Source organism: Molossus molossus, unplaced genomic scaffold, assembly GCF_014108415.1.
Source record: "Molossus molossus isolate mMolMol1 unplaced genomic scaffold, mMolMol1.p scaffold_m16_p_2, whole genome shotgun sequence".
Classification (NCBI taxonomy): Eukaryota; Metazoa; Chordata; class Mammalia; order Chiroptera; family Molossidae; genus Molossus; species Molossus molossus.
In genome coordinates this window covers 35,418,327-36,571,759 of record NW_023425355.1, presented here as the reverse complement: position 1 = coordinate 36,571,759, position 1,153,433 = coordinate 35,418,327, and the positions used below count along the sequence as shown (strand labels likewise).

The window sequence follows — 1,153,433 nt, the reverse complement described above, 5'->3', positions numbered from 1 at the left end:
GCATGAGTTTGGTCATCCACCTTCACAACCACTCACACTAGCTCACTCTCTCACACACTTACCCTCCCTCCATTCCTGCCCATCTCCATGTTTTATTCCTGCCATTATTTCTTCAAACAGGTTCTCTATTCCTTTTTCCAATTCTTCTCCTTCCAGTACCCCTATGATGCGAATGTTGTTATGTTTTGTACTGTCCCAAAGTTCCCTTAAATTCTCATTCTGCTTTTTAATTTTTATTTCCATTTGTTGCTCTATTTGGGTGTTTTATTCTACCTTGTCTTCTAACTCACAGATTCGGTCTTCAGCTTTTTCTAATCTACTATTGAATTTTTCTAAGGTAGTCATCATAACAGCTATGCCATTCTTTATTTCCTCTTGATTTTTATGCATACTTTCAACCTCTGTTTTTTAAGCTGAAGTAGTTCCCACTGAGCTCTTCATAATTTTTATTAAGTTGCTTATAGTTATCACCAAATTGTTTGAGAGCCCTTATAATCATTGCTTTGAATTTTTTATCTGACAAATTGCTTTCTTTCATTTCGTGTAGTTCTTTTTCTGGTTATTCCACCTTTTCTTTCATTAGTGTGTTGTTTCTTTGTCTCACCATTTTAGCAGTCTAGTAGTTTTAGGCTTGGTTAGGGATGTTGGAATGTGTAGGCAGGTTGGTGTGAATCAAGTAAGGTTGCTGTGCCTTCTGGACTGTTTTGGTGTATGGTACCTTATGCCTACTGTGGGTCCTGGAGTATTGACAACTGGCTGCTGGTATTGGTCTGCATTGCAGTTCTTGGCTCCCTGAGATGTGCTGCTGCTTGGGCTGGGGCACTGTTCTTTATTAGCCTCTGCTAATGCCACTGGGAATGGGTCTCAGCTACTGATTTGTGCTGGTTCTGCCTGGGGTGCGTGGGTCCTTTCGGTGCCCTGCTTGGGTGCATGGGTCCCACTGGTTTTCTGCTGTAATATGTGGGTACCACTGGTCCCTTGCTGAAGTGGGTGGGTCCCACTGCAATGCTGCTGGGGTGCATGGGTCCTGCTGGGACTCTGCTTGGGTCCGTGGGTCCAGTTGGTGCTCTACTGGGGTGTGTGGATCTTGCTAGTGTGCTGCTGGTGTATTCTGCTGCCTGGTGGGGCTCAGCTCCTGATCAGTCACTGCTGGGAGCGAGTGTCAGCTCCCAGTTTGCACTGTTATTGCTACTGCTGTTGCTAGGGGGTGCTCTCAGCTCCTGATTCTCTGCTGCTGTTGGGGGCTGAGGATGCTTCACTCCCGGGCCTTTACTGCTGCTGAGGGTGGAGGGGCTCCACTCCAAATCTGCTGCTGCAGTTATCACTGCCAGTGTCATGATGCTACTTGAGATGGGGCACCACTCCTGATCAGCCTCTGCTGATGCCACTGGGGATGGGTCTTAGCTGCTGATCTGTTCTGTTGCTGCCTGGAGTTGGATGTCCAATCCTGAGCCTCTGCTGCTGGAAATGTTTCTCAGCTCCTGAGCCTCTGCTGCTGTTGGGAGTGGAGCTCCACTCCCACCCAGTCACTGCTTCTGTGGGGAAGGGTTTGGGCTCCCAAGCTGGAGTTAGTGGTGCTGGGGGTGTGTCTCCTCTCCCAAACCTCAGCTACTATTGGGGGTTGAAGTCCACTCCTGCCCAATCACTGCTGCTGTGGGGGATGGTGCATAGTTCTGACCCAGCTGTTGCTTTGGGGGATGGTGCTCAGCACCCGGCGGGATTTGGCAACTGCAGCAGGCACCCCAACAGGGCCACTACTGTGTGCTGGTCCATATTGGCACAATGGGGTCCACTACTCTAATGTTGCAAGGATCTCTGATGGACTCATGTCACTTGGCCCAGCTGCTTTCCACTGCTTCCCCCCAGGAAAGATTAGGGTTCTTTCAAAATGGCTGGGTTTTCTAGCTGCACAGGGAGAAGCACCCTGATGAGCCACTTAACATGGTAGCTAGCTGATTTTCATCCACAGCACAGGAACCCTCTGCCACACGTTTCTATACTACTGAAGCTTGGTTGTTCACACTCACATCCACTCACACTATCTCTTACACTCACTCACATTCTCACACACTCACCCTCACTCCTGTACTGCCTGCCGCCATCTTTCAATAGAGTTCTCTGCCCATTTTTAATTGGATTTTTGTCTTCCTTTTGTTGAATGTATAAGTACTCTATATATTTTGAAAATTAACCCCTTATCTCATGTATCATTGTCAATTATGTTCTCTCATACAGTGGGTTTCTTTTCCATTTTGATGCTTGTTTCTTTTGCTGTGCAGAAGATTTTTAGTTTGATATAGTTTCATTTATTTCATTTCTTCCTTAGTTTCTCTTGTGTTAGGCATAGTATCTGTGAAAATTCAGCTACATGTGATGTTTTAATTTTTATTTTCTCCATTTTCTGCTAGGATTTTTATGGATTCATGAGTCACATTTAAGCCTTTTATACATTTTGAGTTTGCTCTTGTGTTCTTTGTAAGTTGGTGGTCTAGCTTCATTTTTTTTTTTTTTTTTTTATGTAGCTGTCCAATTTTCCCAATGCAATTTATTAAAGAGGCTGTCTTTACTACATATTATGCTCTTGACACCTTTGTCAAATATTAATTAATTAAGCATGTCTTGGTTCAATTTCTGGGTTCCCTATTCTGTTGCATTGATCTATTTGCCTGTTCTTGTGCTAGTACCAGGTGCTAGTACCAGGCTTTTTGAATATAGTGGCTTTCTAGCAAAACCTGATATCTGGTACTGTGAGCCCTCCTACTTCATTCTTCCTTTTAAGATTGCTGTGGCTTTTCGGGGTCTGTTTGGGTTCCTTATAAACTTTTGGAGTTCTGTTCTAGTAATGTGAAATATGTCATTGGTATTTTGATGGGGATTACATTGAATCTATAAATTTCTTCAGGTAGCATGGATATTTTAATGATGTTAATTCTTCCAATCTATGAACAAGGTACATGCTTCCACTTTTTAATATATTTATCTATTTCTTTTTTCAATGTCCTGTAGTTTTCTGCGAATAGGTTAAATTTTTCCAAGGTGTCTTAATTTTTTGCTGCAATGGTAAATGTGATTTTTGTTGTTGTTGTTGTTTCTCTTTCTGTGAGTTCATTATTGGTATATAAGAATGTCATTGCCCTGGCCAGTTTGGCTCAGCGGTTAAAGCGTCGGCCTGCGGTCCGGAGAGACCCGAGTTCGGTTCCCGCTAAAGGCACATACTTCGGTTGCAGTTTGTCCCCGGCCCTGGTTGGTCGTGCGGGTAGCAGCCACTTGATGTGTCCCTTCACGTCGATGTTTCCCTCTCTCCCTCTTCCTCTCTCTCCCTCCCACTCTATCTGTACAAAAAATGGAAAAATATCCTCGGGTGAGGATAAAAAAAAAAAAGAATGTCATCAATGTCTAGATGTTTTTTGTATCCTGCTACACTGCCAAATTCATTTATTAACTCTAATAGATTTATGATAGAGTCATTAGGGTTTTCTATGTACAGTATCATGTCATCTGAAAATAATGACAGTTTCACTTCCTCCTTTCCAATTTGGATCCCTTTTACTGTTTCTTCCTGTCTGATTTCTGTGGCTAAGACTTCCAGTACTATGTTAAATAAGAATGGTGAAAGTGGGCATCCCTGTCTTGTTCTTGTTCTTAAAGGAAATGCTTTTAGTTTTTCCCATTGAGTATGATGTTGGCTGTAGGTTTTTCATATATGACCTTTATTATGTTGAGATATAATCTCTCTATTCCCACATTGCTGAGTGTTTTACTCAGAAATGGGTGCTGAATTTTGATGAATTCTTTTTCAGCATCTATTGATATGATCATATGGTTTTATCTGTCATTTTGTCTATGCGGTGTATCATACTTATTGATTTGCAAATATTGAAACATGTTTGCATCCTTGGGATGAATTCAACCTAGTCATGGTCATCATGAATACTTTTTTGATGTATTGCTGAAATTGGTTTGCTAATATTTTGTAAATGATTTTGGCATCTATGTTCATCAGGAATATTGACCTGCAGTTTTCTTTATTTGTAGTGTCTTTATCTGCTTTTCAAGTTAGAGTTATGCTGGCCTCATAAAATGAGTTTGGAAGTCTTCTGTCTTTTTGGATTTTTTGGAATAATTTTAGGAAAATGGGTGTTAGATCTTTTTGAGTGTTCAGAAAAACTCCCCCATAAAGCCATCCGGGCATGGGCTTTTTTTTGCAGAGAGTTTCTTAATTATACCTTCAGTTTCCTCAGTTGTTATTGTTCTGTTCAAATTTTACATCTCTTCCCATTTCCGTTTTCAGAGACAGTGTATTTCTGGAAATTTGTCCATTTTGTCTAGATTGTCCAATTTATTGGTGTATAATTGTACATAGTATTTTTTAGCAATCCCTGTATTTCTGTGGTGTCGGTTGTTACTTGACCTATTTCATTTCTGATTTTGTTTATTTAGGTTCCCTCTTTTTGTTTCTTTGTGAGTGTGGATAAGGTCCATCAATCTAGTTTATTTTTTCTTAGATCCAGCTCTTTGTTTCATTGATCTTTTGTTTTGTTGTTTTTTTTAGTTTCTATGTTGTTTATGTCTGCTGTAACCTTTACTATTTCTTTCCTTCTACTTGCACTGGGTTTTCTTTTTGTTTCTCTCTAGATCTTTAAGGTGTAGAGATAGGAGCTTAATTCCAAAATGGCGGTGGAGTGAATGGAAGCTACACAGACCATCTCCCAGGTCCAAACTGGAATTACAACTAAAATAGAGACAATTCATCAGGAATAAGCAACAGACAAGCAGCTTGGAGGACCATATTACCAGGGACACTGAGCCAATCCAGGTAGGATTGCGAAGGCACAAGAGGGGGACTGGGAGTCCACAAACACCAGCAATCACAGCTGTGAGCAGCAACCTCGGTGTTAAACTCCCAAGCAGCTCCACAGTGCAAAGCCAGGACACAGTGCTAAAATAGCCACAGCCATTCACCTTCAGCTCCAGCAGAGGGAGGGTGGACTGGACTGGAATTTTGTGGGGACACTTAGAATTTGGAGGGCACTCAGAGCTTTTGCTGAATTGCAGCCACACAGTATCATGGCCATCTTACTTCTTCCCGGGGCTCTGGAAAGAGGCAGAAGCCCCTCCCTCAGAGCTTCAACTCCACCCTGTGGGCCATTGAAATGCAAATTGTGGTTCATTAACAACCAACATCTGCCCCACCAATTGGAAAACCACTTACTCTGAACACCTGAGAGAGTTTTTTATTCAACTGAGACCAAGGTTCTTTAAGTAACTGTGTCTAATAGCCTCTAGGCAAAAACCTAGAGAATAACTGAACCATTCCTGGGCTTGCTACTCTGCCTAGGAAAGTAAGACTTGACAGTGGTGTTTAATGTGGGTTCTCCCATGTTCATCCAAACTTAGTAAAGAAGCCACAAACAGCAGAACACTACCACCCACAGGAAAAATTAGGCAGGCTCAAAAATCCACTGAGATAGCCAAAATGGTGAAACAAAGAATAAACAAAATGAAAGAGCAAAAGACCTCTACCGAAGATGAGATAAATGAGGTACAGTTAAGCAAGTTAAAAGAGCTAGAATTCAGAGCCATGATCTTGAGAAAGCTCAACAGCATGAGTAAGGGTATCAACATTATGAACAAAGACATTGAAATGTTGAAAATCAATGTTAGAAGTTAAAAACACCAAGAAGAAATGAAGAATGACATAGTAGAAATAAAGAACACATTGGAAGCACTAACCAGAAGAGTATAGGAAGCTGAGGACCAAATCAGTAAATTAGAAGACAGGGTAGAAAAACATCAATTAATCAGAAAACGAAAAGGAAAAAACAATTAAAATCAGGACGATAGTTTAAGAGAACTGTGGGACAACTGAAAACATAATAATATTTGCATCATAGGTGTCCCCAAAGAAGAAGAAAATGAGCAAGTGTTAGAAACTAAATTTGAAGAAGTAGTGACAGAAAACTTTCTTAATTTGGTGAAGAAATAAGGCATTCAAGTTCAAGAAGCACAGAAAGTCCCAACTAAGAAGAACCCAAACATGCCCACACCAAGACATATAGTAATTAAAATACCAAAAATTAAAGACAAAGAGAGAATCCTAAAGGCAGCAAGAGAAAAGCAACAGTTTAGCTACAAAGGAATCCCCATAAAGATATCAGCTGACTTCTCAACAGAAACACTACAGGACAGAAGGGAATGGTATGAGATAATTTAGGTAATGAAAAACAAGGATCTGAATCCAAGACTACTCTATCCAGCAAAGCTATCATTCAAAACAGAAGGTGAAATAAAGAGTTTCCTAGAAAAAAAAAAGGCTAAGTGAATACATTAGCACCAAACCAGCACTGCAAGAAATGTTAAAAGGACTGCTGTAATTAATAGAAGAAATAGAAAGAAAAATATAAAAATATAAAAAGGCTAAACAAAAATAGCAATAAATAAGTATATATAAATAATCACCGTAAATGTAAATGAATGGAATGCTCCGAAAAAAAAACCCCACAAAGTAGCTCATTGGATGAGAAAGCATGACTCATATGTATGTTGTTTACAAGAGACCCACCTCACAACAAAAGATTTACATAGGTTGAAAGTGAAGAGATGAAAAAAATCTTCGAAGCAAATGAAATGAAAAAAAAGTTGAGGTAGCAATACTCATATCTGATCAAATAGATTTCAAAATGAAGGCCATAACTAGAGACAAAGAAGGCCACTACATAATATTGAAAGGATCTATTCAACAGGAAGATAAAGGCTTGCTAAATATATATGCACCCAACATAGGAGAAACAAAATATATTAAAAATCTTCTGGAGGAGTTCAAAAGACAAATCAACAGCAAGACGAACATAGCTGGGGACTTCAACATCCTACTGATATCACTGGATATATTCTCTAGACAAAGAATTAGCAAGGAAACAGAGACTCTAAATAAAGCAATAGACCAAATAGATTTAATTAATATCTACAGAGAATTACAACCCAAAACTACAGAACTCTCATTCTTCTCAAGTGCAAATGGAACATTCTCAAAGAGAGACCACATGTTAGGACACAAACTAAGTCTCTACGAGTTCAAGAAGATTGAAATCATATCAAGCATCTTCTCCGATCACAGTGGCATAAAACTAGAAACAAATTGCTGCAAGAACATGCAAAGACATTTGAAAACATGGAGGCTAAATAGCATATTATTAAACAATGAATGGGTTATCCATGAGATCAAGGAAGAAATTAAAAACTTTCTGGAAACCAATGAAAATAAACACACAACAACACAAAATTTATGAGATGAAGCAAAAGTAGTTCTGAGAGAGAAGTTCATAGAACTATGGGCCTACCTTAAGGAACAAGACTAATTTCTAATGGACTATCTATCCTCACAACTTAAAGAAATAGAAAACAAACAGAAAGAAAACCTCAGAGCAAGTAGAAGGAAGAAAAGAGTAAAGATCAGAGCAGAAATAAATGACATAGAGACCAAAAAAACAAAAAACAAACAAACAAACAAAAACAAATTAAAGGATCAATGAAACAAAGTGCTGGTTCTTTAAAAAGATAAAAAAGATTGATGGACCCTTAGCTCCTTAGGTAGACTAACTAAAAAACAAAGAGAGAGAACCCAAATACACAAAATCAAAAATAAAAGAGGAGAAATAATAACTGACACTACAAAAAATAAAAAAGAATGTTCACAACTACTTTGAACAATTATATGGCAAAAAATTAGACAAGCTAAGTGAAATGGACAAATTTTCAAGAAACACATAGTCTCCCAAAACTGAACCAGGAAGAGATAGAAAACTTGAACAGACCAATAACAACAAAAGAAATTGAAGATGTAATCAAGACTCTCACAGCAAACAAGAGCCCACGCGTGGACAACTTCAGGAAAGAATGTAACCAAACATTTAAAGCAGAACTAACACCCATTCTCCTCAAGCTATTTTAAAAAATTGACAAAGTTGGAAGACTTTCAAACTCGTTTTATGAGGCCATCATAATTCTAATTCAAAAACCAGAAAAAGACACTACAAAGAAAGAAAACTACAGGCAAATATCCCTGGTGAACATAAATGCCATAATCCTGAAAAAATTCTAGCAAACTGAATTCAGCAATATATCAAAAAATTATTCACCATGACCAAGTGGGATTCATCCCAGGGATGCAAGACTGGTACAGTATTTACAAATCAATAAATGTGATACACGACATGAATAAAATGAAGAATATAAACCACATGATCATATCAATAGATGCCGAAAAAGCCTTCGACAAAATCCAGCATCAATTTCTAATAAAAAAACACTCAGCAATTTGGGAAAAGAGTCATGATATTACGGCATAATAAAGGCTATATATGAAAGACCTGCAGCCAACATCATCCTCAATGGGCAGAAACTAAAAGCATTTTCCTTAAGAACAAAAACAAGACAGGGAGGCCCACTTTCTTCACTATTATTTAGCATAGTTCTGGAAGTCTTAGCCACAGGAATCAGACATGAAGTAAAAACTAAAAGGGGTCAAAATGGGAAAGGAGGAAGTGAACTGTCATTATTTGCAAATGACATAATATTATACATAAAGAACCTTAAAGACTCCATCAAAAATCTACTAGATTTAATAAAGTAATTTAACAAAGTTGCAAGATATAAAATTAACATTAAGAAATTGACGGTAGTCTCGCCCTAGCTGGTTTGGCTAAGCGGTTCCAGTGTCGACCCAAGGACCAGAGGTACCCTGGTTGGGTTCCTGCTAAGGGCTGGTACCTTGGTTGCAGTTTGTCCCTGGCCCATTGATGTTGTGTAGGTGGCAGCCACTCAATGTGTCTCTCTTACATTGATGTTTTTCTCTCTCTCTTTCCTCCCTCTCTATCTGAAGATGAATGCAAAAATGTCCTCAGATGAGAATTAAAAAAAAGAAAAAGAAATCAATGGCATTCCTATACACCAATGTTGAAGTCACAGAAAGAGAAACTAAAAAAAAAAATTTCCATTTACATTGTGGCAAAAAATTAAGATACCTAGAAATAAACTTAACCAAAGAGGTAAAGGACCTATTTGCAGAAAACTACAGGATATTGAAAAAGAAATAGAGGAAGATATAAAAAAGTGGAAGCACATACCTTGTTCATGGATTGGAAAAATTAACATCATTAAAGTGTCCATATTACCCAAAGCAATCTATAGATTAAATGAAATCTCCATCGAAATACCAACGACATACCTCACAGAACTAGAACAAATACTTCAAACGTTCATCTGGAACCAAAAAAAGACCCTGAATAGCTACAGCAATTCTCAAAAAGAAGGAAAAAGTGTGTTGGATCACAATACCAGATATCAGGTTATACTACAAAGCTACTGTAATCAAAAGAGCTGATACTGGCACAAGAACAGGCATATAGATCAGTGGAACAGAACAGAGAACCCAGAAATTGACCCAAAACATTATGCTCTATTAATATTTGACAAAGGAGGCAAGAGCATACAATGGAGTAAAGACAGCCTCTTTAATAAATGGTTTTTGGAAAATTGGACAGCTACAAGCAAAAAAATAAATAAATAAATGAAACTAGACCATCAACTTACACCATACACAAAAATAAACTCAAAGTGGATAAAAGACTTCAATGTGCCCTGCGAATTTATAAAATCCTAAAAGAAAATGCAGGCACAAAATTTTGGACATCATACGCAGAAGAATTTTCACTGATACATCACCTAAGGCAACAAAAACAAAGGAGAAAACGAACACATGGGACTACATCAAACTCAAAAGTTTCTGCACAGCAAAAGATACAATCATCAAAATGGAAAGGGAACCCACTGTATGGGAGAGCATAATTGCCAATGACATATCAGATAAGGGATTAATTTTCAATATATATACAGTGCTCATACAGCTCAACACAAGGAAGACAAAGAACCCAATTAAAAAATGGGCAGAGGAACTAAATAGACATCTTTCCAAACAGGACATATAAATGGCAAAGAGACATATGAAGAAATGCTCAACATCATTAATCACCAGAGAGATGCAAATTAAAACAACAATGAGGTATCACCTCACACCTGTCAGAATGGCCACCATCAAAAAATCATCAAACAAGTGTTGGCAAGGGAGTGGAGAAAAGGGGACTCTAGTACACTGCTGGTGGGAATGCAGACTGGTGCAGCCACTATGGAAAACAATATGGTGTTACCCTAAAATTTAAAAATTTAACTACCATTTGACCCAGTGATCCCACTTCTAGGAATATACCCTAAGAAGCCAGAAACACAAATCAGAAAGAATATATGTACCCCCATGTGTATAGCAGCACTATTTACAATAGCTAAGATCTGGATACATCCCAAATGTCCATCAGTAGACGAATGGATAAAAAAGCTGTGGTACATATACATAATGAAGTACTATGCAGCTGTAAAAAAGAAAGAGCTCTTATTTTTTGAGACGACATGAAGTTGACCTAGAGAGTATTATTCTAAGTGAAACAAACCAAGCAGAAGAAGACAAATACCACATGATCAAACTATTTGTGGAATATAATGAACATAGCAGTCTGCGGAATAGAGTAGATGCAGAGACTTGGGAGTAGGGTACAGACTGACAACCCTCAGAAGAGGGGGTTGTGGGGGGAGGGAAATAATAAACCACAGACCTTATATTCATGCACACATAACCAATGGACATGGACAACAAAGTCAGGGACGGGGTGGGGGAATGGGGAGGAGTGTGTCAATGGGGGAAAAAAGGAGAAACATCTGTAACAAAAATAAAATTAAAAATAGAAAATAAAATATAAATCAAAGTAACGAAAAATGTGTATGTTTAGGAAACCAGTTAGAATTTTATCTTGTTTCTTGAGATAGGCCTGTAATGCTATGAATGTCCCTCTAAGAACTGCTTTTGCTGTGTCCCATAGATTTTGTGTTGTTGTTCATTTTTATTGTTTTCCAGGAAGTTTTTAATTTCTTTCTTGAGGTCCTTGTTTACACATTTGCTTTTAATAACATGCTATTTAGCCTCCATGTGTTTGAATTTTTGTGTGTTTTTGTTTTAAATGATTTCTAGTTTCATGCCATTGTGATCTGAGAAGACACTTGGTATGATTTCAGTGTTCTTGAACTTGTAAAGTTAGTCTGTGTCTTAACATGTGAGCTAAGTTTGAGAATCTTTCATGTGCATTTCAGAAGAATGTAAATTCTGCAGTTTTGAAGTGTAATTAGTTCTCTGTAGGTATCTATTAACTCCATTGGATTGAGTGCTGCATATAGCATCTATATTTTCTTGTTAACTTTTTGTCTAGATCACCTATCCAGTGATGTGTTTTGTTGAAGTCTCCTGCTATGATTGTATTGCTGTGGATTTCTCCTTTGAAGTCCTCCAGAAAATTTTAAATGTATTTTAGTGCTACTATGTTGGGTACTTATATGTTTACCAAGGTTATATCCACTTGTTGGATAGATTCTTTTAATATTATATAGTGGCCTTCTTTGTCTCTACTTATAGCCTTCATTTTGAAGTCCGTTTCATCGGATATGGGTATTGCTACTGCATTTTTTTATTATTATTATTATCTTAGAAAATTTTTTCTGTTCTTTCACTTTCAACCTATGTGAGTCTTTTTTAGTAAGGTGGGTCTCTTGTAAGCAACACATATAGGAATCATGCTTCCTCATCCATTCGCTACTGTGTGTCCTTTGATCGGCGTATTTAATCCAATTACGTTAAGGTTGTTATCAATATGTAATTATTTATTGCCATTTTTGTTCATTTTGGTTATGTTTCTCTTCCTATTCTGCTTATTACAGCAGTCCTTTTAACGTTTCTTGCAGTGGTGTTTCAGTGCTAATTTATTCCCTTAGTTTTTTTTGTTTTTGTTTTTGTTTTTGTTTTTTTGGTCAGGGAAGCTTTTTTTTCACTTTCATTTATTTTTGTGTGTGTTAATTTTTTTAAATTAATTTTAGAGTGAGAGAAAGGAAGAGGGAGAATATATAGAAACATTGATGAGAGAATACATCAACTGGCTGCCTCCTGCAAACCCCCCACTGGGGATTTGCCCACAACCTGGGTATGTGCCCTGACTCGGAATTGACCTTGCTACTTCTTGGTGCATGGGTAAATGCTCAACCATTGAACCACACCAGCTGGGCTAACCTATTATTTTGAATGAAAGCCTTGCTGGATAGAATAGCCTTGGGTTCAGATCCTTGTTTTTCATTACCTTGATTACTTCATGCCATTCCTTTCTTGTCTGTATTGTTTCTGTTGAGAAGTCAGCTGATAACCTTACAGTGGTTTCTTTGTGGGTAACCTGTTGTTTAACTCTTGCTGCCTTTACGATTCTGTCTTTGTTTTTACTTTTTGGCATTTTTATTATTATGAGTTTTCATGTCAGCCTCTTTGGTTTATTTTTCCTTTGGCTCTCTGTGCTTCTCAAACTTTTATGTGTCTTTCCTTCACAAAGTCAAGAAAATTTTCTTTCACTATTTCTTCAAATATATTCTCTAACCCTTGTTCATTTTTTTCTTCTGGCACACCTATAATGTAGATGTTGTTATGTTTCATATTGTCCCATAGTTCTCTTAGGTTGTTTTCCCGTTCTTTAAATTGTGTTTTTCTTTTTTGTTTCCTGATTGGGAGATATATTCTACCTTGTCTTCTGATTCACTACTTCAGTCCTCCTTGGGTTCCTCTACTCCATTGGTTATACTTCTAATGTTTTTTTTTTTTTTTTTTTCCTCTCACTATGTCATTCTTCATTTCCAATTGGTTGGTTTTCAATACTTCTATTTTTTTTATTATTATTATTGATTTGAGAGAGAGAGGAAGAGAGATGTAAGAAGTAATAGAAACATCAATGACAGAACATTGATTGGCTGCCTCCTGCATGCCCCTCACTAGGGATTTGGCCCGTAACCTGAACATGTGACCTGACTGGGAATTGAACTGGCAACCTCTTGGTGAATGGGTTGATGCTCAACCACGGAGTCACACCAGCAGGGCAATGCTTCTATATTTCTACTCATGCTGTTGAGCTTCCTCATGATTATTACTCTGAACTCTCCCTCTGATAATTGGTCAATTCCCTTTCATTCATTTCATCTTCTTTCAAATTATTTTGTTCTCTCATTTAGGATTTGTTTCTTTGTTTCACCATTTTGGCTTTCTTGGTGGGTTTTGGAGCTTGACAAATTTTTCTGTGAATGTTGGTGTTCTACTGGTTGTTACTTTCTATACTGGGTTTAAATGAGTGTGGGAGGACCTACATTAAACACCACTGTGATGTCTTACTTTTCTGGGTAGATTTACAAGCCAAGGAAAATTTCAGATATCCTCTAGCTTTTTGCCTAGAGTTTATCTGTCTCAGTTATATGATGAGCCTCAATTTGTAGTCCTCAGCTAAATGTAAAAGTGTCCCTCTGCTGTAAGAGAATTTCCAGTGTGTGAGACATTTGCTAGCTCATTAAATTGAGACGTTAATGAGCTTCAATTTGCATTTCTCTGACTTGACCTGGTGATGTTGAATTCCTGTGGGAGGGGCAGTTGCTATTCCCTGGCCTCTAGGAAGGAGATGTTTGAGTAAGATGGCTACTGTCCTGTGAGGCAGTGATTCAGTACAGAACTCACAGCTTACACACCTCCAGCTCTCTCCTGAGCCTGGAACCCCAGACTCTCTCCAAACAGTTTCAGTCCAGTCTGCCCTCCCTCTGCTGGAGCCAAAGGTAAGTGGCTAGAGCTGATTTGGTGCTTTAAAAAACCCCTACTTTCTCATTGGGAAGTGCACACAGCTACTACAGCCCTCTGCTACTGTCAGTGGGCTCCTACACTGCCCCAAAACACCACTGCAGTCCCTACCAGGCTCAATATGGTGTCCACTCTCTGTCCATAATTATATAGGTAATCCCCAGTTCCTCTTCAGGTAGCTTTTCCCAGTGATTTGTCTTTATTTTAGTTGTTTTTCAAGTTAGGTCCTGGAAATTTGTCTGTGTATCTTCTATTCAATCTACTGCCACATTTCTAGTCTGTCTTTAGAAAAATTGGGACCAAGATTTTTCAAAATGGTAACTGGAAAAATAGAGTCCAGAAATTGACCCACGCATAGGAATTTCAAAAACAGTACAAAGTAATTCACTTAGAGAAAGGGACATTTCAACAAATAATGCCAGATAATTGGTTATTCACATGGAAGAAAATACTAGGTTACTACCTCACACAACACAGAAAAAAGTATTCAATGTAGATCAGAGACCTAACCATAATACTTAAAACTACATTGCTACTAAAATAATATGTAGGGGGATACCAAAGTGGCGGCAGAGTGAATGGAAGTTACACAGACCATCTCCCATGACCAAACTGGAATTACAACAAAAATAAAGACAAATCATCAGGAAAAGGCAACAGAGAAGCAGCTTGAAGTACCACATAACTAGGGACATTGAATCAATCCTGGTAGGCTTGTGGAGACGCGAGAGGGGGGCTGGGAGCCCATGGTCGACAGCAGCCTTAGCTGGGAACAGTGGTGTTGGCTGTGAGTGGTGCCGTCGGGTTAAACTCCCAAGCAACCCAAGTGGCTCCACAGCGCAAAGCCAGGACAGAGGCTAAAACAGCAGCAGCCACTTACCTTGGGTTCCAGAAGAGGGAGGGCAGACTGGACTGGAAATGCGTGGGGTCACTCGGGATTTGGAGGGTGCTCAGATCTTTTGCTGAGTTGCAGCCATGCAGGACAGTGGTAATCTTACTCCTTCCCAGGGCTCTGGGGAGAGGCAGTGGCCCCTCCCTTGGAGATTCAACCATATCTTGTGGCCATTGAAATGCTAATTGAGGCCAAAAACAACCAGCATGTGCCCCACCCTCCACCCTTGGGAAATCCTCTTACACTAAGTACCTGAAGGAGTTTTTCATTCAACTGAGAAGCCAAAGCTCTTCAGGTAACCTCTACTGATAGCCTTCAGGCAAAAAGTGAGAGGATAAGTGTACCATTCCCTGGGTTAGCAACTTTAACCAGGAAAGTGAGACTTGACAGTGGTGTGTAACATGGGTCCTCCCGGATCATCCAAACCCAGGAGAGGGAGCCACAAATAACAAGACATGAACACACACAGGGCAAATTTGGCAGGCTCAAAAGCCCACTGTGATAGCCAAAATGGTGAAACACAGAAACAAGAGAAAAATGAAAGAACAAAGAAGTCTATCGAAGAAGAGATAAATGAGGTGCAGTTAAGCAAGTTAACAGAACTAGAATTCAGAGGCATGATCTTGAGGAAGCTCAACAGCATGTGTAAGGATATGAGCACCATGAGTAAGACGTAGAAATGTTGAAAATCAACCAGTTGGACATCAAAAACCATCAAGAAGAAATGAAGAATGACATAGCAGAAATAAACACCACATTGGAAAGTCTAAATATCAGAGTAGAAGAAGCTGAGAACCAGATCAGTGAATTAGAAGATAGGGTAGAAAAAATCAACCAATCAGAAAAACAAAAGAAAAAAATAATTACAAAACAGGAAGACGGCTTAAGAGAACTGTGGGACAACTGGAAACATAATAATATATAAATCATAGGAGTTTCCGAAGAAGAAGAAAATGGATAAGGGTTAGAGAATATATTTGAAGAAATAGTGAAAGAAAACTTCCCTATTTTGGTGAAGAAAGAAGGTATTCAAGTTTAAGGAGCACAGAGAGCCCCAACTAAGAAGAACCTAAACAGGCCCACACCAAGACACATAGTAATCAAAATGCCAAAAATTAAAGACAAAGAGAGAATTCTAAAAGCAGCAATAGATAAGCAACAGGTTATCTACAAAAAAACCCATAAGGATCTCATCTGACTTCTCAACAGAAACACTACAGGACAGAAGGGAATGGCATGAGGTAATCAAGACTATAAAAAATAAGGATCTGATTCCAGAACTACTCTACCCAGCAAGGCTATCATTCAAAATAGAAGGTCAAATAAAGAGCATCACAGAGAAAACAAAACAAAAAAAGGCTAAGGGAATATATTAGCACCAAACCAGCACTGCAAGAAATGTTAAAAGGACTGCTGAAATTAGCAGGAGAAATAGAAAAAAAATATATAACCATACTAAACAAAAATGGCAATAAATAATTACATATCAAAAATCACCTTAAATGTAAATGGATTGAATGCTCCCATAAAAAGACACAGAATAGCTGATTGGATAAGAAAGCATGCATCATCTATATGTTGTTTACAAAAGACCCACCACACAACAAAAGACTCACATAGGTTGAAAGTGAAGAGATGAAAAAAAATCTTCCAAGCAAACAAAAAGAAAAAAAAAAAATGGGGTAGCAATACTCATATCTGATAAAAATAGATTTCAAAATGAAGACCATAACTAGACACAAAGAAGGCCACAACATAATATTGAAAGGATCTATCCAAAAGGAAGATATAACCTTGATGAACATATATGCACCTAAAATAGGAGCATCAAAATATATTAAAAATCTCCTAGAAGACTTGAAAGGAGCAATTGATAGCAATACAATCATAGCAGGGGACTTCAACACGCCACTGACATCACTGGATAGATCCTCTAGACAAAAAATTAGCAAGGAAAAAGACAATCTAAATGAAGCCCTAGACCAAATGGATTTAATAAATATCTGCAGAGAATTACACCCCAAAATAACAGAATTCACATTCTTCTCAAGTACACATGGGACATTCTCACAGATAGACTACACGTTAGGACAACACACTAAGTCTCTACAAGTTCAAGAAGATTGAAATCATATCTAGCATCTTCTCAGATCACAATGGCATAAACTAGAAATCAATTGCAACAAGAATATGCAAAGACATTTGAACACATGGAAGCTAAATAGCATGTTATTAAACAACAAATAGGTCAATGAGGAGATCAAGGAAGAAATTAAAAACTTCCTGGAATCCAATAAAAATGAACACACAACTACACAAAACCTATGGGATACAGTGAAAGCAGTTCTGAGAGGGAAGTTTGTAGCACTACAGGCCTACCTCAAGAAGCAAGAAAAATCTTTAATAGACTACCTAACCTCACAACTTAAAAAAACTAGAAAGCAAATAAAAAGAAAACCCTAGAGCAAGTAGAAGGAAGGAAATTGTAAAGATTAGCGCAAAAATAAATGACATAGAGACCAAAAAAAAAAAAAAAAAAACATTTCAAAAGATCAATGAAACAAAGAGCTGTTTTTTCAAAAAGATAAACAAAATTGATGGACCCTTAGCTAGACTCACCAAGATACAAAAAGAGAGAACCCAAATACAGAAAATCAGAAATGAAACAGGAGAAGTAACAACAGATACCACAGAAATACAGAAGATTATTAACAACTACTATGAAAAATTATATGGCAACAAATTCGACTATCTAACCAAAAGAGACAAATTTTTGGAAACACTTAGTCTTCCAAAATTGGACTGGTATGAGATAGAACACTTGAACAGACCAATAACAACAGAAGAATTTGAATATGTAATTAAGACTCTCCCAGCAAACAAAAGCCCAGGCCTGGATGGCTTCACATGGGAGATATACTGAACATTTAGAAAAGAACTAACACCCATTTTCCTCAAACTATTTCAAAAAACTCAAGAAGAAGGAACACTTCCAAACTCATTTTATAAGGCCAGCATAATTCTAATTCCCAAACCAGAAAAAGACATTACAAAGAAAGAAAACTATAGGCCAATATTCCTTATGAACATAGACTCCATAATCCTGAACAAAATACTAGCAAATCGGATCCACCAATGCATCAAAAAAATAATTCACAATGACCAAGTGGGATTCATCCCAGTTATGCAAGGCTGGTACAATATTCTAAAATCAATAAATGTGATAGACCACATAAACAAAATGAAGAATACAAACCACATGATCATATCAATAGATGCCAAAAAGCCTTCGACAAAATCCAGCATCAATTTCTGATAAAAACGCTCAAGAATGTGGGTATAGAGGGATCATATCTAGACATAATAAAGGACATATATGAAAGACCTACAGCCAACATCATACTCAATGGGCAGAAACTAAAAGCATTTTCCTTAAGAACAGGTACAAGACAGGGATGACCACTTTCACCACATTAACACAGTGCTAGAAGTCTTACCCACAGCAATCTAACAAAAACAAAAAATATAAGGGATCCAAATTGGAAAGAAGGAAGTGAAAGTGTCATTATTTGCAGATGACATGATACTATATGTAGAAAATCCAAAGACTCCATCAAAAATTTACTAGACTTAATAAATGAATTTGGAAATGTAGCAAGATACAAAATTAATGTCAAGAAATCGATGGCATTCTTTTACACCAATGATGAACTCACAGAAAGAGAAACTAAGGAAACAATCTCATTTACCATTGCTGCAAAAAAATTAAGTTACCTAGGAATAAACTTAACCAAAGAAATGAAGAAACTATTCGCAGAAAACTACAGGTCTTGAAAAATAAAAATAGAGGAAGATATAAAATTGTGAAAGCACATACCTTATTCATGAATTCAAAGAATTAACATCATTAAAATGTCTATACTACCCAAAGCAATCTATAGATTCAATACAATCCCCATCAAAATACCAATGACATACTTCACACAACTACAACAAATACTTCAAAAGTTCATATGGAAACATAAAAAAACCTCGAATAGCCACAGCAATCTTGAAAAAGAAGAAGAAAGTAGGAAGGATCACATTACCAGACTTCAGGTTATACTCCAAAGCCACTGTAATCAAAACAGCCTGGTACTAGCACCAGAACAGATATATAGACCAGTGGAACAGAACAAAGAACCCTGAAATGGACCTCTCCAAACAGGGCATACAAATGGCTAGAAGACATATGAAGAAATGCTCAACATCACTAATTATTAGAGACATGCAAATTAAAACAACAATGAGGTATCACCTTGCACCTGTCAGAATGGCTACCATCAACAAATCATCAAACAACAAGTGCTGGCAAGTGTATGGAGAAAAGGGGAATCTAGTACACTGCTGGTGGAATGCAGACTGGTGGAAAACAATATGGTGTTACCTCAAAAAATTAAAAATTGAACTTTTATTTGACCCAGTTATCCCACTTCCAGAAATATACTCTAAGAATCCTGAAACACCAGTCAGAAAGAATATCTGTCCCCCCATGTTTGTAGCAGCACTATTTACAGTAGTTAAGATCCAGAAACAGTCCAAATTTCCATCAGTAGATGAATGGATAAAGAAGCGTGGTACATATACACAATGGAGTACTATGCAGCTGTAAGAAAGAAAGAGCTTTTATCTTTGAGACAACATGGAGGGACCTGGAAAGTATCATTCTAAGTGAAACAAGCCAAGCAGAGAAAGACAAGTATAATATATTCTCACTTATTTGTGGAATATAATGAATATAACAGTCTGAAGAATGGAGTAGCCCCAGAGATGTGGAAGTGGGGTACAGACTGACTATCCCCAGAAGAGGGGTTGTGGGGGAATGATAAACCACAGAACTTATATGCTTGTATGCATGAACAACGAACATGGACAACAAAGCTGGGGAGAGGGCAGAGAGGGAGGGGGAGGGGGGAATTATTGGGGAAAAATGGAGAAACATCTGTAACAAAAATAAATAAATTAATTTAAATTAAAAAAAATAAAAAATTAAAAAAATAATATGTAAAACAATATCTTCTCAAATTTGATGTAAGAAGAGGATGCTTGGTGAGAATACAGAAAGCATGAACCATAAAAGAAAAAATTAATATAATTTTTTATCAAAATTAAAAATTATTCTCATCAAGAAATAACAGTAAAATAAAAGGCAAGCTATAGATTCTGTAAAAATATTTGCCACACAGAACAAACAAATGACTTGGATCCAGAATAGAAAGATAGAATTCCTATAACTCAATATTAAATAAAAAATGTAACCCTGTAAAACTGGGAAAAACACTTGACAAGACAATTTATAAAGCAAGTTCTATATAAAAGCCAATAAGAACATAAAAGGATAAACAATATCAATGGTCATAAGGAAAATGAAAATCCAAATATATTTTAACAATACCCACTGGAATTGCTGAAAAGGCAACAGCAAAAATGACAACACGAAATGTTGTTGTGGATTTAGTGTAACCAGAACTCTCATACATTGTTACTGGGAGAGAAAAATGGTACATTTTTTGGGAAAAAAAAATTAGCAGTTTTCTATAAGATTATATATCTATCTATCATATAACAAAGTACATCTACACCTAGGCAGTAATCCAAGAGAAATGAAAATATATGTTCATACATTATACACACAAAATTATTCTATTAATATGAACTACTGCAATAGAAAAAAACTAACATTTGATGCTAGAAATCAGACAATTCAGTGGTTACATGGGGATTTGGGGGGTAGTGGAAATTTTATGTGTTTTAATAGGGTTGTAAGTAAATGAATATATTCATTTTATAAAACTGATATGGCACACTTAAGATCTGAGTATTTTGCCAAATGTAAATTGTAACTTGTATTTATTTTTATTGCTGCATAGAAAATTATCACAAACTTACCGACTCAACACAATACCCATTTATTACCTTACAGTTTCTGTTGCTCAGATGTCTTTCCAGATAGCATGTCTGGGTTCTTTACTCAGGGTATCCCAATGCTGATATCAAAGTTTTAGCTGGGCTGAGTTTTCATCTTCAGATTCTTGGGGAAAATTTGATTCTAAACTTTCTTATTATTGACAGAATTTGATTCTTTGAGGTTGTAAAACTAAAATATGCTCTTTTTCTTTCTTTCTTTTTTTTTAATGCTTGCCAGGAACTGCTCTCAGCTCTTACAGGCTGCTTTCTGTTCTTTACCCCATGCCTTTCTATATCTCAGCAACAGAGAACATTCCCTCACCTTGAATTCCTCTTATATTTCAAATATCTGTGACTCTTTTTTCTGCTACTAGCCAAAGAATTACTTCAGCTTTAAAGGGGCAGGTGTTTTTAAGTCAGACCCAAACAAATATCTTAAGACCAACTAACTTATGACTTCAAATATATTTACAAAATATTTTCATAATAGTACCTAGGAATCTTGTGGAGAAGACATTTTGGAATGCTGTCTACCACTTAACTGAATAAAAAATAAAGAAATAATAAAAATATTTTTAGACCAGCAAAGCTGAGAGATATGTTACCAAAAAGAAAAACAAAAGAAAATTTTCAGGGTGAAAGGATAAAGGAAAAAGGTGGAAGCCTGAATTTAAAGGAATTCATAAATAGTGGCAGAAGTGGTAATTATATCAGGCAATATAAATGATTATTTGTAAATGCCTCTAGAATATTATTGTCTATTTAAAGTAACAATTTTGAGAATATATGGTGGGCTTCATAATATATGTAGAAGAAACATATGTGAGAATAGTAGCACCAAAGGCTAGATGCATCAGAATTGGAATTACACTTTTATAAGATGTTTACTTTGTTTTAAAGTAATAAGATAGAAATAAAAGACAAACTGTGCCAAATTAAGAATATATATATTATACCCTCTAAAGCAACTACCAAAAATTGATTCAAAGATGTAAAACTGAATAGCAATTAGAGAATATAAATTGAATTACTAACATATTCTTGACTAATTATAAAGAAGATAGGAGAGAAAAAAAGTAAAAGGTACAAATGGTACAATTATAAAACAAATAGCAATATGTTAGACTTAAAGCCAACCATATTAATAACCATATTAAATATATATAAAGAAATGCTCAACATCACTAATCATCAGAGAGATTCAAATTAAAACAACAATGAGGTATCACCTCACACTTGTCAGAATGGCCGCCATCAACAAATCATCAAACAAGTGATGGTGAGGGTGTGGAGAAAAGGGGACTCTAATACACTGCTGGTGGGAATGCAGACTGGTGCAGCTACTATGGAAAACAATATGGTGTTTCCTCAAAAAATTAAAAATTGAACTTTTATTTGACCCAGTTATCCCACTTCCAGAAATATACTCTAAGAATCCTGAAACACCAATCAGAAAGAATATCTGTACCCCCATGTTTGTAGCAGCACTATTTACAGTAGGTAAGATCTGGAAACAGCCCAAATGTCCATCAGAAGACGAATGGATAAAAAAGCAGTGGTACATATACACAATGGAGTACTATGCAGCTGTAAGGAAGAAAGATCTCTTATCCTTTGAGACGACATGGAGAGACCTGGAAAGTGTCTCCTAAGCAAAACAAGCCAAATGGAGAAAGACAAGTATCATATGATCTCACTTATTTGTGGAATATAATGAACATAACAGTCTGAGGCAAGGGATAGTCCCAGAGATGTGGAACTTGGAGTACAGACTGACAATCCCCAGAAGAGGGGGTGGTGGGGGAAGGGAAGAGATAAACCACAGAACTTATATGCATGTATGCATAACCAATGGACATGGACAACAAAGCCGGGGACAGGGCAGGGTGGATGGGGAGGAGGGTGTCAATGGGGTAAAAAAGGAGAAAAATCTGTAACAAAAATAAAATTTTAAAAAAGGTACAATCAGAAAAAAATAAATATATAAAATAATTCTTGTGCTAAAAATAATTAAAAAGATTCATACTTTAAATATAAGGATATTAATGTTTCAAAAATATAAAGATGAGCCCTGGTTGGTGTGGCTCAGTGGCTCAGTTGGTTGAGCATTGTCCTGTGCATCAAAAAGCTGCAGGTCCCATTCTCAATGTAAGTACATGCCCAAGTTGTGGGTTCTGTACCTGGTCAGGTTGTTTGCAGGAGGCAACTGATTTATGTTTCTCTCTCACATCAATATTTCTCTCTCTGTTTCTCTCTCTCCTCTTCCTTCCTTTTTCTCTAAAAAAAATCAATAAAAACATTATATATATATATATATATATAATGTTTATATATAGCTATAGCTATAGATATAGATATATCAAAATGCAAAACATATACAATGAAAACACTAATTGACAGATAAAGTATACTTCAAGGAAAGGACTATTACCAGAGATAAAGAAGATATGTCATAATGACAAAAATTTTAATTCCTCAGAAAAACAACAATCCAAAAATTTTGTGGACTGATAATATAGGTTAAATAAACAAAGAAACATATTTACATAACTGAAAGAAATACTCAATAGACCCAGTCGTAATTGAAGATTTTAACACTCTTTGGGACAGTCATTCATAGAAAAAAAAAAACCCCACAATATTAGTAAGTTTATGGAATATTTGAATAATTTGATCAAATTGACATTAATAGAACACTACATTCAACAGCTGTAAAATACACACTTTTTATAAGAGATCATGGAATATTTACCAAACACAGATCATATGCTAGGTCTTAGGACAATTATCAATAGATTTTAAAAATTCAAAAACACTTATTTGTAAAGATATATGTACCTCTATGTTCATTTTAGCATTATTTGCCATAACCAAGTCATGAAAATACCCTAAGTGCTTTTCAATGGATGATTGGATCAAGAAGATGTGGTACATATATACAATGGAATACTACTCAGCTATAGAAAATAAATGAAATATTTTTGTTTATGACAACATGGATGGATCTTGAGAGTATCATGTTAAATGTAATAAGTCAGATAGAAAAGGCAAAGAACCATATAATTTCACTAATATCTGGGATGTAAAATAAACAGCAACAAATGAACAAACAAAACAAAGAATCAAACTCATAGACACAGACAACAGTATGGTAGTTATCAGAGGGGAAGGAGGGATAGGAGGAAGATTAAGAGGGTAAAGGGGTTCAAATATATAGTGACAGAGACGACTAGACTTTGATGGTGAGCACACAGTGGAATACACAGATGTTGTATAATAAAGTTTTACATCTGAAACTTATATAATTAACCAAAGTTACCCTAATAAATTTAATTTTAAAAATGGCTTTCAAAAGACTGAAGTATTTAATCAAAGAGAAGTCAATTGTACTGTATTTTTGTTTTTTAATCCTCACCGGAGAACAATTTTTTTGCACTTATCTTCAGGTAAAGCAAGAGGGAGAAAGGGATGAAGAAAGAGAGAGAGAAACTTCGAGATGAAAGAGACACATCAAGTGGTTGCCACCCACATGACCCCAACCAGGGCTGAGGACAAACTGTAACCGAGATACATGCCCTTAGTGGGAACCGAACTTGGGCCTCTCTGGTCCATGGGCCAATGAGCCAAACCAGCCAAGGCTGTACTGTATTTTTTTAAAGGTAATAACTAAATCAGATAATAAATCCAGTTTTGACTTCATTCTCATATTATACTGCCACTTCCTGAATTCCATACCTATTGTTTTCTTGTGTATCTATTTCTTTTGCTAATGCTTAGCCTCAAATAATTTCTTAAGAAAAGGCACATAGAGGAGTTAAATATCATTTGATTAATAGTTTGGCTAGGTATAGGAATTTTGGTTGAAAATAATGTTCTATCCCAATTTTGAAAGTGTTGCAGTGTTCTAAAAATTCAGGAGTTCCACAAAGAAAGAATAGAGAAAGGGAGAGAAGGAAATTATTTAAGAAATGATGCAAGAAAACCCACCCTCTGACAGCTGTCAATCTGTTCTTTGTATCTGTGAGTCTATTTCTATTGTGTTTGTTAATTTTCTTCATGATATTCCACATATAATTGAAATCATGTAGTATGAGGGTTGAGGGGCTAGGTAAAAGGTAAAGGAATTAAGCAAAAACAAAAAGAACCCTCATAGACACAAACAACATTATGGTGATTGCTAGAGAGAAAGGGGGGTGGCAGGAGGTAGAAGAGAGTAAAAAAGGGATAAATGGTAATGAAAGGAGATGTGACTTGGGGTGATGATCATACAATACAGGGTACAGGTAATGTATTATAAAATTGTACCCTTGAAACCTATTTAATTTTATTAACCAGTGTCACCCCAACAAATTCTATTTTGGAAAAAGAAAATTTACTAGAACTGCAAGACACAAATTGTCAGCGTGAAAGAGCCTAGCAAGTTCCCACCCTAGTAAATTAAAAAGAAAGCACACGCACACACACACAGAGTTTTGTAATTGCAAAATTTCAAAGGGCCAAGAATAAAAAAAAAAATCCTAAAATTTTCTTTTCTTTTTTTTTTTTTGAAATTTTTATTTATTTATTTTTTGTTACAGATATTTTACCTTTTTACCCCATTGGCACCCCCCACCCCACCCCCCCTCCACCCTGTCCCCGGCTTAGTTGTCCATGTCCATTGGTCATGCATACATGCATATAAGTTCTGTGGTTTATCCCTTCCCACCCCCCCACCCCCCATCCCCTCTTCTGAGGGATGTCAGTCTGTGCCCCACTTCCATGTGTCTGGGTCTACTGTATTCCTCAGACTGTTATGTTCATTATATTCCGTATATAAGTGAGATCATGTGGTATTTGTCCTTCTCTGCTTGGCTTCTTTCACTTAGGATAATACTTTCCAGGTCCCTCCATGTCATCTCAAAGGAAGAGATATTTCTTTCTTACCGCTGCATAGTATTCCATTGTGTATATGTACCACAGCTTTTTGATCCATTCGTCTACTGGTGGACACTTGGGCTGTTTCCAGATCTTAGCTATTGTAAATAGTGCTGCTATGAACATGGGGGTACATATATTCTTCCTGATTGGTGTTTCAGGCTTCCTAGGGTATATTCCCAGCAGTGGGATCACTGGGTCAAATGGAAGTTCAATATTTAATTTTTTGAGGTAGCACCATATTGTTTTCCATAGCGGCTGCACCAGTCTGCATTCCCACCAGCAGTGTATTAGAGTCCCCTTTTCTCCACACCCTCGCCAACACTTGTTGTTTGATGATTTGTTGATGGCGGCCATTCTGACAGGTGTGAGGTGATACCTCATTGTTGTTTTAATTTGCATCTCTCTGATGATTAGTGATGTTGAGCATTTCTTCATATGTCTCTTGGCCATTTGTATGTCCTGTTTGGAGAGGTGTCTATTCAGCTCCTCTGCCCATTTTTTAATTGGGTTCTTTGTCTTCCTTTTGTGGAGTTGTATGAGCACTCTGTATATATTGGAAATTAACCCCTTATCTGATGTATCATTGGCAATGATGTTCTCCCATACAGTGGGTTGCCTTTCCATTTTGATGATTGTTTCTTTTGCTGTGCAGAAGCTTTTTAGTTTGATGTAGTCCCATGTGTTCATTTTCTCCTTTATTTCTGTTGCCTTAGGTGACGTATCAGTGAAAATTCTGCTCCGTATGATGTGCAAAATTTTGTTGCCTACATTTTCTTCTAGAATTTTTATGGATTCACGGGTCACATTTAAGTCTTTTATCCATTTTGAGTTTATTTTTGTGTATGGTGTAAGTTGATGGTCTAGTTTCATTTTTTTGCATGTAGCTGTCCAATTTTCCCAACACCATTTATTAAAGAGGCTGTCTTTACTCCACTGTATGCTCTTGCCACCTTTGTCAAATATTAATTGAGCGTATTGCCTTGGGTCCATTTCTGGGCTTTCAGTTCTGTTCCACTGGTCTATATGCCTGTTCTTGTGCCAGTACCAGGCTGTTTTGGTTACAGTCGCTTTGTAGTATAACCTGATATCTGGTGTTGTGATCCCTCCAACTTTGTTCTTCTTTTTCAAGATTGCTGTGGCTATTCGGGGTCCTTTTTGGTTCCATATGAACTTTTGAAGTATTTGTTCTAGTTCTATGAAATATGTCGTTGGTATTTTGATGGGGATTGCATTGAATCTATAGATTGCTTTGGGTAGTATGGACATTTTAATTATGTTAATTCTTCCAATCCATGAACAGGGTATGTGCTCCCACTTTTTTATATCTTCCTCTATTTCTTTTTTCAATGACCTGTAGTTTTCTGCAAATAGGTCCTTTACTTCTTTGGTTAAGTTTATTCCTAGGTATCGTAATTTTTTTGGAGCGATGGTAAATGGGATTGATTTTCAGTTTCTCTTTCTGTGAGCTCATCATTGATGTACAAGAATGCCGTCGATTTCGTGACGTTAATTTTGTATCCTGCTACTTTGCCAAATTCATTTATTAAGTCTAATAGATTTTTGATGGATTCTTTAGGGTTTTCTATGTATAATATCATGTCATCTGCAAATAATGACAGTTTCACTTCCTCCTTTCCAATTTGGATCCCTTTTATTTTTTCTTCATGTCTGATTGCTGTGGCTAAGACTTCCAGTACAATGTTAAATAAGAGTGGCGAAAGTGGACATCCCTGTCTTGTTCCTGTTCTTAATGGAAATGTTTTTAGTTTCTGTCCATTGAGTATGATGTTGGCTGTAGGTCTTTCATATATGGCCTTTATTATGTTGAGATATGATCCCTCTATTCCTACATTGCTGAGCGTTTTTATCAGAAATGGATGCTGGATTTTGTCGAATGCTTTTTCAGCATCTATTGATATGATCATGTGGTTTTTATTCTTCATTTTGTTTATGTGGTGTATCACGTTTATTGATTTGCAAATATTGTACCAGCCTTGCATCCCTGGAATGAATCCCACTTGGTCGTGGTGAATAATTTTTTTGATGTATTTCTGGATCCGATTTGCTAGTATTTTGTTCAGGATTTTGGCGTCTATGTTCATCAGGGATATTGGCCTGTAGTTTTCTTTCTTCGTAGTGTCTTTTTCTGGTTTTGGAATTAGAATTATGCTGGCCTCATAGAATGTGGTTGGAAGTCTTCCTTCTTCTTGAATTTTTTGAAATAGTTTGAGGAGAATGGGTGTTAGTTCTTTTTTGAATGTTCGGTAAAACTCCCCTGTGAAACCATCTGGGCCTGGGCTTTTGTTTGCTGGGAGAGTCTTGATTACCTCTTCAATTTCCTTAGTTGTTATTGGTCTGTTCAAGTTTTCTATCTCTTCCGGTAATAGTTTTGGGAGACTGTGTGTTTCTAGAAATTTGTCCATTTCGCTGAGATTGTTGAATTTGTTGCCATATAGTTGTTCATAGTAGTTGTTAACGATCTTTTGTATTTCCGTGGTGTTGGTTGTTACTTCTCCTCTTTCATTTCTGATTTTGTGTATTTGGGTTCTCTCTCTTTGTTTCTTGGTGAGTCTAGCTAAGGGTCCATCTATCTTGTTTATCTTTTCGAAAAACCAGCTCTTTGTTTCATTGATCCTTTGAATTGTTTTTTTGGTCTCTATGTCATTTATTTCTGCTCTGATCTTTACTATTTCCTTCCTTCTACTTGCTCTGGGGTTTTCTTTTTTTTGCTTTCTAATTCTTTAAGCTGTGAGGTTAGACAGTCAATTAGAAATTTTTCTTGTTTTTTGAGGTAGGCCTGTAGTGCTATGAACTACCCTCTCGGAACTGCTTTCGCTGCATCCCATAGATTTTGTGTTGTTGTGTGTTCATTTTCATTGGTTTCCAGGAAGTTTTTAATTTCTTCCTTGATCTCCTCGGTGACCCATTCATTGTTTAATAACATGCTATTTAGCCTCCATGTGTTGAAATGTCTTTGCATGTTCTTGTTGCAATTGATTTCTAGTTTCATGCCATTGTGATCTGAGAAGATGCTTGATATGATTTCAATCTTCTTGAACTTGTAGAGATTTAGTTTGTGTCCTATCATGTGGTCTATCTTTGAGAATGTTCCATGTGCACTTGAGAAGAATGTGTATTCTGTAGTTTTGGGGTGTAATTCTCTGTAGATATCTATTAAATCCATTTGGTCTAGTGCTTCATTTAGAGTCTCTGTTTCCTTGCTAATTTTTTGCCTAGAGGATCTATCCAGTGCTGTCAACGCGGTGTTGAAGTCCCCTGCTATGATTGTATTGTTGTCGATTTCTCCCTGGAAGTCCTCCAGAAGATTTTTAATATATTTTGGTGCTCCTATATTGGGTGCATATATGTTTATCAAGGTTATATCTTCCTGTTGGATAGATCCTTTCAATATTATGTAGTGGCCGTCTTTGTCTCTAGTTATGGTCTTCATTTTGAAATCTATTTTATCAGATATGAGAATTGCTACCCCAGCTTTTTTTTGCTTTCCATTTGCTTGGAAAATTTTTTTCCATCCCTTCACTTTCAACCTATGTGAGTCTTTTGTTGAGAGGTGGGTCTCTTGTAAACAACATATAGATGAGTCATGCTTTCTTATCCAATCAGCTACTCTGTGTCTCTTTATGGGAGCATTCAATCCATTTACGTTTAAGGTGATTATTGATATGTACTTATTTATTGCCATTTTTGTTTAGTGTGGTTCTATTTTTCTTCCCATTTCTACTGCTAATTACAGCAGTCCTTTTAACATTTCTTGCAGTGCTGGTTTGGTGCTAATGTATTCCCTTAGCTTTTTTTTGTCTGGGAAGCTCTTTATTTGATCTTCTATTTTGAATGATAGCCTTGCTGGGTAGAGTAGTCTTGGATTCAGATTCTTGTTTTTCATGACTTTGATTACTTTATGCCATTCTCTTCTGGCCTGTAGTGTTTCTTGTGAGAAGTCAGCTGAGAGCCTTATGGGGTTCCCTTTGTAGGTAACCTGTTGCTTATCTCTTGCTGCTTTTAGGATTCTCTCTTTGTCTTTAATTTGTGGCATTTTAATTACTATGTGTCTTGGTGTGGGCCTGTTTGGGTTCTTCTTACTTGGGACTCTCTGTGCTTCTTGAACTTGAATGCCTTCTTCCTTCACCAAATTAGGGAAGTTTTCTCTCACTATTTTTTTGAATATATTCTCTATCCCTTGCTCCTTTTCTTCTTCTTCGGGGACTCCTATGATGCGAATATTATTACGTTTCCAGGTGTCCCATAGTTCTCTTAAGCTGTCTTCCTGTTTTTTAATAGTTTTTTCCTTTTGTTTTTCTGATTGGTTGATTTTTTCTACCCTGTCTTCTAATTCACTGATCCGGTCCTCAGCTTCCCCTACTCTGCTTTTTAAACCTTCCAATGTGTTTTTCATTTCGGATATGTCATTTTTTATCTCTTCTTGTTGGTTTTTAATTTCCATTTGGCTTATTTTCAGTGTCTCTATGTCCTTACTCATGCTGTTCAGCTTCCTCAAGATCATGGCTCTGAATTCTAGCTCTGTTAACATGCCTAATTGCTCCACATTGATCTCATCTTCGGTGGAGGTGTCTTGCTCTTTCATTTGGCTTCTGTTTCTGTGTTTCACCATTTTAGCTATCACTGTGGGCTTTGGAGCCTGTCAAGTTCTCCCTGTGGGTGTTGGTGTTCTGCTGTTTGTGGCTCCCTCTCCTGTGTTTAGATGAGCGAGGGAGGACCCGCGTTGAACACCACTGTCAAGTCTTACTTTCCTGGTTAAAGTTGTCAGCCCAGGAAACGTACTGTTATCCTCTAGCTTTTTGCCTGGAGGCTAGCAGTCTAGGTTACTTGATGAGTTTTGGGTTGTCAGTTGATTGAAAAACTCCCTCTGGTGCTCAGCCAAGGGGCTTTCAGGAGGGTGGGGCAGATGCTGGTTGTTAGTGAGCCTCAATTAGCACTTCAATGGCCCACAGGGTGGGGTTGGATCTCCGAGGGAGGGGCTGCTGCCTCTCCTCAGAGCCCTGGGAAGGAGCAATGTGGGCACCGTCCTGAGTGGCTGCACTCAGCCAAAGCTCTGAGCGCCCTCCAAACCCCGAGTGTCCTGACACAGTTCCAGTCCAGTCCGCCCTCCCTCCGCCGGAGCCCAAGTTGAGTGGCTGTGGCTGTTTCAGCCTCTGTCCCGGCTGCGCTGCGGGGCCGCCTGGGAGTGTAACCCGCGGGCGCCGCTTATAGCTAAGGCCGCTGCCGAGCTGCCGACCGTGCGCTCCCAGCCCCGTCTCGTGCCTTCGCAAGCCTACCGGGATGGAGTCAGTGTCCCTCGTTGTATGGTCCTCGCAAGCTGCTTTTCTGTTGCTTTTTCCTGTCGATTTGTCTGTGTTATAGTTGTAATTCCAGTTTGGTTCTGGGAGACGGTCTGTGTAGCTCCGTTCACTCCGCCGCCATTTTTCGGTGTCCTCCTAAAATTTTCAACTTTTGAAAATAAGCAGGTCATTTGGAGTAAATGAGAATCAGAAAGGCTTCAGTTTTCTCTACAGTTCTGGATACTCAGAAGATGATAGTGCAACACTTTCAAAATTGGGAGGAAAAATTATTTTCAACCAAAATACCTATATCCAACCAGACTATTAATCAAATGATATTTAACCCACCACCCCCTGTACCTTTCCTTAGGAAGTCGAGCATGAACTTTAGCAAAAGAAAGGGATAAACAAGAAAATAATAGGAATAAAATTCAAGAAGTGACACTACAGCATGAGAATGAAGTCTCCATGTGTCATATCTGGAAATAAACAGTTACAATCTAAGACTTAAATGTTGAAAATAATGGTCTAAACATATTATTTAAACTTATGAAGTAAACAGCTAATAATTTTACAGTGATTGAACCTGAAGAATGGGAAGTAGAGATACATTGGGGACATAATGATTGTTTTTATTATAAGACCATAGGATTTTATTTTTAAAAAATATTATTTCAAAAAATACTACATGTTATACATTATTAAGCAAACATTACAACTTTACTTAACTACAGGAAAGGAAGAGTTCTAGGAAATGAAAACCTAATCCCACTTACATTTTGAAGAATGTATGAAATAGAGATTTAGAAAAAAGAAAATGATTTTAAAAATGTCTGGGATGCATAATGGCATATAATAGACAACTGGAGATTCTCCTTGGCTTTGTAAAACTCTATTTTATTCAGGTAAATCAACACCTTTGGGCTTCTTGTCCAAGAGAGTAAATTGACTACACATATTTATCTTTTCTCCTTCCAATAATAATAATAATAACAACAATATTGGTAATAACTAACCCATATAATCAAAGTACTTCATATTTCTTAATTATAGTAATTCTTAAAACCACTCTATCAGGTAGGTTCAAGTATTATCTCCATTGTACAGATGAGAAAATCTAGGCACAAAGAGATACACTCCCTCGATGGTGAGTGGTGTTATCAGTGGAAGTGGAGTTCTTGGGGTGCCATGAGGAAAATGATTCCCTGAGGCACCCACAGGAAAATGAGGTTTCTTGGAAAGCTTTATTGATGATGTAAAATTAAAGGGGTTCCCCTCTAACATCCCACATTTCTCTGTCTTGCCATGGAAGAGTTCCGATCTTGTCTTCAGGAAGGCCAGAATTAAGAATTAAACTACTGCCTATAGTTTCTTTTCCATATTAAAGTACAGTTCAGACCAGCATCTGACTAGCTTAGCTTGTGTTCCAAGCTGCAGTGTAATGTGTGTGGGGTCCGCATGAACATGGGCCATGCAATTGCTTAAAGCCATATGGCTATGGAAAAAGAATGTTCAAATGAATGCACAAATGTAGTTCACAGACTGAGAGTGAGAGTTAAAAAAACACAACCAAGAAAGCAAGAGAAAATTCTTTGGGAGTTTTAACCAGGAGCTTAAATTTTGCTTGCTTTTGTGAAGTCCACCCCTTAGCCAATCCATTGTTTTCAGGCTTGACTGACAGGCAAGCACCTTTCCTATGTCACCTTGACTTCACTATGCAGGCACCAATCTTTCCCTCTGTGCAATCCCTTCCCCTGTGATCTGCAGGTAATGAACAGGTGGTTCCTTGGGGACTGTGAATCTGTAGATTCCTGGTGAAGCTGCCTAGATGACCAGGCTTATAAAGTCTGGCTTCTCTTTGCTCTCTTCGTATTGTTAATATTAACTAGCTAATTACAAAGGTAACAGTGGTAGAGCTAATAATCTGATTCCAAAGGCCATGGTCTTAACAATTATGCTATACTGCCTCTCACATTAAAACTCCACTAAAGTAGTTATAAAAGAATAAAAGGAAGTATAAAACAAAAAGCCAAGTTGTGCCATTTCCTGGGCAAAATCCCCCAATGTTCTTCCTTTACATTTACTATAAAATGCAAACTTCTCATGGTTTCTAGACCCTCTGCTTCCCTCTCAAACCTCATTGCCTAATCCTTTATTGTTTCTTCATTGATCTGCAGTAATTTGAGCTTTTATTTTGGTCCCTTGAATTTGACAGTTGCTTTCCTGTCTTATGATGGTTCCCTTTGCCTGGAGTGCTCTGCCCCAGACATTACTCAGGTTGGCTCCTTCTCATCATTATATTTGCTCAAATCATAATGATATTACCTGATTCAAAATCCCACAATTTTAGGGTCAAAGTAGACACCTTCTCTAAAGCCTCTCACCAGACGTCCATATCACATTATTTTGTGTATTTTCTTAATAGAATTTAATACTCTCTGAGATTACCTTGTTTTTTTATTACTAGATTGCCTGTCCTTTCTCTAATTTGTTCTCAATACTTGTCTCTTCCACTTTTTCTTTTCTCTATCATGTCTTTAATGCTTAGAATAGTACCTAGTGCAAAGTCCTCTAAGTGCTCAAAAACTATTTGTTGGAGAAAAGGCGAATGCAACTGGTTTCAAACTTCCACATATTTCTGAAAGCCAAAAAAGAAGAAAGATGATCGCTGGTAAAGTAGAAAAGAGGAAGTCACACCTTAGAAAACACTTGGAGGGGAGCTATAGTACATGGAGTTGGACAATCCTTCCACAAAATCTTAGGATGGGAGTGAGACATGAGCTGAAAATGGAGACATTAATGCAGGACTATATATGAAAACATTGACCTCCTACACAAACATTTCCCATTCTTCCACATTAAAATGTCATGAAGCTGAACATTTACCCCCAGACAAAGTCTGGAAAGAACCTAAAAAGTTAGTGTGAAATTTGGTGTCTCAGAAAAAGCCCTCCTTGGAGAATGTGAAAATGGAGGCTGAGTGAATGGATGCTACACAGATGATCTCCCAGGACCAAATGGGATTTACAACTAAAATAAAGACAAATCCTCAGAAAAAAGCAACAGATAAGCAGCAGAACAGAACCATATAACCAGGGACACTGCTACGATTGGCAGAGGTGCAAGAGGGTGGCGGGCTGGGAGCCCATGGACAGAGGCAGTCTTAGATGTGAGCAGCACCCTTGAGGAATAAAGACCAAGCTGGCTCCACAGAGCAGAAAACTGGGGCAGAGGGCTAAAATAGCCACAGCCACTCACCTGGGGGCTACGGCAGAGGGAGGGCAAACAGCAATGGAATTCTCTGGGGACACCCGGGATTTGGAGGGCACTCAGATTTTTTGCTGAGTTGTGGGCACAAAGGACTGTGGCCAGTGTGCTCCTTTGCAGACCTGTGGGATAAAGCAGCAGCCCACTTCTCTGAGATTCAGGCTTTCCCAGGTGAGGCAAAGAAATGCAACTTGAGGCTCATTAACAACCAGTATCTATCCCACCCTCTGAAAATCCTCTTATGCAGAATACCAAGGCTACATTCTAAGGCACTGAGTAACTGAGACTACTAGCCCCCAGGAAAAAACTAGAGGATAACGGAACCTTTGCTCCGTTTGCAAATCTAACAAGGAAAGTAAAATGTTACAGTGGTGTTTAACGTGGGCCCACAAAGGCTCATCCAAACACAGTAGAGGGAGCCACAAACAACCAAATACAAAAACCCACAAGGAGAATTTGGAAGGCTCCAAAACCCACTGATAAAGTCAAAATAGTGAAACAAAGAAACAAATTCCAAATAAAAGAACAAGAGAACTCTATCACAAATGAAATAAATAAAATGCAGTTAAGCAAATTATTAGAGGTAGAGTTCAGAGCCATGATCTTGAGGAAGCTCAACAGCATGAGTAAGGACATCAGCACCATGAGTAAAGATTTAAAAACATTGGAAACCAACCAAGTGGAAATGAAGAATGACATAGCAGAAATAAATAACACATTGGAAAGACTAACCAGCAGAGTAGAGGAAGCCGCGGACCAAATCAGTGAATTAGAAGACAGCATAGAAAAATTCAAACAATCAGAAAAGAAAAATTAAAAAACAGGAAAATAGCTTAAGAGAACTGTGGGACAACTGGAAACATAATAACATTCGCATCATAGGAGTGCCCGAGGAGGAAGAAAATGAACAAAGGTTAGAGAATATATTTGAGAAAATAGTGACAGAAAACTTTCCTAACTTGGTGAAAGAAGAAGGAATTCAAGTTCAAGAAGCACAGAGAGCCCCAAGTAAGAGGAACCCAAACAGGCCCGCAACAAGACACATAGTAATTAAAATGCCAAAAATTTAAGACAAAAAGAGAATCTTAAAGGAAGCAAAAGATAAGCAACAGGTTACTTTCAAAGGAAACCCATTAAGGCTCTCAGCTGACTTCTCAACAGAAACACAACAGGGCAGAAAGGAATGGCATGAAGTAATTAAAGTCATGAAAAACAAGGATCTGAATCCAAGACTACTCTATCCAGCAAAGCTATCATTCAAAATAGAAGGTCAAATAAACTGCTTTACCAAAAAAAAAAAAAAAAAAAAAGGAAAAGGCTAAGGGGATATATTTACACCAAACCAGCACTGCAAGATATGCTAAAATGACTGCCATAATTAGTAGAAGAAATAAAAAGGAAAACAGAACCACACTAAACAAAAATGGCAATGAATAAGTACATATCACTTATCACCTTAAATGTGAATGGTTTAAATGCTTCGATATTAAGACACAGAGTAGCCCTGGCCAGTTTGGCTCAGCGGTTAGAGCGTCGGCCTGGAGTCCGGAGAGACCCGGGTTCGGTTCCCGCTAAGGGCACGTACTTTGGTTGCAGTTTGTCCCCGGCCCTGGTTGGTCGTGCGGGTGGCAGCCACTCGATGTGTCCCTTTCACATCGATGTTTCTCTCTCTCTCTCCCTTCCTCTCTCTCCCTCCCACTCTATCTGTACAAAAAATGGAAAAATATCCTCGGGTGAAGATTACAAAAAAAAAAAAAAAAAAAAGACACAGAGTAGCTGATTGGAAAAGAAAGCATGACTCACATATATGTTGTTTACAAGACACCAACCTTGCAACAAGAGACTCACATAGGTTGAAAGTGAAGAAATGGAAAAAAAAAACACATTCAAGCAAATGGAATGGGATAAAAAGCTATGGTAGCAGTACTCATATCTGATGAAATAGATTTCAAAATGAAGGCCATAACTAGACACAAAGAAGGACACTACATAATACTGAAAGGATCCATCCAACAGGAAGACATAACCTTGGTAAACATATATGTACCCAATATAGGAATACCAACATATATTAAAAATGTTATGGAGGACTTCAAAAAAATAAACAGCAATAAAATCATAGTAAGGGACTTCAACACCCTGCTGACATTATTGGGTAGATCATATAGACAAAAAGTTAACAAGTAAACAGAGACTCTAAATCAATTGCTAGATCAAATGGATTTAATACATATCTACAGAGAATTATACCCCAAAATCCAGGATTCACATTCTTCTCAAGGGCACTGTGACATTCATAAAGACAGACCTCATGTTAGGACACAAACTAAGACTCTACAAGTTCAAGAAGATTGAAATCATATCAAGCATCTTCTCAGATCAAAATGGCATTAAACTAGAAATCAACTGCAACAAGAACATGCAAAGGCATTTGAAAACATTAAGTCCAAAAAGCATGTTATTAAACAATGAATGGGTTACTAAGGAGATCAAGGAAGAAATTTAATACTTACTGGAAATCAATGAAAACAAACACACAAAAACACAAAATCTATGGTATGCAGCGAAAGCTCTGAGAGGGAAGTTCATAGCATTACAGTCCTACTTCAAGAAGCAGGAAAAATTTCTGATAGACTATCTAACTTCACAACTTAAAGAACTAGAAAACAAACATAAAGAAAACCCCAGAGCAAGTAGAAGGTAGGAAATAGTAAAGATCAGAGCAGAAACAAATGACATGGATACCAAAAAAAAAAACAAAAAAAACAAACAAACAAAAAAAACACTTCAAAGGGTCAATGAAACAAAAATCTGGTTCTTTGAAAAGATAAACAAGATTGATGGACCCTTAGCTACACTCACCAAGAAACAGAGAGAGAGAGAACTCAAATACGCAAAATAAGAAATGAAAGAGAAGAAATAATAACTGACACCAGAGAAATACAAAGGATTGATAACAGATATTATGAATAATTTTTACAGTAACAAATTTGAAAATCTAACCTAAATGGACAATTTCTAGAAACACATAGTCTCCCAAAACTGAACCAGGAAGAGATAAAAAACTTGAACAGACCAATAACAACAAAAGAATCTGAAGACGTAATCAAGACTCTCCCAGCAAACAAAAGCCAGGCCCGGAAAGGTTCATGGGGGGATTTTACTGAACATTCAAAGAAGAACTAATACCCAGTCTACTCAAATGATTTCAAAAATTTCAAGAAGTAAGATGACCTCCTAACTCATTTTATGAGGCCAGCATAATTTTAATTCCAAAACCAGAAAAAGACACTACAAAGAAAGAAAACTACAGACCAATATCCTTGATGAACATAGATGACAAAAAAACTGAACAAAATACTAGCAAATCAAATCCAGCAATAAATCAAAAAAATTATTCACCATGACCAAGTGGGATTCATCCCAGGGGTGCAGGGCTGGTAAAATATTCACAAATCAATAAATGTGACACACCACATAAGCAAAATGAAAGATAAATATTATATGATCATATCTATAAACACTGAAAAAGCATTCAACAAAATTCAGCACTCATTTCTGATAAAAACTCTCAGCAGTCTGGGACTATAGAGATCAAATCTTGATATAATAAAGCCATATATGAAAGACCTACAGCCAACATCATACTCAATGGGAAAAAACTAAAAGTATTTTTGTAAGAACAGGAACAAGACAAGGATGCCCACTTTATCCATACGTATTTAATATAGTACTGGAAGTCTTAGCCACAGCAATCAGACAGGAAGAAAAAATGAAAGGGATCCAAATTGGAAAAAAGGAAGTGAAACTATCATTATTCACAGATGATATACTATACATAGAAAACACCAAATACTCCATCAAAAGTCTACTACACTTAATAAATAAATTTGGCAAAGTAGCAAAATACAAAATTAATGTTAAGAAATCGATGGCATTCTTATACACCAATGATGAACTCACAGAAAGAGAAATAAAAAAAAAAATGACATTTACCATCACGGCAAAAAATTAAGATACCTAGTAATAAAATTAACCAAAGAAATAAAGGACCTATTCATAAAAAAATACAGGTCATTGATAAAAGAAATAGAGGAAGATATAAAAAAGTGGAAGCACATACCTTGTTCATGGATTGGAAGAATCAACATCATTAAAATGTCCATACTACCCAAAGCAATCTATAGATTCAATGCAATCCACATCAAAATACCAACAACATACTTCACAGAACTGGAACAAATACTTCAAAAGTCAATATGGAACCAAAATAGACCCTGAATAGCCACAGCAATCTGGATAAAGAACAAAGTTGGAGGGATCACATTAGCAGATTTCAGGTTATACTACAAAGCCACTGTAATCAAAACAGCCTGGTACCGGCACAAGAACAGGCATATAGACCAGTGGTACAAAACAGAGAACCCTGCTCAATTCATATTTGACAAAGGGGCATGAGCATAGAGGGGAGTAAAGACATTCTTTTTAATAAATGGTGTTGAGACTATTGGACAGCTACATGCAAAATATAAAATTAGACCATCAACGTACACCATACCCAAAAATAAACTCAAAATGGATAAAATACTTAAATGTGAGTCATGAATCCATAAAATTCCTAGAAGAAACTGTAGGCAACAAAATTTCAGACATCATACGCAACAGAATTTTTAATGATACATCGCCTAAGGCAACAGAAACAAAGGAGAAAATGAACACATGGGACTACATCAAACTCAACAGCTTTTGCACAGCAAAAGATACAATCATAAAAATGGAAAGGCAACCCACTATATGGTAGAGCATGATTTTCAATGATATATCAGATAAGTGGTTAATTTCCAATATATATAGAGTGTTCATACAACTCAACAGAAGTAAGACAATGAACCCAATTAAAAAATGGGCAGAGGACCTAAATAGATACCTCTTCAAACAGGACATACAAATGCCTAAGAGACATATGAAAAAAATGCTCAACATCACTAACCATCAGAGAGATGCAAATTAAGGCAACAATGTGGTATCACCTGACACGTGTCAGAATGGCTGCCATCTACAAATGATCAAACAACAAGTGTTGGTGAGGGTAAGGAGAAAAGGGGACTATAGTACACTGCTGATGGGAATGCAGACTGGTGCAGCCACTATGGAAAACAATATGGTGCTACCTCAAAAAATTAAAAATTGAACTCCCATTTGACCCAGTGATCCCACTTCTTGGAATATACCCTCAGAAGCCTGTAACACCAATTAGAAAGAATATATGTACCCCTATGTTCATAGCACCACTATTTACAATAGGTAAGATCTGGAAACAGCCCAAATATCCATCAGTAGACGAATGGTAAAAAAGCTTTGGTACATATACACAGTGGAGTACTATGCAGCTGTAAGAAAGAAAGACCTCTTATCCTTTGAAACAACATGGAGGGACTTAGAAAGTATCATCCTAAGCGAAACAAGTCAAACAGAGAAAGACAAGTATCATATGATCTCACTTATTTGTGGACTATAATGAACATATCAGTCTGAGGAATGGGGTAGTCTCAGAGATGTGGAAGTGGGGTACCAAGTGACAATCTCCAGAATAGGAGTTGGTGGGGGAGAGATAAACCACAGAACTTATATGCATTTGTGCCTGAACAGTGGACATGGAAAACAAAGCTGGGGACAGGGCAGGGAGGGAGGTAGAGGGGGGAATCAGTGGGGGAAAAAAGAACAACATTTGTAACAAAAATAAATAGATTAATTAAATAAAAAAAATATGGAACAGAATATGATAAAAAATAAGAAACGTTTAAAATCATTGTCACTGAGAAGCACAATTGAAGGTGAGCAAGAGATAATTGCCTTTTTTTTTTAATATAAACAATTCTGTGCTATTTTATTTATAACCATAGTGCTATGTTGATTTTTCTCAAGTTTTAAGAAGGAGTAAGTTATAAGGATTGGTAAAAAAAATTCTATATAGACAGAGCATACTCCATATGCTCTATGACATGATTTTTAAGAATTCTTCAGATTTGTCTTATTATGGAAGATAGCAAAACTTTGCAACTAATATGACAATGCCCTCACCAGACAATTAATTCTGTTTTTTTCAGTCACGCAACAATGATTGATGCTAAAGTGCAGTTAATTCTCCGTAGCCTCACAAATACATGCCATAGCTTTATCCTATGACATAGATACAGGGATTTATGATAAGCACGGATGGCAATGACAGTAGCACATGCTATATCATCATCAATGTATAGAATGATACCATGCTTTACTTAGGCTTTGGGAAAATGAATGTATTTCAGCATATGAATCTTAGGGAACAGGCTGCCCGACTTTGAACTATTTGAGATAAGTCTTATTAGAAATTTTATGTAAAGGGTTTTTTTGTTATAATAGTAGTTACTATTCTTATTAAAGAATGGGTTTGTGCAACATACTAATTCCCAGATTAAAAAACAAAAAAAACAAAAATGCCATCCTCATAACCATAACAATCTTGGTAGTAAATACCACTAAGCCAGACAATGGACAGACTGTTTTTAAAAACAGTGTTTTTATAGCTACCAAACTATTCTGAAACAAACTTTATTCTCATAACTCTATTATACAACTACAGTCACTAAAATGAATGAAAGTAGTGACAATGCATTTTACAATTCATGGGTAACCCTTTTACTCTTAGAATATCTGAAATCAGAACTGTTTCATAAACAATGTTTTACTTTATCCCCTATGTCTAAAACTCTAACTCAGGCTAATTCATGGCCATGCTACTATAGGATGATAGGGGATCAGAACTACTACTGGCTATTCTATCCTTATGTCTTTCTTTTCCTTCTTTGTTTTCCATCTTCCTTTATTTTCAACTGTCCTTGTCTTTGTTTTTATTTTCTCTTTCTTATTTTCTTCTAGCCAAACCTTAGGCCTACCAATGGCACCCAGTGACACCCCAAAGCATTGCTGATTGCAGTCAACTATTTTAAGTGGTTGCTGATCACTATTATTGTTTCTCAGCTAAGAGCTTTTGCTATTTTAGTTGGATCATTAAAATACTTCTTTAATTTTCAAATTTAATTTCTTTTCTACTGCAACACAGGAGTTTGTTCTATAACACATGACTCTTTCTAGATCCCACTGCTTTTTTGTCTCTCTTATTAGTACATTCTTCAGTACATAATTACAACCTACTTTTATTCAAAACTTCTTTTTTTCTTTTTTTCTTAATTTATTTTTGTTACAAATGTTTTCCCCCATTGACCCTCTCCTCCTGATCCCGCCCCCACATCCATCCCCTGCATTGTTGTCTATGTCCATGGTTATGCATCATTCAAAATTTCTTTAAGTGGGTTTAAAACATCAGTTCACTTAACTTTTTCCCTTGAGTCAGAGTTACAAATGTCTTTAGCCGCCCTTCAAAATAGGTATCTTCTCACTAACTTATTTTTCAGGCATGAGATGTGAAAAACAATGTAGTGGTTTAAGAAAATAAACTTGAAAGCCTAGCCATCCCTTGGCAAACAAATTCCAAATGAGATGCTTATTAGGAAACCTCAGTCCTTCAAAAGTGAATTGCCAATGACACGAGGAAATGAGTCTGAGCTGAAGGAGCCTTCTAATGGAAGTCAAAGCTAGTTTCCAGTTTCTGTTTGCTGAAGCAGGTCAGAGAGATCCCTTAAGAACTCCCATTCTGATATCTACTTAGTACACTTCTGAAAGAATACTGCACATTTTCAGCCAGTTTTTAAAAAAGATAACCTATAGAGATCCCAAATATACAAGTTTTCAGTATGTAAACTTCCCCAAGCCTAATTTTATTTTATATCTGGCCAAAAAAGTACCCATATGGATGTTTCTACATATACATTGCCATTTATTTTATTTTCCAAACTTCAATCACTTACGATAATTTAAAGATAAGATTGGTCCTCCTACTACTGTATTAGTACTTATTTTCCTTATACTGAACTTTATCTTTAGAAAAATGTCTTCTTGGCTGATAAATATAGAGAGGTAACATAATACCCTCTCGTGACAGACAATGTAGTCAAAAATGAACATTGTGCAGTGCAGTCAATTCTTAATTAACCAGAGTTATGGAGAACAGGTAAAGTATGGATTAAATGTGATTCTGCAAAGTAAGTCTTACAGTTCATTTTTATCCTCTAATTTCAACCTCTTTCCTAATCACAGGTTTTATCAGAGGTCTTGACAATTAAGTAAATGTAGAGATTTGTGTTTCACTTCCTTTCTTATCCCTGTCTAATAGCAGGGAAATGGAAAGTGGAGGACAAGGGGAAAATGTATTATCTATTAATATAATCAGTCATTGGTTCTGAATGAGTTATGTTTTCTCATTATGTAGCCTTACTTTTTCCTGATGTTTTTTTTCCTCCCATTAAGACTAAAGTACAAATCAGGAATCAAAAGAACAGAGCATAAATCAAAAAATTTTTTTAAACCAAAGTTGTATTAGATGTGTGAAGTACAGCCCCTAGGTATATAGTTCAGAAGTCTAGAAATACCAGTATAGGCAATTTCATTCTAGTATGGCTTTTATCTCTCTGAGCAATCTTTCTACTCCTAAGCTCTAATTTCCCATTTGTGAAACAGGGATTCCTCCAGACTACTGTAGGGTTAGTTTGGAAAAAGAAAAAACTTATAGTGACTAAAGAGCATAAAAAAAAAAAAGAAAGAGAAATGTATAATCAATGTGATTGCTATTTAATTGTGTTCTATAGCAGTCTGTCTTGGGAGAGTGGCTTGCTAAAAATCCATAATCTCTGAATCTCATTTATGGAATACAAATGTGGGCACAAGTCACTATGAAGTCTTCTACAGGGATTGTGAATGATCCCTGAATTACATGTAGGTCTCCCCTTCCTGGCACAAACAAGCAGTTATGGTGATTGTATATGTGAACTGTGTGTTAATAAATAAGATAGCTCAAAGTAGGAGACATTTTTCCCATTTCTGCTCTCACACACAAAACAGCCTTACTTAGAATGGAATTTCTCTTTCTCATGATCTTATTTACTTCCTATGTGTAAAATGAGAAGATTAGACTAGATGATTTCTAAGGTACCTTCTAGCTCTATGAGAGTGATGCTACTTGTAAAATCTTGCAAATTTACCAGTTTTCATTTTTATTTTGAGACTTATCCTCAGCAGAAAATCAAAAAGTTGGAAGTCAGTTCAAGTTATATTGCTGCTAGAAGAAAATAAGAGACATAACTTTTCCCCCTTCCTTTGAGTATTTTTATTATACTTTGAAACAAAAATAAGTATTGAAATTAATGTGGGTGGAAACTATAATTTCTATGCTTCAGTCAAATTTATATGCTTGGTAGTCTAACAAATTTTACCAAGGTGAATCCGTATGTTAATTGAAACTGAAAAGAATAAAATACCATTTTACAGTGATGGTTCAGTCTGGTCTTGACTACAAATAGACAACATGTGTTCAGTATAAAATATTTATGTTATTCTTTTTTAAGAAGAGGTTTTAAGCTTGGAAAGAATGGATTACTGTCATCTAGTAGCCCAGAATAACATAGCATGTATATTGTGGACACCATTCAGCAATGATTTTCTTTAACCAATTTAGTATGGACAAGAAGACATGTAAATAGGTAAGTGCAAAATATGTCTATATGTAGCATAGAGGAGATCATGAAAGAGTAGATGATCAGTTTGAACTACAGGCAGAGGATGTGGCCAGAATAGAAGGTGTGAATGGGGACTCAAAGAGAAGATGGGGAAGCAAGGCTCAAGAGCCAAGTCATAATGACATTATAAATTGCAATAAAAACTGACTTTATCTTATTGGCCAGTGTGTCCCAAAGTGTGCTATACATATGAGGAATATTTTAAGTGCTATAAGGGTGAATGTTCTTTTTAATAGTTTGGTATTTATTTTAATGTGTATTAGGGAGAAAAGTAAACCTTTAAGCCCTAGGTTTGCTCAGACAAAACTATTTTTTTGTTAAGAGAATACATTTAAAGAAAAATATTACCTAAGTAATAGTACAGATAGCACACAGCTATGATAAAAAACATAAGGATAATGTACAAATGACTGATAATTGAGAAATTGTTCTATCTTAGGGTTATCAAAGGGTTTTATGCAGTGGAGTGAACTTAGATTTATTATCTAAAAAAATCAATCTTCTCATAGCATGGAGGACAGATAGAAGAGGGAATAGTTAGGAGAGTTTTGAAGCAAAGACTGAACTAAAAGCTGTAGCAGTGAGACTGGGAAGTACAGGTAGATAAGAACAATGGAAAGAAGACAGCATCTATAATGCTTTGTGAATGGGTGCATTAATCCATGGTTCAAATAGAAACCACTCTAAGTATTTAACACAAAAGGAATTAAATACAATAATTGATTACATTGATGAGGGAAAAACTGAGATGACACACAACAAATATTTAAGCTACACAGAGATTAGTAACAGCAGAAAGCACCTATTTACTCCAGAGGCTGAAAGTACAATAGGAAGAGATGTTGCTACCAGACACCAAGAACAGAAAGCATCCCATGAAAACTGGAATCATAGCAAGCCTGTCTAGTGTTAGTTGAAGACATGGAGAAGACACAACTGATGCCAAGAGACACTGGATTCTCTTTTCTACCCATCTTCCAATTTCTTATTGGCATTTACTATTGGTTGAATCCAATCAAAGCCTAATAAAAAAGCATGGAAAACAAAACCTACAAAGGATCACCTTTTCTGAAAAGAAAAAACAACAACAAAAACAAAGCAAAGACACATAGGGAAATTGATCCAAGGGCAAGTAAGCCTATGTTTGGCACATTGTGGGTGGAAGATGAGGGAAAAAGAAATGTCTAAGACAAAATCTAGGTTTATGGCCTAAGTAACTGGTTGGTTAGTGTTGTCTCTCCCTTAAATAAGAAATGTTGTAGTAGAAATAGGTATAGGGGTAAGATGTGTTCATTGCTCAACATCTGAGTTGCCTCTGAGGTATCTGTGTAACATCTAACTGGAGAAGACTAGTAGGGAGTTGAAACACAGTGGGAGGAGATGGCTGGTGATAGAGATTTAATCATCTTATGGGTGGTAGTTAAAAAAGAAAAGAAAAAAATCTGCTCAGGTGTAGATTGAGAAGATAAGAAAATCAAGGATTATACTTTAGGGAAAATTAACATTGTAAGAACAGGGCAAGGAAGAGAAGCCAGCGTAGGAGCCAGAGAAGAAACACTCAAAGAACAGGCATATAGATCAATGAAACAGAACAGAGAACCCAGAAATTGACCAAGAACATTATGCTCAATTAATATTTGACAAAGGTGGCAAGAGCATACAGTGTAGCAAAGACAGCCTCTTCAATAAATGGTGTTGGGAAAATTGGACAGCTACATGCAAAAAAATTAAGTTAGACCCCCAACTTATACCATACACTAGAATAAACTCAAAATGGATAAAAGACTTAAATGTGACTCATGAATCCATAAAAATCATAGAAGAAAATATAGGCAAGAAAATTTCAGATATCACATGCAGCAGAATTTTCACTGATACAATGCCTAAGGCAAGAGAAACAAAGAAAAAAATTAATACATGGGACTATATCAAACTAAAAAGCTTCTGCACAGAAAAAGAAAAAAAAAACAAGCACTAAAATAGAAAGGGAACCAACTATATGGGAGAGTATAATTGCCAATGATACATTAAATATACAAAGGAGAGAGTGAATAGATAAAATTCTTGAAGAACTGTTGAAAAATAGGCACCAGAGTGAGGTGGAAAAGGAAACTTCTGGGACCAGAGGGAATAAAATAAGAGTGAGTGCAGATAAAAATAAATTTTAGGTATAGTAAATTGATAGTCCATCTGTAATAACCTGAATATTCTCTGTGAAATTGCAGTTAAAATAAACTTCTAAAGTGAGTGGAGAGATGGACTAGGAGGCTTTGGCATTGTCACTCTAGGGTTTGGATAAGTGTAATGAAGATAGTCATAAAGCTAAGTTTGAAGAACACAGATTTGCTGCAACACCATTCAACACAACTGTGTGATTTCTTCAGCAGACTCAGTATAATTGGTTGTAGAATTTATAAGCAGGTAGTTGAAATGATACAAGAATGGAGTTTAGCAAAGTAGTTATGTCAGAAAAACAAGAATACAATGAACAAAATAGACCCAGAGACATAGAAGTAGGATTCAGACTGACAAACTTCAGAGGAGGGGGTAGGGGGAGGGAAGAGATAAACCAAGGCACTTATGCATATAAGCATAACCTATGGATATAGATAATAATGTGAGGGGGGGTGGAGGGTGTCAATGGGTCAATGGGGGAAAAGGAGAAACATCTGTAAAAAAGATAAAGGCAAAAAAAAAAGAAGTGGAGGACTTGAATATAGTTTATCGAGACAGTGGTTTCAGAAGCACTATGAGGTCTAGGCTCAAGAACAAAGGGGTATATGTGATAAAAGAGCCCAGAGATCCCAATATTGGACCAATTCTTCTAAAATTTATAAATGTGATAGTGGTATGGTACTGGCTTCTTCTTGGCTTATTCTACTTTAGTTTTGTATCCTAGGAAGAGGAAGGAAAAAATAAATTAGAGGGCTATCTATGTTATATCCTAGCTACATAGCATACATTATTATAGTTAATTTTCACAACTATCCTGTGGAATAGATATATCCATTATATAGAGGACACACTCAAAGCTCAGAGAGGTTCAGAAAATTTGCTGAAGTTAACCTCAGCTGGTTATGAGCACAGAAAAAGTTCAAATTCAGATCTGTCTGGTTGAAATTTAGTGCTCTTTACATTGTTCCTTGCTGTCTCTTTAACAAAAAAGGAAAAGATAGAAAAACAATTTATATGTGAATTTACTACATGATCAAATGAGCAAGAACACATCCCAAAATAGAGTCTCCCAATGAGACTACTAGTGGTTTTCAAAGATTATCCTGAGCAGGTCCACAGACTGATATTTTGTATGTTGTTAACATTTGCTGTATGGCAAGGCCTATACTTTGGTTTCTTGTATGAAAAAATAATTAATTCACTTATGACTTTTAAACGAGACATCATCTCATTTGTATCTCATTTAAAGTAGTGCCAGGCTTCTCATTAGTTTTAAGGTGTTTGGGTTTTGGTTTTTGCCTGTCATTAAAGAGAGTTGGAAGTGCAAGTGATTGATCCACAGGGCTTTTACCACTGGAAAAGATCCACAGACTGCATCAATGTCCTGGAATCTGTGGCCTGTCTTCCGGGCTGAGTGAAAGAAGTGGTTGTGTATTTGAGTGAGGTAATACTTGACACTGAGAATCTTGACTAGAGTCAGTCAAGGCCTAGAGTCAGGAGCAGATTAAATCAATATAACAATAAAGGATGGCGAACTAGAATCTAGTATCTTCTTCCTAGAAATCCTCCTTGAGCTGAAGTGAAAATAAGACAACTGACGGCTCTAGACTGAAACTGAAAACAGAAAAGAGTATCACTTTCTCTTCAGATTTAGAGACAATCCCTTGAAAAAAGTCTTAATAGTTATATGATGAATTTATACAGTAGTCAGTCTGGAATGGGTCTGTGATTGTCCTCTTCCATTGAGTACTGAAATAAAAAGAAGCAAATATTTATTGAGTATGTAACACATGCCAGGCACTTTTTAAAGTTAATTATAAAACTCTTTGGGGCAAGTGTTATTATTCCTGTGTTACAGCTTAAAAAAATGGAACAGAGAGAACAAACTTAAGTTTCTCAAAGTCATGTAACCAATAAATAACAGAACTGAGGCTTTGGCTTACATCTACATGACTCCGAAACTCCTTATGCCCTAAGGCATTAAGTAAAAAGAAGGAGGGACATTTCTGATAGTGATCTAAGCAAAGAAACTGTAGTTTGTCCATCTTGGAAGCTATTTATAAACAATAATGCTACCCATTCCCTTAGAATCTCTTGCAAGAGTTCCTAACATTTTTTTAATGCCATGGACCCCTTTAATATATGTAAAAGCCTATAAAGCCCTTTAAGAATGCATAAAATATGATACACAGAATTACAAAAAAATCCCTATTAAACAGAATTTAGTTATCAAAAATTTTAAAACACCCATCTCACAATATATGTGCATTTTATGAAGGTTATATATATATGTTCTAGCTATAATTTCAAAGAACATTAACGATCAAAGGAAATGCTAAATTTCACATAGAGGTTAAGAAAAGTAAAGATGTACTTTTTCTTTTCTCTTTTATGCATAAGGAATTTTTAATTTTATATTATTTTATTGAAATTATTGGGGTGACATTGGTTAATAAAATTATATAGGTTTCAGGTATACAATTCTATAGTACATCATCTGCACATTGAATTGTGTTTTTGCCACTCTAAGTCAAGTTTCTTTCCATCACCATTTATTCCCCTCTTTACCCTTTTCTGTGTCCCCCACCCCTCATTCCCTCTGGCAGTCACCATAATTAAAAGAAACTGGATTCTAACCACAGACCCCCAGTAATGTGCTCCACAAGGGTTCTATGTAGTGATGTATTGCAGCCAATGTAAAGAGGCTTGAAAGAGATGATTGTTGAATTTTCAAGCAGTTTGCAAGCTGGATGCTAAAAGCAGCTACTGTTAATAGGTAAATTATAGAAATTAAAAATTCAAGAAATTATATTAAAAACAAAGTTAATACACATTAAAAACTCATTGCTTCTGAGTTTCACTGCATTCTATACTGTCTGTGGTCTTGAGGTTATTTGAATCTATTATATATGCATGATAAAACTATTATAAATGGCATGCTATTATGCCATTTTTTCTTAATTCTATGTTCAGTGATATCAGGTTTGTTAGTTGAAATCAACCTCAGAAACCAAAAAATGCTACAAACCAGGGCTTTTTATTTTATTTATTTATTTATTATTTTTATTTTTATCATCACCCGAGGACATTTTTGCATTTATCTTCAGATAGAGCGGGAGGGAGATAGGGAGGAAGAGAGATAGAAAAACATCAATGCGAGAGAGACACGTCAAGTAGTTGCCACACACATGACCCAACATGAGCCGGGGACAAACTGCAACCAAGGTACGTATCCTTAGTGGGAACTGAACTCAGGACTCTCCAGTCTGCAGGCTGATGCTCAGTCACTGACCCAAACCGGCCAGGGCAAACCAGTGCTTTTTAATCTGCAGAGCCAACTGTTAAATATTTAATAGCACAGTATTGTGACTATGGGCTCCAGGTCACAAACATCTGGTAGGACAAGTAATACACCTGATGATCTCTAGGACACTCTTTCAAATCAAGGATTTTAAGGTAGGAGTAAAAAAATAATTTAGATACAACACCAAAAGCCTAATCCACAAAAAGAAAAAAAAAAGAGAGAGAGAGAGAGAAAATACTGGAGTTTATTCAAATTAAGAACTTCTGTTCTCCAAAGATGCTTTTAGAAAAATAAAAAGACAACTCACAGACTTAAAGAATATATTTGTAAGTCATATATCTGATAAAGGACTTATATCTAAAAATAAAAATAAAACACTCAAAACTCAATAATAAGGAAACAAATAACTAATTAAATAAAATGAACAAAATATTTAAATAGACACTTCACCAAAGAAGATACGTGTATGGCAAACAAGCCAATGAAAAATGCCCAAGTCATTAGTGAGTCAAAAATCAAAACCACAACGAAATACCACTATGCACATACTAGACTGGGCTAAAATTAAAAATATTGACTTTACCAAGTGTTGGTAAAGATGTAGAGCAACTGCAATTCTCCTACATTAATAGTGGGAAAATAAAATGGTACAAACACTTTGGAAAACAGTGTTTTCCAAACACCTTAGCAACTTCTTATAAAGATAAACTTATATCTACCATATGACCCAGCCAGGTCAGTCCTAACTATTTACACAAAAGAAATAAAAGTATATTTCCACACAAACTTCTATGTGAATATTCATAGAAGCACTATTTGTAATAGCCCCAAACTGGGAAAAAAATACAAATGTCCATCAACAGATGATTGAATAAAAAAATTAAGGTACAATCTTCCAAATGAATAGATACAAATAAGTAGAAGCATATACTGTGTTCATGGATAAGAAAAATTAACATCATTATGTTCATGCTATGCAAAGCAATCTATAGATTCAATGCAATTCCTATCAAGATACCAATGGCATATTTAACAGAACTAGAACAAATATTCCAAAAATGTATATGGAACCACAAAAGAAACCGAATATCCACAGAAATCTAAAAAAAAAAAAAACAACAACAAAAACAGAGGATTCAAAAATGGCAGGAGAGTGAATGGAAGCTACACAGATGACCTGCCAGGACCAAACTAGAATTACAACTAAAACAAAGACAAATTGTCAGGAAAAAGCAACAGAAAAGCAGCATGAGAGGACCATATAACCAGAGACATTGAGTCAAGTGTGGTGGGTCTGTGGAAGCAGGAGAAGGGGGCTGGGAGACCACACACAGCAGTGGTCTTAGCTGTGAGCAGTGCCCTCAGGGTTAAAATCCCAAGCCAGCGCCACAGCACAGAGGGCCGGGCCAGAGCAATAAAGTAGCTACAGCCACTCACCTTGGGCTTTGGCAGAGGGAGGGCAGACTGGACTGAAACTATGTGGAGACACTCAGAATTTGGAAGGCACTCAAAGCTTTTGCTGAGTCACAGCCACACGGATGGTGGCCATCTCGCTCCTTCCCAGAGACTGAACTCAGCTGAGCCAAATAAATGCAAATTGAGGCTCAATAACAACGGGCATCTGCCCCACCTTTGGGAAATCTTCTTACACTGAACACCTGAGGGAGTTTTTCATTCAACTGAAAACACAAGGCTCTTCAAGTAACTGAGACTAATAGTCTCCAGGCAAAAAGCTAGAGGATAACTGAACCTATCCTGGGCTTACCAATCTACCCAGGAAAGTAAGACTTGACAGTGGTGTTCAACGTAGGTCCTCCCATCCTCATCCAAACCCAGTAGAGGGAGCCACAAACAGCAGGATACCAACACCTACAGGGAAAATTGGGCAGGCCCCAAAACCCACTGACATAGCCAAAATGGTGCAACAAATCCCAAATAAAATCGTAAGACATCTCTGTCAAAGATGACATAAATGAAATGCAGATAAGCAAGTTATCAAAGGTACAGTTCAGAGCCATGATCTTGAGGAAGCTCAACATCATGAGTAAGGACATCAACACCATGAGTTAAGACACAGAGACATTGAAAATCAACCAACTGGAAATGAAAAACAACCAAGAAAAAAATAAAGAACACATTGGGAGGAATACACAGTAGAGTAGAGAAAGCTGAAGACCAGATGAGTGAATTAGAAGACAGGGTAGGAAAAATCAATCAATCAGAAAACCAAAAGGAAAAAACAATTACAAAATAGGAAGAAAGCTTAAGAGAACTGTGGGAAAACTGGAAACATAATAATATTCGCATTATAGGCGTCCCCAAAGAAGAACAAAATGAGCAAGTGTTACAGAATATATTTGAAAAAGTAGTGACAGAAAACTTCCCTAATTTGGTGAAGGAAGAAGGCATTCAAGTTCAAGAAACACAGAGAGCCTCAAGCAAGAAGAATCCAAACAGGCCCACACCAAGACACAATGTAATTAAAATGCCAAAAATTAAAGACAAAGAGAGAATCCTAAAGGCAGCAAGAGATATGCAAGAGGTTTCCTACAAAGGAAACCGCATAAGGCTTTCAGCTGATTTCTCAACAGAAGCACAACAGGCCAGAAGGGAATGGCATGAAGTAATCAAAGTCATGAAAAACAAGGATCTGATTCCAAGACTACTCTACCCAGCAAGGCTATCATTCAAAATAGAAGGTCAAATAAAGAGCTTCCCAGACAAAAAAAAAAAAAGGCTAAGGGAATATATTAGCACCGAACCAGCACTGTAAGAAAAGTTAAAAGGACTGCTGTAATTGGTAGAACAAATAGAAAAAAATAGATAACCACACTAAACAAAAATTGCCATAAATGAGTACAGATGAATAATTTCCTTAAATATAAATGGATCAAATGCTCTGATCAAAAGACACAGAGTAGCTGACTGGATAAGAACTCATGACTCACATTTTTGTTGAGACCCACCTCACAACAAAAGACTCACATAGGTTGAAAGTGAAGGAATGGGGAAAAAATCTTCCAAGAAAACAGAAAGCAGAAAAAAAAAAGCTGGGGTAGCTATATTTATATCTGATTAAATAAATTTCCAAATGAGGGGCATAACTAGAGACATAGAAGGCCACTATATAATATTAAAAGTATCTGTCTAACAGGAAGATATAACCTTCGTAAACATATATGCACCAACATAGGAGTACCAAAATATATTAAGAATCTTCTGCCCTGGCTGGTTAGGCTCAGCAGTTAGAGTGTCAGCCTGTGGTCCAGGGAGACCAGGGTTCAGTTCCCGCTAAGGGCATGTACCTCGGTTGCAGTTTGTGCCCGGCCCTGGTTGGGTCATGCGGGTGGCGGCCACTTGATGTGTCCCTTTCACATTGATGTTTCTCTCTCTTCCTCTCTCTCCCTCCCACTCTATCTGAATGAAAAATGGAAAAATGTCCTCTGGTGAGGTTAAAAAAAAATCTTCTGGAGGACTTCAAAGGAGAAATAGAAAGCACTACTATCATAGCAGGGGACTTCAACACCCCGCTGACATCACTGGATAGATCCTCTAGACAAAAAATTAACAAGGAAACAAAGATGCTAAATGAAGCATTAGATCAAATGAATTTAATAGATATCGACAGAGAATTACAGCTCAAAACTGCAGAATTCACATTCTTCTCAAGTGCACATGGGACATTCTCAAAGATATACCACATGTTAGGACACAACCTATATCTCTACAAGTTCAAGAAGATTGAAATCATATCAAGCATCTTCTCAGATCACAATGGCATGAAACTAGAAATCAACTGCAACAAGAACATGCAAAGACATGCAAAAACATGAAGGCCAAAGAGCATGTTATTAAACAATGAATGGGTTACCGAGGAGATCAAGGAAGAATTTAAAAACTTCCTGGAAAACAATAAAAATGAACACACAACAACACAAAATCTATGGGAAGCAGTGAAAGCAGTTGTGAGAGGGAAGATCATAGCACTACAGGCCTACCTCAAGAAACAAGAAAAAATTTCTAATTGACTATCTAATCTCACAACTTAAAGAATTAGAGGCAAACAAAAAGAAAACCCCAGAGCAGGTATAAGGAAGGAAATAGTAAAGATCAGAGCAGAAATAAATGACATAGAGACAAAAAAAACAATTCAAAGGATCAATGAAACAAAGAGCTGGTTTTTCAAAAAGATAAACGAGATTGATGGACCCTTAGCTGGACTCACCAAGAAACAAAGAGAGAGAACCCCAATACACAAAATCAGAAAGATGAGAAGTAAGACTTCCAGTCAAGATGGCGGCATAGGTAAACGCGGTATCGAGTCCTCCCACAACCACATCAAAGTTACAACTAAACTACAGAACAACCATCATTCAAAACCGCCTGAAATCAAGCTGAATGGAAGTCCTACAACTACGGAATTAAAAAAAGCAGCTACATCCAGACTGGTAGGAGGGGTGGCGGCACGAGGGGCGGCGGCGAGACGGGCTGGTCCCACACCCAAGTGTGGCGGATAAAAATCAGGAGGCTCCCGCGGCTGGGAAGGTCCTTCCTGAGCACTGAGGGGTCCCCGTCCCACACCAGGTGCCCTGCTCAGAGTTCCAGTGCCATGAAGAGAAGTCCCCATAACTTCTGGCTGGAAAAACCAGCAGGAACTGAGGCTCAGGGAAGCTGAGGTGGCTGGAGCCCCAGGCAGCTCCCTAAAGGAGCGCACGGACTTATCGGACTCTCTCCCTCTTAGCTTGGAGGGGAGGCACCTCAAGGGGCACCAGAGACATACAGGGAAGAACTGAGTTGTTTGGCACTGGAGCGAGGGCTGGAAAGGGGGCTTCATCGGGGACAAACGTGCTGTAAGAGGCCTTTGCTCCTTTGGTGAGCCCTTCCCGGGGGCAGCAGACAGAAGCCATATCTGGGACTCCAGCAACCTGGCTCACACTGGTAGCCCCTCCCTGCTGACTCCCAGAGTTCCCGCCCCTCCCCACACAACTTTCAAGCCCACCAAAACTGTTGCCACTTGCTTAACCATAGGATTGGCCAGTCTTGGATCCTGCTTCAGGTTTTTCCTAAATTCTTCAAACGAGCAGCATCGGGTCTCAGCGAGCGCCATACCTCTCATTAAGTAATACACAGAAACAAACACAGGGAGGCAGCCAAAATGAGGATACAAAGAAACAGGTCCCGTCCTGGCCGGTTTGGCTCAGCGGTTAGAGCGTCGGCCTGCGGTCCTGAGAGACCCGGGTTTGGTTCCCGCTATGGGCACGTACCTCGGTTGCAGTTTGTCCCCGGCCCTGGTTGGGTCGTGTGGGTGGCAGCCACTCGATGTGTCCCTTTCACGTCGATGTTTCTCTCTCTCTCTCTCCCTCCCATACTCTATCTGAACAAAAAATAGAAAAAATGTCCTCGGGTGAGGAAAAAAAAAAAAAAAAGAAACAGGTCCCAAATGAAAGAACAGAACAAAACCCCAATAAAAGAACTAAGCGAAAGGGAGATAAGCAACCTAACAGATACTGACTTCAAACTACTGCTTATAAGGATGCTCAATTAACTTAGTGAGAACCTCAGTGAACTGGGGGAGGGCCTCAAGAGCATAAAAAAGGACCAGTTAGAAATCATGGATACACAGTTAGAATTGAAGGAGGCATTAACTGAAATAAAGAATAATTTACACAGCTTCAATAATAGAGTATGTATATCCAAGGAGCAAACCATCGATTTGGAATATAAGGAAGCAAAAAATACCCAATCAGAACAGCAAAAAGAAAAAAGAATCCAAAAAAATGAGGATAGTCTAAGGAGCCTCTGGGACAACTTCAAGCGTGCCAACATTCGCATCTTGGGGGTACCGGAAGGAGAAGACAGAGAACAAGAAATCAAAAACCTGTTTGAAACAATAATGGCAGAAAACTTTCCTAACTTGGTGAAGGAAACAGACATACAAGTACAGGAAGCACAGAGAGTGCCAAACAAGATGAACCCCAAGAGGCCCACACCAAGACACATCATCATCAAAATGCAAAAGGTTCAAGACAAAGAGACAATCTTAAAAGCAGCAAGAGAAAGGCAGCTAGTTACCTACAAGGGAGTTCCCATTAGGCTGTCAGCTGATTTCTCAAAAGAAACGTTGCAGGCCAGAAGGGAGTGGCAAGAAATCTTCAGAGTGATGAAAACCAAGAACCTACAACCAAAATGACTCTATCCTGCAAAGCTGTCATTTAGAATCGATGGACATATAAAAACATTCCCAGACAAGAAAAAGTTAAAGGAGTTCATCACTACCAAACCGTTATTATATGAAATGATGAAGGGTCTTTTTGAAGAAAAAAATAAAATGTATGAACAGACAAAATGGCAATGAATACATATCTATCAACAATGGAATCTACAAACAAAATGAACAGGAATAACAGAAACATTTTCATAGATACAGAGAACATTTTGTTGGTTGCCAGTTGGGAAGGGGGTTGGGGGAATGGGTGAAAAAGGTGAAGGGATTAAGAAGTACAAATTCATTGCTAGACTGACAAACCTCAAAGGGAAAGGGGTTGGGGGAGTGGGAAGAAATAAACCAAAGAACTTATATGCATAACCAATGGACACAGACAATAGTGTGGGAAAAGGTGGGAGGGGGGCGGGAGTGGGGAGGAGGGGGTCAATGGGGGAAAAATGTGGAACATCTGTAATACATTTTACATCCAACAATAAAGATTTGAAAAAAGAGAAAAGAAAAGAAAGATGAGAAGTAACAACTAACACCACAGAAATACAAAGGATTGTTAAATACTATGAACAATTATACAGCAACAAATTTGACAATCTAAGTGTAATGAACAAATTTCTAGAAACACATAGTCTCCCAAAACTGAACCAGGAAGAGAGAGAAATCTTGAACTGACCAATAACAACTAAGGAAATTGAAAATATAATCAAGACTCTCCCAGAAAACAAAAGCCCAGGCCCGGATGGCTTCATGGGGGTGTTTTACCCAATATTCAAAGAAAATTTAAACTATTCCAAAAAATTCAAGAAGAAGAAAGACTACCAAACTTGTTTTATGAGGCCAGCATAATTCTAATTCCAAAACCAAAAAAAAAAAAAAGACACTACAAATAAACAAAACTACAGACCGATATCTTTGATGAATACAGATGCCCAAATCATTAACAAAATAGTAGAAAATCAGATGCAGCAATACATCAAAAGTTATTCAACATGACTAAGTGGAATTTATCCTAGGGAAACAAGGCTGGTACAATATTTGCAAATCAAGAAATGTGATATACCACATAAACAAAATGAAAGATAAAAACCACATGATCATATCAGTAGATGCTGAAAAAACATTTGACAACATCCAGCACCCATTTCTGATTTAAACGCTCAGCAATGTGGGAATAGAGGAATGATATCTCGACATAATAAAGGCCATATATGAAAGACCTGCAGCCAACATCATACTCAATGGGCAAAAACTAGAAGCATTTTCTTTAAGAACAGGAACAAGACAGGGATGCCCACATTCATCACTCTTATTAAACATAGTACTGGAAGTTTGAGCCACAACCATTAGATATGAAGGAAAAATAAAGGGGATTCAAATTGTAAAGGAGAAAGTAAAATTGTCTGCATTCACAGATGACATTATATTATACATAGAAAACCCTAAAGACTCCATCAAAAAATCTACTAGACTTAATAAATGAATTTGGCAAAGTAGCAAGATACAAAATTAACGTCAAGAATCAACAGTATTCTTATACATAAATGATAAACTCATCAAAAGAGAAACTAAAAAGAACAATCCCATTTACCATCATAGCAAAAAAATTAAGATACCTAGAAATAAACCTAACCAAAAAAGTGAAGGACTTATTTGCAGAAAATGACAGGACATTAAAAAAAGAAATAGAGGAAGATACAAAAAAAAGTGGAAGCACATACCTTGTCATTGGATTGGAAGAATTAACATCATTAAAATGTGCATACTACCCAAAGCAATCTATAGATTCAATGCAATCCCCATCAAAACACCAACAACATACTTCACAGAACTAGAACAAATACTTCAAAAGTTCATATGGAACCAAAAAAGACCCCAAATAGTCACAGATATCATGAAAAAGAAGATCAAAGTAGGTGGGATCCCAATGTCGAATATCAGGTTATACTACAAAGCTACTGTAACAAAACAGCCTGGTACTGGCACAGGAACAGGCATATAGACTGGTGGAACAGAACAGAGAATCCAGAAATGGACCCAAGACATTATGCTCAGTCAATATTTGACAAAGGTGGCAAGAGCATACAGTGGTTTAAAGACAGTCTCTTCAATAAATGGTGCTGGGAAAATTGGACAGCTACATAAAAAAAAAAAAAAAAAAAAAAAAAATGAAACTAGACCATCAAGTTACACCTCGCACAAGAATAAACTCAAATGGATAAAAGACTGAAATGTGACTCGTGAATCCATAAAAATCCTGTAAGAAAATGTAGGCAACAATATTTCAGAAATCATATGCAACAGAATTTTAACTGATACATCACCTAAGGCAACAGAAACAAAGGAAAAAATGAACACATGGGACTACATCAAACTTAAAAGCTTCTGTACAGCTAAAGAAGCAACCATTAAAATGGAAAGGGAACCCACTGTATGGGAGATCATAATTGCCAATGTACATCTGATAAGGGGCTAATTTCCAAAATATATAGAGTGCTCATACAACTCAACAAAAGGAAGACAAAGAACCCAATTAAAAAATGGGTAGAGGAGTTAAATACACCTCTCTCCAAACAGGACATACAAATAGCCAAGAGACATAGGAAGAAATGCTCAACATCACTAATCATTAGATGTAAATTAAAACGACAATGAGGTATCACATCACTTCTGTCAGAATGGCCACCATCTACATATCATCAAATAGCAAGTGCTGGTGAGGATGTGGAGAAAAGGAAACCCTAGAGCATTGTTGGTGGGAATGCAGATTTGCATGGCCATTGTGGAAAGAAGTATGGAGTTACTTCAAAAAATTAAAAATGGAACTGCCTTATGACCTAAAATTCTACTTCTGGGAATATATCCCAAGAATTCCAAAACACTAACTTGTAAGAATGTATGCATCCCTATGGTCACTGCAGAATTATTTACAGTACCCAATATTTGGAAGCAGCTCAAGTGTCCATCAGTAGATGGGAGGATAAAAAGACGTGGTACATTTACACAGTGGATTACTATGCAGCTATAAAAAATAAAAGAAATCTTACTCTTTGAGACAGCATGGATGGACCTGAAAAGTATTATGTTAAGTGGAATAAGCAAGTCTGAGAAAGACAAGTATCACATGTTCTCACTTATGTGTGGAATCTGATGAACTAAAGAAATGAACAAAGAAAATAGAAACAGACTCAAAGAGACCGAGAACATACTGATAGCTGTCAAAGGGGAGATGGATTGTGGGTTGGATGAAAAAGGTGAAGCAATTAAGCAAAACAAAAGTACCTCATAGACGGAGACAATGGTACAGTGGTTACCACAGGGACAAGGGTTTGGAGGGAGGTAGAAGAGGGTAAAACAGGGATAAATGGAGATGGAAGGAGACTTAACTTTGGGTAGTGAACACACAACACAATATACAAATGATGTATTATAGAACTGCACATCTGAAATGTATATAATTGTATTAAGCAATGCCACCCAATTCTTTTGATAAAAAATAAAAGTAAAAAGAAATTAACTATTGACATAGAAAACAAATTAAATAAATCTTAAAAATATACAAAGTGAAATAGACCAGTCAAAGTACAAACTAATCTGTCATAGCATAAAGCAGATCAGTGGTTGTCTGGAGATGAGAAAAAATGGGGAAAGGCATAAGGAAAAGATTACAAAGAGACAAGAGGAAACTTGGGAGTGGTGGATATATTAATTATCTTGATTGGGGCCATCATTTCATGAATATGTACATATGTCAAAAGTCTATCAAATTGTTTACTTTAAACATATTAAGTATAGTGTATGTCAATTATATGCCGAAATAAAGTTTACTTTATAAGAATATGACTTACTCTGTTAGTAAGACTTACTCTGAAATATTTAAACAGACATTTCAGCAAAGAAGATGTATGGATGACAAATATGAATATGAAACAGGATTATTTTTCTTAAGAGTCTTGAGGCCCCTTCATTATGTGAAGCCACTTGGGACCAATTATTTAAGGAGATAATTGTTTCAGATTTGCTAAGTGTTATCCCCATAAAAGTCTAAAATATTCCCTACAAAGTAAATTACATATTTTCCCCTGTACTCCCTACTTATGTAAATATATGTGAAAGGAGCAAGCAGAGAGGGTTTTCCTTTCTTCATTGAGAAGCTGACTTAGAGATACTAAGCAACGTGTCTCAGATTACTTAATAGGTCAATGGCAGAAACAAGACTAGAATACAGAAATTCATCTTCTCAACCAAATGATTAAGGGACATGTCTCCATTGGAAGAAGGAATTTTCTGTGTGATTCCACAGGGTGATCAGAATTCATGACAAGTTACTGAAAGGTAAGCCTGCCTGTTAGAGGAATCCGTGTTCTGCTCAATTTTAACACATCCTTGGGAGAAATTTCAGGATAATCAAATAAACTTGATGCTCTGAAATATTTAAAACATGTTTTAGCTTGTGTAGCATTTTTGCTACACAATATGCTAGTGCTTGATACTGCTAATCTGTCCATTTAGAACATAGAAGATTTACATTCATCCACACACCCAGGAACAATAGTGAGCCAACATTTCATTAGCTTCTATATTTTTCCCAAACTAATGATTGGCTGTGTCCCTCACCTCCCCCACTCCACCCCCTTTCCCTTTAGATGTTGCTGCAGTGATTTTGGCAGAGCCAAAAGGAGGAGGAATATGGGTTTGGAAAGGGGGAGTTAAAGGGTGAGTTACCAGGGGCCACTGCTCTCAAAATAGACAAAACGGAAGAAACACAAGAGTGAAAAAACCCAAGCCTCTGTAACCCCTCTCATAGTCAGGGCCTCCTTATGTGGAAATCCTGTCAGAAAATTTAAGGTAGCACTGAGAAGAAAGCAACCTGGATTGAGGAAGTTCTTACACTTGTGTTTAAGGACCATTTACAGAGTATAGGCAACTGATTCTACACCTCATTTGTCAATGGGAGACACACACAGTAACCCACCCATGCACACACAATAATAAACAGAGACCTCAGCAACTCCAAAAACATGTGCATGCTCTCAGGCAGAAACAAAGGAACACATCCAGAATAACATACATTTTTCAAGGCCTCAAAAAATTAGGCACAGAGGAGAGTTATGGGGAAAGAGTAAGGAAAGCCAGAGGTGGTGGGAGAAACAGCGGGAGAGGTGAGAAACTGGATCAGCAGTTCAGTGTGAAAGAGAGAGAGGGTAAATGAGAAAGTTTAATTACATAGAAACTCCACCTAAGTGTGGATTAGAACAGAATTAGACACAAATCTCCTTAAATACTAGTGTTTCAAAGCCAAAATTGCCCACTCTAAAATAAATTCTAATTACCTTTTCCACATTCTCTAGTAGATCAACTTCCCAGCATAATTGTGCAAGTACAAAAATGTTCATATTAGTATATACATAGATTGATTTTCTTTAAATAATTCAGACCTGTAGAAAATATATTTCTAAGAAAATTAGCACTTCTCAGGTGATAGAAGGGCAGAAAATGCAAATTCAAAAACAACTGAGGCTATCAAAGAAGCAAAAAAAAAAAAAAAAAAAAAAAAAAAACCTATAAACTGAGAGTATCTTCTAACCATTGAAAATCAGAAATTAGACAAAGTGAATTTAAAAAAAAAAAAAAACAACACCCTTTTTTTCTTTCTGAGTTGTTTTCAGTATTGCCACACAACAAAGGCACACATACAGACTGCTAAAGCAATGCCCAATGCAACCTCACTATTGTAAGTCACTGGAGGCAGGGCTAGGCTGAAGTAGTGGAAAATCTGAAATACACAATATTTCTAATGGCATATATTTTTATTACCTTTGAGTGCAAACAGTTATTCCATCTATGTTAAAACAATTTTCCTGGTAAAGAACTCACTTTCTACAGAGCTCAGAGTGAATTCTTTAGGACAATTGTAATTACCTTGAACCAAGACATGAGAGATTTTCAATGAAGCAGCTTCTACCTTGACACTTCATCTTTCAGAGAAATAACAATAGCTAACATTTATTGAATACTTTCTACATACCAAGCAAGCACTGTTCTAAGTAGTTTACATGGATTGTCACATTCATCCTTCACAATTACCTTTAAAGTATATTTGATGTTTATTCCCATTTTACTGGTGATAAAACTGAGATTTAGGAAGATAAAATACTTAACTCAAAATCATACAGTCTAGTGATGAGATAGAGCCCAGATTTGAACCCAAATAAGCTGACTCCAGAGCCTGTTATTAACTAGAGTACTGTGCTGCCTCGGATAAACAACTTTTGGCCTCAAGTAAAAAAGCTGATATCAGGGATTTATTTTCAAAAATGAAAGTAACCTTTAGAGTGTGTTTTAGCGTCAGCACACACTAAACTCTCTCTTCTACATCCTTCTGTCTCTGTAGCTACATACCTGATTCCAAACAAAAATCACTGACATCCAGAGTCGTGAGCCTTGGGGACAGTGAGATCCTCTGGCATCAAAGAAATAGCCAATTATCTTTAGTATACTGTATTGGTAAAGCAAGAAACTAAAATAGAACCTTTGAGAGGAAGTTGTAAAACTGGTTGAAATATAAAGATTTTCTGCTTAACTTGAAGTTACCCAGGTAAGTCAATTACAACCTCCCATCCCTGAGCAGTGCAAGTAATAAAGACTTTGCTGCACAGAGCCTAACAATTGTTTACATGTATATGATAACAATTTTTAAAATGCATCTCCAATTCTATCTGCTTAATAAGCTTTTTTTTCTTTAGCTAATATGTAGACAAGCTTTACCCAGCTTGCCTCATCACAATGCTCAAGATGGTTCATTAGGGAATCAGGATTATGAAGATTTATGTATTTACCTGATAAAAACACTAATGACAATCTAATATGATCATTTAACATTTTTGCTGTGTAGTGAGAAATAACAACATGTGAACCAGGAATGGTTATGACTAAGGACCAAAAATGCAGACGAATAATATTGAAGAAAAACTAAAGAAATCATCTTTTGATACGTTGCAAAATTAAAAAGCTGCTGAGCAAGTAACCATGGATACCATGTCCTGAATATAACACTGGGTTGTTCCTCAGAGTTAAACACTAAAGACCTGAATTTCGAGCTGCACACATCTGTTCTGAGCATGTACTATCGACTACTTGAAATAGAAATTCTGTTTTTTTAAATGACTGTTTTTTATTTTAAAAATTTTTATTAATTTGTTTTTGTTACAGATGTTTCTCATTTTCCCCCCATTGACACCCTCCTCCCCTTCCCCCTCCACCCGATCCCCAGCTTTGTTGTCTATGTTCATTGGTCAAGCATACATGCATGTAAATTCTGTGGTTTATCTCTTCTCCTACAAACGCCCCTACTCTGAGGCTTGTCAGCTTGTACCCTACCTCCATGTCTCTGGGCTAATTTTGTTCAGCAATTTGTGTAGCTCATTATATTCCACAAATAAGTGAGATCATGTGATATTTGTCTTCTCTGCTTGGCTTGTTTCGCTTAGCATAATACTCTCCAGGTCCTTCCATGCCATCGCATAGGATAAGAGATCTTGCTTTCTTTACAGCTGCATAGAATTCCGTTGTGTACATCTACCACAGAATTTTTATCCACTCATCTACTGATGGACACTTGGGTTGTTTCCAGATCTTAGCTATTGTAAATAGTGCTGCTACGAACATCGGAGTACATATATTTTTTTTAATTGGTGTTTCAAGTTTTTTAGGGTATATTCCTTAAAGTGAGATCACTGGGTCAAATGGCAGTTCAATATTTAACTTTTTGAGGTAAGACCATAGTGTTTTCCACAGCTGCTGCACCAGTTTGCATTCCCACCAGCTGTGTATTAGAGTTCCCTTTTCTCCACACCTTTGCCAACACTTGTTGTTTGATGATTTGTTGATGGCGGCCATTCTGTCATGTGTGAGGTGATACCTCACAGTGGTTTTAATTTGCATCTCTTTGATGATTAGTGATGTTGAGCATTTCTTCATATGTCTCTTGGCTATTTGTACGTCCTTTTTGGAGAGGTGTCAATTTGGTCCTCTGGGCATTTTTTAATTGGGTTTTTTGTCTTCCTTTTGTTGAGTTGTATGAGCACTCTATATTTGGAAATTAACCCTTTATCTGATGCCTCATTGGTGATTATGGTTTCTCATATAGTGGGATCTCTTTGTGTTCTGATGGTTGTTTCTTTTGCTGTGCAGAAGCTTTTTAGTTTGATGTAGTCCCATGTGTTCATTTTTTCCTTTGTTTCTGTTGCCTTAGGTGATGTATCAGTGAAAATTCTGCTGCATATGATGTCTGAGATTTTGTTGCCTACATTTCTAGAATTTTTATGGCTTCATTAGTTACATTTAAGTCTTGTATCCATTTTGACTTTATTCTCATGTCTGGTATAAGTTGCTGTTCTAGCTTCATTTTATTGCAAGTAGCTGTCCAATATTCTCGACACCATTTATTGAAGAGACTGTCTTGACTCCACTGTATGCTCTTGCCACCTTTGTCAAATATTAATTGGGCATATTGTCTTTGGTCCATTTCTGGGTTCTCTATTTGGTTACATTGATCTATCTGCCTGTTCTTGTGCCAGTATTAGGCTGTTTTGATTATAGTGGCTTTGTAGTATAACCCAAAATCTGGTAATGTGATCCCTCATACTTTGTTCTCCTTTTTCAAGATTGCTGTAGCTATTTGGGGTCTTTTTGGTTGCATATAAACTTTTGGAGTGTTTGCTCTAGTTCTGTGAAGTATGTTTTTGGTATTTTGATGGGGACTGCATTGAATCTATAGATTGCTTTGGGTAGTATGGACATTTTAGTGATGTTAATTCTTCCAATCCATGAACAAGGTATATACTTCCACTTTTTTGTATCTTCCTCTATTTCTTTCTTCAATGACCTATAGTTTTCCGTGAAGAGGTCCTTTACTTATTTGGTTAAGTTTATTCCTAGGTATTTTAATTTTTTGCTGTGATGGTAAATGGGATTGTGGTTTTAGTTTCTCTTTCTGTGATTTCATTATCGGTGTATAAGAATGCCGTTGATTTCTGGACATTAATTTTGTATCCAAAATTAAGCTCAAGTGTCCATCAATAGATGAGTGGATAGAAAAACTGTGGTATAATTAAACAATAAAATACTATGCAGTTATACAAAAGAAGGATCTCTTATCTTTGAGACGACATGGAGGGACCTGGAGAGTATTACAGTGAGCCAAATAAGCCAGTCATAGAAAGACAAATATCACATGATCGCACTTATTTGTGGAATATAATAAACAAAATAAGCAGATAAACAAAATAGACCTAGAGACATGAAAGTGGGATGCAGCCTGACAAACCTCATAGGAGGTGTATGTGGGTGGAGGGAAGACATAAATCACAGATCTTATATGCCTGTGTATGTAAACAAGGACATAGATAATAATGCTGGGGATGGTGAAATTGGAAGGAGGCTGTCAATGAGGGAAAGGGGAGAAACATCTGTAACAAAAATAAATAAATCAAAAGAATATTTATTTTATTTTGCAAAGATATTTTAATATACATTTATTGGAAAATACTTCAAAATAATCAAAATTTATTAATATGAATATAAGTTCATCCACAATTCTACATACAGAAAGACTGTCAAAGTTAAGATTTGGTAAATGATCTTTCATTTTCTAGAGGTATTGTTTGGAATTATGCATGTGTACATATATATAGGCTCAAACTTCATGCATAGCTTAGCTTATCATGTGCTTTTCTCACTCAAAGTGATACGTGCATTTCCAAATGTTAAGTTTCCAAAAATATTTAAATACATGCACAATTTTTCATGTTAGAGATATGCTATATTTGTTTTGTTTTGTTTTGTTTTTAAATTTATTAATTAAAGTTAATGGAGTGACTTTGGTTAATACGATTTTATAGGTTTCAAGTATATAATTCTATGATACTTCATCTGTATTGTATTGTGTGCCCACCACCCAAAGTCAGATTTTCTCTTGGTACTATATATTTCACCCCCTTTACTCTTTACTCACCCCGCTCCTCTTACTTCTAGTAATCACCATACTGTTGTTTGTGTCTATGAGTTTTTCTTTATTTGTTTTTTTTATTTGATCATTAATTGCTTTCAGTTTTGTATCCCACATATGAGTGAAATCATATGGTTCTTAACATTTTCTGCCTGATTTATTTCACTTAGCATGATATTCTCAAGATGTTTTGCATCCCAAAGATGGATTTTAGATAGTTTAAAAAAGTAATCTCCTTCAAATGAGAACTAAATCCTACAAATTTTTTTTTTCAGTTGTCAATATGTTTTCCTTTGGAGCTCAAACCTTGTGTGTTTTCATTACCGACTTACATGGGGCTTATAAGTTGCATTCTCTGGATATCATTCTTTCTAGCTTTGTAAATGTATTCTTTAGCAAGAGTGGGGAACATTTTTTTCTGTCAAGGGCCATTTGGATACTTATAACATCATACAGGGGCCATACAAAATTATCAACTTAGAAATCAGCCTACTATATTTGGTCAGGCTAATTTGCTGAGGCATGTGATGTTAGCTAGTATTGATTTTCCTGGTTTTATACAGCCCACCTGCCAGACATTCCCTACCCCTGCATTATTAGAGAATTAAAGAAAATGGTTATGCCACCTTTCACAGAAAAAGATTGGAGAGATGAGATTTTATTTTATGTCTTTTTTTTTTTTTTTTTTTCATTTTTGGTCCGTGCCCTTAGCGGGAACCGAACCCAGGACTCTCTAGTCTGCAGGCCAACGCTCCAATCGCTCAGCCAAACTGGCCAGGGCTTATGTCCATTTTTTAACACTTAAGTTATTAGTTTTTATTACAAGTGTCCCTCCTTCGCCGCCCTTCACACCCTCCTCCCCACTCCAAACCTGTCTCCACCTTCACCATACTGTTGTCCCTGTCCACTGGTTCTGAATATATGCATGAGTTCTTTTGTTTTTCTCCTCCTTCCCTCCCAACCACATTCCCTCTAAGGATTGTCAGTCTGTTCCCTACTTCTATGTCTCTGGATCTATTGTGTTTATCTGTTTATTTTGTACATTATATTCTACAAACAAGTGAGATTTGTCTTACTCTGATTGGTTTATTTGGCTTAGCATAATACTCTCCAAGTCCTTTCATGTCGTCTCAAAGGTAAGAGATCCTCTTTGTATAGCTGCATAGTATTTCATTGTTTAAATGAAGTACCACAGCTTTTCTATCCACTCATCTACTGATGGACACTTGGGCTGTTTCCACATCTTAGCTGTTGTAAATACTGCTGCTATGAACATAAGGGTACATATATTCTTTCTGATTGGGGTTTCAGGCTTCATAAGATATATTCCTAGAAGTGGGATCACTGACTCAAATGGCAGTTCAATTTTTAATTTTTTGAGGAAACACCATATTGTTTTCCATAGTGACTTAAACCAGTTTTCATTTCCACCGGCATTGTGCTAGAGTCTCCTTTGCTCCAGATCCTTGCCAGAACTTGTTTGCTTACCTGTTGATGGCAGTCATTCTGGCAGGTGTGAGGTGATACCTCATAGTCATTTTAAATTGCATCTCTCTAATTATTTGTGATATTGAGCATTTTTTCATGTCTCTTGGCCATTTGTGTGTCCGTTTGGAGAGGTGTTTATTTAGGTTCTCTGCCCATTTTTTAACTGGATTCTTTGTGTTTCTTTTGTTGAGTTGTATGAGTACTCTATATATTTAAAAAATTAACCCTTTATCTAATGTATCATTGGCAAATATGTTCTTCTATACAGTGGGTTCCATTTTCATTTTGATGCTTGTTTTATTTGCTATGCACAAGCATTTTAGTTTGATGTAGTCCCATTTATTAATTTTTTTCTTTTTTTCTCTTGCTGTAGGCAGTGTATCATTGAAATTTCTGCTATGTGTGAGGTCTGAGTTTTTGCAGCCTACATTTTCTTTTACGATTTTTATGGTTTCACAAGTGACATTTAAGTCTTTTATCCATATTGAATTTATTCTTGTATAGTGTGTGATTTAGTGGTCTAGTTTTATTTTCTTTGTATATAGTTGTTCGGTATTACCACCAACATGTATCAAAGAGACTGTTTTTATTCTTTTGCATGCCCTTGCATCCTTTGTCAAATATTAATTAAGCGTAATGTCTTAGGTCAATTTCTAAGTTCTCTGTTTTGTTTCATTGATATATATGCCTGTTTTTGTGACCATATCAGGCTGTTTTGATTACAATGGCTTTGTAGTATAACCTGAAATCCTAAATTGTGATCCTTTAATTTTGTTCTACTTTTTCAAGAGAGCTATGGCTATTTGGAGTCTTTTATGGTTTCATATAAACTTTTGAAGTATTTGTTCTAGATCTATGAAGCTTGCAATGGTAAGTGTAATTTTCTTTTTAGTTTCTCTATTTGTGTTCTTTATTGGTGTATAAAAATACTAACAATTTCTAGATGTTGATTTTGTATCCTGCTACTTTGCCAAATTAATTTATTAAATCTAGTGCTTTTTTGGTGGAGTCCTTAGTGTTATCTATGCAGAATATCATGTTATCTGTGAATAATGACATTTTGATTTTCTACTTTCCAATTTGGATGAACTTTATTTTTTCTTCTTTTCTGATCACTGTGGCTAAGTCCTCCAGTACTATGTTGAATAAGAGTGGTGAAAGCAGGTTTTCCTTTCTTGTACCTGTTTTTAAGGAAACTGCTTTTAGCCTTTGCCCATTGAGTATAATATTGGCTGTAGATTTGTCATATATGGCCTTATTATATATTTTTTTTGTATCCTCACCCGAGGACATTTTTTTGATATTTTGTTCAGATAGAGTGGGAGGGAGAGAGAGAGAGAGAAACATCGACGTGAAAGGGACACATCGAGTAGTTGCCACCCGCACAACCCAACCAGGGCCGGGGACACACTGCAACCAGGCACATGCCCTTAGCGGGAACCGAACCCGGGTCTCTCGGGACCGCAGGCTGGCACTCTAACCGCTGAGCCAAACCAGCTAGGGCTGGCCTTATTATATTGAGGTACGTTCTTCTATTCCAAGTTTGCTGAGAGTTTTTATCAAAAATGGGTTCTGAATTTTGTCAAATACTTTTTCAGTATCTGTTGGTGTGATTGTATAATAGTTCTCTTTCATTTTTGTGTGTGGTGTATCACATTTATTGATTTTTTTAAATTTTTTATTTTTTTTTGTTACAGATATTTTACCTTTTTTACCCCATTGGCACCCCCCTCCCTACCCCCACCCCACCCCATCCCCGGCTTAGTTGTCCAAGTTCATTGATCATGCATACATGCATATAAGCTCTGTGGTTTATCTCTTCCCACCACCCCCCACCCCCTCTTCCGAGGGATGTCAGTCTGTGTCCTACTTCCATGTTTCTGGGTCTACTGTATTCCTCAGAATTTAAGCCAGGACTGCAAGGCTGGTACAATATTTGCAAATCAATAAATGTGGTATTAGCAGACAAATACCACATTTATTGATTTGCAAATATTGTACCAGCCTTGCATTCCTGGCTTAAATTCCATTTGGTCATTGTGTATAATTTAAAAATCTATTTCTGGATTTGATTTGAGAATAGGTGTTATTTCTCTGAATGTTTGGTAAATCTCCCCCATGAGGCTGACTGTACCAGGGCTTTCGTTTTCTGGGTGTTTATTGATTACTGTTCATACTTCTTTAATTGTTATTGATTTGTTCATGTTTTCTAACTCTTCCCAGTTGAGTTATGGAAGACTGTATGATTCTAGGAATTTGTCCATTTTGCCTACCTTGTCGAATTTGTTGGCATATATTTTTTCATAGTATTTTCTTACAATCCTTTGTATTTCTGTGGTATCATTTGTTACTTCACATTGTTCATTTCTGATTTTATTATTTGGAGTCCTCTTTCTTTGTTTCTTGTTGAATATGGCTAAAGTTTGGTCAGTCTTGTTTATGTTTTCAAAGAACCAGATCTTGGTTTTATTGATCTTTTGTATTGTTTTTTCAGTCTATATATCATTTATTTCTGCTCTGATGTTTATTATTTCCTTCCTTCTACTAACTCTGGGTTTTTCATTTTCTTCTTTTTCTAAATCTTTAAGTTATATGATTAGATACTTTGTTATAAAGTTTCCTTGATTCTTGAGGTAGGCTTGTATTGCTATGACCTTGCCTCTCAGGACTTCTTTCACTGCATCCCATAGATTTTCTGTTTATCATTGTTCATTGTAATTAGTTTACAGGAAGTGTTTGATATATTTCTTCATCTCATTGGTAACCCATTCATTCTTTAATAGCATGCTATTTAGTCTCCACATGTTTGCATGTTTCTTAATGTTTCTATTGTAATTGATTTCTAGTTTATGCCATTGTGATCTGAGAAGATGTTTGATATCATTTCAATCTTCTTTATTTTATTATTTTTTTTGGTACATGCCTCTAGCAGGAACTGAACCAGGGACTCTCTGGTCTCTAGGCCGACACTCCAACTGCTGAGACAAACTGGCCAGGGTTGATTTCAATCTTCTTGAACTGGTAGAAAATTGCTTTGTGTCCTAACATGTGATCTATTTCTGCAAATGTCCTATATGTACTTGAAAAGAATGTATATTCTGCAGCTTTGAGATAAAATGTTTCGTAAGTATCAATTAAATACAGCTAATCTACTCCTTCATTTAGGGTATCTGTTTTCTTATTAATTTTTTTGTCTAGAAGATCTATCCACTGATATCATTGGGGTGTTCAATTCCCCTGCTATGATTGTACTGCTGTCAATCTGTCCCTTGAAAAAATCCAGGGGTTTTTAGATAGATTTGGGTGCACCTATATTTGGTGCATATATATTTACCAGGGTTATACATTCATGTTGTATTGATATATTTAATATTATGGAGTGACATTCTTTCTCTCTCATTACAGCCTTCATTTTCAAGTCTACCTTTTCATATAAAAGTATAGTTAAACAAACTTTTTTTGATTCCATTTATATGAGAATTTTTTTTATTTCCGTCCCTTGACTTTCATCCTGGGTGAGTGTTTTGTTGTGAGGTGGGTCTCGTGTAGACAGCATATATGTAGTTCATGTTTTCTTATCCAATAAACTACCCTATATCTTTAGGGAGGAGCATTTAAGCCACTCACATTTAAGGTTATTATTGATCAGCACTTATTTTCTGCCATTATAATTCTATGTGCCTGTCTCTCTCTCTCTCTCTCTCTCTCTCTCTCTCTCTCTCTCTCTCTCCTTCTCTCTCTCTCTCTCTCTCCTTCTTCTTCTTAGCACAGTTTTTTATTTCATTTTATAACTTTATTTATTTATTTATTTTTGTTACAGATGTTTCTCGTTTACCTCCATTGAAAGCCTCCTCCCCCTGCCTCCCTGCCCTGTCTGCAGATTTGTTGTCCATGTTCATTGGTCATGCATATATGCATATAAGTTCTGTGGTTTCTCTCTCCCCCAGAACCCATTCTTCTGGGGATTGTCAGTCTGTACCCTACTTCCATGTCTCTGAGACTACCCTGTTCTTCAGACTGTCATGTTCATTATACTCCACAAATAAGTGAGATCATATGATACTGTCATTCTCTGTTTCATTGGTTTTGCTTAGGATAATACTTTCCAAGTCCCTCTATGTCATCTTAAAGGATAAGAGCTCTTTCTTTCTTACAACTGCACAGCACTCCATTGTGTATATGGACCACAGCTTCTTTATCCATTCGTCTACTGAAGGACATTTGAGCTGTTTCCAGATCTTAGCTATTGTACATAGTGCTGCTACAAACATGGGGTACATATATATTTTCTGATTGGTATTTCAGGCTTCTTAGGGTATACTCCTAATAGTGGAATCACTGGATCAAATGGCAATTCAATTTTTAAATTTTTGAGGTAATACCATATAGTTTTCCATAATGGCTGTACCAGTCTCCATTCCCAACAGCAGTGTACTAGAGTCCACTTTTCTCCACGCCCTCACCAGCACTTGTTGTTTGATGATTTGTTGATGGCGGCCATCCTGCCAGATGTGAAATAATATCTCATTGTTGTTTTAATTTGCATTCCTCTGATGATTAGTGATGTTGAGCATGTCTTCATATGTCCCTTAGCCATTTGTATGCCCTGTTTAGAGAGGTATCTATTTAGTTCCTCTGCTCATTTTTTAATTGGGTTCTTTGTCTTCCTTTGTTGAGCTATATGAGCACTCTAAATATTTTGGAAATTAACCCTTTATCTAATATACCATTGGCAATTAAGCTCTCCCATAGAGTGGGTTGCTTTCCATTTTGGTGGTTGGTTTTTTTGTTTGTTTGTTTGTTTTTTCTGTGCAGAGGCTATTCAGTTTGATCTAGACCCATGTTTCTGTTGGAGCTCCTGATGTAGCTCCTTTGTTTCTGTTGCCTTAGGTGATATTTCAGTGAAAATTCTGCTGCTTATGATGTCTGAAATTTTGTTGCCTACAGTTTCTTCTAAGATTTTCATGGAATCATGAATCACATTTAAGTATTTTATCCATTTTGGTTTATTTTTGAGTATGGTGTAAGTTGATGGTCTAGTTTTATTTTTTTGCATGTAGGTGCCAAATTTTCCAACACCATTTATTAAACAGGCTGTCTTTACTCCACTGTGTGCTCTTGCCAACTTTGTCAAATATTAATTGAGCATATTGCCTTGGGTCAATTTTTGGGTTCTCTGTTCTGTTTCACTTGTCTATATGCCTGTTCTTGTGCCAGTACCAGGCTGTTTTGATTACTGTGGCTTTGTAGTATAATCTGAAATCTGGTAATATCATTCCTCCTACTTTGTTCTTCTTTTTCAAGATTGCTGTGGATATTTGAGGTCTTTTTTGGTTCCATATGAACTTTTGAGTATTTTTCCTAGTTCTATGAAGAATGCCATTGGTATTTTGATGGGGATTGCATTGAATCTATAGATTGGTTTATGTAGTATGGACATTTTAATGATGTTAATTCTTCCAATCCATGAACAAGATATGTGTTAGCACTTTTTTTATCTTTCTCTATTTCTTTTTTCAATAACCTGTAGTTTTTTGCGAATAGATCCTTTATTCTTTTGCTTAAGTTTATTCCTAGGTATCTTAAATTTTTTCCCAAGATGGTAAATGGGATTGTTTTTTTAGTTTCTCTTTCTGTGAGTTCATCACTGGTGTATAAAAATGCCATCAATTTCTTGATGTTAATATTGTATCCTGCTACTTTACCAAATTCATTTATTAAGTCTAGTAAATTTTTGATGGAGTCTTTGGAGTTTTCTACGTACAGTATGTCATCTGCAAATAATGACAGTTTTACTTCCTCCTTTGCAATTTGGATCCCTTTTATTTTTTCTTCCTGTCTGATTGCTGTGGCTAAGACTTCCAGTACTATGTTAAATAAGAGTGGCATAAGTGGACATCCCAGTCTTGTTTCTGTTCTTAAAGGAAATGTTTTTAATTTTTGCCCATTGAGTATGATGTTGGCTGCAGATCTTTCATATATGGCCTTTATTATGTCAAGATTTCATCCCTCTATTCCTAGATTACTGAGCATTTGTATCAGAAATAGGTGCTGGATTTTGTTGAATGCTTTTCAGCGTCTATTGATATGATCATATGATTATTATCTTTTATTTTGTTTATGTGATGTATCACATTTATTGATTTGTGAATAATGTACCAGCCTTGCATTCCTGGAATAAATTCCACTTGGTCATGGTGAATCATTATTTTAAAGTATTGCTGGATTTGATTTGTTAGTATTATGTTCAGGATTTTGGCATCTATGTTCATCAGAAATATTGTTCTGTAGTTTTTTCTTTGTGGTGTATTTTTCTGATTTTAGAATTAGAATTATGCTGCCCTCATAAAATGAGTTTGGAAGTCTTCCTTCTTCTTGAATTTTTTGGAATAGTTTGAGAAGAATGGATATTTCTTTTCATCCCTTCACTTTTAACCTATGTAAGTCTTTTGTTGTGAGTTAGGTCTCCTATAAACAACATATATATGAGTCATGTTTTTTTATCCAGTCAGCTACTCTATGTCTTTGTATCAAACTATTCAAACCATTCACATTTAATGTGATAATTGATATGTACTTATTTATTGCCTTTTTTTTTTTTTTAGTGTGGTTCTATTTTTCTTCCTATTTCTTGTACTAATTACAGCGGTCTTATTAGCATATCTTTCTGTGCTGGTTTGGTAATAATATATTCCCTTAGCCTTTTTTTTTTTTTTTTTTTTTGTTCTGGAAAGCTGTTTACTTGACCTTCTATTTTGAATGATAGTCTTGCTGGATAGAGTACTCTTGGATTCAGATCCTTGTTTTTCATGACATTGATTATTTCATGCTATTCCCTTCTGGCCTGTAGTGTTTCTGTGGAGAAGTCAGCTGAGAGCCTTATGGGGGTTCCTTTGTAGGTAACCTGTTGCTTATCTCTTCCTGCCAGTAGCATTCTCTCTTTGTTATTAAATTTTGGCATTTTAATTACTCTATGTCTTGTTGTGAGTCTGTTTGGGTTCCTCTTACTTGGGGTTCTCCGTGGTTCTTGAACTGGAATGCCTTCTTTCTTTACCAAGTTAGAAATAGTTTTCTGTCACTATTTCTTCAAATATATTCTCTAACCTTGCCCATTTTCTTCCTCTTCAGGGACTCCTATGATGCGAATGTTATTATGTTTCCAGTAGTCCCACAGTTTTCTTAAGATGTATTCCTGTTTTTTAATTGTTTTTTTCTTTTGATTTTCTACTTGGTGGATTTTTTCTACTCTGTCTTCTGATCACTGATCCGGTCCTCAGCGTCCTCTACTCTGCTGGTTAGTCCTTCCAATGTGTTATTAATTTCTGCTATTGATATTTACCACTTGGTCAGTTTTCAATGTTTCTATATCTTTGCTTATGGTGCTGATGTCCTTACCTATGCTGTAGAGTGTCCTCAAGATCATGACTCTGAACTCTGTCTCTGATAATTTGCTTAGCTGCATTTCACTTATATCATCTTCAGTAGAGCTCTTTTATTTGGGATTTGTTTCTTTGTTTCACCATTTTGTCTATCTCAGTTGGTATTAGAGCCTGACAAATTTTCCTTGTGGGTGTTGGTGTTCTGCTGTTTGTGGCTCCCTCTACTGGGTTTGGATGAGCCTGGGTGGGCCCATGTTAAACACCACTGCCAAGTCTTACTTTTCTGGATATATTTGCAAGCCCAGAAAATGTTCCGTTATCCTCTAGCTTTTTTCCTAATGGCTAGTAGTGTCAGTTGCTCAGGTTCTTGGAATATAGCCCTGGTGTTCTGCATAAGAGGATTTCCAGATGGTGGGATAGATTCTGGTTATTATTGACCCTTAATTTGCATTTTTTACCTTACCTGGGAAAGGCTGATATCTGAGGAGTGGGCTACTTCTTTTCCCTATAGCTCTGGGAAGAAGTACACTGGCCACCGTCCTTTGTGGCTGCAACTCAGCAAAATCACTAAGCACCCTCCAAATTCCGGGTGTCCCTACATAGTTCCAGTCCATTCTGCCTTCCCTCTGCTGTAGCCTCCAGGTGAGTGGCTGTGATTATTTTAGCACTCTATCCTGGCTCTCTGAGATTTGGAGCAGGCTTGGTCATTATTCCGCAAGGGTGCTGCTTACAGCTAAGACTGGTGCTATCTGAGGGCTCCCAGCCTGCCACCTTCTTGCACCTCTGCAGATCCTACCAGTGTCTCTAATTATATGGTCTTGCCCTGCTGCTTTTCTGTTGCTTTCTTCTGAGGGTTTTTCTTTATTTTAGTTGTAATTCCCATTTGGTCCTGGGAGAACATCTGCTTAGCTTCTATCCACTCTGCCTTAATTTTCACATCCTCTATACCTATCTTTATGCAGCTGGGTCTCACAGGCCTTTCTGGTGCCCTGCACCTTGCAGGTTCTCTGGGTAACTAGATCACACAGTCTCTTTGGGGACTTGGCTCTATGCCTATTTTATGGGATGCTGGGTTACAAAGGCCTCTCTGGTACTTCAGCTCCCTGCAGGTCTCGCGGGCAGACAGCTGGATTGCACCAGTCTCTCTAGGGCTCTGGCCTCCCACTGCTCTTGTGGGTTACTGGAGTGCATAGGCCTCTGTGGAGTCCCAGGTCCCACCACTGCTGGGGAGTGCTGCTGCCCTGAGGGGCTCAACTCCTGCTTAGCTTTTGCTGTAGTTTTGGGGGATGGATTTCAACTGCTGGTCTGTGCTTCTGTTGCCTGGGAATGGATGTCTGCTTCCCAGCCTCTGTTGCTGGGGGTGTATCTCAACTCTGATCGGGCTGCTACTATGGGGGATTGTGCTGGGTTCCCATCTGACCACAGCTTCCATGACCAGCACCTTGGGAGCTCTACTACTGTGCACAGGTCTCTGTTGACACAGAGTGTCCACTGGTCCGATGGTGCCAGGTGTGCTGGTGGGCTCAGGTTGATGGACCCCAGCTGCTTTCACTGCCTTCTGCCAGGGAAGACCTGGGACCTTCCAAAATGGTGGGACCTTCCCAGAGTGCAGGTAGAAGTATCCTGAAGGGCCGCTTACCGTGGTAGCCGGCTGCTCCGATCCACAGCACAGGAAGTTTCTGCTTCATGACGTTGCACTGCTTGGGTTTGGTCGTCCACCTCATGTCCATTTACACTCTCTCACATACTCAATCACTCACAGACTCACCCTTTCTCCAGTCCTGCTCACAGCCATGTACTGAAAACTGTTGACCATTCTTAAACCCATTACTTTCTACTCTCTTTCTGATAAATTGCTTGCCTCCAGAGGATGGGGAGCAGACATCCATCCCCAGTCAACAGAAGCACAGACCAGAAGCTGAGACCCATCCCCAAACACTACAGCAAAAGCTGAGTAGGAGTTCAGCCCCACAGGGCAGCAGCACTCCCCAGCTGCCAGCTTCAGGACCTGGGGTACCACAGAGGCTTGTGTGGTCCATCACCCCACAAGAGCAGGGGGAGCCTGAGCCCCAGAAAGACTGGTGGAATCCAGCTACCTGCCCTTCAGAACTGCAGGGTGCTGGGGCAACAGAGAGGTCTGTGCAACCCAGAAGGGACTTTCAGTCTAGTTACCATTGTGAACTGTGGGTCGCTGAAGCATCAGAGAGCCCGGTATGAGCCAGCAGGGACTGTGCCATCCAGTTACCCACGGGACCTGTGGGGTGCTGAAGCACCAGAGGCCTGTGTGACCCAGCAGTCCATAACATAGGCATAGAGCCTGGTCCCCAAAAGGAATGTGCCACCAGTTACCCACGGGATCTGGTGAGGGAGCACAAGAAAGGCCTGTGTGACCCAGTTGCACACAAGATAGGCTTAGAGGATGTCAAAATGGAGGCAGAGTGAATGGAAGCTGCACAGAAGCTCTCCTAGAACCAAACGGAAATTACAACTAAAATAAATACAAATCCTCTAAAAAAAAGCAACAGAAAAGTAGCAGGACAGGACCACATAACCAGGGACACTGGTAGAATCTGTGGAGGCATGAGAGGGTGGTGGGCTGGGAGCCCACAGATAGCAGCAGTTTTAGCTATGAGCAGTGCCCTTGGGGAATACAGACCAAGCCTGCTCCACAGCACAGAGTGCTGGGACAGAGCACTAAAATAGCCACAGCCACACATGTGGGGGCTATGGCAGATGGAGGGCAGACTGGACTAGAGTTCTGTGGGGACAACAGGGATTTGGAAGGCACTCAGAGTTTTTGCTGAGTTGCGGTCACAAAAAAAGGTGGCCAGTGTGCTTTTCCCCCAAGCTGTAGGGAAAAGCAGGAGCCCCCCCCCCCCTTGGAAATTTGGCCCTTCCCAGGTGAGGCAAAAAAATGGAAATTGAGGATCATTACCAACCAGCATCTATCCTACCCTCTCGAAATCCTCTTACACAGAACACCAGGGCTATATTCCAAGGCACTGAATAACTGAGATTACTAGTCTCTAGGAAAAAGATAGAGGATAACTGAACATTTCCTGAACTTGCAATTCTACCCAGGAAAGTAAGACTTGACAGTTGTGTTCAAAGTGGTCCCATCCAGGCCTATCCAAACCCAGTAGAGGGAGTCACAAAAAGCAGAACACTAACACCCACATGAAAAGTTTGGCAGGCTCCAAAAAACAGTGAGATAACCAAAATGGTGAAACAAAGAAATCCCAAATGAAAGAACAAGACAACTCTGTGGAAGTTGAGATCAATGAAATGCAATTAAAGAAATTATCACAGGTAGAGGTAAGAGCCATGATCTTGAGGAAGCTCAAAAGCATGAGTAAGGACATCAGCATGATAAGTAAAGATATAGGAATACTGAAAACCGACAAACTGGAAATGAAGAATGACATAGCAGAAATTAAGAACACATTGGAAAGACTAACCAGCAGAGTAGAGGAAACTGAGGACTGGATCAGTGAATTATATGACAGGGTAGAAAAAATCAACCAATCAGAAAGCCAAAAGGAAAAATCAATTGAAAAACAGGAAGATAGCTTAAGAGAACTGTGGGACAACTGGAAAAATAGTAACATTCACATGATAGGAGTACCTAAAGAGGAAGAAAATGGGCAAGGATTAGAGAATATATTTGAAGAAATAGTGACAGAAAACTTTTCTAACTTGGTGAAGGAAGAAGGCATTCAAGTTCTAGAAGCACACAGAGCCCCAAGTGAAAAGAACCCAAACGGGCCTACACCAAGACACATAGTAATTAAAATGCCAAAAATAAAAAACAAACAGAGAATACTAAAGGCAGCAAGAGAGAAGCAACGAGTTACCTACAAAAAAAAAAAAAAAAAGAAAAAAAGAAACCCATAAATCTCTCAGATGACTTCTCAGTAGAAACTCTACAGGCCAGAAGGGAGTTGAATGAATTAATCAAGGTCATAAAAAACAAGAATCTGAATCCAAGACTACTCTATCCAGCAAGGCTATCATTCAAAATAGGTCAAATAAAGAGCTTCCCAGACAAAAAAGGCTAAGGGAATATATTAACACCAAACCAGCACTGCAAGATATGCTAAAAGGACTTCTGTAATTAGGAAAAAATAGAACCACACTAAACAAATATAGAAATAAATAACTACATATCACTTATCACCTCAAATGTGAATGATTTGAATGCTCCAATAAAGACACACAGTAGCTGACTGGATAAGAAATCATGACTCGAGAAAATGGCGGCAAAGTGAATGGAGCTACACAGACCATCTCCCAGGACCAAACTGGATTTACAATGAAAATAAAGGCAAAACCTCAGGAAGGGGCAACCGAAAGACACCTTGGAGGACTACATAACCAGGGACAACGACTCAATCCTGGTAGGCTTGCGAGGACGCGAGAGGGGGCCGGGAGCTCACGGTCCGCAGTGGCCTGGGCGGGGACCAGTGAACTTGGTGGGAAGTTGCTGCTGCTGCCTCCACTGCGACCCCGCCTGAGTCCTGCGAACTCTCTTGGTGCTAAGCTGTCGGCTGGTGCCGCACAGACTCGCTGGGACCAGGGGATTCGGAGGAACCAGGGGGCTCGGCGGGAAGTTGCTGCTACCGCCTCCCTTGCGACCCCGCATGAGCCTGGGAACTCTATTGCCAGCTAAGCCCTCCACTAGTGCCACATGGACTGGCTGGGACCAGGGGACTCTGCGGGATGCTGCTACCAAGGCTGAGAACCGCGAACTGTGCGTGCTAAGCCCTCGGCTGCTGCCACACGGACTCGCAGGGACCAGGGGACTCTGCTACCGTGGCTCAGTCCTGGGGTCTCTGCTGAGTGCAATGCCCTGAGCTGGTGCCACAGCTGTGGCCTTCCTTGGCTGGAAGCAGCGCTCTCAGGTTAAAAGTCTAAGGTGGCTCCACGACACAGAGTCCGGACAGAGACTAAATTAGCAGCAGCCACTCACCTTGGGTTACGGCAGAGGGCACTGGGGAGAGGTGGCGGACCCTCCCTCAGAGATTCAACCCCACCTGGTGGCCATTGAAATGCTAATTGAAGCCCATTAACAACCAGCAGCTGCCCCACCCTCGGGAAATCCTCTTACACTGAGCACCAAAGGGAGTTTTTCAGGCAACTCAAAAACCATGGGTCTTCAGGTGACCTCTACTAATAGCATCCAGGCAAAAAAAGCTAAAGGATGACTACCATTTCCTGGGCTAGCAACACTAGCCAGAAAAGCTAAGAATTGACGGTGGTGTTTAAAGTGGGTCCTCCATGGCTCATCCAAACCAAGGAGAGGGTGCCACAAACAGAAGAACACCAATTCCCACAGGGAAAATTTGGAAGACTCCAAAGCCCACTGTGATAGCCAAAATGGTGAAAAACAGAAACGAAAGCCAAATGAAAAAACAAGAGACCTCTAAGGAAGATGAGGTAAATGAGGTGCAGGTAAGTAAGTTAACAGAACTAGAATTTTGAGCCATGATGTTGAGGAAGCTCAACAGCATGTGTAAGGATATGAGAACCATAAGTAAAGGCATAGAAATGTGAAAATCAACCAGTTGGAAATTAAAATCCAAAAGGAAGAAATGAAGAATGACATATCAGAAATGAAAAACACATTGGAAGGTCTAAAAAGCAGAGTAGGGGAAGCTGAGTACCAGATCACTGAATTAGAAGACAGGCTAGAACGATCAACCAATCAGAAAAGCAAAAGGAAAAAACAATTAAAAAACAGGAAGACAGCTTAAGAGAACTGTGGGCCAACTGGAAACGGAATAATATTCACTTCATAGGAGTCCCCGAAGAAGAATAAAATGAGCAAGGGTTAGAAAACATATTCAAAGAAATAGTGACAGAACCTTCCCTAATTTGGTGAAGAAAGAAGGCATTCAAGTTCAAGAAGCACAGAGAACCCCAAGTACAAAGAACCCAAACAGGCCCACACCAAGACACATAGTAATCAAACTGCAAAAAATTAAAGACAAAGAGAGAATCCTAAAAGCAGCAAGAGATAAGCAACAGGTTACCTACAAAGGAAACCCATAAGGCTCTCAGCTGACTTCTCACAAGAAACACTACAGGCCAGAAGGGAATGGCGTGAAGTAATCAAGGTCATGAAAAACAATGATCTGAATCTAAGACTACTCTACCTAGCAAGGCTATCATTCCCAATAGAAGGTCAAATAAAGAGCTTCCCAGACAGAAAAAAAGGCAAAGGGAATACGTTAGCACCAAACCAGCATTGCAAGAAATTTTAAAAGGACTGCTGTAATTACCAGGAGAAATGGGAAGAAAAATAGAACCACAATAAACAAAAATGGCAATAAATAAGTACATATCCATAATCACCTTAAATGTAAATGGAATTAATGCTCCCATAAAAAGACACAGAGTAGCTGATTGGATAAGAAAGCATGACTCATCTATATGTTGTTTACAAGAGACCCACCTCACAACAAAGACTCACATAGATTGAAAGTGTAGGGATGGAAAAAAATCTTCCAAGCAAACAAAAAGAAAAAGAAAGCTGGGGTAGCAATACTCATATCTGATAAAATAGATTTCAGAATGAAGTCCATAATAGGATACAAAGAAGGCCACTATGGAATATTGAAAGGATCTACCCAACAGGAAGATAGAACCTTGATAAACATATATGCACCCAATATAGGAGCAACAAAATATATTTCAAAACTTCTAGAGGACTTCAAAGGAGAAATCGATAGCAATACAATCATAGCAGGGGACTTCAACACCCCGGTGACATCACTGGATAGATCCTCTAGACAAAAAATTAGCAAGGAAACAGAGACTCTAAATGAAGCACTAGACCAAATGGATTTAATAGATATCTACAGAGAACTACACCCCAAAACTACAGAATTCACATTGTTCTCAAGTGCACATGGGACATTCTCAAAGATAGACCACATGTTAGGGCACAAACTATGTCTCTACATGTTCAAGAAGATTGAAATCATATCAAGCATCTTCTCAGATCACAATGGCATGAAACTAGAAATCAATTGCAAGAAGAACATACAAAGACATTTGAACACATGGAAGCTAAATAGCATGTTATTAAACAATGAATGGGACACCGAGGAGATCAAGGAAGAAATCAAAAACTTCCTGGAAACCAATGAAAATGAAGACAAAACAGCACAAAATCTATGGGATGCAGCGAAAGCAATTCTGAGAGGGAAGTTCATAGCAATACAGGCCTACCTCAAAAAAACAAGAAAAATCTCTAATAGACTATCTAACCTCACAACTTAAAGAACTAGAGAGCAAACAAAAATAAACCCCAGAGCAAGTAGAAGGAAGGAAATAGTAAGGATCAGAGCACAAATAAATGACATAGAGACCAAAAAAAAAAACAATTCAAAAGATCAATAAAGCAAAGAGTTGGTTTTTCGAAAAGATAAACAAGATTGATGGACCCTTAGCTAGACTCACCAAGAAACAAAGAGAGAGAACGCAAATATACAAAATCAGAAATGAAAGAGGAGAGATAACAACTGACACCACAGAAATACAAAAGATCGTTAACAACTACTATGAACAATTATATGGAAACAAATTCGACAATCTAAGCAAAATGGACAAATTTCTAGAAACACATGGTCTCCCAAAACTGGATCAGGAAGAGATAGAAAACTTGAACAGACCAATAACAACAGAAGAAATTGAATATTTAATCAAGACTCTCCCAGCAAACAAAAGCACAGTCCCAGATGGCTTCAGAGGGAGTTTTACCAAACATTCAAAGAAGAACTAATACCCACTCTCTTCAAACTATTTCAAACAATTCAAGAAGAAGGAAGACTTCCAAATCCCTTTTATGAAGCCAGCATAATTCTAATTCCAAAACTAGAAAAAGACACAACAAAGAAAGAAAACTACAGGCCAATATCCCTGATGAACATAGATGCCAAAATCCTGAACAAAATAGTAGAAAATCGGATCAGGCAATACACCAAAAAAATTATCCACCATGACCAAGTGGGATTAATCCCAGGGATGCAAGGCTGGTACAATATGAGCAAATCCATAAATGTGATACACCACATAAAGAAAATGAAGAATAAAAACCACATAATAATATCAATAGATGCTGAAAAAGCCTTCGACAAAATCCAGCATCCATTTCTGATAAAAACGCTCAGCAGTGTGGGAATAGAGGGATCATATCTAGACATAATAAAGGCCATATATGAAAGACCTGGAGCCAACATCATAGTCAATGGGCAAAAACTAAAATCATTTCCCTTAAGAACTGGAACAAGGCAAGGATGCCAACTTTTGCCACTCCTATTTAATACAGTACTGGAAGTCTTAGCCACAACAATCAGACAGGAATTAAAAATAAAAGGGATCCAAATTGGAAAGTAGAAATTGAAATTGTCATTATTTGAAGATGACATGATACTATACATAGAAAACCCAAAGACTCCATCAAAAGTTTACTAGACTTAACAAATGAATTCGGAAAAGTAGCAGGATACAAAATTAACGTCAAGAAATTGATGGCATTCTTATACACCAGTGATGATCTAACAGAAAGAGAAACTAAAAAAACAATCCCATTTACCATGGCAACAAAAAAATTAAGATACCTAGGAATAAACTTAACCAAAGAAATAAAGGACCTATTTGCAGAAAACTACAGGTCATTGAAAAAAGAAATAGTGGAAGATATAAAAAAGTGGAAGCACATACCCTACTCATAGATTGGGAGAATTAACATCATTAAAATGTCCATACTTCCCAAAGCAATCTATAGATTCAATGCAATCCCCATCAAAATACCAACGGCATGCTTCACAGAATTAGAACAATTACTTCAAAAGTTCATATGGAATCAAAAAAGGCCTCAAATAGCCACAGCAATCTTGAAAAGGAAGAACAAAGTTGGAGGGATCACAAAACCAGATTTCAGGTTATATAACAAAGCCACTGTCATCAAAACAGCCTGGTACTGGCACAAGAACAAGTATATAGACCAGTGGAACAGAACAGAGAACCCAGAAATGGACCAAGGCAATATTTTCAATTAATATTAGACAAAGGCGGCAAGAGCATACAGTGGAGTAAGGACAGCCTCTTTCATAAATGGTGCTGGGAAAATTGGACAGCTACATGCAGAAAAATGAAACTAGATGATCAACTTACACCCTACAAGAGAATAAACTCAAAATGGATAAAAGACTTAAATGTAACTCATGAATCCATAAAAATACTAGAAGAGACTGTAGGCAACAAAATTTCAGACATCATACAAAGCAGAATTTTTACTGACACATCACCTAAGGCAATAGAAACAAAGTAGAAAATGAACACATGGGACTACATCAAACTCAAAAGCTTCTGCACAGCGAAAGATACAATCATCAAAATGGAAAGGCTACCCACTGTATGGGAGAGCATAATTGCCAATGATGTATCAGATAAGGGGTTAATTTCCAATATATATAGAGTGTTCATACAACTCTACAAAATGAAGACAAAGAACCCAATTAAAAAATGGGCAGAGGAGCTGAATAGACACCTCTCCAAACAGGACATACAAATGGCCAAAAGACATATGAAGAAATGCTCAACATCACTAATCATCAGAGAGATGCAAATTAAAACAACAATGAGGTATCACCTCACACCTGTCAGAATGGCCGCCATCAACAAATCATCAAACAACAAGTGCTGGCGAGGGTGTGGAGAAATGGGGCTCTAGTACACTGCTGGTGGGAATGCAGACTGGTGCAGCCGCTATGGAAAACAATATGGTGCTACCTCAAAAAATTAAAAATTGAACTTCCATTTGACCCAGTGATCCCACTGCTGGGAATATACCCTAAGAAGCCTGAAACACCAATCAGGAAGAATATATGTACCCCCATGTTTATAGCAGCACTATTTACAATAGCTAAGATCTGGAAACAGCCCCAAATGTCTACCAGTAGACGAATGGATAAAAAAGTTGTGGTACATATACACAATGGAGTACTATGCAGTGGTAAGAATGAAAGATCTCTTATCCTTTGAGACGACATGGAGGGACCTGGAAAGTATTATCCTAAGTGAAAGAAGCCAAGCAGAAAAAGACAAATACCACATGTTCTCACTTATATACGGAATATAATGAACATAACAGTCTTAGGAATACAGTAGACCAGAAACATGGAAGTAGGGCACCTACTGACATCCCTCAGAAGAGGGGATGGGGGGGTGTGGGGGTGGGAAGAGATAAACCACAGAACTTTTATGCATGTATGCATGACCAATGGACATGGACAACTAAGCCGGGGACGGGGCGTAGGTGGGGTGGGGTGGGGGGTGCCAATGGGGTAAAAAGGTAAAATATCTGTAACAAAAAAATAAATAAAAATTCATTAAAAAAAAAAGACTTCAAAGGAGAAATCAATAGAAATACAATCAGAGCAAGAGACTTCAACACCACGCTGACATGACTGGATAGACCATCTAGACAAATAATTAACAAAGAAGAACAGACTCCAAATGAAGCGCTAGATCAAATGGATTTAATAGATATCTACAGAGAATTATACCCCAAAATTGCAGAATTCAACTTCTCAAGTATACATGGGACATTCTTAAAGATAGACCCCCATGTTAGGGCACAAACTTAGTCTATACAAGTGCAAGAAGATTGAAATCGTATCAAGCATCTTCTCAGATCATAATTACATGCAACTAGAAATTAATTGCAACAAGAACATGCAAAGACATTTGAAAACATGTAGGCTAAATAGCATGTTATTGAATAATGAATGGGTTACCATGGAGAACAAACAAGAAATTAAAAACATCCTGGAAATCAATGAAAATGAACAGACAACAAGACAAAAATCTATAGGATTCAGCGAATATACTTCTGAGAGGGAAGTTCATAGCACTACAGGCCTACCTCAAGAAACAAGAATAATTTCTAATAGACTATTTAACCTCACAACATAAAGAACTTGAAAGCAAACAAAAAGAAAACCCCAGAGCAAATAGAAGAAAGGAAATAGTAAAGATGAGAGCAGAACTAAATGGCATGGTGACCAACAACAAAAAAAACATTCTAAGGATCAATGAAACAAAGAGCTGGTTCTTTGAAAAGATAAACAAGATTGATGGACCCTTAGATAGACTCACCAAGAAACAAAGAGAGAAAACCCAAATACATAAAATCAGAAATAAAAGAGGAAAAATAATAACTGACACCCCAGAAATACAAAGGATTGTTTACTAATATTATGAACAATTATACGGATATAAATTAGACAATCTAAGGGTAATGGACCAATTTCTAGAAACACATAATATTCCAAAACTGAATCAGGAAGAGATAGAAAACTTAAACAGACCAATAGCAACAGAAGATATTGAAGATGTAATCAAGACTCTCCCAACAAAAAAGCCCAGGCCTGGATGGCTTCACAAGAGAATTTTACCAAACATTCAAAGTAGAACTAATACCCATTCTCCTCAAACTATTTCAAAAAATTCAAGAAGAAGGAACACTTCCAAACTTGTTTAGTATGGCCAGCATAATTCTAATTCCAAAACCAGAAAAAGACACTACAAAGAAAGGAAACTACTGAGCAATATCTCTGATGAACATAGATGCCAAAATCCTGAACCAAATACTAGCATATCGGCTTCAGCAATACACCAAAAAAATTATTCACCATCACCAAGTGGAATTCAACCCAGGGATGCAAGTCTGCTACAATATTCGCAAATCAATAAATGTGATACACTACATAAACAGAATAAAAGATAAAAATCATAAAATCATATCAATAGATGCTGAAAAAGCATTTGACAAAATCCAGAACCCATTTTTGATAAAAATTCTCAGCAATGTGGGAATAGAGGGATCATATCTAGACATAATAAAGGCCATATATGAAAGACCTACAGCCAACATAATACTAAATTGGCAAAAATTAAAAGCGTTTCCCTTAAGAACAGGAACAAGGCAAGGATGCCCACTTTTACCACTCTTATTTAACATAGTATTGGAAGTCTTGGCCACAGTAATCAGACATGAGGAAAATATAAAATGGATCCAAATAAGAAAGTAGGAAGTAAAATTGTCATTATTTGTAGATAATATAATACAATTTGTAAAAAAAAAAAAACCCCAAAGACTCCATCAAAAATTTCCTAGACTTAATAAATGAATTTGGAAATATTGCAGGACACAAAATTAACATCAAGAAATTTATGGCATCTTATCCACCAATGATGAACTCACAAAAAGAGAAACTAAAAAAACAATCGCATTTACAACTGCAGCAAAAAAATTAAGATGCCTAGGAATAAACTTAACCAAAGAAATAAAGGACCTATTCGCAGAAAACTACAGGTCATTGAAAAAAAGAATCAGAGAAAGATATAAAAAAGTGGAAGCACATACCTTGTTCATGGATTGGAAGAATTAACATCTTTAAAATGTCCATACTTCCCAAAGCAATCTATAGATTCAATGCAATTTCCATTAAAATACCAATGACATACTTCACAAAACTAGAACAAATACTTCAAAAATTTATATGGTACCAAAAAAGACCTCAGATAGCCACAGCAACTTTGAAAAAGAAGAAGAAAGTTGGAGGGATCACATTACCAGATCTCAGGTTATACTACAAAGCCACTGTAATAAAAACAGCCTGGTACTGGCACAAGAACAGGCATATAGACCAGTGGAACAGAACTGAGAACCCAGAAATGCACCCAAGGCAATATGCTCAATTCATATTTGACAAAAGTGGCAACAGCCTATAGTGTAGTAAAAACAGCCTCTTTAATAAATGGTGATGGGAAAATTGGACAGCTACATGCAAAAAATAAATAAAACTAGACCACCAACTTACCCCATACAAGAGGAAACTTAAAATGGATAGAAGACTTATATGTGAGTCAAGAATTAATAAAAATCATAGAAGAAAATGTAAGCAACAAAATTTCAGACATTATACCCAGTAGAATTTTCACTAATACATCACCTAAGGCAACTGAAACAAAGAAGAAAATAAACAAATGGGACTACATCAAAATCAAAATCTTCTGCACAGCAAAACATACAATCATCAAAATGGAAAGGCAACCCACTGTATGGGAGAGCATAATTGCCAATGATATATCAGAAAAGGGGTTAATTTCCAAAATATATAGAGTGCTCCTGCAACTCAACAAAAGGAAGACAAAGAACCCAATTAAAAAATGGGCAGAGGACCTAAATAGACACCTCTCCAAACAGGACACACAAGTGGCCAAGAGACATATGAAGAAATGCTCAACATCACTAATCATCAGAGAGCTGCAAATTAAAACAACAATGAGGTATCACCTCACACCCGTCAGAATGGCCACCATCAACAAATCATCAAACAAATGTTGGTGAGGGTGTGGAGAAAAGGGGACTCTAGTAAACTGCTGGTGGGAATGCAGACTGGTGCAGCCACTATGGAAAACAATATGGTGTTACCTCCAAAAATGAAAAATTGAACTGCCATTTGACCCGCTGATCTCACTTCTAGGAATATACCCTAAGAAGCCTGAAACAGCAATCAGAAAGAATGTAAGACCCTCCATGGTCTTAGCAGCACTATTTACAATAGCTAAGATCTGGAAACAGTCCAAATATCCATCAGTAGACAAATGGGTAAAAAAGCAGTGGTACATATACACTATGGAATACTATGCAGCTGTAAGAAAGAAAGATCTCTTATCCTTTGAGATGACTTGGAGGGACCTGGAGAGTATTATCCTAAGTGAAACAAGCAAAGCAGAGAAAGACAAGTATCATATGATCTCACTTATTTGTGGAATATAATGACCATAACAGTCTGAGGTATGGGGTAGTCCCAGAGATGTGGAAGTGGGGTACAGGCTGACAATCCACTAAAGAGGGGTTGGTGAGGGAGAGATAAACCACAGAACTTATATGCATATATGCATGAACAATGGACATGGACAACAAAGCTGGGGACAGGGTGGGGAGGGATTGGGAGGAAGGGATCAGTTGGGGAAAATGGAGAAACATCTGTAAAAAAATTAATTAATTAATTTAAAAAAATGAAAGAAATAAAAATCTCTTATTCTTTGAGACGACATGGAGGAAACTGGAAAGTATTATCGTAAGCGAAACAAACCAAACAGAGAAAGGCAAGTATCATATGATCTCACTTATTTGTGGAATATAATTAACATAACAGTCTGAGGAGTTGGATAGTCCCAGAGACTTGTATATAGGGTACAGACTGACAATCCCAAGTAGAGGAGGTTTGGGGGGGGGGTATAAACCACAGAACTTATATGCGTGTATGCGTGAACAATGGACATGGACAACAGAGTGAGGGAGGGGGAGGGCGGAATCAGTGGGGGAAAAGAAAGAAACATCTGTAACAAAAAAAAATTATCATACTGTGATGATTATTTGTTGACAATGAATATAGATCCTGTTTATCTTTTGATATTGTAAATGAAAAATAGGTCAATGCTAAAAATTTTAATATTATTTTTACTCAGAAGTGGTGAGATCATATAAACCATACCATTCTGCTCTTGGTTTTATTTATACCTCATTACAATATATCTTGGTTATCCTTCCATACACACTGAGTTACTAAATTCTTTTAAAAGATGCATAATATTCAATCATATGAATTTAATGTAATTTACATAACCATCCCCTTTTTGATGAACATTTTGAGGTGTCCAGTTTTTTACTATAGCAAACTAGGTTACAATGTAAAACTTTGTAGATATTTATCTCCACACTTGATTTATTGTATTTTAGGATGGTTTTCCAGAAATAGAATAACATGACTTTTAGGCAGAATTTACTCCTACACAAATTCTGTACACCCAGAAATCAGTGTGTGTAGTTTCTATCATGTATATGGGTAGTTCCCAGACTAGCTTGTGTGGCTCAATGGATTGAGCATCTTCCCATGGACTGAGAGTTCCCTGTTCGATTCTCAGTCAGGGCACATTCCCAGGCTGTGGGATCAATCCCCAGTGGGGGCCATGCAGGAGGCAGCCAATCAATGTTTCTCTTTCACATTGATCTTTCTTTCTCTCTCTCCCTTCCTCTCTCTCTAAATAAAATAAAATCAATGAAAAAACACATTAAAAACATATTAAATGTGTATTTTCCAGATTTCTAGAGTTGGAAAGACAAACCTTTCTTGTATTCTAAGAATGGGGGCCAACAGGAATAAAAAATGAAAAACCATCCTGGGGCTTCTAGGCTAGAAATTCAAACATCACAAAGCACAGGAACAAAGGGAGCTGGGATAATAATAATAATAATAGTAATAATATCTTGAAAACAATATATCATCAGTCCCATAAAGAATAAAGTGAGATGGAAGATATGTAATTATCTAGAGAATTTATGAAGACCAGAAACCTAGAGTAGTGGTTCTCAAACATGAATTCATACCCAAATCATCTGAAGGCTGTTTAAAACACAGATTACTAGGCCCCACTCTAAGAGTTTCTAATTTATCAGGTCTTAGGTGAGACCTAAAAATTTGAGTTTCTAACAAGTTTTCTGGTGATGCTGCTGCTGCTGCTGGTACAAGAACCATACTGAGAAGTACTTATTTGGAGAATATAGACTAGAAAGATAAATCTCACATTTCAACCTATATTGGCCAAAATAGTGTTCCAACTTTTTCTTTAGCCCTCATGGACAAATTCATGTAGACAAAGATCCAGTGATAACTATTTCTTTCAGCTATTGTTAAGTCTCTTTTTTCTATTTGCTTATGAAACCATGCAATTTTCCTTCATGTTCCATATCTCTTAATCTTCATTACAAGACTGATATTAGATATTTAAAATTTAATGAAAAACATGTTCAGAAATTGAATTTATTAAGTGACCATATCTGAAGTGTAAGTACAGATCTTTGTCATATATGCTCGCTTAGAGTCTATCTAGACAAAATGCACAGTTTTAATGTGTACTAAAGAGTTGAATTATCTATCTTTCTCTAGGTGCAATGTGTATTAATGTTGTTAATTTGCAAGGCTGCATTCCAAACTAAAAACAAGCTGAATTGAAACAAGAGAATTATAAGTATGAGTGTTTCTGTATGCATACACACAGTATTCCTCTGGGCTATTTAACTTCTAAAACATCAAATTTATACAAGCTTTTCAGGAACATATCATCTCCATATGTCACAACATTTTCTGTTAAAAAAAAATTTAAAGGCTACATGCCTCAGTTTGCTATTAATCTTATTTTTACACAACTGATGTCTTAAATACAATTAAACTTCACTTCTAAATAATAAGAGTAGCCAAAATAATATCAGATTGTGCTATTCAAAAGCACATGATTCTAAAAAACATTTACTGAACACCCACTATGTACTATTCAGTAGGTTTTAGGAAACAAGAGACCCTGTCCTTGAGTATTTCACAATCTAGAGGGGGAAACAGATGTAAATAAATAACTTACAAAGCTATGTGAGAAGGGTATCATAGAGGCATGAAGAAAATTTTGTGAAATCACAAAGAAATGAACTGCTGTTTGTTTGTTGTTGTTTTTTCTTGAAGAATCAGAAAAGTCTTTATAAAAATTGAGGTCTTTGAATTGGATCTTGAAAGAGTTGCCTAATGAAAAGATAAAAAAGTCCATTTCAGGCAAAGGTACTTGTGCACAGGAAAAATTTTGGAGATATGAAAGAGTTTAATGTGTTCAGGGAATAACAAGACACTTGGTGTGGCTGGGTTCTAGGTGACAGGTACGAAAGCAGTGGAAGATGAAGTAGGAAATGTGGGTAAGAGCTAGATCATGAAGGATTTTTAAACCTATGCTAAGGGTTTGGAACATTTTAGTGTGTGGTGAACTTTTAAAGGAAACAGATGGTGTTTATCTATTAAAAAAGCTAAAACATTTCATTTCACTTGCACTCTTTATTCATGTATATATTAATGCAACAGTAATATTTTAAGAACCTACTATGTGAAAAGCATTATACCAAATCACTTTGAGAATTACAAAGATGAACCAGATACAGCCAAGTAACATGCTTCCTAATCTTATAATCTAGTGAATTGCTCTTCTTACTCTCAAACACACATATGCACACAAAACAAACAAACAAAAAAGTCTTGAGCAGAAATAGGAGAAAGTGCTATGGACAGAGTTATGTCCCCCAAAAGTCATGTGTGGAAGCCCTAATCTACAATGAGATTGTATATAGAGATAGAGCCTGTAGGAGATTAAAAGAAGTCATAAGAGTGAGGTCGTAATACAATACGACTGGTGACATTATAAGAAGAGAAAGATCTCTCTCTCTCTCTCTCTCTCTCTCTCTCTCTTCCTTCCCTCCCCATATGTGTACTGCATGCACTCAGGAAAGACTGTGTGAAGACACAGCGAGAAGGTGGCATGTACAAGGCAGGAAGAGAGTTCTCATCAGAATCTGACCATACTGGCTAGCATCCTGATTGTATTCTTCCAGAATTTAGAACTATGAGAAAATACATTTCTATTGTTTAAGCCACCAATGGTATTTTATTGTGGAAACCTAAGCAGACTAAGATGAAGACAGAGGGTATTATTCAGTTGATTTGGCACAAGAAGTCATAATAAACCCTTGCAGTAAGTTGAGACTTCTGAGCTCATCTTAGCCAATTGCACTGAGTGCAAGAATCAGTTCCACATCATCCCTTGGCTTAAAGCTATCCGCTGATAAAGGACTGACTAACCAATGAGGCAGCACATACTATAATGGATAGCTTTGACAGTATAAAATGTCTTATGTCAACAAGCAATCTGTCTACCTCTAATTCCCATTAGACCTGCATTTTGCTTCCCAGAGTCACCCAACATAGATTGGTAACTCTAGGATTGCTATAAGAATCAAGTGTTCACGGAAATAAGGTACAGACTGACAACCCTTGGAAGAGGAGGTGGTGGTAGGGGGGAGAGATAAACCACAGAACTTATATGCGTGTATACATAACCAATGAACATGGACAACAAAGCTGGGGGTGGGGTGGGGGGATGGGGATGGGGGTGTCAATGGGGTAAAAAAGGAGGAACATCTGTAACAAAAATAAAATTTTTAAAAAAAGAAACAAGTGTTCATTAAAAAGTTGAGACTTCTTTCAAGTTTACACCCATAAATTGATGTGAGGTTGAAGATTTGTGCTTGTTCCAAGAACCATAATTAGAAAACATATACTAATTAGAAATTCCTAACAGAAAATTTACCTTGTTATTTACCTGTAACATAAGTCCCTGCAATAGTTGCAGCTGTAGCTGAGCTATGGTCCCTATGATCATAACCTATGAGTTGAAGTTCCCATATGGCTGAAGTTCCTCCAGCTCTTCAAGAACTCTTGGTGTTGCCACAGCATGCTGTATCATGCATGCATTTTATTGTAATAAAAAGTTATTTCTTTATACACAAAAAAGGTTGAAAATTTACTTGGATTATAAAGTACAATCTAATAAAAATTACTGTAAGTTATTTATTGGAAAAACTGAGCTCTCTTTTTGCACTCACTTAGAAATCACGACTTAGCATGGGGAACTGCCCAACATTTCTATGTCTCAGTTTCTTTATCTATGGTACATGAATATTATTGGCTCTCTCATTATGAATATGTGGTAAAAATAAGATAAAAATTTCTTAAGAAATAGTCTACACAGTCTTATTCTACAACCTCTTGAGAGACTTGTTCTTCTGAGGATATGTAGTACACAAACTTTTTTTCATTTCTTCCACTTCTACATTCAACTTTACACGCACACACACACACACAGGCCTGAACAGAAAAAAAAGCCCCCCTCCCAAATCTTACTTTCTCTAGCCAAAAGATGAAGAAAGAGACAGCTTAGCAAGATAGAAATTTTTTAGACAATAAACACTCTTTTCAAGCTAAAATCCAAAAGGAAAAGCTGTGGTCACATACACACCAGCAAAGGTCAAGTAGGAAGCCAAGTCTTCCATGCTAACCAGGCTATAATGAGGTGTCCCAAACTCCTGGCTAGGGAGTTGTACCAGAAGGCCAAGTAGGAAGCTGAGACTCCATCCATCATTGCTGGACAATAATGAGGTTCTCCTCTTCCTTGTTCCATCTTCCCCCACCTGTGGAACCCTGGCACCACACAGTCAGAGAAAAACATGTGGGGAGCCTAGGCTTTTACCATCTGGCAATAACAAGGTACCACTCCCCATCTCACTAGGGTGGTATCAAAAAAGGCCTAGAGGAGAGTCAAGTCTTTCACCATCACCCAGTAGTATAAGAAGGCCATCATATGTTGTTGTCAGAGGATGCCACTTGGGGAACAGTAATACAGAACACCTAAATTTCCCATTCATGGAGGTATCACTGTAAGCATAGTGGGGAGCTAAAAGCACACCATCTTTTAGCAGTGATGAAAAGTCCCCTATTGGGTATCAATGGAGGCCAAGTAGAGAAATTGGACTTGTTCTTCTAACTGGAAGTAATATGGTAATATTTTCACTTCTTCTAATGGAGTGGTCTTAGGGGAGATCAGCTGAGGTTGAAGGTTTATATAGGAACCAGCAGCTCATAATATTGCAAATTTAGATTTTATTAATCACTTGTAACAAGAATTAGAAAGATATCTAAACTAATGAAAAAAGACAATAAATAGATGCCAATGCCAAGATAACATAGATATCAGAATTATCTGACAAAGATGTTAAAATGGTCAGCATAAAAATGTTTCAACAAGCAATTATGAACACTTTTGAAACATGACAAATAGATAGTCCCAGGGGAAAAAAATAATTTCAGCAAACAAACAGAATATATAATAAAGAGACAAATGAAATTAAACAAAGTTGTAAATTACAAAATCAACACATAGCCCTGGATGGTTTGGCTCAGCAGTTGGAACATCGGCCCATGGAGCAGAGAGACCCGGGTTCCGTTCCCGCTAAGGTTCCAGACTTTGGTTGCAGTTTTTCCCCGGCCCAGCTAGGGGTTGTGTGGGTGGCGACCACTCAATGTGTCTCTCTCACATCAATGTTTCTCTCTCTCTCCCTTTCTTCCTCTCTTCCTCCTTCTCTATCTCAATATAAATGCAAAAATGTCCTCAGTTGAGGATATAAAACAAACAAAATCAATTCATAAATATCATTTGCACATCTATATACTAACGATGATCAATCTAAAAAGGATATTAAGAAAACATTCATTTAAAAAAAATCAAAGCCCACCCCAAGACACATAGTAATTAAAATGCCAAAAAATTAAGACAAACAGAGAATCATAAAGCAGCAATAAATAAGCAACAGGTTACCTACAAAGGAACCTCCATAAGACTATCAGCTGCTTTCTCAAGAGAAACACTACAGGCCATAAGGGAATGGCATGAAGTAATCAAGGTCATAAAAAACAAGGATCTGAATTTAAGACTACTCTATCTAGCAAGGCTATCATTCAAAACAGAAAGTCAAATAAAGAGCTTCCCAGACAATAAAAAAAGGCTAAGGGAATATATTAGCACCAAACCAGCACTGCAAGAAATGTTGAAAGGACTGTTGTAATTAGTAGAAGAAATAGGAAGAAAAATAAAACCACACTAAACAAAAATGGAAATAAATAAGCACATATTAATAATCACCTTAAATGCAAATGGACTGAATGCCCCAATCAAAAGACAAAGAGTAGTTGAATAGATAAGAAAGCATGACTCGAATATAGGAGTAGATGGTGGCGGGAAGGACCAGAGGAAGGGTGAATGTGTGAGAGAGTGAGTGAGTGTGTGAGAGAGTGTGAGTGGACATGAAGTTGGACCACCGAACCCGAGCAGTGAAGAGACGTGGAGCAGAAAGTTTCTATGCTGTGGAAAGAGCAGTCGGCTATGGCAGTAAGTAGTCCTTCAGGGCACTTCTCCCTGCACAATGGGGAGGTCCCAGAATTTTGGAAGATCTTCCCTGGGAGGAGGCAGTGGGAGTGGCTAGGGCCCAGCAACCTGACCCCACCAGTGCACATGGCATCATCAGATCAGTGGACAATCTATGTCAACACAGACCAGTGCACAGTAGTGGAGCTCCCAAGGTGCCGGTCACTGAAGCTGTGGAAAGCCAGAAGCCCAGCACCATCCCTCATAGTAGCCACCCAATCAGAGTCCAGATATACCCCCAGCAAAAAAGGCTGGGGAGCAGACATCCATCCCCAGGCAACCGAAGAACAGACCAGCAGCTGAGACCCATCCCCAAAAACTACAGCAAAAGCTAAGCAGGAGTTGAGCCCTATGGAACAGCAGCAATCCCCAGCCTCCAGCAGTGGGACCTGGGGCTTCACAGAGGCCAGTGTGGTCCAGTAGCCCAAAAGAGCACTGGGTGACCGGAGCCCTATAGAGACTGGTGCAATCCAGCTGCCCGCCCTAGGGAACTGAAGGGAGTGGGGGCACCAGAGAGGCCTGTGCTACCCAACAGAGACTGTGCAATCTACCTGTGGGACCTGCAGGGTGCTGAAGCACCAGAGAGGCTCTGCGAACCACAGGAACTGTGCCATCCAATTACCGATGGGACCTGCCGGGTGCTGAAGCACGAGAGACAACAGTGCGATCCAGCAGGGACTGTGCAATCTAGTTACCCACAGGGCCTGTGGGGTGCTGAAGCACCAGAGAATCCTGTGCAACTGAGAAGCCCATAACAGGCAAAAAGGTGGGTCCCCAAAAATATTGTGCAATCCAGTTATCCACAGGACCAGCAGGGTGCGTGGCACCAGAAAGGCCTGTGCGACCCAGCTACACACTAGATAGGCATAGGGGATATGAAAATGGAGGTGGAGTAAATATAAGCTACACAGACGATCTCCCAGGACCAAACAGGAATTACAACATAAATAAAGACATATCCTTGGAAGAAAGCAACAGAAAAGCAGCAGGCCAAGACCATATAACCAGGGACACTGGTAGAATGTGCACAGGTGAGAGAGGGTGACGGGCTGGAAGACCAGGGACAGCAGCAGACTTAGGTGTAAGCAGTGCCCCTGGAGAATAAAGACCAAGCCCGCTCCATAGCACAGAAAGCCAGGACAGAGTGCTAAAATAGCCACAGCCACTCACCTGGGGGCTACAGCAGAAGAATAGCAGACTGGGCTGGAACTCTATGGGGACACCCAGAATTTGGAGGGCACTCAGAGTTTTTGCTGAGTTGCAGCCACAATCAACGATGGCCAGTGTGCTACTTCTGAGGCCTGTGGTGAAAAGCAGCAGTCACCTGCCGAGATTCAGCCTTTCCCAGGTGAGGCAAAACAATGAAAATTGAGGATAATTGACAACCAACATCTATCCCACCCTCTAGAAATCCTCTTAGGCAGAACACCAGGGCTACATTCCAAGGTACTAAGTAACTGAGACTATTAGTCACCAGGAAAAAGCAAGAGCATAACTGAACCTTTCCTGGGATTGCAAATCTACCCAGGAAAATAAGACGTGACAGTGGCATTTAACATGGGCCAACCCAGGCTCATCCAAACCCAGTAGAAGAAGCCACAAACAGCAGAACACCAACACCCATAGGGAAAATTTTGCAGGCTTCAAAACCCAACGAGATAGCCAAAATGATGAAACAAAGTAACAAATCCGAAATGAAAGAACAAGAGAATTCTATGAAAAATGAGATCAATGAAATGCAGCTAAACAAAATTATCAGAGGTAGAGTTCAGAGTCATGATCTTGAGGAAGCTCAACAACATGAGTAAGGACAACAGCACCATGAGTAAAGATATAGAAACATTCAAAACCAACCAAGTGGAAATGAAGAATGACAGAGCAGAAATTAAGAACACATTGGAAGGCCTAACCAGCAGAGTAGAGGAAGCTGAGGACCGGATCAGTGATGTAGAAGACAGAGTAGAAAAAAATCAACAAATCAGAAAACCAAAAGGAAAACACAATTAAAAATCAGGAAGACACCTTAAGAGAACTGTGGAAAAGCTGGAAACATAATAACATTCAAATCATAGAAGTCCTGGAAGAGAAAGAAACTGAGCAAGGGTTAGAGAATATATTTGAAGAAATAGTGACAGAAAATATTCCTAACTTGGTGAAGGAAGAAGGCATTCAAATTCAAGAAGCACAGAGAGCCCCAAGGAAAAAGAACTCAAAGAGGCCCACACCAAGACACATAGTAATTAAAATGCCAAAAATGAAAGACAATGAGAGAATCCTAAAGGTAGCATGATATAAGCAACAGGTTACCAATAAAGGAAACCCCATTAGGCTCTCAGCTGACTTCTCAACAGAAACACTACAGGCCAGAAGGGAGTGGCATAAAGTAATCAAGGTCAGGAAAAACAAAAACCTGAATCCAAGACTACGCTATCCAGCAAGGCTCTCATTCAAAATAAAAGGTTAAATAAAGAACTTCCCAGACCAAAAAAAATGGCTAAGGCAATATATTAACACCAAACCAGCACTGAAAGATATCCTAAAAGGACTGCTGTGATTAGTAGAAGAAATAGGAAGGAAAATAGAACCACAGTAAACAAAAACGGCAATACATAAGTACATATTAATAATCACCATAAATGTGAATGTTTTGAATGCTCCGATAAAAAGACACAGAGTAGCTGACTGGATAAGAAAGTATGACTCACATATATGTTGTTTACAAAAGACCCACCTCACAACAAAAGACTCACAAAGGTTGAAAGTGAAGGAATGGAAAAAATTTTTTTTCAAGCAAATGGAGGGAAAAGAAGCTGGGGTAACAATACTCATATCTGATAAAGTAGATTTCAAAATGAAGGCCATAACTAGAGACAAAGAACGTCACTACATAATATTGACAGGATCTATTTAACCGAAAGATATTCCTTGGCAAACATATATGCACACAATATGGGAGCACCAACATATATTAAAAAACCTTTTGGGGGACTTCAAAGGAAAAATCCACAGCAATACAATCATAGCAGGAAACTTCAATACCCCGCTGACATCACTGAATAAATCTTCTAGACAAAAAATTAACAAGGAAATACAAACTGTAAATGAAGTGCTAGATCAAATGTATTAAATGGATATCTACAGAGAATTACAGCACTAAACTGCAGAATTCATGTGCTTCTCTAGTGCACATGGGACATTCTCAAAGAAAGTCCACATGTTACGGCACAAACTAAGTCTCTACAAGTTCCAACACATTGACATCATATCAAGCATCATCTCAGATCACAATGGCATGCAACTAGAAATCAATTGCAACAAGAACGTGCAAAGACATTTGAAAACATGGAGGATAAATAGCATTTTATTGAACAATGAATAGGTTACCATGGAGATCACAGAAAATTAAAAACTTCCTGGAAAACAATAAACATCACCACACAATAACATAAAATCTATGGCATGCAGAGGATGCAGTTCTGAGGAAGGTTCATAGCACTACAGGCCTACCTCAAAGAGCAAGAATAATATCTAATAGACTATCTAACCTCACAACTTAAAGAACTAGAAAGCAAACAAAAAGAAAACCCCAAAGAAAGTAGAAGAAAGGACATATTAAAGATCAGAGCAGAAATAAATGACATGGAGACCAAAAAAAAAAAAAACAAACAATTCAAAGGTTTAATGAAACAAAGAGATAGTTCTATGAAAATATAAACAAATATGTTGGATCCTTAGCTAGCCTCACCAAGAAACAAAGAGAGAGAACACAAATACACAAAATGAGAAATGAAAAAGGAGAAATAGGAGAGGGAAAAAATGGTGGCGGAGTGAATGGAGCTATACAGACTATCTTCCAGGACCAAACTGGATTTACAAGGAAATAAAGACAAATCGTCAGGAAGGAGCATCTGAAAGGGAGCCTGGAGGACCACATAACCAGGGACACTGACTCAATCCTGGTAGGCTTGTGAGGACGTGAGAGGGGGCTGGGAGCCCACAGCACACAGTGGCCTGGACTGGGACCAGCGAACTCGGCTGGGACCAGCAGCTCAGCTGGCAGCTTCTGCCGCCTCGGCTGCGTGCTAAGCCCTCAGCTGGTGCCACACGGACTAAGCTGGAACCAGGGGTCTCGGTAGGAAGCTGCTGCAGCCTCGGCTGTGACTGCGGCTAAGTCCTTCGAACTCGGCTGAGTGCTAAGCCCCCAGCTGGTTCTGCAGACTCAGCTGCCCTTAGCTGGGAGCAGTGCCCTCGGGTTAAAAGTCCCAGGCGGCTCCACGATGCAGAGTCTGGACAGAAGCTAAATTGGCAGCAGCCACTCACCTTTGGCTCTGGCAGAGGGAAGGCAGACTGGACTGGAACTGTGTGGGGACACTCGGGATTTGGAGGGTGCTCAGAGCGTTTGCTGAGTGTAGCCACACAGGACTGTGGTCATCTTACTCCTTCCCAGGGCCCTGTGGAGATGTGGCAGCCCCTCCCTTGGAGATTCAACTGCACCTGGTATTCATTGAAATGCTAATTGAGGCCCATTAACACCCACCATCTGCCCCACCCTTGGGAAATCCTCTTACACTGAGCACTTGAGGGAGTTTTTCAGGCAATTCAAAAACCAAGGTTCTTCAGGTGACCTCTACTAAAATCCTCCAGGCAAAAATAAAAGCTAGAGGAAAGTTAAGACTTGACAGTGGTGGTTAAAGTGGGTCCTCCCTGCCTCATTCAAACACAGAAGAGGGAGCCACAAACAGCAGAACACCAACTCCCACAGGGAAAATTTGGCAGACTCCAAAGCCCACTGTGATAGCCAAAATGGTGAAAAACAGAAACAAAAGCCAAATGAAAAAACAAGAGACCTCAACGGAAGATGAGATAAATGAGGTGCAGTTAAGCAAGTTAACAGAACTAGAATTTGGAGCCATGGTCTTGAGGAAGCTCAACAGCATATGTAAGGACATGAGCACCATGAGGAAAGACATAGAAATATTGAAAATCAACCAGTTAGAAAGTAAAAACGACATATCAGAAATGAAAAACACATTGGAAGGTCTAAAAAGCAGAGAGGAAGAAGCTGAGGACCGGATTAGTGAATTAGAAGACAGGGTAGAAAAAATCAACTAATCAGAAATCCAAAGGGAAAAAACAATTAAAAAACAGGAAGACTGCTTAAGAGAACTGTGGGACAACTGGAAACGTAAAAACATTCGCATCATAAGAGTCCCTGAAGAAGAAGAAAATGAGCAAGTGTTAGAGAATATATTCAAAGAAATAGTGACAGAAAACTTTCCTAATTTGGTGAAGGAAGAAGGCATTCAAGTTCAAGAAGCACAGAGAGCCCCAAGTAAGAAGAACTCAAACACGCCCACACCAAGACACATAGTAATCAAAGTGCCAAAAATTCAAGACAAAGAGAGAATCCTAAAAGCAGCAAGCAATAAGCAACAGGTTACCTACAAAGGAAGCCCCATAAGGCTCTCAGCTGACTTCTCACCAGACACACTACAGGCCAGAAGGAAGTGGCACGAAGTAATTAAGGTCATGAAAAACAAGGATCTGAATCCAAGACTACTCTACCCAGCAAGGCTATCATTTAAAATGGAAGGTCAAATAAAGATCTTCCCAGACAAAAAAAAAAAAAAAAAAGGCTAAGGGAATACATTAGCACCAAACCAGCACTGCAAGAAATGTTAAAAGGACTGCTGTAATTACCAGGAGAAATGGGAAGAAAAATAGAACCAGACTAAACAAAAATGGCAATACATAAGTACATATCAATAATCACCTTAAATGTAAATGGATTGAATGCTCCCATAAAAAGACACAGAGTAGCTAATTGGATAAGCAAGCATGACTCATCTATATGTTGTTTACAAGAGACCCACCTCACAATGAAAGCCTCACATAGGTTGAAAGTGAAGGGATGGAAAAAATCTTCCAAGCAAAAGGAAAGGAAAAAAAGTTGGGGTAACAATATTCATATCTGATAAAATAGACGTCAAAATGAAGGCCATAACTAGAGACAAAGAAGTCCACTACATAATGTTGAAAGGATCTATCCAACAGGAAGATAGAACCTTGATAAACATATATGCACCCAATATAGGAGCACTAAAATATATTAAAAATCTTCTGCAGGACTTCAGAGGAGAAATTGATAGCAATACAATCATAGCAGCGGACTTCAACACTCCGCTGACAACAATGGATAGATCCTCTAGACAAGAAATTAGCAAGGAAACCGAGACTCTAAATGAAGCACTAGACCAAATGGATTTAATAGATATCTACAGAGAATTACACCCCAAAACTACAGAATTCACATTCTTCTCAACTGCACATGGGACATTCTCAAAGATAGACCACATGTTAGGGCACAAACTAAGTCTCTACATGTTCAAGAAGATTGAAATCATATCAACCATCTTCTCAGATCACAATGGCATGAAACTAGAAATTAATTGCAAGAAGAACATACAAAGACATTTGAACACATGGAAGCTAAACAGCATCTTATTAAACAATGAATGGGTCACCCAGGAGATCAAGGAAGAAATCAAAAACTTCATGGATACCAATGAAAATGAAGACACAATAACACAAAATCTATGGAATGCAGCACTAGCAGTTCTGAGAGGGAAGTTCTTAGCACTACAGGCCTACCTCAAGAAGCAAGAAAAATCTCTAATAGACTATCTAACCTCACAACTTAAAGAACTAGAGAGCAAAGAAAAAGAAAACCCCAGAGCAAGTAGAAGGAAGGAAATAGTAAAGATCAGAGCAGAAATAAATGACATAGAGACCAAAAAAACAATTCAAAGGATCAATGAAAGAAAGAGTTGTTTTTTTGAAATGATAAACAAGATTGATGGACCCTGAGCAAGATTCACCAAGAAACAAAGAAAGAGAACCCAAATACACAAAATCATAAATGAAAGAGGAGAGGTAACAGCTGACACCACAGAAATACAAAAGATCGTTAACAACTACTATGAACAATTATATGTCAAAAAATTAGACAATCTAAGTAAAATGGACAAATTTCTAGAAACACATAGCCCCCCCAGAATGATCCAGGAAGAGATAGAAAATTCGAACAGACCAATAACAACTAAGAAAAGTGAAGATGTAATCAAAATGCTCTCAGCAAACAGAAGCCCAGGCCTGGACAGTTTCACGGGGGAATTTTACCAATCATTCAAAATAGAACTATCACGCATTATCCTTAACCTATTCCAAAACGTCAAGGAAGAAGAAAGACTTCCAAACTCATTTTATATGTCCAGTATAACTCTAATTCCAAAACCACATAAAGACACTACAAGAAAGAATATTATAGATCAATATCCCTGATAAACATAGATGCCGAAATTCTGAACAAAATACTAGCACATCAGATCCAGCAATACATTGAAAAATTTTTTCACCATGACCAAGTTGGATTCATCGAAGGGATGCAAGGCTGGTACAATATCTGCGAATCAATAAATGTGATACACCACACAAACAAGATGAAAGATAAAAACCATATAATTTTATCAATAGATGCTAAAAAAGCATTTGACAAAATCCAGCACCCATTTCTGGTAAAAATTGCTTAGCAATCTGGGATTAGAGGGATCATATCTCGACATTATAAAGGCCATATTTGAAAGACCTAAAGCCAACATCATACTCAATGGCAAAAACTAAAATCATTTTTCTTAAGAACAAGACAGGGATGCCCACTTTTGCCACTCTTATTTAACATAGTACTGGAAATTTTATCCACAGAGAAGGGGTGTGAGGGAGATGGAAGAGATGAACCAAAGAACTTATATGCATGTATGCATAACCAATGGACATAGACAACAATGTGGGGGGGGGGGGCGGAAGAACAGGATGGGGAGGAGGATGTCTAGGAGGAAAAAAGGAGAAACATCTGTAACAAACAAACTAATAAAAATTTAAAAAATCAAAAAGAATAAAATATATAAGAATAAATTTAACCAAATTATAATAGATTTCTGCAACTGAAAATTACAAAACATTGCTGAGATAAACTAGAGAAGATCTAAATGAATGGAAAAGCATCCTGTGTTCATAAATTGAAAGATTTAATATTGTTAAAATGGCAATAGTCCTCAAAGCATTTCACAGATTAAATAAAATACTTGTCAATATACCAACAGTCAATTTTCACTGAAATGGAAAAGTGTATGTTCAAATTCATATAGCCTTTCAAGGTACCCAAATAGCTAAACAACCCTGACAGAAAACAAAGTTAGAAGACTTACATTTTCCAATTTCAAAACCTATCACAGAGCTACAATAATCAAAACTGTGTGTTACTAGCACAAAGACAAACAAATAGCTGAATAGAATAGAATAGAATAGAATAGAATAGAATAGAATAGAATAGAATAGAATAGAATAGAATAGAATATCCAGAAATAAACCCTCAAATTTCTGGTCAATTGATTTTCAACAAAGGCACCAAGACTGTTCAATAAGGGAATAATATTCTCCTCAATAAATGATGCTGAGAAAACTTGATGGCCACATAAAATAGAATAAAGTTGTATATACTTCATATTGTATAGAATAATTAGCTCAGCAGTAATCAAGGATCTGAACATAGGAGATAAAGCTATAAAATCTCTTAGGAAAGAGAATAGGATTAAATCTTCCTGACCTTGGATTTTGCAATTATTATTAATTTTAAATTTATTTATTTATTTTTGTTACAGATGTTTCTCCTTTTTACCCCACTGATTACACCTCCCCCTTCCTCCCCAGCCTCTTCCAATCTTTGTTGTCCATATCCGTTGTTCATGCATACATGCATATAAGTTCTGTGGTTTATCTCCACCCCCAGCCCCTCTTCTGGGGATAGTCAATCTGTACCCCACTACAACATCTCTGGGGCCACCCCATTCCTCAGACTGTTATGTTCTTTATATTCGACAAATAAGTTAGATCATATGATACTTGTCTTTCTCTGTTTGGCTTGTTTTGCTTAGGATGACACTTTCCAGGTCCCTCCATGTCGTCTCAGAGGATAAGAGATCTTTCTTTCTTACAACTGCATAGTAATCCATTGTGTATTTGTACCACTACTTTTTTATCCATTCATCTATTGATGGACATTTGGGTTGTTTCCAGATCTTAGCTATTGTAAATAGTGCTGCTATAAACATGGGGGTACATATGTTCTTTCTAATTGGTGTTTCAGGCTTCTTAGGGTATATTCGTAGAAGTGGGGTCACTGGGTCAAATAAAAGTTCAATATTTAATTTTTTGAGGTGAAACCATATTGTTTTCCATAGTGGATGCACCAGTCTGCATTCCTACCAGAAGTGTACTAGAGTCCCCTTTTCTCCATACCCTAGCCAACACTTGTTGTTTGATGATTTCTTGATGGTGGCCATTCTGACAGGTGTGAGGTGATATCTCATTGCTGTTTCAATTTGCATCTCTCTGATGACTAGTGATGTTGAACATTTCTTCATATATCTCTTAGCCATTTATATGTCCTTTCTAGAGAGGTGTCTATTTAGGTCCTGTACCCATTTTTTTTTTCTTTTTTTTTTCTTTTTATCCTCACCCGAAGACATTTTTTGATATTTTGTTCAGATAGAGTGGGAAGGAGAGAGGGATGAAGAAAGAGAGAGAGATTAACATCGATGTGAATGGTATACATCAAGTGGTTGCCACCCACACAACCGAACCAGGGCCAGGGACAAACTGCAACCGAGGTACATGCCCTTATCAGGAACCGAACCTGAGTCTCTCCAGACCACAGGCCAACGCTCTAACCTCTGAGTCAAACCGGATAGTACCTGTACCCATTTTTTAATTGGGTTCTTTGTCTTCCTTTTGTTGAGTTGTATGAGCACTCCATATATATTGGAAATTAACCCCTTATCTGATATATCATTAGCAATTATGCACTCCCATACAGTGGGTTGCCTTTGCATTTTCATGATAGTATGTTTTGCTGTACAAAAACTTTTGGGTTTGATGAAGTCCCATGTGTTCATTTTCTCCTTTGTTTTTATTGCCTTAGGTGATGTGTCAGTGAAAATTCTGCTGTGGATGATGTCTGAAATTTTGTTGCCTACATTTTCTTCTAGGATATTTATGGATTCATGAGTCACATTTAAATCTTTTATCCATTTTGAGTTTATTTTTGTGTAGGGTGTAAGTTGATGGTTTATTAAAGATGCTGTCTTTACTCTACTGTATGCACTTGCCACCTTTGTCAAATATTAATTGAGCATATTGGCTTTGGTCCATTTCTGGGTTTTCTGTTTTGTTCCACTGGTCTATATGCCTGTTCTTGTGCCAGTACTAGGCTGTTTGGATTGCAGTGGCTTTGTAGTATAACCTGAAATTTGGTGATGTGATCCCTCCTACTTTGTTCTTCTTTTTCAAGATTGCTGTGGCTATTCGAGGTCTTTTTTAGTTCCACGTGAACTTTTAAAGTATTTATTCTACTTCTGTGAAGTATGTCATTGGTATTTTGATGGGGATTGTATTTAATCTATAGATTCCTTTGGTTAGTATGGACATTTTAATGATGTTAATTCTTTCAATCCATGAACAAGGTATGTGATTCCACTTTTTTATATCTTTCTCTATTTTTTTTTTTCAATGACCTGTTGTTTTCTGCAAATAAGTCCTTTATTTCTTTGGTTAAGTTTATTCCTAAATATCTTAATTTTTTTGCTACAATGGTAAATGGGATTGTTTTCTTAGTTTATTTTTTTGTGAGTTCATCATTGGTGTATAAGAATGCCATCGATTTCTTGACATTAATTTTGTATTCTGCTACTTTGCCAAATTATTTATTCAGTCTAGTAAATTTTTGATGGAGTCTTTGGGATTTTCTACATATAGTATCATGTCATCTGCAAATAATGACAGTTTTACTTCCTCCTTTCCATTTGGATCATTTTTATTTTTTTCTTTCTGTCTGATTGCTGTGGCTAAGACTTCCAGTAGTATGCTAAATAAGAGTGGTGAAAGTGGGCATCCTTGTCTTGTTCCTGTTCTTAAGGGAAATGCATTTCGTTTCTGCCCATTGAGTGTGATGTTGGCTGTAGGTCTTTCATATATGGCCTTTATTATGTCTAGATATGATCCCTCTATTTCCACACTGCTGAGTGTTTTTATCAGAAATGGATGCTGTATTTTGTTGAAGGCGTTTTCAGCATCTATTGATATGATCATGTGGTTTTTAGTCTTCATTTTGTTTATGTGATGAATCACATTTATTGATTTGCAAACATTGTAGCAGACTTGCATTCCTGGGATGAATCCCACTTGGTCATGGTAAATAATTTTTTTGATGTGTTGCTGGATCCGATTTGCTAGTATTTTGTTCAGGATTTTGGCGTCTATGTTCATCAGGAATATTGGCCTATAGTTTTCTTTCTTTGTAATGGCTTTTTCTGGTTTTGGAATTAGAATTATGCTGGCCTAATAAAATGAGTTTGGAAGTCTTCCTTCTTCTTAAATTTTTTGAAATAGTTTGAGGAGAATGAGTGTTAGTTCTTTTTTGAATGTTCGGTAAAACTCCCCCATGAAGCCATTCAGGCCTGGGCTTTTGTTTACTGGGAGAGTCTTTTTTTTTTTTCTTTTTCTTTTTTTTTTTATCCTCACCTGAGGACATTTTTCCTTTCTTTTGTTCATACAGAGTAGGAGGGAGAGAGAGGAAGAGAGAGAGAGAAGGAGAAACATCGATGTGAAAGGGACACATCGAGTGGCTGCCACCCGCACTACCCAACTAGGGCCGGGGACAAACTGCAACCGAGGTACATGCCCTTAGCAGAAACTGAACCCTGGCCTCACTGGACAGCAGGCCTACACTCTAACCACTGAGCAAATTGGCCAGGGTGGGAGAGTCTTGATTACATCTTTAATTTCTTCGAATGTTATTGGTCTGTTCAAGATTTCTCTCTTTTCCCAGTCCAGTTTTGGGAGACTATGTGTTTCTAGAAATTTGTTCATGTCAGTTAAATTGTCAAATTTGTTGTCATATAATTTTTCATAATAGTGGTTAATAATCTGTATTTTTGTGGTATCAGTTGTTACTTCTCCTTTTTCATTTTTGATTTCTGTATTTGAATTCTTTCTCTTTGTTTTTTGGTGAGTCTAGCTAATGTTCCATCAATCTTATTTATCATTTCAAAAATCCTGCTCTTTGTTTCCTTGATCCTTTGAATTGTTTTTTTTTTTTTTTTTGGTCTCTATGTCATTTATTTCTGCTCTGATCTACACTATTTCCATCCTTCTACTTGCTCTGAGGTTTGTTTGTTGTTTTTGTTTGTTTGTTTGTTTGTTTGCTTTCTAGTTCTCTAAGTTGTGAGGTTAGGTAGTCTAGTAGAGATTTTTCTTGCTTCTTGAGGCAGGCCTGTAGTGCTATGAACTTCCCTCTCAGAACTGCTTTCGCTGTATCCCATAGATTTTGTGTTGTTTTGTGTTCATTTTCATTGGATTCCATGAAGATTTTAAATTCTTCCTTGATCTCCTCATTGACTCACTTGTTGTTTAATTACATGCTATTTAGCTTCCATGTGTTCAAATGTCTTTGCATGCTCTTGTTGCAATTGATTTCTAGTTTCATGCCATTGTGATCTGAGAAGATGCTTGATATGATTTCATCTTCTTGAAATTGTAGAGACTTAGTGTGTGCCCTAACATGTGGTCTATCGTTGAGAATGTCCCATGTGCACTTGAGAATAATGTGAATTCTGTATTTCTGGGGTTTTCTTCTCTGTAGATATTTATTAAATCCAATTGATCTAGTCCTTCTTTTAGAGTCTCTGTTTCCTTGCTAATTTTCTGTCTAGAGGATCTATCCAGTTATGTCAATGGGGTTTTGAAGTCCCCTGCTATGATTGTATTGCTATTGATTTCTCCTTTGAAGTCTTCCAGAAGATTTTTAATATATTTTGGTGCTTCTATATTGGGTGCATATATGTTTATCAAGGTTATATCTTCCTGTTGAGTAGATGCTTTCAATATTATGTAGTGGCCTTCTTTGTCTCTAGTTATGGACTTCATTTTAAATCTATTTTATCAGATATGAGTATTGCTACTCCAGCTTTTTTTTCTTTCTGTTTGCTTGGAAGATTTTTTCCATCCCTTCACTTTCAACCTATGTGAGTCTTTTGTTGTGAAGTGGGGCTTTTGTAAACAACATATAGGTTAGTCATACTTTCTTATCCAATCAGCTACTCTGTGTCTTTTTATGGAAGCATTCAATCCATTTACATTAAAGTGATTATTGATATGTATTTATTTATTGCCTTTTTTGTTTAGTGTGGTTCTATTTTTCTTTTTATTTCTCCTGCTATTTCCAGCACTCCTTTTAACATTTCTTGCATTGCTGGATTTGTGCTAATATATTCCCTTAGCCTTTTTTTTTGTCTGGGAAGCTCTTTATTTGACCTTCTATTTTGAATGATAGCCTTCCTGTTTAGAGTAGTTTTGGATTCAGATATTTGTTTTTCATGACCTTAATTAACTCATGCCATTCCCTTCTGTCCTGTAGTGTTTCTGTTGAAAAGTCAGCTGAGATTTTTATGGTTTTTTTTTTTTTTTTTTTTTTTTTGTAGATAACCTGTTGCTTATCTATTGCTGCTTTTAGGATTCTCTCTTTGTCTTTAATTTTTGGCATTTTGATTACTATGTGTTTTGGTGTGGGCCTGTTTGGGTTCTTCTTACTTGGTACTCTCTGTGCTTCTTGAACTTGAATGCCTTCTTTCTTCAAATTAAGGACATTTTCTGTCACTATTTCTTCAAATATATTTTCTAACCCTTACCCATTTTCTTTCTCTTCAGGAACTCCTATGATGCACACGTTATTAGGTTTCCCGTTGTCCCACCATTCTCTTAAGCTGTCTTCCTGATTTTTAATTGTGTTTTTCCTTTTGGTTTTCTGATTGGTTGAATTTTTCTACCCTGTCTTCTAATTCACTGCTCCGGTCCTCAGCTTCCTCTACTATGCTATATAGATCTTCCAATGTGTTCTTTATTTCTGCTATGTCATTCTTCATTTCTTCTTGGCGTCTTTTAATTTCCATTTGGTTGATTTTCAACATTTCTATGTCTTTACTCATGGTGCTCATATCCTTACACATGCTGTTGAGTTTCCTCAAGATCATGGCTCCAAATTCTAGTTCTGTTAACTTGCTTAACTGCACCTCATTTATCTCATCTTCCATAGAGGTCTCTTGTTCTTTCATTTGTCTTTTGCTTCTGTGTTTCTCCATTTTGGCTATCACAGTGGGCTTTTGAGCCTGCCAAATTTTCCCTATGGGTTTTGGTATTCTGCTGTTTGTGGCTCCCTCTCCTGGATTTGGATAAGCCAGGGATGACCCTCGTTACGCACTACTGTCAAGTCTTACTTTCCTGGTTAAAGTTGCTTGCCCAGGTAATGGTACAGTTATCCTCTAGCTTTTTGCTTGGAGGCTATCAGTAGTGGTTACCTAAAGAACCTTGGCTTAGCAGATGAATAAAAATCTCCCTCAGGTGCTCACTGTAAGAGGATTTCCTGAGGGTGGGGCAGATGCTGGTTGTTAATGGGCCTCAATTAGCATTTCAATGGCCACAAGGTGGGGTTGAATCTCCAAGGGAGGGGCCACTGCCTCTCCCCAGAGCCCTGGGAAGGAGTAAGATGACCACAGTTCTGTGTGGCTGCAACTCAGCAAAAGCATGAGCACCCTCCAAATCCCGAGTGTCCCCACACAGTTCCAGTCCAGTTTGCGCTCCCTCTGCTGGAGCCCAAGTTAAGTGGCTGCTGCCATTTTAGCCTATGTCCCAGCTCTTCACTGTGGAGCCAGTGAAGTTTAACCCGAGGGCACCACTCACAGCCAAGGCCACTGCTCCCAGCCAAGGCCACTGCTCCCAGCCAAGGCCATCGCTCACAGCCAAGGCTGCCCTCACAGCTAAGGACACCTCTCCCAGCTAAGGCCGCTGCTGACAGCCAAGGCTTCCCCTCCCAGCTAAGGTCACTGCTCCCAGCTAAGGTCACCGCTCACAGCCAAGGCTGCTGCCAACTGTGGACTCCCAGCCCCCCTCTCATGTCTCCGCAAGCCAACCAGGATTGAGTCAGTGTCCCTGGTTATGTGGTCCTTCAAGCTGCTTTTCTGTTGCCTTTTCCTGATGATTTGTCTTTATTTTTGTTGTATTTCCAATTTGGTCCTGGGAGATGGTCTATGTAGCTTCCATTCACTCTGCTGCCATTTTGGAATCTCCTCTGGCAATTATTTTTAAGTATGACACCAAGAATAACACAAGCAACAAAAGAAAAAATAGATAAATTAGATTTCATTAAAATTAAAAACACTGTGAATTAAAAGACACTGTCAAGAAAGTATAAAAGACTGCCCTGGCCAGTGTGGTTCAGTTGGCTGAGCATCATCCAATGCATCAAAATATTTCTAGTTCAATTTTAGGTCAGGGCACATGCTCCAGTTGTGGGCTCGATCCTTAGTAGGGATTATGCACAAGGCAAGTGATCAATCTCTCTCTCTCTCACCCTCCCTTTTTCTCTTTCTAAATTCAATAAAAACATGTTTTTAAAAAGGAATGTATAAAAGACAACCCATAGAATGGTAGAAAATATTTACAAATCATTTATCTGATTAGGGTTTACATTCAGAATGTATAAAGAAATCTTACAATTCAACAACAAAAGCAAAAAACATATCAAATAAAAGTAGGCAAAGGAAATTGAATAGACATTTCTCCAAAAAAGATATACAAGGGGCCAATAAGCACACTAAAAGATGTGTAGCATTACTAATCATTAGAAAAATACAAATCAAAATCTTTTTTTTTTTTTATCCTCACCCGAGGATATTTTCCATTTTTTTGTACAGATAGAGTGGGAGGGAGAGAGAGAGGAAGGGAGAGAGAGAGAAACATCGACGTGAAGGGACATATCGAGTGGCTGCCACCCGCACAACCAACCAGGGCCGGGGACAAACCGCAACCGAAGTACGTGCCCTTAGCGGGAACCGAACCCGGGTCTCTCCGGACTGCAGGCCGACGCTCTAACCGCTGAGCCAAACCGGCCAGGGCCAAATCAAAATGTTAATGACATAATACTTCACCCTTATTTAGATGGCTATAATAATAATAATGATAAAACACCAAAGGGTTATAAGTGCTTATAACATGTGGAGATATTAGAACTCTCACACATTTGGTGGTGGAAAAGTGAATCTGTTGTGGAAAACTGTTTGGTGATTCCTCAAAATATTAAACATAAAATTACTATATGACCCAACAAGTTCACACCTGGGTATATACCCAATATAATTAAAAATAGGTGTTCAAAAAAGTAGCTTATACATAAATATTCACAGTCACATTATTCACAATAACTGAAAAGCAGAAAAAGCACACATGTTCATAAAGTGATGAATAAATAAACAAAATGTGAAATAACCAATCATAGGAATATTATTCACCTTTTGAAAGAAATGAAGTATTGATATGTGCTGCAACATGGGTGAACCTCAAAAACATTATTCTGGATAAAAGAAATGAGACATGAAAGGCCAGATATGATATTACTCCAATTATATTGAGAATAGGCAAATCAATAAAGACAAAGTATATCCGTAGTTATGTGGGACTTGGAGAAAGGAATGGGAGGTGACTACTTAATTTGTATGAGATTTCTACTTTGGGTAATTAAAATGTTTGAAAACTAGATAATAGTAATGGCTGCACAACATGGTGAATGTACTAAATTTCACTGATGGTAAATTTTCTGTTGTGTGTATTTTATCACAATTAAAGAAAAATAACCAAATTGAAGTTTTACAATTATGAAACAATCAACAAAATTTAAGACATAATGGATAGGTTCATAAAAAGAATGGAGGGGACAAATGAAATAATTAATGGAATTGAAGTTAACACAATAGAAATTACACAATTAAAAGAACAGGGAGAAAAATATATTTTTAAGTATTTTCATTATATATATATTTTTTTTTTCTTTAATGATTTCAGAGAGAGAGAGAGATAGAAACATTAATGAGAGAGAACATTGATTGACTACCTCCTGCATGCCCCCCACTGGGGACCAGGCCCACAACCTGGGCATGTGCCCTGACTGGAAATTGAACCGGTGACCTCTTGTTGAATGGATCAATGCTCAACCACTGAGCCACACCAGCCGGGCAGAGAATATATTTTAAAATTGAAGAGCACCTTAGGGATCAGTGGGGCAATAAAAGATTTATTATTCAACAAAACAAGTAATATATATTTTTAGAACCCAGTATGTGACATACATGGCAAGAGATAACAGAAAAGTCTAAGATGCACTCTACTTGTCAGCAGCTTACTGTCTAGACAAGTACAAAAAAATGATGCAATTCATCATATTTTATTAATTCTAATATGTACTTTTGTTCTAGCATTGTTGATGTCAGAATGACATCTTGGAGACACCGGAAAGCAATAAACAAGGTTCTTACAGTATATTCCTAGAAGTGGGATTGCAGGCTCAAACGGCAGTACAATTTTAAATTTTTTGAGGTAACACCATATTGTTTTCCATAATGGCTGTACCAGTCTTCATTCCCACCAGCAGTGTATTAGAGTCCCCTTTTCTCCACACCCTCGCCAACACTTCTTGTCTGATGAATTGTTGATGACGGCCATTCTGACAGGTGTGAGGTGATACCTCAATGTTGCTTATTTTGCATCTATCTAATGATTAGTGATGTTGAGCATTTCTTCATATGTCTCTTAGCCATTTGTATGTCTTATTTAAAGAGGTGTCAATTTAGGTCCTCTGGACATTTTTTAATTGGGTTCTTTGTCTTCCTTTTGTTGAGTTGTATGAGCACTCTATATATATTGGAAATTAACCCCTTATCTGATATATCATTGGTAATTATGCCCACCCATACAGTGGGTTGCCTTTTCATTTTCATGATTGTATCTTTGCTGTGCAGAAGCTTTTTAGTTTGATGTAGTTCCATGTGTTCAATTTCTCCTTTGTTTTTGTTGCCTTAGGTGATGTATCAGTGAAAATTCTGCTGTGTATGATGTCTGAAATTTTGTTGCCTACATTTTCTTCTAGAATTTTTATGGATTCATGAGTCACATTTAAGTCTTTTATTCATTTTGAGTTTATTATTGGTATGGTGTAAGTTGATGATCTAGGTTCATTTTTTTTTTTTTTTATGTAGCTGACCAATGTTCACAACTGTCTTTACTCCCCTGTATGGTCTTGCCCCCTTTGTCAAATATTAATAGAGAATATTGCCTTGGGTCCATTTCTGTGTTCTTTATTCTGTTTCACTGGTCTATATGCCTGTTCTTGTGCCAGTACCAGGCTGTTTTGATTACAGTGGCTTTGTACTTTAACCTGAAATCTCATATTGTGATTCCTCCAACTTTGTTTTTCTTTTTCAAGATTGCTGTGGCTATTTGAGGTCTTTTTTTTTCTTCCATTAGAACTTTTGAAGTATTTTTTCTAGTTCTGTGAAGTATTTGTTGGTATTTTGATGGAGATTGCATTGAATGTATAGTTTGCTTTGGTTAGTATGAACATTTCAATGATGTTAATTCTTCCAATCCATGAACAAGGTATGTGCTTCCATTTTTTCATATCTTCCTCTATTTCTTTTTTCAATGACCAGTAGTTTTCAGTGAATAGGTCCTTTATTTCATTGGTTAAAGAGGAGAAGTAACAAGTGACACCACAGAAATACAAAAGATCATTAACAGCTACGATGAACAATTATATGGCAACAAATGTGGCAATCTAAACTAAATGGACAAATTTCTAGAAACACAGTCTCCCAAAACTGGACCTGGAAGAGATAAAAAACTTTAGCAGACCAATAACAACTAAGGAAATTGAAGAGGTAATCAAGACTCTTCCACCAAACAAAATCCTATACCCGAACGGTTCACGGGGGAATTTTACCAAACATTCAAAAAAGAACTAACACCCAATCTTCTCAAACTATTTCAAAAAATTCAAGATGGTAAACTTTTAAATTCATTTTATGAGGCCACCATAATTCTAATTCTATAACCAGAAAAAGACACTACAAAGAAAGAAAACTACAGGCCAATATTCCTGATTAACATAGATGCAAAAATTCTGAACTAAATACTAGCATTTCAAATCCAGCAACACATCAAAAAAATTATTTACCATGACCAAGTGGGATTCATCCCAGGGATGGTAGGCTGGTACAATATTTGCAAATCAATAAATGTGATACACCACATAAACAAAATGAAAAATAAAAACCACATGATCATATCAATAGATTCTGAAAAAGCATTGACAAAATCCAGCATCCATTTCTTATAAAAACACTCAGAAATGTGGTAATAGAGAGATCATATCTCGATATAATAAAGGCCATATATGAAAGACCTACAGCCAACATTATTCTCAATGGGAAGAAACTAAAAGCATTTCCCTTAAGAACAGGAACAAGACAGAGATGCCCACTTTTGCCACTCTTATTTAACATAGTACCAGAAGTCTTAGCCACAACAATCAGACATGAAGAAAAAATATAAGGGATCCAAGTTGGACAAGAGGAAATAAAACTGGCATTATTTGAAGATGACATGATATTATACATAGAAATCCTTAAATACTCCATCAAAAATCTACTAGACTTAATAAATGAACTTGGTAAAGTAGCAAAATACAAAATTAACGTCAAGAAATTGACGGCATTCTTATACACCAAAGATAAACTCACAGAAAAAGAAACTGAAAAACCAATCCCATTTACCATCATGGCAAAAAAATAAAGATACCTAAGAATAAACTTAACCAAAGAAATAAAGGACCTATTTGCAGAAAACTACAGGTCATTGAAAAAAGAAATAGAGGAAGATATAAAAATGTGGAAGCACATACCTTGTTCATGGATTGGAAGAATTAACATCATTGAAATGTCCATATTTCCCAAAGCAATCTATAGATTCAATGCTATTCCCCATCAAAATACCAATGACACATTTCACAGAACTAAAACAAATACTTCAAAAGTTCATATGGAACCAAAAAAGACCCCAAATAGCCACAGCAATCTTGAAAAGGAAGAACAATGTAGGCGGCATCACAATGCCGGAAATCAGGTTATACTACAAAGCAACTGTAATCAAAACAGACTGATACTGGCACAATAACAGGCATGTAGACCAGAGGAACAGAATAGAGAACCTAGAAAGAGGTCCAAGTCAAAATCCTGAATTAATATTTGACAAAGGTGGCAAAAGCATACAGTGGAGTAAAGACAGCCTCTTTAAAAAATGGTGTTGGGAAAATTGGACAGTTACATGCAAAAAAAAATAAAACTAGATCATCAACTTATACCATACACAAAAATAAACTCAAAATGGGTAAAAGACTTAAACATGACCCATGAATCCACAAAAATTCTAAAAGAAAATGTAGAGAACAAAATTTCAGACATAATATTCTGCAGAATTTTTGCTGATACATCACCTAAGGCAACAAAAACAAAGGAGAAAATGAATACATTGGACTACATCAAACTAAAAGCTTCTGCACAGGAAAAGAAACAACCGTAAAAATGGAAAGGCAACCCTCTGTATGGAAGAACATCATTGCCAATGATATATCAAATAAGGCATTAATTTCCAAAATATATAGAGTACTCATACAACTCAACAAAATGAAGACAATGAACCCAATTAAAACAAATGGGTAGAGGAGCTGAATAGACACCTCTCCAAATAGGACATACAAATGGCCAAGAGACATATGAAGAAATGCTCTACATCACTAATCATCAGAGAGATGCAAATTAAAACAACAATGAGGTATCACCTCACACCTGTGAGAATGGCCACCATCAACATATCATCAAACAACAAATGTTGGGGAGGGTGTGGAAAAAAGGGTACTCTAGTACACTGCTGGTGGGAATGCAGACTGGTGCAGCCACTATGGAAAGCAATATGGTGTTATCTCAAAAAATTAAAAATTGAACTGCCATTTAACCCAGTGATCCCACTTCGAGGAATATACCCTAAGAAACCTGAAATACCAATCAAAAAAGAATATATGTACTGCCATGTTCATAGCAGCACTATTTACAATAGCTAAGATCTGGAAACAGCCCAAAGGTCCATCAGTAGATGAATGGGTAAAATAGCAGTGGTACATATACACAATGGAGTACAATGCAGCTGTAAGAAAGAAAGATCTCTTATCTTTTGAGACAAAATGGAGGAACTTGGAAAGTATTATTCTAAGTGAACCAAGCCAAGCAGAAAAGGACAAATACCACATGATCTCATTTATTTATGAAATATAATGAACATAGCAGTCTGAGGAATAGGGTAGACCCAGAAACATGGAAGTAGGTTACAGACTGACAACCCTCAGAAGAGGGGGTGGTGGGAGGACGGAAGAGATAAACCACAGAACTTATGTGTATGTGTGCATAACCAATGGACATGGACAACAAAACCAGGGATGGGGCGGGGAGTATGGGGAGGAGAGTGTCAATGGGGTAAAAAAGTGGAAACATCTGTAACAAAAATTAAATTAAAAACAAAACTGACACAAAAGCATAGAAATCTGGAAGTGGGTAAACAGTTAAATTCCTCTAAGAAATAATAAAATATAAGTTTGAGCAAGACTATTGAAATCATATTATTAGGAATATTAAATGCCAAAATAATGAGTTAGTACTTAAATGAAAAGACAATAGATTTAGGCATTTAATTACACAATGAAAAAGGTATATTACGAAGATGAGCCTGGACTTTTGCTTTAGTGGTTTAGAAGAAAGAAACACAAGAGAGAGGAAGACAAGCACCATAAACTAGGTATGATAGGACAAGGATAAAATATGGTGGTGGCGGTGGGCAGTAAAAGGCATGGATAATATAAGTAGTTGGGAAGGAAGAACAGAAGAACTTGGTGACTGATTGGTTGTAGAAGGCTGACAGAGAAAGAAGTGAAAGATGATCCTGAGTTTTCACAACTATGTATGTGGGAAAGAAACCTATTAGTGGAAATAATTGTCAGAAGAAAAGTCACTTTGCAGGAAAGGTAGCAAAGGTAGTGAACATATTTTAAGATGGATTAAGTTTAGGTGAAACAAGCAACAGGAAATATCCAGCAGGGATTTGAATATGAAAATAGTTTGGAGAAATGTTAAGGCCTGGGGAAGGTTTTGGGAGTCATGCGCATTTTAGTGGCATTTGAAACAGTACAAGACAATGAATATTCATAGAAATGCAAACAGCAAAAAATGAACTGACCCACACACATTTAGAAACAAGATTATGATGATCAGCAAAGAAGACAGAAAAAAAAAGAAGTGGTGGTGAGAGAGGTAGGACAAGCACAGTGCAGTATACATTGTCATGGAAACAGAACACGATTTCAAAAAGGAATTAATCAACATTAAGAGATACAGGCAACTAAAGGGCAAGGATAATAGAGTCCAAGAGGTTCTTTGTATGTCACGTGTTCTCTTCATTCTTTCTCATCAGCCTCATCCTAACTGAACCAAAAGAAATTCAAAGAAAACAGAAAATGTATTAAAGATCTTTTGGAGATCATTTTCATTTACTGTCTAGATCCAAGATTTTTGTGGTGAAGTATTTTTATGCTTCTCAACCAAACAAGCAGTGACAGCTGTTGCTAAAAACACAAGATACAGAAACTTCTGAGAGTTCTCCAGAAACTATCAAAAGAGACAATAGGAGAGAAGCTTGACACTAGCATTTCTTTTGGTGAGTTGAAGGCATGGGAGCATTGTAACACAGATATAGCCAGGTTGGATTTTGTGGCAAAAACATAGAGGCTACCTGACCAATAGACCATATTTTTAGAAAATTCCTATGTGATCATTTTTCTCTGTTATAATTAAACCTTACATTTGCGCAACGCACTACAAGTATCAATATTGTGTACAAAATGTACACTTCTCAATTTTATAGAAAATTATGGTTTTCTTTGTTTTTATTGATCTAGGTCAGGCACAGTTTTTGTTTATGATTAAATGCTATAATATTTTATCCAGACATCCATTTTCAACACTACTTTTACTCCCAACTTACTCATAAAATAAACAAATTGACTTAATATGTTATATTCATTATTCCACATTTCAAATCCATGTACTCTACATACTTTGAACATCTGCATATAATTTGGCTGAAGTACCAATATGACTGTGATAAGGACCCATCTCTACTCACCATTTGCCCTGCTGGAGAGAGATGGACAATTATAACTATCTCTTACATACCCCAATCACATGCTACCATTCCTGATATTGTATATTTTAAAAATTCCTTCCATATGGCAATATTCTGCCCTCAGTTTCCTTCAGCTGCTTGGCAACTGCTGCAAATTTCAGTTTATGGCATCTTTACCATCTCTGTTTACTCTCATTTTGTATGATGCCTGCCACTAAAGGAGTCGGAAATTTATGTATGATGTTTGAAAATTTCTCCTCACACTCAGGTTCAACTACTAGGCAATCTTTCTTTAATCAAAGTATTCCATTGAAATTGCCACATCCCGAAGGAGCTTCAGGGTAGAATAGCAAGCATAGAAGATGGACAATTAGACTTGCTGGGTGATTTATATCAGCCCCAAAGATCAAGGCATTTAATTGTCACATAAACTGAGCAAAAGGAAAAATTCAGTGGTTGATATTTGGATGAAGTCAACTTTATGTCTCTTTCTGGGTGGAGGCTAAACGATGAAGCCTTATTTGTTTATTTGATTTAACTATCTCATTAGTCAGGTCATTAAGCTCACTTATTAACTTAATAATGATAACAATAATGGTAGTAGTTAAAATTTATTGAGCACTTATAATATATCAGGCACTGTTCCTAGTATTCTATATGTATAGTGCCAGGCACTCTAACTTTTTATGAATGTCAAATAAGTACAACAAAGGTTATGATAAAAGACAAAAGATCATAAAATATGACTCCTGTTTTACCATACAAAATTTAACATCCACAATATAAATTGTAAATAGAATATTAGATTAAAATATTCTAAATGGCAAAAGAGTAGTTAAAGGATACGACATCATCCAAGGAGGAAAAATATTTTTAACATGCATGATAGACAAAAGGTTAATGTCCATAATACAAAAATACTTATTTTAAATAAATAAAAATAACACCTTAATGGGGAAATGGACAAGGACATGAACAGACAACTTGTAAAAGAACAAATACAAATGTCCAATGAAATGTTTAGAATATATATCCTCAATAGTATTCAAAGAAATGTTATTTAAAATAGCTATGAAATAATCAATTCTCACACATCAGATTTGCAAAGAAAAAAATTAATATACTAAGTGTGACTGAGTATGACAAAAGCCCTTCTCATATATTTCTGGCAGGATTACAAATTGCTATAACTCTTTAAGAATGGCTGTTTGAAAATATGTACCAAAAGCCCTAAAAAGAAAAAAAGGGGGAAAAAAGGATGTCTTTTAACATAAAAAAATTACAAGAAAAGTATGTAAATATTGCAATAATATGGGTACAAGAATGTTTATTTCATTTTTGTATCTAATATTAAAATACTATAAGCAACTATTAAATAAGGGAACAGTTAAATACAATTTAGTAATACATACAATAGAATATTGTATAGCCATTAAAAAGATTGTGTCAATTTACATTTATTGAAATAAATATTCTTTATTAACAAGGTGAGAAATCAAATTTTATTTTTTTAATTTATTTTATGTCATTTTTATAATTAGTTTATTTATTTTTGTTACAGATGTTTCTCCTTTTCCCCTGACTGATTCCACCCCCTCCCTCCCCGCCCTGTCCCCAGCTTTGTTGTCCACGTCCATTGTTCATGCAAATATGCATATAAATTCTGTGGTTTATCTCTCACCCATCACCCCCTCTTCTGGGGATTGTTAGTCTGTACTTCACCTCCACGACTCTGGGATTACCCCCATTCCTCAGACTGTTATGTTCAATATATTCCACAAATAAGTGAAATCATATGATGCCTGTCTTTCTCTGTTTGGCTGGTTTCACTTAGGATAATACTGTCCAGGTCCCTGCAAGTCGTCTCAAAGAAAAGAGATCTTTCTTTCTTACAGCTGCATTATAATCCATTGTGTATATGTACCACTGCTTTTTTATCCATTCATTTACTGATGGACCTTTGGGCTGTTTCCAGATCTTAGCTACTGTAAATAGTGCTGCTATGAACATGGGGGTACATATATTCTTTCTGATTGGGGTTTCAGGCTTCTTAGGGTATATTCCTAGAAGTGGGATCACTGGGTCAAATGGAAGTTCAATTTTTAGTTTTTTGAGGTAACACCATATTGTTTTTTATAGTGGCTGTACCAGTCTGAATTCCCACCAGCAGTGTACTAGAGTCCCCTTTTTTCCATACACTCACCAACACTTGTTTGATGATTTGTTGATGGCGGCCATTCTGAAAGGTGTGAGGTGATACCTCATTGTTGTTTTAATTTGCATCTCTCTGATGATTAGTGATGTAGAGCATTTCTTCATATGTCTCTTGGCCATTTGTATGTCCTGTTTGGAGAGATGTCTATTTAGTTCCTGTACCCATTTTTTAATTGGGTTCTTTGTCTTCCTTTTGTTGAGTTGTATGAGCACTCTATATATTGGAAATTAACCCCTTCTCTGGTATATCATTGGCAATTATGCTCTTCCATACAGTGGGTTGCCTTTCCATTTTGATGATTGTAGAGAAATCAAATTTTAAATAGTATGTATAGGTCTGTAAAATATGTCCATCTTCATGCATGTGCACAGAAAACAGACCAAATATATATATCTAAATGCCAATAGTGGTTATCCATCTCTTTTTCTTTATAAAATAACAAATTGTTTGAAGCATAATTTTCTTACGATAAAAATGTATATTTTAACAGTTCAAGAAGTTTTTTTTATTATTTTATTTTTGTTACAGATATTTCTCCTTTTTCCCCCCATTGACACTCTCCTCCCCTCCCTCCCTGCCCTGTCCTCAGCTTTGTTGTCCATGTCCATTGGTTATGCATACATTCATATAAATTCTGTGGTTTATCTCTCCCCCCAATCCCCTCTTCTGGGGATTGTCAGTCTGTACCACATTTCCACTTTCTGTGTTTACCCAATTTCTCAGACTGTTATGTTCATTATATTTTACAAATAAGTGAGATCATATGATACTTGTCTTTCTCTGTTTGACTTGTTTCACTTGGGTAATACTTTCCAGGTCCCTCCATGTCGTCTCAAAGGATAAGAGATCTTTCTTTCTTACAGCTGCATGGTACTTCATTGTATATATGTACCACAGTTTTTTTATCCATTTGTCTACTGATGGATATTTGGTCTGTTTCCAGATCTTGGCTATTGTAAATAATGCTGCTATGAACATATGGGTACATATATTTCCCAGTGCCCTTCTTCCCTGTCCTGTGAAGTTGTTCAGTATGTTCCCTGCTTCCATGTCTCTGGACCTATTTTGCTCATCAATCTATTTTGTTCATTGCAGTCCACATATAAGTGAGATTGTGTGATACTTATCTTTCTCTGACTGTCTTATTTTGCTTAGCAAATAATCTTCACCCAGCCGGAGTGGCTCAGTGGTTGAGCATCAACCCATGCACCAAGAGTTTGCTGGTTCAATTCCTAGTCAGGGCACATGCCCAGGTTCTGGGTCCAATCCCCTGTGGGGGACATGTAAGAGGCTCCAGTATATGTTCTCTCTCATCAATGTTTCTATCTCTCTCTCCCTCTCCCTTCCTTTCTCTAAAATCAATAAAGAATAAAAAAATTTAACTGATCTCCAAGTCACTACATGCTGTTTCAAAGGGTAAGCAATCCTTTTTTATACCTGTGTAATAATCCTTGTGTAAATGTACCACAGTTTTTTATCCAGTCATCTATTGAAGGACACTCAGGCTGTTTCCAGAACTTAGCTACAATAAATGGCACTGGCTGCTATGTATATAGGGGTGCAAATATTCATTCTGATTGGTTTCTAAGATTCTTAGGATATATTCCTAGAAGTCTGATCACTCAGTCAATGGCAGCTCCATCTTTAAGTTTTTGAGGAAAATTCATACTGTTTTCTATAGTGGCTACACTATTAGAGTGTCCCTTTATCCACATCCTTGCCAACACTGTTTGTTGATTTGTTGATGGTAGCTATTCTGGCAAGTGTGAAGTGATACCTCATTGTGATTTTAATTTCTATCTCTGGTGATTAGTCATATTGAATATTTTTTATATGTCTTCTTACCATTTGTATGTCCTCTTTGTAAAAGTGTCTATTTAGGTCCTCTGCTCAGTTGTTAATTGAATTGTTTGTCTTCCTTTTATTGAGTTGTATGAGTACATTATATTTTGGAAATTAACCCCTTATCCGATATATCATTGGCAAGTACGATCTCCCATACAGTGCGTTCCCTTGTCATTTTTTTTATCCTCACCCGAGGACATTTTTCCATTTTTTGTTCAGGTAGAGTGGGAGGGAGAGAGAGGAACAGAGAGAGACAGAAACATCAACATGAAAGGGACACATCGAGTGGCCGCCACCAGCACGAACAACCAGGGCCGGGGACAAACTGCAACCAAGGTACGCGCCCTTAGTGGGAACTGAACCCGGGTCTCTCTGGACCACAGGCCAACGCTCTAACCGCTGAGCCAAACCGGCCAGGGGTCCCTTGTCATTTTGATGCTGGTTTCTTTTGCTGTGGAGAAGTTCTTTATTATTATGTAGTACCATTTGTTTATTTTTTTTCTTTGTTTCTCTTGCCCTAGGTGATGTATTTGTGAAAATTCTGCTATGTGAAATGTTTGAGATTTTGCTGCCTATAATTTCTTCTAGGATTTTTATGGTTTAATGACTTATATGTAAGTCTTTTATCCATTTTGATATTATTTTTGTCTATGTTGTAGATTGGTTGTCTAGTTTTATTTTTTGCAGGTACTTGTTCAATTTTTCCAACACTAATTTTTGAAGAGACTCTCTTTACTCCATTGCATCCTCTTGTCTCCTTTCCCAAATATCAATTGAGTGGAACGGCTTGGGTCAATTCTGGATTCTCTATTTTGTTCCATTGACCTATATGCCTGTTCCTATGCCAATACCAGGCTGTTTTGATTACAAGAGCTTTGCATTATAATTTGATATCTGGTATCGTGATCCCTCCTATTTTGTTCTTCTTTCCAAGATTGTTGTAGCTATTCAGAGTCTTTTTGTCTCAATATAAATTTTTGGAATACTTGTTTTATATCTCTAAAATATGTCCTCGGTATTTTAATAGGGATTGCATTGAATCTTTAGATTGCTTTGGGTAGTATGGACATTTTAATGATATTAATTATTCCAATCCATAAACATGATACATGTTTCCACTTGTTTATACCTTTCTCTATTCCATTTTTTAATGTCCTATAGTTTTCTGAGAACAGTTCTTTTATCTCCTTCTTTAAATTTATTCCTAGGTATCTTAATTTTTTTTTTGTAGCAATGGTAAATGAGATTTTTTAAAATTTCTCTTTCTGAGAGTTCATTAATGGTATATAAAAATACCATCAATTTCTGGATGTTAATTTTGTATCATGCTACTTTGCCTAATTCATTTACTAAATCTAGTAGTTTTTGGTGAAATATTTAGGGTTTCCTATGTATAATATCATGTCATCTGCAAATAATGACAGTTTCACTTCCTCCTTTCCAATTTGGATCCTTTTTATTTTTTCTTCTTGTTAGTTGCTCTGACTAAGACTTCCAGTACTGTGTTAAATAAGAGTGATGAAAGTAGATATCCCTTTTCTGTTCTTGTTCTTAAGGGAAATGCTTTTAGATTTTGCCCATTGAGTATGATTTTAGATGTAAGATTGTCATATATGGCTTATATTATGTTGAGGTATGATACCTCTATTTACATATTGTTGAGTTTTTTTTAAATAAAACAATAGGTACTGGATTTTGTCAAATGCCTTTTCTGCACTTATTGATACAATCATATGATTTTGATCTTTCATTTTGTTTATGGGATGAATCACATTTATTGGTTTGTGAATAGCGTACAAGCCTTGCATCACTGGGATAAATCTCACTTGGTCATGGTGAATAATCTTTTTAATGTGTTGCTAGATTTTGGCATCTATATTCATCATGAATATTGTCCCATAATTTTTATTCTTTGTAGTGTCTTTATCTAGTTTTGGAATTAGGATAGAGCTGGCCTCATAAAAGAGCTTTGAACTCTCTTCTTGAAGTTTTTGATATAGTTTAAGGAGGATAGGTGTTAATTCTACTTTGAATGTTTAGTAAAACTTTTCTATGAAGCTGTCTGATCAGGGCTTTGTTTTCTGGAAGTTCATTGATTACTACCTCAATTTCATTAACTGTTATTGGTCTGTTCAGATTTTCTAAATTTTCCCATTTGAGTTTTGAAATTTGTATGATTCTAGAAATTAGTCTGTTTCACCTAGGTTGTCCAATTTGTTGCCATATAATTATTCGTATTGCTTTCTTATAGTCCTTTGTATTTCTGTAGTCTTAGTTGTTACTTCACCACTTTCATTTCTGATTTTATTTATTTAGGTCCTCTCTCTTTGTTTCTTTGTAAGTCTGGCTAAACTTGATCAATCTTGTTTATCTTTTCAAAGAAGAAGCTCTTGGTTTCATTGATATTTTATACCTTTTTTTGTCTCTATGTCATTTATTTCTTATCTAATCTTTGTTATTTTCTTTTTCTACTTACTCTGGGCTTTTCTTGTTGTCTCTAATTTTTTAACTTGTATGGTTATATAGTTTATTAGAATTTTTGTTTGTTTTTTGTTTCTTGAGGTGGGCCTGTAGTGCTATAAACTTTCTTCTCGGGTTTTTTTTTGTTTTTTTTTTTCTGTGTCCTGTATATATTGTATTTTTATGTGTTTATTTTTATTTGTTTTTAGAAAGTTTTTTTCTTGATATCCTTGGTAACCAATTCATTGTTTAATATCAAGATATTTAGTCTCTATATGTTGGAATGTTTTTGAGGTTTTTTTTATTATAGTTTATTTTTATTTTCATGCCACTGTGATCCAAGAAAATGCATGATATGATTTCAATTTTCTTGAAATTGTGGAGACTTAATTTTTGTCCTAATATATAATCTATCTTTCACAATGTCCCTTGTGCACTTGAGAAGAATGCATATTCTGCAGCTTTGGGATGAAATATTCTGTAAATGTCAAATAAATCCATCTGATCTACTGTTTCATTTGGGGTCATTCCTTGCTTGTTTGTTTGTTTTTTAATGTTTTTTATTGGTTTTTTTTTTTTTTTTTTTTTTTTTTTTTTAGACAGAGAAAGATATAAATATTGATGTGAGAGAGAAACATCAACTGGCTACCTCCTGCATGACCCCTAATGGGGATCAAACCCAAAACTCAGGCTTGCGCCCTGACTGAGAATTGAACCAAGACCTATCAGTCTATGGGACGTTGCTCAATCCACTGAGTCACACTGGCCAGGTAAATCTTTTTGTTCATTTTTGTCTAGAGGATCTATTGAGTGATGTCATTGAGGTGTTAAAATTCCCTACTATGATTGTCATGCTGTTTATCTCAACCTTAACATCATCCAGACATTTATATACATATTGGTGTCCCTATAGTGGCTGAATATGTGTATACCAGGGTTATAACCTCTTGTTGAATTCATGCTTTTATGTTATGTAGTGACCTTCTTTGTCTATGGCCTTCCTTTAGAAGACTCTTTTGTCACATAAGAGTATTGCCACCCCTACATGTTTTGCTTTTATATTTGTACAAAAATTGTTTTCATTAATTTTCTTTCATCCTGTGGGGTCTTTTGTTCTGAGCTGGGTCTCTTGTAGACAACACACATATGGTCATGTTTTCTTATCTGTTCAGCTACCCTATGTCTTTTGATTACAGATTTTAACACACATTTACATTATTATTTTTTGCTTTATTAATTTTTTAGAGAGAGAAGAAGAGAAAGGGAAAGAGAGATAGAAATATCAATGATAGAGAACATTGATTGGCTGCCTCCTGCATTATAATTAAACTGCCAATAATTAAAGACAACGAAAGAATCTAAAAGCAAGAGAAAAAAAAATGTTACCTACAAAGGATCTCCCATAAGGCTGTTAGAAAATTTGTCAATAGAAACTCTATAAGTCAGAATGAAATTGCATAAACTATTCAAGGTAATGAAAAGCAAAAGACTAAATCTAAGAGTATTCTATGCAGCAACATTACCATTCACAAAACCAGGTGAAATAAGAAGCTTCTGGGACAAAAATAGTTAAAGGAATATATTACCACCAAATAAGCACTGCAGGAAATGTTAAAGGAACTGCTATAATAATAAAATATATATATATAAACATAGCCTTAAAGAAAAAATATGCCAATAAATAAGTACCTGTTAATAATAATCTATACTGGCCAGTATGGCTCAGTGGTTGAGAGTTGACCCATGCACCAATAGATCACCAGTTCAATTCCCGGTCAGGGTTGTGGGCTACCCACAGGACCCCAACAGGAGAAGAGGACAAACTGCAACCAAAGTAACTGTCCTCAGTGGAAACTCTATCTGGTCTGCAGGCTGATGCTCCAACCACAGAGCCAAACTGACCAGGGCATTTCAGTTTTTAAGGAAAATGTTTTTAGTTTTTTCCCATTGAGTATAATGTTGGTTGTAGTTTTTTCATATATGGCCTTTATTATGTCAAGATATGATCCCTCTATTCCCACATTACTGAGCATTTTTATTAGAAATCAGTGCTAAATTGTACCAAAAGCTTTTTCAGCATCTATTGATAAGATCATATGGTTTTTATCTTTCAATTTGTTTATGTGGTACATCACATTTATTGATTTGCAAATATGTATCATCCTTCCATCCTTGATATGAATCTCACTTGGTCATGATAAATAAGTTTTTTGATGTATTTCTGGATTTGATTTACTAATATTTTGTTAAAAATTTTGGCATCTGTGTTCATCAGGGATATTGGCGTGTATTTTTCTTTCTTTATAGTGTCTTATTCTGTTTTTTTATTTATTTTTATTTTATTTTATTTTTTAAAATTTTTTATTTATTTTTTTGTTACAGATATTTTTCCTTTTTTACCCCATTGGCACCCCCTCCCCACCCCACCCCCACCCCGTCCCCGGCTTACTTGTCCATGTCCGTTGGTCATGCATACATGCATGTAAGTTCTGTGGTTTATCTCTTCCCACCCCACCCCCTCTTCTGAGGGATGCCAGTCTGTACCCTACTTCCATGTTTCTGGGTCTACCGTATTCCTCGGACTGTTATGTTCATTATATTCCGTATATAAGTGAGATCATGTGGTATTTCTCTTTTTCTTCTAGGCTTATTTCACTTAGGATAATACTTTTCAGGACCCTCCATGTCATCTCAAAGGATAAGAGATCTTTCTTTCTTAACGCTGCATAGTACTCCATTGTGTATATGTACCACTGCTTTTTTATCCATTCATCTACTGATGGACACTTGGGCTGTTTCCATCATACAGAGCAGAATTTTCACTGATAGATCACCTAAGGCAACAGAAACAAAGGAAAAAATGAACACATGGGACTACATCAAACGAAAAAGCTTCTGCACAGCAAAAGAAACAATCATCAAAATGGAAAGGCAACCCACTGTATGGGAGAACATCATTGCCAATGATGTATCAGAAAAGGGGTTAATTTCCAATATGTAGAGAGTGCTCATACAACTCCACAAAAGGAAGACAAATAACCCAATTAAAAAATGGGCAGAGGAGCTGAATAGACACCTCTCTTTTTCTGGTTTTGGAATTAAGATTATTCTGGACTCATGAAATTAGTTGGATGTCTTCCATCTTGGACTTTTTTTAATCGTTTGAGCACAATGGGTGTTAGATCTTTGAATGTTTGGTAAATCTCCCCCATGCAGCCATTCGGACCTGAACGTTTGATTGCTGGGAGTTTCTTAATTACATCTATAATTTTCTCAGTTGTTATTGGTCTGTGTAGTTTTCTACCGCATCACAGTTCAGTTTTGGGAGACTGTGTGTTTCAAGAAACTTGTCCATTTCACCCAGATAATCCAATTTGTTAGCATATAAATGTTCCTAGTATATTTCCATGATCCTAGGTATTTCTGTGGTGTCAGTTGTTTATTTTTAATTAATTTATTTATTTTTATTACAGATGTTTCCCCTTTCTGCACACTGATTCCACCCTTCCCCTCCATCACCACACTGTTCCCAGCTTTGTTGTCCATGTTCATTGTTCATGCACACATAGATATAAGTTCTGTGGTTTATATCTCCCCCACCACACACTCTTCTGGGTATTGTCAGACTGTACCACACTTCCACGTCTCTGGGACTACCCATTTCTGAGGCTGTTATGTTCATTATATTCCATGAATAAGTGCGATCATACTATAATTGTCTTTCTTTGTTTGGCTTGTTTCGCTTAGGATAATACTTTCCAGGTCCCGCATGTCATCTGAAAGGATAAGAGATCTTTCTTTCTTAAAGCTGCATAGTACTCCATTGTGTATATGTACCACAGCTTGCTTTATCCATTTGTTCACTGATGGACATTTGGGCTGTTTCTAGATCTTAGCTAGTGTAGATAGTGCTGCTAAAAACATTGGGGTACACATATTCTTTCCAATTGGTGTTTCAGATGTCTGGGGGTATATTCCTAGAAGTGGGAACACTGGGTCAAATGGAAGTTCAATTTTTAATTTTTTGAGGTAACACCATATTGTTTTCCACAGTGGCTGCACCAGTCTGCATTCCCACCAGCAGTGTACTAGAGTCCTCTTTTCTCCACACCCTCGCCCACACTTGTTGTTTGATGATTTGTTGATGGCGGACATTCTGACAGGTGTGAGGTGATACCTCATTGTTGTTCTAATTAGCATCTCTCTGATGATTAGTGATATTGAACATTTCTTCATATGTCTCTTGGCCATTTGTATGTCCTGTATAAAGAGGTGTCTATGTAGCTCCTCGGCCCATTTTTTAATTGGGTTCCTTGTCTTCCTTTTGTTGAGTTGTATGAGCACTCTATACATATTGGAAATTAACCACTTATCTGATAAATAATTGGCAATTATGCACTCCCATAGAGTGGGTTGCCTTTCCATTTTGGTGGTTATTTCTTTTGCTGTGCAGAAGCTTCTGAGAACGATGTAGTCTCATGTGTTCATTTTCTTCTTTGTTTCTGATGCCTTAGTTGATGTATCAGTGAAAATTCTCTTGAGTATGATCTCTAAAATTTTGTTGCCTACATTTTCTTCTAGGATATTGATGGATTCATGACTCCCATTTAAGTCTTTTAACCCCTTTGAGTTTATTCTTGTGTATGGTGCCAGTTGATGATCTAGTTTCACATTTTTGCATGTAGCTGTCCAATTTGCATGTAACTGAGCATATTGCCTTGGGTACATTTCTGGGTTCTCTATTCTGTTCCACTGGTCTACATGCCTGTTATAGTGCCAGTACCAGGCTGTTTTAATTACAGTCGCTTTGTAGTATAACCTGATTTCCAGTATTGGGATGCTGCCTGCTTTGTTCTTCTTTTTCAAGATTGCTGTGGCTATTTGGGGTCTTTTTTGGTTCCATATGAACTTTTGAAGTATTTGTTCTAGTTCTGTGAAATGTGTCATTGGCATTTTGATGGGGATTGCATTGAATCTATAGATTGTGTTGGGTAGTATGGAAATTTTAATGATGTTAATTCTTCCAAACCATAAACATGGCATGTGCTTCCACTTATTTATATCTGCCTCTATTTCTTTATTCAATGACCTGTAGTTTTCTGAGAATAGGTCCTTTACTTCTTTGGTTAAGTTTATTCCTAGGTTTCTTAATTTTATTGTTGCAGCGGTAAATGGGATTGTTTTTTTAGTGTTTATTTCTGTGAGTTCATCATTGGTGTATAAGAATGCTGTTGATTTCTTGACATTAATTTTGTATCCTGCTACTTTGCCGAATTCATTTATTAGGTCTAGTAAATCTTTGATGGAGTCTTTGGGATATTCTCTGTATAGTATCATGTCACCTGTGAATAATGACAGTTTCACTTTCTCCTTTCCAATTTGGATCCCTTTTATTTTTTCTTCCTGTCTGATTGCTGGGGCTAAAACTTCCAGTACTAGATTAAATAAGCGTGGTGCAAGAGGGCATCTTTGTCTTGTTCCTGTTCTTAAGGAAAATGCTTTTAGTTTTGTCCATTGAGTGTAGTGTTGGCTGTAGGTCTTTCATATATGGCCTTTATTTTGTCGAGATATGTTATCTATATTCCCAGCTTGCTGAGAGTTTTTATCATAAATGGGTGCTGGATTTTGTCGAAAGCTTTTTCAGCATCTATTGATATGAACATATGATTTTTATTTTTTGTTTTGTTTTTATGGTGTATTACATTTATTGATTTGCAAATATTGTACAAACCTTTCATCCTTGGGATGAATCCCACCTGGTCATGGTGAATAACTATTTTGATATATTGCTGGATTTTTATTGCTAGTATTTTGTTCAGAATTATTGCATCTATATTTATCAGGACTATTGGCCTGTAGTTTTCTTTCTTTGTAGTGTCTTTCTGGTTTTGGAAATAGTATTATGCTGGCCTCATAGAACTAGTTTAAAAGTCTTCCTTCTTCTTGAATTTTGTGAAATAGTTTCAGGGAATATGGTATTAGTTCTCTGAATGTTTGGTAAAATTCCCCTGTGAAGTCATCAGGGCCAGGGTTTTGTTTGCTGGGAGAGTCTTGATTACATCTTCAATTTCTTTTGTTGTTATTGGTCTGTTCAAGTTTTCTATCTCTTCCTGGTTCAGTTTTGAGAAACCATGTGTTTCTAGAAATTTGTCTATTTCTCTTAGATTGTCGAATTTGTTACCGTATAATTGTTCATAACATTTGTTCACAATCTTTTGTATTTCTGTGCTGTCAGTTATTATTTCTCCTGCTTCATTTCTGATTTTGTGTATTTGGGTTCTCTCTCTTTGTTTCTTGGTGAGTCTAGCTGAGGGTCCATCAATCTTTTTTATCTTTTAAAAGAACTAGTTCTTGGTTTCATTGATCCTTTGAATTGATTTTTGGTCTCCATGTCATTTATTTCTGCTCCAATCTTTACTATATCCTTCCTTCTACATGCTCCAGGGATTTTTTTGTTTGTTTGTTTGCTTCCTAGTTCTTTAAGTTGTGAGGTTAGATATTCTATTAGAAATGTTTCTTGCTCCTTCAGGTAGGCCTTTAGTGCTATGAACTTCCCTCTCAGAACTGCTTTCACCGCATCCCATAGATTTTGTGTTGTTGTGTGTTCATTTTCATTGGTTTCTTGGAAGTCTTAATTTCTTCCTTGATCTCCCTGGTAACCCATTTATCATTCAATAACATGCTATTTAGCTTTCATGTTTTCAAATGCCGTTGCATGTTCCTGTTGCAGTTGATTTTTAGTTGTATGCCATTGTGATCTGAGAAAATGCTTGATATGATTTCAATCTTCTTGAACTTGTAGGGACTTAGTTTGTGTCCTAACATGTGGTCTATCTTTGAGACTGTCCCACATGCACTTGAGAAAAATATGAATTCTGCAGTTTTGGGGTGTAATTCTCTGTAGATATCTATTAAATCCATTTGGTCTAGTGCTTCATTTAGAGTCTGTGTTTCCTTGTCAATTTTTTGTCTAGAAGATCTATCCAGTGATTTCAGTCTGGTGTTGAAATACCCTGTTATGATTGTGTTGCTGTTGATTTCTCCTTTGAAGTCCTCAAAAAGGTTTTTAATGTATGTTGGTACTCCTATATTGGGTGCATATATGTTTATCAAGGTTATATCTTCCTGTTGGATAGATCCTTTCAATATTATGCAGTGGCCTTTTTTGTCTCCAATTATGGTCTTCCTTTTGAAATCTATTTATCAGATATGAATATTGTTACCCCAGCTTTTTTTTGCTTCATCTTTGCTTGACAGATTTTTTTCCATCCCTTCACTTTCAACCTATGTGAGTCTTTTGTTGTGAAGTGAGTCTCTTCTAGACACCATATATGTGAGTCATGTTTCTTATCCAGTCAGCTACTCTGTGTCTTTTATAGGAGCATTCAAACCATTCACATTTAAGGTGATTATTAATATGTACTTATTTATTGCCATTTTTGTTTAGTGTGGTTCTATTTTTCTTCCCATTTCTTCTGCTAATTACAGCAGTCCTTTTAACATTTCTTGCAGTGCTGGTTTGGTGCTAATGTATTCCCTTAGCCTTTTTTTGTCTAGGAAGCTCTTTATTTGACCTTCTATTTTGAATGATAGCCTTGCTGGGTAGAGTAGTCTTGGATTCAGATCCTTGATTTTCATGACTTTGATTACTTTGTGTCACTTCCTTCTGGCCTGCAGTGTTTCTGTTGAGAAGTCCGGTGAGAACCTTATGGGGTTTCCTTTGTAGGTAAGCTATTGATTATCTCTTGCTGCCTTTAGGATTCTATTTGTCTAATGTTTGGCATTTTAATTACTATGTGTCTTGGTGTGGGCCTATTTGGGTTCTTCTTACTTGGGGCTCTCTGTGCCTCTTGACCTTGAATGCCTTCTTCCTTCACCAAGTTAGGAAAGTTTTCTGTCAATATTTCTTCAAATACATTCTCTAACTGTTGCCTATTTCCTTCCTCTTTGAGGACTCCTATAATGTGAATATTATTAGGTTTACAATTGTCCCACAGTACTCTTAACCTGTCTCTATGTTTTTTAATTGTTTTTTCCTTTTGGTTTTCTGATTGGTTGATGTTTTTTACCCTGTCTTTTATGTCACTGATCCTGTCTTCAGCTTCTGCTACTCTGCTGCTGAGTCCTTCTAATGTCTTCTTAATTTCTGCTCTGTCATTCTTCATTTCCACTTGGTTGGTTTTCAGTGTTTCTATATATTTACTCATGGTGCTGATGTTCTTAATCCTGCTTTTGATCTTCCTCAAGATCATGGCTCTGAACTCTACCTCTGATAATTTGCTTAGCTGCATTTCATTGATCTCATCTTTTGTAGAGTTCTCTTGTTCCTTCATTTGGAATCTGTTTCTTTGTTTCACCATTTTGCTATTTCAGTGGGTTTTGGAGCCTGCCAAATTTTCCCTGTGGGTGATAGTTTTCTACTGTTTGTGTCTTTCTCTACTGGGTTTGGGTGAGCCTAGGCAGGCTCACGTTAAACACCACTGTCAAGTCTTACTTTCCTGGGTAGATTTGCAAGCCCAGGAAAGGTTCAATTATCCTCTAGTTTTTTTCTGGTGGCTAGTAGTGTCAGTTGCTCAGTGCCTTGGAATGTAGCCTTGGTTTTCTGCATAAGAGGATTTTCAGAGTTTGGGATAGATTCTGGTTATTAATGAGCCTCAATATGCATTTCTTTGCCTCACCTGAGAAAGACTGAATCTCTGTGGAGCGGGGCTGCTGCTTTTTTCCACAGCTCTGGGAAAGAGCACTCTGGCACTGTCCTTTGGTGCCGCAACTCAGCCAAAACTCTGAGTGCCCTCCAAATCCCGGATGTCCCCACAGAGTTCCAGCCCAGTCTGCCCTCCCTCTGCCGTAGCTCCCAGGTGAGTGGCTGTGGCTATTTTAGTGCTCTGTTTCATCTCTCTGTGCTGTGGAGCAGCCTTGGTCTTGATTCCCCAAGTGCGCTGCTCACAGCTAAGACTGCTGCTGTCCGTGGGTTCCTAGCCCATCACCCTCTCGTGCCTCTCCAGATCCTACCAGTGTCCCTGGTTATATGGTCCTGTAATGCTGCTTTACTGTTGCTTTTTTCTGAGGATTTGTCTTTATTTTAGTTGTAATTTTTGTTTTGTCCGGGAGATTGTCTGCATAGCTTCTATTCACTCCACCTCCATTTTCACAACCTCTCTGCCTATGTTGTGTGCAGCTGGGTCGCCTTTCTAATGCCCCCGCACCCTGCAGATGCCATGGGTAGTTGGATTGTACTGTTTTGTTTTGTTGGGTTTTTTTTGTTTGGCGACCAGGCTCTATGCCTATGTTATGGGCTGCTGGATTGCACAGGCCTCTCTGGTCCTTCAGCACCCCACAGTTTCTGCAGGTAACTAGATCACACAGTCTCTGCTGGGTTACTCAGGCCTCTCTGGTGCATCAGCACCTCACAGGCCCCTTAGGTAACTGGATGGCATAGTCCATGCTTGGTCTCACAGGCCTCACTGGTGCTTCATCCCGCAGATCCCAATGGTAACTAGATCTCCCAGTCCCTGTTGGGTTGCACAGGTCTCTCTGGTGCTCCTGCACCCTACAGGTCCTGTGCGGGGAGCTGAAGTGCACCTGTCTCTCTTGGTCTCTTGCTTCCCACTGCTTTTATGAGCTATTTTACCATACAGGCCTCTGTGGAGCCCCAGGTCTTGCCACTTGTGGCTGGGGAGTGCTGCTGCCTCATGGTGCTCACTGCTGCTCAGCTTTTGCTATAGTTTTTGGGGATTGGTCTCAGCTGCTTGTCTGTGCTTCTGTATCCTGGGGATGGTTGTCTGATCCCCAGCCTCTGTTGCTGGGAGTATATCTCGACTCTGATTGGGCTGCTACTATGGTGTATGGAGCTGGGTTCTGGGCTGTCTATGGCTTCTGTGACCGGCACTTTGGGAGCTCCACTACTGTGCACAGGTCTGTGTTGACACAGATATCCATTGGTCCGATGGTGCCATGTCCGTTGGTGGGCTCAGTTTGCTGGGCCTTAGCAGCTCCCACTGCCTCCTCCCAGGGAAGACCCGGGATCTTCCAAATTAGTGGGACCTCCGTGCGGTGCAGGGAGAAGCACCCTGAAGGGCCGCTTACTGCTGTATCTGGCTGCTCCTGTCCACAGTATAGGAACCTTCTGCTCCACAGCTCTGCACTGCTCGGATTTGGTAGTCCGCCTTTAAGTCCACTCACACAGTCTCACACACTCATGCACTCTTTCACACACTCACCCTCCCTCAGGTCCTGCCCACCGCCATCTTCCTCAGTGTCGTGTCAGTTGTTACTTTTCCTCTTTTGTTTCTTATTTTGTTTATATACATTATCTCTTTTTGTTTCTGGTTAGTCTGGCTAATGGTTCTTCAATCTTGCTCTTCTTTTAAAGAATCAGCTTTTTGTTTCATTGATCTTTTGAGTTGTTTCTTTTAGTCTCTGCCATTTATTTCTGCTCTGATGTTTACTATTTCTTTCCTTTTATTTACTCTGGGTTTTCTTTTTATTTACTTTCTAATACTTTATGCTGTCAGATTAGATAGTCTATTCAATTTTTTGTTTTGTTTTTTGGGGGTAGGCATGTAGTGCTGTGAACTTACCTCTCAGGACTGCTTTGACTGTGTCCCATAACTTTTGTGTTGTTGTGTGTTCAATTTAATTCGTTTCTAGGAAATTTTTAATTTCTTTCTTTATCTCGTTGGTAACCCATTTGTTATTTAATAACTTGCTATTTAGCCTCCCAGTGTTTGCATATTTGTGTGTGTGTTTGTTGTTATTGAGTTCTAGTTACATGCCATTGTGGTCTGAGATGATTCTTGACATGATTTCAATCTTCTTGAATTTTTAGGGACTTACTTTGTGTCCTAACATGTAATTTATCTTTGAGAATGTCCGATGTGCACGTGAGAAGAATGTATATTCTGCAGCTGTGGAGTAAAATATTCTATAAATATCAAGAAAGTCTAACTCATCTAGTTTGTTATTTAAGGACTCTATGTCCTTGTTAAACTTTTGTCTAGAAGATCTATCCAGTGGTGTCAGTCAGGTGTTAAAGTCACCCACTATGATTCTATTGCTATTGATCTCTTCATTGAAGTCTTTCACAAGTTTTTAAATATATCTTGGTGTTCCCATATTTGGTGCGTATATGTTTACCAGGGTTATATCCTCTTGTGGGATTGATCCACTTAATATTATGTAGTGACCTTCTTTGTTTCTAATTATGGCCCTTGTTTTGAAATCTATCTTGTCAGATATGAGTTTTGCTATACCAGTTATCTTTTCACTTCCATTTGCTTGTAAAACTTTTTCCATCTCTTCACTTTCATTCTGTGTGGGTCTTTCGTTGTGAGGTGAGTCTTTTGTTGACAGTATATATATATGGGTCATGTTTTCTTATCCAATCAGCTAACCTATATCTTTGGATTAGAACATTTAAGCCATTTATTTTATTTTTTGGAGCTTTTATTTTTATTTTTTTTATTAATTAATTTTTGTTACAGAGGTTTCTCCTTTTTCCCCCACTGATTCCCCCTCCCCCTCCCATCCTGCCCTGTCCCCAGTTTGCTGTCCAAGTCCACTGTTCATGCATGCATGCATATAAGTTCTGTGGTTTATCTCTCCCCCACAACCCGCTCTTCTGGGGATTGTCAGTCTGTACCCCACTTCCACGTCTCTGGGACTGCGCCATTTCTCAGAATATTATGTTCATTATATTCCACAAATAAGTGAGATCCTATGAAACTTGTCTTTCTCTGTTCGGCTTGTTTCACTTAGGATGATACTTTCCATGTCCCTCCAAGTAGTCTCAAAGGATAAAAGTTCTTTCTTTCTTACAACTGCGTAGTACTCCATTGTGTATATGTACCACAGCTTTTTAATCCATTCCTCTACTGATGGACACTTGGGCTGTTTCCAGATATTAGCTATTGTAAATACTGCTGCTACAAATATGGGGTACATACATTCTTTCTCATTGGGGTTTCAGGCTTCTTAGGGTATATTCCTAAAAGTGGGATAACTGGGTAAAATGGAAGTTCAATTTTTAATTTTTTGATGTAACACCATATTGTTTCCATAGTGGCTGCAGCAGTCTGAATTCCCAAGAGCAGTGCATTAGAGTCCCCTTTTCTCCACACCTTCGCCAACACTTGCTGTTTGATGATTTGTTGATGGCAGCCATTCTGACAGGTGTGAAGTGATACCTCATTGTTGTTTTAATTTGCATCTCTCTGATGATTAGTGATGGTGAGCATTTCTTCATATGTCTCTTAGCCATTTGTATGTCCTGTTTGGAGAGGTGTCTATTTAGTTACTCTGCCCATATTTTAATTGGGTTCTTTGTCTTTCTTTTGTGGAATTGTATGAGCATTCAATATATATTGGAAATTAACCCCTTATTTGATATATCATTGGCAATTATCCTCTCCCATATAGTGGGTAGCCTTTCTGTTTTGATGATTGTATGTTTCGCTGTGCAGAAGCTTTTGAGTTTGATGTAGTCCCACGTGTTCTTCTTCTCCTTTGTTTCTATTGCCTCAGTTGACTTGCCAGTGAAAATTCTGCTGTGTATGATGTCTGAAATTTTTTGACTACATTTTCTTCTAAAATTTTTATGGATCCATGAGTCACATTTAAGTCTTTTAACCATTTTGAGTTTATTTTTGTGTAGGGTGTAAGTGGATAGTCCAGTTCCATTTTTTTGCATGTAGCTGTCCAATTTTCCCAGCACCATTTATTAAAGAGGCTGTCCTTACTCCACTGTATGCTCTTGCCACCTTTGTCAAATATTAATTGAGCACATTGCCTTCGGTCCATTGCTGGGTTCTCTGTTCTGTTCCATTGGTCTATATGCATGTTCTTGTGCCAGTACCAGGCTGTTGTGATTACAGTGGCTTTGTAGTATAACCTGAAATCTGGTAATGTGATCCCTTCAATGTTGTTCTTCCTTTTCAAGATTGCTGTGGTTATTCAATGTCTTTTTTTGGTTCCATATGAACTTTTGAAATACTTGTTCTAATTTTGTGAAGTATGCTGTTGGTATTTTGATGGGGATTGCGTTGAATCTATAGATTGCTTTGGGTAATATGGACATTTTAATGATGTTAATTCTCCCAATCCATGAAGAGGGTATATATTTCCACTTTTTTATATCTTCCTCTATTTCTTTTTTCAATGACCTGTAGTTTTCTGCGAATAGGTCCTTTATTTCTTTGCATAAGTTTATTCCTGGTATCTTAAATTTTTTGCCTCAATGGCAAATGGGATTGTTTCCTTAGTTTCTCTTTCTGTGAGTTCATCATTGGTGTATAGGAATGCCATCGATTTCTTGACGTTAATTTTGTATCCTGCTACTTTGCCAAATTCATTTATTAAGTCTAGTAAACTTTTGATGGAGTATTTGGGGATTTCTACGTAAAATATCATGTCATCTGCAAATAATGGCAGTTTCACTTCCTCCTTTCCAATTTGGATCCCTTTTATTTTTTCTTCCTGTCTGATTGCTGTGTCTAAGACTTCCAGTACTATGTTAAATAAGAGTGGCGAAAGTGGGCATCCTTGCCTTGTTCCTGTTCTTAAGGAAAATGCTTCTAATTTTTGCACATTGAGTATGATGTTGGCTGTAGGTCTCTCATATATGGCCTTTATTATGTCTAGATATGATCCCTCTATTCCCACATTGCTGAGCGTTTTTATCAGAAATGGATGCAGGATTTTGTCGAAGGCTTTCTCGGCATCTATTGATATGATCATGTGGTTTCTATTCTTCATTTTATTGATGTGGTGTATCACGTTTATTGATTTGCGAATATTGTACCAGACTTGCAGCCCTGGGATGAATCCCACTTGGTCATGGTGGATAATTTTTTTAGTGTATTGCTGGATCCGATATTCTAGTATTTTGTTCAGGATTTTGTCATCTATGGTCATTGGGGATATTGGCCTGTACTTATTTGTCTTTGTGGTGTCTTTTTCTGGTTTTGGAATTAGAATTATGCTGGTTTCATAAAAAGAGTTTGGAAGTCTTTCTTCTTCGTGAATTTTTAAAAATAGTTTGAGGAGAATGGGTATGAGTTCTTCTTTGAATGTTCTTTAAAACTCCCTGTGAAGCCACCCGGGCCTGGGCTTTTGTTTGCTGCGAGAGTCTTGATTACATCTTCAATTTATTATGTTGTTATTGGTTTGTTCAAGTTTTCTAAGTCTTCCTGGTCCATTTTCAGAGACTATATGTTTATATAAATTTGTCCATTTCGTTTAGATTGTCGAATACGTGGCCATATAATTGTTCATACAAGTCGTTAACGATGTTTTGTATTTCTGTGGTGTCAGTTGTTACCTCTCCTCTTTCATTTCTGATTTTGTGTATTTGGGTTCTCTTTCTTTGTTTCTTGGTGAGTCTAGCTAAGGGTCCATCAATCTTGTTTATCGTTTCAAAAAACCAGCTCTTTGTTTCATTGATCCTTTGAATTGTGTTTTTGGTCTCTATGTCATTTATTTCTGCTCTGATCTTTACAATGTCCTTCCTTCTACTTGCTCTGGGGTTTTCTATTTTTTTGCTCTTTAGTTCTTTAAGTTGTGAGGTTAGATAGTCTATTAGAGATTTTTCTTTTTCTTTTTTTTTTTTTTTTTTTTTTTGATAGGCCTGTAGTGCTTTGAACTTCCCTCTCAGAACTGCTTTTGCTGCATCCCATAGGTTTTGTGTTGTCATGTGATCATTTTCATTGGTTTCCAGGAAGTTTTTTATTTCTTCCTTGATCTCCTCGGTTACCCATTCTTTGTTTAATAACATGATATTTAGCTTCCATGTGTTCAAATGTCTTTGTGTGTTCTTCTAGCAATTGATTTCTAGTTTCATGCCATTGTGATTTGAGAAGATGTTTGATATGGTTTCAAACTTCTTGAACTTGTAGAGACTTAGTTTTTGTCCTAACATGTGGTCAATCTTTGAGAATGTCCCATGTACACTTGAGAAGAATGTGAATTATGTAGTTTTGGGTTGTAATTCTCTGTAGATATCTATTAAATCCATTTGGTCTAGTGCTTCATTTAGAGTCTCTGTTTCCTTGCTAATTTTTTGTCCAGAGGATCTATCCATTGATGTCAACGGGGTGTTGAAGTCCCCTGCTATGATTGTATTGCTATCGATTTCTCCTCTAAAGTCCTCCAGAAGATTTTTAATATATTTTGGTGCTCCTATATTGTGTGCATATATGTTTCTCAAGGTTCTATCTTCCTGTTGGGTAGATCCTTGCAATATTATGTAGTGGCCTTTTTTTTCTCTAGATATGGCTTTCATTTTGAAATCTATTTTATCAGATACGAGTATTGCTACCCCAGGTTTTTTTTCCTTTCCATTTTCTTCGAAGATTTTTTCCATACCTTCACTTTCAATCTATTTGAGTCTTTTGTTGTGAGGTGGGTCTCTTGTAAACAACATATAGATGAGTCATGCTTTCTTATGCAATCACCTACGCTGTGACTTTTCATGGGAGGATTCAATCCATTTACCTTTAAGTTGATTATTGATATGTACTTATTTATTGCCATTTTTCTTTAGTGTGGTTCTATTTTTCTTCCCATTTCTACTGCTAATTACAGCAGTCCTTTTAACATTTCTTGCAGTGCTGGTTTGGTGCTAATGAATTCCCTTAGCTTTTTTTTTTTGTCTAGGAAGCTCTTTATTTGACCTTCTCTTTTGAATGATAGCCTTGCTGGGTAGAGTAGCCTTGGATTCAGATCCTTGTTTTTCATGACTTTGATTACTTCACGCCATCCCTTCTGGCCTGTAGTGTTTCTGTTGAGAAGTCAGCTGAGAGCCTTATGGGGTTTCCTTTGTAGGTAACCTGTTGCTTATCTCTTGCTGCTTTTAGGATTCTCTCTTTGTCTTTAATTTTTGGCAGTTTGATTACTATGTGTCTTGGTGTGGGCCTGTTTGGGTTCTTCTTACTTGGGGCTCTCTGAGCTTCTTGAACTTGAATGCCTTCTTCCTTCACCAAATTAGGGAAGTTTTCTGTCACTATTTCTTTGAATATATTTTGTATTCACTTTGAAATCTATTTGATCAGATACGAGTATTGCTACCACAATACTTCTTATTTTTCTTCTACTTCTTTGGGGACTCCTTTGATGCGAATATTATTACATTTCCAGTTGGCCCACAGTTCTCTTAAGCTGTCTTCTTGGTTTTTTTGTTGTTGTTGTGGTTGTTTTATCCTCACCCGAGGATATTTTTCCATTTTTTTGTACAGATAGAGTGGGAGGGAGAGAGAGAGAGAAACATCTACGTGAAGGGACACATCGAGTGGCTGCCACCCGCACAACCAACCAGGGCCGGGGACAAACTGCAACCGAAGTACGTGCCTTTAGTGGGAACCGAACCCGGGTCTCTCCGGACCACAGGCCGACACTCTAACCACTGAGCCAAACTGGCCAGGGATGTCTTCCTGTTTTTTAATCATTTTTTTCCTTTTGGTTTTCTGATTGGTTGATTTTTTTCTACCCTGTCTTCTAATTCACTGATCCGGTCCTCAGCTTCCTGTACTCTGATTTTTAGACTTTCCAATGTGTTTTTCATTTGTGACATGTTATTCTTCATTTCTTCTTGGTGGTTTTTAATTTTCAGCTGGTTGATTTTCAACATTTCTATGTCTTTACTCATGGTGCTCATGTCCTTACACTTGCTGTTGAGCTTCCTCAAGATCATGGCTCTGAATTCTAGTTCTGTTAACTTGCTTAACTGCACCTCATGTATCTCATCTTCGGTAGAGGTCTTTTGTTCTTTCATTTGGCTTTTGTTTCTGTGTTTCACCATTTTGGCTATCACAGTGGGCTTTGGAGTCTGCCAAATTTTCCCTGTGGGCGTTGTTGTTCTGCTGTTTGTGGCTCCTTCTCCTGGGTTTGGATGAGGCAGGGAGGACCAACTTTAAACACCACTGTCAAGTCTTAGCTTTCCTGGTTAGTGTTGCTAGCCCAGGGAATGGTAGTCATCCTCTAGTTTTGTTTTTTTTGTTTGTTTGTTTGTTTTTTTCCTAGAGGCTATTAGTAGAGGTCACCTGAAGACCCTTGGTTTCTGAGTTGCCTGAAAAACTCCCTCAGGTGCTTAGTGTAAAAGGATTTCCCGTGGTTGGTGCAGATGCTGGTTATTAATGGGCCTCATTTAGCATTTCAGTGGCATACAGGTGGGGTTGCATCTCTGAGGGCGGGGCCGTCGCCTCTCCCCAGAGCCCTGGGAAGAAGTAAGATGACCACAGTCCTTCGTGGCTGCACTCTGCAAAATCTCTGAGCACCCTCCAAAACCCAATTGTCCCCACACAGTACCAGTCCATTCTGCCTTCCCTCTGCAAGAGCCCAAGTTGAGTGGCTGCTGCCAATCCAGCCTCTGTCCAGACTCTGCGTTGTGGAGCTACCTGGGACTTTTAACCCGCGTTCGCTGCTTCCAGCCAAGGGTGTAGCACCCAGCCGAGTTAGCAGGACGCAGCCGCGGTAGCGGGACGCAGCCGAGGCAGCAGCAGCTTCCAGCCGAGTCCCCTGGTCCCGGCCGTATTCGTGCAGCACCAGCTGAGGGCTTGCCCCCAGCCGAGTTTGCAGGACTCAGCAATGGTAGCCAGATGCAACTGAGGCAGCCCCAGCTTCCAGCTGAGTTCCCTGGTCCCAGCCGAGTCTGCTGGTCCCAGCCCAGGCCGCTGCAGACCATGGGCTCCTGGTCCCCTCTTGCATCCTCGCAAGCCTACCAGGATTCAGTTAGTGTCCCTGGTTGTGTGGTTCTCCAGGCTGCCTTTCGGTTGCCCCTTCCTGACGATTAGTCTTTATTTTCGTTGTAAATCCAGTTTGGTCCTGGGAGATGGTCTGTGTAGCTTCCATTCACTCCGCCGCCATTTTTTCTCTCCCCCAAGCCATTTATATTTATGATTATTATTAGTTGCCATTTTTATTTTATGCTGGTGTTTCTCTATGTATATTTCATCTTTTTTTTTCTACAACAGTCTCTTCAGCATTTCTTGCTGTGCTTGTCCTTCAATTTTGAATGATGGCCTTGCTGGATAGAGTAGTTTTGGATTCATACCCTTGCCCTTTATTACTTTGTACACTTCATTCCACTTCCTTCTGGTCTGCAGTGTTTCTATTGAGAAATCAGCTGTCAGTCTAATGGAAGCTTCCTTGTAGGTAACTTTCTGTTTCTCTCATGCTTCCTTTAAGATTCTGTCTTTGTTTTTAATGTTTGCCATATTTATTATGATGTGTCTGTTTGTGGGTATTTTGATGTTTGTCTTGCTTGGTACTCTCTGTGTTTCTTGGAATTGTGTGACTTTTCTTTCACCAGTTTAGGAAATTTTTCTGTCATTATTTCTTCAAACAGTTTCTATTATTTTCTCAGATTCTTCTCCTTCCAGTGCACCTATAATGTGAATATTGTTATCTTCTGTATTGTCCCACAGCTTCCTTAAATTTTACTCCTGCTTTTTAATTTTTTTTCTATTTTGCTACTCCATTTGGGTGGGGTTTTTTTCTACCTTATCTTCTAAGTTGCTGATTCGGTCTTCAGCTTCTTCTCATTTACTATTGAACCCTTCCAATGTATTGTGTAACATCTATATAATTATTTATTTCCTTTTGACTTTTATGCATAGCTTTGACCTCTTATTTTAAGCTGAAGTAATTCCCACTGAGTTCTTCATAATTCTTAAGTTGCTTGTAGTTCTCACCAAATTGTTTGAGCACGATTAACATCATTGCTTTGAACTCTTTATCTGAAAAGTTGCTTTCTTCCATTTCCTGTAGTTCCTTTTCTAGTGATGCCTCTTTTTCTTTCATTTAGGTGTTGTTTCTTTGTCTCACCATTTTAGCAATCTGGTAATCCTAGGACCAGTGAGAAATGTTGGAGTATATAGGCAGATTGGTGTGTATTAAATAAAGCTGTTGTGCCTCCCAGATTGTTTTGGTATATGATGTCTCTTGCCTGCTGTGGGTCCTGAGTACTGACAACTGGCAGCTGTTGTGCAAGTCTCGGCTCCCTGAGTCTTGCTGCTGCTTTGGCTGTGGCACTGCTCTTGATGAGCCTCTGGTGATGTTGCTGGGGATGGGACTTAGCTCCCAATCTGTGCTGCTTCTGCCTGGTGTGCATGGGTCCAGCTAGTGCAATCCTGGGGTGCTTGGGTCCTGCTTGTATGTTTTTGGGGTGCATGAGGTTCTTCTGGTTCACTTCTGGGTTATGTGGGTTTCATTGGCATGCTTGTGGGGTTTGTTGGTCCCACTAATGTGCTGCTGGGTTGCATGGGTTCAGCTGGTGTTCTGCTGGGATGCGTGGGTCCCACTTGTGTGCTGCTGGTTTACATTGGGTTATGCTGGTACACTGCTGGGTTGCAGTGGTTCTACTGCTGCACTGTTGAGGTTTGTGGGTTTCACTGGTATGCTGCTAGGGTGCGTGGGTCCCACTGGTGTGCTGTTGGGGTATTCTTCTGCCCAGTGGGGCTGTTCTCCTTATCAGTTACTTCTGGGGATGGGTGTCATCTCCCAGTTTGCACTGCTTCTGCTGCTGCTGTTGCCAGGGGGTACTCTCAGATCCCAATCCTTAGCTGCTGTTGGGGGCTCAGGATGCCCCACTCCTGGGACTGTGCTCCTGCTGTGGGGAGGGGCTCCACTCCAAATCCACTGCTGCAGTTGTCAGGGGAAAGTCTCGGCTTCCCGAGTCTTGCTGCTTGGGCTGGTCCACTGCTCTTGATCAGCCTCTGCTGATACTGCTGAGGATGGGTTTCAGCTGCTGATCTGGACTGCTACTGCCTGTTGGGGGTGGGGCTCCACTCCTGCCCAGTCACTGTTGCTGTGGGGGGAGGTGCTGGGCTCCCAAGCTGGTGCTAGTGCTTCTGGGGGTGTGTTTCAGCTCCCAAGCCTCCCTGAGTCTTCACTGTTGTTTGGGGTAGAGCTCCACTTTTACCCAGTCACTGTTGATGGGGGAAGGTTCTGGGCTCTGATTAGGCTTCTACTGTGGGGGATGATGCTCAGCTCCCATCCAGTTCCAGTTCCTGCAGGAGGCACCTGAGTAGCACCGCTACTGTGTGCTGTACATCATTTACTCAGTAGGGTCCACTGGACTGATTGTGTAAGGTGCTCTGGTAGACTCAGGCCACTTGGCCATAGCTGCTCCTCATTTCCTCCTCTAAAAAAGAGCAGGGATCTTTCAAAATGGTGGGGCCTCCTGGCCACGCAGGGAGAAGCTCACTGATGCACTGCTTACCATGTTAGCCAGCTGCTTTCCATCCACAGCACAGGGACCTTCTGCCCCATCTTTCTGCACTGCTCAAGGTTGGTGGTCCACACTCATATTCACCCACACTCTCTCACACTTGTTCACTCTCTCACACACTCACCCTGGCTCCTGTTCTACCCACTGCCATCTTCTTTGGCTTACAGTTTTTAAGCCTAAATTATTTTTCTTATTGGTTCCCTTTTAAGTAAATTTTTCTACCCTTTCTTCTAATATTCTGATATTATCCTCATCTTTCTAACCTGCTTTTTATTCCTTCCAGTAAATTCTGTATATCTTCTATGACATTCTTTACTTCTGACTGGTTGTTTTCCATAGTTTCTATGTTTTTTCATGCTGTTGAGCATCTTTAAAATCATTACTCTGAACTTTGTATCTAATATATTGTTTACCTCCATTTCATTTAGCTCTTTTTCTGGAGAATACTCTTTCTTTCATTTGGGTTTTTTTTTTTTTTTAATCTCCCCATTTTTCTGCATGTTTTGGTTTGTTTCTCTGTATTAGGTAGACATACAATTACAATGACTCACAGTCTTGGTAGGTTACCTTATATAGTACAGGACCTGTGGGACCCAGTGACACAGTATCCTTCATCACAAGACCCGGGTACTCTAATATTGTCCTTTGTGTGTGTTGTGTGGGCCCTTCTATTATAATTGACACTTGATTGCTATTGGCTTGTTCATGCATGCACTTGGCCCTCGGAGTAGCTGAGAGTGAGGCTCAGGCCCAAACAAAGTGTGCAGGCTGCTGTGCAGGTGCTTATCACACAAAACTCAATTTACCTCAGCAGGGTTTGCAGCCTGCCAATATCTCCCTGTGGGTATATTGCTTGTGAAGCTTATTTGGTCCTGCTCTGTTGTTAACTAAAGCTTATCACTGAGTTTATTGATTTGGAACCTCTTCAGAAGGTCTCTGGTGCAGTCCAATGTCTGACACTTTTTATGACTTGCCCTGAGTACCTATTTGGAGCTATCAGTGATGCAAAATATGTAACTCCCTCTTCTGGGGCTGGGTGTGTATGTAAATGATGAAGCTGAACACTAAGGCTGCTTTTACTAGCCCCAGGCAAAGGAGTAGGACAGGAAAATAATTAAAGCACTCAGAGATCCACCTTGTTCTGTATGCTGTTAGTCTGAGGCACTTATTGAGCCTCAGACATTAAACCTCAGCCAGGAGTTTGTCCACAGAGTGGAGTGAAAGATTTCTCAATGGGTGATAAATTTGCCCTGCCCCCACCTCAGGCTTAAGATTCATTGATGAGAAAATGATGGCTTTCCAAGAAAGATGGCTTCTGCAGTGTGGGGAAATGACTTAGTACAGGGATTCTGGCAACTGCTTTTTCAGCTCTCTCCCCACAGACACCAACCCCACACTCTCCTCGGGCAGCTCTAGTCCACTCAGGATTCTCTCTGCCACAGTTTCAGGTGAGTGCCTGCTAACAAAATTTAGTATATTGGGTGGGGTCAAAAATGGCAGTGGAGTAAATGGAAGCTACAAAAACCATTTCTCAGGACCAAAATAGAATTACAACTAAAATAAAGAAAAGTCATCTGGAAAAAAACAACTGTAGAGCAGCTGTAGAAAACCCTTATATTCAGGGACATAAAGAGGTCCCCCAACCGAGACTGGTAAGAGGTGCAGATGTGCAAGAGGGCTGGCTGGGTTCTCACAAGGAGCAACTGAGGGCTAACTTAGCTGTGAGAAGTTCCCTATGAGAACTTGGTGGTTTAAACCCAAGTCAACTCCTCAGCACAGAGTGGTGGAACAGGAAAAGGCGCCCACATAGCACCTGCTTGAGAAAAACAACAAAGCAGAGAATTTGTCCATTAGGGAGAGGTGATGGGAACACCAGCACCTCCCTGAAGGGCCAGGGCACCAAATTACAAATACAACCATTCACCTTGCGCTCTGGCAGAGAGAGGACAGATTGGACTGGAGCATCATGAGTAGAGTCAGGAGTTTGTGGCATAGGGAAGTGAGCTGGGAAGGAGACCATCAGGAGCCCTATACTGAGTCATTCCCCCATGCTGCAGTAGCCGTATTTTTTAAGCAGCCCCCTTTCTGTGAGAGTGGCTTTAGCCCAGGGTAGAAGCAACTGCCCCTCCCTTGGAATTTAACCCTGGCTGGCTGGAAAAAGCTCACCCTGAGGGTCATTATCTGCCAGAAAATACTAGCAAGGCAGTAGGCAGAGATGAGTCTCTGAGGCTTTGGGCCTTGGACCTGGCTCTCAGTCTTTGAGTTTTGTGGCTCTGGGGACTGAGGTTTGAAGGCTGAGGCCCGGGTCCCTGTGATGAGCCATAAACACATACTGCAATAGCCATCTTTCTCAAGTAGTCTCTTCCCATCAGAACAGATTTAGCCTGAGGGAAAAGCAACTGCTCTTCCTTTGGAATTTAACCCCAGAAGAAGCACAACATGAGGCTCATTAACTGCCAGAAATTACCCACCAGCCAGTAAGCAGAGACAAGTCTCTGAATTATTTGAGCCTTGGGCCTGGTTCTAGGTTGTTGGGTTTTGTGGTTCCAAGGACTGATCTTTGAAGGTTGAGGCCAGAGTTCATGTGTTGAGCCATTAACCCACAGTGCAGGAACCATGCTCTTCAGGCAGAGTGCTCCCATCAAAGCAGCTATTGCCTTGGGGAGAAGCAACTGCCCCTCCTCTGGGAATTTAACTCTGCCCAGCCAGGAGAAACACAACCTGAGGCTCATTAACTGCCAGAGACTACTTGCTAGCCAGTAGGGAGAAAAAAATCACAAAAGGTTTTGAACCTTGAGCCTGGCTCTAGGATGTTGGGTTTAATGGCTCAGGGGAGTCTGTGAAGGCTGAGACCTAGGTCCTTGTACTAAGACACAAACCCAAGCTGTAGAAACCATTCTTCTCAAGCAGAATTTTTACATCAGAGAAGCTAGAGCGGGGTTGGGGGGAGCAACTACCCCTATTTTGGGAATTTAAACCCTTCTGGCTGGGAGAAGCACAACCCAAGGCATATTAACTCCAGACATTACCAGCCAACATGCAGGCAAATATAGATCACTGGGTGCTCTGATCATTGGGCCTAGCTTGTGGTCATTGGTCATTGGGTTTCAAGGATCTGAGGTCAGAGCTGATAAAGCAGCTGCCTGGGCCACAGTGCTGAGTCATTAACCCATGCTGTAGACACCATTACCTTCAGGAAGAGTATTCCTCTCAATGAAGCATTAGCTAGGAGGAAACAATTTCTCCATTCACTGGAAATCCTCTAAACCTTCCCACTCAGGGGATTTTTCATTCAACTTAGGAGACAACCCGAGGTTCATTAAGTGACTGAGACTAATAGTCAGCCTGCAGCCAATAGCTCAGGGTAATCGAATCTTTGCCTGCCCTGTGGCTCAAGCCAAGAAAGTAAGACAAGCCATTTGAGTTCAGCATGGTTGCTTCCATAATCATTCAAACCCAGCAGAGATATTCATAATCTACAGATCACTGATACTCACCGGAAGATCTTGGTAAGCTCCAAACCCTGCTGAGACACCCAAAATGGGAAAACAAAGAAACAAATGCCAAATGAAAAAAACAAAATAATTCTACACAAGAAGGGCTAAATAAAATGGAGATAGGCAAGTTATCAGATATAGCGTTCAGAGTAATGAGTATGAAAATGCTCGTAGCATGAGAAAAGGTATATAAATAATGAGAAATGACCAATCAGAAATCAATAATGACATAGCAGAAATAAACAACACATTGGAAGGTATAACCAGCAGATAAGAGAAAGCCAAGAAATTAGATCAGTAAATTAGAAAAAAAAGTACACAGAAATCACTCAGAGAACAACAACAACAACAACAAAATTAAAAAACAGGCAGACAGTATAAGAGAACTGTGGAACAATATAAAATGTAACACTATCACATCATAGGAGTATCAGAAGAAGAAGAAAGTGAGCAAGGGTTAGAAAATCTATTTAAAAAAAGAGGCAGAACTTTTTCCTAACTTACTGAAGAAAAAGGGCATACAAGTTCAGGAGGCACAGAGAGTCCCAAGCAATAAAAACCCAAAGAGGCCCCCACCAAGACACAGCATAATTAAAATGCAAAAATTAAAGACAAAGAGAGAATGTGAAAGCAGCAAAAGAAAGTAACAGGTTAGCTACAATGGGGTTCCCATAAGGCTGTCAGCTGATTTCTCAACAGAAACATTAACAGCCAAAACAAAATGGCATCAAGTGTTCATTGTAATAAAAAAAAAAAAAAAAAAACTGATCTAAAACTAAGATTATTCTATCCAGCAAGGCTATCATACAAAATAGAAGTTGAAATAAAGAGCTTCCCAGACCCAGGGGGAAGAAAAAAACAAACAAAAAAAACCAAAACAAGGCTAGGGGAATATATTAACACCAAACCAGCATTGCAAAAAATGTAAAAAAAGCTCTTGCAATATGCATAAGAAATAGAAGAAAACTTGGGTTGTTTCCACATCTTAGCTATTGTAAATAGTGCTGCTATAAACATAGGGGTACATATATTCTTTCTGAAGTATTCATCAGTAGATGAGTGAATTAAAAAGTTGTGGTAAATATACACAATGGAATACTATGCAGCTGTAAGAAAGAAAGATTTCTTATCCTTTGAGATGGCATGGAAGGACCTGGAGTATGCTAAGTGAAACAAGCAAAGTAGAGAAAAACAAATATCACATGATCTCACTTATTTGTGGAATATAATGAACTAAACAAATTGCTGAACAAAATTAACCAAAAGACATAGAGGTGGGGTACAGACTGACAAGCATCAGAGGAAGGGGGTTTTGTGGGGGAAGAGATAAAATACAGAACTTACATGCATGTATGCATGACCAATAACATAGACAACAACGCTGGGGATGGGGCAGGGGGGAAGGGGAAGAGGGTATCAATGGGTAAAAATGAGAAACTTCTGTAACAAAAACAAATTAATAAATAAAATTAAAAAATAAAATAAAAACAGAAATAGAACATAGGCATAATAAATAAAAATGGCAATAAAGAACTACATATCAGTAATAACCTTCATTGTAAATTGGTTTAATGCTCCAATCAAAAGACATAGAGTAGCTGAATGAATAAGAAAGCATGAATATATATATATATATATATATATATATATATATAGTCTACATGAAACCCAACTCAGAACAAAAGATTCACACAGATTGAAAGTGAAGAGATGAAAAAAAATTTCAAGCAAATGTAAATGAAAAAAAAAAAAGTTTGGAGTAGCAATACTCATATTTGTTAAGATTAAGTTCAAAATGAAGGCCAGAAAAAGAGATAAAGAAAGCTACTACATATTAAAAGGATCAATCAAACAGGAGGTAAGCATATATGAAACCCATATAGGAGCATCAAAATATATTTTAAAACTTTTAGAAGATTTCAAAGAAAAAATGGACAGCAATAAAATCATAGCAGGGGACTTCCAAACCCCAATGAAAGCACTGGATAGATCCCCTAGACAAAACATAAGGAAGGAAACAGAGATCCTTAACCATGTAATAGAAGAAATGAATTTAATAGATATTTACAGAGAATTACACCCCCAAAATGCAGAATATATATTCTTCTCAAGTGCACATGGAACATTCTCGAAGATAGACTACATGTAGGATATAAACTAAGTCTCTATATGTTCAAGAAGATGAAAATCATATCAAGTATCTTCTCAGATCACAGTGGCATGGAACTAGAAATTTATTACAATAGAAACACTCAAAAACATTCAAACACATGGAGGCTAAATAGCTTGTTATTAAGCAATGACTCGGATATCAAGGAGATCAAAGAAGAAATAAAAACTTCCTAGAAATCAATAAAAATTAACACACCCCAACACAAAATTGATGGGATGCAGTGAAAGCAGTCCTGAAAGGGAAGTTCATAGCACTACAGACCTACCTCAAGAAACAAGAAAAAATTCAATAGATTATCTAACCCTACAATATAAAGAACTTGAAATTAAACAAAAAGGAAAACCCAGAGCAACTAGAATAAAAGTAATAAAGTTCAGAGGGGAAATAAATGACATAGAGACTAAAACAAAACAAAAACAAACAAACAAAAAAAAAATGAGCTGGTTCTTTGGAAAGATATATAACATTGATGTATCTTTAGCCAGACTTACCAAGAAACAGACATATGACCCAAATAAACCAAATCAAAAACAAAATAAGAAAAGTAACAACTGACACCACAGACATACAAAGAATGGTTAAAAAAATACTATGAACAATTATACACCAACAAATTGGACAACCTAGGTGAAATGGACAAATTACTACAATTACACAGTCTCCCCAAATTGAACTGGGAAGAGGCCAAAAAATTGAACAGACCAATAACAACTAAGGAAATTATAGTAGTAATAAATAAACTCCCAGCTATCAAAAGCCTGGGTCTGGACAGTGTCACAGGGGAGTTGTGCCGAACATTAAAACAATAACTGATACGTATTCTTCTCAAACTATTCCAAAACAATTTAAGAGGAAGGAACACTTCCAAGCTCTTTTTATGAGGCAAGCATAATCTTAATTTTAAAACCAGATAAAGACACTACAAAGAAAGAAATGTACAGGCCAATATCCCAGAGGAACAGATGCCAAAATCCTCAACAAAATATTAGCAAATGAGATCCAGCAATATAAAAAAACATATTCAAAATGTCCAAGTGGGATTTATCCTATGGATGCAAGTCTGGTGCAGTATTGGCAAATCAATAAATGTGATTCACCACATAAAAAAAATGAAAGGTTAAAAGTATAGGATCATATCAATAGATGCTGAAAAAACATTTGATAAAATCCAGCATCCATTTCTGATAAAAATGCTCATAAGTGGGAATAGAGGGATCATATCTCAATATAATAAAGGCCACATTAAAAAAACATACAATCAATAACATAATAAGCAAAACTAAAAGTACTTCCCTTAAGAATAGGGATGAGACAGAGATGTTTACTTTCACTGTTCTTATTGAACATAGTACTGGAAATCTTTGCCACAGCAATTAGACATGAAGAAAAAATAAAGGCATCGAACTTGGAAAGAAGGAAGTGAAACTGTCATTATTCACAGATGATATGACATTATACATAGAAAATCCTAAAGACTCCATCAAAATTTTACTAGATTTAATAACTGAATTGGTAAAGTAGCACGATACAAAATTACCATCTAGAAATCCATGGCATTTTTATACAGCAATAATGAACAGTCAGAAATAAAACTTAAAAAGCAATCCCATTTACCACTGAAAAAGAAGAAAAGAGGCGGGACCAGGGAACTCGGCGGGAAGTTAATCCTACCATCTCCCTTGCCACCCTGCACGGGCAGTGGGAACTCTGTAGCCGACTAAACTCTCCGCTGGAGCCGCACAGACTCCCGGCCCCCAGGGAACTCGGCGAGACCAGGGAACTCTGCGGGACCAGGGAACTCGGCAGGAAGTTAATCCTACCATCTCCCTTGCCACCCTGCACGGGCCCTGGAAACTCGGTAGCCGGCTAAACTCTCCGCTGGAGCCACACAGACTCTCGGGCCCCAGGCAACTCTGCGGGACCAAGGAACTCGGCGGGAAGATAATCCTACCGTCTCCCTTGACACCCTGCATGGGCCCTGGGAACCCTGTAGCCTGCTAAACTCTCCACTGGAGCCGTACAGACTTGCGGAGACCAGGGAACTCGGCGGGAAGTTAATCCTACCATCTCCCTTGCCACCCTGCATGGGCCCTGGGAACTCTGTAGCCGGCTAAACTCTCCGCTGGAGCCGCACAGACTCGAGGGCCCCAGGGAACTCGGCGGGACCAGGGAACTCGGCGGGACCAGGGAACTCGGCGGGAAGTTAATCCTACCCTCTCCCTTGCGACCCTGCATGGGCCCTGGGAACTCTGTAGCCTGCTAAGCTCTCGGCTGGAGCCGGACAGTCTCCCAAAGACCAGAGGACTCAGCGGGGCCAGGGAACTCGGCCGGAAGACAATCCTACCGCCTCCCTTGCCACCCTGCATGGGCCCTGGGAACTCTGTAGCCTGCTAAACTCTCGGCTGAGGCCCACAGACACGCGGGCACCAGGGGACTCGGCTATACCAGGGAACTCAGCGGGAAATTACTCCCACAGCCTCCCTTGCCACCCTGCACGGGCCCTGGGAACGCTGTAGCCTGCTAAGCTCTCGGCTGGAGCCACACAGACTCCCAGAGGACAGGGGACTTGGTGGGATTAAAGTGGGTCCTCCCTGGTGCATCCAAACCCAGGAGAGGGAGACACAAACAGCAGAACACCAACACCCACTGGGAAAACTTGGCAGACTCCAAAGCCCACTGTGATAACGAAAATGGTGAGAAACAGAAACAAAAGCCAAATGAAAGATCAAGAGACCTCTACAGAAGATGAAATAAATGAGGCACAGTTAAGCAAGTTAACAGAACTAGAATTTAGAGCCATGATGTTGCGGAAGCTCAACAGCATGTGTAAGGACATGAGCAACATGAGTAAAGACATGGAAATGTTAAAAATAAACCAGCTGGAAATGAAAAACCAACAGGAAGAAATGAAGAATGACATATCAGAAATAAAAAACACACTGGAAGGCCTAAAAAGCAGAGTAGGGGAAGCTGAGGACCGGATCAGTGAATTAGAAGACAGGCTAGAAGAAATCAACCAATCAGAAAACCAAAAGGAAAAAACGATTATAAAACAGGAAGAGAGCTTAAGAGAACTGTGGGACAACTGGAAATGGAATAATATTCGTATCATAGGAGTCCCTGAAGAAGAAGACAGTAAGCAAGGGCTAGAGAATATATTCAAAGAAATAGTGACAGAAAACTTCCCTAATTTGGTGAAGGAAGAAGGCATTTAAGTTCAAGAAGCTCAGAGAGCCCCAAGTAAGAAGAACCCAAACAGGCCCACACCAAGACACATAGTAATCAAACTGCCAAAAATTAAAGACAAAGAGAGAATCCTAAAAGCAGCAAGAGATAAGCAACAGGTTACCTACAAAGGAAACCCCATAAGGCTCTCAGTTGACTTTTCACAAGAAACACTACAGGCTAAAGGGAATGGCATGAAGTAATCAAGGTCATAAAAAAAAAAGGATCTGAATCCAAGACTACTCTACCCAGCAAGGCTATCATTCAAAATAGAAGGTCAAATAAAGAGCTTTCCAGACAAAAAAAGGCTAAGGGAATACATTAGCACCAAATCAGCACTGCAAGAAATGTTAAAAGGACTGCTGTAATTACCAGGAGAAATGGGAAGGAAAATAGAACCACACTAAACAAAAATGGCAATAAATAAGTATATATCAATAACCACCTTAAATGTAAATGGACTGAATGCTCCCATAAAAAGACACAGAGTAGCTGATTGGATAAGAAAGCATGACTCATCTATATGCTGTTTACAAGAGACCACCTCACAACAAAAGACTCACAAAGTAAAGGGATGGAAAAAAATCTTTCAAGCAAATGGGAAAGAAAAAAAAGCTAGGGTATCAATACTTATATCTGATAAAATAGACTTCAGATTGAAGGCCATAACTAGAGACAAAGAAGGCCACTACATAATATTGAAAGGATCTACCCAACACGAAGATATAACCTTGAGAAACATATATGCACCCAATATAGGAGCACCAAAATATATTTTAAAACTATTGGAGGACTTCAAAGGAGAAATCGATAGCAATACAATCATAGCAGGGGACTTCAACACCCCGCTCACATCACTGGATAGATCCTCTGGACAAAAAATTAGCAAGGAAACAGAGACTCTAAATGAAGCACTAGACCAAATGGATTTAATAGATATCTACAGAAAACTACAGAATTCACATTCTTCTCAAGTGCACATGGAACATTCTCAAAGATAGACCACATGTTAGGGCACAAACTAAGTCTCTACAAGTTCAAGAAGATTGAAATTATAACAAGCATCTTCTCAGACCACAATGGTATGAAACTAAAAATCAATTGCAGGAAGAACATACAAAGACATTTTAACACATGGAAGCTAAATAGCATGTTATTAAACAATGAATGGGTCACCGAGGAGATCAAGGAAGAAATCAAAAACTTCCTGGAAACCAATGAAAATGAGGACACAACAATACAAAATCTATGGGATGCAGCAAAAGCAGTTCTGAGAGGGAAGTTCATAGCACTACAGGCCTACCTCAAAAAAGAAGAAAAATCTCTAATAGACTACCTAACCTCACAACTTAAAGAACTAGAGAGTAAATTAAAAGAAAACCCCAGAGCAAGTAGAAGAAAGGAAATAGTAAGGATCAGAGCAGAAATAAACGACATAGAGACCAAAAAAACAATTCAGAGGATCAATAAACAAAGAGCTGGTTTTTCGAAAGGATAAACCAGACCCTTAGCTAGACTCACCAAGAAACAAAGAGAGAGAACCCAAATATATAAAATCAGAAATGAAAGAGGAGAAATAACAACTGACACCACAGAAATACAAAAGATCGTTAACAACTACTATGAACAATTATACGGCAACAAATTCAAAAATCTAAGTGAAATGGACAAATTTCTAGAAACACAGTCTCCCAAAATTGGATCAGAAAGAGACTGAAAACTTGAACAGAACAATAACAACAGAAGAAATTGAAGATGTAATCAAGACTCTTCCAGCAAACAAAAGCCCAGGCCCGGATGGCTTCACGGGAGAGTTTTACCGAACATTCAAAGAAGAACTAATACCCATTCTCCTCAAACTATTTCAAAAAATTCAAGAAGAAGGAAGACTTCCAAACTCGTTTTATGAAGCCAGCATAATTCTAATTCCAAAACCAGAAAAAGACACATCAAAGAAAGAAAACTACAGGCCAATATCCCTGATAAACATAGATGCCAAAATCCTGAACAAAATACTAGCAAATCGAATCCAGCAATACACCAGAAAAATTATCCACCATGACCAAGTGGGATTCATCCCAGGGATGCAAGGATGGTACAATATTCCCAAATCTATAAATGTGATACACCACATAAATAAATTGAAGAATAAAAACCACATGATAATATCAATAGATGCTGAAAAAGCCTTCGACAAAATCCAGCATCCATTTCTGATAAAAACTCTCAGCAGTGTGGGAATAGAGGGATCATATCTAGACATAATAAAAGCCATATATGAAAGACCTACAGCCAACATCATACTCATTGGGCAAAAACTAAAAGCATTTCCCTTAAGAACAGGAACAAGGCAAGGATGCCCACTTTCACCACTCCTATTTAACATAGTACTGGAAGTCTTAGCCACAGCAATCAGACAGGAAAAAAAAATAAAAGGGATCCAAATTGGAAAGGATGAAGTGAAATTGTCATTATTTGCAGATGACATGATACTGTACATAGAAAACCCCAAAGACTCCACCAAAAGCTTACTAGACTTAACAAATGAATTTGGCAAAGTAGCAGGATACAAAATTAACGTCAAGAAATCGATGGCATTCTTATACACCAATGATGAACTCACAGAAAGAGAAACTAAGCAAACAATCCCATTTACCATTGCGGCAAAAAAATTAAGATACCTAAAAATAAACTTAACCAAAGAAATAAAGGACCTATTCGCGGAAAACTACAGGTCTTTGAAAAAAGAAATAGAGCAAGATATAAAAAAGTGGAAGCACATACCCTGTTCATGGATTTGGAGAATTAACATCATTAAAATGTCCATATTACCCAAAGAAATCTATAGATTCAACGCAATCCCCATCAAAATACCAACGGCATACTTCACAGAATTAGAACAATTACTTAAAAAGTTCATATGGAACCAAAAAAGGCCTCAAATAGCCACAGCAATCTTGAAAAGGAAGAACAAAGTTGGAGGGATCACAATACCAGATTTCAGGTTATACTACAAAACCACCATAATCAAAACAGCATGGTACTGGCACAAGAACAGGTATATAGAGCAGTGGAACAGAATATAGAACCCAGAAATGGACCCAAGGCAATTTGCTCAATTAATATTTGACAAAGGTGGCAAGAGCATACAGTGGAGTAAGGACAGCCTCTTTAATAAATGGTGCTGGAAAAATTGGACAGCTACTTGCCAAAAAATGAAACTAGACCATCAACTTACACCCTACACCAAAATAATCTCAAAATGGGTAAAAGACTTAAATGTAACTCATGAATCCATAAAAATCCTAGAGGAGACTGTGGGCAACAAAATCTCAGACATCATACGCAGCAGAATTTTTACTGACACATCACCTAAGGCAATAGAAACAAAGGAGAAAATGAACACATGGGACTACATCAAACTCAAAAGCTTCTGCACAGCGAAAGATACAATCATCAAAACGAAAAGGCTACCCAGTGTATGGGAGAGCATAATTGCCAATGATATATCAGATAAGGGGTTAATTTCCAATACATATAGAGTGCTCATACAACTCCACAAAAGGAAGACAAAAAATCCAATTAAAAAATGGGCAGAGGAACTAAATAGACACCTCTCTAAACAGGACATACAAATGGCTAAGAGACATATGAAGAAATGCTCAACATCACTAATCATCAGAGAGATGCAAATCAAAACAACAATGAGATATCACCTCACACCTGTCAGAATGGCTGCCATCAACAAATAATCAAACAACAAGTGTTGGCGAGGGTGTGGAGAAAGGGGGACTCTAGTACACTGCTGGTGGGAATGCAGACTGGTGCAGCCACTATGGAAAACAATATGGTGTCACCTCAAAAAATTAAAAATTGATCTTCCATTTGACCCAGTGATCCCACTTCTAGGAATATACCCTAAGAAGCATAAAACACCAATAAGAAAGAATATATGTACCCCCATCTATGTAGCAGCACTATTTACAATCGCTAAGATCTGGAAACAGCCCAAGTGCCCATCAGTAGACGAATGGATCAAAAAGCTGTGGTACATATACAGAATGGAGTACTACGCAGTGGTAAGAAAGAAAGATCTCTTATCCTTTGAGACTACATGGAGGGACCTGGAAAGTATCATCCTAAGTGAAACAAGCCAAACAGAGAAAGACAAATTTCATATGATCTCACTGATTTGTGGAATATAATGAACATAACAGTTTGAGGAATGGGGTAGTCCCAGAGACGCAGAAGCGGGGTACAGACTGACAATCCCCTAAGGAGTGGGGAGGTGGGGGAGGGATGAACCACAGAACTTATACGCATGTATGCATGAACAGTGGACATGGACAACAATCTGGGGAAGGGGCAGGGAGGGGAGGGGGCGGGGGGAATAGGTGGGGGAAAAAAGGAGAATCATCTGTAACAAAAATTAATCAATAAAAAATAAAAAGAAAAGAAAAGAAAAGAAAAAAAGATGCCTAGGAATAAACTTAATCAAAGAGGTAAAAGGCCTGTTCTCAGAATTCTACAAAACATTGAAAAAAGAAAATAGAGGAAGATATTAAAAAGTGAAAAGATATACAATGTTCATGGATTGGAAGAATCAACATCATTAAAATGTTCATACTACCCAAAGCAATCTATAGATCCAATACAATTTCTATTAAAGTACTAACAGCATATTTCGAAGATCTAGACCAAATACTCCAAGAATATATGGATCAAAAAAACCCTGAACAGTCACAACAATCTTGAAATAGAAGAACAAAGTGGGAGGGATCACAATACCAGACATCAGGTTATACTACAAAGCCATCATAAACAAAACAGCCTGGTACTGGCACGAGAGAAAGTGTATAGACCAGTAGAACAAAACAGAGAACCCTGAAATTGACCCTAAACTGTATGCACAAGTTATGTTTGAGAAAGGAGGCAAGCGCATACAATGGAAGAAAGACAATCTCTTTAATAAATGGTGTTGGGAAAATTGGAAAGCTACATGCAAAAACTGAAGCTAGACCACTAACTTAGAACATACCCAAGAATAAATTCAAAATGGATAAAAGACTTAAGTGTTTGTTACACAGCAAAAGAAACCAGCATCAAAATGAAAAGAGAACACACTCTCTAGGATTACATATTTGCCAACGACACATCAGATAAGGGGTTAATACCCAAATGTGTAGAGTACTCATACAAATCAATAAAAAAAAAGACAAACAATCCAATTAAAAAAATAGGCAGAGGACCTCAATAGACATTTCTCCAAACAGGACATACAAATGGCCAGGAGGCATATAAAAAAAATGCGCAACGTCACTAATTATTACAGAGATGCAAATTAAAATGACAGTGAGCTATTACCTCACACCTGCCAGAATGGTTGCATCAACAAATCATCAAACAAGTGCTGGAGAGGGTGTGGAGAAAAGGATACTCTAGTACACTCCTCGTGGGAATGCAGACCAGTGCAATCACTATTGAAAACAATATGGTACTTTCTCAAGAACTTAAAAATGTAATTGCCATTTGACTCAGTAATTCCACTTCTTAGAATATATCTAAAGAAATGTGAAACACCAATTTAAAAGAATATATTCACCCTTAAGTTCATACCAGCCCTATTTACAATAGCTAAGAACTGTAACAACCCAAGTGTCCATCAGTAGATGATAGGATTGAAAAGCTATGGTACATTTACACAATGGAATACTATGCAGTTCTAAGAAAGATCTCTTATCTTTGAGACAACATGGAGGGACCTGGAGAGTATTATTCTTAGCAAAATAGGCCAGTAAGAGAAAGACAAGTACCACATGATCTCACTTATTTATGGATTATCTTGGACAAAATAAACTGACAATCAAAATAGATCCAGGGTCATGGAAGTAGGGAACAGATTGATAAACCTCAGAGGCATGGGGCAGGGGTGGGATGTGATAAACCAAAGAACTTATATGCATATATGCACAACCAATGCAAACAGACCTTAGTTTGGAGAAAGCAGGATGGTGGTGGGAGGGGGAGGAGGGAGACAATGGAGGCAAAAATGAAGGGACATCTGTAATACTTTAAACAATAAAAAAAAGAAAAAAATTATTGGATTGGCACTTTACGAGAGTGACTGTTTTTCTAGCCATTTCCCTGCTGGACAGACTCCCTAGTGGTTTTTACAGTCAGATAATATGTGGGCACCTTTCCCAGTTCTGTTACTCTGAGCTGGGGAGCCCAGTTTGGGATTGAGACCCCAGACTTCTCAGGGGGTACCCCCACAGCTGAGATATACCTCCAGCACTTGAACGCCTGCTTTTGGGAGCCCAGCCAGCCCTTCCATGCCTCCACACTTTCTACCAGTCTTGATGTGGCCTCCTCTTTACATCATTGGCTATAAGGGTTCTCTCCAGCTAGTCTTCATTTGGTATTCAGGATGATATTGCTATATTTTAGTTGTAATTGCAGTTTAGTCTTGGGAGAAGGTCAGTGTAGCTTCCACTTAATCGACCGCCATCTTGTAGTCAGAATTAATTATTTAAATGTTTTGTAGAATTCACCTGTAAAGTTAACTGATCCTGGGCATTTCTTCATTAGGAGGATTTGATTAATGTCTCAAAGTGTACTTATTATTGTTCTGTTATGATTTTATATTTCTTCATGATTCAGTCTTCACAGGTAGTATGTTTCTAGGAATTTATTCACTTTTCTAGGTTCAATTTTTTGGTGTTTAATCATGTATTATAGTATCTTATGATCTTTTGTATTTCTGTAGCATCCATTTTAATGTTTCCTCTTTCATTGCAATTTTACTTATTTGAGTCCTCCCTTTTTTTCTTGGTAAGGCTAGATAAAAAATTTCCATTTTAGCTTACCTTTTTATAAAATAACTTACTTTTAGTTTTGTTGATCTTTGCTATTGTTTTTTTATTCTCAATTTCATTTATTTTTATTCTGATCCTTCTTTCCCTTTCTCTTTCCCTTTCCCTTTTCCTGCTCACTTTGAGTTTAGCTTGTTCTCTTTTTCTACTTTCTTGATGTGTAAATTTAGGTTGTTTACTTGAAATCATTCTTTTTTAAAATGTAGGCATTAATCACTATATAGTCCTTTAAGTACTGCATTTGTTGTATCACATAAGATTTTGTATGTTGTATTTGTATTTTTGTTTGTTTCAAGATTTATAAAAACTTCCCTTTGATTTTATATTTTACCCACTAAATGTTCAGAAGAGTATATTGTTTTGTTTTGTTTTAATTTCCACACATTTATGCAATTTTTTAGTTTCCCCCCTGTCATTGATTTTTAGTTTCATACCATTTTGGTAAAAAATATATTACATATGATTTCAATTATTTTAAATTTGCTAAGATGTACTTTGTGACCCTAACATATGATCTATTCTGGATTATGTTTCATGTGCACTTGAGAAGCATATGTTTTCTGCTCTTGTTGGATAGAATGTTTTGTGTATGGCTGTTGGGTTAATTTGATCTAAATAATAGTTCAAATCCATTATTTTCTTATTGACTTTTCTGTGAAGGTGATAAATACGTGTTTGAAAATGTGGTATTGCATTCTCTACTACTATTTTATTGTTGTTTACTTTTTCTTCAGATCTGTTAATATTTCTTTAAACTATTTAGGTGCTCCAGTTTTGTGCTTTCTCATCATTTTGATATCTACAAAGTTCATAGTGACATCCTCTGTTTTATATCTAATGTTTGTCACTTGTATCTTTTCTTCTTGTCTTTTAAGAGGCTTGTCAATTTTATTGATTTTTACAAAGAATCAATTCTTTGCTTCATTGATTTTCTGTTTTCAATTTAATTTTGATTTTTATTCTTATTTTTAGTATCTTTAAACTTTTACTTACTTTGCATTTATTTGGTTCTTCTCTCCTAGTTTCTTGAGTTGAGGTTTTATGTTATTATTCTGAGATTTTACCTCTTCTCTAACATTAACAGCTAGCACTTTCAGCACTGCTTTAAGTGTATCCCACAATATTTTATATGTTGTATTTTAATTATCATTTGTTACATGCATTTTTAGATTCCTTTGAGACTTACTTTTTGAGCCACGAATTATTAAGAGCTATGTTGTTGCATTTGCAAGTACTTAGAGATTTTCTTATTAACTTTTATTACTAATTTGTTATTTGATTACATTATGGTCAGAAAATAAACTGAATAATTTTAATTATTTAAAATTCAATACTTTTTGAAGGTTTGTTTAATGGCCTGGGATATAGTCTCCTTTGTTGCATATTCCAAGGGAACTTGAAAAGAAATGTAGTCTTCAGTTGTTGCGTGCAGTGCAGTGTTCTATGAATGTCGATTAGATATTATTGTTGATGGACTTACTGAGCTCTTCTACATTAGTTATTACTTTTCTTACTGTCCTATCTATTCTAACTGAGAGGTATTAAACTCTTCAACTGTAATTGTGAATTTGTCCATTTTTTTCTTTCAATTCTATCAATTTTGGCTTCACATATCTGCAGCTTTTTGTTTAGTCCATACACACTAAGACCTGATATGACTTCTTGATTGATTAACCCTTTCATCATTATGTATTACCTTTATGTGTTTCTGGTCATTTTCTTTCCTTGAAAGCCTACTTTATCTAACATTAATATACCCACTTAATCTTTAAATTAATTACACTTACCACACTATGTATTTCCTTATTCTTCTGTGCTTAGTAAACCTATATATTTATTTTATTTATTTATTTATTTATTTTTGTTACAGATGTTTCTCCTTTTCCCCCCCATTGACACCCTCTTTTTCTTCCCTCCCCACCCTGTCCCCGGCTTTGTTGTCCATGTTTATTGGTCATGCATATAAGTTCTGTGGTTTATCTGTCCCTGCCACCCCCTCTTCCAGGGATTGTCAGTCTGTACCCTACTTCCTGGTCTCTGGGAATACCCTGATTTTCAGACTGCTATGTACATTATATTCAAAAAATAAGTAAGATTATATAATACTTGTCTTTCTCTGTTTGGCTTGTTTCGCTTAGGATAATACTTTCCAGGTCCCTCCATGTTGTCTGAAAGAATAAGAGCTCTTTCATTCTTACAGCTGCATAGTACTCCATTGTGTATATGTACCACTGCATTTTAAAATATATATCTATCTGTGTTACAGATGTTTCTCCTTTTTCCCCCACTGATTCCCTGCTTCACCTTCCTCCCCACTCTGTCCCCACCATTGTTGTCCATGTCCATTGATCATACATACATGCATATAAGTTCTATGGTTTATCTCTCTCCCACCACCCTCTCTTCAGGAGATTGTCAGTCTGTACCCCACTTTCAGGTCTCTCGGACTATCCTGTTCCCCAGACTGTTATGTTTATTATGTTCCACAAATAAGTGAGATCATGTGATATTTGTCTTTCTCTGCTTGGTTTGTTTTGCTTAGGATAATACTCTCTAGGTCCCTCCATGCGATCTAAAAGGATAAGAGATCTTTCTTTCTTACAGCTGCATAGTACACCATTGTGTATATGTACCACAGCTTTTATATACATTTGTCTACTGATGGACATTTGGGTTGTTTCCAGATTTAGCTATTGCAAATAGTGCTGCTGTGAACAAGGGGGTACATATATTCTTTTTCATTGGTGTTTCAGGCTTCTTAGGGTATATTCCTAGAAGTTGGATCACTGGGTCAAATGGGAGTTCAATTTTTAATTTTTTGAAGTAACACCATATTGTTTTCCACAGTGGCTGCACCAGTCTGCATTCCCACCAGGAGTGTACTAGTGTCCCCTTTTCTCCACACCCTCGCCAACACTTGTTTGATAATTTGTTGATGGCGGCCATTCTGACAGATGTGAGGTGGTACCTCATTGTTGTTTTAATTTGAATCTCTCTGATGATTAGTGATGTTGAGCATTTCTTCATATGTCTCTTAGCCATTTGTATGTCATGTTTGGAAAGGTATCTATTTAGTTCCTCTGCCCATTTTTTAATTGGGTTCTTTGTCTTCTTTTTGGCGAGTTGTATAAGCACTCTATATATATTGGAAATCAATCCCTTATCTGATATATCATTGTCAATTATGCTCTCCCATACAGTGAGTTGCCTTTTCATTTTGATGATTGTATCTTTTGCTGTGCAGAAGCTTTTGAGTTTGATATATCCATGTGATCATTTTCTCCTTTGTTTCTGTTGCCTTAGGTGATTTACCGGTGAAAATTCTGCTGCGCATGATGTCTGAAATTTAGTTGCCTATATTTTATTCTAGGATTTTTATAGATTCATGAACCACATTTAAGTCTTTTATCCATTTTGAGTTTATTCTTGTGTATGGTGTAAGTTGATGGTCTAATTTTATTTTTATTTTTTTTGCATGTAGCTGTTCAAATTTTTGAACACCAGTTATTAAAGAGGCTGTCTTTATTCCACTGTTCTTGCCACCTTTGTCAAATATTAATTGAGCATATTGTCTTGGGTCCATTTCTGGGTTCTATGTATTGTTCCACTGGTCTATATGCCTGTCCTTGTGCCAGTACCAGGCTGTTTTGATTACAGTGGCTTTTTAGTATAGCCTAAAATCTGGTAATGGGATTCCTCCAACTTTGTTCTCCTTTTTCAAGATTGCTGGGGTTTTTTGAGGACATTTTTGGGTTCCATATGAACTTTTGAAGTATTTGATCTAATTCTTTGAAGTATATTGGTAGTTTTATGGGAATTGCATTGAATCTATAGATTGCTTTGGGTAGTATGGACATTTTAATGATGTTGATTCTTCCAATCCATGAACAAGGTATGTGCTTCCACTTTTTTATATCTCCCTCTATTTCTTTTTTCAATTGCCTGTAGTTTTCTGAAAATAGGACCTTTACTTCTTTGGTTAAGTTTATTCATAGGTATCTTAACTTTTTTGCTGCGATGTTAAATGGAATTGTTTTCTTAGTTTCTCTTTCTGTGAGTTCATCATTGGTGTATAAGAATGCCAACAATTTCTTTACGTTAATTTTGTATCCTGCTACATTGTCAAATTTATTTATTCAGTCTAGTAAATTTCTGATGGATTCCTTGGGGTTTTCTAAGTACAGTATTATGTCATCTGCAAATAATGACAGTTACACTTCCTCCTTTCCCATTTGGACACGTTTATTTTTTTCTCCTTTCTGATTGCTGTGGCTAAGACTTCCAGTACTATGTTAAATAAGAGTGGCAGAAGTAGGCATCCTTGCCTTGTTCCTGTTCTTAAGGGAAATGCTTTTAATTTTTGCCCATTGAGTGTGATGTTGGCTGTAGGTCTTTCATATAGGGCCTTTATTATGTTGAGATATGATCCCTCTATTCCCAGATCTGAGCATTTTCATCAGAAATGGATGCTGGATTTTGTCAAATGCTCATTCAGCCTCTATTGATAATGATCATATGACTTTTATCTTTCATTTTGTGTATGTGGTGTATTACATTTATTGACTTGCAAATATTGTACCAGCCTTGCATCCCTGGGATGAATCCCACTTGATCATGGTGAATAATTTTTTTGATGTATTGCTGGATTCAATTTGCTAGTATTTTGTTCAGGATTTTGGTGTCTATATTCATCAGGGATATTGGCCTGTAGTTTTCTTTCTTTGTAGTGTCTTTTTCTGGTTTTGGGATTAGAATTATGCTGGCCTCATAAAATGAGTTTGGAGGTGTTCCTTCTTCTTGAATTTTTTGAAATAGTTTGAGGAGAATAAGTATTAGTTCTCTTTTGATGTTCAGTAAAATTTCCCCTTGAAGCCGTCCCGGCCCGGGCTTTTGTTTCCTAGGAGAGTCTTGATTACATCTTTAATTTCTTCTCTTGTTATTGGTCTGTTCAAGATTTCTATCTCTTTCTGGTTCAGTTTTGTGAGACTCTGTGTTTCTAGTAATTTGTCTATTTCCCTTAGATTTTCGAATTTTTTACCGTATAATTGTTCTTAATATTTGTTAACAATCCGTTGAATTTCTGTGGTGTCAGTTATTATATCTCCTCTTTCATTTCTGATTTTGTTATTTGGGTTCTCTCTCTTTGTTTCTTAGTGAGGCTAGCTAAGGGTCCATCAATCTTGTTTATCTTTTCGAACAGCCAACTCTTTGTTTCATTTATCCTTTCAATTGTTTTTTTTTGGTCTTCATGTCATTTATTTCTGCTCTGATGTTTACTATTTCCTTCCTTCTACTTGTTCTGGAGTTTTCTTTTTGTTTGCTTTGTAGGTGTTTAAGTTGTGAAGTTAGATATTTGGTTAGAAATTTTTCTTGATTTTTGAGGTAGGCCTGTAATGCTATAAACGTTCCTCTCAGAACTGCTTTCGCTGCATCCCATAGATTTTGTGTTTTTTTTTGTTTTGTTTTTTTTTTTCATTTTTATTGGTTTCCAGGAAGTTCTTAATTTCTTCATTGATCTCCATGGTAACCCATTCATTGCTTAATATCATACTATTTAGCCTCCAGGTTTTCTAATGTTTTTGCATGTTTTTGTTGGAGTTTATTTCTAGTTGCATGCCATTGTAATCTGAGAACATGCTTGATATGATTTTAATCTTCTTGAACTTGTGTATACTCAGTTTGTGCCCTAACATGTGGTCTATCTTTGAGAATGTCCCATGTGCACTTGAGAAGAATGTGAATTCTTCAATTTTGGGGTATAATTCTCTGTAGATATTTATTAAATTTATTTGATCTAGTGCTTCATTTAGAGTCTGCGTTTCCTTCTTATTTTTTTGTCTAGAAGATTTATCCTGTGATGTCAGTGGGGTGTTGAAGTCCCCTACTATAATTATATTGCTGTAAATTTCTCCTTTGAAGTCCTCCAGAAGATTTTTAATATATATGTTTGTGCTCCTGTATTAGGTGCATATATGTTTACCAAGGTTCGATCTTCCTGTTGGATAGATCCTTTCAATATTATGTAGTGTTCTTTTTTGTCTCAAGTTATGGCCTTCATTTTGAAATATACTTTATCAGATAAAAGTATTGCTACCCCAGCTTTTATTTCTGTTTGTTTGGAAGATTTTTTTTCATCCCTTCACTTTCAACTCATCTGAGTCTTTGGTTGTTAGTTGGGTCTCTTGTAAACAACATATATATGAGTCATGCTTTCTTATCAAGTCAGCTACTCTGTGTCTTTTTATCGGAGCATTCAAACCATTCACATTTAACATGATAATTGATATGTACTTATATATTGCCATTTTTGTTTAGTCTGGTTCTATTTTTCTTCCTATTTCTTTTTTTTTATTAATGCATATTTTTATCTTTATTTATTTTTTAATTAATTTGTTTATTTTTGTTAGAGATGTTTCTCCTTTTTCCCCCACTGATTCCTCCCTTCCCCTCCTTCCCCACTCTCTCCCCAGCTTTGTTGTCTATGTTCATTGTTCATGTATTCATGCATATAAGTTCTATGGTTTATCTCTCCCCCACCACCCCCTCTTCTGGGTATTGTCAATATGTACCCTACTTCCACATCTCTGGGACTACCCCATTCCTCACATTGTTATGTTCATTATATTCCACATAAGTGAAATCATATGATACTTGTCTTTCTCTCTGTTTGGCTTGTTTCACTTAGGATGACACTTTCCAGGTCCCTCCATGTTGTCTCAAGGATAAGAGATCTTTCTTTCTTACCACTGCATAGTACTCCATTGTGTATATGTACCACAGCTTTTTGATCCATTTGTCTACTGATGTACATTTCGACTGTTTTCAGATCTTAGCTATTGTAAATAGTGTTTCTACAAACACGGGGGTATATATATATTTTTCTGATTGGTGTTTCAGGCTTCTTAAGGCATATTCCTAGAAGTGGGCTCACTGGGTCAAATGGCATTTCAATTTTTATTTTTTTGAGATAAAAAAATGGGCTGAAGAACTAAATAGACACCTCTTTAAACAGGACACACAAATGGCTAAGAGACATATTAAGAGATGCTCAACATCACTAATCATAAGAGAGATGCAAATTAATACAACAATGAGGTATCACCTCACACTTGTCAGAATGTCCACCATCAACAAATCATCAAACAACAAGTGTGGGTGAGGGTGTGGAGAAAAGTGGACTCTAGTACAGTGCTGGTAGGAATGCAGACCAGTGAAGCCATTATGGAAAACAATATGGTGTTATCCTAAACCTATATTTTTAAATGTGAAGTGAGAAAATTGGGCCATATTTTGTTTTCAACTCTCAAAATTTCTGTTTTGTTTGATATGATTAGACCTTTTAAATTTAATGTAACTATTTACATATTATTTTCATGTTTGGAATTTTATTTTTTATTATTTTTAAAAAGGTTTATTGAATTTACTGTGCTGACTTTTGTTAATAAAATTATATATTTTTAAAAGTACAGTTCTCTAACATAGCATTTGTATTTTGTATTTTGTGTTCATCAATCAAAGTCAAGTTCCCTTTCATCCTGATTTATATCTCATTAACCTTCTTCTACCTGCCAACACACTCATTCCCTTCTGGTAATCACCTTGCTGTTTTCTGTGTCTTTGAGTTGATTTTGTTTTGTTTGGTTTGTTTTTTTGTTTGTTTGTTTATTTTTGCTTAATCCCTTAACCTGTTTTATCCAGCCCTCCAAATCCTCTCCTTTCTGACAGTTTTCATTCTGTTCTTTGTATCTATGAGTATCTTCCCATTTTGTTTGTTTATTTTATTTATTAGATTCCATGTATAAGTAAAATCTCATGCTATTTGTTTTTCTTTAACTGGTTCATGTCACTTAGCATAATACTTTCCAGGTCCATCTAATGGGTAAATCTTTTTCTTTTTATGTCCTAGTAGAATTCCACTGTGTAAATGTACCATGACTTTTTTATCCACTGATCTACTGATGGGCAGTTGGGCTGCTTCCAAATCTTGAATATTGTAAATAATGTTGCAGTGAACATAGGAGTACATATAGTTTTACATTGTTTCTACATATTTCAAGAAGTGAAATCACTGGGTCAAGAGGCAGTTTCATTTTAATTTTTCTGAGGAAACCCCATAATGTTTTCCACAGTGACTTCACCTATCTGCATTCCCACTGACAATGTACAAGGATTCCATTTTCTTCACATCCTCCCCAACACTTTTTTGTTTTATTGAAGATAGACATTATAACTGGTGTGAATTGACATCTTATTGTGGTTTTAATTTGCATTTCTCCGATGATTAGTGACACTGAGTATCTTTTCATATGTCTATTGGCCATCTGTATGTCCTCTTAGGAGAACTATATATTCAGCTAATTCGCCTATCTTTGAATTGGATTGTTTGCTTTTGAGTGTAGTGTTGTATAAGAATTGTATATATTTTGTATATTAACCCCTTATCAGGAGTATCATTGGCAAATCTATTCTCCCATTCAAATAATATTTTATTTTGTTGATGGTTTTCTTTGCTGTACAAAAATGTGTTTGATGTAGTCCCATTTGCTTATTTTTCTCATTTCCCTTGGTCAAGGAGATATAAATAATAATAATAATAATAATAATAATAATAGTGCTACAAGAAATGTCTGAAATTTTATGGCCTATGTTTCCCTCTAGGATTTTTATGTTTTCAAATCTAACATTCAAGTCTTTAATCCATTTTGAATTTATTCTTGTATATGTTGTAAGAAGGTTGTCTAGTTTCTTTTATTTACACATTTATGTCCAGTTTTCCCAATACTATTTTTTGAGTAGACTATCTTTATCCCATTATATGTTTTTGCCTCCTTTGTCAATTAATTGACCATAAATGTGTAGTTATTTCTGAATTCTCTATTCTGTTTTATTAACCTATATTTCAGTTTTTATGTCAGTATCATGTTGTTTAATTATTAAGGCCTTATACAATATCTCTATATCAGGTAGTGTGATGCCTTCAACTTCGTTTTTTCTCAAGATTGCTGTAATTATTTGAGGTATTTTTTGTTTACATAAAAAATTTGGATTTAGATGAGGTATCACCTCACACCTGTCAGAATTGCTGCCATCAACAAATTATCAAACAACAAGTGTTGGTGAGCGTGTGGAGAAAAGGGGACTCTAGTACACTGCTGGTGGGAATGCAGACTGGTGCAGCCACTATGGAAAACAATATGGTGTTACCTCAAAATATTAAAAATTGAACTTCCATTTGACCCAGTGATACCGCTTCTAGGAATATACCCTAAGAAACCTGAAACACTAATAAGGAGGAATATATATACCCCCATGATCATAGCAGCACTATTTACAAAAGCTAAGATCTGGAAACAGCCCAAGTGTCCATCAGTAGACGAATGGATAAAAAAGCAGTGGTATATATACACAATGGAATACTATGCAGCTGTAAGAAAGAAAGATCTCTTATGCTTTGAGACGACATGGAGGGACCTGGAAAGTATTACACTAAATGAAATAAACCAAGCAGGAAAAGACAAATACCACATGATCTCACTTATATATGGAATATAATGAACATAACTGTCTGAGGAATATGGTAGAACCAGAAACATGGAAGTAGGGCACATACTGATATCCCTCAGAAGAGGGGGTGGGGGGTGGGAAGAGATAAACCACAGAACTTATATGCATGTATGCATAACCAATGGACATGGACAACCAAGCCGGGGACGGGGCAGGGGGTGGGGTGGGGAGGAGGGTGCCAATGGGGTAAAAAAGAAGAAACATCTGTAACAAAAAATAAAAATTTATTAAAAAATAATAAATAAAATAAAATAAAAAATTGGATTTATGTTATAGTTTTGTGAAATACATCATAATTGTCTTGATGGGAATTACGTTGTATATATTAATTTTATTGGGTAGTATGGACATTTTAATTATGTGAATTCTTTCTATTCATGAATATGGTATATGCTTCCACTTATTTGTATCATCTTCAGTTTTTTTCTTCAGTGTCTTATAATTTTCTAAGTATAGGTTTTTATATCCTTGGTTTAATTTATAAGATTTTTGTTTTTTGATGCAACTGTAAATGGAATTGTGTACTTAGTTTCCATTTCTGATAGCTCATTATTAGTATATATAAAAACAATTGATTTCTGTATATTTATTTTTATTTTGCTACTTTACTGAATTCATTTGTCAGTTCTAGTCATCTTTTGGTGTAATCTTTTGGGTACTCTATGTGGAGTACCCATATGCAAATAATGACAGTTTTATGTCTTCCTTTCTAATTTGAATACCTTCTATTACTTCACCATGTCTGATTCCTGTGGCTAGGACTTCCTGTATTATGTTGAGTAAGAATGTTAAAACCAGACAACCCAGTCTTGTCCCTGAATTTAAGGGAAAAGCTTTTGGGTTTTGTCAATTAAATATAATCTTAACTGTGATTTTGTCATATATGGCCTTTATTATGTTGAGGTATATTTTTTTTATTCTCACTTTGCCAAGAGTTATTTTTATCATAAATCAGTGCTGGATTTCTCAAATGCCTTTTCTGAATCTATTGATATGATCATGTGGTTTTTATACTTCATTTTGTTTATGTAGTATATCATGTTTATTGATGTGAATATATTGAACCAAACTTGCATCTTATTTGATGATGCTGTATGATCATTTTTATTATTTTCTAAAATTTATTATTGACAGTATTACAGATATCTCAATTTCACCCCCTTCATTTGCCCCACTCTACCCAGTTCTGCCCCACCTTAGGCCACAGTGGAATATTATGAGGCTGTAAAAATGAAGGATCTCTTACCCTTTGGGACAATGTAGATGGACCTGGACATTACTATGCTAAGTGAAATAAGCTAGTTAGAGAAAGACAAATATCACATGATTACACTTATATATGTATAATCTTGTGGATGTATTACTGGATCCCACTTGCTAAAATTGTGTTGAGGATTATCACTTCTATTATCATCAGGTATATTGGCCTATACATTTCTTTCTTTGTAGTGTTTTTATCTGGTTTTGGAATTAGATTAATGTTTGCCTCATAAAATGAGTTTGGCAGTCTTCCCTCCTCTAACATTTTTGGAATGGTTTGAGAATAGTTACTAGCTCTTTTTTGAATGTTTGTTAAAATTTACCATAAAGCCATCAAGGTCTAGAACTTTTGGTGGTTGGATTTTTTTTAAATTACTGCTTCAATTTCATTGAATATTTGAATAGTTGTAATATTTCTATTCAAATTCTATGGCTTTTCCTGATTCTGATTTTTAAGATTGTATGTTTCTAGGAATCTATCCATTTCATTCAGATTGTCCACTTTTTTGCAATACAGTTTTTTGTAGTATTTTCTTAGAATCATTTGTATTTTCGTTGTGTCAGTATTACTTCTCCTCTTTCATTTCTGATTTTATTTGGTTCCTCTATGTTTTTTTCTTGAGTCTGATTAAAGGTTTATCGATCTTGTCTATCTTTTCAAAAAAACAGCTCTTGGTTTCCTAAATCTTTTGTATTGTTTTAATAGACTCTATTTCACTGATTTCTGTTCTAATCTTTATCATCGCCTTTCTTCTCCTTACTTAGGGCTCTCCCTCTCTTTTTAAAATTTTGCCTAGTATCTTTAAATGTAAAGTTAGATTGTTTCATTGAGATTTTTTGTTTGTTTGTTTCTTGAGATAGGTTTGTAATGCTATGAATTTCTATCTTAGGACTGCTTATGCTGTGTGCTGTAGATTTAGGGTTTTGCATCTTTTGATTTATTTTTTGATATCACTGTTAACCATTTATTGTTTAGCAACATGTTACTTAGCATCCCTATGTCTGTGTGATTTATTTTTCCTTGTAGTTGATTTTTGACCATTGTGGACAGAGAAGATGCTTGATATAATTTTAATCCTCCTTAATTTAGTGAATCTGGTTTTATGTCCTAACATGTGGTCTATCCTTAAACTTAAAGTCTTTATTGACAGGTATGTATTTATTGTCATTTTATTTTTTTGTAACTATGTTTCTCATTTTTTCTTCTTCTTTGAATTAAAGACGACCCTTTATTGCCCTGATAAGTTTGGCTCAGCAGTTACAGCATCGGCCCGTGGACCAGAGAGACCCGGATTCAGTTCACACTAAGGGCACATACCTCATTTGCGGTTTGTCCCCGGCCCCAGTTGGGGTCGTGTGGTTGCAGCCAGTCGATGTGTCTCTCTCATGTTGATGTTTCTCTCTCTTATTCTTCCTCCTTCTATCTCTCCCACTGTATCTGAAGATAAATGCAAAAATGTCATCGGGTGAGGATAAAAATAAATACATATATATTAGTAAAAAGACCCTTTATCATTTATTTTAATACTTGTTTGATCATAATGAACTCAAATTTTTCTTTTCTAGATAACTCTTTATTTCTCCCTTAATTTTAAAGTAAGCCTTACTAAGTAAAGGAGTCTCAGTTTTAGGTCCTTGCTTTTGATCAGTTTGAATATTTTGTGGTAATCCCTTCTGATCCACAAAGTTTCTACTGAGAAATCAACTGACAGACTTATGAAAGCTCTATTGTATGTAACTAACTCTCTTTCTCTTGCTGCTTTAAAATTGTCATGGTCTGCCCAGCCGGTGTAGCTCAGTGGCTGAGCATCAACTAATGCACCAAGATGTCACTGGTTCAATTCCTGGTCAAGACTCATGCCCAGGTGATGGGCCAAATCCCCAGTGAGGGGCATGCAGGAGGCAGCCAATGAATGATCTCTTTCATCGAAGTTTCTCTCTCTCTCTCCCACTTATTTCCTCTTTTCTCAAAATCAATCAGAAATTATTTTTATTTATTTATTTATTTAATTTGTTTTTGTTACAGATGTTTCTCCTTTTTCCCCCACTGACACCCTTCTCCCCATCCCCCCCACTCCATACCCAGCTTTCCTGTCTATGTCCCTTGGTCATGCATATATGCATATAAGTTCTGTGGTTTCTCTCTCCCCCACCAAGCCCCCCTCCTCTGAGGCTTGTCAGTGGGTACTCCAACTCTATGTCTCTGGGTCAATTTTATTCATCAGTTTGTTTAGTTCATTTTATTCCACAAATAAGTGAGATCATGTGATATTTGTCTTTCTCTGCTTGGCTTGTTTCACTTAGCACAATACTCTCCAGGTCCTTCCATGCCCTCTCAAAGGATAAAATATTTTTCTTACAAATCCATAGTATTCCATTGTGTACATGTACCACAGAATTTTTATCCATTCCTCTGCTGATGGACACTTGAGCTGTTTCCAGATCTTAGCTATTGTAAATAGTGATGCTATGAACATTGGGGTAAATATATTTTTTTCTGATTGGTATTTCAGTTTTCTTAGAGTATATTCCTAGAAGTGGGATCACTGGGTCAAATGGCAGTTCAATTTTTAATTTTTGAGGTAACACCATAGTGTTTTCTACAGTGACTGCACCAGTCTGCATTCCCACCAGCAATGTACTAAAGTCCCCTTTTCTCCACACCCTCACCAGTACTTGTTGTTTGATGATTTGTTGATGGTGACCATTCTGACAGGTGTGAGATGATACCTCACAGTTGTTTTAATTTGCATCTCTCTGATGATTAGTGATGTTGAGCATTTCTTCATAAGTCTCTTGGCCATTTGTATGTCCTTTTTGGAGAGGTGTCTATTTAGGTCCTATGCCCACTTTTTATTTGTGTTCTTTGTCTTCCTTTTGTTGAGTGGTATGAGCACTCCATATATTTTGGAAATTAACCCCTTATCTGATGAATCATTGGTGATTATGATCTCCCATATAGTGAGATCCCTTTCTGTGTGGTGATTGTTTCTTTTCCTCTGCAGAAGCTATTCAGTTTGATGTAGTCTCAAGTATTCATTTTTTTCTTTGTTTCTTTTACTTAAGTGTTGTATCAGTGAAAATTCTTCTGCATATGATGTCTGAAATTTTGTTGCCTGCATTTTCTTCTAAAATTTTCATGGATTCAAGACTCACATTTAAGTCTTTTATCAATTTTGAGTTTATTTTCATGTATGGTGTAAGTTGGTGTTCTAGCTTCATTTTTTGCAAGTAGCTGTCCAATTTTTCCAACACAATTTATTGAAGAGATTGTCTTGATCCCACTGTATGCTCTTGCCACCTTTGCCAAATATTAATTGAGCATATTGTCTTGGGTCAATTTCTGGGTTCTCTATTCTGTTCCATTGATCTATCTGCCTTGTCTTGTGACATTACCAGGTTGTTTTGATTACAATGACTTTGTAGTATAACCTGAAATCTGGTAATGTGATTCCTCCTACTTTGTTCTTCTTTTTCAAGATTACTGTGGCTATTTGAGGTCTTTCTTGGTTTCATATAAACTTTTGGAATGTTTGTTCTACTTCTGTGAAATACGTCATTGGTATTTGGATTGGGATTGCATTAAATCTATCTATACATTGCTTTGGGTAGTATAAAATTTTAATGATGTTAGTTTTTCCAATCCATGAACAATGTATATGCTTCCACTTTTGTATATCTTCCTCTATTTCTTTTTTCTATGACCTGTAGTTTTTTGTGAAGAGGTCCTTTACTTTTTCGTTAAGTTTATTCCTAGGTATCTTAATTATTTTGCTGCGATGGTAAATGGCATTGTTTTTTTAGTTTCTCTTTCTGTGACTTCATCAGTAGTGTATAAGAATGCCATCGATTTCTTGACATTAATTTTGTATCCTGCTACTTTGCCAAATTCATTTATTGAGTCTAGTAGATTTTTTATGGAGTCTTTAGAGTTTTCTATGTACAATATCATGTCATCTGCAAATAATGACAGTTTCACTTCCTCCTTTCCAATTTGGATCCCTTTATTTTTATTTTTTCATGTCTAATTGTTTTGGCTAAGACTTCCAATACTATGTTAAATAAGAGCGGTGAAAGTGGGAATCCCTTTCTTTTCCTGTTCTTAAGGAAAATGCTTTTGTTTTTGCCATTGAGTATAATGTTGGCGGTAGGTTTTTCATATATGACCTTTATTATGTTGAGATATGATTCCTCTGTTCCCAGATTGCTGAGCATTTTTATTAGAAATGGGTGCTGAATTTTGTTGAATGCTTTTTCAGCATCTATTAATATGATCATATGGTTTTTATCTTTCATTTTGTTTATGTGATATATCACATTTATTGATTTGTGAATATTGTATCATTCTTGCATGCCTGGGACGAAACCCACTTGGTCATGGTGTATAATTTTTGATGTATTGCTGGAACTGATTTGCTGATACTTTGTTAAAATTTTTGGCATCTCTGTTCATCAGGGATATAGGCCAGTAGTTTTCTTTCTTTGTAGTGTCTTTATCTGATTTTGGGATGAGGATTATGCTGGCCTCATAAAATTAGTTCAGAAGTGTTCTGTCTTCTAGAATTTTTTGGAAAAGTTTGAGGAGAATGAGTATTAGATTTTCCTTAAATGCTCAGTAAAAATCCCTTGTGAAGCCATCTGGACCTGGGCTTTTGTTTGCTGGAAGTTTCTTAACTACATTTTCAATTTACTTTGTTTTTATTGGTCTGTTCAAGTTTTCTATTTGTTCCTGATTCAGTTTTGGGAGACTGTGTTTTTCTAGAAATGTGTCCATTTCTCCTATATTGTCCAATTTATTGGTGTATAATTGTTCATAGTATGTTTCAATGATGCTTTGTATTTCTGTGTTGTCAGTTTTTACTTATCTTTCACTTTTTATTTTGTTTATTTGGTTTATCTCTTTTTGTTTTTTGGTGAGCCTGGCTAAAGATCCATTGATCTTGTTTATCCTTTCAAAGAGCTTTTGGTTTCATTGATCTTTTGAATTTTTTTTTTGTCTCTATGTCATTTATTTCTTCTCTGACCTTTACTATTTCCTTCCTCCTACTAGATCTCGGTTTTTCTTTTTGTTTACTATCTAGTTCTTCAAGTTGTAGGCTTAGAAAATCAATTATAAATTTTTCTTGTTTCTTGAGGTAGGCTTGTAGTGCTATGAACTTCCCTCTCAGGACTGCTTTTGTTGTGTCCCATAAATTTTGTGTTGTTGTGTGTTTGTTGGCATTGGTTTCCAGGAAGTTTTTAGTATCTTCTTTTATCTTGTTAGTAACCCATTCGTTGTTTGATAACATACTATTTAGCCTCCAAGTGTTTGAATGGTTTTGTGTTTTTATTGTAATTGAGTTCTAGTTTCATGACACTGTGATCTGAGAAGATGCTTGATACGATTTTAATTTTTTTGATTTTGTAGAGGCTTGCTTTGTGTCCTAACTTATGATCTATCTTTGAGAGTGACCCATGTGCACTTGAGAAGAATGTATATTCTGCAGTTTTGAGGTGAAATGTTCTGTAAATATCAATGAAGACCAATTAATCTAGTTTGTTTTGTAAGGATTCTGGGTCCTTGTTAATTTTTTGTCTAGAAGATATATCCAGTGGTGTCAATGGCATGTTAAAGTCATGCACTATGATTGTGTTGCTATTGATCTCTCCCTTAAAGTTTTCCAGAAGTTTTTAAATATATTTTGGTCCTCTCGTATTTGGTGCTTATATGTTTACCAGGGTTATGTCCTCTTGTTGGATTGATCCTTTTAAATATTATGTAATGACCTTCTCTGTCTCTTATTATGGCCCTTGTTTTGAAGTCTATCTTGTCAGATATGAGTATTGCTACAGCATGTTTTTTTTTCATTTCCGTTTGCTTGGATAATTTTTTTCCATCCCTTCGCTTGCATCCTGTGCGAGTGTTTTGTTGTGAGGTGGGTCTCTTATAGACAGCATATATATGGGTCGTGTTTTCTTATACCATCAGCTACACTATATCTTTTGATTGGAGCATTTAAACCATTTACGTTTAAGGTAATTATTGACAGGTAGTTTTTAGTTGTCATGGTCACACTGGCTGATTTGGCTCAAAGGTTAGAGCATCAGCCCATGGACCAAAAGGTTGTGAGTTCCATTTCCAGTCAAGGGCATATACCTGAGTTGCATGTTCAATCCTTGGCCTTAGTTGGAGTCATGTGGAAGGCAAGCAATTGGTGTGTCTCTCTCACAACTCACACATCTCTTTCTCTCTCTCTCCTTTCCACTCTATCCTAAAAAAATCAATAAAAAAATATCCTCGGTTGAGGATTAATTAAAAAAAAATTTATTGCACTAATCTTTGCCCTTTTAATTATGATATGACTTGGTCTGGACTTATTTGAGTGTATTTATTTATTTATTTATTCATGTATATATTTATTTCATTATTTTCAAATTTTTTTATTTATTAATTTTTGTTACAGATATTTCTCATTTTCCCCCATTGACACCCTCCTCCTCTTCCCCCCTGCCCCATCCTAAGCTTTGTTGTCCATGTTCACTGGTTATGCATATATGCATGTAAGTTCTATGGTTTATCTCTTCCCCCACAAACTCCCCCTTCTCTGAGGCTTGTCAGTCTGTACCCCACCTCTATGTCTCTGTGTTAATTTTGTTCCTCAGTTTTAGTTCATTATATTCCACAAATAAGTGAGATCATGTGATATTTGTCTTTTTCTGCTTGGCTTGTTTCGCTTAGCATAATACTCTCTAGGTCCTTCTATGCCATCTCAAAGGATAAGAATTCTTTATTTCTTACAGCTGCATAGTATTCTATTGTGTACATGTACCACAGCTTTTTAATTCACTCATCTACTGATGGACATTTGGGTTGTTTCCAGATCTTAGCTATTGTAAATAGTGCTTCTATGAACATAAGGGTAGATATATTTTTTCTAATTGGTGTTTCAGGTGTCATAGAGTATATACTCTACACTTTATGGACTTTTATGTCTTTTTTTCTTCAATGGATAAGGTAATTTTAACTCATTATTTTTTCAAATAGGTATTTAATCCCTTGCTCTCTCTCTCTTCTCCTCCTGGTAACTCTATGATGTGGATGTTGTTATGTTTCATAATGTTCCAAAAGTCACCTTAAACTATCCTCATTTTACATTTTTAAAAATTTTTTGGTGGTCTAATTATGTGTTTTCTTCTACCTTGTCTTCCAAATCAGTGATTCAATTCTCTGCTTCATCTAACCTACTGTTTATTTCTTCTAGTGTATTTTTTAATTCAGATACTGTATTCTTTATTTCTGACTCTTTTATCTCTATGTTCTTTTTTATACTAACAATCTCTTTGTTTTTGTTTTCACTTATTTCACCCATTCTTGTAAGTACTTTCAACATCTTTATAACCATTTTTTATAAACTCTACAAATTGATTGCCTTCATTTCATTTACCTTTTTTTCTGCAGATTTCTCCTTTTATTTTATTTGGGGCATTTTTTTTCTCCCCCTTTTGGTTGCCTCTGTTTCTACATATTAATATATCTACTATGTTTCCCAGTTTTGTTAAGGTGGACTTATGTCATAGCTTTCCTGTGGAACGCAGTAGCCCTGTCACCTTGATCACCTCAGCTGTGTACCCCAGGAATGCCCCTTGTGTGATTTATGTGAGTTTTCCTGTTGTAACTGAGTCTTGATGGTTATTGACTCATTTATATGAGCAGCCAATTCTCTGGCTACCTGACTGTGAAGATCAACCCTGACCACAGTGTAGGAGTTTCTGTGTAGGTGCTGACCACAAGAAGTACAATTCACCTCAGCTCCATCTGAGGCCTGCTGATAGCACCCATTTGATGTGCCACTTATGAAACTAATAAGATTCTGATCTGATGCTTTCTGAATCTCACTACTGTGTGTTATGTTTCTGGGGCCTCTTGGGAGGCACTCTCTGGATTTATTTTGATTATCAGTTTATTTTGTTCAATATATTTTATAAATAAGTGAGATCATGTGGTACTTGTCTTTCATAGACTGGCTTATTACACTTAACATAATCCTCTCCAGGTCCCTCCATGTCATCTCATAGGGTAAAAAATCATTCTTTCATAGAGCTGCATAGTATTCCTCTGTGTAAAAGTACCACAGCTTTTTTATCCACTTATATACTGATGGGCACTTGGGTTGTTTTCAAATCTTTGCTATTGTAAATAAGGGTGCTATGAACATAGGGGTGCATATATTCTTTATGATAGATGTTTCTGGTTTCTTAGGATATGTCAAAAAGTGGTAACACAGGGTCAAATGGCAGTTCAATTTTTAATTTTTTGAGAAAACATCATATTGCTTTCCATAGTGGCTGCACCAGTCTGCATTCCCACCAGCAATGTAGTAATCTTTTATTAAATTAATTCATTTTTTTAATTTTTTTTTTTTATTTTAGAGAGAAAGAAAGGGAGAGGGAGAGAGAAATGGAAACATCAATGAGAGAGAACATAGATTAACTCCCCACTGCAGATTTGACCCACAACCTGGGCATGTGCACTGACCGGGAATCAAAATGACAGCCTCTTGGTGCATAGGTCAACACTCAACCACTGAGCCACACCGACCAGGCTAGAGAACTCTTTTTTTCCACATCCTCACCAGCACTTGTGGTTTGATGATTTGTTGATGGCAGCCATTCTGACAGGTGTGAGGTGATACCTCATAGTCATTCTAATTTGCATCTCTCTGATTCTTAGTGACATTGAGTATTTTTTCATACGTGTCTGGGCAATTTGTATGTCCTGTTTGAGGAACTATCTATTCAGGTCCTCTGCCATATTTTAATTGGGTTGTTTGTCTTCCTTTGTTGAGCTGTATGAGTAAGTTATATATTTTGGATACTAACATCTTATCCAATGTATAATTGGCAAATATGTCCTTCAAAAGAGTGGGTACCTTTTTAATTTTTATGCTGGTTTATTTTGCCAGACAGAAGTACTTTGGTTTCATGTAGTCCCATTTATTAATATTTTTTTTTGTTTCTATTGCTATAGGCAATATATTGGTAAAAATTCTGCTACATGTGATGTGTGAGATTATGCTGCCTACATTTTCTTCTAGGAATTTTATGATTTCATGAATGACATTTAAGTCTCTTTTCCATTTTGAGTTCATTCTTGTGTATGGTGTAAGTTGGTAGTCTGGTGTAGTTTTTTATTTTATTTTTTTTGCATATACTTCTCCAATTTTCCCAACACCAATTATTGAAGAGACTATCTTTTCTCCATTGTATGCTCTTCATTTCTCTGTCAAATATTAATGCTCATACTTTCTTGGGTTGCTTTCTGAGTTCTCTGTTCTGTTTTATTGAGATGTATACCAGGTCTTGTGCCAGTACCAGGCAGTTTTGATCACTATAACTTTGTAGTATAATTTGATATATGATATTGTGATCCACCCAACTCTTGACTTCTTTTTCAAGATTTCTATGGCTATTCAGGGTCCTTTTTGGTTCCATATAAACTTTTGGAGTATTTGCTCTAGATCTGTGAAATATGGCATTAATACATTAATAGGGATTGCATTGAATCTATAAAATTTTTTGGTAGTATACACATTTTAATGATGTTGATTCTTCCAATCCATAAACATGGTATACTCTTCCATTATTTTATATCTTCCTCTATTTCTTTATTTAATTTCCTAAAGTTTTGTGAGAAAAGGATTCTAAACTCCTTGGTTAAGTTCATTCGTAAATATAAATTTTTTGTTGCCATGATAAGTGAAATTGTTTTTTAGTTTCCCTTTTTGAGCATTTATTATTGGTGCATAACAATGACATCAGTTTTTGGATGTTAATTTGTCTACTGTTACTTTTTTGAATTCATTTATTAAATCTAGTAGTTTCTTTGTGGCATCTTTAGGGCTTTCTATGTACAAAACCATGTCATCTTTAAATATTGACAGTTGTACTTCCTTCTTTCCAAGTTGGATGCCTTTTATTTTTTTTCTTGTCTGATCACTGTAGCTAAGACTTCCAGTACTATGTTGAATAAGAGTGATGAAAGTGAACATCCCAGTCTTGCTCCTGTTCATGAGGAAAATGCTTTTAGTTTCTTCCCATTGACAATGTGGTTGGCTGTATGTTTGTTATATAGTCTTTATCAAGTTGAGATTAGATCCTTCTATACCCAATTTGCTGAGCATTTTTATCAGAAATGGGCACTGAATTTTGTCAAATGCTTTTTCAGCGTCTATTGATATGATTATATGATTTTCATCTTTCATTTTGTTTATGTAATGTTTCACATTCATTGATTTGTGAATATTGTACCAGCCTTGCATCCCTAGGATAAATCTCACTTGGTTATGTTGAATAACTATTTTACTATATTGCCGGTTACAATTTGCTAATATTTTGTTTAGGATTTTAGCATCTATGTTCATCAGGGATATTGGTCTGTGGTTTTCTTTCTTTGCAGTGTCTTTATCTGGTTTTGGAATTAGAATATGCTGGCCTCAAAAAAAGATTTTGGAAGTCTTCCTGCCTCTTGAATTTTTTGGAATAGTTTGAGGAGAATAGATGTTAGTTCTTCCTTGAATGTTTGGCAATACTCTCCTGTGAAGCCATCTGAACCAGGGGTTTTGTTTGCTGGGAGTCTATTGATCACTACTTCAATTTCCTTAGTTTCTATTGGTCTGTTCAAGTTTTCTGACGCTTCCAGTTTCAATTTTGGGAGACTGTAATTCTAGGAATTTGTTTCACCTAGGTTGTCCAATTAGTTGGTGCATAATTGTTCATAGTATTTTGTAATAATCCTTCATATTTCTGTGGTGTCAGTTGTCACTTTTCCTCCTTTGTTTCTAATTTTGTTTATTTGGGTCCTCTCTCTTTGTTTCTTGTTAAGTCTGAATAAAGTGTCATAAGTCCTGTATATCTTTTCAAAGAATCAGCTCTTGATTTCATTGATCTGTTGAATATTTTTTTAAAATTCTCTGTCATTTATTTTGCTCTAACCTTTATTATTGCTTTCCTTCTACTTGTTCTTGGATTTCTTTTGGTGCAGTTTTAAGTTGTTTAAGTTGTAGGGTTAGATACTATGAGAATTTTTTCTTATTTCTTGAGGTATGTCTGTAATGCTCTGAACTTCCTCTCAGGAATGCTTTCCTACATCCCATAAATTTTGTGTGTTGTGTGTTGTGTGTTTATTTATATTGATTTCTATGAAGTTTTTATTTCTTCTTTGATGTCCTTGGTAACCCATTCATTGGTTAATAACAAACAATTTAGCCTCCATATGTTTGAAAGTGTTTGAGTGTTTTTATTGTAATTAATTTCTAGTTTCATGCCATTGTGATCTGAGAAGATGCTTGATATGATTTCAATTTCTTGATCTTGTAGAGACTAAATTTGTGTCCTAACATGCGGTGTATCTTTGAGAAAGTTCCACGTGAATTTGAGAAGAATGTATATTGTGCAATTTTGGGCAGTAATTCTCTGTAAATATCGATTAAATTTATCTGATATAGTGCATCATTTAGGGTCTCTGTTTTCTTCTCACTTTTGTCTAGAGGGTCAACCTACTCAGTGCTGTTGCTTGGGTGTGGAAGTCCCCTGTTGTAATTGTATTGCTGTGTATTTCTTCCTTAAAGTCCTCTAGATGTTATTTTTTAAAAAATATTTTAGTGCTGCTATATTTGGTGCATATATGATTACCATGGTTATATCCTCTTGCTGGATCGATCCTTTTTCAAAAATTATTTTTATTAATTTATTTGTGTTACAGATGTTTCTCCTTTATTCCCATTGACACCCTCCTTTCCATTCCCCCCTTTCATATTACGTGGTAAGATTGTCTCTTGTTATGGCCTTCATTTTTAGGTATATTTTATCAAATATGAGTATTGCTACCCTAGCTTTATTTTCATTTTCATTTCCTTGGAAATTTGTTTTTTACATCTCTTCATTTTCAACTTCTATGAGACTTTTTTGGTTAGGTGCGTCCCTTGTAGAAAACATATATATGAGTCACACCTTTCTATCCATTCAACAACTGTGTGTCTTTTGATCACAGCGTTTAATCCATATACATTGAAAGTTATTATTGCTATGTAAATATTTGTGGCCATTTTTATTTATTATGCCTATATTTACCTATTTTTTCTGCTTATCACAACAGTCCATTTAGCTTTTTTTTGCACCTCTGATTACTGGTAACATATTTCCTTAGACTATATTTTGGAGGGAGGGGATCTGGGAAGCTATTTATTTTATGTTTGTTTGTTTTTTAAATTTATTTTTTAAATTTATTAATTTGTTTTTGTTACAGATGTTTCTCCTTTTCCCCCACTGAGTCCACTTGCCCCCTTCCTCCCCACACAGTCCCTAGCTTTGTTGTCCATGACCTTTGTTCATGCATACATGCATATAACTTCTGTGGTTTATCTCTCCCCCACCACCCCCTCTTCTGGGGATTGTCAGTCTGTAACCCACTTCCAAGACTCTGGAACTACCCCATTCCTCAGAGTGTTATGTTCATTATTCCACAAATAAGTGAGATCATATGATACTTGTTTTTCTCTGTTTGGCTTGTTCTGCTTAAAATAATACTTTCCAGGTCCCTCCATGTCATCTCAAAAGATAAGAGATCTCTTTTCTTACAGCTGCATAGTACTCCATTGTGTATAGGTATCATAGCTTTTTTATACATTCGTCAACTGATGGACATTTGGGCTGTTTCCAGATCTTAGCTATTGTAAATAGTGCTGCTACAAACATGAGGGTACATATATTATTTCTGATTGGGGTTTCAGGATTCCTAGGGTTTATTCCTAGAAGTAGGATCACTGGGTCAAGTGGCAGTTCAATTTTTAATTTTTTGAGGTAACACCATACACTATTGTTTTCCATAGTGGCTGCACCAGTCTGCATTCCCACCAGCAGTGTACTAGATTCTCTTTTTCTCCACATCCTCACCAACACTTGTTGTTTGATGGTTTGTTGATGGTGGCCATTTTGACAGGTGTGAGGTGATAACTCATTGTTGTAATTTGTATCTCTTTGATGATTAGTGATGTTGAGCATTTCTTTATATTTCTTTAGCTATTTGTATGTCCTGTTTGGAGAGGTGTCTATTTGGTTCCTTTGCCCATTTTTAAACTGGGTTCTTTGTCTCATTTTTGTTGAGTTGTATGAGCACTCTCTATATATTGGAAATAAAACCCTTGTCTGATGATATATCATTGGCAATTACGCTCCCACATAGAGTGGGTTGCTTTTCCATTTTGATGATTGTATCCTTTTTTTTTTTAATTCTTACCCAAGGACATTTTTCCATTTCTTGTTCAGTTAGAATGGGAGGGGAAGAGAGGAAGAGAGAGAGAGAAACATCAACATGAAAGGGACACATAGAGTGGTTGCAACCCACAATATCCAAACAGGGCCAGGAACAAACTGCAATGGAAGTATGTGCGCTTTGCGGGAACCAAACCCAGGTCTCTCTGGACTGCAGGCTGATGCTCTAAATCGCTGAAGCCAAACCGGCCAGGGTGATGATTGTATCTTTAACAGCGCAGAAGCTTTTGAGTTTGATGTAGTCCCATGTGTTCATTTTCTCCTTTGTTTCTGCTGCCTTAGGTGATGTAACAGTCAAAATTATGCTGTGTATGATGTCTGAAATTTTGTTACCTACAGTATCTTCTAGGATTTTTATGGATTAATGAGTCACATTTAAGTCTTTTATCCATTTTGAGTTTATTCTTCTCTATGGCAAAATTTGATGGTGTAATTTCATTTTTTAGCATGTAGCTGTCCAATTTTCCCAACACCATTTATTAAAGAGGCTGTCTTTACTCCACTGTATGCTCTTGCCACCTTTGTCAAATGTTAATTGAGCATATTGATTTGGCTGCAATTCTGGGTTCTCTGTTCTATTCTACTGGTCTATATGCTTGTTCTTGTGCCAGTAACAGGGTGTTTTGATTACAGTCACTTTGTAGTGTAACCTGATATCTGGTATTGTGGTCCCACTTAATTTGTCCTTTTTTTTTTCAAAATTGCTATGGTTATTTGGGGTCTTTTTTGGTTCCATATGAACTTTTGAAGTATTTGTTCTAGTTCTGTGAAGTATGTCATTGGTATTTTGATGGTGATTGCATTAATCTATAGATTGCTTTGCATAGAATAGAAATTTTAATGATGTTAACTCTTCCAATCCATGAATCAGGTATGTGCTTCCACTGTTTTATATCTTCTTCTATTTCTTTTTTCAATGACCTGCAGTTTTCTCTGAATAGGTCCTTGATTACTTTGGTTAAGTTTATTAGTAGTTATTTTAATTTTGTGGCCACAATAAATAATGGGATTGTTTTTTAGTTTCTCTTTCTGTGAGTTCATCCTTGGTGTGTAAGAATGCCATAAATTTCATGACATTCATTTTATATCCTGCTACTTTGCCAAGTTCATTTATTAAGTCTAGTAAATTTTTGATGGAGTCTTTGGGGATTTCTATGTATAGTATCATGTCATCTGCAAATAATGACAATTTCACTTCCTCCTTTCCAATTTGGATCCATTTTATTTTTTCCTCCTTATCCCTGTGGCTAAGAATTCCAGTACTATGTTAAATAAGAATGGTGAATGTGGGCATCTTTGTCTTCTTTCTGTCCTTAAAAGAAATGCTTTCAGTTTTTGCCCATTGAGTATGATGTTAGCTGTACATCTTTCATATATTGCCTTAATTATGTTGAGATATGATCCCTTTATTCCCAGGTTTCTGAGAGTTTTTATCAGAAATGGGTGTTGGATTTTGTCAAATGCTTTTCCAGCATCTATTGATATCATCATATGATTTTTATCTTTTATTTTGTTTTTGTAGTGTATCACATTGATTGATTTGCTGATATTGTACCAGCCTTGCATCCCTGGGATCAATAACACTTGGTCATGATGAATAATTTTTTTGATGTATTGCTGGATTTGATTTGCTAGTATTTTGTTTAGGATTTTGGCATCTATGTACATCAAGGATATTGGTCTGTAGTTTTCTTTCTTTGTGGTGTCTTTTTCTGGTTTTGGAATTAGAATTATGCTGGCCTCATAAAACGAGTTTGGAAGTCTTCCTTCTTGAAATTGTTGAAATAGTTTGAGGAGAGTGGATATGAGTTCTTCTTTGAATGTATGGTAAAATTCCCCCATGAAGCCATCCGGGCCTGGGCTTTTGTTTATGGGGAGAGCCTTGACTACATCTTCAACTTCTTCTGTTGTTATTGGTCTGTTAAAGTTTTCTATCTCTTCACTGTTCAGTTTTGGGTGAATATGGGTTTGTAGAATTTGTCCATTTTTCTTAGATTGTCAAATTTGTTGCTGTATAATTGTTGACATTATTTTTTAAGAATCCTTTGTATTTCTGTAGGGTCAATTATTATTTCTCCTCTTTCATTTTTGATTTTGTATATGTGGGTTCTCTCTCTTTGTTTCTTGGTGAGCCTAGCAAGGGTACATGAGTTTTGTTTATCAATAACATGCTATTTAGCCTCCAGGTTTTCAAATGTCTTTGCATGTTCTTGTTGCAGTAGATTTCTAATTGCATGCCATTGTGAAGTGAGAAGATACTTGATATGATTTCAATCTTCCTGAACTTGTAGAGACTCAGTTTGTGTCCTAAATGTGGTCTATCTTTGGCAATGTCCTATGTGCACTTGAGAAGAATGTGAATTCTGCAGTTTTGGGGTGTAATTCTCTGTAGATATCTACTAAATCCATTTGATCTAGCACTTCATTTAGAGTCTGTGTTTCATTGTTAATTTTTTGTCTAGAAGATCTATCCAGTTTTGTCACCGGGGTATTGAAGTCCCTGCTATAATTGTATTGTTCTCAACTTCTCCTTTGAAGTCCTCCAAAAACGTTTTTAATATATGTTGTTACTCCTATATTGGATGCATATATGTTTACCAAGGTCATATCTTTCCGTTGGTTAGATCCTTTCAATATTATGTGGTGGCCTTCTTTGTCTCTAGTTATGGCCTTCATTTTGAAATCTATGAGTATTGCTACCTAAGCTTTTTTTTGTTTTCCGTTTGATTGAAAGATTTTTTCTATCCCTTCACTTTCAACCTATGTGAGTCTTTTGTTGTGAGGTCAGTCTCTTGTAAACAACATATATGTGAGTCACGCTTTCTTATTTAGTCAGCTACTCTGCATCTTTTTATTGGAGCATTCACACGATTTACATTAAGGTGGTAATTGATATGTAGTTATTTATTGCCAGTTTTGTATAGTGTGGTTGTATTTTTTCCCTACTTCTTCTACTAATTATAGCAGTCCTTTTAACATTTCTTGCTGTGCTGGTTTTGTGTTAATATATTCCCTTACCCTTTTTTGTCTGTGAAGCTCTTTATTTGACCTTCTATTTTGAATGATAGCCTTGCTGGGTAGAGTAGTCTTGAATTCAGGTCCTTGTTTTTCATGACTTTGATTACCTCGTGCCATTCCCTTCTGGCCTGTATTGTTTCTGAGGAGAAGTCAGCTGAGAGCCTTATGGGGTTTCCTTTGTAGGTAACCTGTTGCTTATCTCTTGCTGCCTTTAGGATTCTCTCTTTTTCTTAAATTTTTGACATTTTGATTACTATGTGTCTTGGTGTTGACCTGTTTGGGTTCTTCTTACTTGGTGCTCTCTGTGCTTCTTGAACTTGAATGCCTTCTTTCATTCCCAAATTAGGAAAGTTTTCTGTCATTATTTCTTCAAATACATTCTCTAACTGTTGCCTATTTTCTTACTCTTCGGGGACTCCTATGATATGAATGTTATTATGTTTACAGTTGTCCCACAGTTCTCTTAAGCTATCTTCCTGTTTTTAAATCATGTTTTCCTTTTGGTTTTCTGATTGGTTATTTTTCCTGCCCTGTCTTCTAATTCACTGATCCAGTCCTCAGCTTCCCCTACTCTGCTGGTTAGTCCTTCCAATGTGTTCTTAATTTCTGCTTTGTCATTCTTCATTTCCACTTGGTTGGTTTTCAATGTTTCTATATCTTTATTCATGGTGCTTATGTCCTTACTCATGCTGTTGAGCTTCCTCAAGATCATGGCTCTGAACTCTACCTCTGATAATTTGCTTAGTGGCATGTCATTGATCTCATCTTCGATAGAGTTCTCTTGTTCTGTCATTTGGGATTTGTTTCTTTGTTTTACCATTTTGGTTGTCTCAGTGGGTTTTGGAGCCTGCCAAATTTTCCCTGTGGGTGTTGGTGTTCTGTTGTTTGTGGCTCCCTTTTCTGGGTTCAGAGGAGCCTGGGTGGGCCCTCGTTATACACCAGTGTCAAGTCTTACTTTCCCGGGTAGATTTGCAAGCCCAGGAAAGGTTGAGTAATCCTCTAGCTTTTTCCTGGTGACTAGTAGTCATAGTTACTCCGTTCCTTGTAATGTAATCCTGGTGTTCTGCCTAAGATAATTTCCAGAGGGTGGGATAGATGCTGGTTGTTAATGAACCTCAATTTTTATTTTTTTGCCTCACCTGGGAAAGGCTGAATCTCCAAGAGGGGGGAACACTGCTGCTTTTTTTCACAGCTAGAGGAAAGAGCACACTGGCCACTGACCTTTGCAGCCGCAACTCAGCAAAAACTCTGAGTGCCCCCCAAATCCCAAGTGTCCCCACAGAGTTTCAGCCCTTCTCCCTTTCATCTGCTGTAGCCCCCAGGTGAGTGGCTGTGGCTATTTTAGTGCTCTTTCCTGGCTCTCTGAGCTGTGGATGGAACTTGGTCTTTATTCCCCAAATGCACTGCTCACAGCTAAGACTGCTGCTGTCTGTGGGCTCCCAGCCTGCCACCCTCTCATGCCTCTGCAGAGCCTACCAGTGTCCTGGTTATATGGTCCTGTCCTGCTGCTTTTCTGTTGCTTTTTTCTGAGAATTTGTCTTTATTTTTGTTGTAATTCCTCTTTGGTCCTGGGAGATCAGCTGCGTGGCTTCTATTCACTCTGCCTCCATTTTCTCATCCTCTAAGCCTATCTTGTGTGCAGCTGGGTAGCAGAGGCCTTTCTTGTGCCCCTGCACGCTGCAGGTCCCATGGGTAACTGGATGGAACAGTCCCTTTGGGGACCAGCTCTATGCCTATATTATGGGCTTCTGGGTCAAACAGGCCTCTCTGGTGCTTCAGCATCCCACAGGTACCACGGGTACTGGATGGCACAATCCCTGCTGAGTTGTGCAGGCCTTTATGGTGCTTGGGCCCCCCACAGGCCCCATGGGTAACTAGATTGTGCAGTCTCTGCTGGGTTTCACAGGCCTCTATAGTGCTTCAGCACTCCGCAGGACCCATGTGTAACTGGATAGCACAGTCCCTGCTGTGTTGCACAGACCTCTCTGGTGCCCCTGCACCCTGAAGCTCCCGCAGGTGGTCAGCTGCATTGCACCTGTCTTTCTGGGGCTCGGGCTTTCCACTGCACTTGTCAGCTACTAGACTGCACAGGTCTCTATGGAGCCCCAGGTCCCACTGCTGGAGGCTGGAGAGTGCTGCTGCCCCTTGAGGCTCAACTCCTGCTCAGCCTTTGCTGTAGAGTTAGGGGATGGGTCTCATCTGCCTGTCTGTGCTTCTGTTGCCTGGGGATGGATGTCTGCCCCCCCCCAGCCTCTTTTGCTGTGGGTATATCTTTACTCTGATTGGGCTGCTACTATGGGGGATGTTGCTGGGCTCTGGGCTGTCCCCGCTTCCGCGACCAGCACCTGGGGAGTTCCACTACTGTGCACTGGTTTGTGTTGACAGAGTGTCCACTGGTCTGATGGTGCCAGGTGTGCTGGTGGACTCAGGTTGCTGGGCCCTAGCCGCTCCCACTGCCTCTTCCCAGGGAAGACCCGGGATCTTCCAAAATGGTGGGACCTCCCCAAGGTGCAGGGAGAAGTGCCCTGAAGGGCTGCTTACTGTGGTAGCTGGCTGCTCCAGTCCACAGCATAGGAACTTTCTCTCCTTGTCTGCACTGCAGGGGTTTGGTTGTCCACATTTGGGTCCATTCACACTGTCACACACTTGCTCACTCTCTTTCACACTCACCCTCCCTCCAGTCCTGCCTGCTTCCATCTCAATTCTTAACTCCAAATCTTAAATCCTCTATTCAACTATCCACATCATCTTTCCATTAGCTTTTGAAACTTTAATCTTGATTCTTGGGTTGTAGGGCTGGGTGAAAAAGGTGATGGTATTAATAAAAAAAATCCTCATAGACACACACAACAGTGTGGTGATTAGCAGAGGGAAGTGGGTTTGTAAAGAGGTAGAAGAGAGTATGGGTGGGGGATGAATGATAATGGAAAGAAACTTTACTTGCGGTGGTGAACACACAATTCAATATACAAGATGATGTATGACAGAATTGTACACCTGAAACCTATATGCATTTATTAAACAATGTCACCTCAATAAATTCAATAATTTTTTTAAAAATTGCAAACAGAAAAAAAAAAAAACTTTAATCTTGAAAAGGCAACTTTTCCAAAAGACAACTCTTTTGGATCCACTTAATTTTTGTAATAGGAAAGTAAATATCCCATGGATCTGGAGAAAAGTAGACTGTTCCACTTAGGGGAAATCAGGTTAACAGTGGATTATTTGTACAAGATGACCTGCACTCAGTATTAATGCTGTTTTCCAGAAATTTTATTATGTAACATGAAAAATATAATAGAATAAAATAGAAAAAGATCAAGGTAGATGCACACCAAATGGGGTACAATACTTAAGGCAAGTAAACAGTGCAAAATGGAAAGCATTTGCCAGTAAGCTCAGATAAAACCAATTATTAGAAAATGTTTTCCATGGAAATTATTTCAATGGTAGCTATAGCTAAACAAAAGGATAGATCTTCATAAACATAAACAAAACTATGGGGCATGACTTGGGTACATACAGATAAGTACTACTTATCAACAAGGCTATATCTGTCTATAAGTGTACAATGAATGAACTGAAGCCTAGACAATCAATTGATTTTGGTTATCTTCATGATTACTGTGGAGATCCAAATGATTGAGTGGACCAGAGCAATCAGCATCAATCTCGAGGATGACTAAAATGAATAAAGTGACTGTACCTAATTCAAGAAGTCAACATAATAAGCGAACAAGTGGCCAGATGTGCAAAATTGTTCTAGATGATGTGGGGGGCTACAGCTGCAAGTCATAGTCTGTGCCCTAAATACACTTTTTTGGGGTCAAAATCTGTACATGTATAAACTATCAAAACATTATAAACCCAAGTATAGAGTACATAATATGGTATATGCTGTATGGCTGCAGAGATTGGTATAAGCCGGAGTAAAAAAAAAAAATAAATAAGTTAAACATCAAAGAAATTACTTGAATCATTGAAAAAAAAGAGAGAGAAAAACTGTAGCACACGTTTGCTGAGTGCCTCCAAAAAATTTATACTTCCCTTCTGGAAACAGCACTGAATTCTTGTTTGGGAAACTATTCCACCCACAACTCTCAGCCAAGTGCTTAGGCAAAGTTATCTCTAGCTCCAGATGTGCAACATAATTTCAATCTCTTGGCACTAGAAATTGCTATAGGGATGGTCTTGTAACCTAAGCCTATATAAGTTACTGTATTTTATTTCTCTGGGCCAATAATTAAAGTAGATACTGAAAGCATCTTATCTGAGTAAATTTATGTGCATTTTCTGGTAATGTTGAGGCATAGTTTTCTCTTCCATTGGATAATATATTTTGAGGATTCAAAGCTTCTGTCCATTTAAAACCAAATAACATGGGTGTTGTGGGGAGTGGGAGGGGTGGACTATGGACTTGCCAAAGATTTATGATGTGAACCTTGAGGTTTGGTATGGACAGTGTTGAAAGTAGAATGGGAAAGATTCAGAGTAAACATATATCCTTGGTAACATCACTAAGCTCCTATATCAATCATTGCCTGAAACCAGAATTATCTCTGGATTTTTCAGTTATATTAGATAGTAAAATCCCTTTATATGAATGCAATAAACTTTTGTCCAATTATTCATCTGACTACAACAAAGGATTCATGTTGGTGAATAGTGGAAAATCATTTTGGACAATGAAGAGTGTCAATATTCTAGAGAAACTTGAGTAACAGGGATAGGATTTGGGACTTAAATTGATAAGCAATTAAGAGTCATGACTTGTTTTTAAAAAAGAAAATTATGTTAATAAAGTGGTGACCTAGGAATGTTGGTCATGTTAAGGTGAAAAGAATGGATTGCAGGGAAAAGAACAAAAAGAAAGCAGGAAAATCTTTTAGGAGGAATTGCAGGTCTGGCTTATTTTGATGATGATGGAAATAAAGAGAAAAAAAATACACAAGAAGCAATAATGAATATTGGTTGATAGCATGAGTTCTGAAGGTAGACAGCATTGATTCAACTATTCACATCATTTCATTAGCTTTTGACACTTTAAACTTAGGGAGATTACACATCTTTTGAAAAATTACTTAATCTTTTTTTACCCTCAAGTTTTTATCTGCAAAATAAAGATAAAATAACACATTTTGAGGTTACAATTATGATTAAATATGGAAATACATGTAAAATACTTAGAAGAGTATGTGGCACACAGTAATATTTTATAATATTAGCTATTATTCAAATACTTTTCCAAGGCAGAATTTATAATACTTGGTGAATGACTGAAGAAAATTTTAAAAGCACAAAAGACCGTATTAGGACACTTCTGTCCTAGCTCCAGGTCTGCCATTCTAATTGTACCGAACTCAAGCAATTGTCTTAACTACTTGGAGAATCTGACGAATCATCTGAAAGATATGTATTTAGGTTAGATGATCTCTAGGGCTGTATCTATGTCTAATATCTTATGAGTTTATAAAACCTAAATTGTAAAAAAGATATAGTACTATACACACTATATGTTATATTATATAGCATACTATATATAGTACATTTAGTATCAATCTATTAAAACATATATTTACATATAGTTATATAGTAAAAATTATATAGCATATTGAAGGCAATAATTAATTTAATCCTTTCAACAACTCTGTAAGGTGGACCTTTTTACAGATAAAGAAACTGAAACTCAGAATGTTTAAATGACTTCTTAAAGGGTGTATAGTTGACGCTAGGGCTCAAAGTCAGTAGTCTGGACTCTGAACACTGCTCTAGTTATTATGGCAAGTTACCTTCAGTTAAAAATTCCAGGATTAGCATAGGACTTATAACACTCCTGAAAACTGTGGTAGATATACACTGAGTTTAAAGAACTCTTGGCCTTCGTAGAACAGGCTCATTTTCTGTCTGTAAATATAGGAAAAACCGCAGATTCAAACATCATCAAAGAACTTGTAGAATATTGTGGAATATTTCCATTTCCTTGAGGGCAATTTAACACGGTGTTAATGAGAAAAAGAGCCTTAATGAAAGTGAGCTTACATAGAAAAAGATAGTTAGAAAATACCATGTCCTATATACAGACATTATATATCTAAGATAGGTAAATAAGACATAGCATTAGTATATTAGTGTGTAGAGTGCGTAGATAGCCATGCCTATGATAATAATGAAGGTTATGTAACAGTATGAAGCCATGTTAGACACATGGTTACCATGTTCCAGGGCAATTCTGCACAACCCAGAACTATTTTCCTTGTTGTAAGCTACACAGGAAGGGTGAGCTTTCCTTAAACAAAAGGTCACCAGGAGTCTTGTCCTAAAAAGAAATGGCTGTGAGGCAAGCTAAGAGAAAAACATACAATGCAGACCAATATAGATCCCACTAGAGTAAAAGAAACAAAATAGAGGAGTGAAAAATGGGTCAAGGCAATGACAGTAGAATAAAGAAAATTGAGGGTGCCCTAGGATGCCAACTTCTTTTTTTATTGAATTTATGGGTATGGCATTGGTTTGCAAAACTACACAGGTTTCAAGTGTACAACTCAACAAAACATCATCTGCACATTGCATTGCACACACATTGCCCATAATAAGTCTCTTTCCATCCTCATTTCTCTCCATTTGCCCACCTCCACCTATCCCCACACCCCTTTGTCTCTGGCTATCACCACACTGTTGTCTGTGTCTATGGGCTATGTATATATGCTATTTGGCTAATCTCTTCACCTTCTTTCATCCAGTCCCCTAAACCCCTGCTCTCTGATATCTGTCAGTCCATTCCAGGTATCCATGACTCTGTTTCTATTTTGTTTGTCAGTTTATTTTGTTTATTAGATTCCACACATAAATGAGATCATATGATATTTATCTTTCTCTGACTGGTTTATTTTACTTAGCTTAATAATCTTCAGGTCCATTCATCTTGTCGCAAAAGGGTAAGGTATTCTTCTTGTTTACAGCTGAGTAGTAATCCATTGTGTAAATGCACCACAGCCTTTTTATTCACACATCTGGTGATGGGCACTTGGGCTGTTTCCACATCTTAGCTATTGTAAATAACACTGCAATGAACACGGGGGTACATATATTTTTTTGAATTAGTGTTTTAGGTTTCTTCAGATATATCCCAGAAGTGGGATCACTGGGTCAAAAGGCAGCTCTATTTTTAATTTATTTTTTCCTTTTATATTAAATGTATTGGGGTGACAATGTTTAACAAAATTATAAACGTTTCAGGTGCACAATTCTACAACACATCTGTACACTGTATTGTGTATTCATGATCTCAAGTCAAGTTTCTGTCCATCACCATTTATCCTCCCTATACCCTTCTTCACCTCTCCCCACCTCCCTCCCCCCAGCAGTAACCACGCTGCTGTTCATGTCCATGAGATTTTATTCTTTTTATTCCTTTTATGCTCAATCTCTCCACACCCCCACGGAGGCCCCCGCCTCCAGAAGCTGTCAGCCTGCTCTCTATCTATGAATCCATCTCATTTTGCTTGTTAGTTCATTTTGTTCATTAGATTCCACATATGAATGAAATCATGTAATCATATACTTGTCTTTCACTGGCTGGCTTATTTCGCTTAGTAAAATGCTTTCCAAGTCCATCCATGCTGCCACAAAAGGTAAGACTTCCTTCTGTTTTATGGCCCTGTAATATTACATTGAGTAAATTACCACAGCTCTTTCTTTTATCCACTCATCTATTGATGGACTCTCAAGCTGCTTCTAAATCTTGGTTGTTGTAAATAATGCTGCAATGAACATAGGGATGCATATATTCTTTAGAATATCAGATCTATTCTCAGAAGTGTATTCACTGGGTCATAAGGCAGTTCCACTTATCATTTTTGAGAAAATTTCATACTGTTTCCATATTGGCTGTACCAATCTGCATTCCCACCAACAGTGCACAAGGGTTCCCTTTCCTCCACATCCTCATCAACACTTGTTGTTTGATGATTTGTTGATGGCAGCCATTCTGACAGGTGTGAGGTGATATCTCATTCTGGTTTTAGTTTGAATCTCTCTGGTGATTAGTGACATTGAACATTTTTTTCATATGTCTATTGGCTATCTGTATGTCCTCTCTGGAGAAGTGCCTATTTAGTATGCCAACTTCTTAAATTCTCAATGGACATACATAGGAAGTGATTAAAATTAAGTATGAACTGTATATATATACACTTTTTCTAGAAAATTAAAGAATGATAGCTGAATTGGAATTTAGGCTAGCATGTAAGGATATATAACTAGACTTTCAGCAATTTGATAGGAGTTAAATTAAATATTTACAATCCTAAATTATACATAGACTAAAGGAAGGCATAACCTGGGATGAGAGATAAGTTATGTTGCTGTGTGTAAAAGGGCCAGCATACGTAGTATAAACAGAATATTTAGAAAGAAAAATTCAATAGAAACTTTGTGAGTACAAAGATTATTTTTAAAATGTAAAATGTGTTAACAAATTTAGTAACATGGTAATTTTACAGAAGACAATCAAAACAACACAATTTTGCCTCAAAAATAGAAAGTAGGCAAAGTTTTCAAATTTGGAGGATTTTAGTTATCCAAAAATAAATTCATCAAAGATTTCATTGAGATAAAATGTGGAATTGAGTTTTGCATGAAGCAAAAGAGCACTTTCTATAATAGTTATATGACTCTAAACAAAAAAAAAAATATGATTTTGAGAGCACAGATATATCCAAAAGAACTGTTGTATAATAGTAATTAAGTCTTGCATATTAGTTTAAGCAAGAAAGAAAGAATTAGCAATGACTTGGTTATTGAATTTTAGGAGAGGAAGTAATAATGAAATGTAAGTATTGCTATATTTTTAAATTTAATTTTGTTGTTGAGAGTATTGCAGATATCCGTCATTACCTCAATTTGCCCCCATTCACCCATCTCCCGTCCCACCCCAGGCCTCAACCTATTTTCTATTTCCATGGGCTATGTGTATATGCATATAAATTCTTTGATTAATCACTTCCCAGCTGCCTTCCCACCTTCCCTCTGAGATCTGTTGATCTGTTCCTTGCTTCTATGTCTGTGGATCTATTTTGTTTGTCAGTGTATATTGTTCCTTGGATTCCATATAAAAATGAGATCATGTGATGTTTGTCTTTCTCAGACTGGCTTATTTTATTTAGTATAACAATCTTCAGGTCCACCCATGCTACCCAAGAGGGTAAGAGATTCTTCTTTCTTTCAGCTGCATAGTATTCCATTGTGTAAATGTACCACAGCATTTTTACCCACTCATCTACTGATGGCTGTTTCCAGATCTTAACTATTGTAAACAGCCCTCTTATGAACATAGGGGTAAATATATTCTTTCTGATTGGTGTTTCGGGATTCTTAGGATATATTCCTGAAAGTGGAAACACTGGGTCAAATGGCAGTTCCATTTTTAGATTTATGAGGAAACCCCATAGCATTTTCCATAGTGGCTGCATCAGTCTGCATTCCAACCACCAGTATAGTAGTGTTCCCTTTTCTCCACATCCTCACCAGCACTTGTCATTTGTTGATGTGTTGATGGTAGCCATTCTGATAGGTGTGAGGTGATGACTTATTGTGATTTTAATTTGCACCTCTCTGATGATTAGTGACATTGAGCATTTTTTCTATGTCTCCTATTCATCTGTATGTCTATTCAGGTCCTATGCCCATTTTTTAATTGGACTGTTTATCTTCTTCTTGTTGAGTTGTATGGTTCCTGGTGTATTTTGGAAATTAACCCCTTGATAATTAACCCCAATACATATAGAGTGCTCATACAACTCCACAAAAGGAAGACAAAGAATCCAATTTAAAAATGGGCAGAGGAACTAAATAGACACCTCTCTAAACAGGACACACAAATGGCTAAGAAACATATGAAGAAATGCTCATCATCACTAATCATCAGAGAAATGCAAATTAAAACAACAATGAGGTATCACCTCACACCTGTCAGAATGGCCGCCATCAACAAATCATCAAACAACAAGTGTTGGCAAGGGTGTGGAGAAAAGGGGACTCTAGTGCACTGCTGGTGGGAATGCAGACTGGTGCAGCCACTATGGAAAACAATATGGTGTTACCTCAAAAATTAAAAATTTAACTTCCATTTGACCCAGTGAGCCCACTTCTAGGAATATACCCTAAGAAGCCTGAAACACCAATCAGAAAGAATATATGTACCCCCATGTTTGTAGCAGCACTATTTACAAAAGCTAAGATCTGGAAACAGCCCAAGTGTCCATCAGTAGATGAATGGATATCAAAGCTGTGGTACATATACACAATGGAGTACTACGCAGCTGTAAGAAAGAAAGATCTCTTATCCTTTGAGACTACATGGAGGGTATCATCCCTTGAAAGTATCATCCTAAGTGAAACAAGCCAAACAGAGAAAGACAAGTTTCATATTATCTCACTTATTTGTGCAATATAATGAACATAGCAGTCTGAGGAATGGGGTAGTCCCAGAGACACAGAAGTGGAGTACAGACTGACAATCCCTTAAAAAGGGGGGTGTTGGGGGAGAGATAAACCACAGAACTTATATGCATGTATGCATGAACAGTGGACATGGACAACAAACTGGGGAAAGGGCAGGGAGGGAGGGGGAGGGGGGAATCAGTGGGGGGAAAAGTAGAAACATCTGTAACAAAAATTAATTAATAAAAAAAAAAGAAAATTAACCCCTTATCAGATGTATGATTGGTAAATATGTTCTGCCGTACCATGTGTTCCCTTTGCCTTTTGAAGATGGTTTCTTTTGCCTTGCATAAACTTTTTAGTTTAATAAAGTCTCATTCATTTTGTTTTTCTTGCCCTAGGAGATGAATCAGCAAAAATTGTGCTATGTAAGCTGTCTGAGCTTTTATCACCTATGTTTTCTTCTAGGATTTTTATGGTTTTGTGACTTACAGTTCAATCTTTTATCCATTTTGAATTTATACTTGTGCATGGTGTAAGTAGTGGTCTAGTTGCATTTTTGTTCATGTACCTGTCCAATTTTCCCAACACCATTTTTTGAAGAAACTCTTTACTCCATTGTACACATTTGCTTCCTTTGTCAAAGAGTAATTGACCATAATAGTGTGGATCAATTTCTTGAGTCTCTGTTCCATTCCATTGATCTATATGCTCGTTCTTGTTCCAGTACTAGCCTGTTTTGATTACAATGGCTTTGTAGTAGAGTTTGATATCGGGTATTGCAACTTTATTTGTCTTTTTCAAGATTGCTGTGGCTATTCAGGGTCTTTTTTGCTTCTATATAAAGTTTTGGCGTATTTGTTCTAGATCTGTGAAATATGCCATTGGTATTTTAGTAAGGATTAAATTGAATCTATATATTGCTTTGGGGAGTATAGAAATTTTAATGATATTATTTCTTTCAATTCATAAACATGGCATATTGCACTTGTTTGTATCTTTATTTCATTTTTCAGTGCTGTCTGTAGTTTTCAGAGTATTGGTCTTTTACCTCCTTGGTTAAATGAATTCCCGAATATTTTTTTTACATTGCAAAGATTATTATTATTTTTTTTTAGGTTCTGTTTCTGAGAGTTCATTATTGGCAAATAAAAGTGTCATCGATTTTCAGATTTTAACTTTGTATCCTGCAAACTCACTGAATTCATTTATTCAATCTAGTAGTACTTTGGTGGACGCTAGGGTATTCTATGTACAATATCATGCCATCTGTGAACAATTACAGTTTTAATTCTTCCTTTCCAATTTGGATGCCTTTTATTTTTTCTTCTTGTCTGATCACTGTGGCAATGAGTACCAGTACTATGTTGAATAAGAGTGGTGAAAGTGTAGAAATCTGTCTTGTTCTTGTTCTTAAGGAAAACATTTTTAGTTTTTACTCATTGAGTATGATGTCAGCTGTAGGTTTTTCATATATGGCCTTTATTATGTTGAAATGTGATCCCTCTATTCCCACCCTGATGAGTGTTTATATAAAAAATGGGCGCTGGATATTTTTGAATGATATTTCAGCATCTATTGATATGATCATATGGTTCTTATCTTTCATTTTGTTTATGTGGTGTATCACATTTATGAATTTGTGCATATTATACCATCCTTTTATCCCTGGGATGAATCCCACTTGTTAATGATGAATAATTTTTTAATGTATTGCTGGGTTGAATTTGCTAATATTTCGAGGTTATGTTCCCTCTATTCCTACTTTATTGATTGTTTTTATCAAAAATGTGTGCTGTGCCAAACTGGTGTGGCTCAGTGAGTGGTTAAGCTTCGACACATGCACCAAGTGGTCACTGGTTTGATTCCCAGTCAAGGCACATGCCCAGGTTGTGGGCAAAATTCCCAGTGGGAAGCATGCAGGAGGTTGCCAGTTGATGTTGTCTCCTATCGATGTTTCTCTTTTTCTCCCCTCCCCCCCGCTCCCTTCCTCCCTAAAAATCAATTAAAATTTTTTTTAAATAAATAAAAAACAAACAGAAATACAAAAATGTGTGCTGGATTTCATAGAATATGTTTTTTGTATCTATTGATATGATCATGTGATTTTTATCCTTCATTTTGCTTATGTGATGTATCACATTTATTGATTTGCAAATTTTAGCAGCCTTGCATCCCTGAAATAAGTCCCAATTGGTTATGGTGTAAATCTTTGTAATATATTGCTGTATCTAATTTGTTAATATTTTGTTGAGGATGTTAGCATCTATGTTCATCAGGGATATTGGCTTGTAGTTTTTTGTTGTTGTTGTTGTTTTTGTAGTGCTTTTGTTTCATTTTGGGATTAAGATAATGCTGGCCTCATAAAAAGAATTTAAGAGTCTTTCTTCCTCTTCAATTTTCTGGAATATTCTGAGGAGAATAGGTGTTAATTCTTCTTTGAATGTTAGGTAATACTACCTTGTAAAGCTGTCTGGACAAAGACTTTTGTTTGCTGGAAGTTTGTTTTGTTTTATTACTGCTTCAATTTAATTAGCTGTTATTGGCCTATTCTGGTTTTCTGATTCTTCCTGATTGAGTATTAGAAGACTGTATGATTCTAGGCATTTGTCCATTTCACCCATATTGTCCAGTTTGTTTACATGTATTTGCTCATAGTATTTTCCTACAATGCTTTGCATTTCTGTGGTGTCACTTGTTATATTGTCTCTTTTATTTCTGATTTTATTTATTTCAGTCTTTGTTACTTGGTGAGTCTGGCTAAAGGCTCATCAATCTTATTTATCTTTTTAAAGAACCAGCTCTTGGTTTCATTAATTTTTTTGTATTTATTTTAGGCTATATGTCATTTATTTCTGCTCTGTTCTTTATTATTCCCTTATTTCTACTTCCTCTGGGCTTTTCTTGCTGTTCTCTTAGTTGTAGTGTTAAGTAGTTTATTAGCGATTTTTCTTGTTTCTTGAGATATACTTATGATGCTATGAAATTTCCTCTCAGGACCCTTTTTTTTGCTTTGTTCCATAGATTTTGGGTTGTTGTGTGTTTGTTTTCATTTATTTACAGTAAACTCTTAATTTCTTCCTTGATCTCATTGGTAACCCATTTATTATTTAATAACATGCTATTTAGCCTCCATGCATTTGAATGTTTTTGAGTTTTCTACTGTGGATTATTTCTAGTTCATGGCATTGTGATCTGAGAAGATGCTTGATAATATTTAATTCTTCTTGAACTTGTAGAGACTTCTTTTGTGTCCTACAATGTGGTCTGTCTTTGTTAATATTCCATGTGCTCTTGAGAAGAATGTATATTCTGCTGCTTTGGGATGAAATGCTCAATAAATGTCAATTAGATCCATTAGATCTAATGTATAATTTAAGGTCTCTGTTTCCGTGTTGATTTTTTTGTTTGGATGATCTATCTAATGATGACAGTGGGATGTTAAAGTCTCCTGCTATGACTGTATTGCTGTCAATCTCACCCTTAAAGTCCATCAATAATTTTTTTATTTAGGTGCTCCTCTATTGAGTGCATATTTGTTTATAAGTGTTATATCCTTTTTTGGATCATTTCTTTTATTATTATATAGTAACCTTTCTTGTCTCTTGTTATGGTCTTTGTTTTGTTTGTTTATATTGTTGTTGGTTTTTTCCTCACTCAAGTATATTTTTCTATTTATCTTCAGATAGAGTAGGAGAGAGGGAGAAAGGGAGAGAGAGACAGAGAGAAAGAAAGAGAGAGAGACATTGATGCGAAAGAGACACATTGACTGGTTGCCTCCCACATGACCCCCATCAGGGCTGGGGACAAACTGCAACTGAGTTACGTACCCTTGACTAGAACGAAACCTATGACTCATTGGTCTGCAGGTCGACACTCTAACCACTGAGCAAAACTGGCCAGGGCAGTTTTTTGTTTTGAAATCTATTTTGTCAGAAATAAGTATTGCTACCCCTGTTTTTTTTTTATTTTTCCATTTGCATGGGATATTTTTTTCTATCCCTTCACTTTCAGCCTGTGTGAATCTTTTGTTCTGAGGTGGGTCTTTTGTAGACAGCATATATATGGGTTGTGTTTTCTTATCCATTCAGTTACCCTATGTCTTCTGACTTAATCCATTTACATTGAAGGTTAGTATTAATATGTACTTATTTAATGCCATTTTTCTCTTTTTTTTTTTTAAAGAAAATAAATGTATTTATTTAAATCCTAAAACACAGATGGTATATGCTAGGAAAAATATTTGAGTACATGCAGTTTTATTTATTTATTTTTTTAACAACTTTTAAATTCTGGTTTAATTTCACACAAATTTTAAATAATGACTCATGAGCAAAATTATTTTGGTCCTGTTATTCCCCAACTGGCCACGTGGTGTGCTGCACTGAATTTAAGGGACACTGGGGGATATTTTTTAACATTTGAGAAAAAGAATGAATGCCATTTTTCTTTATGCCCATGTTCCTTTCTCTCTGGTACTGAATTTCTTTATCTTTCTTTTATCTGAGAAATTAATTTTTTAGCCTTTAATTTTAAATGCTAGCCTTGCTGGATAGAGCAGTCTTGGGTGCAGGTTCTTAATATTTATTACTTTGAATACTTGATGTCAATCCCTTCTGGCCTGAAGTGTGTCTGTATAGAAATCTGATGAAAGACTTATGGGGGCTCCCTTGTAGGTAGCTAACTGTCTTTTTCTCACTGACTTTAAGATTTTCCCTGTTTTTAACCTTGGTTATTTTAATTATGATGTGTCTTGGCATGAGTTTCTTTGCGTTCATCTTGATTGGAACTTTCTGTGCTTCCTAAACTTTTGTAAGTTTTTTTTCACCAGGTTGGGGAAGTTTTCTGTGATTATTGCTTCAAACATGTTCTTTATACCTTGCTCGCTTTCTTCTCCTTTTGATACTCCTATGATGTGGATGTTATAACATTTCATATTGTTCAAGAGTTCCTTTAAATTATCCCCCTTCTTTTTAATTCTTTTGCTGTTGTTGTTGTTGCTCTGTTTGGGTGTTTTTTTCCCTTTAATCCTCACTGGAGGACATTCTTCCATTGATTTTTTTTTTCTTTTTTTCAGTAGAGTGTGAGGGAGGGAGGGAGACAGACAGAGAAACACATTGATTATTTGCCGCCTACATGACCCCAGCTGGGGCCGGGGATTGAACCCACAACCAAGGTACATGCTCTTAATGAGGAACTGAACCTATGACTCTTTGGTCCATAGGCTGATGTCCCAACCTCTGAGCCAACCTGGGCAGGGCCTAAGAATACTTTTATAAAGTCATTTTATTTTTGTTATGTATTTTTTGTTTTTATTGTTGAAAATGTTACAGATGTCCCCCTTTTTTCCCCATTGATCCCCTCCTTCCCACTACCACCCCTCCTCCGTTCCCCAGCTTAGTGTCCATTTCAATTGGTTGTGCATATTTGCATATAAGTTCTTTGGTTTATCTCTTACCACCCCTCCCACCCCCATCCCTCTAAAGTTTGTCAGTCTGTTCCCTACTTCCATGATTCTGGATCTCTTTTGGTTGACAGCTTATTTTTTCATTATGTTCCATAAATAAATGAGATCATGTAGTACTTTTCTTTCTCTGATTGGCTTATTTCCCTTAGCAGTATAAAGTCATTGTAAAAGATGAAAAATTAAGAAAAACTTTGTTGTAAGAACTAGAAGAAAACAAAATCAAATAAAGGAAATACCATGTTTATGGGTTAGAAAATGAATATAGTTAAAATGTCCATGCTACCAGACGCAATTTATAGATTCAATTCCTATAAAAATTCTAACGGCATTTTTCACAGTAGTAGAAAAAACAACCTTAAAATTTTTATGGAACCACAAAATGCTCTGAGTAGCCAAAGACTTCCTGAGAAAGAAAACTGGAAGCATCACACTTCCTGATTACAAACTATATTACAAAGCTATAGTAGTTAAAATACACACATACTAGCATAAAAATAGACATATAGACCAATGGAACAAAAGAGAGAACCCAAAATTAAATCCCTGTGTATACAGTCAACCAATGTTTGATAAGGGTGCCAAGAATATTCAATGGGTAAAGGATAATTTCTAACAAATTGTGCTGAGGACACTGAATAACCCCATGCAGTAAAATGAAATTAGAACCCTATCTTATGCCACTCAAAAATTAACTACAAATGGACCAAAAACTTAAACATAAAACCTTGTACCACATAGCTTCTATGTTTATAGAAGAAAAGCTTCTCAACATTGGTTTCAGCAAGGACTTTTTTGGATATGACACCAAAACCACACAAACAAAAGAAAAAAAAAATCGACAAGTAGGGCTATATCAATCTTAAACATTTCTGTAAAAGAAATAACAAAATTAAAATGTAGCCCATGGAATGGGAGTAAATATTTGCAAACCATGCATCAGGTAAGGAGTTACACAAAATTTATAAGGAACTCATACAACACAACACCAAAAAGAACAAACAACCTGCTTTTTAAGTGGTGTGAAGAACTAAATAGACATTTGTTTCTCAAAAGACAGCCAAATGGCTAACAGCGATATATGACTAATTGTCAAGAAAACACAAATCAATAAAACAAAGATATATCACTTTATACCTGCAAGAATGTCTTCTTCATTAAGAATATAAGTGATAAGAAGTGTTGGCAACGATGTGGAGAAAAGGGAACCATTATGCAGTACTGGTGAGATTGTAAACTGGTTGAATCACTATGGAGAACAGTATGGAGGTTCTTCAAAGAATTGAAAATGGAACTACCATACATGTCCAGATATTCCACTTCTGGGTATATTAAAGAAAATGAAAACAAGTTATCGAAGAGAAAAATGTATTCTCTTGTTTATTGCAGCATTATTCACAATAAGCAAGATATGTTAACAACCTGAGTGTCCATCATTGAAAGAATGGATAAAGAAGATGTGTTATATAAATATATAATGGAGTATTATTTAACCATGAGAAAAAATAAATCCTGCCATTTGCAACAATGTGAATGACACTCGAGGACATTTAGCTAAGTGAGATAAGACTTACAAGAAAAAGAAAATACTGTATGATCCCACTTATATACGAAATCTCTAAAAATAAACTAGAAAAAAAAAGAGAATGTTGAGTTGTATGAACACTTTATATATTTTGGAAATTAATTCCTTATCTGATGCGTCATTGGCAATTATGATCTCCCATATGGTGGGTTCCCTTTCTTTTTTTATTTATTTATTTATTTATTTTTAAATTTTTTATTTATTAATTTGTTTTTGTTACAGATGTTTCTCATTTTTCCCCGATTGACACCCTCGTCCTCTTCCCCCCCATCCTATCCTCAATTTTCTTGTCTATGTTCATTGGTCATGCATACATGCATGTAAGTTCTGTGGTTTCTCTCTTCCCCCACAAAGCCCGCCTCTTCTGAGACTTGTCAGTCTGTACCCCACCTCCATGTCTCTAGGTTAATTTTGTTCAGCAGTTTGTTTAGTTTATTATATTCCACAAATAAGTGAGATCATGTGATATTTGTCTTTCTCAGCCTGGCTTGTTTCGCTTAGCATAATACTCTCCAGGTCCTTCCATGACATCTCAAAGGATAAGAGATATTTTTTTCTTATAGTTGCATAGTATTCCATTTTGTACATGGACCACAGCTTTTTAATACACTCATATACTGATGGACACTTGGGTTGTTTCCAGATCTTAGCTATTGTAAACATTGCTGCTATTAACATAGGGGTACATATATTTTTTTCTGATTGGTGTTTCAGGTTTCTTAGGGTATATTCCTAGAAGTGGAATCACTGGGTCAAATGGTAATTCAATTTTTAATTTTTTGTTGTTGTTCAGATAGAGTGGGAGGGAGAGAGAGGAAGAGAGAAAAACATCAATGTGAAAGTGACACATCAAGTGGTTGCCACCTGCACGACCCAACCAGGGCTGGGGACAAACCGCAACCGAGGCATGTGCCCTTAGCAGAAACCAAACTTGTGTCTCTCTGGACTGCAGGCCAATGCTCCAACCGCTGAGCCAACCGGCCTGGGCCAATTTTTAATTTTTGAGGTAACACTATAGTGTTTTCCACAGTGGCTGCACCAGTCTGCATTCCCACCAGCAGTGTACTAGAGTCCCCTTTTCTCCACACCCTAGTTGTTTCATGGTTTGTTGATGGCGGCCATTCTGACAGATGGGAGGTGATACCTGACAGTTATTTTAATTTGCATCAGTCCAGCACCTATTTTTGGTAAAAACACTCAGCAAAGTGGGAAGAAAATAATCATTCTTCAACATAGTAAAGGTCATATATGACAAACGTACAGTCAACATCATACTCAATAGGCAAAAACTAAAAGCATTTTCGTTAAGAACAGGAAGAACACAAGATGTCTGCTTTTGCCACTCTTATTCAACGAAGTACTGGAAGTCTTAGCCATAGCAATCAGGCACCAAATTAGAAAAGAGGAAGTGAAACTGTCAGTATTCACAGATGACATGATATTGTACAAAGAATATCTCAAAGAGTCCACCATAAAACTCTTAGATTTAATAAATTAATTTGTCAAAGCAGCAGAATGAAAAATGAATATTCAGAAATTTTGGGCATTTTTATATTCCAATAATGAATACACAGAGAGAGACTCTAAAAATAAAAAAATAAAAAAACATTTACCATTGTTACAACAGCAAAAAATTAAGATACCTAGGAATAAAATTAACCTATCAGCAAGAAATTATAGAACATTTACAAAAAGAAATAGAAAAAAAAGAAATAGAGGAAGATACAAAAAAGTGAAAGCATATACCTTGTTCATGGATTGCAAAAATTATCATTAAAATGTCCATACCACCCAAAGCAATCAATAGATTCAAAGCAATCCCTATTAAAATACCAATGAAATATACTTCACAAATCTAGAATAAATATTCTAAAACTTTATATGGAACCAAAAAAGATACAGAATAGGCACAGCAATCTTGAAAAAGAAGGTTAGTGGGAACAAAATTCCATGTTTCAGGTTTTACTACAAAGCCATTGTGATCAAAACAGCTAGGTACTGGCATAGAAACAAGCATATAGATCAACAGAACATAACAGAGAACACAGAAATTGATCTTAGACATTATGCACAATTAATATTCGACAAAGGAGGCAAGATCATACAATGGAGTAAAGAGAGTCTCTTCAATAAATGGTGCTGGAAAAATTGGACAACTACTTAAAAAAAAAAATGAAGCTAGAACACCAACTTAAACCATACACAAAAATAAACTCAAAATGGATAAAAGACTTAAATGTAACTTGTGAATCCATAAAAATTTTAGAAGAAAATGCAGGGAGCAAAATTTCAGACATCATATGCAGCAGAATTTTCACTGATACAACACCAAAGGCAAGAGAAACAAAGGAAAAAATGAACACCTGGGACTACATCAAACTAAAAAGCTTCTGCACAGCAAAGGAAACAACCATCAAAATGGAAAGGTTTCCCACTATATAAGAGAACATAATCACCACTGATACATCAGATAAGGGGTTAATTTCCAAAATATATAGTGCTCATACAACTCAACAAAAGGAAGACAAAGAACCCAATTAAAAAATGGGCAGAGTATCTAAATAGACACCTCTCTGAACAGTACATATAAATGGCCAAGAGACATATGAAGAAATGCTCAATGTCACTAATCATCAGAGAGATGCAAATTAAAACAACTATGAGGTATCACCTCACATGTGCCAGAATGGCTGCCATTAAAAATCCTCAAATAACAAGTGCTGGGGTGGGTATGGAGAAATGGGTCTCTAGTACAGTGCTGGTGGGAATGCAGACTGGTGCAGCCACTATAAAAAACAATATGGTGTTTCTTCAAAAAATTAAAAATTGAACTTCCATTTGACCCCATGATCCCACTTCTAGGACTATATCCTAAGAAGCCTGAAATACCAATCAGAAAGAATATATGTACCCCTATGTTCACAGCAGCACTGTTTACAATTGCTAAGATCTGGAAACAGCCCAAGTGTCCATCAGTAGATGATTGGATAAAAAAGCTGTGGTACATGTACACAATAGAATACTATGCAGCTGTAAGAAAGAAAGATCTCTTATCCTTTGAGATAGCATGGAAGGACCTGGATAGTATTATGCTAAGCGAAACAAGCCAAGCAGAGAAAGACAAATATCAAATGATCTCACTTATTTGTGGAATATAATGAACTAAACAAACTGATGAACAAAATTGTCCCAGAGACATAGAGATGGGGTACAGACTGACAAGCCTGAGAGGAGGGGGGTTGGGAGAAGAGGTAAACCACAGAACTTATATGCATGCATGCATAACCAATGGACATAGACAACAAAGCTGGGGATGGAGTAGGAGGAATGGGGAGGAGGGTGTCAGTAGGGGGAAAAGGAGAAACATCTGTAACAAAAACAAATTCATAAAAATAAATAAATAAATAAATAAAATAAAATAAAGAAGGAAAAAAAAAAAACTGTCTACAAAAAAAAAAAAAATCCAGTTCAGTATGATTTACCAGTGAGCAATATATTTTTTTCTTAATTTTTAAAAAATGATTTAAGCCCTGGCTGATTTGGCTCAGTGGTTATAGCCTCTGCCCGCAGTCTAGAGAGACCCAGATTCAGTTCCCACTAAGGGCACATACCTTGGTTGTAGTTTGTCCCCAGCCCCAGTTGGGGTTGTGTGGGTGGCAGTCAGTTGATGTGTCTCTCTCATATCAATGTTTCTCTCTCTCTCTTTCTCTCTCTCGCTCTATCTGAAGATGAATGACAAAGTGTCCTCATGTGAAGATAAATAAATAAATAAACAAAATTTTAAAAAATTAAAAGTGATTTGAGAAATTTGTATCCATTCATTCGTTTGTTTTTGTTATGTGCCCTGACCTGAGATCGAACCCATAACCTTGGCATATCCGGATAATGCTGTAACCAACTGAGCTACCGTCCAAGGTAAGCAAGCAATATCTTACATTCAAAGAGTAAGGAATTCCAATCTCACATAAACTATCCTAAGCCAATCTCACTCATGAACTGAGATACAAGTCATTTTAAAATTAGCAAATCAAATCTAGAAATGTATAAAATAACATATCATGGCAAAATGAATTTATTAGAGGAATACAAAATTTGTTTTAATATCAAATAATGTAATTCAGTACATTAAAGATTTTTTTAAATAAAATGCTCACCTTAATAGATGTAGAAGACTTTACAAATTTCAAAATCCATTCATAAGAAAATTTTTAGCAAACTAAACATAGAAGAAATCTTCTTAAAGTGTTAAAGGATATCAGCAAAAACTTTTTAGAAGAGCATATACTAACTCATAAAAATGAAGATATTACCTTTAAGATCGTGAACAAGATAAAAAATGGTCATTATGACCACTTCTGTTTACCACTGTACTGAAAAACCTAGCCATGAAAACAGACAAACATAAATATAATAAAATACATAACAATTGAAATGGGAAAGACAAAGCTGTCATTCACAAATAATGTAGTATACCAAGAATATGAAAATGCAACTATAGATAAATCATTAGAATAAATAAGATAGTTTACCAAGGTTGCTGAACACAAAATCAATGTATAAAAATCAATTACATTGTTATAAACTGGAAACAAATAGTTGGAAATTGTTTATTAAATGCAATTTCTAATTCACAAAACAAAAATATCAAACAGCTGGAACTCAATTTAATACACGATGTACAAGACCTGCCCAGTGAAAACTATAAAACATTGCAGAGAATAGACTTAAATGAATTGAGAATTATATCATACTCATGAATTTGAATTTTCAACGTTGTTAAGATATCAACTGTTTCAAACTGAACTAAAGATTCATTTTAATTCAAACCATACTCCCAGGGATAATTTATTTAAAATTGATAAGCTACTTTTAAATATTTACATACATGCAAGTGATCTAATATAACAAGACAATCTTGAATAAGAACAAAATTGGAGGATATATACTACTAGTTTTCAAGACTCACAATAAAGCTACAGTAATTGAAACACTATGCTATTGACAGAAAGATAGACCAATAGATTAATGGAAGAAAATAGAATACAGAAATAGGCTACCTTGATAACTATCTCACACCATAGAGAAAATTAATTCAAAATGGATATTTCTAAATATAAAATGAAGCAAAAAGCTATAGAACACATAAAGGAATAATAACTTCATAACATTTTGGATTGGTAGATATTTCTTAAATAAGACACAAAATTCACTAATAATTAAAAAAAAAATACACACTTGAATTTATTGACATTAAAAACTCCTGTCTTGTTTATCAAAATTTCATCATTAAAATGATCAAAAACAAAAACTTTTGTGCAATAATAGACAGCATGAAGAAAGTGAAAAGACAATTCACAGGATTAGCAAAATTAGTCACATATCATATATCTGACAAGGGACTTGTATCCAAAAATGCATAAACAATTCTTCCAATTCAATTATAAAGAAAAAAGTCAACCAAAGAAAACATACAAATGGTCAATAATCATGTGAAAAGATGCTCAACGTCATTAGTTATCAGAGATATACAAATCAAAAATACAATGAGATGCCACTTCACACCCACTAGGATTATAACAAAATACAAATACAATAACAAGTGTTAGTGTAGATACAGAGAAATGGGAAACCATATATATTGTTAGTGGAGATTTTTAAAATTGTGCAGCCACTTGAGAAAATGAACCAGAATTTCTTCAGTTAAACATAGAGTTAAAATATGATGCAACAATTTCACTCCTATCTATATTCCCATGCAAAACCTTGTAAATGAATGTTCATAAGAACATTATTCATAATAGCCACAGACTGTAAAGAACTCAAGTGCTCATCAACAGATGAATAGATAACAAAATGTAGTATATCTGTGCAAGGAATATCCATATTCAGTCATAATAAGGAATCAAGCACTGGTACTAGACAGACCTTGAAATCATTATTCGGAATGAAAGAAGCCAGTTACCAAAGAGCAAATATTGTATGAATCCATCTACATGAAACTTCCAGAATATGCGAATCTACAGAGACAGAAAGCAGATTAGTGTTTGCTGGAGGTTGTTGGTATTAGGGACAGTGGGGAGTGACTGCTAATGGATCAGGGATTTGTTTATGGGGTGATAAAATATTCTAAAATGTATTTTGTTCATAGCTGTACAACTTTGAAAGGCACTGAATTGTACATTTTAAATAAGTAATTTGTGTGGTCTGCAAATTATTTTCAGTAAAGCTGTTTATAAATATATCATTAAAATGAAAAAGAAAGCCTGAGGATTGGAAAAAAATATTTGCAATGCATATAGCTGACAAATGACTTATATATAAATAAAACATACAAATTAATAAGTAAAAGAAAATAATGAAAACATGGCAACAAACTTGAAGAGATGTTTTGCAAAAGAGTATATATAAATTACCAATTAGCATATGAAAAGGTACTCATCATCATTAGTCCTCAGTGAAATACAAATTAATGCCACAATGAGATACCACCAACCGGACGTGCTGTAATTAAAATATTGACAACACTAACAGTTGGAACAGATATGGAAGAACTGGAACCCTCATACATTTCTCCTGGAAATGTAAAGTTGTATAGCCACTTTGAAAACTGTTTGGGAATGTTTACCAAAGCTAATCATATGCCTATCCTATAACTTATGTTCTAGCAGTGTTATTCCTGGGCAAATAACCCAATGTAATGAATGCATATATCCACAAAAATACATGTTAGAAAATTGCTCATAACATCTTTCTTTATAGTAGTAAAGGACTGAAAGGAACCCAAGTACTCACCGTGAAATTTTCATGAACTACTCATACAATGCAATACTACTCAATAATAATAATAAAAATAATAATGCACACTGATGGTATCACAGTAACATAAATGACTTGACTTTAAGAAGACTGGCTGTGGCCTCAGCCAGCCCAACGATCCTGCCCTGACTCCTGCCAGGACCTCACCAAAATACTATCTCAAATGGAACACACCATGGAAAACATGATATTCACATTTCACAAGTTTGCTGGGGATAAATGCAACTTAAGGAAGGAGGACCTGACAGTACTCATGGAATAAGAGTTCCCTGGATTTCTGAATAATCAAAAAGACCCTCTGGCTTTGGACAAAATAATGAAGGACCTAGACCAGTGCTGAGAGGGCAGAGTGGGCCTCCAGAGCTTCTTTTCGCAAATTGCTGGGCTTACCATTGCATACAATGACTAATTTGTAGTACACATGAAGCAGAAGGAAAAGAAGTAGGCAGCACTAGCAGGTGCTTCCACCCTGAAAAGAGATCTCCCAATGGATTGCTTATGGAATATGTGTCCCACAGCTTCCTCCTGTATAAGGATTTCATGAGCAGATTGGGACCCTAAAAAAAAATGTAGATGTTCATTCTTCCAATTTATGAACAAGGTATGTGCTTCCACTTTTTTATATCGTCCTCTATTTCTTTTTTTCAATGTCCTGTAGTTTTCTACAAATAGGTCCTTTATTTTCTTGGTTAAGTTTATTCCTAGGTATCTTAATTTTTTTAACCCAAATAAAAAATTGGCAGAGGAGCTAAATAGACACCTCTCCAAATAGGACATACAAATGGCTAAGAGACATATGAAGAAATGCTCAACATCACTAATCATAAGAGAGATGCAAATTAAAACAACAATGAGTTATCACCTTACAGCTGTCAGGATGGTTGCCATTGACAAGTCATTAAACAACAAGTGTTGGTGAGGGTGTGGAGAAAATGGGACTCTAGTACACTGCTGGTTGGAATGCAGACTGGTGCAGCCACTATGGAAAACAATATGGTGTTACCTCAAAAAATTAAAAATTGAATTGCCATTCGACCCAGTGATTCCACTTCTAGGAATATTCCCTAAGAAGCCTGAAACACTAATCATAAAGAATACATGTACCCCCATGTTCATAGCAGCACTATTTACAATAGCTAAGATCTGGAAACAGCCCAAATATCCATCAGTAGACAAATAGATAAAAAAGATGTGGTACATATACACAATGGACTACTATGCAGCTGTAAGAAAGAAAGATCTCTTATCCTTTGAGATGACATGGAGGGACCTGGAGAGTATTATCCTAAGTGAAACAAGTCAAGCAGAGAAAGACAAATATCACATGATCTCACTTATTTGTGGAATATAATGAACATAACAGTCTGAAGAACAGGATAGACCCAGAAATGTGTAAGTAGGGTACAGACTGATAGCCTTCAGAAGGCGAATGGGGGGAGGGAAGAGATAAACCACAGAACTTATATGCATAACCGATGGGCACGGACAACAAAGCTGGGGACTGGGTGTAGGGGTTTGGGAGGAGGATGTCAATGGGGAAAAAAAGGAGAAACAACTGTAACAAAAATAAATTAATAAAAGTTTTCTCTTATCGACTAAATAAATAAATAAAGGTCATTTAAAAAAATGTAGAAATAAAATCTCACCCCCATTCAACAAAAGAAATTCCATTTACAGCCAGATAAGCTTTTGATTTTTATATTTCTTGCATCCTCTTGATACCGTTGCAATAATCTGATTATTTAACAGGAAAGAATAAAGGGGAGACTGGATAATATAGGTATGCCATTTATACAACTTTTGTCAGAAAGTTACAGTTTAACACTCCTGTTCTGTTTCCTGCTAATTGGTGGGGGAAGGAACTCAACAAAGGCAGCCTATCTCTCTGTCACACCTTGGAGCCCGAATAGGCTTGTCCACTGCATGTACTAGGAAACCTGAATGTTTAATCTCTTAGACAAAGAAAAGCTTTCATTCTCTTTCTTTCCCTCTCTTATGGGGGTGGGCACATGCACTGCATTTCCCAACATGGCCCGCAGCCATGTGAGACCCATACAATGGATTAATTGACTGAATCTAGACTAAGCCTGATCTGCACCTGACGGCATTATGGAGGGGACACTCTAGACTCTGGCCTTAATTTCTAGCCTTGCTAAATCCACAACTGTCCCCCTTCCAGGACTGGACTGAGATAATCGAGGCATTAAAACCCAAGTAATATAACTTCACACCAGTAAAATCCATTCATTCTCCTGTGGGGCCTTCTGAATATGCTTATTTCAACTACACGCTAAGAACTTCCTGTCCACGAGTGTTGGATCTGATCCTCTCATTCCTCTGATAACACTCTTTCCCTCAATAAACAAATTTCTTTTTTAGTCCCTCTGTCCCGAAAAAATGCATAACCTGAAGCAAAATAAGTCAGACTCCAAAAGGTCACATACTGTATGACTGCCTTCAAATGCAAGTCTAAAACTGTCAAAACTAAGCATTAATGTTACAAAGCATTAATGTTACAAATCAGAATAGTAGTTTCCTCTAAGGGGGTTATAGACAGAAAGTTTACACGGGAATCTCATATGGTACTGAAAAGTCTTTATTTTAATCAAAGTGATGGCTATATGGGTGTATACATACATTTTTTTAAAACCAATGACATGTAAAATAAAGATTAGTATACTTTATGCACTTTACTGGATGTATGTTATCCCTCATTATAAAACAATATAATCAATAACAAAATATGATTCAAGTGAAACCAGAAAGAAAAAAGTAGATATTTATGATTTTACGTATATAAAGTTCAAAAATAGTCAGAACTAAACAGTATATTTGTTAAGGACACATTTTTAAGTTTTAAATACTTTAAAGAGCACAATGAATGATTAACACAAAATTCAAATGTTTATATCTTGGGGAATGGGAGAGAAATATAACAGTCATGAATGGGGCATATGTGGGGTATAGTAATATTCTATTTCTTAGACTCAGTGATATATACATGGAGGTTGATTTTTATTTTCTTTATAGATTTGGCTATTGTAAATAACACTGCAATCAACATAGGGGTGCATATATTCTTTTGAATTAGTGTTTTGGATTTCTTTGGATATATACCCAGAAGTAGAGTCACTGGGTCATAAGGCAGTTACATTTTTAATTGTTTGAGGAATCTCCATAGTGTGTTCCATAGTGGCTCTACCAATCTGCATTCCCACCAGCAGTGCATGAGTGGCAAAGGACCTGAACAGACACTTCTCTGAAGAGGACAAACAGATGGCCAATAGACACATTAAAATATGCTCAATGTCACTAATCATCAAAGAAATGCAAATTAAAGCCACAATTATATATCTGTTCACACTTATCAGAATGACTATCATCAATACATCAACAAGCAACAGCCCTGGCCGGTTTGGCTCAGCGGTTAGAGCGTCAGCCTGCAGTTCAGAAAGACCCTGGTTTGGTTCCTGCTAAGGGCACGTACCTTGGTTGCAGTTTGTCTCCGGCCCTGGTTGGTCGTGCGGGTGGCAGCCACTCAATGTGTCCTTTTCACATCCATGTTTCTCTCTCTCTCTCTCTATCTCTCTCTCTCTCTTCCTCTCCCTCCCTCCCACTCTATCTGAACAAAAAATGGAAAAATGTCCTCCGGTGAGGATAAAAAACAAACAAACAAACAAAAAAACAAGCAACAAGTATTGGTGAGGATGTGGAGAAAAGGAAATTCTCGCGATTTTTACTTTTTTTTTATCAACTGTCAAAACACTTTTACATACATTCTTTTGCATGCATGCTAAATTTAAAAATTAAGAAAAATACAAAACAAAATAAAACTACTACCCTACAAAGGAATAAATGCATTAAAATATATCACATAAAGTTGGTTCTCTGAGAATTTTACTAATATTCTAAGGCTAAATAATTTTCTAAATTATCTATTTCTTACTATCAAAAGAGAGAGAGTGCTTTATAATTGGTATGGAATAAAAATATTATATCCAGCCATCCTAGGGAACTAGTGTCAGAAAATGCACCTGCACATTAAGAAAATTTTCCAAAAGGAAATACTCGGAATGTTAAAGTAATGGAGTATTTTTCCATGTAGAGCAAAATAGTTTCATAATTAAATTATGAGAGTAATCAAATAATTTATGTGTACCACTGGAAAAGAGTATGAAGGGAGAATATGCCAGAATAGTGAACTAGCCCAGTATACTTTCAACATTATTTTTTGCAGGATTCATTGAAGTGTTGTTTATAATAGCAAAAATTGTAAGTAACTTATGTCTACCAGTTAGGTACTAGCTAAACAAGTAATAGTGCATTCATGCAACAACGTACTCTGCAAACTATTAAAATTAATATGTAGATATTCTATACCTGTGCTGTCCAATACAGTAGCCACTGACATTATATGGCTGTCTAAATTTAAATTAATTAAAATTAAATAAAATATAAAATCCAGTTACTCAACAAAACTAGCCACATGGTTAGTGCTTACTGTTTTGGACAGTGTGAAACAGAACATTTCCATCATTTTGAAAAGTTCTACTGAACAGTGTTGTACAGATGTCTTCAGCAGTTTGATAAGCAAGAAGTGTAAATTATGCAGTTAGGAGATGGATAAGTTCTAGAGATCTAATGCATATCATTGTGATTATAGTTAACAATACTGTATTGTATATTTCAAAGTTGCTAAGAGATTGGATCTTAAATGTTCTTACCACGGAAATAGAAATGATAAAATTATGTGACAGACATGATGGAAGTATTAGTTAACGCTACTGTGGCAATCATATTGCAAATATATAAATGTATCAATCAACACATTGTACACCTTATACTTACACAATGTTATATGCAAATTATGTCTCTATTTTTTTTTTTTTTTAATAAGAGACCCGGCTGGTTTGGTTCAGCTGTTAGAGCGTCGGCCTGTGGACCGAAGTGTTGCAGGTTTGATTCCTGGTCAAGGGCATATACCTGGGTTGCAGATTTAATCCCTGGTCCCGGTGAGGGTTGTTTGGGAGGCAACCAATCGATGTGTCTCTCTCACACCTACATTTCTGTAACTCTCTCCCTCTCTCCTTTCCACTCTATCTAAAAAGCAATGGGAAAATATCCTCAGGTGAGGATTTAAAAAATAAAATAAAATAAAATAAAATAAAGGATAAGTTATAAAAACAGATTCGTTTTTAAATCTGTATTTGTATGTGTGCATATTTGTGGAAGGATATACTAAAATGTTAACAGGACTAGCTTGTGGAATTGTAGGTCATTTTTGCTTGTTTTCTCCTACTTTTCTCTACTTTCTGAAAATTTCTACAGCATGTATTCTATAAGCAGAAAAATAGCAACAAATTGTTTCATTTTCTGAAAGAAAAATAGACAAATTATGTTCTGTGATCTACTTCTTAAAATGTATCCTAAGGGAATGATCAGGAATGCAGACAAAAGTTTAATCACAAACCCATTATTCATTAGAATATTACTTACAATAAAAGAAAATTGGGTTGGGAGTAACCCTACAAATTTCTAATTTGCCTTTATAATGAAATATCATGTAGCTGATAATAAAATAATCTGATACTTTTTTTTTCAAATAAAAATTGTAGACATTTAAAATATACAACAATTTAATACATAGTACATATAAAATATATTTTTATTTTATATATCATATACACTTTTATATAATATATGTGTGTGTGTGTATATACACATATATAAACATAGAAATGATTACCACAATCAAATTAATTAACATATTTATCACTTCACAAAGTTATATGTTTGTGTGTCTGGTGGAAATACATACGATCTACTTTCTTAGCAAATATAAAGTATACAATATAACATTACAACATTATTAATTATAGTCACCTTTAGATTCCAAGATTTTACCCATTTTATAACTGGAAATTTGTACGTTTTGACCAACATCTCTTCATTTTATCCAACTCCCAGCCCCTGTCAATCACTGTTCTACTCTCTGGTTCTATGAGTTTGATGTTCTTGAATTCTACATATGAATGAGATACACAGTTTTTTCCATGTCTGATTTATTTCACTTAATGTCATCCAGCTTCACAAGTATTATGGCAAATGGCAGGCTTTCTTTTTTTTAATATCTGAATCACATTCCATTGGAAAAATATATATATAAATATCATATTTTCTTTTATAATGTGAATGCTTTACATTTGATAAAGCAATGAAAGAACGAAGCACTTTATTTTCATATGGGTTGCAGTGCCATTTACCTTATTCTCATTTTTTTACTCTCAAATTGTCAGTGCTATTATTTTATATTCATTTTTTAAGTCAACAAAATCCAGTATCTTACAATGACAGTTACCCAGATTTCTTTTGTATCAAATTACTTTAAAAATTCATTTTCTTTTGGTTTAAAGTTAGGTACTATGATAACCTTTATTTGGAGAAAAATGAGAAGCCATAGCATCAATGAGTTTAGAGCAAAATAAAACTGTCACCATTTAATTTTATACCACTAAATAAACTGTGCCTTTGACCTCTTACATTAAACCAATACCAATAGAACATCTTCCTGTAAAATTTTTCCTTATAAATACGCACTTTATTGGGGGAGTTACTTTTATTAATTTATTTTTGTTACAGGTGTTTCTCCTTTTTCCCCCACAGACACCCTCCTCCCTATGCTGCCCCCCACTAAGCATTGTTGTCTGTGTCCATTGTTTACACATACATGCATATAAGTTCTTTGGTTACTCTCATCCCACCCACCCCACAACCCTCTCCTCTGAGGTTTATCACTCTGAACCATACTCTTTTATATCTCTCCAGGTTTGTTTTGTTCAACAGCCCTCCTTGTTCATTATATTCCACAAATAAGTGAGATCATGTGGTATTTGTCTTTCTCTGATTGGTTTATTTCGCTTACCATAATACTCTCCAGGTCCCTCCATGTCATCTCAAAGGATAAAAGATCTTTCTGTCTTACAGCTACATAATGTTCCATTGTGTATATGTACCACAGCTTTTTTATCCACTCATCAATTGATGGACACTTGGGCTGTATTCAGATCTTGGCAATTGTAAATAGTGCTGCAATGAACATAAGGGTGTATATATGCTTTCTAATTGGTGTTTTAGGCTTCCTAAGATGTATTCCTAGCAATGGGATCACTGGGTCAAATGGCAGTTCAATTTTTAATTTTTTGAGAAAACACCATAGTGTTTTCCATAGGGGGTGTACCAGTCTGCATTCCTACCAGCAGTGCAATAGAGTCCACTTTTCTCCACACCCTTGCCAGCACTTGTTGTTCGATGATTTGTTGATGGCGGCCATTCTGGCAGATGTGAGGTGACACCTCATAGTTGTTTTAATTTGTAACTCTCTGATGATTAGTGACGCTGAGCATTTCTTCATATGTCTCTTGGCCATTTGTATGTCCTGTTTGGAGAGGTGTCTATTTAGTTCCTTTGCCCATTTTCTAATTGGTTTCTTTGTCTTCCTTTTGTTGAGTTGTGTGAGTACTCTATATATTTTGGAAATTAATCCCATATCTGATGTATTGTTGGCAATTATGCTTCCCCATATAGTGGGTTCCCTTTCCATTTTGATGGTTTTTTCTTTATGTTTACTTTTTTTATTGTTGAAAGTATTACAGACGTTTTCCTTTTTCCTCATTGACCCCCTCCTTCCCACTCCTATGCCCCTCCTGCCTTTCCCAGCCTAGTGTTCCCATCGATTGGTTATGAGTATATAAATATAAGTTCTTTGGTTTATCTCTTCCCGCCCTCTCACCTCTGAGGTTTGTCAGTCTGTTCCTTACTTCCATGATTCTGGATAGACAATTCTCCAAACCAGACATACAAATGGCCAGGAGACACATTATTAAAAAAATGCTCAGCATCACTAATTATCAGATAAGTGCAAATTAAAACGACTATGAGGTATCACTTCACATCTGCCAGAATGGTAGCCATCAACAAATCCTCAAACAACAATTGCTGGTAAGGATGTGGAGAAAAGGGTACTCTGGCACACTCCTGGTGGGAATGCAGACTGGTGCATTCTCTATGGAAAACAATATAGTGTTTTTTCCAAAAATTTAAAATGGAACTGCATTTTGACCCAGTTATCCCACTCTAGGAATATATCCTATGAAGCCTGAAACACCATTCAAGAAGAATATATGCACCCCTATGTTCATAGCAGCACTATTTAAAATAGCTAAGATGTGCCCTGTCTGGTTTGGCTCAGCGGTTAGAGCATCAGCCTGCAGACCAGAGAGTCCCGGCATCAGTTCCCACTAAGGGCACGTACCTCAGTTGCAGTTTGTCTCCGGCCCCGTTGGGGTCATGTGGGTGACAATGACTCAGTGTGTCTCTCTCACATCGATGTTTCTCTCTCCCTTCCTCTCTCCTTCCCGCTCTATCTGAAGATAAATGCAAGAAAATAAAAATTAAAAAATAAAATAAAATAAAATAGCTAACATCTGGAAACAGCCCAAGTGCCCATCAGTAGATGAGTGGGTACAAAAGCTCTGGTACATTTACCCAGTGGAATGTTATGAAGCTATAAATATGTACTTTTAGCTGTTTTGGAAACAATCATATTAAGTTCCTTGTAAGAATGGAAATGTACAAGTTATATATGTGTTGTTTTTGGATTTAATAAGAAAAACTCCAAATATATTTTTTCTTCATTTTTTCACCTTGTGAAGTCTTACAAAATTGATTATAACTTTTTTTTTAATTGAACTTATTTGGGTGATATTGTTTAATAAAATTGTATAGGTTTCAAGTGTACAATTCTATAATATATCATCTGTATATTGTATTGTTAGTTCACCATTCTAAGGCAAGTCTTCTTCCATCACCATTTATTCCCCTATACCTTCTTCTATTGTTTTATTTATCTATTTACTCATAGACACTTAGGTTGTTTCCATATTTTGGCTATTGTGAATAATGCTACAATGACATGGGAGTGCAAACATCTCTTCAAAATGCTGATTTTATTTATTTATTTTTTTGGATATATACCCAGAAATCAGATTGTTGGATCATTTGGTAGTTGTATTTTTAAGTGCTTGTGGAACTACCATACTGTTTTCCATAGTGGCTGTACCAATACATTTCTACCAACAGTGATCAATAGTTCTCTTTCTCCACATCTTCACAAACACTTGTTATCTCTTGTCTTTTGATAATAGTCATCCTAACAGGTGTGAGGTAATATCTCATTATGATTTTAATTTTTATTTCCTTGATGATTTGTAGGCCCACCAACCTGAGTTTAAATGCATATCCTAAATCATCCCAGGAAAGCAGCTCCTGCTCTAATTAGTATCTTTACATATACCTGTTAGCCATTTTCTGGAAGAATGTCTGTCTATTCAGATCCTTTGCACATTTTAAAAATAGTAGTCTTTATTTTATTTGCTACTAATATGAGGTCCTTATATGAGGTCCTTATAGATTTTGGATATTAATCTCTTATCTTGCCTTTTTGTTTTGTTTTTTGTTTGCTTTACAGGAGTTGTCTTAGTTCATCCAGGTTGCTATAATAAAATACTACAAACTGGGTTTATAAACAATAGAAATTTATTTCTCACAGTTCCAGAACATGGAAGTCTGAGGGTGAGGTTCTGGTGAAGGGCCTCTTTTAAATTGCAGACAACTGAACTTGTTGTGCCCTCACATAATTGAAAGGGCCCAGTGTTCCTGGATTCTCCTAGGGAGGCAAGAATTCTCCTAATTAGAGCAGGAGCTGCTTTCCTGGGATGATTTAGGATATGCATTTAAACTCAGGTTGGTGGGCCTGCAGGACTGTTACTGGATCATAGATGGGAGGGGATGAAGTTAGTTTACAGTAGCACTTTAAAACCCCAAATTGGACCAAGCTCTGTGTACCTAACACTGGAAGCACAAATTGTTGTGTGTCCTAGTTGATCTCTGGGTAGGCGGGACTGTTTCTTCATCATGGCTGAGAGAGTTTAGCATTGAGTTATGGACTGCTTCAGGATATACAATCAGGACAAAGATTGGTGGGTCTATTACCTGAATGGGCAGATGTGATTACTGCCAGGTCCTTTGGAAGATGGTGCCACTTAGTTGCAGGACCAAAGCTAAATAAGGCTGTCTCTGAGTCCACAGGGGAACAGGGATGTTGCCTGAGCTGTTGCCAGGATCACAATGGGAGAGTCTGTCACTTGGGCATGGGAAAACCTTCTCAAAATGGTCCTTCTCAGTCTTGGTCTCCACCTGGTTGTCACAATCTACTACCTGGATTCCAAAGTTCTGACAAAAGAACCTTTGTGTGTGGATGGATGCCAAATTATTGTTGCTGAGGGGATATAAGCAAGGGGAAACTCCTATTTTTCTGCTGACTTCACTCTATTATAGTTTAAATAACATAAGAAAATAACAGTTGATACAAAGTCAAATGGAAAAACAAATAATTATAGTTACAGTATGTTATTAATTAAGAAAAATATGAAAATGGAGATGACAGCAGAGTGAATGGAAGCTACACAGACCGTCTCCCAAGACCAAACTGGAATTACAACTAAAATAAAGACAAAACACTGGGAAAATCCAACTGAAGAGCAGCTGGAAGAGAGCTAGTAAAGCCAGGGAAAGAGAGGACACCAAATCAATCCTGGCAGAAACTATAGAGGCACATGGGTGTGGGCTGGCAGCCCATGGACAGCAATGAGGGCTGCATTAGCAGTGTATGATTCCTGCTGAGAACACAGGGGTTTAAAAAGCACTAAATCAGCTACAGCCACTTACCTTGGGCTCTGAGAGAAGGAGGGTGGACTAGACTGGAATTGTGTGGAGAGAGTTCAGGGATCCTGGCTAAGGAGAGAGCTGGATGGGAGTCTTGTACAGAATCACTTCCTCACAGGACGGTAGCCATCTTGCTCAAAAAAGCCCCCTCCCAGAGCTCTGGGATAAAGCAAGGACCCCTCCCACAGGAATTCAACACCACCAGGCCAGGCAAAGAAATGCAAATTGAGGCTCATCACCATCTAAAGTCTGATAATGAGCAAGTGCCCCACCAGCTGGAAATTATCTTACACCTGAGGAATTTTTCATTCAGCTGTGGGGCTATAAATCCAGGCTCATCAAGTAACTGAAACTAATAGCCTCCAGACAAAAAGCTGTGGGATAACTGAAACTTTCCCTGGCTTACAAATTTCCCAGGAAAGTAAGACTTGACAGTGGTGTTTAATGTGAGTCTGCCCACACGCTTGCAGACTGTGTAGAGGGAGCCACAATGAGAAGAGCACGAATACCCACAGGAAAAATTTGGCAGGCTCCACAACCCACTGAGACAGCCAAAATGGTGAAACAAAGAAACTAATCCCAAATGAAAGAACAAGATAACTCTGCAGGAGAAGAAATAATAACATAAAATTAAGCAGGTTATCAGAGAGAGAGTTTGGAGTAATAATCATGAAGAAGTTCAATGGCATGAATAAAGAGTTCAACAGCATGAACAAAGATATAGAAAATTGAAAACCTAACAACTGGAAATGAAGAATGATATAGCAAAAATAAAGAACACATTGGAAGGAATAACCAGCAGAGTAGAAGAAGGCACGGACCAGATAAGAAAATTAGAAGACAAGGTAGAAAAAAATCACCCAGACAGAAACCAAAAAGAAAAAACAATTAAAAAACACAAAGACAGCCTAGGACAATGGTGGGACAACATGAAACGTAACAACATCTGCATCATAGGAGTTCCGGTAGAAGAAGAAAATGAGCAAGGGTTAGAAATATATTGGAAGAAATAGTGACATAAAACTTTCTTAACTTGGTGAAGAAAGAAGGCATTCAAGTTCAAGAAGCACAGAGAGCCCCAAATACAAAGAACACAAATAGGCCCACACCAAGATGCATAATAATTCAAATGCCAAACATTAAAGACAGAGAGAGAATTCTATAGGCAGCAACACATAAAAACAAGGTACCTACAAAGGAGTCCCCACAAGGCTATCATCTGACTTCTCAACAGAAACATTACACGCCAGAAAGAAATGGCATTAAGTAATCAAGGTAATGAAAAACAAGGATCTGAATCTAAGACTTCTCTGTTCAACAAGGCTATTGTTCAAAATATAAGGTGAAATAAAAAATTTCCCAGACAAAAAAAGGTTAAGGGACTATATTAGCACCAAATCAGCACTGCAAAAAATTTTAAAAGGACTGATGTAATTAGCAGAAGAAATAAGAAGAAAAATATAACCACAATAAACAAAAATGGCAATAAATAAGTACATATTAATAATCTCCTTAAATGTAAATGGGCTGAACGCTCCGATCAAGAGACACAGAACAGCAGACTGGATAAAAAACAAAACAAAAAAACAAAAACAAAAAAACATGACTCATATATATGTTCTTTACAAGAGATCTACCTCACAACAAAAGACACATAGGTCGAAAGTGAAGGGATAAAAAAAAAAAATCCTCCAAGCAAATGAAAAAAAAATTTTTTTAAGCTGGGGTAGCAGTACTCATATCTGATAAAATAGATTTCAAAATGAAGGCCATAACTACAGACAAAGAAGGCCACTATATAATATTGAAAGGATCTATCCAACAGGAGGATATAACCTTGGTAAACATATATGCACCCTATATAGAAGCACCAAAATACACTAAAATCCTCTGGAGAATTCCATAGAAGAAATCAACAGCAATACAATCATAGCAGGAACTTCTAGACCCTGCTGGCATAACTGGAAAGATCCTCTAGACAAAAAATTGACAAGAAAACAAAGACTCTGAATGATGCACTAGATAAAATGGATTTAATGGATATCTACAGAATTCACATTCTTCTCAAGAGCACCTGAGACATTCTCAAAGATACACCAGATGTTAGGAGACAAACTAAGCCTCTACAAGTTCAAGAAAATTGAAATCATATCAAGCATCTTCTCATATCACAACGGCATGACACTAGAAATCATTTAGAACAAAAACAGGCAAAAAAATTCAAACACATAAAGGCTAAATAGCATGTTATTAAACAATGAATAAATTACAAGGAGATCAAGGAAGAAATTAAAAACTTCCTGGAAGTCAATGAAAATAAACACAAAACACAAAATCTATGGGATGCAGCAAAAGCAGTTCTGAGAGGAAAGTTCATAGCACTACAGGCCTACCTCAAGAAACAAGAAACTTTTATATAGACTATCTAACCTCACAAGTTAAAAAACTAGAAAGCACACATATAGAAATCCCCAGAGCAAGTAGAAGAAAAGAAATAGTAAAGATCAGAGCAGAAATAAATGACATAGAGATCAAGAAAACAATTCAAAAGATCAATGAAACAAAGAGACGGTTATTTGAAAAGATAAACAAGATGGATGAATACTTAGCTAGACTCACCAAGAAACAAAGAAAGAGAATCCAAACATACAAAATCAGAAATAAAAGAGAAGAAGTAACAACTGACACCACAGAAATACAAAGGATTGTTAACAAATACGATGAATAACTATACGGCAACAAATTGGACAATCTAAGTAAAATGGACAAATTTCTATAAACACATAGTCTCCCAAAACTGGACCAGGAAGAGATAGAAAATGTGAACAGACCAATAACAACTAAGGAAATTAAAAATGTAATCAAGACTTTTCCAGAAAACAAAAGCCCGGGCCCAGATGGCTTCATGAGGATTTTACTGAACATTCAAAGAAGAACTAACATGCGTTCTCTTCAAACTATTTCAAAAAAATTCAAGAAAAAGGAAGACTTCTAAACTCACTTTATGAGGCCAGCATAATTCTAATTCCAAAATCAGATGAAGACACTACAAAGAAAGAAAACTACAGGCCAATATCCCTGAGGAACATAGATGGCAAAATCCTTAACAAAATACTAGCAAATTGGATCCAGCAATACATTAAATAAATTATTCATCATGATCAAGTGGTATTCATCCCAGGGATGCAAGCCTGGTACAATATGTGTAAATCAATAAATGTGATACACCACATAAACAAAATGAAAGACAAAAACTATTTGATTATATCAATAGATGCGGAAAAAGCATTTGACCAAATCCAGGATGGATTTCTGATAAAAACGCTCACTAATGTGGGAATAAAGGGATCATATCTCGATATAATAAAGGCCATATAAGAAAAACCTACAGCCAACATCATACTTAATTTGCAAAAACTAAAAGAATTTCTCTTAAGAACAGGAACAAGACAGGGATGCCCACTTTCACCACTCTTATTTAACATGGTACTGGAGGTCTTAGCTAAAGAATCTGACATAAAGAAAAAATAAAAGGGATTCAATTGGAGAGGAGAAAGTGAAACTGTCGTTATTCGCAGATGACATGATATTGTACATACAAAACCATAAAGACTTCATCAAAAATCTACTAGACTTAATACATGAATATGGCAAAGTAGCAAGATACAAAATTAACATAAAAAATTGATGGTATTGTTATACTCAAGTGGTGAAATCAAAGAAAAAGAAACTAAAAAACACATTCCCATTTACTATTGTGGTTAAAAAATTAAGATACATAGAAGCAAACTTAACCAAAGAAGTAGAGTACCTATTTGCAGAAAACTACAGGATATTGACAAAAGAAATAGAAGAAGATATAAAAAAAAATGGAAGCTCATATCTTGTTCATGGATTGGAAGAATTAACATCATTAAAATGTCCATACTACCAAAAGCAATCTATAGTTTCAATGTAATGCCCATCAAAATACTAATGACATATTTCACAGAACTCAAACAAGTACTTCAAAAGTTCATATGGAACCAAAAAAGACCCTGAATAGTCACAGCAATCTTGAAAAAGAAGGACAAAGTAGGTAGGATCACAAAGCAGATATCAGGATATAATCCAAAGCCACTGTAATCAAAACAGCCTGGTACTTGCACAAGAACAGGCATATGGATCAATGAACAGAACGGAGATCCCAGAAATTGACACAAGACATTATGGTGAATTAATATTGGAAAAAGTTGGCAAGAGCATACAATGGAGTAAAGACAGCTTTTTCAATAAATGGTGCTGGGAAAATTGGACAGCTACATGCAAAAAAAAATTAAACTAGACCATCAACTTACACCATACACAAAAATAAACTCAAAATGGATAAAAGACTTAAAAGTGACTCATGAATCCATAAAAATCCTAGAAGAAAATGTAGGCAACAAAATTTCAAACATCATACACAGCAGAATTTTCACTGATACATTACCTAAGGCAAGAGAAACAAAGGAATAAAATTAACACATGGGACTACATCAAACTAAAAAGCTTCTGCACAGCAAAAGAAACAAGCATCAAAATAGAAAAGTAACGCAACGTTTGGCAGAGCATAATTGCCATTGATACATCAGATACACCTTACGCCCACCAGAATGGCTGCCATCAACAAATCATCAAACAACAAGTGCTGGTGAGAGTGTGGAGAAAAGGGGACTCTAGTACACTGCTGGTGGAAATGCAGACTGGTGCAGCCACTATGGAAAGCAGTGTGGTGTTTCCTCAAAAAATTAAAAGTTAATCTGCCATTTCACCCACTGATTCCAGTTCTAGGAATATATCCTAAGGAGCCTGAAACACCAATCAAAAAGCATATATATACCCCTTTGTTCATAGCGGCAGTATTTGCAATCACTGAGATCTGGAAAGAGCCCAATTGTCCATCAATAGATGAGTGGATAAAAAAGCCATGGTACATATATACAATGGAGTACTATGCAGCTGTAAGAAAGAAAGATCTCTTATCTTTTGAGACAACATGGAGGGAACTTGTGAGTATTATTCTCAGTGAAATAAGCCAGTCAGAGAACAACAAATACCACATGATCTCACTTATTTGTGGAATATAAAAAACAAGGTGGGCCAATGAACAGTATAGACCCAGAGACATAGAAAGGAGTATGGTTCAGACTGACAAACCTCACAGGAGAGGGGTGGGAGGGATGGATGAGATGAACAAATAATTTATATGCATGTATGCATAACCAATTGATATAGACAACAGTGCTGGGGGGGTGAGGGGCGGGATGTGGAGGAGGTTGTCTTGGGGGGGAAGGAGAAACACCTGTAGCAAAAATAAATTTATAAAATTTCAAAGAAAAAAAACAATTGAAGGACATTTGGGTTGTTTCCATTTCTGAGGGATCATGAGAAATAAATTACTAAGAACATTCACATACAAGTTTTTTTTAAACATAAGTCTTTTTTTTTTTTTTGAGTGTTACTATGTACATTTAAATGAATACTTACATGTATATGTTTTATTTTTATTTTTTTTAACTGCTGAAGAGGTCTTTTATTTTATTTTTTTATTAATTTATTTTTGTTAAAGATGTTTCTCCTTTTTTTCCCCATTGACACTCTCCTCCCCATCCCCGCCACCCTGTATTCGGCTGTTTTCCATGTCCATCGGTTATGTGTACATGTGTATAACTTCTGTGGTTTATTTCTTCCCTCTCCCCACCACCCCTCTTCTGAAGGTTGTCAGTCTGTACCCTTCTTCCACGTCTCTGGGTCTACCCTATTCCTTAGACTGTTATGTTCATTATATTCCTCAAATAAGTGAGATCATGTGATATGTGTCTTTCTCTGCTTGGCTTGTTTCGCTTAAGATAATACTTTCTATGTCCCTCCATGTCATCTTGAAGGATAAGAGATGTTTCTTTCTTAAAGTTGCATTGTACTCCATTGTGTATACGTACCACAGCTTTTTTATCCATTCTTCTAATGATGGACACTTGGGCTGTTTCCAGATCTTATCTATTGTAAATAGTGCTGCTATGAACATGGCAGTACATGTATTCTTTCTGATTAATGTTTCAGGCTTCTTAGGGTATATTCCTAGGAATGGAATCACTGGGTCAAATGGCAATTCAATTTTTAATTTTCTGAAATAACACCATAGTGTTTTCCATAGTGGCTGCACCAGTCTGCATTCCCACCAGCAGTGTACTAGAGTCCCCTTTTCTCCACACCCTCACCAACACCTGTTTGATGACTTGTTGATGCGGCCATTCTGATAAGTGTTAGGTGATACTTCATTGTTGTTTTAATTTGTATCTCCTGATGATTAGTGATGCTGAGCATTTCTTCATATGTCTCTTGGCCATTTGTATGTTCTGTTTGGAGAGGTGTCTATTTAGGTCCTCTGTCCACTTTTTTAATTGGGTTCTTTGTCTTCCTTTTTTTGAGTTGTATGAGTACTCTATATATTTTAGAAATTATCCCCTTATCTGATTTACCATTGGCAATTTTGCTCTCTCATACAGTGGGGGTTGCCTTTCCATTTTGATGGTTGTTTCTCTTGCTGTGCAGAAGCTTTTTAGTTTGATGTAATCCCATGTGTTCATTTTTTTCCTTTGTTTTTGTTGCCTTAGGTGAGGAACATATAAAAACGTGGAAGCACATACCTTGTTCATGGATTGGAAGAATTAACCTCATTAAAATGTCCATATTACCCAAAGCAATCTATAGAGTCAATGCAATCCCCATCAAAATACCAATGACTTATTTCACAGAACTAGAACAAATACTTCAAAAGTTCATATGGAACCATAAAAAGACTCAGAATAGCCACAGCAATCTTGAAAACTAAGGACAAAGTAGGTGGGATCACAATACCGGATATCAGGTTATACTACAAAGCTACGGTAATCAAAACAGCCTGGTACTGGCACAAGAACAGGCATATGAACCAATGGAACAGAACAGAGAACCCAGAAATGGACCCAAGACATTATCTCAATTAATATTTATCAAAGGAGGCAAGAGCATACAATGGAGTAAAGACAACCTTTTTAATAAATGGTGTTGGGAAAATTGGACAGCTACATGCAAATAAATGAAACTAGACCATCAACTTATACCATATACAAGAATAAACTCAAAATGGATAAAACACTTAAATGTGACCCACGAATTCATAAAATCCCAGAAGAAAATGTAGGCAACATAATTTCGAACATCATACGCAGCAGAATTTACACTGGAACATAAGTTTTCACTCTTGTGCTGAAACACTTAGGAATGGTGATTGATGGGTTGAATGGTAAGTATATGTGTAAATGTATAAGAAACTGAAAAGCTGTTTTCAAAGTGGCTTTGGTCATTTTTTATTTCACCAGCAATGCATGGGAGTTCCAGTTGCTCCTCATCTTCAGTAGCACATTGTGTGCAAGTAATTTTTTTATTTTTATTTTAGCCAGTCTAAGCGTCTAGTGGTATCCCATTGTGATTGAAAATTGCATTTTACTAATTACCAGTGCTGACCATTGCTGACCATTTTTGGTGTGTGTTCATTTACCATTTGTGTATCTTCGTTGGTGATGTGTCTGTCCAAAATTTGTACTCCTTTTGTATTTTTGTTGTTTTCTTTTCAACGAGTTTTAAGAATTCTTTACATATTTTATGTATGGCTGTTCGATCAGGTATAAGCTTTGCAAATATTTTCTCCCAGTGTTTGTCTTTTCTTTTCATTCTCTTAGTTTCTTTGACAAAGCAGAATATTAAATTTTGATGAAGTCAAATTTATCATAGTTTCCTCTTAAGGATTTTGTGTTTAGTGTCATTTAAGAAAATTTAATGGCAGATTAACAGAAATTTTTCTTCTGTGTTTTCTTCTGGAAATCTTATAGTTTTCAGTTTTACATTCAGCTCTATGGTTCACTTTGACCTAATTTTTGTATAAAATCCAAGGCATGGGCCAAGGGACAAGGTTCCCTTTTTGCATATGAATGTCCAATTTTTCCACTATTATTTGTTGAAAAGATTACTCATTCGAAAGGGTGGTCAATGAAACTATTACTTATCAGATTTAAAAAATGTTAAATATTTAGTATTCAGATAACCACTAATTTAGAGATAGAAGAGAGTTTCATCTTATAGTCTGAGTGAGGAAATTGAATTACCCCTAAATATTTTCTTTATTAAAACATCTAATCATTTTAAATCTTGAATATGATCCTGTAATGTTATATCTAAGCTTTAGTGTTTTCTTCTTTTAGGTGTTCATATCTGTTCAATCGTATAATATCTTACTATATCTTAATATGCTGAATACTGTTTTCATATTCATTAGCTGTATATCCTGCTTGGCAGGAGGCAGAAAACATTGTGACATACTTTATTTGTGTTTCTGCAATATGTATTTATTTACAAAAACGTGTTTTAAGATTTTTTATTTCAGATTTTCTTAGTTTCTAATCATTTACATAGTTCTTATGATGTTTTTCAACTGCCTAGGTAACGTGGTTTAGCCTTTAAAACACTTTTAGGAATAAAATTTGCAAAGCGAAGACTATTCTTTCTCCTTTACACCTTTGCTTCTGGATTCTGTCTGTTGTTCCACTAATCCATATGTCTGTCCTTTCAGAAATATCACATTGCCTTGATTTCTGTAACTTTACAGTAAATTCTGAATCCATGATGTGTGTGTACTCCAACTTTATTCTTTTTAGTTTTTTTGTTTGTTTGTTTGTTTTGGGCTAGTCTAAATTTTGCCTTCCATATAAATTCTAGAATTGCCTTGATAAATACAAAAAAATCTTGCTAAGATTTTGGTTGGGATTGCATTTGATCTAAGGATCATTATAGGGAGCACTGACATATTGAGAATGTTGAGTCTTCCAATTCATGAACATGGCATAGTTGTCCATTTCTTTAGGTCTTTATTTCATCAGTGTATCACATCAACACATTGTACAACTTATGCATTGTTAAATAAGTCAAATATATCTCAATAAAGCTGGAAAACAAATAACAACAATATATAGGCTTCAAGTATCATTACTTCTGGTCAGTCCTATGAGAGAGTAAGCAATATAAATGTGTTTTCCTGGTTAAGTTGTTAATCCTGTATCTGTTTTTGTTTTTGTTTTAATTTATTGGCCTCTGTGCTTTCGCTGACCCTTTCCAGTTCAATTCAGTGGTGGACACCTGGACATCATCTAAAAATTATTTTAAGTGGGAAGGGAATTCCCTTACTTCAATTATTTCTGAATCCCATTGTCAGGAAGAGAACTTTTAAGTGGAGATTCCTGAAAAGTACTTGGGACAAAAAATGTTCTACCCTGCTAATATTGTCTTATTGATTACCATAACTTTATTTTGTAATATTAAAAGTGGTTGTTTTTTCAACTCTGAAAGTTCTACAAATTATAGAAATTTTAATAAAATTAGATTGTATACCACAGGCTTTCCTTTGGCTACCTGTGGACTGCATTGTTAAGATAACTTAGTAGCTAAAAAAACCACAAAACTAAAGATATCCTGAATTTTAAAAACCATTTCTGTAACACTTCAGGCTCAGTCAGAAGCATGTGGTCTGACTTCCAAAATGTCCTAGGTGACTGCTTTACCTTTAACAAAAGTCCAACAGGTTCCTTGTCTGAAAAATCTGCCATTGTCACCTGCTACTTAAACATTTCCATATTTTCAAGGTATCAAGATGCAATCAATTTTCTTTGTCACATGCAGTGAGAAGGATTATAACTATAATTATATCCCCAGTGATATTACAGAAGATATTGCAAATATGAAAAATAAATAAATGCTATTTTAAAGGAACCTGTGAGAATGTAAAACAGCTCTTGGAAAATAAAAAAAAAATATGAAAACAGAAATGGAAAACTCAAAAATAACAAAGAGTAAAATATATGGCTCATAGGTCATGGAAGAAAATACAAGGAATTCTTGTATCTAAATGAATTGAAAGCATATTTTAAAAGTAAGTGGAGTAACATTGGTTAGTAAAATTATATAGGTTTCAGGTGTACAATTCTACAATACATCATCTGTATGTTGTATTGTATGTTTACCACCCCAAGTCAAGTCTCCTTCCATTACTATTTATCCTCCTTCTACCACAAAAAAATTCAATAAAATAAATACATTAATTAAATGTTTAGAAAATAAGTGGAGAATAAATGGGTGAATTAGTGATAATAACCCAAATAATTTAATAAAAAATTATCATTAATTCCAAAGAAAATGCAAAGTTGTAGAGGGCATTGAAAGTATCATAGTATAGTCATTAACTCACATGTAATTTTCATTTACACAGGCAAAGCACTGTAAATACAGTATACTTATATTAAGAAAATGAAAATATGGGAAGAGTGTATATGTATGGTGTAAGTATTTTGAAAAAAGATCAAAGTCCTCATATGCCATAGTAAAATATTAACATGTCTAAAACTGAAAAGTCAAAACATGACAATAAAATATTTAGTTCAGAAATAATGAGATAAGTATAAAAATATAATGATATAAAGGTTAAATAAAACCGCCCCTGGAGAGGAGAAAATGGGTATAATGGACTCCTGTCTTTAGTGTAGAGACATTACATTTATAAATCCTGTACCCAAATGCAGTACCCAAATAACAAGAACATAAATATAACTCCGCCAAGACTCTACAACTTATGTATAGTTACAGATTAAACAGAAACATTGGAATTTGGCATCTCATCTTTTCCGTGACTATCAATTATAGGCTACTATGGAAAGCCCAATAGCTTTCTGGATTTTTTCATTAGTGTCTTCTATGTATTCCACTTAATTTTAAATGGCAAGGTAGATCTTGGCAAATTAAATGGGAAGGATGGATATAAGCAGACATAGAGACCTTCAGAGAGGAAATGAGCAAGGAGAATAAATGAAGCATTTCAAGGACATCCTGAATTAAAAACAAAAAACAAAATTTAAACAATGTAGCATTCTATGTTCAGCTGAGAAATAACAGCAGCAGAAGGTGCATAAGTTTGATTTGGGTAACTATCAAAGACTGAATGTTTCCAAACAAAGGTACCAGGATAACATCACCATAATCTGAATAAAAGGATTATTATAAAGCTATGAACCATCTTCATATGAATACTGGTTTGTTCAAACCGAACATAAAGATATCTACAAACCATTTGTTAATTCATATTATGTATGATGGCATTAATCATAAAGTGGCTTAATATCATATTTGAAATTCAATTGGACAAAAGTGTTTTAATGCTTTTAGTGCTTCATGCATCTAACCTCCTCCAACATTACCTCTAAAATTGCACAACATTAAAAAAAAATAATAAAATGATGTGGTCAGTACCTAGTAGGTAAATGTATTTAATAAATATTTGATAAAGATAAAAACTAGGCCTGGGGAAGTAGTGTGAAATTAGCTGAAAATTAAAATGACAGAGTTTTTTGTTTCTTAACACAGATTTGTAGTTGGGGTAATAAGAATGATACCAGAGGAATGAAGAATGATATAGTCATGATAAAAAAGATAAGGATTACAGATTATGTTGATATATAGACTTATGTGTGTGAAATAATGTTAAGAATAAGATCAAACTGCTCAAGCATTCTGCTTCACTGATTACAGTTATACAAAATCATGAGCCTACACTAAATGATGGAAAAAGAAATGAAGTCCTTCAGAGTTTAATGTTCAATTGGTTCTATTTTCTGTAAAAATATTAAGTTAATATGTCTACTAAACCTGTTCATGCCAAACACCCAGGAATTATATTTGATTCATCCATGTCCCTCATACCCTAAATCCAATCCCTCTGAAACTTCTGAAGACTTTACTTCCCAAATACCTGTATATCCAAAATGTGTCCATTTATGTTTACCTCTACAATGGTCACCATTGTTTAAGGCACCTTTATCTAGATCACTAAAATTCTCTCCTAGGTGTTCTCTCAGCTTCCACTTTTGGCAACCACCAATCCAAGTGACATCCATAGTGTCCTTTTTAAAACATAAATCATGTCATTCTCCAGCTGAAACCTCTTCAATGGCTGTCCATTGCATCTAGAATAAACTCCAGACTCTTTACCCTGACATACAAACCCGACCTGATGTTCACCCTACCTCTCTGATGCCACTGTCCCAGTACAGTGACTTGTTTCTCTCTCTCAACACTCCAAGCTCACACCTGATTTTTTTTTATCTTCACCCGAGGACATTTTTGCATTTATCTTCAGATAGAGCAGGAAGGAGAGAGAGAGAAACATCAACGTGAGAAAGACACATCGAGTGATTGCATCCACACGACCCCAGCCAGGCCGGGGACAAACTGTAACCAAGGTACATGCCCTTACGGGAACTGACCCTGGGACTCTCGGGCCAGTAGGCTGGCACTCTAACCGCTGAACCAAACCAGCCAGGGCTCACACCTGCTTTTGTGTATTGTAGTTCTGTTCATCTTTCTGTAATTCTTCTTTTGGTCTTTGCATGGTTAGATCCTTTTTGACACTTGCATGTCAGAACAAATGTCCTCTCCTATGAGAGAGACTTCCTCTGATCACCCAACACAGTTATGTTCTCTATATCACCCAATTCCATTTTTAAAATGGCACTTTTCACTACATCATATCTTCTTGTGCATTTATTTGGCTGCCCCCTATTAGAATGTAAACTTCATGAAAGCAGACATCTAAAACACTATCTGGAACACATCTGATTTGTAATAGATATTTTTAAATAAATGAAAGGGAAAAAGGATAAAAACAATTCAAGTTTACTAATTTAAGTTGATGCTCTATTATTAAGAGTCTTACTCTGAGGGTACAGTAAAGCTTTATCTCTGTGGATGGTTCAAAATAAGGAACAAACTAAATGTACAGAAATTGGAATATATATGTCTGTCCTCTTTCTCCTTGTCTCAGAGACATCAGAAATCACTTCCCCCTAGCCTCTTTTCAAAAGAGTAGACAAAGATAAATAGGATTAAGTAACCACATGGAAAGTAAGTTTCAGAAATGAGACTAAAACCTATCTCACCTAAGTTCCAGTATGGTATTGATACTGTTGTAAATAACCTCGTTATTAATGAAAAGAAAAGGAGCAAAGGGAAGGGCAATTTTTTTAGGCATACCATTTGTGCAGCTTTGCCAGAAAGCTGCAATTTAGACACATGCCTAGTAAATTCTGGGTGAAATAGGAAAGACACTTGCCTGTCAGTCACACCTGGAAACAGGGCATTGGCCAGTGTAGGTGTGGCCACTACAAGCATGGAAAGATTTGAGATACATAAGCTCCTAACCAAAGGAGTTCCCTCTATTGCTCTCTTGTGGCTGGGCTCCTGGCTCTCTTGTTGCAGGGGGTGTACTCCCCTGCATTCATTCATCCACATGGCTCATGGCCATGTGAACCCCACACAATGGATTGATGAACTGTAACTAGCCTGATGTTACACTAGACCCAACTGCACCATGGAACAAAAATTTTGGACACTGGTTGTACTTCTAGCTCTGCTGAATCCCCAGCTGCACCTCTTCCAGGACTGACTGAAGGGAAGTGGGGCTTTGTAAACCCAGATATATAATCCCATGCAAATAAAAATCATTCACCTGCCCTGGCCAGTTTGGTTCAGAGGTTAGAGCCTCTGCCCGCGGACCAGAGAGTCCCTGGTTCGGTTCTCGCTAAGGGCTCGTACCTCAGTTGCAGTTTGTCCCCGGCCCCGGCTGGGGTCATGTGGGTGGCAACCACTCAATGTGTCTCTCTCACATCGATGTCTCTCTCTCTCTTCCTCCCTCTTTCCCTCCCGCAGTTTCTGAAGATAAATACAAAAAATGTCCTCTGATGAGGATAAAAAAAAAATTTAAATTTAAAAATTTAAATAAAAATCACTCATTTTCCCATGCGAGTCTTAGAAAATTCTTTTTCTCGCGATATCGTAAGGACCCGGCTTCCAGCACCCAGTGTGGAAAGGGGTCCCCCACTTTCACTGGTGGACACCTCACTTTTACTGATAATAGTATTCTTTCCACACCTTTATTATTACTAAAAATCAATATTTGGCTTACTATCAAATACTGGTTCTATTATAGCATAACAATTCTTAATGGAAGGTTTATTAGTGAGGAGACCTAATGAATTAAAAAAGAAATTTGACTTTGAGTACATAGTCTGCTATGTGTGAGTACTTAAATTCTTAAAATAAATATAAATCACACATGTACTGTCATCATTAAATATTAATATTTGGTCAAAGCTGAATAATGACACCAAAAAGTCAACTTAACCCAGGTGTCTGAAAATTTCCAAAATTGATTTGTAGAATTAACAACAGTTTAAAAAAATTCCAGATCACACGGTGTTTTCACATTTATCTTTCAATCTCTTTAATTGTACAAATACCTGAAAACTTACAATTATTGGTTATAAGTGCCTCTAGATTATATGCATTACAACATAAAAGAATGTGATCCTTATATCCTCCAGCACATTGTATTGGGTATAAAATGGATGAGACAAAGGAGTTACAAGCTATCAGAATGTGACATGTATGCATTTGCAAATCAAGCCAAAGTATTAAGTAACTAACACAGAGACAGGCCATACAGAGAACATGGAAGATAATAGATTATCCCTGAAATAAAAAAATGCACAATCCTGTTGATGAGAAAAAAATTACATTACAAGCCACAATTATATTTTACACACATACGCAAAGAGGGTAAAATCAAAGAAAACAAATAAACTAAGAGAAAAGTAAGTCTTCTCTGATATTTATCATCTTGAACGATTAGGTACTGTGAATTGGATTTCTCAATTTACATGTTTCACTTTTGAGAGTGCTCTGAGCTTTGATTCTATAACACCTCAAAGATTCCAGAGGAGTGCTGAACCATGTGAGAAAAGTCTTCAGGTGGACCTTGAAGCAATCTTTAAAGAAATCTTTTTCAGTAGGCAAAACGTTTTTGTTTGTTTGTTTTTTTAATTCTGAAAGCACCAATTTAATTTTCCCTCTTTTCACTTGCAAATGTAACTATTTCTTAAACATTCCATTCAAATGTTAACACTATTCCTTTCTGAATGCTAATAAACAACAGGAAGAACTATTTTATATTTGGTCTCAGATTTTTTTTCTTTTCTTTTTTTTTTTATCCTCACCCCAGGACATATTTTATTTTTTGTTCAGATAGAGTGGGAGGGAGAGAGAGGAAGGGAGAGAGAGAAACATCAACGTGAAAGGGACACATCCAGTGGTTGCTACCCAAACAACCCAACCGGGGCTGGGGACAAACTGCAACCAAGGTACGAGCCCTTAGCGGGAACCGAACCTGGGCCTCACTGAACCTCAGGCCGACGCTCTAATCGCTGAGCCAAACCGGCCAGAGCTATATTTGGTTCCAGATTTTGAATCAATGTGAATACTGAAGTTTCCCCTTTTGGACTAGATTTTTCTTTAAGGTACCTTTTCTTTGATTGTAAAATATATACATACAGAAGAGTATATTAAAAACAATGTGCACTTCAAATAATAACTACATACTGAATGTCCATATAATCATCACTTTGATTCAGAAATAAGATCCCAGGTATTTTTAACGCATTGTCACAGACGGAAAGGAGCAACGTACTGTGAGACAGAGTCTAAATTTACTTGTTGTTCCTTGACCAAATATGAAAGTTTTCCCTCCTTATTTCTCTATTGATTTTTTAGTCCCAACTTTGGAAAGGGTCTTGAAGTAAATAAGTACAAACATCACACTTCCTAACTCCTGAACCCAAATTAATTTGTTTACATAATAGTTCATAATACCTCCAACTTTGTATTTTAGGGGAAAAGGGAACATATAATTAATGAAGAATGAAACATTTTAAGCTTATTATGCTGCTGATGTTTTCGTACTTAGAATTCATTGTCCTGTATTGTTGCAGTTTTTCATAAACCTCTAAAAAAGTTTGACAAGAGAGTAATGTTTAACAAATTTAAACAAAATACAGTCTCTAACATGACTTTCAATGCAGTGGCCCTACTTACTGAAGAAGGGGATTAAATGGTGTTTCATCGTTTAAAAAAAATAATATATTTTCTTCAGGGCTCATCACCTTATGTAGTACTTTGCATTTTGGTAAAATCCTTCATTCAACAAGGAGTTACTGACTTCAGTGCAGTATTAGGCACCATGAAGGGGGGAACAAAAGTAGAAAAACAATCCCTGCTTTCAGGGGGGCTTACAAAACAATGAGGAAGATAAAGTATGTGCTAATAAGGCAACTGAAAAGTACTTAAAATCCATAAACAATTGCCTGATAATAAAGTACAGACTGAATACAGATAGTCATGAAACTAAAAATGGTTAAATTTCAAAAGTAATTTGTAAGGCAGTTGTTTTAAACTTAGAACACATATTACCAACAAAACATTGTGAATAAATGTTAACTGAATTTAAAGATTTGACGCAAGAAACTCATTTAATTCACAATATATAAAAATTCTGTCTGTATATTTGCTAAAGTATAGAAAGCAAAAGTGTTGTAATACTAACAATTAGTCAAAAATAAAAAAATTATTATGAAATAAGTTTAAAAATATATCTGGACATATTTTGAATGTTAATGCTTGAGAAAGAACCTGTTTAATTAAAGCAGGTAAATATAAATGTCTGTGAAGATTCTGAAAGGGATCCCTATCAAGAGTATTTGCGATCTATGAGGTATTTCTAATTTAACTTTGAAATATATATTTTTTCATTTTAATTCACTCATTCAGCAAGTATGTATTGAGGATCTCTATTACATATCAGGCACTGAAGAACACATTGGGACACATGAAGCTTGCATCCTAGTGAGGGGGAACAAAATGGTGTCAAGAAGTCATTTGTTCTTCCTTGATAAAGGTTTATTATTACTATTACTCTATGTTTATAGCTAGTATTAATTTTACATTTATCACTCTAAATGATCAGGGTTGAAATGTGTCTTTGTTCCCAAATGGAACTAAAAAAAGGTAGGGGAGAAATAAGGTACAGACATTTCCTGAGGTTTCTGACAACCACCACAAAATGGGAAATGGATATGTATTGGAAAAGGTTAGCACAGCTATGATGAGGGAGAGAATAAAATGGGCCTGCTTCCTTTGAAGAGAAAGAGGTATCAGGCAGAAGTCACCGTGTCTTGCCATCGGCCATGGAGAGCTTGGGCACCTTTACATGTAATATGGAGGATGAAGTAGTCTATAGTCTCCATTTAAACCTGTCTTGGACATTTCTTTTCTCCTCTTTCCCTACTTTCCCCTTTCCCTTCCACTCACTTCCCTTCTTTTCCTTTCACTTCCTTCCTTTCTTCATTCAAGCAAACATATATTGGTGATTTTCAGGCACTATACTAAGTATTAAGGATATAAAGATGAGTATGACACAGATCCCAGTTCTGGTCCACAAAATGTTTGCAATCTAGAACAGTGTTCCCAACTCATGGATGAGTTGTCTCCAGAAATAGTACTTTTAACACAACCTGTGTTGTACAAGCCTACCAGTTAGAATGTAAACTCGTGGACATAAACAACAGTATGGTGATTGAGGTGAGGAGATGGAAGAAGGTATAAGGTGGATAAATGGAGATAAAAAGAGACTTCACTTGGGGTGCTGAACACACAATACAGTGTACGTACAGATGATGTGTTGTAGAATTGTACACCTGAAATCTGTATAATTTTGTTAGCCAGTGTCACCATAATAATTTAATAGAAAGGAAAAAAATAGAACAAAAAAATATCTTTGCAAAAAAAAAAACCAAAATGTGTGCCAGTCAAAGTTGTAGAGTAGGTTGCCTATAGTTAACCTCATAGTGGGTGGGCGGTCCTGAAGGATGGACTAAAGTAGCCAGGACAATTAGGCCAGTAAGAGCATTTTGGTCAGGGTCGGGGCAAGGGTGGGGGTGGAAATTTCAGGGCACTAGCTATTTACAAAATGTTAGAAAACAACGACTGTCATTTAACAATGATATGACCTTATCAATAAATAGCAATGAAATCCTTAGCTCTACATACATGCAATTATTAGGAAAATTAGTCAGTGGTTGTAAGTGAGATTCTGTCTTGAGGAAGATGATTGACATTAATCGGTGACTGGGAAGACAGGACACCCAAGCATGAAAAATGGCCTAAGTAACAGTGGAAATAGTCATATACAGAGTGCCCTAAAGAGACCAACCTAACTGGAAGTGTAGGCAGTGAGAATATATTGTGATAGAATGAGGAGTAAATTTGGAAAAATGGGTTGTGTGCATCAAGGGAGTGAGAAAGAGTGTTGGTTGTAGTATCAACTGGGAAGAGGGAAATTTATATGCTAGGATTAGGAGTTTAGTTCTGACAGAGCAGAAAAACAAAGAGGGGGAACACTTTATACAAACATGAGGAGAGAATGATATGATGCAAGTGAACTATAAGGTCAAATAGTCTACTGACTATGGAGTCCAAAGAAGGGTAAGGCCAATTTAAATGGCTATTTCAGCCTTGCTAGTGTGGCTTAGTGGTTGAGCATCAACACATACACCAAGAAGTCATTGGTTCAATTCCCAGTCAAGGCACATACCCAAATAGTGGGCCCAATCCCCAGTGGGGAGCATGCAGGAGGCAGCCAATCAATGTTCTCTCTCATGGATGTTTCTGCCTCTCTCCCTCTCCCTTCCTCTCTCTCTAAAATCAATAAAGAAAAAAAAATTTTGAAAAGGCTATTACATCCAGCAGGGCATGCACAGCATGCATAAAAAAATGTATAAATAAATTTTAAAAAGGCTCTTTCAATAATGCTAGTAGAGTTGATTAGGGGCCAGACCAGGACAGTGACTATAGAAATTGAAGGACAGAGTTCAAACTGACAGATATTGCAGGGCCATGTGAGGAGTCAAGAAAAAAAGAATAATGATAAGCATAATACATATTACATCTTAAATATGATAGCTGGTTTTCTAAACATCCAAAGGAAACTGCAAGTCTCTAATACTAATTTCTTTGAAATACAAAATTTAGCCATGTAATGATCCTATTTAATTTACAAAATAAAGGTTCGCATTTTTTAAGGCAATAATGAACAGATAATATTTTTGACACTAAAAACAAGGCTGCTGTATACCAACCAGGAACAGCATAAAGCTAAATTTTTATTGTTCATTTATATCAATATAGAAAATGTATATGATGCAAAATCATGGAAAGTTATATGAAATATGCTAGATTTCATTGTTCCAATATTCAGTTTACTTACTAAAAGTCATTTCGAAATGAAAGTTTTATCTTTTGGAGGTGGGAGGAAATGCTTGATTTTTAACTGAGTTAATTCTCACTTGACTCCTAAGATAATAGGGAAGCTTTAGGAGCCTCATTAAACCATGCATTCACTCTAATTAATTTAGCTGTGCACTGCATGGAAACAAAAACAACAAACAGACCTGTTCTGTGTGCAGCAGTCAGACATTTGACTGTAGTTTTCTCCAGCAGAGGTTTTGAGTAGCACAGAAGGAAAGCAGTGGAGATGCAATGCCATCAACTGCAAGCTGTGGCTGCAGCTACAACTCATAGGGTTGCCCTTATTCCTGCATAGTGTATAAAACATCATTCATTGTCTATGATTTGATTTATGTCCAAACACAGAGAAAGCAATTGTTATCACTAGCATCATTCTTGAATATCAAACATAGCACATTTTCATTAACATAATTGGATGTTAGCTCACAAAAACTATAAAATTATTACTTAAAGGACAACTTATATACTGAGAAAGAATAATAGTGCTTTTATACTGGTTACTTTGTCCTCTTAGGCTTTCTTCTCTTGAATAACATCCATTTTAATTTTTAAGCTAAAGAAATTCAAACTTTTATTATCTATTTTGATTTTAGTAAGTTGGAGTTTAGACTATTGATGATCGTGCATGTGAGGAAAAAAGATGAGTTTTTGTTACGACTGACCACTCAATTCAATTAAACAACTACTTTCTTAAATCACGATTCATATGAAACTCTTTTTAAAGACCAACCCCTTTAAAGGCATATTTCTTTATTACATAGAAACTGATTTAAAATTACTGTGACTATATTTATCCATTTACTTTAGTTTCTAGGTGTAAAATACCAGCTGAAATGCTTGCTTCCCCCCTTCCCCAGCTAAACTGGCAAACAAATAAGGAATATTGCAGGTTTTATTACTTTTAATCTGTTGTTTTTAAAATGTGTGTTTGAGATTCTTAGTTCAGAGTCCAAACTTTACAGAAATTATTAGATATGTAAAAGAACTTTGGCTTTCTGGGGTAACTTGTCCTAAACATAAAAACAAAATAATTGAGAGACAAGAATCTATAACCAAAGAAGAGTAGAGCATTAAAGCATCCATCTGGTGAGTTCCGGCCAGATACAGTCTTTTCTTTTTGCCCAAACCATCTAGATGGCTGTACCACATCTCCACCTTATTTTTCCCAAGGAAACCTATCCTAAACTAAACAACTAGTCTCTATCATTAAGTTGTCCAGGAAAATTAAAATTTAAATATATGTCAGACAATCTGTAGCATCTGGTGCAATTTAGTAATGATGATCTCTTCTAGAGACCTTCAGTGTTGGACAAATTTTAGAACTGAACTTTGGTTAACTTATGTAAAGAAAATAACATTATTCTAACCACACATTTTCCCTGTTTACAATACTAATATTTGCCCAGTTCTTTTTTATTTTAGTAGAGATACAAAGTAAATTTCTTCTATGAAATATCTCTCTATATCTCTAATTCCATTTTTTTTGCAGCAAAATAATACACCTATGGTACAAATGATCAGCATTGTTAAACTTTCACTGTAATTGTTTAAAATTATTTTCACACTTCTGTTTTTAACACATTGATTTAGATGCACTCTTATAGTTTGTTGATGTGAGAACAAAGTTACTTCTCTTTTTACAATAGCATATAAGCTTAGATATATGATGGATTAAGAGAAGGTTGGAAGTGACCATAGTGACATTTGTGGTTGTCAATAGCTCCCTTCTAAACTGTACTATAAACCTCATTTTTCCTAATTTACATACCTTTCAAAATAGAAGAGAGTCAGTTTTAAGTGTGAGTTTTTTCATCAATAGACTGTGGGAAAACTAGCAACAAATACGGCAAAGTTGTAATATTTTTATTATGTAAACAAGTCATACATACGCAAAAACACTAAGACTTTAATTGATAAGGTAAAGAACATAAGACACAAGATAATCTATGGTCAGCAAATATATAAATGTCTTTTTAAACTCACTAGTAAAAAAATACAAATTAAAAGAACAGTGAAATACTGTACCATTTGATTCACCTTTTTGGTGATTAAAAAAAAGAATGCTCAAATCTGGCAATCAGTGTGGTGACAGGATAAAATGATACAATTAGAAAATAATAATACAGCCCTGACTGTATTATTGGCTCAGGTTTGGCTCAGTGTTTAGAGTGCCTACCCACGGACCAGAGAGTCCTGGGTTCAGTTCTCGTTAAGGGCAGGTACCTGGGTTGCAGTTTATCCCCGTCCCCGGTTGGGGTTGTGTGGGTGGCAACCACTAGATGTGTCTCTCTCACATCAATGTTTCTCTCTCTTCCTTCCTCTCTCTCTCCCGCTCTATTTGAAGATGAATGTAAAAATGTCCTCGAGTGAGGATAAAAAAATAATACATCAAATGTTCATACCTTTTAATTCAATAATTCCACTCTTTCATTTCCACTCCAAAGGAATAATTCTAAGCATTAAAAAAGCTATATGTACAAGATGTTCATTGCAACATTGTTATTTTTATCCTCACCCGAGGACATTGTTTTTGCATTTATCTTCAGATAGAGCGGGAGAGAGAGAGGAAGGAAGAGAGAGAGAGAGAAACATTGATGAGAGAGACACATGGAGTGGTTGCCACCCACACAACCCCAACCAGGGCCGGGGACTAACTGCAACCGAGGTACATGCCCTTAGCAGGAACCGAACCCAGGACTCTCCAGTCCACGGACAGGTGCTTTAACCACTGAACCAAACCGGCCAGGGCACAACATTATTTATAATATAAAATAAAAAACAACCTAAATACCTCAAAGCATAGGAATGATTAAGAGCATTAATACACTTCTGTCTGGAATATTTTCCTGAATTTAAAATGATGTTTAGGCTCCTCAGTAATAATATGGGGACATGTTATCATTGTGTTAAATGAAAAAACAAAACAAAACAAAACAAAAAAACAAGACACATTATATACATTGTAAGCCTACCACCCTATATGAAAATTTATAAATAATGATAATTTTAAAATCTATTATTTTCAGAATTTTCCAAATTTTATTTAACATGCAGTTTAATGTTTTCAAATACATTTAAAATGTCATGTTTTTACTCAAAGCACTTGCAAATGTACTGCATTGTTTTCAAAACATTTCTATTTAAAGCAAAACCCTGTGCTTGGAAAGACTTGTGAAATATCATGCTTATTATAAAAATCTCAAATTACTTTATCCAGTATCATTTTGGTTATAAGTATAAGGAATCTTCTACATATGTGACTAGGCAGCTGAAACATATAGGCAGCATTTCCAGTCAGGGTTTTCTCAGCATCCACATTCATTCTATCTCTAGCTCCTTTCAGAAACCATGGCTGCTTTTAGCACCTGTGAATATACTGCCCTTATAAACCTGTGGCAGCAGAAGAAATGTTATGATTGTTTCTGATACTTAGGGGACTACCAAAAACCAGTTTCTTTTTTCACGGAATGGGAGCTTCAAAAAGGAGCCATTCATTGAAATATATTTATTCTGTTTCTAACAGAGAACAAATTCTTAACAGGGCAGAGATGGGGTTTATTTTTATGATGCACGCATGCATTGCCTAGTTTACTGTTATCTTTTATAAATAACATAAAATATATTATTTTATACTTTAAGATGAACCAAGATTTTATTCTTTAGAAAGTAATATCATATGTCTACCCCCATTTCCCTTAGCCCAATTTGGTCTTAGAAATTGTGGCCGCTCCTTTGACATTTTAATGTAATATGGACCCATTTCCTAAAATCTTAGTGAGAGACAAATGGACAGGAGAGGGAGAGGAAACCGGGAGGGAGGGAGGGAGAGAGAGGGAGAGAGAAAGGAGGCATGATTGAGAGACTGAGAAACACTTCAGGAGGTCGAACTTACACTCCAGTGTTTTTTCCAGAAATGAGGGAGGCAGTAATCTTTATTTTTGTGGTATCAAGTTGTAGACTGAAATTCCGAAAAATTCTTCCCTTGAGGCGAGGGATGCAAAGTACATTGCAGGATATGTATTTCATATGATCCTTTGTTCTAGGTACGAGCTTTTCTTTCTCTAAAGTTTCTCAGTTTCATTCAAGGAAAGGGAAAATTAACATTATTTTGAAATTTTCTTAAAGGCGGCTTTCAAAGTATCTCCCACGGGAAAATATCACTGCAGTTCAACACTGGTGTTTTTCCGTAAGACTCGAGTCCGATTTTAACCCCCACATGGCTGTATACTTTGCAGCCCCCCCCCCCCAAATTTGTGTTTTCAGTCACCATTAATCAATTAGCCAGAAATACCCTCTTTAGCACCATTAATCAGTTAGCCAGAAATACCCTCTTTAGCCAACCTGTGTTTCCTGGGCTAGAAGTGCCCTGCGGTTAAAGATGATGTTCATTTTGAAGGCATCCTTGTTATTCTTGTGCCTTAGAGCCGCAGGCTTTTGTCAGGGCTAGAGCGGGCTCAGGAGGGCCTGTAGCGCGGTGAGCTGTAGGTCTGAGAGCCATGGTCCTTAACACTTTTCCAGGGGGATACCTACACTTTCTCACAAGAGGCCCAGCTCAAGATGATGAGCGGCGGGAGCGAGTGGACCAAACTGTAATAGGAATAGAGAATTTATGTGAGGGACAGGTTTAAAAAGAGACGCTTGGCTGGGTCTGGTACCCGGGTCATCGTGGCTCAGGGATTTACATGATTTTATCACTACCATTAACAGCTACTTGAGAGAGTGTTGTTTACTACTTGAATGGGCAACAACTAGACAGGGAGCCCACTCCTAGACAAAGCCACGCCCCCTTGCCCCAGAGTATCTTTTCTGCCCTCCAAACTAATTAATTCTGGGCCGCTTTTCTCCCATACACTCCCATTGGCTCCCATCACATCCAATGAGAATCTTGCAACAGTTTTACCTGGCTCCCATTTCCCAAATAAACAAACAAACCGTCCTGCTACAGTACCAGTTCTCCTCCCTGGCGCTTCCCCACAAAGTTGCGCTTCCCTCTTTCCAGTCACTGCTAGCACCCTCCAGCCAATACAGCCTGGGCTGTGGCGCCCCCACCTGGACCTGATCACTAGCCACTTTTTTCTCCTTTCTTCCAGGCTTTCTCAAGGCATTCTCCCGCCCTTCTGTGCCTTAGTGGACTCCCGGTTAGAACCAGGGTGGCAAGAGGACCCCACCTCCTCCAATTGGTCTCCTGCTGACCAACAGGCCAGGAGATTCACTTAGAGGTTCTAGGCTGGGTTGGAGGTGGCCCTGCCTCTCAAGACTGCATCCCCCTCCCTTGCACAACTCTACCGGCTGCAGTTCCTGCCCCTCCACTGCGCTAGTAGCAGGAGCCCAAATAGCCACAGCGTGAGGCTGAGATCACGTGTTGTTTTGCCCGCCGCTGTGCGCGCTCGGAGTGAAGTGGGCGGGGGCGCGGGAAGAGGAGGGAGGGGGCTCTTCCCCCAACCCTCCCAGCCCGGAGTCCCCCCCCCCCCCCCCCCCCCCCCCCCGCTCACCTTAAAACCATCCAGCATCACCATGGCGAGTTGCTCCTTCGCTCAAGACCCAGCGACAAGGAGACTGAGAGCAGCAGCAGCGACTACAGCGGCAGCTCTAGCTGCAGTGGCGACCATCCCGCTTCTTTCCTTGGGAACTCCAACCGCACTCATTGGGACCGGGTCTTCTTGTCCGGGAGCCATGTGGCTCTCTACAGCCACTGGCTCCCGGTCACACTCCGAGTCCGATGAGGAGGACCTCCCCGTCGGCGACGAAGTCTGCAAACACGGCTATCTGCGGAAGCAGAAGCATGGGCACAGACGTTACTTCGTGCTCAAACTCGAGACCGCCGACGCCCCAGCTCGGCTTGAATACTATGAAAATGCCAGGAAGTTCCGCCACAGCGTCCGCGCCGCGGCAGCTGCTGCAGCGGCTGCCGCCTCTGGCGCCGCGGCCCCAGTGCTGATCCCACCGCGGCGCGTGATCACCCTGTACCAGTGTTTCTCGGTGAGCCAGCGAGCCGACGCAAGGTACCAACACCTCATCGCTCTTTTCACCCAAGACGAGTACTTCGCTATGGTTGCCGAAAACGAGTTAGAGCAAGAGAGCTGGTACTTGCTGCTCAGCCGCCTCATCCTCGAAAGCAAACGCCGCCGCTGCGGCACGCCCTGCGTGCAGCCGGTTGGAGAGCGGGCCGCACTGGCCGCTGCAGCGGCAGCGGAGCCACCCTTCTATAAAGATGTGTGGCAGGTAATAGTCAAACCCAGGGGGCTGGGGCATAGAAAAGAGCTGAGCGGCGTGTTCCGGCTCTGTCTTACCGATGAGGAGGTTGTGTTTGTGAGGTTGAATACCGAAGTGGCCAGTGTGGTCGTCCAGCTCCTGAGCATCCGTCGCTGCGGGCATTCCCAGCAGTATTTCTTCTTGGAAGTTGGCAGGTCCACCGTCATCGGTCCGGGGGAGCTCTGGATGCAGGTCGATGACTGTGTAGTGGCCCAAAACATGCACGAGCTCTTTTTGGAGAAGATGAGAGCCTTGTGTGCAGACGAATACCGAGCCCGCTGCCGCAGCTACAGCATCAGCATCGGGACCCACCTGTTAACCTTGCTGTCCACTAGGAAGCACCTGGACATGCTGCCTCTCGAGCCCGGCGGCTGGCTCAGAAGGTCCCGCTTTGAGCAGTTTTGCCACTTCAGGGCCATCAGTGATGGGGAAGATGAGATGCTCCTCACTGAACACTACGTAACACCCAGTGAGCCGATGACCCACTCCAGGCGAGGAAGAATGCACCTGCCCAGAGCTCGCAGGTCCAGGAGAGCGATTTCAGTGCCAGCCAGCTTTTTTCAACGCTTAGCACCCAGCCCTGTATGTATCCTGCAGACTGCAGAAGCCCCCAGCGACAGGCCTTGCCTGTTTTCTGAAGCATCTGGCTCCGGTCCTGGCAACTCTGGCGAAGAAAGCAATCCTCAAGGCCAAGAGGGTCAAGAAAGAAATGCAGGTGACTACATGCCCATGAACAATTGGGGCTCAGGAAATGGCCAGGGTTCAAGTAGCAAAGGCTCCAGTAGCCAAAGCTTAGGCAGAAACCAGTGCTCAGGCAGGGGGCAGGGCTCTAGAGGTGGCCAGGACTCCAGTGGTGGTCAGGGTTCAAGCGGCCAGGGCTCAGGGGTCCAGGGTGCAAGAGGAAACAAGTGCTCAGGAGACTGCCAGGCTCTCACAGGCAGGCATGGTTCAGGCAGTGGCCAGGGAGCCAGTGGTGGGCATGGCTCAGGTAGTGGCCAGGGACCAGGAGGTGGCCATAATTCAGGTGGTGGCAAGAACTCTGGAGGGGTCAAAGGCTCAGGAAGTGGGATAGACTCTGATGGCAATGGTGAACGGGCAAAATCTCTGAAGAAAAGATCCTACTTTGGCAAATTAATTCAAAGCAAGCAACAGCAAATGCCACCACCTCCACCCCCTCCACCTCCACCCCCACCAGCTGGAGCAACTGGTGGAAAAGGGAAGTCTGGAGGAAGTTTCCGACTTTATTTTTGTGCTGACAGATCAGCCACAATAGAACACAAAGAGGCCAAAGAAGTCAAAGATGCAGAGACCCTGGAAGGTGGAGCTCGAGGTCCCCACAGAGCTAGAGCTTTTGATGATGAAGAGGATGACCCATATGTGCCTATGAGGCCAGGGGTGGCTGCCCCTCTGGAAAACTCCAGTGAGTATATGCCAATGGCTCCTCAAAATGTTTCTGCTTCAATAAAGTGCTACTCTCGATCCCCTTTTGAAGATTCAAGAGGGTACATGATGATGTTTCCTAGAGTGAGCCCACCACCTGCCCCAATTCCTCCAAAAGCATCTGATCCTGATAAAGAGGATGACTCTAAGGACAATGACAGTGACAGTGATTACATGTTTATGGCTCCTGGAGCTGGTGCAATTCCCCCAAAAAACCATAATCCTCAGGGAGGATTCTCCTCCAAAAGTTGGAGCTCCTACTTCTCTCTGCCAAATCTTTTTCAGAACTCCTGGTTGGGACAGAGTGACCAGAGTGAGTATGTACCAATGTTATCTGGAAAACTGGGGAAGGGCCTAGGCAAAGAAGCATCTTCAACCTGGGGCCCAAAATATGCAATTTCAAAGCCTTCAGTTGAGGGTTTTGAAGCTGCCCTCCAGTCATTCTCAAAGGCTGGGGATGGGGGTTCAACTTCAAAGCCTTCAGATGATGGGCTCCCAAAGGACAAGGCTAAGAGACCTAACAGACTTTCTTTTATTACAAAAGGAAATAAAATTGAGCCAAAACCACAAAAACTCACACGTGAACAGAGAAAGGCTGACAGCTTTAGTGACTACATCAACATTGACTTTAGTAAAAGAAGTAGCAATACCCCAGCCCCCTTTACTCAAGGACTGCCACATTCGTGGGACATAATTGCTAACCCCAGACAGCCAGCCTTTTCTCATTACGTGAATGTTGAGTTCAGAGTACCATTTCGAAATACAGCAAACGTCCTCTCAAACCTTTTAAGAGCTATTCCAGGTGCCAGCCGCTTCTTTCTGGGCGGTGCTAGGTGGCCACTTCTGCCTCTTCTTACTGGTGCTACTGGTAGCAATGCTAATGAGGAAGAGTGTGAGTACATTGAAATGATGTTCAACCCAGCAATGACACCAGCCTTGCCTTTTGCCGACCATGCCATTCGCTATGATGTTGAAACAGGTCAAATTTATGTGGTCGACCCATTTTTTGAGTGCTGTATGGACATTGCTCTTTCCCCCAGCCGCTGCTTCGAACCACCACCTGTAGCAAGGCTGCTGCAGGAAAAAGAGCTAGAGAAAAGGCGCCCTCAAAACCATTCGCAAAGTTTCTTTGCATCCGCCAGAGCCGCTGTGTCCGCTTTCCCAACCGACAGCCTGGAGATAGACCTCTATGACTCCTTAGGATCGGCCGCTGCTGTGGTCATTGCGCCAACCTTAGCCGTGGGCCGGGCTCTAGCCGCCGCCTCCCCCCTCTCTGCGGCCCCAGGCATGGGTGCAGCCGCTGTGGGCTTTGAGGCTGCTGCAGGATTTAACTCTGACTCGGTCTGCTGGTTCCAACCTGTTGCTAATGCTTCTGGTGCTGAAGCAGTAAGGGGTACCCAGGTCGTTGCGGGTGGCTCGAACCCTAGAGCCCCAAACCCATCTACAGACCTTGCCCCAGGTAAGAACGGGGCTGGCAGGGCTGCCATTGCAGCTGCCTCGCCGCCACCACAACCTCGCCGCTGGTTACCAAGAACCCTTGAGCAAGAAGATTCTGAAGACGACTACATGTACCTGAGAATGGACTTGGCCAGACCTGATGGCAAGAAGTTCGACTCTCCCCAAAGAGGTCGGTAATTTTAAAATTAATTTCCCTAAAGATAATGGTTATTGCTTAATGAATTGATGCGCTGCTATGTCTAAGGTGTTAGGGGAAAGTGAGTTAATATTTCATTAGCTGGTGCCTATTTAGCATGGAAAATAGAATACAGTTTTGATTATGTATGGAATATCTTGTGATATTTGCAAAAACTTAAGCTTTAATCTAATCATTATTTCTTTATCTAGAAAGAACCAATTATCATTTAAGAATATGTAGCATAAGGATGCTTTCAAATATCCTAACACTTAATGATTTATGCAAACAGGACACTTTGGATGAAATCCCTAGAACTAGTTTTAAAATGAGTGTTTTTCTATAAATGCCCATTGTTAATTGCAGGGATTTTAATAAGAACACAGAATATCAAACAGTAATAATAAACTGTTAGCATTTGTATTAGTAACTTTGAAAGTTACTTTTTAAAATCAGTCATCCTTATATTAGTTTGAAGTGATTTACCAAGAAGGTTAAATTTCAGTTGTTACCATGAATGTCTAGAGGGAACAAAGCATAAATAATACAAAACAACAAGTGATTAAAAGAAGAGAGTATTTGGCTCTGGAAAGTGTCTTTGTGTTGGTTTGTTTTGTTTTTACACACAGGACAAATTGCCAGAAACTTTGAGTGTTCTTTTTCTCTGCCACTAGTAGAGACAGGCAAGTCACCTTCCCTGTGCTTCATTTTCTTCATATAATTCTCCCCAAAAAGTGTGTGGTGACAACTTGATAAGGGGTATGAATATTGTTTCAAAGGTTTAAAAAGCATTTTAAACATCTCATTGAGGTGTCTTCTGGGAAATCTAGGAAAGCAAGATAATAAGGCTGGAGGAAGACCTGACCTCAGGGGCAGCCTACCCTGCAACATTTGAAGGTTTTTAAAGGATCCCTTTACCAAAGGAAGAAATAAGGAAAAGTAGGGGCTGTCAGAAGTGAAAATAAGATTTTGAGTAAATCTACTGTGTACATTGTGCAATGTTGTTATCAGTGTATCTGGAGACATTCTCAAGAAATAATTTCAGAAGGTGATGTTTCCATAGTCTCAAGTGCCTTTCCTCTGTAGTAAAATATGCTTCTCTCCCAGTGAAGGGAAGGGATGGACCCCAGCAGTTTTCATCCCAGTAGTCAGTTTAGTGAAGACTTTTGCTTTGCTTGCTTTCTGGAATGCTTTTGTGATTGGATCTCTGCCCACTGTGCTTGATCAGGCAGAACAAGTTGGGGACTGATCACAACAGTCACCTAACAAGCTTCCTATTTAGTGCAGGTGTTGCCCTCCATCCCCTTTCTCCCTCTGCTTTAGAAAACTTGCCATACAAAAACTCACATTTGCAGCACAGACACATTAAAGAATGATTATTAAAAGGACAAAATGATGCTTTAGCTTGCCAAAGGATTCTATTCAGATCTTTAAATTGTGAGCCCCCTAATACACATGCACATGCGCATACATGATCATCATTACTACTCAAACCATGCATTATAATATATAATTCTGTTTCCAAGAATTTAATTCATAATCAGCTTTTCTGGAACAGATTTATTTTATTCTATAAAGAATACCCCAAAATTGGTTTCAAGGTATTGTCTGAGCCTAACTGCTGAAGACAACCTTAATGATATTGATGTAGGTCTTCTATAGCTGCCTGTGCCCTGTGGTATCTTGGAAAGGACAAGTTTTCATAGAGGTTATCTATACTTTCCAACACTTTTTGTTTCAACAAAGATTAAAATTTGTGAAATCTTGTTCCTTAAATAAACACTCTCACTTTCCAAGATTATCCAGATTCAATTATCATTATTTTAGCATAAGTTACTAATTTATAAATAACTTAAATTGACTTTGTAGCCATTTTAAAGATTTACTGTTCTCTAAATCCATTGTTCATTGAGGAAATTCCTAACTTTATTGAGTGACTATAGCAAGGAGGCTATATTTTACAGAGGGGACAGAGCTTAGGTTGAAACAAGAGATTGTATGTGGAAGTACTTTGGAACTTGAAAGCACTTTACAAATATACTTTTAGATTTTTGTTGAATTGACCCTAAAGTGAAGTTTTAACAATTTAAACTAATCATTTAGTTTCTTGCAAAAATGGTTGGTCCTGAGGATAATTCATAGACATAATTAACTGAGTTATATGAAAGGAAGGATATACAAAAATAACTTCCTGCAGTAGTTGACTTGCTACCATTTTAATGTAAATTGATATAGTAGAGTGTGAAGTGTTAAAAACAGGCTGGTTAATTCTGATTCATTTTGACTATAAAGCTATAGAATAATTTACACCTATTTTTGCTCTCTCTTCACCTGCCTATCAAACATTAAAACTCCATTTAATGTTAGAAAACAAAAACTATGCTTTGATTAAGGAATAAAAGCACAAGATTTATTAGCAGTTATGTCTCTCAAAAGGTTATTTTAATTTATGGCAAGTGCCTAGTACATACTAAGTGTTGTACATGAATTATTATTTAACTATTATTGTTGCTATTACTGTTATTAACTTTAGAAACACAAAGCTAAATTAAAGTTGTCTGTTCTCAAAACCCACTTTTCCTTAGTCTTTACTTTTATTTAAAGTGGTTTATATGCTTGTTCAAAGTTGGGATCTTTATAGTTGGTATCTGTTTAGAACATAAGTTAAATGAAGTGAAACTATAAGGCAGTGAGATGGTTTTGTTCATGTAACACAAAATTAATATGTAATCTCATTTACCCAAGTCACATTGCATATATGTAAGTGGTTTAAAGCCATTTGTTCAAGACAATTAGAAAGAAGCACCCAGAAATATAAACTGGTCTTGACCATTTTATAAATGAAATTTTAAAAGTGTGAAGTTTTCACATTTTAAACACATGGGTTATACACATTAGCATTTAGGAAGAGAATGTAGTTTCTTATATGGTTTAGTCTAACTCTTGACCCACATATGCATTTTTGCCTTTTTATTGCTGTATCTGGTGTAGAATTTGAAATGACTTAAGGTGAAGTATTCACTGACTTTTCCATTCTAGAGATAGGTGGATAAGAGTAGCTGTAGGAGGAGTGAGCGAATAGGTCAACCAAAGTAGCAATGTTATGATAGCACTTGGTACTCAAAAGCAAGAAAAAAATTATCATAATTACTTTTTGGGATTTTAAACACTGCCATTAACATGAAGGAAGTGTAACTTTCTTTTCAGTGTACTATTGCCAAATCCTCTTGTCATAAATTATAGGTGCTGAGAGCAAATTGTTTTTGTTGTGTTGGACTTATTATCTAGAGTAAATTACCATATAGCAGAGATTTCTCAGTCACCATGTTAATTTAGGCACAAAAGAATTGGACAGTCATTTGTTCTAGAAGTATTTGACCTATAAAAATTAAAGATGAATTTATTACACTAAGGTTAACTAAAGTTATTGGCAAACATTATTTATTTCCATTCATTCTAAGAGTGATACTTCCAGGGTAAAAATGTGGGCTACTAACAAAACATCTTTAAACAAGAATAGGACTTTAATTGAACACAGCAGAATATCAAACATGCATAAAAACTCAAACAAGATTTCTTTTCCTTTCTTTAATTGCCAAACATGAACTTGAGTCATTGATAAGGAAATGTTGTGGGAACAAACTCGGGCTTCTTAAAGTGAGCCCCAATTTTTTGTGTTGGAATATATTAAGATAACCAGCAAAGAGAGAAATACAGAATATTGTGTGTGGTTTAAAAGGGACTGTTGTTAAATTGTCAACTTTTGATTGAAGAAATGCTTTACAGTTGCATAATTTGCAAAGTGCATTTACATTCATTATTTTTTTGGGGAATAGTAGGTACTAGAAGTAAAGCCAGTGTTAGGAATTTTTCCATAGTCAAAGAGGTAAGTGGCACAGCTGAAAATCAAACCCATACATAGGATTTCAAGCCCATTAGTTCATGCAGCACAACACACTGCCCTTCAATCAGATGTTCAATCTGTTCTTTTCTTATTGATGAAAAATTATTATACAGTCAAAAATTGGGAAATTTTTTCTTGAATTTGGTAGTCACAATTTTTTGGGTAAGTAATTAATTCAGAGTGTTATAATTGTGAACTGTCTGCCAGAACTTGGGTAATTTTCATTACATTGAACTGTTGGCCATGGCTCTTAGAATTAAATAGTTTGATCTGTACTGAAATTCAATGTTTTAAATCTGATCTGAATAAGAGTTAGCTAATTTTTACCTCTGAAACACAAATAGTGTGTGTATGTATTTAGATTCCATGGAAACAGTGAAAGAAAGAAAAGTGAAATGAAGATGCATTCAGTAAATTTACATTAATGGTCATTTCCTTAACTGAAGTTGGGTATCTTTGGTTTTCCAAATAATTTATTGACTCGCCAGTTATAACAAAATCTCTTAATTTCATTTTTCCATATGTACAAAGTCTGATATTCTAATCTAAACCATTACAGTGGATAAAATAGGATAAAGTGAGACAGGTGGAAGAAAAAGCACTGTAGAAATAGGTGTTCTTTATTTGTTTAAAATGTAAATGTGCTTTTGGCAGCAAGGCAAGTAGATTTTAGAAGCCTTAAAAATCAAATCCTCTCCTTGGGACATAAAAATCCTTGTTTAATATTGAACTAATTTTCTTTCGAACATTTTTAATGTTTTAAGACTATGTAAAAGTAGCCCAGACATTTTATTGGCAGTATTGGAAAGTAGCATTTGTAAAATGCTTAATTAAAGCCTACAGTATGTTTTGGCTAAGAGGTGCTGCCAAGCTCTTAGATAGTGAGGATCATTTACTGGAAAACATTACTTGGTCCTGAGTGACAAATGAGAGATTAAAAATGTCACTTTTTATAATAATGAAATTCATATATTACAACACACACAGTTTTTACCATACTATCAGACTGCTAATTTTAAAGCTATTGATAAAATTGCCAAGATAATGTGCTTGCCATATGAACTTTAAATATATATTTTCTCTAGCAAGTCTGCAGTGGTTATTGGTTATTGGTTATGCAGTTACAGGGTTTACATTTACATTTTCTTTTGGAAAAGTAGGCTGAACAAGAGAAATAGGAATTTTTTAAATATTTTTTTAAATATAGACGTATATCCTATTTTAGATTTACCTTCTTTTATTTTATTTTATTTTTAACTTTTAAAAAAAAATTATTTTAGAAATAGAGGAAGGGAGAGGGAGAGATGGAAACATCAATGAGAGAGAACATCGACTGGCTGCCTCCTACATGCCTCCTACTAGGGATCGGGCCACAGCCTGGGCATGTGCCCTGACCGGGAATCCAACCGGTGATCTCTTGGTGCATGGGTTAGTGCTCAACCACTGAGCCACACCAACCAGTAGATTTACCTTCTTTTAAAGGGTATCTTAAAATTTCTGGCTGAAGACTTAATTTCTTCTAGAATTAATGGAAAATATGTACTTAGATATTTACTTTGTGAAATGAGAAAGTTAGTACTATTTTCCACTAACTTCCTGACACCCCTTACTGGTTAGGGTTGCATTGGTTTTATCACCTCATGTGCCCTTTGCTGAACTTGTGTCCCTAATTTCAGTATAATATGCTCTTTTTTGGTCTCTCTCTGGTTGAAAGCATGATGACCAATCTGGGGAGTCCCACAGGGCCCATAGAAGACTCATTCTCCCAGATATTGCTTGCTTCTAATTCACAGCCTGCTTAGACCTAGCTTGCAGGAACAACCTTTTTTGCAGGGCTCCTTGTTCTGCAGGTCCAAGGCTGTGCTGCCCTCACTACTCTCACTTGCTGGCATGAGACAGGTGGGCCAGTTTTTATTTATATTTTTATGTTTTTATTATTTTATTTTATTTTTTTAGAGCGAGAGGGGAGAGATAGAAACATCAATGTGAGAAACATCCAGTGGCTGCTTCCTGCACGCCCCCTACTGGGGATTGAGCCCTGACTAGGAATTGAACCGGGTCCTCTCAGTCCATGGGACAACACTCAAATCCACTGAGCCACACTAGCCAGGCTGGGCCAGTGTTTAAATCTATTTTCATGGTTGGATTGACCACAATATGCTTGATGCCAGCCAGAACTTCTTGTTTTACTGAATATTTAATTCCTCATAAATTGTAGTCACTTTAGCTATTTTTCACAATTTATATAATTTGTTTCTGTGTGATTACTAATTTCCAACTTTGTAGACTAGAAACTTAGAATAGCAATGACGTCTCTATCTCACCTTGAAAATTCTTCATTTGTACACGCAAGGTGCTTGAAAGTCTGAAAAATGAGTGTGATTTTTAACTCCTGCTGTTTCATAAGTTATGCATTCAGCCTTGAAGGCATAACAACACTGCCCTCACCCTCAGAGTCCCAAACCTGACCTCATAAAGGAGTCCTTATTGTGGCTGGAGTTCTTACCATCATTTTCTTTCACTGCCACCTTGCCTCCAATTATTTCAGCAGCTTGAGTTTTGGGGACAGTATTCCAATTGTCATGGCTAGAAAATATATTTTCCTGGAATCCCAAATTGAAACTTCAAATATATCTTTCCACAGAAATGATGTTATAAGTGCTGCTTGGGCATAGTCAAATTAGTTCCTCTTCTTAGTTCAGAAATTGCATAAGTTTAATATAGGCATGTGCAGGTGAAGCTATGAACCTATCCACAACTTATTTACAACATTGTTTCTATGAGATAATTTATTCTGAGTTTCAACTAAACAATGAGGCTTGGAATATGTCTCTTTTGTAAATTTGAGACTGCCTATATTGGAATTCTGGTAACTTGCATTCTTTAAGTCTGCAATAACTAGGCAGCAGAGTGAAGTAGCCCAAGTGTGTGTTGGGAGGTAGTGTAAAAGCTGACCTGGGATGAAAATCCTATAGCTGATCCCCAACTAGTTTTTATCCAGATAATCAAGACTGGAATGAACATGCATACATGGTCCAGGGCCTGCTACTGAACGGCAGGTGTGAAACAACTGAGATGACTTTTGAGGAATTATGAATGGAATTTTACAAGTGCCATCCATTTCCCTTACAGATTCTTCTGACGAATCTGTCATAAAACTGTTGTCACCAGAATCTGATCTATGAATGAGACAATAGTCTGGTATGATTAGCACTGGAAAGACTAGCAGCAATTATTGCTAGTATTCACCCTTGAAGGGCATCACTTAAATTTTTATCAAGTCTTAGAGAATCACCCTCTTATACATTTATTTACAACACACACAAAAGTGTGATAATTTGTTCTTATTGGGAAAACAAGAAACTATATATAAGTCAGAGGCAATGCTGAACTAATAATTGTATTATTATGCATTCATCTTTGGGATATATGCTTCAATTTCTCTTCATTTCCTTCCACTCAATTTCCTTCAAATGTTTTGATTGCACCTGCTTGTGTGATCACCAATTGTTTGCAATTATAGCATGTGGATTAATAAACAGGGAGGACTTTCAGAAGAACTTGAAGAGTATTTTTTGAGTTCTAGGAAAATTGGAGTTGAAAAGATAAGTAAAGCAACTAGATTGTGAAAAGTGCAAAGAGGATATATAGTTAGTTTTGGCTTTCTATGGGCAGGGGAACCATTGATGTTTTGGATGTCAAACTAATAGAGTCCTGTATATGATTCATACAAAGAGGTCTGGAATGCCCTGGAAAATTGCCTTCTTGGCTTGCTTTACAAATTTCCAGGGATATTGAAGTCATGTGTGCCTTATTGGTATATTAAATATTAATGTTCAAGTTTATATCATTATACAAATTGAAACAAAAGTTTACTTCATCTGTTTGTGAGAAGATAATAATACCAGCCAGGTTTTGGGGGCAAAAGTAAGAAAATGTTTTGACCAGAGTCCATTGAAATTTTCTCTCCTACAGAGAAGAGTTTCTTGAAGAGTATAACTCCAATTAAAAGGGATGTAATTAATTTGTCATTAAAAATAACTTTGGTTAGTCAAAAAGTAAGAATATCAATAAGGTTATTATTTATAACCTGGCAGGAGGAGGGTGTCAATGGGGAATAAAAGGAGAAACATCTGTAACAAAAATAAATTAATTAAAACGTTTAAAAAATAAAAATAAAAGTAAAAATAATGGAAGTAAAAAAAAGAAAAACAGATCAGATTATTAAAAGCATTGTCATTTTCCTATCAAGTGGTGAAATGATATCAAATGAACAGAAGGCAGAACTAATTTCAGCATTAGTATAATGTTGATGGGGTAGGTATATGGAGCTTAATTTGTATGTTTCTGGAAAAAAACATATGTATGAAATGTAGTGTGTTATGTTGGTTATTGAGAAATCCCTTTTAAAACACATACAGTGTGTTATAGATGTAAATATATATTTTATATTAAAACTAAGTAGCAACCAAAATTAGGTGACATACTTTCGTGATCCTAAATTTCTGTTAAAAATATATAGCTGTTAGTATCTGAAAAATTCTGTGGTGCTACTCTAGTCTAATTTTGCATCAGATAACTGAGTTGCTAATGCAGTCTCATGGTTAACCTGTGGCTATCACAGACACCTTTTGGTTGCTATTTTCATCATGTGTAAACTTGATGGATACATAGAATCTACAATTTTCTATGTCCATTGCTGACAGGAAAGCTTAGTATCTTTACTAATCTAGAGTGTTTATTTTTTAAACATTTTAATGTGGAAGAAATGTTCTTTATAATGAATTATGACTAATAGCCACAAATAAGTGGGACGGAAATGGCAACTTTTGATGCTACATCCAGCTGCAAGTCTGTCACATGTTTTAAACCTCTCATGACAAAGTGAATAGTTAAAATGTATACTGTTGGTGTAATACAAGATCTTATATACTCAAAGTCTACTCTGGGGGACATTTTCCATGGATTCTGTTAGGTTAGCTGTAATGAAATAGAATCCTTGGTACTTTGATGTGACCTTATCTTAAAGTAACACTAGCATCCCATAATAAATGTGCTAACCATTTATCCCCATCTCCTCTCCAGTTTAGCACTTTCTCTAATGTATCAAATCCCCTTCCTCTGCTCCACTTCTGACTATGCACCATCTCAATAAACAGAAGTCCAAGAGAGTAATACTAGAACTTATCTTTATTTATTTTGTTCATTTATTTATTTTTATTGTGGACAGTATTACAGATGTCTCCCTTTTTCCCCCACTGACCCCCTCTTTCCTGCTCCCACCACCCTCCTGCTTTCCTCAAACTAATGTCTGAGTGTATTGGTTGTGCATATATGCATATAAGCAGAACTTATTTTTATTAGGCAGATAGAGATTTCTAGCAAATCTCCTTGGCAGGTATGACTTTGCTCTTTCAGAAGAAATTCAGTGATCTAGTGTAGATACTATCACTAAGGCTGTGTTTAATTACTTTGACATGTGCCACATAATCTGGTGAAGGCATAATCAAGTATGCAGGAGAAGAAAAAAAATTATATTTGCCCAATGCTGATCTCACTTGCTGGCCAGCTGAAAGGAAATAGAACAGTGCATGCATGCATGTATAAAGCTGATAGCTACCAGAAATATCAGAATGGCTGCATGGGGACAAAAATATTAACTGCCTTGGTGTCGTTGCTGGGCTTGTGTTGGTGTTTGTCACAGGCATTCAGCAGAGTAAGGCAAGTCCATGCCAAGACAGTCTCTTCAATAGGGCTCTCAAAAACAACTAGTTCTATTTTATTTTGTTTTGTTTTGGAACAGGGTGGGAGTGAAAACACTTCATACTTTAATTCTGCAACTACTTTTTGTTTTGTCTTCTTTTTTCTAGAGTGATAACATCGCCACAAAAACACATTTTAGAAGAAAAATGATGTTTATGGAGTTTCGTCTTTGTCTACTCCAGATCTGCCTAAAAGAAAGAAAATGCAGAGGCTTCTGAATAGAAAGCAACCTGAATTTCTAAAAGCATACAAGTGGATGCTGGCAGTTGAATGATCATAACACAGATCATTCATACCGCTGCCTTACGGATCCAGTGATTTTTTAATTAAGATATTTACACTGTACTTTGTTTTTGTTTTCTGGTTTTCTTACCCAATCTGTCTCTTTGAAAGGAAACGAATACTGTAAAAGTCAGCATATCATAACTCTTTTCCCTCTTTAAAAAAGCATTATTTACATATATATAAATGTGGCCAATATCAATTTTACCCATGTTACTACTTAGACTTAGTTTTGAAGTTGAACATTTTTTAAATGAGAGCAGATAAAGAAAAGTTAAGTTCATGAGAAGGTAGGTGTGATCTGGATTTTTTTCTGCGTAGTGCATGTGGAAAACATTTCTTGATCAAATAATTAAATGTCATGTCAACTAAATTGTTATCTTGATGGGACAATTCCAGTATTTTAAAGGCAGTACCAAAGAGCAGGTTATCTCAGTTTTTGCCCATTAGCAAAACTGCAACATTCTATCTACATTAAATGTCAACTAAAGTAATACCTTGATTTGGCATTTCCAACATTGTAAAGGCAGAACTGAGGAACAGATTATCTCTTTGTTCACTTACAATGCTATGATGTTCTGCTTGCAAATTAATTGAGCATTTCCAAAACCATATATTTTATTTTGAAACCTACACATTCCTCCTAAAACAATAGAAGTTCTTCAAAAGGTTCCTCACAAAGCCCCTCTCTACCTCTCTGGGTATCCCCACAATCACCCTCCATACTCCCCGTCTTTCTGGCTGGCTCCTTGACACACAATCTCCCTCCTATGCCCAGGGCTCCTATAAATAGATCAGTTTCCCATATTCAAGAAATTAGTGTGTACGTATCAAATAATATTCTGACTTAAGCCAAAAAGAACCTCTTATAAGGCTTTGTTTCTCTTTGGACAATTAGCCTATGTAAAATGCATCAACTTAAAAAAAAAAAAATCAGGGCAAGCTTCCCCCTTCTGGTTTTGCTTGGCTCTGATGGAAACTGAATTAAGATTTTAGGAACCTGTACCTTTGAGAACAGGACACTAACAGGTGGTGATTATAGAAAATAGGTACAAAGGTCTTGAAGCTTGCATAGAGCTTTGTTAGATGGTGGCATGCTATTCATGACTCGTACCATCACTGGCAAACCTCATCATCCCACAGGTGGGTATGAGTTTCTGTAAAAGTGTAGGAGTGTTAGTGTGTGTGTGCACATATTTGTGTGTATGCACACCCTTCTGTACCTGTGTACATGTGATTGTAGATGTACCTATTGTTTGTAAATCTGTCAAAACAATTGCTTTGCATTTAATGTGCAACTTTCAAGTCGTGTAATATTTTCCTGAAGTTTTTTGCCACTCAGTTTTGATGTCTTTGAATGTGAACTTCTATCTTTAAGAAGGTTTATAGTACATGTTGCTAAACTAACTTTTCTGAAGAACCTAATTGACTTCTATTATCTTTCCTTGTCTACCAACCAAAGAGATGGGGGTGGTCTCTTTTTATTTCCCTTGTGACTGGCACTGAGGACAGGATGTCGCTGCAGTACCAATTACTAGTCCAGTTACTGATCACTGCTAAGGCATCAATTTCCTCAGTTCTTTCAGACTCTTTTTCCAACTTAATCAAATAATACAGTGTGGCTTTTTTTTCATTATGATAATCAGTCTTTTAGGCAGCCATTTTTCAAGGCTTTTGTCATTTTATTTTCAAATAGGTTAAATCATAATCATTCAGAAATGTGGAACGATTTAGGAGAAAATACTATATCACTTTATTTGTATATTAGGCCCAGGGGCTGCCAGCAGACAGGGTGCTGCACAAATGTAACATTTTCTGAATAAATGAATGGGAAACCTCATACACAACAGTACATACAAATAGGAACAGGTACAAGTAGTCACAGGTACAGCATAACAAACACACGCAATCTTTTAGACACTATGTCTTACTTCACAGATGCAACTAATTTATTCAATATTGTGCTGGAAAAATCTTTTCAGAATATGTGTACCAACATATCACTTACCTTCCGGCTACAAGTTTGTGCTGCTGTTAAGAAAAATCAATGATGGAACAATTTTTTTGTGACCTTTACATTTTATTTGGTATCAGACATAGTCACTTGGTCAGTACAACCTAAAACTTTACAGTTCCAGTAGTTAATTTTGTTTGCTATTTCTGCTTCACAGGTCTGATTTGAGTTGCTGTGGCTTTGTCTTCCTTTGTAAATACTCTTATACTCTTTTTTCTTTGTAAACATCTCATTTGCAGTTTTGGGAGACAACATTGCAACTCTGTATAGTGTTTATAAATCTATCAGACTTGCCTTTTCATAGAGCTACTCAATAAATGTGTTCATGAAAGTTATTTGTATGTAGAATTATTATTTTTTCTTAATAGTGTTGTCGCTACTTTGTTATAAATATATATTTTCTGCTCTGTAGTGGAATTGACTGCATTTATTCAGAACAAAGCTGTTCAGAAAATTTAGAATTTGCGTTAAAGTCACTATGCCTAGAAATGAGGATTTTTAATAGAGCTAACACATCAACCCTTGATTCTCCAAATATGGAAGCGATACTAGTAGAACTTACCTGAATTCTTTTTGTCAGTCATGGTAATGTATGCATCTTGTATTGAAACGACTACTCTATGAGGTTAAGGCAATCATTTACAATTTTTCTTTGTGTCTCCTACCCTTGCAACTTTCTCTTTATACGAATCCCCATTCATTTACTTATTTTTATTTTTTTATCCTCACCCGAGGACATTTTTTTTTTATATTTTGTTCAGATAGAGTGGGAGGGAGAGAGAGAGAGAGAGAGAAACATCGATGTGAAAGGGACACATCGAGTGGTTGCCACCCACACAACCCAACCAGGGCCGGGGACAAACGGCAACGGAGGTACATGCCCTTAGCGGGAACCGAAACCTGGTCTCTTGGGACTGCAGGCCGATGTTCTAACCGCTGAGCCAAACCGGCCAGGGCCACTTACTTATTTTTAACAACAGGGAAGGCAGATATAAGTATGTGGAAATATGTCAATGACAGAAAACATAGTGGTATTAATAGAATATAAAAGGATAGATGAATTGGATATTAAGAATATATTAGCAAATTATACTGTCAGCCTTATAAAAAAACAAAGATTTGCCTGGCCAGTTTGGCTCAACGGTTAGAGCATCGACCTGCGGACCCAATGGCCACGGGTTCGATTTATGGTCAAGAGCACATACTTGGGTTGCAGGTTCGATCCCCCACCCTGGTTGGAGTTGGGCAGGAGGCAACCAGTCAATGTCTCTCTCTCCCATTGATCTCTCTCTCTCTCTCTCTCTCTGTTTCTCTCTCTATCCCTCCTTCATTTCCACTCTATCAAAAAATCAATGGAAATAATCTTCGGTGAGGATTAACAACAACAAAAATCCAAAAAACAAAAACAAAAATCAAAGTTTTAAAGGAACACTAGAGAAATAATTGCTTCCATGATTCTTCCCTTTACCACCCTTGCCACACAGAAAGGCAGTGAAAGTAAATATAACTTTGCAACCAATACTTGCCCTATGATCAATGGGTGGGATCTGTTGACTCAGAAGGGCCACAGGTAAGGGAGGCAGTAACTATATCATGTATGTAATCCATAAGCTACATGGAGTGTGTATTTTCAGATAACTGAGTTTATTGTGGAGTTTGGCCCTATTTTATGTACTCAAGAAGTTGTGTGTAAAATAATATCACAACGGAAAGATGTAATTAGACTGACTTTATCATAAAAAGCTGTCCACAATCATAGAGATAATTTAGAATCTATTTATATGTACATCTAAATATCTAGAGATGTACACACTCAGTTAGTTGACCATGAACAACTTGGGTTACGGGCACCAACCCCCATGAAGTTGAAAATGCATGTATGCCCCCCCAAAACTTACCAATAACAAACCATTGATTTACACACCTTTTGTATGTTATATGTATTATATATTGTATTCTTAAAATAAAGTAAAAGAAAATATCATTAAGAAAATCATAAGGAAGAGAAAATATATTTTATAGTTTTTATTGAAAAGGTTATGTATTTTTGGATACATGGACCTGCCTAGTTCAAACCAGTGTTGGTCAAAGGTCAACTGATTATTTGTATATAACTCATTCTATTTCAATGGAGTCAATCTTTATTTGTCAGGGCATAGTCCAAATATATTTTATTCATCCCAAACAGACCCTCAAAGACAGGCACATCTGTGCTTATCAGTTTATATGATCTCTTTATATTCATTTGGTGATTCTCATTTTAACGGGATTTGAATTCCTGGAACAGCAAGGGAAGTTAGTATGGCTGTTACAACAATCAGCAGAACTCACTAGCTGGAAAGATATACACTGAAGTGTACATGAACAGATTTTCAGCTTCTCCACTTCTCTAGTCTCATACATAGTAACCATATGCTCAACATAGAATGCTGAGGATTACTGTTTCTTTAAAGCATAAACACTATACAGAAGTCTTGTCAGGTAAAATATGCCTAAGTATACACTAGTTAAGAACCTCCAGTGACTGGTTAGAAAAATATTACTAGGTGCTAATTGACCCCAAATGGTGTCATGGAAATGCAACAAAATGTTTAAAAAACTGTTTTGAAAACAAAACTGCCCAAAGGCAGAACCTGAAAAATATGAGTATGAAAATTTATGTAGGTAAGCCAGATCAGGGCTCTTAAATTATAAAATATGCAAAAACAAAATTATGCAAAATGAATGCATAGAATGAGGTTGAACTGCATGTCTACTAATACATTTTCCTTCCAAGACATGCATATTCTTGGGTGCTGATTTTCAGTCAGCAACCTTCAGTCCCAGTTTCCTGCTTAAATGTACTTCAGAGATAAGAAATGCAACTAAGCTGTACAAAATAAGGCAACTTCCCTCCCATCTTTTGTGCATGATAAACGCTAAAGCAATTAGGAACCACTGTTGCACGCTACATTGGAATTTGTCAGTAATATCAGTGTTGTGCTATGTAAACTGGGGAAACTCATTTAGAATGAAGTCTTGAGTATTTAGTAGGAGACCACTTGTTTAACTTAATATTAAACATTTGGGTCCATACAACTGAAATAGAAGCAATCTCTCCCTGACTTTCCAATCTCAGAATATCCATTATAAGATCTTATATTTTACTAGCAGTAATCTAAATTAGCATTTCAATAAAAAGAGCAAGGAAATATTGAAATGGAAAATAAATTATGTATCTGCAGAGAAAACATGTGTAGCTTTCAGTTCATTCTGTATTTCGACACTTGCAGCTTCCAAGAAGGTCTTCTCCATTTTTGCAGTTGCTGCAGCATTTTCAGGTACCATGTGTTTGATCTTATTGATTTTTATTTTTTTTCATCTTTAAATTAAAATTATGCTCATTCCAGGAAAAGAGGCTGTATTGGTGGTGGTGCTCAGACAGTGCTTAGCATTACAGCTAAATATATCACATTAATCACACAGTAAATATAACCCATGGGATATAGAGAGAATGCAAAAAACCTTTTTTGCAAGAGTACCATGTCTTTTTTCAGGTGCATGACAATGGCACTTGGTCAACATTCTAGTTGTCAAGGGTTCTAGTTTGGTTTCTTAACACCTTAGAATATCACGGTTGATTCTTGGTTTGTGTAGAGATGATATTCTGTAATTGGGTTTAGAACTCTGAGGGATCCTAAACACAGTATAGACCAGGTCCTATCACTTTTCCAACTACTTTTTATTGATCCACTTCTCTTCATTAGAGAGGTTATTTTAATCATGATTCCTACCTACTAATGCACTGATAAAGTGTCTGGCATTCCTATACACCAATAATGAACACACAGAAAGAGAAACTAAAAAAAGAAAAATCCCATTTACCATTGCAACAAAACAATTAAGATATCTAGGAATAAACTTAACCAAAGAAGTAAAGGACCAATTTGCAGAAAACTACAGGACATTGAAAAAAGAAATAGAGGAAGATATTAAAAAGTGGAAGTATGTACCTTGTTCATGGATTAGAAGAATTAGCATCATTAAAATGTCCATACTACCCAAAGCAATCTATAGATTCAATGCAATCCCCAGTAAAATACCAACAGCATATTTCACAAAACTAGAACAAACACTCCAAAAGTTTATATGAAACCAAAAAAGAGCCCAAATAACCAAAGCAATCTTGAAAAAGAAGAACAGAGTAGGAGGGATCACAATACTGGATATCTGGTTTGTAGTAATACAAACCCATAGTAATCAAAACAGCCTGGTGCTGGCACAAAAACAGGCATATAGATCAATGGAACAGAACAGAGAACCCAGACATTGACCCAAGACATTATGCTCAATTAATACTTGACAAAGTTGGGAAGAGCATACAATGGAGTAAAGACAACCTCTTTAACAAATGGTGCTGGGAAAATTGGAAAGCTACATGCAGAAAAATGAAACTAGACCATAAACTTACACCACACACAAGAATAAATTCAAAATGGATGAAAGACTTACATATGACTCATGAAACCATGAAAATCTTAGAAGAAAATGTAGGCAACAAAATTTCAGACATCACATGCAGCAGAATTTTCATTGATAAAATGCCTATAGTAAGAGGAACAAAGAAAAAAATTAATAAGTGGGACTACATGAAATTAAAAAGCTTCTGCACAGCAAAAGAAACAAGCATCAAAATGGAAAGGGAACCCACTTTATGGCAGCATATAATTGTCAATAATACACCAGATAAGGGGTTAATTTCCAAAATACATAGAGTACTTATACAACTCAACAAAATGAAGACAAAGAATCTAATTAAAAATAGGCAGAGGACTTAAATAGACACTTCTCCAAACAGGACATACAAATAGCCAAGAGACATACAAAACAATGCTCAATGTCACTAATCATAAATGACATGCAAATTAAAACAACCTTGAGGTATCACCTCACACCTGCCAGAATGGTTGCCATCCATTAATCATCAAACAATACATGCTGGTGAGGGTGTGGAGAAAAGGGGACTCTAGTATGCTGCTGGTGGGAATGCTGACTGGTGTAGCCACTATGGAAAACAATATGGTGTTTCCTCAAAAAATTAAAAATTTGACCCAGTGATCTCACTTCTAGGAATATATCCTAAGAAACCTGAAACACCAATCAGAAAAAATATACATACCCTTATGTTCTTAGCAGCACTATTTACAATTGCTAAAATCTGGAAACAGCCCCAGTGTCCATCAATAGATGAGTGGATAAAAAAGCAGTGGTGCATATACACAATGGAATACTATGCAGCTGTAAGAAAGAAAGCTCTATTATCCTTTGAGATGACATGGAGGAACCTGGGTAGTATTATGCTAAGCAAAATAAGCCAGTCAGAGAAAGGCAAGTATCACGTGATCTCACTTATTTGTGTAATATAATGAACAAAATTAGGTGATGAACAAAACAGATCCAGAGACATAGAAGTAGGGTTCAGACTGATAAACTTAGAGGAGGGGGTGGGGGGAAGGGAAGAGATAAACCAAAGAACTTATACATTTAAGCATAACTGATTAACATAGAGGACAATGTTTGAGGGGGGATGGGAGGAGGGTGTCAATGGGGAAATAAGGAGAAACATCTGTAACAGAAATAAATTAATTTAAAAATAAAAAGAAGAAAAAAAAGATCTGGTGAAAGAATAGGATAAAATAATTGGAAATATTTTTTTCTTATTCTAGAGATACATGACCCATGATACTTCATGAAAAATGAGATGTGCCACATAAGGTTTGAAAGGAGAATTGTCTCTTTGCCCTCTCTGCTTGGATACTCTCCGCCACCAACAATAAGTGTCTTCATTATACCAATGGTGCTCACAATATTTTCCTTTATGAATTCAGAGACTAAAACCAATTTTTTTTTTAATTTCCAAACTTATGATAAAGTAAAACCATGTCTTGCTAGAATTAATGAGAAACATACTTTATCTGAAACTCCAATTGCTAAATCAGAACTGAGACAAATTATTAAGCTATCCAAGTACACATACTCATATTACTGTAGACACATTAGATGACCCTACATTGCAAGCCATGGACATGTTGCTTAGTAAATAAAATCCTCTAGACGGACTTTTATATATTGTTATAATAAACATATACTCTATGCTTGCATCAAGTGATTGTTAAGTGATAAGATATAAGACTTCCAGTTCTTCCCAAGATAGACCAGATTTACCCTTCAACCTGAGCAACTAAAAGAAAGCCCTCAATATATGAAACATGGATTCTGAAGACATTGGGCATCAAATAATAAAGAACGGTGATTACTAAGAGATGACAAACTTGGTAAACCCTATAATTGCCCTGTTTTATTGAACTGAGAGCAATTTCAGGCCATGGATCAAGTTCAGGTTATCCAAGTCAAAGTCTAGAATTAAAAGATAGACCTCTAAGACCAGGGGAGGACAAAGTCGTTATAATTCAGGGCAAAGAATACCATAGAGGACGGAATTTCACAGATATAGAACTCCAGAGATCTGTAGTGGGGCCCTTTTGAGTGTTCAGCAGAATAGTAACCACCCCAGCATGTGAGGAAATTAACTGAGACCACAGAAAGAACCACCAGAAAGGATTAGATGTAACAGTGTTTGGCACTCACAAAGACTCAGAAATGGGACATGTTTCTACCAGCCAGAATGGAAGTTGGATAGAGTATTCACAAGTGTTTTGCTTCAGTAATGGGAAAAAATGAGTCCTAAGCTGAGCAGTTTTCCAGACTTACCTAAAAAACAATAAAAGCAAGATTTGAAAGGAACAACTAATTTCCAAATAATTTAAGTGTTCCAGAACAAAACTAAAGAATATTTATTGGATTGTAAAATATCTAACATCCAACAAGATAAAAGCAAAATGTCTGGCATTAAATAAAAAACTTAGGCATGCAAAAAAAACAGGAAAATATGACCCAAAATGAAGAGAAAATTAATGGAGATTTGTCTCAAAATGACACAGATGAGAGAATTAATAGACAAGGTCATAAAAAAAGTTATTATAACATTATTAAAAAGTAGACTAGAGAAAGAGAAATATATAAAGGACACATATAAAACTGCTAGACATGAAAACTAATTTCAGGAAGTAAAATACTAGATGGGATTAATGGCAAATAACACTGCAGAAGAAAAGAATGTTCAACTTGAAGTCATGACAATGAATTCAAATCAACATGGAACACAAAAGAAAAGTTACATAAAATTAACAGATCAACAGAGAACTGTGGGACAACTTCAGTTGTCCTAGAATATATAAATTGAGTACATGTAGGAGAGGGGGAGGAGAAAACATATTTTAAAAAATGGACAAAAATTTACACATGTAATAAAAACTATAAATCCACTGGTTCAAGAGGCTTAATGAATCCCAAATACAAGAAACATGAAGAAATTACACCCAGACACTTTATGATCACAGTATGAACAGAGGAACAAAGATAAAGATGACAGCAGCTTTCTCATTAGAAATTATGCAAGTGAGAAGACATTGGAGGAACATCTTTAAAATACTAGTACAGTAAAAAAAAAAAATATATATATATATATATATATATATATATATATATATATATATAATTCTATAACCCAGTGAAAAGAACTTTCAAAATTGAAGATGAAGTAACAACTTTTTCAGACATATAACAGCTGAAGGAATTCATCAACAGCAAACTGCTTTTTACTTTCTTTATTTTTTAATTTATTTTGAATTAACTAATTTATTTTTGTTACAGATGTTTCTTCTTTTCCACCCACTGATTCCCGCCTCACCCTCCCTCTCTGCCCTGTCCCCAGCTTTGTTGTCCATGTCCATGTTCATGCATACATGCATATAAGTTCTGTGCTTTATCTCTACCCCACCACCCCCTCTTCTGGGGATTGTCAGTCTGTACCCAACTTCCACATCTCTGGGACTACCCCATTCCTCAGACTGTTATGTTCATTATATACCACAAATAAGTGAGATCATATGATACTAGTCTTTCTCTGTTTGGCTTGTTTCACTTAGGACGATACTTTCCAGGTCCCTCCATGTCGTCTCAAAGGATAAGAGATCTTTCTTTCTTAGAGCTGCGTAGTACTCCATTGTGTATATGTAGCACTGCATTTTTATCCATTTTGCTACTAATGGACACTTGGGCTGTTTCCAGATCTTAGCTATTGTAAATAGTGCTGCTACAAACATGGGGGTACATATATTCTTTCTGATTGGTGTTTCCAGCTTGTTAGGGTATATTCCTAGAAGTAAGATCACTGGGTCAAATGGCAGTTCAATTTTTAATTTTTTGAGGTAACACCTTATTGTTTTTTTCTCCACAGCCTCGCCAACACTTGTTGTTTGATGATTTGTTGATGGCAGCCATTCTGACAGGTGTGAGGTGATACCTCATTGTTGTTTTCATTTGCATCTCTCTGATTATTAGTGATGATGAGCATTTCTTCATATGTCTCTTAGCCATTTGTATATCCTGTTTGGAGTGATGTCTATTTAATTCCTCTGCCCATTGTTTAATTGGGTTTTTTATCTTCCTTTGTGGAGTTGTATGAACACTCTATATATATTGGAAATTAACCCCTTATCTGATATATCATTGGGAAATATGCTGTCCCATACAGTGGGTAGCCTTTCCGATTTGATGATTGTATCTTTCACTGTGCAGAAGCTTTTGAGTTTGATGTAGTCCCATGTATTCATTTTCTCCTTTGTTTCTCTTGCCTTAGGTGATGTATCTGAAAATTCTGCTGCGTATGATGTCTGAAATTGTGTTGCCAACATTTTCTTCTAGGATTTTTATGGATTCATGAGTCACATTTAAGTCTTTTATCCATTTTGAGTTTATTTTTGTGTAGGGTATAAGTTGATGGTCTAGTTTCATTTTTTTGCATGTATCTATCCAATTTTCCAAACACCATTTATTAAAGAGGCTGTCTTTACTCCACTGTATGCTCTTGCCACCTTTGTCAAATATTAATTGAGTATATTGCCTTGGGTCCATTGCTGGGTTCTCTTCTGTTCCACTGGACCATATGCAGGTGCCTGTGCCAGTACAGGCTGTTTTGATTACAGTGGCTTTGTAGTATAACCTGAAATTAGGTAATATGATTCCTCCTACTTTGTTCTTCTTTTTCAAGCTTGCTGTGTCTTTTCTAGGTCTTTTTGGTTCCATATGAACTTTTGAAGTATTTGTTCTAGTTCTGTGAAGTATGTCTTTGGCATTTTGATGGGGATTGCATTGAATCTATAAATTGCTTTGGGTAGTATGCACATTTTAATGATGTTAATTCTTCCGATCCATGAACAAGGTATGTGCGTCCACTTTTTATATCTTCCTCTATTTCTTTTTTCAATGACCTATAGTTTTCTGTGAATAGGTCCTTTATTTCATTGGTTAAGTTTATTCCTAGGTATGTTAACTTTTTTTGCCACAATGGTAAATGGGATTGTTTTCTTAGTTTCTCTTTCTTGTTATTTCATCATTGGTGTATAGGAATGCCATTAATTTCTTGACGTTAATTATGTATCCTGCTACTTTGCCAAATTCATTTATTAAGTCTAGTAAATTTTTGATTGAGTCTTTGGTGTTTACTACGTATAGTATCATGTCATCTGCAAATAATGTCAGTTTCACTTCCTCCTTTCCCATTTGGAACCCTTTTATTTTTTTCTTACTGTCTGATTGCTGAGGCTAAGACTTCTAGTACTATGTTAAATAAGAGTGGTGAAAGTGGGCATCCTTGTCTTGTTCCTGTTCTTAAGGAAAGTGCTTTTAGTTTTTTCTCATTGAGTATGATGTTGGCTGTAGGTCTTTCATATATAGCCCTTATTATGTCTAGATATGATCCCTCTATTCCCACATTGCTGAGCATTTTTATCAGAAATGGATGCTGGATTTTGTCGAAGGATTTTTCAGCGTCTATTGATATAATCATGTGCTTTTTATTATTCATTTTGTATATGTGGTGTATCACATTTATTGATTTGTGAATATTGTACTAGCCTTGCATCCCTAGGATGAATCCTACTTGGTCATGGTGAATAATTTTTTTGATGTACTGCTGGATACTATTTGCTAGTATTTTGTTCAGGATTTTGGCATCTATGTTCATCAGGGATATTGGCCTGTAGTTTTCTTTCTTTGCAATGTCTTTTTCTAGTTTTGGAATTAGAATTATGCTGGCCTCATAAAACGAGTTTGGAAGTCTTCCTTCTTCTTGAAATTTTTGAAATAGTTTGAGAAGAATGGGTGTTAGTTCTTTTTTGAATGTTTGGTAAAACTCCCTCATGAAGCCATCTGAGCATTGGTTTTTGTTTGCTAGGAGTGTCTTGATTACATCTTCAATTTCTTCAGTTCTTATTGGTGTTATTGGTTGTTTAGTGTGGTTATATTTTTCTTCCTTTTTCTCCTGTTTATTACAGCAGTCCTTTACACATATCTTGCAGTGCTGGTTTGGTGGTAATGTATTGCGGTAGCATTTTTTTTTTGGTCTGGGAATTTCTTTATTTGACCTTCTATTTTGAATGATAGCCTTGCTTGGTAGAGTAGTCTTGGATTCAGATCCTTGTTTTTCATGACCTTAATTAGCTCATGCCATTCCCTTCTGGCCTGCAGTGTTTCTGTTAAGAAGTCACCTGAGAGCCTTATTGGGGTTCATTTGTAGGTAACCCATTGTTTCTCTCTTGCTGCTTTTAGGATTCTCTCTTTGTCTTTAATTTTTGGCAGTTTGATTACTATGTGTCTTGGTGTGGGCCTGTTTGGGTTTTTCTTACTTGGGGCTCTCTGTGCTTCTTGAACTTGAATGCCTTCTTCCTTCACCAAGTTAGGGAAGTTTTCTGTCACTATTTCTTCAAATATATTCTCTAACCCTTGCTCACTTTCTTCTTCTTCAAGGACTCCTATGATGCAAATGTTATGATGTTTCCAGTTGTCCCACAGCTCTCTTAAGCTGTCTTCCTGTTTTTCAATTGTTTTTTTTTCCTTTTGGTTTTCTGATTGGTTGATTTTTTTCTACCCTATCTTCTAATTCACTGATCCAGTCCTCAGCTTCCTCTACTCTGCTATTTAGACTTTCCAGTGTGTTTTTTTTTGTTGTTGTTGTTGTTTTTTTTTTTTATGTCATTCTTCATTTCTTCTTGGTGGTTTTTAACTTACAACTGGTTGATTTTCAACATTTCTATGTCTTTACTCATGGAGCTCATGTCCTTACACATGCTGCTGAGCATCCTCAAGATCATGGCTCTGAATTCTAGTTCTGTTAACTTGCTTAACTGCACATCATTTATCTCATCTTCAGTAGAGGTCTCTTGTCCATTCATTTGGCTTTTGTTTCTGTGTTTCACCCTTTTGGCTATCACGGTGCGCTTTGGATCCTGCCAAATTTTCCCTGTGGGTGTTGGTGTTCTGCTGTTTGTGGCTCCCTTTCCTGGGTTTGGATGAGGCAGGGAGGACCCATGTTAAACACCATTTTCAAGTCTTACTTTTCCGGTTAGAGTTGCTAGCTCAGGAATAGTATTGTTATCCTCTAGCTTTTTGCCTGGAGGCTATCACTAGCAGTCACTTGAATAGCCTTGGCTTCTCAGTTCAGTGATAAACTCCCTCAGGTTTTAGCATAAAGGGATTTTCGGAGGGTGTGGCAGATGTTGGTTGTTAATGGACCTCAATTAGCATTTCAATGGCCACCGGGTGGGGTTGAATCTCCGAGGGAGGGGCCACCTCTCCCCAGAGCCCTGGAAGGAGTAAGATGACCACTGTCCTGTGTGGCTGCAACTCAACAAAACCTCTGAGCTCCCTGCAAATCTCAATTGTACCTATACGATTCCAGTCCAGTCGCCTTCCTCTGCTGGAGCCCAAGGTGAGTGGCTGTGGGTATTTTAGCCTCTGTCCAGGCACTCTGCACTGTGGAGCCGCTTGGAAGTTTAACTTGAGGGCGTTGCTCACAGCTAAGGCCGCTGCATTCTCTGGGGTTCCAGCCTCATCTCATGATTCCACAAACATTCCAGGATCGAGTCAGGGTTCCTGGTTATACGGTCCTCACAAATTGCTTTTCTGTTGCTTTTTCCTGAGTATTTGTCTTCATTTTCGTTGTAATACCAGTTTGGTCCTGGGAGATGGTCTGTGTAGCTTCCATTCACTCTGCCACCTTTTTTCAAGAAGCAGCAGACTGCTTTTTAAGAAATGAAGTTTTTCATGCATGGAAACTGAAATAAGATGGAAATATAGGTTACACAAATAAATCAAGTACACTGAAACTAGAAACTATATAAGGAAATTTATAAACTATTTTTCCTATTATTATATATCTTTAAAAGATATATTAGAACATTGGTGGAAATATAAGGGTCTTTGAAAATTCTCTCCCCCACAAAAACAAGAAGAATACTGACAAAAATTGCTCGAACCAACTTTTTCAGAACTCTGGAAATTAACAAAAGTCTTGAAGCAATCCAGTGAGTGTTTATTCAAGAAAAAGAATTTAAAATATTGCAGACCTTAAGTATTTATACATTTTTAAAAAAGAAAAAAAGTATTAAAAATAATTGAATCTCAGTCAGAATAGTGACCTGAATGGTGTTTCAACTTGCTTTATTTCTATCTCCCTCTTCCAGCTTTGTGGCAGCCTAGAAAACTAATAGCACTCAATCACTGTGAAAACCAACCACCAGCAGTCAATTAAGGGTCCAGAACAAACTAGGAGCTCCTTCAAATCCTCATTCCCAAACAGCTGGCATTATTGACCTGTTTGGTGGTTGCCAAGATGAACCCACACAAAAAGCTTGTCTTTATTCAACCTAATTAAGTTTTGCCAGTTTAAATAAACCTTTCTCTGGAACATTTGTCAACACCAATTAGTATTAGTTGTTTAATATTGCAGCTTCCTGAGACTGTGGATAACAGTTGGGGTAAACAAAAACTTACTATAAATCTTAAATCAAAATTTAGGGGAAGATATGTTCATAGGAGGCTTTGAAAAGCTCTGAAATATTTTTGTGTTCCTAGGAAAAAAAGAACAGGTGTAGTGCTATCAATATGCCTAGGACTGTGCACATGCTAATGAGACACCTGGAAAGACCAAAGACTCTCACCACTGCTTAACCTTTAGTCTTATATGCAAGCAGAAAGTAAAGGCTAAAAGAGAGTTTTTTACTTCCTGGCTGAGTGTTCAAAATTTGCCCCAATGAACCCATAGAGTCACTCAGCAATAATGGAGATCTACTGGCTGCAGGTATTTAAGGAAATCTCTATAAAGTAATTATCTGAATACTAATCTAGCTGAGCAGAGACTTTAATGGTGACATATGTCAAAAATACAAAATTAGTATAGAAACATCATTACATAAACAAATAAGCAAGGACAGCATATAATTACAAAAAACCTTTTTGGGAGACATTTGATATCCATTATTATTTTAAATGTCTACTTTTCAGAAAAAATATGACATGCAAATAAGCAAGAAAGTATGACCCATATCTAGAAAAATTAGTCAAAGGAAACTGTCACTGAGGAAGCCTTGAGAAGAAAAATATGCACAACCTCTGAGAACTATGGAACACCATCAAGTGAACCAACATACTTAATAACAACAGACCCAAAAGGTAAAGGGAGAAACAAAAGGGCAGAAAAATAGTTGAAGAAATAATGGCCAAAACAACTAATATTTTATAAAATACATTAATCTGCACATCCAAAGAACAATGAACACCAAGTAGAAATAATTCAAAGATCTCACCAAGATACATTAAATCAAAATGTCAAAAGTCAGAGACATAGAAAATATTCAAAACAGCAAGATAGAAGCCATTAATCATGAACAAGGGATCCTCCATAACATCACCTGCCAATTACCCATCAAAAACCAAAGAGATTAGGAAAGTATATTCAAATGGTAAAACAGCAAGAAAACACTATTAATCTCTAAGATCTGGAAAAAAACCCAAGTGTCTATCAATAGATGAGTGGATAAAAATGCTGTAGTACATGCATACAATGGAATACTATGCAGCTGAAAGAAAGATCTCTTATCCTTTGAGACAACATGGAGAAACCTGGAGAGTATTATGCTAAGTGAAGTAAGCCAATCAGAGAAAGACAAATACCACATGATCTCACTTATTTGTGGAATATAATGAACAAGGTGGGCTAATGAATGAAATAGACCCAGAGACATAAAAAGGAGTACGATTCAGACTGACAAACCTCAGAGTAGAGGTGTAGGGGGTATGGATGACATGAACCAAAGAACTTACATGCATGTATGCATAACCAATTGACATAAACAACAATGCTGGGGGGTGGGGGGAAGGATGCGGAGGAGGGTATCCAGGGGGGAAAAAAAGGAGAAATATCTATAACAAAAATAAATTAATAACAATTAGAGAAAAGAAAAACACTATTAAATAAATAGTCTATTTTGTCAGACCTATCCATCGGAGATGAATAAGAAATAGACATCACCAGATCAACAATCACTCAGATGAGACCATTCATCATAAGCAAACTGTCATATTACAAATACTAAAAGGAGTCCACTAGGCTGAAATGAAAAGACACTAGACATTAATTCAAATCCACATGAATAAACATCAGTAACAAAAATAAATAAATTAATTAAAAAAAGAATACTAATACAGGTAACTGTATAGGTAAATATAAAATACAGTATAAATATATTTTTGTTTGTAACTATTTTCTCCTAATTTAAAGAATAGCTGCATAAAGCAATAATTATAAATCTGTTTTGATGAGTGTATAATGTATAAAGATGTCATTTATATGACAATAACAACACAAAGGGAGAGCCAGGTAATAGAGCTATATAGAAGCAAACTTTTTGTATACTTTTGAAATTGAGTTTCCCTTTATCTGAACTAGATGGTTATAATTTAAGATATTAATTATAATCCACAGGGCAAATAACAAGAAAATAATTCCATGAAATATGACGAAGGAAAAAACATGCTATTTAACACAAAAGATTGTAGTGCTGGAGGAATAAAGGAAGAAAAAAGACATAGAGCCCTGTCCAGTTTGAGCGTTGGCGCATGGACCAAAGAGTCTTGAGTTCGATTCCAGTCAAAGGCATGTACCTCAGTTGCAGTTCAATCTCCAGCCCTGGTTAAGGTCGTGAGGGAGGCAACCAATTGATGTGTCTCTCTCACACTGATGTTTCTCTCTCTCTTTCTCTCTCTCCCTCGTTCCCTCCCTCCCTCCCTTCCTCTCTGTCTGAAAATCAATGGAAAAATATCCTCAGGTGAGGATTGAAAAAAAGATATAGAATATATAGAAAACAAATAATAACATGGCAGTCACAATCCTAATTACATTATATGTAACTAAGTTAAAAAATACAACCAAAAGGAAGAGATTGGCATAATGGATATAAAATTGTGGTCCATCCATCTATGTGCTGTCCACAAGAGGCACACTTTAGATTTAAATACACAAATAGATTGAATGTAAAGGGATGGAAAAAATACACCATGCAAACATTTAGTAACAAAAGGAGAGATGGAGTGGTTATACTAATATCAAATAAAATAGACTTTTAAGACACAGAAAGACATTTTATCTGGGTAAAACGATGGATCTATAAAAAATATGACATTTATATGTATAATTTATTAATATACTCTATTTATATACAACATGAGGGTCCCAAAATACATGAAACAAAATATGACAGAAATGATTTGATGAATAAATAATAATGATAGTTAGAGACTTGAATACCCTATTTTCAATAAGGAATAGAAAAACTAGGCAGAAGATTAACAAGAAAATTGAAGAATTGACCCTGGCTGGTAGCTCAGTTGGTTGGAGTTTTGTCTCCATACACCAAATTTGTGGTTTGATCCCTGTTTAGGGCATATACAATAACCAATGAATACATAAATAAGTGGAACAACAAATCTCTTTCTCTGTGTGTATCAAATAAATAATTAAAAAGAAAAAGAAAACTGAAGATTTGAACAACACTATAAATCAACTAGACCCAACAGACTTATATAGAATGCTCTACACAACAAAGAATATGCATTATTCTAGAAAGCACATGGAATATTATCCAGTATAGACTATATGTTTGTCCATTAAAAGTCATGATAAATTTTAAAAGACTGAAATTGTACAAAGTCTGTTCTATGACCACATCAGAATTAAATTAGTAGCAGGAAAGTTGGGATGTTCACAAAAAACACATTCATAAATAGCAGTGTGAATTAAATAATACATCCTTAAATAACCAATGGGTAAGTGAAGAAATAAAGTGAATTAGAAAATGCTTCAAAGTTGATGAAGACAAAACCACAATATATGGAAACTTATAGGGCTCTTTGAGGAAGATATGGTTGCAGCTGCAGCAGAGCTCTGTCGCACCCACTCCTGCTCCTGACTCACCACTGTTTGCCCTCACCCTTGTTTGCTCTTACCAAGAAACAAGTTGGTCAAAAAGCTGCGCTGAAGCCATGACTTTTAAAAACAGTGGTGAAACCACAGGTGGCGATTCTCCAAATTATAATTACTCTAATCTGCCACAACGTAAAGTCTTTGTAAAAGATGTGCGCTGACTTGATCAGTGGAGCGAAGGAAAATAATCTCAAAGTGAAAGGACCAGTTCAGATGCCTACCAAGACTCTGAGAAACACTACAATAAAAATTCCCTGTGTAGAGAGTTGTAAGTATTGGGATGGGTTTCAGATGAGGAACCACAAGTGACTCATGGATTTGCACAGTCCTTGTGAGATTGTTAAGCAGATCACTTCCATCAGTATTGAGCCAGGAGTCAAAGTAGAAGTAACCATTGCAGATGCTTACAGCAACCTTTTAAATAATTGACTATCAGTTAAAAAAACAAACAAACAAATAAAAAAACAAACTTATAGGGTATGGCCAAAACAGTGTTTAGGGGGAAATTTATAGTTGTAAATGTATATATATTAAAAACAAAACAGAAAGACCTCAAAATCAATACCTAAGCTACTACTTAAAAAAAAACAAAAACACACACATAGAAGAACAAATTAAATCCAAAGCAATCATAAGGAAGGAAATAATAAAGATTAAAGTGGAAATCAATGAAATGGAAAGTGGGAAAAACAATATAGAAAATCAACAAAATCAAAAGTTGGTTTTTTAGAAACAAAAAACAAAATGAACAAACCTTTGGCTAGACAGACCAAGATAAGAGAGAAGACACAGTTTATTAAAGTCAGATATAAAAGAGGGAATATTATTACTGACATTTCAGAAATAAAATTGACTATATAAGAATACTATGAATAATTGTATCCAGACAAATTAGATATACTACATGGAACAGACAGATTTCTGGTACACAAACTACCAAAACTTACAAGAAAAAATGAAAAAAATGAATAGATATAACAAAGAGATGGAATAATTAATTTTTTTAAATCCCACAAATAAAAAGCCTAGGACCAAATAACTTAAGTGGTAAATTCTACCAGATGTTTTAAAAAACAATTAACACTAAACATTCACAAAATTTTCCACAAAAATAGGAAGAGGAGTCAAAACTTCCCAATTCATTCATCGAGGCCAAAACTTTATAGATACCAAAATTTCAATAGCAAAATCATAAAAAGACATAAAAAAACAAACAAAACTGCAGACCACTATGCATTATTAATATAGACATAACATTTTAAAACAATAAAATAACTAGCAAACCCAATTAAGCAACATATAAAGAGCATAGGACAAAATATAGTTTCACTGGCGTATTCGACCAAACCTTTAAAAAAGAATTAATATCAATCCTACTCAAACTACTCCAAAAAATTAAAGAGGAACAAATGTTCCCCAAGTCATTCTATAATACCAGTAATGTACTGATACTAAAGCTGTACAAAAACACTACAAAACTCTAGATCTAAGTCTCATATAAATATTGATGCAGAAAATTCTCAACAAAATGATATGAAAATAAATTTTAAAGCACATTGAAAGGATTATACACCATGATTAGGTTGGCTTTATACCAGAATGCAAGGTTTGTTCAACATATTAAAACCTATCAATGTAATACATGTAATTAATAGAATGAAGAAAAAACCCACATGCTTATCTCAATTGATGAACAAAAAGCATTTTACAAAATCCAAGAACCCTTCATGATAAAAACACTCAACAACTGGGAACAGAAGGGAAGTTCCTCAACATAATAAATGTCAGCTGTGAAAAATCACAACTAACATCATACTTATTGGTTAAAGACTGAAAGCTTTCCTCCTTGGATTAAGAACAAGAAAAAGATGTCCACTCTCCTTATTTCTATTTAATATTGTACTGGAGTTTCTAGCTTTATCAATTAGGCAAGGAAAAGAAATAAAGTGCATAAAGATTAGAAAGGAAGGCATAAACCTATTTCTATGGCAGAGGACATGACCTTATATATAGAAAATCCTAAGAAACCCACTAAAAACTATTAGAGCTAACAAATGCATTCAGCATATTTGCAGACTTCAAGATCAACATATAAAACAATAGTTGTATTTATATACACTAGCGATGAACAATCAAAAAAGAGAATTAAGGTAACAATTCCATTTATAGTAGCATATAAAAGAATAAAATATTTAGAAATAATTTAAACAAAAGTAGTTAAGACAGGTACACCAAAAATACAAGACATAATTGAAATAAATTAAAGTCCTATATAAAGTCATCCTGTGTTCATGCACTGGAAGACTTAGTATTGTTAAAATACAATATTTTCCAAAGCGATGTACAGATTCAACGTTATCTATCAAAATGCCAAGCTGGCTTTTTTTTTCTTGGAGTGACAATCTAATCCTAAAATTCATATAGAATATAAGGGAGCCTGAATAGTCAAAACCATTCTGAAAAAGAACAAATTTGGAAAATTCAAAATTGATCATTTCAAAATTGACTAAAAATTGCAGTAATCAAGGCTGTGTGGTACTGCCATAAGGTCAGCCATATAGATCAATGGAATAAAATTGAGAGTCCAGAAATAAATCCTTACACTTACAGTGAATTGATTTTCAAAAAGGTGCCAAAACAATTCAATGGGGAAAAGAACAGTCTTTTCAACAAATGATGCTAGAACAACTGGATAACTGAATGCAAAATAATGAAGGTGGACCCTTACCTCACATCATATATCAAAACTAACTCGAAATGAATAAAATATTTATTTTTTAAAATATGTTTTCATTGATTTTTTTAGAGAGAGAGAGGAATGGAGAGAGAGAGAAACATCAATGTGAGAGAGAAACATTGATCAGCTTCCTCCTGCATGCCCCCACTGGGGATTGAGCCCGCAACCCAGGAATCGAACCAGAATCTGTCAGTCCATGGGACATACACCCAATCCACTGAGCCACACTGGCCCAGCCAAAATGAATAAAATATTTAAATGTAAGTGTTAAAACTATAAAACCCCTAGGAGAAGAAAAGATAGGGACAAATCTTCATGGCCTTGGACTAGGCAATGATTTCTTAGATATAATACCAACAGCAAAAGCAAAAAAAGAAAAATAGATAAATTAAATTTCATTAAAATTAAAATCTTTTGTACTTTAAAGAACACCATCAAGAAAGTAACAAGACAATCTTCAGAATGGGAGAAAATATATGGAAATCACATATCTGATAAGGAACTAGTATTCACAATATATAAAGTATTCTTACAGCTCAACCTTAAAAAGGAAAATAACTCAACTATAAAATGGGCAAAGCACATGAATAGACATTGCTCTAAAGAATATAAGCAAAAGACTAATAAGCACACACACACACACATACACACAAATGTTCAGCATCATTAGTCCTTAGGGAAATGGAAAGCAAAACCACAGTAAGATACCATTTCACGCCCACTGGGATGGTTATAATTTAAAAGTGGAAAAATAAGTGGATAAACATGTGGAAAAAAATGAAACACTTGTGCATTGCTGTGGGAAAAATGTCAGTTTCTCAAGAAGTTAAACATAGAATTACTATATGACCAAGTAAATCTACTCCTAGGTATATACCCCCAAAATTGAAAACAGATATTAAAAAATACTTGTACACTAGTATCCCTAACAGCACGATACAAAACCATCAAAAAGTAGAAACAACCCCAAATATTAACGGGTGAACAAATAAACATAATTCAGTATATCCATTCAATGAATTATTATTAAACTTTAAAAAGACTAAAGTATTCATACACAATGTAGATTAACCTTGAACACAGTATGCTAAAAGAAAAACAAAAAAGGTCACATATTCTATGATTACATTTATACAAAACCTCCAGAATAGGTAAATCCATAGAAACAGAAAGCAGATTATTGGGTACCAAGGACTTCAGGGATTGGGGAGTATCTGCTTAATGGGTATGAGGGTTTTTTGGGATGATGAAAACATTTTGGAATAGATAGAGGTGGTGGTTGCACACATTCTGAATGTATTAAATCCACTTAATTTGTTCATTTACTGTAGTTTAATGCTACGTGAATTTCACCTCAATGAATAAAATAAAAGCATGAAATACAATGCTACGTGACTAAGCCATGAAAATATGCTAAGTGAAATAAACCAGGCACAAAATGTCATATATTGTATGATTCCATTTATACAAAATGTCCAGGTATGCTAATCTGTTTTTTTATCCTCACCCGAGGACATTTTTCCATTTTTTGTTCAGATAGAGAGGGGAGGGAGGGAGGGAGGGAGGGAGAGAGAGAGAGAGAGAGAGAGAGAGAGAGAGAGAGAGAGAGAGAGAGAAACGTCGACGTGAAAGGGACACATCGAGTGGTTGCCACCCGCACCACCCAACCAGGGCTGGGGACAAACTGCAACCGAGGTACATGTTCTTAGCGGGAACCGAACCCGGGTCTCTCTGGACCGCAGGCCAACGCTCTACCGCTGAGCCAAACTGGCCAGGGCACTAATCTTTTTTTTTTAATGTTTTTTTCCCCACTATTAATTTTAGAGAGAGAGGAAGGGAGAGATAGAAACATCAGTGAGAGATAACATCATTTGGCCACCTCCTGCATGCCTTACACTGGGGATCAGACCCACAACCTGGGCATGTGCCCTGACCGGGAATCGAACTGGCAGCCTCTTGGTGCATGGATTGACACTCAACCACTGAACCACACTGATCAGGCCAAGTACATTAATCTTTAGAGAAAAGTGGTTGACTAAGGCTCGAGAAAGAAACAAGGGGGCGTATAGAGAGTCATTGCTAATGGGTATGGAGTTTTCTTTTTGGATGATGAAAAAATGTCTAGAATTTTATAGTGATGATGTTTGTGTAACTTTATGAATATATAAAAAACGTTGAATTATACACAATGAGAGGGTGAATTTTATGGTATATGAGTGATACAAAGAATAAAATTGTATGTACTATTTAACTAAACATAATAAGGATCTAGGATAATGTTTACATTAAAGATGCAGTGTATAAAAACAGCACAATGATCAGGAGGGGGGTGTTCTAAATATACTACTGAAACATTTTTTAAAGCATACTTAAAATAGTATTATATAACTTGAACGTAGATTGTGAAAAGTTAAATATGTATTCCTAAACCGCAAAAGTCATTAATGAAACAAATAGTCATAGTTAACATGCCACAAAGAAGATAAAATGGAATCAGAAAAATGCTCAATCTAAAACAAGTTATTAAAAAGGGAAAAAATTAGTTTGATGACATCCCATTTGTTTATTTTTTCCTTTGTTTTTTTCTTTTTAAATTAATTTATTTTTGTGACAGATGCTTCTCCTTTTTCTCTCACTGATTCCCCCCACCCACTCCCTCCCCAACCTGTCCCCACCATTGTTGTCCATGTCCATTGTTCATAGATACATGCATATAACTTCTGTAGTTTATCACTCCCCCCAACCCCCTCTTCAGGGAATTGTCAGTCTGTACCCCACTTGCATGTCTCTGGGACTACCCCATTCCTCAGACTGTTATGTTCATCATATTCCACAAATAAGTGAGATCATGTGATATGTGTCTTTCACTGCTTGGCTTATTACACTTAGGATAACACTTTCCAGGTCCCTCCATGTTATCTCAAAGGACAAGAGATCTTTCTTTCTTAGAGCTGCATAGTACTCCACTGTGTATATGTGCCACAGCTTTTTTATCCATTTATCTACTGATGGACATTTGGGCTGTTTCCAGATCTTAGCTATTTTAAATAGTGCTGCTACAAACATGGGGGTACATATATTCTTTCTGATTGGTGTTTCAGGCTTCTTAGGGTATATTTCTAGAAGTGGGATCACTGGGTCAAATGGCAGTTCAATTTTTAATTTTTTGAGGTAACACCATACTGTTTTCCATAGTGGCTGCACCAGCAGTGTACTAGAGTCCCCTTTTCTCCACACCCTCGCCAACACTTGTTGTTTGATTTATCTCTTTTTTGTTTCTTGGTGAGTCTGGCTAAGGGTCTATCAATCTTGTTTATCTTTTCAAAGAACGAGATCTTTGTTTCACTGATCCTTTGAATTGTTTTTTGTTCTTCATGTCATTTATGTCTGCTCTGATCTTTACTATTTCCTTTCTTCTACTTGCTCTGGGGTTTTCTTTTTGTTTGCTTTCCAGTTCTTTAAGTTGTGAGGTTAGATATTCTGTTAGAAATTTTTCTCGCTTCTTGAGGTAGGCCTGTAGTGCTATGACCTTCCCTCTCAGAACTGCTTTCGCTGCATCCCATAGATTTTGTATTGTTGTGTGTTCATTTTCATTGGTTTCCAGGAAGTTTTCAATTTCTTCCTTGATCTCCAGGGTAATCCATTCATTGTTCAATAACATGCTATTTAGCCTCCATGTTTTCAAATGTCTTTGCATGTTCTTGTTGCAGTTGATTACTAGTTGCATGCCATTGTGATCTGAGAAGATGCTTGATATGATTTCAAGCTTCTTGAACTTGTAGAGACTTAGTTTGAGTCCTGACATGTGGTCTATCTTTGAGAATGCCCCATATGAACTTGAGAAGAATGTGAATTCTTCAGTTTGGGGGTGTAATTCTCTGTAGATATCTATTAAATCCATTTGATGTAGCACTTTCTTTAGAGTCTGTGTTTCCTTGTTAATTTTTTGTCTAGAAGATCTGTCCAGTGATGTCAGCGGGATGTTGAAGTCCCCTGCTCTGATTTTATTGCTGTCAATTTCTCCTTTAAAGTCCTCCAAAAGATGTTTAATATATGTTGGTGCTCCTATATTGAGTGCCTATATGTTTACCAAGGTTTTACTTTCCTGTTGGATAGATTCTTTCAATATTATGTAGTGGCATTCTTTGTCTCTAGTTCTGGTCTTTATTTTGAAATCTGTTTTATCAGATATGAGCATTGCTACCCCAGCTTTTTTTTTTTTTTTTTTTGCTTTCCTTTTGCTTGAAAGATTTTTTTCCATCCCTTCACTTTTAACCTATGTGTGTCTTTTGTTATGAGGTGGGTCTCTTGTAAACAACATATATGTGAGTCATACTTTCTTATCCAGTCAGCTACTCTGTGTCTTTTTATCAGAGCATTCAAACCATTCACATTTATGGTGATAATTGATATGTACTTATTTATTGCCAGTTTTGTTTACTGTGGTTCTATTTTCCTTCCTATTAATTACAGCAGTCCTTTTAGCATATCTTGCAGTGCTGGTTTGGTGTTAATATATTCCCTTAGCCTTTGTTTTTGGTCTGGAAAGCTCTTTATTTGACTTTCTATTTTGAATGATAGCCTTGCTGGATAGAGTAGTCTTGGATTCTGATCCTTGTTTTTCATGACCTCGATTGGTTCCTGCCACTCCCTTCTGGCCTGGAGTGTTTCTGTTGAGAAGTCAGCTGAGAGCCTTATGGGGTTTCCTTTGTAGGTAACCTGCTGCCTATATTTTGCTGCCTTTAAGATTCTCTCTGTCTTTAATTTTTGGCATTTTAATTACTTTGTGTCTTGATGTGGCCTGTTAGGGTTTTTCTTACTTGGGGCTCTCTGATTCTTGAACTTGAATGCCTTCTTCCTTTACCAAGTTAGGAAAGTTTTCTGTCATTATTTCTTCAAATATGTTCTCAAACCTTTGCCCATTTTCTTCCTCTTTGGGGACTCCTATGATGCAAATGTCATTACATTTCCAGTTGTCCCACAGTTCTCTTAAGCTATCTATTTGTTAATCATTTTTTCCTTTTGGTTTTCTGATTGGTTGATTTCTTCTACCCTGTCTTCTAATTCACTGATCCTGTCCTCAGATTCCTCTACTCTGTTGTTTAGTCCTTCCAATGTGTTCTTAATTTCTGCTCTGTCATTCTTTATTTCCACTTGGTTGGTTTTCAATGTTTCTATATCTTTACTCATGGTGCTGCTGTCCTTATGCATGCGTTTTAGCTTCTTCAAGATAATGGCTCTGAACTCTACTTCTGATAATTTGCTTAGCTGCATTTCATTGATCTCATCTTCGACAGAGTTCTCTTGTTCTTTCATTTGGGATTTGTTTCTTTGTTTCACCATTTTGGCAATCACAGTGGGTTTTGGAGCCTGACAAATTTTCCCTGTGGGTATTGGTGTTCTGCTGTTTGTGGCTCCCTGTACTGGGCTTGGATGAGCCTGGGTGGGCCCACATTAAATGCCACTGTCAAGTCTTACTTTCCTGGGTAGATTTTCAAGCCCAGAAAAAGTTCAGTTATCCTCTAGCTTTTTCCTGGTGGCTAGTAGTTTCAGTTACTCAGTGCCTTGAAATGTAGCCCTGGTGTTCTGCCTAAGAGGATTTCCAGAGTGTGGGATAGATGCTGTTTGTTAATGAGCCTCATTTTTTATTTCTTTGCCTCACCTGGGAAAGGCTGAATCTCTGAGGCGGGGGGGGGGGGGGGGAGCTGCTGCTTTTCCCCACAGCTTGGGGAAGGAGCACACTGGCCACAGTCCTTTGTGGTTGCAGTTTAGCAGAAACTCTGAGTGCCCTTCAAATCCCGAGTGGCCCCACAGAGTTCAAGCCCAGTCTGCCCTCCCTCTGCTGTAGCCAACAGTTGAGTGGCTGTGGCTATTTTAGTGCTCTGTCCTGGCTCTCTGCGCTGTGGAGCGGGCTTGGTCTATTCCACAGTGGCGCTGCTCATAGCTGAGAATGTGGCTGTCCTTGGGCTCCCAGCCCACCACTTTCTCGTGCCTCCGCTGATCCTAACAATGTCCCTGCTTATATGGTCCTGTCCTGCTGTTTTTCTGTTGATTTTTTCGGAGGATTTGTCTTTATATTAGTTGTAATTCTTTTTTGGTCTTGAGAGATCATCTTCGTGGCTTCTATTCACTACACTTCCTTTTCCACAACCTCTAAGCCTATCTTGTGCACAGCTGAGTCGCACAGGCCTTTCGGTGCCCCTGCACCCTGCAGATCCCGCTGGTAACTGGATCACACAGTCCCTCTGGGGACCCAGCTTTATTCCTGTTATGGGCTGCTGGGTTGTACAGGCCTCTCTGGTGCTTCAGCACCCCACAGGTCCCACGGGTAACTGGATGGCACAGACCCTGCTGGGTTGAGCAGGCCTCTCTGGTGCTTCAGCACCCCTCAGGACCCACAGGTAACTGGATCGCACAGTTCCTGCTGAGTGGCACAGGCCTCTCTGGAGCCCCTGCACCCTGAAGTTCCTGCAGGCAGGCAGCTGGATTGCACCAGTCTCTCTGGGGCTCTGGCTTCCCACTGCACTTGTGAGCTACTGGACTTCACAGGCGTCTGTGGAGCCCCAGGTCCTGCTGCTGGCGGCTGGGGAGTGCTTCTGCCATGTGGGGCTCAACTCCTGCTCAGCTTTTGCTGTAGATTTTGGGGATCGGTCTCATCTGCTGGTCTGTGCTTCTGTTGCCTGTGAATGGATGTCTGCTCCCCAGCCTCTGTTGCTGTGAATATATCTTGACTCTGATGAAGCTGCTACTATGAGGGATGGTGCTGAGCTCTGGGCTGTCCGCAGCTTCCGCGACTGGCACCTTGGAGCTCCACTTCTGTTCACTGGTCTGTGTTGACACACAGTGTCCACTGGTTCGATGGTGCCAGGTGCACTGGTGGATTCAGGTTGTTGGGCCATAGCTGCTCCCACTGCCTCCTCCCAGAGAAGACCTGAGATCTTCCAAAATGGTGGGACCTCCCCATGGTGAAGGGAGAAGTGCCCTGAAGGGCTGCTTACCACGGTAGCCGGCTGCTCCTGTCCACAGCACAGGAACCTTCTGCTCTGAGGCTCTGCAGTGCTCGGGTTTGGTCATCCACCTTCAAGTCCACTCACACTCTCTCACACACTTGCTCACTCTCTCACACACTCACCCTCCCTCCAGTCCTACCAGCTGCCATCTTTTTTGTCCTTTGTTTTTCTTGATCTAAGAGATGGATCTGTGAAAATTCTGCTACATATGATGTCTGAAATTTTGCTGCCAATGGTTTCTTCTAGGAATTTATTGTTTTCATGAGTTAAATTTAAGTCTATTATCTATTTTGAGTTCATTTTTGTGCATGGTGTAAGTTGGTGGTCTAATTTAATGTGTTTTTGCATGTATCTATCCAATTTCCCAACATCATTTATTGAAGAAACTGTCTTTACTCAACTAAAAAACTTCTACACCACAAAATAAACTAACATCAAAATGAAAATGGAACCCACTGTATGGGAGAACATATTTGTCAATGATATATTGGATAAAGGATTAATTTCCAAAATACATAAAATACACATACAACTCAACAAAAGGAAGAAAAACAATCCGATTAAAAAATAGGCAGAGGACCTGAAGAGACACTTCTCTAAACAGGACATACAAATGGTCAAGAGACATATGAAAAAAAGCTCAACATCTCTAATGATCAGAGAGGTGCAAATTAAAACAACTGTGAGGTATTACCTCACACCTGCCAGAATGGCTGCCATCAAGAAATCATCAAACAACAAGTGTTGGTGAGGGTGTGGCGAAAACGGGACTCTAGTACACTGCTGGTGGGAATGCAGACTGGTACAGCCACTATGGAAAACAGTATGGATTTTCCTACAAAAGTTAAAAATGAAACTTCCATTTGACCCAGTGATTCCACTTCTAGGCATATATGGTAGGAATCCCAAAACACCAATCAGAAAGAGTATATGTACCCCCATATTTGCAGCAGCACTATTTACAATAGCTAAGATCTGGAAACAGCCCAACTGTCCTTCAGTAGATGAGTGGATACAAAGCTATGGTACATTTACACAATGGAGTACTATGCAGCTGTAAGAAAGAAAGACTTGTTACCCTTTGAGATAGCATGGAGGCATCTGGAGATTATTATGCTAAGCGAAATAAGCCAGTCAGAGAAAGACATATGTCACATGATCTCACTTGTATGTGGAATCTAATGAATAAAATAAACTGATGAACAAAATAGATCCAGAGACATCAAAGTAGGGAACAGACTGACAGATCTCAGAGAGAAGGTGGAAGAGGGCAGGAAGAGACTAACCAAATAACTTATTTTCATATAAGCATAACCAATGGACACAGACAACAGTGTCATAAAAGGGGTGTGGGAGTTGGGAGGAAGGGGTCAATGGTGGAGAAAAGGGAGGACATCTGTAATACTTTCAACATTAAAGATACATTTTTAAAAAGTGAACAAATTACAAATGGCACAAATGGAAAACAAATAGCAAGATGATAGATTTAAACCAAACCTCATTAATAACCATATTAAATGGAGTCTACTAAAAGACAAAAACTGTCAGATTGAATAAGAAAGTGAGATCTAACTATATGCTGACTATAAGAAATACATTTTGAATATAAAGATATAAATAGTTTAAAAGTAAAATAATGGGGAAAAAAATAAACCTTACGAGCACTAACCCAAAGAAAACTGGATGGCTATATTGATTGCTATCTATGTAGATTTCAGAGCAAAAACTATTAATATTTAATATTTTCTTTATCATGTTACTATTATCATAATGATAATGAGATCATTTTATCTAGAGTCATAAATGTTTATGCACCTAATAACAGATCTTTAAAATTGATGAAGCAAAAACTGATAGAGCTGCAAGGAGAAAAGTTTTAGCACATTGTCATGCTGCTTGCTCAGAGAGGACTAAAGAAAATATTGGTTTCTCAGAGCAGAAGAATTATGTATTTGTGAAAATGACTTTAGGCTGTTATCTCTTTCTATTCCATGGGGGATTTTTCTGTGCTGCTACTGGTGTTAAGGTGAACAATAGCTGCTACATCTGAAAGTACACAGTCAACATAAGAATATATTTAAATCCAGTAATCTCAAAGCCTGGCTTCTTACTATACTGATTAGTGTAAGCTAAGCAGGGCTCTATTTTAGCTTAAATGTTTTCCAGTTAATTTTTAACCTTTCCTGCCTCTCTAAACTGGTAAGTAACCACATACTTCTTGGCCCAATTGGTTTGATGTGTTTTCATCTGATTCCCAGCCTAAATTTTTGCTGAAGGGAGACAAATAAGGAAAGTTTCTGTTTGTGCAATATGACCAATGGAGTTTATAGTTAGCAAACTCAAATTGCTTCTCTGTGTGCTTATGTATAGTAATGTAAATAAAATATAACTCCTACAAAAGACTACTTGTTGATGTGCAGACATACAGTCTATCTGTTAAAGAGCAGATTTTTACACATAGACTGAAGACATACAGAACAAACCATCCTTACAACATATGGTATCTTTAATGAAATTGATATTGGCAAGTCAAAAAACATTAAGTGAGAAGATCACAGCTTGGAAAATTAGGTATTCTATGACTATCTATAATAAAATGTTTAGAACATAAAGAGAAAGAAACATCAATTGGTTTTGTAATTGAAGAGAGAAAACTAACCAAGTATTGTCTTCCGAGTTGTACAAACAGAGACCACAAAAGAATAATTCTTGTATAAGAAGCACAGGGAAAAGAATGACTTTTTTAATATATTTTTGTTTCTCAAAATTATTTGAGAAAACTTTGCCTAAACAAGGGTGAGAAAAAATAAGATTTAAGAAATTTTAAAATGGGGTACATCTGGTATTGAGTGTCTTGGAGAATATAGCAAAAGAGAAATTGCTTCATTGGATATTATCACTTGGTATGTAACATAAACATTTAAAACTATGATTAAAGTGACTAAAATGACATATATTTTAGAAAGTGAAATAAGAACTTAGGGGATAAAACTAAAAATAAATTGACTTTCAATAGTAACTTCATGCAATATAAATGATCTCACTTTGATAAACATGGATATAAAATCCTACTGTCTGTACTCTAGGATATCTTACATTTTCTGTAAAGAGTGACTCATGTCAGGTCACATTTAAATGACTCAGTATTGTGAGTTAAAAGGCTGTTTACACAGTATACACATTCTTTACTTACAGAGCAAAATAAGTTTAACACTTTTATATTAAAAACTTTGGAATAGAGTAAGATTAGTAGCACCATGAAAAAGAATTCTTCCCCCAAACTGCAGTCTTTTATTTTACTCCATGTGATTCTTCTCTTAATTGAATTTTTAATGTGCTGTTTTAGTTACCGGGGAAAATATATAATGTTCACCTTATAATCCTTACAGAAAGTCATTCTGGACCCAAAAAGTAAATTCATATCTTTCTTTCTTTTGTAGAAAAATAATAACGACCTTGCTCTGGCACACTGTTGAGGTACATCTGAATCTTTGTGGTTACTAGTCAGCATGCTCTCTTGGTCATATACAGTAGCACCATTGTTGGCAGCAGTGGCAAAGTTGGGGAGAGTGAGACATGGCATCCTGGGAAATTATATATATATAGCACACAAGGAATTCTTCAAAATATTATGTCCTTTTCATGCACACTTGACATCGGCTAATACGTGTCCTCAAGTCTCCTGTTTTCAGTGTTTCTGACTGAGGTTTGCTGGGAAATAAGAAACAAAACAATCAGATTAGCCTTTTCTGTATTTCCATTTTATTGTTGGTTTAAATTCACACACAAACATTATTTTTGTTTTTACGAAGCTCTCTTAATGATTGAATGGTTAACTTTTGAACAACATGTTCAAGGGCAGTGCCTAATATGGCCTAAGAACAATTACTGGTAGGTATTTTTGTGACTCTTCTCCGCATCACTATTCTCTTTGTTTATTTGTCTCTCTCTCTCATACATTTTTCTATTAGTCCTAGGATCAGTGGGATCTGGGCAACTGATGAGAAATAAATAATAATATGTAATACATAAGAAATGCATAAAGATAATATGTAAGAAAATATTCAAAAGAAGCAACATATAAAAATATATTTAAAATAAAAAAAAAAATCCAATAGATTAAACTATCCTGAAGTACATGTGTTATAAGTGGTCTCCCTAATTTAAATGCTTGGATGAGAGGCTTGAAAACATCATGGAAAAATAGTTCATTGGACTGGCAGAGTGAACACAGATTATAGTTTTAATTCTTGGAATGGCCTCAATCTAGTTAAACAGCTGTTCACTTGTTACTGAGCAGGTCATATGACCTTTCTTTGCTTTGTTGTTTTGCTACTGAAGAATTACTACCAAGCCATCTCAAACCACACGTATCTACTATTAGTTAAGTTTGTGTATCTGATCTGAGTCAGGTATATGAGGAGAACAAGCAAGAATAAAGGACACCGTCCACTAAATTTTTAACATTTGTTGGGTGTAAACCATCCATGAATTGTTTTTCTTTTCCCTAGCATCTCTGAAGGAAGTTAAGGAGTTAAATTAAACTAAAGCCATAAGCTTACCTGAACATGTCTGACACATCTACAGTTGCCAGCCAAAAGCTGTAGGAATTGGCATAGTAGTTGCAGGTACCCCGCCCATGGCATTCAATGAAAGGAGCTGAACGAAACTCTTCCAAGCAGGAACCAGGGGAAGCCAGGGCTTGACCTGAGCCCTCTGCTCCAGCACTTGTATGCTAGAAAAGACAAGGGAATGTGCCATGACACTCACGTGCATACCTTAGTGAATACTGAAAGATATGTGCTGAACTTGCTAAAAATTCAAATCCAGTGAGGGAGCTAGGGCCACAGGTAAGAGAATAGTATCAACAAAAGTAATAGGCAGATTATAAAAATATGTTCTAGAAAATGTGTGAGGGGGAAAAAAGTGTTTGGAGAGAAGCTATTTGAGATCAAGCTTCTTACTATGCAAATGATAGGAATTCCTCATATTGGGAAGAAATGTTGATATGATGGATAGTCAGCTATTATGACAAAGACAAGGAAGCATTTCATACCATCATGAAGGAATAACCAATCCAGAGAGAATCCCATCCCTGAGGACAATGGGGAATCTGGATGGTTTGACTGTGAACCGCAATCACCACAGCTGGAGCTTCGCAGACTGCACATCTAGTAAGGGAAAGGAAGAAGGAATATAATCTACAGAGTGAATATGTGAGAAATAGCAGCCCCTCTTCTTTGGAAGCAACCCGGTGTAGAAGTCTATTAAGGTGTCTTCAATGCTCAGAAAAGAGAAAACGCACTTTGAGAATTGCTTTTTCATAAGCCCTGTCTCCCAATATTCATAACAAAGTTATAAATAAAAACTAAGCATTTTCAAGAAACTAAAGAATCACTGCTATAGCATTTTCATTTTCCATTCTGCCCTAAATTCATACTTGCTATAGTCAATGCCATAATTGTTGTAAGAGTTTGGTTTATTGTATTGCACACACTACTTGCTGTCAAAATGCCCAAATGAAAGGTAGACATTTAGTAATGCTGAAACTGTGGTAAAACAATATCTGGTAAACTAGAAGAAGACAAGAAACAGATGCTTTATCAATTCCCACCCATTATTTTGGTCCAAAGGTATTTATTAACAATTTGGTTTATCTGGAGAAGTACTACATATCCAGAATACTGGGCAGGTACCCAGGCACTTGGAGATGTGGCTTAAATCTATAATATCAAGTAAAACAGCAACAAAGTAAATACAGCTGAGACTACCAAATCTTTAATAAAGACCATGAGTGAACCCTTTGAAATACTAAAGTAACTTGGCAAAGTGTATCTATGAAACAGGAATACCTTCAGAGGACCTTTTACTCCCAAGAGGTAGAAAAGACAAAAATCACACACACACACACACACACACACACACACACACACACACACACACAGAGAGAGAGAGAATTCTCAAAGGATTTAAGCAAATGTATTTTAAAAAGGCACCCTGAATATGTTATTAAGAGAGGCTGGCCTAGGTTTAACCTTTCTATTCAAGGTAGAATAAAACTGGACTTTACAATGATTCATCCTGTATGGTTATTGGAGTCTTAGATAAATTGGGTTATGACCAGAATGAAAATGGCAATATCTAATATGCCTTGGAGATCAAGTTAAAGTAGGGTTTTAATGTGACAAAACTCTAGGAAATCTCTATTAATGGTACCACCCTCCTAATTGTTACTCATCCTCCAAACTTCAGCTATCACTTTCTCCTTCCCATAGCTAATCAATTGTCAAATCCTATCTTATTCTATTAAAGTGATACATTTGCCCATTAAAAGTTCCTACCAGGGTTATAGCAATATCTTCAATCTAACTGATCTCTCTACCTCAAGACTATCCCCTCTGTAATCCATGTTATACACCAATGACTCTACCAATGGCTCTGTATTCTTCCCTGAAATGAAGGTCAACAACTTTTCAGGGCTCCACATTATATGCCAAATAAATTCCAAACTAAAATGTCACACTGAAAGCCTACTACCATCTGGATCCAAGCTAACTATCAAATCTCCCTTCTCCCTATAAAACCTTTACAAGCTACATTCTAAATACATCAATCTACTACTTATTCCCATGTTCTCTGCCTTGTATGTTCTTCCCCTTAATAACAGCCTATGTCTCAAGTCTATGCAATCCTTCAAGGACTAACCAGTTCAAAACACATTTCTTCCATATAGTCACCCCAATTTCTCCACTTAGAATTAAACTTCCCTTTCCCTATGCTTTCATAACATTTTTACTAGATCTAATATAACACTTATCTCAAGCTTGATATATATTAAATTAATTTATATATTTGCCTAATGACTAGACTGTATGCTCTTTGTATATAATACTATGTCTATCATGGGGCATGGTCAAACAGATCACCAATAAATATAAATCAAACTAAATACTAAATCTAATATTATAAAGACACCTATATTCTACCTAAACTGGAAGAACTATTACTAGATTATTAGTTTTAGGCTCATTTCTGACTAGCTAAACTAACTGGGGACTGGAACAAGTCAAATGTCTCACCGACTAATGAATGGCTGGATGCTCTGGCCCTTTAAGGGCTCCATATTCATTGGCATGGGCTCTGGAGTGGAAAGCCAGTAAGAATAGTCATTTCTTGAAGCAAAGTTACAAACATTGTTGATGTTGCAGAACATGAAAGGCATGGTACTGAAGCGACGAAGGCAGCTACCGGCTGTCCCTAGAAAGAATTGGGGAGAAAATGATGAAGAACTTCATCAGGACAATACTTTAGTTTCTTTTAAAACAATAACAAGCAAACTTTCAAAGAAAAGCTTGCCCACATTTCTTAGATAATGAATATACAGGGGTTGGCAAAAGTAGGTTTACTGTTGTGAGTACATGAAACACAGTATTTCTTGTATAATTATTTATTAATTATTAGATTATTTTGCATATGAACAACTGTAAACTTACTTTTGCCAATCACTATACTTTAATTCTTCAATTATGACATGCACATTTACATACATTGTAACATTTCTAGAATCAGAACATATCTTACAATTTATAGATATTCATTGTGGTAGCTCATTACATGTTTCACAAAACAGTTTTTATACTGGTGTTGTCTTATGAAGAATATTGGGTGATTTATTGTGGACAAGTGACGAACAAAACAGCCAACACTATACTCAACGGGCAAAAACTAAAAGCATTTCCCTTAAGTACAAGAACAATACAGGAATGTCCACTTTGCCACTCTTATTCAACATAATACTGGAAGTCTTAGCCACAGCAATCAGACAAGAAGAAAAATTAAAAGGGATCCAGATTGGAAAGGAGGGAGTGAAACTGTCACTATTCGCAGATGACATGATATTGTACATACAAAACCCTAAACACTCTGTCAAAAATCTACTAGAGCTAAGAAATGAATTTGGCAAAGTAGCGGGATACAAAATGATCATCCAGAAATCGATGGCATTCTTATACACCAATAATGAACACTCAGAAAGGGAAACTAAAAAACAATATAATTTACCATTGCAACAAAATAAGATAAAATACCTAGGAATAAACTTAACCAAGGAGGTAAAAGACCTGTTATAAGAAAACTACAGGATGTTAAAAAAAAAAAAAAAAGGAAATAGAGGAAGATATAAAAAAGTGAAAACATATACTATGTTTATGGATTGAAAAAATCAACATCATTAAAATGTCCATACTACCCAAAGCAATCTACAGATTCAGTGCAATCCCTATTAAAGTACCAATGGCATATTTCACAGATCTAGAACAAGTACTCTAAAAGTTTATGTGGAACCATAAAAGACCCTGAATAGCCACAGCAATCTTGAAAAAGAAGAACAAAGTGGGAGGGATCACAATTTCACATATCAAATTATACTACAAAGCCACTGTAATTAAAATAGCCTTGTATTGGCACAAGAACAGGCATATAGATCAATGAAATATAACAGAGAACCCAGATATCGACCCAAGACAGTATGCACAATTAATATTTGACAAAGGAGGAAAAAGCAAACAATGGAGAAAAGATGGTCTCTTAAGTAAATGGTGTTGGGAAAATTGGACAGCTACATGCAAAAAAAATTGAAACTAGACTACCAACTTACACTATACACAAGAATAAACTCAAAATGGATAAAAGACTTAAATGTGAGGAGAAAAAATGGCGGCAGAGTGAATGGAAGCTACACAGACCAGCTCCCAGGACCAAACTGGATTTACAACAAAAATAAAGACAAATCGTCAGGATGGGGCAACCAAAAGACACCTTGGAGGACCACATAACCAAGGACACTGGTAGGCTTGCGAGGACAAGAGAGGGGGCTGAAAGCCTATGGTCCGAAACGGCCTGGGTGGGGACCAGGGGACTCAGCTGGGACCAGGGGACTCAGCTGGAAGCTGCTACCGCCTCGGCTGTGTCCCGCTACCGTGGCTGAGTCCTGCGAACTCGGCTGGGTGCTACGCCCTCGGCTGGTGCCACAGACTCGGCTGCCCTTGGCTGGAAGCAGCACCCTCGGGTTAAAAGTCCCAGGCGGCTCCACGATGCAGAGTCTGTACAGAGGCTAAATTGGCAGCAGCCACTCACCTTGGTCTCCGGCAGAGGGAGGGCAGACTGGACTGGAACTGTGTGGTGACACTCGGTTTTGGAGGGTTCTCAGAGTTTTGAAGAGTGCAGCCACACAGGACTGTGATCATCTTACTCCTTCCCAGGGCCCTGGGGAGAGGCGGCCTCACTTCACCCAGAGATTCGACTCCACCTGGTGGCCATTGAAATGCTAATTGAGGCCCATTAACAACCAGCAGCTGCCCCACCCTCTGGAAATCCTCTTATGCTGAGCACCTAAGGGAGTTTTTCAGACAACTCAGAAACCAAGGTTCTTCAGGTGACCTCTACTAATAGCCTCCAGGCAAAAAAAAGCTAGAGGATAAAGACCATTCCCTGGGCTAGCAACACTAACCAGGAAAGCTAAGACTTGATAGTGGTGTTTAGGTGGGTCCTCCCTGCCTCATCCAAACCCAGGAGAGGGAGCCACAAACAGCAGAACACCAACACCCACAGGGAAAATTTGGCAGACTCCAAAGCCCACTGTGATAACCAAAATGGTGAAAAACAGAAACAAAAGCCAAATGAAAGAACAAGAGACCTCTACTGAAGATGAGATAAGTGACGTGTAGTTAAGCAAGTAAACAGAATTAGAATTTAGAGCCATGATGTAGAGGAAGCTCAACAGCATGTGTAAGGACATGAGCACCATGAGTAAAGACATAGGAATGTTGAAAATCAACCAGCTGGAAATTAAAAACCGCCAAGAAGAAATGAAGAATGACATATCAGAAATGAAAAACACAGTGGAAGGTCTAAAAAGCAGAGTAGGGGTAGCTGAGGACCGGATCAGTGAATTAGAAGACAGTGTAGAAAAAATCAACCAATCAGAAAACCAAAAGGAAAAAATGATTAAAAAACAGGAAGACAGCTTAAGAGAACGGTGGGACAACTGGAAACGTAATAATATTTGCATCATAGGAGTCCCCAAAGAAGAAGAAAATGAGCAAGGGTTAGAGAATATATTTAAAGAAATAGTGACAGAAAACTTCCATAATTTGGAGAAGAAAGAAGGCATTCAAGTTCAAGAAGCACAGAGAGCCCCAAGTAAGAAAAACCCAAACAGGCCCACACCAAGACACATAGTAATCAAACGGCCAAAAATTAAAGACAAAGAGAGAATCCTAAAAGCAGCAAGAGATAAGCAACAGGTTACCTACAAAGGAAACCCCATAAGGCTCTCAGCTGACTTCTCACAAGAAACACTACAGGCCTGAAGGGAACGGCGTGAAGTAATCAAGGTCATGAAAAACAAGGATCTGAATCCAAGACTACTCTACCCAGCAAGGATATCATTCTAAATAGGAGGTCAAATAAAGAGCTTCTCAGACAAAAAAAAAAAAAAAAAAAAAAAAGGCTAGGGGAATACATTAGCACCAAACCAGCACTGCAAGAAATGTTAAAAGGACTGCTGTAATTAGCACGATAAATAGGAAGAAAAATAGAACCACACTAAACAAAAATGGCAATAAATAAGTACATATCCATAATCACCTTAAATGTAAATGGACGGAATGCTCCCATAAAAAGACAGAGAGCAGCTGATTGGATAAGAAAGCATGACTCATCTCTATGTTGTTTACAAGAGACCCACCTCACAACAAAAGACTCACATAGATTGAAAGTGAAGAGATGGAAAAAAATCTACCAAGCAAACGGAAAGGAAAAAAAAAAAGCTGGGGTAGCAATACTAATATCTGATAAAATAGACTTCAAAATGAAGGCCATAACTAGAGACAAAGAAGGCCACTACATAATACTGAAACAATCTATCCAACAGGAAGATATAACCTTGATAAACATATATGCACCCAATATAGGAGCACCAAAATGTATTAAAAATGTTCTGGAGGAATTCAAAGGAGAAATCAATGACAATACAATCATAGCAGGGGACTTCAACACCCCACTGACCTCACTAGATATATCCTCTAAACAAAAAAGTAGCAAGGAAACAAAGACTCTAAATGAAGCACTAGACCAAATGGATTTAATAGATATCTACAGAGAATTACACCACAAAACTACAGAATTCACATTATTCTCAAATGCACATGAGACATTCTCAAAGATAGACCCAGTGTTGGGGCACAAACTAAATCTCTACAAGTTCAAGAAGTCTGAAATCATATCAAACTTCTTCTCAGATCACAATGGCATGACACTAGAAATCAATTGCAAGAACAACATACAAAGATATTTGAACACATGGAAGCTAAATATCATGTTATTAAACAATGAATGGGTCACCGAGGAGATCAAGGAAGAAATCAAAAACTTCCTGGAAACCAATGAAAATGAATACACAACAACACAAAATCTATGGGATGCAGCGAAAGCAGTTCTGAGAGGGAAGTTTATAGCACTACAGGCCTACCTCAAAAAAACAAGAAAAATCTCTAATAGACTATCTAACCTCACAACTTAAGGAACTAGAGAGCAAACAAAAAGAAAACCCCAGAGCAAGTAGAAGGAAGGAAATAGTAAAGATCAGAGCAGAAATAAATGACATAGAGACCAAAAAAAAAAAAAAAAAAAAAAAAAAAATTCAAAGGATCAATGAAACAAAGAGCTGGTTTTTCAAAAAGATAAACAAGATGGATGGACCCTAAGCTAGACTCACCAAGAAACAAAGAGAGAGAACCCAAATACACAAAATCAGAAATGAAACAGGAGAAGTAATGACTGACACCACAGAACTACAAAACATCCTTAACAACTGCTATGAACAATTATATAGCAACAAATTCGACAATCTAAGTGAAATAGACAAATTTCTAGAAACACATAGTCTCCAAAACTGGACCGGGAAGAGATAGAAAACTTGAACAGACCAATAACAACAGAAGAAATTGAAGATTTAATCAAGACTCTCCCAGCAAACAAAAGCCCAGGCCCGGATGGCTTCATGGGGGAGTTTTACTGAACATTCAAAGAAAAACTAATACACATTCTCTTCAAACTATTTCAAAAAATTCAAGAAGAAGGAAGACTTCCAACTCATTTGATGAGGCCAGTACTATTCTAATTCCAAAACCAGGAAAAGACACTAGAAAGAAAAAAAAAACTACAGGCCAATATCCCTGATGAACATAGATGCCAAAATCCTGATCAAAATACTAGCAAATCGGATCCAGCAATAAACCAAAAAAATTATCCACCATGACCAAGTGGGATTCATCCCAGGGATGCAAGGCTGGTATAATATTCGCAAATCAATCAACGTGATACAACACATAAATAAAATGAAGAATAGAACCACATGATCATATCAATAGATGCCGAAAAAGTCTTTGACAAATCCAGCATCCATTTCTGAAAAAAGGTCAGCAATGTGGGAATAGAGGGACCATATCTAGACATAATAAAGGCCATATATGAAAGACCTACAGCCAACATCATACTCAATGGGCGGAAACTAAAAGCATTTTCCTTAAGAACAGGAAGAAGTCAAGGATGCCCACTTTTGTCACTCTCACTTAACATAGTACTGGAGGTCTTAGCCACAGCAATCAGATAGGAAGAAAAAATAAAAGGGATCTAAATTGGAAAGGAGGAAGTGAAACTGTCATTATTTGCAGATGACATGATACTATACGTAGAAAACCCCAAAGACTCCATCAAAAATTTAATAGACTTAATACATGAATTTGGCAAAGTGGCAGGATACAAAGTTAACGTCAAGAAATTGATGGCATTCCAATTCACCGATGATTAACTCACAGAAAGAGAAACTAAAAAAAACAATCCCATTTGCCATTGCGGCAAAAAAAATTAAGATACCTAGGAATTAACTTAACCAAAGAAATAAAGGACCAATTCACAGAAAACTACAGGTCATTGAAAAAAGAAATAGAGGAAGATATAAAAAAGTGGAAGCACATATCCTGCTCATGGATTGGGAGAATTCACATCATTAAAATGTCCATATTACCCAAAGCAATCTATAGATTCAACACAATCCCCATCAAAATACCAAGGGCATACTTCACAGAATTAGAACAAGTACTTCAAAATTTCATATGGAACCAAAAAAGACCTCGAATAGCCACAGCAATCTTGAAAAGGAAGAACAAAGTTGGAGGGATCACATTACCAGATTTCAGGTTATACTACAAAGTGACTGTAACCAAAACAGCCTGGTACTGGCACAAGAACAGGCATATAGACCAGTGGAACAGAACAGAAAACCCAGAAATAGTCCCAAGGCAATATGCTCAATTAATATTTGACAAAGGTGGCAAGAGCATACAGTGGAGTAAGGACAGCCTCTTTAATAAATGGTGCTGGGAAAATTGGACACCTACATGCAGAAAAATGAAACTAGACCATCAACTTACACCCTTCACAAGAATAAACTCAAAATGGATAAAAGACTTAAATGTGACTCATGAATCCATAAAAATCCTAGAAGAAACTGTAGGCAACAAAATTTCAGACATCATACGGAGCAGAATTTTCACTGACACATCACCTAAGGCAATAGAAACAAAGGAGAAAATGAATACATGGGACTACATCAAACTCAAAAGCTTCTGCACAGTGAAAGATACAATCATCCAATCAGAAAGGCTACCCACTATATGGGAGAGCATAATTGCCAATGATATATCAGATAAGGGGTTAATTTCCAATATATATTGAATGCTCATACAACTTCACAAAAGGAAGACAAAGAACCCAGTTAAAAAATGGGCAGAGGAACTAAATAGAAACCTCTCCAATCAGGACATACAAATGACTAAGAGACATATGAAGAAATGCTCATCATCACTAATCCTCAGAGAGATGCAAATTAAAAGAACTATGAGGTATCACCTCACCCCTGTCAGAATGGCCGCCACCAACGAATCATCAAACAACAAGTGTTGGCGAGGGTGTGGAGAAAAGGGGACTCTAGTGCACTGCTGGTGGGAATGCAGGCTGGTGCAGCCACTATGGAAAACAGTATGGTGTTACCTCAAAAAATTAAAAATTGAACTTCCATTGGACCTAGTGATCCCACTTCTAGGAATATACCCTAAGAAGCCTGAAACACCAATCAGAAAGAATATATGTACCCCCATGTTTGTAACACCACTATGTACAATAGCTAAGATCTGGAAACAGCCCAAGTGTCCATCAGTAATGATTGGATAAAGAAGCTGGGTTACATATACACAATGGAGTACTACGCAGCTGTAAGAAAGAAGGATCTCTTATCCTTTGAGACTACATGGAGGGACCTGGAAAGTATCATCCTAAGTGAAACAAGCCAAACAGAGAAAGGAAGTATCATATGATCTCACTTATTTGTGGAATATAATGAACATTACAGTCTGAGGAATGGAGTAGTCCCAGAGCCGTGGAAGTGGGGTACAGACTGACAATCCCCAGAAGAGGACGTGGTGGTGAAGAGATAAACTACAGAACTTATATGCATGTATGCATGAACAGTGGCCATGTACAACAAACTGGGGACAGGGCAGGGAGGGGGGAAGGGGGAATCAGTGGGTAAAAAAGGAGAAACATCTGTAACAAAAATTAATTAATAAAAAAGACTTAAATGTGACTTGTGAAACCATAAATATTAGAAGAAAATGTGAGCAGAATAATATCAAACATCATATGTAGTGGAATTTTCACTGATACATTGCCTAGAACAAGAGAAACAAAGGAGAAAAATAATAAATGCGACTACAGCAACCTGAAAAGCTTCATTGTGGCAATAGAAACCAGTATCAAAATGAAAACAGAATGCCCACTCTGGGAGCCCACATTTGCCAATGATACATTGGATAAGGGGTTAATATGCAAAATATTTAAAGTACTCATGCAACTCAACAAAACGAAGACAAACAATTTGATTAAAAAATAGGCAGAGTACCTGAATAGACACTTCTCCAAACAGGACATACAAATGTCTCATATGACAAAAAGTTTAACATGTCTAATCATTAGAGAGATACAAATTAAAATGACTGTGACATATCACCTTACACCTGCCAGAATGAAAGCCATGAACAAATCATCAAACAACAGTACTGGTGAGGATGTGGTGATAAAGGGACTCTAGTACACTGCTGGTGGGAATGCAGACTGGTGCAGCTATTATGGAAAACAATATGGTGTTTCCTCAACAAATTAAAATGGAACTGCCATTTGACCCACTGACCCCACTTCTTGGAACATATCTTAAGAAGCCTGCAACACCAATCAGGAAGAATATATGTACCCTTATGTTCATAGCAGCACTATTTATAATAGCTAAGATCTGGAAACAGCCCAAGTGCCCATCAGTAGATGAGTGTATAAAATGTTGTGGTACATTTATACAATGGAATACTATGCATCTGTAAGAAAGAAAGATCTCTTACCCTTTGAGATGACATGGAGGTACCTGGAGATTATTATGCTGAGCAAAATAAGCCAGTCAGAGAAAGGTAAGTACCACATGATATCACTTATTAATGGAACATCATGAACAAAATAAACTGTCAATTAAAATAGATCCAGAGTCGTGGAAATAGGGAACCGACTAACAAACCTCAGAGGGATGGGGAGTGGGGAGGTGTGGGAAGAGATGAACCGAAGAACTTATATGCATATATGCACAACCAGTGGACACAGACATTAGTTTGAGGAAAGAAGGAGGGGGCAGGGAGTAAGAAAGAGGGGGTCAATGGAGAAAATAGGGGAACATCTGTAATACTTTCAAGAACAAAATAGTGAAGAGCATAAAACAAGTCTTCTAATATATCAATATTTCCTCTCCAGGTTTCCCTTTCTTCTTATAAGCTATCCACAGTATATATCTTGTGTGGGTTTGTCATCTCTTTAAGGCTAGGGACAACTGTAGTGCTGACCAATATGCACAGCAACCAGACAGGTTTGCAGGTGAATAACAAAAAGAATAAATAAATAAGAGATAAAGATAAATGAAGGACATGTGTGAAAAATAAAGAAATAGAGTTTTTGAATTTCTGGGCTGGTAGGGGCAATGGAGATAATCTCTACCTGTGATTAGCCTTTCTTTTCTCATTTACTCACAAAAGAATCATGGAAAATGATGTACCTCTCACACATTTTTAAGTTAATATCTAAAATTTTCATCATAAGTTTAAGTTGACACTGTTCCAGTTATCAAGGTGTTGGTTACTGTCTCTGGACTCCAAACCCAACCTTCTATACTCTCTCTTGTAATACTGGAGCTGAGACTTTGCAAACCACATTTAAGCATTGCCAGTTGTCATTTTTAGTGCTTTGTGAATATTTATTTTTTAAAACAAAACTTTAATATCACTCTTTTAAATGCATCCAATGTGATAATTTGAAATCTATCAATAAACATTTGTAAAAGTACATAAACTAAATTTTAGCAGGTGGAAATTATTCAATGCACCTTCTTTTTTTTTATCCTCACCCGAGGACATTTTTCCAATTTTTGTACAGATAGAGTGGTAGGGAGAGAGAGAGAGAGAGAAACATCGACGTGAAAGGGACACATCGAGTGGCTGCCACCCGCACGACCAACCAGGGCCGGGGACAAACTGCAACCGAAGTACGTGCCCTTAGCGGGAACCGAACCCGGGTCTCTCCGGACCACAGGCCGACGCTCTAACCGCTGAGCCAAACTGGCCAGGGCTCAATGCACCTTTTACGTTTAGAAATTATACTTCCATTCCACTTCTCTCACAGATTTATGTTAATGTAGCTTTTACTTTTAAAAGTGTTTTCTTGACCACCCTATCATATTCCTCTGAAACAAAAATTTACAATAACTTTTAAAGATAAATATATTTTTTATTGTTGACAGTATTACAGATGTCCCACATTTTCTCTTCTTTGCCTCCCTCCACCCAGCTAGTACACTTCAGGCCTCCACCACACTGCTGTCTGTGTCCATGGGACATGCATATAAGTATGTAAGTTCTTTGGTTAATCTCTTCTTGTACCTGCCCTCTCTGAAATATGTCAATTTGTTCCCTTCCTCCATACCTCTGGACCTATTTTGTTGGTCAACTTATTTTGTTCATTAGATTCCACAAATAAGTGAGATAATGTGATATTTGTCTTTCTCTGACTGGCTTATTTCACTTAGCATAATCATCTCCAGGTCCGTCCATGCTGTCTCAAATGATAAAAGTTCCTTATTTTTTTTACAGCTGCATAGTATTCTGTTGTGTACATGTACCACAGCTTTTTTATCCACTCATCTCTTGGGCTGTTTCCAGATCTCAGCTATTGTAAAGAGCGTTATTATGAACATAGGGGTGCATGCATATACTCTTTCTGATCGTTGTTTCAGAATTCTTAGGATGTATTCCTAGAAGTGGGATCACTGGGTCAAACAGCAGTTAACTTTCTGTGACTATAAGGCATTACATGTCAAATATTTTATTTACTAAAATTTTTTTTCTTTATTGATTTTAGAGAGAGAGGAAGTGAGAAGGAGAGAGAGAGAGAAACATCGATGAGAGAGAACACTGATTGGCCACCTCCTGCATGCTGCCCACTGGGGATCGGGCCCACAACCTGGGCATGTACCCTGACTGGGAATTGAACTGGCGACCTCTTGGTGCATGGGTCAATGCTCAACCACTAAGCCACACTGGCCAGGCTGAAATATTTTATTTTTAATTTTCATCATTACACAGTTATTAATCCACAATAAAAAGTATAGATATTATAAATTTTGATAATTACTAAACATATAAACCTTTATTGTAAATGCATTTCTTTTTTAAAAGTGTATTTTGATTGATTTTTTTTTAGAAAGAGAGAGGAAGGGAGAGGGAGAAAAAGAACCAATGAGAGAGAAACGCCCCCTACTGGGAGAGAGCCTCAAATTCGGTCATGTGCCCTGGCCTTTTTTGATCTTTTGGTGCACAGGAGGTAGCTCAGTCCACTAAGCCACACAGGCTGGGTGGAAATGCATTTCTTAATGTGATTAATTAGAAGTGAACAATAGAGCCTCAGTTAATAGAGTCTTTAAAAAAAATTGTTTTGAATTGTACCTTTGAATTTGTCTCCCAAAGGCTTTCACTTCAAGGCAGTGTGTCATAGTATGATTTTTTTCATAAAGTGGGAGATGGGTGATAGTGAAAGGGGATAGTGCATATCCAAAGAATATACACAAGCAGTTCATCTATAGGAGAGAAAAAAAATGGAGGATTTGAAAATTGATTCCTTTAAATTTATGTCTGTATATCTCTTGGTAAGCCCTCATGTATCCAAAAAGGTATGCTTATTTCAAACTGAAGAAGACTAATAAAACAGCAATTATTCTTAAACCTGGTGGATTGTCAGAATCATTGGGAATATTTATACAATAGGTTTGGATTGGACTTAGGAATGTTTTCAAAAGTTCCTCAGATAAAAATCATTAATTTAGTCTAATTTATATTTTTTCAGAAAAAACTGCCTCAGAGAGAGGTGACTGACATAAGGTCATGTGAAATTGAATGACAAATTGGCATGACTGAAAAATAAATTGATTTAGAATTGGTAAATACTGTACTCAATTCTTATCTCTATCAGTTTTGGAGTATGTGGCTTTGAATAAGTCACTTAACCTCTCAGCCAGTTTATGTATACTATGGGGGGAAAGGTTGTCCTATATCTTTCTTGATCATAGCTTTGAAGATCAAATTTGATTTAAAAAGTGTTTTTAAAATATACACTAATTTAAAAATACAACTAACATCACTTCCTTTTAGGAACAGAGCTGGAAGTGTCCTTTCAGTAATCCAAGAGAGACTACTTATTTATTTGACCAAGTGACTGCTTCCTTTTTTAAATTTTTTTTTTCTTTATTGATTTGAGAGAGAGAGAAAGTAAGAGGGAGAGAGAGATATAAACATCGATGAGACAGAACATCGACTGGCCACCTTCTGCATGCCCCCCACTGGGGATTGGGCCCACAACCTGGGCATGTGCCCTGACCGGGAATCAAACCGGTGACCTCTTGGTACATGGGTCGATGCTCAACCACTGAGCCACACCGGCTGGGCCAAGTGATTGTTTCTTTAACGTCAAAGCTATAACTGCTTCTATTCTTTGCTTAGACATCAGGATATCTCCAATTTGACACTTTTGTAAGTTTTAGCAGAGACTGCAATTAGGATCATCCTCCTAAGTCATATTGAGCCCTATGAGAGTCTTTCTATGTCTGAGGCACTTCCAAGTCACATTAAATACAGTGGATTTTATATGTTAATATGGTGCTTTATATAACTTTAAACTATCCTAATAATACTTTATACAGACAGCTAAGGCAATTATTTTTAGAAACTATAAACTAGGATAATTAAGCAATGACTTTACTTTTTTCTTTGATCTAGGAACCAAGATTCTCTTTAGAACTTATCCTTCAACTTGACGAAGACCAGTGTCAGAGAAGAGGAAAGAAACTATCTTTCATTAATTATAAACACAGCCCACTCAAGCAGCTGCTATACTGTAGAGAACCCAGGACATCTGTTTCCTTAATAAGTAAGATAACAAAAGTAAATGTGACCCTTTCCAAAATGCCTTGCTTTAGGCCAAGAATTGTACCTCACACTAGGCTAATTAATACTTTGAGTTTAAAGTTAAATATTATTTATCTTAAACTCATAGTGAATATCAGCTGCCTTTGACATGGTGTTCAATTTCGAAGCCCTAAAAGAATAGAGAGATGTACTTTGATCAAAGCTACTCTAGAACATGGCAGGATTTTCAAAACAAAAACAAAGTACGTAATAAGAAATAAGATGCCAATTATCTCACCCAAGTCTTGACCGTGAGCTCTTTTATTTCCTTGTACATACAGGAGAGAAAAGCCTTCATAAATCTGGACAGTATCCTGTGGGCACTGTGGTGCATCTGTTGTCTGGCTGTGACGTGTGATGAGGAATCCATGGGCAATAGAGGAAGTTCCAGGGGGACCTGGGGGACCTTGCAATCCATCTGGCCCAGGGGGGCCATCCAAACCACGGGTACCTATTTCCATGGAATCATCAGTATACAAGATTAAGTAAGCTCTGTTTCACTTCCACTATTATGTCTGTTCACAAAACATTATGACTTAATTTGATATTAATTTAGTCAATATTTACAGAGTTTCTATAAAAGCACTGTCAAATATCACTTGTTTGGAGATAAATGAAATATATGTTTATTTTATGGAATTTGTTGATGACATGAGGCACAAAATGGATACCAGGTAAATGTAATACTACATGGGAAGAAGTGATACCTATTTGGGAAGTCTGTATGTTATCTAGTCTCTTGCTATACTAAAGGAGTCCAAATTCCATGACAAAATTTCAGCCTGCTGCTTTGTTCATCAAGAAGAAAGGAAGGGTGTGGTTGCCATCAGTCTGCCAGCTTCAGTGCTGTAAACATTTTCCTTTGGATTTGTCTGGGGAAATATTCTCAGGCATACATTTTTGTTTAGAGAATAGGCAAGAAATTCTAAAGAAGGTTTTAAAAAATGTCTATTTTCAATCTACCACTGGTTCTCTTTCTCCATTTAGCTTCTTGATCTGAGGTCCTTTGAAAAATCTCTTTATATGGAGGCTTTTGGCCACTGTGTATATAGATTTTCATTTTGGGGAAACTTTACAGCAATGTCCACGTGATGAAGATGACACTGACTTAGAAATACAGTTAATGAAATGGCAGGGTGTTGGTTCTAGGAAGGCCATAAGTATCATCACTCTGCCTTTTGGCCACAATATTATTTTACCAGTACAAACTCTTTATGTTAATATTGTTTAGAGTTATATTTATGTTATTTAGGTTGCTAACATATATTAAAATTTTCAGTTTATAATATTTTATTTCTATTTTAGCTATCTTTAGTGTATTTTTATTGAATAAAATTGTATTGAATAATTGAATAAAATTATTTTTAGAAGTAGGCTGAGTATAGATTGGAAATCTAGTAGATAACAATACAATATTATCAGGAGTACCTATTGATGAGTGACCTCAAAAATCTGCATATCAATTTGTCATCCTAGTATAAGAAGATACTATGACTCTCAAAGGTCTATAGGGATCATTTAAACTTTGCAATTATACTTACTGAATTCTATGATGGAAAGTGTGCTCTATTGTCATATTTTCAAATGTGGAAGGATTCACAATAGTTTCAAGATGGTCACAGGACACATATTGAAAATTATCAGAGCAGGTAAATACAGCAAGTACCTGGAAAATCCCCATTTTTAGAAAGAGCTGGGTTTTCTAGTGCTTCAAACATATAAATAAAGACAGCCTTTCTATGTTTCTCTTATTCTGGAAAATCTCCTTGTATCTATTCCCCAGCAATAGATTCATCAGCTAGCTGCACACTCTCTAGAGGAGTTTCTCATAGCTCCAGTTGAAGGCCATGTGTCCAGATATCTCCAAGACTTAAATAATAGTATCAGCAGCAGCATTTCACTTGTCTCACCTGGCTGGCCTGGCAGACCTGGGTCTCCTTTGCGCCCTCCTGCACCATCAAAGCCAGGGAGTCCATTTCGTCCAGGATCTCCTGGAGGGCCAATTGGACCTACATGAAAGAAGAAATAAAGTTTCAAAATGTAAGTACAATAATTCAACATCCAGACAGATCTGGGAGACTTAAGGTCCTTGAGTGTCACTGAATTCATAATATGGTTTTGTCTTTAATCCAGATAAATGAAGGAATAGCTCAAACTCAGGACAAAGGAAGCAGACAAGGATTTAGTATTAAATAATCCATTTGCCTCTGTGGAGATTCCCATACTATGACAGTCATGTTCTCTTTGGCTTCAAAACAAGATAGGAGTACAAGGCTCCAGTTCTGTTATATATCCCACCATAAGTAAGGCTGTTACTGCCTGGTACCTTTTATTTATGAAAAGACTGTCACTCAATCACTTAATAAGAGAGAAAGACTGAAATTAATTTCTAGAGTTTTTTTATAATCAGAATTGGCTATAAGAATAGAGTCAAATAGTTAACTATACAGGGTTTAGTTCTAAAATCATAAGACCTCACAGTGGGTAACTAATGGCCTGCCAAATCACCCTTCTATCCTTCTGATAGTTGGGATAAAGAGAGCAGAAGATCTTAAATGCAAATCAATTTCATTACAATGTTTTGAACAACATTGACCTAATCATTCAAATTAGATTACTTAGAAGAGTTACTAGAAATTGGACTGGGACTAAAATAAGTTAGGACAGTAGAAATTAAAATTTTCAAAAAAAACAAACAAACAAAAAAGGAAATGGAACCTGTGGTGGTCTGGTAATTCTACCAGTTGCTGAGACTCCTATTATCAGAGACAAACTCTGGTAAGTGAAAGAAGCTTAGGGAAATGTTCTCAAGTAGATAAGGCTTAAAAAGATAATCTGCAAAGGTACCTGGTAATCCTTGAGGTCCTGGTAGTCCTGGTAGACCTTTAAATCCAGGCTGGCCTGGGACCCCTGGTGGACCAGCATCTCCTTTGATTATAATGCTGTGTCCTGAAGGACCAGGTAATCCAGGGGGACCTAAAAGTATAAACACACACATTTAAACATAGGGAACAGAAAGGACAGAAGGAATGGATGTCAAAGTGATCTAAGGTTAGAAAAAAGAACTAGTGTGAGAGCAACAAGTTATATGCATGGGGATGTTGTCATGTTCAACAGAAATCTGTTTGAGAACACTATCATTATTTACCAAGAAGACTGAAAAAAAATTTTTCTTAGGGTCAATGGAAAAATTAGGCATACCGTCCCTATTTTCAAGCTTTGAAGCATGACTAGATTACTAAAAAGTCTAATTCATTTAAAATATGTGTATTTTATTGAAACTGAACTTAAAATTAAAATAAATGACAGTACGCAAAGCAAAATCTAATGCATTGTAGAAGACATATATTAAAAGATGAGAAAGTTTGCCTTGGTCAGTTTGGCTGGTTAGAGTGCCAGCCCGTGGACCAGAGAGTCCCGGGTCTGGTTTCCACTAAGGGCACGTACCTCGGTTGTAGTTGTCCCCACTCTGGTTGGGGTCATGTAGGTGGCAACCACTTAATGTGTCTCTCTCACATCGATGTTTCTCTCTCTCTCTTCCCCTCTCTCCCCCCCTCCTCCATCTGAGATAAAGCAAAAATGTCCTCAGGTGAGGATAAAAAAAAAAAAAAGAAGTTTACTAATCATCAGGGCAATGCAAATGAAAACCACAATGAGATTATCACGTCATACCTGTTAGAATGATGATTATCAAAAAGACAAGAAATAATAAGTGTTGGCAAGGATGTGGAAAAAAGGGAACCCTGTGCACTGCTGGTCAGATATAAATTGGTAAACCAATCAGAGAAAGACAAATACCACATGATCTCACTTATTTGTGGAATATAATGAATAAGGTGGACTGATGAACGAAATAGACCCAGAGACGTAGAAAGCAGTATGGTTCAGACTGACAAACGTCAGAGTAGGGGTGTGGGGGATGGATGAGATGAACCACAGAACTTATATGCATAACCAATGGACATAGACAATAATGCTAGGGAGTGGGGGGGCAGGGTGGGGAGGAGGGTGTCTATGGGGGAAAAAGGAGAAACATCTGTCACACAAATAAATTAATAAAAATTGGAAAGAAAAAAATATGTGAATATTGGTATCAGAGGAAGAAAATTATATTTTCTGGCAAGTCCATTCTAATTCTAACATAATTTTCAGTTCTTGTTTGTTGTGCTTGTCAAGAGACCCATTGGAGCAATAGGGGAATTTAGCAGATGACTTATTTCACAGTTTACAGGAAACCTCTATAAATCCCTAGCAAAAAACCTACTTCCATATTAAAATATATCGATGTGACTTGCTCTTATGATCTGTTCAATTGAATATGAGAATGCTTGTATAATAGGCAATATAAAATCTAAGTGAAGCATTCTTGTTGGTGCTGCATCTATCTTAAACACTAAAAGGTCTGCCCTCAATATTATATTAATAAAATAGAGAGCTTGAGAGATTAGTAAATAGAAGGAGAGTTCTATCTATTTCCCCTCAGTTTTTGGGGGCTAAGACTCTGAAAGTTTGGTTGAAAGAATGAATACAAACTTTCACATTCTTCAATGCATTTAATGTAGGTATTACTAGCTACAATAATAAGTCTTACCTGGGGGGCCAATAAGTCCTGGATCCCCCTCAGGGCCAGTTGAACCAGGTATGCCACTGGGTCCTTTCATACCTGCAAGGAAGGTACATACAATTGCACAGCGAAGCACCAGGACCACCACCTTTACCCAGCCAAGTCAGAAAATGGGTATCTTGTCCCATATGTGTTTAATGTAAAAGGGGAACTTCAAAACATCCCTTCAAATACCTGGAAAGCCTGGAACACCAGGGAGACCAGGATCTCCTTTCATTCCATTGAGACCTGGCCGGCCGGGATTACCCTAAATAAATAAAATAATTAATTTTAGAGAAGAAAAATCGAGGGCTAGTGAGGATATAAGTGGTATTGCATAGTGATTTATAGCACTGACTGTAGAGTCAAACTTCCAGAATTCAAATCCCAATTTTGCCTCTTTTTAGCTTGTGTGACCTTGAGTTGACTCTTTAACATCATTGATTCATAGTTTTCTTTCTTATAAAGAAAATAATAATATCTATTTTATGAGGTTGCTGTAAGGAATAAATGAGATCGTTCATATTAAGTACTTAGAAAACTGTCTGGCTTGTGATGTGTGCTTAATAAATGATAGCTATTATTTTATCATTATTAACAAATAATAATTATTATTATTATTAACATTTTTAGTGTAGCCCTAAGGTTATAAGTGCTTGGATTAAAACCACATGTGCAAAAATGATAACATTGAAAAGACTTAGCAAAAAGTATAGTAGGGTCTACTATTAATTAACTAGGTTTGTGGGCCAAGAAAACTATGGGATGGAGTTGAAAATTAGACTGAACTTAAAGGAAGAATAAGTGGGAGACAATAAAGCTATTATTAGTAGAAATAAAAAAGGACAAGCCTGGAACATTGTATTATGCTAATATGTAAGAACATTATTTTTTTAAAACGGAGGGGCAAGTATGTCAGAAAGGCATGGGATCTAGATTAAAGGGGTTCTCAAATATAAAATAATTTGAGTATTAAAGTAAGCAATGGTAGTTTAAAATCGAAGATCATTAAAAAATAGAATTTATGAACCCATACCAATAATAAATAAACAAAAATGGAAGAAATTGGAGTCTCTCTTATAGTAGGACTGACTGGTATGTGTGTAGATAGTTCTAAGGGTAGAAAATCATCATTTGCCACTATCTCACTATTGATTGGCTGAGGCAAATATCATAAATAGATATTAAATCTAAGGGGAGATTTTGATGAGGAGCAATGTAATTGCATTATCTTAATGTGTATCTTCCTGACGTTTTGCTTATTAGTTATAATGGAGAAAATTGTAACCATATAGTGAAGAAACCAGATAACAACTTGATGAGGTGATCAAAATTAAGATCACCAATGAGGGACAGATGAACATCATGAGCTTCTATTTCTGAGAAGGACATGGATGCAAAACATGAAGAAATAGCAAATAAAAGAAGAAAAATTCTTGTTTTTAAAAAATGAGAAGGGGCTATATTTCTACCAAAATGTCAAGATCAGGAAAGAAAAAAAATAGATTTAGAAATTGTTTCAGATTAAGAGATAGTAAACAGATATGGCAATTCATGATTTGGTCTGGATCCTATATTGAAGGGTAAAATGCTATACAGGGCATTACTAGGTCACTTGACACAATTGGAATATGTAATGTAGAAACATACGTATTAGAGAACTAGCCCGGCTGGTGTGGTTCAGTAAATTGAGCTTTGTCCCATGTACTGAGAGGTCCAGATTCGATTCCCCGTCAGGGTACATGCACGGGTTGTGGGCTCGATACCCAGTAAGGGAGGGGGGCGTGTAGGAGGCAGCTGATTGATGTTTCTCTCTCACATCTATGTTTCTATCTCTCTCTTCCTTCTTCTCTCTCTCTCTAAAAACAAAAAACAAACAAACAAAAAAATAAAAACATCTTTTAAAAAAAGAGAGAACTAAAATTTAAATCTAGATATTCAGAAAAGTAGTGATGCTATGAGGAAAACAGGTTAGTTGTTGAAAAACTTTAATGGTCGCTTCTTCATTTTTTTTCTGCTATATAAAGCAGTCCCATAATTAAAAGACTGAGCCCAGACTATGGATTTCTGCCAAATCTAACAACAATCCTTCTGAATGAATTGAAGAAGATTTACGGATCCATAAAAAAGCAAGTAACTTTCTGGGTCACTGTAACCAAGGTGAAAATCAGTGGGAATATGCAATTACTCTCTTTTTACAGATAAAGACGGAAACCCAAAGTACCTCTCTGCTTTTCTCATAGACACAAAGCAGAAGTATGCAATGGAGCTAAAATCTGACCTTAATACTGTCTAATTTCAAAGTCTAAAATATCTCCACTCACTATAAGTACTTACCTCTGAGTGTACTCCTTTATATGCAATGCTCCGATATATATGTGTGTGTGTATGTGTGTGCATGCAATGCTTCGATGTGTGTGTGTGTGTGTGTGTGTATATATATATATATATATATATATATATATATATATATATATATATTCTTCTATAAATTTGTTTTCACTGACATGAAGGTTTCTTAAATATAAATACTACACATACCAAAGACTCCAGGTAAAATATCTTTCGAAGAACCTTTTATCTATTAGGTGGCAAAGTCCCTATAGTTGCAAGAAGATAAGAAATTTGCCTTTTTCTTTCTTTGTAATTCACCACTGAACCGTGCATAGGGTCTTCAACAGTAAATGCTAATTAAAATGATGCAACTTGGAATTCTCATTTTGCTTTCAAACACCCACATTCCTTTCTCATCAAATACCTACTCATTTCTTACCTGGAGTCCTGGTGGTCCTTGCTCTCCTTTCAAACCAGGCAAACCAGGTTGCCCAGGTTGACCTGGGTTTCCTCTCTCTCCTTTAATACCTCCATTTCCAGGGGGACCCTGGGGACCTTCTGGACCTGGTAAACCTTGGTAATGCACAACAAAAGACCACATGTCAGCATAGCATAAAGTAGCATAAAAGTTAGGCTTTTAAAGTATCAGTCATCTAAATACTATTAGTTTGCAAAATAAAATTCAGACTTCATTAAAATATGTAGGCTTATGCTGACTCTCTAATGTAAGTTGGGCTGGGTTATTTTTGTTAATAACCCTGGTTTGCAGACAATTTTAATTTGCAATTCATTATATATTAAATACAGTACACTCATATCTAAAGAAAGAATTCAGATCATTATAATAAAAATTGCTTCGGTGTCCTGGCTGCTTTGGCTCAACAGTTAGAGTGTTGGCCTACAGACTGAAGAGTCACAGATTCGATTCACAGTCAAAGGCATGTACCTGGGTTCCCAGTTTGATTCGGGGCCTCTGTCGGGGTACTATGGCAGGAGACTGATCAATGTGTCTCTCTCACATCGATGTTTCTTTCTCTCTCTCTCTCTCTCTCTCTCTCTCTCTCCCTCCCTCCCTTCCTTCAACTCTCTCTAAAAATCAATGGAAACATATACTTGGCTGAGGATTAACAAAAAAGAAAAGAAGAATGCTTCTGTAATCCTTGTTTGATTTAAGTCAAAGGACAGAGACAACACAGGGCACTGTTCTCAAATTGGAACATGAATCAGAATCTCCAGGAAGGCTTGTTAAAGGAGATTCTGGGCCCACCCTGAGAGTTTTGGATTCAGTAAAGCTGAAGAATTTGCATTCTAGCAAGTGCCCTATACAAAAACAAATGCCACACAGATAAAGCTGTTGGTTTTTCTGGACCACACTTTCAGAATCACCACTATAGGACAATTAGGGATTCAAGCTGCTTGTCTCAATTTGATTAAAATCAAATTGCTTTACTTATAAATAGTTGCTTTTATTACTATGCAATTAAAATAGTTATTTAAACAAACTATTCAATTTCATTTCAGTGGCATGCTTAATACATGGGAATATTTTAAAATGTCAGAAATTAATTGATTCAATATAGTACTTTTCAATTTATTTCAACAATGTTTTCATATTCTTTACATTTTAAATGTTTCTGAAGAAAACGAATTCTGCATATATCTTGTAAATAAATAAAACAATTTAAAATGGAATTTTCCTAAGGTATTTTCTTTATGTTTTAACCTTTTCTTCTAAATAAATATATATCTATTATGCAACCAAGGAGATGTTATCAATGACCACATTTTTGCTCATGGGGTGGGAAATAGCTGTTACTTGCTTGCACAGTGCTAAGCAGTGGCTGAAGCTGAGACTAAGCAGTCCTGCCTTAAGGAAATAATTATAAAGCTCTAAATAACAGCCAATAGTTAGCACCTATACATTCTCTCTCCTCTAGTAATCTTAGTTTTTTTTGTTGTTGTTGTTTTGTTTTGTTTTTATCCTCACCCGAGGACATTTTCCCATTTTTTTGTTCAGGTAGAGTGGGAGGGAGAGAGAGGAATAGAGAGAGAGAGAGAAACATCGATGTGAAAGGAACACATCGAGTGGCTGCCACCCGCACGACCGACCAGGGCCGGGGACAAACTGCAACCGAGGTACGCGCCCTTAGCGGGAACCGAACCCGGGTCTCTCAGGACCGCAGGTCGACGCTTTAACCGCTGAGCCAAACCGGCCAGGGCTAGTAATCTTAGTTTTTCATTAGTTTTAACAAAAGGGAGGATATGGAGGAAATAGCATAAGTACGTGAATTTAGAATACTGAGTTCATACTTACATTTGGACAAAGGGTTATCCTTTGTATTAAGGTAAAATCGATATATATATATATATATATATATATATATATATTATATGAGTTTCAGATGTACAACATTGTAATTCAACATCTGTATACACTACTATGTGATAAACAACAAAAGTCTAGTTGCCATTTTTTTGCAAAGGGTGATTTTTTTTATTGGAAATAAAATTCAGTCTTTAGTTCCCTTTCTAATACTCTTAAGATCCAGAATCAATGACTACACACTAACAAGGCAGTATACATCCAGATTAAAAATGTTGGACTTTGGAGCTAGACAACTGGGTTGGAATCCAAGATCCTTTTATCATTAGCTGTTTGATCTTAGCAAGTTCATTAATCTCCTTGGCCACAATTTTATTTAGAATGGAAATCTTTTTTATATATGTACCATATCTTCTTTATGAATGGACCTTGGTAATATTATTCTAAGCAAAATAAGTCAGAAAAAGTTAAGAACCATATGATTTCACTCATGTATGGGATGTAAAACTGAAACTTTTATACACAGACAACAGTATGGTGATTGCCAGAGGGAAGGGGGTGAGTGGAAAGTATAAAGGATAAAGGGAGCCAAATATATGGTGACAGAAGATTTGACTTTGGGTGGTGGGAACACAATGCAATATACAGATCGTGTACTATAGAAATGTACACTTGAAACCTATATAATCTTATTAAACAATGACTACCCAATAAATTTAAGTAAAAACAAGTCACATTACCTTTACCAAAATGTTAAATACCAGGGTGTTCCAAAAATGGAATAAGATAATATGTATAAGTTACTTTACACAGTGCCTGGCACAGAGTAACAGTTATGTAAGAGGTTTTAAAAAATTATTATTATTATTATAACTATAATTATATCTTTAAAATATGAGCCCATTTTTAATCTTTCAGCTATCTCTATGTGATTTCACAGTATAACACTCTCTGGCACATGAGATAGAAAACAGTTCTATAACAATATAACAATTGTTTTATCTTTAAACAGTTTAAATCATATTCACCCTAGCCCCGCAACTAGACAGACATACTCCGAAATTCCCTTCCTAATCAAAAAGGAAAGGTTGGCATACTTTACACTTAAACAAACAAACAAACAAACAAACAAACAAATAAAACGAACTGTGGAGTCCAAACTCCTTAGACAGGATTTTCTAAGCAAAATTATTTTCATCCATAATTTATAATTTGGACTATATATCAGAGTAAGGAAGTATATTGAGATAAAAATAACCTATTTGCAAATCAGCCTTATCAATGACAAGATAAGATTAAGATAGGGAAAAAAATGAATCTTTATGACCCTCTTTTCCATTCTGAAATGTAATCAGAACATTGTTATCATTTGAAAAAAAAAACTACACATTATGGACATTACTCTTTTTGCAATTAAAACTAAATATTGGAAAATTTATTTGCTACTAAGTCAGACCTGCCATTCTAGAGTCCCTCAAATTTAATTTCATGATTTGCTAATGACATAAGGGACATATAAGTTTTATTTTTAACAGTAATGAGTAGTTACCCTCTTCTATGACTGTAAATAGTCACAAAAATAGATCAATCTCAGGCAACAAATTTTAAGAAAATAAAATCACTGTACAGAGATTGCAAGTGGGCCAGATGTCCCCCTAAATAACTTAATGCAGTATTAAAGATAAAAATAAGTGTATTTCCATTTAAAATTCAATATGTTTTTATGTATATATTACCTATTATATATAAATAATTGAAGCCACAAAAACCTAATGTCATTTCAAACTTGATTATAAACAAGTCACATTACCTTTACCAAAATGTTAAATACCAGAACAGGTGGTATTTGAGGATAACAGCAATCTTCAATGACTTCTGAATTACAGCCAAAAAGTAAATTTTTCTTATAATATACACAAAGCATTTTTTAAAAAGAAAAAATAAATAAAAATAATTGAGCAGTGAAGAGTCTAACCTTGAAAACCTGAGGAGATCAGAGTTCACCAAAGCCCAAAGATCGAAGTTAGCAGTATCAGACATCACACAGTACAAAATAAGATTATGAGTTAGAAGTGGTTCATATTATAGCACAAGTTAAACAATAACCCTCTTTGCCAGTATTTCTTATTCCCACAGCATATTCAGTATGCAACAGAACCATACTGGAGTATAGAGAGCCAAACATGTTCAAATAGAGCTTATTCAAGCAAATAAGCTGCTAGTTTGTATTAATCCCCCAAATGGAAAATTCTACTGAGGACATCATGTTTAACACTGCTACTGTGGCTTTCCAAAAGTTAGCATCTCAAAACATTAAAGTTGATAAAATAGTACTATGTCACTGATAGCTTTTCATTCCTTTCACAAAGGGATAATTTTGGATAAATGTTTATCTTGGTTTCTGCAATCCTTCAGTAAAAATACAAGGTGCAAATTTCTGGATATGTTCAGACTGCCCCAAGGAGATATAATTGATTTAAAGGCCTTATTAGACTAAAATACAAAGATCATAGGTGACTAGAGAGATTTAAACACTAGTATACAGTGACTATTACCAGCTATACTTCTGTTTGTCTTTTTTGAAAATCATTTGATGAGCCACATTCTGATCTTTATTTATAATTCATCAAGAGGCTTTTTTCTTTGCATTATTACTTGTAATAAGTTACTCAAAGAGAAAAAGCTAATATATATTTGTTCATTATTGGACTTGAAAATAAAGAGTAGAATTTTCCAAAGATGTGAAGATCACCAGTAAAGGAGTACTTTTAAATATTTTGGCATGCAGTATCCCACCCCAAACCACACAAAAAAATCACATTTTCTTTATTATTATTCAATGCACATATTAATTAATTATTAAAAGGATCATTAAATAAAAAAGATTAAAAGCCTACAATCAGGACAATTCTTAGTTAATGGTAATTGACTATAAACACAATTTATTTTTTTACAAGTCTTGCTATGATTTATAAACACTGAGGTAAGCAGAGCAAATAAATTGTGCTAAAGCTCTGAATCCTAGAAATTAGAAGACCTAGGATTTATTCTTGGCTCTACTACTTAAATCTATGGGATTTGGGGCAATTCAATTTCTCTAAGTTTGTCATCTCATCGACATAATGGAACTAGTGATGTCTGCCCTAACCTCCCTTGCAAAATTGTTTTAAAGAACAAATTCAATTTTTAACATATCGACCTGATATCTGCCATGTGCAAGGTGCTACAGGAAACACAAAGATTAGCCAGACCTAAAATTCTGCCCTCTAAAAGCTTACAATAAAAGTATATTATATGATATAAATGGTGGCATGTCATATGAATATAAAACATTACCATTACTGCCTAGAAATAAAACTTTAAAAACATTTATAATTTGAAATTCAGAAAGCCAGAAATCAAATTTTGTTTGTTTAAATGGTTTCTACACCACATATAGCAAACTGACTGAAGACAATACTTTGAGCAGAGTCAGGCCACACAATTAGTTAAATAAATTAGAATACCTACCTAAGATAATTCAGAGTTTGAGTAAAGACATTTTATACATGTGTTTTGTATAGAAAAACCATTAATAAAAACTCTTAGAAAAATATATCATTGAAATATCCTATATTTCAATCTCAGTAAGTATCAAGGGAGACTTCAGATCATATCATAGCAAAACTTCTAAGACTTTGATATATAAAAGGTAACATTTAATGAGTTATATGCCAAATCAATTTTCTACATGAGGCTCTCAATCCATTGTTTCTCAATAACCTAACAAAGTTTAATTGAAAAGCAAAGCAAAATAACAAAAAACAACCAAGTCCTGTAATAAGACATAATAAGTAAAGATAAGCTGATGAATTGATCGGTAAATTTAAAATCCAGACCCATTTACAGTTGCATTATTGAACTGCTGCAAAGGGAATACTGCATATACCAGGTTATAATAACTATGTAATCTAGAGTACATTTGGTAAATAAGAAGCTGTCAAATCAGTTTTAAAGCAATGAGGCTACTTTCCTTTTTCTTCTTTGAATATATTCTAGTGCTTCACAAGAAAGCAATCTTCTAGCTGATTGTAAAGTCTGAAAGTGATCAAGGTAGCAGATTTTTATGCAAGCCAGACAGGGGGGACTCAAAATTACTTCGAAGTACACCCTATTCTTCTCTTTATCTTGATAACATGCAAATAGCCTGTACCTGTCTTCATATTTTTTATGACATCTGCTTAGGGATAACACAGGAAGCAGTTAGTAGGGGTTAATGGGGATCCTGAGGTAACAGAAAACAAGAAAGTGGAGGTGGGCCAGTTTGCTATGTCAAAGAGTCTCCTAAAATGGCAGAGCAACTTTGCTTCATCACTTATATTTATAACTAGAATTAGAAGCCAGATCATAAGCATCATGCCATACAATTACCTTTATAAAAGGATACATCTTACTAGTAGGATAGAGACTTAACTGATCATTGGGGAGCCTTAAGTCAGATTCCCAGTTATGACCTTAAGTAAGCTTCTTAAACTTTGGACCTGTTTTCTCATATGTAACAAACACTCTTTTCTTGACTGAATTTCTATAAGCCTTGTTCTCAACTAGGCTTCATACTTGGGCCCTATCTTTGATCTGCTGAGGCGAGTTTTAACAAAAATCCTGCTGAGTCAATTTAGGAAGAGTCCCCTCACTCTTAATACCTGATCAAGTTCCTCATCCTCTATCCTTAATTTCTAAGTCTGTTGTCTGCCTTTAGCAAGAATTCTATTAGGACTATTTAGCATGAATCTTCCTACCCTTGATGTCTCCTCTTAATAATTTTTCATTCACTGATGAATTCAATCTGCTAGTTGACTATAAATACCCACTTGTCCTTGTAGTATTCAAAGTTGAGCTCAGTCTCTCTTCCTTATTTCAATAGTCTTAAATAAAATCTGTCTTCCCATCTTTAACTAATGTCTGGTGAATAATTTTTATTTGACAAATATAAAAGTTAGGTCCTTTCAAGATAGGATATTCTATGGTTCTATAAAATAATTCTCTTGGGGGGAGAGTATAAAACTAGAGAATCAATTTAGATAGAGATAGAAAGTTTCCTAAAAATATTTTTAATTATGAATTTTAAATTCATAAGAAATCAGAATTTCTTGCCATTCCCAATAGCCAGAACTCCAGAGGATACTTTTTCTCCTTTTAGTTCCTCTATAGAAATTTGAAAAGGGTTATTTATCATGAATAATAATGAGCACATTCAGGTATTTGTGGTGCTTTTTACTCCTGATTAGGTGAACATACTTCACTATGAATCAGCAATTGTCCATTGGACAGCTCTTGGTAACTGTTCTTTGGTGTGTACTGTGTACATATGTATGATGAAAATAAGATAAAGAGGCTTCTAATCTGTGCAAGTTGCATTCATTTATTTTTTACTCCATGCCTATTAGTCTATTGTCATGACAGTATAATTTAGAACTTTGTAACAACCCAAAACATGAAGATGAAATCATTTGAAAAATTACAAGAGGTATGGCAAACTAGGAATTGTATATTTGAAGGATCTGTGATACACATTACTGTTTAAAAAAGAATGCCTTGCCCTGGCAGGTTTGGCTCAGCGGTTAGAGCGTCAGCCTGTGGTCTGGTCGGTTCCCGTTAAGGGCATGTACCTTGGTTGCAGTTTGTCCCCGGCCCTGGTTGGGTCGTGTGGATGGCGACCACTCGATGTGTCCCTTTCACGTCGATGTTTCTCTCTCCCTCCCATTCTATCAGAACAAAATATCAAAAAATGTCCTCGGGTGAGGATAAAAATAAATAAATAAAAAATAAAGAATGCCTTTTCAAAGGATAGTTCAATTTAATTTGCATTAACAGCTATAGGCAAAATTTAGAAATACACGCTAAAGGTAAAGGTAAAATATTATAAAATACGCTTTTGAGTACTACATGTTTTCAACTAAAATGAAACAAATATATGCATTGTAAAATGTTAAATTAGTTATTTAATTAAGTAATTTTGTGTTCTGCCAATAGGCATAAACACTGGACATGACACGTTCCTGAAAACTTTCAGAGATATATCAACATGTAAGAACTGAATTGGCATATATGCTCTTAAAATATATTAAAACACTTGAAAACTTTAGGTACAGACACACACACACACACACACACACACACACACAATCTGTGTATATAAATATATATACATGCACATATAAATATATACATAAATATAAAAAAAGTTTCCAATTTCATGCAGTTACTACTTTAAAGTTAAGGAGCTAACCTGTAGGACCTGGATAGAGATCAAAGTTCACCAAGGCCCAATACCATCATTCACAAAAAGGAAAAATATCAACATTGTTAGAAATATCAAGAAACTAAGGTATTTTACTAACTTATTTCAAGTTAAACATTAATGAATAAAAGAATAATCTAAAAGTTCATTTTCATGCATCTGTATATAAACCAAATTATCACCATTAAAAAGCAGCACATGTGACATACTTTGAAAGGCCAAGATCATTTTTAATAATCCTTACTATAAGCTCAGAGAAAAAGAATCAATTCTGTGAGCACTTGGGTTTGAAAGTCAACTTGAGTTTGTAGTTTAAGAACAAATAGAAAAGTCACAAACACTCATCAGGTGTGCTTTGTCTGACTACTCCTGCTATTATTTCTTTAGAAATAGTACGTTTTAAAAGTGCTTTTGTGACTAATATCTTTATGTTGACATTTCAAAGTAATGTTCAACAGTGAGCTCTATTACTAGTAAGAACAATAACCACAGTGCTGATTAAAATATAAAACAGGATAATTTGGTTTATTTGAATTATTGCATGCATAACCAATCAAGATATTTGTGTCAGAACTTTGCATTACATGCAAGATAATTAACATAGCTGAGGAGAATTTCACTGGTTTTCTTTAATAGTAAGTTAAGGCAAATCTTGAAATAACACCCTCTATAAACATCCAAGTCAGATTAGATAAAATCTAGTTTTGAAAATGATTCTCAAACAGTTACAGTTTTTGGTGGGGAGGTGGTGATGGATGTGTCAAGTAGCTATTGTAGTAATCATTTTGAGTTATATACATATATGAAATTATTACATTATACACCTTAAATTTATACAATTTTGTATGTCAATTATATTTCAATAAAGCTGAGATACAAAAGAAAAAGGAAAAGAAAAAATGATCCTTTGAACAAAGTATATGATTCTATTAAATTTATATTTTATTAAAATTAACTCCAATCACATCAGAGTTTATGGTAACTTAAATGACATTTTTCATTTTTAAATACATTTAAAATGAGTGAAGACTTTCAAAAAAAAAAAGACAATTTTTTTTTTGTTCCTTGGATTACTCTTATTTTTCAAATCAATGAAAGCCAAGTTTTTGATTACCAGAAATATAAACATTGAATATCAAGTCTCAAAACTCTGTTAATAATCTATCACCAGTGATTGGGCTCAGCAACATTAATTCAGGATGAAAATGAGCATTTCCAAACTTAGTAAAATGAAATGACACAGCACAAACATAAAATGAAAAGTGAACATCTGATGCAAACTTGAGACTACTAGAGCAGTTAACACAAGACAGATGAAGTATAGACATGAAGCTGGTATGAAGAGATCACTATTCAATTTAATCATGCTGTGATGTTGAGGATAAATTGGATTGCCTAGTACATAGAGAAGATAAAATTTTTACTGTGCTTGGTGGCATTTGCTGATCTTATGACAGAACCATGGCAACACTTTGGTATGAACCACAAGCATCTATTGGGTGATCACTAAAATTATTTTTGTGATGACATGCTGAGAAGCTCACATTAGAAATGCAGATGGCATTTTGCTGCCAGGTTATCAGTATAATTTTACATTTAATAAAAAGACTAATAAATCCACTGTTTCCTTTTTCCTCTACGTTGGTTTGTTTTAGTTTAACATTAAGAATATGATGAAAGACATTAATATAAACATTATTAGTTGCCATGAAAGTGGATGAGGCAAAATATAAACCAAGCTATTTACTTGCACATTCTTCGCTTATAGATTCAAAAGTCCTAAAGACTAAATAACCTGCCAGCAAAATGAAATAAATAGACTAATAAATAGAACATTTCCCTACTACTCATGTACATACCTGGTCTCCCAGGAGGACCTTGGGGCCCAGGGTTGCCCTTAGGGCCTTCTAGAGCTGGACCTGGAGAACCAGGAGGGCCTTGGGGACCCTGTACACCAGGGACACCTTGAACGCCTGGTTCACCCTTTGGACCTGGAAGGCCAGGGTTTCCTGGAATGCCATGTAATCCTCCATCACCCTTTTGCCCTATGAAAACAAAATGACGTTAGAGAACACATTAAATGATAGTGAGTATTAGGCTTGCCTATGAGGTTAAAGCTCTTCACACTTATTAGAATAAGCAATGGAGCATACTAGGGTTATTTCTATCTCTCACCAAATCTTTAACACAGCCAAAAAATCCATTCATCCTATTAAATATATTTATCTTTTATCAGAAGTATCTACTAGAGTATGCATAGGAAGAGAGAAACAATAATAACTTGCATCCTGAAAGATTCACTTTGTATTAAGACACAGAGCAATGATCATGTGACCAGTAGCTGTTAGGAACAAAAGAGAAAAGTGTAAAGTATCTGCAAGAATAAGTTAGAGATGGCTGGGGGAAATTCTTAAAACAAATGTTATGAGACTAATTTTGAGACTAATAGAAGATACAAATCTTCAATAATATCTATGTGCCCGCAAAGACCATTCTATCCAAGACTTAAAATCACAATCTAGGCAACCTATTTTCAACATTTTTTCTTCACCACCAATATGTCTGAGAGCAACCTATAAGTGGCGCATTAAAGTAATAATTTTTTTATTTTGGGATCATCAGAACAATATTGGAATTTTTAGGAGACAAGTTTGTGGTTTGAAAAAGGTCTCCATAAAATAGAAAATGTTTTTTCAAAATCATAAATATACATAGCTGTACACATATGAAATCATTCAATTAACTATTTGGTGCTCACAATAAGAGTAAAAACATGAGAGTGAAGGTAGACATGTTTGCGCACATAGCCATACAAAATGCAAAATGTATATTAACATGGAGTTTTCAAAAGACAACTTTATTAATAGTATTAATTTCTACAGTTTCCATATATTACCTTGGTTTTGTTTGCATGGGTGTAAGAGAGTTTTTTTTTTTTTTTTTTCTGGATAAAAGAGTTTTAAAAATTTAGTGAAATCTATGTCTTCCTATAAGTTTGCTTTCTTTCTTTATCATTTCCTCAGCATTTATTTATGAAGTTAATGAAAAGATACCTATATGTAAATTTCCTTAAGAATGCATTTTTCTATAGTACAGTTCCTCATACTAAATTGCTAATTAAGAACTGCTTTAAGATGTAACTTTAGCTTTGAGTTTTGGGAGTTGTATGTGCATTTTTATAACAATGAATTGTAGAGATGAAAAAAGAAGTGTGCTGAAGAATATTTTCTATTTATGGACTTATTTAGCATGTTTTATTAAAGTTTACCAGAAAGTCCTGGGAGTCCAGGGGGTCCTGGGATTCCAAAACCTGGTTGACCTGTCAGAGGATAAACCAAACACTCTCATATAGATAATAATAACTGAAGCAAGACAGATTATTTTCCAATTATTTAGGTTTTTATTAAATGCTACAATGTATTATATGTAACATGTGGAATATTTATGTCCAACAGGAAACTACAATTCCAACATGAGAAAGCTGTATACACATATATTCTATTTGTGATGAATGTTAAATATATATTTATACACTTATACCATATCTATATCTATATATATGGAACATAAAGTGTATAATAAAAGGAGATCATCCAGAAAACTTGGTAAGAGTAGGGTAGCTTTTTGACATGAAAAATTGGGCAAGAAAGGATATAGAGGTTTTCATAAAAGGGAAGCAAGTTGGTGGATAAATGTAAGGTCCCATTGTCAGGATAGAGTAGAATGTAATTAAGATGAGAAATTGTGTGGTAGCTTATAGAATAAGAAAGAAAATGTCTGGGGGAAAGAAGGAGAAACATCTGTAACAAAAATAAATTAATAAAAACTGCAAAAAATAAAAATAAAGAAAGAAGATCTAATTTCATTGTGAGTATAAAAAGGGCAAAAGTTCAAGTAGACAAGGGGGAAATTAGAAAATTAAAAACAATGAAAAAATATATTACCTGGTTCACCCTTCTGTCCAGCTGGTCCAGGAATACCATCTTGACCTGGTTTGCCTTTTTCACCTGGAGGTCCCGGTGGCCCAGGAAGACCTCCACCACCTAAATTAAATATTATGAAGGTTACATCTATCTTCCCAATTCCCCTTTCCTTCTATATTCCCCATTCTTTCCATACTTGTTTCAAATAATTCTATCCACAACACAAAAGTGCCTCTGAGACACTCCTTTAAATAATAAAATATTATGAAAAAAAGCATAAAGTGTAATGTGAATAAGAAACAGCCTTGTCATTCACTCATTATCCAAAATGTTTCAGTTTCTCATTTTAATCTAGCTTTAGACTATCCAAGAAAATAAGGTGTGGGGGGGTGGGATGCATTATAGGCTTCATATTAGGCCAAGGAAAGTGATTTGCTTTATAATTCAGTAAACAAATAAAAGTATTACTCCTGGCCATTCTAAAAAAAAAAAAAATCAAATTTTCTATATATTATAGGATATTTAAAATAACTTTCCCTGGAATGTAATGAACATTACAGTCTGAGGAATGGGGTAGTCCCAGAGACATGGAAGTGGGGTACAGACTGACAATCCCCTGAAGAGGGGGGGGGGATAAACCACAGAACTTATATGCATGTATGTATGAACAATGGACATGGAAAACAAAGGTGGGGACAGGGTGGGGAAGGAGGGGGAAAGTGGAATCAGTGGGGGAAAAAGGAGAAACATCTGTAACAAAAATAAATAAATTAAAAAGTAAATAAATAAAAATGCAAATAAAATAAAATAAAATAAAATAACTCTCCCTGGGAAAAGTACGCCAGAAAAATAAAGTCCCACAACAGTTTTACATAATTTTTATTGAGCTGTACACTTTGTACCTAACAAGGAGTACTAAGTTATGATCACCATTTCTTTGTCTTGAAAATGTTCTCAGCTCCCTGAAAGCATTTGATTTTCCCAAAATAAACATGAGGCTTAGATTTATAGAATAGCAAACCTTTTTTTTTTTTTTTCATGCTTACCTGCAGGACCAGGTTCTCCTGGAAGTCCAGGGTTTCCAGGAGGACCATTAATACCTTTTGGTCCAGGAAGGCCTGGGGTTCCTAGAGTAAAGAGTTCAGTTTAATCAAAAACAAAGAATGCATTGATTTGGAGGCTACAATTCAAATTTACAATTCATAGTGTTAGCATAGAAACAGTGAAGAATGAAAAAAAAATGACATTGGTGTTTGCTGGTTATTTTAAGAATTTTACAAATTAAATTTTGTATCCAGAGGATGTAATTATTATATATTCATAATAAAAACAATTACCACCATGTTATACTAGAACTGGCAGAATTCTATTGTATAGATGTATCAAAGTTTTAATCCATTCATCTATCGTTGAATATTTGGTCATATTTGGTTTTAGTTATTATGGATATCTATTCAATTTATGAAAACTTGGTCTACTTTTGGCTATTATGTATAATATTGCTATGGATATTTCTGCATTGGTACTTTTGAAGGCATATGCCATTATTTATCTTGGGTAAATATCTAGATAGGAATGGAACAGCTGAGTCAGAGAGTAGGTGTATGCTACATACATACATATATACCTGCCAAACCATTTTACATTCACAACAACATTTAGGGATTCCAGTTGCTCCAGATCTTTGTACAATATATGGTGATATCAGCCATTCTGGTAGGAGTGTGGTGTTAATTCATTGTGGTTTTAATTTGTGTTTCTCTGATGGTTAATGATATTGATCAACTGTTCATGTGCTTCGTGGCCATCCATATATCTTCTTTTATAAAATGTCTGTTCAAAGCTTTCCCCATTTAAAAATATTGAACTGCATATCTTGTTACTATTGAGTTGTAGAAGCTCTTTATATATCCCAGAAATCAGTCATTTGTCAGATATATGTTTTGCAAGTATTTTCTCCTGTGTGGCTTCCATGTTAATTTTCTTAGTGGTGTCTTTTGAGATGAGAAGAACAACAGAGGAACTCAAGTTTTTTAGAAGACAAAAAAAACAAAAAAACAAAAAAAAAACAAAAACAACAACAACAGTATGGTACAACTGGATATCTGTATGCATAAAACAAACCTTGACCCCTACTTCACACCATAAAAATATTTTTATTTGAGACAGACCATAAATCTAAATACAAAATCTTGAACATTAAACTTTGTAAAAAAAAATAGAAGAATATGTCCATTAACTTGAGTAGGTAAATATTTCTTGAATAGGACACAAAAAGTATTAACCATGAAAGAAGATTGATAAATTGGACTTTATTAAAATTAACAACATTTGTTCATCACACAACAGCATTAAGAGAATAAAAGGCAAACCTGAGACAGTGAGAATATATTTGTAATATATGTATTTGACACAGGACTCATACTTAAAATATGTAAAGAACTGCTCTGAATCAATGTGATAAAATGCAAAACACCCAATAAAATATGAGGGAAATCACTTGGAGCAGGCATTTCAAAAATGCTATACAAATGGGCAATAAGTATATACAAAAATATTTAACATTGTCATTCATTAATAAAATGTGAATTAAAACTTCAATGAGAAAACTCTATATAACTACAATATCTAAAATTAAAAAGACTGACAATACCAACTCAGGTAAGGATATGGCTAACTGAACATTTCAGTGCAAAACACTAACCACTATATAATCATGGCAAGCCACCAGGAGCCATCTGTGGACATTTCATACATTGAAAGTGAGGTTGTAGTTTATAAAACCACTTTGGAAAACTGACACCATCTAGTAAATTTAAATGTACACAGACCCTATGTCTGTAATTCAGTAATTCTACTACTAAGTTTTTGTCTAAGAGAAATTAAGACATATGTCCACCAAAAGACATGTCAAAAAATGTTAACATCTTTATGAAGAAATGTTCCTCTATTCTTCTATGTTCTTTCAACTGGTCTAATAATCTGTTCGAACATAAGACAGATTAAAAAGAGAAAATAAACAAATTTAGTTACATACATATGTATGGGAACCCCACATACATGAGAGGTTCAGAGACAGAATGATAAAATGAGGTATATATGGCATCTTGAGCTAAGGAATGAAGTAAGGCATTTGAGGCTTTAGAAGGGAGGAGGGTAATTTGCAGGATGATAATAAGAGCAGATACTCAGTAATTATATGTTTATCCTGCCCTATTGATAGGTCATAAAAAGTTATTTCTGACAATGGGTAAGTTCCCCAATTTAAATTCTTTAAGAGAGAAGTAAGAGTTTCTTGTGAACCTGCAGGGTCTCAACTGCCTTCAGCTCAAAATATTCCACATGCCAAGTGGAAAATCTTGGGGAGACTTGTTCTAAACCCCTTTAACTCCCAAACTGAAAACAATACAAAAGTCTATCAACAGGAGAATAGGTAACTGATTACAGTATTTTCTTCAATGGAATATTACAGAGCATTGATAAGAAAAACAACAACAAAAACTACTGAAACATGCAACAAGATAAATGAATCTTACAGATATGATGATGAGTGAAAGAAGCCAGACACAAGGATATATACTGTATGATTCCATTTATATGAATTTAAGAAACAGGCTAAATTAATTGATGGTAATAGAAGTTATAGTAGTGGTTATCTGGGGGTGTGGGTTCACTGTGAAGAAGAATGTGTAAACTTTATGCTGTGAAAAAACGATTTCATACCTTAATGTGTATTGTGGGTACATGAATATATAAATGGGTAAACTTTCATCTATACTTTTATACTTTACTGTATTTATATTTTAATAAAAAGGTTAAGGAAAATACATCTAAAGGCCCACTCCATCTGTGCCACTGTTTAATCCAAAGTAAACAAACAAAAATTAAATACAAGCATAGAAAGAGAAGGGACTATAACAATCTAGTTCAGGCTACCTTCTTGTCTATATTAATAAGTTCCTTTGCTTGCACAACACAGTTCTAATCATTTGAATGAACAGTATGATTGTTTGTTCTACCAACAGCCACCCACTGTGTGCCTGAGTACAGTGTTCTAAGAGAATCAGAAGCAGGCTAGGGTTTGGCAATGCACATCATCACCTACAAAAATAATAAGGTCTCTTAAGTGAGTTGTGGCTAGCAGTCAAAGATTGAAAAATGCTCCACCAAATAGACTCTCTGTTCACACGATATTGTCCTGCTGAGTTGGTAATACTCATTCTCATTTTACACACAAAGAAATCTGGGCAAAGAAAAGTTAAAGAGCTAGTTCAAAATTATGTTGCCAGTCAGCATTTGATTGGGATATAGAACAAAAGTCTGCCAAATAAGAATTTGCTCTGTAATATGGGTTAGAGTAGATAATGAAGAAGAGAAGAAAGCATTTAAGAAAAGGAACATTACCAGGGAATCCAGGAAGGCCTGGTTGTCCTTTTGCTCCAGAGGTCCCTGGTAACCCAGGCAAACCAGTGTCTCCCACAGGACCTTTGATACCAGAGTTCCCTGGGTATCCAGGCAGACCAGGTTCACCCTAAAAATGTGAATAAAAAGATAAAACTGACGTCTCTCCATTACTTAGATTATATAACAACATACCATTATATTTTTAATTTTTTAATGTTTTTACTGATTTGAGAGAGAAAGGAAGGGAGAGGGAGAGAGAAACATCAATGAGATAGAAGCATCAACATTGATCGGCTGCCTCCTGCATGCCCCATACTGGGTATTGAGCCTGCAACCAGGGCATGTGCCCTGACCAGGAATTGAACCAGCAACATAACATCATTGGTAGAGCTTTTATTATGTGTAGGGCATACTACTGAGCTCTTTACATAAATTGTTTCATTTAATCCTCTCAACAGCCCTTTGAATTAGGCTTTATCATCTCCATTTACAAGTAAGAAAACTGAATCTTGGAGAACTCAAGTGCCTAATGTCACTAGTAAGTAGCAGAACTGGGATTTATACCAAGGTCTGTCACACTCCAGAGCACTTGCTATTCCCCTGATATATAAATATATTATTCTCATTAATCTTTAACTAAGGAATATACTGTTATTATCCCCATTTTACAGTGATTCAGCTATTAAGTGGCGGAATTTGGATTTGGATGCCAACAGTCTCATTTCAGAACCTGTGATCAATATCCCTGGTAAGCTACAGTAAAATGAATTGCTCAGAATAAGCATGTCAAATAATAGCTACAATAGGTTCCACTACAAAAGCTTAATTTCTTTTTAACATAACGAAGTCTATCAATCCTTTAGTGGACATCTCAAATCTCATTTCCTCCATTAAACTTTCCAGGACAAAGAGAGCTCACCATAAGAATTTAGTGCAGGTTCTTATTCTGTCATGTATATAATGGTTTTACATATGCATGCCTTCATTCTTCAACTACACTGAAAATTTCTTTGGGATAACAGACAATTCACATGTAACTACTTTTTCTCAATGAAAATTTGCATTAAGCTTTCTCCTAATGGAGCCTTAGAAAAATTTGTACCCACTTTCACAAGTTAAAACAAGTTTTTCCCAATAACAATGAGAACATATGTCATGAGTTTATATCTATATCTATCACAGTGTTCACTGCCCGGCTCAGGCAGATCATGACCTATCCAACAAAGTGTTAGTGTTCAACACCATGGACTGAATTCTTCCTTCTTCATTTCGCGCTTATGCCTGTCTAGGCCAAGAGGATCATTTATTTGTGACTAAATTGTTTCTGCATTATAGCAAAATCTTTTTAAACTAACGCCTTTTATACCCTATTTAAAAAACAAGAGTCTTGGGATATATATATATATATAACTTTTATAAAGCAAATGTCAACACATTTTTACACACAAAATAAGTATACAATTAAATTGTGTACTTAAGTGATTCCATCTCAGGTATTTACCCAGAAAACTTTAATAAAACATCATGGTTCTTGTTATTTATGAACCAATGAATGATATTTATATACTAAAAAAAAATGCAGGAAGAAAACTAAGATATCCTGCTAATGGTAAACCTGAAAGGCAGTAGAAAAACTAAGATAAAGTATGTTAAGTTCTACAAATAACCCAAGTCTATCATTTCAACCAGCACATGTTCTCTAATAACAGTTCTTTTCAATACCCTATGGTCCTAATCCTTCAAACCAGGTAAATTGTAAAGGAAAGTAAATATTTTACTGAGGATTCGGAAAAGGGTTAAACTTGTTAAAGTTTTTTTTTCTTTTATTTTTCATTTTATTTTTGTTCCAGATGTTTCTCCTTTTTTACCCCACTGACACCCTCCTCCCCACTCCACCGCCCCATCCCCGGCTTTGTTGTCCATGTCCATTGGTTATGTGTACATTCATATAAGTTCTGTGGTTTATCTCTTCCCTACCCCCACAACCCCCTGTTCTGAGGGTTGTCAGTCTGTAACCTACTTCCATGTTTCTGGGACTACCCTATTCCTAAGAGAGTTATGTTCATTATATTCCACAAATAAGTGAGATCATGTGGTATTTCTCTTTTTCTCCTTGGCTTGTTTCACTGAGGATAATACTTTCCAGGTCCCTCCATGTTGTCTCAAAGGATAAGAGATCTTTCTTTCTTAGAGCTGCATACCACTCCATTGTGTATATGTACCACATCTGTTTTATGCATTTGTCTACTGATAGACACTTGGGCTGTTTCCAGATCTTAGCTATTGTCAATAGTGCTGCTATGAACATGGGGGTACATATATTCTTTCTGATAGGTATTTCAGGCTTCGTAGGGTATATTCCTTGAAGTGAAATCACTGAGCCAAATGGAAGTTAAATTTTTAATATTTTGAGGTAACGCCATATTGTTTTCGATTGTGGCTGCACCAGTATGCATTACCACCAACAACGTACTAGAGTCCCCTTTTCTCAACACCCTCGCCAACACTTGTTGTTTGATGATTTTTTGATGGCGGCCATTCTCACAGGTGTGAGGTGATACCTGTTCTTTTAATTTGCATCTCTCTGATGATTAGTGATGTTGAGCATTTCTTTATATGTCTCTTGGCCATTCATATGTCCTGTTTAAAGAGTTGTCTATTCAGTTCTTCTGCCCAGTTTTTAATTGGGTTCTTTGTCTTACATTTGTTGAGTTGTATAAGTACTCTATATATTTTGGAAATTAACCACTTATCTGATATATCATTGGGAATGATGTTCTCCCGTAGAGTGGGTTGTTTTTTCATTTTGATGGTTGTTTCTTTTGCTGTGCAGAAGCTTCTTAGTTTGATGTAGTCTCATGTGTTCATTTTTTCCTTTGTTTCTGTTGCCTTAGGAGATGTATCAGTGAAAATTCTGCTACGTACAATGTCCGAAATTTTGTTGCCTACATTTTCTTCTAGAATTCTTATGGATTCACGGGTCACATTTAAGTCTTTTATCCATTTTGAGTTTATTTTTGTGTATGGTGTAAGTTGATGGTCTAGTTTAATTTTTTTTGCATGTAGCTGTCCAATTGTCCCAACACCATTTATTAAAGAGGCTGTCTTTACTTAATTGTATGCTCTTGCCTCCTTTGTCAAATATTAACTGAACATAGTGTCTTGGGTCCTTTTCTGGGTTCTCTATTTTGATCCACTGGTCTATATGCCTGTTCTTGTGCCAGTACCAGGCTGTTTTGATTACAGTCGCTTTGTAGTACAACCTGACATCTGGTATTGTGATCTCACTTACTTTGTCCTTCTTTTTCAAGATTGCTGTGGTTATTCGGGGTCTTTTTTGATTCCATATGAACTTTTGAAGTATTTGTTCTAGTTCACTGAAATATGTTGTTGGTATTTTAATGGGGAATGCATTGAATCTATAGATTGCTTTGAGTAATATGAACATTTTAATGATGTTAATTCATCCAATCTATTAACAAGGTATGTGCTTCACTTTTTCATAACTTCCTCTATTTCATTTTTCAATGACCTGTAGTTTTGTGCAAATAGGTCCTTTATTTCTTTGGTTAAGTTTATTCCTAAGTATTTAATTTTTTTTTTGCTGTGATAGTAAATTGAATTGTTTTTTTTCAGTTTCTCTTTCTGTGATTTCATCATTGGTGTACAAGAATGCCATCGATTTCTTGACGTTAATTTTGTATCCTGCTACTTTGCCAAGTTGACTTATTAAGTCTAGTAAATTTTTGATGGAGTCTTTAGGGTTTTCTCTGTATAATATCTTGTCATCTGCAAATAATGACAGTTTCACTTCCAACTTCCCAATTTGCAAACCTTTTATTTTTTCTTCATGTCTGATTGCTGTGGCTAAGATTTCCAGTAAGAGTGGCGAAAGTGGGCATCCCTGTCTTTTATTGTTCTTAAGGAAAATGTTTTTAGTTTCTGCACATTGAGTATGATGTTGGCTGTAGGTCTTTCATATTGGCCCTTATTATGTCGAGATATGATCCCTCTATTCCCACATTACTGAGTGTTTTTATCAGATATGGATGCTGGATTTAGTCGAATGCTTTTTCAGCATCTATTGACATGATCATGTGGTTTTTATTCTTCAATTAGTTTATGTAGTATGTCACATTTATTGATTTGCGAATATTGTACTAGCCTTGCATCCCTGGGATGAATCACACTTGGTCATGGTGAATATTTTTTTTTGATGTATTGCTGGATCCAATTTGCTAGTATTTTGTTCAGGATTTTGGCATCTATATTCATCAGGGATATTTGCCTGTAGTTTTCTTTCTTTGTAGTGTCTTTTTCTGGTTTTGAAATTCAAATTATGCTGGCCTCATAAAATGAGTTTGGAAGTCTTCCCTCTTCTTAAATTTTTAAAAATACTTTGAGGAGAATGGGTGTAAGTTCTTCTTTGAATGTTCAGTAAAACTCCCCGGTGAAGCCATCTGGGCCCAAGCCTTTGTTTGCTGGGAGAGTCTTGATTACCTCTTCAATTACCTTAGTTGTTATTGGTCTGTTCAAGTTTTCTATCTCTTCCCGGTCTAGTTTTGGGAGACTACGTGTTTCTAGAAGTTTGTCCATTTTGCTTAGATTGACAAATTTGTTGTCATATAATTGTTCATAGTGGTTGTTAATGATCTCTTGTATTCCTGTGGTATCAGTTGTTACTACTCTTTCATTTCTGATTTTGTGTATTTGGGTTCTCTCTCTTTGTTTCTTGATGAGTCTAGCTACGGATTCATCAATCTTGTTTATCTTTTTTGAGAAACCAGCTCTTTGTTGCATTGATCCTATAAATTATTATTTTTTGGACTCTATGTCATTTATTTCTGCTCTGATCTTTATAATTTTTCATTCCTTCTACTTACTCTGGGGTTTTCTTTTTGTTTGCTTTCTAATTCTTTAAGTTGTGAGGTTAGACATTCTATTAAAAATGTTTCTGTTTCTTGAGGTAGGCCTGTAGTGCGATGAACTTCCCTCTCAGAACTGCTTTTGCTGCATCCCATAGATTGTTGTTGTGTGATCATTTTCATTGGTTTCCAGGAAGTTTTTAATTTGTTCCGTGATCTCCTCTGTAATCCATTCATTGTTTATTAACATACTATTTAGCCTCCATGTGTTCACGTGTCTTGCATGTTCTTGTTGCAAATGATTTCCAGTTGCATGCCATTATGACCTGGTAAGATGCTTGATATGATTTCAATCCTCTTAAACTTGGAGCGATTTAGTTTGTGTCCTATAATGTGGTCTATCTTTCAGAATGTCCCATGTGCACTTGAGAAGAATGTGAATTCTGTAGTTTTGGGGCGTAATTCTGTCAATATCTGTGAAATCCATTTGATCTAGTGCGGCGTTTAGAGTCTCTGTTTCCTTGACAATTTTTTGTCTAGAGGATCTATCCCGTGATGTCAGCAGAGTGTTGAAGTCCCCTGCTATGATTGTATTGCTATCGATTTATCCTTTAAAGTCCTCCAGGAGATTTTTAATATATTTTGGTGCTCCTATATTGGGTGCATATATGTTTACCAAGGTTATATCTTCCTGTTGGATAGATCCTTTCAATACTATGTAGTGGCTTTCTTTGTCTCTAGTTATGGCCTTCATTTTGAAATCTATTTTATCAGATATGAGTATTGCTACCCCAGCTTTTTTTTTTTTTTCCTTTCCGTTTGCTTGGAAGATTTTTTTCCATCCCTTCACTTTCAACCTATGTGAGTCATTTGTTGTGACGTGGGTCTCTTGTAAACAACAAATAGGTGAGTCATGCTTTCCTATCCAATCAGCTACTCTGTGTCTTCTTATGGGAACATTCAATCCATTTACATTTAAGGTGATTATTGATATGTATTTATTTATTGCCATTGTTGTTTAGTGTGGTTATATTTTTCTTCCCATTTCTCCTGTTAATTAGAGCAGTCCTTTTAACATTTCTTGCAGTACTGGTTTAGTGCTAATGTATTCCCTTCGCCTTTTCTTGTCTGAGAAGCTCTTTATTTGACCCCTATTTTGAATGATAGCCATGCTGGTAGAGTAGTCTTGGATTCAGATCCTTGTTTTTCATGACCTTGATTAGCTAATGCCATTCCGTCTGGCCTGTAGTGTTTCTGTTGAGAAGTCAGCTGAGAGCCTTATGGTGGTTCCTTTGTAGGTAACCTGTTGCTTCTCTCTTGCTGTTTTTAGGATTCTGTCTTTGTCTTTATTTTTGGCATTTTGATTACTATGTGTCTTGGTGTGGGCCTGTTTGTGTTCTTATATGGGGCTCTCTGTGCTTCTTGAACTTGAATGCCTTCTTCCTTCACCAAATTAGGGAAGTTTTCTGTCATTATTTCTTCAAATATATTCTCTAACCCTTGCTCAATTTCTTCTTCTTTGGGGACTCCTATGATGCGAATGTTATTACGTTTCTAGTTGTCCTACAGTTCTCTTAAGCTGTCTTCCTGTTTTTAAATTGTTTTTTCCTTTTGGCTTTCTGATTGGTTGATTTTTTCTACTCTATCTTCTAATTCACTGATCCAGTATTCAGCTTCCTCTACTCTGATATTTAGACCTTCCAGTGTGTTCTTTATTTCTGATATGCCATTCATCATTTCTTCTTGGTGGTTTTTAATTTCCATCTGGTTGATTTTCAACATTTCTGTCTTTACTCATGGTGTTCATGTCCTTACACATGCTGTTGAGCTTCCTCAAGATCATGACTCTTAATTCTAGTTCTCTTAACTTGCTTAACTGCACTTCATTTATCTAATCTTCGGTAGAGGTCTCTTGTTCTTTCATTTGGCTTTTGTTTCTGTGTTTGACCATTTTTGCTATCACAGTGGGCTTTGGAGCCTGTCAAATTTTCCCTTCGGGTGTTGGTGTTCTGCTGTTTGTGGCTCCCTCTCCTGGGTTTGCATGAGCCAGGGAGGACCCACTTTAAACACCACTGTCAAGTCTTAACTTTCTTGGTTAGAGTTGCTAGCCCAGGGAATCGTAGTTATCCTCTAGCTTTTTTGCCTTGAGACTATTAGTAGCCCTCACCTGAAGAACCTTGCTTTCTGAGTTGAATGAAAAACTCCCTCAGGTGCTCAGTGTAAGAGGATTTCCTGAGGTTGGAGCAGATGCTGGTTGTTAGTGGGCCTCAATTAGCATTTCAATGACCACCAGGTGGGGTTGAATCTCTGAGGGAGGGGACACCGCCTCGCCCCAGGGCCCTGGGAAGGAGTAAGATGACCATATTCCTGCATGGCTGCACTCAACAAAAGCTCTGATAGCCCTCCAAATCCCGAGTGTCCCCACACTGTTCCAGTCCAGTCTGCCCTCCCTCTGCTGGAGCCCAAGGTGAGTGGCTGTGGCTATTTCAGCGTCTGTCCGGCTCAGCACTGTGGAGCTGCTTGGGAGTTTATCCAGAGGTCACTGCTCACATCTAAGACGCTGCTGTCTGTTGGCTCCCAACCCACCTCTCATGCTTCTGCAATCCTACCAGGATCAATTCAGTGTCCCCCTGGTTATATGATCCTTGCAAGCTGCTTTTCTGTTGCTTTTTCCCGTGGATTTGTCTTTATTGTAGTTGTAATTCCAGTTTGGTCCTGGGAGACGGTCTGTGTAGCTTCCATTCACTCCGCCGCTATTTTCTGTTTTCCATTAGTTTAAGTTTTATCTAAACTTCTATTATTCATCTATGGTTTTTGAGAAAACAATGAGCTTTAAAAAAGGTAAGGAAGAAGAGATAAAGAAAAAGCCTCCTCAGATAATCAACAAACTGGTCAGGAATCTTGTAATTCACTCTGAAAAGGGAAATTACGGTCTATTTACAATTCTAGCAAAAGCTAGACATGACTTGAATACACTTAAACCACAAATATGTACATTTGTTCTTCAGGCTTTTATAATCAACATATCACATTACATTAGATTTAGATCTACAACATAATGATTCGTTATTTGTATATATTTGCAAAATGATCCCCACAATAAATCTAGTTAACTTGTGTCACCTTACATAGTTACATTTTTTGTTCTTGTGATGAAAATGTTTAAGATTCACTGTCTTATGAACTTTCAATATACAAAACAGTATTATTAACTATTGTCACCATACTGTACATTACATCCCATGTCTTATTTTTTATAGTTAGAAGTGGGTAATTTTTAAATTTTATTCTTCAATTATAGTTTACTTTAAATATTATTTTGTTTTAATTGAGGTGTACAGCACAGAGATCAGAAAAACATATACTTTACCAAGTGATTCCCCCAATATTTCAAGTACCCACCCACCACCATACACATTTATTGCAATATTATTTACGCTGTACTTTATATCTTCATAACTATTTTATAACTTCCAAATTTGTACTTCTTAATCCCTTTCCCTTTCACCAAGTCCCTCAAACCCCCTTCCCTCTGGCAACCATCACTCTGTTCTCTGTATCTATGAGTCTCTTTGTACTTTTTAATTCCCTTCACTCATTTTGCCCAACCCCCACTGCACCCCCCCCCCCAATTTTGGTAACCACTAATAATTTATATATCCATCAGTTTGTTTTTTCTTGTTGTTTTCATTTTATTTATTCTTTTTATATTTTGCATATAAGTAAGATCACATGGTATTTGTTTTAGTTCAATATATTTCACTTAGAATAATGTTCTCAACATCCATCTATGTTGTCAGAAATGGCAAGATTCCCCTTTTAATGGCTGAATAATGGAATATACATATATATAATGTACAATTATATAATTTTTTTATCCATTCATCTACTGATGGACATTTAGTTTGCTTTTTTAAATTAATTTATTTTTGTTAGATGTTTCTCCTTTTTTCCCTATTGACACCCTCCTCCCCATGCCCACACAACCCGTCCCCAGCTTTGTTGTCTATGTCCATCAATTACACACATATGCATATAAGTTCTGTGGTCTATCCCTTCCCTCCCATCACACGCCCTCTTCTGAGGATTGTCAGTCTGCACCCTACTTCTATGTCTCTGGGTCTATTTGGTTCATCAGTTTGTTTAGTTCATTATATTCCAGAAATAAGTGAGATCATGCGATATTTGTCTTTCTCTGATTGCCTTGTTTCACTTAGGATAATTCTTTCCAGGTCCCTCCATGTCATCTCAAGAATAAAAAAAAAAAATCTTTCTTCTTATAGCTGCATTATAATCCATTGTGTATATGTAGCACGGCTATTTTTTATCCACTTGTTTACTAATGTACACTCAGGCGGTTTCTAGATCTTAGCAATTGCAAAGAGTACTGCTATAAACATAAAGGTACATATACTCTTTCTGATTGGTGTTTTCAATCTTCTTAGGGTATACTCCTAGAAGTGGGATCACTGGATCAAATGGCAGTTCAATTTTTAATTTTTTGAGGTAACAACATAGTGTTTTCCACACTGGCTGCACCAGTCTGCATTCCCACCAGCAGTGGACTAGAGTCCCCTTTTCTCCACACCCTCACCAGAATGTGTTGTTTGATGACTTGTTGATGGTGTTTTAATTTGAATCTCTATGATGATTAGTGATTCTGAGCATTTTTTTTTCATATGTCTTAGCCATTTGTGTGTCCTGTTTGGAGAGGTGTCTCTTTAGGTCCTCTGCCCATTTTTCAATTGGGTTCTTTGTCTTCCTATTGTTGAGTTGTATGACCACTCTACATATTTTGGAAATCAACCCCTTATCTGATGCATCATTGGCAATTATGCTCTCCCATACAGTGGGATGCCTTTCTGTTTTGATGCTTGTTTCCTTTGTTGTGCAGAAGCTTTTCAGTTTGATGTAGTGTTCATTTTTTTCCCTTTCTTTCTCTTACCTTAGGTGTTGTATCAGTAAAAATTCTGCTGCATATGATGTCTGATATTTTGTTGCCTACATTTTCATCTAGGATTTTTATGTATTCACGAGTCACATTTAAGTCTATTATATATTTTGAGTTTATTCTTGTGTATGGTAAAAATTGGTGGTCTAGCTTCATTTTTTTTTTTTTTTTCGCATGTAGCTGTCCAATTTGCCCAAGACCATTTATTGAAGAGGCTATCTTGATTCCAGTGTATGCTCTTGCCACCTTTGTCAAATATTAATTGAGCATATTGTCTTGAGTCAATTTCTGGGCTTTCTATTTTGTTCCACTGATCTATCTGCCTGTTCTTGTGCCAGTATCAGGCTGTTTTGATTACAGTGGCTTTATAGTATAACCTGAAATCTGGTAATGGGATCCCTCCAACTTTGCTCTTCTTTTTCAAGATTGCTCTGGCTATTTGGGGTCTTTTTTGGTTCCATATGAACTTTTGAAGTATTTGTTCTCGTTCTGTGAAATATGTCGTTGGTATTTTGATGGGGATTGCATTGAATCTATAGATTGCTTTGGGTAATATGGACATATTAATGATGTTAATTCTTTCAACCCATAAACAAGATATGTGCTTCCCCTTTTTTATAGCTTCCTCTATTTCTTTTTTCAATGATGTGTAATTTTCTGTGAAGAGGTCCTTTATTTCTTTGATTAAGTTTATTCCTCGGTATCTTTATTTATTTTGCTGCTATGGTAAATGAGATTGTCTTTTTAATTTCTCTTTCTGTGAGTTCATTATTGGTATATAAGAATGCTGTTGATTTCCTGATGTTAATTTTGTATCCTGCTGCTTTGCCAAATTCATTTATTAAGTCTAGTAGATTTCTGTTAGAGTCCTTAGGGTTTTCTATGTATAATATAATGTCATCTGCAAATAACGAGTTTTACTTCCTCCTTTCCAATCTCAATCCCCTTTATTTTTTCTTCATGTCTAATTCCTGTGGCTAAGACTTCCAATACTATGTTAAATAAGAGTGGCAAATGTGGGCATCCCTGTCTTGTTCCCGTTGTTTAGAGGAATGCTTTTAGTTTTTGCCCATTGAGTATGATGTTGGCTATAGGTTTTTCATATATAGCTTTAAGTATGTTGAGATATGATCCATCTATTCCCACATTGTTGAGCATTTTTATCAAAAATGGGTGCTGGATTTTGTCAAATGCTTTTTCAGCATCTGTTGATATGATCATATGGTTTTAATCTTTCATTTTTTTTTATGTGGTGTATCACATTTATAGATTCGTGTATATTGTACCATCCTTGCATGTCTGAGGTGAAACTCACTTGGTCATGATGAATAATTATTTTGATGTATTGCTGGATCGATATGCTAACATTTTGTTAAGGATTTTGGCATGTGTATTCATCAGGGATATTTGCCTGTAGTTTTCTTTCTTTGTAGTGTCTTTATCCGGTTTTGGAATTAGGATTATGCTCGCCTCATACAATGAGTTTGGAAGTGTTCTATCTTCTTGGATTTTTTGGAATTTTTGAGGAGAATGGGTATTAGCTCTTCTTTGAATGTTCAGTAAAATTCCCTTTTGAAGCTCTCTGGTCCTGGGCTTTTGTTTGCTGAGAGTTTCTTGATTACATTTTCAATTTCTTTTGTTATTGGTCTGTTCAAGTTTTTTTTAAATCTCTTCCTGGTTCAGTTTTGGGAGGCTGTGTGTTTCTAGAAATTTATCTATTTCTCCTAGATTGTCCAGTTTGTTGGCATATAATTGTTCATAGTATGTTTCGATGATCCTTTGACCTGTGGTGTCAGTTGTTACTTTTCCTCTTTCATTTTTGATTTTGTTTATTTGGGTCCTTTCTTTTTATTTCTTGGTGAGTCTGGCTAAAGGTCCATCAATCTTGTTTATCTTTTCAAAGAACCAGCATTTTGTTTCATTGATCTTTTTTGAACTGTTTTCGTAGTCTCTATGTTGTTTGCTTCTGCTCTGACCTTTGCTATTTTTTTCCTTCTACTTGCTCTGGGATTTTCTTTTAATTTTCCTTCTACTTGTTTAAGTTGTAGGGTTAGAGAGTCAATTAGGAATTTTTCTGGTTTCTTGAGGTAGGCCTATAGTGCTATGATCTTCCCTCTCAGGACTGTTTTGGCTGCATCCTATAGATTTTGTGTTGTTGTGTGCTCATTTTCATTGTTTTCCAGAAAGTTTTTAATTTCTTCCTTGATCTCGTTGGTAACCCACTTCTTGTTAATTAACATGCTACTTAGCTGCCAAGTGTTTCAGTGTTTTTATGTGTTTTTGTTGTAATTGAGTTCTAGTTTCATGCCACTGTGGTCTGGGAACAGGCTTGATATGATTTCAGTCCTTTTCCATTTCTAGAGTCTTATATTGTGTCCTAACATTTGGTCTATCTTTGAGACTGTCCCATGTGCACTTGAGAAGAATGTATATTCTGGAGTTTTGTTGTGAAACATTCTGCAATATCAATTAAGTCCACTGATCTATGTCGTCATTTGAGGTCTCTATTTCCTTGTTAAGTTTTATTTGGGAAGAGCTATCTGGTGGTGTCAGTGGGGTGTTAAAATCACCCACTATGATCGTATTGCTATTGATCTCTCCCTTGAAGTCATCCATAAGTTTTTAAATATATTTTGGTGCTCCCATATTTGGTGTGTATATGTTTACCAGCATTATATCAATCCTCTTGGATTGATCCTTTAGTATTATGTAGTGACATTCTTTGTCTCTTATTATGGCCCTTGTTTTGGAGTCTATCTTATCAGATATGAGTATTGCTACACCAGGTTTTTTCATTTCCATTTTCTTGGAAAATTATTTTCCATCCCTTCAGTTTCATTCTGTGTGAGTCTTTTGTTGTGAGGTGGGTCTCTTGTAGACAGCATATATATGGATGGTGTTTTCTTATCTAATCAGCTACCCTATGTCTTTTGATTAGGGCATTTAAGCCATTTACATTTAAGGTTATTATTGATAGATAATTATTAGTTGCCATTTTTATTTTATGCCTGTGTTCCCCTCTCTCTCTTTCTCTGTCTCTTCTTCTTACAACAGTCCCTTCAGCATTTCTAGCAGTGCTAGTTTGGTGGTGGTATATTCCTTTAGCTCTTTTTCACCTCTGAAGCTTTTTATTTCAACATCAATTTAGAAATGATAGCCTTGCTGGATAGAGTAGTCTTGAACAGATCCTTGCCTTGCATTACTTTGTACACTTCATGCCACTCCCTTCTGGCCTGCAGTGTTTTTATTGAGAAATCAGCTGTCAGTCTAATGGGAGCCCCCTTGTAGGTAACTTGCTGTCTCTCTCTTGCTTCCATTAAGATTCTTTCTTAATCTTTAATGTTTGCAATGTTTATTATGATGTGTCTAGCTGTGGGTCTTTTGATGTTTGTCTAGCTTGGGACTCTGTGTTTCCAGGACTTGTGTGATTTTTTACTTCACTAGTTTAGAGAAGTTTTCTGTCATTATTTCTTCAAAAAGTTTCTCTATTCCTTTCTCTGACTCTTCTACTTCTGGTACACCTATCATGCAAATGTTGTTACATTTTGTATTATCCCACAGCTCCCTTAAACTCTCCTCCTGCAGTTTAATTTTTTCCCATTTGCTGCTCTATTTGGGTGTTTTTTTTTTTTTTGTTTGTTTTTTTTTTATCTTGTCTACTAAGTTGCTGATTCGGTCTTCAGCTTCTTCTACTCTACTATTGAACCCTTCCAAGGTATTTTTATAAGCTATGTCATTCTTTATTTCCTCTTGATTTTTTTTAAAGATAAATATATTATCTACTTTATTTCTTTCCTTTTTTTTAAATATTATTTTTGTTACAGATGTTTCTCCTTTATTACCTCATTGACACCGTCCTCCCCATCCCTCCCGCCCCATCCCGGCTTTGTTGTCCATGTCCATTGGTTATGCATACATGCATATAAGTTCTGTGGTTTATCTCTTCCCACCCTCCACCACCCCTCTTCTGAGGATTGTCAGGCTGTACCCTACTTCCGTGTTTCTGGGTCTACCCTATTCCTCAGACTGTTATATTTATTATATTCCATATATAACTGAGATCATGTGGTATTTGTCCTTTTCTGCTTGGCTTGTTTCACTGAGGATAATACTTTCCAGGTCCCTCTATGTCGTCTCAAAGGATAAGAGATATTTCTTCTTACAGCTGCATAGTACTCCATTGTGTATATGTAGCACACCTTTTTTATCCATTCGTCTACTGATGGACACTTGGGCTGTTTCCAGATCTTAGCTATTGTAAATAGTGCTGCTATGAACATGGGGGGTACATATATTCTTTGGGTCAAAAAATAAAACTAGACCATCAACTTACACCATACACAAAAATAAACTCAAAATGAATAAAAGACTTAAATGTGACCCGGGAATCCATAAAAATTCTAGAAGAAAATGTAGGCAACAAAATTTTGGACATCATACGGAGCAGAATTTTCACTGATACATCACCTAAAGCAACAAAAACAAAGAAGAAAATGAACACATGGGACTACATCAAACTAAAAAGCTTCTGCACAGCAAAAGAAACAACCATCAACATGGAAAAAGAACCCACTGTATGGGAGAACATCATTGCCAATGATACATCAGATAAGGGGTTATTTTCTAAAATATATAGAGTACTCATACAACTCAACAAAAGGAAGACAAAGAACCCAATTAAAAAATGGGCAGTGGAGGTGAATAGACACCTCTCCAAACAGGACATACAAATGGCCAAGAGACATATGAAGAAATGCTCAACATCACTAATCATCTGAGAGATGCAAATTAAAACAACTATAAGGTATCACCTCACACCTGTCAGAATGGCCGCCATCAACAAATCATTAAACAAGTGTTGGGGAGGGTGTAGAGAAAAGGGGACTCTAGTGCACTGCGGGTGGGAATGCAGACTGGTGCAGCCACTATGGAATACAATATGGTGTTACCTCAAATAATTAAAAATTGAACTTCCATTTGACCCAGTGATTCCTCTTGATTTTTATGCATAGCTTTGACCTCTTTTTTTAAGCTGAAGTAGTTCCCACTGAGTTCTTCATAATTCTTAAGTTGCTTGTAATTCTCACCAAATTTTTTGAGCACCCTTTGCTTGGAATTCTTTATCTGACGAGTTGCTTTCTTCTAGTTCCTGTAGGTCCTTTTCTGGTGATTCCTCTTTTTTTCATTTGGGTGTTGTTTCTCTGTCTCACTATTTTAGCAATCTGGTAGTTCTAAGCCCAGTGATTGATGCTGGAATGTGTAGGCAGGTCAGTGTGTATCAACTAAAACTGCTGTTTTTCCCAGCTTGTGTTGGTGTATGCCTCCTCTTGCATGCTCTGGGTCCTTCAGGGTTGACACTTGGTGGCTGGTATTGGTCTGTTGTGCACATCTTGGCTCCCTGAGACTTGCTGCTGCTTGTGCTGTGGCACCACTCTGGATCAGCTTCTGCTGATGCTGCTGGGAATGAGTTTTAGCTGCCAATATGTGCTCCTGCTGCCTGGGTTGAGTGGGTCCATCTGGTGCCCTGCTGGGGTGGTGGGTCCCACTGGTATGTTTCTGGGGTGTGTGGGGCTCTGCTAGTATTCTGTTGGGGTACATGGCTTCCACTGACACACTGCTGGGGTTCATGGGTCCCTCTGGTATGTTGCTGGAGTGTGTGGGTCCCACTGGGGTCCTGTTGGGAAATCCTGCTGCCTGGTGGGACTCAGCTCCTGATCAGTTGCTGCTGTGGGTGTCATCTCCCAGTTATCACTGCTACTGCTGCTGCTGCCACCAGGGGGTACTCTCAGGTCCCAATCCTTTACTGCCGTTTAGGGCTGAGGATGCTCCACACCTGGGACTTTGCTGCTGCTGGGGGAAGGGGCTCCACCCCAACTCTTCTGCTGCAGTTGTCAGGGGCAGGTCTCAGCTTCCCTAGCCCAGCTGCTTGGGCTGGGGCACCACTCTTGATCAGCATTTGCTGATGCTGCTGGGGATATGATTCAACTGCCAATGTGAGCTGCTAATGCCTGTTGGGGGTGGGCTCTACTCCCGCCCAGTCACTGTTGCTGTGGGGGAAGGTGCCAAGTTCCCAAGCTGGTGCTAGTGCTCCAATGAGCCTGGGCGTGCTGCTGCTCTATCACAGTCCTGGAGCCTTGGCGGGCCACTGAGCCGCTGTGTGCCTGGAGTGTGGGTGGCCACCACTACTGTTGGAGGTGGGGCTCCAGCTCCCAGCCAGTTTCGTCTACTGCAGCAGGCACCTCAATAGCATTGCTACTGTGCACTGTGTTTATACAGCTGAGTCCACTGAATGAATGGTGCAAGGTACTCAAGTGGACTCAGGTCAGTTGGCCCTAGCTGCTCCCCATTTCCTCCTCTCAGGGAAGACCTGGGATTTTCCAAAATGGTGGGGCCTCCTGGCCATGCAGGGGAAAATTTGCTGATGTGCCACTTACCAGGGTAGCTGGCTGCTTTACGTCCACAGCACAGGAACCTTATGCTCCATGTCTCTGCACTGCTGAAGGTTGGTCATCCACACTCATATTTACTCACAATCCCTCTCATGCTCTCTCACACTCTCACACACTCACCCTCACTCCAGTCCTGCCCACTGCCATCTTTTCCTCTCTAGTTTGCTTTTATAACTTGGCTATTGTTAATAATGCTGCAATAAACATGGGAGTGCATCTTCCTTTTCAAGTTAGTTTTTTTGTATAAATACCCAGAAGTGAAATTGCTGAATCATATGTTATTGTTATTTTTAATTTTTTGAGGACGCACCATACTATTTTCCACAGTGTCGGTGGATGTTCTTTTCTGTACAAAATGTCCATGAAGATTTATGGTTCATGACAAAAGGTTCTTGAAATTTGGTCCTGTCCAAAATGTCCACCTTAGAAACTGTCCCTGGGTTCAAATAGTCCACATTTTTTTCTGCTTTGGCTTTGTAGAATTAATACATAAAAAATACTATCATGTTTTATTGGTCCAATAATTGTGCTGTGGTGATATTTCCAATAATAACTTTCTTGCTTCAGTAGCCTACCTGACAAAGAAAAATGGGGTCAGGTAAATGGGTCTGGTTTCAAATCTTTCAGGAGAGCAGGATTTATATTAACCATGCTCCAAAAGTCTCCACAGATGTTTTTTAACAGGACCAAATATCAGTGAGAAATTTATTTTTCTTGCATAATTGCTCTAGCTAAGACTTCCAGTAATATGTTTAATAGAAGTGAGTAAAATGCGTGCCTTTGTTTTGTTCCTGATCTTAGAGTAAATTCTTTCAGGCTTTTGCCATTGAGTATGATAAAAGCTTTGGGTTTTCATGCATGGCCTTAATTATGTTCAGATAGTTTCCTACCGTTACTAATTTGGTGAGTGTTTATTTGTTTTTTAATCCTTACCCCAGGATATGTTTACTGACTTTAGAGAGAGGAAACAATCAAGAGAGAGTGAGAACCATTGATGTGAGACAGAAACATGAATCAGTTGCCTCCCATGTACATCCCGACCAAGGACTGAACCCACAACCTAGGTATGTGCCCTGAGTGGGAATCAAAGATGCAGCCTTTTGGTGTATGGGGTGACGCTTCCATTGAGCTATCTGGCCAGGGACTGGTGAGTATATTATTTTTTCAAATGATTTTTTTTGCTTCAATTGTAAGGATCATGTGGGTTTTCCCTTTCATTCTCTTTATGTTATGTATTGTATTAATGATTTTTATATTTTAAACTATGTTGACATTCCAGTAATAAATCTCACTTGATCATGGTATACAATTCTTTTAATATTCTCTTCAATTACATATATTAGTAATTTGTTGAAAAAATTATATCAATATACATAACGGATATTGGTCTGTAGTTTCCTTGTAGTACCTTTGTATTCAGAAAAATTCTGGCATCATAGAATAAGTTTGGAAGTGTTCCTTTATCTTCAAATTTTTTAGTAGAACTTGGCCTAACATATGGTGGATTCTGTGGAAAGTTCCATGTTCCCTAAAAAATGTATACACTGCTGATGTAAAATGGAATGTTCTGTATGTGTCTTTTAGGTTACAACTAACATTGCCCATTTTCAAAATTAGTTTATTTGCTTTCTTATGGAATATAAGAGTACTTTATGTATTCTGAATACAAATCTCTGATATATGATTTTCAAAAATTTTCTCCCTTTCTGTTGGTTGTCCTTTTACTTTCTTGATGTTATCATTTGCAACACAAATTTAAAAAAAACATATTCCAATTTATATTCTCCTTTGGTTGTTTGTGCTTTTTGTGTTGTATTTAAAAATTCATTAACCTAACCCAAGATCAGGAAGATTTAGTCATGTTCACTTCTAAAATTTTAATAGTTTTAGCTTTCATATTTAGGTCAATTATCCATGATGGGTTAATTTTGGTGTGTAATATGACTTAGGGGGTACAAATTAATTAATTTGCATATAAATATCCTCTTGTTCCAGCATCATTTCTTTAAAATACTTTTCTTTCCTCTGTTAATCATCTTAGCATGTTTGCTGAAAATCAATTGACCCAAAATAATAGATTTATTTCGGAACTGTAATCTATTCCATTAATACTCATGTCTGTCTTAGGCCAGTATTACACAATCTAGATTGCTCTAGTTTTATATGTTTTGAAATCTAGAAGGGTGAGTCCTCCAAATTCATTCTTTTATTTTCAAGATGGTTTTGACTATTCTGGCTTCCATGTATTTTCATATGAATTTTAGGATTTGCTTGTCAAATTCAGCAAAAATGCAATCTGGGATTATGATAGAGATTATTTAGAATCTGTGGTACAATTAAATTTTAATAAAGATTAATGGAGACTTGAAAAAATGGCAGCAGAGTGAATGGAAGCTACACATATGATCTCCCAGAAACAAACTGGAATTACAACTAAAATAAAGACATTTCATTGGAAAAAAAAACAAAACAAAACAAAACAAAAACAGAAAGCAGCTGGAGATGACCATATAAACAGGGACACTGGTAGGTCTGCAGATGCATAAAAGGGTGGTGTGCTGGAAGCCCACTGATAGCAGTGATCTTAACTGAGAACAGTGCCCTCAGAATTGAAATCCCAAGCCAGATCCAAAGGGACAAGACAGAGCATTAAATTAACCACAGCCACTCACCTTGGGCTCTGGCAAAGGGAGGGAGGACTGGACTGGAAGTCTGTGGGGACACCTTAGATTTGGAGGGCACTCAGTTTTTGCTGAGATGCAGCCATACAGGATGATGGCCAGCTTGATCCTTCTAGGAGCTGTGGGGAGAAGCAGCAGCCCCTCCCTGAAAGATTCAACCCCACCCAGGTGGGCAATTGAAATGCCAACTGAGGCTTATTAACAACCAGCATCTGGCCCTGGCTGGTTTTGCTCAGTGATTAGAGCATCGGCCTGCGGTCCAGAGAGACCCGGGTTCGGTTCCCGCTAAGGGCATGTACCTCGGTTGCAGTTTGTCCCCGGCCCTGGTTGGGTTGTGAGGGTGGCAACCACTTGATGTGTCCCTTTCACATCGATGTTTCTCTCTCTCTCTCTCTCTCCCTCTCTCTCTCTCCCACTCTATCTGAACAAAATATATAAAAAAATAAAACATTTAAAAAAAATAAAAAAACAACAACCAGCATCTGCCCCAGCCTCTAGAAATCCTCTTATGCTGAACACCTGAGGGATTTTTTCATTCAACTGAGAACTGAAGGCTCTTCAAGTAATTGAGACTAATAGCCTCCAAGCAAAAAGCTATAGGATAACTGAACCTTTCCTGGGCTTGCATATCTACCCAGGAAAGTAAGACTTGACAGGGGTGTTTAAGATGGGTCCTCCCACATACATCCAAGCCCAGTGGAGGGAGCCACAAACAGTAGAACACCAAAACCCACAGGGAAAATTTGGCAGGCTCCGAAACCCACTGAGATAGCCAAAATGGCGAAACAAAGAAACAAATCCCAAATGACAGAACAAGAAACCTCTACTGAAGAAGATGAGATAAATAAAATGAAGTTAAGCAAGTTATCAGAGGTAGAATTCAGAGCCATGATGTTGAGGAAGCTCAACAGCATAAGTAAGGACATCAACACCATGTGTAAAGATAAAAAAGAATTGAAAACCAACCAAGTGGAAATGAAGAATGGCATAGCAGAAATTAAGAACACATTGGAAGGACTAAACAGCAGAGTAGAAGAAGCTGAGGACAGGATCTGTATATTAGAAGACAGGGTAGGAAAAAATCAACCAATCAGAAAACCAAAAGGAAAAAACAATTTAAAAACAGGAGGACAGCTTAAGAGAACTGTGGGACAACTGAAAACGCAATAACATTTGCATCATGGTAGTCCCAAAAAAAGAAAGAAAATGAGCAAGGGTTAGAGAATATATTTAAACAACAGTGACAGAAAACTTTCCTAACTTGAGGAAGTAAGAAGGCATTCAAGTCCAAGAAGCATAGAGAGCCACAAGTAAGAAGAACCCAAACAACCCCATAACAAGACACATAGTAATTAAAATGTCAAAAATTAAAGAGAAAGAGAGACTCCTAAAGGCAGCAAGAGATAAGCAACAGATTACCTACAAAGGAGCCCCCATAAGGCCATAAGATGGCTTCTCAACAGAAACACTACAGGCCAGAAGGGAATGGCATGAACCAATCAAGGTTATGAAAAACCAGGATCTGAATCCAAGACTACTCTATTCAGCAAGGGGATCATTTAAAATAGAAGGTCAAATAAAGAGCTTCTTAGACAAAAAAAAAAAGAGGGTGGGGCCAAGGGAATACATTAGCACCAAACCAGTACTGAAAGAAATGTTAAAAGGACAGCTGTAATTAGTAGAAGAAATAGGAAAAAAAATATAACTACACTAAACAAAAATGGCAATAAATAAGTACGTATAAATAATCACGTTATATGTAAATGGCTCGAATACTCTGAGAAAAAGACACAGACTAGCTGACTGGATAAGAAAGCATAACTCACATATATGTTGTTTACAAGAGATCTACCTCACAACAAAAGACTCACATAGGTTGAAAGTGAATGGATGGAAAAAAAATTTCCAAGCAAACGGAAAGGAAAAAGAAGCTGAGGTAGCAATACTAATCTCTGATAAAACAGATTTCAAATGAAGGCCATACCTAGAGACAAAGAAGGTCACCACATAATACTGAAAGTCTCTACCCAACAGGAAGATATAACCTTGGTAAACATATATGCACCCAATATAGGAGCACCAAAATATATTAAGAATCTTCTGCAGGACTTCAAAGGAGAAATTAACAGCCATCCTATCATAGCAGGGGACTTCAACACCTCGCTGACATCACTGGATAGATCCTCTAGAACAATAGTTCTCAAGCTGTGGGTTGCAACACCTTTGGGGGTCTAACAGCCCTTTCACAGGGGTTGCTTAAGGAATAGAAGTAACAAAATTACAGTTATAAAGTAGCAAAAAAAATAATTTTATGGTTGGGGGTCACCACATCACAAAAAACTGTATTAAAGGGTCACAGCATTAGGAAGGTTGAGAACCACTGCTCTAGACAAAAAAAATTAACAAGGAAACAGAGACTCTAAATGAAGTACTAGACAAAATGGATTTAATAGATGTATACAGAAAATTACACTCCAAAATGGAAGAATTCACATTCTTCTCAAGTGCACGTGGGACATTCTCAAAGACAGACCACTTGTTAGGACACAAACTAAGTTTCTACAATTTCAAGATGATTAAAATCATATTAAGTATTTTCTAGATCACAATGGTATGAAACTAGACATCAATTGCAACAAAAATATGCAAAGACATTTAAAGACATGAAGGCTAAATAGCATGCTATTAAACAATGAATGGGTTACTGAGTAGATCAAAGAAGAAATTAAAAACTTCCTGGAAACCAATGAAAATGAAGACAACACCATAAAATCTACGGGATGCAGCAAAAGCAATTTTGAGAGGGAAGTTAAGAGCAGTACAGGCCTAGCTCAAAAAACAAGAAAACATTTGTAATACACTTTCTAACCTCACAACTTAAAGAACTACAAAGCAAACAAAAAGAAAATAACAGAAAAAGTAGAAGGAAAGAAATAGTAAAGATCAGAGCAGAAATAAAAGACATAGAGACCAAAAAAAAAAAAAAAAAAAAAAAAAAAAACAATTCAAAGGATCAATGAAACAAAGAGCTGGTTTTTCGAAAAGATAAACAAGATTGATGGACTCTTAGCCAGACTCACCAAGAAACAGAGAGAGAGAACCCAAACACACAAAATCAGAAATAAAAGAGAAGTAACAACTGACACCACAGAAATACAAAGGATTCTCTAAAAATACTATGAACAATTATATGGCAACAAATTTGACAATCTAAGCGAAATAAACAAATTTCTAGAAACACATAGTCTCCCAAAACTGAACCGGGAAGAGATAGAAAACTTGAACAGACCAATAACAACTAAGGAAATTGAAGAGGTAATCAAGACTCTCCCAGCAAACAAAAGCCCAGGCCCGGATGGCTTCACGGGTGAATTTTACCAAACATTCAAAGAGGAACTAACACCCATTCTCCTCAAACTACTTCAAAAAATTCAAGAAGGAAGACTTCCAATCTCGTTTTATGAGGCCAGCATAATTCTAATTCCAAAACCAGAAAAAGACACTACAAAGAAAGAAAACTATAGGGCTATATCCCTGATGAACATAGATGCCAAAATTCTGAACAAAATACTAATTGAAGGCGTGCAATAACTCTGTGCATTAGGTAAGATAATTATTCTGTTTTACTGATAATGTAATGAAGACACAAATTAAATAAATGACTTACACGGTCAATTAGACTCAGCACTCAAATTTCAAAGTAATTATTTCTTGTCTAATGTTTTTACTGTACTATATTAATGATACTTTTTTGACTAATTATACTTGTAAACTGTGACATTTGTTTTTTTATTATATATATATTTTTATTAATTTTTGTTACAGATGTTTCTCCTTTTTTCCCCACTGATTCCCCCCTCCCCCTCCCTCCCTGCCCTGTCCCCAGTTTGCTGTCCATGTTCACTGTTCATGCATACATGCATATAAGTTCTGTGGTTTATCTCCCCCCCACCACCCCCCTCTTTAGGGGATTGTCAGCCTGTACCCCACTTCCACATTTCTGGGACTACCCCATTCCTCAGACTGTTATGTTCATTATATTCCACAAATAAGTGAGATCATATGAAACTTGTCTTTCTCTGTTTGGCTTGTTTCACTTAGGATGATACTTTCCAGGTCCCTCCATGTAGTCTCAAAGGATAAGAGATCTTTCTTTCTTACAGCTGCATAGTACTCCATTGTGTATATGTACCACAGCTTCTTTATCCATTCATCTACTGATGGACACTTGGGCTGTTTCCAGATCTTAGCTATTGTAAATAGTGCTGCTACAAACATGGAGGTACATATATTCTTTCTGATTGGTGTTTTAGGCTTCTTAGGGTATATTCCTAGAAGTGGGATCACTGGGTCAAATGGAAGACCAATTTTTAATTTTTTGAGGTAACACCATATTGTTTTCCATAGTGGCTTCACCAGTCTGCATTCCCACCAGCAGTACACTAGAGTCCCCTTTCTCCACACCCTCGCCAACACTTGTTGTTTGATGATTTGTTGATGGCAGCCATTCTGACAGGTGTGAGGTGATGCCTCATAAACTGTGACATTTGTAAAATAAGTCCTCATCTGACCTTTTATCACTATCCATATTTCTTTTGCTTAAGTTTATTTTTTTCATCACTATTTATCTCCTTTATGCCTTATTATAGTTTAACAACTCAATAATTATAGTTTTTTTTCTTGTGTTTGCCATTCCCTAATCATACTATTATGTTTCCTGAAAATTTTATTCTACTCCTCCTTTATAATATAGGCACTTCTTGTTTTGCACGGTAGTGTGGCTTTATAAAAGCAAAAATACAAGCTGACACCATGTAAAAAGATATAACTAGTCAGTAGGAAAAATATGATCTATGACCTTTAAAACATTTTCTCAATACATTAAAATACGTTTGGATTTTTGTTATAACTGTATTGAGAAAAGTCATATGTTGTTGGTAAGTTCACCTTTACTAACTTCCTTAGCTGCACATCTAGTTTCTGAAATGGCTGCAGTCAATATTCTTATGGTTAGCTACTTCATCTATAACTACATTCATATTAGATTTAAGTTTCACTTCCAGTGTTATCATTTTTTTGTTAAATGTCACATGGGTTTATCAATGAGAGAAAGAAGAAGCACGACTGCATTCTTTGCTGTTGGTACAAAGGGAATAACAGATTTATAGTGACTATCACAAAGAATTAGGAAGAAGTGAAATGATTGTTCACTGATCCTGATGCAGAGCTGTTATTTACATAGTGACTCATGGATTGAAGAGCTAATATACCATGGTACCTAAAATTTGAATCCTGTTGTTGTGGAGTGATATTATTTAACTAAAATGTGGTAACAAATTTGTGCATATCAGAAAATGTACAAAGCAAGGACTGCTTGTGCCTAATGTAACTGAGCTATGAAATCTTATTTTTTCAATGTGTCACCATTCTAAGATAAAATAAATACCATTTGAAAAAAACAGTAGTCTACTTCAAATACATAATTTCCATGTTTTATCAGCTTTTCAAGTATTCAAATTTAGTGTAGAATTTGCTTACTGAAATATACTTGTAGCCTGCGTAGAAAATCTAAAAGCTAGCCTCTTTCTTGAAGAGTTGAATATACTGAGGATATTTGCCAATTGAAGCATTTTCTGCTGCCGTTCATTACAATTTCAGAAATTAGTTATTATGGGAACCTGGGTTCCTTTATATTAATGTTAAAATTCACTCAGTCCAGAAGAAAATATATATGAACAAATTTAGAAATATTTTGAAATAGCATTTCAGCCCCGGCCAGTTTGGCTCAGCGGTTAGAGTAATGGCCTGCAGTCCAGAGAGTCCTGGGTTTGGTTCCCGCTAAGGGCACGTACCTCGGTTGCAGTTTGTCCCCGGCCCCGGTAGGGGTCGTGTGGGTGGCAACCACTCGATGTGTCTCTCTCACAAGGATGTTTCACTCTCACTCTTCCCTCCCACTCTGTCTGAAGATAAATGCAAAAATGTCTTCAGGTGAGGATAAAAAAAAAAGAGAGAGAGTTAAGAGGTATTCCTAGCTCTTCAAACAATAAAAAGTAAATAAATAAATAAAATAAAATGGCATGTCAAATCAATGAGTAAAAAATGAAGTTTTGCCTCACACAACATACAGAAAAAATTAGACAGATTAAAGATGTTAATATAAAGAACAAAAATCATGAAAGTACTGAAAAAATATATAGGTCAATTTTATAATCTTAGGATGTAAAAGTCTTCATAACAGAAAACTATGCCCCTGATCTTTCCCAACAAATCTGCTTCTCCCAAAATCTTTCTTGTCTCATTATGTAGCAACTACATTCTTCAAGTTGCTCAAGATAAAAATTTTAGATTCATTCTTAATATACTTCTTTTTCTCATATTCCATAAGGAAATCATGCTGGCTTGACCTAAAAATATATATTCAGATTCTAACTATTTCTTATTTCTAGTACGACCACCCTGGTCCAAGCCATCAATATTTCTATTCTGTATTATTTAAATAGTGCCATAACTGGTCTCACTGTTTTCATCCATATTCCTCTATGATCTATTTCCAAAATGAGAGCCGTAGAATTTAAAAATTAGATTTTTTAAAAATTAAATTACAATCATGTTACTTTCACTTCTCCCCATTTCACTCAGTAGTAAAAGCCCTTGTTATAATCTATGAGGACCTAGATAGTCTATCCCCCATTACAAATCTGATCTCCCACCCTCTGCTTAATCCACACTAACCTCATTTATGTTCCTAAGACATGTCAGGTGTACTCGCACCTCAGTCTTTGAATGATTCCCTCATTGTATGAGGTCACTAGATCAACTATTATCAGAGAAGCTTTCCCTTACTTCCCTATTTCAAAATGTAGCAATTCTCAGCAATTCCTATTCACAAGCCTCACTTTAATTTTGCTATACCTTCTAACATACTATAAACTTATTATTTTTTTATTGACTAGATGTATGATCCATGCAGGCAGTGAATTTATTTCATTCACGCTCTATCTCCAGCACTTAAAACAGTACCTGGCACATTGTACATATTCAATAGATTTTTTTCAATAATAAATGAGTACAAAGTTTACCTATGTAAAAATTTTAAACTTCTACATGATGAAATGAACAGTAAACAATGTTATAAGACAACTTACTGGGAGAAAATATGTGCAATACATAAAGTAGATAATGGATGCATCTTTGCTATTTATAAAGTACTTCTACAAATCAGTAGAAAATATATAACCAAATCCCCTCCTCAAAAATGAGGCAGAGTATGAACAGACAATTTGCAGAGAAGATATAAACAAGCAATCTCATTTGCCAACTAGAAGTCCCCCAATGCCAGTGGAGGTGCAGGCAAGGGGATTCCATGAATCTCTTCATACGGTTGATTCTCAATGCCAAAATGGATTTTCTGTCTTTCTTTGGTTTCAAGATTAGCAAGACATCTATCTATAAAAAGAAGGCCAATCTCAACACAATAATTCTGAATTCACAGAAGAACAAAAGAGAACCATAGGCAAAATTGCATCATGCTTAGAATTATGAAGTGCAGCTTTATAGTCCACACAGTTTAAAGAAGAATTTAAACTGGAGGACCTGAAGAAGCTAGAACCAATCCTAAAGAATCTGCTTACATATAACAAAGAACTCCCATTTGATGTTCAGCCTGTCACCTTAAGAAGGATTTTAGCACCTGTCGAAGAAGAGAATTTGGAATTTGAAGAAGATGAAGAAGAGGGTGGTGCTGGAGGAGCAGGGTTTCCTGATTCATTTCCTGCTAGAGTTCCTGTTACTTTATTAACAAGGTTGCCATCAGAACCAGGGATGACGTTACTCACTATCAGAATTGAGAAAAATTGGTCTGAAAGACGCTGGACAGTGCATTGATCCCTATATCACAGTTAGTATAAAGGATCTGAATGGTATATATTTAACTTATGTGCAAAATACTCCTGTGGCTTCAAGGAAAGCCACATTTTAATGTGGACATCGAGCTCCAGAACCATATTGAAAAATTAACCAAAGATGTAGCTATCTTGTTTGAATTCAAACACATAAGCCTAAGAAAAGATTCACCAGTACCAAGTGTTTTGCTTTGATGGAGATGGATGAAGTTAAGTCTGGGCCCATTGTAATAGAACTACATAAGAAACCCACTGATTTTAAAAGAAAGAAACTACAATTACTGACCAAGAAACCACTTTATCTTCATCTACATCAAACTTTGTACAAGGAATGACCCTGACATGAATAACCTGGAACTTCTTTGAATTTTCCCACTCATTAGACACCACTGTAGATCTGTGTAGAACATTCACCTTTCAATAGGCAGAAACAAGCCAGTACCATGCCAGTAGACAAGTGTGAGTCCACTGCCAAGCTGTAGCATAAAGTTCCATGTCCAAAACATCACTAACGTGCAAGACTCCTTTGGATACAGGCTTACTGAAGGTTTTGAAACATGCTTTTACTTTTTTATTGATTGTACAATTAATAATCTCTTTTCTAATTTATCACTACTGTCCTGCTCCCTGGAACAACATTGTTGTGGGTAAGATGTGCTTATCCTCAAACTTACAACAGAAATAAGAATGTACTAGAATTTATACATCTGTTCACTTCTGCTCCACTATGCTCTTGTTTTTTTTTTTTTTTTTTTACTTAATGTCAAACTTTGGGCCGATGTGGGTAGGATAGAATAAAACTGCTCTGAGAGGGCTTGAATCAGTAATCCTATCCAAGAAGAAAATTTCAAGGCTTCTCCTCAGAGATGACCTAAATTCACCCTGATTAGAGTGTGCCTTGGCCAGATAAGTATCCATATGGAAGTGTTCCCAGGTTGTAGCTGTGATTTTGCCAGATGACCAGATTGTTCCTGAAAGGGAGCATATTTTTAGTCATGTTGATTTTCTGGTTCTTCTATACCACACGGTTACTCTTTCCAATAGCAATTCTCGGGTTAACATGAAACCATCTCAGAATAATTACAAATTGTTAGATGGGTTAATAATGTCTTCCAAACCATGTAATCTAAAAATAATTTGAGTTAGATGCTAACAAAATTCTGCAGGGCCCCAGCCAGTTTGGCTCAGTGGTAGAGCATCGGCCCATGGACCAATGAGTCGCAGGCTTAATTCTAGTCAAGGGCACATTCCTTGGTTGCGGTTTGTTCCCAGCCCTGGTCCGGGATGCTTGGGAGGCGACCAGTCACTGTGTCCCTCTCGTGTCGATGTTTCTCTCTCTCTCCCCATTTTTCTCCCTCTCTCTCCCACTCTAGCTTAAGATAAATAGAAAAATATCCTTGGGTGAGGATTAAAAAAAAAGATACTGCAGGAATAATTGCTGTTTTTCTGACAACTGATTGTGAAACCTAAAAGCCTGCATACTTCTTTTTATAACAATGAGTACGTAAAATTTGAAGATACTCTATTTTTTTTTATATAGGTAGATAGGATTGCCATTTACTTCCTGTTTAGATATATCAATATTTATCCATATGAAAATATGCAGGTCATCAGCTTATTATAATTTGACTATTTATATTACTTTTGATTTAATGGGGCATAAATAAAATTTTCATAGTACACATGAGGTGGCTACTTGATACACAGAACATTAAGATCTGGGGTGGGCCTTCTGTGGGTTAGATGTAGAAACCACATATGTAATATTTACTACTTTCAATGACCAATGCTAGCATGAGGAGAATGGGGCGCCAGTACTTGGTTTATGTTTAAATAGTGTAATAACCCATCATACTGTTCAATATGTTTACTTTTTAAGGTAAGTAACCACAATTAAGTTGTCCTAGCCCTTGCACTTCAAGAGGTCTAGTCTTTCATTTCAATTGTCTGTTAGGTTAATTCTGTTTCAGAAACTTTATGAGCCTGAAAGAATTCTCAACCATATTTAGTCTTGTCTCTTGTCTTGATTAGATTAATTCCAAGATGAGTCAGTGCACAGTAGCTGGAGGGGATGAGAAATTGCCTTAAATAACTTTGTTGTTCACTCAACACTTAGACTGTGAGTTGTCAGCCCACCAGACTTTAAGCTCCCAAGGGGCAAGAACCATATTTTCTCCACATCATGTCAATTTTGAGGTGCTTGGCAGCACTGTACCCTACAGGGCACTCGGTACCTTTTGTTTGATGTCGCTGACAAGACCTAAAAAATTACCCCTCAAAAAATCTACTATTAAGATGTAGCAAAACTGATATATTGTTCCTTCTCTTTTCTCATAGACTATAAGACATGTGTATCAAAGTGATAATTTATATGAAGAATCTGCTACTGTTCACATAAATATGGTTTATATGAACTACACATGCCTTTCATCAGTATTAAAAAAGTTGAAATTAAAAAAAATAATCTCATTTGTAATCAGGAAAATTCAAGTTTAAACAGTGATATACTACTTCTCACCCATTAGATTAACAAAATTAGAGAGACTGAATAAAAATTAACATTTATAAAATAAGGAGAAAATAGAAAATTTTCTGATCAAGTGGTAGAGCTATATAAAAGAAAAATGTGTCAGTAACTATCAATATTAAAAAGGCATATATATGCTGGGTTCCAGCAATTCTACCCAGGATTTAGTTTACGACGATATTTACCTAACAATATTACAATATGTATGTAAATATGGATAAGAATTATATCATATGCAACACATGTTTGTAATCATGAAAATATAGAAATACTTTCAGTACTAATAACAAGTTACATTATTTATGGTTGACTTACACAAAAATACTGTGTAATAGTGAAAGACAATGAGGCATATATTTATGGGCTGATAAGAAAAGTTAGCTAAGATTTAGTAAGTTATGATAGCTAAATTCAGAGTTCATATCTATAAATAAAAATGTTAGATACATACATTGGTAAGATGCAGCATCACTTCAGATATTGATAACATTAAAACGTGCTTCCAATTATAATTGTCAGGTGTTTTCCAATATTACAGATTTTTAAATATAAAAATTGAGTCTTAAAAATGATACAATATACACACATATGTATGTATAAAAAATTCTGAACAAGTACATGAGGAACTACTAAAATTGGTTACCTTGGGGAAGAACTGTATATTTGGCATATGTAAATGTGTGAGAGACTTCTCATTTACACCATTAAATACTGTTCGATTGATTTTCAAAATCAAGTGCATTTCTTACTATTAATATAAAAACTTGGTAAGACAAAAAAATGAAATGCATTTATCTTTTGACCCAGCAATTTCACTTTTAGGTATTTATACAGTTTTACAAATAATAGTAACATGTGTACACAGATATGTGTAATATGTTCATTATTATATTATTTTTAATAAGAATATAGTATATAGCCATTAAAATAATGTACAATGACAAAAAGTTCTTTATGATATATTGAACAAAGAAAGATTAAAAGATATGTGATTAAGCAACGTACAGAAGTATGCATTTTATGATTCTACATAAATACAATGCATAGAGAAAACAAAATTCTCTCTGTGTGTGAATATTAAGGAATTCAAATTCACACACCAGCTATTAATAGATCTCTATGAAAATGGGTATTGAATAAAGAAGATATTTAATGAAGGCTATTTCAATTTTATCCTTGATGTGTCTGTATTATTACTTTAAATAAAAATATATATTCAAGTTTTATTGGTAAAATTTAAGTTAAACAAAAAAATTAAGATTCACTTCAATTAAATTTACACCATTAATATGCATTTTACTATAAGTCAAGCCACTGGTCAAATTATAGTATTTGTACACTATTAAAAAGAAATTATTTAAAAAATATCATTCAATAAATTTGTATCTTATTGGGAATTTTCACTAATTCCATGGAAGTTGAATAACACAATTCCTTTTATAAAACTCCTTAACTTTGTGGTCTGACTGAATGATTAAACAAAGTTATAAGACAAACAACTGACTGGGAGCAAATACTTGCAATACATATAGTAGACAATGGATGTAACTTTGCTAGTTTTAAGGTACTTCTACAAATCAGTAAGTTATTATCTTTTTACATGGAATTATGCAGTTATCAAATATTTATTGAGTTCACGATTCTAAAACAAGTTCTAAATCGGATTGCTTGAGAAACCCCACCAAAGTTTTCTCATTGACTAGGGCCATAGAGGGTTATGGAAAACCGTTTTTGGAGAACTACCTCAGATATACAGTTAAGAATAGCACTGAGCTTTTATTAATTGCCTAAGTTATTTTGTTCATAAATCTCTTCACATTAGTTAATAATAACATTTAGACCAAATCCAACAACCCTATCACTAAAAAGGGAAAAGAAAACCAAAAGTAGGCAGAAATATGACTTTGGTTTACTGAAACATACAAAGACATTAAGATAAAGGGGAAAAATCAGAAGTTATCCCACTTTTTTGGACTGGCTGTAAACCCTAAAACATATCTCCTTATAATTAAGAAAAAAAAGAGAAGGAATGAATTTCTTGCCCAGAATATACCAAGTCAGTCTATAGCAGCGGTTCTCAACCTGTGGGTTGCAAACCCTTTGGGGTTCAAAAGACCCTTTCACAGGGGTCGCCTAAGACATAACAGTAGCAAAATTACAGTTATGAAATAGCAATGAAAATAATTTTATGGTTGGGAGTCATCACAACATGAGGAACTGTATTAAAGGATTGCTGCATTAGGAAGGTTGAGAACCACTGGTCTATAGTTTATTTAATGAAGAATTAAGAATAAGCACAGTATTAAAGAAAACTCACATCTGCTCAGGCATATGTCTAGAGTAGGATTACCTTTGTGCCAGGAAGACCTGGAAGACCAATGGCTGAAACACCAGGATCACCTTTTTCCCCTTTCTGTCCAGGTAATCCTGGGGAGCCAGGTTGTCCAGGAACTCCGGGAGTACCAGGGGACCCTTTCACACCCTGAGGGCCTGTTGAAAACATGGAATATTTTACAAAATATCTTTTATTGGTGGCATATCTATGATGCATATGACCAAAAAAAAGCATATTTTTAAAAAGAAATCTGAAAATTCTGTTCTATAATAATGAGCTGTACAACCAGGAATATATAAAAGCATACTTATAGGAAGTTTACGTGAAAGGGGTAAAGCTGGAAAAAATGTTCAAGTATGTAAATTTTTACTTTTAAGGTTTCAAAAGCTCTGTCCCTTAATTCCCAGTTCAAATATTTGTATAATGTGACAGCTAGTTATCTTAGATATTGTCTGTTTGATTCTATCAACACCAATCTCTTTTTTGATAAGAAAAATAGTGAACTATCTTCCATTAGTGTATCTAAATATTTGGGAGATTTTATCACTCACCTGGAAAACCCATATCGCCTATGTTTCCTTTAAGTCCAGGGGGTCCTGTAAGTCCTGGCTCCCCAGGGAGACCAGGGTTACCCTTGGGACCTAGTAATGTCAAATTGGTAAAATTAAGACAAGTCAGCAATATTTGGTTTCCTGGTTGCCTGGAATGGTTCATAATTAAAATGCAAGCATGGAATTTGATGGATCAAATCTTAGTACATGATCAAGTTCCAAAGATGTAACTAAGAATAAAACTGGCTAGAGGTACCTAAGAAATCTCCTGTGGAACATATTACAATATAATCATGGTAATAGAGTTCTCCTAATACAAATCTATTTAAAAAATGAAAAAGTTTTACCAGGACACCTTGTTTCTTGCCCTAAAACTATTCCAAACAGCTGAAGTCCTATTTGTTGTATGTGTATAACTACCGTTTACTGTATTTATCACAGATGAATCCAATATAATGAGTCTGTTTTTAAAATATTCAGAAGTGGCTTTCCCATATAGATTCTGATTATGTGAGAGTATGAAGAGGAAAGTGGTAATCTGTCATGATTCACTCCAGTACATTAGGCCAGGGATAGGTTAAGTGTTGATGGAGAGCTCTGAACTGTCACCTCCAAGTTATGGCTGCACATTCTTCCTAAAGCTTAGGTGCTCGAGCTCTAAGAATCTTAATGTTGCCTTAAACATTTTTTTCTTTCACAATTACTTCTAACTTGGGGAAGAGAAAGCAGAAGATGTGAAGGATAGAAAGGAAGATTATTTCCCTTTCCAACTACATAAAGGCAATGTAGTGCAGAGTCTAAAGCAAAATAACTGACCTCAAGAGTTCTTATAAAGATGGAGATCAAATCCTGTTTATTCATTAGTGGACCAAGTAGAAGAAAATGGTGTAAGAAGCAGCAAGATAGAGTTTTATCAGAGATGGGAAAAAATACATGTTGACTGTAAAAGGATGATTAATGCTGTAACAGACTACCAAGGTAGACTGAAACTTGCATCCCTTAAAAATTTTTAAAATAGAATCAGCATCTACTTTTAAAACTATGTGTTTAACATGGTTTAATAATTGACCCTGTGTGAAATGAATGAACTAAAAGAGGTGAATTCTTCAGGCTCTTACTGGATAATTGTCTCATTTACACATGTTCCAATTTATGTAAATAAAACCCAGCACCTTCCTTGGATATACTTCTGATTCTGTGTAACTCTGCTGCTACCACAAAAATAAAAAAATAAAATGAGCAAAGCAAAACATTCTACAAATGTTGTCTGTTGATACTTGGGCCAAATGGCAACGTTTTTGCTAAAGGAGAACTCCATGTCTCAGTAGCTACTCAAGTATATTGCCATGACCAGATCCAAAATATCATCACACATGAAAAATACATAACTAACTTATCAGGGTTCAGGATCAGCTATCCAATTGCTACAGGTGGTCTGTCATACCTACCTGGTGGTCCTGGTAATCCAGGTTGCCCAGTTAGTCCAGGTTGCCCTGGGTCTCCAGGCAAACCCTGATAACCTTTTGGCCCTGAAACTCCAGGAATACCTTCCAAGGATGAGTATAAGAGAGACAAGTTAGGCTGATGTCATTAATCCATTAAATTAATTTGGCAAAGCAAGTTACTCATATTCTAAACTATGAGTGAAATACAGGGGATCAGTGATATTCAGACACAGTATGAAGCAACAGCACTGGACTCATACTAATATCCTCCACTTTTTATTTAGCTACCATTAGGAATTCAGAGCATTCAACAATTAAGTCACTTTCCTCTTTGGGCTTCGTTCTCTTACACTGTAAAATAAAAGATTTGGGGAAGATTATCTGTAGGCTAAATCTTATATTTTCCAACTATGTTTAATAACTCTATATTAGAGTCTTTACTAACTCTATTTTACAGAAGGCATAAAATGAAACAGTAGTCTTGAAAGGAGTAATTCAAGAAAGGTATGTCATTTTGAAAATAATAAAAAGTTAGGTGGCCTTGCATCTTCCGTAACTATACACAAAATTACAGTAATGCCTTAAGAACATTTTTGAGGAAAAAGAAACACCAAGTCCTACTCATAAGGAAATTTGTAACATCTGTGTACATATACTGGAACACATACTCACATGCACACATGGACTAACAATATTAATGGTTACAACACAAAAAGAGCCTTGAACTTTACTACTAGCTGCAAATAAACCAAGCTTGTTTTAAAGTTCCATGTTATTTGAAAGGCCATTCTATATAGATTGGACTGTAAGGGTTTTATTAATTTGTGCTTATCTGTATTTCATGATGCATTGATATAAATATTAAACTTTTATAAAAAGAAATAATTTTTATTTAAAAAATAAATGTTATACTTTATTTGGTTCTAATAAAATGACTATAAAAACACAGTTGTTCCCTAGACCTACATTCACCAATTTTCCCCAGGCCTGAACTTAGCTGGTTAGAGTCCAGCACTTGTTTATTCTCTCAAGGTAGAATAACAATGAACTGTATTTAAAAGCCTAGTATGATATGGATATCAAAATACTGCAGGGCAACAATGCACCACTCATCCCCATCTGGTTTCAGGAGGAAAAAAAATGAAAGGACCAGCAAATTTCTCAAACACTGCCATCTGTTTTCCAAGTGATTCTAGTTATGCATCTTTTCCCCTCAACTACGCCCTGTAATACTTTCTGGAAGGTCTGAATGTGAATGACTAAGTGTATTTCAAAACTTCCCAGTTTGTGACAGATAAACTAAAAAGAAAATACTCAAACAAAAGTAGATTAGTGAAATAGTAACAATCAAGTGAAAATTAATTTTCATTATGGAAATTTGATGCATCTAAGTACCTTTTGTTGATAAATCCAGGAATACAAATCACTTTTTATGATATTAAATACTAAACTTCAGATATACTTGAAAATGTATTAATGAATAAATACACTCACTCACCTGGTAAACCAGGATCACCCTTCTCGCCTTTTGAGCCCAGCGGATCTGGATGCACTGGTCCCGGAGGGCCAGGAAGGCCAGGTTCTCCTTTACCACCTTTTTCTCCTGTAGGACCAGGAAGCCCTGGCTGACCCTGCAAACCATCATCACCTAAAACCAACACGTGTGGGGAAGACACAACATATCAGATTTATCTATCTAGGATTAATGCATATAAATATTATGCAGATGTTCCACAGTTGGATAGGTCACTGGCCACCAAAAACACTTATGCACCTTTGTTATTGTCTATGAATAACTTGAGTGCACACACATATTTACACTCAAATGATAACCACTCTTTCTTCTGGGATTCTTTCACAAATATAGATCCTGTAAACAAAATCAAAATCGAATTCCTGTATTTCATTATTTACCATGTTTCATGGTATCCAAAGTAAGCATGCCACCAATCGAAAACAGGGCCTATTTAAATGCCATATGACATAGAGACAAAATACAAGTAACTATTGCTCATTATAGTCAAATAAAAATATTCTGTGTTAAAATAAAACAATGTTTAATTTTCTCTCTTACATGCATTTGTCAGCAAACTCTGAATATTACCTTTGAGACCAGGAGAACCACTCCTGCCAGGAATTCCCAACTGTCCTGGTGGGCCTGGAGGTCCCATCATACCCATTTCACCTTTGGTACCTTTGAAGAATATCAATAAGTAACTTTTACCTTACTTGACCTTGGAAAGATAAAAGATATGCTGTAAAATTTCAATTGGAAAACTATTGAGATTTGGAAAGAAAGCATTTAGTTTTATACCTTTTCAACTGTTGTAACCTTAGTGAACACTATTGTCAGTAACCATGAATAAAAATACTCAATGTGGTAACTAATCTTCAAAGATGGCCCATCAATGAACCACATGCCCCAGTATACACATCATTGTGTAGCCTTCTCCCCTTGAATTTGGGCTGACTCTGTGACTTGCCCTTGACTAAGTGACACTGTATGACTCCCAATATTAGATCATAAGAAGTTTTGCAACTTCTACCTAGAGTTCTCGAACACACATTTTTGATTTGGGGAATTCTATCCTTTGAAAACCAGCAGCCCTGAAAGAAAGGTAACTACCCTGACACTACCATAATGTAAGGACCCCAGGCCATGTGAGGAGGCACTATGGATAATGAGATACCATGTGAAGAGGCCAAGGAATACTCAGGTGTCAAAGAATTGCCATATTGGAAGTGAATCCTTCACATCCAAGCACTCCAGATGGTGCCATGTGGAGCAAAGTTAAATGGCCTCATTAAGCCATCCCATAATTCCTGGCCCGCAAACTTAAATGGTTGATTTAAACCATTAAATATTGGGGTCGTTTGTTATATAGCAATATATAACTGGAATTCTCATAGAGAAAGTATAATGCAAATAGCAAAGTCAGTTTCCTGCAATCAAAGACATTTAACACTTTTCCTTAAGGAATAGTGTCAATCCAGAAAAGTTCAAGAAAATAATATACCACAGTCATCAGTTTTTATTTCCTGAATCCAAAACCAGAGAAAACTTGCAACAAATTACCTGGAAATCCAGAGGCGCCTGCTTTTCCTGGAAGCCCTGGCAACCCTGGAGGTCCCACAGGACCAGGTGCTCCAGGGATCCCCGGACTGCCTCTCTCACCAGGGGGTCCTGGAACATCAAACCCAGGAGGCCCTGGATTCCCCTTTTCTCCTGGTATTCCATGCAAGCCTAGTCAAGACAATACCAACATTAGCAAGTATTAAAGCAATTTTAAGAGATGTATCTGATCATTTTCCTAGCAAACAAGTGATAGAATCTGATGTATAACAAACCTAACAGTAAGTTAGAGATATTTTTTACATCATGTACATAAAATGACCTAAAAATCAAACTTCAGGATTTTCAAGTATATTTATCTAAGAGAGTACTTCTCCACTGGTGAAAGATCAATCTTTTTCTTAATTACTAGTCCATCATGGACTCATTTTTTTTTTTTTTAAATAAAATAAACCAAAATTACTAAAAAATAAAATAAAAATCCAAAGACAAAATACAAGCTTAACTTCTGGTTATTATATTCAACAAATAGAATTACACTGTCATACTGCAACAAAAGTTTCTAAATGCTTAATTTTAATTTCTTCTAATTCTAATTCCAATGTAGACTGGTAAAACAGATTGTGATTCAACACTGGTCCTTAGATTTGCATTGCTCTAAGATATTATAAATTATTGAGACATATTTCTATAATCCATAAAAGTGATAACTGAGTAAATCAGCTATACGCATACTTGTGACTTTATTTTAGCTTTGTATAGGTTATTTTAATAATTATTATTAGATTTTGTGGTTGTTTTGTTTCTCAGTATTCCAGCCAGAATTTTACAGAAATAGATATGACACTGCAAATATATTTAACCTCAGTAAGTTTATGTGAGATGAAACTAATCAAAAAAAAAAAAAGGTGGTTAAAAAGAATATGCATAAAGAAAAATATACTATAAACATGGTATGAGTTCCCACTCTAATACCTATTAGCTATGGGACTTAGTGAGTCATTTAACTTTGTTGGTCCTAGTCTGCTAAATGGGGATATGCCATAATTGACTGTAAGCCAGGGGTTGAGCAAGTGACCATTCCAAGTGACCCTTCAACAATAAGATCTAATTTTATTGTTGAAGATTTATAGGCAAATATTTTTATAATAGAGCAAGATGCTACAATTTTAAGATCTGTTTGACGTCTTATACCAGCATGTCCTTAAACTTATAAAATTACCTTTGAAGATTGGATAATTCCTTTCAATTTGCACAGTGGTGATGGTTCCAATTTAATAGTATAATATTTTATAGTATTTTATAGTATAATGTTTTTATAGCATAATTTATGGTATTTTATAATATAATATTATAAAAAGGGAGAGATATTTTATATTATCATATTTGTGAAGTATGATGAGATAACTAACAATGAGCACTATCATAGCTGGATCATTGTTTGTTGTTGTATTATATATAGCCCAAGTAATTTTTTAATAGCTGAGTTTCAAGATAACTTATTTGTTTTTTGAAATATGTTCTAAGAGAACAATTCTAAAAAATAACGATAAAAAAAAACAAAACAAAGACTTATGTCTGGAGAAATCTTGTTTGATTTTTATGTTTAAAGCTTTAGTTTTAAGATAGGGCTTTTGAGGAAGAACTACAGTACTGAGTAGACCTAAAGTTCAAGAGGCAGAATGTTACAGTTCAGCAGTAAGATGAGCAACCAAAAAAATAAGTTGCAACAGAGTCATTGGGTTAGGAAACAAAAATAACTATGTAAAGTTTAGAATAAAAGTTCACAAATATAAGTTATTAAACATTTATTTGCTATTATCATATATTTGTGATGCATAAAGAAATGTACTTCAGATTTTAGGTCAGATATTCATATAGAATATTCTATAAATCAAATGTATTTGCCAGTAGAGACACAATAAAACATTTACACTCACAATAAGTAACACTCTTTGAAGATGATCAGCTTTACACTTTTGCTTATCTCTGATCTTTCATTGCTTTGAATAATCATTTTGGAATTTAAGCTTCCAAGGTTAGTTAGAATTTAAAACTTAATTTGATTTTATACTGTAACAGGTCAAGGAGAGAGAGCTCAATAATTATCAATGGATGTCTATGATTAAACAACCTACATGTACAAAGCAAGAATTTTTTCTTTATTGTTATTATTTTAAAAATACTATGCTGTACTTTTAACAACATTGAGCTCTTCTATGAATACTGCCAGGAATAGTCATTCTGGTATAATCAGGATAAAGAAATTCAGTTAAATTCAAAAGCTCTGCTGAATCTCCTTATACAGTAATGGGAATTATATGGCTATATTTATGGAGGTTAAGTATATTAGGGCTGTATAAGTGCTCTAAATTTGTTGGTAGCCAAATGGAAAATTTTAAAAACATGTATTATCTGTGAGAAGTTCGCACACACATACACACACACAGCCCAGGGGTTTTATAGCTAATGAAGTTTAAAAACTGTAATGTACTCTCTTACATCTATGAAAATAGTATTAATAAATCTTTATTTCTTTGATTCACATTAGTTGTGATAAACTTGAGCCATTCAGCCACATACTTTTCCCCAAGACTGGGCAAGCATTATAAAAAATTTATGGACATGGAATTGAGTATACTTATGTGACCTCTAGAAAGATTAATTAAAGCAGTAATCTTCTAGCTTAATGGCCAAGTCAGATAACAAGAATCCAAAACTTCTATTTCTGTATAGAATGAAAAACCACTTTGTTTGTTTTATCCCTTGGCATTTTTTTCTTTTATTTCCCTGTTGTCAAGTGAGGAACTGATATTCAACAAGTCCTTAATTTACAAACACTCATTAAACTGTAGAGTTTGCCTTGAAAAAGAGAATTACAAATAGTAAAACTTAAATAACAGCAGAAGACAAGTCAAGAGAAAAAATTGAAAGCATAATAGGAACATTACTTTGGAGAGAGGACAATACAAACACTTTCCATAAGATTATTACAAATGGAAACACAGTAAACATATTAAATAAAGTTATTTTAAAAACTGGTAGTCAGAATTTCAGCCATATAATTCAGAATTTCAGCCATTCAGCAGTATAAATGAGGTGGGGGTATCAAGATATGAGTAAATAGCCTTGCTGATCACCCTGCTATTGAGATGAATGAACAGAAATTATGATATTTTTGAAAAGGGCTAAGATAATATTCTGCTTTGGTCATCTAATAAAATTTACGTTAAAATTTGAGAAGAGCACTGGCCAATTTGGCTCAGCAGTTAGAGCGTCAGCCTGCAGACCAGAGAGACCCGGTTTCAGTTCCCGCTAAGGGCACGTACCTCGGTTGCAGTTTGTCCCGGGGCCTGGTTGGGGTCATGTGGGTGGCAACCAGCCGATGTGTCTCTCTCACATCGATATTTCTCTCTCTCTCTTCTTCCCTCTCTCTCTCCTGCTCTATCTGAAGATAAATGCAAAAAATGTCCTTGGGTGAAGATAAAAAAAAAATTGAGAACATATGGCTAGTATCAAATATAAAATGTGGCCTATTCTGTGGCAAAAAAAATTGTGACGAGAAAATTTCTATATTAATAAAAAAAATATATTCAATACATTTTCATGCTAGTTGCTGTTAAGTTCATTGATTTGTTGAACAACATTAGTTAAGATCTTGAATTCTATGGCAAAGTACATACAGGGGTGGGCAAAAGTAGGTTAATATTAATAAATAATAGATACAAGAATAAACTCTGTTTCATATACTCACAACTGTAAACCTACTTTTGCCCACTTCTGTATTCATAGAAGAGATTAAATTCAGCACCATTACTTTCCCCTTTGTCCATCTTATCTAGACTTTATAAATCAATATACCCATATGACCATTAGTTATAAAGAGAGTGAGAGAACATTAGACAAATGAAATATTGTAAAGTATTAACTAAATTTAAAAAAGCATGAACAAATGTATTTTTATTTTGTTTAGACTGGTGCTAACAGTGGTCCCTTTATTCTTGCTCAGCTGTGATTTAAGAATTCAAAATGCTTTCAAAACCACATGTAATTTGGGGAAATAAAGGAATGTCAATAACCATATGATTTCATTTATATGTGTGATATAAAGTTGAAAGTAATAAATAAATAAGAGAAACAAACAGAAATACTCATAGACACAGGCAACAGTATGGTGGTTACCAGAGGGAAGGGGGTAGGTGGAGGAATAAAAGGGTAAAGGGGATCACATATGGTGACAGAAGGAGATTTGATGGGGTGGTGGGCACACAATGCAATATACAGGTGATATATTATAGAATTTTATACTTGAAACCTATATAATTTTATTAATCAATGTTAACCCAGGAGATTTGATAGAAAATGTAAAAACAAAAAAATAAAACACAAGAAATGAGAAATTCATTTTAGCCATCTTTGTGGAACTGAAGGCCAAGATTACAATGGGCAATCTTAAAAATTAATTGTTTTTTTTTATTCCTCAAGATCCCTCTGCTATGCTAGTTAGAATGTATTTTCCTGAGTGTTGAATCAGCTACTTTTTAATAACCTGCTTCAAAGTAACACTGTAAATCTTCTCACTTTTAAATCATTAGTGACATGTTAGGGGCCATAAAAAGGTACAATGTGCCATAAAATAAAATTTTCAAATAGGACATAAACAAAGTAACCTTTATTTTCCAGGTTTTTTTTTTTTATATTGTTAATTGGTGTTTCTAGATTTTTAGCATAATAACTAACAAAATACCTACTGCCATTTAAGGTCAGAAAATATATTTTCTTTGTTCAAAGTCAATGTATGTATATCTGAACTGTCTGTTTAAGTCATCCTATGTGGTCAAGAGAATTAAGGAATAATTTAATGTTCCATATTTGTTTTAATTTTATAAATTATTACAGTGTTTTACAATAACATAATGCTGGCTCAAGAGTAGCCCCGATTGTGCCTGCCTAGATTAAGGTAAAAAAAAATTCACATCACCAGATGACTCAGAATCCACAAACTCAAGTAAGCAAACCTTCACACAAATGGAGAGGAACCATATATTTCTCTAGTAGGTTACAAGCTGACAAGAACTTTTTGCATATTCATATAAAAAGAGTTTATTTAGCCCTGGTCAGGTGGTTCAGTTGGTTTGAGCATAGTCCCATACACCAAAAAGATTGTGGGTTCAATTCCTGGTCAGAGCATATAACAAACTTTTGGGTTCAGTGCCCCGTTGGGGCATGTACGAGAAGCAATCCATCGATGTTTCTCTCTCACATGGGTGGTTTCCTCTCTCTCTCTCTCTCTCTCTCTCTCTCTCTCTCTCTAAAAATCAATAAAACATATCCTCAGATGAGTATTTAAAAAAAAGAGTTTAAAAAAGTGATTGCTGATTTAGGGGCACAAGAGAAGAAAATTCAACTCATCTTATTAAAAAAAGAAATGAGCCTGGCTGATATGGCTCAACGGTTGAGTGTCGACCCATGAACCAAGAAGTTACTGGTTCAATTCTTGGTCAGGAAACATGCCCAGGTTGTAGGCTCGATCCCCAGTTGGGGGATGGGGTATGCAGGAGGCAGCAAATCGATGTTCTCTCTCATTGATATTTCTATTTCTCTCTAAAAATCAATAAAGAAAAAAAAAAGAAATGAAAATACCCCCCTTCAAATATTTTTAACAGAATGTTAACTATAGATCTCATGTGTTAAGAAATGTTAAATGTTAAAGTTCCACAGAACAAGGTCTATTAACATTGTACATCTACCTACTCAGGTCTGAAATAATCAGCACTAGATATTCTTAGGTCTGTGATTTAAAAAATATGACTAGCTCAAACATTACATGCCATGACAACATACCACAATTATTATAACATTATTATTAATAGATCAAATTTAAAGGAACAGGGAGGAGAAATATCATGGATTAATTAATTATACAAGTAGTCCTGTTACCTTTCAAATCTTTTTTCTGGAAGGCTATTACATAAGTTACATTTTATTGATGAGCTAAATAACATTTATACAATACTACTACAAAACATACATTTATTCTAGTCTTACCAGGTTGGCCTACTGATCCAGGAATCCCTGGTGGTCCTGGTGGTCCCTGAACGCCTATTCCTGGTAGCCCAGGAGGTCCCATTGGCCCAGGTTGTCCATTTGGTCCAACATCACCTTTAGGAAATAAATACAGATTTATTTTGCATAGTAGATGCTCACCTGATTTAGCACCCTTCATTAAAAATACTTATTTTTTATTGAAAATGCCTTTGCAACTTTATCAAATATCAAATTGTGAAAGTCTATTGTTGGATTTTATTTGCTAATATTTTCTTGGGGATTTTTGTGTCTATGTTCATGAGAGACATTGGTCTGTAGCTTTTATTCCCTTATAATGTCTTTGCCTGGTTTTGATATTAGGGTAATGCTGGCCTCATATAATGATTGGGAAGCAATCCATCCACTTCTGTCTTGGGAAAGATATCATGTGAAACTGGTGTTATTGCTTCTTTAAATGTTTGTTAGAATATTATCAGTGATGCCAACTGGATATGCAGTTTTCTTTGTTGGGAGAATTTTAACTACAAACTGAATTTCTTTTCTTTTAAGTAATTAATTAATTGTTAATCTTTACCCAAGGATATTTTCCATTGATTTTTAGAGAGACTGGAAGGGAGGGAAGGAGAGAGAGAGAGAAGAAACATCAATGTGAGAGAGACACATCAATTGGTTGCCTCCCACACGACCCCAACCAGGGCTGGAAATCAAACCTGAAATCCAGATACATGCCCTTGACTGGGAATCAGACCTGTGACCCTTCCATCCATGGGACAATGCTTTAACTGCTGAGCAAAACTGGCCAAGGCCAAACTCAATTTCTTTAATAAATAGCTGAATTATCTATTTCTTTATCAATGCGCCTCAGTAGTTTTACCTTTCAATAAATTCATCCACTTCATCTAAGTTGTCAAATTCATGGGTATACTGTTGTTTGTCATACTTCCTTGTTACTCCTTAAAATGTCTGTAAGGTCTGTAATGATGCTCATTACTCCATTCCTAATATTGGCAAAGTGTCTCTTCTCTTTTTTCATGACTGGCCTGGCTAGTGGTGTATCCATTTTACTGATCTTTTCAAAGAACCTCATTTAGCCTCATAGAAGTTTTCTATTGTTTTTCAGTTTTCAACTTCATCAATATCTGCTCTAAGTTATTTTGCTCTATCTTCTGTTCGTCTTCTTTTTTAAAAATTTAATTAATTTATTTTTGTTGCAGATGGTTCTCCTTTTTCCCCCATTGACACCCTCCTCCTGTTCCTACCCCCCTCCTCACAGCACTGTTGTCTATGTCCAGTGGTTATGCTTATATGCATAAGTTCTTGGTTAATCTCTCCGCTCCCTCCACCCCCTCCACTGAAGTTTGTCAGTCTGAACACTACTTCTATGTCTCTGGGTGTATTTTGTTCATCACCTTACTTTGTTCATTATATTCCACAAATAAGTGAGATCATGTGATACTTGTCTTTCTCTGACTGGCTGGTTTCACTTAGCATAATACTTTCCAGATCCCTCCATGTTGTATCAAAGGATAAGAGATCTTTCTTTCTTACAGCTGCATAGTACTCATTGTGTATATATATACCACAGATTGTTTATCCACTCATCTACTGATGGACACTTGGGCTGTTTCCAGATCTTAGCAAGTGTAAATAGTACTGCTATGAACATAGGGGTACATATAGTCTTTCTGATCAGTGTTTCAGGCTTTGTAGGGTATATTCCTAGAAGTGGGATCACTGGGTCAAATGGCAGTTCAATTTTTAATTTTTTGAAGAAACACCATATTGTTTTCCATAGTGGCTGCACTAGTCTGCATTCCCACCAGCAGTGTACTAGAGTCCCCTTTTCTCCACATCCTTGACAGCACTTGTTTGATGATTTGTTGATGGCAGGCATTCTGGAAGGTGTGAGGTGTGAGGTAATACTTCATACTTGTTTTAATTTTCATCTCTCTGATGATTAGTGACGTCGAGCATTTTTTCATATGTCTCTTGGCCATTTGTATGTCCTTTTTGGAGAGGTGTTTGTTTAAGTCCTCTGCCTATTTTTTAATTGGGTTCTTCATCTTCCTTTTGTTGAGTTATATGAGTACTCTATCTATTTTGGAAATTAGCCTCTTATCTGATATATCATTGGCAATTATGCTCTCCCATATAGTGGGTTCCCTTTCTATTTTCATGCTTGTTTCTTTTGCTCTGCAGAAGCATTTTAGTTTCATGTAGTCCCATGTGTTCCTTTTTTCCTTTGTTTCTCTTGCCCTAGACATTGTATCAGTGAAAATTCTGCTGCATGTGACTTCTGATATTTTGTTGCCTGAATTTTCTTCTAGAATTTTTATGGATTCATTGGTCACATTTAAATCTTTTATCCATTTTGAGTTTATTCTTGTGTGTGGTGTAAGTTGGTGGTCTAGCTTCATTTTTTAAAATGTAGCTGTCCAATTTTCTCAACACCATTTATTAAAGAGGCAGTCTTTACTCCACTGTATGTTCTTACCACCTTTGTCAAATATTAATTGAGCATAATGTCTTGGGTTGATTTCTGGGTTCTCTGTCCTGTTCCATTTATCTACATGCCTGGTACTGTTTGTCTTCTTCGGTTTGCTTTCCTTGTCTAATTCCTTAAGGGAAAATGTTACATAATTTCTTTGAGAGTGTTCTTTTTTTAATACAAGTTTTTCATATATGAGTTTTCTTCTAATCAATGTTGATCTGCATTCTACAAATATTGATATGTTTTGTTTTTATTTTAATTCAATTCAAAATTCTTTCTAGTTATCCCTTTTGATCAATGAATTATTTAGACGTATTTTGGTTATTTTCTAAATATGTCATGGTTTTAACATATAGTTTTCTATTACTGATTCCTTGTTAAATCTATTAATGGTAAAAGACTCTACTGTATGATTTCAATATTTTTAATATGCCAAAGTTTAATAGCACAGATTACTGTCTATCATGGTGAAGTTTTTCCATGTGCATTAAAAAAGAATGTGTTGCCCTGGCCGGTTTGGCTCAGCAGTTAGAGCGTCCGCCTGCGGTCCGGAGAGACCCGGGTTCGGTTCCCGCTAAGGGCATGTACCTCGGTTGCAGTTTGTCCCCGGCCCTGGTTGGTCGTGCGGGTGGCAGCCACTCGATGTGTCCCTTTCACATCGATGTTTCCCTCTCTCTCTCTCTTCCTCTCTCTCCCTCCCACTCTGTCTGTACAAAAAATGGAAAAATGTCCTCGAATGAGGATTAAAAAAAAAGAAAAAAAAGAATGTGTTTTCTGTTCTTGTTGGATGGAATGTTTTATAAATGTCAATGTCGAGGACTTACTCCTGACATTGCCTTGCTAAAATACTGTAGATCTTATTCTTGTATCCTTCTACATGAAGGCAATGCCAAGTATGACTCATGGTAGTTGAATGAGGATGAAAAGTCTATATGGATCGAAGGCCACCTGATATTGGGCATTCCAATCTCTCAATTTTCTATCTGTAATTTCATATTCTCTTTATTAAAGAGAGCTGCGGACCCTGGCTGGCGTGGCTCAGTTGGTTGAACATTGCTCCATGCACTGAAAAGTTGCCAGTTCAATTCCCAGTCAGGGCACATGTCCAGGTTTCAGGTTCAGTCCCTGGTTGAGGTATGTATTGGAGGCAACCAATCAATGTTTCTCTCTCTCTACCTTTTCCTTGCTCTCTCTCTAAAATAAATAAAAAAATAAAAAAAAAGAGAACTGCCATAATTGTATAATCTTAAGGTGCCACAAAAACCTATCTTTCCTGGTCTTCAACATTTTCTCATAATTTTTAAAAATATTTAATTTTAATAGTTACTATTTTAGAGAGATGTTAGAGACCGAAAAATGGCGGCGGAGTGAACGGAGCTACACAGACCGTCTCCCAGAACCAAACTGGAATTACAACTATAACATACACAAATCGACGGCAAAAACCAACAGAAAAGCAGTTTGCAAGGACCATACAACGAGGGACACTGACTCCATCCCAGTAGGATTGCGAAGGTGCGAGACAGGGCTGGGAGCCCACGGTCGGCAGCTCGGCAGTGGCCTTAGAGCAGCGCCCGCAGGTTACACTCCCAGGCGGATCCACAGCCCAGAGCCGGGACAGAGGCTGAAACAGCCACAGCCACTCACCTTGGGCTCCGGCAGAGGGAGGGCAGACTGGACTGGAACTGCGTCAGGACACTCGGGGTTTGGAGGGCACTCAGAGCTTTGGCTGAGTTGCTGCCACCCAGAACTGCAGCCACATTGCTTCTTCCCAGGGCTCTGAGGAGAAGCAGCAGCCCCTCCCTCGGAGATCCAGCCCCACCCTGTGGGCCATTGAAGTGCTAATTGAGGCTCACAAACAACCAGCATCTGCCCCACCCACATGAAAGCCCCTTGGCTGAGCACCAGAGGGAGTTTTTCAATCAACTGACAACCCAAAACTCATCAATTAACCTAGACTGCTAGCCTCCAGGCAAAAAGCTAGAGGATAACAGTACGTTTCCTGGGCTGGCAACTTTAACCAGGAAAGTAAGACTTGACAGTTGTGTTCAACGTGGGTCCTCCCTCGCTCATCTAAACACAGGAGAGGGAGCCACAAACAGCAGAACACCAACACCCACAGGGAGAACTTGACAGGCTCCAAAGCCCACAGTGATAGCCAAAATGGTGAAACACAGAAACAGAAGCCAAATGAAAGAGCAAGACACCTCCACCGAAGATGAGATCAATGTGGAGCAATTAGGCATGTTAACAGAGCTAGAATTCAGAGCCATGATCTTGAGGAAGCTGAACAGCATGAGTAAGGACATAGAGACACTGAAAATAAGCCAATTGGAGATTAAAAACCAACAAGAAGAGATAAAAAATGACATATCCGAAATGAAAAACACATTGGAAGGTTTAAAAAGCAGAGTAGGGGAAGCTGAGGACCGGATCAGTGAATTAGAAGACAGGGTAGAAAAAATCAACCAATCAGAAAAACAAAAGGAAAAAACTATTAAAAAACAGGAAGACAGCTTAAGAGAACTATGGGACAACTGGAAACGTAATAATATTCGCATCATAGGAGTCCCCGAAGAAGAAGAAAATGAGCAAGGGATAGAGAATATATTCAAAAAAATAGTGAGAGAAAACTTCCCTAATTTGGTGAAGGAAGAAGGCATTCAAGTTCAAGAAGCACAGAGAGTCCCAAGTAAGAAGAACCCAAACAGGCCCACACCAAGACACATAGTAATTAAAATGCCACAAATTAAAGACAAAGAGAGAATCCTAAAAGCAGCATGAGATAAGCAACAGGTTACCTACAAAGGGAACCCCATAAGGCTCTCAGCTGACTTCTCACAAGAAACACTACAGGCCAGAAGAGAATGGCATGAAGTAATCAAAGTCATGAAAAACAAGAATCTGAATCCAAGACTACACTACCCAGCAAGGCTATCATTCAAAATAGAAGATCGAATAAAGAGCTTCCCAGACAAAAAAAGGCTAAGGGAATACATTAGCACCAAACCAGCACTGCAAGAAATGTTAAAAAGACTGCTGTAATTAGCAGTAGAAATGGGAAGAAAAATAGAACCACACTAAACAAAAATGGCAATAAATAAGTACATATCAATAATCACCTTAAACGTAAATGGATTGAATGCTCCCATAAAGAGACACAGAGTAGCTGATTGGATAAGAAAGCATGACTCATCTATATGTTGTTTACAAGAGACCCACCTCTCAACAAAAGACTCACATAGGTTGAAAGTGAAGGGATGGAAAAAAATTTTCCAAGCAAATGGAAAGCAAAAAAAAGCTGGGGTAGCAATTCTCATATCTGATCAAATAGATTTCAAAATGAAGACCATAACTAGAGACAAAGATGGCCACTACATAATATTGAAAGGATCTATCCGACAGGAAGATATAACCTTGATAAACATATATGCACCCAATATAGGAGCACCAAAATATATTAAAAATCTTCTGGAGGACTTCCAAGGAGAAATCGACAACAATACAATCATAGTAGGGGACTTCAACACCCCGTTGACAGCACTGGATAGATTCTCTAGGCAAAAAATTAGCAAGGAAACAGAGACTCTAAATGAAGCATTAGACCAAATGGATTTAATAGATATCTACAGAGAATTACACCCCAAAACTACAGAATACACATTCTTCTCAAGTGCACATGGGACATTCTCAAAGATAGACCACATGATAGGACACAAACTAAATCTCTACAAGTTCAAGAAGATTGAAATCATATCAAGCATCTTCTCAGATCACAATGGCATGAAACTAGAAATCAATTGCAACAAGAACATGCAAAGACATTTCAACACATGGAGGCTAAATAGCATGTTATTAAGCAATGAATGGGTCACCGAGGAGATCAAGGAACAAATTAAAAACTTCCTGGAAACCAATGAAAATGAACATACAACAACACAAAATCAATGGGATGCAGCGAAAGCAGTTCTGAGAGGGAAGTTCATAGCACTACAGGCCTACCTCAAAAAACAAGAAAAATTCCTAATTAACTGTCTAACCTCACAACTTAAAGAATTAGAAAGCAAACAAAAAGAAAACCCCAGAGCAAGTAGAAGGAAGGAAATAGTAAAGATCAGAGCAGAAATAAATGACATAGAGACCAAAAAAACAATTCAAAGGATCAATGAAACAAAGAGCTGGTTTTTCGAAAAGATAAACAAGATTGATGGACCCTTAGCTAGACTCACCAAGAAACAAAGAGAGAGAACCCAAATACACAAAATCAGAAATGAAAGAGGAGAAGTAACAACCAACACCACGGAAATACAAAAGATCGTTAACAACTACTATGAACAACTATATGGCAACAAATTCGACAATCTAAGCGAAATGGACAAATTTCTAGAAACACACAGTCTCCCAAAACTATTCCCGGAAGAGATAGAAAACTTGAACAGACCAATAACAACTAAGGAAATTGAAGAGGTAATCAAGACTCTCCCAGCAAACAAAAGCCCAGGCCCAGATGGTTTCACGGGGGAGTTTTACCGAACATTCAAAAAAGAACTAACACCCATTCTCCTCAAACTATTTCAAAAAATTCAAGAAGAAGGAAGACTTCCCAACACGTTCTATGAGGCCAGCATAATTCTAATTCCAAAACCAGAAAAAGACACTACGAAGAAAGAAAACTACAGGCCAATATCCCTGATGAACATAGACGCCAAAATCCTGAACAAAATATTAGCAAATCGGATCCAGAAATACATCAAAAAAATTATTCACCATGAACAAGTTGGATTCATTCCAGGGATGCAAGGCTGGTACAATATCCGCAAATCAATAAACGTGATATACCACATAAACAAAATGAAGAATAAAAACCACATGATCATATCAATAGATGCTGAAAAAGCATTCGACAAAATCCAGCATCCATTTCTGATAAAAACGCTCAGCAATGTAGGAATAGAGGGATCATATCTCGACATAATGAAGGCCATATATGAAAGACCTACAGCCAACATCATACTCAATGGACAGAAATTAAAAACATTTCCATTAAGAACAGGAACAAGACAGGGTTGTCCACTTTCGCCACTCTTATTTAACATTGTACTGGAAGTCTTAGCCACAGCAATCAGACAGGAAGAAAAAATAAAAGGGATCCAAATTGGAAAGGAGGAAGTGAAACTGTCATTATTTGCAGATGACATGATATTGTACATAGAAAACCCTAAAGACTCCATCAAAAATCTATTAGACTTAATAAATGAATTTGGCAAAGTAGCAGGATACAAAATTAACGTCAAGAAATCGACGGCATTCTTGTACATCAATGATGAACTCACAGAAAGAGAAACTGAAAAAACAATCCCATTTACCATCGCTCCAAAAAAATTACGATACCTAGGAATAAACTTAACCAAAGAAGTAAAGGGCCTATTTGCAGAAAACTACAGGTCATTGAAAAAAGAAATAGAGGAAGATATAAAAAAGTGGAAGCACATACCCTGTTCATGGATTGGAAGAATTAACATCATTAAAATGTCCATACCACCCAAAGCAATCTATAGATTCAATGCAATCCCCATCAAAATACCAACGACATATTTCATTGAACTAGAACAAATACTTCAAAAGTTCAAAAAAGACCCCGAATAGCCACAGCAATCTTGAAAAAGAAGAACAAAGTAGGTGGGATCACAATACCAGATATCAGGTTATACTACAAAGCGACTGTAACCAAAACAGCCTGGTACTGGCACAAGAACAGGCATATAGACCAGTGGAACAGAACTGAAAACCCAGAAATGGACCCAAGGCAATACGCTCAATTAATATTTGACAAAGGTGGCAAGAGCATACAGTGGAGTAAAGACAGTCTCTTTAATAAATGATGTTGGGAAAATTGGACAGCTACATGCAAAAAAATGAAACTAGACCATCAACTTACACCATACACAAAAATAAACTCAAAATGGATAAAAGACTTAAATGTGACCCGTGAATCCATAAAAATTCTAGAAGAAAATGTAGGCAACAAAATTTCGGACATCACACGGAGCAGAATTTTCACTGATACATCACCTAAGTCAACAGAAATAAAGGAGAAAATGAACACATGGGACTACATCAAACTAAAAAGCTTCTGCACAGCAAAAGAAACAATCATCAAAATGGAAAGGCAACCCACTGTATGGGAGAACATCATTGCCAATGATGTATCAGACAAGGGGTTAATTTCCAATATATATAGAGTGCTCATACAACTCCACAAAAGGAAGACAAAGAACCCAATTAAAAAATGGGCAGAGGAGCTGAATAGACACCTCTCCAAACAGGACATACAAATGGCCAAGAGACATATGAAGAAATGCTCAACATCACTAATCATCAGAGAGATGCAAATTAAAACAACAATGAGGTATCACCTCACACCTGTCAGAATGGCCGCCATCAACAAATCATCAAACAACAAGTGTTGGCGAGGGTGTGGAGAAAAGGGGAGTCTAATACACTGCTGGTGGGAATGAAGACTGGTACAGCCACTATGGAAAACAATATGGTGCTACCTCAAAAAATTAAAAATTGAACTTCCATTTGACCCAGTGATCCCACTGCTGGGAATATACCCTAAGAAGCCTGAAACACCAATCAGGAAGAATATATGTACCCCCATGTTCATAGCAGCACTACTTACAATAGCTAAGGTCTGGAAACAGCCCAAGTGTCCACCAGTAGATGAATGGATAAAAAAGCTGTGGTACATATACACAATGGAGTACTATGCAGCAGTAAGAAAGAAAGATGTCTTATCCTTTGAGACGACATGGAGGGACCTGAAAAGTATTAATCCTAAGTGAAAGAAGCCAAGCAGAAAAAGACAAATACCACATGATCTCACTTATATACGGAATATAATGAACATAACAGTCTGAGGAATACAGTAGACCCAGAAACATGGAAGTAGGGAACAGACTGACATCCCTCAGAAGAGGGGATGGGGGGGTGGGGGGGGTGGGAAGAGATAAACATCAGAACTTATATGCATGTATGCATGACCAATGGACATGGACAACTAAGCCGGGGACAGGGTGGAGGGTGTGGGGTGGGGGGGTGCCAATGGGTAAAAAGGTAAAATATCTGTAACAAAAAAATAAATAAAAATTCAAAAAAAAAAAAAAAGAAATGACAAGAAAAAGAAAAAAAAAGAAAAAAAAAATAGTTACTATTTTAATTCTTTTTTTTTTTTATCCTCACCCAAGGACATTTTTCCATTTTTTGTTCAGGTAGAGTGGGAGGGAGAGAGAGGAACAGAGAGAGAGAGAGAAACATCGATGTGAAAAGAACACATCAAGTGGCTGCCACCCACACAACCGACCAGGGCCGGGGACAAACTGCAACCGAGGTATGCGCCCTTAGCGGGAACCGAACCCGGGTCTCTCAGGACCGCAGGCCGACACTCTAACCGCTGAACCAAACCGGCCAGGGCACTATTTTAATTATTTTTTACATATTGTGCATTGGGGATTTATTTAGTTGAGACCATTTACTCAATTACTAACTTTTAAAGAATCTATTGTTTCCCCATTAAATAATGATGGCATTTCTGTTAAAGACCAAGTTTCTGTATATACATGACTATGTTTCTGAACTGTATTATGCTGATCTACTTGTCTGTTCCAGCATTGGTTCACAATGTTATAAATACAATGATTTTGTAATATATTATATTATATGTTTGATAAACATTGAGTTTCAGAATGTATTATGCCAAGTGCTTCTAAAACATTCCTAATTGAAAATGTATTATATTTTCAGAGAAATTTGGGGGGAGTTGACATCATTGAGTCTTCTTATCCACACATATAATTTAACACTGAATTAATTCTACTCCTTTTCATGATGCTTATAGAGTTTTATATTTTCTACAAATATATTAGGCATATTTATCTTATTAATTTCTAGATATAATATAGATTCTTGTAAGGTATATTTTATTTTTTATTTCTTACAGTATTTCAAAACACATCATTCTGTTTATTACAATGATACTTTTGCACATTATTCCAGCTACCTAGAATATTCTTCCCTAAAGATCCAGTTTGAATGTCATTTTCTACATGAAGTCTACCAAGGAACTTTTAATGTAGCCCTGAACAAAAGTAACATATAAACCAAATTGAATGCTTCCAAAATTATATATTTTCTTGTTTAATCTGATTCTAATGTTCAGTCTGAAGCACATTTTCTTTCTTATACACTTCTTTTCTTATGGGTGTTAGCCTTATTAATGTATTACTGATCACTATGTCCCTTTAAAAGTCTTGCACCAATCTCTCTTATCGTTTAACTATTAAGTTCTAATAGCCAGTAACTGGTATAAAATGTGTCTGGTAGATTAACTTTTATTGTGATCTGCTTGCTGAGGTTTGACTGTGGTATATTGATCCAAAACATTAGAGATACATATTCAAAGTTCTCATTGAAATAACCACTATTGCCTGGCTGGTATGGCACAGTGGTTGAGCATTAACCCATGCACCAAGAGGTCGCCAACTCGATTCTCAGTCAGGGCACTTGCCCAGGTTGTGGGCCCAATCCCCAGTGGGGGGCATGCAGGAGGTGGCCAATTGATGCTCTCTCATCAATGTTTCTATCTCTCTCTCCCTCTCCCTTCCCCTCTCTCTAAAAATCAATAAAGAAAAAAATTTAAAAATAAGACATAACAGGTGTGAGGTGATACCTCATTACACCCTACACCAAAATAAACTCAAAATGGATAAAAGACTTAAATGTAACTCATGAATCCATAAAAATCCTAGAGGAGACTGTGGGCAACAAAATCTCAGACATCATACGCAGCAGAATTTTTACTGACACATCACCTAAGGCAATAGAAACAAAGGAGAAAATGAACACATGGGACTACATCAAATTCAAAAGCTTCTGCACAGCGAAAGGTACAATCATCAAAACAGAAAGGCTACCCACTGTATGGGAGAGCATAATTGCCAATGATATATCAGATAAGGGGTTAATTTCCAATACATATAGAGTGCTCATACAACTCCACATAAGGAAAACAAAGAATCCAATTAAAAAATGGGCAGAGGGCCTTAGCCGGTTTGGCTCAGCGGTTAGAGCGTCGGCCTGCGGTCCGGAGAGACCCGGGTTCGGTTCCCGCTAAGGGCACGTACCTCGGTTGCAGTTTGTTCCCGGCCCTGGTTGGTCGTGCGGGTGGCAGCCACTCGATGTGTCCCTTTCACATCGATGTTTCTCTCTCTCTCTCTTCCTCTCTCCCCCTCCGACTCTACCTGACCAAAAAATCGAAAAATGTCCTCAGGTGAGGATAAAAAAAAAAAAAAAAAAAAATGGGCAGAGGAACTAAATAGACACCTCTCCAAACAGGACATACAAATGGCTAAGAAACATATGAAGAAGTGCTCATCATCACTAATCATCAGAGAGATGCAAATTAAAACAACAATGAGGTATCACCTCACACCTGTCAGAATGGCCGCCATCAACATATCATCAAACAACAAGTGTTGGCGAGGGTGTGGAGAAAAGGGGACTCTAGTACACTGCTGGTGGGAATGCAGACTGGTGCAGCCACTATGGAAAACAATATGGTGTCACCTCAAAAAATTAAAAATTGATCTTCCATTTGACCCAGTGATCCCACTTCTAGGAATATACCCTAAGAAGCATAAAACACCAATCAGAAAGAATATATGTACCCCCATCTTTGTAGCAGCACTATTTACAATCGCTAAGATCTGGAAACAGCCCAAGTGCCCATCAGTAGACGAATGGATCAAAAAGCTGTGGTACATATACACAATGGAGTACTACGCAGCAGTAAGAAAGAAAGATCTCTTATCCTTTGAGACTACATGGAGGGACCTTGAAAGTATCATCCTAAGTGAAACAAGCCAAACAGAGAAAGACAAATTTCATATGATCTCACTTATTTGTGGAATATAATGAACATAACAGTTTGAGGAATGGGGTAGTCCCAGAGACGTGGAAGCGGGGTATAGACTGACAATCCCCTAAGGAGTGGGGAGGTGGGGGAGGGATGAACCACAGAACTTATACGCATGTATGCATGAACAGTGGACATGGACAACAATCTGGGGAAGGGGCAGGGAGGGGAGGGGGAGGGGGGAATCGGTGGGGGAAAAAAGGAGAATCATCTGTAACAAAAATTAATCAATAAAAAATTTAAAAAAATAAAAATAAAAAAAAGACATAACCACTATCACAGTGATGCCACCATGATTTTATTACAATAGAGACGAGTCTTTGAGATCTTCAAGAGCAGAGCCTATGTCTTTGTGTTTCTAGTGATTCAAGTAATACCTGGCACAGAATAAGAGTATAACAAATGTTTGAGGATAAAAATATTCCAATGCAGAAAATACCAAATTCTTTTTCTTCTAGAACTTTAGGAACTCTCCTGGGGTTTAATATTTGAGAGTGACTCATATTAGGATGTAAGGATCCTATACTTCTTTTCAAGGATCAGTCAAATGCTTGTTAAGTTGTTTAAAATAGGCTTCAACCCATTTCTTCCCAACCCATGTCTAAAGGACATTTTTATAAACAAAACATAGTGAATGAGTAATTTCCATAGAGACCATTTGCTACATAGTTTATCATTTGAAATGTCTCTACCTCCAATTTTTATGGTCATGGGTCTAAGGTGGGGGAAGTAATTGGTGGAAAACACTACCTGTAACTTTGAGTGTTACATTTCCGGCTGGCCTGAATTATTTGCTTGAAGACAGAGCTCTTATCTAAGGAGAATTTGTACTAGGCTAGCTGAGGCTTTGAGGGGCAGAGTCTCCCATGGTTAAATTGGGCAATGCTCTCCTATGGCTTTAATAGGAATCAATCCAACATGTTTCAGAAGCAATATAGATCATTCTCTGGGAGCCAAAATATTGGCCAGGAGAGTCCAATTCCTTGCAAAATAGAGAGTAATAAGCAATTTCCAAAACAGCTAGGCTAATTCTTTTCCTATTCATAATTAGGGGAATCAAAATCAAGAGGTTAGAAGAAAACAATAGAGAAATGAGCAAAGGACATGAGCAGTTTACAATAAAAAAAAAATATATATGTCCTTTAAACACATGAAAAGATGGTCAATTTTATCCATAATAATGGAAATAAAAATTTAAATTATCCTGAGATTAAAAGCAAAGGACACAGTATATTCAAATAAATAAAGAAGAAGGAGAAGGAGGAGGAGGAGGAGGAGGAGGAGAACCAAGAAGAAGGAAGAGGAGGAGGAAGAGAAGAAAAAGCAAGTGAGAGGACTTTCATTACCTGGCATTCAATCTTACTGTAAAGGCATTGTAATATAAACTGTTGGTACTGACTTAAAGATAGTAAAATAGATAAGCAGAATTGACAGCACAGAAATAGATCCACACATATATAGTCATTTGATTTTTGACATAGATACCAAAGTAATTCAATTGGGGGGGAGCTCTTTTAAGCAAAAGATGCTGAATAAAAATTATTTGAGATGGTTGATAATCTTAAACATAAAAGCTAAAACTATAAAATTTACAAAATAAAATATAGAATATCCTTGCAACTCTGAGATAGGGAAAGGTTTCTTAGACAAAGCCCACCAAATAATAATCATATTAGAAAAAATTGATAAATAAAATATCAATAAAATTAAAATTTTGCTTATCAAAATACATTAATAAGAAAATGAATAGGCAGAAGAATGTGAGAGCTTGCTCTCTGGCAATATGTTATCAGATTGTCTCAATAAACTCTTATAAAAATTCAAAAACAAGAAAAAGAAAATGAATAGGCAAGACATATAGGGACAAAATACTCATAAACATATATTTGACAAAAGACCAGGATATCCTGTAGGATATATATATATAGATCACTTCCAACTTAATACAAAGAGAAACAACTCATATTTAAAAATTGGAAATATGCCCAGCTGGTGTGGCTCAGTGGATTGATTGTTGTCCCATGGACTGAGAGGTCCTTGTTCCAGTCAGGACACATGCCTGGGTTTCAGGTTCCATCACCAGTAGGGGCTGTGCAGGAGGAACGATGTTTCTCTCTCTCTCTCTCCCTTCCTCTCTCTCTAAAAATCAATAAAAACATATTTTAAAAAATATAAATGGGAAATATATTTAAATGGGTATATTATAAATCAGTATATGTAAAAGACCTCGACATCATTAGTCATTAGGAAAATGAAAGCTAAACCAAAATATATTATCAACACACCCTCCAAAATTCAAAAATGAAAAGAGTGATAACACCAAATGTTGGAAAGAATGTAGAACAATTGAAACTTTCATGCCATATTGGTTCGAGTTTAAAATGTTACAACTATTTTGAAAAAAGATCCAGGAGTTTCTTATACAACTAACATACACCTATCTATGACCCAACAATTCTACTCTCAGAAATGTTCCCAAGCAAAATGAAAGCACATAATCATAAAAAGATTTGTAAAAAAAATAGTCTTAACAGCTTTATTCATAATAGTAAAACACTTGACAAAGTTCTGTATCCATCAACAGAGAATGGATAAAGAAACTTTGGTATATTTATAAATAAAATACTTAATAATAAAAAATAAATAATTACTGTTAAATACAATAACTTGAATAGGTCTCAAAAGCAATATTTTGATTGAAAGAAACCTTGGAAAGAAAGTACATACTGTGTGACTCCATATGAAGTTCTAGAAGAGGTAACATTAATTTATTATTTAAAAAGTCATTACAGTATAGTTGCGACTGTGGATGTTGAAGTAGGGACTGAGAAAAGGGAAAAAGGGAAATTTATGGGATTATATCTTGATAGGGATTTGGTTACACAGGTGTTTGTCAAAATCCTGCAAATGTTCCCTTACGATTTGTGCACCTCATTTAATGTGAAATTTATATTAAAAGAAAAAGAAGAAGCATACAGCTGTAGTAATGAGATGCATGCTGAAGCAATTAGGAAGAAGTGTGCTGCTGACTCAATTTATGTTGAAATGCATCAGAAAATAAATCAATGGATGGAGAAAGTAATGGACAAATAAATATGGAACAAGTCATGTATAGTAAATTGTTGACAGTAGAATGTTAACAGTGGGTATACAGGAGTCACTGGAAAATTCTTTCTACATTGCTGTATATAAAAGTTTTTAAAATAAAATGTAGGCAAAGAGATCAATGTTAATTGTAAAATCTAGGTGGTGGATATATGGATTGTCACTATACAATTAGTTGGTCTGTGTTTGAAAATTTTCACAATAAAATTGTTTTTTTTTTATCCTCACCCGAGGATATTTTTCCATTTTTTGTACAGATAGAGTGGGAGGGAGAGAGAGGAAGGGAGAGAGAGAGAGAAACATCGATGTGAAGGGACACATAGAGTGGCTGCCACCCGCACGACCAACCAGGGCAGGGGACAAACTGCAACCGAAGTACGTGCCCTTAGCGGGAACTGAACCCGGGTCTCTCCGGACCACAGGTCGACGCTCTAACCGCTGAGCCAAACTGGCCAGGGCTCACAATAAAATCTTTAAAAGACTATACTGAGATACCTACTTTTTTCATTACATTGGCAAAAATTCAGGAGTTTGTCAACATATTTATGAAGGCTGTGGGGAAACAAGCACATTCATACATTGTTGTTGGGAGTGTAAAATGGTACAAACGGAGAGGACTATAACAATATCTAGAGATTAATTTACTCTTTAATTCAGAAAATTAATTTTTATTTACTCTCTTCTGCTATCACACCTGGACCCATATGAAATAACATGTATGCAATTCTAATAAGAAAAAAATTTGTCCAAAAACCCAATCTACCAACTAGTAACTGATAGAATAAACTATGGTATACCCAAGCAACTCAACATTAGTCAGTTTTTAAAAAAAAAATCAAGATTTCCATGTACTGACATATAGTGATATCTTGTGGGGTTGGGGGGGTTGAAAGATTGACGTTTTTTAACCATGTGTTAAGCACTCTCAACCTTGTGTTAATGCATTCTCAGAATCCTAGCCCCCCCCCCCCCAGGTGTGTTGGGTGATTCATTTGCATGTGAATAAGGGTTTGTTATCTTTTGGCTTCAAGGTTTCTTCCCCATAAGAAGCAAGAGACAAATCTAGGATGTATGCAGTAATGCCATCTGAAGGAAATAATTCAATCCACTTGTAGATTACTTAAATCCACTTGTGACCTGGGGGTACCAATCTGCAAATAAATGGGACTACGTCCAGAGAACTGGAGCATTTGCTACCTTGCAAAGCTCCCCCTCACTCCAAGCAGTGTGTGCTTGTAGTTTCATTGCATCGCACCGATCATGGCAGGCTGAGAGACAGCAATATCTAGTACATAATTTAAGTAAAATAAAGTTTAAAAAGTCAAATGATACTACACTATCTTTTGAGAAAGGTAGGAAATAAAAATATATATTTTAAATTGGTTTGTATTTGTCTGAAAGAACAATAGAACTAACTAAATAAGCAACTAAAAATGGCTACATATGGAATAGAGAGGAACAGAGTGGATAGAGATGGGGTAAAAGGGAGAGTTCTCTGTGTTACTTTTACATATATGACTGTATTATCTATTCAATGAAATAAAATACAAAAGCTATCAATGAAGGATGAAATAAAAGCAGCTGACAGAGTGGCAGCATAGACTTTCCAGTTAATTGGACTTATCACCCACAAAGTTTCCCAATAGTTTCAATATTTATAAAAGTTAAACATGAACTGAGAAGTAGCAACAGCCTCCATACCTTTTGGTCCAGGTAGCCCATCCAATCCAGTGCGTCCTGGAGGACCTGGAGGTCCTGGGAAACCACGATCCCCTTTTAGACCAAGTGTTCCTTTGAAACCTGGTAGTCCTGGAGGCCCAGGTGGCCCAGGTAGCCCAAATCCTGGTTCTCCCTAGAGCATACACATGACAAAACACAACAAAAGCTCCTATGACTTTCTCAGTATTGATTGTTTACCAGAGAAAATTTAAAGCAGAAAATACAAGGTAATACGTTTTCTCCCCCATGGCTGAGGGAGTAGATCAATTAAATGAAAAGCAATTGGTATGTTGGAGAGAACATCTGGAAGGATGGGAAATAGGGCTTAGTAAAACAAATTAAATGATTTAGACTGGTTTCAGAACAAGAAAGAGATAACTGAGAGAGCATGAGATTAAACCCAAGTGAGGAAATGTGATTATAGACTGAGTATTAGATGACTATTTTTAATCTAAGTACAGTAATGGCATTGTAATTTTTTGTATAAAGTGTCCACTTACTTAGAGATGAATGTTAAAATATTTTTGGTGAAATGACACAACTTTAAAATTTGGATTAAAATACTTCAGCAAAGAAAGAAGGAATAGATGAAACAAATGTGATAAAATCTTGATAATTTGGAATGTGAGTGATGGATATGTGAGAGTTCATTGTATTATTCCTTTTACTTCTGTGTTCCTTTGAAAAGTTTTATAATAAAATAAAAACAATTTATCAATAAAGAAGTTGCTTCTGATGAGAGCTGGGGTCATGATCAATTGTTCTTCTCATGGGAAAAAAGTTGTAATGATAAAAACATAAGAAGTTTAAATTAATTAAGCACAGAAAATAGAGGGACAGTCAGGATAATTACATACTACAACCGTTTCCTGAAGACTGACTGAAGGAAATTTTAAATTGGCTAAGTTATAATAAAAGGAATGGAAAGTAATTCAAACACATCTGTCATTATCATCATAATCACTAAAAGTTGATAGCAGTGATTTATAGTATGTATTTGGGATAGAAATGGGACAGAGGGACAGTTCTTGACATGATATCAACAGCATTCCAACTAATCATCACAGACAGGCATGGACATATATAAAATGGGATGGTAATACTACAGAGAAGCACAGGGGGAACTGCTAATTATAGTCTTTCATCTATAATCTGTTATCTCATCAAATAATTGGTCACTCTAAAACGGGTTTAAAAACTTTTTTTTTTTTTTTGCTTCAAATATGACCTCGGACTATTAGAGACTGTTTTGGGTTAAATACTTTTAAATGAAAATATAATCAGTTAAGTTCATTTATATAGTGAAGACTTGGGATGATGTGTAAGTCAAAATAAAAAGCTAAAGCTAAGGAAGGTAGGGGAAATAAGAAAGGAAGAAAGAGTAAATTAAAATGTCCTAGACCTTTGGTCCTGGAGAGCCTGGTGGCCCAGAAGAACCTTCTAGACCCATTTTTCCAGGTGTCCCAGGTGCTCCTGGAGGTCCTGGAATTCCAGGAAAACCTGTAAAATGACAAATTCTTTTAAATCTCCAAAGAGAAGACACTTTAAGAAAGATATACAAACTCCCAAATGAATGCTTTTACTCTATCTGATCATACTTAGTAACTACAGTAAGATGTTAAAACCACAATGACATTTTAGATGGCTACTTATGATCAAGCCTTATAGATAGTTGATATTCCCTCTCAATCACCTTATGGCTCTGTCATTTTCATATAGGGCTAATGTGTGTGGAAGATTTCATCTCCTAAAGGGGAATGGCAGCTATTATGAGGCAAAAACTGAACATAAGGAATGAATCACACAAAAATGAAAAAATAATATTCTTCTGCTTACATCTGGTTATAGTATATAAAAGGTCTACCATATAATTCTGAAAATAAGCTAAAAACATTTGCAGATATCACACACATATGTACACAAAAATCAATTATGATTCTTTCTAAGTCATTTAGTATAAGGACACATTTAGTACTATTCTCAGACGAACACACACTCTTGCCATTTTTGAGAATACATTTTGTGAGGAATAAAGCAGAAGTGAAGCAACAGCTTTTAAAATTTTCAGGACATTAAGAGAATATGATTTAGAGTAAAACATTATTTCATTACATGTGTGCAATAAATCTGTTTTCTTTTTAATATAATCTATTCATTTAACAAATAACTATTGAGTGCTTATTGTGTTCCAAAAACTATTCTAAGCTCTGAAAATAAAATGGTAAACACAAATGATAACAATTACAGTGATTTTTAAAGTTTATATATCATTTTTGCATATCTGTGATTTACATACTTTCTTGTCTGGACTATTTTATTTATTTTTAAAATATTATTTTTCTTTATTGATTTAGAGAGAGGAAGGGAAACGGAGAGAGAGCTAGAAACATTAATGAGAGAGAACATTGATTGGCCGCCTCCTGCATGTTCCCCACTGGGGATTTGGCCCACAACCTGGGCATGTGTCCTGACCAGGAATTGAATTGGCAACCTCTTGGTGCATGGGTTGATGCTCAAACCATGAGCCACACCAGCTGGGCTTGTCTGGACTATTTTAGATGAAGAAAAATTAAATTATAATGCATGCACATTGTCTTTTCATTTATATTCTTTAAAATATATAAACAAAAGCTACAATTAATATATTTTATTTGTTGAGTGAACTATGTCAAATAATAATATCATATTTACCAGCTAATCTACCTTGCCTGCTACCCATACTTACATACCTTTGGGACCAGGTGGTCCAGGAAGCCCAATTCCAGGTATACCTGGTTCTCCTTTGCTACCTGGTATTCCTGGTAAACCTGGTTGGCCTGGGAGTCCAGGTTCACCTAAGGAGAGAAGCAACAGTTTTTTGAAAGGAAAACTTTCATATAAAGAAGACAATAAGTGTTGAAGACATAGTCAAATAAAGTCCTCACAAACCTGGAAGACCTACTTCACCATCTCTGCCTGGGATACCAGGCAGGCCAGGCTTCCCAGGCTGGGTTATCGTCTGACCTGGATCACCTTTAGGACCTAAGGACAAGGGGAATCAATAGCAAATAAGTGTTCTCTTGGCTAAAGATCTCTGATTAAAAACAAAATGAAAGTATAACCCTTTAAAAATGAAATCTAACAAAAATCTATAAGAATAACAAACTCATATTATATAATGAAGAGAGATACCAAACAGAAGAATGAAATTTCAAAAAGAAAAAACAGATGACAGCTTTCATAGTGCAATATACAGATATTGTATCATAGAAATGTACACCTGAAACTTATATGAACCTATTAACCAATGTCACCTCAATACATCTAATTTAAAAAACTTCCATAATTGAAAGTGGCCATCTATAAAAATATAATTTTTTTAAATATAGGTCAAAAGAACCTTAAAAAATCAAACTATAGTAAACAAAAAAAAAAAATACTTCTCTTTGTTAAACTAATGGTACCTTAAGATTTTCTGTGTGCAAAGTGCAAGTATAATCATTTCTCATTAATTCAAATAAGAACTTAAAATGGGCTCAGGACAAAGAAGATTTTCTTAAAACAAAATAAAAAGCACTAACCATGGCAGAAAAGAATGATAAATTTGACTACATTCTAATTGATTTGTGTCTATTAAAGATGTCATAGAGAGAATAAAAATGGTAAGCCATAGTGAGTTAAAATTTTGCAAAATAAATACCTAATGAAGAATATATAGAATGTACAGGGTAGGGCAAAATTGGGTTTACAGTTACGAGATCATGAAACAGAGTTTATTCTTATATTATTATTTCTTAAATATTGTGTTATTTCCCATACAAACTTACTTTTGACATACCTTGTTATATATATATATTCCTCTAAGTCAAGAAAAAGAAGCAATCCAAAAAAATGGTTTAATTAGGCATTTCATAATAAAAGGAAATTAAAATGTTCAGTAAACATATGAAAAGGTGCTCAACTTTAAGGTAAGTAGAGAAATGCAGAATAAAACTGTCATGAGATATATCACTTTTCAACAGATTGGCAAAAATATAAAAGTCTGACAATACAAAATGTTTATGATGATGTAGAGCAGTAGACATCTCCAATACTTCCGGTGGGAATATAAATTGGTACAACTGCTCTACATATAGTTTGTAATTATCTAATAAAACTTAGAGTGTATTTATTCTATGCCTTGAAAATGTTAATCTTAAATATATACCCTAGTCCATGTACTGGCAAAGTTTTTCTATAAAGGACTAGACAGTAAATATGTTATGTTTTGTGAGCCACATGGTCTCTGTCACAGCTGCTCAACATTGTGGTTGTAGTGCAAAAGCAATCACAGTAAATAGTGAATGGTTGTGTTCAAATAAAATTTTCATTCACGACAAAATGCGGTTGGCCAGTTTTAATCTATGGGCTGCAGTTTGCTGATCCTTGCCCCCAGAGAAGTGTGTGCACATGTACACCAAGTTAAATACATAAGAATGTACACAAAAGCATTATTCATAATAGGCCTGAACTATAAAATAGCCAATTGTCATTAACAAGAGAATGGATAAATCAACTGTGATACACATATGTACACACATATACAATGGGATACTAAACAGCCATGAAAATAAATATACTATAGTTATACACAGTTAACATGAAGAATACTTATCTTACAATTCTATTAATATAAAGTTTATAAAGAAGCTTAAAGTACTTTGCTTAGGAATGCTTATCTAGGTGATGACACTACAGAGTAAATGGAAGGAGATTATGCAAAAGTCAGGACAGTGGTTGATCTTGGAGAAATAGAAGAGGATTATGATCAGGAAAGGACAGAGAGGGAGATGAGGGTTTCTAGAATGCTGGCAATGTTCTGTTTCTTGATATGGGTAGTTACATGTGTGTCTCCAATATAATTATTTGTTAGACTTTGCATTATGTTTCATGTACTTAAAAACAACAATAAAAATGAAGATATTCAGAAAAAATTTAAAGAGGATCCCCCATAGAAAAAACACATATTGTGTTTCCTTGTTAAGGAGCTCTAAAAACCCCAAATAGAAATGTTCAGGGAAACACATCTCCCATGAAGGAAATCAAGAGTGGCCAAAGATAATAAATTTCTGCTTTTAAGCACCAAATTAGAAACAAAACATCCATAGCAAACTCACCTGGTATTCCTGGTTGGCCTGGATTTCCTGCCACACCTTGTATGCCTTTTTCACCTACTGGGCCTGGAGGGCCAATACCAAGAGGGCCCATAGGCCCCCTATTCCCTGGGTGACCTGGCAAACCTGGATTCCCAGGGGGACCTCTTTCACCCTTAAAAGCAATTCCACCCTGAAAAGGCAAAAGTTTAATACAGAAACATAGATATAACAGCTCTCTGTAGGTTGGTATTACTGAATACAACTAGAGAAATGACACAGCCATAAATAGTTCTTAAAAGCTGTATAAGTGTGTGCTGTTCTAGAACGGTATGTGTGATCACTCCACTTATTCATTCCTTCAACAGATATTTTTGAGTTCCTGTTATGTGCCAGGTGCTGGTGATACAGACAAAGAATAAAAATAAACAAAATCTCTGCCCTAATGAAGTTTATATTCTAGTATAAGTCAAGAAGTCTACAGACTAGCTAATATTTTATATAAATATCACTGTCCATGTAAATATTCCAGGCTGTGTGTTATACACAAAATAAGACTTGTTCATTCATGCTCAACATGCAGGCTCTGTAGCACATTTAACATGGCCATCTACTTACACTAATGTCTAAGCTTACTATATATGAAAACCAAATTAGACTTCTGCCATTAGGTCTGTATAAACACAGACAAGGATATGTGGGGTAAGAGAAGGGGAACCTTACATTGACCCACAAGTATCTTAACCTTCTGCCCACCTATTCATAGCCAATATTACTTAGTATAGAAATGGGTTAAAAGTAAGGGACTTATAAAACAACAGAGAGAAAAGGGTGGTAAGGAAACTCTATTTAGTCAATAACAATGTATCATATCTCTATATTAATCATTTTCTTTTCAACATTGATTAGGTGTTCATGTCAGCAATACACACATCCTAGGAAACACCTCTAAGTAAGAATTTTATATTTAGAAAACCAAGAATATCAAATCAACGCACGGGTTCTCCTTTGGGGCCAGGTAGCCCTGGCATTCCATCCTGTCCAGGGGTGCCAGGTAAACCAGGGAGACCTGGAGATCCAGGGAAACCCAACTCTCCTTTTTCACCCTTCATTCCTGGAAAAGTGAGGATGTCACCAGGTTCACCTTTAGGTCCAGGAAAGCCTGGAGCACCTGGAGTTCCTGGTGAGCCCTGAAAAGGTTAAAAGGGGGGGAGGATGGAAGAGAAAATCACTTTCTTTTTTTTCTAAAACTTTCCTTTCTCCAGTTTACCCCAACAATCCACCCAATGACATTTAGTGCTCCAAGCTATGAATCAAGAGAGCCATGCGAGTCAGGGAGAGTCAAGGAATCAAATAAATCATAATTTAATAGAAAAACTATATTTTTTAATATATATCTACAAGTGAAATCAAAGTGTAGATGGATTTCTTTAACTTATTTTGTTCTATAATATACTCAAAACTCACTCTTAATCCTTTAGGACCAGTTGCACCAGCATGTCCTTTTTCACCCTTGTGTCCAGGAAAACCATGAGAACCTAAGACACACACACACACACACACACACACAAACACACAAACACACACACACAATAATGTGAGCTTTGAATCTGAACTACTGATAAAGCATATAAAAATCAGCAAGTCACGAAGCTTTAAAATAAAATCCCCACTCAATCCCATTTAATGGGTCACATTTTTTTATTAATTTATTCCATTGGTTATGCATACATACATATAAGTTCTGTGGTTTATCTCTCCCCCCCAACACCCCTTCTTCTGAGGTTTGTCAGTCTGCACCCTACTTCTATGTCTCTGGGTCTATTTTATACATGTTTGTTTAGTTCATTATATTCCACAAATAAGTGATATTTCTCTTTCTCTGCTTGGCTTGTTTTGCTTAGCATAATACTCTCCAGGTCCCTCCATGTCATCTCAAAGGATAAGAGATCTTTCTTTCTACAGCTGTATAGTATTCCATTGTGTACATGTACTATAGCTGTTTTATCCACTCATCTACTGATGGACACTTGGGCTGTCTTTTTAGGTAAATCTAACATTTTATGTTGCATACAATATTGTATTCTCGGGTATTTCCAACTCCAAATCCACTCAAGAGCTCACAGTTACCAAGTATTATGCACAGAGGCTCCTTTAGCTATCCCATCGCCAAGGGGAGAAGGAGATAAGGGTAAAGTCTGCATATCTTTCTTTGCTCTGACTTAAATAATTTTCTCAGATCCTTATCAGTTTTTTCTTTGGTTTGTCACTCCCTAAAATTTGGTTTATGACAAATGTTTGGTACTCAACAACTAGAGGAAATATTACTAAAGTAGTCATTCCCCAAATGATCCCTGAACCAGCTGCATCAGCATCATCTGAGTACTGGTTAGAAATGCCAATTATTGAACCCTCACCCCAGATCTACTGAATCAGAATATCTGGGGATGGGACATAGCAATCTGGGTTTTAACAAGCCCTCCAGGTAATTCTGATGCACTCCCAAGTTTGAGAACCACTAGACTGAAGGTACAAGGCTAGATTATTAACCTCCAGTGACAGCTATAAGACTTGCTAAAAATCTATTCCCAAGTGCCAAATGAACTTGTTCCTTAGCAGACATACTAGACAGAAAGGTGATCTGGTGAGAGAGCTGGTATCTATTCTAAGTCCTGACAGAGACATAAAGTTTGATTTCAAGATAATATAATATTTAGATATCCCATGAAACAGTTTAGTAAAAGATTTGTAGGTCTGATGGATATCAAATACATTTTGATTAGAAACAGAGAAGAATAAATTATATATAGAAAGAGAAATATTGATGTTGGTGACCAAACTCTAGTAGAAGTCCCATTCCTTTACGACAACATGTGATACACCCCCAATGACGAGAAGCTCTGCCACTGGAAAATATATTCAGGGGCCAGGCATTGTAAACATTTCTGCCAATTTTCTGAAAGAAATAAGTCTGATGCTGTATAAATTATTTTACTCAACATAAAGAAAATAGGGAAGATATTTTTCCTGGACTAATATTGCCCAAATGCTTTAACAGAAAATGCAGGTAGCTTCAGGTATTAGAAACAAGAGCATAACTTATTTCATAGCAGAGAGGCATGTCATATTTATTTATAAATATGAGTGACTAGCTATAAAATGAGAAACTGGCATTATTCTAAAGCTACAAGCTCACTAAAAGTTAGCCAATAAATATTTTAAAATGTTTCCCTGAGGCAGGATGTTTTACCTGGAGGACCTGGAAGACCTGGCAAACCAGGTTGACCTGGAGGTCCTGGAATACCAGTTCCAATACAGTTAAAGCAAGTGTCACCTTTGTCACCTAGAGAAAACCGTAATTAAAAAAAGTTACTCATCTACCTTCTTTAGATAGGTTTAAAGAAGTTAGTTAGCACTAAGGAACAACATTCCTATCTAACAGTGTAGTTACAAAAGCCTATATCTAGAATAAATTTATTTTATACATATTTACTAAGTGCCTACTATGTACTGAGCACTCTTCTAGGTGTTTATGATACATTGGTAAACAGATAAGAGAAAAATCCATGTCTCCATGTTGCTCACAATCTACCAGTGAAAAGGGATAGCAAACAATGAAGGCAACAAACTATATATATATGAATATATATATATATATATATATATATATATATGACATAAACATAACACAAAAATAGTTATGTTTATACAAAAAATATAGAGCTGAATAAATGGGATTGGTTATACTAGGGATGGTTCACAGGTTTCAGTTTTATATAGGGTGGTCAGGATAGACTTCATTGAGAAGATGATATATAATAAAAAACTTAAAGGATGTGACACATGCACAATAAGTATAGAGTATTCCGGGCAAAATTAATGAAACCAGATTTCTGGAGTAGACAGGGAAAGGGAAACCAGATCAGACATTTAACAATTTATAACAAGTGGCATATCATAAAACATCACATAGGCCACCGTAAAGACTGTGGCTTTTACTATGAGTGAAATGAGAATATAGTAGATGACTTTACAGAGGAAAGCAGCATGATACACCTTAAGTTTTAAAAGAATGACTCTGGCTGGGATGGAAACAGGGTAACCATTTAAGTGCTGCAATGATCTAGGAGAGATAGAAGCTCATCCCAGATGAAGATGATGAGAATCCGTTCAATTCTGAATATATTTTAAAATAAAGTTAATAAGATTTTCTCAAAGATCACATATAGAATACAAAAGAAGAGAGGAATCAAAGATGACTTCAAGGTTTGTAGCCCAAGCAATCAGAAGGGTAGAGTGGCCTGCTTTTAAGTAAGAATGGAAAGATGTTACTGGGAAAACTATGGGGGAAGAGGTAAGTAGAGCTAAGACTTCAACTTGAGCAGGATGTGAAGTTCAAAATGTTAAGTAGACAGAAGGATATACTAATATAGAGGAAAAATACCTATATTTTGACAGGAGATATAAATGCGCAAGTCATTGGCAAGGAGATAGTACTTAAAATCTTGTGACTTAATTAATAAGTTTAGAAGGGTAGAGAAGAGGAACAATGACTGAACTCTAGAATATTCCAAAATTAAAAGTTGGGTAGATAATTCTAAAATGCATATGAAAATGCAAAGTAAACCAAGATAAAGCTATAATAATTTAGTTTGGCATTGGTGTAAAGAGAAAAAAAATAGAATAAAATAAAGAGATCAGAAACAGACTCACATATATAGTCATAAGAGTTACAACAAAAGTGCTAATGCAATTCATTGGGAAAATTATGGTCTTTTGCACAATGGTATTGAATCAATTGGATATACATATGAAAAAAAAATGGACTTTGATTACTGCTTCAAACTATACACAAAAATTAATTGAAGATAGCCGTGGTTGGTGTGGCTTAATTGGTTGAGCATTGTCCCATGCACCAAAAAAGGTCACAGGTTAGATTCTTGTTCAGGGCACATGCCTGGATTGTGGGCTTGATCCTCAGAAGGGGGCATGCAGGAGGCAGCAGACTGATGGCTCTCTCTCATGATGTTTCTCTCTCTCTCTCTCTCTCTCTCTCTCTCTCTCTCTCCCTTCCTCTCTTCTAAAACAATTAATTGAAGATAGATCAAAGATCAAAACACAAAGTTAAACTGGTAAGAGTTCTAAGAAAAAAATCAGAAAATATGTTAAGTTCTTTGGATAAGCAAATATTCTAAAACAGGACATAAACAGCACTAACAATAAAAAAGGACATTAATAATAGGATTTATTTATTTATTTTTTTTGCATTTATCTTTCAGGTAGAGCAGGAAGGAGAGAGGGAGAAAGAAAGAGAGAGAAATATCGATGTGAGAGAGACCCATCAAATGGTTGCCACCCACACGTCCCCAACCCAGGCCGGGAACAAACGGCAACCAAGGTACGTGCCCCTAGCAGGAACTGAACCTGGAACCCTCTGGTCTACAGGCTGACATTCTAACAGCTGAGCCAAACCGGCCAGGGCAATAGGATTTCTTCCAATTAATAACTTTCGTTCAAAAAGACACGAGTAAAAAGGCAAGTCATAGAATGGGAAAAGATAGTTGTGATACATGTGTAATTATATATGTGTATCTTCAGCAACCCAATTAAAAACAGAAAAAAAGGTTTGTTCCAAAGAGAACATGGAAACTGTAATAAAAGAAGGTCAGCCCTAGCCAGTGTAGCTCAGCTGGTTGAGTGTAATCCCGTGCATCAGAAGGTCACCGGTTCAACTCCCAGTCAGGGCACATGTCAGGATTGCAGATTTGGTTCCTGGTGTGGGGTTCATGAGGGAGGCAACCAATCGATGTTTCTCTCTCACATTGACGCTTTTCTCTCACATCGATATTTCTCTCTTTATCTTTCCCTCTCCCTTTTTCTCTCTCTGAAATCAATAAAAACATTAACAAAACAAAAATAAAAAAAGAAAAGAAAAGAGTCTCAACATCAGTAAGTCATCAGGGAAATAGAAACCGAAACCACTTTGGAAAATAGTTTAGTGATATCTATATAAACCACACTTACATCTACCTATAACCCAGCAATTCTATTCTCAGGTAAATATACAACATCAATGAATGTGAATGTTTGTAGCAGCTTTATTCATAACAGACCCAGACCAAATGTCTGTTAACATTAAAATGGATATTTTAGATATATTTATACAATGAAATACTAAAGAGAAGTGAAAAAAAGTACTATAAACAAAAACATGGAAATATGTCATAGATACATTATTCCTGGGAGGGAGACAAAAAAAGAGCCCATTCTGTATGATTCCATTTTTATAAAGTTCAAGATTAGGCAAACTAATACATGATAGAGGATAAAACTGTGGTTATTGTTTAGAGTACTGACTATGGTCCTGGAAAAGTTACATATTTTGATTTACATGGTAGTTAGACAGGAAATTATATATAAAGATAGATGGATAGACAAAATACATAAATTATATATTTCATACAGACACACATACACACACATTACTGCTGGTCCTCAAATTATGTCAATTCATTCAACATCATTTCATTATAACGTTGATGAAATGCCACAGGAAAACAAATCTTGTTTTTATCAATTAGCCTATGGTAAAATTGTATTCAATATACATCGTTTCACTCAAGTCACAGAACCCATTGACGATGTTAAGTGAGGACTTACTGTGTAAATATATATAATATGACAGGGAGGTATGAAGCAAAACAGGACATGTAATGTACTGAAAACCAAGTGAGAAAAGCACTTACAAAATGAAATTAATCAAGTGAAAAAAGGACTGAGACTTGGCGTTTGGATTAGCAGGTTATATAGGCTGCTGGTGACTGACAAATGCAGCATCTATGGAGTGGTGGGGGAGGGGAGTAAAATCCTGATTGGAGTATGTTTAAGAGAAAATTAGAGGAGAGTAACTAGAGATAGTGAGTAGAAATTTCTTGAGGAATTTTGCTGGAAATGGGAGAAGAACAGAACAGTATCTGACAGGGAAAGTGGGATTTTAATAAGGTATTTTTTAGATTGGTGAAAAGAAAACTTATCTGTATGCTATTAGAGATGGTCCTGTAATAGAAAAAAATTGCTGATGTGGGAGAAGCAAGAATTTCTGGAACAAAATCCTTGGGGAAACAAGAGGAAATGGAATCTATTGCACAAACAGAAGAATTGGCTTTGGATAGGAGTATTAACAATAATAACCAGGAAAGCAGAATATATGGGCACAGATGCAAGTAGGTGGGTAAATATCATAGCAATCTGTGAAAGTTCTCTTGTCATTGCTTGAATTGGTCAGTGAAGTAGGAAGCAAAGTCAGAATCTTAAAATGAGAATGGAAGAGGAGATGCTAGACGTATGAAGAGAGAGAAAAAAGATGCAGTCTCAGAAGAGGCAGTAATTTGGACTCACGAGGGCTATGTTTTTGTTCTAAGTGAGTATAGCAAAGTGAGAGAAGGATAATGGAGTCAAGGGTTATATATGGAGTTAATTACAGTAAATAGATCATGAAATTTAAGCTAGGTTGAGAGGGAAAAAATATCGAGGGGTAGTCAAAGTTGGTAGGTCTCATTAAGGTGGAAGTAATGTTGGAGTCAGGTTATTAGAGTTAGTAAGCTAAGAAGATAAAGACACAGTGATCAGAAAGTAGGATTCATGAAATCAAGGTTATGGAACTGTGCACTATTGGAAATTAAATGGTCTTTGGTATGTCAATGGGAGTGAATAGGTGAGGTAGGGTGGAGGATATAGGGCAGTGGTTCTCAACCTTCCTCATGCCGCGACCCTTTAATACAGTTCCTCATGTTGTGGTGACCTCCAACCATAAAATTATTTTTGTTGCTACTTCATAACTGCAATTTTGCTACTGTTATGTCTTAGGTGACCCCTGTGAAAGGGTCGTTTGACTCCCAAAGGGTTTGTGACCCACAGGTTGAGAACTGCTGATATAGGGGATTTTGCTGATGATTTGAAAGAATAAAGCAAAAAATATGGGGATCAAACCTTTCACGCCTCGTTCTCCTTGGAGTCCTCTATCACCTGGAGATCCTGGAGGGCCTGGGGGGCCTGCTTTACATATTTCTTTACCTGAAATGAGATAAAGAAAGGATAGCAAGCTAATTGTTGTGAAATGTCCAGAAGACTGAACAAAAAGGAAGATTGCCTGACAGTCTAAAAAAAATATCTCTTTTCAGTTACTTTTCTGCAGTAATAAGAATATCTATAAGCAAAGGGAAGATATGATATTGGTGAGCATTTGAAGAGCAAATTTAAACATCAAAAATCAAAAGTAGAAGCTGCCATAGAATCACATAGATATCAGAAACACAAAGAATGATGCCAAATTTCAGCTAGATTCACTTATAAGTGAGAACAAAATACAATAACAATTGAACTTAGGAGAAAATAATAGCTCACTAGGAGGAATGTGAGGACCAGGAGGGCCAGGAGGCCCTGGAAGTCCAGGAGCCCCAGGCTGTCCATCAAGTCCAGGAGGTCCGGGAATGGAAATTCCAGGAGGACCTTCATCGCCTTTCTGTCCCCTTTCTCCAGGAAAGCCAGGGGGGCCAGGAGGACCCATAACTACAGTTCCTAGGAGTAAAAAAAAACACACACACATTGATTCGCAGGCAAAGAAAAGACAATTCGCAGAGTTAGCATTATTTTGCCTCCTATCTTCCAAGGTATGTTCTGCTGTTTTGTGAGACATAATGGGGAAGAAAAGGAAAATCATACCCATTTAAATGATCAAGATTAACTTATTTTAGGGATATTCCTTGGTTTTCAATGAGACATTAAGTAATGATAAGATCTTCCTTTAATGTGTAATGTCTGTCATGTTATTACTGTTTTCTATGAGAAACATCTGGAAAAATAATGAAAAGTTTCAAATACTATAAATACAAGTTTGAGTGTAAAAAAAAAGTTAAGGTAGCTTTATTGCCTTTGAAACTGTACTAATAACAAACTAGTAAGTAAGATAGTATATAACAAAGAGAGTATATAAGGAAGCTACTTTTGAAAACATTGGAAAGCTGTAGTAATGAAAAAGTGTATCAATGGTACAGGAATAGATAGTGGAAAAAAAGAATATTCTGAAACAGACACATGGAAACTTTTTTTTATTTTTTATTTTATATTTTTAATCCTCACCCAAGGACACTTTTCCATATTTTGTTCAGATAGAGTGGGAGGGGGAGAGAGAGAAAGAGGGAGAGAGAGAGAGAGAGAGAGAGAGAGAGAGAGAGAGAGAGAGAGAGAGAGAAACATCAATGTGAAAGGGATACATCGCGTGGCTGCCACCGGCACAACACAACCAGGGCCGGGGACAAACTGCAACCGAGGTACATGCCTTAGCGGAAACCGAACCCAGGTCTCTCCAGACCACAGGCCAAAGCTCTAACCGCTGAGCCAAACCGGCCTGGGCGACACTTGGAAACTTTAAAATGCTTTCTTTTCTCCTGCTAAAGGATTTCTAGTATTTCTGAGAGTAAAACATCACAGTGTCAAAGAAGAGTGGGTAGAGAGTTATTAGTACATTTCCAAAGGCAATAAAGCTACCTTAAATTATTCTTTCTTACACTCAGACTGGTAAATGGTTACTGTCAACAAATAAATGACAAGTGCTGGCGAGGGTGTAGAGAAAAGGCACCCTAGTACACTGCTGGTGGAAATGAAGACTGGTGCAGCCACTATGGACAACAGTATGCAGTATCCTCAAAACATTAAAAATGGAATTGCCATTTGACCCAGTGATCCCACTGCTAGGAATACATCCTAAGAAGCCTAAAACACCAATCAAAAAAAATATATGCACCCTTATGTTCATAGCAGTGCCATTTACAAAAGGTAAGATCTGGAAACAGCCCAAGTGCCCATCAATAGGTGAGTGGATAAAAAAGCTAAAAAAAAAAAAAAAAGCCCTGGCTGGTTTGGCTTTGGCTCAACGGTTGGAGCGTCGGCCTGCGGTACAGAGAGACCCGGGATCAGTTCCTGCTAAGGGCACGTACCTCGGTTGCAGTTTGTCCCCGACCCTGGTTGGTTGTGCGGGTGGCAGCCACTCGATGTGTCCCTTCACATCGATGTTTATCTCTCTCTCTCTTCCTCTCTCTCCCTCCCGCTCTGTCTGAACAAAAAATGCAAAAATGTCCTCGGGTGAGGATAGAAAAAAAAAAAAAAAGCTGTGGTACATGTACACAATGAAATACCATGCAGCTGTAGAAAAGAAGGAACTCTTACCCTTTGAGACAACATGGAAGGACCGAGAGAGTATTATACTAAGCTAAATAAGCCAGTCAGAAAAAGACAAGTATCACATGATTTCATTTATTTGTGGAATCTAATGAACAAAATAGAATGATGAGCAACATAGATCCAGAGACACAGAAGAAACTGACAAACATCTGAGGGAAGAAGGGAGGGGGTGTGGGAAGAGATTAAGCAAATAAACTTATATGCATATATGCATAACCAATGGACACAGATAATACTGTGGTGAAGGCAGGGGAGAGGGCAGGAGCAGGGTGAAGGGGTCAATAGTGGGGAAAGAGGGTACATCTGCAATATTTTCAGCAATAAAAATAAATTTAAAAAAATATTCACTACATTTAGAAATGTACCCTTCTAAATGAGTTTTACAATCAGCTTGTTAGTTTCATTGTAAAAAAATCACTGAAATTCTGAATGAGATTCATTTGAATTTAAAGATTAAATTTTGGTAGAATCACCAGTTTATAATATAGCGTAATCATATAAAGTAATAATTAAGTATATATCTTCAGTTATTTATTCTTTTTTAAATTAATTAATTTATTTTTGTTACAGATGTTTCTCCTTCCCCCCTAACTGATTCCCCCCTCCCCCTCCCTCCATGTCCCCAGCTTTGTTGTACATGTCCATTGTTCAAGCACACATGCATACAAGTTCTCTGGTTTATCTCTCTCACACCACCCCCTCTTCTGGGGATTGTCACTCTGTACCCCACTTCCATGCCTCTGGGGCTACCCCATGCCTCAGACTGTTCATTATATTCCAAAAATAAGTGAGATCATATGATACTTGTCTTTCTCTGTTTGGATTGTTTCGCTTAGGATAATACTTTCCAGGTCCCCCCATGTCCTTTCAAAGGATAAGAGACCTTTCTTTCTTACAGCTGCATAGTACTCCATTGTGTATATGTACCACAGCTTTTTTATCCACTCATCTACTGATGGACACCTGGGTTGTTTCCAGGTCTTAGTTATTTTAAATAGTGCTGCTATGAACATGGGGGTACATATATTCTTTCTGATTGGTGTTTCAGGCTTCTTAGGGTATATTCCTAGAAGTGGGATCACTGGGTCCAATGGAAGTTCAATTTTTAATTTTTTGAGGTAACACCATATTGTTTTCCATAGTGGCTGCACCAGTCTGCATTCCCACCAGCAGTGTACTAGAGTCCCCTTTTCTCCACCCTCGCCAACACTTGTTGTTTGATGATTTGTTGATGGCTTTTATGAGTTTCTTTTTATTCTTAAATTCTAAAATATCACTAAAATGTGTCTAGTTATATATTTTTGTATTATTGTTTTACTCTGGCTTAATAATTCTTGCTTATTGGTTGGGAAAAATGGTGGCAGAGTGAATGGGGGCTACACAGACCATCTTCAAGACCAAACTGGATTTACAACTAAAATAAATACAAATTGTCAGGAAAAACCAACCGAAAATCAGCTTTCTAGGACCATATAACCAGGGACACTGACTCCATCCTGGTAGGATTGCACAGGCGCCAGAGGGGGGCTGGGAGCCCACTGAAAGCAGAGGTCTCAGCTGTGAGCAGCACCCTCAGGGTTACACTCCCAACCCCACTCCACAGCACAGAGCCTGTACATAGTGCTAAAATAGCCACAGCCACTCACTTTGGGCTCCAGCAGAAGGAGGGTGGACTGGGCTGGAACTGTGTGGGGACACTCGAGATTTGGAGGGTGCTCAGAGCTTTTGCTGAGTTGCCACCACACAGGACTTTGGCCATCTTACTCCTTCCCAGGGCTCTGGGGAGAGGCTGTGGCCCCTCCCTTGGAGATTCAACCCCACCCTGTAGGCCATTGAAATGCAAACTGAGGCTCATTAACAACCAACATCTGCCCCACCCTCAGGAAATCCCCTTACTCTGAACACCTGAGGGAGTTTTTCATTCAACTGAGAACACAAGGCTCTTCAAGTAACTTCCACTAATAGCCTCCAGGAAAAAATCTAGATAATAACTGAACCATTCCTGGGCCTGCATCTCTACCCAGGAAAGTAAGACTCAACAGTGGTGTTTAACATGGGTCCTCCCTTGCTCATCCAAACCCGGTAGAGGGAGCCACAAAGAGCAGAACAACAACACCCACAGGGAAAATTTGGCAGGCTCCAAAACCCAATGAGATGGCCAAAATGGTGAAACAAAGAAACAAATCCTGAATGAAAGAACAAGAGACCTCTATGAAGATGAGATAAATGAAACGCAGTTAAGCAAATTAACAGAGCTAGAATTCAGAGCCATGATATTGAGGAAGCTCAACAACATGTGTAAGGACATGAACACCATGAGTAAAGACATAGAAACGTTAAAAAATAAACCAATTGGAAATTGAAAACAACCAAGAAGAAAGGAAGAACGACATAGCAGAAATAAAGAACACGTTGCAAGGACTAAACAGCAGAGTAGAGGAAGCTGAGGACCAGATCAGTGAATAAGAAGACAAGGTAGAATAAGTCAACCAATCAGAAAAGCAAAAAACAAAACAAAACAAAACAAAACAAAAAACAGGAAGACAGCTTAAGAGAACTGTGGGACAACTGGAAATGTAATAATATTCACATCATAGGAGTCCCTGAAGAAGAAGAAAATGAGCAAGGGTTACAGAATATATCTGAAGAAATAGTGACAGAAAACTTCCCTAATTTGGTGAAGGAAGAAGGTATTGAAGTTCAAGAAGCATAGAGAGGCTCAAGTAAGAAGAACCAAAACAGGCCCACACCAAGACACATAGTAATTAAAATACCAAAAATTAGAGACAAAGAGAGTATCCTAAAGAAAGCAAGAGATAAGCAACAGGTTACCTAAAAAATAAAAAAAATAAAAATAAAAAATAAAAAAACCTCATAAGGCTCTCAGCTGACTTCTCAACAGAAACACTTCACCAGAAGGGAATGACATGAGGTAATCAAGTTCATGAAAAACAAGGATCTGAATCTAAGACTACTCTATCCAGCAAGGCAACCATTCAAAATAGAAGGTCAAAAAAGAGCTTCCCAGGCAAAAAAAAAAAAAAAAAAAGTAAGGGAATACATTTGGACCAAACCAGCACTGCAAGAAATGTTAAAAAGGACTGCTGTAATTAGTAGAATAGGAAAAATAAATCAAACTGAATAAAAAATGGCAATAAATAAGTACATATTAATAATCACCTTAAATGTAAATGGATTAAATGCTCCGATTAAAAGACCGAGACTAGCTAACTGGATAAGAAAGCATGACTCATCTATATGTTGTTTACAAGAGACCCACCTCACAACAATTGACTCACATAGGTTGAAAGTGAAGGGATGGAAAAAAATCTTCCAAGCAAACAGAAAGGAAAAAAAAGCTGGGGTAGCAATACTCATATCTGATAAAGTAGATTTCAAAACGAAGGCCAGAAGTAGAGACAAAGAAGGCCACTACATAATATTGAAAGGATCTATCCAACAGGAAGATATAACCTTGGTAAACATATGTGCACCCAATATAGGAGCACCAATATACATTAAAAATCTTCTGGAGGACTTCAAAGGAGAAATTGACAGTAATACAATCATAGCAGGGGACTTCAAACACCCCACTGACATCACTGGATAGATTCTTTAGGCAAAAAATTAGCAAAGAAACAGAGATGCTAAATGAAGCACTAGACCAAATGGATTTAATACAAATCAACAGAGAATTACAGCCCAAAACTACAGAATTCACATTCTTCTCAAGTGCACATGGGACATTCTAAAATATAGACCACATGTTAGGACACAAAGCAAGTCTCTAAGTTCAAGAAGATTGAAATCATATCAAGCATCTTCTCAGATCACAATGGCATGAAACTAGAAATCAGTTGCAACAAGAACATGCAAAGACATGGGAACACATGGAGACTAAATAGCATGTTATTAAACAATGAATGGGTTACCAAAGAGATCAAGGAAATATTTTAAAATTTCTTGGAAATCAATGACAATAAACTCACAACAACAAAATCTGTGGGATGCAATTAAAGCAGTTCTGAGAGGGAAGTTCATAGCACTACAGGTCTACCTCAAGAAACAAGAAAGTTTTCTAATAGACTAACCTCACAACTGAAAGAACTAGAAAGCAAACAAAAAGAAAACCCCAGAGCAAGTAGAAGGAAGGAAATAGTAAAGATCAGAGGAGAAATAAATGACATAGAGACAAAAAAAAAAAAAAAAAAATTCAAAGGATCAATGAAACAAAGAGCTGGCTTTTCAAAAAGATAAACAAGACTGATGGACCCTTAGCAGACTCACCAAGAAACAAGGAGAACCCAAATATACAAAATCAGAAATGAAAGAAGAGAAATAACAACTGACACCACAAAAATACAAAGGATTGTTAACAAATACTATGAACAATTATATAGCAACAAATTCAACAATCTAAGTAAAATGGACAAATTTCTAGAAACATATAGTCTCCCAAAACTGGACCGGGAAGAGATAGAAAATTTGAATAGACCAATAATAAATAAGGAAATTGAAGAAGTAATCAAGACTCTCCCAGCAACCAAAAGCCCAGGCCCATTGGCTTCACGGGGGAGTTTTACCAAACATTCAAAGAAGAACTAACACCCATTCTCCTCAAACTATTTTAAAAAATTCAAGAAGAAGGAAGACTTCCAAACTCGTTTTATGAGACCAGCATAATTCTAATTCCAAAAACAGAAAAAGACACTACAAAGAAAGAAAAGTACAGGCCAATATCCCTGATGAACATAGATGCCAAAATCCTGATCAAAATATTAGCAAATCGGATCCAGCAATACATCAAAAAAATTATTCACCATGACCAAGTGGGATTCATCCCAGGGATGCAAGGCTGGTATAAGATTCACAAATCAATAAATGTGATACACCACATAAACAAAGTGAAAAATAAAAACCACATGATCATATCAATAGATGCTGAAAAAGCATTTGACAAATTCAGCACGCGTTTCTGATAAAATTACTCAGCAATGTGGGAATAGAGGGATCATATCTTGACAAAATAAGGGCCATATATAAAAGACCTACAGCCAATATCATACTCAATGGGCAAAAACTAAAAGCATTTCCCTTAAGAACAGGAACAAGACAAGGATGCCCACTTTCACTACTCTTATTTAACATAGTACTGGAAGTCTTAGCCACAGCAATCAGACACCTCTCCAAACAGGACATACAAATGGCCAAGAGACATATGAAGAAATGCTCAACATTACTAATCATCAGAGACATGCAAATTAAAACAACAATGAGGCATCACCTCACACCTGTCAGAATGGCTGCCATCAACAAATCATCAAACAAAAAGTGTTGGAGAGGGTGTGGAGAAAAGGGGACTCTAGTACACTGCTGGTGGGAATGCAGACTGGTGCAGCCACTATGGAAAACAATATGGTGTTATCTCCAAAAATTAAAAATTGAATTGGCATTAGATCTAGTGATCCCACTTCTAGGATTAGACCCTAAGAAGCCTGAAACACCAATCAGAAAGAATATATGTACCCCCATGTTTATAGCAGCACTATTTACAATAGCTAATATCTGGAAACAGCCCAAGTGTCCATCAGTAGAGGAATGGATTAAAAAGCTGTGGTACATATACATAATGGAGTACTATGCAGCTGTAAGAAAGAAAGGTCTCTTATCCTTTAAGACGACATGGAGGGACCTGGAAAGTATTATCCTAAGCAAAACAAGCCAAATAGAGAAAGACAAGTATCATATGATCTCACTTATTTGTGGAATATAATGAACTTAACAGTCTGAGAAATTTGGTAGACCCAGAGATGTGGAAGTGGGGTACAGACTGACAACCCTCAGAAAAGGGGGTGATGGGGGAGGGAAGTGATAAACCACAAAACTTATATGCATATACACATAACCGATGAACGTGCACAACAAAGCTGGGTATGGGGTGAGGAGGAGGGGAGGAGGGTGTCAATGGGGAAAAAATGGAGAAACATCTGTAACAAAAATAAATTAATAAAAAATTAAAAAAATAGTAATAATTCTTGCTTATCAATATTATTTTACTCTTCCTTAATAATTGACTTTTCACAGAGGCTCATATCTTTTTTAACATATACAAGTTGTCAGTTATTAATTTTTTAAATATTGACTCTTGTCCAATTTTCTCCTCCCTGAATTCCATCCTGGTGGATTTTGAAACTTGTCGATATATCTTTTATGTTTCTAAACTTTTCTTTCATATTATCTAACTCTTTAACTTTTTTGCTACATCCTTATAGAGTTTCTTATCTCAATTTTCCAGACACAGTTTGTTTAGTCCACTATATTATTTCTCTCTCTCTCTCTCTTTTTTTTTTGGTAAGTGCCCCTAGCGGGAACCGAACCGGGGACTCTCTGTTCCGCAGGCCGACGCTCCAACCGCTGAGCTTACTGACCAGGGCTAGTCCACTATCTCAAAATTAGATAATTAATTCAACTAAAATGAGACCCACGAGTATTCATTTTCTGTTGGGTTGGACCACTGAGTCTCTCATCTCATCATGTTAATTTTTCATTAGCCAAATATTTCTAGAGGAAAATGAATCATACTTATTAAACATATATGTGTGACAGGTACTGTCTCTGATGCTTTTTCAAATTTTACATAAATTGGTACTATCACTTCATTTCAGAGAATATCCAAATAAATATGCTAGACCAGGGCAGGGCAGTGCTCAATTTATGGTCAAATTACAAGTGTTCTACTATACTTTGTACCTTCAACAAGGCAATTGTATAAAACTCAGTATGAGCTCTAAAATTTTAGTGAACGGCAAAATCACCATGGAGTCTTTTAGGTAGATATTTCTATCATTCTATGTGAATAGTGCTGTTTTCTGTTTTTACACAGGAACTTTTACAAAACTATGCATTATTAGAACAACATCCCCTTCTACAATAGTATGAAAAGTGTAATGATTAATTTTTGAATCACAGAAATTTTTGCTATAATGTATTAATTAAAAGTAGAATTGAGATTTTTAAAGTAAAAGATACTATTCAACATATTCGGTTTTCTTTAAGTACAGGTGAGGAATTTGTTGAAAAAGGCTATAGTAAAAGTGGAGAAATTTCTGTAAATAAAAAATACTCATGTCTTTCTTCTGCTACCATGTTCACCCTGAAACTAGTATGATAATATCCTGTATGTGGATTAGTAAAGAAGCTACAAACCTAAGAATATTAGTACAGTCCCTTTTACCTGGAGGTCCAGGAAGGCCAGGTAGACCCTGTATTCCAGGAAATCCTCGCTCTCCTTTCTCTCCAGGCAATCCAGGTAACCCCATGTTTCCTTTTTCTCCTATAGTTACACCTGTCCCAGGCCTAGGAATTACCTTCATTATAAAAGAAAAAAATTAAAGAACTCAAAGAGGAAGAAGCTCATTCTCTAAAGATAATCTGACACCTACATATGATTACAATGACATCATTTTCACAAAGTACTCAGATGCAAAATCATTGACCATTACATAGATTATGAGTCACATTCTATATAACTCCTTCAACTGATTAGAAATTGTCTAAAATCAGTAATAATATTACCACTCTCCTGAGCTCCAGGATTATAGAACTATAATTATTTTAGATGTCTCTTATCTAATAATTCAAATTCAGTTCATTCCAATCACCTAAACCTGATATTTTTTTACTGAAATTTTCTCTAATTTGTCCTCCTCTTCTTCCTGTTGCTACAGCTACTAGCCTTACCTCACACTTGGACTAATAGAAGCATCTTTGAACTTGTCCTCTTGAATCCAAATCTATTCCTCAAAACCTAATTTTTCTCTATTTAAGGAGTCAAAATTGTTCACTACTTTTTATCTTATCTGGTGCCAGTTTTAATGCTGGATTCTCTGTCAAGTCACTTTTCACTTCCCAAACCTTTCTCACCTTTTTCATCTCCTGCTATTTATAGTGATGGAATTTTAGTAGAGTGAGGTCTATTTGATTATAGCCACTTTATGCATCTTGCACATTCTAAGCTTTTTAATATTTCATTTTAAACATCAATAATGCCTTCCTCCAACTTTTCCCTTTATCAACCCGCATTTTTTTGTTCCTCTTAAAGAAAAAAACAAAACGAAAACTCATCATTTCTACGAAGACTTCATTGATTAAAATCAACTAACTGATTGTTCTTTTTCTCTCCATCTTTTTAGAAACTCAGTGTATAAAGGATTTTACAATAAATAATCTAAATACAAAGAAATTAAGCTCATAGAGCTATAAAGTTAAGTAAGCTTTAGATTTAAGAAAGTGTCATTCCAAGGTACAAATCAACATTTACTGGCAAAATGTGACATTTCACTGGATATAAGAAACATTCAGACAGAAGTACACTGAAAGTTTGGGGCCTAGAATTGGGATAGCAATTCAAAGGGGAAAGTGAGATGCTGGATAGAACTACACTCTCAAAATTTCCATGTTTTCTGATATTCATCAAAATTTTATCATCTCATTTGATCAAGAAATTATTTCTAGGAGTACTAAAACTGATTTTAAAATAAAAGTGAATAAAATTATATAAGATTTTAAAAAGTATATCCTCATTAGATTTAGTAAGGTATTAAGTGTCAATATCTGAAGCTCACTATGGGAAAAAGAGTAATATTAATACCTGAGCATACAGGTTTTATGGCACTTGCACCCTGCAGCTTTAATGTAGCTTAAAGTTAAGAATCTTACCAAAGATTTCATGGTGGATACAAAATTGACAGAAAATTTGTAAGCTCCCTAATTATTCTTACACAGAGCAGTTTGCTACATTTGTTATTAAAAGCTTCTAGAAGTACACACTCAAGGGAAAAAGAGGTGTGACTCAGACCATTACAAATAGAGAAAACCTATTAAGAGCAAATCCTTCTTTACCCTGAACTCTGCAGGAGAAAGGACCAATTCCTAGTTCCCCAACAGTCTCTTTTATTGAGACTTTGTAAGCAACACTTGCACCACCTGGTGGTTACTTGAGAAATGATTTGGCAATCATGATGCAAAAAAACTCAATGTCATAATTTTGGAACTTTACTATGGAGACAATACACAGACAGAACAATACAAAGACTTTGAGGTCAACATCACTGAAGTTTTTAGATGTAAAGATTTTTTTAAGACAGTAGAAGTTGGTAATGACTTGAAATTTTGTGTTTTACTAGGACAGCGTACAGGGTATATAATTAAGGCACAAAAATGAAAATTAATTAATACATTTGATAAGTGAATACTAAAAATAACTTACAAGTCCAGGAGGGCCAGGTGGGCCAATGTCACCTTTTTGGCCCTGTTCAACATAATTTTAAAATAGGTTAATAAATAGCACATGAAAACATCAATTTCTTCAAGAACTAAGATTCGTCAAGACCCAGAAAAAAAGAAATTTATAATAAAATATATCAAAAACTATAACATGAGGGAAACAAAACAGTAGTGAACTAAACTCAAGAAGACCTGTGATGTTGTTTCAGATTTACTAGCTATACAATCTTGACCAAATTAATTAATTAATCTGCCTTATCTATATAATAGGCCAAGGTTCTAAGATATTTCCAGCTCTAGCATCCTTTGATTTTAAGATTTCTATTTTCTAAGAAACTATCAATATTTTATAAATAAGATATTGAATTAAAATTGGTACCACTATAATTAATTTAAACATTATATATATTGTATGTTTAGCCATGTTCCTTTTCATGAAACTTGTCAAGGGCATACATTTAGTGTAATTTCTATTATTGACAGATATGTTATAGCTTACGGACTTATGTATCATCAGGAGCAGCTAATAAATCATAATTAGTTTTGTGAGTTTGTTCTTGGAAGATAATGAAAAACAAATTCAGACAAAACTATTACCCTTAACCAATAGCTACAACAGCATGAAGAACACAGTATTCAAGTGTTACTCTACTGGCCAACACCCAAGGATAGATGTCTCTCTCACACCTTTGTTCTCATTCTAGACTTGTTCATAGAAACATTTTATCTATCTATAATCTCCTTTTATTTTAAGAAGTTACTCTGTCCTATCCCTGGGTGGTGTGGCTCAGTTGGTTGGAGCATCATCTGTACACGAAAAGGTGGCGGGTTTGATTCCTGGCCAGAGCACATACCTAGGTTGCAGGTTCAATCTGATTGATGTCTCTCTCTCTCAAATCAATTTAAAAAGAAGTTACTCTGTCCTATAACTTTACTTACTTAATACTTGAAAAACAATCTTATTATCTAAGTATACATAGCTTCCTTTATTCCAGTAATAGCTTTTACGCCAAGACAGGTCTTAGATCTAATTTTGAGATAAACCATCATTTAAATATGTGCCCTTAGAATACATTTAAGTTTGTAACACCATGTCTACAAAACAAAGATTTTCAGTTTTGGTTTTCATACAAAGCAATTAGAGACTGTAGAGATTGGAAAACTGGATATTTTATGATCTGTAAAATATAGGGGAATTATGTGCTTCAAATAATCTTTCAAAGTCACTTTTAAAATAAGCAACTAAATAAATTTCTACAGTCAGGCTGCATAACCAAAGAAAGAAAAAACAACAAATAATTAGCCACAGATTTCTAGACAATAATTTCATAGAGAAGGAAAATGTTTAGTAAAAACATTCTAAATTCACAGCTATATGCCTTTTTAAAGTAAGAGGATCTCACTAAAATAATGCTGAATCTTTTTGCTGGAGAACAAAAGTTTTCCCAATACATGTTCAAAGTACAAGTATCAACTTTCCACAATGGAAATGCAGACATTAAACAATTTTTCATTTATGTCCACCACATGGACTGTGATTTAGGACAATGAATAAAAATTCAGAGGAAGTGAAAGTTTAAAAAAACGGGGGCAACATCAAAAGATGGATAAGGAAGGTATATTTTGAATATAAAAGCTAGTTACTTAGAACTTTTTTCATTTATGATTCAATCTTGGGAGAGAAAAGAATTATGTTAACTAGAATAAAACCAGTCATTTCAAAGTATTAATATTCTTACCTTTTCTCCAACCCTTCCTGGTTCACCAGGGTAACCAGGATCACCAGGCAAACCCTTTAAAACATAGAGGACAGTGTGACATCAGCAAAAATGGTGAAGTAAGGGCCTTCCCAAATCCTCTTCTCCATAAAAATGGCCAGAGTCAATGTTTCTACAACTCTAGAAATTAAGCAAAAGCTTGCAACAATCCAGGAAGCATTTATGGAAAACAAGTGTCATTTTAATTTGTTCTATTCTCATCACCCCTCAGCTTTGCAGTAGCCTTGAAAACCAACAAGCACTTAATCAAAGTTAAAACCAGTATAGAGAACAGCCTTTACCCTGGGGATAGCCATAGAAAACAATCGGGCAAATTGCTGAATATCATTGCTGCCTACTTATGAAACAAACATCAAATATTCCAAAAGAAGCCAGGAACTGATGCTCTGAATGTACCTCCTCTTATAACATTTTACATGTTAAGACATTTTTGATTCTGGAATTTATAAGTTGATGACTGCCTGTTTAGCAAAATTACCTGTAAATAAATTTATGTGATTTTATTGCTTCCAACTGCCAGTCTTATTAAGAATAAACCTTTTCCTTTGAAATTTCCCATCTGTCCTTAAAAATTTATTTTAATATCTACTGTGAATACTCTTAATACTAAGGCTGCTTGAAATAATGTTCCTGGATTCACATGTTTCTCTTTTTTCAATAATTCAAATTATCTGTCAAAACTTTTACTGAAAAAAACTTATATTCATACAAAAATTTGAATGTGAATGATTTTAGCATTTTATTCAGTATGGCCAAAACCAGCAACAACCAAAATATCTCAGTGGGTAAATGGATAAATATATCTTGCTACACTCATACAAATAAATACTCTTCAGCAATAAAAATGTTTGAAATACTGATATACAGTATGTATATAAATGAATTGCATACATATATATGTATGTATATAAATGAATATTCATTCAAAAGGCTATATACATATAAATGAAATCATATGGTATTTGTCTTTGACTTATTTCACTTAACATAATACCTTCTAGATTCATATGTAGAATCTAAAGAGCAAAATAAATAAAAAACAAAACAGAAACAGATATAAAAAACAGACTGATGGTTCCCACAGGGGAGGGAGGTTGGGGGCTGGGTGAAAAGGGGAAGGGATTAAGAAGTACAAATTGGTAGTTCCAAAATGGTTATGGGGATATAAAGTACAGCATAGGGAATATAGTCAGTAATATTGCAACAGCTGTGTATGGTGCCAGGTGGGTAACTGAAGTATCATGGAGAATACTTGTAAGCTAAATGATTGTCTAACCACAATGCTATATACCTGAAATTAATACAAATAATATTAAATGTAAACTGTAATTGAAAAATAAAATTAAACAAAGGCTATATAAAATATGACTGCATTTATATGACACTGTGGAATAGGCAATATTATAGGGATAAAGAATAGATTAATTTTTGTGGGGTGCTTCAAATTGAGTGAAGGGGAGGGGATGACTATGAAAAAAAGAGTGTGAAGGAAGTTTTGAGGCTGATGGAATTGTTTTTGATTATGGAGTCGGTTATGCAAATGTATTAATTTATCAAAGCACATAGAACTATATGCTAATAATGGTTCATTTTACTGTGCACACATTACATCTCAATAAATCTGACTTTAAAATCTGGTTTATATATATATATATATATATATATATATATATATATACACACACACACACACATACATACACACACACACACACATACATACATATATACACATTTACTACTCAGTAATAAGAAAAGATGAAATACTGTCATTTGCAACAATATGGTGAATGGATCTTAGGAATATCATGCTAAGTGGAAAAAGTCAAGATCCATATGATTTCACTCATATGTGGGATATAAAACAGAAAACAATAAATGAACAAGAAGATAAACAAACAACTCATACACACAGACAACAGTATGGTAGTTACCAGAGGGAAGGGGATTTGGTGGAGGTAGAAAAGGGCAAAGGGGGTCAAATATATGGTGACAAAAGGAAATGTTACTTTGGGTGATAATTACACAATGCAATATACAGATGACGCATTATAGAATTGTACACTTGAAACCTATAAAATTTTATTCATCAATGTTACTGCAATAAATTTAAAAATAAAATGAAAACTGGCCGGTGTGGCTCAGTGGCTGAGCATTGACTCACATACTAAGAGGTCGCTGGTTCGATTCCCGGTCAGGACACATGCCCAGGTTGTGGGCCTGATCCCCAGTGGGGGTCAAGCAGGAGGCAGCCAATCAATGTTCTCTCTCATCAATGTTTCTATCTCTCTCTCCCTCTCAGTTCCTCTCTTTCTAAAAAAATCAGTAAGGGAAAAAAATTAAAAATAAATAAAAAAAAAGAATCAGTATTTAGTTTCAAAAAAATCTGACAAAAACAGAGTGATTTCAAATTCATATTTAAAAGAGAATAAAGGAGTAATTTCCATTCATTAAACTATATTTCCAAATATAAGCCTCTTTGCTATCCTGCTTCCTGACCCTGTCCTTTTTGGGGCAGTTGGGGTGGGGATGTACTTTACTTACTGGAATTCCTGGTTGGCCATTCTCTCCATCTTTTCCTGGTTTACCCTATAGAATTCAAAGAAATGCAAGAATATACATCTGTTACTTAGGAAGTATGAGGTTAAAGAACATAATAACCATTATTCCTGCTTTGGACTATATTAAGTGGAGTTTTTAGACTTCAATATTATAATAAATAATATTCTATTTATTGCATTGTGACATTTTGAAGCAATGAAAGTAGAATTTAAGAGGTAAGAATAAAATTATACACACTTATATTTATTTTTTGCAGAGTATTAAAAATTCTAACACTTACTCTTTTGCCAGGCTCTCCTTGTTCACCCTTTTCACCTTTCACACCACCTGGAAGACCCTGCACACACAGAAATACTTTTACATAGGTTCATGGAATACTATGTATCATGTATCAATACTAATTTACATTAAATGATATTAAACAATATTTAGATAACTTACTGGAGGACCACGCATCCCTGGAGGTCCAGGAGGTCCTCGGTCACCAGGAATTCCCTATGTGGGGAAAACAAAGCACAATTAATACTGTTAATACTGTTAATACTATAGCTAGATTGAAATGCTTTTATGAAGTTAAACTATAGATTCATATAATATAATGAAAGATAATAGGATGTTACTATTTCAAAGTAAAAATCTGCTAGGCAAAGGGACCTAGAAACCATCTTTGCTCATTTCATCTAACTTCAACTGTATGTTCAAGCCAAGTTTTGAGATCAATAACAAGACAAAACTTAAAATTAAAGTACTAATGAATTTTTGTTCTTGTAAAATATTTTACAAGAGTATCTAAAACTGGGAAATTTGGGGGCTATATAAGACATACTTTTTGGCATGGAATTAAATGACGCAATTCGTATTGATGGTAAAGTTTCAATGCAAGTTGTCATTGATTCTTAACTTCCTTATAGAATTTAGGTGAAAAAACAGTGTACACATGGTTCAAGGGTGGACCACTATACTATACAAGATATGTTTAATCCCCTTATCTACTCTAGTAGAAGCAAGGTTTAAGATAACTATTTATAAATACAACAAAGTTTTATAGAGTAATACCATCTTTCTCCTTGTACATCAGTGAAATGTAGAGAACACAGTCATCCAAGACAATGATAATCTACCTTACCATGACCTAATGTGTACATGAATGTATTACTCATGTTAGAATAAAATGAAAACAATCCAAATGCCCATCAACTGATGAATGGATAAATGAAATGTGGAATATGTACACAAAAGAATATTGTTCTGCCATAAAAAAGAATACAGTACTGACACATGCTATGAATTGGATGAACTTGAAAACATTATACTAAGTAAAAGAAGTCAGGCACAGAAGACCACATATTATATGATTCCACTTATATGAAATGTCCAGAATAGGCAAATCTACAGAGACAAAAAGTAAATTAGTGGTTGTCTATGGCTGCAGTGTTTGGGATGAAATGGAAAATGACAATAGGTAGAGGATTATTTGGGGGGGGGGTGATGAGAATGTTCTAAAATTAGATTGTAATGATGATTTTATTACCCTGTAAATATACTAAAAAATATAACTATACAGTTTAAATGGGTGAATTATATGATACATACATTATATATCAATAAAGCTCTTTAAAAATTTAATTATCTCAAACACTTGTTATTTTGAAAATACCTTCACATAACCTTATTCCAGTTTATAATGCATTTTAATAGAATGCTGCTCATTGATTTCCTCTCTACATACTCACCTTATCTCCTTTCTGAAAGTCAACATCAATTGGCTTTTTCTGTTCACTGATCTGCCCAGGTGGCCCAGGAGGGCCCTGAAGACCTTGCTCACCCTATGTACAAGATAAAATAGGAAAGTGGTATTTTATAATTTACACAGACAATAATATAACATGTAAGCAAAATCAGTGGCAGGAGGCAAAATGACAAGTTTAAATGACTATGAAAGGAGAAAACTTTGGGTTGAATGATCCCCTTTTTACTTTACTCACCTTTTCACCCTTGGGTCCTTGGAAATTTAAGCCCATATTACCCTGAAGAGAGAGGTTTCAGTTAAAAATCTCATTGACAATAACAAAAAAAAAAAATCCTCACCAAACAAAATGTAAAGAAAAAGAAAATACCTTTGGTCCTGGAAGTCCTGGTGGACCAGGAGGGCCCTAAAAATAGAAGACACAGAAAAGGAAACAAGTATTATATTAATAAGTTTATTTAAAAATTATTTGATTTCACCTGGCTGGTATGGCTCAGTGACTGAGCATTGACCCACGCACCAAGAGGTCGCGAGTTTGATTCCCAGTCAGGGTACATGCCCAGGTTTTGGGCCCAATCCCCAGTGGGGGCATACAGGAGGCAGCCAATTGATGTTCTCTCTCATTGATGTTTCTATCTCTCTCTCCCTCACGTTTCTTCTCTCTCTAAAATCAATAAAGAAAAATTAAAATTGAAGAAATAAAAATTATTTTGTTTTATAAAAAATGAGGACTGAAAAACCCTTCAAAATAATATTTCCTGTTTTGTTTCTCATTGTTTTCCAGAGACACACATTAAAATTTTTTTTTTCTTTATTGATTTTAGAGAGAGAGGAAGGGAGAGGCAGAGAGAGATAGAAACATCCATGAAAGAAGACACATATTTTAAATGATTTAAACAAACTTGATGAATGTAAAGATTTCTCATGACATGACATGAGTGGGCAGGGAAAGACATGCAAGAATGGGTAAGGGAGGAGGGCTCCCACCAGTGCCAAAAATAAGCACAAAAGTTAAGGTTAAAAAACATCAGATTTCCCATATCATAATTACAGGTTAATTTAGGCAATGTAAGACAACTGACTCTCTAATTCTAAAAAGCAAGTGTTTTTAGGGGATTTGTCCAAATTTGATTAAAGATTCAGTGGCATTCTAGATATGGTCACTTGTGTCAAAACATTTTTGTTTCATTCTGGCTTTGATTTATTTTGCTCCCCTGAGTGTATGCTTACTTGTTGACTATATGTATGTGGGACCATTAAAACTTTCTTTAATGTAATATAACCTAATGTGCTGGTATTTGTTTTAACATGTGTAATGTTTTTTCTACATCACAGTTCTTAATTGGTTTAGAGTTTCATGAAATATGGTATAGTTTTATTGACAAAAGCAAAGTAATCTTACAGTTAGGTGCATACAAAAGCAATACAATTTTGTCACTATTTTATATTAAAATTTACATCAGCAACTGTCTTGAGAATACTGGAAAACAGAGTGGAATTTAAAATTTCAAGAGTTTTATTAACCTAGAACTGTGAAAATAGTATTCAAAGGTATTCTGAAGCTTCATATCTTGAGATAATGATGGTACATTAAATCAAAATTGAGGATGAAACTTGTCTTTCTCTGTTTGGCTTGTTTCACTTAGGATGATACTTTCCAGGTCCCCCCACGTAGTCTCAAAGGATAAGAGATCTTTCTTTCTTACAGCTGCATAGTACTCCATTGTGTATATGTACCACAGCTTTTTTATCCATTCGTCTACTGATGGACACTTGGGCTGTTTCCAGATCTTAGCTATTGTAAATAGTGCTGCTATAAACATGGGGGTACATATATTCTTTCTGGTTGGTGTTTCAGGCTTCTTAGGGTATATTCCTAGTTTCATATGATCACACTAATTTGTGGAATATAATGAACATAACAGTCTGAGGAATGGGGTAGTCCCAGAGACACGGAAGTGGGGTACAGACTGACAATCCCCTAAAGAGGGAGGTGGTGGGGGAGAGATAAACCACAGAACTTATATGCATGTATGCATGAACATTGGACATGGACAACAAACTGGGGAAAGGGCAGGGAGGGAGGAGGAAGGGGAATCAGTGGGGGAAAAAGGAGAAACATCTGTAACAAAAATTAATTAATAAAATTAATTAATTAATTAATTAATTAAAATATTTACATACAAAAAATTGAGGATGGACGATTTAAAAATAACATATTTTATTTTTGAATAAGAAAAATAAAAATAAAGACTAAAAACATGCAAATAAATAAAAAAACTTCTTGGAAACCAATGGAAATGAGCACACAACAACACAAAATCTATGGGATGCAGTTAAAGCAGTTTTGAGAGGGAAGTTCATACATTTACAGGCCCACCTCAAGAAACAAGAAAAATTTCTAATTGACTATATAACCTCACAACTTAAAGAACTAGAAAGCAAACAAAAAGAAAACACCAGAGCAAGTAGAATGAAGGAAATAGTAAAGATCAGAGCAGAAATTAAAGACATAGAGTCCAAAAAAAAAATTCAAAGGATCAGTGAAACAAAGAGCTGGTTTTTCGAAAAGATAAAAAAGATTGATGGACCCTTAGCTAGACTCACCAAGAAACAAAGAAAGAGAACCCAAATACACAAAATCAGAAATGAAAGAGAAGTAACAACTGACACCACAGAAATACAAAAGATAGTTAACAACCACTATGAACAACTATATGGCAACAAATTCGACAATCTAAGCAAAATGGACAAATTTCTAGAAACACATAGTCTCCCAAAACTCAAACAGGAAGAGAGAGAAAACTTGAACAGACCAATAAAAACTAAGGAAATTGAAGACGTAATCAAGACTCTCCCAGCAAACAAAAGCCCAGGCCCAGATGGCTTCATAGGGGAGTTTTACTGAACACGCAAAAGAGAACTAACACCCATTCTCCTCAAACTATTTCAAAAAATTCCAAAAAAAAGAAAGATTTCCACATTCGTTTTATGAGACCAGCATAATTCTAATTCCAAAAAACAGAAAAAAAAAAAAACACTAAAAAGAAAGAAAACTACAGGCCAATATCCCTGATGAACATAGATGCCAAAATCCTGATCAAAATACTAGCAAATCGGATCCAGCAACACATCAAAAATGTTATTCACCATGACCAAGTGGGATTCATCCCAGGGATGCAAAGCTACAAGATTCACAAATCAATAACTGTGATACACCACATAAACAAAGTGAAGAATAAAAACAACATGATCATATCAATAGATGCTGAAAAAGCATTCGACAAAATCCAGCACCCATTTCTGATAATAACACTCAGCAATCTGGGAATAAAGGGATCATATCTCAACATAATAAAGGCCATATATGAAAGACCTACAGCCAATATCATAATCAATGGGCAAAAACTAAAAGCATTTCCCTTAAGGACAGGAACAAGACAGGGATGCCTATTTTCGCCAGTCTTATTTAACATAGTACTGGAAGTCTTAGACACAGCAATCAAACAGGAAGAAAAAAATTAAAAGGATCCAAATTGGAACAGAGCAAGTCAAACTGTCATTTTTCGCAGATGACATGATACTATACGTAGAAAACCCCAAAGGCACCATCAAATATCTACTGGACTTAATAAATGAATTTGGCACAGTAGCAGGATAGAAAATTAACGACAAGAAATCAATGGCATTCTTATACACCAATGATGAACTCACAGAAAGAGAAACTAGAAAAACAATTCCATTTACCATCGTGGCATAAAAATTAAGATACCTAGGAATAAACTTAACCAAAGAAGTAAAGGACCTATTTGCAGAAAACTACAGGCAATTGAAAAAAGAAATAGAGGAAGATATAAAAAAGTGGAAGCACATACCTTGTTCATGGATTGGAAGAATTAACATCATTAAAATGTCCATATTACCCTAAGCAACCTATAGATTCAATGCAATCTCCATCAAAATGCCAATGACATTTCACAGAACTAGAACAAATACTTCCAAAGTTCATATGGAACCAAAAAAGACCCCAAATAGCCACAGCAATCTTGAAAAAGAAGGACAAAGTAGGTGGGATCACAATACCAGATACCAGGTTGTACTACAAAGTGACTGTAATCAAAACAGCCTGATACTGGCACAAGAACAGGCACACAGACCAGTTGCACAGAACAGAGAACCCAGAAAAGGACCCAAGACATTATGCTCAATTAATATTTCACAAAGAAGGCAAGAGTATATAATAGAGTAAAGACAGCCTCTTTAGTAAATGGTGTTGGAAAAATTGGACAGCTACATGCAAAAAAAATGAAACTAGACCATCAACTTACACCACGCACAAGAATAAACGCAAAATGGATAAAGGATTTAAATGTGACTCATGAATCCATAAAAATCCTGGAAGAAACTGTAGGCAACAAAATTTCAGACATCATACGCAGCAGAATTTTCACTGATATATCACGTAAGGTAAGAGAAACAAAAGAGAAAATGAACACACGGGACTACATCAAACTCAAAAGCTTCTGCGCAGCAAAAGACAGAATCATCAAAATGGAAAGGCTACCCACTGTATGGGAGAGCATAATTGCCAATGATATATATCAGATAAAGGCCTATTTTCCAGTATATACAGTGCTCATACAACTCAACAAAAGGAAGACAAAGAACCTAATTAAAGAATGGGCAGAGGAACTAAATAGACACCTGTCCAAACAGGACATACAAATGGCTAAGAGACTTATGATGAAATGTTCAACATCACTAATCATCAGAGATATGCAAATTAAAACAAAATGAGGCATCACTTCACACCTGTCAGGATGGCCGCCATTAACAAATCATCAAACAACAAGTATTGGTGAGGGTGTGGAGAAAAGGGGACTCTAGTACACTGCTGGTGGGAATGCAGACTGGTGCAGCCACTATGGAAAACAATATGGTGTTACCTCAAAAAATTAAAAAGTGAACTTCCATTTGACCCAGTGACCCCACTTCTAGGAATATACCCTAAGAAGCCTGAAACACCAATCAGAAAGAATATATGTACCCCCATGTTTTAGCAGCACTATTTACAAAAGCTAAGATCTGGAAACAGCCCAATTGTCCATCAGTAGACGAATGGATAAAAAAGCTGTGGTACATATACACAGTGGAGTACCATGCAGCTGTAAAAAAGAAAGGTTTCTTGTTCTTTGAGATGACATGGAGGGACCTGGAAAGTATTATCCTAAGGAAAACAAGCAAAACAGAGACAGACAAGTATCATATGATCTCACTTATTTGTGGAATATAATAAACATAACAGTCTGAGGAATGGGGTAGTCTCAGAGACGTGAAAGTGGGGTACAGACTGACAATCTCTAGAAGAGAGGTGGGGGAGAGATAAACCACAGAACTTATATGCATGTGTGCATGAACAATGGACATGGACAACAAAGCTGGGGACAGGGCGGGGAGGGAGAGGAGGGGCGAATCAGTGGGGAGCGGGAAAGGAGAAACATGTGTAACAAAAATAAATTAATTAATTAAATCCAATTAAAAAATGTTTAATTTTTAGTCCAGTTTTATTTTTACGTGACCTGACTTTGTGGATTTGAGAATGTTTCAAATTTTAAACATTAATTAGGTATTTGTCCACCCAAGTGTTTCACCTCTTCATATGAAAGGATCTATTTAGTTACATATTTTACTTTGGTGGTGTTTCTAAGTCTTGGCTTCTTTACCTGTTAAATCAGGATTCATTGAAAGGACATTTAGAAGTGCTGAATGAATCAGTTATGTGGCCACAAAAGTTAGGGAAATTTACAGTGTAACAAGAGAACTAGTGTATACCAATGTTGTAACAACAGAGTTAAGAAAAAGTATCACGGTCCACAGTCTCATGCATTGCAGCATGTCTACAACTAAAACAAACTAAATAAAGGAATTTTCCAATCCTCTTCTGAAGATTTCCAGGAGAGCAGTAATCAGAACCTTTCCTGATAGATTTCTTCTAATATTTAACAAAAGTTGTTTCCTTCATTTAAGAATAGAAAACCAATTGTCAAAGTGAAAATGTACATCTATAAAAGTAGAATGGAAACAGTCACTGAAATATATGGTAGATGAGAGATAGAGTGGCACATGAGAAATTACTTTTACTGAGGTACAATTTTGTTGCCTTTTTAAGAGTGTGACAGCAAAGCTCCAAGTCCAAAACATGTCTTGAATTAAATCTGAGTTTCAGGGTAAAACTATTTAGAATTTATCAGAGTAAAAGATATGAGTGACCGCAGAGGTATTAAATTAAGAGTCTGGTTGTACATTCAGTCTTTAGAAGTTTTTGCTTCTTTCCCAGGGTATACAAATCCTAATCCCATTGCAGAGTAATTCACTAAGCTCACTAGTCCTACTATTTTGTCAGGCCCCTAAGTAATGAGAGCTGACATTTTTTGTGAATACCTGTTTTTTTTTTTCTTAAATGGAAAACTTCAGTTTGAAGAAACATGTTTTATCAACTAGAGAACTGCCGAAAAATATTTCATTAAATTGCCAGAATCGACTTCAACACTGACACATCAAGAGGTAAAAAATAAAATACTTTATTTTAAATCTGTCATTTTGTCACCATTTTCACTATCTATAAAATGGAGCTATTACTTAGCATTTATTATTCATGTAAAATTTCATGTAAATAAGAATATTATAGATTGTGAACACTGAAAATACATTACACTTTAAAGTGATATATGTAGCATTGGTATTTGAGAAGGAAATCAAAATCAAAGAGGGAGACATGAAATTACACAAGTAAGCTTACCATCAAACCTGGTGGTCCTGGAGGACCAATTGGCCCTGGTATACCAATGGGACCAGCTGGGCCCTGTTATAAAGGAAGTAAAGAAAGAATGAGAGAAAAATAAAACTCTCATTGTATTGTACAAAGAACTAAATGGATAAAATTTAAATTTAAGTAGTTGACAGAATTCTGTTCTACAATTCTATCATTCTGCAATATAATAATCAGACATTTAAAATGCATAAGATTACATGACTTTAATAACTATAATATTCAACTAGACAGAATGGATGCAGCTTTTAGAAAGCATATGTTCTACAGTGGTAGATAACAAATGTGGGATAAACCCTCATAAGGAAGCTTTAGAAAGTAAAGTGATAAAGATGAGAAGTGAAAGGTTTCTAGGTGGCTTTTATAATTTTTATTTTTAAATCATTTTTATTTTATTTTTCAATTACAGTTGACATACACTGTTATATTAGTTTCAGGTGTACACCCCAGTGATTAGACATTATATAACTTACTAAGTGATCATCCTTATAAATCTCATATCCATCTGACACCATATGTAGTTATTAGATCATTGTCTATATTCCCTATGTCATACTTTACATCTCCATGATTGTTCTGTAACTACCAATTTGTACTTCTCAATCCCTTCACCCTTTTCACCCATCTCTCCAACCCCCGTCCCATCTGGCAACCATCAACATTTTCTCTGTATCCATGAGTCTGTTTCTATTCTGCTTATTTGTTTATTTTTATTTTTAGATTCAATTGTTGATAGATATGTATAAAATAAGATTAAAGATGATAAAGGAAGTGAGAATAACTGGGATAAAAAATAAAACAATAATGCAATTGTCATGGAACACAACTTAGCATCTTAAACCCTTGAAAATTTTACTACCTTAAAATATAGCAATTTTATATCTAGATATAAGTCCTGGATTGTTTTTTAATTTAAAAAAAAAATCCTGACACAACCCAAATATTCAACAACAGGAGACTGGAGAAACACATTGTAGTATATTCAATTGTAGTATATGAAATGTTTTCTGGAAGTGAAACTGAATGAACTAGAGTAAAATACAATCATATAGATGTATCTTAACATACGAAATAGAGAAATTTGTAGAAAACAATATAAACATTATATTATTTTAAAAGAAAAACTAAATATTCTATTGTTTATAGATATATGTATATATAGTAAAACTAGTTTTAAGAAGCAATGGATAATGGGATGATAGTTATGTCTTGAAAGAAAGCAGAAAGCACAGGCTGATTCAGAATTATTTGTAATATTCTAGTTCTTACACGTTGTGTTGGGTTCACAGGTGTTCATTTGATGGTTATGTTTCACAGCATACCTGTATTTTGCATTCATTCTGCTCCATTTTCAAATATTACATAATAAAAATGCATAAAATATAATAAGATTGAGAGTACTTAAGTATATGAATGGGTGATAAGTATGATATGAGAAGCAGTTTTTAAAAATCCTTGATATTTTATTTCAGTGATCAAATACTAGAAAGTATTAATTTTTATTTTTGGTAAAGTGGTTAATCTGCATAGAATATAAACCCCAAGAAGCTGACTTCCTAATCTTAAAATTCTCTAGTTACTGTTGTCTCTATGCATTCATGTTATCTGTAGGCTAACATAACGTTTTTCTTAAGATTATAGTTGGTGCATAAATTGTATTCCTTCAGCCTAAAATACGTTCATATACTATGTATAACTGATAAGTGATAGTGTTACTTCCATCTTAATGAAAGATCTATGATTTTTATTTTTAATCAGACCATTTACAATTTAGAAAGACTGCTGCTGCTACCCTATTGATTCCCACAGACAAGAATAAGAATATAGAAGCATATTTCTGCCGCCAAACACCAAAACAAGTATTTCCATGGAAATTATATATAGTAAAGTAAAAGAACAAAGCAATGTTTCTTAAAATTCTCCCTGGTCCAGATTTCTTTTATCTTCATGTAGAAAGTACATGAGATGTCTATCAAACTTCAGATGATAACATCTATAACTAAAGGCTAATTTTTTTTTAAAGTGATGCTGCAATTTGATTACATCACTATTGCAAAGAAGCAAATCACAGATGCTTACTTGTACTCCAGGAGGACCTGGATATCCTTGATCACCCTTTGGTCCTGGCAGTGATGACATAATTACACTACCTGGTTCTCCCTGAAAGAAACCATCAATGAAAGTTATAAGTAACAGTTATTATACATGAAAACTGGCAAGAGCATAAAAAATGATCAGAGGATTCACATAAATGTCTTGGAAAATTAGGCAAACTTAATAATTAACATGAATAAATTTGCCTTTTAATGGGAAGTGAGACAGTAGCCATAGTACACTGAAGTAAAGTCAATTTAAAAGAGCCTGTGGTACTTTCAGTTACTCATTCATTATAAACAATTTATTGACTATTAACATTTGCCAACAAATGTGTTAGGCCTAAAGTACTCAGTAGTAAAAAAGATAAACAAGACTTCTGTTTTTATGGTGCTAACAATACACTGGGGGAATAAAAACCATAACATGAAAACAAATATAATGATCAAATGGCAGTGTGGTTCAGTGGTTGAGTGTTGACCCATGCACCAAGAGGTCATCGGTTCAATTCTCAGTCAAAGAACCTGCCCAGGTTGTGGGCCAAATCCCCAGTGGGGGCATGCAGGAGGCAGCCAATGTTCTCTCTCATCGATGTTTTTCTCTCTCCCCCTCTCCCTTCCTCTATCTAAAAATCAATACAGAAAAATTTTTAAAATGTACTGTTAAGGGCAAAGAAAAACAACATGGTACATGATAAAGAAATAGTGGAGGATTAAAATACTTATATGCATGTATGCATGAACAATGGACGTGGACAAAACAAAGCTGGGGATAGGGTGGGGAGGGGAGAGGAGGGGGGAATCAATGGGGGAAAAAGGAGAAACATCTGTAACAAAAATAAATAAATTAATTAAAATAAATAAATAAAATAAATATCAACTTAAAAAAATAAATAAAAATAAATGATAACTGCCCTAGCCAGGTGGCTCAGTTGGTTGGAGGGTCGCCCCATACACTAAAAGGTCACCCTGTCCAGTTTGGCTCAGCAGTTAGAGAGTTGGTCTGCGGTCCTTAGAGACTCAGGTTCGGTTCCCGCTAAGGGCATATACCTCAGCTGCAGTTTGTCCCCGGCCCTGGTTGGGTTGTGTGGGTGGCAACCACTCGACGTGTCCCTTTCATGTCGATGTTTCTTTCTCTCTCTTTCTCCCTCCCACTCTATCTGAACAAAAAATGGAAAAAAATGTCCTCGGGTAAGGATAAAAAATAAATAAAAAAAAATAAAAGGTCGTGGGTTTGATTCCCCATCAGGGCACATACCTAGGTTGCGTGTTCGATCCTTGGTCAGGGCACATATGGGAGGTAATTGATCAATGTTACTTTCGCATGTGAATGTTTCTCTCTCTCTCCTCCCCCTTCTTCTCTCTCTAAAATCAGTGAGAACATATTCTGGGGTGAGGATTGGAAAAAAAATAATTATGTGACATGATAGAGGTGCTAATTATTGTTATAATGACAATTATTATATATAAATATATCAACTTAACATGTTGTACACCTTAAATTTACATAAAGTTACATGTGAAATATATTTCAACTAAAGAAATAGTGAAGAAAATTAATTTAGTGTGGGTAGTCACAGAAGGGCAGTCTGTGAAGGTAACATTCAGGCTGAAATATAAAGAATAATAAGGAGTCATCCAAATGAAGATGAGGGAAAAGTATTAGGTTGTATAAATAGAATGTACAAAGGACCCCAAAAGGGAAGAATTTGGAACATTCTAATAACTTAATGAAGAGTGGTGTTATCAGTGAGCCAAGGGAAAAATGGTTTAAAGATAAAACTGAAAATATAGGCAAGGACCAGAACAAGCAGGTCTTACAGGCCATGGAAAAGAATGTTAGATCATCTCTGTTAGATTCAGTGGGAAGCTCTTGAAGGTTTACAAACAGGAAGATAAACTTGATTTACATTGTAGAAGATCATTCTTAGCTGTTTTGTAGAGATTAAATCTGTTTTGAAGCTCAAAGGGTATAGCAAAAAAATAAAATAAAATAAAATGAGAGAAACCAGTTAAGAGCTATTACAATAGTCCAGATGAGATATTATGGTTAGTCTGGTGGCAGTTGAGATAGAGAAAATCAAGTGAACTTAAAATATATTTTATAGGCAAAATTCATAGTATTTAGTGGTATAGTTGAATGAGGAGTTAGAGGTATGTAAAGGAGTAAAAAATGTAACACTAACTCTGAGGTTTGGGGCTAATGTAATACTATACATAATACATAGCAATGCAAATTTTAGAGATGGAGAAACCAGAGGGAAAAACAGGTTTATTTGGGGGTCTGTGTTAACTTTGAGGATGTTAATTTGAATGCCTGGGAAATATTTGAGTAGAGATGTCAGGGAGGTATCTAAGTCAGAAGAAAAGTCTGTTAAAGTGATATAAATGTAGGTATTCAGTAACTAAATAGTCATCAATACCATGAGCATTAATAATATTACTAGGCATATAAGAAAAGAGAGAGTCAGACTGTGCCCTAATACTTGCTGGATAGAATAGTATGAGCTTGCATACAAGACCGCAGAATGAACAAAGATGCAGAATAAGAATCAGGGAAGGGTAGAGTCACAGAATACAGGGGGAAAATGTTTCTAGAGAGAGCAGGTAGTCAACTGTATCAAAATGTAATGAGGACTGAAGGTATCAGAAAAGAAATTTGAGTTTGATATACATATTTACAAGTGTATCAGCATGTGAAAAGTACTTAAAGCCACTGGAACAAAGAACACTACTTAAGGAAAGCTTGTAAGTGTGCAAATGCACAGCTTCTAGAAGCATCCATTTTAAGACAGAAGTCATAGACCTTATCTGATTGAATATTTGGCTTTCCAAATATTTTATTCAAAATGTGTACCTTCCAGCATGAGATGCTTACCTTAATACCTGGAATCCCAGGAGGCCCCTATTATTAAAAAGAAAATATATTCTTTTATGTACATGAGCGTGAGGCAAGCAAAAAGATGCAATGCTTTCTCAACAGAGTAAAAATTGACTAAACTACTGTAGGGTCATTCTGAGTACAATGTATCTTAGGATATTTAGAAATGACATTTATATAGAGTAGGCAAAATAGGTTTACAGTTGTTCTTATGGAAAATAATATAATAATTAATAAATAATAAAAGAATGAACTCTGTGTGTCATGTACTTACAACTGTGAACCAACTTTTGCCCCCCCTTGTATTAAATAACAAAATCCTTGCTTTTACCCAGCACAGAACTATACCACAAGCTTTTTGTTATTTTAAAAAAAGGAACCCTTTTCTAGATTATTACTTTAAAATTTATTATATTGGTCCACATGAATGCACTGAGCTCACTTTCTACACTTCTGCTTCTTCTATCAATTCCTGTGTTCATTATAATCCCAAATTTTATAACTTACTGGAGGTCCCTGTAAACCAGGAAAACCGGGACTGCCTGGAAATCCACGTTCTCCCTACGAGTTAAAAAAAAAAGAGCATGGAGGAACAAGAAAGAAAGTACAACTACACAAACAATCATTTATTGAAAATATTTCTGTAAAAGCCATTTTGAAACATACCAGATTGCCAAAAATTCATTAGCCTTCACATTGCAATTACTTCAAAATCAACTATCCATTTCATGTCAAAATTCTAAGATACTTTTATCCCTACTCATCAATCCCAAACAAAACTAAAGAAAAAAAAAATTCTCTACCTCAGTCATTTTCTTATGAAAAATCCATTTTTGAGACAATCACATTACAGATCTGTGGCCATAATCATGTTTAATAGTTAATGATTTGATTTGCCCCAATTTCCTGCCCATGTATTCTATAGATTCTTATTTTAACTGCCTTATTGCATTTTTCTTTTATTGCAAACTGTTTTAAATTGTTTTTGCTAAGAGAAAATATGATAAGTAAGAAGGCCATTTATAATGCCAAGAGGACAATGATAGCAATAGTTCTAGCAACTGCAGGTCATGTTTTCTAGGCACCCTTTTTTTTTTTTCTCACTCACTATTGTAAAGTACTAATATGAACATTTGGTTTAGAAAACAATAGTTAAAATTGCGGTAGAAGAACCCCAAAGCACCCTCCTTTAAAATACCTGTATGCCACAGTAATCTTAGAACATCGTTATCACAGGCTTAAAAGAGTAAAATTATTACATCTGTGTGCCTTTAATTATTGTCCAATACCCTTATCTCCACCACTTTTTGCACATGGAAAAGGCAGACCCTGAGAGAAAGGCAGTGTCATTAACATTAAGTTTAGAAGACAGAAAACAAAAGAACACATCTACTTTGGTTCAATGTCTGGGTTTATTCTATTAGTTACATGATAAGAAATATACAAAACCATTTTATTTCAAAGTATGCATAATAAATCACTTTTCAAAATTGTGTTGCTCATATAATTGGAGGCCTCAAACATAAACTAATTATGAAATCTGCTAAGGTGCTGCTTTACAAAAAGAAAATAAACTATTTCTTTAATCATAAAGCAAATTATACTCATTATAGGTAAGATTTTGTCTTCAAATTTAGAACTTTGGCCAGTGTTTTTGTTTGTTGGTCAAGACATGACTGAAAACAAAAAAATGGGTCATGAAAAAAATGTTTATCATGTGTAATGTTTTATTTTTATTTTTAAATTGTTAAGATCATCATTTTCACTGATAGAAATGAGTTTCACGTTTCAAACTGATAGTTTAGAGTAAAAACTGATGTGCTGTATTAAACATAGATTTTTAAGATATTTTTCTTAAAGAAGTTACTAAGCAAGGCAAAAATCATTTTAAAATATGAACTATTTGAAAACTTAATTTGTACCTTGTTTTTTAAAAAGCAAAGCTAATGAATGGCATTTATTAATAAGTATTACTTTTAACAACTGATATAATATTTGAAACACATATATCCTAATTCCTTTTTAACTCTCACCCTCCTTGACACTAAAGTAAGAAGAGGATTTGGTAAGTAATCTTCAACCCAATGCAAGAGTATCCCAGCTACTTACACATAGTTAGAGCATTAATGATGTTTCAAAATATTGAAAACATTAACTCAGAACATACTATGTATGTCCCAGACATGAAGTTACTATATCTCTTCTTCAACATTCTTCATATTGATTTATTTAGATTTTCAAATCTATTATTATCAAGCAAATTGCCTAAACTTAAGATCTCACCTTGGTTCCATTGCATCCAGGGATACCTTGAGGTCCTGGGGCCCCATCATGACCTGGCATTCCCTTTGAAAAGGATATAATACATATATAATATTTCTTAGATTACTTTCAAATATTTTATTGAATTTATTGGGGTTACACTGGTTAATAATATAGGTTTCAAGTGTACAATTCTATAATACACTATCTATATATTGCATTGTGTGTTTACCACCCAAAATCCAGTCTCCTTCCATCACCATTTATCAACCCTTTATCCTCTTCTACCTCCCCCCACACCTTCCCTCTAGTAATCACCATACTGCTGTCCTTGTGTATGAGGTTTTTTGTTTTGTTTTGTTTTTTGCTTAATCCCTTTACCTTTTTCACCCAGCTACCCCTGCCCTCTGACAGCTGTCAGTGTGTTCTCTGTATCTCTGAATATGTTTATATTTTGTTTATTTATTTTGTTCATTAGATTCCACATATAAGTGAAATCATATGGTATTTGTCTTTCTCTGACTTGCTTAGTTGGTGAGAATGTAGAGAAAAGGGAACCCTCATGCATTGTTGGCAGGAACGCAAATTTGTGCATCCACTGTGGAAAATAGTATAGTTTTTTTTCAAAAAACTAAAAATGAAACTGCCTTATGACCCAGCAAATCCACTTCTGGGAAAATATCCAAAGAAACCCAGAGCATTGATTTGAAAAAATATATGCACTTCTATGTTCATTGCAGTGTTATTCACAATAGCCAAGATTTGGAAGCAGCGCAAGTACCCCTCAGCAGACGAGTAGCTATAAAAAGCCGTGGTACATTTATACAATGCAATACTACTCAGTCATAAAAGAGAAAGAAATCTTAGAATTATTTTTAAGAAACTTAAAAATAAGAATCTAAAACCTACTTACTGGAAGACCTGGTGTCCCTGGAAATCCAGGAAGCCCAGGAGGACCCTATAAGAAAAAATAAATTCTTTGAACCAAATAGCAATTAGTAACAATAATATCCTACATAAGGGAATGATGAAAATTACATTTAGAAATGCAGTGGGTAAAATGTGTCTCATTTATTATTAGCACTCACTGTTCTTTTAAACATCATAGAAAAAAACTCCTATACATATTAAAATTCTCTATAGAAAACTATAGAAGAAACACATATTAGAGGGAGTATTGTCTTCATTGTACTTACAAACAGCAGGCAAATTAATGGATAAAATGTCTTTCCTAAAAGATAAACCTGGTTCTCCCAGTTTTGTGATGAATACTGAATTCAGCAGGGGATGGGTAAGTGGCAAATATATCTGCCCCAGAGATGATCAATGTGATCACCCCAAAGAATTTTCAATTTCCCTGTCAAGATTAGCAAAACTACAAGTTTGAAAATAGTCTCTGTAGTTGAGGGTATGGGAAAAAGGTACTCTCATACACTGCTAATGGGATTCCAATGCCATGGAGAGAAATTTGGAAGTATCTAGAAAATCACTCATGTATTTATCCTTTGAAGCAACTCATTTCTAAGGATTTACTCCAAAGGTACACTAGAAATTATGAAATAAAATATGACATTCAAGGTTATTCATTGCAGCATTATTATAGCTTATGTTTAGAAACGATCACATAACCATAGTTATAGCTAAAGATTAGAAACAATAGGGACATGCCTAAATAAATTATGGTAAATCTACATAATGTAAAACCATGTAACTGTTAATAAGGAACATTTTTGTACATTGAAATATGTAGTGGTCTCCAGGATATAATGTTAAGTAAAAGAAACAAAGTGTAAGTGGTATATATAATCTGATACCATTGTATAAGAATGGTTGTGATACTAAACGATACAAATATAAACAAAAATAATAAAAATGATTATATCTAGGGGGAAGGGAGAAACAAAATTAGGGGATGGCAAGGATTGATAAGGAACATCTTTGACTATACCTTATCTTATAGAACAATTTAAATAATTAAAAACAAAAATGAAAAAGAGGTAAAAAGAAGTTAAAAATTACAAACAAACTGGAACCAATAAACTTAATATATATCAAGTTGCTGGCGTAACAATCAAGAGAAAAGAATTACTTCAAGTACCTTTAAAACATAATAATGTGACTATAATTCCTTTGTGAAACTAGTCAGTTCAAAGGGAAAAAAAAAGCAAAGAAATAATGGCATTTAAGAATTCTACTATTACTATTAAAATTGAAATTATTTTGTTAATTTATAAATTGCTATTTTGAAATTTAGGAACATTGTAGGATATAATGTCATTTGGAATCAAGAGTTTCACCTTGAGAGACAGCTGACAGGGATACAGCATAAGTATACAAAAAACTTTTTATATTAAATTTCAGTTGGAATAATATAAATATATAATACTTTTCTCCTTAAAAATACTTATTTCTGCCCTGGCCAGTTTGGCTCAGCGGTTAGAGCGTCAGCCTGTGGTCCGGAGAGACCCGGGTTCGGTTCCCGCTAAGGGCACGTACTTCGGTTGCAGTTTGTCCCCAGCCCTGGTTGGTCGTGCGGGTGGCAGCCACTCGATGTGCCCCTTCACGTCGATGTTTCTCTCTCTCCCTTCCTCTCTCTCCCTCCCACTCTATCTGTACAAAAAATGGAAAAGTATCCTCGGGTGAGGATACAAAAAAAAAAAAAATACTTATTTCCTAACTCTTTCCACTGAACAGACATCAAAACAATGACAAATCCAGTAGCAATGAAAACCCCTAATATTCAGACTGTAGTATATAAATCACGTTTTTCATTTAAAAGAACCTGGAATCAGAGATGGGGCCAACTACAGATCTGGAGAGAAAATGTAAAAAATAAGCCTGAATGGTCATGTATTAGAAAGCAAGAAAGGTAGCAAAGATCAATAGGGTTTTGTCAAAAGTATACAGGACAGCCCTGGCCGGTTTGGCTCAGCGGTTAGAGCGTCAGCCTGCGGTTCTGAGAGACCCGGGTTCGGTTCCCGCTAAGGGCATGTACCTCGGTTGCAGTTTGTCCCCGGCCCTGGTTGGTCGTGCGGGTGGCAGCCACTCGATGTGTCCCTTTCACATCGATGTTTCCCTCTCTCTCTCTTCCTCTCTTTCCCTCCCACTCTATCTGTACAAAAAATAGAAAAATGTCCTCGGGTGAGAATAAAAAAAAATAAAATAAATAAAATAAAAAAAAAGTACACAGGACAGGGACCAACTTGAAGGGGCACCCACAGATCAAATATAGGATAATTTAGGTTCCACAAATAATAATGAGTACAATTGATTGTAACTAATAAATTCCATGTGTTTATAAGGATAACAAATTCAAAAGTTGCTGGTATACCAACTTATTACCCTATTATAATTTCAGCTGACAAATTAGAATTCTAGCTAATAAATGATTAATAGACATTTTAAATAATCATTTTGCAACTCGGAACAACAACAATAAAAACGGACCTAGGCAATGATCATCAATGGATGCTAAACCATTAAGTGAAAATTGATAGGGAAATTTTTGTTGGAAGAACTAGTCAGGATCATAATCCTGAGTTCAGTGATTAAACCTAGCATAAGAAAAGGGGGATAGACAGACATTTGAGCCATAAGAAGTAACTGAGTAGTAAGTACACAGCACTGCCTCTAAAGTGTTCTTTTTTTTTTAACTAGTCACAAAACTTTATTGAAGTGATCATTACATATGATTCTTCTGAGAAATGTTTGAGACATCCATTTGATGATTCTAAACACATGATTATCTTTTTTATTGGTACATTTTTAGTTCTTTTTCGATTTTTAAAAATTTTTTGCAGTCTAATTTACCTACAGTAAAATGCACCAATCTTAAGTGTACAGCTCTTTCTGTATCCCCAGAAAGTTCTCTAGTGCCTCTTCCAAGGCAACCTCCAATTTACAGAAAATATGAGGAACAGAGAAACAATTTAAATGACATCATGAATAAACAATCAGCCAGTTTCAGAAAGTGGAACATACTACAATAATACAAATCACTCAGTTTCTCCAATGGCATAATAAAGAGGATTAAGAAACATAGCAATCAAATGCAATATGTGTAACTTGCTTCAATCGATTTTGAACAAATCAATTGTAAAATGTCATCTTTGAGACAATTGAGGAAATCTGAATATGGAGTGAGTTTGAAAGTATATTGAAAAATCATTGTTAAATTTTTAACATGTCATAATTGTATAATGGTTATCATTTAGAGAGACATACTGAAGTATTCGTTGCTGGAATGAATAATGCAAGGCATTTACTTTAAAATATTCCAAAATATAGTGGCGGGCATAGATGAAACATAGTTGTCAAAATATGAGCTGTGATATGAGTATACAGAAACTATCAGGTCACTTATTCCTAAGCAATTCTAAGTTCTAATTGAAGGACATGAACTATGCAGGCATTCCCAGACAAATGGAAATGGTAATTGTAGAATGGACAGTTCTTTCATTAGCCTCAACAAGTGCTTAGGACATAGTTAATGGTAGAAAGAAATGATGTGTTATAATTATCATGAAGAGCTTTAATAATATATTGATATCCTTTTATTAAAGAAAAACACATAAATTGTCTGGTAAAATAAACTAAGGATTTTAGTTTCTTCCCTGCTTTTCCAGTACCCTACCCACACCAGTCATAAATAGCACACTTTTGTTAAAAAGTAAACAGTAAATAGAATGTTTTAATGTTTATGTAAAATTTATACATCTATTAAATTTCTACAGCTCAAAGGATCAGAATGTTTAATTGTCTTTGTCATACACATAAACATGCTTTGTCACCACCCATGTATTTTATACTCAAATTAAGGGGCCTCATCAGTCTACGAACTCAGAATTTCAAAGCTAAAAGGGACTTTGGAGATAGTGTTGTTTGAGTCTCTAGTTTAACAAATGAAGAAACTGAGGCTCTGAAAATTGAAATAGGATTTTCCATAAGCCAGTACTACTTTTAAACTTTAGTTTCTCTCCAATTCCAGACCACATGGAAAAATATATATTCACCTGAAAGCATGTCATAAAAACTACACTAAATGCACACTTCAAATTTGAGAGATATCCTGATTTCCAAAACATTAAAACTTGAAAAATTAGCCCTGGATGGGTGGTTCAATTGGTTGGAGTGTCATCCTGTACACCAAAATATGGTGGGATTGATCCCTGGTCAGGGAGAATACAAGAGGCAACCCATCAATGTTTCTCTCTCACTCTCCATTCCTTTCTCTCTAAAATCAATAAACATATCCTCAGGTAGGAATTAAAAACTACATCTTAGAGTTCAGATAATGTATTCTTCTAAAAGGAGTTACTCTTTAACAGAGTGGTTTAAACCATTGAATCCCAAACATATTCTCTTCAAGATACACAAAATTATAATATGTATACATGGTACACTAGAAGGGTACACAGCCTGAGGGCCCAGCCCTCTGAATCCAAAGGACTGAGATGATCACAATGATTGGGAATTTCTGGTTTAAACCACTTGTATGATATACATTTTAAAGAAATTGACTCTTCATTAGAATTTATCACTTTGTAATTTTTAACCGTAAGTTAATTTAAAATCTTCTTACATTAGTTTATATAGACATCTGTATATGTAAATATAACTATCAAAATACTAAGGGCTAATTGTAGACATATACTAACTCTTACATTTAACTTTCTAAAGAGTGAATTTTTTTGCATTTCAATGAGTCTTTCCTCCTGTTGTCCTGTAACACTTCATTTGTTTTTCCTCTATTTTTACCAGCAGAGATATTTGCATTTGATATATAAGCAAATATCACTTACTCTGATCCCTTTTGGTCCTGGTGGCCCTGGAATTCCATCATCACCCTGAAAAATATAACATACTTAGTTATTTTTCCTTTAAAATAGTCCTCAAATTACCAATTTTAGATTATAAAATGAGAGACTTAAATTTTTGTGAACCTTAGTGAAGATTGAGAAATGTACATACCCAATGAAGGTGCATTTATTATTGAAACTCAAAGCACTTAGGTAAGTTATTATATGATAAAAAATAAGAAAGGGCTTTATTTACTGATTTAAAAAAAGAAACTATTGACATGTAGAAGAAACTTGATACCTGTAAAGTGACTTATGAATTGCGCAAGAAAACAAAAATAAATAGTGGTGTGTATATTCACCAAATCATTTAGGCATAAACAAAATAAGTGCTGAAAATCTAGGCAGTGTCTATATTATGTTAATATGTTTGCCATGCTGGTAATAAGTAACATCAACTCTTAGCCCAAATATGCATTATTCTTCAGTTTGTTGTTTTTAACCTTTTCTTTGTTTTATAGGCAGTTTCTACTGGCAGAGCTTAAGAAGGAACAAAAAAGAACCACAGACTTTCCTTACTAGCTTTTGCTATAGACTTAATGCAAAAGAGGCTATCCATATATATTAATCTATTTACCCATTTCTAGTTACAGTAGCATTGTTTAAATTATAAAGTCTTGTCAAAGTTTTTATAAATTAGTTTCTTTAAAAACTAAAGAAAACCTTATTCTGCTCCAAAGGCAGGAATTTCATTAGAATATATAGCTAGTAGGCCACTGCCTGTGGCTTTAGATACTTTTAATTAACTGGGATATGTTATTTAACAAACATGGTTTCCAAACTACTCAACTCACACCCTGGGAGTTCCATTGCAGGTTCCTCCATGACTATGTCACAGCACTCCTTCAATCATCACAGCTCTGTTTTTATCTGTTTTATGTGGGGCTTCTGTGAAAGTTTCATTTTGGAAAAGGTTACCTAGTGTATTAGTTTCCTATGCTATTGTTACAAATTACCAGAAATTTTGCAGCTTAAAACCACACAACCTTCACAACCTTACAGTTCAGTAAGTCAAAGTATGACAGGTGTTCAAGTGGCAGAGCTTTGCTACTTTCTGAAGGTTTGGGTGGGGGGGATCCATCCCCTATCTTTTTCCAGCCTAGAGCTACCAGCATTCCACAGCTCATGACCTTCTTAAACTTTCAAAGTCAGCAATGGCTGAATCATTCTTTCTAACATGAGTCACTCTGACACTGACTCTTCGGCCTTCTTCTTCCACATTTAAAGGACCCATGTGGTTATGCCGGGGCCACCCAGACAATCCAGAATAATGTCCCTTGTTTAACACCAGCTGATAAGCAACTTAAATTCCATCTGCACTCTTAATTTCACTTGTGTATGTAACCTAATTATTCATACATTCTGGAGATTACGTTGCGGACATCTTTAGGGGGTGGATATTATTTTGCCTACCATACTTTGTTTATTAAAAAGTTTCATATTCTACTCTTTGCACAACAGATGCATCTCTAAGGAGATTAAATAAAATTTAATTATATTTTAAAACAACTAGAAGGCTGTTCACACAAATAATCTTTTGTGTCTTCCCACTAACGGCAGAAGTAAGACAAAGATACCTTAGTATTGTACTGGCGGTGCTAACTAACATGGTTAGATGAAAGAGAGAAATTAGAGGTAAAAAACTGTAAAGGATAAGGCGAAACTATGAGTATTTGAAAATGATATGCTTGTATGCACGGAAAAAAACAAGGTAGTTAAATAAAATATACTATAACCAATGAGATAAATCAGTAAGATAACTGTATATAAAATTAATGTGAAGAAATCAATAGCTTTCTTATATAGCGACAGCTACCAGTTAGAAAACATAATGAAAAACATATGTAATTTGCAATAGAAAAAACAAAATAAAATATTTACAAATGAACTTAAAAAAAATGTTTGCGATTCATAAGAAGAAATGTTTACAACCTTTCGAAATTCATTCATAAGGAAGACCTAAACAAATGAAAAGGCAATATACTCTTGGATTAGAGGGGATATCAGCCCTGTCAGATATAAAAAATTAGCATGTCAATATTTAAAATGATCTGGTTCTGATTTTTAAATAAGCACACCATTGGAAGAATATAGAATGTCCATAAACAATCCCATATGTTCATGTGAATTTGGTATATAATGAAGGTGGCATTGAAAAGTAGTGGGGAAAATTATATTGGGACACAGTTATGAGGCTAGCAGGAAAAACATAAAGGTGGACCTTATGTCACAAATTATATACCAAGATAAATTAGGAATGGATAAAATTTCTACATGTAAAAAATTCAACTATTAAAATACTGGAAGAAAACAGGAAAATTATTTTATAATTCTTACATATAGTGAAAAATTTTGAGCATTTCCTACTCAAAACCCTAAAAACAAAAGGCCTCTGAAAAACATATACAGAAACACATAAATATACACACAATGCACACATCCATCAAAGACAAATGACAAATGGGGTGGGGAGGGATAATTGCAACTCACAACACAAAGGTTAATCTCCCTGTTATATAAATTGATCACTGAAGTATGAAAATACCAACAATACAATAGAAAGTGGGCAAATGATATGGACAGTTCACAGAAAACACAACTGATTCTTACATCTATGAAAAGATGCTTAATCTCACTTTTAATAAAAGAATTGTAAACTAAAAGTACATTGAGATACCAGGTTTCATCTGATAGTCAATAATCCAAGTTTCATAATAGGGTTCGTGAAGCTATAGGGAGATTGATCTTGTATACTGCTGAATCAGGAATAAATCAGCCCTGGTCAGCATGGCTCAGCTGGTTGGGTGATGTCCCTTGCATGGAAATGTTGCTATGTAAAGATTTGATTCCTGGTCAGGATACATGCCCAGGAAGCCGGTTGATCCCCAGTAGGGGGCATGCAGGAGGCAGCTCATATCTGTTTTGCTGTCACATCAATATTTCTCTCCCCTCTTCCTTCCTCTCTCTTGAAAAATCAATTTTAAAATATTTTAGAAAATAATAAATCAGCCCAGCTGGTATGGCTCAATGGTTGAGTTTTGACCCATGCACCAAGAGGTCGCCAGTTCAATTCCCAGTCAGGGCACATGCCCAGGCTGTGGGCCAAATCCCCAGTGGGGCCATGAGGGGGTGACCGGTTGATGTTCTCTCTTATCAATGTTTCTATCTCTCTCCCTCTCTCTTCCTCTCATTCTAAAAATCAATAAAGAAAAAGAAAATTTAGCCCTGGCCGGTTTGACTCAGCCGTTAGAGCGTCGGCCTGCGGTCCTGAGAGATCCGGGTTCGGTTCCCGCTAAGGGCGTGTACCTCGGTTGCGGTTTGTCCCCGGCCCTGGTCGGTTGTGCGGGTGGCAGCCACTCGATGTGTTCCTTTCACATCGATGTTTCTCTCTCTCTCTCTGTTCCTCTCTCTCCCACTCTACCTGAACAAAAAATGGAAAAATGTCCTTGGGTGAGGATAAAAAAAAAAAAGAAAAAAAGAAAAAGAAAATTTAATAAATGAAAAAGAATAAAACATACAATATGATTGTCAAAACACTATGCTGTATACCTGAAACCAATAAAATTATATTGAAAGTAAATTGTAATTGAAAAATAAAAATTGCAAAAATAATAATGAATCATATTACTTCTTGGGGACCAATTTGGCTATATCCACAAAAATGTATAAGTACATGTACCATCTGATCAAGCAATACCACTTAAAGTAATCTTACAGATATAATACCTTATTGGGGAAGATAAAACTATTACAATTGTATATCTTACTTGGTAAAAGAGGTGAAGGGTTTAAGAAGCACAAATTGGCAGTCACAAAACAGTCAAGGGGAGATTCTAAAATGGCACAGGAGTGAATGGAAGCTACATAGACCATCTTCCAGAACCAAACTGGAATTGCAACTAAAATAAAGACAAATCGTCAGAAAAAAGCAACAGAAAAGCAGCTTGCAAGAACCATATAACCAGGTACACTGAATGAATCCTGGTAGGACTGTGGAGGCATGAGAGGGGGGGCTGGGAGCCCACAGACAGCAGTGGTCTTAGATGTGAGCAGGGCTTTCAGGGTAATACTCCCAAGTGGCTCCACAGCGCTGAAAGCCAGGACAGAGCGCTAAAATAACCATAGCCACCCACCTTGGGCTAAAGCAGTGGGAAGGCAAACTGAACTGGAACCGTGTGAAAACACTCAAGATTTGGAGAGCGCTCAGAGCTTTTGGTGAGTTTTGGCCACACAGGACAGTGGTCATCTTACTCCTTCCCAGGGCTCTGGGGATAGGCAACAGCCCTTCCCTCAGAGATTCAAACCCACCTGGGGGCCATTGAAAGGCAAATTGAGGCTCATTAACATCCAGAATCTGCCCCACCATCTGCAAATTGCCTTACATTGAACACCTGAAGGAGTTTTTCATTAACTGAGAACCCAAGGCTCTTCAAGTAACCACTACTGATAGCCTCCAGGCAAGAAGCTAGAGGATAACTGAACCATTCCTGGGCTTGCATCTCTACCCAGGAAAGTAAGACTTGACAGTAGTGTTTAATGTGGGATGTCCCTCGCTCATCTAAACAGCACAGAGGGTGCTACAAACAGCAGAACACCAACACCCACAGAAATAATTTGGCAGGCTCCAAAACACAATGAGATAGCCAAAATGGTGAAACAAAGAAACAAATCCCAAATGGAAAAAAAAAATAGACTTCTACTGAAGATGAGATAAATGAAACACAGGTAAGCAAGTTAACGGAGCTAGAATTCAGAGCCATGATCTTGAGAAAGCTCAAAAGCAGGTGTAAGGACATGAGTAACATGAGTAAAGACATAGAAACATTGAAAATCAGCCAATTGGAAATTAAAAACCACCAAGAAGAAATGAAGAATGACATACCAGAAATAAAGAACACATAGGAAAGACAAAGCAGCACAGTCAAGGAAGCTGAGTGAATTAGAAGACAGGGTAGAAAAAAATCAACCAATCAGAAAACAAAAGGAAAAAACTATTTAAAAATAGGAAGACAGCTTAAGAGAACTGTAGGACAACTGGAAACATAATAATAATGGCATTATAGGAGTCTCTAAAGTAGAAGAAAATGGGCAAGAGTTAGAGAACATATTTGAAGAAATAGTGACAGAAAACTTTCCTAATGTGGTGAAGGAAGAAGGCATTCAAGTTCAAGAAGCACAGAGAGCCGCAAGTAAGAAGAACCAAAACAGGCCCACACGAAGACACGTAGTAATTAAAACACCAAAAATTAAAGACAAAAAAAGAATCCTAAAGGCAGCAAAAAATAAGCAATAGGTTACCTACAAAGGAACCGCCATAAGATTGTCAGCTGACTTCTCAACAGAAATACTACAGGCAAAAAGTGAATGGCATGAGGTAATAAAGGTCATGAAAAACAAAAATCTGAATCCAAGATTACTTTACCCAACAAGGCTATCATTTAAAAAAAAAGGTCAAATAAAGAGTTTTCCAGACATAAAAAGGGTAAGGAAATACATTAGCACCAAAACAGCACTGCAAGAAATGTTAAAAGGATTGATGTAATTAGTAGAAGAAATAGGAACAAAAATAGAACCACACTAAGCAAAAAATGGCAATAAAGAAATATCAATAATGACCTTAAATGTAAATGGCTTGAATGTTCCGATAAAAAGACACTACTAGGTAATTGGATAAGAAAGCATTACTCATATATATATTGTTTACAAGAGACCCACCTCACAACAAAAGACTCACATAGGATGAAAGTGAAGAAATGGAAAAAAATCTTCCAAGCACAAAAAAGGAAGAAAAAAGATGAGGCAATAATACTCATATCTGATAAAATAGATTTCAAAATGAAGGCCAGAGGTAGAGACAAAGAAGGCCACTACATAATATCAAAAGGACCTATCCAACAAAAAGATATAACCTTTGTAAACATATATGCCCCCAATATAGGAGCACCAAAATATATTAAAAATTTTCTTGTGGACTTCAAAGGAGAAATCTACAGCAATACAATCATAGCAGGGGACTTCAACACCCTGCCGACACCACTGGATAAATGTTCTAGACAAAAAAAAATAGCAAGGAAACAGAGACGCTAAATGAAGCACAAGACAAATGGATTTAATAGATATCTACAGAGAATTACACCCCAAAAGTACAGAATGCACATTTTTTTCAAGTACACTAGGACATTCTCAAAGATAAACCACATGTTAAGACAAAAACTAAGTCTCTACAAGTTCAAGAAGACTGAAATCATATCAAGCATCTTCTCAGAACACAATGGCATGAAACTAAAAATCAATTGCAACAAGAACATGCAAAGACATTGGAACACATGGAGGCTAAATAGCATGTTATTGAACAATAAATGGGTCAACGAGGATATCAAGGAAGAAATAAAATAATTCCTGGAAACCCATAAAAATGAACACACAACAACACAAAATCTATGGGATGCAGCAAAAGCAGTTCTGTGAGGGAACTTCATAGCACTACAGGCCTACCCCAAGAAACAAGAAAAAATTCTAATAGACTATCTAACCTCACAACTTCAAGAACTAGAAAGCAAACAAAAAGAAAACCTCAGAGCATGTAGAAGGAAGGAAATCGTAAAGATCAGAGCAGAAATAAATGACATGGAGAGCAAAAAAACAATTCAAAGGATCAGTGAAACAAAGCTGGTTTTTTGAAAAGGTAAACAAGATTGATAGACCCTTAGCGAGACTTCACTAAGAAACAAAGAGAGAGAACCCAAATACACAAAATCAGAAATGAAAGAGAAGTAACAACTGACACCACAGAAATACAAAAGATACACAAAATCACAATTAGAAGAGGAGAAGTAACAACTGACAACACAGAAATTCAAAGGATCGTTAACAAATACTATGAACGATTATATGGTAACAAATTCAACAATCTAAGCAAAATGAACAAATTTCTAGAAATGCACAGTCTCCCAAAACTAGACTGGGAAGAGATAGAAAACTTGAACAGACCAATAACAACAAAGAAATTAAAGAGGTAATCAAGATTCTCCCAGCAAAGAAAAGCCCAGGCCCAAATGGCTTCACAGGGACGTTTTACCAAAGATTCAAAGAAGAACTAATACCCATTCTCCTCAAACTAATTAAAAAAATTCAAGAAGAAGAAAGACTTCCAAACTCGTTTTATGAGGCCAGCATAATTTTAATTCCAAAAACAGAAAAACACCCTACAAAGAAAGAAAACTACAGGTCAATATCCCTGATGAACATAGATGCCAAAATCCTGAACAAAACACTAGCAAATCGGATCCAGCAATACATCAAAAAAATTATTCACCATGACCAAGTGGGATACATCTCAGGGATGCAAGGTTGGTGCAATATTTGCAAATCAATAATTGTGATTCACCACATAAACAAAATGAAGAATAAAAACAACATGATCATATCAATAGATGCTGAAAAAGCGTTCGACAAAATCCAGCACCCATTTCTGATAATAACACTCAGCAATCTGGGAATAAAGGGATCATATCTCAACATAATAAAGGCCATATATGAAAGACCTACAGCCAATATCATAATCAATGGGCAAAAACTAAAAGCATTTCCCTTGACAGGAACAAGACAGGGATGCCTATTTTCGCCAGTCTTATTTAACATAGTACTGTAAGTCTTAGACACAGCAATCAGACAGGAAGAAAAAAATAAAAGGGATGCAAATTGGAACAGAGCAAGTCAAACTGTCATTTTTCGCAGATGACATGATACTATGCGTAGAAAACCCCAAAGGCACCATCAAATATCTACTGGACTTAATAAATGAATTTGGCATAGTAGCACGATACAAAATTAACATCAAGAAATCAATGGCGTTCTTATACACCAATGATGAACTCACAGAGAGAGAAACTAGAAAAACAATTCCATTTACCATCGTGGCATAAAAATTAAGATACCTAGGAATAAACTTAACCAAAGAAGTAAAGGACCTATTTGCAGAAAACTACAGGCAATTGAAAAAAGAAATAGAGGAAGATATAAAAAAGTGGAAGCACATACCTTGTTCATGGATTGGAAGAATTAACATCATTAAAATGTCCATATTACCCTAAGCAACCTATAGATTCAATGCAATCTCCATCAAAATGCCAATGACATTTCACAGAACTAGAACAAATACTTCCAAAGTTCATATGGAACCAAAAAAGACCTCAAATAGCCACAGCAATCTTGAAAAAGAAGGACAAAGTAGGTGGGATCACAATACCAGATATCAGGTTGTACTACAAAGTGACTGTAATCAAAACAGCCTGGTACTGGCACAAGAACAGGCACATAGACCAGTTGCACAGAGAACCCAGAAAAGGACCCAAGACATTATGCTCAATTAATATTTCACAAAGAAGGCAAGAGGATATAATAGAGTAAAGACAGCCTCTTTAGTAAATTGTGTTGGAAAAATTGGACAGCTACATGCAAAAAAAAAAAAAGGAAAAGAAACTAGACCATCAACTTACACCATACCCAAGAATAAACTCAAAATGGATAAAAGACTTAAATGTGACTCATGAATCCATAAAATTCCTAGAAGAAATTGTAGGCAACAAAGTTTTGGACATCACATGCAGCAGAATTTTCACTGATACATCCCCTAAGGCAACAGAAACAAAGGAAAAAAATGAACACATGGGACTACATCAGACTAAAAAGTTTCTGCACAGAAAAAGATACAATCATCAAAATGGAAAGGCAACCCACTCTATGGTAGAGCATAATTACCAATGATATTCAGATAAGGGGTTAATTTTCAAAATATATAAAGTGCTCATACAACTCAACAAAAGGAAGACAAAGAACCCAATTAAAGAACGGGCAGTGGAGCTACGTAGACACCTCTCCAAACAGGACATACGAAAGACCAAGAGACATGAAGAAATGCTCAACATCACTAATCATCAGAATGATGCAAATTAAAACAACAATTAGATATCACCTCACACCTGTCAGAATGGTCGCCATCAACAAATCAAACAACAAGTGTTGGTGAGGGTGTGGAGAAAAGGGGACTCTAGTATACTGCTGGTGGGAATGCAGACTGGTGCAGCTGCTATGGAAAACACTATGATATCACCTCCAAAAATTACAAATTAAATTTCCATTTGATCTAGTGATCCCACTTCTAGGACTATATCCTAAGAAGCCTGAAACTCCAATCTGAAAGAATATGTGTACTCCCATGTTCTTAGCAGCACTATTTGTAAATAGCTAAAATCTGGAAACAGCCCAAGTGCCCATCAGTAATGAATGGATAAAAAAGCTGTGGTACATATACACAATGGAGTACTACACAGCTGTAAGAAAGAAAGGTCTCTTATCCTTTAAGACGACATGGAGAGACCTTGAAAATATTATCCTCAGTGAAACAAGCCAAGCAGAGAGAGACAATATGACATGCTCTCACTTATTTGTGGAACATAATGAACATAACTGTCTGAGGAATAGGGTAGACCCAGAGATGTGGAAGTAGGGTACAGACTAATAACCCTCAGAAGAGGGTGTGTTGGGGGGAGGGAAGAGATAAACCACAGAACTTATATTCATTTACATATAACCGATGGACACGGACAATAAAGCTGGATATTGGGTGGGGGGATAGGGAGGATGGTGTCAATAGGGAATAAAAGGAGAAAAATCTGTTACAAAAATAAATTAATAAAAAATTAAACAAAACAAAACAAAATAGTCATGGGGGTGCAAATTACAGTATAAGAAACGTAGTTAATAATATTTTGATAACTATGTATGGTGCCAGGTGGGTACTGAAACTATCGGGGGGAACACTTTGTGGAGTATATAACTGTCTAACCACTATGCTCTCTCTGCATCTGAAACAAATACAAAATAATGTTGTAAGAAAACTGTAATTGAAAAATAATATTTAAATGTTTATCTTAGCAACACTGTTTTTAGTAACAAAAAATTGAAAACTACCCAAATGATCATAAATAGTGTACTGGCTTAATAAATTATGGTTTATACATACAAGGAAATAAAATGCAGTTACAAACACAATGAGGAGATTTCATGGTATGGAATATCTACAATGTAATTGAGTGAAAATCAAAAGTAAAATAATGTGCTAACTGTACCACATTTTATAAACAAAGGGAATTAAAAGTGTGTCTGTGTGCCTATATGCATGTAAGTGCATATATATATACATATATCTGCAAGTGTTCTCATAAAAAATTCTTGGGCATATTTACAAAAAAATAACATAAATGGGTACCTATTAAGGATATGGAGAACTCAGTGGCTAATGGACACTGATGGAAAAAACATTTTTTATTGTATACATTATTATGTTAATTTATTTTGAATTAAGTAAATGTATATCTACCAAAAATTAATTCAAATTTATTTTTAAATGAATTTATTTAATTTGTTACAGATGTTTCTCCTTTTTCCCCCACTGATTCCCCGCTGTCCCTCCCTCTCCGCCCTGTCCCCAGCTTTGTTGTCCATGTCCACTGTTCATGCATACATGCATATAAGTTCTGTGGTTTATCTTTCCCCCACAACCCCCTCCTCTGAGGAGGGTTGTCAGTCTGTACCCCACTTCCACATCTCTGGGATTACCCCATTCCTCAGACTATTAAATTCATTATATTCCACAAATAAGTGAGATTACATGATACTTGTCTTTCTATGTTTGGCTTCTTTGGCTTAGGATAATACTTTCCAGGTCCCTCCATGTCGTCTCAAAGGATAGGAGATCTTTCTTTCTTACAGCTGCATAGTATTCCATTGTGTATATGTACCACAGCTTTTTTATCCATTTGTCTACTGATGGACATTTGGGCTGTTTCCAGATCTTAGCTATTGTAAATAGTGCTGCTATGAACATGGGGTACATATATTCTTTCTGATTGGTGTTTCAGGCTTCTTAAGGTATATTCCTAGAAGTGGGATCACTGGGTCAAATGGAAGTTCAATTTTTAATTTTTTCAGGTAACATCATATTGTTTTCCACAGTGGCTACACCAGTCTGCATTTCCATCAGCAGTGTATTAGAGTCCCCTTTTCTCCACACCCTTGCCAACACTTGTTGTTTAATGATTTGTTGATGGTGGCCATTCTGACAGGTGTGAGGTGATACCTCATTGTTGTTTTAATTTGCATCTCTCTGATGATTAGTGATGTTGAGCATTTCTTCATATGTCTCTTGGCCATTTGTATGTCCTGTTTGGGGAGGTGTCTATTCAGCTCCTCTGCCCATTTTTTAATTGGGTTCTTTGTCTTCCTTTTGTTATGCTCTCCCATACAGTGAGTTGCTTTCCATTTTGATGATTATATCTTTTGTTGTGCAGAAGCTTTTGAGTTTGACGTAGTCCCATGTTCATTTTCTCCTTTGTTTCTGTTGCCTTAGGTGATGTATTAGTAAAAATTCTGCTGCGTATGATGTCCAAAACTTTGTTGCCTACATTTTCTTCTAGGATTTTTATGGATTCATGAGTCACACTTAAGTCTTTTATGCATTTTGAGTTTATTCTTGATTATGGTGTAAGTTAATGGTCTAGTTTTTTTTTGTTTGTTTGTTTGTTTTTGCATGTAGCTGTCCAATTTTCCCAACATCATTTTTTAAAGAGGCTGTCTTTACTCCATTGTATGCTCTTGCCTCCTTTGTCAAATATTAATTGAGCATAATGTCTTGGGTCCTTTTCTGGGTTCTCTGTTCTGTTCCACTGGTCTATATGCCTGTTCTTGTGCCAGTACCAGGCTGTTTTGATTACAGTACCTTTGTAGTATAACCTGATATCCGGTATTGTGATCCCACCTACTTTGTCCTTCTTTTTCAAGATTGCTGTGGCTATTCATGGTCTTTTTTTGTTCCATTATTAATAATATTAATATTAGTAATACATAAATCCTTTGCTAAATTTAATATATACTTTCACATATATATGTTTTATATATTTAACTTTCATATAAGGGAGTATACACATTTAATATATATGTTAACATATACACATATACAATAATTTCCAATCACATAAAAGGTATAAATTTGGCTATGTTGGAATACATCAAGTCATACTGGAGACAGAAGCACAAAGTACTTCTAATTCAGAATCCCAAAACTTTAGTAAGCAGTCAAACCTTCTCACTTTATAGATATGAAATGGAATCAAAGCAAAAGACAGGAATTTTGTCTAAGTTTAACTGCATACAACATCTTTAAAAATTATCATACTACTGTAGTCCCAGTTAATGCTAACTTAGTCCAAAGAAATTCTGATGTAGTTAACTTTTTTCAATCTGACACAATCTTTATTAAAACTATTACCTGTCAGTATGGTGTGCATGCGACTCAGCCCCTATTCCAAAGTAAACTCAGATGCAATAAATGTAACTTTATTTTTCTACGGTATCTGATGCATTGCCAAAGTTAGACTCTTAATTAGTTTCAAATCACTCATTTCACTAACATGGCTAAAATTCTCTCTCGGTCAATTGGAGTTCCCACCTCATTTTCACAAGACTGTGCCTAAGTTATGAGGAGCTTAAAGAATTCCAAGGTGTTGAAGGGTGAGACAGTCTACTCCAAGTTTAAATTTATTGAGATGTCCCATGCCAATAGTTTTCATGGAGTGCCATCAAGTTAGTGCTCCATTCCATCCACTTGACTCTTTCACATCTCTCTGCTACTTCTATGCCATTCCTGGATGCACAAGAAACACTATGTTGTTTTTGTACCTCATTGGACATAGGGAATTCTCTAGAGTGCCCCATCTACTTACAGTCTATGCAGTCATTTAGAATCTTGTTTTTTCCTTAGTATAAAGTTCTATTCAGGAAGTTTAGCACAGGTCACTTCTGCTCTTAAATCTAAGAAAACTACCTTGAGAGTTTTAAAACAACTTTCCTTTCCAGGCAAATGAACAGAAGAGGCCCTTTCATATATCAGTTCACCAGTCTAGCTAACACAGATGGTAAAGGGAAATGAGCCAAAAAATACATTTAAAAAAATGCATGTAAGATGCTATCATTGCTCATGGTATAGGAGAGACTGCCCACATTTCAATCAGTGGGGAAAGGTTCCAAATGATAGGGCAACAGCACCTTTGGGTCAATGAGCCTGGGAATTGAAGAGGGGAGCTCTATGGGTCTATTCCCTCTTCTTTCTCTCCCACAGAATAAACTGGATGACTTCTACCTCACCAAATTCATTGAAACTCCTTTCCAGATTGTTGTCACTACTCTAAGTTTGACAAACTGCTGAATATGTCATCTGTCACTCAATCCTACAGATTAATGTCTGACTGTTGTGCCACTAAATGCAATACATTGACACTTCTCTAAACATGGAAAATTTTAGTACCTCAGATACCCCAAACTTATTACAATGGACCTGACTGCATTGCCACAGTGGGATTATGACACTACAGAAACAAAATGCCTCCTCAGATGTCAACTTGTTCCTGTCTGAGATGAGATAACTGAAGTTTCTGGGGAAAGAGATATAGAATCTGCTATTGAGGCTTTTTGACTTTCACAGAGGTGGCCTTCTCCTTTCCTATACTTGACTCTACCTTAAACAAAATGTCTAATTCCACTCAATGACTCTACCCACCAGGAAAGCATTCTGGCTGACTGCCCCATGGTAATCAATGACTTGCATCACTTGCATCACTATGTGTGTTCCCCTTGGGGTATTATTTTTTAATAAAAGTCAGGCCTTCCACATTCCTACCAATGTAACATTTACTTATGGGACATTAATGAACAACTTCCAGATATTCAAACCAGCCGCTCCCATCAAGCATATCACACTAAATAGAATGAAAAGAGAACTCCAAAACCAGATAGACTCTAGTTACTCAGGAGATTTGTCATGTGTTATTACTATCTACTATTGTGTATGCTCTGGGCAACTTTTCACACTGCCAGGGTTATTCAATTGGAAAACATAGTTTGCAACCTGTCCTTTACCTCTATTGAAGTCATTAATGACACTACTTCAGCTTTGTAAGCACAACAGGCTGGCCTCAACTCCTTTGTCCAAGTAGCACTGAATAACAGCATAGCCTTCAACTTCCTGCTGGCCAGCTAAAGAGGGGTCTTGTTATTGCCAGCACTTCGTGTTGGACTGAGATCAATGAAACTGGCAAAGTAGAAATGACCATCACGAGACTTAACAGAAAAGCCTCCTAGAAAAAAGGGGGGAAATCTGTAATACTTTCAACAATAAAGATTTTTTAACAATGAATCTAGAAAATACAAATAAGTAAAGTAGATCAGGTAGGCTATCAGTCATTTATCCCTGGCTTGGCAATGGTTGGGGCTCATGGTTACACTCAATCTCCCAGGCAGACCTGGAATGATTTTAATCATGACCATGCTATACTGTGGTCTCAGACTAATTACCCTGTTTTATACATAGCCCCTCAAAGTCCAACCCATTCAGGTCCACAATGGGGTAGCCCATGTTTCTCACTCAGTTCCTAAAATATCAAGGTATAGAATTGAGAAGTCTGACTCCTGGCTAAAGAGCATCTCTAACAAAAATTAATTAATAAATAAAAAATCCTATGTGTGATTTTTCAGGCTCAACCAAAAGCAATTACAAAGGTTTTATGGTAGATGTCACTAGGGAAAGCTGCCCATTCTTGGTGTATAGCCTATGCGTAGCAGTAGCTGAAGGAAGTTGGATTCAAGGACTCAGGCCCCATGACTGGTCATGCTTTTATGCATATCTGAATTGAAAGACCTCTGGAGCCCTGGCCAGTTTGGCTCAGCAGTTACAGCACTGGCCCATGGACTGAAGGGTCTAGGGTTTGATTCCCAGTCAAGAGCACATACTTGGCTTGCAGGTTCGATCCCTAGCCCCAGTTAGTTGGTTGTGAGGGAGGTAGCCAATTGATGTCTCTCTCTCTCCCTCCCTCCCTCCCTTTCACTCTATCTAGAAATCAGTGGAAAAATATCCTCAGGAGTCTGTGTGAAAAGAGGAAAAGAGGGGAGGCAGGATCCTTGAGAACACTATTTCTGTACTCTGACTTAGTTTTCCACTCTTAGCTCTTTCCCCTCTCTCTTCCCCCACCACACCCCCCAGGTCCATGAAAAACAGCAAAAACAGCAAGGTTTTTGTTGTTGCTCCAAGCTCTCTCAGCAGAGAAACAATTTACCATATCTGTGCTCATCTATCTGACCCTCACTGGTGCTTTTCCATGAGAAAAAATGGAACAGTGGAGAAGTCGACACTTTCTCTGGTTTAACCTTTTCCTTCTTCTACTGTCACAGTCAGTGGCTAAAAGCTTGACTGTTACTTTCAATTTGGCTGTCTAACCCCTGGCAATTCAGCTCTCTTCAATTCAGCTAAGATCCTGACAGAACTTATTTTTTTGTTAAGAATTTCAATAACCACATACAATTAATAGCATCTTCCAAAAGGATTTGAATAGGGCAGTAATACCCTGTTTTGTTTTGTTTTGTTTTGTTTTGTTTTGTTTTGTTTTGTTTTGTTTTAACCAATGATAGACACTCGGCTATTTTGTTTTATTTAAATATTAGTTTCTGGCTGTGACTCAGTAACGTGTTAGTTGATTTGATACCTATATCCATATTTGAGATGGCTTAATTCCTATGTTATTAACTGGTTGGCAACTTGGCACATACCTTTTGTCCTTGAGGCCCTGGAGGCCCTTCTGGACCTGGAAATCCAGGCAAACCTGGATGGCCTTCCAAACCTGGAAATCCTCTCTCCCCCTGAAATTGAACAAGAATGAAAGGTAAAGTCATTTATGAATTTTCAAGCACAAGAATGGTTGAGATTCAAAAGGATCAAACAACTATCTAGAGAAAAATAACTTAATAATACAAAATTCACAGTATCCACTAACGTGGGGAAATCTTTCAGATGTGAGTGGAAAAAAAAACAATCACTCTGAATTTATATCATATATGGTAATGTAACCTCATGCTTTCTTGTAAAAGTTAAAAGTTTATCAGTGATAAAATGAGGTTTAAACATACTGACATTAAGAGTGTAACAGAAAGATGGTAACAAATCCAGGAAACCAGGTTTGCAGAGGTTAAATGAAATAAGTATGGTGCAGGGATAACGAAGAGCAAAAACGCCCATCAAAGAAAGTCTCAGATTTGTTGTAGAGTAAAAGAGTTGCAAGATTATCCAGAATGGAAATTCATTAGAATTACCATCTGAATTGTGACTCAAGTCCCATTTCTTCCCGTAGCACTTATCAACACCAGCAAAGCTGGGCTGTCTACTTCCCAGTGAGGGTTCACTCATCAGTATCTTATCAGCATCTATACAGTAAGGTTGCCTGATGTGCATATCTATATCTGTACAGCAAGATAGATGGAGGTAGCAGACCCTCCATGTATACTAATATAGCATTGAAGCAACACATGAGAGTTAGTTAGTTTGCATACAGCCAATCATAATAAGAGTGTAAACCCCAACAAAAATCAAATTCACCACTACTAAGTGTAAGAACCCCAAGGGCTCATAGCTTCATAACACAGGATCCCAAATGAAGGGCTGCAAGCAGTTCCTCTACTTTCCTAAGGCGTAAAGGCTAAGTCTCTGCCCAGACTCCAGACCTCATCTGTGAACCCTCTCACTAGATTTTATCCCCAGTAACAGCCTAGGCAGCATCTAAGAAAGAGAAAGCATTCATATCTACAAGACAGTTAACTAATGGGCCATTGAAGACACACTCCCCTAGAGGTTACAGTACAGTAGACTTTATTCATATTCCCAGTGTATATGTGTGAGTATCTGTGTGCAAATGTGTGTGATAAGTACTAAGTTTACCCTAGATACCTTAAACAATTTTGTACTAAATTCCTTGTTATGTCGAATCATATTGTGATAAATATAAATACTTTGAAAAGGCTACTCTTGTCAGTTTTCATTTACCACTTCAAAGTCAATTAATGGTAGGTCTAAATATTTCTGTAGCTTTGACAACAATTATTATTGACATATTACTATATTTTAAATAAAGATATCCCTTATTTTAATTAGTCATAGAATTATGATAACTTAGTATTCATCAACCTCAACCTAATTATGTTGAAGGAAATTGAGGGAGACGGGAGAAATAAAGGATTTAAAAATTTTAGTTTTGGATTGCTTCAAATCATTACATAGCCCATTCCTGGTAGAACTGAGAGTAGAAATCTGATCATGTGTGCCAGAGTCAGAAAGGAAGTTAGAAAGAAAAAAAAAACCTAGTTGTAGTAGATTTTCATGTATGGAAACATAGCTACATTTTGGATCTCTGCTTGTACTTAGAGCCTATCTCTGCCAAAACTTGAGGATAATGCTTGAAGAGAGCTATATTTTCTCAGAAGCATAATTGCTATCTGGGCTACAGATTTAAAAAAAAGAATAAACTAGAAACAAAAAGTAGAGGGTGCTAAAAAATTTAATTGTGTGGTACCAATAAAATCATATATCCTGAAATCTCCTCACACTATAGTCAAAGAATGTGATCCTATGTATCTGACTGAGTAATATTATACCAAGGAAGATAGAAGGGCAGCTACTGGAGAGTAGCAAAAATAATTACAAGACCAATCCCTAGCCTTAGAAAGGTAGAAAGTTTCCTGCAGTAGAAACTATAGAAGACTTCCATGAGGAAGGTGTGAGGGATGTCCTTTACCTAATTCCTAATAAAGATGGTAGGAAGCAGACATTTGTTCTGTGCTTACCCTTTGCTACCAACTCTCAAGCAATCTAGATTTTACTGTAATTTGCTAACATAAACAGAAAATGGCATAGTGTCTATATTTGAGGGTCAAACTTGAAAAAAAATTGAGTTTTGCTGCCTGTCCATATTTGGATAAAAATCATTCTTATTTTTCTTTGCAAAATAAACTTCTCTCGCTGCCTATCCCTTAAATATTGGTATTTTTTGGGATTCCAATTTTGACCCTTTCTCTCTCTTTCCCTGGAAAATCTCATCTCTTTTTTCCTCTAAAAGTGTAACTCGCAGGGCCAACTGTCTTAAATATCTCCACTTGAATATCCTACAGGCAACTACAAATCAATAGCAATAATAACAGCAGCAAAAATGTATTGTTTTCTACATGCCAGAGTTTATTTTAAACTCATCCCATGTTTCCCATGTTTCAATCTTATTTAATCCTCTCAATGACAGTATGAGGTAAATACTACTATTTCCATTCCACAGATGAAGAGTTAGGGCAAAGAGAATTTGTATAATTTTCCCCAAACCAAGCTTAATATATATATATATATATAAATATAAATAAAATGGACATAGACAACAAAGCTGGGGATGGGGAAGAGGGTGTCAATGGGGGAAAAAGGAGAAATATATGTAACAAAAACAAATTAATAAAAATAATTTAATGAAAAAAAATTGAATTTATTAACTTTCTACCATCTTCCCTATTCCAGGAAATAGAACAACCCAGCTACCTCAGCCAGAAATCTGTAAAAATCTTGACTCTACCCAGGGGTGAGAAACCTTTTCTCTGCCAAGGGCCAATTGGATATTTATAAGATCATTCTCGGGCCATACAAACTTAAAAATCAAGTAGGGAACAGACTGACAAACCTCAGAGGAAAGGGGGTGGGAGGGTGAGAAGAGATAAACCGAATAACTTATATGCATATATGCATAACCAATGGACACAGACAATAGTAAGATGAAGGTGGGGGTGGTGACAAGGAGCAGGACAGAAGGTGAAAATGGGGAGAAAAGGAGGGAGATCTGTGAAAAAAAATGATTAATAAAAAAATTAGCCTGTTTTATTTGGTCAGGCTAATTTGGTGAGGTTGTGATGTTAGCTGGTATTAATTTCTTGGGCTTATATGGCCTGTGGGCCAGATGTTCCCCACCCCTGATTACTCTCTTTATCATTGTATTGTCAGTGCTCAACAGAACAAATACACAGTATATATCCATTAAATGAATGAACTTCCTTAATGGACTGTATAAAATGTATGACATAGGTTTTTGCACAAAATTCAGTGAAAATAATAGAGTTAGTAGAAATTATACAAAGAATGACATTTTGTAATAAAGCCAGTTTATGTACCACAAACTAGTATTAAAAAGTAGGATAACAAGGTGATGCCGAAGATGGCTGCAGGCAGGACCAGAGGGAGAGTGAGTGTGTGTGAGAGTGAGCTAGTGTATGAGAGAGTGTGAGTGGACGTGAAGGTGGACGACCAAACCCCACCAGTGCAGAGACGCGGAGTAGAAGGTTCCTGTGCTGTGGACTGAAACAGCCCACTATGGCGGTAAGCAGCTCTTCGTCTCTTCTCCCTGTGCCATGGGGAGGTCCCACCATTTTGGAAGATGCCAAGTCTTCCCTGGGAGGATGTAGTGAGAGTGGCTAGGGCCCAGCAATCTGAGACCACCAGCACACCTGGCACCATCAGACCAGTGGACACTCTGTGTCAACACAGACCTGTGTCCAGTAGTGGATCTCCCATGGTGCTGGTCTCGGAAGCCACAGACAGCCCCGAGCCCAGCACCATCCCCCAGAGTAGCAGCCAGATCAGAGTCCAAATATACCCCCAGCAACAGAGGCTGAGGAGCAGACATCCATCCCCAGGCAACAGAAGCACAGACCAGCAGCTGAGATCCATCCCCAAAAACTAAAGCAAAAGCTGAGCAGTAGTTGAGCCCCACAGGGCAGGAGCACTCTCCAGCCACCAGCACCAGGACCTGGGGCTCCACAGAGGACTGTGTTGTCCAGTAGCACAGTGCAGTAGAAAGCCTGAGCCCAAGAGAAACTGGTGCCATCCAGCTGTCCCCCCGTACGACCTGCAGTGTGTGGGGGCACCAGAGAGGCCTATGTGACTCAGCAGGAACTGGGCCATCCAGTTACCCATGGGACCTGCGGGATGCTGAAGTACCAGAGAGGCCTGTGCAACCTAGCAGGGACTGTGCCATTAAATTACCCACAGGACCTGTGGGGTTCTGAAGCACGAGAGAGGCCTGTGCGACCCAGCAGCCCATAACACAGGCATAGAGCCTGGTCCTCAAAAGGACTGTGCTATCCAGTTACTCACGGGATCTTGTGAGGGGGAATCAGAGAGGCCTGTGTAACACAACTGCACACAACATAGGCTTGGAGGATGTGAAAATGGAGGCAGAGTGAATGGAAGCTACATAGAGGATCTCCCATGACCGAACAAAAATTACAACTAAAATAAATACAAATCCTCAGAGAAAAGCAGCAGGACAGGACCATATAATCAGGAACACTGGTAGAATCTGCGGAGGTGCAAGAGGGTGGCCGGCTGGGAGCCCACGGACATAAGCAGCCTTAGTTGTGAGCAGCGCCCTTGGGGAATAAAGGTCAAGCCTGCTCCACAGGGCAGAGAGCCAGGGCAGAGCATTAAAATAGCCACAGCGACTCTCCTGGGGGCTACAGCGACTCTCCTGGGGGCTACAGCAGAGGGAGGGCAGACTGGGCTGGAACACTGTGGGCACAACCGGGATTTGGAGGGCACTCAGAGTTTTTGATTAGTTGTGGCCACAAAGGATGGTGGCCAGTATGCTCCTTCCCAGAGCTGTGGGGAAAAGCAGCAACGCCTCCCCAACCTCTCGGAGATTTGGCCTTTCCCAGGTGAGGCAAAGAAATGCAAATTGAGCCTCATTAGCAACCAGCATCTATCTCACCCTCTGGAAATCCTCTTATGCAGAACACCAGGGCTATATTCTGAGGCACTGAGTAACTGAGACTACTAGCCTCCAGGAAAAAGCTAGAGGATAACTGAACCTTTGCTGGGCTTGCAAATCTACCCATGAAAGTAAGACTTGACAGTGGTGTTTAACATGGGCCCACCTAGGCTCATCCAAACCCAGCAGAGGGAGCCACAAACAGCAGAACAACAATACCCACAGGTAAAATTTGGCAGGCTCCAAAACCCACAGAGATAGCCAAAATGGTGAAACAAAGAAACAAATCCCAAATGAAAGAACAAAAGAACACTATCGAAGATGAGATAAATGAAATGCAGTTAAGCAAATTATCAGAGATAGACTTCAGAGGCATGATCTTGAGAAAGCACAACAGCATGAGTAAGAACATCAGCACCATAGTAAAGATATAGAAACAATAAAATCCAGCAAGTGGAAATGAAGAATGACATAGAAATAAAGAACACATTGGAAGGACTAACCAGCAGAGAAGAGGAAGCTGAGGACCAGATCAGTGAATTAGAAGTCAGGATAGAAAAAAAATCAACGAATCAGAAAACCCAAAGGAAAAAACAATTAAAAAATAGGAAGACAGCTTAAGAGAACTGTGAGACAACTGGAAACGTAATAACATTCGCATCAGAGGAGTCCCTGAAGAGGAAAAAAATGGGCAAGGGTTAGAGAATATGTTTGAAGAAATAGTGACAGAAAACTTTCCTAACTGGGTGAAGGAAGAAGGCATTCAAGTTCAAGAAGCACAGACAACCCCAAGTAAGAAGAACCCAAACAGGCCCACACCAAGACACATAGTAAATAAAAAGCTAAAAATTAAAGACAAAGAGAGAATTCTAAAGGCAACAAGAGATAAGCAACAGGTTACCTACAAAGGAAACCCCATAAGGCTCTCAGCTGACTTCTCAACACAAACACTACAGGCCAGAAGGGAGTGGCATGAAGTAATCAAGGTCATGAAAAACAAGAATCTGAATCTAAGACTATTCTATCCAGCAAGGCTATCATGCAAAATAGAAGGTCAAATAAAGAGTTTTCCAGACAAAAAAGGGCTAAGGGAATATATTAACACCAAACCAGTACTGAAAGAAGTGTTTAAAGGACTGCTGTAATTAGTAGAAGAAATAGGAAGAAAAATAGAACGCACTAAACAAAAATGGCAATAAATAAGTACATATCAATTATCACTTGAAATGTGAATGGTTTGAACGCTCCTATAAAAAGACACAGAAGGGGGGAATCAGTGGGGGAAAAAAGAGAAATATCTGTAACAAAAATTAATTAATAAAAAAAAAAAAAAGACACAGAGTCCCAATTAAAAAATAGGCAGAGGAACTAAATAGACACCTCTCCAAACAGGACATACAAATGGCCAAGAGACATATAAAGTTATACTCAACATCACTAATCAGAGAGATGCACATTAAAACAACAATGAGGTATCACCTCACACCTGTTAGAATGACTGCCATCAAGAAATCATCAAACAACAAGTGTTGGTGAGGGTGTGGAGAAAAGGGGACTCTAGTGGGAATGCAGAGCTGGTGCAGCCACTATGAAAAATAATATGGTATTACCTCAAAATATTTTAAAAATTGAACTGCCATTTGCCCTAGCGATCCCTCTTCTAGGAATATACCCTAAGAAGCCTGAAACTCCAATCACAAAGAATATATGTACCCCCATGTTCATAGCAGCACTATTTATAATGGCTAAGATGTGGAAACAGCCCAAATGTCCATCAGTAGACAAATGAATAAAAAAGCAGTGGTACATATACACAATGGAGTACTATGCAGCTGTAAGAAAGATCTCTTATCCTTTGAGACAACATAGAAGGACCTGGAGAGTATTATCCTAAGTGAAACAAGCCAAACAGAGAAAGACAAGTATCATATTATCTCACTTATTTGTGGAATATAATGAACATAACAGGCTGAGGAATAGTGTAGTCCCAGAAAAGTGGAAGTGGGGTACAGATTGACAATCCCCAGAAGAGGGGGTAGGGGGGACATAAACCATAGAACTTATATGCATGTATGCATGTACAATGGACATGGCCAACAAAGCTGGAGACAGTGTGTGGAGGGCGGGGGAGGGGGAATAAATCGGGAAAAATGGAGAAACATCTGTAACAAAAATAAATTAAATAAAAAAATAAAAAGAAGAATAACAGATGGATTTATTAAGAAGTAGAGCCTAGTTTGTGAGTCAAAGGCACTCATAAAAATGTTATGATTTTATAGAAAGGGCATTTTATACTCACAGTAGGAATGTACATGAATGTGGGAATGAAAAAAATATTTTAAGAATAGCTTCTCAAGAAAAATACAAAATTCACCAAAAAAATATTGGATTTCTGTGTATAGGAAACATTTATATTAGGACAAATTGCTATAATGACAATTAAGATTAAAATTATCAGATTTTATGAAATAATATTGATTACAATATAATATTGCAAAATGTAAACATTACATAACTGTACAGGCATGGAAATACCTTAATGCATAAATGAAAATAGTGATTGAATTGGATAACACAATTATAGTTTTTTTGTCTAATTTCTACTTTGTGTTTGTAGTTTTTTGGCACAAAGAAATATTTGATATAATAGAATTAGTATAAGGAGAACATGGTTCTTTGGCAACTATCAAAATTGAGATAATCAAGGTAAGACGGTCTCAAACTTTAACTTGCATAAGAACCACTGGGACAGATTGTTAAAACACAGACTACCAGACCTTACCCACAGAATTAGATTGAGAAGGTCTGCTATGGAGCCTAAGAATCTGCAGTTTAACAAGCTCCCAGTAAATGTTGATGCCACTGAGAGAGTGACAAAGTTTGTTTAGGTAATTTTTGACTGTGACATGAATTTCAGATTGTCAGCTGGTTAATTTCTTGATCTCATTATGTGTCTCGCTAGTTTTATTTGTTTTTAGCAGTGTGCACATGGACACAATCCTTCAGCAGAATCTATATGTTTTATTATTTTTGTGTTAAGTTTACCTTTAAAAAGCAACTTTATTAAAGTAAAATTAATTCACAATAAACTTCACATATTTAAAGGATATAATTTAAATTTTTTCACGTATGCAACAATCAAAATAATGAACATAACCATCATTAACAAAAATTTCTTTATCTTTTCAAGAAACAGTGTTGGAACATCTGAACTTCCATGCAAAAATGAATCTAGACACAGAACTCACAACTTCACAAAATTAATGGAAAATAGATCAGAGACCTAAATGTAAACTACAAACCTATAAAACTAGAAGATAACATAGGAGAAATCCTAGATGATGTTGGATATAGTGATGACTTTTTAGATAGAAAAACAAATACATAACACATAGAAGAAATCACTGATAAGCTATACTTCATTAAAAACTTCTGTTCTGCAAAAGACAATGTCAAGAGAATGAGAATACATGCCACAGAGTGGGGGAAAATATTTTCAAAAGACACATTTTAGTAAAGGACTATTATCCAAAATATACAAAGAACTCTTAAAATTCAACAATAAGAAAACAAATAATGTGATTTGAAAAAGGGGCCAAAGACTTCAACAGACACCTCACCAAGGAAGATAATAAGCATATGAAAGGATGTTCCACATATGGCATCAGAGAAATACAAATTAAAAGAACAATGAGATACCACTATACATCCATTAGAATGGCCAAATCAGAAACAGTTACTACATCAAATGCTGACAAGGATGCGAAGCAACAGGAACTCTCATTCTTTGTTGGTAGGAAGGCAAAATGGTACAGCCACTTTGGAAGACAGCTGGGGGCATCTTACAAAACTAAACATAATCTTATCACATGATCCAGCAAAAGCACTCCTTGGTATTTACCCAAAAGAATGTAAAACTTATGTCCACACAATAACCTACACAGGAATGTTTATAGCAGCTGTATATTCACATTTGTCTAAACTTGGAAGCAACCAAGATTCTTTCAGTAGGTGAATGGATAAAGAAACTGTGTCACATACAGACAATTGAACATTTTTCAGCACTAAAAATAAAAGAGCTCTTAAGCCATGAGAACACATAGAGTAACTTTCTATCCTTATTACTAAGCGAAGATGCCAATCTAGAATGGTTACATACTGTATGATTCTAACTATATGCCATTCTGAAAAAGGTAATGCTACAGAAATAGTAAAAAGACCATTGATTCCCAGAAGTGGTTGTAGAGGGAGATAAACAGGTGGAGCACAGAGGATGTTCAGGGCAGTGAAAATACTCTGTATGATAATATAATGATGGATACATGTCATTATACATTTGTCCAAACCCACAGAATGAATAACACTAAGAGTTTACTCTAAGGTAAACTATGGACTTTGTGTGATAATGATGCATCAATGTAAGTTCATCAATTGTTACACATGTACCACTGTGGTGGGAGATGTGAAGGTCTGACAGGTTATATACGAGTACGCATGTATCGGGGCAAGGGGTCTCTGGGAAATATATGTATTTTTAAGTTTTGCTGTGAAACTAAAGCTGCTCTAAAGTATAAATTCTTTAATTAAAATTATTAAAATGAACATTATAATTTTTTCTTTTCCCTCTTTAAAATAATTCCCCATGCCTCTATCCATCCCTACCCCAGGCAAGAACTGGTTTGCCTTCTGTCACTATACATTAGTTCACATTTTCTAGAATTGTATATAAATGAATATGCACTTTTTTTTTAATCCTTACCCAAGGATATTTTTTTCCCATTTATCTTCAGATAGAGTGGGAGAGAGAGAGAGAGAGAGATACATCAATGTGAAAAAGACTCATAGATTGATTGCCTCCCACACGACCCCAAGCAGGGCCAAGGACCAAACCACAACCAAGGTACATGCCCTTGACCAGAATTGGACCTGAAACTCTTTGGTCAGCGGGTCGACATTCTAACCACTGAGCAAAACCAGCCAGGTATATGTATGTAGCCTTTTTGTCTAACTTTTCACTCAGCATATTTATTTTGAGATTCAGATCTGTTGTGGTGTGTGTCAATAGTTCATCCATTTTTATGGCTGAGTAGTATTCCATTATGTAAATATACTAAAATTTGTTGATTCATCCATCTGGTAATGGGCAGTTGAGTTGTTTCCTGTTTCTGGTTGTTACAAATAAAGCTACCATGAACTCATGTACAAGTTTTGTGTGGCTAAATGCTTTCATTTCTCACAGGTATATGCCTAGGAATGGCCAGAGTCATGATAACTTTATGTTTACCTTTTTAAGAGACTGCCAAACTGTTTCCCAAGGTGTTTGCAGCATTTTAGATTCACACCATCATTCTATGATAGCTCTAGTTGTTCCACATCCTTGCCTGTATTTGGTATGGTTGTTTTAATATTTAGACATTCTAATGGGTTTACAGTTATACCTCATTATGGTTTTATTATGCATTTCCCTAATTAATAATGTTGAGTAACTTTTCAAATGTTTATTTGCATTTATATATCTATCTTCTTAAAATCTTTTGCAAATTTGTTTCTAATGCAATGTTATTTGGGGATCTTTTTATTATTAAGTTTTGAGATTGCTTTTTATTGAATTTATTGGGGTGACATTGGTTAATAAAATTATATATCTTTCAGGTATAGAACTCTACAACACATCACCTGTATATTGTATTGTGTGTTTATCACCCTGAGTCAAGTCTCCTTCCATCACCATTCATTCTCCCTGTATCCTCTTCTACCTACCCCCAATCCCCTTTGCCCTCAGGTAATCACTATACTGTTGTCTGTGTTTATGAAGCTTTTATTACTAGTCCCTTCACCTTTTTCAGATTTCTTCATATATGCTAGACACAAGACATATCAGATATGTGATTCACAGATATTTTTTTCTTAAACTGCGGTTTGTCTTTTCATTCTTTTAACAATATCTTCAGAAAGGAACATATTCTTAATTATGATGAAATATAATCTATTAGTCTTTTCTTTTATGGATCATGTTTTTGGTGTCAAAGCTAAGAAATATCTGCCTAACTTAAGCTCAAAAAGATTTTGTCTTATAATTTATTCTGAAAGAATTTCAGATTTAGGTTTAAATTTAGGATTATGATCCATTTTGAGTTAATTTCACATATCGTCCAAGCAATGAATCAAAGTCCATTTTTGTGCAATGTGCATATCCAATTCTTTCAATACTATTTGTTGAAAAGACTATCATTTCTCCACTGAATTACCTTGACATTTTTGTAAAAAAAAAATTCCTCATACACCTATGTAGTCTTTATTCTTTTCTATCCATCTATATGTCTATCCTTCTCATACTGTCTTGAAATTGCATTGAAACTCTAGATAAATTTGGAGAGTATTGACACATTAATGATATTGAGTCTCTTAATCCATGAACATAGTATACATCTCCATTAATTCAAGTCTTCTTTTATTTCTCTCAGCAATATTTTTACAGTTTTCAGTGTATAGGAATTGCACATTTTTGTCTGATTTATTTCTATGAATTTCAAATTTTTTATGCTATTATAAAAATTTATAATTCCAATGTTTTATTTTTCATTGTTAGAACATAAAAATGTAGCTGGGGGACTTCCGGTCAAGATGGCGGCGTAGGTAAACGTGGTATCGCGTCCTCCCACAACCACATCAAAGTTACAACTAAACTACAGAACAACCATCATTCAAAACCACCTGAAATCAAGCTGAATGGAAGTCCTACAACTACGAAATTAAAGCACAAGCCACATCCAGACTGGTAGGAGGGGCGGAGGCACGAGGGGCTGGTCCCACACCCAAGTGTGGCAGATAAAAATCAGGAGGAGACCTCGGCTGAGAAGGTCCTTCCTGAGGACTGAGGGGTCCCCGTCCCACACCAGGTGCCCCGCTCAGGGTTCCAGTGCCAGGAAGAGAAGTCCCCATAACTTCTGGCTGGAAAAACCAGAGGGAACTGAGGCTCAGGGAAGCTGGCGGCTGGAGCCCCTGGCAGCTCCCTAAAGGGCCTGCAGGCAAACTTATCGAACTCTCTCCCTCTACGCTTGGAGGGGAGGCAGCTCGAGGGGCACCAGAGTCATACAGGGAAGAACTGAGCTGTTTGGCACTGGAGCGAGAGCTGGAGAGTGGGCTTTCTCCAGGACAAACGTGCTGTCAGAGGCCTTTGTTCCTTTGGTGAGCCTTTCCCTGGGGCGGCAGACAGTCACCATATCTGGGACTCCAGCAACTTGGCTCACACTGGTAGCCCTGCCCTGGTTACCCCCTGAGACCCCGCCCTGCCCCACCCAACTTTCAGGCCCACCCAACTTTCAGGCCCACCCAAGCTGTTGCCACTTGCTTAACCATAGGATTGGTCTGTCTTGGTTTTTCCTAAATTCTTTCAAACGAGCGGCATCTGGTCTCAGCGAGCCCCATACCTCTCATGAAGTAATACACTGAAACAAACACAGGGAGGCAGCCAAAATGAGGAGACAAAGAAACAGGTCCCAAATGAAAGAACAGAACAAAACGCCAATAAAAGAACTAAGCGAAATGGAGATAAGCAACCTAACAGATACTGAGTTCAAAATACTGCTTATAAGGATGCTCAATGAACTTAGTGAGAACCTCAGTGAACTTAGGGAGGGCCTCAAGAGCATAAAAAAGGACCAGTTAGAAATCATGGATACACAGTTAGAATTGAAGGAGGCATTAACTGAAATAAAGAATAATTTACACAGCTTCAATAATAGAGTACATAAATCCAAGGAGCAAACCATCGATTTGGAATATAAGGAAGCAAAAAATGCCCAATCAGAACAGCAAAAAGAAAAAAGAATCCAAAAAAATGAAGATAGTGTAAGGAGCCTCTGGGACAACTTCAAGCGTGCCAACATTCGCATCTTGGGGGTGCCAGAAGGAGAAGAGCGAGAACAAGAAATCGAAAGCCTGATTGAAACAATAATGGCAGAAAACTATCCTAACTTGGTGAAGGAAACAGACATCCAAGTCTAGGAAGCACAGAGAGTCCCAAACAAGATGAACCCCAAGAGGCCCACACCAAGACACATCATCATCAAAATGCAAAAGGTTCAAGACAAAGAGAGAATCTTAAAAGCAGCAAGAGAAAGGCAGCTAGTTACCTACAAGGGAGTTCCCATTAGGCTGTCAGCTGATTTCTCAAAAGAAACTTTGCAGGCCAGAAGGGAGTGGCAAGAAATATTCAGAGTGATGAAAACCAAGAACCTACAACCAAGATTACTCTATCCTGCAAAGCTGTCATTTAGAATCGATGGACATATAAAAACTTTCCCAGACAAAAAAAAGTTAAAGGAGTTCATCACTACCAAACCATTATTATATGAAATGATGAAGGGTATTTTTGAAGAAAAGGATAAAATGTATGAACAAACAAAATGGCAATGAATACATATCTATCAACAATGGAATCTACAAACAAAATGAACAGGTAGAACAGAAACATTCTCATACATACAGAGAACATTTTGTTGGTTGCCAGTTGGGAGGGGGGTCAGGGAAATGGGTGAAAAAGGTGAAGGGATTAAGAAGCACAAATTCATTGCTAGACTGACAAACCTCAAAGGGAAAGGGGTTGGGGGGGGGGAGAAATAAACCAAAGAACTTATATGCATAACCAATGGACACAGACAATAGTGTGGGAAATGGTGGGAGGGGACGGGAGTGGGGAGGAGGGGGTCAATGAGGGAAAAATGTGGAACATCTGTAATACATTTTATATCCAACAATAAAGATTTAAAAAAAAATGTAACTGTTTTTGGTTTATTAATCTTATTTTATTGATTTTGTTTATTCTGTGACCTTTTTAAAGTCACAAATTTTAGAAACATTTTAGTATTTCCCATTGATTTTTCTACATTGACAAATCATGCCATCTAGAGAGAGAGAGAGAGAGAGAGAGAGAGAGAGAGAGTTTTACTTCTTCCTTTCCGTTAGTATCATCTTACTGCACTGGCAATTTTAAATAGAAGTGGTGAGATCAGACATGCTTCTGATCTTAGGAGAAAGGAATGCAGTCCTTCTCCACTGAGTATAATTTTAGCTGAAGAGATATGGTGGATGCCCCTTAAGGTCAAGAAAATCCCTTGTATTCCAAGTTTGCTGAGAGTTTTTATCAGAGATGGGTAATGAATTTTGTTAAATGTTTTCTATGCATCTATTGAGATAATTATATGGTAGGCTTTTATTAAGTTTTAATTTTTTAGTCTTTTAGTATTATGAATTACAATTTTTTATTTTCAAATGTTAAACCAACTATGCAGTACTGACATAAACCCCACTTAGGAATAATGTGTTATCCATTGTATATACTATTAGATCTGATTTCCTAAAATTTTGTTAAGGATTTCTTCATTTATTATGTTTTAATGAGGAAAACTGATTTGTAGTTTTATGAATTTGTTATTTTGTCTTTGTCTAGTTTCAGTAACAAGGCACATTGGTTTCATAAACTTAGTTGGGCATTAGTCCTTATCCCTCTAATTTCTAAAAGAGTTTATAAAATACTGATAGAGTATCTTATATAAATGTTTCATATAATTTACCAGTGAAAACTTCTGGGCTTGAATTTCTTCTGTGTGGGAAGTGTTTAAGAATTCAATTTCCTTAGTATATATATAGGCCTATTAATATTTTGTTTGATTTAGTTTGTCGGTTAGTTTTAGGACATGTATGTTTCTCAGGTACTTTTACCATCCCATTTAAGCTGTCAAATTTATTGTTATAAAGTTGTTTATAGTATTCCCTTATAATTTTTTCATAACTGTATGATCATTGCTGATATTAGTTACTTGTGTTTTCTCTTTTCTTATCAATCATGCTAACAAGCAAATACCAACTTTTTTTTTTAATCCTCACCCGAGGATATTTTTTCTATTTATCTTCAGATAGAGATAGAGTGGGAAGGAGAGAGAGTGAGAGAAAGGGAGAGAGAGAAATAGTAACGTGAGAGGGACACATCAACTGGTTGCCTCCCACATGACCCTAACCAGGGCCGGGGACCAACTGCAACTGAGGTACGTGCCCTTGACTTGAAATGTGACTCATTGGTCCAAGGGCCAACACTCTACCACTGAGCCAAAACAGCCAGGGCTACCAACTTTTGACTGTATAAGCGTTTTCTATTGTTTCCCAGGTCATATATTTCTATTTCTTCTTTTATCCTTACTATTTCTTTATTTTTCTTATTTTAAAGTTAAATTGTTTCCTTTTTTATAGCTTCTTAAGTGGGAAACTTAAATCACCACTTTTAAATCTTCTTTTTTAAGATAGGTATTTAAAGCTATTTTCCACTATGCTTTAACTCAATCCTGCAATTCTCAGTACATTGCATTTTAATCATTATATAACTTTAAATACTTTCTAATTTTCCTTGTAATTTCTTCCTTGGTCTGTCAGTTACTTAGAATGGTGCGTTTGTTTTGTTTTTGTTTTTAGAATGGTGCTTTCTAATTTCCAAATAATTAAGGATTTTATACAGATCTTACTGTTACTGATTTTTTATTCATTCCATGTAGTAAGAGAATATATACCAGTGTTTTCAATCTTTTGATATTTATAATGCCTCATTTTATGGCCCATTATACAGTCTATCTTGGATAAAATTTCATATGCCCTTGAAAAAAATTGTATCCTGTAGTTGCTGGATGTAGGACTCCATATATGTCAGTTAGGTCTAGGTTGATACCAGAGTAATTCAATTTATCTATGTCTTTACTAAGTTTTTTCCTGGTGTTTCTTTCAGTTATAGAGATAAGATTATTAGGATTTACAACTATGATTGTGAATTTGTCTATTTCTCTCTTTAATTCTGTAAATTTTGACTTCTGTTGTTATGCATTTTATTAATCCTCATGTGAGGATATGTTTTGTTGATTTTTGTTTTTTATTGATTTGAGAGAGGAAGAAACATTGATGTGAGAGAGAAACATCAATCAGTTGCCTCCTGTACACACCCTGACCAGGGATCAAACGCACAACTTAGGTATGTTAGGTATATGCCCAGAACAGGAATTGAATCTGGAAACTTTTGGTGTATGGGATGATGGTCCAATCAACCCGACCAGGGTTGGTATGCTTTTGAAGCTCTTTTGTTATGCTTTGAAAAGTATTTCAGCCTGAAGAAATTTCTTTTAGTGCAAGTATGCCGATGAAGAATTCTCTCATTTTTTATTATCAGAAAATGTCTTAAATTTGCTTTTATGTACATTTCCACTGTATATAATTCTTGTTTGCAAATATTTTCAACTCTCTAATAATAATTTTATATTGTTGTACATTATCCTTTCTTTGAGATGAGAAGTCCATCCTTAGTCATATCATTGTGCCCCAGTATATAATGTGTATTTTCCTCTAGCTTCTTTTTTTATTAATTTGTTTTTGTTACAGATGTTTCTCCATTTTTCCCCCATTGATACCCTCCTCCCCATTCCCCCTACCCATCCCTAGCTTTGTTGTCCATGTCCATCGGTTATGCGTACATGCATATAAGTTCTGTGGTTTATCTCTTCCCTCCCTGCCCCACCCCCTCTTCTAAGGGTTGTCAATCTGGCTCTCCCATCAAACAAAAGCCCAGGCCCCGATGGCTTCACGGGGGAGTTTTACGGAACAAAGTAGAACCAACACCCATTCTCCTCAAACTATTTTTAAAAATTCAAGAAGAAGGAAGACTTTCAAACTCGTTTTATGGGGCCAGCATAATTCTAATTCCAAAATCAGAAAAAGACACTACAAAGAAAGAAAACTACAGGCCAATATCCCTGATGAACATAGATGCCAAAATCCTGGACAAAATACTAGCAAATCGAATCCAGCAATAAATACATCAAAAGAATTATTCACCATGACCAAGTGGGATTCATCCCAGGGATACAAAGCTGGTACAATATTTGCAAATCAATAAATGTGATACACCACATAAACAAAATGAAGGATAAAAACCACATAATTATATCAATAGATGCTGAAAAAGCATTTAACAAAATCCTCGAGATTCTTTCAGATTTTCTTTTAATCACAGATTGCTTTTTCCTAGTAGATTCATTAATAATGTGCCTAGGTGTAGTTTTCTTTGTTTTTATCCTGTTTGGATTGTGCTGAAGTTCTTTAATTATTCTTGCCATTACTACTGCCCCTTTAATTATCATTATTTATACTCCCCCGTTTTTGTTTTTCCCTCCTGTTCTTATGGGACTTCATTTACATTTGTATTAACTCATTTTGATGTTGTCTCACAGGTCATTGAAGTTCTATTCTTTTCCTTCTTTTTGTTCTTCAGATTGGACATTTCTTCTACTTTAAGTTCAATTACCCTTTCTTCAGTCATATCCAACCTGCTGTTAAAAGCCTATCTGGTGACTTGTTCTTTCTCATATTTTGCTTTTTAAATATAGATTTTCCTTTTTTTTTTTTTTGGTTTCCAGTGCTCTGTTATGATTCTCTGTCCACTCGTTCTGAGAAAATGTCCCTTTAAAATAATAAATATATTTATTATAACCTTTAAGTCACTGTCTACAATTTTTAACATCTGTGTTATTTCAGAGTTAGTTTACATTGATTGGTCTCACTATGGGTCACTTTTATCTGCTACTTCTTAAGTCTAGTAAGTTTTAATTGCATACTGGACATTGCAGCTAATACTTAGACATCCTGGAATATTTTTCTTCCTCTGGAAAGTATTAAAATTTTATTTTAGGAAATAGTTAACTCAGCTGAACCAATCCTTAAAAGTCCATTTTCCCTCCACTGGACAGCAGTTAAATATGTTCAGTTATTGCAGGCTTCTAGATATTCCTTTTTGCTGGGTTGTAAGAATCGTCCCTTAGATATAAAGTTCAGGATTCAACCAAGAATTTATGTGGGGTTTATATAATCAGATTTACGGTTCCCTCCATTCCAGTATAACCCCCATCATTTTCCAGCCATTCTGGCATCCTAACCTCTATCCTCTGACCTCTCAAGCCAGTAAGACTTGTCTGGGTTCTAGCCAGCCATCCTATGCCATACAGACTGAAGGATGCACTCAGGAGAAAAGCCACATAAATGCAAACTTGCCCATTATATTTCCTTTCTTTCAAGGGTAGAACTCTCTCTCTCTCTCTCTCTCTTTTTTTTTTTTTTGCTTTTGGTCACTCCCCTGTGCCACTACATATATATTGTCAAGACTGCATATCTCTTACCTCAAGAAGATTTAATATGATAAAACTCACTGTACCAATATCAGAAATAAATCACTCTTGTTCTTTTATTTACCGTTACAGAAATAAAGCATCCTTACTATAAAACTACTCCCCTCAAACTATGTTATTCTAATAGGTGTTCTGTATAACACCATTCAATTAATATTACAGTAGTACCCATATATCCATGGAGATACATTCCAAGAACCTCAGTTGATGCCTGAAACTACGTATAGTATTGAACCTTATATATGGTATATTCTTTTCTCGTACATATATATTTACAGTAGATATTAATTCATAAACTGGGCACAGTAGAAGATTAACAATAACAACTAATAAGATAGAAAAATTGTAGCAATATACTGTAATAAAAGTTATATGAATATGATCTCTCTCACTCAAAATATCTTAGTACTCACCCTTCTTAATGTGATAATATGATACGATACAATTCTTACATAAAGTAAGGTGAATGACAGGCCTTATGAAGTAGTGTTAGGCAATTAGTGACCTTCTGCTGATATGGCTATTATGTGACTAATGGATGGATAGTATATACAGCATAGACACACTGGACAGAGGGATGACTCATGTTTTGGAAACGATGGAGCATAATAGTGCAAAATTTCTTTATTCTATCCAGAATGGCACACACTTTAAAACTTACGGATTACTTAATTCTAGAATTTTCAATTTAATATTTTTGAACCTCAGAGGACTGTGGGTAATAAAACTGTGAGTAAAGCCATGAATAAGGTGGGGGACTACTGTTATAGGTGTTCTGTTAAGAGAAAAGAGGGTTACATGATCAAATGGAACTGGAAGTACAGCACTGCAAAACAAACAGGTTTCTTTCTTTAGTCCAAGACTTTTAAACACTTTAATGTGCTAGTGAAACTTTTATATCCCTAAATAGAATATATTTTTGAGATAATGTCACAAACTTTTTCACATATAATTAGCATTCACTTGTTTATTCAAAAATATTTATTGAGCCCAAAGAGTTGAATCTAGAGTATAATCCCTTTTCTCCTTACAACTCTCATAGGGCCACAATTCACTATCTCTTTTTCATTTTCCAATTTCAATGTGAGTAACTGACTCATAGTGGCTAGGTTTATGCTATTTAATCTTTACCAATACTTACTTTGTAATCATCATATGCATACAACAGGGGTGCTGTTGCGGAAAAAGTGAGATAGATATAGAGATTCATCAATCATTAACTTACTACATAAATATACACAAAATTGTCTAGCATGTTATCCAGCACAGATTAGTAATCTGACAAATATTTGCTTCTTTCTTAAGTGTGTTTTCCCTTCTTCTACTTATTCAGTGCTTTCAACAAGATTGATTAGAGGTAGGTAGACTATAGCTCTCAAGTCAAACTCAGTCAATAGCTTGTTTTATATAGTCCAAGAGCTAAAAATGTTTTTTTATACCTTTAAAGGGATATTTATAAAAGAAGAGAAATATGTCACACAGACCTTATTGGGTGACAAAACCTAAAACATTTATTATATGGCCTTTAATAGAAAATATTTTCCAATCCCTGAGATATAGTCTAACCCTAAAAACTATCTAAAATAAGCAATATAGTAGAATTAATTGTATTTAATTAGGTGCTGAGGTAGAAACCCTGTTTTAAAAAATAACATATAAGGTTCAGGTAAGATGGTGGCGAGAAGGACTGGAGGGAGGGTGAGTGTGTGAGAGAGTCTGAGGGGATGTGAAGGTGGACGACCAAACCCTAGCAGCGCAGAGCTGCGGAGCAGAAAGTTCCTGTGCTGTGGATGGGGGCACCCAGCTACCACAGTAAGTGGCTCTTCAAGGCACTTCTCCCTGTGCAGCGGGGAGGTCCCACCATTTTGGAAGATGCTGGGTCTTCCCGGGGAGAAGGCAGTGGGAGTGGCTAGGGCCCAGTAATCTGAGCCCACCAGTGCACCTGGCACCATCGGAACAGTGGACACTCTGTGTCAACACAGATCAGTGAACACTAGTGGAACTCCCAAGGTGCCAGTCACAGAAGCTGCAGACAGTAGGCAGCCCAGTACAATCCCCCACAGTAGCAGCCCAATCAGAGTCAAAACATACCCCCAGTAACAGGGGCTGGGGAGCAGACATCCATCTCCAAGCAACAGAAGCACAGACCAGCAACTGAGACCCAACCCCGAAAAGTACAGCAAAAGCTGAGCTGGAGTTGAGCCCCATGGGGCAGCAGCACACCCCAGCCACCAGCTGCGGGACCTGGGGATCCACAGAGGCCTGTGCAGTCCAGCAGCTCACAAGTGCAGTGGGAAGCTGGAGCCCTAGAGGGACTAATGCAATCCAACTATCTGTGGGTCCTGTGGGGTGCTGGGGCACCAGAGAGGCCTGTGCAAACCAGCAGGAACTGTGTAATCCAGTTACCCACGGGACCTGTGGGGTGCTGAAACAACAGAGAGGCCTGTGTGACCCAGCAGCCCATAACATAGGCATAGAGCCCGGTCCCCAAAGGGTCTGTGCTGTCCAGTTACCCATGGCATCTGCAGGGTGAGGGGGCACCAGAAAGATCTGTGTGACCCAGCTGCACACAAGAGAGGCATAGAGAATGTGAAAATGGAGGCAGAGTGTATGGAAGCTACACAGATGATTTCCCAGGACCAAACAGGAATTACAACTAAAATAAAGACAAATCCTCAGAAAAAAGCAAGAGAAATGCAGCAGGACAGGACCATACAACCAGGGTCAATAGTGGGATCTGCAGAGACGCAAGAGGGTGGCAGACTGGGAGCCCATGTTCAGCAGCATACTTAGCTGTGAGCAGCGGCCTAGGGGAATAAAGACCAAGCCTACTCCACAGGGCAGAGAGCCAGGACAGACCACTAAAATAGCCACAGCCACTCACCTGGGGGCTATAGCAGAGGGAGGGCAGACTAGGCTGGAACTCTGTGGGAACACCTGGGATTTGGAAGGCACTCAGAGTTTTTGCTGAGTTGCGGCCACAAAGTACAGTGGCCAATGTGCTCCTTCCCAGAGTTGTGGGGGAAAGCAGCAGCCCCGCCCCCTCGGAGATTCAGGTGAGGCAAAAAAATGCAAGTTGAGTCTCATCAACAACCAGGATCTATCCCACCCTCTGGAAATCCTCTTATGCAGGACACCAGGGCTACATTCCAAGTCACGGAGTAACTGACACTACTAGCGATCATGAAAAAGCTACAGGATAACTGCACCTTTCCTGGGTTTGCAAATCTACCCAGGAAAGGAAGACTTGACAGTGGTGTTTCACAGGGCCCCACCCAGGCTCATCCAAACCCAGCAGAGAGAGCCACAAACAGAAGAACACCAACACCCACAGGGAAAATTTGGCAGACTCCAAAACCCACTGAGATAGCCAAAATGGTGAAACAAAGAAACAAATCACAAATGAAAGGACACGAGAACTCTATTGAAGATGAGATCCATGAAATGCAGCTAAGCAAATTATAAGAGGTAGAGTTCAGAGCCATGATTTTCAGGAAGCTCTACAGCATGAGTAAGGACATCAGCACCATGAGTAAACAAATAGAAACATTGAAAACCAACCAAGTGGAAATGAAGAATGACATAGCAGAAATAAAGAACACACTGGAAGGACAAACCAGCAGAGTAGAGGAAGGTGAGGACCAGATCAGTGAATTAGAAGACAGAATAAAAAAAAAAATCAACCAATCAGAAAACCGAAAGCACAAAACAATTTAAAAACAGGAAGATAGCTTAAGAGAACTGTGAGACAACAGGAAACGTAATAACATTCACATCATAGGAGGCCCTGAAGATGAATAAAATGGGCAAGGGTTAGAGAATATATTTGAAGAAATAGTGACAGAAAGCCTTCTTAACGTGGTGAAAGAAGGCATTCAAATTCAAGAAGCACAGAGAGCCCCAAGTAAGAAGAAGTCAAACAGGCCCATACCAAGACACATAGTAATTAAAATGCCAAAATTTAAAGACAAAGATAGAATCCTAAAGGAAGCAAGAGATAAACAACAGGATATCTACACAGGAAACCCCATAAGGCTCTCAGCTGACTTCTCAACAGAAACACAACAGGCCAGAAGAGAGTGTCATGAAGGAATCAAGGTCTTGAAAAAGAAGAATCTGAATGCAAGACTACTCTACCCAGCAAGGCTATCACTTAAAATAGAAGGTCAAATAAAAAGCTTTCCAGACAAAAAAAAAAAAAGGCGAAGGGAATCTATTAACACCAAACCAGCACTACAAAATATGCTAAAAAGACTGCCGTAATTAGTAAAAGAAATAGGAACGAAAATAGAACCACAGTACAGAAAAATGGCAATAAATAAGTACATATCAATTATCACCTTAAAAGTGAATGGTTTGAATGCTTAATTAGAAAGACAGAATAGCTGACTGGATAAGAAAAAATTACTCACATGTATGTTGTTTACAACAGACGCATCTCACAACAAAAGACTCACATAGGTTGAAACTGAAGGGATGGAAAAAATCTTTCAAACAAATTAAAAGGAAAAAAAGTCGGGGTAGCAACACTCATAACTGATAAAGTAGATTTCAAAAAGAATGCCATAACTACAGACAAAGAAGGTAACTACCTAGTATTGAAAGGATCTATCTAACAGAAAGACATAACCTTGGTAAACATATATGGACCCAATATAGGACCACCAACATATATTAAAAATCTTCTGGAGGACTTCAGAGGAGAAATCAATAGCAATATAATCATAGCAGTGGACTTCAACACCCCATTGACATCGCTGGATAGATCCTCTAGACAAAAAAATTAACAAGAAAACACAGACTCTAAATGAAGTGCTAGATCAAATATATTTAATAGATATCTACAGAGAATTACACCCCAAAATTGCAGAATTCACATTCTTCTCAAGTGTACATGGAACATGCTCAAAGACAGACCACATGTTGGGGTACAAACTAAGTCTCTACAAATTCAAGAAGACTGAAATCATATCAAGCATCTTCTCAGATCACAATGGCATGAAATTAGAAATCAATTGCAACAAAACATGCAAAGACATTTGAAAACATGGAGGCTAAATAGCATGTTATTGAACAATGAATGGGTTACCATGGAAATCAAATTAGAAATTTAAAACTTCCTGGAAAACAATAAAAATGAACACACAACAACACAAAATCTATGAGATGCAGTGAAATCAGTTCTGAGAGGGAAATTCATAGCACTACAGGCCTACCTCAAGAAGCAAAGGAAATTTATAATAGACTATCTAACTGCACAACTTCAAGAACTAGAAAGCAAACCAAAATAAAACCCCAGAGCAAGTAGAAGAAAGGAAATAGTAAAGATCAGAGCAGAAATAACTAACACCCATTATCCTCAAATTATTTCAGCAAATTCAAGAAGGAGGACTTCCAAATTCGTTTCATGAGGCCAGCACAATTCTAATTCCTAGACCGGAAAAAGGCACTACAAAGAAAGAAAACTACAGGTCAATATCCCTGATGAACATAGATGCCAAAATCCTGAACAAAATACTAGGAAATCGAATCCAGCAACACATCAGCTTAACAATAACCCACATCCTTCTAACCAACTAAATCCAGCAATACATTAAAAAAAATTATTCACCATTACCAAGTGGGATTCATCCCAGGGATGCAAGGCTGGTACAAGATTCACAAATCAATAAATGTGATTCACCACGTAAACAAAATGAAGCATAAAAACCACATGATCATATCAATAGATGTTGAAAAAGCATTCGACAAAATCCAGCACCCATTTCTGATAAAAATGCTCAGCAATTTGGGGATAGAAAGATCATATCTCAACATAATAAAGGCAATATAGCCCTGGCCAGTTTGGCTCAGCGATTAGAGCATCGGCCTGCGGTCCGGAGAGACCCCGGTTCGGTTCCCGCTAAGGGCACTTACCTCGGTTGCAGTTTGTGCCCGGCCCTGGTTGGTCGTGCGGGTGGCAGCCACTCGATGTGTCCCTTCACGTCGATGTTTCTCTCTCTCTCTCCCTTCCTCTCTCTCCCTCCCACTCTATCTGTACAAAAAATGGTAAAATATCCTCGGGTGAGGATAAAAAATAAATAAATAAATAAATAAATAAATAAATAAATAAATAAATGCAATATATGAAAGACCTACAGCCAACTTCATACTCAGTGGGCAAAAACTAAAAGCATTTCCCTTAAGAACAGGAACAAGACAAGGATGCCCCCTTTCGCCAGTCTTATTTAACATAGTACTGAAAGTCTTAGCCACAGCAATCAGACAGGAAGAAACATAAAAGGGATCCAAATTGAAAAGGAGGAAGTAAAACTGTGATTATTTGCAGATGACATGATACTATACGTAGAAAACCCCAAAAGACTCCATCAAAAATTTACTAGACTTGCCCTGGCCAGTTTGGCTCAGTGGTTGGAGCGTCTGCCTGCGGTCCGGAGAGACCCGGGTTCGGTTTCCGCTAAGGGCACGTACTTCGGTTGCAGTTTGTCCCCGGCCCTGGTTGGTCGTGCGGGTGGCAGCCACTCGATGTGTCCCTTCACGTCGATGTTTCTCTCTCTCTCTCTCCCTTCCTCTCTCTCCCTCCCACTCTATCTGTACAAAAAATGAAAAAATATCCTCGGGTGAGGATAAAAAAAAAAAAAAAAAAAAAAATTACTAGACTTAATACATGAATTTGGCAAAGTAGCAGAGTACAAAATTAGCTTCAAAAAATCGATGACATTCTTATACACCAATGATGAACTCACAGAAAGAGAAACTAAAAAAAAACAATCCCATTTACCATCGCAGCAAAAAAATTAAGATACCTAGGAATAAACTTTACCAAAGAAATAAATGACCAAATCGCAGAAAACTACAGGTCATTGAAAAAAGAAATAGAGGAAGATATAAAAACGTGGAAGCACATACCTTGTTCAGGGAATAAAAGAATTAACATCACTAAAATATCCATACTACCTAAAACAATCTATAGATTCAATGCAATGCTAATCAAAATACCAACAACATACTTCACAGAACTACAACAAATACTTCAAAAATTCATATGGAACCAAAAAAGATCTCGAATAACCAAAGCAATCTTGAAAGAGAAGAACAAATTTGGAGGGATCTCATTACCAGATTTCAGGTTATACTACAAAGCAACTCTAATCAAAACAGCCTGGTACTGGCACAAGAACAGGCATATAGATCGATAGAACAGAATAGAGAACCCAGAAAAGGCAATATGCTCAATTAATATTTGACAAAAGTGGCAAGAGCATACAGTGGAGTAAAGACAGCTTCTTTAATAAATGGTGTTGGGAAAATTGGACAGCTACATGCAAAAAAAAAATGAAACTAGACCATCAATTTACATCATACACAAGAATAAACTCACAATGGATAAAAGACTTAAATGTGACTCATGAATGCATAAAAATCCTAGAAGAAACTGTAGGCAACAAAATTTCAGACATCATACTCAGCAAAATTTTCACTGATACATCACCTAAGGCAACAGAAACAAAGGAGAAAATGAACACATGGGACTACATCAAACTCAACAGCTTCTGCACAGCAAAAGATACAATCATCAAAATGGAAAGCAAACCACTGTATGGGAGAGCATAACTGCCAAAGATATATCAGATAAGGGGTTAATTTCCAATATATATAGAGTGCTCATACAACTCAACTAATGGAAGACAAAGAACCCAATTAAAAAATGGGCAGAGGAACTAAATAAACACATGTGCAAACAGGACAAATGGCTAAGAGACATATAAAGACATGCTCAACATCACTAATCATCAGAGAGATGCAAATTAAAACACCAATGAGGTATCACCTCACACACAGCTGTCAGAATGGCCACCATCAACAAATCATCAAATAACAAGTGTTGGCGAGGATGTGGAGAAAAGGGTACTCTCGTACACTGCTGGTGGGAATGCAGACTGGTGCAGCCACTATGGAAAACAATATGGTGTTACCTCAAAAAATTAAAAATTGAACCTCCACTGGACCCAGTGATCCCACTTCTAAGAATATACCCTAAGAAGCCTGACACACCAATCAGAAAGAATATATGTAGCCCCGTGTTCGTAGCAGCACTATTTATGATAGCTAAGATCTGGAACAGCCAAAATGTCCATCAGTAGATGAATGGATGAAAAAGCTGTGGTACATATGCACAATGGATTACTATGCAGCTGTAAGAAAGAAAGATCTCTTATCCTTTGAGATGACATGGAGGGACCTGGAAAGTATCATCCTAAGCGAAACAAGCCAAACAGAGAAAGATAAGTATCATATGATCTCTCTTATTTGTGGAATATAATGAACATAGTCTGAGGAATGGGGTAGTCCCAGAGACGTGGAAGTGGGGTACAGACTGGCAATCCCCAGAAGACGGGGTGGTGGGGGAGATAAACCACAGAACTTATATGCATGTATATATGTACAATGGACATGGACAACAAAGCTAGGGATAGGGAGGGGAGGAGGAGGAGGGGTGAATCAGTAGGGGGAAAAGGAGAAACATCTGTAACAAAAATAAATTAATTAATTAAAAATAACATTTTAAAAATAGTATTTTATTCGTTTTCTAATGTTTTCAAAAGTCCATCTCAGAATTTACCTTTTCTCCTTTTACAGCACTACAGTCACACTTTGATCCGAGAGAACAACCATAGCAAGCCTATAAAGAAACAGAAAATGGGAGAAAAATCATTAAATATAAACCTGAAATCCAGACTCTGACTAATATCCCAAATGAATTCAACAATTCAAACCTGTATAACAAATACTAGAAAAATATCTAAAAGGATATGCCAAATTGCAAACAACAATTACCTCTGGGGAAGCTTTCACTTTTTATTGTATATATTTTTGTTTAAACTTTTCATGCTTACCAAAATAAATTTTTATAAATTTTATTATTATTTAGGTATAGTTGCTATACAATATTATATTAGTTTCAGGTGTACAATATAGTGATTTTACATTTTTATACCTTACAATATGATCACACATCACTAATTCTGGTAACCATCTCTCACCAAGGAAACTTATCACAATATTGTTATATTGTTGACTATATTCCCTTTTACCTTTTCGGCCATCCCTAACTCCCTCTCTTCTAATAACCATCCCTTTGGTCTCTGCTTGTATTAGTCTGTTTTTGTGTTGTGTCGTTTTTTTGTTTAGATTCAACATATAACTATACAGTATTTGTCTTTCTTAGCCTGACTTACTTCACTTAGCATAAGGCCCTCTAGATCCACCCATACTTTCACAAATGGCAAGATTTCATTCTTGTTTATTGCTGTGTAATATTGCATTGTGTATGTATATATCTGTATCTATATCTATACACACAGAGAGACTTATAGACACACACACACACACACACACATCTCATCTTTTTAGCCATTCATCTATCAATGAAAACTTTGTTTGCTTCCATATCTTGGATATTTTAAATAACACTGCAATGAACATTGGGGTATATATATCTTTTCAAATTAGTGCTTTCATTTTCTTCAGATAAATATCCAGGAGTAGAATTGGTAGGTCATACTGCATATATCCATTTTTAGTTTTTCGAGGGATCTCCATACTGTTTTCCATAGTGGCTGCATCAGTTTGCAATCATACCAACAGTGCACAAGGGTTTCTTTTTCTCCACATTCTTGCCAACACATGTTATATAACTCATTTTTATAATTTAAAGTGAAAATATATATTTAAAATGAAAAAGAAATTTATAAAACTTCTCTGTAATTTGAACTGCCACAATACAAGCTCTTTAAATTCCTCTTTCTATCATCTCTTGTAAGAAATTACCTATCAATCTGTATTAGAAATAAGCTTGGCAACTAGCTAACAATGCCTGCATTTGAAGTTGCTTCTTCTCTGCATTCTTGAGCAATTATGGAGCACAAAATACACAATAGTATCTTTTACCACCTTTCTTTTCTTTGCCCCCACTCTCTCATCTCTAAGTAGCTCAGTCTTTAACAGCTTCAAGCTTTATTTAAAATGTTATCCCCACAGCCTAACTGTTAATAAGAGCTACTACTAAAAAATCCATTCACTCATATTAATCATCAAGTTTCTAAAGCCAGAAAAATACTCTCCTTTAAAATAAGAACCTATAAGAAAAGAAGATAGTAAATGACTCTTGCCATCCAGAACTGTAATTTATTCTGGCATGAAGCTTAACTGCTTATAAAAACAAATAGTAATTAGTTTAGCATATGTAGATAGCTAGTATTTAGGTACAATAAGGTAGTATGCTTCTCATCAAATAAGAGAAACTTTTATGTAATGTATATACCAAATAATATTTATCAATGCTCAGCCTTGGCATCCTGACTTAAAAAGTACCTTAGTCTTCTTCCCAACATTCCATGCTTTCCTTTACTCCAGCCATTACCGAAGTACCTTCGCCACTGCTTATCAAAGTACTGAGCTCATCCTTCTAGTCAGAACTCTTAACATACTCATTCTGGTACTCTTTTTCCCGATTATAAGAGCAAACAATAATGACCTGATGTTAGGTGAAATCTCTCACTCTCATTGCAAGAGACTGTTCCAGTAAAAGATGTATTTGCTACAATTCTTTTTTTTTAATTGATTTTTAGAGAGGGAGAAAAAAGGGGATGGAGAGAGACAGACAGAGTGGGAGAGATTTGTTGTTCTACTTACTTATGCATTTATTGGTTGCTTCTTGTATATGCCCTGACTGGAGACCAAACTCACAACCTTGCCATATCATGACCTGACAACACTCTAACCAACTGAGCTACCCCTTTTGCAACACTTCTAATTAAAAGTCTGTTACGCAGCCATTATTTATTATACATAGATGATGAGGTTTTGCACTCCGCTTTTAATATTATACATTAACTACATTACAGGTTAAATATACTTATTCAGACTTACTCATTCATCAAACATGAATCGAGCATTAGAGGCCAGAAAATTTGTTAGGCATTAAAGATGAATAAGACACAGCTCCTTCCAATATATATAATTAATTCAGCGAATACTTACTGACCCACCTGTTATGTGCCTGCCACTATTTTATGTTAGGTGCAGGTAGAGATACAAAGACAATATATGATTGCTTTCTAATGGGAAGGATAATTTCATACACAAAAATTACATTACAGGGCGTCAGGAACACAAGTTAATTTAAAATATATTGTATTGCTTTATGTAAACATGAATTCTAGATTTCAAATTCAAAACTTACAAATTTTAGAAAATACTGATTCACAATAACTGTCAATGGTCATAGTCACAGAATTAGATTGTGCATGTTATCAACGTTCATTTACATGTATTGATGGAGAAGTAAAGAATAGTGATAATTCCAAATGACCGTAAATCTAAGAATGATTAACATTTTACTTTGGAATATATGCCTACACTTTATACGTAAATATATACGCAACATTTATTTTTGGTGCTGTATGTAAAAAATGGTGGAATGTTTCATTTTCATCTTTCATTAAGATATTTTCCTTTTTAAGTTATTTATTAAGCTTCTGAGAATAATGCAAAGCAATAGCCTAATAGGATTTCATTTATATGGAAAAAATACTACATGATTTTCTTAATAAATATATTTCTGACTTATCAGTATGAGAAAATATCCTCCAAATCCTAAGATAACTTATAAACAAACAAACGTTAAATATTTTACATAATTTTTCAAGTAATAACACAAAATATTTTTCTTAAAAATTACTAATTTCATCTTTTCGCACTTCTTTATTACTTACCATGTAGTTATACTTTAGAGAGGTCATTACTTGAAATATTTGGTAATTACAAAAATTTGTTTGAATTCAACTTAAAATTTTAATTTATATTCTATTTATCCCACCTAGGTTATAAAGACTCTAGTATTCAGAGTGTGGAGGACTTGGCAAAAAAAGTGAAGATATTAAGAAGTATAAATTGGTAGATACAAAATAGTCACAGGGATATAAAGTACATCATAGGGAATATAATTAATAATATTGTAATAACTACATATGGTGCTAGGTAAGTAATGGAAATATTGGGAATAACACTTTATAAAGTATATAATTGTGTAATCACTATACTGTATATCTGAAACTAATGCAAAATAATATTGAATGTAAACTGTAATTGAAAAAACTTAAACATTACCTGTTTAAAAAAAAAAAAAAAGGCAATTGTAATACAATAAAAACGCCAACCACTAGATGTCACTTTCTATGTAATTATAATAGTGATGCCCTCTAGAAAATAGCCCCAATTTGACATCCAGTTAGCTTTCTACCAATATCTATTAATATTAATCAGGTGCCTAATAAACAAAAAGTAAAATATTAGGGCTATAAGTTATACAAAAAAAATGTGTAGACATGAGTTCTGCCTTTAAGAAACTTCCAATCTAATTAAAGAAGAAAATGAGGTCCAAACAAATGAAAATAAAATATAATGGAATAATGATATAACAAACAGTGGTAATAGAAAGAGCTCCAAAATTTAAAGAAATACATCTTGAGTTTACCTCAGCAATTGAATCGTGAACAAATAATTCCCATACATTCAGGCTCATTTTTCTCTTTGGTAAGATGGCAGAGATAGACAACATAATCTTTTTAAGTAGCTTTCAGCTTTTACAGTCTATGAGGAATTACTAAGTAAAAATTAGTGGAATAGTCAATAATTGTTATCAAAGTTAAGAGTAAGAGAGTTCTCTTGAGGCTGGGCACGTTCATGAGAGCTCTGTAGAAAAGGTAAATAACTCAACTTTAATTCTGAAGGATGGGTACAAAAGAAATCTAGAGGAAAAAATGGCCACGCTAAGCACTAAGATTAAAACAAAAATTTTATGAGAAAAGAGTGAGGTAAAACAGACATTAAGTACCCCAATCTAAAGAATTTCTTAAGTCAATATGAAAAAAAGTATAGTAGGAGATAAGGCCAATTAAAGGTTTTTTAAAACTGTAGGAAAACTATTTAATTTTACTAAGTTACTGAAGACAGTTGAAACAAGAAACTTATGCAAATATAGTAATGTTTTAAATATTTTAGTGTGGTAGAAAAATAATAAAACACCAACTAAATAAAATTTTTTTTATCACATAGTAAAACACATCATAGAACAGCTCTAATTAGAATGGTATGATATTTTTCAAAGAGTAGGTAGCTCAATAAACGAATAAAAAGATCAGAAACAGAAAGATCACACACAGACTTGCTATATAATATAAGTTGGCATATGAAATAATGTAAAAATAATAGATTGCTCAACATATACTGCTAAGACAAGTATATAAAACAATAAATTCAAATCTCAGGCTCCTACAATGATAAACATCAGATATAAGACTTTAAAGTACAAATAAAATCAAACTTCTGGCCCTGGCTCATTTGGCTCAGCGGTTAGATCATCAGCCTGTGGACTGAAGGGAGACAGGTTCAGTTCTGGTCAAGGGCACATACCTTGGTTGCAGTTCGATTCCTGGCCCTGGTTGAGGTCCTGAGGGAGGTAACCAATTGATGTGTTTCTCTTATATTGCTGTTTCTCTCTTTCTCTTTCTCTTTTCCTTTCTCTCTCTCTTCATTTTTGCCCACTGAGTATGAAGTTGGCTGCAGATTTGTCAGATATGGCCTTTAATATGTTGAAGCATGATCCCTCTATTCCCAATTTGCTGAGAGCTTTTATCATAAATGGTGCTGGATTTTATCAAATGCTTTTTCTGCATCAATTGGTATGGTCATGTGATTTTTATCTTTCATTTTGTTTATGTGATGGATCACATTTACTGATTTAAAAATATTGTACAACCTTGCATCCCATCCCTGGAATACATCCCACTTGATCATGGTGTATAATCTTTATAATTTATTGCTGGATCCAATTTATTAATATTTTGTTGAGAATTTTAGTATCTATGTTCATCAGGGATATTGGCCTACACTTTTCTTTCTTTTTAGTGTCTTTATCTAGTTTTGGAATTAAAATAATGCTGGCCTTGTAAAAAGAGCTTGGGAGTCTTCACTCCTCTTGAAGTTTTTGGAATAATTGGAAGAGGTTAGATGTTAGTTCTTCTTTAAATGTTTCATAAAATTCTCTTCTAAAGCCATTTGGTCTAGGACATCTATTTGCTAAGAGCTTTTTGATTACTGCTTCAATTTCATTAGTTGTAACTGGTCTATTCAGGTTTTCTGATTCTTCCTGTTTCAGTTTTAGAGGAGTATTTGTTTCTAGGAATTTGTCCATTTCATCCAGATTGTCCAATTTGTTGACATACAGTCGTTAATAGTATTTTCTTACAATTATGTGTATTTCAGTGATGTCAGTTGTTACTTCTCCTTTTACATTTCTGATTGTATTTATTTGAGTTCTCTTTTTTTCTTAATGAGTGTGGTTAAAGTTCTGTCAATCTTATTTATCTATTCAAAGAAGCAGCTCTTTGTTTCATTGATATGTATTGTATTTTTTAGCCTCTGTGTCATTTATTTCTGCTCTGATCATTATTATTCCCTTCCTTCTACTTACTCTGGGCTTTGATTGTTGTTCTTTTACTAATTATTTTAGGTGTAGTGTTAGATTATTTGTTTGAAATTTTTCTTCCTTCTTGAGGTAGTCCTGCCTGTAATGCTATGAACTTCCCTCTGAGGACTGCTTTCACTGTTTCCCACAGTATCTAGGGTGTTGTGTGTAAATTTTCATTTATTTCTAGGTAATTTTTAAAATTTCTTCCTTAACATCCTTGCTAACCCATTCATTGTTTAATAACATGTTATTTACCCTCCATTTATTTGAATGTTTTTGAGATTTTTTATTATAGTTGATTTCTAGTTTCATGCAACTGTGATCCAAGATGATGCTTGATATGATTTCAATCATTTTGAATTTGTGAAGACTTATATTGTGTCCTGACATGTGCTCTATCTTTGAGAATGTTCCATGTGCAGTTGAGAAAAATGTATATTCTGCTGCTTTGGAAGGAAATGGTCTGTAAATATCAAATAAACCCATTCACTCTAGTGTGTCATTTGAGGTTGCTGCTGCCTTGTTTATTTTTCTGTCTGGAAGATGTATCCACTGATGACAGTGGGGTGTTAAAATCCCTGGCTATGACTGTACTGCTGTCGATCTCTACCTTAAGGTCCACCAAGATTTTCTTTATATGTTTAGATGTTCATATACTAGATGCATATATGATTAATAGTGTTAGTTCCCTTTCTTGGAGCTCTTCTCATAGCTTTTGTTTGAAGTCTGTTTTGTCAGATACAAGTATTGCTACCCCTGCCCTTTTTTTTTTTTTTTTTTTAATTTCCATTTGCATAGAATATTTTTTCCATTCTTCATTTTCAGCCTACATGAATCTTCTCTTCTGAGGTGGGTCTCTTTTACACATAATATATATGGGTTATGTTTCCTTATCCATTCAGATAAAGTATGACTTTTGATTGCAGCATTTAATCCATTTACATTTAAGTTATTTTTTTTTTTTATTAATTTTTTTTTGTTACAGATGTTTCTCCTTTTTCCCCCATTGACACCCTCCTCCCCATCCTACAACCCCTTCCCGAGCTTTGATGTCTATGTTCATTGGTTATGCATATATGCATATAAGTTCTGTGGTTTATCTCTTCCCCCCAACCCCCTTCTTCTGAGGTTTGTCAATCTGTATCCTGCCTCTATGTCTCTGGGTCAATTTTGTTCATCAGTATTTCTAGTTCATTATATTCCACAAATAAGTGATATCATGTGATATTTGTCTTTCTCTGCTTGGCTTGTTTCACTTAGCATAATACTCTCCAGGTTCCTCCATGTCATCTCAAAAGATAAAAAATCTTTCTTTCTTACAGCTCCATAGTATTCCATTCTGTACATGTACCACAGCTTTTTTATCCATTCATCTACTGACAAATACTTAGGCTGCTTCCAGATCTTAGCTATTGTAAATAGTGCTGCTATGAACATAGGGGTACATATATTCTTTCTGTTTGGTGTTTCAAGCTTCTTAGGGTATATTCCTAAAAGTGGGGTCACTGGGTCAAATGGAAGTTCAATTTTTAACTTTTTGAGGTAACACCATAGCATTCTTCATAGTGGCTGCACCAGTCTCCATTCCCACCAGCAGTGTACTAGAGTCCTCTTTTCTCCACACCCTTGCCAACACTTGTTGTTTGATTTGTTAATGGCAGCCATTCTGACAGGTGTGAAGTGATACCTCACTGTTGTTTTAATTTGCATCTCTCTGATGATTAGTGATGTGAGCATTTTTTCATATCTCTTGGCCATTTGTATGTCCTCTTTGGATAGATGTCTATTTAGGTCCTCTAGCCATTTTTTAATTGGGTTCTTTGTCTTTCTTTTGTTGAGTTGTATGAGTACTCTATATATTTTGGAATTTAACCCCTTATTTGATGCATCATTGGCAATTATGGTCTCCTATATGGTGGGTCCCTTTTCCATTGTGATGACTGTTTCTTTTGCTGTGCAGAAGCTTTTGAGTTTGATGTAGTCCCATGTGTTCATTTTATTTTTGTTTCTCTTGCCTTAGGTGTAGTACCAGTGAAAATTCTGCTGTGTTTGATGTCTGAAATTTTGTTACCTACATTTTCTTCTAGGATTTTTATGGATTCATGAGTCACATTTAAGTCTTTCACCCATTTTTTGTTTATTCTTATGTATGGTATAAGTTGGTGGTCTAGCTTCATTTTTTTGCAAGTAGTTGTCCAATTTTCCCAACACCATTTATTGAAGAGACTGTCTTGACTCCACTGTATGCTCTTGCCTCCTTTCTCAAATATTAATTGTGCATATCATCTTCGGTAAATTTCTGGACTCTGCGTTCTGTTCCATTGATCTGTCTGTTTTTGTGCCAGTTCCAGGCTGTTTTGATTACAGTGGCTTTGTAGTATAACCTGATATCTGGTAATGTGATCCCTCCTACTTTGTTCTATTTTTTTCAAGATTGCTGTGGCTATTCGAGGTCTTTTTTGGTTCCATATAAACTTTTGGAGTGTTTATTCTAGTTCTGTGAAATATGTCATCGGTATTTTGATGGGGATTAAGGTTATTTTTATAGGTACTTAATTAATGCCTTTTTTCATACCTATGTTCCTCTCTATATATATTTCTTCTTCACTTAAAGTAGTCCCTTTAATATTTATTGCAATAATGGTTTGGTGATAATGAACGTCTTTAACCTTTTTTTTTTTCCTCTGGGAAGTTTTTATTAAACCTTCAATTTTAAATGAAAACCTAGCTGGATAGAGTAGTCTTGGTTGCAATCTCTTGTTTTTCATTACTTTGAATACTTCATTCCAATCCCTTTGAACCTAAAGTGTTTCTGTTGAGAAATCAGCTAACAGCATTATGGGAATTCATTTGTAGGTAACTGTCTCTCTCTTGTTGCCTTTAACATTCTATACTTATCTTTAAACTTTGCCATCTTAATTATGATGTGTCTTAATGTGGATTTCTATGGGTTCATCTTGATTGGGACCCCTTGTGTTTCCTGAACTTGTGTGACTTTTCCCTTTAGCAGGTTTGTGAAGTATTCTGCCACTATTTATCCAAACAGGTTCTCTATCCCTTGCTCAGTTTCTTCTCCTTTTGGTACCCCTATGATGCAGATATTGGTATGTTACATATTGTCCCAATGTTCCCTTAAAGTATCTTCATTCTTTTCCATTCTATCATTGTTGTTGTTCTGATTGGGCGTTGTCTTCCAAATCACTGATTTGATCTTCAGCTTCATCTAACCTAGATTTTATTCCTTCCAGATATAGTGTTATTCATTTCCAACTAGTTATTTCTCATGGTTTCTATGTCTTTTTTCAGGCTGTTGGAGTTCTCCTTAAATTCCTTGGGCATCCTTATAATCATTACTTTGAATTTTATATCTAATCATTGCTTGCCTCCATTTCATTTAGCTCTTTTTCTGGAGATTCCTCCTGTTCTTTATTTGAGATCTGTTTATTTGTCTCCTTATTTTGGCTATCTCTTTGTGTTTGTATCTATATATTAGGTAGAACTGATATGACTCCCAGTCTTCACTGGGTGGTCTTATGTAATAGGTTGCTGTGGAATACAGTGGTGCAACATTCTGGATCTCCTGAGCTGAGTGTTCTAGGAATGTCCCTTGTGTGGTATATGTGAGGCCTCCTATTGCAGTTGGGCCTTGACTGCTGTTGGCCCATTCATGAGCGGGATTGACCCTCAGGCTGGCTGACTGTGAGGCTCAACGCCAACCATGGCATGCAAGCTGCTATGAAGGTGCTGTCTCAAAGTATCTTGTTAGGCTCAGTCTCAGAATCTTCCAGATCAATTTAGCTCCATGCTCTAGGAATGTCTTGTGGGTTATGTGAAACCCTTGTTGTAGTTGAAGCTTGATTGCTATTGATCCTTTTGTGGGTGATGTTAACCCTTCAGGATGGATGACTATAGAGGTAAACTTCCATCACTATGTTTGAGATACTGTGCATGGGCTGCACACCAAAGTGGGGTTGTTCCCAGCAGGTTCTGGTGTCTACCAGAAAACCACTTTGACTGTGTCACTTGTGGCTAATTGGGTTGAGTTTTGGTGTAGTCTGAAGCCCACCACTGGTTGTGTTGGTTCTGGGCCCACTTGGGTGGGGTTCAGGAACAGATCACTGTCAGACATGTGTAACTGGCTTTTGGCTACCTGTGTGTAGCTACCATACTATTCACTGTTTGTGTCTGCATCTACAGGACCTGACTGTATATGGAAAAGGGCAATCTGTGTAAAGGGTCAGCTTCTTCCAGCTTACAGTTGGGGACAGATCTGTAAAAGGACTGAGACTTCCTGGGTCTGCTTTCACCTATCAGTTACTCCCCCTCCCCCTAGGTGGCTATTCTTCCTCCAGAGACTTCTGAAGAGAGATGTCAGGCTAGCTACTTGGGAATCAGACAGTCAAGCACTCAATGAGGGGAAAATAGCCCCCATTTCAAAGTCAAACTCCTCTGTCTTCTAAGTCACTGATTCAGTCTTCAGCTTCTTCTAATCTACTACTGAACCCTTCTAAGGTATTTTTCATAACAACTATGTCATTCTTTATTTCCTCTTGATTTTTATGCAGGAACCTGGATTTGCCTCCCCCCAGTGAAGCCACACAGTCTAGCACTTGCCTATCTGTTTCCCAGACAGAAGCATCCCCAGCAACACAATCTCGAAATCCTAGCTCTGTGCACCTCTCCAGCCCTCTCCCCAAACCCTGTGCCATGAAACAAAGCAGGAAGGGCCAAAAGTCAGCCCTGCACGTCCCAAATTCCCAGTTCTTCTGGGCTCCAAACCCAGCAGGACAAGGCCAAAACTGTGGCTACCCCATGCTGCCAAATCCATCAGGATATGGTCAAAAGTTCCAGCTTTGCACAGATCCCCAGTGCCACCCAACCCTAAGATGGGGCAGGCTGACTGGTGCAACAGGAGGGAGACATGGCACTGGCCATGCCCTCGAGGTGAGGGAGACCATTTCTCTTTCCCAAGCCTGACAGTTTAGTCACTCTCTGGGTCTCTATCAAGTTTCTCCACAAAACAGAAGCTTCCCTAAAGCCACTTCTATGTGTAGCCAGCAGACTCTTCCACAGGACCTGAGTAAGGCACTAAAGCCTCTCCAGCATTCAAGAGTTCAGAGTGCACTACCCAGGCTGGTGCACTTCCCAGGGAGTGTGCAGTCTGAGTCTCTTAGGTTAACTGGATCCTACTGACTCCCACTTCCAGACACCCTATGGGCTCCTCTTCCTGTCTCTGTTGCTCTGAGATGGATATCCCCATGTGGGGTAGAGATCTCACGCTCCTAGGAGGAAATTCTGCAGCCACCGTATCCCTCCAGTTTTCCAGCTGCTACTGCAGCTGTGTGAGGTGGCTCTCCCATTCCCTTTTTCTGCCCTCTTTACCAGTCTCTATGAGGCTACTTCTGTACTACTTGGTTATAGTTCAGATCAGCTAGCCTTCAATTTGTTTTTCAGGCTTATTGCCCTGTAAATCCAGTCTTGGGCTGGAAGCAAGTGGGTACAGCTTCCAGCTGCTCTGAAGCTATCTTTGAAATTCCCAAGAATCCTATTTCCATTTGAAATACGGTGGAAAAAATACAGTTGGATATAAACAAAAACAAAGAGATTTCATTGCTATCAGACCTATCTGCTGGACAAAAAATTTTGTTCAAATTGGAAAAAAGTGAATCCAGACAGTAACTTAAATGCATTCTCTCTCTCTCTCTCTCTCGCTCTCTCTCTCTCTCTCTCTCTCACACACACACACACACACACACACAAATACCAGTAAACATAAATGTGCAGTTGTAAAGGACAGTATAAATACCTGTTTCTGTATCTTTCTTCTTTTCAGTGACTTAAAATGTGATTATATAAAACATGAGTATAATGGTACTGTTGGGCTTGCAACATATGTAAATGTAATATATTTTTAACAATACACTAAATGAGTTTGGTGAGAGCAAAGCTGTCTTGAAATATAAAAATAATAATACATAATAACTTGAATTAAAAAGAAGAAATGAAAATAACAAGAAATGTTAAATAAGGTCAATATAACTAATTATAAATGTATAATTGATCTCCTTGTTTTTTTTAGGTTCTTTAAAAGCATAGTTATATAACATTTGGACTATAACCACGTATTTTTGAGTTTGTAACATATGTAGATGTGATATGTACAACAATAATAAAATAAAAAGAAAAGGGGAATAGAGCTTTATAGGAGTATAAAGATATTTCTATATCTCAATGCAATTAATTTGCTATAAATCTTAGGTATATTATGATAGGTCATGATGTCCATGGTAAACTCTAGAGCAACCACTTAAAAAAAAAAAACTCAAAACTAAAATTAAGGAAGTCATTAAAGGAATTATAATATTTAAATAGAAAATGTTTGCTTAATTAAAAAGAGAGATGTAAAGGAGGAAAAGAACAAAAATGTATGAGAAATACAGAAAGAAAATTAAAATTACAGACAAAAATTGTATAAATAATATTGAACGATTAAACAGGTCAATCAAAAATTATTTTCAGACAATAGAAAAAAGTAAGATCCAATGATATATACAGAACACATTAAATTAAAACATACAAAATGTTTAAAAGTAAAAGGATGAAAATAAGACAATCATGAAGACAGCAAAAGCAATGGACTGAATGTTCCCCACCCCCTGCAAAATTCGTATGTTGAGATACTAATTCTAATCTTATGATACTTGGAAATAGGAAATTTGGGAGGCAATAGGATCATTGGGTAACTGCTTCATAAGTAGGATTAGTGCTTTTATGTGAAGAGGCCAAAGATCTACCTAGCTAGCCCTATTCTGCCTTGTGAGAATACAAAGAGGAGTCAGCCATCTGCAACCAGAAAGACTTTCACCAGAATACAGTCATACTGGCAGCCTTAATATAGAAATTTAATCCTCCAGGACCATGAGAAATAAATTTCTGTTGTTTATAAGTCCCCCAGTTTGGGTAGTTTTAGATACTTCATAAAAACAGCACAAACTGATTAAGACAAAAACAATAAGGGAGCAGAAGAGGATATACTGATAACAGACAAAATATATTATAGAACAATAAATATTACCAAAATAAAGGAGGGCATTTTATAATGACAAAATATTCAATTCACCAGGAAGATACAAGTATAAATGTAGATGCACCTAACAAAATAGGCCCAAAATTCATGAAATAAAAACTGACTGAAGTGAGCAATAGACAATCCAATAACCATAGCCAGTGACTTCAATACCCCACTTTCAATAATGGGTAGAACAACAATGAAAAAGATCAACAAGAAAATGGAAGATTGAAACAATATAAACTACGCCCAAAGAACATTTATTCAATATTCTAACAACAACATAATATACATTCCTCTGAAAAATGCATATAATATTTTTCAGGATAGATCATATGCTAGGACATAAAATATATCTTAATAAGCTTAAAACTATTGAAATCATACCAAGTTTATGTTCCTATGACAATGGAATAAAATTAGAAAGTAACAACAGTAAGAAATTTGGGATATTCACATGTAGAAAATAAACAACTTATTCCTAATTTTTGGTTAAAAGAGGAGTCACAAGGTATACTAGAAATGTTATGAGATAAATGAAAATAAAACTACAAGATACCAAAACATATGGGATGCATTTAAAGCTGTGCTTAGAAGAAAATATGTAGTAGTAAATGTCTGTATTAAAAATATGTCAAATCAGTAAACTAATACACTTTTAGACATTAGAAAAGAGAGAAAACTAACAAAGTAATCAAAAGGAAGGACATAATATATATTTGAGTGGAAATTAATGAAATAGAGAATAGAAAAAAATATAGAATCAAAGAAACCAAAAGGTAGTTGTTGAAAAAAGATCAACATAATCTACAAACTGCCAAGTAAGAGAGAGACTATAATTACTGAGTTGTGATTGAAAGAGTTTTTTTTTTGGTTGAAAGACTCAGATTATTAAAATCAGGAATGAGGAGGACTTCCGGTCAAGATGGCAGTGTAGGGAAACACGGTATCGCGTCTTTCCACAACTACATCAAAGTTACAACTAAACTACAGAACAGCCATCATTCAAAACCGCCTGAAATCAAGCTGAATGGAAGTCCTACAAATACAGAATTAAAGAAGCAGCCACATTGAGACTGGTAGGAGCGGAGGAGGCAGAGGGGCTGGTCCCACACCCACTGTGGCAGGTAAAAATCAGGAGGAATACTTCAGCTGGGAAGGTCCTCCCTGAGGACTGAGGGGTCTCCATCACACATCAGGTGCCCCACTCAGTGTTCCAGTGCCAGGAAGAGAAGTCCCCATAACTTCTGGCTGGAAAAAACAGTGGGAACTGAGGCTCAGGAAGGCTGAGGCAGCTGAAGCCTCAAGAAGCTCCTCTTAAAGGACCCACGCATGGATTTATCAGACTCACTCCCTCTAAGCTTGGAGTGGAGGCAGCTCAAGGGGCGACAGAGACATACAGGGAAGAACTGAGCTGATTGGTATTGGAGCGAGGGCTGGAGAGGGGGCTTTCTCCAGGAAAATGTGCTGTCAGAGGCCTTTGTTCCTTTGGTGAGCCCTTCCCTGGGGCGGCAGACATCTGCCATTTCTGGGACTCCAGCAACCTGGCTCACATTGGTAGCCCCACCCTGGTGATTCCCCAAGGCCCCGCCCTACGCAACTTTCAGGCCCACCCAAGCTGTTGCCAGTTGCTTTACCATAGGATTGACCTGTCTTGGATCCTGCTTTAGGTTATCCTAAATTCTTTCAAACAAGCAGCATGTGGTCTCAGCTAGCCCCATATCTCTCAATAAGTAATATAAAGAAACACAGGGAGGCAGCCATAATGAGGAGACAAAGAAACAGGTCCCAAATGAAAGAGCAGAAAAAATCCCCAGGAAAATAACTAAGTGGAATGGAGATAAGCAACCTAACAAATGCTGAGTTCAAAATACTGCTTATAAGGATGCTCAATTAACTTAGTGAGAACCTCAGCGAACTTAGTGAGGGCCTCAAGAGCATAAAAAAGGACTAGTCAGAAATGAAGGATGCACAGTCAGAAATGAAGGAGGCACTAACTGAAATAAAGAATAAGTTACACAGATTCAATAGTAGACTAGGTAAAGTCAAGAAGCAAACCATCGGTTCAGAATATAAGGATGCAAAAAACACCCAATCAGAACAGCAAAAAGAAAAAAGAATGGATAGTTAGGGACCGAAAAATGGCGGCGGAGTGAACGGAGCTACACAGACCGTCTCCCAGAACCAAACTGGAATTACAACTATAACACAGACAAATCGACGGGAAAAACCAACAGAAAAGCAGCTTGCGAGGACCATACAACGAGGGACACTGACTCCATCCCGGTAGGCTTGCGAAGGCGCGAGACGGGGCTGGGAGTGCAGGGTCGGCAGTGCGGCAGCGGCCTTAGCTATAAGCGGCGCCCTCGGGTTACACTCCCAGGCGGCCCCACAGCGCAGCCGGGACTGAGGCTAAAACAGCCACAGCCACTCACCTTGGGCTCCGGCAGAGGGAGGGCAGACTGGACTGGAACTGTGTCGGGACACTCGGGGTTTGGAGGGCTCTCGGAGCTTTGGCTGAGTGCAGCCACTCAGGACGGTGGCCACATTGCTTCTTCCCAGGGCTCTGAGAGAGGCAGCAGCCCCTCCCTCGGAGATCCAACCCCACCCTGTGGGCCATTGAAGTGTTAATTGAGGCTCACTAAGGACCAGCATCTGCCCCACCCTCGTGAAAGCCCCTTGGCTGAGCACCAGAGAAAGTTTTTCAATCTACTGACAACCCAAAACTCATCAATTAACCTAGACTGCTAGCTTCCAGGCAAAAAGCTAGAGGATAACAGTACGTTTCCTGGGCTGGCAGCTTTAACCAGGAAAGTAAGACTTGACAGTGGTGTTCAACGCGGGTCCTCCCTCGCTCATCTAAACACAGGAGAGGGAGCCACAAACAGCAGAACACCAACACCCACAGGGAGAACTTGACAGGCTTCAAAGCCCAGAGTGATAGCTAAAATGGTGAAACACAGAAACAGAAGCCAAATGAAAGAGCAAACCACCTCCACCGAAGATGAGATCAATGTGGAGCAATTAGGCATGTTAACAGAGCTAGAATTCAGAGCCATGATCTTGAGGAAGCTGAACAGCATGAGTAAGGACATAGAGACACTGAAAATAAGCCAAATGGAAATTAAAAACCAACAAGAAGAGATAAAAAATGACATATCCGAAATGAAAAACACATTGGAAGGTTTAAAAAGCAGAGTAGGGGAAGCTGAGGACCGGATCAGCGAATTAGAAGACAGGGTAGAAAAAATCAACCAATCAGAAAAACAAAAGGAAAAAACTATTAAAAAACAGGAAGACAGCTTAAGAGAACTATGGGACAACTGGAAACGTAATAATATTCGCATCATAGGAGTCCCCGAAGAAGAAGAAAAGGAGCAAGGGATAGAGAATATATTCAAAAAAATAGTGAGAGAAAACTTCCCTAATTTGGTGAAGGAAGAAGGCATTCAAGTTCAAGAAGCACAGAGAGTCCCAAGTAAGAAGAACCCAAACAGGCCCACACCAAGACACATAGTAATTAAAATGCCACAAATTAAAGACAAAGAGAGAATCCTAAAAGCAGCAAGAGATAAGCAACAGGTTACCTACAAAGGGAACCCCATAAGGCTCTCAGCTGACTTCTCACAAGAAACACTACAGGCCAGAAGGGAATGGCATGAAGTAATCAAAGTCATGAAAAACAAGAATCTGAATCCAAGACTACTCTACCCAGCAAGGCTATCATTCAAAATAGAAGATCAAATAAAGAGCTTCCCAGACAAAAAAAAGCTAAGGGAATACATTAGCACCAAACCAGCACTGCAAGAAATGTTAAAAGGACTGCTGTAATTAGCAGTAGAAATGGGAACAAAAATAGAACCATACTAAACAAAAATGGCAATAAATAAGTACATATCAATAATCACCTTAAACGTAAATGGACTGAATGCTCCCATAAAGAGACACAGAGTAGCTGATTGGATAAGAAAGCATGACTCATCTATATGTTGTTTACAAGAGACCCATCTCTCAACAAAAGACTCACATAGGTTGAAAGTGAAGGGATGGAAAAAAATTTTCCAAGCAAATGGAAAGCAAAAAAAAGCTGGGGTAGCAATTCTCATATCTGATAAAATAGATTTCAAAATGAAGACCATAACTAGAGACAAAGACGGCCACTACATAATATTGAAAGGATCTATCCAACAGGAAGATATAACCTTGATAAACATATATGCACCCAATATAGGAGCACCAAAATATATTAAAAATCTTCTGGAGGACTTCCAAGGAGAAATCGACAACAATACAATCATAGCTGGGGACTTCAACACACCGTTGACAGCACTGGATAGATCCTCTAGGCAAAAAATTAGCAAGGAAACAGAGACTCTAAATGAAGCACTAGACCAAATGGATTTAATAGATATCTACAGAGAATTACACCCCAAAACTACAGAATACACATTCTTCTCAAGTGCACATGGGACATTCTCAAAGATAGACCACATGATAGGACACAAACTAAATCTCTACAAGTTCAAGAAGATTGAAATCATATCAAGCATCTTCTCAGATCACAATGGCATGAAACTAGAAATCAACTGCAACAAGAACATGCAAAGACATTTCAACACATGGAGGCTAAATAGCATGTTATTAAACAATGAATGGGTCACCGAGGAGATCAAGGAAGAAATCAAAAACTTCCTGGAAACCAATGAAAATGAACACACAACAACACAAAATCTATGGGATGCAGCGAAAGCAGTTCTGAGAGGGAAGTTCATAGCACTACAGGACTACCTCAAGAAACAAGAAAAATTTCTAATTGACTGTCTAACCTCACAACTTAAAGAATTAGAAAGCAAACAAAAAGAAAACCCCAGAGCAAGTAGAAGGAAGGAAATAGTAAAGATCAGAGCAGAAATAAATGACATAGAGACCAAAAAAACAATTCAAAGGATCAATGAAACAAAGAGCTGGTTTTTCGAAAAGATAAACAAGATTGATGGACCCTTAGCTAGACTCACCAAGAAACAAGAGAGAGAACCCAAATACACAAAATCAGAAATGAAAGAGGAGAAGTAACAACCAACACCACGGAAATACAAAAGATCGTTAACAACTACTATGAACAACTATATGGCAACAAATTCGACAATCTCAGCAAAATGGACAAATTTCTAGAAACACACAGTCTCCCAAAACTATTCCCGGAAGAGATAGAAAACTTGAACAGACCAATAACAACTAAGGAAATTGAAGAGGTAATCAAGACTCTCCCAGCAAACAAAAGCCCAGGCCCAGATGGTTTCACGGGGGAGTTTTACCGAACATTCAAAAAAGAACTAACACCCATTCTCCTCAAACTATTTCAAAAAATTCAAGAAGAAGGAAGACTTCCAAACACGTTCTATGAGGCCAGCATAATTCTAATTCCAAAACCAGAAAAAGACACTACGAAGAAAGAAAACTACAGGCCAATATCCCTGATGAACATAGATGCCAAAATCCTGAACAAAATACTAGCAAACCGGATCCAGAAATACATCAAAAAAATTATTCACCATGACCAAGTGGGATTCATTCCAGGGATGCAAGGCTAGTACAATATTCGCAAATCAATAAACGTGATACACCACATAAACAAAATGAAGAATAAAAACCACATGATCATATCAATAGATGCTGAAAAAGCATTCGACAAAATCCAGCATCCATTTCTGATAAAAACGCTCAGCAATGTAGGAATAGAGGGATCATATCTCGACATAATAAAGGCCATATATGAAAGACCTACAGCCAACATCATACTCAATGGACAGAAACTAAAAACATTTCCATTAAGAACAGGAACAAGACAGGGATGTCCACTTTCACCACTCTTGTTTAACATTGTACTGGAAGTCTTAGCCACAGCAATCAGACATGAAGAAAAAATAAAAGGGATCCAAATTGGAAAGGAGGAAGTGAAACTGTCATTATTTGCAGATGACATGATATTGTACATAGAAAACCCTAAAGACTCCATCAAAAATCTATTAGACTTAATAAATGAATTTGGCAAAGTAGCAGGATACAAAATTAACGTCAAGAAATCGACGGCATTCTTGTACATCAATGATGAACTCACAGAAAGAGAAACTGAAAAAACAATCCCATTTACCATCGCTCCAAAAAAATTACGATACCTAGGAATAAACTTAACCAAAGAAGTAAAGGACCTATTTGCAGAAAACTACAGGTCATTGAAAAAAGAAATAGAGGAAGATATAAAAAAGTGGAAGAACATACCCTGTTCATGGATTGGAAGAATTAACATAATTAAAATGTCCATACTACCCAAAGCAATCTATAGATTCAATGCAATCCCCATCAAAATACCAACGACATATTTCATAGAACTAGAACAAATACTTCAAAAGTTCATATGGAACCAAAAAAGACCCCGAATAGCCACAGCAATCTTGAAAAAGAAGAACAAAGTTGGAGGGATCACATTACCAGATATCAGGTTATACTACAAAGCGACTGTAACCAAAACAGCCTGGTACTGGCACAAGAACAGGCATATAGACCAGTGGAACAGAACTGAAAACCCAGAAATGGACCCAAGGCAATACGCTCAATTAATATTTGACAAAGGTGGCAAGAGCATACAGTGGAGTAAAGACAGCCTCTTTAATAAATGGTGTTGGGAAAATTGGACAGCTACATGCAAAAAAATGAAACTCGACCATCAACTTACACCATACACAAAAATAAACTCAAAATGGATAAAAGACTTAAATGTGACCCGTGAATCCATAAAAATTCTAGAAGAAAATGTAGGCAACAAAATTTCGGACATCATACGGAGCAGAATTTTCACTGATACATCACCTAAGGCAACAGAAATAAAGGAGAAAATGAACACATGGGACTACATCAAACTAAAAAGCTTCTGCACAGCAAAAGAAACGATCATCAAAATGGAAAGGCAACCCACTGTATGGGAGAACATCATTGCCAATGATGTATCAGATAAGGGGTTAATTTCCAATATATACAGAGAGCTCACACAACTCCACAAAAGGAAGACAAAGAACCCAATTAAAAAATGGGCAGAGGAGCTGAATAGACACCTCTCCAAACAGGACATACAAATGGCCAAGAGACATATGAAGAAATGCTCATCATCACTAATCATCCGAGAGATGCAAATTAAAACAACAATGAGGTATCACCTCACACCTGTCAGAATGGCCGCCATCAACAAATCATCAAACAACAAGTGTTGGCGAGGGTGTGGAGAAAAGGGAACTCTAATACACTGCTGGTGGGAATGCAGACTGGTGCAGCCGCTATGGAAATCAATATGGTGCTACCTCAAAAAATTAAAAATTGAACTTCCATTTGACCCAGTGATCCCACTGCTGGGAATATACCCTAAGAAGCCTGAAACACCAATCAGGAAGAATATATGTACCCCCATGTTCATAGCAGCACTATTTACAATAGCTAAGATCTGGAAACAGCCCAAGTGTCCACCAGTAGACGAATGGATCAAAAAGCTGTGGTACATATACACAATGGAGTACTATGCAGCGGTAAGAAAGAAAGATCTCTCATCCTTTGAGACGACATGGAGGGACCTGGAAAGTATTATCCTAAGTGAAAGAAGCCAAGCAGAAAAAGACAAATACCACATGATCTCACTTATATACGGAATATAATGAACATAACAGTCTGAGGAATACAGTAGACCCAGACACATGGAAGTAGGGCACAGACTGACATCCCTCAGAAGAGGGGATGGGGGGTGGGGGGGGTGGGAAGAGATAAACCACAGAACTTATATGCATGTATGCATGACCAATGGACATGGACAACTAAGCCGGGGACAGGGTGGAGGGGGTGGGGTGGGGGGTGCCAATGGGGTAAAAAGGTAAAATATCTGTAACAAAAAAATAAATAAAAATTCATAAATAAAAAAAAAAAAAAAAAAAAAAAAGAAAAAAGAATGCAAAAAAATGAAGATAGTGTAAGGATCCACTGGGACAACTTCAAGCATGCCAACATTTGCATCTTGGGGGTGCCAGAAGAAGAGAGAGAACAAGAAATCGAAAACCTATTTGAAACAATAATGGCAGAAAACTTCCCTTACTTGGTGAAGGAAACAGACATACAAGTCCAGGAAGCACAGAGAGTGCCAAACAAGATGATCCCCAAGAGGCCCACATCAAGACACATCATCATCAAAATGCAAAAGGTTCAAGACAAAGAGAGAATCTTAAAAGCAGCAAGAGAAAAGCAGTTAGTTACCCTACAAGGGCATTCCCATAAGACTGTCAGCTGATTTCTCAAAAGAAACTTTGCAGGCCAGAAGGGAGTGGCAAGAAATATTCAAGAGTGATGAAAAACAAAAACCTACAACCAAGATTACTCTATCCTGCAAAGCTGTCATTTAGAATCGATGGACATATAAAGAGTTTCCCAGACAAGAAAAAGCTAAAGGAGTTCATCACCACCAAACCGTTATTATATGAAATGTTGAAGGGTCTTTTTGAAGAAAAAGATAAAATATATGAACAAAATGGCAATGAATACATATCTATCAACAATGGAATCTACAAACAAAATGAACAGGCAGAACATAAACATTCTCATAGATACAGAGAACATTTTGTTGGTTGCCAGATGGGTGGGGGGTTGGGGGAATGGGTGAAAAAGTTAAAGGGATGAAGAAGAACAAATAGGTTGCTAGAGAGATAAACCTCAAAGAGAAGGGGGTTGGGGGGTGGGAAAAAATAAACCAAAGAACTTATATGCATAATCAATGGACAGAGACAACAGTGTGGGAAAAGGCAGGTGGGGGGCTGGAGTGGGGAGGAAGGGGTCAATGGGGGAAAATGAGGAACATCTGCAATACATTCAACAATAAAGATAAAAATTTTTTAATTATCAATTATAAAAAAAAAAATCAGGAATGCAAGAGGACAGATCACTACCAAAGTAAGTAAGAAAAGCAGTGAACTTCCTAAGACTGATTAAAAACAACCCTTAACTAACATCACAATTAATGGTTAAAGACTGCCTCCTTTCCCTACAAGATCAGAAACAAGACAAGGATGTCTACTCTGTCACTTCTTTCCAACATCATCCTTAAGGTTTTGGTTTTAACCAGGGCATTTAGAAGAAAAAAAAAATGAGTCACTCATATTAAAAAGAAGGAAGTAAAGCTGTCTCTATTCACACATGACATAGTCTTATATAAAGAAAATTCTATTAGAGCTAATAAATAATTTCACAAGGTTATAAGATACAAACTGAATATACAAAAAATCAATTGCATTTTTATATACTAGTGTGGAATTAAGTAAAAGTAAATTTATAATAGCATGAAGAATAAAATACTTGGGAATAAATTTAACTAAAAAAATTAAAAAATTGCCCTTACCAGTTTGGCTCAGTGGTCAGAGCTTCAGATTGTGGATCAAAGAGTCACAGGTTCAATTCCTGGTCAAGGGCATTTACCTTGGTTGTGGGTTTGATCTTGGCCCAGATCAGGGTCATGTGGGGCGCAATCAGTTGATGTGTATCTCTTGCATTGATGTTTCTCTTTCTCTCTCTCTCCCTCACCCTCCTTCCTACTCTATCTATAAATAAATACAAAAGAAATACATAAAGAAATACAAAATTTACACTCAAACTATAAAATGTTGTAAGAATTCAGATAAGGCCTAAATAAATGGAAAATATCCCATGATCACGTATCAGAAGACTCAATATTGCCAATATGAAAATGCTCTCAAATTTTTCTGCAGAGTCAAGGAAACCCTTTTCAAATTCAAATGTCTTTCTTACAAATGGAGCAAGCTGACCCAAAAATTTACATTGGATTTATATAGAATTGCAAGGTACCTCAAAGTTCAAAATATGGACCTAATACCAGAATGGCCAATTTAAAAATTTTTTAAAATTCTTGAAAAGAAACAAAGTTGGAGAACTCACATTCTTAACTTCAAAACTTACTATAAGTCTACAATAATTAAGCCAGTGTAGTACTGGCATCAGACTAGATATATAGATCAACAGAATAAAATAGAGAGTAAAGAAATAAACCCATGTGTCTATGGTGACCTTAGGATAAGGGTGTCAAGAATATTCACTGAAGGCAAAAACATTTTTTTTTCAAAAATAGTGCTGGAACAACTAGATATTCACATGCAGATAAATAAACTTAAACTTCTTCTTTACACCATACATAAAAATGAACTCAAACTGGTTCACCAATTAAATACAAGATTTAAGACAATAAAATTCTTCAAAGGAAACGCAGGACTAAATCTGCCTGACTTTAAGTTAGTCAAAGTATTCCTTGAAAAGACAGCAAAAGCATAAGTGATAAAAGAATATATATACATATATATTTAATTTCATAAATTTTCTTTAAAATTGTCATCAAGCCCTGGCCAGTGTAGCTGTTAGTTGAGCATCTTCCCAAGCACTGAAAGGTCACCAGTTTGATTCCTGGTCAGGGCACATGCTCAGGTGACTGGTTTGATCCCTAGTCGGGGTACATATGGGAGGCAATTGATCAATGTTCCTCTTTCACACTGATGTTTCTCTCTCTCTCCCTCTCCCTCTATCTTTCTCTATATATAACAAAATAATTTAAAACATTAAAAAATAAAATTTTGTGCTTCAAATGATATTGTCAAGAAAATAAAAAGACAACCCACAGAATAGGAAAACACATTTGTAAGTCATGTATATGATAAGGGATTTGTACCAGAATATATAAAGAACTCATAATTTATTAAATTATTGGAAAATAACCCAATTAAAAATAAGCAAAGGTCTGAATAGACATTTCCCCAAAACAGATATATAAATACCTGTTAAGCACATAAAAAGGTGTTCAACATATTTAGCAACCAGCAAAACGCCGATCAAACTACTACAGTGAGATACAACTTCACATATAGTAGGTTAGCTATGATCCTACATACAGACAATAGTATGTGTTAGCAAGGATTCCAAGGAAATTAGGAACATCATATATTGCCAGTGGGGGTGCAAAATGGTGCAGCTGCTTTAGAAAACATTTTGGTAATGTCTCAAGCAAACATATGTCCCACAATTTCACACACAGATATATAACTAAGCAAAATAGAAACATGTATCTCACACAAAATGTATACGTTAATGTTCATAGTAGTGTCCTGAATAGTCTAAAATGTATAAAATAATACAACCCATCAACTGATGGATTCACAAGCAAAATGCAGTATATGCATACAGTAGATCATCAGCAATAAAGGGAAATAAAGTCCTGATTCACACTTCAATATGACTAAACCTTGAAAATATCATAAGTGAAAAAGCCAGACACAAAATTCAACATGTTGAATAGTTTTATTTCTCTGAAATCTCCAGAACAGACAAACCTGACTGAAACTAGACTGATATTTGCCTAGGGCTGGGATTAGGGGTGGGGGACACGACATGGGGAGGAAGAGCTAAGGGTTGTAGGCTTCCTTTGGGGTTAATAAAAATATTCAAAAATTGATTTTGTGCCACCACTTAACTTTAAGTTAACCGTATGTTAATTATATCTTAATGAAGCTGTTAAAAATCAGTGTCATGAACTAAAATGCAGGAATATTATTCTTTTGGGAATTATGAAGGGTCTGAGATTGTTCTCTACTTGAAAGCCAACAAGTTACCCTGCCATAGTTTATGGATGCTGGCAGAAAAGATAAAACTTTTTAATCAGTGACAACAGACAAATTATTATTCACTCGGTAGCCTGGCCTTCCCTGGGCCCCAGTTACCACAGAATGAGAAGAAGAGGCAAAGGTAATGCCTTCACATGCACAGTATTGTTACAGGAGAGAAACTGAGTGTTTAGGGAACACACATATTTTATAATGGACAGTGAATTGGCTTGACTTTTCTCTGAGACTTTATCTTTATTACACTGGACAGTAAAAAACCTGGCATTTTCTCCAACGGGATACTATTTCTGTTTTCCAAGTAGCTCATTATACAAATATCCCTGAAAAGATAATGCAGAAAAGACAGTTCTTCTCTAAAGATGTCCAGGCAAAAGAGATCCATATAAAATTCTCCTCTAACACATTCCAAATTTTTAGAAATTTAAGAAAGTAAACAACTAAGAATAGGCTGGAAGATGGAACCAGACAGGACCGGAGAAAGAGTGAGTGTGTGAGAGAGTAAGCTGGTGTGTGAGAGAGTGTGAGTGACGTGAAGGTGGACGACCAAACCCCTGCAGTACAGAGACACAGAGCAGAAGGTTCTTGTGCTGTGGACAGAGAGCAGCCAGCTACCCACCCCAGTAAGTGGCACTTCAGGGAACTTCCCACTGCGCCTCGGGGAGGTCTCACCATTTTGGAAGATCCCAGGTCTTCCCTGGGAGGAGGTTTTCCTGGGAGCACCTAGGGCCCAGAAACCTGAGCCTACCAGTGCACCTGGCACCACTGCTCAAGTGGACACCCTGTGTCAACACAGACCAGTGCACAGTAGTGGAGCTGCCAAGGTGCCTGCTATGAAAACCGCAAACGGCCAGGAGCCCAGCACCATACCCCACAGTAGTAGCCCAATCAGAGTGGAGATATACCCCCAGCAACAGAGGCTGGGGAGCAGACATCCATCCCCAGGCGAAAGAAGCACAGACCAGCAGCTGAGACCCATCCTTAAAAACTACAGCAAAAGCTGAGCAGGAGCTGAGCCCCACTGGGCAGCAGCACTCCCCAGTGGCCAACAGTGGGACCTGGGGCTCCACAGGGGCCTGGGCAACTCTGCAGCCCATGAGAGCGATGGGGAGCTGGGGCCGCACAGAGGCCTGTGCGACCCAGCTGCCCACAAGATAGGCATGGAGCTAGGTCTCCAGAAGGGACTGTGCAATCCAGCTCCACACAGGATCAACAGGAAACGGGAGCTCCAATGGGACCTGTCCAATCTATCCACCCACAAGCTCAACAGGGAGCCAGGGCTCCAGTGAGGCCTGTGCAATACAGCTGCCCACAGTGCCAGCAGGGAGTGCACTCCAGCAGGGACTCAGCTATACAGCTACAGGGGGCAAAAGTCACCAGTCGGGAACACAACTTCAGAGGGGCCCACGCGATCCAGCAGCAGCACCTACCAGGACACACCAATACCAGCCCCTAGTAGTCAATCCTCCAGGATCCACAGAGGCAAGAGGCAACATGCAACAGAGCAATCTGGGAGGCACAGCAGCTTTATTTGATATACAGTAAGCTGCCTACACATCCGAACATCCCTCACTGGTTCTAGAGCAACCAGATGGCTAAAATGGGGAGACAAAGCCCTGGCTGGTTTGGTTCAGCAGTTAGAGCATTACCTGCAGTCTAGAGAGAACCAGGTTTGGTTCCCGATAAGGGCACGTACCTCGGTTTCAGTTTGTCCCCAGCCCTGGTTGGGTTGTGTGGGTGGCAGCCACTCGATGTGTCCCTTTCACATCAATGTCTCTCTCTCTCTCTCTCTTCCTCTCTCTCTTTCCTACTTTATCTGAATAAAAAGTAGAAAAATGTCCTCTGGTGAGGATAAAAAAAATTAAAAAATAAAATAGGGAGACAAAGAAATAACACCCAAAGGAAAGAAGAAGAGGAATCCCCATAAAAAGAACTATAGAAAATGGAAGACAGCAACTTGTCAGATAAAGAATTGAAAGCAATGATTTTAAGGGTGCTCAAACAATTTGTTGAGAATTACAAGCATCTTAGTAAGAATTATGAAGAGCTCACTGGGAACTACTTCAGCTTAAAAAAAGAAGCAAAAGCTATGCATAAAGAGGTAGAAGCTATGCATAAAAATCAAGAGGAAATAAAGCATGTCATAGTTGTTATGAAAAATACCTTAGAAGGGTTCAGTAGATTAGAAGAAGCTGAAGACCGAATCAGCGACTTAGAAGACAAGGTAGAGAAAAACACCCAAATAAAGCAGCAAATGGAAAAAAAAAATTAAAAAGCTGGGGGAGAGTTTAAGGGAGCTATGGGACAATACAAATCTTAACAGCATTCACATTATAGGGGTACCTAAAGGAGAAGAATCATAGAAAGAAACAGAGAACCTGTTGGAAGAAATAATGACAGAAAACTTCCCTAAACTGGTGAAGGAAAATGTCACACAAGTTCAGGAAACACAGAGTACCAAGCAAGACAAACATCAAAAGACCCACAGCCAGACACATCATAAAAAAATGGCAAACATTAAAGACAAAGAAAGAATCTTAAAGGAAGTAAGAGAGAGACAGAAAGTTACCCACAAGGGAGCTCCCATTAGACTGTCAGCTGATTTCTCAACAGAAACGCTGAAGGCCAGAAGAAAGTGGCATGAAGTGTACAAAGTAATGCAAGGCAAGGGTCTGAATCCAAGAGTACTCTATCCAGCAAGGCTATCATTCAAAATTGAAGGAGAAATACAGAGCTTCACAGATAAAAAAAAAAAAAAAAAAAAAAGATAAAGGAACATACCACCACCAAACAAGCACTGCAAGAAATGCTGAAGGGACTGTTGTAAGAAGAAGAAGAAACAGAGAGACAAAGAGAGAGAGAGAGGAACACAGGCATAAAATTAAAATGCAACTAATAACTATCTATCAATAGTTACCTTAAATATAAATTGTTTAAATGCTCCAATCAAAAAACATAGGGTAACTGATTCGATAAGAAAACATGACCCATATATATGCTGTCTACAAGAGACCCACCTCACAACAAAAGACTCACACAGGATGAAAGTGAAGGGATGGAAAAAATTTTCCAACCAAATGGAAATAAAAATAAAGCTGGGGTAGCAATACTCATATCTGACAAGGTAGACTTCAAAACAAGGGCCATAATAAGAGACAAAAAACGTCACTACATAATATTAAAAGGATCAATCCAACGAGAGGATATAACCCTGGTAAACATATATGCACAAAATATGGGAGCACAAAAATATATTTTAAAACTTCTGGAAGACTTCAAGGGAGAGACTGGAAGTCTTAGCCACCGCAATTAGACATGAAGGAAAAATAAAGGGGATTCAAATTGGAAAGGAGGAAGTGAAACTGTCATTTGCAGATAACATGCTATTGTACATAGAAAACCATAAAGACTCCATCAAAAATCTACTAGAGTGCCCTGGCTGGTTTGGCTCAGCGGTTAGAGCGTCGACCTGCGGTCCTGAGAGACCCGGGTTTGGTTCCCGCTAAGGGCGCGTACATTGGTTGCAGTTTGTCCCCGGCCCTGGTCGGTCGTGCGGGTGGCAGCCACTCGATGTGTTCCTTTCACATGGATGTTTCTCTCTCGCTCTCTGTTCCTCTCTCTCCCTCCCACTCTACCTGAACAACAACAAAAAAAAATCTAATAGAGTTACTAAATAAATTTGGCAAAATAGTAGGATACAAAATTAATGTCAAGAAATCCGGCATTCTTATACACCAATGATGAACTCACAGAAAGATAAACTAAATAAACAATCCCATTTACCATCACAGCAAAAAAAAAAAAAAATTAAGATACCTAGGAATACTTAACCAAAGAAGTAAAGGACCTCTTCACAGGAAACTACAGGTCATTGAAAAAATAGAGGAAGATATAAAAAAGTGGAAGCATATACCTTGTTCACAGATTACCAGAATTAACATCATTAAAATGTACATACTACCCAAAGCAATCTATAGATTCAATGCAATCCCCATCAAAATACCAAAGACATATTTCACAGAACTGTAACACTCAGAAAGTTTACATGGAACCAAAAAAGATCCAGAATAGCCACAGCAATCTTGAAAAAGAAGAACAAAGTAGGAGGGATCACATTACCAGACATCAGGTTATACTACAAAGCCACTGTAATCAAAACAGCCTGACATTGGCACAAGAACAGGCAGATAGATCAATGGAACAGAATAGAAAGGCCAAAAATTGACCCAAGACACTATTCTCAGTTAATATTTGATGAATGTGACAAGAGCATACAGTGGACTCAAGACAGTCTCTTCAATAAATGGTGTTGGGAAAATTGAACAGCTACTTGCAAATAAAATGAAAATAGACTATCAACTTACACCATACTCAAGAATAAACTCAAAATAGATAAAAGACTTAAATGTGACTCGTGAATCCATAAAAATACTAGAAGAAAATGCAAGCAACAAAATTTCAGACATCATACGCACCAGAATTTTCACTGATACATCACCTAAGGCAACAGAAACAGGAGAAAATGAACACATGGGTTTACATCAAACTCAAAAGCTTCTGCACAGCAAAAGAAACAACCATCAAAATGGGAAGGGAATCCACTATATGGGAGACCATAATTGCCAAAGATGCATCAGATGAGGGGTTAATTTCCAAAATATATAGAGTACTCATACAACTCAACAAAAGGAAAACAAAGAACCCAATTAAAAGATGGCCAGAGGAACTAAATAGACACCTCTCAAACCGGACATACAAATGGCCAAGAGACATATGAAGAAATGCTCAACGTCACTAATCATCAGAGAGATGCAAATTAAAACAACTATGAGATATCACCTCACACCTATCAGAATGGCCACCATCGACAAATCATCAAACAAGAAGTGTTGGCAAGGGTGTGGAAAAAAGAAGATTCTAGTACACTGCTGGTGGGAATGGAGACTGGTGCAGCCACCATGAAGAATGCTATGGTGTTACCTCAAAAAGTTAAAAATTGAACTTCCATTTGACCCAGTGATCCCAGTTCTAGGAATATACCCTAAGAAGCCTGCAACACCAATTAGAAAGAATATATGTACCCCCATGTTCGTAGCAGCACTATATACAATAGCTAAGATCTAGAAACAACTCAAGTGTCCATCAGTAGATGAGTGGATAAAAAAGCTGTGGTACATGTACACAATGGAATACTGTGCAGCAATAAGAAAGAAAGATCTCTTAATCTTTGAAATGACATGGAGGGACCTGGAGAGTATTATGCTAAGTGAAACAAGCCAAGCAGAGAAAAACAAATATCACATGATCTCACTTATTTGTGGAATACAATGAACTAAACAAACTGATGAACAAAATTGACCCAGAGACATAGAGGCAGGGTACAGACTGACAAACCTCAGAGGAGGGGTTGTTTGGGGAGAGGGAGTGATAAATCACAGAACTTACATGCATGTATGCATGACCAATGGACATAGACAACAAAGCTGTGTATGGGTCGGTTGGGATGTGGAGGAGGATATACATCAGGGAAGAAGAGAAACATCTATAACAAAAACAAATTAATAAAAAAATAAACAACTGTAGTACATGAACAGCTATCAAAGATTATTTTAGGACTATTAAGGACATCTGAATATTACTTAAAATTTAGATTATACTTTAAAATCAATTATTTTTTAAGTAGGAGAATTATATGCTTATGTAGTATAGTGTTCTTTTTGATGGGGCATGATGCATGCTGAGGTATTTAGGCATAAATGTGTTATGATGTCTGCAAATTACTTCTAAACCATATAACAAAAAAAAGTGTACACACACATAAATATTAAACACATTTGCATGCAGACACTGGACAGTAAAAGAAATAAAGCTAAAAAGAAAATGTTGCAAAATGCTAACAAGTGTTGAATCTAGAGGGAAATACTCTTGTATTCACTTTCAATTTTTTTGAAAAGACTGTTACTAAAATGTTAGGTAGATAAATACATTTATAATAATATTCAAAAGACAAATATCTTCAGACTGCAAAAAGAAGGCAAGTTAAAATATGTATGCTATTTATCAGAGACATCTAAAACATAAGGTTAAATGGAAAAGTTCAAATAAAATGAAAAACTTCTATCATACTAATAATAAATAAAACTGGCAATGCTATATTAATTTCAGACAAAATAGACTTTAAGGCAAAAAGCATTATGAAAGATCATAAAGGGTCACTTCAGAAAGACAGAAGGTTTGGTAAATTTGTACGTACCAAAAAATCCTAAATATATATATAGGTAAAAGTAACCCATCTACAAAGAGAAATAGACAAATCCATAATCATAGTTGTAATATCTAAATAAAATTCTCATTATTAATAAAACACATAAAATTATCTATAAAGATGTAAAAAGAGCCCTGGCCAGTTTTCTCAATGGTTAGAGCCATGGACCAGAGAGTTCTGGGTTTGGTTCCCACTAAGGGCATGTGCCTTGGTTGCAGTTTGTCCCCAGCCCCGGTTGGGGTCATGTGGGTGGCAGCCACTTGATGTGTCTCTCTCACATTGATGTTTCTCTCTCTCTCTTCCTCCCCCTCTCCCTCCTGCTCTATCTGAAGATAAATGTGAAAAGTGTCCTTGGTTGAGGATTAAAAAAAATGTACAAAGATTTGAATTACAAACTTTTTCTAATAAACATATGCAAAACAGTGTACTTATCGACTGAAGAACACTCATTACTATCAGGCACACAATGGATATTTATAAAAACTGACCATATGCTTGGATTTAAGATTAGTCTAAGAAAATCTCAAAGGACAGAATTCATATAGAGCATAATCTCTGACCACAATGCAATTAAGCTAGAACAAATAATTTAAATCTAACCAAGCTCTTTCAGAAAACAGAAGTGGAAGAATAAAGCTAACATAACCTTGATACTAAATCTCAATAAGACTGAGCACAAAAAAAAAAAAAAAAAAAATCACAGGTTAATCTTACCAATGAACATAGATTTAAAAATCCTAAATAAAATGACAAAATTGGATTTAACCTAGGCCCTAATCATTATTGAAAGAAAAAACAAAACAAAAAAAAATTGGAAAAGAAGTAACAAAAATATCATTGACAGATAATGTGACTGCATAGACAGAAAGTAAGAGAGACTATTAAAAGAAATTAGGCCCTGGCCAGTTTGGCTCAGTGGTTAGAGCATTGGCCTGCAGTTCGGAAAGACCCGGGTTTGGTTCCCACTAAGGTCATGTACCTCGGTTGCAGTTTGTCCCCGACCCTGGTTGGGTCGTGCGGGTGGCAGCCACTCGATGTGTCCCTTTCACATCGATGTTTCGCTCTCTCTCTCCCTCTCGATCTGAACCAAAAATGGAAAAAAAAGGACTTCAGGTGAGGATAAAAATAAATAAATAAAAATTCGTATTTCTTAAGAAAAAGAAATTAGAATTAATAAATTATCAAAGTTGCTGGTTATACATTTTGTATATTAAAATAAATTATATTTTTTATAACATCAAAATCAAAATATTAAATAGACCATTTAACTATGGTGTCTCCAGTGTATTGTCCCAGGACAAAAGTGAGGGAACTAGATATGTTGGAACTTTTGGAAAAAACACCACCAATTTGGAAAATGGCGGTGGGGTGAATGAAAGTTATGCAGACCATCTCCCAGGACCAGTCTGGAATTAAAACTAAAGTTAATATAAATCATAAGAAAAAACCAACTGAAAAGCTGGTAGAGAGAGTCCTTATACCCAGGAATGGAAAGAGGACACCAAATCGAACCTGGTAGGAGATGCAGAGGCCTAACAGGATTGGTTGGGTGACAACAAGCAGCAGCTAACAGTTGTCCTAGCTGTGAGCAGTTCCCTCTGAGAATTCAGGGGTTAAAACCCAAAGCAGGCCCTGGCCAGTTTGGCTCAGAGGTTGATCATTGACCTACAGACCAGAGACTCCCGGGTTCAGTTCCCACTAGAGGCACGTACCACCAAAAAAAAAAACAAAAAAAAACGAAGCAAGCTCCACAGCACAGAGTGGTAGCTCCCCAGCACAGAGGGGTGGCGCATGGGAAGATTCCCACATAACACCTGGCTGAGGAAATCACTAGAGCTGAGGAACCAGGAACACCATCACGTCCCTGTAGGGCTAGTGCACTAAGTCTGCTACAGCCACTCACCTTGGGCTCCAGCAGAGGAAGGGCAGACTGAATTGAAACTATGTGAGAGAGTCAGGGGTTTGTGGCACCAGGAAGAGAGCTGTGAAGGAGGAAACCTTGAGTTTTGTGCTGAATCACCCCTTCATAGGACAGTAGCCATCTTAGTCAAAGAGTTCCTTCCCAGAGCCCTTGGGAGGAACAACAGCTTCTCCCTCAGGAATTTAACACTACTTGGCTAGAGAAATGCAAATTGAAGCTCATTAACAGCTAGAATCTACAAACAAGCAAGGAGAGGGAAAAAAAAAAAAGAAGCTTCTTGAAATTTGGGCCTGGCTCTCAGTGTTAGGGGTCCTGGCTCTGAGGACTTAGCTGTGAAGGCTGAGGCTTCAGTTCCTATGCTGAACCCCTCCACCTTGGCTTTAGTAGCCAACTCTGTCAAGTAGTTCTCTGTTTTAGCCTGGGGAAAAAGCAACTGCCCCTCCCTTGGGAATTTAAGGACACCCTGTGGCTCTGGGGACAGAGCTGTGAAAGGAGAGGCCAGGACCCCAGGACTGAGCCAACAGTCCACACCATAAAAAACACTTTCTTATCTAAGCAACTTTAACCAACTGAAAAGCAATCGCCCCACCAACTAAAAATCTTCTTACCCTGTCCACCTGAGGGAGTAACTAAGACTAATAGCCTGCAGGCAAAAGCTAAAAAATAACTGAATTTTGCTTGGCCTCAAATCTACCCAGGAAAGTAAGGCTAGATATTGGTGTTTAATGTGGGCCCTCACACAGTGATCCAAACCCAGTAGAGGAAGTTACAATCAGCAGAACACCAACACCAAAAGAGAAAATTTGGCAGGCTCCAAAACCCACTGAGACAGCCAAAATGGTAAAACAAACAAACAAATCCCAAATGAAAGAACAAGAAAATTCTACAGGAGAAGAGATAAATGAAATTGAATAAAGCAAGTTATCAGAGGTAGAATTCAGGGTAATGATTATGAGGAAGCTCAAAACCATGAGTAAAGAGCTCAATCGGATGAGTAAAGATATAAAAAACAATGGATATGAACCAACTGGATATGAAAAACCACCAAGTGGAAATGAAGAATAAAATAGCAGAAATAAAGAACAATTGGTCCGGCTGGTGTGGCTCAGTGGCTGAGTGTCAACCCATGGACCAAGAGGTCTCTGGTTCGATTCCCAGTCAGGACACTATGCCCAGGTTGTGGGCCCAATCTCCAGTAGGGAGCCATGCAGGAGGTGGCTAATTGAAGTTCTCTCTCATCGATGTTTCTAACTCTCTCTTTAAAAATCAATAAAAGAAAAAAAATGAAAAAGAAAAAATAAAGAACAACTGGGAGGAATAACCGGCAGCTTAGAGGAAGCTGATGATTGGATAGGTGAAGTAGAAGACAGGGTAGAAAAAATTCACAATCAGAGAACCAAAAAAAAAAAAAAAAAAAAAGAAAGAACAGGAAGACAGCTTAAGAGAACCGTGGGAAAACATGAACTATAACAACATCTGCATCAAAGGAGGTACAGAAGAAGAAGAAAATGAGTAAGGGTTAGAGAATATATTTGAAGAAATAGTGACAGAAAACTCCATAATTTGGTGACAGAAAAAGGAATACAAGTTCAAGAAGCACAGAGAGCCCCAAGTAAGAAGAATCCAAAGAGGCCCATACCAAGACACATAATAATTAAAATACCAAAAGTTAAAGACAAAGAGAGCATCCTAAAGGCAGCAAGAGATAAGCACCAGGTTACCTACAAAGGAGCCCGCATAAGGTTATAAGCTGACTTCTCAACAGAAACACTGCTGGCCTTCCAGAACGGAATGACATGAAGTAATCAAGGTAATGAAAAAACAAGGATCTGAATCGAATATTACTCTATCCAGCAAAGCTATCATTCAAAATAAAAGGTGAAATAAGGAGCTTCCCAGAACAACAAAAAAAAAGGTTTAGGGAATATATTAGCACAAAATCAGCACTAAAAGAAATGTTAGAACGACTGCTATAACAAGCAGAAGAAATAGGAAGAGAAACATAACCACAATAAACAAAATTGTAATTAATAAGTACATATCAATAATAATCATAAATGTAAATAGATTAAATGTTCCAATCAAGAGACACAGAGTAGCTGAATGGATAAGAAAACATGACTCATATATATATTGTTTACAAGAGACCCACCTCACAACAAAAGACTCACATAGGTTGAAAGAGAAGGGATGGAAAAACATTTTCCAAACAAACAGAAAGAAAAAAATAGCTGGAGTAGCAATACTCATATCCGATAAAATAGACTTCAAACGAAGGCCACAACTAGAGACAAAGAAGGCCACTACATAATATTGAAAGGATATATCCAACAGGAGGATATAACCTTGGTAAACATATATGCACCCAATATAGGAGCACCAACATATATTAAAAACCTTCTGGAGAACTCCATGGGAGAAATCAACAGCAATACAATCATAGAAGGGGACTTCCAGACCCCACTGACGTCACTGGATAGATCCTCTAAACAAAAAATTAACAAGGAAACAGAGACTCTAGATGATGCACTAGATCAAATGGATTTAATAGATATCTACAGAGAATCACACCCCAAAACTGCAGAATTCACATTCTTCTCAAGTGCACATGGGACATTCTCAAAGATAGACCACATGTTAGGATACAAACTAAGTATCTACAAGTTCAAGAAGATTGAAATAATATCAAGCATCTTCTCAGATCACAATGGCATGAAACTAGAAACCATACAGCAAAAACATTCAAACACATGGAGGTGAATTAACATGTTATTAAACAATGAATGGTTGCCAAGGAGATCAAGAAATTAAAAACTTCCTGGAAACCAATGAAATTGAACACACAACAACACAAACTCTATGGGACACAGCGAAAACAGTCCTAAGAGGAAATTTCATAGCACTATAGGCTTCCCTCAAGAAACAAGAACTATTCCTGATTGACTATCTAATCCTACAACTTAAGAACTAGAGTGTAAACAAACAAACAAACAAACAAAACAGTGCAAGTAGAAGGAAAGAAATAGTAAAGGTCAGAGCAGAAATAAACAACATAGAGATTTTTTTTTAAAATTCAAATGATCAATGAAACAAAGAGCTAGTTCTTTGAAAAGATAAACAAGATTGATGGACCCTTAGCCAGACTCACCAATAAACAAAGAGAAAGGACGCAAATAAACAAAATCAGAAATGAGAGTGAACAAATATTAACGACACAGAAATTCAAAGGTTGTTAAAAAATACCATGTAAAATTATACGCCAAGAAATTGGACAATCTAGGCAAAATGGACAAATTTCTAGAATCACACAGTCTCCCAAAACTGAACCAGGAGAAGACAGTAAAGTTGAAGAGACCAATAACAACCAAAGAAATTCAAGATGTAATCTAGAATCTCCCAGCAAACAAAAACCTAGGCTCAGATGGCTTCAGGGGGAGTTTTACCCAACACTGAAAGAAGAAGTAACACCCATTGTCCTCAAACTATTCCAAAAACTTCAAGAAGCAGAAAGACTTCCAAACTCGTTTCATGAAGCCAGTGTAATTCTAATTCCAAAACCAGATAAAGACACTACAAAGAAAGAAAACTACAGGCCAATGAACATAGATGCCAAAATCCTTAACAAAATATTAGCAAATCGGATCCAGCAATACAACTAAAAAATTATTCATCATGACCAAGTGGGATTCATTCTAGGGATGCAAGGCAGTTACAGTATTGGTAAGTGAACAAATGTGATATGCCGCGTAAACAAAATGAAAGATAAAACCATATAATTATATCAATAGATGCTTAAAAAGCATGTGACAAAATCCAGCACCCATTTCTGATAAAAATGTTCAGCAATGTGGGAATAGAGGGATCATGGCTCAACATAATAAAGTCCATATATAAAAAACCTACAGCCAACATCATACATAATGGGCAAAAAACTAAAAGTATTTCCCTGAAGAACAGGACAAGACAAGGATGCCCACTTTCACCACTCTTATTTAACGTAGTACTGGACATCTTAGCCACAGCAATTAGACAAGAAAAAAAAATAATAGGGATCCTAATTGGAAAAGAGCAAGTGAAACTGTCATTATTTGCAGATGATGTGATATTGTACATAGAAAACCCTAAAGACACCATCAAAAATCTACTAGATTTAATAAATGAATTTGGCAAAGTAGCAGAATACACAATTAACACCCAGAAATAATTGGCATTCTTATACACCGATAATGAACACTCAGAAAGGGAAACGAACAAACAAAAACAATCCCATTTACCATTGCAACAACAAAAATAAAATACCTGGGAATAAACTCAACCAAGGGAGAAAAAGACCTGTTCTCAGAAAACTGTAGGACATTGAAAAAGAAAATAGGAGACAATGTAAAAAAGTGAAAACATATACAGTCGTCCCTCGCCACTTCGCGCTTCGATGTTCGCGGCTTCACTCTATTGCAGTTTTTTTCAAACACTATACCATATATTTGAAAAAACTGCGATAGAGTAAAGATGCGAACGTTGAAGCGTGAGAGACAACTGCATATAAATAAAGAATTCTACTTTGTGGAAATTCATTTATCATAGTAGAGTCTGGAACTGATTAACCGTGATAATCGAGGGCCGACTGTGCCACATTCATGAACCAGAAAAATCAACATCATTAAAATGTCCATACTACCCAAAGCAATCTACAGATCCAGCACAATCTCTATTAAAATACTAACTGCATGTTTCACACATCTAGAAGAAACACTTTAAAAGTTTATATGGAACCAAAAAAGACCCCAAATAGCCACAGCAATTTGAAAGAGAAGAACGAAGTGGAAGGGATCACAATACCAGATATCAAGTTATTCTACAAAGCCATAGTAATCAAAACAGCCTGGTATTGGATCAAGAACAAACATAGATCAACGGAACAGAAAAGAGAACCCAGATATTGACCCAAGACAGTATACACAATGGATATTCTACAAAGGAGGCAAGAGCATACAATAGAAAAAAGACAATCTAATCAAAAGATGGTGCTGGGAAAATTGGACAGCAATATGCCAGAAATTGAAATTATACCACCAATGTATACCATATACAAGAATAAACTCAAATGGATAAAAGATTTAAATATAACCTGTGAAACCATAAAAATTCTAGAAGAAAATGTAGGCAAAATAATCTCAGTCATCATATGTAGTGGAATTTTCACTGATACATCACCTAGAGCAAGAGAAACAAAGGAAAAATTAATAAATCAGACTATAGCAAACTTAAAACTCCTGCATGTCAAAAGAAACCAACATCAAAATGAAAAGGGAACCCACTCTCTGGGAGAACATATTTGGCAAGGATACATTGGATAAGGGGTTAATATCCAAAATATGTAGAGTATTTATACAACTCAACAAAAGGAAGACAAACAATCCAATTAAAAATTGGGCAGACAACCTGAATGGGCACTTCTCCAAACAGGACATACAAATTGCCAAAAGACATATATAAAAAAAAAAATGTTCAATGTTCCTTATCATCAGAGAGATGCAAATTAAAATGCCTATGAGATAACATCTCACACCTGCCAGAATGGCAGTCATCAACAAATCCTCAAACAACAAATGCTAGCGAGGATGTGGAGAAAAGGATACCATAGCACAGTGCTGGTCGGATTGCAGACTGGTGCCATCACTGTGGAAACAATGTGGTGCTTCCTCAAAAAATTAAAAATGGAACTTCCATTTGACCCAGCGATCCCACTACTTGGAATATATCCTAAGAAGCCTGAAATACCAAACAGGAAGAATACAGGCACTCCTATGTTTGTAGCACTGCTATTGACAATAGAAGATCTAGAAACAGTCCAAGTGCCCTTCAGTAGATGAGTGGATAAAAAAAAAGTGGTACATTTACACAACAGAATACTATGCAGCTATAAGAAGGAGAGATCTCTTATCCCTTGAGATAACATGGAGGGACCTGGAGAGTATAATGCTACATGAAATAAGCCAATCATAGAAAGACAAGTACCACATGATGTCACATATTTGTGGAACATAACAAAATAGCTGTCGACCAAAAGAGATCCAGAATCATGGGAGTAGGCAACAGACTGACAAACTTCAGAAGGATGTGGGTGGGAGGGGATGGAAAGATAAACCAAATAATTTATATGCACAAACAACTGACATGGACACTAGGTTGGGGAAGGCAAGAGGGGGTTGGGAACAGGAAGGAGGGAGTCAATGGGAAAAAAGGGGGTCATTTGTACTACTTTCAACAATAAAATAATAAATTAATTTTAAAAATTAAAAAACAATGAAAAGGAGTATAACAGATGCATTTTAAGAAAATAAGAAACAGAATTAGAGACTCTGTGGAAAAGAACCACACACAAAAAAATTATGATCATAGACTTTTATCTGGTTCTACAATGAGTAACGTGTTATATTCATTATAGTCACATATTTAAAATAATGTAAACATTGTTTGTTGATTTAATTTAAAATAGTGTGACATATTGGGAGGAGATGGAAGAATAGAGATAAGGGTGGTTAGAGAAAGAGCACCTTATATGTCACAACACAAATTATGTAAATAATGTGTTAGTAAAGCAAAAATTATTTATAAGTTTTTGTTCTTAAGGAATTGATCTAGAAAGCTAAAAGAGATGAGAAAAGAAGTTGATGTTTTTTACTATTAGTTGTACTTTTAAAACCATATGCACACAATATAATACTATGCTACCCTAAATCATGTAATGGCTACTCCCATGATTTTCATAAACCTAAAATATATTAATTTAAATTTAAGATTTTGAAACAGAAGTCATCTTTGACCTGGCTATTCTTGACCCAAAATCTCCATTTGGGGTTGTGGGGGTGTATTCACCATTCTTTAACTGTCCAAGGCTAAACATTTGATGCGACTTTTGATACATCCTTTTATTTGATACCCTCTTGCAATTCATAAACAGATCTTGCTATTTCTTTCTAATAAATGGTATCAATAAAAGAGTACAGTACTGGCAGAGTTGAAAGAGGTCTTTCAATATACCTAATCTACACCCCTCATTTTAATCATGAAAAAAATGGAGGGCCAGTCAATGACAGAGCCAGAGCTAGAATCAGTATCTTGATTTTTCAATATTTCAAACAGATTCCCATTTACTTTCAAATTCTAAGCAAAAGCCAAGGTATTTTGCCAGATTTTCTATGAAGAGAAAACATTTTTTTTTAAATTTTTTTTCTTTATTGATTTTTAGAGAGAGATACAAACATTCATGAGAGAACATCGACTAGCTGCCTCCTGCATGCCACCCACTGGGGACTGGGCCCACAACCCGGGCATTTGCCCTGACCAGGAATTGAACCGGCAACCTCTTGGTGCATGGGTCAACGCTCAAGCACTGAGCAACACTGGCTGTGCGAAATGGAAACATTTTCTTCTCATTATCATAAAAAATATTTCTTAAAAAGTCAAATTATAGATGAACACAATAATTAGTTTGAAAACTTTTAACCAAGGCAGCACCTGCCACCTTCTACATACCCAGAATAAAAAATATATGGACACTCGTTAAAATATGACTGCGACACTTAATTCTGCAATACTAATATAGTTAATGATTTTCCTTGATTAAAAACTGTATAATTTTTGCCCAGCCAGTGTGGCTCAGTGGACTAAGCATTGTCCCATGGACTGAGATGAGAGGTCCTGATTCGATTCCAGGTCAAGGCACATGCCCAGGTTGCAGGCTTGATCTTCAGTAGGGGGCATGCAAGAGGCAGCCAATTAATGTACCTCTCTCATATTGATGTTTCTATCTCTCTCCTCTTTCTTTTCTCTCTAAAAAAATCAATTAAAACATAAAAAGTAAAAACATTTTAATTTTTAAGATAACTAAAGAATACAAATGCATTCATTTAGTTTTAAAGATCCTCATTTTAGTTTTCCAATGAGGATGGAAGAAGTTTATGGAAAAGAATTGAGAAGCCTAGAAAAGGTTACCAGGCAGAAGTATGTCAGATTTTAAGGATGCTCATAAACTGATGTTGATCAAAATGAGTCTAAATATTTAAAGATATCAGTTTTCATATAATGGAGTTATTCTGGCATCTATTCTAGACAAAGTACCAAACACTTCATTACCAGAAGTACTTTAATCATAAAAATCACAGATAAATTACTCAGAATACCCTTATATTGTGGATGGGAAAGCTATGACTATTTGGGGTAAATTTTTTATTTCCATATACTTTTGAATACCATTTGAAAATATGTGAAATGGGGAGGATTTACTAGATGCTTTTAATAGCATTTATGTTTATGGGATTACTACATTAAAAAATTACCCCAAATCGGAATGGCATATGTTAAGAGTAGACTATGATTGACAGACAGGAAAGAAACAACATCAGAGCAACTCCACCCCCAATTTTAGGCCAGTAACCATAAATTTAATATGACAAGTTTTTATTGAACCTGGCTCTGTACAAATTAATATGGGATATATGAAGATTGTTAAATATCTTATCTCCCCAGAATATTTTATTACCTTAAAGAGGAATTAGAGAAATAAAAATAATAGCATTTATTAGATAGAATAAGATAAATAACTTAAGATGAACATAAACCAAATATTATGAGTGTTCAAAAGAGAAAACAATGCTTAGAAAACTTATAATTAGGGTTATGGGAAGGTGACAGATTATGATTTGACTTTGGGCGGTAGGCACACAATGCTATATACTGATCATGTATCATGAAATGTACACTTAAAACATATATAATCTTATTAACTAATATGTTTTTATTTAAAAAATAAAAGACAAAAACTGGTAACACACATATAAAATGCATTTTCACTAACAAAAATTTCCAAAGCTTTTAAATGGAACAAGCAATACTTGAAGAAAATAAGTAAATATAAGCATGTTCATGATCTAACGTTGAATATAAACACAAGGATCACACAATAGCAACATTACAAGCTTTCCAGTAGTACTCAGCTCTATATTCTCCTAAAACATTTCTAGCCATTCAGCCCCACCTAGTTAAAATCTACAATAATAGTAAGGTTTAAGACACTTCTGCAGTAAGAGATTTAACCTGCTTAAGTCCCTTACAAAGAAAATTCAACAATGAACACTCAAGTAAGTGACAGACTAAAATCCTCTTAAAATGAGATCAGTGCAGTGAATCACTTAAAATTGTTTCTTAAAAGTTATAAGCATCAGAAGAAACAATGATTTTTCCTTACTAAAACTGAAAGAAGTTATTTTACTATGGGGATAAAGAGAGATGAACAGTGTTTATAAATAAATTATTTCTGCTATACTGATTATTATTCATTTTTAATATGAAACCTTGGTAAGAAAGTCTGGTTATCAGCAATAAAATGAAATATACATTCTCAAGCGATACTATCATATCTAACATGCTACTAAGGGATTATATGCATGGGATAGGTGTATTTAAGCTTTGGGGGTGAAAGGGTTACAAAACAAAAATGATAACCAACATGTATATAGCTCTTTACAATTTACAAATGCTATGACATATATCATATTTGGTCTTCTTAGTTCTAATGCTGTGGTGTGTGCAGGAATACATATCTATATTTTCAGTTGTGGAAATTGAGGTTTAGAGAGCTTAAATGACTTGATTTAAGTGGGAATGAAGTCTGGTGCAGCCACTATGGTAAACAATATGGTGTTACCTCAGAAAATTAAAAATTGAACTTCCATTTGACCCAGTGATCCCACTTCTAGGAATATATCCTAAGAAGCCTGAGACACCAATCAGAAAGAATATATGTACCCCCATGTTTGTAGCAGCCCTATTGACAATAGCTAAGATCTGGTGTCCATCACCCCAACTGTCCATCAGTAGATGACAAAAAAGCTGTGGTACATATACACAATGGAGTACTATGCAGCTGTAAGAAAGAAAGATCTCTTATCCTTTGAGACTACATGGAGGGACCTGGAAAGTATTATCCTAAGCGAAACAAGCCAAACAGAGAAAGACAAGTATCATATGATCTCACTTATTTGTGGAATATAATGAACATAACAGTCTGAGGAATGGGGTAGTCCCAGAGACGTGGAAGTAGGGTACAGACTGACAATCCCCAGAAGAGGGGGTGGTGGGGGAGAGATAAACCAGAGAACTTGTATGCATGTATGCATGAACAATGGACATGGACAACAAAGCTGGGGACAGGGCAGGGAGGGAGGGGGAGGGCGGAATCAGTGGGGGGAAAAGGAGAAACATCTGTAACAAAAATAAATAAATATATTTTAAAAAATTACATAGTAAGCTACTAACTGAACTCAGATTTTTGTCCTTTACATCCAAATGACATGTTCCATCAACAACTAACTGTGGAAGAAAATATTCAAAACTTCCAATTAAAAATTAGTGGTCCAGAATGATGGGATGATGAAAATGAGTAACACAATCAAATCATTGGATTGGTTGTTATAATTTATTTCTGGATATTAAAAAAAAACCCTTTCAACATCATTTAAAATGATTGACTTTCACATAAATTAGCTAGCCAAAGCTGTGGCTTCACTAAGAAAATAAAATTGAGAGGATAAACCTTGTTTTTGTGGCAATGAGAGTTTTGGTTTTTTTTAATCCTCACCCAAGGACATGTTTTTATCAATTCTAGAGAAAGAGAAAGGGAGCAGGAGAGAGAGAGGGAAGGAAGGAAGGAAGGAAGGAAGGAAGGAAGGAAGGAAGGAAGGAAGGAAGGAAGGAAGGAAGGGAGGGAGGGAGGGAGGGAGGGAGGGAGGGAGGGAGGGAGGGAGGGAGGGAGGGAGGGAGATAGAGAGCAATGTGTTGCCTTCTGTATGCGCTCCTAAGGGGGATGTAACCCACAACCTGGGTAGGTGCCCTGACCAGGAACCAAACCGAAGACCTTTTGGTGCACAGGACAACACTCCAACCGAGTCACACCAGCCAGGGTACAACAAGATGTTTAAGGGCTGGCTATTGACAGCATGGCAGGCTTTCATTCTACCAGGCCTGTACAGACATATCCTGAGTTTCAACATCTTTCTTAGGATTTCAGTAAAGTAGTTCCATAAACGTAAAGGGATTAGCACAAGTTGAACTTACCTGCAGTTATTTAACTTGGCCTTGGAAAAGTACTAACATTACAGATAAATGAAACAAACAAAAAGACCACAGTACCATGATAATAAGAATAAAAACTTCAGAATTGTGGTAAGCATAAATATGTCTGGAATGCCTCCTATGAAGCAGTCAAAATCTGTGTTCTAAGTACATTTAAGACTCGGTGAGTACAACTGTAGGGCTCTATGCCAGTGTAAAAATGCACTAACATGCCCTAGGCATCCCTGTTGTCTACTGGCAGGAAAGTAAAATTAAGAAATTGTTTTTTTTTTACATTTACACTGAGTAGACCATTTCCTGCGTATTTTTAACAGAATTACTTGTTGATCATCTCAGCAGCTGGTATTCATGGTAGGAGAAACTAATATGATCTTGATTTCAGAAGCAGCAAAACAAGAAACCTTCCTACCACTTTAAGTAAGGTAAATATTCTTCATGAATTCTGCATGGTATTTTCTATCATGGGCAGAAATCAGGAAAACCTTAGTTTTAGTACAATCACAAAAAGCAGGAGTGTTTTAGTTCTGGCTGTTTCATGTATAATCAACAGGGGGAAAAAGACCCACAACACTATCTTAACAAATGCCCTAAAATAAATATAGGGCACTTATTACATAAAATCACGTATCAAAATTGTGAAATTGTATACTATCACAGCCCCTCTCAAACCACAAGAAGTCCAGCTCCATGCAACAGACTGGTAATTGTCAAGTCAATATTGAGAAAACTTAAAACTTCCTCTAATATTAAAACTGACAGTACTTTTTCAATATTTGTCATTCAAACAGAACATTATTTACAAAACAACTTCAATGTATACACCACTCAAAATCTAAAACCTCATCTTAGAGAAACTGCTGGAAGTATAGATGAGAAAGAGATGATTTGAAAAACAGATCTGGGAGATGAAGATGGAAAATCCTTCACAGGCAGAAAGAGTCACATTATACCTTACATGTAGTCAATCAGTGAGCTTTTATTTTATTTATTTATTTTTTAAAAAGCAACAACCTGGCAATTTGGTATTTAATCAAGTTTGTTAACATGGCATTGTACCTGATTTATTAAAATTTTTATTGATTTGAGAGAGAAAGAGAGAATTGTTTTATGCTGTTCCACTTGTTTATGCATTCATTGAATGACTCTTTTATGTACCCCGACCAGGGATCTAACCTGCAATGTTGATGTATGGGAATGATGCTCTAACAAACTGAGCTACCCATCCAGGGCCTGTACTTGATGTCCAGCACCAGTCCATTTTTTTTTCCAGAAGTTATTCCTTTTTTTACTAACAGGTGTTTAAAAACAGCTTTAGGTTTACAGAAACAATTGAACAAAAAGTATAGAGAGTTACATCACTTCACCAATCCCACCCCCTTTTTTTAACCCTCACCTGAGGACATGCTTATCAATTTTAGAGAGAGGGGGAAGGACAGAGAGAGACATAAACATAGATGTGAGAGAGGAACATTGACTGGTTGCCTTCCCACACACACAAGGACCAAGGATCAAACCTGCAACCTAGGTACATGCCCTGACTGGGAATCAAACCCACAACTTTTCAGTGTACTGGGTGATGCTCCAACCAACAAAGCCATACCAGCCAGGGCCAATACCCCCCATCCCTTTAACATTTTGAATTTAGAGTGGTACATTTGTTATAATTGATGGGCCAATACTGATTATTAACTGAAGTCCATAATGACATTAGGCTTAATGCTTGGTACCATACATCCTATGACTTTGGACACATGTATAATGACATGTATTCACCATTACAGTATTATACAGAAAAACTGTTTCACTCCTTAATGATGAAACACATTGTGTGTCAGAAGGCATTCTTTTTTCAGTTCTCTTTCCATCCTTTCATCTCATTCAAAGAGAAAAGCTGAGGCTGGTGCAAAAATGTGATCACCTCTTCTACAATTCTTTTTTAACTCATTTTTTTTTATTAAACAAAGATACACCAAGGGGTCTAGGTTTCTGCAGGCAATTTAGTAATGTCAGTCCATTTCTAATGAATGAATATGAGTGTCACATGATAAACTTTATGAACCATACATAAACTAGCAAAACACCTTTAGAAATTAAAATCTACCTGGTTAGTCATCTACAGACATAATTCAACACAACACTGAATTGGAAACAAAAATAAATAAATAAATACTGCACACCACAAAATAATAAAAGGAAATTCAAATTGTATACCTGGTAGAGCAGGAGGTACACATATGTGAATAAATAGAATCATAACAGAATGTGTACTATCTTGACTTATGGCTAGATATCGGAAAATGGAAATGGCCCTTTATTCTTGAGGGAATAGTGACCATATTTCTAAACTCTACAATATTTAAATATATCAAGAGATGGGTTGTATATAATTCAAGTCCATAAATATTCATTGCATGATTTACTATCTCAAAAAGCAATGAGAACTCCTTGGGATAGGGGGAAATGGCACAAAGATGAATATAATACACATAGCCTGCCTTCAGAGACCTGGCGATTTAGTTGAAGAAATACACAGACAGCCCTGGCCGGTTTGGTTCAGCGGTTAGAGCGTCGGCCTGCGGTCCAGAGAGGCCCGGGATCGGTTCCCGCTAAGGGTATGTACTTCGGGTGCAGTTTGTCCCCGGCCCTGGTTGGGTTGTGAGGGTGGCAACCACTCGATGTGTCCCTTTCATGTCGATGTTTCTCTCTCTCTCTCTCTCTCTCTCCCCCACTCTATCTGAACAAAATATATAAAAAAAAGAAATACACAGACAAAACAATTACTGTAATGTGATAAAAACAATAGGAAATAAAAATGCTGAAACGGAACTGTAAACAAAGAGTTATAAGAGAAAACAGAAAATATTAAGCTAATCAGAAAGAAATTATGACAAAATAAATAATTCCACACTAGAATGTAACATATTCATGAGGAGGGTAAGTTTGTTTTGTTCACCAATGAATCCTAGCATCTGTCTGAAACAGGGGTACTGTTCAATCTACTTCTTCCTCCTCTGCTACCCATTCAAAATTCGTCTCATAATTAGCTATTCCCTCTATAGGTCTTGAGGTCACAACCTAGAGTCATGACTTAAATATTCATCCTTGAAGGGATTGACCCTTTAGTAATAATAAATATGTCATGTCAAAGATGCTAAAAGTGTCCTTTTACAGTTTAATTCGGGCAAGGAGGTGCCAGGGGATATCAAGTAGATACTGTGGGAGACACAATCAGGGAAAATATGGCAGGATCCAAAACCCACTAAGACAGCCAAAATGGTGAAACAAATAAACAAATCTCAAATAAAAGAACAAGATAATTCTACAAAACAGATAAATGAAATGGAATTAAGCTACTTATCAGAGGTAGAGGACAGAGTAATGATTATGAGGAAGCTCAACAGCATGAGTAAAGAACCCAAACACATCGGTAAAAATATAGAAACAATGAAAATAAACCAATTAGAAATAAAAAAATAACAAGCTGAAATGAAGAATGACATAGCAGAAATAAAGAAACATTGGAAGGAATAAACAGCAGAGTAGAGAAAGCCAAGGATCAAATCAATGAAGTAGATGACATGGTAGAAAAAAAAATCACCCAGTCAGAGAACCTAAAAGAAAAAAACGATTAAAAAACAAAAAGACAGCTGAAGAGAACTGTGAAAAAAATATGAAACATAACAACAACCACATCATCAGAGTGCCAGAAAAAGAAAATGATCAAGTGTTAGATAATACATTTTTAAAAAATAGTAACAGAAAACTTCCCTAACTTGGTGAAAGAAAAAGGCATAGAAGATTAAGAAGCACAGAGAGCCCCAAGTAAGAAGTACCAAAAGAGGCCCACACCACGACACACAATAATTAAAATGCCAAAAATTAAAGACAAAGAGAGAATCCTAAAGGCAGCAACAGATAAGAAACAGGTTACCTACAAAGGAGTCCCTATAAGGCTATGAGCTGACTTCTCAACAGAAACATTACAGGCCAAAAGAAAATGGCATAAAGTAATCAAGATAATGAAAAACAAGGATTTAAATCCAAGACTACTCTATCCAGCAGGGCTATCATTCTAAATAGATGGTGAAATGAAGGGCTTCCCAAACCAAAAAAAAAAAAAAAAAAAAAAGGCTAAGGGAATGTATTAGCACAAATCCAACACTGCAAAAAAAAAAAAAAAAAAAAAAAATGTCAGAAGGACTGCTGTAATAAGCAGAAGAAATAGGAAGAGAAACATAACCATAATCAACAAAATTCCAATAAATAAGTACATATCAATAATAACCTTAAAAGTAAATGAATCAAATGTTGGAATCAAAAGACACAGAGTAGCAGAATAGATAAAAAAAAGCATGACTCTCTCTCTCTCTCTCTCTCTCTCTCTCTCTCCATATATGTATATATATATATATTGTTTACAAGAGACCCACCTCACAACAAAAGACTCTCATAGGTTGAAAGAAAAGGAATGAAAAAATTTTTCTAAACAAATGAAAATGAAAAAATAGCTGGGGTAGGAATACACTTATCTGATACAATAGACTTCAAAATGAAGGCCATAACTAAACACAAAGAAGGCCACTACATAATATTGAAAGGATCTATCCAACAGGAAGATATAACCTTGATAAAGACATATGCACCCAATATAGGAGCACCAAATTACATTAAACATTTCTGAAGGACTACAAAGGAGAAATAGACAGCAATACAATCATAGCAGGGGACTTCAACAGTCCTCTGATACACTAGATAGAATCTCTAGACAAAAATCAACAAGGAAACAGACTCTAGATGATGCACTAGATAAAATGGATTTAATAGATATCTACAGCCCTGGCCAGTTTGGCTCAGCAGTTAGAGTGTTGGCCTGTGGTCCGGAGAGAGTCAGGTTCAGCCCCGGTAGGGGCAACGAGACAAACATGTGCCTCGGTTTTGGTTTGTCCCCGGCCCTGGTTGGGTTGTGCGGGTGGCAACTACTCAATGAGTCCCTTTCACGTCTATGTTTCTCTCTCTCTCTCTCTGTTCCTCTCTCTCCTTCCCACTCTATCTGAACAAAAAACGTAATAATGTTCTTGGGTGAGACTAAAAAAAAAAAAAAAATAGATATCTATGGAGCATTATACTCCAAAACTTAAAAATTCACATTCTTCTCAAGTGCAGATGAGATATTCTCAAAGATAGGCCTCATGTTAGGACACAAACTAAGTCTCTATGAGTAAAAGAAGACTGAAATCATATCAAGCACCTTCTCAGATCACAATGGCATAAAACTAGAAATCAATTACCAAAAAAATTCAAAAACATTCAAACACATGGAGGCTAAATGGCATGTTATTGAACAATGAATGGGTTGCCAAGAAGATCAAGCAAGAAATTTAAAAATGCCTGAAAACCAATAAAAATGAACAAACAACCAACAACACAAACTCTATGAGACACAGCGGAAGCAGTCCTGAGAGGAAATGTCATAACACTATAGGCTTACCTCAAAAAACAAGAACTATTCCTAATTGACTATTTAACCCTACAGTGTAATCAAAAATAAAAACTGAGAGCCAGTAAAATAAAAGAAATAGTAAAGAAATAGTCATAGAGACAAAAAAAAATTCAAAAGATCAATAAAACAAAGAGCTGGTTCTTTAAAAAGATAAACAAGAATAATGGACCCTTATAGCCAGACACACCAAGAAACAAAAAGAGAGGATCCAAATAAACAAAATCAGAAAGAAAACAAGGGAGGTAACAACTGACATTAGAAAACTGCAAATTAAAATGATTATATGGTATCACCTCACACCTGCCAGAATGGCTGCCATCAACAAATCATCAAACAACAAGTGTTGACGAGGGTGTGGAGAAAAGGGGACTCTAGTACACTGCTGGTGGGAATGCAGACTGGTGCAGCCACTACGGAAAACAATATAGTGTTTCCTCAAAATATTAAAAATGGAACTGCCATTTGACCCAGTGATCTCACTTCTAAGAATATATCCTAAGAAGCCTGAAACACAAATCAGAAATAATGTATGTAACCCTATGTTGATAGCATTTCTATTTACAATTGCTAAGATCTGGAAACAGCCCAAGTGTCCATCAATAGATGAGTAAAAAGAAAAGCTGTGGGACATATACACAATGGAATACTATGCAGCTGTATAAAAGAAAGATCTCGTATCCTTTGAGACTATGTGGAGGGACCTGGAGAACATCATGCTAAGTGAAATCAGCCAATCAGAGAAGGCAAATATCACATGATCTCACTTATTTGTGGAATATAATGAACAAAATAAACTGATGAACAAAATAGACCCAGAGACATAGCAATAGCATTCAGACTGACAAACCTCAGAGGAGGGGGACGGGGGAGTGAAAAGATAAATGAAAGAATGTATATGCATATATGCATAACCAATGGACACAGACAGCAATGCTGTGAGGAGGGGGCGGGATCAGGAGGAGGGTGTCAATGTGGGAAAAAGGGGAAACATCTGTAACAAAAATAAATTAATTAAAAATAAATAAAAATAAAAGAAAGTTAAAAATAACAGATATCAGACATGTTTTCAGTTACCATTTATACCACCTATATTTATCTTATCTCTTCCTCATCTTTCCTCTGTTCTTCTAATCTCTTTTTTTAGTTTAATTATTTTATTTATTTATTTACTTATTTTATTTTTTCCATCACCATTTATCCCTTTTATGTTCTCTTCTACCTCCAATCACCACCCTTCCCTCTGCAATCACCACACTGTTGTTCTAACTATGCCAGTGTGAATCGTGCCCCCCAGAGTTGAACAGTACAAAAATAGTGCAGTGGTCCTGTAAGCCTGAGTCTTAATAAGAATTTCAGGAGACGTTACCTAATGAGAGGTTCAAATATTCCTAAGGATTATGCCCTAAATTATACATTTATAGGACAGTTTCCCCAGTAAATAGTAATGGCTTTATGAAAATTATAATATTTCATTTAGCCAACCTAAAAATACTAAAATTCAATCAATATTTATATTAGAAATAGAAATATATTTATTATAAATTAATAGCTCACTTTTATTTACTATATATGTTGCTCAATCTTGTGGGAAGTGGTCACAAACTTGACTTCAAGACTTACTATATAAAAATATAGTAATTAAGACTGTGGGGTATCCAAAGACAGTTGTTGGTAACATTTAATATGTTTCTAAGCCCTTTTAAGTGCAGGTTATATAAAATTGATATCATACTATCTATTTATTTTTCCATTTAATTTTGCTATCTAATAATTTTCTATGTTATTACAAGCTCTTCACAGTTACTATATTTAATGACTACATAAAACTACATTTTGTTTTTCCTACAATATGCCTTGAATTCCTAATTGTAAAACAATAAACATATATTTTAAAAGACTGGGAAAATTTCAACATGGTGGCGGAGTAGGTAGAAGCTACATTCATCTCCTTCCAGGACCAAATGAGAAGTACAACTAAATTAAAGAACAATCATCCTTAAAAAACAACTGAAGACTAGCTGATGAGGAGTCTTATAACCAAAGATTTACAGAAGAAGACACATCAAGACAGCTCCAAACAGGTTGCTGAAGGACAGGCAAAGACTGTCTGAAATTGGCCTGTACCAGAGTCCCTCCCAAGGGCCCCAGAACCAACACACCCAGTGTACAACTTCAGACATCATGAAAGCAAGATCCAATTAGCTTCATAAGCAGCATATCAAAAGGGAGATATCAGCAGGCACCAAATTATGCTGAGGCAGATTCAGCTTCCTGTAGTCAGTACCTCCACAGCAGCTCACATATCATGGTCAGTGTTGAGCCTAACAGCCAGCCAGCCTGAGGTTTGATCCCTTGCGTGAATGGGCCAATAGCAATCAAGACTCAACTACATTAGGAGGGCCCACATAACACATACAAGTGACATTCCTAGAGCACCCCGTGTAGGTGATAAAAGAGACTGGGCAACTGGATCCCAAAGGCCAAACCATGAACACTGGGATTCATAAAAGACTTATCTGAACCAAAGGAAAAAAAAGGATCGAGACAAAATGGCTGAAACCTAAGGAAGTTCTGTCCGCTTGCTCCTAGCACTGGACCAGACCTGAGGCTAAACTGCAGAACATTTTACTTGCAAAACCACCTGAAAATAGCTGATTGGAAATACTGCAAGTAGAGAATGTAGAGAGGGGACAGAAGATGCAGAGTGGGTAACCTGACTCATGCAGCTGTGCAGAGCTACTGGGAAGATGGAGGGAAGGTGTGGCAGCACAGCTCCTGTCCCCTGGGAGCAAGGGACACAGCCCTACACTGCATCAAACAGTGGGAATCAGAGGTGATTCCACCCATAAGGAGGACTCAGCATTATACCAGGCAAAAAGTGAGTGCTTGATTACAATGCCAGCCTGGGAAGCTCACCCTGATTGTGGTAAACAGGAGGTGTCACTAAGAACTCTGAACCTGAGGAGGGGTCTGAGTGGATCACCCAGTAGTGAATCTGAGGGGCCAATTATTCACTGAAATAACTTTGATAGGGGCTAGTCAGAGTGCCCTGGGAAAGAGGTGCAATCCTCCCCACCCTGAGCAAAGAGGTGGCATCCCTTACTGCAACCTTGGAACAGCTCTGGGCTGGACATTGGCACTCCAGCAGCTGGGCCTGGCAGCATTGAGGATTTGGACATCTGACCTGGTGGAAGCCAGGGAAGAAGCTTGACACAGCAAGAACATGCCATGCTGAAAGAGTAGAAAGCCAAGCAGGCTTGTTTTTATCCCCCCCCCCTTTTAATTCTATCCTCCCCTGCTTGGAGTGGCAACCTGGGAGAGTCAGCAATCCAAGCAGAGCTGAGGCATTGGAAGGAGAGAAAACAGATGCCTGCCCTCCTACAAGTTAGAGGCACCAATCCTAATGCAAATTTGTTTAAACCATTCTGACCAGACCCAATAACCCCAAGAGCCTGGTTTCATGGGGGGAGGGAAAGCAGCCAAGAACAAGTACATTCAAGGGGTGAGCCCTGAAGCAGATACAGCCTCTAGGCTATGGAAGCTCCACCCACCGGATAGCTTGTGGTCCTGCCCTGCAGAGCTTCAGTCAGGTGGCCTAAGGCCAGGCAGGGACAGCAATTCATATTGGCCTGCTCCAGAGAATTGCCCAAGAGGGCAGGGACTCACATACCAAGGGGCCAGATCTAACAACCAAGCAAAATCCAGTGAACTCCACAAATAGCAGATCCAAGGTTTTTCATTGTTGTGGTTGTTTTTGTGTTTTTGATTTTTATTTTTAATTCATTTTGTTCCTTATTTTATTTTCCAATTTTTTACTTTCTTATTTTATATTTTATTTTATTTAGCATTATTAATTTCTAAAATAATTATTATTTTAGTAATTATTTTCTAACTTTTACTTTTTATACTTAATCTATTTCTGGTCTCTGCCTTGTTTTCATATGTTTTTTCTTCTTTTTCTTCTTGGCCTTCTAGTATTGTGTGTGTGTGTGTGTGTTCATTGTTACTCTTTAAATATTTTCATTGAGGCTGTCACTTTTATTATTGTTGAGGCTGATATTTTGGGGTGGTTCCTTCTGGAAACAACTGACACCAAAGAAATGCAAAGGATTGTAAGATAATTTCATGAACAATTATATGCCAACTAATTGGACAACCTAGGCAAAACGGAAAATACCTAGAATCACACAATCATCCAAAACTCCACCAAGAAGAATCAGAAAGCCTGAATACACCAATAACAACTAAGGAAATTGAAGCAATAATAAACTCCCACCAAACAAAAGCTCTGTCTAGACATCTTGAGAGGAGAGTTTTACCAAACATTCAAAGAACTAAAACCCATTCTCAAACTATTCCAAAAAATTCAAGAGAAAATAAGACTTCCAAGCTCTTTCTATGAGGCTAGCATAATCCTAACTTCAAAACCACATAAAGAAAGTAATAGAAATAAAATTACAGGCCAATATCCCTGATGAACATAGATGCCAAAATCTTCAATAAAATATTTAAAAATTTATTAACCACAACCGAGTGGGATTTATCCCAGGCAGGGATGCAAAGCTGGTACAATATTCACAAATCAATAAATGTGATACAACATGTAAAAAAAAAAAAAAGAAAGATAAAATCAAATGATTACATCAATTAATAATGCAGAAAAAGCATTAGAGAAAATCCAACTCCCATTTTCAATTAAAACTCTCAGCAAAGTGGGAATAGAAAGATCACAACAAAGGCCATATATGACAAACCTACAGCAACCTCGTATTCAATGTGCAAAACTAAAAGCATTTCCATTAAGAACAAGAATAAGATAGGGATATCCACTTTCACCACTCTTATTGAACATAGTACTGGAATTCTTAGCCACAGTGATCAGCCAAGAAGAAATAATAAAATGCATCCAAATTGGAAAGAAAGAAGTAAAACTGTCATCATTAGCAGATGATATAATGTTGTTCATAGAAAACCCTAAAGATTCCACCAAAAAAAGTACTAGATTTAATAAACAAATTATACCAGTAGCAGAAAACAAAATTAACTTACAGCAATTGATGGCAATTTTATACACCAATAATGAACATTCAGAAACAGAAACCAAAAAAAAAAAAAAAATCCCATTTACCACTGCAACAAAAAATTTAAGAAATGTAGTCATAAATTCAATCAAGGACATAAACAATTTGTTCTCAGAAAACTACAGGAGATTGAAGAAAGAAATAGAGGAAGATATAAAAAAATAGATGCATATACCATGTTCATAGATTGGAAGAATTAACATCATAAAATGTCTTTACTGCCATAAGCAATTGAGTGATTCAATGCACTCATTATTAAAATACCAATGGAATATAATACAGATGTAGAAGAAATACTCCAAAAGTTTATATAAAACCAAAAAAGACCTTGAATAGCCATAGAAATCTTGAAAAAAGAACAAAGTTGGATGGATCACAATACCAAATACCAAGTTATACTACAAAGCCATCATAATTGAAACAGTCTGATCCTAGCACAAGAATAGGCATATAGATCGATGGAACAGAACAGAGAACCCAGAAATTAATGCAGATATTATGTTCCATTATTTGACAAAGAAAGCAAGAGCATACAATGGAGTAAAGACAGTCTTTTCAATAAATGGTAATGGGAAAATTGGACAGCTACATGCAAAAAAATGAAACTACACCACCAAATTACACCATACACAAGAATAAACTCAAAATAAATAAAAGACTTAAATATAAGTCATGAAACCATAAAAATCCTAGAATAAACACTAGGAAGCAAGATCTCAGCCATCACTCATACAATTTTCACTATTATATCATCTAGGGCAAGAGAAAAAAGGGAAAAACAATAAATGGGACTACATCAAACTAAATGCTCCTGCACAACAAAAAACCAGCATCAAAATGAAAAGGGAACCCATTCTCTTGGATAACGTTTTGGCAATGATACATCAGATAAGGGCTTAATTTACAAAATATATAAAATATCCATACATGTCAACAAAAAGAAGATAAACAACCCAATTGAAAAAAGGGCAAAGGACATGAATAGACAGTTCTCCAAACAGGACATACAAATAGCCAAGAGATATGTAAAAAAATGCTCACTGTCACTAATCATCAGAAATATGCACATTAAAATGACAATGAGGTATCACCTCACACCTGCCATCAACAAATCATCAAACAACAAGTGCTGGCAAGGAGGTGGAGAAAAGGGGACCTAGTATACTGCTGGAGGAATAGCAGACTGGTGCAGCCACTAGAGAAAATATGGTGTTTCCTCAAACAATTAAAAATGAAACTTCCATTTGATCCAGTGATCTCACTTCTAGGAATACATGCTAAGAAGCCTGAAACACCAGTCAGAAAGAATATATGTACCCCTACGTTCATAGCAGTGCTATTTACAATGGCTAAATTCTGGAAACAACCCAATTGTCAATCAGTATATGAGTGGATAAAAAAGCAGTGGTACATTTAGACAAGGGAATACTATGCAGCTGTAAGAAAGAAAGATATCTTATCCTTTAAGATGACATGGAAGGACCTGGAAAGTATTATCCTAAGGGAAACAAGCCAAACAGAGAAAGACAAGTATGATATGATCTCACTTATTTGTGGAATATAATGAACAAAATAACCTGACGAACCAAATAAAGCCAGAGACATGGAAGTAGGGAACAGTCTGATAAACCTCAGAGGGAAAGAAACTGGGGAGGAAGGAAGAGAGAAACTATAGAACTTATAAGCATATATGTATAACCAGTGGATACAGACAACAGTGCAGTGAAGGTAGGGGGCATGGGAGTGTGGAGGAAGGTGTCAATGGGAGAAAAAAAAGAGACATCTGTAAAACTTTCAACAATAAAAATAAAATAAATACAAACAAATAAATGCTAGCTACTGTAATAAAAAAAATAATAAAACACAGATAAGAAACACAAAGAGGCAGCCAATATGGGAAGTTAAAAAAAATCCAAAATAAAAGAACAGGACAACTCTCCAGAAAAGGAGCAAAATGAAAATGAGGCAAGGAATGTCTGAGATATAGCGTTCAAAGTAATGAATATAAGGATGCTCAAGGAGCTTAGTGAGGAATACAACAGCATCAAAAATGACATTGAAAACATAAAAAAAAAGGGACCTGGCCAGGTGGTCCAGTTGGTTGGAGCATCATCACATGTACCAAAGGTTGAAATTTCAATTCCTAATCAAGACACACACTAGGTTGTAGGTTCAATCCCCTGTAGGGGTATGTGTGGGAGGTTATCAATTGATGTTTCTCTTTCACATCAATCTCTCTCTCTCTCTCTCTCTCTCTCTCTCTCTCTCCCCCTCTCTCTCTCTCTCCTCTTCCTTTCTCTAAATTAAAAAAACAATTGTTCACTGATGTGGATTTTTTAAAAAGCAAACATAAAAAAGTACCAGTCAGAAATGAATACAATATCTGACATTGAAAATACACTGAAAAAAAAAATAGTAGGTTAAATAAGGCAGAGAATCAAATCAGAGGTTTGGAAGACCAGGTAGAATAAAACACCCAATCAGAGCAGCAAAAAGAAAAAAAAGATATAAAAAGAATGAAGATAATTTACATGACTGTTGGTACAACATGTACCATAACAACATCTGCATCATAAGAATACCAAAAAGACAGTAGGCAGAGCAAGGGATCAAGAAACTATTTGAAGAATTAATGACCAAAAACTTCCCTAACCCAGTGAAGTTACACACATCCAGGAAGCACAAACAGTGCCAAACAAGATGAAAATGAAGAGGTCTACACCAAGACAAATCATAATTAAAATGGCAAATATTAAAAACATAAAAAGAATCTTAAAATACACAAGAGAAAAATAATTAGGTACAAGGGAGCTCGCATAATACTATCAGCTGATTGCTCAACAAAAACATTTCAGGCCTGAAAGTATATGCATAAAATATTCAAAGTGATGAGAAGCAAGGACCTAAAACCAAGACTATAGCTTTACCCAGTAAGGCTATCATTTAAAATTGAACATGAAATAAACAGGTTCCAGAAATTAAAATACTAAGGGATTTTGTTATAATCAAACTAGTATTATACAAAATGTTAAAGAGCCCTGGCCGGTTTGGCTCAGGGGTTAGAGCGTCGGCCTGCGGTCCGGAGAGACCCGGGTTCGGTTCCCGCTAAGGGCACGTACCTCGGTTGCAGTTTGTCCCCGGCCCTGGTTGGTCGTGCGGGTGGCAGCCACTCGATGTGTCCCTTTCACATCGATGTTTCTCTCTCTCTCTCTCTCCCTCCTGCTCTATCTGAACAAAAGAATGAAAAAGTGTCCTCGGGTCAGGATAAAAAAAAAAAATTTAAAGAGCCTGCTTTAAGAAGTAGTAGTATAATCAGGAGTGGTGCCCCAGCACAAGCAGCAGGGCTAGAGCAGCTGACACCTGGCACTGACAACTGCAGCAGTGGAGTTGGAGTGGAGCCCTGCCCCCCAGAAGCAGCAAAGTCCCAGGTGTAAAGCATCCTCAGACCACAACAGTAGTAAAGGATTGGGACCAGAGAGGACCCCCTGGCAACAGCAGTAGCAGTAGCAGTGAGAACTGGGAGCTGACACTCGCTGCCAGCAGTGACTGATCAGGAGTTGAGCCCCACCAGGCAGCAGGGTACCCCAACAGCACACAAGCAAGACCCATGCACTCCAAAGCATATCAGAGGGACCCACAAACCCCAGAAGTGTACCAAAGGGACCCATGAAACCCAGCAGTGCAGCAGTGGAACCCACTAATCCCAGCAGAGTACCAACAGGACCCACGAACCCCAGAAACACACCACCTGGACCCACACATCCCAGAAGCATACTAGAAGGACCCACAAACCCAAGCAGCATGCCAGTGAAACCCATGCACCCAAACAGGGTACTAGTGGAACCCCACACACCCCAGAAACATACCAGCGGGACCCACAAACTCCAGAAAAGCACCAGACAAACCCCACACCCCAGACAGCAGCAGCACATATTGGCAGCTGAAAACCATCCCCAGCACCATAAGCAGAAGCTGATCAGGAGCGGTGCTCCAGCCCAAGCAGTTGTAAGTCTCAGAGAGCCAAGACCTACACAACGGACAAATACCAGCTGCCATGTGTCAACCCTCCAGGACCCACAGCAGGTAAGAGGGGCCATGCACCAAAATGGCCTCAGAGGCACAGCAGCCTTAGTTGATACACACTGACCTACCTACACACTCCAACATCCCTCACCAGGATTAGAACTACCAGAATGCTAAAATGGTGAGACAAATAAACAACACCCAAATGAAAAAAGAGGGGAATCACCAGAAAAGGAACTACAAGAAAGCAACTCTTCAGATAAAGAATTCAAAACAATGATTATAAGGGTGCTCAAACAATTTGCTGAGAACTACAAGCAACTTAGTAAGAATTATGAAGAGTTCACTGGTAACTACTTCAGCTTAAAAAAGAGGTAGAAGCTATGCATAAAAATCAAAAGGAATTATGAATGACCTAGCTGTTATTAAAAATACCTTAGAAAATTAAATAGTAGAATAGAAGAAGCTGAAGAGTGAATCAGTGACTTAGAAGACAAGGTAGAGAAAAAAACATCCAAAGAGAAAAGCAAATGGGGGAAAAATAAAAAATCAGGAGGACAGTTTAAGAGAGCTGTGGGATAATACAAAATGTAACAACATTCACATTATAGGAGTACCGACAGGACAAGTATTAGAGAAAGGAATAGAAAACCTGTTTGAAGAACTAATACAGAAAAATTCCCTAAACTGGTGAAGGAAAAAGTCACACAAGTATAGGAAACACAGAGAATTCCAACTAGACAAACATCAAAAGACCCAGAGTTAGACACATCATAATAAAAATGAAAATCATTAAAGCCAAGGAAAGAATCTTAAAGGAAGCAAGAAAGAGACAGAAAGTTACCAACAAGGGAGCTCCCATTAGATTGACAGCTGATTTTTTGAGAGAAAAACTGCAGGCCAGAAGGAAGTGGCATGAAGTGTAAAAAGTAATACAAAGTAAGGGCCTGAATCTAAGACTACTCTATCCAGCAAGGCTATCATTCAAAATTGAAGGAGAAATAAAGAGCTTCACAGATTTAAAAAAAGAAAAAAAAAAAAACTAAAAAAATTTACACCACCAAACCAGCAGTGCAAAAAATGCTGAAGGGACTGTTGTAAGATGAAGAAACAGAGAGAGAGAAAGAGGAACACAGGCATAAAATTAAAATGTCAACTAATAACTATCTATCAATAATAACCTTAAATGTAAATGGCTTAATTGCTCCAATCAAAAGACATGGGTAGCTGACTGGATACAAAAACACGACCAACATATAAGCTGTCTGTAAGAGACCCACCTCACAACAAAAGACTCACACAGGATGAAAGTGAAGGGATGGAAAAAAATTTTCCAAGCAAATGTAAATGAAAAAAAATAAAAAATCCTGGTGTAGCAATACGCATATCTGACAAAATAGACTTCAAAACGAGAACTATAATAAGAGACAAAGAAGGTCACTACATAATATTAAAAGGATCAATCCAACAAGAGGATATAACCCTCATAAACATATGCACCAAATATGGAAGCACCAAAATATATTTAAAAACTTCTGGAGAACTTCAAGAGAAAGATCAATAGAAATACAATCGTAATGGGGGACTTTAACACCCCACTGACACCACTGGACAGATCTTCCAGACAAAAAGACATAGAGTCCTTAAATGACAAATGAGATCGACTTAATTGATATTTACAGAACATTTCACCCCAAAGCTGCAGAATATACATTCTTCTCAAGTGCAAATGGGACATTCTCAAAGACAGACCACATGTTAGGACACAAAGTAAGTCTACAAATTCAAAAAGATTGAAATCATATCAAGCATCTTCTTGGACCACAATGGCAGAAAACCAGAACTAAAGTACAACAAAAACACACAAAAACATTCAAACACTTGGAGGCTAAATAGCATGTTATTAAACAATAAATAGGTTACAAATGAGATCAAGGAAGAAAATAAAAATGTCATGGAAACCAATGAAAACAAACACAAAACAACACAAAATCTATGGGACACAGTGAAAGCAGTCCTGAGAGAGAGGTTCATAGCACTACAGGCCTACCTCGAGAAACAAAAAAAGAAATTGCTAATTGACTCAAACTCTACAACTTAAAGAACTAGAAAGAAAACAAAAAGAAAACCCAGAGCAAGTAGAAGAAAAAAAAATAGTAAAGGACAGAGCAGAGATAAACAACATAGAGACTAAAAAACAGTTCAAAGATCAATGAAACAAAAAGCTGCTTCTTTGAAAAGATAAACAAGACTGATGGACGTTTAGACAGACTCACCAAGAAACAAAAAGAGAGGACCCAAATAAACAAACAAAAAAAAGAAACAAAAGAGGAGAAGTAACAACTGACACCACAGAAATACAAAGGATCATCAAATCATACTATGAACAATTATACACCAACTAATTAGACAATCTAGGCTAAATGGACAAATATCTAGAAACACACAGTCTCCCAAAACTGAACCGGGAAGAGATAGAAAACTTGAACAGACCAATAACAACAACAACAACAACAAAAACCTGAAGATGTAATTCAGAAATTCCCAGCAAACAAAAGCCCAGGCTCGGATGGCTTTACGGGGGAGTTTTACTGAACATTGAAAGAAGATCTAATACCCATTCGCCTCAAACTATTCCAAAAAATCCAAGATATTGGAAGACTTCCAATCTCATTGTATGAGGCCAGCATAATCCTAATTCCAAAACTGGATAAAGACAATACAAAGAAAAAAAATACAGGACAATATCCCTCATGAACACAAATGCCAAAATCCTTAACAAAATATTAGCAAATCGGAACCAGCAATACATCAAAAAAATTATTCACCGTGACCAATTAGGATTCATCCCAGAAATACAAGGCTGGTACAATATTCTCAAATCAATAAATGTAATACACCATAGAAACAAAATAAAAGATAAAACCATATGATTGTATCAATAGATGCTGAAAAAGCATTTGACAAATTCCAGCACCCATTTCTATAAAAATAAAAATAATAATAAAAAAAACCACCTAGCAAGGTGGAAATAGAGGGATCGTATCTCGACATAATAAAGGCCATATATGAAAAACCTACAGCAATGGACAATATCATATGCAATGGACAAAACTAAGAGCATTTCCCTTAAGAACAGGGATGTTCTCTTTCACCACTCTTATTTAACATACTATTGGCAGTCTTAGCCATAGCAATTAGGCATAAAGAAAAAATTAAACAGATCCAAATAGGAAAGGAGGAAGTGAAACTATCATTACTTGCAGATGACATGATATTGTACATAGAAAACCCTAAAGACTCCATCAAAAATCTACCAGGCTTAATAAATGAATTTAGCAATGTAGCAGGATAAAAAATCAATGTCAAGAAATAGACTGCATTCTTATACAACAACAGTAAACTCACAGAAAGAAAAACTAAAAAAAAAAAAAAAATTCCCATTTACCATTGTGGCAAAAACTTGAGATAGCTAAAAATCAACTTAACCAAAAGAGTAAAGGATCTCTTAACCGAAACTACAGGTCATTAAAAAAAAAAAATAGAGGAAGATATAAAAAATGGAAGCATATACCATGTTCATGGAATGGAATAATTAACATCATTAAAATGTCAATACTACCCAAAGCTAAGTATAAATTCAATGCAACTCCCATCAAAACACCTATGATATACTTCACCGAACTAGAACAAATACTCCAAAAGTTTATATGGAACCAAAAAAAGGCCCCAAATAGCCACAGCAATCTTGAAAAAGAAGAACAAAGGAGGAGGGATCACAATACCAGATATCAGGTTATACTACAAAGCCACTATAATCAAAACATCCTGGTACTCGCACAAGAACAAGCACATAAATCAATGGAACAAAACAGAGAACCCAGAAATTGACCCAAAACAACACACTCAATTAATATTTGACAAAGTTGTCAAGAGCATACAGTGGAGTCAAGACAGCCTCTTCAATAAATGGTGTTGATAAGAGTGGATGGTTACATGCAAAAAAATAAAGTTAGACCACCAACTTACACCAAACACAAGAATAAACTCAAAATGAATAAAAGACTTAAATGTGACTCGTTAATCCATAAAAATACCAGAAGAAAATGCAGGTAACAAAATTTCAGACATCATATGCATCAGAATTTTCACAGATACAATACCTAAGGCCAGACAAATAAAGGAGAAAATGAACACATAGGACTACATCAAACTCAAAAGCTTCTGCACAGCAAAAGAAACAACCATCAAAATGAAAAGAGAACCCACTACATGGGACACCGTAATTGGCAATGATACATCAGATAAGGAGTTGATTTCCAAAATATATAGAGTACTCACACAACTCAACAAAAGGCAGACAAGGAACCCAATTAAAAAATGGGCAGAGGACCTAAAGAGACACCCGTCCAAACAGGATATACAAATGGCCAAGAGACATAGGAAAATATGATCAATGTCACTAATCATCAGAGAGATGCAAATTAAAAGACTATGAGGTATCACTTCACACCTGTCAGAATGGGCGCCATCAACAAATCATCACACAACAAGTGTTGGCGAGGGTGTGGAGAAAAGGGGACTCTAGTGCACTGCTGGTGGGAATGCAGACTGGTGCAGCCACTATGGAAAACAATATGTTGTTACCTCAAAAAATTAAAAGTTGAACTTCCATTGGACCCAGTGATCCCACTTCTAGGAATATACTCTAAGAAGCCTGAAACTCCAATAAGAAATAATATATGTACCCCTATGTTCATAGCAGCACTGTTTACAATAGCTAAAATCTGGAAACAGCCGACATGTCCATCAGTAGAGGAGTGGATAAAAAGCTGTGGTACATATACACAATGGAGTACTATGCAGCTGTAAGAAAGAAATATCTCTTATCTTTTGAGACAACATTGAGGGACCTGGAAAGTATTATCCTAAGTGAAACCAGCCAATCAGAGAAAAACATATCACATGATCTCACTCATTTCTGGAATATAATGAACTAAACAAACTGATGAACAAAATAGACCCAGAGACATAGAAGTAGGGTACATACTGCCAATCTTCAGAATACGGGTGGGGAGGAGGGAAGAGATAAACCACAGAACTTATATGCATGTATGCATAACCAATGAAAATAGATAACAAATCTGGGGATGGGGAGGAGAGTGTCAATGGGGGGAAAAGGAGAAACATCTGTAACAAAAATAAATTAATAATTTAGAAAAAGAAGTAGTACTAGTAGTAGGAGAAAGAGAAACAGAGGAATGTAGTTAAAAGAATATAACGGTAATAAATAAGTACCTATCAATAATCACTTTAAGTGTAAATGGCCTAAATTCTTAAATCAAAACACTAGCATAGCTGAATAGATTTTAAAAAGTAAGAATTATATATATGCTATCTACAATAGACCCACCTCAGAACAAAAGATACTGTAGGATTGGGGGTTTGGTTGATGAACAAAATGTAACCTTGAGTGATGCATTCTCATTCTTGGGGCCTAGCTAGCTGAGGACAAAGTATGCAAGGGAGTTAATGTGATAAAAATCTTAGAAATGGGTTATTGCCCAAGGGATTGACTGTGATAAGAATCTTGGGAATGGTTTGGAAAACTGCCCAAGGGAGTGAATGTGATAAGACTCTTGGAAATGGGTTACCAGCCAAGGGAGTGAATGTGTTTGTTAAGAATCTCGGCTGAAAACAGCCAGGTGGAGCTGGAACATTCAGAATTCTGGGCTTGGCTGAAAGGTCAGCAGAGATGCTATCTCAAGGACATAATTACATAAAAACACAGTGTAACCTAGGGAACTGCTAAGAAAATAAATTGGGCTGCATCCAGAGATGGGGAGCATTTTGCTCCCTTGTGATGCTCCTCCTCACTCCAAGCCTTATCTGCTTGTAGTTCATTGTGTTGTGACAACTCCTGTGTCAGCAACACACAACTAAAAGTAAAAAGATGGAAAAAGATATTCCATGCAGACAAAAAAGTCTGGAGTACCTGTACTTACATCTGACAAAATAGACTTTAAATAAAGGCTATAGTAAGAAACCAAGAAAGATAACATATAGTGATAAAGGGAGAAATCCAACAAGAAGATATAATGTTTGTAAATATTTATGGACACAACAAAAGAGCACCTAAACATGTAAATCAAATCTCGATGGGCATAAAGAAAGAGAATAACAATAACACAGTCATAGTAGGGGACTTTAAGACACCACTGACATCATTAGATAGATATTCCAGTCAGAAAATCAACAAAGAAATGGTGGCCTTAAATGACACAGTAGATCAGATGGAATTAATTTATATCTTCAGGACATTTCACCCTAAAGCAACAGAATATGCATTCTCTTCAACTGCACATGAAACATTTTCTAGGCTATACCACACGTTAGGCCAAAAACAAGTCCAAATAAATTTTAAAACTCTAAAAGCATATCAAGCATCATCTCTGACCATAGTGATATAAAACTAAAAATCAATCCCAAGAAAAAAACTAAAAAACATACAGACACATGGAAGGTCAATATCATGTTACTAAACAATAAATGGATTAACAATGAGATCAAGGAAAAAAATCAAAAGATGTCTTAAAAGATATAAAAACGAGAACACAACAACCCAAAATCTATTAGACACAGCAGACACAGCAAAAGCAATTCTAAGAGGGAAATTCATAGAATTTCAGTTCTACCTCAGGAATCAAGAAAAATCTGAAATAAATAATCTAACTTTCCACTTAAAGGGAACTGGATAAAGAACAGCAAAGAAAGCCCAAAGTAAGTAGAAGGATGAAAAGAATAAAGATTAGAGCAGAAATAAATGGAATAGAGTAAAAAAAAATACACAATCCTGGCCAGTGTGGCTAAGTTGGTTAGAGCATTGTTCTATACACCAAAAGGTTATGGGTTTGATCCCCAGTTGGGGCACATACCCAGGTTGCAGATTTGATCCACAGGTGGGGGCATAAGGGAGGCAACCAATCTATGTTTCTCTCCCACATCAGTGTTTCTCTCTCTCTCTTTCTCACTAAAATAGTGAAAAACATATCCTCAGTGAGGATTAAAAAAGAAAAATACAGAAGTTCAATGAAACCAGGAGATGGTTCTTTGAAAAGAGAAGATTGAAGAACCTTTAACAAAAGTCATTAAAAAAAAATGAGAGAGAACTTGAATGAAAAAATCAGAAATGAAAACACAGAACTGATATCAAAGAAATACAAAGATTGTAAGAAAATATTACAAACCACTGTACGCCAATTAATTTGACAATCTGGAAGAAACAAATGAATCCGTAGCAACATGCAATGTTCCAAAACTGAATCACAAAGAATGAGAGCATCTGAAGAGACATTACAACCAGTGAAATTAAAGCAGTAATAAAAAAAAAAAAAAAAAAAAAAAAAAAACTCCCAACAAACAAACATCCTGGATCGGATGTGTTCATAGGCAAAGTTTACCAAACATTCAAAGAAGAACTAATACCTATCTTCCTCAAACCATTCCAAAATTATCCAAGAGGACCAAAGACTTCTCAACTCCTTTTTTACGAGGCAAGCATTATTCTAATTCTAAAACCAGGTGAAGATACTACAAAGAAAGAAAATTATAGGCCAACACTCCTGATGAACATAGAGGCTAAAATCCTCAACAAAATATTAGCAAACTGGATCAAGCAATACAGTTAAGAGATCATTCAACCATAATCAAGTGGAATGTATTCTGGGGATGCAAAGTTGGTACAACATCAGCAATACATAAACAAAATGAAGGTTAAAAACCACATGATCATATCAACAGATGCAGAGAAATCATTTGATAAAATCCAGTGCACATTCATCATAAAAACTCACAGCACAGTGGGAATAGAAGGAAAAGGCCTCAACAAAATGAAAGCCATATATGACAAATCCACAGCCAACATTATACTCAATGTGAAATACAAGTGTTTCCCTTAAGATTGGGAACAAGCCCAGCTGGTGTGGCTCAGTGGATTGAATGTTGTCCCATGCACCGAGACATTGCTGGTTCGATTCCTGATCAGGGCACATGCCTGGTTTGTGGGCTTAATTCCCAGTATAGATCTTGCAGTAGGAAGTTGATTGATGTTTCTCTCATCAGTGTTTCTCACTAACTGATATTTCTATCTCTATTTCTCTCTCCCTTCCTCTCTTTCTAAATATCAATAAAAATATATTAAACAACAACAACAACAACAAAAAGATCAGTATATTACAAAGCCACTGTAATCAAAACAGCCTAGTACTGGCACAAGAACAGACATATAAATCAATGGAACAGAACAGAGAACCCAGAAATTGACCCAAGACAATTTGCTCAATTAATATTTCACAAAGGTGGCAAGAGCATACAGTGGAGTAAAGACAGCCTCTTTAATAAGTGGTGTTGGGAAAATTGGACAGCTACCTGCAAAAAAAATGAAGCTAGACCAAAAACTTACACCATACACAAGAATAAACTCAAAGTAAATAAAATACTTAAATGTGACTTGGGAATCCATAAAAATCCCAGAAGAAAATTCAGGCAACAAAATTTGAGTCATCATATTCAGCAGAATTTTCACTAATACAACACCTAAGGCAAGAGAAACAAAGAAAAAAATGAACACATGGTACTACATCAAACTCAAAAGCTTCTGCACAGCAAATGAAACAACCATCAAAATAAAAAGGGAGCCCACTATATTGGAGAGCATAACTGCCAATGATACATCAGATAAGGGGTCAATTTCCAAAATATATAGAGTACTCATACAACTCAACAAAAGGAAGACAAAGAACTCAATTAAAAAATGGGCAGAGGATCTAAAGAGCCACCTCTCCAAACAGGATATACAAATGGCCAAGAGACATATGAAAATATGCTCAACGTCACTAATCATCAGAGAAATGCAAATTAAAACAACAATGAGGTATCACTTCACACCTGTCAGAATGGGCACCATCAACAAATCATCAAACAACAAGTGTTGGCGAGGGTGTGGAGAAAAGGGGACTCTAGTACACTGCTGGTGTGAATGCACACTGGTGCATCCACTATGGAAAACAATATGGTGTTACCTCAAAAAATTAAAAATTGAACTTCCATTGGACCCAGTGATCCCACTTCTAGGAATATACCCTAAGAAGCCTGAAAACGCCAATTAGAAAGAATATATGTATCCCCATGTTTCTAGCAGCACTATTTACAATAGCTAAGATCTGGAAACAGCCCAAGTCAAGTGTCCATCAGTAGATGAGTGGATAAAACAAGCTGTGGTACATATACACAATGGAGTACTATACAGCTGTAAGAAAGAAAGATCTCTTATCCTTTGAGTCGACATGGAGGGACCTGGAGAGTATTATCCTAAGCGAAACAAGCCAAGCAGAGAAAGACAAATGTCACATGATCTCACTCATTTCTGGAATATAATGAACTAAACAAACTGATGAACAAAATAGACCCAGAGACATAGAAGTAGGGTACAGACTGACAACCCCAGAAGAGGGGTTGGGGGAGGAGAGATAAACCACAGAACTTACATGCATGTATGCATAACCAATGAACATAGACAACAAAGCTGGGAATGGGGAGGAGGGTGTCAATGGAGGGAAAGGGAGAAATATCTGTAACAAAAATAAATTAATAATAATTTTAAAAGATCAGGAATAAGATAGGGATGTCCACTTTTATCAAACTTATTCAACATATTACTGGAAGACCCAGTTACAGCAATAAGACAAGAAGAAAAACTAAAAGGTATTCAAATTGAAAAGGAAGAAGTAAAACTGTCATTATTTCCAGATGACATTATACTGTATATAGAGAACCTTAAAGATTCCATTAAAATGTACTAGAACTGATAAATGCATTCAGTAAAGTTGTAGGATGCAAAATAAATCTCCAGAAATCAGCTGCATTTTTGTAAACCAATAATGAACTATCAGAAAGGGAATCTAAAAAAAAACATCCATTCACAATTGCTACAAAAAATACCTAGGAATAAATTTAAACAAGGATCTAAAAGAACTGTACTCAGAAAATTATAAGACATTGAAGATAGAAAATAAAGAACATGTAAATAACTGGGAGAATATACCGTGTTCAGAGATAGGATGAATTAACATTATAAATGCCCATATTGCACAAAGAAATCAATCAATAGATTCAACACAATTCCTATCAAGACACCAATGGCATATTTCACAAAACTAGAACAAATATTCCAAAAATTTATATGAACCAACCACAAAAGACCCCAAAGAGCCGCAACAACCTTGAAAAAGAAGAATAAATTTGGAGGAATCATGCTACCTAATATCAATCTATATTATTACAAGGCCATATTATTTTAAAAAATAGAATATTGTAATGCATAAAAACAAAGAGATAAATGGAACAGAATAGAGAGCTTAGAAATAAACCCACACCTTTATGGTCAATTTATATTTGACAAAGAACATTAAATGGAGCAAAGACAGTCTATTCAATAAATGGTATAGGGAAAATCGGACAGATATGTGCAAAAAAATGAAGCTAGACCACAATACACAGGAATAAACTCAAAATGGATAGAAGACTTAAATCTTAGACTCAAAACCATAAAAATCCTAGAAGAAAACATAGTAAGTAAAATTTCGGCATTTCTTGCAGCAATATTTTTTTCTGATATATTTCCTTGGGCGAGTGAAACAAACAAACAAACAAACAAAAAAATATATATATATATATAAATGGGATTACATCAAAATCAAAAGGTTTTGCAAAGCAAAGAAAACCATCAACAAAATGAAATGACAATCCACTGAACGGGAGAACACATTTGGCAATGATACAAATGATAATGGGTGAATAACCAATATTTATAAAGAACTCATAAATCCCAACACCAGAAAATCAAACTATTCAATTAAAAAATGGGCAAAGGGCCTCAATAGACACTTCTCTAAAGAGGACATAGAGATGGTCAATAAACGTATAAAAGGATGCTCAATGTCACTAATTATCAGAAAAATGTAAATTAAGACCAAAAAGAGATAATACCTCACACCTGTCAGAATGACTATTATCAACAAATCAATAAACAACATGTGTTGGTGAAGAATGTAGAGAAAAGCAAACCTTCATGCAACCTTGATGAAACTGCAAACCATGGTGAAACTGCAGGTTAGTGGGCCCACTGTAAAAACCAGTTTGAAGTTACCTCAAAAAATTCAAAATGCAACTGCCTTATGGCCCAGCAATTCCACTTCTGGGAATATATCCAAAGAAACCCAAAACACTAATTTGAAAGAAAATGTCTAGCCCTATGTTCACTGCAGCACTATTTACAATAGTCAAAATTTGAAAGCAGCCTAAGGGCCCATCAGTAGATGAGAGGGTAAAAAAGTTGTGGTACATTTACACACTGGAATAGTAGTCTGTCTTTAAAAAAGGAAAATCTTGCCCTGGCCGGTTTGGCTCAGCAGTTAGAGCATTGGCCTGTGGTCCAGAGAGACCCAAGTTCAGTTCCCTCTTAAGGGCACTTACCTCAGTTGCAGTTTGTCCCCAGCCCTGGTTGGGTCGTGTGGGTGGGAACCACTTGATGTGTCCCTTTCACATCGATGTTTCCCTCCCTCTCTCTCTTCCTCTCTCCCTCCCACTCTATCTGAACAAAAAAAAATGGAAAAAATGTCCTCAAGTGAGGATAAAACAAAAAGGAAAATCTTACCTTTTGTGACCACATGGATGCACTTGGAAAATATTATGCTAAATGAAATAAGCCAATCAAAGAAAATCAATTACCATGTAATTTCACTTATATGTGGAATCTAATGAACAATATAAACTTACAAAAAATTGGAGACAGACTCATAGATACAGAGAACAGACTGACAGCTCTCAGAGGGCAGCAGGTGGGGAGGGTGAAAACGATGAAAGGAATAAGCAAAGATAAAAAGAAATACTTATGGACACAGAGAGCTGCATGGTGATCGCCTTAGAAAAGGGGGGTAGGAGAGGTAGAAAAGGGTAAAGGGCATAAATGGTGATGGAAGGAGACTTGACTTGGGATGTTAAACACACAATACAATATACAGATAATGTATTGTAGAATTGTGTACCTGAAACCTATATATCTTTATTAACCAATATCAGCCCAATAAATTAAACATAAAATACTGCATAGTATCATCATTAGGATTAGCAAATAAACCTATTAAACAGAGTATAGTGTATTGGACTTTTCAATAATGTTGCCAATGCAACAGAATAGAGAAAACTTATATATACTCAAAAAAATGGTTCTAGGGTAACTGGATATCTTTATGGGAATAATTGAGCTTTAATCCCTAATTCATACCAAATCCAAAAATATTTCAAAGGAATCATTCATAAAAAACCAAAGTAAAAACCACACAATTAGTCATTAAAAAGTATATAGTAGAACGTCGTTATGACTTGAGGTCAGGCAAAGATTTTTTTTTTTTATATACAGGACAAAGAAAGAAACAACCACAAAGGAAAAAAAAAACCTGGTAAATAAGATTTCATCAAAATTCAAAATGTCTACTTATCAAAAGACATCGTTATTAATATGATTAAGCAAGCCAGAGAATGGAAGAACGTATTTAGCATACATATATATGACAAAGAACTGATATCTAGGACATAAAAGGAATTCATACAACTCAACAATAAAAATAAAAAATAAAAAACATAGTGGGAAAAGAGGCACAGGATTTGAACAGTTTACAAAAGAAAACATACAAATGGTAAAAATGGACATGAAAAAGTGATCAACATCATTAGTTATCAGCTAAATGCAAATTAAAAACACAATGAGAGATAGTATTATACATTTAGCCAAATAAAAAGATAAAAAGACTGACAACATCAAATATTGGAGAGACTATGGAACAACTGGAATTTTTATAAATAGTTGATAATGTTAAATGTCACAACCACTTTGGGAAAACTGTGGCAAGGTTTTTTGTTGTTGTTTTTTTAATGAGGCTAAGTATACACTGCCCCATGACCCAACAATTCTACTCATAGGTATTTATCCAAGTGAAATGAAAACACAGGTCCACAAAATGGCTTGTAATAAAATGTTCACTACAGTTTTATGCATGCTATCCAGACAATTAAGAGGATAGATGTGTATCATTATGATAGTGAATAAACAATCTTTGATAAGTTTATACAATGGAATATAGCTCAGCCATTAAGGGAATAAAACATGAATTAAACTCATAAATAACACACTGAGTGAAAGTCTTACACAAAACAGTACCTACTGTATGATACCACTTATACAAAATACTAAACCAGGCAAAATGATTCTGTGGTGGAAAAAATCAGAAAAAAGATCAAAGATTGTCTCTAGTAGGATATGTGGGAAAATTAACTGAGAAGGTGACAAAAGGGAACTTTCTGGGGGTAATGTTAATGACATATAATATGTTAGGGGAATGGGTTACACAGGTATGTATACATTTGTCAAAACTCAGTGAATGCGCATTTGAGATATACACATTTCATTGTACATGATTTTTACATCAAAAGAAAAATCTGTAAATAAATATTAAATATATAGTAATAATAAATGTTGAAGAATTAGGAAGAAATGTACTGATTTCTGCAATTTATTTATTTTTCTTTAACAGCTTATCAGGCCATGATTTCTGTACAGTTTTTAGTATAAATTCATAGAATTTTGCAACCATCGTCTCAATTGATTTCAGAATATTTTCATCATGTCAAAAAGAAAACCTTACCCATTTGTCACTCCCTATTTTCTTCCAATACCCTCCCAAACATGAAGAACCACTAATCTACTTTCTGTCTTTATAGGTTTGCTTATTATGTACATTTCATATGAAAGATTCATTTCTAAATAAATTTTGTATCTGGTGAAATAGGGGTCCAACTTATTCTTTTGTATGCAGATCACATACCATTTGTTGAAAACCCTATTTTTTTCTCCAACTAACTGTCTTAGCACCCATGTCAAAAATCAATTGGCTACAAAAACGAGGGTTTATTTCTGAATTCTCAATTTTATTCCATTGATCTATATGTCTTTCCTTGTGTCAGTATCACACAGTCTTGATGACTGTTAACGTAATAGTAAGCTTGACACTGGTAAGTGTGAGTTCTCGAACTTTCTTCTTCTTCAAAATTGCTTTGGATGCTGGGTCTCTTGCATTACAATATGAATTTTAGGTCAGCTTCTCAATTTCTTCAAAGAAGCCCACAGCGATTTTTATGAATATTGCATTGAATCCTTAGGTCAATTTGGGGAGTATTGTCATCTTAACCATATTAATTCTTCTGATGCATGATGGGATGTCTTTCCACAATTTTTTTAAATAAATAAAATAATAATATGCAATAATGGATATATAATAGAATTGAGAAATTGACACATAGATAAACAAATATAGCAAAATGTAATGGTAAAATGCAGGCCATGATAACTGTAAAACTTTTTCAACTTTACTCCAATTCCACCACCAGGACTATAATGTTTTCTTGGATTTCTGCATATGGCCTACTACCAGCTACCCTGGCTCTTGTACTCAATCACCTGTGAACAATACCTATCACACTCACAACCATGCTGATACATAGATATCTGGTCTAACAAACCACCAACTGCTGAAACCTGTCCCACATATTGGTTTTAGTCTATACTCTCTAGGTCCTTCCCATATTCATCAATAATCTAGCTGCAAAAAAACAAAGGTGATACTTAAATTTTCCCCACTGTAGGAACTCCAATTTGTAGGAACCCCAATTCCTTTTTCCTTGGTTTCCTACCTCTCAAATAATCAAGGGAAAATAAGAAAACACACACACACACACAACAAGACATTGATGATTGCTTAATGGGGGGGAAAAGAAGATAGGGAAAGTTATTTCTATAAATTTTTAAACTGCCAAATACCTAAATTACAAAAAGCACTAAGATATGTAATATCCCAAACAAATTGTAGTATTATGTAACTGAAAGTCCATTTACACAACTATGTCATGGCTAAAAGTAACTTTCTCACACTACTTCACTTCCATAAAAATCATAGCAGAGAGCTTTCCGGTTAAGATCATTCTGACTAAAAATAAATTAATTCTATGTAGAACTTTCACAACAATTAGAGTGTACCTAATAAGGAGCAGAGGAAATAAAGCCACAAGGAGATACTGCTGTGTCTTTTTGTTTGTTTGTTTGTTTGTTTGTTTGTTTGTTTGTTTGTTTAAGGAGAGGGGGGAAGGAGGGAGGGAGGGAGAGGGAAGGAGGGAGGGGAGAGAGAGAGAGAGAGAGATGTGTGAGGAATACATCTATTGGTCCTGGGCATCAAATGGCAACCTAGATATATGCCTGTGACCTTCCCACGAACGGGGACGACACTCCTACCAACTGTCCCACACTGGCCAGAGCTACATGCATCACTTTAAAAGTCCTATATTTTTTGTTCTCTCAATGTTACTTCTAAATCTTATAAGCTGTCATATACCTTTGTTAAAGACCAAATAAGAAGTTAGACAGTTTAGATAACACCACTAAACTGTCACCCACTTAATTTTACAGGCATGTGATGAAGTATCCATGCATTTCTCCCACTATATTTTGAGAGTTTGAGCAATGAAGATTATTTCTTAATTGTCCTGCAAAACCGGAGCAATTACAATAGATTACAGTCGTCACTCGCCACTTCACACTTCAACTTCCGTGGCTTCACTCTATCGCGGTATTTACTATATTTGAACAAAACCACAATAGAGTGAAGCCACAGAAGTCGAAGTGAGAAGTAGCGAGAGATGACTGTATATAAAGAATCCAACTTCACGGAAATTCATTTATGGCAGTAGAGTCTGGAACTGATTAACCACGAAAAACGAGGGCCAACTGTACATGTTCTAAATTTTTTATCTTGTCATTGGCTATATTAACCAGATTTAGTTATTTTTTCTAAGTAGTTCTCTCATTTCCCTTCCCCCTCTCAAAAAAGTGTAGAAAATCAAGCCAAATTCTCCCAGTGTCTCCTAATATTGGTTAGCCTTCCATGCTCTAAAACAAAGGAACAAAAAACTACATTTTGCTGTGAATATTTTCATTTCTTTAAGCCTTTGAAGACAAAGAAAAAAACATTGGACTTATTTCCAAAGAACATAAATGTTCCCTTAATCGTTTAGCAATTTCCACAGGAACTTGAAATACTACACCTACTCAGACAGCATTTAATGGTTTGGTGTTCAGGAGAAAAATATCATATGTGAACATTGCTAGAATTTTAATTACCATATTGTGTTATAGTAGTTCTCTATCTGCCTGTGAAAGCTTAAGAAATCCTTTTTTTTTTTTTAATTTCCAAGAACAAAAACAGTTCAGGTTTTTTCTTTTCTTTTCTTTTTAATTATAAAGTAATATTCTCAATCTAGAAAAAATACATAAAAATACCAAAAATTACTTTTAAAAAACGCAAAAAATTTCCAAACCCCCAACATCAAAATTGTACTACATTAATGCGTAAATGTAGTTAATACCAGAGTCTGTCAATCTGTCCCTCTCAGTGTGAATGTGCATTTGTGTGTGTGTATGTAAATATATATTTATTATGTATGTGCCTAAAGTATATAAAATGGTTTATTAAATAGTTTTATATAACATAATAAAATATTATATTTAGCACATTTAGTATATATCATATAATACTATTTATAAATATTCATACACATAGACCTATGTCTTGGAAAAAAGGGCATCAAAATTAAATTGTTTTTTTGTTTGGTAATAAGAAATCAATTAGGAGAATATGTATAATAACCAAAATATCAAAATGTTGAAGACTAGTTAATACATTACTATATATTTACCCAAATGGATATTATGCAAGTGTGAAAAAACTTGTTTTTGAAAAAAATATTTCATAAAATAGATTACTCATAATGTAATGTTAATTTAATAAGAATAACATAAAAATGTATTACAGCACAAGAAAAATCTCTACCTAGATGGATTCATTTTTGAATCAGATAAAATATTTAAGGAAAACAAATTAATTATGCTAAGCAAAATAAGCCATACAAGAGAAAGACAAATACCATATGATCTCACTAATATGTAAAATATGATGAACAAAATAAACTGATGGGAGATTCTAAAATAACAGCGGAGTGAATGGAAGCTACACAGACCATCTCCCAGGACCAAATTGGAATTACAATTAAAATAAAGACAAATCATTGGGAAAAAGGAGAAGAACAGCCGCTGGAGAGGACCATATAACGAGGGACATAATAAAAGGACACTGAATCGAGCCTGGTAGGTCTGCGGAGGTGCAAGAGGGCAGGCTGGGAGCCCACGGACAGCAGCTGTTTTAGATGTGAGAAGCTCCCTTGGGATCAAAATCCCAAGCCAGCTCCACTGTGCATAGGGCAGGGACAGAGCACTAAATTAGCTACACCCACTCACCTTGGGCTCTGACAGAGGGAGGGAAAACTGGCCTGGAACTCTGTGGTGACACCCTGAATTTGGAGGGTGCGCAGTTTCTGCTGAGTCACAGCGACACAGGACGGTGGCCATCTTGCTCCTTCCTGAAGCTCTGGGGAGAAGCAGCAGCCCCTCCCTCAGAGATTTAACCCAACCCAGCTGGGCCAAAAAATGCAAATAGAGGCTCATTAACAACCAGCATCTGCCCCACCCTCTGGAAATCCTCTTATTCTGAACAACTGAGGGAATTTTTCATTCAGCGGAGGATTACAACCCTAAACTCATCAAGTAACTGAGACTAAATGTCTGTTGGCCATTTGTATGTCCTGTTTGGAGAGATGTCTATTTAGGTCCTCTGCCCATTTTTTAATTGGGTTCTTTGTTTTTCGTTTATTGATTTGTATGAGCACTCTATGTATTTTGAAAATTAACCCCTTATGTGTTATATCATTGGTAATTATGCTCTCCCATAGAGTGGGTTGCCTTTCCATTTTGGTGGTTGTTTCTTTTGCTGTGCAGAAGCTTTTGAGTTTGATGTAGTCCCATGTGTTCATTTTCTCCTTTGTTTCTGTTGCCTTAGGTGATGTATCAGTGGAAATTCGGCTGCGAATGATGTCTGGAATTTTGTTGCCTACATTTTTTCTAGGATTTTATGGATTCATGAGTTACATTTAAGTCTTTTATCCATTTTAAATTTATTCTTCTGTATGGTGTAAGTTGATGGTCTAGTTTCATTTTTTTGCATGTAGCTGTCCAATTTTCCCAACACCATTTATTAAAGAGGCTGTCTTTACTACACTATATGCTCTTGCCACCTTTGTCAAATATTAATTGAGCATATTGTCTTGGGTCCATTTCTGGGTTCTCTACTCTGTTCCATTGATCTGCCTGTTCTTGTGCCAACACCAGGTTGTTCTGATTACAGTGGCTTTGTAGTATAACCTAAAATCTGGTAATGTGATTCCTCCAAGTTTTTTCTTCTATTTCAAGATTGCTGTGGCTATCCGAGGTCTTTTTTGGTTCCATATCAACTTTCGAAGTATTTGCTCTAGTTCTGTGAAGTATGTCATTGGTATTTTGATGGGGATTGCATTGAATCTATAGATTTCTTTGGGTAGTATGGATATTTTAATGACGTTAATTCTTCCAATCCATGAACAAGGTATGTGCTTTCACTTTTTTATATCTCTCTCTATTTCTTTTTTCAATGACCTGTAGATTTCTGCGAATAGGTCCATTATTTCTTTGGTTAAGTTTATCCCTAGGTATCTTAATTTTTTTGCTGCAATGGTAAATGGGATTGTTTTTTAGTTTCTCTTTCTGTGAGTTCATTATCGGTGTATAAGAATGCTGTTGATTTCTTTCTTTCTTTCTTTTTTTTTTTTTTTTTGGTGGTATGTGCCCCTAGTGGGAACCAAACCCGGGACTCTCTGATCCACAGGCTGATGCTCAACCACTGAGCCTAACTGGCCAGGGCTGATTTCTTGACATTAATTTTGTATCCTGCTACTTTGCCAAATTCATTTATTAAGTCTAGTAAATTTTAAGATATAAAAATATTTAATAAAATATTACCAAACTGACTACTCTGTGTGTGTGTAAGCATACCATATTACATCTCGGTCAAAGTGTTTAATTTTCAAAATGCAAGATTGTCTTAATAAAAATAAATCAGTACAATCCTATTTATTAATACATTAAAGGAGTAAAATTACATGGTCACTGGACAAAATTCAACATCATTATTGTTACTCCTCACCCAAGGATATTTTTTCCATTGATTTTTAGAAACAGTGAAAGGGAGGGAGAGAAAGAGAGAGAGAGAGAGACATTGATTGGCTGCCTCCTGCATGACCTCGACCAGGGTAAGGGATCGATTCTGCAACCGAGGTACATGCCCTTGACCATGAATCGAACCTGTGACCCTTCAGTCCGTGGGCTGAAACTCTAACCACAGATATAAACTGACCAGGGCACTTCTGGACCTTTTGAACACCTGCAACTGGACTTCATTCAACTGCCACTTAGTATGGGTTACCAATATGCTCTTGTCATTTTATGTATGTTTACCAAATGGGTTGAAGCCTTCCCCTGCCACAAAGCTGATGCCCTCACAGAGGCAAAGAAAATATGTTTCCCACTCAGGGTATACCTTCCAAGATCTTCAGTGTTCAAGGCAACCACTTCACTGGACAAATCATACGAGCTTTAACAGAAACTTTGCAAACTTTTTGGAATCATCATTGTCCTTATCATCCTCAAGTACCTGCTGTACTTGGATTGAAACCTCTGGGGAAGTTGAAACTCAGTTGCATAGCATCGTTTAGCAAGCCACTTGGTTTAAAAGGGTGACTCTTTCAACAGGGTTTTTAAATGATTAGTTTGGGTTCTGTGGTCTATGGCTCTGGAGTGCACTCTAAACACTGGGAATTATTCTGTTTATATTATAAATTATGTCCCTGACTCATTGTATTCTCAAAAGCTTTAAATATTTGTTTGCAGCCACAAACCACCAGGCAAATAATCTCCCTAAGATTGGAATGTCTTAAGGGAAATGAAGAGAATGTCCAACTTAAAGGTTGTGAAACTGAGGCTGTGATCGGAGAGTATCACAGGGATCAAGCAAAAGCATCTTGATCCATCGATATCATAAAGAAGGTCAATGAGAGCTGCGAGAACTACAAAGTGGTAGCTGACAGTGGTGCTAATGCCTTAAATTTTTATCATATCTCTCAATCAAACTGAAAGTGTGAGCAAAAGGGAGGAATTATTAAAGACAAAACCACAGGCCCAAAATGCAGTCACTTGTGCTAAATTCCATGACACCAAACTTAAAGTTAATACCTAACTTAATTGCAGCTTCAACCTTCTCCAGGAATGGAATCTTCATCAGTCAGTATGGAATTTTCTAGTAACTACCAATGAGGTAATATGTAACATGGGCCCTCTCCATTCCCATCAAAGAAAGCTGAGGTGATCTGTCTGATCAGACTCCTAATAGTAAGCTTTAAAAAGAATATAGAAACCACAAAAACAAATAAATCAGAAAAAGGAATAAAATATCTGAAATGAAGAATACACTAGAAGGACTCAACAGCAGGTTAGATGAAGCAGAGGACCAAGTCAGCAATTTAGAGGACAAGATAACAGTAAGCACAAAAGTAGACCATCAAAAAGAAAAGAGAATTAAAAAGAATGAGGGAAGTCTAAGGGATCTCTGAGACAACATCAACTATAACAACATCCACATCATAGTAATAACAGAAGAAGAAGAGAGTGAGCAAGGGACAGATACCTGTTTCTTCCCTAATCTGGTGAAGGAAAAAGTCACACAAATTCAGGAAGCATAGAAAGTCCCAATGAAGATTAACCAAAAGAGACCCACACCAAGACACATCATAATTAAATGTCAAAGGTTAAGCACACAGAAAGGATCTTAAAGGCAGCAAAAGAAAGACAATTACAGTCAAACCTTGGTTCTCCAGTGTCTCCCAATTTGAGCAATTCACTTTTCAAGCCAACAATCCTTTCATGCTGATACCTGTATGATCAGTCACATGTCAATCAGGCAACAAACAAAGGAGAGAATGCATGAGTATTAGCTTACTGCTTTTACCACCTCAGGAAATTATACTGTTAATATTTTCTTGGCCTTTTCTTTTTGCTTTTGTTATTGCTTATTATTATTATTATTAAATTTTCATTTATTACTCTACATTTCATTTCCTTTTTCTTAAATTTTCATTTATATTTCATGTCCCTTTGTTTTTAAAGTGTTTATTTAGATTAAACAGTATACTAGACATGCACTGTGTATAATAAATGTTAAAACAGGGAATCATTTGTGGGTCTGGAATGGATTCATTCAATTTATATTATTTCTAATGGGAAAAATTCTTTGGTTTTCTAACAGTTTTCCATAATGAATTAAGTGGGAAAACTGAGGTACCACTGTAGTTTCCAAAAGGAAGTTCCCATAAAGTGCTCAGATGATTCCATAATGGAAACAATTCAGGCAAAAATGGATTGGCATAAAATATTCAAGGTGATGAAAAGCAAGTACCTAGAGTCAGGACTGCTCTAGCCAGCAAGTCTATTATATAAAATTGAAAATGAAAGTTCTTTCCCAACAAATAATGGCTAAAGGAGTTCATTACCACCAAATCAGTATTTCAAAAAAAAAAAAAAAAATGTTAAGTGCTTGCTTTAAGAAGAAGAAGAAATATATAGAGAGAGGAACATAGGTATAAATAAAAAAAAACTGCAATAAATGAGTACATATCAATACTAACCTTAAATTATTAAATAGATTAAATTATCCAAACAAAAGACATAGGGTAGCAGAATGGATAAAAAAATATTACCCATATATCTGCTGTCTATAACAGATTCACTTCATAATAAAAGATCCACACAGGCTGAAAGTGAAGGGATGGGGGAAAAATTCGATGCAAATGGAAATTAATAAAAAGATAGGGTATCAATATTTGTATCTGACAAAATAGACTTCAAAACAAAGGCCATAACAAGTGACAAACATGGTCACTACATAGAACTAAAGAAATTGATCCAAGAAGATGATTTAATCATTGTAAAATATATGCACCCAACATAGGAGCACCCAAATATATATAAAAAAATCTTGGTGAACATAAAGGGAGAGATTGACAACAATACGGCATAATAGGGGATTTTAACACCCCACTGTAATCAATAAATACATCGTCCAGACAAAAAAATCAACAAGGCAACAGTGACCTAAAATGACACTCTTGGTTGGATGGATTTAATTGATATGTACAGAATATTTTATACCAAAGCAGCAGAATATACATTCTTCTCAAGTGCACATGGAACATTATCAAACATAGAACACATGTTAGGACACAAAATAAGTCTTAAAAATTCAAGAAGATTGAAATCATATCAAGCACCTTCTTGGATCACAATAGGAAACTAAAAATCATCTACAATTAAATAACTTAAAAACATTCAAACTCATGGGGGCTAAATAGCATTTTATTAAGCAATAAATGAGTTACCAATGGAGTTCAAGGAAGAAATAAAAAACTACCTGGAAACAAACAAAAATAAACACACAGCAATCCAAAAATCTGTGGGATACACCAAAAGCAATCCTGAGAGGAAAACTCATAGCATTACAAACCTATCTCAAGAAGCAAGAAAAATCTCAAATAAACAACCTAACTCTACACCTAAAAGAACTAGAATAAGAACAACAAAGCCCAGAGGACATAGAAGGAAACGAATAATAAAGATAAGAGCAGAAATAAATGACATAGATACTAAAAAACAATTCAAAATACCAATGAAACCAAGAGCTGGTTCTTTGAAGGAAACAAAATTGACTAACTTTTAACCAGACTCATCAAGGAAAAAAGAGAGAAGATACAAATAAATTCAGAAATGATAGAGAAGTAACAACTGACATCACAGAAATACAAAGCATTGTAAGTAAATACTCAGTACAACTATATGCCAACAAATTGGACAACCTGGGAAAAATGGACAAATTCCTAGAAACATACAATCTTCCAAAACTAAATCAGAAAGAATCAGAAAATCTGAATAGACCAATTGCAACTAATAAAATTGAAGTGTTCATCATAAAACTCCCAGCAAACAAAAGTCCTGGGCCAGATGGCTTCACAGGCAAATGTTATCAAACATTCAAAGAAGAATTAACACCTATCCACTTCCAAACTATTCCAAAAAAATCCAAGAGGAGGCAAGCTCTTTTTACAAGGCCAGCATTATCCTAATTCAAAAATCATATAAAGACATTACCAAGGACAAAAATTATAGGCCAATAGCCTTGATGAACATAGATGCTAATATCCTCAATAAAATATTAGCAAACCAGATCCAGAAATACGTTAAAAAGATCACATACACCATGATGAAGTGGAATTTTTTCAGAGGATGCAAGGTCGGTACAATATTTGCAAATCAATAAACATGATACACACATAAACAAAATGAAAGATAAAAACCACATAGTCATACCAATTGGCAAAGAAAGGGTATATGATAAAGTCCAGCACATTTACACTAAAAAAAATCTCAGCAAAGTGGGGATAGATGGATCATTTCTCAACATAATTAAGGTCATATATGACAAACCTATAACCAACATCATATTCAATGGGCAAAAACTAAAAGTGTTTCCCTTAAGATCAGGAATAAGACAGGGATGTCTGCTCTCATCACTATTATTCAACATGGTATTGGAAGTCCAGCTACAGCGATCAGACAAGAAGAAGAAATGAAAGGTATCCAAATTAGAAAGAAGGGAGTAAAACTGTCATTTTTTGCAGATGACATAAAATTGTACATGGAAAACCATAAAGACTCCACCTAAAAACTATCAGATCTAACAAACAAATTCAGCAAATTAGCAGTATACAAAATTAATATTCTGAAACTAGTGGCACTTTTACATATCAATAATGAACTATCAAAAAGAGAAACTAAGAAAACAATCCTATTTACTATTACAACAAAAACACAAGGTAATTAAGAATAAACTGAACAAAGGAGGTTAAAAACATGTACTCCCCCAAAAAACTATAGGATATTGAAGAAAGAAATTGAGAAAAATACAAATAAGTGAAAGCATATGCCATGTTCATGGATTGAATTAACATCTTAAAAATGCCCATACTGCTCAAACCATCTATATATTCAATATGATTCATATTAAAAATGCCAATGGAATATCACAGATCTAGAAAAATATTCCAAAAATTTATGTGGAACCAAAAAAGACCCTGAATAGCCTAAGTATTCTTGAGAAAGAAGATCAAATTTGGAGGTATCAGAATACCTGATATCAAACTATACTACAAGGCTATGGTAATCAAAAAAGCATGGTGCTGGCATAAAAACAAACATATAGATCAATGGAATAGAATATAGAGCCCAGAAATAAACCCATACGTTTATGGTCAATTAATATTTGACACAGGAGGCAAAAGTTTACAATGGGGTAAAGACAAGTCTCTTCAATAAATGGTGTTAGGAAAATTGGACAGGTACATACAAGAAAATGAAACTAGACCACCAACTTACACGGTACACAGATCAAACTCAAAGTGGACAAAAGACTTAAATGTAAGTTGTGAAACCATAAAACTCCTAGGAGAAAACACATAGGCAATAAAATGTCAGAATCTCTCCTAGCAATATCTTTGTCAATATCTCTCTTCAGGCAAGGTTAACAAAGGAATAAATAAACAAATGGGACTATATCAAACTAAAAAGCTTTTGCATAGGAAAAGAAGTCATCAACAAAATGTAAAGGCAACCCACTGTATGGGTGAACTTATTTTCCAATGATAAATCTGGCAAAGGGTTAAAAAAGTTATAAAATTTAGCACCAGGAAGACAAATAATTCTATTAAATGGGCAAAAGACCTGAATAGACATTTCTCCAAAGAGGACATGCAGATGGCCAATAGATATATGAAACAATGCCTGTCAATGATAAACCACAGTGATATATCACCTCACACCTGCCTGAATGGCTACCATCAATAAATCAACAAACAAGTGCTGGTGAGGATGTAGAGAAAAGGAATGGTGCACTCCTAGTGGGAATGTAGAGTGGTGCAACCACTTTGTAAAATAGTATGGAGTTTCTTCAGAAAATTAAAAATGAAACTGTCTTTTGACCAAGCAATCTGTCTTCTGGGAACATATCTGAAGAATTCCAAAACATTAATTCGAAAGAATATATGCACCCCTATGTTCACTGCAGTGTTGTTTACAACAGCCAAGATCTGGAATCAGCCCAAGTGCCCATCAGTAGATGAGTGAATAAAAAGGTGGTACATTTACACACAATGATATAGTAGTTGGCCTCAAAAAAAGAAAGAAACTTTACCTTTTACGACAGCATGAAGGACCTGGAGATTATTATGTTAAGTGAAATAAGCCAGTCAGAAGTCAAATATCATATGATCTCATTTATATGTGGAATCTAATGAACAAAATAAACTGATGAACAAAATAGTAACAGAGGCATGGCTTCATAGAACAGACTGACAGCTGTCACAGGGGAGTGGAGAAGGGGGGACTGGGTGAAAGAAGGTGAAGGGATTAGCCAAACAACATATGTACTTAACACATAGATACAGACAACAGTGTGATGATAACCAGAGAAAAAGGAGGGTTTGGATTAGGTAGTGATGAGCAAAGGAGTGGTGGGGAATGGGGATATATGTAATAGTATCAACAATAAAAGTAAGTTTAAAATATCATTAACAACAACCCCAACAAATAAAATACTTTGATATAAATCTAACAAAATATGAAATATTTTATATGTTTCTGGCATTTTTACAACAAAATGCTCATAAAACAACTTAAAGACAATATAAATGAACGGAGGTATATACTGTGTTTTTGGATTGGAAGATGCAGCATAGTAAATATGTCAATTTTGCCCAAAATGATTCCATTTGGTGTAATTCCAACCAAAATCTTAGCAGAAATTTTTGTATAAACAGAAAGACTAGTATTAAAATTTATATGGAATAGAAAAGTAAGTATAATATCTAAAACATTTTTAAGTTACAATAAACTAGGAAGAAATCCACTAAAGGTATTTAAGACTTAACTACAAATTTACAGTAATCAACACAGAGTGGAATTAATGAAGAGATATACACATAGTCAGGGAACAAAACAATGTAAACATGCTCAAGTAAATTTTAACAGAGGTACAAAAGCAATTCAATGGAGAAATGAGTCTTTTAAACAATTAGTTTTCAAATAATTGGAAATCCACATGCAAAAACAAGGATAAATGAAATACCACATCTTATATAAAAATTAACATAAAATAGAAGATATATCTAAATGTAAGCTTTAAGAACCATAAAGCTTTTATAAGAAAGTAAAGGAGAATATCTTTCTTAGGCATAAAGTTCTTAGACAAAAAAAAATTTGTTTAATGAAAAAAAATAATTCTTAGAGATATGGAAAAAACACATTCCACAGAAGATCACAATGATTAATTGGATTTTATAAATTTAATTTTTTTTGAACTGTGAAAAACACTTAAGAGAATGAAAAGAAAAGCTACAGACTAGCAAAAGATATTGTAAATCACACAGTAAACAAAGAACTTGTATCCCAAGCATACAATGAAATCTTAAAATTCATCAGAAAATAAATACATGGCTCAATTTAAAAGTAGACAAAGGACCTGGCAAGTGTGGATCAGTGGATGTGTTGACCTATGCACCAAGAAGTCACTGGTTTGATTCTGGTCAGGGCACATGCCTGGGTTGTGGGCTCAATCTCAAGTAGGGGGCATGCAGGAGGCAGCCAATGGATGTTGATGCTTCTCTCATCTATGTTTCTATCTCTCCCGCTCCCTCCTTTCTCTAAAGAATCAATAAAAACAATTTAAATAGACAAAGGACTTTGATAGATACTTCACAAAAGAAATTATATAGACAAGCATATGAAAAGATGTTCAACATCATGAATCATTAGGGTAATGAAAACTAAGACCAAGATGAAATACAAAGCACTACAAAGGAAAAATAATGTATGAGTGACTCATATTTTCTACATCCTCACTAGCATTTAGTGTTGTTATTTTAATTTTTATTTTTACCATTCTTATTGATAGATAGTGATATCTCATGGTGGTTTTAATTTACATTTTTCAGTGGCTCATGATGTTGAACATAATTTCATGTGCTTAACTGTCATCTTCACATTATTTTATGTAAAATGTATGTTCATGTTCTGTACCTATTTTCTAATGGGATTCTTTGTTTTTGTGTTTTTTTAATGAGTTCTTTAATACTAATTCTTTGTTGGAAATGAACTTTGCAATATTTTTACCCAGTCTAGAGCTGTATTTTCACCTTTGTTAACACAGATGTTCACAGAACAGAAGTTTATAATTTGGATGAAATCCAGTTTATCAGTATTTCCTCTCAAGAACTGGGCTTTTAATTGTGGTAAATATATGCAATGGAATACTAGGCAGCTGTAAGAAAGAAAGATCTCCTACCCTTTGAGATGACATGTTTGAACCTGGAGACCATTATGCTAAATGAAATAAGCCAGTCAGAGAAAGACAAGTACCACATGATCTCACTTATTTATGGAATATAATGAACAAAACAAGCTGACGAACAAAACAGATCCAGAGACATGGAAGAAGGGAACAGACTGACAAACCTCAGAAAAAGGGGGATGGGAGGGATGGGAAGAGATATACCAAAAAATGATATGCATATATACAAAACCAGTGGACACAGACAACTGAGCGGTGAAGGCAGGGCAGGGGTGAAGAGGAAGGGGTCAATGGGGAAAAAGAAGGGACATCTGTAATAAAACAATTATGTAATAAATAATAAATAAAAAAATGTAATCCCACTGCAAGATTGGACTGAGGAATAAAACAGACAAAATATACCAGAAATAGAAAACAGCAACAGAAAAGCACTACAAAGAAGCATCTTAGTCACTGAATTCAACACCTCCAAAAAAATCTTAATATTAAAATAAGTTTAATCTACAGGCTGCCTGATTACATTTTTAAATGCTCATTACTTATTAGCTGATGAATTAAAATTAATGAATTAGCAGCTAACGAAGTAAAATTTTTACTTCTCTTTTTGACATCATTCATTTTTCTTTTGAACTCATTCTACTCAAATTGTTGTATGTGCATAAAATATACTAAGTTGATAAAACTAAGATTTTCCCCTAGTGTTCTCTATTTTCTAATAAATAAGATCCCTAAAATGGATGCCCAATCCCAGACTCACTGAACCCCTCTCTACTTTTGCTAATGATTATACCTTTTAAACACTTCTTTGCAAGTTTTATCTTTTTGCCTCCCTTTACAGTACTTTGTTTGACATAATGTCTTACAAGTTCTTAATTTTGTAAGACAAGACTTGCCAAAAAAGCTGTCCCCATTTATTACTCTTGCAAGTTTTCCCATACTTAGATGGGCTAAGATGTTTACATATGTCAATATTTACACGTCAGTATCAAAAATATATATAATTGAAAATATCTTCCATTTATCAGAATTTGCTCTAAGTTTATCACAGAATTTGCTCATTGTCTTCAGCACTTTGTACATAGAATATTTTCTTTAAGAAATATGGTCTAACAAAACAGATGTTTTAAAAAACTTTGTCCTAGAGTTCTTTAGTTTAAAATGGCATTAACCTAAATGATCCATGTAAAAAATACTTATACAATTCTTTCTTTAACAATGAATGTTACATTACATTTTAAAAAATGAAAGCAGCTTCAAAATGGACCAAAGGCCTAAATATAAAAAGTGAAAATAGATAAATTGGACTGTATTGAAAGTAAAATCTTCTGTGTATGAAAGGAAAATCAACAAAGTAAAAAGGCAACTTGCAAGATGGGAGTAAGTGTATGCAAATCATTTATGATAAAAGGTTAATATCCATAATATATAAATAATGTCTATAACAATAACAAAATAGAAAAAAAAACAATTAAAAATAAACAAAGGACTAGCATAGATATTTCTCTCAAAAAGATACAGAAACGGCCAAGAAGCATATGAAATGATGCTCGACATCACTAAGCGTTAGGTAATTGCAAGTAAAAACCACAATAAGATGCCACCTCACACCAATTAGGAGGACTATGAAAAAATGAAAAACAATAAATGTTGGTGATATTATGGAAAAATTGAAGTCTTGTGCACTGTTGCTGGAAATGTAAAATATTGCAGCTTATATGAAAAACAGTATGGCAGTTTGCCCCAAAATTAAAAATGGAATTATCATATGATCCAACGATTTCACTTCTATATACTCAAAAGAATTAAAAGCAGGATCTCAAAAAGATACTTTAATACCCAAATATTATTATTTTTGGTTGGTTTGTTGTTCACCTAACTGTCATTCTCTGCCCCGAGAGGCAGTGGTTAATACATTTGAGTTAGGCAAAATAAGAGCACCCCTTTTGAGCTGATCCTTCAGGGAGCCACCAGACTAGTCAAAATGAACAACCACCATTCTTTAAGAATAAAGTCACTTCTATTTTCTCCATTACTAGCAACTGGTATTAGGAAAATGAACTGTTGTCCTCAAAACCTCTGCCAAACCAGAGACCAGGGGACGGGGACAGAGTAAGTTAAATTGCCACAAAGTTCTCTTAGTGAGATTCAACTGTTTCTTTTTTTAAATTTTTTTGATTAAGCATTTACCTGGTTGTCATAAACTTTTGATTACTGTCCTGAATGCCAAAAAAAGTTGATTCTGAAAATATTTGCTAGTTTATTTGCTGCTTTTGTGGAAAATGGACTTCTGGGGTTCCCTACTCTATCATGTTCATTGGAATCCAGCCTGATTACATCCAAACATATTCTTAAATCCCAAAAACTGTAACATAGTATCTAATAGTTAAACCAAACTACTAAAAGACAATTAATGGACAAAATATCATTTTGATTTGGGCAAAAGGGGCCCCGTAATTTAGCACACCCAACTCTAGTCATTCCTCAGCTGCTCCCAGTTCCAGAAGGGAAGAATGTGTGGGCCAAAGGGAAAGAACCATCAGAAGCCTGTGCCTCCCCCTTCTAGATTATAATTTGAGCGCCCAAGATCCCTAAATTCCCTGCCCAAAAAGCTCCAAGCCACTTTTATAAGCCCACCATGATCTCTTCTTTAGGTTTGTTCTCCACCACTCCTTCTTATCCCACTAGCCTTTCTGAAGCCTTAAATAAAATTATTCATGTAACCGCCCTGGCCGGTTTGGCTCAGCGGTTAGAGCGTCGGCCTGCGGTCCAGAGAGACCTGGGTTCGGTTCCCGCTAAGGGCATGTACCTCGGTTGCAGTTTGTCCCCGGCCCTGGTCGGTTGTGCGGGTGGCAGCCACTCGATGTGTCCCTTTCATGTCGATGTTTCTCTCTCTCTCTCTGTTCCTCTCCCCCCCCCCCCACTCTACCTGAACCAAAAAAAAAAAAAAAAATGGAAAAATGTCCTCGGGTGAGGATTAAAAAAAAAAAATTATTCATGTAACCATTTTCTCAAGTCTTTTAAATATGGCACAAAGCTGGTAGAATTTTAATTTTTTTATCCATTAGATGATTTGGGGTATTATGCCTTAATTACCTCTTAGAACCCATTTTGAAGGGCTATTCTGGAGGCTGAATCCTGCAGTGTACATACACACTGGTAGACCCAAAGTGTAAGTCAAAGGGGGCTGGTGATAGGAACCATGGACAGACCTTGTATACAGAGGCTGGAGAAACATACATTGCAGTGAGATACCTCCTGGTGCAAGACAGAGCCAGGTAATTAAAGAGAAGAAAACCAACCAAGATCTAAGAGTCAGCTTTCCCAGTACAGCCATGTTCCAGTGTTGAATTCTGAGAAGTTTAAGAATTAATTATAAACTTGACCCTGACCTTCCAATTCATTATAAGGGCATATTTGTTAAATTGTGAGAATAAAACCTTATTTTATTTAACAGTTTGTTAATTTTGTGTACAAATTTTAAAATTATTACACCTATAGTATGTAGACTTGCATTTGTATTCTTGGCTCAGTTTACACAAATGTTGACATAGGCCTGAATAGATAAATCAAACCAATCAGTTATCTCAGTAGAGTCTAAAAGGTTCAAATTGGATAATAAATAATATGTAGATAGTGTCCAAGTGATTTACACTTTATTATATTTATTGAGTATAAATATGCTGTAAGATGTCCTGAAATTTGTCCATGTTCTTATAGTAATATGTGCAATGCAAACTTTAGGGTATCAGTAACTTTCTAAAATCAAGAACTAAGCCACTCCGGATCACATTATAACCTAGCTAACTATAACACTGGAGAGATACTTTCTAAAAACTTGTTTTAAGCTTAAATAAGCATACTTAAAGATAGCACATTTTTATAAATTACCATTTATTATTATTGATCATAGTGACAACTAATCTAAAATGCCTTCTAAGTGAATTGGTCCTGCCGATAGTACCTACACAAGGGCAGTTACAAAAAAATCATGCTTTATACCACATGATCCATAATTTCCATGAATTATTTTAGGTGATTATAGACTAAAAAGGATCAAGAAAACTCAAAAATAATCAATCTATAGGTTAGTGGACTGAGATGTGGCCAGAATTAAAAGATAAACTGTACCAATGACATTGAGCAGATTTCTTCACATGAATTTGAACTAGGAAATAGCAAGAAATTAATGTAGGTAGCAATGGGAACAAAGGCAAAAAGCTCATGACATAGAATGGCTACAAAGGCAATTTTGCCCATGTGCAAGCAAATATTAAGAAGAAATAAAAAGGATGAGGAAGATAAAAAAGATATGTGTAGATAATATAAAACCATTTAGAACCTCAAAACTAATATCGCATTTAATGGTAACAAACTGCATGCTTTTCCCCAGTAACAGAAACACGGCAGTAAAGACTTGATCTCACAACTTTGCTGTCACTGGTTCTACTGAATATTGTGATGGAGGGCCTAACCAGGGAAGCAAGGCAAGAAAAACAATTAATAGGCATATAGAATAGAAAGGGAAATGCACAACTGTCTCTTTTAAAAGACACCATAATTGTATGCATATAGAAAATTCTGAAGAACCTATAAAGAGCTACTATTAGAAATAATGAAACTGGTACATTAAAATGTTAAAGACATTGTTAAGAGAAATTAAAGACATAAAAATAAATATATTATAGACATGTAAGATTCTATATTATTGTCAATCAATCCATAGCTTAAATGCAATCTCAATCAAGATCCCAGCAGACTTTCCAGAAATTTACAAGCTGTTTCCAAAATCTATATGGAAACACAATAAAGTTAAAGTAGTTAAAACACACCTACACTGCTTGATTTCAGGACTTATATAATGCTACAGTGATCAAGTTTGGTATTGGTATAAGAATAGAGAAGTAGATCAACAAACTAGAGTAAAGGGTCAAGAAATAGATTCACACTTATATGGTCAATTGAACTGCAACAAAAGTGAAAAGATAACTCAATAGGGAAAGGGTTTTTTGTTGTTTTTTTTTTCAAAAAAAAAAAAAGAAAACACTGAAACAACAACTGGATATTCACATTGAAAAAAAAATTGGGCATCAGTGAAAATGGTGGAGTAGGAAGCTCTACCTACCTGGTCCTTCACAGAAAAAAAAAAAAAAAAATCATGCAGGAACTGTCAGTACCCAATTTTTCCAAACCCTGGAAAACAATACAAGGTTTATAAACATTGAATCAAGAAAAGTACAACTTAAAAATGGTAGAAAACATCTGTACTGTCTTTGCTTGTCCTTACCCAACTACCTGCACAGCTCACTGGGAGTCTTTGTGAAGGCAGCCACATTCATATTGTAGGACCCTTGTCTCTGGTTCCAGTGGAAGTAGAGAAGATTTTGTTGACAAAGTACAAGGTATCATTGTCTGTTCCAATCTGTCTGGAGGTTATCTGAAGGACTAATGCAAGGCACTTAACTTTGTTTCACCTAACTTGAAAAAAGACTCAGGAAAGAAGAGCTGCAGACATTGTAGGAAAACACCATAAGGTGAATGAACAACCAGCAGTTGTCTGGGGCAAAGATTATAGGTGAGGCACATGAACAGAATGCCAAAAGCCTGGGAGGAAAAGCAGAATGGAGAGAATTTCTTTGGCAAAATAGTGAACTGAAAAGTGTGTATTTATTCAGAGGAATTTAAAATGCTAGGCATTTGCCTGGGGTAGGGGGGCAATGCTTAGAAAATGCCTGAGAAAATCTTGTTTTTACTCTAGCTGATATCCAGGCACAGAGTAAGCAGAAAGTGAAAGCCAAGGCAGAGTTACAAATATCCTAATTAGTTGCTAAAGTAGTGCTGCAACACAAAGACAATGCTCAAAGAAAGGGAGATATTTTTCTTCTTCCTCTTTTTGCTTTTGTTCTTTTTACTCTCTTTTTCATTGATACCTGAAATTCCAAAAAAAATCTATAAAAACACTGTCTGAAGACAAGCTAAAGAGCATAGATGTCAATACTCTGCAAAAATAGGCTGTGAAAGTCACTAAACAAATGGATAGCTGCAGCACTCAACAATCAACAACAGCAAACAAAAAAGGCAAGAACCTGATTTCCAGAGTCACCACGTTAAATATTCAAATTCCATTTTCAACTAAAAATTACAAAGCACACAAAGACACAGGAAATAATAATCCAATTAATAGAGGATGGATAGAAATGATAATTTAGTAAGTCTAGACATGGGCTGTATTAGACAAAGATTTTGAAACAACTGTCTTAAGTATGCTCAAAGAGCTAAAAGAAACCAGTGACCACAAACTAAAGGAAACTAAAAAAAACAATGTGTGAATAAAAGAAAAACATCAGCCTGGCTAGTGTGGCTCAGTAGACTGAACTTTGTCCAATGGACTGAGAGAGAGGTCATGATTTGATTCCCAGTCAGGGCACATGCCCAGGTTGCTGGCTTAATCACCAGTAGGGGGAGAGCAGGAGGCAGCCAATCCATGTTTCTCCCACACAGATGTATCTATCTCTCCCTATCTTCCCATCCCTCTAAAAAATCAATAAAATATATTTTTTTTAAATAAAGAAAAAGATCAACAAAGACAGAAAGTATAAAAATGAACAAATGCATAGTCTAGAGCTAAAAAACTCCTTTGAAACAAAAACTTCACTTTACCAATTTAATATCATATAATAGTAGGCAGAAGAAACCAGTGAATGTTAGTAAAGGGCATTAAAATCATCAAGTCTTCATTGCAGAGAGAAAAAAATGAAGAAAAATAAGTATATCCTAAAGAAATTGTGACACGCCATCAGGCATTCCAATATAACTTTTCAGAAGAACCAGAGGACAAGAAAAAAAGGATCAGAAAGAATATTTGAAAAAATCGTAGCACAAAAGTCCCAAGTTGGATTATACATGAATTTACACATTCAAGGAGTTTAATGAAATCCAAGTAAGATAACCTCAAAGAGATTCACTACATTTTTTTTTATTTTATTAATTTATTTGTATTATAGATGTTTCTGCTCTTTCCCACATTGACACCCTCCTCCCTATCCTGCCTCCTCAGCATTGTGGTCTATGTCCATTGGTTACACATATATGCATATAAGTTCTTTGGTTTATCTCTTCTCATACCCCTGTACCCCTCTTCTGAGGTTATCAGTCTGTAAACTACTTCTATGTCTCTGGCTCTATTTTGTCCATTATATTCGACAAACAAGTGAGATCATGTGATATTTGTCTTTCTCTGCTTGGCTTGTTTCGCTAAGGATAATACTCTCCAGGTCCCTCCATGTCATCTCAAAGGATAAGAGATCTTTCTTTCTTACAGCTGCATAGTATTCCATTGTGTATATGTACCACAGCTTTTTTATCCACATCTATTGATGGACAATTGGGTTGTTTCCAGATCTTAGCAATTGTAAATAGATTTGCTATGAACATAGGGGTACATATATTCTTTCTGATTGGTGTTTAAGGATTCTTAAGATATCTTCCTAGAAGTGGGATCACTGGGTCAAATGGCAGTTCCATTTTTAATTTTTTGAGGAAACACCATATTGTTTTCCATAGTGGGTGTGCCAGTTTGCATTCCCACCAGCAGTGTACTAGAATCCCCTTTTCAACACAGCCTAACCACCACTTGATGTGTGATGATTTGTTGACGGCAGCCATTCTGATAGGTTTGAGGTGACACCTTATAGTCATTTTAATTTGCATCTTTCTGATGCTTAGTGACACTGAGCATTTTTTCATATGTCTCTTGGCCATTTGTATGTCCTATTTGGAGAGCTGTTTATATAGACCCTCTGCCCATTTTTTAATTGGATTTTAGTCTTCCTTTTGTTGAGTTGTATGAGTACTCTATATATTTTGGAAATTAACCCTTTATCTGATGTATCATTGACAATTATGCTCTCCCATAGAGTGGTTTGCCTTTCCGTTTTGATTGATGCCTGTTTCTTTTGCTGTGCAGAAGAAGTATTTTAATGTGATGTTGTCCCACGTATTATTTTTTCCCTTTGTTTCTCTTGCTTTAGGTATTGTTATCAGTGAAAATTCTGCTGCAAGAGAGGCCTGAAATTTTGTTGCCTAATTTTCTTCTAGGATTTTGGTGGATTCACAAGTCACATTTAAGTCTTTTATCCATTTTGAGTTTATTTTGTGTATGGTCTAAGTTGGTGGACTAACTTCATTTTTTTGCATGTAGCTGTCCAATTTTCTCAACATCATTTATTAAAGAAGTTGTCTTTACTCCACTGTATGCTTTTACCATCTTTGTCAAATATTAATTGAACATAAGGTCTTCAGTCAATTTTTGGGTTCTCTGTTCTGTTCCATTGATCTATATGCCTGTTCTTGTGCCAGTATCAGTCTGTTTTTATTACAATGGCTTTGCAGTATAACCTGATGTCTGGTATTGTGAGCCCTCCTACTTTGTTCTTCTTTTTCAAGATTGCTGTGGCAATCTTTTAGGGTCTTTTTTTGGTTCCATATAAACTTTTGAAGTATTTGTTCCAGACCCGTGACATATATCCTTCGTGGGGATTGCACTGAATCCATAGACTGTGTTGGGTAGTATGAAAATGTAATGATGTTAATGCTTCCAATCCATGAACAAGGTATATGTTTCCATTTTTTAATATTTTCTTCTATTTCTTTTTTTCAATGTCTTGCTGTTTTCTGAGAAAAGGTGCTTACTTCTTAGGTTAAGTTTATTCCTATGCATCTAATTTTTTTTGCTGCAATGGTGAATGGGACTGTTTTTTAGTTTCTCTTTCTGTGATTTCATGGTGTATATGAATGCTGTTGATTTCTTGATGTTAATTTTGTATCCTGCTACTTTGCCAAATTCATTTATTATCTCTAGTAGATTTTTGATGGAGTCTTCAGGGTTTTCTATCAACAATATCAAGTCATCTGCAAATAATGACAATTTGACTTCCTCCTTTCCAAATTGGATCACTTTTATTTTTCCTTCTTGTGTAATTGCTGAGGCTAAGACTTCCATTAGTATGTTAAGTAAGAGTGGGAAAAGTGGGCATCCCTCTCTTATTCCTGTTCTTAAAGAAAATGCTTTTAATTTTTGCCCACTGAATATGATGTTGGCTACAGGTTTTTCATATATGGCCTTTGTTATATCAAGATATGATCCCTCTATTCCCACACTACTGAGAGCTTTGATCAGAAATGGGTGCTGGATTTTGTCGAATGCTTTTTCAGCATCTATTGATATGATCACATGGCTTTTATCTTTCAGTTTGTTTACGTGTTGTCTCTTTTATTGATTTGCGAATATTGTACCAGCCTTGCATCCTGGGATGAATCCCACTTGGTCATGGTGAATATCATTTTTGGCTTATTGCTGAATCCGATTTGCTAATATTTTGTTAAAAATTTTAGCATCTGTGTTCATCAGGAATATTGGCTTGCAGTTTTCATTCTGTGTAGCCTTTTTATCTGGTTTTGGAATTAGGATTATGCTGGTCTCATAAAACGAGTTTGGAAGCCTTCCTTCTTCACACATTTTTTGATATAGTTTGAGAACAGTGGATGTTAGATCTTCTTTGAACGTTCAGTAAAACTCCCCCCCCCCCCAACCCACCCGTGAAACTGTCTGGGCCTGGGTTTCTGTTTGCTGGGAGTTTCTTTATTACGTCTTCAGTTTCCTTAGTTGTTATTGGTTTGTTAAAGTTTTCTACCTTTTCCTGGTTCAGTTTCAGGGAACCGTATGTTCCTAGAAATTTGTCCATTTTGCCTATATGGTCCAATTTGTTGGCGTATAATTGTTCATAATATTAAATAATATTTATTTATGACCCTTTGTATTTCTGTGATGCCAGATGTTACTTCTCCTCTTTTTGATTTTGTTTATTTGGGCCCTCTCTTTTTGTTTCTTGGTGAGTGTGGCTAAGGGTCCATGAATCTTGTTTATGTTTTCTTTTTTTTACTCAGGATGCTTTACAAGTTTAATATGTTACTGATTCATAGTTACATAAACAATACATGTCTATTGAGGAAGACAGAAAAAAGTATAAACATTAAAAAGAATTTGAAGTCTCATCACTATTAACATTTTAATGTACAGCCCATTTTTGGACTTTTTTCCTATGTAATATAGATAGATTTATATTTATTATATTTATTTATTTTTATTTTTATTTATTTATTTTATTGTTATAAATGTTTCTCCTTTTTAACCCCATTGACACCCTCCTCCCCATCACCCCCCCCCAACCTGGTCCCCAGCTTTGTTGTCCATGACCAGTGGTTATGTTTTCAAAGAACCAGCTCTGTGTTTCATTGATCGTTTGAATTTCTTTAAGTTTCTATGTCGTTTATTTCTGCTCTGACCTTAACTAATTCTTTCCTTCTACTTGCTCTGGGTTTTTCTTTTTGTTTAGTTTCTAGTTCTTTAAGTTGAAGGGTAAGATAGTGAATTAGAAACTTTTCTTGTTTCTTGAGGTAGGCCTGTATTGCTATGAACTTCCATCTCAGGACTGCTTTCTCTATGTCCCATAGATTTGGTGTTGTTTTGTGTTCATTTTGATTGGTTTCCAGGAAGTCTTTAATTTCTTCCTTGATCTCCTTGATAACCCATTTGTTGTTTAATAACATGCTATTTAGCCTCCACGTGTTTGAATGTTTTTGCCTGTTTTTGTTGTAATTGATTTCTAGTGTCATGCCGTTGTGATCTGAGAAGATGCTTGATATGATTGCAATCTTCTTGAATTTGTAGACTTAGTTTGTGTCCTAACATTCTTTAAGAATATCCCATGTGCACTTGAGAAGAATGTGAATTTTGTAGTTTTGTGGTATAATTCTCTGTAAATATCTATTAAATCCATTTGATCTAGTGCTTCATTTAGAATCTCTGTTTCCTTCTAATTTTTTGTCTAGAGGATCTATCCAGTGATGTCAGCGGGGTGTTGAAGTTCCCTGCTATGATTGTATGGCTATTTCTCCTCTGAAGTCCTCCAGAAGTATTTTAGTATAAGTTGGTGCTCCTATGTTGGGTGCATATATGTTTACCAAGGTTATATCCTCCTGTTGGATACATCCTTTCAATATTATGTAATGGCCTTTTTTGGTTCTAGTTATGGCCTTCATTTTGAAGTCTAATTTATCGAATATAAGTATTGCTACACCAGTTTTTCTTTTTTTCCTTTTTGTTTGCTTCAAAAATTATTTTCCATCCCTTCACTTTCAACCTATGTCAGTGTTTTGCTGTGAGGTGGGTCTCTTGTAAACAACATATGTGTGATTCATGCTTTCCTACTTATTGAGTTATTCTGTGTATTTTGATAGGAACATTTAATCCACTTTTTAAGAATATTATTGATATGTACTTCTTTATTGTCACTTTTGTTTATTATGGTTATGTTTCTCTTCCCATTTTTCTCATTACAGCAGTCCTTTTACCATTTCTTGGAGTGCTGGTTTGGTGCTAATACATTCCCTTAGTTTTTGTTGTTGTTGTTGTTTGTTTGTTTTTTTGTTTTGCTTTTGTCTGAAAAGCTCTTTATTTCACCTTCTATTTTGAATGCTAGCCTTGCATGATAGAGTAGTCTTGGATTCAGATATTTATTTTTCACTACCTTGATTACTTCATGCCATTCTCTTCTGGCCTGTAGTGTTTCTATTGAGAATTCAGCTGATAGCCTTATGGGGGTTCCTTTATAAGTAACCTGTTACTTATCTACTGCTGCTTTTAGGATTCTCTCTTTGTCTTTAATTTTTGGCATATAATTATTATGTGTCTTTGTGTGGACCTCTTTGGGTTCTTATTGCTTGGGGCTCTGGGTGCTTCTTGAACTTGTATGCCTTTTTCCTTCACCAAGTTAGGGAAGTTTTCTGTCACTATTGTTTCAAATATATTCTCTACCCCTTGCTCATTTTCTCCTTCTTCTGGCAGTCCTATGATGCATGTATTGTTATGTTTCATATTGTCCCACAGTTCTCTTATTCTGTCTTCCTTTTTTCCAAATTGTTTTTTCTTCTTGGTTCTCTGACTGGGTTATTTTTTCTACTCTGTCTTCTAATTCACTGCTCCTGTTCTCGACTTTGTCTTCTCTGCTGGTTATTCCTTCCAATGTGTTCTTTATTTTTGCTATGTCATTCTTCTTTTCCAGTTGATTGGTTTTCAATGTTTCTATATCTTTACTCATGCTATTCAGCTCTTTATTCATGCTCTTGAGCTTCCTCATGATTATTAATTACTCTGAACTCTACTTCTAATATCTTGCTTAATTCCTTTTCATCTATTTCTTCTCCTATAGAATTATCTTTTTCTTTCATTTGAAATGTGTTTCTTTGTTTCACTATTTTGACTGCCTCAGTGGGTTTTGGAGCCTGACAAATTTTCCCTGTGGGTGTTGGTGTACCACTGGTTGTCACTTCCTCTACTGGGTTTGGATGATTAGGGAAGGTCCCATGTTAAACACCACTGTCAAGTCTTACTTTCCTGGTTAGATTTTCAAGCCAAGGAAAGGGTCAATTATCCTCTAGCTTTTTGCCTAAAGGCTATTAATCTCAGTTACATGACGAACCTCGATTTGTAGCCCTTAGCTGAATGAAAAATCCCTCAGGTGTATGAGGATTTCCAGCACGTGGGGTACTTGCTTGGTATCAGACTCTAAATGTTAATAGGCCTCAATTTGCATTTCTTTGGCCTGGCATTGTTGAATTCCAGTTGCTTCTCTCCAGGGTTCTGGGAAGGGTTTCTTTGAGTAATATGGCTACTCTCCTGTGAGGGAGTTATTTAGCACAAATCTCCTAGTGTCCTCCCCTCCATATCTCTCCAGCATCATGAGCCCTCGACTCTCTTCACACAGTTCCAGTCCAGTCTGCCTTCACTTTGGGCTGTAGCTGAGTTGGTGATTTTTAAAACCCCTGCTTTCTCAGCAGGAAGTGCCCACAACTAATAGAGCCCTCCACTGCTGTCCGTGGACTCCCAGACCACCCTCACACACCTCTGCAGTTCCTACCAGGCTTGGTTTGGTGTCCTCTTTCTATCCTTGGTTATATGAGTTCTCTCCAGCTGCTTTTCAGTGGGGTTTCCCTGATGATTTGTCTTTATTTTAGTTGTAATTCCAGTTTGGTCCTCGGAGACATTCTATGTAGCTTCCATTCACTACACCGCCGTTTTTCCTCCTCCTTCTGTACAATTTTAATCAAACTGTTTACAGTCAAGACAAAGAGAGAATCTGCAAAACTGCAAGAAATAAGCAATTCATCACAAAGAATGAATTTTAAATAAAGTAACAGCTAATATCTCATCAGAAACCATGGAGAATAAAAATTAGTGGGATTACAAGTTCACATACTTAAAGTAAAAAAAAAAAAAAAAAGAGTGAAAACCAAGAATTCTGTACCTGGCAAAAACAATCTTTCAAAAATGAAGATAAAATTAAGAAATACTTAGGTGAACAAAATCTGAAGGTATTCATAGCCAGTAAACCAGCTTTACAAGAAATTTTAATGGTATTTCTTTAGCCTGGAATGAAAGGACAATAGACTGTAACTCAGAGCCTTATGAAGAAATAAAAATCTCTGGTAAAGGCAGTAATATAGGTATATATAAAATCCAGTATATTGTATTTCTAATTTGTAACACTTTATTTCCTATATAATTTTAAAAGCAAATTAATAAAAACATAATTATAAACATGTTAAAGAGCACACAATATATAAGCATGTAACTTGTGAGAAAAACAATATGATATCAATTTAAATCAGCTTGTTATATATACATTTTCCTAAATTTTAGGAACATCAGTTTTAATCCCCATAGTAATCAGTAAGGATATATGTAAAAGAAATACATAAAAGGAAATGATAATGGAATCAAAATGGTACAATACAAAAAAATCAATTAAACACAAAAGAATAAATTAATGGAGAAACTGAGGGGCAAAAAGTATAAAAGACATACAGAAAATAAATAGGTAAGTGGCAGAAATCCTTTTTATAAGTAATTATTTTATAAGTAATCATTGTAAATGCAAATAGATTAAACTCTAATCAAAAGGCAGAAATTAGTAGAAAGGATAAGAAATAATTGATCCAATTATATGCTTTCTACAAGAGACTCACTTTAATCTGAAGATAAAAATAGGTTGAATAGTAAAGAATGAAAAAAGATATTCCATGCAACCCTGGCCAGTTTGGCTCAGCGGATAGAGTGTCAGCCCATGTACCAAAGGGTCATGGGTTCCATTCCAAGTCAAGAGCATGTACTTGGGTTGCAGGTTTGATCCCCAGCGTGGGCAGGGTTGTGAGGGAGGTAACCAATTGATGTGTCTCTCTTATATCGATGTCTCTCTCTCTCTCTCTCTCTCTCTCCCTCCCTCCCTCCTTTCCTTCCACTCTATCTAAAAAATCAGTGAAAAAATACCCTCAGTTGAGGATTAACAAAAATAAAAACAAACAAGTAAGCAAAGATATCCCATGCAAATAATGACCAAAAGAGAGCTGAGATAGTAGTCCGTAATATTATCTTACAAGCTAGACTTTAAAGCAAAAGCTATTACAAGGGACAAAGAAGGACATTATATATTTTTTAAAGGATGAAATCATGAATAATTTATAACAATTATCAACATACACACCAAACAACAAATCCCCAAATACATGAAGAAAATGTTGGCAGAATTGAAGAGATAATTAAAGTTGTACAATAATAGTTGCAGACTTTAATAACCAACTTTCAATACAAATTTAACATCTAGAGCAAACATTAATAAAGAAAGAACAGTCTTAACATTATAAATCTTAAAGATATAAATAGAACACTCAACTCATAAATAGATTATACATACTTGTCAAGTGCATGTTGAACGTTCTCGAAGACACACATGTTAGACCACAAAAACAGTCTCAGTAAATATAAAAAGACAGAAATCATACAAAGTATCTTCCCTAATCACAATGGAATGAAGCTAGAAATCAATAAAAGGAGAAAAACCTAAAAAATCACAAATATGTGGAAAATAATAATACACTCTTAAACAACCAACAGGTCAAAGAACAAATCACAAACAAAATTAGAAAACACTTACAGAAGGATTAAAATGAAAATGACTGCATACCAAAACTTATGGGTTGTAGTAAAGGTCATCAACAAATTTATAACAGTAAATGCCTACATTAAAAAGGGAAAATATTTCAAATCAATAACCTATGAACTGTAGAAAACTAGGAAAAGAAGAGCAAACTGAATGTGAAGCTAGCAGAAGGAAGTTAATTATGAAGATTAGAGTGAAGATAAATGCTATAGAGAATAGACAATAGAGAACATCAATGAAAACAAAACTTGGTTCTTTGAAAAGACCAAGAAAATCAATCAACCTTTATCTAAAATGAAAAAAATAAAGAAAAATATAAGTAACTGAAATAATGAAATTTGGGACATTACTACCAACATTACATAAATGAAAAGTATTATAAGAGAATACCATAAGTACATTTATATGAAAAAGAATTAGAAAACCTACATGAAATGGACAAATTCTTAGAAACACACAAATTACCCAAAAGTAACTCAAGAAGAAACAGAGAATCTGACAAAGTTTGTAACAAGTAAAGACATTAAATTAAATCAGTAATCAAAACCTCACACACACAAAACAAAGTCAGCAATCAGATAGCTTCATTGTCAAATTCTATGAAATGTTTAAAGAAAAAATAACACCAAACTTTCTGAAACTCTTCCAGGAAATGGAAGAGAAGTTAACACAATCTAATTCATTCTATGAAACCAGTATTATCGTGATACCAAACCAAACAAAGACATTAAAGAAAATTACAGACAAATATCCTCTATAGAAACAGATGTAAAAAATCTCAACAAAATGCTAGCAAACCAAATCTAATAGCCTACTAAAAGGATCATACACTATGACCAAGTAAAATTTATCTCAGAAATACAAGGGTGGTTCTACATAAGAAAAGCAATTGATATAAAATACCACATTAATAAAACAAGTGAAAATAACCATATGATCCTCTCAATTGATACATCAAAGGCATTGGCAAGATCCATAACACTTTCATGATAAATACATTTAAATATTAGAAATAAATGGGAACATGCTCAAAATAATAAAAAATATTTATGGAAAATCCATAGCTAAAGACTGAAAACATTTGCTTCAATATCAGGAACAAGACAGGATGCACACTTTCACCACTTCTATCCAACATAGTACTGGAAGTCTTAGGCAGAGTATTTAGGTAAGAAAAAAAAATCCAAATTTAGAAAGGAAAAAATAAAATCATGACTGTTTCAAATGGCAAGATCCTCTATGTATGGAAATTCTTAAAGAATTCCCAAATAAAATACTAAAGCTAATAAACAAGTTCAGTAATGTCTTAGGGTATAAAATCAATATGGAAAAAGCAATTTGGTTTCTATACAATCACAACGAACAAGCTAAAAAGGAAATTAAGAAAGCAATTCCATTTACAATATATTCCAAAAGAATAAAATACTTAGAAATAAATTTAAGAAATAATTAAAACACATGTATGTAAAAAATCAGAACAATTGATTAAAGAAATTTAAGATCTAAATAAATGTAAAGACATCTTGTGTCCCTATATTGTAAGACTCAACAATATTCAGATGTGAATACCACCCAAAGAAACGTATAGATTAAATGATACTGTAATCCTATAAAAATTAGGATAGTTGCCAGAAGACACAAGGAGTGGGAGGATGGGTGAAAAAGTTGAAGGAGATTATAGTCAATAATGTGATAAATTTGCACAGTGACAGATTATTATGATTACTAGAATTAGTGTGGTGATCACTTGTAAGGTATAAAAATATAAAATCACTATGTTGTACACCTGAAACTAATATAATATTGTATACTAACTATACTTAATTTTTTAAATAATTAATTAATTAATTCTAACAGCTTTTTCAGCAAAATTGAAAAATTAACCCCCAAATTCATATGGAGATGCAAGGAGCACCCAATAGCTAAAATAATCTAGAAAGAAAAGAAAATTGTAGTACTCATATTTCCCAATTTCAAAACTTACTATAAAGCTACAGTTATCAAAACTCTGGTACTGGTATAATGATAAATGAATTGCCAGTGGAACGGTATTGAGAGTCCAGAAGTAAATCTATACCTCTATGGTGAATTGATACTTGACGTGAATGCCTAGATCACTCAGTGGAGAAAGAACAATCTCCTCAAAAACAGTCTCAGGCCCAGTCAGTGTGGGTCAGTTAGTTGAGCATCATCCCATGCACCAAAGAGGTCCCTGATTCTATTACCAATCAGGGCACATGCCCGGAATGTGGGCTTGACCCCCAGTAGAGGGCATGCAGGAGGCAGGCGATCGATGTTTCTATCTCTCTTTCCCTCTCTCTTCCTCTATCTCTTAACAAAAAAAAAAAAAAAAATCAATGAAAACATTTTTTTAAAAAACGTCCTGAGACAACTGAATATCCACATGCAAAGAATAAAGTTGGATCTCTACCTCATGTCATTAAAAAAAAAAAAAAAACTAATTCAAAATGGATCAATGACCTAAATCTAAAATCTAAAACTATAAAACTATTGTAAAGAAAACATAGGAGTAAATCCTCATGATCTTCGATTTGGCAATGTGGTTAGATATGACATCAAAAGTATGAGCAATAAAACAAAAAAGACAAGTTTGACTTCATGAAAATTAAAATATTTTGTACATAAAAGGATATTATCAAGAAAGTGAAGATAGTCTAAAAAATGGGAGAAAGTATTTGCAAATCATATATCTGTCTAGTATCCAGAATATATATAGAACACTTAAAACTAAAGAACCATAAGAGAAACAGTTCCAGTAAAAACATGATGATAATAATAATAAATAACTAGGCACATGCTTTGAATATACATTCTTCCAAAAATGCACAAATGGTAAACAACCACATGGAAAGATTAATGTAAATCCATGATGATAGCAGAGTAGGTGGAAGTTACATTCGCCTCCTCCCAGGACCAAACTGGTATAACAACTTAAATACAGAACAATCAACCTGAATAACCAACTGAAGACTAGCTGAACATCAGTCTTATAACCAAAATTTTACAGAAGCCACATCAAAACTGGAAGAAAGTGCAGAGACGTGAAAGGGGTTTGTATAGATCCTATGAGCAGAGACTGGGGCCATCTCAGATGCAAAGGTTTCCCCGGAGGAGCAAGTGGTCACAACCCCTGGCTCCCTAACCCAGAGCACCAGAGCTGGGATGAGGGGCCTACCTAACATATGGCTGTGGAAATAAGCAGGGATTCTGTCCTCCTGAGAGAGACTGGTGTTTGTTAGCAAACCAGACAACCTCTTAAAGGGCCAGTGCATAAAAAAAATCATTCAAAACCACTCACTCTGGTATTCAGGAGAAGAGAGGGCAAGTGGACTAGAGTCATGTACAAAGAGACTAAGGTTTGTGGCTGCAGGGAGAGAGTTAAGGAACAACTGCCAGGGTCTCGGTCCCTCTTTCACACCACAGATGCCAACTTTCTTGCATACAGAACTCCCCTACATACAGCAACAGCCTGGGGAAATGCAATGGCCCCATCCTCCAGAATCCCTGTCACCCCACCCTGTGGAATTCATGTCCTGAGTAAGAATCAGCTGCCTGGGCCTATGGTATAGAAGTCTGGGCAGACTCAGGGAGTGTTAGTGAATGAGTTTTGTGGCTCTGGGATAGGGGTCATTCAACACACCAACCTGCAACCTTAACAAGCACCTCACCCTCACAGGAGATCCACTAGTCCCACCCTAAAAACTCCTGGTGGACCTTCCCAGCTAAGCTCAGGATCTCCAGGAGGTCAGAGAAGAATCTGGGTAAGAATGAGTTGTGTGGCCCTGGGGTGAAGACCATTCTCTCCACATTCCCGTGATCCTGACCAGTGCCCCTGCCTTATGGGAGAAGCACAAGCCCAACATTCCAGATTACAACAAACCCCACCCTTCCAAGCTTAGAGTCTCCAGGACCTCCAGGCAGAATCCAGGACAGACTTATTTATGTGGTCATAGGACAGGGGCCATTTTCCCCTTGAATATCAGACCTATGCAGAGCCCCTCTTTCACACAGCTAAATATCAGTGTGTTTGGGCCTGATAAATTCTGCTATACTCACCTTGACAACTCCTTGAGACCCTGCCCAACTGCAAAGATCTATGGCCACAAAGCTGGTGGCAACTAGAATTGGTGTTCCCTTGAACTTTGTTGAGTGACCTGAGATTTAGCACTGGCACTGAGTTTGAATCTCTATCAATCTGTTGAACACCACTTGGCCCTATTTGGTAACTCACTGAGAACCTACCCTTTGCAATATGTGCACCACTAGAGGCTCTTTCAGTGACTGAGCTCAACAGACAACTAGCAGGTGGAAACAGATCTCAGGGTGTGTTGGGCCTTCTGATGACTTCTGGGCTTGGTGTTAGGGGAAGGAGGCCTTCATGCACAGCTTGGTACTTCCCACACACACCCAAGCCTAGCAGAGGAAACCACAAACTGTGGATTGATTTGAAGCACCAAACAGCTTGCCCAGGTTCAGTCACAGGCAACATCAGACATAGACCTACACCAGAGTCCTTCCCAAAGGGTCCCAGAACCAACATCCAGTGGTGAGCTTCAGAAAACATCAAAACAGAATCCAATTAGCTCCACAAGCAGCATATCCAAAGGGAGATCTCAGCAGGCACCAAAGCCTAATAAAGTTAATTGCACCTTGTGTTGTCAGCACCAGCACAGTCCCTAATACACTATGGTCAGGGTCTATCCTGACAGTCATCCAGCCTGAGAATCAACTCCATGCGAGAACAAGCCAAGAGCAAGTTAGCCAGCCTCAATTACAACAGAAAGTCACATAAACCATACAAGGGACAGTCATAGAGCACCAAACACAGGCGATCAGGAAATATGTGCCGCACGGTACCACAGGATACCTACCACATACGGATACCCTACCATGAGTGGGAGAAGTTGAAGATCTAACTAATACACAGAAAGAAACACAAAGAGGCAGCAAAAATGGGGAGAGAAAAAACATTCTGCAAATGAAAGAACAGGAGATATCTCCAGAAAAAGAGCTAAATGAAATGGAGGCAAGCCATCTACCAGATATAGAGTTTAAAACAATTATTATAAGTATGCTTAAGGAACTTAGTGAGAATTTTAACACTATAAAAAGGAAATGGAACCTATAAAAAGAACCACTGAGAAATGAAGAACACAATATCTGAAATGAAGAATACTTTAGAAGGAATAAACAGTAGGTTAGATGACGCAGAGGACTGAAACAGTGATTAATTAGGAAGACAAGCAAGCAGAAAACACAGAATCAGAGTAGCAAAAATATACATTTAAAGATACAGGTAATTTAAGGGAAATTTTGATAACATGAAGCATAACAACAACCACATCACAGAGGTAGAAGAAGAAGAGAGAGAGTAAGGGATTGAGAACCTATTTGAAGAAATAATAACTGAAAACTTCTCTAAACTGGTGAAGGAAAGGAAACACAAGTCCAGGAAGCACAGAGAATCCCAAACAAGATGAACCCAAAGAGATCCACAACAAGACACATCAGAATTAAAATGGCAAAGGTTCAAGAAAAAGAAAGAAACTTAAAAGCAGCAAGAGGAAGGCAGGTAGTTATCTTAAAAGGAGCTCCCATAAGACTATCAGCTGATTTCTCAACAGAAACATTTCAGGCCACAGTGAACTATTCAAAATAATAATAATAATAATAATAATAATAATAATAATAATAAACAATAAAAAGACCTACAACTAAGACTACATTACCCAGCAGGAAAAATTTTAAACTAATGGAGATATATAAGAGCTTCCCAGACAAGAAAAAGCTAAATAAGTTCACTACCATCAAACCAATAATACAAAAAATATTACAGGGTCTTTTAAGAAGAAAGAAAAAAAGAGAAACATAATTACTTTAAAAGTAGCAATAAATACATACCTTTCAATAATCACTTTAACTGTAAATGATTTGAGAAGTCTGGTCAAGATGGTGGTGTAGATAAATGCAGTGTTCTTCTCTTCCCACAGCCTCATCAAAATTAAAACTAAACTACAGAACAACAATCATTTGGAACCACCTGAAATCGAGCTGAATGAAAGTCCTACAACTACAAAATTAAGAAGCCACGTGGAGACTGATAGGAGGGGCTGAGGTGCAGATGGGATGGCCCAACACCCATGTGCGGAGGATAAAACAGAAGGGATACCTTAGTTGTGAAGGTCCTCCCTGAGGAATGAGGGATCCCCGTCCCACACCAGGGCCCCAGCTCAGGGTTCCAGTGCCAGAAAAAGAATTACCAATAACTTCTGGCTGTAAAAAACAGCAGGAATTGAGGCCAAAGGAGGCTGAGGCTTCTAGAGTCCCAGGCAGTTCCTCTTAAAGGGTCCATGCCTGGACTTATTTGGACCTGCTCCCTCTATGCTCCAGTGCGGGGGAGGCAGCTTGAAAGGCACCAGAGACATGCCAACAAGAAATGAGTTATTTGGCATTGGGGTGAGAGCTAGAGAGAGAGCTTTCTTCTGGACAGATGTGCTGGTGGAGGTCTTACTCATTTAGTGAGCCCTTCCCTTACAGGAAAGTCAGACCTGTGCCATATCTGGGACTCCAGCAACCTGGATCACACTGTTTGCCCCACCCTGGTGATTCCCTGAGGCCCTGCCTCACCCAACTTTCAGGCATAACCAAGCTGTTTCCATTGGCTTTACCATAGGATTGACCTGTCTTGGCTCTTGCTTTAGCTTTTCCTAAATTATCTTCAAAAAGAGCACCTGGCCTCAGAGAGCCCCATGCCTTTAGCTAACTGGCCCCAGTCCTGGCACTAGAAGCAGCAAGCCTTGGTTCACAACTTGGCTTTGCCTGGGCATCTACAAGACCAGCATGAGAAGCAGCTATCTGTAGACCACTTTGTAGCTTATGCTGGGTGGCCCTGGATAGAACACAGGCAGTGATTGACCTTGCCCCAGAGCCAACATACCCATTGGACAGCTTCAGACCACATCGAAAAGCCACCACCCAACCACCTCCATAAGTGACACATTCAATCAGTGGGTACCAGAGCCCTGCTGACGTAAGCCTTGCTCTGTGTGGTGGGCCCTGTACAGCTGATCCTCCAAGGCAGTAAAAGGTTAGTGGGCAGTGGGCATTTCCAGTCCTTGCAGCGGATCAGCCTGAGTAAATCCCTTCCGTTGATGTGCCAATAGCAATCAAGACTCAATTACAACAGAACAGTATACATTCCACACTAGGGGTGCACCTTGAGGACCCAGCTGGGGTAACCAGGAAGGCTGTGCCACTGGATCTTACAGGACACCTACAACAATAGGCCACCCTACAAATCCTAGGAGATATAGCTACCTAATAAAATAGAAACAGTCACAGGGAAGCAGCCAAAATGAGGAGACAAAGAAATATGTCCCAAATGAAAGAAAAGAACAAAACTCCAGGAAAAGAATTAAACAAAATGGAGGTAAGCAATCAATCAGATGAAGTGTTCAAAACACAGGTTATAAGGTTGCTCAAGGAACTTGGTAAGATATTCAAGGAACTTAGTGAGACCTTCAAGGAACTTAAGGAGACCTCTGAGGAACTTAGTGAGAACATTAACAACATCAAGAAGTACCAGTCAGAAATGAAGGATGCACTAACGGAAATAAAGAATAATTTATAGGGATTCAATAGTAGAGTATGTAAAGCCAAGAAGCAAACCATCGATTTGGAATATAAGAAAGCAAAAAACACCCAATCAGAACAGCAAAAAGAAAAAAGAATCCAAAAAAAATGAGAATAGTATAAGGAGCCTATGGGACAACTTCAAGCATGTTAACATTCACATCATAGGGGTGCCAGAAGAAGAAGAGAGAGAACAAGAAATTGAAAACTTATTTGAAAAAATAATGACAGAAAATTTCCTTAACTTGGTAAAGGAAACAGACATATAAGTCCAGGAATCACAGAGAATCCCAAACAAGATGAACCCAAAGAGGACCACACCAAGACACATCATCATCAAAATGTCAAAGGTTAAATACAAAGAGATAATCTTAAAAGCAGCAAGAGAAAAGCAGTTCATTACCTACAAAGGGGGGTCCCATAAGGCTGTCAGCTGTATTGTCAAAAGAAGCTCTGCAGGCCAGAAAGAAGTGGCTAGAGATATTCAAGGTGATGAAAAGCAACGACCTACAACCAAGATTACTCTATCCTGCAAAACTATCATTTGGAATCAATGGACATATCAAGTTTCCCAGACAAGTAAAGCTAAAGGACTTCATCTCCACCAAACCAGTATTATATGAAATGTTGAAAGGTCTTCTTGAAGAAGAAGAAGAAGAAGAAGAAGAAGAAGAAGAAGAAGAAGAAGAAGAATATGAACAATAAAATGGCAATTAATACATATCTATGAACAACTGAATCTACAAACAAAATGAACAAGCAGAACAGGAACAGACTCATAGATACTGAGAATGTTTTGTTGCTTGCCAGATGGGCGGGGGCTGGGGCGATGAGTGAAAAAGATGAAGGAATTAAAAAGTACAAGTTGGCCCTGGCCGGTTTGGCTCAGTGGTTGGAGCATCAGCCTGCAGATCAGAGAGTCTTGGATTCAGTTCCTGCTAGGGGCACGTACCAAAAAAAAAGGAAGTACAAATTGGTTGTTAGACTGATGAACCTCAAAGGAAAGGTGGGATGAAATAAACCAAAGAACTTCTAAGAATATACGAATAAATAATGGACACCAACAATAGTGTGGGGAAGGTTGGAGTGGGGTGGGGTTGTGGAGGAGGGGGGTCATTGGGGAATAAAGGGGGGACATCTGTAATACATTCAACAATAAAGATGAATTAGAAAAAAAGACATAGGGTAGCTGAAAGGGTAAGAAAATAAAAGTCGTATATATGTGGTCTACATGTGAGCCACCTAAGAACCAAAAATACATGTAAATTAAAAATAAAGGGACAGTCTGGCCAATTTAGCTCAGGGGTTAAAGCGTGGGCCTGTGGACCAGGGAGTCCCGGGTTTGGTTCCACTATGGGCATGTACCTCAGTTGCAGTTTGTTCCCACCTAGGTTGGGGTAGTGTGAGTGGGAACCAGTCAATGTGTCTCTCTCACATGGATGTTTCTCTCTCCCCACCCTCACTCTATCTGAAGATAAATGCAAAATGTCCTCAGGTGAGGATTAAAAATAATAATAGTAATAATAAAAAAACATAAACATTAATAAAGGGACAGTAAAAGATATTTCATGCAAATTTAAGTGAAACAAGAACTGGGTAGCAATATTTCTATCAGACAAAACAGACTTTGATATAAGGGCATAATAACAGACAAAGAAGAAAACTCCATAATGGTAAAGGGATCAATCCAAAAAGAGGATACAATCCTTATAAACAGGTATGCACCCAACATAAGAGCACCTAAATATATTAAACAAATCTTTATTAACATAATGGGAGATATCAACAGTAATACTATCATAGTAGGGGATTTTAACCCCCTATTGACATCAATTAGTAGATCATTCAGAGAGATAATCAAAAAAGGAAACAACGAACTTAAATAACACACTGGATCTGATTAATTTAATTTATGTCATCACAGAAATTCACCTCCAAGAAACAGAATATACATTATTTTCAAGTGCCACTGGAACATTTTCTAGGATACACCACTTGTTAGTACACAAGACAAGTCTCAATAATTAAGTAGACTGAAATCATATCAAGTATTTTCTCTGACCATCATGGAATGAAATGAAATGAATCACAGGAATAAAACTGGAAAACATACAAACACATGGAGGCTCAATAACATGTTACTAAACAGTGAATGGGTTAATAGTGAGATCAAGGAATAAATCAAAACATACCTTGAAAAAATGACAATGAAAATACAATAATTCAAAATCAATAAGACATATCAAAAGCAGTCTTAAGAGGGAAATCCACAGCATTACAGGCTTACCTCAAGAAATAAGAAAAATCTTTATCTAACCTTACTCTTAAAGAAAATAGAAAAAGAAAAACAAACAAAGCCTAAAGTGAGTAGAAGAAAGAAAATAACAAAGATTGAAGAACAATTAAACCAAATACAGTCTAAATCAAAGATCAATGGAACCTAGAACTGGTTCCTCAAAAAGATAAACAAGAGTAAGAAACCCTTATTTCTAGAGAGGGATACAAATAACTATACACAAATAAAAGTGAAGTAACTGACACCACAAAAATACAAAGGATTATAAGAAAATATTATGAACAACTATATGCCAACAAATTAAACAATCTGTCCAAAATAGGTAACTTCCTAGGAACACAGAACTTTCTAAAAATGAATCATTAAGAAACAGATAATCAGATTAGATTGATTACAACTAATGAAATTGAAGTTATAATATATAATAAAATAAAAACTCCCACAAAACAAAAGTCTTGGACTGGATGGCTTCACAGGGAATTTTACCAAATATTCAAAAAAGAACTAACACTTATCATTCTCAAACTATGCCAAAACATTACAAAGCCAGCATTATCCTCATTCCAAATCCAGATAAAGACGTTACAAAGAAAGAAAATTGAAGCTTGTATCCCTGATGAGCATAGATGCAAAAATCCTCAACAAAAGATTAGCAAAACAAATTCAGCAATACAAAAAAAAAGATCATACAGCATGATCAAGTGGGATTTATTCTGGGGATGCAAGTTGGTACAATATTTGCAAATCAATAAATGTGAAAAACCACATAAGTAAAATGAAAGATATAAATCATATATCATATCATTTATGCAGAAAAGCTTTGACAAAATCTGGATTTTATTTATAATAAAAACTTTCAGCAAAGTGAGAATAGAGGGACCATATCTGAACATAATAAAGGCCATACCTGACACATCCACAGCTAACATCATACTCAATGGGGAAAAACTAAAAGCATTTCCCTTAAGACCAGGAACAACACAGGAATGTCCACTTTCACCACTTTTATTCAACATAATACTGGAAGTCCTAGCCACAGCAATCAGACAAAAAGAAGAAATAAAAAGCATCCAAATTGGGAAGGAAAAAGTAAAACTGTCATTATTTGTAGATGACATCATACTGTATATAGAGAACCCTAAAGAGTCCACCAAAAAACTACTGGAACTAATAAATAAATTTAGTAAATTAGCAGGATACAAAATAAATCTCCAGAGATCAGTTGCATTTTTATACAGCAATAATGAACTATCAGAAAAGGAAAGTAAGAAAACAATCCCATTTACAACTTCATAAAAAAAAAAAAAAAACAATACTTGGAAATAAAATTAACCGAGGCTAAAAATGAACTGTACAAAGGAAATTATAAGGCACTGAAGAAAGAAACTGAAGAACATACAAATAAATGGAAGCATATACCGTGCTCATGGATGGGAAGAATTAACATTGTTAAAATATGCATAGTACCCAAAGCAATTTAGAGATTCACCACAGTTTGTATCAAAATGCCAATGGTGTATTTCACAGAACTAGAACAAATAATCCAAAAATTTATATGGAGCCACAAAAGATCATGAATCACCACAGCAATCTTAAGAAAGAAGAACAAAGTTGGAGGAATCACAGTACTGGATATCAAACTACACTGAAAGGCCATAGTAATTTAAAAAACAAACAAACAAATAAAAAAAAAAGCACAGTGCTAGCATAAAAACAAACATACTCAGATCAATGGAACAGAAGACAGAGCTCAGAAATAAACCCACATATATACCTTCAATTAATATTTGAGAAAGGAGGCAAGAACATGCAATGGGATAAAGATAGTCTAGTCAATAAATGGGGAAAATAGGAGATACATGTGCAGGCAAAAAATGAAACTAAACCACATTCTTACACCATATACAAGAATAAATTCAAAATGGATCAAAGACTTAAATGTAAGCTGATACCATAAAAATCCCAAAAGAAAAGATACGCAGTAAGATCTTGGACATTTCTCTTAGTAATATTTGTTCTGATATATCTCCTGGGGCAAGGGAAACAAAAGAAAAAATAATCAGATGGGCCTACATCAAACTAAAAAGTTTTGCATAGCAAAGGAAACCATTAACAAAATGAAAAGATAACCCCCTGAATGGGAGAACATATTTGGCAATGATACATCTGATAAGGGGTTAATATCTAAAATTTATAAAGAACTCATACAACTCAACACCAAATAAAACAAACAATCCAATTAAATAATGGACAAAGTACCTAAACAGACACTTCTCCAAATAGTGTCCAATACACACACAGATGGCCAATACACATATGTAAAGGTGTTCAACATCACCAGTTATCAGATAAACGTAAATTAAAACCACAATGAGCTATCACTTCACCCCTGTCAAAATGGTATCATCAATAAATCAACAAGTGTTGATAAGGATGTGGAGAAAAGGGAACCCTCATGAACTGTTGATGGGAATGCTGATTGGTGCAGCCACTGTGGAAAACAGAACTGTGTTTTCTCAAAATATTAAAAATAGAACTTCTTTATGACCCAGCAACGTCACTTCTGGATATATATCCAAAGAAACACAAAACACTAATTTGAAAGAATATATGCACCTCAATATTCATTGCAGCATTGTTTACAATAGCCAAGCTTTGGAAGCAAAACAAGTGTCCATCAGTAGAAGACAGGGTAAAAAAGTCATGGTACATATATACAATGGAACGTTACTCAGCCATAAAAAATAAAATAAAATCTCAACATTTGCAAGAGCATGGATGGACCTAGAAGGTATTGCTAAGCAAAATAAGTCTCTTTTAGGAAGACAAATACCACACGATTTCTCTTATATATGGAATCTAAAGAACAATAAAATGAACAAACAAAACAGAAACAGAATCATAGATACAGAGTATAGAGTAATGGTTGCTCAAGGGGAGGGAGTTTAGGGGATTGGGTGAAAAAGGTGAAGGGATTGAGAAGTACAGATTGGTAGTTACAAAATAGTCATGAGGATGTACAGCAGAGGAAATATAGTCAATATATGGTAATAACTATGTACGGGTGCCACTTTGGTATGGGTAATATCAGGGGAAACACTTTGTAAAGTATATGATTGTCTAACCACTATGCTGTACACCTAATACCAAATATTACTGAATATTAACTGTAATTTAAATTTTTTTAAATAGTTGAACAAATCATTAATCATTAAGAAAATGCAAATCAAAACCACAATGAAAAATGACTTCATTGACAAACCATAGTGATAATAACAATTATACAGAAAATAACAAGTGTTGGAAGGATGTGGATAAATTCAAATGGTCGTGCATTGCTGGGGGGGGGACTATAAAATGGTTCAGCCACTGTGAAAAAGTTTTGCAGTTCCTCAAAAACTTAAAGATAGAATTACCATATGGCCAGTAACTCTACTTTTAGGAATTATCCCCAAAGTATTGAAAACAGATATTCAAGCAAATATATGTACATACATATTCATAGCAGCATTATTTACAAATGCCAAAAGGCAAACAGCTGAAATGTCTATCAATGAATGAATAGATAAAACATGGTATATTCATGTACAATGCAATATGATTCCACCATAATAAAGGAATGAAGTCCTGATACATCATACAACATTATATGAACTTTGATGGTATGGGGAGGAGGGTGTCAATGGGGGAAAATGAAGAAACATGTATAATAAAAACAAATTAATAAAAATATTTTTTAAAAATAAAATAAAAATGGTTTGAAACCTAATACAGTAATATAAAAAACAAAAAAGAAAGAAAACATTATGGTAAGTGGAAGAAGCCAGACACAAAAGATCACATACTGTAGAAATACACTTCTATGAAATATCAGAATAGGTAAATCCATAGAGGCAGAAGGCAAGTTGGTGGTTTCTAGGGGCTGCGGGGAGGGTGGAAATAGGAGAAACTGCTCATTTGGTATGAGGTTTTATTGTGGGGTAATAAAAATATTTGGAAATAGATAAAGGTGGTGGTTGCACAAGGTACATGTACTAAATGCCACAGAATTGTTCATGTTAAATGGTTAATTTTATATTATGTTAATTTCACCTAATAATTTTTTATCTTTATTGTTGAAAGTATTACAGATGTCTCCTCTTTTCCCCTATTGAGCCCCTCCTCCCCACTCCCACAAACCTCCTTCTTTCCCCAAACTATTGTCTGTGTCCACTGATTATGCATATTCGCATATAAGTTCTTTGGTTTCTCTCTTCCCTACACCCTTACCCCTCTTCCCTCTGAGGTTTTTCACTCTGTTTCCCTCTCCCATGTCTCTGGATCTATTTTTATCAATAGCTTATTTTCTACATGATATTCCATAAATGAGATCATGTGATATCTGTCTTTCTCTGACTGGCTTATTTCACTCAGCATAATACTCTCCAGGTCCCTCCATGTCATCTCAAAGGGTAAGGGATCTTTCTTTCTTACAGCTGCGTAGTATTCCATTGTGTAAATGTACCACAGCTTTTTTACCCACTCATCTACTTATGGACACTTGGGATATTTCCAGATCTTAGCTATTGTAAATAGCTCTGGTATGAACATAGATGTGCATATATTCTTTCTGACTGTTGTTTCAGGCTTCTAATAAAATTGTTAAGAGTTGAAGGAAAATCCTTAATTTACAATGCACAAAAAATAACTCTAACTGGTTCAATAGATAAAAGCATCCAAAAAGAAAACAGGCAAAATAGAAAATTTTAGTGTAAAGGCTTCTTATACATGACACTATAAAGCAATGATAATAAAAAAATAATAAACTGAACTATATCAGAATTTTAAAACACTGCTAATTGAAATATACTGTTAAGGAAAAGAAAATACAACCTGCAGAATGTGAAAAGCAGTGTGTGTGCGTGCGTGTGTGTGTGCGTGTGTGTGCTTGCAACAAATAATTTGCATTTAGAATATAAAAAGAGTTGTTTCAATTTAAGGATATAAGCAATAAAGTTTATTTAAAAGATTAGAGACGATACTACACAAAATAAGATATATGAATGGTCAATAACACATGAACATATGCTCAGCATCAGTAAAGTGCAAATAAAACAGGATACAACTTCATATCTACTAAGATAGCTATAACTGTAAAGATCCTAATACACTACTGATAGGAATGTAAAATAGTACTATCACTTTGACAAATATTTTGGCTGTTTCTTATAAAGTTAAATATATTGTATATTCCATTTCTATGCACTTACCCAAGAGAAATAAAAATTATGTGTACAAAATTAGTTGTACACAAATGTTCATAGCAAAGATAGCAGATCAATGTCTTCCAGGGTACAGGGGCAGGGGACAAGGGACACAAGTGAAATTTTGGGGATGATAAAACTAATATCTTGTGAGTATATACATTTGTCAAAACTCATTAAACTATATACTTAAAATGGATTCGGTTTACTGTATGCAAACTATACTGCAATAAAGTTGGTTTTAATAAAACAGTAGGGAGGGGAGCCTGAATTGTGACATGAGCGTCTTCAGTAAGATTTCCACAGGCAACTCCCATGAGAAACGCTTCATTGAGGTCCCTGTTTGCGCCAAGGAATGCGGAGGCAAAACATTGTTGGAATAGCTAAGTTATTCATTTGTTCACTTAAATTTACTAAACCGCATGTTGTATTACCTGAAATATTCAAAGTATTTATTTAAATGTCTTTTGGGTGTGAAGGAACCCCAAAATTAGTTTAGAAATAACAAACTTATGTATACACACACACACACACACATACAGGCATATATGTATATATGTATATGTAGATATATATACAGATATATAGATATATATATATCAATTATCTAAATATTTTACTTCAACACAATAAATAATACTTTAAAACATTAAAAATCATTCTAGAAAATCAAAGTGGGCTGAGTAGTTTTAGCAGTTTTCCCTATGTCCGAAGATAAACCTGCTTTCTTGTTTAGACATTAGTTTTAATTTTATCTATACTAACTTCCACTCCCCAGTTTTCTTATCTCTCTTTTGGACCATTTTATCTCTAGTCAGACAATACTATTTAAGGAATTATATCCATTTCTTAATATATAAAATATTGGTATATATATATATATATTTAACTGACATAATGTCTAGCCAATGCCTCTAGAAATAAACAAACAAACAAAGGTGTTTTTAAGTTATCTTTCCACTTCATGGTAAAGACCAGAGATGAAGAAAGCTGATCAAAAGGGAAAACAAATTACTATCTCCAAGGAAAGGCAACTAGATTTCACTAAACTATACTGGAAGAGAATATAGATCCTGTGTAACATCACATTCATTATTTATTTATTTATTTATTTTTAATCCTCACCCGATGACACTTTTGCATTCATCTTCAGAGAGAGCGAGAGGGAGAGAGGGAGGAAGAGAGAGAGAGAAACATTAAGGTGAAAGAGACACATCTACTGGCTGCCAGCCACACAACCCCAACCAGGGCCCAGGGAAAAACTGCAACTGAGGTACATGCCCCTAGCGGAAACCGAACTCAGGTCTCTCTGGACCATGAGCTGATGCTCTAACCACTGAGCAAAACCAGCCAGGGCACATTTATCATTTATTGAACACGTATTATGTGTTAGGCATTAAGACACTTTTGGCTAATAATATTAGCCTAAGTAGTAGGTGGAAGAATCATTACTTAAATCAAGCCTGAAGAGAGGGTGTTGTGGGGGAAGAGATAAACCACAGAACTTATATGCAAGTATGTATAACCAATGGACATAGACAACAAAGCTGGGGATGGGGTGGGAGGGATGGGGAGGAGGGTGTCAATGGGGGAAAAAGGAGAAACATCTGTAAGAAAAACAAATTAATAAAAATAATTTTAAAAATAATAAAACAAATTTAAAAAGGAAAAAGAAAAAAACCTAGAAATAACTCATAATAAAATTTGTATTTTGTGTGATTTCTTACAGATTCATGCAGATTTAACGGTACTTAAATATTTTATCAAATTGTATTACAAAATATTATTCTAATTAAACAATCTTCACTTAAAAAAAATTAAGCCTGATGTCAATATCCATGCTCTAAAGTAAACCATTACACTATACTACGATAGTAACTTTAAACTAGATATCACAGGGGGGTTGTACTGTCATAAAAAGGGAAGAATCTGTCCTACCTACTGTAAAAAAAAAAAAATGCTAAAGCAATCCATCATTCTAATTCCTAAACCTTTGGTGTCCAGGATAAATTCTCTGAGCATTCTCTCTCTACCCCTAGTTCTAATGTCTAACCTAACGTCCAAATCATGATCTTTTCAATAATTTGTTGTGATAAATTACTACAACAATGTAGAGAAGCTAAATGTACCTCCCACACTACACTTTGACTATCTGGCAAAGGAATGACTAAGAATGCAGAATTCTAAAAGAAGATGGGTGAATCATGCCTAGTGGGATGCCACTCACATTATCCCCAACTGCATTCACCTTTACCATTTTCTAGACATAATCAGAAAAATCATCATCTTCTCAGCAATAAAAAGCCTAAAAGTCTATCTCATTTCCACCACACCCTCTTTTATAGCTTGGCTATGGAGGCAACTCTTCAAACACTCACTGAGGCTGACACAATTTTCTTCCTCGGGAAAATTATAAGATGGGGTGGGGATTAAGGCAGTAACAGATAATATGATTCAATATTTTCAATCATATTGAGAAACAGCATAAACTAATTAAAATAATTTTATTAAGGCTTTAGAATAAATTATAGAACTTATAAGTGTCTATTAGAGAATTACTACATACTACAACATTTTATAAATCGTGGATATTCTTAATTCAATCAGAAAACATTCAATTAAATCATACATGTTTAAAATTCTTCCTTTTTTACCAGAGAGGAATTTGTATTTTATAGCAACTTTTGTGCCAATTTATATAAATATTTTGGATACATTCACAGGCTTTATAATAAAATCACAGGTTTCATACATACATTACACATTTTGCTCCAAATATAAGTGAAATAGTTGGATCCAACATTAAATTCACTCTTTTTTAGTGTTGTTAACGTGGAAAGTAGAAAGATGTTCATCACTGAGTGGGGAGAAAGATACGGAGAATATGTGTAACACTTCATATGGAAGAATGCATACAAATTAAAGATGATTCTTCTCCATTCTTTTCAGTGTCAAAATTATTACTGGCATTATGTTATTAATTATTATTGGCAACCTCTGGAATGTTTTATTATTTAAAAAAGCCCACTGAAGTTCTACTTTAAGAAAGGCAGGTAAAGAAACACTGTAAAATTGACCTGAAATATTTGTTAAAATATTAAAATCATGTTTTAGTTTTCATCAATTCACCTAACCCTCTTTTCCTTTAATAAGAATGGTGCATAAACATTAGTTAGCAGTAAAATATGTTGCTAATTTTTTAAAATCTGAAAAATGTTGAGCTATAGAGTCATAAACTAAAGACAAAACTTTTAAATCATTTTCATTGCAAAAGTAATAAATATTTACTATAGATTACTGAGAAAATGTAGATACAGAAAAATTTTAAAAGGACCTATAATTTCACTATCAGCCTCTAAATCTTTTCTCTCCCTTTCATTTTGAATAAACATGTATCGTAGAGAAGTCCTACATTAATACAATGAAAATTCATGTTTAGGCTGATGTTGCATTTTTAAGGACAATGCTGGGAAAGATGAAACTTTAGGTCTTAGAGCAGTATTCGACTCAAAATGAACCAAGTTATTGTTCCCTTGAGTACACATTTCTATTCATTGTGATTTAATGGTAATATAATTCTATACTCTTGTCTTCTATAATAACTTGTGATTCTATTAATGTTTGAACCCAATAAAAATATTTATAGAATTTTAAGTACCATGATGTAAGAATACAGATGAAAAAGTAGACACGTAAACAAAACTAAGAAAAATATTACAATCTAAAATATCTTAATTGCTCTTACCTCCGAATATTTTTTTTCAAATCAAATCAGGACATGCTTTTAAAATAAAGCCTGGGTAATATAATGTTTACAATGTCTCATAAAAATGAGAAAGACCTGATTTTGAACTCACCTTTGCTTTATAGCTTATTGTCAATTTCAAATTATAACAATTTAACTGTCTAAAGAAAAAGATACTTCCTTTTCCCTATCTGGGTATCACAGAGTACAGAAATAATGAGAATATGGGTGTAAAAATCTACAAGGATAAAGATCAGTTTATAAACCCATGTTTTTAATATAAGGGTTGTCAATCTGCAGATTCAAACATATCTTGTCAAATCAGTCAGAAAAACAAATATAAGTTCCTGAAAATTAACCTATTTTTCAGCCTCTAAGAAAGATGACCTTTCTTATTTTAATCTCACTTGTTATTTTACAACATCAGTCTGTGGTTTTTTTCCATTACATGGTATACACAAATGAAGGCATGAAGGCTGTGACAATCGGGTCCAATAAGCTCGTGCTATAATAAAAAAAGAAGTCTTTACTACAACTGTGGAGAAAAATGGAGAAGTCTTTACTACAACTGAGGTTGTAAAAGATAAGCAAATAGAATTGAGAGAGGTAAGAGCTAAGAATGCATGTATTCACTATTAACCAAATTACTATAAATTAAGTATACTCACTCAAGTGAAAATTATTTTAAAATCCAGGAACTCAACTGGCCATAAGAACTACAAGAAAAAAGTGAAGGGAATGGATGATGGGGAAATATACAACCTATACAGGGAGATGAATTTTGCCAGGCAGTGGAAACTTTTAATGTACACACAAATCTGAAGAAAATATACAGCTTATTTTTATTGAATTTCTTGGGGTGACATTGGTTCACAAAACCATTCAGGTTTGAAGTGAACAACTCAACAAAACATCTGCAAACTGCATCATGTGCCCATTGACCAAAGCAAAGCCTCTTTCAGTCTTCATTTCCCTGCCCTTTGTCCACCTCCATTTTAAAAATCACAGCATAAAAAGAGCTGAGTCTTTCATTTTGAAACAAAGCAATGAACATAACATGACCTTAAAACTAGAACAAATCGGTTCATTTATAGGCAGCTAACATAACTATTCAGAAGGAATACTGGAGTTTAAATACAGTAGTCCCCCCTTATCCGAGGGTGTATGTGCCAAGTAGATGCCTGAATCGAGGCTAGCACTGAACCTTATATAATACTCTATTTTTTCCTATACATATATACATACCTATAATAAACTTTAGTTTATAAATAATCAAAGGAAGAGATTAACAATAACTAATAATAACTTAGAACAAGTATAACATACTGTAATACAAGTTATGTTAATGTGGTCTCTCTATCTCAAAATATCTTATTTTACTCTATTCACACTTCTTCTAATGATGTAAGATAACAGAATGCCTATGTGTTGAGATGAAGTGAAGTGAGTGATGTGGGTATTGTGAGGTAGCCTTAGGCTACTGTTAACCTTCTGATGATACATCAGAATGAAGGTCTTCTGCATCCTAGATCATTGAGCCATGACAATGTTGACAGTTGGATGTCAGGTGCAGACAATGTCAATTGTTGGGGAAATTTAATATTTTCAGACCAAAGATAACTGGAACCATGGAAAGCAAAACCACAGATTCAAAGGGACTACTGCAAATGCTTCACATTTCACAGGGCTTCCTGAAACTAACAACTCAAAATAGATAAGGCCATTTCCTATTGTGTCATTGTTCAAACATTTCTCCTATAAAATTAAGACAAAATGAAGGAAAGTTATGAAAAAAAACTTTCTCCTATCAAAATAAAACTCATGGACAGGGACAACAGTGTTGTGATTGCTAGGAAGAGAGGGGAACGGGAGGAAGGTATAGGGGACATAAATAGTGATGGATGGAGACTTGACTTGGGGTGAACACACAAGTGTACAGATGATGTATTGTAGAATCGTACACCTGAAACCTGTATAATTTTGTTAACCAGTGTCACACCAATACATTCAATAAAAAGGGGAAACTTAAATAAAATAAACTGTATTTTTTCTAAAATATTTATTATTTATTTACTTATTTGCTCCCTGAAACATTATCAAAGAGAAATAAGATAGTTAAATGAGGTAAAACAAGGTAATAGGAAATAAACACTATGGTAATAATCTTAGAATTCTCCTCCCTTAAACTTCACAGGCAAGATCAGAAATCTGTCTATCCTATGATTAAAGGGACATTGTATGTATAAGAAAATTAATCATAAAACTGTATTATCCATTAATTAAATGAAAGGTTAGCTGACCTGAAGTATTAGAAGTGGAAAATATGAATATGATAACTGCTCCTGAGGTAACTTCTATACTATAGGTTTAAATAGATGGATGAATCAGTAGGTTGGCAGAAACGTAGGTAGAGAGAGAAAGAGAAAGAGAGAGAGAGAGAGGAAGGGAGGGAGGGAGGGAGGGAAAAAAGGGAGGGAGAGAAGATAGATAATAGAGATATATGTATATAGATGACAATATCTAGTTTTAGAAGTTTGCTCAATGGAAATAATCTGAAATGCAAACAATTTCATTGAAAAATGTTCACAACAGTGTTATTGGAAAAACAAAAGCAGTCTATGTTGGAACAATTGCTACTGGACTTGCCCTCTTGCCAAAAACAACCAAAATATCTACAAAATATATGAAATAAAAGTTTTCACTCAAAGGGAAGGGGGAGGTGAGGTGGGAAAAGAGAAACCAAAGAACTTCTATGCATAACCAATGAACACAAACAATAGTGTGGGGAAAGCAGGAGGGGGGCAGTTTTGGGGAAGAGGAGGTCAAGGGGGGAAAAAAAGAGGGACATCTGTAATACAGTCGACAACAAAGATAAGTTAAAAAAAAAGTTTTCGGACACTGGAAAAAGATACCAAAGACTGTGGTTTAACACTTGTATCAAACACTCTCCTGAAGGTCCTAAGAATAAGACAAAGGGGGGAAAAGAAGTATGTAGACTAGAAAGAAAGAAGTAAATCTATCTTAATTCAGAGAATACATATCATGTATGTAGATAGTTCTAAGTTAACCATAAAAGAACTACCAGAAACAATATATGCACTTAATAGGATCATAGTATACAGATAAATAGAAAAAGCAACTGTATTTCTATATATTAAAAATGCATAATTCAAAATAGAAAATAAAATACAATACCATTAATAACACCATTCAAACACATGTATATTTAGGGATAAACTTAGCAAAGTATGTATAAGACCTACACAGTGAAAGTATAAATCATTATTGAGAAAAATTTAATTAGAGCTTAATAAACAGTAAGATATGCCATGTTTATTTATCAGAATACGAAGTACTGTTAAGATATAAATATTTCCCAAAATGATTTTCAGATCAAGCATAATCCCATTAAAATTCCAGGAGTTGAATTTATTAATTGACAACCTTATTGTAAAGTTTACAGAGAAATGCAAAGAAGGAGAAGGATGAAAGGAATAGGGACAGGAATAGAAATAGGAAAAGGAACAGGAATTAGGAATAGGAGGAAGAAAAGGAGGAGTAGAATGAAGAAGGACAAGGAGGAAGAAGAGGATCAAAATTTTGAAAGAGAAGAATTTGGAGAATTAGTACCACCTGATTTCAAGCCTTATTATAAAAGAACAGTAATGAAGACAGTGTGGTATTAGCATAAGAATAGACATATAGATTAATAAAACAGTTTAGATTCCAAAAATAGACCCACACGGATATGGTTAATTCATTTTCTTTCTTTTTTCTTTAAATCCTCATCCAAGGATATTTTCCAATTGGTTTTCAGACAAAGTGCAAGGGAGAGAGAGAGAGAGAGAGAGAGAGAGAGAGAGAGAGAGAGAGAGAAAGAGAAACATAGATGTGAGAGAGACACACTGGTTACCTCCTGCAGGACCCCGACCAGGGCAGGGGACCAAACTTCAACTGAGGTATGTGTCTTTGGACGGAATCAAACCCAAGACTCTTTGGTCTACAGGCCGATACTCTAACCGGTGAGCCAAACCATCCAGAGCTGTTAATTCATTTTCAACAAAGGTACCAAGGTAATTCAATGGGGAGGGGATCATCTTTTCAATAAATGGTGCTAGAATTAGTTAGACACATAGAAAAAAAACAAACTGAACCAGTACCTTTACCAAACACCACACACAAAATAACTAGGTGGCTCGAAAGCTAAAATGATAAAAAATAAATAAATAAATAAATAAATAAATAAATAAATACATACAAAACGTTGAGAACCAAACCTGGAAGGAAGTTTGAGTAACTTTGGAGTAGTCAAAGATTTCTTAGAAAAGACACAAAGCCATAACTAGAAAAAGGTGATAAACTAGACTGTGTCAAAATTAATTTTTTTTTTTACTTTTGACAGCTTTGCATTGAAAGACTCTAATGTAAATGCAAGCTGAGGAAGGGGAACACAATAAAGTGGAGACCCTCCCCCGGACTCTGCTCTGATTCCCATGAATATCAGGGTGGAAGATAGACACCCAAAAAAGAAAATAAAGGAAATCCTAAACAACTAGGCTAGGGTCTGCTCCAAGCCTGGATCCTATGTCAGAACCAACGGACTGGAAAGAAAGGAGGGACACCCGTTAACTGCCAGATGTCTACCAAAGTCCACCTGCAAGGCCTGACTTAGGCCTCCAGGACCTTCCTCAGGAAGCAGAAGTTGAGGATCTTGAGCTGTTCATAAAGGTCCAGGTGGATGATGCCTTAGACATGGATAATAGTTTAGTAAAGGTCAAAGGAGGGGAAGGTGAAGATGGGTGGAGTTTGGCAAAGGGGAGGGATAACATCTGCAATAATGCCAACATTAAAAATGTTCAATAAAATAAAACCCACATGATCATATCAATAGACGCTGAAAAAACATTCGACAAAACCCAGCATCCATTTCTGATAAAAACGCTCAGCAATGTGGGAATAGAGTGATCATATCTCGACATAATAAAGGCCATATATGAAAGACCTACAGCCAACATCATACTCAATGGACAGAAACTAAACACATTTCCCTTAAGAACAGGAACAAGACAGGGATGTCCACTTTTACCACTTTATTTAACATAGTACTGGAAGTCTTAGCCACAGCAATCAGACAGGAAGAAAACATAAAAGGGATCCAAATTGGAAAGGAGGAAGTGAAACTGTCATTATTTGCAGATGACATGATATTATACATAGAAAACCCTAAAGACTCCACCAAAAATCTACTAGACTTAATAAATGAATTTGGCAAAGTAGCAGGATACAAAATTAACGTCAAGAAATCGACGGCATTTGTACACACCAATGATGAACTCACAGAAAGAAAAACTGAAAAAAACAATCCCATTTACCATCATGGCAAAAACATTAAGATACCTAGGAATAAACTTAACCAAAGAAGTAAAGGACCTATTTGCAGAAAACTACAGGACATTTAAAAAAAAAATAGAGGAAGGTATAAAAAAGTGGAAGCACATACCTTGTTCATGGATTGGAAGAATTAACATCATTAAAATGTCCATACTACCCAAAGCAATCTATAGATTCAATGCAAGCCCCATCAAAATAACAATGACATGCTTCACAGAACTAGAACAAATACTTCAAAAGTTAATATGGAACCAAAAAAGTCCCTGAATAGCCACAGCAATTTTGAAAAAAAAGGACAAAGTAGGTGGGATCACAATACCAGATATCAGGTTATACTACAAAGCCACTGTAATCAAAACAGCATGGTACTGGCACAAGAACAGGCATATAGACCAGTGGAACAGAACTGAGAACCCGGAAATGGACCCAAGGCAATATGCTCAATTAATATTTGACAAAGGTGGCAAGAGCATACAGTGGAGTAAAGACAGCCTCTTTAATAAATGGTGTTGGGAAAACTGGACAGCTACATGCAAAAAAATGAAACTAGACCATCAACTTACACCCTACACAAAAATAAACTCAAAATAGATAAAAGACTTAAATGTGACCCGTGAATCCATAAAAATTCTAGAAGAAAATGTAGGCATAAAATTTCGGACATCATACACAGCACAATTTTCACTGATACATCACCTAAGGCAACAGAAACAATGGAGAAAATGAACACATGGGACTACATCAAACTCAAAAGCTTCTGCGCAGCAAAAGATACAATAATCAAAATGGAAAGGCAACCCACACTATGGGAGAACATCATTGCCAATGATAAATCAGATAACGGGTTAATTTCCCAAATATATAGAGTACTCATACAACTCAACAAAAGGAAAACAAAGAACCCAACTGAAAAATGGGCAGAGGAGTTGAATAAACACCTCTCCAAACAGGACATACAAATAGCCAAGAGACATATGAAGAAATGCTCATCACTAATCAAATTAAAACAACAATGAGGTATCACCTCACACCTATCAGAATGGCCGCCATCAACAAATCATCAAACAACAAGTGTTGGCGAGGGTGTGGAGAAAAGGGGACTCTAGTACACTGCCGGTGGGAATGCAGACTGGTGCAGCCACTATGGAAAACAATATGGTGTTACCTCAAAAAATTAAAAATCGAACTTCCATTGGACCCAGTGATCCTGTTTCTAGGACTATAACCTAAGAAGCCTGAAACACCAATCAGAAAGAATATATGTACCCCCATGTTCATAGCAGCACTATTTACAATAGCTAAGATCTGGAAACAGCCCAAGTGTCCATCAGTAGATGAAGGGATAAAAAGCAGTGGTACATGTACACAATGGAGTACTATGCAACTGTAAGAAAGAAAGATCTCTTATCCTTTGAGACGACATGAAGGGACCTGGAAAGTATTATCCTAAGTGAAATAAGCCAAGCAGAAAAAGACAAATACCACATGATCTCACTTATATACGAAATATAATGAACATAACAGTCTGAGGAATAGGGTAGACCCAGAAACATGGAAGTAGGGCACAGACTGACAACCCTCAGTAGAGTGGGTGGTGGGGGTGAGAAGAGATAAACCACAGAACTTGTATGCATGCATGCATGACCAATGGACATGGACAACAAAACCAGGGACAGGGCAGGGTGGATGGGCAGGCGGGTGCCAATGGGGTAAAAAAGGAGAAATATCTGTAACAAAAAAATAAATAAAAATAAATAAATTAATTAAAATGTTCAATAAAAAAGAAAAAAATTAAACTTTTATTCTCTGAAAATACCAGTTAAGAAAATAAAAATGCAAGCCACCAAATGGGAAATCATAGCAACAAAACATGTATGTATCAGACAAAGATGCTATATCCAGAATATATAGAGCTGTTACCACTTAATTATAACAAAAAGAAAACATTAAAAAAGGAATGGGCCCTGGCCAGTTTGGCTCAGCGGTTAGAGCATCGGCCTGCAGTCCAGAGAGACCCGGTTTCGGTTCCCGCTAAGGGCACATACCTCGGTTGCAGTTTGTCCCCAACCCTGGTTGGGTTGTGCGGGTGGCAGCCACTCGATGTGTCCCTTTCACATCGAGGTTTCACTCTCTCTCTCTCTCTCTCTCTCTCTTCCTCCCACTATATCTGAACAAAAAACGGAAAAATGTCCTCAGGATAAAAAAAAAAGTAATGGCCTACTTATGTTCAGTACATAGATAAATTTCAAATGTATTACCTTAAGAGAAAAAAAAGCTAGACTCAAAGGGTTGCAGCATAGACAACAGAGTCAATAATATTGTAATAACTATGTATACTGCCACGTAGGTACTGGAAATATCAAGGCAGGACATTTAGTAAAGTACATGTTTGTCTAACCACTATGCTGTACACTTGAAACAAATACAACAGAATACTAAATGTAAACTGTAATTGAAATAATAAAATTTTAATTTTAAAAAAGACGACATACTAGATTATCTGATCTATATGACATTATATATTTTTAAAAAGGTAAAATTACAGGACCAGAAAATAGATGTGTGATTGACAGGAACTGTGGATAAGTGGAGCAGCTATTTATAAAGGGCAGCATGAGGTAACATTTTGAGGTGATGGAACTGTTCTGAATCTTGATTATGGCAGTGGTTACAAGAGTTTATGTTTTTATCAAAAGTCACAGAACAATACACCAAAGATAGTAACTGCTGGGATATAAATAAAAAGAATAACTATAAAAAATCTACAAGGAGATAGCAATAATTAGACAGAAAAACGGCTAAAATTATTAAGAGTAACAATAGCAAATGCAGGCGAGGATGAGGAACAACTAGAACTTATATACATTGGTGGAATGTACAACAGTACAGCCACTTCAGAAAACAATTTAACAGTGTTTTGTAAAGTTAAAAATAGATTTTGATCCAACTCAGCAATTCAATTTCTTGATATTTACCCAAGAGAAATGAAAGCATATATCCACACAAAGACTTGTTGAGGTTCATAGCAGAGGAAGTAAGGGAAAATTTTAGACACTTTTCTTCACTCTGACTCAGTATTCAGTACTTTTCCACTCCGAACCTTTCTCCCCTTCCTACCCTAGGCTCTAGGTCCATAAAACTAAAAGAGCTTTTTGCTTGAGGCAACTTCAGTAACACAACTTGACCCCTAAGTCAGTACTGATCCACTGACCTGGAGCCACTGCATGGAGAAAAATGTAAATGGGAGGGAGGAGGAGTTGGCACTTACCCTAGTTTAGCTTCTTGCTTATACAATCACAGTAAGCAATTATAAGCTTGACTGTTACTTTCATTTTAGCTTATTTGAATTGGCTCTTAGACACCTAGCAGATTAGCTGAGCTCTTGACAATATGATTGTTTAAACTGGTGTAAATTATTTCTTGACAAAATTTTAACATTTAAAAAAAAATCTCAGCAAATAGGAATGGAAAGGGGCCTCTTCAATCTGTAACTATGAAAAATGTAAAGCTAGCACAAGAGTGAAATATTGAATACCTTCCCTGCAAGAAAATGGAGGTCTTCTCTTACCACTTCTATAGTACTTTTACTAGAGGTCTTAACCAGTGCAATAAGGCATATAGATTACAAAGGAAGAAGTAAAAGAAGTATAACTCTCTTTATTTGCAGATATGATTATGTACATGGAAAATACAAAGTAACTACTAGATCTAATGACTAATTCAGCAATGCTGTTCTATATCTTGATTATAGACTACACTTCCACTATTGTATGCATTTCTCAAAACTCAGAGAACTGCATAAAATGGGTGCATTTTACAATATGCACATCATACCCTAAATAAGAAAAAAAAACAGAACAGTAATATCTCAGGATAAAAGTGTCAATATAAAATGAATTACATGTGTATATCTTAGCAACAAGCAACTGAAAATAAAATTTTAAAAATGATATCTTTCAGTGTAGAAACAAGCATATGCATAGGATGAAACTGAACAAATGCTGTGTGCATGACTTCTATAATAAAGGTAATTAAACAATATCTGAATTAATGGGGAGATGTACTGTGTTCACATATTAGAAAAAAACAATAATTTTAAGATTTCAATTATTCCTAAATTGATCCATACAATTGTTGCTATCCCTATAAAAATCTCAAAAGGTTTTCTAGTAGAAATTTATGAGATGAATCTAAAATTTATATGGAATAAATAGTCAAGACAAGCTTGAAAAAGAACAAATATAAAGAACTTATACCAGACTTAAAGGTTATTATAATGCCAAGACAAATTAAGACAGTATGATATTAGCATAAGAATAGACAAACATCAATAGAACAGACTAGTGAGTTCCTACCTAGACCTATACATATACATTCAGTTGACTTTCAATAAGTCATCAAAGCAAATCAGTGATAAAGGAATTTTTTTTCAATATATGGTACTGGAACAACTGGTTATATAGAAAAAAAAAATGGGCCTAAAGATAAACTCTGAAACTATAAAGATTCTAGAAGAAAGCATATGATAATATCTTTACAAACTTGGAGTTTTAATATTTCTTAGAGAGGACACAAAAGACATTGCAAAGGAAGGGGCATGATGGAGCTTGGAGTAATGGAAATGTTTTATATATTGACCTGGTTGGTGGTCACCAAAGTGTATGCAATTGTTAAAAAAATAGTTGAGCTGTTCACCGCCATGCTGTACACCTGAAAATAATTCAAAATAATATTGCAAATAAACTATAATTAAAATACTTTTTAAAAATAACTGTTAAAAGGCAAAAATAAAATGTTCACAGCATCTTTACCTATAATAGCCACAAACTGGAAACAATCCAAATGTCTGTCAACCAGTAAATAGCAAAATAAAGTGTGTTATATCCACACAGTGGAATATTACTCAGCATGAAAATAATGGACTAGCCCTGGGCAGATAGCTCAGTTGGGTATAGCATCATCCCAATACGCCAAGGTTGGGGGTTTGATACCTGGTCAGGGCACATACAAGAATCAACCAATGAAAGCATAAATATGTGGAACAACAAAACAATGTGTGTGTGTCTCTCTCTCTCTTCCCCCCACTCTCTTCCTCTCTCTGTAAAATCAATCAATAAAATAATAATAATACTTAATTATGGATATTTACCACAGCCTGGATGAATCTCAAATGCTGAGAGAAAGAAGCCAAAGAAAATGTACGTATGTATGACTCCATTTACATGTAACTCTAGAAAATGAAATTAATGTACAGAATGCAGATTTTGATTATTTGAGGATGGTAGCAGGAAGTGGTATTCCCTTCATAAATGGGGCATTCCCATTCCTAAACAGCTTAACAGAAAATTACTGACATGGACAGTTCCTGTAACTTAACCCACTGATTACAGGTCTTGCCTGTTGGTGGTATCCAAATAAATCTACTCTTCCCCTAAATTCAAAATGTATTCAACAACTAGCTACTAAGAACCAACTATACACACTGTGGTGAATACAAAGATATGCAATACAATGACCCTGGTTTCATGGATTTTCAAATTTACTATGTAAAAATAACTAACTTTATGTTTATTTTGGGGTGATTACAAGAGGGAAAAGGGGTGAGGAAGGTATAAGAGGAAAAAGAGGGGGAAATGGTGATGAAAGAAGACTTGACTTGAGGTACTGAACACACAATACAATATACAGATGATTTGCTATAGAAGTGTACCCCTGGCCCTGGCTGGTTTGGCTCAGCGGTTAGAGCATTGGCCTGCAGACCAGAGAGTCCTGGGTTTGGATCCCGCTAAGGGCACATACCTCAGTTGCAATTTGTCCCCAGCCCTGGTTGGGGTTGTGTGGGTGGCAACCAGTCAATATGTCTCTCTCACATCGAGGCTTCTCTCTCTCTCTCTTTCCCGCCTCTCTCTCCTGCTTTATCTGAAGATAAATGCAAGAAAATGTCGGGTGAGGATAAAAAAAATAAAGTGTACCCCAAAAATCTATATAATTTTATTAACCAAAGGTGAACCTAATACATTGAATATTTTTTTTAAATAACTATAATTTTAGCTCAGTGTCTTTCTTTCTTTTCTTTTTTTTTTTATCCTCACCCAAGGACATTTTTCCATTTTTTGTTCAGGTAGAGTGGGAGGGAGAGAGAGGAACAGAGAGAGAGAGAGAAACATCGATGTGAAAGGAACACATCGAGTGGCTGCCACCCGCACAACCAACCAGGGCCGGGTACAAACTGCAACCGAGGTACGCGCCCTTAGCGGGAACCGAACCCGGGTCTCTCCAGACTGCAGGCCAATGTTCTAACCGCTGAGCCAAACCGGCCAGGGTGTCTGTAGTTTTTCTTGAAGTGATAAACTCACTGTGCTCATTTTCAAGAAAATGCCTGCCAAATACCCAAGTTGGAATAACCATAATTTGTCTCAATTCCTCTTTCAAGTAAAAATGCATTCTATGCAAAAATCAGCTAGTTCAGATCACAACGCAAACAACTGCATACATGTATTTCTTACAAACAATAATCTTACATCAACATACAGAATTGATTTGTGTATATTTCCCATTTTGTCATACAGAGTGTTAAAAAGACGTGGTGAAGGGATTCAGCAAAAACAGCAACAAACAAAAACTCATAGACACAGCTGCATGGTGATTACCAGAGGGAAAGGAGGTGGGGGGAGGCAGAAGAAAGGAAAGCAGGGATAAATGGTGATGGAAGGAGACTTGACTTTGGATAGTGAGTAAAAAATACAATACACAGCCCTGGCTGGTTTGGCTCAGCGGTTAGAGCGTCAGCCTGTGGTCCAGAGAGACCAGAGCTCAGTTCCCGCTAAGGGTACATACCTAGGTTGCTGTTTGTCCCCGGCTCTGGTTGGTTTGTGCGGGTGGCAAACACTCAATGTGTCCCTTTCACGTCGATGTTTCTCTCTCTCTCCCTCCCACTCTATCTGAACAAAATATGGAAAAATGTCCTCTCTCTCCCTCCCACTCTTTCTGAACAAAATATGGAAAAATGTCCTCGGGTGAGGATTAAAAAAAAAAAATACAGTACACAATTGATGTATTATAGAATTGTACACCTGAAACCTATATGATTTTATTAAGCAATGTCACTCCAATAAATTCAATAAAAATGATGTGTGCTCAAGAAACAAAATTTAATAAAATCAATGCTACAATGAGAACATTCTTAGGTAAAAAAAAAAACGGCTTTTTATTACCTGAGAGTATGAAGAATACAACTACATGGATATTGCGAGTTTGATTCCAGACTGCTACAATCAAATGAGTCATAATAGTTTTCTGGTGGAGGGTCTTGCTTTCAGTTTGTAAAAAATGCAACATTTGTGAAGCTCAATTATGCGAAATACAATAAAATGAGATATGCCTGTACTAGGACAATTGGGTACACTGCACTAGCAGTTTTACCCACCATCAATATAAATGTCAACATAGTGAGAAAAGCAGAACAGCCTTCATATTATTGTAAAATAGCTATGTTCCTCCTGCTAGGATGGCAGGAACCCAAGGGTCCACACACAACACTTTGAGGACTACTGACCTAAAGAAGGATTATCCCTCCAGCCCTAAAATTCCTAACATTTCTACAATTACGTGAAATGACAACATTTCATTTGTACATCTCTACAAAACATTCCTTTCCCTATTAATAAAGCATCTTACATTTAACCAATATATCAACATCTTACAAATATTTTATACAATTGATCCTGAGGAAAAAGTCATAAGGTCATGAAGCAAGAACTATTTCTTCCTTCCTAACAGAACCTTGATTGTATTCAGATTTTCCCACCCTCTAACTTTTCTAAACCGCAATGTGTTTTGTTGTGGGGGGTGGGGAGAAGGTTAGGTAAGTCACTGAAGTCACTGGTCTAACTCTACCTTTATAGTCTTATTCCACTTGCCAATGTACTGGTTATTGTAAGCATATACATATAACTCAATTCTAAATAATAAGATATAAGGGGTATTTTCGAGGTGCAGGTGTGGGACTCCTGAGAAGTTTTCATTGCTGATAAAAAGGGACACAAATGGACAAACAGTTCACTCTTGTTGTACTAGACATTGTGGTATTTGTATGTGATCCCAGGAACTGCAGCATCCATCTTGCAAATATGAGGTTCACTAATCTGAGACAGTAAGCTGATAGGCAGAGTATGACAAAACAAAAAGTAAAAAGGACCTCAGTCATCGTTTGGCAGAATTAATCAACCTTGGATATACTCTACCTCCAAACTTGCTATGTGAGCTAAATTTTTTCCTTACTGTAAGACAGTAAGTGTTTTTCTACTACTTGCAATATAATATAACCTATCAGACATGAAAAGGCACTGTTTTGCCTGTCTTTAACAAACAGAAATGTTTTTCTGCATCAATTAGATTATGAAATTATGAAAAGAGAAAGACCATTCCACCTTGAGAAATCCTGGAGAGCTCAAAATACAAAATACACTAAACAATTTTTCACTAGTATCCCACTCTTTTCTTTTCTTTTTTTTTTTTTTTTTTTTTTTTGTGGTACGTGCCTCTAGCAGGAACCAAATCCGGGACTCTCTGGTCCGCAGGCTGATGCTCAACTGCTGAGCCAAACTGGCCAGGACTAGTATCCCACTCTTAACATCATTCCTCCCCAGCACCCAAAGTTAAAATATATTTTTCAATATTCCATTAATGTCATACATGCCACAAGAAATTTTGGAAATAAATCAGCCAGTTCTCATAACATGTAGAGTGTTATTTTACTTAATCATAAGATGATACAAATGCCAACAGAATTTCTTAAAGTCCTATTTTAGTATTTACACTTATAAAACCAATTCAATTAACCCGATTAGCACTTGCTCATAAATGGTGCTTAATTAAATCTCTCTACAAGTTAATAAGGAAATCTAATGTTTACAATCAGATTTAGTAAGATATAAAATAAGTTAAACTTTAATTTAGCAAAAAACTATGTCTTTTATAACATTTGTCTTTGGTTGTCTTTGGTTAGCAGAAAGCAAGGGATTTAAGGTTCCCATTTGAATAATGTAGCAGGTACCATTACAGACTACACTTCTGATTAAAGGCCAGCAAAAGCTGCTAAAAGAACAAAGGGCAGTTGGACCTGGACAGATTACAAAGATAAATAAACTCAAGCACTGATGCATAAAATGAGAGTTTGGCTTGTTAAAATGGAAGGAGCTTACATACTAGAGATTTTACTAAAGATGCCTATCCAAAATCCTCAAGAATTTACTGCTATTAAAAACAAATCTCTGTAATGAAGATTCAGTTAGGTAGCTGGGTAGTTTATTTATAATGTTAATTAGAATATTATGAAAATTAGTTCTGTTCCATGGTTGCTATTGTCAGAGGAGATGAGATGATGGAATGATTACATTTTTAAAAGAAAAATCATTAGAGGATAAGACCAAATCAGCGCACTAACTGGCAATCAATTGAGCATCAATTCCATAGTCCCTGTACTAGATAGAAAAAAAAAACTTTACTAACACTGTCTCATAGGTACTCTTATACAATATGGATAGGAGTATAACTAATAAAACCATTCTGAAAAGTAATTTGGCAAGAACAGATCCCTATATTCAGAAGCTTAAAGTTCAGCTATTCAAATGCCACCTAGAAAAGCCATAATGCATACCAATTTGTGATTTTGGAGAGGAATACATTTGTATTACACAAGCTGCAATGCTGGCATAAAGGCAATCAAGTCACTTAGCAAGAGAGGAAAGAGGAAGAGAGGGTAAAGTTGGAGTGGTACAAAACTGAATGCAGATCCAGGCCAGGTGGCTCAGTTACTTAGAGTGTAGTCCCTATAGGCCAGGTTGCGGATTTGATCCTTGGTCAGTGGGCATAGAAGAATCAACCAATGTATGCATAAATAAGTAGAACAAAAAACAATGATATCTCTCTCTCTCAAAATCAATTTAACAAATGAATGGAAAAACCTTCACTCCATATGTTCTTACAAGTTTGATTCTTAAAAAAGGAGATGGGAGCTGGAATAGTATCACCCCAAAGTGGAAAAATAATTTGCTGTTAACGGGGGGGGGGGGGGGCTCCAGAGTATCACTAAGGAAGAGATGAAGGCAAGGGACAGAACTTGGCAAAAATACAGCTATTTAAATATAAGCCTTAGCCCTGGCCAGTTTTGCTCAGTGGTTAGAGTGCCAGCCTGCGTTCTGAAGGGATGCAATTCAATTCTTGGTAAAGGGAACACACGTGGGTTGCAGGTTCCATCGCTGGCCCCAGTTGGGGTTGCGCAGGAGGCATTCAATCAATGTATCTCTCTCATATCAATGTTTCTCTCTGTCCCCCTCTCTCACTCCCTCCATTCCACTCTATCTAAAAAGTAATAGAAAGATATATCCTCTTGTGAGGACTAACAAAACAACAACAAACAAAACAACTAAGTATAAGCCTTGCAGGCAGCTATGTGGCAAGGGCTGGGGAAGGGTTGGGGAGGGTGGGCTAAAGGAGCTCCCATTTCAGACGCATTCCAAAACTCTCCTAGGAGAGAGGGAATGTCAGTCTGTTTGGAGTATGTTATACCATTGTTATAGCTAGGAAGAGACAACTGGGGGAGGTATTAATGGAAGGCAGTCACCATCTTCAGTGCAAGTGAGAACTGTAGGGGGACACATGATTCAAAAATTAAAATTTAGGACCTTGAGGACTAATGGCCTAGGCAATTATAGTAAAGTTATTAAAGGATAATTTGTTCGTGAACCTATCTTCAGAACAAACTCAAGTAATAAGTCACAGAAAAGGGTAATGAAAAGGGCAGTGGGAATTACTCAACTTTTAAACATGACATTATTTGTTTGTATTTTCTGACATATATAATATAAAGACTGAGAAATATCTCATTAGCAAGTTCTAGAGCAATAATTTATTAACTGTGTTGCCTTGGACAAGTTATTTAACTACCCTGTGTGCCTAAAATTCCTTGCACATAAAAATGGGAATAGTATTATATACCTAGCAAGATACAACATAGTAAATGCTAAAAAAAAATAATTAGCTATCACAATATATCCACTGTTATAGCCTTTCTAAATGTCAGAGTTTGTTACACATACTAGAGACTTTAAAAATACTGATGGCCTTTAACCCACTAATTCCCCAATAAAGGAGGCAGCACTAATGAAATAATACAAAATATAGAATAAAAAAGTATTCATGACAATAATACTTACAATGGCTTAAAAATTTGAAATTTAAAAGTGTACTATTCTATAGCCATGCCAGTGTGGCTCAGTGGTTGAGCATCAATCCATACACCAAGAGGTCGCCGGTTTGATTAACGGTCAGGACAAATGCCCGGGCTGTGGGCAAAATCCCCAGGGTGGGGGGAAGGAAGGAGATGGCCAATCAATGATCCCTTTCATAGCTGTTTCTATATCTATCTCCCTCTCCCTTCCTCACTCTCAAAAATCAATGAAGAGGTAGATGATTTGAAAATGGAGGCAGAGTGAATAGAAGCTACTCAGACGATCTCCCAGGACCAAATGGAAATTACAACTAAAATAAAGACAAATCCTCAGAAAAGCAGCAGGACAGGACCATATAATCAGGGACACTGGTAGGATCTGTGGAGGCCTGAGAGGGTGGCAGGATGGGAGCACACAGACAGCAGCAATCTTAGCTGTGGGCAGTACCCTTGGGGAATAAAGACCACAACCACTCCACAGCACAGAGAGCCAAAACAAAGCATTAAAATAGCTATAGCCACTCACCAAGGGGTTACAGCAGACGGAGGACAAACTGGGCTGGAACTCTGTTGCAACACCCAAGATTTGGAGGGCACTCAGAGTTTTTTCTTAGTTGCAGCCACAAAGAACAGTGGCCAGTGTGCCCCTTCACAGAGCTGTGGGGGAAAGCAGCAGCTCCCCCTCAAAGATTCAGCCTTTCCCAGGTGAGGCAAAGAAATACAAATTGAGGCTCATTAAAAACCACCATCTATCCCACCCTCTGGAAATACTCTTATGCAGAACACCAGGGCTACATTCCAAGGCACTGAGAAACTGAGACTACTAGCCACCAGGAAAAAGCTGGAGGATAACTGAACCTTTCCTGGGTTTGCAAATCTACGCAGAAAAGTAAGACTTGACAGGGGTGTTTAATGTGGGCCCACTCAGGCTCATCTGAACACAGTAGAGGGAGCCACAAACATCAGAACACCAACACCCACAGGGAAAATTTGGCAGGCTCCAAAACTCACTGAGATAGCCAAAATGGTGAAACACGGAAACAAATCCAAAATGAAAGAATAACAGAACTCTATCGAAGATGAGATCAATGAAATACAGCTAAGCAAATTATCAGAGGTAGAGTTCAGAGCCATGATGTTGAGGAAGCCTAACAGCATGAGTAAGGACATCGGCACCATGAGTAAAGATATAGAAACATTGAAAACCAAACAAGTGGAAATAAAGAATGACACAGCAGAAATTCAGAACGCATTGGAAGGACTAACCAGCAGAGAAGAGGAAGCTGACGACCAGATCAGTGAATTAGAAGACACGGTAGAAAAAAATCAACCAAGCAGAAAACCAAAAGGAAATAAAAATTAAAAAACAGGAAGACAGCTTAAGAGAACTGGGGGGAAACTGAAAACGTAATAACATTCGCATCATAGGAGTCCCCGAAGAGGAAGAAAATGGGCAAGGGTTAGAGAATATATTTGAAGAAATAGTGACAGAAAACTTTCCTAACTTGGTGAAAGAAGAAGGCATTCAAGTTCAAGAAGCACAGAGAGCCCCAAGTAAGAAGAACCCAAACAGGCCAACCCCAAGACACATAATAATTAAAATACCAAAAAATTAAAGACAAAGAGAGAATCCTAAAGGCAGCAAGAGATAAGCAACAGATTACCTACAAAGGAAATCCCATAAGGCTCGCAGCTGACTTCTTAACAGAAACACAACAGGCCACAAGAGAATGACATGAGGTGATCAAGGTCATGAAAAACAGGGATCTGAATCCAAGACTAATCCATCCAGCAAGGCTATCATTCAAAATAGAAGGTCAAATAAAGAGCTTTCCAGACAACAAAAAAAAAGGCTAAGGGAATATATTAACACCAAACCAGCACTACAAGATATGATAAAAGGACTGCTGTAATTAGCAGAAGAAATAGAAAGAAAAAAATAAACACACTAAACAAAAATGACAATAAATATGTACATATCAATTATCACCTTAAATGTGAATGGTTTGAATGCTCCAATGCAAAGACACAGAGTAGCTGACTGGATAAGAAAGCATGACTCACATATATGTTGTTTACAAGAGACCCACCTCGCAACAAAAGACTCACACAGGTTGAAAATGAAGGGATGGAAAAAATCTTTCAAGCAAACGGAAAGCAAAAAAAAAGGTGGGGTAGCAATACTCATATCTGATAAAGTACATTTCAACATGAAAGCCATAACTAGAGACAAAGAAGGCCACTACATAATATTGAAAGGATCTATCCACCAGGAAGACATAACCTTGGTAAACATATATGCACCCAATACAGGGGCACCAACATATATTAAAAATCTTCTGGAGGACTTCAAAAGAAAAATGAACAGCAATATAATCATAGCAGAGGACTTCAACAACCCACTGACATCACTGGATAGAATTACTGGACAAAAAATTAACAAGGAAACATAGACTCTACATGAAGCACTAGATCAAATGGATTTCATAGACATCTATAGATTATTACACCCCAAAACCACAGAATTCACATTCTTCTCAAGTGCACATGTTTCAAAATAGACCACACGTTAGGGCACAAACTAAGTCTCTAAAAGTTCAACAAGACTGAAATTATATCAAGAATCTTCTAAGATCACAATGGCATAAAACTAGAAATCAATTGCAACAAGGACATGCGAAGACATTTGAAAACATAGAGGCTAAATAGCATGTTATTGAACAATGAATTGGTTATAATTGAGATCAAGGAAGAAATTAAAAATTTCCTGGAAACCAATGAAAATGAACACACAACAACACAAAATCTATGGGATGCAGCGAAAGCAGTTTTGAGAGGGAAGTTCATAGCACTACAGGCCTACCTCAAGAAGCAAGAAAAATTTCTAATAGGCTATCTAACCTCACAACTTAAAGAACTAGAAAGCAAACAAAAAGAAAACCCCAGAGAATGTAGAAGGAAGGAAATAGTAACGATCAGAGCAGAAACAACATGGGGATAAAAAAAAAAAAAAAAAAATTCAAAGGATCAGTGAAACAAAGAGCTGGTTCTTTGAAAAGATAACAAGATTGATGGACCCTTAGGTAGACGCACCAAGAAACAAAGAGAGAGAACTCAAATACACAAAATCATAAATGAAAGAGAAGAAATAGTGACTGACACCACAGAAATACACAGGATTATTAACAAACATTCTGAACAATTAGAGGGCAACAAATTCGACAATCTAAATGAAATTAACAAATTTCTAGAAACACATAGCCCCCAAAACTGGACCTGGAAGAGATAGAAAACTTGAACAGACCTATAACAACAAAAGAAATTGAAGAGGTACTCAAGACTCTCCCAGCAAACAAAAGCTCAAGCCCGGACGGCTTCATGAGGGAATTTTACCAAACATTTAAAGAAGAACTAATACCCAGTCTCCTCAAACTATTTCAAAACATTCAAGAAGAAGGAAGACTTACAAACTCATTTTATGAGGCCAGCATAATTCTAATTCCAAAACAAGAAAAAGACACTGCAAAGAAAAAAACTACAGGCCAATATCTCTGATGAACATAGAGGCCAAAATCCTAAACAAAATACTAGCAAATCGAATCCAGCAATACATCAAAAAATTATTCACCATGACCAAGTGGGATTCATCCAAGGGATGCAAGGCTGGTACAGTATCCGCAAATCAATAAATGTGATACACCACATAAACAAAATGAAAGATAAAAATCAAATGATCATATCAAAAGACGCTCAAAAAGCATTCGACAAAATCCAGCACCCATTTCTGATAAAAAAGCTCAGCAATCTGAGAACAGAGTGATCATATTTCAACATAGTAAAAGCTATATATGAAAGACCTACAGCCAACATCATACTCAATGGGCAAAAATTAAAAGCATTTCCCTTAAGAACAGGAACAAGCCCTGGCCAGTTTGGCTCAGCGGTAAGAGCGTTGGCCTGCGGTCCGGAGAGACCCGGGTTCGGTTCCCGCTAAGGGCACGTACCTCGGTTGCAGTTTGTCCCCGGCCCTGGTTGGTCGTGCGGGTGGCAGCCACTCGATGTGTCCCTTTCACATCGATATTTCTCTCTCTCTCTCTCTTCCTCTCTCTCCCTCCCACTCTATCTGTACAAAGAATGGAAAAAATGTCCTCGGGTGAGGATAAAAAAAAAAAAAAAAAAGAACAGGAACAAGACAAGGATGTCCACTTTTGCCACTCTTATTTAACATAGTACTGGAAGTCTTAGCCACAGCCATCAGACAGGAATAAAAAATAAAAGGTATACAATTTGGAAAAGAGGAAGTGAAACTGTCATTATTCGCAGATGACATGATACTATATGTAGAAAACCCCAAAGCCTCCATCAAAAATTTACTAAGCTTAATAAATGAATTTGGCAAAGTAGCAGGATACAAAATTAACATGAAGAAATTGATGGCATTCTTATACACCAATGATGAACTCACAAAAAAAGAAACTGAAAAAACAATCCCATTTACTATCACGGCAAAAAAAATTAAGATACCTAGAAATAAACTTAACAAAAGAAATAAAAAACCTATTTGCAGAAAACTACAGGTCATTGAAAAAAGAAACAGAGAAAGATATACAAAGTGGAAGCACATACCTTGCTCATAAATTGGAAGAATTAACATCATTAAAATCTCCATATTACCCAAAGCAATCTATAAACTCAATGCAATCTCCATCAAAATACTAACAACATACTTCACAGAAGTAGAAGAAATACAGTGATACCTCGGTTCTCGAACGCCTCGGATTTCGACCAAATCGGTATTCGACCAGGAGATTCGAGAAACTTTTGTCTTGGAATCCGAACAAATATTGGGAACTCGAACTTCCGAGATGAGCCAAGTTGAGCCGAATGGCGTTCATTCGGCCAAGCGCGCCTTGCTTGCGTCATCAGTGTGAGTGCAGAGAGAGAGTCACGCTTTGTGGAGAGAGTAACGCTTTGTGGAGAGAGTCACACTTTACACTGAATTTAACCCTTAGACATACTGTACACTTTTATTTCTTGTTGAGACTTATGTTTTTCTACATATTATATACAAATTAGGCCAGTAAATAGGCATTTTCTGGGGCTTGGAACGAATTAATCCAGTTTCCATTATTTCCTATTGGGTTTCATTGCTTCGGTTCTCGAACAATTTCGTTCTCGACCGTCCTCCTGGAACGAATTATGTTCGAGAACCGAGGTATCACTGTACTTCAAAAGTTCATATGGAACCAAAAAACCTCAAATAGCCACAGAAATCTTGAAAAAGAAGAACAAAGGTGGAGGGATCACATTACCAGATTTCAGGTTATACTACAAAGCCACTGTAATCAAAACAGCATGGTACTGGCACAAGAACAGGCAGATAGATCAAGGGAACAGAATAGAGAACCCAGAAATTGATCCAAGGCAATATGCTCAATAAGTATTTGACACAGGTGGCAAGAGCATACAGTGGAGTAAAGACAGCCTCTTTAATAAATGGTGTTGGGAAAATTGGACAGCTACATGCAAAAAAAATGAAACTAGACCATCAACTTACACCCTACACAAAAATAAACTCAAGATAGATAAAAGACTTAAATGTGACTCATAAAGCCATAAAAATTCTAGAAGAAACTGTAGGCAACAAAATTTCAACACCATAAACAGCAGAATTTTCACTGAAACATCACCTAAGGCAACAGAAACAAAGGAGAAAATGAACACATGGGACTACATCAAACTAAAAATCTTCTGCACAGCAAAAGATACAATCATCAAAATGGAAAGGCAACCTACGGTATGGGAAAGCATAAGTGCCAATGATATATCAGATGAGGGGTTAATTTCCAATATATATAGAGTGCTCATACAACTCAACATAGGAAGACAAAGAACCCAATTAAAAAATGGGCAGAGGAACTAAATAGACACATCTCCAAACAGGACATACAAATGGCTAAGAGACATATGAAGAAATGCTCAACACCACTAATCATCAGAGAGATGCAAATTAAAACAACAATGAGGTATCACCTCACACCTGTCAGAATGGCCACCATCAACTAATCATCAAACAACAAATGATGGCGAGGGTGTGGAGAAAAGGGGACTCTAGTACACTGCCGGTGGGAATGCAGACTGGTGCAGCCACTATGGAAAACAATATGGTGTCACCTCAAAAAATTAAAAATTGAACTTCCATTTGACCAGTGATCCCACTTCTGAGAATATACCCTAAGAAGCCTGAAACACCAATCAAAAAGAATAGCCCTGGCCAGTTTGGCTCAGCGGTTAGAGCGTTGACCTGCGGTCTGGAGAGACCCGGGTTTGGTTCCCGCTAAGGGCACGTACTTCGGTTGCAGTTTGTCCCCGGCCCTGGTTGGTCGTGCAGGTGGCAGCCACTCGATGTGTCCCTTCACGTCGATGTTTCTCTCTCTCTCTCCCTTCCTCTCTCTCCCTCCCACTCTATCTGTACAAAAAATGGAAAAATATCCTCGGGTGAGGATAAAAACAAAACAAAACAAAAAGAATATATGCATCCCATGTTCGTAGCAGCACCATTTACAATAGCTAAGATCTGGAAACAGCCCAAGTTAAGTATCCATCAGTAGACAAATGGATAAAAAGCTGTGGTACATATACACAATAGGGTACTATGCAGCTGTAAGAAAGAAAGTTCTCTTATCCTTTTAGACGACATGGAGGGACTTGGAAAGTATTATCTTAAGGGAAACAAGCCAAACAGAGAAAGACAAGTATCATATGATCTCACTTATTTGTGGAATATAGTGAACATAACAGTCTGAGGAATGGGGTAGTCCTAGAGACGTGGAAGTGAGGTACAGACTGACAACCCCAGAAGAGGGGTTGGTGGGGGAGAGATAAACCAAAGAACTTATATGCATGTATGCATGAACAATGGACATAGAAAACAAAGCTGGGGACAGGGCAGAGAGGGAGGAGGAGGGGGTAATCAGTGGGGGAGAAACATCTGTAATAAAAATAAATTAATTAATTATTTTAAAAAATAGCATATGTCTCCCTGGCCAATTTGGCTCTGCAGTTGAGCATTGGCCTGCGGACCAGATAGTCCTGGGTTCGGTTCACGCTAGGGGCACGTACCAAAAAAAAAAAAAATATATATATATATATATATATATATATATATATACAAAATGTCATTATAACACATAGAATAAAACAAATATCCCTAAATTCATACTGCTACAACTAAACTGAATAAATAAATATCAGAGAAGGTAAAGTCCTTTGTTACATCTAAAAGTCAATTTAAAATACAGAAAATGGCCGTGGCCGGTTTGGCTCAGCAGTTACAGGGTCAGCCCACGGACCAGAGAGACATGAGTTCAGTTCACGCTAAGGGCAAGTACCTGGGTTGCGGTTTGTCCCTGGCCCAGTTGGGATCGTGTGGGTGGCAGCCAGTCGACGTGTCTCTCTCACATCGATGTTTCTCTCTCTCTCTCTCTTCCTCCCTCTCTCCCTCTCGCTTTATTTGAAGATAAATGCAAAAATATCCTCTCGTGAGGATTAGAAAAAAAGAAGAAGAATAAAATACAGAAAATGTTGAAAACTGAAAATCACCATTTGTCAAATATCACAGTAATAACTATTCAGGCCATAATCCTCAAAAGATGCTAAAATTAGCAGGCAAAATTTTGATGAGACAAGATATTTATTTTGTCTAACAATACTGCCCCACATAGTCCCACAAGATCTACTCACTTTGTAATCAGAAAGGGCAAAAATAATGACTTTACAGTGGATAAACCTGGCAGACATACCCTTAACCAAGTTATCACAGTAAATTCAATTCAAAGAGTCTTTTGTGTTGCATATACAGACATCAAAAGCCAAATGAAAAACAGGATAAATTATATGCACACTCTTACATAGTCACAGAACAGATATATATAAACATATGCACAAAATTATATATGGATAGTTGAGTGAATAGAGTTGGATATGAATGGTAGGTAAATTTGTAAAAACAACAAAAGTGAACTGGGCATCTTAAGAAACATACCCTGTTTCATCACAATAGATATATACCTGAAAAGTTCAGTATATTTAAATGTATTATGAAAACTAATTAAAAAACAATAAGGCAAATCATTCTTCAAAATAACCATCTACCACAAATTAAAGTTGTTTTATAAATCTAACTTTTTATATATGTGATTGCATAGAATCATACAACCTGCAACAAGCAATTGCTTCTAGGTTGCTTTTAAAGTATCTCCCTGTATATAACATGCATATAGAGATCAAAGTCTGATCTTTTTATTCTAAGCCCTAAGCTATTTTCATTATACCATGCTGCTTCTCCTAACACCAGCAGGAAGAGATGTAATCCCCATTTTATCATTCCCATTTCACTTACTGTGTTTCCCTCCACAATCCCCCCAAAAAGTAGCAGAGATTCCAATATTCTGAACAGCAAATAAATATCTATAGAGCACATACAAAGGAGGAAGTATAAGACAGTTGTTAAGAGTAAAGAAATTGGAATCAAACTGCCTGGATTCAAATTTCCAGCTCTACAATATATTACCTATGTAATTTTCAACAAGTTACTTAACCTCTATGATCTGAAGCTCCTTAATCTGTAAAGATGGGATATCAATGGTATATACTTCATAGGTCTGTTGTGAAAATTAAAGATGATCATGTATATCCGCATACTAGTACAGTGCCTGGCACATAATAAACACTCAAAAATCTAAGTTATGATAGCAATACTGACAAATTATTTCTATGGAGCAGTATACTTCATAGAGGAAAAACTGTTCCATGGCCACAAACCACATTACAACCACATAATAAGTTGTTGCCTCTGATCACAAGGGAGATAGTACATTTATATTAGAGAGAACTATCTACTCTACTGAACACACAAATACACATAAAACTTACTAACATTTGTACAATAGGAGTAGTGTAATTTTACACATCATATGCATAAAGTAGGAGTATCTATCTTACTGACAGTGATTCAGTACAGGTATAAGTACCTTTACATAAAAATATGTTATTTCCGTCACTAGAAATGAATTTTCTAACCTAAAGCTGCCTTTTTCTCTTACTGCTAGCTAACCTTTCAGCATAAGGGTTACTTTATTCCACCTAATATACACTCTATCTAAAAATAATGTCCACATATTTGTGACATCCAAATCTGGCATGACTTCAGAGATAAATAAATCACTTAACTGTGAAAAATTAAAGCAATTTAAATAGCACTGCTTTTCCTGATATAAAAATCCCAATACCAGACTACTTCAGTCAGTAACCAGCCCCACTAACATCCAGTTAACTCTGGATAAGGTCAACAATATCCCCAGCACTGGTATAGAGAACAGATACCATTCATATCTTTGAGATGATTAAAACATTCATCTGAATATAATACTGATATGTGAAGCAGAAAAAACAAACCCCTGATTTTATTAAAGACACAATATCCTAATGATAAAGAAATGCAATATAAACTATTCTTTAAAAATCATGTAAGGGGGGGCAGGTGGAGGCTGGCAATGGGAGAAAAAGGGGGAGACTTCTGTAATACTCTCAACAATAAAGACACAAAATAAATAAGTAATAGGAGGAAAAAGAAAAAAAAAAACCTCCATGTTGTCTTCTGTAATTTCTTCATGAATACTTAATCTTTAAACGTTCCAAGAAAATAGGTTGCTGCCAAGTTTTGTGAACCATAAAAAGAAATCAATTTTAACACAATTTGATGTGACATAAATTGAGGTGTAGTATTCCTCTACATACCTGTATGATTGGTATCTTGTGCACATTTATTAATAACAATGTCAAAGGAAAAAAAATAAATATTTAATCAAATATCTATCAAATCTTTGCCCCTGGGCCAAATGCCATAAGCAGTAAGCACCTAGATGTTTTTAGAAGCAACTATTTTCAACAACACAATTGTACTTTTATCCTAGATTATGTAGTACTATTGAGTGACTATAAACTTTACTCCATTAAGAGGTTTTAAATCAAAAAAGCAATTTTAAGTTATCTATCTACTTTGATGGAGGAAAAATTATGGCAAGTGTAATTAAAAATATTTGATATGCATGGCTTTTCAACAGATGTGCTATCATAATTATTTTTATGGTGTGCATATAGTAGTATGAAAGTTAGCTTTCCTACCTTGAGTACACACTTTCTGGAAGACAGAAGGAGGACAATGTAATCTGTGGCATGTTGAATGTATAGAGAAGCTAGACAGCTAACTTAAAAGTGGACCCAGATAAATTATAACATATAAAGAATTAATAGTCACTCACCCATGTGAAGGCCTAAGCCATGATATCATACTGAAGTGTTTTTAAAACCACCCATTATGCTCACTGAAACACAACTTTTAAATAATTTGACACATACTTAATTCTTTTTCCTTCAAACTTTTATTCCTAAACCATCCTTTTCCCCTCCCCCAGGCAATCAGTCTTATTAGTTTCTTGAATATTCTTAGTTATTTTTCTTTCTAAACTCTTTAGAGGTTAAGTGAAACTAATGATGATGGGCTTTAGGCTGGAGAACATTTTCTCTGACAAAGCCATTTATTCCTTTACATCTACCTCTCAAACCCAGAAGAACAGTGGGTGGGACTAGCCAGATACTCTTTTAGGAGATTTACTGAGGTTTTAATTCTACATTCCTAAAACAGAGTGGAACTTTTTGCTGTCATTTCACACGTGCGTTCTCCTCCACTCTCAAATCAGAACATTCATTCTCCTTTGAAGAAATATAACTTTTCCTTTAAATAGGTGACGGGCAACTTCTCAATTTGTTCAGGTACCTAAGTAAGTTTTTAAAAAAGTAAACAACAAACAAAACCCAGAACTTTAAAAAAGATGCAGAATATCTGAAGCCTTAGGCCATCCTTTTCACTTCATTCTCCCTGGTATGTTACCTGAGTATTTGCAAAAGGATGGCAAAAGTGAAACAGTCTCTACAGAGGCTTTACTGACCAAAGGTGAGGTACGTTCAAGTTGCTTGAGGAAAGGGGAAAAGAGAAAAACTTCATGGGCGCCTTTAACACTTTGATGGAAGCTCGAAATTAGAAACTCCAAAATATCTAACTATAGGCAAAGTTTAAAGAGTGTGTGGGTTGGGTACAACTAGTGAAAAGGTTAGCCAGCAGGCAAGCAGGGAAACACCCGAGGGCTGATGGTGGGGAGGAAAGTTTTAAATATCTACCAGAGAGCCTAGTGATCTTTAGCCTGAGTCCTCCGCCCCAGGCTTTGCTCTAGTCCCCTACTGAATGTTCCCAATTTCATGCATATATCATTGGTAATAAAGCAGGAAAGCAAGCAGCCCTATTTTTAAACACTTAAACCTCTCCCTTTAATTTCAGAAGACTTGAGTTACCACTGTTAAATTTAAATAATGTTTCTTACTAAACAAATGAAGGCAGATTTGAATTCCTTGGCCAAGGCTAAAGATAAAAGAAGGGAGGGGAACAAAAAGTGATTTCAGCCTGAGAGTGAGGTGATGGGGGGCGGGTAGAAGGACTTACCGCAGCTTCTGCAGGCTGCCCCCAAAGACTCAGGGCCAGTATGAACAAGCCGGCTGCCAGGCTGACTCCACGCAGTTTCATTCTTCTCCGGCTCCTGCAGTTCTTTCAGCACCCACACGAAATCCGTGGCTGGCTCTGACCAATTGACATAATCTTGAGGGTTTACTGGGCGAGTGCTAGAGCCAGAGAGGGAGAGCGAGGGTGCCCCAATTGTGCAGATCGACTTGGGTGAGGAGAAAAAAGCTTTTTTAGTGTGGAGGAAAAATAGAAGAAGAATAAGAACAAGAAGAAACTATTTTTCCCTTCTCCCGTCCCCAAAGCAGGTTTCTGGTCTCTCCTGAGCACTTTTCTCTTCCATCCAGACTTGCAAACTTTTTCCTCGCGCAAATCCCACAGATCTACTTTCCTCCCTCTCTGCCCCCGCACCGCCCCCTCCCCATCTGCTCAGGGGAATTTGAGAATCACTCCGCCACAGTTTTAGACTACACCAGCAACCTGCGAGGGAGTGACGCTAAGTTATTTGGGGGAGGGAAACTCCAAAACCAGATGACTGAACACTGTGAGTGCAACCGGGCAGCTTTTCTATTCGTTCACTTGCACTTTCCGTTGGTACTACTTTTCTCTGCCCAGTCCCACTATCACTGGTGTAAGCACACAAGCCAATTACATGCTGGGACTATTTTTTAGCGGATGGATCTCAGAAAGAAGGGACCTTTTAATTGTTAATGATTAGAAAAAGTTTTGGTGGCTGCTCATTGAACTGCTGGTGTTTTTTCTCTTCCACCTGCTCGCAGGAAAGAGTTTCTCCACAATAGAATATATGAAAATATTAGAAATATATAAATATATTTGTATAAGTAAATGTGTGCTTATAATCAAAGAATTAAAATGAACATGTATATTTGTGTAAAGACTTTATTGCGAGTGATATATGCATGAAATTTGGGAGCATTCAGTAGATATTAGTAATTATTATACGGTTGAATGCTATTGCAATATGGTAGTCATCTTTTTATTTAGCTATATTGAATGCTATAGTTAATATTTACCTCTTATATTGAACTAACATGAAATTTATGCAGTGTCATTGCAGTTGTGATTCAGAGGGATTTGGGACAGAGAATTAAATAGTTATCATGCAATTCTCCTTAAAAGTGACACAAACACCTAACTAGAAATATTTATACTAAGATGATGGCGATTGTATAGACGTCTCCCAAAAAGACCTGAACATTACTTTTTTAAAAAATCCTCACTCGAGAATATTTTTTTTCTATTTATCATCAGTTAGAGTGAGAGAGAGCCAGAGACAGAGAGAGACAGAGAGAGAGAGAAACATAGATGTGCGAGAGACACATCCACTGGCTGCCTCCCCCAGGACCCCGGTCAGGGCAGGGGACTGAACTGCCACCTAGGTACGTGCTTTTGAACCCATGACACCTTGGTTCGTGGGCCGATACTCTAACAGCTGAGCCAAATTGGCCAGGGTTGATATATAATTTTGATATATGGATTTTTTTTTAAAGTAGCAACAGGTCCAGAAAATAGTTGATGTGGACTCCTTCAAGGAACTTACAGGGATTTACTGAAGAATTCTTCAGAACATTTCTGTTATCTCAGGCCCTGGAATTTACCGTTTTAAAGTCTTTCAAGGCTTTAGAGCTATTTGACTCAGGTTCTACTCAGTTTAGGGTGGATTTAAAACTCCAGGAACCCTCAGCAGTAGCACCACCACACCACCACTACCTCCCAAGAGCTTAGTATACAATCTATTGGAATGAGTGTTGTATGCATTTGGACAAGCCTGAAAGGGCACCTTGGGGCCTATTTGTGTACATAAGAGTACTGTGCCTTAATATATACATATGTTATGTTGTAACAGTTAACAGTGCTTCATGGAAGTGTGTAATGCATAATTGCTTACATCTTAGAGTCTAGGTCTCTATAAGCCGTGCATAAAGCTGTGGAGATGCATGGGAATGTTGTGTGTAAAGGAGCCTGAAAGTGAGAATGACTCTGAGCTGCCCAAGGTAGGGTGGATGATTGACAGCAGACAGCCCCGCCCCCTTCCCCTTCATTCCTTCCTCTCCTGGTGCAGGGAACTATCTTTTGAGTGAGGCAAGTTGTAGCGGGCACCGCTGAGCCTGTTTCCCTTTGTGGCACTTTTTTATCCAGGAGCTGAATTTAGTTTCTTCTGAAGTGAACCACTTCACCCCCTCCTCCTGAATAAGGAAGCAGTCTTCAAGCATCAGCGGAGCCCCGATGAGCCCAGGCCGTGGAGCCGCTTAGCAGTCTCCTGGGACACTGCTCTGGAGGAGCCGAAAGCATGCACCCTGGGTGAGCTGTTGCTGCCCCGACTTCCCCTCCTCTTTCCTACTTTGGACTATTTTGCCGAACCGAGACTATACATAGCTGTACTTCTGTCATTGCAGAGAAAGTGGGATCAGGCAGCCAAAAAGGGGTGGGGGTCTATAGACAGAAGCAAGATCCCAGAGCCTAGAGAGCCCATATCACTCACCCTCCTTCCCTTTTCAGGTTGTGGCTTCTCCTGGTTACGTTCTGTCTGAGAGAGAAACTTGCAGGAGCGGTGAGTCTCTTCTCCTGACCCCTTTCACTCCCCTTCCTTTGACCCCTCCTTGTCCCACATCTTGTGTTTGTGTTAGGGGGGATTACAGAGGGTTGCCCCGCAAAAAGGAGGTCACTTCACTCTCATTTCTATTGGGGGTTAATGGGGTTCTTAGAAGAATAGCACAGGGTTGGGCTACCGCTTTTGGAAGTCAGGCATATTTATGTCCCAAAACTTTGTAACGGGTTGGGAAAATAAAAGTAGAAGGCACAAGAGAAACATTTCTGAGCCTTTACCAGACAGTTTGCGATGGCTGACATATGATGCCTTTCTCTGCATCAATCTCCAAGGCAGAATAAATGTAAGTTTCCCGGGTCTACAAAACATGAATTTGTCACACAAGTTTGAGAGTGGAAGGAGAGCAAAAGGAGTGGGACTTGAAAGTGCCACAAATGTTGTGGGAGTTGAGTTTAAGTATTTGCTTGTGAGTCCTTTGACAGTACAAGGTGAGAACATCTGGATTATTTACCTGAACTTAAATGATACCTCTAGATAATGTTTAATTTCTGCCTAATGTTTCTTTTTATTGGTTTTCTGTGTAATCAGAAAATTAAAGTGGTTAGAATAGGGGAAAAAGTTAATATATAATAGGCTGTTTAGATATCTTACATAAAATCAGCTAGTGATTACAGGCAAAGGAATTTTAGTATACATTTGGTCAAGAAAAGTTTAATGGATCCCAGAAAGTACAGACCTCTAATGGAATTATTAAGACAATTTACCAAAGGTAGAGTGGTCCTAATAATCAGATATGCTGCAGTTTTCCAGTTTCGCAAGCTACTTATGCTAACAGAAATAAAGTTAACTGTTGAGTTCAAATATGAAGTTGTTCAACTATTGACTACTATCTCACTACTCTATCAAAAAAAACAAAAAAACAAAAAAAAACAAAAAAAAAAACTCTTAATAATAGCCAGGCATGCACTATATAGATAACAAATGAATATATATTCCAAATATTTGCCTTGTGGGTTTTGAGAAGTTTAACTGATTGGCTCTAATTTAAATATTTTGAAATCCTATTTATAGTCCTGGCATATGTCTTTAAGAAAATATCAGAATGATGTGAAATGATTTCTCTTATGAAAAGAGGATAATGCCAGAAATCTTGAATTTTAACATTTTGTGACCTCTTAACTAAGAACGTCAGCTCTTATTAAGTAAATTCTAGACTGTGTAAGTAGAAGTATTGATCTAGGGTTCTGAACACTTCTCTATATGATTCCTCCAGTATACAAGTTTAGTTATATGTTACCTTGAGGCTCAATACTACACTTATTGAAAATGCCAGGTATTGATTATTTATTGATTTGTCCAGGAATCTTGCCACTTGTAAAACTGCCATGCTTGGGCAGAATACCCTCCAGTGAAACCTTTATTTTCAGACTCTGACAGATCATAGTCCGTATACTTATGGGAAAAATATCAACTAATCATTCTTTATAGCTGGAGACTTCCCAAACACTGAATCCTATCACTTGATATCCTTAAAAGTCAGCAGAGGAAGATGCTTTCAATTCTTAGAAGCATTAAAGTGTGTCTCCAAAATCAAGCACTGCTTTGGTGAGCGTTTTTATTCGTTGTTGTACAATGTCACCTGCTATGTATGTCAGTGTGATCATCTCTGTTAAGACCAAAATAAACCTTGAGATTCATTGACAATACTTTTTTGCCTTAAGTCCAGAGCTGCTTCCTTCACTTGTTGTTTACTTCTGCATAATATATTTGATGTTGTAAAGTTATTTTTTTTAATTTTCTTTAAATAGACGAAAAAAAAGTGGTATCACAGGATAACTTCTCAGAAGATGACTTTTCTGAGGGGAGGTTTTTATACTTTCTACTGGATTCTCATCTATATTGGCTGGTTCTCTTCATCTATTCTTAAATCCAGTTTATCTTCTGGATTTGTAATGTTTATCACCTTTCAGAAAGTTTTAGACATTTGACTTCTCTGTACCTCCTTTGACTAATATTAAAAAATAACTATTATAAATAAATTGACAGGGAATATGTTGTGCTTCAATGTGAAAAAATGTCTTCACCGTGAGAGTTAAGTTGCCAGTAATGGAATATTGGAAAGCATTTAACATAGGGTCATTTAGGTGCTTTTGAGTTTTTTCTTTGTCAGTTTATAAAGCACTGTTCTTTATTAAAGGGATGGAAAGCTAGATGATAAGACCCAGAATTAATGAATGAATTTCCATTAAATTTATTATAAAGGAGTGATGATCTTTATTCGGGTGAAATAATTACACAATTTATCTGAATGTGATACAGCTTAGGATTTCAAAATATCCATAAATATGTTTGGTTATTAAGTGCCTAAGACACAGCACACAAAAGTTTATCTAAACATAGTCTCTCTAACTCTCTAGAAATGTATTTTCTAAGACAATGGTAGACATGGAGTTCTCTAAAAAATAGGATACTTAATGATAAATGATTATCTGCATTGGCATGCATCGTACTAAAGAAAAGACTAGAAAGATCCATATCTCACCATAGGCCAACATGTCTAGAAGCTAAAATGTGTCCAAAAGTAGCCAGGATTTTTGTTTTCTTCCCAATTTGCACCAAATTTCTGGTCATTGCCTACTCTTCTTCCACAACTATTTAACCTTCAGCCTCTTGCAATTTAGGCTGGTTCTACTGCACCAAAACTGTCTTTTTTAAAAATTATTTTTATTAGTTTATTTTTGTTACACATGTTTTTTCTTTTTCCCCCATTGACACCCTCCTCCTGATCCCCATCCCCCACCCCATCCCCAGCATTGTTGTCTATGTCCATTGGTTATGCATACATGCATATAAGTTCTGTGGTTTATCTTCCCCCATCCCATGGTCTCTTCTGAGGTTTGTCAGTCTGAACCCTACTTCTGTGTTTCTGGGTCTGTTTTGTTCATCAGTTTGTTTTATTCATTATATTCCACAAATAAGTGAGATCAAGTGATATTTGTCTTTCTATTCTTGGCTTGTTTTGCTTAGGATAATACTCTCCAGGTCCCTCCATGTCAACTCAAAGGATAAGAGATCTTTCCTTCTTACAGCTGCATAGTACTCCATTGTGGATATGTACCACAGCTTTCTTATCCACTCATCTATTGATGGACACTTGGCCTGTTTCCAGATCTTAGCTATTGTAAATAGTGCTGCAATGAACATAGGGTTACATATACAAAACTACTGTCTTTTAAGTTGCTAATGACAAGCCTAACGGTTTCTTTGTAGTCCTCATTCTATCTGACTTCTCTTCTGTATCATTTAGCATTTTACAGACATTCAGTAATTACCTTTCCCCACTTTGACTTCCAAGACACTATGTCTTTTGTTTCTCCTTATACTTCTCTGATATATTTTACTCATTCAACATTTATCGATTGAGCAACCACTGTATCCTAAATAGTGTGTCAGGCTTTGGTGACACAGCAGTGAACAAGTCAGGTGTGATCTTTGCCAATGTGAAGCTTACAAATTTCATCACTCTCTGGTCCCAAAATGATGGGTTTCCTCAGCATTGTATCCTTTGCCTTCTTCTTTTCTCAGTAGTATTAACCATGCCTCATGTATATTGATGACTGTCAAATTTATATTTTGAAGCTAGACATCTCTTTTGAGCTCCATATCTGTATTTCCAATTACCTACTAAGCCCCTGTTCTTGTATATGGATAAGTTGATATATACAAAGAACTTAAAACTAGAATTTAGTATAAGCACTCAACCAATGCCAGCTATTTTCATTTTGTATTGCCCAAACACAGTGTATCCAAAAATAAAATTATTTTCTGGTCCTTTCAGGACACTCCAAACTGATTCTATCTTTTGACCTTTGATAAATGTCATCACCATTCACCCAGTTTCAAACAAGAAACTATAGAATCAGCCACCAACTCTCATTATCTCCATCCTTCTCACTTAGTTCTGTCAGTTTCACCAAAAACTGGTAGAATCTAGCTTTTCCATTCATATTATGGTGGTTTCAAAACTCATCAGCATATATCAATAGCTTCTTAACCAGTTTTTCTAGCAACTGATTCCATTCTAATCGCTACACTGCCACCAAAGTTATATCACTAACAACAAATCTAATTATATTATTTCTTGATTTAAAACTTTTTTTTATCCTCACCCAAGGACATTTTTGCATTTATCTTCAGATAGAGCAGGAGGGAGCGAGAGAGAAACATCGATGTAAGAGAGACCCATTGACTGGTTGCCACCCACACAACCCCAACAGGGGCCGGCCAGGGACAAACTGCAACCGAGGTACATGCCCTTAGCAAGAACCAAACTTGGGACTCTGGTCCGTGGGCCAATGCTCTTACTGCTGAACCAAACTGGCCAGGGCTAAAACTTTTTTTTGTTTTATTTATTCCAGGATTAAAATACACACTCCTTGACTTGGCACATATAAGACTTTTTCATTATTTGGACCCAGCTACTTTTCCAGCCTTGTGTCTCTTTTTTTTGTTTGTTTTTTTTTTTTTGATTTTTTGTGTTTTTTTTTTTCCTGTCACCGATCCTTCTCAAACTGATAGTACACATTATACTTTATTCAGATGGATATTATCTTCATTCCCAACCCACTTTATGTTCTGTTACATCTCTTTGCTTTTGCTGCCCTGTATCTGTAATGTCCTTCTCCATCTTTTATACCTTCTCTACCTAGTGAACTCCTACTCAGTATTTACCCAGATAAAATGTAATTTCCTTTATGAAACAGACCTCTCCAGAAATAATCATTCTTCCATCCCTTGTGCTGCATAGCACCTACTATGTACCGTAATTATGAAATTCCTCTGCTTATATGTCTATGTCCCCTTTTCAACCTTGTATTAACAATATCCCGGATAATGCCAAGCATATATTAAGTGATCAATAATAAATTTCAAAGGATTAAACAGATCTACTCTTAATGGTCTACAACAATTGCCTTTTCCCTGTCTATCTTAGGAATTACTAATCCTAACTATAATACCAATTGCTTTAATGGAAATATAACAACCTTGTTAAAAAGCATTTCCCAATTTTGACAACTGATATATGACATGATGAGAAAAAGGGGAGCTGTCAGAGAAAACTCTCTCCTTTGTAACTAGTATGTCTATAAGAATGGTCATGTTTCTGAATTGTTCCCCTCATCTTTTTTTCCCCTATTCCACAACTTTAATAATGACATATGATTTATCATTCTTTATATTTACAAACACTTCCTCAATATCATTTTATTACTTGCACAAGACTACCCTGTTAAATATATAGGGAAAATATTCTCAACCCAGAGAGATTATCTGATTTATGCAAAATCACAAACCCAGCAGAGCAGAACTGGGTTAAAAACCCACTATGTTGTGCTGTCATTCTAAAACAGGCCTTTTGTCATCTCTTATCTGGACTCCCACAACAAATGTGATTGTTCTGGTTTCAGTCATCCCTGCCTCCCATTCTCTGATACCTATTCTCTCTGCAAGCAAAGGGCCTGTTCTAAAGCATAAATATGACCATGTCTCTCCAACATATGTAAAAGCTCCCTGTAACTGTTATCATCTGGCTTTGCCTACCCATCTGTTCTCATCTCCTGTTATTGTCCTTTTACTGATGTTTAGATCACAGTTATACTTTGATGGTGAATCAACATACCATGCTTTTCATTCTGTTTGAAATACTGCCCTTTTCTCATTCTTTACCTTCCTCCTGTCTCTGCAGATGAACAAATTATACTTCCTTGAAGGCCCACATTAGTGACTACTTTTCAGAAGTCTCCCCTTATTTCTATCTTTCTATCTCTCCCTTTATTTTTCCTCTTTCTGTCCTTCAGTGAATATTTATTTAGTGCTTCCTATGTGCCAAACACTGTGATTGTCCCTGTTATTTGAAGGACCATGATAAGTACTAAGTCAGTGTGGCTGGAGCAGGCAAAAAGTAAAGTGGAAGGAAGTAGGCAGAGCACTGTGTTCTATGAGGCTGAAGGAATAGGAAAGGGCCAGACCTGCCCTGCACTCTTGTTTTCTCCCTGACTTCTCAGAGCATTTGCCTAATGCCTGTGCTAAGGTGTGTTTATCTGGGTGAGGTAGGGTAGGCATTATGGTTTTTACTGGCCACTGACTCTGTATCCAGCACTGACAATCCCTTTATAAATAAAGAGATCACTCCTGTGGCAAACATCTGTGCTATCCAAGTTTATAAAATGTAGGCAAGACATGAGGTTTGTATCCTTTCTCAAGGTCTATTTGGGTTTGATGTTTAAACCTAGAGGTCTATTTCCTGATACTTTCCCTTTATGGATTATAGTGTGGTTAAAAAACAAAAAACAAAAAAAAACAAACTTCAAATCTTGAGCCAGATGTTCCTACATTCAAATACAGATTCCAACACAAAATATACTATTAGCTTTAAACTTATTACTGTTGTTATTCTCCAGCCACTCACTGTTATAACCTCTTTACTATAAACGGGTAGTAAGCCCATTTTGGGGGCACTTTAGAGAAAATTGCTAACTATGTGTTGGATTTATATTTCAAGCTTCCTAGGGGAGAAAAAAAAAAAGGTTATACTTGTTCCAGTTTCCACAAAGCCACTTATACCTCTGCTGCCCTACCTTTGTGACCTCCTGTGGAGACCAGGTTCCCAACTAAAGATTATGTCTGAAGATACCTCCCCAGGCATCTTTGAAGTCACAGTTTCCCTTTGTGTAACAACAATAGGGCAAGTTTGTCCCTGTCTTTCAATCTGGTCTCCTTGTACTGAGGGGGAGATAGTGCTGCTTAGAGGAAATTTCCCTGACCATAAAAACTCTGCAGCCCTGGCCAGTTTGGCTCAGCAGTTGGAGCTTCCACCTGTGGACCAGAGAGTCCCAGGTTTGGATCCCGCTAGGGGCACATACCAAAATAAATAAATAAATAAATAAATAAATAAATAAATAAATAAATAAATAAATAAAAGAGAGAGAAAGAAAGAAAGAAAGAAAGAAAGAAAGAAAGAAAGAAAGAAAGAAAGAAAGGAAAGAAAGGAAAGAAAGGAAGAAAGAAAGAAAGAAAGAAAGAAAGAAAGAAAGAAAGAAAGAAAGAAAGAAAGAAAGAAAGAAAGTTAAAAAGACAACAACAACAACTCTGCAGCAGTTACCTTAGAGACATTAAGCTTTCTGAGAGATATCGGGGTCTCTAACCAAAAGGCTGACTTAATACTTTGGGAGACAGAGTGAAAGTTAAGTGATATTTTCTTTGCTTTGTAAGGCTTTGAGTGACGATTTAAAAACAATGTTTGTTTTATTGTTATTTTTTAATTGATTTTAGAGAGATGAAGGGAGGAGAACAAGAGAGGAAAGAGAGACGAGAGAGAGAGAGAGAGAGAGAGAGAGAGAGAGAGAGAGAGAGGATGTGTTGCCTTCCACACACACCCCAACTGGGTATCAAACCCACCACCTTTTGGTGCATAGTATGACACTCCAACAAACTGAATCACATTGGCCAAAGTACGACCATTTTTTTTTTTTTTTACCCAGAGGGAAGAGGGTTGACAGAGAAAATATAAAATGCCGAGAATCTCTGAATTGTATTTGTGGATGTAGCAGATTCTTTAAAAATGAGGATCAACTCTAGACTTATAATATCTATGTGAACTTGCTTTGGAGACATTAAGTTGTATACATATTTACCAGCATCTCGCATGCAACTAGATATCCAGAGCATGCTCATAGATAATAATGTTGATATTGGTGTTGATAATATGATGAAGAAAACTTACTACAGCATTTTTCAAAATTTATGTCAGTAGAAACTTTTGTCCAAAACTAAATCTCATATGGCCCCCAATAGAAAAATTAGACCAAAATAAGCATTAAGCTATAAGTCCAAACTTTTTTAAAATTAATTAATTTATTTTAGTTACAGATGTTTCTCCTTATTCCCCCAAATGATTCCCCCCTCCTCCTCCCTCCCCGCCCTGTCCCCAGCTTTGTTGTCCATGTCCATTGTTCATGCATATATGCATATAAGTTCTGTGGTTTATCTCTCCCCCACCACCCCCTCTTCTAAGCATTGTCAGTCTGTATCCACTTCCACGTCTGTGGGACTACCCCATTCTTCAGACTGTTACGGTCATTATATTCCACAAATAAGTGAGATCATATAATACTTGTCTTTCTCTGTTTGGCCTGTTTTGCTTAGGATGATACTTTCCAGGTCCCTTCATGTAGTCTCAAAGGATAAAAGATCATTCTTACAGCTGCATAGTACTCCATTGTATATATGTGCCACAGCTTTTTTATCCACTCGTCTACTGATGGCCATTTGGGCTGTTTCCAGATCTTAGCTATTGTAAATAGTGTTGCTACAAACATGGGAGTGCATATATTCTTTCTGATTGGTGTTTCAGGCTTCTTAGGGTATATTCTCAGAAGTGGGATCACTGGGTCAAATGGAAGTTCAATTTTTAATTGTTTGAGGTAACAGCATATTGTGTTCCCTAGTGGCTGCACCAGTCTGCATTCCTGCCAGCAGTGTACTAGAGTCCCCTTTTCTCCACACCCTCGCCAACACTTGTTGTTTAATGATTTGTTGATGGCAGCCATTCTGAAAGGTGTGAGGTGATACCGCATTGTTGTTTTAATTTGCACCTCTCTGATGATTAGTGATGTTGAGGATTTCTTCTTATGTCTCTTAGCCATTTGTATGTCCTGTTTCGAGAGCTGTCTATTTAGTTCTGCCCATTTTTTAATTGGGTTCTCTGTCTTTCTTTTGTTGAGTTGTATGAGCACTCTATATATTTGGAAATAACCCCTTATCTGATATATCACTGACAGTTATGCTCTACCATACGGTGGTTTGCCTTTCCATTTTGGTGATTGTATCTTTGCTGTGCAGAAGCTTTTTAGTTTGATGTAGCCCCATGTGTTCATTTTCTCCATTGTTTCTTTTGCCTTAGGTGATGTGTCACTAAAAATTCTCCTGCGTATGATGTCTGAAATTTTGTTGCCTACAGTCTCTTCTAGGATTTTTATGGATTCACGGGTCACATTTAAGTCTTTTATCCATTTTGAGTTTATTCTTGTTTATGGTATAAGTTGATGGTCTACTTTCATTTTTTTGCATGTAGCTGTCCAAATTTCCCAACACCATTTATTAAAGAGGCTGTCTTTACTCCACTGTATACTCTTGCCACCTTTGTCAAATATTAATTGAGCATATTGCCTTGGGTCCATTTCTGGGTTCTCTATTCTGTTCCACTGGTCTATATGCCTTTTCCTGTGCCAGCAAAAGGCTACATTGATTACAGTGGCTTTGTAGTATAACTTGAAATCTGGTAATGTGATCCCTTCTACTTCGTTCTTCTTTATCAAAATAGTTGTGGCTATTCGAGGTCTTTTTTGGATCCATATGAACTTTTGAAGTATTTGTTCTAATTCTGTGAAGTATGTTGTTGGTATTTTCATGGGCATTGAATCTATAGATTGCTTTGGGTAGAATGGACATTTTAATGATGTTAATTCTTCCAATCCATGAACAAGGTATCTGCTTCCACTTTTACATATCTTCCTCTATTTCTTTTTTCAATAACCTGTAGTTTTCCATGAATAGTTCCTTTATTTCTTTGGTTAAGTTTATTCTTAGGTATCTTAATTTTTTTGCTGCAATGGTATGTGGGTTGTTTTTTTTTTTTTCTTAGTTTCGCTTTCTGTGAGTTCATCATTGGTGTATAAGAATGCTATCAATTTCTTGACATTAATTTTGTATCCTGCTACTTTTCCAAATTGATTTATTAAGTCTAGTAAATTTTTTATGGAGTCTTTGGGGTTTTCTACATATGGTATCATGTTCTCTGCGAATAATGACAGTTTCACTTTCTCCTTTCTAATTTGGATCCCTTTTATTTTTTGTTCATGTCGGATTGCTGTGGGTAAGACTTCAAGTACTATGTTAAATAAGAGTGGTGAAAGTGGGCATCCTTGCCTTCTTCCTGTTCTTAAGGGAAATGCTTTTAGTTTTGCCCATTGAGTATGATGTTGGCTGTAGGTCTTTCATATATGGCCTTTATTATGTCAAGATATGATCCCTCTATTCCCACATTGCTGAGTGTTTTTATCAGAAATGGATGCTGGATTTTGTCGAAGGCTTTTTCGGCATCTATTGATATGATCATGTGGTTTTTATTCTTCATTTTATTTATGTGATGTATTACGTTTATTGATTTGCAAATATTCTTCCCACCTTGCATCCCTGGGATGAATCCCACTTGGTCATGGTGGATAATTTCTTTGGTGTATTTCTGGATCCGATGTGCTAGTATTTTGTTCAGGATTTTGGCATCTATGTTCATCAGGGATATTGGCCTGTAGTTTTCTTTCTTTGTAGTGTCTTTTTCTGGTTTTAAAATTAGAGATATGCTGGCTTCATAAAACGAGTTTGGAAGTCTTCCTTCTTCTTGAATTTTTTGAAATTGTTTGAGGAGAATGGGTGTTAGTTCTTCTTTGAATGTTCGGTAAAACTCCCCCATGAAGCCATCCGGGCTTTGGCTTTTGTTTGCTGGGAGAATCTTGATTACATCTTCAATTTCCTTAGTTGTAATTGGTCTGTTCAAGTTTTCTATCTCTTCCTGGTCCAGTTTTGAGGACTATGTGTTTCTAGAAGTTTATACATTTTGCTTAGATTGTCAAATTTGTTGCCATAAAATTGTTCATAGTAGCTATTAACGATCTTTTGTATTTCTGTGGTTTCAGTTGTTAGTTTTCCTCTTTCGTTTGATTTTGTGTATTTGAGTTCTGTCTCTTTGTTTCTTGGTGTGTCTTGCTAAAGGTCCATCAATCTTGTTTTTCTTTTCGAAAAACCAGCTCTTTGTTTCATTGATCCTTTGAATTGTTTTTTGGACTCTATGTCATTTATTTCTACTCTAATGTTTACTATTTTCTTTCTTCTACTTGCTCTGATGTTTTCTTCTTGTTTGCTTTCTAGTTCTTTAAGTTCTGAGTTTAGATAATCTATTAGAGATTTTTCTTGTTTCTTGAGGTAGGCCAATAGTGCTATGAACTTCCCTCTCAGAACTGCTTTTGCTACATCCCATAGATTTTGTGTTGTTGTGTGTTCCTTTTCATTGGAATCCAAGAAGTTTGTAATTTCTTCCTTGATCTCCTCACTAACCCTTTCGTTGTTTAATAACATGCTATTTAGCCTCCATGTGTTGTAATGTCTTTGCATGTTCTTGTTGCAATTGATTTCGAGGTTCATGCCACTGTGATCTGAGAAGATGCTTGATATGGTTTCAGTATCTTGAACTTGTATAGATTTAGTTTGTGTCCTAATATGCTGTCTATTTTTGATAATGTCCCGTGGGCACTTGAGAAGAATGTGAATTCTGCAGTTTTGGGGTGTAATTCTTTGTAGATATCTATTAAATCGATTTGCTCTAGTGCTTCATTTAGAGTCTCTGTGTCCTTGGTAATTTTTTGTCTAGAGGATCTATCCAGTGATGTGAACAGGGTGTCCCCTGCTATGATTGTATTGCTATTGATTTCTTCTTTGAAGTCTTCCACAAGTTTTTTAATATATTTTGTTGCTCCTATATTGGGTGCATATATGTTTATCAAGGTTATATGTTCCTGTTGGATACATCCTTTCAAAATTATGTAGTGGCCTTCTTTGTCTCTAGGTATTGCCTCCATTTGGAAATCTATTTTATCAGATATGAGTATTCCTAGGAAGATTTTTTTTTCCACTCCTTCACTTTATTTATTTATTTATTTATTTTTATCCTCACCCGAGGATATTTTTTCCATTTTTTGTACAAATAGAGTGGGAGGGAGAGAGAGGAAGGGAGAGAGAGCGAGAAACATCGACGTGAAGGGACACATCGAGTGGCCACCACCCGCACGACCAACCAGGGCCGGGGACAAGCTGCAACTGAAGTACGTGCCCTTAGCGGGAACCGAACCCGGGTCTCTCCGGACCGCAGGCTGACACTCTAACCGCTGAGCCAAACTGGCCAGGGCTCCACTCCTTCACTTTAAACCTATGTGAGTCTTTTGTTGTGAGGTGGCTCTCTTGTAAATAACATATAGATGAATCACACTTTCTTATACAATTAGCTACTCTGTAACTTTTAATCGAAGCATTCAGTCCATTTATATTTAAGGTGATTATTGATATATACTTATTTATTGCCATTTTTGTTTAGTGTGGTTCTGTTTCTTCCTGTTTCTCCTGCTAATTACAGCAGTCCTTTTAACATTTCTTGCAGTGCTGGTTTGGTGATAATGTATTACCTTAGCCTTTTTTTTTTTGCCTGGGAATCTCTTTATTTGACCTTCTATTTTTAATGATAGCGTTGCTGGATAGTGTAGTCTTCGATTCAGATTCCTGTTTTTTATCACCTTGATTACCTCATGCCATCCCCTTCTGGCTTGTAGTGTTTCTGCTGAGAAGTCAGCTGAGAGCCTTATGGGGTTTCCTTTGTAGGTCACCTGTTGCTTATCTCTTGCTGCCTTTAGGATTCTCTCTTGGTCTTCAATTTTTGTCATTTTGATTACTATGTTTCTTGTTGTGCGCCTGTTCGGGTTCTTCTTACTTGAGGCTCTGTGTGCTTCTAGAACTTGAATGTCTTCTTGCTTCACCAAATTAGGGAAGTTTTCTGTCACGTTTTTTTCAAATATATTCTGTAAACCTTGCTCATTTTTTTCTTCTTTGGGGATTCCTATGATGCAAATATTATTACGTTTCCAATTGTCCCACAGTTCTCTTAAGGTGTCTTCCTGTTTTCTAATTGCTTTTTCCTTTGGTTTTCTGATTTGTTGATTTTTTTTCTACTCTGTCCTCTGATTTACTGATCTGGTCCTCTGCTTCCTCTACTCTGCTGTTTAGACCTTCCAATGTGTTCTTAATTTCTGCTATGTCATTCTTCATTTCTCCTTGGTGGTTTTAAATTTCCAACTGGTTGATTTTCAACTTTTCTATGTCTTTACTCATGGTCCTCATGTCCTTGCACATGCTGTTGACCTTCCTCAAGATCATGGCTCTGAATTCTAGTTCTGTTAACTTGCTTAACTGCACCTCATTTATCTCATTTTCAGTAGAGGTCTCTTGTTCTTTCATTTAGCTTTTCTTTCTGTGTTTCACCATTTTGGCTATCACAGTGAGCTTTGGAGCCTGCCAAATTTTCCTTGTGGGTGTTGGTGTTTTGTTGTTTGTGGCTCCCTCTCCTGGGTTTGGATGAGCGAGGGAGCACCCTCGTTAAACACAACTGTCAAGTCTTACTTTCCTGGTTAGAATTGCTAGCCTAGGAATGGTGCAGTTATCCTCTAGCTTTTTGCCTCGAAGCTACCAGTAGTGGTTACTTGAAGAATCTTGGCTTCTCAGTTAAATGAGAAACTCCCTCAGTTGTTCAGCATAAGGAGATTTCCCAAGGGTGGGGCAGATGCTGGTTGTTACTGGGCCTCAATTTGCATTTCAATGGCCACTGGTTAGTGTTGAATCTCTGAGGGAGGGGCCACCCCCTTTCTCCAGACTCCTGGGAAGGAGTAAGATGGTCTTTTGTGGCCGCAAATCAGCAGAAGCTCTGAGCGCCCTCCAAATCCCGAGTGTCCCCACATAGTTCCAGTCCAGTTTGCCCTCCCTCTGCCGGAGCCCAAGTTCAGTGGCTGTTGCTATCTTAGCCTTTGTCTTGGCTCTGTGCTGTGGAGCCACTTGGGAACTTATCCCGAGGGTGCTGCTCACAGCAAAGTCTGCTGCTGTCTGTGGGCTCCCAGCCTGCCTCTCCCGCATCTGCAAGCCTACCAGTATCGAGTCATTGTCCCTGGTTATTTGCTCCTCCAAGCTGCTTTTCTGTTGTTTTTTTTCCTGATGATTTGTCTTTATTTTCGTTGGGTGAAAATTTTTTAAAAAAGTATGATTGTTTAACCTCTATGCTGTACACCTGAAACTAACATAAAATAATATTGAATATAACCTGTAATTGAAAAAATATTAAAAATAAAAATAAATAGCCCTGTATGGTTTGGCTCAGCGGTTAGAGCGTCCGCCTGCGGTCCGGAGAGACCCGGGTTCGGTTCCCGCTAAAGGGGATGTACCTCGGTTGCAGTTTGTCCCCGGCCCTGGTTGGTCGTGCGGGTGGCAGCCACTCGATGTGTCCCTTTCACATCGATGTTTCCCTCTCTCTCTCTTCCTTTCTCTCCCTCCCACTCTGTCTGTACAAAAAATGGAAAAATGTCCTCGGATGAGGATTAAAAAAAAAAAAAAATAAATAAATAAATAAATAAATAAATAAAATGAAATACAGAAAATAAAAAACAAGGATAAAACAATAATATCCCCAGATTAAAAATGATTTTTCTCTAATGGGGTGATTTGAAAAATATACTTCATTCAATGCTATATTTGTGTGTTTGAAATTTTTTTGTGATAAAATGTAAAGCAAAGCAAACCAAAAGAAAAAGATATTTCAAGGAGAAGAATAACCTGTCTAGGAGGAAATTCAAGAGGTTAAACAAACAGTAAGAAAAAAAATGTTGAACATGTAAAATAAAAAAAATAAAAATGTAGTCCTATTAAATATTGGAGGTATAAGCTGATCAGAGAATGAGCATAAAACACAGAAGGTGTGTCAGGGTTTGGCATCTGAGAAAACTAGAAAAAGGCACACTTTCTTCTAGGCAGTCATAGCTTCTTGTCAAGCCTAACTCTTTGGTGAGCAGCAAGCAGCCTGGATTTCAGCCCCCACTTACCCCCTTAGTCAAGTTTCCTTTTGCAGTGAATTCTATGAACAGTCATGCAGTGCAGCCTTAGCAGGCATGAATATGGTAGAGTGGGGACCATGAGAACAGCTACCTGGCTAAAGAACAGTAGCAGAAAGAAATGACTATGGATAGTTGGAGCAGGATTAGGCTATAGAGACCCTAAAAACAAGGCAGAGAAAAGAATTTAACTACAAAACTTTGTAGTGATTGCTATTTTCAGGAAATACTGACATGATCAATGTGTCTTTTGCCCACTCTCATGCCAGACAATTACCTGAACATATAACTCCTTGTAGCCTATATATCCAGCATAAATATACACACCAAATACAAATACACATATAATTGTATTTATTCATTTTTAATATTCTATTATAAAGACTGACACTCTAACCACAGTCTTTGCCTTTAGTTTTTTTCTCTATATACTATCTTCCTAAATCACCACTTTTATTCTTCCCTTGATCAAGAAGTTGTAACATCATCTAGATCCCTACTCAATTAAAACATTATATTTCTCTCCACCTCCAAAATCTCTCCCTAATGGACTACCAAAAGAATTGAAGGCATAAAGGTCAAGTTGGCAGATGTCTGTAGCTTTCTCTGGTTTGATATCCAGCATCTGTTTTGAGCCCTCAGATTGAGCCCTTCAGTTTTGAAGCCATGAAAGGAGATGGAGGCGCCCACTCTTCTTAATGTCTATGATAGCCAGTTTATACTATTTCTGTCAGAATTTAAGCCAGTGGAGAAAAGAGAGTTCTAACACAAAATAGTCTACTTTAGGGTCAAATTAATAGCAGTCCCTTTTTCTATTTAGAAGGATTACTCTCTGCATTTGTATATGTACATTTTTCTGTAGATTCAGTTATTCTCTCCTGTATACCCATGAGAATATGTATTTATTTAAGGATTTTCATTTGCCAGTTTGTTTTATTTTTAGTGTTAACTGTCTTTTAATATCTTTTTTCATTTTGAAACAATCTCAAAATTGCAGCAATATTTCAAAATAAAGTACAATTTTAAAAAAGTTTAACCATTTGAGAGTAAGTTGCAAATATGATGTCACATGACTCCCAAAAATTTTAGTGTGTATTTCCTACAAACAAAGATATTGTTCTATAATATTTTTTTAATTTAAAAAATTATGAGATATTTGAGGCAATAAACCATGTTATAATACATATAAATATTATATAAAATAATAATGAACATATGTAATAATGTAATGAAAATAATATAATGAACATATGACCATAACACAGCCTAAGAAATTAAATATTACCAACGCAGTTAAAAGCAACTGTGTTCCATTCTCATAGCCCCACATCAACCATCTTGAATTTGGTATATGTCATTCATTCCTAAGCTTAGGGTCCCCAAGTGGGTTTTAGGTGGCTTTATGAATGCCCTAAAATTGTATTAGAAATTAGATATGTATGTGCATTTTTCTGGGGAAAGGTTCATCATTTTGATGAAATTTGTATGGATGAAGGTAAGCTGTGTATAAAGTACCAAATTTCGTGACAAAATAGCCTACAGTTAGTGCATGTTCTTTCTTGCCATTCATTTATGGTTTAGCTCTTTGTATTCTGGCTTTCTCCCCAACTAAGTTAATGGAATTGATTTCCTAAGGTTACTTTCTAATTACGAAATTTAATTACTTCTTAGTCCTTATCCTCATTGAACTACTAATAGCACCTTACTCTTGGCTCACTTCTCCTTCTAGATTCTCTCCCTTGCTTCTGCTTCCTTTTGACATTCTTCAGTCTGCTCATTTGAAAAATATAATACCTGACTCATATAGTTGTGAGGAATAGAGCTATAAGGCTCTTATAAAATGCCTGGTTGTTGTATGTGTTTAATAAATTGTAGCTAATATTGACAGTTAATTATCATACCACTGTGGTGTGTCTCTTCATATCCTAGCACCCTATTTAAGATGTTTCTAATGGATGAAAGTCATTCCAAGATGATAACCTGCAATTACTGCCTCAGTTTCTTGCAATGTTGTTCATTAGCTTAGTAGTAGCCCTCTACCTATATAAGTAGTTCAGGTTATGGAAGGACCAATGATCCTTCAGGAGAAAATAATTTAGGTAAAGACTAGTTAGCCTTAAATTGCATAGAAATATATATATATTTTAAATTTTCTCCCTCAAAGTTGTAACACTATTCTCAGCCTGGTCACTTTTAAAGGCTTAGATGGTAAAAAAAGTAGTTCTCCTTTCCTTGCTTGTTCAGATTTTTACCCACTCTACTACTGAATAGATTGACAAATGAAGGTGCCAACTCTATTACGAAGGACACTTGCTGGCTTCAAACTGGCCAAGAGCCAGTTATTCTGGACAGGCTATTGAAGAGCCATATGACTTTCAGTCACTATTTACTTGGAACAGAACAACAGGAAGAATTTATATCAGGTTACTAGTCCCCTGAGCCTGCCCTGTCCTGAGCTGTCCTCTTTATTTTCACATCCACTACTAGCTTCCAGTAACAGTGACATACTTTTGTTCATACGCATAATAGAACCTTACAATATTTGAGGGCAAAGCCTCCGAGAAGCACCAAGCCCTTATTGAGGCTCATCTGTCAAGAGCAAAGCAGCCAAGTTATCTTTGCCCTCCATTAGGTAGAGTGCTTCATAACTACCATCCCTTCAGTCAGGATAGGGTAGGTTATGTTGCTGTAGGAAGAGACTCCCAACATCTATTATTCAAAGTAATAAATTTTATTTATTGTTTATACTACATGCCCATCATGTGTCACCTGGGGAATATTATGTGGTCCTCAGACTAGAACTCAAATGGAGCAGCCATCATGTGGGAACAGTGCTGATTTGTTGTGGCAGAGGGAAAGAGCCCTGAAGGTCTCACACTGCACTGACAATTAAACCTTATTTCTGCATGTGGCACATGTCACTTTTTTTTTATACCATTGGTCAGACTTTTTCAGGGATCAGTTGGAGGCCAGGAAGTACAATCCTACAATGTGCTGTGAAGGTGAAGAGCTAGATATATTCAGTCACACTGTTACTTAGTGTGCCCTATAGAAAGATAATGTTGGTCTCTAGCTACTTCTCTTTCCCTGGGACATCTTGCTAAGTCACTTCCTTTCATTTCCACTCATTCACATTTCCTTGCTTTTACAGAAATCAGACTGCTTCTTATAAGTCTGATAATTGTGTCTACTGTAGGCTGGGTTGTTTAATGGAAGGTGTATTTTTCTCCTTTATTTCAATTCCTTCTGCCTTTTTGGTGTTTCTGCAGTTGTTTGCTGCTGTGATATAAAGAGATATCAGCTCAGAATGTTTTTGTTTCAATAAAATGTTCTCATTTGGACTCTTCCTCACGTCCTGCTGTTTGTTATAGTAACAGAATTGTTATAACTCTGTGATACTCTGACCATAAAAATCTGATTAAATGACTTGCCCCAGGGCATGTAGTTAGTTGGTATTAGAGGAACCTGAACTAGAACTCAGGTTTTCTGATTCAGAGTTTGTTTCCTTTGCATTACACCAGGTCCTATTATAAAGATAGTTGTATAACTGGTAGCTGTGTAATTTACTCTCAGAGATGACTGGTAGCAATAGAATCTGGTCTTTAATCCTGAACAGAAGGAATTTTTCATTTAAATGTCTCCTTTTGAGTATTTTGATGAATTCTGTCATAAAATCAGATTTCTGGTATTCCTATGCTGATAAATTTGCATTCTTCCTTGAAACAAACAACTGGCTCTGATTAAATTAATGGCATAATCCTGACTATCTGTAAGACTCAAACAAAGGACTTCATCACCCCTGCTTCATCTCAATCTAGAATAAGGCATTGTATACAGTGTGTTATTACAGGTTTATTCCTTACTAGTATTTAGAATGTGATACAGAGGATTTAATTTTACAAATAGCATGAATAGGATGGTGAGAGCATTAATGAATATGCTGTGTCAACCTCTGTTATTTTGAAGTTGTGTGTGTGTGTGAACTGCTGTGAGTTCTTCTCATGTATAGTTTACTATAAAGTTCTTCAATGATGCTTTTTGTCTTAACCGAATTTACTATTGGTAATGGCTTAGAAAATGGCCAAATCAAGGTGACTACCACCAAAAATCATAGGTGAGAAAGGAGACATCCCTAATATAAAGACAAGTCTTAACACACAGGCACATAGTTCTTGTCAAGAGATCAACTAAATATGACATGGGTGGTCCAGAGTATTTTCAAGTACCATGAACCTATGCTCAGGCTTACTAGAGGACCACACCACTGAGTTTTTATATAGATTCAATAATAAAGTAGTCTCCCTAATCTGCAGTTTCATTTTCTACAGTTTCAAATACCCATGATCAACTGCAGTCTGAAAATATTAAATTTCCCCAACCATTAACATTACACACACCTGACATTCAAGCACTGACAATGATATGGCTCCATGATCTAAAATCACCCAAAAGCAGATGATCCCCTTTTTGACGTCGTCAAAAGATCAATAGTAGCCCTCCACTTTGTTCTTCTTTTTCAAGATTGCTGTGGCTATTCAGGGTCTTTTTTGGTTCCATATAAACTTTTGGAGTATTTGTTCTAGATCTGGGAAGTGTGCCATTGGTATTTTAATAGGGATTGTATTGAATCTATAGATTGCTTTGGGTAGTATGAACATTTTAATGATGTTGATTCTTCCAATCCATGAACACAGCATATGCTTCCACTTTTTATATCTTCCTCTATTTCTTTTTTTTAATTTCCTGTACTTTTCTGAAAACCTCCTTGGTTAAGTTTACTCCTACGTATCATTTTTTTGTTGTTGTTGCAATGGTAAATGGGATTTTTTTTTTTTTTTTAGATTCTGAGTGTTCATTATTGGTGTATAAAAATGCCATCGATTTCTGGATGTTAATTTTGAATCCTGCTACTTTGCAAATTTATTTATTAAATCTAGTAATTTTTTTTGGGGGGGGGCGGTATGTGCCCCTAGTGGGAACAGAACCCAGGACTCTCTAGACCATTGGCTGATGCTCCAACCGCTGAGCCAAACTGGCCAGGGAAAATCTAGTAATTTTTTTGGTGGAGTCTTTAGGGTTTTTTTATGTACAATATTATGTCATCTGCGAATAGTGACAGTTTTACTTCTTCTTTCCAATTTGGATACCTTTTATTTTTATTTTTTTCTTATTGTCTGATTGTTGTAGCTAAGACTTACAGCACTATGTTGAATAAGAGTGGCAAAAGCAGACGTTGCTGTATTGTTCCTATTCTTAAGGGAAATGCTTTTAGTTTTTGCCCATTGGGTATGATGTTGGCTGTAGGTTGTCATATATAGCCTTTATTATGTTGAGGTATGTTACCTCTATTTCCACTTTGCTGAGAGTTTTATAAAAAAATGGGTGCTGGATTTTGTCAAATGCTTTTTCAGCATCTATTGATATGATCATATGAATTTTATCTTTCATTTTGTTTATGTGTTGTATCACATTTATTGAATTGTGAACACTGTACCAGCCTTATATCCCTGGGATAAATCTCACTTGGTTGTGGTGAGTAGTTTTTTAATGTATTTTTGGATCCAATTTGCTAATATTTTGTTGAGGATTTTGGTGTCTATGTTCATCAGGGATATTGGCCTGTAACTTTTTCTTTCTTTCTAGTGTCTTTATCTGGTTTTGGAATTAGGATTATGCTGGCCTCATAAAAAGAACCTGGAAGTCTTCCTTCATCTTAAATCTTTTTCTTCATCTTAAATCTTTTTTTTTTTTTTTTTTCCATTTTTTGTTCAGGTAGAGTGGGAGGGGGAGAGAGGAAGAGAGAGAGAAACATCGATGTGAAAGGGACACATCGAGTGGCTGCCACACGCACGACCAACCAGGACCGGGGACAAACTGCAACCGAGGTACATGCCCTTAGCGGGAACCGAACCCGGGTCTCTCGGGACTGCAGGCCGACGCTCTAACCGCTGAGCCAAACCGGCCAGGGCTTAAATCTTTTTTGAATAGTTTGAGAAGAATAGGTGTTAGTTCTTCTCTGAATGTTCAGCAAAACTCCCCTGTGAAGCTGTCTGGACCAGGGTTTTTGTTTGCTGGGGATTTATTTATCACTGCTTCAATTTTCTTAGTTGTTATCGGTCTGTTCAGGTTTTCTGACACTTCATGGTTGAATTTTGGAAGACTGTATGATTCTAGGAATTTGTCCATTTCACTAAGGTTGTCCAATTTGCTGGCATATAATTGTTCATAGTATTTTCTTACAATCCTTTGTATTTCTGTGGTGTCAGTTGTTACTACACCTCTTTCTTTTCTTATTTTATTTATTTAGGTGCTCTCTTTTTGTTTTTTGGTGAGTCTGGCTAAAGGTTGATCAATCTTGTTTATCTTTTTAAAGAACCATCTTTTGGGTTTATTTATTTTTTTGTATTTTTTTTAAGTCTCATTGTCATTTATTTCTGCTCTGATCTTTATTATTTCCTTCCTTCTATTTATTTTGTGTTTTTCTTCTTTTTCCCATTCTAATTCCCTTTCTAAGCTATAGGGTTAGGTAATTTATTATAATTTTTTTGTTTGTTTCTTGAGGTAGGCCTATAGTGCTATGAACTTCCTTCTCAGGACTGCTTTGCCTATGTCCCATAGATTTTGTATTGTGTGTTCATTTTCATTTGTTCCTTGGATTTTTAAAAAATTTCTTCCTTGATCTCATTGTTTATCCATTCATTGCTTAATAGCATGCTGTTTAGCCTCTAAGTGTTTGAATGTTTTTGAATACTTTTATTGTAATTTCTAGTTTCATGCCATTGTGATCCAAGAAGATATTTGATATGATTTCAATCTTCTTGAACTTGCAGAGACTTGGCTTGTGTCTTAACATGTTGCTTATCTTTGAGAATGTACCGTGTGTACTTGAGAAGAATGTATATTCTTCAGCTTCAGGGTGAAATGTTCTGTAAGTATCAATTAAATCCATCTGATCTACTGCATCATCTGTTTCCTTGCTAATTTTTTTGTCTAGAAGATCTATTCAGTGATGTCAGTAGGGTCTTAAACTCCCCTACTATGATTGTATTGCTGTCAGTCTCTCCCTTAAAGTCCTCCCCGAGTTTTTAAATATATTTTGGTGCTTCTATATTGGGTGCATCTATGTTTACCAGGGTTACATCCACTTTTTGGATCGATACTTTTAATATTATGTGGTGACATTTTTGTCTCTTATTATGGCCTTCATTTTGAAGTGTATTTTATCAGATATGTGTATTGCTACCCCAGGTTTTTCTTTGTTTCCATTTGCATTGAAAAAATGTTCCTCCCTTCACTTTCACCTGTGTGAATCTTTTTTTCTGAGATGGGTCTCTTGTAAACAGCATATATGTGGGTCATGGTTTCTTATCTATTCACTTACCCAATGTCTTTTGATTGGAATATTTGTGCCATTTATATTTAAGGTTATTATTGATAGGTACTTATTTGTTGCCATTTATTTCTTTATACCTGTGTTTCTCTCTTTCTCTCTCTTTTTTCTTCTTCTTATAACAGTCCCTTTAGCATTTCTTGCAGTGCTGGTTTGGTTGTAGTAAACTTCTGTAGCCTTTTTTTTTTTTTTTTTTTTTTTTGGTACATGCCCCTAGCGAGAACTGAACCCAGGACTCTCTGGTCTGCAGGTCGATGCTCTAACCACTGAGCAAAACCAGCCAGGGCTGTCTGCGAAGCTTTTTATTTCACCTTTAATTTTGAATAGTAGCCTTGCTGGATAGAATTGCCTTGGGTTCAGACCCTTATTTTTTATTATTTTGTATACTTCATGCCACTCTCTTCTGGCCTGCAGTGTTTCTATTGAGAAATCAGCTGACAGTCTAATGGAAGCTCCCTTGTAGGTAAGTTTCTGTCTTTCTCTTACTGCTTTTAAGTTTCTTTCTGTCTTTAACATTCGCCATTTTAGTTATGATGTGTCTAGGTGTGGGTCTTTTTGGGTTCATCTCGATTGGAACTCTGTTTCCTGGACTTGTGTGACTTTTTATCGTCACCAGGTAAGGTAAATTTTCTGTCAGTATTTCTTCAAACAGATTGTCTATTCCTTTCTTCATTTCTTCTCCTTCTAGTACCCCTATGATGTGAATATTGTTATGTTTTTCATTGTCCCAAAGCTTCCTTACACTGTCCTCCTGCTTTTTATTTTATTTTTTTCCATTTGATGCTCTAATTGTGTGTGTGTGTGTTTTCCTACCTTGACTTCTAACTCTTGATTCAGTCTTCCACTTCTTCTAATCTACTATTGAAACCTTCCAGGGTATTTTTATTTCAGCTATGTCATTCTTCATTTCCACTTGATTTCTATTCATAGTGTCTACCCTTTTTTTCATGCTGATGTAATTTCCACCAGATTCTTTAAAATTCACATTAAGTTGCTTGTAGTTCTCACTAAGTTTTTTGAGAACCATTTAGAGTATTACTTTGAATTTTTGTCTCACATACTGCTTGCCTCCATTTCATTTCTTTTCTTTTCTGATGATTCCTCCTTTTCTTTTATTTGAGGGTTGTTTCTTTTTCTCACCATTGTAGCAGTCTGGTAGTTCAGGGCTAGGTGAGGCACACTGGGATGTGTAAGCAGGTCAGTATGTATCCAATAAGACTGCTATGTCTCCCAGTCTGGGTGTGATGGCCTTCTTGTGGGTCCCAGTGGAGTAGTCTTCTTGATCTTCTGAGCTGGGTGCTCTAGGAATGACCCTTTTGAGGTTATGTGGGCTCTTCTGTTGAATTTGGGTCTTGACTGCTATAGTCCATTTGTTAGTGAGCTCAGCCCTCAGGTTTGTTGACTGTGAGTCTGAACCCTGCCTCTGTCGTGCCAACTGTTATATAGATGCTGGCAGAACAAAACAAGCCAAAAACAAAACAAACCAAAATTAACCCTAAAAAATATCAGCAACTAAAATAATAAAAGCAACAACCTCAACAAAAATATTTAAAGACAAAGCAACAGAAATCACACACTCACAAAAGAATGCTACAAGGCATGAAACCAAAAGAATTAGAGGAGAGGGAAAAAAAATAGAATGTGAAAGCAAAGAAAGCTAGGCAAAACCAGACAAGACAAAAAAATGAAATAAAAAACTGAAAAATACCAACAACGACAATAATGAAAGCAACAGCCTCAACAAAAAGATGAAAAGACAAACAAACAGAAAACACACACAGAGAGAATACTAGAAGGCATGAGATAAAAAGAATTAGAAGGAGGGAAAATAAAGAATATGAAAGCAAAGTGCAAAGAAGGCAGAGACCAGAAATAGGGAAAGTATACAAAATAAAAGGTAGAAAATAAAAATTCAATAATCATTTTAGAAAGTAATTATGCTAAATAAAATAAAATACAGAATATGAAAGTAAAAATGGGAAAAAATTAAAAATAATTGAATTAAAAATTAAAAGCACACACACACACACACACACACACACACACACACACACATCAACTGCAACAGCAACCACAATAAGAAAACCTTGAATTTTCTATTTGTGTAACTCATTGGATTTTGCTCCAATGTTGTTGAATCTAGCACCTTGGTGTGTGATCCCATGCCCTCTTAGGCAGTTCTCTCTGGTTCAGGCCATTGTGAATCACTGTTCCTGCCTGATCCTGGGCCATCTGGCTGAAGCCTTGCTGGTCTGGCCCCAAGTAGTCTGGTGGGTGGGGCTTCTCTAGCCCAGAGGCTGGGTTTGCTTTGGGGTTTGACCCTTTACTGTACTTGTTCTAGACTGCTTTTCCTTCCCCCACAGCACTGGGCTATATGGGGTAACATATATGGTCAGGATGGTTTAAAAAGATTTGCATTGGGGGTGGTGCCTGTAACTTGTAGGAGGGGCAGGCAGTTGCTTCATCTCATTATAATGCCTCTGCTCTCCCTGGGTTCCTGGCACCCCCTGGTCACCACACCAATCAGGGGAGTATAGAAATGCCCTGCTTGGCTCTCTAATCTTTCAGCATGGCCAGCTTTCACTGGGTAAGGACTCTGCCCAGGCTCCCACCTGGCCAGACATCCAAATTCCCTGTGCTGCTGTGCTTCTGGGCTCAGCCACTAGGGTGCCGATTTCCAGCCCAGAGCTTTTCCACAGGTGGGTGAAGGGATGCCTCTTCTTTGCTTCAGGTGTGGAGGATCACACCTCTTTCTCCAGGTACTCAGTCTAGCCCCAGTCAAAATTCTTACAGTGAATAATCAGCCCCTCAAATTTACTCTCAGACCCCTCCTTAGGTCCACCGTTCTGCCTTGTGGCCCCTCCAGCTGATCACAATCAAGGCAAGATTCCCAGACTGGTGTTGTAACCAAACACTCACTTTAGCCTGGGATAGTGCTGTCTGAGCCCCCCTGGTGGGCCGAATCACCTCTGATTCCCACAGTGGTGCTATGTGGACTCCCCTTCCCATCTCTGTTGCTCTCCTTTCTGGATCTCTATGCGTACTTGAGTCCCCCTGCTCCCAGAGGGCAGAAGCTGCACTGCCAAATCTTCCCTCTGTCTTCCCAGTCATGCTGTGAGAGTTGGCTCAGCCATTCTGTGTCTTCTCTTGCCCCTTCTCTGTGTTCCCCACTCACAGTATTTCCAATCAGCTACTTTCATGTGGTATTTCAAGTCAAATGTTCTGTTGTTTAGCCTCAATTCCAGTCCTGGGCTAGGAGCAAGCATTTGGAGCTTCCTTAGGCTTCAGCCACCTTGCCTCTCTCTCTGTTTTTATTTCTCACTTTAAAACTCTGAAAGACAATAACATAGCTTAAACTATTGCATGCACGTTAATGCCTGCTTCTACTACTAATAAAACAATAGTAAAAAGAATATGGTAATACCATGTGCCAATCATTGTACTAGTATCTTATTTACATTTTTGTTTCCTCAAAGTGACCTAAGGGCATTAGGATGGAAGGATATTACTTCCTTGCTTGCTTAAGGTGCTGTTTATATCAAGTAGTATACTTTGGTGGAAATCCCTAGAGCTCATCTGTTTATATTTTATATGGGCAGTTTCTCCTTTCCCATTTCGCAATAGGTTACGACTGCTGTAATACTCATTCATATATCACTATATGAATACTCCATCAGCATCTAACATGTGTACACAGTTAACAAAATCTCTTTTATGTGTGCTATCTTATTTGATCTTTGCAGGAACACTGAAATAGAAAAGAAAAATACTATACAATATTATGTGCATTTAGGATAAAAAATGGAGGCTCAGATACTTCTTACTTGCTCAAGGTAGAAGTCTTCACATCATCTTCTGTTATTAGTTTATCAATCTTGACTACTCTTGAACTGTTGGGAGGGATATTTATAAATTTATGCTTAAGAGCGAGACAGAGACTAATCTTCATTTACTATATCTTTCACCAAGCATGATGTCAGGTATACAAAACAGATTTAATAAAAGTCTGTTGACCTGACTTGTTAGATTTTATAGTTGAATGGAGGAAGAGCTAGGGGAATAAAATAAATTTTAAGTAAGGCTTGCTGTTAGTTAATATGGGGCTATTCATTAAGATGTATAATCTGTAAATCTTTCTAAGAACTCCCTATTGCAGAAGGGCCCCAAATATTTTTCCTGCCATTTATCACACATTGTCAAAAATTAGGCTATTATAGAGCCATTCTTTTGGCCACTGATACTCCAGGATAATATTTTAAATTGCATATGTCTTTAGAACGTAAAAGTCATTTACACATTAGTACATAATAGTTTTGTGGAGGTTTTTTATTTTTGTTTTTGTTTTTGTTTTTGCTAAGGATTTGGCCAGGGTAGGTTTTAAAAATTAAAAGATCATTTTGGAGCATCAATCACCACTGTAGAGAGTTGTTAAGGAGAATATTAACAAATTGTTTATTGTCTACTATAACAATAATAACTAATACTTGTTGAGCATAAGCTGTATTCCAGACTCTGCTTTAATTACTATAATTATCCAGTTTTACAAATGAGATACCCAAGCCTCAGAAGAGTTAAATAATTTACTGATGGGGTCACAAGGCTAGAAAGTGGCAGAACTGAGATTTAAACCAAAGTCAGACTAATACAAATCTCCCATTCTTAACTTTTACCCCATATTACCTAATAAGAGGAAGTAAGGAAAGGCAGTGAAGAAGAATTGAAGGGATGTATAAATGGTTACTAGGAAGATAACCCAAGTTAAACATTTACTTAAGTCATGATGGAGACTGCAAATCTGTAGACTCAAGTTCTATTGCAGGTATTTTGGCCTGGTTCCCCTAAGCAATCACCTCCTTTTCATTTATCATTCCTAGCTACTTTACATATCCTTGTGCTTATTTGGTTACCCATTTTGGTCTCCATTGTTGTTGTTTCTCAAGTGGAGTCTAAAGAATATAGTCACATTTCTTTTATATAAGACATCTCCAATGTGCATCTGAAGTATTACTTATAAATTATCATCATGCAAAGCTACTAGGAGTGATTGATAATACACAATGAGAGTTGATTTTTGCAACTAGTAAATTTAAAAGTAGATCATTCTTCAAGAGTGAATTTTAAACAACCCATTCCTACAGGTTGGAATGATGAATAGTAATGATGATGACATTACCTTTACATTTGTGTTTAGGGCTTTCATGTTATTTGAGTTGAACTATTCACAAGTTATATGAGATAGGTAAGGATTATTATACCTATTTTATAGATGAAATGGGCTGATATTTACTAATTGTAAGTGATCACCTGTCTGATAGGTAGAAAATCCATTTACAGAGCCACAACCTGAATCTCTCCTTCCTTGATAAATCCTATAGGTGGGAAAGGGGTACATTTGCCTAATTGTAAATTGATGGGAAGCAGATATATGTGCTGATAAAGAATGGTGTGTGTGTGTGTGTGTGTGTGTGTGTGTGTGTGTGTGTGGAGGAGGGGTGATGTTTATAGACCTTTCAAAAGTATGTGTACATGAGACAAAGTAATTGGGGACAAGAGAAATCCTACTCATCTACCAAGGTCGATTCAAATTATACTGCCTCTGCAGAGCATGCTAAGACTGTTCTGGCCTCCATTAATCAATCTCCTTTCCTCTTAAATCCTCTAATAATTTTAGTCTACACTAGAGGTTACAAACTGGTGACCCTTGATCCAAATATGGTTCAAAGACATGTTTTATTTTCACCAGTGCTACTATGTGCTAGAGGTAGGATTTTATTGGTTTTGTTGGAAAGGAGAGGAGAGCAGAACTTTGAGCCCACTAGCTTGTCACAACCCACTATCAAGGCCCTCTGGATGCTTTGGTGTGATGAAATACAACTATACTGGGGTATTCAGGTTTCAACAGTTCATAGCTAAAGACATATGTGGTTCATTTAGCAAGATAACCTTCTTCTTACTCAGAAATGATGTAGAATGCATTTAGAAATGGTGTCAGCATTAGCGTCTTCACAGTTGGAGAAAAAATAGAAAATGGCACCAAGCTTTCTGAAAGATTTGAGCACTGCTTATTCTATTTCTTTCTGTCTCATATAATTTTCCACTGAAATTGATTAAAGTGTTGTAGCTAACAGGTAGATTGAATATAATATTTTCCACCTCAACTTATTTTTTTAATTTAATTAATTTATTAATTTATCCTCACCTGAGGACATTTTGCATTTATTTTCAGATAGAGAGGGAGGGAGAGAGAAACATCAACATGAGAGAGACATATCAAGTGTTCACCACCCACACAACCTCAACCAGGGCCGAGGACAAACTGAAACTGAGGTACGTGCCCTTACCAGGAACCAAACCCAGGACTCTCTGGTTCACGGGCCGAGGCTCTAACCGTGGAGCCAAACTGGCCAAGGCCTGCCTCAACTTATTAGTCACAGACTACTAAGCATAACTCTGAGACATTTGATTAGAACATTCCATTAAAAATTATCATAGCCTGGCCAGTGTGGCTCAGAGGATTGAGCATCATCCCATGCACCAAGAAATTAGTTGTTCAATTCCCAATCAGGGATTGTGCCTGGATTGCTGCTTCATTCCCTAGTAGGGGGTGTGCAGGAAGCAGCTGATTCATATTTCTATCACTCTCTCCTACTCCCTTCCTCTCTCTCTAAAGAAAAAAAAATCAATAAAATATACATATTTTTTAATTAATTAATTTATTTTTGTTACAGATGTTTCTCCTTTTTCACCCACTAATACCCCCTTCCCTCTCCCTCCCCATTCTGTCCCCAGCTTTGCTGTCCATTTCCATTGTTCATACATACATGCATAAAAGTTCTTTGGTTTATCTCTTCCCTCCAGCCCCGCTAGTGGGGATTGAAAGTCTGTATGCCACTTCCACATCTCTGGGACTACCACATTCCTCAGACTGTTATGTTCATTATATTCCACAAATAAGTGAGATCATATGAAACTTGTCTTTCTCTGTTTGGCTTGTTTCACGTAAGATAATACTCTCCAGGTCCCTCCATGTCGTCTCAAAGAATAAGAGATCTTACTTTTTTAGAGCTGCCTAGTAGTCCATTGTGTATATATACCACACTTTTTTATTCCTTTATCAACTGATGGACATTTGGGCTGTTTCCAGATCTTAGCTATTGTCAATAGGGCTGCGACAAACATGGGGGTACATATATTCTTTCTGATTAGTGTTTTAGGCTTCATAGAGTATATTCCTATAAGTGGGATCACTGGGTCAAATGGAAGTTCAATTTTTAATTTTTTAGGTAACACTATAATATTTTTCATAGTGGCTGCACCGGTCTGAATTCCCACCAGCAGTGTACCAGAGTCCCCTTTTCTCCACACCCTCGTCAACACTTGTTATTTGATGATTTGTTGATGGCGACCATTCTGATAGGTGTGAGGTGATACCTCATTGTTGTTTTAACTTGCATCTCTCTGATGGTTAGTGATGTTGAGCATTTCTTCATGTGTCTCTTAGCCATTTGTATGTCCTGTTTCGAGAGCTGTCTATTTAGTTCCTCTGCCCATTTTTTAATTGGGTTCTTTGTCTTCCTTTTGTTGAGTTGTATGAGCACTCTATATATTTTGGAAATTAACCCCTTATCTGATGTATCGTTGGCACTTATGCTCTCCCATACAGTGGGTTCCCTTTTAATGGTTGTTTTCTTTGCTGTGCAGAAGCTTTTGAGTTTGATGTAGTCCCATGTGTTCATTTTCTCCTTTGTTTCTGTTAACTTAGGTGATGTATCAGTGAAAATTCTGCTTTGTATGATGTCTGAAATTTTGTTGCCTACAGTTCTTCTACGATTTTTATGGATTCATGAGTCACATTTATGTCTTTTATCCATTTTGAGTTTATTCATGTGTATAGTGTAAGTTGATTGTCTAGTTTCATTTTTTTGCATGTAGCTGTTCAATTTTCCCAACACTGTTTATTAAAGAGGCTATCTTTGTTCCACTGTATGCTCTTGCCACCTTTGTCAAATATTAATTGAGCATATTGCCTTGGGTCCATTTCTGGGTTCTCTGTTCTGTTCCACTGGTCTATATGCCTGTTCTTGTGCCAGTACAATGCTGTTTGGATTACAGTGGCTTTGTAGTATAACCTGAAGTCTGGTAATGTGATCCATCCAACTTTGTTATTCATGTTAAAGATTGCTGTGGCTTTGTGGGTCTTTTTTGGTTTCATATGAACTTCTGAAGTATTTGTTCTAGTTCTGTGAAGTATGTCATTGGTATTTTGATGGGGATTGCATTGAATCTATAGATTGCTTTGGGTAGTATGGACATTTTAATTATGTTAATTATTCCAATCCATGGGCAAGTTATGAGCTTCCACTTTTTTATAGCTTCTTCTATATTTTTTTTTCAATGACCTGTAGTTTTCTGTGAATAGGTCCTTTATTTCTTTGGTTAAGTTTATTTCTAGGTATCTTAATTTCTTTGCTGCGATGGTAAATGGGATTGTTTTTTAATTTCTCTCTCTGTGAGTTCATCATTGGTGTATAAGAATGCCGTCGATTTCTTGACCTTAATATCGCATGCTGCTACTTTGCCAAATTCATTTATTAAGATATAGTGGATTTTTGATGGAGTCTTTGGGGTTTTCTATGTATAATATTATGTCATATGTGAATAATGACATTTTCAATTCTTCTTTTCCAATTTGAATCCCTTTTATTTTTTCTTCCTGTCTGATGGCTATGGCTAAGACTTCCAGTAATATGTTAAATAACAGTGGTAAAAGTGGGCATCCTTGTCTTATTCCTGTTCTTAACAGAAATGCTTTTAGTTCTTGCCCATTGAGTATGATGTTGGCTGTAGGTATTTTATATATGGCCTTTATTATGGTGAGATACGATCCCTCTATTCTCATATTGCTGAGGGTTTTTACCAAAAATGGGTGCTGGATTGTGTCAAATGCTTTTCATCATGTATTGATATGATCATATGATTTTTATCTTTCATTTTGTTTATGTGGTGTATCACATTTATTGATTTGCAAATATTGTACCAGCCTTGCATCCCTGGGATGAATCCCACTTGGTCATGGTGAATAATTTTTTTTATGTATTGCTGGACTTGATTTGCTAGTATTTTGTTCAGGATTTTGGCCTCTATGTTCATCAGGGATATTGGCCTGTAGTTTTCTTTCTTTGTATTGTCTTTTTCTGGTTTTGGAATTAAAATTACGCTGGCTTCATAAAACAAATTTGGAAGTCTAACTTCTTGAAATAGTTTGAGGAGAATGAGTATTAGTTCTTCTTTGAATGTTCAGTATAATTCCCCTATGAAGCCATCCAGGCCAAGGCTTTTGTTTGCTGGGAGAGACTTGATTACATCTTCAATTTCTTTTGTTTTTAGTCGTGTGTTCAAATTTTCTGTCTATTCCGCGTTCAGTTTGGGGAGACTATGTGTTTCTAGAAATTGGTCCATTTCACTTAGATTGTCAACTTTGTTGCTGTATATTTGTTCATAATATTTGTTAATAATTCTTTGTATTTCTGGGGTGTCAGTTATTATTTCTCCTCTTTCATTTCTGATTTTGTGTATTTGGATTCTATCTCTTACTTGGTGAGTCTAGCTAAAGGTCCATCAATCTTGTTTATATTTTCAAAGAACCAGCTCTTTGTTTCATTGATTTTTGAACTGTTCTTTTGGTCTTTATGTCATTTTTTTCTGCTCTGATCTTTACTATTTCCTTCCTTCTACTTGGTCTGGGGTTTTCTTTTTGTTTGCTTTCAAATTGTTTAAGTTGTGAGGATAGATAGTCTATTAGAGATTTTTCTTGCTTCTTGAGGTAGGCCTGTAGTGCTATAAACTTCCCTCTCAGAACTGCTTTCGCTGCATCCCATAGATTTTGTGTTGTTGTGTGTTCATTTTCATTGGTTTCCAGGAAGTTTTTAATTTCTTCCTTGATCTCCATGGTAACCCATTTATTGTTCAATAAAATGCTACTTAGCTTCCATGTTTTCAAATGTATTTGCATGCTCTTGTTGCAATTGATCTCTAGTTGCATGGTATTGTGATCTGAGAAGATGCTTGATGTGATTTCAATATTATTGAACTTGTAGAGATTTAGTTTGTGCCCTAACATGTGGTCTGTCTTTGAGAATGTCCCATGTGCACTTGAGAAGAATGTGAATTCTGCAGTTCTGGGGTGTAATTCTCTGTAGATGTCTACTAAATCCATTTGATCTAGTTCTTCATTTAAGTCTATGTTTCCTTGTTAATTTTTTGTCCAGATGATCTATCCAGTGATGTCAGGGGGGTGTTGAAGTCCCCTGGTATGTTTGTATTGCTTTTTATTTCTTCTTTGAAGTCCTCCAGAAGATTTTTAATATGTGTTAGTGCTCATATAGTGAGTGCATATATGTTTATGAAGTTTATATTTTCCTGTTGGATAGATCCTTTGAATATTATGTAGTTGCCTTCTTTGTCTCTAGTTATGGCCTTCATTTTGAAATCTATTTTATCAGATATGAGTATTGCTACCCCTGCTTTTTTTTGCCTTCCATTTGCCTGAAAGATTTTTTTTCATACCTTCACTTTCAACCTATGTGAGTCTTTTGTTGTGATGTGGATCTCTCGTAAACAACATATATGTGAGTCATGCTTTCTTATGCAGTCAGATACTCTATGTCTTTTTATTGGAGCATTCAAACCATTCACATTTAAGGTGATAATTGATATGTACTTATTTATTGCCATTTTTGTTTAGTTTGGTTCTAAGTAGTCTTGGATTCAGATCCTTGTTTTTCATGACCTTGATTACTTCATGCCACTCCCTTCTGGCCTGTAGTGTTTCTGTTGAGAAGTCAGCTCAGAGCCTTATAGCATTTCCTTTGTAGGTAACCTGTTACTTATCTCTTGCTGCCTTTAGGATTCTCTCTGTGTCTTTAATTTTTTTGCGTTTTAATTACTATGTGTCTTGGAATAGGCCTGTTTGGCTTCTTCTTACTTGGGCCTCTCTGTGCTTCTTGAACTTGAGTACCTTCTTCCTTCACCTAGTTAGGAAAGTTTTCTGTCACTATTTCTTCAAATATACTCTCTAACTCTTGCCCATTTTCTTCCTCTTCGGGGACTCCAATTGAAGCAAATGTTATTACATTTCCAGTTGTCTCACAGTTCTCTTAATCTGTCTTCCTGTTTTTTTAAATTTTTTTTTTCTTTTGGTTTCTCTGCTTGGTTGATTTATTCTACCCTGTCTTCTAATTTGCATATTTAGTCCTCAGCTTTCTCTTCTCTGCTGGTTTGTCCTTTCAATGCGTTCTTAATTTCTGCTATGTCATTCTTCATTTCCACTTGGTTGGTTTTTAATGTTATTATATCTTTATTCCTGGTGCTGATGTCCTTACTCATGCTGTTGAGCTTCCTCAAAATCATGGCTCTGACCTCTACCTCTGATAATTTGCTTAGCTGCATTTCATTTATCTCATCTTCGATAGAGTTCTCTTGTTCTTTCATTTGGGATTTGTTTTTGTGTCACCATTTTGGCTATCTCAGTGGGTTTTGGAACCTGCCTAATTTTCCCTGTGAGTGTTGGTGTTCTGATGTTTGTGGCTCCCTCTACTGGGTTTGGATGAGCCTGGGTGGGCCCACGTTAAACACCACTGTCAAGTCTTACTGTCTTGGGTAGATTTATAGGCCCAGGAAAGGTTCAGTTATCCTCTAGCTTTTTCCTGGAGGCTAGTAGTCTCAATTACCCAGTGCCTTGGAATGTAGCCCTGTTGTTCTGCATAAGTTGATTTCCAGAGGTTGGGATAGATGCTGGTTATTAATGAGCCTCAATTTGCATTTCTTTGCCTCACCTAGGAAAGGCAGAATCTCCCAGGGGTGGGTGCTGCTTCTTTTCCCCAGAACTCTGGGATGGAACTCACTGGCCAGTGTCCTTTGTGGCCGCAACTCAGCAAAAATTATGTGTGCCCTCCAAATGTTGGTTGTCCCCACAGAGTCCCAGCCCATTCTGTCCTCCCTCTTCTAGGTGAGTGGTTTTGGCTATTTTAGCACTCTGTTCTGGCTGTCTGGGATGTGGAGTGGGCTTTATCTTTATTACCCAAGGGCGCTGCTCACAGCTAAGACTGCTGCTGTCCTTGGGCTCCCAGCTCGCCACCCTCTCACGCCTCCATAGATCCTACCAGTGTCACTGGTAATATGGTCCTGTCCTGCTGCTTTTCTGTTGCTTTTTTTCTGAGGATTTGTCTTTAATTAATTGTAATTCCCATTTGGTCCTTGGACATTGTCTCCGTACCTTCTATTCACTCCGCCTGCATTTTCACATTCTCTATGCCTATCTTGTATGCAGCTGGGTCGCACAGGCCTTTCTGGTACCACCGCACCCTGCAGGTCCAAGGGGTAACTGGATCTCACATTCCCTTTGGGGACCAGGCTCTATGCCTATGTTTTGGGCTGCTGGGTCCCACAGGTCTCTCTGGTGCTTCAGCATCCCACAGGTCCTGCGGGTAACTTGATCACAGAGTCTCTGCTGGGTAGCATATGCTTCTCTGATGCTTCAGCACCCCTCAGGTCATGTGGGTAATTAGATTGCACAGTCCCTGCTGGGTCGCACAGCCCTCTCTAGTGCCCCTGCACCCTGAAGGTCCCCTGGGCAGGCAGCTGGATAGCACTAGTCCCTCTTGGGCTCCGGCTTCCCACCGCTCTTGTGGGCTACTGGGTCGCAGAGGCCTCTCTGGTGTCCCTGCATCCTGCAAGTCCCGTGGACGGGCAGCTGCATCGCACCAGTTTCTCTCGCGCTCTGACTTCCCATTTCTTTTGTGAGATGCTGGACCACACAGGCCTCTGTGGAGCCCCAGCTCCCGCTGCTGGTGGCTGGGGATTGCTGTTGCCCCATGGGGCTCAACTCCTGCTCAGTTTTTGCTGTAGTTTTTGGGAATGGGTTTCAGCTGTTGGTCTGTGCTTCTGTTGCCTGGGGATGGATGTCTCAATAAAATATATATTTTAAAAATTTTCCTACACTGCATTTTCCATGTCTCTAAGAATTTCCCTTTGCTCTGTTTAGTAGCCTCAACCCATACACTTTGTAAGAAATTAGATTGAGAGATAACGAAACCTTTAATTAGTGTCTCTTGAAGATGTGGTTGCATAGATGAAGACCACTAAATATTATCCACATAGTCCCAGTAAACCAGTAGTAATAGATTTTTAACTCCTGCATTGCCTTCAGTCTTTGTTTCCAGAGTGCCATGGACCTAGGCTGGGGAACCGGTTCTGACTGGACTTTCTAGAAGCCAAGTAAGGCCACTATATCTTATTTGTAGCAAAGCAGTGGAAACTGCCTGAATGCAGCTAGAACCATGACAGGTCAGGTCATTTATTCCTTTTTCAGTCCTTCAGAGTGCATTGAATAAGCTCAGATGCACTGGAATGACTGACTCTAGCCCCCAATGTTATGATCAACTTTGTCAGCCAGACAATTCATAGACTCAGTTCCAGCAAACAGATTATTTTCTTTCTTTTAAAATGTGTTAAGATTAAGGTAATTATCTTATACCTGAATTTTAACATTCATACTGTCATTTGGTGATTCATATTTTTACAAATTTTGTTTGGGATTGTGGTGCTAACTCTAACATGAATATCCCCAAAAAAAGCCTTTACTTTGACCAATGTAGCATCCTTTTGTGTGCCATTAAGACTACAAAATATTCAGGATATGTGGCCTACTTTTCCAAATTCCACAATAACCTATCAACTTTCAGCGTTTCCCAAACAAGAGCAAAAGGGTCAAATGATACAGACTGCCCAGCAATGACTAACAAGGCCTCCCCAAAGAAAGTCACTCCCTTGATTTCGTTATTTTACATGCATATTCCAAATCAGTTTTATGGAATTCTGAGCTGTGCTGACTTTTTAATTGTGCCAGAATGTTTTTTAAAGAGCTATAACATTACAATCAGTATGTTGTTTCCTAGGTCAGATTAATGCCCTTCTTATGCAATGGTTGTTTAACTAACAGGTGTGTACCCACTTGATTGTTGTACATACTGGCTGTCAGAATCTGGAAGCTTTTCTTTGTCAACTGGACTCCCTTTTCATTCAGTGGAGTTGGTGCCTGAGGTAGTTGGGTGCCAAAAGATCACAGGAGAGACAAAAGCATTTAGTGCTATTGTCAAATTAGTGGGGGCAGAGGTCAGGAGGAGTGATCTTTCCACAGTTCTTCTACAAACTGAAAATGGCTCCTCAAATGGTGCATCGTGATGATTATGCATACTGTAAGCCTCACTTCTGCTTCTTCATTCTTTCTGAATTTATGGCAGTCCTGGATTTAGTAGACTGCTTATTCACACAGTATGCTTAAAACATGTTAAATAGTGATAAATTATTTCTGTTTTCAAATGTCCAGTGAGAGGGATATAGAAACCCTGTCCAGTGTGCTGCAATGCATCTCATATTTCTGAGAGAACATAAATCTTTGTCCTGTGTTGTGCTAGATCCTCTAACTACTATAAAGTGAGTAGTAATAAACCAGTATTTCCATATAGTACTTGTTTTGGGAAAGATAGATAAGCTCACACATCTACTGACACCATTTCTCACTTCTTTAACTGGGCAAGCATTTTGAATGAGTCCCAAAACATATTTCCTGCTTTTCAATGAAAACAAACAGTAATGTTATTCTTGTGAATTCCCCTGCCCATCTTCATAAGAGTTATCTCTAGCTCCTCTTCATTAAGATCTAGGCATGCTTTTGTTAAAATGCTTATTTTAGCATGTGAAATGCACCCCCCCAAAAATAAGAAACAGGCACCCCTATGGCCTCCCTTTCACGTACTCCATAAATTTATCGTCTTCCCTCTAATCCCACTCTTATTCTCAACATTGAGTACCCCATCCCTCCAAGTATAGTACTAGAGGGGAAAACATGAAGCTAAAAACAAGCACTTGAAATGCCTACAGGTTTTAAAATAAAACTTAATGTCATAAGCCTCAACTTTAGTATGTACAGGCACTCTGGATCTAGAGGTCTCAGATAGTTATTGTTCTAAGGCAGTTGAAGTACTTCTCACTCTCTGTTTTTCTTGCTATTAGATTAGGATACCCTGGACACATTAAATTCATAGATGACCTAGTACTCTTATCTAACACTTTCTTTCAAGGGGATGGGGGTAATAAAAACTTCCTGCGAACCAATTGCAGGATCTCTGGCCCTAGCACTGTGACATTAGGCAATTCACCTCTTCCTGAGTTTCTTCTTTTGTAAAATGGTGATAACAGTATCTGCCCTGCACACCTCACAGATCTGTAGCCAAGTTCCCACATAACAGTCAATGTGTATATAAGGCCCCACAGAACTTTAAAACTATATTATTTCAGACACCTCCCTTTCCTGTCACAGAGGAGACAAAATTTCTTATCACTTTCCGTCAATTGGCAGTTAGAAGAAATTGAAGAGTAAACTTATAATCATAAATCTTTTCTGTAGCTGTGTTATATTTTTAAGGCACTGTCCACTTGCCAAATAAAACATACTTTCTCATTAAGACTTTATTATCCCAGTATTATTTATGATTTATTGGCAATATTTTTTAAGAGAAGATATTTACTAGTGCCTACCTTGGCCTACCTCTGGGCTTATCTTTCTTGTGTGCAATTTATTTTTTATCTATCTCTGATGTGCTCAAATTCTTAATTTTTGAAGATGCTTATTATTTTACCCTTTGACAGGCTTTTATACCTGTTTTAGTATGAGCTGATACCAGTTACTAAAAGTTTTGGAATTAATTATTGTCCTAGGAGGGCAGGTATAAGGTTTGCTTAGGAGTAAACATTCTCCACGTAAGCTTTAAAAAAATTCAACTCACCCAGCCGGTGTGGCTCAGTGATTGAGCATCGACCCATGCGCCAGTTCAATTTCTAGTCAGGGCACATACATAGGTTGTGGGCCAAATACCCAGTGGGGGGCAGGCAGGAGGTGGCCAATCGATGTTCTCTCTCACTGATGTTTCTATCTCTCTCTCCCTCTCCCTTCTTCTCGCTCTAAAATCAATAAAGAAAAAAAAAATTTTTTAATTCAACTCATTTAATCAAGAGGGGGAAGATGGCGGTGGGCAGGACCTGAGGGAGGGTGAGTGTGTGAGATACTGAGTGTGTGAGAGAGTGTGAGTGGACACGAAGGTGGATGACCAAACCCCAGCTGTGCAGAGACGCAGAGCAGAACGTTCCTGTGCTGTGGACAGGAGCAGCTAGCTACCTCAGTAAGTGGACCCGCAGGGCGCTTCTCCCTTCACCATGGGGAGGTCCCACTATTTTGGAAGATATCAAGTCTTCCCTGGGAGGAGGCAGTGGGAGCGGCTAGGGCCCAGCTAACTGAGTCCACCAGCGTACCTGGCACCATCGGACCAGTGGACACTCTGTGTCAACCCAGACCAGTGCATAGTAGTGGAGCTCCCAAGGTGCCCGTCATGGAAGTCGCAGACAGCCCAGAGCCCAGCACCATCTCCCACAGTAGAAGCCCAATCCGAGTCCAGATATATCCCCAGCAACAGAGGCTGGGGGGCAGACATCCATCCCCAGGCAACAGAAGCACAGACCAGCAGCTGAGACCCATCCCCAAAAACTACAATGAAAGTTGAGCAAGAGTTGAACCCCACGGGGCAGCAGCACTACCCAGGCCCTGGTGGCGGGACCTGGGTCTCCACAGAGGCCTGTGTGGTCAAGTAGCTCACAAGAGCAGTGGGAAGCCAGAGACCAAGAGAGACTGGTGTGATCCAGCTGCCAGCCCACAGGACCAGCAGGGTTCTTGGGCACCAGAGAGGCCTGTGGTACCCAGCAGGGACTGTATGATCTAGATACCCACAGGACCTATGGGGTGCTGAAGCACCAGAGAGGCCTGTGCGACCCAGCACAGACTGTGTAATCTAGGTGCCCCCAGAACATGTGGGGTGCTGAAACACCAGGAAGGTCTGGGCGACCCAGCAGGAACTGTGTGATCTAGTTACTCGTGGGGCCTGTGGGGTGGCCAGAGAGGCCTGTGCAACCAAGGAGCCCATAACATAAGCATAGAGCCAGGTCCCCAAAGGGACTATGCAATCCAGTTACCCGTGGGACCTCCAGGGTGCTAAGGCACCAGGAATGCCTGTGCAACCCAGTTGCACATAAGATAGGCATAGAGAATGTGAAAAAGGAAGGCAGAGTGAAGAGAAGCTATGCAGGCAATCTGCCAGGACCAAATGGGAATTACAAATAAATAGAGACAAATCCTCAGAAAAAAGCAACAGAAAAGAAGCAGAACAGGACCATATAACCAGGGACACTGTTAGGATCTACGGAGGCGCAAGAGGGTGGTGGGCTGGGAGCAGTCTTAGCCATGAGGAGCACCCTTGGGGAATAGAGACCAAGCCCGCTCCACAGTGCAGAGAGCCAGGATGGAGCGCTAAAATAGCCACAACGGCTCATCTGGGGGCTGCGGCAGAGGGAGGGCAGACTGGGTTGGAACTCTGTAGGACCACCTGGGATCTGGAGGGTACTCAGAGATTTTGCTGAGTTGTGGCCACAAAGGATGGTGGCCAGTGTGCTTTTTCCCAGAGCTGTGGGGAAAAGCAGAAACACCCCCACCCCGTGCTAGAGATTCAGCCTTTCCCAAGTGAGGCAAAGAAATGCAAATTGAGGCTCATTAATAACCAGCATCTATCCCACCCTCTGGAAATCCTCTTATGCAGAACACCAGGGCTATATTCCAAGGCACTGGGTAATTGAGACTACTAGCCTCTAGGAAAAAGCTAGAGGATAACTGAACCTTTCCTGGGCCCACAAATCTATCCAGGAAAGTAACACTTGACAGTGGTATTTAACATGGGCCCACCAAGGCTCATCCAAACCCAGTTGAGGTAGCCACAAACAGCAGAACACCAACACTCACAAGGAAAATGAGGCAGGTTCCAAAATCCACTGAGATAGCCCAAATGGTGAAACACAGAAACAAATCCCAAATGACAGAACAAGAGAACTCTATCGACGATGAGATAAATTAAATGCAGCTAAGCAAATTATCAGAGGCAGAGTTCAGAGCTATAATCTGAGGAAGCTCAACAATATGAGAAATAACATCAGCACCATGAGTAAAGATATAGAAATATTGAAAACCAACCAAGTAGAAATGCAGAATAATATAGTAGTAACTACGAACACGTTGGAAGGACTAACCAATAGAGTACAGGAAGCTAAGGACCAGATCAGTGAATTGGAAGACAGGGTAGAAAAAATCAACCAAGCAGAGAAACAAAAGGAAAAAATAATTAAAAAAACAGGAAGACAGATTAAGAGAATTGTGGGACCACGGGAAACATAATAACATTTGCATCATAGGAGACCCAGAAAAAGAAGAAAATGGGCAAGGGTTAGAGACAATATTTGAAGAAATAGTGACAGAAAACTTTCCTAACTTGGTGAAGGGAGAAGGCATTCAAGTTCAAGAAGCACAGAGAGCCCCAAGTTAGAAGAACCAAAACAGGCCCACACCAAGACACATAGTAATTAAAATGCCAAAAAATAAAAGACAAAAAAAGAATCCTAAAAGCAGCAAGAGATAAGCAACAGATTACCTACAAAGAAACCCCCATAAGACTATCAGCTGACTTCTCAACAGAATCACTATAGGCCAGAATAGAATGGCATGAAGTAATCAAGGTCATGAAAAACAAGGATCTGGATCCAAGACTACTCTACCCAGCAAGGCTATCATTCAAAATAGAAGGTGAAATAACGAGCTTTCCAGGAAAAAAAAAAAAAAAAAGGCTAAGGGAATATATTAACACCAAACTAGCAGTGCAAGATATGCTAAGAGGACTGCCTAATTAGTAGAAGAAATGGGGAAATAAATATAACCACACTAAACAAAATTGGCAATAAATAATTACATATCACATACATATTGTTTACAAGATACCCAACTCACAACAAAAGACTCACATAGGTTGAAAGTGAAGGGATGAAAAAAATCTTTAAAGCAAAAAAAAGCTGGGGTAGCAATACTCATATCTAATAAAGTAGATTTCAAAAAAGACCATAAATAGAGACAAAGAAGGCCACTACATAATATTGAAAGGATCTATCCAACAGGAAGATATAAGCTTGGTAAACATATATGTACCCTGTTTAAGAGCACCAGCATATATTAAAAATCTTATGGAGGACTTCCAAGGAGAAATCAAGTGCAATACAATCCAGGGGACTTTAATTTCTTGCTGGCATCACTGAATATATCTTCTAGACAAAAAAATTAACATGAAAAGAGACTCTAAATGAAGCATTAAATCTAATGGATTCAATAGACATCTATAGAGAATTACACCCCCAAGCTGCAGAATTCACATTCTTCTCAAGTGCACTTGTGACATTCTCAAAGATAGACAACATGTTGGGGCACAGTCTAAGTCTCTACAAGTTCAAGAAGATTGAAATCATATCAAGCATGTTCTCAGATCACAATGGCATGCAACTAGAAATCAATTGCAACAAGAACATGCAAAGACATTTGTAAATATGGAGGCTAAATAGCATGTTATTGAACAATGAATGGGTTACCGAGGAGATCAAGAAAGAATTTAAAAACTTCCTGGAAAATAATGAAAATGAACACACAACAACACAAAATCTATGGGATGCAGCGAAAGCAGTTCTGAGAGGAAAGTTCATAGCACTACAAGCCTATCTCAAGAAGCAAGAATAATTTCTAATAGATTATCTAACCTTACAACTTAAAGAACTAGAAAGCAAACAAAAAGAAAACCCCAGAGCAAGCAGAAGGAAGGAAATAATAAAGATGAGAGCAGAAATAAATGACATGGAGACAAAAAAAAACAAAACAAAAACACACACAAAAAAACAATTCAAAGCATCAATGAAACAAAGAGCTGGTACTTTGAAAAGATAAACAAGACTGATGGACCCTTAGCTAGACTCACAAAGAAACACAGAGAGAGAACCCAAATACACAAACTCTGAAATGAGAGAGGAGAAATAATAACTGACACCACAGAAATACAAAGGATTGTTAACAGATACTATGAAAAATTATACGGCAAAATATTCGATAATCTAAGTGAAATGGAGAAATTTTTAAAATACATAGTCTCCCAAAACTGAACCAGGAAATGATAGAAAACTTGAACAGAACAATAACAACAAAAGATATTGAAGATGAAATCAAGTATTTCCCAGCAAACAAAAGCCGAGGCCTGGACGGCTTCATGGGGGAATTATACTGAACATTCAAAGAAGAACTAATACACAATACTCATTCCCCTCAAACTATTTCAAAAAATTCAAGACATCAGAAGACTTCCCAACTCATTTAATGAAGCCAGCATAATTCTAATTACAAAACGAGAGAAAGACACTACGAAGAAAGAAAACTACAGGCCAATATCTCTGATGAACATAGAGGCCAAAATCCTAAACAAAATACAAGCAAATCGGATCCAGCAAGACATCAAAAAATTATTCACCATGACCAAGTGGGATTCATCCCAGGGATGCAAGGCTGGGACAATATTCACAAATCAATAATTGTGACACACCACATAAACAAAATGAAAGATAAAAATCATACGATCATATCAATAGACACTGTAAAAGCATTCGAACAATTCCAGCACCCATTTCTGATAAAAACACCTCAGCAGTCTGGGAATAGAGGGCTCATATCTCGCCATAATAAAGGCCATATATGAAAGACCTACAACCAACATTCTACTCAATGGGCAAAAATTAAAAGCATTTTTCTTAAGAACAGGAACAAGACAAGGATGCCCACTGTTACCACGCTTATTTAACATAGTACTGGAAGTCTTAGGCACAGCCATCAGACAGGAAGAATAAATAAAAGGGATCCAAATTGGAAAGGAGGAAGTGAAACTGTCATTATGTGCAAATGACATGATACTATACATGGAAAACCCTAAAGACTCCTTCAAAAATTTACTAGACTTCATGAATTAATTTGTAAAAGTAGCAGGATACAAAATTAATGGCAAGAAATAGATGGCATTCTTATACACCAACGATGAACTCACAGAAATAGAAACTAGGAAAACAATGCCATTTATCATTGTGGCAAAAAAATTAAGATACCTAGGAATAAACTTAAGCAAAGTAATAAAGGACCTATTCGCAGAAAACTATAGGTCATTGAAAAAAGAAATAGAGGAAGATATAAAAAAGTGGAAGCACATACCTTGTTCATGGATTGGAGGAATTAACATCATTAAAATGCCCATATTACCCAAAGCAATCTATAGATTCAATGTAATCCCCATCAAAATACCAATGACATACTTCACAGAACTAGAATAAATACTTCAAAAGTTCATATGGAACAAAAAAAACCCTCAAATATCCACAACAATCTGGAAAAAGAACAACAAAGTTGGAGGGATCACATTACCAGATTTCAGGTTATACTACAAAGCCACTGTAATCCAAATAGCCTGGTACTGGCACAAGAAGAGGCATATAGACCTGTAGAACAGAACATAAAACCCAGAAATGGACCCAAGACAATATGCTCAATTAATATTTGATAAAGGTGGCAAGAGCATACAGTGGAGTAAAGAGAGCTTCTTTAATAAAGGGTGTTGTGAAAACTGGACAGCTACATGCAAAAAAAATGAAACTAGACCATCAATTTACACTATACACAAGATTAAACTCATAATGGATAAAAGATTTTAATGTGACTCATGAATCCATAAAAATCCTAGAAGAAACTGTAGGCCACAAAATTTCAGACATTATACACAGCAGAATTTTCACTGATACATCACCTAAAGCAAAACAAACAAAGGATAAAATGAACACATGGGCCTCCATCAAACTCAGAAGCTTCTGTATATCAAAGGAAACAGCCACCAAAATGGAAAAGCAACCCACTATATGGGAGAGCATAATTGCCAATGATATATCAGATAAGGGGTCAATTTCCAATATATATAGAGTACCCATACAACTCAACAAAAGGAAGACAAAAAAAAAAAAAAAAAAAAATTAAAAAATGGGCAAAGGAACTAAATAGACACCTCTCCAAACAGGACATAGAAATGGCTAAGGGGCATATGAAGAAATGGTCAACATCACAAATCATCAGAGAGATGTAAATTAAAGCAATAATGAGGTATCACCTCACACCTATTAGAATGGCTGCCATCAACAAATCATCAAAAAACAAGTTTGGTGAGGGTGTGGGGAAAAGGGGACTCTAGTACACTACTGGTGGGAATGCAGATTGGTGCAGCCACTATGGAAAACAATATGGTATTATCTTAAAAAAAAAATTGAACTACCATTTGACTCAGTTATCCCATTTCTAGGAATATACCCTAAGAAGCCTGAAACACCAATCAGAAAGAATATATGTACCCCCATGTTTGTAGCAGCACTATTTACAATAGCTAAGATCTGGAAACAGCCCAAATGTCCATCGGTGGACGAATGGATGACAAAGCTGTGGTACATATACACACTGGAGTTCTATGCAGCTGTAAGAAAGAAGATTGCTTATCCTTTGAGACGACATGGAGGGACCTGGGAAGTAGTATCCTAAGCGAAACAAGCCAAACAGAAAAAGACAAGTATCATATGATCTCACTTATTTGTGGAATATAATGAACATAACAGTCTGAGGAAAGGGGTAGTCCTAGAGATGTGGAAGTGGGGTACAACTACAATCCCCAGAAAAGGGGGTTGTGGGGGAGAGAGAAACCACAGGACTTATATGCATGTATACATGAACAATGGACATGGACAACAAAGCTGGGGACAGGGCAGGGAGGGAAGGGGAGGGGGGGATCAGTGGGGGGAAAAGGAAAAACATCTGTAAAAAAAATTAATTAATTAAAAAAAGTAGGAAAATACAGAAAAACACAATGAAGAATAGTAATATTCATAATTCTACAATCCTTAACATTTTGGGACATATCCTTCCAATAGATTTTTATGTATGTGTATATATTTGTATTTTACATGTGACCACACTGTGCATACTACTCTCATATAACCTCCCATTTTAATTTATCAATATTATAAATTTTTTTTCTTATCATATCCCTAACAGCGTTATACATCATCATGTAATGGCTATACTGAATTATATCAAATGGCTCTATCATAATTTATTCAGTTATTCTCCTACTGTTAGACAGTTTAGGTTGTTTTAAAGGTAAGTTTTTATAAATGATGCTGTGATTAACATTCTTATAGTTGACGCTTTATACTTATCTATGATTTTCCTTAGGATACATAACTACAAAGGACGTGTACATTTCTAAAGACTCAAGAAACTACAAATTTCAGACATATAAAAGTACATTTTATTAACTTAAGATATAGTAGAGGTAGCATCTCAAATCAGTTTTTGGAGATAGTTGACTAGTAATTCTGAAAAGTCCAATCTGTATTGCATGCAATGCACCAATATATATGCCAGGTATAGTAAAGTGTTAATATAAGAAATAAAACCTGCAAAATCCCTAGAAGCGTATACAGAGAAATATTCCCATAAGTATGAAGTAAGGAATGACTACTGTTATAAAAATATGAAAGCATAAAAGAAAATATTGATACATTGGACCACTTTCTAAATTTCTAAAACATATATCATGAAAAAGATTAATAGACATTTTGGAATACATTTACAACAGTTGCAAAAGCAAAGGTTAATTCATTTATATATAAAAAAACTAAAGCTTATCTATGGTTTGTGTGTGTGCGTGTGTGTCTGTGTTTGTGTGTATAAATGTGAATAAACATACTTACTTGGATCTTTTTCAAGAAAGGAGACAAATCTTTCTCTTTTGGCCTTCTGAGAGCTCAAAAACAGATTTTCTGAGACAACATGGAAATTATAAAAATTTTTTTACTCTGAGGTTCAGATGACATGAGGTCTATCAGTTTCACTCTGCTATATTTGGAGCCAAAAGGGAAAGCATGGCATATTCCTTTCATCAGTGCTCTGAGGTGAAGCTCTCTAGTCTTGAGCTAAGGATTTCACTTATTTGTGGGCTGTACTGAACAAAATAAGTTGATGAACAAAATAGATCCAGAGACATGGAATCAGGGAACAGACTGACAAACCTCAGAGGGAAAGGGGGGGTGGGAGAGGGAAGGAAGAGATAAACCAAAGTACTTATATGCATATATGCATAACCAATGGACACAGACAATAGTGCAGTAAAGGAAGGCGGGTGGGAGTGGGGAGGAGGGTGTCAATGGGGGGGAAAGGAGGGACTTCTCTAATAAAAATTAATTACTTTCAAAAAAGAAGTTAAAATAAACAAATAAATGGGCTATGAAAATCTGGGAGTGAGTATTAAAATGCAGATAAATTAAACTATTCCAAGGTGAAATTAGTAATGAGACAGTACTACCTGTATGTGACATGTATAGACAATCTTCATACATTTTAATAAGGAAGTCTTACATTTTAAAACACTCTGGACAGAGGAGTAGAGAAGAAAAGGAGATGGGAAGGGAGGAGAGGAGAGGAAAAGAGCAGAATTAAATTGTGAACCTTGAACTTTTTATTCCTAAAGGTAGTAACAGCAAAATATTAGCCCAGCAGTAAATGTTGCAGAGATATCACTTCTTTATAGTTGTCTTAGAAACAATTTCCTAGCAAATACTAATCCTTGGTAACCTTCACCTTATAATAAAGGAGGCTTGTGTTGGTCTTCAGAAAAAAATGTTTTATTGGCAGCCATGTAGTCTGGATAGAATGCCTTAAAGAAATTATAAAGCATGCCTTGACTGGTAGTCATGATGACAAAGATGGAATAGATTCCAGGCACTGAAAGAAACACAGTAAACTCCCTGAATTTAGCCATCTCCTAAATTAAAACTCGGTGTGACCTTCGTGTTAGCAAAACATAGCAGGCTGGGAAGTTTGGAAACTTCTTCATTATCTGGGTTCAGATACTTGGAAGGACTTTTTCATGGTCCTTATTCATTATCAAGCTTTCAAAATGGTTGATAATAAAATATACTAGGATGAATCATTGGGCTAATTCAGTAGTTATTAAAATCTGCTGTCTTCCCTGAGTGTCTCATCTTCTATACAGCCCTAGCATTTTGTGTGTTGAAAAGAACAGTGCCTGACAGAGAGACACTTGGACAAACTCTATGCTTGGAAAAAATCCAACTAGAAACTTTGAAGTATATTCCAGACCCAAATAGGAACATATCTTATTGTTTTTTCACCACATTTTTGCTTGATTTGTAATATCTAAAGAGTGACAGTTTTAAATAAATAATTGTCTAATTTATACCAACTTGGATTGTAAATGTAAACTGGCAATTTACAAATTAGGCAGCTCTAGTACTTATAAAGGCACAAAACAGAAATTCTTAAGGTCTACTTAAATCAATTAACCAGCCCAGTTCATGTCGTTCAGTGGATTGAGCATCACCCTATGCACTGAGAGGTCCTGGTTTGATTCTTGGCCTGGGCACATGCCCAGGTTGCGGGCTCAATCCCTAATAGGGGGTGTGCATGAGGCAGCCAATCAATGTTTCTCTCTCACATCAATGTTTCTATCTCTCTCTATATATATAAAAAATTAATAAAAAGCATATTTTTAAAAAAATCAATAAAAACATATTTAAAAAATTAACCATGGAAGATTCTAGTGTATAGCAAACCTAGTAAGCATTTAGAAAATGTTTTTACGTTTTTGAAAAATTTTGATTGATTTGAGAGAGAGAGAGAAGAAGGGAGAGAGGGTCAGAGGATAGGATGGAGGGAGAGAGACAGAGAGAAACATCAATTTATTGTTCCACTTATTTATGCATTCATTGGTTGCACCTTGTATGTGCCCTGACCCGGGATCAAACACAAAACCTTGGCATATTGGAACAATGCTCCAACCAACTGAGCTACCCAATCAGGGCTGTAATTGTGTGTTAAATTGAACCGAATGATGGTCATAAAACAGCATTCTATCTTACTGCCTTGCTAAAAATTCCTCAGTGGTTTCCTCTTAATAAGAAATCCAAGCTCAAATTATCTTCCCATTCTACACCCAGCAATAGTCATTATCTTTATTTCATGCTACCTACTAACATGCCTATTCCACAATGGCCAAGTAGATACAAAGCCTCCCAAGCCCTTGACTCCTTGCACTGCAAAAATAATGTTCTCCCTTCAACCCTTCAATTTACCCAAACCCTTCACACCCTTCCATTGACAGTATGAATTCCACATTCTTTAATTTTTCTGCTCCAACACTATAGCACTGAAGTACATATTCCCACTTTTGGCTTTCATTCTCATTGTCTCTTATCAAGGGTACTTATTGGTTTCTTCAAATTTCAGGTTTGTCAGTGGTTTTTCCTCAATCAGATTATCAACTCCTAGAAGTAAGGGGCCCCTGTTTTATATCTTTTGGTTTTCACTACATCTTTTTTCTGGGTTTTTAACCTAGGGAGAGGACCTGTTAAGAGTCTGTGGATAGAACTATATTTCAATTTTAATCCTATATGTCTTATTTATCTTTTAAATTTTTCATTGAATTTGAAAATGCATCCATAAAAATGCCCAAATCATAAGTGTATAGCATAATGAAATTTTACAATGTGAACATAACTGTATAATTAGCACCCAGAATAAGAAATAAGAGCATTATCTTCATTCCAGAAAGACCCCTCCTGTCCCTTTCAATAAGAACCTCCAAGAGTAATACTTATCCTGACTTGGGACAACATAGATTAGTGTTGCCTGTTTTTGAACTTTAAATACTAATAATCACTCTTATGCATTTTAGTTTATGCATTTAAAAAGATAATTCTGAGAAGGTGTCCAAAGCCTTCACCAGACTGCAAAAAGAGTCCATGGCACACGCCCCCTGCTCCCCCTTCCCACAAAACAGCAGAACCTCTAGACAACTTCGTGTGCCTTTCCAACTGTAGGATCTGTAAGGGTCTGATTCATCACATAAAATTAGGGAAAATTTGCAGAACTAATTGCAAAAGTAAAGTATGACTCAGAATCTGATAATGCCTGAAATAGATGGGCAGTGCCAAAGGTTTGCAAAGATTGATTCATCGTTAGTCTGTTCTTGCTGCAAGGGCAGGGTGGGGAGAGTACTTTTTGACTGAGCAAAATAGGCTTTATTTAATTATTTTATCATATATTGCTCATGGCTCTGTGTTTTTCTTTTTCAAAATAATTTTAAGGATAGTCACTTGTTTTGTGGATTAAACTCTCACTTTACCTAGCACGGGGTCTTGCATGGAAAAGAAGCTCACTTTTAATATCTAATTATTCCTTTAGTGCTTCAGTTGGCCATCCTGAAGTGAAATCTCAGTTAATTAATTCTTTCAAAAAGATACATCTTATCTAATTGGCTGTGTTTAAACAAACTCCAATGTAATTTATTTGTTTGGTGTCATTTTGGGGGAGATATGTTTGCATTTTAGGGTTACCAACACTACCCAGACCTCCAAGTACAGGCAGAGACTGATCTACCTAATTGTGTTCTTTTGCCTAGGATTTTAGTTGTCCCAAATATCTTCTATTAATTTAATGTCATTTTGAGTGCTTATTATGTAACCAGCACTGCATTCAAGGACGAAACAAACAAAATACGCTGATCCCGATCATCCAGTAATTTAATAATTAATATAACAAACAATATATAACAAAAAGAACTAAAGAAAGACATAAGGCTCTCACACTTGCCAGAATGGCTGCCATCAACAAATCATCAAACAACAAGTGCTGGCGAGGGTGTGGAGAAAAGGGAATTCTAGTAAGTACACTGCTGGTGGGAATACGGACTGGTGCAGCCACTATGGAAAACAATATGGTGTTACCTCAAAAAATTAAAAATTAAACTTCCATTTGACCCTTTGATTTCACTTGTAGGAATATACCCTAAGAAGCCTGAAACACCAATCAGAAAGAATATATGTACCCCCATGTTCATAGCAGCACTATTTACAATAGCTAAGATCAGGAGACAACCCAAGTGTCCATCAGTAGATGATTGGATAAAAAAGCTGTGGTACATATACACAATGGAGTATATGCAGCTGTAAGAAAGAAAGCTCTCTTATCCTTTGAGATGACATGGAGGGACCTGGAAAGTGTCATCCTAAGTGAACAAGCCAAATAGAGAAAGACAAATATCACATGATCTCACTTATTTGCGGAATATAATGAACAAAATAAACTGATGAACAAAATAGACCCAGAGACATAGAAAGGTGTACACTGAAGACTGACAAAATTCAGAGGAGAGGGGCGGGAGGGAGAGATGAGATAAACCAATGAACTTATATGCATGTATGCATAACCAATGGACATAGACAACAATACTGCAGGGTTGGGGTGAATTGGGAGTAGGGTGTCTAGGGGGAAAAAGGAGAAACATCTGTAACAAAATAAATTAATAAAAATTGCAAAAAAAAAATAAAATGAAAGACCTAAGGCTGACTGTACTTAAGCAAGGACAATACATGGTAAAGACAATAAAAATTGTTGAATGTTAAGTGAGTAACATCCTTTTGTGGAGATTGAAGAAGTCCTTTAAGGAAAGATCATTACCATTTTAACTGATTCAGAATTTCCATACAGGAGCAACTTAGAGTCTGGCAATCTGATTAGGAGTGCTGAATGACTTGTCTTGAAGCTGCATTTACATTAGCAAATGCATTATCCTTTTAAAAAAACTCATCTTTATTGTTGAATGTATTACAAATGTCCCCCCTTTTTTCACCATTGACCCCTTCTCTCAAATCCTGCACTCCTGCCTTCCCCACACTATTGTTGGTGTCCTTTGGTTATGCATATATGCATAGAAGTTCTTTTGTTTAATCTCACCCCGCACTCCCTCCCCCCTTCCCTTTGAGATTCATCAGTCTAACAACTAATTTGTACTTCTTAATCCTTTCATCTTTTTCACTCATTCCCCAGCCCCTGCTCATCTGGCAACAAAAAGTTCTCTGTATCTATGAGTCTGTTACTGTTCTGCTTGTTCATTTTGTTTGTACATTCCATTGTTCATAGATATGTATTAATTGACATTTTATTGTTCATACTTTTGTTCTTCTTTTTCAAGAGGACCTTTCAACATTTCATATAATACTGGTTTGGTGATGATGAACTCCTTTAGCTTTTTCTTATCTGGGAAACTCTTGATATGGCCATAGATTCTAAATGATAGCTTTGCAGGATAGAGTAATCTTGGTTGTAGGTCATTCCTTTTCATCACCTTGAATATCTCTAGCCACTCCTTTCTGGCCTGCAAAGTTTCTTTTGAGAAATCAACCGACAGTCTTATGGGAGCTCCTTTGTAGGTAATGAATTGCTTATTTGTGGAGGATCTTGAAGAACAGATGAGGTCTGGCTTAGTGAATGAGAGAGAGTCTTCTTGGTTGAGGATTCAGAATCTATTGTGTGTATAAATGCCTTTGTGGAAGATATGATGTGTAAAACAAGTTTCCTATTCTCAAGAGAGTTGCAACCCATATGGAGAGGCATAATATACATCCATAGAAAATCATTACAAATAGAAATAATTTAAAAGCAAGTGTCGAGTTCAAGCTATAATTGATCAAAACACAGAGAGCTCAGAATTTTCCTTAGTGATTAGGGAAATTTACCTTCCTAGGTCTGGTGGATCTTGAACTAGGCCTTGAAAGAGACATGATAATTGGATAGGCAGAAAGAGTACCCAAGTAGAATTACATTGATTGCCTTCCCTGACTTTCCAGTCATCACTGAACTCTCTTCCAGTGACTCACCTTCTTAATGACATAATTTTATGAATCTTAAGTGAATGGTGCCTTAAATTGTTTTTGAATTATAAGCTTTATTTCCCCAACCAACCTGCTGATGGATTATTTTGCATAGGGAGGTAGTACTGGATCATACCTTTCTGTCTGGAAAGAGTTAACAGAGCTTCTATAGGTATCGCGATGCCAGGAGTTCAGGCACTGGGCCACAGACTTTAGATAAGAGAAATGCCTTTGTGCTGGAGTGCACTTAATGAGCAAGAGTACCTCTGTCCCAACACATTTGATGAATTCAATCATTTTGGGAAAATTCAAGCCAGTGCACAGAAATTAAGATGAGTAAAGAAAAACCTCTGTTCACCTTCTCCATTCCAAGGTTATGAATTCATTTTGGGAGGCCTTGAGAAGGGAGGAGGGAAAGAATAGAAGGGGGAGTGGAGGTGGGGGACAGAGTTTCTGACCTGAATTCCACAACAGAGGAATGTGTGAACAGCAAGAGGCACAGGTACAGGCTAGTGCTCTCACATACCTAGAGAAAGCAGTTTTTCTACAAATCCAATTACTACATAAACAATTGACAGTTTGCTCCAAAGAATTAATATTTTTCCTGTTTTCCCTCCCAGATTTTGAAAAATGAGAGAGGAGTCCAATTAAAAAGGAGCAGAGGGAAATAACATTTTAATATGTTTATAAGGATGTCCAGAAAGAAAATATGAATGGCTTAATGCTGGTTAAAACTTTCCTGGATTAGCCCTGGCCAGTTTGGCTCAGTGGATAAAGCATCAGCATTCGGTCCAGAGAGACCCAGGTTCAGTTCCCGCTAAGGACACATATTTCGGTTGCATTTTGTCCCCGGCCCTGTTTGGATTGTGTGGGAGGCAGCCACTTGATGTGTCCCTTTCACATCAATGTTTCTCTCCTTCTCTCTCTCTCTCTCCCCTCTATCTGATTAAAAAGAAAAAAGAAAAACCAACTTTCCTGAATCAGCCATGTATGTCTCAATGAGGAATATGAGGAACAGGAATTGTTTGTTCTGATTCATCAGATCCATCATAAAACTGCAAGCTGGTTAACCTGGAGAGAAAATGAGGTCAGCCCCTCTTCTTGTGGAATCCTTTGGAAAAGATAGTTAAATGTACATTAGATTGTTTTGGTGAGGGCCTTTTGGGACAGAAGTTAAGTTCAGAAAATGCAAAACATCTGCTGGCAAGAGCATAGTACATCTGTTCCAGTTGCTATTAAAACTGTAAAGGCAAATATGAAATATAACTTCTATCACCATTGATTAGTTTTGACTGTTCTTGAACTTCATAAAAATGGAATTATACAGGGTGCATGTACTTTTATTTCTAGCTTTTTGTCTCATCAGGTTTGTGAGATTCATTCATGTTGTTGCGAGTAGCATTTACTATTAATTTTAATGCAAATTACTAAGTAATTCAGAGATTCTACAAGTAGATAATAAATGTTTTTATATGCCAGGTGTTGTGCAAGATTAGGAATCCATAGTCCAGTTATATGTGGTCCCTACCTCCAAGGAACACAACAGCTGCAAAATAATAATGTAGATACAGGTTAAAAGTAGTAATAGAGCTATATTCCTTTCTTGTGATTAGTGTTGGCAAAGGGTAACTTTCCCATTCTTTTATATTTCACGTAGCAATATCTTTTTCTTTAAAGCTATTACTTTTCTTTCTTTCTTTCTTTCTTTCTTTCTTTCTTTCTTTCTTTCTTTCTTTCTTTCTTTCTTTTTGAATTAATATATTTATTTTTGTTACAGATGTTTCTCTTTTTTACCCCACTGGTTACCCCTCCCCCTCCCTCCCAGCCCTGTGCCCAGCTTTGGTGTCCATGTCCATTGGTCATGCATACATGCATATAAGTTCTGTGGTTTATCTTGCCCCCACAACCCCCTCTTCTGGGGATTATCAGTCTGTACCCCACTTCCATGTCTCTGGGACTACCCCATTCCTCAGACGGTTATGTTAATTATATTCCACAAATAAGCAATATCGTATGATACTTGTCTTTCTCTGTTTGGCTTGTTTCACTTAGGATAATACTTTACAGGTCCCTCCATGTCCTCTCAAAGGATAAGAAATCTTTTTTTCTTACAGCTGCATAGTACTCCATTGTGTATATGTACCACAGCTTTTTCATCCATTCATCCACCGATGGACATTTGTGCTGTTTCCAGATCTTAACTATTGTAAATAGTGCTGCTACGAACATGGGGGTACATATATTCTTTCTGATTGGTGTCTCAGACTTCTTAGAATATATTCGTAGAAGTGGGATCACTGGGTCAAACGGCAGTTCAATTTTTAATTTTTTGAGATAACACGATATTGTTTTCCATAGTGGCTGCACCAGTCTGCATTCCCACCAGCAGTGTACTGGAGTCCCCTTTTCTCGACAAACTCACCAACACTTGTTGTTTGATGATTTGTCGATGGAGGCCATTCTGACAGGTGTGAGGTGATACCTCATTGTTGTTTTAATTTGCCTCTCTCTGATGATTAGTGATGTTGAGCATTTCTTCATGTGTCTCTTAGCCATTTGTATGTCCTGTTTGGAGAAGTGTCTCTTTAGGTCCTCTGCCCATTTTTTAATTAGGTTCTTTGTCTTTCATTGGTTGAGCTGTATGAGCACTCTCTATATATTGAAAATCAACCTTTATCTGATATATCATTGGCAATTATGCTCTCCCATACAGTGGGTTGCCTTTCCATTTTAATGATTCTATCTTTTGCTGTGCAGAATCTTTTGAGTTTGATTTAGTCCCATGTGCTCATTTTCTCCTTTGTTTCTGTTGCCTTAGGTGATGTATCAGTGAAAATTCTGCTGCATGTGATATCTGAAATTTTGTTGCCTACAGTTTCTTCTAGGATTTTTATGGATTCATGAGTCACAATTAAGGCTTTTATCCATTTTGAGTTTATTCTTGTGTATGGTGTAAGAAGTTGATGGTCTAGTTTAATTTTCTTGCTTGTAGCTGTCCAATTTTCCCAACACCATTTATTAAAGAGGCTGTCTTTACTCCACTGTATGCTCTGGCCAACTTTGTCAAACATTAATTGAACATATTATCTTGCGTCCATTTCTGGGTTCTCTATTCTGTTACATTAATCCATCTTATTATTCTTGTGCCAGTACCAGGCTGCTTTGATTACAGTGGCTTTGTAGTATAATCTGAAATCTGATAATGTGATCCCTCCAAAGTTATGCTTCTATTTCAAGATTGCTATGGCTATTCGAGGTTTTTTGGTTCCATATGAACTTTTGAAGTATTTCTTCTAGTTCTGTGAAGTATGTCATTGGTATTTTGATGGGGATTGCATTGAATCTATAGATTGCTTTGGGTGGTATGGACATTATAATGATGTTAATTCTTCCAATCCATGAACAACGTATGTGCTTCCACTTTTTTATTTCTTCAGCTATTTCTTTTGTCAATGACCTGTACTGCTAATTGGTCCTTTATTTCTTTGGTTAAGTTTATTCCTAGGTATCTTAATTTTTTTTTTTTTTTTGCCGCCATGGTAAATGGGATATTTTTAGTTTCTCTTTCTGTGAGTTCATAATTGGTGTATAAGAATGCCATCGATTTCTTCACGTTGATTTTGTATCCTGCTACTTTGCCAAATTCATTTATTAAGTCTAGAAAATTTTTGATGGAGTCTTTGGGGTTTTCTAAGTATAGTATCATGTCATCTGCGAATAATGACAGTTTCACCTCCTCCTTTCCAATTTGGATCCCTTTTATTTTTTCTTCCTGTCTGATTGCTGTGGCTAAGACTTCCAGTACTATGTTAAATAAGAGTGGCGAAAGGGGGCATCCTTGTCTTGTTCTTGTTCTTAATGGAAATGCTTTTAGTTTCTGACAATTAAATATGATGTTGGCTGCACGTCTTTCATATATGGCCTTTATTATGTTGAAATATGATCCCTCTATTCCCGGATTGCTGACCGTTTTTTTGAAATGGGTTCTGGATTTTGTCGAATGCTTTTTCAGCATCTATTGATATGATCATGTGGTTTTTATTCTTTATTTTGTTTATGTGGTGTATCACATTTATTGATTTGTGAATATTGTACCAGCCTTGCATCCCTGGAATGAATCCCACTTGGTCACGGTGAATAATTTTTTTGATGTATTTCTGGATCCAATTTGCTAATATTTTATTCAGGATTTTGGCATCTATGTTTATCAGGGATATTGGCCTGTAGTTTTCTTTCTTTGTAGTGTCTTTTCTTGATTTTGAAATTAGAATTATGCTGACCTCATAAAAAGAGTTTGGAAGTCTTCCTTCTTCCTCTTCAAGTTTTTGAAATCAGTTCAGGAGAAGGGGTGTTAGTTCTTTTTTAAATGTTCGGTAAAACTCTGCAGTGCAGCCATATGGGCCTGGGGTTTAGTTTGCTTGGAGAGTCTTGATTACATTTTCAATTTCCTTAGTTGTTATTGGTCTGTTCAAATTTTCTATCTCTTCCTGGTCCAGTTTTTGGAGACTATGTGTTTCTAGAAATTTGTCCATTTTACTTAAATTGTCCTTTGTTGCCTTATAATTGTTCATATATTTGTTAACAATCCTTTGCATTTCTGTGGTGTAAGTTGTTACTTCTCCTCTTACATTTCTGATTTTGTATATTTGGTTTTTCTCTCTTTCTTTCTTGGTTAGTCTAGCTAAGGGTCCATCAATCTTGTTTACCTTTTCAAAGAACCAGCTCTTTGTTTCATTGATGCTTTGAATTATGTTTTTGGTCTCCTTGTCATTTATTTTTGTTCTGATCTTTAGTATTTCCTTACTTTTACTTGGTCTAGGGTTTTTTGTTGTTGTGGTTGTTGTTGTTGTTCGCTTTCTAGTTCTTTAAGTTGTGAGGTTAGATAGTCTATTAGAAATTTGACTTGCTTCTTGAGTTAAGCCTGTAGTGCTATGAACTTCCCTCTCAGAACTGCTTACGCTGCATCCCATAGATTTTGTGTTGTTGTGTGTTCATTTTCATTGGTTTTCAGGAATTTTTTAATTTCTTCCTTCATCTCTATGGTAACCCATTAATTCTTCAATAACATACTATTTAGCCTCCATATTTTCAAATGTCTTTGCATGTTCTTGTTGCAGTCGATTTCTAGTTTCATGCCATTGTGATCTGAGAAGATGCTTGATGTGATTTCAGTGTTCTTGAACTTGTAGAGACTTAATTTGTGTCCTAACATGTGGTCTATCTTTGAGAGTGTCCCATGCGCACTCGAGAATATGAATTCTGTATTTCTGAGGTATAATTCTCTCTAGATATCTATTAAATCCATTTGGTGTAGTGCTTCATTTAGAATCTCTTTTTCCTTGCTAATTTTTTTTTTTGTCTGGAGGATCTATCCAGTGATGTCAGGGGGGTGTTGCAGTCCCTTGCTATGATTGTATTGCTGTTGATTTCTCCTTTGAAGTCCTCCAGAAGATTTTTAATATATTTTGGTGTTCCTATATTGGATGCATATATGTTTATCAAGGTTATATCTTCCTGTTGGATAGATGTTTTCAATAGTATGTAGTGGCCTTCTTTGTCTCTAATTATGGCCTTCATTTTGAAATCTATTTTATCAGATATGAGTATTGCTATCCCAGCTTTTTTTTTTTTTTTTCTTTCCATTTGCTTGAAAGATTTTTTTCCATCCCGTCACTTTCATGCTATGTGAGTCTTTTGTTGTGGGATGGGTCTTTTGTAAACAACATATAAATGAGTCATGCTTTCTTATCTAATCAGCTACTGTGTGTTTTTATCAGAGCATTCAGTTCATTTACATTTAAGGTTATTATTGCTGTGTACTTATTTATTGTCATTTTTGTTTAGTTTGGTTCTATTTTTCTTCCTATTTCTTCTACTAATTACAGCAGTCCTTTTAACATTTCTTGCATTGCTGGTTTGGCGCTAATGTATTCCCTTAGCCTTTTTTTTTTGTCTGGGAAGCTCTTTATTTGACCTTCGATTTTGAATGATAGCCTTTCTGGTTAGTGTAGTCTTGGATTCAGATCCTTGTTTTTCATAACCTTGATTACTACATGCCATTCCATTCTGGCCTATAGTGATTCTGTTGATAAGTCAGCTGATAGCCTTATGGGGGTTTCTTTGTAGGTAACCTGTTGCTTATCTCTTGCTGCCTTTAGGATTCCCTTTGTCTTTAATTTTTTTGGCATTTTAATTACTGTGTGTCTTGCTGTGGGCCTGTTTGGGTTCTTCTTACTTGGGGCTCTCTGTGCTTCTTGAACTTGAATGCCTTCTTCTTTCACCAAGTTAGGAAAGTTTTCTGTCACTATTTCTTCAAATATATTCTCTAACCCTTGCCCATTTTCTTCCTTCTCGGGGACTCCTATGATGCGAATGTTATTACGTTTCCAGTTTTCCCACAGTTCTCTTAAGTTGTCTTCCTGTTTTTTAATTGTTTGTTCTTTTCCTTTTGATTTTTTTCTACCCTGTCTTCTAATTCACTGACCCAGTCCTCAGCTTCCTCTTCTCTGCAGTTTAGTCTTTCCAATGTGCTTTTTGTTTCAGATATGGCATTCTTGATTTCTTCTTGGTGGTTTTTAATTTCCAGTTGGTTGATTTTCAACATTTCTACGTCTTTACTCATGGTGTTGATGTCCTTACTCATGCTGTTGAGCTTCCTTAACATCATGGCTTTGAATTCTAGCTCTGTTATCTTGCTTAACTGCTCCACATTTATATCATCGTTGGTATAGTTCTCTTGTTCTTTCATTTGGCTTTTGTTTTTTTGTTTCACCATTTTGGGTATCACAGTGGGCTTTGGAGCCTGCCAAATTTTTCCTGTGGGTGTTGGGTTTCTGCTGTTTCTTGCACCCTCTACTCGGTTTAGATGAGCGAGGGAGGACCCACGTTAAACACCACTGTCAAGTCTTACTACCTGGGGAGAGTTGATAGCCCAGGAATGGTTCAGTTATTCTCTAGCTTTTTGCCTGTAGGCTATCAGTAGAGGTTACTTGATGAGCCTTGGGTTCTCAGTTGAATAAAAAACTCCCTCAGGTGCTTAGTGTCAGGGGATTTCCAGAGGGTAGGACAGATGCTTGTTGTTAATGTGCCTCATTTTGGATTTCAATGGCCCACCTGGGTTGGACTGAATCTCTGAGGGAGGCGCCCCCGCCTCTCCCCAGAGCCCTGGGAAAGAGTAAAATGGCCACTGTCCTGCGTGGCTGCAACTCAGCAGAAGCTCTGAGCGCCCTCCAAATCCTGAGTATCCCTACAAAGTTCCAGTTGAGTCTGCCCTCCCTCTGCCAGAGCCCAAGGTAAGTGGCTCTGGCCATTTTAGCGTCTGTCCCAGTTCTGGACTGTTGAACCACTTGGGAGTTTAACCTGAGGGTGCTGCTCATTGCTAAGGTTGCTGCTGTCTGTGGGCTCCCAGGCCCCCTCTTAGGTCTTCGTAATCCTAGCAGGATCGAGTCAGTGTCCCTGATTATATGGTCCTCGCAAGCTGCTATTCTGTTGCTTTTTCCTGACAATTTGTCTTTATTTTAGTTGTAATTCCAGTTTGGTCCTGGGAGATGGCCTGTATAGCTTCCATTCACTGCACTGCCATTTTGGAATTTCCAATGTGTTCTTAATTTTTGCTATGTCATTCTTCATTTCCACTTGGTTGGATTTCAGTGTTTCTATATCTTTACTCACGGTGCTGATGTCCTTATTTATGCTGTTGAGCTTCCTCAAAATCACGGTTCTGAACTGTAACTCTGATAATTTGCTTAATTGCATTTTATTGATCTCATCTTTGATAGAGTTCTCTTGTTCTTTCATTTGGGATTTGTTTCTTTGTTTCACAAGTTTGGCTATCTCAGTGGGTTTTGGAGCCTTCCAAATTTTTCCTGTGGATATTGGGGTTCTGCTGTTTGTGGCTCCCTCTACTGGGTTTGGATGTGCCTGGATGAGCCCACATTAAACACCACTGTCAAGTCTTACTTTCTGGGGTAGATTTGCAAGCCCAGAAAAGGTTCAGTTATCCTCTAGTTTTTTCTGGAGGCTAGTAGTCTCAGTCACTCAGTGCCTTAGAATGTAGCCCTGGTGTTCTACATAAGTGGATTTTCAGAGAGTGGGATAGATGCTTGTTGTTAATGCACCTCAATTTGCATTTCTCTGTCACACCTGGGAAAGGCTGATCCTCTGAGGGTGGGGCTGCTGCCTTTGCCCACACCTCTGGGAAGGAGCACACTGGCCATTGTCCTTTGTGGCTGCAACTGAGCAAAAACTCTGAGTGCCCTCCAAATTCCAGGTGTCCCCACAGAATTCCAGCCCATTCTGCCCTCCCTCTACCGTAGCCCCCAGGTGAGTTGCTGTGGCTATTTTAGCGCTCTGTCCCAGCTCTCTGAGCTGTGGAGCAGGATTGGTCTTTATTCCCCAAGTATGCTGCTCACAGCTAAGACTGCTGCTGTCTGTGGGCTTCCAGCCTGCCACCCTCTTGTGCCTCCACAGATTCTACCAGTGTCCCTGGTTATATGGTCCTGTCCTGCTGCTTTACTGTTGCTTTTTTCTGAGGATTTGTATTTATTTCAGTTGTTATTCCCGTTTGATCCTGGGAAATCATCTGTGTAGCTTCCATTTAGTCTGCCTCCATGTTCACATCTTCTGTGCCTATCTTGTGCACAGGTGGTTTGCACAGGCCTCTATGGTGCCCCCGCACCCTGCAGGTGCCACGGGTAATGGATCACACAATCCCTTTGGGAACCGGGCTCTATGCCTATCTTATTGGCTTCTGGGTCTCAGAGGCCTCTCTGGTGCTTCAGCACTCCACAGGCCCCATGGGTAACTAGATAGCACAGTCCCTGCTGGGTCGCACAGACCTCTCTGGTGCCCCTGCACTCTGCAGGTTTCATGGGCAGGCAGCTGGATTGCACCAGTCTCTCTCGGGCTCTGGCTGCCCACTGCTCTTGTGAGCTACTGGGTTGCACAGGCTTCTCTGGTACCCCAGCACCCAATAGGTCCCATGGGCAGCTGCATCGCACCAGTCCCCATTGGGCTCTGGCTTCCCACTTCTCTTGTGAGCTGCTGGATCACCCAGGCCTCTGTGGAGCCCCAGGTCCTGCCTCTGGTGCCTGGAGAGTGCTACTGCCCAATGGGGCTCAATTCCTGCTCAGTTTTTGCTGTAGTTTATGGGCATGGGTCTCAGTTGCTGGTCTGTGATTCTGTTGCCTGGGGATGGGTGTCTGCTTCCGAGCCTGTGTTGCTGGGGGCATATCGGGACTCTGATCGGGCTGCTACTGTGAGGGATGGTGCAGGGCTCCTGGCTGTCCGTGGCTTTTCCTACTGGCACCTTGGGAGCTCCTCTGTGGTGCACTGGTCTGTGTTGACACACAGTGTCCACTGGTCTGATGGTGCCATGTGCACTGGTGGGCTCTGGTTGCTGGGCCCTAGCCACTCCCCTGCCTCCTTCCAGGGAAGACCAGGGATCTTCCAAAATGGTGGGATCTCCCTGCAGCACAGGTAGAAGCACCCTGAAGAGCCGCTTACCACTGTAGCTGGCTGTCCCCATCCACAGCACAGGAACCTTCTGCTCCGTGTCTCTGCACTGCTGGGGTTTGCTTGTCCACCTTCAGGTCCACTCACACTCTCTCACACACTAGCTCACTCTCTCACACACTCACCCTACCTCTGGCCCTGCCTGCCACCATCTTTACTTTCTTTATTGATTTTGGAGAGAGAGGAAGGCAGAGGAAGAGAAAAATAAAAACACTGATGAGAGACAACTTCGATCAGTCGCCTCCGGCATACTCCTCACTGGAGATTGGGCACACAACCTGGGCATGTGCCCTGACCAGGAATCGAACCAGCGAACTCTTGGTGCATGGGTCGATGCTCAACCCCTGAGCCACACCAGCCAGCCATAGCTATGTCTTTATATTCTTTCATAACAGCTTTATTGAGATATATTCACATAGTATATTATTCAGTTCAGTTATTTAAAGAGTACAATTCAATGATATTTTGTATATTCACAGATAGGTGTAACCATCACCCATCACAGTTAATTTTAGAACATTTTCACCATGTCAAGAAGAACCCTGAACACATTAGCAATCACCTCTCTATAGCATGTACCCAAATCAAAAGCAACAATTAATCTATATTCTGTCTCTAAAAAATTGACTAGCCTGGACATTTCATATAAATATATGTGGTGTTTTATAACTGACTTCTTTCACTTAGCATAATATTTTATTTTTTTTATATTGTTGATCTTAATTGATTTCAGAGAGAGAGGAAGGGAGAGGGAGAGATATAGAAACATGGATGAGAGAGAACATCAATTGGCCACCTCCTGCATGCCTCCCACCGGGGATTGGGCCCAGAACCTGGGCATGTGCCCTGACTGGGAATCAAATCAGCGACCTCTTGGTGTATGGGTCGATGCTCAACCACTGAGCCACACCGGCCAGGCATAACATGGTATTTTCAGGGTTCTCTAACTTGTACAATGTATTAGCACTTTATTCTCCACCCTCCTCACCACAGGAATATAATTTATATATTCATTTATTTTAATTGTTGAGAGTATTACAGATGTCTTCACTTTTTCCCTCATTGACTCTTTCATCCCTGCCCCCACCCCCTCCTCTTTATTTCCCCAACCTGGTGTCTGTGTCCGTTGGTTGTGTGTATATGCACATAAGTTATTTGCTTCATCTCTTCCCACCCCTCCTCATACAAGTGCTGGTGAGGATGAGGAGAAAAGGGTACTCTAGTACACTGCTGGTGGGAATGCAGACTAGTACAGCCACTTTGGAAAACAATTTGCTGCTTTATCAAAAAATGAAAAATTGAATTGCCAATGATTCCACTGCTAAGAATATATACTAAGAAGCCTGAAACACCAATCAGAAAAAAATATATGCACCCCTATGTTCATAGCAACACTATTTACAATACCTAAGATCTGGAAACAACCCAAGTGTCCATCAGTAGATGAGTGGATAAAAAAGCTCTGGTACATCCACACAATAAAATACTATGCAGCGGTAAAAAAGAAAGTACTTCATTCTTTTTTTTTAATGGTCAAGTAATATTTCATTCTATGGATATAACACATTTCGTTTATCCCTTCATTAGTTTAAGGACATTTGGATTTTCCTAGTTTTATAATACTATAAATAATGTTTCTATGAACATTCGTATACAAGTTTTTGTGTAGATATGTTTTTATTTCTCTTGAGTATATTCCTAGGAGTGAAATACATGGGTCAAATGGTAACTGAACTTTTTAAGGAACTGCCAGACTGTTTTCCAAAGTGACTGTATCATTTTACATTCCTACTAGCAGTTTATGAAGTTTTTAACTTCTCATATCATTGTCAGCACTTGTTCTTATCTGACTTTAGAATATAGCCATCTTAGTAGGTGTAAGGTAGTATCTCATTGTAGTTTTGCTTTGCACTTCCCTAAGAGCTATGTTAAGCATTATCTTATTAGCCTATTGGCCATTTATATATTTTCATTGGAGAAATGTCTATTCAGATCATTTGTCCATTTTAATTGCGTTATCTGTTTTTATTGAGTTGTAAAATTCTTTACGTATTCTAGATACAAGTTCTTTATCAGATATATGATTTCTCTCATTCCCAGGTTTATATTTTTAAATTCTTAACAATGTCTTTTGAGGTACAAACATTTTTAATATTGATACAGTACATGTATATATATTTGCTCATTCTTTTGGAGTCACATATAAGAATCAATTGTCAAATCTAAATATTTATCCCTGTTTTCTTTTAAGAGTTTTGTAATTTTAGCAATTACATTTAGGACTTTGATCCATTTTGAATTAAGTTTTGTATATAGTATGAAGTAAGGATCAAACTTCATTCTTTTTTTGCATGTGGACATCCTGTTTTCCCAGCACCATTTGTTGAAAAGACTTTCTTCCACCTTAAATGGTCTTAGCACGCTTGTCAAAATCAATTGATCAAGATGTATAGGTCTATTTCTGGAGTCTCAATTCTATTTCATTTATTTGTGTGTCTCTCCTTACACGAGTACTATACTTTTTTTTATTACTGTTGCTTTGTAGTAGGTTTTGAAACCAGGAAGCGTAACATACTCCAACTTTGATCTTGTTTTTCAAAATTGTTTTTCCTATTTGGGTATACTTGCAATTCCATATGGATTTTTAATTTTTTTTTCTATTGAATTTATTGGAGTGACACTGATTAACAAAAGTATACAGGTTTCATATGCACTATTGCACAACACATCATCTGTACACTGTATTGTGTGTTCAACACCCCAAGTCAAATCTCCATCAATCATCATGTTATCTCCCCTATACTCTCCTCCACCTCCCTCTACCCCACCCCCCACCTCACCTTCCCCTAGAAATTACCACACTGTTGTTACCACACTGTTGTCTGTGTTCATGAGTTTTTCCTCTTTTATATTTCTTTCTTGCTCAATCCTACCACCTCAAGTACCCCCACCACCACAGCTGTCAGCCTAATCTCTGTCTATGAGTCTGTCTCTATTTCCCATTGATTTAAGAATCAGCTTCTCAGTTTCTACAAAGAAATCATCTGGAATTCTGATGGAATTGCATTGAATCTGTCAATTTGGTGAGGATTGCCACAAAAAATATTACCTTTCTACCAATGAACATGAATATTTTTCTTTTATTTAGATTTTCTTTAAAAATGTTTTTATAATTGGAGTTTTACCTTCCTTTTGTTGAGTTGTAGGAGTACTCTATATATTTTGGAAATTAGTCCCTTATTTGATGTATCATTGGCAATTATGCTCTCCCATATAGTGGGCTCCCTTTCCATTTTGATGCTTGTATTTATTTATTTATTTTGTTTATTGATTTAGAGAGAGAGAATGTTAGCCTGAAGACTAGAAAGTCCTGGGTTCGGTTCCTGCTAAGGGCATGTACCTCGGTTGCAGTTTGTCCCCGGCCCTGGTTGGGGTCATGTGGGTGGCAACCACTCAATGTATCTCTTTCACATTGATGTTTCTCTCTCTCTTCCTCCCTATCTTCCTCCCGCTCTATCTGAGGATAAATGCAAAAATGTCCTCGGGTGAGAATTAAAAAAAAAAAAAAAAAGAAATATCGATGAAAGAGAACATTGATTGGTCGCCTCCTGCATGACCCCCACTGGGGATCGGGGCCACAACCTAGGCATGTGCCCTGACCAGGAATTGATCCAGCGACTTATTGGTGCATGGTTCGATGCTAAACCACTGAGCCATAGTGGCCAGATAGATGGTTGTTTCTTTTGCTGTGCAGAAACTTTTTAGCTTGATGTAGTCCCGTGCTTAATTTTTTCCTTTGTTTATCTTGCCTTAGGCATTGTATCAGTGAAAATTCTGTTGCATGTGAGATCTGAAATTCTGTTGCCTACATTTTCCTCTGGGATTTTTATGGATTCATGAGTCACATTTAAGTCTTTTACCCATTTTAAGTTTATTCTTGTGTATGGTATAAGTTGGTGGTCTAGCTTCATTTTTTTGCATGTAGCTGACCAATTTTCCCAACACTATTTATTGAAGAGGCTGTCTTTACTCCACTGTATGCTCTTGCCACCTTTGTCAAATATTAATTGAACATAATGTCTTGGGTATATTTCTGGGTTCTCTGTTCTGTTCCATTGTTCTATATGCCTGTTCTTGTGCCAGTATCAGACTGTTTTGATTACTGTGGCTTTTGTAGTATAACCTGATATCCAGTACTGTGATCCCTCCTCCTTTGTTCTTCTTTTTCAAGATTGCTGTGGCAATTCAGGGTCTTTTTTGGTTTTATATAAACTTTTGGAGTGTTTGTTCTAGTTCTGTGAAATATGTCTTTAATATTTTAATGGAGATTACATTGAATCTATGGATCGCTTTGGGTTGTATGAACATTTCAATGATGTTAATTCTTCCAATCCATCAACAAGGTATATGCTTTTACTTTTTTATATCTTCCTCTATTTTTTTTCAATGTCCTGTAATATTCTGAGAACAGTCCTTTACTTCTTTGGTTAGGTTTATTCCTAGGTATCTTAATTTTTTTGTTGCTGTAATAAATGGGTTTGTTTCAGAGTATAAATTTTAGATTTAATTATAAATGGAATTGCTTTCTCTTTTAATTATGTTTTTATTGATTTTTCTTAGATAGAGTAAAAAGGAGAGAGAAAAATAAGCATTGATGTGAGAGAGAAACATCAATTGGCTTCCTCCTGCATGCCCCCCACTGAGGATCAAGCCCGAAACTCAGGCATGTGCCCTGAATGGGAATAGAACTGGGACCTCTCAATCCATGGGATGATACTCAATCCACTGAGCCACATGGGCTGGGCTGGAAATGCTTTCTTAATTTTATTTTCAAATCATTTCTTGACATTGTATAGAGAAACAATTTATTTATTTTTTTGTAAATTGATCTTGTATCGTACAACTTAGTTATACTCTTTACTAGTTTTAATAGTTTCTCTTTTACTAGTTTTAATTGATTAGTTAGGATTTTTCTATATACAAGATGACTTTCATTTATTTTTATTGCTTAATTGCTCTGGCCAGAATTTTCAGTAACAGTGTTGAATGAAAGTTTTGAGAACAAACAACTTCGTCTTGTTCCTGACCTTAGGGTGAAAGCTTTCAGTCTTTTACCTTTAAGTATATTAGCTTTGGGGTTTTTTATGGATGTACTTTTATCAAGGTTAGGAAAATCCCTATTATTCCTAATTTAGTGAATGGGTATATTTTTAAAATCATAAAATTATTCCTAGTTTGTTTAATAGGTGTGTTTTTTAAATAAAAATAATGCATAACTGGATTTTATCAAATTTTTTTGCTATGTAAGATGATCGTGTGATGATGATCATTTGATATAGTATATTACATTAATTTATTATGTTTAGTTTGCTCTTCCTTTTCTAATTCCTTAAAATGTAAAGTTGGATTATGGATTTGAGACCTTTTATCATTCTTTTAAAAAAATTTTTCTTTATTGATTTTAGAGAAAGAGGAAAGGAGAGGGAAAGAGAGAGAGAAACATCGATGAGAAATAACATCAATTGGCCGCCTCCTGCGTGACCCCCACTGGGGATTGGGCCCACAACCTGGGCGTGTGTCCTGACCGAGAATTGAACTGGTGACCTCCTGGTGCATGGGTCGATGTTCAACCACTGAGTCACACCAGCTGGACTTATCATTCTTAATAGAGGCATTTATAGCCATAATTTTTTCTTTAAGCACTGCTTGACCTTCATCCCAAACATTCTGGTATATTTTTTTGTATCCATTTCCATTTATTTTGGAGTATTTTCTGATTTTCTTTTTGACTTCTTTTTCAGATTGGCTATTTAGGAATGTATGCTTTAATTTTCCCAAAGATTTTCCAGCTATTGATCTCTAATTTTATTCTACTGTGACTGGAGTACATACTTTGATTATTTCTATCCTTTTAAATTTAATGAAGTTTGTTTTATGGCCTAGCATATGGGCTATGCTGGAAAATGTTCGGTGTGCACTTGAGAAAATATGTATTCTGCTGATATTCAGTATTCTATAGATGTCTGTGTGGTCTATTTGGCTTATAGTGTGGTTCAAGTCCTTTATTTTCTCTTTAAATTAAATTTATTGGGGGTGACATTGGTTAAAAGGATCATATAGCTTTCAAGTATCGATTTCTATGATACATGAACTGGATATTGCATTGAATACCCAGCACCCGAAGTCAAACAATCTTCCATCGCCAAATATTTGGTCCTCTTTTAACTCCCCTCACTGTCTCACCCTCTTTTTTCTGGTAATCACCATACTATTGTCTGTGTCTATGAGTTTCAATTTTATATCACACATATGAATGAATTATATGTTTCTTAACTTTTTCTGACTGACTTATTTTGCTTAGCATAATATCCTCACTGTCTATCCATACTGCTGCAAATGGCAGTATTTCATCTTTTCTTATGGCTGAGTAGTATTCCATTGTATATATGTACCATATCTTCTTTAGCCAGTCCTTTATCAAAGGACACTTTGGTTGTCCCCATGTCTTGGTCCCCATGTCTTGGCCACCATGAATAATGCCGTAATGAATATGGGAGTGGAAATAAATGTTTTTGAATTTTATGTAGATACCCAGGAGAGGGGTTGCGGGGTCATATGATAACTTTATTATTATTATTATTATTATTATTATTATTATTATTTTGAGAAACTGCCAGACAGCCACTATGGAAAACAGTCTGGCACTTTCTTCATTTCCTTTCTGATCTTTTGCCCACTTATATATATTACTGAAATCAGAAACTGAAGTCTCCAACTGTTATTGTTGAATCATTATTTCTTCCTTAATTTCTCTCAGGTTTTGTTTCATGTATTTTGGTGCTGTGATGTTAGAAACATATATGCTTATAATTGTTTTATCTTGCTGATAGATTGATCTTTCTTATCATTATAAAATATATCCTTTGTCTCAAGTAATATTTTGTGTTTTAAAGTCAATTTTATATGTTTTTTAAAATGTGAGTATGTTAAAATTATGACTCTATATTTAAATCAGATGAGTCTTGCTTTTTACTCATTTTGAGAATCTTCATCTTTAAATTACAGTGTTTAGTCCACTTATTTTTAAAGTCTACTTACTTTCTCTTTGTTTTCAATTTGACCCCTCTGTTTTTAGTTCATTTTTTCTTCTTTTCCTGTCCTCTTTAAATTAATTAAAGATGTTTTTAAATAGTATTTTGTTTTGCATTTTATTTTATCTCATCACAATATTGGCTTTTGAGTTATGTCTCTTAGTTATTGTTTTTATTCTCTTTTGTTTTGTTTTGTTTTTAGCAGGAGGTTATAGTTCTTGCACTAAGGATTACAATTAATCATAGTATAAGGGTTTATAGATATGGAGGTATAGAATAATCTGGAATATTTGGAAAGTGAGGTGGTTTTTGTACCTGGATCTCAAAGATTAACATAAGAGTTAACAAAACTATTAGACTATAGTGATGATAATATTTTTATTTATCAAGTACTTATTATGTGCCAGTCACTGTGGTAACTGCTCCGTATACATTAAGTCAAATCATTTAATTCTCACAACTACCTAATGGTGTAGATATGAGAAAATAGACTCTTCGACTTTCCAAAGGTCACATAACAAGTAGAAGGCAGATCCAGTATTTTTTTGTTTTGTTAAGGTAGAGTGGGAGGGAGAGAGAGGAACAGAGAGAGAGAGAGAAACATCGATGTGAAAGGAACACATCGAGTGGCTGCCACCCGCACAACTGACCAGGGCCGGGGACAAACTGCAACCGAGGTACGCGCCCTTAGCGGGAACCGAACCCGGGTCTCTCAGGACCGCAGGCCGGCGCTCTAACCGCTGAACCAAACTGTCCAGGGCCAGATCCAGTATTTAAACCCTGGCAGACATAGTAAAGATGACAGAGACATTGTATATGATTGTTGGGTACATTTGAAGATTTCTGAGGTGGGATGTGAGCAGACTTATATTTTAGCAAAATCACTCTGGCTGCTGTACTGGAAATGGATTGGAAGGTACCAAAACTAGGGCTGAGAAATCAGTGAAGACACTGCTGTTGCAGCTTAGTTGAGAAATGATAAAGGCCTAAAATTAGGCAGTAATAGTGGAGGTGGAAGGGAAATTCAATTTGAAGATAAAAAGAGAAATGTGTGCATTAAAATCAATATGACATGATATTGCATTAATCATAAAGGAAGAGAAAAAGGAGGAAAATTGAATGAAAAGTCCCTACTTTCTACCTATTGTGTGTTAAGCTGAGGAAGAAAGTAGGTGATCATATCAAGTATTATTAATAGCAATATCATCAATTTCATGTGATGACATATATATGTCAGACTTCATACTAATACTGTTGTCATTGATAATGTTGTGGTAGTTAGAGTTGTTGTTGTTAATGATACTCTTGTTACCAATAACTTTTGATGAATATGACAATGATTAACATTTACTAAGTGCTACCTATTTACTAGGAATTGTAATTATTTTCTTTACACACATTGTCTCATTTAATCCCCATAATGGCTTATGATTTAGGTACTATTATTCTAATTTTGCAATTATGGAAGCTGAAGTACAAAGAGTTTAACTAACTAATTGCTCAAAGACAAACAAGTTAGCAAATACTGCAGTTATATCTAGTTAAAAGTTGTAGTTACTTTTATTTGGTTTGTACAATGTTTTTTGTTTTAATTTATTTGTTTCAACATGTAAACAGAAAGACAATTCACATTTTTAAAAGATACATATTTTTCAGCTCCTTTTTTAAAATATGCTCAAATCTAACTATACATGGACTTAATGATCTTCCCACGTTAGACAAAGCATACGCTCTCAGAGACTAGTGCCTACACAGGCTGCTTAAATAATTTATGTTACTTGACTGTCTTTGTGGGATGACTCACAATTTTCAAGATATATGACATACCTATAGTTCTTAGGAATTTTGGAGGAAGACAAGCATGGATAAAAATAATAAATAATACAACTTATAATTTAATAATACACTTATGATTGAAGGTACAGCATTTTAAATGGATAGTTATGAACTGGGCATTTTTATAGAAGATGGCTTACACTAAAGAGTCAATGAAAACAGAATCATAGGTAAGGTTAATCTACTTTAGGAAAAATAATACTCTAATAATAATAGTACTTACTATGTCCAGGGCATTGTAATAAATGCTTTACATGCATATATCTCTTTGAATGCTTTCAACAACCCTATGAAGTAGATTATTATTATCCTCTTTTTTAAAAAATAATTTTTAGGAGAAAGGAAGAGAGAGAGAGAAACATCTATGAGAGAGGAATATCGACTGGCTGCCTACTGCATGCCCTCTACATTTTGGTGCACAGGACAACACTCAACCAACTGAGCCACACTGGCCAGGGCTATTAGCCTCTTTTTACAGGTAAGGAAATTGATGCCTCTACCAATTTGGTAGTTTGTTCAAGGACACAGAGCTACTCAGTGACTCAAATATCCTGACCTCCTGATTTCTGGTTTAGTGTCCTTTATCATTTAATTTCAAAAAGAACTGAAAATCTGGACAGTTTTCCCATTCTTAAGGACAGTTTTTAAACAGAATTTAACAGTGTGGCAGAGAAACAGAATTTAACAGTGTGGCAGAGAATTTTTAAGCAGAATTTGCCCTAGGTGTTCCAGAGTTGCCTCTAAATTTCTAGGAAACTGTTGAATAAAAGATGAGACAGATCAACAGTGGTGAAAGAGATTCCAAAAGTTAATCAATACTACATATTGTTCTGGATTGAAATAGATGTTATTGCCTTGTGGAAAGGTTCCTAATTCGAATGTGTATCCAATCCTCTGTCCACTATAAAGCTCAGTAAATAACCTGTGGGCCAGTGAAGACCTCACTATTCACTCTGGCCAGTGCATGATCTATGTCTTCAGCCCTGAAGAAATTGAGTTTTCAAAAAGTTATCCCGTTAAACTTTTTTCTTCACTGGCAATTCAGCAATTTATGAACTAGTTTACTGAGATAATCCCCTTAAGCTGTAGAGAGCACTTCGTAGAGGAATGAATATCAACAACAATTTTAATTCACAGAAGTAAAAAATCATCTTAAATTTAATTTATGTTAATTAAACATATTAAGATCTCCATTAGCTTGTCTTCCTAAAATAGTGAATTGACAGAAGAATCTTCCCTGCTGAAAAAAATCTTGATAATACATGAATCCAGGATATTCCATGCTGAATCCTTACTGTTGGATTAGTTAGTGGATTCTTGATATCACTACCAAATATTAGTAGCAGAGCAATTTATAAGACAGACCACCAGGTTAAGTTTTCTGAAGAGCTCTGGTCTTTGAAACTAATGAAGTGAAAAGACACAAAGTGAGTCAGAGGGCACAGTAAATAGAAAACTCTGAATTTTAACTCCTTGGGGAATTTTTTTCTTTCTGTAACATTCAGCCTTGAGAGCCTTTTAAAAATGTTACTTTAGATATGGTATGGGAAAAAAATGTGGTACTTTTTACCTATTATTGCTATAATACTCACTACTAGTGTATCTCTATCAGCTATGAGTGTACTGCAAATAACAGTAATAATATATTAAAATGTGTGGAATTTTAATATAAATAAAGCAGACCCAAAGTCATCCCTTGCACTAGTCAGAATCTCAGTATAATACAGTTGACACACTCTAAAGACTAAAGAGAATATAGTAAAGTGACAATTCACAAAAGTATGGGCATTCTCCTTGGGCACATAACAGAGTAGAAAATGGTGGACAGTCAATCTGGAGGAGCAAGCAGAATATCCAGCATATCCCTTAATAATATTTTAGGCCAATATTTGTTTGTTTGCAGTAACAAACAAATCCAAACTTTCAGTGTATTAACAAAATAAAGATCCAATGTGAGTTCAGAGAGGAATCAAGTGCCTCTGTTCCATGTAGTCTTTCAGAGACCCAAGCTCCATCCTGCCTAAAGCAGACATCAGCAATTTTTTTTTTTTTTTATAAAGAGCGATGTAGCAAACACTTTAGGCACTGTGAGTCATACAGTCTCTGTCAAAACTACCCATCTCTGCTTTTGTAGCATGAAAGCAGCCATATATAATACTAAATAAATAAATAAAAAGAGTGCATCTGGGTTCCAAAAAAAATTTATTTACAAAAATAAGTGGCAGCTGGATTTGACCCTGGGACCATAGTTTTCCAACCCTGGCCTAAGGCATCATAGTCTTCCTTACAGTCCTCTACATCTGAAGGCAAATAAGGGGAGATAAAACATGTATGTGGAGGGTTGCCCAGCTGCTGTGGCTCAGTGGTTGAGTGTTGACCCATGCACTAAGAAGTCACTGGTTCAATTCCTGGTCAGGGCACATGCCCAGGTTGTGGGCCAAATCCCCAGTGAGGCGCATGCAGGAGGTGGCCTGTCGATGTTCTTTCTGATCAGTGGTTCTGTCTCTCCCTCTCCTTTACTCTCTCTCTAAAATCAATAAAACAATTTTCTTAAAAAGTATGTGGAGGATTGTGTGAGTTGTTTTTATGAATCACACACAGAAGTTGCACATAAGAATTCTACCCGCATCCCATTGGCTAGAACTCAGTCATATCACTCACTGCACCTAACTTCAAGTGAGGCTAGAGAATGTAATCTATGTTCTCAATAAAAAGAGGAAATGAACTTGGCAAACAGGTAGACAATCTCTATTACTTATTACTTCTAATTTTGCTCTAAACAATTATTTCCCAAAGGGTATTCCATATATGTAATATATCTACTGGAGACTTTCTTAGGAAAACATGGGTCTGAGGGCATATAAGCTTGGGAAATATGTTCAGTGGATTCTACATATACATTGATATTTATGATATATATTAACATACCCAAGGTTCTGAAATGTCCTCTAGTATATAATTGTTTAAGCTTTAGTAAATTCACTGGTGCTCATTTGCATTCTGAGTGGGATATGAAGGGAGTAAGATTATAGGAAATTTGGGGATATTATTTGCAAACCCAGATATGCTCAGGTAATTAATTAATTGTGCATAAAAACTTTTATTAAAAATTAATTGTGCCTGGCTGATATGGCTCAGTGGTTGAGCATCAACCCATACACCAAGAGGTCACTGGTTTGATTCCCAGTCAGGACACATGCCCAGGTTATGACCCCAATCCCCAGTGGGGGGCATGTAGGAGGCAGTCATTTAATGTTCGCTCGCATCGATGTCTCTCTCTCTCTCTCTCTCTCTCTCTCTCCTCTCCTCTCTCTAAAATCAATAAAGAAAAAAATATTTTAAAAAGTAATTGTAGCCCTGGCCGGTTTGGCTCAGCGGTTAGAGCGTCCGCCTGCGGTCCGGAGAGACCCGGGTTCGGTTCCCGCTAAGGGCATGTACCTCGGTTGCAGTTTGTCCCCGGCCCTGGTTGGTCGTGCGGGTGGCAGCCACTCGATGTGTCCCTTTCACATCGATGTTTCCCTCTCTCTCTCTTCCTCTCTCTCCCTCCTACTCTATCTGTACAAAAAATGGAAAAATGTCCTCGGATGAGGATTAAAAAAAAAAAAAAGTAATTGTAAAGCCATTGCATGCACATAGTTAAAAATTAAAAGTACCATTCCTTCTAATCCTTCCTCCTTACATAGACCAATTACCTGCTTACTTCAATTTCTGTATATTTTGTTTGTATGCCTGTTGCTATGCTCTGCCTTGCACCTCTGGCATGCTATTCCTCATAATACCTTCCCTGTCAGCTCTCCCAGTGGAATATAAATTATATTATTTCAAAGACTTTTGTCTGTTTCTTTCATCACTGTGGCATCTCCAATGTCTACAATACTGCTTTACACAAAATAGGTTTTCAATAGATGTTGCATAAATGAAATCTTGTACTGCCTTGCAGACTAGATTCCCTCTTAAACCCACTGTTTTCTCTTTTCTCCCTCTTTCTCTCTCTCTGTCCCCATCCAATACAGGACATTTAGAGTATCAAAGACAAATTCCATGTTGTTCAGAGCAGTGATTCACAAACCTGAATAATTATGAAAATCACTTGGGGTGCTTGTAGAACAATACAGATTTTCAGGTTTATAGAATTAGAATTTCTAAGAATGGGGTAGGAAATTTGAAACTTTGAAAAACTCAAGTGTTATGCCTTCAAATACACAATTACTTAAATGTTGTTATGTACCAACAGGGAACAAAATAGACCATGGCCCTTGTTTCATGGAGTTTGTATTCTGCTGGAAGGAGCAGAATGTACAATGGTTAACAAAAATATATAGTATCTCAGGTAGCATTAAGTCATGTGAAGAAAATAAAACAGGTTAATGGGGTACAGAATGGCAGGAATGCATACAAATATTTTAAGTAAGGTGGTCAATGAAGGGTGCTGATTTTTATCTGATTTCCACCACCTTCCAACTACATACATCCAATTCATCCTCTGCCCTTCTTTGCTTTGTTCTGTGCCTGTGATAGGCAGTCTCCCGATAACACCAAATGATTATCAACTCCTGTTATTCATATCCTTGTGTGGTCACCACCCACATCAACTCAAATTGTGTCTGTATTACTAACAGAATATGGAACAGAATATGGCAGAAGTGACACTGATGTTCAAGTCGAGGTTATAAAAGACATTGCAGATTCCATTTTGACCTCTTAGATCACTTACTATATGGGAAGCCTGGTGCCATGTCATGAGGACACACAAATGCCCACATGGGGAAAAAGTGAGGTCTCCTACCAACAACATGCAGCAACTGGTCAATCATGTGAGTGAACCACTTTTATTTTTTAAAATGTTTTTATTGATTTTAGACAGAGAGGGAGATGTAGGGAGGGAGAGAGAGAGAGAGGGAGAGAGATTGATGTGAGAAAGAGACATCGATTATCTGTCTTCTGCATGCACCCCAAACGGGTATCGAGCCCACAACCTGGGCATGTCCCCTGACCAGGAATAGAACCAGTTGACCCTTCAGTGTACAGAACAATGCTCTACCATCTGAACCACACTGGCCAGAGACAGTGAGCCATTTTAAAGTGGCTCCTCCAGACTTCTGGTCAAGATAGCAGCGTAGTTAAATGTGATACTCACCTCCTCCCACAACCACATCAAAATTACAAGTAAACTACAGAACAAGCATCCTTCAGAACTATCTGAAATTGAGCTGAATGAGTCGTACAGCTACAAAATTAAAAAAGAAGCCACATTGAGACTGGTAGAAGGGGCAGAGGCGAGGACAAGCTGGTCCTGCACCCACACATGGCGGATAAAAATCAGAAGGGAACCTTGGCTGTGAAGGTACCCCCTGAGGAGTGAGGGGTCCCCGTCCCACACCAGGGCCGCCAGCTCAGGGATCCACTGCCAGGAAGATAAGTCCCCATAATGTCTGGCTGGAAAAACCAGTGGGAATTGAGGCTGAGGGAGGCTGAGGCTGCTGAAATCCCAGGCAGTTCCTCTTAAAGGGCCCATGCATGGACTTACTCGGACTCGCACCTTCCAAGCTCCACCATGGGAGAGGCAGCTTGAAATGCACCAGAGACATATGGGGAAGAACTGAGTTGTTTGGCATTGGCATCAGAGCTATACAGCCAGCTTTCTCCTGGACAGATGTGCTGGTGGAAGGCCTTGTTCTTTTGGTGAGCCCTTCCCCTACAAGGCCTGCAGACTGGCACCATATCTGGGACTCCAGCAACCTGGCTCACACTGTTTGCCCCACCCTAGTGATTCCCTGAGGCCCTGCCCTACCTGAGCTGTTTCTGGTGGCTTTAACATAGGATTGACCTGTCTTGGATCCTGCTTCAGATTTTCCTAAATTCTCTCAAACAAGTAGCATCTGGCCACAGCGAGCCCCATATCTCTTGCTAAGTGGCCCCAGGCCTGGCACTAGAAGCAGCCAGCCTTGATTCACAGCTTGATTTGCCTGGGCACCTCCAAGCCCAGCAGAAGCAGCAGCCATCTGTTGATCACTTTCTAGCTTATGTCTGGTGCCCCCAGGTAGAACACAGACAGTGGCTGACCTTGCCCCAGAGCCAACACACCCAGTGGACAGCTTCAGACCACATTGAAGCACCACCACCCAACCACCTCCACAAGTGACACACTCAATGAGTGGACTCATTGGATACCAAAGTCCTGTTGAAGTAAGTCTTGCTGTATGTTGTGGGCCCCTGCACAGCTGATCCTCCAAGGTAGTCAGTGGGTACAGATAGTCCTTGCAGCGGATCAGCCTGAGTAAAACCTTCCATTGATGTGCCCACAGCAATCAAAACTCAATTACAACAGAATGGTGTACAGTCCTCACAAGGGGTGCACCTCGAGGGCCCAGCTGAGTGACCAGGAAGGCTGTGCCTCTGGATCCTACAGGACACCAATACAATATGCCACTCTAGGAAGTCTAGGAGACATCGCAGCTCTACCTAATACATAGAAACAAACACAGGGAGGCAGCCAAAATGAGAAGATAAAGAAACATGTTCCAAATGAAAGAACAGAACAAAACTCCAGGAAAATAACTGAACAAAACAGAGATAAGAAATCTAACAAATGCAGAGTTCAAAACACTGGTTATAAAGATGCTCAATGAACTTAGTGAGAATTTCAAGGAATTTAGTGAAGACCTCAAAAGCATAAAAAGGGACCAGTCAGACATGAAGAATGAACTAACCAAAATAAAGAATAATTTATAGGAAATAAATAGTAGAGTAGGTGAAGCTAAGAAGCAAGCCATCAATTTGGAATATAAGGAAGCAAAATAATACCCAATCAGAACAGTAAAAAGAAAAAAAAAATTTCAAAAAAATGAGGATAGTATAAGGAGCCTATGGGACAACTTCAAGTGTACCAATATTTGCATCATGGGAGTGCCAGAAGGAGAACACAGATAGCAAGAAAGTGAAAACCTATTTGAAAAAATAATTACAGAAAACTTTCCTAACTTGGTGAAGCAAATAGACATACAAGTCCAGGAAGCACAGAGAGTCCCAAACAAGATGAACCCAAAGAGGTCCACACCAAGACACATCATCGTCAAAATGCAGAAAGTTAAAGACAAAAAGAGAATCTTAAAAGCAGCTAGAGAAAAGCAGTTAGTACCTACAAATGGCGCTCCCATTAGACTGGCAGCCAATTTTTCAAAAGAAACTTGGCAGGCTAGAAGGGAGTGGCAAGGGAGTGGCAATAAATATTTAAAGTGATGAAAAACAAGGACCTACAACCAAGATCACTCTATCCTATAAAGTTATCATTTAGAATTGATGGCCATGTAAAGAGTTTTCCAGCCCTGGCTGGTTTGGCTCAGCGGTTAGAGCATCAGCCTGCGGTCCACAGAGACCCAGGTTCGGTTCCCGCTAAGGGCATGTACCTTGGCTGCAGTTTGTCCCCGGCCCTGGTTGGGTCGTGTGGGTGGCAGCCACTCGATGTGTCCCTTTCACATCGATGTTTCTCTCTCTTCCTCTCTCTCCTTCCCGCTCTATCTGAGTAAAAAATGGAAAAATGTCCTCGGGTGAGGATAAAAAAAAAAAAAAAAAGAGTTTTCCAGAGCTAAAGGAGTTCATCACCACCAAACCAGTATTACATGAAATGTTGACGGGTCTTCTTGAAGAAGAAGAAGATAAAAAATATGGACAATACAATATCAATAAGTACATACCTATCAACAATTGAATCTACAAACAAAATGAGCAAGCAGAACAGAAACAAACTCATTGATACAGAGAACTTTTTTTGGTTGTCAGATAGGAGGGGGGCTTGGGAGATTGGTGAAAAAGGTGAAGGGATTAAGAAGTACAGATTGGTTGTTAGTTAGACTGAGGAACTTCAAAGGGAAGGGAGGAGGTGGGTCAGGAAGAGAGAAACTTCTATGCATATATGCACAACCAATAGACACAGACAATAGTGTGAGGAAGGCAGGAGGGGGGTAATTTGGGGGAGGAAGGGGTCAAGGGAGGTCAAAAGGAGGGACATCTGTAATACACTTAACAATAAAGATATGTTTAAAAAGAAAAAAAAAGTGACTCCTCCATCCTTAGGCAAGCCTTCAAATGACTGAAGCCCCAGCTGACCTCTTGATTATAGTCTAATGTGAGACCCAGAACCTGAACCACCAAGATAAACTGCTCTGAAAGACCTGACTCACAGAAACAGTAAAGGAAAATAGATATGTATTGTTTGAAAAGAAACTCAAGTACCCCAATGCTTAATTAGGTTTAGAAACAGCTCAATCTTTTTTTTTTTTTTTTATATGCCATGATATCAGATGAAAATCTACATGCATAGCAAAGACCTTTTTAACAGTGGTTTAGTCTAAAGAGTGTGTCTGTGAAAGGGGTTGGATACATATCCGTCAGGGCATGACTCTAACCCTACAAATACTAGGGTATTAGGCTAAGGATACTATAAAATCTGAGCAACGTGAACAATTCAGAAAAGGATAGAGGGATCAACTTTCCATTATTAACAAGCATATGCGTTGGTGACTAGGTCTCTTCCAGACTCTTTTAACAGCTTGGGTATAAGTCTAGCTCTGAACAAATGCTATGATATTTTAAAGATTACATATCTGAGACCTGACTAAACTGAAATATCTCCAAGGCCTAACTAAAGTACCTGGAACACAATAGATGCTCATTAAAGCTTGCTGAAGTGAAATTAATAGAAGAGCCATCAAATTATGAGGACTGGAATACAGAATAAAGACCAGACCGGCAGTTACAGTGATGCTGCATTGGATATAGATAGAGAGTTGAGGCAGAGCTCTTTAAATGTTCCCCCACCTATAAACAATTATTTAGATTTTTCCTGTGGGTTGAAGCATGGTTGAGACTGCAGATAGGAAGCAAATGGCCCCAAATATCAGAACTGCAAGGCCTGAAACCTTTAGGTAGGAGCCTGACTGGTCTATTAAGATCATTGAAGAAAAGACAGTGTTGGAATAGGACATCTATTCTATTCCAGAATACAAAGAGGGGTGTTAAAAGCAAGATGCTGGTATCCTTTTTAAGAATCTCTGATATCATGTTAAATTTCTAAGCTCACACTGATTCTGATTATAAAATGTCTCTTCCCCAAGCAGCAGAGAAAATATCTTTTAGGATAATACTAGTTTTTTGTTGTTGTTGTTTTGTTTTGTTTTCCATCTTCCAGTGAAATTTGTCCAGATTCTGAGATCAGCAATTTGTAACCTTTGAAATGTTAAGAGAAGTCTACCAGGCACCACAGATTAGTGCTGTTCACATACCCGCACAGACAGGCTTCTTTCACTAAATACTAAATTTTAAAAGAACAGAAAAAGACACCTAATTCCTGAGACTAGCAAATATCAAAATGATCAAAAAATCTATAGTCCAAATCATTTACTTCTTAATTCCCGGAGATGCTCTTCCCCTTCAACCTACCTAAGTGAAGAAGGCACTTCCCTGAAGATGGCAATTAGATAAAAAAGCCTAGAGCTTTCCCTTTGATTACTTAAAATGACACGAAGTCCTTGAGCCAACTTGGATAGGAATGGTTTCCATGAGACAGACATCTCAGAAAAGACAACTTCATTGCACTCTCTTTCCAGTACACTTACTTAACACTTTGAAAATACTTTGTAAATTTTATTAAAAGAGGCTGCAAGCCTTTTTAAAATGGATCACATAGCTCTCTTCTGATTTCAAATAGCTCAATGAAATTCTGCCAAGTGCTGATAATAATAATCCTTCTGTGTCATGGATAGTCAACCCTTACTGTCATCTGTATAGCAAGTGTGAATTTCTAATCAGTATAATGAATAAGGTATTATTAACATACTTTAAAAAACACCCAAAATTGTTACTCATTTGTAAATTATACTGGTAAAGTATAGCTCTTTTTTTTTTGTCAGACTCATTGTCCAGGGACTTAGTGATAAAAAAAGCAGGAGGTTATTTACCAAATGGATAAATGAGGGGGTTATTTTTTATTTTACTATAGAATTCACTCACCACTGGGAACTTTTCTTTCTGTATTGAAAATAGGATTTGATTTATGTGCCCTTTTTAATTACCTTCAAATACTGTAATGATAGGCATACCTGTATTTTAGGGATAGCCCTATTAGTGATTTATGAATAGTAAACAAATGTGTAGAATATCCATTCCAGGTATGTATGTGTGTGTGTGTGTGTGTGTGTGTGTGTGTATATACATATATGCATATATATGTACACACACACGCATATATATGTGTATATATATATGTTTGTATATATATATACATATATGTGTGTGTATATATATATACACATATATGCATATATATGTACACACACACGCATATATATGTGTGTGTGTGTGTGTGTGTGTGTGTATATATATATAAGAATGATAACTTTAGGCCCCCACAAATCACTTAGCCTGTCTCGGTTTCCCCATTGTTCAAGTGGACTAATTACAGTTTCTTACCTCAAAGAGGTGTTTTAAGGATTAAGCAAAGGGCTGCTATGAAGATCAACTGCCATGTTTTCATGATCCATTTGCTTCTAGTCTGACTTAGTTGTTACAGCAGATAAACATAATGTTATAAATATGCCATATTTGGTTTTCCTTTTCCTTAATCATACTCTCTTGAAAACAAAATTTGCTTAAAATATTTTTCTACTACTCTGCCTTTGGTTTGTGTGGGGCTTGGGGTTAATTAGAATTCACAAACTCTTACCTAAGACTTCAAGGGCTAATTAACTAATGTATATTTTTCCAATTCTAATGAGAACTGATAAGGAGTCTTTATACCTGGTTTTATTTTCTCTTGGGGGAGAATATATTAATTTAGCAAACATTTGTGTTTTTTTCAAGGAGATATTATTTGTTAGTTTAACCAGTGTTTACTAAGCACCTTTAAGGCCTACGGGGGATACAAAAGAATATAAAAAGAAACATTTTTAAAGGAGTTGATGGATCTGAGGAAGTTAAGCTAGTTACAAAAAAAAAACTGTAAGCTACAAACATTATACATATGTGTGAAGGGGCTCTCCAGTAAATGACAGTTGAATGGGTTTAAGGTGACAGCTTTGACTAATGTAGAGGGATTTTGTTTTGAAGGGGGGGATAATGAACAAGATGAAGTGTGTTAGATGGACTTGCTGGGTGGGGGGAATTATAATGGGTTTAATCCAGGAAGGAGAGCTTAATCAAAAAAGAGGGTGGGGAAACAAGGAGAGTGTAGGAAAAAGAGTGCTAGATTGAGATTCAGGAGACCTGAATTTTGTCCTTATGCAAACTTCACCATTCTTTACCTCTTTGACCTTTGTCTTGTCACTTCCCATCTTAGAACTTTAGGTTACCCTTTCCACAAAGTCTCCCTTGGGACTACATAAGGGACTTACAACCAAGGCATTCTACAAATTTGAAATCTTCCTCAGAGAAGTGAGTTTTAAGTTTTATATTCAGTCAGGTTCCAAGCACTCAATAGGTCTCATAGCTAAAGAGAGAGAGAGAGAAGGTTATAGGGGAGACACATAAAACTTATGAAGCCCAGGACCAGAAAAAAGAAATCCGTTGGTGGAGAAAAAGTTACATGAGGGAGAAAATTCTGTATCAAATGCATTAGACAGATTCCTTGGGAGTAGATATGTAGTAGAAAGAACACAAGCTTTGGAGTTAAATAGACCTGGACAAGTTATGAATCCCAATTCATCCATTACTTGTGATTTCAGGCAAGTTCCATAACCTCTCTGAGCAAGAATTTTTTTGCTGTTAAATTAGAATAATAATACTATGTACTCAATAGCCTTGTTTTGAAAAATAAATGAGTTAATCAGAGCAAAGCACATTGCACCCACCTGGTTTGCGACAAACAATAAATGCTAGCCATTAATAGCTCCCAATTAATACAACCCTGGTTTGTATTGACTGTTTTTCTAAACAAGTTAGATTACACAAAGGGGCCTCTTTAGCTCCTTAGAGACTGAGCTTTCATCATCTTTAAATTGAAGGCCTTCCTGTCAGCTTATGCAACCTTGACTTACCTCACAGAAAATAGGTTTTGAGGCTCTTCAATTTGTTAATATCTGGATCTGCCTGATCTGTAACCTTGATCTTCAAATGTCTGTGGGTGTATCTGATTTAATTCCTGTCAATGTAAAGAGTTTTCACAGAACACTGAGGAAGTCATTTCCCATAGCCAGGCATCCCTGACCACCCTTCCTCTCATTCACAGGGACTTACTGGGGGTATCTTCTAGGGTGAAGACTTTAGTTCTGTTACTCAGATATGTTAGGCAAAGATCTAGTTGGTGATTAGTATTGATTAGATAAGAGTTCCACACAAAAGAAGGCTTGTGCATTTATTGTAGTTACTGAGATTAAGGGAGCCAGTAGGAAGCTGTAGGAAGCTGCCTCATTTAAAAGAGAGGCCATTCTTTGATGTTGAGAAGCCCATCCTTCCTCAGTGCAAAAAATAACTATTACTATCCCTGATTTCGCAAAGCACTTAAAAAGCACTACAACCAACTCCTTAGCTTGGATAATGCTTGTTTGAGAGTGGGGGTTAAAATTTGTACAGTGAAAGCAAACTGCAGATTTTATTTTTTACTTTTAATTGTGTATGTTTATTTATTTTTTAATTAATTTATTTTTGTTACAGATGTTTCTCCTTTTCCCCCATTGACACCCTCCTCCCAATCCCGCCCCCACTCCAGCATTATTGTCTATGTCCGTTGGTTATGTATATATGCACATGAGTTCTTTGGTTTATCTCTTCCTCCCACTCCCCCAAACCCCTTCACTCTGAGGATTGTCAGTCAGATACCTACTTCCATGTCTCTTGATCTATTTTGATGGTCAGCATATTTTGTTTATTATATTCCACAAATAAGTGAGATCATGTGATATTTGTCTTTCTCTGATTGGCTGATTTCGCTTAGCATGATGCTCTCCAGGTTCCTCTACATAGTCTCAAAGGATAAGAGATCTTTCTTTCTTACAGCTGCATAGTATTCCATTGCGTATATGTACCACAGCTTTTTTATCCACTCATCCACTGATGGACACTTGGGTTGTTTCCAGATCTTAGCTATTGTAAATAGTGCTGCTATGAACATAGGGGTGCATATATTCTTTCTGATTGGTGTTTCAGGCTTCTTAGGATATATTCCTAGAAGTAGGATCACTACATTAAATGATAGTTCCATTTTTAATTTTTTGAGGTAACACCATAGTGTTTTCCATAGTGGTTGCACCACTCTGCATTCCCACCAGCAGTGTACTAGAGTCCCCTTTTCTCTCCACCTTCGCCAGCACTTGTTGTTTGTTGATTTGTTGATGACAGCCATTCTGGCAGGTGTGAGGTGATACCTCATAGACATTTTAATTTGCATCTCTTAAATAATCAGTGACGTTGAGCATTTTTTCATGTCTCTTGGCCATTTGTATGTCCTGTTGAGAGAGGTGTCTATTTAGGTCCTCTGCCCATTTTTCAGTTGGATTCTTTGTCTTCTTTTTCTTGAGTTGTATGAGTACCAGCCTTGCATCCCTGAGATGAATCCTACTTGGTCGTGGTGAATAATTTTTTAAATGTATTGCTGGATCCAATTTGCTATTATTTTGTTAAGGACTTTGGTATCAATGCTCATCAGGGATATTGACCTGTACTTTTCTTTCTTTGTATTATCTTCATCTTGTTTTGGGATTAGAATTATGCTGGGCTCATAAAAAGAGTTTGGAAGTCTTCCCTCTTCTTGAAGTTTTTTTTAATAGATTGAGGAAAATGGCTATTAGTTCTTCTTTGACTATTTGGTTTTCCTGTCTGACAAAACCTCAGCTCTGGTGATCTCAACCAGGTGTTCTGCAGGCACCTTTCCCTGTCCCACCACTCTGTGCTGGGGGACTGCCACTCTGTGCTGTGGACCCAGCTTGGGGTTTTAACCCTCGACTTCTCAGAGGGAACTGCTCAGAGCTAAAACAGCCCTCAGCTTCTGTCCGTGAGCTCCCAGCCCACGCACTTATGCCTCCGCAGTTCCTACTAAGCTCGATTTGGTGTCTTCTTTTTGTCCCTGGTTATATGGGTTCTCTCCAGCTGCTTTTCAGTGTTTTGTTTTGTTTTGTTTTTCCAATAATTTGTCTTTATTTTTGTTGTAATTCCAGTTTGGTCCTAGGAGACCGTCTGTATAGCTTCCATTCACTCCACCACCATTTTTTCCTCTGATTTTGTTTTTTGTTCGTTTCCCATGATCTCAGCAGCAATTCAACTGACTTTTTGTTCCCACTTTTGTGCTTTCTTTTTTTTTCTTCTCTCTCTTTTTTTACATTTAGTCACACACTCTTCCCTGCCTCCCATGCTGGTCTTTTTTTCAAGTAGTGCTTCTGTCATGGGCTACATTGATCTAACTCAAATCTCCTCATAGCATTCATTCACTTTTTTTTTGTCACATGCAACCCCTATCACTGTATACATATTCCTTGCACTCTTCTTTGTACACTTAGTTACTTGTGTTATTGGAAGAAGATAAATTATATAGATCATTGAGAAGAGCATAGGTTTACCTTTGGGTGCTGTATTGTACTTAATATCAGAACAGAAGTGTTCCTGACCTTGAAACAGCCACCTAAATAAATTTGGAAGACATGCCATGAGGAAGACCTAAAATCATGAAAACCTGAGCAGTGGCTCACTTTACCTTCTCCCTTCTTGTCTGTCCATTACTCTATAAAGAGGCTGGGCAGTGTCAGCCTCCAACTGATTCCAAAGATAACTCAAGCTAAGTGAAACTGCTGTCTTCTTCCCCAGTCCCACTCTCCTATACCTTCTTTTTTGTTTCATCTTGCATGGAACATACTTAGCACCCAGTCTAGCACATAGTAGATGCTCAATAATGATAGGTAAACCAACTCCTCGTATTCCTTATCCTCTTCCCCTGCTTTATTTTTCTTCATAATGCTAGTCAACACCTATCATGCTATAGATTTTATATAGTTAATTTACTGTTTGCATCTTTTCACTCTCGCCTGCCCCCCACCACACACAAATAATGTGGGCTCTTGAGAGGCAGGGGTTTTGGATGCTCTCTGCTGTACCACTAGTACTTAGGATAGTGCCTAACATTTGTAGTTGCTCAATAAGTATTTGTTAAATCAATTAATTAGCTTTTGTCTGTCTGCTCTTCTCTGGGGCATTTGATTAAGTGAACACTCTGCTAAAGATCCCACTAAACTCACTTATCCCAAGTGTGGAACTACATCAGCCATCGCACTCATGGCAACAATTGGATCTGTATGAAGGGGAGGAGTTACCCATCTCAAGACCAAGGAGACAAGAACAACAACAACTCGAATTTATTTATTTATTTATTTATTTATTTATTTATTTATTTATTTATATTTTTTTAATCTTCACCCAAGGACATTTTTGCATTTATCTTCAGCTAGAGCAGGAAGGAGAGAGGGAGAAAGAGAAACAGAAATATCGATGTGAGAGAGACACATTGACTAGCTGCCACCCACATAACACCATGGGGCCAGGGACACACGGCAACCGAGGTACGTGCCCTTAGAGGGAACTAAACCCAGGACTCTCTGGTTCACTGGCTGGCACTCTAACCGCTGAGCAAAACTGGCCAAGGCTCAAATTTATAAAGTCAGCTAAAAGTGCATTGCTCTCATGCACAGCTTTTGTTGTCCAGATATCCAGGTCAACGGATAAAATAACACAACGTTTTCCTAGAGAAGAAAGATCTTTTCCCAGAAGATTCATGATTTGTGTCATATTTGGCAACTAGCTGAAACAATGGTTCAGAAATCTAAGAAGACGATCAACTAAGCAAGGTTAGGAGAGAGGGCGGTGAGAACTGAACTCTTGCTACATTGTTGAGTGATTTCAGCTGCTCCTGCAGAAGAAGGGAGTGTTTTTCTTGTATAAAACCCCCAACCGCGCATCTGGCTTTATTGTCTGTCTTGCTATGCTTTGGCTCAGAGATGCTGCTTTGAATGGAAAACTTTCTCTTTGAATTAACTATTACTTGAAAACTTCTAATTTGCTGGGGCCAATTAGTTGTTGAAATTTCACAGGGAATCAGAGTATCTCAAGATTGCAAGTTTGAGAGGACATCTATTGCAATGCTTTCAAACTGTAATTTATGAATGCAAATTAGGGACAATCATTGCCTTTGACAATTAAATCATTGGTGTACAGATTATACATTGTAGGACTGTGCACCTGAAACCTGTATAATTTTGTTAACCAGTGTTACCCCAATAAATTCAATTAAAAGGAAAAATAAAAAATAAAACATTGGCTATTTTCAAGTGTTGGCAGTAGTCTGGGAAATGGTTGCTCTCATACCTTGCTTGTGGGAGCAGAAATTGATGTAGGTTTTTTGTTGGGCAATTTGGCAACACATGTAAAAAATTTAAATTCACATACTCTTTGACCCATCAATTCCACTTCTTGGAGACTATCCCATATTTCATCAATCCTCATGCAAATTTTAATGTCTCTGAAATTGGGATGCACCTTTGATTCAGTGAAATATAGTACTTTCCCATATTCACAAGTTACCATGTAGATTTTTATTACAGTGTCACTTGTAACAGTAAGATCAAGAAAAGCATAAATGTCCACAGATAGGAGACTGGTTAACTAACTTACATTCATCCTAAATAATATTCTATGAAGCTACTTAAAAGAATGATGTTGATCTATATGTGATGATCTGAGCAAAATATCTGAGATATATACTTAAGGGGAAAAATAAGGTACAAAATACTGTATTTGGAAAAATTACTTTTGTGCAGAAGTGATTATATATGTATATACACAAAAATATTTTTCTCGTAGGCTATGCAAGCAACTGTTAATAGACATTTCTTCTAGGGCAAGGGTTTGTCAATGAGAGACTTTTATTTTTTATTTTGTACAGTTTGAATTTTCCTATCATGTTCATGTATTGCTTTATTTTATTAAAGACCAAAAGAGGTTTCTGGGAGATGAATTATGGTTCTTTTTCCCCTTTTTATACTTTTGTACTTTTCTGTATAAAAACCACATAATAGATGTTATTTTAAAAAAGAAATCAATAACACAGCCCCTGTCTCAGTGTAGTTCATAGTGTTATAAACCAGATGCTTTACTATGTCCTATAATAGAGAGTTGAACAAAGTGCTGGGTGGGCAAAGTATTGGGGGAAAACTAATTTAGTGTCTCCAAAGGCATCAGGAAAGTGTCACAGAAGATGTGACATTTGAGCTGAGGCTTAGTAAAGCAGAAGATATGTGGTGGGAAGAATTACAGGAAGAATAGAGAGTGCATGCAAAGGCATAGGGGTGTAGAAGGGCATTACTTGTTCTGGGAGTGTTGTCAGGTTCCTTATGGTCAGAGGCGTATTTGTATAGGCCTGTGAATGAGCAGGTTAGGGAGAGGGATAAATAATAAAAATGGATGAGTGCATACTATGTGCTTGACACTGGGCTAGGCGCATTCAATATTTTACCTTCAATTCTTAGAAGAGTGTTCAGGAATCTGTGGCCTTAACAATGATAATAGTTGATAAAGACAGCCCAGGGTTTCTACGTGGACCAAATTGGGTTCCAATACAAACAAATTAATCTATCTGATTCTTCCTTAAAGGGTTTTGATAAGGTTTTAAGGAAGCTGTACATAATGTACTTGATATATAACCAGAACCCAGAAAATTACCTGCTATTAATATTCTCATCCACATCATTCATTCCCTCCCAAACCAGGTTTTGTGCTGCATATATAGTAGGAACTTAGTAACTCCCTGCTATTGAATGATTTGTGAGAGAGTTGGGTAAGGTGTATGGGAGGACACATGATGGAGCACTCACTTCCTATTTTCCCATTCAGCCCTAATACCACAGAAGTCAGAACATTTTGCCTAGTACATACCCTTTCTGTATATGTGAGAAGGCAGAACTCCAGGAACCTGAACAAAATAGAAGGATTTGTATAACCTCTTTGTGAAGTTGGTCCTCACAAGGCTTTTAGACTACATGAATGATAGAATAAAAAAGTAAAAATGAAAAATTACCGATGAAAATCACATTTAAGGTAAACTTCCTTAGTTTCAATAAACAAGGCTGTATGTACCAACACGAGGCCTTAAGCAGGCAGGCAAAACATGGCTGCTATGTAGTGTCATGAGAATTGAAGTTAGAAGTTGAAAGGCCCCACTTTGTTACTTAGTAGTGTGACCTTAAACAGGCCTTTTCCTCTAATAGTCCTTTTCTGCTCTCTCCTATAAAATATGGGAGTTGAGTCAGGGTTGGATTAGAGTTAGATAGGGTTAGAAAACTGCAGCCAAATTCAGGCTTCCATCTGCTTTTGTAGATAATTATTTGTTGGAACACAACTATACTTATTGGTGGTGCAAGTATTGTCTATGATCGGTTTTGCACTACAACAGCAGAGTTGAGTAGTTATGATAGAGACCATATGACATGCAAAGCTGAAAAATTTATTTTTTGGACCTTTTCAGAGCAAGTTTGTTTACCAATGATTGATGTGTAAGGTCGTGTCCACCTCTGACATTCTGTAATATCTGTTCTGCTAAAGGCGTGATGGATGAGGCCATTTGCAATCATTAGTTTCACTTTGGAAACCTTTCATGAAAATTTGGAAGTGTTCCAGTGTTCCAAAGGTTATTTATCTATAATACATATATATATACTGGTTGCTGTGGTGCAATGAGAACCAAAACAAGACATGATCCTAGCACTCATGCAGCTTAGTCTGCTGAAAGAAACAGTTTTTAACAGAACCTCACCACATCTTTCAATTTGAAAAGCAAAGCCAACTAATGATTTCATAGTAGGTTGATGATTGAACAGGTTCACATATTGGTTTCTGAGTACCTCATTCATTCATTTATTAGTTTGGTCATTCATTCATTCATCATACATTTATAGAGTTATCACTGTGTACTAGGTATTGGGCTGGGGTAGATGCTAAAATGTACTAATGAAAAATGTGGACAAAGTTTATGTCCTCATGGACCTACATTCTATTGAGGGGGACATATATTAATTGAAACAATCACAAATAAATATATAATTACCAATTGCAATAAGTCTTCTGAAGAAAAGAAAATTTTCATATGGCAGCATATGAGAAAGGAACATGATCCTGACCAGAGAGATCAGAGAGTATTTCTGAGGAAGCATTTATGCTAAAATTTGAAGGGCAAATAATACCAATAATCTAAATAATATGAGCAATAACTGTTTCTTTTCTTGGTTGAAGGAAATAGAGTTTGGGGGTATCTAAATCAGTATCTTCCAAACTGTAGGTTGAATGAAACCCATTTTTTATTTTAAAAATCAATTCTATGGACCCTGACCAGCATTCCCCCCCCCCCAATACGTTAGAATGGAATGAATAAAACACAAATTGAATAGTGAAAATTCCCAATTGCATTACTGGAAATACTTGTTTTATGAAGTTATTTACAGTGTATTTCTTACTGTGAGTCTTGGTCCAGAAAGGAGAATCACTGGTCCAAATTATTTACTTTGGCTCTATGTGATTACAATTTATCAGATAACACCTCTGTAATTTAGTTCCCTCTCTATAAAGAGAGAACGATGAGTTTTTCAGGTCTTTCTAAGTTTCCCTTTATGATCTTTACAAAGAAAGCATGAGAATGAGTGGGAGAATACTAGCCACCATTTACTGAGTGCCTACTCTGGTGCCAGACAGTGTTCAATGTGCTTTGTGTAAATTAATCCATTTACTCCTCACAACAATTATACAAGATAGATATAATTCATTATCCCCCTTTCAGATAACTATATTTGAGGCTGAGAGATTAAGGGACTAACCCAAGGTTACATATCCAGTAAACTTTAATTGCCTCAATAATTTGTAACAAGATAACACAAACTCAACTTGGTACTGTCAAATCATTCAACAGATATGTTAGAAATGAATCAAATTTGAAATAATGGTTGAGAACCTGCTAGGTTTCTATCACTTGTTTGATGATACAAGTTCTGTAGACATTTCAACTGAGTCTATCTCTCTCTCCTCCTTTCTAGAAAATGTTTTTTTCTAATTTTTGGCCTGCTTAGATAGAATTTTGACCCATTTAATTCCAAGATGGCAGAACTTGTCCTTTGTAACTGAAAAGAAAGCATCAGAAAGTATAACACTGATGTCACACTATCAGTCCCCTAGCCCTGCAAATCCCCAAAAAATGAATCTCTAAAGAGTGGAAATTTGGGAAACAATAGACTCCTATAGGATCACAATAGGCAGTAACAGAGTGATCAATTCTCCAAACTGAGAAATATAAACAAAAGATGCCTCACAAGTGAAACTATAGTAGCAAGGCCCCTGAAAGGAAACTGATGGTATCATTAAAAGACTCAAACTGGTTCCATTTAATTTTCTCAAACAAAATAGATTAGCATGTGCCTCCCCATATTCTTACTAAAATGATTTCATTATTCTTTAACATGAAAATGGAGAAAGCAGGGAGAATTCTTTCAATGTCTAATAGAAGAAAATTAATAGCATTTTGGGTCAGAGAATTATAATTCTAAAGACAGATTTTCCTTAGCCAGATAATGAGGTGCAGTTAAAGAGATTGGAATAATGTGAAGATAATTTCACAAGTGCCCCTTTATAAGACCCTCTGGTTTAAAGTGGCAATCTGCAGCATGATGTGATGAACAATTACTTTAAAGTGGGAGTCATAAAAACGTGGTTTGGGTTCTGTCTCTAATCTAAGTTTGGCTGACATTGGGAAAGTAACTTTACTTCTGTGAGCCTCAGTTTCCTCAATCTGTAAGATGAGAATGAAAACAAAACATTTGACCTAACTCTCAGGTTGTTTTGAAGATCAGATAACAATTATGCATAGGAAAATGAGTTTTATAAACAAAACATTTTTATAACAATATAAAGTCTGAAGATAATACATTAAGTTCTTGCTTAGGAATTCACAATGGAAAGTCCAAACTCCTCAGAAGAGATTTTGATGCAGCTAATAATTTAGCCCTCCCAGACCTACTGAATCAGCTTCTGCATTTTAACAAATTACCTACTGCACATTACAGTTTGATAAGTGCTATCCTACACAGCTCCACCTCTCATTCACTCTTTCTTTCCCTGAACTTCTAGAGTACTTTGGATTGTTTGCCTTGTTACTGAGTTACTTCCCAGTTAAACTATTATTTTAAATTTTGAGACTGTAAGTACTTGGGGGCAGCCATATAGTCAATGATGTTGTATTTAAAGAGTTTTAACCTGATTTCAATTCCACAGTTTTATTGTGGGTCTGCTGTCGGTACACACCACTGTGGGTGTAAAAGTAAGAGATAGTACTTACCCAGAAGAAGCTCAAGGTCTAGTAAAGGGAAGGTTTCCTTTTCTTCCCTCCCTCCTTCCTCCCTCCCTCCCTCCCTTTCTTTTTTTCCTTCCTTTCCTCCCTCCCTCCTTCTTTTCTTTCTTCAACATTTCCAAAACATTACTCTCTTCTAGACACTTTCACTAGTTATTAGTATTATGAGGATAACTAAGACAGATATTCTACCTTTGAATCTAGTGGTAATACATATGACCATAAGCAAGTAACTTTAATAAATGTTAGTTAATGCTTTAGCAGTGTTGCCTCTTGAGTACAGTTGAGTGATTGACTGATTTGGTAAGTGAGAAGATAAGAATGGCTACAGAAAGACATTAAGGTTAAATTTGGAAGTTGAGTTTGAACCCTCAGGTAGACGGGGTCTCCCACATAGAGGTAATAGCATGAGTGCACACATGTGCATGTATGCTTAGTACGTTTAGGAAATGGTAACTAGCCAGGTGTGGCTACATTATGTGCTATACATGTGTGTATCTGATAGTATTTTGAACTTCTTTTATCTCAAATCAGTGAGATTTCACTGCCTTTTGAAGCTGCTGTGATCTTAATACATGAGACTTAAGATGTCTATGGGCACAGCTGTTGTCCCCAGACTCTCTCCTGTGAAAAGATTTTGTGATGTTCTTTATGCATGCTTTCCAGGTTTTATGACTTGGAAATTCCATCCAGCTTTCTTTAAAACCCCTTGGCTAAAATTGAATGTTGTCCAAGGAATGACTTGGTGCACTGGGCTTGGGAGAGAGGGCTTCCTCTTTTGGATGATGGCTATCTTCTTTAATCTATTTACTGCAAGTGTTCATTGTTTTGGGGCTCTGGGGGATCTTCATGATGAAAGCACTCTAAATATTTGCTATTGTTATGATAACCAGTATAGCTTCCTAAGTGATATAAATTTGTCTTCTGGCTTCTATGACTCATAACTTCCTTCCCTATCATTTTTGTTCTCTCTCCATATGATTTTTGTATTAGAGAAACAATCTATTTGGGCAGTTAATTAAGGTGAGTGCAATGAGATTGGCATTAGCAGCTTTTCAGGTTGTGACCGCTAAGGGATAAAAGTGTTGAAGCTGATCGTTCATAACATAAATATATTATTTTAATCAACCAGAGGAAAAAAGATCCTTGAAAACAGAATTAAAAGTAATAACAGAAAAATAATTAAATATTACAGAAGAGGCCATGGGGAATGATTTCCATAAAATTAAAAATGGTAAATCAATGTTTGCAATATCCTGTAAACTATCATCAGGATAGATCTGGATTTCAGATTCCTATATAGGATGACAGGCAGACTGTGTGCGAGGAACACAAGACCTCCCTGATCTGGCCCCAGACTAGTTTTCCAAACTCATTTATTCCTTCTCTTTCCAATGAATCATTATAATCTGCCATTGCTTACAAAGTGCCCCTCCTTCTTAAATCATAACCCACTGGTCCTTCAAGAATTCAGGTGATAAAACATTTATTAAACTACCCTCTCTATGCTTAACCCAAAACTTCAATCTCTGTTTGCATTTCTAAAATCCTATATGCTTGTCTAAAGTCTCATATAGCTTGTCATAGACTAAGACAGTATAGTGTAGTATAGTGGTCCTCACTTAAACATTGGGGACAAATTCTAAGATCCCCAGTGGATGCCTGTAACTGCAGATAGTACAAAACCCCATATATACTATGTTGTTTCCCTATATGTATGCATGCCTTTCGCCTTATTCAACTTCTTTAACTCTGCCAGAAATGTGACAGTAGTTTATTGATCAGCAGTACAGTGTCTCCAGTAAGTGTTATATTTTTTAGTGCAAACCTGTGTAACCATCCCCTACTTGCAGTAAATGGCTTGGTTTCACCATTTCAAGGTATCCTTAGCTTAAGTCTTCAGATAGCTTCAGTGTTTTATGGTGCAACATGTTGCCATCAATAGGAATACACTTTCTGTTCAAGTCTTCCACACACAAATTTAATACCTAATCCAGTTTTTTTTCATTCATTTTTTTAAAGGTGATGTTTTCTTTTATTTAATTAATTAATTTATTTTTGTTACAGATGTTTCTCCTTTTCCCCCCACTGATTCCCCCCTCCCCATTCCTCCATGCCCTGTTCCCGGCCCTGTTGTCTACGTCCACTGTTCCTGCAAACATGCATATAAGTTCTGTGGTCCTACTCTCCCCGACAAACACCTCTTCTGGGGATTGTCAGTCTGTACCCCACTTCCACGTATCAGGGACTACCCCATTCCTCAGACTGTTATGTTCATTATATTCCATAAATCAGTGAGATCATGTGATATTTGTCTTTCGCTGCTTGGCTTGTTTCGCTTAGGATAGCACTTTCCAGGTTCCTCCATGTTGTCTCAAAGAATAAGAGATCTTTCTTTCTTACAGCTACAGAGTACTCCAATGTCTATCTGTACCACAGCTTTTTTATCCACTCATCATCTGATGGACATTTGGGCTTTTTCCAGATCTTAGCTATTGTAAATAGTGCTGGTATGAACATGGGTGTACATATATTCTTTCTGATTGCTGTTTCAGGCTTCTTAGGGTATATTCCCAGCAGTGGGATCACTGGGTCAAATGGCAGTTCAATTTTTAATTTTTGAGGTAACACCATATTGTTTTCCATAGTGCCTGCACCAGTCTGCATTCCCACCAGCAGTGTACTAGAGTCCCCTTTTCTCCACACCCTCGCCAACACTTGTCGTTTGATGATTTGTTGATGGCGGCCATTCTGACAGGTGTGAGGTGATACCTCATTGTTGTGTTAATTTGCATCTCTCTGATGATTAGTGATGATGAGCATTTCTTCATATTTCTCTTAGCCATTTACATGTCCTGTTTTGAGAGGTGTCTATATAGTTTCTCTGACCATTTTTTAAGTGGGTTCTTTGTCTTCCTTTTGTTGAGCAGTATGAGCACTCTATATATATTGGAAATTAACCCCTTATCTGACATATCATTGGTAATGATGCTCTCCCATACAGTGGGTTGCCGTTCCATTTTGAGGATTGTATCTTTTGCTCTGCAGAAGCTTTTGAGTTTGATGTAGTCCCATGTGTTCATTTTCTCCTTTGTTTCTGTTGCCTTAGGTGATGTATCAGTAAAAATTCTGCTGCGTATGATGTCTGAAATTTTGTTGTCTACAGTTTCTTCTAGGATTCTTATGGATTCATGAGTGACATTTAAGTCTTTTATCCATTTTGAGTTTATTCTTGTGTATGGTGTAAGTTGATGGTCTAGTTTAATTTTTTTTTTTTTTTTTCATGTAGCTGTCCAATTTTCCCAACACCATTTATTAAAGAGGCTGTCTTTACTCCACTGTATGCACTTGCTAACTTTGTCAAGTATTAATTGAGCATAATGTCTTGTCTTCATTCCTTGGTTCTCTGTTCTGTTCCACTGGTCTATATGCCTGTTCTTGTGCCAGTACCAGGCTGCTTTGATTACAGTGGCTTTGTACTATAACCTGAAATCTGGTATTGTGATCCCTCCTACTTTGTTCTTCTTTTTAAAGATTGCTGTGGCTATTTGAGGTCTTATTTGGTTTCATATGAACTTTTGAAGTACTTGTTCTAATTCGGTGAAGTATGTCGTTGGTATTTTGATGGGGATTGCATTGAATCTATAGATTGCTTTGGGTAGTCTGGATAATATAATGATGTTAATTCTTCCAATCCATGAACAAAGTATGTGCTTCCACTTTTTTATATCTTCCTCTATTTCTTTTTTTAATGTCCTGTAGTATTCTGTGAATAGGTCCTTTATTTCTTTGGTTAAGTTTATTCCTAGGTTTCTTAATGTTTTTGCCATGATGGTAAAAGGGATTGTTTTTTGTTTCTCTTTCTGTGACTTCATCATTGGTGTATAAGAATGACATCGATTTCTTGATGTTAATTTTGTATCCTGCTACTTTGCCAAATTCATTTATTAAGTCTAGTAGATTTTTGATGGAGTCTTTAGGATTGTCTACGTGTAGTATCATGTTATTTGAGAATAATGACAGTTTCAATTCCTCCTTTTCAATTTGGATCCCTTTTATTTTTCTTCCTTTCTGATTGCTGTAGCTAAGACTTCCAGTATTTTGTTAAATCAGAGTGGTGAAAGTGGGCATCTTTGTCTTGTTCCTATTCTTAAGGAAAATGTTTTAAATTTTTACCCATTGAATATGATGTTGGCCGTAAGTTTTTCATATATGGCCTTTATTATGTCGAGATATGATCTTTCTATTCCCTCATTGCTGAGCGTTTTTATCAAAAAAGGATGCTGGATTTTGTCGAAGGATTTTTGTCATCCATTTATATGATCATGTGGTTTTTATTTTATTTATGTGGTATATCACATTTATTGATTTGCGAATATCGTACCAGCCTTGCATCCCTGGGATGAATCCCACTTGGTCATGGTGAATAATTTTTTTGATGTATTGCTGGATTCTATTTGCTAGTATTTTGTTCTGGATTTTGGTGTCTGTGTTCATCAGGAATATTGCGCTATATTTTTCATTCTTTGTAATATCTCTTTCTGATTTTGGAATTAGAATTATGCTGGCCTAAAAAAACGAGTTTTGAAGTCTTTCTTCTTCTTGAATTTTTTGAAATAGTTTGAGGAGAATGGATGTTAGTTCTTTTTTCTGAATGTTTGGTAAAACTCCCCCATGAAGCCAACCGGGCCTGGGCTTTTGTTTGCTGGGTGAGTCTTGATTACCTCTTCAATTTCCTTAGTTGTTATTGCTCTGTTCAAGTTTTCTCTCTTTCTTGTCCAGTTTTGGGAGACTGTGTGTTTCTAAAAATTTGTCCATTTTGCTTAGATTGTCGAATTTGTTGCCATATAATTGTTCATAGTAGTTGTTAACGATCTTTTGTATATCTGTGGTGTCAGTTGTTACTTCTCTTTCATTTCTGATTTTGTGTATTTGGGTTCTCTCTCTTTGTTTCTTGGTGAGTCTAGCTAAGGGTCCTTCAATGTTGTTTATCTTTCGAAAAACCAGCTGTTTGTTTCATTGATCCTTTGAATTATTTTTTTTGATTTCTATGTCATTTATTTCTGCTCTGATCTTTACCACTTCCTTCCTTCTACTCGCTCTGTTTTTTTTTTTTTTTTTTTTTCTTTCTTCTTTTTTTTTTTTTTTGTTCTGCTTTCTAGGTCTTTAAGTTGTGAGGTTAGATATTCTATTAGAAATTTTTCTTGTTTCTTGAGATAGGCCTGTAGTGCTATGAACTTCTTTCTTAGAACTGCTTTCACTGCATCTCATAGATTTTTGTGTTGTTGTGTGTTCACTTTCATTGGTTTCCAGGAAGTTTTTAATTTTTTCCTTGATCTCCGTGCTAACCCATTCGTTGTATAATAACATGCTATTTAGCCTCCATTTATTCAAATATCTTTGCATGTTCTTGTTGCAATTGATTTCTAGTTTCGTGCCATTGTGATCTGAGACGATGCTTGATATGATTTCAATGTTCTTGAACTTGTAGAGACTTAGTTTGTGTCCTACCATGTGGTCTATCTTTGAGAATGTCCCATGTGCACTTGAGAAGAATGTCAATTCTGTAGTTTTGAGGTGTAATTTGCTGTAAATATCTATTAAATCTATTTGGTCTAGTGCTTCATTTAGAATCTCTGCTTCCTTGCTCATTCTTTGTCTAGAGGATCTATCCAGTGATGTTAGTGGGGTGTTGAAGTCCCCAACTATGATTGTATTGCTCTCAATTTCTACTATGAGGTCTTCCAGAAGCTTCTTAATATATTTTGGTGCTCCTATATTGGATTCATATATGTTTATCAAGGTTATATCTTCCCGTTGGATAGATCCTTTCAAAATTACGTAGTGACCTTCTTTGTCTCTAGTTATGGCCTTCATTTTGAAGTCTATTTTATCAGACATGAGTATTGCTATCCCACCTTTTTTTTCTTTTCCGTTTGCTTGGAAATTTTTTTACCATTCCTTAACTTTCATCCTATGTGAGTCTTTTTTGTGAGCTAGGTCTCTTGTAAACAACATATAGATGAATCATGCTTTCTTATCCAATCAGATACTCTGTGTCTTTTAATCGGAACATTCATTCCATTTACATTTAAGATGATATTGATATGTTCTTATTTATTGCCATTTTGTTTAGTTTGGTTCTTATTTTCCTCCTATTTCTTCTACTATTTACAACAGTCCTTTTAACATTTCTTGAAGTGCTGGTTTGGTGCTCATGTATTCCATTAGCCTTTTTTCGTCTGGAATTTTCTTTATTTGACCTTCTATTTTTAATGATAGCCTTGCTGGATAGACTAGTCTTGGATTCAGGTCCTTGTTTTTCATCACCTTGATTACTTCATGCCATTCCCTCCTGTACCATAGTGTTTCTGTTGAGAAGTCAGCTGAGAGCCTTATAGGGTTTCCTTTGTAGGTAACCTGTTGCTTATCTCTTGCTGCTTTTAGGATATTCTCTTAGTCTTTCATTTTTGGCATTTTAATTACTATGTGTGTTGGTGTGGGCCTGTTTTGGTTCTTCTTACTTGGGGCTCTCTGTGCTTCTTGAACTTGAATGCCTTCTTTGTTCATCAAGTTAGGAAGTTTTCTGTCACTATTTCTTCAAATATATTCTCTAACTCTTGCTCATTTTCCTCTTCTTCAGGGACGCCTATGATGCAACTTTTACTACGTTTCCTGTTTTCCCACAGTTCTCTTAAGCTCTCTTCCTGTTTTTTAATTGTTTTTTTTTTTTTTTTTTTTTCCTTTTGGTTTTCTAATTAGTTGATTTTTTCTACCCTGTCTTCTAATTCACTGAACCGGTCCTCCGCCTCCTCTACTCTGCTGATTAGACCTTGCAATGTGTTCTTTATTTCTGATATGTCATTCTTCATTTCTTCTTGGTGGTTTTTAATTTCCAACTAGTTGATTTTCAACATTTCCATGTCTTTACTTATGGTCCTCATGTCCTTACGCATGCTGTTGTGGTTCCTCAAGATCATTGCTCTGAATTCTAGTTCTGTTAACTTGCCTAACTGCATCTCATTTATCTCATCTTTGGTAGAAGTCTCTTGTTCTTTCATTTGGCATTTGTTTCTTTGTTTTACCATTTTTGCCATCTCATTGGATTTTGGAGCCTGCCAAATTTTCCCTGTGGGTGTTGGTATTCTGCTGTTTGTGGGACCCTCTACTGGGTTTCAATGAGTGTGGGAGGACCCATGTAAAAAATACCACTGTCAATTCTTACATTCCTGGGCCCAGTTGCAAGCCCAGGAATGGTTCAGTTATTCTCTAGCTTTTTGCCTGGATGCTATTAGTCACAGTTACTTGAAGAGCCTTGACTTCTCAGTGGAATGAAAAACTCCCCCTGATGTTTAGAGTAAGGGGATTTCCCAAAGGTGAGGCAGATGCTGGTTGTTAATCGGCCTCAATTTGCATTTCAATGGCCACCAGGTGGGGTTGAATCTTCATCAGAGGTGCCACTGCCTCTCCCAAGAGCCCTGGGAAGGTGTAAGGTGACCACTGTCCTGAGTGGAAGGTGTAAGGTGACCACTGTCCTGAGTGGCCCAAACTCAGCAAAAGCTCTGAGTGCCCTCCAAATCCCGAGTGTCCCCACACAGTTCAAGTTCAGTCTGCCCTCCCTCTGCCAGAGCCCAAGGTGAGTGGCTGTGGCTATTTTAGCATATGTCCCAGTTCTGTGCTATCGAGCCACTTGGGAGTTTAACCCGAGGGTGCTGCTCACAGCTAAGGCCACTGCTGTCCGTGGGCTCCCATCCCCTTTCTCGTGTCTCCACAATCCTACCAGGTTTGAGTCAGTGTCCCTGTTTATATGGTCCTCCAAGCTGCTTTTCTGTTGCTTGTTCCTGACGATTTGTCTTTATTTTCATTGTAATTCCAGTTTGGTCCTGGGAGATGCTCTGTGTAGCTTCCATTCACTTCACCACCATTTTCTCATCTCTACATTTTAACTAAGCACTTATCTCACAACATTTCAGTTTGAGGTGCAACTGTAAAACTAACACAAATTTTCCCCCTTTCACAATTTCACAGATGGAAGATTCATTCTTACCATATATCTTAGCAACCTCAGCATATGGTTTTATCCTTTCATTATTAAGTAAAAAAACTTTTACCTTAATTTTTTTTTTCTTTATTGATTTTAGAGAGAGATAGGAAGGGAGATGGAGAGAAAGATAGATACATCAATGAGAGAGAACATTGATTGCCTGCCTCCTGCATGCTCCCCCTGGGGATTGGACCCACAATCTGGGAATGTGCCCTGATCAGGAATCAAACTGGAGACCTCTTGGTGCATGGGTAGACACTCAACCACTGAGGCACACCAGCAAGGCACACCTTTTTACTTAAAGGAAGCACTTTACAGTTTCTCTTTGACATCCTAATTTCCAGCATCACTACCCTTGCTTCGTGACATTATTAAGTAAAATAAGGCTTACTTGAACACATGCTGGATAGTGCAACAGTCAATTTGATAACTCAGATGGCTACTAAGTGATGAATGGGCAGGTAGCATCTATAGTATAGGTATGCTGGACAAAGGGATGATGATTCACACCTCAAGGTAAGTCATGGGTCGGCATGTGAATTCTACATGCTACTCAGAATGGCGCACAATTTAAAACTCATAAATTGTTTATTGCTAGAATTTTCCATTAGTATTTCCAGACCACGGTTGACTGCAGGTAACTGAAACAATAGACAGCAAAACCATGGATAAGTGGGGACTGGGACTACTGTAATATTTACATGTGAGTTATTCATATCTCCCAAATATTTGTAGTTTATAAGCTCCTGAGAGATGGACCCCAATACTGCCTTATGTGATATGTCCTTGTGTACCCAACAGCGCCATGGGCATAATATACACTAGATTAATGGGTTGATAACTTCATGTAAAAGATAACCATAGTAGGGGAGATACCATGATCACAAAGGTGGTTTTCCCAGGGCGAGGCTTATCCATTGCACCCTGGATGTGCTGACCCCTGCAATTTCCCCAAATGTGGGAAACTCGACTGCATAATTTGTGGTAGTGGGGGACTGCATTTGTGCTCTTCCCTAAATAAACAAAAATTAAAAATAGAAAAAAAAAGGAAAAAAAAAAAGAAAGCCATAGTTGAACAGAATGGAAAATTGAGACTCACAGTTGGATATTGGCATGAATGAAAGGAGTGGGAACCCTAACAAATGAAATGAAAGAAAATTGGATAGATATCTGGAGTTTGGGATTATTTGATGGTAGCCACCACACAGACCAAAACATCTGGTTGCCTCCAGATATGACTGATATGGCTGTTGGTGTGCTTAGAAATATTTCCCTCTTGAAGTTAGTGACTTTCATCCATCTGTGTCCAGCAGCTCTGGATGGCATCTGTTAACTTGACACAAGTAAAATATGTTTATGGAGTATCTTTATTTCCTTAACTAAAAATATGTTTTGCAGGTAGTATTTCCCTGAAATTAATACTTTCCAAAGCAAATAATGACAGCCTCTATCCTTTAATTATCCTGAACATGTGAACATTTAAAATGAATACTGTACTTTTGCTCACTCATACCTACTCCCTAGTATCTTGTGTTCTATATATACATTGCTCCAACTTTAAGCCAAAAACTTGTTTTGTGTTCTGAAACAGAATGGGCACCTAGTAGTCACTTAACACTTTTTTTCTGGATTTAGCTGATTTAATTAAATATATGCTAAATAGAGTGTAAACCCTAAACCATCTGTGTTGAATTTTAACAAGAAATGATTAGGTGTAGACATGATTATAAATCTCCTAGCACAGGGTAGATTATTACATGGATAGTGGAGACAGTTCTCCATTACCTTGGAAGACAGGATAATGAGGAAAAAAACTAAAATTGCAGCTTTCCCGAGTAAGATAAGAAGGTAATATTAGCAAAGTGGTTCAGAACAAGGACTTTGGTGTCAGACATATCTGGATTAGAGTCCTAGATATGATCACTTACTATCTGTGTTTTCTTGAGTAATTTACTTTTTTCTCTGGCCCTCACTTTTCTCATTTCTAAAATGAGGGTAATGATATTGCCAACTTTATGGTGTTAGTTTGAGAATCAAATTAAATGATGCAGGAGACTTGTGCATTTTTTAGGAGATAGGGAAGGAGTCAGTAGAGACCAAGAGGCTGACAATATAGGAAAGGGGCGAGGATCACTGATTAGCAAGGACTTGGAAATAACATCTTCTGAATGCCGTGGATAGATCAGTTTCCAGAATGGTTTTGGGGTCTTCTCTGTCTTGGACCATGTTCAAACTACAGGGTTGGGCAAAAGTAGGCTTAAAGTTGTTCATATGGAAAATAATACAATATTTAATAAATAATAATATAAAAATAAACTGTTTCATGTATCCACTACTGTTAACCTACTTTAGTCCCACAGTGTATATATCCCTAGGACTATGAAGCTCTTTCCAACTTATGCCCTCTTGCCATGCCTGGTCTAGAAATGCCACTCTTTGGAAAGGATCTGATCTCCCAATTTTCCATTTCAGCTACTTTATTCTACCCATACTTTATGTTATGCTTTATTGTCAGTTCGTAGAATTAAAAAAATAAGAGCTGAGGAACTTATTCTGCTCTACTTTGCAGTCTCCCAAGTCAAAATGAATATTGATTAAGTTCTATGATAACCAATAGAATGAGATGAGACAATTTCTTAAGAGTAATTATACATCAAAGTTAGGTCTGCTTAGATATTACAAGTAAAACAAGGTGAAACCATACTAGTTATTAAAGGGATTTTTACTGTTTTTATTTACTTTACCTGTCAGTATTCATGCTCCCATTCAGCAAGTGCCTACTCTGTACAACATGTGCCTGGCCCTGGAAATACAGATATGAATAATGTATTCTCCCTGCTCTTGAGGAACTCATAGTCTAGTAAGAGAGACAGACAAGAAAACTGGTAGTTCCAATGCAGAGTTATAAATGCTATGTGTTGGCCCTGGCCAGTCTGGCTCAATGGTTAAGAGCATTGACCCATGGACCAAAGGGTCAATGATTCTGGTCAAAGACACTTACCTGGGTTTCAGGTTCAATCCCTGGCCGGGTCATGTGGGAGGCAACAAACCAATGTGTCTCTCTCACATGGATGTTTCTCGCTCTCTCCCACTCTCCCTCCCTCCATTCCACTCTCTCTAAAATTCAATGGAAAAATATCCTTGGGTGAGGATTAACAAAAGTTAAAATTAAAATAATAAAAAAAACCATTGTGTTTCTAATTATGTTTATAAATAAATAAATAATTTATATGTATTGAAGTGCTGTGAGAGTCTAAGACACCCTAAACTATGTGGGAGCTTTAAACAAGACTTCTTGGGGAACCTGAGTGCAAGTGATATTATATGGGAATACATTTTAATCTGCTTTCCATCACTTGTAAATTTGGGTACTTTAACAATTATTTGTAACAATTTTTTTTAGATATAGTCTTCAACTGATTTAAACAGGCCAATGTGTTATAAAGGTTAAAAATCTATTTTATATATGATATATATATATATATATATATATATATATATCATATATAACATATATATTATATATATATATTATATATATATATATATATATATATATATATATATAGAGAGAGAGAGAGAGAGAGAGAGAGAGAGAGAGAAGATAATATTAAAAACCATGGAAGCAATAAAGGACAGTCTAAAATGAGGTAGGTGGACAAAAAATATTTAGAGTTCAAACTCTTTCTTTTTTTTCTCCTTAAAAGAAATTAAAAAGACTTTTCTACACTTTGTTGTTATAGCATGAGGGCAATGAGTTCATGTTTGTAGGTATTTTTAGTTCTTTTTTTTTTTTCAGATGAAAGGTGCTACTACTGCTGTTATTATTTTAATAGATTAGTATTACAGATGAAAAATTCCAAGGAAATGAAGAATGATGATTATACCCCTGAACCTACTGGCTGTATCAGTGATATGTTGCTAGCTTCTTCACACGTACTTATCTCATTTAATCAAACTGTTTTACTTGGAGAGGTCTTTAGGTAGGTGATAGAAAGTTGGATTTATTGTGATTATTTATGAAGAGGATTCATATTCTTACATTCTGGTATTTCCCGATACTTTTTTTCTGACACCTTTGAATGTTTTAGAAAAGTTTAAGTCTGGGAGCTCAGGGACAACTCTACAGATAAAAAATCTGATTCAATATGAAGTGAATTATTTCATTGCTCATAACTACTCCACAGCAGCCCAGCTACTGAGTTATCTCCACCACTTCATAGGTTGTTTTTTAAGACTTTTCTGTGTGTGTTGTGACAATTCCAGTTCTGAAGGATAGACTCTTGAATTTATTGAACACTTCCCTACAATATGGTTAAGATAGGGACTTTCCAGCAAGACTGCCTAGGTTTCAATCCTAGACCTGCTGTGTACCATCTATTGACTTTAGACTAGTCTTGCAACCTGTCTTTGCCTCAGTTGCTTCCTCTGAAAGCTGGGGTTTTTAATAGTATCTACCTCATGAGGTTGTGGTGACAATTAAATGATTTTAGTCTATAAAGCATTTGAACAGTGCTGATCACATAGTTAATATTATTTACCTCTGAAACTCTGTATTTGCTGTTCCCTCTATTCATAACTTTCTTCCCTAAGATATTTTCCTGGCTGACTTTTATTATGAAGATGTTCACTCAAATGTCATTTCCTCAGGGAGGCTTTTCTTGACCACCCAAACTAAGGTAGAATCTTTCTGTCATGCTCTATCACATCACCTGTGATTTCCTTCATTGTTTGTGCCCACTCTCTAAAATTATCTGATTTATTTATGTATTGTCTGAGTATTCTCACCAGAACATAAGCTCCATGAGACAAGGGACCTTCCCTGCCATGTTCACCATGGTATTCATATAGTTGTGCATATCATGTGGCAGTGTTCAATTAATATGTGTTGAATGAATAAACAAATACAGTGATTTTATTTTCTGAACCAAAAACCAAGGCACCTCTTCTGTCAAAGAACTATTATATGCTCCAAGGTGTATAAAGCAATTAGGAGAAATACTTTGGATCTTAAAATATTGCAAATATTTTGTGAATTTGAAAAATAAATTTGCACATTTTTGATGGTTTAGGTAGTGAAAGGCAGAGAATGTCATTAGCAATGGCTTGGAAAATCCAATACTAGTGTCTCCTACAGTGGTCATTGCAAAGTGAGTACCTGATAATGTTGGTCACTCTCTCCTCTGTTCCCAAGGTTATTCCTGGATAGATGTTGATATCTCAAAGGGTATGACGTTGCCATTTTTATTATAGTAACCCTAGAGCATTTTTCAGTCATTTGCACAGACCAGATACCCACAAACTTTACCCTATATGAATGAACTTTCTCTTTTTCTTTAGCATCACAATTTTATATGTCAATTATGTGTGGAAAGAAAAGAGACCACTTACAAAGAAATTTCAAGAATTAGGACTTATATTTATGGGCTGAGAAGTGGATATACTAAGAGCAGCCAATCTCTCAATAAGAGATTGTCTAAGCTAGGCCCTAGAGACTTCTCAAAGAGATTTGGTGATTTCAAGGTGGGCTCACCCTCAGACCTTCAGGTTGCCATAGAGATGACATTTTTATTTTTTCCTAAATGATATTTGCTTGTAATCTCAGAAGTCTATCCAACAAATTAAAACAGGTGATTTGGGAGCAGGGAAAAGTGGCTATGGCAGCTTCAAGGCCTTGTTACCCTATAAAGACCAGTTTGTTAAATGAAGTGAGGAAAGAAAAGCTAAACACTATGCTAAGAAAAATGGCTATTATAGGAAATTTTTTTTTTTTTTTTTTTTTTTTTTTTACCCTCTGGTAAATGAGGATGTGTTAATATGAGGAAAAACAGAAGAGTTCCAAGTCTCAAGTTTCAAAATTTAGGGCTGCATTGTGTCTGTGAGATTAATTGCCACAGAAAGTAACGTTTGTGAAACAAATACACATTTTCAAAAGATATTAGTACTGTTGTCATACAGTAAAACACTTATAGAACTGCTCTGAGCAGTACAGAATTGTTTCATGGTATTTGTTGGTTTTACTTAATATGACTATAGCTTCATGAGGGAAGAGATCATATCTTAACATTACCTTTGCATCCTGGATAGCACCTTAATCTATCTCATCTGCAAGGTTTCACTCATTTTCCAACTCCTTTGTTTTTTTGTTGTTGTTGTTGTTATAATTTTTAAAAATTTAATTAATTAATTTATTTTGGTTATAGATGTTTCTCATTTTTCCCCCACTGATACCCCCCTCCTCTCTGTCACTACCCTGTCCCCACCTTTGTTGTCCATGTCCATTGTTCATGCACACAGGCATATAAGTTCTGTGGTTTATCTCCCCCCCCCTCTTTGTTGTCCATGTTCATTGTTCATGCATACATGCATATAAGTGCTATGGTTTATCTATCCCCACCACACCATCTTCTGGGGATTGTCAGTCTGTACCCCACTTCCATGGCTCTGTAACTAACCCATTCTTCAGAATGTTATATTCATTATTTTCCACAAATAAGTGAGATCATGTGATACTTGTCTTTCTCTGTTTGGCTTGTTTCACGTAGGATAATACTTTCCAGGTCGCTCCATGTCGTCTCAAAGGATAAGAGACCTTTCTTTCTCACAGCTGCGTAGTACTTGATTGTGTATATGTAGCACAGCTTTTTTATCCATTCGTCCACTGATGGACACTTGGGCTGTCTCCAGATCTTAGCTATTGTAAATAGTGCTGCTACGAACATGGGGGTACATATATTCTTCCTGATTGGTGTTTCAGGCTTCTTAAGTATATTCCTAGAAGTGGGATCACTGGGTCAAATAGAAGTTCAATTTTTAATTTTTAGAGGTAACAACACATTGTTTTCCATAGTGCCTGCACCAGTCTGCATTGCCACCAGCAGTGTATTATAGTCCCCTTTTCTTCACACCCTAACCAACACTTGTTGATTGATGATATGTTGATGGCGGCAATTCTGACAGGTGTGAGTTGATACCTCATTGTTGTTTTAATTTGCATCTCTGATGATTAGTGATGTTGTACATTTCTTCATATATCTTTTAGCCATTTGTATGTCTGTATGTCCTATTTGGAGAGCTGTCTATTTAGTTCCTCTGCCAATTTTTTTTTTTCCTCACCTGAGGACATTTTTCCATTTTTTTGTTCACATAGAGTGGGAGGGAGACAGAGGAAGAGAGAGAGAGAGAGAGAGAGAGAGACATCGACGTAAAAGGGACACATCCAGTGTCTGCCACCTGCAGGACCAACAAGGGCCAGGGACAAACCGCAACCAAGGTACGTGACCTTAGTGGGAACCGAACCTGGGTCTCTCTGAACCACCAGCTGATGCTCTAACTGCTGAGCCAAACCGAACAGGTCTCTGCCCATTTTTTAATTGGGTTCTTTATCTTCCTTTCATGGAGTTGTATGAGCACTCTATGTATAGTTGGAAATTGACCCCTTATCTGATATATCATTGGCAATTATGCTCTCCCATAGAGTGGGTTGCCTTTCCATTTTGAGGATTGTATCTTTTGCTGTGCAGAAGCTTTTGAGTTTGATGTAGTCTCATGTGTTCATTTTCTCCTTTGTCTCTGTTGCCTTAGGTGAAAATTCTGCTGCATATGATATCTGAAACTTTGTTGCCTACAGTTTCTTCTAGGATTTTTATGGATTCATGAGTCACATTTAAGTCTTTTATCCATTTTGAGTTTATTCTTGGATATGGTATAAGTTGATGGTTTAGTTTCATTTTTTTGCATGTAGCTATCCAATTTTCCCAACACCATTTATTAAAGAGGCTGTTTTGACTCCACTGTATGCTCTTGCCACCTTTGTCAAATATTAATTGAGCATATTGCCTTGGGTCCATTTGTGGGTTCTCTATTCTGTTCCATTGATCTGCCTGTTCTTGTGCCAAAACCAGGCTGTTTTTATTACAGTGGCTTTGTAGTTAACCTGAAATCTGGTAATGTGATCCCTCCAACTTTGTTCTTCTTTTTCAAGATTGCTGTGACTATTCGAGGTCTTTTTTGGTTCCATATTAACTTTTAAAATATTTGTTCTAGTTCTGTGAAGTATGTCATTGGTATTTTGATGGGGATTGCATTGAATCTATAGATTGTTTTGGGTAGTATGGACATTTTAATTATATTAATTCTTCCAATCCATCATGAACAAAGTATGTGCTTTCACTTTTTTATAACTTCCGCTATTAATTTTTTCAATTACCTGTAGTTTTCTGCAAGTAGGTCCTTTATTTCTTTGGTTAAGTTTATTCCTAGATATCTTAATGTTTTTGCCATGATGGTAAATGGCATTGTTATTTTAGTTTTTCTTTCTGTGATTTCATCATTGGTATATAATGATGCCATCGATTTCTTTCTTTTTTTTATGAATTTTTTATTTATTTTTTTTTGTTACAGATATTTTACCTTTTTACCCCATTGGCACCCCCCACCACACCCCACCTCCGCCCCATCCCCGGCTTAGTTGTCCATGTCCATTGGTCATGCATACATGCATATAAGTTCTGTGGTTTATCTCTTCCCACCCCCTCTTCTGAGGGATGTCAATCTGTGCCCTACTTCCATGTTTCTGGGTCTACTGTATTCCTCAGACTGTTATGTACATTATATTCCGTATATAAGTGAGATCATGTGGTATTTGTCTTTTTCTGCTTGGCTTCTTTCACTTAGGATAATACTTTCCAGGTCCCTCCATGTCGTCTCAAAGGATAAGAGATCTTTCTTTTTACCGCTGCACAGTACTCCATTGTGTATATGTACCACAGCTTTTTTATCCATTCGTCTACTGGTGGACACTTGGGCTGTTTCCAGATCTTAGCTATTGTAAATAGTGCTGCTATGAACATGGGGGTACATATATTCTTCCTGATTGGTGTTTCAGGCTTCTTAGGGTATATTCCCAGCAGTGGGATCACTGGGTCAAATGGAAGTTCAATTTTTAATTTTTTGAGGTAGCACCATATTGTTTTCCATAGCGGCTGCACCAGTCTGCATTCCCACCAGCAGTGTATTAGAGTCCCCTTTTCTCCACACCCTCGCCAACACTTGTTGTTTGATGATTTGTTGATGGCGGCCATTCTGCCAGGTGTGAGGTGATACCTCCTTGTTGTTTTAATTTGCATCTCTCTGATGATTAGTGATGTTGAGCATTTCTTCATATGTCTTCTTTTGGCCATTTGTATGTCCTGTTTAGAGAGGTGTCTATTCAGCAACTCTGCCCATTTTTTAATTGGGTTCTTTGTCTTCCTTTTGTTGAGTTGTAGGAACACTCTATATATATTGGAAGTTAACCCCTTATCTGATACATCATTGGCAATGATGTTCTCCCATACAGTGGGTTGCCTTTCCATTTTGATGATTGTTTCTTTTGCTGTGCAGAAGCTTTTTAGTTTAATGTAGTCCCATGTGTTCATATTCTCCTTTATTGCCTTAAGTAATGTATCAGTGAAAATTCTGCTCCGTATGATGTCCGAAATTTTGTTGCCTACATTTTCTTCTAGAATTTTTATGGATTCACGGGTCACAATTAAGTCTTTTACCCATTTTGAGTTTATTTTTGTGTAGGGTGTAAGTTGATGGTCTAGTTTCATTTTTTTTGCATGTAGCTGTCCAATTTTCCCAACACCATTTATTAAAGAGGCTGTCGTTACTCCACTGTATGCTCTTGCCACCTTTGTCAAATATTAATTGAGCGTATTGCCTTGGGTCCATTTCTGGGTTTCCAGTTCTGTTCCACTGGTCTATATGCCTGTTCTTTTTTTTTTTTGTTTTTTTGTTTTTTTTTTTTTTTTTTTTTTTTTATTGAATAATTTTTGTTACAAATGATTCTCCTTTTTTCCCCCAGTGGTTCCCCCCTCCCCCTTCCCTCCCCGCCCCTTCCCCCGATTGTTGTCCATGTCCACTGTTCATGCCTATATGCATATAAATTCTGTTGTTCATCCCTCTCTCAGCTCCCCACTCCTTAGGGGATTGTCCTCAAACTGTTATGTTCATTATATTCCAGAAATCAGTGAAATCATATGAAATTTGTCTTTCTCTGCTTGGCTTGTTTCACTCAGGATGATACTTTCCAGGTCCCTCCATGTAGTCTCAAAGGACAAGAGATCTTTCTTTCTTACCGCTGCGTAGTACTCCATTGTGTATATGTACCACAGCTTTTTAATCCATTCGTCTACTGATGGGCACTTGGGCTGTTTCCAGATCTTAGCGATTGTAAATAGTGCTGCTACAAAGATGGGGGTACATATATTCTTTCTGATTGGTGTTTCAGGCTTCTTAGGGTATATTCCTAGAAGTGGGATCACTGGGTCAAATGGGAGTTCAATTTTTAATTTTTTGAGGTGACACCATATTGTTTTCCATAGTGGCTGCACCAGTCTGCATTCCCACCAACAGTGTACTAGAGTCCCCTTTTCTCCACACCCTCGCCAACACTTGTTGTTTGATGATTTGTTGATGGCGGCCATTCTGACCGGTGTGAGGTGATACCTCATTGTTGTTTTGATTTGCATCTCTCTGATGATTAGTGATGATGAACATTTCTTCATATGTCTCTTAGCCATTTGTATGTCCTGTTTGGAGAGGTGTCTATTTAGTTCCTCTGCCCATTTTTTAATTGGATTCTTTGTCTTCCTTTTGTGGAGTTGTGTGAGCACTCTATATGTATTGGAAATTAACCCCTTATCTGATATATCATTGGCAATTATGCTCTCCCATACAGTGGGTAGCCTTTCCGTTTTGATGGTTGTATCTTTCGCTGTGCAGAAGCTTTTGAGTTTGATGTAGTCCCATGTGTTCATTTTCTCCTTTGTTTCTATTGCCTTAGGTGATGTGTCAGTAAAAATTCTGCTGCGTATGATGTCTGAGATTTTGTTGCCCACAGTCTCCTCTAGGATTTTTATGGATTCATGGGTTACATTTAAGTCTTTTATCCATTTTGAGTTTATTTTGGTGTAGGGTGTAAGTTGATGGTCTAGTTTCATTTTTCGGCAAGTAGCTGTCCAATTTTCCCAGCACCATTTATTAAAGAGGCTGTCCTTACTCCACTGTATGCTTTTGCCACCTTTGTCAAATATTAATTGAGCATATTGCCTAGGGTCCATTTCTGGGTTCTCTATTCTGTTCCACTGGTCTATATGCCTGTTCTTGTGCCAGTACCAGGAGGTTTTGGTTACAGTCTCTTTGTAGTATAACCTGATATCTGGTATTGTGATCCCACCTACTTTGTTCTTTTTTTTTCAAGATTGCTGTGGCTATGCGGGGTCTTTTTTGGTTCCATATGAACTTTTGGAGTATTTGTTCTAGTTCTATGAAATATGTCGTTGGTATTTTGATGGGGATTGCATTGAATCTATAGATTGCTTTGGGTAGTATGGACATTTTAATGATGTTAATTCTCCCAATCTATGAGTAGGGTATGTGCTTCCACTTTTTTATATCTTCCTCTATTTCTTTTTTCAATGTCCTGTAGTTTTCTGCAAATAGGTCCTTTAGTTCTTTGGTTAAGTTTATTCCTAGGTATCGTAATTTTTTTGGCATGATGGTGAATGGGATTGTGTTTTCAGTTTCTCTTTCTGTGACTTCATCATTGGTGTATAAGAGTGCCGTTGATTTCTTGACGTTAATTTTGTATCCTGCTACTTTGCCAAATTCATTTATTAAGTCTAGTAGATTTTTGATGGAGTCTTTAGGGTTATCTATGTATAATATCATGTCATCTGCAAATAATGACAGTTTCACTTCCTCCTTTCCAATTTGGTTCCCTTTTATTTTTTCTTCATGTCTGATTGCTGTGGTTAAGACTTCCAGTACAATGTTAAATAAGAGTGGCGAAAGTGGACATCCCTGTCTTGTTCCTGTTCTTAATGGAAATGTTTTTAGTTTCTGTCCATTGGGTATGATGTTGGCTGTAGGTCTTTCATATATGGCCTTTATTATGTCGAGATATGATCCCTCTATTCCCACATTGCTGAGTGTTTTTATCAGAAATGGATGCTGGATTTTGTCAAATGCTTTTTCAGCATCTATTGATATGATCATGTGGTTTTTGTTCTTTATTTTGTTTATGTGGTGTATCACGTTTATTGATTTGCGGATATTGTACCAGCCTTGCATCCCTGGAATGAATCCCACTTGGTCATGGTGAATAATTTTTTTTGATGTATTTCTGGATCCGATTTGCTAATATTTTGTTCAGGATTTTGGCGTCTATGTTCATCAGGGATATTGGCCTGTAGTTTTCTTTCTTCGTGGTGTCTTTTTCTGGTTTTGGAATTAGAATTATGCTGGCCTCATAGAACGTGTTTGGAAGTCTTCCTTCTTCTAGAATTTTTTGAAATAGTTTGAGGAGAATGGGTGTTAGTTCTTTTTTGAATGTTCGGTAAAACTCCCCCATGAAACCATCTGGGCCTGGGCTTTTGTTTGCTGGGAGAGTCTTGATTACCTCTTCAATTTCCTTAGTTGTTATTGGTCTGTTCAAGTTTTCTATCTCTTCCGGGAATAGTTTTGGGAGACTGTGTGTTTCTAGAAATTTGTCCATTTCGCTTAGATTGTTGAATTTGTTGACTATAGTTGTTCATAGTAGTTGTTAACGATCTTTTCTATTTCCGTGGTGTTGGTTGTTACTTTTCCTCTTTCATTTCTGATTTTGCGTATTTGTGTTCTCTCTCTTTGTTTCTTGGTGAGTCTAGCTAAGGGCCCATCAATCTTGTTTATCTTTTCGAAAAACCAGCTCTTTGTTTCATTGATCCTTTGAATTGTTTTTTTGGTCTCTATGTCATTTATTTCTGCTCTGATCTTTACTATTTCCTTCCTTCTACTTGCTCTGGGGTTTTCTTTTTGTTTGCTTTCTAATTCTTTGAGTTGTGAGGTTAGACAGTCAATTAGAAATGTTTCTTGTTTTTTGAGGTAGGCCTGTAGTGCTATGAACTTTCCTCTCAGAACTGCTTTCGCTGCATCCCATGGATTTTGTGTTGTTGTGTGTTCATTTTCATTGGTTCCCAGGAAGTTTTTAATTTCTTCCTTGATCTCCTCAGTGACCCATTCATTGTTTAATAACATGCTATTTAGCCTCCATGTGTTGAAATGTCTTTGCATGTTCTTGTTGCAATTGATTTCTAGTTTCATGCTATAGTGATCTGAGAAGATGCTTGATATGATTTCAATCTTCTTGAACTTGTAGAGATTTAGTTTGTGTCCTATGATGTGGTCTATGTTTGAGAATGTTCCATGTGCACTTGAGAAGAATGTGTATTCTGTAGTTTTGGGGTGTAATTCTCTGTAGATCTCTATGTAATCCATTTGGTCTAGTGCTTCATTTAGAGTCTCTGTTTCCTTGCTAATTTTTTGCCTAGAGGATCTATCCAGTGCTGTCAACAGGGTGTTGAAGTCCCCTGCTATGATTGTATTGTTGTCAATTTCTCCTTGGAAGTCTTCCAGAAGATTTCTAATATATTTTGGTGCTCCTATATTGGGTGCATATATGTTTATCAAGGTTCTATCTTCCTGTTGGATAGATCCCTTCAATATTATGTAGTGGCCGTCTTTGTCTATAGTTATAGTCTTCATTTTGAAATCTATTTTATCAGATATGAGAATTGCTACCCCAGCTTTTTTTTGCTTTCTATTTGCTTGGAAATTTTTTTCCCATCCCTTCACTTTCAACCTATGTGAGTCTTTTGTTGAGAGGTGGGTCTCTTGTAAACTACATATAGATGAGTCATACTTTCTTATCCAATCAGCTACTCTGTGTCTTTTTATGGGAGCATTCAATCCATTTACGTTTAAGGTGATTATTGATATGTACTTATTTATTGCCATTTTTGTTTAGTGTGGTTCTATTTTTCTTCCCTTTTCTACTGCTAATTACAGCAGTCCTTTTAACATTTCTTGCAGTGCTGGTTTGGTGCTAATGTATTCCCTTTGCCTTTTTTTGTCTGGGAAGCTCTTTATTTGACCTTCTATTTTGAATGATAGCCTTGCTGGGTAGAGTAGTCTTGGATTCAGATTCTTGTTTTTCATGACTTTGATTACTTCATGCCATTCTCTTCTGGCCTGTAGTGTTTCTTGTGAGACGTCAGCTGAGAGCCTTATGGGGTTCCCTTTGTAGGTAACCGGTTGCTTCTCTGTTGCTGCTATTAGGATTCTCTCTTTGTCTTGAATTTTTGGCATTTTAATTACTATGTGTCTTGGTGTGGGCCTGTTTGGGTTCTTCTTACTTGGGACTCTCTGTGCTTCTTGAACTTGAATGCCTTCTTCCTTCACCAAATTAGGGAAGTTTTCTCTCACTATTTTTTTTAATATATTCTCTATCCCTTGCTCATTTTCTTCTTCTTCGGGGACTCCTATGATGCGAATATTATTACGTTTCCAGTTGTCCCATAGTTCTCTTAATCTGTCTTCCTGTTTTTTAATAGTTTTTTCCTTTTGTTTTTCTGATTGGTTGATTTTTTCTACCCTGTCTTCTAATTCACTGATCCGGTCCTCAGCTTCCTCTACTCTGCTTTTTAAACCTTCCAATGTGTTTTTCATTTCTGATATATCATTTTTATCTCTTCTTGTTGGTTTTAAATTTCCAATTGGCTTATTTTCAGTGTCTCTATGTCCTTACTCATGCTGTTCAGCTTCCTCAAGATCATGGCTCTGAATTCTAGCTCTGTTAACATGCCTAATTGCTCCACATTGATCTCATCTTCGGTGGAGGTGTCTTGCTCTTTCATTTGGCTTCTGTTTCTGTGTTTCACCATTTTGGCTATCACTGTGGGCTTTGGAGCCTGTCAAGTTTTCCCTGTGGGTGTTGGTGTTCTGCTGTTTGTGGCTCCCTCTCCTGTGTTTTGATGAGCGAGTGAGGACCCACGTTGAACACCACTGTCAAGTCTTACTTTCCTGGTTAAAGTTGCCAGTCCAGAAAAGGCACTGTTATCCTCTAGCTTTTTGCCTGGAGGCTAGCAGTCTAGGTTACTTGATGAGTTTTGGGTTGTCAGTTGATTGAAAAGCTCCCTCAGGTGCTTAGCACAAGGGGATTTCTGGAGGGTGGGGCAGATGCTGTTGTTAGTGAGCCTCAATTAGCACTTCAATGGCCCACAGGGTGGGATTAGATCTCTGAGGGAGAGGCTGCTGCCTCTCTCAGAGCCCTGGGAAGGAGCAATGTGGCCACCGTCCTGAGTGGCTGCACTCAGCCAAAGCTCTGAGCGCCCTCCAAATCCCGAGTGTCTCGACACAGTTCCAGACCAGTCTGCCCTCCCTCTGCTGGAGCCCAATTGAGTGGCTATGGCTGTTTTAGCCTCTGTCCTGGCTCTGAGCTGTGGAGCCGCCTGGGAGTGTAACCTGAGGGCGCCGCTCCCAGCTGAGGCCCCTGCTGAGCAGCAGACCGTGGCCTCCCAGCCCCCATCTCGTGCCTTCGCAAGCCTACCGGGATGGAGTCAGTGTCCCTCGTTATATGGTCCTCCAGGCTGCTTTTCTGTTGCTTTTTCCCGTCGATTTGTCTGTGCTATAGTTGTAATTCCAGTTTGGTTCTGGGAGACGGTCTGTGTAGCTTCCGTTCACTCCGCCGCCATTTTTTCCTCCTTCTCGATTTCTTGATGTTAATTTTGTATCTTGCTACTCAGCCAAATTCATTTAGTAGGTCTAATAAATTTTTGATGGGGTCTTTGGGGTATTCTACATCTAGTATCATGTCATCTACAAATAATGACAGTTTCACTTCCTCCTTTCCAATTTGGATCCCTTTTATTTTTTCTTCCTGTCTGATGGCTGTGGCTAAGACTTCCTTTACTGTGTTAAATAAGAGTGGTGAAAGTTGGCAACCTTGTGTCTTCTTTCTGTTTTTAAGGGAAAGCTTTTAGTTTTTGCCCATTGAGTATGGTGTTGGCTGTAGGTTTTTCATATATGGCCTTTATTATGTCAAGATATGATCCCTCTATTCTCAGATTGCTGAGTGTTCTTATCAGAATTGGGTGCTGGATTTTGTCGAAGTCTTTTTCAGCATCTGTTGTTATGATCATACGATTTTTATCCTTGTATCGCTGCGATGAATCCCACTTGGTCATGGTGAATAATTTGTTTCATGTATTGCTGCATTCTATTTGCTAGTATTTTGTTCAGGATTTTGACATCTATGTTCACCAGGGATATTGGTTGGTAATTTTCTTTCTTTGTAGTCTCTTTTTTTGGTTTTGGAATTAGAATTATGCTGGCCTCATAAAATGGGTTTGGAAGTTTTCTTCCTTCTTCTTGAATATGTTGAAATAGTTTGAGGAGAATGGGTATTAGTTCTTTGAATGTTTGGTAAAATTCCCCAGTGAACCCTTCTGGGCCTAGGCTTTTGTTTGCTGGGAGGGTCTTGATTACCTTTCCAATTTCCCTAGTCGTTATTGGTCTGTTCAAGTTTTCTATCTCTTCCTGGTCCAGTTTTGGGAGACTATGTGTTTCTAGAAATTTGTCCATTTCATTTATATTGTCAAATTTGTTGCAGTATAATTGTTCATAATATCTGTTAGCAATCCTTTGTTTTTCTGTGGGGTCAGTTATTATTTCTTCTCTTTCATTTCTGATTTTGTGTATTTGGGTTCTCTCTTTGTTTCTTGGTGAGTCTAGAGAAGAGTCCATCAATCTTGTTTATATTTTCAAAGAACCAGCTCTTTGTTTCATTGATTTTTGGAATTGTTTTCTTTGTCTCCATTTCATTTATTTCTGCTCTGATCTTTCTTTACTATGTCCTTCCTTCTACTTGGTTTGGGGTTTTCTATTTGTTTGCTTTCTAGTTCTTTAAGTTGTGAAGTAAGATAGTTTATTAGAAATGTTTCTTGCCCTGGATGGTTTGGCTCAGCGGTTAGAGGATCGACCTGCAGTTGACAGAGACCCAGGTTCAGATCCTGCTAAGGGTATGTACCTCAGTTGCAGTTTGTCACCGGCCCTGGTTTTATCGTGTGGGTTGCTGCCACTCAATATGTCCCTTTCACATCGATGTTTCTCTCTCTCTCTCTCTCTCTCTCTCTCTCTCTCCCTCCCCCACTCTATCTGAACAAAATATCAAAATTAATAAATAAATAAATGTTTCTTTTTTCTTGTTTCTTGAGGTAGGCCTCTAGTACTATGAACTTTTCTCTCTGAACTGCTTTCACTGCATCCCATAGATTTTGTGTTTTGTGTGTTCATTTTCATTGGTTTCCAGGAAGTTTTTAATTTCTTCCTTGATCTCCTTCGTAACACATTCATTTAGAGCCCGTGTTTTGTTGTTAATTTTTTGTCTACAGAATCTATCCTATGATATCAGTTGGGTGTTGAAGTCCCCTGCTATGATTGTATTGCTGTTGATTTCTCCTTTGAAGTCCTCCAGAAGATTTTTAATATATGGTGGTGCTTCTATATTGGGTGCATATATGTTTACCAAGGTTATATCTTTCTCTTGAATAGATCCTTTCAATATTATGTAGTGGTCTTCTTTATCTCTAGTTATGGCCTTCATTTTGAAATCTACTTTATCAGATATGAGTATTGCTACCCCAGCTTTTTTTTCCTTTCTGTTTGCTTGAAAGATTTTTTCCATCCCTTCACTTTCAACCTATGTGAATCTTTTGTTGTGAGGTGGATCTCTTGTAAACAACATATATATGAGTCATGCTTTCTTATCCAGTCAGCTACTCTGTGTCTTTCTATCAGAGCATTCAAACCATTCACCTTTAAGGTGATAAGTGATATGTACTTATTTATTGTCATATTTGTTTAGTGTGGTTATATTTTTCTTCCTATTTTTTCTACTAATTACAGCAGTCCTCTTAGCATATCTTGCAGTGCTGGTTTGGTGTTAATATATTCCCTTAGCCTTTTTCTTTTTTTTTGGAAAGTTGTTTATTTGACCTTCTATTTTGAAAGACAGCCTTGCTGGATTGAGTAGTCTTGGATCCAGATCCTTTCTTTTCATGACCTTGATTACTTCATACCATTCCCTTCTGGCCTCTAGTGTTTCTCTGGACCACAGGCCGATACTCTAACCACTGAGCCAAACTGGCAAGGGCCCTGTAGTGTTTCTGTTGAGAAGTCAGCTGAGAGCCTTATGGGGTTTCCTTTGTAGGAAACCTGTTGCTTATCTCTTGAAGCCTTTAGGATTCTCTCTTTGTCTTTAATTCTTGGCATTTTATATACTATGTGTCTTGGTGTGGGCCTGTTTGGGTTCTTCTTACTTGAGGTTGTCTGTCCTTCTTGAACTTGATTGCCTTCTTCCTTCACCAAGTTAAGAAAGTTTTCTGTCACTATTTCTTCAAATATATTCTCTAACCCTTGCCCATTTTCTTCCTCTTTGTGGACTCCTATGATGCGAATGTTATTACATTTTCAGTTGTCCCACAGTTCTCTTAAAGCTCTCTTTCTGTTTTTAAATTTTGTTTTCCTTTTGGTTTTCTGATTGGTTGATTTTTTTCTACCCTGTCTTCTAATTCACTGATCTGGTCCTCTGCTGATTAGTCCTTCCAATGAGTTCTTTAATTCTGCTATGACATTCTTCATTTTCACTTGGTTGGTTTTCAATATTTCTATATCTTTACTCATGGTGCTGATGTCATTTATCATGCTGTTAAGCTTCCTCAGATTATGGCTCTGAACTCTGCCTCTGATAATTTGCTTAGCTGCATTTCATTGATCTCATCTTCGATAGAGTTCTCTTGTTCTTTCATTTGGAATTTGTTTCTTTGTTTCACCATTTTGGCTATCCCAGTGGGTTTTAGAATCTGCCAAATTTTTCCTGTGGGTCTTGGTGTTCTGCTGTTTGTGGCTCCCTCTACTGGGTTTGGATGAGCCTGGGTGGACCCACGTTAAACATCACTCTCAAGTCTTACTTTCCTGGGTAGATTTGCAAGCCCAAGAAAGGTTCAGTTATTGTCTAGCTTTTTCCTGGAGGCTAGTAGTTTTAGTTACTCAGAGCCTTGGAATGTAGCCCTGTTGTTCTGCATAAGAGGATTTCCAGAGGGTGTGATAGATGCTGGTTGTTAATGAGCCTCAATTTTCACATCTTTGTCTCACCTGGGAAAGGCTGAATCTTGGAAAATGGGGGCTGCTGATTTTCTCCACAGCTCTGGGAAGGAGCACACTGGCCACTGTCCTTTGTGGCTGTAACTCAGCAAAAAGTCTGAGTGCCCTCTAAATCCCAGGTGTCCCCACAGAGTTCCAGCCCAGTATGCCCTTCCTCTGCTATAGCCCCCATGTGAGTGGCCGTGGCAATTTTAGCACTCTTTTCTGGCTCTCTGCTCTGTGAGGGGGCTTGGTCTTTATTCCCCAAGTGTGCTGCTCACAGCTAAGGCTGCTGCTATCTGTGGGCTCCCAGCCCGCCACCATCTCATGCCTCTGCTGATCCTACCAGTGTCCCTGGTTATACAGTCCTGTCTTGCTGCTTTCCTGTTGCTGTTTTCCCAGGATTTGTCTTTATTTTAGTTGTAATTCCCATTTGGTCCTGGGAGATCATCTGTGTAGCTTCCATTCACTCCACCTCCATTTTCACATCCTCCTCACTTTCCAGCTCCTTTGTATTAATCTTTTCACGTCACTTTTCTGATAGCATAACTTTCTATCAAAACATTTAATGCTGCTTTTCTGTCAGTTGAATAAAGTCAAAAGCTTGTATCTGACACGAAAACCCTGTCAAGATTTATCTTTCTAGTTTACCTTCCCACAACTTCCATAATGTACTCTAATCTCAGACATCCTGGAGTGCTTAATCTTGTATTTCCTAGATCGTCCCTATGCCTTTTTAGTTCAATCTTTTACACCACCCCTTCCCCCACTAAATGTTTGCTTATACTGTCCTTTCCCTCTGGAATGCCTCTACCTCACCTTATAATCTCTAGCTAATGAAATTCTTCTCATCTTTTAAAACTCATTTAAATGCCACCTCAGTGGGAAGTGATCTTTTGCAGTTGTGAATTCCTTTAGCCTTTTCTCCTAATCTTCTTTTCATCCTCCTGAGGCTTAACACAAAGCTTCCACATAGGTATTAAAATAATTGTATAATAATAAATAAACTGTAGGTTGATTCACATATATCCCAAGGCCATAAAGACAGAAAGGACATTTGTGTCTAGAAAGGCTGGCCAAGATGTATTCTGTATACTGAAGCCTGATTTCTTTTGTTTTCTATCATAAAAAGAAGGTACATTTAGGGATTGTTTAGGAAGTGATAATCAGGCAAAGAAAAAGAGGCTCACTGGAAAAGAATTTCTGTGGAGACTTGGCTTATCAGTGCACTGAGGACTCAAAGACAGGTCTTACGGGAAAAGGCACTGGGACCTAAAAACACTGAAAACTGTGGGCTTTGTCCTGTCTTATTTCTTACAACCACTACCCTGTGTAGCTCAGCCACTCTGTTCAGAAAACTCAGTTAATTCACCATTCCCTTTTTGAATCATGGCCTATTACTCTGAGGCCTAGGAAACTAGATAATGAAATTTCACAGGTGGGGATTTGATAAGAGGAAAGAAAACCAACATATATTCCCTCAATTAAGACAATCTCATGAAGAACCACAAGTTCTAGTAAATCTCATTAGATGATAGATAAGAATTGCCTGCTACCTTGTTCAGAAGCAGTATAACATAGCATGATGCCAATGACAGAACGGTAAGTGCCTGCTCTTTAGGAACTTTGGCATGGTGGCCCAAATGACCTACCATAAGTCCAATTCTCATGCTTATTCCTAAAATTCCAGAATTATTTTGTTGTCTCTTCCATAATGAAATTGTATTTGAATATTTAAAATACAGTGTTATTCCTAGAAGTGGGATCACTTGGTAAAATGGTAGTTCAATTTTTAATTTTTTGAGGAAATTCCATCTTGTTTTCCATAGTGGCTGTACCAGTCTGCATTTCCACCAGCAGTGTGCTGGAGTCCCCTTTTCTCCATACCCTCACCAACACTTTTTGTTTGATGATTTGTTGATGGCGGCCATTCTGACAGGTGTGAGGTGATACTTCATTGTTGTTTTAATTTGCATCTCTCTGATGACTAGTAACATTGAGCAATTTTTTAATGGCCATTTGCATGTCCTCTTTACAGAAGTGTCTATTCAGGTTCTCTGCTTATTATTTTTTTTTAACATAAAAATATTTTATTCAAAATAAATTTAAAGTTAACTTTCTAAAAACATATTACTGCATCTTATTACACTTGGGTGGCTGTCAATACTGAGATTGTCTTTTTTTCTCTTTTTTAACCCCAAATAAAATGAGCATAAGTTACTGACTATCTTTATTTTCTGGAGAGGCCAGCAACATTTCTACCTGCAAATGTACAATACATAATTTGACCCTGTGTTAGTTTCCTAGGGCTGCCTTAACAAAGTACCACAAATAGGATGGCTTTTAAAAACCCAGAAATTTGTGTCAAAATTTTGGAAAGTGAAAGTCCAAAATCTAACTACTGACAGAATCATGCTCCCTCTGAAATTGTAGGGAAATTCTTCCTTGCCTTTTATTGGTTTCTGGTGCTTCATTGGCTATCCTTGGCATACTCTGGCTCTCAGCTACACCACTGCAACTTTACTTGATAATCACATGACATTCTTCTTATATGTCTGTGTCTTCACCTGGCAATCAATTTGTAAGCACACCATGCATTTTGGAGTAGAAGCCCACCCTCCTCAAGTATAACTTGGTCTTAGTTATCTCTGCAATGACCTTATATCCAATAAGATCATATTCTGAGATAGTGAGGGTTAGAAATTTAACATATTTTAGAGGGCTGACACAATTCTAGTCATAATGAAGACCTCACAGTACTAGGAATATAATCCCTCTAACACTTGGGAAATTTTCCTGTTGACAGAACATTATCATATAGAAAACTTCTTAGCCATATATTTGTGGCCCAAATAGCACTCCTGTTCAAAATGTAATTATTAAATGATGAAAAGATTTAAAATAAAGCTTACAAGCTTCTTATAAGGGTAAAGAAAACAGTACATACCAGAGCCATGTATATGCCAACCATATTAAGAAAGAAAAAAATTATTAATTGGGTTGTTTGTCTTCCTTTTGTTGAGTTATATGAGCACTTTATATATTTTGGAAATTACCCCTTATTAGACGGATCATTAACAAATATGTTCTCCCATACCGTGGGTTCCCTTTTCATTTTGATGCTGATTTTTTTTGCTGTGCAGAAGCTTTTTAGTTTGATGTAGTCCTATTTGTTTATTTTTTTCCTTTGTTTCTCTTGCTCTAGGCAATATATCGGTGAAAATTCTGCTACATGAGATGTCTGAAACTTTGCTGCCTACTTTTTCTTCTAAGATTTTTAGGGTTTCACGAGTTACATTTAAGTCTTCTATCCATTTGAGTTTATTCTAGTTCACGGTGTAAGTTGGTGGTCTAGTTTAATTTTTTTGCATGTAGCTGTCCAATTTTTCCAACATGATTTATTGAAGAGAGACTGTCTTTACTCCACTGTAAACTCTTGCCTCCTTTTTCAAATATTAATAGAGCTTATTGGCTTGGATTGATTTCTGGGTTCTCTCTTTTGTTCCTTTGGTCTGTATGCCTGTTCTTGTGATGGTACCAGGCTGTTTTGATTATAATGTCTTTGTAGTATAACTTCATATCCAGTATTGTATCCTAGGAATCCCAAAACACCAGTCCTAAAAAATATATGCACCCCTATGTTCATAGCAGCGCAATTCACAATAGCTAAGATCTGGAAATAGCCCAAGTGCCCATCAGTAGATGAGTGGATAAAAAAAGGCTGTGCTGCCTGGCTGGAGTGGCTCAGTGGTTGAGCATCGACCCATGCACCAAGAACTTGCTGGTTCGATTTCTGGTCAGGGCACATGCCTGGGTTGTAGGTCAAATTCCCAGTGGGGGGCATGCAAGAGGTGGGCAATAGATGTTATCTCTCATTGATGTTTCTATCGCTCTCTCCCTCTCCCTTGCACTCTTTCTAAAATAAATGAAGAAAAAAGAATTTTAAAGCTGTACTACATTTATACAATGGAATACCATGCAGCTGTAAAAAAAAAAAAAAAAGATGGATCTCTTACCCTTTGAGATGGCATGGAAGAGTATTATGCTAAGTGAAATAAGCCAGTCAGAGAAGGACAAATATTACATGATCTCACTTATATGTAGAATTTATTGAACAAAATAACCTGATGAATACAATAGATCTGGAGTCATGAAAACATGGAATGACAGTCTCAGAGGGAAGGGTTGAGGTGGGGCAGGAAGAGATTAACTACAGTACTTACATGCATAGCCCATAGACACAGACAATAGGGTGGTGAAGACCTGGGGCTGGGCAGGAACTGGAAGGAGAGGGCAATGGGGGAAAAAGGTAGGGTATCTGTAATACTCTCAACAATAATGATAAAGAAATAAAATAAATTAAATACATTTTTAAGTTAAATTGATGGTCCAAAAGTTTGTACCAGGTATATGCCATGGCTTTCAAGGACTACCTACCACAACACTACATATTCCAGGATTATTTTCAACCCTATTTGGATATAGTAAGGATTAAATAGAGTAATACATAGAAAGTATGTAGCCCAGTGCCTGACATATAGTAAGGATTCCAAATGTGGGATTTGTCTTTGATTAATTTCTCTCATATTGCAGTTTTTTGTTCATTAAAAAATTAATATTTTTGGCCCTGGCCTGTTTGGCTCAGCAGTTGGAGCATCAGCCTGTGGACCAGAGAGTCCTGGGTTTCGTTCCCGCTAGGTGCACATACCAAAAATTAATAATAATAATAATAATAATATTTTTGCCCAGCTGGTGTGGCTCAGTGGTTGAGCATCAACCCATGCATCAGGAGGTCGCTGGTTCAATTCCCGGTCAGGGTACATGCCCAGGTTGTGGGCCAAATCCCCAATGTGGGCATGCAGGAGGCAGCCAATCAATGTTCTCTCTCATAGATGTTCCTATCTCTCTCTCCCCCTTCTTTCCTCTTTCTCTAAAATTAACAAAGAAAAAAAAAATTTTTAATTAATATTTTTTTCAAAAGTTTGTCAAGAGGATTCTATGACACATGTATACAAAGCATATTGACTCCTTGTTTCTTAGCAAAGTAAGAGCCCACTTTTGAGGGGAGCCCTTCCTTTGCTATTTACACCTTCAAGAGTAAAATGTTGAGTTGGATTCACATTAAACCCATTTTTAGAATTTGCCTCTTTTGGGTCAGTTGTGTCTCTCCCTCTCTATCTGGAGATAGAGGAAAGAAATTAGGGAACAATCTAATTTCTAAGGTAAGAAATATGTGTGTATGTTCCCTAATGTGTGCATGTGCATGCACGTACACACACACACACACACACACACACACACACTTCATGACAGCTTCACAAATACTCCTCCTAATTCTATGTTCACCCAACTCCAAAGCAAGGACTGCAGTTCAAAGCATTCTGACTAAGATTTCTATGTACCAAAGACCTTCCTACATTGATAGGGGAAGAAGAGGTTTTGTAATATGATGGTAATTATCCAGGCAATTTGCAAAGGATATTTTATCTGCCAGTATGTTCTCTGGCAGAAATGATCTTTGATTACAAGCCTCGTGCAGTGAATATACAGACAGCTTGTTTTACTATCTTGCCAGTGCATATATGTGTGTGTGTGCGTGAGTGTGTGTGTATGTATTTAATTTATTTCTCATTGCCTGAAGGAATGCAGCTTAAAAGGTTTTTCTCAGCATATAACATGACTATTTGTCCCAGTTGGAAATAACTTTATGTTGTTATTCTTTTTCCCCACTTCTTTCTGCCTCACTATAAGCAAAGCTTCCTTTGGTATCTTGAAATATCTGACTCTGAGGTCAAGGTACAGCTTGTATGTGTATTTCCATCTGGGATCTGTCACAGAGGCAATGCAGCCACATGCTTTAGCAGTAGATCACAACCACTCAGGTTTTATTTGCTCAAGGTGTGGATGTGAGATTCTCTCCAGCCATGCTTCCAACACACTCACAGATATACACACAAACATACACACACAGTTATGTACATTTTAAAAAAAAAAACTGCTTATTTTATGTTTAAAACTTAATTTTTTTCTTTTTAAAAATCTTTATTGAATTTATTGTGGTGACATTGGTTGATAAAATTATATAGGTTTCAATTGTACAATTCTATAATACATCAACTATATATTGTATTGTGTGTTCACCACTAGAAATCAAGTCTCCTTCCACCATCATCTATACCCCCTATACCCTATTCTACCTCCCCCCAACCCCCTTCCCCTTGGTAATCCCCATACTGTTGTCTGTATCTATGAGCATTTTCTTTTGTCACCTAATCCCTTTATCTTTTTCACCCAGCCCCAAATCCTGTCCTCTTCTCTGAGAGCAGTCAGTCTGTTCTCTGTATCTATGAGTCTGTTTCTATTTTGTTAATTTTTTTGTTAATTAGATCTCACATATAAGTGAAATCATATAGTACTTGAAAAATTAAATCATACTCTTTGCAAAATAATATATTTTTAAATTTTAAAAATGCAGATATTAAAAAATATATCCTATGCTCCCCCCAAAAGCACTGTTAATTAACAATTATAATAGTGGCTATTATATCTTTCCAGAAGATGAATTTATTTAATTTAACCTTAGTAATGAACTTGTCAATAAGACACAATTCTTTGAGAAATGACAGTAATGTGTCTTGAAATGAAGCCACATCAGAGTACTAAGATGTCCGCCTAAGGGCTTATTGGATCCTCTTAGCCTCCCCTTGGCTGCAGAAGAATTCATTGTGGATAAAACATACAATTAAGCACCAAAACAGACTCCACTTCTGGAGGACTAACTATCCTTGCTGAGGCTCGTAGTGTAAGCAAAACTTTCCCTGCTCATTGCTAGCTAAAACCTTGAGTCCTGGCTCTTGACACTGAAAGGGCTAGATTCTGGCAGTCAACTGCCCATGCTCCCCTCACTGTATCCAAACCAGAAACAAAGTCAATACTAAGTACCAAGGTCCTTTGAACATCATTTATTTTTTTAGTGTTGTAGGACAGGGTGGGATGTGTGGCAAAACAGTCATGAAGCTTAGTGTTTTGCAAGGTTTCATTGTTACTTATAGAAAGATGAATGACTTGAATCTTTCTTGAAATTGTAGCATTTCAAACATTCACTTATACTGTTCCCACCCATAAACATGTCAGGGCAATATATTTATATATAAAGATCTTTTGAGACACCTGAAATGGATTCATTTTTTTCATTGTTTCCACCTATCCCTATAACTCTGGTTCTCAAACTGGTTCTCAAGCACGTATACAGCTTTAGAGAAGGGGTTTGCTGCCAAGTTTCTGACTGAGTATGTGTGGAGTGGAGGCCTAGAAATTGCATTTCTCACAAGTTCCTTGGAGATGTTGATGCTGCTGGTTTGGGAACCAGATTTTGAGAACCACGAGAAGATAAAACTGTGTTTTCCAAATTATTATTCTTGATTTAGGCTAACTTCTATAGAAAATTATTGGATTTAGCCACTATCACTCCATATCTATTGAAGATTTTTTTTTTTTTAGATCCATGAGAGCACTTTTGTTCCCTAGTTCCTTTTTATCTACCCTGTACCATTTAAAAAACAGAATTGCTCTGATACTTGTGTTTCTGAAAAAATGTACTCTTCCAATACTTTCAGGAGGTATCTGGGCTGGTCTCTTTTGGAGAGGCTTTCTGGATTTGCAACAATTATTAACTGTAGATCCTTGAGCAAGTGACCTAACATTTCTAACCCTCAGTGTCCATTTCTATAAAAATGACAAAACAAAACAAACCTAAAACACCTGGCTAACCCAGGGAGCATGAGCATTAAGCAAGATAAAGAGTGTATTAAAGGCCTAGCCAAGAGGGCAATAAATGTTAGGCCTCCATCCCTGTTTTATTATCAATATTTATGTTGCAAGTGATGCTCTACCACTGTTTTCAGTGCCGATTAATCTGTACTAGGCTATAAATACCTAATGGAATCTAGGCAACACTCATAGATGTCTTAGTAAATCAGGTTTTCTCTACAGTTCTGAGACATTTTTTTGTTAGAGACAAGTAAGTACAGGTTTAATACTAATAGCATATACTGGTGCTTACTGGTGTGAATGCTGAGAATGATCTCATCTAATTCTAAAGAGAGCCCTATAATGAAGGTATTATTATTATTATTATCATCATCATCATTTTACAGATGAGGAAATTGAGGCTTGGAGAAGTTTGGTAACTCGCCTGAGGTCACAAAGATGCTAGTAAATGCAGAGCCAAGAGTTAAACCAAGTCTGAAACTCTAACCACTGCCTCTTCAGCTCTGACTCACAAACTCTCCCCGTCTGGAAGGGACTTTAGACATCACAGTCTAGCCCTCTCATTGTAGAGATGAAAGTACTGAGGCTCAGGAGGGATAGTGAGATACTCCAGCTTGCTAATGACAGAGCCAAGAGATTGAATGCAACCTCTGTAGTTTTTACAGCAATACAGTTTTCCTTTGATACAAATAAAAGTTTTCAAGCATTGGACAATGGCTCTACTAAGTTAGGAGGAAAAATCAAATATTCCCATGTCAACAACAAGTTCTCTGTGGGAGGGGGAGAAAGCTCTGATTTGTAGCATTTGCCAGTTTCCACGGTATAAGTACTTCCACCAAAACTGATTTCAAGGCATCAATGAGATGTCACTGAATGCAGAGTTTGGAAGAGATGTGCACATTTGAAAGTTTTGAGCTGATGTGAGCTGACTCTAGCACTGCCTCCATCTTTGTAGAGAATGAGAGACCAAACCCTTAGTATTGTTCCAAGGTAAGATGCCAATAGTCAAGGGGAAAAAATGAGCCTTTCTTATATGCCAGGATTCTGAAATTCAGTACAATTGATATTCTAGCCAAGTTTTCTTTTAGAATTTAGTACTGGCTCAATTACTAATATTGGGCCCCTGCCAAAGGCCTCTTGTGACTTATTTATATAATCTTATCCCCAAAGGGTACGTAAATATGTTGTGTCATGCCCAATCCTTAGAAATGCAAATTATTTTTTTGCAAATAATAATTTTGAAAGTGAGGATAAATTAAAGCACTCATTAGAAGTTGTTTGTTTTCATTTTTAAAATTCTACAAAAAAAAACCCTTTTAAAACTTATTTTAAAACATGTTTATTTTAAGAAATTTTAAAAATACAAATGAAAAAAAAGTTTAAAAAATTATCATTATTCTAAGATCCAGAGATAAACATGGCTAATATTTTAGTAAACATATTTCTAGTATTTTCTCTCCTTATATGTAGATAGATTTTTTAAACAAAAAAGGCTCTACTGTAAATTTTTTTTTTTTTTACAAAATGAAAAAAGATCACAAATTATCCTCTCCATATAGATCCTGCCACTCTATTTGTATTCAATGACATGGTATGCTAACTTTATTTATGATGTTCTACACACCTTTGAAGATAATACTACACATAGTAATTTTTATCTGTTAGTACAAATGGAGCTAAAAAACTAGAGTGACAGTCTCAGTCCTTTTCAGTCCATATACTACTATACACACAAAGACTGTTTTTGAGATACTGTTGCAGTTGTGCCGACACAGTGGTTGACAGGAACTCTGCCTCTGATACGGAAGGTCATCCTGGAGCTCAGAAAACAACCCCCTCCTGTATTCCTCTATTGCTGTAGCCAGCCTGGCCTGCCTGCTGCTTGTTTCCTGCTGCCTGCAGCTAGGCCCCATTGTTTGAAGTGGGCTTCAGAGCAGCTTTAATGGATTTTCTTCTGCCCTCTCTGCTTGTGGTTGCCTTACTGCAGCTCACCATACAAGAGTCTGATCTGGTATCCTGGGGTTATCCATCCTTCGCACATGTCCAGCCCAGTGGGGCACTGTTAGAAATAGAATTAGTTCATTCCCTTTACTCAGTCTTAATTTTAGTAAAACAGTACCCTGGAAAAATTTAGCAGTCATAATAAAAATGGTAGAGCACTGACTTTGGAAAACTCATGATTCTTCCTGAAATAGATGCTCATTATTAAGTTTGGGAAGTGTAGCCAGCACGAGTTGCCAAGAGGTGAGATAAAGTAGCTAACCTTTCTAGGATCTTTGCTTTTGGCTCTTAGTCTCAACTATAGATTTTCTTGACAGATCCTCTTCTGCCATTTTTTTCTGAGTTTGGTTCCTTACTTGAAGGCCAAAGTTGAAAGATAAATAAACACAAAATGTTTTAGAAAATGTACCTCTTAATTAGTAGTTGCTTAAAGTTGTAGTAAATTGCATGTATATAAATAGGTGATATTTGTTTGGTTTATCCTGATTTTTTTTTAAACCTCACCCAAGGATATTTTTCGCTTTATCTTTTTATTTTTTTATTTTTTTATCCTCACCCGCGGATATTTTTTCCATTTTTGGTACAGATAGAATGGGAGGGAGAGAGAGGAAGGGAGAGAGAGTGAGAAACATCAACGTGAAGGGTCACATCGAGTGGCTGCCACCCGCACGACCAACCAGGGCCGGGGACAAACTGCAACCAAGGTACATGCCCTTAGCGGGAACCGAACCCGGGTCTCTCCGGACCGCAGGCCGACGCTCTAACCGCTGAGCCAAACTGGCCAGGTCGCTTTATCTTCATACAATACTGTTTTAATTTAAAGGAAGAGACAGAGAGAGGGAAACATTGATGTGAAAGAGACACATCGATTGGTTGCCTCCCACATGACCCCGAACAGGGCCAGGTATGAACCGCAGTGGAGGTATGTTCCCTTGACCAGAATCAAACCCGCAGTTCTTTGGTCCATGGGCCCATGTATTAAGTGCTAGGCCAACTGGCCAGGGTAATGCTGACATTTTTTTTAATGGCACATTATTATTGGTGAGGATAGACTGTGAGGCTCCCTCCCAAAAAAGAAGATATATTTTTAGTTGGGAAAACAATAATGTAACAAAAGAGAACCTGATCTCTGGAGAGTTTGAGACAAAGTTTTTTTATAGTTCCAGAGGAGTTGAGAGTACTAGCCATATGACCATGTGACCTTAGGAAAATCACTTAAGTTGTCTGAGCCTCAGTTTCCCCTTCAGCAAATAGGCAATAACAATAATATGTTCCTCTTAGGGATGTCATGAGGTTTAAATAAAAAAAAAAAGAGCACATAAAGTGCTTCACACAGTGCCTTGCACAAAGTAAATGTCCATTAAATGTTGGTTATTTTCACCATAGGGAAGGCAATATCCTTATGGCCCCAGTTGTAAGGTAGTGATCCCAAGGCAGGGAGAGAGCGCAGACCCTCCAGTTAAATGTCAGTGCCAAGGAGGGGTGTCCCTGGTTTCCGCTATTGTATTGCTTTAATCCTTGTGAATCACATTTAGACTTTGTGGCTGTCAACATTGGCTGCACATTGGCATTACCTGGAGAGCTTTAAAAAATATGAATACCTGAGCCCCACCTCCAGAGATTCTGATTCCATTCCTCTGAAGTAGGACCTAAGCAATGGTATTTTTCAAATCTTCCCAAGAGATTCTAATGTTCATCGAGAGCTGAGAATCATTTGATTTTAGACAGATGCTGCACATCTGTGATAAAGATGATGAAAATTAACATTGTGCAACGAAAGACAGCAGAGTACCACTATTGCCATGGCAGCCTTGATCATGGATTCCTCCTAAATCTCTTGACCCAGGGTAATAATTGCCAATACACACAATTTGTATTGGCCCCTCCTCTATTTACCAGATGTAATTCCCTCTCCATTTAATGTGTTCAATTTGCATATAAGAGGATAAACAGTGCACACCTGGACTTGTAATCAAATTGAGTAAAAGTGCAAGAGTAATCTAAGAGTTAATCTCATTAATGCTGATCTCCTATGTTTGAGCTATTAGCTATTGCTCAGCTTTTATTAATTTAGGCTTCAACATGTATCTGCCTTGTCCACAATTCCAGATGGTGCTATAATTTTGTCAGCTCCAGAAGATGACTGCATGTGTTTTATTTAGATAAACAGTAATTATGCTGACTTTCAACTGTTTTGGTAATTTTGACCCATTTGTGGATAATAGGTGGTAAAACCTACTCTTTATTATTACATATTAAAAATCATCTGAAAACAGATTTGTTTGCTTAGTAAAGCCTTATGGGCTGGGAGAGATGGGGGAAGAATCATAGTACTTGAGGTTTAGTTAAGTATAGATTAAAAACAAGTAGGACAACTTTTGTTTGCTTGGAGGGCTCAAAGCCAGGCAACAAAATCCTACCTTGAGAGGGCAGCAGTTAGGAATAGGTCTCCACCCTGTCTGTCTATGATGTATTCTAGCTTGGTATAGATACTTAATCCAGGGTGGGGCCTATTACTAATATTAACATTAGTAATTGGGGCACAATCAACCCCCTCACTTACTTCCCATGGTCAGTATTCCTTTGGGTAATAGGCTCATTTTGCAGTTAATTTCTATGTAAAATGGAAATATAATCATACCCACCCACATATGTGCATTTGTGCCTGGATTCTTCTCTGTAAAAGTCTCAGTGCTCTTGATAGAAGAAAATAAATATGGTTTTTACACAGGGACATGATTTATGAAGTAGCTCTCTGAACCCCAGAATGCCCATTTGCAAATAAATTTGTCAATTCTAAATCAAAGGATTTTGAATCAGAAACCAATCATGGTTGATCATACAATACTGTTTTAATTTAAAGCATTATTTCCCCATAAAGATTAACTAGAAATGAATTATTAATAATATAGTTGTAAATGTGTGACCAAAATTGCTGAAGAAAAGTTTAAAGTATCCTTGTGAAATGTTTAAAAATTGCCTTCTGAAAGAGCCTTAGTGCTTATCCTCAGCAAAATTCAACTTTTATCTTAAGCAAAAATCTTTTATATTCTGAATCTTCTCCAAAAGTCTGAGATCCTGCCAAGTAGACTGAAGAAAGCAGATGGGAGGATGCTTGGTTTTGTTTTGTTTGTAAAGCTCTTCCCTCTTATTTATTCTTGGTGGCCAGGACAGAGGTCCTGGTCTGCTTTGTTCTTTGGTTGGGATCACTATTTTACCAAATGAAGAGTTCTGAAATCTTAATCTGCTCTCTTGAAATGAAAGTGACAGGCAATTTTTTGCCTCTCAGTACCTTCTAGGTGGAAACTAATGGTTTGGGTTTTTCAAGGTTCTGAATTTAGAAATGGAATCCTGTCCTATAACTTTTAATGCACATCTGAGTCTTCAAGAAATATTATTTTTTGAAATAAAGTTGATTTCATTCTTGGAGTTTGATAAAATGGATACAGTACTTACTAGCTACAACCAAGCTATTGTATTTTTTAAAATATGTTTTTATTGATTTTTTTTAGAGAGAGAGGAAGTGAGAGAGAGATAGAAACATTGATCAGCTGCCTCCTGCAGGCCCCCTACTGGGGATTGAGCCCACAACCCAGCCATGAGCCTTGACCAGGAATCAAACCAGGACCTCTCAGTCCATGAGAGAATGATCAATCCACTAAGACACAGTGGCCAGGCAAGCTACTGTATTTTATTTCTACCATTTGATAGTAGAGACTTAAGGATGTCTAGTCAATTTCACTATTTTGGTTCTTTCATACTGATTGATTGAGCCACCTTTGGTTGATGGCTAGATATATTTAAATAGTAGGCAACTTAACTCTGCCCAATCCATCCTCCCTCGCTCACCTCCCCCTTTGCCTGTTTTGGCTTTTTGCCTTTACAGCCAAAAATAACAGTTAAATTATGTTCATTTTCATCATAATTTGGAATGAAAGAATAAAATCAAACATTACTATAATCTGCTTACTGCCTCAGTCATTTCTGGCATTCAATCACTCTGAACATTTATTGAGTGCCTGAACAATGAATGTTCTGATTTCTATTTCAATTAAGAATTAAGTCATCAGTGGAATTAAATCTAAAATTTAAGGTCCCAGGAACACATCAAAATAATTATTCACCATGACCAAGTGGGATTCATCCCAGGGATGGAAGGCTAGTACAATATTCACAAATCAATAAATGTAATACACCACATAAACAAACTGAAGAATAAAAACCACATGATCATATCAATAGACGCCGAAAAAGCCTTGGACAAAATTCAGCATCCATTTCTGATAAAAACGCTCAGCAATGTGGGAATAGAGGGATCATATATTGACATAATAAGGGCCATATATGAAAGACCTACAACCAACATCATATTCAATGGGCAAAAACTAAAAGCATTTTCCTTAAGAACAGGAACAAGACAAGGATGCCCACTTTCACCACTCTTATTTAACATAGTACTGGAAGTCTTAGCTTCAGCAATCAGACAGGAAGAAAAAATAAAAGTGATCCAAATTGGAAAGGAGGAAGTGAAACTGTCATTATTCGCAGATGACAGGATACTATACATAGAAAACCCAAAAAACTCCATCAAAAATTTACTAGACTTACTAAATAAATTTGGAAAAGTAGCAGAATACAAAATTAACATCAAGTAATCGACGGCATTCTTATACACCAATGATGAAGTCACAGAAAGAGAAACTAAAAATAATCCCAATTTACCATCGTGGCAAAAACATTAAGATACCTAGGAATAAACTTAACCAAAGAAATAAAGGACCTATTCACAGAATACTACAGGACATTGAAAAATAAAATAGAGGGAGATATAAAATGTGGAAGCACATACCTTGTTCATGGATTGGAAGAATGAACATCATTAAAATGTCCAGACTACCCAAAACAATCTATAGATTCAATGCAATCCCCATCAAAATACCAATGACATACTTCTCAGAACTAGAACAAATACTTTAAAATTTCATGTGGAACCAAAAAAGACCTCGAAGGGCCACTGCAATCTTGAAATAGAAGAACAAATTTGGAGGGATCACATTACCAGATTTCAGGTTATACTACAAAGCCACTGTAATCAAAACAGCCTGGTACTAGCACAAGAACAGGCAGATGAATCAATTGAACAGAATAGAGAACCCAAAAATGGACCCAGGACAATATGTTCATTTAATATTTGACAAAGGTGGCAAGAGCATACAGTGGAGTAAGACAGCCTCTTTAATAAATGTTGTTGGGAAAATTGGACAGCTACATGCAAAAATGAAACTAGACCATCAACTTACACCATACACAAGAATAAACTCAAAATTGATAAAAGACATAAATGTCACCCGTGAATCCATAAAAAATCCTAGAAGAAACTGTAGGCAACAAAATTTCAGATATACGCAGCAGAATTTTCACTGATACATCACCTAAGGCAACAGAAACAAAGGAGAAAATGAACACATGGGACTACATCAAATTCAAAAACTTCTGCACAGCAAAAGACACAATCATCAAAATGGAAAGGCAACCCAATGTATGGGAGAGCATAATTGCCAATGATATATCAGATAAGGGGTTAATTTCCAATATATAGAGAGTGCTCATACAACTCAACAAAAGGAAGTCAAAGAACCCAATAAAAAAAATGGGCAGAGGAACTAAATAGACACCTCTCCAAACAGGACATACAAATGGCTAAGAGACATATGAAGAAATGCTCAACATCACTAATCAACAGAGAGATGCAAATTAAAACAAAATGAGGTATCACCTCACATCTGTCAGAACGGCCACCATCAACAAATCATCAAATAACAAGTGTTGGCAAGGGTGTGGAGAAAAGGGGACTCTAGTATCCTGCTGGTAGGAATGCAGACTGGTGCAGCCACTATGGAAAACAATATGGTGTTACCTCAAAAAGTTAAAAATTGAACCTTCATTTGACCCAGTGATCCTACTTCTAGGAATGTACCCTAAGAAGCCTGAAACACCAATCAGAAAGAATATATGTACCCCCATGTTTCTAGCAGCACTATTTACAATAGCTAAGATCTGGGAACAGCCCAAATGTCCATCAGTAGACGAATGGATAAAAAAGATGGTACATATACACAATGGAGTACTATGCAGCTGTAAGAAAGAAAGATCTCTTATCCTTTGAGATGACATGGAGGGACCTGGAAAACATCATCCTACGCGAAACAAGCCAAACAGAGAAAGACAACTATCATATGATCTCACTTATTTGTAATATAATGAACATAACAGTCTGAGGAATGGGGTAGTCCCAGAGATGTCGAAGTGGGGTACAGACAGACAATCACCAGGACAAGTGGTGGTGGGGGAGAGATAAACCATATATCAGAACTTATATGCATGTATGCATATACAATGGACATGGACAACAAAGCTGGGGACAGGGCAGGGAGGGTGGGGGAGGGGTGAATCAGTGGGGGAAGGAGAAGGAGAAACAGCCGTAACAAAAATAAATTAATTAAAAAAAATAAGATCCCTTTCAATCCTCAAATCCCATTCATCTATGATCCCAAACCTATATGTCACCATTGCTAAAAATATTTATCCTTCTTAGGTAATGTTTGCTTCTTTGTTTTCTTGAAAGAAAGAAGCTGGGTTTTTTTGTTGTTGACAGTATTACAGATGTCTTCCAATCCAGCTCCCTGGAACCCCCTCCTCCCAGTCTCTGTCCCACCCCAAACCTTCATCACATTATTGTCTGTGTCTATTGATTATGCATATATGTATATAAATTTTTTGGTTACTCTCTTACCGTCTTTCCTAAAAGCAGTAACTTTCATTCTGTAATTAGACATTCCATCCAAACAAAATGAACCTTGAGAACTTCAACCAACCTGTTTACTGCTCTAGACTTTTTTTATATAAAGAAAGAAAGATTGATGCAAAAGAGATACATCAACTGGTTGTCTCCCACACGACCTCAACCAGAGCCTGGGACCAAACTGCAACCAAGGTACGTGCCCTTGACTGGAATCAAACCCTCTACTCTTTGGTCTGTGGGCCGATGCTCTCACCACTGAGCCAAACCAGCCAGAGCACTGCTCTAGATTTTTATGTACACATCCCCAATCTTGCCATGCTGCTGTCCCCTTGGTTTATGGCATGAAGTCAGCAGCCAAATTTTAGTAACTTACATATAACAGATGTTTGTTAAATTGAATTGAGTCTACCTTGTTTATGCATCTATTGTTAACCCCCAGCTTTGCACATATATAGTAGGTACTCAATAAATCTTGGTGAATTGAGTTGATAATGTTTGTTTGAATTGCAATAGGGTAGGAATTGAAGAATTACCTTAGTTCAAATATAACTTGTAAATAAATGTGTTTATGATGTATCAGTTGGGCCATATATGCTTTGCTAGAAAACCAGATTACTATTAAAATATGTATATTCCTAAATTTAAAAGTTAATGTGATTTAAATGAAAATATCTAATAACACTTAAAAATTTAATCCATACATATTTCAGTATTAGTTCTAAAAGATAAGGAGTATTTTTAAATAACTACAATACAATGATAGCAATGGCAAAAGTTAACAGCCATATATTTTATTTTATTTTTCATTTATTTATTTTTATTAATTAATTTTTGTTACAGATGTTTCTCTTTTTTCTCCCACTGATTCCCCCCTCCCCCTCCCTCCTTGCCCTGTCTGCAGCTTTGTTGTCCATATATTTTAAAAGTTAGATGTTCTTGTCTATTACTCAAAGTTCCTGATTTCTACATACTGAATACTTCTTGCCACTTTGCTAGTCCACCTCTATTTTACTTCTCTGCTCTTTTGCTTCCTCAAAAAGGAGAGAATGTGGTTTTTGGTAGAGTATGACCAATCCTTCTGAATCACCCATTGTGGGGTCGTGGGCTTGGATATTTTTTGCAATTACACTTCTCAGGGATAGAGAATATGAGCTTTTTATGTGTGTGGGTATTGGGCCAGGTACATGAGCTGTCCTCTTTAATTCTCACAATATTCCTGCCAAGTAGATTTTATCAATAAATACCTGATAGTTGAGTTTTCTGAGTCACTTTTAGAAAGTGGATATGAATCTATGTAGGTAACCTGGACATGGTAGAAAGAAGAATAAGGGAAGCCAGTGACCATTCATTGATGACTTGCTATGACCCAGGTACTATACTAGAGGTTTTTTATGTACATTTTGTTTAACTCTCAGATAAACCTTGGAAGTAATTATTCTAATCCACAGTTTATGGATAAAGAAACTGAGATTCATAGATATTAAGTATTTTGCTTATTTTTCAGACCTTTAGTTCAAACATCTAAACATCCATAGACATGAAAAATGTGAAGTTAGTGTCTAGAATAAGAAAGGAACTAAATGCTCTGAGCCTGTTCTGCATGATTGATCACATATTCTCACCAATGGCCTATACGATATGTATCGTTTATCTTCAATTTAAAGATTAGTCTAGGCAGAATAAAGTCACTTATCCAAAGCACACAGGTAATGAAGTAGCTTAAGGGGAACTTAGATTCAGGTTGACCCTAAAACATATGTTTGTCCCCTTGCACTGTTGCTATTTCTTCAATTATTGCTAAATCCAAACACAGAATTATCTTTGTACCTTACTTATTATTTTAAAAATTAATTAATTAATTTAATTAATTAATTAATTAATTTTTGTTACAGATTTTTCTCCTTTTCCCCCACTGATTCCCCCCTCCCTCTTCCTCCCCGCCCTGTCCCCAGCTTTGTTGTCCATGTTCATTGTTCATGCACACATGCATATAAGTTCTGTGGTTTATTTCTCCCCCACCACCCCCTGTTCTGGTGATTGTCAGTCTGTACCCCACTTCCACGTCTCTGGGACTACCCCATTCCTCAGACTGTTATGTTCATTATATTCCACAAATCAGTGAGATCATATGATACTTGTTTTTCTCTGTTTGGCTTGTTTCGCTTAGGATATTACTTTCCAGGTCCCTCCATGTCATCTCAAAAGATAAGAGATCTTTCTTTCTTACAGCTGCATAGTACTCCATTGTGTATATGTACCATCTTTTTTATCCATTCGTCTACTGATGGACATTTCTATTGTAGATAGTGCTGCTACAAACATGGGGTATACCTTACTTATTCTGTATTCTAATATGTGCATTAAATTTAATTCTATCCCCAATTTAATGTAAACTCTGAGGGTAAGGATATGTGTCTGCTTTTTTATTGACATATTCTCAATGCCTAGAACAATGCCCAACATACAGGTGTTAAATACATAATTGCTGAATAAATATGGGTCATTTTTGCTTCCCCAAGATATATACTTCTTGTGGGTTAGTGAATCTTGGTCATCAAAGACAGCAACTAGCACAGTATCATGCTCCTTATTAGAAGCCAATGATAATGCCTTTAAATGGGGCATCATATTTACCAAAGTGATATCTCGTTTGTTAACTCTAGTATTAACATAAATTGAAAACCTAAGGCCAAGATTTATAAGAGGCATAAGGGGGTGGAGAGAGATGTTCCCCGAAGGAGGCCATGCCACTCTGAATGAGGGAAAGAAGAAAGAGAACAACTGTCAAGGAAAGAGAATGAGTTTCCTTCCCTCTAGAGAAATTAGTGAGGATTGGCAATTTTTTAGCCTTAGCTGGAGACTAAACTACGGGGCTTTTGCAAGGATAGGGGAATCTTCAAATCACTGTATGACCTATGGAAGCAGAGAGAGTCTTATCTATCTCAGCCTGAGTTTCCGTAATCTCACTCCATTCAGACGACTCTCATTTCTGGGCAACTGGACCTGTGGCTGTGGAAAACAGATAAATATGTCCTGCCTGCCTCCAAGATTTGGTATGTGCCACAAGAGGAGCTTGTCAAAGAACAAACCTCGACCACTTTTTGGGTCTTAGAGGAAGCCAAAGTCATCTCTTTCTGGTTAGTTCCAATTAGGAAATCTCAAGAGCTGCAATCAGAGAAGTCACTACCACCTCACCATCTTGCAGGCCAGCACAAGGGGGAAACATGGTAGTTGGTATATGGTAAGGTGATGGTAGTCAGGGTGGACTGTAAAAAATAATACTACATTGGAATTTTCATGGTACTGATACAGTTCCCTCATCTAACATTTTTGTGCACTATGAAATGTTTTGTTAATTATGCCTCTAAATGCAACTTTGTGGGATAAACAGTTTTTGCATTTTAGATATCCCTAGGAGTGTTTGGAAGGGATGGTAGGCCTAGACCAATCTGACCACATTCCATGAAAGTAATGTCAAACTGCATGGATGCAAGACCCAGATGTTATGTATTCATCATTTTAATTGGATCTTCATGCTAATCCTGTGAAATAGCAGCAGTTATTTTTATCACCATTTTCTAGATGGATAAACAGGGTAACAATAAGATTAATTGGATTGCCCAGGAATGTACTGCTATTAGTTGATAATTCTTCTGATTATAATTATTTTTTTCTTTCCACACTCTCAGATATTGAACAATTTGTTTGTAGGATTATTACTCTGGTTTTGATATATATTGGGTATAAAGGAAAAGGGAGAATCAAAGGGCAGGGTGTTATTGCAAGGCAACTGCTAAGATCTAGACACGAAATTAGGAGCCTGCATTAACACTGAATAAACTGTTCCTAAATCCAGTGGTAATTTCTGTCCTTCTTAGTCTATCCTCTTCCTTCCTGTCTGGAAGTTCCTTCCTATTCTACTTTAGTGACCTAGCTTCCTCTGACATCTAAATTGTGTAGTCCCCCAGGGCTTTGCCCTAGGCCTTCTTCTCTTTTCTTTGTATCCTAGTCAAACTTAATCATTTCCATGGGTTTAGTGATCTCGTATATGCTGATGACTTCCAAAGTTATATCTCTGGTTCAGAACTTTGCTCTGAGTTCCAGACCCATTTTTTGTATTCATTCATTCAACACATATTTATCAAGTGCCTGCTATGAGCCAGCCACTGTTCTATGCACTTTGTTTCATCATTAAACAAAATAGGCAGCAGCTTCTTTTTTACTGACATTGGGAGAAGAAAAACACAATACATATAATTAGTAAATTATATAGTAATCCAGAAGGTTGTAACTGTTATAGTAAGAGGAAAGTTAGAAACGGATAATGGGGGTTTCAAGTATTGGGAAAGAAGTAGCAATATTAAATAGAGTGGGCTGGATAGGCTTCTTTGAGAAGATGATATTTGAGTTAACACTTGAACGAAATGAGAAAACTAGCCTTGTGGATATCTTTAGGAAAAATGTCCTTACAACAGCCAGTGCAATGGCCCTACAATGAGAGTTTGGCAAGGAAGCCAATGTGGTTAGAATGAAATTAATGGCAAATAGAGTTGTAGATAAGGTTAAAGTTTAAAAAGGGAGTGAGTAGATCATGTAGTGTCTTGTAGGCCATTGTAAGGATTTTGGCCTTTACTATGAATAAAATGGGGTTTTGGAGAATTTTAAACAGAGGACAGACATTATTAACTTATGTTTTAAAAAGTATGACTGGCTGCTGGGGGGTGGGGTGTCAAGAACAGACGAGGAAGACCAGTTACATTATATATTGAATTATGTACTTAATAGCTCATGTTGATATCTCAAAGGTATCTCAAATTCAACAAAAGACATACCTCTTCTAGTTCCCCTTCCCCATCCAAACCCAACCTGGCCCTCCTCCATTTTTCTGTATCACAGTGAATGGTTTTACCATCCACCTATTTGCTCAAGGAGAAACCCTGTATACAATCCTTGATTTCTTCTACTCCTTCATCCCCCATATCACATTCTTCATCAAAACTTGTGGACTTTGATCTCATATTACATTTATCTAACCTCTTCTGTCTCTCTGTCTCTACTCATTATTTTAGGTCATCATCATCTCTAGTTTTAATTTGAACAGAAAACTCTTAATGATATCCCCTACCCACTATCCTTTACAGAACAGTTAGAATAATCTTTTCAAAATGCAGATCTGCTTAAGTCAATGCCACTACTTAAAATTTGCTTGCTTCCCACAATTCTCAAGATGGCCCCCAAAATTTTGTATGGACTATCTCTGCTTCTATCTCTGAGATCAACTCAGCCCACCTTTTCCTTGATCATAACAATCTAACTACACTTCCATGTCCTCAACTACACTAAATTGTTTCCCAACTCAGGACCTACATATTTCTTATTCCCTTTTTCTGTAATGTTCTTTCTCCCATTTGTTTCTATGGCTAACAACTAATTCAGGCATAACTTAAATGACATTACTCAGGGAGACTGACCATTCCTGAATACTCATCTAATTTAGCTTTCATGTTAATCCTTCTTAGAACACTCTTCTTTTCTTCATAGTGTTTATTACAATTTTGATATTTGTATATGGATAGACACCTAATGCATATCTACATACATACGAAACTACTGTGTAGTACTTTTCTATAAGCTGGTCACATGAAACAACTCTATGAGTCATGTACATTCCATGAGGACAAGATCCATGTCCATCTTGTTTCCCACTGTATCCTCAGTACATAATATAGCATTTAGCATACATCAGGCACTATTAAATAGTTGTTTGAATAAATGAACAAAGTCCCTTTTCTTCCTCTTAAACCAACTTCATAAAATTCTCTAATTCCACCATTTAGTGGGCACATAGAGTCAGTTTCATTCAATAAGTATCCATTAGGTAAAAAAGGCTGTGGTACATATACAGAATGGAGTACTATGCAGCTGTAATAAAGAAAGATCTCTTATCTTTGAGACTACATGGAGGAACCTGGAAAGTATCATCCTAAGTGAAACAAGCCAAACAGAGAAAGACAAGAATCATATGATCTCACTTATTTGTGGAATATAATCAACATAACAGTCTGAGGAATGGGGTAGTCCCAGAGACGTGAAAGTGGGGTACAGACTGACAGTCCCCAGAAGAGGCGGTAGTGGGGGAGAGATAAACCACAGAACTTATATGCATGTATGCATGAACAATGGACATGGACAACAAAGCTAGGGACAGGGCCTGGAGGGAGGGGGATGGGGGAATCAGTGGGGGGAAAAGGAGAAACATCTGTGACAAAAATTAATTAAAAAAAAAAAGAACTATAATGACCAACATCCAAAAAAAAAAAAAAAAAGTATCCATTAGGTGCTTACCTAGCCAAGTACTATGCTCTGCCGTATTGCAGGCCCCAAAGAATTTAGCATAAGATGTCTTCCCCCTCTAAACCCTTTTGTCTAATAAGTAGGGAGGCAAAATGCACCTTTGATGCAAGATCTCTGCCAAAAGTTATCCATAGAATGTACCATTGCTGTTCCCACTAATTAAATGCAGTGTATTTTTATTTCAAAAGGGGTGTAGTTTAGTAATGTTATTTTTTTTTTTCCTTTTTATTGAGTGTATTGGGGGTGACACTGGTTAACAATACTATACAGGTCTCAGGTACACAATTCCACAACACATCATCTGTACATTGTATTATGTGTTCAGCATCACAAGTCAAGTCACCATCAGTCACCATTTATCCCCCCTATACCTTCCTTCACCCCTCCTTCCCCCTCTTACCCCTAGCAATCACCAGTTCCATGAGATTTTTCTCTTTTGCTCAATTTATCCACTCCCCCCATCAAGCCACCCTCCACCTGCAACAACTGTCAGCCTGCTCTCTATCTATGAGTTTATCTGTATATGCTTGTTAGTTCATTTTGTTCATTAGATTTCAAATATAAGTGAAATCAGAGGGTACTCGTCTTTCTCCGACTGGCTTATTTCGCTTAGCATAATGCTCTCCAGGTCCATCCATGCTGCTGCAAAGGGTCTGATTTCCTTCTTTTTCATAGCTGAACACACCACAGCTTTTTTATTCACTCATCTACTGATGGACACTTGGTATGCTTCCAGATCTTGGTTATTATCAATAGTGCTGCAATGAACATAGAGGTGCATAAATTCTTTCGAATCAGTGTTTCAGGTTTCTTCTGATAAATTCCCAGAGGTGGAATAGCTGGGTCATAAGGCAGTTTCATTTCTTCATCTTCTTTTTTTTTAAATCCTAACTGAGGACAGGCTTAGAGAGAGGAAGGGGGGGAAGAGAAAGAGGGCGGGGAGGGAAAGACAGCAATCATTTGCCTTTCATATGCTCCCCAGCTGGGATTTGAACCTACAACCCAGATATGTGCCCTGACCAGGAGTCAAACGGGCCACATTGTGGTGCATGACATGATGCTTAACCAATGGAGCCACTCTAACCGGGCAGCAGTTCCAAATTTTTTGAGGGACTTACGGAAGTCCAGCTTTCCACAATGGCTGCACAAATCTTCATTTCCACAAACAGTACACAAGGGTTCCCTTTTCTCCACATCCTTGACAATACGTTTTTGTTGATTTATGTATGATAGCCATTATGACAGATGTGAGGTGATATCTTATTGTGGTTTTATTTAATTTATTTATTTAGGTTACAGATGTTTCTCCTTTCCCGCCCACTAATACCCACCTCCCCCACGCTCCCCGCCAGGTCTCCAGCTTTGTTGTCCATGTCCATTGTTCATGCATACATGCATATAAATCCTGTGGTTTATCTCTCCCCCACCACTTTCTCATCTGGGGATTGTCAGTCTGTACCCCACTTCCACGACTCTGGGACTACCCCATTCCTCAGACTGTTATGTTCATTATATTCCACAATCTTAACTTTTGTAAATAGTGGTACTATGAACATGGGGGTACATATATTCTTTCTGATGGGTGTTTCAGGCTTCTTAGGGTATATTTCTATAAGTTGGATCACTGGGCCAAATGGAAGTTGAAATTTTAATTTTTTTGAGGTAACATCATATTGTTTTCCAAAATGGCTGCACCAGTCTGCATTCCCACCAGCAGTGTACTAGAGTCCCCTTTTCTACAAACTCTCACCAACACTTGTTGTTTGATGATTTGTTGATAGTGGCCATTCTGACAGTGGTGAGGTGATACCTCATTGTTGTTTTAATTTGCATCTCTCTGATGATTAGTGATGTAGAGCATTTCTTCATACGTCTCTTAGACATTTGTATGTTCTGTTTGGAGAGGTGTCTATTTAGTTCCTCTGCCCATTTCTAAATTGGGTTCTTTGACTTCTTTTTGTTGAGCTTTATTAGCACTCTCTATATATGTGAAATGACCCCCTTATCTGATATATCATTGGCAATTATGCTCTCCCAAACAGTGTGTTACCTTTCCATTTTGGTGCTTGTTGTTTTTTCTGTGCAAAAGCTTTTGAGTTTGATGTAGTCCTATGTGTTCATTTTCTCCTTTGTTTCTCTTGTCTTAGGTGATTTATCAGTGAAAATTTTGCTGTGTATAATGTCTGAATTTTTTTTGTGTGTGTGTGTGGTACATGCCCCTAGTGGGAACCATACCCGGGACTCTCTGGTCTGCAGGCCGATGCTCAACCACTGAGGCAAACTGGCCAGGGCATAAAGTCTGAAATTTTGTTGCCTACAGTTCCTTCTAGGATTTTTATGGATTCATTTATGTATTTTATCCATGTTGAGTTTATTCTTGTGTATGGTGTAAGTTGATGATCTAGTTTCAGTTTTTTTTTTTTTTTTTAATGTAGCTGTCCAATTTTCCAAACACCATATATTAAAGAGGCTGTCTTGACGGCACTGTATGCTCTTGCTACCTTTGTCAAATATCAATTGAGCATATTGTCCTGGGTCTATTTGTGGGTTCTCTATTCTGTTCCCTTGATCTATCTGCCTATTCTTGTGCCAATACCAAGCTGTTTTGATTATAGTGGCTTTGTAGTATAACCTGAAATCTGGTAATGTGATCCCTCCAACTTTGATCTTCTTTTTCAAGATTGTTGTGGCTATTCAGGGCTTTTTGGTTCCATATGAGCTTTTGAAGTATTTGTTCTAGTTCTGTGAAGTATGACGTTGGTATTTTGATGGGGATTGCATTGAATCTATAGATTGCTTTGGGTAGTATGGGCATTTTAATGATGTTAATTCTTCCAATCCATGAATAAGATATGTGCTTCCACTTTTTTATATCTTCCTCTATTTATTTTTTCAATGACCAGTAGTTTTGTGCGAATAGGTCCTTTATTTTTTTGGTTAACTTTATTTCTAGGTATCTTAATTTCTTTGCCATGATGGTAAATGGGATTGGTTTTGTATTTTTTTTTTTTTTTTTAGTTTCTATTTCCATGACTTCATCATTGGTGTATAAGAATACCGTCGATTTCTTGATGTTAATTTTGTATCCTGCTACTTTGCCAAATTCATTTATTAAGTCTAGTAAATTTTTGATGGAGTCTTTAGGGTTTTCTACATATAGTGTCATGTCATCTGCAAATAATGACAGCTTTACTTCTTCTATTCAAATTTGGATCATGTTATTTTTTCTTCCTGTCTGATTGCGGTGGCTAAGACTTCCAGTAATATGTTAAATAAGGGTGGTGAAAGTGGGCATCCTTGTCTTGTTCCTGTTCTTAAGAAAAAGTGCTTTTAATTTTTGCCCCTTGAGTATGATGTTTGCTGTAGATCTTCCATATATGGCCTTTATTATGTTGAGCTATGATCCCTCTATTCCCACATTGCTGACCATTTTTATCAGAAATGGGTGCTGGATTTTGTCGAATGCTTTTCAGTATCTATTGATATGATCATATGATTTTTATCTTTCATTTTGTTTATGTGGTGCATCACATTTATTGATTTGAGATTATTGTACCAGCCTTGCATCCCTGGGATGAATCCCACTTGGTCATGGTGATTTTTTTTTTTTTTTTTTTTTTTTATGTATTGCTGGATTCGATTTGCTAGTATTTTGTTCAAGATTTTGGCATCTATGTTCATCAGGGATATTGGTCTGTAGTTTTCTTTCTTTGTAGTCTTTTTCTGGCTTTGGAATTAGAATTATGCAGGCCTCATAAAACGAGTTTGGAAGTCTTCCTTCTTCTTGAAGTTTTTGAAATAGTTTGAGGAGAATGGATATTAGTTCTTCTTTGAATGTTCGGTAAAATTCCCCAGTGAAGCCGTCCGGGCCTGGGCTTTGTTTGCTGGGAGAGTCATGATTACACCTTCAATTTCTTTTATTGTTATTGGTCTGTTCACATTTTCTATCTGTTCCCGTTTCAGTTTTGGGAAACTATGTGTTTTTAGAAATTTGACCATTTTGCTTATATTGTCGAATGTTTTGCCGTATACTTGTTCATAATATCTGTTAACGATTCTTTGTATTTCTGTGGTGTCAGTTATTATTTCTCCTCTTTCATTTTTGATTCTGTGTATTTGAGTTCACTCTTTTTGTTTCTCAGTAAGTCTAGCTAAGGGCCCATCAATTTTGTGTATCTTTTCAAAGAACCAGCTCTTTGTTTTAATGATGCTTTGAATTGTTTGTTTGTTTTTTGTCTCCATGTCATTGATTTCTGCTCTGATCTTTACTATTTCCTTCCTTCTACTTGCTCTGGGGTTTTCTTTTTGTTTGCTTTCTAGTTCTTTATGTTGTGAGGTAAGATAGTCTATTAGAAAATTTTCTTGTTTCTTGACGTAGGCCAGTAGTGCTATCAACTTCCCTCTCAGAACTGCTTTCACTGCATCTCATAAATTTGTGTTGTTGTATGTTCATTTTCATTTGTTTCCAGGAAATTTTTAATTTCTTCCTTGGTCTCCATTGTAACCCATTCATTGTTCAATAACATGCTATTTAGTATCCATGTTTTCAAATGTCTTTGCATGTTCTTGTTGCAATTGATTTCTAGTTTCATGCCATTGTGATCTGAGAAGATGCTTGATATGATTTCAATCTTCTTAAACTTGCAGAGATTTAGTTTGTGTCCTAACATGTGGTCTGTCTTTGAGAATGTCCCATGTGCCCTTGAGAAGAATGTGAATTCTGCAGTTTTGTGGTGTAATTTTCTGTAGATATCTATTAAATCTATTTGATCTAGCACTTCATTTAGAGTCTGTTTCCTTGTTAATTTTTTGTCTAGATGATCTATCGAGTGATTTCAGCGGGGTGTTAAAGTTCCCTGCTATGATTTATTTCTCCTTTGTAGTCCTCCAGAAAAATTTTGTCATATATAGGTGCTCCTTTATTGGGTGCATATTCGTTTACCAAGGTTATATCTTCCTGTTGGATAGATCCTTTCAATATTATGTAGTGGCGTACTTTGTCTCTAGTTGTGGTCTTTATTTTGAAATATACTTTATCAGATATGAGTATTGCTACCCCAGCTTTTTTTGCTTTCTGATTACTTGAAATATTTTTTTCCATCTCTTCAATTTCAAACACTGTGAGTCTTATTTTGTGAGGTGGGTCTCTTCTGAACAACATATATGTGAATCTTGCTTTCTTATCCAGTCAGCTACTCTGTATCTTTTTATTAGAGCATTCAAACCATTCACATTTAAGGTGATAATTGATATGTACTTATTCATTACCATTTTTGAAAAAAATTGGAATGCTTCACTAATTTGCGTGTCATCCTTGTGTAGGAGCCATGTTAATCTCTTTTTATCATTCCAATTTTAGTATGTGTGCTACAGACGTGAGCACTTACTGTGGTTTTAAATTGCATTTCTTTGATGATTAGTGATGTTGAGCATCATTTCATATGTCTATTGGACATATGTATGTCTTGTTTGGAGAATTGTCTATTCAGGTCCATTTTTCATTTTTTAATTGAATTGTTTGTTTTGGTATTGAGTTTTATAGGTTTCTAATAGATTTTGGATATTAACCTTTTATTACATGTATTGGCAAATATGTTCTTCCATTCAGTGGGTTGTCTTTTCATTTTGTTAATGATTTCCTTTGCTGTGCAATAACTTTTTTGTAGTCTCATTTGTTTATTTTCTCTTTTGTTTCCCTTGACCGAGAAGATATGTCAGAAAAAAAATATCGCTATAAGTAATGTCTGAGATTTTACTGTCTATGATTATTATTCTAGGATTTTTATGGTTTTTAGTCCAACATTTAAGCTCAGCGGTTTTCTTAGGGAAAGTTTACATGGTCCTTTGGTGGTACTTAACTTAGTTCCACACATTTCTAAACCTGTCCCTAAGATTTGCCCTCATGGTAACTTAATGCTGTCAGTCCAGGGAGAGTACATAATTTTCTTAGGATACACCCAGGACTATCCAAGTTCACCAAAGATGGACACCTAAAACTATAACATGAATTTATTGATTTAGAACAAAAAGAAAATAACTACCAGGAAGAAACAGATGGTCACATGAATGAGTCTTCTGTCTGTTGGAAAATCCATGTGTGAAGCCAAATGATAGCAGGAAGGTTGGTTGGTGTGTATGGCATGGAAACAAGGGGACTTAGTTGTATCATTCTAATATTCGCTGACAATCAAATCTAATGGGCTGATCCACCCATCTTCAGGATAAGGATGTGGTGACCTCAATGAATGGAAAGTAGATTTCTTAAGCCAGAGCATCTTCCTGTTCTTGGTAGTGCTACATTGTTAAGGATTTCCTTTTGAGAACAGACATCCATCCCCAGGCAACATAAGCACAGACCAGCAGTTGAGACCCTTCCCCAAAAACTACAGCAAAAGCTGAGCAAGAGTTGAGCCCCATGGAGCAGCAGCACTCTCCAGACCCCAGCAGAGGAACCTGGGGCTCCACAGAGGCCTGTGTGGTCCCACAGCACACAAGAGCAGTGAAAAGCTGGAACCTGACAGAGACTGGTGTGATCCAGTTGCCCACCTGTGGGACCTGTGGGGTGCTGGAGCAGCACGGAATCCTCTGTGACTCAGCAGCCCACAGAAGTTGTGGGAAGCCAGAGCCCTAGAGGAACTGGTACAATCCAGCTATCTGCCCACAGGACCTGCAGGGTCCAAGGGCACTAGTGAGGCCTCAGTTACCCAGTAGCCCACAAGAGCGGTGGGAAGCTGGAGCCCAAGAGGGACTGATGTGATCTAGCTGCCTGCCCATTGGACCTACAGGGTAAAGGTGCACCAGAGAGGACTGATTGACCCAGCAGGGACTGTGCAATACAGTGACCCGTGGGACCTGCAGGGTGCTGAAGCACCAGGGAGGCCTGTGCGACCCAGCAGCCCATAACATAGGCATAGAGCCTGGTCCCCAATGGGAATATGCGATCCAGTTACCCACAGGACCTGCAGGGTACAGGGGCACCAGAGAGGCTTGTGCAACCGAGGTGCACATAAGAAAGGCATTGAGGATGTGAAAATGGAGGCGGAGTGAATGGAAGCTACACAAACCATTTCCCAGGACCAAATGAGAATTACAACTAAAATAAAGACAAATCTTCAGAAAAAAGCAACAGAAAAGCAGCAGGACAGGACCATATAACCAGGGACACTGGTAGCATCTGCAGAGGTGCAAGAGGGTGGCAGGCTGGGAGCCCATGGACAGCAGAAGTCTTAGCTGAGAGCAGCACCTTTGGGGAATAAAGACCAAGCCTGTTCCACAGTGCACACAGCCTGGACGGAGCACTAAAATAATCACAGCCACTGACCTGGGGGCTATGGAAGAGGGAGGGCAGACAGGGTTGGAACTCTGAGGGGACACCAGGGATTTGGAGGGCACTCAGAGTTTCTGCTGAGTTGCAGCCACAAAGGACAGAGGTCAGTGTGCTCATTCCAAGAGCTGTGTGGAAAAGCAGCAGCCCCACCCTTGGGGAATCAGCCTTTCCCAGGTGAGACAAAGAAATGCAAATTGAGACTCATTCACAACCAGCATCTATCCCACCCCATGGTAATCCTCTTAGGCAGAACACCAGGGCTACAATCCAAGGCACTGAGTAACTGAGACTACTAGCCTCCAAGAAAAAGCTAGAGGAACTCTGAACCTTTCCTGGGCTTGCAGAACTACACAGGAAAGTAAGACTTGACATTGGTGTTTAATGTGCGCCCACCTAGGCTCATCCAAATCCAGTAGAGGGAACCACAAAGAGCAGAACACCAACACCCACAGGAAAAATTTGGCAGGTGCCAAAACCCACTGAGATAGCCAAAATAGTGAAACAAATAAACCCACATTGAAAAAACAATATAATTCTATCGAAGATGAGATAAATTAAAAGCAGTTTAGCAAATTATCAGAGGTAGAGTTCAGTGTCATGATTTTGAGGAAGCTCAACAGCATGAGTAAGGACATCAGCACCATGAGTAAAGGTATAGAAACATTGAAAACCAACAAAATGGAAATGAACAATGACATAGCAGAAATAAAGAACACATTGGAAGGACTAACCAGCAGAGTAGAGGAAGCGGAGGACTGGATCAGTGAATTAGAACACAGGTTAGAAAAAATCAACCAATTAGAAAACCAGAAGGAGAGAACAATTAAAAAATATAGGAAGATAGCTTAAGAGAACTGTGGGACAACTGGAAACGTAATAATATTCTCATTATAGGAGTTCCTGAAGAGGAAGAAAATGGGCAAGGGTTAGAGAATATATTTGAAGAAATAGTGAAATAAAAGTTTCCTAACTTGGTGAAGGAAGAAGGCAATCAAGTTCAACAAGGACAGACAACCTCAAGTAAGAAGAACCCAAACAGGCTCACACCAAGACATAGTAATTAAAATGCCAAAAATTAAATCAAAGAAAGAATCCTAAGGCACCAAGAGATAAGCAACAGGTTACCTAGAAAGGAAACCCCATTGGGCTCTCAGCTGACTTCTCAACAGAAACACTACAGGTCAGAAGGGAGAGGCATGAAGTAATCAAGGTCATGAGAAAGAAGGATCTGAATCCAAGACTACTCTACCCAGCAAGGCTATCATTAAAATAGAAGGTCAAATAAACAGCTTTCCACACACAAAAAAAGGCTAAGGGAATATATTAACACCAAACAAGCACTGCAAGATATGCTAAAAGGAGTGTTGTAATTAGTAGAAGAAACAGGAGGAAAAATATAACCACACTAAACAAAAATGGCAATAAATAAGTACATATCACTTATCACCTTAAAGGTGAATGGTTTGAATGCTCTGATAAAAAGACAGAGTAGCTGACTGGATAAGAAATCATGACTCGCATATATGTTATTTACAAGAGACCCACCTCACAATAAAAGACTCACATAGGTTGAAAGTGAAGGGATGGAAAAAAATCGTTCAAGCAAAAAAAAAAAAAAAAGGCTGGGGTAGCAATACTCATATCTGATAAAGTAGATTTCAAAATGAAGACCATAACTAGAGACAAAGAATGCCACTACATAATATTGAAAGGTTCCCTTGGTAAACATGTAGACACCCAATATAGGAGCCCCAACATATATTAAAAATCTTCTAAAGTACTTCAAAAGAAAAATCAATAGCAATATAATCATAGCAAGGGACTTACACGCCTTGCTGACATCACTGGATAGATCTAGACAAAAAATTAACCTGGAGTCACTGACTCTAAATGAAGTGCTAGATCAAATGAATTTCATAGATATCTACATAGAATTATACCCCAAAACTGCAAAATTCACATTCTTCTCAAGGGCACATAGGACATTCTCAAAGATAGACCACATGTTAGGACACAAACTAAGTCTCTACATGTTCAAGAAGATTGAAATCATATCAAGCATCTTCTCAGATCACAATGGCATGAAACTAGAAATAAATTGCAACAAGAACATGCAAAGACATTTGAAAACATGGATACTAAATAGCATGTTATTGAACAATGAATGGGTTACAATGGAGACCAAGGAAGAAATTAAAATTTATGGGATGCAGTGAAAGCAGTTCTGAGAGGGAAGTTGATAGCACTACTGGCCTACGTCAAGAAACAAGAAAATTTTCTAATAGACTATCTTACCTCACAACATAAAGAACTAGAAAGCAAACAAAAAGAAAACCCCAGAGCAAGTAGAAGGAAGGAAATAGTAAAGATCAGAGCAGAAATAAATGTCATGGAGACAAAAAACAAACAAACAAACAATTCAAAGCATCATTAAAACAAAGAGCTGGTTCTTTGAAAAGATACACAAAATTGATGGGCCCTTAGTTAGACTTACTGAGAAACAAAAAGAGCGAACTCAAATACACAGAATCAAAAATGAAAGAGGAGAAATAATAACTGACACCACAGAAATACAAAGAATCGTTAACAGATATTATGAACAAGTATACGGCAAAACATTCGACAATATAAGCAAAATGGTCAAATTTCTAAAAACACATAGTTTCCCAAAACTGAAACGGGAACAGATAGAAAATGTGAACAGACCAATAACAATAAAAGAAATTGAAGGTGTAATCATGACTCTCCCAGCAAACAAAGCCCAGGCCCGGACGGCTTCACTGGGGAATTTTACCGAACATTCAAAGAAGAACTAATATCCATTCTCCTCAAACTATTTCAAAAACTTCAAAAAGAAGGAAGACTTTTAAACTCGTTTTATGAGTACAGCATAATTTTAATTCCAAAGTCAGAAAAAGACTACAAAGAAAGAAAACTACAGACCAATATTCCTGATGAACATAGATGCCAAAATCTTGAACAAAATACTAGCAAATCGAATCCAGCAATACAACAAAAAAATTATTCACCATGACCAAGTGGAATTCATCCCAGGGATGCAAGGTTGGTTCAATATTTGCAAATCAATAAATGTGATGCACCACATAAACAAAATGAAAGATAAAATCATATGATCATATCAATAGATGCTGAAAAAGCATTCGACAAAATCCAGCACCCATTTCTGATTAAAACGCTCAGCAATGTCCGAATAGAAGGATCGCATCTTCACATAATAAAGGCCATATATGAAAGATCTACAGCCAACATCATACTCAATGGGCAAAAATTAAAAGCATTTACCTGTGGAACAGTAACAAGACAAAGATGTCCACTTTTGCACCTCTTATTTGACATAGATTTGGAAGTCTTAGCCCCAGAAATCAGACAGGAAGACAAAAATCACATGATCCAAATTGGATAGGAGGAAATGAAACTGTCATTATTCACAGATGACATGATACTATATGTAGAAAACCCAAAGACTCCATCAAAAATTTACTAGACTTAGTAAATGAATTTGGAAAAGTAGCCTGATAAAAAATTAACATCAAGTAATCGACGGCATTCTTATACACCAATGATGAAGTCACAGAACAAGAAACTAAAAAAATCCTATTTTACCATCATGGCAAAAAAAAATTACGATACCTAGGAATAAACTTAACCAAAGAAATAAAGAACCTATTCACAAAATACCACGGGACATTGAAAAACAAAATAGAGGGAGATTTCAAAAAGTAGAAGTACATACTTTGTTCATGGATTGGAAGAATTAACATCATTAAAATGCCCATACCACCCAAAGCAATCTGTAGATTCAATGCAATCTCCATCGAAATACCAATGACATACTTCACATAAGTAGAACAAATATTTCAAAATTTCATGTGGAACAAAAAAAGACCTTGAAGAGTCACTGCAATCTTGATATAGAAGAACAAAGTAGGAGGGATCACAAACCAGATTTCAGTTTACACTACAAAGCCACTGTAATCAAAACAGCCTGGTATTGGCACAAGAACAGGCAGATAGATCAATGGAACAGAATAGAGAACCCAGAAATGGACCCAGGACAAAATGCTCATTAAATATTTGTCAAAGGTGGCAAGAGCATACAGTGGAGTAAGACAGCCTCTATAATAAATGTTGTTGGGAAAATTGGACAGGTACATTAAAAAAAATGAAACTAGACCATCTACTTACACCATACACAGGAATAAACTCAAAATGGATAAAAGACTTAAATGTGACTCATGAATCCATAAGAATCCTAGAAGAAAATGTAGGCAACAAAATTTCAGACATCATACACAGCAGAATTTTCACTGATACATCACCTAAGGCAATAGAAACAAAGGAGAAAATGAACACATGGGACTACATCAATCTCAAAAGATTTTGCACAGCCAAGGAAGCAACCACCAAAATGGAAAGGTAAAGCACTGTATGGGAGAGCATAATTGGCAACGATACATCAGATAACGGGTTAATTTCCAATATATATAGAGTGTTCATACAACTCAATAAAAGAAGACAAAGAACCCAATTAAAAAATGGGCAGAGGAACTAAATAGACACCTCTCGAAACAGGACATACAAATGGCTAAGAGATATATGAAGAAATGCTCAACATCACTAATCATCAGAGAGATGCAAATTAAAACAACAATGATTTATCATCTCACACCTGTCAGAATGGTCGCCATCAACAAATTATCAAACGACAAGTGTTGGTGAGGGTGTGGAGAAAAGGGGACTCTAATACACTGCTGGTGGGAATGCAGACTGGTGCAACCACTATGGAAAACAATATGGTGTTACCTCAAAAAATTAAAAATTGATCTTGTATTTGATTCAGTGATCCCACTTCTAGGAATATATCCTAAGGAGCCTGAAACAGCAATCAGAAAGAATATATGTACCCCCATGTTCATAGCAGCACCATTTACAATTTACAATAGCTGAGATCTGCAAACAGTCCAAATGTCCATCAGTAGACGAATGGATAAAAAAACAGTGGTACATATACACAATGGAGTACTGTGCAGCTGTAAGAAAGAACGATCTCTTATCCTTTGAGATGACATGGAGGGACCTGGAAAATACTATCCTAAGCGAAACAAGCCAAATAGGGAAAGACAAGTTTCATATGATCTCACTTATTTGTGGAATATAATGAACATAACCGTCTGAGGAATGGGGTAGTCCCAGAGACGTGGAAGTGGGATATAGATTGACAATCCCCAGAAGATCGGGTGGTGGGGTAGAGATAAACCACAGACTTTATATGCATGTGTGTGTGAGTAATGGACATGGACAACAAAGCTCAGGACAGGGCTGGGTGGGGGGAAGGTGCAGGGGGAATCAATGGGGGAAAAAGGAGAAACATCTGTAACAAAAATTAATAAATTGATTTTAAAAACTGATATTGCAAAAATAAAAGGATTTTTTTTTTAATCTTGATTTTTAATATTTTCAACTGACTTTTTTTCCTCCCAGTGGGCGGCTGTCTTTTGAAAGATATGATAATAACATTTATTGGGTTAGTATCTGAACTGGTTTTCAGCCTGGAGCCACTGCTTTCTCTTTTAAGATGACTTCACATCTTAGTGGTCTTATCTAATGTGCTTCAATTTTATGTATCAAATTCTTATAGTTTGGTGGGTGCATTGCTGGGTCTGCTGTGGATTTTTTATATCATCTATTACAACTCTCAAATGGAATAGCAAAATGTATTACTGACCCCAAAGTTACTGCCATTTTTCCAGGTAGAAGGATTATTCAGTGGTAAGAATGATTAATTTTATCTTGTCAGGGTCTTATAGAAAAGGCTTTTCAGAAGTGACTTTAGAGCTGAATCTCAAATTAGATATTTTAAGGGGGGCATGAGGAATGCTGTAATTGCTAAATAGAGACTTGTATAACTTGTATAAACGTTATGAAATATACTTATAAGACATTGTTGTATATTAGGGTGAATAAAACACAACCTACTGGGTTCTTAAGTAGGTCTAATGATAGAGAACTCTGGTACAGTACATCCTCCGTCCGATGGCTCTCTCAGCCTTACAAACCCTGTAATTTAGCAACTATTGACCTTTCTGTCTGAAAGCCTTGACCTTTGAACTGTCAAAATCTGTTTTTAGCATGCAAAGACAATAAGGGAGTCCTTCTTCAATAGGTTTCTGAATAGTTTTCTTCTCTCATGACCTTTATAAGGTATGGTTATTTGGGCAAATATACAAGTTTGACAGGCCCTCCTGTCCTTCCTCCATACTAGTAGACTATAATCTCCTAGAAGAGAAGGAACTTTATATTTTTAATGAACTATTTCAGATATTTGTCATTCTGATTATTGTCTTTTTACTTTCACTACATTCCTCAAAAACAGAGTATTGTTTTACATGTTCATAAATTTAATGTAAATTATATGGGACACAACTTTCTACAGCTTTCTCTTTTCATTCAACGTCATGTCTTAAGATTCATCTATGTTATAGTTACATTTCTTTCATTTTAAATGTTATATAGAGGAGGGGAAAGGAGAAACATCTGTAACAAAAATAAATTAATAAAAATTGAAAAAAAGAAATGTTATATAGTATTCCATTGTATGCATTTAATCAAATGTATTTATATTTTTGTCTTTTGGGGGCAAAATGGTTGGGGGAAACCATTTTGGAAAAGATTTGGCAATATCTACTAAAGTTGTATGTACATATGCTCTTCAACCCAAGGAATCCATTCCTAGATATATACATTAGATCTATACTGTTCAGTATGGTAACCATTAACCACATGTGTCTATTTAAATTTTAATAAATTGAAATTAAGTAAAATTCAAATATCAGTTCCTCAGTTGAACAAGCCACTTTTCAAGTGCATAATAGCCACATATAGCTAGTAGCTACTAAATTAAACAGCATGGATTATAGAGCATTTCCAGCATTGTAGGAAGTTCTATTGAATTATCTAGTTTTCCTTGGAGAATAACTTTATTTGCACATTCCTAGTATACCATGAACATGAAAAACACTTAATATTGTTGGAATGAATGAATATCATAATATTGTGTTACAAGGCTGTATATGGTAAGTATTAAATGAGGTCCAGGAATAATAGCCAAACAAGTTTAGAAGGGGTAATATTTGTACAGAGTTTCAGAGTCCTGTGCATAAGTTTGGAGAAGAATTGAGTAAGATGTTTATCCAGAGCATTCAACCGCAATATAGCAGGAGAAGGAGTTGGAATCATTATTATGGAGGAAATCAGAGAGCTTAAAAACAGAGAAGCTTTAGCAAGAATCAGGTCCAAAGCAAAATTGATTGGGGAAAATGAGTCATGAGATCAGAAGCCAAAAAGATTAAAAGGAGGCCAAGAGGTACAGTGCAAGGCAGGTCAAAGAGAGCAGTTCAGGACAGAGGCTATGAAAAACATGAAAGTCTCTGAAGCCTGTGTTCCTGGCTTTGAGATAAAAATCTGTTCATTTCCTAGGCAGATTGGTATCACCCACAAGAGGACAGTATACTTTCAGTGAAAGCTATGATTAGGAGAAAGTTATCTGTAAGACTGTGAGGAAGATTAGGATTTTACTCCTGCTGCAAGTAGCTGTGTACATTTGGAAGGGTGAGGGAGGGTGGGGCCTGAACTAGGCTGCTAAGAACTGCATTTCTAAAAGAATAATTACTCTGGGAAGAGTAAGAGACCAAGGAGAGAGCAAGTGTGGTATAAGAATAACACATCAAAAGGAAAGGCTGATGAAAAGGGAAAGGGTCACGTGGAGACAGAATACAATGAGAAGTGACATTATACAGGTCTTAATATTGGTTTTTACTTAATTGTAGAATTCTTTCTTTTTTAAAAAATAGTTTTTTTCTTAGCTACATGCAAAAAATGAAACTAGATCATCATCTTACACCATACAGAAGAATAAACTCAAAATGGATAAAAGACTTAAATGTGACTCATGAATCCATAAAAATCCTAGAAGAAACTGTGGCCAACAAAATTTCAGACATCATACACAGCAGAATTTTCACTGATACATCACCTAAGACAACAGAAACAAAGGAGAAAGTGAACACATGGGACTACATCAAACTAAAAAGCTTCTGCACAGCAAAAGATACAATCATCAAAATAAAAAGGCAACCCAATGTATGGGAGAGCATAATTGCCAATGATATATCACATAAGGGGTTAATTTCCAATATATATAGAGTGCTCATACTGCTCAACAAAAGGAAGACAGAGAACCAAATTACAAAATGGGCAGAAGAACTAAATAGACACCTCTCCAAATAGGACATACAAATGGCTAAGAGACATATGAAGAAATGCTCAACATCACTAATCATCAGAGAGATGCAAATTAAAACAACAATGTGGTATCACCTCACACCTGTCAGGATGGCTGCCATCAACAAATCATCAAACAACAAGTGTTGGTGATGGTATGGAGAAAAGGGGACTCTAGTACACTGCTGGTGGGAATGCAGACTGCTGCAGCCACTATGAAAAACAATATGATATTACCTCAAAAAATTAAAAATTGAACCTTCATTTGACCCAGTGATCCCACTTCTAGGAATATATCTAAGAAGCCTGAAACACCCATCAGAAAGAATATATGTACCCCCCCCCCCATGTTCATAGCAGCACTATTTACAATAGCTAAGATCTGGAAACAGCCCAAATGTCCATCAGTTGACAAATGGATTAAAAAGATGTAGTACATATACACAATGGAGTACTATGCAGCTGTAAGAAAGAAAGATCTCTTATCCTTTGAGATGACATGGAGGGGCCTGGAAAGTATTATCCTGAGCAAAACAAGCCAAACAGAGAAAGACGAGTATCATTAGATCTCACTAATTTGTAGTATAATGAACATAATAGTCTGTGGAATGGGGTAGTCCCAGAGATGTGGAAGAGGGGTACGGACTGACAATCCCCAGAAGAGAGGGTGGTGGGGGAGAGATAAACCACAGAACTTATATGCATGTATGCATGAACAATGGACATGGAGAACAAAGCTGGGAACAGGGCGGGGAGGGAAGGGGAGGGGGGGATAAGTGGGGGAAAAGGAGAAACATCTGTAACAAAAATAAATTAATTAATAAACATATATATATATTTAATTGATTTTTAAAGAGAGAGGATGGGAGAGGGTAAGAGAGATAGAAACATCAATGAGAGAGAACATTGATTGGTCACCTTCTGTATGCACCTCACTGGGAATCAGGCCCACAACCTGGGCATGTGCTCTGACCAGGAATCAAACTGGCAACCTCTTGGTGCATGGGTTGATGCTCAACCACTGAGCCACACTGGCCAGGTATAGAATTATTTCTATAAATGAAAACAATGTAACAGGAATGTGGTGTGGGATTCAAATGACACAGTTCAGATTTGGACAGAAAGGACAGCTGTACCCCTGGCTTCTGCAAAGCTCTCTGAGATGCTTCATTGTCCAATTCTGGTTTTCCTGAAAGATTCTCTATTTCTTCACCTTAACTCTACTACCTTCCACAAGTCAGAGGTAGTGATTTAAGAATTCTTGTTCCCACCTGGCTGATATGGTTGGTGGTTCGATTTCCAGTCAGGGCACATGCTCAGGTTGTGGGCCCAATCCCCAGTTGAGGGCATGCAGGAGGTGGCCAGTCAGTGTTCTCTGTCATTGATATTTCTCTCTCTCTCTCCCTCTCCCTTGAAATCAATAAAGAAAAAAAAATTAAAAAACAAGAATTCTGGTACCCTACATTTTTTGAAAGGGTGGGACAGGTGTGTGGCTACAGGGGAAGTTGAGTATGAATGGAAAATCAGAGACATCTATTTTAAAGTGCACAAATCAAGCAGGATAGTCTGTGTCACTCTTGTGAAGCTTAACTAGACAGTAGAAATCTTATCTCCCCTGCCCACCCTTTGTCCTTTTACATACTATAGATAGTCCAAACTCAGTTAAGATTTCAGTTATTATTTTCAAACTCAATAATCTGATTAGTGCCTACCTTCAAAACAAATAAAGGTATAACCAATTCTAGGACAAGACCAAACAAAGTTCTGCTTATTTTCTTGCTTACAATAGGGAAACTTATTTCTAACTATGGCTTTTAAGAATCACAGCATATGGCAAAAGGACTAGAGAGTGTTCAACAAAGAGTCAAACAAACCTATCTGGCCTTAGAAAAGTAATCCTTCAAATGGAGATTTGCGTTATGAGAGCAGCCAAATGTTTATCAACAGTGGGTTTACAATTCCAAATCTTTCCCAATGGCTTTCTATACCCTCTAGCAATGCTGACACTGGTTTGGATTCCTGAGTAAGCTCAGTCTTAAAGAGCTGTGTATGTCCATTGCTAATTCTTTATAAACATTACAGCTTTTTAGTTCCCCAGCTAATTTCTTGCTCTGAATCCCACACTTCTTTCCACCTCTTGTAACTTCACTCTTCAGCCTCAAATCCCTGTGCCAAGGCTTGAGCCAGTGTACTGAAACATGGGTAGCTATCTTGGCAAGCATTGGCAATCAGATGTTTGAAGAAAAATGATGAATAACCATGTGTCTAAGAGACTCATAGAGTTTAGGGACACAAAAGGTTTATTCTTGTGGTTAAACACTGGGAATGTCATCTCATTCCCATCCACTGATTTCTCCATTATCAGCTGGTAAGCCACAAGCCAATCCTTGTTCTGCCAGGATGCAAACTAGTCCTTTTTTTCAAGTTCCACATATGTTCTCGGGCTTAGGAACACTGCAATTGTTCCAAAAGAAATCTGGATGGCACAGTTAATGGGACCTATTAGATTATAATTACAGTACCACAGCATCAGCCTACATTTCCCTGGATTTGATTATTGAACCTTCTTAATGTGTATCTTTGGGTACTGATACCACCATTTACAATGTTGAACTACCATGCTTTAGATGACCAGGTTGAATGCTTCCCTGAGCACTAGGTCAATGAATGAACTGTTTCCTTAGGAAGGAGGTTTGGGAAAGCAGTTCATAATCATAAATACTAATATATGTTGAGTGCCAGTTATGTGTCTGGCCCTATGCTTCCATTACCTCATTTAAGATTCACAACAAAAAAGGCAGGGGCAGATACTATTATAAATATCCCATGTTTACAGATGGGGAAACTGAGGCTTAGATAATTAAGATAAGTTGCCCAAGATTACACAGATAGTAAGCATGGAATTGGAATGTATTCCTACATCTGTTGTGATTCAGAATATATGCTCTTAATTGCTACATTGAATTGCCTCTTTTTGGCAAGTGTGTGTCTGCTCCTTGCTTTACTAGCAAGAGCTCATCTGATTTTAATTTGTTAGAAAGTGAAATACAGTAGAAAAAAACAGATGCTACCTCTCTGGTGAAGTGATGGTTTATACTGTCCTATTTTATGTGTCAACAATGGATTTGAGACAGGTTGTAAAAATTTTTAGATCATTCATTATCATAATTTATCGGGCATCTATTATGTGCCAACACATGTTGGGTGATTCAAAGATGTATAAGGAATGGATATTATCATCATGAAGTGATTGTCTTACCAGAGAAATAAGGCTAATTTTCAGGAACTCTTTCCAAAACATTATATATATATATATATATATATATATATATATATATATATATAAAATTTTATATGAATATATATATATATATTCATATAAAATAATATGCCAACTTATGTGACAACTTTAAGTGTTGTAGAAAACAGTGGGATGTTAATAGAAAGGACATTGGCCTGAGAACCAAAAGATGTTGTTTTAGAAACAGTTTGTAGTGTGAACTTTTAAAAAGTATTCCTTAATTCTTCTTCCTATTTTAGATGTATATTTATTGTTGAAAGTATTACAGATGTCCCCAACCCTTTTCCCCATTATCCCCGTCCACCCTGCTCTAGCCTCACCCAGGCCTTCATTGCACTACTCTCTGTATCCATTGGTTATGCGTATATGCATATAAGTTCTTTGGTTAATTTCTTCCTGCACAACCCCCATTCCCTTTGAGATCCGTTAGTCCATGCTTTCATGTCTCTGTATCTATTTTGTTCCTCAATTTATTTAGTACATTAGATTCCATATATAAGTGAGAGCATGTGATACTTGTCTTTCTCTGACTGGTTTATTTTGCTTAGCATAATACTCTCCAGGTCACTCAATGCAATCCCAAAGGGTAAGATATCCTTCTTTTTTACAGCTGCATAGTATTCCATTGGGTAAATGTAATATCATTTTTTTATCCACTCATCTACTGGTTGATAATTGGGCCATTTCTAGATCTTAGCAATTGTAAATAGTGCTGCTATGAACATAGGGGTGCAAATACTCTTTCTGACAGGTGTTTCAGGATTCTTAGGATATATTCCTAGAAATAGAATCATGGAGTTAAATGGAAGTTCCATTTTAAATGTTTTTTACGAGATTCCATACTGTTTTTCATAGTGGCTGCACCATTCTGCATTCCCACCTGCAGTGTACTAGAGTCCCCTTTTCTCCACACTTGTTGTTTGATGATGTGTTGATGGCAGCCATTCTGTCAGGTGTGATGTGATACATCATTGGCATTTTAATTTGCATCACTAAGATGATCAGTGAGTTTGAGGATTTCTCTTGGCCATCTGTATGTCCTCTTTGGAGAAGTGTCCATTTAGGTCCTTTGACCATTTTTTTTATTTGATTTTTTGTCTTCCTGTTGTTAAGTTCTATCACTTCTTTAAATATTTTCAAAATTAACCTCTTATCAGATGTATCATTGGCTTATATGTTCTCCCATACAGTAGGATCCCTTTTCATTTTGTTGATGATTTATTTTGATGTACAGAAGCTTTTTATTTGTATGTAGTCCCATTTTTTAATTTTTTCTTCTGTTTCTCTTGCCCTAGGCTATGTATTTTTAAAATTCTGCTATGTGAGTTGTCTCAGATTTTGCTGGCTATGGTTTCTTCTAAGGATTTTATGGTTTCACAGTTTACATTTAAGTATTTTTTTTTTTAATCTATCTTGAGTTTATCTTTGTGTATGGTGTAATTTGGTGGTCCAGTTTCATTTATTTATTCATTTATTTTGCGTGTTCCTATCCAATTTTCCCAACACCATATATTAAGGAGATTGTTTTTACTCCACTGTATGATCTTTTTTTTTTTTTTTTTTTTTTTTTAATCCTCACCCGAGGACATTTTTCCATTTTTTGTTCAGATAGAGCGGGGGGAGAGAGAGGAAGAGAGAGAGAGAGAGAAACATCGACGTGAAGGGACACATCGAGTGGCTGCCACCCGCACGACCAACCAGGGCCGGGGACAAACTGCAACCGAGGTACGTGCCCTTAGCGGGAACAGAACCCGGGTCTCTCTATACCGCAGGCCGACACTCCAACCGCTGAGCCAAACCGGCCAGGGCTCCACTGTATGCTCTTGATTCCTTTGACAAATATTAATTGAGCACAATAACTTGGGCTGATTTCTGAATTCTCTGTTCTCTTTCATTGATCTACATGCCTGTTCTTGTGCCAGTAACAGGCTGTTTTGATTACAATGGCTTCATAGTATAATTTGAAAACCTTTATTGTGATCTCTCCTACTTTATTCTTTCTCAATATCTCTGGCTATTTGGGGTCATTTTGGTTCCATATAAATTTTTGGGGTGTTTGTTCTAGAGCTGTGAAATATGTCATTTGTATTTCAATAGGGATTGCATTCAATCCATAGATTGCTTGGCCAGTATGGACATTTTAATGATGTTAATTCTTCCAATCTATGAATACACTATATGCTTTCACTTGTTTATATCTTCTTCTATTTCTTTTTTTAATGTCTTATAGTTTTCTGAATACAGGTCTTTTATATTCTTGGTTAAGTTTATTCCTGGGTATCTTAATTATTTTGTTGCAATGATAAACAGGATTTTTTTTAAGTTTTACTTTCTGAGAATTCATTATTGGTGTATAAAAAGCCATCCATTTCTGGTAGTTAATTTTGTATCCTGGTTCCAAATGGCAGCAGAGTGAATGGAAGCTACACAGACCATCTCCAAGGACCAAACTGGAATTACAACTAAAATAACAACAAATTGTTGGGAAAAAGCAACAGAAAAGTAGATTGTGAAGACCATATAACCAGGGATACTGATTCGACCCTCGTAAAATTGTGGTTGTGTGAGAGTGGGGTTGGGGGCCCACAGAGAGCATCAGTTTTAGCTGTGAGCAGTGACCTAGGGGTTAAAAGCCCAAGCCCGCTCCACAGCAAAGAGGGCCAGGACAAAGTGCTAAAATAGGCACAGCCACTCAACTTGGGCTCTGGCAGAGGAAGGACAGACAGGACTGGAACTCTGTGGGGACACTGGAGATTTGGAGGGTGCTCAGAGCTTTTGCTGAGTTGTAGTCATGCAGGAATGTGGCCATCTTACTCCTTCCCAGGGCTCTGGGGAGAGGCAGCCCCTCCCTCAGATATTCAATCCACCCAGGTAGGACATTGAAATGCAAATTGAGGCTCATTAACAACCAGCATCTGCCCCACCCTTGGGACATCCTCTTGTGTGGAACACCCGAGGGAGTTTTTTATTCAGCTGAGAAACCAAGGCTCTTCAAGTAACTGAGACTAACAGCCTCCAGGCAAAAAGCTATAGAATAACTGAACCATTTCTGGGCCTGCAAATTCACCCAGGAAAGTAAGACTTGACAGTGGTGTTGAATGTGGGTCCTCCAAGAATCATCCAAACCCAGGAGCCAGAAACAGTAGAACACCAACACCCACAGGGAAAATTTAGCAGGCTCCACAGCACACTGAAATAGCCAAAATGGTGAAACAAAGAAACAAATACCAAATGAAAGAACAAGAAACCTCTACTAAAAATTAGATAAATGAAATGCAGTTAAGCAAGTTATCAGAGGTAGAATTCAGAGCCATGACCTTGAAGAAGCTCAATGTCCTAAGTAAGGAGCTCAACACCATTAGTAAAGAAATAGAAACATTGAAAATCAACCAATTGGAAATTAAAAACCACCATGAAGAAATGAGGAATGACATCACAGAAATAAAGAACACATTAAAAGGACTAAACAGCAGACTACAAGAAGCTGAGGACTGGATCAGTGAATTAGAAGACAGGGTAGAAAAAAATCAACCAATCATAAAACCAAAAAAAAAAAAATTGAAAAACAGGAAGATAGCATAAGAGAACTGTGGGACAACTGGAAACATAATAATATCTGCATCAAAGGAGTCCTCGTGGAAGAAGATAAAGATCAAGGGTTAGAGAATATATTTGAAGAAATAGTGACAGAAAATTTCCTAATTCAGTGAAGGAAGAGGGCATTCAAGTTCAAGAATCACAGAGAGCCCCAAGTAAAAAGAACCCAAATAGGGCCAGACCAAGATACATAGTAATTAAAATGCTAAAAGTTAAAACAAAGAGAGAATGCTAAAGGCAGCAAGAGATAAGCAACAGGTTACCTACAAAAGGAAACACCATAAGGCTCTCAGCTGACTTCTCAACAGAAACATTACAGGCCAGAAGGGAATGGCGTGAAGTAATCAAGGTCATGAAAAACAAGGATCTGAATCCAAGACTACTCTATCCAGCAAAGCTATCATAAAAAATAGAAGGTCAAATAAAGAGCTTCTGAGACAAAAAAAAAAAAAAAAAGTTAAGGGAATAGATTAGCACCAAACCAGCACTGCAAGAAATGTTAAAAGGACTTCTGTAATTAGTAGAAGAAATAGGAAGAAAAATATAACCACACAAAAAAAAAGCAATAAATAAGTACATATTAATAATCACGTTAAATGTAAGTAGATTGAATGCTCCAATAAAAAGACACGGAGTAGCTGATTGAATAAGAAACCATGACACATATATATAGTTTACAAGAGACCCACCTCACAAAAAAAGACTCACATTGGCGCTGGCCGGTTTGGCTCAGCAGTTAGAGCATCAGTCTGCAGTCCAGAGAGACCCAGGTTCGGTTCCCACTAAGAGCATGTACCTCAGTTGCAGTGTGTCCCCAGCCCTGGTCTGGTAATGCAGGTGGCAACCACTTGATGTGTCCCTTTCACATTGATGTCTCTCTCTCTCTCTCTCTCTCTCTCTCTCTCTCTCTCTCTCCCCCTCTCTATCTCTCTCCCTCTCTATCTCTCTCCCTCCCACTCTACCTGAACAAAAAATGGAAAACATGTTTTTGGGTGAGTATAACAAAAATATTTGTAAAAAGACTTACAAGGTTGAAAGTGAAGGGATGGAAAAAAATCTTCCAAGCACATGGAAAGAAAAAAGAAGCTGAGGTAGCAATACTCATATTTGATAAAATAGATTTCAAAATGAAGGCCATGAGTAGAGACAAAGAAGGTCACTATATAATATTGAAAGGATCTATTCAACAGGAAGATATAACCTTAATAAACATATATGCACCCAATATAGGAGCACCAACATATATTAAAACTCTTCTGGAGGATTTCAAAGGAGAAATGAACAGCAATACAATCATAGCAGGAGACATCAACACCCCGCTGACATCACTGCATAGATCCTCTCGACAAAAAAATAATTAACGAGGAAACAGAGACTATAAATGAAGCACTAGACCAAATGGATTTAATAGATATCTACAGAGAATTACACCCCAAAACGACAGAATTCAGATTCAACTCAAGTGCACATGGGACATTCTCAAAGATATTCCACATGTTAGGGCACAAACTAAGTCTCTACAAGTTCAAGAAGATTGAAATCATATCAAGTATCTTCTCAGATCACAATGGCATGAAACTAGAAAAAAATTGCAACAAGAACATGCAAAGACATTTGAACATATGGAGGCTAAATTGCAGGTTATTAAACAATGAATGGGTTACCGAGGATATCAAGGAAGAAATTAAAAACTTCCTGGAAACCAATGAAAATGAATACACAACAATACCAAATCTATAGGAGGCAGTGAAAGCAGTTCTGAGATGGAAGTTCATAGCCCTATAGGGCTACCTGAAGAAACAAGAAGAATTTCTAATTGACTATCTAACCTTACAACTTAAACAATTATAAAGCAAACAAAAAGAAAACCCCAGAGCAAGTAGAAGGAAGGAAATAGTAAAGATCAGAGCAGAAATAAATGACATAGAGACCAAAAAAAAAAAAAAAACAATTCAAAGGATCAATGAAACAAAGAGCTGGTTTTTCAAGAAGATAAACAAGATGGATGGACCCTTAGCTAGATTCACCAAGAAACAAAGAGAGAGAACCCGAATGCACAAATCAGAAATGAAAGAGGAGAAGTAACAACTGACACCACAGAAATACAAAGGATCATCAACAAATACTGTGAACAATTATATGGCAACAAATTCGACAATCTAAGCGAAATAGAAAAATTTCTAGAAATGCACAGTCTCCCAAAACCGGACCGGGAAGAGATAGAAAACTTGAACAGACCAATAACAACTAAGGAAATTGAAGAGGTAATCAAGACTCTCCCAGCAAATAAAAGCCCAGAGGGCTTCACGGGTTAATTTTACTGAACATTCACAAAAGAACTAACACCCATTCTCCTCAAACTATTTCAAAAAATTCAAGAAGAAGGAGTACTTCCAACTCATTTTATGAGGCCAGTATAATTCTAATTCCAAAATCAGAAAAAGACACTACAAAGAAAGAAAACTACAGGCCAATATCCCTGATAAACATAGATGCGAAAATCCTGAACAAAATACTAGCAAATCGGATCCAGCAATACATCAAAAAAATTATTCACCATGACCAAGTGGGATTCATCCCAGGGATACAAGGCTGGTACAATATTCGCAAATCAATAAATGTGATACACCACATAAATAAAATGAAGAATAAAAACCACATGATCATATCAATAGACGCCGAAAAAGCATTTGACAAAACCCAGCATCCATTTCTGGTAAAAGTGCTCAGCAATGTGGGAATAGAGGGATCATATCTTGACATTATAAAGGCCATATATGGAAGACCTACAGCCAACATAATACTCAATGGGCAGAAACTAAAAAAAAATTTCTTTAAGAACAGGAACAAGACAGGAATGTCCACTTTGGCCACTCTTATTTAACATAGTACTGGAAGTCTTAGCCACAGCAATCAGACAGGAAGAAAACATAAAAGTGATCCAAATTGGAAAAGAGGAAGTGAAACGGTCATTATTTGCAGATGATATGATATTATACATAGAAAACCCTAAAGACTCCATCAAAAATCTACTAGACTTAATAAATGAATTTGGCAAAGTATCAGGATACAAAATTAATGTCAAGATATCATCAGCATTCTTATACACCAATGATGAACTCATAGAAAGAGAAACTAAAAAAAAAAAAATCTCATTTATCATCGTGGCAAAGAAATTACGATACCTAGGAATAAACTTAACCAAAGTAGTAAAGGACCTATTTGCATAAAACTACAATACATTGAAAAAGAAATAGAGGTAGATATAAAAAAGTGGAAGCACATACCTTGTTCATGGATTGGAAGAATTAACATTATTATAATGTCCATATTACCCAAAGCAATCTATAGATTCAATGCAATCCCCATCAAAATACCAATGGCATATTTCACAGAACTAGAACAAATACTTCAAAAGTTCACATGGATCCAAAAAAGACCCTGAATGCCACAGCAATCTTTAAAAAAAAAAAAAAAAAAAGGGCAATGTAGGTGTGATCTCATTGCGGGATATCAGGTTATACTACAAAGCCACTGTAATCAAAACAACCTGGTATTGGCACAAAAACAGGCATATAGACAAGGGAAACAGAACAGAGAACCTGGAAATTGATCCAAGAATTTATTCTCAATTAATATTTGACAAAGTTGGCAAGAGCATACAGTGGAGTAAAGACAGCCTTTTTAATAAATAGTGTTGGGAAAATTGGACAGCTACATGCAAAAAAATAAAATAAAATAAAATAAAAAATGAAGCTAGACCACCAACTTATACCATACACAAGAATACACTCAAAATGGATAAAAGACTTAAATGTACCTTGTGAATTCATAAAAATTCTAGAATAAATTGTAGGCTACAAAATTTTAGACATTATATGTAGCAGAATTTTTACTGATACTACACCTAGTGCAAGAGAAACAAAGGAAGAAATGAACACATAGGACTACATGAAACTAAAAAGCTTCAGCACAGCAAAAGAAACAACCATCAAAATGGAAAGTGAACCCACCATATGGTAGAACATAATTGCCAATGATGTATCAGATAAGGGATTAATTTCCAAAATATATAAACTATTCATACAACTCAACAAAAGGAAGACAACCCAATTGAAAAATGGGTAGAGAACTATATAGACACTTTTTCAAACAGGATATAGAAATGGCCAAGAGACATGAAAAAATGCTCAACATCACTAATCATCAAAGACATGCAAATTGAAACAAGTATGAGGTATCACCTCACACCTGTCAGAATGGCCGCCATCAACAAATCATCAAACAACAAGTGTTGCCGTGGTGTGGAGAAAAGGGTACTCTAGTACACTGCTGGTGGGAATGCAGTGTGGTGCAGCCACTATGGACAACGCTATAGTGTTTCCTCATAAAGTTAAAAATCGAGTTGCCATTCGACCCAATTATCTCACTTCTGGGAAAATACGCTAAGAATCCTGAAACACCAATCAGAAAGAACATATGTATCGCTATCTTCATAGCAGCACTATTTACAATAGCTAAATTCTGGAAACAACCCAAGTGTCCATCAGTAGATGAGTGGATAAAAAAGCACTGGTACATGTACACAATGGAATACTATGGAGCTCTAAGGAATGAAAGATCTCTTATTATTTGACATGACATGGAGTGATCTGGAGAGTATTATGCTAAGCGAAACAAGCCAAGCAGCGAGAGGCAAATATCACATGATCTCCCTTATTTATGGAATATAATGAACATAACAGTCTGAGGAACAGGGTAGACCCAGAAACATGCAAGTAGTCTACAGACTGACAATCCTTAGAACAGATGGAGGAAAAAGGGAAGAGATAAATCACAGAACTTATATGCATGTACACATAACCGATGGACATGGACAACAAAGCTGGGGACACAGTGGTGGGGAATGGGGAAGAGGGCGTCAATAGGGATAAAAGGAGAAACATCTGTAACAAAAATCAATTAATAAAAAAAAATTTGTATCCTGCTACTTTACCAAATTTATTTATTTTTAAATCTAGTAGATTTTTGGTGGAGTGTTTTGGGTTTTTTATGTACATGTCATGTCATCTTTGAATAATGACAGTTTCACTTCCTCCTTACGTATTTGCATTGTATTTTTTATGACTTGTCTAATTACTGTGGCTAAGACTTCTGGTACTATGTTGAATATGAGTGGTGAAAGCAGACATCCCTGTCTTGCTCCTGTTGTTAAAGGAAATGCTTTTATTTTTTAAAATATGTTTTTATCAATTATTTTAAAGAGAGATAGAAACATTGATGTGAGAGAGAAACATTAATTGGCTGCCTCCTGCGCACCTCCTACTGAGGATCAAGCCTGCAACTGGGCATGTGCCCTGACCAGGAATCAAACCTGGACCTCTCAGTCCATGAGATAATGCTTAATCCACTGAGCCACATTAGCCAGGCATTAAGGGAAATGATTTCCATTTTTGCTCATTGAGTATGATGTTGGCTGTAGTTTTGCCAATATATGGCCTTTAGTATGTTGAGGTATGATACTTCTATTCCCACTTTGCAGAGAGTTTTTATCAAAATGGGTGCTGGATTTTGTTGAATGCTTTTTCTGCCTCTATTCATGTAATTATATGTTTGTCTTTCCATTTTGTTTATGTGATGCATCACTTTTGTTGTTTTACAAATATTGTACCAGCCTTGCATCCCTGAGATAAATCCCACTTGATCATGATAAATAATATTTTTAATATATTGCTGGATCTGATTTGCTAATATTTTGTTGACAATTTTGCCATCTATATTCATCGGGGACATTGGCCTGTCAATTTCTTTCTTTGTAGTGTCTTTATCTGGTTTTGGAATTAGGATAACACTGGCCTCATAAAAGGAGCTTGGAAGTCTTCTTTCCTGTTGAATTTTTTGGAATACTTTGAGGAGGATAGGTATTAGTTCTTTGAATGTTTAGTAAAACTCTTCTGAAAAGTCATCAGTTTAGTAAAACTCTTCTGTTTGCTGGGAGTTTTTTGATTACTGCTTCAAGTCTTCTGAAACTCCTGTTTGAGTTTTTGAAGATAGTATGTTTCTAGGAATTTGTCCATTTCTCCCAGGTTGTCCAATTTGTTGGCATAAACTTGTTTGTTATGTTTTCTTACAATCCTTTGTATTTCTGTGGAGTCAGTTGTTACATCACCTGTTTCATTTCTGATTTTATGTACTTTGTTCCTCTCTCTTTGTTTTTGATGAGTCTGAGTAGAGGTTTATCGATCTTGTTCATCTTTTCAAAGATCCAGCTCTTGGTTTCATTGATATTTTGTAATTTTTTTCAGTCTCTATGTCATTTACTTATACTCTGATACTTATTATTTCCATCCTTTGACTTACTTTGGGCTTTTCTTCTTGTTCTCTTTCTAATTATTTTAGTTGTAGGATTAGGTAGTATATTACAGATTTTTCTTATTTGTTGAGATAGGCCTGTCGTACTATGAACTTCCTTCTCCAGACTGCTTTTGCTTTGTCCCATAGATTTTGTGTTGTTGTGTGTTCATTGCCAGTCATTTTCAGGAAGGTTTTAATTTTTTTTCCTTGATCTCACTGGTAACTCACTCATTGTTTAATAACATGCTATTTAGCTTCCATGTGTTTGAATGTTTTTGCGTGTTTTTACTGTAGTTGATTTCTACTTTCATGCCATTGTGATCTTAGAAGATGCTTGATAGGATTTCAAACTTCTTTAACTTGTAGGGACTTATTTTGTGTCCTAACATGTGGACTGTTTCTGAGAATTTCCTGTGTGTACTTGAGAAGAATGTATAGTCCACTGCTTCAGTTTGAAATGTTCTGTAAATACCAATTAAATCCTTCTGACCTAGTATATCGTTTAGGATCACTGTTTCCTTGTTGATATTTTGTGTTGAAAATCTATCCAGTCAGTGGGGTTTTACATTCCCCTGCTATGACTGTATTGCTGTCAATCCCTCCCTTATAGTCCTCCAAGAGTTTTTAAAAAATATATATTTAGGTGCTCCTATATTGGATGCATATATGTTTATCAGGGTTATATCCACTTGTTGTGTCTATTTCTTTAGTATTATATAGTGACCTTCTTTTCTTCTTATGGCTTTGCTTTACAGTATATTTTGTCAGATGTAAATATTGCTACCCCTGCTTTTTGTTTGTTTGTTTCCATGGAACAAAAAAATGTTTTTTCTGGTTCTTTACTTTCATCCAGTGTGAGTCTTTTGTTCTGAGGTGGATCTATTGTAGACAGTATATATATAGGTCACATTTTCTTATTCATTCAGCTACCCTATGTCTTTTGCTTAGAGCATTTAATCCATCTACATTTAAGATTATTATTAATAGGTAATTATTTATTTATTTATTTTTATTTTTTTTATCCTCACCCGAGGACATTTTTGCATTTTTTTGTTCAGACAGAGAGGGAGGGAGAGAGAGGAAGAGAGAGAGAGAGAAACATCGATGTGAAGGGACACATCGAGTGGTTGCCACCCGCACGACCAACCAGGGCCAGGGACAAACTGCAACCGAGGTACATGCCCTTAGCGGGAACCGAACCTGGGTCTCTCTGTAACACAGGCTGACGCTCTAACCGCTGAGCCAAACTGGCCAGGGCGGTAATTATTTATTGACAAATTTATTCTTTGTGATTCTTTTTCTCTCTCTCTTTTTATTTCTTCTTATTATTACAGCGGTCTCTTTAACATTTCTTGCCGTGCTGGTTTGGTGATAATAAAATCCTTTAGGCTTTTTTTTTTTTTTTTTTTTAAATCTGGGAAGCTCTTTATTTCAGTTTTTATTTTGAATGATAGCCTTGCTGGATAGAGTAGTCTTTAGTTTAGATCATTGCCTTTCACTACCTTAAATGCTTTATGTCACTCCCTCCTGGCCTTGAGTGTTTCTGTTGAGAAATCAATTGACGGCCTTATGGGAACCCATTTGCAGGTAATAAATTGCTTTCCTCTTGCTGCCTTTAAGAGTCTCTCTTTGCATTTAATTTTTGGCAGTATAATTATGATGTGTTTTGGTGTGGGCCTCTTTGGGTTCTTCTAGCTTGTGACTCTCTGTTCTTCCTGAACTTGTGTAACTTTTTTCTTCACCAGGTTAGAGTAATTTTCTGCCCTTATTTCTTTAACTAGGTTCTCTATCCCATGCTCACTTTTTTCTTCTTCTGGTACTCCCATGATGTAAATATTGTTATGTTTTATATGGTCCCAAAGCTTCCTTAAACTCTCGTCCTGTTTTTTAAATGTTTTTTTGTTGTTGTTTGTTTTCTGATTGATTTTTTTTAGCCCTGTTTTCTAATTCCTTGATCCAATCCTTGGCTTCCTTTAATCTGCTGTTTAGTCCTTCCAGTGTATTATGTATTTATGCTATCTCATTCATTTCTGATTGGTTGTTTTTCATAGTTTCTGTATCTTTATTCATGCTGTTGAGCATCCTTATAAGCATTACTCTGAACTCTATATGTGATAAATTTCTTATTTTCATTTCATTTAGCTCTTCTTCTAGAGAATTCTCTTGGTCTTTTATTTGCTTTTTTTTTGTTGTTTTTTTTTTTCTTTCTCTCCTTATTTTGGATACCTATTTGAATTTGTTTCTATGTATTAGGTATATCTTCTATGACTTCCAGTCTTAGTACGGTAGCCTTATGTAGTAGGTGACCTGTGGGGGCCAGTGGCACAGTCTCCCTGATCACCTGACCTGGATGCTCTAATAATGTCCCTTGTGTGCATTGTGTGGGCCCTCCTGTTGTAATTGAGTCTTAATTGTTATTGGCCCATTAGAACATGATCTCAACCCTCAGGCTGGCTGACAGTGAGGCTGAACCCCCAACACAGCATGCAGCCTGCTGTGCAGGTGCTTTTCACATGTAATAGAATTTGTCTCAGCAGAGTTTGGAGCCTATCAATATCTCCTTGTAAATATACTGTTTGTAAAACTTGTTGGACCCTGCTCTGTTGTTGTCTGAAGCTGGCCACTGGGTTTATTGGTTTTGGGCCTCTGCGAAGGGTCTCTGGTGCAGGCCAATGTCAAACATTTGTTTGTGACTGGCCCTGAGTACCCTGTATGGAGCTATCAGTGATCCACAGCTTTTGTCTCTCTCTGCCGGGGTTTAGGGCATATGGACAGGAGCAAGCTGTGCACCAATGTCAGCTTTCACTAACCCTGGGTCCAGGAGCAGTTCAGGCAAAGACGCAAAGCACCCAGAGATCTGCCTGCAGTCTGACTGTTAGTCTCAGTTCCTTACTGAGCCTCATGTTGTAGTTTTCAACAGGGTGTAATCTCCACAGGGGGAGCAAGAAATTTCCCAAGAGGTGGGGCTATTGCTTCCCCACAGCCTAAAGCTGTCTGGATGACAAAGGTCTGTTTGAGAAAGATGGCTTTTGCAGGATGGGTAAATGAGATCCTGGTGACTGTTTTCTCAGCTCTCTCCCCAGAGCCACCAAACCCAGCCTCTCCTCAAACAGCTCCACCCTGCCTTCCCTGTGCTGGAACCCAAGGTAAGTGGGGTTTTTTTTGTTTGTTTGTTTGTTTTTTTATCCTCACCCGAGGACATTTTTCCATTTTTTGTTCAGATATAGCAGCAGGGAGAGAGAGGAAGAGAGAGAGAGAAACATCGATGTGAAGGGACACATCGAGTGGCTGCCACCCGCACGACCAACCAGGGCCGGGGACAAACTGCAACCGAGGCACATGCTCTTAGCGGGAACCGAACCCGGGTCTCTCTGTACCGCAGGCCGACGCTCTAACCGCTGAGCCAAACTGGCCAGGGCCCCAAGGTAAGTGTTTGTAAACAAAATTTAGTGTGTTGGCCCTTTAAGAGAGTGCCTGTGTTTCCAGCTATCTTTCCCTGACAGACAGAAACTCTGGTGCTTTGCCCAGTCAGATGTTATGTGGGCACCTTTCCCAGTTCTGACACTGTAGGCTGTGGAGTTCAGCTTGGGGTTTAGACCCAAGTTTTCTCAAGGGGAATCCCCCACAGCTGAGATATCCTTCTGTAACTTCAGCTGCTGCCCGGGGGGGGCCCAGCTAACCTTGTCACACCTCCACATTTTCTACCAGTCTCAATGTGGACTTCTCTTTACGTCCTTGGTTATGAGGGTTCTCTGCAGCTAGTCTTCAGTTCATTATTCAGGATGATTTTTCTATATTTTAGTTGCAATTCCTGTTTGGTCTGGGCACAAATGTCAGTGAAGTTTCCACTTAATTCACTGCCATTGTGAAATCTAATGTTAAATTTTAATGTTAATTTCAAAATAAAGTGGGTCATTTGTGTTTTCTTGATTAGAAGCAGAAGAGTAGAAATAATCAGGGAAGTCTTTATGGATGTGCTGGACTGTGAAGGGTGGATAACATTTATATTGGTAGGAAGGAGGGAAGAGACTCCAGGTGCAAAAGGAATAGGGAAAGGATAGAAGGGATTATGGCAGAGATGGGAAGATGAGCCTAGAGTGTTTATGGGCCAGCAGAGAGGAAACATTCATAAATAATTTAAAGAGCAAAACCCACAAAGTTAGCCACAGGGGAAATCAGTGGCCATTAAACTAATTAATTGATTGATTTTTACTGTGGTAAAACTTATATAAAATTTAACATTTTAATTATTTTAAAGTATACAATTCAGTGGCATTTAAGTATATTCACAACGTTGTATAACTATCACAACTATCTAGTTCCAGGACTTTTTCACCACACCAAATAGGAACCTCATACCCATTAAGTACTCATTCCCTGTTTTCCCTTCTCCTTAGCCCCTGGAAACCACTAATCTCTTTTTGTATCGACAAATTTTCCTATTATGTATATTTTATATAAATGGAATCTTACAATGTCTGGCCTGTGTGTCTGTTTTCTTTTACTTAAGATAATATTTTTAGTATGTATCCATGTTTTAGTATATATCAAAATTTCATTCCTTTTTATGGCTGGATAATATGTGATTGTATGGATTTATAGCATATTTTGTTTATTCATTCATCTGTTGATAGACATTTGGGTTTTTTCACCTTTTGACTATTGTGACTAGAGCTTCTATGAACATTGGTGTGGAAGATTTTGTTTAAACACTTGTTTTCCTTCTTCTGGGCATAAAACTAACAATGGAATTGTTGTGTCATATGGTAATTATATGTTAAATTTATTGAAAAATGTCATATTTTTAATAAAAAATCTAGCATAGTGATTAAAAACAAGGGCTTTGAAGTTTGAGTTGAATGCTGGCTATGCCAGTTACTAGTTGTATGATCTTGATTGTGTAATATGGCCTCTGAACCTCTGTTTTCTCATCTGCTGAATAGGGTGGTTTGGGTAATTACATGACATAAAGCACAAGTACTTATCACAGTGCCTGGCACATAGCCAGTACTATAAATGGCAGCTACAAGGAATAGCCTATATAAGTCTCATGCTAAATGTAATGTATAGTCAACATCATAAATAGCAGAGGTACAAACCTTTCATTGACTTTGCTACTTACCCTTGCCCCTCCTCGTAGAACTCAGAAAGTGACCTCAATTTTTAGGGAAAAAATTGAGTTACTCTGATTCCTTAACCCTTACATTTATTTAAATATTCAAATTGCATGTATATATGAGTATATGTACACATACACACATGTACATATTATACTCACTAAACAGTGTAGTGAAAAAGTTTCCTTAAAATGTTAAACTTTATTTTTTATAAAAGATATATTTTTCAGGAAGAGGAAATTTACTGCAATAATTAAAAGTGCATGTTCTTGTTCAAAAAACACATGAGATTACATTCTAATTCTGAGTTTATTAGTTGTGTAATCTTGGGCAAATTGCCTCATCTCTCTGAGCCTCAGTTTCCTCATTTGTAAACATGTGGATATTAATAATACTACTTGCCTATGTTGGTTTGTTGTGAATATTAAATGAGATCATGTAAGCACAGTGCCAAACACATAGTAAGCAATCAACCCTTTGTTACCACAGAGATACCCATAACTTTGATCTTCCTTGCTTTGTTTCATCCCTCAAGCCATTCAAGTGGTTTATGTGAGTTAATGAGCCAAGGGCTTTAGCCACACCTGAAAGACTATGAAATATTCTTTCCAAATGAAATACAATTTTATGATACCAGGAGCAACTCAATAATATAATTTCAAATGGATCTTCTGGATTTCCTGTCTATAATCAGTATCTCTGTTGGAAATTATATTTTTCTAAGAAAGATTGATTTTCCACCTATACAGACAGAATTATGTAATATTTTAGCATAAAGGGGAAAGGGACAGTAAAATAAATTTACATCTATTGTATACTGTGCACTCAATTTGTCTTATTTTATTTTTATAAAAACCTTGTTGTGAGGTAAGTACATTCCCATCTTGCAGCTGGAGAAACTGAAGTTCAAAAGTAAATTGCCCATAACTTAGACATTTCTGAACCAAGATGTGAACCCAGATCTTTCTGAAGGTTTCAATTTACTATGCAACATTTACTTTAAAGAATGACTGAGGTTGCGTTTTGCTGTTGGTGAAACAAAAACAAGACTAAAGTGAGCTATCTGCGGTAACTTAGTCAGGTAATGATAAAGCAAAAATTAGAATCCAGTTCCAAGAATGCCAGGTCATGTTATTTATTGCCTTTGTATGACATTACATACATCTCATATTACACAGACTTTGTTAAAAAACTACTTTGTCTAGTTAGAAATGGAAGAGTGGCCTGGTGTTCCCTTATGTTTGTGTGCCTTCTGTATTCTCTGGTTGATGTTCAGAAGTAAATAGGCAATGTGACAACTTGGCTAGGCTACAGGGTCCAGATTTCTGTTCAAACACCAGTACAACCATTGCTATGAAAGTATTTTTTAGATACGATTAATTTTTATATTGATTTTTTTTTGTTACAGATGTTACTCCTTTGTTCGCCATTGACACCCTCTTCCCCAACCCCTCACCCCGTCCCCAGCTTTGTTGTCCATATCCATCGCTTATGCGTTCATGCATGTAAGTTCTGTGGTTTATCCCTTCCCTCCCCCTCTTCTGAGGGTTTTCAGTCTGTACACGACTTCCACGTCTTTGGGTCTACCCTGTTTCTCAGAATGTTATGTTCACTATATTGCACAAATAATTGAGATCATGTGAGATTTCCCTCTCTGCTTGGCTTGTTTCGCTTGGCATAATACTCTCCAGGTCACTCCAAGTCATCTCAAATAATAAAAGATCTTTCATTCTTACAGCTGCATAGTATTCCATTGTGTACATGTACCACCACTTTTTTATTCACACATCTACTGATGGACATTTGGGTTGTTTTCAGATCTTAGCTATTATAAATAGTGCTTCTATGAACATAGGTGTACATATATTCTTTCTGATTGGTGTTTCAGGTTTCTAAGGGTATATTCCTAGGAAGTGGGATTACTGGGTCAAATGGAAGTTCAATTTTTAGTTTTTTGAGGTAACACCATATTGTTTTCCATAGTGGCTGCACCAATCTGCATTCCCACCAGCAGTGTACCAGAGTCCTCTTTTCTCCACACCACCACAACACTTGTTGTTTGATGATTTCTTGATAGTGGCCATTCTGACAGGTATGAGGTGATACCTCATAATTGTTTTAATTTGCATCTCTCTGATGATTAGTGACATTGAGCATTATTTCAGATGTCTTCTGGCCATTTCAATGTTCGATTTGGAGAGGTGTCTATTTAGTACTTCTGCCATTTTTTAATTAGGTTCTTTGTCGTTCTTTTGTTGAGTTGTATGAGCACTCTATCAGTTTGGGAAATTAACCTTTTATCTGATGTATCATTGGCAGCTATGCTCTCCCATACAGCAGATTGCCTTTCCATCTTGATGATTGTATCTTTTGCTGTGCAGAAGCTTTTGAGTTTTATGTAGTCGCATGTGTTCATTTTCTCCTTTGTTTCTGTTGCCTTAGGTGATGTATCAGTGGAAATTCTGCTGCGTATGATATCTGAAATTTGGTTGCCTACAGTTTCTTCCAGGATTCTTATGGATTCATGAGTCACATTTAAGTCTTTTATTCATTTTCAGATTATTCTTGTGTACGGTATAAGTTGATGGTCTAGTTTCATTTTTTGCATGTAGCTGTCCAATTTTCCCAACACCATTTATTAAAGAGGCTGTCGTTACTCCACTGTATGCTCTTGCCACCTTTGTCAAATATAAATTGAGCATATTGCCTTGGATCTATTTCTGGGTTCTCTGTTCTGTTCCATTGGTCTATATGCCTGTTCTTGTACCAGTACCAGGCTGTTTTGATTACAGTGACTTCATAGTAAAACCTGAAATCTGGTAATGTGATCCCTCCAATTTGTTCGTTTTTCAAGATCGCAGTGGCTATTCGAGGCCTTTTTTGGTTCCATTTAATTTTTTTTAATTTAATTAATTTATTTATTTTTGTTACAGATGTTTATCCTTTTTCTCCACTGATTTCCCCTTCCCACTCCCTCCCTGCCCTGTCCCCAGCTTTGTTGTCCAAGTTTGTTTTTTATACACACATGCATATAAGTTCTGTGGTTTGTCTCTCCTTCACCATTCCAAGTTCTGGGGATTGTCAGTCTGTACCCCACTTAGACGACTCTGGGACAACCCCATTCCTCAGACTGTATGTTCATTATATTCCACAAATAAGTGAGCTCATATGATACTTGTCTTTCTCTTTTTGGCTTGTTTCACTTAGGATAATATTTTCCAGGTCCCTCCATGTCATCTCAAAGGATAAGAGATCTTTCTTTCTTACAGCTGCATAGTACTCTAATGTGTATATGTACCACAGCTTTTTTATCCATTTGTCTAAGGATGGACACTTGGGCTGTTTCCAGATCTTAGCTATTATAAATAGTGCTACTATAAAAATGGGGGTACATATATTCTTTCTGATGGGTGTTTCAGGTTTCTTAGGGTATATTTGTAGAAGTGGGATCACTGGGTCAAATGACAGTTCAATATTTAATTTTTTGAGGTAACAACATATTGTTTTCTATAGTGGCTGCACCAGTCTGCATTCCCATTAGCAGTGTACTAGAGTCCCCTTTTCTCAACACTCTTGCCAACACTTGTTGTTTGATGATTTGTTGATGGCGGCCATTCTGATAGGTGTGAGGTGATACCTAATTGTTTTTTTTAATTTGCATTTCTCTGATGATTAGTGATGTTGAGCATTTCTTCATATGTCTCTTAGCCATTTGTATTTCCTGTTTGGAGAGGTGTCTATTTAGGTCCTTGGCCCATTTTTCAATTGGGTTCTTTGTCTTCCTTTTGTTGAGTTGTATGAGCAACATGTATATGTATGTGTGTGTGTATATATATATATATATATATATATATATATATATATATGAAATTAACCCCTTATCTGATATATCGTTGGCAATTATGCTCTCCCATACAGTGGGATGCCTTTCCATTTTGGTGATTATATCTTTTGCTGTGCAGAAGCTTTTGAGTTTGATATAGTCCCATGTGTTCATTTTCTCCTTTTTTTCTGTTGCCCTAGGTGATGTATCAGTGAAAATTCTGCTGCATATGATGTCTGAAATATTATTGTCTACAGTTTCTTCTAGAATTTTTATGGATTCATGAGTCACATTTAAGTCTTTTCTCCATTTTGATTTTATTCTTGTGTAGGGTGTATGTTTATGGTCTAGTTTCATTTTTTTGCATGTAGCTGTCTAATTTTCCCAACACCATTTATTAAAGAGGCTGTCTTTACTCCACTGTATGCTCTTGCCACCTTTGTCAAATATTAATTGAGCATATGGTCTTGGGTCCATTTCTGGGTTCTCTGTACTGTTCCACTGGTCTATGAGCTTGTTCTTGTGCCAGTACCAGGTTGTTTTGATTAGAGTAGCATTGTAGTATAACCTGAAATCTGCTAATGTGATCCCTCCTACCTTGCTCTTCTTTTCAAGATTGCTGTGGCTATTCAAGGTCTTTTTTGTTTTTATATGAACTTCTGAAGTATTTGTTGAAGTTCTGTGTAGTATGTCATTGGTATTTTGATAGGGATTGCATTGAATCTATAGATTGCTTTGGGTAGTATGGACATTTTAATGATGTTAATTCTTCCAATCCATGTGCTTCCACTTTTTAGTATAGTCCTCTATATATTTTTTCAATGACCTGTAGTTTTCTGCAAATAGGTCCTTTATTTCTTTGGTTACATTTACTCCTAGGTATCTTAGATTTTATGCAGCAATGGTAAATGGGATTGTTTTTCTGGTTTCTCTTTCTGTGAGTTCATCATTGGTGTATAAGAATGCCATCAATTTCTTCATGTTGATTTTGTATACTGCTACTTTGCCAAATTCATTTATTAAGTCTAGAAAATTTTTGATGGAGTCTTTGGAGTTTTCTATGTATAGTATCATGTCATCTGCAAATAATGACAGTTTCACTTCCTCCTTTCCAATTTGCATCCCTTTTATTTTTTCTCCTGTCTGATTGCTCTAAGACTTCCAGTACTATGTTAAATAAGAGTGGCAAAAGTGGGCATCCTTGCCTTCTTCCTGTTCTTAAGGGAAATGCTTTTAATTTTTGCCCATTGAGTATGATGTTGGCTATAGGTCTTTCGTATATGGCCTTTATTATGTTGAGATATGCTTTGTCTATATCCAGATTGCTTAGCGTTTTTATTGGAAATGGGTGCTGGATTTTGTCAAATGCTCTTTTGGCATCTATTGATATGATCATACAATTTTTATCATTCATTTCTTAATATGGTGTATCACATTTATTGATTTGCAAATATTGTAGCAGGCTTGCATCCCTGGGATGAATCCCACTTGGTCATGGTGAGTAATTTTTTTGATGTATTGCTGGATTCGGTTTGCTAGTATTTTGTTCAGGATTTTGGCTTCTATGTTCATCAGGGATATTGGTCTGTAGTTTTCTTTCTTTGTAGTGTCTTTTGCTGGTTTGGAATTAGAATTATGCTGGCCTCATAAAACGAGTTTGAAAGTCTTCCTTCTTCTTGAATATTTTGAAATAGTTTGAGGAGAACAGGTATTAGTTCTTCTTTGAATGTTCGGTAAAATTCCACCATGAAGCCGTCTGGCCTGGGCTTTAGTTTGCTTTGAGAGTCTTAATTATATTTTCAGTTGCTTCTGTTGGTATTGATCTGTTCAAGTTTTCTCTCTCTTCCCGGTTTAGTTTTGGGAGACTACGTGTTTCTAGAAATAGATCCATTTTGCTTAGATTGTCGAATTTGTTGTCGTATAATTGTTCATAATATCTGTTAACAATCTGTTGTACTTCTCTGGCGTCGATTATTATTTCTCCTCTTTCATTTCTGATTTTTTGTATTTTGGTTCTCTTTGTTTCTTGGTGAGTCTAGCTAAGGGTCCATCAATCTTGTTTATCTTTTCAAACAACTAGCTCTTTCTTTCATTGATCCTTTGAATTGGTTTCTGGTCTCCATGTCATTTATTTCTGCTCTGATCTTTACTATTTCCTTCCTTCTACTTGCTCTGGGTTTTTTGTTTTGTTTTGTTTTGTTTTCCCCCTAGTATTTTAAGTTGTGTGGTTATAGGTTCTGTTAGAAATTTTTCTTACTTCTTGAGGTAGGCCTTTAGTGCTATGAACTTCCCTCTCAGAACTGCTTTCGCTGCATGCCATAGATTTTGTGTTGTTGTGTGTTCATTTTCAATGGTTTCCAGGAAGTTTTTAAATTCTTCCTTGATCTCCTCGGTAACCCATTCATTGTTTAATAACATGATATTTAGCCTCCATGTTTTCAAGTGTCTTTGCATGTTCTTGTTGCATTTGATTTCTAGTTTCATGGCATTGTGATCTGAGAAGATACTTGATATGATTTCAATCTTCTTGAATTTGTAGAGACTTAGTTTGTGTCCTAACATGTGGTCTATCTTTGAAAATGTCCCATGTGCACGAGAAGAATGTGAATCCTGCAGTTTTGGGTTGTATTTCTCTGTAGATATCTATTAAATCCATTTGATCTAGAGCTTCATTTGGAGTTTGTGTTTCCTTGTTAATTTTTTTGTTCAGAAGATCTATCCAGTGATGTCAGCGGAGTGTTGAAGTACTCTGCTATGGTTGTATTGCTGTCGATTTCTCCATTGAAGTCCTCCAAAAATTTTTAATATATTTTGGTGCTCCTATATTGGGTGCATATATGATTACCAAGATTATATCTTCCTGTTGGATCGATCCTTTCAATATTATGTAGTGTCCGTCTTTGTCTCTAGTTTTGGCCTTCATTTTGAAATCTACTTTATCAGATATGAGATTGCTATCTCAGCTTTTTTCTTTTTTTTCCTTCCATTTGATTGAAAGATTTTTTCTCTAGCTTTTTCCTGGTGGCTAGTAGTCTCAGTTACTCAGTGGCTTGGAATGTAGCCCTGGTGTTCTGCCAAAGAGAATTTCCAGAGGGTGGGATAGATGTTGGTTGTTAATGCGCCTCAATTTTTATTTCTTTGCCTCACCTGGGAAAGGCTGAATCTCTGAGGGGCGGGGTTCTGCTGCTTTTCCCCACAGCTCAAGTAAAAAGCACACTGGCCACCATCCTTTGTGGCCACAACTCAGCAAAAACTCTTGACTACCCTCCAAATTTTAGGTGTCCCCACAGATTTCCAGCCCAGTCTGCCCTCCCTCTGCTGTAGTGGCTGTGGCTACTTTAATGCTCTGTCCTTGCTCTCTGAGATATGGAGCGGGCTTGGTCTTTATTCTCCAAGGGCGTTGCTCACAGGTAAGACTGCTGCTATCCTTGGGCTCCCAGCCCACCACCATCTCGTGCCTCCACAGATTGTACCAGTGTCCCTGGTTATATGGTTTTGTCTTGCTGCTTTTCGGTTGCTCTTTTCCGATGATTTGTCTTTATTTTAGTTGTAATTCCCATTTGGTCCTGGGAGATTGTCTGTGTAGCTTCTATTCATTCCACCTCCATTTTCACATCCTCTAAGCCTACCCTGTGAGCAGCTGGGTTGCACAGGCCTTCCTGGTGCCCAATCACCCTGCAGTTCCTGCAGGTTGCTGGATGGCACAGTCCCTTTGAGGCCTCACTCTGTGTCTATCTTATGGGCTGCTCGGTAGCACAGGCCTCTCTGGTGTTTCATCACCCCACGGACCCTGTGGGTAACTAGATTGGTGGGTAAATCGATCATGCAGTCCCTGCTGGGTGGCACAGGCCTCTCTGGTGCTTTAGCACCCCACAGGTCCCATGGTTAATGGATCACACAGTCCCTGCTAGGTCGCACAGGACTCTCTGGTGCCACCGCACCCTGCAGTTTCCTTGGGCGGGCAGCTGGATTGTACCAGTCTCTCTGGGGTTTTGGCTTCCCACTGCTCTTGTGAGTTTGGATGGCACAGGCCTCTTAGGAGCCCCAAGTCCCACTGCTGGTGGCTGGGGAGTGCTATTGCCCTGTGGGGCTCAACTCCTGCTCAGCTTTTGCTGTAGATTTTGGGGATGGGTCTCATCTGCTGATCTGTGCTTCTGTTACCTGGGATGGATGTCTGCTCCCCAGCCTCTGTTGCTGGGGGTATATCTGGACTCTGATCAGGCTGCTACTATGGGGAATGGTGCTGGGCTCCTGGCTGTCTGAGGCTTCCGCAACTGGCACCTTGGAAGCTCCACTACTGTGCACTGGTCTGTGTTGACACAGTGTCCACTGGTCCAATGGTGCTAGGTGTGCTGGTGGGCTCATGTTGCTGGGCCCTAGCCTCTCCCACTGCCTCCTCCAAGGGAAGAACTGGAATCTTCCAAAATGGTAGGACCTCCTCGTGGCTCAGGGAGAAGCACCCTGAAGGGCCGCTTACCGCGGTAGCAGGCTGCTCTTGTCCACAGCACAAGAACCTTCTGCTCCTGGGCTCAGCACTACTCGGGTTTGGTTGTTTACCTTTATGCCCACTCACACTCTCTCACACACTCGCTCACTCTCTCACACACTCACCCTTCTTATGGTCCTGCCCACTGCCATCTTCCACTCACTCTGTGTCTTTTTATTGGAGCATTAAACCATTCACATTTAAGGAGATTATTAATATGTACTTATTTATTGCCATTTTTGTTTAGTGTGGTTTTATTTTTATTTTTTCCTATTTCTTCTACTAATTACAGCAGTCCTTTTAACATTTCTTGCAGTGCTGGTTTGGTACTAGTATATTCCCTTAGCCTTTTTTTCTTTCTTTTTTTTTTCTCCTGGGAAGCTCTTCATTTGACCTTCTATTTTGAATGATAGCCTTACTGGATAGAGTAGTCTTGCATTCAGATCCTTGTTTTTTATTACCTTGATTACTTCATGTGATTTCCTTCTGTCCTGTAGTGTTTCTGTTGAGAAGTCAGCTGATAGATAGCCTTGTGGTGTTTCCTTTCTAGATAGCTTGTTACTTATTTTTTGATGCCTTTAGGATTCTCTCTTTGTTTTTATTATTGATATTTTAATTACTATGTGTCTTGGTGTGGGCCTGTTTGGGTTCTTCTTACTTGGGGCTCTCTGTGCTTCTTGAATTTGAATGCCTTCTTCCTTCACTGAATTAAGGAAGTTTTATGTCACTATTTCTTCAAATATATTCTCTAAGCTTGCTCATTTTCTTCTGCTTTGGGGACTCCTATGATGCAAATATTACGTTTCCAATTGTCCCACAGTTCTCTTAATCTGTCTTCCTGTTTTTTAATTGTTTATTCCTATTGGTTTTCTGATTGGTTGATTTTTTTCTACTCTGTCTTCTAATTTACTGATCCGGTCTTCAGCTTCTTCTACTCTGCTGGTTAGTCCCTCCAATATGATCTTTATTTCTGCTATGTCATTCTTCATTTACAGTTGGTTGGTTTTCAGTATTTCTATATCTTTAGTCATGGTGTTGGTGTCCTTACTCATACTGTTGAGCTTCTTCAAGATCATGGCTCTGAACTCTACCTCTGATAACTTGCTTAACTGTATTTCATTTACCTCATCTTTGGTACAGGTCTCTTGTTCTTTCTTTTGGGATTTGTTTCTTTTTTTTCACCATTTTGGCTATCTTAGTGCATGTTAGAGCCTGCCAAATTTTCCCTGCGGGTGGTGGTGTTCTGCTGTTGTGGCTCCCTCTACTGGGTTTGGATGAGCATGGGAGGACCCACGTTAAATACCACTGTCAAGTCTTACTTTCCTGGGTAGATTGGCAAGCCCAAGAAAGGTTTGATTATTTTCTAGATTTCTGCCTGGAGGCTATTAGTCTCAGTTACTTTTAGAACCTTTGGTTCTCAGTTGAATAAAAACCTCCCTCTGGTGTTCAGAGTAAGAGAATTTCCTGAGGGTGAGCAGATGCTGTTTGTTATGGAGCCTCAATTTGCATTACTATGTCCCAGCTGAGTGCGGTTGAATCTCTTAGGAAGGGGCTGCTGCTTTTCCTCAGAGCTCCGGGAAGAAGTAAGATGGCCTCCTTCCTGTGTCCTGCATGGCTGCAACTCATCAAAAATTCTGAGTGGCCTCCAAATTTCAAGTGTTCCCACACAGTTCCAGTCCAGTCCATCCTCCCTCTACCAGAGCCCAAGGTGAGTGGCTGCAGCAACCATTTCAGTGTTCTGTCTAGGCCCTCTGTACTGTGGTGCTGCCTGAGGATTTTAACCCTGAGGGCACTGCTCAGAGCTAAGACTGCTGCTGTCTGTGGGCTCTCAGTCCCCCTCTCGTGCCTCTGCAGACCTACCAGGCTTGATTCAATGTTTCTGGTTATATGATCTTCTCAAGCTGCTTTTCTGTTGCTTTTTCCCAACCAGTTGTCTTTATTTTAGTGTAATTCCAGTTTGGTCCTGGGAGATCGTCTGTGTAGCTTCCATTCACTAGGTTGCCATTCTCTGTGTCGAAGAACAGGTCTTTTACCTCCTTGGTTAAGTTTATGCCTAGGTATCTTAATTTTTTGTTGTTGTTGCAGTGGTAAACTTGATTAATTTTTAGTTTTCTTTTCTGAGTGTTCATTATTGGTGTATAAAAATGCCATCAATTTCTGAAAGTTAAATTTTTATCTTGCTACTTTGAAAAATTCATTTATTAAATCTAGTAGATTTTTTATGGAGTTTTTAGGGTTTTCTATGTACCATGTCCTGTCCAGTACTATGTTGAATAAGAGTGGCAAAAGTAGACATCTCTGTCTTGGGCCTGTACTTCAGAGAAATGCTTTTACTTTTTGTCCGTTGAGTATGATGTTGGCTGTAGGTTTTATCACATATGGCCATTATTCTTTTGAGATATGATTCCACTATTCCCACTTTGTTGAGCATGTTTATCAGAAATGGGTGCACCTATCACTATTTCATAACTTACAATTTGTAATCTTTGTCTTTTTCGCCTTATATACAAAGGAATATTACTCAGACACAAAAAGAATGAAATCTTTTCACTTGTGAAAACATGAATGGATCTAGAGGTTATTATGATAATGAAATAAGTCAGATAGAGAAAGACAAATACCATATGATTTTACTTATATGTGAAATCTAATTAACAAAATAAACAAACAAACAAAACAGAAACAAACTCATAGATACAGAGAACAAATTGGTGGTCACCAAAAGAGAGAGGTATTAGGGGTGGGTGAGTGAAAAAGCATATGACTATTTAAAAAATATTGTAGCTGGGCTAGTACCAGGCATGTGGAATTTCCTAAATCTCCCTAGCTAAAGAGTGAGCCGAATCTTTGTCCCATTCTGCTTTATATTCATACAGTTTGGGTCCTATGTCCTCTGCTCAGGTCTTTTTTCTTTTTATAAGTTATAATTTTTCATTTGTTTACTTTTTTAACTTATCTTTATTGTTGAATGTATTACAGATGTCTGTCTTTTTTGCCCCCTTGACCTCTTCCCCCCAATTCCACCCTCTGCTCAGGTCTTTAATGTGGGTGTTTCTTAGGCCCTTGTCCTAGGACTTCTTCTCCCTGTGCACAATGTCGTCCATACACAATTCTATGCTTCAGTCCAAATATATCTTCCAAGCTCCAGTTCCACATATATCTAACTGCTTATATCTGTCTCCCTGGCTATTCACAGATACCTCAAACTCAGTGTGTCCAGAACTAAACTCATTCTTTACACACACATACACACACACACACACACACAAAAACACACACACAAATTGGTCCTATCCTGTACTTCTCCATCTCAGCAAATAGCATTACCATCCTCCTTATTACTCTCTGTTGACTCCTCTTTCTCTTTCACCTCTCAAATCCAATCATATACCTTAATCCATTCATTCACCAACTAGGAAACTTAAATTTCTTTTCTAAATGCTTTTTTATAGAAAATTTAAAACATATACACAATAGAATAGTACAATTAAACTCTTCCCACATACCAATTGCTCAGTTCCCAATTTACCAATTCATACAATTTGTTTAATGTATCCCACTTCTCCCCAATCTCAATTACTTTGAAACAAATCCCAAAGATCATTTCATTTCATCTGTATTTCATTATGTAGCCCTTAAAAATTAGTTATGAAGACATCCAAAATTCATTATCACACAAAATGCAAAATTAAAAATCATCCATAATGTAATCAAATATTCAATGATTATTCATATTTCCTCATTGTTTAATAAATGGTTTGTTTTCTTATATTTGAGTGGCCAGATAAAGTCCCTACATTGCAATTGAATGATAATGGTAAATTTCTTTTCTTTTCTCTTTTTATTTAATTAATTAATTTATTTTTGTTGCAGATGTTTCTCCTTCTTCCCCCACTGATTCCCCCCTCCCTTGGTTTCCACAAGATCTCTGTTTTGCTCCCTGCAATCTTTTGTTGAAGAAACTTTATTATTTGTGTTGTAAGAGTTCCCCACAGTTTTGATTGTTGGTTTCTGTCCCTGTACATTTACTATAATATTATTTTAAAGTATTAGTAGTTAGCCCTGGCCAGTTTGGCTCAGCAGTTAGTGTGTTGGCCCGTGGACTGAAGAGTCATGGGTTCGATTCATGATCAAGGTCAAGTACCTCAGTTGGAGGTTTGATTCCTAGCCCTGGTTTGGAGTTGTGCAGGAGGCAACCCATCGATGTGTCTCTCTCACATAGATGTTTCTCTCTTCTCCTCCTCTTCCCTCCCTTCCACTCTCTCTGAAAAAAGTGGAAACATTTCCTCAGGTGAGGAATTAAAAAAAATAAATATATAAAGTATTGGTAGTTAGATCTAGAGACTTGATCATATTCCATTTCTCTCTCTCCAAGATTATTTCATCTGGTGATGTTTTAGTTTTTAATCATGAGGCATAGAATGTCTGCAATGTCTTCTTGTTTCTCTTTCTGTGATGTTAGCATCTATTAATAATATTCTTGCCTCAATCCATTACTTCATAGGGACTTACAAATGTTGATCCTATAAATCTGTCTTTTCTTTTAGTAGAAACATTCTTTCATTAAATTGTATGGTTGCCCTAAATTCATTTAGGAAAGGCAGGATAAATGATTGATTCCAACACAACTCTCTTTTATTTTAACCAATTTTTAAAATAATTAGCTATTTTCCTTGCATCCTCCAAAAGTGACCAGTGGGGGGTTTTTATTTGGGGGATTTGAGGGAAAAGTATTATTATGAACTCATGGAATTCTAAATATTTTCAGCATCTAATTTATTGCAATTATCATTATTGATACTTAAATGACCACTTATTTGGCCAGTGAAAGCCTGTTCATATTGTCTCTTGGGTCCTTTTGAGTACCTTATTAGTTTTTTAAAACAGCTTTACTGAGGTATAGTTAACATATAGTAAGCTGCACACATTTAAATTGTGCAGTTTGATAAGTTTAAACATATATTTACAACCATAAAATCATCACCGCAATCAAGATAATGAACACATCCATCACCCTTAAAGTTTTCCTCATGCTCCTTTATAATACTTTCACTCACACTTCTTTACCACTCACATCCTTGGGCAATAACCAATCTGCTTTCTGTCACTATAGATTAACTTTCATTTCCAAAAATGCTATGTGAATGGAAATATAGAATATGTATGCTTTTCTTTACTGGCTTCCTTTGCTTAGCATTATTATTTATATATTAATTCAAGATATTGACTATATTAATATTCCATTATGTGTTTTATGTTGTATCTAAGAAACCTCTTCCTAAACTAAGTGCACAAAGATTTTTCTCCTAATTTTTCCACTGAATATTTTAAAGTTTTGGGCTTACATTTAGATCTAAAATCATTTAGTTAACTTTTATATTGGTGTGAGACACAGATCAAATACATGTATTTATTTATTTATTTAGCATATAGATGTCCAATTATTCCAGCACTATTTTTTGAAGACTATCCTTTCTCTGCTGAATTGCCTTTGCAGTTTTATCAAAAATCAATTCACCATGTATGTGTGGGTCTATTTCTGGACTCTCTATCTTGATTCATTGATATATTTGTCTATCTTTATGCCAATAATACACTGCCTTGATTGCTGTAACTTTATAATACACTTTGAAGTCCTATAAAAGTTTATTTTTTTCTTTTTCAAAGTTTCTTTTGGCTTTTCTAGTTCCTTTGCATTTTATTATTTTTTAAATGTTATCTTTATTGTTGAAAAGTATTATAGATGTCCCCATTTTTCCCCCATTGACCCCCTTCTCCCAGCTCCTGCCCCCACCCCTGCTTTCACCACACTATTTTCTGTGTCCATTGGTTGTGCATATAAGTTCTTTGGTTTATCTCTTCCTGTGCCCCATCCACCTTCCCTCTGAGGTTCATCAGTCTGTTTCCTGCTTCCATGTCTCTGAATCTATTTTGTTCATCAGTTTATTTTGTTTATTATATTCCACATATAACTGAGATCATGTGATACTTGTATTTCTCTGACTGGCTTATTTCACTTAGCATAATACTCTCCAGGTCTCTTCATGTTGTCTCAAAGGGTAAGAGATCCTTCTTTTTTATAGCTGCATAGTAATCTACTGTGTAAATGTACCACATCCATATATATTTTAAAATTGCATTGAGACAGTCGTTCCCCAGGCGGTGGTAGAGGAGGCCTCGAAATGGATCGCAGTCGCAGTCGCAGCCGTAGCCGCAGCCGCAGCCGCAGCCGCAGCCGCTCTCCACTGATGGAACCTAAGCGGTCCCGGTCCGCTTCCAGGGAGAGAGAACAAGGGAACCAAGAAAGTTCTCAGCCCCAGGAGAAAGATGAGAAAATGAGCCAGTCCCAGGAGAAAGATGAGAAAATGAGCCAGTCCCAGGAGAAAGATGAGAAAAGGAGCCAATCCCAGGAGAAAGATGAGAAAAGGAGCCAATCCCAGGAGAAAGATGAGAAAAGGAGCCAATCCCAGGAGAAAGATGAGAAAAGGAGTCAATCCCAGGAGAAAGATCAGAAAAGGAGCCGCTCGCAATCCCCACACAGAAAACGCTCCAAATCCCCAAGACGACAGAGATCCACATCTCCTTCCCCTTCTCAACCGAAAGGAAGAAAAGATGAGGAACCAAAGGAAACAAAGAGTGAAGAACAACAGATTACTGCAGAGGAAGACTCAGAGGGCAAAACAGAGGAAGAAATAGAAATGATGAAGGGAAAAAGATTGGATGGCAATGTAAATGCCTATGCCATAAATGTGTCTCAGAAAAGGAAGTACAGAGAGAGCGAAAGGGAGAGGGGGAGAGACAGAGACCGAGACAGAGACAGAGACAGAGAAACATCGAGGTGGGAGAGACACATGGATCGGCCACCTCCCTCACGCACCTCAACTGGGGACCGAAACCGCTCCGACAGAGAATCAAGCCGGCGACACTATGGATCACGGGAGTACACTAAACCATCTGAGCCACACCGGCCAGGGCTCAAATTATAGATTTTAAATAGATTTCTCCTGGATTTCTCGCCTAGATTGATGATGCAGTACATGAATCGAAACAGACCTTTGGATTTCATTGCATGAGAATTGCACTGTTGAAGAATGATTTTTTTCCCCCTCATCTTGATCAGAAGAGTGGATTTTGTATTTTGTGTTTCATATGCATCAAAACAGGATCACATTCCTTCCTCCTTGTAAAGTAAGAAAATTTTGTCTGACGTGCAGTTCACTTACCCTGCCTCAAAAGAAGAAGTACTAAATATTACATTTTTTTCTTTTAGGAAATATTTGGGGCAGTCATCAACCCCATTTTTTTGTCTTTATTCCTGTGGAAGCTGTATATGTTTTCTTCTTGGATGTTCATTAGGACTTTTTAAAACACATAAAAGTAATTCGATGTAAGCTTCTCCAATAAAGCAATATTTCTACCCCTTTGTATTTGATAAATACTTTATTACTATGTTAAAATACCTTCCTACACATTTTTTCTTTTTATACATAGATTTAGGTATCATGACCCTTAGTAGTTTAAAAATTAGAAGAATGAAAATGTATAACTAGATTTTTGGGTCTTCTGAGGTTTTTTCCCCCCTCAATATCATTTATTACTTTCCCCCCATTTAAAAAGCAGTACGTGCTTATTATATTAAAAAAAAAAAAACTTGGGAGAAATCAAATAGTAAAAGAAAAGTCAAAATTACCTGTAATATACCCCCAGCAACTATTGATCTTAATATTTTGGTATATATTTTTCCAGGTTCCTATGGGTATTTCTCACTCCTACCCATGAGATCAGAGTGTGTATGCTGTTCTCTTTTGCTAATCCTTTTTCTCCCGTGTGCTGTGAATATTTTTTTAATAGTCTTACATATTCTTTGGAAACTTAGCTTTTAGTAGGTACTCAGTTGTACCATAATTTAGTATTAACTAATCATTGACTTGAACATTGGCTTCCTTCCCATGATTTGTTGTGAGTAGTATCCCTGTTACTTGTATCTTTTTGTACTTGTTGTATTATTTCCTCCATTTCAGTTCTTAGATGTGAGATAAAGGGTGTGTGTGTGTGCATGCTCGCACACACGCACGTATGTGTATGTTCTAAGGCTTTTGTATAGGAGTCCCTGAAGAAGAAGAAAGTAAGCGAGGGCTAGAGAATATATTCAAAGAAATAGTGACAGAAAACTTCCCTAATTTGGTGAAGGAAGAAGGCATTCAAGTTCAAGAAGCTCAGAGAGCCCCAAGTAAGAAGAACCCAAACAGGCCCACACCAAGACACATAGTAATCAAACTGCCAAAAATTCAAGACAAAGAGAGAATCCTAAAAGCAGCAAGAGATAAGCAACAGGTTACCTACAAAGGAACCCCCATAAGGCTCTCAGCTGACTTCTCACAAGAAACATTACAGGCTCGAAGGGAATGGCATGAAGTAATCAAGGTCATGAAAAACAAGGATCTGAATCCAAGACTACTCTACCCAGCAAGGCTATCGTTCAAAATAGAAGGTCAAATAAAGAGCTTCCCAGACAAAATAAGGCTAAGGGAGTACATTAGCACCAAACCAGCACTGCAAGAAATGTTAAAAGGACTGCTGTAATTACCAGGAGAAATGGGGAGAAAAATAGAACCACACTAAACAAAAATGGCAATAAATAAGTACATATCAATAACCACCTTAAATGTAAATGGACTGAATGCTCCCATAAAAAGACACAGAGTAGCTGATTGGATAAGAAAGCAAGACTCATCTATATGCTGTTTACAAGAAACCCACCTCACAACAAAAGACTCACACAGATTGAAAGTGAAGGGATGGAAAAAAATCTTTCAAGCAAATGGAAAAGAAAAAAAAGCTGGGGTAGCAATACTGATATCTGATAAAATAGACTTCAGATTGAAGGCCATAACTAGAGACAAAGAAGCCCACTACATAATATTGAAAGGATCTATCCAACAGGAAGATATAACCTTGATAAACATATATGCACCCAATATAGGAGCACCAAAATATATTAAAAATCTTCTGGAGGACTTCAAAGGAGAAATCGATAGCAATACAATCATAACAGGGGACTTAGACACCCCGCTCACATCACTGGATAGATCCTCTAGACAAAAAATTAGCAAGGAAACAGAGACTCTAAATGAAGCACTAGACCAAATGGATTTAATAGATATCTACAGAGAACTACACCCCAAAACTACAGAATTCACATTCTTCTCAAGTGCACATGGAACATTCTCAAAGATAGACCACATGTTAGGGCACAAACTAAGTCTCTACAAGTTCAAGAAGATTGAAATTATAACAAGCATCTTCTCAGACCACAATGGTATGAAACTAGAAATCAATTGCAAGAAGAACATACAAAGACATTTTAACACATGGAAGCTAAATAGAATGTTATTAAACAATGAATGGGTCACCGAGGAAATCAAGGAAGAAATCAAAAACTTCCTGGAAACCAATGAAAATGAGGACACAACAATACAAAATCTATGGGATGCAGCAAAAGCAGTTCTGAGAGGGAAGTTTATAGCACTACAGGCCTACCTCAAAAAAGAAGAAAAATCTCTAATAGACTACCTAACCTCACAACTTAAAGAACTAGAGAGTAAACAAAAAGAAAACCCCAGAGCAAGCAGAAGAAAAGAAATAGTAAGGATCAGAGCAGAAATAAACGACATAGAGACCAAAAAAACAATCCAGAGGATCAATAAAACAAAGAGCTGGTTTTTTGAAAAGATAAACAAGATTGATGGACCCTTAGCTAGACTCACCAAGAAACAAAGAGAGAGAACCCAAATACATAAAATCAGAAATGAAACAGGAGAGATAACAACTGACCCTACAGAAATACAAAAGATCGTTAACAACTACTATGAAAAATTATACGGCAACAAATTCGAAAATCTAAGCGAAATGGACAAATTTTTAGAAACACATAGCCTCCCAAAATTGGATCAGATAGAGATTGAAAACTTGAACAGACCAATAACAACAGAGGAAATTGAAGATGTAATCAAGACTCTTCCAGCAAACAAAAGCCCAGGCCCAGATGGCTTCACAGGGGAGTTTTACCGAACATTCAAAGAAGAACTAATACCCATTCTCCTCAAACTATTTCAAAAAATTCAAGAAGAAGGAAGACTGCCAAACTCGTTTTATGAAGCCAGCATAACTTTAATTCCAAAACCAGAAAAAGACACAACAAAGAAAGAAAACTACAGGCCAATATCCCTGATGAACATAGATGCCAAAATCCTGAACAAAATACTAGCAAATCGAATCCAGCAATACACCAGAAAAATTATCCACCATGACCAGGTGGGATTCATCCCAGGGATGCAAGGCTGGTACAATATTCGCAAATCCATAAATGTGATACACCACATAAATAAATTGAAGAATAAAAACCACATGATCATATCAATAGATGCTGAAAAAGCCTTTGACAAAATCCAGCATCCATTTCTGATAAAAACGCTCACCAGTGTGGGAATTGAGGGATCATACCTAGACATAATAAAGGCCATATATGAAAGACCTACAGCCAACATCATACTCAATGGGCAAAAACTAAAAGCATTTCCCTTAAGAACAGGAACAAGGCAAGGATGCCCACTTTCGCCACTCCTATTTAACATAGTACTGGAAGTCTTAGCCACAGCAATCAGACAGGAAGAAAAAATAAAAGGGATCCAAATTGGAAAGGAGGAAGTGAAAGTGTCATTATTTGCAGATGACATGATACTGTACATAGAAAATCCCAAAGACTCCACCAAAAGCTTACTAGACTTAATAAATGAATTTGGCAAAGTAGCAGGATACAAAATTAACGTCAAGAAATCGATGGCATTCTTATACACCAATGATGAACTCACAGAAAGAGAAACTAGGCAAACAATCCCATTTACCATTGCGGCAAAAAAATTAAGATACCTAGGAATAAACTTAACCAAAGAGATAAAGGACCTATTCGCAGAAAACTACAGATCTTTGAAAAATGAAATAGAGCAAGATGTAAAAAAGTGGAAGAACATACCCTGTTCATGGATTGGGAGAATTAACATCATTAAAATGTCCATATTACCCAAAGCAATCTATAGATTCAACGCAATCCCCATCAAAATACCAACGGCATACTTCAAAGAATTAGAACAATTACTTCAAAAGTTCATATGGAACCAAAAAAGGCCTCGAATAGCCACAGCAATCTTGAAAAGGAAGAACAAAGTTGGAGGGATCACAATACCAGATTTCAGGTTATACTACAAAGCCACCATAATCAAAACAGCCTGGTACTGGCACAAGAACAGGTATATAGACCAGTGGAACAGAATAGAGAACCCAGAAATGGACCCTAGGCAATATGCTCAATTAATATTTGACAAAGGTGGCAAGAGCATACAGTGGAGTAAGGACAGCCTCTTTAATAATGGTGCTGGGAAAATTGGACAGCTACTTGCCGAAAAATGAAACTAGACCATCAACTTACACCCTACACCAAAATAAACTCAAAATGGATAAAAGACTTAAATGTAACCCATGAATCCATAAAAATCCTAGAGGAGACTGTGGGCAACAAAATCTCAGACATCATACGCAGCAGAATTTTTACTGACACATCACCTAAGGCAATAGAAACAAAGGAGAAAATGAACACATGGGACTACATCAAACTCAAAAGCTTCTGCACAGCGAAAGATACAATCATCAAAACGGAAAGGCTACCCACTGTATGGGAGAGCATAATTGCCAATGATATATCAGATAAGGGGTTAATTTCCAATACATATAGAGTGCTCACACAACTCCACAAAAGGAAGACAAAGAATCCAATTAAAAAATGGGCAGAGGAACTAAATAGACACCTCTCCAAACAGGACATACAAATGGCTAAGAGACATATGAAGAAATGTTCATCATCACTAATCATCAGAGAGATGCAAATCAAAACAACAATGAGGTATCACCTCACACCGGTCAGAATGGCCGCCATCAACAAATCATCAAACAACAAGTGTTGGCGAGGGTGTGGAGAAAAGGGGACTCTAGTACACTGTTGGTGGGAATGCAGACTGGTGCAGCCACTATGGAAAACAATATGGTGTCACCTCAAAAAATTAAAAATTGAACTCCCATTTGACCCAGTGATCCCACTTCTAGGAATATACCCTAAGAAGCCTGAAACACCAATCAGAAAGAATATATGTACCCCCATCTTTGTAGCAGCACTATTTACAATCGCTAAGATCTGGAAACAGCCCAAGTGCCCATCAGTAGACGAATGGATTAAAAAGCTGTGGTACATATACACAATGGAGTACTACGCAGCGGTAAGAAAGAAAGATCTCTTGTCCTTTGAGACTACATGGAGGGACCTGGAAAGTATCATCCTGAGTGAAACAAGCCAAGCAGAGAAAGACAAATTTCATATGATCTCACTGATTTCTGGAATATAATGAACATAACAGTTTGAGGACAATCCCCTAAGGAGTGGGGAGCTGAGAGAGGGATGAACAACAGAATTTATATGCATATAGGCATGAACAGTGGACATGGACAACAATCGGGGGAAGGGGCGGGGAGGGAAGGGGGAGGGGGGAACCACTGGGGGAAAAAAGGAGAATCATTTGTAACAAAAATTATTCAATAAAAAAAAAAAAAAAAAAAAAAAAAATAAAATAAAATAAAATTGCATTGAATCTATGATGATCAATTGGGGAAGGTTTTTATTTTAACAACAGCTTTCTATTCATCTAGATATTCTTCAGTTCTCTTAGCTATTAAGTTTTCACACATATTTTGTCAGACTTATCCCTGTTTCCTATATTTTATGCTATCATGATCAATTTAAAAGTTAAATTTGCAATTGTTTGCAGTGAATATATAGAAATTTAATTGATTTTAATATTAATAATTTATTATCAAACATTACTAAACTCACTTATCAATTCTAACAGCTTTTTTTGGTAGATGTCATAGTTTTTACAATGTCATCTGTGAATTAAGACAGATCTATATCTTGCTTTCAAATCCCTTTTTCCCGTATGCTTTATCACACTGGCTAGAACCTCCAGCACAATGTTGAATACAAATATAAATGTGAACATCTTTGTTTTGCCTCGAGTCTTAGTGTAGAACCCATTCAGACTTTCACTATTAGGTATAATGTTAACTGTAGGGTATTTCATAGATGCTTTTTGGCAAATTTAAAAGTTTTTTTTCTATTTCTCCTTTGCTTTGAATTTTTGCCAGGAATGAATGTTGAATTTTGTCAAATTATTTTTCTGCATCTATTGAGATAATCATATGCAACTTTTTCCTTTTTGTTCTGCTAATATGGTGAATTATATTGATTAATTTTGCAATCTTGAGCCAACCTATCATTCCTGGGATAAACTACATTTGGTCATAATGTACCATCATTTCATATATTATTGGAATAAATTTTCTAAATATTTGTTAAGAATTTCTGTGTCTATACTTCTGAATGACATTAATGCGTAATGACAATGCTTGCATCATAGAATAAGTTAGGATGCAATATCTCATCTTCAATTTTCTAGAAGAGTTTATGTAGGATGGGTATTATTTATTCCTGAATTGCTTGGTAGAAATCACCAGGGAGATTATCTGGCTTAGGAGTTTTCTTTGTGGGGAAGGTTTAATTATAAATTCTGCTTTATAATCAATATGGGACTATTTAGATAATATATTTCTTCTTCAGTGAGCTTTGCAAGTCTGAACATTACAAAGGAATTACCAAAGATATAGCTGAGGCTTTGCTACAAATGAGCTTTCTGAAGTGAGTTTTGCATGTAATTTTGCCTAGAAACTAAACAAAAGTAGAATGAGTTTCAATGCCATGAAACATAGAATCAGAGACAGATATACTGGACTACTCTTTTGCTTACAGGCTTTGGCTAAAGCCAAAAATTTTGAACTGAAGCTTGAACTTTGCTTATGACATACAATGTTTTAGTTGGTTTTTGTTTTTGTTTTTTTAAGCATGATATTTTTAAAAATGTGTTCCCACCAACCAAGACTACTTGACTTGTTTCTGTTTTCTGTATACAGAAAAGGATTAGGGTTGTTTCTCCTAATTTTAGAAATGCAGGCATACGTGACAAGTTGGTTGGTCTTGCTCACCCTGTAAGCAAAATTAAAATGAACTTTTGAAAGGATTTACAGTTTAAAATTTCAGCCATAAAATTAGTAAATGTATCATGCTGTTCTTGGCAAATGAAGAAAGAGATCTTAGTCTGCTATGTACTGGGTTTTGTACTTAGCGGGGGGCGGGGGGGGGGGAGGGATGGTGTTCCTATCATTTTTCTTCCAGTCATGAGGGATGGATTTACTATGAGCCATTCTATTTTCCTGGTTTAAAGCCTCCATCCCATCTTATATTTCCTCATCTATAAGCAAAGCAAAACATCTTTCGCCTCATCTATATCAGTAGGTCTTAGAGACTATCCATATCATGAGCTAAATATCTAACTAAATATTATCTTTATGGAAACAACTTGTATTTATCTCTTATTCTGTCTCTCTCTTATAGTTGCCACTATTGGTGAACTTTACATAGACTCAATGCCTATCTCAACTGAACATTTGTTAGATTGCCTCCCCCTAGTAAAATAGACAGAAAGGGCAGTGTCCTTGATTATTTGAACTCAGTAGCAGATGAAGCAGTCTGTCAGGATATTTCAGGAAGCTTCAGCCTGTACCCTGGAATCCTAATCCTTCCTATTCCTGTATGTTCAACTCATAGAGAGCTTATCAAGTCTTCCATCCTAACTTAGCCTACCACTAGAAACCCTGAAGGATTTTGTTTTCAATTTGGGATGATTTTCCTGAAGGCATGACATTATAAATGAGTGATAAGGCTTTGGGCCGAGCCTCTAAAGCCCATGACACTGTATCCCTAAAGTTTAGTAGCAAGAGTAGGCACACAACAAGTAGAATGACATGCAGCCCCACCATGTATTGCACAGCTAAGGAAACTGAGGCTAAGCCTAACCACTCAGAATAATCTTGTATATTTTTATTATAAAACTGTCATCACAATTTTTATGAAGTAGTCAAAAGGGAGAATGTTAGAGTCAACAATAAATACCATAATAAAACATAAACAGTGGTATTGTTGGAAGAATGAAGGTGACATTTAAGAAAGGATGTGTGAATGTATCATATATGAAAAAAAGAAAAAGAAAGGATTTGGCTAGTGTTTCCAGAGAAATGGATAGAGCATGAAAAACAAACCAGAAAAATGGAATAGCTGTAAGATAGACCTCTATAACTAGAATATTGGAGGTGATAGGTGAGTCTTCATTGGTAGGTAGAGCCTGATTTAGAGGGGCTCTTAAATGCCAGACTTGGCTTTTTTAAAGTTTATTTTTATTATTGTATTTTTTAATCCTCACCCATGGATATTTTTTTTTGTATTATCTTCAGATAGAGTGGGGAGGGGGGCAGAGAAACAACAATGTGAGAGAGAGACATCGATTGGTTGCCTCCCGCACAACTCCGACTGGGGCCAGGATTGAACCTGCAACCGAGGTACATGCCCTTGACTGGAATTGAACGACTCTTTAGTCTACAGGCTGATGCTCTAACTGATGAGCCAAACCGGCCAGGGCTCGGGCTTCAATTTTGAACTTTGCAGGAAAGAGTCATCAAAAGTTTTTGAGAGAAGACAGTACATAATCACATCTAAGTTTTAGAAAAGTATCTATACCTTTTCCAATTACACTTCTCACTTCTTTTGATTATAGTTATCTACTTCATTAGGCCTTTCGTTCCTTGAGTTCAATAAGTATTTGCCTTTATTTCCATTGTGCCAAACACTTAGCAGCTGTGTGTTAAAGACTGGCTTCAAATCAGTAAAGTGAACTTGGTGTGAGAAAGCCTTGGTTCTAGTCTTGTCCCTCTCTGGTCATGTCCCCTCTATTTAAATATGCCTTATATCCATTTACTTCTCCCCATCCAACTGCCATAATTCTTCAGTCTACCACCTTCTCTCAATACAACAATCTCCTAATCAAGTCTCCCACCTCATTATCACCCCCTCCTGTTCATTATCCATACTGCCACTAGAAAAACTTTTTTTCTGAAATATCAATTTGATCATGTTATTCCCATCTTAAAATTATTCAGTGAATTCCTGTTGCCCTGAGAATAAAAACCAACTGCCATATCATGGCCTACTAAACTCTGTATAAGCAAGTCTTTGCCTGCCTATACAGTATCATCTCATCACTTTTCCCTTTCTTTTTTCAGTCACTCTGGCTTTCTTTTAGTTTCTTTTATTTGCCACGCTCTCTCTCACCACAGGGCATATGCATATAATGTTCCCTCTGCATGGAAGATTCTCTATCTCATCCTGTAACCCAGTTGATGTTTTCTCATTCTTCAGGTCTCAGTTTAACTATGCTTTCTTACATAAACTTCCTCTGATCCCACCAAGGAGGCCAAGTACCCTTGTTTTATGTTTTCATATTTTTCCATTGGTCACCTTTGTATAATATAGCACAATTATAATTAAAAGATTATTGTTTATTTTTCTAATGCCTGTCTTCTTAACAAGACTATGAAGCAGGAGATCTAGTCTATTTAACTTAAGAGTATATTCACAGGGTGTAATCCAGTACCTGGAATAGAGTAGGCACTCAATAAGTATTTGTTCAATGAAGGAATAATGCTTATATCTTAATGACTTAAACAGTGTCAACTTTCATAGCACCTAGTTTTTCTCCATCACACTTTTAACAATTATTATTCTTTAAATATTTTTGTATTTATCTGTATCCCACATGAAAATGTAAGCTCAATGATGGTTTATAGATATTTTGCTGTTGTTGTTAATCCTGACCTGAGGATATTTTTCCATAGATTTTTAGATAGAGTGAAAAGGAGGGAGGATGAGAGAGAGAGAGGGAGAGAGAGAGAGAGAGAGAGAGAGAGAGAGAGAGAGAGAGAAAGAGAGAGAAAGAGAAACATAGATGTGAAAAACACATCTACTGAGTGCCTCCCACATGATTCCTACCAGGGCTGGGGATTGAACCTGCAACCTAGGTACATGCCTGTGACTGGAAATCAAACCCACAACCCTTGGGCCCATGGGCTGATACTCTATCACTGAGCCAAACCTGCCAGGGCATAGTTATTCTTAAATTGATTTATAGTTGACAAACAATAAAATATACTAATTATAATTGTACAGTTTTATGAGATTTGACAAATGTGTATACTCATCAGCATCACCCCAAACAAGATATTAACATGTCCATCATCCCAGAAAATCCCCTTATACCCCCAGTCAACCTCATCCCACCCCCTCCAGAGGTAACCACTATTCTTATTTCTATCATCATGTATTCACTTTGCCTATTATAGAGCATATGTAAGTGAATTTGCACTAAATATGGTTTTATGTGTCTGGCTTGTTTCACTCAATATAATACCTGTGAGATTCATTCATACAGTTATATGTATAAATAGTTTCTTCATTTTTTATTCCTGTATAGTGTGTCTCATTGTACAAATATACCACAACTTGTTTTTCAATTTACCTACTGATGGAAATTTAAGTTGTTTTCATTTTGGGTTTATTATGAATAAAGTTGCTACAAACATTCACGTACAAGTCATATTCATTTTTTTTTTATCATCATATCTGCAGCACCTAGCACAGTGCCTGGAACATGGCAGTCACTTAAAAATATTTGTTGACAAAATGAATGAATCTAATCCTTACAAGGTTTGTTATAACTCCACCGTCCCCTCCTGCTTTGGAAAGCATATTAGAATGCAGGGGGAGGGAAAATGGCAGCGGAATGAACGGAAACTACACTGAACGTATCTCAGGACAAAACTGGAATTACAATGCAAATAAAGACAAGTCATCTGGAAAAACCAACTGAAGAGAAGCTGGAGAGAACCGTTATAACCAGGGACACAAAGAAGAGCCCATATCAAGACTGGTAAGAAGTGTGGAGGTGAAAGAGAGCTTGTTGGGCTCCCACAGGCAGAAGCTGAGGGCTATCTTAGTTGTGAGAAGTTCCCTCTAAGAAGTCTGGGGTTTAAACCCTAAGCCAGCTTCCCAGCACAGAGTGGTGGAGCAGGGAAAGGTGTCCATATAATACCTGGCTGTGAAAAACACCAGAGTAGAGGTTCTGTCTAGCAGGGAGAGGCACTGGGAACACAGCTACATGCCACAAGGGCCAGCACACTAAAATATAGCTATGTCCACTCACCGTGAGCTTCTACAGAGAGAGGGCAGATTGGACTGGAGCTGCATGAGGAGAATCAGGGGTTCATGGTGCTGGGGAGAGAGTTGGGAAGGAGGCAATCAGGAGCCCTATGCTTAGGCATTCCCCCACTCTACAGAAACCATTTTTCTTAGGCAGAGTTTGCCATCAAAGTGGCTTTAGCCTGGGGGGGGGGGGGAGAAACCACCCCACCCAATGGAATTTAACCCTGCCCAGCTGGGAGAAGTACGACCTGAGGCTCATTAACTGTAAAAGACTATCAACCACCCAGTAGGCAAAGAGAGTCTCTACATGCTTTGAACCTTGGGCATGGCTCTTAGTTGTTGGGTTTCCTGGATCTGGGGACAAAGCTTTGAAGGTGGCTGCCTAGGCCCCTGGGCTGAGCCATTAACCTATGCTGCAGATATCATTTTTCTCAGGCAGAGTTTTCTCATCAAAGCAGCTATAGGCTGGCAGTGGGGTGGGGGGGGGGAGCAACTGCCCCACCAATTTGAATTTAACCCTGCCCAGCCATGAGGAGTCAGCACCTACCACAGAACTGTAACCTGAGGCTCATTAAAGGTCAGAGACTGCCAGCCAGCCTGTAGGTGGAGACAAGTCTCTGGGTATTTTCAGCCTTGGGACCAGATCACAGACATTGGGTTTCAAAGCTCTGGGGTTAGAGCTGTGAAGGCAGCTGACTGGGCCCCTGAGCTGAGTCATTAACTCATGCTGCAGAAACCATTTCCTTCAGGTAGAGTTTTCCTTTCAAAGCAGCTTTAGCCCAAAAAAGAGGGGGAGCATTTGCCTTACCTGCTGTGAATCCTCTTACCCTGACCACCTGGGGGAGTTTTCATCCAGCTGAGGACCACAACCTGAGGCTTATTAAGTGACTGAGAGTAAGAGTCAGCCTGTAGGCAGAGACAGATCTCTGGGGTACATGAATCTTTGCCTGCCTGGCCTGCAACTCTACCCAGGAGTGTAAGACCAGACATTGGTGTTCAGCTGGGTCCTTTCCATACACATCCAAACCCAACAGAGGGAGCCACAAATTATGGAACATCGATACCCACAGGAAGATTTTGGCAAACTCCAAATCCTGCTGAAATAACCAAACAAAGAAACAATACACAAATGAAAGAATGAGATAATTCTACAGAAGAAGGGCTAAATGAAGTGGAGATAAGCAAGTTATCTGATACAGAGTAATGAATATGAGGACGCTCAACAGCATGAGAAAAGATATAGGAACAATGTAAAATGGCCAATTGGAAATCAAGAATGACATAGCAGAAATAAAGAACACATTGGAAGGAATAAACAGCATATTAGAGGAAGCTGAGGATAAGAGCCCTGAATTAGAAGACAGGGTAGAAAAAAAATACTCAGAGAATGAAAAAGAAAAATCAAGAGGATAGTTTAAGAGAGCTGTAGGACAATATGAAACACAACAACATCCAGATCATAGGAGAACCATAAGAAGAAGAAGGAGGAGGAGGAGGAGGAGGAGGAGGAGGAGGGAAGGAAGAAGAAATTGAACAAGGGTTAGGGAATCCATTTGAAGAAATAGTGGGAGAAAACTTCCTTACCTTGGGGAAGGAAAAAGGCATAAAATTCAAAAAGCACAGAGTCTCCCAAGCAAGAAGAATGCAAAGAGGCCTATGCCAAGACATATCATAATAAAAATGCCAAAAATTAAAGACAATGAGAGAATCTTAAAGCAGCAAGGGAAAAGCAACAGGTTACCTACAAAGGAGCTCCTATAGGGCTGTCAGCTGATTTCTTAACAGATATGTTACAGGACAAAAGGCAATGGCATGAAGTACTCAATCTAATGAAAAACAAGCATGTGAACCAAGACTACTCTATCCAGCAAGATTATCATTCAAAATAGAATTTAAAATAAAGAACTATCTAGACAAAAAAAAAAAAAAAGTCTAAGGGAATATATTATCACCAAATCAGCATTGCAAGAAATATTAAAGGGACTGATATAATAAGCAGAAGAAATATAGAAACCTAGCCATAATAAATATAAATGGCAATAAATAAGTACACATCAATAATAACCTTAAATGTGAATGGATTCAATGCTCCAATAAAAGACACAGGGTAGCCGAATGGATTAGAAAGCATGACCCATATATATGTTGTCTACAAGAGACACACATCACAACAAAAGTCTCACACAGGTTAAAAATGAAGAGATGGAAAAGTTTTTCCAAACAAATGGAAATAAAAAAATGTTTAAAAAGCTGGGGTAACAATATTCATATCTGATAAAATAGACTTCAAAATGAAGGCCATAACAAGAGACAGAGGAGGCCACTACATAATATTAAATGGATAGATCCAACAAGAGGATAAAACCTTGGTAAACGTATGTACCAAATAAAGGATCACCAAATTATACTTAAAAACTTCTGGAAGACTTAGAGGGAGAAATTGACAGCAATACAATCATTGTAGGGGACTTCAACACTCCACTGACATCACTGGACAATAAATAAAACAAAATAAAAATTAACAAGGAAACAGAGACCCTAAACAACACACTAGATCAGATGGATTTAATACATATTTACAAAGAATTACACTCCATAACTGCAGAATATGTATTCTTCTCAAGTGCACATGGGACATTCTCACTGGTAGACCACGTGTTAAGACACAAACTAAGTCTCTGCAAATTCAAGAAGATTGAATTATATCAAAGAGCTTCTAAGATCATGATGGCATGAAATTAGAAATTAATTACAATAAAAACACTCACAGACATTTAAACACATGGAGGATAAATAGCATGTTATTAAACAATGAATGGGTTACCTGGGAGATCAAGAAAGAAATAAAAAAACTCCCTGGAAATCAATGAAAATGAACAGAAACCACAAAATCTATGGGACACAGCAAAAGCAGTCCTGAGAGGGAAGTTCATAGAATTACAGGTCTACATCAAAAAACAAGAAAAATTTCTTATAAACTATTGAACACTACAACTTAAAGAATTAGATAACAAAAAGAAATACTCATAATTTCTGTCTGTAAAAACTAATTGTAATTGAGGTGGAGGGAGGCTGAGGCTGCTGGAACTCCAGACAGTTCCTCTTAAAGGGCCTGTGCAGGGACTTATTTGGACTTGCTCCCTCTGAGCTCAGGTGTGGAGGGGAGGCAGCTTGAAAGGCATCAAAGACATACAGAAAAGAACTGATTTGTTTGGCATTGGAGAGAGGGATGGAGAGGAAGCTTTCTTCTGGACAGACCTGCTAGTGGAAGCCGTTGTTCCTTTAGTGAGCCCTTTCTCCACAAGGCTGATAGAAGGGTGCCATATCTTAGATTCCAGCAACCTGGCTCATACTGTTTGCCCCAACATGGTGATTCCCTTAGGTGCTGTCCTACCCAGATTTTGGGCCCACCCAAGCTGTTTCCAGTGGCTTTACCATAGAAATGGCTTGTTTTAGCTCCAGCTTCAGATTTTCCTAATTTCTCTCAAACAAGCAGCATCTTGCTATAGCGATTGCCATACCCCTGGCCTGGCACTAGAAGAAGCAAGCCTTGGTTCACAGCTTGGCTTTGTCTATGCACCTCCAAGCCTAGCACAAGAAGCAGACATTGACAGATCGCTGTGTAGCTTACGCCTGGTGGCCCCGGGAATAACATGGGGGATTTAGCTGACCTTGTCCCAGAGCCAGCACTCCCAGTGGACAGCTTCAGACCATGCTGAAGCTCCACCACCCAACCACCTGCACAAGTGACACAATAGAGGAATGCACTCAGTGGGTACCAGAGTACTGCTGAAATAATTTTTACTCTGTGTGGTGGGCCCCTGCACAGCTGATCCTCCAAGGTAGTTAGAGGTCAATGGTTGGTGGGCACAGCCAGTCCTTGCAACTAATAAGGCTGAGTAAATCCCTCCCATTGACATGCCAACAGAAATCAAGGCTCAATTACAACAAAAGGGCATAAAATCCATACGAGGAGTGTCCCTTGAGGGCCCAGCCGGGTGACTAGAGAGGCTGTGCTACTGGATCCTGCAGCTCACCTACAATAGGCCACCTTAGGAAGCCAAGGAGATGTAGCAACTCTACCTAATACATAGAAACAAACACAGGGAGGCAGCCAAAATGAAGAGATAAAGAAACATGTCTCAAATGAAAGAACAGAACAAAACCCCAGGAAAAGAGCTAAAGGAAACAGAGATAAGCAATCTAACACATGGAGAGTTCAAAACACTGGTTCTAAGAATGCTCAATGAACTTAGTGAGAATTTCAAGGAATTTTGTGAGAACATCAAAGAACTTAGTGAGGAACTCAAGAGAATCATAAAAGACCAGTCAGAAATGAAGGATGCACTAACTGAAATAAAGAATAATTTACAGGGAATCCATAGTAGAGTAGGTAAAGCTAAGAAGCAAGCCATCAATTTGGAATATAAGGAAGCAAAAAACACCCAATCAGAATAGCAAAAAGAAAAGAAATCTAAAAAAGTAAGGATAGTATAAGAAGCCTCTGGGACAACTTCAAGCATACCAACATTCACATCATGGGAGTGCCAGAAGAAGAAGAAAGAGAGCAAGAAATTGAAAACTTATTTGAAAAAATAATGACAGAAAACTTTCTTAACATGATGAAGCAAATAGACATACAAGTCCAGGAAGCACTGAGAGTACCAAACAAGATGAAACCAAAGAGGTCCATACCAAGACACATCAACAAAATGCAAAAGGTGAAAGACAAAGAAAGAATCTTAAAAGCAGCGAGAGAAAAGCAGTTAGATAACTACAGTAGAGCTCCCATAAGGCTGTGAGCTTATTTCTATAAAGAAATTTTGCAGACCAGGAGAGAGTGGCAAGAAATATTTAAAGAGATGAAAAGCAAGGTCGTATAACAAAGATTACTCTACCCTGCAACACTATCATTTAGAATTGATAGCTATATAAAGGTTTCCCAGAGAAGAAAAAGCTAAAGGAGTTCATTACCACCAAACCAGTATTATATGAAATGTTGACGGATCTTCTTGAAGAAGAAGATAAAAAAATATAAACAATAAAATGGCAATAAATACATATCGATCAACATTCAATCTACAAACAAAATGAACAAGCAGAACAGAAACAGAATCATAGATACAGAGAACTTTTTGTTGATTTCCGGGTGGGAGGGGAGTTGGGTGAAAAAGATGAAGGGATTAGGAAGTACAAATTGGTTATTAGACTAATGAACCTCAAAGGGAATGGGGGAGGTGGGGCAGGAAGAGAGAAACCAAAAAATTTATATGCATAACCAATAGACACAGACAATAGTGTGAGTAAGGCAGGAGGAGTGGGGTGTGGGGGTTAAAGGGGGGAGAAAGAGGGTGTAATACATCAACAATAATGATAAGTTTAAAAATAAATAAATAAATAAATATTTTTTTTAAAAAATTACAGATTGATTGTTAGACTCATGAACCTCAAAGGCAAGGTGGGAGGTAGGGCAGGAAGAGAGAAATCAAAGAACTTATATGCATATATGTATAACCAATAGACAGACAATAGTGTAGGGAAGGCAGGACAGGGGTGGGAGTGGGGAGGAGGAAGTAAGGGGGGAAAATGGAGAGGCATCTTTGATACATTCAACAATAAGTTTAAAAAGAAAAAAAATACAAAGGATTGTTAGAAAATACTATGAACAATTGCACACCAACAAATTAGATAACCTAGGTGAAATGTTTAAATTCCCAGAGTCACTCACTCTCCCAAAACTAAACAGAAAAGAGTCGGAAAACTTGAACAGACCAATAACAACAAAGGAAGTTGAAGCTGCAATCAATAAATTCCCAGCAAACAAAAGCCCGTGTCGAGACAACTTTACAGGAGAGTTTTACTACACATTCAAAGAATAACTAACACCTAGATTCCTCAAACTATTCCAGAAAATTCAAGAGGAAGGAGACTTCCAAGCTCTTTTCATGAGGCCAGCATAATCCTAATGCTAAAACCAGATAAAGACACTACAAAGAAAGAAAACTACAGGCCCTGATGAACATAGATTTCAAAATCTTCAACAAATTATTAGCAATTCAGATCTAGCAATATGTTAAAAATATCATTCACCACAACCAAGTGGGATTCATTGCAGGGATGCAAGGCTGGTACAATGTTTGCAAATCAATAAATAACAAAATAAAAGATAAAAATCATATGATTATATCGATAGATGCTGAAAAAGCATTTCACAAAATCCAGCACACATTTCTTTTTTTTTTTTTTTAATCCTCACCCGAGGATATTTTTCCATTTTTTGTACAGATAGAGTGGGAGGGAGAGAGAGGAAGGGAGAGAGGGAGAGAAACATTGATGTGAAGGGACACATCGAATGGCTGCCACCCGCACGACCAACCAGGGCCGGGGACAAACTGCAACCGAAGTACGTGCCCTTAGCGGGAACCGAACCCGGGTCTCTCCGGACCGCAGGCCGACGCTCTAACAGCTGAGCCAAACCGGCCAGGGCCAGCACACATTTCTGATAAAAATGTTTGGCAAACTGGGAATAGAGAAATCATATCTCAACATAATAAAGGCTATATATGACAAACCTACAGCCAACATCATACTCAATGGGCAAAAAGTAAAAGCATTTTTCTTAAGAACAGGAACAGGACAGGGATGTCCACTTTCACCACTCTGATTCAACATAGTACTGAAAGTCTTAGCCACAGTGATCAAACAAGAAGCAAAAATAAAAGGCATCCAAATTGGAAAGGAGGTTGTAAAACTGTCATTATTTGTAGATGACATGATATTGTACATAGAAAACCCTAAAGATTCCTTGAAAAATCTACTAGATTTCATAAATGAATTCAGCAAAATAACAGGATACAAAATTAACATCCAGAAATCTATGGCATTTTGTACACCTATAATGAACACTTAGAAAGGGAAACTCAAAAAAAAAAAAAAAAAAAAAAAATCCCATTTACTATTGCAAAAACAAAAATAACATACCTAGGAATAAACTTAGCCAAGGAGATAAAGACCTGTTCTCAGAAAACTACACGACATTGAAAAAAGAAATAAAGGAAGATATAAAAAAGTAGAAGCATATACCACGTTCGTGGATTGGAAGAATTAACATCATTAAAATGTCCATACTACCCAAAGCAATCATGAGATTCAATGTTATCCCTATTAAAGTACTAACAGTATATTTTACAGATCTAGAACAAAACTCCAAAAGTTTATATGGAAATAATAAAGACCCCTAACAGTCAAATCATTCTTGAAAAAGAAGAACCAAGTTGGAGGGATCATAAAACCAGATATCAGGTTATACTAAAAAGCCATCATAATGAAAACAACCTGGTACTGTCACAAGAACAGGCATATAGATCAATAGAACAGAAAAAGAACCCAGAAATTGACCCAAGACATTGTGCACAATTAATATTTGACAAAGCAGGCAAGAGCAAACAATGGAGAAAAGACAGTCTCTTTAATAAATAGTGTTGACATGATCTCACTTATATACGGAATATAATGAACATAACAGTCTGAGGAATACAGTAGACCCAGACACATGGAAGTAGGGCACAGACTGACATCCCTCAGAAGAGGGGATGGGGGGTGGGGGGGTGGGAAGAGATAAACCACAGAACTTATATGCATGTATGCATGACCAATGGACATGGACAACTAAGCCGGGGACAGGGGGGAGGGGGGGGGTGGGGGTGGGGGGTGCCAATGGGGTAAAAAGGTAAAATATCTGTAACAAAAAAATAAATAAATAAATAAAATTAAAAAAATAAATAAATAAAAAAAAAAAATAAATAAATAAATAAATAAATAAATAGTGTTGAGAAAATTGGACAAGTACAGGCAAAACAATGAAAATAGACCACCAACTTACACCATACACAAAATGGATAAAGGACATAAATGTAAGTCATGAAACCATAAAAATATTAGAAGGAAATGTAGGCAGAAAAAATCTCAGACACCACATGTAGCAGAATTGTCACTGATACATCGCCTAGGCCAAGAGAAACAAATGGGAAAAAAAAAATTAACTGGCACTACATCAAATTAAAAAGCATCTGCACAGCAAAAGAAACCAGCATCAGAATAAAAAGTGAACTCATTTTCAGGGAGAATGTATTTTCCGATGATACATCGGATAAGGGGTTACTATCCAAAATATATAGACTACTCATATAACTTCACAAAAGGAAGACAAAAAATCGAACTAAAAAATGGGCAGTGGGCCTGAATAGACTCTTCTCCAAACAGGACATACAAATAGCCAAGAGACATGTGAAAAAATGCCCAATGTCACTAATCATCAGAGAGATGCAAATTAAAACAACAATGAGATATCACCTCACACCTGCCAGAATGGCTGCCATCAACAAATCATCAAACAACAAATGCTGGCGAGGATGTGGAGAAAAGGAACTCTAGTACACTGCTGGTTGGAATGCAGACTGGTGCAGCCGCTGTTTAAAACAATATGGTGTTTCCTCAAAAAATTAAAAATTGAACTACCATTTGACCCAGTGATTCCACTTCTAGGAATATACCCTAAGAAGCCTGAAACACTAATCAGAAAGAATATATGCACTCCCATGTACACAGCAGTGCTATTTACAATAGCTAAGATCTGGAAACAGCCCAAGTGTCCATCAGTAGATGAGTGGATAGAAAAGCTGTGGTATATTTACACAATGGAATACTATGCAGCTTTAAGAAAGAAAGCTGTCTTACCCCTTGAGATGACATGGAGATTATTATGCTGAGCAAAATAAGCCAGTCAGAGAAAGAGAAATACCACATTATCTCACTTATTTATGGAATATCATGAACAAAATTGGCCGACAGTCAAAATAGATCCAGAGACATGGAAGTAGGGAACAGACTGACACACTTCAGAGGGAAGGGGTGGGGAGTTGGGAAGAGATAAACCAATGAACTTATATGCACATATGCATAACCAATGGACACAGATAATACTTTGGTGAAAGAAGGAGGGATGTAGGAGTCAATTGTGGAAAGGGGGGTACATCTGTAATACTTGTAACAAGAAAGATTTTTAAAAAGTAGGTTTTCAGCTGAGAATTTGAAGACAATAAAGGAGAATTACGGTAAAACAAAACAAAATAAAAAAGCATATTAGACTTCAAAGAGTAAGAGTGACTCAATTACAGAAAAAAAACTTGAATACCCTCTTAACTTTCTAAAAAGTTGCAGAATTTGTAATTTAAATATTACTAACCATTACTTTTGACACACCTAACAACTAAACTTGTCATTTGTGTGTCATGGTACTACTTGTACGATTTCCAGATAAAATATTGAACGCTGTGTTAAATTTGAATTTCAGATACACAACTGAAATAGATTATCAGTGTAAGTATATTCCAATCATTGCATGAAACATATTTATGCTAAATTAGGACACGCTTATGCTAAAAAAAAAAAATTGTTTTTTCTCTGAAATTTAAATTTAACTTGAGATCCTAAATTTTTATTTGCTAAATCTGTTCACCCTAAGTTTGAAGTGGGACCTCTGCTCCTCAGGCCCCTTCTAGCCTTAAAGTGTAAAGATTCCTCACTTGCTCCCACTGACTGGCCCTAGAAATTGCTGTTCTTACTTACATAGTTGTTCATTAGGTATAAGTGGCAAAAGAAAGGGAGACATTTATTTTAAGAACATTATAGGCAACATTCAGTTAAGTACTTGCTTGGCAAATTCACTTTAAGGTCTAACTGGACAGTGCATCACCTTTGGCCCTGGTTCATTCTGACCGGCCAGGGCTTTACCAAGTGAAATCTAGCATGCCTGTTCTTCTCCCCAACAACTGACCCTGTCAGTGCAGTATGTGTAGGTATGTAAACACAGTCAGTTGGAGGGAATTACCTTCCTGAACTATTCATCAATGTCTGGTGTCAGTTTCATCCTTAAAATAAAGTGTGAGTAACAAGTTCCACTTGGTAGGAAGCCAGCTCCCACAGATCACTCAACTTCCTTCTCTTTCCAGAATCTTGCATTCCTAAACTCATAGGAAGCTGTTCTTAAAAGGTAAATGCACATTAAATATGTATGTTTTTAAATTTCAATGAACAGGTTTTTGTTTTAAATTTGCTCAAAGTGAAAACAGACTCTCTGTATTATTAGCACCAAGTTCAGAAACTAGGATGATGTTAAAGGGGGTCTGGCTTAGTGGAAGAACACTACGATTTTGAGTCAAAACTGGGTTTGAATTTTTGCCACTATTTTCCTGTCTGACCTTGGGCAGGCAAACTATTTGACCCCCTCTAAGCTTCAGCTTACTCATCTGTGAAATGATGGTGGTAATGGCATCTATTTCACAGTGTAGCTGAGTCAATTCTGTAAAGTAACAAAAACGAAGTACCTACTTAGTCACATAGCACATGCTCAATAAGCGGTAGCCATTATTGTGAATGTGGCCTCAGGAACAGGCCTCCAGCCAAAGAGGCTTCTCTGAGTTCCAGGATCCTGAGGCCACTGGCAGGGAATGAAGTTTATTAAAGGGTGCCTTGGCATTTTGTATCATTCTTCCCTTTTAGAAGTTTAGCTATACACTGAAAAGAGAAGAATTTTGTTTTGCTTTGTCACTTAACTAGCAATTGACACCAATTCTCGAAGACAGGTTTTCTTTTAAAATCTGGAAAATGGACATAAAATTCTTCCTTTGTCTGTTTTAAAAGTAGTTATGAGAATCTTCTATTAAGGTTGTTCAGGAAGTGTACAAACTTTATAAGGAATATTGATAGTCCATAAAGCAAAGTTGAATTTTTAAAAAATTATTTTTATTTTTTTATCTTCATTTTTTTGTTTATTTATTTTTGTTACAAATGTTTCTCCTTTTCCCCCCACTGATTCCCCGCTTCCCCTCCCTCCCTCCCCACTCTATACCCAGCTTTGTTGTCCATGTCCATTGTTCATGCACACATACATATAAGTTCTGTGGTTTATCCCTCCCCCACCACCCTCTCTTCGGGGGATTGTCAGTCTGTACCCTACTTCCATGTCTCTGGGAGTACCCCATTCCTCAGACTGTTTCTTTCATTATATTCCACAAGTAAGTGAAATCATATGATACTTGTCTTTCTCTGTTTGTTTGTTTCGCTTAGGATAATACTTTTCAAGTCCCTCCATGTCGTCTCAAAGGATAAGAGATCTTTCTTTCTTACAATTGCATAGTACTCCACTGTGTTATAAGTACCACCGCTTTTTTATCCATTCGTCAACTGAAGGACATTTGGCTAATTCCAGATTTTAGCTATTGTAAATAGTTCTGCTATAAACATGGGGGAACACATATTCTTTCAGATTGGTGTTCCAGGCTTCTTAGGGTATATTCCTAGAAGTGGGATCACTGGGTCAATGGAAGTTCAATTTTTAATTTTTTGAGGTAACACCATATTGTTTTCCATAGTGGCTGCACCAGTCTGCATTCCCACCAGCAGTGTACTAGAGTCCCCTTTTCTCCACACCCTCGCCAACACTTGTTGTTTGATGATTTGTTGATGGCAGCCATTCAGATAGGTGTGAGTTGATACCACATTGTTGTTTTAATTTGCATCTCTCTGATGATTAATGATGCTGAGCATTTCTTCATATGTCTCTTAGCCATTTGTATGTCCTGTTTGGAGAGGTGTCTATTTAGGTCCTTGGCCCATTTTTTAATTGGGTTCTTTGTCTTTTTTTTCTTGAGTTGTATGAGCACTCTCTATATATTGGAAATTGACCCCTTATCTGCTATATTATTGGCAATTATGCTCTCCCATATAGTGGGGTAGCCTTTCCATTTTCATGATAGTATCTTTTGCTGTGCAGAAGCTTTTGAGTTTGATGTAGTCCATGTGTTCATTTTCTCCTTTGTTTCTATTGCCTTAGGAGATGTGACCGTGAAAATTCTGCTGTGTATGATGTCTGAAATTTTGTTGCCTACAGTTTCTTCTAGGACTTTTATGGATTCATGAGTCACATTTAAGTCTTTTATCCATTTTGATTTTATTCTTGTGTAGGGTGTAAGTTGATGGTCTAGTTTTATTTATTTATTTTTTTTGCATGTAGCTGTCCAATTTTCCCAACACCACTTATTAAAGAGGCTGTCTTTACTCCACTGTATGCTCCTGCACCCTTTGTCAAATATTAATTGATCTTATTGCCTTGGGTTCATTTCTGGGTTTTCTGTTCTGTTCCACTGGTCTATATGCCTGTTCTTGTGCCAGTACCAGGCTGTTTTGATTACAGTGGCTCTGTAGTATAACCTGAAATCTGGTAATGTGATCCCTCCTACCTTGTTCTTCTTTTTCAAGATTTCTGTGGCTATTCAAAGTCTTTTTTGTTTCCATATTAACTTTTGAAGTATTTGTTCTAATTCTGTGAAGTATGCCGTTGGTATTTTGATGGGGATTGCATTGAATCTATAGATTGCTTTGGGTAGTTTGGACATTTTAATGATGTTAATTCTTCCAATCCATGAACAATGTATGAGCTTCCACTTTTTTATATCTTCCTCTATTTCTTTTTTCAATGACCTGTAATTTTCTGCAAATAGGTCCTTTATTTCTTTGGTTAAGTTTATCCCTAGGCATCTTAATTTTTTTTGCTGCAATGGTAAATGGGATTGTTTTCTTAGTTTCACTTTCTGTGAGTTCATCATTGGTGTATAAGAATGCCATTGATTTCTTGACATTAATTTTGTATCCTGCTACTTTGCCAAATTCATGTATTAAGTCTAGTAAATTTTTGACGGAGTCTTTGGGGTTTTCTACATATAGTATCATGTCATCTGCGAAGGCCTGTAGTTTTTGTTTTGTTTTTTTTTTTCTTTGTAATGTCTCTTTCTCGTATTGGAATTAGAATTATGCTGTCCTCATAAGACAAGTTTGGAAGTCTTCTTTCTTCTTGAATTTTTTGAAATAGTTTGAGGAGCAGGGTGTTATTTGTTTTTGAAATGTTCAGTACAACTTTTTCATGAAGTCATCCAGGCCTGGGCTTTTGTTTACTGGGAGAGCCTTAGATTACATCTTCAATTTCCTTAGTTGTTATTGGTCTTCTCAAGTGGTCTGTCTCTATCCGATCCAGTTTTGGTAGACTATGTGTTTCGAGAAATTGGTCATTTTACTTAGATCGTCGAATGTGTTGCCATATAACTGTTCATAGTAGTTGTTAACGATCTTTTGTATTTCTGTGGTGTCAGTTGTTACTTCTCCTCTTTCATTTATGATTTTGTGTATTTGGGTTCTTTCTCTTTGTTTCTTGGTGAGTCTAGCTAAGGGTCCGTCAATCTTGTTTATCATTTCGAAAAACCAGCTCTTTGTTTCATTGATGTTTTAATTGTTTTTTTTTTTTTTTGGTCTCTATATCATTTATTTCTGCACTGATCTTCACTATTTTTTTCCTACTATTGCTCTGGGGTTTTCTTTTTGTTTGCTGTCTAGTTCTTTAAGTTGTGAGGTTAGATAGTCTATTGGAGATTTTTCTTGTTTCTTGAGGTAGGCCTGTAGTGCTATGAACATCCCTCTCAGAACTGCTTTCCCTGCATCCCACTGATTTTGTGTTATTGTGTGTTAATTTTCATTAGTTTCCAGGAAGTTTTTAATTTCTTTCTTTATCTCCTCGGTAACCCATTCGTTGTTTAATAACATGCTATTTAGCCTCCATGTGTTCAAATGTCTTTGCATGTTCTTGATGCAATTGATTTCTAGTTTTATGCGATTGTGATCTGAGAAGGTGCCTGATACGATTTCAATCTTCTTGAACTTGTAGAGCCTGAGTTTGTGCCCTAACATGTGGTCTATCTTTGAAAATGCCCCTTGTGCACTTGAGAAAAATGTTTTTTCTGCAGTTTTAAGGTGTAATTCTCTGTAGATATTTATTAAATCTATTTGATCGAGTGCTTCATTTAGAGTCTCTGTTTCCTTGCTAATTTTGTGTCTAGAGCATCTATCCAGTGATGTCAGCACAATGTTAAAGTTTTCTGCTATGATTGTATTGCTATCAATTCCTCCTTTAAAGTCTTCCAGAAGCTTTTTAATATATTTTGGTGCTCCTATAGTGGGTGCATATATGTTTATCAAGGTTATATCTTTTTGTTGGATAGATCCTTTCAATATTATGTAATGGCCTTCTTTGTCTGTAGTTATGGCCTTCATTTTCAAATCTATTTTATCAGATATGAGTATTGCTACCCCAGCTTTATTTTTTCCTTTCTGTTTGCTTGGAAGACTTTTTTTCATCCCTTCACTTTCAACCTATGTGAGTCTTTTTCGTGCCTTGGGTCTCTTGTAAAGAACATATAGATGAGTCATGCTTTCTTATCCAATCAGCTACTCTCTGTCTTTTGATGGGAGCATTCAATCCAGTTACATTTAAGGTGATTATTGATATGTACTTATTGCCATTTTTGTTTAGTGTGGTTGTATTTTTCTTCCTCTTCATCCTACTATTTAGAGCAGTCCTTTTAACATCTCTTGCAGTGCTGGTTTGCTGCTAATGTATTCCCTTAGCCTTCTTTTTTTTTTTTTTTTGTCTGGGAATCTCTTTATTTGACCTTCTATTTTGAATGACAGCCTTGCTGGGTAGAGTAGTCTTGGATTCAGATCCTTGTTTTTCATGACCTTGATTACCTCATGCCATTCTCTTCTGGCCTGTAGTGTTTCTTGTGAGAAGTCAGCTGAGAGCCTCATGGGGTTTCCTTTGTAGGTAACCTGTTGCTTATCTCTTGCTGCTTTTAGGATTCTCTCCTTGTCTTTAATTTTTGGCTTTTTGATTACTATGTGTCCTTGTGTGGACCTGTTTGGTTTCTTCTCACTTGGAGCTTTCTGTGCTTTTTGAACTTGAACGCCTTCTTCCTTCACCAAATTAGGAAAATTTTCTGTCCTTCATATATATTCTCCAACCCTTGCTCATTTTCTTTTTCTTTGGGGGGGGGACTCCTATGATGAGAATATTATTATTTTTCCAGTTGTCCCACAGTTTTCTTATGCTGTCTACTTGTTTTTTAATTGTTTTTTCCTTTTGGTCTTCTGATTGGTTAATTTTTCTACCCCATCTTCTAATTCAATAATCTGATCCCCCGCTTCCTCTTCTCTGCTGTTTCGTCCTTCCAATGTGCTCTTTGTTTCAGATATGGCATTCTTGATTTCTTCTTGGTGGTTTTTAATGTCACAGCTAAGGCAGCTGCTGTCTGTGGTCTCCCAGCCCCCCTCTCATGCCTCTGCATTCCTACCAGGATTGAGTCAGTGTCCTGGTTATATAGTCCTCCATGCTGCTTTTCTGTTTCTTTTTCCTGACTATTTTCTTTATTTTTGTTGTAATTCCAGTTTGGTCTTGGGAGATGGTCTGTGTATCTTCCATTCACTCTGCCACTATTTTGGAATCTCCAAAAAAATTATTTTTCTTTATTGATTTCAGAGAGAGAGGAAGGGAGAAAAAGAGAGAGATAGAAACATCAATGAGAGAAAACATCTATTGGCCACTTCCTGCCTGCCCCCCACTGGGGATTGGGACCACAACCTGGACATGTGCTCTGACTGGGAATTGAACCAGTGACCTCTTGGTGCATGGGTTGATGCTCAACCAGTGAGCCACACTGGCCGAGCACAGTGTTGATTATTTAAATGGCAAAAGAAAAAAGGGCATCTCTCTTGATACTCTTTTTTCCCTGATTTCTTAATTTCAGGGCAATTCCTAGAACTAGTGGCAGTGGGTCTAGTGAAGAAGAAAAAAAACAAGCAGAGAATGAGTATGCCTGATTTCTTATCCCAACTGTGATACTCTGATACTTAACTTCTTATGTTGAGGAAGTCACAGCTAAACCTCCATTTCCTCACCTTTAAAACATGAATCAGTCATTGGGTAAGCATGTATTAGATGCCTGCAGGCACAATGCTAGATTCTGTAATTATAAATAGTACCAACTAACATACATTGATCACACTATATGTACCAATCATTTTGCAAGGGGCATTAGCTCTAATTTCACAAAATCCTTGGAAGTTAAAATAGTATTATCTTTATTTTATAGCTGAGGAAATTGAGGCTTAGAGCGTTTAAATTTATTTGCCATATGGTGAACAAACCAAGATCTTCTAAGAGGTATTTACTGATTAGGAGGGTTGGCAAAGGTGTAATGAAAGCATTATAATATTGTGAATGTCTCTATACATACCCATATATCTAATCTATTTATTACAGATGTGTGGTAGAACAGCAAAGAAGATCTAGTATGAAAGGTGTTTCAAAGAAACCTGATGTTATTAAAACTGTTATGTTATGTTGTATGAAACTAGTTATGAGTGTCTGTTTCAACAACCATGTCCTGAACTAATTCAAGAAGTTCTTATATTCCAAGGACTGTCTTGTTTTGCACTAGATAGAGTATCAATGGGCCCTTACTTCTTTACAGCACCACTTCTTCTTTCTTCTGAGACTTAGTCATAATTCTAAAACACACAGATTTCTTTCTTTCTTTTTTTTTTTTTTTTTTTTGGTACATGCCCTTAGCAGGAACTGAACCAGGATTCTCTGGTCCACAGGCTGATGCTCCAACCACTGAGCCAAACCAGCCAGGGCTAAAACACACAGATTTCTTCAACCTCACCAGAATCTATCATCCATTGATTTTTCTACCTTTTTAAATTATTTTTTTCAATTACAGTTTATAGTCAATAATATTATTTTCTATTAGTTTCAGGTGTATGCATAGTGATTAGACAATCATATACTTTAAAAAGTATTTTAATCTCAATATGGTTAAAAGACTTAAATGTAAGTCATGAAACTATAAAAATCCTAGAAGAAACTGTAGGCAGCAAAGTCTCAGACATCTCACATAGCAGAATTTTCACCAATACATCACCTAGAGCAAGAGAAACAAAAGAAAAAAAATTAAACAAATGGGACTACATCAAAATAAAAATCTCCTACACAGCAAAGGAAACTAGCATCAAAATGAAAAGGGAACCCATGGTATAGAAAAACATATTTGCCAATGATATATCTGATAAGGGGTTCATTCCCAATACATATAAAATAGTCATACAACTCAACAAAAAGAAGACAAACAATTCAGTTAAGAAATGGACAGAGGACCGTATTAGACACTTCTTCAAATAGGACATACAAGTGCCCAAGAAATACATGAAAAAATGTTCAACATCACTAATTATTAGAGAGATGCAAATTAAAACAACAATGAGGTACCACCTCACACCTGCCAGAATGGTTACCATCAACAAATCATCAAACAACAGCTGGTGAAGAGGTAGAGAAAAAGGAACCCTAGTACATTGCTGGTGGAAATTTACTGGTGCAGCCAGTATGGAGAACAGTGTGGAATTTCCTTAAAAAAATTAATAATGGAACTTCTGGTCAAGATGGCAGCATAGGTAAACGTGGTATCACATCCTCCTACAACCACGTCAAAGTCACAATTAAACTACTGAACCACCATCATTCAAAAACACCTGAAATCAAGCTGAATGGAAGTCCTACAACTATGAAATTAAAGAAGCCACATTGCGAATGGTAGGAGGGGCAGAGGCATGCATGGGCTGGTCCCACACCCACGTGGTGGATAAAATTTAGGAGGATACCTCGGCTGGGAAGGTCCTCCCTGAGGACTGAGGGGTCCCCGTCCCATACCAGGCATTCACTTCAGGGTTTCAGTGCCAGAAAGAGAAGTCCCCATAACTTCTGGCTAGAAAAACCAGCGGGAACTGAGGCTGAGGGAGGCTGAAGCAGCTGGAGCCCCAGGAAGCTTTCCTTAAAGGGCCCGCTGCACAGACTTACGTGGACTTGCACCCTCCAGGCTCCAGCATGGGGGAGGCAGCTTGAAAGGCATCAGAGACATATGGAGAAGAACTGAGTTGTTTGGCATTGGAGCAAGGGCTGGAGAGGCAGCTTTCTCCTGGACAGACGTTCTGTCAGAGACCTTTGTTCCTTTGGTAAGCCTTTCGCTGGGACCGAAGACTGCCAGCATATCTGGGACTCCAGCAACCCAGCTCACAGTTTTACCTGCACTGGTGATTACCTGAGGCCCTGCCCCTTCCAAATTTCAGGCCCACCCAAGCTGCTACCAGTTGCTTTACCATAAGATTGGCCTGTCTTGGGTCCTGTTTCAGGTATTCCTAAATTCTTTCAAACAAGCAGCATCTGGACCCAGCTAGCCCCATATCTCTCGTTAAGTAATACATAGAAACAAACACAGGGAGGCAACCAAAATAAGGAAACAAATAAACAAGTCCCAAATGAAAGAACAGAACAAAACTCCAGGAAAAGAACTAAGCGAAATGGAGATAAGCAACCTAACAGATGCTGAGTTCACAACACTGCTTATAAGGATGTTCAGTGGACTTAGTGAGAACCTCAGTGAACTTAGTGAGGGCCTCAAGAGCATAAAAAAGGACCAGCCAGAAATGAAGGAGGCACTAACTGAAATAAAGAATGATTTACGCAGAGTCAATAGTAGAGTAGGTAAAGCCAAGAAGCAAAGCCATCGATTTGGAATATAGGAAGCAAAAAACACCCAATCAGAACAGCAAGAAGAAGAAAGAATCCATAAAAACAAGGATAGTGTAAGGAGCCTCTGGGATAACTTCAAGCATGTCAACATTTGCATCTTGAGGGTGCCAGAAGGAGAAGAGAGAGAACAAGAAATCGAAAACGTTTGAAACAATAATGGCAGAAAACTTCCCTAACTTCAGGAAGGAAACAGACATACCTGTCTAGGAAGCACAGAGAGTCTCAAACAAGATGAACCCCAAAAGACCCACACCAAGAAACATCATTATCAAAATACAAAATGTTCAAGACAAAGGAAAGACTCTTAAAAGTAGCAAGAGAAAAGCAATTTGTTACCTACAAGGGAGCTCCCATAAAACTGTCAGCTGATTTCTCAAAAGAAACTTCGCAGGCCAGAAGGGAGTGTCAAGAAATATTCAGAGTGATGAAAAGCAAGGACCTATAACCAAGATTACTTTATCCTGCAAAGCTGTCATTTAGAATCAATGGCCATATAAAGAGTTTCCCAGACAAGGAAAAGCTAAAGGAGTTCATCACCACCAAACCATTATTATATGAAATGTTGAAGGGTCTACTTGAAGAAAACGATAAAAAAAAATATGAACAAACAAAATGGCAATGAATACATATCTGTCAACAATTGAATCTACAAACAAAATGAACAAACAGAACAGAAACATTCTCATAGATACAAAGAAATTTTGTTGGTTGCCAGATGGGAAGGGGGTTAGGGGAATGGATGAAAAAGGTGAAGGTACTAAGAAGTACAAATTGGTTGTTAGACTGACAAATATCAAAGGGAAGGGAGTTTGGGGGTGGGAAGAAATAAACCAAAGAATTTATATGTATATATGTATAACCAATGGACACAGAAAACAGTGTGGGGAAAGGCAGGAGGGGGGTGAGAATGGGGATGAGGGGGTCAATGAGGGAAAAATGAGGAACATCTGTAATACATTCAACAATAACGATGATAACAAAAAAAGATAAAAGTTAATAATGGAACTTCCATTTGACCCCATGATCCCACTTCTGGGAATATATCCTAAGAATCCTGAAATACCAACCAGAAAGAATATATGCACTCCTATGTTCATAGCAGCACTATTTACAATAGCTAAGATCAGTAAACAGCCCAAGTGTCTATCGATAGATGAGTGGATAAAAACGTTGTGGTATGTTTACACAATGGAATACTACGCAATGTAAGAAAGAAAAACCTCCTACCCTTTGAGACAACGTGGAGGGACCTAGAAACTATTATGCTAAGTGAAATAAGCCAGTCAGAGAAAGACAAATACCACATGATCTCACTTATATGTGGAATATAATGGACAAAATAAACTGACAAACAAAATAGGACCATAGACATAGAAGCATGGAACAGACTGACAGATATCAGAGGGAAGGTGGGAGGGAGGGGGAAAGAGATTAATCAAAGAACTTATCTGCATATATGCATTGCCCATGGACACAGACAATAGGGTAGTGAAGCCCTGTGGTGGAGTGTGAGCTGGGTGGAGGGCAGAAATGGGGGGGGGGGAGCAGGAACATCTGTAATACTCTCAACAATAAAGATAAATAAATAGCCCTGGCCAGTTTGGCTCGACGATTAGAGCATTGGCCCATGGACCAAAGAGTCCCGGGTTTGATTCTCACTAAGGGCACATACCTCGGTTGCAGTTTGTCCCCAGCCCCGATTGGGGCTATGTGGGTGGCGACCACTTGATGTGTCTCTCTCACATCGATGTTTCTCTCCCTCTCTTTATCCCTCTCACTCTCCCACTCTATCTGAAGATACATACAAAAATGTCCTTGGGTAAGGATAAAAAAAATATTTAAAAAATAAAGATAAATAAATAGTGTTCCCCTGATATTTCCAGTAACCAACTGGCACTGTACATAGTTATTATCATATTATTGACCATATTTCCTATGCTGTATTTTACATTCCCATGACTGTTTTTTAATAGCTACAGCAATCTTGAGAAAGAAGAACAAAGTTGGAGGAATCATGCTACCTAATATCAAATTATACTACAAGTCTATAGTAATAAAAACAGCATGGTACTGCCATAAAAACAGACATGTATATTAATTGAATGGAATAGAGAGTCCAGAGATAAACCTACATCTATATTGTCAATTAATATTTGTAAAAAGAGGCAAGGACATACAGTGGGGTAAAGACAGTCTATTCACTAAATGGATTTGTGAAAATTGGACACACACTTGCAAAAAATGAAACTAGACCACCTTTTACACCATATACAAGAACTAACTCAAAATGGATTAAAAACTTAAAGGCAAGACTAGATACTATAAAAATCCTCAAAGAAAACACAGGCAGTAAAATTTTGGACATTTTTCTTAGTAACATATTTTTCTGATATGTCTCAGGAAAAAACAAAAAACAAATGGAACTATATCAAACTAAAATTTTTTTGCATAACAAAGGAAATCATCAGCAAAATGAAAAGCCAAGCCACTGAATGGTAGAACATTCATCCCCAATGATGAATCTGATAAGGGGTTAATATCCAAAATTTATAAAGAACTTGTACAACTCAACACCAAAAACCAAACAATCTAATTTAAAAAAATAGGCAAAAGATCTACTTTTTTTTTTTTTCCTGCCTCTTACTGACTGCTTGTGCTCAGTTTCCTCTTTTGGAAGCCTAAAATCTATGGTTCATCATTATAATTACTTTTTTTCCCATATAACTTTGAATCTCTTGCCCCTGTTTTTCTTTATCATTCTCACCTAGCAAAACACAACCCTGGTTAAATCCAAATCTTTGCTAATGTGCATCTGTACCCACATGGCTGAATGAGGCTAAAAGAAACCTCACAATGTTTATATCTGGTGTTCCTTTAAATCCATTACCCTTAAGTTGATCCTTGGAGTTTCCTTGCAATCCTACCAAATTTCTCTAATTCCTTTCCCTGAAATTGCTAGGGTACAGATCAATGCTAAATCCATTGGTGTGTTCTCCTACTTCATCTTAGTTGACTTATCAATAAGTCAGTACAGTTTATCACTCTTTTTTGCTAGGCCCCTACTATATGTTTGTTCTTTCCCAGCCTCAATGGCTACTCCTTCTCTGGTACCACCTCCTGTTCTCATAACATTGAAGTGCCTCAGTGCTAATTCAGAATATCTTCTCTTACCTTTATCTTCACTCATTCCCTGGTGATCTCATCTAGTCTTGTATGTTTATTTACATAACAGTGATGACAGAGATGGTGCTCACCAAATAGCCCTGTTCTTTTCTACTTTCCATGCTGTTGGGTTTCCCAATGTATGTGGTTCTTGTTAAGAGGAATAGCAGCACAGTCAGGGGAAGTTAAGAGCAAGTACTAGCATCTGAGGTGGTGGAGTTGCCAGATGAAAACAGATTGAAAATCCAAGTCACCTTTGGAACAAAGCCACTAAGGAGAACTGCCTGTTCTCACTGGTTTGTGACATGAACAAGAAATAAATCTTAGTTGTGTTAAGCAATTGAGATGTTGGGGTTTGTTACCACAGCATAGATGAGTATATGCTGACTAAGGCATCACATGTACATTTCCAAGCTAGTCATCTCCCTTGAACTTCAGACTACCATAGCCAGATATCTATTCAATTTCTCCATTCACATGTCTAATAGACATCTTATAAGCAGAATTCCTGAATTCCCATGCTAGTTCCTCCAACAGTTCTCTATCAGAATAAATGACAATATCATCTTTCTAGTTGCTTAGAAACCTTAGAGTCATCCTTCACGCCTTTCAGTCACACCCTGTATCCTATGTATCAGCAAATCCTAGCAGATCTACTTTAAAAACATCAAGAATCCTCCCACTTCTGCCAGTCTCTACAGTTGTCCCTCTGGTTCAAGTTACCATCCTCCTTTTGCTAAACTACCATGGTAGTCTCCTAGATAATCTTCCTGCTTCCACCCTTGCCCCACTACAGTTCACGTGGCACCTAGAGTGATCCATCTTAAAAAGTAAATCAGTAGATGTCATTCCTATGTTCACAACAATTCAATGTGCTTCCAAAGTCAAATTTCTTACAGTGGCCTATAAAATCTTACATGATCTGGCCCCTGCTACATCTCTAACTTCATCATCAAACCTAATCCCCTCACTTACTCCATTCTAGCACGCTGGCCTCCTTGCTGCTCAGCAGAAAACATCAGACATGTTTTCTCATTTATTGCCTTTGATCTTGCTCTTCCATTTGCCTGGAACATTCTTTCCCAAGATTACTACAGAGCTTGCTCCCTCAAACTTTACTGTGTCTCAGAATCACATGACAGACTTATTAAAACAAAGATTTCTGGCTCCATTCTAAAGTTTATGATTGAGTAGGTCTGGGAGGAGCAATGATTTGCATTTCTAACAAGTTTCCAGGGCTGATGATACTGGCCCAAAGACCACTGCTTTGAGAAACACTGTTATCTGCTCAGAAATTACCTTATGAGCAAAGCCTTCTCTGACTACCCTATATAAAATAACAATCTGACCCCAACATTCTTGTGTCTCTCTTACCCTGCTATATTTTCTTCTATAACACATATAATCTAACAAATATGGATGTAATATTTTGTTTGTTTACTATGTGTCTTTCCCTATGGATTGTAAATGCCATGAGAGCAAGGATTTGGTTTCACATGTAGGTCTATGATATGGCTTCTATCTCCTATGTCTAGCACAGGGCCTAGATCATAGTAGGTGCTTATTAAATATTTGTTGAGTGAATGGTCAAAATAAAATGTTGCATAGCAAGCTTTTGGTGACCCAAGATTCTGGATGAATTGCTCACAAGGATAGCTCACCTTTGCCAACCATTCAATCTCTCCAACTAAACTACTCTTTAATTCCATTTCTCACTTCCTAGATCACAGCTGCCCCTCTTTGTATTATTGTCACCCCTGCTACTGACCATGCCATAAAGTGCTAGTGATTCCTGGAAAAGCATACTGATTTTTATAAGGGACCCTGTGATATAACCTTATTTTAGAAACCAAAGGGAAAAGGAGAATCCCAAGTGCAGCTAGTCTAATGCTTGTAATCAATTGTTGAGAGCAACTATTTTATTACCTTTTACTGAGTACCTGCTTTTGCAAGGGCTACAGAAAATAATAAAACAAAGTCTTGTTCTCAGTCTGATGACAGAACCAAATAGATTGAGTCAAATATGGCAAAGCACCATTAACAAAAAGGAGGGAATAAGACTTCTGCCTAAAATTGCTGAGGCAGAAATATTGGAAGGGGGAGGTGTCTTCACCAAGAATATGGTGTTAGAGCTGGGTTTTGAAGAATGAGTAGAAGATAGGTTTGTGATAAATGACAAAAAGGGGTAGGAAAGGCATTTAATATAAAAGAACTAGCATCTGCAAAAGGAGAGGTGCACAAAATACTGGTGACATTAAACATATTTAATAATCAGTTATACACAGACAGCAACAAATCCAAATCTCATCCTAACCAAGCAGAGTGGACATCAGCCATAAACAAACTGGTATAGCCATATCGTTGTATACAAACTTTATTGTCAGCTCCAGAGAGAGACTAGAGTGTTACAGAAATGCTGAGTAGTGTGGCATACCTGATATTAATGTAATAATAATAGCTGACACTGTATGCTTACTATGATTCAGGCACTGTGCTTTGCATGCTCTATCTTCTATAATCCTCCAATCAACCCCTATGCAGTAAATACTGTTACCATCCTCATTTTACAGATTGAAATTGGGTATCAAAGATACTAAATCACTCAACTCAGAAATATTGGAGCTACATTTATACCTATATGGACTGGCTCCAAAACTCACATGCTTTACTAAGGTACATTGCCTCAGGTAGTGGCTAGAATATAGGTTGCCTCTAACATTGTGGGGATATAAAAAGAAGTACAATAGTAACAAAAATAAATTAATTTAAAAAAAAAAGAGGTACAATAGGTTGACCTTTCCCTTATGAACATTATTGTTTGATTGTAAAAGCAAGATTCTCAGCCATACAACCTAAAGAACATCACAAGGACTATCCTACAGGAACAAATTACACTGGCCCAATGAGTGGGACACATCATGTGTGCTGTGTTTTTTTCACTGAGTTGACACGATCATGGAAGAAATGGAACTTGAGCTTGGCCTTGAGAGGTATGGCATAGTAGGAAAATGTGGAATTAGGGTTAGAAGTGCTAGGGTTCAGTAGCGAGCAGCATGACCTGGGCCAAAGTAATTTCCCTCAATGTCCTCATCTGAAAAATTGGTGATTTGGATTAGACTAGTGGTTCTCAACAGATGCACACTACCCCCATCAGGTATTTTGGAAATTGTTATGGTATTTTTTTTTTCCTGTATTGATTTTAGAGAGAGTAGAAGTGAGAGGGAAAGAGAGAGAAAAACATCGATGAGAGAGAACGATTGGCCACCTCCTGCATGCCCCCCACTGGGGATCAAGCCCACAACCTGGGCATGTGTCCTGACCAGGAATTGAACTGGCGACTGGGTCAACGCTCAACCACTGAGCCACACCGGCTGGACTTGTTATGGTATTTTTGCTTGTCAAAATGATTGGATGAGGCTCTTAGGTAGGGGCCAGGAATGATAGGTGTTCTTTACACTGCAAAGAATTGTCCTGCATCCTGCCCTACACTTAGAAGACCTCTGGACATTCATAAAGGTGAAAACTGTTTATAATTCTCTGAGCCTAGAACATAACCACATTTTACATATTGAAATACATTATATATATTTTTATTTTTATTGATTAAAACTATTTATAAATAATTGAAAGATTGAACTATTTTTTCAAAACTCTACCATGAATTTTTCACCATTTTAGAGAATCACCAGTCTATAAGCAACTCCACCCATAGTATTTGAGTCACCAATACTATTTCCCAGTGTCTTTCTGCTTCAGCACATTCTACTATAGCCATGTTTAAGCATTTACATATTGAAATATGTATTGTTTCATTATAAATTACATTTCTTTTGTTTTTCTTTACATAATATGTGTGTTTTAAATTATTGCTTACATCTTTATTATAACTTATCCTTATGAATTTCTTTTCAGGAGAGCAAGAAATAATAATAAATACTTTTTAATAAAAATGTTGTACTGGTCTGATAGAGTTAATAACCACTGTTTAGATCATCTTTCAGGGCCTTTCTACTTCTAACTTTCTGTGGGTATAAGGAGGGGTTGGGTTTTAAGAGGAAGGAGGAGAGCATTCCAGCATGGGAATGACACCAGTGACGTGGCTTGGTTAAGCAGGGGTTGGAATGAACCCAGACAAACCAGATTAGGTCAGAGACATCCTCAGGGCCTGGTCTTGTCATGTTCCTTGGCAGCCACTCCTTTTATGCCTCCCCCCTCACTGTAACTGAAGACTCTTGGGGGAACTGCCAGAGCTGACATTACAGGAAATTGCTTGTGGCCAATGAGGTTTCTCTGGTTACTTTCCTCAGTGACAGAGGACATTAATGGTTTCCTGTCTGTTAGCTGGATGTCTTTTCCTCCTTGTTCTGCCAAGTTCCCAAGAAACCATAGTGTCAGCTTCTTACATTTTTGTTCAGCTTCTGTTATTGGAATTGTTTCCCCTGCCTTATTCAGCTCCCTTACCCCAAGCCTCCTTGTTCCATGCTAGAGATCAGGAAACTTTTGATTCACAATAGACAGATTTTATGGGACACCCTAAAGCCATTGTTTAGAAGTAGGTCATAGCTTCAAACAGATACCACTTCGACTTTGGCAATGCCTACTGAGTCCTCTTCGTTTAAGGGGATGACTTTTATCATTTAGTAACATATTGTTTTTATTCTTACTAATGATATATGCTTGTTGAAGACTGGAAAGTAAATAAATATATGGAAAAGCAAATACAAATTATCCACTATATGAATGAGTAGAGTACTCAACATTAGACAAAATAACAACATAGGTGAAGGTTAAATTCAATGCTATTCTGTCTCTCTCTTCTTTCTTCTGTGCCAGCCCCCAGCTTCCTCTTCCCATAGTACCGCTTGATGATACCCTTATGAAAATTTGCCTGTTCTATATACCATAAAATGGAGGGCAAACTGCATAGTGTACAATAGCACTTACCATGTCACATGTCCAAGGCATATAAGAGATAAAATATCTCATATCAGGAAGGTGTCTGGAATCTAAAATAGCAATATTTTGTCATAGCTCTGCCATCACTTCCTTATTACTGAGGTGTTGTGGTGATAAAGTGTTGTGAGAATGTCTAAAAAGATAAGAGACCATCTAAGAAATTCACAGTGCTCCCTGAAAATTAGGAAAAGGCTCATGGTACAAAGAGGCAAGAATGATGAAGTGTGATTCAGGCTCCTAAATATGCCTTTTTTGGTAAAACAAAAAAAACAAACAAACAACGACAATAACAACAAAAACAGCCAACATTAAACAAAAGAATTAGATGATACTAAATCCATACCAGAGATAAAGTTCTTATTACAGATAATAGAATTTATGTTTTGCTTTTTCCCAAGGTGGATAGGGTCAGAATAGCAGATTCCTTATTTCTGAGTTGTTACATTAAGGGTCTGGTAGACAAAGGACTTAGAAAACACTAAGGCATAAGAACTAAGGTCGAGACCTTGGAGTTAGACCTGGGTTCAATTCCAGCTCTATTCATGTGGTCATCAAACATTTCTTATGTGCCATTCACTGTTTTAGACACTGGGTATATATACAATGTTGAACAACACAGATAAGGTCCCTACTAACACGGACCTTACATTCTAATGGGGCAGACAGAATTTTTAATGGGTGAAAGATAACAGTGATATGATTGAAAGTAACTGGGGGCTACCCTAGGTTGAGTGGTCAGTATTGAACTGAGACCTGCATGATAAAAAGAAGCCAGCACTAGAAAACATCTAAGGGAAGAACATTCCAGACAGAACTAACAGCTAGAGCATAGAGGCCCTGAGGCAGACACAGGCTGAAGTTATTTTTGTTATTTTTATTATTTTTAATTTTTTTTTCTTTATTGACTTTAGAGAGAGAGGAAGGGAAAGGGAAAGAGTGATGGAAACATCGATGAGAGAAAACATCAATTGGCTGCCTCCTGCATGCCCCCTATTGGGGATTTGGCCCACAACCTGGGCATGTGCCCTGACCGGGAATTGAACCGGTGACCTCTTGGTGCATGGATTGATGCTCAACCACTGAGCCACATTGGCCAGGCAAGTTTTTAAAGAATAGAATGAATGCTAGTGTAATTGAAGCAGAGTGAGCCAGGGAGTGAGTGAAGAGATGAGGTTGAAGAGGGTCAGCACATGTCAGGTCATGCGGTGGTCTTGTAGAAATGCAGCTAGTAATCATCATCATCATCATCATCAAGCAGAGAAGAAAAAAGGAAGTTGAAGAGTTTGAAGGATACTATACAATACCACCTGAGGCATGTGGATCTGACTAACTGGGCACAGGGGTGTCACTGTAAGATTTGAATGTTGTTTTGAAAGTGAAGCCTGAGAAGAACAATTCTTAGAGCAGAGTACAGAGTGCCCATTTTCATATATCGTTACATTTCTAGCACTTGATTTTTTTTTGTTTTCAAGTTCTCTGTTACAGCTACTGCTTTCTCTTATGCAAATACATAAGTCCAATGGGGCACTGGATATATCAAGGGTCTATTTTGAGCCTCATGTAAAGAATTTCTCTTGTATTATGTGACTAGAATTTCTACCCATGAGGGGGTATCTGAGCCATAAACCGGCTACAAAACTGGCTCTTTAGTGAAGTATAAACTTGATCTAAATGGGTGCAAGCCTAAGATGACTTTTATTTCATTTGACTCATGACACCATCAGATAAATTTACTTGGTTAGAAGTGTGGCTAATGGTTAAGTTCCTTGGGATAACATTGCTTCTAGGTTCACATGGTTTACTAACTTTATTTTTTTTTAAATAGGGACAGAAGAAATCCTATGGAAAGCCATGTGGAAGCCAAGACTGCAGTTGGGGCTGTAAGTGCTTTCATGAAAAAGGAGTGCGAGTAAGTTGCTTCTTTTATTATTGAAAGACAAATAGTCACAGGAGCTATTATCTGAAGTGTATATGTTTACTTTAGAATTAAACTGCTTAGAATTTCCTCTTCTGATGCTGTGGAACAAGCAAAGTGATGAGGGACCAGCTGGAAGAAGCTTTTATAACTAATAATAGGCAGAATTAAATTGGTCAGTCTCTGAGAGACCAGAAAGAGGTTTCCTTCGTTGACTTAATGCCAAGGTTTCCTCAAGGTTTCACCTGGAGTACTTGCAAAGGCCAGTTAGGCTGTGCAGAACCAAATTATGATATGTTTTTAGACATGTGTAAATTGTCATAGCTCATTTATATCCACGTGGTCCTTTCCTATCACTCTGGGGACCAAGTGCTCCAATTCTTATCTGCAGAGTAGGAATATGACTTGTCCAATATCAAGAGTACACAGTGGCCATAAAGTTCAAAAAAAAGAGTGATTTATAGATATTGTATTAAAACATAGGATATGTTTAAAATATTATGTAATACATTCAATGTAGTGCCCCCTACTAGCAATTCACATTTCAAATTATTGTGCAAATTGCAATGAACACAGTGCATTGATGCAGCATTTTCATCAATCCTTGTATATGCATATGTGATGAGTTACCCCAGATATTTTGTATCTCTGATTTTCCCTGACTAAACCTGCATCTTTAGTATAACTCAGGAAAGTATTCAAGGGGGCTCAATCTTTAAAAAAAAAAAAAGAAAGAAAGAAAAGAAAAAGAAATGTTTCCAGAATTTATGGCCACACTATAGAATCCATATCTTTTGACTTCCAGCATTGTATTTGCATTTTCATAACACTCAAACAAGCCTAAGAGCTTACACAGTCAAAGGAAGGTAGCATAAACAGGTAAAAAAAAACCCTCAGAAACATAGCCAAATGGGGAACAGAGTGACCATTCCACCTTCTCTTTCATCATCTTCCATTTGCAGTAAAATTAAATATCAAACTATGCCAGAATTTGGAGAATAAAAAGCCATCTCCTCATCAAAAATAACCAGACCTATTTTACATTAAAGGCATAAACTTACAGAATCATAAAATGTCTGAAAAGGAAGGTAGCTTAGTGAGCTTCTCATCTTATCCACTGATTGTACAGAGACTCTGAAAAGGCAAATGATTTCCTGGGGTCTCACAGCAAATTGATGACAATTTTGGATTATTACCTGGATCTTTTCATTTCTCCCCTATTTACTTGACCCACAGCTGCCTTCCAGGCAAGTCATGTTCACTATAGCCACCAAGACCCATGCCCTTGCTGCTGATTTACAACTAGGAAGCACTTTAGAAAAAATAATTCTACAATAAATGTATGAATACATTATTCTTTTGCTTTTTTATTAAATGTATTGGGGTTAAGAAGATTATATCCGTTTCAAGTGTATATTCCTATGATACATGATCTGTACAGGGGTGGGCAAAATAGGTTTACAGTTGTGAGTACATGAAACACAGTTTATTCTTGTATTATTTACTTGTATTACAAATGTAAACCTACTTTTTGCCAACCCTTGTATATTGCATTGTGTGCCCACCACCAAAATCATATTCCACAGTAAGTAATGAAGACAATGCAAAAGTCTCCCGTGATGCTCTTTCAGTCTCACTATTGTCTTTCTGATCTTTTTCTGTGCTTACTCAGGGATATGTACAGCTATGTATAAAAATAGTTTCATTTTCTGTTTTTCTCCTCAAAATATAATTATATGTATATAATATGTGCCTTTTTAAGGTTTTTATTATTGTTGTTTTCCACTTAAGATCATTTTATCTACCCCTTAGTTTAGTCCAGCCACTCCTCTTTTGATAAATACTTAGGTTATTATAAAGTTTTGCTATTAAAAAAAATGGTAGTGCTACAGTGGAAATCCTTGAACAGGCCATCTTGTATGCATCCCAAGCATAGATACTAAGAATCAGAATTACAAGATACAAGTGTTATAGACATTTTTAATTTTCAAACCTAATGCTCAATTACCCCACAAAGTATTCCAATTTACACTTGAATCAGCATTATAGAAGAGTGCCCATGTTTCTACACCTTTGCCAGCACTTGATATGCTTGCTAATGTGGGTGAAAAATAATCCCAATTCCCAGACTACATGTGAGTTGAAGCGTCTTTTCACATATGCATTGAATATTTGTGTTTCTTCTATGGATTTTCTGGATATATCCTTTATCTGCTTTACTAAGGGGTGATTGTTATTGACTTACTTTATAGCTGCAAAGATATTGCAAATAAAAATGACCCAAGTTGAAGCACTTGAGATTTGAAGTTTGACACAAAAAAGCATTTCCTGATTGGTTGTGTGGGTGGGAAGCAGTTGGTCAAACCCCACAGCCAGGGAAATAAGAAGCAGCTTTATACTGTTTGTTAGGTTCAGGAGCCTTTAAAAGTAAAAAACTTTAATATATCTGAGTGAAGGTTAGTCCTACACCAGGCAAATGTGACTATGATGACCTCATTGCTTAACCCCTGGCTAAGATTTTGATCTTTGAAGATGGAAGGCAACGGATTTCCTCTGCAAAGAACCCTTGTTTGGGTTCCAAACATCTGGAACCAAGTTTGGCTTCTCCTTTGAAAACATGAATGGTTGAAGGGACATCGGATGGAGAAAATAAAATACCACACATTTTTTTCCTTCAATATTTAAAATACTCAGTGTCCACACCGTTGAATGTTTCCAAAAGTTTATTTGTGAAGTCTGAAGTTTCTGAGTCAGGGTTATTGAACCAAACCAAACTGTATTTCATGAGTCAAAATCAGGGTAGTCCTATTTCCCAAGTACATCAAGAAGCTAGTGTTCATGGGGCAGATCCTGTGAACACAGATTCTTGAAGCTGCCCACAACATCAGGTCCCTTTTTGTATTCCTCCCTACCTTCCTACATTCCCAGGGCCAGGCAGGATTATTTAAACTAGCCCCAGCACTATTGACCCTGCAGGGCAGCCTCTCAGAACCCCTTTTGTGCAGATGTCAGAAAGATTTTAGACTGTTTTCTTTAGTTGAGAAGAGGGCCCAATTTGGATTTTAAGCAGTTCCTCTCAAGCTCTGCGAGCTGGGAGGGGAACTGAATGTTGGGTCATCCCTGAGATACACAGCAGCACTTGGCAGGCCTGCCTCCTTCCTTGGAGAGACATCAAGCACATAGCTTGCTAGGCAGTGTGTACTTATCCTCTGCCAAAGTCCTCTTGAACTGACTAAGACATTTACACAGCACCTAGCACTCCTGCACAACTGCAATCCAATCCTTTTTGGCTTAAGCTTTCTCTAACTGATTTCTTGAAGGTATGCTTTACCTGGTAAAAGCCATTTCCTAGTGTTGGTACACTGCTTTGGACTTTCCAAAGCGTCTTCTTCTCCCAGAGTCTGTATTAGTATCTGTGTGCTACAAATAAACTGATACTTACCCAAGATCACTAGCCTATTAATGGTTCAACTTTATTTAGCCTACATTAGGAAAATGTCAACTTTAAAAAATGTCATACCTAGTATGTTAAATAAAGGGGTTTTCCCCTGCATATTTCAATTTGGATTTAATATTTGACTTCTGTTTTCTTTTTTGAGGGTAGGTATTATTATCTAGAAGAACATTTCTTTTGAGTTTTTCTCTTCCCTGGTATTTTTTTTTTTTTTTTCCTTTTCTACCATTAAATGAACAAACCATTTCAAGTTGACATTTCTATCCCTGCACTTTTTTTCTACTGGATTTGAAAGGAGTATGCTCCATTGGTGTGTGTTTGTCTGAGTTGGGAACAGTCATGACTATTTTGTTCTGAGCCTATTATTCCTTAATACTATTTTAGGGTATTCCCTGTGTTAACAGTGTTCTGGTGTTAATATATAGCATGGCAAGCTCCTATTATCCATGCCATGTAAAGGACCATTATTACAGATAACACCAAACCACAAGGAACGTTTGGATTCTCCCTTAGATGAGGACTACTTGCCCCTGTTTTTTTTTTTTTTTTTTTAATTAATTTATTTTTGTTACAGATGTTTCTCCTTTTTCCCCCACTGATTCCCCCTTCCCCCCTCCCTGTCCTGTCCCAGCTTTGTTGTCCATATCCATTGTTCATATATACATGAATATAAGTTCTATGGTTTATCTCTCCCCCCCAACCCCTTTTCTGAGGATTTTCAGACTGTATACCACTTCCACGTCTCTGGGAGTACCCCATTCCTCAGACTGTTATGTTCATTATATTTCACAAATAAGTGAGATCATGTAATATTTGTCTTTCTCTGCTTGGCTTGTTTCGCTTAAAATAATACTTTCCAGGTCCTTCCATTTTGTCTCAAAGGATAAGAGATCTTTCTTTCTTACAGCTGCATAGTACTCCATTGTGTATATTTACCACAACTTTTTTATTCATTCGTCTACTGATGGACATTTGGGCTGTTTCCAGATCTTAGCTATTGTAAATACTGCTGCTATGAACATGGGGGTACATATATTCTTTCTGATTGGTGTTTCAGGCTTCTTGGGGTATATTCCTAGAAGTGGAATCACTGGGTCAAATGGAAATTCAATTTTTAATTTTTTGAGGTAACATCATATTGTTTTCCATAGTGGCTAGACCAGTCTGCATTCCCACCAGCAGTGTACTAGAGTCCCCTTTTCTCCACACCCTGGCCAACATTTGTTGTTTGATGATTTGTTGATGGCGGCCATTCTGACAGGTGTGAGGTGATACCTCATTGTTGTTTTAATTGCATCTCTCTAATGATTAGTGATGTTGAGCACTTTTTCATATGTCTCTTAGCCATTTGTATGTCCTGTTTGGAGAGGTGTCTATTTAGTTCCTCTGCCCATTTTTTAATTGTTGTCCCTGTTTTATAGCTTTGGGGGCTTTGTACTAGCTAGAGAGTTTATAAGGCAAGCCTGAATTTAATGTGAAACAGCCTAGGTTTCTTAATTCCTTATCTCCTGACTATATTTTGCCACTTCTTTGTCACAAAATGTGTTTCGCATGAATTCCAGGACACAGGTGCATTAACCATTAGTCCTTCAATTTACTCTCCTCCTGCAAACTGGTGTTCCCTGTGTCTGCTGACTGTTGTCATGACTACCAAGAGGCCTTACCATTTTCTTCTGAATTAGGCAATTCCTATGCACATATTTTCTTCCTTCCTATGTATCCCCAAACCCCTGCCCAACCACTACCACACACCAACATTCTTATCCTCTACTGCTTCAAAGTGAAATATCATATTGCACATCACCTCCTTGGGTGGCCAGGGCTTTCTCCAACTGCCTGCACAAAGCTTCTCCCCTTCATTGGCCTACTCACTCTTCAGCCCTCTACAAGCTGGTCTCACTGCTAACACTGATCACCACTAACTTGCTTGTTGCCAAACCCAATTAACACTTTCTATTCGTATCTTCCTTGACTTCTCTGCTGCATGAGATACATCCTTCTTTCCTGAATCTCTCTGCTCCTGAAATCAGTGTCAAAAGAGAAAGTTTGTGATTATCTTTGACTCACAATTATTCATGAATGTTCTCATCTTGGAGGAAAAAAACTTGCTGTGAGTAAAACAAAAGCACTTTGCCAACTTCCTTGCATGGATAGGCACAGAGTAAGAAGCAATTGGACAAAAGAGAGGTCAGGTTCAAAATCTCAGAGGAGTTAGGCAAAGCAGATTCACAAAGTAAGCTGTAGAAACCAGTATGGGAAAGAGTTAGGACACTTATAGCTAACAGGCTATAAGGAAATATATGAAAATAACTGCCATGGCTCTTTGCCTTCTTTTAGCAGAAAGGAATCCTCCCTAGACAGGAGACTATCATATGCTTCTCAGCAACCTAACAGCTGATCCAGGATGTGGAGGGTACAACTAGAACCATATCCATCCAAATTGGTTGGTTAGTTGATCATTCCTTTATGGAACAATTTGTAGTGCCTACTGCCTCTGCAGAGCCTAAGAAGACCTAGTTTCTGCCCATTAGGAGTTCTTAAGATTGTGGAATGCAGACAAGTCAATAGACTGCTGTAGTTCAGCATGAGAAAAATGATGAAAAGAGTAGATAACCTGAGCCTTGTAGATAGTAGAAAGCTTCATGAGGAGGTAAAGTCTGTGTTCAGTTTTAAAGGAGGAGTAAATAGAAGCAAATCAGCAGAGAAAGTGTAGGGCTAGTGATGAAAAGTATATATAAATGGACTAGCAGGTGTAAAACCTAGAACATATTTAAAAATATAGCAGGTTCTGTGAACTGTATATAGTTTACTTCATGTATATGGTTTTTTGTTTGTTTCTTTGTTTTCTGAAGGGGGAGGCTCTTAACGATGACAAATAATGTTGGAGAGGTACTAAAGGACCTTGGAGGACTTTGTAAGCATACTAGAGTTAATATTTTATTATGAATTCTATTGGAAACCATTGAAGGATTTTAAGCAATAGTTTCATAATTATATTTGTGTTTTGCCAAGATTATGACATCAGAGTGGCAAGTGGATGGGAAAGAGTGAAACTGGAGGTTAAGTGATAGTCTGGAGGCTACTATGATAGCTTATGTAAGAAATTATACAGGTCTGGGTTGGAGAAATAGGTATGGAATAAAGTAGGTATGGATTTAAGCTCTATTTATGAAGATAAGTGGACAGAATTTAATGATGAATTAGAGATGATTGTGGGGAAAGGAAACAGAAGACAAGAATGACTTTCAGGTTCCTGGCTTGAGCAATGGAATACTTAGTGGTGACATTTGCTGAGATGGGGAAGAGATAAGTAGGCTGTGGGAAGGAACACATCTGGTGGAGGTTGATGGCTGAATTCTGTATAAGACATGTTTATGGTGCCAGTGAAAATCCAAGCAGAGATGTCCAGCAAGAAATTGATAATGCTGCCCGGAAGCTAAGGAGAAAGGTTTGAGCCAGAGATGGAGATTTAATATTTATGATTGTTTGGGTGGTAGCTTAAATCCCTGGAATGTGGGAAAACACACTGTGGGAGACCTACAATGAGAAGAGAAGTGAGATGAGAACAGAACCCTGGGGAGTCCCATCAAAGTAGGAAAACAACTAAGAGAGAATAGCATTATGAAGTCCATAATTAAATCCAGCACTACAAACTCTTTCATGAAGGACTGATCAACTAACCGGCCAGTGTGGATGGATATAGTTCCAGTCGTACTCTCTACATCCTAGATCAGCTGTTATGTTGCTGAGAAGCAAATGAGAGTTTCCTATCTAGGGAGGATTCTTTTCTGCTAAAAGGCGGCAGAAATATGGCAATTATTTGAATATATTTCTTTATATCCTGTTAGCTGTGAGGGTCCTAGCTCTCTCCAACACTCTGGTTTCTACAGCTTACTTTGTGAATCTTTTTTGCCTAACTCCTCTGAGGTTTTGAACCTGACCTCCTCTTTTGTCCAATTGCTTCTTACTCTGTGCCTATCCATGCAAGGGAGTTGGCAAAATGCTTTTGTTTTACTCGCAGCAAGGAGACAAAGAACCAAATTAAAAAATGGGCAGAGGAAATCCCCATCAAAATACCAACGACATATTTCATAGAACTAGAACAAATACTTCAAAAGTTCATATGGAACCAAAAAAGACCCCGAATAGCCACAGCAATCTTGAAAAAGAAGAACAAAGTTGGATGGATCACATTACCAGATATCAGGTTATACTACAAAGCGACTGTAACCAAAACAGCCTGGTACTGGCACAAGAACAGGCATATAGACCAGTGGAACAGAACTGAAAACCCAGAAATGGACCCAAGGCAATACGCTCAATTAATATTTGACAAAGGTGGCAAGAGCATACAGTGGAGTAAAGACAGCCTCTTTAATAAATGGTGTTGGGAAAATTGGACAGCTACATGCAAAAAAATGAAACTCGACCATCAACTTACACCATACACAAAAATAAACTCAAAATGGATAAAAGACTTAAATGTGACCCGTGAATCCATAAAAATTCTAGAAGAAAATGTAGGCAACAAAATTTCGGACATCATACGGAGCAGAATTTTCACTGATACATCACCTAAGGCAACAGAAATAAAGGAGAAAATGAACACATGGGACTACATCAAACTAAAAAGCTTCTGCACAGCAAAAGAAACGATCATCAAAATGGAAAGGCAACCCACTGTATGGGAGAACATCATTGCCAATGATGTATCAGATAAGGGGTTAATTTCCAATATATACAGAGAGCTCACACAACTCCACAAAAGGAAGACAAAGAACCCAATTAAAAAATGGGCAGAGGAGCTGAATAGACACCTCTCCAAACAGGACATACAAATGGCCAAGAGACATATGAAGAAATGCTCAACATCACTAATCATCCGAGAGATGCAAATTAAAACAACAATGAGGTATCACCTCACACCTGTCAGAATGGCCGCCATCAACAAATCATCAAACAACAAGTGTTGGCGAGGGTGTGGAGAAAAGGGAACTCTAATACACTGCTGGTGGGAATGCAGACTGGTGCAGCCGCTATGGAAAACAATATGGTGCTACCTCAAAAAATTAAAAATTGAACTTCCATTTGACCCAGTGATCCCACTGCTGGGAATATACCCTAAGAAGCCTGAAACACCAATCAGGAAGAATATATGTACCCCCATGTTCATAGCAGCACTATTTACAATAGCTAAGATCTGGAAACAGCCCAAGTGTCCACCAGTAGACGAATGGATCAAAAAGCTGTGGTACATATACACAATGGAGTACTATGCAGCGGTAAGAAAGAAAGATCTCTTATCCTTTGAGACGACATGGAGGGACCTGGAAAGTATTATCCTAAGTGAAAGAAGCCAAGCAGAAAAAGACAAATACCACATGATCTCACTTATATACGGAATATAATGAACATAACAGTCTGAGGAATACAGTAGACCCAGACACATGGAAGTAGGGCACAGACTGACATCCCTCAGAAGAGGGGATGGGGGGTGGGGGGGTGGGAAGAGATAAACCACAGAACTTATATGCATGTATGCATGACCAATGGACATGGACAACTAAGCCGGGGACAGGGTGGAGGGGGTGGGGTGGGGGGTGCCAATGGGGTAAAAAGGTGAAATATCTGTAACAAAAAAATAAATAAATAAATAAAATTAAAAAAAAAAAAAAAATGGGCAGAGGAGCTAAATAGACACCTCTCCGAACAGGACATAAAAATGGCCAAGAAACATAAAGAAATGCTCAACTAAATAGATACCTCTCCAAACAGGACATACAAATGGCCAAGAGACATATGAAGAAATGCTCAACATCACTAATCATCAGAGAGATGCAAATTAAAACAATAGTGAGGTATCACCTCACACCTGTGAGAATGGCCGTCATCAACAAATCATCAAACAAATGTTGGTGAGGGTGTGGAGAAAAGGGGACTCTAGTACACTGCTGGTGGGAGTGCAGACTGGTGCAGCCACTATGGAAAACAATATGGTGTTACCTCAAAAAATTAAAAATTGAACTGCCATTTGACCCAGTGATCCCACTTCTAGGAATATATCCCATGAAGCCTGAAACACCAATCAGAAAGAATATATGTACCCCTATGTTCATAGCAGCACTATTTCCAAGAGCTAAGTGTGCATCAGTAGACGAATGGATAAAAAAGTTGTGGTACATATACACAATGAAGTACTATGCAGCTGTAAGAAAGAAAGATCTCTTATCCTTTGAGACGAAATGGAAGGACCTGGAAAGTATTATCCTAAGCGAAACAAGCCAAACAGAGAAAGACGAGTATTATATGATCTCACTTATTTGTAATATAATGAACATAACAGTCTGAATCATATGATCTCACTTATTTGTAATATAATGAACATAACAGTCCAAGGAACAAGGTAGACCTAGAAACATGAAAGTAGGGGACAGACTATCAACGCTCAGAAGGGGGGGTGGGAATCAACCACAGAAGTTTAATGCATGTACACATAACCGATGGACAAGGACAACAAAGCTGGGGATGGGGTGGGGAGTAGGGAGGATGGTGTCAATGGGGAAAAAAGGAGAAACATCTGTAACAAAAATAAATTGAAAAATAAATAAATTTTTTAAAAAAGAGGAGCCAAGCAGCTGGAGGAGAAGATATATACGCAGGTGTGGAGTCAAGAGTACTTCTTTAGATATTTGGAAACATAAGTACCATGTTTTGAGCTTTAACAACTGGATGATATTGTGCTGGTGATTTTTCTTCTCAGAATGCAGTGTACCCATAAGTAAAATGAAGAGTTTGGGCTGGATGATCTTGAAGAACACACCAGTTCTGATTACTTAAGTCAGGCTTCGTGTTACTGTACCATGATAGCTCCTTGCCCCTAGAGTATCTTATCATGCTTTCTAGTGTTGCAGTGAGATGTGGAGGGCAATGTTTCACAGTGTTCTACCCTCTGGAGTGGTGTCTTGGTAGCTGCCTCAGACATAAATCACTTGCTGTTGCTTCTTTACTGCTGATGTTGGAAGTTCCTAACAGCTAAAGTCCTAATAGGTCCTGCCTTCCTGCAGGAATATGGAGTGCTCTCTGTCCTTCGTCATGGTTGGTATGATTTTAAAAGAATTATAAGGATATCTCCTCATCACCCATACTTCCAAAATAATCTGTCTTGCTTTGCCTGGGAATTATTTTTCTACTGTCCTAGTTTTAGAGACCCGTTCTTCAGGTTTAGCATTGTCTTATCCTTGCATTGATTGAATAATATTCATGTGCCTCTCTGATGAGAAGAAGCAGGCTCACTCTGCATACCTGGGAAGGAATTGTATGCACAAATCTTTAGGGAAAGCTGTTTTCCTTGTATTGGCCCTGCTTATCCATATGTCCGAGACATTGGATATCAGGATATGGGTGAGCAAGCATCTTGTATGCCAACATGTGACATATCCTCTCCTCTTAGAGTCTGCCTTAGAGTCTCACCAGCTATTTATGCCTTTCATCTTCCTGTTTTCTCTTTCCTCCTGGTGTCTTTCTCTTTCCAAGCTTCCCTCCCTCTTGCTGCAGCACTTCTAGCTCTCTATCCCTCATTTTCATTTATCCCATCAGGGCCTCCTCACCCAGTTTCCCCCCCTAGTGTCACTAGTCCCCTTTTTTGCCATTTATCAGCAGGCATGAAACTATAGCAACAGGATATTGGAAAGAGTTCCTGTGATGTACTTTACAGAAATATCATACTTATCCAGAAATCCTAAATCTCAGAGCCTGGATCAATGGTCTTCAAAAATGGGAGTGAGAGGGGTGGCCATAGTAGCACATGTGAGTCAATCCATTAGCGTATAAAAGAAAATATTACAACTTCTATTTCCATTTAAATTGAGAAAATCTAGAAATGCATTAATATTTGGACTCATTTTTTAAATTTATATAAAGTGTTTCAAACAGTGCAAAGTACACCGAGTGCTATGTAAAAACAATAGTTATTATTATAACTAATTAATTATTAATAATTACTATTATTAAGCCTTTCAAATATGTAATATACATATTGTCACTGGCGCCTTCACCAGGTGGGTCTGTCTTTGGATTTCTTTTTACATATTCTTTGTAAGGTATTCTGGGATAAAAGTGGGAGCTCACAATATGGAAGGGATGACCCTGAGGCCCTCATTATTTTTTCTGTATATATACCAGAGACGTTGCTATTTCCTTCATCCCAGTTAAGTGGACTCATAGATTATATTATCTAACTGCATTAACCCTCACAAAATAGACAAGTGACTTAAGAAGATTCCTGCAAATAAACCATGTATTGAAGATAATACTTATAATACAAGCATATGAAAATAGCAGTGCTTACATTTCCTCTACTCCTAGAGTTTTCCATCGACCTCATTATGAGGCAAAAATCACAACAATCTAATTATACCTGACAAGAAGTTGGCAAAAGGGAATGCAAAAATAATCAAGATTATATGAAATATGGATTTACATTCATTCTAAATAATGAAAGATCTTGCCTTAAATGTATAGTGTGCCTTTAAATATTAGCTAATAATATAATAAAGCTATCATGATTAACAAGACATTTGATATGTTATTTATTTCATCTTTATCTCATCCTTTTAAATGTAGATTTATTGTGTGTGCTTCATAATATATGTAGGTACATATATGTTGAGTAAGACATATATATAATTCACATACACATACACATACATATATGTATATATGGTATGCTCAAATTCTTTTTAACTAAAAAGTGTGTCCAATAAAAAAATATTTGAAGACCACTACCCTAGACCATATTTAAATAGATGGAGACCCATAAACAGAGGCAAAAAAACTTTGAAGAAGAGAAAAATAACTATTTCTAAATATCTTGCTCTTTCCCTATAGAATAGCCATGCCACCAACTTTGGAGTGTTACCTTGACAACTTCATATAAAATTAAGCAATGAGGCTTTCAGAAGCTGGGAGAAGTGAGACATTTAAAAATCATAAAATCTGAAGCTTGGGAGGTTGGATCTTAGCCCAAGAGGCATATATAGTTTATAAAAGGCTTTCCCAACATGCTTGTGAATGCTCTTTCCCTTGCTTGAAATATGAAAACACTTAGAAGAATTCATTAAGAGAGGTTAAGATACTTTCCCAAGGTCCTATGTCGGTGGCATAGCAGAGATTTGAACCAAATATTCATGCCCCCTACTCACTGTTCTTCCTACCATGTCAAATGTGCTCTTAATCCCATGGTCATAATCAGCGAAACTCATTGTGGTTGGGTTGTTGTGAATGGAGGAATACTTGTAGTGAAGAAAATATGCTAAGAAGATGTAGACCAGATATCAATAAATCCTTCCTCTTTCCCAGTGAGAAGTAACTTCTCGCTTGCTGTGTAGCATCTGTTTATATCCCTGTTCATTTGTATTTGTTCTTTTAATCTTCACCCGAGGATATTTTTCCATTTATCTTCAGATAGAATGGGGAAGGAGGGAGAGAAAGGGAGAGAGAGAGAGAGAGAGAGAGAGAGAGAGAGAGAGAGAGAGAGAGAAAGAAACATTGATGTAAGAGAGACACATAGATTGGTTGCCTCCCACATGACCCTGACCAGGGCCAGGGATGAACCGCAGCCAAGGTACATGCCCTTGACAGGAATCGAACCCGTGACTCTTTGGTCTGCAGGCGGATGCTCTAACCACTGAGTAACTGGCCAGAGCTTGTTTTTTTTTTTTTTTTTTTTTTTTTAATGTTTCCCTAATATTCATGTCTTTTAAGAGTTAAAGAAATGAAATCCATTCATATGGAAGGGCCACTTTTCATCTGATTATAAGTTTTGTGAGGAGTTACATCCATTTTTTTATAGCTCTGATTCAGGTATGTTCCTTTATGTAGGCCACTCACTGTATGGAACTCCACTGCAACTGAGTTAGAATTGCATGTAGATGAACTTACCAAGTATATGTCAGGAAAGTAATTTGGTGTCTATTCTGAGAAGACTTATTTTAATGGAAGTCTTCCAAAAATGTTTAACAAAATTAATTTCATGGTGTTTCTCTTATGCTATAGTATGTGTTGGTGGGGAAAAATGTGCATTGCTTTGCAGAAATTTGCATCACTATCATCTTTTCAAAAAAATTTTTATTTTAACAAGTGAGGTACATGGCCAATTATTTAATGACCACCTTTACTTAAGAGGTACAGGTCCTAGTCTAGGCTCTGTATTTTGTTTTTTTTATTGCATTGTGTGAGGTTCAAACCCACTAGACAAACATTTTAAAAAGTACTCTGGCGGCTATATATTGGTGCAGTAACTGTGAGGATGCAAACATGATACAAGTGCTGGATTTATAATTATGGAGACCACACACAAACACACATACACACACAACACAAACAAACACACACACAGCAGTGCTGAACTGCACAGGACTGCATCTGGATTGAAATTTTGAATGGAAGAGCACTGTCTTCAAAAGGAGATGTTGGTATGGACTAGAGTGACTAAGCAACTTTTTAAAAAAATATTATGACAACAAAAACTGGGAATCAGAGAAAAGATGGCAGAGGGCAGGACCAGAAGGAGAGTGAGTGTGTGAGAGAGTGAGCTAGTGTGTGAGAGAGCGTGAGTGGACATGAAGGTGGATGACCAAACCCAAGCAGTGCAGAGACACAGAGCAGAAAATTCCTGTGCTATGGACAGGAGCAGCCAGCTACCTGGGTAAGCAGCCCTTCAGGGCATTTCTCTCTGCTCTGTGGGGAGGTCCCACCATTTTAGAAGATCCTGGGTCTTCCCTGGGAGGAGGGTGTGGGAGCAGCTAGGGCCCAGCACCTGAGCCTACCAGCACACCTGCCACCATGGGACCAGTGGACACTCTGTGCCAACACAGACCTGTGCACAGTAGTGGAGTTGCCAACGTGCCAGTTGTGGAAGCTTGGGACAGCCTGGAGCCCAGTACCATCCCGCATAGTAGCAGCCCAAACAGAGTCCAGATATACCCTCAGCAACAGAGGGTGGGGAGCAGACATCCATCCCCAGGCAACAGAAGCACAGGCCAAGAGCTGAGACCCATCCCCAAAATCTAAAGCAAAAGCTGAGCAGGAGTTGAGCCCCACAGGGCAGCAGCACTCCCCAGCCACCAGCAGCGGGACCTGGGGCTCCACAGAGGCCTGTGCAGTCAAGTAGCCCACAAGAGCAGTGGGAAGCCCGAGCCTGTGAGAGACTGGTGCTATCCAGCTGCCCGCCCATGGGACCTGCAAGGTGTGGGGGCACCAGAGAGGGCTGTGCGAACTGGCAGGAACTGTGGGATCCAGTTAACCCCAGGACCTGCAGGGTGCTGAAGCACCAGAGAGGCCTGTGTGACCCAGCAGCCCATAACATAGGCATAGAGTCAGGTCCCCAAAGAGACTGTGTGATCCAGTTACCCGTGGGACCTGCAGGGTGCAGGGGCACCAGAGAAGCCGGTGCAACCCAGCTGTGCATAAGATAGGCATAGAGGATGTGAAAATGGAGGCGGAGTGAATAGAAGCTACACAGATGATCTTTCAGGACCTAACAGGAATTACATCTAAAATAAACACAAATCCTCGGGAAAAAAGCAACAGAAAAGCAGCAGGACAGGACCATATAACCAGGGACACTGTTAGGATATGTGAAGGTGTGAGAGGGTGGAAGGCTTGGAGCCCATGGACAGCAGCAGTCTTAGCTGTGAGCTGTGTCCTTGGGAATAAAGACCAAGCCCGCTCGACAACCCAGATAGCCAGGACAGAGGACTAAATTAGCAACAGCCACTCACCTGGGTGCTACAGAAGAGAGAGGGTGGACTGCGCTGGAACTCTGTGGAGACACCAGGGATTTGGAGGACACTCAGAGTTTTTCCTGAATTGTGGCCACAAAGGATGGTGGCCAGTGTGCTCCTTCCCTGAGCTGTGGGGGAAAGCAGCAGCCCCCCCACATGGAGATTCAGACTTTCCCAGGTGAGGTAAAGAAATAAAAATTGAGGCTCATTAACAACCAGCATCTATCCCCCACTCTGGAAATACTCTTAGGCAGAACACCAGGGTGACATTCCAAGGCACTGAGTAATTGAGACTACTAGCCACCAGGAAAGAGGGAGAGGATACTTGAACCTTATCTGGGCTTGCATATCTACCCAGAAAGGAAGACTTGACAGTGGTGTTTAACTTGGGCTCACCCAGGCTCATCCGAACTCAGAAAAGGGAGCCACAAACAGCAGAACACCAATACCCACAGGGAAAATTTGGCAGGCTCCAAAACACACTGAGATAGCCAAAATGGTGAAACAAAGAAACAAACACCAAAAGAAAGAACAAGAGAACTTTATCGAAGATGAGGTCAATGAAATGCAGCTAAGAAAATTATCAGAGGTAGAGACCAGAGCTATGATCTTGAGGAAGCTCAACAGCATGTGTAAGACATCAGCACCATGAGTAAAGATATAGAAACATTGAAAACCAACTAACTGGAAATGAAGAATGACATAGCAGAAATAAAGAACACATTGGAAAGAATAACTAGCAAAGTAGAGGAAGTTGAGGACCAGATCAGTGAATTAGAAGTTAGGGTATATAAAATCAACCAATCAGAAAACCAAAAGGAAGCCCTGGCCAGTTTGGCTCAGCGGTTAGAGCGTCGGCCTGTGGTCCGGAGAGACCCGGGTTTGGTTCCCGCTAAGGGCATGTACCTTGGTTGCAGTTTGTCCCCGGCCCTGGTTGGGTCGTGTGGGTGGCAGCCACTCGATGTGTCCCTTTCATGTCGATGTTTCTCTCTCTCTCTCTCTCCCTCTAACTCTATCTGAACAAAATATCGAAAAATGTCCTCGGGTGAGGATAAAAAATAATAATAATAATAATAATAATAACAATAATAATAAAGAAAACCAAAAGGAAAAAAAATAATTAAAAAACAGGAAGATAGCTTAAGAGAACTGTGGCACAACTGGAAAAGCAACAACATTTGCATCCTAGGAGTACCCGAAGAAGAAGAAAATGGGCAAGGGTTAGAGGATGTATTTGAAGAAATAATGACAGAAAACTCTCCTATCTTGGTGAAGGAACAAGGCATTCAAGTCCAAGAAGCAAAGAGAGTCCAAAGTAAGAAGAACCCAAACAAGCCCACACCAAGACACATAGTAATTAAACTGCCAAAAATTAAAGATAAAGAGAGACTCCTAAAGGCAGCAAGAGAGAAGCAACAGGTTACCTACAAAGGAAACCCCATAGGGATCTAAGCTGACTTCTCAACAGAAACACTACAGGCCAGAAGGGAGTGGCATGAAGTAATCAAGGTCATGATAAACAAGGATCTGAATCCAAGACTGCTCTATCCAGTAAGGCTATCATTCAAAATAGAAGGTCAAATAAAGAGCTTTCCATACAAAAAAAAAAAAAAAGGCTAAGGAAATATATTAACACAAATCCAGACTAGCTGACAGGATAAGAAAGCATGACTCACATATATGTTGTTTACAAGAAACCCACCTCACAACAAAACACTCACAAGTTGAAAGACTCATAGGTTGAAAGTGAAGGGATGGAAAGAAATCTTTCAAGCAAATGGAAAGCAAAAAAAACAAAAAAAACCTGGAGTAGCGATACTCAAAACTGATAAAGTAGATTTCAAAATGAAGGCCTAACTAGAGACAAAGAAGGCCGCTACATAATATTGAAAGGATCTATCCAACAGGAAGATATAACTTTGGTAAACACATATGTACCCAATTTAGGAGCATCAACATATATTAAAAATATTTTGGAGGACTTCAAAGGAGAAATTGACAACAACACAATCATAGCAGGGGACTTCAATACCCCGCTGAAATCACTGGCTAGATCCTCTACACAAAAAATTAACAAGGAAACACAGACTCTAAATGAAGTGCTAGATCAAATGGACTCAATAGATATCTACAGAGAATTACATCCCAAAACCACAGAATTCACATTCTTCTCAAGTGCACATGGGACATTTTCAAAGACAGACCATATTTTAGGACAGAAACTAAGTCTCTACAAGTTCAAGATGATTAAAATTATATCAAGCATCTTCTCAGATCACAATGGCATGAAACTAGAAATCAATTGCAACAAGAACATGCAAAGACATTTGAAAACATGGAGGCTAAATAGCATGTTAGTGAACAATGAACGGGTTACCATGAAGATCCAAGAAGAATTTAAAAACTTCCTGGAAACCAATGAAAATGAAAACACAACACAAAATCTATTGGATGCAGTGAAAGCAGTTCTGCAAGAGAAGTTCTTAGCACTACAGGCCTACCTCAAGAAGCAAGAAAAATCTCTAATAGACTATCTAACCTCACAACTTAAAGAACTAGAAAGCAAACAGAAAGAAAACCACAGAGCAAGTAGAAGGAAGGAAACAGTAAAGATCAGAGCAAAAATAAATGACATGGAGACCAAAAAAAAGAATTCAAAGGATCAATGAAACAAAGAGCTGGTTTGTTGAAAAGATAAACAAGATTGATGGACCATTAGCTAGACTCACCAAGAAACAAAGAGAGAGAACCCAAATACACAAAATCAGAAATGAAAGAGGAGAAATAATAACTGATACCACAGAAATACAAAGGATTGTGAATAGATACTATGAACAATTATATGGCAACAAATTTGACAATCTAAGTGAAATGGACCACTTTCTAGAAAGGCAGTCTCCCAAAACTGAACCAGGAAGAGATAGAAAACTTGAACAGACCGATAACAAGAAACAAAACTGAAGATGTAATCAAGACTCTAACAGCACACAAAAGTCCAGGCCCAGATGGCTTCACGGGGAAATTTTTTCCAACATTCAAAGAAAACTAATACCCATTCTCTTCAAACTATTTCAGAAAATTCAATAAGAAGAAAGACTTCTAAACTTGCTTTGTGAGGCCAGCATAATTCTAATTTCTAAACCAGAAAAAGACACTACAAAGAAACAAAACTACAGACCAATATCCCTGATGAACATAGATGCCAAAATCCTGAACAAAATACTAGCATATCGAATCCAGCAATACATCAAAAAAATTATTTGCCATTACCAAGTGGGATTCATCCATCCCAGGGTTGCAAGGATGGTACAATATTCGCAAATCAATAAATGTGATACACCACATAAACAAAAGGAATCATAAAAATCATAAGATCATATCAATAGACACTGAAAAAGCATTCAACAAAATCCAGCACACATTTCCGAAAAAAAATGCTCAGCAATCTGGGAATAGAAGAATCATATCTCAACATAATAAAGGTCATATGAAAGAACCAACATCAGACTCAATGGGCAAACACTAACAGCATTTCCCTTAAGAACAGGAACAAGACAAGGATGCCCCCTTTCGCTACTCTTATTTAACATTGTACTGGAAGTCTTAGCCACAGCAATCAGACAGGAAGAAAAAATAAAAGAGATCCAAATGGGAAAGGAGGAAGTGAAACTGTCATTATTCACAGATAACATGATTCTATATGTAAAAAACCCCAAAGACTCCATCAAAAATTTACTAGACTCAATACATGAATTTGGCAAAGTAGCAGGATAGAAAATTAACGTTAGGAAATCGATGGCATTCTTATACACCAATGATGAACTCACAGAAAGAGAAACTAAAAGAAAAATCCCATTTACCATTGTGGCAAAAAAGTTAAGATACCTAGGAATAAACTTAACCAAAAAAATAAAGGACCTATTCGCAGAAAACTACAGGTCATTTAAAAGAGAAATAGAAGAAGATATAAAAAAGTGGAAGCACATACCTTGTTCATGGATTGGAAGAATTAACATCATAAAAATGTCCATATTACCCAAAGCAATCTATAGATTCAATGCAATCCCCTTCAAAATACCAATGACATACTTCACAGAACTAGAACAAATACTTCAAAAGTTCATATGAAACCAAAAAAGACCTTGAATAGCCACAGCAATCTTGAGAAAGAAGAAAAGCGTTGGAGGGATCACATTACCAGATTTCAGGTTATACTACAAAGCCACTGTAATCAAAACAACCTGGTACTGGCACAAGAACAGGCATATAAACCAGTGGAACAGAACAGAGGACCCAGGAATGTACCCAAGGCAATATGCTCAATTAATATTTGACAAAGTTGGCAAGAGCATACAGTGGAGTAAAGGTAGCCTCTTTAATAAATGGTACTGGAAATTGCACAGCTACATGCAAAAAAAATGAAACTAGACCATCAACTTACACCATAAACAAGAATAAACTCAAAATGGATAAAAGACTTAAATGTGACTCATGAATCCATAACAATCTTAGGAAAAAAACTGTAGGTAACAAAATTTCAGATATCATACACAGCAGAATTTTCACTGATTCATCACCTAAGGCAACAGAAACAAAGGAGAGAATGAACACATGGGACTACATCAAACTCAAAAGCTTCTGCACAGCAAAAGAAACAATCATCAAAATGGAAAGGCAGCCCACTTTATGGGAGACCATAATTGCCAATGATATATCAGATAAGGGGTTAATTTCCAATATATAGAGAGTGCTCATACAAGTCAACAAAAGGAATACAAAGAACCCAATTAAAAAGTGGGCAGTGGAACTAAATTGACACCTCTCCAAACAGGACGTACAAATGGCTAAAAGACATATGAAGAAATGCTCAACATCACTAATCATCAGAGAGACGCAAATTAAAACAACAATGAGGTATCACCTCACACCTGTCAGAATGGCCGCCATCAACAAATCATCAAACAACAAGTGTTGGCGAGGGTGTGGAGAAAAGGGGACTCTAGTACACTGCTGGAGGGAATGCAGACTGGTGCAGCCACTATGGAAAACCCACGAAGCCTGTAACACCAATCAGAAAGAATATATGTACCCCCATGTTCATAGCAGCACTATTTACAGTAGCTGAGATCTGGAAACAGCCCAAGTGTCCATCAGTAGACAACTGGATAAAAAGCTGTGGTACATATACACAATAGAGTACTATGCAGCTGTAAGAAAGAAAGATCTCTTATCCTTTGAGATGACATGGAGGAACCTGGAAAGTATTATCCTAAGTGAAACAAACCAAGCAGAAAAAGGTAAATACCACATGATCTCACTTATAAATGTAAATAATGAATTTAACAGTCTGAGGAATAGGGTAGACCCAGAAATACGGAAGGAGAGTACGGACTGACAACCCTCAGAAGAGGGGGTAGTGGGGCGTGGGACGAGATAAACCACAGAAGTTATATGCATGTATGCATAACCAATGGACATGGACAACAAAGCTGGGGACTGGGCGGGGAGGATGGGGAGAAGGGTGTCAATGGGGTAAAAAAGGGAAACATCTGTAACAAAAATAAAATTTACAAATATAAATAAATAAAAATCTGGTTTCTTTTGCTAACTATGAAAAAGAAATTTAAGAAAATAAAATAAAAAGAAGATAAAATGTAAAAAAATAATGTAAGAAAGAAAAGTACAGGCCAATATCCCTGATGAACATAGATGCCAAAATTCTGAACAAAATACTAACAAATCGAATCCAGCTATACATCAAAAAAATTATGCACCATGACCAAGTGGGATTCATCCATCTCATGGTTGCAAGGATAGTACAATATTCACAAATCAATAAATGTGATACACCACATAAACCAAATGAAAGATAAAATCATTTGATCATATCAGTAGACACTGATAAAGCATTCGACAAAATCCAGCACCCATATCTGATAAAAACACTCAGAAATCTGGGAATAGAGGGATCATATCTCGACATAATAAAGACCATATATGAAAGACCTACAGCCAACATCATACTCAATGAGCACAAATTAAAAGCATTTCCCTTAAGAACAGGAACAAGGCAAGGATGCCCATTTTTACCACTCTTTTTTAATATAGTACCGGAAGTCTTAGCTACAACAATCAGACAGGAGGAAAAAATAAAAGGGATCCAAATTGGAATTAGGAAGTGAAACTGTCATTATTCACAGATGACATGATACTATATGTAGAAAACCCCAAAGACTTTATCAAAAATTTATGAGACTTAATAAATGAATTTGGTAAAGTAGCAGGATACAAAATTAATGGCAAGAAATCGATGGCATTCTTATATACCAATGATGAACTCACAGAAAGAGAAACTAAAAAAAACAATACTATTTACCACAGCAGCAAAAAATTAAGATACCTAGAAATAAATTTAACCAAAGAACTAAAGGACCTATTCACAGAAAACTACAGGTCATTGAAAAAAGAAATAGAGGAAGATATAAAAAGTGGAAGCCCATACCTTGTTCATGGATTGGAAGAATCAATATCATTAAAATGTCCATACTACCCAAAGCAATGTATAAATTCAATGCAATCCCCATCCAAATACCAACAACATACTTCACAGAACTAGAACAAATACTTCAAAAGTTCATATGGAATGAAAAAAGATCCCGAATAGCCACAGCAATCTTGAAAAAGAAGAACAAAGTTTGATGGATCACATTACCAGATTTCAGGTTATACTACAAAGCCACTGTAATCAAAACAGCCTGGTACTGGCACAAGAACAGGCAAATAGATCCGTGGAACAGAACAGAGAATCTGGAAATGGACCCAAAGCAGTATGCTCAATTAATATTTGACAAAGGTGGCAAGAGTTACCTAATATAGTGATTTGATGATGAGGGTCTGTGTTTGTTTTAAGAGAATTTGTCACCTTTCATTAGGTGCAAAATGGTGCTAATTCTTTTCCTTCACATCCCTGTAATTCCTTAGAAACCAGTATCGTCATTGGTTAGTCCATACTGATCCCAACTGAGGAAAATTCACTGAAACCCAAGTGGAATCAGCATCACTGAGGTGACCCTGTCTTGATTATAGAGAAGACAGCGAGATGCTTCTCTCCATGAGACGCTAAAAGTTCCTGCATTTACTAAGTGCCCAGTGAGAAAACCAACTCAGTGAGTTCTGAAAGAGCATATGTTTCCTATTTGACACATTTTGTTGTAGAAATTATGAGTGAAAGGTAGGGTTTGGGGAATCATGAAAGAAGGAAGTAATTGTTTTACATAAAACAGATTTTAAATTTGGTCAATGGAGAAATCTGCAGAGTACCTTAGAATTGTGCCCTTATCCTGAATTACCTGCTGTGACCATAGCAGACAGACTCTTACTGTGCGCTTGGCTAAGCACTTGGCTTTGCTGTGACAGCTTTTATACTCTGTATCCTTAGCTTTACAAGCTTAGTTTTAATATTCAATTTTTGAAAAATAAAGAAAAAATTTCATTTATTTGGACTCAAGGGAGATTAACATATATGGGTTTGGTTATCGTCCATATCAAAGAAACCATGGTGTCTGTCCCTGTACATGTCTTTGCTAGTTCAATAATTGTAGTGACTTGGCATTCCACTGTTTTTGTTGGGTTGCTACTTGGAGCTGACACCAATCAGTGATCGTTGTCCCCTTCACATGTTACTGAGGGATTGCCAGTAAAGCTATGTACAAAGGAGGAAGCTGTGGAGAAACATGCTGTGGGGGCCCAGGATGGAATGAGGGTTAACCAGGGTTCAGAAGCCAGGTTTTTTCAGAGAGAGACAAAAAAAACAAAAAGAAAAAAAAAAAACAAATAAAGGGAAGAGACAGGTCTGAACAGGCTTCCCAGACAGGGCCCCTTTGCTGTAAGAACAGAGCCTTAAACTTCACAAAGCTCTGGGAGGGACAGGAGCCAGAGGTTAGACATAGTCTTTGCAAGTCAGTTGAAGAGTTATTAACTGAGCATACATAGAGAAAAAAGCCACAGATGTCCATTTAGAGAAATATTTATTATTCTTAAAACCCATTCAGTACTCTGTGAACTCAGAAATATACCTAAACCTGTATGTCCAAACAGATACTAATATTGATCCCCACAAACCCCAAAGGTGCCACCCTCACACAGATAGAAACATACAGACTCAAAGAGCCTCACCAGCACAAAAACACCTGAAGTTCCATGATGCCTAACATAGGCATGGTTTTGAGGAGTTTAGTGACCTGACATTCTTGGAAGTGGTGGCCTATGGCTCCAGTGATTGGCACCAGAGTAAGGCAAACTGACAACTCTCTGAGTTTGACCTTCCAAATCTAGACCACACTTAGCTACAGCTATAAAAACAGGATAGAAACTTTCTTCTCCCTCCCTCATAAAATGAGGAGCCTGACTTGAAGTCCTCCAAAGTCCCTTGGAGGAACCAGACAGTACAGTGTTACAGAGTCCCACCAAGGCCCCTGCCTCCCTCCTTTCCCCCAGGCTCCTTTACAACTTAATGCCAAACCACCCCCAGGCCCACAGTTTGACCAGCCCCTACAGAGACTCTTTCAGTCCCAGCTTCCCTGATTCCTGAGGGGAACTTGATCCAACCCAGAGGTCATCACAGGCTCACCACATCATCCCCAGAAGTCCCCCTCAGGAGCCCCAAACACAGTGCCCACTCCCACCCCAACCAGACCTAAGGCACTTGGCCAGTGGGGGTCTCTGAGGGGCCATCTCAGAGTCAGGTCACAAGGCTGCCACTGAGAGAAAGGGACCTTGCCTGGTCAGGTAGGAGATGGTGGTTCCAGCAGGAGTAACAAAATTTCTTCTCTAGTCCAAGGGGAAGGTGGCTGCCCTGCATGGAGTGGGTCAGGTGGATTGGGTCAGCAGAGTCATGAACCACTGACCTGCCACCCTGCCACATTCACAGCCCAAACCGCTGGCCCTTAGTCATGGGAAAAATCAGTTTAGAAGAGGCAAATACAACACAAAAACAAACACAACCTGAAACTTGGGACCGGTTTCCAAACTGAAAGTCCTCAAATATCCCTTGCCTCCCCTCAAAAAGTGTTTTACTTAGGGGAAAAGTGAGGGTTTTAGGCTCCAAAATGACAGAGCCAGAAAGCACCTCAAGGATCATCCAGTCCAACCATTTCATCTTATGTATGGGAGTCCAGAGTCAGGAAGAGACATAAACTCTATGGAGTTGTTTTTCTTTTTTAACTCTGTTTCTTGATTATAATGTCCAGGTGTGAGTGTGAGTGTGTGTGTGTGTGTGTGTGTGTGTGTGTGTGTGTGTGTTTAAGAAAGAGAGTGAGGGAAAGGGAAAGAGAGCAAGAAATTGATAGACAGATTGATTGATTGAAAGACTATATGCAAGCCTAAACCATGGAACTTGTGAACAGGAATGCTCTTAACCTGAATGGCCAGATTTTCTTCCCACTTCTCAGGGATCCACAGGCACCCAGAACAGGATAGGAAAAAATTTTGCATCTTGATAGTACAAATATGTGCTATGGCTGAGAGCATGGGTTTTAGAGCCAGATAAACCAATCCTCTAAGACCTGGCTCTATCATTTACTGGATGTGTAATCTTTACCCAAAAGTACCCAACTAGGAGCAATCTTGTGCCCCAGAGAATATTTGGCCAGGTCTCGAAACATTTTTGGCTGCCATAACTGTTGGTGGTGGGGGGTGATGCTATTGGCAAGTAGTAGGTAGAGGACAGGGATGCTGCTAAACATCCTACAATGCATAGCACTGCCCCCCACAACAAAGCATTATCCAGTCCAACATGCCAATAGTGTCAAGGTTGAGAAACCCTGTGTTAGGCAAACAGCTGAACCATGCTTAGCTTCAATTTCTTCATTTGTGACCTGAAGTAATAGTACCTATCTCATAGGGTTGTTATGATCATTCAATAGGCTAATAAATATAAAGCAATTAGCATAGTTTCTGACAAAAAGTAAGTGCTCTATTAATTATTAGCTATTAGTATTATCAAGCCCTCCATACTCCATCTTCTTCTATAGTTACTGTACCATTTTTGCTCCCCTTAGAGTGTAACTCCTTGAAATAGTTGTTTATACTCAAAACCTTCACTTTTCTCATTCTCTCTTAAAGCACCTGTAACTGGGTTTCACTCCTTAATAAAGGTCACCAATGACATTAGCATTGTTAATTCTAATGATCAACTCTCAGTCCTCATGTTTGGTTTTTCTTCCATTGCCATTTATCCCCTCTGTGCCCTCTTCCACCTCCACCCAAACCCTCCCCACCACAATCACCACACTGTTGGCCATGTCCATGAGTTCTCTCTCTTTTTTATTCTTTTTTGTTCAATTTCTCCACCCCTGAACAACCTCCACACACACCAGAGCTGTCTCAGACCTCATATGACTTGACTTGCCATCAGCATTTAAAATGGCTTTTCCCTCCTTCTATTTGGAAAACATTTTCTTTGCTTGACTTCCAGGATACCACTCCTTTGATTCTTGTCCTAACGCAATGGAGAAAGCTTTTCAATCTCCTTTTCTCTAAGAGGAGAGGAACGTTGTCTGATTTGTTGAATGAATAAATAATATTTTTTGTGAAGAGTAAATGATATTATGTATGTAAAATGCTTAGCACACATTAAGGACTTAATAAATGGTCATCATTACCACTACTACTACAACTGTTATCATTGATATTACTGATATTATTCTCCCTACTAGACTATGACCCCTTGAACATGAGATTAATGTTTAAGGCATCTTGGTCTTCCCTTGTATAGAGTTTTATTCAATACAAGAGTATAGGGAGATTCCAAAATGGTGGTGGAGTGAATGCAAGCTACACAGACCGTCTCCCAGGACGAAACTGGAATTACAACTAAAAAACAGACATATCAACGGGAAAAAGCAACAGAAAAGCAGCTGGTGAGGATCATATAACCAGGAACAATGACTCGATACTGGTAAGATTGCAGAGGCGTGAGAGGGGAGCTGGGAGCCCACAGACAGCAGCAGCTTTAGCTGTGAGCAGCGCCGTTAGGTTAAACTCCCAAGCGGCTCCACAACGCAGAGCCGGGATAAAGGCTAAAATCGCCACAGCCACTCACCTCGGGCTCCAGCAGAGGGAAGGCAGTCTGGATGGAAACTGTGTGGGGACACTCTGGATTTGGAGGGGGCTCAGAGCTTTTGCTGAGTTGCAGCCACACAGGACGATGGCCATATTGCTCCTTCTCAGGGCTCTGGGGAGAGGCAGCGGCCCCTCCTTCAGAGATTCAACCCCACCCAGGTGGGCCACTGAAATGCAAATTGAGGCTCACTAACAACCAGCATCTGCCCCACCGTCATGAAATACCCTTATGCTGAGCACCTGAGGGAGTTTTTCACTCAACTGACAACCCAAAACTCTTCAAGTAACCAGTATTGATAGCCTCCAGGCAAAAAGCTAGAGGATAGCTGTACCATTCCTGGGCTAGTAACTCTAACCAGGAAAGTAATACTTGAGAGTGGTGTTTAAACTGTGTCCTCCCTCGCTCATCCAAACCCAGGAGAGGGAGCCACAAACAGCAGAACACCAACACCCACAGAAAAAATTTAGCAGGCTCCAAAGCCCACTGTGATAGCCAAAATGGTAAAACACAGAAACAAAAGCCAAATGAAAGAACAAGAGACCTCTACTGAAGATGAGATAAATGTGGAGCAGTTAGGCAAGTTAACAGAGCAAGAATTCAGAGCCATGATCTTGAGGAAGATCAACAGAATGAGTAAGGACATAGAGATGTTGAAAATCAACCAATTGGAAATAAAAACCACCAAGAAGAAATCAAGAATGACATATCAGAAATAAAGAACACATTGGAAGGTTTAAACAACAGAGTAGAGGAAACTGAGGACAGGATCAGTGAATTAGAAGACAGGGTAGAAAAAAATCAACCAATCAGAAAACCAAAAGGAAAAAACAATTACAAAATAGGAAGACAGCTTAAGAAAACTGTAGGACAACTGGAAACGTAATAATATTCGCATCATAGGAGTCCCTGAAGAAGAAAAGGAACTAGGGTTAGAGAATATATTCGAAGAAATAGTGACATAAAACTTCCCTAATTTGGTGAAGGAAGAAGGCATTCAAGTTCAAGAAGCACAGAGAGCCCCAAGTAAGAACCCAAACAGACCACACCAAGACACATAGTAATTAAAATGCCAAAAATTCAAGACAAAGAGAGAATCCTAAAAGCAGCAAGAGATAAGCAACAGGTTACCTACAAAGGAAACCCCATAAGGCTCTCATCTGACTTTTCAAAACAAACACTACAGGCCAGAAAAGAATGGCATGAAGTAATCAAGGTCATGAAAAACAAGGATGTGAATCCAAGACTACTCTACCCAGCAAGGCTGTCATTCAAAATAGAAGGTCAAATAAAGCGCTTCCCAGACCAAAAAAAAAAAAAGGCTAAGGGAATACATTAGCACCAAACCAGCACTGCAAGAAATGTTAAAAGGACTGCTGTAATTAGAAGAAATAGGAATAAAAATATAGCCAAACTAAACACAAATGGCAATAAATTAGTGCATATCAATAATCACCTTAAATGTAAATGGACTGAATGCTGCTGGTCTGTGCTTCTGTTGCCTAGGGATGGATGTCTGCTCCCCACCCTCTGTTGCTGGGGGTATATCTCCACTCTGATCGGGCTGCTACTATGGGGGATGGTGCTGGGCTCAGGGCTGTCTGAGACTACTGTGACCAGCACCTTTGGAGATCCACTACTGTGTACCAGTTTGTGTTGACACAGAGTGTCCACTGGTCCCATGGTGCCAGGTGTGCTGGTGGGCTCAGGTTGCTGGGCTCTAGCCGCTCCCACTGCCTCCTCCCAGGGAAGACCCGGGATGTTCCAAAATGGTGGGACCTCCCTGTAGCACAGGGAGAAGTGCCCTGAAAGGCTGCTTACCAAGGTAGCCAGCTGCTCTCATCCACAGCACAGGAACTTTCTGGTCTGTGGCTCTGCACTGCTCTGGTTTGGCTGTCCACCTTCACGTTCACTCACACTCTCTCACACACTAGTTCATTCTCTCACACACTCACCCTCCATCCAGTCCTGCCCGCCGCCATCTGGGATCTGTTACATCCTTTTAGGACTTGTTTTATTTTGGTCTCGCATGTTTTTTTTTAATTGAATAATTTATTTTGTTACAAATGGTTCTCCTTTTTCCTTCATTGACACCCGCCTCCTGATCCTGCCCATGCCCCAGCATAGTTGTCTATGTCCATTTGTTATAAATACATACATATAAATTCTGTGGTCTGACTTTTTCCACCCTCCAGCCCCCTCTTCTGAGGTTTGTCAGACTGAACCCTACTTCTATGTCTCTGGTTCCATTCTGTTCATCATTTTGTTTTGTTCACTATATTCCACAAATAAGTGAGATCATGTGATATTTATCTTTCTCTGATTGGCTTATTTTATTTAACATAACACTCTCCAGGACCCTCTATCTCATCTCAAAAGATGAGATCTTTCTTTCTTACAGCTGCATAGTATTCCACTGTGTACATGAACCACATCTTTTTTATCCACTCATGTACTGATGGATACGTGGGCTGTTTCCAGATCTCAGCAATTATAAATAGTGTTGCTGTGAACGTAGGGGTACATATATTCTTTCTGATTGGTGTTTCAGGCTTCCTAGGGTATATTCCTAGGAGTGAGATCACTGGATCAAAGGGCAGTTCAATTTTTAATTTTTTGAAGAAACACTGTATTGTTTTCCATAGTGGCTGCACCAGTCTGCAGTTCCACCAGCAGTGCCCTAGAGTCCCCTTTTGTCCACATCCTCGCCAGCACTTGTTGTTTGGTGGTTTGTTGATGGTGGCCATTCTGACAGGTGTGGGGTGATATCTCATAATCATTTTAATTTGCATCTCTCTGATTATTAGTGATGTTGAGCATTTCTTTATATGTCGCTTGGCCATTGTATGTCCTTTATGGAGAGGTAACTGTTTAGGTCCTCTGCCCATTTTTAAATTGGATTCTTTGTCTTTTGGCTGAGTTGTATGAATATTCTATATATTTTGGAATTTAACCCTTTAGCTGATTTATCATTGGCAGTTATGCTCTCTAATATAGTGGGTTCCCTTTCTATTTTGGTACTTGTTTCTTTTGCTGTGCAGAAGCTTTTTAGTTTGATGTAGTCCCATGTGTTCATTTTTCTTTGTTTTTCTTGCCTTAGGTATTGTATCAGTGAAAATTCTGATGTCTGAAATTTTGTTGCCTACATTTTGTTCTAGGATTTTTATGAATTCATGAGTCACATTTAAGTCTTTTATCCATTTTGACTTTATGTTTGCATATGGTGTAAGTTTGTCATCTAGTTTCATTTTTTACATGTACCTGTCCAGTTTTACCAACCCCATTTATTAAAGACACTGTCTTTACTGCACTGTATGTTCCTGCCACCTTTGTCAAATATTAATTGAACATAATATCTTGGGTCAACTTATCGGTTCTCTGTCCTGTTACATTGATCTATATGCCTGTTTTTGTGCCAGCGCCAGGCTGTTTTGATTACAATGGCTTTATAGTATAACCTGATATCTGCTATTGGGATCCCTCCTACTTTGTTCTTCTTTTCCAAGATTGCTGTTGCTATTTGGGATCTTTTTTGGTTCCATAATCTTTTGGAGTATTTAATCTAGTTCCATGAAATATGATGTTGGTATATTAATGGGGATTGCACTGAATCTATAGATTTCTTTGGGTAGAATGGATATTTTATTTTTATTTTTTAAAGTAATTTATTTTTTAAGTTTATTTTTGTTACAGCTGTTTCTACTTTTCCACCCATTGACACCCTCCTCTCCATCCCCCTGCCCCCGTCCCCAGCCCTGTCGTCCATGTCCATTGGTTATGTGTACATGCATATAAGTAAGTTATGTGGTTTATCTTTTCCCTCCAACCACCACCCCCTTTTCTGAGGCTTGTCAGTCTGTACCCTACTTCCACGTCTATGGGTCTACCTGTTCCTCAGACTGTTATGTTTATTACATTCCACAAATAAGTGAGATCATGTGGTATTTATCTTTTTCTGCTTGACTTGTTTCACTTAGGATAATACCTTCCAGGTCCTTCTGTGTTGCCTCAAAGGATAAGAGATCTTTCTTTCTTACAGCTGCATAGTACTCCATTTTGTATATGTACCACAGCTTTTTTATCCATTCATCTACTGATAGACATTTGGGCTGTTTTTAGATCTCAGCTATTATAAATAGTGCTGCTACAAACATGGGGGTACGTATATTCTTTCTGATTGGTGTTTCAGGCTTCTTAGGGTTTATTCCTAGAAGTGGGATCACTGGGTCAAATGGCAGTTCAATTTTTAATTTTTTGAGGTAACACCATATTGTTTTCCATAGTGGCTGCACCAGTCTGCATTCCCATCAGCAGTGTACTAGATTCCCCTTTTCTCCACACCCTCACCAACATTTGTTTGATGATTTGTTGATGGTGGCCATTCTGATAGTCGTGAGGTGATACCTCATTGTTGTTTAATTTGCATCTCTCTGATGATTAGTGATGTTGAGCATTTCTTCATATGTCTCTTAGTCATTTGTATGTCCTGTTTGGAGTGGATATTTTAGTGATGTTGATTCTTCCAATCCATGAACAATGTATATTCTTACTTTTTAATATCTTCCTCTATTTATTATTTCAATGTCATATACTTTTTTAAGAACAGGTCCTTTACTACTTTGGTTAAGTTTATTCCTAGGTATCTTAGTTTTTTTTTTGGTGCAATGGTAAATGGGAATTTTTTTAGTTTATTTTTCTGTGAGTTAATTATTATATAAGAATACCGTCAATTTCTTGATGGTAATTTTGTATCTTGGTACTTTGCCAAATTCATTTATTAGCTCTAGTAGGTTTTTGATGGAGTCTTTAGGGTTTTCTATGTGCAGTATTATGTCATCTGCAAATAATGAGTTTTACTTTCTCCTTTTCAATTTGGACCCCCTTCATTTTCCCTTCTTCTCTGATTTTTGTGGCTACACTTCCAGTATTATGTTAAGAGTGGCAAAAGTGAGCATCCCTGTCTTGTTCCTGTTCATTAAGAAAATGGTTTTAGTGTTTTCTTAGTGAGTATTATGTTGGCTATAGGTTTTTTATATATGGCCTTTATTACATTGAGATATGATCCTTCTATTCCCACATTGCTGAGTGTTTTTATCAGAAATCGGTGCTGGATTTTGTTGAATGCATTTTCAGCATTTACTGATATGATCATATGGTTTTTATCTCTCATTTTGTTTATGTAGTGAATCCCATTTATTGATTTGTGAATTATTGTTGAGATTTTTTACAGTTGTCCCCACCATTTTCCAAGTGCTCCCCCCACCAACCAGTTCCCACCCAACTCCAGGCCTTCACCACTTTATTGTTTGCGTACATAGGTTATGCATATGTGGACATAAGTTCTTTGGTTTATCTCTTCCCTCTTCTTTACCTCGTTCACTCTGATATTTGTCAGTCTGTTCATCTTTCCATGTCTCTAGTTTTATTTCTATTCATCAATTTATTTTGTTCATTAGATTCCACATATAAGTGGGATCATGTAAAATTAGTCTTTTTAAAATTAATTTATTCATTTTGTTACAGATGTTTCTCCTGTTTCCTCCACTGATTCTCCCCTCCCTCTCCCTCCCTGCCCTGTCCCGAGCTTTGTTGTTCATGTCCATTGTTCATGCATACATGCATTTAAGTCTGTGGTTTATATTTCCCCCACAACCCCCTCTTCTGGGGATTGTCAGTCTGTACCCCACTTCCACGTCTCAGAGATTACCCCATGCCTCAGACCATTATGTTCATTATATTGCACAAATAAGTGAGATCATATGATACTTGTCTTTCTCTGTATGGCCTGTTTTGTTTAGTATAATACTTTCCAGGTCCCTCCATGTCATCTCAAAGGATAAGAGACCTTTCTTTCTTACAGCTGCATAGTACTCCATTTTGTATAGGTACCACAACTTTTTTATCCATTCGTCTACTGATGGACACTTGGGCTGTTTCCAGATCTTAGCTATTGTAAATAGTGCTGCTATGAACATAGGGGTACATATATTCTTTCTGATTGGTGTTTCAGGCTTCTTAGGGTATATTTCTAGAAGTGAGATCACTGGGTCAAATGGAAGTTCAATTTTTAATTTTTTGAGGTAACACCATATTGTTTTCCATAGTGGCTGCACCAGTCTGCATTCCCTCCAGCAGTGTACTAGAGTCCCCTTTTCTCCACACCCTCACCAACACTTGTTGTTTGATGGTTTGTTGATGGCAGCCATTCTGACAGGTGTGAGGTGATACCTCATTGTTGTTTTAATCTGCATTTCTCTGATGATTAGTGATATTGAGCCTTTCTTCATATGTCTCTTAGCCATTTGTATGTCCTGTTTGGAGAGGTGTCTCTTATTTCCTCTGCACACTTTTTAATTGGGTTCCTTGTCTTCCTTTGGTTGAGTTGTGTGAGCACTGTATATATATATATTGGAAATTAACCCCTTATCTGATATATCATTGGATATTATTCTCTGTCATACAGTGGGTTGCCTTTCCATTTTGATGATTGTATCTTTTGCTGTGCAGAAGATTTGAGTTTGATGTAGTCCCATGTGTTCATTTCTCCTTTGTTTCTGTTGCCTTAGATGATGTATCAGTGAAAATTCTGCTGGGTATGTGCCTGAAATTGTGTTGCCTACATTTTCTTCTAGAATTTATATGGATTCATTTAAGTATTTTATCCATGTTGAGTTTATTCTTGCGTTGGGTGTAAGTTGATGGTCTAGTTTCATTTTTTTCATGTAGCTGTCCAATTTTCCAAACACCATTTATTAAAGAGGCTGTCCTTACTCCACTATATGCTCTTGCCACCTTTGTGTAATATCAATTGAGCATATTGCCTTGGGTCAATTTTCAGGTTCTCTGCTCTCTTTCACTGGTCTATATGTCTGTTCTTTTACCAATACCAGGCTGTTTTGATTACAGTGGCTTTGTAGCATACCCTAAAATCTGGTAATGTGATCCCTCAACCTTTGTTCTTCTTTTTCAAGATTGCTGTGGCTATTCGAAGTTTTTTTTTTTTATTCCATATGAACTTTTGAAATATTTGTTCTAGCTCTGTGAAGTATGTCATTGGTATTTCGATGGGTATTCCATTAGAATCTATAGATTACATTGGGTAGTATGGACATTATAATGATGTAAATTCTTTTAATCCATGAATATGTATGTGCTTCTACTTTCCTCTATCTTCCTCTATTCCTTTTTTCAATCATGTGTAGTTTTCTGTGAATAGGTCCTTTTTTTTTCTGGTTAATTTTATTCCTAGGTATGTTAATTTTTTTGCTGCGATGGTAAATGGGATTATTTTTTTAGTTTCTTTTTCTGTGAGTTCATCATGGGTGTATAAAAATGCCATTGCTTTCTTGATGTTAATTTTGTATCCTGCTACGTTGCCCAATTCATGTATTAAGTCTAGTAAAGTTTTGATGGAGTCTTTGGGTTTTTCTACATATAGTATCATGTCATCTGCGAATAATGACAGTTTCACTTCCTAATTCCAATTTGGATCCCTTTTATTTTTTTCTTCCTGTCTGATTGCTGAAGGTAAGACTTTCAGTACTTTGTTAAGTAAGAGTGGTGAGTGTGGGCATCCTTGTCTTGTTCCTGTTCTTAAGGGAAATGTTTTTAGTTTCTGCCCATTGAGTATGATGTTAGCTCTAGGTCTTTCATATATGGCCTTTATTATGTTAAGATATGAACCCTATTCTGGATTGCCGAGCGTTTTTATCAGAAATGGGCACTAGATTTTGTCGAATGCATTTTCAGCATCTGTTGATATGATCTTATAATTTTTATCTTTCATTTTGTTTATGTGGTGTATCACATTTATTGATTTGTGAATATTGTACCAGCCTTGCATCCCTGGAATGAATCCCACTTAGTCATAGTGAATACTTTTTTGATTTATTGCTGGATTCAATTTGCTTGTATTTTGTTCAAGATTTTGGCATCTATGTTCATCAGGGATATTGGTCTGTAGTTTTCTTTCTTTGTAGTGTCTTTTTTTGGTTTGGGGATGAGAATTATGCTGGCTTCATAAAATGAGTTTATAAGTGTTCCTTCTTAAATTTTTAGATAGTTTGAGGAGAATGGGTATTAGTTCTTCTTTGAATGTTCGGTAAAATTCCCCAGTGAAGACGTCTGGAGCTGGGCATTTATTTGCTGGGAGAGTCTTGATTACATATTCAAGTCCTTCTGTTGTTATTGGTCTGTTCAAGTTTTCTGTCTTTGTCCAGTTCAGTTTTGGGGGACTATGTGTTTCTAGAAATTTTCCCATTTTGCTTAGATTGTCGAATTTGTTGCCGTATAATTGTTCATAACATTTGTTAACAATCCTTTGTATTTCTGTTGTGTCAGTTACTATTTCTCCTCTTTCATTTCTGATTTTGTGTATTTGGGTTTTTTCTTTTTGTTTCTTGGTGAGTCTAGCTAAGGGTCCATCAATCTTGTTTATCTTTTCAAAGAACCAGCTCTTTGTTTTGTTGATCCTTGGAATTGCTTTTTTGGTCTCCATGTCATTTATTTCTGCTCTGATCTTTACTATTTCCTTCCTTCTACTCTCTTGCTCTGGGGTTTTCTTTTTGTTGTTTTCTAGATCTATAAGTTGTGAGGTTAGGTAGTCTATTAGAAATTTTTCTTGTTTCTTCAGGCAGGCCTGCAGTGCTATGATCTTCCCTCTCAGAACTGCTTTCACTGCTTCCCATAGAATTTGTGTTGTTGTGTCTTCATTTTCATTTGTTTCCAGGATGTTTTTAAATTCTTCCTTGATCTCCTCGATAATCCATTTATTGTTCACTAACATGCTATTTAGCCTCCATGTTTTCAAATGTCTTTGCATGTTCTTGTTGCAATTGACTTGTAGTTTTATGCTCTTGTGATCTGAGAAGATGCTTAATCTGATTTCAATGTTCTGGAAATTGTAGAGACTTAGTTTGTGCCCTAACATGTGGTCTATCTTTGAGAATGTCCCATGTGCACTTGAGAAGAATGTGAATTTTGCAGTTTTGGGGTGTAATATCTATGAAATCCATTTGATCTTAGCTTCATTTAGATTCTGTGTTTCCTTGTTAATTTTTTTCTAGAAGATTTGTCCAGTGATATCAGCGGGATATTGAAGTCTCCTGCTATAATTATATTGCTCTTGAAGTCCTCCAAAAGATTTTAAATATATTTTGGTGCTTTTATATTGGTTCATATATGTTTAACAATGTTATATCTTCCTGTTGGATAGATCCTTTCAATATTGTGTAGTACCCTTCATTTTGAAATCTACTTTATGAGATATGAGTATTGCTACACTAGCTTTTTTTTTTTTTTCTTTTCATTTGCTTGAAAGATTTTTTCCATCCCGTCACTTTCAACCTATGTGAATCTTTTATTGTGAGGTGGGTTTCTTGTAAACAACATATATGTGAGTCATGCTTTCTTATCCAGTCAGCTACCCGTGTCTTTTTATAGAAGCATTCAAACCATTCACATTTAAGGTGATAATTGTTATGTACTTATTTATTGCCATTTTTGTTTAGTTTGGTTCTATTTTTCTTCCTATTTCTTCTACTAATTACAACAGTCCTTTTATCATATCTTGCAGTGCTGTTTTGGTGTTAGTATATTCCCTTCACCTTTTATTTATTTATTTATTTGTTTTCTGGGAAGCTCTTTATTTTACCTTCTATTTTGAATGAGAGCCTTGCTGGATGGAGTAGTCTTGGATTCTGGTTTTTGTTTTTCATGACCTTGATTACTTCATGCCACTTTCTTCTGGCCTGTAGTGTTTCTGTTGAGAAGTCCGCTGAGAGCCTTATGGGGTTTCCTTTTGCTTATCTCCTGTTGCTTATCTCTTGCTGTCTTTAGGATTCTCTCTTTGTCTTTAAGTTTTAGCATTTTAATTACTATGTCTTGGTGTGGGCCTATTTGTGTTCTTCCTATTTGGGGCTCTTTCTGCTTCTTCAAATTGAATGCTTTCTTCCTTCACCAAGTTAGGAAAGTTTTCTGTCACTATTTCTTCAAAAATATTCTCTAACCCTTGCCCATTTTCTTTCTCTTCGGGGACTCCTATGATGCAAATGTTATTATGTTTCCAGTTGTTTCACAGTTCTCGTAAGCTATCTTTCTGTTTTTTAAATTATTTTTTCCTTTTGGTCTTCTGATTGGTTGATTTTTTTCTACCCTATCTTCTAATTCACTGATCTGGTCCTCAGCTTCCTCTACTCTGCTGGTTAGTCCTTCCAATGTGTTCTTAATTTCTGCTGTGTCATTCTTCATTTCCACTTGGTTGGTTTTCATTGTTTCTATATCTTTACTCTTAATGCTGATGTCCTTACTCATGCTGTTGAGCTTCCTCAAGGTCATGGCTCTGAACTCTACCTCTGATAATTTGCTTAGCTGCATTTAATTGATCTCATCTTCGATAGAGTTCTCTTGTTCTTTCTTTTGGGATTTATTTGTTTCACCATTTTGGCTATCTCTGTGTGTTTTAGAGCCTGCCAAATTTTTCCTGTGGGTGTTGGTGTTCTGCTGTTTCTGGCTCCCTCTGCTTTGTTTTGGTGAGTCTGGGTGGGCCCACATTAAACACCACTGTCAAGTCTTACTTTCCTGGGTAGATTTGCAAGCCCAGGAAAGGTTCAGTTAATGTCCAGCTTTTTCCTGGAGGTTGGTAGTCTCAGTTACTCAGTGCCTTGGAATGTCACCCTGGTCTTCTGCATAAGAGGATTTCCAGAGGGTGGGATCATTGCTGGTTGTTAATGAGCCTCAATTTGCATTTCTTTGCCTCACCTGGGAAAGGCTGAATCTCAGGTGTGGGGGTGCTGCTGCTTTTCACCACAGCTCAGGGAAGGAGTGCACTGGCCACCTTTCTTTTGGACTCAAGTCAGCAAAAACTCTGCGTGCCCTCCAAATCCCAGGTGTCTTCACAGAATTTCAGCCCAGTCTGTCCTCCCTCTGCCGTAGCCCCCAGGTGAATGACTTTGGCTATTTTAACACTCTGTCCCTGCTCTCTGTGTTGTGGAGCAGGCTTGGTCTTTATTCTCTAAGGGTGCTGCTCACAGCTAAGACTGCTGCCGTCCTTGTGTTTCCAGCCTGCCACCCTCTTGTGACTCCACAGATTCTACCAGTGTCCCTGGTTATATGGTCCTGTCTTGCTGATTTTCTGTTGCTTTTTTCTGAGGATTTGTCTTCATTTTAATTGTAATTCCCATTTAGTTCTGGGAAATTGTCTGTGTAGCTTCTATTCACTCCACCTCCATTTTCACATCCTCTAAGCCTATCTTATGCGCAGCTGGGTTGCTCAGGCCTTTTTGGTGCCCCTGCACCCTGCAGGTCCTGTGGGTATCTGGATCACACAATCCCTTTGGGGACCCAGCTCTGTGCATATGTTATGGGCTTCTGGGTAACAGTGGCCTCTCTGGTGCTTCAGCACCCCGCTGGTCCTGAGCGTAACTGTATGGCATAGTCCCTGGTGAGTCCTACAGTCCTCTCTGGTGCTTCAGCACCCCACAGGCCCCATCGGTAACAATATCGCGCAGTCCCTGCTGGGTCGGACAGTCCTTTCTGGTGGTTCATCACCTTGCAGGTCCCACGGGTAACTGAATGGCACAGTCCCTGCTAGGTTGCACAGGCCTCTCTGGTGCCCCTGCGTCCTGCAGTTTCTGAGGGCTGGCAGCTGGATCACAGCAGTCTCTCTGGGACTCAGGCTTCCCACTGCACTTGTGAGCTACTGGACAGCACAGGCCTCTGTATAGCCCCAGGTCCCGCTGCTGGCGACTGGGGAGTGCTGCTGCCCTGTGGGGCTCAACTCCTGCTGAGCTTTTGCTGTAGATTTGGGGGATGGGTTTCAGCTGCTGGTCTGTGCTCCTGTTGCCTGGGGATGGATTTCTGCTCCCCAGCCTCTTTTTCTTGGGGTGTATCTCCACTCTGATTGGGCTGCTACTGTGCGGGATGGTGCTGGGTTCCTGGCTGTCCCCAGCCTCTACTACCAGCATCTTGGAAGCTCCACTACTGTACACCAGTCTGTGTTGACACACAGTGTCCACTGGTCCGATGGTGCCAGGTGTGCTGGTGGGCTCAGGTTGCTTAGGCCCTAGCTGATCCCACTGCCTTCTCCCAGGGAACACCCGGAATCTTCCAAAATGGTGGGACCTCCCTGCTGCACAGGGTGAAGCTCCCTGAAGGGCTGCTTACTGTGGTAGCTGGCTACTCCAGTCCACAGCACAGGAACCTTCTGCTCCGAGCCTTTGCACTGCACAAGTTTGGTCGTCCACCTTCACATCCACTCACACTCTCTCACACACTCACCCTCTCTCTGGTCCTGCCTGCCACAATCTTCCAGCTCATAGTTCTGTGGATGAAACATTTTATTAACATTTTTTCACCTTCTTAGATTTTAACTTTAAAGTGCTTTCCAAACTAATCTAAGCTCTCTCCACAGAGCCATTTATAAAATGAAGGGCCACAATCACCCAAATATTTTTCAAATCATTTCCAAATGTATCTCCAAAATTAATACTGGCAATTTTCTTTCCTAATTAATCATCTCTGCATTTTGGTAGTATGTATCAATTGCCTTAAAAATTTTCAGATCCTTTGACACAGTAATTTCACTCTTATAAATTTAATTGAGAGAAATAAAGCAGTACGGAAATATTAATGTATTAAAGTATTCATCAGAGCCCTATTTTTAATATTTAAAAAATAGGAAGAGCCTACCCTGGGCGGTTTGGCTCAGTGGTTAGAGCATCATGCTGCAGAGAGACTTGGGTTTGGTTCTTGCTAAGGGCACGTATCTCGGTTGCAGTTTGTCCCCGGCTCTGGTTGGTCGTGTGGGTGGCAGCCACTCGACATGTCCCTTTCATGTCGATGTTTTTCTCTCTCTGTCTCTTCCTCTCTCTCCCTCCCACTCTATCTGAACAAAAAATGAAAAATGTCCTTGGGTGAGGATAAAAATAAAAATAGTAAGAGCCTAAATGTCCTACAATAGGGAAATGTTTAAATTAAAAATATATATATGGTATATCCCTAATAGTGCAATATCTTGTAGTTACTAACATGATGTTTCTTTGAAAAATGTTTAATGACTTGGAAAAATGCTTATGATATAATGTTGTCAGAATTATGAGAAACAAGTATTTATACAGGATGATCACAATTTGTAATGATCATAATAACCATACTTATCCAACTTTTAAAAAAGACTGAAAGAACATACACTAGAAAGTTACCAGTGGTTATCACCAAGAGGTAAAATTATGGGGGAAATATTGGACAGACAAAACAAGAAGAGCCCACAAAAATGAGAAAGCATTTTTCCCTGGCCAGTATGGTTCAGTTAGAATGTCATCTGGTGCACCGAAAGATTGTGGGTTCAATTCCTACTCAGGGTACATGCCCAGGTTGCAGGTTCCACCCTTGGTCTGGGCAGGTGCACGAGGCAACTGATCAATGTTCTTCTGTTTCTTTATCTCTGTCTCTGCTTCTCTCTCTTCCTCTCTCTCTCCTTAACATTAATTTTTAAAAAAACAAATTATTCTTCAAAATGTGTTCATGAGAGCTGAAGGAATGAGGTGACAGGTAGCAGAGCCAGGTAGGTTTTCTTAGGAAGAGGCCTGAGTCTATTCTATATATGAGAGGGCAAACTCAAGTTAGGTAATCAATCATCTTGGTTTACTTAGGGCTAAGGAGTTTCCCAAGACATGGTTAAAATGAAAATTCCTGTGCAAACTGAGATGAATTGGTCACCCTAGACTCAAAAAAAATGAGAATGGGAAATAGGTAGTGTCATGACCAATGTAACACAGGAAGCAGAACACTAAACTGGAAGTTCAAAGGGTGTAAATTCTACTCCTTGCTCTGCTGTTTATTAGCAAGATAACTTAATTTAAAGTATAGTTAAGGCTATAAACACTTACCTTGCTTGTTCACCAGGTTGTTATGCAGACTAAATCAATTATTCAGAAATACAAGGGGTTACAGTAAAAAACATTTATTAGGTGCATACTACATTGCTTTGGAAACGGTTCTAATATTGGGAGTAAACAATAAGTCCAAATTTATAGAATTGTGTAAAGTCTAAGTAAGATTATATGTCTAAATAAATTAGTAAACATTTATTAAACATTAGTGCTGATGATTATGTATGATGTATTACTTGTCTCAATTTTAAAATACCATACCACCTAATAGCAACTCTATGAGATAAGTACTTCTATAAATGCTCCCATTTTATAGATGAGAAAATTGTGGCTCAGAGAAGTTAATTGCCTTGGCTAAGTTTATACTGTCACTAAGTGACAGGGCTGTTTGCCTCTTGGTCTAGCACTCTTTTCCACTCCATTAACTTGCCACCCGGTAAAAAGCCTTTTTGATAAGAGTATAGCCAACTTTTTTTTTTCTAAAAGTAGGTAGACTACCTTTATTCTACCTACATCTTGAGTATAGTCAAAGCCTACTCTTGGACTAAATAGAGACCACCAGGGAACATTCTATAGGATATTTGGTTAGCAATTGTCAGATAACTTCAGAATCCTTTCAAAAGGCTGTAAAACAATTATAAGGTCTGCAGGACACCTCTCACAGGTTAAGAATTAAAGTCAGTAGTGTTCTGGTAAATGTTTAACCACTGACTCTGGGAGAGGGGAGAGAGGGACCCTGATTTGTAGCATGTGCAGGTGTCCATGTTGTAAATATTCCCACTAGGGATGATTTCAAACTACCAATGTGATGGACTGCTGTAAACCAGTGCTAGCCAGTACAAACCAGTGCATACCAGTTCCAGCACACCACAGAAGCAGAATACTATCTTTGACTCTATTCCTTTCCTGAGTTTATATAAATTCAGTGAGAAAATATGGGTATTATTCAGGGGGCGTGGTCTTAATCCATGAAGAAGGGAGGGAGATGGGTATACAAAATAATGGTTTAGGATATTCCAGACAATGGGACAACTTAAAGAAAGGCCCAGAGGAACAAGGGAGCTCTGGTTACTACTGCCTGCAAGTCCTGGTCTGTCCGCCAGTGAAATCTCTCAGTAAAGCCAAAGCTAACACCTATAGTAGGGATTAGAGAAACTCTGTTGTACTTGTCACAAGCTTTTCATTTTCCCGCCAGCTTTCTATTTTGAACATTTTCAGATCTTCATAAAAGTTAGAAGAATAGAACAATGATCGTCCATACATATCCTTCACTTAAATATATCAATTCTCAATATTGTTCATATTTGTTTTATTACTTTATTTATTTTTATGAACTATATAAAAGTTAGTTGCAGATACTTTGACTCTTCACCTCTAAATACTTGAATAAGAATATTCTGAATACAAGGGCACTCTCCTACATAACTACAGTATAGTCAACACACTCAGTAAGTATAACACTGATACAATGTATAGGTATAACTTCTGCATTCACACTTCCCAAATGTATCAAAAATGTCCTCGTAGCTTTGAGTTTTTTTTAATGCAGACTCTTATAAAATATTATACATTGCATTAATTATCAGTCTCTTTGGTCTCATTTAATCTAGAACTTCAGACCTCATCTTTTTTTGTTTGTTTGTTTGTGTTTTTATGACATCAACTTTTTTGAAGCGTTCAGGCCAGTTGTTTTATAGAATGTGTCTCAATTGGATTTGTCTGATTATTTCTCATTAATAAATTAAGGTTAAGCATTTTTGTTTACTACAACGCGATGTCCTTCTTAGTGTCTCACATCAGTAGGAACATGATATAATTTTTTTTTCCATCATTGGTAATGTTAAGCTTAATCATTTGGTTAGGATGGTGCCCAATTTATTTCTCCTCTACATTAAAATCGGTAAAGCTTTCAGCTTATGTGAATATTATAACTCAGAAGAAGCTTCTTTATGCTGAAAATATAAATTACTCTATTACTGAGAGTATACATTATATGGTTCACTGTGAAAACATGGGTTGAAAAGGTATTTTCCCTAAATAAAAGAAAAAAAATAAAAGATGACATTTATTTTTTAAAAAAAGCTGGCACTAAGCCTCTTAGCCAAATTCATGGGCTATTCTCATGACAAAAGATTTTATCTAAATAAAGGGTTTCTTATCTAAATGATGAACTATTGGTGGAGACTTCTGTCCCAGCATATACATATTTGTATCCATAGAACATAGCCTAGAGCCTAGACTATAGTAGGTGTTCAAGGAAAGTTTATTTAGTAAGTTTATCTCCAACTATACTGTCTGAATGAAGGAGAAAATAATCTCAGTAAAAAAATGTACTTTATTTTGCCACCTGGCAGCAGCTGGAATTGATTTGGCTACTTACGCACCACTCTTCTCATGGGAAATGAGAGAGCTTTCAGTTTTCATCCAGGTATTTGACCTTACTAGGTTGCTATTCAAGCCTCTGGATATTCTAAAAATCTTAGCTTCTCTATATTAAAGTCAGAAACTGGTCTAAAAAAATAAAGGATCAGCTCTATATATGTTAAGATTAGACTTGGTTGCAAATTACAGAAAACCCAAAATAACAGTGGGTTACACAATACAGCCATTTATTTACCTCTGATCTAAAAGTCCATAGTTCTGGCCAAGATGTAGTAACAGGGACCAAATTTACCCTCCTGCCTAAAACAAGTGAAATACCAGACAAAATGAAAACAATAGTCTTCAGACATTGGACAGCAGGCAACAAAGAATAGCAATCTCTGAAATACAGGAAACAAACAAGGTGAGCCCTATGATTGTCCCAGTTTACTGCCTGGAGAGAGTTTTCAGGCAGTGATGAAGGAAGTGGAAACCCAGGCAGGGCCAGGTGGGTTAGGAGAAGGAGCCAAAAGTTGGGAAAGTCAAGGCAGCTAGAATTAGCAGGACAGAGTACTGGAGGAAATAGTTGAAAAAGAAAGAGAACTCTGGAAATTTGCAGAATCCTCCTTAAATATTCTGCTGAATACTTATCAACATGCATATATAAGGCCTGGAAAATCACTACCCAAAATGAGCAGGAGAAACAATCCTTAGAGATCACGCAAGACTAGGAAGAGTGCCTATTCCCACTAGCCAGAATTGAAAATCTAAATTCACAGAGCATCAGCATACTCAAAAGGGTCTTGCTTCATGAGCAGTGCCAAATTAGTCCTACATTCAGGGCTGCTCTAGACTTGCCTAATGAAGTTTAAAAACAAGCTTTGAAAGGATCAAACTGTTCTCAAGTAACTTAACTGTGTTCCAGAATAAAGCCCAAGACTATTTATAGAAATACAAAATATCCATCATCCAACAAGATAAAATTCACATCTGATATCCAATTAAAAACTACCAAGCATTAAAAAGATGGAAAATGCAACCCATAATAAGGGGGGGGGGAAGTCAGTCAAACAAAACCAAGCCAGAAATAATAAAAATGATAAGATTAGTAGACAAAGGCTTTTAATCAGTTATTATAACTCTTTTCCATATGTTTAAGAAGCTAGAGGAAAAATTAAGCATGCTAACTAAAGATATGGAAGACAGTAAAAAGACCCAAATAGAACTTCTAGAAATGAAAAACTCAAAGCCTGAGATGATATAGAAGTCCATATAGGCAGTTGAGGACTTGTATGGTAGCTCCATGATAACAAGAGTCTTTTTGTCTTGTTGCTCTATCATTCTCAACATATAATTTCCAACTTATGATCCAAAATGGTCGCTCTAGTTTCAGCTGTAATATCTTTACTCCAACCAGCAAGATTAGAGACAGGGGGAAAAGAGTATGTTCCCCCATTTGAAGGCTTAGGGCAGGGCAGAAACTGGGTGGAGGGGGGCAATGGGAGAAAAAAGCAGGAGGACATCTGTAATACTCTCAACAATAAAGATTTTTTAAAAAGATACTTAGAAATCACATGGTATCACTTTCCCTCCTATTCCATTGGCCAGAACCTTGTCTCAGGGTCATACTCATCTGAAATTGAGAACAAGAATTGCAGTTTTATTTGAGTGGCCAGGTGCCCAGCTAAAATGTCAGAGTTATCACTTGGGGAAGAATGGGAGACTCAAAATAGGGGGACAACTAGCCATCACTTTTCAAGTCAATTCAGGAGAGGTTCTGATCCAGTTTGAATAACATTATGACTTCTAGCTTAAAAATGAGACTGGCCATCAGTCAGTTCTGCCCCAGCTGGGCTGTCATGTACCACCAGGTGAAGGACAACTTTTTATAGCACTACACAGTCTCTGACCCCCAGACCCACCCCAAGGGCTACACTGAGTGAAAAGTGACCACACAGTTCATCTCAAAGAGGGACCCAGAGGCTGTCAAAGAGGTGGTGGTCTGGAAGTGGTACAGTGACTTCTGCAAGCTGCACAGAGACCTGGCGTACACACAATGAAACCACTACCACCCTGGAGTTGTTCTTAGCTTTCCCCCAGGGCCCAGGTATTTGCCATATTCAAAGTCTCTGTGATTGAGGACTGGTGAAAGCAGATGGAGAATTTGCTTCACTTCACTGTGCATATCCCTGCACTCAACAGCAGCCACCAAACTCAAGGAGTTTTTCTGGTGTGGGAAGGTGATATGGCTCTCCAAGGTGTCCAGAGACCTGCACATTCTGTCACACCATCTGATCCTCACACTGCCCCCTGAGGAACCCTGGCCACCACCTGATGTGTCCTGGTTGCTTCAGCCACCCTCCAAAGAGAAGTGGGGCCTTGAGGAGTTGGAGGTGCCAGCAGACCTCCTGCCATCCAGTCCTTAACCAGGAGGCCCTAGATCTTTTCCTTAACTGTGGGAACACCAAGGAGGCATCTTGTTCCCCTTCCCAAGGGAGGCCACCTCACCGAGATGAGCTTGCCTTCTTTAACCCTTTCTCCAAGAAAGCAGTTGCAGGCCCAGTCCCACCCACATAGGTTACCTGGCAACAATGGAGACAAAGTCTGGCAGGCAGGACTAGAAACCCTGGGGCCAGGAGGCAGGCCCCTATCCTGCAGCTCTGCTGGGTTACCAGGAGTTGTGCCCATCCTGCTTCAGGGAGTTCCTGATGACCCTTACCTGATCACTGGGAAGGTGTAAAGAAGAAGGCAGCTGAGTACCTAAAGTGGGCAGAAGAAATCTGCATGTGTATTTGTCCCAAGTCCCACCCTGAGAGGGAGTGGACCCTTCCCCAGGACTTGAGCTTTAGCACTGCCAGCCACCCACTTCTCTCCCTAGGTTCTGGCCCTGTCACCTAGTCTTGTAACTCCAGAGGATATTTCTATATGGAAATGGACCAAGAATGAGGAAAATAATGACTTCTCAGCTCCTTGACCACACCCACCAGAGACTCACACTTCTGAACCTTCCTGTCTCTATCTTGATATATGAGCAGTAGGTCTGGTCACTAACCTTTCTGTTTACCCATCTAGAATCAGTGTCTAAACACTGTGGCCTGCAGCCAAATCTCACCCACTACTTTTTTTGTAACACCCATGAGTTAGAATGTTTTTTGCATTTTTTAATAGTTGAAAAAAATCAAAAGAATAATGTTCTGTGACAAGTGGAAATGATATGAAATTTAAGTATCTAAAAATACAATTTTATTGGTACAAGAATAATGAGACTGCACCTCAGTGTTTTTGATTGTTAAAAATTAAAAATCTGATTAATTTGTTTTGGGGTTGTCTGACTTCCAGCCCCCATATCTCCACATACTTTTGAGTTTATTTCAAACAAACTGCCAGACTTGCTCCATTCTCTCAATCAGTAACACCAAGCCAGAGTTGGATTTTAACATTCTGTTTAACTTGTACTGGCCAAAAGAACAGGGTCATTCAGTGTGTTTATGTCCTAGTACTGAAACAGCTAACTTTCTTTCCCAGTAAAGTTACAACACCTGCAAGTAAAACCAACTTTTATTAGGACATCCATATTGCATGCTCTGGAACCCCAGTCCCTTCTCCGTGGTGGAGAAAAAAAAAATGGTACGTGATAGATACAATCTTTACTATGGACCATGTAACTCCTACCCAGATTTTCTTTTGGTTGGTTATTACACTTGTTGAGTATATACCATCTGAGCCACTTGGGAAGGAGCAGATTATTTTGACTTGACAAAATGCTATTTTTCAAGTACTATTTTGTTTTCAGTAAGATCTTGCTGTTTGGATAAAATGGAATGTAGGAGTGGAGCATTGAGGTAAAAGGAATATAAATCACGGGACTAGGCTAGTGGTTTTACCCAATAAGAAATGAATATTAAGAGGTTAAGTTAATTTCCAGGTGAAGGTGAAAAGTAAACCTTTGTTAGTCATGGAGAGGTGTTTGAATCTTCATGTTTTATGAGCTCTGAAAACTAAAACTTTGTTCCATTTATTTTAAATAACCCCTCATTGACCATGACTATCAAAAGATTCAAGTGAACACATGAAACGTCAATGACTATTAACACTGTAAATTGCAAACTTTTGCTATCTGAGTGCCCATTTTTCTGACCACTCTTTTTGTTTATTTGGAAAACATAACATTCTTTGGACTGGTTGGCTCCAAATCTGTAAAGTGGTTTGGCCGGCATGGCGCAGTAGTTGAGCATCAACCCATGCACCAAGAGATCGCTGGTTCAATTCCCGGTCAGGGCACCTGCCCAGGTTGTGGGCCCGATCCCCAGTGGGGAGCATGCAGGAGGCAGCCAGTTGATGTTCTCTCTCATTGATATTTCTATCTCTCTCTCCCTCCCCCTTCCTCTCTCTCTAAAATCAATAAAGAAAAAAAAATATCTGTAAAGCGTTTGGATTCAAATTGCAATTTATCCCAAATGAGGCAAATCAAAGAGTTTTTCTGTCTTTAAGAAGAATCTCCTTGAGAGTTTCATCCAAAAATGTACAGAAGGACAATTCAACTTTGGGTCATTGTTTCTTTCTTTTCAGTGGATTAAACCTAAAGCTTAAGAGCTTTTTGTCCTCTACTAGTCAAGCAGGGCAACAGAATAGTATTAGCAAATCAATAAATGTAACACTAAACTTATTGAATCAATAGTGTTACATTTTTTTCTGTATCTGCATTTTGCTTGTGTAACATGAACATCTTTTCAAAGAGCAAATTGGTATCTAACAATCTTCCTAGCACAGCACCCTCTATTAAAGAGGCTCTATCAGCCCTGGTTGAGTAGCTTTGAGCATTTTCCCACTACACCAAGTTTGTAGGTCTGACCCCTGATCAGGGCACACATAAGAATCAACCAATGAATGCATAAATAAGTAGAACAACAAATCTCAATTTTTCTCTCTCTCTCTCAAATCAATAATAAAGTTTTTAAACTTATTCTTTTAAGAAAATAATAAAGAGACTCTATCTTCCTCTCAAGGCCTCTTTTTTCTTTTTTTCTTGGAAGCCTGTGTCTAATACATTCTTGTCAGTTTGTATGCCATTGCCATTGTATATTTTAAATGTTTTTTTTTTTTTAAGTACTCCAGCTATAAAGCACTGTGCCCTGCCATTCATGTAATCATAATGTCAGATTCCACAGTGATCAGCTGTAGGTATTGATGAAGATAAAATGATCATCTTTGAGACTTGCTTTCCTCTCAAAATTTTAGAAGGCCTATGGCCAAACAAGGATGTTCATCTTAACGTACAGATACCCTAGGGCTAACATTCCCTTTGAGCCAACAGTTACATAACAAGTATTTACTGAACACCTATTAAGTGTACAGCTCTGAGTTAGGTACCAAAGCATAAGACTTTGGCAACTGTCTTTATTTGATAGCCATACCTGTAGCCTTTAAGTCAGCTCTCCCTGTCACGAAGGCATAGAGGAATCTCAGAAATGAAGGGAATTAAATTTTTCTACCAGATTAGAAATATAATATGAGCATGGCATGGTCCCCATTTTGGATGACGTTCTATTTTCAGTTTAGAGGAGGAGGAAAATGCACTGAAAAATCTAAGATTAAACTGTTCACCTTATAAACCATCAAATATTAGAGTAGGAAAGGACCTTTAGTTATTACCTAGTACAACTGTCAACTCTCAAGCCTTAAGATTCAGCAGAGTGCTACAAAGGCTGCCTCTCTGCCCTTCTTGCCTCCACCCCTTTTAATCAGTGGCACTGATTTGGCTTTATATAATATTTTGTTTATGTAGCAAAGGTTCTATAGCTTTCAAAAAATGTCAAGCCATAAATCTAGTCCTACCCTCTCCTGTTACTGATAAAGAAGCAGAACCCTAGAAAGGGAAGGGAATTTGGTTGAGGCTCCACAGATAATTAGAAACCGCAACCCTGGGTTTTCTAATTCCAGTGACCCACTTCTCCATACCACCAATCAACCTAGAAGTAGACAGTTCTAAAATACCACAGTGGCCTGCTGTCTTTGGAAGAGCCATTTGTCTTAGGAGGAGGAGGAAGTTGCTTTGTGGTATCCTAAGGCAAGTGCTTAGGTCCTGAGTTACTGGAGGAGTGGGGAGACAGAGAAAGGAGAGATCAGTGGGGCATACTGTTCAGCCTTGTATTTTGCTACCCGCAGATGGGTCCTCATCCTTCACAAGGGGATAAGAATACCTAGCTGGTAGAATTTTGAGGATTAATTGAGATTATGTGTGTAAAGTATCTGGAACATTGTAGGTGCTAAATAAAGGGTAAATCTTAATAATATAGCTATTTCTTTGGAACATAAAGTGGTATACTTTATTGATGTGGTTCCTAATTATTATATAGGCAAAAAAAATGAGGATTTGTGAATTAGAAGCCAGGTCCAGGGAGAGTTAACCTGGTTTAACAGATGAAGGTCAATTTAATATGTTATTTGGTGAAGTCAAGGCACAGCCTTCACTTCCCAGGCAGCCTGGCAACGTTTGGTAATCCTTGTGTGCCCCACTGTGCCAGGACAGAGAGCTAAACAGAGGGTACAGTACTACGTTTCTTTTAAGCACAGGACTGGAAAATACTATTCTTTGCTTTGCCTTTCATAATCTGACTGGCATACATGGAGGAGAAAATTGTCAAAAAAGGACAGTTATTTTTCTTGGATAAATTCAATTCTCAAAAAAACACAAACGAAATTTCTTCATACATTACTGGAGAGACCTAAATGGAGGAACCCTCTGTTTTGTTTTTGGTTTTTTGTTTGTTTTTTGTTGGTACATGCCCCTAGCAGGAACCGAACCCGGGACTCTCTGGTCCTCAGGCCAACGCTCACACTGCTGAGCCAAACCGGCCAGGGCAGGAACCCTCTGTTTTGTAGAAATGGCCCAGAAGGTATCACTGATGTTGTTGCCTGGTTTCATGGAACATTTGCTTCGTATTTAATGTCTGTGACTTTGGCTGGGTAATTTTCCATGGCAAAGGTTATATTGTGGGCTTGAACTCCAAAGCTCCACTCATTTGCATTCCCATCCCAATCTCAGTGCCACATACTTGATTTCCTTCTAAAGGCATATGTGGTTTCCTTTGCATTTCTGATTTAGCTCAATTCCAGTGTTCACACTCTTACTAATTCGCCTTGGATTAAAGCTCCTCTTCTCCCAAAGCCTTTATCTCATCTAAGCAATGGTCCTGAGTTATTAAAGGTTAAGCAATTTACTTCAGATTTCCCAGTTAGAAAGTAGCAAGAGCCAGGAGTAGAACCTAAGCAATATGACCTTAGAGTTTGGGAGCTTACCTCCTATGATCTATTGCTCAGGAATTTCTAAAGCAAGAAGCATCATCTCATGGCTAGTGGGATCATGAATTAATTTGCGGAGAAGGTAGCAACTGGCCTTGAAGGATGGGTAGGGTTTTGACATAAATGAAGCAGTGGGGTAATATAGGTATGCCATACAGGTAGAAAAGCACAGGGTAAAATGAGGGCCAGGGTTACTTAGTTTAGATTGAATACAGGATCATTTGAAAGGGGTAATAGAAGATGACTCATTAAACAGAGTTCGCATTATGTTAGGGGGAACCTGTTTTGACAGGATTAATTTATGCTTAGTTCAGTAAACGACTTCCTTCTTCCTCTTTTCTTCCCTTCCTTCCTTCCATCCTTCCTTCATTCCTTTCCATTTTCCTTCCTTGCCTTCTCAATTATATGTGCTTTGTAGAATAAAAATTATATCCAAAAAAGAATACCATCTGAAAGCCCCTCAAAAGAGATGATTCATGTTAACATATTCCAGACTTTTCTCCCATGCAAATATATACATATAGATAATCACAAATTATGGAGGGTAGCATTCTAAGATTCCTGCTCCCTGCCTATATGCCCTGTATGATCCTCTTCCCTTGAGTGTGTGCAGATCTATAATTATGGTATTCTGTCACTCCCTTGATTAAGTTATGTTTTATGGCAAAGACATGAGATAGTTACTTACGTTACATTACATAAGAATTCCTAACTGCTTTCTTGTTGTTATTGTTGACACTATTATAGATGTCCTCAACTTTCCCCTCTTTGCCTATCTCCACCTGGCCCTTGCCCCCAGCCTCTGGCCATCACCACACTGTTGTCTGTGTCCATGGGCTATATATATATATTCTTTGGTTAATTCCTTTACCTTCTTTTATCCAGTACCCACACCCCCCCCATCTCCCATCTGACTGCTGTCAGTTTGTTCCATGTATCTAAGCCTCTGTTTCTATTTTGTTCATTAGTTTATTTTGTCCATTAGATTCTACATATAAGTGAGATCATATAGTATTTGTCTTAAGAATCTTTGTGTTGTGAGAGAACCATGTGGGTAGGACCTGAGAGCAGCTCTGAGAGCTGAGAGTGACCCCTAGCAGTTAGCCAGCAAGATATCAGGGACCTCTGTCCTAAAACCACAAGAAACTGAATTCTGCCAATAAATAGTGAGTGAGCTTGGGTTACAACCTTGTTTGATACTATGATTTCAACCTGATGAGTGTATTAACTATATTTTCTTATTTTCTGTATTCTTCATGCTTTGGCATCTGGGGTTTGCTGTCTGGGGAGAGACTGCCTTTCCCAGGGCCAGCCACTTCTTAGAGATAGCAAATAACTTCCCCAGGAGGGTGCCTCTCATATGCAAACCAATCAATCTAGAGCCCATATCTGAACCACTCTTTCTATCTGGATCTTACACTCTAGGAGTCAATATTCCTGTGCCCTAATCATCCCAGGCCCAGATACCAGGCAACTAGTGACAGTTCCTGTAACCCATAATCCTCTGAAATTGTTCAAACTAGCCAATCCTCAACCTACTTTGCTTTGCCTTGCCTTTCCAATGGTAACTACAATAAAAGTTCTTGCCCATGCTTCCCCCCTCACTTCTTCTCCCTTTGGCCCATTCTGGTGCTTAGCCATGTTGCATGCTGTGCCTTTCCTCTTGGGACCGGTAGTAACAAATTATCTTTTCATTGGTTGTCATCCCCTATCTGTTGACCTCACCATACTTGATTGATAATAAAACCTATATCTTAAAACAATCAGATACCCTTAGCAGCTATTAAATCATACTTGGACTGAAAATTGTGACTATAAATTTGTGTTGTTTTAAGCTTCTAAGTTAGTGGAGATTTGTTATGTAGCAAAAGAAAACTAATACACATGTAAAATTTATAAATAAACATATCATATTCTTCTCTAACCTACATTTCCATTTAATATAGAATATACTCTTGTATTTGGTTATATGGATATAAATAAAATAGATATAGTTATAGATATAGATGCTATACAGATAGAGCTACAGATAGAGAGGTAGAGAGAAATAGAGCTATACCATTGAAAGATCTTGAGTATGAGAATGAAACACTTAGAGCTGAGAATGTAAACAGTAGTAAAATATGGTACAGTAGAGAGAAGGAAAAGGTGGGGAACACCTGGCAGGAGAATAGAGTGGTTATCTTGACTGGTGGTTCTGAGCCTCAGAATCACCTAGAACCATTTTTAAAATAGTGATCACTGAGATTCACCACCCCCAGAGATTGTGATTTAATGATTTGTGGTACAACTTGGGTAACTAGTGTTTTTAAATCTTCCCAGAATGATTCCAATACATGGCCAAGGTTGCAAACCTTTGACAGATCGAGGTAGACAGTGTCATCTTGAATAAAAGTTGTTGTCATATTGAAATGAAAAAGGAAGGATGTGTGAAAAATGCATTGCTGAAGAAACCACCAATAAGAAGACCACCAGTAAGAAGACAGAATCCTCCTGCTCATTTTATTTTGTTGTTGTTTGTTTTTAATAAGATTTCCAGTCATCTCATTAGTATTATTTGAGTTTCCATGGGCAGATACAAATTTGAGACTGGCTCTGCATACATGGAGTGGTAAGAGTGTTGAGAAGGTCTTAAGGAGCACTCCAAGCAAGAGAAATGGTTTGAGCAGTTTCAAAGGTGGAAAGTAGTTTGAGGCACCAGCCTGAAGTTGGTGATTGATACAGTAAGTGAAGTTAGAGTAACACGGGTTTTGACGCCATAAGAAACCAGGAGTCATTCTCATTCCTTGAAAAGAAGGGGAAGGAATTGATTTTTCAAAAATGGTACATGAGGAAGATGACCTGAGTGCGACATGAATAAAAGTTGGAGAAAATCTAGAAGACAGGAAGCTTATAGGCTGTTACAGTTAGCAAAGCATGAGAGAACAGATCCTATCATGGGGCAGAGCAGAGGAAGGGCAGAGGAGCAGGACAAACCAAGAGATGTACCTGAAGAAAAGGCAAATTGGAAGGACTTACCAGATATGTGAGTAAAAGATGGGGATAGTTTTAAGCTTTGGGGATGGTAGTTAGGAATTTGATAAAAATGAATCTATTTTGGCACTGTGATTAGAGGAGAGGTAAACTGGTTAAGTGGATTTCATGTGGTCTTGGTTGTCCCTGAAGGCAGCTGAATAATTAGGGAATTCATCCACTGGAGACTCTCCCTTGCCCTTGCCCAGAGTGAATGGATGAAGGATGGGTTTCACAAGGGAAATATGGTAGAAATAAAGTAGTTTAAAGCATTTTGGTTGTTTCTTACTCTTTATTAAGGAGAGAACTCCCTTTGGAAAGTGGCATGATGTGAGAATTAGCAATCCTAGTTGCCAATAAAGAGAGCTCACGATTTTCCCCCTTTATAGACCCCCAAGGTGAAACTTTCTGGGGCTGTATCTGGTTCATATTTTTGGCTGTGGTTCTAGCCTTGGCATGTGACATGTAAGCTAGTCACTTGTAGCTAGAGCAGCAGATGGTTGTTCCTCCCTCCTTTAAATGGCTGAGTCTGCCCTTTAATAATTTACTTTAATAGTGTAAATAATTTACTTTCTATTCTACTGAATGCAGTTAACATTACTTCTCAAAATACCACTGCCTGTGCTCTTCTATTTACTTATACTTTTCTTGCCAAGGTCTTCTAAATATCCCTTCTGCTATTTATTTTATTGGTACAAATACTGGTCTGACCCAAACTCTGAAGTATATTGTAAAGGATAGGATCATCCTTAGTCAGCCCAGTGGGATTTTTAAGCACAACTGTCCCCCTCCCTTGACAGAGTTTTGTACCAGAAACAACTGTATGAGATCCTGCTTTCTATCATTGGTTAATGAAGCCTGTGGCTCATGTGGTTTCTCTGTATTTAGCTTTTTGAACTCTCAGACATGGTTGCTTGGAACAGAGAGCTGAAAGAATTATTGCCCAGCAAAACTGTTGGCCACAGCACACAAGATTCCACCAGCACGGATGAATTTTATGGCTGATTCAGTGAACAGAGCAAGTATTTGAGGAGGGAGAGTGAAAAGCTGTTGGCATCTTGATCTGCTATCTGAAGAAATCTTCAAGCCTTCTCATTTAAGTCTTCCTTTTCTAAAAAAAAAAAAAAAAAATCTCCTTTTACTCTATGCTTTGTCCTTCTGCAAGTGCTGGAACAGGAACTCAGGAGAAACCATGCCCTCAGGATGAATTCACTGGAGTGGAACCCTGGGACTTAGCTCTCCTAGTTTTATTGTGGCAAAGAGGACCCTGTCAATTAAGACCTTCAGTAACAAAAATTGACCAAATTCCACTTTACCTTACCTTTCTAGCCCTTTAATCTACTTAGTCACTCTTAAAATGGTCCATAGCATTTGTATAAACCTTAGAAATTTTGAAAAAGTACTCTCATGTATTCTCATATTTGAAACTCAGATAGCCTCTCCAAGTTATTTTATCAATTAGCTGCCACTATGTAACAAAGCACAACAAAATTCAGTGGCTTAAAACAACATTGTATTTCTCTTCAGTCTGTAGGTTTGCTGGACATTGGCCATTCATGAGTCTGTGGCAATCTGGGAGTTGGTTGGTCTAGTCTGGGTGTAGTTGTGCTTCACAAGTTCCTCATCCTCCTTCTAGAATCATGGGCTAGCCTAAGCATGTTATTTTCATGGTTAAGGCAGAGATGCAAGAATAAGCACAAACAATAATGCCTCTTAAGGCCTGGTTCACTGTTACTTCCACATCCTCCAATTTGCTAAAGCAAATTACATTATCAAACCCAAAGTCAATTAATGGGAAATATACTTTCACTTATTTTATGGAAGAAATGAGTCAGGTGGCAAAAATAGTGGAAGGGGTAAAGAATTGGGTCAATATTGCAATCTTCCACAGGTAGGTAAGGCAGATATGACTATTTCTCATTTTACAAATGAGAAACCTGAGACCCAGAAAGCTGAAATGATATGTCCAAAGTCAACAGAAAATTTGAGCTGTGTTGGCATGCAAACCAAATTCTAATGAATTCTAATGCTCTCTGCTTTTCCCCACACTGAATTCCATGATTCTGTAATATGCCCTATTAGCTAATTAAAGGTCCATGGTTCCTTTTCCTTCGAGGATGAATCTGCATGGCCTGGTTCTTCTTTTGTTCTTCATTATGCCATTGGGATTTGGCCCATGTCATCCATAAAACAGACATAGCAACTTTCCATTTTTAATAAAATAGATATTTTTAAAAATCCCAAAGTCCCATGGTAGTTGGACCAAAGTGACCTCAAATCCCAACATACTATAATTTTTTGAAGAATGGGAGTATTATAATCACCTGAAATCTGTCAACATGCTTATTACTGACTCTTGAGTTTCACTTAGATGTCAATAGGTCTAGGCTAGTTTTCTTTTAGCCCTTCCCTGTCTGCCTTTGTAGAGACTTCTTTTAGTGGCCGTCAAATCATGACAAATCATTAAACTGCCCCATCCTGCCGAGTCTGGTCTGGGTACAATTTTAGTCCATGCTGCTCAAACCTAGCCTGAAGAGCTTTGAGCTGGTATCTGATACAGCGTGCAAGACTTTTTCAGTTATGAGTCTCCATAGCAACCCTAGACCTCTGGCTTTTGATACACTTACACTTATAAATCTAGCATCCTAAAGATAGAAAGTACTATTTGACCTTAGATTTGTCTCCTCTTAGTTTCTGGCCAACATGCGTTGACAACATGTTTGCCTCACATGAACCTTCCAAATAGAGGTCTAATGACCCCATTCTCTGACAGCACCCCCCTCCTTTTTCTTAGCACAGTTCCCCCCTCCCCCGGTCTTTGTTTTCTTTTTCCCTGCAGCATAACTTCCAGTAGCTGGTTGACATGGCTGTCTGGCTTTAACATTCATGGAGGCTACATTTAATCTCTTTAATGTCTAAGGGCTAGTGTTGCTTAGCTATAGTAAAGAGACTGAGTTCTGATCTCTTTCTCTACACATAATTTCTGGATATAGAAGGTAAATGACTGGCACTCTATAGTAGTAGAACCCAAGATGGAATGATGGTTGTCCTTGAGCCTTCATAAATGATAGGCAAATCGAGAGGGAAAATAAATTAGGAAGAGTTTGGAAAAAAAATGCCACTGGGGGGAAAATAGCTGCTGCTGATAAAGAACCTCAATAAATTCAGTGTCTGCTTTTGGTTTTTGACTATCTTTTTTGGCATATCACCAGTAAAAGAGAGCTGTATAACTACCATATCTGAGGGGATAAGGAAGCAAAGAAGTTTGCTAGGGGCATTGCCATAGATGTTTTGCCTTTTGTTTTTGAATGATCCACCAATGGACTATGAAGAGGAAACAAGAAGGCAGCTGGCAGTGTGGCAGTATATGCTACAATTCCTGACTTGCTCATCTGATAGTTGGCAACATAGTATAATAGTAATAAATATGGGTTCTAGAGCTGGACTTCCTGGGCTTCAATATTTTTTGGTGTATGACATCTGATAAGTTTTTTAACTCTCAGTTTTAGTTAACTCACCTATAAAATAATCCTACCTCATATGGTTGTGGGGATTAAATAAATGTTTAATGAAGTATTTGGCACAATACTAGGCACGTAAGCACTAAATAAATATCAACTATTGTTAGTATTAGCTGATGCACATTTTCGGGGAGACTTTCAGGAAAGAATTGAATATCAGAGTAATTAAGACTACACAGTATCTATTGACTGTCCTTTTCTAGTAAAATATTTTAAATATAGTAAAATCTCCCTTCACTGACCTCCACTTAACTGACATGGTGGATTAAGTTAATACTTTTTTTTTTTTTCCTACTGAAATATATACTGGTAATGTTGAGGGCACAAGAGAACTTGTGCAATAAGTTATCCTCTGGTCGACCTTTACATTTCTACTCCCCATGTGTTGAGTTGGTGCTTACCAAGAATCAGTTGTTTTGTTGCCAAATCCATTTATGCCCATTTTACTTGCTAATATAATTAAGTAAATTATTGTAAATTTATTAAATATGAGTATAAAATGGAAGCTACTGTTTCCATGAAAATTAAGTTTAATGCTTTGGGAAAAAATTAATAAAGAAAAGTTGCTTTTAAAAACTTCTCTATAACAGAGAAAAACTGAAGCTGGAAGTCAAATAGGATGCATTAGGGATGTAAATTATGGAAGAAAGAGACTGAAATTGCAGTCAGAGGATCCACACTAAAAAATGGGGGCCTTGACCTGACATTGTATCACCAGACTGGTAAATGAATATACGTTTGTATGTTTTAGGTTGAAATAAAATGCTTATGGACTGTATGTATTATTTTATATAATTATTCAATTTAACCAATCAATTACTTGTTCTGATAGTGTCATACAAGAGAGTTTTCACTATGTGGTCAATCACTTTTATGTGTTGTGGGCTTGCAAGAAGGGAGCACTGTCTAATAGAGTGTATTTACCAGTTTCATGGATGGAAGCTTGTAATAGGCAGAATAATGCCTTCCCCATCCCAAAGGTGTCCATATCCCAACCCCTGGAACATGTGAACATGCAATGGTATATGTCAGGGAGGAATTAAAATTGCAGATGGAAGTAATGCTGCTAATGAGTTGACCTTGAAATGAGAAAATTATCCTAAATTATCTAGGTTGGCCCAATGTAATCACAAAGGTCCTTACAAGTAGAAGAGGGAGGCTGAAGAGAAAGTTTCAGAATAATCTGGGGGGAGAAAGACTTGGCCAGCATTGCTGGCTTTGAAGATGGAGGAAAGGGCCATGAACCAAGGAATATGGGCAACCTCAAGAAGCTAGAAAGGCAGAGGAATATAATACCCCCTAGATCCTCCAGAAAGGAACCTACATTTTGATTTTAGATCAGGGAAACTCATCTCAGACTAGTTACCTACAGAAGAGTAAGATAATAAATGTCTGTCGTTAAGTTACTAGGTGTGTGGTAATTTGTTACAGCAGTAATAGAAAACGGGTGCAGAGGCTGAGGTTGATGACAAACAACAAATCCTACCCCCAACAATGATGCTCATAGGAAATCTAGGCCCTTTATACTTTCAGGTACTCTATACACAAGATTTGCACTTAACATCTGGGACTAGTCTTAGAAGCACCATATTTATAAGTTGCTACCATTTCATAGGCAGTATAATAAATGCCAAGTCCATGTTGATGAACAGCATAGAGCTCTCAAGCTATGTCCATTATCTCTTCCCATTTCAAAACCTGCACTTTGTGTGAAGGGGTTCTAAAACTCTTCCTGTTACTTGGCTGAGGAACACCTGGCTATTTGTTCATTTGTAAAACAGGATATTTAAACCATCACTCATCTCATTCTTCCTCTAACCTTTTTCCTCAGATTGCCTTTGATTTGTGACTATTGTATCTCCTCTTCCACCCATTCACCATTCCACAAAGTGATTTTCGAGAATTATGTCATTACGGCTTTCCAACATCAAAATACCAGCAACAAAACAGATATTTCCACCGAGTAAACAGAAGTGTAGGTGGCTCATGCCCCATTTTCCTACATGGCTATGTTCATTTTAAGCTTTTCCACCCCACTCATGAGTTTCTCTTTATCCAAAATAAACCACTTCATTAACTCCAAATCTCTTCCATTTGTCAGGTCCAACTCATGTCTGCCTTCAACAATGCTTTCTCCAACTATAGCAGCTTACCGGATTATAAACAACAGAAATTTATTACTCATAGTTCTGGAAGCTGGGAAGTCCAAGATCAAAGCATCAGCAGATTTGGTGTCTAGTGAGAGCACACTTCCTGGCCATCTTCTTGCTGTGTCCTCACATGGTAGAAGGGGTGAGATTGCTCTCTGGCATCTCTGCCATAAGGGTGCTAATTCCACTCATGAAGGCTCCACCCTTTTGAGCTAATTACCTCCCAAAAGTCCCACCTCCAAATACCATCACATTGGAGGAGTAGGTTTCAACATATTAATTTGAAAGACACATAGACATTCAGTCTATAGCACTGTCCTCAGCAGCCATTCCAATATCTTTAAATGTATCTTGTTCTCTTCGACTTCTGAGCACTCAACACACTGCATCTTCCTGAAATGCTTATCATCAGCTGTTTCTTCTCCCACGCCTATCCTCACCTTCTTCACCTGGTTTACCTCATCCTCCAGTTAACAACTCAAATATCACTTTCTATAAAAATCACCTTTGCATTATTATCTTCCCTTAGACAATCCCTTAGCACCGTACATTTATTGACTTGTAAATCTGTAACATCTATTGACTTGTAATTACTTGAGATTTTTGTCTTCCTCTAGATATAAGCTCCATGTTTATTGAAAAAGAGAGTGAGTAGGTTAATAAAACTAATGAATGAATGATCTTTTAGTCTCAACTTTTTAAACTCTTTATTATTTGTCTCCTTCAACTAAAATGTAAGTTTAGTGAAGGCAAAGCCTTGTCCTATTGACAATCACTATGCCACCATTGCCTACCTTGTAATATATAATTAAAAACACTAGTTAAAAACAACCTTTGTGGAATCCAGTCAAAACATACCTTTTTTATATCTTATGCTACTTATATATAAAGAGGGAAATAATGAAGACAAATAAAGTTCCCTGTGTTTCAGTATTCTCCTTGAACCTGAAATCCTATAATTTACTTCATTTATTTTCCTGTCATCTAAATGATGTTAGTTAATACCACTTAGAAAGTTTTAATGTTGTTTGTACACAACTTTCCCTATACAATTGTATTTTTCCTGAGACAAGCCAGATATAATTGGTTCTATTATGCAGATCGGTGGTTCTTAAACTTAAATGTGAAGCAGAATCACTCAGTATTTGGTATAAAATGGCTTATTCCCAAACCCAAGCCCAATTTTGATTCTTTAGACCCAAAATGTCACCTAGGAATCTGCACTTTAACAAGCTCCCCCATGTCATTCTGATGCTGATTGTCCAGGAATAATTCCTTAAGAAAAGCTAATATGGATTTTGAATTGGGTGTCTAAGCCAATGATGTCAGTGGGGTGTTGAAGTCCCCTGCTATAATTGTATTGCTGTCAATTTCTCCTTTGAAGTACTCCAGAAGATTTTTAATATATTTTTGGTACTCCTATATTGGGTGCATATATGTTTAACAAAGTTATATCTTCCTGTTAGATAGAACTTTTCAATATTATGTAGTGGCCTTCTTTGTCTCTAGTTATGGCCTTCATTTTGAAATCTATTTTTATCAGGTATGACTTTGCAACCTTAGCTGTTTTTTCCTTTCTATTTGCTTGGAAGATTTTTTTCCATACCTTCACTTTCAACCTATGTGAGTCTTATGTTGTGAGGTGGGTCTCTTGTAAACAACATAGAGATGAGTCCTGCTTTCCTATCCAATCAGCAACTCTGTGTCATTTGATTGGAGCATTCAATCCATTTACATTTAAGGTGATTATTGATATGTACTTATTTATTGCCATTTTTGTTTAGTGTGGTTATATTTTTCTTCCTCTTTCTTCTACTAATTACAGCAGTCCTTTTAACATTCCTTGCAGTGCTGGTTTGGTGCTAATATAGTCCCCTAGCCTTTTTTTTTTTTTTTGTCTGGGAAGCTCTTTATTTGACCTTCTATTTTAAATGATGGCCCTGTGGGATAGAGTCGTCTTGGATTCAGATCCTTGTTTTTCATGACCTTGATTACTTTATGCCATTCCCTTCTGGCCTGTCGTGTTTCTGTTGAGAAGTCAGCTGAGAGCCTTATGAGGTTTCCTTTGTAGGTAACCAGTTGCTTATCTCTTGCTGCCTTTAGGATTCTTTCTTTGTGATTAATTTTTGTCATTTTACTTACTATGTGTCTTGGTGTGGGTCTGTTTGGGTTCTTCTTACTTGGGGCTCTCTGCTTCTTGAACTTCAATGCCTTTTTCCTTCACCAACTTAGGAAAGTTTTCTGTCATTATTTCTTCAAATATATTTTCTAACCTTTGCTCATTTTCTTTTTCTTCTAGAGAACCTATGATGTGAATGTTGTTATGTTTCCAGTTGTCCCACCATTTTCTTAAGCTGTCTTCCTATTTTTTAATTGTCTTTTATTTTTAGTTTTCTGACTGGGTGCTTTTTTCTACCCTATCTTCTAATTCACCTGATCCAGTCTTCAGCTTTCTCTACTCAGCTGTTTATTTCTTCCAATGTGTTCATTACTTCTGCTATGTCTTTCTTCATTTCCAATTGTTTGGTTTTCAATGTTTCTATGTCTTTACTCATGTTGTTGAGGTCTTTACTCATTCTGTTGAACTTTTTTATTATCATTCCTCTGAACTCTACCTCTCATAACTTGCTTATCTACTTTTTATTTATCTCATCTTTAGATTTCTCTTGTTCTTTCATTTGGAATTTATTTCTTTTTTTCACCATTTTGGATATCTCAGTGGGTTTTGGAGTCGGCCAAATTTTCCTTTTCAGTGTTGCTTTTCTGCTGTTTGTGGCTTTCTCTACTGGGTTTGGATGAGTGTGAGAGGACCCACATTAAACATCACTGTCAAGTCTTACTTTCCTGGGTAGATTTGCAAGCCCAGAAAAGATTCAGTTATCCTCTAGCTATTTGCCTGGATGCTATTAGCTTCAGTTACTTGATGAGCCTTGGGTGGTAGCCTTCACTGAACGAAAAACTCCCTCAGGTGTTCAGGGTAAAAGGATTTCCAGAGTGTGGGGAAAATGCTGGCTATTAATGAGCATCAATTTTCATTTCTCTGGCCCAGCTCGGTGGTGTTAAATTTCTCTGGTCCGTAGGCCAATGCTCTAACCACTGAGCCAAACCGGACAGGACGGTGGTGTTAAATTTCTGAGGAAGGAGCTTTTGCTTCTCCCTGGGGCTCTGGGAAGGGGCTCTTTGAGTAAGATATCTACTGTCCTGTGAGAGAGTGATTCAGCAAAAAACTCCCAGTGCCCTCCAAATCCTGAGTTTCTCCACAGAGTTCCAGACCAGTCTGCCTCCCTCTGCCAGAGCCCAAGGTGAGGGGCTGTAGCTAATTTAGTGCTCTGTCCCAGCCCCCTGCACTGTGAGGCCAGCTTGGGATTTTAACCCCAAGGGAGCTGCTCACAGCTAAAATAGTTGCTGTCTGTCGGATCCCAACCCAGCCTCTCACACCTCCACAGATCCTACCAGGCTCGATTCAGTGTCCTTTTTTCCTGTCCCTGGTTATATGAGTCTTCTCCAGCTACTTTTCTGTTGCTTTTCCCCTACAATTTGTATTTTAGTTGCAATTACAGTTTGGTCTGGGAGATGGTCTATGTAGCTTCCATTCACTCTGCCACCATTTTGGAATCCCTAAGCATTTTTATTTTGAAGTATAGGAATAGGTCCCAATAATTTTTTTAAACCTCATAGAACCACTGCCCTAAGCTATTCTTGATGCCTCAGATTGAGTACTTTGAGCATAACCTTGTACTCTAGAACAGTGGTTTTCAACCCCGACCTCACATCAGAATTTCCTTGGAAATGTTTTAAAAACACCAGTGCCTGGGGCCAGCTCCAGATCTATTACATCAGATTCTCTCGGGTGATTCTAATGTGCAGCTAAACCTGAAAATTGAAGATCTGTGAAGTATGATTCAGAAATCTCATTTGAGAATTTCATCCAGTGGATTTCATTTCTCTTTTCCTCTGTAGTTCATATGGATTTAGTCTCCGACTTTGTCTAGCACTCTGGCTTGATATTAGGTGGTAGAACTCCTTTTGTTTCCCAAATATTGTTTACCTACTAAAATCTATCATTTATGATGGTTGTGCTATTCTTATGGGTCTTCCTGGACTTAATCAACATTGGCTGTAGTTACTCACTCATTTTTTCAAACAAGTAGCTACAAATGTATCAGAATGTTTATAAAATGTACATTTCAATCATCCAGTGATTGATGCCTTTAAGAGGCAGAGTTGTTGTAAAGACAAAGTTGTATTTAAAAATAGAGGTCAATAATGCCCCTCAGAGTGAAATTAGTAGGAGCAAATAAATAGCTTAAATATCTGTGCATGATTGGCTCTTATGGGCAAGGAGAAATTTTTTCTCTACTCTTTTAGTGCTCCTGGCTGGGTCTGAAAATTAAACTAACAGACAGATTAACATATTAAATACAAATGTATTTAATATAAGTTTTACATGACATAGGAGCCTTCATAATGAAATGAAAACCTGAAGAAACGGCAAGATTTGTGTATTTTAATGCTAGGTTTGATAAAAAGTGGGCAATAAGATAGTTCAAGAAATATGAGGTAAGTTTCGTAGACCAGAAGAAATTTAGCAAGGTACTTTTGTTCAAATTATTTTTGGTGTCCCTTTGTCTTCAGAGACAAGGATGTTCCTTTCCTCCAGGTACAGGGATGGCACTTCTCACAAGAGGGTTTCATGACCTATTTTAGGGGAGAAGAGTGGGAGAAAGTCACAGTGACCCTCCTGCTTTTGTTGTCTTCTCAAACTCCTTCGGCATAAAATATTGAATATGCCAAGGTGCCATATTTTGGGGTAGCATGTCCTGAATCTCATTACCTTGCTTGTCTCTTTCAAAGCAAATGGAGGAGATTTGATCCCTCTCCTTTAGAATCTAGCTTTGTCTGTATGTTTCTCTGCCTCACATTAGTTGTGTAAGACAGCCAGACAACTACAGAGTCAGCTTTGCAGGATGGTCACACCAGAAATGGTGAGATTTTTAGAGTCAAACAGAATTCCTCTTAATCCTCAAAATGCTTTAAAAAATTACATCTATTTTCCTGGCTGGTTTGTCTCAGCAGTAGAGCATCAGACAGTAGACGAATGAATCACAGGTTCAAGTCCAGTTAAGGGCACATACCTCAGTTGCGGTTCATCCCCAGCCCTGGTCAGGGTCATGCGGGAGGCAACCAGTCAAAGTGTTCCTCTCACACTGATGTTTCTCTCTCTCTTCCTCCCTCCTACTCTATCTGAAGATAAATAAAAAAATATCCTCTGGTCTGGCTGGTGTGGCTCAATGGTTGAATATTGACCAATGCATCAAGAGGTCACCGGTTCGATTCCCAGTCAGGACATATGCCCAGGTTGTGGGCCCGACCTCCAGTTGGGAGCATGCCAGAGGTGGCCAATCGATGTTCTCTCTCATCGATGTTTCTATCTCTCTCTCTCTCACTTCATCTCTCTCTAAAATCAATAAAGGAAAAAAAATTAAATATCCTCTGGTGAGGATTTAAAAAATACACATCTATTCTTCATTTAGCTTCAGATTTCCATTATTAATGATTAATGTATTTGATTTTAAAATTCCCTCTTGGGATCCTTGTTGTTGTTTTTAATACAAACAGAACTTACACAATAAGTCCCTGATACCTCAAATACTCTCAGGAAGAGTCATGACTGTCTTGTTGGAGAAATGACACCAAAGAAGAGAGTTAAATATGACCTCACAAAAAGAGCCTGAGGCTTAGAGGACGAACCCCTCCTGTGACTATAAGTTGGCTTTTCCTTACACTTTCCATTTCAGGGCTTCCTTGCAGAAGTAACCTGCTTTCAAAAGCAATGTGTGCCCTTTGAGAAGTAGTGAACTGGGGCCTAGCCATCTCTGAAGCCTCAGCATCTGGTTTTGGGTAATCAAGGAAATGATAGCCAATGAAAATGTACCATCCTCGAACTGCCATGGAAGGTTTTGAATCCAGCCTTAGACCCATCCAAATGCATCCCAACAACCAAACCTCTAGAAGACAGCTTAATTGTCCTTGTGAACAAGACTATTTCCTTCCCGCCACCCATGGAAAACAGGTCCCAAAAGACCCCTTGCCGATGCAATGTCTCCATCCATGTGCTCTGAAAATAGACCATTGCAGTTTTGCCGAGAGCTTGTATCCAGTGAATAATCTCTTCCTATACATTTACACTCAGTGAGGAGTATCCTAGGACATGTTTACACTCAGGAATGGTTAGTATTAACATTGTGTCAGGGGATTTATCCATTTTAATTGTAAATGCCAAGAACAAGCCCCCTTTTTTGGGGCCCAGATGTATGACTTGGGTTAAATATTTATACATCAGTTGGAATGTTTACTCTTAATTTTGGAGTTAGGTATTGACTTGCATAATTGCATACTCCTCCCCCACCTCCAACCCCATTCAGTGTTATCCTGATGTTTTCTCTCTAAAATATAAGTGACAGTGGGGAGATGATGGGAACATCTGGCTACTGGACTACAGCTACTAATATTGGTTGGAGTTTACCCTGAGCTAGTAGAGTAACTAGGAAAATACTCTATTACCAAGATCATGGAATGAGCAGAGACCTCAGAATCAAGAAACCTGGATTCTAATTTTCCCCAACTCTGCTACAAATTAGCTGTGTGACTTATCTGGGCCTTAGTTTCCTCATGTATAAAATAAAGGATATGAATTTGAATATTTAAAACGTCTTACAGCTCTGAATCTTCATAGAAGCATTCTCTAAACCATTTTGAAACTCCTACCCACTCTAGTTGTAATATTTACATTCTCTGTAGCAGTGCCATTCAATAGAACTTTGGCCTCTAGCCATATGTAACTATGAGCACCTGACATGTGGCTAATGTGGCTCAGAAACTGGATTTTAAAATGTATTTTATTTATTTAAATGTAATACCCACATGTGATTAATAACTACCATGTAGGGCAGTACAATACTAGATGATTAGCAATGGTGCTGCTAGCTCCTTACAGGTCATTATCTGTGCTAATGATGGTTTCTAACTTGGAGAATATTATAAAAATATTTGGTAAACACTGCTCAGTAACAGTGCTCTTTTTCTGATGTGGAAGGTAGAATACAATTAAATATTCTTAGATGTGTTAAGGTTTTCAAAATGCACAACTCCTGAGTTATTATTAGTTCCACTAAAAAGTAGAAGAGGTGGCAAGCCACTGAAATAATATCTTCTCTTTTTCTGTCTAATATGTTAATATGCTTTTAGCTGTACTATGTTAAGCTGGGAAAACAGTATCACTGTACAGCATTCTAAGACACACACAGCAGATTGCACAGAATCAACTTTCATTATTACACATTAATTGAACATGTTTCACACAAAAAAAAGAGCTTGTTTACTTAATTTGCAAAATGTTTTGTTGCCATTTAATAGTTTGTTGATCTATATCCTATAGCACTGACTGCAGAGGGTTATTAATCTTTCTGAATTAAAACAATAATAGGTCTTCATTATATAACTCCAAGACTTGAGCCTTCACCATTTCAGTAGAGAGAAGAGAAGCCTACTATTGTAATCAGAGGCAACAGCAGGAACCTGTGAGTCTTAGTTATCAGTTCTTTAGATTGTCTTTATGATCTAAAGGACTCTTTGGGTTGGCAATTAAATGGTTTCCAAAGCAAGAATCATGATTATTATTTATTAAATAGTGTAATTACTATAAATGATCAGGAGAAAGGTAATGATTCTGCCAGTTACATCTGTTTCTTAACAAACATCCAGTGCCTTTATTTAGAAAATGTGTTTATAGCCTAAAGTTTCCTTCAGATGTTGAACATTTCCACTAAGCAGCAAGTTGTATTAGAGTAGTTTTTTAACCTCCTTCCTGTTTTAACTTTTTGTTGTCTCAAAGGTACTATTTTTTTTTTTATTTTTTTTTTGCAATTGGTTCCTTATAATCTTTTAGGTAAACTAAATTTCAATGTATCTGAAAATGCTCAGCTCTTCTGAAGGTATATATAAGGGCCTAATCCCCCAATTCCATAGGAAGACTCACCCTTCAGCTAGTAATTTATACATTTATAAGCCTGGCTTGGTTCCTACCATACCCTGGGGTCTTGGAAGAAGTGGGCCAGACAGCCAGGGGTCTTTGACAGAGAAGATAGTGAGAGTGTCCTTCCACCAGAGCAAAAGTAGAAAAGGTGAAGTTATAAAAAATTTGTGGGTTTTTTTCCATATAATCTCAGTTCTTTTTCAGTGAGACTCCACAGCTCATCCCTAATGAGATCTATTTCAACGGTTTCACAGGTCATCTCTTCTGAGATGTTGGCTCCCAAGATATTACTTTTCTCAGATATATTTAGCCCCCTCCAAAGAGTTTATGTAGTATAACTGTACTTGCTTTAAAAAATAAAATCTGACTGCCAACATTGGCCCCTTCAACTTTGGACAAATGATGTTTCTTTCTCAATCTTGCTGTCACAACCATACTCATTTTCCTATGATATCCAAAACCTCCTAATCATTCAAGAGTAAAAGTATCTCATCCCACAGTAGGATCCACCATTTCATTCATATCACTGATTCTTTCCTGTAGAATCCACATAAGAGAACAAAACGAGTATAAAGATGAGCCTTACAAATGCTAATTTATAATGCCTGACATTTGTCTCTATATTACTGAAGGAATCTGAATTGAAGCAGGTCTTCTGTTGTAAAGGTAACACTATCAGAATCTCCATGTCTACTTTACATGCATGTTAACTCTTAACCTCAAATCATCCAACCTTGAGATACTTTCAGAATCCACATCTTCATCCATACAGTAAATCATGATTGGGAAGAACCCTTTATTAGTTTGGGACCTCTATAAAGCAGACTCCAAAATAGCATTATATATGTAAGAGATTTATTGAATTAGGTGCCTGTGAGTAAAAAAGGGAAGGGAGCCAAAGGAAATAGGGGCTGTCCGATCACAGTGCAGGTTCAATTCCTGTGAAAAAGAGAGGGAAGGAAAGAGAATTAGATAAGTAGAGTCTCAGATTGCAGCACAGTTCTAAGGAAGTTTTGGGCAAGCCAATAGGAAGTCCTTAAGCCAAAGTTACCCATCAGAGGGAGTCCCTTATCTCACAGGAATGGGTCACACTCAGTCATTGGTTGGGAACTGCCCATTGGAAGTATGGCCTTGGCTGAAATGCTGCGCTGGGTTTGGAAGGTCAGCAGCTAGAGCCATCTCTCAATTATGCTCCACAAAGCAAGTGATCTGAGTGGCACATTTTCATGGTTGCCACAAAACCCTATTAAGCACTGGGTATGGTTCATTGGAAAATCAGCTCCAGCTGCTAGTCTGACCTAAGTACTATAAGTAAATATTATTTCACTCATGTCAATGCTGTGACTCACAGCAATTTGAATCAATCACCTCTTTCTTCAAAACCTGGTTAGTTCCTCTCTACCATCTTACTAAAAGCTATTAATCAATTTTTTTTATCATATGGGGGAAATTTTAAGGCATTAGCTTCTTCTGGCCTGGGTACATCTCTATTTCTTCCAGTCCTCTGAGACATAGCAATCTTCATTGTTCTTTGTGAACCCAAGCTAATTTGTTTTCTTCCTCTTCCTCTCTGTTTCCATCATATTTCATTAACCTGTCTCCTTTCCTAATTCAGTCTTGCATAAACCTTCACTCTACCTCAATTTGCTATCCAAATCACGTTCCCATTGTTTCACACATGTTGCCATTGACTCAGTATAGTGCACTGCAGTTTAGTACCTGCTCAAATTTGAGTGTGTGTGTGTGTGTGGGGGGGGGGTGTGTGTGTGTCAGAATCATGGGGCTTATTAAATCAGATTATTGGACTCTTCTCCCTTTATTTTCTGATTCAGTAGATCTTGGGTGGGGACTTGATAATTTGAATTTATTACAAGCTCCCAAGTGATGTTGATGCTGCTAGTCCAGGAACCACACTTTGAGAAACACTGGTGTATCAGTGCTTCTGGATCTAATCTGCTCAAGTTCAAATTCTGGCTCTGACTCTTAAATTATATGACATTAGACAGTTTTTACTGAATTTATATCTCAGTTTTCTCATCTACAAAATACAGATAATATTAGTGCCTACCTCATAAGGTTGTTGGGAAGATTACATTATTTAATATACATAGTTCTTAGAACACTGGCACATAATAAACGCTGTAAAGTATTACCTGTTATTGTTTAATTGACCCAGAATGCTAGAGTCATTAGTACTAATTTAGCCCATTCTTCACCAAATCCAAGTCAAAATTCACAAAACGCCTTTACTATTGCTCTATGTAGTACCTACTATTTTACTAAATGCTTTTCTGAGGTTGGTTCATGGTTTACCAGGCTAAACTTATTTTTAAATGAAACTGGAAATGGAAAACCAGTATTTTCCAAATGTAAGATAGAATATATACAAAATAATTAGAAAAAAATATTTATCCATGCACCATGTCAACCCATTTGGGTATCCTTCCTTGAAATACAGCTGACTTCACTCATAAGCCTTCTTTTTCAAGTAAGGAAACTGAGATACAAAGTAAAGGAGGTACTCACTTTGCACAGAAAGTTGATATAGAATTGAAACCAAGTCTCCTACCTCACTGGCTAGGATGCTTTCCTTACTACCTCTTTGAAGAAATATCCCACCCCACCACGCCCCCCTCCTGCCTTATGATGACTTTATAGCAACTTTATCTCTAGTACTGAAGACAGTTAATATTTTATGATGGCTTTGTCATTTAACCTAATTTTATGGGTTTTGTGATGGCATCTGTCAGTATGTCATTGGGGGTTTTGGCGATGATTGATTGTTGTCCTAACAGCTTAGAGTTGGAAGAGAGGCTGAATGTGCCTCGCTGGCTGCAAGATAATTAGGAGGAAATGTGAAAAATGAATGTAGTCAAGAAAAAAGAATCAGAGTTTGTTAACAGGGTGAGATTGGCAGAGCAGTGTGACAAGGAAGAACTGGAAAACAGAACCCAGTACATAGAAAACTAGGATCTTAACAAAGTTAAGGGAAAGAAGGGAGAACAGGAAAAATAAAAGAGCCTCTGAGTGCTGTATTGTTTGTGGTAGGCTGTGGGCAAGCAAAGAAGTATATTTTGCTACCAAGTCTCTTTATTGAACCATTAGTCCTTTTTCAAGTCCCATTGACCCCCAAGGGCATCCTGGTCCTCATTTTGAGAAACAGTGCCTTAAATTTTAGAGTTACTAAAGTGTGGAGCACTAATATAGACTATTCTAGGTAACACAGACCCTCTTCTTGGTCCAATTCAAACAGCAGGCCATCAGAGCAGAACTTTGCAGACAGCTGTCTTCAGGAAGTAGCCCCCAACCACTCCATTCTGGGTGTCCTTCATTTTACTTTTTCTCTGTGAGACTTAGAGTGGCTTGAGCAATAAGCAAAACAGACACTAGAGGTTCTTTGTAAATGTGTTCTCAAGAGGGATAGATCCTTCTTAAGACATTCTACTTTTGGAAAGCTTCTGTGGCAAATCTAGGGAAGAGTTTATACAAAACTTGATTAGGGTTTGCTTTCTCCCTGAGGCAACATTTTCCATTGTTACTTTTTAATCTCTGGAGTTAAGAAGTTCAGAATTTTCCCAGATAAGGTAAAGTAAACAAAATGTTTTTCTTTACTGGTGGTTTCTCCAAGTTTAACTTCCCTTCTCCCTATACTCTCCTGTCTTTCCACCTCAGTTCCCATGATCCTGGCATATACTACGCTACTGTCCTGTGACTCCTTTTCTATTCTGCACAGTTCCCCAAGATAATCAAACTAATAGACATATGTATATTCAGAGTGCCCACTGGTGTTACCACATCTATTGGTACAAGATTTAGAGAAGTTTGTGAGTTGTATAAAGCAGACATTCCAGTCTCAAATCAATGTGCATTTATTATGTACAATTGGTTGATTCTACCTTTTTTTTTTTTTCTTCTGTAGACAGGAACTGGTTATTCCCCTTGCATATTAGCATATCAATGTGTTATAGTCTTTGGGACTTGGAGTACAATAACTTAAATCAGACTATAAGAGTCCCCTGAGGTCAACTACAGCTGCCCAGGGGTGCTTTTGTTGAAACCTTATTGCAGCCACCTTAGGGAAGAAGATTGTAGAGTGAAAATCATTTCCTTTAAATTAAGTGTGCCTATAGGATTATAGATATTCCACTGAAATTCTCAGTAAAATCTTGATAGGCCAGAACTTTTGCTATCTGGGGTATTTGTGGCATTTCTATTTTAGGAAGAATCATATATTACAGGAAAATGATCTGAGAAGTCAGGGATATAGCCCAGAGAGGGGAAAAGCTTCTAGGTGGCATCCTGGGATCCCTACTAATGTAGTCAATGTTCTACATCTCCAACAACTACAGTTTCAGAAAATGGAAAATGATCTACTGGAAAATAACTCAGAGGCCCACCTAGTCCTTAATCAGAAAACAAAGATTCTCTGTCATCTCCACATGACTATCTTGTGAGGTTGGATGTTTGCCCTCTGACAATATAGAAAGATTTACATCACTATATAATCTTCAAAATGTATTAAATTTTAAAATGTTCTATACTGTGGATGTTTTACCTTTATATTAAAAAATAGTATTAAAGAAAGAAAAATGAGAAAGGTTTTGCCCCTTAGGCTTCAATGAACCATACAATTCTATAAACTTGTATAGTCCATACTCCAAGAGTCCCCATTACATAAAAGATATGCTGTAATCTCTAATAAATGCTTTAATAAATTAATGAGTTCTCTGAAACACCAGGCCAACAGGAACCCACAAGTCCTACAATAAACTCCTATGGGCTGAAGAAGGGCTTGTGAAACAGACAGTACTTTCTTCTGCTTGTGAAAGAAGTGGTGATTCCAGTTCCACTCCAGTTGGCCTGGACTCCACATGGCTGAATACATCCTCTATTCTTACTTAGTTCCTATGCTTATCCATGCAAATTATTTGGTGGTCTCAGTACCTGTGATAAGGTCCAGATTTTCATTTCAACATGTATTCTTGACTACTTGGCTAGGTTCTTAGGATACAAAGATGAATAAGACATACTCTCTGCCTTCAAGCACCTGATTACCCAGTGACAGATGGAAACCAAGATATTAACAATCACAATTTAAAGAGGTAAAATGTTATTACAGAGGTATAAACATAATGCAATATGAGCCCTTTTGTTATTTAATAAAGTGAAAATAATTTTAAAGATGGTTATTTCTTTTGCTGATAACTATTTTGTCATTATGGGTTAAGATCACATTTATCTGAACTAGAAAAAAATTAAAAAATAATTAGTTCATGCCCTGGCCGGTTTGGCTCAGCGGTTAGAGCGTCGGCCTGCGGTCCTGAGAGACCCGGGTTCGGTTCCCGCTAGGGGCGCGTACCTCGGTTGCAGTTTGTCCCCGGCCCTGGTCGGTTGTGCGGGTGGCAGCCACTCGATGTGTTCCTTTCACATCGATGTTTCTCTCTCTCTCTGTTCCTCTCTCTCCCTCCCACTCTACCTGAACAAAAAATGGAAAAATGTCCTCGGGTGAGGATAAAAAAATAATAATAATAATTAGTTCATTACTGCACATTATAGGGATATACACTGACCAGCGTAAAACTGCTTGCAATTTTTTTTTTTGACATGAGAATTCACTTTTGGGCCCTTATTTACTATATAACATAACATTTCTTTTATATATCTATCTCCCCTACTATAATATAAGCTATGTGAGGGCAGGGACTTTTGTCTGTTTTGTTCACTGTGTATCTACAGAGCCTAGAACCAAGCCAGTAAACATGTAATAAATATTTCTTGAACAGATGAACAAAGTAAATATATATAATTAAAAATTATGATAAGTGCTATGTAAGAAAATTAATGCATATAGTTAGAGATAATAACAAGGGTGTCTAATGTAGGTCAGGGCATCAGGATTGGTCTCTGAGGAAAAGATAGTTGAGCAGAGACATGAGGAGTTAACCAAGACAAGAGTTGTCCTTCAGACAACAGACAGCTCACATTTGGCATACAAAAGCCCCTTAAAATCTGAACATGTCTGGTTTTTAAGTGCTTCACATCTATAGACTACTCAGTTGACAAGTTAAGGAATGGGTTTGAAGTGGAAATGTTTTTTTCCTATTTAAAGATTGTCTCAGTCTCCCAGCTCTATCTAAATCTTTGGTTTTAAATCCAAGGAAGCAGAGTTCAGACCTGTTTCCCTCCTGCCTCACTACCCATGTGAGATTCTGGATAGACTTAGCTCTATTCATTTGGCATCTTGAAACTCCTCCATGACTCCTTTGTAGCTGGAAACACAGCTCAGGACACTCTTCTTCCTTGGCTTGCCTGGCAAGAAAGGAGTTTGCCATCTGGAGTTAAAAAACCAGCCTACCAGCCACTAAACAGTTCAGCCTGGGTTGCAGACAACAAGAATCAGACAAGAGCAAATTCCCTGTCTGCAATTTGCTGATTATCACACCCCAGGGTGTGGGATTGTACAACCAGGACCACTTTGCTCCGCCTCTCATCAAGGTAGAATGAACACAGATCCTGACAGGCCAAATCTTCCCCCAGACCTCAGAGGTTGTACAAAAGACCAGGCTTAATCTCTGTCCAAGTGTATAATGCATTTATCTGCACGGTCATGAATTCTGAGCTTTCAGGACAAGAAGCATGGGGCACTGTGATGGGTTCTAGGGACCCAGGGAGTCACTTAAGCCTTGATTGTATTGTGGAGGGAGGGATTTTGGAAACAAAGACCACTGTCCATCAGAGATTGAGCAAACTGGAAAGGAGAGCCTATGCGCACAAAGAAATGGTGCTATAGGAAGAGGTTGACAGCCTTGTCATCAATGCATGTGAACTTCTCTAGATTATGTACTTGATGACAGGGGGCTGGAATTAATTATTTCATAGACTTTATCCTAGAGGAATTGAGATAGGTAAAGAGTTCATCTCAGGATGTTTGTCTAATACACGTCTGCTACTTTGTAATGGAGGTAAGTTTTAAACACCAAGAGACCAAGAGTCAGGGTTTTTTTCTTTGTTTGTTTGTTTGTTTGTTTGTTTTTTTATCCCTTCTCAGGGAGTTATTGGAGGTCTTAATTACCACTACCCAAAAGACTTGAAGTAAACAGCAGTGATCTATAGAAAGCAGATACTTTAAAGCTAATTGGAAATTTATGATTTCTCTCTGATCCTCTGGACTTCCTGCTAAACAAAGATGGGAATGGGATGCCATTCTGTGTTCCTGGAGTTTCATTTGCAGTTTCAAATCCTGAGAGAGGTTGACTCATTGCAATAAATGTAGCCTCAAATTTAGAGTTATTTGGATTTTTAAGTATTTCAAGCTCCGTGTCTTTTATGTCACTGAAACCAACATGCAACTGTGCTATGGAATGCATTTTAATCATGGATTATATATTACATATGCACTGCAGGCTCCAAAAAGGGAGGAGACAGAGTGTCATGGAAGGCAAATAGCACTGCAGAGGAATGCAAAGAACAGGGCTCTAGTGCCTACTCTGACCTGGAACAAGCACTTGAACTCATTGTATGGTGAAAAATCCTGATGCCTCATTTTTCCTCTTCTCCCTATTCATTTTTGGGTTGTGATGTGAAGGACATGAGGAAATCCCAAGCTCAAACCTCCCCAGCCAATCCTGTTAGTGCCTACACTGACATTCATCACACCATTAAAGGTCTCTGATTTTAGCCATTAACATTCTGGAATGGGATCAGGCATTAAATGCATTATCAGTCATTACTACATTAGCCTTCAAATACATTTATCAAATCAGTCTCAACAGAAAAGTGGGACCCCTGGGGAAATGAACTGGAAGTATAAATATTTCTGGGGTGACTGGACAGGATTTTTCTTTTTGCTTAGGCTTTTTTACCCTTTGACACATGATTTCTTGATCATTAGCAAGTACTAAAGATTCTCTGCTTCATACCAATTCACTTACCTGTCAACCAATAGCCTTATTGGTAAAAACCATCAGAATATACCCAGTGCATCCCAAGCAGTTTGTTAATTTGCCTTCATTCGGCAAGTCTCTATTAAGCACTAGTTCTACAACTGTGCTAGGTCCTATAGAGAATATGGAAAACATTTTTATAGTCTTTCTTTAATGAACCTGCTTTCTTGTTGTTAGAGATAAGTCAATATAATCTACAACATATGCATTTAAGTGACATAATGACATAATTTAAGTGATATAATGAGTGCTCCAAATAGAGAGTTTTGTAGTGATGTAGCTGATGTATTAGTCAGGGGGCTTCTTGATGGAGGTGAGACTTTACCTAGAACCTTGAAATATGGATAAACACAATACAGAGAGAAGGAAGAGGGCAGTGTGTACAAAGAGAAGAGCATGAACAAAGGTCCAGAGGTGGATACAAGCCCATAAGGTATATGGAGGTGTCACATAAAAGAGGTAAGGGTAGCCCTGGCTGGTTTGGCTTAGCGGTTAGAGTGTCGGCCTGTAGTCTGGAGAGACCCAGGTTCGGTTCCCGCTAAGGGCACGTACCTCGGTTGCAGTTTGTCCCCGGCCCTGGTTGGGTTGTGTGGGTGGCAGTCACTCAATGTGTCCCTTTCACGTCGATGTTTCTCTCTGTCTCTCTCCCTCCCACTCCATCTGAACAAAATATCGAAAAATGTCCTCGGGTGAGGATTAAAAAAAAGAGGTAAGGGTAGAAAAAAAAAAAAACTTTATCAGAAAGTGAACAGCAGAGGGATTTTGATCAGATACATTACAGTAGTATATCCAAAAGCTTTTTGATCATATGCTCCTATCAGAAAAATACATTACCATGCTCCCAATATATGTATATTTATTTATAAACTGTATACTTATACCAATGCATTAATATATTATAAGACCTACAAAAAGTATAAAGAATGATGTAATAAAATTTTGAAAGCCCTAATACTTTTTGCTGTGCTCCTCCTGGGTTGCCTGTGCCTCCGGTCTGGATACCACTGCTTTACAGTATCAGTTAAACATTTTGGAGCCAGAGAGCCATTTAAAACTCTGATGAAAGCTACATATCTTTTCCTCTTCCCAGAAATCCATGTGAAGATGCTTAACTTTTTTCATACAGTTAATATCAAGGAGGAAGGGACAGGTGATGAACCGTTTGAAACCCATTCTTGGCCTGTTTAAGAACATATTTTCTAGGTGGAGAAAGGCACTGAAGGCTTTGACTAGCTTAGTGGCCTATACACTTTAATCTTTTAGGAAATTGAATTCTAATCAAGATGGCAACATAGGTAAATGTGTTACTCGCCTCCTCCCATAACCCCATCAAAATTACAACTAAACTACAGAACAAACATCCTTCAGAACTGTAAGGAATCGGGGGCGCCGCCGAATAAAACAGAGAAGAGACTGGAGAGCCAATCAGCCGAATAAACAGGGATCAGGCTTTATTGGGTGCACTCCGGGCGGGTTCACAGACTCCGGGGGTCGAGTCCTAGAAGCCGCGCTCAATGTAGGGGCTTGTGTCTTTTATATCTGCCTGTTGCAGCTGGAATTTGTCTCTTAGGGTTTGGCCCTGCGGGGGCTATGCATGGAGCCTCTGGAATATGAATAGATAAGATGGGAGTTAATCTATAGCCTAGAGGCAGGCCGTTCAGGGTGGGAGACAAGGCTGAGCAAGGAGACAATGGTCGAGCACTTTGCCTGGTGCCAGTTCCCCAGGCCATCGGACAAGAACCACCTGAAATCAAGATGAATAGAAGTCCCACAACTACAAAATTAAAGAAGAGACCACATCAAGACTGCTAGGAGGGGTGGAGGCGTGGACCAGGTAGTCCCACACCCACGTGTGGCAGATAAAAATCAGGAGGAGACCTCCACTGGGAAGGTCCTCCCTGAGGAGTGAGGAAACCCCACCCCACATCAGGCACCAAGCTCAGGGTTCCAGTGCCAGGAAGAGAAGTCCCCATAACTTCTGGCTGTGAAAACCAGTGAGAATTGAGGCTGAGGGAGGCTGAGGCTGCTGGAGCCCTAGGCAGTTCCTCTCAAGGGTCCCAGCATGGACTTACTTGGACAGCTCCCTCTGAGCTCTAGCGCAGAGGGGAGGCAGCTTGAAAGGCACAGAGACATACCAACAAGAACTGAGTTGTTTGGCATTGGGGCGAGAGCTGGAGAGACAGCTTTCTCCCAGACAGGTGTGCTGGTGGAGACCATTGTTTCTTTGGTGAGCCCTTCCCCCACAGGGCAGGCAGATGGCTGCTGTATCTGGGACTCTAGCAACCTGGCTCAGACTATTTTGCCCACCCTGGTGATTCCCTGATGCCCTGTCCCACCCAAGCTGGTTCCAGTGGCTTTGCCATAAAAATGGCCTGTCTTGGCTCCTGCTTCAGATTTTCTTAAGTTCTCTCAAACAAGCAGCATCTTGCCACAGCAAGCCCCATACTTCTTACTAAGTGGCCCCAGGCCTGACACAAGAAGCAGCAAGCCTTGGTTTATAGCTTGTCTTTGCCTGGGCACTTCCAAGCCTAGCACAAGAAGCAGCCATCAGCAGATTGATTTGTAGCTTATGCCTGGTGGCCCTAGGTAGAATACAGGCAGTGGCTGATCTTGCCCCAGAGCCAGCACACCCAGTGGACAGCTTCAAAACATGTTGAAGCACCACCACCCAAGCACTTCCACAAGCGACATACTCACAGAGTAGGTTCAGTGGGTATGAGAACCCTGATGAAGTAAGTCTTGTTCTAAGTGGTGGGCTCTGTACAGCTGATTCGCCAAAGTAGTCAGAGGTCAATGGTCAGTGGTCACAACCAGTCCTTGCAGCTGATCAGCCTGAGTGAATCCCTCCCATAGATGTGCCAACAGCAATCAAGACTTAATTAAAACAGAAGGGTATAAAGTCCACATGAGGGGTGCACCTGGAGGGCCCAGCTAGGTGACCAGGGAGGCTGTGCTACTGGACCCTACATGACACCTACAATAGGCCACCCTAGGAAGCCTAGGAGACATAGCAACTCTACCTAATACATATAAACAAACACAGGAGGCAGCCAAAATGAGGAGACAAAGAAACAAACCCCAAATGAAAGAACAAAACTCCAGGAAAAGAACGACATGAAATGGAGATAAGCAGTCGAATAGATGCAGAGTTCAAAACACTGGTTATAAGGATGCTCAATGAACTTAGTGAGAATTTCAAGGAACTTAGTGAGAATGTCAGGGAACTTAGTGAGGACCTCAAGAGCATAAAAAATGACCCATCAGAAATGAAGGACACACTAACTGAAATAAAGAATAATTTACAGGGAATCAATAGTAGAGTAGGTGAAGCCAAGAAGCAAACCATTGATTCAGAATAGGAAGCCAAAAACACCCAATCAGAACAGCAATAAGAAAAGAGAATCCCAAAAAATGAAGATAGTACAAAAAGCCTCTGGGACAACTTCAAGCATACGAACATTCACATCTTGGGGGTGCCAGAATGCGAATAGAGAGAGCAAGAAATTGAAAACCTATTTGAAAAAATAATAACAGAAAACTTCCCTAACTTGGTGAAGGAAAGAGACATACAAGTCCAGGAAGCACAGAGAATCCCAAACAAGATGAACCCCAAAAGGTCCACACCAAGACACATCATCAGCAAATTGCCAAAGGTTAAAGACAAAGAGAGAATCTTAAAAGCAGCAAGAGAAAAGCAGTTAGTTACCAAGAAGAGCGCTCCCATAAGACTGTCAGTAAATTTCTCAAAAGAATCTTTACAGGCCAGAAGGGAGTAGCAAGAAATATTTGAAGTGATGAAAAGCAAGGATCTACAACCACGGTGACTCTATCCTGCAAAGCTATCATTTGGAATTGATGGACATATAAAGAGCTTCCCAGAGAAGAAAAAGCTAAAGGAGTTCATCACCACCAAACCAGTTTTATATGAAATGTTGAAAGGTCTTCTTGAAGAAGAACAAAACTATGAACAATGAAATCTCAATAAATACATACCTATGAACAATTGAATCTACAAACAAACTGAGCAAGCAGAACAGAAACAGACCCATGGATACAGAGAACTTTTGGTTGCATGCCAGATGGTAGGCTGGTTGGGAGGATGGGTGAAAAAGATGAAGGGATTAGAAAGTAAAAATTGGTTGTTAGACTGATAAACCTCAAAGGGAAGGGGGGTGGGGCAGAAAGAGAAAAACCAAAGAGCTTATATGCATATACGCATAACCAATGGACACAGACAACAGTGTGGGGAAGGCAGGAGGGGAGTGGGAGCAGGGAGGAGGGGGTCAATAGGAGAAAAAGGAGGGACATCTGTAATTCATTCAGCAATAAAGATATGTTTAAAAAAGAAATTTTAAGAATCTTTTAGGAAATTGAATCTGGTCATTGCACATAGGGTAAATTGGCTACATGCAGAGTGGGGAGGGGGAGAGTAGGTGGTAGAAGCAAGGAGACAAGTTAATAGGCTATTTCAAAACCTCAGGCCTAAATGCAAATATAATGACAATGGAAAAAGGAGAACAGATGGAAATGACATTTTGAAGGAAGCATGGTCAGATGACAATTCTGAGGCCTCAAGTTCGGGGTGGTAGAGAAAGGGTAATGATAATTGGAAATTACAAACTGTTTAGATGACAGTGCAGCATCCCAACAGAAATGAGAAATGCAGGGATGACACTTGGGGGGAACCACTGGACAGGAGACACAGAATGTAGAGTTTAAAACAGAAGTAGAGCAGCTATGAGAGGAGACAAAATAATAATAATAATAAACATTTATGTACTAGTCACTGTTCTAATTATTTTATATAAGTCAATTCAGCTAATTCTTATGACAATTTCTGTGAGGCAAATACTATTATTATCATCATTCATTATTTTTATTTTTCTTTATTGATTTTAAAGAGAGGAAGGGAGGGGACGAGAGAGATAGAAACATCGATGAGAGAGAACATCAATTTGCTGCCTCCTGCACACCCCCTACTGAGGATCAGACCCACAAACTGGGCATGTGCCCTGACCAGGAATCGAACTGGCAACCTCTTGGTGCATGGGTCAATGCTCAACCATTGAGCCACACCAGCCAGACCATCATTCCATTTTATAAATGGGAAACTGAAATGAAGTAGCTTGTCTCAAGGTCACACAGCTAGCATATATCAGAATAAGGATTCAAACACAAGCAGTCTCCAGAATCTCTGCCCCTGAGCACTACACCATGCTGACTCTGAATAGTGAGGAGTGCTGATTGAATTATGGGAAACTCTCCAAGGGAGAAGAAAAGAAGAGGAACAGAGGTTAGGATTAATATCTATTGAGCATCCACCATCAATCAGGTATTGTGCCAGTGCTATAATAATAATAGGCAGCATCATAGTTAAAAACACCAGGAGCTTTCAATGTGCAAGGCACTTTGCCAAGCACTTTATGAGGTATAGTGAATATGTCATTTTTAAAATACTCAGCATCCAGATGCTGTTTGTAGTTGGAAAGAATTTTTCATCATATCAGTCTTGTGGGACAGAGCCCCATCTCTCATGGTGGAAGCCAAAGGAGGCCAAATACTCCCTTTACCCATTCCTGGGTAGCTAGAGTGTGGACATAAACTTATTCTGAGCCTATAGGAGACTTTCTCTGCAACTTTCAATCTGGAGCAACTGAAGTTAAAATGATGAAACAGAATTCAACTACAGTGGTAGTCAGTGCCTGTGACTATGGTATCCTGACCAGATTGTTCTTGCTATCTGGGTTCTAAAGTCTCCTCTAGCCTTTTATCTATTCTGGAAGTTTCTATATGCATATCACAGATTGGTAGACTACATATCTGACCCACTAAGTCTTTTTCCAAATAAAGTTTTATTGCCACACAACCACACCCATATGTTTACTTCTTGTGTAACTGTTTTTGTGCTACAATGGCAGATTTCAGTAGTTACCATGCAGTATGGCCCACAAAGCCTAAAATATTTACTACCTTACCATTTACAGGAACAGTTTGTCCACTTCTGCTTTATATCTTTCCAGTAAATCATTTCTTTTTCGCTTAATATATGTAGAGCTATTTTTGTAGCTTGTAGCTCAGAACTTGAACAGATACAAATGGATAATCTCATCTATTCCTTACAATAACCCAGACAAGTGGGTGCTATTGTTAACTTTGAATTGAAGATAAGGAAATGGAGATGCAGAGAGGTTATCTGCCCAAGATTACACAGATGATAGATGCTAGTGACACAGCTGAAATTTCAACCCAGGTGTATCTGACTGTATTATACATGAAATAAATGAAGAAAATGGAGATGGATCAGTTAGTGGTCCCAGACTTTTTTTGAGATAACAAAGGAAAAAGATATTGCCCAAAATTGCTTAGAGGCACTAAAGTGATCAGGACCATGGAAACTGAGAGGAAAAAGGAATAGAGACAAGCAGCAGCTTGGGTTTGACATGTTTATCTCCCTCTTGGATGCTTCTATGCAATCTACTAAAACGTTTGTTTGAGCCTCTGTTGAAAGGTTACACTGACCTCTCAATTCTTGGATCCTCTGCCAGCCTTTTGATTGCTGAGAAATCTAGAATACATTTGCATTACACTCCAGAACTATACTAGACTGTGGAGTTTGAATTTCCTGTTCAGGTCACTAGGACCTATGCTGGATCCAGGCAACAGTAACCAAAGTAACACATTGTTTCCTGTGCTAAAATGTGTGCATTTTGAGTACAGGGTGTAAGGTTTGCTCACTAATGTGTAGTCTGTGCCTTCTTTTGAGATGGCTCACCTGCAGATTATCACAATAGCTTATTTCAAAGGCAACTCGCTGTCTTCTTGCTGTGGCTAAAACAGATGATTGCTTTCACACTGAGCTCAGCAGTCTGGAACTTTTGTTTTGCTAAGTGCAGGGCAATGGCCGAGATTTTCCCAGGGTGAGTAGGAGAACATTCAGGCATATGCAGCTTTTCAGTCTTACTCACTAGGCCTGGAGTTTCTTCAGAGGGACTCCTTACAGTGAATGCTTACAGTAACATGGTCTTCCCTCTGCTCAGTGCATCAATTAACTGAGCTAATTAATGACAAGTAAACATCTCACAGCTGGTGAGCCTTCTGTTGGAAGAGTCTGAAGACAGGGAGAATCAAAATCAGACCGCTGAAGGAGGCTTCTTGGACAAAGACAATTAAAGTATAATTGGACTGACCTGTTTGTGTGTGTGTGTGTGCGCGTGTGTGTTAAAATAGTCTACTTCTTTTAAGCTAGTTGGGAAAGTTTGTGAGAGAGTTGCTTTATTGTCTGGTCACATGTACAGATGGAGTGTTTTCTTCTGTGATTTTACCTCCAGCACACTTCTCATAATTAAACAAGAAAATCCTACTTCTACCAAGTTGTTGGTTGGAAGATAATTTGTGAGGGTCTTGCATTTTGCAGTACGTGACTGGTGCCCCAGGAAGGTCTTTTTTACTGTCTGCTACTGTGGGCAAGGAACAGCCAAATAGCATCTGAAAACAGATATACCTTTCCTGTGTGTCAACCCCAGCTCTGTGGCGATGGAAGATGGCTTTTTGGATGAGTGCCTGGAGCTAACTAGGGAAAGAGTGAATAAACCCAGGGACACCATTAGGAACTTTCATTAATATTTCTTGATTATCTGCTTCTGGGAAAGGAGTGGTGGTTAGGACAACTGAACCAGCCTATAGTTTACTCATCTCAACCATTTAGCACAATCAAATATTCTTACAATCCAACCACCATGCTGTGATCATATTCACCTAATACTGAATCCTTTCTTGAAGCATTTTCCCACTGAAGATTCTCATTTAACCCTTCCAAGAATCCAGGGGAAGTTCCAATGATTAGGGACTGCCCTGTAAATAGTTTGTCAACAGCTGAGCCAGTTAGCACATCAAATGCTTAGGTGTGTTTCCAGGCGTCCTGAAGTTTAGAGAATTGGGGCATTACTTGTTCAGCCCAAAGAAAAGCAGAGCTTAAGCAAACTGAACTCACAGTTGCATGTTTCTGTTTTGTTTTGTTCTGTTTTATGATCAGTGGCCACCGATGCATAGTAGATAACCAACAAAAAACTTAGATTCATCTCCCTCAATCCTTTGATTTTGCTGTAAAAGTCTTTCAAGTCTATTCTTTTCTGACCAAACACAATGTTGATTCCAAGCACTCTAATTCTGAGAATGTTGCTTAAAAGTGAACACTAAATAACACATTACAGCAGTGCAGCCTTCCTTGATGTAATCAAAGAACAGTGTTTGATAGCTCTCCTTTCATTCTCATGTGAAGGAAGCAAAAATTGTTGATGAACATATCTGAAGAGCTCATTCTTCACAGTACTTCCCATATGCCCATTCAAATAAGACAATCATGTCTTAGTTAAGCACACAAACAAACAAACAAAAAAAATACAAATCATTAAATTGCCCACAGCCTTTTCTCTTGAAGAGAACTAAAAGAAAAAAATATGACAGCTGTCATTGTATTAAATATCACAAAAGCTGCCCCAACTTTTCAGTAGGGTGCTCATACCTTTGATGAATATGACTAAATTGTTTAAACAGGATAGGGTCTTGTATCTATTCTGTAATGAATCAGTGATGTGTTTTGATGCTTCTCCAAACATATAGAGTAGCTTTTGTGTTCACATGGGTGCAAGGGTGATGCAACTTTGATGTTGCTTTCACTTCAACTAGATTTAGAGCAGTTTCTCAGCCTTGATTGCACATCAGAATCACCTGGGGAGCTTTTTAAACTCTCAATACCCAGGCCCCACCCTGTTTTAACTTGGGCTGTCATAATAAATTATAAGAGACTGGGTGGCTTAACCATAAGAATTTATTTTTTTACAGTTTCGAAGGCTGGAAATTCAAGATCAGGATTCCAGCATGATCAGGTTCTGGTGAGAGCTTATTTGTGGCTTTCAAATAGCCACCTTCTTGCTGTGTCTTCACATTATGGAGAGAAAACACTGATGTCTCCTCCTCTTCTTATAAGGACACCAGTTCTTTCCAATCAGGGTTACATCCTTATGAGCTCATTTAACCTTAATCTCCTCCTCAAAGACATTTTCTCTAGTACAGTCACCTGGTGGAGGTGAGGGCTTCAACATATTAATATTAGGGAAACACAATTCAGTCCATTAGATACCCTAAACAATTAATTAAATAAGAGTCTCTGAGAATGGGACCCCGACAGCAATAGTTTTAAAGCTCTTCAGGTGATTCCAATTTGTATGCAAGTTGAAAACTACTAATTGAGAGCTCTGCTGTGGAAACTGCAGGCCACAGATCAGCAGCATCAATGTCACCCTGGAGCTCATGAGATATGCATTATTGTGTCTCACCCCTGGCCTACTGAATCAGAGCCTGCATTGTAATAGCATCCCCATGTTATTCATATGCATGTTACAGTTTGAGAAGCTCTGATTGAGGGCATATAACATGTTTCTACTCTAGAGAATCTTCTTCCTTATGTAATCCAGTATTTGCAACAATAGCTATGTGAGCGCTTTACATACTGATTATCTCCAATTTCAGGTGATTGACTGTTTAGTCTTATGACAATTGCTTGATGATACAGACTACATGAGGTAGTCAGCTAGGGTCTGATCATCTATTTAGGTGCAATGCACATTGTTGAATAACTGCAGATTCTCTTCTGAAAACAGATACAGTCCCTTTTTCTTCCTGGTGATTGATTTGCTTTTGGATTGGTTTCACAGAATTATCTTCTCTGAAAACCATTTGCAGCTTCTTGGGCAGGCTACGGATTTCACTGAAATGGGTTGCTTAGCTTTTTATTGCCCAAGTTTTTGTTTATTAAGAGGTTTACTACTAAACCAGTCTAAATGGTTCCTATATTGCTAATACTGCTCATGCTTAGCTGTTTCCACGGTTTCCATATGTTTCAACTTCTTTGTCTGGTCTTGTTACAAGGTTGTTGTTAATTGCATGGTGGTAAATGTTTCCCTTTGGCTCCAGGTACTCTGGACAATAGGTTTTCCTTGTTGTAGAAACAACAAAGTTGGGAAAGATGAAAAAGGTTTGGAGATGGATGGTCATGATGGTTGCATAACAATGTGAATGTACTTAATGCCACAGAACTATACACTTTTATTTTTTAATTTTTTCAATTAGAGTTTACATTCAATATTTTCTATTAGTTTCAGGTGTACAGCATAGTGATTAGACATTCATCAGAACTATACACTTAAAAATTGGTTAAAATAATACATTTTTAATGTATTTTTACCATAAATTTTAAATGTAATGTGTTTTACTAAATGTGATAAGCTATTCTGGTTTGGAACAAGAAAAAAAGCATTAGTATAAAAATTGATGAAATCTGAATGAAGTGTATTTGTTAACAGTATCATGGAAAATTTAATTTCTTATTTTTGATACATGTATAATAGTTATGTAAGATATTACTATTAGGTAAAGCAGGTGATAGGGGTGTGGAGTATACAGTAAATATAAGATTATTCCAAAATAAAAGGTTTATTAAAAAAGAAAAATTGATTCTGTTATGACCCATCCTTTGAGAAAGGAGGATGGAAGGACAGAACAATCTGACAGAAGACAGCAAGAGCTACCCTTTTCTTCTTCAGAGTTTCTAGGTTGAGCCCCCTTAGAAATTAAGGCAGCTATGATGCAACAGAGCACTCCACACGATGGTTATGATACTTGGAAAATGATTTGTTCAGAGGGTGTTTTTATTTCAATGTTTTAAGCTATTATATATTCACTGAGATGCACACTTTGCAAGTATGTAACTGTGAGTAGTAATTTTACTTCTCATTTCCCTTATATATAAAGTGTGAATGATAATAGTACCACCTTCATAAGACTCTTCTGAGCATTAACTGAGACCATCCGTATGAGGTACTTAGCACAGACCTGACATATAATAAACTCTAGATGTTATTACATACAGGCATTACAATAAATGTTTTGATACATTTAGGTTACTTGTGAATCTCTGTAATAAGTCTCATTTAAAACATTTTTTACAGAAGATGGAAGTGGGCAGGATGGGAGGGAGGGGGAGTGTGTGAGACAGTGAGCGAGTGTGTGAGAGAGGGTGAGTGGACGTGAAGGTAGACGAACAAACCCATGCAGTGCAGAGATGCTGAGCAGAAGGTTCCAGTGCTGTGGACAGCAGCAGCTGGCAACCATAGTAAGCGGCCCTTCAGGGCGCTTCTACTTGCTCCACGGGGAGGTCCCACCATTTTGGAAGATCCCGGGTCTTATCTGGGAGGAGGCAGTGAGAGCAGGTAGGGCCCAGTGACCTGAGCCCACCAGCACACCTGACACCATGGACCAGTGGACACTCTGTGTTAACACAGATCAGTGCACAGAAGTGGAGGGCCCAAGGTGCCAGTCGTGGAAGCTGGGGACAGACAGGAGCCCAGCACCATCCCCCACAGTAGCAGCCTGATCAGAATCCAGATATACCCCAGCAACAGAGGCTGGGGAGCAGACATCCATCCCCAGGCAACAGAAGCACAGACCACCAGCTGAGAACCATCCCCCAAAACTAAAGCAAAAGTTGAGAAGTAGTTTAGCTCCATAGGGCAGCAGCACTCCCCAGACACTAGCAGCAGGACCAGGGGCTCCACAGAGTCCTATGTGGTGCATTAGCACAGAAGTACAGTGGGAAGCCAGAGCCCTAGAGAGACTGGTGCAATCCAGCTGCCCGCCCTCTGAAACTGCAGGGTGCAGGGCACCAGAGAGGCCTGTGAGACCCAGAGGGACTGTGCCATCCAGTTACCCACAGGACCTGCACGGTGCTGAACCACCAGAGAGGCCTGTGCGACCCAGCAGCCCATAAGATAGGCATAGAGCCAGATCCCCAAAGGGAATGTGCGATTCAATAACCTGTGGGACCTGCAGAATGCTGGAACAGCAGGAAGGGCTATGCAAACCAGTTGTGCACAAGATAGGCATAGAGGATGTGAAAAACTGAGGCAGAGTGAATAGGAGCTACGCAGATGATCTCCCAAGACCAAATGAGAACTACAACGAAATCCTCGGAAAAAAGCAACAGAAAAGCAGCAGGACAGGACCATATAACCAGGGACACGGGTAGGATCTGTGGAGTCAAGAGAGGGTGGTGGGCTGGGAGCCCATGGACAGCAGTAGTCTTACCTGTAAGCAGCTCCCTTGGGGAATAAAGACCAAGCAACCTCCACAGCTCAGTGAACCGGGACAGAGTGCTAAAATAGCCACAGCCACTCACATGGGGGATATAGCAGAGGGAGGGCACACCGGGCTGGAAATCTTTGGCAACACCCGGGATTTGGAGGGAACTCAGAGTTTTTGATAAATTGAGGCCACAAAGAACAGAAGCAAGTGTGCTCCTTCCCAGAGCTGGAGAGAAAAGCAGCAGTAACCCCCCCCCCCCTTTAGAGAATCAGCCTTTCCCAGGTGAGGCAAAGAAATAAAAATTGAGGCTCATTAATAACAAGCATCTATCCCACCCTCTGGAAATACTCTTATGCAGAACACCAGGGCTACATTCCAAGGCACTGAGTAACTGAGACTACTAGCCTCCAGGAGAAAGCTAGAGGATGACTGAACCTTCCTGGGCTTGCAGATCTACCCAGGAAAGTAGGACTTGACAGTGGTGTTTAACGTGGGCCCAACCCAAGCTCATCCAAACCCAGCAGAGGGAGCCACAAACAGCACAACACCAACACCCACAGGAAAATTTCGCAGGCTCCAAAACCCACTGAGATAGCCAAAATGATGAAACACAGAAACAAATCCCAAATGAAAGAACAAGAGAACTCTATCGAAGATGAGATCAATGAAATGCAGCTAAGCAAATTATCAGCGGTAGAGATCAGAACCATGATCTTGAGGAAGCTCAAGAGCATGAGTAAGGACATCAGCACCATGAGTAAAGACATAGAAACATTGAAAACCAACCAACTGGAAATGAAGGATGACGGCAGAAATTAAGAACACATTGGCAGAGTAGAGGAAGCTGAGGACCAGATCAGTGAATTGGAAGATAGGGTAGAAAATAAATAAATAAACAAGCAGAAAACCAAAAGAAAAAAACAATTAAAAAACAGGAAGACAGCTTAAGAGATCTGTGGGACAACTGGAAACGTAATAACATTGCATCACAGAAGTCCCAGAAAATGAAGGAAATGGGCAAGGGTTAGAGAATATATTTAAAGAAATAGTGACAGAAAACTTTCTTAACTTGGTGAAGCAAGAAGGCATTCAAGTTCAAGAAGCACAGAGAGCCCCAAATAAGAAGAACCCAAACAAGACCAGACCAAGACATATAGTAATTAAAATGACAAAATTAAAGACAAAGAGATAATCCTAAAGGCAGCAAGAGATAAGAAACAGGTGACCTACAAACAAAACACCCATAAGGCTCTCAGCTGAATTCTGAAAAGAAACACTACAGGCCACAAGAGAATGGCATGAAGTAATCAAGGTCATGAAAAACAAGGATCTGAATCCAAGACTACTCTATCTAGCAAGGCTATCATTTAAAATAGAAGGTCAAATAAAGAGCTTTCCAGACCAAAAAAAAAAAAAAAAAAAAAAAAAGGCAAAGGGAATATATTAACACCAAACCAGCACTGCAAGATATGCTAACCATACTGCTGTAATTAGTAGAAGTCATAGTAAGAAAAATAGAAACACACTAAACAAAAAGGGCAATAAATAAGTACATATCAATTATCACTTAAATGTGAATGGTTTGAATGCCCTGATAAAACGACACAGTGTAGCTGATGAATAAGAAAGCATGACTCACACATATATGTTTTTTACAAGAGACCCAACTCACAAAAAAAGATTCACATAGGTGGAAAGTGAAGGGATGGAAAAAAAATATTTTAAGCAAAAAGAAAGAAAGAAAAAAAGCTGGGATAGCAATACTCATATCTGATAAAATAGATTTCAAAATGAAGGCCATAACTAGAGACAAAGAAGGCTACTACATAATATAGAAAGGATCTATCCAACAGGAAGATATAACTTTGGTAAACATATATGCACTCCATTTAGGAGCACCAATGTATATTAAAAATCTTTTGGAGGACTTCAGAGTAGAAATAAACAGCAATACAATTATAGCAGGGGACTTCAATACCCCGCTGACATCACTGGATAGATCTTCTAGACAGAAAATTAACAAGGGAACACAGATTCTAAATGAAGTGCTAGATTAAATGGATTTAATAAATCTCTACAGAGAATTACACCCCCAAACTGTAGAATTTACATTCTTCTCAAGTGCACATGGGACATTCTCAAAGATAGACCACATGTTAGGGCACAAATTAAGTCTGTACATGTTCAAGAAGATTGAAATTATATCAAGCATCTTCTCAGATCACAATGGCATGAAACTAGAAATCAATTGCAACAAGAACATGCAAAGACATTTGAAAACATGGAGGCTAAACAGCATGTTATTGAACAATGAATGGGTTACCATGGAGATCAACGAAGAAATTTAAAAAATTCTGGAAACCAATGAAAATGAACATACAAAAACACAAAATCTATGGGATGCAGCTAAAGCAGTTCTGAGAGGGTATTTTATAGTACTACAGGCCTACCTCAAGAAGTAAGAAAAATTTCTAACCGAATATCTTACCTCACACCTTAAAGAACTAGAAAACAAACAGAAAGAAAATCTCAGAGGAAGTAGAGGAAGGAAATAGTAAAGATCAGAGAAGAAATAAATGACATAGAGCCAAAAACAAAAAACAAAACAAAAAAACCCCAATGATTCAAAGGATCAATAAAATGAAGAAGTGGTTCTTCAAAAAGATAAACAAGATTGATGGACCATTATCTATACTCACCAAGAAACAACGAAAGAAAACCCAAATACACAAAATCAGAAATGAAAGAGGATAAGTAACCACTGATACCACAGAAATACAAAAGATCATTAACAACTTCTATAAACAATTATATGGCAACAAATTCGACAATCTACATGAAATGGTCAAATTTCTAGAAATACACAATCTCTCAAAACTGGACTGAGATACATTAAAAAACTTGAAGAGACCAAAACAACTAAGGAAATTGAAGAGGTAATCAAGACTCTCCCAGCAAGCAAAAGCCCAGGCCCAGACGGCTTCACGGGGGAGTTTTACCGAACATTCAAAAAATAACTAACAACCATTCTACTCAAACTATTTCAAAAAATTCAAGAAGAAGGAAGATTTCCCAACTTGTTTTATGAAGCCAGCATAATTCTAATTCCAAAACCAGAAAAAGACACGACAAAGAAAGAAAACTACAGGCCAATATCCCTGATGACATGGACACCAAAATCCTGAACAAAAATACTAGCAAATCAGATCCACCAATACATGAAAAAAATTATCCACCATGACCAAGTGGGATTCATCCCAGGGATGCAAGGCTGGTACAATATTCACACATCAATCAATGTGATACACCACATAAACAAAATAAAGAGTAAAAACCACATGATCATATCAATAAATGCTGAAAAAACATTTGACAAAATCCAGCATCCATTTCTGTTAAAAACACTCAGCATTGTGGAAATAGAGGGATCATATCTAAACATAATAAAGGCCATATATGAAAGACCTACAGCCAACATCATACTCAATGGGCAGAAATTAAAGCATTTCCCTTAAGAACAGGAACAAGACAAGGATGCCCACTTTCACCACTCTTATTTAACATAGTACTGGAAGTCTTAGCCATAACAATCAGACAGTAGAAAAAATAAAAGGGATCCAAATTGGAAAGGAGGAAATGAAACCGTCATTATTTGCAGATGACATGATATTATACATAGAAAACCCAAAAGACTCTATCAAAAATCTACTAGACTTAATATATGAATTTGGCATAGTAGCAGGTTACAAAGTTAACGTCAAGAAATAGATGGCACTCTTATACAACAATGATGAACTCACAAAAAGAGAAACTGGAAAAGCAATCTCATTTACCATTGCCACAAAACAAATTAAGATACCTAGACATAAACGTAACCAAAGGAGTAAGAAACTTATTTGCAGAAAACTACAGGACATTGAAAAAAGAAATAGAGGAAGATATAAAAAAGTAGAAGCACATACCTTGTTCATGAATTGGAAGAATTAACATAATTAAAATGTCCATATTACCCAAAGCAATCTATAGATTCAATGCAATCCCCATCAAAATACCAACGACTTATTTCACAGAACTAGAACAAATAGTTCAAAAGTTCATATGGAACCAAAGAAGACCCAGAATAGCCACAGCAATCTTAAAAAAGAAGGACGAAGTAGGTGGGATCACAATACCAGATATCAGGTTATACTACAAAATGACCTTAATTAAAACAGCCTGGTACTGGCACAAGAACAGGCATATAGACCAGTGGAACAGAATAGAGAACCCAGAAATGGACCCAAGACACTGTGCACAATTAATATTTGACAAAGGAGGCAAGATCCTACAGTGGAGTAAAGACAACCTCTTTAATACATTGTGTTGGGAAAATTGGACAGCTACATGCATAAAAATGAAACTAGACCATCAACTTACACCATATGCAAAAATAAACTCAAAATATATAAAAGTCTTATATATGACCCATGAATCCATATAAATTCTAGAAGAAAATATAGGCAACAAAATTTCAGACATCATACCCAGCAGATTTTTCACTGATACTTCACCTAAGGCAACAGAAACAATGGAAAAAACAGAACACGTGGGACTACATCAAAACTAAAAAGCTTCTGCACAGCAAGGGAAACAACCATCAAAATGGAAAGACAACCCACTATATGGGAGAGCATCATTGCCAGGGATACATCAGATAAGGGGTTAATTTCTAAAATATATAAAGTACTCATACAACTCAACAAAAGGAAGATAAAGAACCCAATTTAAAAATGAACAGAGGAACTGAATATACACCTCTCCAAAGAGGACATGCAAATGGTCAAGAGACATATAAGAAATGCTCAACATCACTAATCATCAGAGAGATGCAAATTAAAACCACAATGAGGTACCAAGTCACACCTGTCAGAATGGTCACCATTAACAAATCATCAAACAACAAATGTTGGCGAAGGTGTGGAGAAAAGGGGACTCTAGTACACTGCTAGTGGGAATGCAGACTGGTGCAGCCACTATGGAAAACACTATGGTGTTACCTCAAAAAATTACAAATTAAACTTCCATTTGACCCAGTAATCTCACTTCTAGGAATATACCCTAAGAAGCCTGAAACACCAATCAGAAAGAATATACGTATCCCCATGTTCGTCACAGCGCTATTTACAATAGCTAAGATCTGGAAACAGCCCAAATGTCCATCAGTAGATGAATGGATAAAAAAGTGTGGTACATATACACAATGGAGTACTATGCAGCTTTAAGAAAGATAGATATCTTTTCCTTTGAGACGACATGGAAGGACTTGGAAAGTATTATTCTAAGAAAAACAAGTCAAACAGAGAAAGGCACGTATCACATAATCTCACTTATTTGTGGAATATAATGAACATAACAGTCTGCGAAATGGGGTAAACCCAGAAACATGGAAGTAGGGTACAGACTGACAACCCTCAGAAGAGGGGTTGGTGGGGGGAGGGAAGAGGTGAACCACAGAACTTATATGCATGTATGCATAACCAATGGACATGGACAACAAAGCAGTAGACAGGGCAGGGGAGATGGGGAGGAGGGTGTGAATGGGGTAAAAAAGGAGAAACATCTGTAACAAAAACAAATTTTAAAAAAAATTCACATTTAAGGTGATAATTGATATGTACTTATTTATTGCCCTTTTTGTTTAGTGTGTTTCTATTTTTCTTACTATGACTTCTACTAATTACAGCAGTATGGTTAGCATATCTTGCAGTGCTGGTTTGGTGTTAATATATTCCCTTTGCCTTTTTTTTTTTTTTTTTTTTTTTGGTCTGGAAAGCTCTTTATTTGACCTTCTATTTTAAATGATAGCCTTGCTAGATAGAGTAGTCTTGGATTCAGATCCTTGTTTTTCATGACCTTGATTACTTCATGCCATTCTCTTGTGGCCTGTAGTGTTTCTGTTGAGAAGTCAGCTGAGAGCCTTATGGGGTTTCCTTTGTAGGTAACCTGTTGCTTATCTCTTGCTGCCTCTAGGATTTTCTCTTTGTCTTTAATTTTTGTCATTTTAATTACTATGTGTCTTGGTGTGGGCCTGTTTGGGTTCTTCTTACTTGGGGCTCTCTGTGCTGCTTGAACTTGAATGCCTTCTTCCTTCACCAAGTTAGGAAAGTTTTCTGTCACTATTTCTTTAAATATATTCTCTAACCCTTGCCCATTTCCTTCATTTTCTGGGACTTCTGTGATGCAATGTTATTACGTTTCCAGTTGTCCCACAGATCTCTTAAGCTGTCTTCCTGTTTTTTAATTGTTTTTTTCTTTTGGTTTTCTGCTTGTTTATTTATTTATTTTCTACCCTATCTTCCAATTCACTGATCTGGTCCTCAGCTTCCTCTACTCTGCCAATGTGTTCTTAATTTCTGCCGTCATCCTTCATTTCCAGTTGGTTGGTTTTCAATGTTTCTATGTCTTTACTCATGGTGCTGATGTCCTTACTCATGCTCTTGAGCTTCCTCAAGATCATGGTTCTGATCTCTACCGCTGATAATTTGCTTAGCTGCATTTCATTGATCTCATCTTCGATAGAGTTCTCTTGTTCTTTCATTTGGGATTTGTTTCTGTGTTTCATCATTTTGGCTATCTCAGTGGGTTTTGGAGCCTGCGAAATTTTCCTGTGGGTGTTGGTGTTGTGCTGTTTGTGGCTCCCTCTGCTGGGTTTGGATGAGCTTGGGTTGGGCCCACGTTAAACACCACTGTCAAGTCCTACTTTCCTGGGTAGATCTGCAAGCCCAGGAAAGGTTCAGTCATCCTCTAGCTTTCTCCTGGAGGCTAGTAGTCTCAGTTACTCAGTGCCTTGGAATGTAGCCCTGGTGTTCTGCATAAGAGTATTTCCAGAGGGTGGGATAGATGCTTGTTATTAATGAGCCTCAATTTTTATTTCTTTGCCTCACCTGGGAAAGGCTGAATCTCTGAAGGGGCGAGGGCTGCTGCATTTCCCCACAGCTTGGAGAAGGAGCACACTGGCCACAGGCCTTTGTGGCCACAACTCAGCAAAAACTCAGGTGTCCCCACAGAGTTCCAGCCTAGTGTGCCCTCCCTCTGCTATAGCCCCCATGTGAGTGGCTGTGGCTATTTTAGCACTCTGTCCTGGTTCACTGAGCTGTGGAGGTTGCTTGGTCTTTATTCCCCAAGGGCGCTGTTCACAGATAAGACTGCTGCTGTCCATGGGCTCCCAGCCCGCCACCCTCTCGTGCCTCTGCATATCCTACCTGTGTCCCTGGTTATATGGTCCTTTCCTCCTGCTTTTTTGTTGTTGTTGTTTTCCGAGGATTTGTGTTTAGTTAATTGTAATTCTCATTTGGTCTTGGGAGATCATCTGCATAGCTCCTATTCACTCGGCCTCAGTTTTTAACATCCTCTATGCCTAACTTGTGCACAGCTGGGTCGCACAGGCCTTCCTGCTGTCCCAACATTCTGCAGGTCCCGCGGGTTAGTGGATCGCACAGTCACTTTGGGGACCCGACTCTATGCCTATCTTATGGGCTGCTGGGTCTCACCGGCCTCTCTGTTGCTTCAGCACCCCACAGGCCCTGTGGGTAACTAGAACACGCTATCCCTGCTGGGTCACATAGTCCTCTCTGGTGCTTTTACACCCCGCAGGTCCCTAGGGTAATTGGATGACATAGCACCTGCTGTGTCGCACAAGCTTCTCTGGTGTTTCAGCACCCTGCAGGTCCCATGGGTAACTGGATGACACTTTCCCTGCTGGGTCCTGCAGGCCTCCCTGGTGCTTCAGCACCCCACAGGTCCCATAGGTAACTGGATGGCACAGTCCCTGCTGGGTTGCACAGGCCTCTCTGGTGCCCCTGCAACCTCCAGTTCCTGTGGGATGGCAGCTGGATTGCACCAGTCTCTTTAGGGCTCAGGCTTCCCACAGCTCTTGGGAGCTACTGGACCACACAGGCTTCTGTGGAGCCCCAGGTTCCACAGCTGGTGGCTGGGCAGTGCTGCTGCTCTGTGGGGCTGAACCTCTGCTCAGCTTTTGTTGTAGTTTTTGGAGATGCATCTCAGCTGCTGGTCTGTGCTTCTGTTGCATGGGGATGGATGTCTGCTCCCCAGCCTCTCTTGCTGCGGGTATATCTCCACTCTCATCAGGCTGCTACTCTTAGGGTTGGTGCTGGGCTCCAGGCTGTCTGCTGCTTCTGCTACCCGCACCATGGGAGCTCCACTACTGTGCACTGGTCTGTGTTGACACAGTTTCCAGTGGTCTCATGGTGACAGGTGTGCTGGTTGGCTCAGGATGCTGGGCCCTAGGCACTCCTACTGCCTTCTCCCAGGGAAGACCTGGAATCTTCCAAAATGATGGGACTTCCCTGCAGCACAGGCAGAAGCACCCTGAAGAGCTGCTTACAGAGGTAGCAGGCTGCTCCAACCACAGCACAGGAACCTTCTGCTCCATGGCTCTGTACTGCTCGGATTTGGTTGTCCACCTTCTAGTCCACTCACACTCTCTCACACACTCACTCACTGTCTCACACACTCACCCTCCCTCTGGTCCTTCTCACTGCCATCTTCTCCAATTGTTCTGTTATCAATGAAAATAATGTTTTCTGCTCAGAACAGCTCTTACTGCCCCTCATCAATTGGGCTTGTGTTTCTGCATTCTTAGCATTATTCAACACAGAGAGGCAATGTAGCTTGGTAGAAGAAGCCGAGGCTTTGTTCTCCCCAAAATTAGCTTCACTGTGTGACCCCAGGCAAGTTCCTTACCCTCTCTGTGTTTCAGTTTCCTCATTTATAGAATGAGACTAATACTCGCTGGTTGGGGCTGTTAGACGATTAAAGGAGATGGATTAAAATAAATGGCACTTAGTAAGTGCTTGGTAAAATACCTGATTATTATGTTTTAGAAGAGAAATGTGAATAAACAAGTAGAAGGGAGCGATACAGGGTGTTGCCTAGCAAGGGTTAACTTTAGCACTCTGGGAGGTGTCTTTCCAAAAACTTCAACGTGCTGACAGTAGCCAGTGAAGTGTGTGTGTGTGTGTGTGTGTGTGTGTGTATTTGTGTGTGTCTTTGCAAACAAAACATGTAGATACATGTCTTCATGCCTGGACTGGCTGCTTCAAACACTGATTATAGCTTAAGAACCAGAAAATAAATGTTTTCATTTGGGTTTTGAGGGAAAGTTTTTGATACTGCTTCTTAGCTGAGGCAGGCACTAAGAATTTAGGAGGTTCACTCTTTGCTAAACACTGATCACTTTTTATGTTTTTATTGATTTTTTTTAAAGAGAGAGGAAGGGTGAGAGAGAGATAGAAACATCTATGTGAGAGAGATACATCTTTCGGCTGCCTCCTGCATGGCCTCTACTGGGGATGAAGCCTGCAACCGGGGCATGTGCCCTGAAGGGGAATCAAACCGGCAACCTCTTATTGCATGGGGACACTCAACCACTGAACTACACCAGCCAGGCTTGATCACTTTTTTATTGGTAGATGGGAAAAGTCAAATTTAGATGATTCTAACATTATCAAGCTGAACTGGACTTCCTGGGTCAAGAAACGGGTCTGTATATCTGTGTGATACGGGTCTTTGTATGACATACTATAGACACATCTCTCACCTACTGGTGTTCTTTCTTCCTTATTTACTTCTTCAGACAATTATAGCCCATTAGTACTGTTACTAGGAGAGTAGATTGTAGGGTTCTGTGAATGGAATTGCTGTCTTCATTTATTTCAAACAGATGGAATACAGAGTTGATTGGGTGGCCCTGACTCCAACTCTGCCACTGACCAACTGTGTGACATTTTCAAGCCCTGTTGACTAACCACTTTGCAATTTAGTATTGTTATGCTCTAAAGGAAGGGGAAAAGGAAAAGTGTTTTGAAGTTTCTTAAGTACTCGGCCCTTGGGGGTGTTATCATTAGTTTCTTTCTTACAATGTATTTCATGGCTAGGAGAGAAAACATAGCTATTTAGGCCATAGTGTGTTAAGCTATTGCCTCCCCTCCACACTGACCCCATAACTCAGATGGGAATTCCAGTTGGAAAGTAAGGACCAATTGTAGAATTTAAGCCACCTAGTTCCTAGGCTGGAGGTCAATGGTCTCTGCTCCCCTTTTCCCAATGACCATAGGGGATTGTCAGGATAGCAACAAAGTCTTGTAATTTCATTTTCCCCCTAGCTAACGAAACTTGGAAGTGTCTTTGTTAAAAATGCCCAAGTGTATGTTTAATTCTGTCTTTTCATTCATTCCACAGTTATACTTTGCCTCCACAATTATATTTTGACTGTCTACTAAACACCAAACTCTGTAGCTCCAGAGATACTGTGGTGAATAGTCAACTGAATTCCCTGCCCTCTCAGACCTTCCAGTCTAGTGGGAGAAACAGATTCTGAACAACTCCCTAAATGGTTCCCAGGCAGTTTAGTCCCCATCTCTTCAAAGGTGAACCCCTCATCTTCCACACAAGATTATTCTTCCCCTAGGTTTCCTTATGTCAGTCAAGAGATCCACTCAGTTGCCCAATCAAGAAACCTAGAAGTCATCCTTCACACCTCCCTCTATTTTACCTATCAATTCCAATATAGCAGTAAGTTTTGTCATTTTTAGCCTCTGAGACATCTCTCAAACCCATCTTCATCCTGTCACCACTGTCTTGAACCTAATCCAAGTCATTGTTATTTCTCTCCTGGAGACCACAGCCTCCTCACTGGGTTCCCCGTGTCTGGTCATACTACCCCAGCCACTCCCTTCCTCTTGTGATATACATAGAGTTGACACTATAGGAACTTGTTTATTTGTCTTTCCCTTTTGGGGCTTCTCCCTGAAGTGGATAATTTCCTGTCATGTGCATCTCTCCTTTCTGTGGTTCTGTGATCAGAATGCCCTTTATTGCACTCTTGTGCAGCTATCTAAACTTCCAAAGATGATATTGTTATACCTGAGCCACTGGCTTCTCAGTGTGTATATTCATGCTTTAATTTCTTCATTCACTCAGCTAACATTTATTGAGCACCAACTGTGTATTCGGCATTGTATGTAACATTGGTAATTCAGTGGGGAGTAAGACATGGGCCTTGTCCTCAAGAAGTTCAATCTGTTGGGGGTATGGATACAAATAGACAACCTAGCACGTACTGTGAGCAGGAGTAATTATGGAAGGCTCCCTTGAGGAGCTGGTATCTTGACTGGAGCATGAATGCTAAATAGAAGCTATCGAGGATAGCAGAGGCATGCATGTACAAAGGCCCTGGGTCAGGACGCCAGGGGAGACTAAAGCAAGACTAGAGATGGCAGACCAATTGAGAGGCTGTTTAAAAACTCTAGAGTAGATATGAAGAAGACCATGAACTAAAGACCATAAGGACAGAGAGAAATGGACAGGTTTGAATTATATTTTGGAGATAGAATTGATAGTTCTTGCTGGTATATTGAATATGGAAGATGAGGGAAACATGAGGTCATAGAGGATATGAGCTTGGGTTTTGAGCTTGATAAACTTTGTGGGTTTCTGGCTTAATGGCCTTTATGGATGGTCTGCCATTTACTGAGTTAGTTCCATTAACTCAGGAGGAAGGAGCTGGTTTGGGGAATGGAGGCGGGGAGAAGATGATGAGTTTAACTTTGTTCATTTGGGGTTTGACTTGAAATATCCAGTAGGAGAGGTCTGATAAGCCATTGGCTGCAAGATATGGCATTCTGAGAAGAGAAATGTAGGCTAGAGGTTCAGATTTGGTTGTCATTAATATGTAGATGAGGTCTCCTTTGGAAAATGAGCAGACACTGAAGAGCCAAGTGCCCAATAGGACCAAAACACCAGGGCTAAGTAAGGGGGGAAATGCTCTCACATATACTTCTTATTCCTAGGCACACATGTCTGCCCTAAAGAGAATTTCTCAATGTCTGTGTGCATCTTCCACTGAAGAGACAGAGCATTAAGTACCCAATCATAATTTCTCCATTTTATCATAAATGATACCTAAAGAGGAAAGGGAAGTGATACATTCATGCTATCTGCCAGGTGTTTTAAATTCATTAACTCACTTAAATGCTCACAATAACCCTACATCAATGCTATTATTGCTCAGAGCCCTAGAGACTTGGAGTTGTTAAGTGTCTTGCCTAAGATCATATAGCTATTAAATGTCAATAAGAAGATTTGACTCCAGGTCTGTCTGACTCCAGAGCCTGAACTGTGATACCACTAACATCACTGCATTATTTCATGTAATATAACTGGATACTGAGGAGAGCCTATGTACACCCCTTGTCCCTTTTATGCTTCATAAATATCATTTCTGTTCCTAGTTTAACCCTTTGCTCTCCATTAAAATGCAAACCCCTCTAGAGCAGCGGTTCTCAACCTGTGGGTCGCGACCACATTGAGGGTCAAAGGATCCTTTCACAGGGGTCACCTAAGACCACTGGAAAACACATATTTCTGATGGTCTTAGAAACCGAGACACCACTCCTCTATCCGTCTCCAGGCGGGTCTGCCCACATGCACATATGCCCACATACAGATACGCCCACATATGAGACCTGTGGTGTGATGACATCATCACGCCAACCATGTCACATACACATTATGGGTTGGCGCCATAATGTACTTATGCAGACCAGTCACATATGTGTAGAGAGCAGATACTGTGTAGAAAGTATCTACTCTGTTAAAAGCAGCTACTGTGTTGAAAGCAGCAGTATTGGAGGTAAAATGACACTTCATGAATTATAATTACTGGGTAAATGTAAAATCATGAACTGTAAAATCATCAACTACTGCAAAATAAATATCTGTACCATGGGAACCTAATCTGGATGCTGATTGTTCTTTTTATATTCAGCTGTGGTTGATGTGAATACTGCCCCATTGTGATAGTAACAAGTATGTAAAAACAACAACAACAACAACACAGAGAATTGTAAATCATAAGAAATTTCAATGAACTGTATTGACTAAACTATGCCATGTATCATCTTTTATATTATTAAAGCTATTGTTATATATTATTTTCATTAGCAAACCATTCCATGACAATGAATCATGTAGAGAAGAATGTTAAGAAAAGAAAATATAGTGAGGATTTTTTACAGTATGGTTTTTCCTCAATAATTACAGCAGGAATTGAGAAACTGCAATGTGTTATTTGTTGTGAAGTTCTATCAGCTGAATCTATGAAGTCAAACAAACTAAAGCGCCATTTTGATAGCAAGAATCTTAGCTTTGCCAACAAGAATACCAACTATTTTAGAAGCAAAGCTGATGGACTCAAGAGAGCCAGACTTGACACTGGTGGCAAGTACCACAAACAAAACGTAGCAGCCGGAGAAGCTTCATATTTGGAGGCACTCAGAATCGCCAGAGCTATGAAACCTCACACCATTGCTGAGGATTTACTGTTGCCAGCAGCAAAAGGCATTGTTCGAGTTATAATCGGAGACAAATTTGTTACAAAATTGAGTGCAATTTCCTTATCTAATGACTATCCAAAGAAGAATAGATGACATGTCTGCTGATATTCTTGATCAGGTAACCCAGGAAATTAAATCTGCTCCACTTCCAATACTTAGCTTGCAGCTTGATGAATGTACAGATGTTGCAAACTATTCACAGTTACTGGTTTGCATGAGGTATATTAATGATGGCAACTTTAAAGATGAGTTTCTTTTTTGAAAACCTCTTGAAATGACAACTACTACACATGATGTATTTGACATAGTTGGTTCATTTCTGAAAGAACATAAGATCTCTTGGGAAAAGGTTTGTGATATTTGCACAGATGGTGCTCCAGCTATGCTAGGATGTTGATGTGGATTTCAATGTTTGGTACTGAGTGAGTCACCAAAAGTTGTCAGAACTCACTGTATGATTCATCAGCAAATATTAGCAATGAAGACATTGTCACAAGAGTTACAAGATGTAATGAAAAGCGTCATAAGTTCTGTCGATTTTGTAAAGTCGAGCACTTCAAACAGTCGACTGTTTTCGCAACTGTGCAACAAGTTGGATGCGCCGAACAGTGCTCTGCTATTTCACACTGAAGTGAGATGGTTGTTGACAGAAAAAGTTTAAAACGTGTTTTTGAGCTTTGTGATGAACTCAAAATGTTTTTTAATCAGAGAACAAGATCGCAGTGCGAAGCACTTTTTAGTGATAAAAGTAAACTTTAGAAAATAGTTTACTTGGTTGACATCTTTGCCATCTTGAATGAGTTAAATTTATCACTGCAAGGACCAAATGCAACATGCCTTGATTTGTCTGAATATATCCAATCATTCCAAATGAAACATCAGCTTTGGCAAAAAAAAAACAAAAAAAAACATTGGATGAAAATAAAATTTACATGTTGCCTATCTTATCTGCTTTCTTTGAGGAACCTGACATTGAACCAGACAAAAAGATTACGGTGATAATTTCTGTGAAAGAACACTTGCACATGCGTGCAGACAAAATTTCATTGTACTTTCTAAATCTACATGACACCCCATTTGTACTTACCAGAAGCCCATTCACAGCCAAAGTTGAAGATGTTCCTAAGACAGAACAAGAGGAGTTCATTGAACTAATTAACAACGATGCAGCGAGAACTGATTTCTCTACGCCAGTTACAAAATTCTGGATCAAGTGTTTGCAGTCATATCCTGTTCTGTCTGAGACTCTGTTGCACCTTCTTCTTCCATTTCCAACAACATATCCTTGTGAAACAGGGTTTTCCAGCTTGTTGGTTATCAAGTCTAAATACAGAAGTAGACTTGTTGTGGAAGATGACCTTCAGTGTGCTCTTGCAAAGACTGCCTCGAGAATTTCTGATCTGGTGAAAGAAGCAGCCTCAACCTTTGCACTGACGTTGGCTTTTTATGCATACTGTTGCAAAATGTAGCAATGTCGTTTATTGTTGTTATAGTAAGACTGTTACCCATGCTACACCATGCTTCAAGACAAAATTTCATTTATTTGTAAGTAGAAATAAATATTTCACAATATAATTACATATTGTTTTTGTGATTAATCACTATGCTTTAATTCTGTTCAATTTGTAACAATGAAAATACATCCTGTATATCAGATATTTACATTACAATTCATAATAGTAGCAAAATTACAGTTATGAAGTAGCAATGAAAATAATTTTATGGTTGGGGGTCACCACAACATGAGGAACTGCATTAAAGGGTTGCAGCATTAGGAAGGTTGAGAACCACTGCTTTAGGGAGAAGTAAAGCTCTAAGTTGTCAGTCATTTATGCCTCAGTGGGAATGAGTTTCAAATCCTTCCTTAGGAACACATTTTAAATATATAGGAGAAAAACACTGGAAACTTGAGGTAGGGATAAAAAGGCAGGAAGGGACCTCATAATGGAAAGTCAGCCCCCTGTAAGTTTCACAGCCCTACCTAGTTTGAGGCATGTGCTTTTCAGATTCTTATATGCTATTTCTTTTTTTTTATTAATTTATTTTTGTTACAGATGTTTCTCCTTTTTTCCCCATTGACACCCTCCTCCCTATTCCCCCACCCCGTCCCGGCTTAGTTGTCCATGTCCATTGGTTATGCATACATGCATATAAGTTCTGTGGTTTATCTCTTCCCTCCCCCCCCCACCCCCTCTTCTGAGAATTGTTAGTCTGTACCCTACTTCCACGTCTTTGGGTCTACCCTGTTCCTCAGACTGGAGTAATATGCTATTTCTGCATATATGTACTAGTTTATATGTAGACCCATTTCTAGGTCTGTTACCCCAGTTATTTGGGGCTGGGCTGTGGGTGTATGTGGTCTGACACCACTTAAAATGTTTACTGACCCCAACCCAGTGTAGTGATCAGAAGGCAGCCAGCCTGAGCTACAGTTGTGAACCTGTATTTTCTGGCCTTAGACACAAGTGCCAGCTCATTCTCTTGAGAATTAGACCCTGATGTGCATATGTAAAATCCTGAGCAGATGAAAGGCAGGAAAGCTTGTTGGAAAGAATTGGAGGTATCCCTTCTGCTCTCTGTGGGTCTGTTTGCCAAAATAAATGACATGTATCAGTGTAGGGCATTGGTCCAAGCCCATTGAAATTCTGCTAGCAGTCCAAACTGTGATGGTGTTTCAGATTGTTTCTGTGAAATGATCAGAGTTAGGAAGAGAGAAATTATGTGTGAGCATCTGTCTGCTGCAGCCTACTGATGGGGACAGTCCCAGAGGCAGGCCCTAGGTTGAGGGGGCCAGCCTCAAGGACCCCCTAGGACATCTGCCACTGACAAACAGAAAAAGAGCCACACGCTGGCAGAGGCGGTGTGGTTAGAGCCCCACACTGTTCCTCAGTAGCTACATGACCAAAACAAGTAATTTCTCTTTTCTTGGCTTCTTTTTCCCCCCACTTATAAAATAGAGGTTGGATAGGATTGTCTCTAAGGGCCCTTCCTGATGGAATATTCTGTGACTTTTGTGACACTGGTTTGATTTCTTTTTCTGTGTAGTGAGGCCCACCCACCACCTCATTATCTGTAGCCACTATGTTCTCACACTGACCTCTACTGGCTCTTATGAAAAGTGACACCAATCGCTTCTTCGTAGGAAAACCCCAAAAAAGCAGTTCATCACTGATTTAGTATTAAGCTTCAGCTAGATACTACGACAGAAACCCTGTGCATTGGAGACAAGGGAAAATGGTCATATATCTATAAGCACAGAATATTCATATCTAGAGATGGCTGACAGAGCAACCCACCAAAAAAATGCCTCTTCTTTTTTTTTTTTTTTTTGCCATCTTTAATTGTTTGCAGTGCTCTATACCACTGAATGAAAGGACCTCAGTGGATGGGAAGGCTCCTTGTCTCATATCTTATGACTGAAGCTCCAGAAGGGCCTGAAACCACGCTGAGGAGGCAGTTCTGAGCAGTGCCCCAGAGGCCTCAAGACATCCCAGAGGCCCTGCTTCTGGCCCTTTGGTTAGTCTTAGAGATTTTTAGCTGGGACAGGGCAGAAGTACACATTCTTTTGAGGGATGCCATTTAAATGCCTTTTGGAAAAAGAATTAGAATTCTAAGTATCCATGAGTTATTTAAGAGACTCACTTTAAGCTATCTGACTGTAACTAAGGAGTCAGCTTTGCAACTGTGGCAGATTCAGCATGCCCACCCAGCCAAGAGAAAGGGAATGGGCCATGGAACCCTGCCTTTTCTAGATGGAATCAGATTTCCTGTTAAGTCCAGCCCTGGAACTGCCTCACTCCTATGTCCCCTTGCTTACTCTTGCTGAACATGTGCTCACAAAGGCAAGAGACCAGAGGTGGAGTGTGCCAGCCCATGTGCCCATGCCAGGCACTGCTCAGGCTCTAGTTATATGAGCAAGACGGGAATTGGGCCACACCACAATCTGCTCTCTCAGTAGCTGTTTAATGGTTTATCATGGTCTCTACCTCTCCTGCTTGATGCAGGAAAGCTTTGAGCAGGGCTCTGACTTGGGTCAAACATTCTGTGCCCTGACTGCATCCTCTGTCCTAATAATAACATGGCTTTGGTAAGCCTGTCTTTGTCACACACCCCCGTCCTCCCACCAAATAGTCCCCTCTTCCCCCAACAAATGGTTTTTATCTGTCTCCCTTGTTCCAGCCTCAGGCGGGTTGCCCTGGCCTCATGTTGATACACACTTGTTCTCCTGAATGTTTGCTAATCAGTTTCAGCCCTGAAACACACTGCCTTCCTCTCATCCTTCCCTGTTCCCAATCTTCTAAGCATTCTCTACTTTCTACCACATATATTCATCAAATTTCCTAACTTGATTTCCAGGACCACTTTAGTTGGGGTCCACTCAGCCTTTCCAGTGTGGCTCATGACTCCCCCTACCCACTAAGTCATGGACAGAATGTAAGCGTTCTAAAAACTCCAATGCCAACCCTTCCTTTGTTTTATACTATTTATGCTCTGTTTCATATTTGTACTGTTTGCTGTAGTTTTGAGTACATTAGTCTTGACAGCTAGGCCCATAATTTAGACTTCTTCATTAATTCTCAACAGCACCCCCACACTACTTTTTTAATGTATTGTTCTTTTTCTTTTTAGTTTCATATAGATCGATAGATATGTGTGTGTGTAAAAATTCACAAGAGTCATTAACAGAATCATTGTAAATAAAATTTCAATAGCGGAATGTAAGAGCATAAAAAGTGAAAGCTCAACTCCCACCTCATCATTCCCAGAAATAAACCCATTAAACAGTCTGTAGCCTAGCATCCTTTGTAGGCTGCATGCAAGTTGGGTGTTAGGGAATTGCATCTCCTTGGGAAGAACATTTTTTACTTTTTTACAAGAGTCTTAGGTCTTCATGGGCCTAATTCATACTGGAAATTGTACTCCAAAAGCCCTATACAGCTGGTGGTCATTTGCGTCTTCAGTACATGACTAGCTACCACACAAAGCATCTATCCTGTTTTCAGCCTTTTGAGAAAGTAAAACTTGAAGGTGAATATTAAAGGGCATGTTTAATGGGTTTTTCTAAAAGCTTTTCACAGACCTGTAGGAAATTGCAGGTAGCCAGTAAAGGGGCAGAAAGGTGGAGATGGGAAACATTTATGAAAATAGGCTTTCTAACTGATATGGTGTTGTGTTCTCTGAAAGGTAATGAACATTACTAATGGTTTTCATTTTTCTGCCAAGAAAATTCAGTCCCTGCTGGCATTTGTTCTAAATGATAGACTAGCCCACCTGTGTGGCACCCACTGGAGTTAATTAACTGTCTCAGTTAGCTTTAAAATGTCAGCCTGAGCTCTCAGACTTCACTGCTACAGACAGATACTTTATAACCAGGGAATTCAAAATCTTCATTGCTACAGATACTTTATAACCAGGCTGCTTCTTCTTGCTATCATAATTGATACTTAATGTATATTCTCGGGCTCCTTGGATTGTACACCTTCTAAACTGTGCAGTTGGTGGGAGGAAACGAAAGGAGAGAGAGACAGGGAAGGAGCAAATAAACTATTCGTGTGCACGTGTGAGCGTGTGTGTGTGTGTGTGTGTGTGTGTGTGTGTGTATACTCTCTGTGAGCATCTGTTTCCAGTTTCAGTGATGGAGTCCTAAGGTCAATCAAAAAAGTCAGTTCTGACATATTGGTCAGCCCATGGGCTTCTGGGTTCTTCTCTCTCTGGAAAGTGTTCTTTAGGCACAGCCATTTATGGACTTCACAGCAAGCATGTGGTTGGCCATTTGGACATGAGTTATAAAATGTCATGATGTTCTCCAGCATTCTTTTCTTTTACTATTTTGACAATCTGATGGATCACCTGGCATTAACTATGAGGAGGACAATATTATCCAGCCTAAATAACTAATCTCATAAGAAGTACAAAGTTGAAGCATCTTGGTGCACATGAATCTTATTAAATGTGCTTATAAAACACGTTCTATTCAAATAACTTTAGAAGCCCCTAAAATAGCCTTTTCAGATCAGTGTCTGGAACTTTGGCATGCTTCCCAGATCTCTAAGTCAAAGTTATTTAATGAAGTGATGACAGCGTTCTTTGTGCATGGGAAAATGGGAACTGTTGATGTTAAGTCCTCTGTTAACTAATTCTACTTCTATCCATCTTAGGGGCGACCAGGACTAATTGGAATTCAAGGTCCAACAGGTCCTCCAGGATTTGCTGGCCCTAGTGGTTTATCAGGGTTCAAAGGAGAACGTGGCTCCCCAGGCCTTCTGGGAACATACGGACCAAAAGGAGATAAGGTAAGAGCACCAAAGCTTGATTTTCCTTTGACTCATGGGTCACAAGTATGAAGGTGAAAGGTTCTAAATCTCGGTTCTATTGTGGAAATAGCACTACTCCTGAATACTGTGGTGTTGGGCTACATATTTTAATAAGAGACAGGCTGGGTGGTGTGCTATTAATGCATCAGCCCATTTCTGGAGAGACTCCCATTGCAAGCAAACCATAAAGTGCATTATTAGCTACTTGCTAGACAAGTAGACTCACTGTGGTGTGAAGTCATGTAGTTTTGAGTCAGAAGTCTAATCATCTGGTCAGCAGAGTCAAGGTAACTGGGAAGCAAGAGCTAAGAATACTTGGAAGCAATCTGAGCCACAAGTATAAGAGAAAAGATACAAGAAAAGAGGTTGGTCATGTCATGGTGGCTGACTGACTTGAGTTTAGCACTCAGTTTATGTCCCCTGCTGATTTTAGTCACCACCTCTTCACCCCACTAGTGAGGAAGGGATTCCCACCCAAGGGTAATGAGGATGGCCAGAGATATGACACCTGACATTGAATAGAAGAGATGGACAACACGTTAATTAGTCACATATACTCCCAGCACAGACGGAGAACTAGACTACACACTATGCAGGGCCACATATGGGTTGCCCTCAAAATCAGAATAAACCAGAAGTGGCTATGGGAGGCAGATTTTGTAGAGTCAGGGAGGTGAGGTGCCTCTTGATTCCTGAAAGAGAATGTAATTGGCTTGTTTGAATAATTCAGTGGACCAGCAGAGAACTAAAAACCCAGTACTCATGGATAAGCAGGAACTTCATCTGGTCTGTTTGGTTAGGTGGGCCATTTGCCTAGGAGATCTTATCTACAGGAGTAGAGTGAAGAGGCAGACTTGTGGTTAGGTCATTTGAGGCCCTCCTGGTTTGCCCAGATATCAAGGCACCATATAATATTGAACATTAAGTTTAGAACTTACACCACATTGCCTAAGACAAGAACTGGTCTCATAATGTAAACGTATCCAAGACCTTACGCAGTAGCAAGTGATTACTTCAAACTGGAGCAGGGAGCAAGGTGATCCAATGTGGAAGAGGAGGTACAAAATGATTCTTAACAACTTAGGTCATAAATCACATGAACAAACTCACTGGATCACATGGAGATCAACTGGATTATATCAAATTCCTCTCCCTCCTTTGTTTTAGGGTCCCAAGGGAGTTCCTGGCTTTCTTGGCATCAATGGGATTCCGGTGAGTGTGTCCGCAGAGACATTTTAAAATAACACCTCTAGGTTCTGCCTCATAGCTCAAGAACTTTGGCCTTAGCAACATCTTGTCTTTTTATTTTTTTCTTTATTATTTTGGAGAGAGAGAGGAAGAAAGAGATAGAGAGAGATAGAAACACTGATGAGAGAGAACATCAGTTGACCACCTCCTGTATGCCCCCCACTGGGGATTTGGCCCACAACCCGGGCATGTGCCCTGACCAGGAATCGAACCAGTGACCTCTTGGTGCATGGGTCGATGCTCAACCACTGAGCCACACCAGCCAGGCAGCAACATCTTGTCTCATGCAAACATGCTCAGGATCAAGTGTTGAGATGTGCATGTTAAGGTTTGAAGGGAAGTGGTTGCACAGTTTCCTTAGGATTCACTTACAGGCAGCACCAAATCAGATGGTTGGAGATGCAGAGACATGTGCAAGCATAAGAAACCACCAATATCTTAGTCAAAATGAGATAGGTCTTGTGGGTTGAGGGGAGATTTAATTGGGGATGAGAGACTGGCTCTAAAATGTGGAGTCAGTGCCACATTAGAGAACATACATACTCATTACAAGAAATTTAAGAAAGTACATGAAATTAGGTAGAAAAATATCTTGATACATTTCATTCGAGTAATTTATTCTCTTCAGGTTCATCTCATTTCAGAGTGAATTTCCCATTGGTTTTTATAAAATGACTACTTCAAAGATGACTTGGAGGCAGCCTCTTTCATTCATCCTGAGCACCTGGCTTTGCTGGATATAAGTGGGGAGTTTGGAGCTTGCAGACATTTTCTTCTCCCATTCCATCCAACCTATTCTCTTAGTTTCTCCATTTTCACCTCATATCCCTACTTATCTCACCACTGGAGATCATATGATAACATTTGCCAACCATTAAAATATAATATTTGGAACTTTCTGCTATCACATTTTAGTTATGTCCTTTGGCATGTCTCCATGTATTTAAACATTAGCCTTGGCTATTTGTCTATAGCAATGGTTTTCAACCTTATTTAAGAAAAGAACCAAGTCTTGTGTGGAAGCTCTAAACATAACAGCTTCTTGCGTGATACTACATAATCATCTAGTATCAGGGAAGGGGATTCAAATTTCTGTGCCGATCTATAGCTATTTCTTGAACACCTGCTATATGTGCTAGCAATCTACTATGGGGATACAGAAAAAATATATATATGGATCTGCCCTCAAAGATGTAATAATTAGATCTGCTTTCTCTCCAGATCTAGTGTACCTTTGTGGATTTGGAGACTAGAAGGCTCATTTAACTTGTATTTGTTACATGTATCAACAAATCAGCCATCAGATTTTTACATTTTATTTAAGTGCAGGCTCTGCAAAATGCCCAGAAATGGGCCAGTGTTGGGGTCAGCCATTATTTTGTAATGCTTCCTGGAATTGTCTTGTGGCTGTGTTCCGATGGCTACTTTATGCAGTCTCCACTCAGAATGTATATCTTTTAGGAGCCAGTGGGTAAGGGAAACTAGCAAAATGGAGGCTACCTCTTCCATTTATCCTCTGGAGCTGGCTTCACCAGAGATGAGTGTGGGGATTTAGAGCTTTCAGTGCTAATATCTTCTTCCTTCTGTAGTCTCTTTTTAATGGGGGCTGGAAGGAAGTAAATTCTGTGATGCAGAGGCTGATTCCACTTCTGAGCTGGAACTCACCCCAGAGTCCAGCTGGACGCTTCTGCCTCCAACTCATAACTTAGAGAGCACTGGAGCTTGCAGGAATTTATCACTTCTGTTTGGAGCTCATTGCTTGGGAGAAAGTTGTAGGTATCCATATTCCTCCAAATAAGTGTGCTGCTCCTGGTGGAAGCCCCCACTCCCTCGGACTTTCACTGGTCCTTCCCTTGACCACAGGCTGTATATCTTTACTTTTGACTTTCAATTGCTTTAACAAGAGGCTCCAAGCATCACTTACTCCATGAAATTATTCTCCTTTGTTCCTCCTCTCTCTTCCAGCTATTAACAATACATTTATTGAGCACCTTCTGTTTACTGCTTACTTCTTCCTTTTATCTGTAATTTTCCAGAAGTCCTTGATATTTTTCCCACATCCCCTAGCTCCTTATTACATGTGGCTTATGGTATTTATTGATTGTTTTGTGTGATAGTCTTATCTAGCTCCTTGAAAACACAAAGCATGTCTTTTGCTCTTCTCTGAGGCTTCAGAGACCCCTGGGTGGAATTCAGCATATACTAGGAATTCTAGAAATATTTTAGGGACTGACTCCAACCTCCAGAACCTATATAAGCAATAGTTGTCAGATTGATGAGACTTCCTCGGACAGAAGAATACAACAGACACCCTTTGCATAATCAGACTATTTTTCTCAACTTTCTGTGGCACTTACTAAGCAATTTGACTGAAGTCAACAGCTTCCCCAACACATCTTACTAAATTGAATCACTACACAGATCTGATATCCCTCCTAATATTGGCTGATCGCTAACGTATGTGCTACTGATTTTGTTCCCAAAACTCCAGTTTTGCTATCATGTAGACAATTTCGACAGGAATGAGTAAGTAGTGGTTTTATGATCATCCAATTATGTGCACTAAGGGACACAGCAACTAGCGGAAGGAGTGAACAAACAAGCATTCATCAAGATATTCAACATTAAAACAACATAGACTAGTGGTAGTGGGGCTGTGGCTTTTACTGATAACACAGCTGTGATTTGGGGTTGTTGGCATCCACAAGAAGTGTATGTTTATCAAATGTTTTTAGTTCAGATACCTTTACAGAAGAAGTTTTCAAGGTACCCTTTGCAATTTATGTTTAGCTTTTCTCATGGAGTCAACCTTAAACATTTTTATGCCTAGAGATGTGTAAATGAACATACCACTCACCAAATAGCAACTATTCCTTTCAAATATGGCTTATGAGGAACACTGCTTTTCTAGAATACAGCAGGTCCTCCTATTATATATGTTCAGACAGTTATGGTTATATAGAACCATAGTTTTATCCCTTAAAAAGCTACATCTTCTTGAAGATCTGGCACACACATATGAAAAATCATTAGCAATAACCAGGAAGGGCTATGTGCCAGAAATACTATGGTACTGAGAGCTGAGAGGAGACAGAACTCAGCCTGGTGGCTCATCCTTGCTGGGATTAGAGCACAAGTCGGACTGGCTTAAACATGCTTTATCCACTATCCCATGGTGTCAGCTGGCTAGGAGAGGGCTGACAGGACTTTCAGAGGTCAGAGATTAATCCCAGAGAATTTAGCTAAGGTAGGAATGAACGAACAGATGTCCCTGGAATCCTGCACAAAGGAGGTATCAGGAATTCAGGCAAGAAAACTACAGAAGGACTGTGGCCCAAGAAAAAACTGAGGATACTAACGGGTAAGAATCCAAGCAAACGATCTAGTGTCAAACAGAACCAAGGCCCCAGGACTAAGAAAGATTCCTAATACTGAGTCAGCCTGTTGTCTTGCCTTAACTCATCCCTGTTACTCAACTGACTGATTAGCTTAGCTGGGACATTTTAAAGCAGTGATCAGGACCTGAGGAAGAAATATGTACTACACTTGAAAAGGTTAACAGAAGTGTTGAGTGAAGGGTATATTTAAAGGATGTAGTCAGGATTAATAGAAACAATAATGGATTGTGAAGCAACTAACAAAGCTGTTACCACCCCTGTGCCCAAAAGGGAAAGAATAAATGGTAATACTAAAATCCTATAAGACCTGGAGCCGTGGAATAATGGTTGCCCAACAGTAGCTAAAACTAGAGAGAAATGTAGCCATTGCCAGAGATATAGCCAAGGAAGGAGGGCATAAGGGAAACAAATAGCCTATGCTCTTTCTCCTCCTGCTCTTTGATCTCCTGCCTGTATATACTTGTGTCCGAATACAACTAGGAGTCAAAGAAAAAAGGAATTTACACAGTGCTTTCCATAAAGGTCAGCTTTCCAAAGCACTGATCAGGGAAGATACAGTATAGATCTTCAAGGCAAACAAGAAGAGCCATCTCATTTGGTAATAAAATGTTGATGACTGTAATAAACTATCTCATTTTCCCCAGTAAAAAATCATCACCTGGCCCTGGCCAGTTTGGCTCAGCGGTTATAGCGTCTGCCTGCGGTCCGGAGACACCCGGGTTCGGTTCCCGCTAAGGGCATGTACCTCGGTTGCAGTTTGTCCCCAGCCCTGGTTGGTCGTGTGGGTGGCAGCCACTCGATGTGTCCCTTTCACATCGATGTTTCCCTCTCTCTCTCTTCCTCTCTCTCCCTCCCACTCTGTCTGTACAAAAAATGGAAAAATGTCCTCGGATGAGGTTTAAAAAAAAAAATCATCACCTGAGTCTGCAAATGTGGCAAAAGTAAAAATCGTCACCTGAGTCTGGAAGGCACAGATTGAGCAAGTTTATTGAAAGGATGTTTACTGACCACTCCTCTAGATTTAGCATTCTGAGTCTAGCAGTGTAGACTCATACTTTTATATTAACACACTATCTCCTACAACTTAATGACAATGAAAATAAAACAATTCTATGGAGCGTTTTCTCTATAAGATTTTGATAAAAGTTTGTTCCCTATAATAATTCGAAAAGTTGACTTTTGAACACATGACATATTTCCCTCAAATCATTAAATATATATATATATGTGGGAGTCTACCTTTTATTGACCCATCTAGTTTTCTGGTCTTTCATGCCATCTCTTTGCTGCATACCCAACACCCCAAACTGCTTTTGATAGGTAGAGAAAGAGATATTGTCTACAGAAAAAGTAGACTCTATGCACCAAGAAAGCTCAACTCTAGAAAATTGCTGAATTAATACCAACTCTATGTAAACGATTACTAATACCCCAGTAAAACAACTGCCTCAGTAGTGAGTATGGAGAAGAGGGGAAGATACAATTCCCTAGCTGAAGCAATAGCATAACATGTGATAATGACGAAAAAGGATTGAAAGTGTAGCTTTTCCAGGACATGCTTATTTTTGACCAAACTGCTTTCAGGAGAGGTGCAGCTGTGGAAACTCCTTCTGTTCTGTTGACCAAAACTCAGCATCATTTCTCATACAGAACTTTCAATACAGAAAGCCCTACCAGTTTTCCCAGGTTCCAATCTGTTCTGAGAAATCTTAAGGCCTGCCATGATTCCATATTGGTAGCAGTTCCACTGCGAGACAGCTAAGCCCCAACTTAGTATATTTTTGTATCCAGAGAAGGTGAAGTTGCAATGCCTTGTGTGTCTCATTTCTTCATGCTTGATCCCTTTGGTTTCAGTTTGGATCCTATTAAAACATTGGTCCTGCCCTGCCCGGTTTGGCTCAGTGGTTAGAGCGTTGGCCTGCGGTCCGGAGAGACCCGGGTTCGGTTCCTGCTAAGAGCATGTACCTCGGTTGCAGTTTGTCCCTTACCCTGGTTGGGTTATGCGGGTGGCAGCCACTTGATGTGTCCCTTTCACGTCGATGTTTTTCTCTCTCTCTCCCTCTCTTTCCCTCCCACTCTATCTGAACAAAAAATGGAAAAATATCCTCCAATGAGGATAAAAAAAAAAAACATTGGTCCTTTTGGGAGGGTTAACATTGAACTGTCATCAACAACATACACCTGAATATAAAGGAAAACTATGACACCGTTGGTGATAGCGCTAAGTGAATGAACAAAGATCCAGAGTTTGGCAGCATGCTTGACTTCTCTCACTGTGGGGTTTATCAGAAAGTAACTGAGAGTCCTATGCCTGACTTGATCCTTTATTTTCTCTTTAAACAGGGCCACCCTGGACAGCCAGGGCCCAGAGGCCCACCTGGCATGGATGGCTGTAATGGAACTCAAGGAGCTATTGGATTTCCAGGCCCTGATGGCTATCCCGGGTTTCTTGGACCACCTGTATGCTTCCAGATCTTAAACATTATTTCAAATGGCTTTGATTCCCTCCAAGTGTGTCCTTGTTCTCCTCTCTGGAGAACTCATTAAGCATTCATGGGCAACCACTATAGTCCCTTGTCTAATTCAGGAGTCTGTGCTGGCAGCACCACAACATTAAAAGTCTAAAGAATAATAGCAGTTGCAGAAGGGTGTACACATGTTGCACTACTTAGGGTTATTTTTAAATATCTTAAGAGTTCGCAACATTGTGAAAAGACTAGTAAATTTAAGAGGAAAGTACACATGTAGGCTATTTGATATGTTCACACATAAGATAATATTTGGAAGGCTTATATGGGATCACAGAAGCACTAATAATGGCCCAAAGGGCTTGGCAAGCTTGGTGTATATCAGCGATTCTTAACCAGGGGTGATCTTGGTCCCCTTAGGACACATTTGACAGTTATTATTGACATTTTTGGTTATCACAAACTGAAGGTGTGCTACTGGCACAGGACAACCTCCCTCTCAAACATCAAGGAATAATCTGTTCCAAAGTATCAACAGTGAGAAATAGTTGAGAAATCCTACACTATACTGACATAGTTTGTTCCCTACCCCCTTCTCACTGCATATCATAACCTTTGGTTCTGGGATTGAAAAAGCGTTTGTTGGATCCTGGTGTCACCACTTTTATTTAATTCCATTTATCCATACAGGGACCAAATATTAGAATCTAAGGGATTTCTAATAATATACCATGCCCTTGTAAGGCTGCTTTTTTCTCTGGAAAGAGAAAATAACACATTTCAAGGCCATTCTCAACTGCACTTAAAATAATCTAAGCTAATAAGGATACTAATGTGATGCATTAAGTTATAAATCATACTATTAGATAGATCCAAGGCTGAATTAATTGACTGGCATTTTACTGAAAGATCAGAATCATCATCTTCAGTCACCAAGTTATGGGTGTGGGTATGTATCTCAGAGAGTGAGACATACAGAAAGATCCAAGATGGCAGAGAAGTAGGTGGAAGCTACACTCACGCCCTGCCAGAACCAAATAGAAATTACTAAACTAAAGTATAGAAAAATCATCCTGAGTAACCAACTGAAGACTAGCTGGAGAGAAACCTTATAACCAAGGACTTACAGAGGAAACCACATCAAGACTGGTAGGAGTTGCAGAGGGGCAAGGCAGCTGGCCAGGTACTCAGGGACAACAGCTGAAATTCCAGAAGGATATATGAGCTGAGGTGGTGCCCCTCTGAGAACAGTGAAGTCTGGCTCCCCGGCCCACAGCACCAGAACTAGGAAAGGTGCCCATATAACATCTGGCTGTGAAAAGCAGTGGGGTTTCTCTCTGCCAGAGAGAGATGGCTGGGAATGCAGGTACCCTTTTAATTTTTTATTATTATTTTTTAAATTTTTTGTTTATTAACTTGTTTTTGTTACAGATATTTCTCATTTTTCCCCCATTGACACCCTCCTCCCCTCCCCCCCCGACCCCATCCCCAGCTTTGTTGTCTATGTTCATTGGTCATGCACATATACATGTAAATTTTGTGGTTTATCTCTTCCCCCACAAAACCCCCTCCTCTGAGGCTTATCAGTCTGTACCCTACCTCCATGTCTCTGGGTTAATTTTTTTCAGCAGTTTGTTTAGTTCATTATATTCCACAAATAAGTGAGATTATGTGATACTTGTCTTTCTCTGCTTGGCTTGTTTCGCTTAGCATAATACTCTCCAGGTCCTTCCATGCCATCTCAAAGGATAAGAGATCTTTCTTTCTTGCAGCTGCATAGTATTCCATTGAGTACATGTACCATAGCTTTTTAAGCCACTCATCTACTGATGGGCAGTCACCCTTTTAAATGACCAACATACAAAATTTCATTCACAGCCACTCACCCTGGGCTCTGGTGGAGGGTGGGCAGAATAGACTAGAGCTGTGGGAAGAAAGCTTGGAGTTCGTGGCTCTGGGGAGAGAGCTGAGACGCCAGATGTCAGGATCCCTGTACTGAGTCATTCCCCCATACTGCAGAAGCTATCTTTCTTGGGCAGAACATTCCCCTCCATGCAACATCAGTATGGGGGAAATTAATAGCCCCCTTCATTGGAATGCCTCTCGCTTCACTCTCTGGAGCATATGCCCTGCTGAAAAGTGAAGGTAGTGGCTCTTAAAATGACTAAGCCAGACAGCCTATAGGCAGAGGCAGTTCTCTGGGTGCTTTGTGACTTCTTCTGACCTTCCTCTGGGCCCAGTGCTAATAAGAGCAGACCTTGGTGCACACAGCTTGGTCCTTTCCACATGCACCTAGGCCCTGCAGAGGAGCCACAAGCTGTGGATCGTTGATAGCTATAAACAGATTACCTAAGGCCAGTCACAAACAGTGTCTGATAATGGCCTACATCAGAGTTCCATTGAAGAGGCCCAGAACCAATACACCCAGTTGCCAGCTTCAGACAATAACAGAGCAAGGTACAGTAGGTTTCACAAGCAGCATACTGACAGAGAGATCGTGGCAGGCACCAAACCATGCTGAGGTGAATTCCTCTTCATGTGATCAGTATCTGCACAGAAGCATGCCTGCTATGTAGGGGATTTAGCCTCATTGTCAGAAAGCCTGAGGGTCAATCCCATAAATCAATGGGCCAATAGCAGTCAATACTTGAATATAGCAGTAGGCCCACATAAAACACACAAGAGACATTCTTAGAGAACCCAGATCATACCTGATCACACACAGTCTCAGGGAGACTGTGCCACTGGGTCCCACAGGTCACCAACATAAAGCCACCCCACCAAGACTGGGAGTCATAGCAGATCTACCTAATATATAGAAAAAAAAAAAACAAAAAAACACAAAGAGGCAGCCAAAAGGGAGAGTCAACGAAACAGGTCCCAAATGGAAGAATAAGATAATTTTCCAGAAGAAGAGCTAGATGAAATGGAAGTAAGCAGACATAAAGAGCAGAGTAATGATTATAAGGATACCCAACAACATTAAAAAAGACATAGAGCTCAGCTGGCATGGTTCAGTGGTGGAACATTGACCCATGCACCAAGAAGTCACCAGTTCAATTCGCGGTCAGGGTACATACCCAGGTTGTGTGCCCAATCCCCAGTGAGAGGCATGTAGGAGGTAGCCAATCGATGTTCTCTCTCATCACTGTTTCTATTTCTTTTGCCCTCCCTTCCTCTCTCTCTAAAATTAATAAAGAAAAAAAAAATTGAAAAGAACATAGAAACTATAAAAAAGAGCAGTCAGAAATAAATAATGCTGCATCTGAAATAAATAATACACTGGAAGGAATAAATAGTAGGCTAATGAAGCAGAGGATCACATCAGCAATTTTGAAGACAAGGTAGAAATAAACAACCAATCGAGAAACAAAAAGAAAAAAAACAATTTAGTGAGGATAATTAAAGGACCTTCGGGACAACATGAAGCATAACAACATCCAAGTCATAAGGGTACAAGAAGGAGAAGAGAGAGAGCAAGGGACTGAGAACCTATTTAAAGAAATAATGACTGAAAACTTTCCTAACCCAATAAAGAGAGAAAAAAAAACAAACCCAGGAAGTGCAGAGAGTCTGAAACAAGATGGACCCAAAGAGGCCACACCAAGACACATCATAATTAAAATGGCAAAAGTTAAAGAAAAGAGAGACTCTTACCAACATAGGGGCTTCCATAAGACTGTCAGCTGATTTCTCAACAGAAACATTTCAAGCCAGGAGGGATTGGCATGGAATATTCAAAGTGGTAAAAAGCAAAGACCTGCACCCAAGACTAATTTACCTAACAAGGCTATCATTTCAAATTGAAGAAGAAATAAAGAGCTTCCCATAGCAAAAAAAGGAAGAAGAAACTTAAGAAATTTTCTTACCACCAAGCCAGTATTGCAAAAATGTTAAAGGGTTTATTTTAAGAGGAAGGAGAAGAAGAAACATAATTTTAAAAATACATAAGAACATAGTTAAAAGTAATTTGGCAATAAATACATACCTATCAACAATCACTTTAAATGTAAATGGCTTACATGTGCCAATAAATTTGATTTTAAAAAGCTATAGGGTAGCTGAATGGATAAGAAAACAAGAGCCATGTATATGCAGTCTTCAAGAGACCCACCTCAGAATGAAAGATACAGAGTAAAATAAAGGGATGGATGTTGACATTTCATGCAAATGGAAAGAAAAAATAAAGATGGGGTAGCAATAATTATACCTGAAAAAATAGATTTTAAACAAAAACCATGGTAAGAGACAAATAAGGATACTACATAATGATAAAGGAAGCAAACCAACAAGAAAATATACCTTACTAAACATTTATGCACCCAAAATAGGAGCACCTAAATATGTAAAGTAAGTCTTGATGGACATGAAGAAAGAGATTGACAGCAATACAGCTATAGTAGAGGATTTAACACCCCATTGACATTAACTGATAGAACTTTCAGACAGAAATAAACAAGGAGAAGGCAGCCTTAAATGACACACTAAATCACAGGAATTTAATATCTTCAGAGCATTTCACCCCAAAGCAGCAGAATATACATTCTTTTCAAGTACCCATTGGAACATTTTCTACAATAGACCACATGTTAGAACACAAAACAAGTCTATATAAATTTAAGAAGATTGAAATTATATCAAACATCTTCTTACCATAATACTATGAAACTTAAATCAATCACAAGAAGAAAACTGAAAAACATGCAAAGTTATTGAGGCTAAGTGACATATTAGTAAACAATAAATGGGATAACAGAGAGATAAGGAAAAAATCAAAAGTACCTTGAAATAAATGAAAATGAGAACAAAACAACTCAAAAATCTGTGGGACACAGGGAAAGCAGTCCTGAGAGGTAAATTCATAGCTTTACCAGCTTATCTCAAGAAACAAGATAAAGCTCAAATAAAAAATCGAATTTTACACTTAAAGGAACTTGAAAAAGAACAACAAAGCCCAGAATGAGTAGAAGGATGGAAATAAAAAGATCAGCACAGAAATAAATGAAATAGAAAAAAAAATTTTTTTTAAAATATCAATGAAACCAAGACTGATTCTTTGAAAAGATAAACAAGATTGATAAATCTTTAACCAGACTCATCAAGGGGAAAGAAAAAAAAAAAAAAAAAAAAGACAGGACCCAAATATGTAAAATCAGAAATGAAAGTGTAGAAGTAACAACAGGCATCAAAAAAAATTCAAAGCATTGTAAGAAAATAGTCCAAATACCTATATGCTAACAAATTGGACAATCTGGACAGAATGGATAAATTCCTAGAAACATACAGTATACTAAAACTAAATCAGGAAAAATCAGAAGCTCTGAATAGACATATTACAACCAGTAAAATTAAAGCAGTAATCAAAAAACTTCCAACAAACCAAAGCCCTGGACTGCATGGCTTTACAGGTGAAATTTACCAAACATTCAAAGAAGCGCTATCACCTATTATTCTAAACTATTACAAAAAATTTAAAAGAAGGGAAGACTCCCAAGCTCATTTTATAAGGCCAGCATTATTCTAATCATAAAACCAGATAAAGACACAACAAAGAAAGAAAATATATAGTACAATATCCCTGAAGAGCATGGATACTAAAGTCTTCAACAAAATATTAGCAAACCATCCCTGGCCAGTTTTGCTCAGGGTTAGAGCATCAGCCCGTGGACTGGAGTGTCCTGGGTACGGTTCCCGCTAGGGGCACATACCTCGGTTGCAGTTTGTCCCCAGCCCTGGTTGGGGTCATGTGGGTGGCAACCACTCAATGTGTCTCTCTCACATCGATGTTTCTCTCTCTTCCTCCTCTCCCTCCCACTCTATCTGAAGATAAATGCAAAAATGTCCTCAGGTGAGGATAATATATATATAATATTTGCAAACCAAATCCAGCAATACATTTAAAAGATCATACAACATGATCAAGTGAGATTTATTCTGGGGATGTAAGTTTGGTACAATAAACGTGATACACCACATAAACAAAATGAAAGATTAAAACCACATGATCAGAACAACAACAACAAAAAAAACAATTTGATAGCATTCAGTACCCATTTATGATAAAAAACAAAAAAGTCTCAGCAAAGTGGGAACAGAGGGAACACACCTCAACATAATAAAGACCATATATGACAAACCCACAGCCAACATCATACTCAATGGGCAAACACTACAAGAGTTCTCCTATAAGATCGGGAACAAGACAGGGATGTCCGCTTTCACCATTCTTATTCAACATGGTACTGAATTTCTAGCCACAGCATTCAGAAAAGAAGAAAAATAAAAGGCATCCAAAATGGAAAGAAAGAAGTAAAATTGTCATTATTTGCAGATGACATGATACTGTACATAAAAAATCCTAAAGATTCCACTAAAAAATTACTAGAACCGATAAATGAATTCAGTAAAGTAGCAAGATAAAAAATAAATATCAAGAAATCAGTTGAATTTGTATAGACCAATAATGAAATATCAGAAAGGGAAATTTAAAAACAAAACAAAACAAAACAAAACACATCATTCACAATTGCTCCAAAAAGAATAAAATACCTAGGAATAAAGAATGTGAAAGACCTGTACTAAGGAAATATGACGACACTGAAGAAAGAAATTAAAGAAGATAAAATGAGTGGAAGTGTATGCCACGTTCATGAATACGAAGTATTAACATCATTAAAATGTCCACACTACCCAAAGCAATTTACAGATTCAATGCAATTCCAGTCAAGATACTAATGGCATATTTCACAGAACTAGAACAAATATTTCAAAAAGTTATATGGAACCACAAAAGACTTCACATAGTAACAGTGACCTTGAGAAAGAAGAACAAAAAGGGGAGAAGTATGCAATGTGATGTTGAACTATAATACAAGGCCATAGTAATCAAAACAGCATGGTATTGGCATTAAAATGGACATATACATCAATGAAACAGAATAGAGATCCCAGAAATAAACCCAATCAATTATAGTCAATTAATATTTGACAAAGGAAGCAAAAACATACAATGGGCTAGTCTACTCAATAAATAATGTTAAGAAAATTAGAGATATGTACAAAAAAATGAAACTAGACCACCTTCTTACACTTCACAAAAGAATAAACTAAAAATAGATTAAAGACTTATATGTTAGACTCAAAACCATAAAAATCCCAGAAAAAAACATATAGTTGATGTTTCTTGTACCAATATTTTTTCTGATATATCTCCTTGGTAGAGGGCAACAAAAATAAAATCAAATAAATGCTACTACATCAAACTAAAATGTTTTTGAACAGCAAAAAAAAAAAAAAAAAAAAATCAACAAAATGAAAAGACAAGCCACTGATTGGGAAAAACATATTTGCTGATATATCTGATGAGGGGTTAATATCCAAAAATTTAAAAATAACTTAATTTAAAAAATATATAGTGAATTACAAAATGGGCAAAGGACCTGAATAGACACTTCTCCAAACACATGGCCAATAGACATATAAAAAGATGCTCAAGGTTGGTAATAATCAGAAAAATGCAAATTAAAAAAAATCTTTTAGTTGAGAGTATTACAGATGTCCCCTCGTTCTTGGCTCCCCGCCATGCAGTACCCACCCAACCTAGGATTTCACCACCCTGTGTCCATCGTCAATGCATATATGCATATAAGTTTTTTGGCTAATCGCTTTCCTCCCCCACTCACCCTTTCCCTCTGAGATTCAAAAGTCTGTTTCATGTTTCCGTGCCTCTGGTTGTATTTTATTTATTGGTTTATTGTGTTCATTAGATTCCACATATAAGTGAAATCATGTGATAGTTGACTTTCTCTGACTGACTTATTTCACTTAGCATAATAATTTCCAGGTCTCTCTATGTTGTCTCAAAGGGTGATAGATTCTTCTTTTTTACAGTTGCATAATATTCCATTGTGTAAATATACCGGCGCATTTTTATCCATTTATCTACTGATGGGCATTTGGGCTGTCTTCAGATGTTAGCTATTGTAAATAACACTGCTATAAGCATAGAGGTGCATATATTCTTTCTGATTGGTGTTTCAGGCTTCTTAGAATATATTTTTATCCTCACCTGAGGATTTTTTTTTTTTTTTTGCATTTATCTTCTGATAGAGCATGAGGGAGAGAGGGAGGAAGAGAGAGAAAGAAACATCAATGTGAAAGAGACACATTGAGTGGCTGCCACCCACATGACCCCAACCAGGGCCAGGACAAACTGCAACCAAGGTACATGCCTTTAGCGGGAACCAAACCTGGGACTCTCTGGTCCACAGGCTGATGCTCTAACTGCTGAGCCAAACTGGCCAGGACTTAGGATATATTCTTAAAAGTGGCATCAATGGGTCAAATGGCAATTCCATTTTTAACTTTTTGAGGAAACTCCACCATGTTTTTCACAGTGACTACACTAGGCTGTATCCCCACCAGCAGTTGTACTGGGGTTCCTGTTTCTCCACATACTTGTCAGCACTTGTTGTTTTTTGATTTATTGATGCTAGTCATTTTGGCAGGTGTACCTCACTGTCACTTTTATTTGCATCTCTCTGATTATTAGTGATGTTGAATATTTTTTCATATGCCTTTTGGCCATTTTATGTTCTATTTGAGGAAATGTTTATTCGAGTCCACTGCCCCTTTTGTTTTTATTGTTTATCTTTCTTTAGTTGAGTTGTATAAGTACTTTATATATATTGGAAATTAAACTCTTATCAGATGTATCACTGGCAAATATGTTCTCCCATATTATGGGTTTGTTTTTCTTTTTCATTTGATGCTGGTTTCTTTTTCTGTGCATAGCTTTTTAGTTTGATTTATTCCATTTTCTTTTCATTGTTTCTCTTGCCCTGGGTAATATATTGGTGAAGATTCTGCTACATGAGATGTCTGAGATTTTACTACCTATGTTTTCTTTTAGGATTTTTATGGTTTCACAACTTGTATATTTTTTTCTTTATTGATATTAGGAGAGAGGGGAAGGGAGAGAGAGAGAGACATGGAAACATTGATGTGAGAGAACATCCATTGGCCACCTCCTGCATGCCCCCCACTGGGGATTTGGCCCACAACCTGGGCATGTGCTCTGACTGGGAATCAAACTGGCAACCTCTTGGTGCATGGGATGATGCTCAACCAGTGAGCCACACAAGCTGGGATCACAACTTACATTTAAGTCTACTATCCATTTTGAGTTTATTTTTGTGTATGGCATAAGTTGGTGGTCTAGTTTCATCTTATTGCATGTACCTGTCCAATTTTCCCAACACCATTTATTGAAGAGACTACCTTTGCTCCATTGTATGCTCTTGTCTCCTTTGCAAATTAATTGAGCATAATAGCTTGGGTCAATTTTGGGGTTCTCTGTTCTGTTCCATTGATCTATATGCCTGTCCTTGTGCCAGTACCAGGCTGTTTTGATTACAGTGGCTTTTTAGTATAACCAATATCCAGTATTGTGATTCCTCCTACTTTGTTCTTCTTTGTCAAAATTGCTGTGGCTATTTGGGGTCTTTTTGGTTACTTTTTTTTTTTTTAGTATTTGTTGTAGATCTGTTAGATATGCTGTTCATATTTTCATAGGGATTGCATTAAATCTACATTACCTTGGGTATTATGAGATTTTAATAATGTTAATTCTACCAATCCATAAACATGGTATATTCTTCCACTTGTTTATATTTTCCTCTATCTTTTTTTTTCAACTTCTTGTAGTTTTCTGAGTACAGGTATTTTACCTCCTTTGTTAAATTTATTCCTAAGTATCTTAATTTTTTATTGTAATGGTAATTAAGAATTTTTTAAGTTCTTTCTGATAATTCATCAATTTCTGGTTGTTAATTTTGTGTCCTGCTACATTGTCAAATTTATTTATCAAATCTAATAGTTTTCTGGTGAGTTTTTTAGGGGATTCTATGTACAATACAATGTCATCTGCAAATGATGACATTTTTACTTTGTCTTTTCCTATTCGAATGCTTCTTATTTTTTTCTCTTGTCTGATCACTGTGGCTAAAACTTCCAGTACTATGTTGATTAAAAGTGGGGAAAACGGATATTCCTGTATTGTTCCTGTTTTTAGGGGAAATGCTTTTAGTTTTGGCCCATTGAGTATGATGTTGGTTGTAGATTTGTCATATATGGGCTTTATTATGTTGAGGTACATCCCCTCCATTCCCACTTTGCTGAGAATTTTAATTTAAAAAACCTGGGTGTTCGATTTTGTCTAATGCTTTTTCTGCTTCTATTGATATGATCATATAATTTTTGTTTTTCAATTTGTTTATGTGATATATCACATTTATTGATTTGCAAATATTGTATGAGCCTTGCATTCCTGGAATAAATCCCAATTGGTCCTGGTGTATTATCTTTTTAATATATTGCTGGATATGATTTGCTAATATTTTGTTGAAGATTTTAGCATCTACGTTTACCAGTGATATTAGCCTGTAATTCTCTTTGTAATGTCTTTGTCTGATTTTGGAGTTAGGATAAACCTGGCCTTGTAAAAAGATCTTGGAAGACTTCTTCCTCTTGCATTTTTTAGAACAGTTTAAGGAGCATAAGTTTTAGTTTATTTGAATGTTTGGTAAAACTCACCTGTGAAGCCTTCCAGATCAGTACATTTGTTTGCTGGGAGTTTCTTTGATTACTGTTTCAATTTCATCAGTTGTTTTGGAACTATTCAGATTTTTTTATTCTTCCTGATTCCATTTTGACAGATTGTATATTTCTAGAAATTTGTCCTTTTTGTCCAGGTTGTCCAACTTGTTGGCATATAGTTGTTCATAACAATTTTTTACTATCCTTTGTATTTCTGTGATGTCAGTTGATATTTCTTCTCTTTCATTTCTTATTTTGTTTATTTGGATCCTCTCTCTTTGTTTCTTGTTGAGTCTGGCTAAAGCTTAATAAATCTTATTTATCTTTCCAAACAACAAACTCTTGTATTCATTGATCTTTTGTATTTTTTAAGACTCTATTATTTATTTCTGCTTTTATCTTTATTGTTTTTTTTATATATATATAATTTGGTTTTATTGAATTTTGGGGGAGAGAGAGATAGAAACATTGATGTGAGAGAGAATCATCAATTGGTTATCTCCTGCACACCCTGTATTCCTTCTCCTTCTTCTTCTTCTACCAGTTCCTTTAGTGTTTCTTGCAGTGCTGGTTTGTTGGTAATAAACTCCTTTAGTTTTTCGTTTTCTTGTTTTTGTTTTTGGTCTGCAAAGCTCTTTATTTCACCTTCAATTTTGAATGATAGTCTGGTTGGATAGAATGCTTACCTTCAGTCCCTTGCTTTTCATTACTTTGTATACTTCATGCCACACCCTTCTGGCATAAAGTGTTTCTATTGAGAAACCAGATGCCAGTCTAATGGAAGCCTTCTTGTAAGTAACTTTCTGTCTCTCTCTTGCTTTTTCAAGATTCTTTCTGTATTTTAACATTTGCCATTTTAATTATGACGTGTGTAGGTGGGGGTCTTTTGGGGTTTATATTGATTGGGACTCTTTGTGTTTCCAGGACTTGTGTGACTTTTTCCTTCACCAGGTTAGGGAAGTTTTCTGTCATTATTTCTTCAAATAGTTTCACTAGTCCTTACTCATATTCTTCTCTTTTTTGTCCCCCTATGGTGCTGATGTTGTTATGTTTCATATAGTCCCAAAGCTCCCTTAAGCTATCTTCCTCTTTTTATTTTTATTTTTTCCCCAATTGCTATTCTGCTTCAAGGTTTTTTTTCTACCTTATCCTCTGATTTGCTGATTCAGTCCTCATCTTCTTCTAATCTGCTGTTGATTCCTTCCAGGGTATTCTTTGTTTCAGCTATTTCATTCTTAATTTCCATTTGATATGTATTCGTGGTTTCTTCCTCTTTATTAATGCTGTGAAATTTCCCACTGGGTTTCTTATAGTTCTTATTAAGTTGCTTATAGTTTTCACTAAGTTGTTTTAGCAACTTTATATTCATTACTTTGAAATATTTATCTGAAAAGTTGTTTGATTCCATTTCATTTAGTTCCTTTTCTGGCAATATTTTCTTTTCTTTCATTTGAGGATTCTTTGTCTCACCATTTTAGTGGTCCAGTGGTTCTGAGCTGGGTGAGGCAGGTCGGGTTGCAGAAGCAGTTCAGTGCATTCAGGGGCATCTGGTCATGGTGAGTCATGCATGCCAGACCTAGGACCCAGTCTAGTTGTCCTAGGGCACTGGCACCTCTCAGTAGTGGTGGCAGTAGTGGGGCCAGTGGGGCATGGCGCTGGTCAGGATAGCAGCTTTTGGCAATGGTAGCAGTGGGTCTGGAAGTTATTGGCAATGGCAGCATTGTGGGCCAGCAGCACCTGTGGACATTCTGGCAGCTCTCATTGACAGCAGCAGTAACAGTGGGTTCAAAGGTCCTCATTAGTCAATGTAGGGCCAGTGGCTCTCTGCTGCAGCAGGGCCAGTAACTCTTTGCCATGGCAGGGCTAGTGGGATAATGGCTCACTGCTGTGGCAGGTCTCACAGGAGCAGCAGCCCTCTGCTGTGACAGGTTGCACAGGTGTGGCAGCCTTCTGCTACTGGCAGGTCCTGTGGGGGCTTGCCCCTCTGCAGCTTGCAGGTACCATGGGGGTGTGGCCCTCTGCCACGCATGGTTACTGAGGAGGCAGTGGCCCTCTACTGCTCCTGGGACCTGATGGATCCATGACTCTAGCTCTCTGCTCCTGGCGGGTCCCACTAGAGCATTGGCCCTCTGCTGCTTCAGAAAAGGTGGTGGGGCCATGCGAGCCTATCTGTGATCTCTGCCTTTTCCCACAGCCTCATCCCAAGAAAACCCTATGGATCCTCCACAATGGTACACTCTCTAATCCTAGGCCAAGAAAAGTGCCTAGCCAGGGAGTGTGCTGTAGCATTTGATAGCTCCCCTGCCTGGAGCAACCAAATGATCTGCCCTGAGTTTCTGCACCAACAAGCAGATGCCCACCCACACTCACACCCACACACACTCTTGCACATTCTCTTCTACTCACTCACCCTCATTTCTGTCCATGGCCTCAGGGTTCTGGGTCTACCCAGGGTATTATTTTTTTTTTAACTTATCTTTATTGTTGAATGTACTACAGATGCCCCTTTATGTCTTCCCCTTGACCCCTCCTCTCCAATCCTCCCCCCTCCTGTTTTCTCCACTCTATTGTCTGTGTCTATTGGTTATGTATATATGCAATAAGTTCTTTGGTTTCTCTCATCCCACCCCACCTCCCCCCTTCCCTTTGAGGTTCGTCGTCTAACAATCAATTTGTACTTCTCAACCTTTTATATTTTTCATACAACTCTCCTCCCATCTGGAAACCAACAAAAAGTTATCTGTATCTATGAGTCTGTTTCTGTTCTGCTTGCTTATTTTGTTTGTAGATTCAACTGTTGATAGATATGTATTTATTGCTATTTTATTGTTTATATATTTTTTTATCTTCTTCAAGAAGACCTGTCAACATTTCATATAATACTGGTTTGGTGCTAATGAACTCCTTTAGCTTTTTTTTGTCTGGGAAACTCTTTATATGGCCATCAATTCTATATGATAGTTTTGCAGGATAGAGTAATCTCGGTTGTAGGCTGTTGCTTTTTATCACTTTGAATGTCTCTTGCCACGCCTTTCTGGCCTGCAAAGTTTCTTTTGAGAAATCAGCTGACAGTCTATGGAAGCTCCCTTGTAGGTAACTAACTGCACTTTTCTTGCTGCTTTTAAGATTCTCTCTTTGTCTTTAACCTTTTGCATTTTGATGATGATGTGTCTTGGTGTGGACCTCTTTGGGTTCATCTTGTTTGGGACTCTCTGTGCTTTCTGGACTTGTATGTCTGTTTCCTTCACCAAGTTAGGGAAGTTTTCTGTCATTATTTTTGCAAATAGGTTTTCAATTTCTTGCCCTCTCTCTTCTCCTTCTGGCACTCCCATGATGCAAATGTTGGTACACTTGAAGTTGTCCCACAGGCTCCTTATACTATTTTTATTTTTTGGATTCTTTTTTTCTTTTTGCTGTTCTGATTGGGTGTTTTTTGCTTCCTTATATTCAAAATTGATGGTTTGCTTCTTTGCTTCACCTACTCTACTATTGATTCCCTATAAATTATTCTTTATTTCAGTTAGTGTATACTTCATTTCTGACTGGTCCTTTATTATGCTCTCGAGGCTCTCACTAAGTTTATTGAGCATCCTTATAAGCAGTGTTTTGAACTCTGCATTCGTTTGAATGTTTATCTCTATTTAATTTAGTTTTTTTCCTGGAGTTTTGTTCTATTCTTTCATTTGGGACATGTTTCTTTTTGTCTTCATTTTGGCTACCTCCCTGTGTCTGTTTCTATTAGGTAGAGTTGCTATGTCTCCTAGGCTTCCTAAGGTGACCTGTTATAGTAGGTGTCCCTTAGGGTCCAGTGGCACAGCCTCCCTGATCACCCAGTTGGGCCCTCGAGGTACACTCCTAGTGTGGACTTTACACCGTTCTGTTGTAATTGAATCTTGATTGCTGTTGGCATGTCAATGGGAGGTTTTACTCAGGATGATCAGCTCTAAGGACTGGCTGTGCCCACTATCTACCAAACTCTTACTACCTTGAATGATCAGCTGTACACAGACCAAGGCTTACTTCAGCAGTGCTCTGGTACCCTCTGAGTTCATTCCTTGTGTGTGTCACTTGTGGAGGTGGTTTGGTGGTGGTGCTTTGATGTGATCTAAAACTGTCCACTGGTTGTGCTGGCTCTGGGGCAAGATTAGCCAACTGCCTGTGTTCTACCCAGGGCCACCAGGCATAAGCTACAAAGTGATCTGCTGATGGATGCTTATTGTGCTGGGCTTGGAGGTGCCCAAGCAAAGCCAAGCTGTGAACCAAGACTGGCTGCTTCTAGTGCTGGGCCTGGGGCCACTTAGTGAGAGGTATGGGGCTCGCTGTGGCCAGATGCTGCTTGTTTGAGATAATTTAGGAAAATCTGAAGTAGAAGCCAAAACAGACCTATCCTATGGTAAAGCCACTGGAAACAGCTTGGGTGGGCCTGAAAGTTGGGTGGGGCAGGGCCTCAGGGAATCACCAGGGTGGGGCAAACAGTCTGAGCCAAGTTGCTGGAGTCCAGATATGACGGCCCTCTGCCTGCCCTGTGGGGGAAGGACTCACCAAAGGGAAAACAGCCTCAACCAGCACCTCTGCCCAGAAGAAAGCTGCCTCTCCAACCCTCACCCCAATGCCAAACAACTCAGTTCTTCCCGGTATGTCGTTGGTGCCTTTCAAGTTGCCTCCCCTCAGCACTGGAGCTCAGATGGAGCTGGTACAAGTAAGTCCATGCACAGGCCCCTTAAGGGAGCTGGCTGGGTCTCCAGAAGCCTCAGCCTCCCTCAGCCTCAGTTGCCACTGGTTTTTACAGCCAAAAGTGATCAGGACTTCTCTTCCTGGCACTGGAACCCTGAGCTGGGCGCCTGGTGCGGGACAGGGACCTCTCACTCCTCAGGGAAGACCTTCACAGCTGAGGTGCCCTTCTTGATTTTCATCTGCCACACGTGGGTGCGGGACCAGCCTGTCCGCACCTCTGCCCCTCCTACCCATCTCGATGTGGCTGCTTCTTTGTTTTCCTAGTTGTAGGACTTCCATTCAGCTTGATTTCAGTGTATTTTGAAGGATGGCTGTTCTGTAGTTTAGTTGTTATTTTGATGTGGTTGTGGGAGGAGGTGAGTACCACGTTTACCTACACCACCATCTCGACCAAAAGTGACCCCAAGGTATTCTTTATTTCAACTATGTCATTCCTCATTTCTGATTGATTCTTATTGGCGGTTTCTACCTCCTTTTTCATGCTTATAACATCCCTACTAAGTTCCTTATAGTTCTCATTAAGTTGTTTGTAGTTCTTGCTAAGTTGCTTGAGCTTCCTTACAAGCATTACTTTGTATTCTTTATCTGATAAATTGCTTGCCTCCAATTCATTTAATTTCTTTTCTGGCAGTTCATCATTTTCTTTCATTTGGGGATCATTTCTTTGTCTCCCCATTTCAGCAGGTTCAGTCTTCCAGATCAGGCATGCCTGGTCACAGCAGCAAGTTTGTGCATCTGGGGTCATCATATCCCAGCAGCGTCCAGTCTTCTAGGGACACTGGGTTAGTTGCACCTGGTCATAGCAGTAGGTCCATGCATCAAGGGGTGTTGGGCCCTGATGAGGTCTGGTCTTCTGGGGGCACCAGGTTCGTTGTGCCTGTGGTGTCTGGGGACGTCAGGTGACAGCTGTGAGGCTGGGTATTCCACATCAAGGCTGTGGGGCCAGGTGTGCCATGCCAAAGCAGCAAGGACAGTCATCCAGGAGTGCCAGGTCAGACATGCAGGGTCATGATGGCGGATCCATATGTCTGGCCTCTGTATCAAGGCAGCAGGTACAGACTGCTTCATGTCAAGGTGGCAGATGCCAGGTGCTCCATATCAAGGTGGTAGGTGCTCCAAGTCAAGGTAGTGGGTGCCAGGTGCTCTACATCAAGGTGACACAGGCTGCCTGTGTAAAGGGGGCAGGTGCCAGAGAGAAATGCAAATTAAAATCACAATGGGATATATCACCTCACACCTGTCAGAATGACTATCATCAATAAGCCAACAATCAACAAGTGTTGGCGAGGATGTGGAGAAAACAGAATTCATTTGCACTGTTGGTAGGAATGCAGATTGATGGAGCCACTATGGAAAACACTATGCTTTTTACCTCAAAAAAGTAAAAAAATGGAACTGCCTTATGACCCAAAATTCCACTTCTGGGAATAGGTCCAAAGAAGCTCAAAACATTAATTTGAAAGAATATATGCACCCCTATGTTCATTGTAGCATTATTTACAACAACTAAGATTTGGAAGCAGCCCTAGTGTCCATCAGTAGATGAGTAGATAAAACAGCTATGGTACATTTACATGATGGAATACTACTCTGCCATAAAAAGAAAGATAATTTTACCCTTTTTAGCAGCATGGATGGAGAACATTATGTTAAGTGAGATAATCCAGTCAGTGAAAGGTAAGTACCATATGATTTCACTCATATGTGGAATTTAATGAACAAACTAAACTTACAAGCAAAATAGACTCATAGATAGAGAGCAGGCTGACTCTGGTAGGAGGAGTTTTGGGGAAGGTGGAGGGATTGAGAAAAAAATAATAAAAAAAGAGAAAGAACTCTTGGACACAGACAACAGTGTGGTGATTGTGAGGGGAGGGGGTTGGTGGAAGTGGAAAAGTTATAGGGAGAATAATGGTGATGGAAAAAATAACATAAAATAAGAAAGTGAGACTGGGCAAAATAAAGCACAAGCCCCAGATTCCAGATTGTCATAAAGAACCTTGACATCTAAGGACCAAACCAACAGGCAGCCGGGGGGGGGGGGGGGGGGGGGAGTGATGTATTACCAACATAGTATGAGCTGTTTGAGTCACAAAGTTCTTCAAATGCTGCCATGGCAACAGGAGAGGACAGTGAATCACATATGTGTTTGGAAAGTGAATAGCCAGGAAAGAAAGGAAGTGCCACCCCCAACATGGGGAAAAGAAATCTTAAGGTAATGAACATCTGGTAGTCAAAGGACAAGGGTAAAACCTAATCCTGTCCCTAAACCTCCCCTTAAACTTAAATAGGAGCTCAGTGGCCACAAGAGTAAGGGGAAACAGGAAGTATTAGGAAAGAAACTGCTTTGTTCTTCTGGGGCTACATTGTTTTTTAATATGTCTTATGATTTCTTAGCTCAATTAAATTCATAACTCAATGCTTTAGTCCCCAAAATTTAGTCTTACCCCCAATACTAATCCTGACTTCCCCTTTAGTGTAAGTGACATTGGCTTTCCACAAGAGGACAACATTTAGCAGACATTAGCTGGCATCTGCCAATGAGACAGTAACATTCTGGTTGATATATGGGTTGGACATACGTGAACTGTTTTCTGTGTTAGTGAGACACACTGGCCTCTTAGACAAGTGTTGAAATTGAAGTTGTGTGGTAGCGGCACAGGATGGAGATAGTTTTGTAGATATCTCTTAGACCAATGGTCAGCACACTGGCTCACATCATCCTTGACCTGTGACTTCTTTTTACATTTTTAAAAGACTATAAAGAAAAAGATATAAAGAAGTAGGGTACAGACTGACAACCCTCAGAAGAGGGGGTGGTGGGGGAGGGAATAGATAAACCACAGAACTTATATACATGTATACATAATCAATGGACATAGACAACAAAGCTGGGTATGGGGTGGGGGGGATAGGGAAGAGTGTGTCTGGGGGAAAAAAAGGAGAAACATCTGTAACAAAAATAAATTAATAAAATTTTTTTAAAAAAAGAATATAGAACAGAGCCCAGGTATGGCCTGATAAACCTAAATCATTTACTAACTGGCTCTTTACAGAAAAAGTTCACTGCTCTGAATAGATTCAAAGATTCCTCCTTTCTCTGTACCACAGGCCGATGCGCCAACCGCTGAGACAAACCGGCCAGGGCAAAGATTCCTCCTTTCTAATACCTTTACAGACATCTTATTTGGGGGAGTGGGCATACAACTTTGAGACACAGTACTTGTTCTTGGAATATAATTTGGCCTCTAGCACAGCCTCTTTTGCAATAGAAAAAGACACATAATTTCAACCTCTTGCTGTTTCATCCTCTACTTGATTAGTTCATAGTATTACCAAAACTCTGTGTGTACATTTTCACAAGTTTTTTCTTTTTTCTTTTATTTTACTCAGGGGCTTCCTGGTCAAAAAGGATCTAAAGGTGAACCTGCCCTTACCCAAGGTAGTTTCAAAGGAATGAAGGTAAGAGCCTCTAAAACAGACAGCTGAGTAGGTTATAAGCCGAGCTCCCCTGGATTTGGCCCCACCTCCAATAAAAACATTTCTAGAACTAGCATTTGCATCTCTATTTAAGGGGCAGATCAAGCTGTATTTTAAAAGGAGGATCCTGAGCATTTTTTGATAGAAACATTGACAAAAATGTTTGTAACCATACTGTCAAAGATATTTGCTTTGTAGGATCTAGATCAAAAATAAGAAACAGATCAGCAAACGAGCAGTTTGCATGCATATTATTTTCTTTGACAAGCTGAGACATTTCCTGGAGGAAGATATCTTTTGTCTGCTCTAGAATCCTTGATGTCTGCATACCTTGGTTTGAAGCCATGTATGTCTCTGCCCATCTCAGCATGGCCACCAGCCCAGGATCCTGGCCCTACCCTTTTCTGTCCCTGCATACCAGACCATGACCCTTAGCTGGGCCCCTGGCTCTCTGCAAAAATTGCCTATCATCTCTGCAGCAGGTTGGAAATGTACATCTCTTCATAGAATTGACAAAAACCTTCTATATTCTTGTGACTGTACTCTTGGTTTATGCTGCCTGATATCCTGCGGGCCTTCAATAAACTCTGTTGCCAAATGATTGACACTATTTCCCTTGCAGCATGGGAAGGGAGCCCATCGTTTTCTTGCTAGTAAATCGAAATCTATGTGCCAAATATAAAGGGAAGATACACCCAAGCTCACTCAACTGAGGGTGTCACGTTTTTCTATTCTATTCATGTACAGGGCCCTGAACACTGGAAGTCACTTTGGAAGGGAGTGATTGATAGGGGTGGGTAGATGAGAACTGAAGAAGGTACAGGGTTTGGTTATAGATGCCACAGCAGAAGATAGAATGTTAGAGTTGGAAAAGACCTCATGATAGATTCATGTTGCTCATTTTACAGATAGAAAAACTGAGATATACTGAGGTTATGTGACTTGCTCAGAGAGTCACACAACCAGTTTACCTAAGAGCTAAAACATAGGCAGTACGCTTTCTATGTTGAATAGAGCTGATTTTTTTTTAAATTTCTTTATTAATTTGAGAGAGAGAGAGAGAGAGAGAGAGAGAGAGAGAGAGACATCAATGAGAGAGAACATTGATTGGCCACCTCCTGGATTGCTGTCACTGGGGATTGGGCCTACAACCTGGGCATGTGTCCTGACCGGGAATCAAACCAGTGACAAAATTTTTTTTCCCTTTTTTGATCTGAGAGAGAGGAAGAGAGAGGGAGAGATAGAAACATTGATAAGAGAGAGATGATTTTTTACCATAAGCCAAGTGCAGTGAGAATAGCAGGTGTCAAAATATGGGCATTGTCATAGCAAACACTGACTAGATAGTTTGGCCAAAAAATTAAAAGAGACCATGGACTCAGCAACTTCCACAAGATGGTTATATTACAGATTTATACAGTGACTTAAGATGCTGCAAAGTAATCAAAGATTGTATGTTCTGTTGATTCTCCCTTGAAATGTCTGATTTGCATTATATACATATGGGCATAGGTTCTCTGGGGATGAAGGAACACAGGAAGGAAAATCACCAGCCCACAGAAGCAGTTTCTAATTGATAAGTTCCTAGCAAATGTGAAAATTAATTAAAGTTAAATATGAAATACTGTTCAATCAATGTTGTAATATTTGCCCTTTAGAGTCCAGATTTTTCCTAGCATAAAGTAAATGGTTGAACATATCTAATTCATACATTTTTTAAAACACAAGACCTTGACAGAAGAGGACTAAGCTTCAGCGATGCATTTTTATGCCCATGCATCTTAGGTCTGTTATCTATGAAATACCAAAGGCTTGATTTATTAATCTCTTCAGTGTTGCCTTTGTCTGTTTCTCAGGGGGATCCTGGGCTGCCCGGACTAGAAGGAATCACTGTAAGTTGTTAGTTATGCATTGAGCTCTCAATGTTTAGTCAACAGTTACTGATTGCCCCTTTTCATTCTTCCCTTCAGTGTTTGAAGATCTTTGTGGACCTTCTCCAGGAAAATAGAGAGTTTAGGTAGACAGGGTCACACCACTGACATTTTCCAGATGAGAATGTACTGAGAGGATGGACTGTCCACCTGAAAGTTATACAGCAGGAAGACTTTTAGACCTTTAGGCCAGGAAACTACACACTCCCTGGGACAGAATTTTGCATTTCATTCAGCAAGCATTTACTAAGTGTTTTTTGTGTGTTGAGAGTGCTCTGGGTAAAACAAAAGTAGAACACTCTTCTAAAAAATTATATATGTGTGTGTGTGTTTGTGTGTGTGTGTGTTTCCTTTAAATGGCTCTAAATACTACTGAGTCCATGAAAAGTCATGAATTGTATTAACAAGAGCTTTCTGTTTTTCTTGAGTTTCCACATAGTCATCACTTTCCTTTGAAGTGGCTTAAGAAAAGCCCCTCCTTTCTTCCTTCTTGCCTGTGTCAGGGTTCCTTCCTTTCTGCTTTATTCCAGAACAGGTACTAAGCACCTATTCTCAGCAAAATTCTATGAGCGATCCCTGAGACAATGCAGACATGGTCTCTGCCCCCCACCCACGATGTGAAACACTCTTAGGAATGTACCATAAGAATGCTACAAAAGCTTAAGGGAAAAGATGATGTCCACCTAAGGATACATCATGAGAGATTTTATATCTAAAATAGGGAAGGTAGCCTCTGAGAAATGTGGATGATGCTTAGGCTGACTGGCAATGGGAGAAAGCTTTCTACACAGAAAGCAGTGTGATAAAAGGTAGGCAATAAAGAGGATGTATGCAAGTACGCATGCAAACAGAGATGAATGAGTAAGCACCAAGGGTGTCCAGTCAACTACAGCTAAACAGCGTTGACTTAGATGGTGTGTTAACTAAATTTGTAGAATAACTATATTTGCTGCATAGCTTCTCTTAGAACTCATTTTTCTACCCCCAAAGATACAATGTTTATGTACATACACAAGCATGATAAATAAAGCATGTAGATTTAGGGAGGAGAGTTTGGTGGCCAAGATGTTTGTGATCAGTAATGAGATTACAGGTTACTAGTTGTTGTCAAAGCATACATTCATGGGGAAACTTTGACTCCCTAGTTACTCTTCCACTGAAGTCTTGATTTCACTCGTCCTCTCCATTCCTTACCTGAGCACATATAACCTTTTTTTTCTGTTCGCAATTTTAATTAGGCCATACATTTCTCCATACCATCTTTCTCTTTAGATTTCATCGTCTTGTTTTTAATTTCACCATTGTTATCATTCAGTTCAAAATATCTTCTAGTTTTCCTTTCAGATGTGTGTTGTTTAATTTTCAAATATTTGGCAACTTCCCATATATGTCCCTGTTACTGATTTTTAGTTTGATTTAATTGCAGTTAGAGTGCACACTCTGTATGACTTCAATCCTTTTAAATTTGTTGATATTTGTTTTATGGTCCAGCATATGGAACCATCTTGCTGAATATGCCATACACACTTGAAGAGAATATGTATGTATTCAGCTGGTTTGGGGTATAGTGATCTAAAAAATAAAAACATTAGGTCAAGGTAATTGATAATGTTTTTTTGGATCTTCTGTGTTCTCACTGATATTTTTGGTCTAACTTATGTTGATAACTGAGGAAAGGGTGTTAAAATCTTCAACTATAATTGTGGATTTTTCCATTTCTCCTTGTGCTTCTATCAGTTTTTGCTTCATGTATTTTGAAGCTCTGCTATTAGGTGAACGCAAATCTAAAATTGAGCTATTTATTATTATGAAATGCCCCCTTTTATCCCTGGTAATATTAGTTGCCTTGAATTCTAGTTTATCTGATATTAATATAATTGTTTAGGCTTCCTTTTTAAGTTTTCTTTTTTACATCACTTTAATAGGAACATTTTTTTTCTTTTCTTTTTTTTTATCCTCACCCAAGGACATTTTTCAATATTGTGTTCAGATAGAGTGGGAGGGAGAGAGAAAAAGAGAAACATCGACGTAAAAGGGATACATTGAATGGTTGCCACCTGCACAACCGAACCAGGGCCGGGGACAAACCACAACCGAGGTACGTGCTCTTAGCAGGAACCGAACCTGGGTCTCTCTGGACCGCAGGCCAGCACTCTAACCGCTGAGCCAAACTGGCCAGGGCTGAACATTTTCAAATCTAGAGCAAAGTTGGATGAATTTTGCAGTGAACACCCTAACCATTAATATATTACTATACTTGTTTTATCCCATTTCTATCTATCCATCTCTATCCATCAGTCCATCTTATATTTATGCATTTTAAAGTGAATTGCAGAAAACAATACTCTTGCTCTAAATATTACAGCATGCCTATCACTAGCTAGACTTCAAAATTGTGTACAGTTTTTTCTTTCTATGAAAATTTACATACAATGAAATACACAAATTTTAAGTGTACATATGATGTTTTGACAAATGAATACTCTTGTGGAATCCAAACCCTTCTTAAGGTATAAAACATTCCCATCACTTTCAAAAGTTCCTTCCTGCCCCCACCTCACCCCAAACATAACCACTATTCTGATATTTTTTCATCCTTAATCATTTTTTTTTTCTATTCTAGGACCTCATATAAAGGGAATAATATAATATGTAGCCTTTGGGGTCTGACTTCTTTCACTTAGCAAGTGAGATTCATCCACATTGATTCATATATCAGTAGTTTGTTACACTTTACTATTGAGTATTTATCTCACTGTATGTATGTATCACAGTTCATTTATCAATTCTTGTATCAGTGGACTAGGACATTTCCAATTTTTTAGTAGTATGAATAAAGTTGATATGAACATTCTTGTGTAATTTTGGGGGGCATGTATTTTAATTTTCCTTAAGAAACTATCTTGCATTTTTGACCTTAGTAAAAACTTGCCTCTCTAGGGCCCACGAGGAACACCCGGCTCTCCGGGAGCTGTAGGACCTATAGGATCACCAGGATTTCAAGTAAGTAACCTAAATCTACCATGTGATCATAGAATTCATTCACATGAATGCTTTACCCACCAGGCCATGGATTTAATGTACACCAGTGTAAATGTAGTCTCTCCTAGTGAATAAAGACAACTTCTATTCCTGGAAGATTAAAATGAAGTATGCTCTTGTAAGGAGCTATGAGTTCTCTTCATATGACTATCCATTCTGTGCTTCCAAAGTCTCCTAGTCTGGATCAACCTAAAGTACAGCCCAGAGATGGAAGATACCTGGCATATTTATTGCTACCATCCACTCCCCTCACCCATGACAGACATTGATAGATAATCATACTACCATTAGCATCACCTACTCTGAGCACAGAAAAGCTTCAAAATCTTTTCAACACTGCAACTTGGACAGCTCTACCTACCTATCTCTCTTTTATATACCAATTCTGTTTTACATCACTGGCATAGGAAAAGCATAGCAAGTCATCTGTGTGGTTCTGGGAAAGCCCTGACCCAGATTGTTCTCTCTTCAGAACATGGAATCCCACCACTGATTGCTTTGGTTTAGCTTCACCAAATGTCACCATTGGCCTATTGGGAGAAATGACACATGAAACCTTCACTATTTTGACATGAATATGGTTATTGGGTCAATTTGGGAGATTTCAAAGGATATAAAAAAGGAACCTAGTGGGAGGGAGGTAGAATTTGCTTCACCAATGCTAGGCTATACCAAAATGGTAAAGGACTTATCCTCAGTGACTCTCAACATGCCCGTGTTCTTTTTGCCTGAAACTAACAAGTTCTAACTTTTTCCCTTCATTTTTAATATAGGGTCCTCCAGGTCCCCCTGGTCTTCTTGGTCTTGACGTAAGTATACTTTGTGTTGGACATTTGGCCTCCTACCACTAAGAACTCTTGTTTCCCCAGAGATATTCTGGTATAATTAAATGCATTTTTGTTTTTCCTCCCTGCACCTTGTACCCCAGGGGAATATGGGGTTAGGTTTCCAAGGAGAGAAAGGAGACAAGGTAAATACATTTTTGCAAAATACAACCTGTATTCCATAAGCTCCAAGAAATGTCTCTGGCTACACCCATGTACTTGCTTGTGCAAGGGGATTTGAATCTTTGCCTTGGGAAATGAGCATTTCCCACCCCACATGGATCTTCTGGTAGTGGTCCCTTGAAGAATGAATGCATACATGCCACACATAGGCTATTGTGGTCTTTCTTCTTTAACATACTGTGTAGTCTTCCTGCTTTCTACCTGTGAATTATGAATTCTAACAAATATACTTTCTTGAAATATATTACTTTGTATTTCTACCTGGGTATTTGTATACTGTGTCACCTTCTCTTTCCTTTTCTCTGGTTATCCTCTTATCTTAATTCTTCCTTTTCTTCTTCTTTTTTCTTGTCTTCTTCTTCCCTCCTCCTCCCCTTGCTCCTCTTTCTCCTCCTCTGTCTCTCCATCTCCTCTCTCTTGCCTCCTTTACTGTGCTTTCACCATTCTCTTTTATCTTTCCTTCCTCTTTCTCCTATTTACTTCTGTACAAGCTATATAGTAATTTGGGAGGCTCAAGGGAGACTGCAAGCTTGTTCTCCCACTTCATGGCTGCCTCTGGTAGACTGTACTGCCTCCAATGAAAAATTCAGCCTCTAATGTTCTAACATGGGCTTCACTGCCTTTGCTTGTACTCTTGGCAAATATTAGAACAACTAGAGTCTGATCATGGTTGCCAAGTAGTGGCCATTCACCTTGCTCAAACCCCTTTTTTGCTCTTTTCTAAATACCCTTCAATGCATGACCATGGCAACCATGAGCCTGCAGTTTCCTTTTATTCATCTTCCTTCCTTCCTCTGCAGTGCTGGTACAAAATGCACTTGGACAGGCATATATTTCTTCTCACCCCTTGACAGTAATAGTTTTGTTATCTCATTGATACAAGGGTCCAAAGTAATGGACAGTTTATTTGTGAGTTACATCCAGATAACAAACCCAAAATCTGGAGAAATGGTATGTGTGGTTTCTGCTTTGCTTAATGTTCCCACTTATCTTACAGGGGGATGTTGGCCTCCCTGGCCCTGCAGGACCCCCACCATCTATCGGAGAACTGGAATTTATGGGATTTCCTAAAGGGAAGAAAGGATCTAAGGTAGTGAACATTTAAGAACAGGAAAAGTTAATAAACTTTTTCCTGTTAATATCAAAGTTCACATCAAATAACCAGATTATTCAGGAAGGATAGTGGTTCTGGACAATGGATTTTGGGATAGAAGCGAAGGCAAAGCCTTGTTTGTCTTGTCCCTCATGAAAGACTATCTAAAAGGTGGGGTTTTTTCAGTATGTGCATATGAGTGTGATTGGGTTTCTTTTTTTTTTTTTTTCATCATTTTTTAAAAAATAAGTTTTTATTGATTTTTTATTTTTTATTTTATTTTATTTTTGTTACAGATGTTTCTCCTTTTTTATCCCATTGACACCCTCCTCCCCATCCCACCCATCTCATCCCCGGCTTTGTTGTCCATGTCCATTGGTTATGTATACATGCATATAAGTTCTGTGGTTTATCTCTTCCCTCCCCCCACCACCCCATCTTCTGAGGGTTGTCAGTCTGTACCCTACTTCCATGTTTCCCAGTCTACCCTATTCCTCAGACAGTTACGTTCATTATATTCCAGAAATAAGTGAGATCATGTAGTATTTGTCTTTTTCTCCTTGGCTTGTTTCACTTAGGATAATACTTTCCAGGTCCCTCCATGTCGTCTCAAAGGATAAGAGATCTTTCTTTCTTACAGCTGCATAGTACTCCATTGTGTATATGTACCACAGCTTTTTTATCCATTCGTCTACTGGTGGACACTTGGGCTGTTGCCAGATCTTAGCTATTGTAAATAGTGCTGCTATGAACATGGGGGTACATATATTCTTTCTGATTGGTGTTTCAGGCTTCTTAGGGTATATTCCTAGCAGTGGGATCACTGGGTCAAATGGAAGTTCAATTTTTAATTTTTTGAGGTAACACCATATTGTTTTCCATAGTGGCTGCACCAGTCTGCATTCCCATCAGCAGTGTGCTAGAGTCCCCTTTTCTCCACACCCTCGCCAACACTTGTTGTTTGATGATTTGTTGATGGCGGCCATTCTGACAGGTGTGAGGTGATACCTCATTGTTGTTTTAATTTGCATCTCTCTGATGATTAGTGATGTTGAGCATTTTTTCATATGCCTCTTGGCCATTTGTATGTCCTGTTTGGAGAGGAGTCTATTCAGCTCCTCTGCCCATTTTTCAATTGGGTTCCTTGTCTTCCTTTTGTGAGTTGTATGACTATTCGATATATTTTGGAAATTAACCCCTTATCTGATGTATCCTTGGCAATGATGCTCTCCCATACAGTGGGTTGCCTTTCCATTTTGATGATTGTATCTGTTGCTGTACAAAAGCTTTTGAGTTTGATGTAGTACCATGTATTCATTTTTTCCTGTTTCTTTTGCCTTAGGTGATACATCAGTGAAAATTCTGCTGCTTATGATGTCTGAAATTTTGTTGCCTACATTTTCTTATAGAATGGTTATGGATTCATGGGTCATATATAAGTCTTTTATCCATTTTGAGTTTATTTTTGGTTATGGTGTAAGTTGACAATCTAGTTTAATTTTTTTGCCTGTAGCTGTCCTATTTTTCCAACACCATTTATTAAAGAGGCTGTCTTTATTCCACTGTATACTCTTGCCCACTTTGTCAAATATTAATTGACCCATAGTGTCTTGGGTCCATTTCTGGGTTCTCTATTCTGTTCCACTGGTCTGTCTGCCTGTTCTTTTGCCAGTACCAGGCTGTTTTGATTAAAGTCGCTTTGTAGTATAACCTGATATCTGGTATTGTGATTCCACCTACTATGCCCTTCTTTTTCAAGATTGCTGGGGCTATTCAGGATCTTTTTTTGGTTGCACATGAACTTTTGAATATTTGCTCTAGTTCTATAAAATATGTCATTGGTATTTTGATGGGGATTGCATTGAATTTATAGATTGCTTTGGGTAATACGGACATTTTAATGATGTTAATTCTTCCAATCCATGAACATAGTATGTGCTTCCACTTTTTTATACCTTCCTCTATTTCTTTTTCAATGTCCTGTAGTTTTCTGCAAATAAGTCCTTTACTTCTTTGGTTAAGTTTATTCCTAGGCATCTTAATTTTTTTGCCACATTGGTAAATGGGATTGTCTTTTCAGTTTCTCTTTCTGTTAGTTCATCATTCTGTTAGTTCATATAAGAATGCCATTGATTTCTTGACATTAATTTTGTATCCTGCTACTTTGCCAAATTTACTTATTAAGTCTAGTAGATTTGTGATGGAGTCTTTTGAGTTTTATATGTATAATATCGTGTCATCTGCAAATAATGACAGTCTCACTTCCTCCTTCCCAATTTGGATCCCTTTTATTTTTTCTACTGTCCAATTGCTGTGGCTAAGACTTCCATTACTATGTTAAATAAGGGTGATGAAAGTGGGCATCCCTATCTTGTTCCTCTTCTTAAGGGAAATGCTTTTAGGTTTTGCCCATTAAGTATGATGTTGGCTGTAGGTCTTTCATATATGGCCTTTATTATGTCGAGATATGAGCCCTCTATTCCCACATTGCTGAGCGTTTTTATCAGAAATGGATGCTGGATTTTGTCGAATGCTTTTTCAGCACATATTGATATGATCATGTGGTTTTTATTCTTTATTTTGTTTCTGTGGTGTATCATATTTATTGATTTGCAAATATTATACCAGCCTTGCATCCCTGGGATGAATCCCACTTGGTCATGCTGAATAATTTCTTAGATGTATAGCTAAATCCGATTTGTTAGTATTTTGTTCAGGATTTTCGAATCTATGTTCACCAGGGATATTGGCCTGTATTTTTCTTTCTTTGTAGTGTCTTTCTCTGGTTTTGGAATTACAATTATGCTAGCCTCATTAAATAAGTTTGGAAGTCTTTCTTCTTTTTGAATTTTTTGAAATAGTTTGAGGAGAATGGGTGTTAGTTCTTCTTTGAATGTTCGGTAAAACTCCCCTGTGAAGCCGTCCGGGACTGGGCTTTTGTTTGCTGGGAGAGTCTTGATTACCTCTTCAGTTTCCTTAGTTGTTATTAGTTTGTTCAATTTTTCTATCTCTTCCTGGTCCAGTTTTGGTAGACAGTGTGTTTCTAGAAATTTGTCCATTTTGCTTAGATTGTCAAATTTGTTGCCATATAATTGTTCATAGTAGTTGTTAACGATCTTTTGTATTTCTGTGGTGTCAGTTGTTACCTCTCCTCTTTCATTTCTGATTTTGTGTATTTGGGTTCTCTCTCTTTGTTTCTTGGTGAGTCTAGCTAAGTGTCCATCAATCTTGTTTATCTTTTTGAAAAACCAGCTCAATGTTTCATTGATACTTTGAATTGTTCTTATTGGTCTCTGTCATTTATTTCTGCTCTGATCTTTACTATTTCCTTCCTTCTACTTGGTCTGGGGTTTTCTTTCTGTTTCCTTTCTGGTTCTTAAAGTTTTGAGGTTAGACAGTCCATTATAAATTTTTTGTGTTTCTTGAGGTAGGCTTGTGATACTATGAACTTCTCTCAGAACTGTTTTCACTGCATCCCATATATTTGCTGTGTGTTCATTTTTATTGGTTTTCAGGAAGTTTTTAATTTCTTCCTTGGTATTCTCGCTAACCCATTTGTTGCTTAATAACATGCTATTTAGCCTCCATGTGTTCAAATGTCTTTGCATATTTTTCTTGCAATTGATTTCTAGTTGCATGCCTTTGTGATCTGAGAAGATGGTTGATAATATTTCAATCTTCTTGAACTTGTAGAGAAGTAGGTTGTGTCCTATCATGTGGTCTATCTTTGAGAATGTCCCATGTGCACTTGAGAAGAAAGTGAATTCTCTAGTTTTAAGGTGGAATTCTCTGTATATATCTATTAAATCCATTTGGTCTAGTGCTTCATTTAGAGTCTCTGTTTCCTTGCTAATAATTTTGTCTAGAGGATCTGTACAGTGAAGTCAGTGGGGTGTTAAAGTCCCCTGCTATGATTGTATTGCTGTCAATTCCTCCGTTGAAGTCCTCCAGAAGATTTTTTCATATAGTTTGCTGCTCCTATATTGGGTGCATATATGTTTATCTAGGTTATATCTTCCTGTTAGATAGATCCTTTCAATATTACGTAGTGGCCTTCTTTCTCTCTAGGTATTGCCTCCATTTTGAAATCTATTTTATCGCCCTGGCCGGTTTGGCTCAGCGGTTAGAGCGGCGGCCTGTGGTCCAGAGAGACCCAGGTCCAGTTCCCACTAAGGGCACGTACCTCAGTTGCAGTTTGTCCCCGGCCCAGGATGGGTCGTGTGGGTGACAACCACTTGATGTGTCCCTTTCACGTCGATGTTTCTCTCTCTCTCTCTCTCTCCCTCCCACTCTATCTGAACAAAATATGGAAAATGTCCTCGGGTGAGGATGGAAAAAAAATGAAATCTATTTTATCAAATATGAGTATTGCTACCCCAGCTTTTTTTTCCTTTCTGTTTGCTTGGAAGATTGTTTTTCCATTCCTTCACTTTCAACCTATGTGAGTCTTTTGTTGTGAGGTGGGTCTCTTCTAAAGAACATATAGATGAGTCATGCTTTCTTATCCAATCAGTTACTCTGTGTCTTTTTGTCAGAGCATTCAATCCATTTACATTTAAGGTGATTATTGGTATGGACTTATTTATTGCCATTTTTGTTTAGTGTGGTTCCATTTTTCTCCCTATTTGTTCTACTAATTACAGCAGTCCTTTTAACATTATTTGCAGTGCTGGTTTAGTATTAATGTATTCCCTTAGCCTCTTTTTGTCTGGGATGCTCTTTATTTGACCTTCTAATTTGAATGACAGCCTTGCTGGGTAGAGTAGTCTTGGATTCACATCCTTATTTTTCATGACCTTGATTACTTCATGCCATTCCCTTCTGGCCTGTAGTATTTCTTTTGAGAAGTCAGCTGAGAGCCTTATGGGGGTTCCTTTGTAGGTAACCGGTTGCTTCTCTGTTGCTGCTATTAGGATTCTCTCTTTGTCTTGAATTTTTGGCGTTTTAATTACTATGTGTCTTGGTGTGGGCCTGTTTGGGTTCTTCTCACTTGGGGGTCTCCGTGCTTCTTGAACTTGGATGCCTTCTTCCTTCACCAAATTAGGGAAGTTTTCTGTCACTATTTCTTCAAATATATTCTCTAACCCTTGCTCATTTTCTTCTTCTGCGGGGACTCCTATGATGTGAATATTATTACATTTCCAATTGTCCCACAGTTCTTTTAAGCTGTCTTCCTATTTCTTAATTGTTTTTTCCTTTTGGTTTTCTGATTGGTTGATTTTTTCTACCCTGTCTTCTAATTCACTGATCTGGTCCTCAGCTTCCTCTACTCTGCTGTTTAGACCTTCCAATGTGTTCTTTTTTTCCGATATGTCATTCTTGATTTCTTCTTGGTGGTTTTTAATTTCCTATTGTTGATTTTCAACATCTCTATGTCCTTACTCATACTGTCGAGCTTCCTGAAGATCATGGCTCTGAATTCTAGCTCTGTTAACTTGCTTAACTGCTCCACATTTATCTCATCTTCAGTAGAGGTCTCTTGTTCTTTTATTTGGATTTGTTTCTGTGTTTTACCATTTTGGCTACCACAGTGGGATTTGGAGCCTGCCAAATTTTCTCTGAGTGTTGGTATTCTGCTGTTTGTGGCTCCCTCACCTTGGGTTTGGATGAGCGAGGGAGGACCCACATTAAACACCACTGTCAAGTCCTCTTTCCTGGTTAGAGTTGCTAGCCCAGTAATGGTACAGTTATGCTCTAGCTTTTTGCCTGGAGGCTCTCAGTAATGGTTACTTGAAGAGTCTTAGTTTTACAATTGAATGAAAAACTCTTTCAGGTGCTCAGTGTAAGGGGATTTTTCGAGGGTGGGGCAGATGCTCCTTGTTAGTGAGCCTCAATTTGCATTTCAATGGCCCACCTGGGTGAGGTTGAATCTCCAAGGAGGGGCTGCTGCCTCTCTCCAGAGCCCTGGGATGGAGTAAGATTGCCACCGTCTTGCATTGATGCAACTCAGCAAAAGCTCTGAGCCCCCTCCAAATCCCAAGTGTCCTCACACAGTTTCAGTCCAGTTCGCCCTCCCTCTGCCAGAGCCCAAGGTGAGTGGCTGTGGCTATTTAGGCGTCTGTCCCAACTCTGCTCTGTGGAGCCACTTGGGAGTTTAACCCAAGGGCACTGCTCACAGCTAAGGCGGCTCCTGTCTATTGGCACCCAGCCCCCGTCTCACGCCTTTGTAATCCTTCCAGGATTGAGTCAGTGTCCCTGGTTATATGATCCTCGCAAGCTGTTTTTCTGTTGCTTTTTCCTGTCGATTTGTCTGTGTTTTAGTTGTATTTCCAGTTTGGTCCTGGGAGACGGTCTGTGTAGCTTCCATTCACTCCACCGCCATTTTGGAATCTCTTTTGTGATTGGGTTGCTGAGTATTCATTTAAGTGATTATTTTCTCTGTTTCACTTTTGTAGATCCAGTTGTCAAGATGCTAAATAACTTAAAGCAAATATTAAATAGTCAGGGTTTTTTCCTCCTAACTCACAACTTTCTCAATACTTATGCTTTTCCTAAAGCACTGTGACAGAACATATAGGATATAAATTGCTGCTTTTTGAGTTACAGTATATATATATATATATATATATTGTACAGATAGAGTGGGAGGGAGAGAGAGGAAGAGAGAGAGAGAGAGAGAGAGAGAAACAACGACAGGAAGGGACACATCGAGTGGCTGCCACCCGCACCACCAACCAGAGCCGGGGACAAACTGCAACAAAGATATGTGCACTTAGCAGGAACTGAACCCGGGTCTCTCCGGACCGCAGGCCGATGCTCTAACCACTGAGCCAAACTAGCCAGGGCATATATATATATTTTTAATTCTAATATTATTTATTTATTCATTTATTTTATTAATTAATTTTAGTTACAGATGTTTCTCCTTTTCCCCCCACTGATTTCCCCCCTCACCCTCCCTCCAGGCCCTCTCCCCAGCTTTGTTGTTCATGTTCATTTTTCATACATACATGCATATAAGTCCTGTGGTTTATCACTCCCTCACCACTCCCTCCTCTAGGGATTGTCAGTCTGTACCCCACTTCCACGTCTCTGGGACTATCCCATCTCTCAGACTGTTATGTTCATAATATTCCACAAATAAGTGAGATCATATGATAGTTGTCTTTCTCTGTTTGGCTTGTTTCGCTTAGGATAATACTTTCCAGGTCCCTCCATGTCGTCTCAAAGGATAAGAGATCTTTCTTTCTTACAGCTGCATAGTACTCCACTGTGTATATGTACCACAGCTTTTTTATCCATTCATCTACTGATGGACACTTGGGCTGTTTCCAGATCTTAGCTATTGTAAATTGTGCTGCTATGAACATGGGGGTACATATATTCTTTCTGATTGGTGTTTCAGGCTTCTTAGGGTATATTCCTAGCAGTGGGATCACTGGGTCAAATGGAAGTTCAATTTTAAATTTTTTGAGGTAACACCATATTGTTTTCCATAGTGGCTGCACCAGTCTGCATTCCCACCAGCAGTGTACTAGAGTCCCCTTTTTCTCCACACCCTCAACAACACTTGTTGTTTGATGATTTGTTGATGGCGGCCATTCTGACAGTGATGAAGTGATACCTCATTGTTGTTTAATTTGCATCTCTCTGATGATTAGTGATGTTGAGCATTTCTTCATATGTCCCTTAGCATTTGTATGTCCTGTTTGGAGAGGTGTCTATTTATTTCCCCTGCCCATTTTTTAATTGGGTTCTCTGTCTTCCTTTTGTGGAGTTGTATGAACACTCTCTATATATTGGAAATTAACCCCTTCTCTGATATATCATTGGCAATTATGCTCTCCCATACAGTGGGTAGCCTTTCCATTTTGATGATTGTATCTTTCGCTGGGCAGAAGCTTTTGAGATTGATGTAGTCCCATGTGTTAATTTTCTCCTTTGTTTCTATTGCCTTAGGTGATGTATCAGTGAAAATTCTGCTGCCTATTATGTCTGAAATTTTGTTGCCTACAGTTTCTTCTAGGATTTTTATAGATTCATGAGTCACATATAAGTCTTTTATCCATTTTGAGTTTAGTCTTGTGTAGGGTGTAAGTTGATGGTCTAGCTTCATTTTTTTTTGCATGTATCTGTTCTATTTTCCCAACACCATTTATAAAAGAGGCTGTCTTTACTCCACTCTATGCTCTTACCACCTTTGTCAAATATTAATTGAGCATATAATGTTGGGTCCATTTCTGGGTTCTCTGTTGTGTTCCACTGGTCTATGTGTCTGTTCTTGTGCCACTACCAGGCTGCTTTGATTACAGTGGCTTTGTAGTGTACCCTGAAATCTGGTAATGTGATCCCTCCAACTTTGTTCTTCTTTTTCAAGATTGCTATGGCTATTCGAGGTCTTTTTTGCTTTCACCTGAACTTTTGAAGTATTTGTTCTAATTCTGTGAAGTATGTCGTTGGTATTTTTATGGGGATTGCATTTAATCTATAGATTGCTTTGGTTAATATGGACATTTTAATGATGTTAATTCTTCCAATCCATGAATAGAGTATGTGCTTCCACTTTTTTATATCTTTCTCTATTTGTTTTTTTTTTTTTTCAATGACCTGTAGTTTTCTGTGAATAGGTCCTTTATTTCTTTGGTTAAGTTTATTCCTAGGTTTTTGTTTGTTTGTTTTTTTTTGCCGCAATGTTAAATGGGATTGTTTTCTTAGTTTCTCTTTCTGTGAGTTCATCATTGGTGTTTAAGAATGCCATCGATTTCTTGATGTTAATTTTTTATTCTGCTACTTTTCCAGATTCATTTATTAAGTCTTGTAAATTTTTGATGGAGTGTTTGGGGTTTTCTACGTATAGTATCATGTCATCTGTAAATAATGACAGTTTTACTTCCTCCTTTCTAATTTGGATCCCGTTTATTTTTTCTTCCTGTCTGATTGCTGAGTTACAGTATATTTTTATAAAAAGTTATTTGCCCATGCCTGGCTGGTGTGGCTCAGTGAGCATTGACCCATGCACAAAGAGGTCTCCAGTTCAATTTCTGGTCAGGGCACATGCCTAGGTGTGGGGCAAGTCCCCATGGGGGCATGTAGGAGGTGGACAATTAATGTTCTGTCTCATTGATGTTTCTGTCTCTTTTCCTCTCCCTTACTCTCTCTCTCTAAAATCAGTAAACAAAAAAAAAATCTATATTTTTTTTTTTAAAAAAGGTATTTGCCCTTGGAACTTGAACCTGCAAAAAGGTTATACTGTTACCAAGTGACAGCAGATGTCCTATCTTACCTGATTGAACTACCAACGCTGAAGCTATAGACCTGTTTAACAGAGATATTTTATCCTTTTTCTTTATCCTCACCGGAGCACATTTTTGCATTTATCTTTAGTCAGAGCAGGAGGGATAGAGAAACATTGATGTGAGAGAGATGGCACCAAAGTTCATGCCATTAGTGGGAACCACACCTGGGCCTCTCCCATCAGTGGGCCGATGTTCAACTGCTAAGCCAAACTGGCCAGTAACCAAGATATTTTATAATCTGTATTTTGATGTGAGTGAGTGTACATATGGATGTATTTGAATGGCTGTATGCTTTTAAGCTGTGCAGATATATTCCAGTAATCTGTATTTCCTTCTTTCATGAGGTTTCCTTAAATTTTATTATTCTGTGCCTGTGGTCAAGGCATCCAGGCAGGAGAAGGAGTTTATTCTCATTTCTTTAATTTTGACATTGTGTAAGCAATAGCTCCAGGTTTCCTCCAAATTGATAGAAAGTATCCATTGATTGGAAACAGTTTGTGAGCATATGAAAGATTGCTTGTGTCCCTGATCATTCCCAAACTTTAGAGAGCCTTTCCAGGGCACATATAGGTAAATTGGCACACCAGGGAAAGACAGATTAAAGCGTTATGTGTTCCTATCCAAACTATAATTGTTATTCTTATCCTAAAACCAATTATTTTTTTTGCAGTCTGTAATTTTGGTACAAGAAATCACACTGAACAGCTTCTTTTACTAGAAAGAAAATAAATGATCAACTTTTGCATCTCCCAACCTGCCTGAACATTTGAGACTTTGTTTCAAACATTATTCTTTCCTTGTCATGGGCCTTGGTTTTTCCCATACCACAAAAGGCTCCCTAAACTATGATATCCTGGTAGTTACTTATTGAAAAGTCTGGGAAATCTGCACCACACTTTGGTGCCCCAGGCCTGATATCCCCATTGATGCCCCATTGCCCAGCCCAAGTAGCTCAAGACAGCCATCTTTCTGTTCACTGCTTCCTGCTGCTACTCACTAAGCTGTGCTTGTTTTTCCAGGGTGAACCAGGACTTCAAGGTGCCCCAGGAACCAGTGGCCCTACAGGTTTCCCGGTAAGTCTCCTTATTTGATCAACATGTATACAGTATTTTATTGATCAAAAGTGATAGCAATAGAAGGCTAACAGGAAGACTTTGTTCTATAGTTATTGTAAAGAATTCCAACATCTTCATTATTAGAAGGCATTTGAAATGTTCTTGTTTCTTGAATCCATGGGAACTTAGCATAGTTATTCATGAGACTATATATCTTAGAGTTTATTTGCTGAAGCTGTAGAGTTAAAACATACCTAAGTTTGCCCAGCTGTTGTGGATCATTGGTTGAGTGTCAACTCATGCACCAAGAGGTCGCCAGTTCAATTCCTGGTCAGGGCACTTGCCCAGGTTGTGGGCCCGATCCCCAGTGGGGGGGCATGCAGGAGGTGGCCAATTGATGTTCTCTCTCATCAATGTCTTTATCTCTCTCCCTTTCCTTTCGTCTCTCTCTAAAATCAATAAAGAGAGATTATTAAAAAAAACAACAAAAAAAAAAACAAACAAACAAACAAACAAAAAAAAACAGATGTAGGCCCTGGCCAGTTTGGCTTATCAGAGTATCGGCCTGTGGACCAGAGAGACCTGGGTTTGGTTCCCGCTAAGGGAACGTACCTTGGTTGCAGTTTGACCCTGTCCCCGGTTGGGGTTGTGTGGGTGGCAACCAGTTGATGTGTCTCTCTCATGTCAATGTCTCATTCTCTCTCTCTCTCTCTCTCTCTCTCTCTCTCTCTCTTTCTCCCTCTCTCCCTCCCCCCTCCCTCTCTCCCTCCCTCCTGCTCTATCTGAAGATAAATGCAAAAATGTCCTCAGGTGAGGGAAAAAAAAAACAGATGTAGGCTTGACTTCTGGCGTCACCAGCTTCTAGCTATGTGACATTGGACAATTTTCTTAACTTAATGAAAAGAACTTATCACATACCTGGAATTTATAAATTGTTCAGTAATGGGAGTTAAATTTTGCAATCCTATCTTCACTTTCCTATCTGCCTTTGTATCTTAGATTCTTTCACTCAAAAAACCTTTTGAGGGGCCCTATATGCTAGGCGTTCTGCTAGACTCTGAGGCTACAAGAGTTATACCAGTTCAATAATTAAAAGTCCCCGTCCTTGAGGAGAGTGCATTCTAATAAAAGAGTGAGGGAAGAGACAGACAATAAACAAGTAAACAAATAAATCAAGTATAAGTTTATGTAGTAGTAAGGGACTCTAGAAGATAAAAAAAATAAAATAAATGAGACTGAAAATGGCGGCGAAGTGAATGGAAGCTACACAGACCATCTCCCAGGACCAAACTAGAATTACAACCAAAATAAAGACAAATCATCAGGAAAAGGCATCCAAAAAGCAACTTAGGGGACCACATAACCAGGAACACTGACTCAATCCTGGTAACCTTGCGAAGATGCGAGAGGGGGCCGGGAGCCCACAGTCCGCAGCAGCCTGAGCTGGGAGCTGCGGCAGCCTTGGCTGGGACCTGCAACCTCACCTGGGAGCTTCGCCCTTGGCTAGGAGCTGCACCCTCAGCTGGTAGCTGCCGCAGCTTTGGCCTGGAGCAAAGTCCTTAGCTGGGAGTGACACCCTTAGCTGGGAGAGGCGCCCTTAGCTGGGAGCGGCTTGCATGGGTTAAACTCCCAGGCACTTCCACAGTGCAGAGCCAGGACATAGGCTAAAACAGCAGCAGCCACTCACTTTGGGCTCTGGCAGAAGAAGGGCAGACTGGACTGGAACTGTGTGGGGACACTCAGGATTTGGAGGGCACTCAGAGCTTTTGCTGAGTTGCAGCAATGCAGGACTGTGGTCATCTTACTCCTTCCCAGGGCACTGGGCAGAGGCGGTGGCCCATCCCTCAGAGATTCAACCCCACACAGTGGCCATTGAAATGCTAATTGAGGCCCATTAACAATCAGCATCTGCCCCACCCTCAGGAAATCATCTTACACTGAGCACCTGAGGAAGTTTTTCATTCAACTCAGAAACCAAGGTTCTTCAGGTGACCACAACTTATAGCCCCCAGGCAAAAAGCTAGAGGATAACTACCATTCCCTGGGCTAGCAAATCCAACCAGGAAAGTAAGACTTGACAGTGGTGATTAACTTGGGTCCTCCCTGCTTCATCCAAACCCAGGAGAGGGAACCACAAACAGCAGAACACCAACACCCACAGGGAAAATTTGGCAGGCTCCAAAGTGCACTGTGATAGCCAAAATGGTGAAACACAGACACAAAGGCAAAATGAAAGAACAAGAGACCTCTACCGAAGATGAGATAAATGAGGTGCAGTTACACAAGTTAACAGAACTAGAATTCAGAGCCATGATCTTGAGGAAGTGCAACAGCATGTGTAAGAACATAAGAACAATGAGAAAATAGGTAGAAATGTTGAAAATTAACCAGTAGCACATTAAAAACCACAAGGAAGAAATGAAAAATGACATATCAGAAATAAAAAATACATTGGAAAGTCTAAATAGCAGAGTAAAGGAAGCTGAGGACCGGATCAGTAAATTAGTAGATAGGGTAGAAAAAATCAAACAATCAGAAAACCAAAAGGAAAAAAAACAAATAAAAAAACAAGAAAACAGCTTAAGAGAACTGTGGGACAACTGGAAACGTAATAATATTCGCATCATAGGAGGCCTTGAAGAAGAAGAAAATGAGCAAGTGTTAGAGAATATATTTGAAGAAATAGTGACAGAAAACTTCCCTAATTTGGGGAAAGAAGAAGGCATTCAATTTTAAGAAGCACAGAGAGCCCCAAGTAAGAAGAACCCAAACAGGCCCACACCAAGACACATAGTAATCAAAGTGCCAAAAATTAAAGACAGAGAGAATCCTAAAAGCAGCAACAGACAAGCAACAGGTTACCTACAAAGGAAACCCCATAAAGCTCTCAGCTGACTTCTCAACAGAAGCACTACAGGCCAGAACGGAATGGCATAAAGTAATCAAGGTCAAGAAAAACAAGGATCTGAATCCAAGACTACTCTACCCAGCAAGGCTATCATTCAAAATAGAAGGTCAAATAAAGAGCTTCCCAGACAAAAAGAAGGTAAGGGAATACATTAGTACTAAACCAGCACTGCAAATAATGTTAAAAGGACTGCTGTAATTAGCAGTAGAAAAGGGAAGAAAAATAGAACCACACTAAACAAAAATGGCAATAAATAAGTCCATATCAATAATCACCTTAAATGTAAATGGATTGAATGCTCCCATAAAAAGACACAGAGTAGCTGATTGGATAAGTAAGTATGACTCATCTATATGTTCTTTACTAGAGACCCACCTCACAACAAAAGAGTCACATAGGTTGAAACTGAAGGGATGGAAAAAAATCTTCCAAGCAAATGAAAAGGAAAAAAAAGCTGGGGTAGCAATACTCATATCTGATAAAATAGATTTCAAAATGAAGGCCATAACTAGAGACAAAGAAGGCCACTACATAATATGGAAAGGATCTATCCAACAGGAATATATAACCTTGATAAACATATATGCACCCAATATAGGAGCACCAAAATATATGAAAAAAATCTTCTGGATGACTTCAAAGGAGAAACCAACAGCAATACGATCATAGCAGGGGACTTCAAAACCCTGCTGACATCACTGAATAGATCATCTAGACAAAATTTAACAAGGAAACACAGACTCTAAATGAAGCACTAGACCAAATGGATTTAATAGATATCTACAGAGAATTACACACCAAAACTACAGAATTCACTTTCTTCTCAAGTGCACATGGGACATTCTCAAAGATAGACCACATGTTAGGACACAAAGTCTCTACAAGTTCAAGAAGATTGAAATCATATCAAACATCTTCTCAGATCAAAATGGCATGAAACTAGAAATCAACTGCAACAAGAACATGCAAAGACATTTGAAAACATGGAGGCTAAATAGTATGTTATTGAACAATAAATGGGTTACTATGGTGATCGAGGAAAAAATTAAAAACTTCCTGGAAACCAATAGAAATGAACACACAACAACACAAAATCTATGGGATGCAGCAAAAGCAGTTCTGAGAGGAAAGTTCGTAGCACTACAGGCCTACTTCAGAAAACAAGAAAAATCTGTAATGGACTATCTAACTTTACAACTTAAAGAACTAGAGATAAAACAAAAAGGAATCCCAGAGCAAGTAGAAGGAAGGAAATAATAAAGATCAAAGCAGAAATAAATGACATAGAGTCCAGAAAAAACAATTCAAATGATCAATGAAACAATGAGCTGGTTTTTCAAAAAGATAAACAAGATCGATGGATCCTTAGCTAGACTCACTAAGAAATGAAAAGAGAGAACCCAAATACACAAAATCAGAAGTGAAAGAGAAGAAGTAACAACTAACACTACAGAAATACAAAAGATCATTAACAAGTACTATGAACAATTATATAGCCACAAATTCGACAATCTAAGCAAAATAGAAAAATTTCTAGAAACACACAGTCTCCCAAAACTGGACCAGGAAGAGGTAGAAAACTTGAACAAACTAATAACAACTAAGGACATTGAAGAGGTAATCAAGACTCTCCCAGCAAACAAAAGCCCAGGCTCGGATGGTTTCATGGGGGAGTTTTATCGAACATTCAAAGAAGAACTAACACCCATTCTCCTCAAACTATTTCAAAAAATTCAAGAAGAAAGATTTCCAAACTTGTTTTATGAAGCCAGCATAATTCTAATTCCAAAACCAGAAAAAAACACTACAAAAAAAGAAAACTACAGGCCAATATCCCTGATGAACATAGATGCCAAAATCCTGAACAAAATACTAGCAAATCGGATCCAGCAATACACCAAAAAAATTATTCAGCATGACCAAGTGGGATTCATCCCAGGAATGCAAGGATGGTGTAATATACGCAAATCAATAAACGTGATACACCGCATAAATAAAATGAAGAATAAAAACCATATGATCATATCAATAGATGCCGAAAAAGCCAGCATCCATTTCTCATAAAAATGCTCAGCAATGTGGGAATAGAAGGATCATATCTCGACATGATAAATGCCATATATGAAAGACCTACAGCCAACATCATACTCAATGGGCAAAAACTAAAAGCTTTTCCCTCAAGAACAGGAACAAGGCAAGGATGTCCACTTTCACCACTCTTGTTGAACATAGTACTGGAAGTCTTAGCCACAGCAATGAGACAGTAGAAAAAATAATAGGGATCCAAATTGGAAAGAAGGAAGTGAAACTGTCATTATTTGCAGATGACATGATACTATATGTAGACAAACCCCATAGACTCCATCAAAAATTTACTAGACTCAATAAGTGAATTTGGAAAAGTCGCAGGATACAAAATTAAGGTTGAGAAATCGATGGCATTCTCATACACCAATGATGAACTCACAGAAAGAGAAACTAAGAAAACAATCCCATTTAACATTGCGGCAAAAATAAAATAAAATAAAAAGATACCTAGGAATAAACTTAACCAAAGAAATAAAGGACCTATCCACAGAAAACTGCAGGTCATTGAAAAAAGAAATAAAGAATGATATAAAAAAGTGGAAGCACATATTCTATTCATGGATTGGAAGAATTAACATCATTAAAATGTCCATATTAACCAAAGCAATCTATAGATTAAATGCAATCCCCATAAAAATACCAACGACATACTTCACAGAATTAGAACAAATACTTCAAAAGTTCAGGTGAAAGCAAAAAAGACCTCGAATAGCCATAGCAATCTTGAAAAAGAAGAACAAAGTTGGAGGGATCACATTACCAGATTTCAGGGTACACTACAAAGCCACTGTAATCAAAGCAGCCTGGTAGTGGCACAAGAACAGACACATAGACCAGTGGAACACAACAGAGAACCCAGAAATGGACCCAACATTATATGCTCAATTAATATTTGACAAAGGTGGTAAGAGCATAGAGTGGAGTAAAGACAGCCTCTTTTATAAATGGTGTTGGGAAAATAGAACAGATACATGCAAAAAAAAAAAAAAAAATGAAGCTAGACCATCAACTTACACCCTACACAAGACTAAACTCAAAATGGATAAAAGACTTATATGTGACTCATGAATCTATAAAAATCCTAGAAGAAACTGTAGGCAACAAAATTTCAGACATAATAGGCAGCAGAATTTTCACTGATACATCACCTAAGGCAATAGAAACAAAGGAGAAAATTAACACATGGGACTACATCAATCTCAAAAGCTTCTGCCCAGCGAAAGATACAATCATCAAAATGGAAAGGCTACCCACTGTATGGGAGAGCATAATTGCCAATGATATATCAGAGAAGGGGTTAATTTCCAATATATAGAGAGTGTTCATACAACTCCACAAAAGGAAGACAGAGAACCCAATTAAAAAATGGGCAGGGGAAATAAATAGACACCTCTCCAAACAGGACATACAAATGCTAAGGGACATATGAAGAAATGCTCAACATCACTAATCATCAGAGAGATGCAAATTAAACAACAATGAGGTATCACTTCATCACTGTCAGAATGGCCGCCATCAACAAATCATCAAACAACAAGTGTTGGTGAGGGTGTGGAGAAAAGGGGACTCTAGTACACTGCTGGTGGGAATGCAGACTGGTGCAGCCACTATGGAAAACAATATGGTGTTACCTCAAAAAATTTAAAATTGAACTTCCATTTGACCCAGTGATCCCACTGCTAGGAATATACCCTAAGAAGCCTAAAACACCAATTGAAAAGAATGTACCCCCATGTTTGTAGCAGCACTATTTACAATAGCTAAGATCTGGAAACAGCCCAAGTGTCCACCAGTAGACGACTGGATAAAAAAGCTGTGGTACATATACACAATGGAGTACTATGCAGCTGTAAGAAAGAAAGATCTCTTATCCTTTGAGACGACATGAATGGACCTGGAAAGTATCATCCCAAGTGAAACAAGCCAAACAGAGAAAGACTAGTATCATATGATCTCACTTATTTGTGGAATATAATGAACATAACAGTCTGAGGAATGGGGTAGTCCCAGAGACGTGGAAGTGGGGTACAGACTGACAATCCCTAGAGGAGGGAGTGGTGGGGGAGTGATAAACCACAGGACTTATATGTATGTATGTATGAAAAATGGACATGGACAACAAAGCTGGGGAGAGGGCCTGGAGGGAGGGTGAGGGGGGAAATCAGTGGGGGAAAGGAGAAACATCTGTAACAAAAATAAATTAATTAATTTCAAAAAAAGTTAAGTGATGGAGTGGGGATGGGGAATGGGGTAGGCTGCTTTGGACAATGGTCAAGAAAGGTCTCTCTGAGGAAGTACATATTATAAGGGAACAAATGTGAAGGTCAGGAAGATTGTTTTTGATTGAGGGAACCATAAATATGAAGACCCTAATTTTTGAAAAAGTTCAGAGCTTTTGAGGAACTACAAGAAGTTGAATGGATGAAAGCAGAGTGAACAAGGCCAAGAACCAGGCATTAGAAGGCAGAGAGGAGCTAGATCATATATATTTTTATAGGTCAAATGTGGCTTTTATGTTAAATGCAGCATGAATCCATTAGACGGCTCTAACTTGTATTCTTAAGATCACTCTTGTTGGGGGTGAGAATGGGGGAGTGGAGAAAGCAGGGAGTGTGAGGCAGCAAACAGAGTCTATTATAATACTCCAGGTGAGAGGTGGTAGTGGCTTGGGCTAGGGTGATAACAATGAAAATGGAGAGAAGTGCATGGATTCAAAATGTAAACAGGACATACAAATGGCCAAGAGACATATGAAGAAATGCTCAACATCACTAATCATCAGAGAGATGCAAATTAAACAACAATGAGGTATCACCTCATGACTGTCAGAATGGCCACCATCAACAAATCATCAAACAAATGTTGGTGAGGGTGTGGAGAAAAGGGGACTCTAGTACACTGCTGGTGGGAATGCAGACTGGTGCAGCCACTATGGAAAACAATATGGTGTTACCTCAAAAATTTAAAATCGAACTTCCATTTGACCCAGTGCTCCCGCTTCTAGGAATATACCCTAAGAAGCCTGAAACACCAATCAGAAAGAATATATGTACCCCCATGTTCATAGCAGCACTATTTACAATAGCTAAGATCTGGAAACAGCCCAAATGTCCATCAGTAGACGAATGGATCAAAAAGCAGTGGTACATATACACAATGGAGTACTATGCAGCTGTAAGAAAGAAAGATCTCTTATCCTTTGAGACGACATGAATGGACCTGGAAAGTATTATCCTAAGTGAAACAAGTCAAGCAGAAAAAAAACAAATACTAAGTAATCTCACTTATAAATGGAACATAATGAATATAACAGTCTGAGGAATAGGGTAGTCCCAGAAACACGAAAGTAGGGTACAGACTGACAACCCTCAGAAGAGGGGGTGGTGGGGGGTGGGAAGAGATAAACCACAGAACTTATATGCATGTATACATAACCAATGGACTTGTACAGCAAAGCCGGGGACAGGGAAGAGGGTGTCAATGGGGTAAAAAAGGAGAAACATCTGTAACAAAACTAAAATTAAAAAAAAAAAAAATTTAAAGTAAAAAAAAATGTAAAAAGTTTAAATTTTTTATTATGGAAAATTTTAAACATATACAAAGTAGAGAGAATGGCACATGATACAAGTGTCAATTGCTGACAAGTGTCAATTGCCAACTCATAGCCAATTTGAAGCAAATAACAGACATATTTCATCACAAATTTCTAAGAGATGGGGGCTTTTAAAAACAGTGACAATATCATCATCAGTAATTAATTATTAGTAATTGCTTAATATCAGTTAGTAAGTCAGAAATCAGATTTGTGGATGTATCATGAATATATATTTTAAAATTATCTTACTGGAATTAGAATCCAAGAAAAGGCCTACATGTTGCACTTGGTTCATATGTCTCTTAAATTAGAAGATATGTTTTGAAGGAGAAGCTGACAAATTTTCATGGGTTGATTGAAGGGGTAGAGAGGGAAGTAAGTGAATCAAAGGTGAACGAGCTTGCCTCTGCTTGCTGGTAATGTAGGAATGGATGATGCTAGTGCTTCTCTACAGTTCTTTAAAACACTGTGTCTCTCTGGGTGGCCAGAAAACAGAGACAGTAGAGCCAGTGGCACAGGTTGTTTCCAAGATGATCCCTATTATTCTGTAGAAACATAGGTGAACAGAATCATCTGTTCAATGTCCTTGATTTTAATCAGCTCGATATCTAATGAATCAGGAAGAAAGAGAACCCTAATCTTGGAGACAGGACACATGGGCTTCAGACCCAGCTCCAATTCTGAGCCTCTGAATCTCTCTGTATATCTATAATATAGCAATGGACCTATCTACTGTTTTGAGAGCCAACTCTCAATGTATGTGAAGTTTGTTTGCAAAGTCTAAAACTGTGCTGTTCAAAATGATAACCACCAGCTACATATGGCTACTGAGCCCTTGAAATGTGTTTAGTCTAAAATGAGTGTAAAATACCCACCAGATTTTAAAAACTAGGTGTGAAAAAAATCTAAAATATCTCATTAACAATTTTTACTTCAATGTTGAAATTACAATATTTACCATATATTAGGTTAAATTAAATGTTACTAAATTAATCTCACCTATTTATTTAACTTTTTTTAAGGTAGCTACTAGAAAATTTAAAATAACATAGTAGCTCACGTTGTATTTCTATTGCACAGCATAGGTATAAAGTACTTTGCACGTGGGCTAGGGAAGGTTTGCACCTTCCTTTGTGAGCATTTCACATAGATTCTAGTCACCTCGCGTGATGCCTATGAGGGGAGCAATGTGAGCTAGGCTTACCTTTTTGTACTGATGAAAAAACCATGACCTGAACAAATGGAGAGGCTTGTCCAGAGTCACACAACAAGCTATTACCAGAACCAAGGCAGAAACTCAGCTTTCTTTAATTCTATCAACTCAGGGCTTTTCCCCATACCACACTGCCCCCTACAGTCCAGTTCATTCTTCTCATTATGGTGGTGGATCTCTGGTGTTATTGGCTTCACTGGCTCACACTCCCTCTCCCCTCCCTCTCATTCCCTTCCCATGTTTACCTCAGAGACTCCCCCCTCCTGCATTTTCACCCTGTTCCCTTTTGTCCTGTAAAAGAAAGAGAGACTGGCTGACAACAATGCAAGGTGATAGATCGTAATACCATTTGAAACTCAGTATTTCCAATGTTTCACAATGTGGGCTGAAAAATAGATACTCCAATTGATTGTAAATACATCAAAGCTGAAAACTACCTCTCTTTATATAGCATAGCACATTTTCAGAGGGTACAAATCAAGAAACCAGAGTTCTTAGCCCACTTCAGCATATATTTGATGTGCAACCATAGACAATTCAAGTAACTCCTTCACTTCTAACATCTCTACCTGCTTAATGGGAACATCCATAGGTATCTTATGTGCCTTAGGACAGAAAACTTGTGAGAATACAGGTGGTAACATGTTTGAGATATTCGGGTTTTTTTTTTTTTTTAAAGAAAACGCACTTCGCAAATCCAAACCCCTCACATAAGCTTTCAATTATCCACAGAAGGCAGTGCTGAGGATGGAAATCTTTAGGGTATCCAAAATGTTCTCTTTAACCATTTGTTTCCTTTTCATATGAGACTAAATCTTTGCAGAAATTGCTGACAAGTGGCCAACCTGACAGATTTATGCCTCACATTCTTTCTCCTGCTCCCTTTGCAGTGAACAAATATCCCTGATTTTTGGCTTAGTCCCAGCTTCACACATCTTACCCTATTGTCCCCAGAAGCATACTCACACTTCTAGGCCACATGTACTCCCATGGAGATTTCAGAATCATGCAGCTGTGTGTTGTCTGTCCAAGGGACCAGCAAACACAGGGTAAGGCAAAATGGAAGAGATGAGGAGAGAGAGAAGAAACCTACTGAGTGGATCTGAGGCAGCTACTGGATAGGCGGGGTTCTTCTTCAATTGTGCACCAGGCTTTCCAGGCACTCTGGGTAGGTCCTTTGGAGATAGAGCCCCCAGGTTGCCAGACTTAAGCTAGGCTCTGGACCCTGGTGCCCTGAGGGGCAATAGCAGCAGTGTGACATGGTTAGAGTTGAGAAGGAGACCACTTTCCTAACCTCTCAAGTTTCAAATCTCAAGTTACACTCGAATGCCAAGCAGAACAGATTTCTGCAGTTTAGCTTCCAAAATATTACCACAAATCCCACCCCATTTCCGCCCCCATGACCTCCCTCCCCCTTTTCATGCTTCAGCCTCCCTTCTGCCTTCCCCAGTTAGAGCAGCCACCCCTGCAGTGGAGGGGTTCTAGCCATCTCCATTGCCTTCACTGGGGCCATGGGGTACCATTTGGGTTGGGGAGAAGCTAGAGCAGAGTGTGACTGTGTGGTGGTCTCCCTCTCAGGGCAGCATCTCTGAGGACCATGGCCAAAGTGTCTCTCTCTAGGCAGTGGGGCCTGACACCCCTTTGTTCCAGCCTAATGTTTGTAACTTGTCTGTGTGTTTTTCTTTGTTTTCTTTTTACTGTAACCATTTTTAATTTTTGTTATATCTACTTTAAAATTAGAGATGACATACAATATTACATTAGTTACAGATGTACAAAAGTGGATAGACATGTGTATACCTTACGAAGTGATCACCACCATAAGTCTAGAAAATATCTGTCACCATACATATTTATTACAATATTATTGACTATATTCCCTGTGCTGTACTTTACACCACTGTGACAAGTTGTAGAACTTAGCTTGCTTTTTTTTGCATCATCTTCCCCACCCAGACCCAGTGACTATGTTATCCTCCCTTACTTCTGCTCAAGTGACTGAAATTGGATTATTTTCAGAGCCACTAATATCCTTGAACCAAAAATACCAGTATTTTTGGAGAGCAGGCCTGTAAATAGCCAAGATAGTGCTTTAATGAGGCTTTCCTGGCCAATGGTGAGAAGGGGTAAGAGAGCAATGGATAAAGGACAACTCATGAAAAGAACTGGCTGTGAAAGGGCCAGGTCCTAGGATATCTTGCTAGAACAGATTGTTCAGCAGGGCCTTTATTGGTGCCTCCCTGTGCTGGAGACAAGCTAAGCCTACAGTCCAATATCTTGCCAAATAATCTATTTTGTATTGGCTTTAACTCACACTCACAAATTACTTTTTTTTTTTTTTTGAAACTTCTTATGTGTTTATTTTTGTTCACATTGTAGTGCAAGTTCTCAGACCTTTCTCTGAGAAACAAGAGTCCAGAGGCTCTTGCTGCCTTCTGAAGAAGGAATACAAGGCTCCCTTATCTTTACAACTGTGGAAAGATATGTGGGGTGGGGAATAAGACAGTTCCTCAATATTTCTTCTCCCTTTGCAACAGTTTTGTTATATGGGTCATTATTCCATTTAATTCAACAAGTATGCATTGGACCTTGTATGTGTTCAGCCTGCAGTAATGTGCCGTGGAGGAGACAGAAGGGAGTGTGATAGCAACCTTCTGCTTATAAACTATATAACCCATCTTAGCTCTTTAAGAGTTTGGGGCAGCATGAGCTGCCATAGCTTCCATGGACAGAACAGAGAAAGCTGCTTGAGGTGCTTCACTTTAGAGGCCAACAGACCCACCAGGTGGCAGTATGCATTGGTTTCCAATTTGAGATCCAGAACAGGTTTTATATAAGTTTCCATTCAGTTTGAGCCACAGGCCTTTCAAACAGAAAACCTATTCAGCATGCAGTCTGAGCTATTTGACTCATAACTATAGATGTAGAGAAAGGCAAATAGAAACCAAAACCTGCTTTGAATCAGACCCTTCACAGACACATTCTCCCCCAATAAAAAAACAAAAACCAGTAAAAAACAAACAAAAAAAACCCTTGAGCCTAGAAAGCTAAGAACTATTCAGCTAGTTTTCAGTATCCATGGGAATGCTCTTAGTATATAAAAGAAGAAATACTATAAACAGGATTGGAGCAGTGCCTTCACAACTAGTTGAGCTAGGTCACATCAAGAGGACAACAGGTGCCCTGGCCGGTGCTCAGTGGTTAGAGCGTCAACTTGCAGACCAAAGAGGACAACAAGTAATGAATATGCTACAGCATTAATGTCTTTCACAAGCTTACATGTAAGAAATCTTACTGGAGGACTTCCGGTCAAGATGGCGGCATAGGTAAATGCAGTACTCACCTCCTCCCACAACCACATCAAAATTATAACTAAACTACAGAACAACCATTATTCAGAATTACCTGAAATTTAGCTGAATGGAAGTCCTACAACTACAAAATTAAAGAAGAGGCCACATTAAGACTGGCAGGAGGGGTGGAGGCATGGACAGGCTGGTTCCACACCCACGTGTGGCAGATAAAAATCAGGGGGATATCTCAGCTATGAAGATCCTCCCTGAGGAGTGAGGGGTCCCCATCCCACAACAGGTTCCCCAGATCAGGGTTCCAGTGCCAGGAAAAGAAGTCCCCATAACTTCTGGCTGGAAAAACCAGCAGGAATTGAGGCTCAGGGAGGCTGAGGCTATTAGAGTCCCAGACAGTTCCTCTTAAAGGGCCCACACACAAACTTACTTGGACCTACTCCTTCCAGACTCCAGTGTGGGGGAGGCAGCTCGAAAGTCATCAGAGACATATGGGGAAGAACTCAGTTGTTTGACATTGAAACAAGGGCTGAAGAGGCAGCTTTCTTCCAGACATATGTGCTGGTGGAGGCCCTTGTTTCTTTGGTGAGCTCTTCCCCTACAGGGCAGTCAGAGGTACACCATGTCTGGGACACCAGCAACCTGGCTCATATTTTTTGCCCCACCCTGGTGATTCCCTGAGGCCCTGTCCCACCCAACTTTCGGGCCCACCCAAGCTATTTCCAGTAGCTTTACCATAGGATTGCCGTGTTTTGGCTCCTGTTTCAGATTTTCCTAAATTCTCTCAAATAAGCAGCATCTGGTCTCAGGGAGCCCCATACCTCTTGCTAAGTGGCCCCAGACCTGGCACTAGAAGCATCCAGCCTTAGTTCACAGCTTGGCTTTGCCTGGACTCCTCTAAGCCCAGCACAAGAAGCAGCCATCTGTAGATCCCTCTGTAGCTTATGCCTGGTAGCCCTGCGTAGAACACAGGCAGAGGCTGACCTTGCCCCAGAGCCAGCACACCCAGTGGACAGCTTCAAACCATGTCAAAACACCACCACCCAACCACCTCCACAAGTGACACACTCAAGGAATGGACTCAGAGGGTACCAGAGCCCTGCTGAAGTAAGCCTTGCTCTGTGTGGTGGGCCCTGCACAGCTGATCCTCCAAAGTAGTCAGAGATCAGTAGGCACAGCCAGCCCTTGCAGCTCATTAGCCTGAATAAAACCCCCCATTAACATGCCAACAGCAATCAAGACTCAATTACAACAGAAGGGTGAACAGTCCATATGAGGAGTGTACCTTGAGGGCCCAGGTGGAGTGACCAAGGAGGCTGTTCCACTGGACCCTACAGGACACCTACTATAATAGGCCACCCTAGGAAGCCTAGGAGACAAAGTAACTCTACCTAGTACATAGAAACAAACACAGGGAGGCAGCCAAAATAAGGAGACAAAGAAACATGTCTCAATTGAAAGAACAGAACAAAACTTCAGGAAAAGAACCTAATGAAATGGAGGTAAGCAATCTAACAGATGCAGAGTTCAAAACACTGGTTATAAGGATGCTCAATGAACTTAGTGAGAATTTCAAGGAACTTAGTGAGGACCTCAAGAGCATAAAAAAGGACCAGTCAGAAATGAAGGATGCACTAACTGAAATAAAGAATAATTTACGGGGAGTCAATAGTAGAGTAGGTGAAGCTAAGAAGCAAACCATCAATTTGGAATATAAAGAAGCAAAAAACACCCACCCAGAGCAGCAAAAAGAAAAAAAGAATCCAAAAAATAAGGATAGTATAAGGAGCCTGTGGGACAACTTCAAGTGTACCAACATTTGCATCATGGAAGTGCCAGAAGGAGAAGAGAGAGGGCAAGAAATTGAAAACCTATTTATAAAAATAATGACAGAAAATTTCCTTAACTTGGTGAAGGAAACAGACATACAATTCCAGGAAGCACAGAGAGTCCCAAACAAGATGAACCCAAAGAGGTCCACACCAAGACACATCATCATCAAAATGCAAAAGGTTAAAGACAAAGAGAGAATCTTAAAAGTAGCAAGAGAAAAGCAGTTAGTAACCTACAAGGGAGCTCCCATAAGACTGTTAGCTGATTTCTCAAAAGAAACTTTGCAGGCAAGAAAGGAGTGGCAAGAGGTATTCAAAGTGATGAAAAGCAACAGCCTACAACCGAGATTACTCTATCCTGCAAAGCTATCATTTAGAATCGATGGTCATATAAAGGGTTTCCCAGACAAGAAAATCCTAAAGGAGTTCATCACCACCAAAATAGTATTATATGAAATGTTGACAGGTCTTCTTGAAGAAGAACAAAAGTATAAACACTAAATGGCAATTAATGCATATCTATGAACAATTGAATCTACAAACAAAATGAGCAAGCAGAACAGAAACTGACTCATAAATGCAGCAAAATTTTTCTTGGTTTCCATATGGAAAGGGGCTGGGGGGATGAGTGAAAATGGTGAAGGAATTAAGAAGTACAAATTGATTGTTAGACTGGTGAACCTCAAATGGAAGGGGAAAGGGAGGGCAGGAAGAGGTAAATTAAAGAACTTACATGCACATATACATAACCAATAGACATAGAAAATAGTGTAGGGAAGGCGGGAGGGGGCAGAGACAGGGATGAGGGGGTCAATGGGGGGAAAGGGAGCACATCTGTAATACATTCAACATTAAAGATAAGTTTAAAAAGAAAAAGAAATATTCACTGCCTCCTTTACTCTCACAATAGGCTTGCATGTTGTTTGCCAAACTCTGTGCTCCATAAAGTCCAATTTTAAGCAATAACAAAATGGCTTTGATTTAGTTTGCTGGGAAAGTCTTTATCCACTTAGGTAATGAACTCTTCTGTATCTAGGAGCCCTGAATATGCTTGTCTTAGACCCAGTGGGGAGGAAACTCTTTCTCACTCACTCTTCTTTTTGGATTTCTGCTTCTCCATAAAGCACCCTCCAGTCATATTCATGGCTGTAAGCCCTCAACTCTAGTGAGCAGGGAAAGAGTGATTGGAACCCATGTCATAGTCTCCTTTGAAGTGCTCCTAGGGCCTGCAGGTTTCTAGACCAAGCCAAGATAGAAAGACTTCCCACTGAGAAAGATATTGCAGTCATCATATATCCAAAGGACAAAAGATCTTCACTCTAGTATCGACCACCAAGAATTAACAGTTCTCCATTTGTGGGTCAAAGAACCAAGCTCCTAGATGGTGGAAGAAAAGCCTATTCTCATGGAAAGGGCCCTGAAATGGAAGTCTGATCACCTGGCTTTCTCACTGATTCTGTAACCCATACAAGATGCTTAGCACTTCTGAGTGTTAGTCTCCCCATCTGCAAAATCAACGAGGTCAGATATTTTATCATTTCTATGCTGTTAATCCATGTTACTATAAATATATGCAATATTGTTTTGGGAAGAAGACATTACTTCTAGAACCAAAATAGAACTTTGAATGAATGGTCCAAATTATATTCAGGCCCTATGTGCTTCTCAGACGGTAACAGGAGACTCAGCATGATGAGCCTCTGCAATGGGACAGTGGAGATGGTTTGAAATTACCTACATGTTTTGGATGAGGCTGGAAGACCTATGAGGTAATTTATGTTAAAACCTATGGTTTCTTTTTTTCTTTTAGGGATTTGGAGCTGCAGGAGAAAAAGGAGAAAAGGGAATTCCTGGTTTGCCAGGACCTAGGGTAAGAACCTTGAATTTTTCTTGTCTGAGTCTGTTAAGTCACCTGGTGCATTATATTTCCTGCTTTCATCTTTATGTTATGTAACCTTATGGCCACTTAAGCTTCTTTTTTTCTCTTCTTCAGCCTTCTGGCAGGCCCCTAAGACTACCTTCTCTCCACTTTGCCCCATTTGCCTGACTTAGTGGCCCCCTTGAAAAAGGAATAATATACCCCCTATAGTAGGTGACTACTCAGACTATTTACTCTACTTGTGCTCATATATAATTATCTTCTGGGCTAAAGAAGTATGTAAGTGTTGTCTTACTTTCATTTTATTATATCCTTTGGGAATGTGGGCAAGGGTGGGAGATGGGGGAGGGGGGTACAAGAAGGGAAAAAAAGAGGGTCAAGTGTAGTTTTTATAAAACAGAAACAAGCCTGGGAATTTCTAAAATGTAATGATGTTTTGAGTCAACAGTTTCCAATAATAATCTCACTTCAAGTGGAAAAATAACTTTTAGCCTGTCTGATCTTTAGCTACATGCACTTGGGACTTATGCTGTAAGCAACTGGCCAACCTTAGCCTTAAAGAAATAACATTTAGAACACTGTGTTTTTAGCTTTATCATGAAGGTTGTTAAAGCGTCTTTTGAGTTTTCAGCAAAGTTCATCCATTATACTGTCATTTCTTTCTCTTCTTTTTCCTACTCCCTTGTCTTTAAAAGGCATTATCACCAACAAGAATGCATTTGGGATGAGAGACAAGCGGCCCTCCCACACTCTATTTAAAAATCTCATGATTTGAAACTAAAACATACTAAGTATAATACCACCCAGCCCTTCTACCAAATTCCACCCAGTACTGAACAATGTTTCCATTTATTTAGATCTGTAAAAAAATGCTCTGTGTGGCTATTTAGCCTAATGGATTAGTGTTTAGAAAGAAGTTATTAAGCTAGGTCCAGGAACATTCTCTTACCTGATTTTAGGAGCTGCTAAATCCTGAACTCAGTTGGATAGTTTTGTTACATAGGTCTAGAGGCTTTTTCTAGTGTGAGCTATTAACCTTTCTAAGGTACTTCTTTTCTCTTTACAGGGTCCCATGGGTTTAGAAAGAGTTCGTGGACCTCCAGGGAGTCAGGTATATTGGTTAATATTATTAAAACCTTGATGTATAAAATCTGAATCAGCCCTGGCAGGTTTGGCTTAGCGGTTAGAGCGTCGTCCTGCGGTCCAGAGAGACCCAGGTTCCGTTCCCACTAAGGGCATGTACCTCGGTTGCAGTTTGTCCCCGGCCCTGGTTGGGTCGTGCAGGTGGCAGCCACTCAATGTGTCCCTTTCACGTTGATGTTTCTCTCTCTCCTTCCTGCTCTAGCTGAACAAAAAATGGAAAAATGTCCTCAAGTGAGGATAAAAAAAAAAAAAATCTGAATCAAAGGGTCCTATCGCTTTTCTTAACATGGACATCAATCCAAAGGGAGATATTGCTTATAATGCAAATTGTCTACCTCCCTTTGATTGATAAAATCTCAACCACTCTCTTCTTTTGTTTTCACCCAAGAAGATGAGTATCCAGTATTAAGTTTGGTACCATGCCATGCCATGATGTGGTCATACTTCTTTAACATGTTATCAGTGCCTAGCAAGGCCAGCCTGCTTGTATTTATCTCTAGCCTTGTGACCCTCTAAACAGGCAAGTTGGCTACCTAGTGTGCCATATTGCCTTCTGTAACAGATTCCGGAGTCATGTAGGATCCATACATACCCTGGAATGCCAGCCAATGTCCCTGTGCCATTTGTACTAGTCTAATCCAAAGAACAGCCCTTCTTATGCTCTTAGACATTCAACTTAGCTGTAACTATGTTCTGTCACAGGGCAAGAAGGGGTCCTCAGGTCTCCATGGGCTTAATGGATTGCCAGGAATTAAGGTAATGTTGTTGGGAAGTGAAAATCCAGGATTGGGAAGGTAGAAGAGTGAAGAATTACTAAAACAGGTGTTTAGTCCATTCAGGCTACTATAACAAAATATCACGGACTGGGTAGCTTATAAACAACATAAATTTATTGTTCACAGTTCTAGAGAGTGGAAGTCTGGGATCACAGTGCCAGTATGGTTGAGTTCCACTGAAGGCACTCTTCCAGCTTGCAAACTGCCTACTTTTTCCTGTGTCCTCATGTGGTAGAAGGAGTGAGCTAACTCTATTGGGTCTTTTATACAATGGCACTGATCCCAATTGTAGGGGCTCTGCCCTCATGACCCAGTCACCTCCCAAAGACCCAACTTCCTAATACAATCACTTTGGGCATCAGGTTTTCAACATTAATTTGGGAGGAGGGCACAAACTCTCAGACCATAGCAAATGCCTACATATGAAATGAAGTATGTTTTAAGTATTTTGACATTTTTAAATGTCACCATTTTTGCATGAAATGCATAATCTTACTTTTAATACACAAAGTTAATGAGCATTTGTTTAAATGCTACTTGATAGGTGGTAGACTTATGGGGAGGGGAATGCGGTAGCAAATCCATCCCTCCAAGGAGAACTATTTTATTATTGACATTGCTTAGTATTACCAACTTTTCAATTTTATTATTGTTTTCTTAAATTCTCTACAGACAATACATCCTCTTATTGCCTGCATCTGGGGCAGGGAATTCCCACCACTGCACTCTGAATATGCCATTGTATCTGATTATAGTACCTTAGTCCCTCTTTGGGACAATTAAGATTTCTTTTGCCTGGCATCATTCACTAACAAGAGAAGTGACAATAACAAAGGCCCAAGCCTGCTGCGAGTGGAGAAAATATTGAAACGCTGCTCCCCCCTTGGCATCTCTTGGGTGTAGCTATATTTTCTGTTCCTGTGATATATTTGACAGGCCTAGAAACAGAATGTTCTGGAGTCAGATTGCAAAATAAAATTGGGATCCCTTGATCTTGGTAGTTGCAACTGAGTATCAGGCCTTTGGCCTGCCTTGTATTATCTTCATCTTAAATTGATACCACTTTAAAATTACCTATGGAGTAGTTGGCCCTGGAAATCAGGGGTTGCAGAAGGAGGAGCCTTTAATTTTTCTGGGGAATGGATTTGAGGACACATAGGTCTTGGGTGATAAGGTCACAGAAATATTTGTTTTTAATGTATTTAATCCTTGCAGGGCGAAAAGGGTGTTGTTGGCCTGCCAGGCCCAGATGTTTACATCGATATAGATGGTGCTGTGATCTCAGGTGAAATTTTTCATTGATTTGAGCAGAGAAGAAAAGACAGGGAGTTAAATTCTATATCCCTTTTAATTGTTAAAAAATACTTTGTCAGCCACTAGATTGCTGCTAAACCCAATACCCCCAAGGCCCTTCCTGGTTCCTAAACTTAGGGAGTGAAGCTAACTCCAGTGTCTTGGGGAAACACAACAAACACTGCACTATGTTTTTGTGTTGGGTCTATCAAGACTAGGGTTTGAGTTGGCCTGGGCTTGGATTTGCTAAAAATGTTTCTTCTAGTGATCCTTAGAGAAGGATTGATATCCTTCCCAGCTAGGCTGACTTTAGCCTGATACTGTGGGACACTCAGGGTCTCAGCTTCATGATCCCATTCATGCTTGAGCTTGCCAGTTTCATTGGATATAAAATGTATCTTTGGGTTGCAGATTCGATCCTCAGCCCTGGTCAAGGCACATGCGAGAGGCAACCAATCAACATGTCTCTTTCACCAATCTCTCTCTCTCCCTTCCACTCTCTCTAAAAATCAATGAAAAAAATATCCTCAGAGGAGGATTTTTAAAAAATGTATCTTTGGCTATGTGAGCAACTGGTTGACAGCCCTGACAGTATGATGCTTTGAAAGTTTGTCTTCACCTCTCCTTTTTCTAGTTACTGTGTATGCCTAACTCTTCCCTTTACCTTCTCCAATGATCCAGATGCCCACTCTCTCCAGCTACTTCTTTCTTGACCAAAGGCTTCTACTATTGTGCTACTTCCATCTGGGTCTCCTAGTTTATCTTTCTCCCCTCATCCTCCCAGGCCCATGCCCTGTCTGTTAAGCCCATTGAAGTTAGATGTTAATGGTTGACAGTGACTTCCTGTGTTCCTCTCCCAGGAAACCTATATGTATAACATGAATAATAGACTTCAACACCTTAACCCAAATGGTAGACATTTGAGGCATTATAGCAGATTATTAGTAATAGTAGAAGAAACTTCCTAGTACTTACCAGATCTTACCATGGAAGGCAAACCCTGGCCAGACCAGTTCTGAATACTAGTGGAGTCTTAGTTCAAGTAGACCCACTATCACATGAGGACGTTAGCATCTGGGAAAGACATATGAAGGGCAAGAAAAGGGCACTTCTACCTGAAGACATCTCCTTTCATCTCTTCTTAGGCATTGTGTGGCATTTGTAGACCTCCTCTGGGTTTGCTTACTGTTTTTTGTTTTTTCACTGCAATGTCAGGTTATCCTGGAGACCCCGGTATGCCAGGCCTCCCAGGACTTAAAGGTGATGAAGGCATCCAGGGCCTGCCTGGCCCTTCTGGCATCCCTGGATTACCAGCTTTACCAGGTGAAACAAAATAATCCACCTCCTACACAGATCAATTCTATCTCCACTCTGGTGCATAGTATCCCCTTCTATATCTCTGCTCTGGTATATACCTAGCCAAAGTCAAAAGTTCTCACTGCCAACCTAAGGCTAATATATATGAGGAGTGGGCCTGGGTAGACAGTTCTCCTTTGGCCTCAATGTTGTGCCATAGCTAAACAGGCAATCCCGACTGTCATTGAGGTTTGCAGCAATCAGAGAAACATGGGTTGGACTGCTGGAGCCCTATCATTCTTCTGAGGATGCCATCCCAGTTGATGCTTAACAGAAGGACCTAGGCCTAACGAAAGCCCAGAGGAAAGTTGGTACCCAGACCCCCACTCTGTGCATAAATCAGGTGTTAAATGGCCCCAGAATTCTATGGATTGTACCCTTAAAACAATCATCTAAGGGGCATACACATTTGGAATTCTATAGTAACAAAAATAGAAAGGGCATGCTAGAGTCTGTGAGGCAGCAATGTTCCAAATGTAACAACTCAGACATTACGTTTATTTATTTTATTTTAAATCCTCACTCAAGGCTATGTTTATTGAATTGAGAGAGAGAGAGAGAGAGAGAGAGAGAGAGAGAGATCAATGTGAGAAAAAACATCAATTGGCTGCCTCCTGTATGCACCCTGACCGGGGATAAAACCCGCAATCTAGGTATATGTCCTGACTGGGAATTGAACCCGCAAACTTTTTGATGTATGGAACAATGTTCCAACCAACCGAGCCACCCAGCCAGGGCTCAGATATTACATTTAAAGGCACCAGTTTCTAAATTCCTTGGAGATGGGCTTCTGCAAGGACACCTGTGCTTTTCAAGCAGCCACTTGGAAGGGGTATAGCTGATCCCAGAACCAAAATTGAAAAAAATCAAGAAATGGGAAGCTAAAGACCCAGGCTTCCATCTGAGGTTTGCCACTAAGAAACTGCACCCCTGACCAATTTTTTTTTTTTTAATGTCATTGGGCCTTCATTTCCCAAGAGGTTAGGCTAGGTGATTCCCAAGGACACTTCTATCTCTGATGCAAGAAAAGGACAAATACTTTCCCAAATTCTTACCTTGGAGTTGAGTTTCCAATGTATGTCACTGAGTAGAATACCCTTGAAGAGTAAGTAGGGTGATATGATTAGCATTTTTGTGTGGGTTTATCTTTCCAGGTATGTCAGGTGCCCTAGGGCCCCAGGGAGTCCGAGGCCTGAAAGGGAACAAAGGAAACAGAGGCCGTACCACACTTGGGGCAGCTGGCCTTCCTGGAAAAAAAGGTTTGCCAGGCCTGCCAGGCCTGCCAGGCCTGCCAGGCCCACCTGGTAAGTTGTTCATTTCTTTTTGGTCTTTAGACTCAGGTGTGATCCAGACTACAGAACAGTCATAAATTTTAAGGGGGGAGAATTTCACAGGGTAACAGCTAAGCCAGGACAGATGATAACTGCAGAGGGGTAGTGATGAAGACCCCATCCCCTCTGAGTCAGAGCTCTGCTTCTACAAGTTAGCAACCACAGCAGTCACAATGTTCATCAAGGAGTAAGCAAAGTTGGTCCATCTTGATGACCAAAACTACCTAATGCTTTCCAACTTTGGTATTCATTTTATTCCACTCTTCACTGATCTCAGCCCATAGGCCTCTGATCTTGCAGCTCCCAAAGAAGAAGCATTAGCTTTTTCCAACTTTCCCTGGTCCTCGGGGGTGGGCTGAGGGCCTGAGATATGGGAAGCCAAACTTGAATCTCAAGGTGGCTGCTAAAAGCCTCCACAGGGCTTATTCTCTGTAGGTCTTCTACTTGAGTATAGGATTCTAGATTCTAAGAGAAAGGCTGGAAATATGCCCAGCACGTTTCTTTTAAACCTAAATCCCATGACCAATGCAGCTTCTATCCATTTCCTCTTTTGTCATAAGAGGACTCTCTGTGATAGACAATGGGACTGCTGTGTTACTGAAACTGCCATGATCATTCCCATATCCCTAGTGTCTGGTCCAGTGTCTAGAACATGGTAGTCACTCTGTGAGTAGTAGTAGAGTGAATCAAGCTAACAGAAGATGGATTTGCTGTAGAGTTTAAGTCCCTGTCTTGGATAATTTTTTAGTCTCTGCCCAGTGTTTGAGCCTTGAGAATCCATGTCTTGGTGACTGAGCTGCTGTGCTGAGTAAATGAACCCAGGCTCATGTAAGGTGCCAATCTTTTATGTTTCTTTTTTTTTTAAGGTCCAGCATTTGAGCCCGAAACCTTACAGAACACAGAGCCAGGATTTCCTGGTCTCCAAGGAGAACGAGGTCCGAAAGGAAACCAAGGCCTCAAAGGAATAAAAGGTGATACTGTCCCCTTGGGTTTATTTGTTCTTCAAACTCCCTGAAAAAGGCTTTCTGGGGAATGAGCCAACAGCCTCATGTACCTGAACAGAAGCAATTCTTAATTTTGATTGAGGATTTTAGTATAGGATTGTTGGAAATGCTATAGTTGGGCTTCTAAGACTAAGGTTGGCAACTGAGATCACACAGGGCAGAGTGGCTCACAGGCTACTCTTTCTACCCCCTCTACCTGCGGAAACTATGCCAGCAGCCCAGGGTGTTAACTAGCACATGAATGAAAGGCTCTGAAAAGGTCAAGATCGGGTACTCTGAAAAAGCCAACTGGCTCCATAAAAACAATTTCAGCCACCACAGATGTTGAAGGACTAATTGATTACTCCAGCCTTCATCTGCTATCCTCTCTCCATCTTCTTGATGACTTTGGGTCATTCCTTTGTTTCATACTCTGAGGGGAGATGTGAAAGCTCAACTGAATCAATTCATTATCATTCCAGTCCAGGCCAGGGAGGTGGAAGAGATGAAACTACTGACTCAAGAGAGGTTTGGGGATTTCCTAGTGGTTTCAGGTGTATAAAGTCTTTTTTTTTTTTTTTTTCTCCCAAGTAATTCATTGTTTTCCTCAACCTCAAACAGAGAGGTTCCAACTTACTCCTCTCTTTTCTTATTGCCCTGTTATAAGATGTTACTACTTAAATATAGGAGCTAGTTCAGAAGTTTTTGAAAGATTTATCTCTAATGTTCATATCCAAGGAAGACTATTTGGGGAAGGGACATTAAATTGCAAGTCTTGACTTAGAATATTAACTTAGACCTTTCCCTGACTTACTACAAAGCTGGTGTACTTCTTGATGCCACTCTTACCCCTAAAAGAAGAGCAACTCTAATGCTTTTTTTTCCCTACATTTTTATGGGTCCAGAAGGTTTTCTCTAACAGTGGTAGTGATTCTAAACCTTCACTGTAGATGAGAATCACCTAGGGGAAATTACCAAAAGTTATATTATTCAGTCTGGCCTCCTAAGAGTCTAATATGGGCTGAGGCCCAGCAAGCTGCCTTATAAATAAGCATCACAGGTAACTTGTGCAGAAGGTTCATAAATCAGACTTGAAAAATGCTAATTTGGATAACAGACTGCTCTCTTAGAGTTTCAGGAATTATCACGTTTCTAAATGTAAGAAAACGCCCTTCAGGATTTTAAGGGAACTAAAGAGTTACCCATGTTGGCCCAGATTCTCATTTTACAGACTGTAAGTGTGGAAGGTATAGGTGGCTGGGCTATAGGGCTAATGACCCCTTGATACCTATTCAAAGGTACTTTGCTGAAATATTTAATAGTAATTTATTTGTCATTTATCTCTGTGTACAAAAGACAGAAGAAAAGACATTTTTGTGACAAGTGGCTTGGATTCCAGACTGTTAGCTGGTTAGTGTGGGTCAGTAGTTCTCAATTCTGCCTATACATTAGACTCATTGATAGGTCAGCCCCATTCCAGACTAATTAAATCTAAATCACTAGCGCAGATGTACTTTGATGAAGAGGGAACCTAGTTCATTTAAATCTGTTCACAGGCCTTTTGATTGATTCCATGGAGCTAAGTCACAAATTACCACTGTCAAGTCTTCCTTCTTTTTGGAAATATGGCTCATTTTGTTTAATGTTGTCTTTTATTTTCCCTCAGGGGACTCGGGATTTTGTGCTTGTGATGGTGGTATCTCCAACACTGGACCACCCGGGGAGCCAGGTCTGCCTGGGCCACCAGGTCACATAGGCCTTCCAGGACTTAAAGGATCCAGAGGAGATCCAGGCTCTAGAGGCACACAAGGCCCATCAGGGTCTCCAGTAAGTCTGGCCAAACTTTGGCACAGGAGGCACAATGAGGGCTCTCAAATGCCCCTCACTCCTCACCAATCACTTTCCTAACACATAAAAAGATGAGGATAAAACAAAGTCAGGTTTTTGATAGGTAATATGAAAAAGTCAGATAGATTATCTCTAAAGTTCCTTTCTGCTTTAACCTATCTATAATCCCTCCCATCCTCCCTCCCTTAATCTCTTTCTTCCTTCCATAACATTATTTGCATTTGCCTAGCACTGTGCTGGGCCCTGAAGATAAAATTGGAATTAAGACAAGGTTACCATCCTCAAAGATTTAAAAATTTAGAAAGGATAAGTAAATAAAGGCAATTATAATACAAGATGATGACATGATCAAGTGCCCAGAACAATGCCAAAAAGTATCCAAGGACCTTCTCTAGGCCAGACTAATGCTAAGTGCTAGAATTCTATGAATTCTGTATCTCCTGATCATTTCCTTTTGTCTTTTTGTCAGGGTTTGTTTGGGTCTCAAGGTCCTACAGGTCTCAAAGGCGAGAAAGGGGAATCAACGTCCAGTACAAGATCAGGGATGCCAGGGGAGCAGGGTGATCCTGGCCCCCAGGGACTCCCTGGTGAGACAGGAATACCAGGCAAGGACGGAATACCAGGTTTACTAGGCCTGCCAGGTGTTCCGGTAAGTTGATTGTTTCTGGGTAGTTAGCTTTATAAATCCTCGCACCGAACTAGGGGGAAAGGGAGCTTGATGGACACTTAACCATGAGACAGGGAAAAACATCTCTTCCTGCCTCTGCCACTGACACTTTGTGCTCCGTGTTTTTCTTTTCTGTAAAATGGAAATATTTTTCTCAGAATTGGTCATTGTCTCATTTGATAAATGCTAGTAACAATTGACCATACCACTTAAAAGGCTTCAGCTTATTAATAGCTTTCCCTTGAAAGTAATCCAGCTGCTTTTTGTGACCCCAAGCGTTGTTATGCTGCTCTTGTTTTCTGCCCTCTCCCTCACTGATCTAGAATATTTTGCATTATCAGATCACCAAGGATTGACAAGCTTCATCATCCCTAACTACCTAATTCATAAACTAGAGTGATAGAAAAAATGTATTAATCACACTGGTTACCTTGTTCTTATGGATAGAGGACTCTCCAGATAAGTTTCTAAACTGGACTTTCATTCTAGGGTGAGGCTGGACAGGGGTTCCCAGGTGAAAAGGGGTTCCCAGGGCTTCCTGGTGAAAAAGGTCACAGTGGTTCACCCGGCTTCCCAGGAATTGGGCTACCAGGACCTCCTGGACCTCGTGGAATTCCTGGAGACCAAGGAATAGGTGGATTACCAGGGAAACCAGGCCTCCCTGGGCCTCCAGGTAAGTCAGGGAATCAGATGGCTTTGGACTTGGAAAACTGACCCCTTGTAGAGTGTAGATCTGACCCAGCTGCATGAAATGTGTCATAAGAAGAGACTTGGCTGATTATGATCACTACTTTCAGTCCTCTTAAGGGTTTTCATGTGGAAAAAGTATTGGAATTGTACTGTGGTACACTTACACAGAAAAATATAGATTTCAGCTATACTTAGTGAAAAACTTCCTAACAGAGCAGTCTGAAAATGTAACAGAGCTGTCTTGTGAAGTTATGAGCTCATTATCCCTGAAAATTTTTGAGCAGAAGCTGAATGACCATTTATTATGAATGTCATTAAAGTAATGAGGGAGATACTGGACAAGGTGTCCTCTACATTGTATGATAAGATCATCATCAGGGAAGAATATTTCCTTAATTCATGAGATCTCAGATTGAAAAGTGAACATAATTCTATCTAGTCTAATCTCCATTTTATACCTTAAATTCCTCCCATTTATGTAAATTCTTTTTCTACTAGAATTTCAGGAAATATATGAGTGACAGCCCTGCTTATAGATTGTGAAGGTGCTATGCTAATATCCTGTCTTCTTCCATACAGCCAGAACAGCTCTTCATCTGAACTTCTATGTTTCCACAACTTTTGTGTTTCTATCAGTGGTATCACACTCCTTACAGTCATTTGAAGTTTGAAAACTTAAAATATTCTCTTATTCTTCATGTGGAATGTTTTATATTCTTCCCTTTCTCTTCTTGCTATTAAGATCTCATTATTTCATGCCTCACTTATAAAATACCTATATGCTTGTTGGAATAAATAAATGGTTGAAACGACAGGTAGATGGATGGATGGATGGATGGATGGATGGATGGATGGATGGATGGATGGATTAACAAGAAGGTGGATGGTTAGGTGAGTCAATGACAACTTTCTAAGTGGTTTCTCATCTCTACATCCAAACTTTCCCACTCAATACTACTATGAACACTGCCACCAATTTAATATCTGTAAAGTACTGATATTATCATCTTACCCCCTAGTCCAAAGCCATAAGTAACCTCTACTGAATAAGTAATGTCCAAATTCTTTTCTAGCCTTAACTTATCTCACACTCTTCATGATTAACAAAACAAACAAACAAAAAACACTTAAGACAACAGTAATTTTCACTGTCCTCAAACACATGTTCAATTCTAACTCTCAGATTTTGCCCATGTTGCCTTTTTCTGGAATGTCCTTCCTCTTTTCTCTATATAGTCAGATCCTATCAAAGTTCACTATAAGCCCCCCTTCTTCCACTAAGCCTTCCCTTGACCTCCACAGATGTCATTACCACTTAAATTATATATTTACTTCCATTAATGCTTTCACTTTTCCCAACTGCATTATAAGCCTCTAGATACCAGGGAAGGTGTGTAATACATTTTTAGCATTTTGCAACTTCCCTAGTATAGTGGAATGTTCTGTTCTGTAGGAGACTAATATATGCTTGCAAAAGAAAGGGTCTTCTCAATAACCAAGGGGTTATTTCTCAGACCTGTTTCTTCTCTTTCTACCTTGTCATTTTGAAGAAATACAAGAAAGGAGAAAGACACCAGGTCTTGGAAAATTTTATTTTAAAATTTAATTTTGTGAATTGGTATAAGCAGAATAATGGTACAGGTTAAAACTGATTATTCAAGATTATTAAAAACCACATCATTGTTTCAGTTCACAAATCCCTTTGAAAGCTGTGAGAAATTTTATCAAACAAAATCATTCCGCCTTTTGGAAGTCCTGGTGTCATCTATAGCTTTGCTTCTAAGTTATAGAAGTGATTCTAAGTTAACACATTTTGCAGGCAACTAGGTTTTAAACTGAGTTATAATAACATCATACTTATAAACTTACACACACAGAGATTTGAATATTCTCAATGTTCCAACTGCTTGAAAACAGACTGAGTCAACAGAAGGAAGCCCATGGGACCATTTATATCCCAAACTTCACAAGTTACTGGACACAGAAAGTTTTTAGGAATATAATGATATAATAAGTTATAGCCTATGAGATACGTTATACAGAAAATGTTCTTGTTGTAGAACAAGACTTACGCCCAAAATTATTTTTCTTTCCACATCATTTAAAAACATATGACTTGTGAGTCCTAAACATTTGCATTGTAGCTTTTGCCATGAAATATGAAGATATTTTTCCTAAATGTACTCACTTTAACCAGTGGTGGCCCAGGTTAGGACAGCTGCCTTGCCAGGAAAAAGAATGTAGTCATCAGAACCTTTCAACCTTGTAGTGTGAATTATTACAAACCCTAGGCTACCACACAATGGATTGTTTCCAAAGATGATCCAGATGCTCATGGTAATCCATCTCCCTGAATATTACTGAATTGGTTACTATGTCCTTGATCCTGTGATGGTACCAGCTCTCTCCACTTAATCCAGACAGGGAATTTGATTGGTGGGCATACCCAGGCTGCAGACAAGACTTCCCTTGAGCCTCAAGGAACTTCTGTCCTGGTTTAATTTTCTTCTTTACTTGATTGGTCTAGGTGACTGCTGTTGCAGGGAGAAGGTTGGTAAAGGAGACTTAGACACAGAGGGAGGTGAGAACTACCTAGGTCAGGAAGTTCTCAATCATCAATGTTAGAAAAAAAAATCTTCCTTTTTGTTCACTTTATCTCACATACTCACAATGGCCTGGGCACAACAATGAGCAGCCCCTGGTTGGGGAGGGGTGACCCTAAGACTGGGGTGCAAAGGCTAACATGACACTGCTTCAGAGGCTCCTTAGCACATGCCTTCTGGGAGGGGCAAGTAGGCATGCAGTCTCCAGTGGGGCTGATTTTCTTCACCATGCATGTTGATGGCTTTGGCATTCTCTACCTTGAGCACCTTCATTTTCTGATTTTAACTGGGGCTGTAACTTGCCTTGAGAAGCACCTTGAAGGATCTATGCATATCTGATATTTATTCTTTGGGCCCAGAGTAAACTAAGATGTTACAATCTTGGTAACCAGAGGTGCTTTCTATACTGAGAGGGAATATGGGCGTTAATGGGGAAAATTCTGAATAATTGGGTCATTTGTTACACTTATAAAACAGAACATGGGTAAAGCCAAGTTTTGCTTTGTTGGGGAAAGGCTCTGAATTCAGGGATGTAAAGTATAAGACAGGGATATAAAGTAAAATAGCCAGATACCAGTACAACTTAAAGTTCTTATCTTCTTACCATGTTGACCTTCTGCTTTGATACATAAATGTGGTATGGTGTGGTGTGGTGTACAGGACTGGTCCAAGGCAAAAGGGAAATATGTCTTTAATTTCCTCTGGCTTCCATTCATCTTACCTTTTATCATTATTTTTCCTACCCAGATACCTGTCTTCTGCCCCATCCTCTAAAGGTTTTGTTTTTATCTGTCTGTCACACGTGAAAAAATCTAAGAAACTGATCTAATAAATTAAGGATGATGGCTTGATGTTTGGAACCAACCCAGAGATACTTATATTTTACCATTTGCTTTTTAAGACATAAAGCAATGAGTCCGCCCAGTGTGGCTCACTGGTTGAGCATCAACCCATGCATCAAGAGGTCACCAGTTCGATTCCTGGCTAGGACACATGCCCAGATTGTGGGCCCGACCCCCAGTGGGAGGCATGTGGAAGGCGGCCATTCAATGTTCTCTCTCATCTGTGTTTCTATCTCTCTCTCCCTTTCACTTCCTCTCTCTCTAAAATCAATAAAGGAAAAACAAATTAAAAAGACATAAAGCAGTGAAACTGCAGTGTTTGACATATTGAGATCAATAGGTTATTGAAATTGTTGGGGCAAGAGAGTCTTTTGCAAGGTCCCTCTCATGACACCATCATAAAGAGGAAGTTTTTCAGCCTAGTCCAAAGGACTCAGGCTTGAGCCAAGACTAGGATTGGCATGTCATCCTGAGGTGCTCGCATATTTCCATCATAGGGAAATAACTTTCAGAAATAGTTCTATCATCTCAATGTCTGGCAGGATGGAGATGGGTGTGGCCACTTATGGAGGAAAATCATGCCTATGACCACCGCTCCACCTATGGAAATATGACTATAGGAACCTGAGGTCTAGAAGGGAGAAAGTTGATACCCAGGTTAGAAAGTAGTGTCACTAACCTGACTGAGGTAGAAACCAGGAGGTCTTCTAAATATGTCTCCTTAAGTAAGATAATAAAAAAAATATTATTCACTGGGCACATACCAGGATTCCAGGCACTGTGCTAAGTGCTGTTAGCATTATTTCATATAATCTTCCATATGTTTGTTCCACAAACACCATATGAGATAAGTAGCTCTCATGTACATGAGGCTCAGAGGGGTTAAGTATCTTGCCCAAACAAATAGTTAGTATCACAAATAGGATACAAACTTAGGTCTGTCTGGCTTCAGAGCCTACCTCTTAAGCCAATATATTATGCTGTTTGATTTCCAATTTTGATTTACAAATAGAGCAATTAGGGTAAAAATGCCATCAAGCCTTCATAGTAGAAAATAGAAGTGGGTTTGAAGGAGAAATGCCAGCCAGTTGAGTAAGCAGTTTGAATCATAGGTTGTATATATATCTTTTAAGAAATGGCAATGTGAGATTGATTTTAAGTACAGGCAAAAGCTGTAGCAGTTTATTACAACTGTTGGCTCCATGGCCTAAAGTAGACCTTAGAGGATTATTTTAATGAATAGGCAAAATTAAGTTTAATTAGCATAGCAATTGTTTGTAAATGGAACTTGAGGAAGCCAACACACAATTTGTTCACCAATACTTTATTAAAGTTCCCCTGTGTGATCTTATAGACTCTTCATATTTGCATTATGAATGAGCAATGAAGAATTTGCTAGAAGAAGGGCTATGCATACCAACTTTAATGTCTTAAATATTAATATTGACTGCCCCTTCTCCCTGAGTAGCAAGAGTTGGAAGTTTTAAATGAAGAGCTGAGGGAAGGGTCATTGTTTGTCTATTGTGGGCAAGAAAATGGCCTTTAATGTTTACCTGGTACAAGTCTATATGTACATCTGACCAAGGAAAGTCAATAGATTTCAACAGATCCCAAATGAGTTGTGTGAAAAGAATCTGATGGTTTGGGGAAAGCCTCATTCCAAAAAAATGGGCAGACATGTGAACTTAAGGGTCTTGGCTTCAAACCCTTGTCATGTGGGCATAATGCACCCTTAGGACTAATCCCAAGCTCCCATCCTAGGGAGAGGCTTCATCTGAGGGCATGGTGAGCAGACCATTGCCATTCGTTGCTGTTCCTGCACAGGCCACTTCTAGAAAAATCTTTATAGATAACATCTGCTGCAGAGCTGACTGCCTGGCACTGGACACTGATGGTTTGGGAAGTGACATCCTAACACTTGGACACTAGGGGCATTCTTATCTGCAAGCAATGCACTAGGGGTAACTCCCCAGAGTTTCTGATGCCAGAATTCTTCTGCATGGGCTCAAGTTTCTGGGTGGGAAGAACTAGGTTGTCCCATTTGATAGAATGGGAGTAAAGAAGCATGCTGGGGGGAAATCATTCCTGACTTAGTGGGATCACCAGATGTTAACCTGTTACCCTTTACAGGTATCACCTTGCCTTGTATTATTCCTGGTTCGTATGGTCCATCAGGATTCCCTGGAGCTCCCGGATTCCCAGGTATGGAATTAAGCCAAGGAAAACCACTGAGCACAATTATCAGGGTCATGAGCCAAAGGAAGCAGAGTATAGCCTGGTAGCATTTGGGGGTCTACATTTCTCCTAAGAGGGCAGCCTTGAGGACTGAGAACATAGAATGGCTGCTGGAGAGTACTGTGTGGGGAGGTGAGATTAAGAGATGCCTTTTAAGAAACTGGGATTCTTGACTAAACACCACAAATCCTACCTAGCTACACTGACTCACCTTTCCCTTCACCACTCACATTTGGGTTTTCAGGCCCTAAAGGGGCCCGTGGCCTCCCTGGGACTCCAGGTCAGCCTGGATCGCGTGGAAATAAAGGAGAATCTGGAAGTCCAGGATCATTTCACCTCCCTGAATTGCCAGGTAAGAAAGGAAGCTTCTCTTTTGTGTGAGTATGTGTGTTTGGATTATAGTAGCCATCCTCCAGTTGTAGAAAGTTAGGTTTGCATTCTGGTGTGGTTAGGATGGTTTTGATTTCATATTCAGGCAAGATAGCTTAGAGCTACAAAATGACAGCACATCAGGGCAATAAGGGCCATTTGAGATCAGCTAGGACAAGATAAAGAAACTGTGATTACAAAGCTACTAGTGACAGAGCTAGGATTGTAAGTTTGGCTGCTAGGCCTAAGGCAGTTTCCTGGATGAACTCCTTAAAGGTTAGAGAAAGAGATTCAGATGAGTCCGAGGGAAGTTTTCCATTTCTACCCCCTTGTTTGCAACCTGCTATTTCAATCTGAGCATCAATGTTCTATATCACACCAGTGGTTCTCAAACTGTGTTCCCTGGGCCAGCAGCATCAGCATTACCTGGAAACTTGATAGTAATGCAGATTCTTGGCCCCTTGGCAGAGCTACTGTTCAGAAGCTCTGGGGTGTGCCCAGCAATCTGGGTTTTACCAAGTACCCCTGCTCTAGGTGACTCAGTTTAAGAACCACCTCTGCTGTAAAGGTCACATGGTACAATCCCTGCCTCTGGGCAGGTCCTCCCAGGACCAGAGACTCCTGACCTTCAAGAGAAGTGTGAGATACATTATTATTATTATTAAAGATGTTTCTTTTTTATTATTGAGGCATAATTGACATATAACATTAGATTAGTTTCTGGTGTACAACAAAATGATTCAATATTTGGATATATTGTGAAATGATCACCACAATAAATCTAGTTACTATCTGTCACCACACGTAGTTACAGAATTTTTTTGTTGTGATGAGAACTTTTAATACAGCAACTTTCAAATATTATAGTATTAACTATAGTCACCATGCTATATATCACATCATGACTTTTTTATTTTGTAACTGGAAGTTTGTACCTTTTGACCTCCTTCACCCATTTCCTACATCCCTTAACCCCTACTTCTGGCAACTACCAATCTGATCTCTGTATCTATAAGCTTGTGTGTGTGTGTGTGTGTGTGTGTGTGTGTGTGTGTGTGTGTGTTAACTTGATTTGTTCGTTGGCTTTGTTTTTATAAATTCATGACACCCATTATTCATATGTTCACTTTCATGGTAGAAAGTAGTCAGTCTCAGAGGCTTCTGCCCCAGTTTATGGCTTCTAAATCTCCGTGGCCTTTTATTTTTGCTTTTTTACATTTAGGATTTCCTGGACCTCGTGGGGAGAAGGGCTTGCCTGGGTTTCCTGGGCTCCCTGGAAAAGATGGCTTGCCTGGAAAAGTTGGCAATCCAGGTTTACCAGGTTCCAAGGGAGCCCCTGGTGACATCTTTGGTGCTGAAAATGGTGCTCCGGGGGAGCAAGGTCTACAGGGATTGCCAGGGGACAGAGGATTTCCTGGAGACTCTGGCCTTCCAGGACCCAAGGGTGATTCTTCTTGCCCCACTTAATTAACAATCGACAGAAAGCCTTCCTGTAACTTGTATACCTGCATGAACATTTGCATGAATCTGAGGCCATGAGTTAATGAGGGGATTAAAATGAAAAACCACTTTGTTCTGTCCTTCTCTTTTGGGAACGTTTTTCTTAAATTGACTGAGTTAATTCTCCTGTCTTAGTAATTCCAGAAGTAACCATAACCAATAGTCAGATCTCTTGCAAAGCTTCTGATTAGCTGCTGGGAATAGCAGCAAGGCTGGAACTGAGAATACAGTGACACTTGGGATGCTTCTGGGACAAGGTTTTACGCTTGCAGTTGGTTTGGTGGTGAGTACCTGACATCACAGATCCAGTCTATGATCATCTGCCCCTTTCTTTTATTAGGTTCGTCTGGGAAGTCGGGCTTGCTAGGTCCCAAAGGTGAGCAGGGCAGCCCTGGAACACCAGGCCACATGGGACAGCCAGGCACCCTGGGGACTGTTGGTTTACCCAGCATCAAGGGCAAGCCAGGGCTGCCAGGAGCACCAGGCTTTCCAGGAATTCCAGGTAGGTCCTTTGGAGATAGAGCCCCAGGTTGTCAGACTTAAGCTAGGCTCTAGACCCCGGTACCCTGAGGGGCAATAGCAGCAGTGTGACATGGTTAGAGTTGAGAAGGAGACCACTTTCCTAACCTCTCAAGTTTCAAATCTCAAGTTATACTCGAATGCCAAGCAGAACAGATTTCTGCAGTTTAGCTTCCAAAATATTACCACAAATCCCACCCCATTTCTGCCCCCATGACCTCCCTCCCCCTTTTCATGCTTCAGCCTCCCTTCTGCCTTCCCCAGTTAGAGCAGCCACCCCTGCAGTGGAGGGGTTCTAGCCATCTCCATTGCCTTCACTGGGGCCATGGGGACCCATTTGGGTTGGGGAGAAGCTAGAGCAGAGTGTGACTGTGTGGTGGTCTCCCTCTCAGGGCAGCATCTCTGAGGACCATGGCCAAAGTGTCTCTCTCTAGACAGTGGGGCCTGACACCCCTTTGTTCCAGCCTAGTGTTTGCAGCTTGCCTTCTTCTTGCACCACCCTCCCCACCCTGCCTCAGTGACTATATCATCCCTCTTTACTCCTGTCCAAGTGACTGAAGCCAAGTTATTTACAGAGCCACTAATAGTCTATTTATCTCCTTTGTCCTTCTGGGTTTCTGGGGTCTTCACTTAGACTGTCCAGGTGATAAAATGGCACACAAGCTCACAGACTAACCTCCCCACTGACATTGCTTTGCACTCAGGGAAATTTCTTACTATACACTCTAACCTGGCAAAGCCAGTAGTTCCTGAACTCATGCTGTGGGGTCGGACCCCATTGAATTTCCTTCTCTTGTTATGGCATCCCCTTCACAGCCTCCCATTAGAATCCTGGGGCTTTCAGCTACTTTATGCTTATCAATCCATAGAAAACCAAGTCAGCCATTCATTTAGGTCCTCAGGGGCCCAAATACCTCTGTCGTCACTGATTTAATCCTTTGGTTTTTTTAATTTCCTTGCTTTGTACCTGAACATTCACTTTGGCAGCAGCTCGGGAGGTTAATCCCATTGACCAATTTAAAACATGGTGAAAGAAGTATTCCTCTCTGAATGCCTAGGAGACCAAATAGGCCTTAGGGATTTCTACAGTACTTGGCACTAGGGGGTCTTTCAACCTTAATGCCAAGGAACTGGCTGATTTAACTGCTTGCATGAGGGATTAAAAGGGCAACCCTGTATCCATGGCTCCCTAGGAAGCTGAAACAATGGCTCAGCTTTAACCTCTACTTCACCGATTGGCTCAGGAAACAGCCACTGTGGAGTAATTCAGACTGGAAGTTCCAAGAAATTAGAATGCATTTGCCACCCTGGCTTTCCAGAGCTCCTTTCAGAGGCTAAAGTTTGAACCATTTTCATAAAGGGGGAGGAAGTTATAATCGGAAGGGGTTTGTGTGCCCTGCCAGCTACTGTGCCATGCTGGAAAAAATAGCCATAGGTTTGGCAATCTGGGTAGTAGGTGCTAATGCTTCAGCCAACTAAGAACACTGTCTGTTAGCAGCCTGAATAGGCTATTGCTAAAGGGCCATTTACTAAAAAACAAACAAACAAACAAACAAACAAAAAACAAACAAACAAAAAAAAGAAGCTATGGAATGGGCAGTGGCCAAGATCTGAACAATCTCCATGGCTGTCCTGTGTTCTTTCCTGTGTGATTCAGGACATCCTGGAAAGAAAGGTCCGAAAGGTGAAGCAGGCTCCCCTGCATCAACTGGAAAGAGCGGTCTGCCTGGGCTGAAAGGCCTTCCTGGATCTCCAGGGTTAATTGGCTCCCTGGGGAACTCAGGGTTGCCAGGGGACACTGGGCTGCCAGGGCTGCCAGGTCTGAAGGGTAAGTGAAGTGATCAGGAAGGCACACTGGGTGCCACAAAGGAGAATCCATGCTGCCCAGCTTGCCCCTTTCTCTCTGCCTAGGAAAGGGGGATAAGGAGGGAGGTGGGCAGGGCTTTTTGTGACAAGATAGTTATACAAAGCTGGTTCTAAGAGTCACACTCACTGCCTGCTGGGTGGAACACTGGCCTGAACGGCATGATGAGTAAATCTCAAGATAGCTGTAGCCACACTGGGTTTACTCATTTGTGCTACCCCTATCACAGAGTCTGATAGTTCTCACTTTCTGTGATTGTCCTGCTAGACACCAGATGTTGGGTGGGAGGCATTTCCATTTTGTTATTGTTGTTGTTGTTAATCCTCACCTGAGGATATTTTTCCATTGATTTTTAGATAGAGTGGAAGGGAGGAAGTGGGGGAGGAAGGGAGAGAGAGAGAGAGAGAAATTGATGTGAGAGATACATATCGATTGGTTGCTTCCTGCAGGACCCTGACTGGGGTCGGGATTGAACCTGCAACCCAGGTATGTGCTCTTGACTGGGAATTGAACCTGCGACCCTTCAGTCTGTGGGCCAATGCTATAACTGCTAAGCCAAACCGGCCAGGGCAGCATTTTCATTTTATACAGAGGGAAGCAACTTGTTTAAGGTCACACAGCTGGTTAATAATAGCACCAGACTAGAGCTCATCTCCCTGCCTCCTGGCCCTGCGCTTTTTCTTTTTGTGCCACACATGAGCTCTGTTTTGACAAATCATAAAACAGGTGCCCACATCTTCTTTCCTTTTTGTTGCTTAGTGTCATGTCCCTGTTCAGGGAAATGGTATGTGTAATAACTAAGCTTTGGCTTTAGAGTTAGAGAAACCTGGGTTTGAATGCCTTCTCTGCAACTTCCTAGCTGTGTGACTTCAGGTAAGTTAGTTAACCTCTCTGAGCTTTGTTTTCTTTGTATGTAAAGCAGGCATAATAATAGAAGTTCTTGTTTCTCAACAGGTGAGAAGGGGTCTGTTGGACTGAAAGGTTTTCCAGGGTTGCCAGGTCTCCCTGGTATTCCTGGTACAAGTGGATTAAAGGGAATTCCTGGGTCGGCTGGAAAAGTGGGACCACCTGGACAGGCAGGGAGTCCTGGTGAAAAAGGTGAGCTGAGGTACTAAATTCTGGAATTTCCATTCATGCTTCCCAAGGTACATTTTGTTTGTTGACTTTGTCATTCATGTGGCTTGTACCAATCATGTGTTAGACAACAAGATTTAGGGCCTGTGAATGAAATCCTTTTAAACCAAAAGACCTAATTTCTTCAGTTACCACTGTATGTTAGAGGCCTTATCATGTATTCTCAGATGCTCAGCAGAGGACAGTTTTGAGTACGGTCTAAAGTTGCTTGTTGAGTTTGGGTTTACTGAAATATAGAGCATGCACATAAAGGCAAAGTTGGGGGAAAAGGGGCATGAAAGAATCTGGAAAGGCTCAGAAAGGGGGTCTGGGGGTGGTACAAGGAAGAATTTGATATGAGCCAAGCTGATGTGGCTCAGTGGATTGAGAATCATCCCATGGACTGAGAGGTCCCAGTTCGATTCCTGGTCCAGGCACATGCCCAGGATTGCCGGCTGGATCCCCAGTAGGGGGCATGCAGGAGGCAGCCAATTGATGTTTCTCTCTCACAATGATGTTTCTATCTCTCCGTCCCTTCTTTTCTCTCTAAAAAGAAATCAATAACAAAAAGAGTTTGATATGAAAGGTCAACTCATGCCTGACACCATGTCTAAGCTCTCTCTCACACTGATCTTATGATCTCCATCCCTGCAGGAGACAGAGGCAACCCGGGGCCTGTCGGAATTCCCAGTCTAAGACTTCCGATGTTGAACCTCCAGTTCAAAGGAGACAAAGGCTCTCGAGGCTCACCTGGATTGGATGGATTTCCTGGACCCAGAGGTGCTGGGGCAGGGAATAGGCAGAAGAAATGCCCAAGAAAGGTTTTAGAACAAAACTTGAATCCCTTCCTGAGTAAAGGCCCCACACTACAAGGTCCCCCAGAGTGTCACAGTGGGTGGTGGCAGGGGATCCAGAGAGGCTGCCTTCCCTGAGCCTGAGGGGCACCTGGACTTTGAGACTGTCGGTTTTCACTGTCACTGTTTAACTGAGTTTTTGAACCACAGACTGTTGTATCCCTGGAGGAGCCTGGCAGATGGTGGGACATGGACATTTAGCAGTTTGCCCAGTGCAGAAGCTGGGATGGCCCTGACCAGTGCCCCACAGGCTGAAGGCACCACCCCACCTCCACCTCTACCCCCATGCTAACTGTCCCCAAGCTGTACTTTGCCTGCCTACAACTCAGGTCACCTGCACCTTGGGAAGCAGATTTCTGTTGCCCAGAGTCTTTTTCCAAGCTGTTTGCTTCTTTCCCAGGTAAGAAAGGAGAGGCTGGCCTCCATGGGCCACCAGGCTTGCCTGGAGCTCCTGGATTCCCCAGTACCATCAAAGGACTTGTTGGGAGACCGGGCTCCCCTGGCTCCACAGGGCTACGGGGCTTACCCGGCATGAAAGGCTCCTCTGGAATCTCCGGCTTCCCAGGAACACCAGGAGAAAGTGTATGTGTGCACAGATTTTTGTCACCCCACCAGGAAGGTCCTCTATTAGCAAAGGGATATGTCCCCATGGCCCACCATTTTGATCCTGGCCCCTTCCCCAGCTCACCCTAGACAAAGCCTCCTCCTTGAGTCTGACAGATCATTCTGTCCTTTCCTGAACACCCATCTTCTGGGCCTTTGTTCATACTGTCTTCCCCATGTGGCAGACTTTCTCTTCTGCAATCACCTAATACCTATCCATCCTTCACTTCAGGCCCCAGCCAGGTGCCCACTTCTTCAGAATTCCCTGATCTTCCCCCATGCTGGCACACTGTCCTTCTCATTACTTATATCCATCCTAATTGGTCCTGTGTGGGTCTGATTTTCTCAATAAGATTGTTAGGACTTGAGAACAAGAATGGCCTTACATGCTTTTTTGTCTGCACCCAACTGTCAGCATCCCACACTGAGTTTAACACATCATAAGCATTCGGTACAGACTTCTTGATGTTTTGATTTTAGAAAGGTCTTTGTTGCCTCCACAAAAGACAACTGGCAAAGAATAATATCCAGTTTCTTTGGGTTCTTAAAAGGCAGAATGGTAGAGTAGGCTTAACAATGAGAGAGACTTGAGTTTGAATCTTTGCTCCATCACTCACTAGCTCTGTGATTTTGTGCATATTGCTTAACTTGCCCAAGACTCACTTTTCTCATCTTTAAGAAATAGGAATAATATTCAAACCTCCTTCAGACAGAAGTGAAGATTGAGTGGGATGGTACATGTAAAGCACTTTGCATTTCATCTGGTCCATGGCAGGCTCTGAATAAATAGTAGCAATTATAGGAGTAGAATTGAAGGGACTAAATGAACTGGATTACAAAACAGCCATGCTCCCTGCAGGCAAAGTCCCTGTCCTTTAAAAGTGTCAGTTTATCTGATGGAGAGAAAACACACACACACACACACACACACACACATGTACACGCACACCACTAAAGCAATTGTGAAAGAAATAGTTTTCAATTGGATGGTCCCGACTACTCAAACACCGGGAGGGATGAAATCAAAGTGGAAAGCATTCTGGGAGGAGTCTGAGCATGAATGAAGGCTAGAATTAGTAGATATGGCAATGTGCAGAAAAAGCCAGGCAAATGGAGGGGATGTCCTGGGTAGTAGTTTAGTGAACACAGTGACCCAGTCCAAAACTCAGATTCTACTCAAGGCACTAGGTAGCATATGTCTTTAGTGGGTACATCTCAGAATGAATAAAAACCATACCAGATACCAGTGCCATATTGGTAACATGCCCACTTCCTATATTCAGAGAATGTTTGAGATATTGGCTAATGAAGCAGTTTTTTTCCTGTGAAAATGTAACATTGGCCCAAATTCAGACTCCAGAATCTGCAAACATACAGCCTATTACCTGGTGACAGAAAGACACTGCATTCCCTGCCAAACCTGTGGCAGAGGGCTAGCCCCACATAGTGAAGCAACACTTCTTGTGTTTAATGGCTCCAGAGCTTTGGCATGGGCAGTGCTAGCCAACCAGCTGCAGAGCACATCTAGTGCCTGGCCTGACTGCCACGTTCTGTATTTTCTAAGAGACTAGCTAAAACACCTTGATTTCCCAAGATTCCAATTTTAATAGGCATTAGGAAGTTATGAATGATAAGACCAAGATTAATTACAGATCAAATCCCTCTCCTAGAAACAAAACAAAAACAAAAACCCAAGGATGCATTTTCATTCACTGCTCATCACTTTCCCTCTGCAAGATGTCAGTTCTCCCCTCTCCCAGTCCACTTCTGCCACAGAGAACATGATAGACATCTCTTAGGCAGTGGCTCAGGGAGGGGCGGGGCTGTGAGAGTGGGAAGCCCTGAGCTCTGGGCAGAAGTAATGATTCCCATATTGCTTTGAAGGGGTTGCAGGGTCTCCATGGAGCTCTTGGTCCCCCAGGAGCATCTGGCATCCCAGGTTCAAAAGGTAAGGAATATTTTCTTGTTTAATATGTTTTTTTTCCCAGAGCAATGTGAATTTCTGGTAGGCCCAGGGCTCTCCTGGTTAAGGGGAGGATTCTGTGTTTAAGGGAAAGTGAGTTGATTTACGGTTCCCCTTAGGCCAGACCCCCTTTGCAGTCTTTGTTCCTCAAAGACATGCAACAAATGGTGATTTGATAATTCCGTGGTTCATTCAATCTTCCTGCCTTGCAGACACAGCGGCAGAGGGGAACCTTGTCTCTAGAGGGTCTCTTTCCCTGCTGAACCCAGTCCACTGAGCAAGAAAAATTCCCATCCATCATTGCTCCATTCTGGTTATGTTTTAGAGCCCCTTCCATTATCTTCTCTGCCCCTACTTGCCTAGTAATGTATTTCTCTATGGAGATATGCTGCATGTAGAAGCATTTCATGCCAATAGCCTGGTAGCATCTCAACCCTTTGTTGATGATTGGTCACTTTTTACCAAATGAGTAATTTTGTCAAGGAACTCTTCTGGCTATACTGAATCTGGGAAGATTTTTGCCTTCAAAAGACATCCTTGCCCGGCCAGTGTGGCTCAGTGGTTGAGCATCAACCCATGCACCAAGAGGTCACCAGTTCAATTCCTAATCCAGGCACATGCCCATGTTGTGGGCTCAACCCCAGTGGGGGTCATGCAGCGGGTGGCCAATCTATGTTCTCTTTCACCGATGTTTCTTTCTCTCTCCCTTTCCCTTCCTCTCTCTATAAAATCAATAAAGAAAAATACTTTTTTAAAAGACCTCCTTATGACAAAATGAGCTATAGCTTCTCCTGACCATTTGAACAATGTATTGATATCCCCAGGAGACCACGGCCAGACACCTGGACTTCCTGGTAGCCCAGGACCAAAGGGACAACCTGGGGAACCCGGCTTGAAAGGTAAGGTTGCTGTACTTTTGTCTCATGTCTCACAGACTCCTCAAAACTGAGGATTAGAAGGAATTTTCGAGGTCAACTCCAAGTTCTGCAACTTCTATCCAGTGCAGAAAAACTCCTACCTGACATGTGTATGCTCATAGGCAGCACACAGTTTTCTTCAAGCAAACCAGCCTCCTCTTTTGTCAAGATTTGTAGCTTTATATCTGTGAAATAATTATATCCACCCCTTTAGTTTATAGTTATCTAAACTTGTTCTCAAACATTTCCACCCATTGCTTCTATATCTGGGGACACTCAGAATAAGTTTACTTACTTTTCAATTGAGTAGCACCTTTCAAATGTGAAGATGGCTGCCATGATCCTTTTCAAAGTGTCTTCATTGAATCTAACAACCACGACAGTTCAAGTGGCTTCACCTTCCTGCTCTCCCTCCAAAAAGAAGGAACACACTGCCCAAAATGTGACCTGATTACTCAGCATTTTTCTTGATTTTTAGGCATGAAAGGAAAAGCTGGACCAATTGGTGATACAGGTTTTCCTGGAATTAAAGGAGACGATGGGGAAGTTGGTATTCCTGGAGATGTTGGCCTTCCTGGCTCCCCAGGTACCATGCCACATGACAACTTTATTCTAAAAAAGTTAGGATTACCTTCAAGGCATGACCCATTCTGAACTTCTACCTTGGTTCACTTTTAGGATTTCCTGGGATGGCAGGCATGAGAGGAAATCCAGGGCTTCCAGGTTCTCCAGGCCACCCAGGGTCACCTGGACCCCTGGGGCCACCTGGCCTAATAGGAAGTAAAGGTATGTGTATTTTGGAGAAGACAGTAGGGTAACAGGCCCTTCCCTCAAAAAAGGACAGCAACTATTTTATATTAGGAGACACTAGCTGGGGTTAAGTCATATTCAAGAGAGTCATTGACTGGGCCACATGAGGGATAATGGGAAAGGAGGACGGAGAGGAAGAAAGGAGGGCAACCATAAATGGGAACAGGAGAACATAGAATTAATGAAGAGAAGACTTATCAAGGAGGGCATATAAAAGCTTTTCCCTGACGTAGAGATTGGGCAGCGAGTCTCTGGGAGCTGGCAACTCAAGGTATTGGCATTTGCTACTCTGAGTTCTTGAAGAAACCTAAGTAACTATCACCCTGTTCTTAAAGCTATATTGGTTTCTAATAAGAGTCAAAAAATCCTAGGGTGGAGTGTATAGGTTAAGGGTGGTCTAGTCTCCCTTAGGGAGACTCAAGAAAGACCATGATCTTTAAAATGAGGACTTGGCAGTGCCCTTAGGGACAGGACCTCTTGTTGACCCTGCATGACTTAGAGTTGCTAAAGCCATTTCTGATATTCTCTCCCCTTAGGTTATCCTGGAGTTCTTGGTTTGCATGGATTAAATGGGCTTCCAGGAACCAAGGGTACTCCTGGAGCTCCAGGTAAGGAGGACCCTCAAGGGCAAGGAGGAGAGCACCAGCTCTAACAGAAGCCTGGCAGAGGCTGGCCATGAATTCTTGACTGTAGTATATCCCAAATCCCTGGACTCATGGGTCTCTTTGCCAGCCCCCAATTTTGGCTGCCTTGATATGGGAGGGGGGGGAGATAGGGTTTGTCCTTCTACTTGAATGAGGTCTCCTCCCTCTTATTTCAGGCAGGTCCCCCAATAAGTAAGTTAGGCATGAGGACCTCACCCCCCACTGAGTTCTGTCCCTTCCCTTTCTCTCTGCATCTCTTCCTAGGACCCAGTATAACTGGTGTGCCAGGGCCAGCTGGCTTGCCTGGTCCCAAAGGAGAAAAAGGTTCTCCAGGAATTGGCACTGGAGCCCCAGGCAAGCCAGGCGTGAAAGGACAAAAAGGTGGCCGAGGTAAGTGACCCCAAGTCAAGCCTTGTAGAGCTGAGTGAGGGCTGCCTAGGGAGCCAGGTTTGGAGTTTGCAGCTCACAGGGTTGAGCTGTGCATGTTTTCACATCCCTGGGAATTTCAGAACCCAGTGGAACAGACTGCTGAGGAAAAGAGAGTAGGCATGTCTAGGGCTTTCCTGGGAAGGGGTGTTAGGGAGAAGTTCAGAGAGTCCCCTCTAGCCTCCAGATTGCCTCCCACTCTTCCTTATTTAAACTCAGGGCCTTCTTTGCACACTTGGCCAGAGCCTGGGTTTAATGGTCCTGAGGGACAGAGCTTGACCACTTAGCGGTTTGTAGAAAATTCCTCAGTGTCCAGTGTGGATGGCACTCCCAGTGGCCTGGGAAGACAGTGTGGCTGCTGGAAGAGGTCCAAGGCTAAGAAGATAAATGTCTCCCTATGCCAGGCACACAGTAGGCACTCAATTAGGATTTGTTACCTTTACTAAAAGACAGGTTTCCCTTTAATCTCGGTCCCTGACTCACACACTGTCTGAAGTCCCTTTCCTCACCTGCCAGTGAGAGTGAATTATGATTAGTGTACTCTCCTTAGGAATGTTCTGAAGACCCATATATACCCCATTCAGTTTAAAACAGGAAACGAGCCCTGGCCAGTTTGGCTCAGTGGTTAGAGTGTCAGTCACTAAATTAATTTCCTTTTTTTTTTTTTTTGGTATGCGCCCCTAGTGGGAACTGAACCTGGGACTCTCTGGTCCACAGGCCAACACTCCAACCACTGAGCCAAACGGCCAGGGCAAATTGTTAATTTCCTTTAGCTATCTGAGGTAATAAAATCACGATAACAAGTGCAGCAAACAGCACATGTCAAGATGGATACATTTCAGGAGCATAATGTTGAGAGAGAGAAAAAGCAAGTGTACGAGGAATGCATTTGGTATGATCCCATTGCTAAATATTCATAAATAAGCAAAAACAACCAAAATATTGTTTAGGATACAAACATGCGTGGTCAAATTGTTTTGAAAAGGGAACAATGAACACAAAATTCAGAAGTGGGTGCCTCTGAGAGGGAGGGAAGTTGGTGGGATCTTTAAGGACATGCAGTGGTAATGCTATCTTCTCTTTCTTAAATAATTGGGGGGCTGGAACAGATGTTCATTATATCTGGATTATTTTTTACATATGATTTCTAAATATTCCCTCTTTTCTCTCTGGTCCATGGGCCAACGCTCTAACCGCTGAGCCAAACAGGCCAGGGCTCTTTTCTCTAATTTAATATCTAATGTAAAAAGTTTGCTTTAAAAACAAATATTACACCCCCCCCCATAGGAACTTATATCTGATTTGATCATAGAAATCAGTGTAAAATGAGTATTTACCCCTAAGGAAACTTCCTATAGCAATCCCTGACCGTATAATACCTTTATATAAATAACTTCAAATTATACCATTCATTTTTTAAAGTTATACGAAATATTTTGAGGCTGACTTCGTATATTTAAGGTTTTTTAATGCTCTGACACTGGAATGAGTTGGAAAAATGCCATCTTGTGTTTTCATATGCTCATTTAAAGTGTCTTATTTTTAAAGAAATACAAGAAGTATTTTTTGTTGTTCGTTTTTTTACTACTTCAGGTCAGTAGTACTTTATTTCAGATTTAGTGGTAAATTGGTGTAATTATAAAATAAAGAAACAGGTAAAAAGAAGAGGTGGCTCCAAAAACTGAAATGGAATTTTTATAATCCATATGCTGCCCACACGTACTCTACTATATATAGTGTCTCATTTACTAGTTTTGTATAATTTCAGATATATTTTTTCAGAAAAAAAAACCAATATTTCTTTCTTTTCAGATTTTTACTTTTGTGAAAATGAAAATAACTTCAAAGGTTTATCAAGAAACAGCTGACAATATTAAAATTAGTACCATATGGCCTTGCAACTGGTGGTTCTTTGTATTTTTATTTTCTTTTTCAGACCTGTAATTAGAGACTTCTTGAAATTTATTTTTTCTTTCTCTATATTTCCTCAGCATTCAATTCATTACTGAGCTATTAAAACACCTGAATTAACCAGTCTATCATCTTTCTTTACAAGTTTTCATGGATATACTTTTACTATTTCTTACCTAAACATGAGAAATTCAGCATTACTATAGTCAGCTTGTCAAAAAATAAAATGCAACCAATATCTTGGAATTTTCTTGTTATAAACAAAAAATAAGAATCTCAACCACCAGAATAGTTTATCATCCAGTTTGAATCTATTTCTCTTCATTTGAATATCTTCTAGAATATACCAAAGTAATAAGCACATTTCTTTCATTCTAAAAGTATAATATGAACTTCTACATTTCTATATATGATGTGTTTTTTCATCAAGAGTACCATCTACATATTCAATGTGTGCATATTAAATAAATCTTCTGTCATCAGTTGAATTTCTTTTTTGTTTGGAATATAGTATAATAAAATAATTCCATAAACAGAAAATTTGTAAGTCAGTATTAAAATTTAGCAAACAAGTATTCTGTATCTACCCTAATGCATGACTATTCTCTTTGGCCAAAAAGAGGAAAGGGATTTACTACAGAGAAATTTGTTCTCTAAGCTTAATTAAGCAAGCATTCAGCTAATATCATGGATTACCTATAAAAGTGTTTTCCAGTTTGCCTGGAAGACCTAGAAGTTAGTTCTAGAAGACATTAGAAGGCACAGTGCCATGGGCACCTCCTTTTTGACCCAGCAGGTGTCTATTCTGACTGGTTGAGCACTGTGCTCCACCTTGATCTGTAACCTTTTCTGAATAACATCAGACATAACTGGCTAACTTAATGAAATGTGTGACAAAAACAGTAGATTTAAAAACACTTTGGGAAACTTCAATTCCAGGTGCTACAGTCATGCCTTTTTTCCCCCCTGATTTTGGGGAAATCTAAAATATTTCCATTACCAGTGAGGTTGGGGAGCTAGAAATTTCCAAAGCTTTATTGAAATTAAATGCAGCAGTTGCTGGGTGCAGGCAGTCTCTGAACCCTGTCAGCTACTTCATCTGCTGGCTGACAAAATAGAATGAAGGGAGAAGAGCCCTCTGCCGGCATCTGCTGGTCTGGCAACTACCTAAGGGCTCCCATTTTCTGTGTAAATACCATTTTCTCTGAGAGAGCCTAATGCTCTCCTGGATATACAAAGTCCATGCAGCTTGTTTTATTTGTTCTTTGCAGGTTTCCCAGGTCTCCAGGGCCCTGCTGGTCTCCCTGGTGCCCCAGGCCTCTCCTTGCCCTCAGTCGTAGCAGGACAGCCTGGAGACCCTGGGCGACCAGGGCTAGATGGAGAACGAGGTAAAGACAGGAAGCCCAAATGAGGACTGACCATTAGCTTTTGTCTGGAGTTTGGGGAGGTCCCATATACAGTTCAGCACCACCTCTATGACTGGACATGCATGGGCCTGCTCAGCCTCACATTCCTCCCCCAGCAGGGACACATTTGGCTAAAAGGGTTTTTGAAGGTCTGGGCACTGGGACCCGACAGCCAGCCAGAGAACATTCTCTGCCCTGGGGATGAGCTTTGGCTTCCTATTAGTCCAAAGGCTTTCAGCAGTGGCCGCTTCCTGCTCACCTGCCCTTACTTAACCCTTTTCCCATCTCATCCCTAGGCCGTCCAGGCCCTCCGGGGTCCCCAGGTCCCCCTGGGCCATCCTCCAATCAAGGTGACCCTGGAGACCCTGGCTTCCCCGGAATTCCTGGTCCTAAGGGGCCCAAGGGAGACCAAGGAATTCCAGGTTTCTCTGGCCTCCCTGGAGAGCTGGGACTGAAAGGTATGACTGATTGCTTGGCTGGCTTTTGGGCCCTTTTCCACTCTACAGTCAGACATGGCTCCTTCCTATAGCCCTGTGAAGAGAGGTCAGCTGATAATGTTCTTCCTGCCCTCACCTTTGCCTAGTCTCTACTCCCCACCACCAGCACCACCATGCCAGGCCCTGACTTGCTTTCGTTTGGACTTTGCCAGGCATGAGAGGTGAGCCTGGATTCATGGGGACTCCAGGCAAGGTTGGCCCACCTGGAGACCCAGGATTTCCCGGGATGAAGGGGAAGGCAGGCCCAAGAGGTGAGTTGAGAGCTTGTGCCAGGCTGATCATAAGCTAGAAGAAGGGGTCCAGAGGTAACATTCCTTCGAGAGTCACTGCACACCCCACCAAGAAAGCCTGGATGCCTGAAACAGCTGAATCAAGCTCCTCTAGGGAGGCAGTTTGGTGATTTCTGCCCCCATTAGCTCCCAGGACTGAAAGCCACTGCTGCTTTGCCACCATAGATCCTACCACTGGTCTCCCCACTCTACATTAGTGGACATTGGGTTTGCATTCAGATCACCACTCACCCATTTGCTCAATTCAGAAATGAAAAAACAATCTTCCCTATACTTTACTATCACCTCTGTCACTCACACACATCTAATCCATTAGCAAGCCCTGAGGATTGCATCTCCTACATGTGCCCTGCATCCATTCACCTCTTATCACCACTACCATTCAGGTCCAAGCCATCAACATTCCCCACATGAATCACTGCAGTGACCTGAGATTACTAGTCTCCCTATTTCCATTGTGCACTTCCCCTAACAATCATTTCTCCACACAGTGGTGAGAGAGATGTTACAAAACTTAAATCAGCCCAGCCAGTGTAGCTCAGTGGCTTGAGCATCTTGCTATGGACTGAGAGCTCCTGGTTCAATTCCCGGTCAGGGCACATGTCCAGGTTGTGGGCTCAATATCCAGTAGGGGGCGTGCAGGAGACAGCCAATTGATGTTTCTCTCTCATATCGACGTTTCCAACTCTCTCCCTTTCTCTCTCTCCAAAAGTCAATAAAAACATCTTTTAAAATGTAATAAAAAAATTAAGTCATCCACTGTCTTCTCATGGCATATAAATAAACAAACTATGGCCACAAAGCCCTATGTGATTACCTCCCTTTTTATTCTCATCACCAGCCCTTCCCCTTTGCAGTTCACTGTGCTCTTGCCACACTAGCCTCTCTGTTATCCAAAAACACCTGGCCACAGGGCCTTTGCACATGCTACTTCTACTTCCTGGTATACTTTTGCCCCTCCACAGCTCTTTCTAATGCTTCAATGGTCTCAGCTTCAATGTTACTGCTTATAAGATGCCACTATCACTCTCTCTAAAGCAAGTTCCCCACTTCATTGCCCCCTCCCCTTCTTCCCATTGCCACTGCACTATTCATTTCCTTTGTAGCACTTTTCATAATTTGTAGTAAGATAATGGCATTTGTCAGGTTATACATTTTCATCTTTATCACCAGATCATAATCTCCATGAACATCTGTCTTATTCACTGCTCTATCCCCTGATCTACACAGTAGGCACTCAAGAAACACTTGTTCAATGAATTAGTAAGCAAATTGGTGTGTTTGACTTAAATAGTAAGCCAGCTGCCTGGATTTGGGGTCCTAGGCTGTGATGTCAATTGAACCTCTGGGATTAGAGGCATCCCCTTGGCCTCCTTGGCACTGCATTCTGACCAGGGAGTGAGTAAACCAACCACCCCAGCACCGAGCCAAGTCTCAGACTACCATATTTACAACAAACATTTCCTGACTTGCCTACTACAGATCAGGCCCTGTGCTGAGCCCTCAGAAGACAAGATAAATACAATTTAGCCCCCGTCATCAAGAAACTACCAATCCACTGAGCAGATAGATGGGTAAAGAGAACATTGTGTAAAGTGTGGTGAGAGCTGTCCTGGTGGCATTCAGGGGGGACTGTGAGGACAAAGAGGAAGGGCAGAAAACTGGTGATTTTGAGGCAGAAAGGAAGGCTTCCAGGGACACACCCAGACTTCCTCCTTGGCCTCCACCTGACATTTCCATTCCTCCCACCTGCACATAGGCTTTTCTGGGCCCCCAGGTACTCCTGGCCAAACACCAATTGCAGAAGCCATCCAAGCTCCTCCTGGACCCATGGGTCTACCGGGCATCGATGGCACCCCTGGTCTCATGGGGGATCCTGGAGTTCTAGGCCCTGTAGGCCTACAAGGTAAGAACGATGCCAGAGAAAGGGGACTTTTCAGGGAGCTGAGACAGCCTTAGCTGAGAAGCTGAACAAACCGGCTGGAAAGCCCAGCTCCAAGGGGACACCTTCCTCAAGCATTTTCTCCACTCCTCACAGTGTTGCCAAGCTTCTTGCCAGGAGGAAGAACAAGCAGAACCAGCAGTTGTATTTGGTTTTAGAAAATGTGTGAGCGGACTATAACAGCTACTCCAGACAGCTTGACCCTCACTAATATGCTGCTGAGAGAAGGAAGGAGTGTGGTGGGGGATGAAAGACAATGGAGAAAGTCCAGGGCTGGAGGACGGGAAACTCGGTTTCTAATCCCCGTTTTTCCCTTGACTAGAGTAAGTTAGCAGTCTCTCTGCGCCTCTGTGTCCTCATTTCTGGCATGGGATGCCAGCAGTGACCCTGCATTTTCCCCGGTGCTGCTGGGAGGATGAGAGGAAGGGAGGAGGAAATAAATGTGAAGTGGCTCAGAAGGGCTTAGTTTAGGGTGCAGTCCCAGAGCCCAGATGCCCTGACATGAGTTAAGGACTAGCCCAGAAGCTCAGCCCTGAGTTCAGTGTGAGCCCCTGTATGACAGCCAGTGCACCCTCTCCTGGTGACTCTTGGGCATGACATACGAGTCCCTTTTTTCTAGAGGGTTCCTCAAGACTCTCCATATTGAGTATCCCGCTGTGGGCCTTCTCTCTTTGTAGGCTCCAAAGGTTTACCTGGCATCCCTGGCAAAGATGGCCTGAGTGGGCTCCCCGGCCCTCCTGGGGCTCTTGGCGATCATGGTCTCCCTGGACTGCAAGGCCCTCCAGGATTTGAAGGTCTGGCAATGTCAGCACTAGGGGCAGAGGGCTTTTGTGAGGGTTTGAGGCTTGGTGGTGAGTTAAAATACCAAATCTGAAAACTAGGAAACCTGATGGTAAAGCTTGACATTACTCAGAGGCAGGAAAACTTGGCTCTAATTCATTCCCCCTGAGCCTGTGAAGGATTAGAGCCCTACATTCCTGAAGACAAAGGTCTGTTCCAAATCCTCTTAAGAGCTCTGACTCTACTGGATAGCATTTCCCCCTGTCCTTCACCTCCCTTTTTCTACCCAGGGATTCTGATGTGGATGGGAGGGAGTGGTTCAAGGGATAAGAAAATTTGAGATATGCTACTTACCTCCCATCTTAATCCGAGATAGCAATCAGTTGCCCTGAGTAGAGAACAGTTGTGGGGTTCAGTGGGAAAGTGGTATGATCTTTTACTATGGGGCAGGAGAGGAGGGCACAATGTTGCCCCGCTAATCCAAACACTGTTTTTGCTGCCTCTGATCCAGTAGGTAAAGGTTCTTAATTACCTCCTATGATAGCCTGAAAGGCTGGCCCAAGAAATATCCTCCTCTGTCCCTTCTTAGAGAACCCAAAGCTAGGTGACTGTGGGAGGGAAGCCAGACAGTGTGCTCTTTAAAATGGAGATTTAGTAACTGGATAAAGTCATGCCCCATTATCTGTGGGGGATACATTCTGAGACCCCCCAGTGGATACCTAAAACCATGGAGAGTACTGAATTCTATGTATACTGTTTTTTTTCCTATATGCATGCCAATGATAAAGTTGAACTTATAAATTAGGCACAGTATGAGATTAAGAACGTTAATAATAAAATAGAACAATTATAACAATTTATTGCAATAAAATGTATATGAATGACTTTGGGGTCATTATTAAACAAAATAGAGGTCACTTGAACACAAGTATTGCAATACCTTGGCAGTAGATTAGATAACTGAGAGGGCTACTAAGTGACTATGGGCAGGGAGCATATACAGTGTGGAGATGCTGGACAAAGGGATGCTTCACATCTTGGGCATGACAGAGTTGGATGGTGCAAGATTTCATCATGCTACTCAGAATGGCACACAGCAGCTTAAAATTTATGAAGTGTTTATTTCTCAAAATTTCCATTTAATATTTTCCGACTGTGGTTGATCATGGGGACCTGAAACTGCAGAAAGCAAAATCCAAGCTAAGGGAGGACTACTGTACATCTGAGTTGGCATTCTAGCTCCACCATTTTCTAGTTGTGGGACCTCTGGGCCTCAGTTTACTCATCTACAAATTGGGGTAATTAAATTGTGCCCTACTCAATGCTTGGCACAAAGTAAGTAGCTGCTGTTATTATTAGCTGCATCTGGCTCACCTCTTTCCTGCTCTTTCTCTCTCAGGACCTCCAGGAAAACAGGGCCCCTTTGGAAAGGCTGGACTGCCTGGACAGAGTGTGAGAGTGGGCTACACCTTGGTGAAGCATAGCCAGTCAAAACAGGTGCCCCTGTGCCCCGCTGAGATGACCCAGCTGTGGGTGGGTTACAGCTTGCTGTTCATCGAGGGGCAGGAGAAAGCCCACAACCAGGACTTGGGTAGGTACTGACTCTGACAGCCAGCCCTGGCCACCTGTCACCACAAAAACCAAGAGACATGCTCCTTACTCCTCCAGCCCTTGATGGGCCCACTGTTGGGTATTGGGTTACAAGCATCAGCTCTGGAGTCAGACAGATCTGGGTTGTAACATTAGCCATGTACCCAGGGTCAAATTATTCAGCCTCTCTAAGCCTCTTCTTCCTGATGGTGTAAGGATTACATGAAATCACCCAATGTAAATTGCTTAGAACAATGTTTGGCACATATAAAGCATCCAAATATGTTAGGGATTAGTAGTAGTAATAAGATGACCTGTGGGGCAAGGATGATTACCCAAGAATTAACTGTGTTGTCTACAGGTATGCTAACTCTGCAAAGCAGACTTGCTCTATTAAATGCTGGTTTTACAAAGCAGATTAATTAGGGAGTCATTATTCAGTTCATAAAAAGATTATTTTCATTACCAAACTTCCCAGATGCATTGAAAATAGGATTTGATCAACAGACTTCAGTGTATGGTACAGTGTTCCAAGATGGTAAGTGTCCCTGTTCTGGCACAATTGGTTGGATGTAAACCCAAACCACCATCCAGCCAAGTCCAAGGAGCCCTGGGCATAGTCCCAGCCTAGCCCATCTTCTCTCCTTCTAGGGTTTGCTGGCTCCTGCTTGCCCCGCTTCAGCACCATGCCCTTCATCTACTGCAACATTAATGAAGTGTGCCACTATGCCAGGCGCAATGATAAGTCCTACTGGCTCTCTACCACCGCCCCCATCCCCATGATGCCCATCGGCCAGACCAAGATCCCCCAGTACATCAGCCGCTGCTCTGTGTGTGAGGCACCCTCGCAAGCCATTGCTGTGCACAGCCAGGATATCACCATCCCACAGTGCCCCCTGGGCTGGCGCAGCCTCTGGATCGGGTACTCCTTCCTCATGGTAAGGCCTCTGCCCCAGTGTAGAGGCAGAGCGCAGGGATCTCGGGGGAGGGGGGGGTCCCTCAGACTGGTTTTCAGGCTTAAGGGACATGAGGTAGAAACCAAGGAGTTTGAAAGGAAGAAAAATGCTTGGCCTGGGCTTGGCTAAAGATCAGAGAGCCCACTTCTGCATGAATGACAGGTAATTACAGGTGTGAATAGAAAGGAACAGTTTGCACCCAGTGGTTCAGGGGTGAGAATATCTATGAATCACCGGCACAGGCCCTGAAATCTTTATGCCTGCTTCAGTTATGCCACAAGCAAGGGAAGGAGGAGGAACCACCCAATCTGGATAGACAGTGAGGGACAAGGTGTCCTCACTTAAGGCTGAGACACACTCTCACTGGTCAGGCTGGGCACGGCACTTCCTTCTTTTCTGTCCATGCTTGCTCTAGCCACCTGCTCCCAAAAGGCTCGGATGAGGGCATATTGTGTTTCCAGGTCCTTGCTGGGATATCTGCTGCCTTGCCATTTCGATGGGAAGGCAATGGCCAGCCAAGCTACGTGTCTTGATAAGAAAGAGCTGAGAATGTTTGTAAGCCCAAGGCAGCATCAAGTCCTTCACACAAAATTCCATGAATAACTGGGCACATTAAATAAGTAAAGGTCAGGTTTAAGGCCAGGATAACTCCGAGGGCAAACCAGTGTGACATCCACTGAAATACCTGCTTCACCAAAGCTCCTTTGCTAAAACACCAGGGGTGAGATGGGGAGAGAGTATCAAAGAAGAACTAATTACCAAACTGCAGTCTTCCTCACATTAGTGTACCTACCTGGGGTGATATACTTCATTTTTTATTTTTTTATTTTTTATTGATTAATTTTTGTTACAGATGTTTCTCCCCCCCCCCCCACTGATTCCCCCCGATATACTTCATTTTTGCTCTATCTTTGTGAATTGGGCAATTTGTCCCAATGTAATACAGAATTACCTATCAGTCTGTCCTGTCCATTGAGCTTCCACAAAGAATGGTACAAAAGTTATGTTCGAAATATCATGTGCTTTGCTCATGGGAGTGCTCTTAAACCCTTATTCAGAATCTCTTTACTCGTACTGTACACATTATTCTAACATACAAGAATATCTATATTTTTTCTGAAAATGTGTAAGGGTAGGAATTTGGACTGCCTAGTAAGGCATCTTGAAGCAATGAACCATGCCTGCTAAAAGGGAGAAAACAATTCAAAGGCCACCCAAGAGCTTTACAAGCTGTGTCTCTTGGTCCAGGTTCCCTGCATAATCCTCCAAAGCAAAAGCCAACATTTCACAGCAACAAGCCTGGGTCATCTGCAAAGTGTAAAATACATCGTCTGTTGATTAGTAAGGCGGGTAATGTGTCATTCATACTAGAAAGCTTTCTACTGGAGGATCAAAATGAGGAAATTTTTGATCCTTCATTTATTAGGAAAGGTCATTTTTATGGAGACACATTTTCCCAAAGTTTTGCGAAGTAATGTGTTATTGTGTGTCCAACTTGAGCATTTGTCCCATTGGCCATTTGCTGACCTGGGTGTGTATGAGGCCTCCCCACCTCCTGTGGTCCACATAATAACCCAGCTGAGGTGAGGGGGGGGCAGGAGTGGAGTGAGGTGGCTTCAGTCTGTGGGTACAGTGACCAGAGATTATTGGCTCATGAGTAGCACCAATGAGGAAATCCTGAAAATGAGTAGTGTGGGAGCTTCCTAAAGTGAGGGCTGGGATGTTAGGCTTAATCTGAGGCCTACATGTATACAGCAGGTAACAAACACTATATGTAGCCCTAAAGGTTGTGGTACAGATTGAAAATATAAGTTCTAATGAAGGTAAATTCAGAGTAAGAGCTATTAATAGATATGCTGGGGGAAGGGCCGGTGGTTTAACCACTTTGTGGAGTTTTGCATGTATTTTTCCTTCTTGGCATACACCACCAGGGGCTTGGAGTAGACAAAGGGCTTTGAGAACTGCATCCCAAAACCTATTGAATTTTCCTTAAGTCAGCCTTTCGCACACTTATTTGGCCATGGAATTGGTGGTGGTGGGGGGGGCTCCTAGCACACCTTGGAACTCAGTGGGGCAGCAGCAGTTTGGGAAACACTGGCTGAGATGTGGCTGCAGACCATGCACAGTGGGTTGGGATGGCACTGGGGATCTTGGAAGGGGTACTGCTGGCCTTAAGATCACTACAAGGGAGGATGAGTGGCCCAGGTCCTAAAATAAAGCCTTTGGTCTCCTGGCTACACACTAGGGCTGAGCCAAGGGGCCTGAGCTTAGGAAGGAAGCACACATTCCCCCTGGAGCAGCAGAGCATCCATCCTCTCCCATGGACCAAGCTCACACCTCACCCCTGTCTGTTTCAGCACACTGCTGCTGGTGCAGAGGGTGGAGGCCAGTCTCTGGTCTCACCTGGCTCCTGCCTAGAGGATTTTCGCGCCACTCCTTTCATTGAGTGCAGTGGTGCCCGGGGTACCTGCCACTACTTTGCCAACAAATATAGTTTCTGGCTGACGACAGTGGAGGAGAGGCAACAGTTTGGGGAGGAACCTGTACCGGAAACATTGAAAGCCGGGCAGCTCCACAAGCGAGTCAGCCGCTGCCAGGTGTGTATGAAAAGCCTGTAGTGTGGCCCCTGCCACTCAGCCCCTTGCTGTCCCTTCACCCACACAATGGTCACCTCACAAAACTGAACCATCTGAAGAAGGAAGGCGTAAGCCCATTTTGCTACCTGGCAAGTTGTCTATTGGAGTCTCATTTGGGCTGCACTACTGGACACTGATCACCCCAACCCTCAGGACCAATGGGTGATTCCACCCCGCTGACATCTGCTAAACCATTTCCATCAACCTGGTGCTACTGTTTGATTCGGATGTTTGTGTGACTATTCACGGCTACCTCAGAAAAACCTGCTGGGCTGCCAGTTTCTTAGACTGCTACCTTTCCTTGCCATCTTGATCACAAAGTGTTTCTATACTAGCTAAGTCATCTGTTTATGTCCAGAGGTCACCACGCATTATTTAGCTTAAACCAGAACCCAGTGTTTCCACATGAAAAAAAAATTATCTAGCTAAGCATTCATGGATGACTCAAGTCTGCATAGAGCAAGCCCTCATCCTTTAAGGAAACCCACAGTGTCTAGGCAGGCAGCAGACCTGGAATGAGGTGACAGCCAATAGCCCAGGATGAGTTCTGACTCCTTTGAGAGTGGGCACGACTGGGCTCCATATTGCTTAGGGAAGTTTGAAGGCCAGAAACCAAGAAGGGTTCATTAACCTCATATGGTCCTAGACAAATCACATCCTCCTTGCCAGCTCCCTCCCAGGCAGAGACCTATGACTTCGCCTGGTCCAAAGTAGAGTAGAGGATGCATCAAATGTGTCCGGGCTCATAAAGGGAAATGAGAACTACAGCCATTTCTCCCAGGTCAGGGGTAGAGAGGTGGGTGGGTAAGAAGCGTGAATTTTACTTCAAACTCCAGGATAAAAAAGGTAAATCTCTTGTTCCAATTTCTCAGAAGTCCCTGTTTAATCTAATGAAATTCAGATGTGTGTAATGTGGCAAATAAAAGGTGCAGTTTGTTGATTCCTTTGCATTTTGAGGCTGTTAGAGACTTTCTATTAAAATGTCCATCCAATTGCTCTTTTAGAGGTAGCCTGTGAAGATATTTTAATAAATTTTTAAAACTTCATAAAAATCTAACACACTCCTCTCTTAAGCAGTTAGCAGACCTAAAGCAAGCCTGAGTTGACTACAAAGTGTATTGTATTCTGTTTGGGGGATTTGTTTGAACCATTTTCTTTATCAGTTACTCAGAACACTTAGCTATGTTGATATGATGCAATTCCTTCCAGATGATTCTTAAACATTATGTAGACTGTGCCAACACAAACAAAACATAATCAGTATAATCTGTATTATTGTTACCTTCACCTCCTCTCTGAGTAATAAGCATGGTTGTCAGCTTTGTACATCACAAATAAAAGGAACTAAATACGAACATTTGACTCTTGATGTTCTTTGATGAAAACCTTTCTAAAGTCTATCTCACTATAATTCATGAGTCCCCCTCAGGGCCATGGGGGTTCCTGTTACTGCAAGTTGAGTTTTAAAACAAAACACTGAGGCAGGAAAAATACAATTAAATTCAAAGGACAGAAAGAGTCCTCTAACAGGCAACAAATACACAACCTGTTTCAAATAAGCCTACAACTGCTTTTAGCCCCATCACATGCTAGAGTTCAAGAAAGGAGTTCCCATAGTCTGGTACCTCAGGATCATTTTCAAACAAATAGACAGTAGAGAATGGTTCAAGTCATTAAAATAAAATCTAAGATATATATATTTGTATAAATATAAAATATATCCACTGCCACTGGAAAGATTAAAATTAACATTAGGAGCATCAGGGAATCAAACTGACATGTGGGAGTAAGAGATATTAGACTGAATACTATTTTGAATCTTTTGAATTTTGAACCACTAGAATATATTACCTACTGGAAAAAAAGAAAAACTTGGAACCTAAGGAAACAAGAGTTATAATATTACTAAATATAAAACAACAACAACAAAAAAACACCTTGATTTGGTGCTAGCTTTCAAACCCTAGTTGCTGGCTTTCCTCAGGACTTGGTTAAGGACACAAGTGAAATGCATAAAGGTTAAGAGGGCAAGAAGAAACTGGGAAGACACCACTGGAACTTGAAGTATAACCACATAGGAGAGTGGGTGGCACAGACAATATGACAACTATGTGTTTTAAAATTTACTATGTTGCTAGTCCTTAAATGGTTTGGAATTGTATTTGATACACAAATTATATGTCACCATATGAATAATTCTAATATGGCTGTCAACCAAAATGGAGTCTAATTCAAACACAATTTTTAATCTCCCAAACAAAAATCAACATTTTAAGTCAGTGATTGGCAAACCACAGCCTATGGGCTAAATCCACCATGCGCCTGTTTTTCTAAATATGGTTTTATTGGTTCACAGCCAGGCTCAGATTGTCTATGGCTGCTTTTTAAAAAAATATGTTTTTACTGATTTTCTAGAGAGAGGGAGGAAGAGAAAGAGAGAGAGAAACATCAATGTGAGAGAGAAACATTGATCAGCTGCCTCCTGCACGCCCCCTACTGGGGATTGAACCTGCAACCATGTGTCCTGGCGAGGAATCAAACTGGGACCTCTCAGTTCATGGGACAATGCTCAATCCACTGAGCCATACCAGCCGGGCATATGACTGCTTTTGAACTTCCAACAGCAGAAATAAGTAGCTGTGACAGAGCCGACGTGGCCTACAAAGCTTGAAACATTTACTATCTGGCCCTATACAGAAAACATTTGCTGACCCACCATCTAAGTGATCATGATTTGATTTAAAGGACAGGGTGACATCTGACAAAAGTATCAGTAAAGAAGGGAACAGTGAGTGACCCATTAACTAGTAAGGTTTCCCCAAAGAGTCAGGATATCAACAAGTCCACATCTGACATAATTTTGACAAACATTTTGATTTAAATTATAATTAATTAAAATACATATTCAAATAATTTAACAAGAACTTTTTCTCCCTGATGTAATCATTTTATTATTAGAGCAAAAGAACAGACTGCTTCTTAGTATTTAGCCCCAAAGAGGTCACACTCGAAAGGGTGAGGAAGGACAGGTAACCATCTCTCATTTGCTGGTGCTTGAAGCAAGGTGGGAGTTGCTGTCTATCTTCCAGATGTCCACCTCCTCATTTCAGTAGTGGCAGACTCGCTGTGGCCATGTACGACAAGCTGGGAAGCAAGGATGGCTCCTAATATTTCTGTTCCTAGATTCCATGATTGTTCTAGTTCTTTCTGGGGAAGAGTTGTTAATTGTTTTTTTCTGAGAAGCGGTGATTGGCTCAGTCATGATTGGTTGCTATCAAGTTTGTATGCTATTGGCATAACAGGCACTTGCTGACTACAAAAGTTTTATGTCATAAATTCATGTTCTTCTGGTTCCAGATGGAAGACAGACCTTAACGTTGAGTTCCTACTATTCTATACACTCAGAATCTCGAACTCTTCCTCCAGGTCAAACTCCTCTAGTTGTTCAGTAGAGTCAATGAATTCTGTCAGAAAATGAGAAAGAAGAAAAACATGATGCTTAGATTGAAGAGATCAAGACACTACTCAGTAGGGAAGACTATACATTTTTAAATTGTTTTGGTAAAGAAAATTTTTTGTGGAAGAGGCAACAGCTAGGACCACTGCCATGTATTAGAAATTCTCTACAAAGAATAAAAATAACTAGACTTGTTACATAGTCCTATTCACAGTGATGAGTATGACGCTCTGTAAGAACTTGGAGGTACCTTTTGACTCACCCATGGCCTCTGATTTGTTATTCTGAACCAGACTATTTAAAAAAATCTAGTCATTTTGATTTTACATGAAACTTTTGCACTGAGCTTATTTTCTGCTATTATATCATTCTTTGAAATCAATATCAGTTCATCAGCGGATTTAGATAATCAGAAGTACCATTTTTTTATTAATTCATACAATTGCTTCTATCTCATAAACCAAATGCTACATGTGGGTCTGCTGGTTATAGAATCCCTGAACAACCACTTACCTGCCCCAGTGGTTGTTACCTCTGGTTTGGCTGGAGGTACAAAGGGAGGCCAGTGTGATGGATGTTTCTGAACTAATTCAAACATCCTTAAGTTTTCCTTTAGAATTTCCTGAGGAGATATAGAAACAGTTATAAACACTACAGAGTCACTATATTTCTGTCCAATTGGCAATCTATGACCCCAAGTCCTAAGACAGTGGCCTGGTTGTTGAAAGATGAAAGCAAAGAACTAGTAAATACACCCATCCTCTACTTGACCTGTCTTCAGGAGGGAAGGCCACTGGAGGGAGTATCTGATAGAAGGCCAGTACTCACTGCCCAAACTCCATCATGAGGTTTAGCTCATATGCCAGTTGCATGGACTCAATTCAATTTAGGGCTGCGATGGTCCTGAAGTGTTGTCTCCAAAGAAATGTTGGTTAATCAAATAAAATCTGCCCATATTGGCATGGTTTCCATTTAGTCCACCACCTACAGTGTATGTTTTAATTTAAATGGCATAGTCTTATCAGAAAAATTTTCTTCTAACTTTAAATGTGACATATATATGTAGTTTTGCTGAAATATAAGTATTGCTTTTAGAAAATAAGTCTTCATTATGTCTCAGCTAATTATTAACTGGGGTTTCAGATTCAGCTGGGGACATTGTTGTTAATTATTTGTTCACTTGTGAAGAAAAATCTTCCCTCCTTACACCTAGAAGAGTCTCTTGCCTCCCATCTCTCCAATCTCTTTGTTTTGTAAATAGGAAAACATTGTGTTTCTTTAAACTATTCCCTATGATTTCCCTTCATTTTTTCACTAAGCATTTATCAATGTCTTCCACATATTTGGTATGTGTTACAAGCTGAGGATTAGGGAGGCAGGTACAAAGAGTGGTGATTCAACAAAAATAAATACCCTTTTATACAAAATATTAAAAAAGAATAATTGGCTTTAGTATTTACACAGATTTCTCCAAACTGTTTTTCCTTTAAGTAGCAGCATGCCTATATTTTATATAAATAAGACAGTTAATAGAAAGGCAAGTCCCCTAAACCATAATGGAATACAGTACATTAAACTTTAAATGGACTACTAAATAAATAGCAAAGTAGATTAGTTTCTTCAATCATGTCAGTGGTTTAAACAGACTAAGAAAACATTTAGGCTGAGCTATATGAAATTGGTATATTTAGGTTAAAATCATAGAATATTAAATATTTCATGACTCATAGGCATACTGGGATAAAACATTAAGTAGCTAAAAATATCACTCGACTTACTAAGCATATTTATAACAAAAGATTTTCTTTGGTTCCCCCAAAGTTATGCGCTATTCCCCACATCTTAGTTTCTTTCTCTTGCAATAAAGTCATATCAGGCTAGGTTTATGTTACTATGAAAAACAGTTTTGAAAAGGAATCATGTGGAATAACTTCTGTTTTTAAGACTAAGAAAAACAAATATCTTTACCTTCTGAACAAGGCAACACCAATTATCAAAGTCTTTTTCTTCTTTGCAGAAAAATCCCTTGGGGGAAGCAAAAGAACACAACTTAGAACTGGTCAGGGGCGGGCACCAAGGAAGGCGCCCCTATACTACAAGATGGAGCCATTGGCCTAGAGTTACAATGTAGAATGTGGGCCACTCTCCTTGGATATGATTTCACAACAATTAAAAGGAAGACTGGTTGGGCTTATCTCTCTCCTAGATCATTGCCTCAGTTGGACACAAGCATTTGCTCATTCATTCTCCCCTCCCCCTCACTCTCTCTCTCCCATCTCCCTTTCTGTCCCTCCCTCTCCTTTTGTCTCTCCATCTCCCTATCCCTCTGTTTCTCCTCTCTCTCTGCTTCTCTCTCTTATTCTGTCCCTTTCCCTCCTGATCTTACTCCCCTCATACTGTGAGATATAGTAACTTGAAGTCCAATCTCCCAAGTGTAGGGTTAATTCCATTACATTCAAATGTACACATCTTTAAAGAAGAGTCAATTAAACCAGTAAACAAAAGCCAAATAGTACCTTTAGCTAGTGGAAATACTAAATAAGGTGGCTTTGACTTTAAGGGTATTATCTATTAGATTAAAGAGAACTATCAACCTTCTTCTCCATCCTCAGAACTAATATAATGAAAGAATGGTCCAAGAGGACTCTTTGGACACTGGTGTCCTGACAATTGGGTTAAATTGGAAGAAAGGATGCAGATAGGCCTCAGAACCACTGGCTACTTCACAGGCAGCTGCCGCTTCAATGTTCGTAGACAACACTCATAATTCTGAGAGGGGGGCCTGCAACGTCCTGGATTGTGTGCCCAGAGAAATGGGCACTGTCTACCCAGGGGATCATCCCCCTTCTCCCTCCCTAGATATATCCTACATTATTCCCTTTGCCTGTGTGGCAGTAATTGGAGGGTGAGAAAGAAAAAGGGGAAAGACGATAACAGTAATAACAACTAATATTTCTAGAATATTTACAATGTGCCAGCCATTGTGCTAAGTGTTTTATGCACAACATATCTCACACAACCCTACAAGAAAGAAACTTATGTTCTGTTTATTTTAGCGATAAAAAGACCAAGACTCAGAAAGGTAAAGGGACTCCCCCTAAGTCCATAGCTAGGAAGTGGCAGGGCCTGAATTCCAACTTTAGCAGTTTGGCTTCAGAGTCCATTCATTCCCTACTACTCTTCGCTACCTCTCATGGGGGTGGTAAATGAATATACTCTTGACACCCTGCCTAGCTACCTGGAAAACCCCCAGGGAACCAATCTGTAATAAGGTGGCAGTGTATCTCTTAGCCCACCCAACCTTCAGATACCCACCAATGCCACGGAAGGATCCAAGTTCAGAATGTTCATTCGCTGTGGTGAATGCAGACAATGGAAAGTCTGATCATCAATGGTTCCATTCTCTTCAGTGTCAACAAAGGTCTGGGTTGTGTGAGGGTCCAAGAAAATGAGCTCATCACCTGTTGGAATGAGGCATGCTTAACCTTCAAAAAACCACTGGCCCTGGCTCCACTGTTGTCCTTGGGAGGAGGCGCTCTGGTTTCCCTAACCCCTCCCTTGGTGACAATGAAAATGAGATGACAGAAAGCTTGAATTAAGGTGAGCATGCCTAAAGAAGCCACCCATACCCAAATCTAATAATTCAACGAAAAGTCTTGCCCTAGCATTCATATGACCTCACAATCCAAGTCCAAAAATGGAAAGCGACAGATCTGGGGAAAGGTGGGAATGAAAGATCACAGATGACATAGCAGGCTCTGTGAGCAGCAGTAGCAAAGAGGTGGTAAGTAGAATCCCCAGGCTGTGAGTTCAGGTGCCACTAGGGGGCCTCCTGCCTCTTTCAACATTGGAAAACATCTACTTCCAGACCATTGGTCCTCAGCCCTATGGTCAGAAAGCACATCTGTTAAAGAGAAAGACCTTGGTCTCCAAAAGAAATGGGAATGCTGGCTCCACTATGGATGAAATACCAGGGAACTGACTTCTGGTATCGATTAGCTGGGAAGTTAGCAAGTTAGTATTCCCTGTTAGAAAGCACTGCCTTAGTCACATTAACATCAGCACAGATATACCTTGCTGGGAAAACTTACTTTGAGATGATTGATGTTTACAAATGAAAGAAGTCATGCTTTATTAAATTGAAAAATTCTAGCCCAATAATGACCTGAGAGGGGTTTAGGATAATAAAATCTCTAATTTTATCTGATATTATAAGGGCTGAGAGTCCCTCTAATGCTCCTCAGCAGCATGCTGAGTAGGCAAAAGTACCTAAAGAAACACCCTAACCTCACTGTGCAGGCCTGAGGACCATCTGGGCTTCTGTGTTTTAGACTGAGTTACACAACCAAAGAAAGAACTACCTGCAGCTGGAGGAGTGGGTAGGCATGACCTCAAGAACTTCCCTGGAATGGAATTCAGGAGTATGTTGGGCACATCTAAATGCTTGTGCTGGAAAAGAATGTGTTTCTGATATCTGATGAAAGCTCAACTTGTCTCTATCACAGACCTAGGACAAGCCTCTTAAATCACTCTGCCTTAACTTTTCTGTTTTTAAACTGGGGTTATTGCGTCTGTTCCAGTTACCTCACAGGGTATTATAAGAACTAGAAGAATTCACCTCTGTGAAATGCCTAAAACACAATACAAATATAAGTGAGTCATAAAAGTATCTTGCTTAGACGCAAAACTAGTTCCCTACAAATAAATGTTGGAGAGTATATGGAAATCAATACTGCCATATGGCTTGCTTTATGAAAGTCAAGGTACATGTATGTTCTCCCAGACCACTGGTGGGTGATGGCAATTATATCAAACAAAGCCTCAAATTACAATAAAGAGCAACAACAAGGATGTTTAGAGCAAAGCCTAACTGATACTACAAAAAGGTAAGAGGAGAAGGTAGTTGTGCACAAGAAAATACAAATCCAAAGCAGGGTTATAACTGAGTACTCTGCCAGAGTATTTCAAGTTAAGGTGCTGAGAACAGCAGTGTTCTCTCTGCCTCTGGCACTGTGTGTGTGTGTGTGTGTGTGTGTGTGTGTGTGTGTGTGTGTAGTGGGGCTTTACGGACTGCCCTATTTCTGAGAGTGCTTAAGAGAGATATAGTAGAAAATCTAAAAAGTCCTAGAAATGATGTGGGAACTAAACCAAGGTCTCTAATGAGGCCTGAAGAGAAGAGGCAGGCTAGTCAACCATGTGCAGACACAGGGCTCACACTATGGATCTCCAGATGACAACCCCTACTAAAGTGCAGGAGATAAACATTTCATGTCTATACAGTAAAAATATGAGAGTCAGAATCTCACCTTGGCCAGAGTTGCTCACAGCAACACCTTCTCCCAGCTTCCCACCGGGCAAGAGAGCACCAGTGAAACAATGTGGTATGGTAGACAGAGATGACGAAACTGGGATCAAATCCTGGCTTTGCTACTTTCTACCTAAGTAACCTTAAGAAAACAACCCCTCTAAATCTTAGTTTCCCTAGGTATAAATGGAAATAAAAATCTCTACCTCAAAGGGGTGTTATGCTAACTATATCCATCTATCTATACCTATATTTATATATAACTATATATCTATACATCTATATAATTATCTATTGATTGCTATATGTGTGTGTGTGTGTGTGTGTATGTATAAAATTATCTATATACCTGTAGCAATACATCTATATATAACTATCTATCTACAGAGAGAGAGAGAGAGAGAGAGAGAGAGAGAGAGAGAGAACACTTTGCAGAGTCCCTAGCATAAGGCAGCTGTTTAAAAAAATGACAATTCTCATTCGTTCCCTCCCTTCAGACATTCTACCAATACCGATCCCCCAAGCTAATACACTAAGAGGGTAAGTCAGAACAGGGGAGTCAAGGGGACTTTGGAGCCTCAAGTGAAAGATAAATAAAGGATTTTTGAAAGTTAGTGTGCACTATGTAAACCTCTGTCTTTGGAACTGAGGATTGCCCACACCTCTTCCGTAAGTAGTCAAACTCTACAAAGTCAACCCAACTAGTGGCCTCAGGAAGCAGAAGAGCTTTGCAAGCTTGGCAAATTTTGCCTGGATAAGTTGGAATAAGGGAGGCCAGGGAGCCCAGGAGTAACATACACTATTCACTGAGATCCCTCCAAAATTATTTTCCCATTTGTTTCAACTTTGTCCTCAAGTGCAAATAATAATAGATTTTTTGCAATATTTCTTTGACAGAAACCCAAAAGCTTATAAATAGAGAACACTGAAATTTATATAACTAAGCTTTTGTACTTAGAAAAATAAAAACCTCCCAATTTTCCATCAAGCTGTAGTTCTTAGGCTTGACCAATAGATGTCAACATTAAAGAGAACAGAGGCAGCTGTATAGAAACACCAGCCTTGCCCTGGCCGGTTTGGCTCAGCGGTTAGAGCGTCCACCTGCGGTCCCGAGAGACCCGGGTTCGGTTCCCGCTAAGGGCACGTACCTCGGTTGCAGTTTGTCCCCGGCCCTGGTTGGTCGTGCGGGTGGCAGCCACTCGATGTGTCCCTTTCACATCGATGTTTCCCTCTCTCTCTCTTCCTCTCTCTCCCTCCCACTCTGTCTGTACAAAAAAAAGAAAGAAACACCAGCCTTAAAGAGAGAAAGAAAAGAGGTGTTCCAGGTCAGGCAGGGTGGAGCCACCTTTTATTGAGTTCATAATACATGCTTAGTTCTTTGCTGAGTGGTCCACTGTGATGTGACAACATCGTGACTGAGTTGTTAGTCTCATTTTCCAGAAGAGAAACCTAAGATTGAAAGAGTTGATTCTCTTCCAATGGTCACACAGCCAGCAAGTGGGAGACTAGCATATGACACAAGGTATGTTTGTTTTCACTCCACCTCACCTCTCTGAATCTCCAAAGAGGACATAGTGGAGGGTGACCAAGCCTACCTCACCCTGTTCTCTGCATATCCCTCATACCATTCCCCACACCTGCTCTGGCTCTCCCTTGCCAATATAAGGCTGACCCTTGCAATCTTCTTCAAGGTCCGGTTTCAGACCACTGCACTCTTGCGAGAGGTGTCCTGCACCAAATTTCCCTAGCCACATCACTCCCTTCCGGGTGCTCTTCAGCACTAACCAGGTGTCTAGGCCCTTGGTACTCAAAGTGTAGTGTGTATACCAGCAGCACTGGCACTAGCTAGAAATTCAGAATTTCAGGGCCTACCTCAGACCCACTGAACCTGCATTATAAAAAGCTCTCAAGGTGATTCTTGTGCATATTACAGTTTGAGAAGCACTGGACTAGTTCACCTTGTGTGCCAAAGGCCTTAAGTGTCTCTGGTCACAGCTAGTGAATAAGGTGGTTGGGTTTCCAGAGATGTCAACCTAGGCAGGGAATGCTGGACATCTTTTTAGGGTCCATATTAGGAGGTTAGTGGTTTTAAGGCTTAGCCCCCATTATCAGAAACAGGATACCTCTCTGGCTCCTCTAATTCCCGCTCAGTCATAGCTCTGAACAATGAGCCTACTGGCCCAGCTGCATGGACCTGGGAAGCCAGAGGATGTCCCCTAGCCTAAATGGCTGAGTCTCAGTAAGACAGAACTCAACAAGGCCAGGGGAATGACACCCTTCCACCCTGGGCTCCACAAGAAGGAGAGATATGAGCTGAAGCAATACTATGACCTTGGGGTGGTCCTGTGGGAAAGCAGCATGGAACCATCTTATCAAGAGGCAAGGAAGTAGAGACATTAAAGGGGGATCTGCTCTATGTCAGGAACACGGAAGTGTTACTCTCTACATATCAGGCCAGAGACAGAAGGAGCTGACCAGAAACCACAGCATCTCCAGGTTAGATGAGGCTTCCTAACTGGAATTACCTGGTCTCCCATGCAAACCTTCTGCCCGCCCTCCCTTAGCCCACATTGACTTACTTGTGATTCCTCTTTTCTTACCTAAGAATCCTATGAAATAATAGGCGTTATTTGGTTTTCCTCCTAATGCCCCTAAAGACTGTGGCATCTTAAAACACTCCTAGAGGGAAAGAGAATGCAAGATTCTCAATTCACTTGTGGACTGCTGCTCACGGATCTCTGTGCTCACATGGCGACATGATGGGCAGGCAACAATGGGCTCAGAAAAAGGAGCAACTTACTTTGAATGCATCAACATAGACAGGATTGATTTGGTTTATGCCCAGGCGAAGAGGCACAATGAGCAGCAGGGGTTTCCAGGCTGGGCAGCAGGCAGAGGTGGCCTTACTGTGGTTTGAAGCATTCAGAGAGTCAGGGGTGCTCTCACCGGCTGTATCAGCACTCAGGGGAAGGACGCAGCACATTTTTTCTAGAAACAGAAGACAGGAGAGCTGGGAATATTAGGAGTATACAGCCCCAGGATGTATGTCAAGGGCAAAACTAAGGAAGACCTCACATAGACATACCCTGCCTAGAAGGCCTTCCTCTCTGCCACCGGGACCCAGCTCATCCCACCTCCCGCAGGAAGCCCAGGCCACTCCACCAGCCCTTACTTCTCTTCCATCTTGCAACTGAGCACTCCCTTACCTCCTGTCAGATATTACAGGCTCAATGAGAGAATCTCATTTCTCATCTAGTCTGCAAGGACCTTTGAAACAGAGACTGTGTCTTTTGGTTTTTCTAACCCCATGATGGGAGTATGAGGCTAGACTAGGGGGGCGGTCTCCACAGAAGACCTATTGGTAATTTAACTGATTATCTACACTTGGGTGTCCTGCAGAGAAAAGGTTTGGTACCACACTGAGGGGAAGCAAAGATCCTCTAATTGTTTCTTCCTTTCAGAAAGCTGAAAGAAAAGAGGAAAAAAAGGATGCAGGGGATGATTAAACAGGGTGTGGTGCTCCCCTAAGCTCCCCTGCCCTGATTGGGCACGCTAGAGAGTCAGTGTGTGTGTGTGTGTGTCTGTTTTTTTTTTTTGTTTGTTTGTTTGTTTGTTTTTATCTATGTATCTATCTGGCTACCTATCTCTCAACTCTGATTTCTGAATGGTGAAGAAGGACCTCATTACCCACCACCCAGAAAGGTAAACAGACTCACTGATATCTTCAATGACCACTGTGTTATCCATTGAAACATAAACAGCCAAGGAATTCCATTCATCAAATAAAGCAAGTTTTCTGCAAAGCAACATACAATGAAGTCACAATTGGGAAGATGGAAATATCAGCAGGAAGCAAGACAATCCATGCCGAGTGTTCCTGAAGTTACTAAATACTGAATCTCAGAGAAGTTGGGGTTCAGGTTAGCTCTAGCTCCTTCAACTGAGCACTGGAGCATTCCATGTTCAGGGACCCTGAGTATGCCACAAAGTCATAGTTTTTGAACCTTGAAGAGGAGGCCCTGCTTTACAAAATGGAAAAGTCTACCTTACAAGATAATGTTATTCTTCTTGGGTGAAAGAAAAGAGTTACCAACGCATCTGCTTACAACAGGTTGTTTTCTTTCCTTAAATAAAGGATATTCTGACTTACTGCTTTTATTCAATAAATGGAAACTTGCATTAAAATATATATATTTGTTTGGGCGGATAGATAATACAGATAATAAGCCCCAGCAAAACCCAGAGAGAGAGGAGAGGGGAGGGGAGGGGAGGGAAGGGGAGGGGAAGGAAGGGGAGGGGAGGGGAGGGGAAGGAAGGGGAGGAGAGTGGAGGGAAGGGAGAGGAGAGGAGAAGAAGAGACAGGTAATCTCTCACATCCATCCCCACGTGCTATGAAAATGCTGTTCAAGGATACTTGGGCTGCAGATGGCCTTGGGTACATGACTGAAGAGAGAGAACATGCTGAGTTGCATGACCCAAATAGATTAGACAGAAAACCCCTTTGAGAGCTTATCTGAGCTCTGAGCAAAGTACCATGATTATTTCTTTTTAATCTTCTTTTCTTCTTGCCAGTTTGAAAGAAAGCACATTTAACCTGGCTACTCTGAGATTCCTGGGTAAAGTCCAGTCTCACTGGACAAAAGAATAATAATTCTCTACTAAACCTAGATAGCTCCCAGAAAGAGGTTAATTACTGTTATACTTTTATTTCACTCATTTTAATATGGTATCTTTCTCAAAAATAACAATAATAATAATAAATATATATATATATATATATATATACTGCTGTTAATAATAATAATCATATCAGATCCTACTTAAATTATTTTAGAAGTGTATATTTCTATTTGTTTGTTATTAGGAACTTCAAAGTTTAGAAGAAAAAAGCAAATTTTGCAAATTCTGAGAGATAGCATTTAAAAAACAATCATTTTGCCTGGCCGGTGTGGCTCAGTGGTTGAGCATCGACCCATGCACCAGGAGATTGTCGGTTCAATTCCCAGTCAGGGCACATGCCCAGGTTGTGGGCCAAATCCCCAGTGGGGGACATGCAGGAGGAGGTCATCGATGTTCTCTCTCATTAATGTTTCTATCTCTCTCTCTCCCTCTCCCTTCCTCTCTCTCTAAAAGTCAATAAAGAGAAAACAATTAAAAACCAATAATTTCAAGCTGGGTTTTGGACACAGCATATCCATTCTTGTTTTTCTTTTTCTTTTTTGTTAATCCTCATCCAAAGATATTTTTTTCACTAATTTTTAGAGAGGGAGGAAGGGAGGGAGGAAGAAGGAGAGAGAAAGAAAGAGAGACATCAATGTAAGAGAGACATATTGATTGGCTGCCTCCCATACGCGCTCCAAGCGGGTCCAGGGATCAAACCTGTAACCTAGGTATGTGCCCTTGACCGGGAATCAAACCCACAACCCTTCAGTGTGCAGGCCGATGCTACAACCACTGAAGCACACCGACCAGGGTGGCACAGCTGTTCTAATCTTGTACACTTTCTACCCTGGGTTCCTACAGTGGCTCCGAAATACTGCCAAATCCTCATTCAGCAGAGTCAACAATGCCCAAAAGATACTAAGGACTAAGAAAATAAAACTGTCTCAGACAGACTACACTGTTAGTAAAACCAAGATATGGGTTTCACTTGGATCCCCAGGAAACCCAGACTACTCCCCTCACAAGCACATGTACAAAGCATTCTAATTCACTGAAGACTGACTAATAATTGAATCAGTACCCCATCTGCACTTTTCATGGAGTAGGTCCACCATCATGCTCCAGAGAGCCCAGGATTGAAGCATGCTACACCAAAGAAGGATTGATGATTTCAGTCTTCCGATGCCTAAATCCAACTCCAGATTCTGGCTACCTTTTTCATTCGTTCATCAAATATTCACTGAATACTTATGTGTGCCAGGCAGTTTTATGTGCTAGTGTTCTAGCAGTGAACAAGAAAAATACAAGCTCTGCCATCATGGAGTTTTCATTTGATGATATGTTGTCAAGAAGGAGAGTGATAACAGGTGAGGTGGCCTGCAGGGGTAGGTCCTGATGCCATTCACTTCCAAAACATTGGTCCTGGCCTCTACACCTTGCCTCTTGTTGCAGGAGGTAAATTTTGAGATTTAACAAAACAAGTGTCAAAGTATCATGCTTGGGTGCCTGAAGTCTGCTAAGAGATAACAGACTGATTCCAAGACTCCTTTGGGGTTTGACGCCTCCACTAATTCATGAGTTCCTTGAATTCATTTGTGACTAGTTCATTTCTGTACACTAAGCACTTAGCACAGTAAAGGCACCCAGTACATGTTGAATGGATAAATAAATGAATGAGTGAGGTTTTTTATACTATACAGGGTGGGAGTCCATGTCTTGCCTAGGCTGGCTCAGCCTCCCTAACTTAATATGGCTTCAAAGTGACCCTCATGTTGATGGCTCCCAAGTACATGAGGACCAATCTGTGGGGAGTGAGGAAATACTGAATGAATCCTGAGGTATCTCCACATATACTGGTACCAATGACTATAACTCTAATATACCAAGGCCGCTGTACCCAGTTACACATTTCAAAGAACTATCTGAGCAAAATGGTACAAATGTTTGCTGGTTTAGTAGGATGAGTGGCTTACTGGGATGGTAAAAACCAGTTAGGTTGATGGGACATTGAGTTGGTGAAGGACAGATGCATAAGAGTCAGTATAATCAAGTGAATGCCAGACTCTTACTTACTTTAACACCTGCGCAACTGTATTTGGTCCAAACCATTCGCCAATTGATTTTCCTTCTCCTACACCCATTTGTGCTGTTTTTATGTGGGAAAAAAAAATGAACAAGTTAGCAAGAGGTCTTCCAGCATGCCTAATTTTTTGCACAAATAACTAAACAGATGAACAACTTAGTGGAGCTACATACAAGGCAGGGGATGAGAGGAGCAGGTACAGACATTGTCTTTAAATCACTGATGTGACCTTACCCATTTGATGGATAGAGTAGCAACAGTCTTTTCTATCTAAGAAGCACTGTAGGATCCGCTGGTATTCTTTGGGTTGTTCTTTTTGTTTCTCCCAGTTCCAGTCTTTTAGGGGAAAATATGAGTTAAGTCATTTTTATAATTGCTTATTACTTCTCTTAACTCTTATTATAACCATGAGATTAGAAGGACAACAAAGAAGCTATATCTGAATGGCAGAAATGATTACTTAGAACATTCCTAAGTATCTTTAATTTTGATGACAAACACACTTGCAAACTGATTACTTTCAAAGACTTGATAGGTGTAAAGTAAAAGCAAAACAAGAAATTGACTTAGCCCCATTGCTAGAGCTGGATAAATATTATATGAAAACAGTTTCACAAAGGCCTTTCTGGTCAGATACTCAGTGACCAGGGTTGTCACACAAAACCCAGCAATATATCTGTATATCACCCAGACACCAGTGTCTTACCTCCACACCAAAAGCAACAGCTTTGTCTTTATATTTTGGCCACATTGCCAAAAGAGTCTCATGGGGGGAAGTACTATTCTGACACACTGCAGTTCACAGGGAAATATATATAATTCACAGCTAAGGAAGCTTTAAAAAATTGCATGGTGCCATTTTTACACAACCTTTAAAAAATCCACACTGAGCTTTGCAAAAGTAAATAACCTTTTCTACCATTGTTCAAGATTTCCTTATGACCAAAACCAAAATAATCACATCTGTATGAATCTCATCCATGCCTTAAGCACAACGCCCCATATCCTACAAAGACTACTTACTGCTACTGAGGGCAACTGCAAAAACTCACCATAATCACCACTTTGGATAGGATGCACTGCTCCCATCTTTCAGCTCTACGAACTCTGTCTAATGGGACAGAATTCTGAGGCTTAGTTTGCCTTCAAGAGATAACTTTCTCTCCGGAGGTTTTAGAGAGAGTTTGAATTTGCAACTGAAATGTACTCAAATCCAAAAGCCATTATCTCGAGAGTCGAGAGTCATCCATTCTCTTTGCTTCTAGTATTTCTGAAACCAAAGTTTGAAACTTCATATTCAGCACAGATTTCAGAGGGTAAACTCTATCCAACTGTTTTTCATCAGCTACCAAATTGTCCATGTCCGGGGAAATCCTGATTAGCTGGTTGCCAAGTATCACTAAATAGTTTCTGATGATGATAAGTGAACATTCCACCTCAATAACCAAATAGGAAACACTCCAAAATACTTCTTCATGAAATTTACATCTTCTAATTCACCTTTGCTACAAAATCTGTTCCCAAACTCTTCCTGCTACTTGCTTTTACATTAAAACAGTTAAAATTGCTGCCTGAGATTCTTTTTTTCCAGCTTGATTTTCACAAAATTCACTTGCAAAAGAAACATCTTGAAGTGTTTTATAAATGAGAAAAAGTTAAATAGTAAGAATGACTCTGCTTCAAGAAGTATGTGTACCATAGACAAATCTCTAGACAAGGAGTCAGAGACCTGCATTATATTCCCAAATCTATGCTTTCTAGCTGTTTGACCCCAGGAAAGTCACCTTACTTCCCGAGTCTCAGTTTATTCATCTGTTAAACAGAAAGCAGGCACAGGATATCCTAAATCATGAAAAGAAAGCATTAGGCCCTCAAACACCCTGCCCCTGACCATTCCCCAATCGTCTGTGATAATGGCAGCAGGGTCTATGAGGTTACACAGCAGGGAAAAGAAGTAATTTTTTCCATCCCTCTGAAACTCAATGAGTTCAGGCAGCCCAATCTTATTCAAGCTGTTCTTTCACTCCTTCATCCTCAAGTTGAACTGAACTTTCACTCAATTGCCTAAACTAGCATCCAGTCAGGGTCAGCCTATAGATGCTCATAGGGAAGCACACATATCTTAAGAAAGCAAGAGTCAAAGAGTTCCAACAATGATTACTAAAATGTTCTTAATGAAGTGGTCTCTTGAGGAAGCAGATTTAAGGATTTCTTAATAATCAAATGGACATCTTCAGTGAACCAAAACCAAAATAGCACCAGCTCCCTCATTACGCACTTCCTTTAGGTCATTTACATCCTTTGCTAGGCAGATATTTTAAATGAGGTCAAGAAACAGACCTACCACCACACCCTTCCTCCTACTTCCTTTGTTATCTGACCTGTTTAAGGACTTAGTCAAACAATAGCAAAGATGGCAACTAAATGACACACCTGCCTCAACATTCAGTTGTCCCAGGAAAATAACTCTATAGCTTGGTGAATCACAAGGAAATGTTGCCTGTTTCCTTCTCATGGGAGACTTTGTCAACTTGTCAACCACACCACTTGAGTTTACAGGGAGCACTGCAGGACCTGCAGCTCTGTTAGTGAGTATTCCTCAAGTTCACCACCAATGTGAAACTACCAGAAATAAGTGCTAATGAAGAGGTCTCTGAGGCACTTTAGAAAACAAATTTAACTCACCCCTTCCCAAGTGTCTGCAGATAAGAGCTTGAGCCAGCATCATCTGTCCACAGCGTAGCATACATCCCCAGCCAGCATCTGATGAAGGGCCTGTTCCTCCTGTTGGCAAAATGAATGGCAATAAATATGAGTTCCTGAAATTGCCCTTTCCCCAAACATTCAGTGTATCTGGGAATCATAAAAGACAGACAAACACACATACTCTGGGGGGGGGGGGGATATAGCCAGATATCAAACAGGGCTTGTTATAGGGTGAAATTTGCAAAGTTAATGCTGAGTTAACTAAAATGGGTTCTATGGCAAAAAACAAAACAAACAAATGAACAGAATCTGCCCCTTATGTTTTCTGCTTGAAGACTTCTAGGTACGCATGCAATTTTGGTAGGTGACTGCCATGTATGACTACCAACACTTAGTCCATGCCATATCATCATCTGCCTGACCAAACCTGGCTTCACACAGCTCACCTCTCAGGGAAACCAGTCTTACCTTAGTTAAAAAAATAAACGCTACCAAAGGCAATTATCAAAGAAATCTAGAAGGATTTTGACTATTATAAATGTACATTATAAAGATCTGAACAGCAATAAGAATAATGTAAAATAGTGGAAAGAGTCTTAAATTAGGCATCAGAAGACCAGTCTCTAAATACCTAATCTAAATCTCATCTATAGACTGGGGATAATAGCATATATCAGTGAGTAGAGTAAGAATTAAATGAGAGAGTATCTGTGAAAGTGTTCTACAACCCACTCAGGATCGTGTTTTGAGTAAGGTCACAAGTAAGAATACTATTAATAAATTGGAAATGTACTACATCTTTAAAAGACACAAAATCAGTTATTAAATTAAATAAGATGAAGAGTTTCATTTTAAGAATACTTGATATAACAAAAATCCCTCATATTTGGCCAGGGTGGGCTCACTATACTTTTTCATGGTACCAATGAAATCAGATAACTCAGATGGCAGAGGAGACATCCTGCTTTCATTGCGTTCCTACCCCAATATGAAAGTGGAAAAGTATGCTATAAGCATGATCTCACATGAGTAAATTTAAAGGGAACCATCAATCATAATAAGACAAGTGAGCCAAGGTGGCTGCCCCTTTCTTTTTGTTGTAGGGACTGAAGGATAGTTGCTATAGCAACAAGAGGAGAGTTGTGAGCCAATTTGGGAGCTGGAAAGAGAGCCCTTTGGCTGTTGCTCATGATTATCAGCCAGATTAGTATGGAAAAGATTCAATGAAGCCCACATAAAGAAGAGTGCATCTATGGCCAAAACATTATCAAAGTTGAACTGCAAATATCTTCAAGCCTTGCAAACACCTCTTCACCCAAGAAAGTTAACAGTTTAGAATTACTGGGTACTAAAAATTGTTCTTTTGTTTGTTTTATTGATCAGGTACTTCCTTCAGAGGGAAAAAATATATATTTGTCTGTGTGGGCGTCATTTTTGGCACTTATCAGAAAGATTGATTTGACACCAATTACTAGGCCCGGTCCTGAATCAAAATCAGTCAGATAGCTTTCCTGTTAGAATAGTTTCCACCATTTGGGTTTTGTAGTCTTTCCCTATAAGGCCACGATACCAGGAATAGGTTACCCTACTTGCAAACATTTTACAGATTTTCTCCAGATGGAGCCTGTTCACTTAGCTTATTGAACTCTCCTTTTTTCCAGACAGCAGTTGGTACTCTTAACAGCTTAGAATTAGTTCCAAGAAAATTTATCAAGTAGCTGCACAAAGCAGTAGATTATAATTTAATCAATACTGCCCAAATTAAAAGATTGACTTTTTCCTTATTCTTAGAAGTGAAATAAGTAATACTATCCAGAGCCTGAATACTTGGAGGTGGCATCAAAAGTATACTGGCATTACACAGTAACACTATGGAGCCATACATGAAAAGGTACCTTGGCAATCAAACTTTTGCATAAAGTGTAAGACTTAAATGCTCCCTAAATCAAATTCTTAACCATAGTAAGCTGTTAATTTGGAGGTTTATGTGAAGTTACTAAAACTTCAGGCAAGCTATGCACAAGGAAGAAAGCACAGTACAATGAATCATATACCTACCAATTGGTGAAAATTTCCTTCTGTATGTAAACCATAGACGAGCACTTATATCAGACAACAGCTTAGATTTTTCTGTAATTAAATGTGAAATTCAAATTAAATCACCATATCCCATCTAAAGATGTCTGCCTTTGATTTCTGAGCCAGCAGTAAACTCATTTTCAAATACCCAGTTAATTCCATTGTTATGGAGCTAGGGAAATTCATAAACAACCCAATCTCATTTTAATCAAATAATTTCTGCATTTCCCCTACCTATGTTTTGACAAAAGCTACTGGCTAATACAATGATACTGGGTGGTTCCTGTCTCTTTTTCACTGAGCTCCATGGCCCTGGCAGGTACTAGCACTAGGGCCATAGCCAGAAGAAAAAGAATAGGAAAAGCAAGGATTCTAGATAACCAACTAACAAGGCAATCAGTCCCTGCCTAAATGATGACAGTTGATTGAATCTGTCATTAGTACTCACTGTCTGTTATCTAAAATTGGGTATAGGTGTGTGTGTGGGGTGTGGTACATACATGTGGACATGTTTAACTAAAAAGTAAATGACCCTGTTAAGCAAATTAGGTATGCAATAAACATATCAATACCATCTAGTGCAACTAGCATTTGTAATATAAATGGATGTACAACATCATAAGTTTTTATGTCTATTTTGATAGCATGCTTTCTTGTATTTTATGACAAATTTACTTTGATGGCCACAAATACGGTTTGCGTGTTTCCATTACTACTTACATTTTATTCTATCTTTCTCAGTCTTCTATCTCCCCCTTTCAACAACATATCCATGTTTGTATTCTGTATAGTACTTATAGCCATTGCATTTTAAAAGAAATATAGGAAATTCCGTTTCAGCCTATGGTTTCTATTTTCACCACTGCCTTTCATTTGAACTAACCAGAAAATTGAACTATCTGGATTTTCTCTTCCCTTCATGTCCATAGTGTCTAGCACATTTTGGGAAGCAGACACATAATGGTTAAGAATAAGATTCCTGGCCCTGGCTGGTTTGGCTCAGCGGTTAGAGCATTGGTCTGCGGTCCAGAGAGACCCGGGTTCGGTTCCCGCTAAGGACATGTACCTCGGTTGCAGTTTGTTCCCGGCCCTGGTTGGGGTTGTGTGGGTGGCAACCACTCAATGTGTCCCTTTCACATCATTGTTTCTCTCTCTCTCTCTCTCTCTCTCTCTCTCTCTCTCTTCCTCTCTCTCCCTCCCACTCTATCTGAACAAAAATTGGAAAAAATGTCCTTGGGTGAGGATAAAAAAAAAAAAGAATAATATTCCTGGAGTCAAACTCTGCCTGGGTTTGAACCCTGACTACTACTTACCAACTGGGTAGCCTTGTCCCTGAAATTCAGTTTCTTCATCCACAAAATGGGTAGAATAATAGTACCTACTTAATAAACTGTGAGCACTCAACAAGATAATACATGGAAATACATGCTTTGATGCTACAGCATGCTGTAAGCCCACGATCAATGTTATCTGCTATCATATATGCCTCCTCTCAAAAAGTTCAGACCAGTCACTTCTTCCTCTGATATTCTCTGTACCTCCCAGCTTGCCTATATGCTAGGAAGACTGGGGAAGTTGTATGGACATCTTAATAATTTCACTTTGAAAAACATTTAGCATTTGAATAGGGACATGTTTGACAACCTGGGGATTTCTGTCGTCATGGAATGTAGAACTAGAATACATGATCTCCAGTCCCCTCCTTTTATGTGCTACTGAAGGGAGTTTAAGCTCCAGAGTGAGAAACTGACTTATTTAAGGTAGGAGAAGAGTCTGAATCGAAAAATTCTCCTAAAGGCTAACTCTAGGTGTTCTCCACTGTTTAGGATTCTCATATCAAAATGATAAAACCAAACTCAGGAGGCGATACAAAATGCCTAACTTCTTTTCCTGCCTTTTGATCAGCTTCTTCCTGTCCCTCCCTCCACGCTGGGGCACTCCTCAGACAGATATAAAATCAGAGCTGCCTCTCTCCAAGTTCAGGCTTTATCTGGGTGCATGGTTTAAAGATCTTTCCCAATCTATGAGAATGTAAGGGTAAGAAAGACAAAGTCAAGCCTCCTTTCCATCTATCTACAGTAGTTATAAGTTCTATACAGAATCAGAATAAACTAAGACAGAGCTATAATCAGCAAAATATCTCAAACTACTAGACTTCTCAGTGTCTGGTACTGGTTCTGACAGCCATGGGCTGTTTAGAGGTCTCCTGGGTGGCACCGTTTTTAATCTAGACAGAAAAGGACATGTGAGGAATGAAAAGTATGTTAGTCCAGTCATCAAAGTCTAGATACTGGTTAGTGATACCAGGAGTGGGCACATGTTTTTGGAACCTGAGGTTTATAGAATTCAGGGGTTCTCCTTTTCAAATTGTACAAGCACTTATGACCATGTGAACATACTGCAAGGGCCTCTTAGGGCCTTGGAAGGGGCCTGTGCAAGGGAAACGCCTGAGGCTTAAATTCTTTTCACTGACAGGTAAATCCACCAAAAGTAGGATTAACAGTTATCAAGGTCATGCTCTGTCAACACAAGGAGGAAAAAAGTATAGGACCTTGACTTCAAGCACCTACCTCATTTGGGTTCTCACAGACAAATGCTACCAAACCTTACCTGTTTTAAGGAGATGCTGTTTCCCCAAGATCCATACCAGTTCATCTGTATCTGGAAATTCTTCTAGGTAGTCAACAAAAATAGTAATCTGGTTTTCATACTTGGATAAAACTGGAAGATAAGAACAAAACTTTGGCAAAATTTAACAGAAAGGTCTTGCTTCTATGGTTTACTGATTATTACCTTTGTCCTAAAGGTGAAAGGTCATGGGCTGGGTTCCAGTGTAATGGAAGCAAATCATTTTCTTTGAGGAACAGAGACACTCACAGGCCGCAAAATCCTTCAATAGAGGTATTTCCTCTTGACCACATCTTTTGACATTCTCTTTATCATGGTCCTATTTGGCACCCCATCTTAATAATTATTTGGCCACAGATAACTCAAAACCTTTTCTTTCATGGTGCCTTCTTTGTAAATAGACACTTATCTAGCTTCTCCTAGGGTAAATGTATCAAGGTAATACAATAATACCTGAATACCTAACTCCTGCCCACATCACAGGGAATACTGTGGGGTTTCTAGTGGCCAACAGCTTGGAAGGGACTATGATAAGCCTGAAAGATTACACAACTGCGAAAATGTAATATTTTACCTGGAAGATCAAATGTTTTGATGATACTTTTATTTGCCATTTTATTTACATACGACTTCTGCAAAGAAGGATCTTGCAGCTGATGATAAATACAGGGTGGAGCAAAAGTAGGTTTACTGTTGTGAGCATGCAGAACATAGTTTATTCTTGTATTATTATTCATTAATTATTGTATTATTTTCCATATAAACAACTGTAAACCTACTTTTGCCATACCCTGTATAGCTTGTTCTTGGAATTTACAAATTAACTATGATTATCTCTCATAATAAAGTAACCGAATAAAATATAATTAAACCTCATAAGATCACAGGTCACATTCACAGAACTTAAGACCGTGTGATGTAGGAAGAGTTAAAATTCACTTTTGTACCTCTGTGGGGAAAGAGTCTGCTAAGAGTCAAGGTTGACTTATGAAGGGGTTTTATCTCAAAAGTTCTCTTTAAGAAATTTTCTGAGGAAAATAATATTATAGGCAGTAAATAGGCTTCTAAACCAGTCCACAAAAACCTATTTTAACCTATAACCAGAAAAATAAAATTCATAGTATATTTTATAGTCTATGCTGTTATCTCTATGAGGGCAATATGTCAAGTTCAATGCTAAGACACCCAACACATACCTTCTCCTCTCAGCTTTTTGAGTCTCCCCATCCCCTATGGAAGAGGAGCTCAGAGAGAGTAGGGACCCTTCTGTACAGCTACAAGTAACTGCAGGGTCTCTCCCCAGGCAGTTCCTAAAGGCCCTGTGTGAATGGTTTCCTGTAGAAATGGCATTGTGGGATATGTTTAACTGGAAAGGACAAATTGTTTTCTTTTGGCTTTGTTTTCTAAGGCAGGAACATGCTGTTTTCATATAAATAAATGTTCTTAAATATAAATGAGTCATATTTGGTCATGAAAACAGGTTTACCTGCTGAAAACACTTGGACATTAAAGTTATACTTTGCATAATTTGTATAAGTTGAAGTTATAATTTGTTTGAAGTTATAACTTTAGAAACATAGCTACACAGGGATATTGCCTTTCTTAAAACATTACAGAAGTCCAATTTTTCAAGGATTTAAGTAGCCTTTCTCCTCAAGATGTTTTAATCATTAAGGTTATAGTCTCGGCAGTATTTCAAATCTAAAGAAGTTAGAAATGAGAAAGCCATTTTGTTCCCTAGTGAAAACTCATCACTGCTGAATCTGCCAGGGAACCAGTGCTATCTTAGCCTTTCTGTCACTGGTCTCAGCCCTTGGACCATGTCCAGGAAATACCAGGCTAAAAATGATCACCCAGGTCAGGCCATCCCCAGGAGGTGGTGGACTGAGGTGGCCTAAAATAACACTGTGTACCTTTCCACCCTACTCTCTACCCCTCACAGGCAGGAGAAATCAGGTTAAAATGAACATGAGTGCAGCCTAGAAATAGAAAGAAAGTAAAAAAAAATAAGTGGCTTAAGAGGAGTGTGGGAAAGAGGCACCCTCTCTGGCATTCCCCTGGTTGGGGTGAGGAAGGATGGCACTGGATAAATGTACAGCATTTATGCATATAAGCCTTGAGTCTTTTTTTAGTACTGGCTAACAAAAATTCTCTATTGCTAACCCTGTCTCAATGAGTCACTGCCCAGCTATCTTGTCAAATTAGTACCACCCCTTAAAGCCTGTGAGAACTGTGCTGCTTCCTTTGGGATGGCTCTGATCAAAATGGTAGCCAAATCCAGCCGGTGTGTCTCAGTGGACTGAGCATCATCCCATGGACTGCAAGGTCCCCGATTGATTCCCGGTGAGGGCACATGCCTGGGTTGCAGGCTGGATCCCTAGTGAGAGGGTGTGCAGAAGGCAGCCAATCAATGTTTCTCTCTTACATCAATGTTTCACTCTCCCTTCCTCTCTCTCTCTCTAAAAAATCAATAAAAACATAGGTTTTGTTAAAAAAAAAAAAAAAAAAAAAAGAAATTGGCAGCAAAGATTTTCCTCTTGCTCTCAGTCCCTCTCAGGCCAGCAAGATGGTCACCATAGCTATTATTTTTGATTCTTCTCTTAGAAGTCAGAATCCCAGAACTCAGTGTTTCATACTAGATCCAACCCAAGTGAAATCTACTTAGTGAAACAAATGAAAGCTAGAACAGAAGATGAGACTAACAAAAACAAAGAGCAGTAACACAGAAAGAGTATATATAAAGAGATCTGGGAAGGAAAGGGAAATAGGTCTTCTACCAGAACTCAGAGAGATGAAGAAGTAAACTGAGCCCCGGCTGGTTTGGCTCAGCAGTTAGAGCATCAGCCCAGGGACCAATTCCAGCCAAAGGCACATACCTCAGTTGTGGTTCTTCCCTGGCAACCAATCAATGTCTTTCTCTCTTCTCTCTTCTCCTCTTCTTCTTCTCTCTCTCTCTCTCTCTCTCTCTCTCTCTCTCTCTCTCTCTCTCTCTCTCACACACACTCTGTCTGAAGATAAATATAAAAATATCCTTGGGTGAGGATTAAAAAAAAAGAAGCAGCAGCAGCAAACTGGGACATGGCTGAGGTTCAGAAGTGAAATTGTATTTCCAACAGAATCACTTCTGACTACAGTAGGACCCCTCCTTCTCTGGGGTTTCCCTTTCTGTTGTATCAGTTACCCATGGTCAACTGTGGTCAGAAAATATTAAATGAAAAATTTCAGAAATAAAAAAAATTCATAAGTTTTAAATTGTATGCCATCCTGAATAGCATGATGAAATCTCGCTCCATCCTGCCTAGGATGTGAATCATCCCTTTGTCCAGTGTCTACACACTATATATGCTCCCTGTCCTTTAGTCACTTAATAGCCATCTCAGTTATCAAAATGACTGTCATGGTATCGTACTGCTTGTGTTGAAGTAACTCTTATTTTAATTAATAATGTCTCATTCACCTCTCTTCATCCCATCACATAAGGACTATATCATCTTATATCACAAGAAAGTTGAATACAGTACAGTAAAACATTTGAGAGAGCCTGGTCAGTGTGGCTCAGTGCTTGAGCGTCAACCCATGCACCAAGAGGTCACAGGTTCAATTCCCAGTCAGGGCATATGCCCAGGTTGTGGGCGCGATCCCCAGTGGGGGCATGCAGGAGGCACCAATAGATGTTCTCTCTCATCGATGTTTCTATCTCCCTCCCCCTTCCTCTCTCTCTAAAAATCAATAAAGAAAAAAAAAACATTTGTGAGAGACCATATTCACATAACTTTTATCACAGCATATTGTTATAATTGTCCTATTTTATTACTAGTTATTATTGTTAGTCTCTTACTGTGCCTTATTTATAAATTACACTTTATTATAGGTATGTATATATAGGAAAAAACATGTATGATTGTATAGGGTCAATACTGTCCATGGTTTCAAGCATCCACCAGGGATCTAAGAATGTACTTCCTGTGGATAAGAGGGGACTACTGTAAAAGTAATCATTTTTTAGAAATTTAATAAACTACTTTGTCTTGCCTTAAAATTAAGAAACAAGACATCAGCCCTATACGAGTTCCCTGCTCTTACAGGCTGTTTAAAGAGATAGGGACTATATAGGCAGAGATACAAATGTTGTACCTTGGTAGACCAAAACTTAGCTTCTTAAAGGTCTGATGGACAACAAGCTGTATACCCTGTTCCATTTTACTTCAGTAATAATTGTTACACCAAAGTCTCTGCTGGGTTAACTTAGTGGTCAGCTAATAATTGAACACAGATTTCCTTAAACTGAAACCAAAAGGTCTCCCAGTCTTGGCCAAATCCTGTATACATGTTAAGGCATGCCTTCCACACTCAGCCAGGCAGTTCATAACTCTGCCTTAGTTTTCCCTTTCTGCTTGTACAGAGCTCAGAATTGGCCAGAAAGCTTAGGGCCTTCACAGGTCTTAACTAAGCATGTGCACAGCCCTGGGAATGCACACAGCCCTGAACAGCACTTAGCTTTGTAGATTTCTAGGAAGATGTGAACTTTTCAAGGCCCCAGTGGACATGTTATTCCCCAGCTTTTCCTTAATACCTATTGCCTAGGGCAGCTGTGAAGTTAATTGATCGCCTCTAATGGTTTTCAAATAAAGCCCCTGGGGAAAGGGTTTCTGCAGCTCCAAGTCAGAGCTAATATTGTCTTACAAGTGGGATCTTCTGGACAAACACTAAATAGATCAAATAATGACAATTCTCTAGAAACAAGGCTTTATGGGTGCTCCAACATCATTGCGTGTCCTCCAGAGGCTGTCAGGCTGCTGGCTTTGCCTGTGATTCCAAGATGTGAATTCTCAAGGCTACTACAAGGTTGGAGAGCAAGGGATGGGCAAAGGGCAAGTGAAAACACCACAAAGTTCACTATTACTGAAATATAGCTGTTTTCCTTGAATAAAGACTCTGCATTGCCTCATCCTAACTCAACAATGCCATCCCCACAGACTGTGTCATATAATTGATTTGCAGGATAAGAATGCAATATATGTACTGCTCTCATCACTGTCACCTCTGAGTTGGTAGATCAAACCTAGGTCCCCAAGCATAAGGGACGAGAAAAGCAGATATAGTGGCATCCTCTTTTCCCCACACCCCAACAAATTCGTGGTGCCACAAAGCTCAATCAATTAATAAATTTTTATTTTTCATTTTTTTACTCGTGAGATTGACCACTTTTATTATTTATTTATTTTTTCAATAATTTTATTTTATTTTTTATCAATCAATTAATTTATTTTTGTTACAGATGTTTCTCCTTTTTCCTCCACTGATTCCCCCCTCTCCCTCCCTCCCCGCCCTGTCCCCAGCTTTGTTGTCCATGTCCATTGTTCATGCATACATGCATATAGGTTCTGTGGTTTGTCTCTCCCCCAACACCCCCTCTCTGGGGATTGTCAGTCTGTACCCTACTTACACACCTCTGGGACTACCCCATTCCTCACACTGTTATGTTCATTACATTCCATAAATAAGTGAGATCTTACGATACATGTCTTTCCCTGTTTGGCTTTTTTCGCTTAGGATAATACTTTCCAGGTCCCTCCATGTCATCTCAAAGGATAAGAGATCTTTCTTTCTTACAGCTGCGTAGTACTCCATTGTGTATATGTACCACAGCTTTTTATCCATTCATCTAGTGATGGTCATTTGGGCTGTTTCCAGATCTTAGCTATTGTAAATAGTGCTGCTACGAACATGCGGATACATGTATTCTTTCTGATTGGTGTTTCAGGCTTCTTAGGGTATATTCCTAAAAGTGGGATCACTGGATCAAATGGAAGTTCAATTTTTAATTTTTTGAGGTAACAGCATATTGTTTTCCATAGTGGTTGCACCAGACTGCATTCCCACCAGCAGTGCACTAGAGTACCCTTTTCTCCACACCCTCGTCAACACTTGTTGTTTGATGATTTGTTGATGGCGGCCACTCTGACAGGAGTGAGGTGATACCTCATTGTTGTTTTGATTTGCATCTCTCTGATGATAAGTGATGTCGAGCATTTCTTCATATGTCTCTTAGTCATTTGTATGTCCTGTTTGGAGAGGTGTCTATTTAGTTCCTCTGCCCATTTTTTAATTGGGTTCTTTGTTTTCCTTTTGTTCAGTTGTAGGAGCACTCTCTCTATATATATATATTGGAAATTAACCCCTTATTTGATATATCATTGGTAATTATGCTCTCCCATACAGTGGGTTGCCTTTCCATTTTGATGATGATATCTTTTGTTGTGGACAAGCTTTTGAGTTTGATGTAGTCCATGTGTTCATTTTCTCCTTTGTTTCTGTTGCCTTAGGTGATGTATCAGTGAAAATTCTGCTGCTTATGATGTCTGAAATTTTGTTACCTACATTTTCTTCTAGAATTTTTATGGATTCATGAGTCACATTTAAGTCTTTTATCCATTTTGAGTTTATTCTTGTGTAGGGTGTAAGTTGATGATCTAGTTTCATTTTTTTGCATGTAGCTGTCCAATTTTCCCAACACCATTTATTAAAGAGGCTACCTTTACTCCACTGTATGCTCTTGCCACCATTGTCAAATATTAATTGAGCATATTGCTTTGGGTCCATTTCTGGGTCCTCTGTTCTGTTCCACTGGTCTATATGCCTGTTCTTGTGCCAGTACCAGGCTGTTTTGATTACAGTGGCTTTGTAGTATAACCTGAAATCTGGTAATGTGATCTCTCCAACTTTGTTCTTCTTTCTCAAGATTGCTATGGCTATTCGGGGTCTTTTTTGGTTTCATATGAACTTTTAAAGTATTTGTTCTAGTTCTGTGAAGCATGTCATGGGTATTTTGATGGAAATTGCATTGAATCTGTAGATTGCTTTGGGTAATATGGACATTTTAATGATGTTAATTCTTCCAATCCATGAACAAGGTATGTGCTTCCACATTTTTATATCTTCTTCTATTTCTTTTTTCAATGACTTGTAGTTTTCTGTGAATAGATCTTTTATTTCTTTGGTTAAGTTTATTCCTAGGTATCTAATTTTTTTTGCCACAATGGTAAATGGGTTTGTTTTTTTAATTTCTCTTTCTGTGAGTTCATCATTGGTATATAGGAATGCCATCGATTTCTTGACGTTAATTTTGAACCCTACTACTTTGCCAAAATCATTTATTAAGTCTAGTAAATTTTTGATGGAGTCTTTGGGTTTTTCTATGTACAGTATCATGTCATCTGCAAATAATGACAGTTTCACTTCCTCCATTCCCATTTGGATCTCTTTTATTTTTTCTTCCTGTCTGATTGCTGTGGCTAAGACTTCCAGTACTATGTTAAATAAGAGGGGTGAAAGGGGGCAACCTTGTCTTGTTCCTGTTTTTGCCCATTGAGTATGATGTTGGCTATAGGTCTTTCATATATCACCTTTATTATGTTGAGATATGATCCTTCTATTCCCAGATTCCTGAGCATTTTTTTCAGAAATGTGTGCTGGATTTTGTTGAATGCTTTTTCAGCACCTATTGATATGATTATGATTTTTATCTTTGATTTTGTTTATGTTGTGTATCACATTTATTGACTTGTGAATATTGTACCAGCCTTGCATCCCTGGGATGAATCACACTTGGTCATGGTGAATAATTTTTTTGATGTATTGCTGGATTCGATTTGCTAGTATTTTGTTCAGAATTTTGGCATCTATGTTCATCAGGCATATTGGTCTGTAGTTTTGATTCTTTGCAGTCTTTTTCTAGTTTTGACATTAGAATCATGCTGTCCTCACAAAACAAGTTTGGAAGTCTTCCTTCTTCTTGAATTTTCTGAAATAGTTTGAGGAGAATGGGTATTAGTTCTTCGAATGTTCAGTAAAATTTCCCCGTGAAGACGTCTGGGCCTGGGCTTTTATTTGCTGGAGAGTCTTGATTACATCTTCAATTTTGTTTCTTGATATCGGTCTGTTCCAGTTTTCTATCTCTTCCCAGTTCAGTTTTGGGAGACTTATGTGTTTCTAGAAATTTGTCCATTTCGCTTAGATTGTCGAATTTGTTGCTGTATAACTGTTCATAGTATCTGTTAACAATCCTTTGTATTTCTGTGGTGTCAGTTATTATTTCTCCTCTTTCATTTCCGATTTTGTGTATTTGGGTTCTCTCTATTTGTTTCTTGGTGAGTCTAGCTAATGGTCCATCAATCTTGTTTATCTTTTCAAAGAACCAGCTCTTTGTTTCATTGCTCCTTTAAATTGTTTTTTTTTTTTTTTTTCTGTTTGCTTTCTAGTTCTTTAAGTTGTGAGGTTAGATAGTCTATTAGAAATTTTTCTTGCTTCTTGAGGTAGGCGTGTAGTGCTATGAACTTCCCTCTCAGAACAGCTTTCGCTGCATCCCATAGATTTTGTGTTGTTGTGTGTTCGTTTTCATTGGTTTCCAGGAAGTTTTTAATTTCTTCCTTAATCTCCATGGTAACCCATTCATTGTTCAATGACATGCTATTTAGCCTCCATGTTTTCAAATGTCTTTGCATGTTCTTGTTGCAATTGATTTCGAGTTTCATGTCATTGTGATCTGAGAAGACGCTTGATATGATTTCAATCTTCTTGAACTTGTAGAGACTTAGTTTGTGCCCTAACATGTGTCTATCTTTGAGAATGTCCTATGTGCACTTGAGAAGAATGTGAATTCTGCGGTTTTGTCGTGTAATTCTCTGTAGATACCTATTAAGTCCATTTGATCTAGCACTTCATTTAGAGTATGTGTTTCCTTGTTAATTTTTTGTCTAGAGGATCTATACAGTGATGTCTGCGGGGTATTGAAGTCCCCAGCTATGATTGTATTGCTGTCTATTTCTCCTTTGAGGTCCTCCAAAAGATTTTTAATATATGTTGGTGCTCCTAAATTGTGTGCATATATGTTTACCAAAGTTATATCTTCCTGTTAGATAGATCCTTTCAATATTATGTAGTAGCCTTCTTTGTCTCTAGTTATGGCCTTCATTTTGAAATCTACTTTATCAGTTATGAGTATTGCTACCTCTGCTTTTTTTTGCTTTCCGTTTGCTTGAAAGATTTTTTTTCCATCTCTTCACTTTCAACTTATGTGTGTCTTTTGTTGTGAGGTGGGTTTCTTGTAAACAACATATATGTAAGTCATGCTTTATTATCCAGTCAGCTAGTCTGGCTTTGTGTTAATATATTCCCTTAGTTTTTTTTTTTTTTTTTTTTTTTTTGTCTGGAAAGCTCTTTATTTGACCTTCTATGTTGAATGATAGCCTTGCTGGATAGATCAATCTTGGATTCAGATCCTTGTTTTTCATGGCCTTGATTACTTCATACCACTCCTTTCTGGCCTGTAGTGTTTCTGTTGAGAAGTCAGCTGAGAGCCTTATGGGGTTTCCTTTGTAGATAACCTGTTGCCTATCTCTTGCTGCTTTTAGGATTCTCTCTTTGTTTTTTGTTTTTGGCAGTTTAATTACTACGTGTCTTGGTGTGGGCCTGTTTGGGGTCTTCTTACTTGGGGCTCTCTTTGCTTCTTGGACTTGAATGCCTTCTTCCATCACCAAGTTAGGGAAGTTTTCTGTCATTATTTCTTCAAATATGTTTTCTAACCCTTGCCCATTTTCTTCCTCTTGGAGGACTCCTATGATGTTAATATTATTATGTTTCCAGTTGTCCCACAGTTCTCAAGATATTTTCCTGTTTTTTAATCATTTTTCCTTTTGGTTTTCTGATTGGTTGATTTTTTCTACCCTGTCTTCTAATTCACTGATCCAGTCCTCAGGTTCCTCTACTCTGCTGATTAGACCTTCCAATGTGTTCTTTATTTCTGATATGTCATTCTTCATTTCCACTTGGTTGGTTTTCAATATCTTTACTCATGGTGCTGATGTCCTTACTCATGCTGTTGAGCTTCCTCAAGATCATGGCTCTGATCTCTACCTCTGTTAATTTGCTTAGCTGCATTTCATTGATCTCATCTTTGATAGAGTTCTCTTGTTCTTTCTTTTGAGATTTGTTTCTTTGTTTCACCATTTTGGCTCTCAGTGGGTTATTCAGTCTGCCAACTTTTCCCTGTAGGTGTTGGTGTTCTGCTATTTGTGGCTCCCTCTGCTGGGTTTGGATGAGCCAGGGTGGGCCCACGTTAAACACCACTGTCATGTCTTACTTTCCTGGGTAGATTTGCAAGTCCAGGAAAGGTTCAGTTATCCTGTAGCTTTTTCCTGGTGGCTAGTAGTCTCAGTTACTCAGTGCCTTGGAATGTAGCCCTGGCAGTCTGCATAAGAGGATTTCCAGAATGTGGGATAAATGCTGGTTATCAGTAATCTCAATTTGGATTTCTTTGCCTCACCTGGGAATGGCTGAATCTCCGGGGGAGGGGAGGCTGCTGCTTTTCCCCACAGCTTGGGGAAAGAGCACACTGGCCACCGTGTTTTGTGGCCCCCAACTCAGCAAAAACTCTGAGTGTCCTCCAAATCCCAGGGTCCCCACAGAGTTCCAGCCCAGTCTGCCCTCCCCCTGCCATAGCCCCTAGGTGAGTGGCTGTGGCTATTTTAGTGCTCTGTTCTGGCTCTCTGCATTGTGGAGAGAGCTTGGTCTTTATTTCCCAAGGGCACTGCTCGCAGCTAAGACTTCTGCTGTCCATGGGCTCCCAGCCCTCCACCCTCTCAAGCCTCCACAGATCCTACCAGTGTCCTTGGTTATATGGTCCTTTCCTGCTGCTTTTCTGTTGCTTTTTTTCCGAGGTTTTGTCTTTATTTTAGTTGTAATTCCCATTTGGTCCTGGGAGATCGTCTGCCTAGCTTCTATGCACTCTACCTCCATTTTCACATTGTCTATGCCTATCTTGTACACACCTGGGTCGCACAGGTCTCTCCGGTGCCCCCGCACCATGTAGGTCTCACGGGTAACTGGATAGCACAGTCCCTTTGAGGACCTGGCTCTATGCCTATGTTATGGGCTTCTGGGTCACACAGGCCTCTTTGGTACCCACGCACCCTGCAGGTCCCGAGTTCATGCAGCTGGATCGCACTAGTCTCTCTTTGGGCTCCTGCTTCCCACTGCCCTTGTGAGGTACTGGACCACATAGGCCTCTATGGAACCCCAGGTCCAGCTGCTGGTGGCTGGGGAGTACTGCTGCCCAGTGGGGCTCAGCTCCTGCTCAGCTTTTGTTGTAGTTTTTTGGGGATGAGTCTCAGCTGCTGGTCTGTGCTTCTGTTGCCTAGGGATGGATGTCTGCTCCCTAGCCTCTGTTGCTGGGGGTATATCATGACTCTGATCGGGCTGCTACTATTAGGGGATGGTGCTGGGCTCCGGGCTGTCTGCGGCTTCAGGGACCAGAACCTTGGGAGCTCCACTACTGTGCACCGGTCTGTGTTGACACAGAGTATCCACTGGTCCAATTTTGCTAGGTGTGTTGGTAGGCTCAGGTTGCTGGGCCCTAGCCGCTCCCACTGCCTCCTCCCAGGGAAGACCTGGGATCTTCCAAAATGGTGGGATCTCCCCACAGCAGAGGGAGATGCACTCTGAAGGGCCACTTCCAGTGGTAGCCAGCTGCTCCCGTCCATAGCACAGGAATCTTCTGGTCCATGTCTCTGCACTGCTCGGGTTTGGTAGTCCACCTTCACGTCCACTCACACTCTCTCACACACTCGCTCACTCTCTCACACACTCACCCTCACTCCGGTCCTGCCTGCAGCTATCTTCAGTTTTATTTTTTATCGATTATTAAAATTTTTTAAAAACTACAGTCTTCTATTTCATGGACATCTACCTGATGTATATGTACCTGGTTGCTCTACTGAGTAGCAAAAAAAGTCCTTTGTTCATTATCCCCAGATAGATGTAAACAATCATATTGGAGGTTATTATTGAGATGACCAAAAAATTATTTTCAAAAGTATTCATTTTAAATGTTTTAATACTTGCCCTGGCCAATTTTGCTCAGTGGTTAGAGAGTCGGCATGAGGACCAAAGGGGCACGAGTCTGATTCTTGGTCAAAGACATGTACCTGGGTTGCAGGGTCCATCCCAGACCCTGGCTGGTATTACGCAGGAAGCAACCAATCTATGTCTCCCTTATGGATGTTTCTCTCTCCCTCCCTCCCTTTCACTCTTTATAAAAATCAATGGGAAAAAATATCCTCAGGTGAGAATTAACTAAAAAATAATAATAAAATAAAATGTTTTAACATTTAATTACCTTGACAAAACACCTATTTAGACCGAACATTTTATCAATACCTTTAATGTTTGAATTCTCATCTGGAAAGTAAAGGAATATCCCCCAAGAGACCACAGAATCGGAGAGCGAATGGGATTTTTCAAATTTATAGTCTCTAAAGATAAATGTGTTAATGCCACATTCCACAAACTTGCACCATGGTACATATTAAATTTTAAAGGGAAACACAGGAATACTTAGCACATCTTGAATTGTTTGAACTACTAGCTCATGCTAGCTCACTGTTTTGACATTAGATCACATGAAAATCAAGGTGAGACAGAAAATGAAGGTGGTAATATCTAATCTCATTTCAAGATTTGAGAAGTTGTGGAGTGCCTAACAGATGTTCAGATCCTATAAGTAATTGTGATTAGTTTTAAAAGAAATTAAAATCTATTTTTTCTTTCAATTTATGTGTATTGTTTTTAAATGTATTACTATTAAATTGTTGGATTATGGATACTCATTTACTTAACAAACAGAACTATTAGGGTTAAAAGAAAAAAAAGATTCCTCAGATTGTTATAAGCCTTTGGTTAATTTCTAGAGTTCTGAAAAAGTTTATTCTGAACATTTTTTGCCAGTTTTTTCATTGCTATTATGGACAGAATTTTCTGAGGTCCTCACTCTGCCATTTTTGCTGATATCTTATTTTAATAATATGCATTCCAATGATTGCCTATATTTCTAAGAGTTATTTTGTAAAATTGCAAGTGAGAAAAAATCGCTTTGGAAAACAAATTTTCTAACAGAGCTTAACAAAGCCACTTGTACATCAAGGCTCCTTAGATTCCGTAGGGCTTGTGCCCACAAACAACACATAATTTCTCAAGCAAAATCAAAACATCACAGAATCTTTGGGCCAGAAGAGGCCTGGGATACCATGTTGTATCTTCCTTTTAGGTCACCTGATCCTAAAATCATGCTAGGATAATGCTTGTTCCAAAATAGCCTTCTCAGCAATACATACATATTTAACATACTGTCAGATCATAGCTTCAAAAACATAAGAAAATGTCCATGGAAGACAGGTATGTAGTAAGGACTGAATATTCATTAATATATTCATTACATAAACTTTTACAGGGTAACTATTATGTACTAAGCACAGAGAATAAAACATCATTGAGAGGGAGCTTCCATCCTCCAAAACCTTTGAGTCTAGTGGAGAGGCTAGACCTGCAAAGAACTATGTAACAATAAGTGTAAGCAGAATAGGTTCAAACGGGCTGCTCAGCTGTGGAACTAACAATCTTTGCTGGGCTGTCTTGTAGAACAAGGACATTCCCTGAAAGACTGACCACAAAACAATAACACCCAGTTCCTATTAAAATCAGATAAGGATGCCTAAAAGAAACATTAACATTGCTTAATCATAACACTAAATTCCCCTCCCCAGGCAGAGCTTACCTACCATTTTCTATACATGCAATATAAGATAAAGAATGATCCCTTACTGCACATAATCTAGGATGACCTAGCCTCAGCATATAATGACCTGTCTTTTTTGATGAATATACATAACTAGTCCCAATAAAAGTGATTCCCCTTGTGTATTCAGAGATGCTGCTTTGGGAATTATCCCCAGTGCCCTCCTTACTGCCACAAATAATAAACTTCCCTTGCTCATACTCTGTCCTGGTTGAGATTCATTAGGTTACGACCACCAAGAGACAAACCCCTTGCATTCAGTAGCATAAGTACTATTTTTTTTTTTAAATGATATAGGAGGCAACACATTTTTAATTCCAACTGGGGGCGGGGGGTGAATGGGCCTTCCACAACCTAGAAAAGTTAGCATTAGAGCTGAGCCTTCATGGAAATAGGACATAAGTGGGAAGGGAGAAAGGAGGAAATTCCTGGTTGAGAGAATACCAAACAGATTTGGCAAACAACTGAGTGTGGGGTGGAGCTGAGGAGAATGAAAGTCAAAAATGACTTGAAGTTTTTAAGTGTGGGTGATGAGATGGTAGCAGAAAATCTAGTGGGGGATAGGGAGATAATAAGCTTGGTCTAGCCAGAACATGTTGGACTCCTGGGCTTGGTCAACAAAGAAAGGAGATGTTAAGAGAAAAAAAAAAAGTGAAGAGGAAGTCATTCAGCAGAGGGATTTTGAAGAGGGGCATGGTAAATGGTAGGCTGATTAGCAGAGCTTAGGAAAGCAGGATCAATCCAGAAGAACAAAGTTCAGCCTAAAATGTGGCTTCAGCCCTTTCCTCCTGGGTCCACTGAGTACCCTAGCCTTCCCAGCCCTTGTTCGCCTGTGTACAGGCCCTGCCCCACCTTCATTTCTCCTTCTCCCAGTGCCCTGTTTTTCTGAAAACCAAGAACCTAGAAAATAGAGACTGGACAATTCTTAACTCTTCAAGGGAGATTTTCATGTTCAAAACTGTACATTTTCTTGGGTTTACTCAGCAAGCCACACATTAATGATGCTGAGTTGTCACATAAGGCAAAACACATGAATGATTTCGCTATAGACCAGTATATATTCAGACATCCTAAGAGAACAGTGTCATTTTCTGACTCAAACCAGAGAATCTTCAACAAAGGGTTAACATTCAGCTAGACTTTATGACTTTATGAAATGCTATTTAATTGTCTAGTACTGGGGGGGAGGGGGCACAGGAGGCTGCATGCACCTGACAAATTGCCAGGCAAGTTAATAAAGGGATAACCAGTCATTTTGGCAAGCGACGGCTGTTAAGTGATAAGGCTCTTTGGTTTTCAACTTGAAAAATTAATTGGGCCCAGCCAGTGTGCCTCAATGAATTGAGTGTCATCCCATGGACTGAAAGGTCCCAATTCGATTCCTGGTCAGGGCACATGCCCAGGTTGTGGGCTCAATTCCCAGTAAGGAGCATGCAGGAGGTAGCCAATCGATGTTTCTCTCACATTAATGTTTCTATCTCTCCCTCCTTTTCTCTCTGTCTAAAAACATAAATTAAAAAATATATTTAAACAAGTACCACATTATTTGTGGAACATAATGAGCAAAATGAGCTGTCGACCAAAAGAGATCCAGAATCATGGAAGTAGCAAACACAATGACAAACCTCAGAGGGATGGGAGTGGGAGGGGAGGGAAGAGATAAACCAAAGAACATTATATGCATATATGCACTACCAACTGACATGGACATTAGGCTGAAGGAAGGCAGGAGGGGGTTGGAGCAGAAAGAAGGAGACCAATGGGGGAAAAAGGGGGACATCTGTAATGTTTTCAACAATAAAAAACATATTTAAAAATCAATTGGGCCATAGATAACTTGACACCACAAAATACAACATTTCTTAGAGATTTCAGTCAATTTATGCTACTGACAGTGGTGGAAGAATTAATATTCTTCTCAAGTGCACATGTGACATTCTCAAAGATAGACACATGTTAGGGCACAAACTAAGTCTCTACAAGTTCAAGAAGATTGAAATCATATCAAGCATCTTCTCAGATCACAATGGCATGCAACTAGAAATCAATTGCAACAAAAACATGCAAAGACATTTGAAAACATGGAGGCTAAATAGCATATTATTGAACAATGAATGGGTTACCATGGAGATTAAGGAAGAAATTAAAAACTTCCTGGAAACCAATGAAAATGAAGACACAACAACACAAAATCTATGGGATGCAGTGAAAACTGTTTTGAGAGGGAAGTTCATAGCACTACAGACCTACCTCAAGAAGCAAGAAAAATTTCTAATAGACTATCTAACCTCACAACTTAAAGAACTAGAAAGCAAACAGAAAGAAAACCCCAGAGCAAGTAGAAGGAAGGAAATAGTAAAGATCAGAGCAGAAATAAATGACATAGAGACCAAAAAAAAAAAAAAAAACATTTCGAAGGATCAATGAAACAAAGAGCTGGTTTTTCGAAAAGATAAACAAGATTGATGGACCATTGGCTAGACTCACCAAGAAACAAAGAGAGAGAACCCAAATACACAAAATCAGAAATGAAAAAGGAGAAGTAACAACCGACACCACAGAAATACAAAGGATTGTTAACAAATACTATGAACAATTATACGGCAACAAATTCGAGTATCTAAGCAAAATGAACAAATTTCTAGAAACACATAGTTCCAAAACTGGACCAAGAAGAGATAAAAAAAAAATTGAACAGACCAATAACAACTAAGGAAATTGAAGAGGTAATCAAGACTCTCCCAGCAAACAAAAGCCCAGGCCCGGATGGCTTCTCAGGGGAGTTTTACCGAACATTTAAAGAAGAACTAATACCATTCTCCTCAAACTATTTCAAAAATATGAAGAAGAAGAAAGACGTCCAAACTCGTTTTATGAGGCCAGCATAATTCTACTTCCAAACCCAAAAAAAGATACTACAAAGAAAGAAAACTACAGTCCAATATCCCTGATGAACATAGATGCCAAAATCCTGAACAAAGTACCAGCAAATCAAATCCAGCAATACATCAAAAAAATTATTCACCATGATCAAGTGGGATTCATCCCAGGGATGCAAGGCTGGTACAATGTTCGCAAATCAATAAATGTGATACACCACATAAACAAAATGAAGGCTAAAAACCACATGGTCATATCAATAGATGCTGAACAAGCATTCGATGAAATCCAGCACCCATTTCTGATAAAAACGCTCTGCAATGTGGGAATATAGGGATCATATCTTGACATAATAAAGGCCATATATGAAAGACCTACAGCCAACAGCATACTCAATGGACAAAAACTAAAAGCATTTCGCTTAAGAACAGGAACAAGACAGGGATGCCAACTTTCTGCACTCTTATTTAACATAATATTGGAAGTCTATTGGACAGGAGGGAAGAGATAAACCACAGAACTTATATGCATGTACGCATAAACAATGGACACGAACAACAAAGCTAGGGATGGCGTGGGGGGATGAGGACGAGGGTGTCAATGGCGAAAAAAAGGAGAAACATCTATAACAAAAATAAATTAAAATGTTTAGCAAAATGATGGAAAAAAAAAGGAAGAATCAAATGTAATGCAAAATTGGACTCTGGTTTTCCTTTAAAGAGGTGCTTTTGAAAAGCATATTGCCATTTTTGAATAGGGGATGGGGGGAGATAAACCACAGAACTTATATGCATGTATGCTTAACCAATGGACAAGGACAACAAAGCTGGGGATGGGGCAGGGAGGGATGGGAAGGAGGGTGTCAATGGGGGAAAATGGAGAAACATCTGTAACAAAAATGAAGAAAGAAAGAAAGAAAGAAAGAAAGAAAGAAAGAAAGAAAGAAAGAAAGAGAGAGAGAGAGAGAGAGAGAGAGAGAGAAAGAAAGAAAGAAAGAAAGAAAGAAAGAAAGAAAGAAAGAAAGAAAGAAAGAAAGCAAGCAAGCAAAGCATATTGCCTTTTTAAAATATACTTTTGTTGTTTTCACTTATGGACAAGTTATTGACTCCTGTCTGCTGAATGAATACATTTGAATATATCCATGAGGAAAAGGGATTCCATTCACAAACTGGTCAGGAATGCACCTAACACACAGACCACTGTACTTGCTAAATTGCTGCCTCTTTTTGCTTTTGATAAGGTAACTCTGCTCTTTTTGGAGGAGTGCATTTTTCAGAAGAATCAAAAGATACCACTTTTGTAAAGGTCATCATTGTTGACAAGGCATACTAAGAGGGTAGCAAATTGAATGGCTGGATGGAGAAAAAAATATTTGCTTGGCTTTATAATTAAAGACTCAATGCAACTATTCCACAAATTGAGGTGAGTATCACCTTGATTCTTCATCAGTAGGCTTTGTTGTTCTTAAGAATCAACCTTTTAATGGAAAGCATGGTCTTATTCTCAAGGAAGCAGTTTCATATTAGTACCCCTGCCAAGTCATACAATAATCCAAAGTAAGCCTCCATGGTGTTGTAGCTTTGGTTTTGGACTTTGTCCAAACCCAAAAGCACCAATACTCAAATACAGATCTCATGGTTCATGTGGGAAGCAAGACACCATGATAGTATTTAGTCAAAACAAAAAATGTGCCAAATGATTTTTCTCCAACATCAAAATTTAAAAAATGTTGGCATAGTTAACAGAAAGAATCACTCTTCACTCCTCTTGAAAATATCACTGGCCTATGAACCCTAATATTTAGTTCCACCCTAAAACTAACTAGCTATGTGACCTTGCAGAACCTAATGCACTTTTTTTGGCTTCAGATGACTCTCCACCTATTAAATATGAAGTGTGTTTTTCAAACAGCACATCATAATTCGTCCATGGTCTATGAAATTGATAGTGGTGTGCAAACAGCATTTTTAAAAATTAAATTGAACAGGAAATATGATAATATATTACACATAATAGGATGAGTATTTTTTCATGAAATTTGTGCATATATAAAGTGCGTTGCAATATAAAGTGTATTCCACATTGTATTGTTGGATCAAAAAAGTTGGAAAGCCACTTATCTAGTACCATGTTGTCCAATATAATAGCCACTAACCAAGGGCAGCTATTTACAGTAAACTTAATTAAAATTAAATACAACTAAAATTCAGTTACTTGGTAGCACTAGCCACATTTAAAGCACTGGATAGCCACGTGTAGTAAATGGCTACCATACTGGGCAGCACAGATACAGAATTAGTTCCATAATTACAGAAACTCCTATTGGACAGTCCTATCTTAACGGCCTTTCTATGGTCTGTAGGAGGTGTAAACAGGGTAAATTGTTAGGAGGGGTAGTCCAAGCTCTAGGAAGAGAATATGGATCACTTATCTCTCTCTTAAAGGAATGTATATGTGAATTTCTAAATAAATGACCCAACTATTATTTACTAAATTCTGTACCTGGTCCAGTGAGGAATACAGAGGAAACATCCTCATAAACATTCACTAAATGTTAAATGATATAACTAAAAGATCATAAAAATCATAATCTAGGTTAAAAACACGAGCCTTAGGTAAATGAAAAAGCTCGTAAGAAAAGGGAACATATAAGCAAACATTGATAATAACTAAATGCTGTCAAAATTCAGCAAAGGTGAAAAATCAATAAGCATTGGGGTCATCAGGTAAGATTTCAAGCAGGATGTAGGATTTAAATTTGTTCTTAAATTATTGCTTGGATTTGGATGAGCAAAGATAAGAGGGAAACTATTTCAGATGAGGAGAATACCATAAGTATGTGTGTGTCAGAGAAGAGGAGTAGATTCTGGAGAATACTGAGAAATGAGATTAGAGAAGCTTGGAACTAGATTGCGTAGGGTGGTAAGTTAAAAGTAGAGTCTAATTCTTTGTAAAGCCATTGACAGCTTTCAGAGTGATTTCACATGATCCTCAAGACAGCTCCTTGAGATAGGCAATGCAAAAATCATTACTTCCATTTTAGAGTTAAGGGAACAGAGACTCACAGAGGTTATATGACTTGCCCCGGGTCATTTGAGGTACTAGAGACAGAGAGAACAATAAGTTGTAAAAATACAGGCATGAAATGCTGAAGACCTGGCCTAAGGCAGCAAGAAACCAGATGCTCTGGTTATATAACATACTATAAAACAAACTAACAATGCAGTACCCACTATTTAAAGGGGAGAGAAAGAGTAGACAGTCTGAGGTTTAAACAGTATAGTTATTTTTAACTGGAAGTGATCTAAACTACTCCAAAGGAATAAATGCTAACAATATAATTCATATACTGTGTCTGGATTTTTCCAGACAGCTGAAGGCAATGTTTTGGACACAGTTTCTAAGCAAACACTACATGCCTATGCATTTTTATGAGACAGTTCTGTCTTGCTGGTGTTTCTTACCTCTGTCAATTTCAATTTTCATTTCTCAGAACTAATCAGTCATATGATTTCTTACTTCATCTAGATTTCCAGTATGAAAAGACTAGAGCAAAAAGGTCAAGGAGCTACAGACCTTGGAGATTTCCCATTATTCAGTAAAAGTAATTATCAGTTTAACAATTAATTAGTTAATAATGATTTACTAAGAAAATACTAAAACGTCATTATCAAACTCTTAAAGGATCTTTCCACTCATGTCAAAAACTTCCACCTGGCTGTTGTGGCTCAGTGGTTGGGTGTCGACCCATGCGCCAAAAGGTCACCAGTTCAATTCCTGGTCAGGGCACATGTCCAGGTTGTGGGCCTGATCCCCAGTGGGAGGCATGCAGGAGGCAGTCAATCGATGTTCTCTCTCATCGATGTTTCGATCTCTATCTCTCCCTCTTCCTTCCTCTCTCTATAAAATCAATAAAGAAAATATTTTTTTTTAAAATGTTAAAAAAAAAAAAAACTTCCATGGGCTTCCAAGATTGTTCCAACTGATAAAAATTAAATGCAAACTCACCAGCTTGGTATTTAAGGTCCTCTCCAATATGGCCACTTCCTATATTCCTAGTTGTTCCCCACTGCTCATTTTTCTTTTACGAAATCTACTCTTTTCAGACAGAATAAACCACATGATACATTGAAAGCCCTCTGCCCATTCATGTCCTACTTGCATTTAACATACCTCAAATGCTACTTTCTCTATAAACACTTTTCCCTCAATAAAGTACTTGCTCCTTCTTCTAAGCCGCTAGTCTTTTATTTATAGCTCCTTTATGGTACTAGGCACTTTGTACTTCAGATTATTGTTATTTGCAGGCGTGTCATCTCTCCGCTATTGGAACAAAATCCCATTTCAGTCCATGTAGTGTTCATCTTTGTATTCTTTACAGCTCTGATCATAGTACCCTGCCAAAAGTTGTCCCTTAATGACCATCAAATGTTTATAGAATGAATAGGAACACTGACAAAAGCCTAAAAGCTGGTTTAGATGTTCATCCAAACATCAATTTTATAATCCTTTACAGAGTGCCTACCATATGACCAGCACCATGCTAGGCCCTGAGGATAGCAACATAGCTTAAGCAATTTCAAGTCAAATAGGAAGAGAGAGAGAGAAAGGGAGTTCATTTGGATATTGTATGGTCAGTATTGGTACACACGAGGGATAAGGTAGCACAGAAGAGGGTCATCTAAGCCAGTCTGTGATACAAAGAAGGCTTTGGGAAAAAAGATGATGGTAGGATTTAGCCCTAAAGGATGAGAGTCAAGTAAATGGGGCAGGGGAAGGACAGGAGAAGCTTGTACCAAAATACCAAGGACTGAGAGACTATTGAATAGTGATGCCACACAAAGACTGTCAAGGGCTGAAGCTGGAGAGGCAGGAATTGCTAGGAGATGCTGGCTTTGGAAGCCTTGGTAAGGATTCTGGGCTTCATTCAGCCCCCCAAAGTGTTTCAAAAATACCCAGGAGGAAGACTAGGTATTCCACTATTTGCAGAACAGAAGTGATGCAACAAGTAATTGCCGGTAATACAAATTCTAGGGTCTTTTTTTTTACATTCATTATCAAATTAAATTCTGTTAAACAACAACAACAACCTGAAGTAACCAGCTTCATCAAGGAAGGGGTTAAGGTGGGTCTCTGTCTTTTGGCATGCTCAGTAGTATAGCACAAAGGGAGAAATTCTGAATCCTTTCACAGGAACTTTATCCTTCACTGGAGCATTTTCCCAGTTTTCTCCTCTGTTTACAACACCTCACCTGTCTCCCAAACCACTAGAATTTTCCCCATACACTTACAATATCTCACTTCATTAGTAAATGTTGCCAGCAGACATATGATGTTTAAAAATTCTTTACCTTTGATGTAATGTAAAATTATACTGCCCGAGTTTTGGAATCACATAAAATTACATGCGTATCTTCACTTTCAAAACAAAAGATGTATTCCAAGTTAACCCTAAGACAAATTTCTGTAATGTGAACTTCATTTTCAAATGTTATTTTATGATCCGTTGAGCCCAATTGCCCAAGAAAAAACAATTTGACCCTATCCAAAAAAGATACAGCTTGCAATATAATGGCTCCTCATCCCTGATGTGCACTCTATGTACCAGACACCAGGAAAATAAATATCTATCTACCCACAAGCATGAAACACCCAACCCAACAACCATAGCAAAAATGTTCTCTACTATCTGGGAGGCCAAGAATCTTGACCTGCTAAACAAAACCCAGATTAATTTTCATCTCCAAGTACAGCTCTTCATAAAATGGATTTTCTTATAAGAAATGCAGCCCTCAGTTCTTTTATTAATACTAAGTTAAATTATCCTAAGTTAAAGTAATTCTCAGTTTAAAATGTCTTTTTTTTTTCCAACCAACTCAAGTGATTCCACTCCTAGGTTTATATTCGATAAAAATAAGTGCTTATGTCCACAAAAAGATGTGGTCAAAATTGTTTGTAGCAGCTTTATTAATGATATCCAAAACCTATAAACAACCCAAATGCCTATCAACAGGGGTGCTATAGACTGAATGTTTGTACCCTCCCCAAATTCTTATATTGAAGCCCTAACCTCCAATGCAATGGTATTTGGAGGTGGGGCCTTTAGGGAGTAATTAGGTCATGAGGGTGAGCCCTCACAAATGGGATTAGTGCCCTAATAAAATAAGACATTAGACTGATGAAATTTCTCCAACATATGATGGCACAGTAAGAAAGTGGTCGTCTGAAAATCAGAAAAAGGAACCACACCAGACATTGAATTTCCTAGTGTCATAATCTTGAGCTTCCCAGCCTACAGATCTGTGAGAAATAAATGTTTGTTGTTTAAGCTACATGATCTATAAGATTTTGTTACAGCAGCTTGAACTAGGCAGGACAATGGATAAATAAACTGTGGGGAATCATACATGGGACTGGTACACCATAACAACAAAAAATAATACTATACACAAAACAGATATGAATCTCACAGATATGTTAAATAAAAGAAGACAGACACAGCCCTGGTTGCTGTGGCTCAGCAGTTAGAGCGTCTGCCCTCGGACCAATGGGTCATGGGTTCGATTCTGGTCAAGGGGACCTACCTCGGTTGCGATTTGTCCTCGGCCCTGGTTGGGGTCATGCAGGAGGCAGCCACTCTATGTGTTCCTTTCAGGTTGATGTTTCTCTCTCTCTCTCTCTCTCTCTCTTCCTCCCATTCAATCTGAACAAAAGTGGAAAAATGTCCTCAGGTGAGGATAAAAAAAAAGACAGACACAAATTAGTACATAAGGTATGATTCTATTCATATAAAGTTTGAAATCAGGTCAAACTTCTATTCATATAAAGTTCGAAATCAGGTCAAACTAATCTATGATGATAGTGGTCAGAATAATCGTTACCCTTGGGAGGTTGTGTTGACTGGGAGAAGACAAGAGGGAACCTTCAGGTGGGGCCAAACAAATTTTTATATTTTGATTTGGGTGGAGGTTACATATGTACAAAATTTCATTGAGCTATAAACTCAAGGTTTGTACACTTTAATGTCTATAGGAATACCTCAATTCAAGAAAAAAGAAAAAGTTAAGTCTCCATACTGGATTTATTTCTGGTACAGATTAGCAATACAGATCAAAATTATGCTAACCACAAAATATTGTTTTGTTATCAGGTGTAGAAATATATTTCTAAATTTATTCTACCTCCCTGTACACACACACTTCAAATCCCAGTGCAAGCATTTTGTGGATTCAAATATTATTTATATTTAATGCTAATTTATTGGATTTTTTCAACTTATAGCATTCCAAAATACTATCTATTTTTACAGGCTCTACTTTGATTATAAATTCACAAATTTATTAATGCTTCTTTTCTACTCTAGTATCAGCTGCTCTTCATCAGATAAATATATTGAATTTGTTTCCCAAATATAATGAAAGAAAGCATACTACACCGAAGAGAACACTTGCTTATGAACTGGAAGAGCTGGCTTCTATTTATGCTCTGCCTTTTATTAACCAAGTAATCTTGAACCAGTCTTTTAAGCTAAGATTCCCTTTCCTTATCCACAAAATGGATATATACCTTCCCCACAGGACTACAGTGAGGATCACATGAGAGAATGAATATGAAAGTGCTTTGTAAACTTTAAAGAAGTGTTAATATCTCCAAAGCTAGGTTTTTAATTAGAATTTGTGTCTGGGTGTGGCCAACAGAAAATGTACATACTTAAATTTCAAAGCCTATACTTCAGTTTCACATATCTTACATTTCACCAGAGAGTCAGGATCAGCAAGTACACTCAAATTCTAACATCTCTGAAAAGTTGAAATAATTCCATGATGGTAAATACTGAAAATAGTGTATACAGGGAAACACAATTAATAACTGCCTTCTTTGCTTTTCCCAGTTAAGACTTTTAGATGTATCTCTAGCTATGTAATATCCATTATATTCAGTTCACACTTCTAGAACTTTGAACTTCTTCTGTAACAATAGTTTCCCTTCTCCATTATGAATTTCATAGTAACTGCCCTTGAGGGCTGCTCCCATTTCTGCCCTCTACCATCCATCATGACAACTATAGCAAAATTTAAAAATATCCTCACTCTGAACTACTTGTCAAAGTCCCGAATACTCCCTTTCAAAGAGCACCAAATGGAGGGTGTCTTTTCTTATGTCAACTGCTGAAGTTCGTTTCTCTGATGATAGGAAGTGATATATGCCAGAGTTGCGTCAAAATGCTTCCTGTCACCAACTATTCTTTCCAGAGGACCCAGCAGGAAAGCCCTGACTGGAGAGCCATGCAGTGTAAGAAGAGCTTGATAGAAAGAAAAATTAGAGTCATTTAATTTCAAGAGCCCCAGTGGTTACTCTTCCTGGAAATTTTGTTCTTAGTCCCACACCGAAACTCTCCAAACTAGAGCAAACCTGCACATAAACAAACAAAATATACTAGAAAAAATAAACCTTTAACCACTCAAGATCCTTGAGAAATATTACATCCAGCTATCGAGTCCCAGTTAAAAAATTTGTGTTGAGCCTACTAAGATAGGGAATAGGGATTGATTTTACAAAGGTAGATTGACAGCAGAAAGAAGTATCAACAAGAAAATCATTTTTAAAAAAATGAATGTGGATTCACACACACAGAGATTAAATGGTCTGGAACCGCCCGGCCAGTGTGGCTCAGTGGTTGAGCATCGACCCATGCACCAAGAGGTCGCCAGTTCGATTCCCAGTCAGGGCACATGCCCAGGTTGTGGGCCAAATCCCCAGTGTGGGGCATGCAGGAGGCGACCAATCAGTGTTCTCTCTCATTGATGTTTCTACCTCTCTCTCCTTCTCCCTTCCTCTCTCTCTAAAAATCAATAAAGGAAAAAAAATGGTTTGGAACCATTTAGTGCAGGGGCAAATATTAAATCACATTTCAACAGGCCTTACAATACCACTGTATTATACTATAATATAACAACAGATAGTCATAATCATGATCCTTAATCAAAACGATTAAGTTATGTACATAAATGCTGTATAAGATGTCAAAGGAGTAGATTGTTTCTTTGTTTGTTTGATATTTTTAGATTATTCTATTCAGGATGAATAAAATAATAAAAGCTTATGGTGCTTAAATAGAGGAAATCATGATCCATTTGGAAAACCTGGTTATTAAAAACGCTTTATTCCAGGAAAGAGTCAGGTAACTGTGGTTTTACTCTACTTGGTAAGACAAGATGGATGTTGAGCTGGTAAGACAAGATGGATGTTGAGCTATACAGTAGACAAAAGTGTTATAGCAGGTCAGAAAAAGGAGATTAGTATGAGATAGCATAGTTAGAGAAGGTATCATGGAGGATACACAGCTCAGTGTTGATTTACATTTAAGTCTCTCTCCATTCAAAGTCTGGTTCTGCCTTTCTTGATTGCCACTCTTAAGCAGTCCTGCCAGGGCCTCAGGTTCAGAGTCACTAAAGGAGACTAGTCTTAAGGTAAATTTAATTATAGTGAATAAACAGACCAACAAGATGCAGACCCTGGCCCCATAAAGGAGCTAGCTAGACCTTCAATGCCTCAATAAGCAGAGACTTTCATATAGGCAGCAACTGTGCCAAGCAGCAAAGAATTTATGGGAACAATGAATGGTACCCGATCAATAGTTCTGCACTCTTAAATTACTGGAAAAGCAAGTTTTAACAAATATTTTTCACTTGAATATCAACTTTTAATTTATTATGTAGAAGTATACCAATGGGAAACCACAAAACATTACTTAAAGAAATTAAAGAGGCCCTGGCTGGTTTGGTTCAGCAGTTAGAGCATTGGCCTGCAGTCCAGAGAGACCCGGGTTCGGTTCCCGCTAAGGGCGTATAACTCAGTTGCAGTTTGTACCCGGTTGGGTCGTGCGGGTGGCAACCACTTGATGTGTCCCTTTCATGTTGATGTTTCTCTCTCACTCTCTCTCCCCCACTCTATCTGAACAAAAAACGAAAAAATGTCCTTGGGTGAGGATAAAAAAAATAAAAGAAAAAGAAATTAAAGAGGACACAAGTAAATGGGAAGACATCTGTGTTCATGTATTGAAAGACCTAATATTGTTAAGGTGTCCATACTATCAAAGTGATCTACAGATTCAATGCCATATCTCAAAACCCCAATGGCATTTTCTTGCAGAAATTGATTCATTCATTCTAAAATTCGTAAGGAATCTCAAGGGACCCCAGATACCCAAAAAACAATTTTGAAAGAGAAGAACAGTGTTAAAGGACTCACACTTTCTGATTTCAAAATATGATGCAAAGCTACAGTTATCAAACCAGTACGGTACTGGCATAAAAAAAAGATAAATAGAACACCTGGATAGAATGGAGAGCTCAGAAATAAATCCTTGCCTATATGGTCAAATAGTCTTTGGCAAGAGTGCCAAGACCACTTAATGGGACAAGGATAGTCTGTTCAACAAATGGTGCTGGAAAACTGGATAACCACATGAAAAAGAGTGAAGCTGAACCCTTATCATACACCACATACAAAAATGAACTAAAATGAATTAAACACCTAAAAATAAGACCTAAAAGTATAAAATTTCTAGAAGAAAACATAGGGGAAAAACTTCATGACATTGATGTTGCAATGATTCTTGGACATGACACCAAAAGGACAAGTGACAACAGGAAAAATAGGCAAATGGGACAGCATCAAACTTTAAAACTTGTGCATTAAAGAACACAATCAACATAGAGAAAAGGCAACCTGCGAAATGAGAGAAAGTATTTGTAAATAATATATTGATTAGGGGTTAATATCTAAAATATATAAAGAACTCCTAAAACTCAAAAACAAAAAATAAATAACCTGATTTTTAAAAATCAACTAAGGATTTAAATAGACAGTTCTACAAAGTTGATATACAAATGGCCAACAAGCATATAATAGGCTGCTCGCCCTGGCTAGTTGCTCAGTGGTTAGAGCATCAGCCTGTGGAACAGAGAGTCTCAGGTTTGATTCCTGTCAAGGGCATGTATCTCGGATGCAGTTCCATCCCTGGCCCTGGTTGGGTTCATGCAGAAGGCAACCAATCGATGTATGTCTCTCACGTCTATGTTTCTCTTTCTCTTTCTCTTTCTCTTTCTCTTTCTCTTTCTCTTTCTCTTTCTCTTTCTCTTTCTCTTTCTCTCTCTCTCTCTCTCTCTCTCTCTCACACACACACACACACACACACACACACACACTATCTGAAGACAAATGGAAAAATATCCTCACGTGAGGATTTAAAAAAAATTAAAAAACATAAAGGCTCAGGTCATCATATCTCTTTTAAAAATAAAAAGGATGCTTGACATCACTTGTCATCAGGAAAATAGAAATGAAAACTTCAGTGAGCTACTACCTCACACCCATTAGAATGGCTATAGAAAATTACAAGTGTTATTGATGCTATTGAATAATTGTAAACCTTGTGTACTGTTGCTAGGATTATAAAATGATGCAAATACTACAGAAAGCAGTATGGCAGTGACTCAAAAATTAAAAGAATTATCATATCTTCCAGCAATTCCATTTCTGAGTATATACACAAAAGAATTGAAATCAGGTCTCAGAAAGATACTTGAGCACCCATGTTCATAGCAGCATGCTAGTCAGTAGCAAGAGGTAGAAATAGTTTGAATGTCCATCAATGGATGAATGAATAAACAAAATGTGGCATATATGTACAATGGAATATTATTTAGCCTTAAAAAGGAAGGAAATCCTGTCACGTACTACAACATGGATGAAACTTGAGTACATTATGCTAAATAAAATACGCCAATCACAGAATGCCAAATGCTGTGTGATTCCACTTATATGAGAAATCTAAACTAGTCAAATTCATAGAAACAAAAAGTAGAATGATGGTTACCAGGGATTAGGGAATAGGTAAAGTTGTCACTTAATGGGTATAGAGTTTTAGGTTTACAGGATGGAAAAGTTCTGGAGAGCTATTTCGTGATACCACTGACCTGTATGCTTAAAATTAGTTCAGATGGTAACTTTTTGGTTATATTTTGTTGGTTTTTTCTTTTGTACCACAGTAAAAAGAAAAGTTTAAAATATAGGTGTGCCTATGGGTGTAGGGGATTAGAATGATTTTACCCATTCTTAACTAGCCTTTTACTAGGAGAAGGGCAATGACTAAAACATCACCCACATTTTCTTCAAGGAAACTTATACAACTTGTGGTTCTAAGAAAAAATAAAATAGACACACTTTTTCTATTCTTTCCAATAAGTATAGCTAAAAACACTGTACATTATTATATATTTTTATATATGATATGTATTTTAGATATATATAACTTTGAAAGAGAGAAGAAGACGATCTGACTTGGAAATTAAACAACACACTTCTAAATAATCCATTGGTCAAAGAGGAGGTCTCAAAGGAAGTAAAAAAAAATACATTTCACTGAAGGAAAACAAATAAACAAACAAACAAACAAAAACATAGCATAATATGTTGCATGCAAACAAGATGACAGAATAACAATTCTTTACCCTCGGTTCCCACCAAAGAAATACCAAATTAATAACAGTATATGGATGAAAACACTTGTATAAGATTTCCAGAATCCAGTTAGGAAGTTACAGAACCCAAGGTGAGCAAAATGCTGAGAACAGCTGCATTGGAACAAATAAGAGCAATTTAATTTTATTCACGTCAGCCCTCCCCTAGGTTGGTACACCTCAGTGACAGAAGAGAATGCCCCAGCCCACAACTTCAGGAAGAAAGTGAAGATAAGAGCGTGACTCCAACATTCTGGCTTTTCAGAGGGCTGCCCAAGGAAATAGTATCTGTCTCACCTCACTCAGAGAATTGATGGAACTGACATAGTTTGGATGCCTGGGGACCACTGAAAACAAGAGCCAGAGGGGAGTTTACTGGGGTTTGCATGACACAGTGCAATCAGAAGGTACACCACTTGAGACTTCCCCCTCAAGAGGGAAGAAGAGGAGTGGAATGTGCATCCAGTGTTTTGATTTTTTGGAGGGCTGCCTAAGGGACTAGTATATGTCTCACACGAATTGGGTGCTGACGGGAAGCTGGCATACACTGGATGCCTAGTGGCACCTGAGACAGCAACACAATTATAGTAGATTTCAACACCTCACTTTCAATAATGGATAGAACATTCAGACAGAATATCAATAGGAAAGAAAACACTTGAGCAACATTATAGATCAAATGAGCCTAACAGATATATATATATATATATAAAACATTCCACCCAATAGCAGCAGAATACATATTCTTCTCAAGTGCACACAGAACATTCTCCAGGAGAGTGTACATATTAGTTAACAAAACAATTCTTAATAAATTTTAAAAGATTGCCCTGGCTGGTTTGGCTCAGTGGTTAGAGCATCAGCCTGCAGTCCCGAGAGACCTGGGTTCGGTTCCCGCTAGGGGCATGTACCTCGGTTGCAGTTTGTCCCCGGCCCTGGTTGGTTGTGTGGGTGGCGGCCACTCGATGTGTCCCTTTCATATCAATGTTTTTCTTTCTTTCTTTCTTTCTGTATTTCTTTCTATCTTTCTTTCTTTCTTTCTTTCTTTCTTTCTTTCTTTCTTTCTTTCTTTCTTTCTTTCTCTTTCTCTCTCTCTCTCTCTCTCTCTCTCTCTCTCTCTCTCCCTCCCACTCTACCTGAACAAAAAAATGGATTAAAAATGTCCTCGGGTGAGGATAAAAAAAAAGATTGAGATCAAATCAACAATATTTTCCAACCACGATGGAATGAAACTAGAAATTAGTGGCAGAAGTAAAACTGGAAAATTCAAAAATATGTGAAAATTAAAAAACACACTCTTGAACAACCAATCAGTCACAGACAATATCAAAAGAAATTAGAAAATATCTTGAGACAAATGAAAATGAAAGGACCACATACCAAAACTTATGGAATGTAGTAATAGCAGTAGTAAGAGGGAATTTTTACTAACAAATGCCTACACTAAAAAAGAATAAAGTTCTCAAATAAACAATATAACATATCTCAAGGAACTAGAAAAGGAACACACTTAGTCCATAGTTAGAAAAAGGAAGAAAATAATTAAGATTGGAGCAGAAATAAACAAAAGAGAGGATAGAAAAACAATTTAAAAATTAACAATATTAACAGCTATTTTTTTTTAATTCAAAAAATTGACAAAGCTTTAGCTATCTATATTAGCTGAAGAAGAGAATATTCAGATACATAAAATCAGAAACTAAAGAGGAGATATTATAACTTATACCACAAGAATTTAAATAATTATAAAAGACAACTATGAACAATTATGTCAACAAATTTGACCTAGAAGAAATGGATAAATTGTTAGAAATATACAACTTACCAAGACTGAATCATAAAGGAACAGAAAATCTGAAGAGAACTATAACTAGTAAGGAAATGTAATCAGTAATCAAAAATCTACCAACAAAGAAAAGCCCAGGGCCAAGTAAATTCATTGGTGAATTCTATCAAACATTTAAAGAATAAATTATTTTACAGAGTTAACTTTAAATTCATTCTTTAAGTTAATTCTTAATTTAAATAATTAACTTTGTTTTTGGAAAATATTTAAAAGCCAATCCTTCTCAAACCCCTTCAAAAAACTGAAAAGGAGAGAACACTTCCAAATTCAGTTTGTGAGGCCAGCGTTACACTGATAAAAGGCCAGAAAAAGACACTACAAGAAAAGAAAACAACAGGCCAATACCCCTTATCTATGTAGATGCAAAAATCTTCAATAAAATATTACTAAACCAAATTCAACAGAACATTAAAAAGATTACAAACCATGACCAAGTGAGATTTATCCCTGGTAAGCAATAATGATTCAACACACGTAAATTAATCAATGTGATATACCACATTAAAAGAATAAAGAGGGAAAATAACATGATCATCTCAATAGATGCAGAAAAAGCATTTGGCAAAGTTCAACACCTTTTTGACATCCAAATTGGAAAAGAAGAAGTAAAACTGTCATTATTTGCAAATGACATGGTACTGTGTATAGAGAATCCTAAAGATTCCACCACAAAACTACTAGAACTGATAAGTGAATTCAGTAAAGTAGCAGGATACAAAATAAATATTCAAAAATCAGATCCATTTTTATACACTAATAATGAACTATTGGAAGGGAAACTAAGAAAACAATCTCATTCACAATTGCTTCAAAAAAATTAAATACCTAGGCATAAATTTACCCAAGGATGTACTCAGAAAACTATAAGAAACTTCATTGCTACTAGGAGTGGGGCTCTGGAGATATCTTTAGAAAAGAGATTTTCTAAGACTCACATGGGAGGAATTTTTTTTTTTTTATTTATGTGAAATTATATTCCTTGGGATGCAAAGTCCCAGTTCCCTTAATCCAGTCTTGGAAAAAGGGCAGCTGTGGATTCAGCAGAGCTAGAAGTAGGGACAGTGTCCAAAGTTTCCATTTCATCATGAAATGGGTCCAGCAGAATATCAGTTAAGATTCAGGCCATCAGTCCATTGTATGGGTCCCACATGGCCACAAGCCACGTGGAAAAATGCAGGGGAGAACTCCCCCTGCAACCAGAGTTCCAAGAGGGCCAGGAGAACCAAGAGGTAAGAGAGGGAACCAGGAGAGGGAACTTGCTTTATTCAGAAGTTTAAATATTCAGGTTTTATGCTTTTGTAGTGACCACGCCTATCCTGGCCACTTGTTCCCAACTGTGACTGACAGGTAGAAACCTTCCCACATCACCCAAACCATACTGGGCATGCACCTAAACTGCATTTGCCAGTCTCTTCCTCCATCAATTAGCAGGGAATAGACCTGGAGAGGGTTAACTTTCAGCTTTCTGGCAAAGCTGTATAAATGGCATGCCTATATTTTCTAGTCTCCTCTTCATTTCTTTCCTGTTAAATAATAAAAAGATTATTTTAATGGTATCAGAACCACATAAGACCCAGAACAGCCACAGCAATCTTGCGAAAGAAGAACAAAGTTAGAGGAATCATGCTATCTTACATCAAACTATATTACAAAGCCATAGAAGAGGGTATGGGGGGATAAATGGTGATGGAAGGTGACTTGACTTGAGGTGATGAACACACAATACAATCTAAGATGATGTACTATAGAATTGTACACTTGAAACCTATATCATTTTATTAAACAGTATTACCCCAATATATTCAATAAAAAAGAAAATTAAAAAACAGCATGATACTGGCATAAAAACAGACATAATAATCAATGGAACAGAATAGAGAGCCCAGAAGTAAACCCATGCCTTATGGTCAATTAATATTTGAGAAAGAGACAAAAACATACAATTGGGTAAAGATAGTCTATTCAATAAATGGTGTTGGGAAAACTGGACAGTTGTGTACAAAAAAATGAAACTAGACCACAGTCTTACACCATGCAAAGAATAAACTCAAAATGGATTAAAGACTAAATGTTAGACTTGAAACCATAAAAATTCTAGAAGAAAACAGGCAGTATAATCTCAGACATTTCTTATAGCAATATTTTTTCTGTTATAGCTCCTTGGGCAAGGAAAACAAAAGAGAAATAAGCAAATGGGACTACATCAAACTAAAGAGTATTGCACAGTAAAGGAAGTCATCAACAAAATGAAAAGACTACCCACTGAATGAATCTGTACTTTTAAAACTCCTCAAAAAGAAATCTCCAGGCCCAGAGGGTTACAATGAAGAATTTCCCAACCCCTTAAATGACAATCAATAACAATATTATACAATCTCTTCCAAGAAAAAAGAGGAGAGAATAGTTCCCAATTCTTATTATAAGACCAATATTTCATTGATACCGAAATCAGACAAAGACAGTAGCAAAAAAACAAGTAACAAACCAATACCATTAACAGATACAGACACAAAAATCCTTAACAACATAATAGCTTTGCAAAATTACAATACAGCAATCTATAAACAAATTTATATACTATGATCAAGTGGATTTATTCCAGGGATGCAAGGCTGGTGTAATATTAATAGACTAAGAAAAATCACATGGTCACATCAATCAACATAGAAAAAGCTGTTTGACAAAATTCACCACTCAGTAATGATAAAAGTCCTGAGAAAAGTAGGAATTAAGGGGAAATTGCTTCAATTTAAAAGAGAGTATTTACCAAAAAACCATAGCTAACTTCATTATTAATGCCGAAAGACTGATTCCCCTCTAAGAACTGGGATAAGGCAAGGGTTCAGCTCTCACCAATGTTATTCAATACAATACTGGAAGTCCTAGCCAGAACAATAAGGGAAGAAAAAGAAATAAAAGGCATAGAGAGTAGAAAGGAAGAAATACCACTGTCCCTATTTCGCAGATGACAAGGTGGTCTACGTAGAAAATCCTATCAAATAGACCCCCCACCAAAAAAATAAATAAAAGAAAAAAAAAAAACCCTCATAGAACTTAATCAGTAAATTCAGCAACATTTCAGGGAGCACTGCACAAAAATCAATTGTATTACTATGTACTAGTATATCCTGGCAATGAACACATGGAAACCAAAATTTAAAATACCATTCGCAGTTACTCAAAAAACCAAAACAGTTATAATTCTAACAGAACATGTACAGAACTTGTACACTGAAAACTACACAATGTTGAAAATGACAAAATGATAATAAAAGAGATAAAAGAAAATCTAAATAAATGCAGAGACACTCTTTTCATGGATTGGAAGACTTGTAATAGTAAAAATGCCAGTTCTCCCCAAATATACAGTTCTAATACAATCCCTATGAATCCCAGATAATTTTTTTAGATATAGGCAAGCTTATTCCATAATGTATAGGGAAAGGCAAAGAAACAAACAATATTGAAAAAATAATAAAGTATGAGGAATCATTCTACCTGGTTTTTATACTTATTATAGAGCTTATAGTAATCAAGATTGTGGTATGGCACAGGGACAAATACATGGATGAATCGGAACAGAGAACACAGAAATAGGTGTATACAGCACATCCATTTTTATTACAGTACACAAGCAATTCAACAGAACTAAAGAAATTAGATATCCATGGTTAACAACTTAACCTCTACACCTCAAACTATATACAAAAATTACCTCAAAAATAGATCGCCCAGCCGGTGTGGCTCAGTGGTTGAGCGTTGACCCATGCATCAAGAGGTTGCTGGTTCAATTCCAAGTCAGGACACATGCCCAGGTTGTGGGCCAAATCCCCAGTGGGGGGCATGTAGGAAGCAGCCAATCGATGTTCTCTCTCATCGATGTTTCTATCTCTCTTTCCCTCTCCCTTCCTCTTTCTCTCTCTAAAAATCAATAAAGAAAAAAAATTTTTTTTAATACACCATGGACCTGAATGCACAATGCAACTATAAAACTTAGATAAAAATACCTTTAAAAATCTTTGAGACCTAGGGCTTGGTGAAGATTTAACAAAAGTACAATCTATAGAAAAAAAAATCAATGAATTGGACATCATCAAAATTAAAAATCCAGAAAACTTCCAGTCAGGATGGAGCGTAAATGCAATATCGCGTCCTCCCACAACCACATCAAAGTTACAACTAAACTACAGAACAACCATCATTCAAACCACCTGAAATCAAGCTGAATGGAAGTCCTACAACTACGGAATTAAAGAATCGGCCACGTCAAGACTGGTAGGAGGAGTGGAGGCAGACAGGCTGGTCCCACACCCAGGTGTGGCGGATAAAAATCAGGAGGATACCTCGGCTGGGAAGGTCCTCTCTGAGGACTGAGGGGTCCCCTTCCCACACCAGGCACCCAACTCAGGGTTTCAGTGCAAGGAAGAGAAGTCCTCATAACTTCTGGCTGGAAAAACCAGTGGGAACTGAGGCTCAGGGAGGCTTAGGTGGCTGGAGGCCCCGGTGGCTCCTTTAAAGGGCCCCCACATAGACTTATTGGACTTGCTCCCTCTAAGCTTGGAGGGGAGGCAGCTTGAGGGGCGCCAGAGACATACAGGGAAGAACTGAGCTGTTTGGCACTGGAGTGAAGGCTGGAGAGGGGGCTTTCTCGGGGACAAACGTGTCAGAGGCCTTTGTTCCTTTGGTGAGCCCTTCCCTGGGGCAGCAGACAGCCGCCATACCTAGGACTCCAGCAACCTGGCTCACACTGGTTGCCCCGCCCTGGTGATTCCCTGAGGCCCCGCCCCACCAAACTTTCAGGCCCACCCAAGCTGTTGCCAGTTGCTTTACCATAGGATTGGCCTGTCTTGGATCCTGCTTCAGGTTTTCCTAAATTGTTTCAAACAAGCAGCATCTGGTCTCAGCTAGCCCCATACCTCTTGTTAGGTAATACATAGAAACAAACACAGGGAGGAAGCCAAAATGAGGAGACAAAGAAACAGGTTCCAAATGAAAGAACAGAAAAAAAAATCTCCAGGAAAAGAACTAAGCAAAATGGAGATAAGCAACCTAACAGATGCTGAGTTCAAAATACTGCTTATAAGGATGCTCAATTACCTTAGTGAGAACCTCAGTGAACTTAGTGAGGGCCTGAAGAGCATAAAAAAGGACCAGTCAGAAATGAAGGATGCACAGTCAGAAATGAAAGAGGCACTAACTGAAATAAAGAATAATTTACACAGATTCAGTAGTAGAGTAGGTAAAGCCAAGAAGCAAACCATCAATTTTGAATATATGGAAGCAGAAAACACCCAATCAGAACAGCAAAAAGAAAAAAGAATAAAAAAAAAAAAATGAGGATAGTGTAAGGAACCTCTGGGACAACTTCAAGCGTGCCAACATTCGCATCTTGGGGGTGCCAGAAGGAGAAGAGAGAGAACAAGAAATCAAAAACCTATTTGAAACAATAATGGCAGAAAACTTCCCTAACTTGGTGAAGGAAACAGACATACAAGTCCAGGAAGCAGAGAGAGTCCCAAACAAGATAAACCCCACACCAAGACACATCATGTGCAAAAGATTCAAGACAAAGAGAGAATCTTAAAAGCAGCAAGAGAAAAGCAGTTAGTTACCTACAAGGTAGTTCCCATAAGACTGTCAGCTGATTTCTCAAAAGAAACTTTGCAGGCCAGAAGGAAGTGGCAAGAAATATTCAGAGTGATGAAAAGCAAGAACCTACAACCAAGATTACTCTATCCTGCAAAGCTGTCATATAGAATCGATGGCCATATAGTTTCCCAGACAAGAAAAAGTTAAAGGAGTTCATCACCACCAAACTGTTATTATATAAAATGGTGAAGGGTCTTTTTGAAGAAAAAGATAAAATATATGAACAAACAAAATGGCAATGAATACATATCTATCGACAACGGAATCTACAAACAAAATGAACAGGCAGAACAGAAACATTCTCATAGATACAGAGAACATTCTGTTGGTTTCCAGATGGGAGGGGGGTTGGGGGAATGGGTGAAAAAGGTGAAGGGCTTAAGACGAACAAATTGGTTGCTAGACTGACAAACCTCAAAGAGAAGGGGGTTGGGGGTGGGAAGAAATAAACCAAAGAACTTATATGCATAACCAATGGACATAGACAACAGTGTGGGAAAAGGCAGGACAGGGGCGGGAATGGGGAGGAAGGGGTCAATGGGGGGAAAATTAGGAACATCTGTAATACATTCAACAATAAAGATAAAAAAGAAAAGAAAAAATAAATCCCTGCTCTCTGAAAAATCCTATTAATAAGATGAAAACACAAGGCATAGACAGGAAGACAAAATTTGCAAACTACCTACATATATGACAACAAACAAACAAATACGTATCTGGAATATATAAATAACTCTTAAAACTCAAAGTAAAAAGAAAATAACAAAACACTTAGAGAATAGGCAAAGGACATGAAGAGATATCACTGAAAAAGATATAGGGATGGCAAATAAACACATGAAAATATGTTGACCATCATTAGCCATGAAGTGAAATGAAAATAAAATCACAATAAGCTATCACTATGCACCTATCAGAATGGCTAAAATAAAAAACAATGACAGTGATGGTGAGGATGCAGACAAACTGGATCTCTCATACGTTGCTGGTGGGAATGTAAAATGGTATAGCTATTCTGGAAAAATAGTCTGTCAGTTTCTATAAAACTTAAACCTACTTTTACCAAATGACCAAACATGAAAATTTAAAGCTACACAAAATACCTATACTCAAATGTTCATAACTGTTTTATTTGTAATAATCCAAAACTAAAAATAGCGTAAGTGTCCCTCAATGGGGGAATGATTAAACAAATCGTAGTATGTCAATAGCATGGAGTTCTTCTCGGTAATAAAAAAAAACAAACTATTGATACACATATCAACTTAGATGAATCTCAAGGTAATTATGCTCAGTGAAAAAAATTAGAGAAAATCACATACTTCATGATTCCATTTATATAAAATTATCAAATGACAAAATTATAGAGAACAAATTAGAATTGTCATTTTAGATAGTGGGGTAAGTGGTGGGTGTGATTATAAAAGGGTAGTTTTCTAGTGATGAAATATTTCTGTATCTTGATTGTGGTGATGGTTACACAAATCTGTACATCAGATAAAATAACAAAGAAGTGCACATACATCATTCCAATGTCAATTTCCTGGCTTTCATATCATATCACAATTATGTGAAATGTAATGTTTGGGGTAAACAAGATGAAGAGTATATGGAGTCTTTCAGTACTATTTTTGCAACTTCCTATGATTCTTCTATTATTCATAATAAAAAGTTGAAAAACAACCCTGGCTAGGTGGCTTACCAAAAGGTTGTGGGTTCGATTCGGGTCAGGGCACATACCTAAGTTGCAGGTTCAATCCCTGGTCATGGCACATACAGGAGGCAACCTATCAATGTCTCTCTCTCACATCAATGTTTCTCTCTCTCTCCCTTCCACTCTCTAAAATTAATGAAAACATATCCTCAGGTGAGAAGTTTAAAAAAAAATGTTTTAAAAAAAACCACTTGTAAACAGCTTAGAACCAAGAGCATGGAAGCTAAAATCCAGGAAGTAAATAAAATGTTTATAATACCCTACAAAAATATGTCAGTTTTATGAAGGGATAGCTTTCCATTTTTTTTTCTGTATTGATTTTTATTTTATTTATTTATTTATTTTTATACTCACCCGAGGACACTTTTTGTTCAGATAGAGTAGGAGGGAGAGAGAGAGAGAGAAACATCGATGTGAAAGGGACACATCGAGTGGCTGCCACCCACACGACCAACCAGGGCCGGGGACAAACTGCAACCAAGGTACATGCCCTTAGCGGGAACCGAACCCGGGTCTCTCGGGACCTCAGGCTGATGCTCTAACCGCTGAGCCAAACTGGCCAGGGCTGTATTGATTTTTAGAGAGAGAGTAAGGGAGAGGGAGAGAGAGATAGAAACATCGATGAGAGAGAACATTGATTGGCCGCTTCCTGCATGCCCCCAACTGGGGATTTGGCCCACAACCTGGGCATGTGCCCTGACCAGAAATCAAACCAATGACCCCTTGGTAATGGGTCGACGCTCAACCACTGAGCCACACCAGTTGGGCTGCAGGGATAGCTTTTAAATGGGGAAAGCTTGTATAGGCCAGTGATATACAATACCAAGGACATTAATTTGCAGCATCAAAACATGTGTTTAAAAATATTAGAGCCACTGATTAAAACATCTCAACTTAAACCAGGCAACTGGCAATTGTGAGGTGCTTGTGAAAAGCCACATAAAGAAATTACATCTGCACAGAATAAAAAATCAATTGCAAAGAGTCTTTGGGCCAGTAATTAGTAATTGGTGGGAATGGAAAAGTTTCATTCTGGATAATCAAGAACCTATTCTTGTGACTGTCATACAGTTAATTGATTTGCATATGCCCTATGAGGGGTGTCCTGAAGTTTGTTTCACTATAGAATATATTCATTTCCAGCTGTGCTATGCAAAAGATATTTGCACTGGGAAATATTCAGTGATAATTAGAAAGGAGGAAATAGGGGGAAATTGACTCTCTCTGCACTGTCCAAAATGATAACCACTAGCCACATTAAACCATTTAAATTTAAAATAATTAAAACTAAATACAACTAAAATTTTAGTTCCTAGACACATTTCAACTGCACAGTGTGGCCAGTGGCTACCCCATACTAGAACAGCATAGATATAAAACTTTTCCATCATCACACAAAGTTCTATTGAACAGCAGCACTGTTTTAGAACATGAAAAACGTCATTTCTCTATAATTACAGGCAACAGTACAGCCCAAAGTGTTGACAGGCATTAATATTGCATTATTTTAGGTTTGCATTTATATATAATTTCATCTATCACAATATTAAGCAGAATGTTGTAGTTAAATGCTAGCTAGGGCTTTGGAATAGAATAGTCTTGCATTTCCAGTTTAGCTCCCATTTTTACTACATTGTGTGAACTGAGGCATGTTCCTTCACTTATCTGTACCATTATTCTCATTTTTAAACAGTTCAGTCCTGGAGGATAATAGTACCTACCTCATAGGCTTGTTGTGAAGGATTAAATGAGATAAATCCAATATCTGACACACATGATCCATAAATGTTATCTAATCTTAGAATTATTCTGTAAGTCACAAAAATGAACTTGGCTTGTTCTATGACCTAGAATCTAGGTGACCAGTAGAAAAGGCAACAGGGAACATTCAATCGTATAAGCAGCAAAGTTAGTCCCTAACAGGGTCCCCCTTTGACTCTCAATAGATAAAACAACAACCATGCTGTTGCTCCAAGACTTGTAACTAGAGACAAAATAAGAAACAGCCCTTAGAGATCTATTTTTTTTTTTTTGTACCTTTCAAAAAGTCAAGGGGTACCTCACCCTTAAACTTAAGGAACTCAGAATTGAAAGTTAACCGCCATTTCATATCAAATAAAATAAAAGCACAACACTGTCTATAACAGAAGATTACTCAAACAAGTCGCTCAGTAGGTGAGGTACTTGGAGTTGTTTTTTCAGCTTTTTCTAACAACAAATCCAATTCCTTGAGGTAATATTATGATGAAATGTTACGATACCCAAGTCTTTGTGAACACCACACAATAGGCCTGCTGTAACTCTGCAAACAACTGGATAAATACTTATTGAACACCAACTACATACAGGACAATTTTGTTCTATACTAATCATCAGCAAACTATATCTGGCAGGTCAAATTATGTCCATTTTGTGTTTTTTGTATGGTAAATAATCTAGGAATGACTCTTACATTTTTTAAACTTTTAGAAGAACTACCCTCAACCACTATTATCAAACACTGAATGCCTCTTGGAATTAGCTTTTGCTGCAGATCATAATGTTTCCTAATTAATTCAACCTAAAATTACAAGGCAAAACAGCATTTTGACAACTAACATTGTTTAAATCACAAGTGATGACAACATGTTTTATAGACTTAACCATATTGTCACAAGTGAAAGTAACAAAATCACAATGAGCTATCACTTCATACCAACAAGAATGGCTTTAATAAAAAAGATAGACATTAATAAATGTTGGTAGAGCCCGGCCAGTGTGGCTCAGTAGATTGAGCATCATCCCATGGACTGAGAGGTCCCAGTATGATTCCTGGCCAGGGCACATGCCTGGGTTGCAGGCTCATCCTCAGTGGGGGCATACAGGAGGCAGCTGATTGATATTTCTCTCTCACATCGATGTTTCTCTCTGTTTCTCCTTCTCTCCTTTCCTCTCTCTTAAAAAAAATCAATAAAAACATATTTAAAAAAAAAATAAATGTTAGTAGAGATGTGGAGAAATTCAAACCCTCATTCGTTGCTGGTGGGAAGGGAAAATGATAAAGTCACTTTAGTAAGGAATCTGCCAGTTCCTCACAAGATAAAACACAGAGTTACTATATGTCCCAGCAATCCCATTCCTAAATATGTACCAAGAGAAATGAAAACATAGGTCTGCACAGAAACTTATACATTTACAGCAGCATTATTCATAATAAATAAAAGATAGAAACCACTCAAATGCTCATCAACTGATGAACAGATAAATAAAATATGGCATAGCTATACAATGGAATAGTATTCAGCCATAGAAGGAACAAAGTACTAATGCATAATTTAAAAGTTAAATAAACTTGCCCTGTCTGTTGTGGCTCAGTTGGTTGGAGCATTGCTCTGTATACCAAAAGGTGGCAGGTTCAATACCTGGTCAGTGTATATACCCAGGTTGCAGGTTCAATTCCTGGTCAGGGTGCATATGGGAGGCAACAGACTGATGCTTCTTTCTCACATCAATGTTTCTCTCTCTGTGTATCTCTCTTCCTCTCTCTAAAAATCAAGAAAAAATAAAATAAAATTTGGAGAAAGTTCAAAAACAATACACGAAGTGAAAGAAGCCAGAAACAAAACACCACATATTGTATCATTATATTTATATTAAAGCTGAGAAAATGAAAATCCAAAGAGACAGAAAATAGATGAATGGTTGCCTAGGGCTGGGAGTGCAAATGGGGAGTAGCTGAAAACAGGCATGAGGTTTCCTTCTAGGTGATGGAAATGTTTTAAATAAGATTGTGGTGATGGTACCAAAGTTCTAAAATATACTAATGGTCATTAAATTGTACACTTGTAAATAGTGTACAACACCAAAAGCATGTACCATAAAAGAAAAAATGATAAATTGGACCCTATCAAAATGCAAACCTTTTGCATTTCAAAATACACCATTAAGAAAATGAAAAGACAAACAACAGTCTGGGAGAAAATATCTACATTTCATATATCTGACAGGGACTTATATCCAGAATACATAAATACTTCTTACAACTCAACAATAAAAAGACAATAAAGACAAAACTCAATTTTAAAAATGGAAAAAAGCCCAGCCTGTGTATCTCAATGGATTGAGTGTCCTCTCTTGGACAGAGGTCCTGGTTCAATTCCCAGTGAGGACACAGGCTCAGGTTATGGGCTCAATCCCCACTACGGGGCGTGCAGGAGGCAGCCAATAGATGTATCTCTCTCACATTGACGTTTCTATCTCTCCCTTTCTCTCTAAAAAAATAAACAGAAACGTATTTAAAGAATAATAATAAAAGATATCTGACTTTTAAAAAATGGAAAAAATATATATGAACAGATACTGCACTGAAGGTGCTCGTTGTCATTAGTCATTAAAGAAATACAAATTATAACCGCAATGAAATATTTCACACACATTTAGAATGGCTATAATAAATATACAGATGATAAGAAATGTTGGTGAGGATGTAGAGAAACAGACACCCTCCTACACTGCTGGTGGAAATGCAAAATAGTAATGCCACTTTGGAAAACAATTTTATAGTTTCTTAAAAAGTTAAGAATAAATTTGCTATATAATCCAGTCATTCCTATCTTAAGCATATATCAAAGAGAAATGAAAATATATGTCCACACAAAGACTTGCGCACGAATGCTCTTAGCAGCATTATTCGCAATAGCCAAAAATTGAAAACAAACTACATGTCTATCAACTAGTGAGTAGATAGACAAAATATGTGATACCCATAAAATGGAATACTATTTGGCAGTAAAATGCAATGAAATACTGATACATGCTACAATATGGATGAACCTCAAAAATAATATGATAAGTGAAGGAAGCCAGGCAAAAAAGGCCACATATTGTATGATTTCATTTAAATGAAATGTCCAAAATAGGCAATTATACAGAGCCAGAAAGTAGATTACTGGTTACCTGGGGCTGAGAGTGGGAATGAGGATTAATTATAAATGAGGATGAGGGATCTTATTAGGGGAGTGGAATTGATTATATAAAACTGATTATAGTGAAAGCTAAACCTTTTGGTAAAGTTACTAAAACGATTTAATTATACACTTGAAATGGATGAATTTTATGATATGTAAAAAAAAATCACAATAAAGCTGTTATAAATAGGAAAATAACAGGAGAGAAAAATGGGTGAGGGATACACAGGAACTCTGCACTATCTTTGTAATTTTTCTACAAATCTAAAGTTATTCTAAAATAAAAATGTATTTAAAATTATCAAGAATATGTTTCTAAATTGATATCAGCATTTGGCAGTCCCTATCTATGTGAAAAGACATTTACAAAATAAAATAGATAAAATAGCATTACAAATCAGCAGTAACAGATGAACATTAGGAACATTTTTGATAATAGGGAACACTGTGGGCCCCAATTAAACAAATTGTTAGCCCCCCCCCAAATTCCATTATTCACACTAGCAGTCATGTATTATAAAAAGTACTCTACTATTATTATATTTTGAAATTAATGAATAAACATTTGTTAAAATTTGTTTTCCCTCTTGTTATATAAGTACCTAAAAATTATCCAGGATTTTGCTTTTTGGCTCGCAAAGCCTAAAATATTTACTCTCTAGCTGTTTACAGAAAGTTTGTCAAGCCCTGTTCTACACCATAACAAGATAAATATAACATAATCAGTCTCTTTCTTGAATGTATTTTTATCATTAACTAATTTTGGCACACTGCTCTTCTGGATATGCCCTATAAAGAATAAGCCTTGCATCTCATCTGTTATGGCACTATATGGGATTTCCATAAACAAAAACACTATTAGCTTAATAGTTCTAGCAAAGCCTCGATGTCATTGTTATAACCACAACATTAAAGGGCCAACACCATACCTCATTTTCAAGATGACCCTCATCAAGTTGTGATGTCACCAGGCCATGAACACCGAGGGCTCCTATGGCATCACAACCTGCCTTTGGCATCACCCTGGCACATCATCTTACTATGGTGCCATATGCTATCACTGCTGTGATAGAATTCTGTCCTGATGCCTCTCAGACAAGATGTCACAATAATCCCTACTTCTTTCCACTCCTGTTCCGGCAACAAGGAGGGGGAGGGTGGCCACAGCCACCAGTAAGAGCTCAGGGGATACTACTCAGCTCCTACTGTTGTCCCTTCCGCCTGCCACTGCAGGTCAGGCCCCCCATGGGACAGGATCTCTAGGCTCCCATAACTCTCTTGCCATAATTCCACACCCATTTCGCGTGGCCGACTCAGTGCCCCGCAGTGACCACCCACCCCGGTTCCACACGAAGCGGGTCCCAGTACCTGACTCCATTCTCCAGCTGTCATCCTGGGCCAATTCCACTGGCCACTTGACTACGGTGGCCGCGAGGGCCCCTGGGACTTGTAGTTCCGCGCTGCTCAGGGCAGAGTTGAGGAGAGCCGCAAAGAAGCCTCCCAGCCGGGAACTGAGCTCAAACTGCAACTCCCAGAGGCGCCCTGCGATGAGGAAAGGAGCAACGGAACGAGGAAGATCAGTGATTGGTGGAGCTCCATCGGTTCTTTTGATTGGCAGTAGGAGCCGCTGCGTGAGGGCGTTGGTCCTGCCGCACGGCAGGAAGATCCTGGGAAAGCGAAATGGAGGGGTTTGTGTCTAACCTAATGGTCTGCAATCTGGCCTACAGCGGAAAGCTGGAGGAGTTGAAGGAGGAGATCCTGACTGATAAATCCCTGGCTACTAGGACTGACCAGGTAAAACATCACTGGGACCTTTTCACAGACGCCAGCGGTGACGTAGGCCAACGTGGCTGCCTGGCGCGGCCCAAGCGGAGGCAGGTTCCCTGAGGGCCAGATTCCCGCCCCTGTCGCCCCATCCTCACCCCAGGTCACCTCGGGACTCAGAGCTAGCCCCGCAAATCTCAGACTTTTTTTTTTTTTTTTGGCCATTACTTAGCTCGCTGAATTTTGGATATTTCTAGAACGTTTACTGCGTTTCTCAGAAATGCCCAGTCTTTCAAATATCCCGGAGGAGGAATGCTTTTTTTATTTTTATTTTTACAAGTGATTTTATTCAACGAAACACATGTAACTAAACGCCTCTTCTGTTCCAGTTTGCTAGGAGTTGGGAGTCAGTCGAGTGATAGAAGCGGACATGCATAAAAGTAATCCCAAATCATATGTCCGATTACAAATTGTGTTTAAAAACTCGGGAGAGAAGTTTATGTAGGGCTTCCAGAACATGTGATGGGAGGACCTGCTTTAATATCCCTTAGAAAAGCCGAATGTTATCATTGAAAAGGCTTTAGAAAGGAGGTTAGACCTTGCAGGATGAGTGAGATTTCCTTGGAGGATGAATGGGCATTCTAGGCAAAGACAGAACAAAAGTGAATGGACTTTGGGAAGTCTTTATTTCTGCCCTCCTGCTCAAAGGACCCTCATGCTTTCACCCTGAGTTTCTAAGCAAGATTCACAGTGTCCTTAATAAGCCAACAAGTATTTATAGGTTGTCTTCTATTTAACAGGCACCATGGTAAGCACTAGTGAGAGACAGTGTCACATACTTAGAGATTTCCTTTTTGTGTTTTTGGGAAGAGGATTAGAAGTCCAGGAGACTTTTTTTTTCCTGGAACTTTTCTTTGTTGCTTAACCTGAAAAGGACTTTTCCTTTGCCTAATTTATCTTCATTATCGTCTGGCAATATTTAATACTTTAACTTAATCTAATAGTATTAAATTAAGATCAAATAATACTTCCAAACATTCTTCATCAAGTCAATGGCATAAAAAGGGGGAAGCTATTCAAGATCAAGAGACTTAAGAAACATAAGCAAATGCAACTTGTAGACCTTCTATGGATCCTGCTTGAAACAAGCCAAATGCAAAAAGGCATTTGGGACAACTGGGGAAATCTGAATACAGAATGTGTATTAGATGTTATAAAGGAGTCAGTGTTAATTTTTTATTTTTTTTTAAAGTTAATGTAATTTTTTTTAATCCTCACCCAAGGATATTTTTACTTTTATCATCAGATAGAGTAGGAGGGAGGTAGGGAGTGAGGGAGGGAGGGAGAGATAGGGAAAGAGAGAAACATCGATATTCCCACATGACCCTACCAGGGCTGGGACAAACCCCAACCAAGTTTGTGCCCTTGACTGGAATTGAATCTGAGTCTTTGGTCCGCAAGCCAACACTCTATCCGCTGAGCCAAACTGCCAGGACAAATTATGTTTATTTTAATACGTCTAATAATGCTCTCAGAGCTATGTAGGAAAGTATTCTTGTTTTTTAGATACTGAAATATTTAGGGATGAAAAGTCATGATATTTAGGATTTGTTTTTAAAAGCCTCAGCAAGGAAAAATTTTGATTAAGCAAATATGGCAAAATATTAAATCTAGGTGATAGGCATATGGGTTTCTATTATATTCCCTCTATATGTGTTTGAAATTGCGTGTTATAAAGTTTAAAATGATATTTTCTTTTACATGGGGCTAAGAAATATAGCAGTCAATGCAAAAAGGGATTTCGATTGAGAAATATAACTCCTAGCTTATTATTATTTTTTAAATAATGTTGCTCTCCAATTCTGTGTGTGGTGTGTTTTTATAAACAGATATACAGATAATCTCAACTAGTTTTATTAACATTTTTTCCACATAAGATACATTTGTTCTTTCTAGAGAATCTAGAAATTTCAGAGTCAGACAGACAGCAATTTGTGTCCCAACTTCACCATTTACTAGCTCTGTGACCTTGGACAAGTTGCTTACCCTCAGGAGTCTTAGTTTTCTCATCTGTAAAATGGGGATAATAACCACTGTATAGGATCGTGGGGATTAATGAGACATTTAAAACTAGCAGTGCCTGACATAAATAATGAAATAGTAAACAGCGAAAACCAAAGCATTCAAATTAGTTTCTTACTCTACTGCTTTCATGGCTGTATTCTGCTCAGAATTACTTATATCCATCAATGTATTCTCCCCATGTTACTAAAACCTTGTTCTCTTATATTAGTAATATGGTTTAAGGTTACCTACCTGAGGATCCAGAACTCTCCACTTGTTTCCAAACTATAGATTTGCTGGCCCCAATCTTACTTTTTTCTGCTTTCCTGCTTAGTTCTTCTATTTTTCTTTAAGAATTTTGATCTTATTCTCTCTTTCTCATGTAGGACAGCAGAACTGCATTGCATTGGGCGTGCTCAGCTGGACATACAGCAATTGTTGAATTCTTGTTGCAACTTGGAGTGCCAGTGAATGATAAAGATGACGTGAGTACTAGGCAGAATTGATAAATTCCCAGTTATCTGTAGTCTCCAGACTGGTGTTTACTGAAGCCTGAGTATTAAGCGTACAAACAAAATTGTAACCTTTATTACTAAGAAATTACAGTTTGGCCCTGGTGACCAAGCACAGGACTAGTGGTTGCATTATTTTAAAATATTGGTTTTGCCACTAAGCCTGTAGTATAAGGTAAATATGCAGATCAAGGCTTATTACCTGTATCAGACTACAGAACTTGTCTATTATGTTAGAAGTTTGTTTTTGGTAAAGAGTGCCTGAATATGAGGACCTGAATATCTTGTTTGTTATATAGAGATTTATTGTAATGATTTTGGTTATACTAAGATAAGACTTATGAAGAATAAGCATGAAAACTTTTTTGTAGGCAGATTCCTTTTCAAGGATGTTCACTGAAGTAATACTTACATTAGCAAAGAAATGAAAACAGTTTAATAGAGGAAGAGTTGGAATCAGTAGGTATGTCCATGTGATAAAATAATATGCAACCGATAAAGTTATGATTCTGAAGAATGACATAGAAAAATTCTTACAAGATGATAAGTGGAAATTGTAAAAAATGCAACTCTCAGAACTTGATATTCTATGATCGCAATTACGGAATAATGTTTCTTTTCAACCATTCACACACAACTCTTTGTAAACCCTGCCTAAATGTTATCATTGATTCCTGTGCCTTTCCTCCGTGGTTTTTGCACTGCCCACGTCTTTTACAGGCTGGTTGGTCTCCTCTTCACATTGCTGCTTCTGCTGGCCGGGATGATATTGTAAAAGCTCTTCTGGGAAGAGGTGCTCAAGTGAATGCTGTCAATCAAAATGGCTGTACTCCCCTACATTATGCAGCTTCCAAAAACAGGCACGAGGTAGGTTTTATTCCTCTGCCACTTCTTTTGTGTTCTAAACCTGTACACAAACACAAATAGATCTCTGAATTGTTTTCTTCTCTGCCTTTCCAGATCGCTGTCATGTTACTGGAAGGCGGGGCTAATCCAGATGCTAAGGACCATTATGAGGCCACAGCAATGCACCGGGCAGCAGCCAAGGGTAACTTGAAGATGATTCATATCCTTCTGTACTACAAAGCATCCACAAATATCCAAGACACTGAGGGTAACACTCCTTTGTAAGTGACAAGTAGCAGTCATTTGTATTCTACCTGACATTAACCCTCTTGCACTAATTCTTATACATCGTTTCCTTTTTTTATTCTTCTTGTAAATATAATACATGTTTATGGCAAAAACATTTTGAAAGTACACAAAAGTATAAAGATAAAAATTAAATATGCCTCTCATCTTGCCACCCAGTATCAACCACTGATAACATTTTTATGTATTTTCTCCCAATCTTTTATTTGCAACTGCATATTTTATTATTTTTTTTGTAAAATTGAGGTCATACTGTGTATGAACTTTTATATCTCGTTCTTTTTAGCTAATGTTATTAAGTATTTTTTAAACATGTTTAAATGGCTATATACAATTCCACTTTGTGGATGTTTCATAATTATTCCTATATTACTGTATATTTAAAGTGTTTTGAGTTTTCCACTATTATAAATAATGCTCCATTGACCAACTTTATATAAAAATTTGTGGCTATATTGCTGATTATTGCCTTAGTATAGACTTCTAGAAGTAGAATTGCTGGGTCAACAAACACATTTTAAGACTGTTGCTATATACTGGAAAATTGCTTCCAGAGGAATATCATTGTACCCTCTCAGCAGCAGTTTGAGGGTGACTATTACCCCCCCATCAACACTGAAAATATCCTTTTATTATATAAAAGAGGTCATAGTTGTAATTTACATTTTTATTATCAGTAAATAGAAACATTTTTAATGCCTATGACCAATTATATTTCTTTTATCAGTTGTAACTTTATGTGTCCCGTTTTCTTTCCTTTTGGGGAATTAATTTATTTTTACTCATTTTTTAAGTACCCTTGACTTGACATAGCAAAAATATTAACCTTCTGCCATGTTAGCTGAAAATATTTTTCCAGTTTTCCAATTGTTCGTGATTTTTTTTTAAATAACAGAAGTCAAATCTATGTAGTCAAACCTAGTAATCTTTCCTCATGACCAGAAAGTATTTCCTCACCCTGAAATTAGTTAAATATTCACTTGTATTTTATTGTAGCAGGGTTTTAGTTGAGATTTATTGTTACTGTTTTTCATTTAACTCAAATCCATTTGGAACTGATTTATGTGTATGGCCTAAAGCCATCATCTACCTTGATATTTTTTCTGCAGTACTTGGCCATTTTTCTTCTTCTTTATTGAATGGTGACTTTGTTGTTGTTGTTGTTAATCCGGTATTTTTCCATTGATTTTTAGATAAAGTGGAAGGAAGGGAGGAAGAGAGAGAGAGAGAAACATGGATGTGAGAGAGACACATTGCTTGGTTGCCCCCCGCATGACCCCGACCAGGGCCAGAGATTGAACCTGCAACCCACATATGTGCCCTTGAATGGGAATCAAACCCATGACCCTTCAGTCCGTGGGCCAACGCTCTAACTACTGAGCCAAACCAGCCAAGGCGAATGGTAACTTTTTTGAACCAGAAATTCTGAGTCTTCTTTTTAGTCCAAAGTGAGATTCAACATATTCTAATTTGACTTTAAACCAACTTTTAAAAAATAATCTTTTCTTAATAATTAGTTTTTAAAATATTTTCTGTAGTTCTGAGTGACTCTGTTCAGAAAGACTTGCATATAGCTCTTTTTTCCATAACAAGAAAGGCAAGTTGGCCTGGAGAAATCTAGAAGTCAGGCTGTATAGGGGCTGGGAAGAGCTTAGGATTTACAAACTCATCAACTTATCGACAATATTAAATACTTATCTTAAGTAACTTGGAGTAGTTACTTAACCTTCCTGAGTCTTAACTTCCTCATCTGTAGTATGAGGATAATAATTCCTTCCTCAGTAGACTCTTGTGAGATTTAAATAAAATAACATGTAAGTGCCTAATACCTTGCCTGGCAAACTGGAAGTGCCCAACAAGGTTCTCTCAGTTACCGCTCAGTCTGCAAATCATAGGCAAGGACTTTAACTACTGTCACCATTTCAGCGGTAAAATGGTGATAGTAACACCTTGCAAACTTACAAGGTGGATATAAGGATCAAATGAGTCTGGCCAGTGTGGCTCAGTCGTTGAGCATCAACCCATGCACCAAGAACTCGCTGGTTTGATTCCCGGACAGGGCACATGCCCGGGTTGTGGGACAAATCCCCAATGGGGGGGGCATGCAGGAGGCAACCAGTCCATGTTCTCTCTCATCAATGTTTCCATCTCTCCCCCTCCCTTCCTCTCTCTCTAAACAATAAAGAAAAAATGTATTTAAAAGATCAAATGAGATAAACTTTTAAACTGCTTTTCTAAAATATGAACCATACAAATTCCTATTAGCTGATTATGAATAGGGGCTTTTCTAAATTCAAACCCTGAATGATTGCATGTGCTTGGTGTAAATTACTTTTAATCTCACTAAAATAAGGAAGTTGTTTCTTAGGCTGACATTTATATTTCTTCTTTTATTACAGTAGGATCACAATTATGATTTATGATCTGGTATTATAAGACTATTTTACTGAATTTTAACTTAAAAACACTCTTCCCCACGCAAACTGATTTTTTTTTCCTGATTAACTTTCCAATATTACACTACCTAATAATATGTACTTTAGTGTACCTATCTGGAAATCCTAGCCATTGTGTAGAAGTAGTAGTGATTTATCGGTCTTTGTGGTCCTCAATTTCAGACACTTAGCCTGTGATGAGGAGAGAGTGGAAGAAGCAAAACTGCTGGTGTCCCAGGGAGCAAGTATTTACATTGAGAATAAAGAAGAAAAGACACCTCTGCAAGTGGCCAAAGGTGGTCTGGGTTTAACACTCAAGGGAATGGTGGAAGGTTAAGCAGCTTGGATTTATTCTTACTTTGTATGTTTTATGGTTGTTGTCAGTGTCCTGGAAACAAATGTATTTTGTGCACAAGACATCATCTATGAATGATGAAGTTTTTTTCACCTTCAAAGTCTTATAACCATTTGGAATATTGTTCCTACTGAGATATTTGTTCTGAGTTTACAGTTTGCTTTCCAGGTACCAAATAACTGTTGAAATTGTTTTACTATTGTTGTATAATCTAGATGGAATTTTGGTTAATTTTGAGTAAGTGATTCTGTGGCAATTGTGAAACTTTAGCACTCTACCATGCACCCTCAGTCCCCCTCTGAGGCAGAACAACCCCAGTAGCCTCAGGTCAGTTGTTCTGCCAAATGGTTTTAGGTAGATTCTAGAATGTTCCTTCTGTCCAGTTGAAACACATCCTAACTCGTTTTTCAAGTTCACTCAGAGGCCTATACCAAAAGTTTGTGTTTTCAACAGTACGTTTAATTTATTTTCATTATAGGAGGAATACTTACATATTTGAGAGGACCAAATTTTCAGTTGGAGGGCCTGTTATTTCAAGTTTGGTATTCAGAAGCACTAATATAATGAAAAATGATAGGCTGTATACCCTTGTATCTTTTTAATGAGCTATGTCCCTCCATAAAATGTGATGTGTTGTTTTTAAAAAGGAAGTTTTAAAGTACCTATGTTAAGTCATCCTGTATTGAAAAGAAAGTAAAACTTGTTAACATGCTTTGTTACAAAACTGTACTTTGATTTGTATTTCAGAAACTAAAAAAATAAAATGTTGAGAGACTTTCCCAATTTTTCTTTCAAATCAATTAAATGCCCACTGAAACCTTAAAGTACTTCATAAAGACGTTTCTCAATTTCTGGTAGCTCTAAAGTCAATAAAATTAGTGAAGCTTGAACTGAAGCTAAAATCTTTAAAAACAGTAATTTTCTGAATTGTTAATTAAATGAGGAGCCAAAGGAAATTAATAAATATAAACATCTCAATTTGGGGCAATACTCTTAAACTAGTCATATAATCTAATGATTTCCAAGTGACTTCAGATTATTTTTTTATTTGATCTTATGCTGCAAATATTGCTTAAGGTAACTGAGCCCACAAACTTACATTCATTTAGGGTCAGAGACAAAATGACTGGTAACTAAAATGACTTTTGTAAACACAGACTGTGTTGTTGACTTGCAAACCCCTTTTATATAAATATTTTGAGTGCTGACCTTTACAGACATTAATCAAGAAAGCATCCTCTTAATGAAGCTGAACTTTGTTTACTGAATACCAGGGATAGAATTGATGATAGGGGAAATAATTTATTTCCAGTATTTTTTAGCATGATTAAAGTTGTAAAAACACAGCCTGTTAGGACTGAAGGAATTTACTCTTCACAAATACAGTCAATCTTCGATTCTCAAACATCTCCCATTTTAAACAATTCAGTTCTCAACCAAGTTGTTCACAAAATAAATTTAAAAATATCTCAGTTGTCCAATAAAACTTTGGTTCTTGACCTCACAACCCTTTCATGCTGAGACCTATATGATCAGTCACACATCTCTCAGGCAATGCATGAGTATGAGTCAGTTTACCACTAAACCTCACATTAACATCCCAGGAAATTGTGCTGTGAATATTTCACCCTGAGTTTCTAAGCAAGATTCACAGTGTCCTTAATAAGCCAACAAGTATTTATAGGTTGTCTTCTATTTAACAGGCACCATGGTAAGCACTAGTGAGAGACAGTGTCACATACTTAGAGATTTCCTTTTTGTGTTTTTGGGAAGAGGATTAGAAGTCCAGGAGACTTTTTTTTTCCTGAAACTTTTCTTTGTTGCTTAACCTGAAAAGGACTTTTCCTTTGCCTAATTTATCTCTTCCCACCCTCTCCACACCTTTCCCTTTGAGGTTCATTACTGTAAAAACCAATTTGTACTTCTTAATCCCTTTACCTTTTTTGGCTATCACCCCAACCCCTTCCCATCTGGCAACCAAAAAGAAGTTCTCTGCATCTATGAGTCTGTTTCCATTCTGCTTGCTCATTTTGTTTGTAGATTCAATTGTTGATAGATGTGTATTTATTGCCATTTTATTGTTCATATATTTGATCTTCAATAAGATCTTTCAACATAGCATATAATACTGGTTTGGTGTTGATGAACTTTAGATTTTTCTTGTCTGGGAAACTATATGTCCATCAATTCTAAATAATAGCTTTGCAAGATAGAGTAATCTTGGTTGCAGGTTCTTGCTTTTCATCACTCTGAATATTTCTTGCCACTCCCTTCTGGCCTGCAAAGTTTATTTTAATAAATCAGCTGACAGTCTTATGGGAGCTCCCTTGTAGGTAAATAACTACTTTTCTCCTTCTGCTTTGAATATTCTCTTTGTCTTTAACCTTTTGCATTTTGATTATGTATTGGCTTGGTGTTGGCCTCTTGGGGTTCCTCTTGTTTGGGAATTTCTGTGCTTCCTGGACTTCTATGTCTGTTTCCTTCACCAAGTTAGGGAAGTTTTCTGCCATTATTTTTTCAAATAGTTTTCAATTTCTTGCTCTCTCTTTTCTCCTTCTGGCACCCCCATGATGTGAATGTTCATACGCTTGAAGTTGTCCCAGAGGCCCCTTACACTATCCTCATTTTTTGGATTTCTTTTTCTTTTAGCTGTTCTGATTGGGTGTTTGTTTCTGGTTTTGTTTTGTTTTGTTTTGTTTTGCTTCCTTACATTCCAAATCAATGGTTTGCTTCTTGTCTTCACATAACTCTGCTATTGATTCTCTCTAAATTATTTTTTTAATTTCAGTTAATGCATCCTTCATTTTTGACTGGCCCTTTATTATGCTCTTGAGGCCCTCACTAAGTTCCTTGAGCATCCTTATAACCAGTATTTTGAACTCAGCATCTGTTAGATTGCTTATTTCCATTTTGCTTAATTTTTTTCCTGGAGTTTTGTTCTGTTCTTTCATTTGGGACATGTTTCTTTGTCTCCTCATTTTGGCTGCCTCCCTGTGTTTGTTTCTATGTATTAGGTATAGTTGCTATGTCTCCTAGGTTTCCTAGGGTGGCCTATTATAGTAGATGTCCTATGGGGTCTAGTTGCCCAGCCTCCCTGATCACTTTTATTACCCAAGGTGGGCCCTTGAGATACACCCCTTGTGTGGGCTGTACACCCTTTTGTTATAATTGAGTCTTGATTTCTGTTGGCACATCAATGGGAGGGATTTACTCAGGTTGATTAGCTGCAAGGACTGGCTATGCCCACTGACCACTAACCTCTGATTACCTTGGTAGATCAACTGGGCAGGGGCCCACCACACAGAGCAAGACTTACTTCAGCAGGGTTCTGGTACCCACTGAGTCCACTCCTTGAGTATGTCGCTTCTGGAGATACTCAAGGAGTGCTTCACCATGGCCTGAAGCTGTAACTGGGTGTGCTGGCTCTGAGGCAAGGTCAGCCACTGCCTGTGTTTTACCTGGGGCCACCAGACATAAGCTACAAAGCAATGTGCCAATGGCTGCTTCTTGTGCTGGGCTTGGAGGTGCTCAGGAACAGCCAAGCTGTGAATCAAGGCTGGCTGCTTCTAGTGCCAGGCCTGGGGCCTCTTATGGCAGAGTATGGCTCACTGAGGCCAGATGCTGCTTGTTTGAGAGAATTTAGAAAACTCTGAAGCAGGATCCAAGACAGGCCAATCCTATGGTAAAGCCACTGGAAATAGCTTGGGTGGGTCTGATATTTGGGTGGGGCAGGGCTTCAGGAAATCACCACGGTGGGACAAACAGTATGAGCCAGGTTGCTGGAGTCCAAGATATGAAGACCATCAGCCAGGCCCCATGGGGGAAGGGCTCACCAAAGTAACAAGGGCCTCCACCAGCATGTCTGTCCAGAAGAAAGCTGCCTCTCCAGCTGTGGCCCCACTGGTCTTCCTCATATATTTTTGGTGCCTTTCAAGCCGCCTCCCCAATGCTGGAGCCCAGAAGTAGCTAGTTCAAGTAAGTCAATGCACAGACCCATAAAGAGGGACTGCCTGGGATTCTAGAAGCCTCAGCCTCCCTGAGCCTCAATTCCTGCTGGTTTTTACAGCCCCAGAAGTTATGGGGACTTCTCTTCCTGGCACAGGAACCCTGAGCTGGGAGGCCTGGTGTGGCATGGGGTTTCCTTGCTCCTCAGAGGGGGCCTTCACAAGACATCTTTCCTAATTTTTATCTGCCACACATAGGTGTGGGACCAGCCCGTTCACACCTCCACCCCTCCCACCAGTCTTGATGTGGCCTCTTCTTTAATTTTATAGTTGTAGGACCTCCATTCAGATTGATTTCAGGTGGTTCTGAATGATAGTTGTTCTGTAGTTTAGTTGTAATATTGATGTGGTTGTGGGAGGAGGCGAGTACTGTGTTTACCTACACTCCATCTTTACCAGAAGCCTCTCCAAATTGCTTCTCAAACAGCCTTTGAGAACAAAGTAAGTTTAAGAACCAAGGTTCCACTGTATAGGGTTCACTGTCTGTGGTAAAATAAATTATCCTACTTCTTTAATAAGCAATACAGATGGAACTAAGCCTCAGACAATTTGTAGGCTATTGACATTTTAAATGAAGTGACTTGTAAATCACTGATTTGTATAAACTACAGATATTGATGGCATTGAATACTGATCAGATTGCATTCATTATCTTCTCTAAATTCTTTGTTTTTAAACCAAAA

At 37.6% G+C, this 1,153,433-nt stretch overlaps 6 protein-coding genes, 2 non-coding genes and 4 pseudogenes across 14 annotated transcripts; 9 read left to right on the top strand and 3 right to left on the bottom strand.

The window, feature by feature from the left end:
• The first annotated feature begins 95,125 nt into the window (after positions 1-95,125).
• On the top strand, positions 95,126-212,877 carry LOC118635266 (annotated as a pseudogene).
• A 35,144-nt stretch (positions 212,878-248,021) lies between these two features.
• On the top strand, positions 248,022-251,834 carry IRS4 (insulin receptor substrate 4). The gene has a single exon (XM_036271805.1). It carries the CDS (start codon positions 248,022-248,024, stop codon positions 251,832-251,834), a length of 3,813 nt encoding a protein of 1,270 aa, XP_036127698.1.
• Positions 251,835-280,287: 28,453 nt separating this feature from the next.
• On the top strand, positions 280,288-280,644 carry LOC118635265 (annotated as a pseudogene).
• An 11,802-nt stretch (positions 280,645-292,446) lies between these two features.
• On the bottom strand, positions 292,447-635,478 carry COL4A5 (collagen type IV alpha 5 chain). Its single transcript, XM_036271049.1, has 51 exons — positions 635,079-635,478; positions 486,768-486,827; positions 459,913-460,002; positions 444,199-444,243; positions 439,311-439,355; positions 438,419-438,481; positions 436,643-436,696; positions 436,133-436,159; positions 433,241-433,321; positions 431,132-431,194; positions 424,703-424,738; positions 424,571-424,612; positions 424,319-424,411; positions 423,027-423,080; positions 422,866-422,922; positions 422,568-422,612; positions 419,985-420,038; positions 418,229-418,270; positions 416,195-416,327; positions 407,125-407,298; positions 406,711-406,794; positions 401,972-402,064; positions 400,189-400,259; positions 399,720-399,911; positions 398,746-398,914; positions 396,539-396,631; positions 396,340-396,444; positions 395,013-395,110; positions 393,593-393,743; positions 376,320-376,433; positions 370,275-370,442; positions 369,303-369,392; positions 368,697-368,846; positions 367,202-367,300; positions 365,754-365,843; positions 365,218-365,357; positions 333,494-333,620; positions 330,136-330,216; positions 329,111-329,209; positions 328,435-328,485; positions 327,026-327,211; positions 317,003-317,136; positions 314,425-314,497; positions 314,218-314,289; positions 312,474-312,602; positions 311,537-311,635; positions 309,865-310,077; positions 297,042-297,219; positions 295,019-295,133; positions 294,525-294,697; positions 292,447-293,673 (listed from the first exon to the last, which is right to left on the bottom strand). Exons 1-51 carry the CDS (start codon positions 635,157-635,159, stop codon positions 293,592-293,594), a joined length of 5,058 nt encoding a protein of 1,685 aa, XP_036126942.1. The 5' UTR covers positions 635,160-635,478; the 3' UTR covers positions 292,447-293,591.
• LOC118635991 lies at positions 350,849-360,675 on the top strand (annotated as a pseudogene). Its single transcript, XR_004960620.1, has 2 exons — positions 350,849-350,905; positions 359,874-360,675. The product of XR_004960620.1 is annotated as an axin interactor, dorsalization-associated protein-like (transcript).
• A 1,712-nt stretch (positions 635,479-637,190) lies between the features above and the next one.
• Positions 637,191-1,075,312, top strand: COL4A6 (collagen type IV alpha 6 chain). Its single transcript, XM_036271343.1, has 45 exons — positions 637,191-637,415; positions 637,614-637,665; positions 868,386-868,469; positions 974,735-974,869; positions 976,058-976,102; positions 981,880-981,996; positions 1,000,728-1,000,796; positions 1,002,671-1,002,706; positions 1,005,686-1,005,748; positions 1,006,561-1,006,596; positions 1,006,716-1,006,757; positions 1,007,792-1,007,884; positions 1,018,143-1,018,196; positions 1,034,930-1,034,989; positions 1,036,065-1,036,109; positions 1,036,844-1,036,897; positions 1,038,133-1,038,202; positions 1,039,426-1,039,533; positions 1,040,721-1,040,870; positions 1,041,764-1,041,868; positions 1,043,547-1,043,707; positions 1,044,198-1,044,377; positions 1,044,885-1,045,068; positions 1,050,661-1,050,732; positions 1,051,010-1,051,117; positions 1,052,357-1,052,578; positions 1,052,975-1,053,136; positions 1,054,811-1,054,981; positions 1,055,972-1,056,115; positions 1,056,785-1,056,910; positions 1,057,385-1,057,566; positions 1,059,472-1,059,535; positions 1,060,375-1,060,449; positions 1,060,946-1,061,053; positions 1,061,146-1,061,253; positions 1,061,814-1,061,885; positions 1,062,186-1,062,311; positions 1,065,530-1,065,646; positions 1,065,961-1,066,122; positions 1,066,314-1,066,412; positions 1,068,211-1,068,357; positions 1,069,071-1,069,187; positions 1,070,573-1,070,764; positions 1,071,415-1,071,701; positions 1,074,077-1,075,312. Exons 1-45 carry the CDS (start codon positions 637,405-637,407, stop codon positions 1,074,335-1,074,337), a joined length of 5,076 nt encoding a protein of 1,691 aa, XP_036127236.1. The 5' UTR covers positions 637,191-637,404; the 3' UTR covers positions 1,074,338-1,075,312.
• Positions 738,275-738,438, top strand: LOC118636871. Its single transcript, XR_004960834.1, has one exon. It is a non-coding gene; the product is annotated as a U1 spliceosomal RNA (small nuclear RNA).
• Positions 784,635-784,740, bottom strand: LOC118636777. The gene has a single exon (XR_004960760.1). It is a non-coding gene; the product is annotated as a U6 spliceosomal RNA (small nuclear RNA).
• On the top strand, positions 827,824-828,971 carry LOC118636272 (U1 small nuclear ribonucleoprotein 70 kDa-like). The gene has a single exon (XM_036271344.1). The coding sequence runs from the start codon at positions 827,846-827,848 to the stop codon at positions 828,647-828,649; it is 804 nt and encodes a 267-aa protein (XP_036127237.1). The 5' UTR covers positions 827,824-827,845; the 3' UTR covers positions 828,650-828,971.
• LOC118636271 lies at positions 912,941-913,894 on the top strand (annotated as a pseudogene).
• A 1,954-nt stretch (positions 1,075,313-1,077,266) lies between the features above and the next one.
• On the bottom strand, positions 1,077,267-1,144,756 carry ATG4A (autophagy related 4A cysteine peptidase). 5 transcript variants are annotated; one of them, XM_036270531.1, is made up of 14 exons: positions 1,144,545-1,144,756; positions 1,141,833-1,142,131; positions 1,097,258-1,097,368; positions 1,094,627-1,094,698; positions 1,092,548-1,092,646; positions 1,090,097-1,090,198; positions 1,089,853-1,089,925; positions 1,086,834-1,086,913; positions 1,085,918-1,086,105; positions 1,085,718-1,085,796; positions 1,081,128-1,081,273; positions 1,079,781-1,079,837; positions 1,078,326-1,078,434; positions 1,077,290-1,077,819 (listed from the first exon to the last, which is right to left on the bottom strand). In XM_036270531.1, exons 2-14 carry the CDS (start codon positions 1,141,840-1,141,842, stop codon positions 1,077,749-1,077,751), a joined length of 1,197 nt encoding a protein of 398 aa, XP_036126424.1. In that variant the 5' UTR covers positions 1,141,843-1,142,131; positions 1,144,545-1,144,756; the 3' UTR covers positions 1,077,290-1,077,748. The 5 variants fall into 5 exon arrangements, with proteins under 5 accessions (XP_036126426.1, XP_036126427.1, XP_036126423.1 ...); XM_036270532.1 differs by having other exon boundaries at positions 1,141,833-1,142,006; XM_036270534.1 differs by lacking the exon at positions 1,141,833-1,142,131 and having other exon boundaries at positions 1,077,268-1,077,819; positions 1,144,545-1,144,621.
• On the top strand, positions 1,142,091-1,149,514 carry PSMD10 (proteasome 26S subunit, non-ATPase 10). Of its 2 annotated transcripts, none has more exons than XM_036270537.1 (5): positions 1,142,091-1,142,258; positions 1,144,679-1,144,777; positions 1,145,525-1,145,671; positions 1,145,765-1,145,852; positions 1,148,575-1,149,514. In XM_036270537.1, the coding sequence occupies exons 1-5, from the start codon at positions 1,142,145-1,142,147 to the stop codon at positions 1,148,580-1,148,582; spliced, it is 456 nt and encodes a 151-aa protein (XP_036126430.1). In that variant the 5' UTR covers positions 1,142,091-1,142,144; the 3' UTR covers positions 1,148,583-1,149,514. The 2 variants fall into 2 exon arrangements, with proteins under 2 accessions (XP_036126430.1, XP_036126429.1); XM_036270536.1 differs by having other exon boundaries at positions 1,145,765-1,145,931.
• The last annotated feature ends 3,919 nt before the right edge of the window (positions 1,149,515-1,153,433 follow it).

Coding starts and splice junctions, on each gene's coding strand:
- IRS4 (XM_036271805.1), top strand. CDS start 248,022: ATGGCGAGTTGCTCCTTCGCTCAAGACCCAGCGACAAGGAGACTGAGA.
- COL4A5 (XM_036271049.1), bottom strand. CDS start 635,159: ATGAAACTGCGTGGAGTCAGCCTGGCAGCCGGCTTGTTCATACTGGCC. Junction 370,443..376,319: donor TGGATCAGTAGGCCAACCTG/GTAAGACTAGAA, acceptor TGTCTTGACTAG/GCTTGCATGGAATACCAGGA. Junction 330,217..333,493: donor AGGCCTTCCTGGATTCCCTG/GTAATGTTCCTT, acceptor TCTTTACTCTAG/GAACCCCAGGCCTTCCTGGA.
- COL4A6 (XM_036271343.1), top strand. Junction 1,034,990..1,036,064: donor CTGGTTTGCCAGGACCTAGG/GTAAGAACCTTG, acceptor TTCTCTTTACAG/GGTCCCATGGGTTTAGAAAG. Junction 1,056,911..1,057,384: donor TGGATTTCCTGGACCCAGAG/GTGCTGGGGCAG, acceptor CTTCTTTCCCAG/GTAAGAAAGGAGAGGCTGGC.
- LOC118636272 (XM_036271344.1), top strand. CDS start 827,846: ATGGATCGCAGTCGCAGTCGCAGCCGTAGCCGCAGCCGCAGCCGCAGC.
- ATG4A (XM_036270530.1), bottom strand. CDS start 1,098,502: ATGGGGAGACTCAAAAAGCTGAGAGGAGAAG. Junction 1,097,369..1,098,471: donor CAAAAAGCTGAGAGGAGAAG/GTATGTGTTGGG, acceptor CTTATCTTCCAG/TTTTATCCAAGTATGAAAAC. Junction 1,086,914..1,089,852: donor ACAGTTGCGCAGGTGTTAAA/GTAAGTAAGAGT, acceptor GTTGCTTTGCAG/AAAACTTGCTTTATTTGATG.
- PSMD10 (XM_036270536.1), top strand. CDS start 1,142,145: ATGGAGGGGTTTGTGTCTAACCTAATGGTCTGCAATCTGGCCTACAGC. Junction 1,144,778..1,145,524: donor CAGTGAATGATAAAGATGAC/GTGAGTACTAGG, acceptor CGTCTTTTACAG/GCTGGTTGGTCTCCTCTTCA. Junction 1,145,672..1,145,764: donor CTTCCAAAAACAGGCACGAG/GTAGGTTTTATT, acceptor CTGCCTTTCCAG/ATCGCTGTCATGTTACTGGA.